Genomic DNA, 1,124,505 nt, shown 5'->3' with positions numbered 1-1,124,505 from the left:
ATGCAGGATCCCAGTTAAATTTGAATTTCAGATAAACAACACTTTTTTTTTAAGTATAAATATGTCCCAAATATTGCACTTTCCCATTGGCCCAGCTTGGCTCATGTGACCATCTCTCCACTAATCATGGAACCTCTGATTGGCCAGACCATGGTCAGGTGTCCCACAGTCAGAACTGTATTATTAATACTACAGATTTATTTAATTTTCAAATTTAATTGGGTGTCTTGCATTTTTATTTTGTACATTTGGTAACCCTACGTGGAAGAAAGTCAGATGGGTAGGGGGTGGGAGAATTCCTGAGTTTGGGGAAGGAGAGAGATTCAAGTAGGTTCCCAGGAATGTGAGACTCTTGGGGACAGAAATGGGTACAGAGGATTTTATGGAAGTTTTTCTGTGTGATGTGCCTGGTAATATACTTCCCACTCAGTCCCTTCTAGAGAACATCAGTACAAGTTAGAATCTTTGAAAGTCTTTTGTGTGGTTCTCTGGTTGGGGGCAGCATTGTATGAGCCCTGGGTCCAAAGCCACCCCATTTTTTATCTGTAACACGCAGCCTGGGCAAGAATGAGTAACAATGATGCTGGTTTCTTTTACTGCCAAGAATGAAGGGCAGCCTGCTAATTCTCCAAATCATATTTTGTTTTACCAGAAAGAATCCATTTCATCAGTTATCTTTGTCCAAAGAAAATAACCATTGTGAGGAAACAGAAGTGTGATTCAGTTTCTGTAGGATGCTCAAGGCCTTCCTTGAGAATCCCATGCTGAGGATGCCATCTGGTGGTTTAAAGGGACCCAGCTTGCCAGTGACACCGGCCCGGCTTTGGGCTTCTCTATTGGCTGATAGTCATTTCTTCACCAAATATTTGAGTGCCTACTCTGTGCTGGGCACTGTGGTAGCGCCACCAACAATAGTATTAGTGACATAGTTTTAGAATGATGCAGGCATACCTTGTTTCATTGGGCTTTGCTTTATTGCACTTTGCAGAGACTGATTTTTTTACAGATTGAAGTTTTGTAGCAACCCTGCATGGAACAAGTCTACTGATGCCAGTTTCCCAACAGCATGTGCTTACTTTATGTCTCTGTGTCATGTTTTGTTAGTTCTCACAATATTTCAACTTTTTAATTATTGTTATGTCTATTACAGTGATCTATGATGGGAGATCTTTGATGTTACTACTGTAACTGTTTTGGGGTGTCATGAACTGCACCCATAGAAGATGGCAAACTTATTCCATAAATGCTGTGTGTGTTCTGATTGCTGCACAGACTGGCTGTTTCACCATCTCTCTTCCAATCTTTGGGCCTCTCTGTTCCTTAAGACACAACAATATTGAAGTTAGGCCAATTAATAATCCTGCAATGGCCTCTAAGTGTTCAAGTGAAAGGAAGAGTTGCCATCTCTCACTTTGAATCAAGAGGTAGAAATGATTAAGCTTAGTGAAGTAGGTACATTGGAAGCCAAGACTGGCCTTTTGCTAGGCCTCTTTTGCAACTTAGCCAAGTTGTGAATGGAAAGGAAAAGTTATTAAAGAAAATTAAAAAGTGCCACTCCAGTGAAAACACAAATGAAAAGAAAGCAGAATAGGCTTATTGTTGATATGGAGAAAGTTTAAAGGTCTGGATAGAAGATGAAACCAGCCACCACATCTCCTTAAGCCAAAGCCTAATTAAGAGCAAGGCCCTATCTCTCTTCAATTCTGTGAAGGCTGAGAGAGATGAGGAAGCTGCAGAAGAAAAGGTTGAATCTAACAGAGGTTGGTTCATGAGGTTGAAGGAAAGAAGCTGTCTCTATAACATCGAAGTGCAAGGTGAAGTGGCAAGTGCTGATGTAGAAACTGCATCAAACTATCCAGAAGATCCAGTTAAGATCATTGAGGAAGGTAGCTACATTAAATAATGGATTTTCAGCATAGATGAAACAGCCTTCTATTGGAAGAAGATGCCATCTAGGACTTTCATAGCTAGAGAGAAGTCAATGCCTGGCTTTCAAGCTTCAAAGAACAGGCTGACTCTCTTGTTAGGGGCTAATGCAGCTGGTGACTCTAAGTTGAGGCCAGTGCTCATTTACTGTTTCAAAAATCCCAGGGCCCTTAAGAATTATGCAATCTACTACTCTGCCTGTGCATATATAACAGCACATCTGTCTATGGCATAGTTTACTACATATTTTAAACCCACTCTTGAGACCTACTGCTCAGAAAAAGATTCTGTTCAAAATATTATTACTCATTGACAATGCACCTGGTCAGCCATGGGCTTTGATGGAGATGTACAGAAGATTACTGTTGTTTTCATGCCTACTAACATAAAATCCATTCTACAGCCCATGGATGAAGGAGTAATTTTAACTTTTAAGTCTTGTTTAAGAAATACATCTTCTAAGGCTATAGCCACCACAACCCTTCCTCCCTTTGCCCCTCCCACCTTTTCTCCCTTTAGGAGTCCCCAGTGTTCATTATTTTTATCTTTATGTCCATGAGTACCCATTGTTTAGCTCCCACCGATAAGCGAGAATGTTTGGTATTTGATTTTCTCCTTTTGAGTTATTTCACTTAGAATAATGGCCTGAGTTCCATCTATGTTGCTGCAAGACATGAGTTTATTCTTTGTAATGGCTGCATAGTATTCCATGGGGCATATGTATCAATTTTTTTTAATCCCATCATCTACTGATAGACACTTGGGTTGATTCCACGACTTGCTATTGTGGATAGTATCGTGATAAATGCATGAGTGCAGGTGTCTTTCTGATGCAATAATTTCTTTTTCTTTGGGTAGACGCCCAGTAGTAGGATTTCTGAGACCCAGGGTTTTCTGCTTGTCCACCCCATCATTCTTCGTGTATTGCTTTTGTCTTCAAGCTGATCACTTCCATTGTGAGATGGCCGTGGAAGTTGTGTCACATCATGATGGGGTTCAGGGTAGGAAGACAGGGACCTAGGGCTGGAGCTGTTGCAACTGTGTCTGCCCTCTTTTATCAGGAAAGCGAATACTTTCTGAGAACAGACCCTCTACCCCAAGCCAATTTCTGCTGAGGCTCATTGGCCAAAAGGAGTCAAGAGGATCAACCCTAGCAGCAGGGGAGGCTGAAAAAAATGAGTGACAGGATTATCCTAAGTAAAGCCAACCATGATGCATTTTCTGTGGCCGGGTTCATAGTTGCTCCGAACAAAATTGGGATTCTGTTAGCAAAGGGAAAGGAAACAGATATGGCTAGGTACTTTTGAGTGTCTGCCCCAACATTCTATGACAGTTAGTATAACTTTTTCTCTTTCTTTTGCATGGGGAGGTAGGAACCCCCTCTTGGAGAGTCCCACAATGATGCAGGAGGAAATCTATCCCCTCCGGGGTCCCTCACCCCACTAAGGGGCTAATCACAGATGGAGTTGAGATTCAAACCCAAAGTTCCAGCTCTTAGCCACTGCCTAATCCATCCCTAACACCTCCCGGGATATGAGCCAAATAAGGCTGGGCTCCTGCATCCAGGGCATCCCCAGGCTGAAAGAGCCCTGCTTTGTTCTGAGCACCCTGGGAGGAAGTAGCTCTGCTCTCTGAAGGTTGGCCTTTAGTGATTTCTACCCTGGCATTCACGGGGTAGCCAGACCTCCTGGGTGCCGTTCCCTTATGTACCAGCTGTGTGAACCTGGGTAAGTGACTTCGCCTATTTGCACTTCAGACACTGCATCTATAAAAGAAGACGGCTAATTTCTTTACCCACAAAAGTAAATGAGATATTAAAGTGCATCGAATAGCTAGGAAATCTAAAAAGTATTATAGAATTTAAAAGGTGTATTTAAAAGGTAAAAAACAGCCAGGTGTGGTGGGTCACACTTGTAATCCCAACACTGTGGGAGACTGAGGTGGGAGGATGGTGTAAGTGCAGGAGTTTGAGGTTGCAGTGAGCTTGTGACTATACCGTTGCTCTCCAACCTGGATGACAGAGCCAGACTGTGTCTCTAAAATAAAAACATATATAAAATAAAATACAAAAAGCAAAACAAGCCGGGTGTGGTGGCTCATGCCTGTAATCCCAGCACTTTGGGAGGCTGAGACAGGTGGATCACCTGAGGTCAGGAGTTCGAGATCATCCTGGCCAACATGGTGAAACCCCGTCTCTACTAAAAATGCAAAAATTAGCTGGGTGTGGTGGCGGGTGCCTGGAATCCCAGCTGCTCCAGAGGCAGAGGCAAGAGAATTGCTTGAACCCAGGAGGCGGAGGTTGCAGTGAGCCGAGATCACACCACTGCAGTCCAACCTGGGTGACAGAGCAAGACTCTGTCTCAAAAAAGAAAAAACAAACAAACAATAACAAACAAACAAAAAAACCAAAACAAACAAAAAATAATTAGCTAGCAGTCAACAAATGCCAGCAATTATTATTATTGTCGTTACTGTGTTATCCTGACAGGGATCTCTTTGGTCACTTTTTTGGGGTCCTTTCTCTCTCCTGGCCCAGGTCTCTCTATCTTGTTTTGTTTGTCTGAAGCACATCTACTAGTGAGGTAGGTTCTGATCTCAGGAGAAGCTCTGTCTCTTCACTATTATTCTAAACTTGGAGGACAGCCAGGCCTGGGAAACAGGATCTGGGTTTCTGAGGCATCTGGGTCATGGAGTGACCTTTCCATCTTTTTTCTTTCCTTTGTTTGTCCTTCCTCGGAATCCCCATTCTTTTACTGACTGACAAGCCCATGAATGATCAGCTGAGCTCTGGCCCTGCCAGCTGTCCCAGGTTCACTGAATAGGCTTCTCCCTATGGGGCCTGTCAGAAGCCTAGCCCTCTGTCTGCTTTTTCCTTTCTTTCTTTTCAATTTTTTTTTTTTTTTGAGATGGAGTCTCACTGTCTCACCCAGGCTGGAGTGCAATGGTATGGTGTCGGCTCACTGTGACCTCCATCTCACAGTTTCAAGCGATTCTCCTGCCTCAGCCTCCTGAGTAGCTGCGACTACAGGTGCCCACCACCACATCTGGCTAATTTTTGTATTTTTAGTAGAGATGGGGTTTCACCATGTTGGCTATGCTGGTCTCGAATTCCTGACATCAGGGAGTCCTCCCGCCTCAGACTCCCAAAGTGCTGGGATTACAGGCGTGAACCACCACGCCCAGCCCTTTTTCAAGTTTTTTGAAACAGTGTCTCACTCTATTGCCCAGGCTGGAGTGCAGTAGTGCAGCCATAGCTCACTGCAGCCTCAATCTCCTGGGCTCAAGCGATCCTCCTGCCTCAGCCTCTCGAGCAGCTGGAAGTACAGGTGCATACCACCATGGCTGGTTAGCAGCCCTCAGTTTTCCAATGGGAAAAAATTGGACCCCTAATGGAAAGGGGCAGCCCGACATGCACCTAGAATGCTTCCCTGACAAGCCTCCCCCACTTCTCTGTGTGTTGTGCATCCTCCATGAAGGTAAAGGGTGAGCATGGAGCCCCCAAATCCTCCTCCTTGGAAACTACTCAAACTATTGGAGTCCCCATGTGGCCATCAGAGGGAGTGTCACACATGAGGTCCACTCTTGTCTCTCCCCTACTTCCCTGGGTTGAGGTCTGCCCCTGCAGCCTCTTCAGCCCCTCCCACTATGTGACCCCCCTCTCTCCAGCCTCCAGCCACACTGGTTGTCCCTCGGAGGTGCCAAGCACCTGTTGTCCTCCCTCCACATCCTCCATCTGCCCTGAAAACTTTCTCTGACATTCCTTTACTGCTCCACTCTTGCTTTAGGTCTCAATACCAATCACTTCCTTGACCACTCACCCCCAATCACAAGTCCCCCTGGTGCACCCCTGTATCTTTCATCCTTGGCACATTTCCTAGCTTGTGCTCATATGTTTATTTGCGTAGGTAATTGATTAGCGTCTGTCTTCCCAGTAGATTATAAGATCTAAACGAGTAAGGACCATGTTTTATTCTCTGCTATAGCCTCAGATCCTTGTGCATGGCCAGCCACAGCATACTACTACATGCTACATACTACATGCTACATGCCACATGCTACAGTCAGTCATGCTGCTGTCTGCTACAGTCACGTGTACTTAACCAGAGGACACTACAGTGCTACTACAAGTCATGTGTCACTTAAAGACAGAGATACGATCTGAGAAATGTATCATTAGGCAATTTCAATCATTGTGTGAACATAATAGAGTGTATTTACATAAACCTAGCTGCTATAGGACACTATACACCGAAGCTATATGGCATAGCCTATTGCTCCTAGGCTACAAACCTGTACAGCATGTTACTATACTGCATACTGTAGGCAATTGTAACATAATGGTAAATCTTTCTGTGTCTAAACATAGAAAAGGTACAGTAAAAATAAAGCATTATAATCTTATGGTACCACTGTCATATATGTGGTCCATCATTGACTAAAACATTGTTACATGGTACATGACTGTATATATATGTGCATGTATATATACCTAACATATATATATATATACACACACACATACATATAAAAACTTCTAGCTGGCCCGGTGTGGTGGCTCACACCTGTAATCCCAGCACTTTGGGAGGCCAAGGCGGGCAGATCACCTGAGGTCGGGAGTTTGAGACCAGCCTGACCAACACGGAGAAACCCCGTCTCTACTAAAAATACAAAATTAGCCAGGTGTGGTGGCGCATGCATGTAATCCCAGCTACTTGGGAGGCTGAGGCAGGAGAATTGCTTGAACCTGGGAGGTGGAGGTTGCGGTGAGCCGAGATCGCGGCAATGCACTCCAGCCTGGGCAACAAGAGCGAAACTCTGTCTCAAATAAATAAATTAATTAATAAATACCAAAAAACTTCTAGCTACCTTCTCAATGATCTTAGAACAATAGCCAATACAGTTCTTGGCAAACAGAAAAGGTCTTTGAAGTTTCAAATATGTCTAGAGATCATGCAAAGTGATTAGTTGGTTAATCAAATAAAAATATGACACTGATACTATAGAATACAATAACATGGGAGCATTTATTCATAAGATTCTAAGTTACGGGTGCTCTGTACTTATAAAATCCTAGCCTATATATTATGATTCTGTTGAGCTTCAGTGTGAATAAACCCCCAGTCTCAGAAACATCTGTAGTTAAACTATAGAGAGAGATGATGGGATGGCTGGAGAAGAGTGACAGGAACATCTCCAGCTGGTATTTTGGACTTTCTAGGGGAGGCTTCTTTTTTTTTTTTTTTTTTTTGTTTTTGGAGATGGAGTTTTGCTCTGTTGCCCAGCTGGAGTGCAGTGGCGTGGTCTCAGCTCACTGCAACCTCCACCTCCCGGTTTTAAGCAATTCTCCTGTCTTAGCCTCCCAAGTAGCTGGGACTACAGGTACCTGCCACCACGCCTGGCTAATTTTTGTATTTTTAGTAGAGATGGGATTTCACCATATTGGTCAAGCTGGTCTCGAACTCCTGACCTCAGGTGATCCACCCACCTCGGCTTCCCAAAGTGCTGGGATTACAGGTGTGTGCCACCACGCCCAGCTAATTTTTAGTAGAGATGGGGTCTCACCATGTTGGCTAGGGTGGTCTCGAACTCCTGGCCTCAAGTGATCCACCCACCTCGGCCTCCCAAAGTGCTGGGATTACAGGCATGAGCCACCGCGCCTGGCTGAATTCTTTGAAGGACACCTAGGATTGCATGGATTCTGATTGGCCCTATGGTGACTGTGCCTTCCTGGGTACAGAGGGCATCTCTCCAAGCTCTCCTGTCCTGCTCTGAGCTTCAGGCATGGCCAGTATGTTCAATGGGAGCACTGTGGGATACAGTTGAAGGATGGACATTGACTCCCTTTATGGCTGGGGCTTTTTGGAATTCCCAGGCGGCCATTACACATTTGAAAAAAGTCAGCTCTTTGTCTTCTTACTCTTCCACAGTGCCCCCAGAGATTAAGAGCCATGGAAATTCTTGTCTCTCAAGAAGGGCTCATCTCTTTCTGGAATTTAAGTAATTTGGGTGCGTTTGTATCCCCAGATCTCTGACAGCTTTGGGGTTTTTGAAAAAACTTTTTTTTTTTTTAAGCTTAACTGGCTTGTTCTCAGGGTTGGGTGGAAGCAATGATTTCTTGAGCCTTTTATGTTGCAACTGGAGGCAAATGTTCAATAAACAATTTTTGAATGAATAAATATGATTCTGACCTCCTTACGGGAACTTGGCATTACCAGGCTCAGGAGAGAGATTCTGATATTTTTGCTGATCTCTATTTCATAACCAACACAGTCACAAAACATCACAGCTAGTTTTTCTATTCTTTGTGTATGTGTGTGTGTGCTGAATATTTTGTTGCATTTCACACCAGAGGAAAGACTGCAGATGGAACTGTCTTTTTTATTTCTCACCCCTTGGTCCTCTGCCCAATTGCTGGGGAACAGATTGAACTTAAGGATTTAAGAACAGCAATTTTGGTGCCACTGCTTGGCCAAATTGTTTTCTTTGGGCTGTGTCGCTCTAATTCCCATCAATATTTGTCTTCTGTCCTTTCTTCTGGGCATCATCAGGAGAATTGGTTTGTCAAATGGATACAGGCCTGGGAGAAAACATCAACTAAAAAGACACCAGTTTTGCCCGCTTCACATCACTTTCTGGAAAGGCTGTAATGTGATCTTTTTGATGGCTGACTCTAAATCCTATGTAATGTGTAGGAAACATTTGATGGTATTTGGGTATATTAGGGCCAAGGAAACTCACCCAAAAGGCATTTTCTCTGTTGCTTAAGGATGGTAGGGGACACTACTGTAATCAAAGCCTTGTTTTATACTGTCAATTCAACTTTTTTGTCGATTTAGGAAACAATCCGTGAGGAAGCAAACAAAGGTGAATGAATTCTCATGCGGGATCATGGCATGAAAACATATAATTGTCCATAAGGTCTTGCCACTGTAAATGTGCCCGATCTTATCTGATCTTGGAAGCTAAGCAGGATCGGGCCTACTTAGTGTCTTGGATGGGAGACTGCCTAGGAGTACAAAAGCCTACAAGTGCTGTAGGCTTTTGAAAAAACAAAACAAAAACACACACACTTATCTTACACTGCCAATCTGTGTCTGCATGTTAATAGACTTCCAGTGTATAAAGCGTAGATCAAGAAGCAGTTACAAAACCCTTAGGTTACCTGCAAACCCTCGTTTAAAAAAACTCTCTTTCCTACAGGAAGCTATACAAGAAAGATGTGGGGCCGGGTACAGTGGCTCATGCCCGTAATCCCAGCACTTTGGGAGGCTGAGGCATGTGGATCACTTGAGCTCAGGAGTTCAAGATCAGCCTGGGCAATATGGTGAAACCCCATCTTTACAAAACAAACAAACAAACAACAACAACAACAACAACCCCCCCCCCCCAAAACAAAACTTAGCTGAGCTGGGCATGGTGGCAGGTGCCTGGAGTCCAGCTACTTGGGAGGCTGAGGCAAGAGAATCACTTGAACCCTGGAGGCGGAGGTTGCAGTGAGCCGAGATTGCGCCACTACACTCCCGCCTGGGTGACAGAGTGAGACCCTGTCTCAAAACAAAAAACAAAAAAAGAAGTGCACAAGGTAGACTCTCTCTGCCCAGAGTAGAAGTGGTTTAATCAAAAAAATTTTAAGCACAATTAAAATCCTTGTAATTCTATCTTTTCTCCTTGCTGACCTCACCAATGGCCACTGTTTCACCCTGTCATGTTCCAAAACTTTGGCATTAAGTACACTATCAATTTCTTTCCTTCCTTTTTATTTTTATTTGTTTATTTATTTATTTATTTTTGAGAGACAGTCTCACTCTTGTTGCCCAGGCTGGAGTGCAATGGCGTGATCTCGGCTCACTGCAACCTCCACCTCCTGGGTTCAAGTGATTCTTCTGCCTCAGCCTCCCCAGTAGTTGGGATTATAGGCGCCCACCACTATGCCTGGCTAATTTTTGTATTTTTAGTAGAGATGGGGTTAGCCAGGCTGGTCTTGAATTCCTGACCTCAGGTGACCCGCCCACCTGGGCCTCCCAAAGTGCTGGGATTACAGGTGCGAGCCACCACACCCGGCCTCTTTCCTTCTTAACACACCTATTTTGCTTATTTTAAGGGTAAGCATTTAGAGGACAAAGACAAAATGTAACCTCATCAAGACTGAAGACTGCCACTCCCTTTTGTTGAGTTCTTTCATCCATCCTTTCCTAGTCTCTAATAGCCCCATTTTCATCCTCTTACAATTCCCTCCTAGCTAATAGTTTTGGTCCCATTAGTATTAGAGGTGATACAATGAATCGTGAAAGCAAAACTAACCAGAAATTTGTTACTCAGATTTTTTTCTTTTTTGAGGAAAGATCCAAGCTCTTAAAAACACAAATTGCTGATGTGGTAATATTTTTTTTGCATCTCAAATATTATTACTGACATGGAAACATTGGTTTCAGAAATGTCAATTGAAAAATTTCTAAACGTTAGGGACTTTTTTTTTTTTTTAAAGAAATGGGCAAAAGAAAAAAGAATTAAAAAAAAACAAAGAAATGAGCTAGCGTGCTTTCTTCTGAAAACACTGTTTAAATCTGTATGTTAATTGAAAGACACTATTATCGTCAGAAGGGGAAGGGTTAATTTTCAATGAAATTGCTTTGAAATCTTAGGCTTTCTTTTTTTTATTTTTTTGGTCAGTCAGCTTTCTCAGGTTGAATGACATCTTTAGTCTTTTAAGTTTTGATCCCACATTTACTTATATTTTTAGACTTTCCCACATTTGACCAACTTACCAAGGTGTTGGCATCACAATAAGCTGCATTTTTAGGTGCTAAAAATATTTGTTGATGAATTGATTAACAATTGACTTGGGCAATAAGTAGGTGTAAAAGATGCTGTACGTACTTTGCCCATATTCCTTTGGTAGTTGCTTTCCCATGAACTGTACTTGATGCTTTCTACCTGCAGGCATAGATAACTCTCTTTCTCTGAGCACAGGGAATCCCAGAGGTGCCTAGGAGTTAATGCCTCCCAGAAACAACTCAATCAGTGACAGTTGGGAACTGGTGGATAAATACCCCAGCTCCCTCACTGCTCAGAGAGAACAACCCTGAGGCTTTTTCTTCACCATCTCACAGAATTATCCAGCGTGATGGATTCCCAGTTGTCCCCAGGAGTAACTTGCTTGACCAATGCACTTTTTATTGGCTTATTTTCCTTTCTAGTCTCACTTCACCACTCCTCTACTGGTACTCTGTGGAATTGCCTAGCAAATACATTATTTGCTCTTGAATTTTTATCTGAAGGTTTGCTTCTGGGGGAGCCCAACCTAAGATATGGTGGTAAGTCAAATATGCCTATATCTTAAGAGTTGTGAAAACATTCTTCTGTTTCTCTCTGAGAAATAGCAACGTCATTGCAAAACTTTAGCATGGACACCATAGCTCATTAGAGTGGTCACCTTGCATTTATAGGGCTTTGGGAGTGTGTCAGTTAATTTTTGTCAATTTGACTCAGCCATGGGATGTCCAGCTATTTGGTCAGACATTATTCTGAGTGTCCTCATGAGGGTGTGTTGGGATAAGATTAACATTTGAATTGGTAGACTAAGTAAAGCAGATTGCCCTTCCTAATGTAGAACCCTCATCCCATCAGTTGAAGGTCTGAATATAACCCAAAGGCTGACCCTCCCATCAGTAAGAGGGAACCCCTCCTGCCTGACTGCTTTGAGCCAGGACATTGTTCTTTCATGACCTTTGGATTTGAATGGAAGTATCTGCTCTTCTTGTGTCTTATGCCTGCTGGCTTCCAGACCAGAACTTACATCGTTGGTTCTTCTAGGTCTCAGGCCTTAGGACTTGGACTGGAACTACATATCAGCTTCCTGGGTTTCCAGCTTCCTGGCTCCAGATCTTGGGACTTCTCACTCTTCATAATAGCATGACCCAATTCCTTATACTCTCTCTCTCTCTCTCCACACACACACACACACACACACCACACACACACACACACACACACACACTCACTTTATTAGTTTTGTTTCCTGTGGAAGTAGCTTTGGAACTGCGTAATGAGTAGAGGCTGGAAGGGTTTTGAGATGCATGCTAACCTACGTTGCCATGAACAGAATGTTGGTAGAGATATGAACATTTAAGGTCATTCTGCACTTTGGGAGGCTGAGGCAAGTGGATTACTTGAGCCCAGGGGTTCGAGACCAGCCTGGACAATGTGACGAAACCCCATTTCTACAAAAAATACTAAACTTAGCTGGGTGTGGTGGTACATGCCTGTGGTCCAGCTATTTGGGAGGCTGAGGTAGGAGGATCAATTGAGCCCAGGAGGTCCAGGCTGCAGTGAGCTGTGATCACTTCATTGCACTCTAGCCTGGGTGACAGAGTGAGACCCTGTCTCAAAAAAAAAAAAAAAAGGTCATTCTGGTCTGCTGAGATCTCAGACAGAAACTAGAAACATGTTATTTGAAACTGGAATTAAGGCAGTCTTAGTTGTAAGTGAAAAAGAACTTAGCTGAACTTCGTCCTAGTGTTTTATGGAAGGTACAATTTGTGAACAATGAAACTGGAGACGGTAGTCCCCCCTTATCCATGGTTTTGCTTTCTGCATTTCAGTTACCCAAGGTCAACTGCCATCTGAAAATCTTAAATGAAAAATTCCAGAAATAGACTGGCCTCAGTGGCTCACGCCCGTAATCCTAGCACTTTAGGAGGCTGAGGCCAGTGGGTCACCTGAGGTCAAGAGTTTGAGACCAACCTGGCCAACAAGTTGAAGCCTCGTCTCTACTAAACATACAAAAATGAGCTGAGCATGGTGGCAGGCACCTGTAATCCCAGCTACTCGGGAGGCTAAGGCAGGAGAATCGCCTGAACTCTGGAGGCAGAGGTTGCAGTGAGCTGAGATCACACCATTGCACTCCAGCCTGGGCAACAGAGCAAAAACTCTGTCTCAAAAAAAAAAAAAAAGAAAGAAAATTCCAGAAGTAAACAATTTGTAAGTTTTACATTGTGCCCCATTCTTCTGAGTAGCATGATAAAATCTTGCACTATCTCATTTTGTCCTGCCTGGGACATGAATCACCCCTTTGTTTAGCATATCCATGTTGTCTATGCTACCTGCCTGCCCATCACTTAGTAGCCATCTTGGTTGTCAGATGGACTATTGTGGTGTTTCAGGGTTTGTGTTCAAGTAACCTTTACTTTACTTAATAATAGCCCCAAAGTTCAAGAGTAGTGATGCTGGTATATTGTTACAATTTTTCTATTTTAATATTGTTCTTCATCTCTTTATGTACCTAATTTATAAGTTAGACTTTATTATAGATATGTATGTATATGAGAAAACATAGTATATATAGAGTTCAGTACTATCTGTGGTTTCAGGCATCCACTTACATCAGGTAAGAGGGAACTACTATATTTAGCTGAGGAAATTCCAAAGCAAAGTGTTGAAGGAGTGGCTTGGTTCCTCCTGACTGCTTATAGTAAAATGTGAAAGCAGAGAGATTAATTAAATAAGTGAGAAGTCACGCCTATAATCCCAGCACTTTTGGAGGCTGAGGCAGGTGGATCACCTGAGGTCAGGAATTTGAGACCAGCCTGGCCAACATGTTGAAACCCTGTCTCTACTAAAATACAAATATTAGCTGGGCGTGGTGGCATGCACCTGTAATCCCAGCTACTTGGGAGGCTGAGGCAGGAGAATTGCTTGAACCTGGGAGGCAGAGGTTGCAGTGAGCCTAGATTGTGCCACTGCACTCCAGCCTGGGTGACAGATCAAGACTCTGTCTCAAAAAAAAAAAAAAGTAAGAAATAACAATAGAATTCTCAGCTCCCAACTGACAGAATGAATTTCCTCTTGGCCAAGAAGACCCCAGAGAAACTGAAGCTGAGTGTCTGGCCATGATGGGATGGAGGTCAGACACACCTCATTATCCCCTTGCCCTCAATAATTGCCATCAGTCTTTCTTCTCTAAGGGCTAAACAGAAACCAGCCCTTTCAAAAGACTCCACGCTGAGAATGTAGATAACTAGCTTATTTCCCCAGGTACAGAACAAAGACAAATTGAGATTAATCATTTCTTCGCCCCTCCCTGAGATGTCTGCTTCCTCTATTCCTTTTTTCTTCAAACGTTCATCGTATCTTATGTAAAACATAAATTTGTTGGGCACTAACTAAAGTCTCTCACAACTATGTAATCATTTACTTCATTGTCCCCTCCTTCCTTTTAAGGAAAATGTAGAACTACTAAACCTCTTAAGAACCTCTCTGGAAAATACAGCCACAGAAGTGTCTGTGGCTCACATTTCTCCTGGGTGCACCCTTCAGCTGGCTCCATAAAGCTTGATTGATTGAGACACCTGCCTCCATCACTCATCTTGATTGTCAGAAAGAAACAATTAAGCAAAAAGGAAGCAGAACTTGAGGATGTGGCAAAATTTCAGCCTATCCATATTGCAAAAAAAAAAAAAAAAATAGAACGCTTGTTCTGAAGAGAACACTGAGGATGTGTCTGAACAATCACTGGTGAAGAGATCACCAGGCCAGGAATGGCAGCTCATGCCTGTAATCCCAGCACTTTGGGAGGCTGAGGTGAGGGGATCACTTAAGCCCAGGAGTTCGAGACCAGCCTGGGCAACATAGTGAGACCCTGTCCCTATAAAAAAAAAATAAAAATTTAAGTAATAGAGATCATGAGTACAACTCATGGACTTCAGCAGCTATCTTGGCAGAATCCAGGAATGGAATTATACCAGTGAAGACACTGCCAGTTTGAACTAAAGGGGGTAGAGAAAGCAGGACAGAATGAAGGATAATTCTCAACCTTCTTGGAGTCTACAGAACCAAACAGTAGAGCCATCAGCTGCGAATGTGTGCTAAGAATGAACCAGAAGGTGATTAAGGAATCATCAGAGGTGCCACTGCTACCATAGGTCCCAGAATCAAGGTGTTTTCTCCTCTGTTTCCAAGGGCAGGGCTGTGTCTCTGGTTTCAGCCAGGACAATCCCATCCAGTGCCTCAGGAGTGGGCTGCTCTCTGAAGAAAGCTGTGTGAACAGGGCAGCTTGAAAGAGCCGTGGAGGTGATGCTGCCACCTTAGTGGGCCTTTAGGGCAGAGCATCAAACCAAAGAAGCTTATTCTCAAGCCTTGAGATCTAATGGAATTTGCCTTGCTAGGTTTTGCACTTGCTTGAAACCCGACACTCCTTTCCTCTTTCCTTATTTCTCCCTTTTGGCACAGCAATGTCTATACTATGCCTGTCCCACCATTGTGTTTTGGAAGCACATAACTTGTATGGGGTCATAGATTTACAGATAGAGAGCAGTTTGCCGCAGGATAAATCATACCTTGAGTCTCACTCATACCTGATTTAAATGATATTTAGATGAGACTTTAGATGAGTCGATGGTGTTATGAGTTAAGACTTTGGAGGCTGTTGGAGTGGATGTATTTTGCGTGCAAGAAGGACATACATTTTGGGGGTGCCGGGTGTGCAATGCTATAGACAGCTGCGTCCCTCCAAAATTCATGTGTTAAAGCTCTAACCCCCAATGTGACCGTAGTTGGAGATAAGGCCATTAGCAGGTAATTAAGGCTAAATAAGGTCATAAGGGTTGGACCTCATTTGATAAGACTGTGGCCTTTTAAGAAGAGGAACAGCTGCCTCTCCCTCTTTCTCTTCCTCTCCTCCCCTCCTTCCTGCCTTTTCCCTTCCCTCCACTGTGTGAAGACACAGCAAAAAGGTCATCTATAAGCCAGGAAGAGAGCTCTCACCAGGAACTGAATTGGCTGGTACCCTGATCTTGGACTTCTCAGCCTCTAGAACTTTGAGAAACAGGTTTCTGTTGTTTAATTCATCTAGTCTGTGGTATTTTCTTATGACAGGCTGAGCTAAGAGAGGGAGGATGGTGGAACATTGGAAGATGGCAGTGCCGTCAAACCCATCTTGTCCCAAACATCCCTTGAAGGTCCCAGAACCATTCCAGAGTGGGATGTCCTGTCTTAGCATTCAAAGTATCTGTAGGTGTTACCCCAACCCAATCCCCAGAAACTGGAAACATTCCACTTGGTGCCATCCTGAAGTGTCTGTAACAAAAATTCTACACACTTGAGTCTTTTTCATCTGTTTTATTAGCATCAATATATACAAAGTGGAAAATGACTTAATTTCATTATTCTAGCTTAGAAAGTTTGTTTTGCTTTTTATTTTGTTTGGCGATAAAATGGAAATGAAAATTTCCCAGGAGAATGCCTACCTTTGGGGGTGCTGAACAACTCAAATAATATCTGACCTCAAATGACTCGTCATGCCTAGTCAAGGACATAGGAAGATCATGCCCTTCGGATTCACTCGAAGGGCATTTTTGCCTGAGGCCCGTGCCTCAGCCTAAAGCTACCCACATATTTGCCAAATCACTACTTGTTATACAACCCTCCTGATTATGCAGATGCTTTGCTTCCTTCTGGGCTGTTTGGCAGTCTTCAAAGCTATCAGCCTGAGGTTCTGTAGGCTCTCCAAGGGGTGAGCTTCAAAGGATCATAGTTAAAGCACATCTATGAAACTAAGTAAGAATGGCCATCAGGTAGCAATCAGAATACTTATGTTAGCTAAATAATTCTACAAAAAAAAAAAAAAAAAAGCAAAAAGCTGAGCTCCAAGCTAAAGAGGGTTGAGTGTGTGCATTTTTAAAGCACAGGGTGGTAGCTGACAGATACAGCTTATATGAATTAGCATGTAATACACACCATCACATGCATTCTCTGAAGCTCACAATCTCTGTAAACGTATTTCCCCACTGTTTTAAAAACAAAGAGTGGCTTGTAGGAAGGCTCAGTCCATTCTCGAGTTTCTCAAGAGTGTATCCTATTCAAAAATATTTAATCCCAATGGGTTTTAATATTGATCTTATAAAAACAGACGTACATGAGCTGTAATGAGATGCCTTGCACATTTTTGGCACTATTTTTTTTTACCTTTACGTATTACAAATACACATTCAGATATTTTAAAAAGAAAAATAGACACCAACCTGTCTTTTCAATCACACTGTACATTGTTGAACTCGTATGATCTGTCTCTAGGCTAAAACAAACTTTTAAAACACGGTTACGGGTGTGGTACTACTAAGACAGAACTGAGACACTGGTCTTCTGAAAAAAACAACAATGACAACAACAACAAAAAAACAAAAAACACAACGCCTTTTCTATCTTTCCAATAGTCAATAAGAACATCTGGGGTGTGGCCTGGCTAGTTTTGGGGATAGGGTTAGAATAAAGATTTATATTTTGTCAGTCTTTATAAAAGGCAAATGTTTAGTTTTCACATAACCATAACACGTTGTAAAATCAAATATTATTCATAGAGTTCTTCATTCCAGGTGACCCAGGGTTAGGGTTAGAATAAGCATCAAATAAAATGGATTGAGTTCTGCCTTTTAAGGAAAGGTTACATTATTTGTGTTGTTATCTTTCTCCAAACATGACATTGTCCACTAATGGCCTAGAACACTTCTCTGGTTCTTGCATTAAATGGGGCTTTGGGTCCTGGAAAGCAGCCTTTAGCTATTTCTTGCCATGGACCACACACTCATGCCTTCAGGAGTATATGTGCAAGATTCTTTTCTGGCAGAAGGAAAATATTCTGGTCTTAGACCCCCAAGATTGAAGTCTGAGTTCCTGCTGTCAAGGAGGGTACATGTGTGCCTAAAATCAACTTTCCCTATCTTGCTTAAGATGTTTCCAATGTAACCACCAAAACATAGACTCCCTGCTATTCTCCCTATGGCCAGAAAGGTCTTTTCTTGTTTGAAAACCAGCAGACTTGAAACAATTCCAGAGAGAATGGGAGGGCACCAAAGAGGGTTCCAAATGCCACTGTGCCCGTCTGTCTGTCCAAGCCATTGACTGTCACCACCATGTCACCGGTCCCAGGAAGGTGAATCTGCTTCACACATAGTATTTCTTCCATGCACCCGCACCCTCCACCTTCTCTTTATACCTGTATTTAGAAAAGAATCTTCCCAAGAGTTACACACTCACCGGTTTCACTGGGTTGGGGGAAAACAGACCCTGATAAAATAAGAGGAATGCCCGTGTGACTAGATGTGGGGCTATGGAATCCTTTCTGAATGAAATTCCTCTCTCTGTCTTCATTGATGTTCAGATCAGATGATACAGGATTCCACTGGATGGTCTGCTGTGATTTAAAATCCCCTGCCCCTGTTCTCTGCACCTCCTCAGTCAGCATTCACACCACCCTCCAACATCCAGACAGCTTTGGAGAATAGAAAAATAGTTTCTTCTCATGGGACCCTCCCGCCCCCTGAAATACTTGATGGCAAGTATATTCTGAAGATGACACCTTTTAGAGAATCAGTGCACTTGAGTCTCCTCTATTTTGAGGGCTGAGATATTCCAGAACCCCAGGAGAAACCAGAGCTCACCCCTGCATTTCCAAACATGGCACCTCCTTTTTCCCATCACAAATCCTTGTCACTGTATGAGTGGGGCCGCTGGTGCCTCCCAAGCCTGTGTGTTTATTACCACAGCTTGAGAGTGGCTTGCTGAACATGGTGATCGATTCTGGCACTTGTAGCATAAATTACACGCTCTTTCATCATTGAAAGAGTGTCAAAGAAAAGAACATTTTAACCCAATTCCCTTACCCAATGATCCCCCTCACCCAATTCTTCATTGGAACTCTCAAATCTCTCATTTGTCTCTGAAAAATTGCCTTTGGTCGTTTATCACCTTTCTAGAAAGAAAACGTTTTCTTGTTTTGTCACTGTCCAGCGAGGCCAGAGTGGTAAAAGACAATGTTTATATAACACCTTTGCTACCTTCAGAAGAACCGTGAGAGGGAGGGGCTGTGGAAAAACCTTTCAGAAGCTGGCAAAATGGGAAGAGAGGACACAGAATTTGTTTAGGAGCACAGCTCTCCAAATGGGTTTAAGTACCCATGCTAAATTCCAACCCAAACTAAGCCAACAAGAAATACCCTTTCCAACCTAATCTTGGGACTTAGATTTGTACTGAAAACATCATGGGCATGGTTCCCAAAGATGCATGCAATTCAATGCAGCCTTAGCATGGCATTGCTGATGGGAGAAACTCCATCTGCTGTTTTGTGTTTTTGCTGCCGCGGTTTGCCATTTTGCAAGTCTTCCACCTGCCTTCAGAATTGAGGCTGTAACATGAATTTGGCTGAGGCCGCGAAACATCCAAACCCACACCTATTTCACTTTTAAATATAATAAATACAGGGAAGAAAACAGTAAACCTTTGATAAAGAGTCTAAACAAAAGACAGTCGACATTCTGGGGTTTCAATCAAGTGCCACATGGTCTCTGGATGAATGTCTCGAGGAGATTGTGGTTGAGTTCACAAGTCCCCTTCTCAAGTGTAGCTCTCTTTAGATAGAAACCTCATACTCTCTGGTTTCCTGCAAGAGAGAGAAGCACGGATTTGTCAAACGCTTGTGTGGTAGAGTGATATACATAGGGGGATGCAGTTCTTTGCACCTCTGTATGTCCATGCCCTTGGTCGTGACTTTTCAGTGCCCTCCCACTCTGACCCTGATTTGCTTTTGCCAATGGGTTATAAGGAAATGGCGTACAACAGCTGCTTGAAACATGCTTGTGTGTTTCTGCTCACATCCTGTCTATCTGTCATCACCAAGAACAGGGCATGCCCTGGTAGGCTTTAGTCTCTTCAGGAAAATGAAGGACACACAGAGCAGAGCTGAGTCACCCATCCATCAACCAGCCAATGCCAGGATTACCATCCAGCTGAAATAAGCCTAAAACGCTGTCCCACAGACTGATGAGCAAATGAATGCTTGTTGCATTAAGCCATTGAGTTCAGAGATCTTTGTTACTCAGCATTACTATAGTTCTAGGTCACTGATACACTCTACTAATAAGTATTCATTCATGTCTAGTCTCTAAAATTCTCCTTTATTTCAGTCTGACCTTTTCCCATGATTTCAAAGCAAGCTACATAGAATGCAAAATAACATATGCCCTGATCTACCATTGCCATGTGAAACGACTACAACATGGGGGGTAGTTTGATTTCTTCAATATTTATGGAGTGTGAGTAATGTATTCCAAGCTCCAGGGACAAGGAGCAAGGAGATAGAAGAAGGCTCAGCCCTGGAAGTTGACACTGTCACATGCTTTAATGAAAGTCTCCAGCTCCCATTCAGCCAACACAGATATGCAATCACATCTATGCTTCATGGTACATGGGATTTTGGTGGGCAGGCCCCAAGGTGGTCCCCATGATCCCCACCTTCTGGGGCTCATGCCTTTGTGGGGTCCCCTCCTTTTAAGGGTGGGTAAAGCCTGTGACTTGATTCTAACTAGGAGAATACACAGGTGCTAGGATGTCACTTCCATGTTTGCATGACACAGGATTGTGACTTCTGTCTTGCAAGATGACTCTCTCTCTGTTGCTGGCTCTGAAGAAGCCAGCTGCCATGTCATGAGCTGCTCTATAGAGAGGCCCACATGGAAGAAACTGCGGGTGGCCCCTAGAAGACAGCCCGCAAGAAATTGAGGCCCTCATTCTAACAACCTGCAAGGAACTGAATGCTGTCAACAACCATGTGAGTTTGGAAGTGGATCCTTCCCTGGTTGAGCCTCAGATGAGACTGCAGCCCAGTTGCTGCCTTGTTTGTAGCCTGTGAGCCATAAAGCAGGGGGTCAGGCTAAGCTGTGCCTGGCTTCCTGACTTATAGAAACTATGAGATAATAAATGTATGTTGTTAATTTAGGCCCCTAAGTTTGCAGTAATATTGTTACACATCAGTGGATAACTAACACAGGAGATCAGAGAAGTGGAGGTGAAGGAAGGTTAGCAGGATAAGAAACAAGTCAGGTTTATTCCCCCCAAACGTTGGGAGATGGCTGCACATCATTACACAGTGAACTTGAAGGATGGTGGTTTTGCAAACTCATAACCAGCCTTTTGCTTCCTCGCATGTGCCCTGGACCTTTGCACATGCTCTCCCTTCTGTCTGGCATCTTCTTCAGCCCATTGTCCAAGCTCTACCCACTTCCCATGTCTCAGCTTTACTCTCACTTTCTCAATGATGCCTTCCCCAACTCCCTCTAAGTGTCCCCATTATACATTCTCCTAGTGCCCTGTTCAATTTTTTCATAGTCCTTAAAAAGTATTATTTGTTGTAATCAAAATATTCATGGGCACATTGGATTGTCAGAGGTTCGAGGGAAGCAAGATAGCATCATGATTAAGAGTGTCAGGTTGAATTTGCATCCTGGCTTCAGGCTGTGCATCCTGGCTGTGTGCCACTTTGGCCAAATTATTCTTTCCTCTCTCTGGACCTCAATGTCCTCATCAATCAATTAGAGATAACTGTGGAACCTATTGCAGAGAGCTGCAAGGATTCAAGGAGATTATGCATTTAAAGTGCCCAGCAGATGGCATGTATTATTATTGATAATAATAATTCACAAGACGGTAGGCTCATTAATGGTGGAATCTGTGTCTATTGGGGTTCATGACTATGTTCCTAGCACCTAAAATAGGACCTGATACTCAAATGTGTAGGGATGTTTCACACTGCCATTGAATAAAGGGTGGAGCCCAGTGGGATGTGTGGGAATGCAGCACGTTGCCACCAGGCCACCGTTGGTCTGCTCTCTGTGGGTCTTGGGTGCAGCCTCTTTTTTCTGTGGGTGTTCTGCTGACAGTAATCAGCCTCCTAGGCTCGTCCTCAGCACCAATCACCTGCAAAGAGAGCTGGGTTCTCCCAGCATTTATCTCTTTAGGGCTCTTGGTGGGGATAAGACAGGACCACTGGCTGTGCCTCTTGTGAGCAATAGGAAATGAAATGTTTTGTCTTATTGTTGGTGAATTCAGAGCAAAGAGGGAGGGAATTGGGAAGAGACGAGAGAGACCAACTCACCCCTGTCTCGTAAATGGGGTTGTCAAACTCGGTTTCCACGGTGATCTGGCTGTAGGGGTGGGAGTACATCAGAGGCAGGCGGAGGTTGGAATAGTAGCGACATCTGGGGGAAAGAAAGGAGAGAGAAGTTACTTCTCCCCAGCTAGGAGAAACATTACAATATTGAACGGGAACAGTTGGTGCCACTTCCTGAGCAGCGGCACCTCTGTGAATGACGACGAGGATGTGTGCAAACAGCCTTTTGCAGGCGAGAATCCTAGTGAGGTGAAAGCAGAAATCATAATTGCTCTCAACTTGCAACCCAGGCAGCGAGAACCAAAGCCTTGTGATCTCTCCTTACTAGGGAGGGGGCGGAGCTTAATTTGTTTTCTCCTGGAAGGTCATTCAAGTCCCTCTTGAATGCAAAGGGAAACAAGAACAAGGATGAGCATTTATTGAGCACCTACTGTATGCCATATTGCCTTAGATCAGCCTTCCTTGACCACCTATTTATTTATTTAGAGACAGGGTCTTGCTCTGTCACCCGGGTTGTAGTGCAGTGGTGCCATCTCAGCTCACTGCAACCTCTGCCTCCTGGGCTCAAGTGATTCTCCTACCTGCGTGCACCACCACACTTGGCTAACTTTTTAAGTGTTTTATTTTTTTTATTTTTTAAGAGGCGAGCTCTCACTATATTGCCCATTGCCCAAGCTGGTCTCAAACTCCTGGGCTCACGCGATCCTCCAGCCTTGGCCTCCCAAAGTGCTGGGATTATAGGGATGAACCACCATGCCTGGCCCCTGACCATCTATTTAAAGGTGATTTCTCTGTTACTCACCACACCTACCTATTTCCTTCATTGTGTTTATCTTAGTGTGTTATAATTTATTTGTGTATTTACTCTACCCTGCCCCCAGTAGACTGTGGGCTCCATAAGGGCAGGGATGATCTATTTTAGTCACGTTCCTGCCTCAGGACCTTTGCACATGCTGTTTCCCTGCATGAAACCCTCCTTTTTCACATATTTGCATAGGTTTCTTTTGTTTTTGAAATGGAGTCTTGCTTTGTTGCCCAGGCTGGAGTGCAGTGTCATGATCTTGGCTCACTGCAACCTCCTCCTCCCAGGTTCAAGTGATTCTCCTGCCTCAGCTTCCCAAGTAGCTGGGATTACAGGCACCCACCACCATGCCCAGGCTAATTTTATTTTTTATTTTTTTAGTAGAGACGGGGTTCCACCACGTTGGCCAGGCTAGTCTCGAACTCCTGACCTCAAGTGATTCACCTGCGTTGGCCTCCCAAAGTCTTGGGATTACAGGTGTGAGCCACCACGCCTGGACTGCATAGGTTTCTCATGATCACTTTCAAGTCCTTGCTCAAATGTCATTTCTCAGTGGGGCCTCCTCTAGCTACACTATTTAAAAGTCAACCACCACTTCTCTTCCAGAATTCTTGCCCCCTCCCAGCCTTCTCTTCCTGCACTTATCAGTTTCTAACACTACATATTTTCTTACATACTTTGCTTATTGTCTATCTTTCCTTGTTAGAACCTGAACCCCAGGAGGGCAAATATTTCCTTCTATTTTTTTTTTTCCACAAATGATGTTTCTGGAACCGAGAAAACTGCCTGGCACCTAGTAAGTGCTCAACAACTGTGAATGTGAATGAATGAGTGGCTATTCTGGTGCATGGTTTAATATCTTCCTTCTGCATCAAATGCAAGTTTCTAGACCCTCAACACCTGGGACAATGTCTGATATACAACAGATTGTCAGTACATATTTGTTGAATAAATGAGTGAATGAGTGAGTGATGGAAGGAACAAATCAACATGCCTGGCAATATGTTATGTCTGTGTGCCCCACTAAACCATAACCTCCTTGAGGGCAGGAATAGTATTTGTCTTACTTGCTTGGAGGCTTCATAATTGCCCAATGTAAATATTTATCCCACAGAGTTGGGCTGAATCTGGGCATCTCTGCAATAACACAAATGCCACTATGCCCGAGCTCCAGGTGGAGACCCTGAGGCTCAGAGAGGTGAACCGCCCAGTCCCTCTGAGTACTGGTGGCTGGGTGCTTGGCAGTCATCTCCCCCATCAGCTCCCTACCTTGTGATGTAAATGTAGGCTCCTCCCAGCAGTAAGGAGATGATGAGGACCGGGATGAAGATAGCCAGGGCCATGTTCCCCCCTTCCAGCGACGTCTCTGCTGCCGCTTCTGCTACTGAACACAGGAGCCAGTGAGGTCCTCATTTCCCAGGTAGCTGACTCCCAGTGAGTGCCCAACTGCCCAGTTCTCCACCCCTTTGGAGACGGCTTTCCAAGGTCTAAGGCTCTGGGAGGGCCTTAGACCTTGCAGAGCCATCTCCAAAGACTAGAGGAAATGGTGGTGGTCCTTTGCAAGGGGTCCCAGACTCATCCTTTGGTGGGTTGGCCATAGGAGCTATAGAGAATTACACTGTTTGAAACCTGATCGTACCATTCCCATTTTTTGGGAGCTACAGTTAAAATCTGATTAAAGTCCAATTCACAGGAAGACTTGGAGAAAATCCCAAATTCAGTAACTGGGAAAGCAGATTTGCTGGACATTCCATGGAGTGGAGAAGAGAAACAGGAATGGGTCTGGACCCCAGATGCAGGAGTGGTGGGCGAATCTGGGTTTGTGTATGTCGTTGAGTTGAACGGTGCTGGTGGTCAGCCGCAAGGTTTCTAAGGGATTCTCAGACCTGGTGCTCACCTGTGGACTGGTGAGCTTGTTGCATGCAGACTGACGGGCCCGTCCTAGACCTTTTGAGTTCTACTCTCCAGTCCACGAGTGGGCTCTGAGCATTGGGGACTGACAGCTCTCTGTCCTGCACACCCCAATGACACCCCAAATATGAAGGCCCGTTTTGATTCCCAGAGGCTACTCCTGCACATTTCCCGGCTGCTCTCTCAACCTCCCACTGTGGCAATTGCAAGAACTATAACAGCTGCTGCAGGCGCCTGGGGCAGAGGGCTGCTTTCCCAGCATAGCTTAAAGGGGGATCCTACATTCCTTCTAGAAACTTGGCCTCCAGGTTTCCTCTGCCATTCTCCACGGTCACATCTAATAGAGCTTGGCTGTACACCAATCTATAACCCATTAACCACCACTTTATGGGGTCTGAAAAATCAATCCTAATACCCAGAATAAATGCATGAGCACAAAACGTTACAATGGCTCTCATAAGCTCCGAGCAACCCCAGCCCTTTGAGACGTTCTCATGGTTCACTGGTTGGCAAAAGGCAGAAAAAGGATACTCTGAATGGAGACTAACACGAAGTGCCCTCTGTTTTCCAAGTGGAGTGTATAATTCATGCTCCTTCATTTATATATGAGCCCTAGTTCCACCTGCTTGGATTCAAGTGTTGTCTGTTACAAGGAACAGCCACTAGTGAAATGTAATTTACATAGCCCCAGATTCTAAGTGAACTCATTATTGTCAGAAAGCTAAAGATGGCTCCAGGAATAATAAAAACTGCTTGATTTGGTAAAAACATTAAAAAAAAAAAAGAAACAATATATTACAGTATATATTTTTAAATATATATGCTATAATATACTGCATTTGTATTTACATATATATACATGCAGTAATATATTACAGTATATATTTTACATCACAGTCCCGGTGAGTGGTTTTGTACCAAATTCAATAGCGGTGACATAGAACGCTGGACATTTTACACACGGGAGGGGTTGGAAAGGGAAGGAACCACAAAATGAAAACAAAACTGAAATAAAATCCTGGATAGATTTTAACATCTGCTCCTCATTAATAAGTCTCATTTGGGAATTTCTAATAAAAGGAGAGCTGAAGTAAGGAGAGATGGGAGAAGGGGTGGGTATGCTGAGGGGAAAAAAGACTCAGGGAAAAATGGACCATTGAATGCTTCCAGGGCAAACTCTTCCCTCTGGAAACCAGGAGGACTCTCAGCATGGAAGGTGACATGTCACTAGATTTAGTTCCCCTTCTAGAATGGCATCATGAAAAGTTTTACAATAGGGTTATGCCTTTCTCAGGCTTATGGGCTCTGAGCTTTCCTTATCTCATTGCTGTTACCATGTACAGAACAGCTGTCAAATCCCTTTCAGGTTATTGTTAGGGTCCTGACTTGCAAATCCCATAATTTTTTTTCCCCTACAATATTATTTTAAGATTATCTTTGGCAGTCTGAAGGTAGAATTTATTTATTTTTTAAGTGTCTAAATAAAGATATTCAAAGACCTGCCCTTGTTTTGTGCTATTAGTTTGATTTATTGAACTTTTTTTTTTTTCGTTCTGGAACTCACCTTCTAAAGCATGTTCAAAACTGTCTTGATTAACTGAAAGAGAAATCAGGAAGCATTGGTCAATGTAAAGTGAATTCACTTCGTTTGCATGAAATGAGGCCAAAAAATTTGATGCAAAAGCCCATGCCATGCTTTGGTGAAGTTAGTGGTATGTTTTTACTTATCTTGGGCCACTATAATCAGTGAACGTGCCTGGACTATTCACTTCCTAAGTTACCAAGAGAAGATGAGATAGATAAGACCCAAGATCAACAACAGTGATAGTGAATAATTACTGAACACTCACCGCGTGTCCAAAATTGTGCCAAGAACTCTACATACATTTGCTCAGTTAATCCTCATAACAATCTTGTTAGGTCAATGCTATTATCATCCCCATTTTACAGATGAGCAAACAGAGGTTCAGAGAAGTGAAGTGACTTCTCTGACATCACACAGCTTCTCAGTGATGGAGGCAGGATTTCAGTCTGGGCTGCTCAAGCTCTCTGGTTTCTGCTCTCAATTATGTGGTTAGGGTCTTTTCATCATTTTCATGTGGGGCAAAGCACGAATGAATTGCGAGGCCCCAGACCTTCATACAAAATCCAGCCAGAGGTGGAACTGTTTTCCTGTTTTGAAGACTATCTATGTAAACCTCTCTAATTTCATTTTTATTCCTTTTATATTGATGAGGCTTTGTATCCCATGTGAAACTATTTTTAATCATTTATGTTTTTTGTAAAACTTCTCCGGAGGTTCAACATCATGGGGACTGGCACCCCATCTTTGTCATCAGTCATCATGGTAGCTAAGCACAAAAATATACCAACAAGGATGGATGTTTATTACAGGAATGCAAAACCCCAGCATGAAGGACTTTGATGAAAAAATTGCAGCATTAGGGGATAGGAGGGAGTGGCCACCAAAGGCTTAGCTATACTGATGTCCCCAATCCCAAGACACCCTAATCCATGCCTTGGTTAAAGTCACTCTCTGGTTTACGCCATCATCACACCATGATGACAAAACCAGCTGAAAAGCTAGCTGGCTAACTAAGTGCACACTTCTCTGCAGCTTTGGCATCAAGAAAATGGAAAGATTGAAGCAGATGGTCCTGCCCCAAGATGTGAGTTGCACCGTGGTTGAGTGAGAGTGCGTGAATGTCCATGGAATCTTAGAACTGGGAGGAGGCATTGAATCATGTGTTCCTTGGAGCCCTGTGCTCATGAACCCCACAGGGCATGTTAAATGCAGATTCCTGGGCCATTCCTGGGACTTGTCAGAGCGGTATTCTCAGCGGTGGACCTCTGCAGGTCTCACCAATGCCTCAGCAGTTCTGATGCATCCAGTGGGCTCACTGGCTCCTCTTCAGAAACTCTGATCTGGACTCCCCCAGTTATTTCACAAAAAGGGAAACCAAGGTCAGAGAGGGAGGGGGGCTCACTCAAGGTCACACAGGTGGTCCACAGCAGAACTGGACTGGAGCCCGGGGTCCCCAAGTCCCAGTCAGGTGGCCTCACATTGGCACTGAGTTGCTTCCCCTCCTGCATACCACAATGTCATGCATCCCAGTTTTTTTCTGAGGAGGAAGTGATTTCTCATTTCCTTACAGAGTTGGTGGTGGGACGGATCTCAGGAGTGGAAATGGAGAGGGAAGAAAGGTGCAGGGGTCTCCTGAGAGCCTTTCTTGCTAGCAATTCCATCACAGTTGTGGGAGAAGGCAGTGAGCTGATTGACCTTGTGGGGCTTCTAGAGATACTAGCCCATAGAAAAGAGAGGTTTCAGGGATCACCTGCAAAATGGAGCCTCTTTTTATCTTTTCGTGTTTTTTTTTTCCTTTTTTTGTCATTTGTGTATATTATTATTATTTTTTAAGACAGAGTCTTGCTCTGTCACCTAGACTGGAGTGCAGTGGTGCAATCTCAGCCCACTGCAACCTCGGCCTCCCGGTTTCAAGCGATTCTCCTACTTCAGCCTCCAAGTAGCTGGGATTACAGGTGCACACCACCATGCCCAGCTACATTTGTGTATATTCTGATGGTAGTTTTATTTTCTTTTCAGTTTGGCAGCATTAAAAAAAAATTGAAAACATACAGTGCTGGCGAGGAGGTGGAGAAATGGACATATTACACATTGTTGGTGAGCGTGGATTGCTCCAATTGTGGGAAACGATTTGGTGACATCCAGGACAACTCGATATCCATAGATCTTTGCCCACACCATCAATCCTGCTTTGAGGAATCTGTCCTGCAGGATGAAAAGTGCCAGCATCCAAGGATTCATGGGCAAGATTTTTTTTGGCAAAACAAAACAAACAAAAAACTGGAAGAGAACTGATGTCTCCATCAACAGAGGAAGGGCTGAATGCACTGGGGAACAAGCAAAGTGTGGAATGACGGGTGGCAAATAAAAAAAATAACATGGCACTACTTTTGTAATAAGTAAAACACAGAATACAGCATGATATGAACCTCCCTCCCTTTTTTTTTTTTTTTTTTTGTGATACAGGGTCTTGCTCTGTTTCCCAGGCTGGAGTGCAATGGTGCAATCATGGCTCACTGCAGCCTCAACCTCCTGGGCTCAAGCAGTGCTCCTGCCTCAGCTTCCCAAGTAGTTGGGACTACAGGAGTGTGTCACCATGCCCCGCTAATTTTTTGATTTTTTGTAGAAATGAGGTCCCACTATTTTGCCTAGGCTGGTCTCGAACTCCTGGGCTCAAGTGATCTTCCCACCTCGGCCTCTCAAAGTGCTGGGATTACAGGTGTAAGCCACCACACCCAGCCTTTTTTTCTTTTCTTTTTTTTTTTCTGTAAAACAAAAACAAACATCCCTCTCTCTTTCCAAATATGTCTATGTGTATAAGACTAGGGAAAGGTGTGACACTGGAAATTCAGGTGATTAGCACTGGCTTCTGGAGAAGAAAGAAAGGGATGGAGGAGAGAGGAAAACTGCTCCTTCCATTTGAAGCTCTGATTTCTTCTACTTGTTCCATGAGATACCTTTGCAATTAATCCAAGAAGAATTTAAAAAGCTACCGTGGCAGATACAAACACGTTGTCCAGGCCAAAGTGGCCCTTTTCATGGTTTTCTTATTTAGGGTTTTTTTTCTTTCTTTTTTTTGAGATGGAGTGTCGTTCTGTCACCCAGGCTGGAGTGCAGTGGCTCGATCTCAGCTCACCGCAAGCTCCGCCTCCCACGTTCACGCCATTGTCCTGCCTCAGCCTCCTGAGTAGCTGGGACTACAGGCGCCCGCCACCACACCCGGCTAAATTTTTTTTGTATTTTTAGTAGAGACGAGGTTTCACCGTGTTAGCCAGGATGGTCTCGAACTCCTGACCTCGTGATCCACCTGCCTTGGCCTCCCAAAGTGCTGGGATTACAGGCGTGAGCCACCGCGCCGGCCAAGGTTTCTTAAAAAACAAATCCTGCTAATTTTTCTTCCCTGCAGAAAACTCATCAACAATGTCAAATTAATTTCTATTAATGTCCATGTGACAGTTAGAGGGTTTACAGGCAATCTTTACTCAGGAACTTCCCAATACTTAAGCTCTGCAAAGCAGGTTTCCTGTGCTATCAAAAATAAATTCAGGTCGGGTATGATGGCTCACGCCTGTAATCCCAGCACTTTGGGAGGCTGAGGTGGACAGATCCCTTGAGCCCAGGAGTTCAAGACCAGCTTGGGCAAAATGACAAAACTCCGTCTCTATTAAAAATACACAAATAAAATAAATTCAAACACTGGGCTGGACTTAGTCAAAATTATGGGGGAATGAGGGAAGGCAGCTGTCTTGAATGCTAATTGTGGATTTCTTACTGTTCGCTGCTCTTCAAAAGGACCCCTTGTTCTCTTATTAGGAACTGCTTACGGCCGGGCGCAGTGACTCCGCCTGTAATCCCAGCACTTTGGGAGGCAGAGGTGGGCGAATCACGAGGTCAGGAGATCGAGACCATCCTGGCTAACACGGTGAAAACCCGTCTCTACTAAAAATACAAAAAATTAGCCGGGTGTGGTGGCGGGCGCCTGTAGTCCCAGCTACTCGGGAGGCCGAGGCAGGAGAAATGGCGTGAATGCGGGAGGCGGAGCTTGCAGTGAGCCGAGATCCAGCCACTGCACTCCAGCCTGGGGGACAGAGCGAGAATCTGTCTCAAAAAAAAAAACAAAAGAACTGCTTATATAAGTCATTGTCATTCACGTGATGAGCCCCTGCTTGATACCTGGTAAGATTAAATTGCAACCCTCATGCTAGTGTTTCCCATACTTGGCTGATGATACAATTCACCTGTGTGGTTAGTTAAACTGGTCCCTGGGTCCTGCTTTAGACCCAGTGAATCAGAATCTCCGTGGAAAGGGCTCAGGACTCCGTTTATGTTTGGAAATCACGGCCTTAAATGGTTCTCACATTCAAAGTGCATTTGAGAGCTTGTTAAAAGGCTTATTCCAGGCCCGCCTCTCAATGATTTTGCTTTGGGAGATCTGGGTTAGATTCGGGAATGTGTGAACACACCTAGGTTTCCATGCTGCGGTGACTGGCTGGTTGGGGGTCTTTCTTAGTAGCCCTGAAGGCGGGAAATTTACAGTCATGAGATGCGGGTTCAAGTCCTAGCTTTGTCTTGTACTAGCTGTGTGGCTTTGGGAAAATCACTTAACTTCTCTGAGCTTCTCCTTCCACATCTGTAAAACAGGTAAGATGGCTCACCTATCTTAGACAGTGGTCATAAGACTTAACAGAGGTGATTCAGGGGAATTGTTTTTTTTTTTAGGTAGATAAAATTCACATAACATAAAATTAACCATTTCAAAGTGTTACAATTCAGTGGCATTCAGCATATTCACAATGGTGCGCAACCATGACCTCTGCCTAGTTCCAAAACATGTTCTTCATCTCCAAAACAAGCCCCATACTCAGTAAGCAGTCCCTAGACAACCACGACTCTGCTTTCTGTCTCTATGGATTTACCTATTCTAGATGTTTCCTAGAAACAGAACCCTAAAACATGTGACCTTTTGTGTCTGGCTTCCTTCACTCAGCATAACGGCTTTGAGGTTCATCCATGTTGTGGTATGTGTCAGTATTTCGTTCCTTTTAATGGCTGAATAATATTCCCTTTTTTCTGCCACACTTTTGTTTATCCATTCATCAGTTGGTGGGCATTTGGGTTGTTTCCATCTCGTGGCTATTGTGAATAGTGCTCCTATAAACATTCTTAGACAGGGTTTGCTTAAATACCTGTTTCACTTCTTTTGGAAATATACCTCGGAGTGGACAAACTAACTGGGAAAGTAGTTTTAAGCCTCAGAGCTGGGGTTCATGAATAAGGCATTTGGGGATCCACTGAAGTTAGGGGTTCCCAAGTAGAGACATAAAACTTCATGCTTCTGTTCCTTCTGGAGGGCAAATTCGAGCCTTTTGCCTGATTCTCAAAGGGGCACTAAAGCAATAAAGGTTAAGATCCACTGGCCTAAAACACTGAACATATTTCCGTTACTATTACTGATTGTGCACTTCAAAAGTCCAGATAAACGAATCCAAATTTTACTTAGTGTGTTACAACTTAATTTTAGTGATGAGTGTTCAATGGATTCTAAGATGCAATTTTCTCACTTCACCATCTGGGAGGTGGGGGCGAGGCTTAAAGCAATAATGTGTAATAATAGCTGCCACCAGGTGGCGCTCACGATTCCCCGTGTGCACAAACTGGGGGCGTTAAGAGTATTAGGGTTTGCAGAACGCCAGGTAACGCCCTGGGAGATCACCCTGTAGGCAGTGGAGGAACACTCCTAACCCATGGGAACTAACTGGTTGTGAGGAGGCAGTGCAAGAGGTGGGAAATAATTAAGCAGGGTTCTCTAAGCAGGGGTCAAAAGCAGGCAGAGGTCAGATGCGGTAATCCCAGCACTTTGGGAGGCCGAGGTGGGAGGATCGTTTGAGGCCAGGAGTAGAGACCAGCCTGGGCAACATAGCGAGACCCCCATCTCTACAAAAATAAAAAAATTTAGCTGGGCGTGGTGGCGTGCACTTGTGGTCCCAGCCACTCGCGAGGCTGAGGTAGGAGGATAGCTTGAGCCCAGGTGGTTGAGGCTGCAGTGAGTAATGATCACGCCACTGCATTCCAGCCTGTGCAACAGAGTAAGACCCTGTCTCCAAACAAACAAACAAACAAAAACAAACAAACAAATCAACAAAAACCAGGCTGGATCACAGGGCCGGGACTAGGGCAAGGCGAGAGCTGTCTAGGGCGAGAAGTGTACGGAGACTCTTTTTTTAAGGCTGTTCTACGGGACGCTTGGTCACCTCCTTACATTTTTCACCTCAGGCACCTCTTTTGCCTCAGACTCGTCCCAGCCCTGCCTCAATGTAACTGCAAGCCCCTTGTATCAAAGACTTTAGTTCGTTATGGACGTTCCTACAGAATTCTGCATCCCTGATGCTTTAATGGGACAGGAGCTATGTATGTATGTAAATGTATATATATTTTAGTACACAATGACATTCAACAGGAGCGATATTGAGTGGAAAAATAGGATGTTGAAGACTTGGAGTAAAAAATGATTCTACAGCTGGGTGTGGTGGCTCATACCTGCAATCCCAGCTACTCAGAGGCAGAGGAGGGAGGATCGCTTGAGGTCAGGAGTTCTAGGCCAGCCTGGCCAACATAGCAAGACCCTGTCTCTACAAAAAAATTTAGTAATAATTTAGAAAATCAAAAGTGCCAGACTTTGAAGGTGGGGAAGTTTTAAATACACTGGAACCAGTTTATTTTGCTTGTATTTTGTTTGTTTGTTTGTTTGTTTGTTTGAGACAGAGTCTCACTCTGTCACCCAGGCTGGAGTGCAGTAGCATGATCATAGCTCATTGCAACCTCTGTCTCCTGGGATCAAGTGATCCTCCCACCTTAGCCTCCCAAGTAGCTGGGACTACAGGCACACGTCACCACATCAGGTTAATTTTTGTATTATTATCATTATTTTGTTTTTGTAGAGACAGTTTCACCATGTTACCCAGGCTGGTCTCAAACTCCCCGGCTCAAGCAATCCTCCCACCTCAGCTTCCCAAAATGCTAGGATTACAGGTGTGAGCCACTGCACCTGGGCTGCTTATATTTTCATTTGAACATTTTCATAATTGTGATATATGATAAAAAGCTTAAAGACCTTTATGTTTTCATTTTTTAGATAGAATCTCGCTGTGTCACCCAGGCTGGAGTGCAGTGGAGCCACCTCGGCTCACTGCAACCTCTGCCTCCTGGATTCAAGTGATTCTCTTGCCTCAGCCTCCCGAGTAGCTGGGACTTCAGGCATGCACCGCTACGCCCAGCTAATTTTTTTGTATTTTAAGTAGAGATGGGGTTTCACCATGTTGGTCAGGCTGGTCTTGAACTCCTGACCTCAAGTGATATGCCTGCATCAGCCTCCCAAAGTGTTGGGATTACAGGCGTGAGCTACTGTGCCTGGTCAAAAGCTCCTTTAGTAAGTAAAAATAAAAATGCTAAGCCAGGAGAAGACATTGTGTCATAGTATAATTGGCAGCATGTTTTTTTCTTTTTTAGTGGTGCATAAAGTCATGGTGACATCTTAGATTTAATGAAGTACAGCAGCTCAGCTCTATTATTTTAAAATTTAATTTAATTTTTTTGAGATAGAGTCTCGTTCTGTCCGGGCTGGAGTGCAGTGGCATGATCAAGGCTCACTGCAACCTTGACCTCCTAGGCTCAGGTGATCCTCCCATCTCAGCCTCCCGAGTAGCTGGGACTACAGGTGTGTGCCGCCATGCCTGACTAATTTTTTTTTTTTTGGTAGAGATGGGGGTCTCACTATGTTGCCTCGGCTGGTCTCGAACTCCTAGTCCAATTTTTTAGAGCAAGTTCAGAACTCCTGTGAGCCAGGAGCCTGACATCTCCAGGCCCCGTGGACCCTGTGTGGTGAGTAGGTTTCTTTACCTTTACACACGGGCAGGGGCCCGTTCCAGTGGGATGGCTGTCCCAGGATGCAGCGGATGGTCACTTCACCCATGAGCTCAAAGCCTTCGTAGCACATGAAGGTGAGGGACTCTCCTGGCAGGTAGAGTCGCTTGTACAGGATTTGGTATCCATTTTCAGGCAGCCCTGGGTTGTCACATGCCAGGGACTCCTCCGCTGAAATGCAAGCCAGAAGGAGCTCTGATGAGATGATGCAAATCTTTGGGGAGTCCTGCTCAGAACCCGTGTGATCTAGCTTTGGTCAGCCTCTCCAGCATCCTCTCTCTGCATCCCCACCTTGCATCAGACTGTTTTCTATTTCTCAAACTGTTCTTTCTGTCTTCCACCTCTGGGCACAGATTACATACAGGCAAGGTAGAATGAAGTTGGCTGAGGAATCAAGGTTAAAATATGAGTTCTGTTACTTGTTAGCTGTGTGATCGCCAGCAAGTGGCATAACCTTTCTGATCCTTAGTTTCCTCATTAGCATAACGACGATCAAAGTAATATCTATCTCCTAGGAATTTGGAGGACTAAAATAGGTAAGTAAGGAAATGCTTAAGATGTTTTGTTTTTGGCATGTCATACGTACTTAGTAAATGATGGACGGTGGTGGTGTTTAATTATGAAATCTTCTTCTTGCTTTTCACCTGACACCTAACCTGCGCATCCATTATGACTACGTCTTGTCTTTCAATACTCAATCTTCATTTCTCCTTCTCCAGGAAGCCTTCCTTGATGCCTCCTACCGTGAATTGAGTCGTCAGTCTTCTTAGTTTCTCCAGCACTGCATGCACTGTACTGTACTGAATTAGTTATCTGTTTCCCTCATTGGAGATGAGCCTATCAGAGCAAGCCTGAAGCTCAGGGCCTGGGAGCCTGGCAACAAAAGGCCTCAACTATTACAAATAAGCCCATACTGCCATCTGGTGACTGCTCTCTTCAGCTGCAGACACAAAGTACCCGGTAGCCTAAGACACCCAGGCTGGAGTGCAGTGGTGCAGCACGGCTCACTGCAGCCTTAACCTCCCAGGGTCAAGCAATTCCCCTGCTTAAGCCTTCTGAGTAGCTGGGACTATAGGCGTGTCCCGCCACACTCGGCTTTTTTTTTTTTTTTTTTTTTAAAGTAGAGACAGGGTCTTGCCATGCATCCCAAGCTGGTCTCAAACTCCTGGGCTCAAGCAATTCTCCTGCCACAGCCTCCCAAGGTGTTAGGATCACAGTATTTACTGGAGAGTTGAACCTGCAGGTTTAACCCATTCCAGGCCGCATGTGAGATCTAGTCCTTTTTCAGCACCTGGATGGAATGGACAGCCAGCAAATTGCTTCACACACAGGACTACAAATCCTAAAACATTCTAAACTTTATTATTTAAAAAATTTTAAATTGTAGTAAAATCTACATAACATAAAACTAACCATCTTAACCATTTTAAGTGTACAGTCCAGTAGGTTAGTGTACTTTTACATTGTTGGGCAACTTATGTCCAGAACTCTTTTCATCTTGCAAATCTTAAACTCTATATGCGTTAAACAACTTACCCTAGCCCCTGGGATCCACCATTCTACTTTCTGTCTCTATGAAGTTCACAGCTCTAGTTATCGCATGTAAGTGGAATCAGATAGTATTTGCCTTCTGTGACTGGCTTCTTTCTCTTAGCATAATGTCCTCAAGGTTCATCTAGGTTGCAAGATGTGTCAAAAATTTTCTTCCTTTTCAAGGCTAATATTCCATCGTAGGCAGGTGTCACACTTTGTTTTTCGTTCATCCATCGATGGACACTTGTGTCGCTTCCCCTTTTGGCTACTCTGAACAATACTGCTATGAACATGGGTGTACATGTTAAGCTATGCCCAGATTTCTGACCCACAGAAACTGTCAGATAATAAACGTGTTGTTTGAAGCGTCTCATTTTGCACGATGAATCTCAAGCATGCCTTCAAGACCCAGATTGCTCCCCAAAGGCATGAATTCTGTCCTTGGAACTCTGTCTTATCATCATCATAACTTCAGAATCTTTTCTGGCACTTCTTTCCCAGGCTTTAAACTCATATATGCTCATACCCAGTACAATGCCTGGTTCACAGGAAGCATTCCTTTATTTACTCAGATAATGTTTATTGAGCAATTATTATGTGCCAACAACATAAATAGTACTGAGGACACAGAGGTGAATAAAACAGATATAATCCCTGGTCCTACGGCACTTGTGGTTCAAGGCACACAGTACAGTATAGGTCCCAGCTAGAACCCTTTTCTCTGTGAACATGACTTACATTTGGGCTCTACTCAGCTTGAGTAATGTCAACTGAAACAATAGTTACCAAGCTTTCACAGATTAGGAGATTTCAAATAATAATTTAGATTTCTGGATTCTTCTGAAACATTAGAAGATTGGGCAATACTGGGTTCACATTGTTACATGGCAATGACTGGCTGGAGTTGAGTAATGGCTTTCCCTGTTAGACCAGGAATATTCTTTACTTTAGCCCCAGTCTCTGCCACTCCCTATTGTCTTTCACGTGGTACTTGCCTGGCCTTGTAGGCATTTAAATGTATCACTTTTCCAATGAAAAGATGAATGAATCAATTGATGAGTATGTTTTAGTCACAGTAATCACCATACATGAAGAATCGGGACTTTGATCTCCTCCAGTGGGTGGACGGGTAGGAATCTGGCTTCACTCTTGAGGTTGAAGGGTTTTCCTTTATACTTCAATAGCAGTCTTCCCTGGGAGTTATGAACTGTTTCCTTCCCACCCTTGAAATCTAGCCCAGAAGTCAGCCTGTGGGAAGAGACTTCCCAGGTCACTGTGCAGCTGGAGTTGCATCTTGGATGACACCATAGATAGCTCTGGCGGGCACCCATGCATTTATTCAGAAAATATATCTTGAGTGCTTACTTCATGCCCAGCAATGCGTCCAGCAATGCGGTGAGGAGGTGAATCAGACATCATTCCTGTCCTCTAGAGCTCATGGTCTGCATGCTCTAAGGGGCCAAGCAAATGTGTAAATGGACAATTTAATTAAAAATGGCAGGTGCCATAGAAGAGAGAAACTCAGAAGACCCTGGGTGGCTGCAGAAGACCCCTAAAGTAGCCAAGGGAAGGGGCTGTTGGAATAGTTGAGCGAGAGAGGCAGAGATTTTGAATGTAGCTCCCTTTCCACAAGACTCCCAGAGATGAGGCAGTAAGTGGTTCAGCTGACACTTGGCCAAGGCTAATCCTTCCACTAATTGAAGGTCATCTGTATACTTGAAGTTTGCCCCCTGGCATTCCAGAGCAGGATGGATATGCAGCCAACGCTTCTGTGTTTGAGCCCAGAATCAAATCACAAAGCCTTGCTTAAGTCAATCATGGGGCTCCCTCCAAGGCAGCACTCTATTATGTGTTTATGGATGAGACCTAAGAGGGCTGGCAAGGAATCATTCACCCTGCAGAGCGTGCCTTGGGGATGGACTGTAGGAAGGGAGAATTTTATTTTTATTTTTAAAGCCTGTGCTTTGATGTATTTTTTTTTAATGCAGGGTGGGTCTGCATTACTTTACAATAAGCATAGATGGTATAATGAACAGAACCCAGTGCCAATCATATTCTAATGATTCCTCTGAAAATATCCTGAGGAAGTCTTTGGTCCTCAACCCAGCTGAGCTCACTGCTGCATCCTTGGCAACCTGGTACAGGGTAGGTGCCCAGTAAATATTTCTTGAAAGACCTCACATCATTTCATTTAAAGGCAAATTGCAGAGCAGGAGCGCTTGGGTTCAAGTGTCCAAGGGCTCAGGATGCACATCCTAGTTGTATGTCTGTGAGCACAACTGACCTCTCTGAGCCTCAGTTTCCTCATCTTTAAAATGGGCTGTCTCAAGGTGTTGTTATGAGAATAAAACAAGCTCACGCACATGAGATGGGCAGCATATAGTGAGCACCCAATATACACTGATTATTTTTATGGCTTTTAAAACTCTTGTCATATTTTCATACCAATTGTACTGTTGTTCACTTAATACATATATATATATATATATTTTTTTTTTTTTTTGAGACAGAGTCTCACTCTGTCACTCAAGATGGAGTGCAGTGGTGTGATCTCAGCTCACTGCAACCTCAGCCTCCTGGGTTCAAGCGATTTTCCTGCCTCAGCCTCCCGAGTAGCTGGGACCACAGGCATGCGCCACCAAGCCTAGCTGATTTTTTTTGTTTTTGTATTTTTAGTAGAGACGGGGTTCCACCATTTTGGCCAGGCTGGTCTCGAACTCCTGACCTCAAGTGATCCATCCGCCTCAGCCTCCCAAAGTGCTGGGATTACAGGCATGAGCCACCACACCTGGCCTATGTAATATATTTTTAAAAATTTCTATTGACTTGTTTTTCTATTTAGATTGCACAGTATAATTTAGCCTCACTCTAAATAATAATAGTCTTATAATCAGAGGTTTCACATGTCAGTTTTAATTTTTCTAATTTTCTTAAGCCAAACGACTCACAAAAAGTTCATCTGGACACTGTTTAAAGCCGCGTGGGTATCCCCGTAGTGTATCTAATACTCCTACTCCTCGGGAAGTGCAGCCCGGTGCACAACACTTTATAGCTTTTGAACTCCCAGAGTCCAGAATACACTCTCCGTGTTTTTTTTGTTTTTGTTTTTGTTTTTTGTTTTTTTTTCAGCCCGTAGACTCTGTTCCTCCAATGTTCCATCCCTGTGCTAGGAGCTGGGTATGAAGCAGTGAATTAGAGAATCACGTTTTCTGTTCTCCCAAAACTCAGTCGAATGGGGAACAGAGAACAGTTACCGGGTCATTACAGCCCAGTGTGGTCTCAGCTGTGCTGGGGAAAGCGCACAGGAGAAGCCTCACTTTCCCGCCCCCTGGTCGGGGAGGCTTTTTCTTGATGACGTTGGTGGCTCCCTTCAGAGAACACAAATCCCTACTGTATTACCTGCAGTGCAGAAAAATGACCAGCAGGTGGCAGTGGCGACACAAAAGAATTCCCCCATGAACCTTTCCTCGGAAATTTTCTTTCATAAATTAACAGATGAATTAATACAACAAATATTCACTGGACACCTTCTGTGTGCCAGGCATTGTATGCGCCGGGCATACAATGATGAGCAAGGCGAACATGGTCCCTGCCTTCATGTAACTGAACACTAATTCAGTCCTGTATGTATTCCAGAAGTATTTCCTGATACCAAACCTGTGCTAAACACTGTCCTCGCCCTGGGGAGATGGAAGGTGCATAAAGGATAAATCGTTAGACCTGGGTGTAAAGGAGGATATTGACAGCCGACCTAGGAGCAGGACCCCCAGGCTAAGTGCTAGAATGGCCTTGGGTTATCCTGTGCCCTGGCTCCGCCCCTATGGTATTTTAATTTAATTAGTCACCCAGAGTATTCTTTTTAAAACTCTCCAGGAGATTTTAAAGTTTGGCAAGGGCTCAGAACCACTGGTTTGGTGTCCTGGCATGGTTAACATATTAACTCATCATTTAATTAATTTCCAAAGTATTTGCACAACCATTCTGTATTAGATGATTTGCATATATTATTTCTAATCCTTCTGCAAAGTCCTTGAAGGTAATAACAATCATGACCAAAACAGCCAACATTTACAATATTTACTGAGGGCATTCTCTGAGCCAGATTCCATTCTGAGTGTTTTATATCTATGAACTCATTTAGTTATCACAACAACCCTAAGACACAGATATTATATCTTTATTCCTACTTTATTTTATTTTTATTTTTGAGACAGGGTCTCATTCTGTCACCCAGGCTGGAGTGCAGTGGCGTGAACACAGCTCACTTCAGCCTTGACCTCCCTTTCAAGAGATCCTCCCACCTTAGCCTCCCGAGTCGCTGGGACCACTGGCGTGCACCATCATGCCTGGCTAATTTAAAAATTTTTTATGAAGACAGGGTCCTGAGGACCCTGAGGTTACCCAGGCTGGTCCTGAACTCCTGACCTCAAGTGATCCTCCTGTCTCGTTCTTTCAAAGTGTTGAGATTACAGGCATGAGCCATCATGCCTGGTCATCATCTCCATTTTGTATCCAAGGAGAATGCAGCGCAGAACGGTTGGGTAACGTGTTAAAGGTCACAAGCTAGTTAGTGGTATAAATAAGATTCAAATCCAGGTGGTCCAAGTCCGGTCTTAACCACTGCACCATGCAGCCATTTTACAGATGAGAAAACTGAGGCTCAGGTGGAACTCACTGGTGAAAAGTCCCCTCAAGCAGGAAGTGGCTGAGCTGCAATTTGAGCTGAGGATTCTCTAGCTTTCAAGTCAGCCTGATTCAATTTTGACCCAGTCCTCAGTAAGAGTTTGAAAACAATGTCATATGGAATTTTTCCCCAGCAGGAACCAGCTCTTGGAAGGCATTTGTGTGTATCTTCAGCACCTAGAAGATGGCAGAAGAGTCAAAGGAATAGGAACTTGAATTTGAAACTGGAGGCCTGTGTCTGCTGCACCACCTTGAGTGAGTTGCTTATGTCTCCATACTCCATTTTTTTCTGCCCATAAACAGTCTGGACCTTAGCCGAGACATGGCTAGGCAGTGACATGTAGTCACACTTTGAAATAAGATCATCTAAGGCAGGTTTTCTCAACTTAGACAGGTTTTACATTTGGAATGGATAATTCTTTGTGGTGGGGGCTGTCCTGGGCACTGGAGGATATTGAGCAGCATCCTGGGCCCTGACCTGCTAGAAGCCGGTAGCACCCCTCTTCCCTGACAAGTTGTGACAACTCATAATTTCTCTAGAAATTGTATTTACACATGTCCCCTGGAAAGCAAAATCGCCTCTGGTTGAAAACCACTGGTCGAATGTTTTAAACAATTCGGGTTGCAACTGGTGTAACTCCAGCCGTTCTCTCCCAGGAATGCAAATGAATTGGACCGATGGCCTTATAGATCTACTCACGAACCCACTCTCGTTTCTGTTTTCTTTTTCTATTTTCCCCTCTCTTTAACAATAGAAGAAAATGTACATTTCTGGAGCACATTTGAACAAAAAGCTCGAAATCAAGTCCCCTAGTAATAGTTACAAATGGTTTGCAATATGCCCTACAAGCAGTGGAGCTTTGAAACAGAGTGGTGATTAGCAGCCAATGTTAACTGACGACTTGCTATGTGCCAAGCACACCATTCATTAAAAGCCTTTATATTTATGATTGGCATGTTCGTTTTTCAATCTTTTTGGTGAGAAAGCTGGCTTGTATAAAGTCATGGTGCTTGTAAGAGGCAGGGCTGGGGTACAAACCTGGACGTGCTGGTTTTTAGTGCTGTCCATTTAATGGTTCTGCTATAACAAAGGCCCTTCTTTTACCCAAATCCCCTAGGGTTATCATGGATTTCTGTGAGAGACCGCTTTCCCAGAGACAGAGATTTCTAAATGAGGACGGGAACTCAGCTAACACTGGACATGCTGGCCAAGATGTGGCCACAGGAGACGGCTCAACAGTGGAAGCTCCTACGGTGGCCACAGTCTGGCCACAGCACCTGTGGGCTCTGTCCAGGCTGGGAAATCCCTGTGTCTCGTATCCCAGGTGTTCTGGGCTCAGGGCTGTGAGAACCAGGGCCTCCCGGGGAATCGCTGTCTCTTAAGCAAGCTAAGTGGCTCCTGGAGAGCCACTCATAAAACCCTTGCCGGATTTGTCAGATTCTTTTTAGTTTTGGTGGTGTGGTTTATGTCTTTGGGATGGTTACCTCAGGAGTCATCCACCACGTCCTTATCAAAGAGGGGAAGTTGCAACAAAGCAGAGGTGTGATAAAGACCACATTCATTTTGCTAACAATATCAACGACAGTAATAGTAACATCATTTGTCGAGCCTCCTGGGCTTGGGGGATTCAAGGATCAACTGGAGACAATCCTAGCAGGTGAGTTATGTGTTTATTCTATATATATATTTTAAAATTCTTTCTCTTTCTTACTCTAGGGAATGTGATTCTACAAACATATAAACAGATCATTTCAATAAACTGCAGCAGCTGTGGTGACAGATGTCACTGTAGGTTCCATGGGAATTCTGAGGACAGAAACACAACCCGGCCTAGGAAATCAGGGAGGACTTCCTGGAGGAGGTGGTGCTGACGATTCATTGTGATTTCCTTCATAGACCTGTCTCTCCACCCTCCTTTCCAAATAGGCCCCAGGCTCCATGAGAATGTGGGTCATATCTGTTTATACCTTACTGTTTTTCCAGGGGCTAGTGCCAGGGTTCCCAAACTTTCACCAAGGTGACCCAGGATGCCACCAGGAACTCACAGGGGGTGCTGTGGGATTTTTAAAAAAAGTTCTGAGGGCCGGGCACAGTGGCGCATGGCTGTAATCCCAGCACTTTGAGAGGTCAAGGCGGGTGGATCACAAGGTCAGGAGACCATCCTGGCTAACACGGTGAAACCCCATCTCTACTAAAAATACAAAAAATTAGCCAGGCGTGGTGGCGGGCACCTGTAGTCCCAGCTACTCTGGAGCCTGAGGCAGGAGAATGGCGTGAACCCGGGAGGTGGAGCTTGCAGTGGGCTAAGATTGCGCCACTGCACATCGGCCTGGGCAACAGAGCCAGACTCCGTCTCAAAAAAAAAAAAAAGTTCTGAGGAAACACAATGATGTGTTGGACCCTTGTGAACTACCAGCTCAAGATAGTTCACCGTTTCAACATTAGATCACGTCACCTTTGTTTTGGTGATGACTCATCATTGCAAAGCTGGATTTTTTTGTGGTGCTCGTGCTAACTGTGACAAAATCAATGTGGAACAGGAAATTAGGGTGGCGAAGTCCCATCTGATCCTAACGTTTAAGAAGATTTGCACAGCCCAACGGGTATACACATCCTCGTAGCAGCAATTGTCATTATTATTATTATTATTATTATTATTATTATTATTATTATTATTATTATTTGAGACAGAATCTTGCTCTGTCTCCCAGCCTGGAGTGCAGTGGCATGATCTCAGCTCACTGCAACCTCCGCCTCCCGGGTTCCAGCGATTCTCCCGCCTCAGCCTCCCAGGTAGCTGGGATTACAGGCACGTGCCACCACACCCAGCTAATTTTTGTATTTTTAGTAGAGACGGGGTTTCACTATGTTGGCCAGGCTGGTCTCGAACCCCTGACCTCAGGTAATCTGCCCGCCTCAGCCTCCCAAAGTGCTAGGATTACAGGTGTAAGCCATCACGCCCAGCCAGCAATTGTCATTATTTAATAATAAAAAAAACCGTTTTTCTTTTAATGTATGTGCATTACTTTTTCAAATGGCTACTATGCTGTGAAGAGATAACTACTCATTCAGTTGTTTGTACCTAACTGTTTAATAAATGGAACTGGTATTTAATAAATGGAAATGGTATTTTGGCCTAGGAAATCTGTGAAAAAATTCCTGAGACACCAAGGGTGTCATGAGTTGAGAAAGTTTGGGAACCTCTGTCCTAGCGTGTGCCTGCATATAGGAGGCCTGAACAACTGAGTAAGCTGAATGACTGAGTGAGTTGCTCCCAACAATCCTTCTTGGTAAAGGGTATTATTTTCTTTCACAGATGGGGGCTCTGAGGCCCAGAGAGGGCAAGTTACTTGCCCAAGGTCACTCAGCAGAGCTGGAGGGTGTGTCTGACTTTGACACCCAGACTCTTCCCTTTATCTCTGCCTGACCTGTCTGTTCTTAAAGTGCCCTGGGGTAAATGGACTAGGATTAAAAAGATATGGCTTTCAGTCCCAGGGGACCAAACTATGGCTTTGGGCAAGTGACTGGGCAAGAGGCTGTAGACAACCAGAGCTTATACAGTTTTCTTTTCTTTTCTTTTCTGTTTCTATGTTGTTGAGACAGGGTCTCCCTCTGTTGCCCAGGCTGGAGTGCAGTGGCGTGATCTCTGCTCACTGCAACCTCCGCCACCTGAGCTCAAGTGATTTTCCTGCCTCGGCCTCCTGAGTAGCTCAGATTGCAGGTGCTCACCATCAAGTCTGGCTAATTTTTGTATTTTTAGTAGAGACGGGGGTTTCACCATGTTGGCCACACTGGTCTGGAACTCCTGACCGCAAGTGATCCTCCTGCCTCAGCCTCCCACAAGTGTTGGGATTACAGGCGTGAGCCACCTCACCACTGGGCCCAGGGGCTTATGCAGTTTTCTGTCTGCTTCATTAACTTCTTGGTGGATCTTTGTCCACTCTTAAGCACCAGAGGTTTGCCCAAAAGCTGAACTGCAGAGTGATGAGGTTGGGAAGATGCTTTTGGGTTTAGTCAGGCTTGAGTTAGAATTCTGTTCTTCCTTTCTGTTGTGTGACCTCAGGAAAGCTACTCACCCTCTCCAGTCCTTCTTTGCCTGCTTTTAAGTGGACAGGCATTCACCTGTGCGATTTCCGTGAGGGTGAAGAGTGTTAGTGTTGGGGAAAAGGTCAGCCTACTGAAGGGGCCCATCAAATGGGTGCTGTTCCCTTTGTTCAGTCGACAAAACGTTTCAAAGCTGTTTTATGTCTGACAACCTCAACCTTAAAAATGCCTTCAGAACCTAGACTGCATCCTCCCTCTTACTCAGGAGCCGCGCTGCCAGAATCGGACCATCTCTCGCCTCCTGCGTTATCTCCCATCAGCCTCACCCGCTTGTCACGTCGCTGCCACCACACGCAGGGCTCTTCTTCAGGCTTTTGGGAGTACCGCGTGTCTCCTGACACCCCGCGTGGCTCGTGAACTCATTAGCATGGGTGTAAGGGAAGCCGTCTCTACTCAGCACTGCAGATCCAATGCTGAGATTTCAGGGAAAAGCATTCCCGAAGGGAGGGAGGGAGGCTTGCGTCTTGGAAATCCAGCAGCAGCTGCCGCAGCTCAGAGGGTCTTTAGAGACTGGGTCTCATTGGTGAAGTGCTTTTTCTTTTTTAAAAAAATGATGCCTCCACCTTTCAGTATTTTAATAGAAGCTTTTATTTTAAGCTTTTCATCTCTGGGTCTCTGCAGCTGGAGTTACTAAAGTGGCTGCTTCTGATCGCTCTTGCAGTCACTAGAAGGAAATGGGAATGACACTGACGTCCTAGGGCTGCCCTTGACAAAGGACCACAAACCGGGAGGCTTAGGACAGCAGAAACTTCTTGGCTGGGAGGCTGGAAGTCCAAAATCAAGGTGTCAGCAGGGCCACACTCCCTCTGAATGCTGTGGGCGGTTGGGGGGGGTCCTTCCTTCGTGCTCCCTGGCTTGCAGCTGCATCACTCTAATCTCTCCCTCTGTCACCCTGTGGCCTTCTCTGTATCTGTGTCCCCATCTGTGTCCAGATTTCCCTCTTCTTACAAAGACACCAGTCATTGGATCAACACCCATCTTAATCCAGTGCGACCTCAGCTTAACTTGACCACATCTGCAAAGATTCTATTTCCAATCAAATCCACAGTTACAGATACTGTGGGTTAGAACTTTGAAGTTCTAATCAAGGTCACAGTTACAGATACCATGGGTTAGGATGTCAAAGACGCTACGTCCAATCAAGGTCACAGTTACAGATACCATGGGTTAGGATGTCGAAGACACTCTGTCCAATCAAGGTCACAGTTACAGATACTGTGGGTTAGGATGTCGAAGACACTGTGTCCAATCAAGGTCATGGTTACAGATACTGTGGGTTAGAACTTTGAAGTTCTAATCAAGGTCACAGTTACAGATACCATGGGTTAGGATGTTGAAGACACTGTGTCCAATCAAGGTCACGGTTACAGATACTGTGGGTTAGAACTTTGAAGTTCTAATCAAGATCACAATTACAGATACCATGGGTTAGGATGTCAAAGACGCTAGGTCCAATCAAGGTCACAGTTACAGATACTGTGGGTTAGAACTTTGAAGTTCTAATCAAGGTCACAATTACAGATACCATGGGTTAGGATGGCGAAGACGCTATGTCCAATCAAGGTCGCAGTTACAGATACTGTGGGTTAGGACTTTAACATATCTTTTGGGGATAGATTCAACCTATAACAGGAACCAACCAATGTGGATTTGGCCCAAGGTTCTGGGGCTTGGGGACCAAGTGTGGTTGTGGTTAAGGGGCTAGGTTTAGTATGTGTGTATAAATACACACATATGCATAGATTCACATATATATAGTGTCTAGAAATGTGTCTTACACATTCAATGAGCAATGATTCTTGTTATTTGTACTTCCCTCTGAATATCAGTTTCCTTAGTATATGTGTATATGCATATATATGCACATATGTACACACACTATATATACACACACATACACAAAAACACATGTTTACAGATATGTATAGTGTGCTTAGCAATGTGTCTTTTACATTCAATAAGTAACTATTGTTATTATCTGTACAATGGGGGCAGTTGCATTTTATCTCTAAGTCATCCTGCAGTTGTATTTTATCTCTCAGATTCCCTTCAGCTCTGAAATTCTGGGACTCTGACTAAAAAGACAGATGGAGACACAGGGCTGTGTGGTCCAAGAATCCCTGTTACTTGTGGAAACAGAATAATAAAGTGTCCCTTTTTGAGAAGAGAAAATAAGAACACAGAAATGGAAATTTTTCTCTCACAAGAAAAGGATCAGATGTTAAGGGAAATCTATGAAGCAAGCGCTTTGGGCCTAAAACTCTTCATTCTTTTGGGATCTGTAGAGTAAAGCCCTTCTGTGGGCTGGGGAAGCTGAATTTATGAACTAGCACACGGGAACTTGGCTTTGGCTGGCTCATGAATAGAGCAGAGAGGAAGGTCTCTTGTGAGTGTGAATTTGGCCATACTCTGTCTTCAACGACAGGCAACAGACATCTCCATTTTTGTTTTCCTGCCAGGAATCAAAGAGTTAATGCATGCGCCATTCTTAGAATGACACCTGGCCTACAGTAAGTGCTCAGTAAGTATCAGCCTATCCAATGAAAACGGACAAGGACTTTCCTGCTTTCTGGTTGCCTTTCTGCAGTTTGCTCGTCTAAATCGTAGAGTTGCTTGTTAGTGTGGTCATCAAAATTTGTGAAGCCTGTTTTAGGTACTTGTGAGAAGTCACAAAACATAGCCACTATAGGAGGTGGCCAAGTCTATAAATTGTACACAGTGTTACTCACATCAGATGTAGGGGAATTTATAATCAACTCACAGGAATTCTATTTTTTCTTTTCTTTTTTTCCCCCCAGAGTTAAATTCTTGGTTCTTCAACACTATCAAGACCTCACTGTGGCTTCTGGAGTTTGAACTGGCTGTATTCCTAATGGAGTTGTTCATAACACACTAATTTAAAATATTAGTGCAGCTGAGAGTTTCTAACCCCCAAAATACTGTGTAAGGCTCTGCTCCTTCCGTGTAACTTCATGCTTTCCTTATGCAATGACTGTGAACATTGTTTGTATATCAGAATCCCTAGAGAGCCTTGAAGTAGTATTCTTTTTTTTTTTTTTTTGAGGCAGGGTCTCGCTGTGCCACCCAAGCTAGGGTACAGTGACATAATCACAGCTCACTGCAGCCTTGACCTCTTGGGCTCAAGCAATCCTCCCACCTCAGCCTCCTGAGCAGCTGGGATAATAGGTGTACACCACCATGCCTGGCTAATTTCTGTATTTTTTTGGTAGAGACAGGGTTTCGCCATGTTGCCCAGACTGGTCTCAAACTCTTGGGCTCGAGTGGTTTGCCTGCCTTGACCTCCCACAGTGCTGGGATTACAGGTGTGAGCCACCACACCTAGCACAGTATCCTCTTCTTAAAATGAAATCAGTGAAGCCAGGGTGGTGGCTCATGCCTGTAATCCCAGCACTTTGGGAGGCCGAGGCGGGTGGATCATTTGAGATCAAGAGTTCAAGACCAGCCTGGCCAACATGGTGAAACCCCATCTTTACTAAAAATATAAAAATTAGCCAGGCATGGTGGCACGCGCCTGTAATCCCAGCTACTCGGGAGGCTGAGGCATGAGAATCGCTTGAACCCAGGAGGCGGAGATTGCAGTGAGCCAAGATGGTGCCACTGCACTCCAGCCTGGGTGACATAGTGGAATTCCATCTAAAACCAACCAACCAACCAACAAACAAACAAACAAACAAACAAACAAACAAAAAAACAAAGTATACTATGCTCCCAGGGCTACTTGAGGAAGAAAGAGTGAAATTTGGTAGAAGACTTAGAGCAACGCGTGATAAATTTACTGTAAATGTTATAGTATGTGTGCTCCCAATCAGTGTTAGGTACTGTTTTGTCATAGTAATGATAATAAAAGCCCCTGTCGAAAAGCAGAAGGCCTCCTAGCAGCCCAGCCTTCCATCATGAACAAGAGAAAGTGAATCTGCTTCTACCTACTGGGGGCCCAATTCATTAAACAGGACTCACAAACGCAGTGGGGCAGGCGAGACGTCCAGATGGGAGTCCCTGTTTCACGGCTGTAGCAGGTCAGAAGAGAACTCCCTTCAAGCACAAAACCGGGGTTGCAGGTGTATTGGATGGTGGTCCCCACCAGCAGCACAGGATCCGAAATTAAGCGGGTCGAGTGATCCACCTCTCCGGGGTCGGTGCAGTACATAACTACACGGGATGAAACCAGACCAAGAGGACGTCAGACCTCTGGATGACCATGGGTTTGCTGAGAATTACAGAATGATCTAGAAAGTTTCCTAACTTGGCCGGGTGCGGTGGCTCACGCCTGTAGTCCCAGCAATTTGGGAGGCCGAGGCGGGTGGATCACGAGGTCAGGAGATCGAGACCATCCTGGCTAACATGGTGAAACCCCGTCTCTACTAAAAACACAAAAAATTAGCCTGGCCTGGTGGTGGGCGCCTGTACTCCCAGCTACTCGGGAGGCTGAAGCAGGAGAATGGCGTGAACCCGGGAAGCGGAGCTTGAAGTGAGCCGAGATCGCACCACTGCACTCCAGCCTGGGCGACAGAGCGAGACTCCATCTCAAAAAAAAAAAAAAAAAAAGTTTCCTAACTCAGTTCTTTTCCTTTTTGGAAGATAATGTATCTTTTGTTGATAGGTGGCTGGAGAATAGGCCAGGAGAAAATAGCCTTGAATTTAATTCCTCTTTTAAGAATTTGCCCAAAGAGGTGGGGCACGGTAGCTCATGCCTGTAATCCTAGGACTTGAAAGGGAAGACAGAGGTGGATGAATCGCTTGAGCTCAGGAGTTTGAGACCAGCCTGGGCAACACAGCAAGATCCGGTCCCTACAAAAAATACAAAAATTAATGGGGCATGGTGGGGTACACCTGTTTTTCCAGCTACTCAGGAGGCTGAGGTGAGAGGATCGCTTAAGCCTGGCAGGTCAAGGCTGCAGTGAGCCATTATGGCACCACTGCACTCCAGCCTGGGCAACAGAGTGAGACCTTGCCTCAAAAAAATACATATAAATATATATATATATATATGTGTATATATATATATACACACACACACACATATATATGAATTTGCCCAAATAATTTGCATCAGGGTCCAAAGACCTATGTATAAGGTTGCATATTGCATTATTATTTGCGATTTTTTTAAAAAGGAAACATTGCAAATAGTTTAACAGGGAAAGAGTTAAATATCATGGAATAGCCATCCCATGAAATTCTGAGCAACTGCTAAAGAGAACAAAGTGAGGGGGAGCCTTCACTGCTTTCTCTGTAGTGCTGGAATGTAGTAAAATAAACTTTCATTACTTTTCACATTAAAAAATCAATATAGATAAAAGGAAAACAATAAACCAATTAAAAGAGAATAAACTGGACAACATGTATGATATGAAAAGATATCCACATTTCTGAGCTGAAAAAAAAGCAGATGCAGGAAGTTTGTAAGAATGGATCTGCTGGGTGCGGTGGCTCATGCCTGTAATCCCAGCTCTCTGGGAGGCTGAGGCCAGGAGTTTGAGACCAGCCTGGGCAACATAGCAAGACCCCTGTCTCTACAAAAAATTTTTAAAAATTAGCTGGGTGTGGTTGTTCACATCTGTAACCCCAGCATTTTGGGGGGCTGTGGTGGGAGGACTGCTTGAGCCCAAAACCTTGAGGTTGCAGTGAGCTATGATTGACATATGACAGATGACACATATATAGATGTCTATGTGTGACATGTAATGTATGTATGATGTGCATGTACACACACACACAATTGAAGCAATATAGAATAAATGTTTAACAGCAGCGTTGTTTCCAAAGAGTAACATCATCAAAGATTTTCACTTTCTATTCTATCATTTTACTACTGCCTGGGTACTATAAGTAAGCATCGTTACCAATGTAATTTTAAGATATGGCTATATATGTCTTTCAATGTCAAGACAGGAGATTAACCAATGAAAGGTTAATGAAATCCAGTGACTTCTATGGGGAGACCATTGTGCCAAGGGGTTTTTCTGACCTCATTTCATCAGAAGAGAGAACAACAGAGGTGATTGGTGGGTCTCCACTGTCTTGGATGGAGGATAAGTGAGAGACCCAGCATGGAAATGCAAACAGTCCCACATAGAAGGGGCCCAATTCAAATTTATTTGCCCACTTTGGGCCTTTTCTTGGCAAAAAATGAGGCAGGTAAGAAGACTTCTATAGGGAACTAGTTCATGTTCATTCCAATCCCTTAAAATGGTTAAATAATAATGATTTTTCCCTCCCTTCCTCTCCTCTCCTCTCCCTTCTCTCTTTTTCCTTCCCTCCCTCCCTTCCTTCCTTCCCTCCCTCCCCTCTTTCATTCCTTCCCTCCCCTCCCTCCCCTTCACTCCCCTTCCCTCACCCTCCCCTCCCTCCCTTCTCTCCCCTTCCCTCCCCCCTTCCCTCTCTTCTCTCCCCTTCCCTCCCCTTCCCTCCCCTTCCCTCCCCTTCCCTCCCCTTCCCTCCCCCTCCCTTCCTCCCTTCTTCCCTTCCCTCCCTTCCCTCCCTTCCCTCCCTTGCCTTCTTTCTTTCTTTCTTTCTTTCTTTCTTTCTTTCTTTCTTTCTTTCTTTCTTTCTTTTTCTTTCTTTCTTTCTTTCTTTCTTTCTTTCTTTTTCTCTTTCTTTCTTTCTTTCTTTCTCTTTCTTTCTTTCTTTCTTTCCTCCCTTCCTTCCTTCCTTCCTTCCTTCCTTCCTTCCTTCCTTCCTTCCTTCTCTCTCTCCCAGCCACCCCTCTCAACAGGGTTTTGCTCTGTCACCCAGGCTAAAGGGCAGAGGCATAATCATAGCTCAAACACCTGCGTTCCAGCAATCCTTCTGTCTCAGCCTCCTGAGTAGCTAGGACTACAGGTGTGTCCCACCACACCCAGCTAATTTTTATGCTTATTATTATTTTTTAGAGATAGGGTCTCACTGTATTGCCCAGGCTGCTATCAAACTCATGGGCTCAAGTGATCCTCCCACCTCAGCCTCCCAAAGCACTAGGATTACAGGCATGAGCCACTACACCCAGCCAAATGTTCTTTTTCACCAGGCTACATACGCTCCCATTCACTGGAGTTCACACCACTCCCTAATGTCTCACACCCAGCTTATCTCACTCGTTTACATTATGGTCCAGGTTTCTGAAGGCACCTGAGTCTGTAATTCCACTGACAGCTATAAAATGACATTTGTGAGCAATGCTCGTGAATTGGTGGTGGAGGGGGAGTCCAGATTCTACATTAAACAGCTCCACTGCACCCACCAAAAAAAGATCCCTAGAAGGGATTTGCCACCCAGGGACCTAGAGGAAGGAAACAAGACCACTCTTACTTTTCTCACAAAATGGGGGGTCGCTGCTCCAGCTGAGGTCCCACTGGCAGGTGAGGGTGTCACTCCCCACGATGTCATAGCCGGGGTCACACTGGTAGGTGATTCTGGCTCCCCGCACCAACTCCGTGTGAGAAGTGGTTTTCCAGCCATTCTGGATCTCGGGTAAATCCGAGCAGGAGTCATTCCTTGATACCTCTTTAAAAGAGAAACGTCAGTCTTAGATGGGGGAAGCAGTCTTGTTGTCGGGGCCTCCTTTTATGACGGCTAGAGGGATGAGCGAAGAGAAAAAAAAGCCTCTAGAAATGAGCAACACGCTTCCAAAATCGCTTAACTGGCAAGAGCTCGTCTATAGTGAAGCTTTATGGTTACCTCTCTCTGTGGGCCCCTGAACTCACTGAACATTCTCTTGGTTTGATAAAACCAGTTTAGGATTTCGAGTCAGACAGAATCCTATCTCTGCCACTTATTAACGGTGTGACGGGGGGACAATCACTTTTTGACTCTGCAGCTCAGGTTCCTTGACCTTTCATGAGGGAATAATTACAACGGCACCTGTCTCACTGTGGCCGCTGCTTACCAGATGTCACTGGATGACTCTCACCTCCGAGGGTTTACACTCTTTTAAAAATTTTTGTATTTTTGTTTTTTATTTTACTTTTGCTTTTCATTTATTATTATTATTCTTATCATCATCATCATCATCATCATCATCATTATTTTTACAGGCAGGGTCTCTGTTGCTCAGGCTGGAGTGCAAGAGTATGATCATAGCTCTCCACAGCCTCAAACTCCTGGGCTCAAGTGATCCTCCCACTTCAGCCTCTCAAGTAGCTGGGACCACAGTCATGTACCACCATGGCCTGGCTAATTTTTTTTTTTTTTCTGTAGAGATGAGCTCTTGTATGTTGCCTGGGCCAGTCTTGAAGTCTTAGGCTCAAGCAATCCTACCGCCTGGGCCTCCCAAAGTGTTGAGATTGCAGGCATGAGCCACTGTGCCCAGCAGAATTTACACTCTTGTGTAGTCCCTACCAACACTGAATAGGAGGTTGCAAAAGTGGCCCTGGGTGGCTTCCGAGGTTAGGTCATAACAACATTGAGTTTCTCTTCTTGCTCTCTATTGAATCACTTGCTTCAGAGGAAGCAGCTGCCATATTGTGAGGATGCTCAAGCAGCCCTCCAGAGAGACCCATGGGAAGAGAAACTGAGGCCTCCTGTCAACAGTTGGCATTGACTTGCCAGCCACATGTGTGAGCCATTTGGAAGTTCATCATCCAGTGCTTATCAAGCCTTCAGGTGACTGCAGCTCTGGCTGGCATCCTGACCAGAGCCTCATGAGAGACCCCAAGACAAAGCCATCCAACTCATGCTGCTCCTGAATTTTTAACCCAGAGAAACTGCAAGATGATAAATGTTTACTGCTAATTTGGGGTATAATCTATGACACAGCAATAGGTGACTAATATGCTCAGCTTCATCCTAAGAATATCTGTAAATCCATGAGTTTGGTGAATAAGTAATATATGCATTTTTAATATGCATTAAGAGAAATAATTAGCTATCAAAATAAAAAGAAGGTGGGCACAGTGGCTCATGCCTATAATCTCAGCACTTTGGGAAGCCAAGGTAGGAGGATTGCTTGAGCCCAGGAGTTGGAGATCAGCTTGGACAATGTAGGGAGACCTCCCCATCTCTACAAAAACAATAATAAAACCAAAAAAATGAGCCAGGTATGATGGCACGTGTTTGTAGTCCCAGCTGCTCAGGAGGCTGAGGTGGGAGGATTGCTTGAGTCTGGGAGTTCGAGACTGCAGCGAGCCATGAAGGCTTCACTGCACTCCAGGCTCGGTGACAGAGAGAGACCCTGTCTCAAAAGAAAAGAAAAAAAAAACAATTTGAACAGAAATAAATAAAAATAAACTGTTGGTATATTCTTCAAATCCAATTGCATATCATTAGTGAAAATGAACCATACTCCAGAAAATGCTACCCACAGCTTATTACTGTGTCTTTCTCTGTAATTGTTCTGTTTTTCTCCTACAAACTCTTGTTACTAAGGTAGCAATGCATGGCAAACTATTACTATTCTTGCTTCAAAGTGCCCACTGCACAGATTTGGAGGAGCAAGCTAATTATGTTGTATAATTAATTTGCAGTTCTTATGTGCTTCTGGGGAAAGGAGAGCACCTCCGCTGTCTGCAGGAAAGTCATTCTGAGAACTAAGCAATGGCTTTTCCCGGGATTTCATCATGATTTTATTTGGGGAAAGGAGATCTCATGGGTGTCTGCAAGAAGAAGGGTAAAAAAATAGCTTCGAGAATTGCTTGGTGGGGGGACAGGAGCCTCTATTTTTAGGCCTCTGAAAAATCAGCCAAGCCCTGGATTTGGGACACAGCTGCAGATGCTCAGACTATGGATGAAAGGGGAGAAATGGGAGCAGACACCAGAAATGTGGTCTGCCTTGAGCCAAATGCTTTGAGACGGAGAAAGGTTTGCTTGTCTGACTTCAATATGGGCCACCATGGCTGCACGCTCCCGTGGGACCTCCTGTCTCCTTGGTGGCACCCACTGCATTTGTAATTTCTCAGTTGCTGCCACGATGTAGAAGCTTGGCTTAAATCTTGTCCCCACTGTTTACTAACTGGGTGGCCTTGGCTAAGTCACTTAACCTTCCTGTTCTTCAGATCCCAGGGCCTGTACCCCAGGGACCCTGATTCAGGAACATGCATTTTTACCAAGCACCCTAAGTAGAGGTTTCTAGAATGGTCCGTCCCCATGGGCCCTTGTTAACTTTGCTAATAATTAGAAAACCACCCTATAACCTTCCTGTTCTTCAGATTCCAGGGCTTGTACCCCAGAAACCCTGACTCAGGAACATGTATTTTTTTACCAAGCACCCTAAGTGGAGGCTCTGGAATGGTCTGTTCCCATGGGCCCTTGTTAACTTTACTAAGAATTAGAAAACTGTCCTAGGAGTTGGAAGACTTCTTTTCTACTCTTCTTTCTTTTTTAAATAAATGGTGTGATTCCAGTCATGCCAATTAACTGCTCTAAGCCTCATTGTTCTCATTTGCAGAGTGGAGTCAAGAATTATTACATTGTCTATTCCAAAAGGCAATGTGAAAGTTAAATAACATGCAGGATATGACGATGTTGTGTGAACACTAAGATGAGTTAGATGGATTCGTTTGTTTGTTTGACTGAGATATTATGAGCATCTTATTAGACTCTAGAAATGTAGGGATCTGAAGTCATGGTTTCGGTCTCATGGACAAGATTAGCACCAAGGTTCAATTTTTGCACAAAAGAAATGCACAAATGCACTGAATGCACACCACCATCTACCATTTCATGCTCATGGCAGACATCTCTAATCAAGCACAGCCATCTATTTGTTTGAATCAAGAGGAAACCTCCCAGTCCTCAAAACAGCACTCCAGGGAGCCACTGTCATTTGATTGGAGTTGACTTACAATATGGAGCTTAGTTATTATCCTAGACTTGGAGGAATAAACACACGACAAATAACCAACGTCTTCTCAAAAAGCACTGCTTACTTATCTCTGTTTCTTATTCCCTTCCATCCCATGCCTTTGGCCATAGACAGTGGGCAAAGAACAGGAAACAGTGAATGGGTCTTTGCATCTCTCTGTTCAAAGGTGAATTCTGGGAGTAGAATTCACATTCTAGAACCACGTAGGCCCAGAGTCTTCCTGTGGAAGGCTCTAATTGCAATCATAGCAGATAAACTTTGGCCACCTTCCAGAGCTGGGCTTAGGCATTTAGGTCAATATAGGATCTTCAGAATTCCCTAGTGACCACAGGAACCCCTGACCTACTATCTGATGCATCCATTGAATGGGAGTTACATCTGTGTAACTCCCATGTATGGTAAAATCTAGAGCCAGAATAACAAATACCCTTCTCATGCCCATGGCAGGCATCACTAATCAATCATGGCATTCTTTGCCATAGACTTTAGGCATGACCTCCTTGGAGTTCTTTTCAACATGGTCTTCAACATAAGTAGTAAGCAACTGAGTGGTATCGCAATTAGCTAGAACGGTCTATTTGCCATTCTTGTGAAATTAACTGTGTGTTTCTTTAACAGGAATAACAATCAGGAACTGTTCTCTCTTTTTTGTTACCCAAACTAGCCAAGCTGTGTATCCCTGAAAAACATTCTCTGCAATCCTTTTTCTGCCTCTCCCACAGCATCAGCTTGTGATCCTGGTATTGTCTATTAATGGGACTGCCTTTCGCATTTCCACTAATGTCTTAAGGGTAGGGAGAATATTCTATTCATCTCTATATCCTGGTGTGCAGAGCCTAGCATATAGGAGGTGTCAAGGGATTTTTTATGAACCAAATCCTCTGGAAATGGAGATAATGCATTTGAAGATGTGAAATAAAATAATATATGTTAAAGTGCTTGCCAACTGTAAGTTGTCACACAAATCACAAAAAGTTTCAACTTCAATGAACAAAAACACTTCTTCTTCAAGATATTGCCAAACTGAACACTGGCCAGACTTTCTGGTTAACCTTGACCAGCCTTGGATAGAGTCAGTCAGTTTTTTTTTTTTTTTTTTGGCCATCAAGCTGAATGCAGGTTTGGAATACTGACTTGGGCGCTAGGGGAGATAAATGAGCAAAAACCATGACCTCATCTTTCAGTGGAGAGGGAGAGGACGTCTAAGGAGAGAGACAGGAGCCAGGAGACCAGAGACTTCCTCCAAAGGCAGCTGAGTCTGGAGGGTACATTGCCTGGACAGCCAACATGAGTTATCCCCTGAAGCCCAGGGCACTGCCCAGAAAAGAGCGGGGAACCCACAAGAAATTGTAGCAATAACACTCTGAAAATATTTAGCAGCACAATCAAAGGTAAAAGGCCCCTGGGAAACATAAAAAAGAAGATCAATACTCGTGTTAGCCTCTCTGAGAGGTGGACATGTAGCAGGCAGGGATGAAAAATGTTCACCATCTGGAAATAAAAATGCCAGGAATGTACTTTGGCACGCATGAGGCTTCTTGAAACAGCCCATGGTCAAGGGGGTAGCTTGTTTTTAGGTGCAAGTGCTGGTACAGAGAGGACAATTCATATTATTAGGTTGGCGCAGAAGTAATTGCAGTTTTTGCAAATTAAAACTCCAAAAATCATAATTACTTCTGCACCAACCTAGTTAGAGATGGACAATTCTTTTCTTTTTTCTTTTTTCTTTGAGACGGAGTCTCGCTCTATCACCCAGGCTGGAGTCAGTGGCGCAATCTTGGCTCACTGCAACCTCTGCTTCCTGGGCTCAAGCAATTCTCCTGCCTCAGCCTCCCGAGTAGCTGGGACTACAGGTGCCTGCCACCACACCCAGCTAATGTTTTTTTTTTTGTATTTTTAGTAGAGACGGGGTTTCACTGTGTTAGCCAGGATGGTCTCGATCTCCTGACCTCGTAATCTGCCCGCCTCAGCCTCCCAAAGTGCTAGGATTACAGGCATGAGCCACTGCGCCCGGCCGAGATGGACAATTCTTTAAGTGAACGGGGAGAAAGAACCAAAGACATGGAATCTTGCTCCAACCACAGGGTCTTTTGTGGTAGTGGTGGTGGCAGAGGGCTGGGTAGGATGAATTCTCCTTTTCTCTGCTCCATCCTGGAAATCAAGATGCCAGTCTAATTCCTGGGAAGTGCAAGCACGTTTCCTAATCACTGGCCGAATCCTGCCCATTGAAATTCTTGGGGTGCAACCACTCACCCATTCTTCTAGATGTCAAAGGATGTTAGGTCTTAATTACCCTCTGTGTCTCCCAGGTTCTCCGCTGCTGCCCAAAATATTGGGGGTGGAGGAAGCTTTGGAGCTAGGGATGAGGAAGCATGGATTGGAGCTCGGCTCTGCCCCGATGAGCAACCCTTCATCCTTGCTTGTCCAGGGTTTCTTCTGCTGGAACACGACAGGGCTGGACCAGTTCCTCTGTTAGTGCAAGTCTCTTCTGGGACTGGAATCAGTGGGACTTCATGGTGTCCCAGTCCTCTGACATCTGGGAATGTTGGTAGTTCGGACTAGAGTGGTGGCCGTAGAAAGACGGGGACATGTGTTTGGATTTGAGACATATTGAAAAGTGGAGTTGAGAGGATGGATTGGATATGGGGGCAAGGAAGGAGGAAGCAGCCTGAGAAACCAGGAGAGTTGTTGTCTCATTTCCTAGGATTGGCAGATAGCAGGGGATGCTGTTGGGTAGTGGTGGTGGTGGGTAGGAAAAGAAATCATTCTGTTTGGCCATGTTAAATCTGAGATGTCTACTGGATGGAGGCAAGGGAGGAGTTGGCAGGGAGTTGGATAGATGGATTTGGAGTTTAAGGTCAAGGTTGTAAGTATGAACCGGTCAACGGATATTGGTACTGTTTAAATCCATGGGAACTAATGAAGGCATGGAGGGCGTGAGTCTAGCTGGAAGAGAGGATACAGTCCAGGATGGAGCCTGGGACCCTCCAGGGTTTAAAGGTTGAAAAGGGGTGGGTCGTAGAGCTAGTAATGAATGAGGGAGAGTTACAGGGTGGGGAATGAGAAGGGAAGAGTGTGATTGGATGAAAGCACACGAGGGGTCATAGGAGTGTGTGAGCTTAGCTTGAATTTGATAGCAGGTTTTTTTTTTGTTTTGTTTGTTTTAGGAGGAGCAGGAGAGACATGGTTTGGAGGCCACATTGAGGATGAGGAAAGACATCTTTTGCATCTATAGCTCCTAAAGTACAAGAAGTGCGAAAGGAAGGCTGTCCTTGTTCAACGAGGCTACAGGAAAAGAAGAGGCCTTAGAGGAGAGCTGAGCTTCAGTTCGGGCAAGAAGGTGAAGACGATGTTTGAGAAGTTGCACAAATTGGGAAGAAATTAGGAAGTATGTTGATGTAAGATCTCAGCTGACCACAAATGAAACATGGGGACAACAGGTTCTCAGCTGACCACACATGAAACATAAGTTATGAGGCATTGTCTACTACATCCTGATATCAACCTTGTGGAATAGGTATCACTATGCCCATCTTACAGATGACAAAAAGAAGGCTCAGAGAGGTTCAGTAACTTTCCCAAAGCCACACAGACATCGATGACCGTGCTAGGGCTCAAACCCTGGTCCTCATGACTAGAGAGCCCAGGCTTTTAAAAATGAAATGAGTACATTTCAATACAATACAATGAAAAATCGCTGTAGTACAAAACTGCCAAATAACCTAGAGGAAACCACCTTAACCTGTATCTAAACACAAAGAAAAAATAAATTGACCAGATGAGACACCTACCTATGTAGTTCATGATAAATCCCTGGCCCTTTCCAAAGATGAGGCCAGCAGGGTCCGAATGGAACTGGATGGTTAAGTCTGGCGTGGAGGAGTACAGTTTCTGGGGGCCACTGTTCCCAAGGTACTGCCCCAAGATGTGGGGCATGACCTCGTCGCCATCGTAGATGGTCAAGATGTCACTGTTGCTCAGATTCAGGCTTGGAGGGCAGAGAAGAGGGAGAGTCATGTGAAATAGAGAATGGGCATTCAATAAACCCTTGATTAACTTTTTCAGGCAATACAAAATTTGTTAAGTGTGTATGTGTCAGGCTCCAGGCTATGTGTCTTAACCCCAAGCTGAGGGTAAGATTGACATAGACTGCAAATGTGACACAAAGATTTGTAAGTCATTTTTTTTTTGAGACAGAGTCTCACTCTGTCACCCAGGCTAGAGTGCAGTGGCACTCTCAGCTCGCTGCAATCTCTGCCTTCCAGGTTCAAGCAATTCTCCTGTCTCAGCCTCCCGAGTAGCTGGGACTACAGGTGCATGCTGCTATGTCTGGCTAATTTTTTTTGTATTTAGTAGAGATGGGGTTTCACCGTGTTGCCCAGGCTGGTCTCCAAATCCTGAGCTCAGGCAATCTGCCCACCTCGGCCTCCCAATGTGCTAGGATTACAGGCGTGAGTCACTGTGCCCGGCCGTCAGTTGGGTTTTTGAAGACACATTGATGCAATGGTCTTGGCTGCATGGGACTCATTGCAAAGTCAAATGCTGCATTGTAAGAAGAATCACCTTCAAAACTCCCATTATTGGCAACCATTTCTTAGGTGACATCTCTGTGTTAGGCACCAGGCTACAGGCTGGGGCTATGACCTGCATCTTTCATTCTTCTTCAGTGCAGAACATGCTGACAGCTTGCTAATTACAACTTGCATTTTTATATAAGGTGAAATGATCTTTCCATTTATCACGGGGCAAATTCCTCAGAGTCAACTGAATGATCCATTATGTTTAAGGGGTAGGGCAGAGGTGGGATGGAGGCACCTTACTTATGAGATATGCTCAAACCTGTCACCATTCATACTGTTAAAGGATGACACATTTTCAAAGACTCCAATGCAAGAAAGTACCTTGACACTAAATAATTAAACCACAGTGGATAGTTAATAATCCAGAAATCACTTCACTATACCACAGAAACATGTGCCATCTCAGACATGCTAGATAAAATTGATCTCTAATTGAAAGAATGCCAGATAATTCACCTTTGGCTTCATCAATCATGGACAGATACAAACTCACATTTCTTTCTTTCCTTTCTTCTTTCCCTCTCTCTGTCTTCTTTCTCTCTCATGTCTTTCTCCTTTTCTTGTCTCCTTCTCCTTAATGTTCTTTTTTGTTTGTTTTTTTGAGCATCTACTATGAGCCAGGCACTGTGCTGAGCTCAGAAGGGTCACAGAGTAGTGATCTATTTAGATTTGTAAGCCAGGGATTGTGGCAGGAGTTATAACCAAAGTAAGGACAGAGAAAGTAAGGACAAACTCAGATTAGGGGCATCATGGAAGCATTCCTGCAGTAGGTGATGCTTCTTGCTCTGAAACCTCAAGAAAGAGTAGGAGACCTCGAGGCAGATAAACACAGAGTAGGGAGTCCAGGTGCAGTGGCTTACACCTGTAATCCCAGCACTTTTGGAGGCTGAGGTGGGAGGATTGCTTGAGGCCAGGAGTTCAAGACCATTCTGGGCAACAAAGAGAGACCCTGTCTCTACAAAAAAAAAAAAAAAAAGAAAAAAAAAAAGTCCGGGCGTGGTGGCTCACGCCTATAATCCCAGCACTTTGGGAGGCCGAGGCAGGAGGATCACGAGGTCAAGAAATCGAAACCATTCTGGCCAACATGGTGAAACCCCGTCTCTACTAAAAAAAGAAATTAGCTGGGCGTGGTGGCAGATGCCTGTAGTTCCAGCTACTCGGGAGGCTGAGGCAGGAGAATTGCTTGAACCTGGGAGGTGGAGGTTGAAGTGAGCTGAGATTGTGCCACTGCACTCCAGCCTGGGCAAAGAAGCGAGACCCTGTCTCAAAAAAAATTTTTTTTTTTTGGTGTGGTGGTGCACCTCTGTAGTCCTAGCTTCTCAGGAGGCTGAGGCAGGAGGATTGCTTGAGCCCAGAAGTTTGAGGCTACAGTGAGCTATGATTGTGCCACTGTACTCCAGCCTGGGCAATAGAGCAAGAACTCATCTCACAAAACAAAACAAAACAAAAGAAAACAATGAATGATGGGGAGAAGGCAGAGGGAAGAAAGGAGTAAGACCATGGTTCCTGAAAGAATTTTTCCAGTGGTCAGTGTGCCTGGGGTATGGGGATAGGCATAGAAGCCTGCAGAGTTCTGCAGGGATTAGATCATGAAGGGCTTAAAGAGCCAAGCTTCAACTTTTGGACATCATCTTGCAGGAGACGGGGAGACACTGAAGGGTTTTATACGGGAACTGTATGACTGAGCAATTCAATGCCAGAGGAGAGGTGTTCTGGGAAATGGCCCTGAGCAGAGTTCCTGAAACTGATGCAGACTGACAGTGGCCCTCCCTGCTGATAGCTTCATCCAATGGCCAACAGTGGTGTTTGCTGCTAGTCCGGGAGTTGGGAGGTGAGGTGGCAACTACCCATGTTGGTGTTTCAGGTGGTCAGAACAAAACAACAGAAACACAAAGAAAGGTATTGAAAGTTTGCTTCTGGGAGGGCAGGGATTGTATTTTATTCACCCCAATACCTTCCACCATACCTCTCGTAGTTCCTCATGTAAAGTTGCTCCAAGGGGTGGCTTAGGAAGATTTTGATTGCCGCCATAATTTTCACCAGTTTCCCCTATGCTACTCCCAAAACATCTTCAAATAAAAGCTACCTGCTTGCTTTGCACACATGTCTTCAAGACAAAATCCCCAGACTCCTCCTACCCCCCTGACAGTTTTTAACCAGATTGAAGCCCCTAAACCCCTGCTGTATTGAAATTCTGGAGTTGCCACTTGTTCTTGCACACAGTAGGTGCTCAATAAATGCTAAGGTATGAAAGAGCCTCCCAGAGAGTCTACTTGACAGCAAAAATAGTGGGACTGATGTCAGCTTTGGACCTGTAGTAGGGGAGGGCCTCTTTAGCTCTACGTACCATGAAAACATCAATTGTTCATGAAAGTGCCGGATTAGACTAGTGTGAAACATGGTAGATGGCAGATATATTCCTTAAGCCGACTTCACAGCTGATCCGCTGGTAACAGTAGTTTACAGACAATGCACATCTTGGCTTTATTCTTTCACTTAAATGGCCAAAACGCAGTAGCAGCATCTTCAAGGGTGAAAATAGCTTTCATTTTAAAACCATACGGCAACTCTTTGTTCTCCATAAAATAGGATGGAGCAATGTGCAGGGAAGAGCACACTGGCTTGGAAATCAGAAAGCTTTGGTTTGATTCTCAGCTTTGTCACTTTCATGGAAGGCATGTGATTTTTCTGAAATTTCTTGTCTGTGAATCAGCCTTAATATTCCTCGTCTATGTCATGAGCTCTGGGGATGAGGTGAGGCAGGCAGAAGGTCTGGATTCAAATTCCAGCTTCAGCATTAGCACCTGGGCAAGCTCGGTGATGTCATTTGAATGTTATGTTGTTATATTCCACTTTCATTTTTGGCATCATCATCGTTACCATCACCATCATCACTATCGTCATCATCATCATCACCACCATCATCCTTCTTTGGATTTCTGTTTATGCCAAATGACATCAGATGATTTATGTCAGTGGTTTTCAACTAGGGGCAGTTTTCCTCACAGGTGACATTTGGCAATGTCTGGAAACATATTTTTCCTAACTAGGTGGGTACCATGGGTGAGTGGAGGCCAGGGATGCTGTTAAACATACTACAGTGCACAAGACAGCCCCTCAACCCAAAAAAGTATCTAGTCCAAAATGTCAACAGGGCTAAACTCGAGAAACCATGACTTATATAAATGCACATTGTAAACGGTGTGCAACAGACCATTAAATGCAATTTCTTCTGTTGTTCTGAAATTTTAGCAGTGTCTCCCTAAGCTAAGAACAAGACAATAGGTGCAGTGGATTTCCACTTTCCAAAGAGAGATACTTGGCTGTTGATTGCATTTGGATTCTCCAGATGCAGAGATCAAGCAAACATACAAATGCCTTTTGAAGTCTGGCTTGTCTGGGAGGCCATCCTAGGCAGCACTGGTGGGGAAATGAGACAAGAAGAAGGGAAGGACTCAACGAAGAGGGGATTGATGAGCAGGTTTCACTGTGCATTTTGGGTTCAGTCCTGCAGGAATTTTAGAGATGGTGCAGAACACATCCATAGGGAGAAGGAGCTGGGGTATTTATCCTCCAGTTTCCATCCTTTATTGACTGAGGGATGCTCCTGGATGTGTTGAGTCCCTAGAACTTCTGGCTTGCCCATGTGACCACATGGCATCAGAGAAATGCTGGAGAAGTGGGAAGGGCCTTGCAGTAGGAAGTCATTATGGGCACATGGTGGCAAGTATTGCACGGCTTAGACAGAGTACCAATGGCATCATCTACTAACATCGATGCAGCTATTCCAGTCTGAGCCCTTCTTCCCACCTCTAGCTTATATAAGAGAAGGAAAAGAAGGCACTGGCCATTGAGGAGGCTGGCAGGAAGGACTGCCTTGAGGGGAGTGGTCACTGTGGGGCATCATAGGAGGGAGGGTCGAATGTGTATCACCCTCACATTAAGCCTAGTGAGGAGGGCTTCAAGGGAACTCTTGGTGACTTGGCAGGTGTCTTTCTTTTGTGGCTTGGATAACAGTAGCTGGATTTGATGCTCACCAAAAGAAATGATAAAATCAGACTGGGGATGCCTGCCTGCCTCTGGTCAGAGCAAGGAGAATAAAAGCAGATATTGACAGTGAGCATCCCATCACTGATGACAGTAGGGATATGATCTATGTTTCCTGGGTCTAGTTGTGAACCTTGCAGGCAGAAGCCAACTATAGGTCTCCTTAAAAGTGGCTTCCTACTGAAAGGGTGATAGAACCCCAGCAAAAGGGAAAGTTAAGAGCAGCTGTGCTCAGGAGACTTTCACACATTTAATATCCTATTAAAGACAGAAAAAAAATCAGCATTCTATATATTCTATAACATAACAGTGTAGCCAAGTTAGAGTCTCCTATTCCCTTACCTCCCATGCCCTTTGCAAAATTCCCAGCCAGAGGAGCACAGTTGAGGGAGGGATGAAGTTTCAAAATGAATGATACTTAGGGTTATAAGATTTTCAGACTGGACTGCACTTATTGTGACCAGAAGACCTATGAAAACGCAGCTTTCACCCAGAGGAAAAAAATAATATAGGATGTGCCTGAAGGGTCACTGGGAGAAATAATCAAGTTACTCTCTGCCTCATTCTTCTGAATCTTTTTTGACAGACTGGTTCCAATTATGTACACAGAGTTTGGCAATTTAGTTTTTTCCCCTCAATGCAAAGAGGAGCTTACATTTTCACTTGCTCATCCATGTATTTACCAAGTGCATCTAGCATCCCTGGAATCGGACCTTTGTAAGCAACCGAGATGAAAATGTGTTGAGTTCACTGCAGGGAGAGCCACAGGGCAGAGTGTGGTTTTCCGCTGAGGTCTGAATTGAGATGTCAGCTAGATACGATCCAAGGAGGCGCTAGGAAAACGGGATGGCAGTTTGACTCCAGGATGAAGGGGAGATGGAGAGATGCTGGCAGGCAGGCAGGCTTGGTCTGACTGTGACTGGGAGTGGCAGGATCCCTTCTGGGAGGATCCTGTAGGACCACAAAGCTTCCCAAGACCAGACCCTGCCCACTCTGGCCCTTCTCAGGTGCCAGAGTGAAAGGCTTTCCACAGGCACAAAGTGTGAGCTCCTGGCAGAAGATCTCAGCTCCCATCTCCCCCTCTACATCCACCTCTTTCTTCTTGGTCACTGTCGCAGGCTATCCTCAGACCATCATCACCTTTCTCTTGGGCAGTTGGACAGCACCTCGGTGGTTTCCTGACTTCATCCTCACCTGGCCCTGATACTCCTCCCCTTAGCAGCCAGATGAATCTTTCCAGAAGGTAAATCAGATCTGCTCCCTCAACAGATCAATGAATAAGCAAAATACGGTCTATTTGTGCAGCGGAGTTATTATTCAGCCATAAAAAGGAATGCAGCACTGGCCCACGCCGCAGCACAGGTGAACCTCGGAAACATGACATGCAGTGAAAGAAGCCAGCCACGAAAAGCCACCTGTTGAATCACTCCATTTATAAGGAATATCCAGAATAGGGAAATCCACAGAGAAAGAAGGCAGATGGGTGGTTATCAAGGGTTAGGGGGTGAGGAGAAGAATGCGGAACAATTGCTTAATCGGTATGGAATTTGTTTTTGGGGTGATGGAAATGTTTTGGCACTAGATACAAGTGTTGGTTGCACAATATTGTAAATGTATCACATATGTAGATATATATATTGTATATGTTAAAATGACTAATTGTATGTTGTATGAATTTCACCTCAATTAAAAAAAAGAAACATCTTAGGATAGAGTGCCAACTTTTAACCCTAGTCTCAAGGCTCTATAGGTCTATCTTTTGCATTGCCGCCTGCCCCGTCCCTGCCGCCTCATTTCTGACTCTCTCTCTTCCAAGCCATTGTTTTACCTCCAACCAGACTGCATTGCTCATCAGTCTTTCCAAAGCACGATGCTCTTGGTGACCTCTGGGACTTTTCACATTCCCTTCCCTGTGCTCTGAATTCTCCACCTGGGAAACTCCTACCCACCCCTTAGTTTCAGCCTTCCATGATTCACTATTGCACAGAGCCCCCAGCATCCCCTCCTGGTCTGGCCTGCAGCCCTTGTGCTCACCCTCCTTATGGAGCTCAGTCATTACTTGGGGCCCCATTGGTCTGGGGATGCTCATCTGCTGCAGATCAGGAGCTCCCTGAGGCCCTCCCATGTCTCACTCACTGCTGGCTGTATCCCTAGTGCTCAGCACCATGCTGAGTGTGTGTCTCGGGTGAATCAGTGCCAGCTCAGGGCATAGGGCCAGGTTTCGGGCTCAGATCTTGCACAGAGTAGACTGTGGCTTTGACCCCAATTCCTACCTAGGACCCTAACCCCGACTGGACTCTTCCCTGCTCCAACCTTGGGAAGGGGACTCCTCTCAGCCAGTGCCCTGGCTGCTTTCAGCATGCTCCCCAGGGTTAAGTTGAAAACTTTGGTATCAGAGGGAGGCTGCCTCAAGGGATTTCTGCCCCGCCTGCCTCTAGGGCTTCTTGTTGGCCATGCCTTGATCCTTCTTGGATATGTAGGTCACTAGAGTCAAGTCCAATGCCACCTGACACCCTGCATGCCTGAGAGGCCACTCCAAAGCCAACCCGCTGGCTTGTCCAGCTTGTCTAGCCTCCTCTCCTTCCCCACCTTGACCCTGCTCTGGGCACATTCTGCAGCCCCTTCAAGGGCCTGAGCAGCCATTTGTGGACATGCCATTTAGTGTTACCACTTCTGGCTGCTTCTTTAAATCCTCCCTTTCTCAGGGCAGTGGAAACACTGGTCCCATTGGATAGCTTTTGAATGGGAAAGCATTTCACAGGACCCACATTTAGCTTTTGAATAACAACAGTGCTGTCCGCCAAGTATCAAGCATTCAAACAACCTCACAAAGTAAGACTTGCTCCATTATACAGATAAGGAAACTGAGGCTCAACCAGGAAGGTCAAGATTCAAACCTACGTCTTTTGATGCCAAAGCTTGAGATCTGAACCACCATTTTATACAACAGCCCATGAAAGCCACATACACACGTTTTCAAGAAGTGTGTTCCGATTGAGTCTTGTGTCAGAAAACATGAATAAAAAAACACAAATTAAATATTCAGAACAGCTGGGCATGATGGTTCATGCTTGTAATCCCAGCATTTTGGGAGGCCAAGGCTGGAGGATCACTTGAGTTCAGGAGTTCAAGACCTGCCTGGGCAATATAGTGAAACCCCCATCTCTATAAAAAATAAAAACATTAGCCGGGCACGGTGGCACATGCCTGTGGTCCCAGCTACTCAGGAGGCTGAGGTGGGAAGATCACTTGAGCACTGGAGGTTGAGGCTGCAGTAAGCTTTGATTGCACCACTGTACTCCAGCATGGGTGACACAGTGAGATGCTGTCTAAAAAAAAAAAATCTGGACTGGGTGCAGTGGCTCACACCTTTAATCCCAGCACTTTGGGAGGCCGAGGTGAGTGAATAACCTGAGGTCAGGAGTTCAAGACCAGCTTGGCCAATATGGTGAAATCCCATCTCTACAAAAAGTACAAAAATAAGCTGGGCATGGTGGCATGCACTTGTAGTCCCAGCTACTCGGGAGGCTGAGGTAGGAGAATTGCTTGAACCTGAGAGAAGGAGGTTGCAGTGAGCCGAGATCGCGCCACTGCACTCCAGCCTGGGCAACAGAGCGAGACCCTGTCTCAAAAAAAAAAAAAAAAAAAACATTGAAAATCCTCTCTTCCAGCTGTTTGAAAATGAACAACAAATTATTGTTAACTATCGTCACCCTACAGTGTTATAGAACACTAGAAGCTATTCCTCCTATATAGCTGTGATTTTTGTATTACAGACATCGTTTTTTAAAAATTAAATTAAATTCTTTTTTGAGACACAGTCTTGCTCTGTTGCCCGGGCTGGAGTGCAGTGGCACGATCTCAGCTCGTTGCAACCTCCACCCTCCCCGGGTTTAAGCCATTCTCCTGCCTCAGCCTCCCAAGTAACTGGGATTACAGGCACGTGCCACCATGCCTGGCTAATTTTTGTGTTTTTAGTGGAGACAGCATTTCACCATGTTGGCTGGGCTGTTCTCAAACTCCTGACCTCAGGTGATCCACCTGCCTTGGCCTCCCAAAGTTCTGGGATACAGGCTTGAGCCACCACGCCTGGCCCAGACTTCTTGTTTTAAAAAGATTTTGTCTCCCTAACATTTTACATTTCTTGGTAACGAATGTTCTTTGTGTTTTGTTCATGGTTATTATCGATCAGGTATAACAGAGTTTGCAATAAAATCAGTGTTAATCTAGTTACTTAGTCTGGGTGGCTTAATTTTGATAGATAAAAGCTTTCTGTTATGGTTTTTGAAATATTTAGAAAGATCTGGGGAAGGATATGTAAGATACATAAGAAAGTAATTGCCTCTAGGGAGGAGAGCCAGAGAGGGGGCTGTTTGCTGGGGAAGGATGGGAAACTCAATTTTCACAGTAGACCTTTTTGTACTTTTGAATTTTGAATCGTATGAATGTAGTACCTCTTCAAAAAGGATAAAAACAGCCTAAGGGACCCTCATTGCTTTCACTGGGGTCTAGAGAGTGGAAGAGGTGAGGATAGAATGCAAATTAGAATCTGACACAGACCAGCGAACCCATCTCTGGTTATGTAATCCTGCTGCTCACCTGCAGAGGGCAGTGTATGCCTAAGCATGGAATGGGCTGACTTCCCCAGCAGGTGCCCTTTTTACCCCAACCAATCAGGAGCCTGGATGTGGGGAGCAGGTGGTAGGTGAGGTTGGTAACTATTGAGCTAGAGTCAATATTCCGGAGAGGGCATAGAAAGACATGATGAGCAAGCCACCTTTCTTTTCCTTATTCCTTTCTAAACAAACATTTGACCCTTGGCTTAGAAATCTTGCCTTTAAAAGGCTTTTTCGAGCCTCATTCACAGGACAATTTTAGGTAGGCAAACATACTTTGAAATGTCTAATGTTTATGCATTTCTTTAAATGCAAATTAGAAAAATATATAAATATATGGTTTGCACATTAAACTTCTAATTTCATGGACATTATTTTGGCTGGAGTAAGCCAAGTGAAAAAGGCAAGCCAATTTACACGCAGTTTCGGGAAAACAAAAACGGTAACACAAAAAGAAGTAGCTGGTAATAGAATTGGACTGTGGAAACCGCAAAAATTAGCCCACAGACTAAAGTCCAGTTTCTCAGCCTGACCTCCCAGGAAGTCCACAGCTGGGTCTCAGCCCATCTCTTGCTGTCTCAAACATCCAGTACACCAAGCCCCTTGCAGCTCCTAGACCCTTAAAGCCTCCATCTTTCATGCCTTAGCTCATGCTAGTCTCTCTACCTGGAAAGCCCTCTCCTCTCTTCTCTGCTAGAAAACACCTTGCTAATTCCTCAGGATCCCTCTGTCCACCCTGCATTTACAGCTATGTAATAACTAGCTAAGGTTTTCAAGTGGCTTTTCAAGGCACTTTACATGCACCATTTCATCTTATCCTCGGACTAACCCTGTAAGTACGACTCTTCACACCCATTTCACAGATAAGCCAACTGAGGTGCCCAGAGGTGAGGAAACACGCTTAAGCTCAAGCAGCTGGTTATATAGCAGAGCCGGAATCCAAACAGACGTCGTTGGAAGACAAAGCCTGAGCAACAGACCAGCAACCTTCATCTGCCTGTGTCGGCTCCCTGAAGGCACATGTCTTCACCCCAATCCCTGGAGCCCACCCAGGGCTTGGCACAGGTGAAATAAAGTTCACTTAAATGAAGGAATGACGGCAAATTTATGTCCATTTTCCAGATGAGGAAACTGAGGCTCAGAGGAATTAAGTGACTTTCCTAAGAAAACACTATCTTGCCCTTCAGGCAAGATCTTTATGGAACAGTAGAGATAGTGATGAAATAAATCATAGGATCTAAAGAAAGGAAAAACAAGAATCAAAACCTGTAAATTCCGTTGTATGCAATAAAACTTTGATAAAATATTTATAGTTTTTTTTGAAGGCCTTAGAAGGGACATGTTTAAAGTTGTTTTGTATCTATTTTCTCATCTGATCCCCTCACCCACACAGTCAGGTGGTCAGAGAAAAAACATTATGAATCCCATAGAGGAGTAAACTGAGCCCCAAAGACCCAGGTCCTAAGGCCTCTGTGCTCATTTCAGATGCAGCACAACCTTGCCAGGCACCTCTCAGCAACACAGAATTGTCGAGGGGCCTTTGGCCCAGTGAAACCCAATTAAATTTGCTTTCAATTTAATTTGATAAAATGGCAGACAGGCCAAGAAACCATGTCAGCTCCAGGGAGGACACAGAAAACCAGTATCTTTGGCTCCCTAATAGGACACCTTAAAACACACAAAAATGATGAGTTTTCTTTTTCTTTTTTTTTAAAGATGGTGTTTCACTCTGTCATCCAGGCTGGAGTGCAATGGCATGATCTTGGCTCACTGCAACCTCCGCCTCCTGGGTTCAAGCTATTCTCCTGCCTTAGCCTCCAGAGTAGCTGGAACTACAGGCACCCACCACCAAGCCCAGCTAATTTTTGCAGTTTTAGTAGAGACCGGGTTTCACCATGTTGACCAGGTTGGTCTTGAACTCTTGACCTCAGATGATCCACCTGCCTTGGCCTCCCAGAGTGCTGGGATTACAGGTTTGAGCCACCGTGCCCAGCCTGTTTCCTTAGTCTCTTCTTTGTTCCTTCTCTCTTCCTTTCCTTCCACCCTCTCTTCCTCTCTGTTTCTCTCCAAAAATATTCACCAAAACGCTTGTCCACTCCAGGCTGTGAACCCACTGCCCCGTGGTTCTCAATCCTGGCCGCACCTCAGAATCCCCGCGGAGGTTTAAAAACTCCTGATCCCAGGTTGTACTCCAGACAAATCAGGCCATCAGAAACCCTGGGGGTGGAGACTGGGAATTAGTGTCACTTAAAACTCCCATTCCCAGGGGGTTCTCCTGGGCAGCCAGGACTGAGAGCCACAGACCTGGAGTTTGCAGCCTGAATGAGACCCAGCCCTGACTTCAGAGAGGCTCCCAGTTTCCATGGCCTTTCTTCTTTTCTTCCTTTTCTCCATCTCCTCCTCCTTTCTCCCTTTTCTCAATTTCCCTCTTATTCCCAAAGAGAAAAAGAGTAGGAAAGAGATTCCTGCTCTCGGCCTGCCGTCCCCCTGGGCCTGCCCCACGGGCAGCTCAAGCAGTTTCTCATTTCCACATCTCTGGACTGAGCCATTTCCGAAGGCAGTGGGCGAGGCTCTGGCAAGGTCACCGATAACGTTTTACACCTAGCACCATGACCAGGAAAACCCAACAGCTCCCCGGCTGCTTTGCCTACAAAGACGGCTGTCCTTAACTACCCTGGTGTTTCACCTCCAGCACAAGAGGCAGCATTAAGAGAACAGGTTCAAATTCTAGCTGCAGGACCTTGAAGCAGATTAGCCTCTCTGAGCCTCAGTGTTCCCACCTGTAAAATGGGGATAATATTGTTGACAGCTGTAAATAACAATTAATGCCAGGAATTCCACTACAAGAGCATTTTTCCTCTATTACAAAAACTATTTATAAGGAACTAGGCACCCTGCTGAGGGGCAAGGGCGGCGTGGCAACAAATCCTGGTGTGACGAGACCTCAGTAAAGGGCACTTATGCTGCCACCTTTCTGACCTGTGACTGGACAAGAGGCTTCCCAACCCGGGTCTCAGTTTCCCCAGATGCAAATCGCAGAATCCACAAATTGTAAAAAAGTCCATTAACAATGGCCATGACCAAGCCACTGCATGCTTCCCTCTGTGGAGAAGGTTGGACCCACACACTTTCCCCATTTCCCCACTCAATAGCAAGGAAGGGGTTGATCTGGGGAATACAAGGCTTTAGAAATAGGCTGCTGAGGCCTGAGTTTTCCAGACTTAGGGGTGACCCCAGATGGCATCTGTGGCCCTTCCATGAATTTCCTCTGTGGCACTGCCCACATTGCTTCCTTTTTCTGGATGTAAGCTTCCCCAGGTTTATAAAACACGGAGTGGAACCCAGGGCCTTCTACATTCCGGGACATCTAAGTCAGGGTGCGAGAGCTCACCTTGAGGGAAGCTTGATCAGCTGGTGAGGTCGGATGTGTATGTGGCAGTATGTGTGTTTGTGTAGTGTGTGGCGCATGTGCGTGTGGTGTGTGTGGGTGTGTGTGGTGTGTGTAGTGTCATGTGGTGTGGGCGTGGTGTGTCATGTGGTGCGTGTGGTGTGTGTTTAGTGTCATGTGGTGTGTGTGGCATGTGTGGCATGTGTCGTGTCATGTGGTGTGTGTGTGGGGTGTGTGTATGGTGTGTGGTGTGTGTGTGTAGTGTCGTGGGGTGTGTGGCGTGTGTGGTGTGTGTAGTGTCATGTGGTGTGTGTGAGGGGTGTGTGTGTATGGTGTGTGGTGTGTGTAGTGTCATATGTGTGGTTTGTGCGTGTGTGTGTGTGGTGTGTATGTGGTGTGTGTATGGTGTGTGTAGTGTCATGTGGTGTGGCATGTGTGGCATGTGTGTGGTGTGTGTGTGGGGGTGTGTGTGGTGTGTGTAGTGTCATGTGTGTGTGGTATGTGTGGGGTGGTGTGTGTGTGTGGTGTGTGTGAGGGTGTGTGGTGTGTATAGCGTGTGTGGTGTGTGTGTGGTGTGTGGTATATACTGCCACACACACACAGACACGCACGTGTGCAGAGGGCGGTGGGCCGGGGCTCTGCATTGCTGGAGGAAGAGTTGACAGAGCTTCTCCCAGCAGAAGCTGGCAGTGGCTGGGGTCGCCGCTTCCTGCCATTCTGCGTCCGCATCGTGCACATATTCTCGAAGGCCTCCCCTGGCGAAAGCCCTGGCGTGGCCAATCCGAGCGGCCAGAACACCCCCAGGAAACTCCACACAGGGGCCGTCCCCGCCTGGCGTGGGAACTCCTCCAAGAAAAACGAACTTTGAAACCTGGAGGGCTTGTCCCAGCTTCTCCCCGGAAGGCCCCAGAGGGGTTTGCAGGGGCTTCCCCAGGCCTCGGCCATCACAGGACCATGCCAAGCCAATGCTGCTGCCCCTCTGCCTCCTGCCTGGCTTCCTGCCACCTCGGCCCACCTCTGCCTTCCTCCCAGGGGTGCTGTCTAAACAGCAGGTCTGACTACACTGCTTGCCTGCTCAGCTCTCAAGGGAGGCTGGCTGCCTTCAGGATGAAGTCGATTCTACTCTGTGAAGCAGGGTTGAGGGGTGATGAGGGGTGTGAGGCTGGCACTCCTGGGTCTAAGTGGCAAGCCATTTCACCCCTCGGAGGAGGATCACTGTCCTCATCTATTACATGGAGAACAAATCGTGTGACTCTCCTAGGTTGCTTTGAGAATTAACTAAGAGGTAACGTGCTCAGAACAGAGCTTGGCACAAAGGTAAGGGCACGTGAGTATTTTGGCACCACAGTAATCCATGTGAGTGATGATTGTCATCTCCAGACCTCTGATAATTGGATGCAACTCTAGCCACATGGTATGCGCTCAATAAACACTTGTCGAATAGTAAGTTCAGGAGGACAGCGCATGTCAGGGACTCGTAAAACAAGCAGTCGTGTCTCCCTAAGATGTCAGGTCTAATTGCATTCGAATGCCTTGAGCTTGTAGGGGTGCACCGACAAGGCAATGTCCAGCTCAGACAGACAGCAGGTCCCCTCCCAAGTAGGCTCTTGCAGTCACCAAGGCGAGAAGAGCGTGGCGTGGCCAAGGAGCAGAACATGGGCATGTGTTGGTGGAGGACCTAACCCTGGTGCTTGTGTTTCCAAGTTACCACCACAATCCCCTGCAAATCGTGGGGGAGAGGAAGCTAATCAGTCAGGTGGGATACCTGGGTAGGACCTGTGTATGGATTCTCTTCATTCCTACTGTAACACTCAAACTGCAAGCTCAGAGGGATCAATGTGTGTGTGTGTGTGTGTGTGTGTGTGGTGTGTGTGATCGTGCAAAGGAGCTCAGTTTGTACACAGGACCATGGGCCATGGAAGGGATTAATCGTCATCACAGCTGCCAATTAAATTGTTGAGTGTGTGTAATGTACTAAGCCCTTGCCAAGTGCTTCTGCACATGGTATGATTTCATCATCTCAGAACTCGAAGAGATGGGTACCATTGTTATTTTCATTTGAAAGATGAAAGAAACCGAGGTCCAGAGAAGTGGGGTGACTTTATCCAAGGTCACACAGCCACTCAGTGAAAGAATTGAGACTAGAACCCAAGACTTCTTACTGTAGGTGAAGGCTTTTTCCTGTCCCTGAAGGAATTCAAGATCTTTCCAGAGTGTCTCCCACATGCTGAAAGCATCATGTAGGGAAAGAAACATTTTCTGAGTCTTCTATATGCCAGGCACCAAGCCCTAGGTGCAAATCTTGTCTCTTATTCTTCCTAGCTGTGAGATTTTACACAAGTTCCTTCAGCTCTCTGAGCCTCGGTTTCCTCGTCTGTAAAATGGGGATAATGATGCTCAGATCTCATAGGATCATTGTACACAGTAATATCATTTGGAGCTTTGGGCTGGGACCAGGAGACCTGAGTTCTAATCTCCACTCTTCTATGGTCATGGTAGCTTGAGGGCAAAAATGATCCCAAAGCTTGGCCCCTCTCTGTATCCACACCATACCTCTGGGTTGGCCCTTGCTTTGTAGCTTGCCATAGGATATGGCAGACGTGCGGCTGTGCCACTTCCTAGTGTGGGCTCAAGAGGCCTTGAATGCATCTTCTTCCTTTCTTGAAACTCTGGCCAATCACCATGGGAACAAGCCCAAGCTAGCAATTGGAGGATGAGAGGCACATGGAGCAGAGATGCGTGTCTATGTCAATCCCAGTCTATGCCCACCTAGACCACGACAGCCAACCCATCCCCAAATACATGAAGAAGGCCAGTGGCTGCCCATAGACCCACCTGCGAGCCCAGCTAAGACCAGAAGCACAACGCTGATCTCTAGACTCGTGAACAGAAATACATGCCTGCTGTTTTATGCCAGTGAATTTGGGGTGGTTTGTTATACAGCAATAGCTGACTGATAGAGTGGTCTTGGGGCAATCTCTTCCCATCTCTGGGCCTCAGTTTCCTCATTTGCAACATAATGGAATTTGGGCTCTATGAAATTTTCTGCTCCTTCTCTAATTCCTTCGAACTTTTGGCTCCAGGGAAATCCTGTCTCCTCTTGCTAATGGGCCAGAAGATCTGAGTTCAGCCAGTTTTATTTTTGTCGTGGCCATTTCTCCTGTGATTTTTGCTGATATCTGGAAATCTATTCTCCCAGGGCTAACGTTGTCCTCAACTCCTGAATCTCTCTCCTCCTTTCCTGGCTCTCAGGTAGAATTCTTACAGTCCAAAGCAGCTATATCTCTGTTTGAAGAACTGAAGTGCCTCTGGACAAGGCACTTAATTTTTAGGGCTTGGAATTAACTTAGCACAGAACAGGTTGGCAGCAGCTGAAGAGGACTGTTCTGCAGCTATCAATCATATGGTTACCTGGGTTTGTTATTAGGCCCTTTTATTTCCTGGTTAGAGAACTGTGCTGGGGCTCATAAACAGGGAGCAATGTTGGGAACTCTGCAGAGGAGCAAAGGAAGGCACGCTGGAGCCTGATTGAGACTTTTTCCCTGCAGAGATGGATGTATGTTCGCAGTAGATGTCCAGGAAACGGGGAGCAGGAAACACTTTGAGCCTCAGTTTCTTCTTCTGTAAGATGGAGCTCGGAATTTCTCTCATGTGGAGCACTTCCCTACCGTTTGTGTGTGTGTGTGTGTTTGTGTGTGTGTGTGTGTGTGTGTGTGTGTGTGTGTGTGGTTAAAAACTGGCTTTGGTCTTAGAGACCTGGGTTCAAGTCCTGACTTGGCCACATCCTAATTGTGTGACCTTGGGCAAGCAGTTTCATCTCTCTCAGCCTCAGTTTCTTCATCTGTACAAAGGAGTAGTCACACTGACGTGATGTAGATATTGCATAGGGTACTGATATTGCATTGGAGAGTGAAATGAGTTACTATAGGTAAAAAAAGCATGTAAAGACTGGCACATTGTAAGTACTCAATGAATGTCAGCTGTTGGTCTTTATCATCATCATCATCATCATCATCAATGAGATAATGTGTGCCAGTATTTAGCATAAAGTCTGGGATATAGTAGGGGTAAAAGTAGTGTTAGCTATGGTTATCTGCCTATCTTGTGTCAGAAACCTTATGTTATCTGTTATTTTAATTTTTACATTATTTAATTAATTTACACACCCACCTTCTCTGTCTCTCTCTTTTTAGAAACAGGGTCTCACTATGTTGCCCAAGCTGGTCTCAACACCTGAGCTCAGGTGATTCTCCCACCTCAGCCTCTCAAGTAGCTGGGACCACAGCTGCAAGCCACCATGCCTGGCTAATTTTTAAATTATTTGTAGAGACGGGGTCTTGCTTTGTTGCCCAGGCTGGTCTTGAACTCCTGGGCTCAAGCGATCCTCCCATCTTGGCTTCCAAAAGTGCTGGGATTACACGCATGAGCCACTGTGCCCAGCCTTACCGTCTCTTTCATTCAACAGATATTTATCAAGCACTTTCTTTGTGCCAGACACTGGGGATAAAGTGAACAAAATATCCCATTGTGGGTGCAGGCACCAGCACCTTCAATAATCTGCCTGAGGCCACAGAGCTGGTGAACATCAGGATGCACTTACATGCACCTCTTTTTGACTCTAGGCGCTTTTATGTCTCCTTGGCTGCAAGGCATCTTCAAGGTTGTGGCCCCCGTGCTGAGCTCTTGTGGCCACAAGCAAGTTGTCTTTCTGGTCCTCTCTTGCTGTGTGATACTTGCTAAGTTACCTGCCCACTTGGGGCCCCTCTCGGATCTTCTATTCTACGATGCCTTCACCAATGTTAGTTCCCTTATTCTCCTTTCCGTAATTTATTTTGAGAGTTGGGGAAGGGGTGTGGAGAGAGAATGAATGAGAGAGAGTGAGAGGAGAGCAATATGAAAAGGCCCTTAGGGTTTAAAAGTTTCTGTTCAGTTGTGTTTTTAGAGGAAGAGGCAGATTTCTGATGGAGCTGGGAGGGATACGTGGTGGGTTAGGGAGGCATTTGGGGTGTGAAGAAGGTTTAGCCTGAGGGCTCCTGACTCATCCCAAGTTGGTGCAACCTCCTTCTTTCCTCCAACACCAACAATGTGGGGCAGATGGTTGTAATTGATGCTGTGATTCAGAGCATTCATTTCATGCCTAATGGTCACTGTCATCACTGCTTGAATCCTTTGCTCACGACACTTTTCTCCCATTAACTCCGGGCAACTGGCACTCTTCAAGATTCCTTCTGGATGTCACCTTCTCAGGGATATTTCCATAATTCACGGAGATAAATCTAGTTCCCCTCTACCTCCTCAACTCACCCTCCAAGCCACAGGACTTTGCTTACATTTTGCCAGGCTGTCTGTTTATGGCTATGTGTCCCTTCCTGAACTTTGAGTCCCTACAGGCCTGGGAGCCTTCCCGTGTCGCTGCTACATTGCCGAGACACACAGCTGGTGCCCCGAAAGCTGTTCAAGTCAGTGGAAGTGGAGGCTACGGTGTGTGCTCCGTCTTTACTAGCTGTGTGACCTGAGGAAACCACGTAACCTCTCTGTGCTGTCATACCCAACCCATAAAGTGGTAATGATAATATCTGCCTTATCTGAGGATTCCTGATAATAGTAGTCTCCATTTATGAAGCACCAACTATGTGCCAGATACCATGCAATGTGCTTGGCATACATTATCTCTAATTTGGGTAATTACCCTTCTGTAATTATCTCTACCCACATTAGCTCTCATTTATGTAATTATTATCTCTGCATAATAATGTTCACATTTATTATTGCTCACGGACCTAAACGATGCAGCTCAGGGCCTGCCTAGCACATAGTAGGTTTTTAATAAATGGTAACTAATTAGAACCGCCATGGCCACGGTATCAACAGACTGCCCAGTAGACGAAGAGGGAGAGAGATCCCCTCTCGCCTGGGAAATGTGGCTTACGTCCTCATTCATGACTCAGCAGACAGCTAAGTCATGCGCCTACTATGGGCCACCTACCCAGCTCGGTCTGCAGTGCACACTCCCTCCCCATCGTCGATGTGAAAAATAACAATTGCAAACACTTAGGAGGGCTGAGGGGCCCGGAGGATGGAATTATTTTTACTATCAAACCCAAATTGGTTTACTAAAACTGTCAGTGGAAAACCAAGCAAGATAAATTAAACCCAGCAGCTCTTGGGCCTCACGTAACCCTGGCTGTTGAGATGCTATTTTCACTCCCTCTGTGGGAGGGAGGAGGTGCCAAGTCCAGATGCCACTCTGCCAAGTGTGTGCCAAGCTTGTCGGCGTGAGCCTCGGGCTGGTGACCAGAGGACTCAGCTCCCTTCTGCAAAGCTTTAATCTCTTTAAGTGCTTAAACCCTTTTCCTGCTGCCCAATTTGGGGAAGCCCAGACTCCCTAATGTGGCCTTCAAGGCGCTGCTGAGTCGCATTCACCGCCAGGCTGTCCTACTTCATGGACGCACCCTTGAACTCCAGACACACAGGGTCCTGGAGACATGGCAAGTGGGGTTAAAGTCCAAGCTCCGCCAGCTTCTAGCTGTGCGATCACAGGCACTCTCCCACCACCCCGAGCCTCAGTTTACTCATCTGGAAAATGGAGATAATAACAGAACCCAAGGCATGTGCTTGTCGTGAAGATGTCTAGGATGTAACTGCTTGGGATGTCCTAAGTGCTCAGCAAATATTAAATATCATGGACAATTAAGAAGGGAGCTGTGCTTTCCTGCCTCTGGACCTTAGCACATGCTGTTCCTTTTGGCTGGAACACTGTTCCCCTCCATCTCTGCCCATCTTCTCTCTGTCTTTCAGGTCTTAGCATAGATCAGGGTTTCTCTGCTTCAACACCGTTGATATTTTGGGTCAGCTCATTCTTTGTGGTGGGGACTGTCCTGTGCATTGTAGGATGCATAGCAGCATCCCTGGCCTGTCCCCACTAGATGCTGGGGGTGCTCTCCCCCGCACCCTCCCATTGTCCCAACTAGAAATGCCTCCAAACATTGGCAAGTGTCCCCTGGGGCAAGATAGACCCTGGTTGAGAAAAACTGACTTAGACTTTACTGTTCTCAGGAAAGCTTCTCCCTCACATTCTCAGCCAGGCTCACCTTCCCTCGCTCTGGGCCCCCAGAGTGCTGTATTTCCTCTTGCTGGTGCTGTATCAGCCTACAACATGGCTCCCCGGGGGCGGGGCTGCATCTGTCTTGCTCACTGCCAGGGCCCAGCCTCAATGCCTGCTACATAGTGGATGCTCAATAAATATATGTGGAATCGATTTAAACTTGCTCAGTGACAAAAATGACAGTCCTCACATGTCCATGATGATTAAAACTGGGACTGAATTGATTTTGATGTCACTGCAAATCCTAAGGCCCCGGGATGACACTGGCTGCTTGTCCTAACGCAAGTCGTGACAGCTGCCTTGGGGAGGGCGATGCCCCCCCTTATTGGCCCCATTCTGAGCCTGTCTGTGGTTCCGTCATCACTTTCTGCTTGGCTTAGTGTCCAGTGCTCAGAACACCCGGGAGAATGATACAGGCTCCCCAAGCCCCACGGCACTTGGCCCTGAACTCTGCCAGCATATCTCAGCATCACTGGATTGGGGGACCTTGAAGTCCCCCTCCCGCTAGATATTCTGATTCTAAGGTCCATGATGACACATCCTTTGAAACTATAACCCTATAAAATATTCTCTTGGGGAGACCTCCTACTTCTATTATTTAATACTTTACCTGATAATTTTTAGCCAAATGTTATTTCTTATCAACCAGGTTCCCTGTCATGTAATAAACCTGTACTTACTAAAAAATGGAGGCCATGTCCCCAGAAGGTCTTTCCATATTTTTCTGACCCTCTTTTTTCCCTCCACGTGCATCATAGCCAGCTGAACATAAATTTGGGTTCAAATTCTCGCTTTGAAGCCTCATGTCTGTATGATCCTGACAAGCTACATTTACTTCCTTGCCTTTTATTTATTAAGCACCTACTATGGGCCATGCACTGGTCTATATATTAGGGTTACGGCAGTGAATAAGACAAAAAATAAACTCCTGCTCTTCTCCTGGAGGTGACATTCCAGGTGGAGGTGTGGGAGTTGAAATACTTCAAGATACACCACAATGCGTAGTGTGTTAGGTGGTGGCAAGGGCTATGGAAGTGAAGCAAAGTCAGAGGATGGAGAGATGGGGAGCAAGCTCTGCAGATATTTGGGGCAGAGCATCCCAATGGCAGGGGAGACAGCAGTGCAAAGGCCCTGAGGTATGCGTGTGGAATGGCAAGAAGGCTAATATGGTCAAATGTACCATACAGAAAGGAGAAGAGAGGAATAAAGCGATGCTGGAGATGTAACCAGAGCTAGATCCCATAGGGCCTTTTGTAAGAATACTGGCTTTAAGTCCAAATAAAACAGGGAGCTATTGCAGAACTTTGAGCAGAGCATGGGTGCTATGACTTCGGTTGTAACAGGATCACTGAGTGTTGGTTAAAAAGAGGGGGCAGAAGTGGGAACAAGGATATCTCAAAGGCCGTTGCAATAACCCTGGGAAGACGCAGTGGTGGCGTGGACCCTGCAGGTGGCAGTGGAGGTGTCAGAACTGCTTGGACTCTGGGAAGACTTTGACTTTTGAGTAGAAGCAATGGAATTTCCTGAGGATTTGGCTACAGGGTGTGGGAGAAAGAGAAAGGTCCAGTTCACAGTGAGTGTGCTGGGCTGGGGGCAGGCTCATACGGGCTTGTAAGAGCTAATGGTCCAGGCATTTGGAGAGCCTGTTGTCATTATGTTGGTATATTAAAATGGGTCATGGTGGGAGTATTTACACCGTGGAAATTGACAGATGCTACAAATCAGGGTGTGGCCCACTGTGCCGCCAACTTGTTAAGAAAGCCAGCACTCCACTGGGCCAGAATAACGCCAAGGTTTCTGTTTTGTCGTTGTTTGATTCTTTCCCCCAAGCAACTGATGGAATAGATCATACCTTACACATATGAGAAAGATGGGGGTAAAATAAGTATAATAGATAAATAGATAAATAAATATCTCCCTATAAGTAGATATAGGGAGGGAGAATCAGGAGTTTGTCTTTGAATACATTTCATTTGAGATGCCTCTTAGACATCCAAGTGAAGTGGTGAGGAAGCAAGAGGATATAATTAAATGTAATAGTTGCAACTACTTCATGGGATTAATCCAAAGAACAAATAATACAATTTATTTTTAACTTATATGAAGTAAAAATTAATGTTAGTAAAGACCTTACAAATAGTAAGTGCTTAAAAACATGAATTTCTTCATTGCTGCAATGAGAAGGGAGCTTAAACCCTCAATCACCTTAATCATTTGCAAGGGTTGCAAACTGGTGGTCCTCAGTTTGGATTCAGCCAGTAGGCACTTTTTTTTTTTTGGAGGAGGGGATGCTATTTTTAAAAATTGAAATTATGGCCCGGGGCAGTGGCTCACACCTGTAATCCCACCACTTTGGGAGGCTGAGGCAGGCAGATCACTTGAGGTCAAGAGTTTGAGACTAGCCTGGCCAACATGGTGAAACCCCATCTCTATTAAAAATACAAAAATTAGCTGGGTGTGGTGGCACACGCCTGCAATCCCAACTACTCATGAGGCTGAGGCAGGAGAATCGCTTGAACCCAGGAATCGGAGGTTGCAGTGAGCTGAGATGGCACCACTGCACTCCAGCCTGGGTGACAGTGAGACTCTATCACAAAAAATAAAATAAAATAAAATAAAATAAAATAAAATGGAAATTGAATTTAAATGATTTTAGATAGGGTATGTACTTCCTAATTCATCGCAGACCCCTCCCCTCCATATAATCTCACAACAGCTCTAATTCCGGTATTTGTGTTGCCTGGCCCTTCATGATTTTGGATTTGCAACTACCCTTGATTCAAGGTAGCCCATCATCTTGCAGAGGAGGAATCTGAGGCCCAGAGATGCTAGGTGCTGGGTCCAGGGCTGCTGAGGGCATGGAGTATCAGGGCAGGGAGGAAGGAAACTGAGGGCCCTCTCTCCTGGTCAATGCTCAATCTACGATTGTGAAAATGTTCAGAAGAGAGAAAGCCTGCCCCCGCTGCAAGGGCTCCCTTCCTGATGCTAATGCCAGTGGCTTGGCTTTGGGGAAGCTTTAATTGCATGAGGTTCCCGGATCGGCTGCTCCATTGCATGCATGCTTAGTGGTAGAAATAAAACCCAATCTGGTGTCAGGCTGAAGGTTAATTGAATATTTGATGCCTAGAGATGATGAAAGTAAAGATTCCCATTTTCTTGTTTCCTCCTCTAGACCTCTGGCACCAAAGGGAGATGTGGGCCCGTCTTATTTAAGCAAAACCACCCATCTGGGAGGCTCCCTGTGAGGCCAGAAGAGGCAAGCCAAGCAGAAGAGAGGGGATTATAGATGACTTCATGGGGCCTGGGGCTGGGTGGGATCTTCTGCCAGAGAAGCCAAGAACTCAGGAGTAGGTCGTACCTTCTCTTGGCTGAAGACAGGTAGTTTTCCTGGTAACTTCTGGGGGAAGGAATTCATAAGCTGGAACCATAAATTTATTTTTATGGACAAGGACAAGGGGGCGACACAGAAGGCTTCCTAAAGGATGCAGCCTTAGAATAAAGTTTTCTATGTGAAGCTTCAGCTAAGAAGACCCCAGAGCTTCCCTTTGATCCATTCCCTCTGTAGTCTCTACCCACCTGCCATGCTTTGCTCCAGCCACATTAAACTTTATGTCATTAAGTGGGTCACACTCTTTCATTTCCAGGCTTTGTAGATGTTTTGCAGATGTTCTCATCATGTAGGTAGGACATTCTTCTTCCTTTCCTGTCCTGTCCTCCCTCCCTCCCTCCTTCTTTCTTCCTTTCTTTCTTTTCTTTCTTTCTTTTTCTTTCTTTCTTTCTTTCTTCTTTCTTTCTCTTTCTTTCTTTCTTTCTTTCCTTCTTCTTTCTCTCTCTCTCTTTCTTTTCTTTCTTTCTTTTTTCAGAGTCTCACTCTGTCACCCAGGCTTAAGTGTAGAGGCATGATCTTGGCTTACTGCAATCTCCACCTCCCGGGTTCAGGTGATTCTCTTGCCTCAGCCTCCCAAATAGCTGAGATTACAGGCACCCACCACCACGCCTGGCTAATTTTTGTATTTTTAGTAGAGGCGGTGTTTCACCATGTTGGCTGGGCTGGTCTTGAACTCCTGACCTCAAATGATCCACCCACCTCAGCCTCCCAAAGTGCTGGGATTACAAGCCTGAGCCACCATGCCTGGCCAGGACATTCTTCTTTTCCCCTCGTCACCTGCCTACCTTCTCTTTCATGCTATTATAGAAGCTACTTCCTCCTGGAAGCCCTCCTGATTTCACTCAGGTGCCCTCACCTGCCTGTCACTGCTCCTTTCACACTGCATTTACTTTCTTACCTGCCTCACCTGCTAGGCATGCAGGGTGAGGACTGCCCTGTTTTTCTCACAACTGTATCTTCAGTGCTAAGCCTACTGCTGGCACACGGTAGGTACACAATAATTTTTTCCCTAGAGTTAAGAGAGACAATCCATTCCATTCTTTCCAATATGAATTTTACCACTGAAGGAACAACCATTAGAACCTTTCCAGCACATAAAATTGTGCTTGGTTGATAGTAGACACTCAAACAGTTCGGTTGGAATGAATGAATAAGCATCTTATTCCAGACTCTAGAAGTCAGAGAGAAAGGAATGGGGGGAAGAGGATGAGGTCTATTTAATTCAATTTGAATTTTTATTTTTTTTTGAGACAGAGTCTTACTCTGTTGCCCAGGCTGAAGTAGTGGTGCAATCATGGCTCACTGCAGCCTGGAACTCCAGGGCTCAAGTAATTGTCCCACCTGAGCCTCCCAAGTAGCTGGGACTACAGGTGCCACCATGCCTGGCTAGTTTTTTTAATTGTTTGTAAAGATGGGGTCTCACTATGTTGCCTAGGCTGGTCTCGAACTCCTGGCCCCAAGTGATTCTCCTACCTCAGCCTCCCAAAGTGTTGAGATTACAGGTGTGAGCTACCGTGCCCAGATGAGGATGAGCTTTATTGAGGAGTGAGGCAATGGGCTAGGAACGCGTAAAATCTGCCTCCAGCAGCCACAAAGCACTGATGTTCCAAGACCCCCATTACAGGAGAGAAAAATTGAGGTCCAGAGAGAGGCGAGAACAGGTGAGCCCAGCCCAAAGTCACATGGGAAGGAGGTGGAATTCTTTCTTAGATTGGCCTGGCCCCAAGTCCACAAGGGGCAGCTATTCAAGCTGTGTAAGTCTCTGACTCCACTGGAGAAGGAGGTTCTGGGACAGCCTCTGGGGACACTTCTTTTTTTTTTGAGACAAGGTCTTACTCTGTCACCCAGGCTGGAGTGCAGTGGCATGATCATGGCTCACTGCAGCCTCAATTTCCCAGGCTCAAGAGATCCTCCCATCTCAGCCTCCCAAGTAGCTGGTACCACAGGCGTGTGCCACCACATCCAGCTAATTTTTATTTTTTTGAAGAGACAGGATGCCTCTATGTTGTTGGGACTGGTCTCAAACTCCTGGTCTCAAGCAATCCTCCTGCCTCAACCTCCCGAAGTGTTGGGGTTGTAGGCATGAGCCACCGCACCCAGACTAAGGACACTTGCTGTGTCTAAGGAACAGCCTCAAAAGCCGGTCACTAATAATTTGAAAATAATTTCTCTTTCTCTTGCAAGGTTCCTCTGTAGAGCCAGAGAACTGTGAGTGCTGCTTCCCCAGGCTGCTGGGTTTCAGCACTCTCTCCGCCCCCAACCACCCTCCCGTCTGCCACCTGGGTCTGTCAGGAACCCTGTATTCTGCTTTCTCCAGGCACCACCGTCTGTCTTTGTCCACTTCTCACCCCCATCTCACATGGGGCAGTGGAAAGAGCATGACTGAGAAGCCACAGAAGCCTGAATTTCAGCCCCGCTGCTCGCTGGCTTTCTGGGTGGCCTCCCTGCACCTCTGCTGCCTTCTCAGACAGTGGGGTTAATGACCTCCCAGGGGGGGTTCTCTGTGAGAATTACCTAAGATAGAAATGCTTAGAGCAGTCACTTTTGCATCTGGCCCAGAGTAGCTGCTTCCCTGCAAGTGTCACCCTCTTGGGGAGCTAGCGGGGAACATTCTGGATGGAGAATCTAATGGTTACCCCCTGTGAATACAGGAAACCCAGCCGCACAGCTAAGTAAGTCCGTTCATTAAAAACATTTTTTTTCATTCAGCAATCATTTCCTGAGCATCTACTGTGTATCAGACTCTGCGTTAGACTGTGGAAACAGAGGGTAGTCAGACCCAGCCCCAGAGGAGAGGACCTTCTGGTCTAGTTGAGGGAGACAAACAGGAAAATAAACAACTGTAGTCCAGTAAATGGGTGTTACAGTGCCCCCTTCTTGCTGGCCACACTGGCCATTTGGTCCTTTGAAAATGAGATGCTTGCCACAGGGCCTTTGCACATTCTGTTCATTTGGGATGCATCACTCCAACTCATCTTTTAGTTCTGAGCTTTAGTATCAGATCCTCGGGGAAGACTTCTCTGACCTTCCTTTTTATATCAAATTCCAGTTAAAGAATCTCATAGCACCATTAACCTCTCCTTACATCACATATTGAAGTTAGAGTATGCAATTATTTGTGTATGTCCTCATTTCATATTTGTTTCCTAGGCTGAATTTCCCAAAGATAGGGACTCTCTCTCTCTCTCCTCTCTCTCTCTCTCTGTGTGTGTGTGTGTGTGTGTGTGTATTTGTGATGCTGTTCTTGGTCTCACTATGGGAATGCCTGTTCTCTGCATAGTCCCGGCACATAGTAGATGCTTAGTTAATATTGGTTGAAAGAATAAAGCAGGAGCAATTTCTTTCTCAATCTCCCAAATTTTGCCAAATTAGAGGGCCACCCATTTTAAACACTCACAACTGGATATCTAAGAAGATCCGTTTCTCTTCTCCCACGTGGATCTTCCAGATACAATCTTCACCTTCCACGTAGGGCTCGGGCCAGTTTGGGGACAATACCACCCCAGCCACAGCAGAGAGCTCCCCACCACACATGGCTGTAAAAGACAGACAGGCAAGAAGACGGACTTTATTTGTAAAGAAGTCAATGTGGCATAGCGGCTAACCATGTGGGCTATGAAGTCAGACAGCCGTGAATCTCTGTGTACTGTGGACAGGTGTCTTCACCTCGGGCAGCCAGCACGTGTGTGTGTGTGCGTGTGTGTGTGTGTGTGTGTGTGTGTGTGTGTAATGATTAAATGAGAGCTGGCCAGCTGCCTACCTTGCACCTGAGGGTTGGTAAAAGTTGGGCTAAGAGGTGCTATTGCTCTTTCAAGACCAAGGACAGAGCTCAGTGGTCAGAATGACTCCTCAACAGCCTCTGCTCTTTTGCGGGGTGAGTAGTGGCTAAGAGACCGCCCACTCAAGTTAGGTGGTCCCGGGGTCCCAATCTTGCCTCTGCTGCTAACAGGCTGTAGGAGGAGGTATGTAATTTCCCAGAGCCTCAGCTCCCTTTCTCTACAAAATGGGGGCAATACCACTGCCAACCTCATTGGGTTATTTTGAGGCTTAAGCTCATGAATGTCAAACATGCTGCACAGTGTCTGGCACATGGTAGCTGCTCGATAATTTAGATAATGTTGCTATGACAGGTCCCGGCCCTGAACTGGAAGCAGAGATGTGGCTGCGGCAGGTGCCCTTTAAATTCTACTCTGTGTTTACCACTTTGGAAAGGTCTCAACATGGCAGAGGCCAAAGCACCAATAAATTCCGCTCTGTTAAATCGGCACATTTAATATAGGGATCAATCCCTCACCATGGCAAGGCTGTGATTTCACACCAACTGCCATTGAGGCGGTGGCTGCCAGGAGTGAGGGCACCTTTCATTACTCCACATGCCAGCAGGAGACCCAGGCTCAGGGTGGCTCAGCAGCCTTGAATATGGGGAAACGGGCCAGGTGCGATGGCTCATGCCTGTAATGCCAGCACTTTGGGAGGCCAAGGTGGGTGGATCACTTGAGGTCAGGAGTTCGAGACCAGCCTGGCTGATATGGTGAAACCCCGTTTCTACTAAAAATACAAAATTAGCCGGCTGTGGTGGCACACGCCTGTAGTCCCAGCTACTCAGGAGGCTGAGACAGGAGAATCGCTTGAACCCGGGAAGCGGAGGCTGCAGTGAGCCGAGCGAGTCTCTGTCTCAACAACAAAAAGAATATGGGGAAACTGGCAGGACAGTCCACTGCAGCCTGTGTAGATGAGGGTTCTACAACACTGTCCAGTGGGGCTCAGAGCACAGTGCTCTGAGAACAAAGAGACATGAGTTCCATTCCTGTCCCTGCCAATTCCCCTTGTGTGTTCTTAGGCAGGTCACTTCACAGCATTAGTTTCTCACCTACAAATGGGGCCGATACAATCTACTTTATAAGGCTATGGTGAGGTTGAAATCAGATAATGCACACACACTCTTAGCAAAGTGCTGGTAGCATAATTATTACACACCAATTAAGAACTATTATTGTTCTTATTAATGAGGTTATTGCGTGGGTTGTGCACTGCACAAGCATGCGTAGCAGAGGGAGTATTTAGGAGCTGAAATCCATGCAGTATTCAGCTCACTAAGCTGTGCACTGTGGGACCTATGCCTGGAAGAAGGTGCACCTTCTAAAATTCACCCATTTTGTAATTTTCTCAAGACCAGCAGCAACCCTGAACCAAAGGACAGTGAACCCTGGAAAGGGTTCTAATCCTAAAGTTGGTATGAAAACTGGGGACAGGCCTCTAAGCTGGGGCCTTGGTCTTCTCATCCAAAGGGTGGAGATCCCTGGGGTGCCGTGGGAAGAGCGTTGTGGATCCGCTCACCTCTGCACAGGGGCTCTGTGTCATTCCAGTATGGGTCCCGCACATTGATGCATTCGATGATGGCCGGGCCCTGCTCCAGGGAGTGGCCGGGGTCGCAGGTGAACTCCACTATAGTCCCAATGTTATAGGTCGGGTCGGATGTAGTGAAGTTCCCATTCTGGATGTAGGGCTCATAGCAGTGGCCTTTCTCAAACGCTGAGGAAGGGAAAGAGAGGCAGCAGTTCAGATGATGCAGGGACTACCCCACGGTGCTATATTTCAGAAGATGGGTCCCCTGTGCTGTTTAGAAAAGCCCCAAAGAAAACAGGTACCAAATTACGTGTCCTGGTTCCAGCTGACGTGTTGAGAACCCTGGGGCCACCCAGTTGACTCCTTGGGACCTCATTTAAAAAAATCTAAAATAGGAGTAAGAATCTCTGTCTTCTCCACCCTGTGGAGTTGTTGTGTTTTAATGCCTTTCCACATCCTATATGGATCCTTCCCATGGCCCGTAACTTCAGAGCCCTGACTTTTTGCCACTGGAAACTGTAGGGCTGTCTATGATAAAAGCCAGCTTTTCTTGGCAAAGCCAGAACAGAAAGTCCCCCAGCGTACATGAAATGCCCAGCGAACCCCTTCTTCAAGAGTCAGGGTCTCAGCAGGAGAGGCTCTTGCTAAATTCTTCTTGGAGGAAGAAGTGGCTAAATTCTAAGAGGTCTACTAGGTGGAGTGGAGCAGAGCTTCAGGGCTCCCCAGCACAGGATGGACAGAAATCTTAACTCCACCCTTGTTCACTGGTGGTCTTGGGCCGGTCACCCAAGTGTCTTAAACCTCAGTTTCCTCACCAAAAATCAGATAGAATAACAGTTCTAATGTTTCAGTGTGATGAGGATCAAACATGATGCAGAAGCTGAAATCCAATCAGACAGTGCACAGAAGGCACTGAGCACGTAGTAAGTGCACAGTTAATGATAGGCATTGTTATTATTAATGAAACCAAGAGCCTGTCTTTGGAAACCAAAGGATCCACATGGCCATGGGATTTCCCACATCCTTCGCAGCCCAGATTTCTATCTCCCCATGCTTTCCCTGCTCCCAGGCTACCCCCAGCCCCACAAGAGAAAGGGAAGCTCCCAGGGACCCTCACCTTCAAATCGGATGTTGAAGGTGGAGGCCGCCCGGGCCTGGTCGGACGTGAACTCGATGCGGATGGTGTTGCCTTCGCTCAGCAGGCCCTCAAAAGGGACACTCTCGGTTTGAAGGGAGTCGTAGAGAAGAGCTGACTTGTTGGTCTGCCCGCTGTGAACCGTCATCCTGGCAGTGGGAGCAGAGAGGAGGGACACTGACAGATCTTCCTGGGTCACTGACATGGCAGAGGAAGGGATGTGCTACGACTGCCTCTGGAGCCTCATTACCGGATCCCAAACCTAACTCTGCCTCTTTTTTTTTGACAGAGTTTCACTCTTGTTGCCCAGCCTGGAGTTCAATGGTGCGATCTTGGCTCACTGCAACCTCCGCCTCCCAGGTTCAAGTGATTCTCCTGCCTCAGCCTCCCGAGTAGCTGAGATTACAGGTGTGTCCCACCATGCCCAGCACATTTTTGTACTTTTAGTAGAGATGGGGTTTCACCATGTTGGCCAGGCTGGTCTCGAACTCCTGACCTCAGGTGATCCACCCGCCTTGGCCTCCCAAAGTGCTGGGATTACAGGCGTGAGCCACCACGCCCAGTCCTGACTTTACCTCTTATGTGCTCAGACAAGCATCACCTTATCGAACCTGTTTCCTCTTCTGTACAATGGGACTAAATGCCTGTCCTGGCTTCCTTATGGATTTATTCTGAGGTTGTAGGGAGAGTAATGTATATGATGTAATAAACCAAACGACGAACTAATGAATTGATGTTGACTATTATTATTAACTGAGAAGTTGGAAATAATGGACTAATCTCATTGCCTAAATGGTGGCTTTTGTAAAGTCAGGCAGACCTGGGTGTGAGTCCTGACTCTGTCACTTCTCAGCTGTGTGACTTTGCACAAGAACACTTCACTTCTCTGAGCCTCTGTTTTCTCATCTGTAAAATGGGTACAATTGCACCTATATCAGAGTGTGGGGCATGGTGGCTCAAGTCTATAATCTCAGCAGTTTGGGAGGCCAAGGTGGGTGGATCACCTGAGGTCAGGAGTTAGATAGTAGCCTGGCCAACATGGTGAAACCCCGTCTCTACTAAAAATACAAAAATCAGACAGATATGGTGGCGCGTGCCTATAGTCCCTGCTACTCTGGAGGCTGAGGCAGGAGAATTGCTTGAACCTGGAAGCCAGAGATTGCAGTGAGCCGAGATCGAGCCACTGCACTCCAGCTTGGGTGACAGAGCAAGACTCGGTCTTAAAAAAAAAATAGTTAACAGGACACGGTAGGTAAGTTTTGTTTATTAAGCATTTGACTCCCACCAGGCTCTGTCTCTGATCCCCATTTTCTAAGAGCACTGTGTGGGAAGTCAAGAGTCATAATTCCCATTTCTCAATTCCCCATCTGGATTTACATTAAGTCTTAAAACACCTTTCAGCCTCAGTGTCCTCAACTGTGAAAGGAGAGACCCAACCATAACGTCGTTCTGACCCATCTTACAGGTGGGCTTTGAGAATATTGCAAAATAAAAAGTGCCCTGAAAAATAAAATGTGTTAAACAAAATGTTGGGTATTTATTTTTATTGTTATTAAAGCTATTTGAAGTTGACTTCTTGCTAGCCTTGGTTTTTTAAAGAAATTATGCAAAAATGGTGAAGAAAACCATATACAAATTAGATAAGCTTCTTTTATGGAGTCATAAACACACATTTTTAAGCCTTTGAGGTTTTTACTGACTCATAAAAATAGTTTATTTTATGCTGCCCAGATGAATTTCTAATGTCACTAAGATGTATAAATGTTGCAGCCACAGTTTGTTTATTTTGCCATGTGTCCAGTATGGCTGAGGCAAGGATGGGGGCTGTGGTAGAGTCCAGGGGGCATTCCAGGAGTGGGAAGGGGCATCTACATAGTCTTCTGATTCCTGATGACTCTGTTATATCTTAGGGGCTGTGTGTTGGGACACCTCTTTCAAAGAACAGAAGCCTTTGGCAAAGAGGGTTGCTCTGGAGGAAAGCTTCAAGATCTCAAAATCTCTGTAGTCTATTAATCTTTTAAAACCAACAATTTTCTAACCATATTTTCTAGAATGTCTGCAATAGTAATACATTTTCTCTCAAATTCTTAATAGTCTATGGTCAAATGGATTTGCAAAATGCTGAATTAAATAAAAATTAAACTTTTTTTTCCCTGCAGGACTTATCAGTGCCTTTGTTAGCTAGTACATATTACGACCTTTCAAGGCAAGGATAGGGTGGGCGCAGTGTCTCCCAAACATGTTTGACCAGAGAACTCACTTTTTTGGGGGCATATTATGAGACTGGAGTTTAGAAAGGGTTCATTTTGAGGAAAATCATCTTAAAATCTTTATTCATGTCCCTCCTCGACTAAAAAGACTTTTATAGGCTCTCTATTGCCTATAAAAGTAGCCTGGCATTCAAAATCCTTCAGGATATAACCCCAATCTAGCTTCCCAGATCTCTTTCCTCCTGTTCTCATGAGAGCTTCTGCTGCAGCCCCCCAACAAATTTGCTAATTCTTTCCCCTCCATCTTTGTGCTCATCCTCCAATTCTCCATGCTTGGAATACCCCTCCCTCTGTATTTTTGGATCCATTATCCAATCTCCTTCCATTTTGACTTTAGGTCAAAGTCCCATTTCTTATGTAGAGTCTTATCTAGCTCTGAGTTCTTGCAACTGACATATTGTGGTATTTTAGCCATTTCCCCCTCAATAAAGTACATGGGACAGACATAATTGATTTCTCTTTTCTTCTTGGCCCAGAGAGTAGTGTCTTCATCATTTTTGTGTGTGTGTTGACCTTTAACCTTGATGAACTCTACAAACTTCTCTTCCTACTGATACACTTGAAAGCTGGTTTTTTCCTGGTAAGTGTCAGCTCATGCAGATCTTTGCAGGACCCCAGAGAAACTACTAGTGACCAGTGCCAGTGGGGGGCCCATTTGTCAGGACTTAAACAACTTGCAGAAAATAAGAAAATACTCATTTTGATGCATTCTTTTGTCTCTGCTAATTCTTGTTGTCTAGTATAAACTTAAGCCTGGCTCATCTCAAGCACCCCTCAGAAGAGGCAGATCTGAGGTTTAAGATTTGGAAATGGTCCTTCACCAAGGGTTCCCATGCCCAGATTTTCAGAGTCTCCAGAAGAAAGGATAGGGAATCTGATTTTTAAAGAATTCCCCAGGTTATTATTCTGGTGCTGCTAAAAAGCCACGTTCGGGAGCCCCTGCTTGATACCTTACACTTTACAGCAGCAATTTATCGATATAGAGTTGTTCTGGATAAAGCTGAACTGCCTAGAGGGAAGTGGACTCAAGAGGTATGGGAAAATTATTCAGTTGTCTTTTTTTTTTTTTTAAGTCTTTCCAAACTAAAGACCTCATAGTCTAGGTTTGATCCATCAAAGAAGCCAAAACATTAGAATTCTTAGATCAAAGTTTCTTGGACTCCAAAATTCTAAGGTGGGGGCATTCTGGAAGTGCAGTAAACACTGCCAGTGCCCTACCCTCTCCTACCCCTCAGCAGTCAACTGCTCCCACATTTTCTGCTGGCTTCTGACCACAAGTCTCTGAGAATCAGTCAACTCAACCAGCTCAAAGGGTGGCAGCTGATGTTGGGGATAGTTAGTGCTCCTCATCACATCTCTCATCCAGTGATGAATGGGAGCTGGTGCATAAGTACCCTAGCTCCCTCACCCTTCCAACAGGACCACTCTGAGGTATGCTCAACACATTGCCCAGAGGTTTCCAGTGGACAGAATCCCGGTTTTCCCAGCAGTCACCCGCTTATTAACGCAGCTGGTATTCACAATCTCACTTTCCCATGTGCCTCCTAGTGCTTACTAGGATCAGCTCCCCAGTGAACTACTTCCTCTCACATCTTTATCACCATGTCTGATTCCAAGGAAACCCAACTCAAGACAGCAAGTCAAAGCAGCTAAAGTCCTAGTTTTCTAGACTATCTTAGAATAAGATCTCAGAATAATCCAGAATATTCTAGAACAAGACCCCATAATATTCTAGAATAAGACGCCAGAATATCCCAGAATAAGATACCAGAATATTTCAGAACATTCTAGAATAAGATTCCATAATTTCTAGAATAAGATCCCCAAATATTCTAGAATAATACTGCAGAATATTAAAGTTTTATAATTCTGGATTCTATGCATATTCTGGATTCTATGCATATTATTAAGAGTCTACAGACACACTCTTGCTTAGATATTGCCTGGTAACTTCTCCTTCATTCTTTCATGTGCATACGTCTAGTTTTTCCATCTCAATTTCCTATCATGTCAGAAACTAATATTTTCTACTTCTTTCATGTTCTCCATGGAGCCTAATATATGGCTGGGTACTGAGCAGATGATCAATACATACTCTCTTTTTGTTCAACTGCAAAAAGGGGTGTGCAAGAGAAAGAATAGGGCAGTTCCCTTTTTGCCTCTTCCCCTAGCCTGCTGATTGAGCTGGGGCAGGTCCATTTCCTTCTGCATACCCTGGTTTCCTTATCTGTAAAAGGAAGAGATTGAAGCTGATGGTGTCTAAGATCTTTGCCATCCACCCCAGCTCTTCTTTTCTTGAATTCCGAGGGTCAAAGCTTCAGCCATTTCAAGACTCCAAGTCCTCAAGCCATGTTCTAATATTCTGGGAAGAAACGGGGTTGGGTGTGGACCTTCAGAGCTTTACCTGTCCTTGTCATGCAGCAACAGCCTCTCAAAGTGCAGGTGCAGCTTCTGGCCCTCTGGAGCTTCAATCGTCCAGATGCAGAATTGGCTCCCATTTGTGTTTTCAGGGTAACTTGGGGAGAGGACGCGGCCGATGGTGGCATTGTGCACTGCCCCTCCACAAGGAGCTGATCCAGAAAGGGGTGGGTGGGCAATGGGAGAGAGCAGAGAGGGAGAGAGAGAGGAGAGAGACAGAGAGAAAGAGAGAGAGAGAGAGAAGGAAGTGAGTGTTTCATTCTCCCCTGATCCCCACCCCTGCCCCTTGCCCAGGATGAAACATCAGAGACCTGGAGCGGGAGGAAACCGGGCAGGGAGAGAAAGCTTGGAAGGGACTTCTCCTGGGAGGGAATCCTGTTTGACAGGAGATTTCACCCTACAATTGGAACCATCAACATGTGTATTTCATGGTAGGGAATGACTGCAATTTAACGACAGTTCTGTGGTGCTGGCTGTGCCCTGACTTTTAATTACAAAATGGCAATCAAGAAGGATATAAACAGGCAGTTCACAAAAGAAGAAATATATTTCTAGTACTCAGTAAGCACTAAAAATTCAGCCTCACTAATAACAAATGAAATGCAAATCTAAGCTGTATTCTACTTTCATCCACCTAATCGGCCAAGATAAAAAGCAGCAATAAAATCTGGAGATGGTAAGGGTGATGGGAAATGCTCACTTTCATCATGACTGGTTAGAATGCAAACTGTTATGACCTTTCGGGAGGGCAATTTAGTGAAAAGCCTAGAAAACGTGCTCAAACACTTTGATCCGCCAAATGCGGTTCTGGATAATTATAATAAGAAAAGATTTAGAGATTTGCACCAAGAGTTAGGAATGAGGATATTCATGGCTATCTTGTTTCTAGGAATGAAAAATAAAAAAAACACCAAGATGAATGTCCACTCACAGATGTTTAGTGAAATACATCATGTGCCACATAACAGTGTTTCAATTTACAACAGAGTGTATATATGGCAGTGGTCCCATAAGATTTTAATATTATATTTTTATTGTATCTTTTCTATGTTTAGATAAACAAATACCTTTGTGTTACAATGTGTTCAGCACAGTAACATGCTGTACAGGTTTGTAGCGGAGAAGCAATAGGCTGTACCATATAGCCTGGGTATGTAGTAGGCTATACCATCAAGGCTCGTGTACATACACTCTATGATGTTCACGCAATGATGACATCATCTAAAGATGCATTTCCTAGAACATATCCCCATTGTTAAGTGATGCATAACTGTAAATACACTCCACCCATTCAGAAACTAAATACCATGTTCTCAAAGAATACTTCAGCATATAGGAAGATGCTCACTATTTTTTAAGTGAAAAAAAAAGCAAGTTAGAAAATAGTGTGCCATACCTATTTTAATAAGCTATTTTCAAGAATCAATTGAGACCATGAATATAAAAGTGATTTGTTCCTATTTCTTACACTTCACTATTTCTTGAAAAATTTCTTACCAGAATCATCTATTACTTTTATCATAAAAATCTAATGAAAAATATTAAAAAGTGATTTGTGCACTGGAAAGAACACTTTCCAGTTCTCAAGCGAGAAGGTATTCTTATTTTTACTCTAATTCTTAGGAGATATTTGGTTCTTAGGAAATTGTTTTCTCACGTACTATATGAGAGAACAGTTTTGAATTTTCTTTCCTTTCTTTTTCTTTCTTTCTTTCTTTCTTTCTTTCTTTCTTTCTTTCTTTCTTTCTTTCTTTCTTTCTTCTTTCTTTTTTTTTTTTTGAGACAAACTCTTGCTCTGTCACCCAGGCTAGAGTGCAATGGCACGATCTCAGCTCACTGCAACCTCTGCCTCCCAGGTTCAAGTGATTCTCCTGCCTCAGCCTCCTGAGTAGCTGGGATTACAGGTGCCCACCACCGCGCCCAGCTAATTTTTGTATTTTTAGTAGAGATGGGGTTTCACCATCTTGGCCAGGCTGGTCTCGAACTCCTGACCTCGTGATCCACCTGCCTTGGCCTCCCAAAATGTAAGGATTAGAGGCATCAGCCACAGCACTCAGCCAGTTTTGAATTTTCTGAGGAGAGATGGTGGGTAGCAGATGCTTCTCACAGAGCGTGGCAGTCAGTCCAGGAGGAAGGGATGTGAAGAATAGCCCAGGGCCACGATTGAGTAAAGCCCTACACCATGACCAGGGTTTCAAGTCTTGGGAGCCATTTCTATCTTTTATGAGGATCAAAGGAGCTTGAAAAATATTTCCTTCCCAAGCACAGGACGCTTGGTTCCCCCTTCATTTTCAGAGATATAGGAGAGGAAGCAAAAGTGGGACAGGTTATTTGGAACCATCTCACAGATGGCTAAGGGGTTTGTAGGTTCCACAAAAGCTAGGACTACTTTTTGTTTGTTTGCTTTCAGTCACACTACCAGCAACCAGAAGAGCTCCTGGTATGTAGAATGTGCTCAGTAAATATTTACTGAATAACCACGATTAATTTTGCAAAAGAGGAAAAAAGAAGTTCAAAGGTATTACGCCACTTCCTCAAGGACATACACATAATAAGTGGAGCAGTTGAGACTCAAGCTCAGGCTGCCTCACTCCAGTATCTCTTATCGAAGTCACTACTCCACTGTCTGTCTTATTTATGATAACCTGCTAATCCAGAAAGGTATATGGCATATAGTAGTTGCTTTATAAAATGTTTGTTGAATGAAAGAATAAATATTTTTTCCTTTTTGTATCTCTAATATCAGCTCAAAGCTTGATACATAGCAGGTACCCATTAAATGTTTGTTGAATGACAGTATGACTGAATGGGGCTTGCAGTAGCAGAGAACGGTGGATAACTCTTATCTCTGCTCCAGACTGTGTTGTGACCTACAGCAAAGACATTGCCAAGAAGCTCCATACTTCTTTCAGGACCACAGACAGAAAGCTAGGTTCATTTCTCTCTCCAGGCTGCCCTTCTGTCCTAGAGGAGAGATTGTTCTGTGAAATAAGCCAGCCCTAGGTTGAAACCTTGCCAGTCATCTGCTGTGGATCTAAGACAAGTCACATGTTTACCCACTGTAAAATGGTGATAAGTCCACCCTCCTTATAGGACAGTAGTGAGAAATCAATGAAACGATGGGCATGGGGAGCTTCATGCCATCCCTGGCACAGAGTGGGCACTCAAAACATAGCCAGCTCTATTGCCCTGTGGCTCAGGAGCTGAGAAATGGAGGACACTGTCCCTGGTGGGGGGCTCTGGCCATCTGTCCTCCCAAGCTGCTGATCGTTTGCGGCTTCTCTGCTTCCCTTCTTTGCCTGATTAAGCCAACTGATGGCTCTGTTTGGCTTCAATTTGCCAGCCGTGGCTCCCCATCCATCTTTCTTAGCACAAATGGAAGCTTAATTCCTCCCTGATTTCACACATAGATAAAAATTAATGTGAGAGAGGCGTGAAGACCAACTGCCCTATGGTTTGGAATTTTATCTTTGTTTAAAAAAAAGAAAGAAAAATTCTGAAGGGCCTTGGGGGAACAATACTGTAACAATTGAATCTCAGAATTTATCATTAGCTCTCATTTCCTTTTTGAGCTCCACTTGGCTATGAATAACTGGAGGGCAGGAATTATGTCTCATTAGTTCCAATATTCTCTTCACACATGGCTCATAGCCTGGCACATAGTAGGTGGCAGGGCAACCTATACTCTCTCAACCACCATCAGGACTTTTGAGAATTCTAAAAGGGTTTTGCTCTCTTGATAGCTGAAGATGGCCAAGGCTGTGCCCACTGGTGCAGGGACAGTGCGTTACAAACCAGTGCTTCTCCAGGTGTAATGTGCATATGAGTCACCCAAGGGCCATGTTAAAGTGAAAATTTTGATTCATTTGGTTTTGCATGGGGCTCAGGATTATGCATTTCTAATAATTTTGCTAGTCCGAGGACCACACTTTGAGTAAGGAAGCTGTAAGGGGAGGAGCTCAGGAGAGAAGGGATCTGGACTAAGTTCGCCACTTCAAGTATGTTACTTCATCTCTCTAAGCCTCATTCTCTTTGCCTATGAAAGTGGTAATCTTATCTCCCTGAGTTCAAGTGAAATAGTAGATATTGTCCACCTTGATTTCCATGGATCCACTCTGACCATCCTCAATCATTTTTGCCAAATAGAAGTCAGAATGATCACCCTTATGCTTAAATTTTTCCAGATATCTCCTACCTAGTCCACCTGTCTTCTCATGACCTTGAGCAATACAGTTTCTGACCACTGCCCCAGCCTCCTGTCCTGATATTTTCTCTGCAGTTTAGTCAGATTGATCTTATTTATTTATTTGCTTTCTCAAACTCATCGAGTTCCTTCTGACCTCTGAACCTTAGCATGTGCTAGTGCATCTGCCTGGAATGTTTCCCCCTTCTCCCCCCCATTTTCCACCCTCAGTCTATTTCCTACTCAACTTCCAAATCTTGGAGTGTTATCAGGTAATCCTTCCCTGACCCTTCGCTCATCACTGTCCTCCTCCCAGGTGAGGTCCTCTATCACAGCTTCTTCCTGTATACCTTTTCTGCATTGCAACGCCTCTCACAATAACTGATGTCCTCTCCATCCTCACTCTGCATCATTCCACCATGTGAATTTCTTTCCTGGTCCTTAACACAATCTGTTACCAGCATGTTTGCATCCTTGTTTACTCATTTACATACTACAGCCTCACCTTGACTGGAAACTCTGTGAGAGCAGGAACTGGGTCAGGGTCCCTGCAATAGCTCTAGCAACAGGTGCAATGCCTACCACACAGTGGGCGCTCGGCGGATGTTTGTCGAATGAGTACCTAGATAGGAAAGGCTCTGAATGACAAACAACGCCCAACAGGTGCTTAAAATTCCTTCTGTCCTCGAAGTCTCAGATTCTGTCTGCTGGCTCAGAAAGCCCACTTCTTTTTACTAGAGGGCACCAGACTGTGTCAGCAGGCTACCTCCAACAATTTCTACATGGAGGCTTTGAGTAAGTGACTTCACCTACATGAGCCTCATCTGCAAAATGGGGATAATGGCTCCCATCCTATGGCATTGCTGTGAGGATTAAATGCAGCCTCTGGCACGGTGTGCAACACATATTGGCTTGGCTTGAAAAATGGCAGTAGTTACACTCAGAGCACAAGAAAGAAAAGAAAAAAATATTTAATTTTGCCAAATGTAAAAGCTTTGTGCATCAAATAACACTGTCAGTAAGTGAAAAGACAACCCATGAAATGGGAGAAAATATTTGCAAACCACTTATCTGATAAGGGTCTAGTGATCAGAATATATAATGATTGCTTACAACTCAATAACAAAAAGACAAACAACCTGATTAAAAAATGGAAATAAGAACACTTTTACACTGTTGGTGGGACTGTAAACTAGTTCAACCATTGTGGAAGTCAGTGTGGCGATTCCTCAGGGATCTAGAACTAGAAATACCATTTGACCCAGCAATCCCATTACTGGGTATATACCCAAAGGATTATAAATCATGCTGCTATAAAGACACATGCACACGTATGTTTACTGCAGCACTATTCACAATAGCAAAGACTTGGAACCAAGCCAAATGTCCAACAATGATAGACTGGTTTAAGAAAATGTGGCACATATACACCATGGAATACTATGCAGCCATAAAAAATGATGAGTTCATGTCCTTTGTAGGGATATGGATGAAGCTGGAAACCATCATTCTCAGCAAACTGTCGCAAGGACAAAAAACCAAACACCGCATGTTCTCACTCATAGGTGGGAATTGAACAATGAGAACACATGGACACAGGAAGGGGAACATCACACACCGGGGCCTGTTGTGGGGTGGGGAGAGGGGGGAGGGATAGCATCAGGAGATATACCTAATGTTAAATGATGAGTTAATGGGTGCAGCACACCAACATGGCACATGTATACATATGTAACAAACCTGCACGTTGTGCACATGTACCCTAAAACTTAAAGTATAATTAAAAAAAAATGGGCAAAGGACCTGACTAGACATCTCCCCAAAGAAGATCTACAAATGGCCAACACATACATGAAAAGATGCTTGACATCATTAATCATCAGGGAAATGGAAACTAAAACCATGAGATACCTTCATACCCATAAGGATGGCTACAATAAAAACAACAACATGGAAAAGAACATATGTGGGCAAGGATGTGGAGACACTGGTACTGTCACATTGCTGAGGGGAAAGTAAAATGGTGCAGCTGCTGTGGAAAATCGTTTGATGGTTCCTCAAAAAGTTATACATACAATGACCCTATGACCCAGCAATTCCACTCTTGAGTATATATCTAAGAGAAATGAAAGCCATATCCACACAAAAAACTGGCATACAAATGTTCACAGCAGCATTGTTCATAATAGCTGAAAAGTAGAAACAACTCAAATGTCTACTAACGAATAAACAGGTCAACAAAATGTGGGACATCCATACAATGGAATATTATTCAGCTGTAAAAAGAAATGAAGTACTGATACATGCTACAACATACACGAACTTTGAAAACACAGTGCCAAGCGCTAAGTGAAAGAAGTCAGACATGAAAGTCACATATTATATGATTCCATTTACATAAAATATCCACAATAGATAAATCCACAGAGACAGAATGCAGCCGGATGGTTGCCAGCGAGTGTGGGGAGGAGGGAGGGATGGGGAGTGACTGCTTTCTGTACAGTGTTTCCATTTGGGGTGTTAAAGATGTTTTGGAGCTAGGTAGTGGTGATGGTTGCACAATAGCGTGAACATACTAAAATGTCTCCAATGGTAAATTTCATATTATGTGTATTTTACTCCAATAAAAACATAAATAACAATAGTCATCCATATTTGGAGCAGTTTCTTCCCCTGGGCTGAAAGCCATTCCCTGAGGTCACTCTCGGTGTCCTACAGGTTGGTCTTTCCCCTCTTAGTTGGACCATCAGGTTTGGTCCGGCTGAGGCTGGAGCATACCTGAGCAGATGGGCTCCTGGCTGCTCCAGTGCGGCTTGGAGGCATTGATGCATGTCAGCATCTTAGCGCCCTGGAGCTCATAGCCCAGGTGGCAGTGAAAGTGGGCCACCCCACCTGAGTGCAGGTCCATCACCGTGACATCCCCAGAGTCAGGCCGGCGGGGAAAGTTGCAGCTCAGCATGAAGGCTGGGAAGAAATGCAGAGGCAGACTCAGTCATCACTTGGAGTGGCAGATCAAGAACCTGACCCACATCCTGGGAGCCAGTTTGTGCTGGGGAGAGAAGATGAGGCCCCTGGGGACTCCAGAGCTCTGGAGAATGGTATTTTTGTGACTCTCTTTGATCATATCAGGCTGAAACTGCCAGGTTAGCACTTTCTTGGGACTTAAAAATCGCCACCCTGCCTAAACAGAGACAGCAGGTTTGGGATGAAAAATGAGTTTCCATACCTCCTTTGAGCCTATCTCTATCTATGTAGAGACAGATTGGCCTTCTCTCTGGGACTGGGAGGGGCAAGACCACCCAGGAAGTTTAGTCCCACCTGCGTGCACATCTTGAGTGCTTGTTAAAAATGCAGATGCTTGAACCAGGTCTTTGGGAATTGCCCAAGGATATGAAAGCTCGAGAACTACTGGCCTGCGAGACAGGAGCTTGGGCTTTAGAAAGAAAACTAATGTGAGTTTACAAAACGATGTCACCTTGAGACAAGGACTCAGTGCCTCCACCTTACAGGTGGTGGTGGGGATTAAATGAGATAATACAGAGAAAGAGCCTCCTTCGCAGTCAGTAGATGGGGGTAGTAAAAGGGTGCATGGGGACATACTGAATTCCTCAGTTTTCATAAGAGGATGTCAAATTCATCCTAGCTTCTTCACCCTAGACCATGGTCTGACCTCTCCTGCAGCACAGAATATCTTTATTCTCAGTACTGATGAGGAGGAATACATTCAAGTTCATGATTCACATTCTTTTTTGTTGTTGCTTTTAAATTCACAACAACAGCAAAGGGCAGTATCCCACAATGAAAAGTTGTGATGAAGTGGACACTCCCCTTTGCAGTCATCCACCTGTTTCAGAAACAGGTGAGAGAAAAGTTGAAAATGAGTTGTTGTTGTTTTCAAATGTCTGGACAATTTGATATAACACATGATGGCTCTCAATATCTGGTTGCATGGTTCACGAATCCACTTTCCATTCAGATGTTTCAGCAGTTGGTAAGTATCCAAGGGAAAGTTCCTGGGTGAGGCAAAGGAGACCTGAGGTCATGGGAGCTGCATAGGAGGAAATCGGGGTGGAGGAGAGGGGAAGAAAAGGGGGACTAGGAAAGGAGAGAGAGAGAGAAGGGAGGGAAAATAGAGGGTGGAAAGGAAGAGAAAGAGAGGAGGAAATGAAGAAATAAAACAAGCAAGCAAAGAGGGAGGAGAAGAGAAGGAAGGAGAAAGGAAGTAAGAGAAGAGAGGAATGAACAGAGAGCAAAACAGAGAAGACAGGAACAGACAAAAAGGAAAACCAGTAGAGGAAGAAGAAAAGAGAGAAGTACCCTGTTAAGGCTCTTTATCAGGAGTCTGTGGACGCACAGTGGATCTATATATTGAATTCAGGGCCTGTGAACTTGAATGAAGGAAAGCTGCTTGCTTATTTTCATTAACCTCTACCTTAGCTGTGCTATTTTCCTGGCAACAAACTGAAACATTGTAGTAGAACCTGTGACTTTGACACCAAGAGAAACCACAGATATTTTTCATATCATAATGGATATCTCAACCTATTTCTTATGCTCCTTAGTACTTTGAAATGTCAGCAATTATAAGAACTACTAGAAGACATTGTTTAATGAATTAATAAAAAGCACATAGATTAAGGCATCATAGATTATAACAGTATTTTGATAACTGCAGCTCAGTAATACCGTTTTCTTTAAAATTGTATATATTTTATTTTATACTTTTAAAAACATTATTCTGAGAAGGGGTTTGTAGGTTTTACCAAACTGTCAGAGAGGTCCCTGGCACAAAAAGTTTTAAAATCCTTTTCTCCAGAGGGAAACTGAGGCAAACGCCTATGTTTCATCAGCCTTGGCCTGACCCTACCCTGGTAGTGAAGCTGGAAGGTCCCAAGGCCGTCGTCCTGGAAGGTCCGGAAGTAGACGGAGATGGTGTTGGTGGGGCTTCGGATTACCTGCCCCTCCACCAGGAGTGTCTGGTTGGCCAGGACGGTCAGGGTAGGGCCGTCCACCCCGCGGATGGAGAGCAGTTCCCCATCGGACAGGTTCACACTCTTCACCTGGGAACAGGCAGAAGCAGACAGAGAGGAACTCTGAGTTGTGTTTGAGACAGAGCCTTCTAAGGTTGCAAAGAAGTCAGTGAAAAGTGGCCCAGGTACTGCTAGCCCCTGGTCAACGGGACCCCTGGGCCCCATGCCGAGCCCACAGGAGCCCTGGGAATATCAAGGTCCCCCTAATTTCCCCAAAAGCCAAGGGGATAGAGTGAAACCAAACTGCAAGGCAGAGGCATTGCAAGGGACTTGCAATGTGAGGCCCCCATTGCTGTGTCCTGTAAGAGGGGCCTTTGGCACAGGCCCTGGATGCTAGTGGGTGGGATAGATTATCCTGGAGCTGGTGAGTGGAGGCAGCAGTTGGATCAGCTTGTGCTTGAGATCCAATCTCCAGGGAGCCGGGAGAAGCATTCTACCAGAATGTATACTCTGCAAGGTTAGGGATTTCTCCATGCTGTTCAATGTTTCCAGTGCCTAGAATAGTACCTGGCACATATTAAGTGCTCAGAAAATATTTAAAAAAGATTGAATATATTCTTCCATTTTCTGCATAAATTGGTAAGTGAGGGGTGGGGGCCTCATTTCTAGGGCACTCTCTGGCCCATTCTCTTATTCTCCCCAGTGGTGGCTACAACTGCAGGACAATCAACCCCTATCTCAAAGAATCAGACACTTGCTTTGCCATTTACACTCTGTGGGATTTGAGAAGAAAGAAGCGAGATACTTTAGTTGTACGCAGGGAGGCTGAACAAATGGTATGTGCGCGTGTGTGTGTAAGGGAGAATTTAGTCAGGTCTCAATGCCTAATTTGAAGACTTACGCTTTTATGAGTAGGGCTTGGAACTTTAGTTTCTCTGCCTCTCCTCTAAACAGGGCAGGCCTTACCCACAAGCTCTTCTTCCTTCAGGCCCTATATCTTATCCTCTTTTCTCTTTGATGAACTCCTACTCATTCACCAAAGCCCCATTAAAATTGCCCTCCTCTATGAGACCTTCCCTGATTGCCAAGGAGTTTGCCTGTTCCTTTGCTGCGATTCTACAACAACCTCTAAAACACCAATTAGAGTCCCTACTAAATGGCATCCTACGTATTTCTCTTTTAGGGCAGGCATTGCATCAGTTTTTTACATCAACATATTCTCCTGTGTCAACAGCTTTGCCTGGTGCATTCTAATTGCTCAATGAATGAACTCTACTGTGCCTGGTAAAAGGCTCCACACAGTACTGGACACATACTGGGTCCAATACTCTTCATGACATGGAGGAAAGGGTTCTTAAGCACTATAATAATCTGGACTGCAGGTTTTCTCCAGTTTATTTTAATTCCATGAACAATTATTAAGGACCTACAATGTGCCACACACTTGTGCAAAGCTCTGGGGACTGCAAAGACTACAGGTTCTACTGCTGAGGGGCTTACCTTTTGTCTCTCTTATACAAGTAAAACAAAAACAAAAACAAAAAACCTTCCTAAGGTAAGGTCATACACCTGCCCCAGCTCAGAAACTTTTGATGGCTCTTTATTTCCCATGAGAAAAAGGAACACATTCAGGGTGATTAGCATACTGAAGATAATGGATAACATGCACTGCATGGTCGCGATTTCTGCTGGGCTCTGACCAAATGATTTCTCTCTCTCTCCTCCCTCTCTCTCTGCTGGGCTGTGGCCAAATGATCTCTGCATTGTCATATTTACTGCTCCCCCAAACTTTACAAAGCAGTAACATTATTCCTATTTTATTGATCGGGAAACTGAGGCTCAGAGAGGTGAAGTTCCTTGTTCAAAGTCACGCAGTTTTAACTGGAAGAGGTAGGACTTAAAACCCAGATGTTTGAGCATTATGCCACCCTGCTTTTCCTTTCTTACTGTATGGGCAAAAGTTTAAGAATAAAATGTCCTAATAACCAGAAAATGAAGGAAAGCAAGCAAGCAAGCAAGAAAGAAAGAAAGAAAGAAAGAAAGAGAAAGAGAAAGAAGCAAGAAAGCAGGAAGCAAGCAAGCAAGCAAGAAAGAAAGAAAGAAAGAGAAAGAGAAAGAAGCAAGAAAGCAGGAAGCAAGCAAGCAAGCAAGAAAGAAAGAGAAAGAGAAATAAGGAAGCAAGCAAGCAAGAAAGAATCAAATGAATCAGGTGGAGCTTCCGTGTGTGTGTGTGTGTGTGTGTGTGTGTGTGTGTGTTTATGCACGTGCATGCGTGTGTGTATGTGTGTGTGAGATAAGCAGAGTATCAAGGGATTTTCCTTCTGGGAAATACCTCAGAATTTGTCAGCATGTTCCCTCTATCCCCACAAGCTATTTTAGCAAAGCATTGAGTTAAGAACTCCTACTCATTCGCCAAAACCCAGCTAAAGTTGGCCTGGTTGGGCAAAGACAGAACCAAACTAGTTAGCATAACAGTAAGCCTGACTCAGACAATCCTCCTGAGACTTCCTGCTAGACGAGGCAGCCTCTGTGAGGTACTCTCCTGGGGTTACCTGGAGCTCCACCCCATAGCCAGTGTAGACTGTCACGTTGTATGTGCACTCCAGAAAGTTGTTGAGGGGCAGCAGTGGGTAGTCGCTGGAGTCAATGTACCCCTCAGGATTGGAGAAGCTCACACTGCAGAGAGCTGGAAGGAAGGACTTTAATTAGGACACCAAAGACAACTTGGATGTAAGCTCAACCATGGGCTGTGGGGTGGAATGGGGGCTTTAGGGGAACCTGCATTTTGCTGTTCCCATCTGTCCTTCTGCTGTTAATTCCTCAGCTCCAGAATTGACATGATAATAAAAATAGCAATAATTGACACAGAATGATCACTTACTATATCCTGCTAGGCACCATTTTAGCTAGTCAACAGGGGTGACCCCACTTATTCTCATAGGGACTGATAATATTTCATCCCCAGTTTAGAGGGAAGTAAACAAAAGCTCAGAGAGGGGCCGAGCTCAAACAGCAAGCAGGATTTGGACCCAGAGCTCACGTGCTTTGAAGGGTGGCCACATTGCACTTGTCCAAAATCCATGTATGCTTGACAATTGGGGGTCCTTCTCCCATTTTAAAGATGGTAGAGAAGACTGGAACACAGAAGAGCATTTTATCAAGTCTAGAAAATACATGTAATGCTAAAAGCAAATGTGCTTTGAAAAGGCTAGTGGCTTTGAAGCAGGTTAAATGAAGAATTCCGTTCCAAGATGAAAAGGTTTTGAATCTTGCTCATTAGCTGTGTGACCTTTGGCAGGTTGCTTGGGGGTCTCAGGGTTTCAGTTGTCTCATCTTTAAAATGGGGATGTTGGCTGAGTGTCCTGGCTCATGCCTGTAATCCCAGTGCTTTGGGAGGCTGAGGTGGGAGGATTGCTTGAGCCCAGGAGTTCCCCAGCCTGGACAATAAGCAAGACCCCCTTTCTACAAAAAACAAAAAAATTAGCTGGACATCATAGTGCATGCTTGTAGTCCCAGCTACTCAAGAGGCTGAGGCAAGAGGATCACTTGAGCACAGGAGTTTGAGGCTGCAGTGAGCTATGATCGTGCCATGGCACTCCAGCCTGGGCGAAAGATCAAGACCCCTTTGCTAAAACAACCCCCCAAAACAACAAACAAATGAAATGAGGCTATTAATTCTGAGCCACAGGGCGAAGCTCATAGTCAGTGCTCAATGGACGGTAACTGATGGTGGGGCCGGGGCTTCTTGAGATTCCTCTACCCACATGCCCTGAACATAGTGAGTGCCTCATGGCTGTTTCAGGATGGCTTCAGGAGTTGGGGGCTGCATACCTGGTGCCTGCTCGGTGGTGATGACCGTGGTGGTGATAATGGTGGAGGTAGTGGTCTCCTGGCTCTCCTCTGAGGCTGACCCAGTCAGCTCATTCTCACCTTTGTCCATCAGGGCCATGGGGCTGGTGTCCTCCTGGGGGGCCTCCTGGGCCATGTCAGGCCCAGGCTCCCCGGGTTCTGGCCTCTGGGGGAGTGTGTGGGCCACATAGGGCTGCGAAGTGAAGGGGGAGATTTGCAGGGGTGCGGGTGTTGTAGGGACCGCACTCTCCTTTCGGTCCAGCCAAAGGGGCACTTCTGATGCCTCCTCGGAGGCCACGATGGGGTCCGGGTCCCCCGGTGGGCCAGGCTTCTCCGTGGAGGAGGAGAGGAGATCTAGGCCCTGGGACGCTGGCTGGGACCCTGCCCTTTGGACAGTGGCTGCGGAGGTGGCCTTGGGCCTCAGCTGCTTCCTGGCAGAGTTCACCTGCTTGAGCGAAGGCAGTTTCTTCTTGGGGGGCAAGGCGTGCTTGGGGCGGGCCTCCTCTGGAAGCAGCGGTGACAGGGCTGGGATGTCGTGATGTGCAGAGGGTGCGGTCCCATCCAGCACCAGCTCGCCCAGCACTTCCGCCGACTGTGAGGAACTGGGGGGCGCTGTTACCACTCTCTCTTCAGGGTGCTCTTTGCCAGGACTGCCTCTCTCCGGGGCTCCTGAGGGCAGGAGGTAAGGACCCAAAGGGCTAGCATCTCCCTCGGGAAGAGCATCTTGGAAGAGGAGAAAAGACACCAGTTAGTTTGGGGAGATTTAGGACCTTCACCTGCTGTCAGACTCTGAGGGTGGCCCTCCTAAGGGCGGTGCCCAAAGCTCGTCCGGCTGGCCTCTAAACCAACTTCTCCTTTCTCCCTCCCTCCCTTCCTTTCTTTTTTCTCCTCCTTCCCTCTCTCCCTCTTTCTCTTTTCTTCCTTCTTTTCCTCCCACCCTCCCTCCTTCCTTCTTTCCTTCCTCCTTCCTTCCTTCCTTCCTTTCTTTCTTTCTTTCCTCCCTCCCTCCTTCCTTTCCCCTTCCATTTTTTTCTTTCTTCCTTCCTCCTTCATTTTCTTCCTTCATTTCCTTCCTTCTTTCCTTCCATCCATCCTTCCTTCCTTCCTTCCTTCCTTCCTTCCTTCCTTCCTTCCTTCCTTCCTTCCTTCCTTTTCCTGAAGACTTGGGCTTGATCATGCCAGGACTGAGCTAAGCATTAGGAGTATAGAAACAAAAAGCACAGGGGCCTCACTGCCTGGTTGTATATGTACTGGGAAGGGGGATGGGAAAGTAGACACAATCATATTTGATATGATGAATGCTTGGAAAGAGAAAAGCTTGTGTGCTAAGAGAGCAGAGAGGACGGGCCCTAACCCCGTCTGCAGGACAGGCATGCCATGTACAGTTGGGCAGATTGTTCCCTGTACAAAGACATGCAGCTAAGAGGATGAGTGGGGATGGACACCAGGCCACACTCTCTTTTCTAAGCTGTGTGCTCTGGCTGGGCTTGGGGGATGGGGGAGGAGAGTTTTTTTAAATTTAAATTTTAATTTTAAGTTCTGGGGCCTATGTGCAGGATGTGCAGGTTTGTTATGTAGGTAAACATGTGCCATGGTGGTTTGCTGCACCTATCAACCCACGCTAGGTATTAAGCCCAGCATGCATTACCTATTTTTCCTAATGCTCTCCCCTCCCCCAACTCCACCCCGCAACAGGCCCCAGTGTGTGTTACTCCCCTCCCTGTGTCCATGTGTTCTCATTGTTCAACTCCCACTTATAAGTGAGAACATGTGGTGTTTGGTTTTCTGTTCCTGCCTTAGTTTGCTAGGGATAATGTCTTCCAGCTCCATCTATGTCCCTGCAAAGGACATGATTTTGTTTGTCTTTATGGCTGCATAGTATTCCATGGTGTACATGTACCACATTTTCTTTATCCAGTCTATCATTGATGGGCATTAGGTTGATTCCACGTCTTTGCTATTGTGAATAGTGCAGCAATGAACATGTGCATGCATGTATCTTTGTAACAGAATGATTTATATTCCTTTGGGTATATATGTAATGGGACCCAGTAATGGGATTGCTGAGTCAAATGCTATTTCTGGTTCCAGATCTTTGAGGAATCTCAGCACCATCTTCCACAATGGTTGAATTAATTTACATTCCCACCAACAGTGTAAAAGCAGGGTTGGGGGAGGTACATTTTAAACTGAAGGAATGTAAGAGTGACCTTGTGGGAGACACAGAAATGTTTTAGGATTCAGAGTCACGAGGCAGATTCAGAACAGAGGACTGTGTGAAGACCCATGGAGGCTTGGAGGCTGGGCAGAGGTGGGCACAAAAGAATTGCAAGGGGTTTTGGAGCACAAGTGGAGAGTACGGGGGATAAAGCTGGTAAGGTAGGGAGGCAGGGGCCAGGCCCTGGAGGGCCTTGTATACCTTGCTAACTTCTTGTAATTCATTTTGTTTTTTCTTGAGACGGATCTCACTATGGCTGGTTGCAAACTCCTGGGATCAAGTGATCCTCCCACCTTGGTCCCCATCCTTGCGATTTATTTTTGTCTGGAAGGTAAAACCATTTAGTCATTTTATTTTATTTTATTTTATTTATTTTTTTGAGACGGAGTCTCACTCTGTCGCCCAGGCTGGAGTGCAGTGGCGCGATCTCGGCTCACTGCAAGCTCCGCCTCCCGGGTTCACGCCATTCTCCTGCCTCAGCCTCCTGAGCAGCTGGGACCACAGGTGCGTGCCACCATGCCCAGCTAATTTTTTGTATTTTTTAGTAGAGACAGGGTTTCACCATGTTAGCCAGGATGGTCTCGATCTCCTGACCTCGTGATCCACCCGCCTCGGCCTCCCAAAGTGCTGGGATTACAGGCGTGAGCCACCGCGCCCGGCCCAATAGTCATTTTAAAGAAGGGCTGGCCCAGGCAGCTGTCTGGCAGAATGGTGCTGGAAACCAGCTTTGTTTGCTTTTTAAAGACCCAGTTCTGCCAATTGCTGGTTAATGACTTCACTCTCCAAGCCTCAGTTCCCTCAGCTGTCAAATGGGGCTATTATTTCCTATTTCCTGGGGTTGCCATCATTCAGCGAGTTGATGTATGCAAAGCACTTAGGACAGCGCCTCACCCGTAGTGAGTGCTTAGCAAATGCCAGCTGCCGTCATGGTTTTTACTCTTGTCATTGCAATCACAGCCCCTCGGCAGGAAACTGGAGCAATCAGAACATCCCCGTGAAGATGTCTAGATAGAGAGGAATTACATCACGGGGACAAAGGCCCTCGGACTGATAGCTGTCCTTGTCGATTTTCTGCAGGGAGACACTCACTCAGCTACAGTCTCCAGGCCCTCCAGTGCTGTCATTTAAATTTATTTCAGCAGTCGTTGGAGAGGCTCATTTACTTTCATGGAGTTGGCGGCGGTGGCTTAATCTATATAGACTGCAACAGTTTGCAACTGGCATCAACAAATGTTCCTGTTGTGTAACATTGATTACCAGCCAGTGTTCCTTCCAGGCCGCCAGTGATGCTGGGCCAGGAATGGGTATCTGGGAGCAGCGTGAGTGGATGGCATGAGGGCAGGTCAAGGTCATTCAGGCATCAGGCAGATTTCCTAGTCCAAGGTGGGGAGTAGTGAAGCTTCAGAGTTAGGGTTCAAATCCTGCCTGTTACAGTTATGAGCTGAGTGAGTCTGGGCAAGTCCTTGAACCTTGCTGAGGTTCAGCAGCCTCTTTTGTATAATGGAGGTATTCTATCTACCTTGTTGGATTAGACCAGACGTGGATCTGCCTCAAAACAATGGCTTTTATGCTCACTGTCGCTTTTCTAAAATGATTGATGTTGACCATCTTTGTAGACTGTGGAGTGAAAAGAGGGCATAGGGACAAAAAGAGCAGGGGGGAGGGGTCAGGACACCCAGCTTCCAAGACCCAGCTGTGGTACAACACAAAGTACTTGGATACAACCAGGAGCTGAGGGATCTGGGTGGTGTCCCATCTTGGCCACTATTCACTAGCATGACTTTGCATGGGTCTCCTCTTCTCTGCATCTTCTCTATGTGTCAAATGGGCAGCCAGACTGCATATGAAAGAAGGGCCTTTCTAGCTCAGACATTGTTGGGTTTTTGAAATGACCAGGGAATTGACAATTATTCTTAGAGCCATTTGTTAACCCTGCTAAATTGGAAAAGGTGACTGCTAAATCCCAACACTGGCGGATGTTGGGGGTTTTTTTTTGGGTTATCTGGCCAGCCAGCTCCTTTGCAAACATTACCCCTTAATTATAAGTGGGGATGAGAGAGAGGAGAGAGAGAGCAAGATTGGAAAAACAAGTTGTGTCATCTGCACACAAGGAGGTGACAAAAAGCACATCAATTCACCTTGGCCAAAATAACAGTGATATTTATAATGTTTTAATTGTGATTGCTTTGTTGAGTAATGAAGAGGGCTTTGCATCCATTGCCTCCTTTTTAATTCCTTCTCAACCGTATCAGGCAGAAATTATTGTTCCTATTTTATGAATGATCAAAGTGAAGTTTTGGGATGTTAAATCACTTTTTGAGGTCACACAGCAAAGCTGGGTTTCAAATCTTGGTTTTTATGACCCCAAAGATCATGCTACTAGCTCTTTTAAGAAATATGGGGTATTGATGTCACTTGGCATCCTCCTCCTCAGCTTGAATCAGCCTCTTCCCTTTCCCTCTCATTTTGTTTGTCTCTGCTGGGTGGGCTAGAGTGTTTTTCTAATCTCCAACCCCAACTCCACAGAATTCAGACCCATCACATCTGAATCTCCAGGGGTGGGTCTTGGGAAGCTGATGATTGAAAAACTCCTCTGGTGACTTTTATTATCAGAGTTGCCAGGGAAGTTTGGGAACACGTGAACCCACCTGACTTACTATGTGTTCCTCATCTGTTTTGTCTTCCAAGTGCCTAAGGATGCAGTTGGCAGAAAACAAAGTGTGGGTTTGTGCAGCAGATGGTGACTCTTTGACTCTTTCCAAGGCTTGTGATCTCCCCTAGCAATCCCAGTCCTCCAAGACCCAAATACAGTCAAAAGAACAGAAGGAAATGCAAGAAAACAGATTCCCCAACTGGCTTCCTCTTCACAGCTGCTGTTCTTACTCTCTGGGTCCCCCAGGGTACAAGGGTGCTAACCGCAGCAGCTATAAACCACTCTAAGAAGGAAACCCAGCTGGGTTCAGAGTCAGCCCTTTCCCACTGAAAACCTGACCATCAAGGAGAGTTTTGTATCCACCAGATAAATTCATCTCTCAGTCCCTACTATCCCCTTTTCCTTAATCATACACAAGCTTGGATCTTGCCAGCTGGCTCCAAACTTAAGGCCAAGTCCAACACAGATGATATGCATCTGTGGTCTGCAACATAGGCAGCCCACAGGCCTCATTCTTAGCCAGGATGTTGGCCAGATTAGTGCCATGCAAAACCAAGTCCCACTGGGAATTAGCGAAAATTGTACTTCAGGGCCTCAGCAGGAAACTGGAGCAATCAGAATATCCCCATGATGATGTCCAGATAGAGAAGACTTACATCATGGGGACAAAACTGCTTATCCAGCAACTTTATAACTTGCCCCAATAGCCTTGTTTTTCTTGGTGTCCGATGACCGCTGAGTTAAATTAACTCATTTTTTTTCAGAACATTTAAAATTTTCTATCATGATAGTCACATTTATCTGATTCTTCCTTTATCACGTACAGTCGGTGCTCTACTCAAAAGCGGTCAATCAATCAAAGTGTTGGGTGTTCACTTTCTCCTATGGTTGACACCCGACACAAGAGAGTGAACATTCTAAGATTTGGCCCCTGCCCTCAAGGAGTTAGGAAAACACACACACACTGATAATCAACTACAGAGATCAAACAGAAGAGATGGAGCTTTCCTTAAATGCACGCTGATGTTGCTCTTCCCCCAAAGGACAGAGCCATGCCACGTAGAAGGCAATTGAACATTTGTTCTGCCATCCAAGTTGGGGCAGCAGCGTATCTCTCTTTCTCTCCCATTTTTCTAACTTTGATGGGGAGATGGGAGATTAGACTGGGAACATCCTATTAAAGTGAAAAAAAAAAAAAAAGCACAAGCTCGACCGGGCATGGTGGATCACACCTGTAATCCCAGCACTTTGGGAGGCTGAGGTGGGCAGATCACTTGAGGTCAGGAGTTGGAAACCAGCTTGGCCAATATTGTGAAATCCTGTCTCTACTAAAAATACAAAAATTAGTCAGGCATGGTGGCAGGGGCCTGTAATCCCAGCTACTTGGGAAGCTGAGGCGGGAGAATCACTCAAACCCAGAAGGTGGAGGTGGCAGTGAGCCGAGATTGTGCCACTGCACACCAGCCTGGGCAACAGAGCAAAAATTCCATCTCAAAAAAAAAAAAAAAAAAAGCACAAGCTCTGAAGCTGAAGGTTTGTATCTTAAATCCCCAGCCGCAGCAGAATGCCTGGGAGAGGCACGGAATTCCAAGCAGTAGCGTAACATATCATCATGCAGGTACAAGGTGATGTGAGTGAAGAAACGAGAGCTGGGAGATGCTACTGCTATAATGTTCAGTGAAAAGAATGAGACATAAAATTCTATGGTATGTATGAAAATGGCTAGAAGCAACGAAGTAAAACAAATTGCAATGCAGAGAATCATGTTTTGACTTGAAGAATGGCACTAAGATGGAGGCCCTGGTGGCCTCTGGGTGTATTTTCTCCTTCCTACTTTTTGGCATTTTCCAAAATACGTATAATAAGTACGTAAAAGACTTTCTTAAATGAAATAAATATTTACAGAACGAGCTGATTTTAAGATGCTGTCTCTAGCCCCTGGTGATTGAGAGGTCTAGGAATGCACACACAAGGTTGTAATCACAGAAGCACTTCACAGATGGAATCATTGAGCCTCTTTGGAATGCAGTTTCCTGGTAGAGATGATGATCATTATTCCCTCATGGCACTATTTACAGTAACTACCTTTAGGACGCAGGACTGACAGGTGAATCAATGGATGTACTTTTGGTAAAAGGTACTGCAAAACTGTTAGTCACTATTCTAATCCTCATTAATACCCATTCCAGTGGTTATTTCTTATACTTCAGACTCCACTATAAAGACTCGCCCAACCTGCCTTGATTGTTTGGCCCCACTGGGGACAAAACTGAAAATAAATATCACATCTTAAAGATCAAAAGGCTCCTGGAGATCACGGTTACAAACTGCCCAGTAAAGGAGTGTGAGGTTCAAAGAGGGGAAGCGGTTGTCCAGAGTCAACACAGCATATCAGCAGCAGTGAAAGAACAAGGCTGTTTGAGGCTTGAAAAACCACAGCAGAGCACATCACACAAAATTAAAAACAAAGCCAGGAACATCTGGATAGTTGAAGGCATAGAACCAACTGTACTGCCAGTTACTTTTATGCCTTTGACATCTAGGCTGGATCATTTTTGCTGGGTGACAGAAGCTGCTCTATGCGTTGTAGGAAACGGAGCAGCATCCCTAGCTTCTACCCACTAGATGCCAGCAGCAAACCTCCCCCAACCTGCATGCCCTACCCTCCCATCACCTGCCCAGTTGTGACAACCAAAAATGATTCCAAACACTGCCAGATGTTTCCTGGGTGGCAAGATTGCCTCTGGTTGAAGACCACTGGATTAATCACAGTGAACACAACACAGAGGTGATCTGGCACTGCCCTCAGGACTGAGAAAGACTTCCTTCCCAATTCCTGGAACTGATCAGCTTTGTGTTGCTTGTATCATTGAATTTGAGGGTTGGAGAAGGTCTTAGTTTAATGTCTATTTTATAAATAAAGAAGTTGGATTTAGCAAGAGCCGAGTTTCCGTCTCGGGCACATTTGATCATCACTTCATTTATCCATTTATCGTTCATTCATTCATTCATTCTGCACTTATTACATGCTCGTCACTGGCCCAGGCAACAGCTGCCGGCCCCCTGTGGTCCACTTGGAAGGATAGATTCATAGTATTGATCCCATTTGCACTTTGAGAAGACCTTCTGGAACAAAAGGCAGAGGTGGTGGTGGCCTTGGGGGCAGCAGGGGTCTTCCCTATCAGTCAGTTGCAACCCTCTGCCTGTATGCCCATGCTAACAATACTGATATTCAAGTGGCGATTTATACTCCATAGAGTTCATTCCCTCTTAGGATCTCATTCCGATCTCCAAACAATACTGTAAAGTTGACATTTTGTTTTTCCCATTTTATAGGTGAAAAAAAAAATAAAGACTCCTATGGGGGAAGTGACTTGTTCAAGATCATAGAGAGAAAACTGGGGTAGAGTTAGACACTTTCTGACTTTGTTTCCTGTGCACTTTTCCTCTTTCCCACATCTTCAAATAATTATTTCCTGTGAAATAGTTTATTCAAAAAATTAAAGAACACCTGAGAGGTAAGAAATCAAAAGTACAAGCACTTCTCTCCTACGTTCTGTTCACCAATCCTGCTTTCTACAGGGTATCAGTGTTAATTGTAATCTTGTTTAAACCGTCATTAGGGTTTTTTTTTTTTTTTTTTTTTTTTTTTTGGAGTCCTGATCTGTCATCAAGGCTGGAGTGCAGCGGTGCAATCTCAGCTCACTGCAACCTCCGCCTCCTGGGTTAAAGCGATCCTCCCATTTCAATCTCCAGAATAGTTAGGGTTACAGGCATGAGCCAACATGCCCGGCTAATATTTTTTATATTTTTAGTAGAGACAGGGTTGTACCATGTTGGCCAGGCTGGCCTTGAACTTCTGAACTCAAGTGATCCATGTGCCTTGGCCTCCCAAAGTGCTGGGATTATAGGCATGAGCCACCGCACCCGGCCAAGTCTTGTTTCATCTCTAAATAAAATGTATTGATATAAAAACACTTACATATTTTCACTTTAAAAGGCAAAATAGCACCTAGGAGTGTGAGATTGGGAGTCAGAACTGTTTGTGTTCTGGACTTAGCTCACTGTTACTGCCGGTAAGACACTGGACAGCCATTCCCCTCCTCTGGGGCTCACTGTTCTCATCTGTATGGTGGGGTTTCATCAGCCTTGTCTTTTGGAGTTTTAGAGAGTAAAATGAAATCATGCCAGTAAAATGCAGAGCTCACACAGCAGCCTGCCAGCCATCATGAACACAGTTGTCATTTTCTATCTGTCTGAACATTTACAAAGTTATCACATGGCATATATTGTTCTGTAACTTACTGAGTAACACATTTTGAAATATTTCAGTCAATCAAAAAGAGTTAAAGGCTAACGCAGTAAATACCCACATATGTGCACCTTCATCTTAAAGAATAGAATACTCCTAGTATAGTTGAAACCCCTGCCTTTCCTCCCCCATAATATTCTCCATCTCCTTCTCCACCCCCTGGAATGAACTACTGCCCTGAATGTGGCATTTAGCATTCTCGTTTATTATGTGCACTTGTTCTTATTTTACTGCTATTATTTATTGTATGCACTTATTTGTTACAGATATAAATATCTGTGAACAATGTATGGCATTGTATGGCACATTTAAAAATATTATATAAATGCTGTCATACCATAGGAATTATCCTGAAAACTGCTTTTTTCTCTGTTTTTATTGTTGTTGTTGATCAACACTTTATAGAATTCATCCATGTTGATAAGTGCAGCTGTGATGGATTCATTTTTCACTGCTGTATAGTATTCCATTACATTAGTATTCTACCACCAACTTTGTACTTAGAAGCCGTGGGCTTTCGACTAGAACACACATAGTCACTTTACTCTTTTTAAATGATTACATTAAAATATAAACATATACCTCACTGAACCAGTCTCCTATTGATTAATATTCAAATTATTGCCATTCCCCTACCTTCCTCCAATTAGTACTGCAATTAATACGCATCTTTGGGGATTACATTCACATAATTTCTTAAGGAGGGCATACTAGAAGTCGTATTGCAGCCGGATGCAGTGGCTCACGCCTGTAATCCCAGCACTTTGGGAGGCTGAGGTGGGTAGATCATGAGGTCAGGAGTTGAAGACCAGCCTGGCCAATATGGTGAAACCCCATCTCTACTAAAAATACAAAAATTAGCCAGGTGTGGCGGCACACCTGTAGTAGTCCCAGCTACTCAGGAGGCTGAGGCAGAAGAATCGCTTGAACCCGGGAGGTGGAGGTTGCAGTGAGCCAAAATCGCGCCACTGTACTCCAGCCTGGGCGACAGGGAGAGACTCCAACTCAAAAAAAAAGAAATTGCATTGCTCATTGCTCAGCCAAAAGATTTACACATTTTAAATTTTGATTGACATAGAAAAAAAATCACCTTCAGAATAATCTGAACCTATTTACCCTGCCACCAACTCTATTTGAGAGTGCTGCTGCTCTTCAGCAGTGAAGTCAGCATTTCTTTTCTGAAGATTTTAACTAGACCATCTAAAATGGAATCTGGGGCAGCTGGATACTGGCACGGTAGGCTTCTAAAAAGCCCCCTTGATGATTTTTGAGGTACTCTCGAGCTTTCTCTAGATGCCGCTTTCTACCTGAAGCTGTGCCTACGGTTGGTCCCAACCTTTCACCTGCCTCACCACACTTTTTTCTCAAGAGCATCCAGGGAGCCTATTCTAGGGTGCTTTGCAGACATGCTCCACATCAACCAGAGTTTATGTAACAGGTCAGACTGGAGATCCATGGTAAATGAGGGCTAGGAAGACAGTCTGGGTTCAATGGCCTGAGAACAAAAGAGGCTTCACTGAAACAGCAATAGATTTTTAGGTAAACAGGCTGCCTGGTCATGTCCCAAAGCTGAGAGACCTTTGTGGTCATTGACACGTACTAGGGTGTTGCAAAGTGTTCACAATACAAAGCATTGTTTATAGTAGCAAAAATCTGGAAACAACATACATACCCATCCATAGGGGACTAGTTACGTGATTGTAGAACACAGTAAAATATCTGCAGGGTTTAAAGGAATGAGATGAAGTCACTGGTGAATAACATAGAGTGTAACACGGCAAGAGCTTTCAGAATTATTTGTACATCTTCCCTTTGACTCATGAGTCTGCTTCTGGGAATTTATCCTACAGAGAGATGTTTGCCCATGTGCAAAATGCTATGCAGACGAGTTAAGCAATGCGGCCCCATTTGTAGCAGCAAAAGGCTAGAAGATAAATCAAGAATACATCAATAAGGTTAAATCAATTACAGAATATCCAGGTGGAATGCCATGCAGCTGAGAGAAGAGAATGATGAAGCTATCTATGCACGGAAGAGGAGAGATGACCAAGGATTCCGTAATGTTAAAAAGTAAGATGTGGTGGAATCCAAAAGGTTGAACTCACAGAAGCAGAGGGTAGAATGGTGTTTACCAGAGGGGTGGGCAGGGGTAGGTAAGGATTAAGGAGATGTTGGTCAAAGGATACATAATTTAAATTAGGATTTCTTAGTTTGTTTTCCACTGCTTATCACAGAACATCGGAACTGGGTAATTTCTAAAGAAAAGAAGGCCAGGTGCGGTGGCTCACGCCTGTAATCCCAGCACTTTGGAAGGCCGAGGTGGGCGGACCACGAGGTCAGGAGATCAAGACCATCCTGGCTAACACGGTGAAACCCCGTCTCTACTAAAAAAAATTTAAAAAAAGTAGCCGGCCATGGTGGCGGGCGCCTGTATTCCCAGCTACTCGGGAGGTTGAGGCAGGAGAATGGCGTGAACCCGGGAGGCGGAGCTTGCAGTGAGCCGAGATGGCGCCACTGCACTCCAGCCTGGGCGGCAGAGTGAGACTCCGTCTCAAAAAAAAAAAAAAAAAAGAAAGAAAGAAAGAAAAGAAAAGAAACTTATTTCTTACAATTCTGGAGGCTGAGAATTCAGGCCTTCCTCCTGGTGGGGACTATCTACAGGGTCTCATAGTGACGCAGTGCATTACGTGGCTGCAGGGCGGAGCATACTAATATGCTCATATCTCTCTCCTGCTTCTTATAAAGCCACTAATTGTACTCCCATGATAACCCATTAATCCATTAATCCATTAATTCAGGAGTAGTTAATCCATTTGTGAGGGCAGAGCCCTCCTTATCCAACAGCCTTTTTGAGTCACCACCTCTCAATACTGTCACCCTGGGGATTAAATTCCAACATGAGTCTTAGAAGGGACAATAATTTAAGCCAAAGCATAGGAGAGATAAGTTCAAGGGATCTATTGTATGACATGATGACTACAGTGAATAACAATGTATTATATCCTTAAAAATGGCTAAGAGATTAGATTATAAGTGTTCTTACCCCAAAATTAATAAATGTGTGAAGTAGGGCATGTGTTAATTAGCTTGACTTAGCCATTCCACGATGCCTGCATATTTCAAAACATCATGTTGTATGTGATAAATACATACAATTTTATTAGTCAATTAAAAATAGATAAATTTTGAAAAATGAGTTCTCTGAACACCAGGTTTCCCTTGGGTTCAACCCTATGTCAATATAGATTCAGGGGAGGTGAGCAGCTCAGAATTGAACTATGATAGCTCTTTGCTCATAAGGGTGGGGTGGGGAGAGGTGGAGGTGTAGGGTGCAGTTTTAGGAATGTTTTCAGACTGTATAGACAAATTGGCTGCTTAGTCCTACTAGCAATAAAGAAGTCTTCTTCCTTCTAAAAAGAAAACAAAAACCAAGGTGCAGAATGATGTGCAGAGTATGCTACCTTTCGTGCAAAAACAGGGAGATAAAACAAGGCTACATATATTTGCATTTGTTTACCTGTGCATAAAGGAACTTTGAAAGAATACACAAGAAATGAACTATGTTGGTTACAGGGGAGGTGGGGCATTGGAAGTAGAATGATGAGGAATAAAGATGGAAAGGAGAATTTTCATTATAGACCTTTTTTTACATGCATATATATGTATATATATATGTGTATAAATGTACGTATGTATTTATAGGGAGACTTACTTATTCAAAAACTATGTAACAAATTGAAAAATAATAAAAAGAATGGCACAGCTGTATGTCAACACAACTCAGTGTGAAGCAAGAACAATCAAGGTAGGCGGGTGTGCATCCCAGCCCTCACATGTGTAACATTTGAACCAGGTAATGGGCTTTACCTCAGCAGAGTAGAAATGAGGTTTGGGCTCAAAGAGAGAATCACTTTTTATTTTTTTTATTGTATATCATTGTATACAGTTGGGTTGTTTTGCCACATGCATGCTATTTTTATAGCAATAATTAAAAACGAAATAATTAACTCCCTTTGTCACCTCAATTTCAGAGGAGGGCAGAGAACAAACCCCAGCCTTCTCAGGTTTTCTAACTGCTCTCACATTTCCGTGGGGAGCAGGGAAATCAGCTTCTCTCCTGCAGGGAGTCCCCAAGAAAAGACACTTGTATTCTACCTCTCCAGGGGGAGGAGGGATGTTTGGGGGCGTTTAGCAAATGCTGAGGAGCTGATGACGTTTCCAGAAGTTCTATAATTCTGAACGTAGCTGTGCAAGGGTGACAGGAAGCGGGGTGTAGACATTACTCACACAAGACCAAGTGCCCTGGCCCCATCCTGATGGAAACTGCTACGGCCTGGTCCTTGGCCTTCTCAAAGATCAGTTGTTCTAACTTCCTTTCTTTTCGCCCAATTTTTTCCTCAGGATGAACATGGACAGATCTCTATTCCATGTTCTTCCTCTAACTGGAGATGAATTTATTGGCAGTGAGACAGGAAAGGCAGGAAAGAAGAGAAGGAGGATGGGGTCACAGATTGACTCTCTGTGATTCAACACCTCCAATGTCACGGCACAGGAAAATCCCAAGATCCCCAGCCCTCCTCTTCCTCTCAGAGTCGGTGGCTGGGTGGGAAAACGAGGCTGGAAGCAAACCCATCACATTCTCCCACAGGCAGTTCACCCTCCGTGGGAGGAGAGACAAAGAAAATCTCAATACTGGGTCTGCCTAAACCAGGAAGCCATCCAATGGTCATCCCTTAGGTTCTGCTCAACACTCAAAAAACTTGCCTAAGGTGATTACTTGCAGTGGTGTTGTGCAGTCACAGACAGAGCATGGGAAATGCCCAAGGGGAATGCCTAACTTTCCATGGGAAGTCGAGGCACTGGGGAGTCATTCAACGTGGTTGGGGGGGAAGTTGGATGAGCTCCACTTTTCATTTTTTCCTTCTTTCCTTCCTTCCCTTCCTTCCTTCCTTCCTTCCTCCCTCCCTCCCTCCCTTCCTCTCTCCTCTTTCTTTCTTTTTCTTTCTTTCTTTCTTCTTCTTCCCTTCCTCTCTCCTTCCTTCCTCTCCTTCTTTCTTTCTTCCTTTTCTTTCTTTCTCTTTCTTTTCTTTTCTTCTTTCTTTCCTTTTCTTTTTCTGTTTCTTTCTCTCCTTCATTCCTTCCTTCCTCCCTCCCTTCCTTCCTTCCTTCTTTCCTTCTTTCTTTCCCCTTCTTTTCTTTTTTAAAAAATTCATTCCTTTTAATGATGGAACACATTTCATTGTTACAATACACCAAAGAACCTGGGTCCCACCACAAGAGAAGCCAGGAGAGCAAACTGTCTCTTAAAAAGACATTTTTAGGAATGAAATCATGTCCTTTGCAGCAACATGAATGGAGCTGGAGGCATATCCTAAGTGAACTAACTCAGAAACACAAAACCAAATACTGCATGTTCTCACTTAGAAGTGGAAGCTAAACAATGGGCACACATGGACATAAAGATGGAAATAGTAGACACTGGAGACTCCAAAGGTGGGGAGGGTGGAAGACGGGTGAGGGTTGAAAACTTACCTATCAGGCACCATGTTTACTATTTTGGTAATGGGTACACTAGAAGCCCAAACTTCATCGTTATGCAATATATTCATGTAACACATTGCACCTGGACCCCCTGAATCTAAAATTAAATTTTTAAAGAAAGATATTTCTTTTTAGATATCCTATTATTCCCAGAGCAACTGTTAGGAAAGCCCTGCTTCTTGCGTGGCCCTCACTCCACAACCTCCTTGCTGGCCTCCGCAGCAGCCAGAGAGATCGTTCTAAACCGCCCCTTCCCTGCCTGGTAAACTTCAAACTCCTTACCTTTCCCTGGAAGGTTCCTGGTGATCTGTCCCAGCAAATTTCCCCATCCTCATTTCTCACTGCCTGCCTCATGGCAACTAAATTATTTCAGTTCTCCTGAGTTCAATCAATCAATGCCTCTCTCTTTCCCTCTCTTCTAAGATACCCAGCATTTTCATAGGCTATTATCGTTACTTGGATTTACTCTCCTTTCCTTAATTCTTAACTCCACCAAAGAAATAAGCCAAAGCATTAATCACACACTCATAATTACCTGGCTTCTTTCCTGTCTTCCCTACTAGGAGGAAGTTTCTCGAGGACAGAGATCATGTGTACCCTATTCATCACTGTCTCCCCAGAGCCCATTCTGTGGCCATGGTTCTGACACATAGTAGGCCCCCAGTCAGCATCTATTTAATGAATCACAAGTGTGCCTGCAGTGCTGAGAACAAGACTTGGTGTGTATGACAAAGTCAATCTCTTTAAGTGACGGATTGTAGATTTGTAGATGGTGTATGCTACTGGTTATCACAAAGGTTAATCCTTGGTAAAATTAATCCTAGATAAACGTGCTTTGACTTACAAGCAAAGAACATGAAGGCAACTCATCCACATAACTCGCATGGTTTGCTTTAGCATTAGGAGGTCAAACAGAAGCCCAACTGATTAATTTCTTGCTGTTCTCTTCATTTTCTGGCATATGCCACGGTCGTACAGATGGAGCAGGGATTTTTGCCACCCTAAACAACACACCAAACTGCACACGTGAACTCACACCCTGGATACCTCCTGAGTCTGCTGCAGAAACCTAGGGGCCTTTGGGGGACTTGTAGCAGGTGTTAAGTGGGAAAGCTTGTGCAGGCAAGAAAAGATTCTTTCAGTCTGGGTGCAGTGGCTCACACCTGTAATCCTAGTGCTTTGGGAGACCAAGGTGGGAGGATTGCTTGAGCCCAGGAGATAGAGGCTGCAGTGAGACATGATCCCACCACTGTACTCCAGCCTGGCTGAGAGAGAGGCTATATTAAAAAAAAAAAAAAAGACTCAGTGTTTCGGCTACAAGAGTAATTATCGGATAATCGTCTTCTGTGAGCTGGCTTCTCCCCCACGAATGGGCCTCCTTTGTAATTCATGTTGGGTTCAGAAAGCCTTGAACATTCTTTTATGTCCAGTTACATCTCATTAGAGCGTTGGCTGGGCCCTGCATCCATCTTCCTCGTGAATGAGCCCAGAGAGTCTGGCACAGGCGCACGATCTTACCCTTGTATCTTTAGCAATCTGATTAACTGTGGCTGACATCAATGCCAACTGATTAGCATTTAAACACTCCTCTTCCTTCCCTCCTTCATAACCACCTCCCCTCACACCCCATGAACCCCCACTGCTTTCGCATCTCATGGTACGGCTTTGTGAATTCTTGCAGGTAGCCAGCAAGGGGGAGAGGAATGCAGTGTGATTTATGTGTGTACACACACAAAAAATCAGTGAGTCATTGAGGGAGGGAGACAGACACACCAGTCAGCACAGAGAGGAAGCTCAGGGTGGGAAATCGATCTGCATTCAATTACCTATATGCTATACTTCAATTACCTATGTAGAGAATTATAATACTTGGAAATGAATCCAGTTTGCCAAGTGAGTTTAAAAGCCATCATGAGTAAGTTAACAATTTCTCTCCACCTGTTTGCTCAGATTCCCAGACAAGAATAAAGAGTAGCTTGACCTTCCCAGGTACTTACAAGGATGTGCTTGGAGGTAGAAAAGATCCAGGAAATCAGGAGACCTGGGTTCTAGCACTGGCTTTGCCCCCAAGTTGCCATGTGACCTTGAGCAAATTCCATCTCTCAAAACCTCAAGTTTCCTGCTTTGTAAAGTTTGGACAGTGATCTTTGACTGGTTAACCTTAAAGAAACACTGGGGTAAAGCAAGGGTTGGGTTTTAGATGTTGAAAGCAGTTTTACAAATGCAAGGCTTAATTGGTCTCATTTAAGAGGCGGGAACTGTACTCTCTTTAGACACAACAGGGACAGCAGTGACTTTGTGATTGTTAACTTCGTTTTAATGGTGAGCAAACTGGGGCTCTGAGAGAGAGGTGTCACAGCTGGTAAGTGGCAAGGCCAGGATTTGAAGCCGGGCTGGTTGACCACACACTTATGCCCCAGTGAGGTGAGGGAAGGGGCTGTATTTGCTCCATGTCTCTCCTCCAGCCAGCCTCTGAATCCTGGCCTGGCTGTGTCCAGAGTGAGCACCACCTATTACAAACAAATCAGCAGGGGATCTGCTCCAGCTAAAAGGTCCCCAGTGACTCCTCAGGGTAGGAGTCCTGGGGATGAAGGAGGACACTTCGTGGCCCCAAAGGTAGCTGACAGCCAGATGCTCCAACTGAGGACTAGACTGCAGAAAAAGGTGGGAGAATAACTTCTGTAAAGGCAGAACCAAAAGGCACCTAGGAGGTGGGGGTGCTGGCCTAGCACCGTCATTTTACAGATGGGCAAACTGAGGCCTGTGGTATGACAGAGAAAGCTCTGGGCTAGGACAGTCAGAAAGCCTTATTAACTCACTCTGCAGCCTTTGGGAAGTCCCTTGTCATTTCTGGGCCTCAACTTACCCTCTGTATAATGGAATCATTCCTTCAAATAAAACCTTAAGAGGAATGACAATATAGGTGCTCTTTGACTTATGATGGGGTTACATCCTGACTAACCCACTGTAAATTGAAAACATCTTAAGTTGAAAATGCATTTAATACACCTAACCTACTGAACATCCTAGCTTAGCCTAGCCTACCTTAAACATACTCAGAACACTTACATAGGCCTACAGTTAGGCAAAATCATCTAACACAAATCCTATTTTATAATGAAATTGCTATAAAGAATTTTGAATCAAAATTCAAAGTTAGAAGTACTGAATACGTATCTCTTTTGCAACGTTGTAAATTCAAAATAAAAAAAAGTCAAACCATCGTAAGTTGGGGACCATCTGTATACTGCTGTGCAGTAAAGGATTAACTCAGCAGGTCTGGGTTGTCCACACCCTGCACAGTCTGAAAAAAGGTTTGGCCCTTGAGCTTGGCTCCAGAGAGGTAACCGCTAAGTCCTTGGAATATCCTGCTTGATTAGAGTCTTCGTGTACCTGGGGTCCTTGGGCAATGCCAGTGTTAGCAAGATACTCCATGCTAACATTGTGATTGATGGTGGGGGCCTTGGCCTTGGTATTAGCTTGACCTCTGGAGAGGCTGGAGACTAACGGTAGCCACATGAGTGGTCAATCATGCCTGTGTGACCAACCCCAGATAAAACCCTGGGCACTGAAGGTCGGGTGAGTTTCCCTAGTTTGCAATACTCTGTGGGTGTCGCCACAACACCATTGCTGGCAGAAGTGCTGTCCATGGGGCCCCACACGGAGAGGAAAGCTGGAAGCTGTGCCTGGTTTCTAGGACTCTGCCTCATGTACCTCTTCCCTTTGCTGATTTCAGTCTGTGTCCTCTCCCTGTAATAAACCTTATGGTTATGGCTGGGTATGATGGCTTTTCTAAGTTCTGAGTCCTTCTAGTGAATTATTGAAGCTGAAGTAGTCCAGGGGACCACTGAACCCTAATAATAAGTAAAAAATAGGAGCACATGGATTTAATCAGAAGTGGGGGCAGGAGTCTGAGAGCAGCTCCCTAAGTTTTTCCCTTACTCGAATCATCTTTGATGATGATGGTGGTGATGATGAAGGCCAATGGTGATAAGTGCTTGTTACATGTCAGGTCCTATATTCATGGTCCTATATCCAAGGTCCTACATTCAAGGTCCTATATCCAAGGTTCTATATGCAAGGTCCTATATCCAAGGTCCTATATCCATGGTCCTATATTCAAGGTCCTATATCCATGGTCTTAAACTTATGGATCATTTCATTTGCTCCTCTCAACATCTCTGGGAGGTAGATAATGTTATTACCCACATTTTACAAAAGAGGAAACTGAAGCTTAGATCACTTTAGTCACTTGCTCAAAGCAATATAGATTATAGATGGCAGTTCTGGGACTTGAACATAATCTGAAAAGCACTGGACAGAAAGTTCTCTAATAACCCTTCCAGATCTCGTGTTCTATGGATGGGTGATCCTAAGGTACAATTTCTCTTTTGGGGCCATGGCTGAGAATTGCAGGACTTGGAGGGAGAAATAGTGTCTGCTTATCGCCCCTGCTCTCTCAGGTGACTCTGTCCACGCCAGGTCTACACCTGCTGACTTCTCAGTCCACTTGAGGAAGAATTTGGATCTCCAACAAAAGAAGAAAATGTCCAGAGTCTATTCTATTCTATTCTATCCCATCCTACCCCACCCCAATCTATCCCATCCTGCACCATCTCACCCCACGGCAGCCCAGCTCCCAGTCATCCTGTAATCCTGTATGGAGCACCACTTTGAGCTAGGGGGACACAGGGATGCATAACACATCATCTCTACCCTCTTCCTCCAGAGTCAACGTTCTCACTGGGCATCAGAGCCCCAGTGCATGCGGAGGAGTGGACTGGCATCATCTAATGCCAAGCCCCAGGCTCCTCCATTCTTTGAGTTGTGGGGCTTGATGTCTGCCTCCTGGAGTCCAGCCAGCCTCTGCCCAGAGCCTAACGAGCTCTCGCAGCCAACAAGAACAATGCCTCGGATGTGTGTGGGCCTGAGGCCGAGGCGGCGCACAGAGCCTCCCTTCACTTGCAGGCTTGCCCAGTGGGCAGGTGCTGGGTTTGGGGCTTGGGGAAGCATAGGAGGAGGCAAATTTAATGGTCCTCAGAGTGGCCATTGTCAGCTCCCCACCCGGCAGGGGCTACACAGAGCGCCTCAGTGCCCTGGCACCCACCTGGCCCCCTTCACAGGCATGATGCCTGCATGCGGTGGCACTAGGCCATTGTCCTGGGGTGGGGGAAAGATGCCCTTTTATTCACTCAGCAGCAACTCTGCCAAGGTTGGCTAAGCACACGTGGGGCTTGTGACACAGAGAAAGGGAGGAAGAGAGAGGCAGAGAGATGGAGAAGGAAAGATGCCAATTCCCCCCACCCATGAACAATAGCTACAACTTCATTCACATGATGATAGCAACTCTTTCATAATGACAACCATGGCTACCACTTTTTCAGCCTTACAATGTGCTAAGTGTTTTACATGCATTGTCTCATTTAATCCTCAGAACTACTCTGTCATGTGGGGACTGTTGCTTTCTACATTTTGCAGATGGGGAAAATGAGGCTCAGAGATGGAAGTACACATACCCACAAACACACTGAGAGAGGTTGATGGGTCTGGGATTCAAACCCAGGTCTGTCTGATATGAGCCCCATTAACTACTAGCTCTATTTTATTTTAGGTGATGTTAAGAGCATTCTAAATACATTATTTAACTTTCACAAAATAAAATGAATTCACTCATGAATTCATTCATTCATCCATACCCTCATATAGTCATTCAACAAACACTCACTACAAACCCAGTGGCTGCCAGGTGCTTTGCTAAGGAACATGGAAGGGAATATAAAATACTCCAGAGTCCCTGCTTTTTCCTCTCTAAGGCACCCCCACCTTTCTGAGGCTGTGGAACCAGGAGCAAGGGACATCCCAAAGTTTATCCTTCACCCCTGCCTATGCAGTCTGAGTTTTCCCCTGGGCATAAGATGACCAGCTGCAGCCTGGCCCAGTGGTGATAACCGTGGGTAAAAATTCGGTTTTTTTGTGGCCCAAACACAAACCAAGTGTTTGGGGTCCAACATCCAAAGTGAGGGATGTCATGCAGAACCTATTTAGAGTCACATGGTCCTAAGCATATCTTTTCATGTTTTTCATAAACTTTTATTGAATGTAACTCGGACATAGAAAACTCCCCCCAATTGTAAGAACACAGCTTGATGAAATTCCTCAAATAGGACCTAGATAAATAGCTACCAGATAAATATGCAAAACATTTCCATCACATTCTGAATTTTTAGGTTTGCTCTCTTCAAGGGTAACCTGTATTTTGCCTTCTATGGCCAAGGACCAATTCTGACTACTGAGAATTCATTGGCTAATTATGCAACGTGTTCTCTTTTGTATCCGGCTTCTTTCAGTCAACATTATATTTGCAAGATTTATCTATGTTGCTGCATGCAGTGGTAGTTCATTCCTTGTTTCTCACTATGTAGTATTTCATTTTAGGACAACACCACAATTTATTCATCTTCTGTCTACATCACAGTTTATCCATTTTAGTGCTGATGGGCAATATGAGTTGCTTCACAGTTATTATTACGAATAGTACAACTGTAGACATTTCTCTGTTAGTCTGCTCTTGCACTGCCATGAAGAAATGCCCAAGGCTGGGTAGTTTAGAAAAAAAGAGGTTTAATTGGCTCACGGTTCCACAGGCTGTACAGAAAGCATGGTGCCAGCATCTGCTGGGCTTCTGGGGAGGCATCAGGGAGCTTTTAATCACGGCAGAAGATGAAGCGGGAGCAATCACATCACACGGCAAGAACAGAAACAAGAGAGAGAAGGGGGAGGTCCCAGATACTTGTAAACAACCAGATCTCACAGGAACTGACTGAGTGAGAACTCATTCATCACCAAGGGAAAGACGCCAAGCCATTTATGATCATGAGGGGGGATCCGCTCCCATGATCCAACACCTGCCACCAGGCTCCACCTCCAACACTGGGGATCACATTTCAACATGAGATTTGGAGGGGACACATATCCAAACAATATCAACTCCATTCCATGTTTTTGGTGTATGTGTATATTCATTTCTGTTAGGAATATTCCCAACAGAATGCTGGTTGCAGGATATGGTACTTTTGTATTTAATAGATACTAACAAAGACTTAGTGCAAATGTTCTGATTTTGATGAAGAATCTAGACAGCTGCTTTCCTATGATGCTGTAACCAGCAGAGCAACAGAAACCTAATGTTGTTTATATACATACTACGAATAATTACGATTTTATTGCTGTTCTATAGTTCCTATCCTTCAAGGACTTGGGAATGAAGGGATATGCTAAGCACCGAATGAATGGTTTGAATAAAAACCCAGACACATGTGCACCCAAAGAGGACAATCAGACATTATTATTCTAAGACAAATTGTCATCTTCTGAGGGTCGACTGGCCACGCTTCATCCTTATTTTTGTATCTGGATCATTAGTGGACATCTCATTACGCCCTTGAATGGGGATTGCTTCTCACAGCTTCCTCTTTAACTAAGCATGAAATGAATGCAGGGGCTGGGCTTGCCTTTAATGAAGTTTCAAGGTGGCTGCCCACTTATGAGGGTTGGAAGCTCGAGGCTGGGGAGCAGGTTGTCCAGGCAGGAGGAGGAAAGATGAGTGTCCTAGCAGACACCAGCGAGGGGTTTTCCTTGACAGCCAGCCTTAGGCAATCAGGCTTTAAGCTTGAGGCAATGCCTCCTCCACTGTTCCACCTGATCCCCTCTTGATGAGGAAGAGATAAAGAAGGGGTATAAAGATAAAATTGCTCAAATCTTCAATAATCCAAAATGTAAATCTCTAAGGGTCCTCTCCCTGCAGAGCACTGAAGGTGTCTATAGCTCCTATTCCATACATTTGCCTCTTAATTTTTGTCCATCATATCTATGCTGTTTCTTCCTCCAGGAGTGCTTCACTCTCTGAAACACACACACACACACACACACACACACACACACCCCTCACAATTGTCAGCACCAACATCTCTGTTCCCCAAATCTCTGATAATTCTATTTCAAGTTAAGCCTCCTGTTTGGTGTTTTGTTTTTGTTTCATAGATGCAAAGGAATTCTTATTTTAGAGTTGGGGAAATTGAGGCCCAGGGAGGAAAGGTGACTTGTCTAGTGTTACCCAGGAAGAAACAAAGATGACAACAAGAACAACAGCAATAATATCTCCATAATAATCACTGAGCCCTCCCTGTGTGCGTTAACTGGGCTAAACATTCTACCACGCATCATCTTATTCAATCCTTCTGTGCCAGGTTCTATTTTTGGGGGGTCCATTTTATAGATATGAAAACTGAGGTTCAGAAGAATGAAATTGTCAACATGAAGCTTCTGAAGGCAGGCTTAGCAGTGTCCCTGGGTCTGTCCAAGGCTGGGGCAAGTGTCCTTAACCACTTTTCATGTCCTTGCTTCTCTGAGTCTTTCTCCGGGGTCTTTTCCCTGATACTGTCTTTCTTGTCCCCTTCTGGGCTGGCTTCTCTTCCCTCTTTTTTCTGGTCCTTTTCCTTTGTGCACTTGACTTGTAACACGAGAATGACAACTCATTGGCCATAGCTGGAACAACACTGGTGGCCGAGATAATACAATATTGATCTTCCCACAGTAGACTCTATTCCTTGTAGCCGAGTGGAAGGGAGATTAATGCCAGGCCCTGGCAGATAGCAAACAGCATCTGTAAGGCAGCTTCTGTGACAGGCAGGATAACACGCTTTATTAGCCTCATGACAAGACAATGTTTTACCACAATTTTTGATCAGAGACTGGGAGACGTTAGCAGCAAAATATGTTTGGGAGGCAGTCACGCTGCATAATTAGCAAATGAAAAATAAAGGCAAGGACGGGAGCTGGTGCGTCGAAGATTGGGATTAACCTCAAATTTCCAGAGGGACACAGAAAATGCAATAAATGCTCAGATCAGCAAACAACGAGGTTAGGGTTCCAATCTTGACCTGGGGTGGTGTTAGCAATACCTTCTCCCACTCCTGCTCTAGGTTTATGCATCCATTTAAGTTCCTGACCCCCTGCCAGAGAGCAGTGGGTACTGCTAGTTCAAGCTCTGAGGAAGCCTTCTCCTACACGCGTAAAAGACCACTTGCAGCAGAATCTCCAGGGATGATTTTTAAAAGGCAGATTTCTAGGCCTCATTCTGACCCACTGATGTAGGTGGGAGCAAGGTGTTCGCACACTTACCAAGGACTCCAGGTGAGTCACAAGCCTATTAACATTTAAGAACCACTGCCTTCAGGAGTTCTGGACATGGAGACAATTACATCCCATAATATCCCCCAACCATGCCATTATACCAGCACAGCATTGAACAGCATCACAGTTAATCATGTGACTTTTAAGCACCTTTTCATGTCAAGTGCACAGTCACATCCATTGTCCTGTTTGATCCTAGAGCAAAAACCTTGCAGGGGAGAAATTATCCTTCTCACCTTATAGATAAAAGAATTGAGGCTCAGAGAGACTAAAGGGCTGGGCAAAAGCCCTCACGTTGGGTAAATAAACCAGGCAGTATTTATTCCCTAACCCTTCTTCAGACACATCTTGCTTTCTGAAATTTTCCATAGGCCACTGGTTCTCAACTGACGGTAATTTGGTCCTCCAGAGGACATTTGGCAATGTCGGGAGAAATTTTAGTTGTCACAGCTAGGGCAGTGGTACTACTGGTATATAGTGGATGGAAGCCGAGGGTATTGCTAAACATCCTACAATGCACGGGACAGGCACCTTTCCCATAACAAATAATTAAACATCCCGAATGTCAGTTGTGCGGAGATGGAGAGACCCTGGCCTATGTGCCCTCTGCTCCATCTTATCAGATTTTATTCTGAATTCATTGGGATGCCTCCGGGGAATTCTTGGCTTAAGGGGTCATATGATCAGATTAAGGTGCTAGATCCCCCTGGCTACTGAAGAGGGAGTGTGCTGGACTGGAGAAAGACTCAAACTGGGAGACCAGTTTAGGAAGCTAATTTAACAGTTGTGTGACCTTGGTCATGTTGCCCCTCCTTGCTGAGCCTCAGTTTCCCCTTAGGTAAAGCAGGGGTGGAGGGGCTAGGCTAAACAAGATGCCTCTTATCACTTTAAAAATGTCCTGTGATCTAATTCTATCTACTTTTCTGTTCATACCGGGTGATCTCCTTCAGAAAGAGAGACAAGATCTGAGAAGCTGGCCCAGGCAGAGGACAAAGTCATTGTGCATGTTGGCCAATCCATCTTCCCACCTCATCAGCCAGATTTGTTCCACGTTACAAAGGAAACTCCTGAGGCAGAGAATGCATTGGAAGGAAATTGGATTGGTATTTAATTGATGGCCTGGGCTATTTGCCACAGTCATTAAATTGCCCTGAAAAGCCAGCCCATTGTTCTATAGAGAGGCAGCATGGCTTTGTTTGAATAGTGCCATGTGTATGAATTCAGTTTCTTCCCCACTGGACCCACTGTGAGTAGAAACCTGTCTTTGATGCCAATGGTCCAGATGCAGCCAGACTTCCTCTTCCTGTTGGTCTTCAGCACATCCTGACTGGGAGGGTCTTGAATTCAGCAAACCCTCTAACTCCTGCCTCTTAATTTCAGTCACCTTCCCTGCAGTCCTGGTGACCCCTCTCATCTGACCTTAAATCCTTAAATTCCCTCCATGGATCTCCATCATCTATGCTAGCAATGCCCAAATTCACTATTCTGTGGGTTATTGAGAAATACGCCTCAAAAATTAAGTTCGAAGTGCCTTTTCTGTCTCTTGCACAATTAAAATGCCTACTTTCATGGTAGAGGCTCTGACAAATCCTGCAGCAAACAGAAAATGTGTTTAGCTTGGTTGAAGCTATGTTTCCCAAATAATTTGCTTAATGAATTTCCCCCCTACTCCCTCTTTACCCAGAGCTCACTTATTTACATCTTGTAAAATAGTGTTTTGCAGAATTCCAGTTTGGGAAATATTGACCACAAGATCTTTAGCCTAGCATTCAAAGCTCTCTACAAAAAGGTCCTTGGTTATATTACCAGCCTCATGTCCTACTTTCCAGCACTCATTTTACAGCCATATCAAACCCCTGGATACTTTCCTGTGTTTTGAAAACCCACGTTTTGGAAGGGCAGGCAGGAAAACCTGGCAGTGACAGCCAAGCTTGGTATCACAGGATTAGTAAAGCCACTGAGGCACATTTTTGTCATTTCCTAGAAGTGTGAGCTTAGAGAGTTAGCCATCGTGACCTCAATCTCCTCATCTGTGAAATGGGTATGAGAGCACCACCTCATATGGTAGTTGTGAGAATTAAATGAGCAGATGCAAGTAAAGAGCCTAGAACATAGTAAATAATAAATGTTAGCTCTTGGTTTAATTATATTATTTTGACTCTGTACACACGATTTCCTCTGCTCAAAATACCTTCCCTCTAATTGGCCATCTGGTGAAGATGAGCCTTTATTCATCTCAGCTCTAACATCATTTCTTTGCAAAGCCTTCTTTACATCCCTTTGATAGAAATAGGTGCTTCTTCCCCCATATTCCAGCAGCACTTTGCATTCATTCATTCATTGCTTTCACCTTGCATTCATTCATTCATTTGTTGCTTTATGCATTTAATTCTGATTGAGCCTCTACTCTGCTTGCCACTTTATAGGTATTGGGAACACAATAGAAACAGAACTGACCTGGTCTCTGCCCTAAGTCTAGAAAGAAAGTCAGACTTGAATAAAGCATGGCAAAGATAATGACCTGCAACCAGGATGAGAGCTATGGGGACACTTACTGGGGCCTTGGTTTTTATTCTTGCTCCTAATATGTTGCTATTTATTTATTTATTTATTTATTTATTTATTTATTTATTTATTTTTGAGACGGAGTCTCGCTCTTTTGCCCAGGCGGGAGTGCAGTGGTGCGATCTCGGCTCATTGCAAGCTCCGTCTCCCGGGTTCACGCCATTCTCCTGCCTCAGCCTCCCGAGTAGCTGGGACTACAGGCGCCCACCACCACGCCCGGCTAAATTTTTGTATTTTTTTTTTTTTTTTTTAGTAGAGACGGGGTTTCACTGTGTTAGCCAGGATGGTCTCGATCTCCTGACCTCGTGATCCACCCGCCTTGGCCTCCCAAAGTGCTGGGATTACAGGCGTAAGCCACCGTGCCCAGCTGCTTTTTATTTTGATTTTTTTAACACACAACATAAATGCTTCATTTAATAGTCACAGATCATCTCTGTGGGCCAAGCAGTCAACTCTGCCATTGAGGACTCAGCAATCGAGTGCAGCACAGCCTCCGCAGCCTCTTGCTCTGACTCACCATAAATTCCACACACACCCGTGTGCACTGTCCTTGTGAGCTGGTCCTACCCAGAACCTTGGTGGCCTTGACTAGCTTGACAGGATGCACACAGCTCATGTCCATGATGGCAGCGAGGCAGTGATCAGGTGGAGAGCCTTGTATGTTGCATTATAATGACTTGTTTTCAGGAACATCCCCCCATCAGACTGGGAGCTCCTCCAGGGAGCCACAGTGAGTTCTTGGACCATGGAAGATGCACCCAAAATATTTACTGAATAGGAAGAAGGCCTGGGAGCAGCAGAGGTTGGGAATGATCCTCACCTCCCTATCTGCTCCTAGGACATCAAAGGCATGTCTGCCTCTTGCCACCGACCACAAACCCAAGCCCTTAAGAAGAAGAAGAGAGAATGACCTGGTTTATTCTATTTGAAGAACTCAGAGTTCCCAGTGCCCTGGGTGCCTCTTAGAGCTCCATTTTTATTTCTTAAAGAAAAATAATAAACCAGGTTAGCTCTAAAGAAGATGGATAGGAACGAAGGCAGGCTAACAGGCGGTTTGCAGCTCTCTGAGGTGCTTTCCTTGTCAGTTCCAGTGAGAGGAAGAGAGAAAAGACACGATTCTTCAAATAGCTCTTCTCTTTTTGGGGAATATGTAATCGTCTCAATTAAAACACAGACCAGAATATTTAATGGCATGGAAATTGATTTTGATGCTATTTAAATAATTTCCCCCTAGAGTAGATGGATATTACTTGGCCTAATTTGATGGAAGCATTCATTTTTTTTCTCAGCTCAGAACTTGCGTGCGGGAGGTTCTGTTCACACAAGGCAGATCTGAATTCCTATCAGGCTCAGAGGACTTTTCCGGGTTACCAGAAGAGGACAGAGCATAAGCTAAGGCAATTCAGGTTGACAAGGGAGGTGCACAGGGTGGTGTAAGGAAACTTGCCCCAGCTATGCCATCCCTACCTCCTCCCAGGATAAGTTTTCATGATGCCCAGCCACAGGGAGGAGCTTCCAGAGAGTGGGGCATATAGGATCCTGCTACACTGTTCAAAATGTCATTAAGAGTGGGGGCTAAGAGGGGGAGAGATCAATGATAGGTGGTCCTGTCTGTAAACTTCCTCCACCCCTAAAACACATCTAGTGCAATATGAATGCACCGTAGCCTGCAGAATATCCCCATATTATTGTCTCTAAGTTGCTTTTCTTGGAAGAAGATACAAGGAAGGGAGGAAATAAACTCATATTTGCTGCTTGCTAAGCACTTGCAGAAGCTCCATTAAAACTCCAAACTTCACATCCCAATCATTTCCCCTTCCTGTGATAACAGAAAATCCATGGGTTTAAAGCAGGCATTGGCAAACTACAGCCCACTGGCCAAATTTGGCTTTCCTCCTGTTTTTGTAAATTAAGTTTCACTGGAACATGGTCCTGCTTTTTCTTTTTATGTATTGTCTAAGGATGCTTTCATGCAGAGTTGAATAGATGCCCCAGAGACTAAATAACCATCAAAGCATAAAATATTTACTATTTGGCCCTTTAGAGAAAAAGTTTGCCAGCCCTGGCAAATGTCTGTTCCTTTAGAGAAGTATAAACATATGATATTACCATGTATTTTAATAGGTAAACTTTAAAAAGGTCAAATTTTGATAATTTCATGGGTTCTATCTAATGACCCATTTTGGCATTAAATTCTGGAAGTCATACAGCTTGTTTCATCCATCTTCCTCATTTGTATTTGCATAATAAACAGAACTGAAGCTCAGAGAGGTTAAGTGATTTGCCAAAGGTCACACAGCTACAAAGTGACAAGATCGGGGCAGAAGCTTTTCCTGATCCATGTGCCTCTGACCAGAGAGGGCCCTGACAAAGCCTGTGCTCTGTTGTCAACCTCAGAACTCTCACAGTTACCAAATATTCACATCCTCCCAGGCAGTGCTTGCCCTAGCAAATGCAGCCTCAGAATCTGCCAAGATTCCAGAATTGGAATGACCCTGAGTTTACTCTTTGTGTTGCTAACACCAAGTTTTGTGACTGGAATCCTTGATCTGAGAGATGGCCAACGATAATCTTAGCTGTCCATGTTGCAGGATTTAGATGCTCTGTCAAAAGCAATGGGGGGTTTCACACGTGAGGTAGAGGGGACATCACTAGAATTGCAAAGATCACTCTACTTTCTGGCTGGAGCTTTGAGAGGGATTAAGGGTGGAAGCAAAAAGATCAGTCCAGGTGAGAGATGATGAGGCATGGCTAGCTGTGGGGACTAAAAGGTGAACAAGATTTAAAACAGATCTGTTTAGAGTCAAGAAGTCTTGGGATTGAGTTGGATAGAGACGGGAGAAGGCTGAGAGAAGGAAGAGATCAAGGAGGATGCCCAGGCTTCTGCCTGAGCAACCAGGTGGAGTGGAGATTTTCCTGCACTGTAAATGCTGAGTAAGGACCAGCTTTGGGAAGATCAGATTTGCCCTACAGGCCACTGCATAAAAGGGAAACTGTCTATCTCAGATGATCGTTGGGAATTGGGACAACATTTGTGCAGAGCTGGACGTAGGGTCTGTATTCCTTAAATGTGTGATTTGAGAAGATAAAAGGATGTCAATAAAGGCATTATGGCAGGATGGAAAGAATGTGGATTTTGGAGTCACAGAACTTTTCATTCAAATCCAGCATCTTCCACTTACACATGAGGTGACCTTGGATGCTTTATTTTACTTATCTGAGTCTTGATGTCTCATCCAGAGATATTGAGACATGGATGAGCAGACACAGTGCTAAGCGCACTTGCATATCTCCATTAGCCGTCACATGCACCCTGACGGGTGGGGGCTACTTCTGCAAGGCTTGTTTTACAAATGACGACAAGAAGGCTCAGAGAAGTAAACATACTTGCCTCCAGGTTACACAGTAGGCAGTGGTGTTGGATTTGAAATGCAGGACTGTAAACTCTGCAGGTAATAACTTCCCCCTCTTGGGTGGTTGTGGAAATGAGTCCAGGGGAGGAGTTAATGTGGCATGTGGCACCCGGTAGACCATGGGAAGCATGAAAGTGCTGAGTGATACCAAGAGTCCTTTCCATAGGAATTTAGGGGAACCAGGGCTAGGTGCTCCTGGGGGCTTCTTTGTGGAAATGACATTAATTCTGAGACTGAATGGTAGTCAATATAGCAGGGCAAGACTATGGGAAGAAGGGAAAATGGATGTAGCTGCTCAAAATATGAGCTTAGTAATTTTGTGAATTGAAAAGAAATCAAAGTTCTCAGCCCTGTGCTCAAACCATTTCGTCACCCTTGTGATTTGCTTTGAAAGTCTAGTGAACTCATGGTGGTCTCCCTTTAGGGACCAAGGTTTCTCTTGATAAAGAATTTGAGCTTCATGTCCTGGGCTTTCAGAAGCTCCCCCATCGACCCATGCACATGCTGGTCCTCCTTCTCCCGTCTGGCTAGTCTTTCTTACCTGGATTTCAGGTTCTCTGCTTAAATATCACCTCTCTGGCTTTCTAGACTAGTTTTGTCACCCATTACAAGCTCCCTGAGCTCCCTGTGCTGGTAACACTTACGTCTGTCCTTCACACTAGGAAAGAAGCCTGAGAATGGGAATGGTATTTGCGTTTATAAAACTAGCACCAGCAGCTGCAATATGGGCACATAGAAAAGGCTATGTACTAAATACTTGAATACAAGAATAAATGAATGAGTTTGTATGTTACATCCTGGTTCCTAATCACATCTGGATTAATATCTTTCCCTTTTTCCCTCAAAGATTTCTGCAGATTTACATGAGGAGATGTGCTGCAGTTGAGTCTCACACCTGCCATATATGTTCTTCTTCTCACAAGAAGGGCCATGTATTTCTTTTTAAAAGAGATAGATAGATAGATAGATAGATAGATAGATAGATAGATAAAATATATCAATATATAAAAGGTGCATATATATATCTTTTATATATCAATATAAATATATATTTGTTTGTATATCAATATATTAAATATATATATATATTCCCATTATACCTCTGGCCAACAGATTATTTCCAGAATTCTTTTGTCTCATAGAACTCACTTGCTACCCTGGAAACAAGAGAAAACCCAAATGGTTTGACTAAGCTTTCAAGACCCACTAGGGCTGGGTCAAACAAACTCCTTATTTCCCTCTGTTTCCCAATCGTGGAGGCTAACTCTTCCTCACTTCTGGATGATCACTCAGCTGAAATCCACTGGTCTCCTCTGTTGCTCCTCCTTGACCAATCCCACCTCCTCCTTAAAGCTACCTCCAATAATCTCAGTCCAATCTGACTTCTCCAAAATACTCGTATCAATTTTGCCTGAACCACACTTTTTATTATTTCATCCCCATTTTATTCACGCTTATCTACCCTCCCAACTCTATTCTTTCAAAGGAGAGACCTCACCTTGGCCAATTTTGTCTTTTTACAGCATCTGTACTTTATGCTTAGTAGGCACACACTACTTGTCTCCTCTGTGTATTTCTCTTGTAACTCCTTGTTCAGAGTCTGTCTTCCTCATTAGATTGTAAATTTCACAAGGTTAGGGACTATGATTCATCTCTATACCCTCTGTTTCCTGAATCCATGCAGTACAGTAAGTGGTCAATAAATGGTTTGTTGAAGCAAACAAAGACATAAAGTGGGGAAAGGACACCCTACACAACAAATGGCGCTGGGATGATTGGCAAGTCACATGTAGGAGAATGAAACTGGATCCTCATCAGTCACCTTATACAAAAATCAACTCAACATTGATCAAGGACTTAAATCTAAGACCTGAAACTATAAAACTTCTAGAAGATACATCGAATAACCCTTCTAGACATTGGCTTAGGCAAAGACTTCATGACCAAGAACCCAAAAGCAAATGCAACAAAAACAAAGATAAATAGGTGAGACTTAATTAAACTAAAGAGCTTCTGCTCAGTAAAAGTAACAGTCAGCAGAGTAAACAGACAACCCACAGAGTGAGAGAAAATCTTCACACTCTATACGTCCAACAAAGGACTAATATCCATAATCTACAATGAACTTAAATAAATTAGCAAGAAAAAAACAAATAATCCCATCAAAAAGTGGGCTAAGGACATGAATAGATAATTCTCAAAAGAAGATATACAAATGGCCAACAAACATATGAAAAAATGCTCAACATCACTAATGATCAGGGAAATGAAAATCAAATCCACAATGCAATACCATCTTACTCCTGCAAGAATGGCCATAACAAAAAAAATCAAAATACAATAGACGTTGGCACGGATGCAGTGAAAAGGGGACACTTCTACACTGCTGGTGGGAATGTAAACTAGTACAACCACTATGGATGACAGTGTAGAGATTCCTTAAAGAACTAAAACTAGAACTACCATTTGATCCAGCAATCCCACTACTAGGTATCTACCCAGAAGAAAAGAGGTCATTATATGAAAAAGATACTTGCACACACATGATTATAGCAGCACAATTCGCTGTTGCAAAAATATGGAACCACCTCAAATGCCCATCAATCAATGAGCAGATAAAGAAATTGTGATATGTATATATATATATAATGTCTATATCTATGCCTATATGTAATATATCAATTCTTTCCAAAAGAATTGCCTCAATTCTCTCCAAAATTGTCATATGTATATATGATGGAATATTACTCAGTCATAAAAAGGAACAAATTAATGGCATTTGAAGCAACGTGGATGGAACTGAAGACTATTATTCTAAGCATAGTAACTCAAGAATGGAAAACAAAACATCCTATGTTCTTACTCATAAGTGGGAGCTAAGCTATGAGGATGAAAAGGCATAAGAATGATACCATAGACTTCAGGGACTCAGGGGAAATAGTGGGAGGGGGTGAGGGATAAAAGAGTACAAATTGTGTTCAGTGAATACTGCTCAGGTGATGGGTGCACCAAAATCTCACAAATCGCCACTGAAGAACTTACTAATGTAACCAAATACCACCTGTTCTCCCAAAACCTATGGAAATAAAAAAAAAATTTTAAAAAGTAAATGTTTGTTGGATATATTCATCAAATGCATACCTCAAACTGATGTTTACCTTTGCATTGTGTATAATTTATTCCTCTATTAGATTAATAATAACCCTAAGCATGCCAAATCAGGATATGGGAGGTGGGTAGTTGTAATGATTTCCCCACTCAAGTTCCCAGAGGGAAAATCAATTTGTAATTGTTGGAAACATAATCAAATGTTCATAAAATTAGATCCCTATATAGTCACACCTAAATCGTGGCTCAATTTTTTTCTTTAATAGCACATAAATCACAAGCTTTTCATCAATAAATTAGGAGAAATTATGAGCTGTGGGAGATGTGATAGATATGATTGGCATTCCAGGATTAGAAGGTGGCCCTGCAAGCAGCCCAGAACACAATGGCATTTCAGCACAGCGGACAGCACCCCGCATGGGTGCCTCCTTTAAATACTTGAGCTATTCACGTGGTGGATGGCGACCTCAGCAGATCATGCCCTTAAGAGCTCCGACACCTGTGTTAAGAAGCCTCAGGGTATCTCTCTAAGTTGAGTCTCCTCTCTGCCCTCCTGACCCCTTTATTCTACCATGATCTTTCCTGTTGTTTCAATATTTGTACTCAGTTTTTGCCTCTTACCGATCATGTTGAATTTGTGCTTTTGCTTTTTCTTGGTAGGCTGAGTTGAAAAGGAAAGCTAGTTGGAGCAGAGTAGCCTTCCAGCTGCAATTACATGGGTTCCTCACCTTTCTCTCCTCCTCAGATTGCCCTTGAAGGCTAAACTCTATTTTGAAATCATTACTATAGGTATATGGGCTATTTTTGCCTCAATTCTTTCAAAAATTGTCAAGGATAGAGAGAGATATCAACAATTATTATCCTACCTCTCTTGGTGCTGACCATTTCATCCTCACCTTCTCACCCCAACCTTACCCCAAAGCTCTTTTCTTTCTCTCATTTGGGATGAAAAATATTTTTCTTCTCTTTTCAGCTATTGTGGTAGTCCTAGCTCAAGCCAGAAATCTGAAAATCTCCCATTTCTGTTCCCTCTGTATCCAGTCAATCACAAAATTTTGTTTGTTTTTAAACTTTATCATTTCCTTTACCTCCATTGGGCCATGCCCACTGGCCCAAACTAATATCTTCTCTTCCTTAGATGATTACAGCTGTCTCTTCACTAGTTGCCCTGACTCCAATCTCTCCCTCCAAAAGATCCTCCTTCCATGATGATTTTTCTAAAATTCTAATAGGACCATATTGTTCCCCAGCTTAAAATCCTTCATATTTCCTCCCTCAGAACAAGGTCTGACTTTTTCAAACATTGTGTATAAGGCCCTTCAAGTCTACCCAGGTCTGCACTTGCAGCCTCAACTCCTTCACTCCCCTTCTTACCACAGATCCTTTATAATTCAGTTATAGAGAATTATGCATCATTTTCTAGATAGATATGATATACAACATAGTGATTAGAAATACAGGCCCAACAGTCAGACTGCAATAAATACTGCAATTTGCTAGCTGTATGTAATATCATTGTACCCCAACTTCCTCATTTAAACACAGAAAAAAATGTAGTAGGTGAATGAGATAATTCACACAAGAGGTCTCAACATGGTGCCATTTTAATTATCATCAAATGTGCTGTGTTCTCTGTCCTTGGTTCATGCTGGTGCTTTTGCCCTCTCTTTTGCATCTGGTTAATTGCTAGCTTGTCTTCAACTCTCAATTCAGGCATTGCCTCCTCCAGGAAGCCCTTTTGGATTCTGCAGCTGGGGTGATGACTCCCTGCCCACTTCTTACACTGTCCTGTAACCATTCACATGTCTGACACATGCTATGTGAGTATGAGCTTCCTTTCTTCATCCTCAGTGCCTGGTGCGGTGCCTGATGTGGGGTTTAAACTCGGGGAGCACCTGTTGAATGAATGGATATGTAAGAAACTTACTCTCCCTATGCGTCTTTGTGTATTTCAAAGGTAGAGGCTGTACCTTCTCCTCTGGTCTCTCCTCCATAGCTCTCCACCCAGATCTGGGCAGAGCGGATGCTCACAAAAGACTGTTTAGTTAGAATGAATTGGAGATGACAGACTCATTCCGGAAGTCCTCTCGTGGCCATCTTGATAGAGGGAAAGGGCAGCTGGCTGGCAGGAGCAAGCAGATAAAGCGGGCCAGAGTTGGTATAAGCATTTATTCTTCTGAAAGAATTAAAGCTAATCTTTCATGAGCAGTCTGTTCGGATTCTCATTTCTAATACAGATGCTATCAGGGTCTTAGATGTGATAAACTCCCTGGGGTTTCTATAAGACTCTGAATGCTGTCTGGAGTTAAATGCCTGTTCTTCTCCAAGCTCCAGCAACTCCCTCCAGATCGGTGAGCGGCAGACACCTGGCTGCAGGGAGAAGCTAGGTTCTCCTTGCAGGCTGGAGTAATGGAGATAGGACAGCCTCTGTACTACCTGTTCCCTCTCTTCATGGTTTTCCCTCTTTAGTCCTCAGACCTCAGCATAAATGTCACCTCCTCAGAAGAGCCTTCTCCTGCCACCTTAAATTAAGAAGTCCTTATAATTTTACTGATGCCTTTGATTATTGGGAGCTCCCTGAGGGCAGGAATTGTCCATCTGGTCTGCCATTACATTCTTCTTATCAGCACAGTACCTTGCACTTAGCAAGTTTTCAATAAATATTTATGGAGGAAATTAATAGACAGGAATTAGGAGTGTTGTGAGATGCTAGAAAATAATTTCATTTTTGCGGCTTGTTTTCTCTCCTGTAAAATGAGAAGTTAAATGGGATTTTGTAGGGGATTTTTTCCCCAGATCCATCATCTATAAGCTTATAGGAATGAGATCAAGATAAAAGTATTTTGCATTGGGTGCTTCTCTTCAAGGACTAGAGCTTGCTTAGGTGCATTTACCTAGATTGGGGTTCCTTAACCTCAATACAATTGAAGTTTGGGCTGGATAATTCTTTATGATAGGAGACTGTCATGTGCATTTTAAGATGTTTAATAGCATCTCTAATCTCTACCCTCTAGATGCCAGCAGTAACCCCACCCCACCTGTTGTGGGGATGTTGTGACCATCAAAAACATCTCCAGACATTTCCGTATGTCCCTTGGAGAGCAAAATTGCTCCCCACCCCTGTTGAAAACCACTGGCCCAGACCATGGTGGCTCTGATGATCATGCTCAGGAGTCTACACTTGGTCCTGCTTTGAATCTAACCTGAACTTTCTCTGCTGCAACAGGAGCATGTTTCCTCTTGAAGGAATCTCAGCCGATGACAAACTCCCTCCATGGCAGTAGATGTCAGGCTTGAGTGAGCATCAGAACCCCAGGGAGGGCTTCTTAAAGCACAGATGCCAGGCCCTACCCCCAGAGTTTCTGACCCAGTGGGTCTGCGGAAGGGTCTGAGATTTTGTATTTTTAACAAGGTCCCAGGTGATGCTGATGCTGCTGGTCCAGGGACCAGGCTATGAAACCAGTGCCTTATGGCAGTGGTTCCCAGCCGTGGAAGTCCACGAGAGTCACCTAGAGAGCTTTCAACAATCCTTATGCCTGGGCAACACCCCAGCCCACTGCATCAGCCTCTTTGGGGTGGCACTGAGGCATCTGTGTCTTTTAAAGCTCTCCAGGTGATTCCAATGTTTCAGACAAGGCCGAGAACTTCTGTACTGTGGCACAGAGCAAGCCATGGGTCTCTTCTATGTTTTCTACATTCTGTGTGCATTTGGAAAGAGCCTTTTGGCCATTTTGGCTATGGGGAAATACTGGAATGGAGGAATCCTGCTTTTCATTCATATGTTGGTTTCCTCCTCACTCAGGTGACCTCTTATTCACTTCCTTTGTTCACTTCTTAGCTTATCTCCTTGTACCCATATTCCTTTGTTATTTATTCTTTCATGCACACGTCCCTGGCATCCCCGAATACCCCTCTAGCTTATCTGCCTTTCATTGTTTACCTAGTCTCTTACGCATTTCCTTACTTCTCCAACTACTTGCTCATGCTCCTTCCCATTTTTATCTTTGCTTATTTATTTCTCCTTTTGTGAGAAGAGAGGGCAGGAGAAGGATGAATAAGGCAACAGGTTTTTGTACATAGAACTCTCTTCCTCTTCCTTCCCTTCCTTCCTAATCTTCCTTTGAACTTCAGCTTAACCATCACTCCCTTGATCTCCCAGGCCAGCCTAAACCCCACTCATGTGCTCTTCCAACACTAAAGATCTCACAGCTGTAAGTTTACAATGATTTTAAATGGGATGATGGCTGCTTGTCTGCCCTACATGGCTGTCTGCTCCACGAAGGCAGAGGCCCTATTTATTTCACTTTTATTGGATTCCCAGTGACTAGCACCAAGCCTTCCCTGAGCAGGTGCTCAACACTGCGAGGTCAGATAGACAACTGCTGCGCGTTACCCTCTCCTGCCTCTGGGGATGCTTTTGCTATGCTGGAGAAAGTAGACATGGAGGTGACAGCCCCAAGACTCTTTCCCCAGCAACTGTGAGCTGGGATGAGTTCTGAGATTTCCTAGCAGAGACAGGAACAGGCCTAATTCCCTCTGTCTCGGCAAAAATTATCCTCAGGAGTCATGAAGGATTTCTCAGGGTGGCCTCAGGTGCTGGCATTTTGATTCAGGCTCACAAACCTCACAGAAAGTCCTTCTCTTCCATGTAGTGGGCAAGGGAGGCTTGTGTTAGCCATCTTCTTTGTTTGGAGACACCACTTTGAAATCTCAAATTGTTTAATGTTTACACAGCAGAGGGGATTCTTCTTCTCTATGAAGGCCACCCAGATAGGAAAGCTTTGGTGATTTATTCTAGGCCTCCTTCAAGCATTAACCAGGCTCCCGAGGGAAGCAAAAGGCAAGTTTGTAAATGCAGATGCCTGGGCCTTAGACGGATAAGTCTTAAGATGCCTTCACATCCTTAGGTCATAGGAAAAATGGGCACTGGAGGTTTGCACTGATGTTTTCATGGGTGTGTGCTCATCTCCAAATCCATCAAATTGCATGTAACAAATACCTACACATTTTGGTATGCCCGTTACACCTCAATAAAGTGGTTTTAAAAAGAGAGAATTCTAAAGTATTCTTTAGAACTGGTCTGCACAATGTATCCCAGGTTGGCTCTGCTGGAAGCTCCTTTATCCAAGGAAACTGGAAACAGTGGCTTGCTCATCAACAATGAGCTAGGACCAGGTGATAGAATTCTGAGGACAGGAAACAGCCCTCAAATTCATGCCTGGAGACACCCACTCCTTAATAAATAGAGCTGTGTAGGATATCCCTCTATCCACGATCTTGGCAGCTGTCCACTATCTTAGCTTGCTGGAGCTGTATTCTAGACCCTCCTCATTAAGACCCCTGACACTCACCCTCCTTCTGAAGCCCCCCAGTAGGACAGATGCTCAATTGCTCTGGTCTTACTGCTAGTAGAGAGGAAGAATTAATGGCGATAGTACTGTCTGTAGAGCACTCACCAAATGCTCAGCACTCTGTTGGGTGTTTTACATGTGTTATTTATTTATTTTTAAAGACAGGATCTCATTTCATCACCCAGGCTGGAGTGCAGTGTCACAATCATAGCTCACTGCAGCCTCAAATTCCTGGGTTCAAGCAATCCTCCCGCCGTGGCCTCCCAAAGTGCTGGGATTGCAGGCATGAGCCACTGCAGCTGGCCTACATGTGTTCATTTTGTTTGACATTTTTCCTTCCCTCCCATCTTCCTTCCTTTCCTCCTTCCTGCTCTCCGTTTCTGCTTCCCCTTCTCCCTCTTCCGTCCCTTTCCTTCCTCACTTCTCCTCTTCCTTTTTCTTTTTCAGTGCTAGCTGTAGTTAATGAGCATCTTTGTGTATACAACTTTTGCTACAGTTGAATCCATCTTCAAGCAGAAATTCCCTGGAATGAAATCCTTTGGTCAAAGGGCATGAACAGTTTTACCGCTCTAGCTGGACAGAATTGCCGTGTTGCTTTCCTAAGGGGTCTTTCAAATCACAAAGCCCCTGAGCTTACCAATGTTCTAATAACCTTGCCAACACCAAGTGTTATTGGTTTAAACATTCTAAGCTAATTTAGTTGGTGTAATGTGGTCCCTCAAGGGTAGTTGCAGGTGCATTCACTTGACCTCTACGAAGGATGAACATTTCCCATGAGTTTTCCACTTGTGTTTCATCCTTGGTGAGTTATTTAATTAAGTATTCTGTCTATTTGTGTTTTGTCGTCCAGATTTTTAAGACTAAAACTTTGAATGAATTATATTATAAACTCATCCTTATAAAATCTTTTTTCCTCATTATCACCTGTCCCAGGAGCCTTTTAAGATGACTTTTTCCATGAAAATTTAATACTGCAGATATACTGTATACTTATTTATATACCATAGGAGATCTGTTTTTTATACATACACAGGAACCTAAGCACCAATTTTTGTCCCTTTGGGGGCAACATTGCCCTCATTGAGAATGTATACAGTAAACTAAATTTAACTAAATAGTTCAACTAAATAATAACGCACTAATGATAAAGAACCAAATAATAATTGAACTAAATAATAAACTAACTTCAACAAGCATTTTCTGGGCATCTATTTTGTACAAGCAATGAGCTCGGCACTGTGGGTTTAAAAAATGAAGTCAAGAGCCCTGATATCTTTTCTTCTAGGACTTTTAATGCAAATAGGTGAAAACGTTGAGAAAGGACATTGCAAGTAGGGGGGTAAAAGGAACAGCCTAAATAAGGGTCTAGGGACAGTCAAAAAAACCAACTAAATATCATCATCATCAGCAGCAGCAGCAGTACCACCAACAATAAAGGTTCCAGAGGCAGGGGAACATACACATTTTATGCAGGAGTGGAGAGCTGAAGCCAAGACTATGCTGGTGATGCCCTTCTGATGCATAAGAAAGGGTATCCTGGTGGTCAAAGAGAGGCCTAGGAGCAGGAAGACCTCGTTCAAAGCCAGATGTGTAATTTGCTTACACTGTGATTCTGGGCCAGCCACATCATTTTGGATTTCAAATTTATAAAATGGAGGAGAATAATAATACCCACCCTTCTAGGGAGATGTGAGGATTAAATGAAATAATTCACTCTAAACTCTTAGCCCAATGCCTGGCCCAGAGGTAGGCCCCGAAGACTGTCTGCTACCACTATTAATATTACTCTTTGTTGAACTTAAAGCAGAACTACAATTCGACCTAGCAATCCTCTTACTGGGCATATATCCAAAAGAAAATAAGTCATTCTACTAAAATGACACATGCACTTGCATGTTAATTACAGCACTATTCACCATAGCAAAGACATGGAATCCACCTAGGTGCCCATCAATGATGGATTGGATAAAATAAATGTGGTACATATACACTGTGAAATACTATGCAGCCATAAACAAAGAACAAAATCACGTCCCTAGCAGGAACATGGATGCAACTGGGTGCCATTATCTTAAGTGAGTTAACTCAGGAACAGAAAGCCAAATACTGCATGTTCTCACTTATAAGTGGAAGCTAAACATTGGATGCATATGTACATTTAGATGGTCACAATAGACAGTGGGGCTACTAGAGGGAGGAGTGAGGGAGGGGGACAAGACTGAAAAACTAAAGATTGGGTAATATGCTCAGTACCTGGGTGATGAGATCAATCATACTCCAAACCTCAGCATCATGTACCATACCCATGTAACAAACCTGTACATGTACCCCATGAATCTAAAATAAAAGTTGAAATATCTATATATATACACACATGTTTCTTTGTCAATTTTGAGAACTTCATCTGAGGTAGGGAATGATTCTGCAAAGGGGTTTTTCAAGGATCTTTGGTAGAGTCTGAACTTCAGATAGATAACCAAAAATAAGTGCATAAATCACTGAAAAACTAAATTACTTCCTTTCTAGAGTTAGGTTACCCTTTTCTTAGCCCAACCCTTTCCTTTTTTCATTCTCTAGTCCAGCTTCTTAAATTTGAATGTGCACATGAGACACCTGGGGACCTTGTTAAAATGTAGACTCTGACTGGGTAGGCCTGGGATGGGATCCAAGCGTCTGCATTTCTAACTAGCTCCCAGGTGCTGCTGCTGCCTGTGCTGCTGCTGTCGCTGATGCTGCTGCTGCCGCCGCTGCTCCTGCTGCCGCCATTCACAGACAACACTTGGAGTTATTTTGCCCCATTGAGTTTAAATAGGGGTGGGGTGGGGGTGATCTCAGGATTCCAAAGGTATCCAGGGAGATGCATGGGGAGGAGCAGGGAGTGGGCAGGACACCCCCACTTACTTCCAGGGGGATGAGTGGCCACACACAGGACCACTCCTTTGCTCTATCAGGCAAGACTTGAATGTGTGTTGGGATATAGATGTCCATCCTGGCTCAGGGGCTGTGAGTCTCCCTGGCCTGGGGTGAGACACCTCCATTTCACAAATACCACTGAGCAGTTTCCATAATGACATCCCCTTTCCAGGGGGCACTGATTCTGTGCAGGCACTTTGCTGCCTTAGCAAGGATCCCCCTAGCAGCCCTAAGCTAACCAAGATGGGATTAGAATGAAAAACTGACTCCAAGCCTCCTCCCACCACCCCAAATACACAAACCCAAGATGCCTGACTTTCTCCAGCTCCCCTTCAGTCTTTACAGGCCCTGAAGTAGCTTCTGGGACATGCAGCACTTGCTGATGCTTTAATATGTGCAAATCAATAAATGTGATACACTACCCCAAAAGAATCAAAGACAAAAACCATATGATTATTTCAAGACTTGCAGAAAAAGCATTTAATGAAATTCAACATCCATTCATGATAAAAAAAAAAAAAAAACTTTCAACAAATTAGGAATAAAAGGAGAATACCTCAACACAATAAAGGCCATATATGGAAAATCCACAGCTTACATCATAATGAATGGATAAAAGTGAAAAGCTTTTCCTTTAAGAACTAGAACAAGACAAGGCTGCCTACTCTCACCACTCCTATTAAACACAGTGCTGGAGACCCTAGCCAGAGCAACTAGGCAAAGAAAGAAAGAACATCCAAAGTGGAAAGTTGTTTGCAGATGACATGATCTTATATTTAGGAAAAACTAAAGACTCCACCAAAAAACTCTTAGAACTGATCAACAAATTCAGTAAAGTTGCAGAGTATGAAATTAACATACAAAAATCAGAGGAACTTCTATACATCAACAACAAACTAGCTGAAAAGAAGAAATCAAGAAAAACAATCCCATTTACAATAGCTACCTCAAAAATATATAAAATGCTTAGGAATAAGTTTAGCTAAGGAGGTGAAAGACCTCTATAAGGAAAGCTATGAACACTGATAAAAGAAATTGAAGAGGACACAAAAAAATAGAAAGACATCCCATATTCATGAATTGAAATAATTAATATTGTGAAAATGACTATATTACCAAAAGTGATCTACAGATACAATGCAATCCCTATAAAATACCAATGACATTCTTCACAGAGATAGAAAAAGTTCTAAAATTCCTATGGAAGCACAAAAGATCCCGAATAGCCAAAGCAATCCTGAGCAAAAAGAACAAAGCTGGAGGCATCATACTACCTGACTTCAAAATATACTGCAAAGCTATAGTACCTAAAACAGCATGGTGCCAGCATAAAAACAGATACATAGACCAATGGAACAGAATCGCAAACCCAGAAATGAATCCATGTATTTACACTAACTGACTTTTGATAAAGGCACCAAGAACATTCACTGGGGGAATGGACATTCTCTTATTAATGGTGCTGGGAAAACTGGATATCCACATGCAGAAGAATGAAAGTAGACCCCTATCTCTTATCATATACAAAAATCAACTCAAAATGATAAAGACTTAAATGTAATATCTGAAACTATGAATCTACTAGATGAAAACATAGGGGAAACATCTTGGTTCATTGGTCTGGGCAAAGATTTTTTGGGTAAGACCTCAAAACACAGTCAACAAAAGCAAAAATAGACAAATGGAATTATATCAAACTAAAAAGCTTCTACACAGCAAAGAAAACAATCAACAGAGTGAAGAGACAACCTGCAGAATGGGAGAAAATATTTGCAAACTATTCATTCAACAAGGGATTAATATGCAAAATATACAAGGAACTCAACTCAACAGCAACAAAACAAATAATCTGATTAAAAATGTGACAATGTGCTGAATAAACATCTCCCAAAATAAGACATGTAAATGGCCAACAGGTATATGAAAAAATGTTCAACATCCCTACTACATCAGGAAAATACAAATCAAAACTACAATGAGATATTATCTCATCTCAGGATGGTTATTATCAAAAAGACAAAAAATAACATGCTGGCGAGGATGCATAGAAAGAACTCTTATACACAGTTGGTGGGAATGTAAATTAGTATAGCCATTATGGAAAACAGTATCAAGGTTTCTCAAAAAATTAAAAGTAGAACTACCTTACGATCCAGCAATCCCACTCTCAGGTATATATCCAAAGGAAAGGACATCAGTATGTTGAAGAGATATCTGCACTCCCATGTTTATTGCAGCACTATTCACAATAGCCAAGAGAAGAAATCAGCCTAAGTCCATAATGGATGAATGGATAAAGAAAATCCAAGAAATGGACACACATACACACACACACACACGAATACTATTCAGCCATTTAAAAAAGAAATCTGTCATTGGAGGTAACAAGGATAAGCTTGGAGGCCATTGTGTTAAGTGAAATAAGTCAGGCACAGAAAGATAAATACCACACGTTCTCACTCATCTGTTGAAACTGAAAAGGCTGATCTTACAGAAGTAGAGAGTGAAATAGTGGTTACTAGAGTCTGGGAAGGATAAGGGGAGAGGAGAAGGAGAGGTTGGTTAGTGGATACAAACTTACAGCTAGATCGGAGGAATAAGATCTCATGTTCTATAGCACTAGATGGTGACTATAATTAACAATTGATTGTATATATTCAAATAGCTAGAAGAGTGAATTTTGAATGTTCTCAAGACAAAGCAATAATACATTTTCGAGGTGATAGATATGCTGATTATCCTGATTTGATCATTTGTGTACACGTATTGAAATATCACGCTGTAGCCCATAAATACATAAGATTATTATATGTCAATTAAAAAATACTTAAAAAAGAGAAAGTTTTAGTGCAACCAGAAGATGGCTCTTTTTGAATCTTATTACTTTAGCTTTACCATTCCAAAATATTAAAAGACAGTTCTTATCAGGAGAAAAAAGAAAAGAAATGCATGGGGCATGGGCAGGTTCCCCTAGGAAGGCAGTCTTGCATAGCCGCTTCAGCCACTGGGTTGTTTGTACCAGCTTTGCAGCAGGATCCACCCCATGAAATTTCTTTCCTTAAAACCAGAGTCCTTTCCAAGGAAAATGGAGTTGGTCTTTTATGCAAGGTCAACCTAAACTTCCAGAGTTGAAAATGCCACTCACAACTTAACCATTCTGTCTCCTTGCTGGAAGCAGAAGGCAAGTTGGCAAGAGAGGATCTTCGATGCATGAGGTCAGAGTCAGAATTGTATGTCCAAATCCTGGATCCCGTGATTCACGGCTGGGCAACCTTGTGCCAGTTATTTTACCTCTCTGAACCTCATTTTCTCAACCGTGAAAAAGAGGTCATTACAACAATCAAAATAGAAAAACTAGCTGGGCATGGTGGTCCCAGGTACTTGGGAGGCTGAAGTGGGAGGATTGCTTGAGCGCAGGAGTTCGAGGTTACAGTGAGGTATGATTGTGCCTCTGCACTCCAGCTGGAGCAAAAGAGTGAGACCCTGTCTCTCTCTAAACAAAAAAGATACCAATAGTAGTTCCCTCTTACTAAACACTTATGTACAAGTCATTATGTATCCTTAATCTCATTCCAATGCTATGAGGTAGGAATGTCACCATTCACATTTTACAGATGAAGACATTGTGGCTTAAGGAGGTAGTACAATGATGTTGACACTGGAGGCATTCTGAATATTTGGTGTGACTTCTACGAACTACCTGGCACACAGTAGGTCCTGATGCTGAGCTGTCATCAGGGACTTGTCCAGGTATTGCAGCTTTTCCTTGTCCCTGCCCTGCAATCCTCCAAATGCACCCTGAACTCTTTGTCCAGTCTGGCTCTCTGTGATGGAGACACAGACAGAACTCTCAGTTAGAGTCAGGTGACTGCCTGGACACTCTCTGGAGGCTGAGGGCAGGCAGGGACATCAAGGAGACAGCCCAGGTCATTGTGGGTTCTAACGGTGATGGTGTCAATGTGTGATCATCTGGAGACCGTTTAAGTGCTGGCACTGTTCTACAACCTTTGCATGGATCATCCTGCAGAATCTGTCTAGTGAGATGTGAGATTTCCGCTATATCATCACAATTTTATAAAATCCCAAAGCCTAGAGAGGGTATATTAGTTTCCGAGAGCTGCCACAACAAATTACCACCATCTAGCTGGTTTAGAATAACAGAAATATATTCTCTCACAGTCCTGGAGGCTAGAAGTCCAAGATCAGAGTGTCAGGAGGGCCATGTCTTTTCTGTAGGCTCCGGGGAAGAATCCTTCCTTGTGTCTTTCAGTATGGTGGCCCCTGGCAATCCTTGGTGTTCCTCGGCTTGCAGTTGCATCACTCTCCTACCTGCCCCCATCATCACATGGCATTCTTCTCTGAGTGTGTCTCTCTGCATCTTCCACATGACCTTCTTAGGAAGATACCAGTCATTGGACTTAAGGCCCACCCCAATCCAATATGACCCCATCTGACGAATTACATCTGCAAAGACCTTATTTCCAAATAAGGTTACATCCTGAGCTTTTCGGCAGACATGAATTTGGGGAGGGTGGGGACACTATTTGACACAGTACAAAGGAGGAATGACTTGCCTGAAGAAGTAGCAGAGCTCAGTGTTGAACCCAGATTCCGTGAAGCCCAAGTCCATGCCTATTTTAGTGATTTTCTTAATAACATCATTGGGACCTACCTGCCCTACAAATGCCCTTTGTTTACTTGAATCTTAAGTGTGCCTGGTGTGGGCAAAAAGAACACAGCCAGGCAGTCATTTCACATCATGAGATGAGGGTATGGGGTTTTCCTATTCATATATCAGAGTCTATCTCTACCTCTCAATTCAGACAACAATAAAATAGCACACCCTTGATATTTGCAAAGCCTTCTAGAGTCTGCAAAGCACGTTCGCACTCAGCACTGTGAGAATGACCTCTCAAGAATTTCACATAGTTCAAATTGTCACCCCCATTTATCTGACAGAAACATTGAGACCCAGACGGTGCCATAAGGAAATGCATTAGAAGATGGGTTGGAAGTTCCAAAGTACTGTGCTAATGAAGGGGGTTATTAATAGCTCTAATTAAGAGCAGCAACAACAATGCTAATCATCTCTACCCATTACAGATTCAATTCTATGCAATAAACATTTCCAGGCGCAGTGCTACGTACTCAACAAATATTATCTCATTTAATTCAATTAACGGCAACCACCCAGGAGAAATGTTGTGGGATTAATCGACTGCATTGTAAGGAGGAGCACGAGTGGGTTTGAAACTTTGTACTTTCGTACTTGGAAATACCTTTTTTTTTTCCTTTGGGCATTGGTGAGTAAAAAAAGAAGACAGAAAGTCTGGAGTTAGAGGGGAAAAATGGCTTTTCCACTGAGACGAATATGAGAGAGTTGGCTTCTACCTTCCTCTCTAGATTAATAACTAGAGGGTCTTGGGATTAGAAAGCAGTGTGCCCCATTTTCTTCCTTCTAATTCTTTCTTTTCTTCCTTTCAACAAATGTGAGTGTCTATTACATGCCAAATACTCAGGTTGGGTTAGGGTTAGGGTTAGTAATACGATGTGGACTAAATCTGTGTTAGGTAAAGGAAGGTGTCTTTCTACAACAGGAGAGGCTGTGTCTTACAAGGGTCTGAACTCAGGATTCTCAATTGAATTTAGGATCACCTAGAATGGAAACGGACATGGAACCCAGACCCAGTGTGAGAACTCAAGGAGAGGAGATTTGGTCAATTATTAAGACTAAGACAAGTGAATGTCTAAGGACTACCTCGCCTAATAAGTTTCAACACCCACAAGCAATCCTGTCTTGATATGTGTAGAATACAGCATTTCATTTTTATAAACTCTTCATGTAACAATTTCTCGAAAACTCATTTTTGCATGGTCTGCTTTGGCATAGAGTTTCACGTTCTAACTACGTGGAGTATTTACAGGAATCATCATCATTGCCCTTTGTAGCAGGTAGCAGCAACATAGGTGTTATAATAATAGCAATGATAAAACAGCAATACTAATAATAATGGTGACAATAGCAGCAGTAGCAGCAACAACAACAACAATAAAATGCTAATAAAGAGACTGTAGAGCCAGCATCCCCATCTGACACATAAGAACAGGAAGATTAAAGAGAAGGGAAGTGACTTTCTCAAGGTCACACATCAATCAGCGGCCACTCTCAGAGGAGGACCTGGTGTTCTAAGAGCCAGCATTCTTTAATCACAATGCCAAATAACAATAACTGCTAGCATTTTGACCTGCTTACCCTGACCCAGGCATTGTGTACGAAGCTTGGCAAACAATATTGCAAGTCATCACAAAAACTTAAAGGAGGCACCACCATCAGGTCAGCCCATTTTCCAGGTGGCCCAAGTCCCCATGGTGTAAAATGCATGCCAAATGGGGAAGGGTGGGCTTGGGAGAGTCCCTCCCTAGAGGAGGGAGAAGGAGCCTGCAGAACAGGTTCAAGGGAATTCAAGGGCTGCCTGGGAGCCTGCACCCCTGTTCCAGCCGAACATCTTTGTCTCTCGTCTCTCTTGTTCAATTTTACTGCATCCCAGTTTTTCTAAAGTCAGGCTCTCAGCAGCCGGGGATGCTGGCTTCAAGGTCCACAGGAATGGTGCCTGGGGAATTTGCATAGCTACCTTGGCTACAGGCAAGCAAAAGGTTGCCATGGAAACCCTTCATCCCTTCTCAGACCTGCAGCCTGTTCTCCCTCCCCTGATGCTCCATCCCTCACCTCCCCACCACAAAGGGGCACGGGAAACCAGAGCGCCCCAACAAAGGCAGATGTACTTAAGGGTTATCTTTTGATGCGAGCTGGCTTCCTTGCCTCTGGTCCCCTTCAAACCCATCCTTGCGTGCTGCCCAAATAATTATTACTTGTCCAGTTCAGATCATGTCATTTCCCTGCTCAAAACCCTCCGTGGCTCCCCATTGCTGAAGGAGCAAACACAAACCCCTCGTTCTGCTATTTAAGTCTCCCTCTCTGTCTCTCTTCTCCAACTCAGCTGCACTGAAATCCCATCAGTCTGTGGTTTCCCAGAGGGATCCCTACAGCCTTGTTCATTGTTGCTTCCCTGGTGCCTCGTATAGCTCCTGGTGCGTAGTAGGCACTTGGGAAGGGGGAAAAATATAAAAGAAGGGAGGAATAAAAAGTGCCAACTTTTCCTACCCTCAACATAGCCTTTGCTTCAGTTTCCTGTGAGACAAATTGGAGTTTGACATCCCTCCTCAAGATGCCTCCTCCAAGACCAGGTAGGTGCACACCTCAACTCCTGCCAAATTCTTCCTATCCTTAGAGCGCTCAATGCAGATGCCACTTCCTCCAGTAAGACTTCCTAGATACACTATTTAAAACAAATATCTCTCTGTTCTAGAGTTCCCTGTGGCTGAGCTGTGTGTGCAGAGAGCACCTTTCTCTCTCCTTGGGAAGCCCTTTGAATGTAGAAACTCTGCATTCCTCATTCCTGTGCCCTCCCTCTCCCCAGTGGCTAGGACTTAACACCAAAGGGTGCTCAGGAAACAAATGGAAGCAGGTAAGTTTTTAAGTCATTCACATAACAGGGCACGGTGATTTTCCATGATTTCAGGGCTTCTCAAATGAGCTCATTTTATTGCAAGGTTCACAGCTTCTTTAATGCACATGCAACTTGGGTGATGGGTCACCCTGCTCATTTTTCTACTCTTTTCTTTCTTTCTTTCTTTCTTTTGAGATAGGGTCTCACTTTGTCACCCAGGCTTGGGTGCAGTGATGTGATCTCAGCTCACTGCAGCCTCAACCTCTCAGGTTCAAGTGATCCTGCTGCTTCAGCCCCCTAAGTAGCTGGGACTATAGGTTTGTGCCACCATGTCTGGCTAATTTTTGTATTTTTAGTAGACACAGGGTTTCACAATGTTGCCCAGGCTGGTCTCGAACTCCTGAGCTCAAGTGATCTATCCACCTCGGCCTCCCAAAGTGCTGGGATTACCGGTGTGAGCCACCACGCCAGGTCTCCCTGCTCATCTTTCTTCTCTTGTGAGCCACCACGCCAGGCCTCCCTGCTCATTTTTCTTCTCTGGGGGCTTAATGGGTTAAATAAAATTACCAGACCAGGTGCTTTGATGAACTTAGAGCTCTGTCCTCCTCCTCTTCTTTTAGTTGCCCTACTCTCATCCTTGTCCTTTTTATAATCTCTTCTCAACGCATCAGCTAGAGTGATCCTTATAAAACGTAAACCACAATAAGGTCGCTCCATGGCTGAAAACCCTCCAGTGGCTTCCTGTCTCTTTAAGACACCCTCAGTCTCTAAGATGATTGTTCTGCTCCATCTCCACCCTTCCCTCACTTATTCTGATCCAGCACCCTGGACTTTTTGCTGTTTCCTGCACATCCCCAGTGTGGTCCTGCCTCAGGGCCTTTGCACATGCTCTGTCAGAATGCTGTGCACCAGTTATTTGCATGGCTCATGTCCTCATTCACTCAGCTCTCTCTGCTCAATGCTGTCTTCTCACAGAGGCTTTTCCTGCTTATTCATTATCTGAAATCCTCCTTAACCCTGCTTCACTTTCTCCATGGCACCCTCTGATAAATTCAATGGATATTTGTTTATCCTTGATATCCTTGTGGTGGGTCAAATTGTCTCCCTCAAAGACATATGTTCAAATCCTAACCCCCTGTACCTGTGAATGTGAACTTTTTGGAAATTGAGTCATTGCAGATATAATCAAGTTAAGATGAGATCATTCAGAATTACAGTGGGCCTTGATCCAATGACTGGTGTCCTTATAAGAGGAGGGAAATTTGGCCACAGAGACAAAGAAAAGGTCATATGAGACAGAGGTAGAGCAGAGACTACCAAGGGTTGCAAGGCAAACACCAGAAACAAAGATACGGAACAGATTTGCCCTCAGAACCTCCAGAAGGAATCAACCTTGCTGATACCTTGGTTTCAGACTCTTGGCCTCTAGAAGAGTGAGAAAATACATATCTGTTGTTTTAAGCCACTTGGTTTGTGACACTTTGTCATGGTGGCCCTAGGGCACTAACCAACTCCAGGAGGACTGGGAGCATGTTTCCCGCTGAATCCCTGCCATCTTGACCACTGCCTGGCAAGAGAAGACACTCTACCAACATTTTTTTAGGTAAATAAAAGAATTCATTTTTCAAGTCTTCATCAAGAACCACTATGTGTACAGTGCTATGTTAAGTTCTGGTAAGTTTCATGTTAATCCGAGGCCCCAGCATCTCCTCTTCCAAGGAGCAACCAACTCCAGAATAATAATAATTGTTCTTTTTTACATTGCTTTTATTTTTCTTTTTTCTCTCTCCATTTCCACGGGTATCAATAGTCGTGGTTCTTAAACCACTTTTCCAGTTTCTCAAGCACTTTCAGCCCTATGATCACACAAGACCCTCACCAACAAGCCAGCAAGCCACGAGCTTGAGCTGGACTTACTATCATTATCCCGATTTTCCAAATAAGGAAGCCAAGACTCAGAGAGGTAGAGAGGTTTGTCCAAGATCACCCAGCCAGGGAGGGGCTTGAGCCCAGGGCAGTGTGCCTCATACAGAATGAGCCTGGCCCCATGGACTGGAGGATATCAGTGAAGGAGCATCTCAGGAAGCAGCCCCGAGGTTGTGTTAGGAAGCATTTATTGAGTGCCTACTGTGTGAAGTCAGCCTCTGTGCTGGGCATGGCATGCAACCCCGTGCACTGAGACAGAAATGGGGAATTGGGGCTCCATGATTTCAGCAACCTGCCTGGGCAGCAAGTCTGAATGCCAGCTTCACTGACAGCTGTTTGATTTGGTCAAGTGACACCTTGTCTTTGAGCTCTGGAGACACCTGTAGCGGCATCTGCATCCACCTCCCCTAACACCTGCCCACCCACTGAATAAGTCAGTTTTCCATGAGCCTCTGAGGTATGGTGGCTCTCCTCAATGTGCACCAAGTCCCTTAACCATAGTTAATCACAGAATCTCACTTTAAATAAACCTTAAGGGAGCCTAGCTTGTCCTCCCGGTGTCCTTGGTGCCCAGACTCATGTGCCATTAAGCCTGTGACATTAATGGAGAGTTACTCCAGCCTGTGGCATGAGGCAAAGAGGCTCCTCCTAAGATAAGATGGGAATCTGAGAGCCCAAAAGCTATATTTAAGGGAATTTTAGAAGTGTTTGTTTTTAAAATGTAATGAAATGGTTATTATCAACTTTTTTCCTTTCTCCTCCTGCCTTCTTCCCAAACAGGTGCAGTGAGATTAGTGGTAATTTAAAAAGCAGGATTGCCTCTGTGTCAATTTCCCGCTAATGAGCAAAACTCGCCGTGTAATTGCTATGTATTGAACGAAGCAACAATACATTTTCAGTGGCTGTTTAATATGCTGGGGCTTGGTTTAACAGATGTTCTGAGACTCGCTTTCCAAGACGGAGGAGCCAAGCCCAGAAGAAGAAGGTGACATTTCCCTTTCTTTTGCCTCTGTCCAGTGCTGCATCCCTTGGAGGGCATGAGGCAAGGCCACGTGAGACACAGTCGGTGCTAGATTCCTGGAGGCAGAGCTGAGGGTAGGTCTTGAAACCAGCGAGGGTAGCAAGCAGAGGAAGATGACGATCCATTCCTCTTCTGATCTTCACTATAAGGGGCACCAAGCCCTGGGTCATGACAAGGTCTTATATTTAGCATGGACTTGCAACCAGTAAGTGCTGTCCCTTGCTAGCTCTGTGACCCTCTCATGTGACTTTAACCTCTCTTGAGTCTCAGCTTCACCATCTTTCGAATGGGGATAACACGTAACATATCTCATGAGGATGAAATGATGAACGAACAGGGCCGTTCCCCTGCCTGGACACTCTTCTCTAGAGTGTCTGCATGTCTCTCTCCCTCACTTGGGTGCATGGACGCCTACTGTCCATTGCCCTCCTCTGTCTGCCTCTGGCAAATGCTTTGTGCTGGGGGTTGGTGGATATGAAGGTCAAATGTCACCATCTTCCTAGGCCTTTCCAGAATGCCCTCTTGCCTGCTCTCTCCTTGACATGCTCCACGTTTCTCCCATAGCACCTGACACCCTCCAACACTCTGTGTTAACTCACATATTTTTGTTTGTTTGTTTCTCACCCTCTGTCTCTCCTTATTAGAAGGTAAGCTCCACGAGGGCAAGGATTTATGGCCTTTTTCTTCCATGGATGACTCTGAAACGCCTAGAACAGTACCTGGCACACAGTAGGTGCTCCACTAATGCTGAATGAATGATGCATGTGGAAGGCTGAGTCTGGTTCCCACAACACAGTAGTAGCTCAATAATGATAGCATATAACATTATTATTTAATTATTATTAAATTGCCTCAAGCAATTTTGTGTCCACTGTCTGTCAGGACTGGATGGGACCAGATGCCATTAACTACATACTCAGTCCTCCCAACAACCAAGTATAAGGCAGGTACTATTATCGTGCCCATTTGACAGAGGCTCAGGAATGACTGCCCACATTCACACAGTTGACAAGGAATAGGGGGCTGATTCAGCATCACACCTAGGCCTGAGTCCCAAGTCCTCTTTTCAGGACTTGGGTGCCTGAATGTGGGACGTACCTGATGAATGGGACTCTCCTTCCATCAAAGAGGAGGGGCTGTTTGGTTTGAGCCTTTGAAAAAAAGTCAAACACAAGAGGAGAGAGGGTATATGAGACAGAGGGAACAGCATGAGCAAAGGTGTGGGGGTCTACCAGATGTATTTCTTGTGCATCCTCTATGTGCCCAGCCCAAGGCAAGATGCAATGGTGTGTGTGTGTGTGTGTGTGTGTGTGTGAGTGTGTGTGTGTGTGTGTGTGTGTCTGTATGTGTGTATGTGTGTGTTGAGGGGATACACAGAAAGCTGCAAATTGATATTTGCAGCTCAAGAAGCCCCAGCCCCAGCCTTGTTGAGGGAAGTTGAATTCTCTGAGTTAAGCCAAGGGTGAGGTGAAGGTGCGGGTGGAGGGGGCTGTGTGCGGTTGTGGGGGGATGGCAGAGGGGATTGGGGTTGGGAGAGAATGAATACAAAATGAATGGCTTTGTGCTTGGGCCTGCATGCAGCAACAGAAGGTCACGCCAGCAGGTTCAGGATGCATTTGGCCAGCATGGAAAGTGAAAAGAGAATGTTTTACAACCTCAGCGGCTCTGTGAGTCAGAAAACCACAGCTGTTCCATGCTGATAAGAAACCAGGGGAAGATAAGTTGCCCCTTGGATCTGAGGAAGAGGTAGCAGGTGGAGTTAGAAGGATTTGGGGTTGGAGTCAGGGGTCTGGGGTCTCATCTTGAATCAGTCCTCCCAGAGGCTCCAAGGCTGAGGGAAAGAACTTTGGTTTCAGAGTACTGGAGGCTTGGATTTAGGTGTGGATTCTCCTTCTCGCTAGTTGCAGTTCCTTCTATACAAAATGAAGATTCCCACAATCCCTTTTCATGGTCTCACTGGATAAAATGCTGCTTTGTGAACAGCATTGAACAAGAGGGTGCAGAACCTGTCTGATGATGCTTGAGAAGGCTTCCAAAGAACTTGCTGGCTAACTGGCAAGTGCTTCTTGACCATCTACTATGAGCAAATGCTGAGGTGTGTGCTGGGGATAGGGGACCTAAAGCCACAGCCCTCTCCACTCCACCCTGCCCCCCAGCTGGCCAGATGCTCCCCCTCCTTTTTTTGAGACAGGGTTTCACATTGCCGCCCAGGCTGGAGAGCAGTGGCCCGATCATGGCTCACTGCATCATCAGATTCCTGGATTCATGTAATCCTCCCGCCTCAGCCTCCCAAGTAGCTGGGACTACAAGCACATGACATCATGCCCTGCTAATTTTTTAAATTTTTTGTAGAGATGGGGTCTTGCTATGTTGCCTAGGCTAGTCTTGAACTCCTGGCCTCAGGTGATCCTCTTACCTTGGCCTCCCAAAGTGTTGAGATTACAGGGTTGAGCCACTATGTAGAGGCCCAGTTACACTTCTAAAGTCACACTGGACTTTCTGCAGCTTCAACCCAGCAGTTACAACATGTTGTTCTAGTTATTCGAGAGGCAGAGCAGCCTAGTGTGACCAGCAGGGGTTTAAGTTGGAAGGAACTGGTTTGAATCATGGTTCCTTCCTAACTGCATGAACCTCAGTCAAGTGACTAACGATTTCCATGCCTCAGCTTTTCCATCTGCAAACTCAGGGTAAAAATAGGACCTATCATCTCATTAAGCAATGGAGAATATTGAATGAAATAACTTATGCGAAGCCTGGCTTATTGTTGGTGCCCAAAAAACAGCAGGTATTACTATTTTTGCTATTATTGCTACAGCTGTTATTATTTATGTACTTTCTTTATCTGGCCACTTATGCTGCTGTCTCCTGGGAAGCAGTGCCTGCGTTTTACTCCTATTTGACATCCGCAAGGGATCGGAACTGCCTGGCTCAACACAGGTGCTAATCAACAGTTTTGAAGTGGATGAAGGAGTGGTTGAATGAATGCCATCTTGTCATGAGGCCATCTTCATAAACACGGTTCCTCAACTTTTGTCTTCTTCCAGATGGAATGCATATTTTTAGTTCTTGCACATCCTTCTGTGTTTCCCTCCTGAGTGCTTTGCCCCGTAGTGGCTCACAGTGGGTCCGTACAAAATACCAGCCTGAATGCCTACGCAGCCCTTCAGGCTAAACCCTTCTAGGACACAACCTTTTCATCAACTGCATGGGGCCCACAGCTATTCCTTAGCCCCTTTGCCCTTCTGCCTGCTCTGACCAATGCCCTGCCCCTTTAATTAATAATAGGGACATGATTTGCTCAAATCCCGACCTCTGTTCATCCACTGCCCTGGGATATCAGTAAGATGTTTACTCTTCCATCTCCCCCGGGGAACTTGGGTTCCACAGCTCCTTTATCAACAATAATCCTGGGCTGCAGGCTTGATGGTGGAAAATGAATATTCTGGCTCCTTTTCAGTTTCCAGATTGATTGGGGACAAACGGGAACTCAGCCCTCTCAACCAATCATCCAAGGCAGTCAGCTGTAACTAGGTGTACACTTAAACAGCCGGCATGTGAAATAGCACACTTGTGCTCTGCTGATTAAAAAAAAAATCCAAATCATTATTCCCCACCTTCACAGGCTTGGAGGCCTAGGAGCAGGTGGGGTGGGGTGGGTGGCAGATGAGGCTGCCTCAGTAGCCCTAACCATTTCATCATTAATATCCACCCACCCACTATGCATTGTCCACAGTAAAATGTGCTTTGTCTTCCACACTGTATTGGTGAACAAATAAATCACTCAGTTCCTTGGTTTTAGTAAAACAATAAGAGCAACACTGGTGTAGTGTTTACTTTGTTCCAAGCACTTTGCATATATGAACTCACTTCATCCTCCTAACAACCCAACAGGTAGGTATCATCAGGATACCCATCTTATAGATGAAGAAACTGAGGCACAGAGAGGTGAAATAACTTGCCAGGTTTATCCACTGTATAAGTGGCTCTGGCTTCCACTCTGACATCTTTGGATTTCTACATGCAAACATTTTATTGGGAGTTTCCTATTTGTGAGACGTTGCACCAGAACCTGAGAATAGGCAAAAGACCTGGTCCCTGCTCATTGTGGGAAACAGGCGTGTAATTGAAGGAATGAAGCAGTGGCTAACGTGAATTAGAGCTTACTCAGCAGCGAGTCAGTGCTAAGAAGCTTTACGTAATAGTTCTCATGACAACCATATTAGGTAGAAACTTGATTATCCTTGTTTGACACACAGGGAAACTGAGGCTCAGGGAGGGGAAGTGGGGAAGTCACACCTCGAGTTGAGCAGCTAAGCCTGGATTTGAACCTATCCCTGTGTGACTCAACATCCCACTGCCTAGGACTCCCTGGCAGCTAGCCCAGCCTGGATGGTCAGTGGCAGCTTCTGGGAGTGGGAAGACTGAGAGCGAGGCAGAGAATGAAAGGGGGAGCAGAGACAGGTTCTGGTTGAGGGTTCTGGATATGAATAAGGCTGGTGTGTTAGGGGGACTGTTGTGTATGGGGGCTTCTGCATGGACAGAAGGCAGAGGAGAGGCTAATGGTAGCCACACCAAGCTGAGGCTCAGAGGCCATGGTCAGGATGTCATCCTGCAGGTATTACTGATTGATTTTAAGCCAGAAAAACCTGACCTTTTTAGCTAGCACATTCAGCCTTAGTTTTGCTAAGTAGAATCTCCATTAGAGTTTTCAAAACACTTCGTTTCTCTCTCAGCCCCCTCCTCTCCCTGCCCATCACTCCTTTCAAAGACTATTAGAGTCAGGGGGACCCCAGATTTGAAACTGGTGGTTTAGTCTATAACCAACTTTTTGAAGGATGCTTTGGAAATAAATGTCACAACCTCAATCAATCAAGTCCACAGGCTCGGAAAGTTTGACTATCTCCTGTTTCCATACCCAGTATTTTAAAAACTTACCTTCCCAGAGAGATCGACCAAATGCATAAATAAATGGAATAAAAAATAAGACAGGGTCTGTTTTGGAGAGCCGCTGGCAATGGCTGAGCCACACTGTGAGAGTCATACATCATTCAGGCATGAGGGAGTTTCAATAATACCCAAGTTCTCAAGCAATTAGAGGGTCGGTCCCCCTCTGTTCAGCTCCAGGAGAACTAATGGGTTGGCCATGCCGAATCTCCAGAGCTGAGCCACACGTTGCACTGCCATCTGCCCTCAAACTCCAAAGGCAATTTGGGCTCAGTGGCAGGTTTAATGGCATGGGTAGATAAAACACTTTCCTGCATCCACCTGGAGGGACAGTCATGGCTGGGAAACTGGTGGACGGGAAGGAGGCTTTTGTGGGCACAGCAGCCTGAGATGCAGATTTCAAGTTGCCCGAGACAGGGGGGCAAGATCCAACCTGAAGTGCAGGGCCAAGGCCAGGCCAAGGCCAGGAGGTGCCTCTGATGTTATGAGAGCATCTTCCAAGGCCGCAAGCCCAGTGACTCATGCAGCTTCATGAAACTTCTCTGTCACTTTGCAGCCAGAGTTTTTCTTACTTGATCTGATCATATTCCTTCTTTTTCCGCTTGGAATTCTCCGATGGCTTCCCCATGGCCCTCCGGATGAAGCAGACTCTTCTCAATGACTGGAGAGTCCTCTATTCTACCCCTCTGTCCTCCTTGGAGATCCATGCTCCAGGTATGAGCTGCTATACTTCCCCAAAAGGGCAAGTTAATTCAAGCCCCTAAGCCTTTTGCTTGTCATTTTCTTGGCTTAGAATGCCTTCTCTTTCTTCCTTGGCCTAGAATGCCTTCCCTCTCTTTCACCTGGCTAATGTCTATTTATCACCTCATCCAGGGACCCTTCCTGGAATGTGTCCATATCTCAAATGCCCTCACCCTACATGCTCCCACAGCCTCGGTGCTTCCCCATCATAGCCTTGTCTCTTTGCCCCTCCAGCCAGGCAACTCTGAGGGCAGCAGCAGTGGCTGTATCTTATATAACACTGTGTTCCTAGTACCTAGCAATGTGTCTGGCCCATGGTGAATATTGAGTAAATGTTTGTTGAATTCATTAATGAAAATTAAGTAGATGAATAAATACATGGATACTCTATGACAGTGGTTCTCAACCAAGAGTGATTTTGTTCCCAGAGGGACATGTTTGCTTGGGGATATGGAGGAGGTGCTACTGGCATCCATTGAGAAGAGGCCAGGGATGCTATTAAACATCATACAATGGGCTTCCCCTTCTCCACCCTCCTGTCCCAAACCAGGGAATATCCAACCCCAAATGCCAATAGTGCCAAATTTGAGAGACTTAGCTCTATGACTAGGTCCTGTTTTCACTACTGTAGGGGATGGAAGAGAAGGCAAAGGCATATTTCCCATTCCCAGTGAACACGCAATATGGTGAGACACACAAAAGCAACATCCGAGAAAGCACTAGGAAACAGAATAAGACACTAACATTTATTGAATTCCTCCCAGTATCAGCCGTTGGGGGTATCTCTACCCTGTTGAACTCCTACTAATCTGTCAAGACTTAGCTTAAATATCACCTCTTCCAGGTAGCCTTCCCTGATACCCGAGGTCATTTCTCTCTGCTACTGCAGTTTTCATCACACTTTCCTGTAATTATTTGTATATGTGGCTGTGTCCCTTCTAGACTGAGGACAGGGGCTGTGCTCTATTTGCCTTTATTTCTCTGGTGCCTAGAGCACAGTATATAGTTTACTAAATGTTTGGGAAAATGAGCTTCAGAAATAGGCCTATTGTGGCTATCAAGCCAGCAGTTGGGTTTCCCCACCTTCTGCTGAGATGCCCAGGCATAGAGATGAGCCCCCAGCCTTATTCATGACCTCATACAGAGGAAGAATGCTGTTCTGGGCTGTCAGTACTTTGTCATTGACTTTGCTGCCAAGCCAGAGAGCAAGACGTTCGTTCTCCCAAGGAGCACGTCAACCAATGAGCTATAAATTAGAAAGGAAAAAAAAGGTCTGCTAATTCCGACCCACTCTATTTTTTACTCGCAGCTGCTAGGGAGGGAATGCACTGGCTTTCAGATGGAACATTTCTTTGGCTTAAGTTCCCCTCTCTCTGCTGGCCCCATTATTTCCTTCCCCCAAGGTCCAGCCTAGCTGGAGCCAAGAGAGCGTGGGCTTTGGGATCACACAAACCTGGGTTCCAATTCGGGCCAATCTGTCTTTCCTGGGAACTTCCCAAGATGCAGCAAGGAGCTAACGTGATGTTTCAGAATGACTCCCCTGCCCCCTCTCTTGGATCCTGACACCCCAGTTTCCACAAGGTGGTCAGGAAGTCCTCTAAAGTGTCAAGTGGCTGATTCACGTCCCCCATGCCATGGCTTCCAATTGCACTAAGAATACAATCAAACTCCTACATTGGCATCAGAACCCCATGTGAACTGACTACTCCTGGCTTCCCAGCCTCACTTCCTGCACTCCTGCCTTTCTTCCCAATGCCCAGCCAGGATGGGTGAGCCCGGTCCTCCATCTGGTGCTTGCCTTTGCCTGGAACCATCTTATTCCAGGTCTTCACCTGGCTGGCTCCTCTTCACTGCCCAGGCCCCAGCTCAAATGTCACCTTCTATGGGGGACTACCTTTCTAGGGAACCACATTTACCCTCTTCCCCCATACCCCAACACTCATTATGACACTGCATAGCAGGGGTCACAATTTCAAATTACCTTGCTTATTTGTGGGTTTACTTGTTTGTCATCTGTGTTCCATGTTCAGACCAGAGGCTTGCATGTAGTACGTGCTCAATAAATACATGTAGAATGAGGGAATGGAAGTTCTGATCTGGCACATTCTCCCTAAGCTTGGAGAATCAGGGACTGGAGCAAAGGTGTGGGACCTTGGTCCGCATGCTCGACTTCGAGCCTCAGCTTCCTCATCTGTAAAATGAGCGTAATAGACTTCCCTTCCTCATGATGGTGCCAGGAGGCATGGGGTTCTATGAATACAGCACAGCCCTCCTCTTTCCTTATTATTTCTTCCCTGGGTGGGAAGGTGGAGAGTGAGGACTTCGGGGAGGCTCCTCCAGGGTCCTCAGCCCGCAATCCTGGACAAATGTCCACCTTCCACCTGCAAAGATGTGCCAGGGGGGATCACGCCACCCATGACAGGATGAAGGCAGCTCCAGGAAGAGGCGCCGCATGAGGAGAGAGAGTGAATGTCCCTGAGGAAGCAGCACTGCTGGAGACAGGGAAAGGCTTCAGACAATATCTAATTTGTATTCTCTAAGCAATGCAAAAAGACACTGCATCTCCAAAAAGGGAACAATCGGAGATTAGGGACGATTGCTGTGAGAGAAAACTTTGTTTAAATCTATTACTGAACAAAAATGGTCTTCGGGTTTTGAATGGAAAATTTGTGTCTCTGCTTCAATCTTAGATTAACCCATGGCGGAGCGCCGCTGAGTACACAAGGGTGTGTGTGTCGGGGGAGGACAGAGTCTAACAGCTGACATTTGTACATTGATTCTAAAACCCCTGGGCTAAGTGCTTACCTGCAGGGTCCTTCTGAAGCTCCAGACCACTTTCTGACATCGTCCCCGTGTTCCTCCCTGTTTTACAGATGAGGAGACTGAGGCTCGAGGGGTTAAATACAGTCATGTGTCACTTAATGACAGGGATATGTTCTGAGAAATGTATAATTACATGGTTTTGTGGTTGTGTGACCATGAGAGAGTGCATTTGCACAAGTGCACTAGATGGGACAGCCTACTACACACCTACGCTGGATGGTGTAGCCTATTGCTCCTGGCTGCAAACCTGTACAGCATGTAATTGCATTGAATACTATTGGCAGTTGTAATGCAATGGTAAGCATTTGTGTATCGGATCATGAAAAAGGTGCGGTGAAAATATGGTATTATAATGTGATGAGATCCCCATTGTATATGTGGGCTGTCTTGACTGAAATGTTGTTATGCGGCACATGGCTGTATTTTGTACAAAGTCACATAGTCAGGGCAGGTAAGGTTGACATTTGAATACACGTCTGTCTGTTTCCAGAGTTTGGGCTCTTAGTGTGTGTGTGTGTGTGTGTGTGTGTGTGTGTGTGTGTGTGTGTGTGTGAAAGACAGAGAGAGAGAGAGACTTAATGACTTTCAGGGCAGGAGGGTCCTCAGAGTTCAGCTCATATTGCTACTTCCTTTCATAGATGGGGAAACTGAGACTCCTTTCGGGTAAGGACTTTTCCTGGTGCTATAGTTGCTCTGAAACCAGAAGAAGAATGGGAATTCTGATTGAATGAGTGCTCACTAGGTGCCAGGAACTGTGTTACGCCTTCACTTTTTTCTCCTCACCTACCCCATGAGCCCCATTTCATACCTGAGGAAACTGAGCCTTAGAGAATCTAAGTCATTGCTCAGAGTGACGGACCAAGTAGGTGGTGGAGCTTGCATTCAAACCCAGGTCTGTTGCAGTGCCCCATGGAGTGCTGTGGGGACCCCAGGGCAGGTAGCCTTCCCCTCCACTTGCATGTCCCTCATGTCACAGGATGACAAACTGGCTTACCAGGGTCCACAGCCATGGCACTTGCAGTTGGCCTCCACTCAGGTGACAGCTAAGGGCCAAACTTAGGTTGGAATTGATTTTGACCAGTGGTCACTTGCTTAGCCACAGAGGGCTGGGGGCTTCTGCATCGTGGGGGCAGGCAAGGAAACGCAGAATGCTTTCTGCCTCTGCCAAGTTGCGGAGCCAGATGCCAAGGCAGGGCGGGTGATGAATGATCTGTCTCCTGGGCCTTGACACAGAGATATTAGCTTGAAGGCAGCACCAAAGGAAGAATAGAACAAATGTGGACAGCAAGTCTACTTCTAGGGCCATTACTCAGTGTGGTAGAAACTGCATCCCCTACTGCAAACTCTCACTGGACAATGACTGCTGGTCTCCTTGCAGTACAGATAGAGGCATCCCTTCCAAACAGAAAACTCTGCATAGGCTTCCCAGCATATTGAGAATCAAGCTGAGGTAGGAGGCAGGACTAGACACTGGAGGCAGGGCTCAGACACTGAACCAAATTGAGGACTAGCTAAACCAGGGCCAGGGTGGGAGCATCTCCCCATAAGACACGCTCACCAGAGTTCCATGTCAGTTTACCATTGCCATGGCAACACCCAGAAGTTACTGTCCCTTTCCATGGCAATGACCAGACAACTCTGAAGTTACCACCCTCATCCTAGAAATTTCTGCATAAACCACCCCTTAATTTGCATGTAATTAAAAGTGGGTATAAATATGGGTGCATAACTGCCTCTGAGCTACTGCTCTGGGCACACTATTATGGGGTAGCCGGGCTCCACAGGGAGCAATACCTCTTGCGCCTGCTGCTGTGCATTGCTACTTCAATAAAAGTTGCTGCTTAACACCACTGGCTGGCCCTTGAATTCTTTCCTAGGCAAAGCCAAGAACCCTCCTGGGCTAAGCCCCAGTTTTGGGGCTTGCTCGTCTTTCATTAAAACTAACTTCCATGCTGGCCTGGAAAGCCTTGGGCGACTTGTCCCTAGGTCACTGTGCTGGCCTCGTCAATAATCAGCCTCCCCATGGCTCACTATACTTCAGCTGCTCTGGCCTCCTTTTGGTTCCCTAGACATATCAAAATCTTCCCCTCCTAAGGATCTTTGCATTCACAGCTTGGAATGCATTCTCTCTGGCTCTTCCCAGAACATTCTCCCTGGTTCTTCCCGGGGCTCTCTCCCTCCCTTTTCTCAGGCTTCTGCTTAAATATCCCCTCCTCACTGAAGCCTCATCTGGCCACTCTGGCCAGTGGTGACTGCAGGCAGTCTCCAGTCTGTTTCCCTGAAGGATTTCCTCAGTCCTTGTTCTAGCAGCACTTTCTGTTTATCTAGCTGTGTGCTGAATGTTTATTATCTGATTCATTCCATTAGAAATTAGAATATAAGGACCACAAAAGCAGGAACCTTGTCAGTCTTGCTCATGGCTGTTATCCTAGCACTCAGCTCTGTGCCTGGCGCAGAGTTAGTGCTCAATAAGTATTTGTTGAATGACTGAGCGACCTGACCAGGGTCCCAAAGCACGAGAGAGACAGTGCAGTCAAGGCAGGCTGCATGGAGGAGAAACTTCTTCTTGTTTTTTTTTTTACCTTTATGGTTAAGGAGTAACTCTCAAATGGTTATCTTTTTTTCTCCCTCAGTTTCCCAAATTGTAAAGTGAGGGGCTTGATGAGATGGTTCTCATGGCCCTGCTAGCTCTGCCTCTGGGTTTCATGAAACAGCAGATTCTGCTTGTCTCAGTCACCCTTAGCTCTACAGCCTGTAAGCTGAGCTGGAGGGATGCCTGTTCCTGTGGATGCTGATGCCAGGGCCACGGCTTAGCCTCAGCTCCTACACAGCAGACGTCTTCACAGCTGCGGGCACTGTGCATGGCTTCTCAGATGCTGTGCCCAGGAGATTATTGACGAACATGATGCCACATGCATTAAGAACAATTCCAGGGTTCAGAGAGAGAAGGCTTATTTTAGCAAGAGAATTTGGGCCTTCCATTTCTTCTGGAATAGCTGCAGGACCTGACTTGCCTTTCCTGGCAGAGCAGGGGGCATTTGTTAACACCTGCACCTGGCTTTGAACAGCCCTAGCCTGACGTCCTGAAATGCTTCTTAGCTCAGTGGTGGTCCCCAGTCCTGGCTGCACATTTGAATCATCTGGGGAACTTTCAAAACAATACCTGCTTCCAGGTCCCATCCCCAGGGACCCTGTCTAAGTGGATCTGGAGTGAGTCCTATGCCTTGGTGTTTTGTAAACGTTCCCTAAGGGATGCTGAGGTGCAGTTGTATTAAGGACCTCAGGCTACACACAAATTGGGGCAGCAGAGTCAGAATCCTCCAGAGGATGTTTCTTAAGTCACAGATTGCTGGGCCTCACCCCAGAGCTGCTGAATCAAAATCCCTATTGGCAATGGGTGGGGTCTGAGAGTCTTCTAATACGCAGCCTGAGAGATTGTTATGCATATTAATTATTTTGATTATTTTTTTTAAAACAGCTGGAGACATTACTGACATATAATAAATTGCACATTTAAAGAGTACAGTTACAAGCCCGGGGCAGAGCCTGACATATAGGAGACACTCAATAAAGGTTAACATAATTGATTAAAATACCTCTGAAGGCTGGGAGTGGTGGCTCACACCTGTAATCCCAGCACCCGGGGAGACCAAGGCGGGTGGATCACCTGAGGTCAGGAGTTCCAGACAAACCTGGCCAACACGGTGAAACCCCGACTCTAGTAGAAATACAAAAATTATCCAGGTGTGGTGGCGCATGCCTATAATCCCAGCCACTCGGGAGGCTGAGGCAGGAGAATCGCTTGAACCTGGGAAGCAGAGGTTGCAGTGAGCCAAGATCATGCCACACGGTCCAGCCTAGTGACAGGGCAAGACTCTGTCTCAAAAAAACACAAAGTACAGTTTAATACAATTTGACATACATACATCCATGAAACCACCACTACAATCAACACGGTGGTCATAGGTAATCCCTCAAGAGCATCCTCTGATGCACCTTAAACTTTGAGCCTCACTTGCTTAGAGTAAAAACTTGAGGAGGCGAGCACAGTAACAAAGAGGCCAGATGGGTTCCTCTTCTGGTGCAGCCAATGAATAGCCGTGGGACCTCGTGGAAGTTTCTTTTCCTCTCTGAGCCTCAATTTCCTCATTGCAATGGCTTCCTAACCCATGGTGTTATTGTGATCATTAAAGGAGATGTTTGGAGAGTACTTTGCTCTAAGCAAGCCCCCAGTAAGTGGCAACTACCATTCATATTAGATTAGATCCACCATCATCTCTGCTATCTTCAAGGTGGGCTGAGAGGAGGAAGCAGAACTGGGAAGGAGGGAAGGTTGGGAAGCATGAGGAGGCATAGAGGGCTGAACGGTTTTGTCCTCTTCTCCACTGGGTACCCATTGCCCAGCACCATGCTGGTGTATACATGGTTTCCAGTAAAAACGTGTGGAGTGACAAATGGCACAGTGTCACATACAGGACATTGGGGCAGGGGGCAGGGTGTGGATTGTAGCCTTATCTTCCCATCCTAACTCCGCCCCTCACCTTCATTAACCTCGCCCGACCACATTTCCCCACTCTGATTTGGGCCACAAGCCTGCAGCCTGGCCCTTCATCGACCCAGACTCTCATTTTTTAGAGCATGGTTATTTCCTGGGAATACTCCTTTCATTTTCTAGCTCGTTTGTTTTTCTTCAGAAGTTCATTTGTTCACGCACTTGCTCATTTAATCCATTGTTCAGGCAGGCAAGCATATTCATTTAATCATTTCTGCACCTCTGTTGGTGGGTGCCTGTGTTATCCTAGCACTTAGCTGCTTCATGGAAGGTGATTGACAAGTGTTTGTTAAGTAAGTGAATGTAGAGGAAGCAGGCTCCCTGTCCTGCACTGTTCCCAGGGACAATTTTATCAATGCACATTATTTTGCCCCTTCCTCCACTCTCGCGGGGCTTGTGTCCCTTCTGTGGCCATTGGCACGTTTTTACAGATGGGCATTGTGAGTTCTCCATGCATGTGTGCAAATCTTCCATCACTAAGTGAGCAGCCCAGTCCTGGAGGGCAGAGGCCACTCTGCAGGCTTCCCTGGCACCCCAAGTGCCTATCATAGTGCCTTGTACACAGTCAGCACCCAAAGTGACATTTGGAGGTGACAGACCCAATCACTCATAATCGTACTACGAACAAAGGGTGGGTGTGGTGGCTTCTGCCTCTAATCCCAGTGCTTTGAGAGGCCGAGGTGAGAGGATCACTTCAAGCCAGGAGTTCAAGACCAGCCTGGGAAACATAGCAAGAACCAGTCTCTACAAAAAAAAAAAAAAAATTAAAAATTAGCTGGGCATGATGGCGTATGCCTGTAGCCCCCCAGCTACTCAGAAGGCTGAGGTGGGAAGACTGCTTGAATCCAGGAGTTCAAGGCTACAGTGAGCTATGATCACACCACTGCCCTCCAGCCTGGGCAACAGAATGAGACCTCAACTCTAAAAATAAAACAAAGCCCTATTATGTTACTAAAAATAGTAACAAATACTATTAACTGAGCTTCTAGTCAAGGTCTGGCACTTTCTACACGTCAGCTCATTAGACCCTCAGAATAAAACCTTGGGATGTTATCATCCAGTTTTTATGCTTGAGGAAATTGGGGCTCAGAGAAATTAAGCGGCCACACAGCCTTCAGCTGCAGAGCAAGACTCTGAGCCTGAATATGCAGGACTCCAAAGACCGTGCTCTCTCCAGCCACTCATTCAGCAGATGTTCGCTGAGCAGAGACTACTATGTGCCAGACACTGCGCTGGGGATGCGTGGGGAACAAAAATAGACACGGTGCACATGTTCATGGAGCTTGTATCAGTTAGAATTGAACTGAGCTTCTAGTAACAGGAAACCCTGACCTACTGGCAGTAAGAGTTCTGTGGTACGTGGACCAAAGCTGACCAGACCACCAACAGTGACAACAAGGACCCCAGCTCCTCTTTCTGCTCTCTCATCTTTATTGTGTGGTTTCATTCTTCATGGTAGAAGGGGTCTTTGTCTCTCTATTTCAGAGAGGAACAAAGGGATGGGGCAAAAGGAAAAAGGGCATCCAAGTTGAGTCTGCTCTCTTCAAAATCTTTCCTGCATGTCTCAGCTGGCAGCTTCTGCTTACATCCCATTGGCCAGATGGTGTCACATGGCCATTCCTGGGTGCAAGGAAGGCTGGAAATTCAGCCATTTTAGAGAAAGGCTAGAGAGGATGGGAGGGGGTTGGGTGTTCAGTAAACTTATCCACAGTTTCTGCCACAGAGCTCACCAGGAGTCTGATTTCCACTGAATAATCACACACACACACATACATATACACACAAAAAACCCACAAAGGTGTATTTACTAGCTGAGATAAGGGCACTGAAGGAAAAGAACTTGATTCTCTGATATGCTTAAGGTTCTGATTTCAAATGTAAGGGTGTTTGGGAGCAACAGAGAGGTGCTATCCAGAACTGATGCTTGAGCTGGAATTTGAGAAGCCACTAAGTGAACTTGGTGAAAGTTGGAGGGAAGTGTGTTGCAAGCCCATGGAACAGCTTGAGCAGTGGTGAGAGGTGGGCAAGGAACCAGACCATGCTGGGAACAGTGGATCACATTCATCATTTTGGTCTTTATTCTGAAAGCAATGGGGAGTCACAGAAGGGTTTTATAACAGGAAGGTGGAATTGGCAGATGTGTGTTTTGAAAAGATCTCTATGGCAAGCAATGTGAAGGATGGATGGAAAGCAAAACAAGCTGGAAGCCAAAGGCCCAGTGAGGGATGGTTGCAGTTGGCCAGGTGAGAGCTGATGGTGGCTTAGACCAGGGTGGTGGCAGCAGGGATGGAGAAAATCGAGTTACTTTGAGAAATATTTATGAGGCAAAATTATCAGGACTTGGAGATGGATGGATAAGGGAAGTGAGAGAGAGCAAGGAGTAATGGATGACTTCCAAGTTTTTGTTTTGCTCAACCATAGATATGGTGATATCGTTCACTAAGCCAGCAAATAATGCAGAGACAGGACCAGGTCTAGGGCATGGGGGGAATCTTGAGTTGAGAAGTGAAAGCCAAGGGAAGATTTGCTGCTGGGTGGAACTAGAAGCCATTCTTTATTTGCAAACTCCTTCACCTTCCAGACAGCCACAGTCAGTCAGCCCAGCTTGTTCCTAAATGCAGCTGCTTAAGGTTTCTCGTGGAGTCCCACTTATTTACTTCCTGTCCAGATTGCAAATTACCACTTGGGATGGCAACAATTTTCCTCAAGCACATCCCTAATCCCTCTTTCTCAGTGGGGAACACAATGCATTACCCTAACACAGCTAAAAACATCATTTTGTCAGTTGTCTTTCTTCTTCGAGTCATCTAATTCCTCTCCTCAGCCGTGGATGCTGGGCTAGGGCCACTGTGTTTTCCCTTCTATGTGTTCAGCTTGTCCTTGAAAAAAATCCCCCCACCCTCTTTCTCAAAATCAGCCAATCCGAGTCTAATAGCTTCTGACAGACTGAGTGATCCCGCTGCTCAAAACTAGTCATGGAGGAGCAAGAGCTGGCTTGGCAGTGGTTGTGACTCTTAGTGTTTTGTGGATGGCATTGATTAGGGGGAGGCAAGCCAATCTCTCTGACTGAGTTGGCTTCCTGACCAGTGATGAGCTCGTCCTGTGTTTGGTGTGACAAGTCATCTGCCTAACAGAGTTCCTGAGAGCTGCACCAAGCTAATCAGAAAACTGAAATTACTTGAGCCTGGGAGAAATTGGAGTGTTCTCCTCTCTCTTGATGCCCTGAGTTGTAGAATGGCTGGGACAAATCTTTTCAGGTCACTTTAGTGTCAGACCACCACAGATTCTTCAAACATTGATTTTTTTCATTTGTTAAGAGTAGCTTATTTGTTTGTTTTAGGCCCCAAAGTGAAACATGTTAATTGTAGGGCTTTTTTTTTGTAACAATAGCTAGTGGCACATCTAAAACAGATTTTCTAATTATAGCCCAGCTGAACTGCAGATGGCTGCAGAGTCATGTGGTTGCAGTTCTAAGTCCCTGAGTTGGGGGTAGTTTCTTACACAGCATTATCGTGGCAATAGCTGACTGATGGAGGTTATCAACATCTACCTAACTATTTAAGCTCTAATCTAGGCAGCATCCTTGATTGCCTACCTTCTCCTTTACCCTCCACAGCCAGTCTATTAGCACTTCCTGCCAGCTTGACTTCTAAAACATATCCTGTATCTGTATGCTCTTCTCCATCACCACTGCCACCACCCTAATCCTATGTCAAACCTCTGTAGACTCTTATCTAGACAACTGCAATAACTTCCTACCAGTTTCCCACTTTGTCTTTCTGAAGTCTAGTGGCCAGAGTGAGTTTTACACAATCCTATGAAGCCACTCCCTGCTCTAATCCCAACAAAGACTTCCCATTACACATAGAGTAAGCCCAAACTCCTTGCCATGGGCTTAAGGGCACTAGATGATCTGTGTCTGTCTCCTTCTCTGATAGCTCATATTTCTCTCCCCCTTTACTCCTGCACCCAGTAATAGAGAACAGAAGCTGAGCCAGGCCCTGCCAGGCTGACTCCTAGTTCAGGTCTCCTTCTGCCCCATACCCCTCGTTGGAGTAATAGGTTTCCTCAAATCTCCCTAACTCCCTCTTGGTTATAGAACCTCTGAGAGAGCCAGCATGAGTTGAATTCTTCATTTCTTCTTCTAACTTGGTTTCTGCCTCCAAAGCTCTTTCATGATTTACAGACTCCTAGAATTAATTGTCAGCAACAGCCGGTGTTATTAGGGATTTTTCAATTGGCTCCAGGATTGTGTATTAATTCAACTTTTTTTTTCTCCTTGAGACATTTTATTCAATGACGATAACCCACTGAGTCCACCATTGATCCCTTGATGCTTAATAACGAGGCCAATTTAATAGTAATTAGTTCCAATATTGAATATATTTTCATTAAAAGCAAAAATGATGGGTCAAATTTAGTAAGTGATGAATTATCAGATCCAGACTGTACCAGCTTTGTTTTACAAATGCCTAGTATTCCCCAAACTCTCCAATCTACCACCTTCTCCCTATCCGGGGGCCTTAATTATAATAACAATTATGATGACAATGACCATGATGATAATAATTATTACTGTTGATATTCATTGAGGGCATTTCATGTACCAGGCACCATACAAAGTGTTTTATATGCATTATTTGATTTAAAATGCACAATAATCCTTTTAAGTGGGTTCTATTGTTATCTCCACATTTTGGAGGAGGAAACTGAGTTCCAGAGAAATGAAGGGATTTTTTTTTCTCAGGGACACACAGCTAAAAATCAGCTGGGCCAAGATTCAAACTCAGGCTGATCATAAATCCACATTCTTAGCTCCCAAGCAATACCTCTTACCACTGAAGGGGAGGCTGAGGAGCCACAATTTGTGCTTGAAATTAAACTTGTGAAATCCAATTTACTCTACAATATAATTAAAAATAGACTGTGTTCAATGCAAGGAAATTTAGTGGCTTATGTTGCAAAATATATGGAGTATATGGAGGATTCATCTATGAGGCAAGAACAACACTTGAAATATCATTAATTCTGGAATGAGACCTACCTGGACTTGGAGTCTAATTTTATTTCTTGGTAGCTGCATTATCTTTGACAGGAGACTTGGTTCACATAGAACCTATTTTCTGTCTTCTACTCACAACATCTAACACCACCGTGATATACCCATTTTGTGGGTGGAAGACAGAACAGCTAAGGAAAGAATCCTGTGACTACCACGTTTGGGGTGAGCTGCTACAACTCCTACGGTGGAGGTGGCCACAAAGATGTCACAACAAAAGTAAAAAGTTCACATCTTACAGATCAGGAATTCTCAACCTAGGCGCTATTGACATTTGGGGCCAGATAATTTTTTTTTTTTTTGTGGGAGGCTGTCCCATGCATCATTGTATGTTAACCAGCCTCTCTGGACTCTACACAGTAGATGCCGGTAGCAAACACCCCAGGTGTGACCCCCAGAAATGTCTCCAGACATTGTCAGATATCTCCTGGTGGGCAAAATTGCCCCTGGTTAAGAACCACTGTGATGGATAAAATTCTAACAACAGCAAGTCATGGGCCAGAGATTTCCTACTGGGTTCTAGCATATAATATATCCTGCTTACATAAATGAAAAAAATTTTTTTATGTAAACCCATTTTCAAATCATTTCACATGTATGTGGGCGTTCCCCCCGGTTTTTCCCTATGATATTGAGATTTGTCTTATACACCAGAGGATTTTGCTGTTCAGCAAACATGATGCTTTCTCTCCAATCCTCAGTTTTTTTTCTCCAGAATGATAGGCATGGTAATACCTAGCCTTTAGGATTGCTAGAAGGTCCTATGTCAAGTGGCTAGAACACAAGAAGGGCTCAATAATGCTGGTCACCTCTTCCCCTTGCAGAGGCAGCAATAACTCCTTCCAGAGAAAAAGGTGGGTGATGCAATGGAGTAAAGGCAGCTGGCCAGTGAGGTCTTCGGTTTGTGTTTCAGCCCTGTCACTGCCTTGCAGTGTGACCTTGCATAAGCCACTTAACCTCTCTGTGCCTCACTTGCTCCATCTGTAAAGTTAGGAAGTTGGACTAGAAACCCTCAAAGGCCCTCCAAGTGCTGCACTCTAAGTTCCTGTGAGGCTGGGCATGGCAGCAGTTCCCTGAGCATGCACCAGAATCATCTAAGGAGTGGGCTAAAATGCAGATTCCCAGGTTATAACTCGAGAGTTTCTGATTTAGTAAGTCTGGAATGGATCCCAGAAATCGTCATTTCTAAACAGCCACCCACTGCCACCCCAGGCGATTATGTGGAGGGAGTACCGGGCCCATGTTCTGGGAAACTGTCTTCTCTTCTATTGATACCTTGACAGGGAAATAGTATTAGGAGCTCCCACAAGCTTGTTGACAACATGCACACAGATTGCCTTTTCATTTGTCTCTGGTTTCCTGCAATAAGGCCCTTTCTAAAAGACTGGCTTAGATAAAACCATTGGCGAATTGATTCTCACCTACAATAAATCTTTAGAAATGAAACTTTCTTGACTTGGGTCCAAGCAGAAATCAACCAATAAGCATTCTGGTCATCCAGTCCTGTGCTAGGGAGTGTGTGTGTGTGTGTGTGTGTGTGTGTGTGTGCACGCGTGTGCACGCGCATGAATTCAGGTGCACACACACCAGGTACGAGAGATGGTGCTTTTCTCTTAGAACCTTAAAATATTGTTGAGTAGATGAGACAATCACAGGTTAGGCAACAATAGTAATGATAGCCATTGACACGAGCGAGTGCTTGCTATGTGCCGGGATTCACATGAAGCTCCTTGCACACTTTCTCAGGGTGTAAGTCTTCCTAATACCTCTGTGAGGCAGTGTGTCTATTTCATATTTGGGGCAATGGAGGCTCTGGGAGTTGGAATGACTTTCTCAGTCACTTTCTAGCAAAGTGACAGAGCCAAAATTCTGCCAGCTAGTTTTCCTCCTATAGGCCTGTGATGGTAACCACTACCCAATGCTAAAAACTGCTATGGTTGGTTTCAATTAGGGGAGGTAAGAGTGTGCAACCAAGATGTTAATTGGAAATTAGATTGGAGGAACACTACAAGGCTTGAAAAAAGACCAGTCTCTGTGGGCTGGAACAGACCACAGGGGTAAGATTTAACTGCAGTTTGAAGGATGAAGGGAAGGTCAGGTGAATAAGGCCAGGGGGTAAGCTAAGCAGGCAAAAGAAGGGATCTGGGTTGTATTTAATACTTTATTTGTTCGACATTCACTGACTCTTCCAAAGGAAATTTGCCTATTTCTCCCTCTCTCCATCCCTACTTTTTCCTCTTCCTCTCCCTCTCTTCTTTCTTTTCTTTCTTCTTTTATCCATTCACCTTTCCTTCCTTCCCTCCCACCTTCCTTCCTTTCTTCCTTCCCTCCAATCAACCACTCATCATCCATCCATCCACCCATCCATCCATCCATCCATCCATCCATCCATCCATTCATACAGTATTTATTGTGTGATGTAAGCACATTCCCCCTTCCTTTCTCCTTCTCTCAATTCATCCATTCTTTTATTCATCATGTGCTACCTGAGTGCTTACTGGGTGCTAAACCCCATGCTAAGCTCTGGGGATACCCAGTGGCCCCTGTCATGGATGAGCTCACAATCTAATGGGGGAGGGACAGGCAGGGGATTGCAGGACCATATGACAGTGACTGTGACAGCTTCTGTAGGCTTTACATATAGTGACATCATAGGGATGAGTTCCAGCCAGAGGAAGAAGCCTGTGTAGCACCTGTCTCATCATCATCTCACCTGGCAATGAGACCTGCTTCACCCAAGGCAACTGACAGACAGGCAACTAACACACAGGCAACTAAGTGGAGAGTCAGGAGCCCTGCAACCCAATGCTAGGTGTGTGACTAGGCCTCGGTCTCCTCATCTGCACAATGGGGACACAACAGCTGCTCTGCCTGCCTCAAAGGGATGTGGGGAGAATTGAGGAGGAGAGGGTCAATGGCAGATTCGCTGTTATTACTGATGCTGACTTACAATTCTATGCAAATGTCAGCTTCACTGGCAGGGTTTTGCCAGTCTTGTTCATTGATGTAGCTCCAGGACCCTGCCTGGTACAAGGCCGGAGATCAGTAAATATTTGTTCAATGATCAATGTATGATGATGTCCATTTTGCAGATATGGCATCTGTGGCATCTGTGGCCCAGAAAGGTGGAGCCGCTTGCCTGGGGTCTCACTGTGAGTAGGTGGTGGACCTAGGGTTCTAACTGGAGCTATCAGACTCCCACATCTGCGTCTCTCCACTTCCTGTGAGGCTTACTTCACCCATCAAAGCTCACTGGCATCCCCACCCCAGAAGCCTCTTCACCTACCTGGTGTGCTGTTGGAAAGACACTGTTCTTTTTTCAGATTTTTATTTTATTTTAAGTTCCAGGATACATGTGCTGGATGTGCAGGTTTGTTACATAGGTAAACGTGTCCCATGGTGGTTTGTTGCGCTTGTCAACCCATCACCTAGTTATTAAGTCCCGCATGCATTAGCTATTTATCCTGATACTCTCCCTCCCCTACCTCCCTCAACAGGCCTTGGTGTGTGTTGTTCCCTTCCCTGTGACACTGTTCTTTTTATTTTCATCGCTGTCACCAGGCATTGCATGATCCTCTTTATTGCTGAGATTACATCTTCCCTATTCACATACCCAGAACTTTAATGATCCTCTTTGAACTTCTCCTCTTAGTTGTTTTAATTATTATTTCTTTTTCTCATGGCCTCAGATTTTTAAAAATGCCCTTAGAAAGTGGTTAATTTACTGGCTTGTGTAGGTTTCCTGGGCTCAGGAGATGGATTCACATCAAATAGGTTCTTGAAGTCTGAGACAAGAGTCCGTATGGAAAATAAAGAAGCAAGCACTATAATTTGCTCAGTGAAACTTTCTAATTTCTTGATTCTTTCAAACTGTCTATATATAAAACAGATTTTGTAAAAAAACAAACAAAAAAAATAAAAAGGCAAGAGGGCTCAGACTTGTCCAATCTTGTTCATTTTTGTCATTGTGGGGTTGTTTTCTTCCTACCTGCTTTCCTACTGATATTTGCCAGGAGCGAAAAAAAAAAAAAAAACTTGTATTTCTCGAACATCTTCTATGACCAACTGGGAATATTTACAAGATTTGTTTTATTTAAACATTACAGCCGCCCTGTGAGTAAGGTGATGCTATTTCTACTTTGCTAGTGGAGGGAGCTCAGGCTTAAAGAAGTGATGTACCAATTAAAGGCATAACCAGCACTCGAATCCAGAACTTTCTGGCTATGGCTGGGGAATGATTTAAGGCAAAGAAATAGAAAGGAAAAGCCTATGACTCTTCAGGGGGACCAGGTGCTTTGCTTACTTTACTTTTTTCTTTTTTCTTTTCGTTTCTTTTCTTTTCTTTTTTTTTGAGACAGAGTCTCATTCCGTTGCCTAGGCTGGAGTGCAGTGGCACAATCTTGGCTCACTGCAACCTCCACCTCCTGGGTTCAAGCGATTTCTCCTGCCTCAGCCTCCCAAGTAGCTGGGATTACAAGCATGCACCACTACACCTGGCTAATTTTTGTATTTTTAGTAGAGACAGAGTTTCACCATGTTGGCCAGGCTGGTCTCAAACTCCTGACCTCAGGTGATCCACCTGCCTTGGCCTCCCAAAGTGCTGGGTTTACAGGCATGCACCACTACACCCAGCTAATTTTTGTATTTTTAGTAGAGACAGAGTTTCACCATGTTGACCAGGCTGGTCTTGAACTCCTGACCTCAAGTGATCCACCCACTTCAGCCTCCCAAATTGCTAAGATTATAGGCGTAAGCCACCACGCCCAGCCTACTTCACCTCTTTAAGTCTCAGTAATATATATAAAACTAGCAGTTCAAATGAGAAGACATGGACACAGGGAGGGGAACATTACATACCAGGACCTGTTGGGAGGTGGGGAGCAAGGGGAGGGAGAGCATTAGGACAAGTACCTAATGCATGTGGGGCTTAAAACCTAGATGACGGGTTGATAGCTGCAGCAAACCACCATGGCACATGTATTGTACCTATGTAACAAACCTGCACGTTCTGCACATGTATCCCAAAACTTAAAAGTAAAAAAACAAAACAAACAAACAAAACTAGTGGTTCAGATGGCTTTGGTTAGGGTTGCAAAGGGATAATGAATGGGTATTTATAAAGTGCTCAGCACTGGCCTGACACAAAGCATGTCCTCAATAAATGGGAGACATTGTTTTTCTTTCTCTCTACCTGATGGCTGTGTATATTCCTGCATCTGTTTTCCTACTCAACTGTGTGTTTATCAACGGCAGGAAGTGTGTCTAATTTACCTCTGCTCTCCAGCACCCAGGAGATTGACAGGACAGAGAAGGGTCTCCAGGAACTGTTTGCAGAGGGAGCCTGTGTCTGTGTTCATTTCTTGTCGACATCAGCCTCAGAAGTGTCTTCTACGTTCAGAATTCAATTCAACTCTCATGAAAGAAAGCCAGGCACTTCGCCTTCCATCGCAGCAGGTGGCAAGGGAATTTTAGAAAATGCCGTATGGCAGGACCTAAAGGGGAAATTCCTTGAGGAGGAGGAGTCCCACACAACATGTTGTATTTGCGAGGCCCACTTGGGGCCATATAAGCTGATCTTGAAAGAACCGTGGGGCCTTGTCATCCATTTTACAGATTGGAAGAGTGAGGCCCAGAGTGGGGGACTTGCTCATGGCCATAGAAATTGAAATTGGATGGGCAGAGACTTAACATTACCTAATTAAATAATCACATTAATGTGGACCCACTAATAGACGGATACCCCAGAGGAAGAGACAGAGCTGTCTTCAGAAGTGACACTTACACTGAGGTCTGAAAGAGAAGTAGAAGGTAATCAGGCCAAAAGTCAGGAAGGGGTTTACAGAAATGTTTAGGAAGAGGGAACAGCAGGTGCAAAAGCCCTGTGTTGGCAGAAGCCACAAGAAGATCAGTGTGGCCGAAAGAAAAAAGGGAGGATGTCACTGATACAGAAGATAGCCAGGACCTGATTGTGCATGTCTTGTAAGTTCCAAAGAAGAGTCTGGGTTTGGTTTCAAGGGTTGGAGGGTTATAGTCAGTGTTGGGTTTGGAAATGTCACTATGGTGGTGGGAAGGGAAGAATGGGGCATTCTGGGGTCCCAGCTCTGCTACCTACTAGCACTGTAATCCTGGAGGAGTGCAAGTTGCCACGCAGGTACTTAAAGCTATTGTGTGGAATAAATGAGATGATAATTAGTGAGTTACTGTTATCATCATTAGTCAAAAAAGCAAAGCACTAAAGAGTCAGAAGTCCTGGGTTCAAATCCCAGTTATTCCCATTTAATCCTCAGGGGTGCAGGAGAGCCCAGTGGTTAAGAGCTCTGGCATTGACACCAGACATCAAGGGGTCCAGGCTAAACCCTACCACTTCCCTCCTGGTTATATGGCCTTAAGCAAGTGACTTTACCTCTCAAAGCCTTAGATTTTCCATATGCAAACTGGGGACAATAATGAGAATGACCTAGTGGGTGGTTGTACAGATTTAATACAAATTAATAGCATGATGTCTGATAAATTTTGGCCATTTTGATGATGATAATGATGATTGCCAAATTGGTTTTATTCACATAAGGACACTACTTTTACCTGCTGGACCATTTCTTTTTCTTTTTCTTTTTCTTTTCCTTTTTCTTTTTTGAGATGGAGTCTCACTCTGTCACCAAGGCTGGAGTGCAATGGCGCAATCTCGGCTCACTGCAACCTCCGCCTCCCGGGTTCAAATGATTCTCCTGCTTCAGCCTCCTGATTAACTGGGATTACAGTTGCACACCACTACACCCAGCTAATTACTGTACTTTTAGTGGAGACAGAGTTTTACCATGTTGGCCAGGCTGGTCTCGAACTCCTGATCTCAAGTGATCTTCCCGCCTCAGCCTCCTAAAGTGCTGGGATTACAGGTGTGAGCCATCACACTCGGCCCCTGCTGGATCATTTCTTAGGACAATAAACTAAACATCCACCACTTGGGGACAGGTCAGCTGTCCCCTTAGGGATTGAGTGATTTCTCAGGAAAAGTTCTGAGACAGGAAAGACTGATTTAGCAGAAAGAGCTAGATCATTTCCAGCTCCTCCACTAACTGACCACGTGGGACTGCGCAAGGTCCCAGCTCTCCCTGGTTTTCTGTTTCTTCCTCTCTGGGCTTTGCTTCTGACAGGGTTTCTGTTTCTTCCTCTCTGGGCTTTGCTTCTGTTCCTTTAAGCTTGCTGGATGGTCAGAATGCTCTAGTTTGGGGGCAGGGAGAGAGGAAGATGGGAATCACTCAAATCCAATTTCCGTGGCTTCACCTAGTGCTCCCGTCATGCAATAAGGAGCATCCGGGACCTCTGCTCTGCTTCTGTCAGCGAGAAGCTGGGATGATTCAGTGCCTTGCAAAGCGAGCTCATCACATCAGGCTGTTCACACTGCTCTGTAGATAAGGCTCAGCTCATCAGTCAAGATGCCCTAAACGTTTCCTCAGATCCCTGCTCACCCCAGGCGAATGGCCCTTCTTCCCAGAGGTGAACACATCTGAAAGGATCCCTGACAAGTCACTGGGATTGAGCACTTGATCCAAACCCACCTCAGGCTGGGGGCACAACCTTCAGTCTATGAAATGAAGGCCTGGGGAATTCTTTTCATTCATTCATTTACTTCTTTATGGGGTTTCCTTTTGCTCCCTTTTTTCTCTTTACCTCTCACAGCTAGGCTCTCCAGTGTTCTTAGGGATTGATATGGATTGAGCCTTTTCTTTTTTTCTTTCATCCCTTCCTGAGTCTCCATTAGGGATCTGTTTTCTTTTGGAAACAAAACGAATCGCCTCTCCCATTTTGGTTTGCCATTTCAAGATGGTGGGAGTCATCTATCCAGCAAGTTTTCCAAGCAAGGAAAAAGAAGACCAGGACCTCACCAAGAACATGCAGAAGTATGTCTGAGTGGGAGGTGGGGTGAGGGTTGAGAAATTACCTATTGGGTAAAATGTTTAATATTTGGGTGATGGGTGCACTAGAGTCTAACCTCCACCATTGTGCATGTAACACCTGTGTAACAAGCCCATATACCTAGTGAACCTAAAATTTTTTAAAAAAGAAGTACATCTTAGGACAAACATAAACTCTACAATGATCTCAGTTAACATCATGATTAAAACAATAAATTTAAGTAAATTACAAAGTTACTGATACATGTAATTCGGTCTTCGCTTCTAACCAAGCACCACCCATGTGATGAAAGTTCAGGGCTGAGAAACATTTTTCTTGAACGATTCTGTTCTCCTCCCTTAAAAAGTATGTACCACTTTCATTTCTTTAGTTCAATAAACACTTACTTAGTGCCTGCCCAATGAATACGTACTAAATCACATTGAGCATTTTTTTTTGTCATATGCCAGGCACTCTAAATGTATTCCTTTATGTAGTCATTTATATGTTTCTATTCATCAGTGTTATAAGTTTGATCAATGCCATGCCCACCACCCACCCAGAAACATCCCCGCAAACTCTGTCTATTCCCCAAGTCATAATTCTGTGTTTTCTACTTTTTTCCCCTTCTCCTTTCAGTCTCTTTCTGACTGCAGGCAACCCACTCTTTTCTTCCTCCCCTCCAAATCTGGGCCAACTGGCGCCAAAATCCTTTTGTTGAAGCTTCTGAAAAAAACAAGGTGTTGCTGTCTGTCTGTTCACACCTTTTCTCTGGGCAAGCTGCTTCCTTCCTGAAATTCCGCAGGAGATCCGACCAGCATTTCTTATATATAATACTCCACATGATATTCCTGCTTTGTATAGTTCTGGCTCCTTCAGGACTTTAAAGTTTTTTCTTCCCTCTTCTTCCCCATCAGGGAATCCATAACCTTTAATCCATGTTCCTGCAAATGTTCTATCTGAGAAAACGGGTCTAGGATGCAAGTAGCTAAGAATAGCTGACGTTTATTGGTTCTTTTCCGTGTGCCGGGCCCTGCATGAAATACTTCACATGCATCTACTTCTTTAATCCTCAGGACAGCTCTGTGAGGCAGGAACTATCACTGCTTCCGTTTCTCAGATGAAGAAACCAGGCTCAGAGAGGTGAAGTGAGCTGCTCTAGGACACACAGCTAGGTTTAAAGCAAAATTTATCCCAATGCCTTTTTTTCTTAACCATTAGACTGTATAGCTTTTCCTTCCCAAGTTACTCAAGAAGGTCACTGATCTCCAAAGTCATTAGTTTCTCTTGCAGTGGCAGACCTCTTTGAATTCTTGAAATACTACTATGAATGCCACTGGTTATTAAGCAATGTGTGGACAGAGGCCATCATTGGGAAGTCCTTGTACTGCCCTGTGCCTTGCACAATGTTGGGCTTGTCCTGTGGGCCCAATCCATCCTTGCTCAAGATCTTTCTTTCTTTTTCTTTTTTTTAAGAGACAGGATCTCATTTTATTGCTCAAACTGGAGAGCAGTGGCATGATCACGGTTCACTGCAGCCTAGACTTCCTAAGTTCAAGCAATCCTAACACATCAGCTTCCCAAGTAGGTGAGACTACAGGTGCACGGCACTACACCCAGCTAATTTTTGTATTTTCTGTAAAGACAGGGTCTTGCTTAGGCTTGTCTCAAATTCCTGGTCTCAAGCCATCTTCCTGCCTCAGCCTCTTAAAATCCACACTCTAATTTAAGAATTTTGCCTAGTCCAGCTGTGTGCTGGGTGTTAGGAAGAGAAGGGAAGGTTTAATCCTTCTTGTCAAGGAAGAAAATAAATAAAAGTAACCAGGGGTTGTTAACTTGCAGGGATAGCCCCGGGTTAGTGATCTGTGAATGAACTGCATTTTGGGGTGACAATGTCCATGGCTATGAGTGGATTACAATCCTCTAAACAGATAAAGATTGCATGTGTTATGACAGCTTCCATAGTAAAGGCAAAATTCAAGCTAAACTGAACACATCAGTATTTCCGCTCTGCACGTCGGAAAGCGAATGCCCAGCATGGTAAGGGTTCATGTCCAGGACCACCCAGCCGGTGTCTGGAGCCAGAAGCTGAATTCACTTCCTTGCTTCCTTGTATTAGGTCTCTAATGCTCTCATGTGGAATTGTAATAGTCCATTGTTAAGTCAAAGACTCTGTTTCCATGATGAAGCAGGTATTTTGCTTTAAAAGAAAACCTGGGGGTCAGGGAGAAGACTATATGGCTAAGTTAAACCTCACCTCAGCCAGCCACATGATTCATACTGACCATTATTAGTGGGAGGAATGTAGGGAGCCTAAGCATCCCCATCCTCCAGGATTTAGAACCCAGCCCTCCTGGATGCACACATATCTAGCACTGGGCTTTGGTTCTGATAACAGGGCTTCTGTCTTCATCTGGACCTTCAGCCCATGTCTTATTAATTCTACTTTATTTTTGCCAACCCCCATCCCAAGCACGGGAGTTCTGACCCCAAGGCTGAGGTCCATCCTCTCACTCTAATCCCACTCTGATTGATGCATGGCCACCATTTGCAGTCTTATTCTCCAGGGACCACATTTGGCTTTTCCTCTCATCTCCAGCTTCTCACTCTTTCTCCCCACTGTGCCATCCTTCTTTCTCAAGGGGCAGGGTCTACTTTCAAGGCCCTTATCTTGGCCAGGCGTGGTGGCTCACACCTGTAATCCCACCACATTGGGAGGCCGAGGTGGGAGAATCCTTGGAGCCCAGGAGTTTGAGACCAGCCTGGGCAGCACAGTGAAACCCTATTTCTACAAAAAATACAAAAATTGGGCGGGCATGGTGGCGCATGCCTGTGGTCCCAGCTACTCAGGAGGCTGAGGTGGGAGAATCACCTGAGCCTGGGAAGTTGAGGCAGCAGTGAGCCATGATGGCGCCACTGCCCTCTATCCTGGGTGAAACAGTGAGACCTTGCCTCAGAAAAAAATTTTTTTAAAAAAGTCCTTTGTCTTGAAGTATTGCTTGGAGCAATGGGGTTTCCAACTCATTTTAGCTATAGAATCTTTTATTCCAATGAGAACATATCATGAATCTCAACATAGAAAGAAGATAAAAATGGAGTTTCCTGGCTGAAACTTCATGGGACTGTAAAACCTTTACATTCTGTTTATGATAAAGACCAGGCCCCGTGCCATGATCTGAAAGGCCATGTGTGGTCTGAAATTTCCCCATTTCCCTGTCTCATCTCCGCCCATTGACCCGCTTCTAATTCCTTAAACTCTGCGTGTTCCCTCTCATCCCAGGCCTCTGAAATCTGCCATCCTCTTTGGAATAGTCTGTCCTTGCTCCCCTTCACCTAGTTAGCTTCCACTTGTCCGTCACATTTTATTATTTCACTGGGAAATCTTTCCCAGCCATCAGGTCTAGCTGAAATCCCTGTTATGCAAATGAATGGCCCCCATATTCCTCTCCTCATTTATATTTGATTTATTTTGGGTGGGCATGAATTTTGTCTACCTTTGCTTACCATTCTGCTTGTCACAAACAGTCTCTTTAATTTTTTTAATTTTTATTTTTATTTAATTTAAATTTTTTTTTTTTTTTTTTTTTTTTTAGAGACGAGGTCTGGCTATGTTGCCCAGGCTGGTCTGAAACTCTTGGCCTCAAGTGATCCTCTCACCTCACCCTGCTGAGTAGCTGGGATTACAGGTGTGAGCCACCACACCTGGCTACAAAATGGGCTATTAACAAATATCTGATGATGCTTGAATGGGATGGGAGGCTCTAAAGCCATCTGGCCTGACCATCACTTTCTTGATTTCTATTGGCTCCTGATGGAAAAAAACACTGGACTGAATTATTTGTAAGGTATCTTTTGAGCCTAACGCTCTGTAGAGCTATTGTTGCAGCTCCAGTTGCATATAAAATGGAGTAGCAGTGTGGGCAGGTGGGCAGAGCTGGATCTACCTTCCTTTAGAACTTATATTCTGGGCCTAGGACCTGAGGTGGGTGGTTGGGTTGCTTCTTCTCCATAGCCTTGCTTCTGGATGACACTGATCTTCAGTGAAATGGCAAAGAGTTTGGCCAACACCATTAGCAGCCCAATGTCATTCCAACAAACTGCATCAACTAAACGGCAGGACTGAAAGTGTACTACAGCAAAACCTTTTGAAAGAGAAAAGGGAAATCTTGAACTAGTTCTTCCTTTCATTGGGTGGAAATTTCCATCACAACAGTACAGACCCGGTTGGCTCCCAGAGCTCTCTTCTTCAAGAAATAGAGAGACCTAGGCTAGTCTGTGGAGAAGACCAGGGCTTGAGGCTTCCAAAGCTTAAGGGCAGGATTGGCAGGGTCAGATGCCCACAAAGGCTGGCAAAAAATGCGGATGAGTGAAGTGGAGCTGATAGGTCCATAGTATATAAGAGAACGTGGCAGGCCAAATTAAGGGGCAGGCTACTGCTACTCTACCCCAGCCAATTGTTGGAGTGCAGGAGGGTGAGTCCCAGGTTGCCAACTCTTCTGATTTTTCTAGGGATGCCTGACATTGGAATTGCCATGCAAAGTCTTCTATTTTAAATGTTGGAACAAATCCTTTAAAGTGTTACAAAATATTTCCAGGCCAAACCCGAAAATGCATGTGGGCTAGTTTTGGCTTGTGGACTCTCTTCTGATTAGGAGTTTGGAAAAATCTCCAACTTCTTTTGTCTCCCTAGGAGTCCTTTGGATTATAATAAAAAAACCATTCTGAGAATGGAGATGAGAAAAGAGGAAATGTGCACGGGGCTGCCAGGCTGGTATATGAATGTCCGCGCACTCACTCTCCCAGGCAAAACACAAAAGAAACCGCCCCCAGGGAAGCTGACTAGGCCACTGTGGCGTGTCACTGACATCGGAATTACATTAAATTATCACCACACGAGTGCCTTCCACTGTTGTTATTTGTGTTCCAAAATATCCCAATGAATTCTAAAAGGAGCGTTATGTTCCCTTAAAGAGAAAAACCTAATGTTCTGTCCTTTATTAGAACCCACTCAGGAAAATGAGCTCATTGTGCATGTGAGCCTTCCCTCCTCTCTGGGGGCAGAGAAGGAAACAGGGAGAATTGATTAAGGCTTTTGATTAGTTCACCGAAAAGTTTTCTTTTGCTTTTATTGTTGCTTTGTCTTTCCCCCAACAGAACTCCACCTGATGGTCTCAGATCAGAACCAATGTGAAGATGTGGTATGTGCACTGGCCTGAAGGGCAGGGGGAGGGCCATGGTTCATCTCTACTGAGAGGCTTCCCAGGTGGTTGGACTAAGTGTCATCCTCCCAATTCCTCACCTTGGTTCACAAACAAATGATATTTTTTGCTAACATAGTGCATGGTATTTACAGCTTCATAATACATATTTTTTTTCATTGACCCATCCTTCTTCCTTCCTTCCTCCCTTCCTTCCTTCCTCCCTCCCTCTCTCCCTTTTTACTTCCTTCTTGCCATCCATTCATGCATATATCCATATTTCCTCCTTCTTTCCTTCCTTCCTCTCTCCCTTCTTTCCTTCCTTCCTCTCTCCCTTCTTTCCTTCATTCCTTCCTTCCTCCTACTTTTTTCCTTTCTTCCATCTATCCATCTATTCATCTTTGTTCCTTCCTCCTTCTTCCCTCCCTCCCTCGCTTCCTTCCTTCTCTCCTCTCTCCCTCTCTCCTTCCTTCCTCCCCTTCCTCCTTCCTCTTTCTTTTTTCCTTCCCTTCCTGTCATCTATCTCTCCATCCATATATCCATCTTTTTTCTTCCTACCTTACTTCTTCCTTTCTTCCCTCCTCCCTCCTTCTTTCCTTTTTTCCTACCATCTATCCATCTTTCTTCCTTCCTTCTCTCCTCCCTCCCTCCTTCCTTGACTTCCTCTTTCCTCTTTCTTTTTTCCTTCCTCCCTGCCATCCATCCATCCATCCATCCATCCATCCATCCATATATCCTTCCTTCCTTCCCTCTCCTTTTCATCCATCCATTTGCTAGAGCCCAACTAAATCAATTGCCAACTGAAACAAAAATATCAACACTCTTCAAAGAAATGTAACCAAATCTAAAGTTTCTACAATAAAGTATTGGCAGCATATGGGTTACAACCCTGAATACCTTGACATATGAAGAATCAGGGAAATTTGACACAGGCTCAGGAAACAAGACATCAACTAAGACCCACTCCATGATGATCTAGATGTTGAAATTATGAGACCAAGATGTCAAGGAAGTAACTATAACTAAGCCTAATAAACTAAAAGAAGACATAGTTGAAATCAATGAAAAGATAGAAAGTATCAGTAATGAAGTAAAAAGTATAAAAACTCTGGAATTGAAAACTATATCTAAAATTAAATATTCACTGATGGAGCTTAAAAACAGAATGATGACAGAGGAAAGTGTAAATAAACTCGAAGATAGGTCAACAGAAATTATTCAATCTGAAGAAAATAAAGAAAAAAGATTAAGAAGAATAAAACCCAGGGATTTGCGGGAAATATCAAAACATTACACACACACACACACACACACACACACACACACACACACACACACACACACACAGAGAGAGAGTCAAGAAGTAGAAAAAAACAGAATGGGGCAGTAAACATGTTTAAATATATAATAGTTGAAAAATTCTCAAATTTGATGAAAAACATACATTTACAGAATCAAGGAGTTAGCCAACTCCAGCAGGATAAATATGAAGAAAACTATGACTATGTATGTCATAGTCAAACTACTAAAAACCTAAAATAAAGAGAAAATATTGAAAACATCTAAAGAAAACAAACATATCATATACAGGATGTATTTGAAACTGTGTACATATTGTATGCATATGCATGATAAGTTGAAACCTCATAGATTTCTCATCATAAATTATGGAAGCCAGAAGCCAAGAACTAATAGCTTTAAAGTTTTAAAAGAGAAAATATTTTTCAAAATAGATTTCTATACCAAGGTAAAATAGCTTTCAAGAATGAAAAGTAAACTAACGGCATATTCAGATAAAAGTAACTAAGAAAATCTATCACCCAGAAAAGCTAAAGGAAATTCTTTAGGCTGAAGGAAAATGACACCAAATAGAAATTAAGTTCTTCAGGAAAAATCAGGAGCATTGGAAGTTGTCAGTATGTGAGTCAATGTAAATAACCAACTAATGTTTTGTCTCAGTTTCCTTAAAATACACATGAATATGGCCGGGCGCAGTGGCTCACGCCTGTAATCCCAGCACTTTGGGAGGCCGAGACGGGCGGATCACGAGGTCAGGAGATCGAGACCATCCTGGCTAACACGGTGAAACCCCGTCTCTACTAAAAATACAAAAAAAAAAAATTAGCTGGGCATGGTGGCGCGCGCCTGTAGTCCCAGCTACACGAGAGGCTGAGGCAGGAGAATGGCGTGAACCCGGGAGGCGGAGCTTGCAGTGAGTCGAGATCGCGCCACTGCACTCCAGCCTGGGCGACAGAGCGAGACTCCGTCTCAAAAAAAAAAAAAAAAATACACATGAATATTTAAAGCAAAAATTATAACATTGCCTGTGGGCTTATAAGGTATGTAGATGTATTACACACAGCGACCACAGCATAAAGGATGGTGGATGAGGGGTCAAAGGGTCAATAATTGCAAGGTTTCTAAATTTCATGTAAAGTGGTAACCTTAAGTAGAATATGAAAAGTTAAGGATATATAATGTAATTCCTAGAACAACCACCCAAAATGCAAAAATGTATAGCAAAAAAACCAACAGGTAAATTAAAATGTAATTCTAAAATATTAGAATAATTTGAAAAAAGACTGGAAAGGAGGAATAGAGGAAGAAAAACAGAAGGGCAAATAGAAAAAAATACTAAGATGGAAGATTTAAATCCACCCATATCAATAAACACCTTAAGTGTTGTTATGATGATAGCTAACATTTGTTAAGGACTTATGATGTGCCAGGTACTTTACGTGAATTATTTCATCTGATCCTGATAACAACTTTGTAAGATAAATATTTGATTTCATTGATGAAGAAATTGAGGGTCAGGGAAGCTAAATGTCTTGCTTCAGGTGATGAAGCAACAATTGATAAAGCCAATATATGAGGTCTCCCTGCAAAGCTTACAATCATTTTACAGCATCCTGCCTCTAACTAAGGTGGTTACCATGCCTTGTGGTGTCAAAGCAAGATGAATGGAATACTGTGGTGCCTTCTCCTTCCCAGTTATCTCCTAACAATTATAGTGGGTGCAAGTGACTTGAAAACAAAACAAAACAAAACAGAAAAAGAGCACCATAAGAGAAAAATAACTGTCCCAACGTCTACCTTTGGCAAGAGTGACCCTATATGCCAACCCCTAGTAAAGCTAATATTGAATTTATGCTTTTTGCTTTAAACAAAATTTTAGATGCATTAAGAAGAAAATAAGCGTTGTCGAGGTTCACAAAACACTGGGTTATTCCAGAGATCTCTATTAGAAATAAATTGTCCCTGGAGCTTTCAAAATAAATCACTGTGGCTTCATCAGGCCTAGAAGATTAGCTTTAAGTCCAATACTTCAATGCCATTTTGAATTTTCTGTCCAGAAAGAGATAGCTCAGTTACTCTGAGTTCATCTAACTTTCTCTGATAATTTAATTTAAAACAAGTTTCTCTAGGTTATGTGACAGCAACTCAAATGGGTGCTGTTTTTTTATTTCCTAGGATACTGTGATTATCTACGCTAGAGGTAATATATTATGGATGTCTAGACCATCTCACTGTTTCGTCACAGACAAGGGCCATTCTGTGCTTTTTGGGATTTTTAGGTCGCTCATGTTATTGGCAGCAGTTTAGTGTTAATCAGATGGCTGTGGTTTTGAATCCTGGCTCTTCATCTCATTAGCTGTGTAACCTTGGACAAGGAATGTTACCTTTCTGGGTTTTAGTTTCCTTATTTTCAAAATGGGGATGGTATCTACTGCATGGGAGTTTTGAAAGGTAGTTAAGATAAGACATGCAAAGGATGTAACAAAGTGGCTGGCATATAGTAAGCACTTAATTCAATGTTTTAAAAATTATATACTATGCAGAACTCTTGGATCATAGGGGGTGAGGTGCTGTCACTTCTCTGGAGCAGGAATTGGGGGTAAAGGAGGTGGTTCTGGACATTTTCTCAGAAAAGGGACGATTGGGGTTGGGCCCTCAAGGGCAAGCAGTAATTTTCAAAGGGAGTAGAATGAAGAGGTTATTCCAGATTGTACTAAAAGTATTTGCAAAGACAGGTAGTGAAGCATTGCCTAGAGTGGTGGGAATAAGCCTGGAAATTTATGATATGGCAGAGTTGTGAAGGGTTATGTTTGTAGAGTGAAGGAGTTGCACATTTATTCTATAGGAGAGGCCAAGTTATTGGATGCTGAGAGTGACACATTGCAGGCTCTTTTAGGGGAAGATCACTGTAACAGGAGGGTGAAGGATGAGTTCCAGAGCATAAACTGGACACCTGGAGGGACTGGGAAGTTCTGACATGATGGTTCCCATGAGTGGGAATGGTGGCCTGGACAGCGTTGGTATCTCAAATCATTACACAGACTACTAGCTAGTCACTGGGAAATGCTTGAAAAGAAAAAAAAGATTCATTCTCTTGAGGAGGAAGAGATTCTGCTAAATTGATTCTTGAAGAGACTCTCGGGAGAATTACAATTAATTCAAGAATAAAGAAATTTAGTTAGAGCAGTGTGATTGGATTGGAGGAGTTGCTAAAATGCCAATTTCAGCCTTCCCTTTCCCCATCCCCCACCACCGAGATTTTGCTGCGGAGAGGTTAAGATGGAGAATCAGAAACCACATTTTTAATAGTTGCCCTGGGTGATTCTGATGTAGGTGGTCCAGGACTCACACTTACAGAAACAGCAGTTTAGGGATAAAAGAGTTACAGGCATGGTGTAGTTAGAAAGCTTTGCAAAACTGAATTGAAGCAAGGCTTTGTGAGATAAGCAATTAAGGTAAACCTGAGGAAGAAGGTCAGTTGTGAGCTGAAACACAAAGGAGGAGAAGAGGAGTGGGGAGCACATTTTAGGTGAGGAATTCAGAACTAGTAACAACTGATGTCTACTCACTGGCAATGAGAAGACCATCCTGATGCATGTACGTCACTGAAGATAATCTTGGAGAGTAAAAAGTCACCAGACTTGAAAGGGCCTTGAATGCCAGGAAGGCGTTGGTAATTGGCAGTGTTTAAGTTGATGGACTGTACCAAAGACAGGCATCCCTATTCTTGAACAAGTAAGAGGCAGTGAAATCTGCCACATAAAGCGAGTTTCTCTTCTCTTTAAATTTGACATTGAGATTTATTTGCCAGTTATACCAATGGAAAGGAATAATGAATGGGAAAACAAGGATGAAAGGGAACCAGATCTGGTGGTTCAGTTATCTCTTGATTACCTGACATGGGTCTGTTCACATGACAAGCCAAGTGGGCTTCTGGCTGGCACATGTCACATAGGTTTGAAGTGAGGTCTTTTATCAGAAAGAGAGATAGAGCTGGGCAGGGGCAGTGAACAGAACCACTGCACAGATTGCTGTGAAGTTTCTTGAAAAAGCTGTCAGAAGGTCCAGAAAATGGATCCAGCTCATTAGAGCATATCTGCTCCTGTCTTTGGCAAATGTGATGAGCTCCAACCTGCCTGGAGCCTTCCCATATAGCGTTCCCTCTGGCAGAACACTCTTCGACCTGCTCTCCACCTAGGAAACTGCTTCACCTCTGTCCACTCTCAGAAAAAAAAGGAAGCCTTACCAAACTTCCAGACTAGATTAGAAATGGATATTAGATACTCTCACAGCAATAGATCTTGGTAGTTAAGAACAAAGGCTCTGGCATCAGAATGCCTGGATTTAAGTTATACCACTTATAGCTGTGTGATGTTGGGAAAACTCCTTAACCTCTTCTAGCCTCAGCTTCCTTATCTGTAAAATGGGGTGATATTTGTAATATCTGTTTCATAATTCAATTTGATTATATATTGAGCTAATGGATGTAAAGTGCCTAGAACGATGACTAGCATGTAGTAAGTGCTATATTTGTGGTATGGCTATTATTTTAAAGCCCTCTATACTGTTATTTTCAAGCACCCATCACAATAGTAGTTAGTAATTATGTGTATGATCATCTGTGTCATGACTGACTTCCCATATGGATTAAGAGTCCCAAGAGGGACCATGTCTGTATTGTACCTTTCTATGACTCTAGTACCTGGCACATTGTAGATACTCAAGAACTATGTATTGAATGGCAGTATCTAATCAAATTTTCATAGTACACATGAGAAAGCAATAAGATGTAGGAATGGAAGAGTACTTTCCTGAGGTCACAGAGGAGTGGGTACTAGAATTGCAGAGTAAGTTCTAGAATTAGGGTGTCTGGAGATTTGAAACACTTGGGGAAGCATTTCGGAAGCTTTCTCCCCCATTCAAAGCCATGGCAGTAACAACCCTCTTGCCTCATCAAATGTAGGGCAAATTACCAGAAATAAAAGTTGAAACATCACCTTACCCTCTCCCTCTCTCTGCTCCTACTCTTCTTCAGCTCTTAAGGGGTCTACATTGTTCAAAATAACCCTTTCTGCACCTCACTTAGAGGTCCATATGATGGTTCAGGTCTTGAGCTCTTGAGTGAAACATACCAGGGTTCCAAACCTGGTTAACTGTGGGACCCTGGTCGTGTCCAACACCTCTCTGAACGTCAGTTTTTTTTAACTGTAGCATGGAGTAATAAAGTGTCCATATTCTAGAGTTGTTGTAAGACTTAAATGAGAAGATGATGCCTGGCATACAGCATGTGCTTAGTAAGTGTTCCTGTGATTGTTACATCCTTATTTTATATAGGAAGACTAGGCTCAGAGAGGAAAGAAATGTGACAAATGATAAATCCAAATGAATTGACTCATCCATTCAAGAAGCTTGTACCTACACCTTCTATATATTTGCTGCTTGCCAAAGATGTGAACAATAAACAACCCTCATCTCAGAGAGCTCAGAGGCTAGGGGGATAGAGCTATTAGTTAACAATCACAACATGCCCAATGGTGCTATACGTGAAGGAACATATCTGGGATGCAGAGAACAAAAAGGCCTCATCTAACTCAATCTGGAGGGGTCCAGAGAGGGCTAAGGACATTCCAGTCAAAGGTGCATGGCACAGAGATGAAAGTGAGCAACTTGCAACTGACAGCTTCATTTCAACAAATGTCTAAGGAGCCACACTTTTGTACTCCACAGTGTTCTAGGACCTAGAGAGATGTTCTAGACACTGACACCCTGATGATTCATGAATGAAACACAAAGGCAGAAGCTCTAAGTTGCAGGCACAGATTTGCAGTGGAGCTGCTTCTCACCAAAGCAACTCTAGGAATTGCTCCACCAGTGGGAGCTGCAATGATAATCTGTCCTCAGTGGTGTAAGCAGAAAAATAAAAGTGGTCTGCAATATATGGAAACTTTGTTACAAATTTGAAAACTAAATAGTGCTCTCTAAATATTACAATTAGGAAAAATTATTGCAGCCCAGTGTTAAGGTATTAAATTATTTCTTTTGAACTTTAGTTAATGATGACTAATGACTCGTCCTATGCAAGCTCGATACTACAGTTAGTGGAGAATACTCTAAATCATCCAGGGGCTGATCATTCTTCTAAAGGTTTCCTCTATTTTTGTGTGGTTGTGATTGAATAGCAGACCTGCCCTTCCACCCACATCATCATTAAATTCTCCCTCCCCTCTGCCACTAACCTCATCTGAAAAAAAGTAAGACATAAAATTGATGAATTGTTTACTGAAAAAAGAATATCAGAGTTAACCCCTGTCACCTTCCTGTCGCTCTAGCTTAGGATTCTGTGCCTGACAGTGTCCTCAAGGGAGAGTTTTGGGGAGGAAGCTGGGTAGCCCTCTCATCCATCAATCTCAAGGGTTAGGAACATTCCATAGACAACCCGTGCCTCCTTCACTGTCTATTAGGGAATGTGCCATCATGAATTTATGAAGACCCATGAGAACCTTTGTGCTGCTTCAGCTGTACCTTCCTGTGGCTCAGGAGGATGGGGAAGTGACCTTTTCATTTTCCTATGGGATCATCTAGCAATAGATTCTGCTTTTACACGATTCAGAGATTTAACCATTTGTTTAAAGGAATGTATGTGCAGATAGATGCAGGCATGAGAGAGAATAAAAAAATCTGACTTGGCCGGGCGCAGTGGCTCACACCTGTAATCCCAGCACTTTGGGAGGCCGAGGCAGGTGGATCACGAGATCAGGAGATCAAGACTATCCTGGCTAACACAGTGAAACCCCGTCTCTACTAAAAATACAAAAAAATTAGCCGGGCGTGATGGCGGGCACCTGTAGTCCCAGCTACTTGGGAGGCTGAGGCAGGAGAATGGCGTGAACCTGGGAGGCAGAGATTGTAGTGAGCGGAGATTGCACCACTGCACTCCAGCCTGGGCGACAGAGCCAGACTCCATCTCAAGCAAACAAACAAACAAACAACAACAAAAAATCTGACTCAGCTGTTGCCTTCCTTTTAGAAAAATAATAAAATAATAATAATATCAGTTACTATGTATTGGTCTCCTACTCTGGGCCAGGGCTGTGAAAATGTTTTTGGAGGTATTAGCTTATTTGACCAACTTCAACTACCCTGGAAGGCAGATATTACTTTTCTCATTTTAAAGATAAGAAAACCAAGGCTCAGAGAAATTAAGGCAGTTGTCACAAGCAGTGGTAGTATGGGCTTTAAATATAAGTAGTCATTGCTAAAGCCTATGCTTTTTAACATCCCACCCTTCTACCGCCTCCAGATACGTTTTATTTTATTTTATTTTTATTTTTTATTTTTGAGACGGAGTCTTGCTCTGTTTCCCAGGCTGGAGTAGAGTGGCACAATCTTGGCTCACTGCAACCTCTGCCTCCCAGGTTCAAGCCGTTCTCCTGCCTCAGCCTCCCGAGTAGCTGGGATTACAGGCACAAGCCACCATACCCGGCAAATTTCCTCTTTTTTTTTTTTTTTTTTTTTTGTATTTTTGTATTTTTGTATTTTTAGTAGAGATAGGGTTTCACCATGTTGGTCAGGCTGGTCTTGAACTCCTGACCTCAAATGATCCACCAGCCTCAGCCTCCCAAAGTGCTGGGATTACAGGCGTAAGCCACCGTGCCCAGCCTCCAGAGACATTTTAATCAATTACGTTAACTTTTATTGAGTGTCTACTGTATGCCAGTCTCTGCCAGAGGCTCGGGCTCTGAGCTGCATAAAACATGCTCTCTCTGAAGAGCTTACAGTTCAGCTGAGAGAAAAGACAAGTTCACTGAGGAGCAAAACCTAGATGACATAGGAAAAAGAGTGCAAGGACCCATAAGGCTTCAAGAAGGCCTGTTGGGGGAACCAGCCCTGTTGGGGGAACCGGAGGAGTCTTTGGATTGGGCTGGGATTCTGCATGGGGTTTTGACTGGTTGGGGTTTTGACTGGAGGAGGTAAGTCATATGGAAGGTCCAGCTTGAACAAAGGCTGAGAGGTGGGGAATGTGTTTGGGGGATAGTGAGTCATCCACGTGGTTCAAGCAGAGAGCGATTGTAGGAGTGAGGTTAGATATGTTACCCAGAACCCCAGGATGAAAGCTGGAACTGGACAGAGGCACAGAGTATGTTTAATCAGGGGATAGGCATGATGAGAGAAGTCCTTTAAAATGACAAATCCAGCAACTGGCTGGAGGCTGAGAAGGCTGATGGCACACTGGGAGCAGTGGCCAAGCTGGCTTTCCAAGTCATATTAACTGAGACCAAAGCCTGGGCTATGCCCACTGCACCACATTGCGTTCCTCATCTCCTTCCACCCCTTCTCACATAGGGACTCCAGTAGCTCAGAAATAGTGAGATCTCAGCCCAGGAAGGTGATACTGGGAAGGAGGTGGCTGGTGGGGATTCCACAAGTCCTGTCCACTAACTTGAGGTGGGACTGAAGAAAGAAGGACTTGCTGTCAGCCTGTGCACCCCTTGAAAGCAGAAGCGGTGTCTCTTGCACCAACCACCAAGCCTGGTGCATAGTCAGTGCTCAAAAAAAATTACTGAAAGGATGGATCATATGCACACAAACACACATACACAGGCATGCACATGCATACACACACATACACATACATGCAAACACATACACGCACACAAACATATACACACACCATCATACACACACTTCCAAAGTTCAATACTGGAAGAAAGAAGGGAAGTTAAAAGGAAATATATACATTAGAAGGAGGAAGTTGTTTGAGGCAGGGAGAAGGAAGGAGGGGAATTCAGGAATGCTTGGGAAGCAGTGCTACATTCCAGTCCCATCCCCACCATTTCCTATTGGTGTGATCTTTGCTCAGTAGCTTAACTACGTAGTCTCAGTGCCTCACCTGTAAAATAACAGTATCAAGTTGGAGGGCTGTTGTGAGATTTAAACGGGCCAACTCATGTGAAATGCTCAGCCAAGCACCTTACTCCTGATAAACACAGATGTAAGGTGGTGAATATGAGATGTATGAGACTCACTGGCCATGGGAGGTGCTCTAGAGCTGTCAGCTCCCTTTCCTCCTCTTCATTTGTTTAGTTCGGCCTCAAGTCTTGTAGAACTGAATCTACAACTTCCAGTCTTGTCATGCTGAAAGAGGACTCTACCCATTTGCTGAGAGTATAACTTAGGAGAAGGGAATTCACCAAACTGCTAAAAAGCTGCACTGACAGTCTGAAATGAATCCTTGCCTCTAGTCCTGGATGTACTTCTCTTTGCTTAAGTTTTGCTGCATAAATATGCCCTGGAAGCATCGAGAGGTAATGGAACTTCACATATGAGAGAATCAATTAAATTAATCTCTCCCCAAAAGCATCAGGTAGACAAATTGAACCAATGCAATTAAAGAGATTACTTTTGCCTCTCCTTTAAGTTGTCATTTTGTATAAAGTGGCTCCCAACATCATCAAACTCTGGGTTTTCTCTCGGATGAATAGATACAAGTTAAATCAGTTCTCAGAAAAACCTTTCCCTCCCAGGCTTTCTATTCTGAAAAAAACAGACTAAAGATTAGCCCAGAAGGTAAACAGTAGCTGGAAGTTGGGAGCTGTGTTCAGTCCCTACTAAGCAACAGGCCCTGGGTTCTTTGAGCGCTGGGTATGGTTCTTCATTTTTGCGCCATAGGCTTTAACTCAGTAATTGGTGCAAAAGGTTGGTTGGTGATTGGTAATGGGCTAATTTTCTCCATTGCTAATTTGTAAGTGATTTGGACCATCCTTTTCCATTCTTTAGGCCTCAATTTTCTCATCTTCTCAATGGGCAGAAGATTATTTTAGAGACCTGTCCAGAGCTGATAATCTCTGACTTGTCCTTAGTAAGCTGTATGTGTCATGACGTTTCCAATGACTCTGCTTATCCAGTTGTCTCTCCAAGTTACTGGGAACATTCCCACCAGCTTCCCATTGGCCAGAACATGCCACATGGCCACATCCAACCACAAGGGAGGCAGAGAATTGCAGTATATTCCAGGTGGCCACATCTCCAGCTAATGTGAAGATTTTGTTATTAAAGACAGGAGGAGGTGGGAATGTCTACCGGGAGCAGTCTCAGCTTCACAGGTCCTAAAGGAAATGTCACAAGGATTCTTCCCCCATGAATGGGATCAGAGCCCTTATAAAAGGGCTCCAGGGAACTAGCGAGGCCCTGTTGGCCATTCTGTCTATTGCTATGTGAGGCCACAGTGTTCATCCTCTCTGGAAGATGCAACAACAGGCACCATCCCGGAAGCAGAGAACAGCCCTCACCAGACACCAAACCTGCCAATGCCAGCATCTAGAACTGTGAGAAGCAGATTTCTATTATTTATAAATTACCCAGTCTGTGTATATGCTGGTATCATATCAGCATAAACTAACCAAGATACTTCCTGGTTTTATTTTATGCTTGTTGTCCCCATTGTCTCTCTGAACATCTGTGCTCTTGCAATGACTGTCCATACCACAAGTTTTCAAAGGAATCCCTGAATCTAAGCTTACAGTCTTTGGATAATCTCAGTGACAATCAACATTTATATAGCTTTATGGACTTTCTGAAGTACTTTTACATGTATTATCCATTAGATATTGGCCAGAGCCTTGCTAAGCCTTTAAGACTAGCCTCATTGTCATCATCATGATAATTGTTATCATTCTGATCACCTCTGTTTCACAGAAGCAAAACCAGAGGCTCAGCATGATTAAATAACTTGCCCAGTGGAAGCCAAGATTTGAACTCAGTTGTGTCTGATTTGTACACATTTGTAGTCTCAAAGAGCAAAGAGATGGATAATTGCATGAGTTAAGAAAACCCTAGGTAGACCAGTAGCTTCTCCTTTTGCCCCAGTCCATCTATAAGTTTGGTCAAATCTTCAGGGAGATCTGGTGTCACCAAAGCCCTCTAGAGAATCCACAGAGAGAGACGACCATGCCAGGGTTGCCTAGGAATTCCATGCAAGTAAAGGAAGCTACACAGATTGCCCATTTACCCCTTTCTCTAAATCCATCCTTTATTGGATGGCGGCATTCTCTTTGGTAGCAGCTTGAAAGCAACCCAAAGGCCACTCGCATGTCTAAGTCACCCAAGTCTACTGGAGATTGGAAAGATCAAGGTGAAAAGTCTCTGTCACCTAGGAAGGAAGCCTGTGTTCCATTTAGAAAAAAAAGTGTTTCTCTTACATATTATATAACCCTGGGGAGGTAGTTGCTTAGCAACTGAGCCCAGTTGACTGGGCTGGGAGTAGTTATTAACTCTTCCTACAGTCAATCAACATTGTTGAGTCTTCCTGGAAGGCCACCAGCCACCCCATTTCCATAATAGAAAGCTCATGCCTTTCATTTGTCACTATACCAGGACCCCTCCTGTCTGTCTCCTCAGCAGAGTTGCAGTTCTCTCCTCCTGGGAAGGATGACAATGTATGCACAATGTTACTTACTCACCCAGTAAGACCAGGCTCGGGCTTTCCCCAACCTGCGAAAACCCACTTGGCCATTTTAGTTATGTGAAACTGAACACCTGTCATGCAATAGAAGGTAAATGTACACGTAGCAATGTGAAAAAATTTTGTTTTCAATGAGCATTTATGGAGCTCCTACTATGTGCCAGAACCAGGCTTAGTTGCTGGGAATCAATAGGGAACAAGATAGTAAGTGCCTCACAATCATGGACCTTCCATTCTAGTCGGAGAGATAAAATGAAAAGAAATAAATAACAAGAAAAAAAAAACAAATAATTCTGATTGTGGTGAGTGGCTTGAAGGAAATAAAATAAGATGATGTGAAAGAAGTAGTGTCTGTATGGAAGTGGGTGTAGCTATACCTAAAACTATCTACATGCATCTCTCTAAAATGTATCAGCAAACAAGATGCATCCACATGCCCTATGCACTGTGTTGCTGACAATAGGGATTTTCCATTCAACGTTAGTGTTGCAAGAGCCTTACAACTGATCTTGTTTACTCTCTAAAGCCTTCCCTATTGCGGCAAAGGTACCATCTGATCCAGCCAGTCACTCAAGCAGTAACCTGGGAGACGTCCTTGAATCTATTTTCTCCCATTTCCCCACATTTTATCTATCAGCAAGTCTATAGACTTTAACTTCAAAATAGACCTTGAACCTGTTGCTTCTCCCTGTACCCATAGGGTCCACTCAAGTCCAAACCACCAGTCTGCCTCACTGAGATGAGTCCAGCTTTCTGCCTGGTCTTTCCCTACCATTCATTCTCCACCCAGCAGTCAAAGTGAGTTTTGAAAATTGAAGCTCAGACCCATCACACAATCCTCTGCTTAACACCTCTCAGTGGCTTCCTTCCCACTGTTCTTAAGTTGCCTCCAAATTTTGCTGCAAGGCTGTGTGTGTTCTGGAGCCTGACTTTGTCTTCCACCCCATTTCTGAGCAGGCTTGCCCTCATTTGCCATGCTCCAGCTACATTGGCCTTAGTTCTTACTCAGACAGAGTGAGATCATTGTATTAGGGCGTTCTTGCACTGCTATACAAAAATACCTGAGACTGGGTAATTTATATAGAAAAGAGGCTTAATTGGCTCATGGTTCTGCAGGCTGTATAGGAAGCATAGTGGCTTCTCCTTCTGGGGAGGTCTCAGAAAACTTACAAAACTGGTGGAAGGTGAAGGGGAAGCAGGCACATCTTACATGGCCACAGCAGGAGCAAGAAGAGAAAGGGGAGGTGCCACATGCTTTTAAACAACCAGATATCATGAGAACTCACTCACTATCATGAGAACAGTACCAAGAAGATGGTGCTAAACTATTCATGAAGGACCACCCCCATGATCAAATCTCCTCCCACCAACTCAATTTCCAACATTGGGGATTACAATTTGACATGAGATTTGGGCAGGGACACAGATCAAAACTATATCACTCATTCCTTCCTTGGGGCTTTGCATATGCTGTTTCCTTTGCTCTTGGCCTGATAACTCCCTATTCATCCATCAGATCTTAGTTTAAAGGTCAATGCCTCATAGAAGCCTTCCATGACCACCTGATCTCAGCACCCTGATTGATGCTTTCACAGCATTTATTCCTATTTGTAATCACACACACACACACAAACTATATATATATATACACACACTATATATATGTACATACACACTATACATATACACACACACACATACATACACATACGTATACATACACACACATATTAACTTACTTATTGTCTTTCTTCTGTGATAGATTGAGCATGGAGACCACATCCATTTTGTCACTGTATCATCAGCTTCCACCCCAGGGCTTGACACATAGTGATAATTTTTACATATTTCTTTTTGCTAAATAAGTGAATAAATACAACATAATAGAATATCTAGAATATATTGAGTGCTTACTACATTCCAAGCACAGTGCCAAACACTTTACATATTATGATCTCATTTAATCTTCATGATAACCTAATGAGACAGGCATGAGTACCCCCATTTTCGAAATGACTAAACTGAGATTAGGAGACAGGTGCTGGTAAGACCAAGGTCACATAGGTAGGCAGTGGCGAGGCTGAAATGAGAACTAAGCTTCCTCTGACTTTCCAAGCTGGGCTTTTAAGTCACTATATAATTCCTAATACTCTGAAGAGTTTTACCACACTTTCATCACCCCCTCTTTGCTTTATCATACAAGGAATATTTAACTCATTGGCAGTGTATCAAAGATAGCTTGAGAGTTTGAGGTGGCACGTCAGGTAAGCCCAGTCTGGCTGGTCTTGCAAAGTCAGGCAAAGTCCAGTTATCTGAACAACCAGAGCAGAGCAGACAAAAGAGTGAACCAAAATAACTCCCCACACTGAGTCATTCCCAGTTGTGCCTGGGAGGCTTTGCAGCACAGAGCATCTTTCTATTTCTTTATGTCCTGTCCAGCAAAAACTGTTATTAAAAGGAACATGTCAGTGGATAAAGCTGACCCCAACCAGTTCTGGAAGCTGAGGGAACTTGGTTTGGATTAAAATAAGATAATTCGAACTACACCATTTGCTGGGCACTTAGGATATGCTGAACACTTAAGTAAGATCTTTACATGCTTTTGTATCTACACAAAGTCCCTCCAGGTGGGAGCTATTCCAGCTCCCATTTGACAGGTGAGGAGACAGAGAAATGCAGTTGCTTGCTTTGTTTGCACAGCTTGTAAGTGGAGGAGCTGGGATTCAAATCAAGGTAGGTACAAGTCCAGAGTGCAAGCTCTTGACAATTGTGTTCTATTTCCTACACTACCAGGAACATCTCTTCCCCATGATCCCTCAACTCTTTTCTAAGAGCCTAGTGCATATTATGTCCAATGGTTGATTCATTGCTGATTCCAAAATGTCATCAGCTCGGCCAGGATTAAAGTTACAGTGGATCACAAACAGTTGACCTGCAATCCAATCTTGCCACCCAGTGACTGTAGCGCCAGGCTTTCTGAATTCAGGGGTAAGGATAGCACTCCATGCACACATTTAATCTACATCTTCTTAACTTCAGGATGCCCTAGTTATAACAAAGATCTGCAGGATAATCATGCTAGACAATACCATTGTCTTCCATTTGCATCCCACTGCAAATAACGTTTGCTTTTGTAAAGGCCAAAAAGAACAACAGAATGTGCTATCTTGTGTAATGGCACCAAGGGCTTCAAAAAGATCTTCATTTTCCCATCTGTGACATAGGAATTATGGGAGTATGGTGGCATGTAAGGTTGCTTTCAGCCCCAAAGTTCTTGCCTACAAGCCTTGAGCTTGCTCTTTCCTGAGCTTGCAATGCCTTTCTCTCTCATCTTTACATTGCCAAGTTTTACTCATCCTTTGGGATCTAGGAGGGATCATCTCCTCCAGGAAGCCTCCCTTGACTCCCAGTCTGGGTCAGTGCATTCCTGGACTTCTGTGTCTTATCCCTATCACAGGACACATTGCTCTTTGTCAAAATTGTTTATACACAGAACCTCCCCCCAGCCTCTAAGTCTCTTGCAGGCAGTGATTCCATTCTGGTTAACTTCTTTCCCTCATTAACTAGCACAGTTCCTGATATCCAGGAGATACCCAACATGAGTGTACTGCATACACGTCACCATGAACTCCAGCATGGTAATTATTCCTGGAAGAATTTGGTCCAATAGCAACAGACGATTGAGCAGAATTGAATGCCATGGGAAGTCTGTATATCATGGAGACTCAAGAAGCATATAGAAACATAAAGAGAAAATTGCTTTTCAAAATTGTAACAAAAGAAAGAAAAGATTTGCACAGGCTGTTAACAGAGGATTCCTTGGTGCAGTGGGATGAGGATGGGTTAATTAACTTTCTCAACACATCTCCCAAATGTTCAAAAATGTCTAATAAAGAAAAAAAGCAAATTGTAAAAAAGCATACCGTTCTCATTTATGCATTTTCCACTATTTTAGGACAAGGCACACCATGTGATAGCAGAACCACATTGGGCCAGGGTCAGCCATTGGTCTGTCTAGGCACAAACTTGCCTTGTGATCTTGAGTATGTTACCTCCACTCCCTGTGTGGAACATGCTTCATCATTAAAAAAGGGAGACAGGCTAGGATATTCACCAAGGGCTCCAGTTCATATATATGCTGAAGCATTAAGCCATATTTGTCTCACACGAATTTTTTCCAGTGACAAACTGGGAGTTTTTCTCCCTGGAGAATTCTCTTATTTTCCCATGTTCAAAGACACACAAACTGCTCACAATTCCCTGCTGTTGTAAAAGTAATTTGCCTTCATTATCCTAAACCTTTCAGCACTTCTTGAAACCTCTTTTTATATAGGAAAAAAAATGTTCCCAATGTGATCACAGGAGATAAATCTGCGATTTCACATTTCAAAAAGCAATCAAAATACTCCCTGCTAGAGTAGGTACTCATTACGATTTACAGTGAACCCTTGAAATCATCCTTATCTTCACCCCGCATCTGCCCAGAATTATTGTTTCTATTCAGGACAGGAATACCTAAAGGGGTGGAGGGCAAACGTGAAGCAGTTTCCTTAGTGTGAGGTTGATGCTTCATGTATGTTTCCTTTACACATCTATTTTATTATCTTGGGTTGACCAGATAGGCCTTTTGCATAATCTGTCTGTCTTCATCCAATTAGGATCTGGGAAATGCAGGAGGGATGTTAAAAGACTTTGGAAATGGGCCTATTTTACCCATTAGGCCCTGAGGCCTACAAGCTTTTTAAGAGCCCATGAAAATGCCTGAGAGCTGAAAGTAATATATCGGCTCCAAAATAGTAAAAGAAAACTGCAAAAGCAAAATTAATAAAGGCTTAAATTAAATGCCTCCACAACATACCGTTATATCAACCTCAGTGTTTTTTAAATTTAGTGTTCATAAAAGTTTCATTATATTTGAAAAAAGTTGATGAGTTAGAGTCTCATTTCACAAGAATTCCTGAGTATGCTTGATGATTTTCAAGAAACTACAGGTATATGTAAATTGAGAGAGTTACTGGTAACAATATAGTTTCAAAAACATAACTTTAATACTTCTTCTTAAATGTTACAATAAGAATTCTTTAAATGTATATGCTATGACGTGAGTGTGAGACTCCAGAATAATACTGCTTAGATCAAACCAAGGTCTTAAAATGGCTTTGCATAGGATGGGTTGATGAATGGACAGGTTGATGGAGAGATGGAAGGATGGATTAGTGGACAGATGAAGGAATGGATTCATCAACAGGTGGATGAGTGGACAGATAAAAGGATGCATTGATAAATGGATGGACAGGATGTGATGAACAGATGAATGGATGAAAGGATGAATGGACGGTTGGATGGATGAAGAGGTGGGTAGATGGATGGACAGATAACTGGATGCATTGATGAATGGATGGACAGGGGAGAATGAGTGGATGGATGGATGGATGGATGGATGGATGGATGGATGGATGGAGTGACTTGCTTAATATCATTCAGTGAGTTAGTGGATGTGCCCTCACTCCTGACTTTCAAGCTGTCATTAAAGACATTTAAATTTAGTCACAATCACTTGAACACAAGGACTGGAAGTGTCCTGTGAGGCCAGATGGTACAACTTGCTCATTTTGCAGATTAGGAAACTGAAGCTCAGAGAAGGGAAAGGACTTAGTTGATGGCAAATTATTTCTTATTTCCAACTTTTATTTTAAGTTCAGGGATACATGTGCAGGATGTACAGGTTTGTTACATAGGTAAACATGTGCCATGGTGGTTTGCTGCACAGATCATCCTGTCACCTAGATATTAAGCCCAGCATTCATTAACTATTCTTCCTGATGCTCTCCCTCCTCCCACCCCCCAACCCTCCAACAGGCCCCAGTGTGTTTTGTTCTCCACCATGTGTCCATGTGTTCTCATAATTCAGCTCCCACTTACAAGTGAGAGCATGCAGTATTTGGTTTTCTGTTTCTGCATTAGTTTGCTGAGGATAATGCCTTCCAGCTCCATCCATGTCCCTGGAAAGGACATGATTGCATTCCTTTTTATGGCTGCATAGTATTCCATGGTGTATATGTACCACATTTTCTTTATCCAGTCTATCACTGATGGGCATTTAGGTTGATTCCATGTCTTTGCTATTGTGAATAGTGCTGCATTGAGCATACACATGCATGTATTTTTATAATAGAATGATTTATATTCCTTTGAATGTATACCCAGTAATGGGATTGCTGGGTCAAAGGCTATTTCTGGGTGGCAGATTTTCTTTATTCTCATTAAACAAGAGGTTGTTGCTTAAATGTTTGCCTCTTAGAGAGACCTGGCATGGACCTATTGCTCAAACATCCTACATTTATAGGATAGTGTTTTACAACCAATGACAAGTCACTGCTAAACTGACATGCCTCTGTCTTGCCACACCCCGTATCTTTTTCTGCACACTTTCCATGCTTTCTCCTGCAGAAGGTAAGGTAGTAAATGGCAGTGTTGGGTCTGGATGCAAGCCACTTTGTTAACCCTGCTGGAGAGAAACATATCTGCTTAATTCACAATTGGGTCATTTTATTATTAGCACACACTCAGTTCCTTTATGAGTCTTTCAGATATTGATTGAGACATGGCAGGAAAAAAATAAAAAGAAAACTCTTAGTTCCTTAACATGCTGGACTTCTCTGTGACTTTTCTCTTGGCGAACATCTCCTGACATTCCTTTGGCAAGTCCCCACCTCTCTCTTTCAGTCCATGTGTTGGGGGAGGTCAGGGCTGGCCAATCAGGGTCCTACATGGTTCCAGCCTCAGCGACTTGTTCAAAGATGAGCACATGAACCAAGGCCAACTATAGACTTAATCTCCTCCACAACCCTGTGAAATTGGTACTATTATAAATTCCTGTTAAAGATGAGAAAACTGAGACACAGAGAGATGAAATAATTTGCCTGAGATAAGTGGCAGAGATGGGATTTGAACTCAGGCAGCCTGATTTTAAGTCAGCGTGCTTAACCTATCATCATCCTGCCTTTTAGTACAGTATGTCCTCCAAAAGTACCAGTTGATGGGTTTTATAGGTGCTAAAATATATATGTATATATCTTTGCTCCCATCAAGTGCATAATTTATAACTTCAAAGTGAGTTAATCCCTGGGAAAATTGGACTCAATAACCTCATGTAACTTTACACATATGACAACTTGTTTATCTGAAAATTTGTTTCGTGGTAACCTCAGCTATGTGGAAACCACCAAGAACTAACAATGGGTGAAGAATAAAAACTTCCAAATGGTCAAAGCGGGCTTTAAAACTGGTGGAAGTTTTTCTTTTCTTTTCTTTTTTCTTTTCTTTCTTCTTTTTTTTTTTTAGACACAGTCTTGCTCTGTCGCCCAGGCTGGAGTGCAGTGGCGCCATCTTGGCTCACTGCAAGCTCCGCCTCCCGGGTTCAGGCCATTCTCCTGCCTCAGCCTCCCGAGTAACTGGGACCACAGGTGCCCGCCACCACGCCCAGCTAATTTTTTGTATTTTTAGTAGAGATGGGGTTTCACCATCTTAGCCAGGATGGTCTCGATCTCCTGACCTCGTGACCCGCCCGCCTCGGCCTCCCAAAGTGCTGGGATTACCGGCGTGAGCCACCGCACCTGGTGGAAGTTTTTCATGGAAGAGTCCCTCATTCTGATTTTTCATATTACAGTCGTCTGCCAGTATCCATGTGAGACTCGTTCCAGGACCCCCAGGATGCCAAGATCCACGGATGCTCAAGTTCCTTATAGAAAATGGAGTAGTATTTGCGTACAACTTATGCACATCATCTCATACAATTTAAATCATCTCTAAATTATTTATAATACCTAATAGAATATAAATGCTACGTAAATAGTTGTTATAGTATATTGGTTTTTAAATTTTAAGTTTGTATTATTTTCTATCATTGTATTGTTATTTTCATTGTTTTTAAAGAATATTTTCAATCCACAGCTGGTTGAATACTCAGATGAGAAGCTCTCAGATACAGAGGGGAGGATTGACTGTATTTTTATGTGAATGTTTTCTCAGCTCAAAGTAATTTAGAAAATGGTAATCTGGGAGGAATTAAGTGTAGCATTGTGGAAAGAGTCTTTGACTCAAGAGTTAGACTGATTCAGATGCAAATCCCAGCCAGGAAACATAAAATCCCGGACAAGTCAAGGACTTCGCCTCTCTGAGCTTCAGTTTCCTCATCTGTGAAATGGTGGCAATAATGGTATCTACCTCACAACATTGCTGCAAGGAGGAAATTAAGTCATTGGTGTAGAGGGCAAATAGTAGGTACTTGACAATATCAATTTTAATTGACTATTGACAAGTTTCTGTTCCTTCCCAGACTCAGTTTCCTCATTTATAAACTATGACTTATAACAAAAATCCTCCTGGGCCATTTCACAAAGTTGTTGAATAGCAAAGTAAGGTAACGGAAAAAAATTATTTTGTAAGTGGTCAAATTCCTCTTAAGTGTAAGGCAGAATTACATGTATTAATGCTAGAGCAGTAGAAATTATACTATTGTTAATACTTCCTACTACTATTAATCATCATTATGACTACTGCTATTATTTTTACTGCTGGTACTATAAAAGAATACTGATGCTGGCCCTTAGATTCCTGAATTCTCTCACCATAATCTCCCGGGTTAAGAGTGACCACACTTGGCGTGAACACTTAGAGCTATGGCTTTTCTGTTGAACCTGAACTAACTGCACATCCTTCGTTGCAGAAATGAATTAGACAAGGGTTCCTTTGTGCAAAGAGACACAGACATAAACCAATGATGGAGTACAGAGTGCCGAATACCTAGCATAGTACCCGCTCAGTACATGGGAACAGCACTATATCATGACTTAGTACAAGGGAGTGGTAGGTTATAGATGGCTGCCAAGTCATGTTTAGAGAGCTTCACTTTGCACTTTTGCTCTTAGGACACTCTCTCTTGGAATCCAGCTCCCATGGTGGGAGAAGGCCAAGTCACATGAGGGAAAACTTACATGCTCGGGTGACAAGCAGCTCAAGCTACCAGACATGCAGTTGAACCCCTTGGAGGCTCAGAGATGATTTGGCTCTTTTCAACACCATGCTGAGCAGAAGAATCTCCAAGCTGCACTCAGTCAAACCACAGAATCATGTGAGATAATAGTAAATATTTGTTATTTTAAGCCACTGAATTTCAGGGATGGTTTGTTACACAACAATAGTTAACTAAAACAAAGTGGATATGGGTACTCCAATGCGATGCCCCTAACTCAGCTGAGACAGGCAGGGAAGGCTCCCTGGAAGAGGGTACATGTGGAAATCATATGAGATTTGCTGGTTATGCAGGTGAAGAAGGAAGGGTCCCAGTTCTCAGTTATGGGTCAACTCTCTTCTCTACATGATACATTTTGAGTCCAAGTTAGGTCAGTAATGAGGACCAGAATTTTAAAATCTCCTCTCACCTGGATTATTGTTTCTCCTCTCTAGGGATCAGCCCCACTTCCCCGGCTTTAAATCAAAATGACAGGGCTTCCAAATTGGTTCAGGTTCTCATGCATTTGTAAAAATGTCTTTTGCTGGAAAAAGCTTGGTATGTCTAATTTCTGCCCCAAGCACATTTTTATAGTTCAGCTATATTATAAATGTTGTTTAATTTACCCAGCAATGTTGGCCCTACATTAAACTGAGAGCCAGTGATAATATATATAAGATTCTTTCTGTACAGTCTGATCGGGGTTTGGGAGGCGGGGAGGGGTGGATTTAATCATCATTTGCCCAAATTTATATTCTTTTCCTCTCCTCTCTGCTGCTTTTTCTGTATTCTAGACACTATGGGGGAGCAACAGAGAAAATCTTTCAAAGCACCCAGCCATGTTTAAGACGGCAAGTCTGCAGATGAGTTGGAGGTTTTAGACACAGCCAAAGGGTCAAAGGCTGGGAATCCTGTGGATGTTTTAGTAAGTGCAGAGCATCAGCCTCCCTCCCATTGCAATTGAAGAGAAATTGCACCAGGAGCAGTGGGCTTGGTGGAATGAAATTTTCCCCACCCAAATCTCATCTTGAATTGTAAGGCAAATTGTAATCCCCACGTGTTGGGAGAGGGATCTCGTGGGAGGTGATTAGATCATGGGGGTGGTTCCCCCATGCTGTTCTCGTGATAGTGAGTGAGTTCTCACAAGGCCTGAGAAGGGGCTTTTCCCCCTTCACTTGGCACTTCTCTCTCCTGCCACCATGTGAAGAAGGACATGTTTGCTTCCCCTTCTGCCTTCATTGTAGGTTTTCTGAGGTCTTCCCAGCCATGCAGAACTGTGAGTCAATTACCTCTTTCCTTTATAATTTAACCAGTCTCAGGTAGTTCTTCATAGCAGCATGAAAACAAACTAATACACAAATTGTCCCTAACCTTAGCGGAGAGGCTAGAAGAGGTGACCCTATCTTAAGCTGGGAGGTGTGAGGTAGAATTAACTCCTTCAAGTCCTATCTGTGAGGACCTCCTAAATGATTCCTCTTTTGTCTTTAATGCTCCCATTTTCACATCATAGACAGCATTATCCAACCCAAAAATCCCCTCCCGTGCTCCTAAGCACAGCTGAGAATAAACTCCCAACACCTCTCAGCAAGTCCTCCCTGCCCTATAGGATCTGGGCCTGGCCACTGACAATGATTCTCTGCTTGATCAAACTTTAATCAGGCTCCTGAACCTTCTTCTAGGCCAATTGTGCACTTCTTTATGGAATCCAGTTTTAGCAAAGAATCCTGCTAGTCACTTTAGCAAGAACCCTATGCTCTGGATATCTGATAACCTTCCATATCTGATCAGGTCCCTCATCCTCCACCATCTCCAGGTGATGTCTGATCATGCTGGTGTGCCTTCAGCAAGAATCCTGTTAGGTGGATTTAGGAGAATCTCCCTTACCCCTGATGTTTCCTTTCAGTAGTTTTCCATCCACTAACCTCCCCACCCCTACTCTGCACCTTGGCTATAAATTCCAACTTTCCCATTTATATTTGGAGTTAGCCCAATCTCCCCCACTGCAAAATCCCATTGCAGTGGTCCCCATCAATGTGGTGGTCCTGAATAAAGTTTGCTTTATTATGCTCTAACAAGTATAACAACTGAATCATTGCTTTTCTTTAATACTTTCTCTTAACTTCATTTGCCCACTTCCTTCTCTGTTCAGGATATTCTGGCCATGCTGGCTTCTTGTCAGTTGTTCAAATGCCCCAAACTCTAAGGACTTATCTCTGGCCAAGCCCAGAGTTGAATCCTGAGTGTCCACAGGTCCCTGGCTCAGCCGTTCCCCTGCAAGTGTAGGAGCGGAAAGGAGGGCTGATGGTAGCAATAATTCATGTCAGGGAGGCTGTCCCCGGTGTGCGGCAAACCTGTGCTTGGTTCATGGGCAGCCAGGGTGTGATCGATCACACACTTCACAGGGCACATTTATTTGGCTTATTAAAAGAGTTAACTAGATTTTCAGGGAATAGAGGAGGCAGGAGAACAGGGCTACCTCTGGGGAGGGAATATGGTGGGCTAAGAGTAGATTCCCACCCCTATTCGTACTACAGAGAGGTGGCAAATTCTTTTAAAGTCACATAGACACAGATATGCATGCAGGATCTTACTAGCTGTGTGATCTTGAGAGAACTGCTTAACCTCTCCAAGCCTCAGTGGTTCCTGCTGTAAAATGGAAGTATCAGGCCCCACCCCACTGGTCTCATATGTGGCTTAAATGAGATCATGTGAGTAAAGGGTTTAGCATATGCCTGGCATATAAATGGTGGACATAATTATCATGAACAAAGGAATCATAAAAGGTCATGGCTTGGGGGTCGAATCATCCAGGTGAAGTTTACTGATGGCCTCAGAAAAATCCAGAAGGCAGCATGTATAGCTCAATCATGGGTCCGACTCAGTAGGCAGGGGTATAGCTGGGTTTCTGGGTCTTTAAAAGCTCTTCATGTGATTTTAACTCATAGTCCATTTTGGAAACTATGATTCAGCCCAGGCCACTAAATTTAGAGATGGAGAAACTAAAGACCAGAGAGGGACAGAAATGGGCCCAAGGTCACACAGCATATTTTTGGCAACCGTGTCATCTCCAGAACTCAGGTCTCTGACTCTCACTGGGTGGTCTTTCTGGTAATTCATGCTGAGAAATTATATGTCAGATCAAGGTGTCTGGCTGTGGCTGGTGCCCCCAAGGGCAGTGTGACAGAGGGATTCCCATTCTCTTTGAGATTCTAGATGCTCTCAGAATCCCCCAGCTCTCTTTTTAACCCCTTCACATACATAGTGTGCATTAGAATGTCTGAAGTTCATTGGAAGCCCTTAATCTTGTTTACTATCACAGATTTGTTTTGTTTTGTTTTGTTTGGACAGAGTCTTGCTCTGTTGCTCAGGCTGGAGTGCAGTGGAGCGATCTCAGCTCCCTGCAGCCTCTGCCACCTGGGTTCAAGCAATTCTCCTGATTCAGCCTCCCAAGTAGCTGGGACTACAGCCATATGCCTTCATGCCTGGCTAATTTTTGTATTTTTAGTAGAAATGAGGTTTCACCAGGTTGTCCAGGCTGGTCTCGAACTCCTGACCTCAGGTGATCCACCTGCCTTCTTAGCCTCCCAAAGTGCTGGGATTACAGGCGTGAGCCACCACAGCTGGCCTCTATCAGAGATTAATAAGCCTAAACTTTTTTTTCTTTTATTGTAGGAGTAGACCATTGTTTCTACCCCATTATGCAAACATTGAATGATCCGCATGCTTTGGGGTATGCAGCCCAGCACACAAAATATTAATGAATATTTATTGAATAAATGAATGAATGTTTTGGGCCAGTAAATGAATGAAAGATCACAGGGAGTATACATTTCTTGAGGGCTGGCACTATTAGTTTTTGTTCCAGCACCTACAGCAGAGCCCACAAAGTAGACATTTATTAAATATTTGCTTCTTGGGGTTGAATCAGTGAATCAGATTCTGAATTTCCCATGGCCTAGTGGGAAAGAGAGATGCATAAACAAATACTAAGACTAGAGCAGGCTCGTTACTATAGCAAGGGTACCAGCCTGGTGCCGTGGAAGCATTGTGGCAGAAGTGGGGTGGAGAGGGAGGCAGGCATCTGGTTAGGGATCCCAGAAGTGGGGTAGAGGGGCACCCTTGCTTGGTACTAGACACTGGGGTAGAGGGAACCAGTGAAGACAGCCTGACTTGGGGGAATTCTAGGCCTTGTTTCAATCATAGCAAAGACACCCAAAAAGGAGAAAGGCAAGTGATAGGCCAATATGGGCTGCATGCTGACATTTTGTAAGAATCAAAAGTCTATATGCCCAAATTGAGGGTCATTCTATAAAGTAATGGGTCTGTTCTCTTCCAAAATGTCAATGTCAGGATAAATAAAAACCAAGGCACTGTTCCATGGTGGAGTTTCTCTGACCCTCAGTTTGCTGAAAAACAGAAGTAATTTTCCATAGTACTAGGTCCTCGGAGTTGTTTTTGACAATCAAATGCAATAATGGATATCCTTTGCCACGTGCTAAGCATAAGAAATGACTATTTATTTTTATTATTACTTAGAATAAAACTACCCCAGGACCCAAAGGAATTAATTTGTTTCTGGCCAAACCTCATTAACTGATTGTCCAAGTTTATGCTTTATGGAAATAGTGTGCATATTATTTATATCTATACACATGCTCAGCTGCATCTATATAATTCTCTGCAGTTCTGCTCAGGATATATTTTCCCACATTCACAAAAGAAGGAAATGCCAACATATTGTTGCAATAATTGAAGGCAGCAACGTCGCTCTCAGCAGGCCCCGTTGGAGTTCTCCTCTGCCTCTGTGAAGTCTGGGATGGTTATTGGAGGTTCTCTTAAAGTGACACATTTATTTCACCCATTAAAGGAACATCAACTAGATTTTTTTTTCTTGTTGAAGTTAAGGAAGATCAAACGAGCTTGCTTTGTTTCAATAGCAACTAGGGCTATAGGGAGTGGTCCCAGAAATTCATGGCTCCCAACCCTGGTCCCTTGGAGAAAGTTGCCCCCTGCCCGGAAGTCATCAGGACAACGTAGAAGTGAGGAGAAGACAGAAGAAAAGAACTTGGTCCTACCTGAGTTTGAAGAATGGTTAGATAAGTTCTTGAGGGCAAGGATATGTTTTGTTTCTCTCTGTATCCCTAGTACTTATCAAGTGATTGGTACAGAGTAGAATGTCTGAAATAAAGAGAAAGTAGGTCTTGGATGAAAGAATAAAAGAGTCACAACTCCAGCACTGCTTAGCCATCTGACCTCAGCTTCTTTATGTATAATCAAATGGCTGTAAGGCACCTTTGAAGGTTCTGCTAATAATTAAGCAAGATTCTGTAAATGAAGCCATTAATAAGGATTCTAGTGCATTATAGGAGTTTGTTTCCTTCTCAGCCTTCCCAGGGGTCTGCTTTCTTTAGAAACAGGGAAGGAGTCTGGTGGAGACACAAGCACTGTTGTCTGGAAGCCCCTTGCTAAGAAGTTGCTCCTGACGTCACTCATTCACAGATGGAAAGGCTCCCGGCAGACAGGCCACGCCCATGTGGTGCCTCCTCTAGGGTTTTATGGCTGATCTGAGATAAAATTTGATTATAAAACAACAGCCAGAGAATGATGGATTTACTCACTTGGACCCCTGCCTTCTGCTTGGAACTTCCATTTTATCAAATGAGATAATAACATACCTTAAATTGGGAAGGTGTGCATAGATGTGGTTGTTGTAAAGTCAATGCTCCTCGTTGAATTCCCACAGAATGTTTTCTCTATGGGGATCATAAAATTGTAAATTCTGTTCTAGCTGGTTATTATACACCAGGGCCCCTTTCCTGTATCAAGACACTTGGGAAAGGCCATGCATTCATTTATTCACAGTAGTATCTATATTGGGTACCTAATTTGTGTGTCAGGGACTGTGCTAAGCTCTTGATCAAAAATTCCTGATTTTTGTCTCACATCAACTCAATGAAAAAGGTACAGTTAGTTATTTTCCTTGCACATGCTATTTCCATAAAGCACAAATATCTTGCCAAAGTTATGCAGCCAGTAAATGATAAAGCTGGGATGCAGAGTCAGGCCTTGGACCTTAAATTCTGAGGTCTTAAGCACCATCATACACCAAATGAGCACCTGCTGACTATCTGATACGCCAAGCACTGAGCCAAATATTGGTGACCTAGACGTGAGGAGTTTCTAGTCTGCAAGGAAGACAGCCATTCATTCATATGCATGCTAATAAGAATCATTTCTTGCATACTAATTAAGAACAATAACACTTCAGCATTTATTCATTCGACATGTCTGCACTTATTGAGTTTCTACTATCTGGGAGATGTAGTGTTGAGAGGTGGGGATTGGGAGGGAGATAAAACAGTGCCTGCCTTGGAGGGACCTCAGTCTAGAGGGGAGAAAGGCTTTCAAACACATGCACCTATGGGGCAGTGATTAATAATGATAATAATGCATTCATTGTAGGGCAGCCATGCGTCTCACGACTGAGCTCTTGCTGTGTTCTAGCACAATTCTAGGTCCTGAGCTCAAAATAACTTCATGTGGGTACACAATGATATGCATTTTTTAGAATTTCTTGTAATATCAAGTGGACAAGATACATTGCATACTTAATGATAATGATATAATATGTTATTATATATTACATATACTGTATAATTATTGAACTTCTGCTACGTACCAGCCACTATTCTACAAGTTTTACAGAGTCACCTCATAACTCCTCACCACAATCCCAGGATGTAAGTCCATTTATCATTTTCATTTCACAGTTGAGGAAATCGAGGCCTAGAGAGGTTAAGTAATTTACTCAAGCTTACACAGTCGGATTAACAAGAGAGGCTTTCTTTAAAAGCCACAACTACAAATAGCAACAACAACAAAAACTTTGTTTTTAACCCCAACTGAAGTTAAAGTATGCAAATTAACCTGGCATATCATTTTTTACTTATGCCATAAATTATGCAAATTTCCTTTCCTGAAGCCCTGGAAAACTAGGCTTGATTCCACATATTTTACATTAATTTCCAAGGTGGTTGGCCCCAAGTTAGCTTTCCACTCTGTTAAACCTGCTTTAAAAGGGGGCATAGAAGGTGGAGGCCTGATCAGAAGTCCTTAGGGAATGAAAAGTCTTGGGAGCTCTGTCCTTCTTCCTCTGCAAATTGATTCATAGTTTGGTGGCATACTTCCATATTCAGGGCTGCCACATATGGCAGCATAGGTTGTATACTGCTTAATTCCAGGGGTACCATTCACATACACTGCAGTATAAATAGCTCCCTCTGGAGTTGTGCAGGATAGTAGTGACATGCATTGCATTCTCTCTATCCACCCTGCAGAGAGGGGCAAGGGAAGAATTCTATTCTCATTTTGCAGACGGAAACTGAGGCTTGAGGAGATTCAGTGACTTGCCCCAGCATGACACAACACAGAATTGGCAGAGTGGGGATCCACAGTCAGTCCTACCTCAGTCCTAATCCTGTGCTGAGTCCCCCATTCAGAATGCTCACTCTGAGTACATTGTTCTAAACATCTCTCCCTGTTTCCATAATATTAAAACTTTGTAGAAAAATGGTTACCAAAACCATGCATGGAGCCACATTCTGTGTTCCTACCAACCTCCCTTATTGCTCTTAAATCCACTGTCATCATTCCAGATGAATCTCTCATGGGAAAAGGGGAGAGCTCCTGGGACCCCACCTTGAGGCTTCTCTTCATTTTCCACTCCAACCTGATTTTCAATGCCTGGATCACTTTTAAATGTCTAAATACACCAGTTTATGAGGCTCCTCTTTTCTAGCTCTCTATCACCCACAACTCCTACCCTAAATTATTTTTTCCTAAGTCATTTACCCAAATAATGTGAAGACTGCACATTTTTTGCAAAGACTTTTGTGTTCTATGTCCAAACACTTTTGAGTCATAGCTGAAGACTGCATATCATTCATTCATTGATTCATCCATTCACTCATTTATTCAACTGAATAGCTAAGAATAGAGAGATAATAAAAGTCAACTCCTAACCCCGAAAATTTCATTGTACAGCACGGAGGGAGGCAAGTCAACAGATAGTTACAATGATGATAGGATTCTTCCCAGTTTTCTCAGATGTGATTATCAGACAGGCCACATCTTGATGAATATGTGTCTTAACTGGCAAAAGGGTTGCAGAGCCACATCCTAAAAATGAGAAGAATTGAGAAGCAGCTATCAAGGCCAGCAGTGAAAGTGTGTGAGACACCATCAGTGGCGATTGCTGTATCCCAAGGTATGGTTTTGTGTCACATGGCATGCTTCCCATACCAGTTAGAGATGACTGGATTAAGTATGAAGAACCAACCTATTGCCCAGTTGCCCAGTACAAAGGACTGGGCAGAAATCATTTGTGCTCTCTCCATGCTGTCCAATATGGCGGCCATGAGCCACACATAGCTACTGGGCACTTGAAACGTCGCTAGTAGGACTGAGGAACTCAATTTTTAATTCAATCTGATCTTAATTAATTTAAATTTAAATATCTACATGTGGTTCATGGCTACCATATTAGAGAGTGCACATGTGGTGATTATGCTGGAGAAGCCATAATAGCGAATGGGTAAGTGGAGGTGATGAGAGATCTATGGTGAGTGAGCAGAGGAGTTAGGCAATAGAGAGGAAGCCAGAATGAACAGATGCGTGGGGAGAAGCAGATGCATGCAAGAGAGAAGTGGAGAGAGTCCTGGAATGTTCTTGGCTCAATATTTGCAGTGTCCTTAGAGCAAACCTTCTTATTCTTCAGCTATCCTGAATGAGTCTTTGTTCTAAATGCCTTAGACCCTTTTTGGCTTCTACAACAAAATACCATAAACTGGGTAGCTTATAAGCAACTGGACATTATTCCTCACAGTTCTGGAGACTGGGAAGTCCAAGATCAATGTGCTGGCAGATTCAGGGTCTGGTGAGAGCCTGTTTCTTATACATCACAGCTTCTTGTTTCAACATTTCTACCTCTCATGGTGAAAGGGGTAAGGTGTGTCTCTCCATTTGTTGTTTTTTAAATACAAGGTCTTGCTCTGTCACTCAGGCTAGAGTGCAGTGGTGCAGTCATAGCTCACTGCAGCCTTGGACTCCTGGGCTGCAGTGGATCCCCCCATCTCAGCCTCTTGAGTAGCTGGGACTACAGGCATATGCCACCACACCTGGCTAATTTTTAGAATTTTTTGTACAGATGGGGTTTTGCCATGTTGCCCAGGCTGGTCTAGAGCTCCTGGCCTCAAGTGATCCTCCTGCCTCAGCCTCCCAACTGCTGGGATTACAGGCACGAGTCTCCACACCTGGCCTCAAGCCTCTTTTTTTAAGAGCACCTATTGCATTCATGGGACCTCTACTTTCATGACCTAATCAATTCCCCAAAGCCCCACTGCTAATACCATCAGCAGAGGGGTTGGATTTCAACCTATACATTGGTGTCGGGGGAGGGGACATAAATATTCCAACCATAGCACTATACCACAAAAATCACATTAGAATATACTATTTCCTCTCTTGGAAGCCATCGCTGACCTGAGAATCAGCTCGGTCCATCAGTAACAACAGCAACTCATAATTCCCCTCTTCATCCTCATCACTACCACCCACTCCCATCATCTCAGAGTTAAGTGACTTGTTCAAGATCACAGCATTAGGTTTGAACCCATATCTCTTGGACTCCAGGGTCTGTGTCTTTTTTATTATGGTGTACGGCTTTGAAGAGCCCATTCCATTTTGGCAATGTGAACTCACCAATTTATGACACTAAGCTAAACTGGGAATAGGTGAGACCAGACAAGGAAACTGACACCCAGAGGCTTATACCCACTAAGACTTGTCCTGAGCTCCAGACCCCAGGTGCTATACTGTATCCACCTACCTTGTTCTAATCTCCAGCCCCAAAACATCACCAGTCCCTACTACTTGCTCCGGGCTGGCACCAACTACATTAGCTATGCCTCACTCAATCCTTCCCTGCTCTCCACATCCCAGATCCCCAGTGGGTTTCTCAATCAGCCACTATCCATGACCCATGGTGAGAGTGAGGAAGCCTAGGAGGGATACCTAGCCTGGGCCTTGGGTCTCCTTGAGCCTCTTCATTTAACTCTTGCTTGCTTGACTCAAGCCAGATGCTTGGATGGCACCATTCCCCGGTGCAAGCTTATCTGCTGGTGCCTTGAAGATTCAAGTGCCAAGTCAGCAGAGGAGGGAGCTATGGCTTGATTTCCACTTCTACCAAAGCCTCTTTCATGCAGTCAGTCTTCCATGGCCACATAATGTAAATGTCCCATGTGGGTAATAGACGCCAGTGGTTTACTGAAAACAGATACCCTTAAAACTTCCATTGCCACACTCCTTGGGTCTCAGGACATAAACTTGAGAGGGATAGGGATTCCATTTTTCTTGAAAGTAGGTGGAAGTCACTTTAGCATGGGAGTCAGAAGACATGAGTGAGGGGTTCAAGTCCTGGCTCTGCCACTCACAGTTGGGACTTTGAGTAAGCCCTTTCTTGTCTCTGGGTCTCTTTCCTCAATAAAATGAAAATATCAGGGAGAGGATTGAGGCAGATAAGAATCCCAAATAACTGCTAGAATCTGATTAATATTACAGACACCAAGGAGGCCTACTCTAACTATACAACCTCTCTCCCATATCATATTATCCCTGAGAAGTGGGCAGATCATAGACCCTCACTCCTATGCAAGGCCCGGTGCCAGCTCAAGGTGACAAAGTGGCTTGACTAAGGATACACATCTAATAAGAAGCAACAGACTGAAACCCAGGCTGCTCTGACTCTAGAGCCTGGGTTTTTATTCACTTTGCTATACTGTCCCAGTTTTCAGCTGGGCATTTGCTGTTTTTGCAGCTGCCAGAGACCTAAGAGAAGGCAGATTCAACAATAAGCAGTAGGATGTCCAGAAGGTTTCTGCTTTGAAATGAGCTTAGGCACAGGGCAAACAATTGCATCCAATATTTCCTTTGGAAAGAAAGATGGCTTTAGTGAGGACCCGATGAATGGCCTATCTTGTGGTTTTGTGTTTGCACAAAGGTTTTTTCTTTTCTCTTTACAAAGTGTATTTCTCTCCTCCCACTTTTTAATTTTTCTTTCTCTTCCTCCTTTTTTGTAGAGTTACTTAGTGATTCCACATCTATTATCTCATTGGTTTTCCTCTACAGCAATCCTATGAGGTTGGACACTATTATTATTCCCATTTTTCAGATAAAAAATCAAGGTTTATACAGGCTGCCTAAGACCACACAGGATAGGAGAGTCAGGAATTAAATTCAGATGTCAGGACTCTAACTTCACCTCCCCAAAACTAAGATTAAGAGGAAAAGTCATTTAACATAATGGGTTGAGAATTTATACCTGATTAGATACAGGCTAAGGGGCATATGAATGAGTAAGATTCAGTTGAGGTTTTCTAAGAGTTCATTGTTTAGGGGGAGGGAGTTATGTAAATTGGCAACTCAGGCATTATCAGTGTATGAATTACCCATAGTAGAGGGATAAAATGTGATAAGGGGTCAAGAGGATCATTCATAATTGGCATAGACAGGAGAGAAGCAAGAGAAGACTTCACAGAAAAGGAGAATTAGGACTGGGTTCTGAAGGATGAATAGAAGTTTACCAGGTTAATAGTAGAGCAATAATGGCAAATTTTTATTGAGTGCTTGCAATGAGCTATGAATATGCACATATATTGACGAGTCTTAACAATCTTGTAATGTAAATCTAATCCTCTCATTTTATATATCAGGCCAAAACAGGCCTAGAGAACTAAAGTAAATAGCTCAAGATCATACTGTTAAAATCAGCCAGTTGGGAACTTGATTTAGTCCTCTCTACACAACCAGCCATGCGCTCCTCTAGGATGACAGTCCAGGCTGCAGGAATAGCATGAGTAAGATGAGAATAAGGCTCACGCACAAGCCATCAAAGTAGGTATGAAAGAGGCTGGGATAAACTGTTTTCTGTCTCAGAAAGCTGACTTGGGACACCTGGCATTTGCCACTGGATGAGAAAGCATCTCTCCTCTTGGAGTCCTGTCAAACCACCTTGATCTCCAGGCTTGCATCAGCTCTCCATTTCCATTTTGCTCTGTGCTATGTGATACCCACATCTTCATGCCCCAGTATTTAGAACAAGCGTGGGCTTTGGAATCAAAAGTTCTGGGGTTGAATCCTGACTCCACCGCTCATTGTCCATGAGACCCTGAGCAAGTGCTTGTACCGTTCTGACCCAGTTGCCTTATCTGTAAAATCTAGTTTATCATACCACCTGATAGGAACACATGAGGATCAAATACGTGAATACAGGAAAAGCACAAAGACAGCCCCCTGGCACAGAGTAGGTCCACAATCAATGGCAAACAGCAGTGTTATATTTGCTATAATGCTGGCTATAACCAGCCCAGGAAGAAACACATGGGGGTGTTTGAGGTCTTCAGCCTTCCATGCCAGCACTTACTTCCTCAAGGACTGATTTCTTGGTATGTGCAAAGCATCTTAACTCTCTTGTCCCATCCCAGCCCTGTAAGGACAGCTTGATGAATGTGGTAGTGATTATTGTGATCCATTTTACAGAAGGAAAAATTGAGACTCATAGATAGGAAATGGTTTAGGTTAGGTCCTGAATTTAGGGGCTTACAGAAACCAATTTTATACAATGTGAGTTCTCCATTAATGGTTGGGTGACCTGGAAACTTGAGAAATTGCAAGCAGTCACATAATCTCGGTGTCAACCAATGAACCAGCTGGACTGCTCACTCTCTTTTACGAGGTCTTCTCCTTTCCTCAACTGGAAAGAATAATCCCTATGTTCATCTTTTTTGGGAACTACTGAGGGTTGGTTTTGGTTTCTGTCCTGTCAGTGTTTGGAGTTTGGTGCACTTACCCATCCAGACTATCTGCACATTAATGGTGAAACGGTCTTTCTCACACATTTCATTTAGAAATACAGAAGGACCCAGCTTGGAAGGCACCAAGGATTTAAACCTTACCTATGCATAACTCAGCTTCTCTAAGCCTTGGTTTCCTCATCTATAAAATGAAATGATATTGTTAAAATTAATTAAAATAACCAACGTAAGTGCCTGAGATATAGTAAATGCTCAGTAACTATAATGATTGTGAATTAGTTGCCTATAAATAAAATTGTAACCTGTTTTACCTTATGACTCACTTCAATTTGACCAGCTTTACTTAAATGCTTGCTATGTGTGCCAGGGACTGTGTTAGGCATTGAGTACACATCCCATGCGCATCTGGCAAACACACACCATCCCTTCCTATGAACCATCAGAATCTGCATGTGGTCTTGGGGAATGCAGGATATAAAAGGTAGTAGTGGGACTTGATGTCATGATTCTGACACCAGCCTGGATCTGAGGCTGGACTTCAATCCCTTTGTGATGTTAGGCATTGCTTAACCTCTCAGTACCTCAGTTTCCCCAGTCCATACAATGCAGATAACAACTGCATCTCTCTCATGGGCTATTGTGAGAATTCTCTGCACATATCTATATAAAGCACTTATTATAAGGCTTGGCACAAAATCAACACTCAATAAATGCTGTTTGCATTGCTTAAACTCAGTCCTTGCCATGTTCTAGTAAATTATATCTCGTGCGTCCACTGACCTCCTCCCAACTCACCATACTTTTACCCTTTCCTCAAAGCAGTCCTATTCCCTGCCCTGCTCCCTCTTGTCACAGCCACCAAAGGGATGCTTCTAAGGAACTACAGTAACCAGAGGATTATGCAAACATGCAAATCCACTAAAGCAGTGTTTACCCAGGGTTGTGTGATGCTGTCTGTGCTCAGCAGCTGGGCCTCGCTCCCTTCTGAGAAGATTCCTTCGGTGTCATCACAACCTCTAGTGGACAACAGCGAACACCGCGGCTCAAAGTCCTTTGTTCCAGCTCTCGTCTACCCAGCCCGTGAAGTTCAGGGGAGAGCAGGGAGGACAGGCAGGTCCGACAGATTATCTTTTTTTTGAGCGTGAGCATGTGCACCTGCCTACTTTCTCCTCCCACTCGCTCCTCTGTTTCCTCTCTCCAATTCCGCGGGGGTGTGATGTGTTCTGAGAGTGAAGCCTTCAGGATTTTCCCTATCCTACTGTAGAAATTTCTCCTCTGGCTGCTGGTACCTGTCCTATCCCCTTCAGGGCCAGTTCAAATGCTACGTGCTCCAGGAAGCCTTCACTGACCACCCCTGGTGAGAATTAAACACATCCACGTGAGGTCCCATAGATGTCTGATATCCCCCCACCAAAGAACTTACCACATGGCACGGATGGTAGTAGTTTACCTGCAGATGTCTCTTGCTAGGCTGCCATTACTGGGGCAGGAGCCTTATCATATTATAGTACTCCAGCACCCAAAACAAGGTCTACCGCATGCGTAGTGCTATAGATCAAATGTCTGTGTCCCCCCTAAATCAATACGTTGATGGCCTTATCACCAATGTAATGACATTTGGAGGTGGAGCCTTTGGGAATTAATTAGGTTAAAATGAAATCATAAAGATAGGGCCCCCATGATAAAGATTAGTTCATTTCTAAGATGAGGAGACCCGGGCTCTCTGTCCCTCTTGGCCATATGAGAATTCAGCTAGAAAGTGGCTGTCTGCAAAGCAGAAAGAGAGATGACAGACACTCACCAGATACTGAGTCTGTTGGCGCCCTGAGCTTGGACTTCCCAGCCTCCAGAAATGTGAGAAATAAATTTCTGTTGTTTAAGCCACCCTATCTAAGGCATTTTTGTTATAGCAGGTTGAACTAAGACACATAGGAAGTGCTCGGTAAATTCAAATGAATGAATGAAAGGGCAAATATCTTTTTCCAGAAGACTTGCTTCTTATGTCTTCTTCCCAACCATTAACCTGCTCTCCTGCATCCGCTCGATCTCCAGTACCATGAACTCTGATTCCTGATGGTAATATTTAGGTTCAAAAAGAAACAGCATGAGAGTTTGGAAGGGAAGGGTGTCTGCACCAGGCAAGGTCAAATTCTCATCTGCCAAAGGTGAGAATACAGGTAACTGGAGTTACTCACTATGCCCTTCAACCCCTTTCTACTTTAGCCTGAATTATCCCAATATTTACACCAACATCTGCTTCATGCCAATCGCAGAGATTTGTTTTCTTGGTGTCTACTAATAGGAGCAGTTTGCCCTTTGGAAAGCAGGGAAAGAAAGAAATAAACATTACTTGAGCACCTACTCCGTGCCAGCTGCTTTTACATGCATTATGTAATCCCTGCAGCCATCCTTCCAGGCTGGTATCATCAGTCCTCCTTGCCCTGCCCCCATTCCTCAGATGGTGAAATGGGAGTTCAGATAAAATAGTTCTGCTGAAGGCCATGTGTTAATAGACAATGGAGCTGGCCTCTGGACCCAGGTCACTCTAATTATGGAGCTGCACTTCTTTTCCTGGACTTTATAAATCTAATTCCAGTGCCCAGTTCAGTCAAACTCCCCAGAACAGCCTTTCCACAGCCTCTTGGATGTTTTGCAATTTGGCTTCATGAAGAAAACTGCAAAAATACAAAAAGGGCAGTTGGATTGACATTTTCCTTGGAGCATTCTCCGGGCTTCTTTTTACCTTTTCTTTCTCTTTTTCACTGCGTGTGTCAAGGGTGACCAATAATTTTTCTCTGAGAAACAGTAATAAAATGTAGTAATCAGAAAGAGGGAGGGGAGAGATGATAGCAAGGCCTCCAGGCTGAGAGGAGCTCCATTCTGCTGACCTTTGGTGTTGCACACACCTGGTTGTTCACAGGTCAGAATTCCCCTCTCTTCTGCCCTTAGTCGCCAGCTAGATCTTGGAGCGCCCCTAGTGGAGGTCTGCACAGTAGGTATATTGGATAAATTGTCTCTGGACAGAATAGGAGGGCCAGTAAATCGAGCTCATTTGAACAGCTTGCAGGAATGGACTTGTAAGCAAAAATAAGAAAACAAGCCACTCTGATCAGAAAATATCCTTTTGCCCTGGAAGGGGAAGGAAAGGAATGTAACATTATTTTCTTAATACCTAACTGAGCCATATGAACACAAGATGAATCCCTCAAGCTTAGATACGGTGGCCCCTGGCAGGAACGGGCAAAACTCTATGGAAAATAATGCCAATCCATAATGAAAATAGTCTTTAAGTGAATCTAACCACAACACACGTTAGAGACTGGGGAAGCAGCAAATTTGAGCCTTATTGAGCAATACTGAATTTGCCTTATTAATTCAAGAGAAAAAGAAAAGAAATTATTCTTAGGCTTTGCAGTCTTTGCATGTAGTTACAATTATTCCCCATGTGCATATCTGAGACAATAAGGAGGCTCTTCAAAAACAAGTTATACTTTATACTTATTCATGCCTTACAGCGAAATGGCCCAGAGAACCACGTGACCTGCATCAGAATGTAGCAACAAGTCCCTTTTGAGTATTTACAAATCCCCTCACTTCACCGCAAGCAGAAGAACTAGTTCGCAACAACGAGTTAGGTGAATGGTTCTCCATCTGACATTAGTGGATGTTGGGCTCTACATTAAAAATAGAATTTATTGTGGAAGGTCAATTGTCTCCAAATGCACCATCAGACTCGGCAATGCTCATTGGCCAGTATCACTCCCTCCTTATGACTCAGAGTCAGAACCACACACTTATTAATGAGCTTTCTGAAGTAGCACATCAATTGACTTTAATTTGGTGGTGACCTGAAGTCAATTTAAAAAATATGCTGGCTAGCCATGGTGTTGAGCAGTTGGAAAAATAGTATGAAATGTCTTAAAAATTAAAACACACACATGTCTCCCCCTGCTCTTACAATGTGTTTGCAGCCCGTGAAGGAAACAGAATAGGAAATCCTTGTCTTAGATGACAATTCAATACGTGCCATTAAGACAATTTTTTTTTCCCTGCAAGGTGGTGTATTGGAGAGTGGAGTTCTCAGAGGTAGAACTGCTTTAGAAAATCCAGTAAGCTGCTGGGTAGATTCAGGTTCTTTTTATATGTGTGTTAGTCACAACACAGATTCAAAAGGGGGTGGGGGAGGGAGAGCTGGACTCAGTTCAAGGCCACCAAGCCATTGTTAGAAAGAGACAGCTAATTAAGAAAGGCCATGCTGTGGTGGAAACGATTTGTTTAAACCAAATCTCTTTCCCTATCTTTCCCAGAGAAACTGTCCAGACCTGGTGTAAATTGTGGACATTATTGCCCCATAAAAAAGGGGTGGGGGTTCTTCAATGATATGCTTTGTTAAACAAAAGGTGATGAACAATTTCCTTTGCTCTGCACTCTGGGCTCTACATTTAAAAAGACGGGGAGATGGGGGATAAAATGCCTGATTTATGCTGAGGGGGGCACTCCAGGCCACCGGGAAGGGTTGAAGGGAAAGGGACCCAGAGCCAGGGCCCATGGAGCTGAGAGCTGTCCAGGGCCTTTGGTGCTGAAAGCAGGTGCGCGCGCTGGGGGTCCAGAACTCCCCGGAGAAGAACACCGCCTGTCCCCCAACTCCGAGTCAAGACGGTGCAAATGACAGAGGCGGAGCCCCAGATAAGCATAGTGCCTGCGCTCCCTCTGTCTTCAGCCTGGGCAGACCCTGCAGCTGTCTGCTTTTTTACACGTGAGGAGCGCATTTCTGGGACCTTGCAAGAAGGCCGGGTCCTGTGGCCAACTAACCCTCCCATTGATTTTCGGGTCTCCTAGGTGCCTGAGAAAACCCCCGAAGCTCTGAGGGTTAGCTTTGGGTGAGTTAGGCGTTGCACCCCTCTCTCTATCTGGCCCTCTCCCCCACCCATAACTTTTCCTGGGGTACCTTACCGGGGTGGAGAGAGGGTATGGTTCCAGGTCTGAGAAAGAGGAGCTGTCATTCTCTGCTAAATTTGGGCCCCTCTTCCCCTTCAACAAACACGTGGTAGATGAAACTAACACCCCTCACCCCCCATTCCTAACAGTGATCAGAGATGCTAGGCAGTAGGGGAGAGAGTAGAGGGGAGCCCGTTCAGGTTCCCAACTGCTAACTAACATCTCTTCTCCCTCCCCTACCAAGTTCTCAGAGCCCTCAGCCCCCTCCACCGGCCTCTAGCGAAAGCCACACCCAAGTCCGGTATCCTGACGCTTGGCTGAGATCGATCCAGGAACACAGACCCTCGGGGTAGCCTGAACCAAAGGAGTCAAGGGTTTCTGTGGTGTCGGGGGGAGCGGCAAATGCACTGTTTGAGTCTAGTCCTCAGTTGCAGGGTGGGTCAGCTTCTCACCCCCCTTCCTGTCCTCTCCCGGAGAGGAAGATAATTATCTGGCACCTAGCCCCGGGTGCGGTTGCAGAGAAGCGCCGGGAATTTGGGGTTTGGAGGCGACCCCACTCCAAGGAGAACCTCTTTGGCTGCAAAGGAGAATCAGCCCCGCAGCCGGGGAAGACCGAAAGGGAGCCCGCAGCCGAAGCAGGGAAGCGCCCGAGTCCTTCAACACATCCCCGCCTCCACACTCCCATCAGCCCGGGCCAAGGGGACGTGCGGTTCCTAGCCCCGATTTTGGACAGCCACCACCGCTTCCCATCCCGGCGGGTGGTGCCTGAGTCGCCCTGGTCAGCCCCGACCCCTGGCTGCCCCGCTCTCCCGGCAACTTTGCCCCCTGCCCGCCCCGCCCCTCGGGGCGCTTACCTCGCTCCAGCGCTGCCGCCGGGCTCCCCAGGAGCAGAGCGAGGAACAGCGAGATCCCGCGGAGTCCCGCGGCGGGCGGCCGGGCCGCGGGCATCGTGGCTGCAGGGGGCGCGGAGCCGCTGGCTGTGGGGCGGGCGGACGGCGAGGGAGCTGGGGAAGGAGGGCGGCGGTGAGCGAGAAAGGGGAAGCGGGAGCGAGGGAGGAGGCCGCGGGCCGGGGCAGCTTCCGGAGCCCCCTGGGCGGACGCGCGCTCAGCCCCGCGGTCGCTCTGGCCGAGCTGCGCCGGGCGCGGGCGGGCGAGTGAGGAGGAGCCGGCGAGCGAGCGAACGAGCGTGGAGCGAGCGGGAGGAGGGAGGGGGCTGGGGCCGAGTCTGTGCCGAGCGAGTGCAGGGAGGGAGGGGGCGGGCGAGCGGGCAGTGAGCTGGAGGGGCCGCGGCGGCGCCGGGGGTGCCAGCCGCCTCCTCTGGCCGCCGGCCCGTCGGCCCTGCAAAGTTTAACGCCAATTCCCCTTGCGTCCTGGGAGCCGAGCGTTTTCTCTCCCTGCTGACGCTCCCAGCAGCTCTGCCTGGCCAGGCCAGGCTGGAGAGCACCCGGACCATTTTCCAGACGGTGAGATGGAGCCCTGGAAACCGAGCTTATGAGCAGCCCGGAGCTTTCCATTGCCTGCCCAGCCTTCCAGATACATCCCAGTTCCAGTTCTTTCCAGAGCCCTCTGGGATCCAGCCAGCCTGCTTCCCCGCCAGGGCCTCACTGCTTCCAAAGTGAGTCCCCATAACCTAGAAAGTCTGTAACTCTGTGGATCTGGTGACAGCTGTGAATCTACTAGAACACTACACATAGCCACAAAATCGTGCATCTAACACGAGGGGGTCTGGACCCCTCTGAAGCCCAATCACGAACTCTAAATTAAGATCCACCTCCACTTTTTAATCTGAGCCCTGTCTCCCATAACCCCACTGCCGGCAGGGCACTAGCGCTGCGAGGCTTCCTCTCAGGTCAGCCGCTTGCCTCTTCCTGTACCCGCTTCCCTATCTGAGCAGGACTACAAGGCCCACCTCTGCAGCATTCTTGCCCAGGCCTGATTCTCAAGCAAAGTCTTTTCTCCACAAATAGAGGTAGTGAGGGACAATCAATGAGGGAGATAAACAGATACTTGGGGACAGACATTGGCAGAGAGCTAGGTGGGGACAAGCTTATGCACAGTCCTGGAGACTGACTGTCTCTCCCTGCGTAGCCTTGGCAGACCGGTCAGGCTTTACAGGCCTCTCACCCAATTTAGAAGCTGTCCTCCTCCCCCTACCCTACCTTGCCATACTATCTACACACTGCAGCCTGAACAGGCAGAGGGAGCAGATGGAGAGAAGGTTGCAGGCAGCAACAGGGGGAGGAATATGTCTTTAGCAGCGTGGTGGAGCCGGGAGTCCCTAGAAAGAATGGGTGGGGGAGGTGAACACTGGATGGAGGAGGGAAGGAGAAGCACTCTGGCCCAGGGTTTCAGAAGACGCTCCACACCCAGAGCTTCCCCATTTACTCACTCAAACAATGCTCTTTTACAGGCCACTGACTATAGGCCCAGACCTGCCTCAGGCTTTGGGGGACAGAGAGCCCCCCCATAAAATCCTATCTTCAGCTGCAAGAGGTTTCCATTCCTGGCAGTAAACCCAACTGGCTTTTATAAAGAAGGTGGCTGAGGCAGGGATGCAGGAGTGCTGATTTCTCCTTTGGAGAAGATGAAGCACTCCATGCTTTACTGTATGAGGCTGCCAGCTCTCTGTGGAATGACCTTGCCTGTTTGTGGCTATACGCTCAGGCTCTGTATAGTATAATGCAGGCATGCAGCGGGTGCTCAGTGAGACTTGTTCAATGGAAACCTAAAGAAGCAAGGAAGATGGAGGAGGAGGGGAAAGGGAAGAAAGCGAGCGAGAGAAAAACGAAGAGGTAGTTTAGCTCCATACTTGGAGGCAAGGAAACTATTTTTAATTCCTAGGTTCAGGGGTACTTGTGCAGGTTTGTTATGTGTGCAAACTTGTGTCATGGGAGTTTGTTGTACAGATGATTTCACCAACCAGGTATTAAGCCTGGTACTCAATAGTAATTTTTTTCTGATCCTCTCCCTCCTCCTGCCTTCCACCCTCTGGTAGGCCTCTGTGTGTGTTGTTCCCCTCTATGTGTCTGTGTGCTCTCATCATTTAGCTCCCACCTATAAGTGAGAACTTGTGATATTTGGTTTTCTGTTCCTGCATTAGTGTGCTAAGGATAATGGTCTCCAGCTCCATTCATGTTTTTGCAAAGAACATGATCTCATTCTTTTTTATGACTGCATAGTATTCCATGGTGTATATGTACCGTATATATGCTCATTCATTGATGAGCATTTAGGTTGATTCCATGTCTTTGCTCTTGTGAATAGTGCTGCAATGAACATACATGGGCATGTGTCTTTATAATAGAACAATTTATATTCCTTTGGGTATATACCCAGTAATGTCAGACAACCTACAGAATGGGAGAAAAATTTTACAAACTATGCATCTGCAAAAGTCTAATATCCAGCATCTATAAGGAACTTAAACAAATTTACAGGAAAAAAACCAAACAACCCAACTGAGAAGGAAACTATTGTGTAAAGAATCCACTGTTTGCCAGGTGCTGTCCCACACCGAGCATGGTCTCTCATTTCAATTTCATAATCTTCCTGAAAACGAGGTGTGGTTATTGCCATCTGAAAGATAAGTATCTGATTTTTTATGGGGGGTCCCAACCCAGCCAAGGTCACTCAGTCAGGAAGCGGTGGGATTTGGCAGATTCAAGGGCAGCCCTGACTACAGAGCCAGAACCCATTTCACCTTCACAGCCTACTTCCCAGAAATTTGGTGGCTGCCTCTGTGCTATGATTTGGTTGCTACCTGCTGAAGCTTCAACCTCTCATCACTACCAGAAGGACCACATCACTAAAAGTCCATCAATGGGGTTACTCACTTTGGTAAGTACATTGAACTTCTAGATCATTGCTTGCATGCAGGTGTCTTATGTGGAAGAAGTGACACTGTAAACCATTAACCCATTGAACATATGGACCGTGATTTACTCATTCCATTTGCTGGCTAAAACAAGGCACAGAGAAAAGTCTTGAGGAAATGAGACACAGACCTGATTATCTGAGATTGTGATGTTGGGAACATAAAGTGATTATTTAGGAGCAGTATCAAGACTATTTTTGGAAGAAGAAATAGCATAATAGAAATAGAATTCTGAAAGGGACTAGAACAGTTTGCAGATGAAAATCTGCAATCACAATTTTGATAGCCATTTTACAGATGAGGAAACTGAGGGCCAGGGAGGCAAAGTAACTTGCTCGATATCACACACTTGGTTTACCTTTTACCTTTTACTGTTTCCATGGCAGTGATGTTGTGGTCTGTCTAATAGGGCACATCCTGCCTAGATTCTGGTGTCAGGGTGAGCTTCCTCCTACCCAATGCCACCTGGGGAGATAATTTTAGCTTCTCTGCTGATTAGATGATGTGTGCCTACAATTCTATTCACCTTATATTTTGCCATGTGATAAACAGAGCATCAGCTCTTATGCGGTTAAAATTAGTACAGTGGTGACAAAGGGTTATATCCTAGCCTTGCCTCTTCCTTATAGGATGACAAGGGCAAGTTACTTAACCTCTCTGAGCTTTATTTTCCTCTTCTGAGAAGTAGGGATAAAAATAACACTTATCACATGGAGTGATTGACATAAATGGATAATAATATCCTCGTGGATGAGGGGATATTATGGCACTTATTTCCTAGGGTTATAGAGAAGATCCCATGAACTGATGGACTAAAGGCTAATGCTGTGTGATATTAAGTGAGTCACCAGTCTCTCTGGGACTCTGTTTCCTTATTCATCTACCCACCTATCTACACACCCACCTATTTGTCCATGTATTTACTAGTCCATGCATCCATCCAGCAATTTATCTATCCCTCTACCTACCCTTCCTTCTTTCCTCCCTTTCTGTCTTCTTTTCTTCCTTCCCTCCTCCCTTCCATTCATCCATTCATCTACCCATCCATCCACTCAACCACCCACCCACTCACCCATCTGTCCATCTATCTACAAATACTGTTTGAGCATTTACTATTTATTGAATGGCTACCACGTGGCAAGCAGTGCTGAGTGCTGTGGATGCAACAGACTCTGTCTCTGGCTCTCCAGGGCTGACAGTCTAGTGAAGTCTGGCAACACAAGGGCCCAAACCACTTCCAAAATTAATGCTGTATGCCAGGGGAGGCAGTTTAGCAGAGCAGTTAAAAGCCTGGACCTTCAAACCCAACAAGCCTCAATTTAAATGGTTTATCTGCCACTAACTAGCAGTGGTGTGATTTTGAACAACTGAATTAACCTTCCAGTAATCATTTCAACAAAAGGCTATCATTTAGCAATCAATGACACAATCATTATAAAGCACTTAGGATAGTGCATATGTCAGGCACTGTTCTGGGCACTGATAATACACAGTGAACAAGACAAAGTTCTTGCTCTCTAGAGCTTATTTTGTACAGATGAGAAATAGACCATAAAGTCATTAATAAATAGGAATTTCAGAGAGCTTTAATTCTATGAGGAAGATAAAGCAAGGTGATTTGAGAGTAAAAGAGGCAAATTCTTTTTGAATGATCAGGGATGGGTTCCTAGAATAGGAGACATTTAAGTAGAGAAAGGAATGATGAGACAGACACCAAGCGCAGATTGCAGCACATTCCTGGTGGAGAACACAGCAAGTGCAAGGTCCTGAGGCTAAAACAGCATCATTGCAATTAATGGAAGTCATTGTCGTCATGTGTCTGTGATCCCATTTCTTTGTCTACTCAGATTATGATTAATCAGGGGCTTGATTTTGAGGTCATCAGACAGCCTATGCTCAGTGACTACTTTCTCCATCAATGCACATTTATTCACACCCCCACCCTGCCAGACCTTGCATCATGTATCCCCCTTAGGAACACCTGGTTGATGGAAAGATTTTAATCACTGAGAGAAAAAAAGAGAAAAATCTTTTGTCTTGGGGTAAAAATGAAATACAAAAAAAAGTCATCTTAAAAGATAAGAAGAAAATGAAAAGAAACAAAAAAGTCCCAGCAATAGTATGTCTCAGTGGACAAACCCACCGTGGATCTTTCAAGGGAAGGCAGAGTATCCAACCAGTGTCTCCATGATCTATTTTCAATTTGGTCTTTGTAACTTGCAGATGGGCCTGTGCAGCGTCATTCAGGAAGCCCGTGGTACTCACATCACTCTGGCCAGACGCTAACAAGAAAATGATCCACTGTGACGCAGCCGACCCCATCCAGTGCATCCACATTACCTGGAAAGAAGCAATTATGCCCCTTTGGTTTCCTTGGAAATGCTTGGTCTGTCTCTACCATCCGCCCTGGCTCTTGAGAAATACTCATGCACGGTAGAGCTTTGACAGGGAGACAGTGTGTTTATTTTCCAACTGAAAGTTTACAGAATACAAAGTGAGCCTGTAAGATGGTGGCCACTCTCCAGAGGCTTGTTGGTCAGACAGGAAAGAAAACCAGTGCACCATCGGGAACGTGGAGGAGGCTGAAAGAGAGGGACAAACATATTGGATTGGATTGGGCCCCCACAGTCAAGTTCCTGCAAACCAAGCTGGGAGATTTTCCTGACTAAGGGTTATGTTCTTGGGCCTCAAAGGTGAGAAGAAAAATCAATTAAAGATACTGTGTATATTTATACACTCTTTTGGCATTATAAACTGTAACACATACATTTTTCAGTCCATAAAGAACAGCCTGCATCAGCACAGCAGCACACATCAGCACAGCAGCACACATCTATGAGTTATTCTAAGACTTTTGTGTTTGGGGACCCCATGAGTTCATGTACCCTCTGGAATCAGCAGGTTTATTTGGAATCAGACATATCAGAACTCTGTCCTATGTGACTAACTTTTAAATGTGGATTTACTTGTCTGTATAAGGTGAAGACTATTAATAACTACTTCCTAGGGTTATTATGGAAGTAAAAGAGGGGATGCATGTTCACTGCTGAACTGATTGTCCAGCCTGTAGTAGGTGCTCAATAAACAGGAGCAATGATCATGCATTATATAAATTGTATATGAAAAATAGAACCCAAATGCTAGAAAAATCTCTTCTCTCATAGGGTTTATTATGTGTATTTATGGGTGTCTATACCCAGAGGAAAGCCCAGCTGGGGTTAAGGGTGCAGAATAAGTAAAACTTCCAAACCCATCAGGGGCTTGGTCAATCTGACCCATTTTTTGTGTGAGCCTCCTCACTCGAAATTAACTAAGGCAGCACTGCTCTGTTCAATTACAGGAACATTCTCCAGCCCTTTGACTTCCTCTCAAATCTCACCACTCTCTTAGTATGGAATATTGAAAAGGCCATACTGGGTCAGGTCCCTACTGATCAATAGCCTGTCCTTTCTCTCAGCTCCCCAGCCAACGCCCAGCTTCTGTGCCGAGGAGGATACAGGAGGACAGACACAGCCTCTGTGTCAGGAGGAGGGAAGAAGGACTAATGTCTGTGGACACTCTGAGGCTCACAGGGAGAAGCCACACACTCGCAGCACCAGGTCTGTGGTTTTTCATGACCCTACACTGTCCCCTAGAAGGAAGTACCACCCAGCAGAAACAGAAGCCAAGGAATTTCCCCATAGAGATCATGGCATGGGCTTGAGTTCAAGAACTCAATGGACAGCGGGCAGAAATTGGAAAGCCCAGAGCCTCCACCACTAACTCCTGTGTGACTTCTGTAAGTCCCTTGCCCTTAATTCACCCATATGAAAAATTAGGAAAAATGATCTCTCACTTCTGAAATTCAATAATTCTATGATGTCAGCAACTGGACCCAAGAGATGATGAGTTCTGCTACAGTTGTCTTGATGAAAGTAAAAGCTGACATTTTTTTAAGCAGCTGCTTAGAGTTTACCACTTGAGATTTCATGTAATCCTTACAACCACTCTAGAAGGTTAGTATTATTATAACCCAAACTCCTACCTTATCCTGTAGGACCCTTCTGATCTGGTCTCTCCTCCCTGTTTGGCCTTATCTTGTACCTCCTTTTATAAAACCCCAGCTGCAAGGATTCTAATCTTAGATCTGTCTAGGACTTTCCTCTTGCCGTGTCCCTGCCTGGAAGGCCTTTCCTTCTGATATATAAGCAGCTGGCTCTTCCTCCTCTTTCTGTGGCCAGCTAGACTGGCATCTCATCAGAGAGAACAACCTTGGCTTTAAATCTTTCTTAGCCTCTATCACTATCTACAATTATGTCTCTTATTTATGTGTTTGCAGGTATATTATCTCTGTTCTCCCACTAGACTTTAAGCTCAGTGGATGCCAGGACCCTTAGAACAAAGCACATAGCAAGTTTTCAGTGAAGCCTTGTTAACTTTCAAATGAAGGAATAAACGAATGACTATATTTCCACTTCGCAGATGAGTAAACAGAGGCTTGGAGGGGTGATGAAATTTGCCAACAGTCATCAATCGGTAAGTGTGACAGAAGTAGGACTGGAACCCAGGGCTGTCTGACCTCTGGCTTGAGTCTATAACCGCTTGGCCATACTGCCTTTCAGTTCCAGGAACAGGTGATGCTTCCCGGCAGTGAGACTCGAAACCAGCGGGAGTTCCCAGCCAGAGACATGATCTAAGTGCCAATGGCTGAATGTCTGTGAGCATTTCAAGTCATTTTAAGAATAGGCAACATTAGCGGCACCATTAAAGCCTGCTGTTCCTCCAGCCCATCACTGCCATCCCCACCTATTAAAATAATGGCATGAAAAATAAACAGCCTTTATGTACAATTTTATACAGTGCACGCATTGTTTGTTTCTCTTACTGTTTCCATGGCAGTGACGTTTGTTCTCAGGATAACTTCAGGTTTCTGCATGATGGAAGGGAATGGAATAAAATTACTTGAGAGGAAATTGCCAAGCACAGACGTTTTCTTCTTCAGATGCCCCACACTCCAGCACTTAACAGCAGCCACACCCTGAAGTCTTAAGCACAGGATAAAGGCTTCCCCTTAACCTACAGCCTTCCATGGCTCCCCAGTTCCCATAATATGAACCCCACAGATCTAAGCCTGGCTGTAAGACCTTTGCTACCTGGATTCCTCTCCTACCCTTTCACCCTTTGCTATATAGTCCTGCCTATAGGCAACTTCCCTCCTCATTTTGTCCCTTCTCCCTAGAAGTTTTTCACCAACCCACATTTGTTCATGCTGTTCAACCCTGAACAGCATGGGCTATCCACCTTCCCCCTACCTCTCTACTAGAGAAGACTGCTACTCATTTTTCCACGTTGTGCTTTAGGTGTGACCCTGCACCCACTTCTTTCCAACGTATTCCTGCATTTGGGTGATGTTTCTTTCCTCACCGCTCCTGTGGCCTTCTCAAGCACTGTGTTTACTCACTGTATGGCCACCCAGACTTCAAGCTGCTTGAGGACAGGAACAGTGCTTATTCAGTGGCTAACAATGTTCCAGGAACATAGTAGATGCTTAACAAATGTTTCTGGAACCAAATTTGAAAAAAATTAATAATCCAGTGGTCTGTGTGGCTGCCTAAGGAAATGGTGTCTGGGTATATCTCCTTCTTTAGGAATAAATATGGAAGATTAAATCAAAGCCCTAGACAGTGCTTCTCAACTTTGGTTGCATCTTGGAATCATCCATGGAGCTTTTAGAAATTCGGATGCCCAGGTTGCACCCTGAGTTAATTATGTGAGATTCTCTGGGTGTGGGCCCAGGATCTGTATTTTTTTAAAGTTCCAAGGTGATTCCGGTGTGCAGCTGGGACTAAGAACCACTGCACAGAAAGTTCCTGTTCAGAACCATAACCATGGCTTTGCATGAAAGTTTCAGAGACCAGGAATCTCCTCAGGGGCTGAGTTCACCCCAGAGTCCAAGGACCCAGAGCCAGGACAGAGCTAATCCCCAAACCTGGTTAGAGTGATAACAGCAGCATCGAATGTTGACTAAGCACCCCTTGTGTGCTTGGCACATGCCAGCATGCCTTCCGTAAACCACATCATGATCCTCACTTTAACCTGTGAAGTTGATATTATTCAGTTGAGAATGAAAGAGTGGTGGGATTGCTCAAGTTCACCTGTCCAGGCAATGGCAGAGATGGGGTTCGAACCCAGGAGAACCCAGGTTCACCTATATCCCAAATCCATGCCCTGGACCATTTCTTGAATGTAGTCAGGATAGGGCAGCAGGGAGGAGCTGGAGATGTTGGAGGAACTGTACCCTAGCCACCTGGGTCAAAGCCACTAACCCACTTCAGAGGCCCCACAGTTCTACCTGCTTCTCTCCAATGAGTTACAATCCCCTACCTCCTAGTGCACTGCTTTTCTGTTCTCTCTCCCTCCCTCCTTCCCTCTACTTCCTCTCCTTCTTCTTCCTCCATCTCCCCCTTTCCTTCTTCCTCTATCCCTCTTTCTCTTTTCTCTCTCTTTTCTTACCTCTTTCTACTTTCTCTCTCCCTCTTTGCTCTCTCCCCCTCCTTCCCTCTCTCCTCTTCTCTTTCCTCCCTCTCTCTTCCACTCTCTCTTACTTCCCTTCCTCCCTCTTTCCTCTCTCTTCCCCTCTCTCTTCTCTCTTCCTCTGTCTGTCTCTCACCTCTCTCTCCCTTTCTTTATCTCTCTGTCTCCTCTCTCCCCCTCTTTCTCTTTCTTCTCTCTCCACCATCTCTTTTTTCTCTCTCTCTTCCTCCTATTTCTCCTTTCTCTTCCTCTCTCTTCTCCCCTCCTTCCTCTTTCTCTGTCTCACTTTCCTCTCCCTCTCCTCCCTCTCTTTCCTCTTTCTCTTCCTCTCCCCACTTTTCTCTTTCCCTCTCTCTCTCCCCACCTGCCCCCATCTCTGTTGGATGTCCCTAATTAGAGCAGTCTGGGTCAGGGTCTGGTGATCTGAAGGCCCAACAACTTCTGAGGCCTCAGCCTTAGCAGTTCCCAGGACCTGAAGGAGAAGGTGCTCTGCATGGGGCCTCTGAGATGCAGCAGCCTCGGTGTGACAGCTTGGGATTGGAGGGTGAGCACTGACGCTCCCCACACACCCAGAGCTGACTTGGCATCTGAATGGCGGCTCCTTCGAGCTCGTTTTCCAGATGATATTTATTGCGTACTTATTAAGTGTCAGATCCTGTTCCCACAACAACCCTATAAACCGAATCACCTGCAAAATGGAATTTGGAGACATGAACAAGAGAACACACAACTCTATTATCCAGGTTTTGCTCGAATCTCTGCAAGGTCTTCCCTGAACAAGGAGTTTAAAATTGCGATGCCTCTTCATCTGCCCCCAGCTCCTGTTCCATGTTCTCTCCGTCCTCCTGCGCTGTTTTATTTCCCCATTGCACGTCTCAGCATCTGAATATTATATTGTTACTTATTTGCGCTGTTTATGTCTGCTTCTTCCAACTAGAATGTCAGTTGCATGAGGGCGGTGTTTTTTTTTAAATCTGTTTCATTTGTTGCTTTATTCTTAGTACCTAGAAGTGCATTTGCTTATAGTTGGCAATCACAGTATGTTTGTCGAGTGAATACATAAAACTACATCTTCCTTATCTACTGAGTTATGTTGACTTCGTTTATGATTATGTTTACATCAGACATAAAATACATTCCAAGGTTAGAATAATGAGACAACAGAGTGCAGCAAGGCACCAGCGTATGACAGGGGCTTTGTTGACATGGGATGACCTTCATGACTATACATTTCTTAGGGTTCTTTGGTGGAAAGGAACTGAGGCTGACTACATTTAGCCAGAAAAGGGTTGGAGGGCTGTGTTAGAAAGATAGGAGTATCTCACAGACCAAAGGGAGTTGAACCTGGGAGAGCACCAAACCAGTTCTGAGGATCTAGGAAGCAGGGACCCTCCCCACTTCTTCGAAGTGGCTGCACTTTGGCATGAATCACTACTGAGGCTGAGTCATGTGCCCCCTTTTGGGAAAATGAGGATGGTGCCTTTTGATTGAAAAGCCCACCAAGCTTGCATCCAATCAGTGGTTTTCAAAACAAAATTAAGGTGCTGGTATCCAAATAAAGGTGAGTGTGGATTCTGGTCAGGGAAAACAATAGATGCCCATGGTATTCCACATATTAATTCCACTGGGCACCCCAATATGCCCAGGGGGACTATGTGACTGTAAAGGAGCCAGTTGAGGCCCCTGATGTTTGGGCTGTCCACATTCCTTCCTCTCAGCTATTTAAGGCATGTGAACTGTAAGGGAACAGCTTCAGATTGCATAAAAGGGCACGAGTGTCATGACAGATCTCTGGACTCAGGAGTTCCAGGTTCCATCTGCTCTACCCAAAATCTGCTCTGGAAGTAAGTCCATCAGCCCCTGAGAGGGCAGTATCCACCAACCCACTAATGCATTCAGAGCAAGAACCACAATCAGATAAATGGACTTGATTGATCATCATTGTTTTAATCAGTATAGGTTAGCGTATGCCGCTGTAACAAACTTCAAAACTGGAGTTGCTTAATGCAACAATGGTTTATTTTTCGCTCACAAAAGTCCTGTGGAATTTCAGCTGCTTTCCAGGACAACCGTCTTCCCTGCAGTGACTTGATAATCTGTCACTCCCATTCTGCAGTTTTGTTATCTCTAGTGATGGCTTTCTGACCACTGCTCTTTCCCTCTCTCCAAATGGAAATGCCATGTTTGTGTCCATAGTCTATTGGATAGAAGTAGTCACACAACCTCACTCTGGCCACAGAGAAAGCTGAGAAATGCAGGGGAGCAGGTGGAATGTGTGATGAGCTCTACAATCCCTTCTATGATGACATAAATACTCCCCAGCAACTAAAGCCATGACAATGGAACACTGGCCTTATAGGAGGCAGTACTGAAAAGCCAACAGGATGCCTCTTAAAGACATCTGGTGATTAGAAACCCAGAGACTATTTTATATTCTGTACTTGCCTGAGATATACCACCAACTAAGCAGTCTGTTGAGGATACAGGACTGGATATGGGAGATGGGGAGTCAACATTGGTTAAATGACTTGTTCCATGCCAGGCATAATCAACATTCCTCATTACTTCTTCAACATCCTCTTGAAAGCTGTGCTCATTTTACAAATGAGAAAACAGATTTAGAGAAATATAATGACTTGTATGAGGTCACATAGCTTATGAGTGGCACAGAGTGGAAGGCTACCTGAATTCAAAGTCATGTTTTCACTATGCCATGAAGCTCATTAAAGCCATGACAAGCATTGAGTTTTCTCTTTATTAGATGAAAATAATAATGATGATGTAAATAGTGATGAAGATGATGGTGGTGGTGTGGATGATGGTGGTGATGATGATGAAGATGGTAGCAACTCCTAATTATCAATATTTTACTACAAGCTGAAAAAACTGTAATCTCATTAATCCTTCCAAATACCTTATGGGGTAGGTTCTATCATTATCCCCATTTCACAGATGAGGAAACCGAGGCTCAGCTAGGTAAAACAGCACTTTTTCAATATCACCTAGGTAGTAAATAGCAGAGTTCAGACTTGAACTCAAAGTTGTCTGATTTCAAAGCCACTCCACCATACTGAAAAGAGAACAATTCAATTGGTTGTTTCATCCACATGCCTCCAATCACCCGGTTCGACTAATCATTTTTCTTTTAACCAACCACTTCTTATTTTGGCATCTCTTAGATGTCTTTATGACTTGCATCTTTTTTCAAACCAATTTTAAATTCCTCTTAAAAAGGAATGACAACCTGCCCCACCAAAGATCCAGGAAAGAAACATGAAAGCCCTGATTATGTTTCGCGGAAAAATATACATTCCCACCTCGCTATCCTTAACAAAAGACAGATGCTAATTAGAGTTTTCACTGGAATTTACAGGCTCGGTTTTAATTATACCAGATCTATCTGAATTTACTGTAGCCCTCTGATTAATAGAGGAGGAAAATCAATAAGCATACCGAAAAATTTGGATGTGTTATACAGCTAATTTCAATTTTATGTTATAATCATGTTTTAATGTGGGTCCTAATGACCATAATTAAGCTGCCTGTGACAGTGCTGGCTGGGACAGAAGCTGTAACTATTCTAAGATGATTTGTTGAAGGCTTTTCCCAGATTTTGGGTGCATTTTGCCATTTGGCTGGTTTGGGGTGCTGTGGGAGTGGGAACAGCATGCCTGTAGATGAAAGTTTCTGGAAGCCCGGCTCTTCCCAGGAAAGCCCTAGATCTAAGGTTAAAGCCAGACCAGGCACTATGGCTGCATCACTCACTTGAGCCTTCATCAAATATTTATTGAGCACTTACTATGTGCCAGGTGCCGTGATGAGCCCCGAGAACATGGAAGAGAGTTTTCATTCCACTGGGAAGAGTCAGCCATTAAGCAGCTAATTACATAAGTGAGAAATACCAGGTGATACAGGAGGTATTATAGTTACATATACGTGTGACATAATGGAGAACTCTGGGAGGGCTTCCTAGAGGAAGCAAATTCTTGGCTGAGACTTAGTTAAGTGTAAGGAGACACATCTTAAAAAGAGACCATTCCTGACCAAGGAAACAGAATTTGTAAAGATTTGGAGCTGAAAGGAGGCTGATGTGAAGTGTTATGAAAAAGGGAATGAGTGGTGCAAGGGGAACCTGTGGTCTGAGCAAGGACCAGACCATGGGGGGTTTTATAGGCCACTTCATGAATGCTCAGTGCCTGGCTACTTCAAGCTCCAAGCCTCTGAGACACCTTCTTCCCTTTCCTCCCTCCCTCCCCCCCCCCTCCCTCCCTCCCTCCCTTCCTTCCTTCATTCCCTCCTTCCTCCCTTTCTCCCTTCTTTCCTTCCTTCCCTCCTTTTTTCTTCCCTATCCATACAAAAAGCATTTATTGAACACTATGTACCAAAGCATAAACTTCTAGCCTTTGACTCTTTTCAATGACCATTCATTCATTCACTTTTTCAAAACGCATTTTTTTTGTACCAGAAATTCAAGTACAAGATTTATAGGGATCTACCTTGAACTCTACGCATTTGTTGAATGCTATTCATTCAGTAACCTCCCACAAAGGCTTCCTATGTTTTAAGCATATAGTATGCTAGCCCTCCACCTCTGTTCATTAAATCTTTAGTCCTTCATTAATTCAACAGTCATGCTAGCATGGGTCCCTCAGCAGCTGACCCTAAGGCTAGCATGGGTCCCTCAGCAGCTGACCTAAGCTGACCACTTGAGTGCAAGTGGTTGATTTGGGAGGTGATCTTGGAAAATATCAGTAGGGGAGTGGAGAAGTGAGAGAGAAAACAGGACGGGAGCCAAAGACAGTGCGTGTTATCAAGCAAATGGCCTCCATGAGCATCTGGGGCTCCACTCCACTGGGGGACTCCTACAGATGGTATAGTGTGTTTGTTTCAGAGTTATCCTTCTGAGGAGTGAGGGAGCTGGGGTATTTATACACCAACTTCAATCACTTCTTGGTTCCAGGACTGCTGGAGGTCATGAGCCAATTCCTGAGGATTTCCGGGCTGCCGTGCTTGCAGGCAGTAGAGAAGGCCTTCAGCCAAAGACATGTAAATATAACAGTTAGGGGTCAGCACAATGCAATGTTAAGGGCTGAAGGCATATGGGGGATAAGCAGGGGCAGATATTAAATTGACTTACTATAGCTGCATTTATAATACCTACTATGCACCAGGTATTTGAATTTCACTTAGTGACATACATTTGCTCAACAAGTATTTATTGGCCACCACTATCTGGCTTGCACATAAGATCCCACCCCACACTCCTTATTTTATCCACCCCAGAGTACACCACTCACTCGGTATTCTGTATGCATTCATTAAACTTGCACTGGGTTCCTGATATATGTTGGATGCTTAGGATTTCAGCTTTAATCTCAGGCTCTGGGAAGAAAGGCATGTCCCCCTAAGGACTGTAAGAGGAGGCTTGACAGATCCCAGTGTACCCTCTGTAGACTGGATGCCCAGTCAATGCTGGAGTGCCCTCCTGAGGTCTGAGCTATTATGGGGCAGGCCAGCTGTGGTTGCTGTGGCTCCTGTCCATGACCTGTGGGAGGCCACAGCAGCTAGGCAAGTAGCCAGGTATCAATAGCATCCCTTCCCAGGAGCCTGACATAGCTTTTGAGCATGGAGATGAGAACCAGGCTAACCAGCCCAGGCCAATCGCTTTCTGCCTGACAAAGAATAGAAAGGAGTTTGGAGTTCAACCACACAGAATATTTAACCACAAAACTGTGATGCTCAGCCTGTAATAATCCATAAGAACCACCTGTGAGACTTGTTAAGCATGAAGGTTCCTGGGCCCCACCCCAGATTGTGATTCAATAGGTCTAGAGTGTGCTCTGGGGATCTGCATTTTAAATCGTGTGTGAGTGATTTTGAAGCAGATGGCCCACAGGGCAAATTGAAAGAAATACTGCTTTAGCCTAATAGCTATCTTTTACAGTTGGGGAAATTAAGGCTCAGGGAGAGACCCGAGTTGCAGTGACCCACAGGACCAGGATCCAAGCTCCCCACTGCACAAGCCAGAGCTGCCCTCCGTTAGAAGAGATGAGATTTCCAAAGCTCCCAGCCACTTGAGCATTTCAGGCACATTCTCCGTTATTGACAGGCACTAATGGGGTAATGAACTAAAGAGACCTGAGTTCACCCAATAATTGCAGGTAAGACTAAAAGAGTAAATATGATCCTCATTAATGTAAAGCAACTTTCTCCACTATAGAAATCTCATGTGAAGCTTTAAGCACAGGCATAGGCCAACCATATCTCTTTTAGTTTTGTTTATTCATTCATTTAGCTTTCAAGAAAAATATACCAGAGTGCTTATAAAATACATACAGTAAGAGAAACCAAAATATGTCAAATTTTCAAACATGCAATCTGTCTATATTTGAGTAGGATGGTATGAACATGGACACAGGCATGCATCTATCTGTCCACACTGAGTAGTTACCTGAATGCAGAAGCAAGAGGTGAGGAAGAGAAGGCCTGAGACAAAATGTATCAGGATGAGATAATACATATGGCATAATGTTAATTGATGCAGAATATACAATTCTACATATATATTATTGCCAAGGTATAACAATTTTTTAAAATGCAGCTATACAAGTCCTAAAAAGAACAAAATAAGAAAAAAAATTTTCAGGTAATTAAGGACTTTTTGGGTCAATCCCCCCCCCCACCGCCACCCCTTGCCCAAACATACACAAAAGTAGGAAAAAGAAATTGAGGAGAGAGAAATACAAGAATGTCATAGCAAGAGATAGTGAAAAAAAAATACATTCTGATATATATGCCTTAGACTGGGATTCTGAAACTTTCTTGGAAATGAGAATTGTCTGGAGAGTTTCTTAAAATGTGGATTCCCAGGCTGCCCCTCAGAGATGCTGGTTTTGTTTATTTTGTTTATTTTTCTTTGAGACAGGTCTTGCTGTGTTGCCCAGGCTGGTCTCGAACTCCTGGGCTCAAGTGATCCTCCCACCTCAGCCTCCCGAGTAGCTGGGATTACAGGGGCACGCCAGTGATCCTGGCTCGAAGATGCAAATTTTTAAATTTTTTATTAAAACTCTTTATATTTTTATTCTATTTTAGCAAAAAATGCTGATTTTAATGAGTCTCTCATATAGTCTTCATTGTCATGAGGACACAATTTGGTCCTAGACAATAATGCCCTTCTCCCAGCCCTTCCTCTACCCCAGACCAATTTAATCATGCCCCAAATCCCAGTTAGAATCTATTTTCTGTAACAAGACCATATTAAAATGCAACCTCTGTCTGGGTGGTCATCTATTGAGAGTGACCATTATAACACTGAGTGATAAGATGAATCCGACCTTCAGACCCTCTCCTGAAACTGGGTTCATGTACTAAGAATAACAAATATTTGTTGTCCACTTAGGGTGGGCCCAATGTTAAGAGCTTTGCATGCTTTCAACAGCTCCAGGGGGTAGTACTCTGCTTATTCCCATTTTCCAAATGAGGAAACAGGTACAGAGAGGTTAAGTAATCTGCTCAAGGTCACACAGCTAGTAAGTAGAAGAACTAAGTTTTGAATCCATATTTTCTTATAATTTAGGAATACACTACCTCTCCTTAAATAAAGTCAAAGAGAAGAGATAGCATCATGCTCCTGGGAATCCAAAATGAATAAAAAGACACACCAAGAGAAGGTAGGGTAGGAAACCAAATCAAGCCTACTGACCATATTTCCCAAGCCCAAATCCCTGAGTGTGGTCAAAGAGCCCCCCTTTTTCCCCATTTTGCAAAGGTATGAAGCTTGAGATGTGAAGATAAGTAAGTAACCATATTTATTTATATTCTTAAGGTATATGGTATATTCCTTAAAACTACACAAATCTGTGGAAATGAGACTGAATCCCTCAATCAGTATGAAGATATGGACTCTGGGTGTGATGATTACAAAGGTGGGTCTAAAAAGACCTCAGCACTTACCTTTGGAAGTGCTTACATTTTAAATTCTCTGATAGCAGACAGATTTCCCATACAGTCCGATGCTGTCAAGAAAACAGGTACCGGCCTGGCTCGGTGGCTCATGTCTGTAATCCCAGCACTTTGGGTGGCCGAGGTGGGCAGATCGCGAGGTCAGGAGATCGAGACCATCCTGGCTAACACGGTGAAACCCCGTCTCTACTAAAAATACAAAAAAAATTAGCCGGGCGTGGTGGTGGGCACCTGTAGTCCCAGCTACTCGGGAGGCTGAGGCGGGAGAATGGCGTGAACCCGGGAGGCGGAGCTTGCAGTGAGCTGAGATCGCGCCATTGCACACCAGCCTGGGTGACACAGCGAGACTCTGTCTCCAAAAAACAAAACAAAACAAAACAAAACAAAAAACAAAAAAAAAAAAGAAAGGAAAAGAAAACAGGTACTGTCACCCACTAGACGGATCAGAAAACTCAAGACACCAGTGTATTCATTGTATGCCTGTATCACAATTCGTCTTCCCACTCACCTATTGTTGGGCATTCAGGGTGCTCCCGCTTTTGGGTTACTACAAATAAAGCTGCTACAAGGACTTTTGCCCAAGTTTTTGTGAGGGTGAATGTTTTCACTTCTCTTAGGTAAATACCTAGGAGTGAAATTGTTATATATATGGCAGGTGGATGTGTAACTGCTTAAAGAACTACCTAATAGTTATCCAAATTGGCTGTTTTATTTTGCATTTCCATTAGTAGCGTATGAGTCTCAACCACTTAACATCCTTGCCAATACTTGGGATAATCAGGTTTTCAAATTTAAGCCATTCTACTGGGCTTGTGGTGGTAGTATCTCATTGCAGTTTTCATTTTCATTTCCTTAATGACTAATGATGTTGAATATCTTTTCATGTGTTTATTTGCCATCGATATATTTTCTTTACTAATAAGTATGTTCAATTCTTTTTTCATTTTTCATATTTTTAAATTTTTGCATAGTGTGAGTTCTTCATATATTCTTGAGACAGAAACCTTTGTTGGATATGTTTGTTGTTGTTGTTGTTGTTTTTGAGATGAAGTCTCGCTCTTGTTCCCCAGGCTGGAGTGCAACGGTGCAATCTCGGCTCACTGCAACCTCCACCTCCTGCATTCAAGCGATTCTCTTGTCTCAGCCTCCCGAGGAGCTGGGATTACAGGCGCCTGCCACTACGCCCGGCTAATTTTTGTATTTTTAGTAGAGACGGGGTTTCACCATGTTGGCCAGGCTGGTCTTGAACTCCTGACCTCAGGTGATCCGCCCACCTCGGCCTCCCAAAGTGCTGGGATTACAGGTGTAAGCCACCACGCCCAGTCGGATATGTGTTTTATAAACATTTTCTCCAAGTTTGTGGTTTGCTTTCTCATTTTTGTAAGTGTCTCTTAAAGAGCAAAATATTTAAATTTTGATTTTCTCCAACTAATTGATATTTTCTTTTATAGTTTGTGTTTGTTTCATGTTTTAAAAACCTGTGCCATACCCAAGACCACAGTGATTTTCTCTTATGTTTTCTCTTGGGCATTTTGTATTTTTAACTCTTACTTTTAGGTTTATAATCTATTTAGAGTAATTTTTTCGTATATGGTGGGTTTTTTTCAGCATATGACCATCAAATTGTTTCAGCATCACCTAAGGAAAAGATTTTCCTTTCCCCCATTAAATTGGTAATTTTGTTGAAAATCCATTAATCATATATGTATGTGTCTATTTCTCAGCTCTATTCTATTCCACAGATCTGTGTATCTTTATGCCAATACCACACTGATACTACTTTATCTACTGTAGCCTTATAATACATCTTAAAATCAAGCAGTGTAGGTCCTTTTTGTTCTTTGTTTTCAATTTTTTTTTTTTGCTCTTCTAGGTTCTTTGATTTTCCAAATTAATTATATAATCTGCTTGTAAATTTATGCAAAAAGGTCTGTTGAGTTTTTGACTGGAATTGCCTTCAATCCATGGATCAATGTTTGGGAGCATTGGCATCTTAATACCAAGTGTTCTGACCCATAAATGCAATTTATCTCTCCATTTATTTCTGTCTTCTTTAATTTCTCTCAGCAACATTTCATAGTTCTCAGAGTACAGATCTTGAATAACGCCTGCAAGTTTGTCACTAAGTATTTCATATTCTTCATATTATTGTGGTAGATTATTTTACTTCAACTTCCAAAAGTTTGTTCCTAGTTTATAGAAATGCGGTTCATTTTTGTGTACTGACTTTGCAAAACTCACTTATTACTTCTAGTGGCATCTTTATAGATTTCTCAGGATTTTCTACAGAGATGATTATGCCTTCTGCAAATAACGTTAGTTTTACTTTCTCCTTTTCAATTTATATGTTTTTGCTTCGTTGCCCTGGGCAATGTTGAATGGACATGATAAGACCGGACAATCTTGCTTTATTCCTCATCTAAAGGAGAAAGCATTCAGTCTGTTGCCATTAAGGATGATGTTAGCTGTAGGGTTTTGTTTGTTTGTTTGTTTTTTAATAGATACCCTTTATCCAGCTGAGGAAGTTCTGTTCTTTGTTGTTGTTGCTGCTGTTGTTTGAAACAGGGTCTCATTCTGTCACCCAGGCTGGAGTGCACTGGAGCGAGCATGGCTCACTGCAACCTTAACTTCCTGGGCTCAGCATTCCTCTTGTTTCAGCCTCCTGAGTAGCTGGGATCACTGGCATGCACCCCCATGCCTGGCTAATATTTATTTATTTATTTATTTTTGTGGAGACAGGGTCTTACTATGTTCCTCAAGCTGATCTCAAACTCCTGAGCTCAAGCCACCTTCCTGCCTCGGCCTCCCAAAGCGCTGGGATTACAAGCTTGAGCCATTTCACCCAGTGAGGAAGTTCCCTTCTACACCTGGATTGATGACTTTTTAAAAAAAAATCAGGAATAAATGTTGATTTTTTTCAACATCTAATGAATACTTTCTCTGCATCTATTGAGATTACTTTGTTTCCCTTTTTAAAGAAAGTCTCTTATATGACAAATTCCATTTATTGATTTTCAAGTTGTAAACCAACTCTGCATTTCTGTACTTGATCATAAGATATATTTTGTCTTATGTATTGTTGGATTTGATTTGCTAAAACTTTGTTAAAGATTTATGTGTCTAAGTTTATGAGGAATATTGATCTAAAATTTTATTGTAATGCCTTTGTCTGATTTTGGTATCAGGCTAGTGCTGGCTTCATAGAATAAATTGGGAAGTTCCCTCTTCTCCTATGCTTTGAAAATATTTGTGTTTGATTGTATTATTTCTTCCTTAAATGCTTTGTAGAATTTACCAGCGAACTCACCTGGATCTGAAATTTTCTTTTTTGGAATGTTTTTACCTACAAATTCAAGTTTTTAAAGATACTGGGCTATTTGGGCAACCTATTTCTTCTTGAGTGAGCTTTTGTAGCTTGCATTCTCCAGGGAATTTGTCCATTTTACCTAAGTTGTTGAGTTTATTTGCGTAATGTTACTAATAACATTCCCTAATTAACCTTTTAATATCTATAGCATCAGTAGCGATGTTATCACTTTCCTTCATGATATTAGTAATTTATATCTTCCTTTACTGATAATTATGGCTAGAGGTTTATCATTTTTATTAATTTTTCACAAATAACTAGCTTTGCTTTCATTGATTCTATTACTTTTTTCTATTTTATTGATTTATGCTCTGATCTTTATTATTTCCCTTATTTTGCTTACTTTTGGGTTTGACATTCTTCTTTTTTTTGGTTTGTTAAGGTAGAAACTGAAGTGATTGATTTGAGACGTTTCTATTTTTCTAACATAACCATTTAATGCTATAATTTTCCTTTCAGTACTGTTTCAGCTGCATGCAACAAATTTTGATATATTGTACTTTGAAATTTATTTCAAATAGGTTTTAATTTTTTTATTTCTTCTTTGCCCCATTGGTTATTTAGAAGTTTGCTTTTGGTTTCTAAATATTAGAAATTTTCCAGATATGTTATTGATTTATAGTTTAACTCTATTGTGGTTACAGAATATGCTTTGTATAATTTGAATCATTTTATATTTATTGAGGCATACTTTATGGCTCATAATATAACCTGTATTAGTAAAATATTCCATATTTTAAGGTAAGACCCATAATATGAGCTCATATTATGAGCACTTTAAGAATATGTATTCTGCCATTGTTAGGTAGAGTGTTCCATAAATGTCAATTAGGTCTAGTTGGTTGACCATGTTTTTCAGGTCTCTAAACCCTTATTAATTTTATGTCTACCGTTCTATTAATTATTTAGATGGGATGCTGAAATCTCTGATTATAATTGTGGATTTGCTTACTTCTGCATCTAGTTCTGTCAGTTTGGGGTTCATATATTTTGAAGTTTTGTAATAGGTGAATACATATTTATCATTGTTACAGCCTGCTAATGAATTGACCCCTTTATCATTATGGAATGACCCTCCTTATCCTTAGATGGTGTTCTTTACTCTGAAATAGACTTTGTTAAGATACCAGCTATTTCTCAAAACCACAGAGGTGAAGTTACTGAAGGGATTCATATTGGTAAAGACCTAGATTCATTATGGAGTGACAATAATGACAATGAAGAAGAAAATACCTGACATGTGTTAACTGTTTACTATCTTCCAGGAACTGTACCAAGTGATTTATGTGCTAATTTCACATTCATAGTCTCACTACATGGTGGCTTTTGCTATTATTTTTCATTTTATGAAAAAGAATCATTTCAGCTCAAAATGTAAAAAACTTTTAGTGGTTGTCTCATCCAGCTCCCCTCTTTTGCCCAAGGGGGAAGCTAAGGCCCAAAAGGACAGGGCACAGAGTACGAATGCAGAGAGTCAACCCTCAGGAGAGGTTGTTTTGCCTTTCATTATCCACCTTCCCCCAAATAGGCAACAAATGAAGTCTAAGGGTTCAAGTTCTCTCTATTAACATATACTTCTTCCCATCTATGGCTTTGTACTATAGCCATTTATTCAGTCTGTCCACCCATCAACCCAACCAGCCACCCATCCATCCATTCATTCATCCATCCACCTACCAACCATCCATCCATCCATCCATCTGCTCACCCATCCCTCCATCCATCCACCTATGCATCCATCCATCCACCCATTCATTTATCTGTCCACCCGTACATGCACGCATGCATGCATCCATCCATCCATCCATCCATCCATCCATCCATCCATCCACTCACCCATCCATTCACATGTCCATCCATCTATCCATCCATACATCTACTCATCCATTCATTCACCATCTATCCATCCATCTAAACCATTATCTAGACATGTATATACCCAGCATTCTTATTCTGGGGAAAAAACAACCAGACAAAATCCCCACCTTCAAGGAGCTCACAGTCTGGCAGAGCAAACATCTGCACAGATGAAAGACAGCTTCATATATGCATTAAAATAGAGAGCTGTGCTTGAGAAACCACAAGACAGTTCTACTCCCTCTGTGTAGGGAGTCACTTTAGGCTTCCAGGACAAGAAGATATTTGAGGAGGGTCTTGTAACAAGAGTAAGTTTAAAACAAATGTTAGACAAAGACTCCTGAGACAATTAAGACACAGCACCTGTCTTCAAAAACTCTGAATACAGACCAGTGGTTCTCAAAGTGCAGTCTGCAGACCAACAGCATGAGCTTACCAGGGAACTAATTAGTAATGTAGATTCTTAGGCTCTATCTACTAATTTAGAAACTCTGGGTGTGGGACCCTGTAATCTGTAAATAATAGTCCCACTGCGTGATTGTGATGCATAGCAATACTCGAGAACCACTGCTCTAGAGGAGAAGGCTACAAAACAATAATTCAATGTGAAAAACCCTGAGGATGCAGAAGCGAGAGCTAATAACTCTTCACCTGTACCCGTCTTGCCTTCTTGGTTAGGCTTTGAGCTTCCTGAGGATAAGAACTGCATCCTGCTGTTCATTCCATCTCTCCTGGGTCTTACCTATAATAGACGTCCAGTAGGTGAAGATTGGTTTAGACAGAGTCCAGCAGGAGGCTGCAAGATTCAGGGGCTCCAAAAGGGAGAGTAATCTTTTAGGTAACTAGAGAAGGTAGCCATAATGGGTAGTAAAGGACAGGGCAGTTTTCAGAAGGCTTGAACAAAGGTTGGGCTTCTCTTGGGCAGAAGATCTGAAGCTATAGTGACCACCATTCCTCACAGCTCACCCCTTAAAGACTGTGCAAAAGGGCCAACCTTAATCTCATTTGCTTTTTTTTTTTTTTAATCAAGCCTACGAAGAAGGCAGGTTTATGGCCCCCACATTACAGATGAAGAAACTCAAGCCCAGAGAGGGATAGTGACTCACCCAAAGCCACACAGCCAGTTTTCAGAAAAGAACAATCCAAAGCAAGTCTTTTGAGGTTCATCCATCGCCCTTTTCAGGAATTACGCAAATTCTTGTCCACTTCTCTGAGCCTGGGTTGGTCATTTGGTATGGGCATGGGGTCCATATAAGATTCTTTTCCCTACAGTTTCCTTTTCTCGCAGTTCCGGAGGTAGTAATTCAATGATCCACCCCCACATCTAAAATTCTAAGGAATTTTAGTTATTTTGACCAGAGATGTGAAAAAATTCCATCTGTTAAAGACAGGAGTTGATAGCATCTCCATTGCTCCCTTCTGATAATCCCCTAGGTTTGTCTTTTGTCAGCTTGCCCATGGGAAAAGTAAGGGAGATTTTCTCTAACAGCCAGAGAATAAAGACCTGTACCCAAGGGCTTAGAAAAGCCAAAACCTCATCCTTTCTCTTTGCTCCCCCAATATGGGGCAAGGAGAGTGTCTTATTCCATGGGGGCTGCTATAATGAAATATCATAGACTAGGTGGCTTCAACAATACACATTTATTTCTTACAGTTTTGGAGGCTGGAAAGTCCAAGATCAAGGTGTCAGCCAATTTGGTTCCTGATGAGGCCCATTTTCTTGGCTTGCCGATGGTTATCATCTTGCCGTGTCCTCACATGGCAGAGCAAAGGGGGGTGGAGGAGGGAGAGAGAGAGCACACACACTTTGTGCCTCTTATTGTAAGGGCATTAATCTCATCATGAGGGCTTCACCCTCTTGAACTGATTACTCTCCTAATACCATCACATTGGGGGTTGGGGCTTCAAGGTATAAATTGGGAAGGCCACAAGCTTTTGGTTCATAACAGGGAAGGAGCAGAGCAGCCACCCACAATGACAACGCCCATATCTGGCTCTGCCACACTGGACAGCTCAATCTAGGACCAGACAAGCCAAAGCATTGTCTTCCTCCTTTAGGCAATGGGTTTTTAGACAAGGATCTTCTCTCAATACACCAAAGTGGTGAAAAATCAAAGTTGGGGATTTCTTGGAAACAAACCCATATGAATACGTTACTTAGGTAATACTAAATATCCTGAACACAGCCATATAAGCCATAGAAAAAGTTTGGACCAACCTCTTTATTAACTTGTGAAGTCAAAGAAGTTTGGACTCTGAGCCTCTAAACTCTGTCATGAAGGCTTTTAAATGCGTCTAGTGCTTCTAGAATCTGTTCTTCTCCATTCTCTGAAAATTGTATAAAGACACGGAGTACCTCCTGTATGCCATTAATTTACTTAATATTCCAGCTTGGCTCCCTGGCATGTCTTGGAAGAACCATTAGCTACTGTTAAATAAATAAATCCTTACTGTAACTCACCCTAGAGGTGCCTCTAAGAGTTACCTGTGTGAGATGCAACCGGATCACAAATTAGCATCTGCAACTCAGTTTATGGCCTTTAATTTGGGGTTCCTATTTGAGGCCATTGTCCATTTCCTCCACTGCATCATCTTAGAACATACAATGTCCTTCCTGATTGCAGTAACTCATGATGCTCCCAGAAAAGCTTTCATTTATACCACCTATATTTTAAGCCAGGCCATTCCAAACAAACCTTTCAAAAGTGGTGAAAAAACAAATTAAAAAAACCCCAACTCTATTAGCTATCTATTGCTGCATAACAAACTATCCCTCAAAGCTTAGGGGCTTAAAACAACAAGAATTTATTATTTCTCATGAATCTATAAGTCAATTTGATGGTTCTGTTGATTTGGGCCAAGGTCAGATGACTTTGGACCTGCTGTTGCACCTGTGATCAGCTGGCAAGTCAGCTGAGGACTGGCTGTTCTAGGATGACCACATCCACATATGCAGCAGCAGACTGGTTATAAGCTGGATCAGGTGGTTTTCATGCTTCAGTGAACTAGCTTACATTGCTCTTAGTTGTGGCAAACTTGGAATTGTTCTTAGTTGTGGCAAGATTCCAAGAAGAAAAAGAGTAAATATTCAAGGTCTCTTGAGGCTTAGACTCAGAACTGGCACACCATCACCTACGCTGCATTCTTTTCTCTTTTTTTTCTTGAGATAGAGTCTCACTCTGCTGCCCAGGCTGGAGTGCAATGGCCCGATCTCGGCTTGCTGCAACCTCTGCCTCCCAGGTTCAGGTGATCCTCCCGCCTTAGCCTCCTGAGTAGCTGGGATTACAGGCACCTGCCATCATGCCTAGCTAATTTTTGTATTTTTGTAGAGATGGAGTTTCACCATGTTGGCCAGGCTTGTCTGCAACTCCTGACCTCAGGCTATCCACCCACCTCAGCCTCCCAAAGTGCTAGGATTACAGGCATGGGCCACCGCGCCCAGCCTCCTCCACTGCATACTATTGGTCAAAGCAAGTCTAGTGACTCCCCATTTCTTGATGGTAGGACCTGCAAAGTCACATTGCCAAGGGTATGGATAAGGGAAAGGGCAGAGAATTAGAGCCATTTTTAGCAATCTATCACACCTGTCTACCATTGTGGTCACAAACAGAAATTTAATTGTATTTTTGTAGATTGAAACCTCAAAACCCCCATAAGCAAATAATTTGGTTGAACCACAAAAATTTGACTTTCTTTTTCTTTTTTTTTTTTTTTTTTTTTGAGATGGAGTCTCGCTCTGTTGCCCAGCCTGGAGTGCAGTGGCACGGTGTTGGCTCACTGCAAGCTCCGCCTCCCAGGTTCACGCCATTCTCCTGCCTCAGCCTCCCGAGTAGCTGGGACTACAAGCTCCCACCACCACGCCCGGCTAATTTTTTGTATTTTTAGTAGAGACGGGGTTTCACTGTGTTAGCCAGGATGGTCTTGATCTCCTGACCTCTTGATCTGCCTGCCTCGGCCTCCCAAAGTGCTGGGATTACAGGCGTGAGCCACTGCACCCGGCCTGTATTTGACTTTTTAAAACAGCTTTATTGAAGTATAATTTACATATCATAAATTCATCCATTTTAAGTGTGCAATCCAATGATTTTTAGTACATTTAGAAACTTGGGCAAACATCACTATCATCCAGTTTTAGCACATTCTTATCACTCCCGAAAGATCTCTTTTGCCTGTTTGCAGTCAGTCCTCTCTTCCCACCCCCAGCTGTAGGCAACCACTGATATGCTTTCTGATTCTACAGATTTGCCTTTTCTAGAGATTTCATATAAATGGAATCCCACAATATATATGGTCTTTGTGTCTAACTTCTTTCATGTAGCATATTTTTGAGGTTCATTCATGCCGGTGCATGTATCAAATACTTCATTCATTTTCATTGCTGAATAGTATTCCATTACATGGATGTATCACATTTTGTTTATCCATTCACCGGTCTATGGGCATTTGGATTAGTTCCATTTTTTGGCAATTCTGAATACTGTTGCTGTACACATTTGTGTACAAGTCTTTGTGTGTACATATCCCTTCACTTTTCTTGGATGGATTTCTTGGAGTAGAACTGTTGGGTCATATGACAAGTTTATGTTTAACTTTGAGAGAATCTGCCAAACTGTTTTCCAAAGTAGCTACACCATTTTGCACCCTCACCAGCAATGGATGAGAGTTCTAGCTTCTTTACATACTCACCAACACTTGCTATTGTCAGTTCCTTTGACTACCAACAGCTTTTGACCCACAAAAATGGCATTTCATGTAGTTCAACTGAATATTGCTGTCCACATTTTATGGATACGAGACTGAGACCCTCGGGTGAGAGAGAAAATTAGATTCAAATTTGCATTGATCTGTCATGTAAACCTAAGCCTTGTGAGCTGTGTGTGTCTGCCTCCTTTTCTCATTGGAACCTTGCCCCTGGCTTGCTGTTCCAGTCACCAGAGAGGCATGCTCCAATCTCAGATCCCCTTCCACCCATCTCTCAGTCCCTCTGGAGGCTGGCTGGGCCTGCAGGTTTGCAGCCTAGACTCAACTGCAAAAAAACAACTCGTTCACGCCTGCTGCTCCACACAACTGATGCCAAGGGAAATCAGTGCTTGCTTGGGTGTGTCTGAGCCCCATGTGCTTATTCCCAGATGAGTATTTATAAAAGGAGTTCTTTGGCTTCTACTTAACGCATCCCCTATGCTATGATTTTATTGTGTCCCCTGGAGTTCGTGTATTAGAAAGAATCCCCAATGCAACAGTGTTGAGACATGGGACATTTAAGAGGTCATTAGGTCATGAAGCTCTGCTCTCATGAATGGATTAATGTCATTAACCCCGGAAGTGAGTTAGTTACCTTGCGAATGGGGTCCTTATCAAAGTTGGCCCCCTTCCCTCACTCTCTTGCTCATGTGATGTCTTCTGCCATGGGAAGAACTTCAACAGATATAGTCCATCCATCTTGGACTTCCCAGACTCCAGAATCATGAGCCAAATACATTTCTGTTCATTACAAATTACCTAGCCTGTGGTATTCTGTTTTACCAGAATAAAATGGACTAAGACACTCTGTAAATTGCAAGATAAGCTCATCAGAGTCTGTTACTACTTTATTGTTATAAAAAATCCTCTTTTAGGTTTGCTGAATTTGTGCTGTTACCTGGGGAGGAAAATATATATTTGTGTGTGTGTGTGTGTGTGTGTGTGTGTGTATATGTATGTATATATATGTGTGTGTGTATATATGTGTATATATGTATATATATGTGGGTATATATGTGTATATATGTATATATACATATATGTATTTATGTGTGTATGTGTGTGTGTGTGTATATATATATATATATAAATTTTTTTTCCTCCAGCTACTTATCAGCTGATACTTTTCTGGAAACACATTATTTTAGAAATGTGTTCTGGCACCCCAAACCTCTGTGCACCCTCCTGCAGAGCCTTGGCAGGGGAGTAAGGCAGTGCTTTTAAAATGCTGGCCTGAAAACCTGGGATGACCTCTGATGAGGTGTCCACTGGTCTTTGTGGAAATGAAGAGAATAATGTTGAGAGAGTGTTCAGAAAGCTACATTTATTTAATTTAAAGGGCTTTCCTGTATCCTGTGATTCTTGCCCCCCACCGTTAGGTGTTAAAATGCCCTTACCTTCTGAAATAATGGAAGTAAAAGATGGTAGTAATTTTTTAAAAATGTCTGCTTTGGTAAAATAGAAAATGGAATATGCTACATCTATCTATCTATCTATCTATCTATCTATCTATCTATCTATGTATCTATCTCTCTATCTCTCTATCCATCATCTATCTATCTATCTATCTATCTACCTATCATTTAATTTTTTTCAACTGCTAAGTGATGTCCAAATATCTGGGAGCCACTGTCTTGGTAGCAAAAACATGGGGATAGGAGAGAAATTATTAAATCTACTTTTTAAAAAGAGATAGGGTCTTGCTCTGTTGCCCAGGCTACAGTGTAGTGGCACAATCATAGCTCACTGCAGGCTTGAACTCCTGGGTTCAAGCAATCCTCCCGCCTGGGCCTCCCAAAGTGGCCAGGACTGTAGGCGTGAAGCATCTTAAACCTACTTTTGAATTCTACAATCCTGGTTTTAAACGTAACCCTGTCTGTTTGTTGCAGCTTGATCTTGGGTAGTAATAATCATGGCAACAATAATGGCAGAAATAAATACCTGCAGTACTCTTTCTATGTACCAAGCACCATTCTAACCACTTTATATTCACAAACTCATTTGGTCTTTAAGATATTTCAGTGAGGTGAGTGCTGTGATCATCCTCAGTTTACAGAGGAGGGCATAAGATCAGAGAGGGGAAGTCATTTGCCTCTGGGGCAGGTGGATGCCGAAGTAAGGACTCTAACTTCAGAGACACAATAATGCCACACTGGATCTGCCACTTCAAGCGTCTGAACCTCAGTTTCTTCATCAGTAAAATACAATGAAAATGACTAGGGTGGTAGTAGATAAATTCATGTGAAAAGGGGCAAATATCTTGATCAACCCATGATATGTGCCTGATTACTATTAATGTTTCTTTCCATCTTTTCCTCAGGGCAAACTCTCCAGGTTTCTTACAGAAGGCAGGTTAGCTGGTTAACTGCTTGGGTTTGGGAAGTTCATAGACCTCGATTTACATCCTAGCTCCTCTGTTTCTTGGCTGTGAAACCCTGGGCGCATTGCACACCCTCTCTGTGCCTCGGTGTCCTCAACTATTGCAGGTTGAGAGCAGTTGGGGTCATTTTTCACTTGTATAACATTTGTCCTCTGATGGGGGAAAGGACCAGACATGAGGGATGGGGATGCTGAGTCTTGATCTGCCTCTTTCTCTCCTCTGGCCTGGGTCCACTGCCAATGGCAGTGATGTGTAACTTAGAGTCTCCCATTCTCGGCCTGGCAGAGCCGACTTCCCTGTAACCCCATGCACCCAGCCAAGCTCAGCTGCGAGGCCAGCTCTAACCCCAGAGGAGGCAGGTCTGGCCAGCCGCAGCCAGGCATTAACAAAAGCCTGAGTCAAACTTCATTTCCTCTTGCCTAGGGAGCCTCACCAGCCATGGGCCAGGTGCCAGGCCAGAGTGTTATTGGCAAAGAAATTGATGCTGTGTGAAAGCTCTGCTTACAGTGCCAGTGAAAGCAGGCACTCACACATCCATCCTCTCCCCTGCCATCATGGAGCCCATGGGGACACCTGTCCTTAGGCCCATTGTCCAAATGACAAACTGAGGCTTGGCTATACAGGGTCTCTTGCAAAGCATCCCAGAGCAAAAAGTAACAACTGGGGTTTGATTCCAGGTCTCTTCCAATGCCAGTTGTCCCTTCTTTTATGCCATTTGTTTTCCTTGTTTGCTCTTAGGTACAAATGACTCACTAACAAAGCTCGAAATGTGAGGCTCTCCTCTGAGAGCTGCATGCAAAGAAAGATGTCTTAACAGCAGATGATAAAGAGGAGGATTTTAGTGGCAAAAGAATTGTCTTGCAGAGTCTAGAATGGTACCAAGTACCATTTTCTGGGCATCTAAGATGTGCCGGGGTTGGGCTTTTCATATCTAATTGAATCCTTACAATAACCCAACTAGGTCAATACTAACAGTCTCCATTTTCCAGATGTGGAAACTGAGGCTCAGAGAAGAAAAATAGCTGGACCAAGGTCACACAGCCAGAAAATGCAGGGGCCAGAATTTGATCTCAAGATGGGGGCTTCAGAGTAAATTCTCTGTTGCCTGTGAATGTCAGCCCATGTGGTGGTGACCTGTCCCTCCTGTGTGTAGCCCAGGTGGTGTGCTACACCCACATTCACATGGGATGAATCTCTGGTGCCCTCTCTCCTATACACACATGATGTGGTGCTGGCCACAAAAAAAGTTATAGGTACTGCAACACAGAACTCTGTGGCTCCAGCAAAACATTCCCAGCTGGGGAGCAGAGACACTTGGTTTGTTTTTTTTTTAAGTTTTAAAAATTAAATTTTTTTTTTTGAAACAGAATCTTGCTTTGTCACCTAGGCTGGAGTGCAATGGCACAATCATAGCTCACTGTAACCTCAAACTCCTGGGCTCAAGCAATCCTCCTGATTCAGTCTCCCAAGAAGCTGGGACTAAAGTTGTGTGCCGCCACACCTGGCTAAGTTTTAGTTTGTAGAGATAGCATCTCACTTTGTTGTCTAGGCTGGACTCGAACTCCTGGGCTCAAGTGGTCCTCCCACCTCAGCCTCTCAGAGTGCTGGGATTATAGGCATGAGCCAATGAGCCCAGCCCTGGTTCTGTTCTTGGCACTGCCATTCATTGTCTGGCCTTTTCCGCCTTAAGCTTAAATTCAGATTCCGTCTAGGAGGCCAATTAATTCCAGCTTACATACCAATTCTGATCAATTGGAAGTTGCTGTCTAGAGTGCTATATTGAAAAGAATTGTGAGGCTCAACGATCAATTAGCGATGTCTATCACTAATGGGTAGAGGTGGTTCAAGGCAAACATGAGCTAGGCATTTGCAAATCCCAAACCAGTGGATTTCTAAGGGCCCTACAAAGAACCTCAACACTGTCTCAAAGATCAGATGCCTTCCACTTAAGCACTGGGAGAGGGGGGCCAAGAGCTTAGGGTCATCAGATAAAGTATGAGCATCCTGTATTTTTATTTGCTGAATCTGTCTACTCCGAAAGAGCTACAAACCCAAGAGACTCTGAGAGTATCTCTAAGGCAGCTAGATTTATTCTCAACTTTAGCCACACTGGATATACACAGTAGTCTTCCTTTATCCTTGCAGGGGTATGTTCCAAGACCTCTAGTGGATGCCTGAAGCCATGGATGGTACCAAACCCTGTACACTATGTTTTTTTTTTCTATACATACACATCTGTGATAAAGTTGAATTGATAAATTAGGTACAATAAAAGATTAACAATGATCACTAATAATAAAATAAAACAATTATAACAATATACTGCAATAAAAGTTATGTGAATGTGTATTCTCTCTCTCTCTCTCTCAATACCTTAATATTTTTGGATGGCAGTTGACCACTGGTAACTGAAACTGCAGAAAGAGAAATCACAGGTAATAGGGAGCTACGGGGCTCACAATGGCCACAGACTTCTGAAAACTTTATTCTTCTTTATAATAAACTCAGTTTATCCCCCATGAGCCTTTTTTTCTACCTGCAAATGAAGATATTCATCTTGTGGAATCAAGGCAACTGAGTCATCTTGGGCAATTACCTGGTTAATTCTGCGTTCTCTTTCCTTGCCCTTTTTCCTTATCCTTAGGTGGCATCTGAGTTCAAGGAAGGCTTCAGGTTGAGTATGGTTGCTCATCCTGTAATCCCAGCACTTTGGGAGGCCGAAGCCAGAGGATTGCTTGAGGTCAGAGTTTGAGACCAGCCTAGGTAACATAGTGAGACCCCATCACTACAAAAAATTTAAAAAGTTAGCCATGTGTAGCGGTGCATGCCTGTAGCTCCCAGCCACTCGGTAGGCTGAGGTGGGAGGATTGCTTGAGTCCAGGAGGTTGAGGCTGCAATGAGCTGTGGTCATGCCACTGCACTCCAGCCTGGGCAACAGAGAAAGACTCAAAATCTAAAAATAAAAATTTAAATTTTTTTAAAAAGGAAGGCTTCTGTCCTCGCTGGCTCTGCTAACCTCCTGCCAGAGCCCAGGACACAGCCGTCACCCTGCTAAGGTATAAAGCACACCCACATCTGCAGTTGGGCTCACAGGCCATTCTTCTTATTCCAGCTGAAAGCCTCATCAGGAGATAGCTTTACTGCAGCCCAGGGAGCGCTGAGTGGCTTCATGAGGTGTGGACAACTCCTTTGGCCATGGGCTTCTAACCCAGGAGTTATGGTGAATGTCAGTCTTATCAATGAATCCTGTGGTTTGGAAAGCCAGGGGCCTAGGATGTACCTCAACTTATGTTGGTTCCAAGGGCCACTGTCTCTTATTCAACCTGAAAGTCAGGGCCCTGGGACCCTTCTGAGGGACACTTTGCTAATTCTTTCAGCTCTGCAGCATGGAAAAATGGATATTATGCCTTCATACATTCTTCCAATTTCTGGTTTATGCTCTAGGTTCTTGATATCTGAAGCCAGCTTCCAGACTTTTAAAAAAAGGTGGGGAGATTTTTTTTCTGTGCAAACATTTGATACTTCAACAACAAGGGCATTAGCATTAGCATTACCCTTGTTAGGATTAGGGTTGAAATACATGGGCTTCCATACCACGGCTTCTGTTATAGATTCATAAACATCTATCCAAGGATGCAAAGCTGATACTTTGATTCTTGATTTTTTTTTTGTTCTTTTGACTCCCTTTCCTGATGGCGTTCTGATGGCATCCCTCACTGCCGCTAGAAAGATAGGCAAAAAGAGGGAGTACAAGGACTTGAATATAAATACAGTTTTTAATATCAATATATTATGCTGCTATGGATAAATTTGGAATATGTTATAAAATCCACAAACCAAAATGATTCCATTCCTGATACAGAAAAGAACCATGTAAACACAAGCTGTGCATCTCGTCTGACTTATTTCCAGGAGTGCTTATATATCTTTGGCTATGATCCTACTTTCCCAAGGGTATTTCTGCCCATCCATCATCACACTTCCATCTCAACCACACTGTGAGAAGGCTGTACCAGACTTATTTCTAGAGTCCTGGTGCCAATTTTTCATTCCTCCTCTCTGTTATTGATTCATCTATTCACCTATAGTATTTCTGACCCCTGCACTCTGAGTTAGGGATCCAGTGAAAAATCAACCAGAGACAGCGTCTGCCCTCATGAAGCTCATGGTCCAGTATATAGCCATCTCAGGAAATGCCTGGTGAGTGAATGAGAAAATTCTGGTTGAATAGCCTTTGGTTAATGTATGACTTTGCTTGGGCTGCCATGATGAAGTACCATGGACTAGGTGGCTTAAACAACAGAAATTTATTGTTCCAAGGTTCTGGAGGCTGGAAGTCTGAGATCAAGGTGTGAGCAGCATTGATTCCCTCTGGGGACTGTGAAGGAGAGTCCATTCCAGGCTTCTCTCCTAGCTTCTTGTGGTTTGCTGGCAGTCTTTGGTGTCCTGTGGTTTGTAGAAGCATCTCCTGATCTCTGCCTTCATCTTCAGATGACATTCTCCCTGTGTATGTGTCTGTGCCCAAATAGCCCTTTTATAAGGACACTAGACATATTGGATAAGGGCTCATCCTAATGACTTCATGTTGGCTAAACTAATTACACTTGTAATGACCCTATTTCCAAATAAGATCCTATTCCAAGATACTGGCAGTTAATACTTCAGCATGTAAATTTTGGAGGGACACAATTCTATCCATAACCGTTACATATGTGGCCACGTAGTTCTCATGTCCAACTGCAAACTCCTTGAGGACAGGCTGCATCTTACACTTGAGTATCCCCAGGAACTCGCAAAGGACATGGCCTGTAGGGGGAGCTCCATAAATGTGTCTTGACCTAGAAATTAGCCACCAATTTATGGAAGAAAAAATGGACACAGTGAGATTAATGACTGGCTCAAGGTCACAGGTGCAGCTAGCTAATGCACAGTGTCCAGCACAGACTAGGAACTCAAGAAGAGTTTCTGGAATGAGGGAAGGAAGGCAGTACCAGAAACTAGACTGCCTGACCCTTGTCTAACGCATTATTTGCCAGCCATGCAGCAGGTGAGGACGTCAGTAACAGGTGGTTAGTTAAGGGTGTATGTGTGAATGTCTGTGTGTGTGCATTTGAGTGGCAGGTGAGTGTGTGAATACATGTTTGAATGTTATTGTGAGAGTGTGCCTCTGCATGTGCACATATGAATAAGTGTGGGAGTGAGTATGTGCGGGTGTGTATGAGTCTGAATGAATATGTGTGAATGTGCATTAGCGTGAATATGCTATGAGTTATGAGTGTGCAAATGTGTGAGTTTATCAGTGTGAGAGTGTGTATGACAGTAAATGATTATTTGATTGGGCATATATGTGACAGCAGGTCTGAGTCTGTGAGCAAGTGTGGTGTTGTGTGTGAGAGTATATAATTATGCAAATGTGCATACGTGTGAGAGTAGCTGTGAGTCTGTGAGCAAGTGTGAGTGTGTAAAGATACAGGTGCATGTGGGGAAGTGAGTGAGTGTGTGAAGGACAATAAATGTGAGCACGGAAATATATATGAATGAGGGAGTGAAAATGAGTATCTGGTGTGTGTCTGAGTGTAATGTGAGAGAGAATGTGCCTCTGTGTGTGCATGAGTGTGTGCATCTGAGTCTGTGCCTGTTTGTGGTAGAGTGTGTGTTAATGTACACGGGTCTGTATGAGTGAGACTGTCAATGTGTGCTAGTGTTTCTGTATAAGTGTGAGGCCATGAGTGAGTGTGTAAGTGTGAATGTATGAGACTATATGCACGTGTGAATGGATGTGCCTGTGGTGAGGTGTGTGTTGGAGTAAGTGGGAATCTATAAGTGAGTGTGAGATTGTGTTGTAAGGATTGAGGGTGTATGAGTGAGCTGATGAGTGTGCATGTGAATGAGTGTGAATGTGGTGTGTGCAAATTTGTGGGTGCATGTGTGTATGACAGTCTGTGAGCAAGCGTGAGGGTGTGGGTGCATGTGAGTGGATGAATGTGAGCATGGAAGCCTATACAAGTGTGTGTATGAGAGGGTCTGTGAGCAAGCTTGAGGGTGTGGGGGTGTGGGTGCATGTGAGTGAATGAATGTGAGCATGGGAGTGTGCATGAGTGTGGGAGCCCACACAAGTGTATGCGTGTGAGTGTGGAGAGGGGAGCAAGGACTTCCTCAGAGTCTTCTGGGTGGGTGAATGCCTGAGCTAGCTCTGCGGCCAGTGATGGCAAGAATCAAGGATGTGCAGGGAGAAGGTGGGGGCAATCCCAAACTCCACGGCTTCTTCTTTTCCCTGGCCAAACATGCTGTTGTTTTATTTATTTTTTTTCTTATTTTTTTATTATACCTTAAGTTTTAGGGTACGTATGCACAACATGCAGGTTTGTTACCTATGTATACATGTGCCATATTGGTGTGCTGCACCCATCAACTCGTCATTTAGCATTAGGTATATCTCCTAATGCTATCCCTCCCCACTCCCCCAACCCCATAACAGGCCCCGGTGTGTGATGTTCCCCTTCCTGTGTCCATGTGTTCTCATTGTTCAATTCCCACCTATGAGTGAGATCACATCTTAGCAAGAAGCCCATATCACCTGAGAACAAGGATAATGCTAATGCCTGTGTTGTTGAATTTTCATTACCAGGACCATGACATGAGCATGAGAAGGATGGTACAGGGGAGAGATTCAGAACTACTAATCAACTTTTCTGAGGTGGAGGTGATTGTCCTCAAAGATACCTGGGCTAGTGATACAGCAAAAACATGGTAAAGTTTCACAAGAACAGAAAACCAAACACCGCATGTTCTCACTCATAAGTGGGAGTTGAACAATGAGAACACAGGGACACAGGGAGGGGAACATCACACATCGGGGCCTGTCAGGTGTGGGGGACTAAGGGCAGGATAGCGTTAGGAGAAATACCTAATGTAGATGACAGGCTGATGGGTGCACCAAACCACCATGGCACGTGTACACCTATGTAACAAACCTGCACGTTCTGCACATTTATCCCAGAACTTAAAGTATAATTTAAAAAAAAAAACACGGTTAAGTTTTCAAAAGTCTCTTAACCTCAGAACTTAGCATTAATAATTAATTATTTTACAGGCTTTTGATACTCAAATTAGGAAGTTAAAAAGATACTGAACACACACTTCTATGGTGAAGGCTGCACTTCTGGCTGGTAACTTGCACACACTGCTGTACTCTTAATATAATCAATTCATTGCTGAACATTTATTGAGCACCTATTCTTTGCCAGGCCCTGGAATAGGTACTAAAGATACAGTAGTATTAATAAATATGAAAGAGACTCATTCATTCATCCATTCACTTACTCAGTCATCACCTTTCTGACTACTTCTCTGTGGTTCTATATTAGAAACCAAGGCTACCATGAGGAATTACACAGGGATACATTCATTCACCCAACAAACGTTCATTCAGTACTTACCAGGTATCCAACAAAGTTATTCATTCATTCATCAAATCTCTGACTCTTACCCATGGTTCTATGGCAGACATCGAGGTTACCATAAATTACACAGGGATATGTCAATTCATTTGACAAATGCTCATTGAGCATCTACTATGTGTAAGACAGTCAGTCCATCTGTCCATCCATCCATCCATCCATCCATCCATCCATGCATCCATTTATTATATATTTATTGGGAGCCTATTTCACGCCAGGCTAGTCCTAGGTGCTAGGGATACTGTGGTGAACAAGACAGATATGGTCTCTGCCCTTGGAGCATCTGGCAGAGTCACCCCTTTGTTGGTGGCTTTAGGGAATCAGAAAGTCTAAAGGAGAGAGACCATTTCAGGTGATGGGACAAACAGGCTTGCTCCGGGCGCCCACCTGAGGAGCTGGAGGTGAGGATAAGGATGGGGCTGCATCCTCCAGATACCCAGAGCCTGTCTTTCGCTGCATTCCTTACGGGCAGGCTCTGCTGCCACATATGAGCATTCTCAGAAATCTCTGCTCACCAAGGACAGGACTGCCCTATGCCATTCCCTGTGGTGCAGACTCTCTTGACCCAGGTGCAGCACTTTTCTCCCTCTGAGTGGTTCTGCCTTCAGCCTAATGCGTGGATATTTCCATTTCAAAAGCACTGTCATGATGCATATCCACCTCATCCCCCTACTCTCAGCATCACGGAGCTGATGTCTGGCCGGGGGGCACTGCACGTCTCATAATAATGCTTGTTATTACAGTCAAGACTCACCCCAGCCTCCATTCTGAGCACACAAATTAAACATCGCACTGGCTTCCCCTCCAACAGCTTCCCGGCCCTGCCTCCTCTGCAAGAACTCTGGCTTCAGGCAACTTCTCAGGGATTCCATGGCTTATTTTTGCCTGACCAAGCTGATTTTTTTCCCCTCTCTTATTCTCTCAAGGTTTTATTCTTGGCACAGTTGCTGGAGATGCTCCAGCTTTGCAGTGAACCAAAATGTTATTCGTTACAGGAAAAAAAAACAACAAAAACCAGCAAACACTGCAGCTTCCCATAAAATACTTTTTTAACCATTAGGGAAAAGCTGTGGTGAGGAGTGGAAGTAAAAACGTAACTCTTGTGGCAACATTCTTGCTACTAATATTTGCTTAAAGCAGGCTACTTGGGTTCGAATCATTAGGAGCCTTATTAGGAACAGAAGCCAAGAAAGGTATTGGACAGGGAGGCAGCCCAGCCGGAAGAGTCTCCAAACAACCATTGTTTCATTCATTCACTCATTAATTCATTCAATAATGAATTTTTGAAAAATATTTATTGAGCACCTTTATGTGCCAGGCACTGTGCGAAGTGTTTGCCACACATTTATGAGCAGAACAGACAGCCTCCCTGCCCTCGTGAATCTTAAAGTCATGGGTAGAGAGATAGGCTGTAAAAAAATCATCCAGTAACCTATGATATGGGAGAAAATATTTGAAAGTTGAATATTTGATAAGGAGTTAATATACAGAATATATAAAGAATTCCTACACTCTGCAACAACATCAAAAAAAAACCCAGTTAAACGATAGGCAAATAACTTCAACAGACATTTTGCACATGAAGGTATGCAAATGGCCAAGGAGCACCTGAACAGGTGCTCAACGCCACTAGTCATTAGGGAAATGCCAATCAAAATCACCAGGAGATACCACCTCTCATCCATCAGGACAGTTACTATCCAAACCACAAAAAATAACAAGTGTTGGCGAGGATGTGGAGGGATTGGAACCCCTGTGTACTGTTGGTGGGGATGTAACAAAAGTGAAATAAGCCAGTCACAAAGGACATGCAGTGCCAGATTCTGCTCAGATGAGGTAGCTACAAGGTCAAATTCAGAGACAGAAAGTAGAATGGTGGTTGCCAGGACTAGCGGGAGTGGGGGAATGTGAAGTTATTTGTTTGTTTGTTTGTTTGTTTGTTTTGTTTTTTGAGACAGAGTCTCACTTTGTCGCCAGGTTGGAGTGCAGAGGCATGATCTCGGCTCACTGCAACCTCCGCCTCCTGAATTCAAGCGATCCTCCTGCCTCAGCCTCCCAAAAGTAGCTGGGATTACAGGAGCGTGCCACCACGCTCAACTAATTTTTTGTATTTTTAGTAGAGACTGGGTTTCACCATGTTGGCCAGGATGGTCTCGATCTCTTGACCTCATGATCTGCCTGCCACGGCCTCCCAAAGTGCTGGGATTGCAAGTGTGAGCCACAGCACCTGGCTGAAGTTATTGTTTAATGGCTATAGAGTTTTAATTTTGCCACCTGAAATGGGTTATGGTGACAGAGGGCAGTGGTGGTTGCACAACAATGTAAATGTACTTAACACCACTGAACTATTCATTCTAAAATGGCTAAGATGGTAAATTTTATGTTATGTGTATTTTACCACAATTTAAACAAATTCCCAAGTGCATGCTTTTAAACTTTAACAAATGCTATCTGGGAAAAGCACAGAGCTGTGACCAAGGTGCAATGAGGCAGATGATGCCCAGATCCTGTTTGAGGAAAGCCAAGAAAAGCTTCCCTGAGGGGTTGACACTTAAGCCAAGACTGGGAGGAGGAGTTGGAGGAGTCAAGAAGACAAAGAAGGAAGGAGGGAAGGGCATTCCAAGCAGAGAGAATGGTGTGAGAAAGGCCTAAGGTGGGAGGCAGGATGTCTGTGGATAGGGCAGGCTGAGAAATAAAATGGCGATATTGTAGTGGGAGGTGAGTTTGAAGAGGCAGAGGAGAGTAGAGTATCTGTCTGTATCTCAAGTTCAATGGGAAATCATTGGAAGGTTATACCCAGATTCCTCCTGACCAGATTCATATTTTAAAGAGCTGATTCCAGCTTCATTGAAAAGATCACTCTCGGCTGGGCATGGTGGCTCATGCCTGTAATCCTAGCACTTTGGGAGGCCGAGGTGGGCAGATCATGAGGTCAGGAGATCGAGACCATCCTGGCTAACACAGTGAAACCTGGCCTCTACTAAAAATACAAAAAAAAAAAAAAAAAAAAATTAGCCGGGCATGGTGGTAGGTGCCTGTAGTCCCAGCTACTCAGGAGGCTGAGGCAGGAGAATGGCCTGAACCCGGGAGGCGGAGTTTGCAGTGAGCCAAGATAGCACCACTGCACTACAGCCTGGGCGACAGAGCGAGACTCCGTCTCAAAAAAAAAAAAAAAAGAAAAGAAGTCACTCTTTTGCAGAATAGACTGTAGAAAGCAAAAGCAAAAGGGAAGAGACTAAGAAGAAGGTTATTGCCTTAGTCCTGGTGAGACGTGATGGTGGATTGGCACCCAGGGGTGGCAGTAGGGGCAGGAGTTAGTGCAGCAGCTGATAGTGAGTAAGGAGACCTCACAAGTGAGGAATCAGAAGCCAGGTCTTCAATGGGGCAACTGTGCCAGGTTTTGATCTGAGATGGATAAGGTTGTAAACTGGGACGTAGTCATGAGCCAAAATTGGAAGCAAGAAAGGAGACAAGGGTTGGGACAAGGAGCTCAGGAATGAGCCCCCCCCAATGCTGGAGGTCAGCTAGCATGGACTTCACAATATGCAGGCAGACCTGATGCCCAGGAGGGCTGGAATGTCTCCATATGTTTACTGCAGTTACACAGGTAATTTTGCAAGCTAGTGAAACCTTCTAATGGGACCAACTGACAGGAGGCTCTCGTTGAAAAATTCTAAAGCCTGTTTCTGTTAAGGTGGGTGCCCTAAGTGTCCTATTCTTGTATCACAATGCTGAGCTCGTGAGAATCAATGATCACTTTCAGTTTTCTGTGCTGCTATAGTAACCTTCCTTCATGATGAAAGTAAGAACCCCGTAAGTAAGACCCCCGTAAGAATGGAACAGACTAAATTGTCAGTATCTCAAAGAAAGATGGATCGCATGATCTTGGGGAAGAAATGTCTATTCAGGTTTATTAAGAACTTGCACTGCCGTTCTGTCATGAACGTGCTTTATTTGTGTAAAAAAAATAAAATAAGGGGGGAAATAACACTGTTTTCATTCATTGCCAGAGGCCTCGTGTACGAATACAAACACTCACAGAAAGTGGTGAGGGCAGTGAGATACTAAGATTCGTAAATTGTTTATGACTTTTGTTGCAATAACAGTACTTTCCAGATCCTTTCTTCATGAAATAATCCTAAATGTGAAATAAAAACTTTATGGATAGAATCGTGTTAGCTGCTGTTACTTGTAACAGGTGAAAAATTGAAAACAACCTAACTGTGCAAAACTACAGCCAATAAATTTTGCCTCATTCCACTCAACAGAATATTACATAACCATTAAAAAATGATGATTACAAAATACATATGCCAAACTGGGCAATGCTTATAATAAAGTTGAGTGAATGTGTATTTAATATCAACTACAGAAAGACAAATCAGCAACAGCAAATATCATTCAGAACAAAACTGGAAGGAAATGTATCAAAATATTAACCACTGTTGTGTTGCAGTCATGGAACTGTTAATAATTTTCTTCATTCAACTTTATGCAACCATATTTCTATAATGTGTAGGCACTTGATAATTGAAGGAAGTTATTTTAATAAGAAAAGCCATCGCCAGTTAGCTTAATACTGGAGAAATGGTCTGAGCCCTGCGAGAAGCCAGGTTTTCAAATGTTGATACAGGGATCAAGGGAAGGAGGAGATGAAGGCAGTGTAGGGAGGCACGTTGCATGGTGCTTATGAACTTGGCCTTGGGCTTGGTATTAAACAGATTTCGAGTCTTGGTTAGGCAATTACTGACTGTGACCTTGTATAAAGGACTCAACCTCTCTGTAAGTGGTTTCTCTTCCTCACCTGCAACATGGAGATAATAATAGTGTCCCTACACAGGGCTTGTGAGGATTATTCAAAATGATGTGGGTAATCACTTAACAATGTACCTGGCATGTAGTCTGTCCTCTATAAACATTAGCTATTCTTAATATTATTGCCAAGAGACCGTCTTAAAGAGACACTGGTAGAAATTGATGACAGCCGAAAAATCCAGATTTCTTTAGTCCAAAGGAAGCAGGCTGCATGGGCTCTTTGCCCTGAAAGGAGAGTGATGTTGTCATTGTCTACTGAGCTTTGTAAATGGAGTTAGTGGTGCATGGCTGAGACAGAAACTCAGGCTACTTGTGACTCACCTTCTCCCAGGAGCTGCCAAGAGCATCTGTGAAAGGTTCTGCATCAAATAGGCTCATGCAGTCACTGTCACACCAACTGAGGCCACTATAACTGTTCCCTGGCTGAAAAAGCAGCAGCTATCAAAGAGACATTGTACCCGCCCCCCCGCCCCCGAATTATCAAAGCACCAACTCAAGCTTTCTGGCATAACCTCCTCAAAGTATGGACTGGGTTGTCTTAGTTGCTGGATCACAACCCCTATTTAACCTCCCCCAATTACTGGGAGAAAGTAGGCTTCCAAAATTCAGTTGAGGGTCCAGCTTCATCTTTTCATCCAGTTGGGGTGTATGATTTTGCATTTCTACAGCTCTGCACAGTCTATTTCCTTCCATTTGAATGTTTCTTCTGCCACTTCCACCTACCTATGAACTACCTACTCAGCCTTCAAAACTTAGCTCAAATGTCACTTCCTCCAGGAAGTCTTTCCTCAACACCCCTTGCTCCAGAATTAAGGCCTCTCATAGAAATGTTTTCCTACCTTGTACACGGTTAAAGCTGCTTTCATTATAAACCATGCTTTTCTTCTCCTTTGCAGCTCTTGTCACCTCCATATCAAAACCAATGAAAGCAGGGATTGTGTCTCTCTTGTCTTGGCTGTCATTTTGAGCAGCTAGCGGAACTTGGCACACAGCAGTTCTTTAATCAATATTGAATAGATCAATGAATGAATGACTTTTCACCTTCCTAGTTACTCCATGTTGCTCCACAGAACACCTGTTTTTTCAGACAGAGGAAAGCTCTTTCGGGGGGATGGGATGGTGCTTTTCGTGTTCATCGTCCTCTCTCCTGTGATGGACATGGGGATGCACAGCCCAGATCCCTCTTCAAGCACTATTGGCAGATGGCCCTCTGCTGCCAGGGAAGGCTCAGCTGCAGAGAGCTGCCTCGCCCCAGGGCCTGGCCTTCCTGGGTGATGTGGGGTAGAAAGCCTGATCTTGTTGGCCAAATTTAGGACAATGCTGAAGGGCCATCCTAGGCCCCGGCCTCCCATGCAGATGGCCAAGACTGGCCCTGATCTGTATCACGATTCCTCATGTCTCTCTGCCCAGTTCTGCATTCTTCCCCATTCTTTCTACAGGTGTTCCTCCTAAAGGTTCTCTCCATTGCTCCTTAACTGTCTCTGGGTCTGCTTCCCTGAGAACCTGACCCGCAACATCTTCAGTCCCTGCAGAGTTTAGGGGTACTGAGGAGCTACTCACTAAACATTTTATGCATGAATAAATGGTGGAGTGAATCCCTTTCTGAATGCACGGTAGCTCTACCTGCCTCTCACTCTAGGCTGTGAACTCTCCACAGGGAGCTACTGTGTCTTTTTCACCTGTTACCTCAGTACCTAGCACCATTCCAGGTACACAACAGGTGATCAATAGGTGCAGGAGGAATGATGGGCAAGTGCGTTCCATAGGAGGATAGATTTAGACAAGAGAACATGAATGAATCAGCATACTCCCATTTCCACTCTCAGACCTTAAATTTAAACAATGCTTTCAGCAGCTGCTTTGCCAAGGGTGGGCCAGAGCACCTCCCTTTCCATTTTCATTTCCTTTTCATTTCTAGAATGATCAGGTGGAATGGGTGAGTTTTCTCCTCTGCTTCCCTTCTCAAAGACCCTTTCGATACTGCTTGTTTGAAGAGTAGGCATGGCTTGGATCACAGCTGAAGATGATAACAATAAATGTCTCTTTACAAATGACTTCCATTACCTGCGGTCAATTTGAGGCTTGCAGGCCATAGAAACAGGTCTCAGCAGGCTTGGAGTTGCGGGGGATTAGCGCAAATTGATTCTGGCAATTAACTCGGCAGTTCTCTAAGGCCCAGGCCCATGAGAGGCTGCTCCTCTTGCTGCAGCCTGAGTTCTGAGTGCAGATGCACTCAAGGCTGCAGAACGCATCTGGCCTTCACCGACAACCTAGGGGCCATTTTCTAGCTGAGTAATCTCAGGCACAGAGCCTCAGTGACCTCCCTTGTAAAATGGGGCCACATTATGCCATACAGAGCCTCTACCAGAACAGAGAAGAGCAGCAGCCATTGCAGGCTTATGATGAAGGAATGCAGACAATTTCCTTCCAGCGAGACTTTAGCTGCAGCTTAGACTCTCCACCCCGTGGAAGCCAGCTTAAAGGCTTAGTCAAACAGGATTCAAGCTAAATCTTGAATCAGCTGGATAGGGTTGCAACCATGCCTCCTTGCTAGCTGTGTGACCTCGAGCAAGATTATTACCCTCTCTGAACCTCAGCCATTTACCTGTAAAATGGGAGTAATAATGCCTATTCTTTGAGGTCAATGAGAGAATTAAAATAGTGCATGGAACATATATAGTGCACTGCCTATGAACCAGGGTTTGCTACTGTAATAATTCAGACTATGAATGCAGTTCTATGTCCAAGGCAATTATTTCAAAACCTCTGTGGAGTCTACAAAGTGGCTAACAGAGGCTGGACCATGTATCCATCATTGGCTGGCCCAGTTATTTTTTACCAACCTAAATCAATTTTTTTTAAATATTAAACTTCAATTTTTTATGATTATACAAGTAACACATGTTCATTGTAGTATATTTGGAAATCACAGAAAAGCACAAAGAAGCAAATAAATATCACCCAGAGAAAAACATTGCTAATGCTTTGGCTTTCTTTCTTGTAGTCTATATTCTATGCTGTATTCACATATGCAAATGTGCATAAATATTGGTGCTTCCTCCCTTAATTTGGGTCACATGCTGTTACATGGTATAAATCAGACAGTAACCTGGCCTTTTTACTTAATATATTGTGGGCATTTTTCTGTGTAATAAAACACTCTTTCATAACATGATTTTAATTTTTTATTTTATGGTATTCTCTTTTATAGATGTAGTCTTCTTATTTAGCCATTTTCCCTATTGAGATTTCCTCTCCCCCCAAATTCCATTATTATAAACAACACAGTAATGAACATCTTTGTGCCTAAATATTTGCAGGCCTTTTAGATTATTTCCTTAGGACAAATTCTTCAAGGGGAATTCCTCCTAGGTGAGAAGATACACATATTTTTGAGGCAGGATTCATGCATCCGGGGTCCTGTGGTATAATATGATCTATTTACACATTAAATATCAACATGATTTCTAAGTATTCTGTTGCCAAAATGCCTCTCTCTCCAGAAAGGCTTACTAATTTCCACACTTTCCAGTTAGTGTACAAGTGTGATATTTCCTCATACCAAGCCAACATTTGTGTCTTGGTCCATTTTGTGTTGCCATAATAGTATACCTAAGACTGGGCAATTTATAAAGAAAAGAGGTTTATTTGGCTCATGATTCTGTAGACCAAGAAGTTCAACAGCATGGTCCTGGCTTCTAGTGAGGGCTTCCATGCTGCATCACAACATGGCAAAGAAGGTAAAAAGGGAAGCAGATGTGCGAAAAGGGAAAAACAGAGGAACATCCCAGCTGACAAGGTTTGGGTGTTTGTCCTCTCCAAATCTCATGTTGAAATGTAATCCCCAGTGTTGGAGGTGGGGCCTGATGGGAGGTGTTTGGATCACAGGGGCAGATTCCTCATGAATGGCTTATTGCCATCCCCTTGGTGATGAGTGAGTGAGTTCTTTCTCTGAGTTCATGAGAGATCTGGTTGTTCAAAAGTGTGTGGCACCTCCCTGCTCCTGTCTCACTATGTGACTTGCTGACCCCCCTTTGACTTCTGCCATGACTGTAGGCTTCCTGAGGCCTCACCAGAAGCAGATGCTGGCACCATACTTCATGTACAGCCTGCATAACTGTGAGCCAATTAAACTTCTTTCTTTATAAATTACCCAGCCTCAGATACTTCTTTATAGTAATCCAAGAATGGACTAACACACTGGCTGTATAACAATCCACTCTCTTCCACTCTCTTGGGAACTAATCTATTCCCAAGAGAACTAATCTAGTCTCACTGGAGCAAGAATTCACTCACTACTGCAAGAATGGCACCAAGTAACTCATGAGGGATCTTCCCCATGACCCAAGCAGCTCCCACTAGGCCCCATCTCCCAACACCTCCACACTGGGGATCCAATTTCAACATGAGTTTTGGTGAGGACAAACAAACCATATCTTAACCATGGCAACTGCCTACAAAAAAAATTTTTTTTAAGCTTTGTCTAATGTGCATTTTTAAAATATAGAAAGTGAAACTACGTTCCTTCGTTCATACTGGTTTCCACCACAAGCTTGCTGCGTAACTTTGGGCAAGTCACTTCCCCGCTCTGGACTTCAGAATTTTTATCTATCAAATAAGGGGGTAAACTTTAACAGTATTCTTTTGGTTGCAAGTGACAGATGCAAAACTCAGCTGGCTTTTGGCAAGAATGAATAATTTATTGATTTATGCAACTGTAAAATTCAGTGAGTAGAAATTCAGGCATAGTTGCATCCAGTACTCAAATAATATCAAGAATTGGTTTCTTCTGTCTTTCAGAGGTTTTGATTTTGTTTGCTTCTTGGGCAGTCTCTCTCTCTCTCTCTTTTTTTTTCTTTCTTTCTTTTTTTTTTTTTTGAGACAGAGTCTCGCTCTGTTGCCCAGGCTGGAGTGCAGTGGCCAATCTCGGCTCACTGCAACCTCTGCCTCCCAGGTTCAAGCGATTCTCCTGCCTCAGCCTCCCGAGTAGCTGGGACTACAGGTGCGTGCCACCACTCCCATCTAATTTTTTGTATTTTAGTAGAGGCAGGGTTTCACTGTGTTAGCCAGGATGGTGTTGATCTCCTGACCTCATGATCCGCCCGCCTCAGCCTCCCATAGTGCTGGCAGACTCTTTTAGTCAGCTCTGGCACCTCTAAGACGACGTTCTCCAGCTTAGCAGCACCTCTTGTGATAGAATCCCTAGATCCATTTCAAGTGCACCGGCGTGAGGCGGGTGCCCATTATAAACCAATCATTGTGGAGAAGGAGGGAGGTCTATGCTGATTGACCACATCTGTATCTTGTAATCTCCCGGCAGTTAGGGAGAGATGGCTCCAGACAAACCCTGAGGATCTTCTAACCCTGACATCCCAGTAGTCCAGGACACTCTGGTTTCCCCAGCATATTTCCTACAGAGGTTTTGCGTATGTAGTTCCTCCATGGCCAAAGTCTCCCACCCATTAAATCTCATGGACACCTCATTTCAGTTATCTTTGCTTTCCGGGGGGTACTGGAATGGATGGGGAGGATAATTATCATATAAATTTATAGACCTCTGTTTGACAAACAGGGGACTTCCCTTGCAAAGGCACAAAGCCAGTTTCATAAATATTAATCAGAAGGAAACGGCAATCAACTCAAGTGGGAGAGGAAATGGCAAATTGCTTTTTCCTGTCTAGGACAGAAGAGCAACATTCATTTGTTGTATGACCAGAGGGTCTCTGGCAGGCTGCCTGTTTCTGCCAGCTTTCAATAATAATAATTAACAATAATATTAGTAGCTACTACTGATGATGTACCTACTGTGTACTACACATAAATGTGATACTTCACATGCATTCATTTTAACTCCTATTTTATAGATGAGGAAACCAAGGCTCTGGAAGATAATGTCACTTGCCCAGGAAGACACAGATAATATGAAGTTGAATCAGGATTCAAGCCCTGTCTACCTGCCCTCAATATCTGGGCCATATCTGCTTATCAGGCTGCCCAGGGTTTCTCCATGAGGGAGGTACTTAATTGTCTCTTGTCATTTGAGTTTTGGGGGTACAATAAATCACATTCCTATTTTATGTCTTTTGGGCAACAGGGAAGGTAGCCAGGGGGTCCTGGCTGCTTTTGTAAAAAGTTGTCGACATGCAGACCTCACAGGCTGAGGGCTTCGGAAAGATCTGCTCCAACCCTGGCTTTGGGCAGGAGCTAGGAGCTGGGTGCCAGGTTTATACACTTGTGCTCATCTCGTGTCAATGATAACTTTGCCACTTAACTAGTCTTGGGCCCATTTTACAGAAAAGGACATTGAGGCCAGAGGGATGATTGAGATTAGATCGCAAATTTCACTCATTTATTCAATGCATATTTAAGTAAATACTTCACTAAATCTTAGCCAATTTCCTCTTAACAAACTTGCCATGTTTACAGACTCTCAGTCTTGCTAAAAATCATGAGGACTGATGCCCACTGATGGCTAGCAGACACCACTCTCATTTCCCCGGGCACTTGGCACCTCTTAGCCAAGGTGCACACTTACTCTAAGTCGTTTGTGTTTGTTTCCAAACCTGTTTATGCTGGTTGTACATGTTGTTATAATTACACCATTTAATTAAGTAAACCTATTAAAGAACTGCTATCAAATTAGGTGTGGGAGGTGACTGTTTAGGATCAGAGTTAGTGCATATCACATAGATATCACTTGGCAAGAAAAACTATATGAAACACCAATAGCAAAAAACATTCTCGGCCAAAAAAGCCTCACCTTTTGTCTTAAGATCAGCGAATGAATGTACACATCTTTAAGTTTAATAAAATGTGTTAAGGAATTTATCATTTTCATTCTCAGTTTTAACCATTTTCCTTTTGATTTACTGACCAATTACTTATCTTATGTGTATTCGGTAAAAAGGGCTCCTCTGTATATACAAGATAACCAGGTGCAGAAGGACTTGGGGTAGGCAGGGAGATAGAGGAATTTGACACATTGAAAATGAACTCACACTTTTTTCTCCTGTTGCAAACATTCTCCTTCCTCATGAAGAACAAATGGCACCAGCGTCTGCCATCATGACCAAGCCCAAACCAGATGTCATCATGCATTCCTTCTTTCCCCCTTGCCCATAGCCAAAGTCCTGTTGAGCTGCTTCTTTGACATCTCCCACCCCATCCCACCTTCTCTCCCTTTTCTCCGTCCCTCCTTTAATCATTCCCTTCCTCCCTTCTACCCTTTTCTCCTCCCTCCCTCTCTTCATCCCTTCATCCTCTCTTCCCTTCTATCCTCCCTTCCTCTTCTCCTACCTGCAAGTATTTATTCAGCCTCTTTTATGTGCCAGCCACTCAGCTGACTCTGGGGAAACATTAGTGAGCCCAGTTAACAAGATCCGTGCCCTCAAGGAACTTACAGTCTAGTAGAGAGGACAAAATTAAGTCAGTAAACCAGAAAAGACAATAATTACAGATAGACATTGAGAGAACTTTAGAGGGAGCCTATCTGGAAGAAATCAAGGAGGGCCTCCATGAGGAGGTGATGTTTAGGCTGAAACCCAAATGACAAGAAGGAGCAGCTGGGAGAAAAGCCAGGAGAAGATATTTTGTGGAGTGAGAACATCGCAGAAGAAGGCTGGAAATCAAGTTAGAAAGGAAATGAAAACAGCCCAGGATGACTGGGGTCTGGAAAATGGGGCAGCATGGGACAGTCTGGGAGGTCAACAGGGCCTGGAAGTCAAGATGAGCATTTGTATTTTATTACAAAGGCAATAGGAAGTTTTGAAAGGTTTGGAGCAGGGAGCCAATACTCTGTTTTTTAAAAAATTGAACTTTTTATTTTGAGATAGTTGTAGACTCACATGCAATTCTAAGAAACACAGAGATCCAATGTACCGTTTACCTAATCGTCCCCAGTGGTAACATCTGGCGAAACTAGTCCAATTTCACAATGTAGATATTGACCTTCACACAGTCAAGACACAGAGCACCCCCATCACCATGAGGATTCATTCTGTTGCCCTTTTACAGGCACAGCCACTTTCTTCTCACCCCACCCCTTCCTTAAGCCCTGACAACCACTCATCCTGTCTTCATTTCTGTAATTTTGTCATTTCACAAATGTTATATAGATGAAATCATATAGTCTGTGACTTTTGAAATTGTCTTTCCTTCACTGAGCTTAATTTCCTGTAGATTCATCCAAGTTGTTGCAGATATGAAAATTTCATTTCTTTCTATTGGTGTGTAGTGTTTCATGGTATGGATGTACCACAGTGTGTTCACCAAGTACAATCAGCATAAACAGATTCGGAAACAAACACAGCCAATTTGGAGTAAGTGTACATTCTCTCATGAAAGGATCCCTGGACTGTTTCCAGTTTTGGGCTATTACAGATAAAGCTACTATGAACGTTCGTGTATAGATTTTTGTGTGAACATGAATTTCTGTTTCTCTAGGACAAATGCCTAAGAGTGTAATTGCTGGGTCTTGTGGTATTTGCATATATAGTTTTATAAGGAATCGCAAAACTGTTTTTCTGCATGGCTATTCCATTTTACATTCCCACCAGCAGTGTATGAGTGATTTAATTTCTCCATATCTTTGCCAGCATTTGGTGTTTTCATTATTGTTTATTTCAGTCATTCTGATAGGTACATCGTGATATTGCATTGTGATGTCTCATTTGCATTTTTCTGATGCCTGATGAGGTTGAGCATCTTTTCATGTGTTGATTTGCCATCTGTGTATCCTCTTCGATGCACCAGCAAATACTCTTTTACAAATTTATTACTCTGCCTTTATGGACAAGCCCCTTTCCCCAGTTAGACTGTGAATTCCTCAAGAACAAGATACGACCACGGACGGTGCTGGACAAATGCGACTCAAATGAACAAATTCAGAACTAGGAACATTGTTGAAGCTTGGACATGGTTTGCCCTGGGTCAGTGTCTCCTTCTCACATCCCAGACTCTGCCACCAACAGTACAAACCTCACCCTTGCTCACTGGCACACAACTGATGGTGTCAGTAAATTTCATCTAGAAAGAATTTGATACCCAGAGACTTGCACTTGCTGTATAATTAGGTCTAGCAAAGCTTATGAAAGTAGTCCCAGATCATAATCACTTTTTAATTATATTTACCTTTGTCAGCAAAGAGGTGAGGTATATTATTGGCTCTGGGAGGTAACAATTCAAATCTTCATCCAAAGAGGCAGGTGCTCTGAGGAGGATGTACAGGCAGAAAAAAATTGCTTGGGAAAGAACCAAATAAATTGAAACAGATCCAAACATAGAGCTTTGGCCTCCTGACTCAGTCTTGGATTCTGAGGCCAGGAAGTTGAGGGTCCTATGGTTTCTATTCTCGGTGCACCATAAGGGCATTTTTTTTTAACAGTAATATTTACTTATGGAATAATATCAGTGATGAAATAAATGAGCCACATTTCCATGAATAAATAAAGTTAGCAAGCAATGTTGAGTGAAAACCCCAATTTCAAAAGATAATATGCAGAGTAATATAATTTGTGTAAAATTTAAAACATATATATATATAATTTTAGATAGAGTCTCACTCTGTCGCCAGGCTGGAGTGCAGTGGTGTGATCTCAGCTTACTGCAACCTCCGCCTCCCGGGTTCAAGTGGTTTTCCTGCCTCAGCTTCCCAAGCAGCTGGGACTACAAGCATGTGCCACCACACCCAGGTAATTTTTGTATTTTTAGTAGAGATGGGGTTTCACCATGTTGGCCAGGATGGTCTCGAATTCTTGACCTCATGATCTGCCCACCTCAGCCTCCCATAGTGACAATTATATAATTTTTAATGGTCACATTTCGTGTCAGACATTGCTATTTGCCTACTCAGTATGTATTTTCTCCTTCTTGATTGCTAAAGTATTACATTATGATCAGAGTGGTGGTGTGTTCACTTGAAAACGTTCACACCAGAGACTTCTTGCAGCTAGGGATGCGCATAGGGCCAACTCTTGTCAACAAGAAGTCAAAGCAGTCTTTCAGGGGAGCTTCTGGTCTAGATGATTCTTATTTTTATTTTTTATTTTTTCATAATTTCAACTTTTCTTTTAGATTCAGGGGTACATATGCAGATATGTTACATGGCTATATTGTGTGATGCTGAGGTCTGAGATATAAATTATCTCATTACCCAGGTAGTGAGCATAGTACTCAAGAGCTAGTTTTTTTTAAAGCCTTGTCCATCTCCCGTCTCCCCCCTCCATTAGTTCCAAGTGTCTATTGTTATCATCTTTATGTCCATAAGTGCCCAATGTTTAGCTCTAGCTTATAAGTGAGAATATGTGGTATTTGGCTTTCTGTTTCTGTGTTAATCCGTGTAGGATAACGGTCTCCAGCTGCATCCATGTTAATGCAAAGGACATGATTTCATTCTTTTTATGGCTGCATAGTATTCCATAGCGTACATGTACATTTTCTTCATCCAATCCACCACTGGTGGGCACTTAGGTGAATTCCACGTCTTTGCTATTGTGAATCGTGCTGTAATAAACATTGTTCGGTAAAACAATTTATTTTCTTTTGGATGCGTATCCAGTAATGGGATTGCTCGGTCGAATAGTACTTCTGTTTTATGTTCTTTGAGAAAACTCCAAATCATTTTCCACCATGGCTGAACTAATTTACATTCCCACCAACAGTGCGTAAGTGTTCCCTTTCCTCCATAGCCTCACCAGTATCTGGTTTTTTATTTTTATTTTTTAATAATCGTCATTTTGACTGGTGTGAGATGGTGTCTCATTGTGGTTTTGATTCATACTTCTCTGATGATTAGTGATGTTGAGCACTTTTTCATGTTTGTTGGCTGCTGTTATGTCTTCTTTTGAGAAAGGTCTGTTCATGTCTTTTGCCCATTTTAACAGTGTTGTTTGTTTCTTGCTTATTGAATTAAGTTCCTTATAGATTCTAGATATTAGACCTTTGTCAGATGTATGGTTTGCAAATATTTTCTCTCTTTTTTTAGGGTGTCTGTTTACAGAGTTGATAGTTTCCTTTGCTCTGAATAAACTCTTTAGTTTAATGAAGTCTCACTTGTCAATTTTTGGATTTGTTGCAATTGCTTTTGAGAACTTAGTCATAATTCTTTCCCAAGGCCGATGTCCAGAATGGTGTTTCCTAGGTTTTCTTCTAGGATTCTTATAGTTTGAGGTCTTACTTTTAAATCTTTAATCCATCTTGAATTAATTTTTGTGTGTAGTGAAAGGCAGGGGTCCAGTTTCTTTCTTCTGCATGTGGCTAGCCAGCTATCCAAGCACCATTTATTGAACAGGTAGTCCTTTCCCTATTGCTTATTTTTGGTGACCTTGTCAAAGATCAGATGGCTGTAGGTATTTGGCTTTATTTCTGGGTTCTCTATTCTGTTCCATTGGTCTATGTGTCTGTTTTTGTATCAGTACCATGTTGTTTTGACTACCATAGCCCTATAGTACAGTTTGAAATCACATAATGTGATGCCTCTGGCTTTGTTCTTTTTGCTTAGGATACCTTTGTCTATTTGGGCTCTTTTTTGTTCCATATGAATTTTAGAATAGTTTCTTGTAGTCCTGTGAAAAATGACATTGGTAGTTTCTTAGGAGTAGCACTGAATTTGTAGATTGCTTTGGGCACTATGGCCATTTTAATGTTACTGATTCTTCCAATTCATGAGCATGGAATGTCTTTCCATTTGTTTGTGTCATCTTTCAGGAATGTTCTATAATTCTGCTGATAGAGATCTTTCATCTCCTTGGTTAGATGTATTCCTAGGTTTTTTTCTTTTTTTTTTTTTTTTTTGCGGGGGCAGGTGGCTATTGTAAATTGGATTGTGTTCTTGATTTGGCTCTCAGCTTGAATGTTATTGGTGTATAGAAATGCTAGTGATTTTTGTACACTGATTTTGTATCCTGAAACTTTACTTAAGTCATTTATAAGCTCCAGGAGCCTTTTGGCAGAGTCTTTAGGGTTTTCTGGGTGTAGAACGTTGTTGTCAGTGAAGAGAGACAATATTCTTCTTTTTCTCTTTGTCTGCCTCTTACTCCTCTCTCTTGGCTAATTGTTCTGTTTAGCACTTCCAGTGCTATGTTGAATAGGAGTGGTGAGAGGGAGCATCTTTCTCTTGTTTCAGTTCTCAAGAGGAATGCTTCTGGCTTTTGCCCATTCAGTATGATGTTGGCTGTTGGTTTGTCACAGATGGCTCTTATTTTGAGGTTTGTTCCTTCAATGCCTATTTGGTTGAGAGTTTTTATCCTGAATGCATGTTGAATCTTATTGAAGTCTATTGAGATTATCATATGTTTTTTGTTTTTAACTGTTTATGTGGTGAATCACATTTATTGATTTGCATATGTTGAGCCAGACTTCCATCCCAGGAGAGAGGCCTCCTTGATTATACCAAATTAACTTTTTGGTTTGCTGCTGGATTCAGTTTGCTAGTATTTTGTTGAGAAATTTTACATTTATGTTCATTAGGGATATTGGCCTGTAGTTTTTTCTTTTTATGTTGTGTCTTTGCCAGGTTTTGGTATCAGCAAGATGCTGGCTTTGTAGAATGAATTAGGGAGGAGTCCCTCCTCCTCAATTGTTTGGAATAGTTTCAGTAGAATTGGTACCAGCTCTTCTTTGTATGTCTAGTATAATTTTGCTGTGAGTCCATCTGGTCCACAGCTTTTTTTGGTTGGTAGGTTTTTTAGTACTGATTCAATTTCTCTACACATATTGGTCTGTTCAGGGTTTCAGTCTCTTCCCGATTCAATCTTTAAAGGTTGTGTGTTTCCAGGAATTTATTCATTTCCTCTAGATTTTCCAATTTGTGTGCATAGAGGTGTTCATAATAGTCTCTGAGGGTATTTTGTATTTCTATGGGATCGGTTATAATGTCACCTCTGTCATTTCGATTGTGCTTATTTGGATCTTCCTTTTCTTTTTCTTTGTTAATGTAGCTAGTGGTCTGTTAATCTTACTTAACCTTTTAAAAAACCAACTTTTAGTTCGTTGATTCTTTGTATGAATTTTTGGGTCTCAATTTCATTCAGTTCTACTGTGATTTTAGTTATTTCATTTCTTCTGCTAGCTTTGTGGTTAATTTATTTTTGTTTTTCTAGTCCCTGTAGATATGATATTAGGTCATTAATTTGCGATCTTTGCAACTTTTGGGGGCAGGTATTTAGTACTATAAACTTTTCTCTTAACACTGCTTTCACTACATCTCAGAGATTTTGATACGTTGTTTCTTTTTTTACGTATCTCAAATTTTTTTTTTAATTTCTGCCTTAGTTTCATCATTTACCCAAAAGTCATTCAGGAACAAGCTGTTTAATTTCCATATAATTGTGTGGTTTGGGGAGATCGTCTTTGCATTGACTTCTATTTTCATTCCACTGGTGGTCTGAGAGTATGGTTGGTATAATTGCATTTTTTTGAATTTATTGAGACTTGCTTTATGGCTGAAAATGTGGCCAATCTTGCAGTATGTTCCATATGCTGAGAATAATGTATATTTTGTGGTTGATGGATGGAGTATTCTGTAGATGTCTACTAGGTCCAATTGATCAAGTGTCAAATTTTAGTCTGGAATTTCTTTGTTAGTTTTCTGCCTTGATGATGTGTCTAATGCTGTCAGTAAGGTGCTGAAATTTTTCACTTTTATGATGTGGCTGCCTAAGTCTTTTCATAGGTCTAGAAGTCTAGAAGTAGTTATTTTATGAGTCTGGGTATGCCAATCTTGGAGATAGATATATATACATATGTATATATATATACACACACACACACACATACACACACACACACACACACACACACATATATATATGATAGTTAAGTCTTCTTGTTGAACCGAAGAGGACAATTCTTAAGTGCTGAATATGTGCCTACTATTATGCTAAGCAATTTCTGAAAGTATCTCATTTAATCTGCAACATAAAGTTAGTAACAAATGTGTAAAGGAGTATTGGTTAACCAAAGAGGATACATAAATGGAAAAGCAGATGAAAAGTTGCTCAACATCATTAGACATCAGGGAAATGCAAATTAAAATCCCAATAACATATCACTACACAACTATCAGAAGTGTTGAAATAAAAAGTATCTGAAAAGTAGATACTATTATTATCACCATAATTTTACAGAGAATACTGAAGCACAGAGAGGGTAAGTAGCTTATGCAGGATCACACAGCCAGGAAGAGGCAGGGTCAGGATTCAAATTCAGCTCTGCCAGGTATCAGAGTCTTTTAGGAAACCTCAATGCTATAGAAGATTAATCTGGTTTGGATTTGTGTCTTCACCAAAATCTCATGTTGAATTGTAGTCCCCAGTGTTGGAGGAGGGACCTGGTGGGAGGTGATTAGATCATGGAAACGGACTTTCCCCTTGCTGTTCTCACGATAGTGAGTTCTCATGAGACCTGGTTGTTCAAAAGTATGTAGCACCTCCCCCTTCTCTTTCTTCCTCCCACTCCAGCCATGTAGGATATGTCTGTTTCCCGTTCACCTTCTGTCATGATTGTAAGTATCCTGGGACCTCCCCATCCATGCTTTTTGTACAGCCTGCAGAACCATGAGCCAATTAAACTTCTTTTCTTTATATGTTACCCAGTTTCAGATAGTTCTTTACAGCAATGTGAGAAGAGACTAATACGGAAAATTGGTACCAAAAAGAGGGGCATTTCTATAAAGATACCCGAAAATGTGTAAGTGACTTTGGAACTGGGTAATGGGGAGAGGTTGGAAAAGAAGGGAAGGGCTCAGAAGAAGACAGAAAGATGAGGGAAAGCTTGGAACTTCCTAGAGACTTGTTAAATTGTTGTTACCAAAATGCTGATAGTAATATGGTCTATGTAGTCTAGGTTAAGGAGGTCTCAGATGGAGATGAGGAACTTATTGGGAACTGGAGCAAAGTTCACTGTTGTTATGCATCAGCAAAGAGGTTGGAGGTATTGTGTCCCTGCTCTAGGGATCTATGGAACTTTGAACTTGAGAGAGATGATTTAGGGTATCCTCCCATTAGTTCTGTTTCTCCAGAGAACTCTGACTAATAAACTCTACAACCAGAACTATTTTGGAGAAATCATAAGTAGTTCTCATATTCATAGATTTTTCAGTTTACTTGAGAAAACAAAAAAATCAACCAAAAATTAGAATACATGTGTTAAGAGTTGTGCTACAAGACATACAGGGTCCTATGTGAATCTAGAAAGGTTCACTTAGATATATTAATAGTAGACCCCCAAAATATTCAATGGATGAATTAATTGACCAATTAACTAATAATTTAATTTACCCCTTAGGCCAGATATAGGAGAGTCCAAAGAGATGACACTTGCAATAAGTAGGAATTCTTTGATTGAAATCTACTGAGAAGGGCATTCCAGGCCAAAGGGAGGGGCATAGAAGCTTGCAATAGTATGCCATAGTCAGAAAAACTATGGTATTTTGGTGCATTGATTGTAGAGGATGTTTGTTGCAAGGACAGATGAGAGAAAAATTTCTGGACAAGTTGGTAGTGGCCAGTTACTAAACGATTGTGTTGCCCATGTCAAATATTTTAGATTTTATTTCAAGGTCAATGGGAGCAATTTAAGAGATTAAGGTAGGAGGGTGTCATGATAAGAATTACATTTCAGAAGATTACTTTCTGCTGTGTAGAGAATAAACTGGTAAGTACATCAGTTTTCTATCGCTATATAACACATTATTTCAAAACACAGCGTATTAAAACAACACACATATATTACCTCACAGTTTCTGTGGGTTGAGAATTCAGGAGCAGCTTAACCAGGTGGTTCAGGATCAGGGTCTCTCATGTGGTTGCTGTCAACTAGGGCTGCAATCATCTGAATTCTTGACTGGGGCTGAAAACTTCTCTTCCAAGATGACATACTCATACAGTTGTTGGTAGAAGGCCTCAGTTTCTTGCTGGTTTTTGGCAGAATGTCTCTATCCCTTGTCATATGAACCTCACCAAAAGGCTGCCTGGATGTCTTCAGAATGTGTCAACTGGCTTTTCACAGTGCAAATAATTGAGGTTGGCGGGGGGAAGGGAGAGAGAAAAAAAGAAGGAGAAGAAGGAGGGAAAGGACAAGAGGAGGAGAGAAGAAAACAGAAGAGACGAAGAGGAGAGGAAGAAGCAGAGGACAAAGAAAGAGGGGATGAAGGAGGAGAGAAGAGGATAGAGGAAAGGAGAGGGGAGAAGAGGAGCAAAAATAATGCCTTTTATGACTTAATCCTAGAAGTCACTCACTATCACCCCCACTACATTCTACTTGTTAGAAATGAGTCTTGTCCACACTCAAGAGGAGAGAAATTAGTCTCCACCTTTTGCCAGGAAGGTTGCTAAATAATTTATGAACACATTTGAAAACCACCACAATGGGAGACAAAAAGGAGGCAATTGAGAGAAGCAGTTAAAAATCTTCAGGGAGAATATGTTTATGAAAAAGAGGGAGCAGATACAGAATCTGAGGGTTAATTACCTATGTGTGTCTGGGATAGGGAGTTAGGAGGAGTCCAGAGTAACTGTCCAGTTTCTGATTTGGGCAGGGGATTGCATGATGGCACCAATTCCCAAATCAGAGATTGTAGAGGAGAAGCAAATTGGATGTGACACATGCGTATGGAGTCTATGTGTCTCCCCCATGTACATGTACAGAAGGTGGTTAGATATTTGGATTTATAGCTCAGCCAAGAAGCCCCAGCTAGATCTATGGACTTGGGAACTCTCAGCCTATCGCTGAAGGATGAAGCCACTGGCTTGGGTGGGATCCTCCAGGGAACATTTTGGGTAGTGGGAAGAGGAGAGGACTGAACTTAGAAAATCCCTGGGGCACATTGATATTTTATGCTGAAACAGCAGAGAAGAGCCTGAGTAGAAAAAGAAACAGTAGGAAAAGACCAGAAAGGTAGGAATGAAACCAAGAAAAGGAAGTGCTTCCGAGCCTAACAGAAGAGGAGTTTCATGGAAAGGTGTTATCAACAGCATAAAGTGGTAAAAAGAGGTCAAATCATAGCAGGCATCTTGAAATCTCAATTCAGCTGCCCTGCCTTGGTCAGGTCCTTTCTCTTCTGTGTGCTTTGGTTTCATCATCCAGAAATGTAAAAATACTATCTCAGGGCTACTATGAAGATTCAGACGATATGGATGGTCTAGTAGTGTGTGAGGTACAGCGGGTGCGTAAATAAGTGATAGTTTTTCATTCATCATGCCCCCATGATAGACACATCAATAAATGCTTCCAACAAAAAGAGAACCAGAGCATTCTCTATTAAGTGTACATTTAATTTTTTACTCTCACAGGTAAAAAGGGTATGTGCTGTGGGAGAGACAATTGGTGGGTTGGGTGATCCTTCTCCAAATGGTCTGGGCTGTCAAGGACTGACTCCTCCAGTTCAAACTGCATGACGACTGTCATTTGACACCACTAAAAGCCAGCTCAGAGTGAACTCCCATAGGAAGAGACTACCACCCGTACCCTGGGCATGCACCCCTATCTGCGGCTGATGAGAGAGCTGAGGCGTCAGAGCTGTCAACCCAGCCTCTTATTTAAGCAGTGAATTTCCAGCAAATGGGGTGTGTATATAATTATCAGGGATGTCGATCCTGACATTAAAACAAACTGTCTCAAACCCCCATCACCTCTAACGAATGGCAGTTTAGGAGGGAGCTGTGGGCAGAGCCAACGTGTCAGCAATGATTAGGAGAGGCATATAACTCAGCACGCTGAGGAACACGTACAGTAGAAAAATGGAGGAGGAATTTAATAGCGCAGATTATGTTTTTAATTACTTTAGCAAACGAACTGTTCTTGTGCTTGAGTGGAGTTGTTGGGGAAGCCACCCCCAGTGTTCCCAAGCTGCCTGAGTCACACTATGATGGGGGCTGGTTATGGGGAGCTAGAGAACTTCCAGGATGGCACAACTGGGCTTGCAAGCTATGTTTTCTTTCCAGAGACTCCTTTGCCCCATCCATCTATGGGGAAGACTATTATCAGCATATTCAAGAACACAGATGCTGCAGACAGCCTAACCAAATTTGAAGCCTGTCCCTGCCATTTATTAGTTGTGTGATCTTGAACAAGATAATTGCTATGGATTGAGTTGTGTGCTCCCCAAATTTGCATGTTGAAGTCCTAATCCCAAGTTTCTCAGAATGTGTTCTTATTTAGATACAGGATTGTTGTAGATGTAATTAGTTAAGATGAGATCATACTTGAGTAAGGTGGGCCCCTAATCCAATATGACTTGTGTCTTTATAAAAATAGGGAATCTGAACACAGACACACACACTCAGGGAGAATGTCATGTGAAGATGAAGGCAAAGATCAGTGTGATGCTTCTACAAGGCAAGGAACACCAAAGATTGCCAGCAAACCACCAGAAGCTAAGTGGGGCCTGGAACAGGTCCTCCCTTAGCACTTTCAGAGGAATCACAGTCTTGTTGACACCTTGATTTCAGACTTCTGGCCTCCAGAACTGGGAGATAATACATTTCTGTTGTTCTAAGCCACCATTTGTGGTACTTTCTTATGGAAACCATAGTGCACTAATACAAGAACTTTACCTGTGTCTTGGTTTTCTGGTCTATAAAGATAGCGATGGTACCCAGACCTCATAATACGATTATGAAGCTTAAATGCAACTTGTGTAAAGCACTTGAAACAATGCCTACTACATAGCAAGCTCTCCACCACTGTAAGCTGTTAGTTTTGTTATTGAAAGCTCTTTGCAGTGGGACAGGATGGGGAATGGTCTTTAAATGATAATTAAAAGAGAGAATCAAATGGAATTGGGTGCCTAATATTTAATGGGAGCTGTGTTAGTCTCCTTACACACTTTGTCTAATCTGATACTCACATCTAGAAGGGATTTGAATTCCATTTACTGACAAGAAAGTTGAGGCTCAAAGAGGTGAATTGACATCATACCCAAGTTTCATAGGTTGTAAGTATCAGATGAAATATTCAAAGCATGGGTATCTGACTTGGAAGACAATAGCCAAACCCTCTTCTAGCTTAGTGTCTCCACATGCATTAACACTGAAGACATTGTTCATGTTCTTGAGATACAGAAAGCAGAAAGTGGCGACAGAACAGGCAGCATGAACAGTGAGCAGCCACTGGGGAGGGACAGATCTGGGTTCTGGACTCAGCATCATTACTTCCTGGCTGTCTCACCATGGACAAGTCACTTCTCCTCGCCTTGAACCCTAATTTTATCATCTGTGAAATGGAAACAATAACACCTACCTGGAAGGAGTATGGTGAAGACAACATTTAACAATGTCAGTGAATGATGAATATTCAATAAATCTTTACCAATTATTACCATTCTCACCAGGAGAGACTATCACGTTACCTGTATTGTATGCCAGGAGCTTTACAAACCTGGATGTGGGTGGGTCTCTGCTTGATCATTTCATGGGCAGTCTCTCTGGACCTCAGCTTCATCACCTATAAAATGAGGTTATTAATCATCATGATCATTTTAGGTGGTCACTTTTGATATTCCCACTTAGTTGATGAGTTATGACTTCAAGGTCGTTGCTTATACAGAGATAAGAGTTTAATGGCCCCTCTGATTAATTTCTACGCATTCACAATTTCTTTGAGTCTCTATTTTTGTATTCCAGTCTTGTTTCTGTTGCTTCAGCTGTATAACAGATTGCCCCGGAACTCAGTGGTGTAAAACAACCATTTAGATGCTCACAGATTCTGAGGGCCAGGAATTCAGACAGGGAACAGCAGGAATGGTTTGTCTCAGCTCCACAATTCCTAGAATCTCTGCTGGAAGACTTGAAGGCTGGAGCTGGAATCATCTCGAGTCCCATTTATTCTTATGTCTAGAGGTTGATGTTGACTATCGGTTGCAAACTCATTTCTTCTCTGTGTGGCCCCTGTCTGTGTAGTCTTTCAGCATGGGCTGGTTTGGGCTTCCTCATAGCATGATGGATGTATTCCAGAAGTAATTGGAAAGAGAGAGGGGGGTGAGAGAGAAGGAGAAGGAGAAGGAGAGAGAGATGCAGAGGGGAGCTGCAGGAGAAAACTGTCTCCTGTTTATGACCTCATCTTGGAAGTCCCATGGCATCACTTCCACCATTCTTATATATATATATACACACACACAGTTTTGAAAACTACAACCTGCCAAGTTCTTTCATAGATCTTAGGTAAAAATATGTCATCAAAGGTTACTAGAAAAGGCAATGTTTGAATAACAATGGGTAGAAACCATGCATGTTTCCACAACAGAACACTGTCCACCTAAGACCAAACCTATCATGATTTGTGACCACAAAGGCCCAAAAGGAGTTTATAAGAGACAAATCCATTGTAGGACACCCTCCTGAGGCCCTGATATGGTTTGTTTCTGTCCCCACTCAAATCTCATCTTGAATTGTAGTTCCCATAATCTCCACGTGTCATGGAAGGGACTTCCTTGGAGGTGACTAGATTATGAGAGTGGTTCCCCCATGCAGTTCTCATGATAATGAGTGAGTTCTCATGAGATCTTATGGTTTCATAAGGGGCTTTTCACCCCTTTGCTCTGCACTCATTCTCTCTCCTGCCACCCTGTGAAGAGGTTCCTTCCGCCATAACTGTGAGTTTCCTGAGGCCTCCTCAGCCATGAGGAACTGTGAGTCAATTAAACCCCTTTTCTTTATAAATTATCCAGTCTCAGGTATTTCTTCATAGCAGAGTGACCATGGGAATGGACTAATACAGGTCCCTAACAAATAGAATATTTTGGATCTCATTTCCCTAGTTGCTGTCAGCCCAGGGGAGTGCAGGACCCAGCAGCCCATATCTTATTAGGAGGAAAATACTTTCCCACCTGGAAAGAGGGAAGAACAATAGCTAATGGTATCCACTGCACTCTTTGCTTAGTCCCTGCCTAAACCCATGGAGTTTTCACTCTGGACAAAGAAGAGCATTATTGGCTTCTCAGCCACATCCTCTGTCATTTTAGGGCTGGCTTAACATGTCATGTGGCAGACAACTCTGAGCTGAACAGCAGCCTGGTGTGGTTGCCCCTGGGGCAGGAGGCAAATTGGGGAAGCATCCTGGAAAATTATCTAGTATCACACAAATCATGTTTCACTTGGGGAGAATTGCATTCTTTTCATTATTCATTATGAAAAATATGTACCAGGTTCCAGAAATATTATGGTGAGCAAGTATAGTTTATGGAATCACTGTCAGACAGTTAGATCTCAGTTTATTGAGTGCTCTAAAGTGGGAAGCTGAGGCAGCTTGAGAGTCCAGAGGAGACCGGATTCAGTCTGAGGATCAGAGAAGGCTTCCTGGAAGAGGGGATATCTAGAAGGAATCTTAAAACTAGAGAAGCTAGACAAGCAAAGAGAAGGTGAAGTGGAAATGAGAGTTTTAGACAGAGGACGCCCCATGTTCAAAACCCAGGGATCCAGGTGTGGGGAGAGCAGCAGGGCCACAGCCTCTAGCCCCCAGCAGTGGACAGAGTGAAAGTTTTAGTCTCACCACTACTGAAAACATCATGCCTATTGGATATGATGACGCTGGCGGCTGGCAGCTTCTCTACACCTTGCTGGAGGCAGCAACATTTTCCCTCTATTTAGAGGACTGAGGGTCTCTAAAAGTCCCTGGTGCTGGGCTGGAGATGGCGGGGGACTTGGAAATAGGATGGGAAGAAAAATGCCGGAGAGGAATGTGGCAGTCAGTTTGGAAAGGGTGCAGATTTTTATAAGGCAATGGGCAAGAGTTGTAACGAGGAAGGGAAAGAAGAGAGTATGGAGGAGATGCAGCTGTAAGGAAGATGGGAAGGGACTGGCTGAGCTGAGGCTGCTCAAGACAGAGAAGGGGCAAGCACCATGAGAAAAGTGGAAGGCTATGTGTGTGTGCAAATGCATGTGTGGGCATGTGTACATGAATGCATGTGTGTGCATGCATGTGTGTGTGCATGTGAGTGTGTATGTGTGTGAGTGTATGAATCCCACTAGATGGGATTCAGGTGCTAATGCAGGCATACACACACACACACACAAACACACACACACCCCTACACACAGGTTCCACTTTGGTTATTTCAAATGCCCAGGGGGCTCTTTGCCTTGGCCAAACTGTTTTTTTGTTTGTTTGTTTGTTTTTGGTAGCTAGGGAAATGACCCCAGTTCTTCACCCAAAGAAACCATAGGGGAGATACCTCAAGCAGAAAATGAGAAACAGCAATGCATCATTCTTGTGGCTAAAAACAGGTAACATTTATAAAGCACTTTGCCCCAGGCACTGTGTAAGTGATTGTCACAGATTATCCTATTGAGCCCTCTGTAGACTCCCAGGTGGGCCACGGGTTGGCTGGAAAACACCTTGCCTCATCCCAACCCCAAAACATGCTCCGTGAGATTAGACCTATACCCTAAAGCCAAGGGGCCTGGCAGAACTGAGAGAAGCTCGTTTCTTGCAGCCTTATAACTCCATTTATTGGAGCTATCCTTTTAGATAGAACCTACACGGTCTATGCCCTTTTTAGGCCATTCTGACAGACACCTGGGTCTCTCTTGATTTCCAGGCACTGGGAGAGCATCCTGGTGAAAGCACTCTGCAGCAGCATCCTTAATTCTAAGGCCACACCTGGGTTAGTGTCCAGTGAGCCTAGACAATCTGGCTATTCTCTTCTCCAGTAATCTAGAGAGTTCCCCCTCCTGCATCATCAGAATAGCCTTGGGAGAGTAGATAACCCTGTTGTCAAACCCGTTTTTACAGATGGGGACACTAGGGCTCATAAAATCACCTGAGCATAGGCAATTAGTAACATACAATTAGTAAGTGGTAGAGGCTGTGTGTGGGCCAGGGATTCTGAATCCACGGCCCATGCTCTTCTCCAATGCCCTACAAAACACACATAATAAAGTTAAATTCAAGTGGGAATGGAGTACTCTGATAGTGCACTGAAGAAACAGAAAGTCATCCATTATTTTTTTCCAGGTGGACTATGGGGCTAGGTCTTCAAGGCTATGTAGGAATTTGACTGGTGAGGAAGGTATGGTGGTCAGGGGAGGAAATGGCACATGCAGAGATGAAGCACTGTGATAAGTTAAGGTGAATGAAGGATTTTGGTGTGGCTTGAGAGTGGGGTGCGTGGTGATAGGTGAGGCAGGAAGGAGACTCCAGGAGATAAGTCAGGAATCAGCTTTTGAAGGACTTGGGTGCCATATTGAATAATGCCATCACTATTATAGGATCACCACCATCATCTTCATTATCACCATCATTGTGACTTTTTCTTATGACCATTAAGGACCTGAGAGTCCACAGAGGGCAACAATGGATTAGGTCACTTTGCTGACGGGAGGTAGGGTTGCTTTACGGTTAAAAACAAGCTAGAGAATCAGACAGCTGCATTCAAGTCCCAGATCTCTGTCTCCTTGTTGTGTGTCTTTGGATAAATCATGTGACTTCTCTAAGTTTCATTTTCCTTATCTGTAAAATGGGGACGTGGTAATAAAAATATGTAAGTCATAATCACGGAGAGGAGCAGATAATATAATCCACACCTAGTATTGAGCAGTGTACCTGGCACACGGTAAGTGCTTAACTAATACTAACTGCCATTAGCATTATTATTGAAGGAAACCTCTGGAGGAAGCATTCGGGGGCCATGGGGCAGTGGATAGACAGAGGTTAGCAGTTTGGAGGCTGTAGCAAAAATCCAGAGCAGTAGTGACGAATCCTGATTCAAGGCCAAAGCTGTCGGAATAAAAAGTGGAGGGTAGATTTGCTAGGGGACTGGTGAGCATCATTTAAATAGAGGATTAAATAAGCTAGCATATATGGAGGCATTCTGTGAACTGTACACATTTGAGTATGATTACAATCAGGGCTATTTTCATCAGCTTTATTTCTTGGGGGCCTGTCAGCCTCAGTCCTCTAGAGAGAAAATGCCATTTAATTCTCCCAGATCAAATATTTAACAAACATAACACTGCATAAACCGAGCTTTGCCTATTTAGCATGCACTCTGTATTTTTAGTTGCTGACTGAAACTCCAGAGATTTTCCCACCTTGGCCGACAATTCTCTGCCTGAGACTGCTGTCTGTAACAGGGACTATACGCACATTCTGACAGCCAAGAACACAGTACCTGGAACTCAAATGCCTGGGTTTGAATCCCAGCTCTGCTGCTTAGTGTGTGCCCTTGGGCAAACTACACAACTTTTCTGTGTCCCTGTTGGTAAAATGAATAGAATAGCAGATTTACTTCATGGAACTGTTTTAAAGATTCTGACCTAAAGGTAGGACAGAATCTGGTATGTGAGCATGTCTATTATCATCACCATTATACCATGACCATCACCATCATCATCATCACTGTCATCATCAGCATCATAACCATCACCATCATCATCATCGCTATCATCATCATCATCATCTCCATTATTAGTATCACCACCACCATCATTGCCATGATTATCATTATGATCATCACCATCATCATCATCAAGTTATCACTATCTTCATCACCAACATGGCCATCATCACCATCATCACTATCATTGCCATCATCATTAAATTATCGCTATCACCATCATCATCACTACCACCATTATCATCATCATCATCGTCAAATTATACAGACCCCTACATCAGTTATCCTGAATCTAGACTGATTAAGAAACAGATCCATGTTTTTAGCCACTATAGATGTGACTGAGGCTCAGAGAGGTAATGTCTCTTGTCTCTGGTTGGGACACAGACAACCAGAGACAAGGGACATTACCCCTCTGAGCCTCAGTCTCCTCATCTATAGTGGATGAAGCACTGAGAATAAATACTGAGCCTCAGTCTCCTCGTCTATAGTGGATGAGGCACTGAGAATAAGTACCACAGTTTATTTACCTCCATATCTCCAGTTCTTAAAGTACCCAAAATGCACGCTGAATTTCCATTTGCTGAGTAAATGACTGATTAGATGAATGAATAAATAATGTTGACCCTAAAATTCAGTGGCTCTCAAAGTGTGGTCCAAGGACTCCTGGGAGTGCCTAAGAATGTTTCAGAGGGTCCTGGTTGTCCTCCTTTCTCTAAATACATGTCTGTGTGAGAATTTCTTCATAGACTTCCACCAAAACCAACACATCACAACAGACTGCATGCAGAAGGAGCTAGAAGAATCTAGGCATTCTATTCAGTTAGGCATTAAAGAGAATTGCAAAAAAGTAAAACAATGCCACTCTTCTCCGTATTTTTTCTTTGGTTATGCAAAAATCTAGTTATTTCCCCATAGAATGAATATGTTACTTTACTTATTGGGTTTATTATTGTTTCTTTCTTTTTCTTTTTCTTTTTCTTTTGAGACAGTCTTGCTCTGTTGCCTAGGCTGTAGTGCAGTGGTACAATCTCAGCTCACTGCAACTTTTTCCTCCCAGGTTTAAGCGACTCTTGTGCCTCAGCCTCCCAAGTAGCTGGGATTACAAGCGTGCACCACCACACCCGGCTAATTTTTGCATTTTTAGTAGAGATGGGGTTTCGCCATTTTGGCCAGGCTGGTCTCGAACTCATGGCCTCAAGTGATCCACCTGCCTCAGCTCCCCAAACTGCTGGGATTACAGGCATGAGCCACCACACCAGCCTATTATTTTTATTTATAAATTAATAAATGCATGTTTTTAAAAACATTTCTATCTTAATTTCTAATACTAGAAATTTTGTTGATACAACCCACATGAACAAAAGTTTTTCGGGGTCTTTGATCATTTGAGAGTGTAAACAGACCAGCAACTTTGAGAACAAGACAAACTGGTCAGTTACAACACAGCAGGTATGTAAGCACTCGGAATTCCTCATGGGTAGCTGGGATCAGTCCCAGAACTAAGACTGCAGTGGGGTTTCTGGACCCTATGCCATGGTGGGGACTGCTGATCCTGGCCAGACAGGGCTTCAGTGACCACAGGTGACTGGCCCATACGGGAGCAAAGGGAGGTCTGACATCTTTTCAATCTGCAATTCCAAAACCACTGCAGATTGACTGCCCTCCAGAAGCCACAGGCTGAACCTAACAAACAGTTGTTGCACCACTTTACAGACCATTAATCTCCACCATGTCAGGACGAAATGCTTGGCTCAGGTTCACACACTTGTCCGCTCTGGGAGTTGCTTTATTGTCTCTTTACTTTGGCCCCAAAGAGCATCATTCTACTAATTAAAGAGGTCTTCATTCCAGAGCCCTCTAGAGAGAAGGCACACAGAGACTTATTATGCCAGGCTCTGAGACTGATCTCTTGTCGTAATGGTGTCCTTTCTGGGAGAAGAGCAGGAACAAAAATTTTCTAAGTATGTGCTAGATAGGGAAGGTCATAGCATCTGGACATTTTCATGCATGGTTAAGAAGACAGGCTTCAAAAAATCAGCTCCTGCATGCTGCCTACTAGCTGTGTGACCCTGGGTAAGTCTCTGAGCCTCTCTGGTCCTCAGTGTCTGCACCTGTGCAATGGGTATAATCATCACATCAGCCCTTGTAGGACTGTACTGAGGATGCATTGAGAATCCCGTTCAAGGGTGCTTAGGACCCACTGGCTGCTATAGTCATCATCACTAACAGTGCCTGACACTATCCCTGAGAACAGGCTATCACTACTATTTTAATAAACCCATGAGTAACAGAAGAGGAACCCAAAGCTCAGAGGATTAAAATTAGTATTCAAGGTTACGTAGCCATTAAGTGACAAAGCTGGGATTTGAGCCCAGTTCTGCTCGAGTCAGGAGCAGAAAGTCCCATGGATGGTCCTCACTGGGGTGGGCTGAACAGAATCCAGGAGCTGAAAGAACATGCTGCTTGGTGACTCCTGCTGTTTCTATCTGAGATCTCATTTTCCCTCTTTTCACCTTGAGGCGAGTTGCTAATATTTGATAGGAAGCCTGAAGAACAAAGATCTGAAACACAGGATTTGTGTAATCGTTTTATCTCCACTCCTTACTTTATTTCTCTGTCCCTGAATGGCAAGAAGGGGATTTGTAGGCAGTCTTTTCGACTAGAGCAGCAGTCCTGTTGCAAACACAGCTTTAAAATGATCCAAAGATATTTTAAATCATTACTGTTTTCTCCTGAAATATATCAATTGTAAGGATATTATGCAAACCAGGTGTGGAATGAATGAAGAGGGGGAGGGGAGAGAAGTATGGCAAATGAGGCCTAGGGGGAGACCATGGAAAGAGCATTTCCAAAATTGAGCGGTTGAATTAAGGAATCAAGAAAATGCCCCAATTATAGTATCAAATGGAGGGAACAAAGAGACATGAAACTTACCTTTAAAATGAGCAAGGTAGTGGAAAATTTAAGACCTTGCAGATCAATGGCTTCTACCGATTTGGAGAGAAAGAGCTGCCTTTATGTTCTTGATATCACTTGTGGAAGAAGAGGAAAACTGTCAGATAAGAGACAGGTGTGTGTGTGTGTGTGTGTGTGTGTGTGTGTGTAGAGGTGTGTGGAGAAAGAGGCAGAGACAGAAATACAGAGCAAGTGGAAGAGACACAGGTGATAATAGAATCAGTGAACACCCCAGGTTCAATCCCAACAGAGATGCAAGTGGATTTCTGACCTCATCTGTCCCAAAGCCCTCTGTTCCTGTCCATCCAGGTCCTCCAGGTAAGAGAGCTCAGGTGCCTTCACCAGTGTGAAGGTTCATAAGACCCATCTCCTGGAGTGTCCTGACTGGGACACTCCATCTGAGTGTCCCGTCTGTATCTATGGGCTGAAGTCCAGCCTGGGAAATAAACAGACTCCTTGCCACCCGTAGGAGATGATGGTGGGGACAGGGGTCAGAAGGTCTATCCAGATCCAGCTCTGCTGGAACTTGCTGTGTGCCCTTGGGCAAACCCACCCAAACACTCTGGGCCTCAATTTTTCCATCTGTAAAATGGGAAAGAGCATGCCTGTCCTTCCTACCTTCCAGGGCTTACATGAGATCATGTAAGCTTACTTATTAGGCTTACATGAGATCATGGTTCTCAGGCAGGCTTTGAAAAGTTCAAAAAAGGTTGGACACAATGCTGTAATCCCAGCACTGTGAGGGAATAAAGTAGCAGGATTGCTTGAGGCCAGGAGTTCAAGACTAGCCTGGGAAACATAGTGAGATCCCATCTTTAAAAAAAAATCAAAAAATTATCCAGGCATGGTAATGTGCACCTGTAGTCCCAGCTAGAGGCTGAGGTGGGAGGATCGTTTGAACCTGGGAGGTTGAGGCTGCAGGGAGCTGTGATCCTACTACTGCACACTAGCCTGAAAGACAAAGCAAGACCCTGTATCAAGTAAATACATAAATAAATAGGAAAAGTTCAAAAAAGTGAAAACAAATGTATATAGAAGTAACAAATTTCTAGTATGATTTGTGGATGTCGAGGCCCACTTTGTTGCATTTCCTGGATAACTCTCCAGTCCTCCTCTTAACCAGGAGGAGTCAATCTGCTCAGTAAAAAGATCATTGTATTTTCAGGCTGAGGGAGGAAACTGTTCAGAGAATTTATGTCTTGTTCTATTCCAGAGAAAAACCCCTTACAACAGGCCATGAAACTCAATAGGGAGAAGAATGGTAATGATAATATAATAATAATGATAATAAAAAAGGGAAAAACAAAGCCACTCAGATCAACTAGGATAAAGTATGGCCAAGGGAGGTGCCTTGTGATTTTTTTTTTTTTTTTTTTTTTTTGTGAGTAAGAGTCTTGCTGTGTTACCCAGGCTGGAGTGCAGTGGTGAGATCGTACGTAGCTCACTGCAGCCTCGACCTCCTGGGCTTAAGCAATCCTCCCACTTCAGCCTCTCAAGTAGCTGGGACCACAGGTGTATGCCACCACACCTGGCTTTTTTTTTTGTATTTTTTGTAGAAATGGGGTCTCACTATGTTGCCCAGGCTGGTCTCGAATCCCTAGGCTCAAGCCATCCACCTACCTTGACCTCCCAAAGTCTTAGGATTAAAGGTGTGAGCCATTGCACACATCCCCTGTGATTTTTATCTTCCTCTCAGACTTATTGGCTTAATCTTCATAACCTTTTTATTTTTATTTTTTGAATGGGCCAATGGCTGCATGGTAATTCCTTTTGGGAACAGTTTGTGGAAGTGATCTTCAGTTTCCAGCACACCCCGGGTCCCTTCTTCCTTAGAGGCCTCCTCTTTGTCTTGAGATGGATTCTGAAGGGAAATGGCTCATCAGGGCTCTCATCTCGCTTTCAGCATTCATCTTGCTCTGTTCAGAAACAAGCCCAGGGAATTTACCAACTGGAAGAAAACAACAACACCGACAATAATTCCAGTCTAGAGCCAGGCATCTTCTCCTTCTCAGGCCTGTGGGCAGCCTGAGGATAGCAGATTGATAATTGCTTACTAAATCAAGGGAGGTGGCAAGAAATGGATTCCTCTGGGCATCTCCTTCCTCATTGCCTAGAATTCACCAGAAACAGGAAATGGAATTCTTCATGGGCAAGAACCTTCTAGATGAAATAACTAAGTTGGAACCAGCTGGGATCCAGAAGGGCCTGCAGCCCTGCAAGTGTGCCTAGCATTGTGCTCTCCTTTGGCAGCTGTAGGCAAGCAATCTTCACCTGCTCTGGGAGGTGAGTTTCGTCAACATCCCGGCTTGACAAGTGAAGCATGGGGTTGTCATGGCAACATGGAAGGTGTGTGGGCTCTGAAGGTTAGAGAGATGAGGGTTGGAATCTTGCCATGGCTCACTGTGTGACTTTCTGCAATTTATTCATCCATTGAGCCTCAGTGTTCTCATCTATAAAGTGGTGAAAACAATTTCCACACTGTTTCACGGAGTAGAGACAGTGTATGTAGAAATATCTTGCATTCAGGAAAATGCAAATCAAAGCCACAATGAGGTATCATCTCACCCCAGTCAGGATGGCTATTATCAAATAGACAAAAAATAACAAATGCTGGAGAGGATGTGCAGAAAAGGAAACCCTTATACCCTGTTGGAAGGAATGTAAACTAGTATAGCTACTATGGAGAGCAGTATGGAGGTTCCTCAAAAAAACACAAATAGAGCTACCATATGATCCAGCAATTCCACTACTGGGAATTTATCCAAAGGAAAGGAAATCTGTACTTTGAAGAGACATCTGCACTTCTATGTTTATTGCAGTACTATTCACAATAGCCAAGATATGGAATCAGCCTAGACATCCAACCACAGATGAATGGTTAAAAACGGTTAAAGAAAATGTGGCATATATACACAATGGAATACCATTCAGCCATAAAAAATAATAAAATCCCATCATTCACAACAACATGGATAGAATTGGAGGACATTATGTTAAGTGAAATAGGCCAGGAACAGAAAGTCAAATACTGCATGTTCTCATTCATCTGTGGAAGCAAACAAAAGTTAATCTCATAGAGATAAAATGTAGAAGAGAGGATGCTAGAGACTGGTAAGGATAGGGGGAAGGGAGAGAGAGGGAAAGATTTATTAAAGGATATAAAATTACCCTGATCTGATCACTATATATTATATGTATTGAAATATCACTACGTACCCCGTGAATATTGTACAATTATTATTTGTCAAAAAAAGTTTAAGAAAAGATCTTGCATTATATATGAAGTAACAAAAAGAAAAGAGAAAGAAATGACTACCATTAGCTCATTGGTTAAGGGCCTCTGAGAGGTCTAGTCACTTGCCCATGGAAACATTCCTTGTGGGTTTGGGGTTGGGTTTGAGCCTTTGTGCTGAGACTAGACCCCAGGATCCTTTCATTATGTACATATCTTGCATAAAGCAAAGACACTACAATGCAGGATAAATGGCACTCCGCCTATCTCCTTGGTACCTGGTGGTTTCCTACCACAGTCCTCCCTTCCACAGAAAACATTTTGTTTGTGAAGACAGATGTTATACTTTCCCTTTCATTGAGACTTACCTGACAAGAGTCCCACCCTTTTACGGTTCCACTTTCAGCTTTTTGTCATTGCATCAGAATCCAGAACTGATGTTTACAATCCCGGATTAAAACCAGATATCATTCAGTTGTCATAAATGTGAGAAGCAGCCACATATGAGACATCAGGGAATGCTGGGTTCTGGGACAAACCCAATCTAAAATTGTCTCAATCAAAAAATTTTAAAAATATATCAAAGGCGAAATAGATCTCTGGGATGCAAGTGGCTCATGGACCACTTGTAACCTTTGATCCATTTTTCATCTTCTGTGTTCTGCAGAGGGAAATGTGATTTGCCGACAGCCACAGCCTTAATAAACTCTCTGTACAGCCACAGTGGTTTAAAAGCCACATTTCTCTATTCCCAGCCCAGGGTTTTTTCTGCTCTCAAGTCTAACTCATTCATACTACTGTGTTAATGATTGACTAAGCACTTATGCTACTCTTACGAGGGTAACAGTAATGGTAGAAATCTGGCTGGGCATGGTGGCTCAGGACTGTAATCCCAGCACTTTGGGAGGCTGAGGCGGGTGGAGCACTTGAGGCCAGGAGTTGGAGAGCAGCCTGGCTGACAGCAAAACCCTGTCTCTACTAAAAATAGAAAAAAATAGCTGGGCATGATGGTGTGCACCTGTAGTCCCAGCTACTTGGGAGGCTGGGGCATGAGAATTACTTGAACCTGGGAGGCTGCAGTGAGCTGAGATTGCACCACTGGACAGAGACAGTATGTTGGGAGACATTTGTGGGTAGAGGCCCCACTTGCCCCTTGCCATGTAAATGTTCATCTCTGCTGCATACATTTATTTTCCAATCCTCTCCATTGTTCACGGGAAATGGTGATGCCCATTATTTCCTGCTTGTTTTCCAGCATGGGAGGCTTTCTGCACCCACACAGCTCCATTCTAGGGGAACAGCCCATTAGTTCCTGGATGCTCCCCTCCTCTCCAGGTCTTGGGCTTTCCCACAGCACAGGAACTGACCTGGCAATGAATTCAAAGTGAATGCCGTCTCGCTATATTTCCTTATATGCTCTCTGCAAGAGGGAAGGAAGCATCACGCTCTTTATTTGAATTCCATGACCTTTGCAAACACATGTCTGCTTCTTATTTTATTCTGTTGCAGAGGAAAATGCGAAAGCCCGTGTGATAGGAGAGGAAAATGTGAGACCCCAGAAGTTTCCCTTGGCTGTGTCTCAGTGATGTATGTGTTAGGAGACCACACAGTGTTTGCAGACAGAGTGCTTGACTGGCAGTGCTGGCTTGTGCAACACGCAGGTTTTGAGGAACTTCTATTTTTCCATTTCTAAAATGGGGAGAATAATGATGCAAGAATGTAAAGATTATATAAGAACTGATGTAAGAATAAAACCAGAAAATGCAGCCCAAGTGCCCAGCACAGTGACCAGCACCTATAAATGCTCAATAACGAAGGATATTCTTATGAGTCAGCCTCAGGAGAAGTGGCAGGTAGTGCAGGGTGGCACACTGGTCCGTGGGCCAAATTAAGTAATTAAAGTTTTACTGGAACATAGTCATGCCCATGTATATATGTATTATCTGTGGCTGCTTTTGTGTTGCAATGACAGCATTGAGAAGTTGCTACAGAGAGGGTATGGATCTTAAAGCTGAAAAAATTCATTATCTGGCTAAAGTGTAGTGACTTCTGACCTAATGGTATCAGACAGAGTTGAGTTCATGTCCTGATGGTTATGGGGCAGTTTGCTTTGCTTCTCTGAGCCTCAGTTTTCCCATCTCTAAATTGGGAATAATAACTGACCCTTCTTAGAGCCTTTGTACAGAGATATTAAGAGGTGAAGCCAGCTGGACTTCCTGGGTCGAGGGGGGGACTTGGAAAACTTTTCTGTCTAGCTAAAGGATTGTAAATGCACCAATCAGCACGCTGTAAAAACGCACCAATCAGCGCTCTGTGTCTAGCTAAAGGATTGTAAATGCACCAATCAGCACTCTGTAAAAACACACTAATCAGTGCTCTGTGTCTAGCTAAAGGATTGTAAATGCACCAATCAGCACTCTGTAAAAACGCACTAATCAGTGCTCTGTGTCTAGCTAAAGGATTGTAAATGCACCAATTAGCACTCTGTAAAATGGACGAATCAGCACTCTGTAAAATGGACCAATCAGCACTCTATAAAATGGACCAATCAGTGCTCTGTAAAATGGACCAATCAGCAGGATGTGGGCGGGGACAAATAAGGGAATAAAAGATGGCCACGCCAGCCAGCAGCCTCAACCTGCTGGGGTCCCCTTCCACTCTGGGGAAGCTTTGTTCTTTTGCTCTTCACAATAAATCTTGCGGCTGGTCACTCTTTGGGTCTGTGCCACCTTTAAGAGCTGTAACACTCCCCGTGAAGGTCTGTGGCTTCATTCTTGAAATCAGAGAGACCAAAAACCGACTGGAAGGAATCAACTCTGGACACAATATCATGAAGAGTAAACATTACATTCGGAAACATGGTAGGGACTTAAGTGTTAGTTCCCATTCCCTCACTTGGCTGCAGCCACTTGGTCTCAAGACTGAGGCCCTGTGAGAGCTTGTTCTCTCTCCAGAGACTGAGATCTTGTTTCTGGTAGCAGATGGGCCAAGACCATGTAGGAGACAGTACAAGAGCTGCCATTTGTGAAGACCAGAAGCCAGCTCCCTGCTAAATTCTTGACCTGCATGAGTACAGTTACCTCGTACTATCATTCTGTGCATAGGTATGTTAGTATTCATATTCTACAGATAAAGAAAATGAGCTTTGGAGAGTTTAAGTTAGATAGTGGCAGAGCTGGGATTTGAATCCAGGCCTGCCTGACTCCAGAGGCCAGGCTCTATGAAAGGCTGTTCTGCTATCCAGGCATGACAAGGGAGGAGGCTGCTGAAGCCTCTGAAGCCAGAATAAGAAATTCAGTCTAGGATGTCAGAGTGGGAAGGGAACTTACAGATTACAAATGGGTCCAGTGCACCCACTGACAGATGTGTAGACTGAGGTCTTAAAGGGTACAGTCTTGTCCAAAAGGATTGAGAGGCAGAACAGGAATTGCCACTGGGTCCCCAGCTCCCACATCAGTGCTCTGCCTGTAGGCTGTGGCCCCTGAGGCCTGCTCAACTCAAGGCCTTGCCTCTCCCCAGCCCTCTGCTCCAGGCGGACTGGTTCCTCTTGGTTCTTTGCGAGTGCCCTGTCACCCTGCCATCTCCATGCCTTTGACGGGTGGATCCCTCTGTGCTGGCTTCCTCTCGCATCAACTGGCTGATTGCCCTTCATCCTCTAAGATCCCTCCTTAAATACATCACTACCTGGGAAAGCCTTCCTGAGCCTCCCAGCCTGGATCAGGTACCTCTTCCAGGCTGCCAAAGCCTCTGATGCTTCCCTCATTTTGCTTTATGGTGATCAATCTCACCCATCAGGACAGGAACTCAACCGATATTTGTTGAATGAATAAATGATTGAGTGAATGAGGCCAGTCACAGTGGATCACGCCTGTAATCCCAGCACTTTGGAAGGCTGAGGCGGGCAGATTGCTTGAGGTCAGGAGTTCAAGGCCAGCCTGGCCAACATGGTGAAACCCCGTCTCTACTAAAAATACAAATATTACCTGGGCAGGGTGGCACATGACTGAATTCCAGCTACTCCGGAGGCTAAGGCAGGAGAATGGCTTGAATCTGGGAGTCGGAGGTTGCAGCAAGCCGATATTGCACCACTGCACTCCAGCCTGGGTGACAGAGCAAGACTCCGTCTCAAAAAAATAAATAAAAGTAAAAATAAATGATTGAGTGAATTAAAAAACAATGCTCAGAGAGATCTCACAGGGAAGGGAAGGGGATGTGGTGAGCAAACAAGAATTCATGAAATGAGGAACGGTTCCCTCATTGCCTTCCATTCCTTCTTCCACATGCCTACTCCCTCCCTCCATGGAAGAAGCGTTGGAGAGAGAGTCAGGAGATGATTTCAGCTGTTAGCCCTGCAACTGACTCTTGAGAAACCTTGCATTGTGCCCTCCCTCTGTTGGGGTCAGGATTTCTTCACTGATGGACCAGAGTGAGGATTGGCCTTGGAACCGCCGAGGTCTCATTAGCAGCGGGATACAAGCACACTTTGTCCTCAAATGCCCCGTGGGCTGTTTCCTGAAGGATGACCAAGGGGTTTTGAACCCCACTCCCTTGTTCTCTAATTAGGGCCTGTCTCAGGAATCAGAGACATTTTTTGCAGAGATATTTTCCTACTTTCACCAAGTTAATATGTGAGAGGTAGACAAACCACTTCATGGCTTAAGATCGGTACCAAGCTAACATGCTCAGTAAACGTGCTGACACTGAGGCCGGGTTAATGACAATTTAGCCAATTCATCAGCTCTAATTAAATCAAACTGAAGGCTGAGACCTATGGTCATGACTGGGCAAATCGGGAAGAAGGTTACATAGGGTATCTTCACCATTTAATAATTGTATGACCTTTGGCAATTTGTTTATCTTCTCTGCGACCCAGTTTCCTTCTCTGCTGAATAGAAATGATATTGAGATTATTGTCATGAGGACTGAATGAGTTACTATTTGTAAAATTCTCAGAACACTCCCTAGAATACAATAAGCTCCCTACAAGTATTTTTAAATGAATAAGCTTTCTAATGAGGGTAATACTAGTTTGCTTATATGTAAGACTTAGAATGTAAGGGCCAATAGAATAGAAGTTTTGTCTGTTTTGTTCACTGCTGGGTACCCTCTGCTTAGGGTAGTTCTTGCCCTTAGTAAGCCTGTGAATATGTGTTAGGTTGAATGAATGCACGTAACCATGATGCTGATAAAGAACTATATATAAACTCTATTCTAAAATATAAAGAAGCTTTTCATGCAAACATGTTGAACATGCAATGTAAGTGAGTCTTAAAACAGGATGTATTAGAAAAATAATGACATTTATGAGTAATAAAAGTAGCAAGGACATCTATAGTCCTTACTAGGTTCTAAGCACTTTACACAAATTGACCCATTTAATCCACACAACAATCTATGATTACCTCCATTTTACAGATGAGGCAACTGAATCACAGAGGTTGCTTTACTTGCCCAAGGTCACGCAGCAGAAGAGTTAGTGGAACCAGGATTTAGACTCCAGCAATCTGACTTCAGAGGCCATGCTTTTAACTGCTATACTATACTGTCTCTTTCAAGGCAGAGCTGAGGAAATTGTGGCTACAAACAAACAAAACAAAGAACAATCAAGTAAACAAACACCATCATACACACACATACACAAAAATCTAAGGGGAAATGTTGAAAAAATACAAAATCCCTCTTGCCTCAGAGAAATGTAATCTCAGAAGACTGGGAGAGGCCCCTTCCCTGTCTGATTCTTAGTTTCTAGGTCTGGAATATGGCGAGGACATATCCACTGCTGTCTTTTCCTGCCTGAGGTCGTGGGTTTCTCTGCAGACACTCAGTTGCCAACTTCAGAACCAGGAGCCTGCAGCTACCATGAAATTCAGGTCCCATGGGCTGAAATATGCCTCTCATTTTCCAGCAAAATCTGCCTCCCCATAGCCTTTCAATGTGCAGAGCAAAACGGAAACCAGAAAGACTGAACACTTTTATCAAAGGAACAACTCTGGGAGAAGCTGGGAGGCTGCGAAGCCTTGGGAAGGCAAATCAAAGGCAAACTTTGTGGAAACACTTTGTGAAGCAACAGAAAATTCCATCATGCTTGCAAGAGTGTGATCAACTCGGAGGGTAATTTGCTTGGAACAGAGCGAGGCTGTGTCTGCTGGAGCACACTGAAGCAGCAGACCCAGAAGGGAAGTCGGACAAACATCCAGACAAGCTGTTTGTCAGATAATTGGCATAAAAATTTTGTTTTTCCCTCACCTCTTGAATTATTTGGCTGCTTCACGAAAGATCTTACATCTTCAAATTTTATGTGGAAACACAACCATGAAGAGAAATTTGTTCTTTATTATTTCCTTTCATTCTTTTCTATCTATCTGAGGATATGTTAGATATATTAGGTTCTATCCATCTATCTATCTTCCAGCTATATGAATATAATATATATATGTTAAGTTCTATCCATTTATCTATCCTCTGTCTGAGTAAATATTAGATATATATTAGGTTCTATCCATCTATCTTCTATATATCTGAGTATATATTAGATATAAATTAAGTTCTATCCATCTATCTCTATCTGAGTATATATTAGATATATATTAGGTTCTATCTGTCTATCTATCCTTTATCTATCTATCTGAGTACATACTAGATTCCATCCATCTATCTGTTCTCTATCAGTCTACATGAGTATGTATTAGATATATATTATATTCTATCTATCTGAGTATATATTACATATAAGGTTCCATCCATGTATCTATCTTCTAAGTATATATTAGATATACATTAGGTTCTAACCATCTAGGTATATATACTATCTATCTAGACAATCTAATAGCTATATATTAAGTAATATAAATGAATCTAAAATGTATCAGAGACACAGAGAAAATATATGTATCAGGCACTATACTCCTAAGAGTATACACATATATTAGATTAGACTACGTGCTAGGTTATGAGGATTTAGTAATGTACAAGACAGACATAATAAGACAGGGGCAATCTGACCTCACGGTAATTATCACCTAGTGGACTACAATCCATCTGTTAAATGCTGGCCTGGAGGAAGTACAGAGGAGTGGGGAGCTATGGGGTCAACAGGAGGCCCAAAATCAGCCTAAAGGGTGAGAAGAATGATCGTCAATAGGGAAGAATCACTGGAAAAAGACATTATCAACAGAGAATGGTAGTCATCAGGAAAGAATCACTGGAAAAAGACACTATCAACAAAGAGCAGTGGACTAAAATTCAGCATCAATGTCTATAGTGTTTGTTTCTCTCTCTTTATGTGATAATGAGCATGTCACTTCCCCTAGGGACCCATGTCCACATGCATTAAATCAGCTCAGCATTTCTCAAAGTATGTTCCACAAAACCTCTGTCCTTCACTCTGTGAAAAATGAGTTCCCCAGCTAACCAGGCATGAGAAACCCACGGGAAATCTTTCTCTGTTGAGAATGCATACTGCATTTTAAGGTATAATAAAGGCTCCAACAAATATTGCAGTAAAAATAATAATAATAATTGAGTTGAACTCTATTTCCAAAATGTCTTTGATAATCCATGCTTTTAAAGTAGAATCTCACTGTTCCGTGATTCCACACAATGCTTTCTGAAAACTGCGGAAATGTAATTATGACACTAAAAACACACTGGCTGGGTACGGTGGGTCATGCCTGTAAAACCAGCACTTTGGGAGGCCAAAGGAGGTGGATCACTTGAGCCCAGGAGTTTGAGACCAGCCTGGGCAACGTGGAAAAACCCTGTCTCTACAAAAAATACAAAAAGTAGCTGGGCATGATGGTGGGTGCCTGTAGTCCCAGCTACTTAACAGGCTGAGGTGGGAGGATCACTTGAGCCAGGGAAGTTGAGGCTGCAGTGAGCCATGATTGTACCGCTGCACTCCCACCTGGGCAACAGAGTGAGGTCCTGTCTCAAAAAAATAAAAATAAAGAATAAAAACACCTTACATGTGAATATTACTTCAAAGTTTGCAAGCATGTTCATAATGCCCTGTTTGATTCTCACGGAAAGTCTGAGAGGATGATACAACTCCTTCCTCCATCCCTCTTTTTCTTCCTTTCTTCCTTCCCTGAACAAATTTTTTTGAATGCCTACCTCTACCAGAAATCAACATTTATAAAACATGAGGAAATTGGGGTCTAGAGAGAAGAAGCAATTCACCTAAAGACAAGAGCTGGAGTTAGAGCCCAGGCTGTGTAGCCCAGGGCAAAATCTGAGAAACAGCAAGTCGGGGCCAGTGGTTCCACAGCAGCGACGTGTTCTATGGTAACCTCTCTGAAGCCATTCTCGGCTCTCGCCCACGTAGAAGTAACCACTGACTCCTTTGTATTTTCATCTTATGCTCCTATCAAAGGTTGTAAGTTAAAACCATCCAGAGGCCAGGGAGGCAGCATAAATAAGCCCAGTAGACCTGGTGCAGCAATAGGGAGTGGTGGTGACTGAAGCCAAATGAAGAATTGAGCTCTTCTAGTGGGGAGTTGCCACTATTCAACTCCAGGTAATGGTGGCCCTGTGGGAATACAGTCCCGGGATTTCCAGATCTTCTGATTGTGTGTGTGTGTGTGTGTGTGTGTGTGTGTGTGTGTGTGTGTGTGGGTGGACCTCTATTATAGATTCTTATAGATGCTTCCTGATGATTCTTGGCCACAAGTTTGATATTTATGATGACTTCAAAATATGCTAAAGGGCTGAATTTGACTCAGAGGGCACCAGTTAGAAATGCCCCCAATGAATACACTTCAATCACAGCATTTGACATCCTTTATTATACTTAATTTTCATATCTATTCCCTCCCCCGACAACCAGATCGCAATGCCCTTGAGGGGAGGGATTGTGGTGCACTCATCTTGGCCTGTCCCAGCGTCCACTAAAAGGGTGGCACCTCAAAGGGGCATAACAAATGTTTATAGAACGAAGGCTTACATTCCCTCCCTCTAAAGCAGCTGAAAAATAAATATATGATAGCTTTTAATTAAAAAGTAACAGGATGAAATATGCATGAGAATCCTATTCTTTGACAGGAGGCAGCATGTTGAAGAGAAAGATTTTCAAATTATGTTTGCCAGCGATGCTCCCAAAAGACTAAAAAAGTTTTCTGGGCATGCGGTCTCGGCTGGCGAAATCCCCTTCTCAGTTCTGCATTGCAACTAATGCTCATTATGTTTGGATAGTTCTCAAAGAAGAAGAACACTGCTTGTGAAAATAGGTTACCGCCCTTGGCGGCTGTAGAGATCTACGGCTGAGGAATCCAAACACATCTCAGCTGACCTCACTGCCATTACTTGGACTATTAATGTCTGGGAATGCCTCTCCTCCTGATAATGAAATAATACTAATTGTGTACTGCCTTCAATAAGAGATGTGATTCAGCAGCCTGAAGGTTTAATTATGGGCTTCCAAATCAAGAGAGATCTGAATTGGACTCCCTGGTTTGGCACAACTACCAAGGTGACCTTAGCCAGGGATTGAACTGCTCTGAATCTCAGTTTCCTTTCCTGAAAAATTATGTGAATAATAATGTTTTACCTTGTTTTGTTACTGCAGGTTGTAAACAGCATATGTGAAAGGCTTGGCATATAATAGATGATGAATAAGTGACAACTACCATCATCTAAGGAGATGGTTTCCAAACTTTTTGTAGCAGCAGGATCCCTTTCCAAATTAAATCATACCTGGAATTCTGATATAGAAAATAGAGCAAATGAGAGATGCCCAGGTTTGAGTGGAGGAGGGTATACAAATCTTCCTCCATCCCAGGGAAACTCTTCAGACTCTTGGAACTCTAACAAACAAAGTGTAGAAACCATGGGTCTATTCCAACTGTCTCTTTCCAAGATGTAAAGACTGAGTTGCATGTGGAAGTGCGACTTGCCTCAAGACACACAGTAGGTCTTCAAAAGAACGGGGGATCAGACCCAGAAAACTGGGCTCTTAGGCTGGTACTGCTAAGAGAGCAACAGGTAGAGATTTAAACAATGGCTTTGGAATCTCTCCATCCTGATTTATATCCAGGATCCGTTTTTGCTGTCTGTGTGTCAATGCATGTGTCACCTACCCTCTGTGAAACTCACTTTCCCCTTCTATAAAATGGAGACTGTGATTAGTACCTAACTTGCAGAGCTATTATGAGAAACAAATAAGTTAATATACATAAAAGCGCCAAACAAAATACTTGGCACATAGTTGACATTTTATCAGCAATTAATAATAGAAATAATTATAACCGCAATCACAATATCTTAAGCCCATATCAAAATTCACAAGACACCAAGGGCTTTAATAGTTGTTTTATTCTCACAACAACCAATGACATAGTGATTGTTCCCTCTATTGTACAGATGTAAAAAAAAAAAAAAAAAAAGAAAGAAAAAAAGAAGCTCCAAGAGATGTAGTCATTTGGTTAAAGTCACTGTATAATACACGGGCAAAGTAGGATTTGGATTTATCTTTTGGCAGGGGTCTACTGAAACTCTACCCTATTGACTTAGAGCCACACTGCCATCTAGCTGGACTGATATGCTTTCCACAAAAACATCCTTGGTTCACAAATGGCAGATATACAGCATATGTACTGCCACTCTCCACTTCTATGCTCATGGCAGACATTGCTAATCAATTCCTACAGTAGATTTCTATGGATTACAAATGGCTGATACTTGGTATGTGTACCACTGCTCTCCACCTCTGTTCTTATGGCAGACATTATTAAACAATCCATACAGGTTTTCCAAGTGACCCTCAAAATCTCTCCTTCTGCAAGTGTCTGTTCAGCCATTTACAACAGATAGAGGTTGGGCTCCAGAGCAGCAACTCTCTCCCCACACCCAACCCTTCACCCCCACCCCTGGTCCCTTGCTTTGGGCAGTTGTGCTATGCCTTGCTGAACACACAGAGTTTCGAGTCAGATGGGTCACTGGGACATCTCTTGTCCTCTGGCTCTCTGCCTGAGAAAAGGAACAGCTATTACAGAAAAAGCTATTTGTGCTTAAAAATAATCCTTTATCTAAGAGCTGAATCACATAATTAAGAGACTTTCCCAATAAGATTTAACATTCCCACTAGTATCAATGGCCATTGTCCACCTCCCAGTTGAATTTAGCTTCCTGCCCTCTGCCTGCAGTCCAGCAATTTTCTTGTACCTGAATTAAACACTGATGAGAATTGGCTTGTCCCAAATTGGCCCCACTGAGATTTATGCCTCTGAAGGGTAAGGGGAGGAACTCACGGGCATTTGGATGAGAGGAAAAAAGAATCATTCATGATCCCTTGAGAACCTGGTACTTTGTTTTAAAGGCACATGGAGCTGGGGGAATGAAGAGAAGCATCTCAGCCACACACTTCTAGTTTTGTAGTTGTCGCTCCTGACTTCCTCCTTCTCAGACACAGTTTTTCTTTGTTTTTGTTCTTTGGCTTGATGGGAAAAAAATATGATACACCGATGCAGAACAATTGCAACAGTCACGTTCGGATCAAAATGTATGCAGCCTACTTCACAATTATGGAGCTGTCACATAGCTGATAGCTCTGTCATATTTCTAAAAGTTACAAATACCTCTCTCCATGTCCCCTCTAGGGTGTGTGTGTGTGTGTGTGTGTGTGTGTGTAGAAAGTGAGCTGTAGAGACAAAGAAAGAAAGGTGGGGAAAGGCAGGTAGATGCCCATTATCGTATTCACTTCTTTGCTTTCAATCTTAATATTCTTGTTCTTCTTCCTCCTTTACACTCACCTGGCAAAACTTCAACCCAGATTGAATCCAAGTGCTGATCTTTTCCACACCTGTGTCTCTACAGATACAAATGGCTGGAAGACAAAAAACACCCAGGTCAGCTGGTATCACTTTAAATGTATGCTCAGAACCTATTGCAAGTCCATGATCCCAGCTGCAAGACAACTTTCACGACCCTCCCTTCAACTCTCCAACTCTTCCTCCTCAGTCTTGGTTAATGTCCCTGCTTCCTTTCCCCTAAGAAAACAGGAAGGGGTTATTTGCCCCATGCCACACTTCTGCCACACTCACCCTGCCAACCTTCCCCAGATGAGCTCATGTACCTGTCCTCTCCCTGTCCCATGAATGCCTGTCGATGCTGACAGCTCATCCATGGGAGTTCTGGGTTCCTCTTCCCACACCCCATCAAGCCACATCACTCCAGTGATCAATCCCTTTCTCTCCCAAATCATAAGTGTTTCTCTTTTTACTGGATTATTCCCATCAGCAAATAAACTTACCATAACGTTCCCTTCTTAAAGCAAAACAAGTAAAAACAACAAAGAACTTTGACCCACATCCCACTCCAGCCACCATCTGTTGCCTTCAGAAAAAAAGTTACTCAAGAGTCATCCAGAGTTCTCCAATTCTTCCTTTTCCATTCTCCCTTGCATTCACTCCAGTCAGGGTGCCCTGAGACCTGTGCTGTCGGGATCACTGATAATCTTCATTTTTCCACATCCAGTGGGCCATTCTTAGGCTCATCTTACCTAAATCAACAGTATTTGTTACAACTGATTGTTTGCTTCATCTAGAAATGTTTTCTTCACTTGGCTTCAAGTGAAGCCACTTAGCATAAGCATGCTACTGGCTTCCCTCCTCCCTATGTGGCTGTTCCCTTCCCATCTCCTTCCCTGGCTCCCCCTCATTGGCTGAATTCTACACACTCTACACAGAATCTCAGGACTCTGGACTCTTCCCTGTGTACACTCATTCATGCAGACTGGGTCTCATCCAGTCTCCTAGCACTAACTACAAGCTCTACCCCAAAAACTCCCATATAAAATATGTATATCTCCAGCCTCAGTCTCTCCCTCGAGCTCCAACCTATATAGTCCTGCTCATCATCTTCCACCTGGAGATGTCTACTAGGCATCCAGCCTAAGGTGTCCAGCCCCCTGCACACCTGCACCTCCCATGTCTCATGAATGACAACCCTATCCTTCCAGCTACTTGGAGTTCATTTCGCTGCTTCCTTTTTCTCACTCTGTACATATACTCCATCAGGAAATCCAGACTTCTCAAATCAGCCAGACTCTGATGACTTGCTAAAACTTTCATTGTTATTATTCTGGTCTAAACTGCCATCATGTCAAATCTGGATTATTGTAGTGGCTTCCCCTTGGTTCTTCCTGCCTCCATCTCTGTCCCTAGCATTCGTTCTCCACATAGCAGCCAACAGGATCATTCAAAAATGAAACATTTTATGTCACTTCTCCACTCGAATTTCTCCAATAATTTCCCATCTGACTTGGAGACAGAGCTGTAATTCTTACCATGAGCTGCAAAGACCCTGCATGATCTATCCTCCACTATCTCTATCTTCCTTGCTCATTTCAACCAGCACCTGGTCTCTTTACAATTCTTTGAACATACCAGCCACAGTCCTGCCCCGGGGCCTTTGTGCTTGCACTTCCCACCTCCTAGAATGTGCTTCCCCTGAATATTTGCACAGCTTACTCTCACTTTCTGTTATCTCTTCTTAAGTCTTACCTTATCAGAGAGACTTTTTTCTGAACACATCATGTAAAATATACCCATGCCCCTACATACATATATATCCTGCCAGGAGAGGCAAGAGCTCGTGGAAATTATTCCAGCTCCCATGCCCAGTTGGTGGGAAAATATAAAGTATGTTTTTTGAAGTCTCTGCAAGGGTCTCCAGCAGAATTGAATTTCAGCTGCCCACAGGAAAACCCACTCAATATCATGTCCTTGACTGGCTTTCTTCTCTTTCTTGTCTCAATTTCCCACTCCCTAATGATGCTTTCTTGGATAACCTCCTAAATAAATGACCTCCCCTTGAACCTTCCACTCAGGATTTTCTTTTAGAGAAAACTACACAAAGTCCCACTTTTGTGTCAATTATATGACATGATGTATATTTATCAATCTATTATCTTTGTCATCTGTCTCTTCCCACTGGAATACAAGCCCCAAAAAGATGCACCATGCTCTCCTCTTGAGATGGCTGGTGGGTACTTAGCACATATTTGCTCAATAGAAGAGTTAATTTATTCATCTGACAATTAGTTCTTCAATGCCTATCTTGTGCTGGGCTCTCTTCCAGTTACTAGGGATACAGTGGCAACCACAATGAGTAAGGTTTCTGTTCATAAGGAGCTCACATTCTGAGTGGATAGATGAATAAACAGATGGATGGATGGATGGATGGGAAGATGGGAGTGGAGGGCAAATGGGACCCACTACAGCCTTACAGTACCCAGCATTTGGATACTAAGGAATCATATCTACTCAAGGACATTTTGCAAATAGCCCCTCATGACCTGTGCTTACTTCTTCTACTCTATTACCTCTACCTCTTAGCCATGTCCCTGCCAAATGATTTTTTTCCCCAGAAATTCTTGTGTATTTTCTCACTTCTGGACCAGTGTCCTGTGCCTGCTCATGGCCTTTGCAGACCCCACTTCACATCCTCTAATGTCTTCTCTGCCCACTCTGGTGCTGATGCCATTCTTCTTCTGGTCTGGGACTTTCAAGGCAATTCTGCCCAAACTCTACATGCAAGGTAATGATCTTTCCTCATGCACTGTTTTGAGTGTAGTGTGATTTGAGTGTGTGTTCATAGGAAATTCTTTCTTGCTAATGGAAAAGGAAGGCAAGGTGAGGAGTGTTCCAGCCTTTCAGATGGGACTCACATGGAGTCCTAGCACCTCCTAGCTGTGTCTCCTTAGCCAGTGACTTCATCTCATGGGGACTCAGTTTACTCATTTGTTAAATATGGATGGGAATAGTTCCCCTCTGCCAGAATGCTGGATGATTCAAATGAAATTATGAGTGTAAAGAAGAATTTTTATTCAAATCCTGGCTCTGTCTCCCACTCATTGTGTGACCTTGGGTAAATATCTTCACCTGTCTGTCCTTTTGTTTGTATAGCAATAAAATGGAGATAACTGTGAGTGCTTTATAAGGCTGTTTGAGAATTACAGAAAACCATGCATAAAAAATGCTTGGCCCAGAGTCTGGTACATAGAAAATGCTTAATAAATTCTTACCATTATTATTTTTCTAAAGCCTTTGAGCTCAAAAGCCATAGTGAAATAACAGCCACCAAGCATGCTGGGCAAATCTCTAGAACATCAAGCTGCTCCAGTAAAATGCGATGTCATCGGTGATAAAATCTAGCCTAGAGATGCTGCAGTTCTGGAGTTCAGAATCTTCTATTCTTCCCTGGGCATTTTGCTTCTCAACAAGCACTTGAGAAGCAAGCCAAGCTTCTTCAATTCTGGGGAAGGCAACTGCTGGAAAGCCTAGGGTAAAATATGAAAGCCTTCCTCTTCACGCTTATCCTGCTAGCAATCTTAAAGAGGGCAACACACCACCCTTTTATCTTCATCTGCAGATGAATGTAAAACACGCTTCTTGGGGGATGATGAATGGGGGAGCCTGCTGAACAGATCAGTTCCCCTCCAGAAGGTTGAGGCTCTTTTTGTGAAGGAAAATACATCATCCAAAGGCCTGCAGAAAAGGGGAGATTCTAGCCAGGAGGGGGGGAAAGAATGATGTTGGTCCTTTTCAATAATTAATTTCATTTAATCTTTAGGAAATTTTACTGGGAAATATATCATACCTAAAAAAGTAGTGAAAATCTATATATACAGTTAAGGAATAATAGTAACATAAATATCTGTGCACCCACTATTTGGCTCATGAAACAGAACATTATTAATAATTTAGAAGCTTCTAAAACATATCACTACCCTGAATTTTGTTTTAATCATTCCCTTGTTTTTCATACAGTTTAACCATCTTGTATATGTTCCTAAATCATGATAGTAATCACAAAGGTAATAACAACAACTAGTCAAAAATAATAATAAGGGCTAACATTTACATAGTGTTTGTTCTGTGCCAGGTACTCTTTTAAGTATTTTACATATATTAATTCATTTAATCCTCACAACAACTCTTTGAGGTAGGAACCACTGCTATCTTCGACATTCTTTAAATGAAGAAACTGAGGTACAGAGAGGTTAGGTAACTCATTAGGGTCACTGAGCTAGAAAAAGGGAATACTCAGTCATGAACCCACTTTTGGCCCCAGAGTCCATAATGGCTATGCTCTCCTGTCTCTCAATATAGCATTAGTTTTGATTGTTCTTGAACTTTATATACATGGACTTATATATTTTGGATTTTTATGGGATTTATCTCTTTGAATGAATATTAAGTTTCTGAGATTCATCCCCATTAATGTGTGTAGCTGTAGTTTATTCACTTTTTACAGCTGCATAATGTTCCATTATACCCATTCTCCTCTGATGTGTGTGCCTGTAGTTTGTTCATTTTTTACAGCTGCATAATATTCCATTATATCTATTCTTCTATTGTTAGAAACATGAGTTGATTCCAATTTCCCATTTGCTCTCTGCAGAGATCCCACCAAGTAGAATATGATCGTCTTGGTTTTACGGACCAGGAAACTGAGGCTGAGAGATGGGAAGAGGCTTTCCCAGGTCACAGCTGGCATATGCAGAGAAAGACGTTCAACTTGAAACTACCAGCTTTCAAGCTCTAGAGCTTTCTGTTGTTCTGTGCTGAGATATCAACTGCTAAGCACAGCCTTTTAAATCTGAAACTATGGTGCTATTTTTAATCTTTTTCATAAAGAAAAGTCTCTAACACCTCCCTTCTTTTCCTTCTGGGAAGAGCCACATTCATCCTTTCATATAAACAAATGTACATATGTTTGTAAACATACATACATGTAAATGACAATCCCTGAGTTAAGTTTTCTGGATAGAGAGATAAATAAGGTATGCCTGGCCTTAGAATTTCTCTGAGTGGGAAATTCTGAGGGAAAAAGGACAGACATTCCTAACAATAGTTAAAGTGTTAGGATCTAGAAGCACAAGGGAGGAAGCAAAAAATCAAAGAAGACTTCCTGAGGCTGAATAGGAGTTATACTGTTAGGCAAGGGAGGGCATTCCTGATGAGGAAACAACATCAAGACCGTGCAGTAGGAAAGTCATGGCATGTTCAGAGAGTGGGGAGAAATTTGGGGTGCCTTGAATGTCAACTGAGGAGAGAAGGAAGCATCTAAAGAGAAAAGTCCTATGTTGAGTAGTCCTGGATGCCAGGCTAAGGTGTTTGAACATGGTCTTATGAGGATGATTGTCATTGAGGGTTTCAAGTTGTGAAGGTGACAGGATAGGGCAACTGTTTCAGAACAATCTCATGTCTGACATGGAGATTAGTCTTGGGAAATAGTCATGGAGCTCCCCTTTGGAGAGAATGAAAGTCTAGGATCCCATTCTGGGCAGTGCTGAGGCTCCAGGCGGGAATTCAAAATATGTGTTTATGATCTTTTATTTTTTTCACGATAATAACTATACACAATGTGTTTGGGATGTACTCCATTAACTGGGTGAGTCTGGGAAAATGATTTAATCTCTCTGTGTTGTGGGTACCTTATCTATAAAATGAGCATAATAATATCTCCAAATAATATAAAGAAATTTTATGACAACTAAGTGAATTCATACTTGTGAAGCCATTAGAACTTTGGCAGGCACACAACCCTCAATATTATTGAAAGTTTTATGCTGTCATCATCGTCGTCATAATCATCATCATCATCATCATCATCATCACATTTTTAGGGCACAAAACCAGGCTTTGAAATATATTTAATGATATTGCATCTTTTGACTATCCCTGTGGAGTGGGTAGCACATTTTCCTTCATAGACAGAACAGAGTTTTGAGAGGTTGAGAGAGTTGCCCAATGTCACCGGAATCAATAACAGGCTTGCAATCTCAATTCATATCTTCTTCTGCGTTTTCAGCCATGAACACTTACACCCACTCTCAGGCCAGGACATTGTTCTATGCCCTACCTGGAATGTGAAAGGCCTTGGAAATTATCAACAATTTGAACTCTGCAATATCTCGGTCAGTACCTTGGACAGTGATGGGCATTCTTAAAGAGTTAAGCACTTAAGTCACAGAGCAACATTCCCCTAATGTTCATTCTAGCATAACCACTATCAGCCTTACCACAAATTAAATAGCATCTTCAGGGGGAGTCTGAATGCCTCCTTACTCACTTTATAATTCCGCAAGACATCCCCCCAGTCTACACTCTTCTTGTTTATCTTCAAGGCTAGTTTTTTGTTCTGATCACAGTGGGAAATATGTGCCCAGTTACTGAGCAGTTAATAAAGGCCAAAACTCATTTTCTCAAGAAATAGCGGTAAGATTAAAGCTGCAGAGTATAAGGTATCCTTCATTATTCAGGAAACAGGCATATGCTTGAGGGAGGATGGGGCTGGGAGGAAGATATGAAGGAAAGGGTGAAAATTACAAAACATGTTGGCAAACTCATGGGTTAGACCATTAAGATTACAAATCCAAAAATTCCATCTGATGGATTTCAGGGCCAAAACATGAAGACCAAGAAGAGTGAATCCCTTCAAATAAGCCCAAACAAGCCCTTGTTCTAAATGTCTTAGACTAAGATCAAAGGACCCCAACAAGGTCTTCCAATGACTTAACTCAACCTCTACTGAATCCAGAATTCTCTTCTTTGATGTCCTTCTCAGTGAAACTAAGGAGGATTCACAGATGAACAATATAAATGGAGCAGTCTCTCTCTGTAGCATCTCTTATTAATGTTCAGCATTTGGACTGGTTCTGGCCACCAGGAGGCTGTTTGGATGCTCCTGGTGGTCTGGTGGAGAAAGAACCCAAGCTAGAAGCTGGAGACTTGGGCATGATACCAATTTTGTCTGTTACCTGAGCCAGTTCTCTATCTTTTCTGGGCTTCAGCATCTGTATCTGTCAAATGCAGATAATACCTACCTTGGTTTCTTTGGTGGAGTGTGTGTGTGTGTGTGTGTGTGTGTGTACGTATGTGTGTGTCCACATGTAATCATAGATTGAATGATATAAGCACTTTGAAAAAGTAAACCCAAAAGTGTATAGTTCCCTTGTTTAGCTCTGATCACAGATAACTTAGCAATTATCTGTTTATATGTATTTCTTTCCCAAATGACAATGTGCTTCTTGAAGGTGGGGTCTGTATCTCATTCATCCTTGACTTTTTAGCACCCAAAACAGCTTCTTGTACAGACTGGTCCTCGCTAAATATTTGTGGAACAAGGGACAGGATAACCAAATAGTGTAGAGCACAAGCTCTGCATTAGAAAAGCAGGGTTATGTCTTGACTCTGTCACATCTCAGCAATGTGACCTTGGGCAAATCTTGTAACCTCTGCCATCCCCAGTTTCCCCATCTGTAAAAGGGTGCTGGCCACCTCAATGGGCCATTGGGAGTAGTAAATGAGGACATGAATATAAAACATTTAGGAGAGCTCTTGGTATCTAGTCAGTGGTCAAGAAACCTTAGCTAACATATTTATCTTCTGTATTCTAATTTTTGTGTTGTGAGCCATGAAGGGTGTCATGAAGGAGCTTAACCACTAAGTGAGCGCTCTGTCATTTTTTGTGTGATTATCCCAAATCTATTGCAATCTAACTGCTTTGTCTACCAGTGGATATACAGAAATAGCCATGACAGTCTCCAGGTGCTGTGGAAAGGTGGGCAGATGACAGTTGGCTCTGTTGTTGTTCTGCTTAGCAACCCCATACCAATTGCTTTCCATCTCCCAGCCTTGGTTTCCCTAGGTAAAGAAGTAGCAAGAACTGATTTCTGAACTCATCCCACTGTTTCTAAGCACCTTGAATAATCTCTGTGCTAAAAAGAGGTCATCCTTTCAGAAACCCCTGCAGCTGCTCCCAGGGAGGATGTTGGCGACCCAGTTCAAACCCAGGATGCCTGAAAGACACAGTTCAAAGCTGAAACAGAGACATGCACTCCGCATTTCATTTGAGGACATCTAAGTGGGAGGGCTCTCCTGAATCACACCCTCATCACCCCAGGGAGTCATTTTACCTGAGTAATACATTTTCCTGAACTGGGTACTCGCTCTTTAAAGGAAGTCATCAGTGGCTGTAATTCAACAAGAAGACCATTGGTGCTATACTGAAAAGTAACTAGAATCCATTTTCTTTCGAGAAATAGGATGCCTGCTTAGGGAATTGAGAAAAAAAAAAAAGCGAAGTAGGCTCTTCTTTACCTCCTTCACAAATTAGACAGAGCATGCAAATCTCGAGGCATCAGCAGTACTGGAAACTGGGGTCTCTTTGTATAGCCTCAGCAGGAACTGAGGATATACCAAACGACACTTGAGAGTTTTGGCTCAATTGCGGCTTTGCCGTGAACCAGCTATGTGACTTTGCGCACATCCTTTCCTTTTCCTGAGGCTGGGACTCAGTTGTCTACTCTGACACTGGCTTTTTCTGTCCTAACACAAAAGTAAGTAAGAAGAATTGTCCAGGATGGGTCAAATGCCCCTACTGTGAGTCCAGTACTGATCTGGGTGCTGGAGATGCAATGTAGTTCCTACGTGCCTAGAGCTGATGTCTAAGGAAGCAGAGATATAGAAAAGTAAGTTAGAATAATATTGGCAGCAGGGTTGGAGGAAGCACAGATGCCTTGGGGGAGATGTGGGGAGGGCTGTGTGTGTGTGTGTGTGTGCATGTGTGAATGCATGTATGTGTAAGTGCAGGTGTGTGTGCATATGTGTTCATGTATGTGCTTGCATGTGCATGTATGTATATTTTAAGAGGAGTCAGAGAAGCTTTCCCAGAGGCTGGGTATCTAAACTAAACCATAAAGAAATAGAATTAAAATTATCATTTTTGTGAGCACTTACTATATGATGGGTAAAGAATTATCTCATTTAACTTTTTAAAACATTTTTTGAGGCAGGTAGTATTATCATTATCCTCATCTTAGAGATGAGGAAACTGAGGCCCACACAGGTTAAGTCATTTGCCCAAGGCTGCACAGCTAAGAAGTGGCAAAGTTGGAGTTTGAACTTAGACTCTTAGGCTTCAGAGCCCATGGACTAATCAGCCACCACACTGCCTCTTAGTATGGAGGCTGGTCAGACAAATAGAATGGCAAGAGGGAGCGCTAGCTGGAGAGAACAGTTCATGCAAAGGTCTGCACATGATCTACAGGGTGGTGAGTCTGAGGAGCTGGATGCTGTGTATATTGCCTAGAAGGTAGTGTGTAGGGTGGGTGGAGAGGGTCAAAGAAGCAGTTGGTGGCACCAGATGAGGCCAAAGAGAAAGGTAAAATTTATGCTCATGCCTGCAATCCTAGCACTTTGGGAAGCCAAAGTGGATGGACTGTTTGAGCCCAGGAGTTTGAGACCAGTCTGGGCAATATGGTGCAATGCTGTCTCTACAAAGAATACAAAAAATTAGCTGGGCATGGTGGCGCATGCCTGTAGTTCCAGTTACTCAGGAAGCTGAGGTGGGAGGATCACTTGAGCCTGGGGAGGTCAAGGCTGCAGGGAGCCGAGATTGTGCCACTGCGCTCCAGCCTGGGCAACAGAGGGAGACCCCATCTCAAAGAAAAATCAAAGGTAAAATTTATACTAGGAAATAATAAACCAGAACTTTGTCCTGGGGCAACAAGGAGTTGCTAGAGTTTTCAGCATTGGAGAGCTATCATCAGACTTCTTGTTTCAAACAATCATTCTGGCTACCCTGTTGAGAGTGGAATTTCCCTGCCCAGTGCTGATGGCATGGGACTTTTTCAGGAGACGAAGTGAATTGTCACCACAGAGGAGAGCAGTACTCAACTACCATCATCCCACCCACACTCAGTGTCATCTTCTCTCCATATATGACCCAACAAGCTTCTGTGTCATCATGGTGACAACATCTCACAATGGGTCACACCTGTCACACAGGGGCCCATGAGGGTTTAGCAGGAAAAGAGCCATTGGCTACTTCCTGTTCATTCCTAGTCAAGGTTTGGGAGAGGTATCCATTGAGAAAGAATTGATAATAGTTTGGAGAAAGAATCAAAGGCAATGAGTGGCTACTCAATGAAAGCAACTTCGACATTTGGTTCTGTATGCAAATTGTGCTCCCTGCCAGATTGATTGGTGATAACTACTTTGGAGCTTTAGTTTTCTCATCTGTAAAATGAACTGGTTAAAGAAGGGCAGTATTTTCCAAAGCATATTCCAACTTACTGATTTACAAGATGCTCGGGGGGAAATAATTTTATGACAAAATAAATTTAGGAAAGGCTGCTTACTGTGGCCCCCTTTAGGTGCTTCGTATGATGCTTTGGCACATTAAAGGCTCTGACAAGTTCTGTAGAGAAGACATTTGCTTAATCTACAGACTTTACACTTGACAATGGACTCTGATGTGACATCTCTGAGCATCACATCAAACCAGTGACCTACAGTATCCACACTGGGGAAATGTGAAATAGAGGATGCATAACTGCTTTCCTTGCTCTAGGAGTTTCTAGTTTGAGATAAAGAGCTCCTGGATGGCAGGAATAATACCTCACACAGTGGTGCTGATAAAATATTGCATGAAAGGAAGAAGTTCATGATTGCTTCATGCCTGTGGATAATCTAAAAAGAATCCCTAATCTTTCTATTTTACCAGGTGCTGTATGATGTACCTGGTAATTCTTATAACCATTTATCGATCACATACTATATGCCAGATTTTGAGGGTGCAGATATAAACAAACTAATTCTCTGTTCACCAGCATTTCCCAGCCTCTAGGGGACCTGGCACTAAACAGCAAGTGCCATAACAGAGACCTATGCAGAGAATGGTGGATATTGGGCTTCTTTTGTTTGCCTTTTTACCCTTTTCCACCCTGCTCTGGCCTCCAGACCCTGATCCATATGGACCATGTCAGCAGACTTCCTTGTCTTTTTGCTGCCTGTTGTTTCCAGCCAATGAAAGGCAGCAGCAAGATACTGGAGAGTCAGAGAGAAGTGAGGTTGAGATTTTATTCTCTTGGCTCCCTCCTTGACAGGTCACTACAGTGTGGGTGTGTCCCTTTTTCAAGGCTCCTGCCAGGGAATCTTGTCTATACTTCTAGCCTCTGTGAATGTTATAATTGCTCTTCCTCCCTTTGCAGCTTCAGGACTAGAGGTAGTAACAGCTCTCCAGTATTGCTGGTCCCAGGTGCTGTACTATGCTTTGTCAGTTTCCTTTAACCCTGCCCATTGTAATGCACACTCCATTGTAAACAGTCTCTTAATTAAAGTCTCCTTATGGTGTCTAGTTTGAGTGTGGCATTTGTTCTCAATTGGGACCCTGACTAATGCATGATATGAACATAGAGAGTGGTGTGGTTGATACACAGAGGTGAGGCAGGAAGCTAAACCTCAGGAGAGGAGGGTGATGATTAGTAAAAGTTTCACAGAGGAATAAACATGAGAGCTGCATTTTGAAGGCCAACTAGGAGGTTTCCCATAAGATTTTATATTGATGAGAGATGCACCTGAACAAAGATATAGGGGTAATCAAAGGTAAAATCCACGCCAGGAAATAATAAGTCAGAACTTTGTCCTGGGGCAAGGAGGAGTTGCTAAAGAGGTAAGCTTTACAGCAGTAAACTTTAAGAATAGCTTAAAGTTAAATGATGCTGGCTCTTCCAGAAAATCATTCTCCCATGTCTGAAGCTGGCCATCTTGGAGGATGTGAAGGTAACCTCTGGTCACAAATTCTTCAGGATTCAATGACAAAGATGCTGCAAATAAGCCCTGGTAGCTCTGAGATTGCAAACAAATAGCCTATAGGCAAGATTGGAAATGCAAAGAGTTATATTGGACCCACAAAGATCTTTGAGAAGAAAACTCAAGGCAACACTTACAAATTGAGATAGCGTACTTCAAAACTCTGACTTCTTAAACATGAAGAGAGAAAGAGATAGTCTGGCAACACCATGCTTGCATTCCCACTTGGCAGCAATCAGTTGGAGCTGGGATGCTCTCTCCAAGGCTAGCATAGGTCCTGTAGTTTTCCACAGTCCCCACCACTCCCTATTGACCTGGTCTTTGTACTGTTCTCCGCAAAGCTCTATAAAAATTATCCACTGAACTCTATAATGATTTAGATTGATAACCCTGGATATAGAAGATACAGCCCCATCTATAAATTCTCTACTGTTCCTTTTCCCTCTGCCTGTGCCTTAGTTAAACAAAGAACTTTTCAACACTCTGACATGTCTTTCTCTGGATCAGTGTCTGGGAAAGGCTGGAGCATGTTTTTGCCTCACCACCTTTGTGCAACTTACACACAGCCTTTTTCTTAAGTGGGCAGAAGGTGGGTTTGATCTGCCTCTCATGATCAGAGCTGGCAGGATTTTAAAAGACTTCACCAGAAAAACGCTTGTTCTTTGATATACGATGCCAGCCCCAGAAGGACTCTGGGAGCGTCAAAATCATCCCCCTCATTTTACAGATGGGGAAACAGATGGAGGTAATGGTAGGACTCACACAGGCCCACACAGTGAATAAGGGGTGGAGTGAAAGAGAAGGGAACCAACATTTGGTGGCTCACTACTAGGTGCTTCATAGGGGAGGGTTGTGTTCTTTTCATAATCAATTAGATAGTTCTTAATTCCTTTTTACAAATGAAGTGATGAATGCTTGGAGAAAATGAGTAAGATATCAGAGGTCACATGGTCAAAATAGTGTAATGTTTTTGAACTTAGGGGCCCCAGAGTCAAATAATGGGCATAGGTGCCAATATCAGCTCTGCTACTGACAAAAAAGAAGTCACTGACTCATTCCACTGACTGTTCCTAAAAGAACACTCCAGATTTCTAAGCTCACAGAGCGAAGTTGTCTTGGACACTAAAGGGTTATCATGACAGGGACAGTCTCTCCTCTCTATAATGGAAGCTACCATAGTGTGACATTGAAATGGGACAGCCTAGGTTCATAACCCATCCTTCCATTTACCAGCTTTGCATCCTTGACTAAACCACTTCACCTCTCTGAGCCTTAGTGTTCTAATCCCTAAAATGAGAACAGGATGTCTCTCAATGGAGGGGGGGTGGTTAAGAAGATCAATGCAATAATATTGTAAAGTGCCTTGGAAATCGTAGACTGTGCTTTAAAGATTTGGTCCTGCTTGGGTTGGCGGGGGGTGTGGTTCTCAAGACCATCCACTGATTTACTAGAAGCACTCACAGGACTTAGCATGCAGTTGTACTCATGGCTAAGGCAACACTATAAGGATTCACAATCAACCCAGTAAAGGAAAAGACACAGATAAGGGTCTGGAAGCCATGTGCAGGCTTCCTATGTTCTGTTCCTCCTATGGAAGATCACACAGAACACTGTTTCCAGTAGCAATAATGCAGGAATTCATTTGTAATATTTATAATGCCCAGTGTAGCCAGTTTGAGATTTAGAGTTTAGAGTGGTTTTTAGGGGCTGCTCATATCGATTTTTCTGTCTAGCAACAACCAAAATTCCAGACTCTCAGAAAGAAAGCAGGTGTTCACCATAAATTACATTGTTTCTATAAACAGTCAAGGCACAAAGAATCAACCTTATCAGTTAGGGAATGGAGGAGACATTTTAAAAGCCAAGTTCCCAGATGCCAGCTAAGGAGCAACTTGCAAACAGGCCTTTAAAAGATTACATCCTCAGCCTTGCTGTTTTAATTCTTTTCTGCAAAGACTCCCTTTCGGAACACTTTTGCTCATTCTACAAATCTTTTTGAAGCTTCTATTCAGTTTCTGGGACCACAAGGCTAGATGTAGAGAACAGAAAGTTCTGAACTCAAGAAATGGGCAATCTTTGGAAGAACAAAGAAAAAAACCAAAGCAGTGACAATATAAGACTGTGCAGGACAGGAAACCTGTTGGTTTTTTCTACCTGTGCCCTTTCCCTGTTTCTGGGATAACAGTATCCCCTCCTTCTCTTTGGAGAACTGCACCACCATCCACCCAAGAAATTCTCTGCTAAGACTGTCAATCGCAGATGACCATGGACACTTGCATATAAGCCAAGCCTGGCCAATGACATTCTATTGGCCACCAAGGGACAGAAAGTAGTTGAGACTGTGTCACCCATGGCAATGTCGTAGAGAGACCATTTGCCAACTCCTGCTTTTATGGTCCCTAAAGCTTGACTGGTCCATGCCCTTTCAGAAGCCTGGTGGTTTCTTCCAATAACTCCTTGTTCTGATTCAAATGAGCTAAAGTTGTTTTTTGACATTTAGACCCTAGCTGGAACCTGCAGGAGAAATGTCTTTGCTGGAGAAGAAGAGTATTGTGGGATATGTATCAGGGACAGCTATATCCTAACAAAATGTAAAATGGGAAGGGATGGCACTGAAATTGCAATCACTAAGATGGGCAGGGAGCATATTCTATGTGCAGAGAGTATCATACCCAAAGGCCCAGGAGTGTGAGGGTGCAGAATGAGTTTGAGCAACTGAGAAATTCAGCATCTGAGGTGCTGCCTGGAAGCAGTTGGGGTAGACAGTTTTGGAGATGAGATGGGGTAAGCCAAACCACTGAAACTTGCATGCCACTTGAGGGAGTTTGGATTTTATTTTGCAAGCAAGCATGGAAAGATGCATATTTTGGATAGATTATGCTGACTACAGGGTGGAAGCCTCATGAATGGACATCTGGAGAAAGCCATTATCAAGATCACTTTATCAGAGAACTTTTATGCTCTTATCTGCATTCCTCTTCATCCATTCCAGAATGAGGGAGGGCAAAATCTATCTCCATTTTTACAGATGGGAAAGTAAAGAACCACCTAGAGGGAGACTAGAGCTACAACATGATGAAACGGGGTCTCCACACAATGACTCTTGATCTGGAGGGTTTGTCATTGCCGTGAGTAAACCAGGGTCTCTCCCTGTGTACCCCGAGGCAAGCCAATGGGTCTAAAACTCAAATGATTCATAGGCCTAGCAGGTAACAATAAATGAGCATTTATTTTTATGCATCTCTTTATTTACTGGCCATGTGGGCCAGTAGGGGTGGAGATGGGAATGAACTGCTAGCAAAAAGGGGGAAGTGTGACTAGATATCAAGGGAAGGTGGAAGTCTGAATTTTATGTGAAATGTTCTTATTTTTAAGCGCTGTGCTGGTCAAACTAAAACATTCCCACCTGCAGGCCACAGGTCTTCAGCCCCTACGTTAAATTTCCACCAAGCCCCAGCTAGGGTTGCCAGATTTAGCAAATAAAAATAAGATGTCCAGATAAATTTGAATTTCAGACAAGCAATGAATAATATTTTAGTATAAGTGTCTTAGTCTGTTTGTGTTGCCATAAAGCAATACCTAAGGCTGGGTAATTTATAAAGGAAAGAGATTTATTTGGCTCCTGGCTCTGCAGGCTGTACAAAAAGCATGGCACTGGCATCTGCCTCTGGTAAGGGCCTCAAGCTGCTTCCACTCATGGCAGAAGATAAAGGGGATCCTGCTTGAACAGCAATCCCATGGTGAGAGAGGAGGAAAAAGAAAGAGAGGGGGGATGTGTTAGGCTCTTTTAAACAACCAGCTCTTGCAGGAAATAACGAGCGACAGCTCACACTTACATACCCCACTCCCCCAGAAGTTGTTAATCTGTTCATGAGAGATCAGCCCCTGTGACCTAAACACCTCCAACACTGGGGATCAGATTTCAACATGAGGTTTGGAGGGGTCGAATATCCAAACCAAATATGGCACGGAGCATACTTGTGCTAAAAATTATTTTTTTGGCTTTTTAAATCTAAAATTCAAATTTAACTGGGGTTAGGATTAAGGTTAAGGTTAGCAACCCTATCCCCACAAACCTGCTTTTGCCTTACCCAACACAGAAAAAATAAACTGGCTTCATCTTCACCTCCAGGCTCATCTGGGGCCTGTGCTAATTCTGCACCTTCATCAATAACTCTTGCTGCTCAGCCCACAATTCCCCTTGAGGTCTATCCTGTCACCTTCTCCTATTGCCGTTGATGGATGGGGACCACAGAGGCTTATTAGAGATATCTGGAAGAGCCCCATGCAACTGGGGCTTGGAACATCCACAGCACAACGCCTATGCCATCCAAAATTGACAGCAATGCAATATTGGGCTGAATATTGAATATCTTCTGTCTTTTGATCTTGTAAGAGGGGAGGAAATCCTCCCGACCCTCACAAAGCTAGGAGCTCTGGTTATCTGGTGCTGATTAGAGACTCCGGAACAGCTCGTTGGGATCCGGCTCCCTCAGTTCACAGATAAGACGATAATATGTCGTGCTTACCTGGATGTGTTACTTGGGAGTATCCAAACAGCCAAATGCAAAGTTTTCTTCCTCTGCCCACCAGGTAGACAAGCCCCTGGTTGCAAAGAATCTTTGTAAATGGCTGGGTAATTGGAGGTGTCCTGATTCTCATTCTTTCTTCTAAATGCCCTTCCTGTTTGTCTTTGAATGTCCTGCTGATGAATGGCCCCAATGTCAGGCAGAGATGAGGTGATAGGAGTGGAGTAAGTCCTGTGACTCAGCTTATTTCCTCTGCCAGGCCCAGCGGCTCCAATACCCACTTACCCGTCTTTCCCATGCCTCAAGGGAGAAACTCAAATGTCCCTGTGCCCCTAGGGCAAAAATGACGAAGACTCACCAAACTTCTCTGACACTGGGAATGTTTGCCTCCTCTCCCCAACCTGCTTCTCTGACCATTTGAGTCTTCTATGGTTCAACCCTTTGTTTCTCTCCAAAACTGATTCAACTACTAATGGGCCTCCCTGACACCACCCCCTTCTGCCTTCAATCCAGGCTCAGATGAGCCTGAAGTGGGGAGAATTTGGGGTCAGAACGAGCCAGTTTGGAATCTTGGCCATTCCCTTGGAATGCTGTGTGACTCTAGACAAGTTACTTCACTTTTCTGAGGCTTATTCTCTTCATTTGTGACCCAAGGATACTCATTCCAAGCTCACAGTATTTTAGGAACAATTAAATTTTGTATGTGATACCGGTGGTGGGTAAGACAGGAGGAAACAGTTAAGGTTGCAGAGAATGTTAGCTTTTTGAATACTCCCTGTGTTCCAGACACTGTATCAATTTATAAGTTAATCACTTTGTATAGATTATGAACTATTTAATCCACACATCCTTCCCCATGCAATAGAAATTGTTTTGGGTCTCTATGTTACATAAGAGGAAACAGGCTCACCAGGTTTTTATTGAGCACTTCTTATGTGTTAGGCTCTATACCAGGATCTGACAATGCAATAAATAAAACGGGCACACTCCTCTTGAAGTTTATATTTGGCTGGAGGAGACAGATATTAATAAAATAAAGAGATGCATAAAAATAAAATTACAAATGCATGAGTGCTGTGAGCAAAATATAGAGGGGGCATCACTCCGATTTAACTCAAACTCCTGATTGGGTCCAAGATGTTGATGGAGTTCTTCCCCCAGGAAATGACATTTGAGCTGAGAGTTGAAGGCTGCTGCCTTAGTTTGAGTTCTCCAGAATCTGACCCTGAAACAAAGATTTGAATAAAAGTAGCTGATTCAGGAGATGATCCAGGGAAGCACTTGTAGAGGAGAGAAGAGATGAGACAGGGATAGGAAAGAACCAATAGAAGGTGCATTATCCAGCCAGGAACCATTCTAGGGAACTAGAGTTCCCATCTGGAAAATCTGGGAGGCTCTGTAGAGCATACTGCAGCCTCCAACTCCCGTCACTTAAGGGATGAGAGGGTCAGAGTTGTTCTCTCCTAATTCTCATCGGTCACTGGTTAAGGGATGCTTCCAGAGAGCATTAATCCTGGTGTGCTTTGTGCAAGAGCAGCCAGGGTTCAAGTGCCCAGGAGAAACATTCCAAGGGTGCTGGAAAGGGCTGCTGGCAGTTGATAGTTGGGTGGGCATGCACAGAAATGGTAAGTGCAAGGGGCTGTGGCAGGGCACCAGCAGCGTTCACTGTAGATGTGTAAGTATCAACTGCACACAGATTTGGAGAGATGGGGAAGTCTTCCAAGTAGAAGACACTGCTTTTGCACGGGCCCTAGGTGGGAAGAAGGAACTTGTCCCCCATCTTATTTATAATAAGGAACTTGTCCCCGATCCTGTTTCTAATAAGCAGTAGACCCAGGTTCAAACTGGGGCCCAATTGACTCCAGAGCCTTAATTTCTAAGACTTCCTGTCTCTATTCCAGCAGAGTCCAACAGGATCCAGAGACAGAAACTGTCAGATCACCCGCACGCTGGCTTCCCAAACCACGATTTAATTACAGCACCAGTGCCAGGGGCTTTGAAAGTCCCAGACTAGGTGTTTAAAACACAGGAAGTAAGAAGGATTTTGCTGTGACTCCCTTCCCCTTCAAGGACTGCTCCCGGGGACACATCAAATCCCCAGCCTCCTTTCATCCTCCTTTTGCTTTTCTAGCTCTTTAGCTGTGGACTGTTTTTTTCTCTTCCAGATAATTATTTACACAGAAGGAGAATAATTAGCAGCCCAGGAAACGCCGCTTTGTTCTCAGCTCTCTGCCCCTGCCTGCCTCTCTTGTCTGAAGTGGCGCCTCTGCTGGGAAGAGAGACATCAAAGCCTGCGGAGGAGGCTTTACGCAGAGAGGGATTTTCTTTGTCTGGCTGAAAAGCAAAGAAAGACAATCTTGGCTTGTTTGTCTCTCTACCCCCTGACTGCTGCTGTGTCTCAGGCCTGAGGACCTGCCAGTGGCCCTGCAGAGGTTAGAATAACAGATTGCTTTCCTGGGTGGCTGTTTTCCCTCTTGGGCTCAATCTGTCTCCCTTGACCCTCTTGCCTTTTGGTCTCCTGTTCATGAAGGGTGTGTTCTGCCATCTCAGAAAATATCAGAGGTGAAAGAACATGGCCTCAAAAACACAAACTCAAATGCTTTTGCAGTCAGCAGGTTGTGGGCTGAGTGAGGCAGGCAAGCATAAAATAAGGGGAAGAGGGAGGTGGGGTCTCGGGTGGCTCAGAGAGTACATGCCCCTTCTAAAACCTGTTTGTCATTGCCATGTGGTAATAGGGGCCCAATGTTGCTGACCTCCCAATTTTCCTAAAGAAGTTGGACATCTGAATTTTCTCATGACATTTTATGTATTGTAAAATACTGTGAGGGCTAAATGAAACACCAAAAGAAGGTCTGGATCCATTCCCTGACCACCAATTTGCAATGACTGATCTGTTCCAATTCTATCTTCTTACAGATAAGGGAAACAAGCTCAGACAGGATTAGTAACTTAGCCAAGATCACATGTAGGTGATGAGGTCAGACTGGAATCTGAGCCTTCTAGTATGTTATGGCTGTTCTCATCACTTCACAATCAGCATTATGTTATGCGAGGCACACAAATAGTTATCAACTAAATAATTAATAACAATATTTACTTTATATTGTCACTACTACGTTTTAGCACAGTGCTAGGTGCTATGTAGCCTAGATATATTCATTAGTACTCTTTTGGTTGCAAAGGACAGAAACTCAACTCAAAATATTTAAGCAAACAAAGGATAGATTGGCTGCCACATGCAAAGGTGCATGAGCTTTGGGTCACACTCATCATCAGTTTGCTTTGCTATCCCACATTCTCTCTCCTTTTTTTTTTTTTTTTTTTTTTTTTTTTTAGATGGAGTCTTGCTCTGTCACCCAGCTGGAGTGCAGTGGCGGCGCAATCTCGGCTCACTGCAACCTCTGCCTCAGCCTCCCGAGTAGCTGGGATTACAGGCACGTGCCACCATGTCCGACTATTTTTTTGTATTTGTAGTAGAGTTGGGGTTTCACCATGTTAGCCAGGATGGTCTCAATCTCCTGACCTCGTGATCCACCTGCCTTTGCCTCCCAAAGTGCTGGGATTACAGGTGTGAGCCACCGCACTTGGCCAGGCAGTGGTTCTTAATTGGAGACAATTTTACCCCCAAAGGGATCTTGGCAATGTCTGGAGACATTTTTGGTTGTCCCAGCTTGGGGTTGCAACTAGTATCTAGTACACAGAGGCTAAGGGTGCTGCAAAATATCCAAGAATGTACGAGACAATTCACCACAAAGAATTGTCCAGCCCAAAATGTCAATAATGCTGTGGCTGAGAAACCCTGTTCTAAGCATTTACAACTAAAGAAGCCTCATGGACATTTATTCAAAGCAGGTAGATGGGCCACAGTCCTGCCTCCCTTCAGGACCTTGTCCATTTGCTTACAATAGGGTGGGGCAGGCAGAAGGATCACAGCTAATCCCACCTCTTGGAAAAGGCACTCCACACGCTGGTGGCCAAAGCGGGTTCAAGCTGGTAGGAAAAAGCTGGCCATTCACAGAGTCAGCTCAAGTTCTAGCAAGCATGATCTGTGGGAATCCAAAGTGTCCCACAGGCAGGGCACCGAAGAGATCAGAGAAGGGGGCACCAGGGGAGTCTGTTTCAGTATCCAGCCTCTGTGCTGGGGTCCAGGGCCCAAGAGGACCTGGAAAGACTGAGGCAGAGATAGAGATCCAGGCCAAAGTGTCTGAGAAAAACCAGAGCACAGGTGAGGGCTGAGGGAACAGAGGGCAAAGCGGAGGCCCAAGTGGAAGATCAGATTATGGGCCAGTGCAGACAAATACCCAAAGTCAGCCCCAAGGCATGGGTGCAGCAGAGGCTTAAATATGGCCCATCTGTAGGCAAGCTCGGTCCTTCAGGCTGAGGAGCAAGTGTGGGTGAAGATCAAGTCCTTACAGGTGTAGAAGGGTACAGGCATGCACAGGTTAAACCCAGGCATATCTTGACTAGTAGAAAATCAAGCCAAGACTTTAAGAATGTATTGTATGTGTATATGTCTGTGGATATGTGTGTGTGCATGTTTCCATTTGTGTATGTATGTTTATATGTTTCAGTGTCTGTGCATTTACCAAAAAGCATATGAAGTGGCTCTCAGTCTAAGACACCCCTGACACATAGTGGGTGATCAATAACTGCTTTGCTGAATGACAGTAAAGTGTACTGAGTACAAAGCTATTATTGTCTATAAAGTTCATAAGCTAATGTTTCTCTAGGATCAGCAAACAAAAAAGATGTTTATGCTGACTTGACTATCTCATCTCAACGGTTTGTTAATTCATTCAATTATTGTATTATTTTCTAATCTAAGCACCTGCTTCATGCTCCGTGCTCTGCTCCTACTGAGCATATAGAATAATGAACAAGACAGGCACATTTTTCCTGGAGTTTATGGATGAGTTGGGGAGAAAAACACTAAAGATATGTTAATTGTTTAACTGATGGCCGCTGTCCTTATTAGGGACTGTTAGTTCATCCTAATGGAGTTGGTTGGGTTTGCAAAGAGAGAGAAAATTTACTTATGTCCACCATATTTGAAGGATTGTCTTTAGTATAATGGATCCTCCTCCCCCCACAAAAACTACTCTTTAATGTCTTAAGATGCCATAATAGGCTTTCAGCTAACAAATCAAGAAATAAATGATTAGGAAAAAGAAGAGCTTTAATTGCTATCACACTATTTTTAGTTCTTAACCCTTTATGGTTTGAGCTGGAATCTATAGTCACAGTTTCCCCAGGTGACAACTGGGAAGCCTAATGGTCGAAGGAAAACATAGACATTCCAGCAAAGTGGTGTTTAGTGTTGAGGGGCAAACTTTGGATTTTGGGGTGGAGTTGTTGGGATGGCTGAAAAATGGGAAATAGAGTCAGCTCCATGTTGATCAGAGATGGAAACCAGCTAACCATCCCTGTCTGATGTGCAAAGAGACCTGGACCTGAGTCAGGCATCTCACATTCAAGCCCTGACTGCCCCCTCTGGCTACCTGATATGGGGCACTTTGGGTCATTTTGTATTCTTGGCCACCTGGATGATCTCCTCTGAAGAATGGGGCTAATCACCTTCACCTGTTGAGAGGGTGGTTTGAGCATCACCAAGATTGTTTGTGGAAGCTCTTTTCCAATGTTGAGGGGCGTTCAGCATACGAGGTAATATTTTCATTGTTCTCTTCACGCATCGGGTTCTTCTCATTTCTGCCACTTGTTTACACCTGTATTCTTGGCACTTCTGCCATTCCACATGAGTAATTTCTGAATGAAAACTGCTTCTCAGCTGGAAGGCCTTGGAGTCTCTCATTTATTAATCTGAATATCATTCAAGTCAACATATGTTGTTTTCTAGTTGCACCAAGTAAATCATTCCAGGGCTGGAATCAATGATCTTTGGTGTTGGAACGGTGTAACAGCAGAGAAGATGGAAATTTAGGGCACATGTAGAATCATGGCATAATTTAAGAAGAGGCACAGTGCTGGGTGTCCATTCCCTGAAGGCCCCATCTCATGGGTTCACACAAAACCAAGATCCAGGATGTTGAGACTGCGACCTGGCTTTGGAAAGATGAATTATGGATGGAGGCTACCCTGTGTTCCTGTCCTGCTCCATCTGTCTTCTCCCGTTCAAGCCCTGATTTCTACATGGCCTTTTCTCTTCAGGGGACCTTGAGTGGTTGGGACAGAATACCAAGCACAGGGCTTGGCCTTGGGGATTGCATTCTAAGGATTCAAAGCCAGCAGGGGGATTCTGACCCAAGGCAGCATGGCATGTACTTTGAGCCAGAAGAGGCTGTGTTTTCTCCATCTATTAGCCAGGCATATTTTATTTGTGAGAGACAAAAGGGTGAACTCAACCTACCTTAAGCAAAAATAAAATTATTAATAATAGTAAAATAAAAATGGAATGGTAGGATTTATTAGCTCATGTAACTAGGGAGTCAAAGGAATGGAACCAGTTTCCGACTTGACTGGGTCCAGGGGCTCAGGAAATATTGCCAGGGTTCTGCTTTCTCTCTAGCTGTCAATTCTGTTATGGCTCTTGGCTTGGTTTCTATTCCAATAGCTTCTTCATACCTGATAGCCATTAGACCCCTGGCCCACTATTATTCTAGCAACTCAATACCCCCAGTGAAAGAAAGAACAAGTTCTCCCTGAAATCCTTGTTAGAAAAGTCTCCCTAAGGACTCTGGTTGTCCCAATTTAGATACCTTCCCATCCTCAATCACTGGGGACACAACTGGATGACATCACAACTCTGTTGTTGAAGATGATGGCAGGAAGGTCAGTCCCACCCATACCAGATGGAAAAGGTCTCTGACTCAAGAGAGTTATACTGTCACCAGAAGAAGGGGGTAAGAGAAAGATGGAATCTGGACAGACAGAAACAACAAATATTCATCATATCAAATAATGTTTCATGGATCCTAAGCCCCATGAGATGATCCCCACACAGAGAAGAAAAGTTCCATGCTCAAATTAGTTTTGAAAACACTGCTGTCTCAATTGCCTCTTATTTTAAAGGCTCTGAGAAGTCCTGTATTGAAGAGACCTCTTTTAATTTGTTTAATCCAGTATTTTCTTAAATGTTCTGACCACTGATTTTTTTTGTTTTTCAGCATCAATTTTTAAATCATGGAAAAATGATGGGCTAGGAAGGGCCAAGATTCAAATGTTGACAGCATCAAAGCCAAACAATCTGTGGTAGGAGTGAGGTTGGAGTTATTATTCTAGGCTGGAGTTGGGCAGAGGTGTGTTGGGAGTGTGAGCACTGTGGAAACAAGCAAAGAGCATCAGAAGAATGACCTTTCTCGGTGGTAGATGACCTTTCTCGGTGGTAGATGACCTTTCTTGGTGGTAGATGACGTTTCTCGGCAATAGGGACACAGGAACTGAGAGCTATGATAGTGCCACCTCCCTGGGGTCCCATCTCACTGTGAGCAGCAGAGAGATATTTGAGGATGGAGATGGATATTCATCTGGTGAGGCTAGAGAAGCCCATGATTGTAGCAAGGACTCCTTAGCTAATGAAGCTGTCTGCTCCAACAATTTGGAAGAACACAGCCACCCAGTATTCAAAGCAAAACTCCAACAGCCCCATCAAGGTGGAAAACAGAAAGCAGACCCTAACAGGACTTTGGTGCTATGGCCAGGATTCAGGGTCAGGACCTGGACCTGTCAGGATCCAACCAACAAAACAGAAACAAATCTATGGATTTAAAATCAGGAATTTGATAAAAGAAACTGGTTATACAGGGGATGGAAGGGCTGAGGAATTTACTAACAACCATGGGATATCACAGAGAACAGTACAGCAGGAAGCTCCTACCACCTCCTGGCTGGAGGGTCAAAGGACAGTGTTACTGGAGTCCAGGGTCTGGGGCTCCTCAGCAGAAGCTGGCACTACAGGGGGCCAAGCCAACAGTAGCTGGGGCTACAGAAGGTTCACAGTTGCCACTGGAGATGCTGACTGAATTGTGTGTGTGTGTGTGTGTGTATGTGTGTGCATATGTGGTATGTGTGTATATGTGTGTTCATGTGTGCATATGTGGTGTGTGCATGTGTATGTGTGAATGTATGTGTGTATATGTATGTTTGTGTATATGTGTGTATATGTGTATATGTAAAACTGTGTGTTTGTGTATATATGTATATGTGTATATTGTGTATATGTATATATGTATGCATGTGTTTATGTGCATATATGTGCATATGTGTATATGTATAAATGTATGCATGTTTGTATGTATATGTGTATATGTATATATGTGTGCATGTGTATATGTATGTGTGCATGTGTGTATGTATGTACATATGTGTGTAGTGTGCATGTGTGCGTATGTATAAATGTGTGGATGTGTGTATATGTATATTTGTGTATATGTGTATGTGTGTATACATATCTGTGTGTGTATACGTGTGTATGTGTGTGTTTAATCTTCTCCCTCTTTAGTCTACTGTCAGTATCTGCCATTGCTGAATCCAGACAGAAGCCAGTTGACCCAGGAGCCTCAAACACACCTGTGGGAGACAGCTCCTTTGCAACTTCCTGCATTGCAGAACAGAGCAGGGAAAAGGTCAGGAGGTCATGGACCAGCAGAATCCAGCTTCAAAACACAAGGTTAGGTGGTTTCTCTGATATTTCCTTAAATCAGGGGTTGGTGAACTTTTTCCTATAAAGAGCCAGGTAGTACATACTTTAGGCTCTGTGAGCCATTCAGGGTATTTGGTCTCTGCTGCAGCTACTCAAATCTTCTGTTGTAGTTCAAAGCAGCCATAGACCATATGTAAACAAATTATATGTTCTGATGAAACTATATAAAAACAAGGAGTGAGTAGAATGTGGCCCACAGGCCATAGTTCCCTGGTCCCTGCCCTAGAGAGCTCACTAAAGGACGCTGGGGATGTACGAATGCTTTACTTCTTTCAACAGGAACAGAATCCTGTACTGCACTGATCACAAGGCTAATAAAATAATCATTTAAAAGAAACATTTTTATGCTTAAAGTTGTTTCCCCAGAATTCTGACTAGCAAAGTCTGTCCTCAGCTGTCACAATAATCGACCACATTATTCTCACATGTGTCTTTAGGACATGCCAACACGTTGCAACCTAGTGCCATACACCTTCTCCAGCCTTTCCCAGGACAGCATGCAATTTCTTCTTCCAAGAGCTCCAGGCACAAGGGAAATGTGAACAACAGGGGGTTGATTTTGAATTGTACGTAATTAACCACAAGTCAAGGGCTGATCTCTCATTGCAGAGGCTAATTCTGTCTGTGGAATTGTGAGACTAATTCTATACAATGCATTCTTGGGGTTAGAAGATGGAGTTTGGGAGGCAGTGGCAACATGTTCAAGTGGAAATTGATCCAAAGTGGTGCAGACAGCTGCTTAGCCCAGGAAGACACCGTCCTCTTTCCCAAACTCAGGGCATCCTCAATGGGCACCTGAGCTTCCCTTGCCTATGAAAGGGGCTTGGTTCTAAATTTTGACACATTCCTGACATAGAATTTCTCCCTTGATGAACAACTTCTCTAGAAAACTCTCATTTCTTAGAATTCCAAAGTGGAAATGCTTATCCTGGCATTTGCATAATTCCTCTTTTCCCACCCTGGAGTTGGGCTGTTCTATACTTAATAACTCACACAATCTCCGTCTCATTCACTCCACATTTGGGTCCTCTTCCTTTAGTTCTTTTGACTCCATTTGCTAATGCTTCCAAGATCCATCATCCCAGTAGCCATTGCCTTTGAAGAGGTAAAGTAACAAGCAAGATGACATAGACTTGTTTGGCTGGAAGAGTCTTGACAGAATTTGCTGACCACGTGGCATTCACCACTTCTGGGAGTCAGAAAATGTCCTTGTCCAAGTCTACCTCATAGTGGGAAACAGTCCCAAAGGTTTTGGGAGGGCCTATATTATATTGTCCTTTTCTCCCAATTCTATAACCTTTTCTTTTATCATGGTCACTTATTTTAAAAAGGTGAAGAGGCAAAGAGAAGAGCTATCTTACTCACAAGTGTTGATATGCAACAAATTAATACTTTTAACCTGCTCCTTCCACCCTTAAATCTCAGCTTTGTCCATGTCTTAGTCCATTTAGTGTTGCTATAAAGGAATTCCTGAGGCTGCGTAATTATAAAGAAAAGAGGATTTTTTGACTCATGGTTCTGCAGGCTGTACAAGAAACAGTATCTGCATCTGGTGAGGGCCTCAAGCTGCTTCCACTCATGATGGAAGACAAAGGTGAGTGTATGTGCAGGGATCCCACAGTGAGAGAGGAAGAAAGAGAGAGAGGCAGGGGAGATGCTAGGCTCTTTTTAACAACCAGCGCTTGCAGGAAGTAATGAGTGAGAACTCAGTCATTACCATGAGGACAGCGCAAAGCCATTCATGGGGAATCTGTCTCTTTGACCCTAACACTTCCCATTGGGCCCCACCTCCAGTTTTGGGGATCAAACTCAACATGAAATTTGAGGAGACAAACATTCAAACTATTGCAGTCCCTGAAGCACAGTGGATACCGCATTCTCTCTCAGCTATCAATTTTAGTGTCCCTCCTTGTCAAATTACACTTCCACCTCCACCCTCAGCTTCATGCACTCACACATTTCTCTTGAGTTAATGCCTTCTCCTATTGACTGGCCCTCCAGCAACCACCTTCTCCCACTCACATTCTCATATCCCGTCCCCTCAAGGTGGTCCCTATCCCTACTCTCATCCTGGTTGATCTTGATTTTGTGAGCAGGTTATCAATATCAATTCATGATATTGCCTGTCTCCAAAAATCACTGGCATTAGAAGTTGGTCTGCCCTAGTACTTTGAAATAAATTACTTTGGACTGAAATAATTTTCTGAAAGTGATAGCATTTTTGAAAGCAGACATTCATTTTGTGCTTGTTTTACATCATCTTGAGGACCTTGAACAGTGTTGCATATGGTGTCAATAGTGAATAAGTTTTATCTCATTTGCCAATTCTAATTGATTGGGAGTGCCTGCATGGAGCCACATCCAGGTTCAGCAGGAAAGATTTCCATGATTGATTAGTAATGTCTGCCATGGCTATTTGGTTATAAGGGTGATGACATGCTTGCTACTTATCTGCCCTCCCTCTGATAGGTGTTCAACTATTACTTGCTGAAGCTGAGTGTGACATAAAGAGCTCAGGACCCAGAATTTTAAAAACTAGCATTTAAAATTAGTGTTACTGCTAATTAACTAGGTTGATACTGAGCAAGTTTCTAGCCCTCTGTGGGTCTCCATTATCTTAACTATTAAGGGAAGAGTTGAGACCAAAACAACAATACTTAACCTAAAGCCTCCAACCTTGCAAAAGCTTGTGAAGAAACTGATGGGCATTCCCCCAAATGAGTGTCAATATTTCAAAAAAACTAATAGAAAAACTGTAGCATGGTTAAGAATAACTTTGTAAAGGCAATGTCCTTTTGAAGCTAAATCCAAAAAAAAAAAAAAAAGTGACTTTGCAGTCAGATAAATCTGAGTTTTGAACCTAGTTTGGTAAGTTACAGAACTCCTCTGTGCCTCTGTTTCCTGAACTGTGAAATAAAGACAACTTTATGACAGTCTCATAAGGATTAAGTAAGATAAGCATTGTAAATCCCTCATCTGGGCTTTAGTAAGCACCCAATAAAATCATATTATTATTGATATTATGATTATTTTAGATGAGACAGGCCACTTATCTTTTAGAGGCATCATATTAACTGAGTGATCATTCGTTATATAGATCTGTGGTTATTCTGTGGGAAACATATCCTTTTTTTTTAGATGATCAGAGCAGTTTAGTTTGCTGGCTGCATCCTTTAGAACAAGGGGCCCTAGGGAAAGAGGGGAACATATCAAAGAGTCTTCTGATGTGGAAAAGGCCGGGAACCCAGGGGACGGTTGTCCTCTGAAGCTCTTTCTTATTTTGAACGTCTGCACTCCTCCAAATGCCAGAAATGTGTCTCTACAGGGCTTGGTACACGGGAGGCTTTCCTGATGGGAGGTGAAGCCATTCTGAGATTTTCTGTACTATTCTGTGACTCAGTGTACAGTTCACGTCCCCTGTCGGGCCAATTACCGACTTAAAATGTTGTTAGGAAAAGGCAGGCACGTTCATTATGTAGCAGTGAGCGCTCGGGCCCACTGGTTTTCTATTTATGCTGTTTGAAAAAGCCATTCTTTCCTAGTCCTTTGAATGTGCATGTCACCAAAAGGCTCCCAAATCACAGATTCTTCCCTGGTAGCTGTCCATCTCCCATTTCTCTGCCCATCCATCACCTTCTTCCACTCTGCAGGGGTCGGGCAAGACAGGAATTGCAGGGAACGAAGAGCTGAGTAGGAGTGGATGTTGTTGTTGGCAGAAATGTTACTTCCTGTGAGAAGGAAGAGAACAGAATAAAATGAGGCAGGAATTAATTGATCAAGTTAGATTCTTGTGGCTCAAATTGATGGGAGATCACAGGATGCCATACCTTGGTTAATTTCAATGAAGAACTTGAAACCATCAAATAAACCAACAGGTCTCCTTTGTGGAAGGTAGACAGGACCAGGAGTGAGGATACCTGGGTTCTAGTTAGGGCCCGTTTGACCTTGAGCAGGCCATCAAACCTCTCTAGCTTCCAACCTTTTCTTCTGCAAATTGAAATTGATGGATAAGATTTTCATTATGTTTCCATCCAGCACCTATAATTCATGGATATTTTATTTTATGAACTGAAAGTGGTTGAGAAACTGAGTTCTTTGGAGGGTTCCTATTTTGGCTTTATATAGACCCAGTCTCAGTACTTACAAGAGCTCAACCAGCTACGGCTGAGGATTTCAAAAATTTGAATACACTTTGGATAAATCTATATTTGTTGGAGGACAGAACTTAAAACTTCAGCAACCTGGAATACTATTTATTCATCTGGTCAATTAATCTTTCTTTAAAATTCTGTAATAAATATTTTATTGCAAGAAATACATACATAGGCACTTTTTTTTTTATTAATCCAAGTCTGCTATCAATCAGGAAACAGATTAATGCTTTTGCTTTGCTTTTCCTAAGCAAGCAGAATGAGCTCATCTCAGGCGTAGGATTAGTTCCTCCAGCAGTGTGCAGTCTTTTCTGCATCTTCAAGCCAGTTTGACATCTAAAGTCCTTGCCTCATTAGGTGCCTGCTGTTTAGTAAACCAGTCTTTTACTGTCTCCTACACTGGCTCTCCTAATTTTGTTTTTCTTTATTTTTTCTCTCTCTCTTTTAAAAAAATCACTTGCTCTTAAGTATAGGGCACAAGGTTTCCAGAAGGAAGCTTAGGAAGCCTAGATTTCTTGATAAGGTAAAATACAACTCCTGTCCCTCCTGCCTCTCCTCTTGCCTCATGATAAACCAGAAAGATAAAGAGTTTCAAAGTGGTTTGTTCTCTTTTCAAACACCACTTTCCACGATGGCTTTTCCCCTCCAGTCCAAAGGGAGTTGTTTTCCTTTCTCAAAAGAGAAAGCACCCCCTTTTCAGGGAAGCCATCAGCATCCCAGTATTTACTGATTTAATAATGACAAAGGTCTCCTTAGCAACCTCATTCTCACCGGATTAGAGTAGACAGGCCCTCTTCAATGCTCCAGGTCTTGCAAATCCCAGCCAAGACCAGAACATGGCTCTTTCCAACCTTGGTAAATGGAATATAATGAGGTTATACTTAAAAGCCCGAGATAGATGATAGTTTCTCCCCAAGTAACAAGGGAAGGTTGTCATGCTACAGAGTGGTCCTCTTTAACCAAGGGCTTGGTGGATAGAGGATCATATCAATCCCATCCTTAAATGAACTTAGTGTTTTAAAGAGAAAAAACACCGGGCTCTATACAATGCTTACCTCTCAGCTTTTGGTTGAAGCTGCAGATAATAATAAACAAAAGCTCTCAGTGTGGTGTCTGGCACACAGGAGGCAGTCACTAATGAAGCCTGAGGGGTGTGAACATCTACTAGACTGTGCTGTCTAAGAAGACAGGTGGCCAGTCTGCTTTACTCAGCATCGATGTTTAGCATGCTGTCTGATGCTTGAAAGTTTATGTTGCTTAAATGCACTTTATATCTGGGATCCTCAAGATCCCAGATGAGTTAAAAATCACATCATCACCCTATGTTTCGCAGATGAAAAGTGAGATTCAGAGGCACAGTCTCTGGACTAAGGTTCCACAGTCAGTGGCAGAGCCAGGCTGTGTCCCCAAGTCCCATCGACATTGGTGCCAAAGCTCTAGACCACTCTATTAAACCGTCTCTATAAACAGTAGCTCTTTCTCTGGGCTCTGTGAGGAAAAAATCAAGGCTCAGTTCCTCTCCAGTGCTCTCAGCTCTGTTTATCAACCAACTTGGAAGAAGCAATTGCAATGAGGAGATTCCTCTCAAGGAACATACAGTGTCCTTGTTGCTTTGAAATTTTCTAACTCCACCTCATCCCATGCTCCCTGGAAGTTGCCTACAAATTTGAAGCCTGAATGATCCCAGGTTCAACACAGCTTGTTCTCGTTCACAGAGGAGAGCTCATTTTCTGTTGCTTCTCTGACATATGTTTATCCAAATTAATCATAGTAACAGGGGATTGTACATCTCTGGCATGGGGCTCTGCTGCTTGGGCAGATTTTCTCGGCAGGGAAACTGAGCGGGCACACAGGACTTGCAAAAGGGGTGGGCTCAGAGATAATTTAATTGAGCTCTGGTAAGAAACTGTCAGCCCCTTTCCACAGGGCAAGGATTATGGAATAAGAAGGAGGTAAAAATGCAGAAAGCAAGTGATACAACAGAACTCTGTCCTGGGGCTGCAGGATTTATTCATGGTCCTGGGACTCCTTGCTCTGTGATGCTAAGCAGTGGCCTGGGAAAATAGCAGTCACCCAGACTAGAAACCCCAGAGGCATCCAGGCATCCTCTCTTTTTCTCCGCCTCCACATCCAATTAGTTTCTAGGTCCTTTCATAGCCCTTCCTGTTGGCCCGAGTTCACCCATTATCATCTCTTACCTAGACTTTTTCATCAGTGTTTCCATTGTCCCCCAACCCCTCCCAGTTCTCCTTTCTGTTGCATCATCTCTTTTGCAGCTGGTGTGATTTTTTTAGAAGGGAAATCTACTCAGAACCCATCAAAGATTTCTCACATCTGTATCATAAAACCAAATCTGGAAGCCTGGCATTCAGATTCCTTCATAGCTAGTCCGGGTCTGATTCTGTGGTCTCATCTCTTGGCACCCGGACTCAGTCTCTTGAGCATCAGTAGACTTCCTCAACTCCATGTCACTGGGTCTTGTTTCCTTTACCTACAAATGCACTCCAGCCCTGATCACCCTTATGCAATTCCTAGGAGTTAATGCTTCATTGTTTCCCAAGGGATGCAACCTAGCTCTCTAGGAAAATTTTTAGGCAACTATGAATTTGGGGTTCACTACCAAAGGGCTCAAACATATATTTGAGGACAAATTAAGAACACCCTTGCATTAATATAGATTACAGTAATAAGACGGTGACCAGGATGATAGGGGATTCAAGCATGGGCTTTTGAAATAGACATGGGTGTAAGTTCCAGCACTGGCACCAGCCATGAGGCCAGGAGCAAAAAATGCTGAACCACTTTCCTCTGTTTTTTCCTCTGTAAAATAGGTATAGTAATATTACCTACCTTACTTTTTAATTAGGTAAAACATCTAATGCTGTATCTTTCACAGAAATGTGTTTAACAAGTAGTAGCAGTGATGATGAGGATGGTTGATGATGATGACAGTGATATTAGCATAACCCAAGCACATTTTGGAGTACTACATGGTCCAGTTTTGGAGGAACGTGACATTCAAAGAATCAGTCTAGCAGCCAAAAGGCACTAAAAGGCATTTCCAATATTAATCTTAAAAAGACACCCAATTCGGCCGGGTGTGGTGGCTCACGCCTGTAATCCCAGCCCTTTGGGAGTTCGAGGCGGGTGGATCACGAGGTCAGGAGATTGAGACCATCCCGGCTAACACAGTGAAACCCCATCTCTACTGAAAATACAAAAAAAAAAATTAGCTGGGCGTGGTGGCAGGCGCCTGTAGTCCCAGCTACTCAGGAGGCTGAGGCAGGAGAATGGCATGAACCCGGGAGGCAGAGCTTGCAGTGAGCCGAGATCACGCCACTGCACTCCAGCCTGAGCGACAGAGCGAAACTCCGTCTCAAAAAAAAAAAACCAAAAAAAAAAACCACCCAATTCATAACTCACAACATATGTTTAAAGCCTCCTTTTCCAATACCTCTTATCCTTCCATACAGTAGCAGCTTCAAAGTGATTCCCTTCCTAACCTCTCCACAATTCTCAACACTTAATCAAAAACTCAGCAAGCTGCCAACTTTTCCTCTTCTTTCTTTCTTGTTCTTTTCATCTGTGGACTAAATCTCTCCACTCCCACCCCTTGGTTTCTCACCCCTCATGAGTTTTCCTTTTTGCATAATAAATGTCTGGTGGGGATGATGGGAATGCTGAGTGAACAATGAAAACATTTTCCTTAGTAGGGGAAGGGAGGGAAGGAGTGAGAATATACATCCATTAATCCCAGTGTTTCTGTTAAAACAGCAACAGGCCAACCTATAAAATGACACAAACACTAAATTGCTGAATTGCCACCATTATCTTTGGTAACCAGCCCAATAAATTGGGATGACCTTTCTTAGTCGACAAGAAGATAATGTATGAAATTATCAATACCATCTCAAAACAACCTGCAGCCAAGTTGGAGGGAATCCCATCCTCCAACCTGTGCCTTTAATCCCTAAAAAGCCAACCCACAAAACAGCCAACAACAGACACTGGGGAGGTTTAGAATAGTGAAAAACCACACCCAATTTCCATTCCAGCAAAGTCTACTAAAACAACAAGAAGAAAAATACACCTTTCAACATAGCACTTGCCTTTAAAAATTCCTTCCACAAATGACCTCAAACATATATCCAAAGATGCATATGCAAGGATATTCATTACAACATGATAGAAGCAAAAGGCTAAAAACAATCCAAGTGTTCATCAAGAGGGACTGGTTAAAAAATGATGGTATATTCATGCAATGGCATATTACGGTGGTATTTTTGTGCTAATACAGAAAGATCCTCAAAATATGTTTTTAAGTGCAAAAAGTAATGTGTAGAAACATTTATTTAATATGCTCAAATTTGTTTTTGTAAAATTCACACAAATGCATACATTTTTAAGACACATACCTTTAAAAAATTGTGCATTTTATATTCCTGCTTGTCCATGCATTAAAAATATATCAGGAAAGATAACAAGAAATCACTGGGAATGATTACCCATGGGGAATAGGGCCAAGAGTAGAAGTACGAAGGAAACATTTTTCACTGCATGTCTTTTTATACTTCTTTTTTCACAGGCAAGTCTTACTTTATAATGAAATTTTTAGGAAGAAAATTGCACTCACTTGGAGACAGACTTGGATTCAAATCCCATCTCTTTCCTTATTAGCTATGTGACTTGGCAAAGCATTTCACTGCTCAGACCTCTGGTTTCTCACTGTAAAATGGGACCAATTACAAGAGATCGAGACCATCCTGGTTAACACGATGAAACCCTGTCTCTACTAAAAATACAAAAAATTAGCCGGGCGCGGTGGTGGGCGCCTGTAATCCCAGCTACTCAGGAGGCTGAGGCAGGAGAATGGCGTGAACCCGGGAGGTGGAGCTTGCGGTGAGCAGAGATGGCGCCACTGCACTCCAGCCTGGGCAACAGAGCGAGACTCCGTCTCAAAAAAAAAAAAAAAAAAAAAAAAAGGGACCAATTATCCATATCTTCTCTGGCTGTGACACTATGTACCTAAAATACCTAGCATGCATCTTGTAGATAATAGGTACTCAATAAATTGTAGTTTTCTGCTTTGATCACTGTCTTGAAGTCTTACTTGTCATGTAAGTATTAAATATGTAACACGCGCTTTGTTCCTGCAGGTGACCTGTCTCCCAACCTTGCATCTTTATCTCCCTCTCTCTCAGAACCATATCTATCCTTAAACTTAATAGCTTGTCAGGTTTACCTTCAATACTTGCTTCTTAACATCACTTGTAACTCTTTCCAGCAATTTTTCTCCCCAACCTCATCCAACCTTTTATCCTACAAATAGGACCTATTCGCTGGTGGACCTTCTCAGGGTCCCTCATCACTACTCATAAGCAACAATAACAATATCTAATATTTATTGGGCATTTTCTATGCGCCTGCCACTGTTCTAACACGTAATTCATCTAAATACCTGGGGAGGTAAGGACTCTTAGTATCCTCACTGTACAGATAAGAAAACTAAAGATAAAGCATAGTGGGGTTAAGAAAGTTACCAAGAACCGGGACGTAGCAGAGCTGTGTTGTCCTTCTGACTTCCATATTCCTACGTGCCCTGTCGAGAAAATTCAGATACAATAAGACCAGGAGATCCTCAGCCTATCAGTGCCATTTAATAATGATACATCCCCAGATCCTCATCTGTTCAAATAGTTTTGTTATTCTCTTCCCTAACAGCCCTCCACCCAACACCAGCAGAAGTGACTGCAGAAGGCAATCTTGAAACACTCCCCTAGCCCGGTACAGAGGCATGGCTGAACTCTGAGAACACTTCTGGTCTACAGTCTGTATATCGAAATTCCCAAGGAAACTACCTTGTCCCCATGATGACAGGGCTTTGACTGAACACTGAACCCTGCACGACATACTTCCGGTGTGTAATTATGACACTGTCAGTGCATCTGTGAGTCTGTATCTGGCCACAGATAAATGGCTTCCTTTTCCCCACACTGCCAACTCATATTTAGGTAGTGATTCTGCGGGAGAAATTAATGACGGCTCATCAGTTTCCACGCACCCATTGCCACAGCCTGATGGGTAATGTTCACCCTGGTTTACTTGTTTTATAATTTGATTTCCTACCAGAGATAAATAGTGCTGTTTTTCTGAGGGCATTGCTTGTAAGAATTGAAATCAACTGAAGCATTGACTCCGAATCACTTTGTAAGGACAGCTGTACTTTAAATTTTTAGAAGCTCCAATGTATTGAGTCTACATTTTGACTTTGCAGTGCAAAAGAAAGTATGCTATTATTTTGTACTTGTTGTATACCAGCCACTGTGTCCAGCACTTAGCATACATTTTTCCACTGAATTCTCAGGGCAGGTACTATGATTATAGATGAGGAAACAGTGGCTCAGAGAGGTAACATGATTTGCCTAAGCCCACTCAGAGGTGTGGTCAGGACACAAACTCAGGCCTCTGGAGTCCCGGCCCAGTGATTATTCATTTCTTCATTCAGTCACTCATTTATCCAACAATAGTTATTAGTATCTCCCAGTGCTGGGCACTGAGGATTCAGTGGTGAACAAGATGGTCTCACTTCTGTACTTATGAAACCTTTAGGACTGTTTTTTCAAGAGCACATTATGCTTGCAAAATAACCATCACCTCTTATCTCCCAGGCACTATAAAGTTTACAAAATGCATTCACATCCATTACCTCATTTTGAATAAACTTACTGTACTCCCCAATGCTTAAATAAATGGCAAATAAGACCTGTGACTCTGGACTAGGCTGTTACAAAAAGTATATCCTCTTCCACTCAATCTTTCCAAAATCAGACGCTTGTGTTTGTTGTACTTGAAGCAATTGCACTGAAATTAAATTACCTTTCTTCTTTCATTCACTTCACCCCTGCTTTCTGTTGTTCTTAAAATGCTCCTTGGGTCTCTAGATAGATGGTTTCTGTTTTCCATTGCCATTGCATCTCAGATGAACAGGTGCTGGGGGCTGGTTGCCACTTCGGAGATCTTTAGGGTACTGTTTGACAGCTGGGGGCAGCCCCTGAGCAGTCAATCCCTGTCCTGGTAGTCTGCTATTCCCGTCCTACATTCTTTTTTTTTCAGATTTTAGAGGTTTTTAACCTTTATTTTAGGTTCAGGTGTACATGCGCAGGTTTGTTATGTAGGTAAACTCATGTCATGGGAGTTTGTTGCACAGATTATTTCGTGACCCAGGTACTAAGCCTAGTACCCAATAGTGTTGGCGAGGTTGTGGAGAAAAGAAAACACTTCTACCACTGTTGGTGGGAGTGTAAATTGGTTCAACCATTGTGAAATGCAGTGTGGCAATTCCTGAAAGAGCTGAAAGCAGAGGTACCATTCAACCCAGCAATCTCATCACTGGGTGTTTACCCAAAGGAATATAACTCATCTGTCATAAAGACGCATGCATGCATACGTTCATTGCAGCACTATTCACAATAGCCAACACGTTTTGTTTTGTTTTTTTTTAATAATGAGAGGAGATAACAAGCAAATACTCCTTGAGCATCAATTATGTGCTTATAGTCCTGTAGGTCAGCATAAAGAGTTGAGAGGTTTTGGCCCAAGGGTAAAAGGAAGCCATAGAATGGTGGGTTCTAGCTGTGAGAAGGTCTGGCATGTTCTGCGCCACTTTCATTTCTGCTGATGGAGAAAGACCCCACAGGCAGGTCACAGGAGTCATGCTCTGCACCCCACCCCCGTTCCTCAGAATTCCCCAGAGGTCTTTAACCCCCAGCCACTAAAAACAATAATGGTAATAACAATGATGGCACTATTTGTAAATCTAAAGCTTGATCTTGGGACTTGGAATCTGGGACTCCTCCACACATTTATCACATTGGTCTAGAGTCTGGGGACTCTTCAGTATATCTGCCAAGACTTTTCAGGGCAGTCTTTTAAAATTATATTTTGAGTTTCTGTTTCATGCCAGGAAAGAGTTCTTGTCCTCGTGGCTTTTACTGAGTAGTAGCGGAAACAGACAAAAACAAAACAAAACAAAAAAACGCGCAGACCAATAACTACAGTACAACGTGTGATGCAGACCACAAAGAAAATAAACAGTGAGTGGGGACTAAAGTAACCGGAGGAAGTCTACTCTAGACTCTGACAGCAAAGCACGTTGAAGCTGAGATGTGAAGGATGAGAAGGAGCCGGCCATGAGAATTCCAATGGGAAGAGCATTCCACACACAAGGAACAGCAAAAGAGAAGGATCAGAGGTAGAAAAGAAACTGACAGGCAGCCAGTGTGGCAGGAACTGAAGAATGAAAGGAACATGGTGTTAGATGTCAGAGGGGGTAAACAGGGACTGGAGCAGATCTATGCAACTAAAATAGAATGCAAGCCAGAATAGGTTTAACATTTCTAGATATTCAAAAGAATATAAATAACCAAGAGAAATTAATTTAAAATATTTAACCCAATATAATGAAATATTTTCAAGTTATTTTATATATATACAATTATTAATATGATTTATTTTACATTTTTTATATCATGTCTTTGTAATCTGATATGCATTTTATGCTTACAACATATCTGTTTGGACTGGTCACTTGAAACTTTCAGTAGCTGAATATGGCTAGTGGCTATCTTATTGGACAACACAAGGATAGATCATGGTGGTAACCGGTTATATTGGCGACACCTCCTCCAGAACTCCCAGTGAACTACATCTCTCAATAGTCATGCCTTTTTGTAGCATCCCCCCTAAACATACATACAATAAAAATGGGCCAACTGGCTGGGCGCGGTGGCTCACGCCTGTAATCCCAGCACTTTGGGAGGCCAAGGTGGGTGGATCACGAGGTCAGGAGATTGAGACCATCCTGGCTAACACGGTGAAACCCCGTCTCTACTAAAAATACAACAAATTAGCCGGGCATGGTGGCGGGTGCCTGTAGTCCCAGCTACTCAGCAAGCTAAGGCAGGAGAATGGCGTGAACCCGGGAGGCAGAGCTTGCAGTGAGCCGAGATCACGCCACTACACTCCAGCCTGGGTGACAGAGCGAGACTCTGTCTTAAAAAAAAAAAAAAAAAAATGGGCCAACTAATAGAAGGCGGCAGAAGTGATACCGCATAGTTTCCAAGACTTGGCCTTTGGAGTTCTGTAACCTCCCCTTTCACCTCTTGTAACTCTTGCACTTGGGCTCAACCACCACGGTTGGAGGAAGCCTAAGCAGCCATGTGGAGGCAAACCCATGGAGGAGAACTGAGGCACCCACCTGATGGCCCCACTGGATCTCTGACAGCAACCAGCTCTAACTACCAGCCATGCGCGTAAGGTGATATTGGACTTTCCAGCTACCCCAGTGGGAAATAATATTATTTTAAGCTCCTAGGTGTTGGGGTGGTTTGTTTCCTGATAATGGATAAGAACAACTCATGGTAATAATTTTGTTTTTATTTGGAATGACATAGGGAGCCACGGAAGAATTCTGAGGGAAGCAATGTCTTGATTGGACTTCATTTTTAACAAAATCGCTTTGGCTATTGGGCTAAGAACAGACAGCTAGGGGCAAGAGTGAAAATGTAGAGCTAAGTAGGGGATGATCACAGCATCCAAGCAAGAAATGCTGGTGCTCTAACAAGAGTGGCAGTGGTGGGAGCAGAGGGCAATGGACCTATTTGGATATTTTCCTGGTAGAGTCAAAAGTCCCACTGATAGATTAGATAAAGGAAGCAAAATGGAGAAGTTGAAGAAATGTAAGGGAAATACTTGGGAGGTGCCCTTGAGGACATTTCTGAGGCTTTCACATCTGTCATGGTGCCCCACTTTAGAAAAATTCTGAGTTAGTGCAAGTTAGAAGGTGAAATTGCCTTCTCTCCCTAGAGGCCATTATTTATGGTATTTCCCCAGATTCAATGAGCACAGACAACAATGCTTACCCTCTGCTCCCAAATCACAAGTGTGTAAGTGGATGAGCATGAATAAGTAACAAGTATCCTAAGGTTTTTTTGACAGTTGCTGTATTTTACTGGCTGCATAAAATCTCCCCCATCCCCTAACCCTCAACAGCTGCTGGGACGCCACAATTGTGCTACTCAATACAAACTGATACTTACTGAAGTCATAAGCACAGATACTATTAAATGGAAATGGGTTGCCTAGCAGAGTCAGGCACATATGCAATTAATAACCACTATTTATTTATTCAGCAGTAGCAGAGCCTCCATTTTTCCCCAATGAGAGGTGAAATGCCTGTCAGTTGAGAGCACAACTAACTCATTGTATCAGTTACCTGTTGTCACGATAACACTGCTAACAAACACTCACAGAAGCCCAGTGGTATACACGGGTAACTGTTTATTGCTCATGTGCTTGGAGTTGTTGGCTAGGTGGTTCTGCTCTGCTCTGCTGGTCTTCGCTGGGACCTTTCACCTATTTGCGGGTGGCAGTCTTGAAGGTACATTGCTTGCATCTCACATCAAAAAGAACTTTATGTTCAGCTGCAAAAGCCGCAGTTACTTGACAGCTTCAAGTTGCTACTCCCTTCAGAATCTCCCTTGGCTTTCAAGCCAAGGCCCCACAGTTGGGGTGCAGCCCTCGGATAATGACTTAACAGAGCAGAGTGCCAGAGCCTGGCTGTTCTGCCCAATGCTTGATTCCTATATAGGAAAGTTTTTGCTCCAGAGCTCCCTTTTGGGTTGGTTGAGACTTTGTCCAATATGATCATGATCTTAGACTCTCTGTCCAATCCTGTTTCTCTTCCCTCATTTCATATAATAGGTATCAGATGGACATTGAGGTCTAAAGCCTTTCCCTGACTAATTCTGCTTCTGTCACCTTTTGTCTTTCACCATCTTGTACTCCTAACTCCATCTACGTGTCTGTTTCTCGGATGACCCAGCTGACACACTGGAGGCTGGCTTGCTGGCTATTGGCAGGTCTTGAATGGCCTTGGCTAGGATATCTGAAGTGACTCAGCCATGCTCCAGGTGACTCCCATGAACCAGCAGGTCAGCCCAGGTGTGTTTCCATGGAGATGACAGAGACACAAGAGAGCAAGCAGAAATGTGCAAGCCCTCTTGAGACCTAGGCTTAAAACTGGTATACTGTGTATTCTGCCTCATTCTGTTTGCAAAAAAAAAACCAAAAACCAAAAAACAAAAAAAAACAGTCACATAGGAAGGAAATACTCTGCCTTGATGATAGGAACTCCAAGGTCACATGACAACCCAAGGGCATAGGGAGAGATGAATTACTGGGGCCATGATTACAATTTGCCACACTCATTGCCATTGGACAAACCATCTCAACAATAGGTATTCCAGCCTCTGCACCTTCACCCATGCATTTCCTCTCCCTAGAGGCCTCTTCTCCTTATACTTGAATATTTGCATTGTACCCAGCCTTCCACAGCTATCCCAACCCTCTTCCTCTCTGAAGTCCTTCCTGGCTACAGTTGCTGTTTTCTCCACGTCAGAAGTGAGAGTCTTCAATGTGATGGTCAAATGCAAATTCAGATGCAGTTCTTCCTGGCTCCAAAATGAATGGTAGGCAAGTATTTATGGAACAAAGAAGTAGATACATGAGTGAAACTCAATAAGAGACCTAAATGAAAGTCATCCTATGTGAAAATGGAGATAATGTTTGTATCTTCTTCACAGACGTGTCAGGGAGAATTAAATAAGACACTCCACGTTAAGCACTTAATATGTCCCTAGTATATTATAAGTGATCATAGATCTAAGTATAAATTATAAACTAAAACAGAAAAGATGCTGGAAGAAAAAGATGAGAGAATATCTCAGTGACCTTTTGAGAAGGCAAAGATTTCTTAGAAAGGGTTTAGAAAGCATGAATCATGAAGGAAAAAATAATAAACCGGCTTTACCAAAAATAAAAACATCTGCTCATCAAACTACATCTTTAAGAATACAAATAGGCAAACCACAGACTGGAAGAAAATATTGCAAAACATATCTCTGACAAAGAACTTGCATCTAAATCATATAAAGAATTCTTACAACTGGATAATAAAAAACAAGCAACTCAATTAACAAAACCTGAACAGACACATCACGCAAGAATATTATGCAAATGGCCAATAAGTTCTTGAAAATGGGTTCAACCTCATTAGTTATTAGAAAAATGCCAATTAAAAACACAAAAAGATACTGCTATACACCCACCATAATGGCTAAAACTAAAAAGACCAACATCATCAAATGAGGCTAAGCATGTGGAGGAGCTGGGATTCCTTTACACAGCTGGCAGGAATAGAAAAGGGCACAGTAAAGCCAGGTGCAGTGGCGTGTGCATGTAACCCTCAGGAGGCTGAGGAGCTCAGGAGTTCAATGCCAGCCTGAGCAACATAGTAAGACCCTCAACTCTAAGAAAAAAAGAAGGCCGGGTGCAGTGGCTTATGCCTCTAATTCCAGCACTTTGGGAGGCCAACGAGGCAGGTGGATCACGAGGTCAGGAGTTCGAGACCAGTCTGGCCAACATGCTGAAACCCCATCTTTACTAAAAATACAAAAAAAAAATTAGCCGGACGTGGTGGCGCACGCCTGTAATCCCAGCTACTCGGGAGGCTGAGGCAGGAGAATTGCAAGAACCCGGGAGGCAGAGGTTGCAGTGAGCCGAGATCGCACCATTGCACTCCAGCCTGGGCAACAGAACAAGACTCCATCTCAAAAAAAAAAAAAAAAAGAAAGAAAAAAAAGGAAGAAGAAAACAGCAAATTCTCAAGAAATTGCACATATATCTACCCTAAGACCCAGCAATCTAGACAAATACAACTAGGTATTTACCCAACAGTAACAAAAACGAATGTCCATAAAAAGCCTTGAACACAAATGTTCACAGCAGCTTTCTTCATAACAATCCCAAACTGGAAACAGTCTAAATATTCATCTACAGGAAAATAAATAAGATGACTGTGGTATATTTGGACAATGAAATATTACTCAGCAATAAAAAAAACAAACTACTGACTCATCTAATAATATGATGAATCTCAAAAATGTTTTGCTGAGTGAAAGAAGTCTGCACCAAAAAAAGTATATTTTGCATGATCCCATTTGTATGAAATTCTAGAATAGGTAAAAATAACCTATGACGATACAAATCAGGGCAGTGGTTGCTTGGGGGAGGAGGGAACACTTGACTGGGAAGAGACATGAGGGAACTTTCTAGGGTGATTAAAAATGTCCTGTCCTGATATGCATTCATCCAAACAGACTGAGCAACACACTTTAGGTCTCAGCAATTTCATTGCACGCAAAGTAGATCTCAACAAAAAAATTAGAAACATGAGCTATGGTCATTGTGATTAGTCATTGCTTTGTTGTGTACCAGGCACCAAGGTCCGGTGCCATGAAGGCAGGACCCTGTTTTCTCTTGCTCCTGCTTAGTTCTGTGGTGCCTAGCCCAGTGCCTAGCACATAATAGGTACTCAATAAATGCTTGTTGAGTGAATTCATAAATGAATGAATGAATGAGTGTTTGAAGAGGGAGAGAGAAGGAGTGAAATGAATTTCTGGCTTTCTAAAACTGGAGCTGGGAGAGAGACTGTCCTGATATTTACAGCCTTTAGCATCTCTGTTCTGGTTTGCTGGACAAACGGGGGCTCCTGTAACACTCATAGCTATGTATTTACAAAACAGCCCTGAGGCTACTTGGGAACTAATTCTGCCTCTCTATGAAATTGTTTGCCTTTAGAAAAGAAGATGTAAATATTCCCCACTCAGCTGGACAGAATGGCTCCACTGGGCTCCCCCAAACAGTCTTTAAGAACATCTTTTAATTTATTTGCAAGGGCAGGCCGGGGGATGGGTCTAGAGGAAGAAGGGAAGCTGATATTACTGAGGGCCTACTAGGCGTCATGTTCCGTGCTGTGCTGAGCACTTTCACAGGCATAGTCTCCTTTACCTTTTAGGATGCAGCTGGCAGGGATCATTGTCTCCATTTCACAAATGAGAACACTCAGTCTTAGAAGTGTCCCAGGTGAGTTACACTCTGAAAAGGCTGGCATTGAACACCAGGCCTGCCTGACACCTGGTGGGGGAGTGAACCCAGGGCGCAGTTCCAGCTCTGACACATGCTTGATGGGTGCCTGGGGGCCTATCACTCTCTGAGCTTCAATTTCTTCATCTGTAGAAAGAGGGCACAGGCCTCGCCTTCTCTGGCTCCTTAGGGTGGAGCCGTGATGACAGCATCCTGGGGACACTCAGAAGGTGCAGATAGTCGCTATTTCTTGGCTTCTCCCACCAGTGAGACTGAGAGGAAGCCCAGGGAAGAAAGGATCTAGCTCTTGCCTTACCCAGGGGAGCTGGGCATGTCACCTGCCAGGAGGTCATCTGCCAGGTTGTGACACAGAGAACAGGCCCTCATTTCTCCATTCCAACTTTCCTGTTGGTGCTGCCTTCTAAATTTATTCAGAAGTTCATTCCTTCTCATGCCTGCACTGCTACCACTCTGGTCTGAGCCATCTTCATCCCTCACTTGGATTCATAACCTCCAAACTGGTCTCCCTAATTCCGCTCTTGTCTCCTTAGAGCCTATTTTGTATCCAGCAACCAGAGAGATCAGCAAAAATCCCAGGTAAAATCATGTCAAAACTCTGCTCCAAAGCCTACACTGGCTCTAGGCAGGGTGTCCAGTCTTTTTATTGTTATTATTATTATTTTTGAGATAGAGCCTCACTCTGTTGCCTAGGCTGGAGTGCAGTGGCACAGTCTTGGTTCCCTGCAACCTCTACCTCCTGGGTTCAAGCAATTCTCCTGCCTCAGCCTCCCAAGTAGTTGGGATTACAGGCATGTGCCACCATGCCTAATTTTTCTAGTTTTGTTTTTTTTTTTTTTTTTTTTGGTAGAGACAGGGTTTCACCATGTTTCCCATACTGGTCTTGAATTCCTAGGCTCTAGTGACCCTCCAACTTTAGCCTCCCAAAGTACTGGGATTACAGGCGTGACCAATCTTTTGGCTTCCCTGGGCCACATTGGAAGAATTGTCTTGGACCGCACATAAAATACCCTAACACTAATGATAGCTTATGAGGAAAAAAAAGGCTCTAAAAGAATCTCATAATGCTTTAAGAAAGTTTATGAGTTTCTGTTGGGCCACATTCAGAGCTGTCCTGGGTCACAGGAGTCCCACGGACCGTGGGTTGGACAACCCTGCTCTAGGACCTAGGTCAAACCTCATCCTAGTTTGCTCAGGACTTTCCCTGTTTTAGCACCGAAAGTTCTGTGTCCCAAGAGCTCCCTCAGTCCTGGGCAAAGTGAGATGATTGGTCACCCTAAATGGCTCCCATCCTTACTCTCAGTTAAAGCCAACATTTTTACAAAGTCCTACAAGGCCCTACATCATCTGACCCTCATCACCTCTCTGATCTTGTCCACCATTCCTCACCCACTCGATCACCCTACTCCAACCATACTAGCCTCCTTAAAGGTGCTCAAACCCGCCACTCATGCTCCTACCTCAGGGCCTTTGCATTGACTGTTCCCTCTGCCTAGAATGCTCTTCCCCAAGTTCAAGACAAGGCTGGTTGCTTCACTTTCTTCAGATCTTTACTTAAATATATTTCCCAAGGAGGCCTTCTCCTGCCCACTCTATCTAAAATGCTCGCTGCACCACTTCCAATGCCTTCTAGTCCCTTCTACAGCTTTATTTTCCTCCTCCAGGCTTTCAGCGTCCTAATATCTTGTATAGTTCACTTACTCCTCTTGTTTACCATTTGCTCCCACCCCCAACTATCATGTAAATTGCAGGAGAACGTGAATTATCTGTCTGTTTTATTTACTGCTTTATCTCTGGTGCCAGATAAAGCCTGACACCTAGTAGGTGTTTTATGGATAAATTTCCTTAGCATCAACCATGAATTGGGCCCTGGACCCCACAGCTGTGTAGAGAGAGCCCCAAGTAAATAGAGAGCTGCAAACCTAAGGGCGGACATGGACCAGCGAATGGATAAAGAAAATGTTATCTTTATACCATGGAATACTACTCAGCCATAAAAAAGAATGGAATAATGTCTTGCAGCAACTCAGATGGAGCTAGAGGCCATTATTCTAAGTGAAGTAACTCAGAAATGGAAAACCAAATATTATATGTTCTCATTTATAAGTGGGAGCTAAGCTATGAGGATGCATAAACAGTAAGAGTGATATAATGCCAGTCTCGGCAACGTGGCAGAAACCCATCTCTACAAAAAAAGTATAAAAAATTAGCCAGAGTTGGTATCATGCACCTGTAGTCCCAGCCACTCAGGAGGCTGAGGTAGGAGAATCACCTGAGCCCGGGAGGTCGAGGCTGCAATGAGTTGAGATCATGGCACTGTACTCCAGCCTGGGCAATACAGTGAGAGCCTGCCTTGAAAAGAAGAGTGATATATGGACTTTGGGGACTCAGGGTTGAGGGGGAAGGTTGGGAGGGGAGTGAGGGATAAAAGACTGCATATTGGGTACAGTGTACACTGCTCAGGTGACAGGTACACTAAAATCTCAGAAATCACCACTAACGAACTTATCCATGTAACCTGAAACCACCTGTACCCCCAAACTATTGAAATTATATATACATATATAACTAAAACAAAAACAAAAACAAAAAAACCTAAAAACAGAGGGAGGCACAGGTGTGTAGGAGGCTGTGGCAGCATTCCCAGCCCCACCTGGAAGTCAAGGAAGGCTGACATCTGGAGGGAGGAGGGCAATTGACAAGGTGAAAAGGCAGGTGAGACTAGTGTAAGCCTTTAAGACCAGTGGATGGTCTTTTGAGTGGATGCTCAAAAAATACTTGGGCATGAGTGAGCATATGAATGAATAAATGAGTGTTCCAGGTGGAGATAAAAGCATGCAAGAAAGCCCAGAAGGGAGAAAGATCATGCTAGGATTGGAGCAGCATCCAGGGCAGAGGCAGGCAAGACAGGTAGAGACCACATCACGGAAGAGCCAGGTATAGTAACATCTATAGTGTCTGTGAGAGTGTTGCCAAAGGAGATTAACATTTGAGTCAGTGGACTGGGAGAGAAAGACCCATCCTCAATCTGGCTGGCTGGGCACCATCTAATCAGCTGCCAGAGCACCAAGAACAGAGCAGGCAGGAGAAGATGGAAAAGCAGATTTACTCAGTCTTCCAGGCTTCATCTTTCTCCCTTGCTTGATGCTTCTTTACCTCGAATATCAGACTCCAAGAGATATTAACAGCCACAATAATAATGACAGCAGCTCACATTTATGGGTGCTTACAAAGTGCTAGGACCAATTCAAAGTGCTTTTTCATGCAAATTCTCAATACCCTTTGCCTTGGCTTTAGTCTTGATGCAGGCTCCCTAGAAAATGCACCTGGGGCAAGTTTTAAATGCTCATATGCCCTTGGAAGGTACAGTCTCAGGGCAGAGAGACTAAGGGGAGAAGGAAATGAGGCAGGAAAGATAAGATACAAGGTCAGTCACGCATTACCAAGCTGGTTACAGTAGTTGGTTGGCTAATGTGGTCTGTCCCCAGTTAGACCACATAGGAAAATTTCGTGGTGTAATCCAACAGGAGGAGGAGTGGAGAGAGAGTGTAACTACAGCTCCCTCAAATCTCCTGTTTCCCAGCGCTTAAAGTGCACCCTGCCAGGAGATCCTCTTCATAATATGCATGTGGTAGGAGGAGCCAGAGACCCTGGACTTTGGCTTCAGGTGGTGGGACTCCATGGGCATGGAGTATGTTGCCATAGCAATGGCTGTGAATCAGGAAGCAATTGAGATTCCAGGAGTTATGATACCAAGAGAACCTGAGAAGGCTCATGAGATGGATCCAATATCATCGTTGTCCTGACTTTACAGCAGGAAACAGAGGCACAGAGAGGCTACATACCTTGCCCACCCATACAGCTCGCCTATGGTGAGCTTAGCACCACATTGAACAGAATTTGGGCCACTCAGGATTGCAGAGAAAGAAAGAATGTAGACCTAAATCTTTGAGACCAGAACTTGGAGGTGCTGTCAGGATTCTTTAGTGCACCCTAGTTATTTACAATTGACCCAAAGACTGAATTATCCTCAAATCATTTCTCTCCAGCTGTGGAAGGCAGCAGGAATTAGAGGGAAAACACTAGGTTGAAGTCTGCTTCCAAATTACTGTGTGACTTTAGGCAATAGATGCTCCTTCTCTGGTCCTGTTTCTGCATATAAAATAATGATGGGGCCAGTGTAATGTACTTGTACCAGCTGGGCCCTGCCAGCAGTGTTTGCTCCTCAGCCACAAGGAACACTCTTGCCTGTCCCCATCCATGCCCTCCAAACCCACTCCTGGGACTTCCATGCACAGGTATGGGGTATTAGTCCATGGACCATGAGCCATGATGCCCACATAGCCCTAAATGAGACACCCAGTGAAACACCAGCAGCAAGAATAATTTCCAGTACTTCTCTTTATTAGGAAAGGACACATTTAAACTCTTCTAGAGGCCTTTGATGCCAAAAATTGGGTTCCCTCAAACATGGGAGAAGGGAGAACAGGCTGGGCACCTATGGAACAATCCTCTTACCCCACCCCATTTTTGAGGTAGGTCGCTTGAGATTGAAGTGAACAATAGGGATGAATGCCTCCTAGGGCTCAGTGCTGTGTTAGGCCCAGATTGGAGCACCGCCTGCCTGTGCTAGTGCAGGGAAATCTTTGGAACTCTTTCAAATGTTCCCTGTACTGGCCGGACAACCAGGCCTGGGACTCGGGGTCAGAGTGACTGTCTTAGGAAGAGCACTGAATGAAGAGTCAGGAGCTCTGAACTCTAATCCCAGCTTCTGCACTGCTAACTCAGGCCAGTCACTTGGCCTTGCTGAGCCTCAGCTGCCCCATCTGTAAAATGGGCATAATAATCCTTGTCCTGATGCTCCTGCTGGCCAGACAGGCTCTAAAGATAGGGTCTCCTCTCCCACCCCTTATTACTCGAGAAGAAACCAAGAATTAGAGGGATTTAACAAACCACTTGAGGTTACACAGCTTAAAAGATGGCAAAGCCAGGAGTAAACCCAAGCCTAGTCCTAGACACTGGTCCCCGTTGCCTCCCAGATGGAGCAGGCAGGCCCAGGTTTGTTTAGCCAGGAGATGGCACAGGTGAAGTGATGTGATCCATAGGCCCGTTCAGCCAGCTGACCTTATAGGAAAGCACGATCTACACTGCAAGTTTAGCCCATGGTGTTAGTACCAAGAATGCCTGTATTTGGAGATAGAGCCCAGAGTTCAAATCCCAGCTCCACTTGTCTGTGCTTCTGTCCTGAGTCTCAATGGCTGGTATGGGGAAAAGTCATTAACTTGACCCCTTGTTACGTTCTCTCTCCTCACTCGCTGAACAATGAAAATTGCTCTTTAATTGATCACCATCAGCCACAGACACTGACTCACTTTACCAAGGGTGAGGCCACTGTGCTTTAAGGGACTGCATCCTCCAATGTCCTTCCACCTTTTGCTGCAGAACCTCTTTATGCATAAGCTGAGGATCAAGGGAAGACCAAGGGCTTTTGGTAAATGCAGCCATGTCTTCCCCTACCCTTTGCAGCAAGCCTAAGCAGGAAGACCATAAACTTTAGACTCTAGGAGATGGGAGATGGAAAGAGGATTAAATAAGCCATTCCAGTGAATCCTACAAGCTGTAGGCCTGAACTATGAGAATGATTTTCCCACCGAGCCCAGAATAAGACTACTGGGCCTTCATGCAGCTATTTACAAAGGAGCATTTTGAGTCATTTTATATTTCTCCTTGCACATATAGAACACATGGATAGGACAGTGGATCCCAACCACTGTCTCTTAGAAGTGATGTTTGAATATCACCAAGCACAGTGCCTATCTCCTCACAGACACACAGGAATGGGAGCTATGATGATTCTTAACAAAGGGTGACAGGGTCACTGTGTCACCTTGTCACCAGAGCTGCTAACATCTGTCACTATGCTCTGAAGGGAGCTGCCTATATTGACAGCTAAATAAGCAACCAGGTCCAGGGAGTGGGAGTCCAGTGTGAACTGTCCATCACCTTCTGAAGACAGCAGCAGGAGCTTGGCCAGGCCATTAATCACAACCAGAGCCTTCTACGGCTGCATCCAACATCCTTTGACACCTGCCTCTTCTAGCTGCAACAACAGTCTCCCCTCTCCTCTGCTTCCTATGTACAATCTTTGGGAGTGGGAAAGAATGCAGAGCCTTAACTCCCCATCCTTGAACTCTGCAGAGAGCCAGGGGCCTTGAAACAGGGTTGGGTCTGTGTTGGCCTGGAGAGGGCCTCTGAAACTTGAGAAACGTACATTTGGCTTATCTGAGTTCCTTTCTCAGGAAATTGACCTTTGAGCCTCCTGGATGGTATCAGAAAGCTGAGGCTTTCCAGATTGCTGCACCCAGACAATGAGACACACCTGCTGCCTGTTGACCAACTCCTCTTTCTTGCTGCTCCTGTTCTCCTTCCCTGCTTTACAAACCCCTAACTTTAGTTGGTTGAGGAGGGAGAGGTTTGACAGTTAGGCTGACGTCACCTCCAATACAGCTTTTCTTCTGGAGCAACATTTGTTGTCTCAATGATTGGCTTTCTGTGTGGTGAGCAGCCAGACCTAGGTCAAACCCCTGGAGTTTGCCAACAAAATTCTGGTTCTCCGATCAGGAATTCATTGCTTACGGCTCAGTGGCCATGGATCAGGAGCATTTCAGAAGCCCTCCTAGCAGCTTCCCAGGCATATTTGGCCAGAGATGGGTTTCAGTCTCCTTCTCTTCTGCATCACCACTGCCAGCCCCAATTGCATTCCTGATTGCCTAGGAAGAACAGGCTTTGAAATCTGACATCTGCATCCAGACAGGTGAGTGCTCTCTATGGGTCCCTGACAGCAGGAGTCTCTCCTCTCAATCTGGGGGAATTCCAAAGAAATTTCCATTTGTTGCAGTTTGGACAAGCCCAGTTGACTGGCTTGAGAGTAGAAGGCACCCTGACTGTTTTGGTTTGGACACTCTTGGGCTTGTTATTTGCTACTGCAGTTAGTATTTTGATAATTGTTCATTTCCATAATAAAGATTTTCTTCCCTGGCAATACTCATGGTCTGCGATATGAGCAACTGGACTTAGGCCAAACCCCTGGTGTTTGGCAAAATATCATGCAGACACAGAAGGATGACCTGTAGCTTCTGGACTACTGGTGGGACATCAGGTGGTAGGGACATGGCCAATGTATGTATTTCCAAGTATATTACCCGTCCCCCACAGTAAACCATAAGCTTCACGAAGACAGGGCCTTTGCCTATCCCATTCTTAGCTTTTTCTACAGTGCCTGCAACCGTGCTCAGGACATGAGGTGCTATTTGTTGAATGAATAAATGTTGAGTTCTAAACTCAGCTTTGCTATTGAGTGCCTTTGGAAAACTCACTTTCTTCTCTGAGACTCATTTTCCCCACCTGTAAAATTACCTTGAGGCTTTCATCTAGTCCTTATGGTCTAGGGTTCTTTCAAGACATGGGCGCCCTGTTAAAAATGGCCTCAGGGTATAAAAGCAAGAGGAAACATTTGCAGGAGAGCATTTAATCCACATGGATTCATGACCACCAACATCCTCACCTTTGAAATAATTTTGGTTACATCAGCAGGGACGCCATAGCAGGGCACAGCCATATGGTTGGAGCCACAGAGGCATCAGGGAGCAGTTCTGAGACCAAAGAACAATGATGCCACCATTTACTGCAGGCTATCTGCCAATCAATGGGCTGATTCATGAGCTCTTGATTCCTTACAAGGATGCTGGGAAGCTGGTACTAGTTTAGACCTATTTTCCAAATGAGTGAAGGAGAGGTCAGAAAGCAGTGACATCTGTGAGGTCACACAGAGAGAGACTCTTTGACCTGGGGCTAAGTGGCAAAGCCCAGGCCAGGGGCCAGGCCATGTTGATATCCCAGGTAGCAGAAGTGGTAGTGTCACAGACTTGGATGACGCTTACTACGCCGGGTGCTAAGGGTGAGCACACTGCCTATGTGACATCAGGGCCCACTGCATAATTTCTGGAGTCATCTTGTAGGAAAGAGGCTCAAAGCCTGGCCTACATGGTGAAACCTCGTCTCTACTAAAAATACAAAAATTAGCCAAGCATGGTGGCGGGCGCCTGTAATCCCAGCTACTACGAAGGCTAAGGCAGGAGACCTGCTTGAACCCAGGAGGCAGAGGTTGCAGAGAGCCAAGATCACACATTTCACTCCAACCTGGGTGACAAGAGCAAAACCCCATCCAAAAAAAGAAAAAGAGAAGAAAGAAGGAAGGAAGGAAGGAAAGAAAGAAAGGAAAGAAGGAAGGAAGGGAGGAAGAGAAAAAGAAAGGAAAGAAAGAAAGAAGGAAGGGAGGAAGAGAAAAAGAAAGGAAAGAAAGAAAGAAGGAAGGGAGGAAGAGAAAAAGAAAGGAAGGAAGGAGAGACAGAAAAAGAAAGAAAAAGATACAGAGAGAAAAAGAGGGAGAGAGAGAAAGAGAGAAAAAGAGAAAGAAAGAAAAGAAAAGAAAGAGGATGAAGTTGAGTAAGTACCTTCTGCTCCAGGCTGTGTTGGGTTGGGGGATTTGAGAGGCATGGGGATGGTTGTCAACTTGTAGCATGTTGAATTGACTTTTAATGAGCATCTTCAGGATTTCTGTTTACTGCTGCATAATGAGGAAGACTTTGCTGTTATTACTTGAAATTAACCTTTTTGGATGCATCCCTTACACATCATTGAAGAATAATGACTGATTTCTTCTTTTATAAAAACGTGCTTCATAAAATAAACGTATTATAAATTTTTAACACGGAACTCACAAGATAATTTCATCTTTATTTTTCTTCATAGTACAGCTTGCTCCTGACAGTATATTCATTTTCTTGCTTATTGTCTGTCTCCCCAGCTAAGATATTCCCTGAAGAAAGGCAGGGTGACTCTGCCTGCTCACTAGAGCTTGGGTGTGGGGAACGGTGCCAGGCACTTAGAAGGTACTCAGAAAATACGGACTGAATAAATAATATTACTGGCACATGAAGAGAAGAAGTGCATGGAAACTCAAAGGTTCCAGGCTCTAAAATGCCCAGGAAACATCAATGCCAGGAAGGCAATGTGAGTCTGTTCCCTCCGGCATTGATAATCTCTTCCTGACTTCCCGAATTACCTCTGTTTGTGGACCAAGCTGGGAGCTTGGGACATATGTATCCTGTATGAATAGTAAATTATTCTGTATAATAATATTCATTCTGTATGAAAATTATTCTGTATGAATAATAAATTAATAGATTAAGTGATAATAATAATTAAATCACCACTTCCTTTTGCATTGTGTGTTACAGGCTGAATTGTGAACCCCTAAAACTCATGTGTTAAAAGTTCTAACCCCCCATACCTTACAATGTGACAGTGTTTGGAGACGGGACCTTTAAAAGGGTGATTAAAATCCCAGCACTTTGGGAGGCCAAGGCAGGTGGATCACCTGAGGTCGGGAGTTCAAGACCAGCCTGACCAACATGGAGAAACACTGTCTCTACTAAAAAAATGCAAAATTAGCTGGGCCTGGTGGTGCATGTCTGTAATCCCAGCTACTCAGGAGGCTGAGGCAAGAGAATTGCTTGAACCCGGGAGGCAGAGGTTGCAGTGAACTGAGATCACACCACTGCACTCCAGCCTGGGCCACAAGAGTGAAACTCCCATCTCAAAAAAAAAAAAAAAAAAAACAGGGTGATTAAAATCAGGCCATCAGGATAGGCCTTGTTTCAATATGACTGCTGTTCTTATAAGAGAAAAATGTGGACACAGAGAGACGCCAGAGGTGCAGCCACACAGAAGAAAGACCATGTGAAGACACAGCAAGAAAGCGACTATCTACAAGCCAAGGACAGAGGCCTTAGGAAAAACCACCCCTGCTGACACCTTGATTTCAGACTTCCTGCCTCCAGAAACATGAGGAAATAAATTTCTGTTGTTTAGGCCACCCAGGCGGTGGAATTTTGTTACAGCATCTCTAGCAAACTAATACAGTATGCTATACTTTCCCTTTCCCAGGTTTTATTAGAGTTTAGTAACTGTTGTTCCCATTACTGAGATGAGAAAACTGAGACCCAGCAAGGGAAGTGACTTGGCTAAGACTCCATGACTTGATGGATTTCACTGCAGAAAGCTTTGGGAGAACCTCGTGCAAGAGCCTGGGTCTTCTCCCATTCCCACCCCACACCTAAGTGTTGGCGAGCTTTTGGGTGGTGCCTCCTCTTTGCCAGGGCTTCTGACTCCGCAGAGGTCCTGGCCCCTTTCCCCGTGTGTCCCAGCACTCTCCAGTGACCCAGAGCCCTCCTGTGAATGGCAAGAGGTGGATGGTGGATTCAATAAGTGGGAGACTGTGTCTGCATCAGAGACAACAGGGTCCACTGTTCCACCAACGTGCTCCATCAGAGAGGCAGGAAGGTCTCCAGAGACGGTGAGGTCTCCAGTGAATTTCCCTCCTGCCCCATCCTCCTCCCTTGCCTCACTTCTACCCAGAGTCTCTAGTGAGGATGATCAGAGATGAGAGCTCCTCTTTTTGGAGTGACCTTACCAGTTATTATGGGTTGAATCGTGTGCCCACTTCCCCAGCCCCACTCAAAAAATGTTGAAGTTCTAACCCGCAGTACTTCATAAAGTGACTTAATTTAAAGGTAGGGTATTTACAGGGTAACCAAGTTAAAATAAGGTCATTAGGGCAGACCCTATCCAATATAAAATGGGGAAATCTGGATACAGACATGAACAGAAGATGAACTGAGGAGACACAGGGAGAAGACAGCCATCTACCAGCTACGGAGAGAGGCCCTCACAGCTCTCAGAAGGAATTTACCCAGCTGACCTTGAATCTGGACTTCAACCCTCCAGCTATGGTACTTTGTCACAGCAGCCCTAGCAAACACTAACACAACTGTGATCCAAATGGGAATTCCCTCCCACGGGTGGGAGCTATGATTGGCTACACCAGAGGGGTCCTGGGGATGGAGACAAATTTGGGGTAGGATATGGAGTCTATGCTAGTGGGAATTTAAATAAAGGCAGCATTTGCTACCTAAATGTGGGCACACATATGCTAGCTTCGCCTTGGTAAAAAGGGAATAAATTCAAGGTTCTTGAATGTTGATGTGGGTGCACATTTGTAGGATGCATATATATCAGTGTGTCGCATGCGTTCAGGGTGTGTGGGCTCATTTATTTGTTCTTTGGCTCATTCATTCATTCATCATTCATCAGTTTCTTGAATGCTTGTACACACTTATACATACACAGGATAGAGAAATGAATTGGCAAAGGAATATAATCGACAAGCATGGGGATTAAGGGAGCATGGAGGAGGAGCATTTGTTTCAGTTTGATATATCAGGAAAGACTTCCTGGAGGAAGTGAGCTGAAACTGGCCAAGTGAAGAGGAGGAGGAAGGTCATGGCATGTAGACATGTAGGAAGAGAAATAGAAGTATACACCCCAAACTACACACAGTTTGGGTTGGTTCTATTCTAACAGTCCTACCCCTATCTGCACCCCATCAACTCTCTGGAATCCCAGGTAGCAAGGCCATAGAGAAGGCACAGATGCCCAGGAGTCAACACTTTATTTTGTTCAGGCCAACCACACTGGGAGCCCAGCATCCCCGCAGGATATGCCTCTGTGGGCTCATCTCGCCTCTTGAGGGTGGCCATGCTGGCTGGCTCTGGCCACCGGGGAGGCCTGGCCAGTCTCTCTGTCTCCAAGTTATTGTAGAGTCGGGAAGTCTTCAAGGGCAGCTTCAAGGAGGCTGGAAGCAAACATAGGTCAGAGTTGATGAATGGGACAAAGGATGGGTAAGGTTTTTCTTTTTCTGGAGGCAGGGTCTCACTTTGTCACTCAGGCTAGTGTGCAGTGGTGCAATCATAGCTCACTGCAGCCTCCAGCTCCTGGGTTCAAGTGATCTTCCTGCTTCAGCCTCCCAAGTAGCTAGGATTACAGGTGCATGTCACTACACCCAGCTAATTTTTTATTTTGTATTTCTTGTAGAGGTGGGGACTCACTATGTTGCCCAGGCTGGTCTCAAACTCCTGGCCTCAAGTGATCCTCCTGCCTCAGCCTCCCAAAGAACTGGGATTATGGGCATGAGCCACTGTGCCTGGCCAGGAAGATGGGTACATTTTGATAGAGACAATGAATGGGGTGGAGGGCCTGGAATTCTGTATACCCAGGTGGCGTTACTGTAGCAACTCCACAGAAAGGGATGGCAGAGTGTAGGTGGCAGAAGGAGAAAAAGTTGGGATAGATTTCCCAAAGGTCCAAAAATTCCAAAGTAACCTGGCATTTACTGCATCCATGGGGTGCCATGCTCTATTCCAGGAATCTCTCATATTCTCATGAAATCCACAGCGTTACTTTAGGTAGTTGGTATTCTTACCCCTGTTTTCCAACTGAGGACACAGGGGCTTGGTGAGACTGTATCACTTGCCTAGGGTCCAATGGCTAGTTACAGGGCAGAACTGAGCTTTGGGGGGTCTTGTTTGGTTCCAAAGCCCACCATGCATTTGCATCGTTGGAGGTGTTGCATTGTATAGCTGAAAAACTAGCATCCTTGGAGAAGAACCTTGCTCAGGGTAGGGAAGGAGGACTTGAGTTTAAAACGGAATGGCAGAGACAAGATGTTCTGTGATGACTTCTGCTAAGGACTGTTCCCCTCATGGATGTGTGCCCTTTACTTGGCCTTTGAAACTGCTTTCTGTGTCCCCGAGAGCATAATAATGTAAATGAATATCAGATCTTTACTCGGTAATTGAGAGCAGAGAGAAGGCCATGTTAAGTCAAATTAGTTTGCTCTGATAGAGTCCAAACCTGTCTCCACGGAAGGGGCAATGGCTTTTTGATGGGCTGAGGCTGTCTCTCAAAGAAATAGAGGACGTGTGCCTCATTTGGGTCAAGGAGGCCTGGGGGTGGCAGCAGGTGCACCCTGAGAGCCATGTGCAGTCGCTGGACCATCAGAGCCTTGAGCTGCAGCAAGTTCTGAGATTCAGTGACTGGGAGATTTACGAAGGCTCATACGCTATCAGACAGCTCTAATTTCACTCATGAAGATGCCTGGAATGTGTCCCTAGGGAAAACTTTTAAAGATAAATGTAGGGATTCTAGAGCTGGAAACCCAATTATGCCCTGGTGATTCTGTACAAGTGACTTTAATCTTTCTGATACTCAGTCTGTCAACCTGGTAAATGGGAATAAATAACATTCACCACTGCTTGGGGATATCAGGAGTACTAAATGACTGTCTGATGTGTCCTCTCAATAAATGTAAGCCTTGGTTAGCAATGAATTTTTTTTTTTTTTTTTTTTTTGAGACGGAGTCTCGCTCTGTCGCCCAGGCTGGAGTGCAGTGGCGAGATCTCGGCTCACTGCAAGCTCCGCCTCCCGGGTTCATGCCATTTTCCTGCCTCAGCCTCCCCAGTAGCTGGGACTACAGGCACCCGCTACCACGCTCTGCTATTTTTTTTTAGTGGAGATGGGGTTTCACTGTGTTAGCCAGGATGGTCTCGATCTCCTGACCTCGTGATCCGCCCGCCTCGGCCTCCCAAAGTGCTGGGATTACAGGCGTGAGCCACCGCACCCGGCCTGAATTCCTCTTCTTACCTTGACTCCAGATGAGTGGCAGGATGAGTGCTAGGAGAGGGAGGAAGGGCAGCAAGTAGTTACTTATCCTGCATTGTTGCTCTGTGATTTTTGTACTTGTTCCCTCCCCCCTGAACCTAGGGCCTCAGTTTCTCTCCATATGCAATGCAAGTGGACTCCACTATTCTGAAGGTCTCTTCCAACTTGGCCCTTTGCATGTCTGTGATCCCACCACGGATCTTCTGTCATTATGTGGACAGAACGCCATCACAGCTCCTTCAAACCCAGGTGGAATGACATTAAGAAAAGAAAATGACAGTAGGGTGAGGTAACTTTAAACATCTGGCACCTTTTTTTTTTTTTTTTCCCTGAGACAGAGTTTTGCTCTTGTTTCCCAGGCTGGAGTGCAGTGGTGGCACCCTCAGCTCACTGCAACCTCTGCCTCCCTGGTTCAAGCGATTGTCCTGCCTCAGCCTCCTGAGTAGCTGGGATTACAGGCGCCCGTCAAGACACCTGGCTAATTTTTTGTATTTTTAGTAGAGACGAGGTTTCACCCTGTTGGCCAGTCTGGTCTCAAACTCCTGACCTTAGGTGATCCACCCGCCTTGGCCTCCCAAAGTGCTGGGATTACAGGCGTGAGCCACCGCGCCCGGCTACATCTGGCACCTTCTTTAGCGGTATCCCACAGGAACCTCTTACTTTCTGATGTGTCTGCATTTCAAAGTACAAGGAAGTAGAGGTACCCAGCAGAGGGGTTCTGAAAAGCTTTGCATCCATCAACACATGACTTCAGCTAAAACCTCTAAAAATCTTGGTCTCTAGAGAAATCGGTTGTGGCATTAAGGACAGTAGTGGCACCTGCTCTCCCCAAGGCTGCAAGGTGAACTCTCATTCCCCCAAGAATAGCCCCAGCCTGTTGCTTTTACCTGAACTGGTTCCTACTTCTGGAGGTATTTCTTCATTATGCTCGCAACATCGTCGTCTTTCCTCCCCGTCCCTGGCTCTCTCCGCTCGGGGGACGTTCGCTCGCCACCGTCACCCGCAAGTCGTGGGATTCCTGGTCGACTTTTGATGCTGTCAGCACTTTTGAAGGACACGATGGAGCCGGAGGATGAGGACGAGTCAGACAGGTGAGCGGGATCCTCCTTGGGCTCCGGGCTCTTCTTCAAAATGGTCTTGATCCCCGAGAGAAAGGAACGGTTAGCCTCTTCCGTTTCAAAGTGGATGCTTGAACGCTGTGAACCGTCTTGCCCACCTTTGGCTGATCCAGCCAAGGAGGTAGGTGTCTGGGGCTTCCGGATAGCTGGGAGGAAGTCATCGAAGTCCACTTTGGTCTTGCGTTCGTAGTCGAGGCTTGGGAGTTTCCAGCTGAATGGGTCACTGCCTAGAGGTTCCTCCATCAGGTGGGCAAACTGGCGGTTCTGGAAAACAAGCGGCTCCTTTCCAAGGTCTGGACAGCCCGCATCGTCCACAGAGGACTCCAGACACCGCCTCCGAGGACGCAGTGTGGGCGACAACAGCATGTCCCTGGGTGTGGTCGGAGAGCTCAGTTTTCTCCCCATGCTCGGTCTGGATTCTAAGAGGGACTCGCAGGAACTGAATTGGGTTTTCGACTTTTCGGGGAGTAGGGTTGTGCCCCCAACACCGTCTGAAGAGATGCATTTGAGGCTGGTGGACCTCAAGAGACCACCAGCGGCCCCTTCGATTTCCAGGGGTGACTTTGCCCCAACCCTCAGCGAGAGGTTTCCCTCGTCACTGCCAGCCCTGCCCCTCCTTAGTGTGGAGGCCCCAGTCGTCTGGTAAATGGGGAGAGTGGGCCAGTCCTCTAGGCCCAGCGTGGACCCCTGGCCTCTCTGGGCTCTCTTCCTCCGGAGCCCTTCCACGAACTCCGAGAGGGCCGCTGAAGGACTGGGCAGCTTTTCCCTCGACAGCGGGGATGTATTTGTACTCCGAGAAGCCAGGGGAGAGGAAGCAGGTTCTAATCTCTCTGTGGACTTTCTCTGGACGGCAAGCACTTCGCCGTCCCCAAAATGACAGTACTTTTGCCGGCGGACAAAGTGGGGAGAAACAGGCTTGTCTCCTGAGGTCTTGCTGTGGACATTGGTGGACCGGGCTCTGCTCAGTGCCAATGCCGACTGGGTCCTCTCAGTGTCCCCAGCCTCTTCGTTTATCCTGTGCCAAGAAGAAAAATGCAGTCTGTAGAAATTGTGCAATTCATACAATTTGTGCAATCGGTGTGAGAGCCCCTAAGCACAGGCACTAATATTATTTTTCTTTGGAAATACCATCCCTACCGCACTCTCAAATGAACCATATGATTTAATGTGCAAATTCAAGCCATGTAAATGATTTCTTGTTGCTTTCCGAATGCAATTTCTATCTATAATTAAACCCAGCTAAGTACATTTGAGTAGATTAAAACTGCAGCTAGGACGGATGAATTAGATTTATGAGGCATCATATCTGACATGATAGGACCTATCATCCCAGAGCTTACTGTGAAATAAGTAGTTTGCTTCTTCAAGACCGGAAGGGGACATGCAGTGGGCTGTTTGTTTATTTGGGGCCAAGCCTAGAGGACAGTCCCACCAAGTGGGGCTTCTGAGAGTCAAGACCCAAATATGTGTCTCCACGGGATACCCCATGACATCCCTGATTGTTTCATGGGGTGACGGTGTAGGTAAAATCTTTTTCCCCCAAAAGGGAAAGATTCACATGAAATCAACTTAAAACCAAGACTATACACAAGAGGACAGACGGTTTCTATTCTGGGACTACACCAGACGTGGTTTTTATGCAGAGGGAGTTTGTGGCAGCAGCGCCAAAAACACTTTGCCTCTGAAAAGTAGGAGGCTCACAGTGGGACCAAATTATAGACTGTAAAATAAATGGCATCATTCAAAGGAGAGAGACTGGAGTCCATCAACCTTTCCTTTAATAAATAAAATCTATTTGTCCTCTCTCTAAGAGAAACGACCCCATTCCCTCCCCTCACCAAAGTTATAATTTATTTTTTAAAAAAGTAAAAAAGTTGCCAAATGTCAGAGTGTTGGCACTGCAGATAAAGCCACTGTGGGCTCAGGCCTGAAGAGATGCTGAGGGCGATGCACACGCGGGTTTCCAATCATGGGGTCCCTGCCTCTGAGTGCTTTGTTGCTGGAACTGTAACAATCAGGACGATTGTAGGATTCAGAACTCTATGTATAAAGGGTGACTGAGATTCTGCTACAAGACTTTGAGGAAGACTTCTTGCTTACCCAGTTGGGTAACACCACTTCCACTCCTGATCACACAGGACAGTTTAGGAGAAATAGAACTGACCACAGTGACCCAATGGGCTTTTGAATCTGGGAAGGAAGCCAACCCAAAGCTCCCTTGAGGTGATGGCCATGGAAGGCACGGGAGGGAATGGCTGGGGTAGGAGAGCAGTGTCTTTCCCAGGGAAATAGGTGGGGGCTGAAATAGATTCAATGTTTGTCTCCCCCGAAAATTAATATGTTGACACCTAATCCTCAATATGATGATATTAGGAGGTGGGGCTTTTGGGAGGTGATTAGGTCACCAGGGTGGAGCCCTTGTAAATGAGATTAGTGCCCTTATAAAAGAGGCCCCAGAGGGCTCCCTCACCCCTTCCACTGTGTGATGACACAGTGAGATGGCAATCTATGAATCAGACAACAAATGTAACTGCCAGCACCTTGATCTTAGATTTCCCAGCCTCTAGAACTATGAGAAATACATTTCTGTTGTTTATAAGCCACCCAGTCTATGGTGTTCTTGTTATAGCAGCCAGAAGAGACTGAGACAGGCACCTAGACCCTGCCTTCCTGAGCGCCCCTGAGGACAGAGCTTCAGTGATCCCACAAACCTATCTCCTCCAGGTCTGGCAGGAGCTCCCCAGGCTGGGGGCCTGTGTGAGATCGCCATGGCAATGATGGGCCCGGCTAAAGGGCTTCATGAGGACAAGACATAGAGCTGGCTGTGATCATCTGCCTCTCCTTACTCCCTATGTCAGATGGGTGGAGGAGGGTTACAGCAGCGGTCTGGTGACGGTAAGACCTGGGTGTCAAGGTGGCAATGTGGAGGAGCTACCTCCTTTCTCTCTCTGACCATCACCCTCAATCCTTCTCCTGTGTGATCAGGCTTGCTATTCCTGCCCTCTTGCTCATGCTGCTCCAGGACGCTGGTCTCCTGGGATAGGCCAAGCCCTCCCTGCTTCTGGGTCTTGCAGGAGTGGTTCTACCCGGAGTACTCCTTCTACTCCCCGACCCCTAGTCATGGTGCCTTCCTCCTGGGGCAGCTGGGACAGTGAAAGAAACACCCTTGATACTGTCTCTGGCACCTAATTACCCAAATAATGGTTAGTGGTTATGATGAATAATTTATAACCAATAATAAATGGTTATTAATCATTAATAATTAAAGGCAATCAATATTACTACTATTTAATTTCTGAATCTCCAGAACCCAACCCCACACTGGACTCAATAAAAGCCTCAATTGAAGTTCAAAGAGGGATGCATAGAAGAATGAATGGGCAAGTGACCTTCTGTCTCACCGTAAGAAGAAAGGTTGGTTCCTATGTGCTAAAACAAAAGCCACACGTTTGCCCAGAGCAGCTCCCTCCTTTCCTATTTCTTGTCTGTTCCCAACATAGCTGGACATGGGCTGGAAGAGGAGATGGAGGGCTCTTTTGTGATTCCCTGAAGGTATATTTGTCAACTTCATTGCTTTGGAATCCCTCCTCGAATACACAGCAAGATGGCATTCACACGCCTGTATTTTTTTTCTTCCTTACTTTTTATTAATAAACAGCTTGGAGCTGCCAGGGGCAGTGGGCTGCCGCAGAACTGACAAAAGTCATTTCCATCCTGTCCTGGCCCTGAAAGGAGGCGGGTGTGATGAATGAGTGTCTTGGATGCTCTGTCTCATCCACCGCCTGCCACCTGAGGAGGGCAACATTGAGGGCTCCTGTCACTGAATCTCCCGGGACTCTGCCATCCTGCTCACCCTAGCTCCCACTGCCACTGCTGGCTGCGGACACCAGGGCAGGGCATGAAAACGGAGGGTGAAGAAGTCCCAGGAGGAGGAAGAGGAGGAGGGAGGAGGAGGGAGGAGGTAGAGGAGGAGGAGGAGGAGGGAGGAGGAAGATGAGCCAAAAACATAGGGGGGAAAAAAGGCATAAAAGTAGGAGGAAGGAGAATCACAGACCACAAGTCTGAACTGACAGTGTCTTGCTGACTCTCATTTCTGCACCTCCGGAACTGGCACTGAGCCCAGTATGTAGTAGATGCTCAGCAAATGCTGTCGAATTCAATCAAGGTAGATGAGAAAGAAGAGGTAGTCAGGATAAGAAAAGTGGAGGGAGGACAAAGAAATGTGGGAAGAAGAGAAGGAAGGCTAGAGCATGAAAGAAGAGGAGGCAGTTTAAACAGGAAAGAAGTTGAAATGAGATGGAGAGAAAGAGGAAGGAGACCCAGAAGGGCGGTGGTGATGGAGAAGAAGGAAGGAGACTTAGGCAAACGCAAGAAGGAGAGAGGGGAAACAGAGGCCTTTCAGGCCGGCAACTAAGGATCTGCCATCTTGGCTTTAACAAAAAGGCGAGATAGGCTGGGGTCCATGGCGAAGTAGCCAGCTGCCCAGAAATGGGGATCTGGAGGTCACAGTCTGTGAGTGCTGGCAATCAGGTACAGAGGCCATAGGTTTGCTGGGCCCAAGCCAGGAAGGTTCCCAGCTATGCTGGCACAGGGCAAGATCCACTCGCCTTCCCTGGGGCCCTTGAGGAGCAATGCCTTCTACAAGGCATGGAAGCCAAGATGTCCCAGCACAGCCACTCAGGCCTAGCCTGGCTGTCATGGGGTCTAATGTCTTGAGATTGGAGTGAGCTGAGTCCTACCTTTCTGAAATGGTCTGGTGCCTTTGAAACCTCAGCTGGTGAGCTTAAAACAGGAATACAAGCCACGTAGTGTAGACTCCTAGGGGGCTGGAGAGGAGCAGTAGGGGTCGAGTGAGGAGAGACAAGGAAGAGAGGGCAAGAAGCACGGCCAAGTGCTTCTTCCTGGCTTTCCCATGCAGAAATCCACCTACATCTCTGCAAGTGCTTTTTCTACTTCCTGTCTGCACCACCTCTCAAGGTATAAAGTTCCTTGCATCCACTTCTTTCTGTATAGAGACTGAAGAATTTAATCTGAATTCAGATGCCGTTTTGTAGGCTTTGGGATAAGGATCCCAAGTTCTGCTGAGTGAGGCTGGATGATCATCCCCATTCCTGTCCCAGCACTGGACACTTCAAACACATCCTGTCTGACTTCATCCGGGGACCAGTAAGAGTCTTTTTTTTTTTTTTCTAGCTGTCCTCACAGGACCAGGTCGGTGTGGCTCAGATGGAACTCTCCATCATCATGATGGAGGGATGTCAGATAATCAACATGTTACCGTGCCTGCTTCCCAGAGCCTGGGCCAGGGAGAGGGATGACGTATAGAAGGCTCTCAGAGTCACTATGAGGCAGGATAGGCAGGGGCACTGTTACTCTTCAAGGAGAGGCTCCAGAAAAGCCTTGGAGACTTCTTCTGCCCACCCTGTAGTCTGTCCAAAAAGGAATATCCTTCTGGTATACCTGCTATGGGAAAGAGCCAGAGGATAAGCATCCAGCCACAAAGATGCCGGGGCTGGTTCTATAACTTAGTGGATGAAATAGTCATTGGTCACAACAGCTACCCCTGACTAGATACCTACTGTGCGCCAGGTGCTGTGCTGGATACCAGGAATATAGGAGAGAGCAAACGGATGGCTCCTACCCTCATAGCCACCCTGAGAGATAGGGATTATGACCTCCAGGCACAGAGAGGCTGAGTAACCTCTGCAAGCACACACAGCTGGCAACCAAGTCTGGTTTCACCACTCACTAGCCATGTGACCTGGGGACCATTGCCTAACTTCTCTAACCCTCAGCTTCCTTAGCTGAAAAATGAGGGAAACTAGATTGGCCTTGCAATGCTGTGGAGATAAGAACTCCATGAGGGCAGGATTTTTATCTATTGTATTCACTGCTACCAGTGTCTATAGAATAATGTCTTAGGACACAGTAGGTGCTCAATGAATTTGTGTTGAGTGAGTGAGGGAAGCACCAGGGCCCTAACACATTGTAGGTGCTCCATAAACATGTGTTGGATACATGAGTGAATTGCCAGTCCTCAGGCACATAGTAGGTGCTCAATAAAATGTATGTTCAAGTTATGAATCATGCTCCAGTGCTTGTCACATACTAGGTTCCAATAAATACTGGACTGATTAAATGAACTGATGAATAAGGGTATTTATATGAAAATGCTGTAAGTATGGGTTGCTTCAAGTTATAGAAGTTTATTAGGTAAACTAGGACATGAAAACTCAGGAATACTGAAATTGCCACTCTTTCTAACCTGCAAGGCTAAAAGCAAAAAAAGAGCTTCAGATGCAGAGAGACCTGAGTTCAAATCCCAGCTCTGTCTATTCCAAGCCAGGTATTTTTTCTTTTCTTTATTTTTTGAGACGGAGTCTTGCTCTATCACCCAGGCTGGAGAGCAGTGGCACGATCATGGCTCACTGCAAACTCTGCCTCCAGGGTTCGAGTGATTCTCTTGCCTCCGCCTCCCGAGTAGCTGGGATTACAGGTGCACACCACCATGCCAGGCTAATTTTTGTATTTTTAGTAGAGATAGGGTTTCACCATGTTGGTCAGGATGGTCTCCAACTCCTGACCTCAAGTGATCCACCCACCTTGGCCTCCCAAACTGTTGGGATTACAGGCGTGAGTCACGGTGCCCGGGCCCCCAGTTATCTTTTGAAGCCTGAACTTGCACAGGTGTAAGAGTGAGAATGACACTGCCCTAGGTCCCAGGGTCTTGTTAGAAATGAGAGATGATGCATGCCATATGCATATTCAGTATTTAAGAGTGGAAGCCACTTCTACCTCCATTACCCCCAGTACTACCAATGAGGCAAAAGACACTACAGTTAAACTTCCATACATGACTTATTTATCTCAAAGTTAATCCTTTGACATAACAGTATAACATAAATTTTAAAATCTTAACCCTTGTCTGATTGCTTTTAATGACCTCTTTCATCAGTGCTAGAGAAGTCCCCAGATTGAGGACAGATGTTCAAGAGTAAACAATTCCTATGTATGAGCCTACTGTGAACAGCACAGAGAAGGGAAGTGGAGACTGAAGTGGTTGGTTCAGCCTCAGAACGAGCTAGTGTCTGAGACAGTGTCTCCTGCTTGGACCATACCCCTTCCCCTTTCAGATTATCTTATGAATGGGGCCCCATCATTTTATCTCTAGTGTCAGCCACAGAAGCAGATGCTCCATGAAAATCGGTGAAGAACAAAGAAGGAGGCACCTATATCTGCATGTATCGTATGCAGCATCTCATCAAGCTAAGAAGCATCACCGCATCAAAATCAGAGGCATCATCCCATCTTGCAAATGAGGAAACTGAGGCTCAGTGGTGAGAAAACATTTGCTCAAGGCCATACTGCTAAGTGGCAGGGCCTGCATTTGAACCCTGGTGGGCCAGATCTGAATCCCATTCTTCTTCTTCCACTACATCACACACCTACTGGGCAGAAGGCTGACGGGAAACTCAACCAGTTGAACTTACATCTACACATACATATTTTTCAAGATCCACTGCGATGTAATGAACCAAGAAAGTCCAAGTCAAGGAGATGCTGGATTTACTGTTATTAGACTTAATCACACAGCAAAACAAACAAAACATAATTCCCAGGACTGAGTGTGGTCATAGCCTGGGCCAATTGTAGCTACAGGAAACTCAATGCAGATTTAATGACACCGTGAATCATCCCCCAAAGCGTGCTGTCACCCCCCGTTCTTCATCCACTCCCTGAAATTAAAGAGGAAATTAAAAACATATTGATGTTCTTTAATACTGGTGAGGCCTGAGATGGGAAACCAGATGCTCTTTGAAGATGACCTGAATATTTGGTAACTGAGTCCAAAATAACAACAGAGAGTCTGTAACAAAAGTTGACATGGCACCCAGGACTATGCATTATGCAGGGAATGGGAGGCACTTACTAAGCCACTGTGGTGTGCAGGTAAATAGCACATCATTAGAGTTATCATGTATTATGCCTTTAGGCTTTGCAGACTTTACTCAAGTTTACGCTCACAACAGTCCTCTAAAGCAGATATTGCAATCTTCCCAAGTCAGAACTGAGGCTCAGAAAGAATCAGTAATTTGTCATGTAATAAGTGGGAGAACATGGATTTAAACCAAGGAGTCCTACCCCAGGCCCATGGCTCCCAACTGCTCTGCTCTACTGCCCTTTATCGTCCCATTTTATAAATGAGGAAGCTGAGGCTAAGACAGGCAAATGGGCTTGCTGAGAAGGAGCAGAGCTGAGACTCCCATGCTGGTCTGTCTACCTATAATGTTTTCAGCACATAGCAGCAGAAGATGGGCTGCCCTCCCCTCCTGGGGAGAGCAGTGTAGGTGTTGAGTCTGGAAAAAAACCATGGAGAAGGGTCAGCAATGCAAGAAATTCCAGAGAAACTGTGAAGCACAGACTATAAATGCAGCAAGAGATTGGCAAGGGAGACAGCAGTCAATACTGGTGCCTGGGTGCACAGCGTTCCTTTCTTTTTTTTGAGATGGAGTTTCATTCTTGTCACCCAGGCTGGAGTGCAATGGCACAATCTCGGCTCACTGCAACCTCTACCTCCCAGGTTCAAGCAATTCTCCTGCCTCAGCCTCCCAAGCAGCTGGGATTACAGGTGCTCGCCACCACCACATCCAGCTAATTTTTGTATTTTTAGTAGAGATGGGGTTTCACCATGTTGGCCAGGCTGGTCTCCAACTCCTGACCCCAAGTAATCCACCCACCTCAGCCTCCCAAAGTGCTAGGATTATGGGCGTGAGCAACCACGCCTGGCCATGCACAGCCTTTCTTGACGAGGTGGGTTGAGTCAGGCTTTGGAAGAAGGGTAGGATTTCAATGGCGGCGATGGCTCAAGAAAGACACTCCAAGCAAAAGCAGAAGATTCCTCCTATTGATTCTTAGCTTATTCAATCTGCAAAACCCTTGACCAGCAAGGGCTGATACCTAAATTGCACAGGCAAGAAAACTGAGGCTTAGGAAGCTCCCCCACCCCTAGCTGAGAGGGAAGTTCAAAGCAAGGAGGGTGCTGGGGTTTGGGGGAAGGATAGCCAAGGGAGCAGGGAAGTGAGGAGGAGGTGACATTAGCAGCAATCTGTCCCCATGCTGTCCCCATGCCTGGCCACTCCTGACATGGGGAATAGAGTCAGGAAACAGACACAGTGAATATCCTACATTCCTTACAATATGGCAGTTTTTATGAGACAAGGTCGCTCTCAAGGCTTGCTTGCTGTTCTCTCTGATGCTTAAGGTCGGGGCCGAGTCTTTGACAATTTTACAAACCAATCCATCGAGCTGCCCTGAGTGGACACCTGCCTGCATGCCTTATGTGACTCAGCAGAATTTGCCTTGACTTCACCTACACATTCTTACTGGCTACCAGGGACTAAGGTCAGTGATTTTTGCATAGAGTTGCCCATTCAAGTCACCCCTGGAACTCTACACCCCCTGCCCCCGCAAAAAAAAAAAAAAAAAAAAAAACAAAACAGTAAAATTGGAGCTGGGTGGTGATAAGGGGATCGTTCTCATTTAAAAGAGATGGAGGAGTAATGCAAGATGTTAATAATAAGAAAAACAGAACAGGGAAAAAGGATATATGGGAGCTCTCTATGCTTTCTGCTCTTTTTGTGAAAACCTAAAACAGCTTAAAACTAAAAAGTCTATTATTTTTCTTAAAAGAGACTAAAGAAGCATAATCAAATATAATGAGTATCATTCTTTAATAGAATCATTCTTTGAATCTTAGCATCATGCAATATATCTTTGTAGCACACCTGCACATGTACCCACTGCTTTTAAAAATTAAATTTGAAAAATAAATACATAAGGGGATAATATAAAAATACAGTGATACAGGACAGTTTTAGGATAATTGGGTAACATAAAAGTTGAGATCTTAGATAATGTTATGGATTTGTTAATTTTCCTAAGTGCGATACTGATACGTTAGAAAATGTCCTTCTTAGAAGAAAGATGCGAAACTATTTAAGGAGAGCTGTTGTGATGTTGTCAACTTGTTTTCATAAGGGGAAGGAAAGGAAAAGAGAAGGGAGAGGAGGAAGGAGGAGGGGAGGGAGGAAGGAAGGGAGGAAGGAAGGAAGGAAGGAAGAAGGAAAATGTGTTTAAACATAGATGTAGAGGAGGAGCTAAAGACAGAAATAAAGTCAATGTGGAAAATTCTAACAACTATCAAAGTAGAAGCTACGAGTTGATAGTGTCCTCTTTTGTTAACAAATTTAAAAAAAGAAGGAAGAAAGAAAAAGGAAGGAAGGAAGGAGCAAGGGAAGGAAAGAAGGAGGGAGGGAGGGAGTGGAAGGGAGGAAAGAAGGAAGGAAGGGAGTGAGTGAGTGAGGGAGGGAGGGAGAGGCACAGAGAGGAAGGAAGGAAGGAAGGAAGGAAGGAAGGAAGGAAGGAAGGAAGGAAATTAGCCTAATAAAAAAGAGTTAGGAGGGAGTCAGAGAGGAAGGAACTGACACTCTGCAGGTGATTCTCATAAACCATTATTCTATATTTAAAGAAAAAACACACAAACAAACATTTTCACTCACCCTTTAATGTTCAGCCCAACTGTAGCTTCCCCCAGGAAGCCTTTCCGCCCTCTGGCCTGGGCTGGGGCCTCTCCTGGCTCCCACAGCCTCCTGTGTCCCCCTCTGTACTGTGGTTGTCTATTTACTTATTTGTATCTCCCAGCAAGACTGGGAGATACTGGAGTTTCTGGAGTAGACCATGTCTTTCTTCTATGAATCCCCAGCATCAGGACTGCCTCAAAGAAAGCTTGTAGAATGGAAAGAATGAAGGAATGGAGGAACAGAAAGATGGGGGATTGTGGAACTGCAGAAAGAATGTGCAAAGGGCTGCCTCACCTGGGCTGAATAATTCAGAACCCAGTATCCCCACTCACTGGTCAGTCACATCCACTTCTCCTGGCTGAAAAACAAGATTCAAAACCCACTTCCAGTACACAATCTAAAGTGAGTTCTCCATATTTCTAACACCAAGCCAAGAGCCTTGTTTCATTTCTACAGGATGTGATCAATTTCTAGGATATCAAATTGAGAGGGAGGTGTGGGCCTCATCTGGTTTGAACCCCTCATTCTACACCTAGGAAAACAGAGAAGGGAATAGAACTTCCCAAGTCACACTCTGATGAGATGGTGCAAGTACTGGCTCTACAACTCGAGTCTTTTACCTTCTGCTACAATTTTCACAATGTTTTGAAGAACACAATTCTAGATTTGTAGAGTAATTAAAATCTACTTGGCTTGTAGATTCAATTTGGATTCAACATATTTAAGTGAATTTAATGCATCCCTTCACTTTCCATGCAGAGACATTGTCTCACCAGAGTATGGTGAAATGGCAATAGTGACAGAAAATCTCAGACTCATTCATAAAAGCACCCAGTTCCCCATGAAGATGCAGCTTTAACTGAATGGAAATTATGCATCCATTAATATTTCCTTGCGTCCATCCTGAATCATTTATTGAGTGTCATGAAGACAGATGCTGTCAATATAGAGATGAATAGTGATTGTCTTCAAGTAACTTACATTCTAGAGGGGGTGGTAGATGCACTAAGTTAGGACTGGAAGAAAATATAAGTGAAAGTTCGTGTTTCCCTAGGTGTAGAAAGTAAGAAAAAAAACTTTTAAGTTCAGGGGTACATGTGCAGGTTTGTTATATAGGTAAACTCATGTCACAGGGGTTTGTTGTACAGTTTATTTCATCACCCAGGAATTATGTCTAGTACTCACTAGTTATTTTTTCTGATCCTCTCCCTCCTCCCACCCTCCACCTTCTGATAGGCCCCAGTGTGTGTTGTTCCCCTCTATGTGTCCATGTGCTTTCATAATTTAGCTCCCACTTATAAGTGAGATGATGTGGTATTTGGTTTTCTGTTCCTGTATTAGTTTGCTACGGATAATGGCCTCCAGCTCCATTCATGTCCCTGCAAAGGACATGATCTCATTCTTTTTTATGGCTGCATAGTATTCCATAGCATATATGTACCACATTTTCTTTATCCAGTCTACCATTGATGGGCATTTAAGTTGATTCCATGTCTTTGCTATTGTGAATGGTGTTGTGATGAACCATATATATGCATGTGTCTTTACGGTAAAACAATTTATATTCCTTTGGGTATATACCCAGTAATGGGATTGCTGGGTCAAATGGTTTTTCTGCTTTTGGTCTCTAAGGAATCACCATGCTGTTTTCTACAATAGTCAAGATGGATTAAATACTTAAATGTAAAAGCCAAAACTATAAAAACTCTGGAAGACAACCTAGGCAATACCATTCTGGACACAGGAATGGGCAAAGATTTCATGATGAAGATGCCAAAAGCAATTGCAACCAAAGCAAAAATTGACAAATGGGATCAAATTAAACTAAAGAGCTGCTGTACAGCAAAAGAGACTTATCAACAGGGTGAAGAGACAACCTACAGAATGGGAGAAAATATTTGCAAACTATGCATGTGACAAAGGTCTAATATCCAGCATCCATAAGGAACTTAAACAAATGTACAAGAAAAAAAAAACCCATTAAAAAGTGAGCAAAGGACATGCACAGACACTTTTAAAAAGAAGGCATACATGTGACCAACAAGCATATGTAAAGAAGCTCAACATCACTGATCATTAGAAATGCAAAGCAAAACCACAATGAGATACCAACTCACACCAGTTAGAATGGCTATTATTTAAAAGTCAAAAAAAGACAGGTGCTGGTGAGGTTGCAGAGAAAAACGAATGCTTATACACTGTTGGTGGAAGTGTACATTGGAAAAAAAAATGTTTATTTATGTAAGAGAATAAAAGCCTAGCTCAGCACTCAGCTTCCAGATGTAATAGCTTGCACCAGAGCTACTTGGAAAGCCAGAAAAGTAGAATTCAAATTTAAGGACAGTGGGAAGCCATCAAAGCAGCCAGGACTCAAAAGGCCAAATCCTGCAAAGAGGGAAATACACTGAAGGTGAATACAGTATGATGTGGCACTTTCCCTGAGAGTCATTTGCTGACCTGAAAGAATAATTAATATGGAGAACTTATACTTCCAATGCTATATTGGTTCAAGGATGGACACATAGAAAAGTGAAATAGAATAGACAGACGTATATACATAAGATCACTTGATTTATGACAAATTTATACTGTTGTGTAATGTGGACAGTATCATTTCTCTAAAATATATGTGCTAGACCAACTCAATATCTATATGGAAAAGAGTGAGCCCTACCTCACACCACAATGAGCCCTACCTCACATCACAAATAAGTATCAATTCATGATGCATTGTGTATCTAGATATAAAAGGTAAATCAATACAATGTCTACAAAAAATAAGAAAATACTGCATGATTTCAAAGTAGGCAAATAATTTTTCAACAGTATATAAAGAGCACCAACCATAAAGGAAAACATTATAAACTGGGTTACATTAAAATTAAGAACTTTTCTTATAAAAATAAACCATTAAGAGAGTGAAAAAGGTAAGTGACTGAGTGGAAGAAAACCCACATACCTTATAAAGGGCATGCATTTAGAATACATAAAGAACTACAGATCAATACAAAAGAGATGGATAACCAAAGAAGAATAAAAATAATGGACAAAAGACTTTCTCAGACACTTCATTAAAGAGGATATTCGAATGAAGATATAAGCATATAAAAAGGTTTATTTACCAGGGAAATGTGAGTGAAGATGAAAATTTGAAACTACTAACACCTATTAGAATAGCTAATTTTTTAAATAACAAAACCAGGCGTTGGCAAGGATTTAGAGCAACCAGAACATTCATTCACTGCTTATGGTTACATAAATTGGAATGACTGTTTTGACAGTATTTACCAAAGCTGAAAACACACCTAGCAATTCTACTGCTGAGTATACGCCCGACAGAAATCTGTATATTCATGCAACAAAAGATGTGTACAAGATTGTTCACAGTAATACTATTCATAATCATGGGAAACCATAAACAACCTAATTGTCTATTAATAATAGAATAAATTAATTATTACTCTATGTTCACACAATGGCATATTATTGACTGTGGTTTCTCAGTGGTGGTATAATTGCCATTTTGGACCCGATAATTCTATGTGGCCTGTCCTGTGCATTGTAAGACATTTGGCAGCATCGCTGAACTCTACCCATTGGATGCCAGTAGCATGACAGCCAAAAATGTCTCCAGACATTGCCAGCTGTCCCCTGTTGAGATGGGTAGTGGTGCAGAAGTGCCTCCAGTTGAGAACCACTGACATAGACTATAGAGCAATGAAAATAAATGAATTACTGCTACATGCAACAGTGTAGATGCATCTTGAAAAAATATCGAAAGAAAGAGGCCAGACACAAAAGAGGACATACTGGATGCTTCCATTTACACAGTTCAAAAAGGGGCATATCTAATATACAGTGTTAGAAGTCAGGATGGTGGGTTTCTTTGAGGAAGGAGGAGGTGGTGGCTTGAATGGGCACAAGGAAGTTGTAGGGGCACTGTAATGGTCCAGTCTTGATTTTGTTAGTAATTACAAATTAATTAGGTATGATCAATTTTTTGAAAATTTCCTCAAGATCCACTTTCCTGTATATATATTTCAATGGTAAATTTGCGTAACAAAACCTTAGCTTAATCAGAGAACCACAGATTTTAAAAGAATGTTCTGAACCATCAACGATGTATCCAAATAGTTTTCTACAAACTTGCAGCTTAGGTGAACCTCAAATTTTCTAAAAGGTCCATAGACCTACCATCCAAGACCTCGAGTTCTAGACAGGAAACAGCCTTCCTTCCTATAAATACCTGTCTGAGAGGGATTTGGGTCCTAAGGATAAATCCTGTGTCTACATTCAGACTTCACCTGTTTTCACTTGCTCAGGCCTTTGGTCCATGGTTAATGTGTTTGCATTTAATATTTCTGTGCATTCAGTTTCAAAATCTTTTCCACTAATCTTCCTAATACTGATAAAACTAAAAAGACTCCTTATGTCCTAGGAAGACATAAAACCATATTCATGAGAGGCCCTTTCATTAAGTATTTCCAGGATGGATTAAAATTATCCTGAGCTCCATTTCTAAGAATGCCGAGACCAGTAAATAAATGTACTATTGAAATAAGATTAGCATCAGATGCTTACCCCACTTTGGGAACGAGCTGTTTTTTAAAGCTAAGTACCATTTATTCACATATCCATAATTAATGAACTAATTACAAACGAGTCTTATCTCATCATTTAAGCAGCCCTCACATGACCCATCTTTGGCTTCCTGTCTGTAGTAGAGTAATTGCCCTTCTTTGAAAGTAACGCAACTGTTTTTTTAAAGACAATACTGTGTAATTTAGACCTTTTTACTTATTCAAGCCAGCCTTATCCCAAATAAAAACAAACAGGGCTGGTGGTAGGGTCTGGATCTTTCCTTTTAAACCAAGAACTGCAAGCCAAGAGTTTGGGGCTGCAAATGTTTACAGAAAGCAAATTTTCTCCTGCAAAAAGGAAAAGTTGTAATGCCATCTTTTAGCCAAACGAAAAGCAGTTGTGTTAAATCGGCACCAAAGCAAATGATACATACAACAGTAATTAGCAAAGATTACACAGTAATTAAAATCACGATGATTATGTGAGTGAGAATAATTTATACAATAATCTCCATGCTCACATTGCAATATGGTACAAGTCCAATAGCAACAGCAGAAAGCCAGGCTTGGTAATAAATTCAAAGCACAGCATCACTAATTATGTGATGATAGATTGGCCATTGAAATTTAGGGATAAATAAAGTCTCTGATCAGGAGACACCATTTTAGTTAGATTTCCCAAGGTTACTGAATGGGGACCCCAAACACTTTAATAAGTTTCCTTCCTCCCCACCATTCTTTCTCTTCATAGTCTTGCCCATTCCTGTAGTTCATTCAGCTTCCCCCTTGGTGGAAAACATTTTCTATGCTTATAGTTTTCATCTACCAAGTCCTCATTCTCCTGCTTCAGGTAAGGCCCTTCATTGTCCTTTGGGGAACCCCTCCTCCCTTCATGTTCTCATGGTTTGGTGGGAATTTCCAAGAGCCAGGTGAGAAGACTGACTTAGGCCAAAGGTAAGAGGCTCCTTCAGTCCCCTTGTCCATTCTGACTGGTTCAGGCTCACTCAGGCTTGCATTTTTTGTGAAAACTGTGAAGAAGAGAGAAATTCTCTTTACTACTGGACTCAGAATGGTGCAGGCATGAGTTTGGAGCTGTTAGCCGCCATCTTGTTGCCCCAGAAGGAAACCAACATAGAAGACAGCAGAGCAGAGAGGTTGGTGGGGAACCAAATCCCCATGATCATTTTTGAATTCCTGGATCTAGTAATGCCTGAAGCTAGATTTTCCTTTTTGGTTTCCCAGCTACAGGAAACAATAAATGCTCCTTCTTACTCTGGCCAGGTTGATGGGTTTTATGTCATCTACACTCATAAGAATCCTAACATTACGCAGAGGTTTCTTGGTATCTCCTTAGGGCTCCAGGTCAGAGTTTAAAAAGCTTCTGGACAATTCTCTTTGGATGTCCCCAAACACACGAAGTTTAACATATTTAAAACTGAGCTCACCAAAACTCCACTTTCACTGCCAAGAGGTTTTCTGTTGTGCTCATGGTTTTCTGCTGTGAGTTTAGCCCACTTCTGCAATCTCTGGTATGTGGAGCACCCAGTCCTAGTTTTCCCTGGTCCTGCCTGTCAGCATCCATGCCTTTGGCACAGCAGCATTACCTGGCCTGCTCTGGGATGAAGGACAGAGGATGGAAGGGAGTTTCTGCTTATTAAACACCAACTTGGTGGCAGGCCTTCCAATGAGCACTCTAGAGTGCTAATTTGCTACAGTTGTTAATTCTTCAGCTCTGCAAAGGGAATATTATTAAAGTCTATTTAACGGTGGAGGGGCTGAGACTCGGAGACTGTAACTTGCTCATAGTCAGGAACTAGTAAAGGAGAGGTTGTATTAGAAAACAGATCTACCCTTTACTTTCTTGAAGTATGTTTTCCAGGCCCGCTGGTCAGGCCCTGTTGAACTCTCTGAGCCCACCACATGCTTCTGCCCTCAACCTGCACTCTGGGACCCCTGCTGTAGGCAATGAGGAGCCACTGAAACCAGATTTTCCTTTTAGAGGAATCAAACTGGCTAAAGTATAGAGGATGGACTAAAGGAGGGTGGAGTTGAAAGGTCTTTGCCAGAGTCTAGGAGCACAATTATGGTAGCTTGACTTAAAGGTGTTGGCAGTGGGGGATGGAGAGAAGCAGAAAGAGTATTTGTTTGGGTGGGGGGTAGAATACAAGACTTACGGATTCGTTGAATATGGGGATGAGAGAGGGGAATGATAACCTAAGATAACAAGGGCTCCAACGTGGTGCTTTATGAATAACAGAACCACTCAATGATCCTGATAACACAGGGCTGGTGGGGCAGGATGAGTTTCCTCTTGGACATGCTGAGTTAAAACATCAGGGAGATACCTGGTTGGTGATCAGTATAGACAATAAGATAACATACATAAATTTAAAACTTGGGAGAATATAAAGACGTTCATCTGTATTTGGGGGTCACCTGCTGAAAGCTGCAGAGCCAAAATCACAAAAGGAGAATTGCCAGCTATCAGGTGGAGAGAGAATCAGCCAAGTGAGGGCAGTAACCTGTGAACCCTGGCATTTGGAGATAAGGTCGTGAGGCAAAGACCAGGGAAGAGAAGTTTGAGGAGAACCAAGGAGCAGAAATCTTGTCAAGGCCAAGCAGATAGAGTTCCATGAAATGTTCAACAGTGGGGAAAAGTCCAGGAAAATATAAAGACTAGAGAATGTCCCCTGATTTGTGTCTCTGGAAGCTGCTGACACAGTGAGAAAGGTTTCAATGGAGTGGCAGAGCAGTCTCTGGGCTGTAGTAAATTGAGGCATGAATGTGGAGTAAGTGAAGATGGTACCTATTAACAACACGTCTGAGAAGCTCGAATCAAAAGGAAGGAAAAACAGTAACTCAATAGGACAGCAAGGTGATGGATGAGGACATGGTTAGGATGGGGAGGACCTCAGCTGTTTATAACCTCTGGGGGAAGAACTGAAACAAGGAAAGTTGAGGACACAAGAGACAGAGGTGACACTAGATGAATCAGAGTGTTTTAGGGAGAAAGAAGTCCTGGATCCCAATTAGCTTCAGACAGGGCAGGACTGGACCTCATCTTCTGAGACCAGAGGGAATATGGGGGCAAATAGAGATGAATGCATATACATCACAGCAGAAGTTAAAGGCATTATTATTTTACTTTGAATGAAACAGAAGTGGAGTTGCCTCCTGAGAGTGATGGGGAGAGATCAGAGGGAAGTCAGGATGGTTTGGAATAATTGCCCAGGAAATGAGAACAGCGACTGCCCGATGACAATACCTTGGCAGTCTCTACAGCTAGGTCGTCATGCCTGTCAGCATGTGGACCTTGCAGAACAGGGTGAGTGACCATGGCTAGGGTTTTACTGGGCTTGGGGTGAGGATCTAGAAAGAAATGAGGCTTAGACCCTGCTCAGGAAGCCCAATGTGTTGTCAGGGTAAGAAGAAGTTGGGAGAGCCTCACTGCCCTCGCACTCTCATCCACAGAGCAGTGGAAGGAGAGCGAGAAGGAGAGGCCAGGCATGCAGCAGGGACTGACGTAAGCATGCCAGACCCTGGACAGCCCAGGCACCACTTGCGGCCAGATGTTAAGAGAAACTCCTGAACAAAGTGTGACTGCCACCATCCAGCCCATAAACTCCCTCTCTGTGGCCACAAAGGTAATTTAGTGTCTTCGTCTCCAGAAGCGCTTGCACTTATCAGCGGCAGCAGCATGATTCCTAGGCTGTAAATCATAACGCTTTAGGTGTATTTCTCTTGAGTTGACGTCCCCTTATAAATAATGTGGGGAATGCTTTTATTTTGTTGGCAGAAGACTGCTTTCTCCCTCTCTTCTGTTTTTAGAGTGACCTTCTTTCTCAGTCAAATGGGATATATCCAAGAGGCTCATTTATTGGGTCTTCCCATGCACCAGGTAATATGGGAGCGGGTATAAATAGGAGTCCTGTTCTCTACTATGATACAGTCTCCTAGCAGAAAGGACACTCATATCTATTAGAGTTTAAAATGCAAATGCCCTTTGATCCAGAGAATCATTTACCCATGTTTATAAGAATGTGTGTTTTTCAAAGCTTGACAAGTTAATATCAAATATCTGGAAAGCACCTAAAAGTGAAATAAAGACACTATAGTTAAATAAAGCATGGCAGCTTGTGCAGGAATTACAAAGAATGAGATGAACTTATGCATACTGGTAAGGAAAGATCTCCAAGGTGTATTGCTGAGGGAAAGAAGTATATTGTAAAAATTTATGAAAAGCATTACATGTAATTATATAATTTATGTTTTTAAAAATCTCACAAATATGCTATATATTTGCTACAAGTACATGTATATGTTTATGATATATACATATAGAAAAAGATAGAGAAGGATATACACCAAACTGAAGATGATGGATCCTTCTGAGAAGGAAGCTTAAGACTGCAGTGGTGGCCAAGGGCATTTCAGCCTTCTGATATATTTTAAGTTCTTTGAGAGAAGTATTCATAGATTGCTTGTGCAATTAAAAAGAGCTAGAAGTCAAGACACCTGTACTCTGTGTCAGTTCATACCATAAATTTGGATAAGATATTTCCCTCTGCAGACCTCAGGTTTTCCCATCTATAAACTGAGCAAGTTGGGCTGGATAATCCCGGTGGTCCTTTGCAACTCAGAATGCCTTGAGTCCTCAAGCTATAAACATATTCAAAGGAAGGGGTTCATAATTTTTAGGGCTTAATGTCGTAGGATCTGGTGCTCAGTAGCACTTTGTCTTGGCTGAACATTGAAGGTTGCATAATAATCCTTAGGCAGTTTTAGTACTAATAAACAGAGATCAGATTTTTCCAGTAAACTTTACCAGGTGAGTGGTCTACCTCCTGGATGAATGTCAGAGAGCTGTGGTAGCATGGCAAATAAAATAGAGGCTTTGGTGGGATTCCAACCTAGGTTCAAATTCTGGCTCTTCCACTTACCTACTTTGTGCTATTAGTAAACTACCAACCCTCTCTGTGCCACAATCAATGCTGAGCTGTGACCAAATACAATTAATATTTCTGCTCCAGCCTTGATGCTCTGGTCAGTTATTCATTCAACAAACATTTATTGAGCACCAACTGTGAGCCAGCCCTGGGGATGTGGCCATGAGGAAGACAGACAAGAAATCCCTTCTTACAGATGTGTAAGTATCTCCCTTGCCTCCTGCCCCCTCCCTGTTCTTGGTGCAAGCACTTTCACTCCAAACAGCAGCTGAACATGCCCAAGAACTTGGAAGGGGAAAGGGAAAAGAAAAGGGAAAGAGACTCTGGATAGGGCTCTCTGGGAGATGCTGAAGACCCACCTTGCCTGAGGGGCCACTGCAGGAGCTGTAAGACCATCTATGCATGGATCAGTTGCTCCCCCTTCTCTGAGTCTCAGATTTCTCTTCTGTAACATGAAGATAGACAGTGAAGTCTATCTCCCGGGATTCCTCCGGGCATCAAATAGTTACTGCTGCTGATAAAAATGGCTAATTTTTTGTGGCTCTTTCTAGGTGCCAGGCTCTGAGTAAAGAGTGGCTTGTGCATCACCACATTACCCCTGACAACAATCATGATTTACTCGGGAGGAAACATGAACAGAGAAGTTAAGCAGCTTGTCCAAAATCTCACAGCTGCAGATATGCAAATAAAGAATTGGAATATTATTTTTTAATCTATGTCCGGGTCCATACATAGTAAGCATTTGATAAATGCTTATTGAAAGTTATATGTACTGGTTTGTCTTGTTGTTCTAAAAACGTTGACTTTAAAAACTATACATTGTATACGTTTTCCTATAGATTATGCTTTCTAATCCAGTGCTAGAGAATTCAGTGAATTTGGAAGCAGCCAGAACACTGATTAAAGATGAATCTCTGTATAGAATAACAATTCTAAAACTTTTCAACAGGCCATTACAATGTAAAAAGTGCCTACTTTTTGTTTTGGCAATATTGATATTGCCAATTATATCTTAAACATGTACAGCAAATGAAAAAAAAAAAGAATTGGAATCCAGCTCTGACTTCAGATCCTGCACCGAAACCGTAATACCCTACCATCTCCCATTCAAACAGGTGCCAAACAACTTAGGTTAGGCTGCAATTCATCTGTTAGGATCCTTATTATCCACCCTAATATAATTAGAATTATGAAACTTGGTTATTATGTTAATGAGCATTCACATTCTTCTCTGGCTGCCTCCAATTCTCCTGCTGCCACTGGCAGACAGGCTAACGCAAAGGTATTTAGTTTTCAGAAGAGATAAAGTCCTCATAGTTTGGAGTTCACAGAGGACACAATTCCCTTCTTCATACAGGCCTTTGTTTTTAATTAAGAGCAGTAATCAGATAATCTTGCTTTAATTAGCTCCCCAGAAGCAACCCATTCTTGGAGCCTGTCTTTGATATTTTCTACATCAAGTCTTTCAGCCTAAGATTATCTGCAGACATGCACCAGACATTTGCCATTTGCCAAATATGCCCAAAAGTTTAGCATAAACTCCCACTCCCTTCTTTTTGTAAAGACAACCCCTGCATCAAAGCAAACACGTTTTGAGTCAGGAAGCGGTTGTCTGGGTTTGCTCCGTGAGTCTGTGATTTTTCCAGTCTTATCATATTGGGCCTTCTGTTCACAAAAACTGTGAGCATCTCATCTTAATTATGCATATCTTAATCCATAATTTCTGACTTATGGCCATTAACTCCTAATTACAAGAGGGCCACCCTTGAAAAGGGAAACCAAGTGAGCTCAGAGAAATGGAGCTGAAAAGCAAGAAGGAAGATGGATGATAGAAACTGTGCAACTAAGGGTGAATCCAAAGGCCCATTTATTGGAGGCGGTTGTTGTTGGCAATTCTGTAGATTTGTGAGGCTCCCATATCAGGCCACACCTGAATTCATCCCTTTCTGTGGTAAGGAAATTATAAAATTAAAAATAAAGCTAAAATTTGAATAAAGCTAAAATCTCCAGGTGATAAATCATCTGGCCCAATTTCTTTATAATGACTTTCCATTAAAAAAGCTTAAGTGAATATGTTTATTAAAAATTTTTTGAACCTGTAATTACCCATAAATGGAAAAAAGAGTATGATGTGCCTTAAGTAGAAGGCAACTATAACAACTATTACTATTTTTTAAAATGTTCACCCTGTGCTATTTAAAAATCTGGAAAACCATGCTCTGGAGAGGACTGCATTAGGTCCTCATTGCTTCAACCATTTGGATCAGTAAATAAAATTATATTCCATGTATTGCAGATGAGGAAGTAGAAGCTCAGAGAGGGTAAAGGATCTGCCTAAAGTCACACAGCTAGGAAGTGGCAGAGTTATACCCCAGACTTTCAGGACCATGCTTGTTTTTGCCTATGCCAGAGACAATGAAAGACTTGAACAACAACTTTCAAAGTCTGAGATTCTTCAAGCTATTAGCCATCCAGAGGCAGCAAGGAGATACTCTTACCTGGGGCTGAGGATGCGGCTGCTGGTGGCTGACTGTCGAGAAGGAGTCCTCATAGTATCTGTGGCCAGGGACAGAGTACAGCTCAACCAGGACTGCAGGCTGCCCTCTGGCTGGGAGCTGAGGATGGAGACGTTATCCCTAGAATAAGATTGCAGGACACCATCAGCACAATGACAATCACAGTAACAGCAATAATTAGATATTCACCCATAGCATAAGCCAGGCATTGTGCTAAGTGATATACCTGCATAACCTCACTCGCCATCCCAGAGAGGTAGGAGCCAGTGCTGTCACAGTTACACAGATGGAATTACTGAGATTTGGAGAGGCCAATTTGGGTCTTGGCCAAGGTCACCCAGCTAGTCAATGATGAAATTGGGATGCAAACCCTGTTCCTTTTTATTCCAATGCCCATGCTATTAATCATGGCACTCTTCCTTGGGGAGATACACACTCCACTACAAATGTTGAGGTCTCTCCAATTTAGGAGTAAAGTTTGGCATTGAATTTGATGTGTTCAAGGAATATATCAAGTGTGAAGGTCTTAACTCCTTCCTTACCTTATCTGGATCATCTTTAAAACAGGGACTCTACTTTTATGTCCCCTGATTCTGAAAGCGGCACAGAAAGAGAGGGGGTCGTCACAGGTCCTCAATGAGACCACGTAAGTTGATATACTCATTCAACATTATGTATATGTGTGTGTATATGTATGTGTGTATATTTATTAATATTATTTATATGTGTGTATGTGTATATATATTATAATATATAGTTTTTTAATAGGACGCTCTATTTATGCCAAGCACCAGTTCTTGTCCACATGAACTTAACATTGACCCTGTCCCTCAAGACCCCATCTCTATAAATAACAATAAAATTTTTAAAAATTATTAATATTTTATAGAGGGACAGAGGGTAGGTTTTACTAGAACCTGCTCTCTGTCCCTCTATAAAGCATTAGTAATGGTAGGTTCTAATAAAACCTACCCTCTGTGCCTCTATAAAGCATTAATAATTTTTTCTTTCAAAGAGGGAGCCTTGATTTGCTTCTTGGAGGCCTAAGGAAAGACATCAAGTAGTGAAAGTTGAGCTACATCTTCTTTGAAGGTTAGGGTTTGGCCACGCAGGGACTGAAGAACGGAATTTTGGGTGGAAGGAATCACGTACACATAGGTACGGAGGTCATAAAGGTCGGGGCATAAACAATATGGAAACCAGAAATCACAGTTGGAGGGGAAGGCAAGGGTCTGAATGTGCAGAATACAAACATCAGTGTAAAAAGTCTGTTCTGGGGCAATAGGGAGCCATTGAAGGTGTCTGAGGACAGTAGCATGAGAAGGCATAGGCTTCTTTCTGTCTAAAAGAACTAGGGCAGTTCAATACGATGTTCCTAGTGCTATAGGTTATGACCATGAAGGCATTAGTCTCATGGGCATCACTGATAATTCTCCAAGTGGACATGGATGTTCCCTCTGCAAACTGGACAGAGAGAGCCAGGGGCTCACCCTTGTGAGCTGCTCAGTTCTACCTGGGGTTAACTTACATCTCTTTTCGGCCGCTGCTGCCACAATCCACTGCCGTCTGGACACTAGTAAGAGGCACAAGAAAGAGTGTGTTATCCTCGTGCTGCCAGGGGCTTGGAAGCATGGTTATTGACGTTAGACAGACATGAGTGTGAATCCCACTTCCAACCTTTGCCCCTGTGTGATCTCAGGGAAGTCACTTGCCTTCCCTGAGCTTCCTTTCTTCCTTCCTAAAATGTGGCAAATAATGGGGCTCTGTTGTGGAGCAGAGTAAGTGAGATAACCCTTGTGAAGATCTCAGCATGGTTCCTGGCAAATAGATAGTGCTAATTAAGTGGTAGCAACCATTACCGCTACTCTTGTTTTAGTACAACTAGTACTGCTATTATTAATAGCATTGTTATTGCTAACAAGCAAGGTATTAGCTGTATGTTCTTTGTGAGTGCTAGCAAATCAGACATGGAGCAGGGCAGCTTCCCAGGGCATTGTGGGAAACTCCAATACTAATTACGATGGTAGCTGTTCTTTAGAGAGCATCCCTCCATTCAACAAATATGCTACCCACACAATCTCATCTACCTACCCCATGTGTCTCCATTTTAGAGATTAGGAACCTGACATACTTGTCTAAGTCACACAGCTTTTGATCCCAGGCCTGTTAAGCTCATGCTCCTAATCAGCATGCAATTGTTCAGTGGGTGGGTGCAGACAGCCAAACCGCAAACCTCAGACACCTAGGACATCATTTTAATCTGGATCATCAGGCTGGGGCTTCTCAGTATTCTCTGCTGTAATCTGGACAATTCCTCTTTTAGAAGATCAAGCTGTTTCCTCTAAGAGCTGCACCTGCTGCTCCTTGGCTCCCACCCTCAAAAGCCTGTCACCCTGGGGGCTTCTATTTACATGCATTTGTCCAGGCAGTGACCAACATCCCTTCTGGACCAAGAACAAGTCTTATTCATCCTTCAGCCCCAAAGCTCAGTCAGACCAGAAGTTCTCAGACAATGCTTGGTGAATCCAACAGAAGAAAAGTCAGTAAACAACAGCCATGGGCCAATTCTAGCCTACCATTTATTTTTATAAATAGAGATTTTTGTCTGTGATTGTTTTTGCACCATAATAGTAGTGCAACAAAGACAACATGGCATGAAAAGGCTAAATATTTACTATCTAGCCCTTTTAAAGAAAAAGACTCTGCAGTGGAACAAAAGCAGCTTTTGTGAATGGCCTTGTAGGAGGCAGAATAATGGTCCCCAAAGATGTTCACATTCTAACCCCCAAAACAAGGGAATATGTTTCTGTACAGGGAAAAAGTTTTATTGGAACACAGTCACCCATTCACTTACATTTTGAGTACTTCCTCACCTACTTTGACTAAACACCAATCTTTACTTGAATCCAGCACTCAGGAAAGTCTTTATAGCCCAATAGCTAATCAAAGCACACACTGGTGTTAGTTCTTGTTTACTATTTACCCTGGCTGACTCCATGAGTACTAGCCCCACGGGTGGACTCGGCATTCAGATTCACCCTCTTCCAAAGGGCTCTTCCCCAGCACTAGAGACCCATTCCCTCCTTGATGTCTAATCATGCTGGGCATCTTCTCATCTCCTTACTCTTCCACATGCTCCTGCTCTCTGACCCACTCTGTCCACACAGGGGGCTGATCTGTATGGACAACATCAATGGGTTCCCTATCCCATGGCTTTCTCTTGGACTCAGCCAATAGGGAATGCAACTGACAGTTGACAGGAAGGAGGGAAGACAGGGAAGCTGAAGTTACTTATTGTCCTGGATTTCTGGATTTCTCTCTACTGCCTTTCCTTGTGTTGGCTCCAGCTCTCAACCAAAGGCCAGAGCTCCTCCTATCAGGCTTCTCTCTCACTCTCTTTCTTTCTGGATTCCAGCAATTGCACCCTCTTTTTCTCCCTTCAGACCTTGCAGGAGTTACTGCTCTCAGTTGCTGCTATTCCCTAGGTGCTGCGCCATCTATACCTTGGAGCTTCCTCACACCTTTGTAAATAGTCCTTTTGTTAAGCTCTCTTCATTTAGAGTTTGTCTTTCAGTTTCTGCCAGACTCTATTACAATAGCTAATCTCAATGCTTTTTCTACCTTAACAGGAAGATCTGCATTTACTAGGCCAATAGTTTATATGAGGAAGAAGCAGACAGCAGGCATGACCCAACACTGCACTGCTAACTACTGTTACACCCTTAATCACAGTGTCACAATGTGGGAGAAAAAAAAAACAGTGAAGAATCTAAAGGGACAATCTTATAAGAGCCTAAGATTATCGGCAATCCTTACTAGCTCCTCCTAAGCTTCTGATCTGGAAAAGAACTAGCCACAAGGACAAATAAAAAAGATGGAAGTATAGCTGCTTATTAATCCTACATTTTTATAGTATCTGCACACTGGTTGCTTTTGCCCATGAACCTGTTTCACTAAACTTGCACAGAATATCTAAGGCTGAAGTCAAGACCCACCAGCTGGTCTGTTTGTTCATTCATGATGAAATACTGTCCACACCAAGTGTGATATCTGACCTGGACCCCATGCTTCCTACCATTTGAGATGGTCTCCAAAAAATGAGAGTATGTTTAAAATAAGAAGGCTGAATTAAGAGCTTCTGGGAACTATAGCTCACGTTTATTGTACGAACAAATGCTGAAGGCACCTAACACCTTTATCATGAGATGATCCGCAATGAAGCCTTCGGGACAGGAGATTTAAAAAAAAAAAAAAAAGGCTTTCAGGCAGAAGCAGTGGGGAGCTTTGTACTGTCTGCTCCTGAGAAGTATTAAACCACATGGGCAGAACTCACTACCATATAGACTGCACGTAAGTCACAGGTTATTGGTCCTGGAAAGTACTTGAGTTTGTATACCATGGTGCATGGAGCCCTCGAGTTCTAGGAGACCCCATGTAAAGTGTGGGTACCAAGGGGTCAAGAAGAGAGACCTAGGAGGAAGGCTTAGCCCAAAACCTTCCTCTGTCACTCCAATCAGAGGATGGCTGCACTCCATCCTAAGCTAGAATTTTGTACATGAGTTAGCTTTGGTATAAAAAACGAATTCTACAATAAGGAGGACGTTTGAAACACATTGGCCCTTTTACCATGTGAAGAAAGTGTCTCTGGGCTACAAGCTCCACAAGGCAAGTCCATGTCTGCTTGTTCCCTACTGTACCCCCTGTCCCAACACATAAGGTGTCCATTCATTGTTTTCTGCTGAGTGGGCAGGGGCCCAAAGGGCAGATGACCTGTCCATGGTCCTGATTCATTTGGTGGTACAGCTGTCTGGGACCCTCATCTCCTGACATGCGGTCAGTGGTTTTCTCTCCCCTTGGTGCAAGTGGCTTTTTAAAAAAAGAACTTGGCCAGGCGTGGTGGCTCATGCCTGTAATCCCAGCACTTTGGGAGGCGAGGCGGGCAGATCACGAGGTCAGGAGTTCCAGACCAGCCTAGCCAATATGGTGAAACCCTGTCTCTACTAAAAATACAAAAATTAGTCGGGTGTGGTGGCGTGTGCCTGTAGTCCCAGCTACTCGGGAGGCTGAGGCAGAAGAATTGCTTGAACCTGGGAGGCAGAGGTTGCAGTGAGCCAAGATCATGCCATTGCACTCCAGCCTGGGTGACAGAGTGAGAGGAGAAGAAGATGGAGAAGGAGGAGGAGGAGAAGGAGGAGAAAGGAGGAGGAGGAGGAGGAGGAAGAGAAGGAGAAGGAGGAGAAAGGAGGAAGAGGAGGAGGAGGGGGAAGAGGAGGAGGGGGAAGAGGGGGAGGGGGAAGAGGGGGAGGAGGGGGAGGGGGAGAGAGAAGAAGAACTTGAACTTGTGCCAGGAATTTATAAACAGGGTGTTGATGATGAGCGAGATAATTAATTCAATGTCTTCAGCTGTACTTCTTTAGGGTCAGTCTTTGCCAGACAATTCCAGTCTAAATGCAAATGTTGCCTGGGAAGTAACATGTAAATTCATTGGCCCCATCTCACAGTGACAGATACAAGTTCTCCTTAACGACAGGGCAGTTACTGGGCAGAGAACAGAGACCTTGACAAGGGAAAGGAGGAAGTAGGTTACATTTGACATGACAACAACGCTTGGCCATTAGCAGTTTAGGTTATGGGGTCAGCCTGGACATCAGACCATGGCTTCATCACCTACTGCATGGATTGGGGCAACTTTCTTGACTTCTCAGTTTCTTCATCTGCAAACTGGGAAGAATAATGGTAGGAGCCTCAGAGAGTTGTTTTGAGGATAACATATGCCAAACAGGTAGCACAGTACCTGCACAAAGTAATTTCTCAAGAAAAGGTACCTATTGTTACAATTATCATTATTTCCCGTAATGCTGGAATAGACAAAGTAGTTTGGAGCCCTGACTCTCTGTGAATCCTACTAGCTGGATATATGGGCTAGAAGGAAAGCCAGGTGGTCTATGCAGCATCATTTAAACAGGTGTTATATGGTACTAAGGCCTTGCATTGCAACTTGAACTGCAGCATCAACCTTCTCAGATTAATAGGAATGCTTTAAGCTGTTCTCCCTGGCCTGGAGCACATTCATTACTCATAGGGGACAAACTAGAAAGTAAAAAAGTTGCAGGAAAAGAGCTGTTGGAAGTTCCAATGACTGTCCTACTAGGTAGCAAGAAACTTTACAGTTTGGACAGAGCCTGGGTCCACTCATGAATAAATTAACTCAGAAGCGTGCCCTCAGTAGCAACCAGAATCTTCCGTTAGACCCAGATCTTTCCACTTGTCCTACTGCAGCCTAATTTTAGCCAGGTTATAAAAGGATGTACGTTGGAAAATGTCCAACTTACACTCAACAAAGCAACTGAGGACTCTTTTTTCAGAGCATTCGTCTCAGATTGGGCCAGCTGGTACTTATGCACTTTCAGCCGACCCAAGAGCAAGAGGTCATTCACTGACCTCTCTACATCTCGCCCAAACCCCTTTACCCCCTAGCCAAGGTGACAGACAGAGCAGCCGCAGCCCCTGGGCCATGAATAGACAGGGCTGTGTCAGCCAGCATATTCCTCCCTCCAAGAATAATGAGCATACTTTAGGCCTGGGTGACTGGCTTAAAGCATTTCTCCATTAATCTAAGGAGGTTGATGCCACAGTGCAAGTTACAATGCAGGGCTCTAGTGCAGGAGAGCACACGTTTAAATGCTGCCACATAGGCTACCTGGCTTTCTGAGCACGTAGCCACGTTTCCAGCCTGGAAGGCCTGTTATGCTCAGATCTAATTCCCAACATGGGGAAATGTGACTTTTTGTAATTTGAACAAGTCTCTCAAAGAACCTCACCTGCAGCTGAAGCATCTCTCTCTCTCTCTCTCTCTCTCGTGTGTGTGTGTGTGTGTGTTTGTGTGTGTGTGTGTGTGTGTGTGTTTCTCTCCTGGGTTGGCTTTGAATTTATTATAATTGAGAACTCTGTTTGGAGAAGTACCTCGAACCAGTCCCTCAGGCTCTAATCCAAACCTCTTACCCCAGGGTGATGAGGAAATTAGGAGTGAAGTGTAGCGTGGAGCTGTTAGCAAGTGGAGACTATAGACTGGGGCCTGGGCAGGAGCTGGGGGTTCTGCTATGGACGGTGGATTTACAGCCTAGCAACACAAATACTTCTTTTCATTGTTTATAACCAATTTAATTGCACTGTGATCAGACAACATGCTTTATACAATATTAATTCTTTGAAATGTGTTGAGACTTCATGGGCAATTTTTTCCCCCAGTTTCCCCATTTCTATGATATTACTGAAGTCTACACTGTGTTTCCACTCAAATCCAAGTTCTAAGTCAACATATTAGGATCAAGGCCTGCTGAGAATTAGGAAATGCTCCCTAAGAACCACCCTGGGGTCAGGGCTGGCTTCAGGGGCTTGCGACCCATGCCCAGAAGGGCCTGCATTTTGGTTTAATGCTCTTGTGTTACTGTCTTGAAATCTTAAATAATTTTTTAACAAGGAGACCCATACTTTCTTTTTTCCTTCGTTTTTTTTTTTTTTTTTTTTTTTTTGGCGACAGAGTTTCACTCTGTTGCCCAGGCTATAGTACACTGGCGCCATCTCAGCTCACTGCAACCTCTGCCTCCCTCGTTCAAGCCATCCTCCTACCTCAGCCTCCCAAGTGCACCACCAAGCCCGGCTAATTTTTGTATTTTGGGTAGAGACAGGGTTTCACCATGTTGGCCAGGCGGGGCTCGAACTCCTGACCTCAAGTGATCCACCCGCCTTGGCCTCCCAAAGTGTTGGGATTACAGACATGAGCCACCGCGCCCAGCAAGCCTCACACTTTCACTTCACACTGAACCCTACAAATGACGTGGCCAATCCTGCCTGGGGCACTGGGGCATTTTAAGAAACTGAGGGTGTCAGTGGGTTTCTATGGGTCATCTTCAGAGGAGAAGAAAGGTAGGAGAAAGGGAAAGAGGAAGATGCGATGGAGAAAGAGAAAAGGGGAACAAGAGGGCTGCTGCTCCCTCATCTACCTTCCCGGGGGACACTGGTTTTCTTTCACTTCCTAGAACGTGCCTTGATCTGCCATTACTCATTTTCTTCAGGCCTTCCCACAGCTGGCTCCTTCATTTCATTCGGGTCTTAATTCCAATGCCTTCCTCTCTGGGAGGCTACAACTGCCTACCCTGCTCTTCATCATAGCACTACGTTCTCTGGCCTCGTAACTCCAATTGTATTCTCGTGTTTTATTTATCAATCTGTGCACTCTATTTTTGGACACACTCACACACATACACACACACACACTCCACCATCAGAATGCAGGTTTGATAAAAGCAGGACCACCCCTAGGCTCTTCTCCCTCTCTATTCCTCAGCAATTCAACCAAACTGGGCTTTAGACACAGTTCCAAACATTCATTTCTGCCTGACTTCAGGCAAGTTACTCAACCTCTCTTCATCTGTAAGAGGGAGAATAACGATAACAAGAAGCAAGTGGAATAAAACAAGCACTTAACACAGCATCTCGCACGCAACAGGTGCTCAGTAAAACTTTATCAAATGAATGAATGAATGAATGCAATTGATGATGATTCTCGTTGAGCCCCTACTATGTGCAAGGTAATGTGCTAGGAAGCCATACTTTTTCACTTGCTTCTTATTATTAACCCATCTTAGACTCAAAGAGACGGAGGCTCAGAGAGGTTGAATAACTTGTCCAAGGTCACGCAGAAATTAACCATTAGATCTCTAATTGGCAATCAGACTTGTTGATGTGCAAAGCCTATTCCCTCTCAAATTCTTCCTTGACTTCCCATTGTAATAATCCTGCACATTGCATGGGGCTTTTCCAGGTACAGGCACAAGATGCATTTCTTTACACCTGGTTTTCTGTAGTCGTGTCACACCTCACAGCAACTCTGAAATGCAGGTGATGTCCCTTCCAGCTATGAGACAGGTGTTATATGGAAACTAGAGATCCAGTCAAGGGAAAAACATCAGACGCCCAGCAGGGAGGAAGACTTAAGTCCCTAGAGACAGAAGATCATGAAAAGTGAGAAAGAAAGAATTCAGATTGGATTCCAGGGCATGGAGCTCAGAAAGGGTAGATCAGAACAGAGGAGACAGATAAAGGTGTCTCTTATTAGGATGAGGGTGACAGCAGGGTCCCTTTAAAGCCAGAGGGGATTTCTCCCCTACGCCAAGACTGGAGTGATGTCTGCAACTTTCTGTGACCTCACCACCGGGATCTCATTCTCCCAGTGAGATGTCTGTCCCTTGCTTCTTGTTTTCCTTTTCATTTTATAATGTTTTTATTTTTAATTTTTGTGGGTACATAGTAGGCATATATATTTATGGGGTACATGAGATGTTTTGATACAGGTGTGCAATGCATAACAACCATATCATGGAAAATGGGGTATCCATCCCCTCAAGCAATTATCCTTTGTGTTACAAACAATCCAACTATACTCCTTTAGTTATTTTTTAATGTACAATGAAATTATCATTGACCACAGTCATCCTGCTGTGCTATTAAATACCAGGCCTTATTCATTCATTCTAACTACATTTTTGTACCCATTAGCCATCCCACCTCCTACTGTCTATTCCCATGGGTTAAATTGTTTTGATTTTTATATCCCACAAGTAAGTGAGAATATGCGATGTTTCTCTTTCTGTGTCTGGCTTATTTCACTTAACATAATGACTTCCAGTTCCATTCACATTGCCGCAAATGACCGAATCTCATTCTTTTTTATGGCTGAATAGTACTCTATCGTGTATACGCATCACATTTTCTTTATTCATTCATCTGTTGATGGACACTGTCCCTTGCTTCTTGTTGCACCTTCTTCCAGCCTGTCACCCACCCTTCAAGCATGGACCCTCCGCCTCCTTCCAATTTGGTTATGTTTACTTAACTTTGATTGTTTACTAGAAAAGCAATCTCTTGCTATGCAAGTGAAAATAATTTAAACATTTTGTGTACTGGCCAAAGATGGTTGTAACTACAGCCATTCATTCCTGGTGTAATTCATGCAAAAGCTCTATTGTTTCTATGAATGGAGAAGCCAGCCCAAGCATCAAACAAGTAATATTGACAAAAGGAGTTTGTAATTACACTAAGTTCTGCCATGACACTAATTAATAAAACAGGAGGAGGGGGCAGTGGAGGTGGAATCCTAAATGCAACCATGAGCTGGAAAGCAGCTGCAAGATCAGGATTTGCCCTTTCACCAGCAGTTTGGCAGCTGTGCCAATTAGCAGGGAATAGCGGGAATACTTGGAATGTGCATGGAAGCCACTTTTGCACAAATTGAATAATTTTTTTTAAGACAAAGTCTTTTATTTACAGGCAAAACATGAACTTTTATTTTTTAATTTATTTTCTGAGACAGGGTCTTGCTCTGTCACCCAGGCTGGAGTGCAGTGGCACAATCACAGATCACAGCTCACCACAGCCTCAAACTTCTGGGTTGAAATGATCCTCCTACCTCAGCCTCCTGAGTAGCTGGGACTACAGGCCACCATGTCTGGCTAATTTTTAAAAAGGAGTTTTTGTAGAGATGGAGACTCCTTATGTTTCCCAGGCTGGTCTTGAATTCCTGGTCTCAAGTGATCCTCCCGCCTTAGCTTCCCAAAGTGCTGGGATTACATGTGTGGGCCACCATGCCTGGCCAAGAACATGGAGTTTTAGAGTCCAGTGGCTCTCCATCTTGCTCCTGCTGAGCGCAGACATCGTTACTGGAGAGTCTGAGGTTACAAATCCCTCAGCAGCTATGACCAGCCCAGGACTGCATTAAGGGAGGAGGTTATGCGCATTCTAAAATTAGGTGTATGGAGTACATAACTTACATGAGCAAAATCTCCTAAAGAGAGTACTAGTAGAGCTAGAGATGTGTGTGCATGTTCATTGCACAGATTTCAGAAAATATAAATAAACTTGAAGAAAAAAAAAATTGTCACCCGTAACGCCTTTCCTCAGTGTTAGAATGTTGGTGTATTTCTTCCAGTTTTTTTCCTTGACTATTCATAGTCAGCTCTAATATAGACAATATAGATGTCTGGTTCTTCCTTCTGGCTAAACCAGAGCTGATTTGTAACCCTCTCTGCTTCCTTTGCCTGTCTCGCACCCACAAGTCCCAAAGGTCAGCAGCTACCCCTGCCTCCAGCCCTTAAGAGAGGTGTGAATGGCAAAGGTCTGGGTAGGAACTTCAGCAGACCTGAGTTCTAGCTCAGTGTATGAAGCTAATTTGCTGTGTGACCTTGAACTTCTCTAAAGTCAGGGTCCTCATATGGAAACAAAGAGGGATGCATTCCAAGGACTGATGTTTGACTGTCCTGGCTGCAGAAAAAAACAGCCTTCGCAGAGAGGAAGACTAAGAAAAACAGGCTTTTAATGTGGCCTGCTCAGGTGTGTACAGGGGCAGCTTGCAGGCAGCAGGAGGGAACCACCCTGTAGATTCTTTATTGAAAAGCTGTGTAAGGAAAGTGTCTTCTCTGCTACCCAGGCTTTGCCACAGAGGCTAGAACGGGGGCAGGGATGTGTGGCAAGACAGGCAGCTGTGGTTCCTAGAGAAGCAATAAGCCAAGGGTACAAAGGTAGCTCCTGGGAACAGAATGCTACAGGAGTTGGACAGCCTGGACCCATGTGCCCAGCTGGGATACCTCAAACTCTTTCCAGCTGAGCGGTCCACCTGTGGCCTGCAGTAGCTTGAGATTCAAGCAGAGATGGTGAAAAGTAGCCTATCTTCTGAGAAAGGCAAGAAGCCCTGCCATTGAACTTGGGTGGTCTCGCTAATTACCAGCCCAACTTTGCAACCTTGAATCAGCCATTGCCCTTGTAAAATAATGTCCATTATTCTGTACAAACATAGCTTCCACTTACATAGCACTTACATATCTGTCATGTTCATCTGTGAACTCAATTAACTCTCAACAACAGCCCTAAGAAATAGGCAGTAGATTGAATATATGAAACTTCCAGTCTGTAGGTCAAAAATAGTCCAATCTTGGCAATTGCATGTGATTCATCCTAATATTATTATGCCCATTTTACAGATGAGAGAATTAGGCCAAGATTGGACATGGAACTTGTAGAAGACCATACGCTAGTCCTTGTTCCAGTCACATTGCCTCACCAAAGGCTTGGTAAGCTGGACTGAGAGGTTTTAGCAACAGCAAGGAGAGGTTAAACCAGCAGGGCAACATCCAGTCTCTCCTTACCCAAGTAAACGAGGGGTGCCTCCAGCCCCCGAACATCTTTGGGTTTCCCAGTGAATGTGGCCCCAGCCCGGCTAAAGGGCATAGAGCTCCCCAGGATGCCGCCCACCTGCTGCGCCCAGCCCCGCCGAGCCCCTAGCAAGTTACCTCTCAGTATCACTGTCACTGGATGCCACTTCTTCCAAGGCAGCCTGCAGGTCGGCAATCCGCCGAATGGATGTCTCCAGGTCTGTCTGGAGGGTTTGCCTCACTGCTGCAAGTTCCTCCACGTACTTCTCCTGGGGACAGAAGATGCAAACACACGTTGGCCTTGGGCAAGAAATGCACCACCCATGCATGCACTGGGGAAGAGACACGCCCCAGGCTGAGCCTAGTGTTCACTGAGCACCTATGAAGTGGTAAGTTCTCCGTGAGAGGCTCTCTCTGCGGACAGATTTATGGGATCCTCAACCAGGTGTTCCAAGTTTCATAGAGGAGGGAATAGATACTCCAGGGCATGGCACACAGAGCTTGCTCACCTGTGCAGGGGGTGCTGCTCCCAATGCATCTGACCCCAGGGCCATGCTCTGAATCTGCACCACCACGCACAGTGGATACTCAGCCCATCTTGGATGGAGGAGTAAACGTAAAAACCAAGAAGGGTCATGGAGTCTGGTTTAGGAAGCTGAGCCTCAAGGATAAATCTGGTGCAGGAGGTCATGGGGAGAACATAACAAAGATAGTTTCAAGTCTGTCCCCTAAACACCCCCACCTTGCTGTCCTCACAGCAGCAAAAGCAAAGATGAAAAACCCAGCTGGGCTCCCTCCAGAACAGGCAAGCGCGATGGGCATTTACGGAGCTCTTTCTGTGGCCAGAGCTGTGTTGAGTATTTTGCAGCCAGGATCTCACTCATGCCTCACAGGCCCAGCAGGTGAGTCTTTACTCTTCTCCCATTTCACAGATGAGGAACTGAGGCCTTAAGAAGCAAAGACTTCATGGCGGAGCTGGAACTCAAGCTCGGTGCCTCTGACGCCCCTCTCAGTGCTCATCTTCGTGATCAATACTTTCTGGTACTTTTCTAATTGGATTTTATCTGGACTCTTGGGAAAATCTCTGACTTTAATTTGCAACCTACACATTGCTACCCTTTAACACATAATGATTGTTACCTAAGAGTGATTTTGCCCCCCAGGGGACATTTGGTCATGTCTGGAGACATTTTTGGCAGTCGCAACTTGGGGAAATGCTGCTGGCATCTGGTGGGTAGAGGCCAGAGATGCTGTTCAACATCCTACAAGGCACAGGACAATCCCACAAAGAATTATCCGGCCTGAATGTCCACGGTGCTGAGTCTGAAACCCTGGGTGAGACCCAGCATCTAACCTCCTGGTAATTAATTCATCTTACGGGGGATAAATCAAGACACAGAACACAGCTCTATGCCCGAGGATGTTTGCAGCAGTGCTACTGATGACAAGGAGAGGCTGGGATCTGCCTCATCACCCAGCAATTGGGAATGGTTAGGGAAATCACAGTGTGTCACTTTGATGCTCTTAGGCAGACATCAACATTAGAAATAAGAATTGTGGCAGCGTGGAGTGCTTCTTTGAAATAACATGAAGCAAACGGAATAGATCCGAGCAGTATCATGCTCAAGTCTATGCAAATAACACTCATGGAGAATTGAGAATATTTATGGATGGGGCAAAGCGGGGTTATAGATGGGATTTTTCTTGTAACCGGCTCTAATTATGTAAAGTTTATTTTTGGACTGCTGTGTAAAGGAACATACATACCACCTGAGGACAGTGGGAGGGGAGAAATTTGAGGATGTGGGGTCAAAGCGCAATTCCCAGCTCCCCATGGAACTGAGTAGCTAAGTGAAAATGAATGGCTCACAGCCCCTCTCTTAGCCTGGAGTCTTTTTTTTTTTCTTTTTCTTTTTTTTTTTTTTTTTTTTTTTTTTTTTTTTTTGAGACAAAGTCTTGCTCTGTTGCACAGCCTGGAGTGCAGTGGCATGATCTCAGCTCACTGCAACCTCCACCTCCCGGGTCCAAGCAATTCTCCTGCCTCAGCCTCCCAAGTAGATGGGATTACAGGCACCCACGACCACACTTGGCTAATTTATGTATTTTTTAGCAGAGATGGGATTTCACCACGTTCGCCAGGCTGGTCTCGAATTCCTGACCTCAAGTGATTCACCCACCTTGGCCTCCCAAAGTGCTGGAATTACAGGCGTGAGCCACTGCACCCGGCCTCATTTTTCTTTATTTTGCAGATGAGGAAACTAAAGCCAGCAAGGTCAGTCAGCGAGGTCACTCAGGAAAGGCGCAGAGCTGGGATCTGAACCCTGGGCTTGGTGGCTCCCAGTCCAGTGCTCTTTCTGGGGCTATGACTGCATTCCCCAATGGAAGTCAGCGAGGACCATTACAGGGACACACTCAGCTCTCTGCACATTGGCTTGCCCATTCACATTATTGTAAGTCTGTGCCTTTCCAGTGTTTTCTGATTTTAAAGAGAGAGAGAGAGGCAGCAGGCAAAGACTGAGTAAGCCTAAGGGCCAGGTCAAGCTGATGAGAGGGAGAAGGGGTGGCGGGAAGGACGCCGTGGTGGTGGCATGAGAAGGAGCTGCCAGTCCATCCCAGTTGATTGAAGCCACCAACTGTGAAATCCCCATCTCAGCCTTGACAAGGTGAGAGACAACCCGAGGTTGGGGCCCCCAGGCTGTCAGAGGAAACAAAAGACACTGAGGGACTGTGAAGGAGGGGGTGCTCACCCCAGGACATCAGCATGTCAGCTCATAAATGCACCTAGAAAACAGCTAGGTGCAAAATCCCGGCAGCTTCTGGGAGCATCTGCCCAGGCTCCACTCTTTTTTTTTTTTTTTTTTTTTGAGACGGAGTCTCACTATCTCGGCTTACTGCAAGCTCCGCCTCCCAGGTTCAAGCCATTCTCCTGCCTCAGCCTCCCAAGTAACTGGCACTACAGGCACCTGCCACCACGCTGGCTTTTTTTTTTTTTTTTTTTTTTTTTTGTATTTTTAGTAGAGACAGGGTTTCACCGTGTTAGCCAGGATGGTCTTGATTTCCTGACCTCGTGATCCACCCGCCTCGGCCTCCTAAAGTGCTGGGAGTACAGGCGTGAGCCACCACGCCCGGCCAGCTCCACTCTGTTCTACTGGACCAGGACAACAGTGTCACTGGGCATTAGCCACTTTCTCCCAGATGTGGCACCTGTATCTTTGTAAGACACAGAGGCAGAAAAATCTGTATTTCTGTCTTAGATTCTATCCCAAGTCCACACATCTGGGCCATTGTGGGTTATGTGTTAAGTACAGTGAATCCTAAAAGCATTGGTTCAACGAATGTCTAACCAAATGACCTGTCTGAGGTCACGCCGCCGGGAGACCACAAAGCTGAGATGTGCATCCAGGTCTTGGGTTCTTAAGTGGGAACCCTTTAAGTCACATGTGCTGAGACATGAGAAAAGGGTACAGACATCCCCTCCTCGTTTTGCTTAGGTGAACCTTGCCCATGTCAGTGTCATGCAGGAGCAGCAAGGTGTACAGTCCACATCCTCAGGGAGCTTCCTGGAGGGTAGAGGAGAGAGACAGAAAGAGGCACAGTGTCTCAGGGATGGGTGGGCCTCGGCTGGGACTAAGCAAGTGGGCAGAAGAAATAGGAGTCTAAAATGAGTCAAATCCACAATATCATAAAAGTGAAAGTAGGCTCTGGAGCCGAGCTGCCGGGGTTCAAATCCCAACTCTGCTGCTCACTGGCTGTGTGACCTCCAGCAAGTTACAGAACCTCTCTGACCCTCAGTTGTCTCACTGGGGAAATGGGGCCAGTAGCAGACCCTCCCTCACAGGGCTTTTGCGAGGAGTAAATGAGCTTGGCAGAGTGGAAACTTGACCAACAGTGGCATAGCTATCCTTTAATTCTCATAGGAGAAGGAGTCTCAGGAAGAACAGTGTCATCCCCAGGTCACTGTGGAGATTTGCCAAGGTCACAAACCAAATAAAAACATTGGAATGCAGGACTCTGGCTCTGAAGATTTTTCACTATCCTACATAGAAAAGACATGAAAAAAACAAGGGCTGCATAGAAGGTGAGTTGGCTTAGACACAGCAAGAAGAGGTGAGAACCAGAAAGCCATCATTAGTTAGGCCAGAGTATGTGGACCAAGGACAGGGTTCGTGGATCTGCCACTACCTTCCACCCTCCACCATTGCCCCCTTGCCGCCCTCTGCATCCCATCCTCCATCTGCTAGGGAAGCATCAGACTCAGTGGGCGCACCCTGAGGAGAAAGCTTGGAGAAATTTAGTGTTGGTGTAATCAGCAATCAGCAAATCTTTCCTGCTTCAACTCCAAAACCAAATGGAGTCTGCTGATTGCAGAGACCATTTCATTAGGCTAAACAAACGCAGTGCCCCAAACAGTCTCCCTGGGGCAGATAATACAAGGCCCCAGCCAGAGACCCCTCCGGAGACACGGAAGGGATGCACAAGCAGAAGGGGAAGTGAGCCAGTGCCCCTCTCATGAAACAGGAAGTGGGCGGGAGGCAACGACAGCATCTGACAATCACGCTTGCTCGGGCTTGGCTCAGGGCTGCTCCATGAAAATGGGGTTGTGTGCTGAGGTCGATTGTGAGCTTAGTCTTCTCTGTTATTAGCTCTCTTTAGAGATTTGAAGCATGGAGAGAAATTGGGAGGTGGGGGATAATTAGGATACAAAATGATTTAGATAGTTAGATGCATAGATAGCAGAAATCCACTAAGATATACACCACATTCCCGGGATAATCTAAAACTACAATATAATGGTGTACACACTGTAGACAAACAACATCCATATATCCTGGTATATATTATATATTCATATATTATTCATTCATGCATACACGCATACATTTAATAAACATTTGTTGAGCACCTATGAGGCGCAGCACTGATCTAGGTGCCGGCAATACAAATAAAGTCCTCACTTCCACAGAGCTTATGTTCTTGCAGGGAAATCATCTGTATTACCAGTGTCTGGAACACAGGAGGTACTCAATACATGTTTGGGGATGAAATGAATGGTGCTATTGTATGACTATTAGTGGCGAATGAGGGAAGGATAAGGGATAAATTATACATTCTAATGCATACATAATATACATGATACATATGTAATATATGGAGGATATATATATCGTGTATACAGAGATCAGTACAATAATATGTAGAATGTAGATAATATGCATACTTGCCGACCTCCCCAGCATCACTTGAGAGAACTATGATTTCTTGTTAAACCCCCGGGCTACTCCCTCTGGAGCATATCACAGAGTTGCCCATGTGAGAAGCAGTTCATATGATAATTAATGGCTGCAATTAAAATCATCTCCTCTTGTGATGTTCAATTAGAGGCTAATATTTAAAACTGTTGTTTGTTGTTTGTTTTCTCTGCCCAGAGCATCTCAATCTTCAGAGGACCCTCTCCTCTCTGCAAATGGACAAGACTCTCATTTGTTAATTTCTGCAGCTCTGGAGGTTGCCTCTCAAACCTTCTGAGGTGTCTCCCAAGGCCCCCCAAAGTTAATTTCACCTGTGCCACACAATTTACACTATAGATCAGACTATCTCGAAACACTTTTGAAACTTGACGAAAATTCATCTTGTTGCTTTCTTCTGATTTAGCAAAGACAAGCAGAAAATGTTACAGAGCCTGGTGCTGAAAAAAATTACACACACATATGCTATTATAAATATATATAAACATGTATATATGCAAACGTGTGTGTACAATACATGCATGTGTAGATACACACCCAAATATTTCCAGCATCTGGCACATAGCATACCTAACAAATATTAAGGACGTATTTATTAGAATCTGGTTGCTGATTAGAATTAGCAAACAGCAATCCCTTCTGGCTTCAACTTGAAAATCGAATGGAGTTGAATTTTGCCTGTAACACGTACTTTATCCTATAGATCAGGGTATATCCTGAAACCTGATGAAAATAATCAAGTATTTTCATATCCTTAAATGTTTAACAAACCTTGAACATAATAAATACGTGTTAAATAAGTGAATATATTTAGATACATTTCTTGCATACACAGGCAGTCTGCTAAATGTTCAAAATATTTTATCTCATTTAATCTTTATTGAAACCCTCAGAGTCAAGTACTATAGAAACATAAAAAGTGAGCTGAGATTATTGCAACAAAGTGGTAGCAATGGCTATTATCTCTCTGTGGTAAGATATCAGGCAATTTTTACATTCCTTTGAGCACTCCTCAAGATTTTCTGTAAAGAATAAGAATTATCTTTATCATAGGCAAGTTAAAAAATATATACTTTATTCCTCTCTGATGCTATAATGAACAATCTCCTCATCCACCTGCTCCATGCTGAGAGGTAATCTTCATCACTTTGTCCTGTCCATTTTACAGATGAGCAGGCTGAGGCTCAGAGAGGTTAACTCATTTGCCTAGGGACACACAACCAAGAAAAGATCTAGAGCTAAGCTCAGGTCTCCTGACGGCAGTCCATGGCTCTGTCCAGCTTTGCTTCTAATTGTTCCTGTTTCATCCAATGATGCCAGGTGAGGGAATCTTTCCCAGAAAGAAAGGCTATGAGGAACTGCCATTGCTTCCTTCAAATTGTCCGAGGGTCACTTGCCTGGGAGAAATGAGGCTGACGCTGGAGGGTGTGAAGTGGGGGAATAAAAGCCCTGTAGGCTGGGCGGGGCGGCTCATGCCTCTAATCCCAGCACTTTAGGAGGCCGAGGAGGGTGGATCATTTGAGGTCAGGAGTTTGAGACAAGCCTGACCAACATGGTGAAACCCCAGCTGTATTAAAAATACAAAAAATTTAGCCGAGTGTGGTGGCATGCACCTGTAGTCCCAGCTACTCAGGAGACTGAGGCAGGAGAATTGCTTGAACCTGGGAGGCGGAGGGTGCATTGAGCCGAGATTGCGCCACTGCACTCCAGCCTAGGTGACAGAGCGAGACTCCATCTCAAAAAAAAAATAAAAATAAAAAACGCCCTGTGAATTGTGTTCCAGCAAGAGCTCAAAGGCCACACTGGTAATGGAGTGAGCATCAGCAGGTGGTGTTAAGCTCCACTTTGGGAAAGGAAAGAGTTGGAGTGGCCCTAAGAAAACCCAAATGTATGCCCAGTCTCCAGCAGGAATAACGACTGGGAAGAAGTTGGTCATCATTCTACAGGGTCCTTTCCTCATAATTATCCTGAAGATTCATTGCATTATTCTATTTTTTTCTTTTTCTTTGTTTTGTTTTGTTCTTTGAGAGTGAATCTTGCTCTGTCACCTAGGCTGAAGTGCGGTGGCACGATCTCAGCTCACTGCAACCGCTGCCTCCCAGGTTCAAGCAATTCTCCTGCCTCAGCCCCCCAAACAGCTGGGATTACAGGCACCTGCCATTATGCCTGGCTAATTTTTGTATTTTTAGTAGAGATGAGATTTCACCATGTTGGCCAGGCTTGTCTCTAACTCCTGACCTCAAGTGATCCACCCAGCCCCAGTATTATTCTATTTTTATGATGTGATAGCAGACACAGAGAGACTCATCAAAGGTCCCAAATTCATACAGCTAGAAAGTGACAGATTAAAAGTTGGGGCCTTCACAATTTCTAAAGGGTCAGCAAATACCCAACAATACCTCCTGTCCTTTTCTTCACACATGGCAGGCATGTCTAATCAATCATAGCAGAGACCCAAGCAATCAGGGGCTAGAATCCATTATCTCAACTCACCAAGCCAAGTGTTTCATTCCAGTGCTGTCCTGTGCTTCATCTGCCAGCATCGATCAGAACTCTCAACTCTGCTACACTTTTTTTTTTTTCTTAGAGATGGGGGTCTCACTCTCTTGCCCAGACTGGAGAGTGCAGTGGTACAATCACAGCTCACTGTAACCTTGAACTCCTGGGCTCAAGTGATCCTCCCATCTCAGTCTCCTCAGTAGCTGGGACTACAGGCATGCACCACTATGCCCAGATATTTATTATTATTATTATTATTTGTAGAAACAGGGTCCTGCTATGTTCCCCAGGTTGGTCTCAAACTCCTGGTGTCAAGTGGTCCTCCCTCCTTGGCTTCTCAAAGCTCTGGGATTACAGGCATGAGCCACCGTACCCAGCCTCTGCCACATTTTTAAATGATCCCAATCCTCCTAGAAATGGTATTCAAATCCTCAAAGAAGATATTTATATTAGTTAGTTGGTTCGCAGGTTTATTTCTCCTTAAAGATTGGTGAGTATTGTGTGGATCCGAGTGAAGCTGAAGCTAATCACACTTCCAGAGAGGCCCTGGTGAGTGGGGAGAGGGAGAGATGCAAACTGCTAACATCACAAACAGCAGGAACAGAACTGGCTTTGGAACAAGATGAACCCTGAAGCAGCTACGCAAATCCCAAAGAGTTACTAATCCTTTCTTACCTTCAGTTCCTCATCTGGTAAAATGACAGTACTGTATTATTCCTTGACAAAAGGTGTTACAAGGAACAAATGAAATAATGTAAAATTGTGTACACCTCACCTACCTAAATTGGTAGCACGTACTTGGTCCACAGGTTCCTATTTCCTTCTTTCTAAGTAAAGACACGGGAAATACGAGGGCTGCTGGTGTTTAGTGAGGACAACTTCATTTTTCAGAAAATGATGTCTAAGAATCTATTACTTGTTTTGTTGAAGCTGGAAGGATTTTACAGAATGCTTTGGGAAAGCCAGGAGAGATTAGCAACAGCAGGAAGGCACTGCCAACCTAGGGCTGGACAAAAAAGCCAAGGAGTTGGGCCATCCAATGGGAAGTGAGACCTCAATAGCGCTGCCCAGAGGAAATGGGCTTCATGGAGGAGGAGAGTCCCTGATAAGATCTGGATTAAAAGGAGGTACTGCTGCTTCCATGGATGCCTCAAGGCAGTGCCAAAGAAAGATATCCTGTCTTCTCCCTTTCTTTTGACCTTCAGGTGTCCATCACTGCCTTTCATTGGCAGAACCTACCAGAAGTCAAGGAAACCAGGAAATGTCCTTTTCTGTAATTCTACAGCAGAACAGAGAAGGGGTAGGAGTGGATCTGAAAGTGAACAGGCAATGACTGGCCCAGAGCTCTGAAGGATCCAGGATCATTTTAGGCTTCATTATTTCAGACAGACAACAGGGTTTTCAGTCCGTACAAATTCATCAAACTGTTCACTTACGTGATTTGCACACTTTTCCATGTCCATATTTTGAGGAAAAAGTTGTAAGACATCCAGAATTATGAATTTTTTTTTAATTTTAGAGACAGAGTTTCACCCTGTCACCCAAGCTAGAATGCAGTAGTGTGATCATAGCTCACTGCAGCCTTGAACTCCTGGGTTCAGATGATCCTCCTGCCTCAGCCTACTCAGTAGCTAGGACCACAGGTGCACATCACCACATCCACTTAGGTTTTTTCATTTTTTTAGAGATGGGGTCTCACTATGTTGCCCTGGCTGACCTTGAACTCTGGCCCTCAAGTGATCCTCCCATCTCTGCCTCCCACTGTTGGGATTAGAGGTGTGAACCACTGTGCTCGGCCACCAGAATTATTATTTTCAAGGCTGCAGAATCAAGTGCAGGATTACAGATCCCTATTCTGTACTAGTTATGTATTGCTGTATACTAGGTTACCCGAACACTTAGAGTTTTGAAATATCTAATATCATTTATTATCTCTCATGGTTTCTGTGGGTTGAGAATTCAGGAGTGGCTTATCTGGGTGGTTCTGGCTCAAGGTATTTGGCAGCGTGTATAAAGTCCTCCCAAAGATGTCTATGATCTAATCCGGCAACATGTAAATCCGTTCCCTTGTATGGCAAAAGGCATCTTGCAGATATGAGTATCTTAAGGATCTTGAGGTAGGGGGAGATTGTCCTGGATTCTCCAGGTAGTCCCTAAAATACTCAATCATAAGGGTCTTTGAAGATGGAGGCAAGGGGGTCAGTGGGGGAGAAAGCAGCAATGTGGATGTGGATGGAAGCAGAGATTGGAGTGGTGCATCCAGGAGCCAAGAAATGCTGGCAGACACTAGAAGCTAGAAGAGGCTGGAACAGATTGTCCCCTAGGGCCTCCAGAAGGCACCAATCCTGATGATACCTTAATTTTGAATGCCTTTGGACTCATCTTGGACATCTGATCTCTAGAGCTCTAAAAGAATAAATCTGTGTTGTTTTAAGATACTGTGTTAGTGGTTGCTTGTTGCAGCAGCAGTAGGGAATGAAGACAGGATCTATCGAAATGCCAGCCAGGGCTTTGGTTGTCTGCAGGCTTGACTGCAGCTGGAGGGTCCCCTTCCAAGCAGGCTCACTGATGTGGCTACTGGCTGGAGGCCTCACTTCCTCACTAGCTGTTGGCAGGAAGGCTCAGTTCTCTGCCTCGTGGATCTCCCACTGATGTGGTTTGGATCTGTGTCCCTGCCCAAATCTCATGGTAAATTGTAATCCCCAGTGTTGGAAGAGGGGCCGGCCTGGTGGGAGGTGATTGGATCATGGGGGTGGATTTCCCCTTTGCTGCTCTCATGTTAGCAAATAAGATCTCATAAGATCTGGTAGCACCTCCCCCTTTTCTCTCTTCCTCCTGCTCCAGCCATGTAGGGACCGCCTGCTTCCCCTTCAACTTCTGCCATGATTGTGCTTCCTGAGGCCTCCTTAGCCATGCTTCCTGTACAGCCTCAGAACTATGAGCCAATTACACCTCTTTTCTTTATAAATCACCCAGTCTCAGGTAGTTCATTATAGCAATGCAAGAACGGACTAATACACCCGCTGAGCTGCTTCAGTGTCCTCATGACACAGTGGATGGTTTTCCCATAGCAAGTGATCCAAGAGAGAACACAGCAGAAGCCAAATGTCTTTTTATTATGTATCTTTATGATCATTCTTTAGACACAGGGTCTCACTTTGTAGCCCAGGCTGGAGTGCTGTGGCACCATGATGGCTCACTGCAGCCACAAACTCCTGATCCCACGTGATCCTCCTGCCTCAGCCTCCTGAATACCTGGGACTACAGGCATGTACCATCACACCAGGCTAATTTTTTTATTTTTATTTTTGTAGAGATGGGGTCTTACTGTGTTGTCCAAGCTGGTCTTGACTTCCTGGCCTCAAGTGATCCTGCTGCCACCAAATGTCTTTTATAGCCTAACCTCAGAAAGGACAACCTATTACCAATGACATAATCAATATGTCACACAGAACAACTCTGATGCAGTATGGGAGGTGAAAACACTGGGGTGTGAATGCCAGAGACACAGATCACTGAGAACCATCTGGGAGGCTGGCTGTCACAGTAACATCAAAAGATCTTCACATTTGTCCCATCTCAATTGACTCCCATACCTACAAAGGAAGAACTTCTCATCTCGAGAAACACATCTGTTTATGAGTTGAATCATATCCCCAGAGAAGACAGGTTGAAGTCTTAATCCCCAGGACTTCAGAATGTAACTGTATTTAGAGATAAGGTCTCTACAGAGGTAATCAAGTCAAAATGAAGTCAGCAGGATGGGTCCTAATCCAATATGACCAGTATCCTTCTAAGGAGGGGAAACTTGGACACAGAGATACACTCAGAGGGAAGAGAATGTGAGGACACAGGGAGAATGTCACATAAAGATTGAGGATTAGAGTGATGTATCTAGAAGCCAAGAACATCAAAACTTTCCAGTGAACCACCAGAAGCTAGGAGACAGGCATGGAATAGTTTCTTTCCGAGGGCCTTTGAAGAGAGCATGGTCCTGCTGACACCTTGGTTTTTTGGACTTCCAGCCTCCAGAACTGTAGGACAATACCTTTCTGTTGTCTTAAGCCATGCAGTTGGTGGCACTTTGTTATACCTCCCCTAAAAAACTAATACAACACCACGTGCTCTTTTCTTTCTCTTTTAAACACCGTTGCTTTGCTTTTCTGTTTCTAATAGCATTCACTATAGAGAATGTAGAACATTTAAAAAGTGACAAAAGAAAACTTTGAAAATCATCCTTAAATCTATTACTTGGGGACAACTGCTTTTCATGAATATGTTGGTGTATTTCCATCCTGTGTTGATTTCTGCGTATGAGTATAGATAACATCTATTTGACTCACGCTCAGGTAAAACACTTGTATATTAAAGGCAGAATGGAGTTGGCTCTGCAGCCAAGCAGGGGACTCTATGGAACTGTACACCACCCAGCTTTCCCTGCCAGGATTCTCCCTTATCTTCAGGCAGAAGGGCTTGCTGCTCCAGGCACCTGCTTCTGGTCTTTCCTTTCTCTTCTTATTTTTCAACCTGATGGTTTTAAAATGCCCTCAGCTGTTGCCTGAGGGTCTTTATAGCTTTCTGGAAAGTTAACATTTAGGCAACTTGAGTTGTTTAAAATGTAGATGATAAAGAGTTTGCCTGCAGAATGCCTAAGTCGGCTGCACTACTGTGTGCATTCACACATCCCATGAGCATCTCTGGACACACATGCCAGATACCAGGGGCCAAAACGGAGTCTTGGAGCATGAAGTCACCTGGTAAAGATTGCTCAGTCACGGGGTGGCAGAGAAAAAACTACAACCTGGGAGTTTCCTACCCCTGTCCTCTCTCTCTTATCAAGTGCACCCCTCTCTCCATTTCATCCACTTTAGATGGATCATTTCTGCCTGGACATCATTCCAGCTACTTCAGTAATCATAGCGCCAGGGACTGGAGCTTCAATGGTGAGGAAGGGGCTTTGTACTTGGTTCTTGGAGTCCCTGATGGATGGGGAGGAGTGGATGGCACAGACTCCTCAAGACCTTATCACACAGGGATGGAGAAGGTGGCTAAGGCTCTCTTGGGGCATTGGGATGGAGAAGGGGAAGGGAAAGGGAGGAGGGATCAGGCTTCAAGGCACGCAACTCTACCTTGGGTTTTTCAGTCGCAAGGTTTGCAAATAAAAATTTTAAAAAGAAATCTCTCTAAAGTTCCTTAAAGCTCTTGCTATTCAGAGCTCCTAGCTTTCCCATCCCTAAAAATCCTCTCCAGCCTATGACTTCCGATGCAGCATCCTCAGAAAGGGGCAAAGAATAGCCATCATGGGACCCCAACAACCTTCTCAAAGTTGATACCAACTGAGCAGGGGATTCACAAAACCCCCAGATGCAAACAGACATCCTGACCTGGGGTAAACTCCAAACGCCCCAATCCCAACTTCCCAGAGTCAACCACCCAGTTGCTCTCTGAATAAAAAAGGCATTTCATTTTTCTGCTCAAACACAAATATGACATATCTGTGCCACCCAATTTTCCTGACAGGGGAATAATTATATCAACATAATTAAGTCTCAACTGCAAAAATTATCTGCACCGCATATACTGACACTACACTTCCCACATCATACTGCCATTGTTCCAGCTGGTAATTACTAAGCCACCTTTGACATGTCTTATTTCAATTTAAATGGAAATGCAGCTCATATTTCTTCTCAGCCCACTAGCCCACGTGATTGCAGAAATAGGGAAAATGGACTTTGAAACTTCTCAAGTGGCCACTGGATTTTGTCTCCAAAGAAGTGTAGCGTGGGAACAATTTATAGCTTACCCTGGATCCCTTCTCTAGGCCTCAAGTACCTCATCAATACAATCTCTTGCATCTTTCCTCTGCTCTCTGTTATCTTTTTATAAATTTAGTCTTCATCATCATCTCCTAAAGATTCAGATAGTTCTTTTTTTATGGAGACAGAGTCTTGCTCTGTTGCCCAGGCTGGAGTGCAGTGAAGCAATCTCGGCTCACTGCAACCTCTGCCTCCCAGATTCAAGCAATCCTCAGCCACCCGAGTAGATGGGACAATAGGCGCCCACCACCACAACCTACTAATTTTTGTATTTTCAGTAGAGACAAGGTTTTGCCATGTTGGCAGGGCTGGTCTCGAACTCCTGACCTCAGGTAATCCACCTGCCTCAGCCTCCCAAAGTGCTGGGATTACAGGCATGAGCGACCATGCCTGGCCAGGATTCACATAGTTTTAAACTGGTGTTCCTCTCATCAATCTACACCACTCTCCAACTGTATTCCACAAAGCCTCCAAGGAGGAATCTCTTTAACCTGATCATGTCATTCCTCTGCTGAAAAGTCTTCAGTGTCTTCTCAGTTCCCACAGTCCCAACTTTGTTGTTTCGCATATCAAGTCCTTTAAAGTCTCTGTCCCAACTCGCCCTTTCTTTTTGCTGCCCACACCTTGCACCCCACATCAGTAATTCCCAGAGTATTCCCAAGCTCCCAAACATGCCATGTTCTTTGATGCCTCTGTGCCTTTGAACCTACCATTGCTCCATCTGGAATGCTCTACTCTGCCTTATCCCTTCTCTGACAAGTGAACTTCTACTCATCCATCAAGACCCCATTCCATAATCACCTCCTGTATGATGTGCTCTCTGGCTCCCTCTCATAGAATTAGTTTCTTTCCCTTCTATGCTCCCAGCATTTGTACAAGCCACTAGGAAAGACAGATATCCCATCAGATAGGAATTATTTGCCAATGTCTAATTCCCTACTATATTGATCTCCTTATGAATAAGGTTGTACTCGGCCTTATATCCCAAATACCTCGTGTAGTACTCAGAACTTAGAAGTCACCACATAAATACTTCAACTTTAAACTCTTCCTGCCCTAAATTCATAACTTGGGTAGCATGCAGCAGGTCTTACCAACATGGGCCATCGATTCACACAGACAGGAGCTTGCAACCCAGCTCCACCATTTGCAACGTGACCCCAAGCAAGTCTTGTCACCCACTTGACCCTCAGTTTTCTCATCTGCAAAGTGGAAATAATAACAGCATTGTTGTGCTATAGGACTAGCTGAAGAGTCACTGATGAGAGGAAGTGTTTGACACATTGCATAGACTATAACAAGTGCTTAATAAACATCAGCTCCCTTTCCTATTCTTAGAACTATTGAGTGACAGCTTGTGCAATATGCCAACCTGGGGGGTCTCCTCTGTTTTGATGCTTTCTCACCCTCACCCCATCTTCCCTGTGCCCCTCATTCTCTCCACTCAGGCATGTGCTCTGTACTCTACTAGCCAAACTATTGTAATGCCCCAGCATGGGCCTCAAAGTCCTTCCTTTCTCCTCTCCACAAAAACATGCTCGTCCTATGTCCCACTTCCTCACTGTCAGGTCACAATTCACCATGCCCAAGAATGAGATACAACCACTACTCCCAATGTGACAACCCCCTGGGGCACATTAGGTCTTAACCTGGTGTAGCATCCATGTATGTTCACAGCAGTCCCAGGAGAGACTCTACTTGGGTTACAGACACAGCAACCCAGATACAAATACAAATACAAATACAAATACAAATACAAATACAAATACAAATACAAATACAGGAGTTGGAAAATCGGATCACCCCTTGAATAAAGCCATCCAGGCCACTGATGATTAAAATGACTGTAACCCAACAGCTATGCAGATAAGCATAGCCGGGGAGAAACAGCACGGATATGAGAAGGAGAACCACATCCATTGCAAGACATAGAAATGGATCCCACATCTGTTTGGATTCCCCAGGCACCAATGAGTACATCCTACAGTCGGCCCCTCAACTCTACAATAGATGTCAATTCCTTCCCTATGTTCAATACAGAGCATCGTGCAGCCCAAGTTACATTCAGGTGCTTTGTAAACTGTAAAGAGCTGAATGCATAGGAGATAATTATCTATCATACTGTTTCTTCATTCTTCAGAGACACACTTCTCTTTTCAGGCATATCCCGTCACCTCGTAACAAATGAAACCTCAATCAGCATTTTCCACAAGCCAAAGAAACATCTTAAATGAGCTTGAGTAAGAAGGGGGAAACAATCCCTCTCGGGCAAATCAAGCCTCATCAATAGTCTTGTATTATTAGATATGTTCTTCCAAGAATTGATCAAGGAGGATATGGAATGGAGATATTGGTGCTGGTGATCAATGCCAGATCCTAGCCTTCCCCAGGCTTGGATCAGAGTCAATGCTATCTCCCTCAGAAATAGGGTGAAGGCAAAAGCTACCATCAGAGAAAACGGAGCATGCAACATAAACAGCAAAAGATGCCAATAAACAGCATGTGGCCAGGCATGTTAATGACTAAAATTAAGACAATGATTTCTGGACCTGATTGGTTTCCATCTGCTGTGGCACAAGGATATTAACAGAGTTGTAAACAGCAAGCCCTCATCTCAAAGTAGTGGAAAGTTCCACCTATTGATTGCATAATGGACTTTTTTGGTAGCTACAGCTCTTATTTATTCATGGCCATTTTTTAGTGGAATTGGTTGAAATGTCCACTAACTCTAAATTAAGTGCACTAAGTGGCCTCAAGAGAGAGGTTCTGGGTGGATTTTTATTTCTGACCAAAAGACACTGAGCAGTGTCTTGAGAAAGCAGGGTTTCTTGACCTCAGCATTAGGGATATCTGGGAGCAGATAATTCTTTGTGAGTGCTTACACAGGGCTATGCTGTACATTTCAGAATGCTTAGCATCATCTCTGGCCTCTACCCACCAGATATCAGCAGCACCTCCCACCCAAGTTGTGCCAGCCAAAAATGTCTCCAGATATTTCCTAATGTTCCCTGGGGGGACAAAATCACCCCCAGCTGAGGGTCAAGCTACAGGCATAAGGGTAAGCAGTAGACTTTATTTTTGAAAGAAATGGACTCTGGAGTCAGACAGATGTGAATTTGAATCTAGGACAAACCACTGTTTGCTGTGTGACCTCATCTTAAAAGTGTAAACCTCACCCTTTCATAACTTTGGGGGCCCTGGCATAAAGAGAAACTATGATATAGTACCAGCTGCTCCAAGTGGGGTCTCTGGGCCAGAAGCATCAGTATCACCTGGTTGCTGGTTGGAAATGCAGAATCTCAGGCCCTGCCCCCGATCTGCTGAGTCAGAATCTGCACCTTAACAATATCCCCGGGTGATCTGTGTACAGGTGATATTGGAGAAATGCAGACATTGTGGTTAAGAGCATATGTTTTGGAGTGATCACATATGTTGGTGTCAATCTTTCCTAGCTATCTGGCCTTGGGCAAATCACTTCAACTCTTGTAAGCCTCTTTTGTTAAATGTGTAAAATAGAGATAAAAATATTTCCTTGCTCATAAGGTTGAAAGTGCAGATTTAATTAGATGGTATATCGAAAGCACTTTGCACAGTGCCTGTCACATAGTAGACATACAGTAAATGTTAATCCCCAGGCTGCCCTCTGCCTCGCTTTCAGATGCCTCTCAGACTATATGATATTAGGATGCCGGGGCTCACAGCGGCGGAACATAAAGACGTTGAAGCTACCTCCGTACACTTTTGCGATCTTCCTTTTGACGGAGTCTGAAATTATATCAGCCACTTGGCCACTCATGGTCCATTTATTCATTTATTGACTCATCAGGAAAGAAAAACAACTGCTAAGCGGTGTGCTCTCTTTTACCTCCACATCTCAAGGTTATGGCCAGGTTGTGCACGCCTCTTGGATGAACAGCCTCATCAAATTCACTTCGCAGCTGGGGCCCATTGACTCTTGCCAGGTCCATCAGTTCTGCCTTCCCAGGCACTCAGGATCATCTTTTGCTTCTGATCGAGGGGCTTGACTCACAAGGTCTTCCAGAACTTTGGAAGCCAGGCATTGATTCCAACAGTCTCCCCCATTTTTCTCCAACTCTGGGACATGGCTCTTTGACACTCTCCCAGTGTCAGGGATCGCTTTGGTCACAGCCTCCAAAGTCTCCTTCTTCCCCCGCATTCCCTCTCTGGAGGCCAGACACTGCCCTGGGACAGACAGTGGACTGAACCAATCAAAACTGTGCTTAAAATGGCTCCATATTTGAATGGGACCCTTTGGAACCATAGGAGAGGTCTATGAGTTTCCTGTGCAAATCCAAGTGCTTGGTGGGACCCTTTCAGTTTTATGTTCCAAAACAGGGGTGGCAATTTACAACCCTCAGGTCAAATCTGGCCTCCTGCCTGTTTTCGTAAATCAAGTTTTATTGGAGCACAACTAGGCATTTATGCATTATCTGCGGCTTCTTTCATGCTATAATGACAGACTTCGGAGGTTGAGACAGAGACTCTATGGTTTGCAAAACTGAAAATATTTACTACCTGGTCCTTTGCAGAAAAAGTTGACTGGCCCCTGTTCTAAAATCCTAAAGTTCTAAAATTGTGTAGCATTAGGAGCTAACAATTCTAAGAATGTATAGATTTCAATATTCCATATTTCTATTAGGTTGAGCCAATTACAATCAGCTATATTGAACCAATTTTGACCTATACAAGTGGCAAATTCATATGGTTCAATTTAATAAGATTTTAATATTATGCGTGTCAAATGATTCAAGATTCTATTAATCCTGAGATTTTCTGGCTTGAAGGCTCTAAGGTCTTATATATCAAAGTTCTAGGATGCTATCATTCCAAACGCTGAGATTTGGCGGGTCTAATTGTTGAGTAGCCATATTGATAATTAAGAGATGCTGTTGTATTAGAGGAAGAAAAGGTATGAACATTAATTAGCAGACATAAAAGAGTTTAGTGAGTAAATTAATTTTTCAAAAAATGCAAGTTGATGGTACCTTGTGGAAAAAATGGATGAAATACAGATGTGAGATGATAACGTTTGCCTCCTCACCGTCCTAAGACTAGGATGACCTAAGACACAATTGAGATTTGACCCAAAACAGCTGTGGGACCAAATGAGGCTCAGATGAGTATGTATTACTATTTGTTGCCCCAGAAACAGGTCCCCCTCCTTGTGACAATGATGTGATGATGAGAAAAGTCATGTGTGAGTTCAAAAGGGATTGGAAAGGAAGTGGCATGTGGTCCAGCCCCCTCCACCCTAGGGAGAAGTCTGGGAGGCAATTACAAATAAGATGGGAACACAAAGCATTTGGATTATGCACAAAAGGATTATGCTTGTTTGAGATCATGCCTGCTGTCCAATATGGTAGCCACTAGCCACACATAGCTATTGATCACCTGATGTGTGGCTGGTGTGACCGAGGATCTGAATTTTAAATTTTATTCCACTTCAATTAAATGTAAATATCCCTGTGAGGCTGGTGGCTACCATGTTTGACAACACCATCCTAGGGTATTCATATATGTTATAGAGAGATAGAAAATAATCTAAATATCAGAGAAATTATGGCACTTCACTTGTTCTGTCTGCTGAAATCACCCCATGGGAGAAAACTGGAGGAACTCCAGGCCAAGAGCCACTGGGTTCTGTCCTACGTTCTGTGTTCTATATTTCTATGGTCTGAAGGTTCTAAGAGGTGCTATTGTTCTATGTTCTAAAAATGCAAAGCCCTGAAGGGCAGATGTGCTCAGGAAACCCTTTTGATTGATATTCACAGCCACCACCACCACCCCATTTTTAAGAGTAAGCTCTCACTTTTGCATGTGTGAATGTTTCATGGGTTCACTCGGCAATTAGTAAATATTGGAACACCTACTAAGTGTGTGGTTAGCTTCTGGACCCCACACTGGAAGCACCAAGAAGAAAGTGATGCTTAACAATAGGAAGTAGATAGTGTCCTTCAGAAACAAGATCTAGAAGCAAAAAAACAAATCAGTAATACAGAGGCAGGAACCATAGCTAAATTGTGTAGTGGATTGTGTGGGTGAGATCTGCATGGGAGGAGATCCTATCTCTTTTTTTTTTTTTTTTTTTCCTTTGAGACAGAGTCACTTTGTCACCCAGGCTGGAGTGCAGTGGCACGATCTTGGCTCACTGCAACCTCCACCTCCTAGGTTCAACCAATTCTCATGCCTCAGCCACCGGAGTAGCAGGGATTACAGGCATGCACCACCACACCCAGGTAATTTTTGTATTTTTAGTAGAGAAGGGGTTTCGCCATGTTGGCCAGGCTGGTCTCCAACTCCTGCCCTCAGGTGATCCACCTGCCTCGGCTTCCCAGAGTGCTGGGATTACAGGCGTGAGCCACCGTGCCCAGCCGAGATCTCGTCTCTAACCTCTCTCAGCCTTAGTCTCCTCACCTGCAATTCAGTGCTGATGAAATACCGACATCAGGGCTCCTGCCATGCTGCTGTGCCTAGGAGTCACCTGGGACCTTGTTAAAAAGCCAATTCTGACTCAAAGGTGTGGGGCTGAGCCTGAGACTCTACATTTCTATAGCCAAGGCTGCTGATCTGCGAATATATTTTGAAAAGTAAAGCCATAAGTCACACGAAATTGAAGAGAATTAAATGACATGAGGTATAAAACATGCTCAGGCCTGGCACAAATGATAGGCTGTTATATAAGTAATAATAACAAGTAAATACAAGCTATACATAATGCAACTTAAAATATACCTCCAGCTGACATCCTTAACAGATGCAAACCAAGCAAGCAACTAACCACAGAATCACAAATCGGGGTTCTGGTCACACTTTTCCTATGTATATATATATGCATATATTCATGGAAAAATATATATGTAATGACCTGTGAGTCATATATAAATATAAAATACATATATTTTATTTATATATATATGTATGTATTTTTTTTTTTGAGACAGTCTCACTCTGTCACCCAGGCTGGAATGCAGTGGCATGAATCCCAGTGATCCCAGCACTTTGGGAGATAGAGGCAGGTGGATCACCTGAGGTCATGAGTTCGAGACCAGCCTGGCCAACATGGCAAAACCCCGTCTCTACTAAAAAAATTTTTTTTTTTTGCCCTTTCAGGTTAAGTGAATCTTAACTATGAGTATCAGCACACATAAGTCTGAATTGTCCCTAGGACCCTGTTTGAAAATCATACCAGTTAAAATGCAAACATGATTGTTAGATTTGACATGCAGCCATGTCTTTGGCTTACAGACAACAAGTCTTTAATGTCGACCCAACTACAACAAAAACTACTCTCTCTAAACAACAAAAGTGCATAAACAGAATCTTAATTTGCATACTTGGGATTTCCTAACTGAGGCCGCGCCTTTGTGATGGAAACGAAATAGTCTGAACACAGGAAGGCATCTTGGTGTGGGAAGGCACTGGTAGGAACAGACAACAGAAGGATCATCCTGGGAAACTCAGAGCTGCCAGACTCTCAAATGAGCTACAAAAAGATCTGCATCACTGAACTGTAACCATAGCTAGGGCCAACAGGAAAGCAGACAGCCTTCTTTATTTGGTTTCACTCTCTCATGTTTTTTGGCTGGGGTCAGCGGGTGAGTACTACAAAGAATTACAATTTATTGACCACTTAACATGTGCAAAACATTCTAATCTCCCAACTACCTGATAACCCATTCTACAGATGAAGAAACAAAGACTCAAAGAGGACAGGTGCCTGAAAGAGATCGAGACAAGATTTAAACCCAGCTCTGCTGTCTGCCTCCAACTCCACTTCTTCTTCCAACAGAGCATAGAGCAAGAGTTGGCCAACTACAGCCCGTGGGCCAAATCCAGTCCACCATCTGTTTTTCTAAATAAAGTTTTATTGGAACATAACCACGCTCATCTATTCATTCATTTGCATAATGTCTAGGGCTGCTTTTGTGCTGCGACAGCAGAGTTGAGTAGTTGTGACAGAGACAGTATGGACTACAAAGTCTAAAATATTTACTACCTGTCCCTCTACAGAAAATACTTGCCAGTCCCTGGATCAGAGCATCCAGTTGCTACCTGTGTGCAAACTCAGCAGGCTCTCAGAAAGAAGCAAAAACCGAAAATCATCTTATTTCTTGAGTTCCTTTCCTTTTGTTTGCTGAAAAGTGACATCAGTCTTTTTTCTTCTCCCCACCCACCAAGCAATTAGCTCACAAAGGCAGGAGCCTGAAGGATTCCCCCTGAGTGTTTAAGTCTCTCTCCAGCAGGACGCTTTGTCTCCAAACCACTGCCAAACTTTAATAACAGCATCAACCACATCATCTTCCACCAAAAGCAAACAGGAAAGCTAGTTCTGCCGCCCAGCTGGGTGGATGTCAGCTGCAGACAGCTGCAAATTGCCTGAACAAGGACAGATGTAGCTTGTTTTTGCCTTTCTTTTTCCATTTGAAAACTTTGAGAGGGGGAGATGAGAATGCTGTTAGGGAAATGAATGTGTTGATTCTAATTATCCAAGCGGGCGGGCGGCAGAGGTGACATGCAGCAAGATGGGCTCCGAGTCATTTACCTGGAATGCAGCCAAGACAAGGCTGGAGAAGGCAGAATTCCAATGAAGCTGACACTCAGGACACTGAGCACAAAGAAGGAGGCATCTATGAACTCACAGGTCACAAGGTGGGGTATACTGCATTTGGGGACGTCATTCACAGAATTTTCAAATAGGAAATAATTCAACCACTGGCCTAGACTTATATGCCTGCTCTGAATCACAGGGCTTGCCTACTCTTGAAGGGGCTCTGCAGTGCTCTTTGATTCTAGTCTCACTCTGATAATGATGTGATGATGATGGCGGTGGTCACAGTGATGAGAGTGATAATAATAATTTTCATGATGGTGGTGGTGGTAATGATGGTGATGATAATGATGGTGGTGATCAAGATGATGATTGATGGTGATGGTGATGATGATGCAAATGGTGGTGATGATGACAGTGATGAAGATAATGATGGTAATGGTTGTGGTAACAATGGAGGTGATGCTGATGGTGGGAATGGTGGAAAAGATGATGTGTTGGTGGTGATGGTGGTGGTGATGAAGAAGATGATATGGCAATGATGATGATAATGATGATGATGATGGTTATTATGATGATGATGATAGGCGGGCTTACTTTGTGCCAGGCACTGTAATAAGTATTTAAACACATTATTTTATTAAGTAATCCCCACAATGCTGTGAAGCAGTTGCAATAATTGTCTCCATTTTATGAGTTAACAGGGAAACAGAGAAAGTGAGTGCCTTGACTAAAGTCACACAGTAAGGACATGATGGAACTGAGATTTGCATCTAAGTCTCCTTATTCCCAGTTCTTTGTCCTGTCAAGCTCTTTCTTCTCTCAGCATGTATTTTTTTATGCCTACTCTGTGCTAAGCAATGTTCTAGGGCAAAGGTAAGTGATTTTTTTTTCTGTAAAGGACCAGGTAGTATATATCTTGGACTTTGTAGGCCAAATGGTCTTATCACAAATACTCCTCTCTGCTGTTGTAGCCCCAAAGCAGCCATAGAAAATAGGTAAATGTTTGTGACTATGTCTTAATAAAACTTTATTTATAAAAATCAGGACAGCAGCCAGATCTGACCATAGGTTATCAAGCTGTATTTTATGGTGCTGCCTCAGGGGCCAGGGTGGAAAAGTAGATGAGCCCTAATGGGGAGCTCTGCTTTTACTTACCACAAATCTGTATCAGCTATGGATTTAAAATAAGATTTGGCTACTTAAAAGAAGAAAAAAACGTGGTAATCTCTGGATACCTCCTTGCTAACTCCCAGGTGAGATAAGCAAGGGATATCTCTCTGTCCTTTGAAACCCTCTCTCCAACAGATAAGGTGACACATCTGGAATCCAGTTGTGGGGTAGCTATAGAATCAATCTAGAATGGGATGGAGAAGGGGAGGTCTATGGGAATGTTGTTGCCCACAGAGGTAGTAATTTCCCCAACCCCACAGTTGCATAACAGAGATGGAATTTTTACCAGTCTGAGGTTGGAGAAGATACCAGTTGGAATGAAGAGGCCTGGGCACCTTCAGGTTTGAGATTGTGTGACTCTGTGCATTGCTCTTGGGGTGTAGGAATGTGCTTGTTTCAGAGGAAGCTGCCACCATGACTATCAGCCATTTGAGACACACTCAAAGCTTGCAGCTCTATGACCAACCAGCTCTGGGCTTGCCCAGGGGTCTCAGCAGAAAGAGCTTTAAAAGTCGTCTGGTCCGTTTTACAGAGAGAGAAAGTGAGTCCAGCAAGGGAAAAGATGTGCCCAAGTCCACAGAGTCAGTCAGAGGCAGAAGTGTGGCTTGGACCCAGACTTCCTGGCTTCAAGGCAAGCTCCTCCTACTGTGTGAGCCACTCCCTTTGAGAAGATAGAAAGGGAATTTAGGCTGTCCACTTCCGGCCTCCATTTCCTTTCTTTGATCCACCCTACTTATGGGATGTCCCAGCCCCAGGAGTAACAGAAAATATACAAAAAGGAGGAGGAAAAAGTCAAGCAGGAGGCAGGAACACAAGCAGAGAAGATAAAACCTAGAAGGGGCCTGTGGCAAGGCAGAGAGATCTCTGCAAGAGTCAAGGCCCACAGATGTGGCTTCCACAGTGGGCATCCAAAGGCTTTGCCTTTTTGGAAACCATTTCTCCTCCTTCTGGCACTAACATTTCAATTTTCCTTGGGGGAATCTATTCTTCTACTCTCCATCCATATGGCTAGGGTGGAGCTGACTCTACTCCTGGATTCAGGGCTGGGCATGTACCCCAGAACTGTTCAATCCAGCCTCTACCCTTCAAATACCAGTGCTTGGTTTAGGTGTGGGCATATAACCCAAACCAGGCCAATCAGGGTCAATGAGATTCTACTTCTTGGCCTTTGTTTGAGCCGCTGGGTGGAAGGGGCCCTCTTTCTGTTGAGGTTGATAGCCTTGCTGTTTGTCAGCCTAACTCTGTTGCCACTAGGAAGGGAAAGCCTGTCTGAGAATGGCAATCAACTCCAAGGCAATGGGAAGGGAGGGATTCAGTCGGTGGTGTGCTGGTAAATGTTCAAAACTGACTGTGGGGATGAGTGGAAATCCTTTAACATTTGCCAGTTTCCATAGTGTAAATAATCCCACAATGGCCAATGTCAAGCTACCAATGTGATGTCATGGAGCATGGAATTGGGAAGAGATGGACACAGTCAGCTCTGGCAAACAGATACGGGTTGACCCCAGCACACCGAATTCAGCCTGTTGGCATCATTTGAGTCCCTGAATTTCACTGAGTCTGAAGCCAGAGGTCATGAAACTTTTTCATTACATGAGCCAATAAATTTCCTTTTGCTTAAGCCAATTTAATTTTGTTTCCGTCACTTGCAACTAAAAGAGCCATAACCTAGACAAGTTATATTCATCTTTCCCCACTAAATACACTTTGAATTCCAAACCAGCCAATTCTCCCAAAAAAACCATTTCGCTTCCCAACTGCTTGGTCGATCCTCATATTCTGAGATCCCCTCTCCCTTTCTTATTGTTTAAGCTCTGTCAAAAAAGAACAGTAAAAAGAGAATTACCCTTCAAACCGAATTATACTTTGGAAATGAATCAAAAACATGAAGTGTCTGATTTGGGGCCCCCTGGATTTCCTTGGGACCACTATCTTTTAAAGATGTCAAATCGTAACAATGATCAAGCTTTCTACCATGAAGACTAACCTTCCTAAGCCTCCCTGGCATACAATTAAGTGAAGCATAATCTCATCTAAACAATATAAATTGGATTTATTTGAATAATTTAATATACTCCTGCCATATTCAATCAATATCTCTCCCCTTTCTTTTTTAAGTAATTAACTTTGCAGAGTTAAGTTACTCTAATTTCCAGCAAGTCTGAAGTGACGAAAGTTCAATTGATGAAATCTCAAGGGACAAGATTAGTATCTGCTCCTCTGTTTGCCATCTTGAGCCTCAGCGCATTATTTGTAATTGGTATTAGCAACTTTAAATTCTGATTAATTGCTGGAGAGTCTGTTTTCAATGCAGAAACAAAGCCACAAGTCGGGGAGTAATAGACCCAATTATTCCTAGGTAGGCTTTTGGTAATAGATTTTATTATCAGGATAACTCATCTCAGAGCCAGACGCAAAGAAACTCTTTCGTTAGATGGTAACACCTCTTGAATTGAGACAAGCACATTCACCATGTGAGATAAAGACAGCTTGGGAGAATTCACTTTCAGAAACATGTCTGAGGCTAGCAGCACCTAAATGCCTATTAGGACTAAGTTTCTTTTGTACAGAAACCTTTGTAGGGAGACAAACAGGAAACCACAGTGCCTAGAAGGAGGGGAGTGACAGAAATACCCGCGGGTTCCCCTGTCAGCTCTCTGAGCATGCGGGAGGCCATTAGGAGTAGGGATTAAAAGGAAATCTGTGAACACAGAGTTTATAAGCGTGTTGGGTCATTTTGGATCCCACTGAGATAACGGGGCAGTAATTAGGAGGGCTATCTCCCTGTCAGGAGAGCCATAAAATGTGTTATTTACACCCGGCTCATGGCCCCAAATGCCCTCCATGTGGAATGCCTTTTTAAATACTTCAGTTCCCAGCCAGAATAATTCATCTTTACGCTTTCAAGTTCATAGCCATTTGCAGGGGGAAAACACCAAGGGCTTTTTGAAATGAACCCCTTCACTGTGGGTTTGGTGAATGCCATGGAGTAAGTAGATGGAAGGGGACTTTTGAAAACATGGGGTTTGGGAGTGGAAAAAAATTAAAGCAAATGAAAAAACAAAAACAAAAACAAAAACAAACAAACAAAAAACAGAACCTGACTTTGGGCTTCCTAAGGCCCCTACCTACTATGTTCAGATTCTCAGAAGGCAGGAGAAAATGAACAGGGAGAGAGGAGCAGGTGTGCTTTTGGGGACAGTTATGTGACAGGCAGATCTAGAAGCATGGCATGAATTACTTGTTTTAGTCTTTTCCAGGAGATGTGATTGCATCTATTTTATACATGAGTTAAAAGAGCATGCTCAGAAGGACAGATTTCTAATGGTGAAGTAATCTTGCTTAAAAAGACAGTCAGTGAGCGATGAGACTTGATTAAGAGCCTTTCACTCCTTCTACTCTGCCAACCGCCTTCTAACAGGGTATGGGGACACCACCCCAAGGAGACGCCAGGTCACAGGAGTGCAGGAAGTGGCTCATATTGGCTGGCAAGAGCTGATAGCTAAATTTTAGGGAATTTTGCAAGCCAGTTGTCAAACACAGCTATTATTAAAGATTAAATGATACAAGCTTACAACTAAATATATGAAAAACAAAGGTAATACGTACTCAAAACACATTGCTTTCTAATTATTTTGCTAACGTTTTGCTCTAACTATGCTTTTGAAGGTATTTGTGCTTTTTGTACCTGTATGGTGCAAATGATATATAATGATGCGCTACTGTGCATTGCTTCCCAACTCTGCCTTGGTGACATCATGTAGTTAGGTTGAAATCAGCCCTGGAGGGAGAATTTACACCACAGAAATTGGCAAACACTACAAGCCAGGAATCCACCTGCCCTGGAAAGGCAGTTGTTAAACATTTACCAGCACATCACCGCCCCGATCTTTTTTCCTGGTGGTCTGGTAAAGTCCTCTCAGATCCAAATTCATCTCCTAATCATCTCCTAATCATCAATGGGCTTTTTCCTTCGAGGGAAACTGACCAATATGGAGGGGAACAAGGCCTTCACAAATTGACCAGTACAGAGGGAAACAAGCTATCCTCAAATCTGCTCTACGCCTCCCATTCTTTACACTTTTCCCCCGAAGGTGGAAGATATACCCCAAAGTAACACCAAATAAATAATGCATGAACCATATATAATTGATGCTAGATTTAACAGAAGTAGAGCCATAAGTGGTTGCCTATTAACTATTTATGACTTTGCCCAAGCGGCTGACAAGCCAGGCTCAGTGAGGAGATCACACCCATGGTCCCATGTTTTATTTAAACATGATTAAAAGTACACAGTCTGCAGCAAGGCCTTCAATTCCACTCAGAATTAGATTCTGCTGTGAAGTCGCCTCTGGGTCTCAGGAAGGTTGGGATTGGATTTTGCTGGAACCGCTACCGGTTTTTTTCCTACAAGGGTAGGGAGTCTAATTTCCGCCTCTTTCCATTCTTGACTTTCTCCTTTCCTGACGTTCCCCCTTCTCCAGCTGCCCTGCGACCTTGGGCACAGCACCTCCCTGAGCCTCAGTTTAACCACCTGTAAAATGGGGAGTTATCATAGTTGTTAACTAAAGGGTTATGGTGAGGATTATCTCAGACAGGTTGCTCTTAACAGATGGTGATTTTGCCCCTTAGGGGACATTTGGTAATGTCTGGAGACATTTTTGATTATGGTAAACGGGGCAGAAATGCTATTTGCCTCTAGTAGGTAGAGGACAGGGATGCTACTAAATGTCTTACCATACACAGGACAGTCTTCACAACATAGAATGATCTGATCCTAGATGTCAATAATGCCAAGGTTGAGAACCTCTACATTACAGAATCAGAAGCAATATTAACATATATTATTAATTTTTTAAAATTGTACTTGAACACGTAAACACTGCGTATCTAAAATTCATTGAGTCGGTCAGACCCGCACTCAAATTCTGACTCTGCCATTTACTGGGAATGTGACTTTGGAGAAATTGCTTCACCTGTCTGGATTTTAGTTTCTTTAATGATAAAATAAGGACAATTACCTCCAACGGTGAGGCTCAAAATAGGGGATTCGGATGTGAGGGCGATCTAGCTGTAACATCTGTCACCCTGTTGATCGCCAGGGTTGATCTGGCTGATCTAGCTGGCTAGGCGGGTGTCCCCTTCCCCCCTCACCACTCCATGTTCATCCCTCCCAAAGCTGCATGCTTCAAGAGGATGACTGTCTCTGATAGAGGAGGACCAGTCTTCGGTCAAGGGTATATCTCCAAACCTCCAAACAAGTTCTCAAAACAGAGGATTCATGTAAAGTACTTAACCCAGTACCCACCATACAGTATATGATAAACAAATATTAAATCCTATTAACATCACTGCCATCCACTCACGGGCACTGCATGGATGTGGAGCTGGTAGAATATGATAAAGCTTGAGTGGAAGGAGAAAATCAGAAACTCAAAGGAAGAGTAAGAAAAGGAAGAAAGAAAATAAAGTACCATCTATTAGGTGCTTATTATGGGCTGTCATTTGACACTTTTGTATACATGATCTCATTTAATCCCCATAGCTACCCAATAAAACAGGCCATATTATGCCTATTTTACAGATGAGGAAATTGAGTTGCTTCAATGTTAACTTAGCTGTCTGAGGTATCAGACTCCAAGCGCAATGCTCTTTTCAACCACCGTATAGTGGGTTAAATAGCGTCCCCCAAAAATCCATATCCACCTAAAAACTCAGAATGGGACCTTATTGGGAAATAGGGTCTTTGCAGAAGTAATGAGTTAAGCTGAGGTCATACTAGATTAAGGTGGGCCCTGAATTCAATGACTGGTGTCCTTGAGGACACATGGAGACAGAAAGAGAAGAGGGGAAGGCCACATAAAGACAGAGGCAGAGATAAGCATGATGCAGCCCACAGGCCAAGGAATGCCTGGAGCCACCAGGGGAAGGAAGGATTCTCCCCTAGAGCCTTCAGAGGAGCATGTCTCTCCCAACATCTTCATTTCAGACATCTAGCCTCCAGAACTGTGAGACAATAAGTTCCTGTTGTTTTAAGATATCCAGGTTTTGATTATTTGTTATGGTAGCCTAGAAATTTAACACAGACCCTCCTCCCAACCTGAGTCAAAACAATTGTGTGTGTGTGTGTGTGTGTGTGTGTGTGTGAGAGAGAGAGAGAGAGAGGAGAAAGAGGAGAGAGAGAGAGGAGAAAGAGAAAGAGGAGAGAGAGAGAGAAACAGCATGCCTAAGTCTAGACAAGTGAGAACTAAGGAAGAATAAGGAAGAACAAGGAAAGCAAAAGAAAACAGGTTGAAGAGGGAGGAGGAAGAGATTTTGCAATTGGCATGCAGTAGGGGAGCTGCAATGAGAAAGAAGGAAGAGAAGAAAGGAAAGGGGTGAAGAGTCTGTGTTTATATCCCTGTAACTGGTTTCTCTCTGACTCTCCGGCAACCTGGACATTGCCTGACACACAGCAGGCATTCACTAGACACTTGCTGAATGCAAGTGAGAGATGTCGTGATAAACATGACTGGATCACTGCTCCCCCAAAGCTGCCAGCCAGTATTTGCTTTATCATTCAAGAAACTCCATACAAGTTTCAGATGAATGATGCATCTTCCATACAATCTCCCCTAGGGCTCCTGTTTGTGTGAAACCATTTCTTCCTTTGTCCACACATCCCATCTTGTGTCAGAGTTATTGAGGGACATGTGCATCTCCTCCTCTAGATCTTGAGAAATGCAAGGGCACAGTCCCTAGTCCATCCATGTCTGCATCTCCCACAACATCAGGCACAGGGCTAGGTACATAGTAAGATACAAACAACAGTTGGTTGATTTAAAATTTTCCATTTCTAAGATGTACTTTTTTGAGCCATTCTGTTAAGAGGTAAAACTTCAAAATGCTGAGAAAATTATTCAGCAAGCAATTACTGAGCATCTACCCTATACCTGACTCTGATATGGAGGTTGCAGCCCGAGTCAAGTAAAGTCTTCTCTCAGGGTTTCTCTCTCTAGGAAGACAAGAACATCGGCATTTACAATAACTGGGTGACACATGCATTGATGGGGTGGGCACAGGGGGTACGGGAACACAAAGGAGGTGCTTAACCTGATATTTGAGTTTTGAAATTTGCATAGGCAGGCAGCAGGATGCATGAGGATAAAGGCGGTGAATCAAGGAGTAACATGGCACTGGGGTCTTGTCTTATTTCAATTGTGTTGCTATAAAGGAATACCTGAGGCTGAGTAATTTATAAAGAAAAGAGGTTTACTTGGCTCACGGTTCTGCAGGCTGCACAAGAAGTGTGACACCAGCACCTGCTTCTAGTGAGGGCCTTAGCTGCTTCCACTCATGACACAAAGGGAAGGGGAGCTGATATGTGCAGAGATCATACGGCAAGAGCAGAAGCAAGACAGAGAGGAGGAAGTGGAAGGCTGTTTTCAACAGCCATTTCTCAGGGGAACTCCAGTGAGAACTAACACAGTGAGAACTCACTCGTTACCATGAGGAGGCACCAAGCCATTCATGAGGGATCTGCCCAAACACCTCCTATGAGGTCCCAACAGGTAAAACCCAACAGGTGCAGCCTCTGAAACAGGTGCATCTGGCAGGCCGAAGTCAGACCTTCCCGTCAGCATCTGGACTTCTAGCTTCCTCAGGTACCCCTTGATTACCCAGTTCTGGGGCCAGGGTGGTTCCCCGGGCCCTGTAACTACTGAAAAACAACAGGATATACATCCACAGAGGAGTTGCTTCATCGCTGTAATGACAAAGGGACAGGAATAATCTACAGCCAGAATATTATTTTCTCCATAATGGCTCCTGGAGTCTCCAGGAATAGCACATTTACTAAAATTAATGGCAAAACTGAGGATCAAATTTCAACATGATGCTTGAGGGACAAACATTCAAACTACAGCAGTCCTCAACATCTGTCTTTATGCTTAAGTAGAACAGGTAAGAGGATGAGAGGCAGACAACCAGAGGTGGAAAAATCTAGAGAGGTTAGATTTCTTGTAGGCCATAGGAAGCAGTTTGAACTTTGTTCTGAAGGCAATGGAGACCCATGACCCATGGAAGATCTTTTTGTTGTTTTCTTTCTTTCTTTTTTTTTTTTTTTTAGATGGAGGCTAGCTCTGTCACCCAGGCTGGAGTGCAGGGGTGCAACCATAGTTCACCGTAATCTTGAACTCCTGGGCTCAAGCAATCTTCCACCTCAGCCTCCTGAGTAGCTGGGTCTACAGGTACATGCCAGCAGACGTAGCAAATTCTTCTTTGTTGCTTCCTTCCTTCCTTCCTTAATTCCTTCCTTTCCCTTCTTTCCTCTTTCTTTCTTTCTCTCTCTCTTTCTCTTTCATAGAGATGGGGTCTTGCTATGTTGCCGAGGCTGGTCTTGAACTCCAGGCCTGAAGTGATCCTCCCACTCGTCCTCCCAAAGTGCTAGGATTATAAAGCATGAGCCAACATATCCGGCCCCATAAAAGATTTCTTAGCAGAGAAATAACACAGTAAGCTATGCTCCTTCTTGAAGGATCTCCTGCAGGGCGGACCAAGACTGAAGGGAAAGTGGGGAGACAAGTGAGGAGTCACTATAGAAGCCCAGACTGGAGGGGATGATGCTTAAATAAAGATAGAGTGAGCAAAAATGGGTCAGGAGGGGTGAATTTGAAAAATAATAGGGTAAAATCAGCGGGTCTGACCATTAAGCTATGTGAGCGAGAGGGAGACAGGTTGCTGCAATTTCTAACTCAGGTCACCAGGTGGATGCAGGAAGAGTGAGCAGAAGCACCATGCAAGTTTTTCAAGACCTGGGGAACTTGTGAAAAGGACACCTGGATCAGGGGAAAGTCAAAACCGGAGAATCAGGCCAAGGTGATGAGGGATAAAACCCAACAGGTGCAGCCTCTGAAATAGGTGCACCTGGTAGGCCGAAGTCAGGCCTTCCCGTCAGCATCAGGACTTCCAGCTTCCTCAGGCACCCCTTGATTACCCAGTCTTGGGACCAGGGTGGTTCCCCCGGGCCCTGTAACTACTGAAAAACAACAGGATATATACATCCACAGATGAGTTGCTTCATCGCTCTAATGACAAAGGGACTGGAATGATTTAGAGCCAGAATATTATTTTCTCCATAATGGCTCCTGGAGTCTCCAGGAATAGTACATTTACTAAAATTAATGGGAAAACCTCATTTTTCTTTTTTCTGGGAAGCAAAGTTCCACCGGAGGGGTAATTGATCCTGATCTGGATGTGCCAGAGAGTCAGCTGGGGGTATAAATCATTCACATGCAACAACTCACAGTTCTTTAAACCAACACCAACAGTGACAAATAGTACAGGTTGGGGACGGGCGGAAAGGATTGTGGACAGGAGATCCATCAACATCCTTCCCACTGCTCTCCAGGGCCCAGAGCACCGGATCCTTTTTTTGGTCTCCAGAGCAGAGCCATTTTTCAGCAAGGTTGGGTTGAAAGGGCAGCAGGGTGACCTGGTGAGAGCTTTAGCATTGGACACGTGGGACACCAATCCCAGCTCTGCCCTTTCTGACCCTGCAGCCCTGGACAACCTCACACCCGGGCCCCTCCATGTTCTCCACTTGCTGAGGTTGACATTAAGTGCTAAAGAAGACAACTTCTGCAAACGGCTTGAACATAGAACAACTCAATAAACGTTTGTTGATGGAATGAATAAATGAATGCTTGGACTGTGGAGTTAGGAAATGTATTCTATCCCTCCCAGGGAGGATGTGAATTCTAAAAATGAAGACAGGCCAGGAGCGGTGACATGCTTATAATCCTAGCACTTTGGGAGGCTGGGGCTGGAGGATGGCTTGAGGCCAGCAGTCCAAGACCAGCCTGGTCAAAGTAGTGAGACCCCACTTCTATTTTAAAAAATTGAAAAATTAGCCAGGCACAATGGTATGCACTTGTAGTCTCAGCTACTCTGGAGGCTGAGGCAGGAGGATCGCTTATGCCCAGGAGTTGGAGGCTGCAATGAGCTATGACTGTGCCACTGCACTCCAGCCTGGGTGACTAAGACCCTGTCTCAATTTAAAAAAAAAAAAAAAAAAAAAAAAGGAAGATGGAGAAGGCAATACTTTGCCCAAAGAAATGGACTTGTGGTGGTGACAGTGGGCATGGGAGAGAGATTTGGTGCCAACTGGCCTTCTAAAATCCCTCAAATCACAGTGCATGCCCCCTTGTTTTGCCTGTGAAGGCTCTGAGCTCTCATTACGGAGGAAACTCCATACTTGTACGAAGTACACTAAGAATGGCCTTAGTTGTATTTTCTCATGCAGTTATATATTTCCATCTATGAGCTCCTGGGGGGCAAAGGTGTGTGCTGTTCCTCACTGGGTATCCAGCATAAAGCACAGGGCTTGACCCACAGTGAAAACTATGGATATATATTGCATGAAGGAAAGAAGCAAAGCTCTGGCTGCCTTGCAGGATTTTAGTGTAGTTTAGAGAGAACATATGGCACAAAGAAGCTGCCCCTTATCTTATAGAAATGGGATGAGGGAAGGCAAGTTGGTGGCATAGACATGAACAGATGGGATGATCTGTCTTCAGAAGCCAGGGAGAGTACCAGGATGCCACACCTATAGGAGGGGCCTCAGCAGCAAGACTAGACTTTCAATGACAGTGAGGACTTAACTCTCCCACTGAGCCCTGTTTTGGGCACACTGTGTAACTTCTACACAGCAAGGACCTTATGATTCCTTGCCCTTCCTCACCAGTGCCTATCCCTGTGCCATGCTCATAGCTGGTGTTGAATAGGTATTTGTTGAATGAATAAATGAGTGATACAAGAAAGTATGACTTCCTCCCTTCTCCCAGTGGAAACTTCCCAGAGCTCAAAGGCAAAGGAAATATTTGAGAGCAAATAGGTTGGTGAGTTTTAGGACATCCAGTATTTGGAAGAGGCTGCTGGCCCGACCTTATTCGTGGAGCTTTGTTCTTCCACAGAAGCATTAAGGAAACGACAGGATGTACTGGATAACTTCAGAATGCCAACCAAGCAGAAATGTGCCTTCCTCTTCTGTAGTGGGTTGGAGGGTTGCCTCCCAAAAGACAAGTCCACCTGGGACTTGTGAATGTGATCTCATTTAGAAAAAGGGTTTGTAGGCCAGGCGCGGTGGCTCATGCCTGTTAATTCCAACACTTCGGGAGGCCAAGGTGGGTGGATCACCTGAGGTCAGGGGTTCGAGACTAGCTTGGCCAACATGGTGAAACCCCGCCTCTACTAAAAATACAAAAATTAGCTGGGCATGGTGGCGCGCATCTGTAGTCTCAGCTACTTGGGATGCTGAGGCAGGAGAAGTGATTGAACCCAGGAGGCAGAGGTTGCAGTGAGCTGAGATTGTGCCACTGCACTCCAGCCTGGGAGACAGAGCAAGACTCTGTTTCCAAAAAAAAAAAAAAAAAAAGCAAAAGCGTTTGTAGATATGATTAAGGTGAGGATCTTAAGGTGAGATCAACGTGGATTTAGAGTGAGCCCTGAATCCAATTACAGTTGTCCTTATAAGAAAAAGGCAGAGGGATATTTGGGACACACATACACAGAAAAGAAAGCCATGTGAAGAAAGCCATCACTGAGGCAGCCGCAAACCAAGGAGCACCTGGAGCCATCAGAAGCTGGAAGAGGCAAGGAAGGATGCTCTTCCAGAGCCTTCAGAGGGAGTGTAGCCCTGTTCACACCTTGATTTCAGACTTCAGGCCTCCAGAACTATGAGAGAATGAATTTCTGTTGTTTTAAGCTATGCAGCTTGTGATAATTTGCTATGGCAATCCTAGGAAACGAACACTCCTTTCAACCACACTCACCAAACTAAAGAGAAAAGTTCAGCTTTGATAAACTTATCCAGAATCTTGCCATCAGAAATTGGAGACAGATGCAGGTCTAATTTCAGCATGCATGCAAGCTCTTTAAGGTTTTGTGTTGTGTCCATTTTGATTCATATGTGGGAACTATGCTATAATCTTTTCAGTATTTCAGGGCCTTTCAAGATCAGAATATGGCCCCAGGAATGGGGACAGGGAGAGGAAAGAGAGAAAAGAGGGAAGGAGAGAAGAGACAGAGAAAAAGAGGTCAAGGGACAGAGAGGAAGAAAATCACTATTTGATCTGGACAGAATGCCTGAGTGCCTGGCTAGTTAAAGAAGACATCAGAGGAGAAAGGCTGGGGATGTTCTCTCCTCCCAGCCAGAGCTTGCAGGAGGGGTGCTCAGCTGCATGAGAAATGGGGCTGGTTAATGAGGAAGTTATCCTGTCAACTGGAGGAAAGAGCTTTTCTCTCTCCCAGGGCCATGGGTGTGGAGGAACCGCCAGTCAGGAGGCCTGGACTTTGTCTGGGAACCTCTGTCTCTGTGCGGTGCCTTACTGCCCCCTCACAGAAGAACCAGACAGCCAGCTTGTCAAGGGCAAAGCTGATGGGGATGACACCGGCTGTGAAAGACAGTAGCCCGAGACATATTAATATATTTGCTGCAGGAAGAACAAGTTGGTAAGACCTCTCACAGCACCAGAGCGGATAATGCAGGAAGGAGAAAACAAATGTAATTTAGAGACCTCTGGGCCAAGGCTTGGCATATTGTGGGCTGTCTCTAGAAGGCTGAGTGATGGTAGGCGATAGGGGTGCCAGATACACCCCAGGTCACAGAATCAGAAATCTGGAACCTTAGTGATATCTGGCCCCGTGGAGAAAAAGTGGAACAGTCACTCTTAGATGCTCTGTGACCTGTGCAGAAAACTTCTTAGAACAACACACTGAATGATGGAGAAACCTTCCCATTAGGCAAGAAACAAATTTTAAAATGTTCCTTGGGGCCGGGCGCAGTGGCTCACACTTGTAATCCTAGCACTTTGGGTGGCCGAAGTGGGCAGATTGCCTGAGCTCAAGAGTTTGAGACCAGCCTGGGCCACAAAGTGAAACCCTGTCTCTACTAAAATACAAAAAATTAGACGGACATGGTGGCTCATGCCCGTAGTCCCAGCTACTCAGGAAGCTGAGCCACGAGAATCGCTTGAACCTGGGAGATGGAGATTATAGTGAGCTGAGATCGTGCCACTGCACCCCAGCCTGGCAAACAGTGCAAGACTCTGTCTCCAGGGAAAAAAAAAAAAAAAAGGTTCCTCGGTCCATCCTGGAGACAAAATATGAGTTAGTGACTAAAAGCAGAGACTACATTGTCAGGCAGCCTTGGGTTCAAATTCTTACTCCTGTGTGACCCTGGGCAAGCAAATGGACCATTCGGAGCCTCAATTTGGCAAGTTGATATCTCCACGTGTCAGTTTCCCCACCTTTTTAAGGGACATCAAGATAGCACCTACCTCACAGTTCTGAAATGAGGATTTAGACGAGAAATGTTTCCTTCAGAACCTGGTAGGGAGCAAATACTTCACACATGGTGGCTTGAATCATCATTTGTATCTTTTATTTTTGTTGTGCTATTAACAGCCCAGAAATAGCTCTATGTTTACTAGATGTGGCCTTAGACTAGTCATCTCCCCTTCTGGAAGGCTCGGTTTGTCCTCATCTGTGAAATGGGGGCAATAATTCTGACTTCACAGGGCTGACATGAGGATTATAGAATATTATGGATATTGAGACCTGGTGAAAGATAGGCCGTTAATAAATACCGGTTTTTTCCTCTTTTGTATGAGGCCTTCCTGCCATTGGAGTGGAATGAATGGAGCAGGAAAAGAAAGTCTGGGATCTGATATGTAAATGAACTTGGCAGCCATCCGGCAGCAGTGAATGTCATTGGTCCACTTTGGGCCCACCTCCAGGGTTTGCAGCCAATGACGGTGTTGTCTCAGCCCACTCTCCCCTTCTTGTTTCTCCTGGCTTTCCGCACACCCCTGAGGCCCAGGACCCAAACCTATGAGTCTCCCATTCAGAAGTCTTAAGAAAGGGGGGTCTACCACATTGCAAACCCTCAGTCGCTAAGAGCCCATGATGGGGACAGGACTCACCAGCTCCATGCACCGCCGGCTGGCCTCTGCCTCCCGCTGCACCAGCTCTTCCATGTCGGCCTTCAGCTCTTCCAGGCGCCGCTGGTAGTACTGGCTGCTCTCCCGCTGCTGGGACTCGGAGGTGGCCGCCTGTGAAAGCTCCTCCCCCATCTTGATCAGGCTGTCCCGAAGCCGGATCACCAGGACCTGGGAGGGGCAGAGACACATGCCCACCTTGGAGTTGGAGGCCAGGGGTATGAAACAAGGGAGCCTCAGGAAGATAAATCCTTTGCCGAGTTTCCTGTGTTTTCATAATCAGGATAAGAATACTGATGTCTGCTACAAAAATGAAGAATTAACAACATGCAAAAAATGATGGTCGGGCGCAGTGCTCAAGCCTGTAATCCCAGCACTTTGGGAGGCCGAGGCATGTGGATTACCTGAGGTCAGGAATTAGAGACCAGCCTGGCCAACATGGCGAAATCCCTTCTCTAAGAAATACAAAAATTAGCCGGGCGTGGTGGCGCATGCCTGTAATCCCTGCTACTTGGGAGGCTGAGGCATGAGAATTGCCTGAACCTGGGAGGTGGAGGTTGTAGTGAGCCAAGATCACGCCACTGCACTCCAGCCTGGGTGACAGAGAGAGACCCTGTCTCGAAAAAATAAATAAATAAATAAAATAACTGCTATTCTGAGAGGCAGTGTAGCGTATTTATGAGAACCCTTGCCCCCAAGACCCTCTGGGTTCAAATCCCACCTCTACCTCTCCCTGGCTATGTGACCTTGGGCACGTTATGGAGGCCCTCTGAGAGACAGGGATGATGATAGTACCTGTGTCCCAGGGACGCTGTCAGAATCTAATTTCTTGGTATGCAGAAGGCTTGGGTGCCTGGCACATAGGATGTGCCAGATAAGGGATGGGGGATTATTAATTCTTTTTTTTTTTTAGCAGCTCCTATTTATCTCGAGGGGCTGGTGCAATGAAGAGAGAACTCTGCTGAAGTCAAAAACCTTTCCCCCACATGTGTTTTTGTTTCCTGATTTATAAAATGAGGGTGTTCAGATAATTTCTCATGAGCCTCAGCCCTACTATTTTATGACATTTTTCCTTTCCTGGTGGCAGGGGGGATGGGGAATCCTTGAGGACACAATGAAACAATAGAGAGAAAAGTGCTTTGGCCATCACGAGTGCCACACAAAACAAACCCAAAGACTGTTCTGCAGAATTCATTAGTTGGCCAACAAGCCGGGAACCAATCGATCCTGATGGGCAAATACTCTAGTGTTGACATAAGACGGGACCCACATGAATATTTCAAGCCCCTGCTAAGGACTTTGAGCCCTTTTTCTGCAGCCACAGGCAGTGGGGATAACAGCCTGCAGATCAGACACCAAATAATAACCTAAAAGAAATGCTTTCCTATTCAGTTCACCTCTCAAATGAAGTTCAGCCACAATTCCAAGAACAGCAGGAAGAGTGGAAGGAGTTCTCAAACTGTGTCTTTGAGGTACCCCATCTCTACACCTCAAAGACCCAGGATTCTACTAAATTCAAATCATAGTGGCAGAGGGCAAAATTGAATTTGGAGATAGAATTTTTCCATTTGAAGTTTTCCCACATTCATTTTCTTTTCTCCTCTGCTGTCATTTCACTACGCTAGACACAAGTTTTAAAATGGCATGTGATATAGCCCAACTTTACATATTTAATTATTTAAAATATAGTAGATCAAAGTTTCATGGTGATCTGCAGAGACAGTCAGACCTTGAGGGATCCCTTGAGCAATTTCTGGGAACCACTGAGGGTCAAAGCAAAGAAGAATTTCTCTCTGTTCTTCATCCATAGCAGCCTTATTGGAGACCAGATGCCCCTAGGGAGATCAAGGGGAAATGTTTCAGAATGAGGAATGCAGCCTCCCAACTGTCTAGACGCACTGTCTTACTGTGGTGAAGCCAGCTGGCTGCAGAGAAATTGGAACCTGTAACCAGGAGGAAGTGAAGGTCAGGTGTCCATCTACCTTATCCCACGCACTGCCTGGCTTTATCTTCAGCAAGTCACTTGACCTCTCCGGGGTCATCTTCTCATCAGATAAGGCTTATCCTACCTGCCTCACAGGACTGTATCAAACCTCAAGTGGAGTGGCTTATGTGAAAGGATTTTGACAATGGTGATGTCTTCTGTAAGAGTCCCATGTCACTGGCCTACAGAGCTGAAGAAGTGAACACCTGTGTTCCCAGCTCAAGGGCAATGTGAATGTAATCACTGAACCTCACCCCAGCCCATCCAAGTCTTACCTGTCCTTCAAGGTTCAGCATTAATGCCACCTCCTCCCAGAAGCCCTCCTGATTCCAGAGTCTTGAAAAGATCTCTATCCTCTAAACATCACAGCCCTCTCTCCATATTACAGATATTTATGTACATATCTTACCCACATTGCTTACAAAGACATATGCTTCTGAAAGCAGATCTGTGTCATACATCTGTCTTCTGTGCACCTAAAACAGGGCCTAGCCCACACTGGGTGCAAAATAAATTTCTGTTCAAAATGAGTGTTGGGCATGTAAGTGGTTGAGTAGGTGGACGGAGGTAGGAAGAACTGGATCAATGCATAGAAGAATGGGCAGACAGAGGGGTTGAGGGCTAAAGAAAAAATAATAGAGGAAGAGAGGAAAAAGTAAAGGTGAAAGGAAGAACAAATGGAAGGGAGGATGGATGAATGGACCCATGATGGTGGAAGGAGATGGAGAGACATACGTGAGGATAGATGGGTAAATGGGTAGGTGGCTTGAGGGATGATGCTATGATGGAAGGAGGGAGGGAGCTTGGGTGAGAAGTGGATGAGTAATGTATATCTAGATGAAGGCATGTGAGTAGATAGATGAGTAGTAGAAGGATGGATGAAGCTTACACAAAAGCTCTCCCTGCTCTTGGCCCAGGCACTATTTATGAATCACTACGTACCTCAAATCTCTTAATCTGCACCTTCTGGAACTCTGTCTTGTTCTCTAGGTCACAGATGACCGCCTCCTGCCTGCTGACGATGGCTCGATCCACGGTGGACTGTTCCAGGTACTCGATGCGCATCTGAGCCACCTGCAGCTGTAAGTATGAGAGAAGTCTATTGGACATCTGTTGTCCCTGATACCAGGACAGAGACATGTGCAGGACCCAGCCTGGGAGGGTGGGAGGAGCTATTCACACCACCTCCTTCTCTACTCAGGTGTGCTGCATGTTAAATGTCTGCACAAGCAAGAATGGCCAGGTGTCAATCTTGGGACCTTCACTGGACCCTCACACCAGACCCTGATCCTGGGTCTCAGGTGCTGGGAGGTGATGCTTCTTATGCCTTCACAATTGAAAACAAGACTTTTAATCAGTGCTTCCCTTCTCTCCTTCCCTGCTCTGATCAAGGAGCAAAGCTAGTCTGTGAGCAACAAGCTACAGCATCAAAAGATACAAGCAAGTGTGGGTTTGGGAGCCAGGTTTCTGCCTGGTGTGTGAGTCTGAGAAAGTCAGTTCCTTTCCTTGAGCCTTGGTTTCTTCATTTTTCTTGTGAGGATTAGAGGAGATTAGTGACTGGCACATAATAAGCAGCCAGCAAATGGCCACTGCTGCTGTTCCATTTGTTGTGCGTGTTGTTATCCAGCACCCATAGGAAATTGCTTGAGACCTGGTCACTCCAACAGTCACTTTAAGCAGGTGCATGCCAGGGTTCTAGAAGAGCTTTGAAAATTTCATGGATAATAGCAACCCTCTAGGTAATGATGGAAAGCCAGAGATGTTTGGAGGGACCATGACTTCAAAGGAAGATTTCGCAGAGGATCGTGATCCTGTCTTGCACAGACCATCTCTTGTTCTTGGAGCCATTTCTCAGACGGAGAAAATTCTGCACTGAATGGCTGAATCTCAGTGCATGGGGCACGCTTGGATTCAGCACAAGCACAGGCCAAGAGTAAATGAGTGTGAGTGTGTGTGCATGTGTCTGTCTAAGGACTGGTCTCAATTCACCTCGCACACAACTGGAATTGAGTGAGTATTTGAATGAACTGATGAATAAAAGAATGAAGGAAACAGTTTCCAGGAGCCAAAGTATAAGTAAGTGCCCAGGGAGAATCCCTCTCTTCCTCCCTGTGATGGTTAATACTGAGTGTCAACTTGATTCCATTGAAGGACACAAAGTATTGATCCTGGGTGTATCTGTGAGGTTGTTGCCAAAAGAGATTAACATCTGAGTCAGTGGGCTGGGGAAGGCAGATCCACCCTTAATCTGGTGGGCACCATCTAATCAGCTTCCAGAGAATATAAAGCAGGCAGGAAAACGTGAAAAGGAGAGAGATGGGCCTTAGCCTCCCAGCCTACATCTTTCTCCCGTGCTGGATGCTTCTTGCCCTTGAACATTGAATTCCAAGTTCTTCAGTTTTGGGACTCGGACTGGCTCTCCTTGCTCCTTAGCTTGCAGAAGGCCTATTGTGGGACCTTGTGGTCATGTAAGTTAATACTTAACGTATTTCCCAGCTGGGCCTGGTGGTTCACACCTATAATCCCAGCACTTTGGGAGACTGAGAAGGGCGGATCACCTGAGGTCAGGAGTTAGAGACCAGCCTAACCAACATGGTAGAACCCCGTCTCTACTTAAAAAACAAAAATTAGCCAGGCATGGTGGCGGGTGTCTGTAATCCCAGCTACTTGGGAGGCTGAGGCGGGAGAATCGCTTGAACCTGGCAGGCAGAGGTTGCAGTGAGCCAAGATCGCGCCACTTCACTCCAGTCTGGGTGACAGAGTGAGACTCTTGTCTCAAAAATAAATAAACAAATAAACAAACAATAAACTCATACACACACACACACACACACACACACACACACATCCTATTAGTTCTGTCCCTCTAAGAAAACCCTGACTAATACAACTATAGGATGGCTCTGAGCACATACTTGTTCTTGTAGCTTGTGCTTCTCCTTCTTGGCTTCCTCCAGCTGCAGCTGCAGTTCTTGGATCTGCCCAATGTCAGCAGCAGACTGGTGAGACAAAAAAAAAAATGTATATATATCACCCTGAGTCCACAAGCCTTGCTGGGAAACCACCCCTGAAAATCCCTACTTTCCCCACCCACAGATGTCTACATCTCTCAGAGCTTCTATGATAATAGCTGTTTCCCAAAAATTACCTCTCACATCCTCCTCACCATCTTTCATTTCAATGTTCGCTGAGTCACTCCAATTATATAAGCCCCTGGATTTGGTCCACTGTCCAGCATTTTATTATATACCCTTGAGAACCCAGACAGAAGTGGGCTGGCCATGGCACTAGGACCAGATTCCGAGGGATGAGAGCTACTCGGAGGGTCATTTAACTGAGCTTCTAGACCTGGACCCTGGCCTTAGCAAGCTGTGGAGCCTCTCTGCACCTGAGTCTCTGCATTCGTAAAACGGACTGACAATCTCAGCTCAGCCTTTCCGTATTGGGTTTGTTCAGAGATCAAATTAAGCAGTGGAGAGTAAAGGTTTTTTTTAAAATAGAACCAACTGTTGAGCTTCATTACCTCTGAAGAGAGGAATTCTAGAGGGTAGAAACACCTCTTTACTTTCTATTTCTTGTATCTTTATTATTTAAATTATTTATTATGGGCATATGCATATAGTGCCTTTGTAACTGAACAGATTAACCTCTCTTTGAGGCAAAAATAAGTGTGATTCGCAAGTGGAGACATTGGCATAGGCTATTTTTGTGGTGTTTGTTACCATGTGGATGATATCATCAATTATTTTGTTATTATTATTCCTTGTCCAGCAGAAATCCCTTCAGATCCAACCTCTGTCAGATGCATTTAGAGCGTGGCAGGTATTTTACCCCGGCTCTCCTCTGGATGGTGTATTGCAAGGAGGGAGCTGTTCTCCCCATTATGCAGTCATTATGTGGAGATCTGCTGGGGATTCCACATCATACCCCTCAGCTTCACCCCAAAGCTTCTGTTTCACCCATGCTGCCCTCATGGCTCCCGATCATCTCCCAAGCCCATCCATCCACTCCTCCTCATCTTCACTCCATCTACCAGGCTGGAGTTGTCTTTCCCCTGGACAAAGTCAGCTTTCATTTATTCAACAGTGATTTACTGAGCACCTCCAGGGCAGACACCCTTCTTGGCTCTGAATACAGCACTGGACAAGGCAGAGGAGAGTCCTGCCTTTATGGAGATGACAGTCTGGGGTGGCATGCTGGCTGCTCCTCTCCAACTGCTCTTGCCCCTGAAAAGCTTGCCAATTGATTCCCTTCAACCATAAAATAAAACCCAATCTCATAACAGCCTCTAAGACCCTGATCTGATCCTCTTCTTTTGCTGAGCTTGTCTTGTGCCAGATTGTCCTCACTGGTCTCCTTTCAGTCTCTCCAATGCACCATCACAGGCCCTTTGTATGTGCTATTTCCTCTGCTTGGAAGGCACCCCCAATCCCCAATGTCCCACTCCAATCTAAGTGACTCCTATTCTTTGTTCAGATCTCCATCCAAATGACACCTACTCTGGGAAGCCCTTCCTGACTCCCAACCTAGGTCAGGATTTGCAGAATTGTGTACACTTCCTTTCTGGACTCTTGGCTCAGTTTGCAAGTCTGCCCTCTGCTCTGGGTGACCATATGATAAGGTCTTCCCAGCCCACTAAACTGTGAGGTACATGAAGGTGGGAATGGGATGTGCTTCTGATCACCACAATATACTTAGCATTTTTCACAGTGCCTAACACATGGCAAGGATTCAGTAAATATTGAATAAATAGCTACAGATAGAAAGATAAGAAGAAAGAAAGAAAGAGGGGGAAAGAAGAAAAAGAGAAAGAGAAAGGAAGGAAGGAAGGAAGGAAGAAAGAAAGAAGGAAAGAGAAAAGAGAGGAAAGAAAGAAAGAGAAAGAAAGAAAGAAAGAAAGAAAGAAGGAAGGAAGGAAGGAAGGAAGGAAGGAAGGAAGGAAGGAAGGAAGGAAGGAAAGACAGGAAAAAGAAAAGAAAATGATGGTTGGATAGGTGGATAGGTGAATAAATGGGTAAGCGGTGGTAGGATGGATGAATGGATAAATGAATGGATGGCTGCATGGATGGATAAATGAATGGAAAGATGGATGGATGACTGGATAGATGGATAAATGGTTGGACAGACAGATGGATGGGTGGTTGGGTGGATGGGTGGATGATTGGATGGACGGATGGATGGATGGACAATGGATAGATGGATAGTTAAGTGGGTGAATGAGTAGATGGGTGGAAAAGTGAATGGGTGAATTGATGAGCAGATGAATGATCGATGGGTGGGTGGATGGGCAGACAGATGCATGAATAAGTCCAAATCTTTCATGGTGGACACGTCCTCCAGAGATGCACACACCATCTGAAGGTGACATTGTCCTCCATTAGGACCACAGGAAATGCACAATTCCTAACTATCTCTGTGCACTTATCCCTCCAAGATGTTAAGACCAGGGAGTAGTCCAACCACATCACCTTCTCAACATTCCCCATTCACCCCACCCCAAGTCCCTGAGCTTCTTCCACCAAGGTCTCATTCACTACCTGAGCAATGAGGTCCTTGTGCTTCTGCATCAGCTCATTCAGGTCATCCTGGTCCTCATCGATGCGCTTCAGGAGGTCCGCCTTCTCAAACTGCAGCCTGTACAGCTGCTCATCCACCTGGGGGAGGCAGATCAGTGGTCAAGGCAAGGTGAGAGGGTGAGGGATGGGCAGCAAGGTCCAGAGGAAGAGCAAAGAGGGGCTTGCCTATAGGTGTGTGAGGTGAGTGACCATCAATGTTTAAGAGTGGCTGTGGTTACCAATGCATGTGGTAGGTATAACAGCTTGGTGTGTGTGTGTGTGTGTGTGTGTGTGTGTGTGTGTGTGTGTGTGTGTGTGTGTGTATTAGGCATTACATGTGACTATGAATTCAGGGTGTATGTGTGTATGAATTTATGTCTGTGCAATCCCACTTGGGAATCTATGTGTGCACATTTTAAATGTGCCTAGTACATATATGAAAATGCAAATCCCGGCGCTCTCCCTGAGAACAGGGACTTTGTTCTGTCCACAAACATAACCTCAGCAGCAAGCACCAGGCCAGCCCTATAACAGGTGCTCAATAAATATGTATTGGGTGGATGAATAAACTTGGAGGCACAGGTTACCTATACGGAGGGCATTTATTTTGTATGTGTGCCTGGTGATCGCACGTGAATATGTACATTCATTCCTGTGTATACACGTGTGCGCATGTATGTGTATGTGTGTGTGTGAATGCTTGTAGGCAAGTTCCAACAACATAAGGGACAAAAAGGCCCACAGAGATCTTGAGATAAGCATTTGCCTATAAAACTCGAACTATACCTAAACTTTAGTGTTTTATACATTGAGTATAAATCTAAGCCAACCCTGTACACCCAGATAGGGGACTTGGAAACCTACATCCAATTCTCACCAAAATAATACATCGACAATATATGTCCATGTGTCCCCATTCAGGGGTGAGCACAGGGTAGTTCCATAATAAATGGCTCAAATCTTCTCCTGGTAATAAGCCTAAGCGGGCCAAGAGATGCCCTTGTCTCCACTTACTAGAGGGGACATGCAGTAGCCCCACAATAAGGAACAAGTTCCATCTCATGATGGTGAGCACACAGTAGGACCACAGCAGATGTCTGAGAACCACTTAGAGTGGCAAGCAGGGTGGGCACACAACATACAGTTGTGTTTCCACATTGGGTACTGAGCAAATAACAAGCTCACATCAGATGCACATTCACAGCACTGAGCACCCATTATGTCCACAACAGACTTCCTTGCTTATCGTTGCAGATGGGAACACACAGTTGAGCCTCGCTGATGCCCTTATATCTTTATAATGCTCAGCTGACAGTAGGATGCCTGCACATTCAGAACGCTGAGCACCTAGTAGGTCTACAATAAGTCCCCTTGTCCCTCTTACAGAGCTGAGCACATAAAAGGCCTACAATGGATGTCTGTACCTCCAAGGTGCTACCTGGTAGGTTTACAATAAATGTCCTCATACTTCCTATAGTGCTGAGCGCACACTAGGCCCACACTAGCTCCCAGAGGCCTATGCTGGCCCAGGTCCCTGCAGCTGCAGGAAGGGACAGGTACCAGGCTCTTGTTCCGCGTCATGTTCTCCAGCTCGCTGTGCATGCTCTCCAGGTCCGCTGTGAGCACCTTCTGCGTCTTCAAGGCCTCCTCACACTTGGCTTCACTCTGCTCCAGCTGGACCAGGCAAGAGGTGGAGAAGAGAAGAAAAGAAAATGAGAAGGGAAGAGGGGAAGGGAGGTGGGGAGGGGAGGGAAGGTGGGAGGGGAGGGGAGGTGGGAGGGGAGGGGAGGTGGGAGGGGAGGGGAGGGGAGGTGGGAGGGGAGGGGGGAAGAGAGCGGAGGGGAAGGGAGAGGGGAGGGGAGGCGAGGCGAGGCAAGGCAAGGGGAGGTGAGGGGAGGGTAGGGGAGGCGAGGGGAGGGGAGGGGAGGCGAGGGGAGGGGAGGGGAGGGGAGGCGAGGGGAGGGGAGGGGAGGGGAGGGGAGGCGAGGGGAGGGGAGGGGAGGGGAGGCGAGGGGAGGGGAGGGGAGGGGAGGCGAGGGGAGGGGAGGCGAGGGGAGGGGAGGGGAGGCGAGGGGAGGCGAGGGGAGGGGAGGGGAGGCGAGGGGAGAGGGGAGGCGAGGGGAGAGGAGAGGCCTCCTCATGAGGCTGCCTCCTTCAATGTCCTTCCCCTCTAGCTCAGCCCAGCCCCTCCCAGGCATGGGATTAATATACAGGCGGCCCTCATGTCTTCACAACTATTCATCAACTCACACCTGGGAGAAAGCAAATAAATTTGCATTTGAAGCTGCCAGGTTCTGAGCCCACTCAAAATGTCACCCCTGGTGCATCACCAGGAGTTATTCTTCAGTTCCATTCAGCAAATCCTTGCTGAAGCCCATTCAGTGCCAGGCACTGGACATGCAGGGAACAATCAAGCTGGCCCCTGCCCTCTCAGTGGGAGACAGGCAAGAACAGCTAATGACAACCTCTTTGTGCAGTAGAGGAAAGAGGGTGACACTGGCACAGTGGAAACACAGGATGGGAATTGAGGGAGGCTTCCTGTAGGAGGTGGTTTGACGGCCCATGGGAACCAGCCAAGTGGAAGTTTCTTAACCAGGGTTCAGGGTTAAAAGTGGGTCCACAGACCCCCTTTAAAAGGGTATGCAAAATATTCTGCATGTGAGCATTTAGCATTTTGCTGGGTTCATAGCTTTCACTAGATCCTCGAAGGCTAAGAGACACCGACTTAAATAAAGCTCTTTCTCACACTTTTCTTTCTCTCTTTTCCTCCCAGCTGCACACAGTAGGCCTCCTATCCTAGCAAAGTGGAGTCATCAAGATTCATCCAATTACTTATGTACGTGGCCCCAGGTGACAGACACGCCCCACTGGAGAAACCCATATTCATGCACATACCCTAAATCCATTCTGCAGTTGGCAGCTGCCTCTTCTGAACTCTAACTCAGCTTTTTTTTTTTTTTTTTTGAGATGGAGTCTTGCTCTGTCGCCCACGATGGAGTGCAGTGCCACGATCTCAGCTCACTGCGACCTCCACCTCCCGGGTTCCAGCGATTCTCCTGCCTCAGCCTCTGGAGTAGCTGGGACTACAGGCGCCTGCCACCATGCACGGCTAATTTTTGTTTTTTAGTAGAGACGGGGTTTCATCATATTGGCCAGGCTGGTCTTGAACTCCTGACCTTGTGATCTGCCCGCCTCGGCCTCCCACAGTGCTAGGATTACAGGCGTGAGCCACCATGCCCAGCCTAACTCAGCTCATTTATAATGTTCAGCTCACAGCAGGATGCCTGCACATTCAGAGTGCTGAACATTTAGCAGGTCTACAGTAAGTCCCGTTGGCCCTCTTATCCCCCTTTTCTGTATCTCGGAACAGAAAACACTCTTAGAAATCACCTAAGGTAAACATTCGGGGCTCAGAGAGGGATGGGTCACAACTCACAAAACCCCCTTTTCCAGCCCCTGAGAAAAATGTATTCCTGCAGTTGGGCCCAGCAAAAGAGGGCTGGGGGCCCATTTCAGTCGGCAAATGGGAGGGATTGAGACACACTGAGAAAATTGATGTAGAGCAAAGGAAGGTAATTGGCCTTGTTAGAGCATAATGGACAGAAGAAGTGAGATGTCAGGCCTGGTCTTATTTTCCAGCAGGTAACTCAAGTGCCTCTGCCATGGCTAGGAGGTGGGTGATAGGGCTGCCCTGAAGGCAGGCAGGGCAAAACCAGCCCCTCTTTTGAGAAGTCAGAGGACTCATGAAGGAGAAGCACTTAAGCTAAGACCTAAAAGATGCAAAGGAAGGGCTGGTTGCGGTGGCTCACACCTGTAATCCCAGCACTGTGGGAGGTTGAGACGGGCAGATCACCTGAGGTCAGGAGTTCAAGACCAGCCTGACCAACATGGTGAAACCCCATCTCTATTAAAAATACAAAAAAATTAGCCGGGTATGGTGGTACATACCTGTAATCCCAGCTACTTGGGAGGCTGAGGCAGGAAAATTGCTTGAACCCGGGAGGCAGAGGTTGCAGTGAGCCGAGATCGCACCATTGCACTCCAGCCTGGGTAACAAGACCGAAACTCCGTCTCAGAAAAAAAAAAAAAAAAAAAAAAAGGAAAGAAAGAAACAAGATGCAAAGTAGATGGCCATGTGCAGAGCGCACTGGGCAGCAGCAATAGCAAGTGCAAAGGCCCTGAGGCAGAGACAGGAACTAACGGTGGTGCTGAGGAACAGAAACCTCACTAGTGCGGCAGGGCAGCTGCACAGAGAAGGAGAGGAGGAGGAGATGCTGAAGATGTGGACGCGGGTCACATCTCTGAGGCTTGTGAGCTGGGCTACAAAGCTTAGATTTTATTTCAGTCTGCCAGGAAGCCATGGATGGTTTCTAAGGAGGTAGGTGGCCTAATCTCCCTCTGGCTGCTGTGGGGAGGGTGGGACCAGATTGCAAATAGGGCAGCCAGTGAGGGGATCGCCATGGTCCTGCAGGAAGGAGGCGGTGGAGGTGCTCCAGCCGGGGTGGAAGGGGTGGAAGTGGAAAGAAATGGAAGAATCGGCACAGCAGGGCATGCAAACAACAAAAGGTCTGGGCGGCAGGAGCAGATGGGCCATCAAGGGAGATGATGTCAGATAACTAATGGTGGAAGAGGAGGCCTCACGCAGGGCCCCTCTGCCAGGCCAAGGAGCTGGGCTGGGAGCCAGGAGGCAAGAGAGAGTCATTGTAAATAAAGCAACAGGGCAAAGCAGAACACGATGACACAGTTCCCATCTGCCCAGCCCCTACTTCAGCAGAGGGTTTCAGCAGCATGATCCCGCCAGTCCTCGGAGCCCCTGGAGAAAGGAGACTCTATTTTTATCCCCATTTTATAGATGGCATAATGGTGCATGATCCAGAAATGCTCTTTCCTTTCCCTTCTTTCCTTGGAGCAAGCAGAGAGAGGGACGACTTATCCCCAGAGAGAGATGAACACAGACAGCAGTCAATGGAGACAGCTGCTGGCCTTCTTAGCTCATACTGGGCTGGAGATAGGATTATCTTGGCCCTGATGGTTTTGGCATTAGCAGTCCCACCTGCTACTGTTGCTTGGGGACCATGTTCAAGGCACTGTGCTTTCTCTGCCTTGCTTCATGACAGCCCCACAGCACCTCTAGGAGAAAGGTGCCACCATTAGGACCTTTTGATAAAGGCGGACTCTGAGACACACAGAGGGGAAGTGACTTGTTCACCATCACAGAGCTGGTCTGTGGAGAGCCTGCTTGCTCCAACGCCAGAGCCCAAGCTCTTAACTACTGAGCTTCACTGCCCCTCATAGAAAGCCACTCACTGGGAGGTCTGACCACACAGACGGAATGGATCAAAATAAAGAGAGAGCTCTGTTGCAGAGAAAACAGCTCAGTGGTTTCGTGCTATAACGGAAACCTCTTAGGCAGCATCAGGAGAGCCTGGACTAAGTTGGGAGTCTGTAAAATGACAGAACTCGGAGTTTGAGCAAATGTGGTGGAAATATGCATCATTCCTGGAACCTGCCAGGGATGAACACATTCATTCCGAAGGACAGAGGAAGGAAACCAACGTTACCAACACTAAGTGCCAGATTTCACTGTGTGTGTGGTTCAGAGCTTGGGCACTGGAGCCAGACCTGAGGCAGTCTGCTTCTGCCAGCAGCACCGTCTTGCTATGCCTCAGTTTTCCTCCTCTATAAAATAGGGATGGTTCCATCACAGGATGTCTGCAGGATACATGGATGAAAACATGCAAAGTGCTTACACAGTGTCTGGCAGTGAGAAAACATTACAAAATGGTAACAATTGTCGTTGTGAGCTCCTTTCATCCCTGGGAAGTGGGAATTTTTAACTCCATTTTAGAGAGAAAGAAAATGAAGCGGAAGCCAAAAGAATGGGCCAAGTTTACACAGTCAGGATAAGCAGGGCCTCAGCACTGACCATCTTGAGGAATTTTAGCCTTCCTGTTCCACTGGGATGGGTAGAGGGAGGTCAGTGTCCCAGAGGCACACAAGTCAAGCAGGTCTAGATTTTAAGAGGATCTGGATAGACCAGACCAGGCATTTCCCAGCCCAAGACCTCCACGGGGCAGGCCCCAGGCCGCTGCTGACAAGCTGTCTTCATGCTGAGCTTTAAAAGTTTCAATTTATTGCACTTTAGGGAGCAGAAAGAAATATGGGGCCACCTCTGGCTGATTTTTTATTATGGATGACCCAGCATAAGAAGAATTCACTGCACATTATTTCCATACGGAGGCTGTTTGACTGATGTTTTTATGAAGTCGGTGGCAAGTCATGTTAAGGACAGAGATCAGATCCTTCAGTGGCGCAACACTGGCCAGACTCGCCTTTGAAAATGCCTTCCCCTGAGGAGCTCCAGGAAGAGCCATCAGAGAGCAGTGGGTAGTAAAGGTGGTTGGGTTGACAGGCGACAGGGAAGAATTATTGATGTTCACTCTCCAACCCTTGTGGCCAGTGTGACAATGAGGACCTGAGGTGACAGCTGACACTTCCCACCTTTCGACTCTGAGTAATCATCACGTCCCCATGGACAAGGCCTCTCAGGGGTGGAGAGGTTTAGGGTGAGATGAAGGTCCTGCAATTTCCATCTGTCTCCCGACCTAGTGTGGGCTGGATCCCAATAGACCCTCAACAACACATCTGATTTGATTTTAGTTTAAGTTCATTAGATTTTTGTTTCTCTTCCAATTTTTACTTTTTGTAAAATCAATAGAACAATGGCATGAGTATGTGGGTACAAAGCACCAAAACACTTTCAATAGCTAGAAAAAGCACCTTCCTCCGTGCGTACTAAGTCATTCTATTGTTCTCTAATTAAATCAGCCCGGCTTCCCCAGATCTGCTCGAATTCTGCAAGGCAGGCATCTACGGAGGGCTTCATTGCCTACTATTCCCTTGGGATAGGACCCTTCTTCTACTAAATAGTAAAATGTTCATTCCAAGTCCTCCCCATACTGTAGTTACAGAGGGAAACATGCTTCAGATCTTATGCATAAATTAAGTGCTGCTAAGCTTTGGCCTGGGGATATTTGGTGGGGCCCTGACTCTTCTGTGATTGTGGGTCCTGGAAGCCTGGAGTTCACAGGGGTAAGATGAGATGAGCTCCATCTAGGGTCAAAGAATGGGAGGGAAGGAGAGGTTGCATTCTCTCTATGTTCTCTACCACCGGGGGGATGTTTAACATCACACAGTATCATGTGGTGGTTAGGAGCAGACCCAAAGGTCAGGCAGAATTGGGATTTCAGTCCCAGTACCTCCATCTATGAGCCTGTGACCTTGGGCAGGTTACTGAACTTTGATTTTTCCCATGCGTATTAGTCTGTTCTCACACTACTAATAAAGACATACCTGAGACTGGATAATTTATAAAGGAAAGAGGTATACTGGACTCACAGTTCCACATGACTGGGGAGGCCTCAAAATCACGGCAGAAGGCAAAGGAGAAGCAAAGGCATGTCTTACATGGGTGCAATCAAGAGGGCATGTGCAGGGAAACTCCCCTTTATAAAACCAGATCTCGTGAGACTTATTCACTATCACAAGACCAGCATGGGAAAGACTTGCTCCCCAAGATTCAAACACCTCCCAGCAGTTCCCTCTCATGACACGTGGGAATTATGGGAGCTACTTTTGATTCAAGATGAGATTTGTGTGGGAACATAGCCAAACCATATCATCATCCAAAAAATGGGGGACAAAATGATTTGCGTTCATTGAGTAGGACTGCTGAGTACAGCTGTATCAGTTGTGCACTGTACAAGCCTAGGAGATGCCATGCACAAAGGTTATGAGCATGAGCTGTTACTCTGTGCCAGACACTGCTCTGAACACTTTTCATGTATTAATTCATCTAACTTTCAGAATAGCACTCCGAGGTAGGGTCAACAACCATTCCTGTTGTTATAGTTGAGGAAACTGAGGAATAGAGAGGTTGAGTGACTTACTGATGGTCATTCAAGTACTAAATGGCAGAGCTGGGATATGAACCCAGGTAGTCTGGTCATGAAGTTCCCACTCTGAGCCATTACCTTGCTCTCCCTTGGAAACAATAGTGCCCACTACAGACGCTCTGTACAAAAAATGTGGTATGGTACATGCCCAGCATCCACTTCCCATTCTTTTGAGAGAAGGACCCCATCTTCCCTGTGATAAATATCCATCTCCAAACATCCATGTGCTTTGATGGTGCAGATCCTGCTCCCCAAGCTCAAAGAGGGGCACATGACCCAGCCTACCCAATCAGAGCATCGCCTCCTGTTGGCCACAGTGGTTGGTTCTGTAATAACGACATGGTTGACACCAAGATTTTTGCTGAGACTATGAAAATAAAGTTCACTCTTTCTGAAGCAGGATAAAAGCTTGGAAAGTCTGGGCAAGATCGAAGAGTCTGCCTAAGAATACAAGATGGAACATGCTTAAGATATAAGCTGCTGTTGTATCTTAAAGCTGACCTAAGAGGTGGCAGAGACATAATCTTGATGACATGATTGGGGTACCTAGATCTAGCCAAACCTGAAGGCAGTCCTAGCCTCAGAACTTTTCAGATATTTTGGCCAATAACTTCCCTTTTTCTATGCAAGCCAATTTGAACTGGGTTACCACCCAAAACCCAGATACAAATGAGTGAATTAAAGGAGGTAATGCATACATGATGTTAGCCACAGAATAAACACTCAAAAGACATTGCTATCTGTCAGGCATGGTGGCTTATGCCTGTAATCCTAGCATGTTGTGAGGCCGAGGTGGGAGCATCACTTGAGGCCACGAGTTCCAGACCAGCCTAGGCACCATAGCTAGACCTCATCTCTATAAAGAGCAAAAAATTAGCTGGGCATGGTGGAGCGCCTGTAGTCCCAGCTACCCAGGAGGGTGAGACAGGAAGATTCCTTGAGCCCAGGAATGAAAGGCTGCTGTGAGCTATGATCACACCACTGCACTCCAGCTTGGGCAATCCCATCTCTTAAAAAAGCAAAACCAAACACTTCCATAGTGTTAATTGATGCTAATCTACCAAAAAAGTTGGATCAAAGTGGTTCCACCCAAAACCCTGTGACAGAGTAACAATTATTTACTGTTTACCTGTTCTGTGTATGGATCCTTACCCATAGGAGGATCAATATTTCCCTTTCCCGATTACTCATCGAGGGGGAAAGAGGGAAGGAGATTTCTTCAACACTCACTACATTACGCACTGCGTGGCCACTTAAAATTCATTATCACTATAGCCCACAACAGCCCTGCAAGGAAGCAGTCAGCCTTCATTATTTCACAAATGAGAAAACTGCAGCCCAGGAAGAAGTGATTTGCCCAAGGTCAGACTTGTGTGCTAGTGGTTGAGACTCCAAACCCATGCCCTTCCTGGGCCACCCCAAAGACTCCTCTACACACTAGTCTCTGTTCCTGAGCTAAATCTAGGCATTCTCTCCCCTCACCCACCTCTGTTTCATTCAGTGTGAGGCCAATTGAGATTCCTATCACATATACATCAACTACAAACTGTTGAATAGCATTACTTCTCTATGCGAAGCCATCTGCCTGCTTTAAATACCTAGGTGAAATGTTTGCTAGGATTTGTTAAGCTACTAGATGAGTTGACTAGACATATGGAATGAGGTGTGGAGAGGAAAAATTCCAGTCTTTGGGCAGAATGGTTAGAACCTGGATTTCTGGGTCTGGTTGAACAACTGAGGGGATTTAAAAATAGTGCATCACAAACACCACAGGGAAAGCATTCTGGTTAAGAAATGGTGTCTTTGGAAGGCTATTCTCAACACATCCCAGGCCTTGACATCCCATCAGGGTACTTGAAAGAACCAACCTTCAACATTAAGGCTTTCCCTGAAGGGAATCACCCACAGATCAAACTAGAGACAGCCCTAACATCAAACAAAATTGTTAAATGCAAACATATTAAGAATGTCGGCCGGGAGCGGTGGCTCACACCTGTAATCCCAGCATTTTGGAAGGCCGAGGCATGCAGATCACCTGAGGTCAGGAGTTCAAGACCAACCTGACCAACATGGAGAAACCCCATCTCTACTAAAAATACAAAATCAGCCAGGCGCGGTGGTGCATGCCTGTAATCCCAGCTACTCGGGAGGCTGAGGCAGGAGAATCGCTTGAACCTGGGAGGCAGAGGTTGTGGTGAGCTGAGATGGCGCCATTGCACTCCAGCCTGGGCAACAAGAGTGAAACTCCATCTCAAAAAAAAAAAAAAAAAGAATGTCAGGCCAGGTCCACCAATGGTCTGTGCAGCCCAGAAGTCTGATGACAGTGGCCATGGGGGAGAATATCTTAAGACAGTGTGGTGGCTACTCTTGGTGCCTTTTAACTTAAACTATTTGGGTATATATTGAATATTCCATAATTTTCATGACATTCTGCTCCAGACCATCACTTATCAATGTATCAAAACACTTCCCTGCTGGGCATGGTGGCTTACAGCTGTAATCCCAGATCTTTGGGAGGCCGAGGCAAACGAATCGGTTGAGGCCAAGAGTTTGAGATCAGCCTGGGCAACATGGTAAGACCCACCTCTACAAAAAATACAAAAGTTAGCCGGGCATGGTGGTGCACACCCATTAATCCCAGCTATTCGGGAGGCTGAGATGGGAGAACTGCTTGAACCCAGGAAGCAGAGGCTGCAGTGAGCCAAGATCACGCCACTCACTGCACTCCCGCCTGGGTGACAGAGCAAGATTCTGTCTCAAAAAAAAAAATCTTCCTGAATATTTATTTTTCTATCTTCTTCAAAGTAATAATAAATATTATTATTAGTAGTAGGATAATCACAACTACTTAGTATCAAGTGTTTACCACATTGCCAGAGACAGAATTCTGTCCCCTAGAAATGTGTATGTTGAAGCCACCCCCTAATGTGATGGTATTAGGAGATGAGGCTTTGGGGAGGTAATAAGGTTTAGATCAGGTCATGAGGGTGGGGCCTCCATGATGAGATTCGTGCCCTTAGAAGAAGAAACACCAAAAAGTTCCTTCCTCTCTACCATGTGAGGACACAGAGAGAAGGCATTTGTCTGTCTGTAGGCCAGGAAGAGAGCCCACAGCAGAACCCAGGCATGCTGGTACCCTGATCTCAGACTTCCAGCCTCCAGAACTATAATAAATAAATGTCTGTTACTGAAGCTACCTAGTTTAATTTACGGTATTTTTTTATGGCAGCCTGAGCTGATTAAGACATGTTAATTTATAACATGTAACATTTCTAGGAAGTAGCTGTTTTCAGTTTCAGATGAGGAAACTGAGGCACAGACAGGTTAGTTAACTCATCAATGTCACACAGCTAATAGTGAAGGTGGCAGAATCTGAACCGAGGTCTCTTTTAAGTCCACAGCTTTTTCCTGTAAGTCCTGTGGAATATGTTCACCACCTGCTGAGTAAAGCAGGCCTCCTTTCACTTGTCTTAAGTCTATTTCTTTGAGGGTTCAAGAGTCCTCCTAATTTTTTGTATTTTAGGATCTAAGGACTGCTTGAATCCTCCACCACTGAACAGACTTCAAAAGCTTCTATCCTGACTTCCTCTCTGGTGATGATGAATCTGGATCACACTGATGCTCCAAAGAGAGAAAGAAAAATAGAAAAGCAGGATAAAACATCCAAAAAAGGCCCTCCCCGATCCCCGTCTCATTTACATCCCTCTTTTATTATATTCCAGCACCCCTTTGCTCCCCTAAACAGCACCAGGTCTTGTGCCTCCACGTCTGTCTCCCCACTGGACACTGGGCTCCTGGAGGGTCACCTGGCTCTTGTTCAACTCTGGGTCCTGACATAGTATGAACTCGACACATGTCGTGTACTGAGAGACTGAGGCAGACACGTGAGCTCAGCAGCATCAGTGAACCCGCAGGGTGAGCCAGGACTGCCTGACTCTGTAGCCTGTCTGCACTGCATGCATCCTTGGGAAGAAGCCCGCAACCAGGAGTGCTCCCCCATCCTCCATGCATAGGTCTCTAACCCAGATACCCACAGTGTCCACAGGAAGGACAAGGGGTGGGACCTGTGGGCAGGATCCCCCTCTGTAGGAGGAAATGACCTGGACAGGGAGGGTGACCACAGCCTTATTCACCAGACCCCACATACCCGAGCTGGTACCTTTCTTCAGAGCCAGAAGGAGGGTACTCTGGGAGAAACAAGGGAAGCCCAATTATAACCAAGTACCCCCATTTTTCTAAGACACAGGGTTTTTTTTTTTCTCTTCTTTTCTCCTTTCCCCTTTCCCTCTACTTCCTACTTAGCCCTTTTTGAAATGCAAAATAACCTCTCACCTCCCCCTCACCCAATGTTTCCTATAGAGCAAGTTCATCTATGTGCTCCAAGATGAATTTCTCCTCCAGAGCAGACAATTGATTTGGAAATCAAAGCATGTCCCCAGGAAAGTACCCCCTCCAGGGGGTTGCCTCAGGAGGGCATGCCTAAGGCATGACCACTCGGCCACTTTTACAACTTACTCTTGCCCAGAAAGGTGCCAACTCAACTGCCCACTAGGTAACTACCTGGTAGCAGGGAGACCCCCCTCCCTTGCTCACTCTCCTCCTGACCTTATGGAAGTGTCTGCTTTTTGCTCCAAAGGCAAAGCGGCACATTTAAAGTAGGATGTTTTGTGCCCTTCTCCCAAGCTAGCTTCAGAAATGAACTCACTTTTCCTGTACCAGGCCTGGTTCTTGTTAATTGGACTCTACATGCGGTGGCCAGCAACTAACCCAATTTTCAGTTACACTATTAATGGTCAGGGCAGAGGGCATTTTAATGAGATTTCTCTTTAATAAGTGGATTATTTTGCTAAAAAGAAAACACACCGCGTGTGTGCACACACCCACACGAGCCTGGAAACCACCAGCGTAATTCAAATCCTAGCAGAAACTGATTGAGCACTGAGGGACGGAACCACGAGTAGTGAAAGGAAAATATCTTGAGCCCCCGAATCACTAAGCTAGACAGAAAATTCAAGCTGGGAACTGCTCAGGGCAAATCTGCCCTCATTCTATTCAAAGTCATCCCTCTGCTCACTGAGATAGATGCATATTCTGACTGCCTCCTTTGGAAAGGCTTATCAGAAACTCAAAAGAATGCAACCATTTTTCTCTCACCTACCTGTGACCTGGAAGCCCCCTCCCAGCTTTGAGCCGTCCCTGCCTTTCTGGACAAAACCACTGTACTTCTTACACATATTGATTGATGTCTCATGTCTCCCTAAAATGTATAAAACCAAGCTGTGCCCCGACCACCTTGGGCACTTCGTCAGGACTTCCTGAGGCTGTCACAGGCGCACGTCCTCAACCTTGGAGAAATAAACTTTCTAAATTAACTGAGACCTGCCTCAAATTCTGGGGGTTCACAGAGTCTTGGCCATGGAGGTAGACTTTCCATCATCCTGCACCACTCCCAACTCACCAGAATATCCAGCTAAACAGAACACCCTCTGCCTGACCAACTGATTTAAAATTTGGATTCTAAGATGTTTAACACTGACCCATTAGATTACATCAAAATCAAGAATTTCTCTTCATAAAAAGACACCACCAAGAAAATGTAATGGTCAACCCTAAAGTGAGAGAAAATAATGGCAATAGACATATGTAGCAAAGAGCTTCTATCAAAGTATCCCACAAATCACTAAGAAAAATACAAACAACCCAACAGAAAAATAAGCATATGCCTTGGACAGGTAAAAATAAATATCGAAATGGATGATATACTTTGAAAAGGTGAACATCAGAGAAGTGCAAAATAGAATAAAAAATATTCTCCTTCCCTCGGAATGGCTAAAATGCCAACAACTGATAATAATACCAACTGCCAGCCATGACAGGAAGCCAGTAGGACTTTCATGTTCTGTTGATGGGAATGTAAATGTCTACAGGTACCTTGGAAATTTATTTTGTAGTATCTGCTAAAGACAAAAACCATGTGTACTATGACCCAGAGATACCACACTTCTAGTTATGCACCCTACAGAAATGCATACATTTGCTCCCCTCCCATAAAATAATGTGCAAAAAAATGTTCATACTGGCTCTATTCATAACCAAAACCTAGACAAAACCCACATATCCATAAACAGCAACATGGATAAGATAAATTGTGGTAGTCACATACAACCGCAACAACAATAAACCAATTATTAGGTTGGTGCAAAAGTAACTGCAGTTTTTGCCATTAATTTAATGCCATTACTTTTTGCCATTACTTTAATTGCCTAAAACACACGCAATAATATCAATATAGCTCACATGCATAAATAGAGGGAAAAAAGGCAAGATACAAGGCCAGCACATGTGGATGGTGAGAATTTCTCTAACGAGAAACATGGGAAGACAGAAGACAAAAGGCCTGTGTGGAAGGGGACAGGTTCTCACACTGGCATTTGGTTCATCACCCTTTCTGCTAAAACCACCAGTTGGCTTTTGAGAACTGGCTTTACTGCAAAGGCCAGGTGGAGGGTGGGGCCAGGGTAAGGAGATTTTATCTTCCCCAGGATTACTCAGTGCTTGAGACACTGGTGCTAGGATGACAAGCTCATCCCTTTTGGTCTGGGACTTTCTGGTTTTAAAAGTCCTTTGTCCTGGGAATCTCAGACCTGCATAAATAAAAATGGCTCTGAAATTGGAAAGAAATAGGGGTTCACATTCCAGTTCACCCAAAATTGAGGAACATTCTACAATGCAACTGGCCTGAACTCTCCAAAAAATGTCAGTATCATAAAAAAAGACAGACTGAGGAACTATGACACCATGAAAATAATGGAAGCAGTTTTACTTTCCAAGTTGGATCCTAAATTGGGAGATAAATTGCTATAACGGACACTGGGGGGTAATTGGCAAAATTTAAAAAGACAGCAGATAAAATCAGGGGTCAGATAATAATTATTTTAGGCTTGGCAGGTCAAGAGGCAAAATCAAGTATATATGTGGGTACTTACATAACCACCTTAAATGTAACCATTTAAAAACAAAAAAAAAAATTCTTTGCTCACCAGCTATAATAAAATAAACAAACAAAAACCACAAAGAAACATGCAGTTGGCTGGACTTGGCTTTTGGGCCCTAGTTTGCCAACTCCTGGATTAGAAAATATTTTTAGGCAGGGCGCAGTGGCTCACACCTGTAATCCCAGCACTTTGGGAGGCCGAGGTGGACAGATCACCTGAGGTCGGGAGTTTGAGACCAGCCTGACCAACGTGGAGAAATCCCGTCTCTACTAAAAATACAAAAAATTAGCCGGGCATGGTGACGCATGCCTATAATCCCAGCTACTTGGGAGGCTGAGACAGCGGAATCGCTTGAACCCAGGAGGCAGAGATTGTGGTGAGCTGAGATCATGCCACTGCACTCCAGCCTGGGCGACAAGAGCAAAACTGTGTCTCAAAGAAAAAAAAAAGAAAGAAAAGAAAAAAGAAAAGAAAAGAAAAGAGAAAGAAGGAAAGAAAGAAAGGGAAGAAAGAAGGAAGGAAGGATTTTTATCAATATTAAATTTTGTGATTTTGATTAGGATACAGGGGCACCATGTCTTTAACTTGCTTTTAGATAATTCAGAAAATTTATAGAGAGAACCAGATCGCAAATGTGGAAAAATATTAAAAGTTGATGAATCTGGGTGAAAAACTTAAATAAGCCCTTTGAACTATTCTTGCAACTTCTCTGTAAGTTTTAAATTCTTTCAAAATATATTTTCTTAAATCTCAGTTCCATCCATCTCTGTGACTTTGAGCAATTTGCCTCTACGCAGAGCCTCCTCCTGTATAAAATGGGCATAGGCTGGGCGTGTTGGCTCAAGCCTGTAATCCCAGCACTTTGGGAGGTTGAGGCTGGAGGATCGCTTGAGCCCAGGAGTTTCAGACCAGCCTGGGCAACATGGTGAAACCTCATCTCTACAAAAAAACAAACAAACAACAACAAAAATTAGCTGGACATGATGGTGAAACTTCATCTCTACCAAAAAAAAAAAAAAATTAGCAGGGCATGGTGGCACATGCCAGCTACTTGGGAGGCTGAGGTGGGAGGATTGCTTGAGCCTGAAATGTTGAGGCTGCAGTGAGCCATGATTGAGCCACTGCACTCTAGCCTTGGTGACAGAGCAAGACCCTGTCTCAAAAAAAAAAAAAAAAAAAGAAAAAAGAAAAAAAAAGAAAAGGCATAATACTAGCTGTCTCCTCTCCTCTGGAGTCTGGCCACCACCTGTCCGGTCTCTCCCCACTCATTCACTGAGCACTTGCTGTATACAGTCACACTCCCACACACTGGTTCAAAACAGAAAAGGCTCCTGCCATTGCAGAATTCACTGCACTCAAGTGGGTTTGGGGGATATAATCAGGTCATGACGTTGATATATTTGGCACCATGACTAGCACAGTGTAAAGAATCAATGTTCCCCGTCAATATCGTTGCTGTAGAATAGTTATCACGACCTTGACAGGCCCCTCCATGACTAAATGGTAACAGGTCCTTTTGGGGAGATGTCCCCGCCTTCTTGCCTATAATGAAACCAGCCTCTTCCCACTTCATTCATCATAGCATTGAATGTGTCAACATTTGTGGGGTGAACAGGCCTGTGATAACCATGTTTTTAACCAATTACAATTCTGTCTTTATCTTCTCCGACAGGAGGTTATGTTAACATTGAATAAATTCACTCCAACATAATCGTTTTAAAAAAGGCTCTTCAAATAAAACATCGCAGGAAGCCACCTGTTCCATAGTTCCTGGCTGGGGAAAAATGTTCCCCAGGTGCCCACACACAAAAGACTCCCATCAGGGTCATCTTCCCAGTGCTTACTAACTATTTCCAATGTCTCATGGAAGCATGGATGACACACGGTGATAAATGTCCCAATTAAGGGCACTGAGCATGAATCCAGGGTTATTAGTCTTCTAAGCACTAACAGAGAGCCTCGGGCTATTAACAAACCACTGCTGGGAGCTCACAGTGTATAAGTCGCACAAGGCTTTGTGGCTCCACCTGAGTAAACACCGGAGCTGACCCAGAATTCCCAAGTGGAAGGACCTACAGGAGCACTCAGGGTGTCCAGGGAAGATGTGGCCTGTAGTCCCTGCACTTTGGGACGCCAAGGCGGGTGGATCACTTGAGCCCAGGAGTTCAAGACCAGCCTGGGCGACACAGAGAAACTTTGTCTCTAGCAAAAATACAGAACAATTAGCCAGGTGTGGTGGTGCATGCCTGTATTCTGCTTGAGGTTGAGGCTGTAGTAAACCGCGATTGCACCACTGCACTCCAGCCTGGATGACAGGGCAAGACCTTGCCTCAAAATAAAAAAAAAAATTAAAAAGGATGTAATAGCCCCGAGACAGCAGAGGACCAACAGGAGGCATTGGTGGCATGGCGGGGAGAGGTTAAATTCCCAGGTACCTGAGTCGGATTCCTTCAGTTCAAACCCAGGCTGGGATTTTTATTAATTACCTTTGTGACTTTGGCTAAGTCTTTTACTATGTTTACTCACCCCAGTCCCTGCCTTTAAGGGTTTAGAAAAAAAACGATGGAAACAAAGGAATAATTACAGGGAGTGACAAGTACTAACTCAGGGGCAGGCCCAACAGATTGTGGGGAAGGAGAGGCGGCACCCTCACCCAGCCCATGGAGGACCAAGAGGGCTCCAAGAGAGGACACCCAAAGTCAATTTCACAGAATGCTTAGATGCTTATCAGGCAAAGAGGGATCAGTGAAAGAAGCAAGAACCCAGCCAAGGGCATTGCTTGGGCAAAGGTGAAGAGGTGAGGGCAGGTGCAGAGGACACCAAGCCATCCTAAGCTTCGGGTGAGGGGTGACAGGAGGGTAGGTGCCAAAATATGCATCCGTGTAGGTCAAGGGAAGAAACCTGGACTTTAGGCTGAAGGCAATGTGAAACTACCAATGGATCTTGAACACACAAAGAACCGACTTTGCGTTTAAATTTTAAAATTCTCTCTCCAAAGATCAGACGGTACAAAGATTGCTCAGACAAGACCAGAGGCCAGCCAACTTGAGAGAAATCCAAGTACTAGATATTCAGGTGGACTGTAATACAAGCAGAGAGAGACGGGGGATGCATTTCAGAGCTATTTAGAGGGTACAATGACTTGGTGGCAGCTTTGTTCTCAGAAGGAAGAGGTGAATACAGCCCCCAGCATGAATTAAGTAAACGACTAAAGAGTTCAGTGCAAATCCTTCTCTATCTAACAGAAAGCAAGTAACATATTGCCTCTGTGGAAGAGACAAAGGTCAGAAGCATGAATCAAATAGGGGGAGAGAAAAAGCAACTGCTGCCCTGGAGCAGACATCATCTCCGACTTTCTCCTTGGAGCCAGGTGTTAGCATCTGCTGCTCACAGATGTTATTTGTGCACAGCGATTATCTCAATTATATATCTTGGTTGTTGGAACTGCTTCTGTCTCCAGATTAGTTTGTTTCCAGTGGAAACATTCCATGAGAATTAATTAGAAATCAGCTCTGAAAAAAAACAGGTGTCATTAGATCAACCCCACACCTTGTCTGCCTACCTGTTCCAAGAGGTCTTATAAAATCATGTGCTCAGAAACTAAAATCTTCCAATAGCTGACACCGGTGAATGAAAGGAGAGAGCCAATTGGGGATGTTATGTTATATTTTGAGATCACTGTCTTTTTTTTTTTTTTTTTGAGACAGTTTCGCTCTTGTTGCCCAGGCTGGAGTGTAATGGTGTGATCTTGGCTCACCACAACCTCTGCCTCCCAGGTTCAAGCGATTCTCCTGCCTCAGCCTCCTGAGTAGCTGGGATTACAGGCATGCGCCATCATGCCCAGCTAATTTTTGTATTTTTAGTAGAGAAGGGGTTTCTCCATTTTGGTCAGGCTGGTCTTGAACTCCTGACCTCAGGTGACCCGCCCGCCTTGGCCTCCCAAAGTGCTGGGATTACAGGCATGAGCCACCATGCCTGGCCAGGAGATCACTGTCTTAGGGTTTTCAATTTAATGACTCCTTTCAAATCCATGGTCCAGTGTTCTTTATATCAGCCCAATCAGCTGAGATTATCGTACCCCCTTATTAGGCAAGAAAGACTCTATGCAAGGCAGCTGACTTGCCCAAGATCTGCAGCAAGGTAAGTGTCATTGGCAGGATTTGAATCCTATATATGGCTTTCAGGAGTCTTCTGTATTGTATCAGGAGGGTTTTAAGCCTCAGGTGTTCACTGAGATGTATCCAAAGCTCCCAGTGGAGGGAAACTGGGAGAAAAGAACCAAATGATTATCTTAGGGTTCTAGATGCAGGGGCAATGAACAGAGGGGGTGCCTGCCCATCTGGAGAGAAGATGCTGTAGCTAAGGGAAACTGTTGCTGCTGGTAGAGCCTGATATTCTGCACATCAGGGCTCCTGTGATTTAGCTGGGGACTTGCCTTTTTTTTTTTTTTTTTTTTTTGAGGCCGGGTCTTACTATGTTGCCCAGGCTGGTCTCAAACTCCTGGGCTCAGAGAAAAAGACCTCCCTCTGTCTCCCAAAGTGCTAGGATTACAGGTGTGAGACATTGCACCTGGAATCCTGCCAATTTTTACAAGCCGTTCTGGCCACACCTTCCTCTGCTCAGTAGCTTTCTATGGCTCCCTGTGGCTTTGGGATAAAACTGAAGCTCCTCAGCCAAGCTCACTAAACCATTCATGAACTGGCTCCAGCCTCCATTACCAGCACTATCCTCTCTGCCCTTTTAACCCCTGGATACCTTATACTCCAGCAATACCATGCCGAACTGAATATGCTTTCTGTCTCTGTGTGCCTCTGCCCTTTTACGCACTGGTGTTTCCTCCTAGAATGTCTACATACATGTACCTTATCTAACCAGCAATTCATTTCCATCTTTAAAGAGATAACCAAAGCTACCAGCTCCTCTCTCAAAGCAAAATTAAGGGCCTCCTCTTTAGCTAATCCAAATAGTCCTCCAATAAAGAGTATCGGGGAATCTGCCCCGATATTCACGTAGGTTCTTTTCTATTTTCCTTAAGAGTCAGCCAGCTTGAGAAATAAAGGGACAGAGTACAAAAGAGAGAAATTTTAAAAGCTGGGTGTCCGGGGGAGACATCACACGTCGGTAGGTTCCGTGATGCCCCACAAGCCACAAAAACCAGCAAGTTTTTATTAGGGAGTTTCAAAAGGGGAGGGAGTACGCGAATAGGTGTGGGTCACAGATGTCAAGTACTTTACAAGGTAATAGAATACAACAAGGCAAGTGGAGGCAGGGCAAGATCACAGGACCACAGGACCGAGGCGAAATTAAAATTGCTAATGAAGTTTCAGGCACCATTGTCATTGATAACATCTTATCAGGAGACAGGGTTTTGAGATCAACCGGTCTGACCAAAATTTATTAGGCGGGAATTTCCTCTTCCTAATAAGCCTGGGAGAGCTATGGGAGACTGGAGTCTCTTTCACCCCTGCAGTCTCGACCATAAGAGACAGGCGCACCTAGGGGGGCTGTTTATAAGCCTATACCTCCAGGCACGTATTCTCTTTCCCAGGGATGTTCCATGCTGAGAAAAAGAATTCAGCGATATTTCTCCCATTTGCTTTTGAAAGAAGAGAAATATGGCTCTGTTCCGCCCGGCTCACCGGCAGTCAGAGTTTAAGGTTATCTCTCTTATTCCCTGAACAATTGCTGTTATCCTGTTCTTTTTTCAAGGTGCCCACATTTCATATTGCTCAAGCACACATGCTGTACAATTTGTGCAGTTAATGCAATTATTACAGGGTCCTGAGGCGATATACATCCTCCTCAGCTGACAGGATTAAGAGATTAAAGTAAAGACAGGCATAGGAAATCACAAGGGTACTGACTGGGGAAGTGTTAAGTGTCCATGAAATCTTTACAATTTATGTTTAGAGACTGCAATAAAGACAGGCATAAGAAATTATAAAAGTATTAATTTGGGGAACTAATAAATGTCCATGGAATCTTTACAATCCACGTTCTTCTGCCATGGCTTCAGCTGGTCCCTCCATTTGGGGTCCCTGATTTCCCACAACAAAAGAGTTTATCACTCTGCTTGTTATAGCCTGCTTCTAGGACTAGGAGCCCCTTAAGGGCAGAGACCTTGACATTTCCTCTTTATCCCTGTAGCTTGGCCTCAAATTCATCCCAGAGTGGAGATCATATCCATATTTGCAGAGTGAACACAGTTCTAACATGTGCATTCGAACACATTCCCTCCTACATGTCCTTTATACAACAAAACTTTCGGCCAGGTGTGGTGACTCACACCTGTAATCCCAGCACTTTGGGAGGCTGAGGTGGGTGGATCACTTGAGGCCAGGAGTTAGAGACCAACTCAGTAAAACCTGGCCAAGATGGTGAAACCCCATCTCTACTAAAAATACAAAAATTAGCAGGGCATGGTGGCGGATGCCTGTGATCCCAGCTACTCGGAAGGCTGAGACAGGAGAATCACTTGAACCTGGGAGGCAGAGTTTGCAGTGAGCCAGAGATAGGGCCACTACACTCCAGCCTGGATGACACAGTGACACTGTCTTAAAAAAAAAAACACCTTTCTCTAGGTTTTCTGTCATCACAGTGAGCGAATGTGAAGGTCGCAGAACATGTTCTAATTTCTTTTTTTTTCTTTTCTTTTTGAGACGCAGTCTTGCTCCATCGTCCAGGCTGGAGTGCAGTGGCACAATCTCGGCTCACTGCAAGCTCCACCTCCTAGGTTCATGCCATTCTCCTGCCTCAGCCTTCCTAGTAGCTGGAACTACAGGCTCCTGTCACTGCATCTGGCTAATTTTTTATATTTTTAGTAGAGACAGGGTTTCACCATGTTAGCCAGTTTGGTCTCGATCTCCTGACCTTGTGATCCACCCTCCTCGGCCTCCCAAAGTGCTGGGATTACAGGTGTGAGTCACCGCACCTGGCCTTTTTTTTTTTTTTTTTTTTTGACAGAGTCTTGCTCTGTTGCCCATGCTGGAGTGCAATGGCGCGATCTCAGTTCACCACAACCTCTACCTCCCGGGTTCAAGTGATTCTCCTGCCTCAGCCTCCTGAGTAGCTGGGATTACAGTCATGCACCACCACACCGGGCTAATTTTTGTATTTTTAGTAGAGACAGGGTTTCACCATGTTAACCAGGCTGGTCTCAAACTCCTGACCCCAGGTGATCCACCCGCCTCAGCCTCCCAAAGTGCTGGGATTACAGGTGTGAGCCACTGTGCCCAGCCACCTGCTCAAGTTTCTGAAGGCTTCATTGCCTTTCCCTCCTCAGCCCCTGGGCCATCATGTGATGATGATGATGATGCTTCGCTTTAGAAAAAGGGCTCAGAGAGGTCGGGACACTTGTCAAAAGTCATGAATTAGCAAGTGCTGGATCCAGTTTTCTCTACTCAAAAATTAACTAATTTTAAAATAGGGGGAAATAAGATCTGTCACACTAATATAACCTCAGTGACAGTTTCCTCATCTGCAAAATATACATGCTACCACTGAACTCGAAAGGGTGTTCTGAGGGATAAATAAAGCCTATGGTTCCCCCCAGAACCCCTTCATGTGGTTGTTTAAAAATGCAGATCCTGAATTCCAACCAAAACTTGATTTTTTTAAAATGGGGTGGGGGAGGGGGCAGAATCCAGAAGTCTGTGATTTTAAAATGGTGTTTAACTTCTCTGATGTGCAGCCAAATTTGAGAAACCCCAAGACACTAAGGAAAAGTCTGGTACATAGTAAGTGCCTGACAATAGAAGTTAATAGGACCCGTATTGGTCAAACCAAGTTGTAAGGGTATAGGACATGTATTGCTGTGTGCCCTTAGGTAAATTGCTCAACCTCTCAGAGACTGCCTCTTCATTAGTAAAATGGGTTAAAAATAGGAATATCCACCTCCTAGGGTTATGGCAAGGATTTTCTGAAATAACACACTTAAGTGTTGCTAACCAAACCTCATCTGCACATCCCATCAATTCCAAATCAGCTCCAAGTTTGTCCCTTCTTGCCATCTCTATCAATACTCCCCCAACCCAGGTGACCATTTCCTCTGGCCTAGAAGGGTGCATTAGCCTTCTAAGGATATTCCCTCATACCCTCCACAATCCAATCTCCATGCAGAAGTACAATCCTCTAAAACGTGAATCAGATTCTGTCACGCTTCGCTCACAACCTCCCAATGGCTTCTCACCACCCCCGGGATAAAATCCAAACTTCCAGGCCCCGTATGTTCTGGTCCCTGCCTATTTCTCCTTCTCCCAGGGTATTTTAGCTGACCACCCAAGCTAAACAGGACGCCCCTGCAGTTCTCTATCTTAGCACCCTATTTATTTCCTTTCTCATTCAAATTAAGGTGTGGGATGATTCTATTTATTCGTATCATTGTTTGTCTTCTTTTCCATCAGATGTAAATTCTATGACGGTGGGTACCACCGCTGTCTCACTATCCATGGTGCTTATATCCAGCACACTGCCTGACACACAGTAGGTACTGCATAAATATTGAATGAATGAAATTGTTCAGCACCATGCTCAGCACTTAAGTAGCAGCCAGCAGCAAAGTTAGCTCCCTCTTCCTTCATCCTCCTGTCTGCTTTCCCTACCTATGTCCCTGGAGCCTTCAGGCAAAGGACAAATACTGTACATTGGAGAGGAGATGCAGCAATGCCCAATGTCATCACTGCTTTATTTGATTAGCTCTGACTCTGGCATCTGGGACACGTGCGCTGGGAGCCAAAGCAACTGTACCCTGACCTCTGGTCCACGCGATCCCATCCTTATAACGATTTCCATGACAACAGCAACGAAAAGCCAAAGCTGTGGATTTCCTTTGATAGGAGCCGGATGCAGAGACTAGGAAGAAGGACTTTCAGAAGAATGAGGCTCTTTGATTCAGCTCAAAGCGCCTTCATTAAATACCACTTTTTCCCAAGAACATGCATTTTAACCCTGCAGAGGGAGAATTCTCATGAATACTTAATAAAAAAAAAAGAAAAAGTAACAAAATCTCTGTGTGGTTTCTTTTCAAAAACATCCACCTGTTGGGGGAAGGGAAGCTTGGGTGCTGTGGCACTGGGGACATTTTGATGGAAAATGGGCAGGTATGTGGCCTTCTGCCAAGGGAGTTGCTCAACTCAAAATGCCTGGCCCCTGGCTGGGCAATCACACAGCAACTCTGCCTACCTAGAAGCAAGCCAGGTGCCTCAAGGTTCCGTACCCACCTGGTCAGCCAAGCAGACAGGAAGACGCAATGTGAGTCAAAAGCATCTCTCAATTCTGCACTTAGAATCACAAACTTGGTATTCAAATCCCCGACTCTGCCACTTACCTGCTGTGTTACTTTGGACACACCACTTGCCACCTCTGGACAACATTTTCTCATCTGTAAAATGGGCACAATGCCACCTCCCCTCCCCTAGGGGTATCATGAGGATTAAGCAGGGCAATGCGTTCAAGCACAGGTGATACTGGCTTCCTGACATGGCCATGAAGAGGATAGAATGACCAGCCATCCTGGCTTGCCCAGGACCCAGGACTGGCAGTGCTAAAACTAAGAAAGTCTCAGACAAGTCAGGATGGTGGGTCACCCTAGAAGAGAATGATTTGATAAAGGAGATGGCTAAGAGTCGCAGAATTTTCAAGATGGAAGGGCCCTCCCAGTGTCTTCTGGTTTAACAAGTTTGCTTCTGCCATATTCTTTCCAATAGCACATAAACTCGCTCTATTCATGAGAAAACCATCAAACCCAGATTAGAAGACATGCCATAGGATACCTGTCCAGTGCTCCTCAAAACTGTCAGGGTCATAAAAAGCAAGGTCAGCCTGAGAAACTGTCCCAGACCAGAGGAGACTGGGCAGGTATGACAGCAAAATGCAGAGTGTGGTCCCGGGTTGGATCCCGGGAGAGGAAATGGGAGAGACTGGTGAAATTCAAATCAAGTCTAAATTTAGGTTTTTGTTTTGTTTTGTTTTGGTTGAGGTCTTCTAGTTAAGCGAATAAGCTCTAACTGAAATGTTTTGTTTTACAGATAGAAACTGACACCAGAGACTGGAAGCAGCCGAAGCTGTGGGATCGCTGTTTCCAACCCTTGGCGCTATAGTCTGCTGCCTTTTGCTGTCTTCCTGGGGACCTGTTGGTCATCATGGGCTGTGTCTCCAGAAGGAAGAGAGAAGGGCACTGGGTTTGGAGTCAGGAAACATGGGTCCCAGGCCCAGCTCAGCCTCTGACTGGAGGAAGGGACAGTAACCCTCCAAGAAGGCAGGTGGCGAAGGCATCTGGGCTTAGCAAGAATGACTTATCCGAGGGAAGGTAACATCAATTGCATGGACACAACACTTCCAACAGAGCTCTGAGCCTCCCCAGGTGTCTTCAGCTCCCCATGGGGACCGGTAGCAAATCCTGAGTTCCTGCTACATCATTCAGCTTTGGGACATCTCTCCGCAAGGCTTGCACCACCCTGTGGGATCCATTCACACTTCTCAACACTAGCTGCCCTGGGCCACAGTCTGCCACCGCAACCGCCCACACTCATCACATCTCCTTAGGTCCCCAGTCTCTGCTCCGGCCTCACCTCCCTACCACCCTCAGACCTGCCGCTCCTCCTGTCCTCCTTTGAGTCGGCCCAAGGATGGTAGAGCCTGAAGACCTGGGTTCAAATCCTGGCTCTGCCGCTTTCAAGCTGTGTGACTTTGGGTGGGTCATCGTACCTTTCTGCCACCCGATCACCTGCACTTGTGAAATGAAGTTGATGATCTCACCTCACTCAGCAATCCTGAGAACACCATGCAGCACCATGTGCAGAGATACAGAGGACCCAGTACCTAGTGAGGGCTCCAGCTGGTAGCAGCCAGTGGTCAACATCATGCCTTGATCAATATCATTAGCATACTAATAGGCAGTCAAACTGCCAACGTTTGTATAACTGTTGCTATTGTTAAGCATTGGTTTTGCATGACTGGCACTATTGCACTATTGCTATTTGGCTCATACCTAGTCCTGGCAGTCACCACACACACACACACACACACACACACACACACACACACACTATTGCTATTTGGCTCATACCTAGTCCTGGCAGTCACCACACACACACGCATACACGCATACACACATACACATACACACACACACACACACACACACACACACACACACACAACAGGCACACTGCACTCAGCCATTCTGGCCAGTGCTGATCTGCCCAAGCCTTCCAGACAGAAGAATTCTGCCTCATCTCTGAAAAAGGGAACAGGACTCCTTCTTAGACCCCTCCTCCTCACCTACACTCCACATGACCCTCACAGCCCTGAAATGCCCCCCATCTCCCTGCACATCTGTGAAAGTTGGAGGTTGGCACCATGGTTCCGCTCATACCTGGGAGGGACAGCAATTCTCTGCAGGTCGTAGCATCCTCCCCAGCCTGATTCTCAAGGGGATCCCGTGACACCCACCTGGCTGTGCACTTTCTCCAGCTCCTCCTTGCTGACTGATGTCTTGCCATCCTCCATGGTGCCCAGAAGGAGCTGCACGTCTGACAACAGTGCATGTGTCCTCCTGAGGTCTCTCCGAAGTCGCTTCTCCACATCAAAGTCCCGATGGCCAATCTGAAAGCCAAAGGGAGACCCATGAGCTTAGGTGGCAAAGCAGTGGCCAGGGTCTAAGTTTTCCGGAATCAGGTTCCCTGGTTTAAATCCTGCCTCTGCCACTCACACCGTGTGACCTTGGACAAGACCATTCTCCTCTCCGAGCCTCAGTTTCCTCAACTGAGAAATGGGATTGGCACCAACCACATTGGGCTGCTGTGAAAATTAAATACATGCCTAGCCTAATGCTTGACACAGAATAAATGTACAAGAAATATGAGTTACTATCATTGCTGCTATCATAGCCCGTATGGATCCAAAGCCACTCTGTCATCCCATCTCTTGCACGCAAGTCATCAGTGTGACCTCACCTCATCTTGTAAGAGCCTCATGTGCCAGGTGAATCCCTCTGCTGCTGGCCAGGTTCTGCTGACAGCAGTTAGGACAGTCCTGGGTGGGCAGGGACTGGACAGAGCCTCTGGACTTCTGGAGAGTTATTAATGTTATTGATCTGGGTGTTGTTTTATGAGTTTATGAAAATTCACTGAGCTGTACACGTGGGATACGGAGTACTCTGTATTTGTGTTACACCTCAGTAAATTGTAAATGTGCTCCTTTTGAAGTCAATCCTTTCTGTCCTTTGGTCCTCTTTTCCAGTTGGAGGACAAACAAATGAGATCATTTTCTGCAGAGGAACCTTACCCAGAGGTGAGTACATTCCTTCCCCCAGAATCTTGAATTTGCCAGGGACAGCTGTCAAGGGAGTCCCAAAGAAGCCGCATCCTGGACTGGGCACCAGGAGTGTGACCTTAGACTCCTTGACAGCCTTCAGTGGCCAAAAAGTACAGGTTAAGCCAAAACAGAAGAGGTGCAGAATTACACCAGGGCCCTACATGAAATTTCGACAGCTGGTCACCTCTCTAGAAATAGTGCTGACTTAAAAGACAACGTGTTAACATCTCTGAAAGAAACTAACAACTCCCTTCTTGGACTCTTCAGGAGACCAGACGATACAATACGGGCCTGTCCATCAGATGGGGAGTTTCAAGGAAAACAGGGTGCAGATGCCTCAACACTGGGATGTGGTTTTTACACACCTGGAAATCTGTGTCTCCACATGAAATGCTAACCATTTCCTGGGATGCTCAGAATGTCCTGGAATATTCTAGAAAAAACATGGGGTTGAGAATGAGCAGATCTAGGCTTTAAACCCTGGCTCACCATTTGCTGATGATGGAGCAGTGGCTGAGTCACGCCACATCTCTGAACCTGAGTTTTCTCATCCACAAAAAGAGAGGTTAAAAAAAACACCCTATCCTTCGTGTTGAGATAAGACAAGGATCAGATGTGATAATGGATTCCAAAGCACTTTGTAAGCTGTTGAGTGCTTTGCAAATATAAAGGATTATGAGTATTGTCTGAAGACCTCGAATGTGTTCCTCTAGATTTTGTATTTCTATTTCTCTACTGCTGGTTTTGAGTTCTTTGAAAAACGAGTTGGTTCTCAGAATACGGTCTTTATATCTGAAATGTATTGTTTTGGTAGGTTCAAAATGCTGTTCTATTATACACACACACACACACACACACACACACACATACACACACACAATCTCACCTGCTGAACTGAGTTAAGGGCTGGGCATTGTGCCAGGCTCTTTGTCACGTTATTGCATTTAACTCCTGTGACAATCTCCTTAAATAGACCTTATTATTATTGCCTTTACAAATGTAGTAATAGCTTACATTTATAGACAGTTTTAAGTGTCATATACTATTCTAAACACTTTATAGCTATTGATGCATTTAGTCATCATGATGAATCAATGAGGTGTATAGTATTATGATTCCCATTTTACAGATAATGAAACTGAAGTATGCAAAGATGAAGTAATTTGCCTCAGATCACACAGCTAGTAAGTGGCAGAGTTGGAATATGAATCCAGCTTTTCTGGCTGGAAAGTGGTAATTTTAGTAAAATATAACATTAGATAGGTGTGTTTTAGTCTTTAATTCTGAAAAAATATATATTATGGGGGCACAGAAGAGCATTACCCAGCTCAGGCTGGGATGGAATTGGGAAGTAGGAGGTAGCTACTCCTAGCTAGGGGAGGTGGAGGAAGAGCATTTTAGGTAGAAAGCACTTAATGAGCAAAGGCGGAGAGGCAAGAAATAATCTGGGCTATGCATTTCGGGGTGGTTGCCATGAGGGTATAAAACCCCGAGTTGAGGGGCAGGTTACAAAGTGAAAGAGGTTATCCAGGGCTCTTACATGGAGGAACAACTGATATGAAAGAGCAAATGATCTGCCCAATGTCATATTGCTACTAAGTGGCTGTGCAGAGATCTGAATCCAGACAGCTCAGCATTAGGATGTAAGTCTGTAACTACTGCACCACAGTGCCTAGTGGAGCTGCTTCATAAACTCAGATTTACTTACTCTAGAACCCAGACTCATGAGTATGCTTAGGCAGTGGGCTTTGCACATTTCTTATATTTGTGTCTGTTTTTGTTTTGCATATATCCTAAAGTGCCTTTAATTCTCCTGTGGGGCGAGTTAGCATCAGGGACATTCCCTGATGTTGACACTGACCATGCAGTAGAGATGGCTCAGATTCTACGATCTTCACTGCCTGAAAGGCCCTGAAAATGCTGGCACTAACTCCTTTCCAGAGGAAGCACTGCAAACAGAATTCACAAGAAAATCTCAGACCAGTCATCCTCCCATTTATAACAAATTGCTACAGAGAGGAGGGCAAAAAATATCACTCATTAGGTTAATGGGAAATAAATGTCATTCTGCGAGTTTCCCTTTTAAAGCACAAAGATTCAAACTTTGATAAAGATGGTGAATAATTAACTAATAAATCTACATGATGTTTAGTGTTGTTGTGAGTAACTATATTCCAACCTTAGTTGGTTCACCATTTATCATAAAGGCAAATTGTTTGGGGAGCTTGTCAAATGTCCATTGTCAAAGGAATCTCCAAACACTATTAAAATATGGTCTAGAAGTGCCGTTAGGGATAACCAAACCACTTTACAGATGGGGAAATTGAGGCTTGGAGACAGAATGCGTGTTGCTGAGGGCTTCACAAATTAATGGCAGAACTGGCTGCCTGAGAACACTATGAAAAAAAGATGGTGCACAAAAATATGGTTCTAGCTAAGTGGACCTTATCGCTTTTAAGCAGAATCATAATAGGTTTTTAAAATGACAGATATTCAAATAATATAGACCTCATTTAGAATCCGCCTAGGGTACTAACTTGCTATGCAATCCTGGGCAAGTTGCTTTACTTTACTTTTCCGAGCCTCACTTCTTTCATTTATATGAAGGAAATAATAATATCTATCCCACAGCATTACTGTGAAAATTAATGTTAGTAAAAAATTATGATTAAGCATATATCTGGAAATGTATGAGTAACCACCAAAAGAACAGAAATAGAGTTTATAGCTTCTGAATCAATAGGTCAAAAGAGAACATAGAAAACATCAATCTATCCAAAAGTAGGAAAGCAATAGAGGGAGAGCAATGTAAAGGGACAAGAAACTAACAAAACACAAAATAGTTTCAAATATATCAGTCATTATAACAAATGTAAATAAATTAAATTTTTATATGAAAAGCTAGAGACTAAAATATTGCATTAAAATTATCCAGCTGTTTAAAGAAAACACATGAACATGCATACACACACACACACACACACACACACACACACACACCCCTACAAAGCTTTAAAATGAAATAGAAAAAGTCTTGCAGGTAAACTGACTAAAATAAATCAAGCGAAATAAAATAAGGCAAAACTTATTCATGGAGAAAGAAAGACACCAAGTAAGAATCGAAGCAATGATCTTCAAGAAAATAAAGCAATACAAAACTTAGATGCACCTAAATATATAACCATAAAATACATAAAGAGAAACTATGACAGAACTGTTAACAAACTTTGGTATAACCATTCTCATGGTAAGGATATAACAGGACTCTCTTAGAAACAGATTAAGAACTCAAAACCAAAGTTAACAGGAGGTAGTTTTAAAAAATACATAATCATGTATTTTAAAACTTTTCCTTTATGGTTTATGCTTTTATATTCGTATGTAATGTTGAAATAAAAATTTAACAAGGTTGATTCATTTGCCATGTATTGAACCCTGTGCCTCATAAACAGTTACATTATTTTCTACTCAGTAGTTTATTTTTGTTTCTTTGTTTGTTTTGTTTTTTGTTTTTGAGACAAGGTCTCGCTCTGTCACCCAGGCTGGAGTGCAGTGGCGCAATCTCGGCTCACTACAACCTCTGCCTCCTGGGTTCTAGTGATTCTCATGCCTCAGCCCCCTGAGCAGCTGGGATTACAGGTGCCCGCCACAACACCCGGCCAATTTTTATATTTTTAGCAGAGACAGGGTTTCACCATGTTGGTCAGGCTGGTCTCGAACTCCTGACCTCAAATGATCTGCCCACCTTGGCCTCCCAAAGTGCTGGGATTACAGGCGTGAGCCACTGTGCCCAGCCACACACAATCCTTTATTAAACTCTACCAATAACTAGAGCAACAAAGAGATCTCAACAATTTCAAAGAAAAGATGTTATGCATTCTACCATGTTATCTGTCCTAAATGCCATTAAATTAAAAATTAACAATAGAAAGTTACTCCAAATCATCCTAAATGTTAATAAACTTGAAACTCAAGTTCTAGATAACTTACAGGTTAAAAGAAAAAAAGAACAAAAGATACAACAAGACACTTAGTAGATGGCACTAAAACAGCAATTCCAGGTAAATGTATTATCTTAAATGTATTATCTTAAAGAAAACAGTTTAAGTGGGATAAAAAATATTGAAGGTGAGTTAAACATTTTAATACTAAAACTGAAGACCAAGAACAAAAATCTAAACCAATGGAAAAAAGAAGGAAAAAGAAACAAACATAAGGTCAGACACTATTAAATACACAACAAAGAAACAATAAAACAAAAGCAGGTTATTTGAAGGGATTACAGACAAAACTCTAACAAGACTAATCATCATCAACCACAAAATAACTCAAAAGTAAACATTATTATGATTAAAAAGAAAATAATCTGATACAGTAGAATTTTTTAAATAACGAGAAAATACCATGAATATTTTTTATGTCAACCTATTTGAAAAATTAGATGAAATAATAAATGTCTAGAAACATTAGTTACCAAAGTTCACTCAATAAGGAAAAGAATAATACCTGAATTTGTGTTCAATTATGATTACAGCATTTTGACACAGTAATCAAATAGGGTTACAAGCAAATTGTATCTAATCTGCAAGAACTGCATGATCCAAATTTTACAAAAAATTGTCTCAGAAATAGTTGTGAATTCATTTTATGAGATTAGTACAACACTTGACAAAGACAGTCTAAGAGAAAAAAATTATAAAACAATCTTACTTATGTGCCTGGTTTCAAAAATCCTAAATAAACTGTTAGCAATCCGAAAGAGCTGTGTATTGAAAACATATGACTAAGAAAGGTTTATCTGGGAAATATATCAGGATACCTTAAGTATCTAAAATATACTACATTGATAGATTGAGACAAGTCATCAGATTATCAACAATTGCAGAAAAAACATATAATATTCAATAATAAAACATCTTTTTTTAAGATATTAGAAAATTACAAATACAAGACTGATTTAACCTTATTAAAGTTACAGTCACGTGCCACATTACATTTCCATCAATGATGGATTGTATATACAACGGTGGTCCCATAAGCTTATAATACCATACTTTTGCTGTACCTTTTCTATGTTGAGATATGTTTAGGTACACAAATACTTACCACTGTGTCACAATTGCCTCCCAAATTCAGTACAGTAACATGCTGTACAGGTCTGTAGCCCAGGAGCAATAGACTATATCAGATAGCTTAGGCATGTAGAAGGCTATCCCGTTTAGGTTTGTGTGAGTGCACTCTAGGATGTTCCCACAATGATGAAATTGTCTAATGATGCATCTCTCAGAAAGTATCCCTGTCACTAAGCAATCCATCACTGTAATTATCAAAGACACTGCAAATATGTGTATCACAAAACTTTACAAGCACTCCTATTAAGGTCAGGAACAAGAAAAGGATGTCAAATATCTTTCTCTACCATTCAATCTTATACTGGAGGCAAATGAAATAAGGTAAGAAAAAGAAACAAGAAGTAGAAAGTATAACATTTTTTTTTTTAAATTTGTTGAGATCTTTGTTGCCCCAATCCATGGTCAAGAGTCAAAACTGGCCGGGCGCGGTGTTTCATGCCTGTAATCCCAGCACTTTGGGAGGCCGAGGTGGGTGGATCACGAGGTCAGGAGACAGAGACCATCCTGGCTAACACAGTGAAACCCCATCTCTATGAAAAATACAAAAAAATTAGCCAGGCATGGTGGCAGGCGCCTGTAGTCCCAGTTACTCGGGAGGCTGAGGCAGGAGAATAGCGTGAACCCAGGAGGTGGAGCTTGCAGTGAGCTGAGATCGCGCCGCTGCACTTCATCCTGGGCGACAGAGCGAGACTCCATCTCAAAAAAAAAAAAAAAAAAAAAAAAAAAAGAGTCAAAACTATTCTTATTTTCAAATGATAAGATTGTCAAGGCAGAAAATACAAAAAAGCCTACAGATGAAGTATGAAAGATAATAAACGTTCAGGAAGTTTGCTAGATACAAGATTAATGCATGATAATCAATGGTATTCCCATATGCCACAATAACTAGTTGAAATATAGATAGAATACAGAAAAATATTCTATTCATAATAGCCATAGAAACTACAAGTTTCTTGAAAATAAATCTAACAAAAAAGTCCAAGATCTGTATAGAAAAATATAATAAAACATTACTGAAAGCCACAAATAAATGGAGAGGGCATATGCAATAATATAATAGTTCAATATAAAAAAAGTCAATTGTTCCCAACTAACTTGTAAATCAATGCAATTCCAATAAAAATTACATCAGGTTTTGTTGTAGAACCTAAATAAGAAGATTAAAGGGTCAATAAAACAGGCAATTTTAAAAACAGTCAAGGTAAGCTGTCCTACGAGTTATCAAAACCCAGCCATGAAGACCATATGGTGGAGAAATAGACAAAAAAAAACCCAATGAGCCACAATGAGGAGTTCATAAACACACCCAGGCATACATGGTAATTGCAGGAAAAAAATTATGAACTAAAACATAGTTTATCCATATTGAGGAAGATAGATTCCTACCTCACACTATGCACCCCAATAAAATCTAGATGGATTAGAGACCTAAAAATGTCAAAAGCAATACTTTAGAACTTTTAAGACACATGATGACATTTTTGTGAACTCAAAGAACAGTATCTTAAGATATAAAAGCGCAAACCATAAAACATGCTTGATTAACACGACTGTATTAAAAATATTTTTTATTAAGCTAAGGACATTATAAACAAAGTGAAACAATTATCCATAGTGTAGGAGATATTTGCAAAATACGTAACCAAAAATGGATTCGCATCTTGTATAAAGATCATGAATGATCAATAGAGAAAAAGGAGACAAACTTCTATGAATAGGCAATTCACATAAGAAAAAGCCACAATCGGCCAGGCACGATGGCTCACGCCTGTAATCCCAGCACTTTGGGAGGCCAAGGCGGGTGGATCACGAGGTCACGAGATCGAAACCATCCTGGCTAACACGGTGAAACTGTGTCTCTACTAAAAATACACACAAAAAAATTAGCCAGGCGTGGTGGCGGGCGCCTGTAGTCCCAGCTACTCAGGAGGCTGAGGCAGGAAAATGGCATGAACCCAGGAAGCGGAGCTTGCAGTGAGCCCAGATCACACCACTGCACTCCAGCCTGGGAGGCAGAGCGAGACTCCGTCTCAAAAAAAGAAAAGAAAAGAAAAAGCCACAATCAACATGTGAAAAATGCACAGCATCCCTGTGGAGGGCCACGCAATACCATTTAGCACCCGATGCCTGGAAAAAATGTTTAAAAATGTCTGACAGTGCCACATGTTGGTGGGGACATGAAGAAGTAAAATTTCAGACACGGCTAGTGACGATGGAAACTGCTGCAATCACTTTGGGGAATAATCTGAGCGATATTTAATAATTCCCAAATTGTACATTCCCAGGAGCCAGCAATTCTTCTTCCAGCTACATACCCTGGAGAGACACTCGCCCGTGTGCACAGTGAGGCAGATACGAGACTATGCACTGCAGTTTGGGGTTTTAGGGTGGAAGTAACTAACTACCCACCAATAGAAGTAGGAGATTTTAAAAAAATGAATGCTGTGTAGAAATGAAATGAATTAATTAGAACTGCATGTATCATTATAGACTAATCTCAAAAACATAACATAGAGGGGGACAAAGTAAAGTGCAGAATCATATTGCTGCATGTGGCTGAAGTTGAAATATACATTCAGGGGAATTATACACCTCAAACCCCGGGGAATGGTTTCATCTGGGGAGGGAGGAAAGAAAGAGAAAAGCAGAGCCAGGATTGAGATTAGGAAGCGACATAAAGAGGCCACCAACCGTTCTTAAAACGTTTTGTTTCCTTAAAAACATCTGAATAAGAAATGGCAAAATGTTAATTTATGTGAACCCTGAGTGCTTGGTTCATAAACACCGATTACATTATTTGTTCTGCTTTTCCATGGGTTTGGCAAAGGTCATAACAAAAACATTTAAAATCATCAAAAGTGCTAATTTATTAAAAGGATCCAACTTGGTGACTAACACAAAGATGGCTTTTTATTCATTTAAACTTACCTTCTCTTTACATGTAAAATTTATTTTTGCAATTTGTATAAAAACCTTGCTTTACTAGATTATCTATTCTGTTTTCTCAGACTATGCTGAATAGAATGCAACCTTCTCGCAGTGATTCCCCTCTATCATTCTAGAATCTGGTACTGGGCTGTGCTCTCTTGCCCTGATGCTGAAGGAAAGTCACCTCAATGGCTCTGAATTCAATGGTCTCAATTGTTTGGCTGGAAAATTAGAAAACCCAGAGAAGAAGGAAGATTATATTGACTCCCTCAGCTTCCAACTCTTACTCTTGCCGCGTGTGTCCCTGCTGTGGAATTCACTCATTAAATCAATTTGTTTTTTAATACATAATAAGCATTTATTTTGTCCAAGGCATGGCTGCCCAAGATGATCACCTGAAGTGCACCCACATTGTTTTGTGAATAAAGTTAATGAATTTAGGGAAGGATATTGATAACAAGACCATTACTAATTAATAGACATCGAACCCATGTTAAGCAAATACATTAAAATACACTCCTTTGATACTTTAAAATAAATCATAGAAGCCACAGGCATTTCTCTCCCGTGTTGGGATTTCATGCAGCAGCAGCACAGGAAGGGAATAGAGTATCTAGGAGGTGGAAGAGTCATTCCTTGCAACTCTGAAATCGGAAGCTGCCTCTGAGCTCTGCTGGCTACATTAGTACAGCAACAGTTCTCAGTAGTGAGGGAAGTTGATTTTTTTTCCCCAAAGGACATTGGGCAATGTCTGTAGAAATTTTTGGTCGTCACAACTGAGGTGTGGGCTACTGCAATGTGGTGGGTAGAGGTCAGGGATGCTGCGTGATATCCCGCAATGTACAGGACAGCCCTCTACCACAAGGAATGATCCAGCTCCAAATGTTCATAGTGATGCAGTTGAGGACCCTGGTGTACACTGATGGACAGTCGAGAACCCTGGTGTACAGTGATAGCCACAACCCCATAAGGCTCCACTCTCCAGAAGCTCAGAGCTGTTAACTAGCTCACTCAAAGCCGTGCAGACAGAAGTGGTCCCTCTGGAGCTTAAAGCTACATTTGCCTGGCTCCAAGGCTGACTGCTTCTAGCAAAAGTCATGTTCTCAGGAGGGCAGTCATGTGTGCAGTGGCCATTCACATACATCCCCTTAAAGGAAGGACTGTCTGGTGGACTCTGATCCCAACAGCTGCTGAAGGCAAAGACAGCCTCATCCATTGCTCCTGGCTGGCCCCACTCTCTTTATTCCCCATGGGTTCTTACAAAAACCCTGCTGTTTGCAGGCACCTGAAGGTCTCCTTTGAAGAGCCAGTGAATATGGTGGGAACAGAGCTGATGGAGGAGAGGGTATCCCTCAGGCTGTTCTCTCCATGAGCCCATCTCTCAAATAGGTCCCTGAGATACTCCTCTGAATGTCTGCCAATGTCTCCCCCTTACCTGGTCACAGAGGGTTCCGATCAAGCCTTCCAAATCTTGCTTCTCATGGAGGACCATCTGCTTCTCTTCATACTCTTGCTCCAGCTGCATTTCCAGCTGATGAAGCTGTGGATACACAGGGAAGAAACATCACAGGGTAAATGAACTCCATCCAGACACATCCTACAAGGCAAGGACCCTCAGAAGGCGGAGGAATGTAGAGCTTGTGGCTTTGTTCCATGAGGCTGCCCTAGTGATTGGGTGGTAGTGTCTCTGTGGGAGAATTTAAGAGCCTAAAAGCTTGGGAGCTGGACAACAGTAGGGAGGGCTGGTCAATGATGGGGAACCCCTTGCCCTTGACTGTGAAACCCCCTCCCCCAGGTCCCCAGTAGAAGAGATGCCTCTCTCCTGCAGCCATGGCCACTGCTGAATATTTGCAAACCTTTGCACTTTGATTTTTAAAGGCTCTGAACAATATTATAACCAACATATCAAAAATGCATCCCCTCCATTATTAAATACACAATGATGCAGTAAAAAAGTTGCATTTGAGATTTTTTGGTGTTATAAACTATATGTGTCCCTCCACAATTCATATGGTGAAACCCTAACCCTCAGTGCAGTGGTATCTGGAGGTGGGGCCTTAGGGAAGTAATTAGGTTTAAATGAGGCCATGAAGGTAGAGCTTTCATGGTGGGGTGAGTGCCTGAAGACACCAGAAAGCTGTCTTCCACTCTCTTTCTCCACCACATGAGCGTACAAACAGGAGGTGGTGGTCTGCAAGCCAGGAAGACAGCCCTCGCCAGACACTGAATCTGCCAGCACCTTGATCTCAGATTTCCCAGCCTCCAGAACTGTGATAAATAAATGTTATCATTTAAGCCACCTAGACAATAATATTCTGCTACAGCAGCCTGAACTCAGACATCTGACTATGAGCGACTCATTTAATTTGCAACTGGCTCTGATTTCTCAGCAATTACCCAGCAAACACAGACATTCCCCACTAGAGCAAACACCCTACTGTGGCTGTGCTTTGCAGACCACCCCCACCAGCCTCTCTTGTATATATTATCCATCCTCCATTTCCACCTCATGCCATCAGAGATCCTATTTCACGGGTGGGCAAACTAAGACCCAGGGAAAATCCGAAGTGCATACTCTGCAATTAGTTGCTGTTTAGAGGAGTTAGTGTCCTCTCTCCTGACCCCAGCTCTTTCTGCCACCCCAGACAGCCCCAGCATTCCCACCCAGGTCACTAACTATTGATTTCCTGCCAACGTGAGAGATAGACTGAACAGAGCAGTCACCAGAATGAGAAGTCAATATCAGTATTTGTTATAAGGAGAAAAACACCGTTCTCTGACTTCACTCTCTCCTTTTATAAATCTATCCAGAGAAAAGCCTCAGGAGAGTCTGGGTCACATCTCCAACTCACTGGAGCCCTGGCTCAGGGCACACACCATACTTTGAGGCATTCTTAGAATAAACCAGAAATGTGTGCAATCTTCACCTGAAGGAATATGGGCAGGGACTGAGAGATTCCATCTCCTGACCCATGGAGGGGGAAAAAGTACTGAGTGATGGTCACTTCTATAGAAAGCAAGTTCGTTTCAGAAATTTCGTTTAGGATGGAGAGAAATACAAGGCGCTCTCTTTATATCTGTTTTTAGAATAAAGACTGGAAAAGCTAAAACCCATCTTGAAAAACACACAAAATAACAAAACTATATATCAAGCAAGGCAAAATTGAGTGTATTCTGTACATAGGTATGATTCAGGGGACGAGAAGGGAGGGAAGGTCTTATAGAGTACATGTGAGAACCTGTTAAACGAGGCTTAACCCGAAGCTTTCCAGCAATTCCACTTTGAAGATCCTACATTCAAATCCATCAATACAGCTCTAAGAATGTTTATCTCGGCACTGGTTATAAGGGCAGAAAACTAGAAACAACCTAATGTCCAGTGATAGGGGATTTACTGTATAAGTTAGAGGATAAGCTTTGGGTGAAAAACTGTTAAGCCATTAAACATATAAGTTAGATCTGTATTTACAGACATGAAAAGAGGCCATGACAAACTGCAGAGACAACAGGCTTCAGAACCACATGGCCTCATTTAGTGAAAATGATATCTCTGCAAATCTGCATGTGTGTACAGAGAGTGAAAGAGAGCTATAAAAGAACACTTAAAATAGTAATAATGATGGCTTCTAGGTGATAACATGTCAAGGGGTTATTGCTTTCTTACACACTGTTCGGAATGGCTACAAAGACTTTGGATAAAATGTTAAGAAATGATTTGACTTGTAAAGAAAATAGTAAGAAAGAATTGGTTCTATTATTGAAATTTACAAGTCCTTGGCATCAGTCACATGGCATTACGGGGACTTAGTAGAAATCTCTGAGCCATTATGCTGGACAGTTCCAGAGGCTTCTGGAAGTTCCAAGATCATATTTAAGATGGGCATTTCCGCTCCTACACCTTTGAAGTCACTTCGAAGCTAAGGTCTCAGATGATTGCAGAAAGAGCTTGTCCCCAGATCCCAGACCCTGTCCTACTCCTCGCTCTAAGGAAGAGGGAATCCATGCCAGACCTGCCAGGATCCAAGGGCACAGCTGTGTTCACTGCTCACGTACCCGCTTCTGGCAGGACTGACGGACATCCTCCAGTTCCTCCTCCTGGTCCTCACGGTCCTTCTGGTGCATCTGCTTCATCCGCTCGATCTCCAGCTCAAACCGCTGGCGGAGCTGCGGGGGCAGCAAGGACAGCACGTGAGGGTGACCCACTCTAACTCTCCAAGCCCTCCATGTCATCCTTGGCATTCCAATTGCATTTCTCATTTTTGGAATACATAAATGAGAGTCAAGTTATTGCCCTAGGCATCCTGGAAGATCACAAATGGTGGGTAAATAGATTAAATATTGCCTCTATCCATTCTTGTGCTTATAACAGACATCACTCATCAATCACACTTTCCCACTGAGTTTAGAAGCAGCCTCAGAATCCTTCTCAACACTCTTTTTTTTTTTTTTTTTGAGATGGAGTTTCCCTCTTGTTGCCTAGGCTGGAGTGCCACGGCGCAATCTCGGCTCACCACAACCTCCACCTCCTGGCTTTAAGCGATTCTCCTGCTCAGCCTCCCAAGTAGCTGGGATTACAGGCATGTGCCACCACACCTGGCTAATTTTTGTATTTTAGTAGAAACGGAGTTTCTCCATGTTGATCAAGATGATCTCAAACTCCTGACCTCAGGTGATCCACCCGCCTCAGCCTCCCAAAGTGCTGGGATTATAGGTGTGAGCCACCGGGCCCGGCCCCCTTCTCAACACTCTTAAGATGAAACATATTTCTCATTCCTGGAGCAGGCAACAGCGATGGTTTTCTGGGTGAGTGGATAGGTAGATGAATGGTAGGACAAAAGTGTATGAAGACATGAAAGCCTGGAAAAGAAGATGATTTGCCCAAAATGTTATCTGAGACAATTCACTTTACCTCTAGGTCAGTCCCCTTTCTCTGTAGAAAACAACCGTCTTAGAATGCTACTATGAGAATTAAATGATGATATAAAGCACCTAGCACAGTATCTGATACATAAATATTACTTTCTCTTTCCCCATTATTTCGAAAACAGAAAAGACTATCCCCTCCCTCCCTGGCAACCTGACATAATTAAGAGCTGTGATCCCATGAATGAGCTGGGTCTTTCAAACAAGAACCTCCAAAACACATGCAACAGGCATAGAGCCGTGCATAATGTTGGAACTGTGTGAAGTCGTATAAAGGGTTCTAGAGTGGAAGGCAAAAAAGTCATGAGTTCTAGGTCTAGTTCAAGACTTCACTTTCCTGATCTGCATGATTTACAGATTGGCCCAAGCCCTGGCTTCTCAAATTTTGTGGCACGTTAGAATTACAAACGCATTTTTAAAACATACAAATTGCAGGGCTTCACCCTAGACCTACTGGATTAGAATCCCCAGGGTACAGGGCCCAAGAAAGCTTTGAAGCTTTCCTTTATCTGTCTATACTCTTTAATGTTACTGGATCATGAAAAAGCATTTGGAACTCAATAGCGTAGATGGGTGATATGGTTAGGCTCTGTGTCCCCACCCAAATCTCATTTTGAATTTTAATTCCCATAATTCCCACAGGTCAAGGGAAGGACCTGGTGGGAGGTGATTGGATCACAGGGGGTGGTTTCCCTTGTGCTTTTCTCATGATAGTGAATGAGTTTTCTTAAGATATGATGGTTTTATACGTGACTGCTCCTGCTTCACACACTCTCTCTTGCCAGCCACCATGTAAGACTTGCCTGCTTCCCCTTCCACCGTGACTGTAAGTTTCCTGAGGCCTCCCCAGCCATGTGGAACTGTGAGTCAATTAAACCTCTTTTTTGCATAAATTACCCAGTCTCAGGCAGTTCTTCACAGCAGTGTGAAAACAGACTAATACAATGGGTTACATTGTAGAAATGATAACTTTCTGATCATTTACTCTACTGTCCCAGCACCTCTCATCAAGCTTTTGGAACTTAACAAGTGCTGTCCCCAACATGGACAGAAAAAAACAATCTGGGTCTTTTAAAATGTTGATAATATTCCCTGCTATGCCGTGGTGAGGAGCAAAAGGATAGTGTACGTCAGAGGCCCTGTTACAGTTTCTGGCATAAAGTAGGCTCACTTTAAATGTCAACTTCTTGCCTTTTTTTCCTTTAAAATGACAGGGGTTGTGGGAAGATAATCCAAAACCAAGGAGCCTGAGCAAGTAACTATAATATTTCTTTTTCATTTTTTCTAGCCTCTTGGACATTCTTGACATCTGCAATACCATTTATGTCAAACTTATACGAGTTAACATAAAATTCCCTGGAAAAAGTGTTGTATTATAATCAATAAATATCCACTGGATGTCTACAAGGGCACAATGCAGCCTGAGGTTATGGGTGAAGCTGAAGACGGATGAAAGTGTTGAGTCAGCCTCATCTCCTGGGTGAACTGAGCATGGAAATTCAGGCAGCTGCATTAAGTTTTGGGTCCCTGAGGCCATGGTAATACATTTTTGCTTCCGAGCACTAAGTGGTCCCCCAGTGGTATCTTAAAGAGTTAACACAGTTTTCAAGAGGGCTTGTTTTATTCTTGGCTCTGTGAAGATCCTGCTCATTTAAGGAACACAAGGAACACTGGGGTGCTACATGGCACTGCACCGTCATCCATGCCCTTTAAAGACCTACACAGATATTCCACCTTCTTCACAAACCTTCACTGATTCATAGCTGTGGTTGGCAGGAAGCTAGGGGAGAGATAAGGCTCCATATTTGATTGTACAGATAAGGAGACTGATGTCTGGAGAAAACAGGGGCTTGCCTAAGGTCATACAGGCAACAAGCTGCCTCAAAGACCCCGTATTACAGCTCCTTGAATATCCTACGACTATCCTGTCTGTCTTCAGGCTTTTGCACAGGCTGGTCCCCTGCCTAGAACTCTCTCATTCAGCCAATTCTGATTCATCCTCCAGCTTCCCTCTTCAGTAAATATCACTTCCTCCAGGAAGTTTTCCCCGATCTCTCCCCCAACCCTGCTGTCACGACCAGATCTTCAAGTTCAACATTCCCCTAACACTAAGCATGACTATAAACTTTGGGAGGGCAGAGATTGTGTCTGTCTTATTTGCAATTGCACCCTCAGCATCCACAGAGTGCATGATGCAGAGGAGGTACTTAATAAATACAGGCTGACTGAGTAAAAGACTTGTCTTCCTTATCGCTCCTTAGTGAGCATCCAAGACTTCCTGGATCTTGTTCCCCAACACCCACCACCCACATGTCTTGATACTCACCAGGCTCCATCTTGTTGGAGCAGTGGTTAGCAAGAAGCAAGAGCTGACCCCTGGTTCCCCCATCCCCTGTCCCACCCATCCCCACTTCAGTTCAACAGAGCTGCTCAGAGTTCATCTGCTTTACACATTCATGACACCTGGTCACATTTTCTCGCATAACGGTGGCCTCAGCATTTTTTTTAAAAAAAACACTTTAAAATAATTGCCTTTTACAAAATCCCACAAGAGAAATTCGTTTAGAGCCAAGCATCAGAAGAAGTCTTACTTCCCCTAGAAATTTTTTTTTTTTTTTTATCTCAGGCATGTAACTCACATTTCCTTTTTCTTTCTGGCCACCAGGAATTTTAGAGCTAAAATTATTATGTGTGTAAGACCATATGTTATGCTTTATCTGCCTATTAATTCACTGCCCCCACCCTCCTCCTTAGTGTCTATTTTATTTTGTACTTTTGTGGTTTGGATTGTTTTATTTACAATTTTTGTGTTCTATTATACATGTATCTTGTAAGCTGCCTCAAATTATTTATAGAATGAGGTAAATAAGTAAGTACATAAATAAGCAAGCAGACAAATAAAGTATTCATCTGGTACTTTGCAGAGGGTACTGGTACAAGAGTATTTGATATTTTTGTCTTATTCCCTTTGTTATTTTATTTTCCCCAAAGAGTAGCACTTCAATCTGCCCCGAAGCTGTGCACAATGCCTAGCACATAGCAGACATTCGAGGCAGTGTGGGGTCAGATGACACAGGTTCCAAATCCCATCCCTGATACTTTCTCCATGTCTCTGAGTCTCAACTTCTACATCCGTAAAGTGGGGATAATACTAAGATCTCCCTACATAAGGTTCATGTGGAGATTCGTGAGATGTGTGGGGAGAGCTTAGGGCTGAGGTTAGTATACAGACAGTACTCAATGAATGTTAGATATTTGGTCAACAGCTATTTATTGAGCATCAGCTATGTACCTGGCCTCATTCTAGGCTCTAGGATTGCACTAAGAAGCAAGAGAAAGAGAAAAACAATCTGACTTCATGAAGCTTATATGTTAATGAGAGAGAAAGGCATAAAGCAAACTTTTAAAAAATACTATCTAATACGATGGCAGGTACCAGAGAGTAAAGCAACCCAGCTAAGGAGATGGGAAATGAATGCAACCTAGTGGGAGCTATTTGCAAGATGATTAAGGCAGGCTTCTCTGAGGAGGTGACACTGAACCTTGCAGGGGAGAGCTGGATCAGGAAGGATCTGAATGTCAGACTTAGGAGCTTAAAGGTTCCCTGGGATAATAGGGAGCCATTGAAGGATGAGGAGCAGCCAAGTGAGGCACCCACATTGTATTTTAATAACATCACTCTGCATTGGAGACATGGGACAGGGTGTTGCCCTGAGACAGGGCTTTCCTACCTGCTCCAGCTGCTTGATGGTGTTTTCCTGCTGGCTCTGGATTTTCTGTTGCTCAAGGGCGCTGGATTCCAACTTCCAGAGCCTCTCCTTCAAGCCAGCAACGCAATTTTCCCCCAGAGAGGGTGACCCCAGCAGCTCCCGTTTATGGTCCTGTAGCATCTCCACCTGCTGCTTCAGCTGTGAGGCTTCCTGCTCCTTTTGCTACAGAGACAAAGAGGACAGAGATCTGGAGTCACATGAGTATGCCTCCCTCCTCCCCCAGGGATACCTCTACAACCAACTGGGGCTGGAGTGGCGTTTTCCACTTTCCAATGCCTGCCATTTCCACCTGGACCCCACCGTCCCTCACAGCGCCCCCTGTGGGACACCAGCAAGGGCTGCTCTTGGTATAGCTCCTACAGGCATGGAGTTGGGGGTGGGAGGTAGGATTGGAATAAATTGTCCCTAGAGTTCGATCTCAGAGCACCTACAGGAAGGGTTGACCCCATTTGTAAGGGAAGTGGAGGCACACAGCTAAAGCTTCCCTGTGTGCCGTCTGAGGCTGGGATTGAGATGTTGGAGCAGGGAGGCAAAGTGCTCAGAAATGACTCTTCCAGGTTACAAAGTCAGCTCCAGGATCAAATAACTTTGGGCCAGATCGTGAAGGAGTTGAACGCCAGGCTAAAGCGCTCAGAGGTTCTCCTGCGAGTAGTAGAGAACCACAAAAGGATGAGGAGCAGCTGAGTGAGGCACCCGTGTTGTATTTTAGTAAAATCTCTCTGCATTGGAGCCTGCTTGGACCAGGACATTGCTCCTGGACAAGGTTATAGCTAACTCATTCTCTGCTGAGCCTGTTATACCTCCCAGGTAAGCACCTCGGAACCTGTGCAGGTAACTGAAGCAAGATCAAGACATCAATCTTGCTCAAAGTCTGATTATCAATTTACCAGCCACCATTTGCTATTTTATTAAGACACACTGGGATTCAGCTGCTTGACAGACCAGGATACCCTTGTGAAGTTTTCTCTCTGTCACCATTTGCAGCAGGTGCACGATGCAGTTTCCCGAGATTTAGCCACCAAGAGCCAAGATAGCTCTGTGTCCCCCATCCCTTACCTTCAGCTGCTGCTGAAGCTGGCCTAGCTCCCACCGGACACTGGTGTTCTCCTGGGTCACTTTCTCACGGAGACCCTTCTCAAACACTGACTCACCTAGGGCCTGGGCCAGCTGCAGGTCAAACCTGTGCAAAGCAGAGCACGTGTCAGGGCCCCGTAGGCAGGTGGGCAGGGGAGTGATTGAGGCAGGGGCAGGGAGGGGCTGCAGAGAGGCCGCTAGTTTCCCAAGAACCATTAGAAAGAGAGCAAAAGGAAGAAGAGAGATAGAGAAAGTATGAGAAGTTGGAAGTTTTTCTCAATGCTTTTACGTAAGGCTGTGGATGTAGGGTGGGAATCTGAAAAACCACAGAGCAATTTTTAGGGTTGAGGTAGACTTGCCACAGAACTATTCGATATACTTATAATTCTAGATTTCTCCCTCACCATAGTCATTCTGCCTGAATTTCCACTGTTAGACTGAGACTTCTGCTGCCCCCATCATCTCCCTACTAAAATGCTAATCTAAATGCTAACCCTAAAATCTAATAAAAATATATGGACAGGAATAAAAATAGAATAAAACTATATACAGATATAGAATAAAGGATATATTTTAAAGGTGGCCAGGCATGGTGGCTCACGCCTGTAATCCCAACACTTTGAGAGGCCGAGGAAGGAGGATCACTTGGGGCCAGGAGTTAAAGACCAGCCTGGTCAACAAAGTGAGACCCCATCTCTATTTTTAAAATTTTTAAACTTTAAAAATTTAAAATTTAAAATTACCTGGGCATCGTGGCATGCACTTGTAATCCCAGCTACTCTGGAGGCTGAGGTGGGAGGATCCCTTGAGCCCAGGAGGCCAAGGCTGCAGTGAGCCATGATTGTGCCACTGCACTCCAGTCTGGGTGACAGAGCAAGACCTTGTCTCAAAAAAAAAAAAAAAAAAAAAAAACCAACCCAAAAACCTGATCTATCTGGTCTGCCAGCATATGTCAAGGCCCCTTAAATCTACCAGGCCCCATTTGACTTCCAATATTTCCTGACCAATGAACAAACGAATGGATGTAAGTAGAATGAGGATATTCTACATTTCATATTTTAACATATTGTCTGGCTTATACTCTCATATGCCATACTAAAGCATGCTGATTATCAATAAAATGATGGACATTTATACATTCTTGTCCTCATTTGTTTCTCAAGCAGAAAACACAAAGACTAGTCAGTCCTACTGAAAGTCATCCAGGGAATTAATGCCTTGTTAGGGGCCCTCCTGCCCTTCTGTGATGACCACTGGGTGAGAAGCCCCTCCTGGATGTTATGTCACTCTGTTCAGTTGTCTCAGCCTCCTGGCAGTATCACAGGTGAGGAAACCGATAGAGAAGGCTTTGCCAAGCCTCAGTAAGGTGTGACTTTCAGTCACTTCCCCTTGGCCCAAACAGGAAGTCCCATTGTTCCAGAGATCTTGATATGGCAGAAGTGGGCATGGGGTTTGGCCTTTGGTGGCAAGAAAGTCTCGCTTATTATAAGACTATCCAGTGTTCCTTAATACTAGACTATCATTCAAAGTCTCAGACTTCTGAGAGACCCAATCATAATGGAGCCCTCCTGTTGGAACAGCTCAGGAGCTTTCTGATTGGCTGTTGGTGACATCATTCAAGGGGCACTATTTGCTGCCTCTGAATGGAAGCATTGTGATGAGGGTGATGATCCAGCAGTCCCAGTGTGTCAGGTCCTGGGCTGGGATCCATGTCGTCCTTACAACAGTTCAGCAAGAAACATGTTATTCGATCCATTCACTGAGGAGGAAACTGAAATCACTCGGAGAGGAGGAGTGATTCAGCCCCAAATTCCAAAGTGGTAGAAATGGACTTGGGCTTCCCTAATGTCTTAGCTAGTCCCCCATCTACCTGTCCATTCCTGGGACAGGTGAGGTAAGACAGTAGGGACCAGACAGTAACTGATGGTGCAGAGGAGTCCTTGACTTAACAGGCCACTTGATGCCAAAGAATAGCTACTACAAACACCAGCTCCTAGCAAACAGCCCACACTGACCAGCCAATTGCCTGAGGCCAGATAGGTTTGCACACAACCTTCAATCTGTTAAGAAAGGGCCTTGGGTCCAGCCACCCTTGAGTGTGGGAATCAGTGAGTCTAGCACAGGGCTTACCCGGAATTTCATCAGCCCTCAGAACCAAGCTTTGTGACCCATAGGGTAATCATGCCACAAACAATCCAACCAAAATGAAACCATCCCAGGCCACTCTGAACTTAGAAGCCAAAGCGGGAAACAGAGAACTCTACCAATGTGGAGGCATCACTCTATCCTGGGCCCAGCAAACTCAGGAGGCAGCTGCATCTACATTTCGATTAAGCATCGAGAGATGCAAGGAAGTATTACTGACTTCTAAATTTTCCCTTCACCATAGTCATTCTGCCTGAACTTCCACAGTTAGACTGAGACATAAAATGCTAATCTACCTGGAAAGGTAATGCCTGCTATCTGCAATTGGCATCAAAACATAAATTAGCTTCTGCCTAGAGATGGTAACAGAGCAGAGGGCATCACAAGAAAGCTAAGTTTTGAGAGGAGGGCATGCAAATATGAAGAAATAGGAACTTTGCTTGGGGGGTATCCTGGGGAGATTCATAAGTGCCTGGAATGAGGGATTCTGTCCAAAGGGAAAAGGAAAGACCAGACAGATGGAATTTTCTGGCTGCACAAACTCCAGAGGCTGGCCCCTTACTCATCAGAGAGTTGAAACCCTCAGTTAGGCCTCTCAGAACAGGAGTAGAACCCATAGTTGGGGGCCAAGAGGGTCACAGCTGGGAGAAACTTGGGGAATGATGGAGTCCCAACCTCTTGTTTCACAGACAGGGGTATATGTCAGAGCCATTCTTCCAGATCAGATGACCTGTTAAACTGAGACTTCTGCACCATCTGAACCATCAGTCACTCTCTGGCCCAGAGAGGTGGTGTTATTTGCCAAGGACACACAGCAGGTGGCCAAGATGGAGCCAAGCCATTTTCCCCACTGCAGGGGTAAGGTTCAGCCAGAGCACCCACAGGGAGGTGGAAAGGGGAACAGAGTGAGATATCAATAAACAAAAAATAAATCTTTCTTATTTTGGGGATGCAGAGCACGCTAACAATCCCCCAAAGACCTTTGTCAGATGAAGAAGCCAGCTCAGGAAAGCTGTAGGATAAATAAGATAAATAATATTTAATGCAGATCAAGTTCAAAATCTATGCCACCTCCATGGAAATATAATTCTCCTTCCTACTTCTTGGAAAGGAGGCAGTTTCCACAAATTCACATCTTGGCTCACACAGGAACATTTTTCTGTATTTTATCATGGGCCTTCTAAAAGAGGCTGCTTCCCACCTATTTGCCTAGTATGACATCTCCATTAGGACTTGGCTGGCTCAAAACAGGACCCCTGTATACCTTTCCCCTCACCGAGTGAGCTGGAGAACTTTAGACACAGCCAAGGCGTCCAAGCATCACAGGTTCTGAGGTTTTGCATGAAGAAGCCTATGAGTGTGCGAATCTGGGTACAAATCCAGGCTCCACCATCGCCTCACTGTAACAGCAACCCAAAGGGAATGCAAATATGGGAACCACACCGTGCAGATTCAAGATTAGCATCTTGCTGGTGCACAAGGCCCAGTCTCTGCCAGAATGGCTCACGTGATCTGAGAGTCCAAGTCCTAAATGAGAAGGCCATATTTTGGCCTCCTCCTTATTCTCTAGCCCAATTTTCACCAACAGGAAGAGGAACCAGGATCAGTCCACTTAGATGTACTGACTGCATCATTTAGTCCTCAGCACAAGGGGGCGATCTTATCACCAACCTACGGATAAGGAATCTGGCTGGGAAGGACTGAATGACCTGCTCAAGGTCACACATCTAGAAAGAGGCACCTTTAGGACTTGAATGAGATGACTTTTATATCAATGCCTGGGCTCCTAATCGCCATGCTGTCTTGACCGTCTGCAACAAACCCTTCACTCGACAAATGGGGATGTTAAGGCCCAGAAAGGCAAAGAAAGTTCCCCAAGGTCACAAGATCAATTGGCCACATAGTTGAGGCTGGCTAAGAGAAAAGAATAATTTCTTGCTGGATTCTTGGGAGAACCATACAGGAATAAGGTGTGACGGGACAGGGAGGAAGATTAGAGCAAAACAAGGGAGTTGAAGTGAGGGAGTTAGGAGAACCTGGATACCCCAGAAAACGCCAGCTCCAATGTAGCCCACCCTGGCAGCCCAGGTGATGGTGAGAGATGCAACTCACTTCTTCTGCTTCTTCTCCAGCTCATGGTTTCGACTTTGTTGGTTCTCTAGCAGGACGCAGGTATCCTCAAGGTCACAGGTAAGATGGTGGCACTTCCTCTTCAGTTGGTGAGCCATCTTCTTGGCCCCGTCATAAGCACTTTGCAACTCCCCAAGCTGTAAGAGTAATAGAATGAATTACCCGGCTCTGTGGGCATGGAACGAGCTTTTTACTTTGTATTTCAAGGAGTTGCTATTTCCAAGGTGTGTAATGAGAAAACAGCAGATGCTGGAATGGGGAGACCCTGTCTTGACTACCTTCCTCCAGGGTCACCTCCAGGAAGCTACTTTTCTGAGCCTCAGTTTGCTCAGAGGTAAAGTGGGGATAATTCCATCAATCTCTTAAGGTTGATTTTACTTTTGCTCAATAAACCTCCAGCCAATGCACCCACAGACTTTACCTACCCTGCCTCAACTTGATGACCCCTGAGCCACCGGATAACTCATATCCCCACCAGCCGACATGATCAGAAGGGATATGTGAGGATTAGCCACAGAGCAGCCAAAATGACATACCTAGAAAATCTGACCCGGAATCCCAAGTGACAAGCCTTAAAGGTTAAAGCAGCAAATGGCACTTTGCATGGACTGAATTAATACCAGAATGCACACGGCCTTAAACAAACAAAAGTCAAGACTCTTGCATCTTCCTCCAGGAAACACTCTCCCAAATGTCCTAGTTTAGATCTGGGAAAGAGCACGCAACTCAGCACACTGGCTTTGAAGAAATGGCCTCATTAAAAAATTGCTTTAAATAAGCAAAACTCTGAGTTAATGAAGCCTGTAATTCTAAATTCAGTATTTGAAGGCAAATGGGATGTTCTCTTATATTCTGCTGCTCAGAAAAGGTTGCTGTTTTATTACTTTTTAATGTAGCATAAATATCCCCCTTCATCAGGGAAACTGACTCAACTTTATAATTTGTTATTAAAGAACTGGGCTGCTTTCCTGCAGTTGTCCATCTGTGTTTATCTATGGTTCAAGATGTCTCTTGAGGACCACGATGCAATGTTCACCTTGAAAGCGACCACTAAAATCATCACCATCAGCATAGAGGATATCAAGAGTCACTTCCATTGTTTATAAAATCCCATGTGATCTCACCCAGGCCCACCTCTGCAAGGCAATCACATGATACTTTTTGCTCACGTTGAGAATAGAATAGATACACAAATATAACCTCCACCCTATGGCTCCGATATCGAATGGGAGAGACTATGAAGTGAGTAGGTAATTACAATACAACATGATGAGGCCTATGTTTTGGAAGACAACTCAGGGACTCCCAACCCAATCTGCGTCAGCAAAGACTTTCTGGAGAGAGTGACATTTAAGCTAAGATCTTAAGAATAGTTGGAGATATCTAGGCAGGAGAGAAAAAGAAAGATTGCTCGGGGAAGAAGAAATAGCACATGCAAAGTCCCAGAGGTGAGAAAGAATCAGGCATTTTTGGAAGGAGAAGAAAAAAAACTGAGTGTGGCTGGAATCAGTGGTGTGCCAGAGTCAGCTGGTACCGACTTGAAAGAGATGCACAGAGCTAATTCTGTGCATCCCTTTCAAATTCCATGTTAGTGACATCACAATGGTAGTTTGAAATTGGCCATGGTGGGAGTATTTACACCAGGGAAATTGGCAAGTGCTACAAATCAGGGCTTTTTGTTTTTTTCCAGGGAGCCATTTACTAGCACACCATTTGTTAGAGTGTGAACTGGTTAGAATGTAGACGAGGGATAGTTGGAGGCCACAGAAGACAAGCAGAGAGACCAAACTATCTGTACATTCATCTAGAAAGGCTAGATAAAAATATATTATATATAGATAAGATTGCATTAGATTTGTAATGTTACCTTCAAGAAAGAAGGAAATTTCAGGATATCAGAAATGCAGAGGACACAAAGCCCTAACAGTAATGGTACATACTAATATTATGGCGGCCAGGATGAGGGGGAAGAGCAGTTGATAGATCCAGAAGTGTCCTTTAGGATAGAGGTTTGTGTTTCAATGCCCAGACAGAGACAGGAGACAAGGCTCTGGGCTCATGGAAGGTGAAGAGTTGGAATGAAGACCGTTGCATTGACAAACCCCTCAAAGAACTGCATGCACCTCAGTGAGAAGAGAAAATAAAAGCTCCACCTGCTGGCCTGGAAGGTGGTAAGAAAGCTTGCTTTCACCCTGGATCTAGGTGGGGCAAGAAGTACTCTCGTAAGAATTTTAAACCCCAGGTCTAAGCCTCATGTGGGTTTAGAGATCCAATTGACAATTTTTACATGCCGCAAAACATCTGAGACCAAGAATTTAGCATTATCTCAAGGACTGCTGCCAAAGAAAGTGAAAAAGGGTTTCTTCTAGCAGAACACACCCACGACCCTGTTATCAAAGGGCTCCCATCAAAGTCAACAGAATGTTAAAAAAATTAAATCTCCTGCTGAAGGTGAACTCACAATAAAAAATAGCTAAATACACACACAAAAATTCACTGGGAGCGGAAAAAAAAAAAAACATTCCACAATGCAGAACACCTGTGACTACTGGGGGAGGAGCACAGAAACCTGTTGAAGATGAGCTCAAAAACGAAATTTACAAAACACACAAGGAAAAAAATCCAACATGAGAGTCAGCATACTTTATGATCACAGAACAATCTGAAAGAGACCCTGAAACATTCCTTGGCTGCAGTGTGGCAGGTGGTTGAGAGGAGAGGCCAGAGGCAAGGAGCACAGCTAGGAGGCTATTGCTTTGGTCTGGATGAGAGATGAAGGTAGCAGATTAGAACAGAGGCAACAGGGAAATGTGAAGGTTTTGAGACCGCTGATAATTATGTAATAGATAAGAAACATGAGTTAAAGTGACTTCCACAAGGTTCACGTAGAAATGGAACTGGAACTCAGATATCCTGAGTTAATATCCATGTTCTTTACACCACAGAGCAGTCTCTGGATAGAAGATCCACATGTACAGACAATATTTTTCATGTCTCACAGTGACCAGCATTTGTAATAATAGTGGAGATGGAAAAACCTTAAGGGGTTTGTGTCCTCTTCCTCCCTCTTCAGGCTCAGCTAATACCTCGATCACCCACAGTGGAGGTGAGAGCCTGCCCACTCTCTAACACTTCTGTGGCCCAGACTATCCCCACATCTTACCTTTTGCTCCAGCTCTTTCCTGGCTGTCAGCTCCGAGTCCAGCCTCTCCTCGCATTGCTGCAGACGCTTTCTGAGGAACTCGTTCTCCATCTGAGCACAGTCGAAGCGCATCTGCCACTCGTCTGCTGTTTAACGGAGTCAGGGAGACCAGGATAAGAGGCCAAATGAGTGTAAGGCAAGAGTGTGAGTGGCTCTCCTCCACTTTCTTGGCTCTTGGCATGCAATTTCACAATATTCACAGAGCCCTTGAGCCTCAACCTTGGACCAAGAAACTATGCTTTAACTCTGAGTTTTAAATAACGCTTCCTCCAGGCAGCCTGTCCTGACCACCTCCAACTGTCTAAAGTTCTTGAGTGCTCACTCTTCTAAGATTGGTTGCCTTATACTGTTTAGTTGTCTCTATAAGTGTATTCATATCTTCCCTTTTCCAAGGAAATTTCATAATCCTTAAGGGCAAGGGAGCTGTTTCAGTCATCTGTGAGTCCTTCACACCCTCTGGAAGAGTTCCCTACAAGCAGATTCCCCTACATGTTGATACAAGCTCATGGATTGCTTAATGAACCTAATACAATAATCAGATAAAAAGAGTCATCCTACTGGCCAACTTTATTGGGTTGTACAGAGTATATAATCATTGGCTGTTGGTGCAATTAACAAATGAGTAAATTAGCAATAATTCAAGACTCTACTAAACTGTTCAGAAGATGTCTCCACAAGATAAGATGGATACCAAATCCCTTGATTTGGTAAACATCTCAAAAAAATTATTGGCTGGTTTGATTAAAACTGTTTGACTGATTAGAATGGAATATTTTAGGCTAAGATGTCTTATCTTTTGACTATCTGAATAATAGAATAATGCCCATTAAGTTAATGAAGTTGTGGAAAACATTCCACAAGTGGATGACCAAAGATAGAGACCACCCACTTATTCATCTATCATCCATCCATCCATCCTTCCATCCATCCATTCACACACTCATTGAGCACACTACTTTGTACAAGATAATGAAATGAATAAGAAGCCATATCCACCCACCTTCCAGAATAATCAAGCAAGGGAAACAAGTAAAAAGACAGCTGAAGCCTAGTATGATCAGGGCTTTCATAAAGAAGCTTATAGAAATCCAGAAGAGAACCAAAATTAATAAGACAACAAACTTGTTTTGTTCATCATTGTGTTCCTAGAATATGCTATAATGCCTAGCATATAGTAAATGCTCAATAACTTCCACTGGAAAGGTGGATAGTTGAATGGATAGGACGTTTGACTAGATGATAGGGTGGAGGATTAATGGATAAATAGTTGGTTGGATAGGTGGAATAATGGATGGATGGATGGATGGATGGATGTTAGTGTAGACAGAGAAGTGGGTGCATGGGTGGATGAATGCATGGATTGATATATAAATAAGTGGTAGGGTATATGGATAGGTGGGTGAGTAGATGGGCAGATGGATAAATGGATGGATGGGTGGATGGGTGGATGGGTGGATGGGTGGATGGGTGGATGGATGGATAGATGGATGGATGGTAGGATTAAGTTCTTGAAAGAGGTGACCTCAATAGAGATTTCTACATCATTAACCAAATAACGGATGGTATAATAATAAAGAGTTAAAGCTTGTTCAAGCTTCCACCAAGGTAAAAACATCATGATGGGAAAAGCACACTATCTCTCCACCAGGAAAAGCCTCACAATCACAAGCAGCATGGACTGCAAAAGTAAGAAGCAGCAGCAGAAAGCATTTCTGCAGCTTCCCATGTACTCTGTGCTATGATGTGCTATAGAGCAAGTGGCATGAGTGGGCAACACGAACAAGAGGGGAAACTGTTCTCCTTCAAGGCTCATCTCTACCTTCAACCTCCCTGCCCATGAGTGCCACCCTTAATCAACATGTTTTCCTGAGTTTACCTGATATCCCCATTTATATCGTGAATATCTTGAGAGCAGGGCCCAATTAAAATCCCTCTGTAACCCCCACAGTGTCCAGCTCCACGCTGAGTGCATATCACAAAAGGTTCTCTTTAAATATTTAGCCATGCATAAAGGAAAACATATTTTTTTAAATAATTCATACTCCATCTTGAACCATAGAGGTGGTTGTGGTACCACTGCGATGATATGATTAAAATGTTTTACTGCTTCTTTCAAATTTCCTATATTTTAGACATTTTCTATAATGAGTATGTATTACTTTCATAATGAAAAACAAAATATTTGTGGGTTGGCTTCTTGGAATGAGCATCCAGAGCTGAGAGCCTATATAGCATTGTGACTAATGTGCCCATGAGCTAAGCACATGTCCCCCTCTCATTAACACCCCAATCTTAACAGAGGAAAACAAACTGGGAAGCATTATTTAGACATGAATTTCACGCAGATGGAACTGACACTGGCGCCCCTCTGGGGATTTTATAGAAATTACCTCCAAGGCCAGAGACTGTCCCACACTACTGATTTTATACCAACATGTTCCCCTCTCTCTATGTGTACCCTACCTTGTTGGGTCTCGCTTATAAGAGAGCCTCAAACTCATCTGTATTAACCTCCCTGCTAAATGCCTGCCACGGGGGTAGCCAGGATAACAAGAACAAGAATGAAACAGAAAATAAATACTCATTGTCTCTTTTCCACAGACCCCTGATCTCCATTCCCCTGGACATCTCAAGGGCACAAATTCTCTGGACACACGGAGGGAATAATGCTGACATTTTATAGAAGCTGACCCACTGGATATCCTTCTCACCCAACTCCATTAGGCTGGGGAGAGTAAGAGGCACGGTGACAAGGTGGCAAAGATGTCACCATGCCATCCAATCACGAGGTCTCCAGGAAACTGTATAAGAAGGACACCTCCAGAAACTCCTGGCACTACTGAACAAATGTATAATATCCCTGGGTAAAACCAAGAGTCCTCTCGCCTTCTCGCCATTTGGTAACTGTTGTGCGCCTGACACAGCTTTACCCTCTTTGAATGGGGAGAGCAGTAGTTTCTGTTCCACAGGTTGCTATAAGGATGAACTGTGATCTCATCATTCCTCATAATAATGGTAAAGTAGCTATTAGCTATTCATCACTCTATTCTATACATGTGGCTAAACATTTTCTATCAATTATCCAAGACAATCTCCATTTGAAAGAGGAAGAAACTGAGGCACAGCAATTTCTTTGCCCCAAAATCCAAATCCAGAAATACAACTTCATAGGTTCCAACTTTTAACCACTAGACAGCCTTCCTCAAAATTTACGTTTTCTTTTTGCTTTTATTTTTTTGAGACAGGGTCTTGCTCTGTAGCCCAGGCTGAAATGCAGCCTAGGTCTCCCAGGCTTAAGTGATCCTCCTACCTCAGCCTCCCAAGTAGCTGGGACTTCAGGTGCATGCCACCACACCAGGCTAATTTTTTAAATTTTTTGTAGAAATGGGGTCTCACTATGTTGCCCAGGCTGGTCTTGAACTCCTGAGCTCAAGCACTCCTCCCACTTCAGCTTCCCAAAGTGCTAGGATTATAGGTGTGAGCCACCACGCCAGGCCTCTCAAAATTTATTTTTAAAATATTCACATAAACATAAAAGTACCTTGCCCATAAAGCCACTATTTAAAAATCATTCTTTGCATTAAAACTAAATAGCACATATCATACAGATAATTTGTTACCTGGGATATTGTTGGATTATCTGATTAATATCTGCTTATTCCATTAGACTGTAAGCTCCAAGAGAGTACGCTGTGCCTGTTTGCTCTGCCAAAGTCGCAGCCCCTCATGCAATATCTAGCACCTAAAAAGTGCTCTATGAGTGACTGAATAAATGGGAAAGACAACTTTGTCCATCACCTTCCAGCCCCAAGGGTCCCAGGCTGCTCACCTCCTCCAGTGGGATTCCTTTCCAAGTCATTCAACTGAATTTTCTGCTGGGCTTCTTCCAACTGTTTATTCACATCTCCCAGTTTTTTCTGGACTTGTTCATGCTTGCTCTAGAAGAAAGGGCTCAAGGTCTAAACTAGAGCTGGACAGAAGACATGGGCTGGTCATCTTACCCATGAAGTGCTTCCAAGGCTCGGATTGGCCACCCTCTGCACAGCCCTGAGCCATGCAGAATCCAGGACCATGGGCTAGCCACCTTCGGCATATTTCTCACCCAAATCACCTCCAAGGCCAAAGACTGTCCACCTTCTGCACAATCCTCTCCTATTCGCCTCTCTAGCCAGGGACTATCCACCCATAACACCCCCAAGGCCAAGCCTTAGGAGACCTAAGTGTCCCCCAGGACCTTGAGCCCAGCAGTCAGTCAACCTGTGCATCTTGCTTAAGCTTACTGATCTCCAATGAGAGGGTCGGGGAGCAGACCCAACCATTTTTAGCCACCGTGTTCAGCCACCCCTGGCCACCCCTGACCACTCACCTTGAGCTCCTGGACCTCCCGGAAGGCCTGTAGCCGCTCTGCCCGCTCACTCTCCAGCACCTGGCAGGCCACATCACCTTTGAAGCGCTCATCGGCAAGGTCAGAGGTCAAGTCAGCAATCTGAGATGGGGAATGGGGTGATCAAGGAACGGTCACTCGATGGAGCCACCAACCCTTCTCTCCCCATGCACAGGATCGCCTTTGGACAAATCACTATCATGGGAAAGCAACCCTTGAGTATAATCAACTCGTTAAGAGGATGGACTTCAGAATTTTATTGGTCTTGATGTGGTTCAACACTCACTAGCTGTGTGATTTTACACCAAGCAGGATGCCTTGCTGGTTCTCAGTTTTCTCAGCTTTAAAGGGGGGAAAACAACATACATCATTATTTTTGAGGATTCAAGGAGATAATCCATTGAAAGCTTAGCACGGTGCCTGGCACGTAGTAAGTGCTCAGTTTTAAAAATGGCCATTTTAGTGGAATCTCTTCGTAACCAGCTTTTAGCAAATCATCTCACTGGATGTACCAACACTGTCCCTCAGTAAGACACACTGATGGATGCCCACTGCACCAGAATGCTCTCCACCAGACCACCTCTCTACAATGGCCCCATGGCCTATCTGCCTCTAGCAGGTGACAGGCATGCACATCCAGTATCACATGTGTGTGCTCCCAAACTGTTTTTGCCTATTGCATTTTTACCATAGCTATCTATTCAGTTAGCTACTACATAAACTTATAAAATATGGCTGGACAGAGTTTCCATGAAAACTAGGTTGAATGCCTTGGAAGGAATTAATAAAGGTAAGCTGCTTTTTAAAATGCTGCCAAATAGGTGTTGTTGCAACAACTAAAAAGAAACTTGAAGTAAAAAATTAGGTTTTTGTATTCAAATTACTTTGCCATTTGCTCTGTTTTAAAGAAGCCAAAATTGGAAATCATACGGTTGTATATTAGGAGCGTGGTTTAAGAAAGAAAGAAATGGATGGGTCCTGCCTCAGAAATGCAGTGATTTAAATTACACATGTAATTAATTTTAAAATAGGAATTTTTAAATGAATTCCCACCTGCACTGGTTTTTTTTTCTGATTAACTGACCAGCCACCGATGCCAAATGAGCAGGGCTTCTGTGGCATTATCGTTCCAAAATGAAGCGTTCAGGGTTTGAGGATATGGCAGAGTACGTAACGGGAGAAATATATTAGTGGAGTGTTTATGGCTAAGAGGCAGAGAAACAACCCTATGTAGGAGAAGGGCAGCTCATAAAACTGAGGCTACCTCTTATGGAAGGCAGCAGAATTGTAAAAAAAAAAAAAGAAAGAGGTAGGGTGCAAGGTTCGAGTCCAGACTCAACAACTAACACCTTGGACATTCCCTCCTGCTCTGGAGCCTTGGTCACCTGAGCTGTAAAATGCATTGAATTGGGTGCGGTCACATGTCCTCCTGCTGTAAATTTTGCATGTGAAGATGTTAGAATGCCTCACTCTTTCATCGGACCCTCTGCATCATGACTGATATTTAGAGGCGACTCTGCATTATCTTTACTGAGAAGGTAAATGGTTCTTACAATGAGCAACGTAGCTGCCCTTCCCGAGCTAGCCTCTCTCGGTACTGTCAGCTTAGGCAGGCTCAAAATTTATTCAGCTGTCCCATGAAGAAGGAAGACGCAGATCTATGTTCTGACATAAAAAAAATATATCCCCAAGATATATTGCCAAAGGGGAAAAAAAGGCAAATTTCCAGAATAGAATGTTTGGTGTAATCCCATTTTTGTTTGCACAGAACAAAGCACTCCCAAACTGTTAATTGAGATTTTTTTTTTTTTCCTGGAAGGATGGGCTCACAGGGAACTCCAATTTTCTTGTGATGCATTTCTGTACTGTTGATTTTTTAACTGATTTTGTAATCAGAAAACAAAACATCTTTCAAAAAGAGTGAACAAAATCTGAGGCTGCTCTGTGCATTCCATGCTCCCCATCTGTTTCACTTCTCCAGCCCATCTGCCTCCCACCCTGTTGACCGCATCACCGACTGCTGAGACCAAAATGCACATTTCAATAGACGCAGAGGAGAAAGAAGGCTTGGGGGAAGCACTGCAAAGTCACATCACATGTAAAAGGCAGAACTGAGATTTGAACTCAGACCAGTCAGGTCCAAGTCAGGACCTCCAGTTAATTAATGAGGGACTCTCCTAGGGTGTTCCTGGTTGTCTCCAGCATGGGAGCTTTCTCTTGCTGTTCCTTACACCGTGCACCAGGGAAGTACTTATGTGGCAATGACCTCAGATGGTTGTTAAAATGCAAATTCTAGGGCAGAGCATGATAGCTCATGTTTGTAATCCCAGTGCTTTGACAGGCTGAGGTAGGAGGATCACTTGAGGCCAGGAGTTCAAGACCAGCCTGGGCAACATAGCAAGACCCTGGCTTTAAAAAGTTTTTAAAAATAAACCAGCCGAGATGGTGTGTGCCTATAGTCCCAGCTGCTCTGGAAGCTGAGGCAGGAGGATCACTTGATCCCAGGGGTTTAGGCTGCAGCAGCTATGATCACACCACTGCACTCCAGCCTGAGTGACAGAGTGAGACCCTGACTCTTAAAAAAATAAAAGAAAATGCAAATTATAGGACTCTCAGACCCCCAAACCAGGATCTCTAAAGCATAATTCAGGAATCTACATTTCAACCTGCTCCAGGGTGATTTTTATGAACAAAAAAATTTAGGAATTACTGCCATAGAAACTGCCAGGGTCTCCTCCTAATTTTGGCCTCACACTTGGATTTGAAGGGGTTAGATTTGCTTAAGGCTGTGCAAAATCATTCTTGCTGCAAGAGTGCTGATTTGCACTGGCCACACAATACAGGGAGGTGCAAGCCAGGAATGCCCCAGGTCACACCCCAAACACCATCCTTGAAATTAGCATTAATTCCAAGCACCAGGACTGTGTTCTCTCCACCTTAGCCAATTAGTGTGAAATTTAATTTATGCTAACCGGCCTGAGCAAGGGGACCACACAATTAATTTGATGCATTAATTTTGAGTTTCACAGAACCCAAAGTCTGGAGCCCAAAGGACAATTAGTCTTTTCAAATTGGGGGAAATGACACATGTTTTTCTCAGAGACAAGGTGCCCCTGACCTTCCCCTGTCCCCATAAATCCCTATCCCTTCCCACACCATGGGGCACAGGGGCTTTGGATGGAGGTGAGGAGCAGGCACCATGCTCAGAGCTGTCAGGCGATTGCAAATTGAAAACCAATTTAATGAAGGGGGGAGTCTGGTTTGCAAACCCAGAAGAGTCCTTGCAGATTACTCAAGAACCAATTAACCAGAAATTATCTTGAAAACCTCTCCGGATCTACCACTTGGCCAAACCAACAGAAATATTCTTTCTATTGAGGGACAATTACTCCAAGGGCCTGCCAGAGAGAAGGGGACAGGAATTAATAAATTTGTTGTATATTTTGTATGGAGTGGAACAGAAAAAAAAATATCCTGTGCACTGGCCTCATTTGCAGCTTGGGCGAGCAGTGAGTAACTGGGATTTCACGGATGTTAAATGCTGGAGGACACACCTGGGGTCCTTGGGACCGTCACTGTTGCTTGTTCTTCACGGATCCAACAAGCACTATGTGAGCACTTACTGTGTGCCAGGTCCTGTTCTGAAGGACCCCACTGGCCAGTCAGAGAGACAAACAAACCACAGGGGCACACACGGGTCTTGGCTTGATCCTGTCCTCAGCTCTTATATTCATAGACTGTCAAGCCCAAAAACCATCTGACCTGCAGACAGCAGGAAACAGCAACTTTTTGCTCTCCTCCCATACTTTGCAATTTGCACAGAAAGATCTGTTCATTATAACCCCTTGGGTGAGAAACAGCTCACACTCTTGAAATGCTGAGGATAGGTATGCCCTAAGCATTTGGCATATGTCATTTGCCTTAAGCCCTTCAAATACCTTATGAGAAGGGCATTTTTGTTATTCCCCTTTTACAGAACAGGAAACTGGGGAGTTGAGAGAGGGAGTGATTTGCTTAGGATCATAGCTGGTAAGTAGCAGAGGTAGCCCAGCTTGGGCTGCCTGATTCCCAGCACCTGGCTCACAACAACCCCACTATTTTCTGTCCCACATCTACCATCTGACCCTTTCTTTGACCTCCCTCACCCCTCTGGCATCTGGAGGTTAGTAAAGCAATTATCCACCTAGAACAAACCAGGCAGCCATAGCCCAGAGAGCTGAGATTAAGTAGCCAGTGGGTACAGATCAAAGACCAAGTAAGATCTGGACCTCAACCACCCTTGCTGGACACTTTGGCCAAAGAGAGCCTAGGTGGATGCCCAGTGGAAGGGAAGCCCCCACTCCCACCCCCTTCAACCTGAGTGAAGAAAAGACAAAATGAGGCAGTAGATACAGGGCCAGCCCAACTGCAGTACCAGCTGGCTTGTGGGATGTTCGTCAAGGAGATTAAGCCATGGCTTCAGTCTCATGGTACTGCCCCCAGAGCTGCCTCAGTCAGCAGGGGAAATTCAAAATAAATCTGCAGCTTAGTGGCAGGCTCCCGGGTTCCCCAGAGATGCCTGTTGGACACCAGTTCCAGCCCTCTGCTGTGCATCCCAGCTGGGTTCACCACTCGCTACTAAGTAACATATAATAACCATAATAATAACCATCGCCACCACAGATAGTGCTTACCACATGCACAGGTTTGCCCACAGAATGCTCAAAATGCTGAGAAGTGGGTACTGATGTTGTCTCGAGGTGGCAGATGGGGAAACTGAGGCACCAAGGTGCAAACGCTCACCGAAGGACACCAGCCAGGTGGTGGCTACTTAACCACTCTGCCAAACTGACTCTTGAGGACTCAATGAATACGGGTTGACTGAACTAACAAGTGCATGACAGCAATTCATACATGGGAAGGCTCTATAGGCTCTGGATGTCAGTGGGAATGGGTCAATCTTGTAAGAATGCCAGGAGAAAGGTTATGCCTCTGAGCTGGGCATAGGAGGGTGACACACCACCCACTGGCCTTGGGGGTCCCTCTAGAATGAAGGGACAGTTATGGCCTTTCAGGGGCTTTATAAGGGGGTTTCAAGGGCCATTAGGGCCCCCCAAGTGTTTCAGCACAAAGAGGAAATAATCCTAAGATCATGACACCCACATACCTCTTTTTGAAAATGTCCTTTGGTCCTGCCCTCCCCTTCAGGATGAAGTCCAAACCTCGAATGTGATTCTCCTGACCCCCTGCGATCCAGTCCGGCTTCATGCCTCATCTCTAACCCATAGGCAACCCCTCAACCCCCCAAACACAAACACATCCCCATACAAGACACTCCAACCACCAGAATTGCACCTGCCAGACCAGGTTCTGCTCTCCGCCTCTGCTCTTGCTGTGCCCTGTACCTGGAATGTCCCCTCACCTTGTCACCTGGCCAGCTCCTGCTTATCCTTCATGACTTCTCCCCCGTGAAGCCCTCCCTGACCCCATTTCCCACCTGAGTAGATGCTTCTCCTCAATCACAGTCTGTTTGGAGTTGACCAGCCCTGGGTTCAAATCACAGTTCTGCCATTCACCAGCTGAGTGATGTAGGACAAATCACTTCAGCTCTCTGGGCTTCCCTTGCCTCATCTGTGAGATGGGGATACTAACACCTTCTTCACAGTTTCAGTTAAAGGTAAAATTAGATAATGCAGGTAAATGCTCACAATGCTGAGAGGACTTATCGCAGCAGCTGGCACAGAACATCACTCATTAAATGTAATTTTTCTAATTAAATTCAGTATGACTCCATTCACTGAATTTGCATTGAATGCTTTGTACTAGACACAGAAGGGTATAAAACTGTCTACGATATGTCATTTTCTTTGAGGAATTCACTCTACTGGGGGGAGGGTAAACATTTAAAAAATATATTTATTGGTAATAGTGGTGATGTGGCTTGCTAGATAGCACGCAGTGTTATAACTGTTTTACATGCACCTTCTCCCCACAGGCTTATCAAGATGAAGTAATGATTACCATTGCCATTTTACTGATGATGAAACAAAGGCTAAGAGACTTGAAGAATTTGCCCACAATCTTGTAGCAATGAAGGTACAGAGTCAGCCATCTGGAACTCAAGCTGGCTCGACCCTCTGCCCCTCCAAACTGGACATACAAGGTCAGGTCACTGCATTCATTCCTTACCTTGTACAGTGCCCAGATTATTCATCTGTGTTACAAGGCAGGTAGAGAAGAGATTATGGACTCGGTTTTGTATGGGCAAACTGAGGCACACAGTCAGAAAGAATACACCAGCTGTTCTTTAGCTGAGAGGCCTTAGTTTCTTCCACCAGGACCATCTATGAATATGACCACCATGTCTCTTCCACTGTCCACCAGGAGATACTCCCTAGCATGTCCCAACAGTGAAGGCTCAACAGATCCTAATAGCCTAAGACAGATAAGAAACCAGGCTGTCTAATTTCCCCCGGGGATTAGGGAGCTACCAGTCCAGTTCCTCACAGAAGCATGATGCTGTGGCAGGACTATGGAGCGAGGAGTCAGGAGACCTGGGATGTGGTCTGGGCTCAGTTACCAGTGACCATGTGACCCCAACAAGTCACTTTCCTACCTCCTGCTAGAGACAAGCTGGAAGCCACACTCATGACCCATGATCAAACTCCCTCAGCACTTTGCAAATAGACTTTCTGACCTACATACATCTGCAGTCCCCGTCAGTGGATTGTCTCCACAATTTCTTACCAAAAGCGAAACCTCTCAGGCTAATGAGGCCAGAAATGAGGAGTGCATGGGCCTGTCTTTTGCCATAAATAAGGTCTTGGGGGGAAAATCCAGAACCTATTCCAGAGAGGGGTGGAAAAACACCCCACCTCATTTTATATCCCATGTGGTCCCAAAACCTTACAGGTGCTTCCAACAAGAAGGCCAGCACTGCCTTCTTATGAAAATAAAAAAACCCCAGTTTGCATCAAGGCACATTTTGCATGCTTGAAGAGTATTTATAGCCAGATTCTTAGAGGCTCCTCATCTCCTCTTCTGCTCCTTCACAAATGAAGCACTTAAATCATTTTGCAATAGTGATGTCTTTTTAATAAGCCTAGTCAAATGGAGTTTTCACTGACGAGACACGACACGTTTTAGCAATGTTTATATTACTGTTTCTCCCCCTCCAGAGACAAAGGGGTGGCATGCAGAGGCCACGAACCGCAGCAGGGGTGTCATCATGATGCATGGTCCTGGAAGGGTGTCTGATCCCTGTCTGTTAACAGAAATTCCCTTCCAAGGAAGCAGATGCACATGGAAGAAGATATCTTCTAGCTGTTCTCTGGCCTAATGTGTCTCAAAGTGTGGTCCCAGGACAGGCACCTTTAGCACTCTAGCATGTTAGAAATACAGCCTCCCCAAGGCCACGCCAAGCCTACTGATTCAGAATCTCTAAGGCTGGAGTCTAGCAATCTGTATTCGGAGAAGTCTTACAGGGCATTCTGACACATTTGCAAGTGTGAGAACCACTGCTCTAAAGCAACCTCACCCTCTGAATCAGGATTGCCTAGGGGCTGGAGGGCTCCCTACCCCCCATACCAAGAACCTCCTCTTGGGTCAGACCCTCAGGAGGTGGACTGGGGAAGATACAGAGCTAACTGTTCCCCAGGTGACTGGAATGCTCTTTAAAGTGTAATTACAGGTCTGGTGCAATGGTTCACGCCAGCACTCTGGGAGGCCAAGGCAGGAGGATCGCTTGAGCCCAGGAATTGGAGACCAACCTGGGCAACAAAGTGAGACCCCCATCTCTACCAAAATTGAAAAAAAACAGCCAGGCATGGTGATGCACGCCTGTGGTCCTGGCTACATGGGAGGCTGAAGTAGGAGGTTCGCTTTAGCCCAGGAGGTTGAGGCTGCAGTGAGCTGTGTTTACTCTACTGCATTCCAGCCTGGGCAAAAGAGGGAGATTCTGTCTCAAAAAATAAAAATAAAAATTAATTAACTAATTAAAAAAGAGTAATGACCTCATGAATATAAGGCACACTATTTGGGTGGTAGTTGCACTAAAAGCCCAGACTTCATCACTATGCAATACATCCATGTAAAAAAACTGCCATTGTACGCTCTAAAACTATTTAAAAATTTTTTAATGTAAAAGTGACCGACATAAACCAGTAGTAGCACTGGAAGTTGGGGAAGATGAAGTGGGAAGGAAGAGAAAGATTTGAGGAAGATAAAGTCATCATAATACTCAGTCATCAAACGTGCTTCCTGGATAAAGCACTGCTTTGATTTCAATTGATTCATTTTTGAAAGAAATGACATCATGCTCTTGGCTTACAGTTCAGGATGATGCTCCAAAAGTGCTCCTACCCATCCCTTCTCAATTGCTGTGTGAATATTGCTGAAGTCATACTTTGCTAAATGCCTTAGTGCCCCTTTTATGAGAATCCATGGAATAAATTTCCCTAACACCTCAATAGCCAGAAAAGTTACTCTTATCTCATGTAACAGGTGTTTCTTTTTTTTTTTTCAATCTACATGCAATATGTCTATGAAATAGCTTGTTTCCCTCTTAGCTTTCGCTGCTAGGAAGTTCAGTGTTGGATTTTTCTGCCCAACTTTAATGGTTCTATTTGACCATTCTTTATCTATCCTGTGCCAGGGACTGGGATTATTTGACGAACAGGGATGAAAACAGGGATTTCAGTCTAGCTGGGACACAGATAAAGGAGGTCACTAGGAAAGAGTCAATTAATCCTGTGAGGGGAAACAACAAGGCTAGTGGTAGCACAGAGTAGGGCCCTAACCCACCCTTAGAGTGTTGAAGAGGGCTTCTTAGAGGAAGTGCCACCTAAAATGAGTGACAAGGGATGAAGAGGTATTAACCAGGTGAAGAGGATGAAGGGAGTGTTTCAGGCAGAGTGAACAGCACATGTGAAGGCTATGAAGTGAGAGGGCATCCAAGGCCAAAGGTAGATTTCCATTTTCTACCTCTTCCCCTGGCTTCCATACACTCATCAACTCTTATTTCCCTTTGCTCTGGCTTTCTTCACTTTTAAATTTTATCTTAATTTTTCAAGGCCCCATACATCTTGTTGTAACCATGATATAAGCAAAGAGTTAAAGAGGCTGAGTAGAATATTCTGTAGGTGTTGGCATTTGTTTGCTTGGTTCAGGGTGCAGAAGCCTGAGCCCCCACCCTTCCTTCTCCAAGTGTCCTGTAAACTGCAGCTCTGGATGCTGAAGATGTTCATCTCATCCCCGCACATCTCCCCCAACAGCCGATGCATGGCAAATCCAACCTGACAGTTCGTGATTAATGACTGCTTCAAATGTCAGCTCGGTGGGAAGGAATTTCTACAGGGAAGTCCCTGATATTCCCAACCAGCCCACAGCTCTCCAATTTTTCACTTCTGCTGTTCTACTCATTGTTGCTGCCAGCAAGAGAGGTCAGACAGCTTGCTCTCGCAAGACATGAATGAGACATCAGGCACGTGTGTGTCATTTCTTCTCCCCCTTACAGTCTTTTGCATAGGAGGAGCATAGGCTCAAGGTGTATCTCAGCCCAGCCTCTCTTAACTCTTGTGTGGATGTGGTCCTTCCTGCAAGGAGCAAGGCTTCTGCCTTCTCCGTGGCCAACTCCACGGTTGACACTTTAATGTGGGGAGAATGGACACAATCTTACAGGGAAGATGAGAAGAAGCAGAAAAGAGATGGCCTCCTCTCAAACTTCATTCCACATCCCCACATGAGCCATCTCAGGCTCAACTTGGGTTATCAACATGGGAAGAAGAGTAGGTTCTGTTGGCTTAATCATAAATCCATTTACAGTTACCATTGTCCATTAACCAAGCCAAACAACATTATAAGCAAGTAATAACACCAGGTGCTCTCGGGTGTAGAAATCTTTAAATTTTGTCCTGGACTGACAAATATTATCTCACATTGTCCCAGGACCTCGGCACCTGCCATATCTACTCTTTCCACCAGATCTGCATATAGATTACAGCAAATCATTCAGATCTAGAGTCCAACATCCCCTTCCATGGAATTCTTCCTTGACCACTTAGGCAAATAGAGCCCATGCTTAACCTCCATCACTGTCACCTCCTTCTGCTTCATATCCGTAGCACTTCATGTGTGACAAGCTTGCTTGTGGTCTGTCTCCCTCTATCGGCCTGGAGACCTTGTGTAAGGACAGGGACTTTCCCTCCTTCCTAGCTCTATCAAGGTGTCCAGTCAAATGTCTAACACATGGGAGATGTTCATATACATTTGTTGAGTGGGTGAAAAAATGGGTTTCATTTGGTCTTTAACAGAATCCTTGGAGGTACCCAGAGCTTCATGGACAAACAGAGCTGAGACTAGAATGAAGCATGTAAAACACTTACCTAGGGTGCAACATGTAAGGAGGTGTCAAAAAAAAACTCTCAGAAATCAAGATAAATAAGATTTTAATTCAATATTTTAAAAATCTCAATTAGTCAAAAAATCCACGATAAAGAAAATATCAACATTTTATATAAAGATTGGTTCACACTGTTTAGAATGTTTACTTGCCTCACCCTAATCTTGGCCTACAAATTTTGCATTTACTTAAAATTTTGATGTTTTGTTCATCAGGGATTATTTTTTGCATTACTTTACAATTTTAAAATATTATTTACTTTGCTGAGTGTTTTGGTGACCCCTTACATTTTATTCCCTAGTCAAGTGCCTCCCTTTCCCCAGTCCTGAAAGTCTACATAGAACAGCAGGTTTTCGTCGAAAAGCTCCTCTTTGGTCTAGCCGTGGCTTGCTGACCACATGCAACATAATAGCATATGATATGATTTGGTCCTATGTCCCTGACCAAACCTCATATCAAATTGTAATCCCTAGTGTTGGAGGAAGGGCCTGGTGGGAGATGACTGGATCATGGGGACAGATTTCCCCCTTGCTGTTCTAGTGATAGTGAGTGCGTTCCCACAAGATCTGGTTGTTTAAAAGTGTATAGCACCTCCCCCTTCTCACTCTTCCTCCTGCTCCAGCCATGTAGGATGTGCCTGCTTCCCCTTAACAATCCACCATGATGTAAGTTTCCTAAGGGCTCCCCAGCCATGCTTCCTGTACAGCCTGTGGAACCCTGAGCGAATCAAACCTCTTTTCTTTATAAATTACCCAGTTCAGGTATTTCTTTAGAGCAGTGCAAGAATGGACTAGCACAGCATATGACTTTGTCTAGAAGTCTATCTGTAATTTGCAGTGACCTTCTTGGAGTGGGAACTGTCTGATTCATGTAGTCACCCCCAGCCCATGAAATCAATACCCATGCCCATGAAGTCACCCCAGCCCATGAAATCAAAGAGAGAAGGCATAGGGAATACGGTCACACATTCAACCAACATAACCTTCTCCAGTCACATGACCGTACCCCAGGTAACCCCTACTCTGAATTTGGTGTTATGATTCCCATAAATATAATGACACCATAAGTATACAAGGATATACCCCTAATCAAGTACTCTTCTGTAACTGAATTATTTTCCTTTGGCATTATGTTTGCAAGAGCAATACATGCATGTTGATACACATTTTCTAGTTTAAGGATCAGGAAACTATTTCTGTAAAGATCCAGAGAGTAAATGTTTTAGCTTTCGCAGGCCACATGGCAAGGCTGAGTAGTTTCAGGTTGCAACTACTCAGCCCTGCCATTGTAACATGAAAGCAGTCATAGACTACACATAAAGGAATGAGCGTGGCTGTGTTCCAATAAAACTTTATTTACAAAAAGCAGGTGGTGCACTGAATTTAGCCTGTGAGCCACAGTTTTCCCTGTCTCTTCATTCATTTTCACTCTTGGGAGCTCGTTTTTAATATCACAAAACATATTCACCTACTGTTCTGTTAATAAGCTCCCATTTGAATGTTTACTTTCCTGTGTTTACATTCCTTCAACAGGACAAAGGCTGTTGCTATGAACTTCTTGTATTTTCATATATTCGTGGATAAGATTCTCTAGCATAAATACCTAGAGGTGGAATGGCCAGCCACAGGGCATGGACAGGTTCAACTTTCACAGATAATGCCAAATTGTTCAAGAGTGATGAGATCAATTTATGATCCCAGCAGCAGTAAATAAGAATTCCCACTGCCACACAACCTTGCCAACACTTGGCTACATCACACTCTTCAATTTTTCCAATCTGATGTGTGAAACAGTACCTATTAAGGTGTTAATTTGCACTTCCTAATTGCTAATTAGGTTGAGTGTCTTTTCATGAGTTTATTGGCCATTTGAATTTTTGAACACTTAAACTCTTGAAACAAGCGTCCCTTCCTTGGGAACTGCCCATTCATATTATTGGCTCATATTTGTTTTTCCGTTCTTATTGGAGTGTTTGCCTTCTTCCATTTGATTTGAGAAAGCTCTTTACATGTTCTGGATACTCTTTTCCAGTTTGCAAATTTCTATTCCAAGTAAGTAATATACATCTTCATTTTATGCCCTGATAAACAAAAGTTCATTATTTTAATATAGTCAAATTTATCATTTTTCCCTATGATTTGTGCTTTTGTGACTTATTTAAGAAATTCTCCCCTTTGGAACCAGGTGACATGGGTTTGAATCTCAGTTACACTTGCCGGTTGTGCAGCCTCGAGGAAGATACTTAATATCCCAGGGCCTCAATTTCCTCCACTGTAAAATGGGTTCAATAACAGCATGTGCCTCACAGGTAATTCTGGGGTGCTTGTAAAGCAATTAGCATGCTTTCAGGCATATCATTGTTCTCCCCATTAAACAGATCTCACATACATAAAGACCCCCCACAAGGACCCAAGAGGAGGGATGGGGATACCTTGCTTTCTAGCAGATCTGTGTTCTGCCGGAGTTCATTCCGCAACTTCTCTGATTTTTCTAGCTTCCGTCTTAGCGTTGTAAGCTCCTCCTACAAAAACAAACACATGAACAGAAACCATTCCAGGCCAGAGATTAAGTTCCACCTGTGTTAGGAGTGAGCAAACGGCACAAAGTTTCCGTTAGGAGGAATAAACCTTAGCAATCTATTGCACAGAATGGTGACTATAACAAATAATGGTGCACTGTATATTTCAAAATTGCTTGTAAAAAGTAGGTTTTGGCTGGGCACAGTGGCTCACACCTGTAATCCCAGCACTTTGGGAGGCTGAGGCGGGCGGATCACCTGAGGTCAGGAGTTCGAGACCAGCCTGACCAACATGGAGAAACCCCATCTCTACTAAAAATACAAAATTAGCTAGGCTTGGTGGTGCATGCCTGAGATCCCAGCTACTTGGGAGGCTTGAGGCAGGAGAATCACTTGAACCCCGGAGATGGAGGATGCAGTGAGCCGAGATAGCACCACTGCACTCCAGCCTGGGCAACAAGAGCGAGACTCCATCTCAAAAACAAAAAGTAGATTTTAAGTGCTTTCACCACAAAAAAAATGATAAATGAAGTGATGGATTTGTTAATTAGCTTTGCTTAATCATTTCATATTGTAAACATATATCAAAACATCACATTATACCCCATAAATATGTACGATTACTCTTTGTAAATTAAAGATGAATTTTTTTTTTTAAAGAGCGGTTGGGGAATGGAGTGAGTAATTCAGCCAGCATCCATGAAGATACCCAGGTGCTAGGTTCCAACAAGAGACTTTTTGTTTCACCACTTCCAAATTTCAATGTCTCTGTTCATGCAAGTCTGTTCCAGCCCTGCCCAGTCTAGGGGCTGAACACAAATCATCAGAATGAGTCCCTTGCTTTGCCTGAGACTGGGTATACACAAGTATGGACACGGTGCTCAGCACTTCATCCTCCAGGGATTGCCTTTCTGCCAGTGGCTCAGCACTGTGCCTATGACAGCACCATTCAGAAGCTGCTTCACCGCCCACCCACAGCAGGCGGGTGGAATGAACTAAGGAGCAGACACACAAAGGAGGGCTATGCAGCCATAAAGACAGAACAAGGAGGAGCTCCACAAGAATGGAAACGGCAAGATTTTCAGAATACATTTTAAGTAGAAAATACAAGTCGAAGAAGAGTATATGTAGTATTCTACTTTTTATGTAAGAAATATAAGAACTAAATATGTGTGTATAGTTACTAATTTTTGCAAAATAATAACAACAAAAAGCATGAACCAGAAACCAATTGAAACAGTTATAAAAGATAGGTGGTGACAGGGAAGAATGAAAGAAAAAGAGTGTTGTCTGAGAGGTAAAATAAATAAATAAATAAATAAATAAATAAAGGACTCAAAGACTCTGCCCATTGAGCTTCTCTGGGTTAAGTAGTGAGTGTTCATGAACCCCCAGGGTGGTAATAGCATCTCTAAACACCCACAGCCTAGAGAGGAGCTGGGCATGGGATGGAGGATTGTCTGTGTTGTTGGAGGCAGAGGAACATCTGGAAGGGGCATCAAGGCTGTTGGGCTGAGCATTCCTAGATCAAGAACATTCAGGAATAGGGGCACAGGGTGCTAGATGCAAACAGGAGGAGCAGGGTGTGGGGAGTAGCCACCCAGCACCCTGCCTGCCACATAGACTGACCTCCTTGGCTCGGAGCTGCTCAGTTCCAATGGTGGCACTAAGTAGAGGCTGGAGGGAACCAAGCAGCTGCCACCATGGCCAGTCCTTGACTGCGAGGAACACAGCCACATTCTTCTGGATGCACTGTGCAGCCAGTCGGCGAATCTGCAGGGAAGGAGAACACAGACTGGAGGGTCCTTTCCAACCCAGGTGAGGATAAAGGAAGGAGAGGAGGCAGAGGGTAGCAAAGGGGCTGGAGGAAGTGGGGTTATTTCCCGGTGGAAGGGACTGGATACCTTAAAACACATACACACACACACACACACACACACACACACACACACACACACGGGCTTCCTTTCTTGTAGTCTTTTTGATATGTCAGGCTCTCTGCATCAAACATTATGCCATAATTTAGTCTTGCATGGCCAAATAATAATAGGAGAAAGAGTAAAAGAAACTATACAATAGGTTACATCTTACATGAGGATTAGGTTTAAAGGTCATCATGCAAGGCAAAAACTGCCACTGAAAAATCTCTAAAACTGCCCACAAATAACAATGTCCACGATTATGTTATTAGCTTATATTGAAGGGAGATCATTTTCACAGTGTATTTAAACAGTAATTTCATGCTTCTCAAACTTGAATGTGCATCAGAATCCCCTGGAGGGCTTGTTAAACCCCAGATGGCTAGACACCACCCCCAAAGGTGCTGATTCAGCCACTCTGGGATGGAGCCTGCAAATGTGCATTTCTAACAAATCCCCAGGTGATGCTGATGCTGCTGGTCTGGGACCACAGTTTGAGAAGCATTGACCCGCTTCATTCTTATCACTGGGGGGGGGACCAGAACAGCACTGACTGGCAGACAGGCCAAGAGATGCTTTTCCCTCATCACCATCACAGCAGCTGATTCTTGTGCAGCAGACATTGAGGCTCGTAAGTGCTAGGCACTGCCCTGAGCATCTCACACACCTCAACTTGGTCTTCAGTATAGTCCTAGGAAGATCATGTTATTTTATGTATTTACGGATGGGGAAAGTGAGGTTCAGAGAGGTAAAGTCACATGCCCAGTGTCACCCAGCTTCTCAGTGCCAGAGCAGGCTTGAACCCTTGCAGTCTGGCTGCAGAGCCCAGGGTCTGAAACTCTATTCCACATCATTCCAAGGTATGAGCTACATGAGCACAGAAGGCCAGTGGGGTTGCCCACAATATGTTCATTATTCACGGTCTCATCATTTTTCTCTTTCTGCCAAGTACATATACTTGAGTTTACAAGTTCACATAAACTGGAGGCACATACAACAAGACTCCATTCTAGTAGTAGCAGTAATTAAGAATAACAATTCTAAGGTAATAGCAGCTAGAGTTTATTGAGCAATTACTATGTGCCATGTACTGTATTAAGTGCACATCATTTCATCTCACCTTCACCCAGCTACTAAGAGGTAGAGGTGGAATTCGAACATATATAATACTTGTTCCCAGAGCCACGTGGTTTTCTCTCTATTGTGCAGCTACAGAGAGGAAATTCAGTCTCCAGAGATCTCTGAAGATGGTGACCCTAAATGGGTCAGTGCTTCAAGCTTGACTTGGCCTTTGGTCCCCAAAACCTCAGTGGCTGGGCCCTGGTCATGCCCTGTCTGCTGACCTGTGAAAGTGAATTTCTCCAGAAACAAGACAGGTTGAAGTCATGAATCAGCCCAGGAGGGCTTGGACAACCTCATGGCTACCTAGCGCAAGGCCGACCTCATGGATAATTTGATGTCAATGTCCCAGAAACAGTCATAACATCTTGCAAAGCCTCACTTAAAGTCTCACTGCTCAGGTTGGATCCTTGGACCCGGTGCACCGGTATCATCCTGAAAGACAGGCAGACCCTATGCCCGCTCCAGACCCGTTGGATCAGACTCCTCATGGGAACGGCATGCAGTACCTTCAGCTTCTTGAATTCCTGGCGAGACAGAAAGCCCTTGCAAGCCGCCTGGAAGAGAACGATGCTCTGAGATACCAGCTTCTCTCGCTGCTTCTCAAGCCTGGAGATCACACCTGCCTTGAGAAAAACCTGGGGAGAGGGAAGGTTTCAGGTGAGTCCTCTGCTGAAGAAGGCTGTCTACAATGGGGGGGTGCTTGCAAATCAGACCCCACTTCTCTTGCACCCACCTGCAATATTTGTTGGCAGTTGCCCTTTAAGTGGGAGGTGGGGGAGTCTAAATTATCAAAGCATTTTGTCTGCTGATGGCTCCTCTCTCCCTTCCCCTAGGCCCTGGATACTCAGTGTGGCCCACGCACCAGTGGCATTGGCACCACCTGGGTGCTTGTTGGAAATGCAAAATCTCGCACTCCATTCCAGACCTGCTAAATCAGAACCTGCACTTTAACACAATCCCCCGGGGATTCCTGTGCACGTTCCTTTGAGAAGCACAGCTAGCATGGACTTGCCTAAACTGTTCTGTGCACGGTCACCACCTGGAAAGTGCAGTACATGCAGATTCCCAGGCCCCAGGAAAGGCTGGGTTGTGGGTTTAGGGCCAGGCCTGGGAATGTGAATATTTTGGGTAAGCACCCACAGCAATCTGAGTGAAGCAGTGGCTTAGAAACAACTCACTCCAGCCGGGCGTGGTGGCTCATGCCTGTAATCCCAGCACTTTGGGAGGCTGAGGTGGGCGGATCACCTGAGGTCAGGAGTTCGAGACCAGCCTGACCAACACGGAGAAACTCCGTCTCTACTAAAAATACAAAATTAGCCAAGCGTGGTGGCGAATGCCTGTAATCCCAGCTACTCGGGAGGCTGAGGCAGGAGAATCGCTTGAACCCGGGAGGCAGAAGTTGTGGTGAGCCAAGATAGTGCCATTGCACTCCAGCCCAGACAAAACTCCATCTCAAAAAAAAGAAAGGAAAGAAAAAAGAAACACCTCAGTCCAGCCTTGTAAGGAGGGGCAGAGACAGTGGGGGAAGGGATGGCAGTCCTCTTGGTCTGGAGAGGATGGGGCTGGGCTGGTGCCACCCACAGAGGTGCTGAGGGATCTAGCAGAAAACAGCTCTCGGTACACGATTTCCAGACCGTAACTCATCAATAATGGATGATGGCCTCTGCAGCACTCTGATCAATGCCTCCTCGGCACCCCACAAAGCCACCTTCTAGTAGACTGCAGGGAACAGGAATGAGGGAAGCTAGGACCCCAGGACTGACTGTCAGCAAAAGATTAAGGCAGAGAGTCCTGGAGGTTTGAGTTAAATGCTTTTCTGCGAGAACCTGAAGCTTCTGGGCCAGGCCTGCTCCTGCCAATGCGCAAGGGTAGCTCTGGTTTGCTTTGGTCATTTTCTCAACTTCCCAGAGGCAGAGGAAAAATGCTCTTATGGTGGGATTTCAGTCAGTGACAGGGGAAGAAGTCATTTTTCTGATGCCCTTATGCTGCTTATTTCTAAAAAGAGTCCCATGTGTTTCTTTGTCACATGTGGTTTATAATCCCAGAGGCGGTTATCTGGAGACACTGGATAACTCTGTATTCATTGATGACATTATCAATTAATGGATAACATTTAGGGGGCACTTACTGTGTTTTGGAACTGGACTAAACAACCACTCGACATGCAGGGAAAACACTTTACATGTCTAATCCTATATGGTAGTTACGATGATTCTCACATTTTATGGAGGAAAAAACTAAGGCTTAAAAAAAAAAGGCATTGGCCCACGATCCTTTACAAGCAAGTGGCAACACCAGGATTTATTTTCCTCTATCTGACTTCAGACAAGGGTACAATTATCACTGAATAGCATGAACATTACATGCATCTACATTTTCCAAAGTGCTTTCTCCTAGGTCTCTTTTTAATACTCAAACAGCTCTATGAGGAATGTACTGGCTCAGGCAGGTTATGAAATTGACTCAAGTTTGCAGAATCAGTTGCCAACAAAGCTGAGACCTGAGCCCAGAACTTCAGGTTTATTTCCTGCACCCATTCTCAATGTCCGTCAACATGAAGCTGCCTTTTCTTATCCATTATGATACAAGCACTTGAAGTGCGAGGTTCAACTGCAATTTGATTCCAGGTGGAACAAAGGGTCTCGATCGATTCTCCATTACCCTAAACCCTATTTTTCGTAATGGAGACCACTCATCTCCGACCATCCTGCACTATGCCTTTTCTCAATGGGAAAATAAAAATTAGCATGCCCAGTTGGTACTAACTCTGTTTCCTAACCCTCCATGGCTTTGCAGAACACTTCCTATCAGACAGGGCCACCAAGACCATTAGTCTCATTGAAATAAAGACACAATTGGCTCATTACCTATCAGATTGCTTCAATAATGACTGTATTAATTTCACAAGCTAGTGAGTCCCAAAAGCTGCTATAAAAAAAAAATCAATGATCAAAGTTATGACAGCACCAGATCGTATATTACAATAGATGGCGGGTGCTGCCAAAACCACTATTGATTATGAAGCTTTCATTAAAAAGATAATTGGAAACAACCATACACAGAATGGGAATAAGCCTTTGCAGAATCTTATCTCAATTTCTCTCTGGTTTTTTGTTTTTTGTTTTTTGTTTTTTTTGCCTTTTAAGAGCATATTGCCGACCAGAAGGCCGACTGCACGTGGAATCACACCTTTCCCACAAATGCCATGGCCCTCAGCACAAGCCTTGATAAGGCGCCAGAGGCTGAAAAATCACGAAGAAAAATCTAAATTATTTGCTTTTCATGGGTCCAGCAGCTTATCGGATGCAAACAGAGTGTAACATCCCCAAAGCCCCACTTTTAAGGAATCCACGGGGGACAAAACCACGCAAACTGTTTTTCCTCTAACAATGCTGAAGGCCCAGGTTTTAAAAAAATCTGATATGGAAACAGCTTCCATATCTGGTACCGCCAAGGAATTAGCTCCTCTCCTCTTAGTCACTTTACAGATTAGAGGAGTTTAATTCTTTAAACATTAAAATGTTATCCTGCTTGATAAGCCTCTTGCCTCACTGACAAATGTATTCAGCAAGTAGTGACAGCCACCCCCTGTTAAATGACACTTTATGGATCCCCACAGCCATCTTGGGAGGTAGAAAGTAATGGCCCCATTTTACAGATAACTGAGGCTCAGGGAAGTTAAACCAGTCACTGAAGATTCACACAGTTAGGAAGTGGTGGAGCCTGGGTGTGGACTGGGTCAGCCGATTCTCTTGTCCCCTGAGCTTCATAGCCTTCTCCATTATTACATGCCAATCCTGCAATGCGTAAGATGCTGCATCTGCCCTTAAAGGTCTCAGTATCCCCCAGCCTGGCCTCCAAAAGGACACATTGACCTTGATTTGCTTTTGACAGTTTCTCAGTCAATACCAAGTATTATTCAATAATAGTCATATTTTATTATCTGAATGTTTAGGTGTACAGACTTCTTACTCCTGCCACTGTAAACTGCATGTAATGACTGTTTTCTTTCTTCTTCTGCAAGAGCTGCCAGGATCATAGGCACTGATTTTCATATTTATGACATAACTGAGTCATTATCTAGACCAGTGGTTCTCAGACTTGAGAGTGCATTGGAATCACCTAGAGGGCTTGTTATACAGATTGCCAGCCCTGCCCCCCTCCAGAGTTTCTGATTTACTAGGTCTGGGGTGTTTCTAGCAAGCTGTTGGGCGATGCTGATGCTGCTGGTTCAGGGCCCATACTTTGAGAACTGCTGGTCTAGAAGGATGAAGTTCCTGGAGCTGAAGAACAATTCCACAGATTCAGGACCGTAAAGATCCATCTGTAAAGAATATGTCATGTACAGTCATGCACCGCCTAATGACATTTCCGTCAACAATAGACGCATACACAACAGCGAGCCCATAACATTATAATACCATATTTTTACTCTACTTTTTCTGTGTTTAAATACTCAGATCCTTACTCTACTTTTTCTATGTTTAAATACTCAGGTCATTACCATTGTATTACAACTGCCTACAGTATTCAGTGCAGTCACATGCTGTACAGGTTTGTAGCTTAGGAGCAATAGGCTGTGCCATCTAACCCAGGTGCGTGGTAGGCTATCCCATCTGTGTTTGTGTGAGTACACTCTGTGATGTTCCCACAGTGAAGAAATTGCCTAACCACTCATTTCTCAGAATGTATCCCCATTGTTAAGCCACACGTGACTGCATTTCCATTCATAAACAATAGGACCCAGAGTGTACGGAAAAGACCCTGGCATTTGGACCAATGCAGGTTTGCGTGGAGTCTGAACCCTTGGCTACAGATAGGATCTTGAAAAGAGGCTTATTTCCCAGGGGCACAGCTTCCTCATCTGTAAAGCAGGAACACACTTGATATCTCACAGAAGACTGTGAGTGAGGAACAAAGAAGAACAAAACGTGAAGTTGCCTCACATAGTGCGTGGGAGTCCAGTAACTGACAGGTTTACTCTCTCTATTGAAAAAGGCTTCAAAGACTTGGGATGCTGCAACTCCTATCAGGATAAAGTATCTTGAGATCACAGCGGAATAACAGGTTCCGCCATATACCTTAGCAGGACCAAGAGGCCAGTGGGGAGACACTAGTGTGTTTAGGGTGGGCTGAGGGGTGGTAGCCAGTGTAGATGACTGTGAGCTCCCTGAGTAAAGGACCACTCTCACGGATGCATATGATAGGGAGGGCTCCATGAAGTACAAATAGCCAATAATGCCACCCTGGTGGGCTCCTGGAGAGCAGAACCCTCCCACCACCTCACATAGCTCCTGGAGGTGGAAGGCCATTGACAAAGTTTTCTTAGATGGCATTCATCAACCAGTAAGTAACTAGGTGGGGAAATGTGTGGAGTAGTCTTTCTTTTGGTCTGTTCCTCTCCAGTTTTCCTTCCCTCCCTCCCTCCTTCCTTCCTTCCTTCCTTCTTTTTTTTTTTTTTTTTTTTTTTTGAGACACAGTATTGTTCTATTGCCCAGGCTGGAGTACAGTGGCACGATCTCAGCTCACCGCAACCTTCGCCTCCCGGGTTCAAGCGATTCTCCTGCCTCGGCCTCCCAAGTAGCTGGGATTACAGGCGCACACCACCACGCCCAGATAATTTTTAAATTTTTTGTAGAGATGGGGGTTTCACCATGTTGGCCAGGCTGGTCTCGAACTCCTGACCTCAGGTGATCTGCCCGCCTTGGCCTCCCAAAGTGCTGGAATTACAGGCATGAGCCAACACGCCCGGCCTCTAGTTTGTATTTCTAAACTGTGTCCCTTTCCCCTGCCCCCACTCCTTGGTCCTTGAGTTTACAATCTCCGTGCCCCACTTCCCAAACTATAATCCATGGAACACTAGCTCCAGAAGATGGTACTAGGTATTCCACACAAACAAAAGGCTGGGGGTTCCACAGTCAAATAGTTTGAGAAACCCTAAATACCATGTATCCCACCTTGAAAACTTCAGCATATATAAGCATATCGGGGAAGTGTGAAATTCTGTTCTAAACATCTGAGCATATTTGGAAGAGCTTTGGGCTCAACACCAGTTTGGGAAAAGCTATTTCTGTCAACCTGAATAATCACGGGCTTTCCTCTCAAGCCCCTTCTTTCTTTTCCCTTACTGCTGCTCATCAGCTATGACTATAGCTGTGTTAGAGCTGGTTGCAAAGCAGAAGTTAAAAGGCTGTGAGTGAAGATGAGCAGTTCTTCTCAGGTTTTATGGCAGCTCTTTCTGAGACTCAGAAGGTCATCTTGAGGACCAGAATGCTAATTCCTCCAAACCACTTGGGGTCCCCAGGAGTGAAGCCTCCAAGAAATGATATTTCCCAGTGTGATTTCAACTCATATTATGACATTGTCTCTCCAGGACCTTGTAAGATAGGCAGGGCAGAAAATCATTAGCTCTACCTTCAGTTTGGGAAAAAGGAGACGTACAGAGATAATAGACAATTGAGGTAGGACAAGAATCAGGTCATCTCTGGGTCCCTGATGTGATGGGCGAATGTTGTAAGAAAGCAGCTCTACTCACTTGGCTGTGCCCCACAGCCACCGCCTTCTTTTCCAGATCCAGGGTCTCCAGGAGCTCCTCCACGGCCTGGGGAAAAAATTAGAGAGAAGTTAGACAGCATAGAAGGTAGGAGGATCCTAAAGGGGAAAGTCAAGCTGGCTCGATGGCTGATGCGCCAGGACGGAGGATGACCCCACATGTCTGTGAGCTTTGGCTAACAGAGCCCCACCTCACACAGGAAGGTGCAGGTGCTGAGCACCTACTGTGTGCCATCCACTCTGCCTTCATACACACACCAATTTGTTTCATCCTCCTATTTTACAGAGCAGAAAACCAAAGATACGAAATGAAATAAAGGATGCAGCTGTTAGGGAAATCAGTACAGAGGTTCCTCGAATAATTAAACATAGAATTACCAGATGATCTGGCCATCCCACTTGTGTGTATATACATAAATGAACTGAAATCAGAGTCTTGGCCGGGCGCGGTGGCTCACGGCTGTTATCTCAGCACTTTGGGAGGCTGAGGTGGGCGGATCACGAGGTCAGGAGATCGAGACCATCCTGGCTAACATGGTGAAGCCCCGTCTCTACTGAAAATACAAAAAATTATAGTCGGGCATGGTGGCGGGCGCCTGTAGTCCCAGCTACTCGGGAGGCTGAGGCAGGAGAATGGCATGAACCTGGGAGGCGGAGCTTGCAGTGAGCCGAGACTGCACCACTGCACTCCAGCCTGGGCAACAGAGCGAGACTCCGTCTCAAAAAAAAGAAAGAAAGAAAGAAAGAAATCAGGGTCTTGAAGAGATATTTATATATTTGTGTTCATAGCAGCATTATACTCAATACCCAAAATGTGGAAGCAACCCAAATGTCCATTGATGGATGAATGGATAAACACTATGTGGTCTATCCATACAATGGAATATTATTCAGCCTTAAAAAGGAAGGAAATTCTGACACATGCTACAACATGGATGAACCTCAAGGACATTATTCCAAGCCAAATAAGTCAGTCACAAAAGGACAAGTACTGCATGATTTCACTTATAAAGGAGGTACTTAGAGTAACCAAATTCATGGAGAATAAAGAATTATGGTGGCTAGGGGTTGGAGACAGGGGGAAATGAAGGCTTATTGTTTAACGGGTATAACGTTTCAGTTTTGCAAGAGGAAGAGCGTTGTGCAGATGGATGTTGTGATAGTTGCACCACACTGAGAATATACTGTCACTGAACTGTATGCTTAAAATGGTTAAGATTAACTTTTATGTTATATATATTTTAATACACACACACAACAAAAACTAAATGAAGGGGCTTTTTTTCAAGATTACAAGTTTGCACACAGGGCAGAGACAGATTCCCATTAAGTTCTTTCTGGCCACAGCTATGTCTTGAACAGTACTGCGTGCCTAGTAATTCACTAAGTCCTCCTGTGATAGCCTCCCCGCTCTATGCTTCTCTCATTGCTCTTGCTGGTGACTGCCTCACTCCCACAAATATTTGCTAAATAAATGACATGGTCAATAACCTCACCTGCCTGATCTACATTATGGCAGAGGAGCCTGTGTTTTCTGTACGCACTATAGTACTATTCTTTTTTTTTTTTTTTTTTTTTTTTTTTGAGACGGAGTCTCGCTCTGTCACCAGGCTGGGATTCTCCTGCCCCAGCCTCCCAAGTAGCTGGGACTACAGGCATGTGCCACCACGCCCGGCTAATTTTTGTATTTTTCACAGAGACGAGGTTTCACCATGTTAGCCAGGATGGTCTCCATCTCTTGACCTCATGATCCACCTGCTTCAGCCTCCCATAGTGCTGGGATTACAGGTGTGAGCCACTGTGCCCAGCCTATAGTACTGTTCTATACACACAGTAGGAGCCCAATAGATATGATGACTGAATGAATAAACACCCAAACCAGAGAGATTCCATAGGGAGGAAAAGCAGCCCCATGCAGGAGAAACAATTTTACTCAAAGAGATTTCTGGATACAGCATGGACTAATCGCCATTTAATGGAATCTTCCCCTTGTCAAATAGTGGTGCAGGCTTTGAAACAATCAGCCAGAGATTTGGACTCTCAGATAAACCCAGGTTGTGCCTGGTTGCTTAGTGACTGCCAATTCCCCTCCCACCCACCCTCATACTACCCCCTCATTGGTCTTTCACTCACTGAAAATCAGAAAGTCTATTTTAAGAATAAACTGTCAGAAAAGTAATTGCAATGCTCAGGAAGCAAAAGGTATTATGAGGCTGGAGTAATTTAGTAAATGAGTTTCAATTCCATGGGTCAAAGACATCACAGAAAACTTCCTAAGATATCAAAAAAAAAATCCTTATTAATAGTCTAGTCCCAGACTGCAATCAGGAAGGAAGCTCCATCTTCCAACCTCCTGGAAGAACATTCCATGACACTCTTCCAAAATGTCGGTGGTTTCACTTATCACATTTTAGCCAAACATGTTCCAAGGGAGCTGTAGGTGGTAGAAATGAATAAAACCAATATATCCAAAATATAATGCCTTTTTTCTCTACATAAGAAGAAAAAAAAACAATAAAAAATTGACTGAAGATAAGATGGATGAATTTTTAAAAGGAAATATATGACCAATGAAATTTTTCTAAGTGTACCTTGGAGGTAAAGTCTATGGCAGATGTTTTGGGGGAAAAAAAATCATGATCCAGAGTTAGATCCATCTGGGTTCAGATCTTGGTTTTATCACTCCATAAACTGTGTGGCCTTGGGGAAGTGCTTTACTCCGAGCCTCAGACTCCATTCAGAAAGATGGGGACAATAACGGCACCTGTTTCAGAAAATTCTGAGGCTGTGCTTGTGCAGGGCTACATAGCACCTGGCATATAGTAAGCACTCAATAAATGTTAGGAGTTATTTCATCCTTATAGTCACCTCTGTTTTGGTCAAAACCTTGGAACAGTGCTGCAAAACATGAATGAAGGCCCCCATTTCTCAGATACACTTCAAACCCTGCCAAAGCACATGCTCAACCCACCATAACTGAGACTCCTTTTCCAGCTCTTTGCTTTCTGAGAACTCTTTAGATGTCTATGTAGCTGAGAACATTAGCCCTAACACAGATATTCTGTTCTGTTGATCTCATTTTACATACAACAAAGCTTGGATTCAAACAGTGGCATGAGTGGGTAAGTGCAGGTATTAAATTATACAACTGACCCTCTTCCCCACCTGCAAAGTGGTGAGAATATTCCCTGCCTGGACCATACAGCAATTCAGAGAATTAATTGAAACTATATGAAAAGGACTTTATAAATTACTTTGCACTTAAATGCTGTTATTTTTATCCCCATTTAACGTTACAATTAGATTGAACCATACGAAACTGTCATTGGTTTAGGTCAAATATCAATCACTTCATTTAGTTCAACATAACATAATCATTGTCCAACAACCAGTTGGTGGAAAAAGACACAGCAAGGATCCAAGTGACTGTTAAGAAATTCCTCCTTGTCCTGTGTCTTTATGGAATCACCTCTTCCATGTACTGGAATTGCCCAGGTAATTGAAACTTATCCTTTGCAGCATAAAATGCTGCTTTTTCGTGAGTCAAATGTGGCCATTTTTCTCCAAGAAAACACAGTTTTCAGTCTGTTTTTGAGTCTGAGCCCTGCTCCAACTGCTTTACACATAACTTGTTTTGTTTCCAACTTTCTGCAGCAGGTACTAATTCATGCCCATTTTACAGAGGAAGAAAGTGAGGCCCAGTGCAATTAAATGACTTGGCAAAGCTCACGTGTTTAGGAAGTGATGGTAGGGGGTTTGAACCCAAGGAATCAGCTCCTGATCTTTTCTCCACCCTCCAACGCTGGGATCAGTTCCACCACTCACTAGCTGTGTGACCCTGAGCAAGCCTCTCCTCCTCTCTGGTCTTCAGTTTGCTTTCTACAACATGGTGTAATCACGCCTGTCCCACAAGGATGTAGTGGAGATTTAATAAGGTCATATAAGTAGCATATAAGGGAGATATTTCCAGAATGGTGGAGGAAGGAGCTTAATAAATCCTCTCCCCTCCCCCCAAAACAAGATAAATATGGATAAAATTTCCAACAACCACAGGTTCAATACTCTGGAAATTGGACAATGGGATACAACAAAATGAGAAGCATTTATTCAAGAAAACCTATTGGATCTCAGGTAGAAACAGTGAGAGTTTGTGGCAATATTGATTACAGGTTCTCCCACTCACCACCCACCCCAGCTCTGTCTCTCTCTCTCTGCAGTAGTTCTTCCAGGGTGAGGCAGCTGTGAAAAACAACAGCTTTGCTTCCAGAAGGGGCTCACCTATATGGAGCAAAGCATGGAAAAAACCCACACCTGGGAGCATTGTCAGAAACAGTAGCAATTTTGGCAGGAAACAAATGAGGAAGGCCAATGGCACAGCTAAGCCTAAGGTTGTTGTCCTGATTGAGGCAAGCACTGGACCTTAAACATGCCAGAAATTTAACAGGAGACACAGGAAATAGGACAGCCACAGTGGGCTTGATAAGTTCCCACATATTCCTGGCTCCAGGCTAAACACAAGAATAAGAGAGACTGGAAAAGGCCCTCACTATCTACATATCCCTATTTATTTGAACATGAAGCCATGTGTACAGGCAGAAACTATGTGAAAGGGCCAAACAGAACGTAGAGGTTGAAGCATAACTGGGAACTGCCTGAATGCTGAGTACATTTCCCAACCCCCACACAGATCCAACAGGAAAATGGAAAAGCCTCAAATATTCAAGATGTTTGATAACAACCTCTGCTGACTCTAAGCTATGCAGACATAGGCGCAACTCCTGGGAAGTCAGATTTAAAATAAAAACACAAATTTTTAAAAATTGGGCAGAGATATCAGTGGTCCCACACCATGAGGAGACAGATCCTGTAATTTTAGTCAAAACAAGTTATAATACTAAATGATTAAGAAAAGATCAGAATGAAGACTTGCTATAATGTATCATCTAAGATGTCCAGTCTTCAGCAAAAATGACAGGATGTGCAATAAACGTAAAATTATGATCCAAACTAAGGGTGAGGGGAAACAGTAGAAAGTATCTTTGTGGGTTCAGAATTTGGACTTAACAGCCAAACACTTCAAAACAGCTATTATAAGTATGTTCAAAGAACTAAAAGAAACAATGCTTAATGAATTAAAGGACAGTGTAATAATAATGACTCCTTAAATAAAAAATGTCAATAACAAGATAGAAATTATTTTTAAAAGATCCAAATGGAACTTCTTCATTTGAAAAGTAAATTAACTGAAATGATAAATTCACCAAAGGGACTCAACAACAGATCTGAGATGTCAAATGAAAGAGTCAGCAAACTTGAAAATAGATCAATAGAAACTATCCAATTTGAAGAACGGAGAGAAATAGGAAGGAGGAAAAATAAATAGAGCCTCAGAGATATGTATGGCAAATCAAGCGTGCCAATATATGCACAACAGGAGTCTCAGAAGAAGAGGAGAAAGACAAAGATTTTAAAAAGTATGAAAAATGATGGCTAGAAACTTCCCAAATTTGACACCCCCCCCCAAAAAAAAAGTCTATGCATCCTAGCGGGTCATTGAATTCCAAATAGAATAAACACAAAGAAGCCACCCCAAGATTTATTATAAACTATTGAAAATCTTGAAAGCAGAAAGAGAGGAATAACTTATTGTGTAAAGGGAAGCATCAAAACAATTAGTGGCTGACTTATCTTCAGAGACAATGAAGTCCAGAATGCAGTGAGATTACATGTTAGAAGTGCTGAAAGGAAAAAACAAACATGTCAATCAGGAATTCCGTATCTGGCAAAATTATTCTTCAAAAATGAAGGTGAAGTAAGGACCTTCTCAGGTAAACAAAGGCTGAGAAAACTTATTGCTATGAGACCTGCCTTACTGTTTCACTTACATTAAAGGAAGTCCTTCAGGATGCAAGGTATCATATCACACGTAATTCAAATACTTAAGGACTAAAGAGCATGGGAAAACAAAAACACATAGGAAAATGTAAAAATCTTCATTTTTTTCCTTTGCTTCCCTTAACTTACCTAAAAGACATAAGATTAAATAAAAGAAAATCATAAAGCTTTATTGTTGATTTTTTAACATATATAGATGTGATCTGCAGTTATCCCTCAGTATCCATGGAGAATTGGTTCCAGGACCGCCAAAGGATACAAAAATCTGCAGATGCATGAGTCCTTTATATAAAATGGCACAGTATTTACAAATAACCTACTCATATCCTTCTGTATACTTTATCTCTAGATTACTTATAATACCTAATAGAATGTAAAATGCCATACAGATAGTTATTATATTGTGTTGTTTAGGGAACCGTGACAAGAAAATAAGTCTGTATATGTTCAGTTCAGACACAACCATCCTTTTTTTTCCAAATATTTTCAGTCAGTTGTTGGTTCAGTTCATGGATATAGAACCCACAGATACATATGGAGGGTGGACTGTGTATTACAGTAGTATCACTAAGGTAGGAGGAAGACGTGAGCTATATTGGAGCAAAGGTTCTATATTTTCCCAGAATTAAGTTAGTATTAATCTGAAGTGGAGCATCTTGAATTACAATACATATTGTAAACCGTAGAACAATCACTAGAAGGGGTGTTCAAATGGCCCCTTGGAAAATACCTAGTTTACACAAAAGAAGGAAGTGAAGGAGGATAGGACTAAAAGAAGGCGTGAAGCCCATACAGAAAATAGCAAAATGGCTATAATGTAAATCACATTACAGATCAATATATTGAACACCTTAATAAAAAGGCAGAGATTGTCAATCTGGATTTTGTAAAAAGATTCAACTATATACCATCTGTAAGAGATGCAGTTAGATACAAAGATAGGTTGGAAGGGGGAAAATGAAATAAGATCTATCATGTAAACACTAAACATAAGATAGCTGGAGTGGCTATACTAATATCAGACAAATTTTGTTTTAAATTTTGTTTAAAATTGAAAACAAAAATCATTACTAGAAACAAAGGGAGACATTTTATAGCAACAAAGGGTTAATCCATCCAGAAGATACGGCATTATAAATATGTCTGTACCTAACCACAGAGCCCCAAAACATGTGAAGCAAAAATGCATAGAATGACAGGATAAATAGAAAATTTAACATTAATAGTTGGAGAGCGTAATACCTGACTCTCAATAATTTACAGAACAATTAAACATAAACGATAGCAACATGCCAGGCACAGTGGCTCACGCCTGTTATCCCAGGACTTTGGGACACTGAGGCCAGAGGATTGCTGGAGCCCAGGAGGTCGAGACCAGACTAGGCAACACAGTAAGACCCTATCTCTAAAAAACAAAATCAGCCAGGTGTGGTGGCATATGCCTGTAGTCTGAGCAACGCAGGGGGCTGAAATAGGAGGATCGCTTGAGCCCAGGAAGTCAAGGCTGCAGTGAGCCATAATCGTGCCACTGCACTCCAGCCAGGGCAACAGAGCAAGAGCCTGCCCTGTCTCAAAAAAAAAAAAAATAGCAATGATATATAAGACTTGAACAATACTATCAACCAAATTGCCCCAACTAACATCTATAGACTACTCAACAACCACAGAATACATGTTTTTTATAAGCACACTTTGAACACTCTCCTAGATATATAATATTAGGCCACAAAATAAGTCTCAATAAAACAAACAAAAATAAATTTAAAAGTACTGAAATCATATAACATATGTTCTCAAACTAAAATGGAATTAAATTAGAAACCAACAAGAAAAAAGGTGAGAAAGTTCCAAATATGTAGAAATTAATACACTTCTTAATAAACAACGGGCCAAAGAAGAAATCACACTAGGAATTAGAAAATATCTTGAACTAAATGAAAATTTTTGTGTGATGCAGCCAAAGTAGTACTTTGAGGAAAATGTATGCTTTAACCATGTATATTGGAAGAGGAGAAGGATTTTGAACCAATAATTTGAGCAAGATTCCTTTTTAAGAAACCAGGAAAAGTAGAGAAAACTCAAATCAAGTGAAAGGAAGGAAGTAACATAGAGTGGAAATCAATAGAAGACAATAGAACCAAAGAAAACAGAAAAACAACAGAGAAAAAAAATCAGTGAAATCAAAAGTTTGTCCTTTGAAAAGACAAAACTGATGAAGTTTATTTACACTGACCAAGGAATAAAGAGGCAGAAAGAAAGAGATGCTACTAATTAGTACAGTCAGACCAATAGAATGAATTTAGATTACGAAAATAAACTCTTTATTTATGGCCAATAAATGTTTGACAAAGGTTCCAACACAATTCGCTGGGAGAAATGATAATAGTCTTTCCAACAAATGGTACTGGGACAATTGAATATCCATATGCAGAAAGATGAATATAGGCATGTATGTTACACCATACACAAAATTAACACACAATAGATCAAATGTCTACACGGAGGAGCTAAAACTACAAATCTTGTAGCGGAAAATGGGAGAATATCTCTGTAACCGAGGGGTAGGTAAAGCGTTCTTAGATATGAAAAAAGCACCAGTCACTTAAAAAATTAGTAAACTGAACTTCATAAAAATCTCTGTGCATCATTATGAAAATGAAAAGACAAGCCACAGGCTGGAAGAAAATATTTTCAAAGATACATCTGATAAATAATTATGTCTAGAACAAATAAAGAACTAGTACAACTCTATAAGATAAACAGCCTAATTAAAATGGGCAAAAAAAATAGAGTTTCACAAAAAAAGAGATAAAATGGCTACTAGGCACATGCAAAAAAAAAAGTCAACATCATTAGGGAAAATGCAAATTAAAACCACAATGAGATGCCGCTTTGCACACAACAGAATGGCTTGAATCAAAAAGGCAAACAATTCCAAGTATTGATAAGGATAGAAAATGAAACCCTCACACATTGCCAGTGAGGATGAACAATGGTAGAGCCACTTTGAAAAATAACTTGACAGTTTCTTTAAAAGTTATATTTAAAAGTTACACATAAATTTACCATATAAACTAGCAATTCTCCTCCAAGAATGCACCCAAAAAAAGTAGAAACATGTTTCTGTGCAAAGACTGATATGCAAATGTTCACAACATCCTTTTTCATAATAGTCAGAAAATCAAAAACTATCCAAATGTAGTTTAGAGATGATCAGTTGATTAAATATCTACTACTATTAATCAAAAAATATTTTATCTTAACAATTATTTGAGGTTTTTAAGGCAAATATTAAAGCCTTCATTGTATAGAAGGGGCATTAAAATCCATAGAAATAGTAAAATTACTATTTTTACAACAAAATCATAATTGATTACATTTATTATTTACTCTGTGTATATGAAAGTCACCATGTCAATACGTTAAATTGCTCAATCCTCCTATCAACAGTATTAGAAACTATTAGTATGCCATTTTAAGATAATAAAACTAAGTCAAAGAAAGGCTGAGTGACTTGTCAAATGTCACACAGCCAGTGAGCAGATTAGACACAGTATGTGCTCAGAAAGCCTGACTCCAGAATCTGTATCCTTAACCTGTTAAGCTATCCCACTTCGAATTCACAACTAGTAAGATTCATTCAGTGAAGCATCCCAGGCATTGAGCATAGATGGGTCATCGTCTTCACTGTAAGTCAACATTACACCTCAGCAAACATGGCTCTTGGCAAACCTGAGATCTCTCCACCTTAAGTAGGAAAATTCCGATAGCCTGTGTCAAATTGAGCCCAGATTTTGGGGTCTAACTGATTTCAGTCACATCCAACCCACAGCCCCCACTTACAGAGTTCCATTGTTTCCTAGAATTTTGCAAAGAGCTTTCTCTCCAATGTTCAAGAAGAGTGTACCCGAAAAGCATATGGGCTGACATCTCACATTTGGCTGTATATGCCAGACAGGCAGAGAGACTCCAGAAATAATGAAGAGCCATAGCTGCAAAGTGCTTCCCCAACTCACTCCTCAATGAACAGTTTGATATGAAGAATCTGTGTCTATGGAATAGGATACTCATCCTGTGAACCATTTGGCTGCCGTCCATATAGCACCTGCCCCCATGAAGCCCACACCATGGTCCAATGGCTTCCATATGTTGAGTTCCTATAATGTACCAGACACTTTGCTATGCCATACTATATGTTGCCTATGGTCATACAGCTATCAAGTATCAAGGGCGTGGATTCATAGAGAGAGATATGGAAGAAGACACAATTTGAACTCAAGTCTATCTGACTCTAAATCACATACTTTAACCACTGAGCCTCTCACACAAGTGGCCAAATCATTCCATAAGGGTGCTAACTGTGTCTGTTTTTTAACTATTTATGCTCAAGCCTATAAACGAAATGCCTGGAAAAAGGCAGAAACTATCCAAAAACCAAATGCACATGCACACACCAATTACATTGGGTTGATTAAAATTGAGTGGAAAACATGTAAAATAATTAAAACAATAGACCCAGCTCACAGTGCACAGTGGTTCACACTTGTAATCCCATCACTTTGGTAGACCAAGGTGGTTGGATCATCTGAGGTCAGGAGTTCAAGACCAGCCTGGCCAACATGGCGAAACCAGGTCTCTACAAAAGTACTAAAATTAGCCTGGCGTGGTGGCGCATGCCTGTAGTCCCAGCTACTCAGGAGGCTGAGGCAGGAGAATCACTTGAACCCAGGAGGCAGAGGTTGCAGTGAGCCGAGATAGCACCACTGCACTCCAGCCTGGGCAACAGAGCGAGACTCTGTCTCAAAAAACAAACAAAACAATAGACCCAAACTGGAGGGAGACAGCAAGGTGAACAAGAAAGGGATGATGAATAAATTTCAGGAGCGAAGGTGGTGGGAGCCCATGAATAATTATTCAGCACCTAGAGAGCAGACAGCTCCCTCCCTGGCCATGGGCTCATAAGGGTTTCTTCCCAGCAGATAAAGACTCTTGAGATGAATTCACAGGAAACTGGGAGTGTCTGCCAGGGTGGGAGACAGAATAACAGTGGCTGCCTTTGAGAAGACGGATTGACAGCCCTTAATTATGTTCTTCAGATCAAGTCCTCAGGGACAGAGATTTTGCCGGCTAAAATCAATCAACACTGTAGACACTTTGCGGGGAGGAGGGCAGGCCCAAGGGTTTCCTCACATCGATCAGATAGACTTGGCAACTCCTGCTTCAGCAGCAGAAAAATGGAAGGGACCAGAATCTGGGACGTAGCCAAGGTGAGCTGAAAGAGTGCCTTCACTGACCTGCCTGAGATTCCACCCTTGTATTCACTCTATGTAGGCTTTGGTGTAGGTTAAAGCATCATCTAACCAGAGGAGGTAGCCTGGGAGACAGGAATGGAACTGAAGATGATTACAGGGAGAAGACAGGGTCATTTGGGAGGCTTCAGTATGTGCCTGGGTGTCTAGAGGAGACAGGGGCCTCTGGAATAGCCAGAGGTCAGCAAGAGGACACTGCTTCCTAGAGAGGACCATGGAATGGGCAGCATGGACTTCGCTTCCTTCATAATTTTGCTGAAGCCAGTTCAAGTCACAAAGATCAGGTCTGCTATGCCACGCCCCTGCTGAAACCCTTCAGAGGAGCATCACTGAACACCTGATAAAGCCCAGACTCTCTAACTTGGCTAACAAGAACCCAGAATTTGCTTCTGTCAAACTCCTCAGCCCCTTTACTTGGCACTTGGCATCTTTTATGCTCCAGCACCACGAAACTATCTATGCACCTCCATGACTCCAGATCTTTGCAATCCTGTACCCAACATGAGAATGTCCTGTAACCTTTCTCCTACTCAGTTCCTCCAGAGTGTTTCACAAACCTCATCTCAAGCATCACCTACTTCTGAAATGTCTTCCCTGAGTGCCCCACTCTCACCTCCCTTGGAAACATCAAATGTTTTAGTGGCATCTCCTGGGGTGTCCCAAAGCCAGCTCTGTATGGAAGTTGCTGGTGCCTAGCACAGGATCTGGTGAAAAGCAGGCACTTGGTTAAAGTTGGATGAAATTAATGATAATTATTTAAAGTTAATATCCATGAATGGCATGTCCTGTAACGAACTGCACTAAATACTTTGCCTGCCCTCAGAGGGCTTCTATTCAACTCCTGTGTGAACATGAAAAGATGCTCAACACCCCTAATCATGAGGAAAATGCAAATCAAAACCACATTGAGACACTATCTCACACCCATTAGCATGGCAACTATCAAAAAAACAAAACAAGAAATAACACATTGGCAGGAATGTGGAGAACTTGCCATCCATGTGCAGTATTGGTGGAAATGCAAAATGGTACAGCTGCTATAAAAAACTGTATGGCAGCTCATCAAAAAATTTAAAATAGAATTACCATATGATCCAGCTATTCCACTTCTGGGTATATACCCCAAAAAACTGAAAGCAGGGTCTCACCAGGGCCTACTGGAGGGTAAAGAGTGGGAGGAGGGTGAGGACTGAAAAACTACCTATTGCGTACCATGCTTATTACCTGGGTGATGAACTTATCTGTACACCAAACCCTTGTAACATGAAATTTACCTAGATAATAAACATGCATGTGTACCTCCCCTGAACCTAAAACAAGAGTTCAAAAAAAAAAAAAAGAAAGAAAGTAGGGTCTTCAAGAGATATTTGTACATTCAACCCAGCAACCCCATTACTGGGCATATAGCTGAAGGAATAGAAATCCTTCTATTATAAAGACACATGCACATGTATGCTCACTGCAGCACCATTTGCAATAGTAAAGACATAGAATCACCCTAAATGCCCATCAGTGATAGACTGGATAAAGAAAATGTGGTACATAGACACTATGGAATACTATGCAGTCACAAAAAAAGAATGAGGGCCGGGCGCAGTGGCTCACACCTGTAATGCCAGCACTTTGGGAGGCCGAGGTGGGCGGATCACGAGGTCAGATCGAGATCATCCTGGCTAACATGGTGAAACCCCGTCTCTACTAAAAATACAAAAAATTAGCCAGGCGTGGTGGCGGGCGCCTGAAGTTCCAGCTACTCAGGAGGCTGTGGCAGAAGAATGGTGTGAACCCGGGAGGCAGAGCTTGCGGTGAGCCAAGATCGTGCCACCGCATTCTAGCCTGGGCAACAAAGCAAGACTCCATCTCAAAAAAAAAAAAAAAAGAATGAGATAACGTCCTTTGCAGAAACATGAATGGAGCTGGAGGCCATTATCCTTAGCAAACTAATGCAGGAACAGAAAACCAAATACCACATGTTCTCACTTATAAGTGGGAGCTAAATGATGAAAGCAAATGGACACATAGAGGGGAACAACACACACTGGAGCCTGTTGGAGGGGAAGGATGGGAGGAGGGAGAGAATCAGGAAAAATAACTAATGGGCTAATGGGTACTAGGCTTAATACCTGGGTGATGAAATGATCTGTACAACAAACCCCCATGACACAAGTTTGTTACAACAAACCTGCATGTGTACCCCCGAACTTAAAATAAAAGTTGAAAAGGAAACATGGAATCAACCCAAACATCCACTGACAGTCGAATGGACAGGTAAAATAAGGTATACATCCACAATGGAATATTTTTCAGCCTCAGGAAGGAAATTCTGACACCTGCCACAACATGAATGAACCTTGAGGACATTATGCAAAGTGAAATTAACCAGTCATGAAAGGACATATGTGGCATGATTCTACTTCTATGATGGACTTAGAATAGTCAGATTTATAGAGACAGAAAGTGGAATGATGATGGCCAGAGCCTGAGGGGAGGAGGAATCGGGAATTATTGTTTAATGGGTACCAACTTTCAATTTTGCAAGACGAAAAAGTTATGGAGATGAATGGTGCTTATTGTTGCTCAAAAATATGAATGTACTTAATACCACTGATCAACACACTTAAAAATGGTTATGGCAGTAAAGTTTATGCTATGTGTATTTTACCATAATTTTTTTTTAAGCCCTATGTCAGGAATCTGAGAGCCTGAGTTCAAATCCCAGCTCTACTACTACCTGGCTGGGTGGTCATGGCCTCAGCTGCCTACGCTGTGAAATGAGGATGATTCCCAGAGTGGGAATTATATTTTGAATACTGTCTTAGCTCATGGTTCTGTAACCTTTTCATAGTATGTCTGATATTTTATAATGAGAGTTTATGCATCTGTGATAAAAGACATATGCTATTTTTGTTTCAGGAACACAATATATCCATCAGGTACCCACCAAATGAGAGTACTTCATTGGGAAACAGTCTTGGCATGAAACACCAACATTCAGACCCCACATGTTAGACCCACAGGGGACTTCACCAAGACCCATTTTACACCCTGACAATGAATCCCCTCTGCTGCCGTCTAGTGTCTAATGACAATATTGACCTTTTCTAGCTGTCAACCTTGTCTTATTAAATCCTGAGGTCTTAACTGCTTTGCACACAGAAACTGATAGTTTGCCCACCCAAGCACGTGTTCATGTATAATTCATGGCATATCATGTGGCCTGGCAAATGAATATTTATCAGTTTTTTCATAAGAGGCAGGATGATGTTTCTTTTCGTTGCTACCAAAATTCTATGCTGCAGCAAATAAAATTTGTGAGCAAATAAAAAAAGAATAAGAAGAAGCAAAAATTCCCAACCAAGTCCATTCTCCTTGTAATTTTCCATTTTCTGAGGCCTCTAGCGTGTATGGAGGTGGTTTTGGTTTGGCTACAACAGAGAACTGCTGACTCATTCAGAGTAGAAACACTTCCATATGCTACACCCTTTGCCTCCACAAAAAAACTCCCCCACACCTGACTCCTGCACCATTTTCAACCACAGAGGAGCCCAAGACCCTCTCAGTGGCTCCATTCAGCCCCTCTGAATGAAGTCAAATTTTCAGAGACCAAGAATAAGGAACCCCATGAACGAAGACTGCTACAGAGTGGTTGATGGCACCAAGTCAGGCAGAATTTCATGGCTTCCAAAATGGGCCACTACCCAGAGAAGGGACAGCCCTGTGCCACAGACATCTGGGGGTGATGTCCCCTCCATAGTGAGTTAGGAGGGCCCTGCAGAAGGCATTGCCTTGTCTACTGAAAGTGGCCTGTGCCCTGGTACCCACTGCAAAGAAGAACTAAGAAGACACCTAAGAATTGTGACTTTACATCTAGTCTTCTGACTCATTCATTGAGGACTGCAGTGCTGATGATCTCAGGCACACGCAGGCACATGCAGTTGCAACAGGATTGTGAACACATGGTCTGTGAGGCTTGTGTGTCATCGCCCTGGATTTGAAAGAGGATGATGATATTGATGGTGCTGCTGCTGATGTTGATGATGGTGGTTAATGTATATTGAGCCCTTACTATGTCCCAGGACCTGTGTAAGGTACATGAACTATACTATTACATGTCATCCTCAGAACACTCCATCGAGTTTCATGGAGTACTCTTTCATCTTGCTATTCAGATCCCAGCTCAGCTATCATCCTCCATCACATCCTCTTGTTTAATTAGTTTTTGTAGCACTTATCCTGAAATTATGTGGATCCCCTATGTATTTTCTGCATTGTGGTCCTTCCCACTTTACACATGAGGAAACTGAGGCAGAAAGATGACATAACCAGTTTACATTCACACAGCCCCAGCTGGGAATCAAATTCAAGTCAGTTTGAAGTACCTCCCTTTATGAACTATGCTCTTTAAACTATCCTCCCCTGGAATTGAGAAACTTGAGTCCAAGGAGCAAACCCACAAATGCCTGGCTGTGTGGCCTCAGGAGTGCCACTTCATCTTAAGAAACGTGGTGTTCTCTTTTGTAAATGGAGTGTAATAGCTCTTCTTTTGCAGGGCTGTTATGAAGATGAAATAGGGCTTTGCAAATTCTAACAAGCTCTCTAATCATCGATAAGCCTGTGGCCATTCTCAAGAGAAACATTTATTGAAAGTTTGGCACTGGAAGTAGAGATGAGATTCCATGAGTTTACGGTGTAGTTGGAGAAAGAAGACACACAGGGACAACAATACAAAGTTAGGTCTGGGTATTCATTCATTCATTCATTCATTCATTAACTCAACAAAAACATTATTGAGCTCTTGCTGTAAGCCAGAAAACACAGAGGAGATTCACATTATTTCAGATAAGTGCTACATAAACATCAAAACAAGAGGATGTGATGAAGAATGGTATCTGAGCTGGGATCTGAATAGCAAGATGACACCAGCCACGCAAAGATTCGGGGAACGAGTGCTCCAGGCAGAGAAAACAGCTCGTGCAAAGGCCCTAAGGAGTGATGTTCATCAGAATTCTCAAACATGGGGCCCTGATGTAAATATTTCCTAAACATTTTGGACCCTGAAGCCCTCTTTTCATAGACCACCCCAGGGTGCTGGTGCTGAATGGAACACACTTTGCAAATGATGACCTTTCACCTTGCTAGGGTCCCTTTTAGCTGGGATGCTCTCTTCTCATGACTCTATTCTTATTCTTTTCCTAAAGTTCCTTATCTAGGGGTCAGAAGGGTCATTCTGGGCTGAGTCGGGTCCCAAGTGACATTGTTGTGGGGGTTTGGTCTAGAGCAAGAATTTGAGTGAAACCTCATGCTGCCCTCAGCACTGCCCCCATGGTCCTGCTTTCAGATTCCAGCTGGTCCAGATGCCCCCTGGGGCAATCCCTTATGGAACATGAGCCCACTGGACCTTAGTCAAAGTCATATTGCCCAGGCTGGTCTTGTACTCCTGGACTCAAGTGATCCACCCACCTGGGTATCCCAAAGCACTGAGATTACAGGCATGAGCCACTCACCGTGCCCAGCCTTGGAACATGTCCAATAACCAACATATCCATATCTAGGGCCTTCACCCCTCTCGCATGTGCTCCACCTACCTTCCTTTCATCTATTCCCTCGGAGGTCGACATGAGCTTCTTCAGGAGTGGAGCGTCCAGCACCTGGAATTGCCGGCGGAAGCGAGTGAGCCCCATGTGGTCAGCATAGCCTAGGGAGGTAGGAGCAGGCAGGAGAAGAGCACAGAGTCCAGATGAGAAGACCCAGCCCAGTTCCCTAAACCCCTAGACAGGAGTGCAGGGTCCTGCTTCCTAGCCTGGCTACTAACTTGCTGCATGGACTCATCTCTTGGGACCTTAGTTTCTCCATTTGTTAATTTAAGAGACTATATTTGATTGGCACTTCCCAGAGGTGTTCCTGAGAACACGAACCCTATAAAATGCTCCACTGAAAGTTTGAAAAAGCTGCACACTCATCCGCCTCTTGGAAGGTCCATGAGCCATGTCAGCATCCAAGTCAAAGGCTCTGAGAACTCATGCAGGGGAGATGCCTGATAAGCCTTGAGTTTCCCAACGTTAGCCCAGAGGTTCCCAAACCCGTTTGACAAAGGAAAGTGTTTTGTCTAACACATATTACCACCCCATACACTGTATGTGAAGCATGCTGCATTGGGCAGTATCTAAGGGCATTTGTAAGTCTACCATGCAGGGTGGACGCAACTGCATCCTTCTATGTGGGGAACTGGGAAGAGAAGGGGCACCTGAAAAGCTGTTGGGAGAAAATGACATTAGATTCAGTTTTTGAAGAAGCCATAGGGTTTTCCAAAATAACTTGGTATGGAAGAGAAGTCTAGGCAGAGGGGGCTGTACAGACAAGACCTAGAACAGGGAAGTATAAGATACATTCCAAGGCTGGGCACGGTGTCTACAAAAAATACAAAAATTTGCCAGTCGTGGTGGTGCGTTCCTGTAGTCGCAGCTACTCTGGAGGTGGGAGAATTACTTGAGCCCAGGAGGCAGAGGTTGCAGCAAGCCACGATCGTGCCACTGCACTCCAGCCTGGGTGACAGAGCGAGACACTGTCCCAAAAAAGAAAAAAAATTATTTTATAGTCCACAGTAACAGCCAGCATTTACTGAGAGCTTATGTGTGCAAATCACTAGGGTAACAACTTCCTCGTGTTATAGACACTCATGGGCCTATGTTATCATCCTCATTTTACAAAAGGGGAAATTGAGCCCCAGAGAGATGAATTCACCTAGTTACACAACACAAAATAGTAACTGTCTCAGCTGGGACTCAAACCCAGGCAGCGGAGAGTAGCCAAAGACGAGCAGAGACCAGGTCCCAAAGGAAATTGAGCGCAAATTCCAGGTCTCGAGGTTTAGACTCTTCCCTGGGTACAAGAAGAGCCTCAACTGCTTAAAAAAGACCCCCCAAGTGACTGGATCAGAAAAGGTATGGTAAAATCTCACTCCACTTTTGAGACTTCACAATAAGCCAGATGCATCAACTAGGAAGAACAGCAATTGTTTGTGTGGCTAATCCTGGAAGACTTCCTGGGGAAGAGGAGGGTCTCAGACCAGCTTTGAAGGATGCAGACAGCACAGAGATGGGGGACCTGGGAGGTTACCAGCCTCCTTTAGGGCACACCTATCTGCATTCATGTCCCGTCTCTGTGCTTATGAGCCCCATGACTGGGACAACTGATTCACCTTTCTGAGATTCAATTTCTTCACTTGTCAGATGAGATAACAAGATCTATCTTCACATGGTCACTATGAGGATTAAATGCGATGACAATTATAGTAAAAGTGGCTAATGGGTATTATGTGTTCTTCCACAACCTGCCACTTTTCTAAGCTTTATTGTCTTATTGACGCACCCAGCCCCATAGCAGCCTTCAGCGATATGAGCTATTATAGGAGAGGACAGGGAGATAAGCTCTAGGGAATTTCCTGGGGTCACACGGCTGGTGAGAGGTGGTGGCCAGAATCAAGGCCAAACCATTTCCCTCCAGAGTTGGAGCTGTGCCTACCAGGCTGCACGATAGGTAATGTTGAATGAATGTTTACTACATACCTTTAGCACAGCAAAAATGATCTCATTTAGTATAGGTGACAACACAGTGTCTAGTACGTAGTAGGTACTCAATAGCATGCATGAGTATGCATCACACATGCATGTGTATATATGCATATATATATTATATATGCACAGATTCCAAATAATAAATATTTGACGTATCTGTGTATGCATACAAATCTATCTCATGTGAGTGTGAAAGAGACAAACATGACTTACAATAGAAATAAAAAGAGGAAATGAACCAGGTCTAGGAGACAGAAATTGGACATTTCTACCATGAGATATCAACCCTTCGCTTAGTTGGAAAGCTCATCATGGCTGAGCTAGGCTGTGCTGAGAACAGAGATGGTGTCGTGAGGTCACGTGAACACAGGAACGGGACACCCTGACCCTGCGTGCGCACAGGCATTCTAACAGTCTGACCCAGGCCCATGGTGCCTGCAAAGGCCCAGCACTTCCTGCCAAGCAGCCAAATAGAATCGATTAAGTGTGGGGGACCAGCCACTGGCTGTGACCATCCCCCTCTTCTCTTGTGACATTATCTGTCTCCCTCCTCTGCGGCTGTGCGGGTGGGAGGGAAAATCATTGATATGCTCAGCGGAGTGAGGGTCTCATCTTTGCTTCTAGCTGCTCCCAGTCAAATACTCTGTGCCCAGGGGTCCCTTATTAACCCAGCAGGGGGAGATGGGAGAAGCGACCATACACTAGGGCACTAGTGACCACGGAGACTTTAACCAAATGAGGTGCTCACCTGAGACTTCTGCCTGTCCCAGCCACCCTGTCCTCTGCAGAGAGCATGGCCTTGTCTGAGCCATTTCTAACTGTCAGAGAGGGGAGTCAGTGTGGTGGCCTTTGGAGACTGAGAGGCAGAAAAGAATAGCAAGGACTGAGATCAAACTCAACTCCTAAGATTAGCTAATGTGGGGACATCAGGTGCACATTTTCTTACTAAAATACAGACCCAAAAACTTCAATCCCTTGATTAGAATCCCCCCATCCCCCTGCCAGCCCATCATCTCCCCAGGTGGACCTGGTGATAACCCAACAGAGGCATTCCCAGCCTGCGCTGGTGGATGCCTCAGCCTCTTCTCCCACAACTCCTCACTCATTCTGAATCCACTTCCCTGAAAACCTGCCCGTTTTATGCCTCCATCCTTCATACTTGCTGATCCCTCTGCCTAATGTTCCCTCCCTTTGCCAGAGGTGACAGTTTCTTATGCTTCAAGGCCTGACTATGGTATTACATCACTGTGAGCTTTCCCCAAACTCCCAGTGAGAGTAGGAAGCTCCCTCCTTTAGGCCTCAGGGCCTCCCGTATCCCTGGGTGCTATGAGCCCTCATCAAGTCATATCATCATCTCCTGGGATCACAGCAACCTCCCAAACCAAACTGAGCATCGTGAACATCAAAATATCACTCATCACAGGAATTCCACCCTCTGTTGCAAGACAATGCTCCTTAGAAATTCATGGCTAAAAGGAAGACACAGCCCTAGTTTTCTAGGAGTGTACAGGCAATTCTAGAAATAATATGGGCTTTTTCAACAGGTGCAGCCAACCAACATAGCACATGTATACCTATGTAACAAACCTGCACGTGCTGTACATGTATCCCATTTTGTGTGTGTGTGTGTGTGTGTGTGTGTATGTGTGTGTGTTTTCAGAAGAAATAAAGAAAAAAAAAAACAGTGGGCTTCAGACTCAAAGAGAGCTGGGTCCTGATCCAGGCTCTGCCACGTCCAGGCAATGTGACCATGAGCAAGTACTTCCACCTCTCTGAGCATCAGTGGCCTCATCTCAGAAGACTGCTGGGAAGAGTAACCAGGATGCTGGGTGTGAAGCTCCTAGCACATGGCAGGGGCTCCCATCCCTTGGCTGCCACTGGTGGGTGGACATGTCCCAGGAGTCAGAGACAAGGTGCTGTGTCCTAGCTGTCTCTTACCTGTCCTATGCAGACGCAGAGCCTCCAGGATGTGGAACCCAGCAAGCTGGACCCTCAGTGCTGGGATATCCAGGGCCAGAGGTCCACCTGCCCCAGGCTTGTCTCTACCAGGCTGCGGTGGTGGTGGAGATTCCTGCCCACTCCTGCTTTCCACCACAGGGTTTGGTACCAGGCAGTGGATAAAGTGCAGCCGGGACCTTTTGATCATGCTGGTCAGCGCATCCTAGACCAAATAGAGGGAGGTCAGGGCCAGTTGTCTCACAGAGACACAGAAAGGGGACTGGACCCTCTCCAAATATTCATTAAGCCCAACCTGAGCATCTTTGGGGCCCCTATGTCCCACACCAAGGAGCTCCCACCTACAGCCTGATTTGTGCTCATGAGAAATAATGGTTCTTGTTGAAACAGATGGAGAAACTGAGGCATGGAGAGAGCAAGTGAGTGGCCCCAGGTCATACAGACCAGTGGCAGAACAGCTGGGACTAGAACTCAGGACTCGGACTAAGGGCATTTCCACTATAACGCACTAGGAGGTCCATTTTATTTTTCTTTCTTTCTTTATTTTTTTTTTTTTGAGACAGAGTCTCACTCCGTTGCCAGGCTGGAGTGCAGTGGCACGATCTCAGCTCGCTGCAACCTCCTCCTCCCAGGTTCAAGCAATTCTCCTGCCTCAGCCTCCCAAGTAGCGGGACTACAGACATGCATCACCACGCCCAGCCAATTTTTTGTATTTTTAGTAAAGACAGGGTTTCACCATGTTGGCCAGGCTGGTCTCGAACTCGTGACCTCGTGATCTGCCCGCCTTGGCCTCCCAAAGTGCTGGAATTACAGGCGTGAGCCTCTGCGCCCGGCCACTATAAGGTTTATTTAAAGGTGTCCTTCCCTTGTCTCAGCCCATTCTCATTTCTGCTCAGCCTGGCCATTGACCAATCTCATGTTCTCATTTATTCACGGATTCACATTCCAGGTCTAGGTACCACATTTACATCCAGCTGGGTCCTGCCGCCTTGCCCCAGGGGAACCTAGTGGTGAGCAAGGCAGACAGGGCTAGTCTGGCTCTCATATGTGTCACTGGAGTCAAGAGGGCATTCATAGCTTCTGGGAACTCCCCCAGGCCTCTCAACTCAACACCAAGCAGCACAGGCTTAGGCCTCAGATTTGGATCAGTCACTTCCTGGGGGTGTGACCAGGGCCAAGTTTCATTGCTGCTGGGAGCCCCCATTTCCTCCTCTGTGGAGCGTGGGGTGACACTCGCCCCTCTGGCCTTGCTGGGGAGGTTAGAGATGATGTAGGCACATGACTCAGCCCAGAGGAGATGAGGATGGAGGCAGTGAAGGCCAGGACACCATGAGACAGGGTGCCCACTCACCATCTGCAGCTTGATCTGGGAGCACGGGGCTTTCCTCCTCACCGCGGCAAGGCTGCTGGCAAAGGTCCTCCTCACCATGCGGCTCCTCTGCAGGGCCTGCTGGGAGGTGCCCTCCAGGCCTGCCACAGCCCGGCACACAGGAGGCAGCTTGGCCCGGGCCTGGAATAGACTCCGCAGCTCCTCTCTGGTGGGGAGGAGGGAAAAGAGAGAGGAGCTTTAGGAGGTTCTTGGGAAAGCCTTGGCCTGGGTGGTGGCAAAGGGAACAAGCCTTCTTGCTTCCTGCTCCTCGGCTTCCTAAAGCCTCCTCTACAGTCATGTGTCCCAGCTGCTCCCCTTCATTCACAGCCCCTCCTGCCAGGTGAGGCTTTGCTTCATGGCAAATGCCAGCTCCTTCCTGATGCCCGTCTTCTACCTTCAAATGCTCCCTCCCTGCCTAGGCTTAGAGCATCTGTCCTATGGATATTCTTGTCACTTACATACCTACAGCAATGCTACGACACCTGTACTCTCTTAGAGGTCAAAGTCCTCTCTGCTATTCCTAGACCAGGCCTAGCACACAGTAGGCACGTGCCATGTGTTTCATGCAAGAAGGAATGACTCAGGCTGGGCACACAGTTTCTGGAGCTGCAAGATAATGTCAAATAAATACCCAGCCTGATACCTGAGCAGACAGTGCCTTCTCTCAGCATCCCTGTCATGGACAGATTCTGAGGTTAGTGGCCAGGATGCTAGCTTTTCGTTTTTGTTGTTGTTGTTGTTGGTTTTTTTGAGATGGAGTCTTGCTCTGTCGCCAGGCTGGAGTGCAGCGGTGCAATCTCGGCTTACTGCAACCTCCGCCTCCCGGGTTCAAGCGATTCTCCTGCTTCAGCCTCCCGAGTAGCTGGGACTATAGGCACACGCCACCAGGCCCAGCTAATTTTTGTGTTTTTAGTAGAGACAGGGTTTCACCATGTTGGCCAGGATGGTCTCGATCTCTTGACCTCGTGATCTGCCCACCTTGGCCTCCCAAAGTGCCAGGATTACAGGCGTGAGCCACCGCGCCCGGCCAAGGGTGCCAGCTTTTCAAGTGTCTGTTCCAGTAAAGCAGAGTGGCCTACCCTCTTCCATGAGCCAACTACGAACCGGGCTCTCTAATAGGTCATCTGCTACTTTACGTCACCAAAGCCTTCTTAGATCAGACATGGGAGCTTTGGAACCTCATTCCCATTTCTCAGATTATGAAACTGAGGTCCAGGTCATGTAGCTTAAAAGAGGGAAAAACGGAATCTGAACATCTTCCTGTCCCCAAAGCTGGGCTACAGCCGCTGAGTCTTGTAGCATCGTCCTGCTCTTATTTATGGTACAGGAAGCAGAAACAACCGAGATGAGGGAGAGCGACTGCCCACGGTCACTCAGGTGACAAAGGGCAGGGCTGAGACTCAACCTGTGCCACCTGGGTCATCATTCAGTCCTCTGTGTGCTCGCAACTCCTGTTGCCCCAGCCCTGGCCTGAATCTCTCTCCAGGAGCTGGATGTTCACGAGCCCCACTCCTGGATGTGGGTTTCCAATCAGCTCTGACATAATGTTCTGGGAATTCTCCAAGCATCTCTTAGACTCAAGTTGGGTCCTGGCTGTGCCACTGTTCTGCTGTGTGAGCAAAGGCAAGCCACTTCACTGCTCGGGGCCTCAATTTTTCTCATGTGTAAAATGGGACTAAGGATCTTGTGTTGTGATAAGGATTCAGAAGATACTCATAAAGCGTTTATGCTGATCCAAGGCACATAGGGAGTAGTGAGTAAGTGGTTCTTTCTCATCCTGGTGCCCATCTGAGACACCAGCACCTCCCTGGTCGTCTCAGTTTCTCTTCTTGTCTCTAAGCTCTACCCCTGAGGAATTCCAGCATTGAACTTGGGAGTGTGCATGCACACACACACACACAGCATTTTCCAATAAGCCTCTGAACTAAAAGCAGAGAATGCTGCCGGCCTCACGCCAGCACTCTGGGCTGAGCAGCCAGGGAACATGGTGAGCTTTTTTTTAACGCTACAAAACGTATCATTTCAGTTTTATGAACCCCTAGTTCTTGAATGTCCATAAAAGTTGTTCCAGTCACATCATCTCTCAGATACTTAATGAAAGGCAAAGTGCCAAAATAAGAAGTCACAGCTTTTTAGCTTTTGTTCCACCTCCCCAGGAGGCCAGCTTTTCTCCTCAGCTGGATTCACTCTGGCCCCAGGGAGACACTGCACTGCTCCAATTCAAGTTATGGTTCTTTGCTCCATTATGGAGGGATGGGATTCCTGGGCTGGCCCTCCCACACTGTGTTGTAGTGACTGCCTAGTTTAGGTGGGAAGGAAAACACAGTGCCTCCAATGCTCCATCCCCGTCCCCAACCCTGACCCAACTCACCTTTTTGACTGGTGCAGGACCTGGGGTGCATCCAGGGCCGAGAGGTTGGGCTTGGCTCTGTGGAGCCAGCCCGTGAGGTCGTACCGCACAGGGTCCCATCCCAACTGGTGGAAAATCTCACACTGGAGGGGCTGCTCACAGGTCCGCAGGGCAGAGGACCCTGGAAACAGACATGGTGGCATGAGTGCTGGAGCCTGTTGAGGACACTCTGCAATCAGCTGGCATCCCTTAAACGCACAGTATCCATCTTAACGTGTTTCCAGATAGCTAACGCTCATGGTCGAAGGCACCCACATTTCTCCTGCTGTAGTGAATTTGTGTACATTATTTCCAAAGTGGATTTTATTCTTTCTTGCTTTCTTAAATCTAGGACACCTGTTTTTCCCAAACATCATCCGTACACTCGATCTCCTCGAGTTTTTCTATATATATAACCACGTATCACCTGGACTGTGATTTACTTGATGTTTTCTTTAAATCGACTTACATTTTCACAAGTACAGTACATTCATTTTAAAAGAAGCATCATATTGCCGATTTGATGTGCAAGATATGTTTATTTTCTGATATGCATGGAAATTATGATGAAATATTTTTAAAATATTTAGTTTTATGCCGCGTAAAATCATTTTGAATACCATCAACCAAATAAATACAGGGAATACTTTTGGGAGATACAGGCACATCGGTTCCAAGAGACAGGGTGGGAGAAAAAAATGGGCCTGATCTTGGGGGCTAGAGAAATCCTAGGTTCTTTACCATTTATTACTGTGTGAAAGGTGCCAAGCCCCGTAAGTCTCTGAGCATCAGTTTCCTCGTCTGTAAAATGTGGATTAAATAAAGCATACCTCCCAGAGTGGCTTATGGCTTAAAGGAGATAATGTATGTAAAATATTTTAGTATAGTGTCCGGGCACATAATGGTCACTCAGTCAGCAGTAATGGTTGTCACTGCCCTTGACTGCACTTAAACCTTTGCTGATGTTCCCGAATCACAAAGTGTTGTTTATGTTCACATCCCCAGTGCCCAGCATCATGCTTGGCACATGCAGAGTCCAGAAGTGCTTGCAAAATGAATGCATGGATTAATTAATTAATGGATTGCTGTTCATTTATAATATTACTCTAACTATTGTGATGCTCACAGGTTGCAGTCACAGGTTTGGGATAGCTGTCTCCATACTGAATGGCCCCAGATGAATTTTTTTTTTTTTTTTTTTTTTGAGACGGAGTTTCACTCTTGTCACCCAGGCTGGAGTGCAATGGAGCGATCTCGGCACACTGCAACCTCCACCTCCCAGGTTCAAGTGATTCTCCTGCCTCAGCCTCCTCAGTAGCTGGGATTACAGGCATGAGCCAACATGCCTGGCTAATTTTGTATTTTTAGTAGGGATGGGGTTTCACCATGTTGGCCAGGCTGGTCTCGAACTCCTGACCTCAAGTGATCTGCCTGCCTTGGCCTCTCAAAGTGCTGGGATTACAGGCGTGAGCCACCGCACCTGGCCCCCAGATGGATTCCTATTAAGAGTGGTCAGATTATCATGACTCTTGGATCTATTCGGAACGATCTTACTTTGCTTTCCCATCCTGCTATTGCCAACGTACTTGCATGCACTAGGGTCCTGAGTCTTCCCCTCAAATCCTAATTTGCTGCCTCTAAACTCCAGTAAGCTAGGAAACAAAGGACCTGCATTTCTTGGAACTCTCTGCAAAATACAGCAGTGTGAGAGTCTGCGGCTTTCGTGAGCCTTTGTAGGAGTAAAGGGCGTGGCATCTGCCACCTGTGTGGCTGCTTAGAGGTACTGTGTGCTCACTTCCCAGATTGCCCCTGTCCAGGATAACGGAAGTTACCAGCACAGAACCCTTCTAGCAAAGTGAAGTTTCCCTGTTTCAAGAGTGTCCTGTGACGCTTTCAGAGCTGTGCAGTCCCTGCCCTCAAGAAAGTCCCCTTCCAATGGGAGAGTAAAGCACCCACAGGGAGTAAGGTGACAAAGCACACACCAGGCTTTGGCGCAAATGTCCGTGCTGCATTTACAATGCTACAGGTATCTGTTTACCTGGCTGCCTCCTTCCACTGTCCTAGAAGCAACTGGAGAGCAGGGACTGGTTGACTCATTGTTAGGCTCAGCAGCCAGTACAGGGCTGAGCTCTGAATGAGGATCGTGACCGAGTAGGGGACAGGGAAGAAAGAAGAAAGGATGTTGATGTTTGCTAAGCCCCGGCTCCTAGCACTCTCTGCTGGACATGCTAGCATGAGTGATTTCACTCTGGCTGGTAATGTTAGCATCTCTGGGCTAGTTTCTAGAAGATGACACTGAAGTTCAGAGACATGAGGCAATTTGGCTAATGGGGCACAGCAGGATGAGGCCACAGGTCTGCTGGTCCAAAAGCCTGCCTCTGTCCAGGATGGTGTCCAGCACACGGAAATGCCACATTTCTCAGGCAATGTCCTGGAAAACAGTACCCAGCTTCCAGGCCTGCTTGTTCCCCTCATTCACTCCTTTATCCTGAAGTTGACTTTTATTCCACAATTTTGTCCATGAAAGCATTTCCCATGAAGTCTTTGGCTTTCAGGAGCCCCATGGATACTTCTGGAAGATGGAGCCTTATCCAGCATATCTCTCTCACAGCTTCAGACTCTGTCACCTCCCCCAGCAGCCTGAACCCCCCAGAGAGGGCCCCCTCAGCCTCTGCAGGTCACACTCGGAGGTTGATGAGGGCCTGTCACCTGACTGTCCACTGTGCCTGGGCTCCATGAGAGTTGATCCCAGTCCCTGCTGGCCCTTGTGGGAACACTCAGCAAATGTACCTGAGGTAAGGAAATGAGGTCATGAACAGCGAGCCCTGGGTTAGCCGGAATGCCCCAAGTGTTCTGGATGATTGAATGTTCTCATTAACTCAGAGCCAACCAGAAAGCAATAGAGGAAGAGAACTATTTTTTCTTTTTAACCAAAATGTCATAATTAATGTGTCTTCTCAGGGGGTTTAAGGCAAAGGATATGGACAGAGTCTCTCCCTTGGGTACTGAGGGCTTTATAGCACACTGCTAGGGATATCTGGGACTGACACCATAGACCTCATGGATAAAAGGGGAGGGGCCACAAATCTAGCCAAATCCCCTTCTGCCCACTCCAGCCTCACCCTACCATATGCCTTCTGCTTCCAACCCTACTTTCCGTCTCTTTTACCTACAAGGCAGGATCCAGAAAACATTCCCTTTGATAATACATTTCCTTGATTCTAGATCACTGAGTTTTCACATATTCATCAGTTTTGTAAAAAGTATTCACTGTGCACCTCATCCCGCCAGCTGTGCCAGGCGTCATCCCCACAGAGGTGACCAGCCTCGCCCCTGTCACCATGCAGCTGGCCTTCCCCAAGGGGAAATGACTGATGAGCAAGTGTGGGACATGCCCTGGTGACCAATGCAGTGGGGAAGAGAAAAACCAGGGAGGGAGCCAGGATCGCAGGCAGGGAGGGGTCACCGCTTTTTACAAAGAGGTCAGGGAAAGTCCATGAGCAGCACTGGGCTGGAATGTGGCGGAAGGGCCCTCCAGGCAGAAGGAGCTGCTGAAGCCAGGGCCCAGAGGTGGGAATGTGCATGCTATGTTTGAAGAGCAGCAAAGAGAGCTGTGTGATGGTGACAGGAGAGAGGAGAGGAACATGCACATATGGCCTTGTTATGATCAGGGCCCTGGGGAGACAGTGAACAGGAGCAACTGTCCTCGGGGAGCGCCCAGGGTTGTGGGGAGAATGGCAACAAGCAGGCAAGCAAGCAGAGAAACAACCACAACTTCACAGAGCTGGCAAGGGCCCTGAAGGAAGAAACAGGGAGTTGTGATGGGGTAGCGAGGCTGCCAGGGGGACAGCTTCAGACAGGGCAGGGAAGGTATCTAAAGGGTGACCTCTGAGCAGAGAGCTGAAGGAGGGGGAGGTGGAAATGCTCCGTGCAAACAGCACCTCCATCCTCGCCACAGCCCACGGGTTTCACCAGGACTGCCATCCTACAGAACCAGGAGGGGACTTTCCAGGAGTCGCCAACAGTGCAGTTGAGCGGTGAGCAGAAGCCAGCTCAGGGCTCTGGGGCCCAAAGCCTGGGCTTCCCCAGCTCTTTCTCTTGGCTTCTTTTGGATCTGAGTGAGATGCCTCCCCTGCTCCCCAAAATCTCCACTCTTGAGCCCGTATCATACATAGAGACAGGGGTCCCTTTGACAGCCCGGAAAGTCACAAGTCCGACTGGCCTTTGCAGTAAGGCAACCCAGGTTCAGCGCTAGCCCTGTGCTCGGCGCCTATAGGGCCCTGGGAAGCCACTGGACCTCAGCAAGGACTCAGTCACCTCCCTGTAGCTGGGGTGCAGTAAAGCCCACAGGCCTGGCTCCAACCAAGGGCTCCACAACTAGCAGTTTCTGCCACTCATTCATTCTCCTTCCCCAGCTAGCAAAGGGGCAGACACATCTCACACCCCAGCCTGTGTGGAGGGGATTCCATCATTGCCAGGATTAAGTAAATGCCAGGACTCCTGCAGGGTGAGCACGGCCAGGGCCGCAGCACAACTTCCTGGGCCCTAGGCACGTTTGCTTTCATGGGCACCTTCCTCCATGAAAATATATATACACACACACATATACACACATGCACACACATATATACAAACACACTCATACATATATACACACACATATACACACGTGCACACATATACAAACACACTCATACATATATACACACATGCACACACATATATACACACTCATACACATATACACAAACACTCATACATATATACACACACGCACACACGTATACACACTAATACATATATACATACATATACACACATGCACACACATGTATACACTCATACATACACACACAGGTGCACACACACATATACACACAGGCACATGCACTACATACATACCCTCACATATACAAACAACTAGACATACACACACATGCACACACACAGGCACACACAGATATACACATACACATATAGACACAGATATATATATATATATACACAAACATGTTCACACACATACACATATATTTACACACAGACATACACACATACACACACACATACAGTTATACAATGGAGATATGTTCTAAGAACTGCATCGTTAGGTGATTCGGTCCTTGTGGGAATACCATAGGGCATGCTAACCCCAACCTAGATGGTAGAGCCTACCACACACATAGGCTGTATGGTACAGCCCATGGCTCCAAACTACAAACCTGTACAGCATGTGACCACACTGAATACTGTAAGCCACCATAACACAATGGTAAGTACTCGTGTATCTAAACATAGAAAAGGTGCAGTAAAAATACGGTATTATCATCTTATGGAATCACCATTTGTATACACAGTCCGTTGCCTGAAACACTGCTATGTGGTGCATGACTGTGTGTGTGTAATCCTAGCACTTTGGGAGGCCGAGGCGGGTGGATCACTTGAGGTCAGTAGTTCCAGACCAGCCTGGCCAACAAGGTGACACCCCATCTCTATTAAAAATACAAAAAATTAGCCAGGCATGGTGGCAGGTGCCTGTAATCCCAGCTACTTGGGAAGCTGAGGCAGGAGAATTGCTTGAACCCGGGAGGCGGAGGTTGCAGTGAGCTGAGATCGCGCCACTGCACTCTAGCCTGGGCCACAAGAGTGAAACTCCATCTCTCTCTCTGTATGTATGTATATATATATTTATATTTACATATATTTATATATATATTTGTGTGTGTGTATAATTTAATATATAGGCATATATTAAAGAATTGCCCTTGGCCTAAAAGTTCTTTTTCTTTCCAGAAATTAAAACATTTTCTGGGAGAGAACAACACACACTGGGCACATCGTAGGGTGAGGAGGGAGAGCATCTTGAAGAAGAGCTACTGGATGCTGGGCTTAATACCTGAGTGATGGGACAATCTGTGCAGTAAATCACCATGGCACACATTTACCTATATAACAAACCTCCACATCCTGCACATGTACCCCTGACCTTAAAATTTAAAAAAATGAAAAACAACATTTTCATGGGCCCCCAGAACACCGGGCACTGTGCCTCCATGATGGGCAGAGAAGTCAGCTCTGCGCCAGTCACTGGCAGAGCCGAGCTCTCTGGGAATAATTTAGGAATTTGCACTGTGAGCTTGCTCCAGAGAGAGCTGCAGGAGGCATCAGATGCTGTTGCTGCTTCACTGGTTAGACAATCCTGTCCTGATATGGGCACAGGAATCTACCATGAATGTCTCGGACAGAGGTCTCTGCTGGTCACCATAAGCTGGAAGCTTCTGCCGGCGCTCACTCACTGGATGGTTGGCTCTTCTCCCAATTTCTTATAAACTGTTCCAGTTGGACAATCACCCGAAACATTCCATCAAGATGCATCTGTCTATGTCTCCAATGACTTCAACGAGGCCAAATCCAATGGTCATTCCCCAGCACACACCTCACTTGACCTTTCAGCCGCATTTGATAAGGTCAATCCCTCCTGTGGCTTCCAGGGAGTCATATTCTCCTGGCTTTCCCTCCTGCCTCCCTGGCCACACCTCAGTCTCCTGTGCTGGTTTTTTGCCTTGTCCCTGACACCTTGACATAGGAATGTCCCAGAACCTAGTCCTTGGACATCTTCTCTACCAAGCCTCATTCTCTCAGTGACCTCAACCAGAGTCACAGTCCTCAGTCTTCTCCTTTCGGATGCACCTGCCTTACTGTCTCTTCTCTGCTGGAAGATGCATCTCCTGGGCTAGGACAGTGGCTGCCACATATTAGGTGCTCCATCCATATTTTCTGAAGGGACCAAGGAATGAATGAATGCGAGCACATATCCTGGCCTCAAAGAGGGTTGGGACTGATAAGATCACTAAGTGCATTTGCCTTATTATTATTATTATTATTATTATTATTATTATTATTATTATTATTTTGAGATGGAATTTCACTCTTGTTGTCCAGGCTGGAGTGCCCTGGTGCGATCTTGGCTCATTGCAAACTCTACCTCCTGGGTTCAAGCAATTCTCCTGCCTCAGCCTCCCGAGTAGCTGGGACTACAGGCATGCGCCATCACACCCAGCTAATTTTTTGTATTTTTAGTAGAGATGGGGTTTCACCACGTTGGCCATGCTGGTCTCAAACTCCTGACCTCAAGTGATCCACCCACCTCGGCCTCCCAAAGTGCTGTGATTACAGGCGTGAGCCACTGCGCCCGGCCACTACATTTGCCTTCTTAAGTGCCTAGTGTTGTAGGGATCTGAGTCTCAGATCCAGACAAACCATGTTTTGAATCTGTCTTTTGACCCTTCTCTCCTCTGGGTGACCTTGCACAAGGACTTCTGGAACTCAGTTTTTGAATAAGAATATGTATCTCCAAGTGTGGGACAGAATCCTACCAGGAGCTATCCATAAAGCTGCGTATGCTGCTCTGAGTGCAGTACATGCAACACTCCCCAACCCCAGAATCATGTTCTCCATCACCATCAGCATCCTCATCCTCATCAATAAACCTGCAACACCTTGACCCCGGTGACAAAGCTCTGCATGCACATAATATTACCCAATCATCGTAGCAGAAATTCTAGAGAAAAAAGGGCCAGGGGTGACTTCTTTCCCAATTTTAAAAGCACATCAACTAAGACTACGAGAGGTTTGCCCCACATCATGCAGGGGAAAGCAGAAATAACTGGACTTCAACTTGGAGCCCATGGATACCAAATCTCATGATCACTTTGTTCTGGTTTCACGCCTTCATCTCCCCTCTTGCTCCCCCTTCCACCAATCCAACTCCCACCAAGTGCTATGGACTTTACCTGCTAAACACTTCCAGAGGTTTCTACCTCCTGGGGCAGGCCAGCTCCTCTCTCACCCTGACCACCTGCCTTCCTACCATATCTTCACACTACAACCTCAGGGAACTTTCCAGAACATGAAGCTCATCATGCCTCCCACTGCCTGGAATCCTTCATGGCTTCTCGTTGCTCTAGGGTTAAGACCTTTGCATGACCAGCAACAGCCTCTGCAGTCTGAGCCCAGAAGCCATCTCCAAACTTGTCCTGCATCGTGTTCCTGGCTCTCTGTTAGATGCATCTGCACGCATCTCCCACTGGCTACCAGAAAAATGAGAAACGCCCTGATGCGCCCCATTAGAGTGCAGTTGCAGGCTCACTGTGCACGCATGTGCTTGGCTGTGAGCTTGTGCCTTCCCCATGAGGACTGGCCCACGCCAGGCTGGTTAACTAACACATGGAACAGTACCCAGCACATAGTGGCTGCTCAATGCGTTCACTGAATACTTGAATGAATGAAAGCATACACAGGCTCATGCACATTCACCTCTGCACGTTGGAGCCTCTGTGCAGGCCTTGTCAGGGCTTTCCCTGCAGCAGAGAAGAACAGATTCTAATACCCAGGCTGGACTCAGGCCCCATCCCCAGCCCCCTGCTTCCTTACCTTCAGTCCCAGCTCCTTTCTTCTCGAAAGCAGCACACAGACGCTCGAGCACCACACTGTCACTGGAGCCCTCTACATGGACTTCCTCATCTAAGACCCAGAAAAGGCCTCTGGCATCCTGGGCACCTCCTCCAGCTGGTAAGCGGACCTGCTGGGAGAACCAGGATTCACTGAAGGGCCCTGATACCCATCAGAAGCCTGTCTTGGGCTTCTCTTCCCACCGATAGGGAATGAGAGCATCCAAGTCCCAAGTGTCAGGACTCAGAACGTGCCTACCCAAAACCATGCTCCCAATCACCCCAGACTCTCAGTGTTGAAGCTATAGCAACCTCTCATTTGCAAACTGTCTGAATCCTGCCTCTGTGCTCACCTCCTGTGTGGCCTTGGGCAACTTACTACACTTCTCTGAGCCTTGTTTCCTCCTGTGTAATGGAGACTGAAAATACCTTCCTTGGAGGGCCATGGTGGGGATTTAACAAGGGGAACCCTCTGGAAATTACACATTTCTAGATACATACAGGCAGCTGGTCTATTTGTGCACAAACGAGAAAGGATTAATTCTGTCTGTATCGTTTCCTCTAAGAAGTCCTTGTATTTTTTAAACTAAAATCTTGGGGAGGAGAAAAAAAGCACTCAAAGAACATTTCAGAGAAGAAGGTGAACACGAGTCAATAGCACTGACGTAGAATTTGAAATCTAGCCACAAGCTTCAGAGACCATCTACTCAACCCTGTAATTTTGCATATGGGAAACTGAGAGAGGCCTGGGGAGTTTAAAGGGCCTCTCTGAGGGCCCATAAGGAGTTGGCACAACCAAAAAAAGGCCACCAACTTGTTATAGAGGAAATGCAACATGCACAGTAACCAACTGTCCTACTTTGCCCGGGACATGAAACTTTCAGTGCTAAAGCTGGGAAAGTCCTATGCAAACCAGGACAGTTGGTCACCCTGAGGAATCCACACCCCTCAGAGGCCTGGAGAGGGGAAGGGGCACATCCAGGGTCTCCCGGATGGACAGTCAAAGATGCAGAGCTGGAACTGGATCCCAGGCATCCTTCACCTTGGCCTTCTTTATTGGGGCTGAAACTGATAGCCAGCCCACGCTCAGAAGGTCCTCAGAAAATAGTTGTTAAGGGTGGGTGTGGTGGTGCATGCCTGTAATCCCAGCTACTCAGGAGGCTGAGGCACGAGAATCGCTTGAATCCGGGAGGCAGAAGTTGCAATGAGCCAAGATCGTGCCACTGCACTCCAGCCTGGGTGACAGAGTGAGACTCTGTCTCAAAAAAAAAAGAAAAAAAAAAAGAAGAAGAAGGTAGCTATTTGCAGCCACAGGCCCTGGAGACTACCCCGCCCTTCCCAGCCAACACTGCTAAATCAGCCCTTCAGGCCCACCCTTTCCTAGGAGAGGCACAGGTGAGGAAGCACAGTGTGGAAGGAAATGAACTAGACAGATGCCAACCAGAAGAACACACTGACAACAGTCAGCTGGGCTTACACAGGAGAGGGCTTTGCAATGATGGGTACAGCCCACTGTGTGCCAAGAGAAAGCCTGCAAGCCATCTCTGGTCAGCAGGAGACAAGGAAGGAAGAAAAGGGGAGGGGCAGCCTGCAGTGTCAGATGGCAGGAGAGATGCCACCGGCAGGGCACCTCCTGTGTGCCAAGCATCACGCCAGGTGCCTTATGTGCAATATCTCATTGATATTCACAGCAACCCAGAAAAAGTAGCATCCCCATTCTGGAAATGAGGAAACTGAGGCTCAGAGAGGTGAAGTAACATGCCCAAGGTCACCAAGACTGGACCCAAGCATGGCAGGTTTCATGGCCCAAGCACTTTTGTAATAAAATGTGAAGAGGAAGACAAAAAAATCAAGTGAAATTGTCAAGGGCAGTTCTGAGTCGAGCAGAGGTGCAGATCTGGGGTAGCAAAGTGAGTTCTAGGGGTGGAGAGAGTGAGGTAAAGACTCAGTTTCCCTCAAACTAACGCCTGTCTGCCCCCAGATGAGTTCAGGGCCCTGAACCCAACATGGTCCCCTGTTCTCCAGTGCCCAAGGTCCCCAGTCTCTGCTGGGCACAGCACCTTCATTCAAACATCTGACCTTTCCAGGCCAGAGTGGCTGGTGGCCTCTGGCCATGAGCCCTGAACTCACTTTGGCTCAGGCCTCAGGCTCCCAGGCACGAGTCTATTCTAAGACATAGACTCAGACATAAAGGACAGCAGCAGTTCTCAACCTGATGATGCTTAAATTTCCACTGTTCAGGCCATACCCTCAGAACAATTTACACAGAATCTGGGGTTGGGTCCCAGGCATCCACGTTGCCAATGATCCCGGGGTGACTCTAGGTGCACACGGCATTGACAACTAGTAGACTGAAGACTCAAATCCACCAGCATTTCAATATGGCCAACTGGCATCTGAGAGCCTGGATTGGCTGGGCCCTGTGTTACCTGAGAGGGATTTTGATCCACAACAGCCACGGTGGTCCCTGGGGAGGGGTCCGGGAGGTCAAACTGCACAGGAACACCTTCCTGGAAAATAACAGGATTTAAAAGTTAGCACTTTTAGCGAGCTGAAGGGGGAAGAAAACTTCTGAAGAAGGAAAAAGCGGAGAGGATTTCCATCACCTCTTGGCCCTTTAAAAAAATCGTTTTTTTAAATTTTGGCAAAAGATACATAGCAGAAAATTTACCATTTTAGTCATTTTAAGTATACATTTCAGTGGTATAAGGTACATTCATGTTGTTGTGCACCCATCACCACCAACCATCTCCAGAACTTTCTTCATCTTTCAAAACGGAATCTCTGTACCCATGAGACTTAACTCCCTATTTCCTTCTCCCCCAGCATCCTACTTTCTGTGCCTCTGATCTCAACTTTTCTAAGTAGCTTATGTAAGTGAAACCATACAGTATTTGTCCTTTTGTGTCTGACTTATGTAACTTAGCATAATGTCCTCAGGGTTCATCCAGCATGTACCATTTTATCAGAATGTCCTTCCTTTTGAAGGCTGAATAATACTTCCTAGTAAGTGCGTATCTCGTAATATGCGTATCTCATTTTGCTTGTCCATCGCCTGTCAATTGCAATCTATATATGAGTTGCTTCTGCCTTTCAGCTATTGTGAATAATGTTGCAATCTGGTGCACAAATACCCGTTTGAGTCCCTAATTTCAATTCTTTTCAGTACATACCCAGACATGGAATTGCTGAATCACATGGGAATTCTATTTTTTTAGGTTTTGAGGTCCACCATTCTGTTTTCCACAGCGGCTGCACTATTTTACATTCCCACCAATACTGCACAAGGGTTCAAGTTTCTCCACATCACCCCAACACTTGTTATTTTCTGATTTTTTTTAATAGTAGCCATTGTAGTGTGTGGGAGGTGGTGTCTCAATGTGGTTTGGATTTGCATTTCTCTTACGATTTGTGATGGTGAGCTTCTTTTTGTGTGCTTTTGTAAATCTCTGGAGAAATGTCTGTTTAATTAATTTTTCCAGTTGCTAATGGGGTTGTTTGTTTATTCATCACCTTTTAGCCTTTGTGTAGGAAGAAAGATTGTAAATCCACACTCCAATGACATTCTGCTCATCATGCAGCGTGTCAGCCGTCATGCTGAGAGCTTTATCAGAAACTGATAACTCGGTCCAAACTTTTAAAATATTTACTGAGAACCTAATGAGTGCTAGGCTGAGTGTTCGGTGCTGGAAGTAACAAATGTAAACTATGGGGAATAATAGTTGCCACAATCATGTCACCAGAAGCCGGATGCTGTGGCTCATGCCTGTAATCCAAGCACTTTGGGAGGCCGAGGCAGGCGGATCACCTGAGGTCAGGAATTAGAGACTAGGCTGGCTAACATGGTGAAACCCCATCGCTACTAAAAATACAAAAATTAGCCAGGCGTGGTGGCAGGTGCCTGTAATCCCAGCTACTTGGGAGGCTGAGGCAAGAGAATCGCTTGAACCCGGGAGGCAGAGGTTGCAGTGAGCTGAGATCACTCCATTGCACTCCAGCCTGGGCGACAAGAGCGAACCTCCATCTAAAAAACAAAAAATTTTAAAAAATCACTAGAAATGTCCAGGAAATGCTGTGGACAAGGATGTTCACTGCAGTATTGTTTATAAAGCCTTGAACTTAGAAACTACCCTGATGTCTATAGGAGAGGGAATACAATCAGATCTAACCACTGCAAGCAGGTTTACTAAGATTTGTAAGTGGAGGGAGGTTATGTGAATAATGTAATACTGTGAGGAAAATGACAGACAACAAACTCATATATACAGGAAGATCCAAAATCCACGGACAACATAATAAAGGGAAAATGGTAACAACAACAAACAACAAACAAAAAAGAAACAGAATAGTAACAATGGTTGCCTCTGGATAGAAGCGCCAAAGGAGATTGTATCTTTAGTTTCTTTATACTCATATGAACTTTCCAGCGTTTTAATTAAAAATGTATTACATTGATAATCAGAAATAAGTGAAATATTATGGGAAAAATAAAATAGCTGTTACACTCTTTATTCTTGTTCATTAAATGTTCAAAACGGCCCCTTTGGGGAGTCTGGTAACAATGATCTAAAACAACCCTGGTTCTCTGCACTTCCCTGTATCTATACTCTCTGCAGAGTGACACTGCAGTGCCTCCATCAAGAAGTGGAGCCTGTTTTCCTACCCCTTGAATCCATGCTCAGCCTTAGACCTGTTGTGACTCACCGAACACAGTGGAAGTGATTCTGTGCAGGCCTCAAGTCCAGGCCTCAAGGTCCCCTGCACGCTTCTGTTTGCTCTCTTGGAACCCTGCCCAGCACTACAAGGACAGCCCAAGCTAGCCTGCTGGAGGATGGGACATTTGTGGAACAGGGACAAGGTTACCCCAGACAAGGCCTGCCTAGATCCGTTCATGGCCAGCTGATCCCACGCATGAGCGAGCCCTGCCAAGATCATCAGAGCCATCTACCCCAACCTACACCTGAATCTGAACACAAGCTCAAGAACCATCCTGGACCAAGAGAGCTGCCCAGGCCATCCAGACACTTGTGAGCAACAACCGAAGATTTTTTTCTAAGCCACTACACTTGGGGGTAGTTTATTACGCAGCATTATTATGGCAAATCATAACTGATACAAAAGTATTATTATCTCTGTTTTCCACGTAAAAAAAAAAATTGAGGGTCAGAGAGGGTGAGTGCCTTTCCTAAGGCCACACAGCCAATAAGCGACAGAGTTAGGATCAGACCTCAGGTTTCATCAGCATCATCTGTTTGAGATTCATTTATGTTGGTGCTTTATTTTTATTACCAACCAAAAAAATGACTGGAACTTCAATACCTATTATTCTATATTATTCAACTGGTGAACAATATGGCCATTTCTAATATTCTGCCAGTGGTACTTATTGGAATAAAAGTGGTCACACCTTCAGGGAAGAAGGTGGGAGTCATATGGGGAACTGAAAATACTCTCATTTTCACGTGGGTGATAGAGACACACGTATGTTCATTTGGGTAAATTCACTGAGCTATATGCTTCTGGTTTATGCACTTTTCTTTGTAAATTTTATTTATTTTATTTTATTTTATATTATTATTATTATTTTTTGAGATGGAGTCTCTCTTTGTCACCCAGGCTGGAGTGCAGTGGCGCAATCTCAGCTCACCACGACCTCCACCTCCCGGGTTCAAGCGATTCTCCTGCCTCAGCCTCTCGAGTAGCTGGGATTATGGGCGTGCGCCACTGAGTCTGGCTAATTTTTGTATTTTTAGTAGAGATGGGGTTTGCCACGTTGGTCAGGCTGGTCTTGAACTCCTGACCTCAGGTGATCCGCCCGCCTCGGGCTCCCAAAGTGCTGGGATTAAGGCATGAGCCACCGTGCCTGGCCTTATATTTCAACTTAACCTCTTTTTTTTTTTTTTTATGAAAAAAGAAGGGCTGGCAGGATCATGCCTGTACATGCTTCCTGGTTCACACACAGAGTTTCTCTCAGGTGCCTCCTAGAAGAGGAATTGCTGGGTTTTGTGATGCATGTACCTTCAACTTTGTGAGACTCACCGTGCTGTGCTGCAGAGGGGTGTGGAGCCCACTGCTGCCACCCACCCACAGGACTCAAAGGGCATTCCCCCCCTGGGCAGATGCAGACTGACTCTTGGAGGAGCCTTCTGCTTAAGTGAAGTGGGAGAGAATGAAGCAGTCATCCCAAAGAAAGGACAGCCGTGGAAGCAAGGACTGGGGAAGCCCGAGTTCCTTGGTGCTTCTGGGCTGCGGGGTTCAGAAGGTGGCAGGGGGAGGCTGGGCTGTGGAGGGAGCAACAGAGGTCTGGGGAGCCAGGCCTGGGGAAAGGGCTTTGTTCTCTGGTGAACCAAACAGGGTGAAGCTGCAGGCTCCTGGGGAATGGGAATCCCACCCCTTCCCATCTGACCTTACACCATCCACGGAGCTCTGGTGAAAGCCCTGCTCCAGCCCAGGCATACCTCTTGATATCGCTGTAGCGTGGAGACAAAGGTCCGCTGGTAGAACAGCAGCTGCAGGCGCTCATGGGCGTAGTTGTGGCACAGCTCCTCAAAGGTGGCCGCCCGGTCCTTGCCCTGGTGCCGGGGGTTCTGGAAGCCTGGAGAGTCCACCACCATGATGGAGGCCATGGAGAGATGGTGGGAGGAAAAGGATCTAGGGAGAGAAGAGAGAGGTGGAATGTCTGAGATGGCATGGAATCTAGGAGCACACTGATCCAAGCCTCCAGCAGAACTGGTTTCAAAACCAAGCTCACCTCTTACAGGCTGTGTGACCTCAGGCAAGCTACTTAACCTCTCTGAGCAGGGGTTTCCCCAACTGTTAAATGAGGATGGGGGTGAGTAGGCTTATCCCAGGGATAGCTATAAGGACTAAAGGAATTAAACTGCCTCCCACTGGCCCAAAGTAAAAAAAAAAAAAAATGACTAGCTTAAGGTCACCCAGAAGTTGGCTACCATATGAAGCCTAGGCCCTCCTTTTCTTTCTTCAGAGGCCTATTAAAATCAAAAAACTATTTTATTTAATACATCAGTTTACAAAATTCTTTCAAGCTATCACCTCCTTGTATTCTCCTGATGAATCTGTAGGGGTGGACACAACAGGGATTATTCACATCAAAATTTAGGACTTAAGAGATTTTGGAGCCAGTCACATGTGGGCTTCAATCCTTGCTCTGTGACAGAGGGGATGTGTGTCTTGGGAGAGTTGCCCAACCTCTCTGAGCCTCCACCGTCTTAGCCACCGTCTCAGTTAATGATGGTGACTAGCTCAGAGGGCTGTTGTGAGGGTTGGGTGTGATAAGCTTCCATGGCTGTGAAAGCAAAGTTTGCCATGTGGTTAGTGCTCAGTAAATGCCACCTGCTCTCATCACCACGAGTATGATCAGCTAGGAGCTTTGGAGGCCCTTAGTTGAACCTTGGTTCTTCTGTTGTTTGCCAAGGTTTTCCAACTATAAAATGGGGATAATAAGAGCAGCCACCACACAGACATGCATGAAGATGAAGTCGGTTTATTCTTGGCAAGACAGACACCTACTAGGTGCTTATAAATGCTGTAGTAGGTACTTTGATCATCCATGCGGCATTTCACAGATGTGGCCTCTGAGAACCCAAACCTTGAAGCAGCTGCCCTTCACTGGTGAAGGCAGTTTCCTCCGCCAGCAGTTCATTTCCCATTCCCAGTACTCCCTCTCTAAGCACGCATGATCCCCTTGGTTTCTAGATAATATGTCTGTGGGCTCAGATGGTAATTACTTCAGCAGCGTCAGAGGGAGTTGATTCTGTGTCCACGACAACTTGGAGAAACCCGGCTGCTCTGTTGCTACGCGCCAGCCTCATCCCTTTAACAGGATTTCAGAAGCCTAATTATGCTTTCTGCTTTCACAGAGGAGGAAGGCAAGCCTTTGCCTAGGCTCTGAATTAGCTCTGCTGAAAAAACTGCTAAAAGGGTTTCCAAGCATGGGCTCAGTGCATTGTGCGTAACGATGGAAAACAGAGGCTCCTGGTGCCTGCAGCCCCGCAGACACACATCAGAGGCACACCCCAGCCCACTCCAAATTTCTACCATGTTGCTCCCATCCCCAGCAAGACAATTTTGAAAAATAAATGGATGAGAGCAATGTATTGGGCTATTCAGGGGAACTGAAGGTATGACATGAGAAGGTGGCATTGTGTTTGCATCTCGGTTCTACCCCTTCAAGCTTTAGTCTCCTCCTCTGTACAATGGGCCCATGTGAGTATTCAATGATGCAAAGCAGGTTACACAATTAGTGCAATCCCTGGCCCTCAGTAGCCACTCAAAAGTACTTAGATTTTATTATTGGCATTTTTACAATCACTGTTAGGAAGAATTTGTTTCATTTTGTTTTGTTTTGAGAGAGTCTCGCTCTGTCACCCAGGCTAGAGTGTGGTGGCGCGATCTCGGCTCACTGAAACCTCTGCTTCCCAGGTTCAAGCAATTCTCCCTGCCTCAGCCTCCCGAGTAGCTGGGATTACAGGCGCCCACCACCACGCCCAGCTAATTTTTGTAATTTTTAGTAGAGACAGGTTTTCGTCATGTTGGCCAGGCTGGTCTTGAATTCCTGATCTCAGGTGATCCTCCTACTTCAGCCTCCCAAAGTACTGGGATTACAGGCATGAGCCACCACGCTTGGCCAGGAAGAGTTATTTAAATTCATTATTTCTTTTAATCCTCACAACAGTCCTTGGGAAGAGAGCTATTGTACAGACGAGGAAAGGGAGATCAGAGAAGTGAACTGATTTGCCGACCTCACAGCCAGTGGGTGGCCAAGGTAGAAGTTAAACCCAGCACTGTCCACCTTAGAAACCCTCTCGCCAGCTCAAAAACTGCCACTTTGTTCAACTGCCCGGTATGTGAATTCATCTGTGCACCTGCAAGAGGCCAACTGTGTGCCTAGGAAAAGGCCCCGTTACCTGTTGATGAGTGAGACCACAGCCGCAAAGAGTTCCTGGTACAGGCCCGAGGCCATCCCCTCCACACAGTCCACTCCTGTCATCTTGAGCCCTGGGAAAGAGGACAGAATCAGCATTCTTGGTTAGGGATCTTGCCTGGGGCCAAGGACATCACTGCAGAGCAGTAGGGACCACTCAATTTAGAAAATCCTTCTTTTCTTGCCACATCCCTCCACTGCTAAAATTATTTCCCCAGGTTCTTAGGACAAAGTCTAAGTGTCCTTTCAGGGCCTACAGCGTCCTATGTAACCTGCCCTACCTTCACCCCAGAGTGATCTGCTCATCACTCAGGGTTCAGCCCAAATGACACCTCCTCAGGAAAGCCTTCCTTGACTACCACCATCACCACCACTAGGCCAATTCCCAGCTCTGTGTTGCTTCTAATAGCACTTCCCATAGCATCATCTTTCTAGTATAGTTATTTTATTAACCTGTGTCTCCTTCATGAGGCTGGGCGTGCCCTGAAGATAGGCGCTGTCCCTGGGTTTGCTGACCTTTAAATTGCCAGTGTCTGGCACATAGCAGACACTCAGTAAATGTTTATGATTCCCTTTTTCTGGAGAGAAATTTGACAATTTTGTATTAGAAGCCATAAAATGTTCGTATACTGGGACCTAATAATTTCACTCCTAGGCTTTTATTCTAATGAAATATTGAGAGAAATAAAGCTTTCTGGGGACACAGGTTCTTCCAATTGTTGATTAAATTGGCAAAAATCACTTTTTGAAATGACTTGAGTGACCAACAATAGAAAATGGGTTAGGTAATTTGTAGTCTACCCATACAAAGGAATGCTTAAAGTCAGGTATGAAGAATACTGAATGAGATTGGAAAAGTGCCTACCTAGAACGTTAGGAGGAATATAAAGGCTCAAAAACTATAATTACAGTTGTGGACTTGATTTTGCTCGAATACACACACACACGCATGTATATGCATCCCATTAAAATCACCAGCCTTGATTAGGGTGCATTGAACAAAGCAGAGTGAGGAGTGTAGGGGATCAGATCACAAATTCCGTCCCTTAAGTTTCAGTTCTATCTAAAAAATTGAAAACACAGTTTCCAAATCAGTGCGCACTAGTGCCTGGAGGAGTAATTCTGCTTGTACATTCCAGGCAGCCCACTGCAGCCCCGAAAGCATTTCCCACCCCTCCTCTGAATCCACCCCCAACCTGGGCTGTTGCTAGGCAACCCACAGCCTCCCAGCATCTCTCCTAAGCCCGAAGGTCCCCTGCCTGCTTAATGTCTACTCTTGAGACCTCAGCCTGAGAGGTTAACTCAGACTCACAAAGTGGTGACTGCATCTGTCTGTGCCTGTGTGTGATGCACCCATCCTTAAGTATGTGTGTGGTGTTTGTGCCTGTGCATATGTGTGCACGTGTGTGCTTGTGTCTATGCGTGTGTGTGTAGTTGTATGGTATGTGCATGTGTTATATATATATCTGTGCACATGTTTACACATACATGTGCCACGCATATCTGTGTGTGTGCTGTGTATGCTTGCAGTATATGTGTGCCAGTGTCTGTGCATGTGTGTGATTCCGTGGTATCTGTGCACATGTGTGCATACACAAGTTGTGCTGTGCATATGTGTGGTGTGTTCATGTGTGATGCACACATGGTGTGCACACCATGTGTGCATAAGCATGTGTGTGTATGCTTCTGGGAATGTGTGTGCATGTCGAAGAGGAGAGGTAATCTTCAAGAAAACCACAGTTCACACCAGAGCACAGACCTGAAAGGAGACATAGAGGGCCAATGGGGTCCAAGTGACATCAGTCCTCACGCCGAAGTCCCTGGAAGGTGGAAGCAGCTCCAAAGGTGCAAAGGAGCTCCAAGAGATGGGCCCCAAAATCACAGCTCACAACACTCCTACTCATTAACCCCAAACTCTGCTGTCTCAAGGACAGCTGCTCTTAGAGAGCTCCCAAAGATGCACAGAGGCTGCAGACTTGGGACCCAGCAGATCACATCCTTGCAAGTACAGTACAAAGTCCTCCTGTTTTTCCCCCACGGCAGTTCAAAGCATCCTCATTCTTCCAGCTGCTGGGGCCAAAATCCTAGCAGCCACTGCTGGTCTCTGTCTTTCTCTTAGGGCCCATGCTATCACCTCAGCTTGTAAACTAGCCCCTGAATCTGTCCACCTCGCCCCGTCTCCACTAGCACTTCCGACCACCACCTATCACCTGGTGATTTTTATAGGTTCCCAGTGGGTCTCCTGTCTCCCACTCACTCCCCAACCTTCATCCAGGCTGAGCTTCTTAAAGCCAAATCATGCCATCCCCCTGCCTAAGCCACTCCACGGCTTCCCAAGGGCCTGAGAATGAAAACCCTCGTTTATAAACCCTTAGTGAGCGGACCACACCTTGCTCTCCACCCTCATCTTCTCCCATCCCTCCACCTCGCAGCAGCCACTCGGGATTTCCATCCCTCAAACAGAAAGACTAGTCTTTCCCCTACTTAGTAGGTGCTCAACAAACACGAAATCCGATGGAAATGCATTGGTCCATCGGCCCTGCCCACGGCATCCCCTCCCCACAGCGCGGGGCTCCCTGCCAGGTTTCAGCAGCCTTCATGGCCACTGAATGGAGATAGTTATTTGAGCATTAGCATTGACCGGTCCCTTTCCACCCACGATGGCTTCCCCTGCATCTAACACACGCCTTCATAGCATAGGCCCTTAACAAATCTTTGATAAAAAAGTTAAAGAATGCTGGTGTATCCCCAGGAGCTGGCCCAGAGGGGGGCCCAGCTCACCCAAAGAGGCAGCAGCCATGTACCTGAGCTGGTTTCCTCATCCTCGAGGCCCCATCGGCTTGGCCCAAACGTCATTTGCTGGATGATCTGTCGAAGGTGGTGCTTGAAGGTGGCCGTGTTCAGCTCCTCATACTCGCAGCCCAGGGCCTCAGCTGCGTAGTTTGCCCACTCAAACCTCATGAACTGCTTCCGACCCACTGCAAAGGGGACAAAACAGAGGCGTGGCAGTGAGGCCTTGGGCATGGGGTGAATGAACACCCGAGAGGACCTCGGAGAATCTCAGCACCCTCCCAATCTCCAGGCCAGCCTCCTCAGCCGGGAGCTTGGACAACTGCCCAGGCCTGGGCCCCTAGGCAATGGCCCTGGAGGAGTCGGATTTCCCAAGAGACTTGCTTATCCGACTTCCTCGCCATTTGCATTGCTTACTTTTTCAAAGCGATTAAAAATATCATGGGGAAGCACTCTAACTGTGAAATTGGGGGATGGTTGGTAAAATTATGATTGATTCACCCACCCACATATCCATTTACCTACCCATCCAGGCATGCACTATCCCCTGCAAGCCACCTACCTATCCTTTCAACTCCTCATCCAATTAAGGAAGGAGACCACTACTACTCCTGCTGCCCTCCTCCCCCAACCTTGCCTAGTTCACAAGACAGTAGGAAAGAGAAAGCAAAAAGTTGGAAACAAACAGAAGTAAGATAAATAGCCAGACAACCTTGGCACCACCACCCGGCCCTAGGAGTTAAAAAAGTAATAATAATAACATCAACCCCTGACCTAAACTACTTGTGTTATCTGTAAATTCCACACATTGTATGGGAAAGCATTGCAAAACTTTCTATTCTGTTAGCTGATGCATGTAGTCCCCCCAGTCACGTTTCCCAGCTTGCTCGATTTATCACGACCTCTTCATGCGGACCCCTTAAAGTTGTAAGCCTTTAAAAAGGCCAAGAATTTCTTTTTCAGGGAGTTCGGCTCTTAAGACGCAAGTCTGCCGGCACTCCCGGCCAAATAAACCTCTTCCTTCTTTAATCCGGTGTCTGAGGAGTTTTGTCTGTGACTCGTCCTGCTACACAATCACACATCCAACCATCCAACTAGCCATCTGCTTACTGTGTACATGTTGACTGAGCTCCCCTCATGTGACAGGCACTGTGTCTGCCACCAAAATCAATGAGCAAGACAGACAAGGTGCCTGTCCTCATGGAGCTTATAGTCCATTGAGGGAGTGTGACAACAGACAAGTAAACAAATAGATAAGATCATTTCCAGCCATAAAATTATAAAGTTCCCTCTGCCCTCTGCCAAACAGAAACTAAAGCAGGGTGCTGAGATCAAGAGAGACCAAAGGAGTTGTTTGGTGTCTATGGTGGTCAAAGTGGGTTCTATCTGAAGACGTGATGTATTAACTGAGCTATGAAAGGTGAGAAGGAGGTACTACATAAAGAACCAGCGAAGTGCTTCAGAGGTTGAAGGAGGCAGTGCAAAGGCCCTGGGGTAGAAATGAGCATGGTGTGTTAAAGGAATGCCAAGCAAACCAGTGTGGCTGGAATGTAACGGGGTGGGGAGAGGAACCAGACGGGATTAAAGAATCAATGGAGAGCCACTCTTTGGACCATTATAAAGCCATTTAAAATTAGCAGTGAAGACTGTGCATACCATGGACAATGCTTACACCTGAATGCTAAGTGAAAAGCAGATTAGAAAATGATATCATAGTGATATCAACTGTGCAAATCATTCTAAACTGCTGTAAAAAGTAATAAAAGGGAAATATGGCTAAATATTAACCATCACAGCTAGGTAAAGGGATTTTTTATTTTCCAAATTTTCTACCATGGTTGAGCACTACTTTTTTAATCCATAGAAAAATAAATGACTTCTTTTTTTTGTTTGTTTTGTTTTGTTCTGTTTTGTTTTTGAGATGGAGTCTCACTCTCGCCCAGGCTGGAGTGCAGTGGCACAATCTCAGCTCACTGCAAGCTCCGCCTCCTGGGTTCACACCATTCTCCTGCCTCAGCCTCCCGTGTAGCTGGAACTACAGGCACCCACCACCACGCCCAGCTAATTTTTTGTATTTTTAGTAGAGACAGGGTCTCACTGTGTTAGCCAGGATGGTCTCCATCTCCCGACCTCATGATCTGCCCACCTCAGCCTCCCAAAGTGCTGGGATTACAGGCGTGAGCCCCCACTCCCGGCCAATAAATGACTTCTTAAAACAAATAATAGTGTCGTCCTTAAAACATTTTCACTAACAAATACATGAAAAAATGTTCAACATCTCTAATCATCAGGGAAATGCAAATCAAAACCACAATGAAGTATCGTCTCACTCCAGTAGGATGGGGTGACAAAAAGCAAAAGTGCTGGCAAGGATGCAAAAAAAAAAAAAGGAACTCTTAGACATTGTTGGTGGGAATGTAAACTAGTGCAGCAACTATGGAGAGCAGTAGGAACTTTCCTCAAAAAACTATAGATAGAACTACTGTATGATCCAGCAATCCCACTACTGGGCATTTATCCCAAGGAAATCAGTGCATCAAAGAGACATCTGTACCCCATGTTTACTGTAGCATGATTCACCGTAGCCAGGAGAGGGAATCAACCTAGGTGTCCAAAACAGACAAATGGGTAAAGAAAATGTGGTATATATACACAATGGAATACTATTCAGACATAAAAAAGCATGAAGTCTTGTCATTCATGGCAACATGGGTGGAACTGGAGGACGTTAAGTGAAATAGCCAGGCACAGAAAGACAAATATCACATGTTCTTATTCATATGTGGAAGCTAAAAAAAAAGATTTCATAAAAGTAGAAAGCAGAATAGAGCATACTAGAGGCTGGGAAGGGTTTGTGGGGAGGTAAGTGGGCGGATAGGGAGAGAGTTGTTAAAGGACACAAAATCACAGCTAGATAGGAGAAATACGTTCTAGTGTTCTATAGCATTGTAGGATGACTGTAGTTAACTGTAATATATTATATAGTTTCAAATAGCTAGAAGGAGGATATTGAATGTTCCTAACACAAATAAATGATAATTGTTCAAGATGATGGATACACTAATTACCCTGATAACTGTACATGTTTAGAAACACCACTATGTACCCCATAAATATGTACACTTATTATATGTCAACTTAAAAAATAAAACTAAAAAAAGTTCTCTCTTTCATCTCTTATTTTCCTATAAATGTGTTTCCTTCTTTGAAATAAGAATCACAGCCACCAACAGGGATTTTTCAATCAATCAGAAAGAGATTGTGAGGGCCCAATTCTTCAAGTAGACAGCTTGAAGAACCAATCTGGCTTATGGCAAAACTAGAAATTTGGAAAAGGACTTTATCTAGGACTTTGACCCTACCCAAGGAAGAGGTCTGGCCCCAATCACTAAGGGCATTACAAATAGATATTGCTTACTGACATCCTCCTAATGTGCCAATTACTCTGCACTGGTCACAAGAGCATCACTGTATTAACCTCATTTTACAGACTATGCTCGTTTTATAGATGATGAAACTGAGACTCAGGTAACATGGCTAATTTTTAAAAATCCTGTCACTTTAAAAAATGATGGAGATGATGATGGTGATGATGATGGTGATGACAGTGATGATGATAGTGATGATGATGGTGATGATGGTGTGATCTAATTCACTTACCTGATTTTATTCAACATTGCGTCTTTGTTCAGCTCATGACTTTTACAGTTGAAAAGCCTGGGTTATTGTTCCAGGAGTGACACATGGAAAAAGCTCAGTACTTATTAGTTGTAGTTATTTGTTATTATTGTTATTATTAAATCTTCACAAGAGTCCTAAAAAGCTCTATTATTAATCCCATTTTATAGATTAAAAATCTAATTGAGAGAAGTCACCAGAAAACAGGCTGATACTAAGTGGAAGAACTACATTTTCACCAAAATCAGTCCTTCAAATATCATCTTTTTTGCCATATCTTTGTGACTCTACTTTTAAATGGACTCACTTTTCATCTTCACTTAAATACACTGTAAACAGAAATATTATCACACTATGTTAAATGAGAATTCATTATCACCTGCCACAAATAGAAAGTAGAAACAAATATTACACAAGCACAATAATGTCATTAGATTCTAATTAAATACTGTTACCTGTGAGCCTGAAATCTGCTCTCTCTTTGTTAAGAAGCAAATATTAGAGAGAGGCATTAAAGGCTATTAGCACTGAATGAGACTTTCTTCTTCCTGTGCTGGGGATTGAGAGTGAACTAAATAGGAGATGTCTTTCTAGGTAGGTGAGGTCCTGTCCCCTCCTCTTGCTCTACTCCATGCCTGCTCTCTAAACACTTGCAACTGTTTCTGGCCTCAACGAGCTGGGAGAAGTCATAAAGGAAATTGGCAATTGATATTTCTGAAAAGAAGAGTGGTTAATGGATGCTGGCTGGACTCTCTAAATCCTGCCTGACCTAGGGGGGATATTTGCAGGTGCAGCTGAGATGCATGCTGCTGGTGCAATCCAGGTGGGCACACAGGGAGCTTTGCCAGGAAAAGCATCTTCTACTATCAGCTCCCCGAAGGCTGGCCGGTGCACAAAATCCAATCCCATGGATTCTTCTATCTTTGCTTGGACATGGGTAGTGACCAAAGTCTCTTCCCAGGGGAGGTCAAGAACCCTGAGTTGGCACCTGAGGCAGGGAGAAAAGGAACTGGGCAATAACATGGGTGTTGGCCCAAACTGGATCTGGGTCCAATTCCTGTTTCTGCTATTCCCAGTTTGTCGCACAAAGCCAGGTACACGGCCTTTTTGAGACTCAGTTTGTCTGTGAAACGGAATCTTAAAACCCCCAACACCTCTTCATAGGGTTGCAAGAAGGAGATGAGATGGTTACATGTGAGATACCCAGCAGAGTGCCTGGCCCAGAAAAGGTGCTCAAAAAATTGCAATTCCCTTCTCCACCTGCAAAACCAAGGAGGGTACCCTTCAGCCCAGAAGGGATTATCCTGTCCTGCTGGCTGCAGAGACTTCCCCTGCAGGTTCTTGTCTATTCACTGCTTTTTAAAGAGGCCATGTGGAATGGATAATGGATTGGTGCACTTGGGATGTGGGTCACACCCCAGAGCTTCTGAGTCAGCTGAGGTCACTTCTTCTCAAGCCATCGAGTGTTGAGCATAGCCTATGTGCCAGGCACTGAGCTAAAGGCTTTCCATGCCTCATCTCACCAAAACCCTCTGAGGCAGTGCACAAATGCAGAACAGACCCAGTAAAGTCAAAATTCTTGTGCAAAGAGGTACAAGATGTGATTTCTGCCCGGCTGTGGCTGATCTCAGGCTCCATGCTCAAGGAACCATCCATGTAGACCATCAGCTCTTTGCAAAGCCACAGCAAGGGAAGATGGGATACAAGATAAAACCAAAGTGAGAGAGGCAGAGAGACACAAAGAGGGAGAGGCAGAGAGAGAGAAACAGAGAGAAAGGACAGAAATTATTCCTCAAAGGGAACTCCCCATTGGGGGAAGTGGATTTTCCCCTGCCCCCAGCCCACTCCAGAGGGGATCACACACTCTATCCAGGTACTTTTCTCTCCACCCACCAGGAGGCAAGGAGATTAGGAGACAAGGAAATCCCAAAGCTAAGTGCAGAGATCATTTCTGGTCTGTGCTTTTGGTTGTCAGCCATTTTTCGGGTTGCTAGGGAGAAACAGGTCCCCATGGCAGATGGGCCCACAGTTCCTGCCTTCCTACCCCATTTCCCTTCCTCACTGCCCTCCTGGAGAATGGGTGTGAAGCAGGGCAGAGTGGCCGGCCACACAGGTGGGGATCAGAGTTCCCCAAAGGTGCACCTTGTAGTGGTTGTTCTATGGAATGGTCATCAGTATCACTGGGAAATAAATGAATATTGTATCATATCAATTTGGTCATTGCTTGGTTAAATAAGTTTCTTAACTGCAGGACTTCTCAGAGCCTTTAAAGTATATCTTATGAATCTGTAAGAAGGAGAAATTCTGTTCAGACTTAGTTGGCCTCAGAATGCATTTACAGAATCTCTTGCGGATCTAATGATCCATGAGACAGTGGTTTTGGAAAGAGTGATTTAGCTGAAAGAGTAGTTACCTAACCAGGTGACCCCAGGCAAACTGCCTCACCTGAGCCATTTGTCAGGTCACTCCTTTGGTAAGAGGCAGGCTGGGATTTGAATTGAGAGAACAAACAAAAGAGAAATGAGAGAAAAAGAAGAAAGAGGAAAGGGAAGGGGAAGGGAAGGGGAAAGAGAAAGGGAAAGGAAAGGGAAAGAAAAGAGGGAGGGAGGAAGGAAGGAAGGGAGGGAGGGAGGGAGGGAGAAGGAAGGAGAGAGAGAGAAAGAAAGAAAGAGAGAAAAGAAAAAGAAAAGAAAAGAAGGAGGGAAAGAAAGAGAGAGAAAGAGACAGAAAGAGAGACAAAGAGAAGAAAAAGAAAAAGAAGAAAGAAAGAGAGAGAAAGAGAGAAAGAACGAAAGAAAGAAAGAAAGAAAGAAAAAGGGAGGAAGGGAGGAAAAGGAACAAGGGAAAGTAATGAAACTGCCGTTTCTGAGTTGCTCAAATCCACCTGCAAAGGCAGGTTTTTCCCTTTATGTCGATACAAAATGAGAGCGAGAGAGAGAAATAACATAGCTGTTTTTCCCCACCCACTATGAGTTCAATTGCTATCAATTACTGTGGCCTCCTGCATTTATTAATAACCAAGTTATTTCTCCTTCCAACAATAGCTGTGCTGTTGCTGAATTACTCAACATTATGTGACTTCTTTATAATCTTGCTGCATCTGGTTCACTTTTCCTCACACAGAGGTTTACAATTCGGAGGCCTGTGAGGAAGGAGGCTGCCTGTAGAGAAGAGATAAGTCTAAAAGGCTGTAGCTGCTACAGGAAAAGGCAATGTTCTGGAGACAGACTGCCTCAGTTCAAATCCCACCTCCACTGCTTACAGCCGCGTGATGTTGGCAAAGTCATGTCAACACTTTGAGCCTCAGTCTCCTCCTCTGTAAAATGGGAATGACGAACAGAATTCACTCCATGGAGTGCTTGTGAAGAACGAATGAGGTTATATCATTCTAAGCAAACTATCGCAAGGACAGAAAACCAAACACCACATGTTCTCACTCATAGGTGGGAGATGAACAATGAGAACACATTGACACAGGGCGGGGAACACAACACATTGGGGCCTGTCTGGGGGTGGGGGGCTGGGGGAGGGATAGCAGTAGGAGAAACCTAATGTAAATGACAAGTCGATGTGTGCAGCAAACCAATGTGGAACATGTATACCTATGTAACAAACCTGCACATTGGGCACCTGTACCCTAGAACTTAAAGTATAATAATAAATAAAAGAAGAATGAATGAGGTTATACGGGCAGGATGCATAACAGGCAACCTGCTCAGTAAATGTCAACTCTATTATGATCCCACTCAGAGATTTCCTCCCTTAAAAATGACAAATGGGTCAGAAAGAGAAACCCCGGGAGAAAATCCAATTCAGGCAGCTGTGGCTTTCTGCCCAGGGACAACCAGAAAAGTTCTATTTTTGAGAACATGGAAAATGTAACCTTCTCATTCTTAGAGGCTAGAACTTCAAATCCATTCCTGTTTCTTAGGGCTCCTTCCAGGTCCTGCTGCCCTCAGGTGCCATGCAGCCCCACAAACCTGGACATATTGTTCCACCTGACTGGGTTTGGAGAAAGTTGTCCAAAGGCCTGGCCGATGTGCCATCTATAAATTGATGCTGAGTTATGCATAATCCAACATGAATCATTGCCCGAACCTTAACAACTGAGAACACAGCACACAAACCATTCCCAGTGTTCTGGGGACTATGAGCAGGTGTTTGGGGGAAAAGAAGGCTTTATGGACAAATCAGTTGGAGCAACATCAAACTAAACTCAGCAAAACAGGTTTCCCTCTTGCAGGACTTGTCAGAACCTTGAATATGCCAACATGTATGCGGAATTTACAAGAGGAAGGGAGCCTGTTGAGGGGGTGGGGTGTCTCTCAAACTAATTTGATCAAGAAGCTGGAGGAGAAAGATGGATAAGGAGGCATCTTTGAGGTGGTGGGAATTGTGGAAAGAACTGGAAGCTGATTGTCCAAAGATAATTTCAACCTGGCTGCAAGATCTCAAGTAGGAGATATCAGCTCTCTGAGCCTCAGTTGCCTTATCTGTAAAATGGGGTAGCTCCTCTCCCATCTGGTTGTTTTAAGAATGAAATAAGACATTGAATGTGTCAAGCTACCTAGGAGTGTGTCCCAGAGCAGGTGACCCAACCTGAGGAGCAGAGTTGTCAGGGAGACCTTGGCTGGAAGATGTCACATGGGGCACCTGCAGGGGCAAAGGCTCAAAGAATGGACCAGCTGCAAGTCTATGCACGACTTGCCTGAGATCACTCAGCTAGCAAGGTAGAGTCCAGGACCAAGCCCAGATCTAGATGGTCCCCTCTAATGCTCTTTCCACATTCACATGCCCCTCGCCAAGGCAGGCTGAGCAGGGGCCATTCAATCTATCAAACTGTCCCCTTTAAAGCTATTTCCTGGGTCCAAGGGAAGCCCAAGAGTAGCTGGCATTTTCTGAGTACTCACCATGCGTCTGAGCCTGTGCTAAGCACATAATCTCATCAATGCAACAACCATACAAAAAGGCATGATTATGAATTCCATTTATTGGTATGAACCCTGCAATTCAGTGATGTAAAGAATAAGGGTGTAGGATTTAAAGACAGAACCTCTTGGTCCCAGATTGGGCTCTTCCCCTCCCTATGTCCATGACCTTAGGTAACTTACTTTACTTCTCTGAGCCTTCACTTACTCATCCATAAAATGGGTATAATCTACCACAGAGTTATGAGGATTAAATGGAATAATCCATACAAAGCACTTAAATCATGTCTGGCAGAAGATGAATTCTGAGTAAATATTAACAATTCATTCCATCATCATCGCCACTGTCATTGTTATTGCTAGTATTGTTATGCTTTGTCTCTGAATGATGAGTCCAGAACTCATACATATTGGAGTTCTCACTGAGCCATCACTATCTCCCTTCCAAAAAGGGGTGAATAGGGTATCTGGTAATCAAGGAAAAAGGGACCCTGGAGAGCACCTAGTCCACCCCATTTGGCAAGTTCTTTCTCCCCTCTGAGCCTCAGTTTCTTCATCTGTAAAATAAGATAATAGCATCTACTCCATGAGATTGTTGAAGTAGCCAAAGCTCTTAGAATAGTGTCTGGATCCAAGCTACCTGGGAGGCTGAGACAGGAGAATCACCTGTACCTGGGAGGCAGAGGTTGCAGAGGGCCGAGATCGTGCCATTGCACTTCAGCCTGGCAACAAGAGTGAAACTCTGTCTCAAAAAAAAAAAAAAAAAAAAAAAAAAAAAAAAAAAAAAAAAAAGAACGGTGCCTGGGAGCATGGCAAGCACTGATTAAATGTGAGCTACTGTTATTATTTAGGAGAGACAGAGACCCAAAAGAAGGGTAGGAACTTTCACAGAGCCACTCAACAAGTGAGTGGCTCAACCAGTCTGAAATCAGGGTCCCGCAGGTGTCCTAATCTCCTCACTCCACCTTCCCAAGGTGTGGGACTACCAGTGAGCTCCGTCTTCCAGCATCGCCACTTCTGAGCATGTATTTTTAAAAAATATTTAATTGTTTACATCCCAAGCAGCATTCCAGCTTTATGAATAAATTCTACATGCTCAGAAAATGCAGAATAAATCCCTGCCTGCAGCCCAGAATAGACCTGGTTGCAGTAGCTGTCAGGTTGAGAGCCAAGTCACCAGCTGGGGCAGGGAGGAGGATGCAGGGTCTGCAGCCGTGGGAAGGCATTTGGGCAGAATGGGGCAGAGGAGGTGACAGGCCTCGAGGGTACTGGGTCCAAGGATGGATCAATGAAATCTCCAGGATGCTAGGCCACATGGCAATCCTGTCTCCATTAGAGCCCTTAGGTTCACAGCACCAGTGCAGGGGCCCTTAGGCTGATGCTTTATGAACAGGAAGACAGAGGCCCTAGGCCTTGCATTGAGAAGGAGGACCCTGAACCTGCTCCATGCTGAATCAAGCCACTGTGTCTTTGCCATTCAGGTTCCTCTGCCTAGAGCACGCTCCTTAATTTATTCTGTTTTCAAGATTCAGTTCAAGGGTCTCTGCCTCTAGAAACCCTTGAGTGGAGCTGACCACCCTCAACTTTGGTTGTCTCCTGCCCAGAATTCTTGCCCCCAGCATCATCCACCATCCAAGATAGCCTGGGTTTATCTTTCTTAATTCCACTGAAATTTCATCTTGGAAGGTGAGGGCTTATCATCCAATAGGCACAGAGGAGAAGAAAAGAAGGGAGAGGGACAGGGTGCGGTGGCTCATGCCTGTAATCCCAGCTACTTGGGAGGCTGAGGCAGGAGAATCGCTTGAACCCAGGAGGTGGAGGTTGCGGTGAGCTGAGACTGCACCATTGCACTCCAGCCTGGGCAACAAGAGCGAAACTCCGTCTCAAAAAAAAAAAAAAAAAGGAAGAAGAAGAGGAAGAAGAGGAGGAGAAGGAAGAAGGAGGAGGAGGAGGGAGAGGGAAGGGAGAAGTGGAGGAAAGAGGAGAATAGAAGAGGGAAGAGGGGAGGGGAGAGAAAGAAGGAAGGGAAGAGAAAAGAGAGAAGGAGATGAGAAAGAAGGAAAGGAGGAGGGAAGAGAAGGATGAAGAGAGGTGGGAGGAAAGGAGAGAAGGAAGAGAAAGAGGAGAAAGGAGGGAAGGAGGGACAGAGTCAAACAAGATCAACAGAACACTGGCTCAGGAGTCAGGTGACCATGATTCGAGTCCCCTGTAGCCTCATTGGGTGACCCTGAGAAAGTCTCTTCCCTTCTCTGAGCCTTGGTCCCTGCCCTGTTCAAAGAGCGGCTTAGGCTGACTGCAGTCCAAGTCCCTTTCCAGCCCTTGGACTCTCCACCCATCAGGGATGCTCTTAGGGCCAAGTGGGCAAGTGACTCCTTGGCTCTTTCAACCATGCAGAGAGATCTCTATGGGAACTGGCAGAGCCCTGGCAAGTTGAGGCCATGGGAGGCTGAACTTGCTTGTCCAAGGCCCTCTGCACAGAGAAGCCACCCAGGCCCAGCCCTGCAGCTCTCCCGCTTCTCCTGACTCCACCACTCTTCACACCCTTTAATTCAGAGCTTGAAGAATTGAAGAAAGCTGTCCCAGCCAGCTGGGTCCCAGATACCAACTCTAATCAGCACCCTCAGGAAAAATGTAGGGGAAGTAAATGTACTCTGGGCTTGGAGCACCTCATTACAGGGTGAAGCTCACCTCATTAAGGGGTGGAAGCAGCTGGGATGGAGGTGGAGAAGGAAGGGAGAAGCCTCTCAGAATTGGAGGAGAGCCAAGCAGAGTTATGAGCTGCAGTCAGAAGCCACCAGATGGGCACCTGGTCGGGCTCTTCTGAGCCCCGCATTCTTCACCTAAGAAAATAGATGTGAGCCCAGAGATGCAGACAGGCCAGGCCTGTCTTGGAGGAGAGGACAGAGGTAGCATCCTTAAAGTGGAAAGAGCAAGTCCCTTTAAAAATGCCAAGCCTTCCTTGGACCCCCAATGACACAGTGCATGGCAGACAGAGAGTCCAGCTTTGTGCCACTTGGGACTGTGTGACCCTGAATTAGTGGCTGCACCTCTCTGAGCCTCAGCTTCCCCACCTACAGATGGAAATGATAACCTCATAGTATTTACCCCATAGATTTGTGAGGGCTAAATGAGTCAACCTGTCCGTGTTAACATCCAGGGAGGTGAATTGGGTGGGTTCATTGAAATGTTGAACACTGGACACACCCTTGACCTAACAGTTCCCCTGCCAGGAAACCATGCCTCCAAAATGCGCACAACTGTCTGTACACAAGGATGTTCAGTGTGCTGTTATTTATAATACCAAAATGGCAAGAAACAACCTGAATGCTCATGAACAGAACTGTCATATACACAGAGGTCCATTCATTCTGGACAGTCCCCTGCAGCTGACGAAGAGAATCAGGAATATCACTATGAAGCAATGTGGAAAGAGGCCCAAGGCAAGATATGACATGTGAAAAAAGCAAAGGGCATAGAACAAAGGTGGTGTGAACCCACTGGCATAAAAAGCAATAACCAACCACTTAATCCACATATGTGTTAAATGCATAGATGTAGTTAAATGCTCAGTTTTGAGGCCTGAAGATACGGCTGCTTGGATTACAGTAATGCACCGCTGTCGATGTCCTGGTTTCAATATGTACTGCGGCTATGCATGACGCCCTCACTGGGGGCTGCTGGGAAAGGTTTCATGGAATGTTATGTGTGATTTTTACAATTTCCTGGGATTGCATAATTATTTCAAATCAAAAGTTTAAGAAAAAAGCCTGGCGCGGTGGCTCATGCCTGTAATCCCAGCATTTTGGGAGACCGAAGTGGGAGGATTACCTGAGGTCAGGAGTTCAAGACCAACCTGACCAACATGGTGAAACCACATCTCTACTAAAACTACAAAAAAAAAAAAAAATAGCCGGGCACAGTGGCGGCCACCTGTAATCCCAGCCACTCGGGAGGCTGAGGCAGGAGAATCCCTTGAACCCGGGAGGCAGAGGTTGCAGTGAGCCGAGATCACACCACTGCACTCCAGCCTGGGCAACACAGCGAGACTCAGTCTCACAAAAGAAAAAAAAAAGTTTAAGAAAAAAACAAAACTAGCCAGTTTAGGGTAGTGAAATTATCCTGTATGATACTAACAACGGATATATGACATTATATAATTGTCAAAACCCATCAAGGAACACAACAGAAAGAGTATAGATGGACCTTTGCTGCTAATAGAGTATCAGTATTGGTTCATCACAAGATATCAGTAATAGGGAGAGCTGTGGGGACAGGGAGAAGCGGTATGTAGGAATTTTGTACTTTCTGTTCAATTGTTCTGTAAATCTAAAATGCTTTCAGAATTAAAGTCGGCCAAGCACGGTGGGTCACACCTGTAATCCCAGCACTTTGGGAGACTGAGGCGGGATGATCACTGGAGGCCAGGAATTTGAGACCAACCTGAGCAACATAGTAAAACCCTGTTTCTACAAATAAATAAATAAAAATTAGCTGGGATGGTGGCGCACACCTGTAATCCCAGCTACTCAGGAGGCTGAGGTAGGAGAATCGCTTGAAACTGGGAGGCAGAGGTCGCAGTGAGCCGAGATCACGTCACTGCACTCCACCCTGGGTGACACAGAGAGACACCATCTCAAAAAAAAAAAAAAAAAATTATAGCCTATTAAAAAAAAAAAAAAGCCTGAAGGAGGACAGGCACAGTGGCTCACACCTGTAATCCCAGCACTTTGGGAGGCTGAGGCAGGCGGATCACGAGGTCAGGAGCTCGAGACCATCCTGGCTAACACAGTGAAACCCCATCTCTACTAAAAATACAAAAAAAACATCTGGGCATGGTGGTGGGCGCCTGTAGTCCCAGCTACTTGGGAGGCTGAGGCAGGAGAATGGCATGAACCCGGGAGGCGGAGCTTGCAGTGAGCCGAGATGGTGCCACTGCATTCCAGCCTGGGCAACAGAGCAAGACTCTGTCTCAAAAAAAAAAAAAAAAAGCCTGAAGGAAGGGTATACCCCAAACTGTTCACAGTGGTCACCTTTCATAGCAATGGGATTTGGCACTGGGGTGTGAGGAAAGACCTTTTTTTTTTTTTTAAACTTTCTATTCTTCTGGACTATTTCCATTTTTTATAGACATACAACATTGACGTATTCCTCATATGATTGCTTTAAAATAAGACTGGTAAAACACTTCCCAAAGCTCTTGAATATATGGTCATTGTGTTATGTTAACAGTCCCTCTGTTACTATCACTGACCATCTACACTCAGGTCTTACCACAGCTTGAAGAGCATCCAGCCACTTCTTCCTACCCCTGGATGGACCGTCCTTGCTACTGGTGTCGGGGTATCCCAGTTCTGTGTGGGACTGGGCCCTTGTCATTATTGATATTGTCTCTCCTCCCCATGAGCACCTCCTGGCTCCCTGAGTTACAGCCCCATCCATTCCAGCACTGATAACTTTATGATGGTAGCAGGCGGGGAGTGAGGTGCCAGCTAGATAGCAGCCTCCCTTCATAACCCCATCATGGGGCACCTCGCTGGGATATATTTGGTTCTGACTGCGTCGTATATTAAGTAATGGGTCAGCAGCAAGTAGACTGGCAAATTTCGTGAGAGACAAATAAACTAAATAACCCATGGGCCTTCAGAGAAAAAGGAAACCAAGCAAAGCCCCCATCAAGACAAGCATTGCTCATCCTTGTCACTATTTTGAGTTCCGAACATTACTGTCATTTCTGTCAAGTGGTGAGGGACAGGAGGCAGGTGGACCAATAGTCTGATTCTCCAGGGAGATGCACATCAACTCTTACAGCTACAGGACCACAGGGATCAGAGAAGGTTAAAGACCAGCCCAGGCTGGTGGCTCACTCCTGTAATCCCAGCGCTTTGGGAGGCTGAGGTGGGTGGATCATGAGGTCAGGAGTTCAAGACCAGACTGGCCAAGAGATGGTGAAACCCCATCTCTACTAAAAATACAAAAATTAGCTGGGTGTGGTGGCAGGTACCTGTAATCCCAGCTACTCGGGAGGCTAAGGCAGAGAATTTCTTGAACCCAGGAGGCGGAGGTTGCTGTAAGCCAAGATTGCACCACTGCACTCCAGCCTGGGTGACAGAGCAAGACTCTGTCTCAAAAAAAACCGCCCAGGTCAGCCTCTTCTAAAAGTTGCTGGGGAAAACTCTCCTGGGCCCTGGACTGATTTTTCGTTAATAACAATAATGCCAATGATAGCAATGACACAGCTTTAAATACTCAAGTTCAATAATGTCAGCCTCACAAGAACCCTAGGAGGCAGGCACTCTGATTATCCCCACTTTACAGATGAGGACATTGAGTCTCACAGGTCAAAGGAGTCACCTGGACCATGCAGGAGAAACAGGGTTGAACACTGGTCAGCCTGGTTCCAGACCCCATGCCTTTAGCCCCGAGTCTGAGCTCTCCTCAATTCTGCTTAGAGGGACAACCTTCCAAATTGGGGACTGGATGGAGATTAGATGGAGCTGAGGAGGCGCTCTCAGGAGAGAGGGTGGAGATCCTAGCACCCAGAATGTACCCACCAGCTTGGCCAGCTGGGTGGCCTTGTAGTGGAGAAGAGCAAGAACTTTGGAGGCAGACAGGTACTGAGTTCTGACCTTGGCCCCATCACATGCTGCTGTTTGACTTTGACAAAGATTGCAAGATCCTGAGACTCAGCATCTTGGACCACAAAAATGGTGACTCCTTCCCTACCTGTCAGGGTTGCTGTGAGAATTAAAAGTGAGAATTTATGCAAAGTGATCCCCAGCCTGGGGCTGAGGTGGAGAACAGGGAAAACTTGGAGAGGATTTTAACAGAGGTCATTCCTGGGAAGAGGATTGTGTCTGATTTTAATCTCATACAAGAAAAGAGGCCCCAAGACAGAGAAATCGTATCTTGCTGCAAAGAGGACATAGAGTTCATCCTTGATTTACTCTTCTGTAGGAAGAAGGTCTTTTGGGGGTCTCAGAGAATGGTCGGGGGCACTGGTAATAAAACAGAGAGCAAAAGTCTCAGGAGCCATTCCATCCCCACCACAGTAGGGACCGGGATGCATTGGCTATGGAAACTTTGCAACATTATGATTTTTAAAATCTAACTCTTACTTACATGCCTGGCACTGTACCCCAAAGCTCTTGGCAAACAGCATCTCAGTTCATCTGCAAAACAGACCTGTGAGGCTCAGAAAACTGAGCCTCAGTTTTCTGAGCCTCAGAAAGCTTAAGTTACTTGCTCAAGGCCACTATGGCAAGATATGGCCACGCCAATAGCTCCCATCCTATACGTCCTAGAATCTTGCTGCTCCTTCATCTAGGGGTGGAATTTGGTTTCGCTCATCCTTGAAATTGTGACACGATTCTTACCAACAGAACATGGCAGAAGTGTTGCCACTCAGAAAAGGTGATGCACCTTCCATCTTGCTTCCTGGAAACTTGCACTTGGAGTCCTGAAGCCACCATGCCATAAGGAAGCCCAACTAGCCCACAGGGAGAGACCTGAGACCACATGAAGCCTGGGAAATGGGCTATTCCAGCCTTCCTACGCTTCATCAGCCACCAGTTGACTGCAGCCACATGAGAGACCCCAAGCCAAAACCTCCCAGTTGAGCCCTTCCAAAGTACAGATACACAGAAGCCTTGGGAAATAATAAAGTGATTGTTCAAGCCATGGGCTTTGGGGCTGATTCCTTCAGCAGCACTGTAACAGAACAGCCACAAAGCCAGCCAGTGCTGGAATTCTTACTTCAATCTGAGTCCAGATCTGTGTCACTCTAGACTGTGCTCTAACCACTGCCCTACACTACCCTTGGCCTCTCGGGCCTTCTGCTAAGCTGTGTAAAGAGCACTGAGCTGAGAGTCTAGAACTGGATTCTGGTTCTGAACTTGCTGTTCTCTAGCACAGAAGTTTCATTTTATGACTTTAGGTGAGGAGCCACACCTCTGAGAGGTGCAAGTTCTTCACTCACCAAATGGGTTTAACAACCCTCACCAAGCCCATCTCAGAGGCAGGCTTTAATGCCAACAGAAAGAAATGACAACCAAAATGCTTTGCAAAGAAAAGAGAGTTACTGCTTACTGAATACCTCGTATGTGCCAAGTACTAAACATTTATTATCTGACTGTACAATGATTGTAGAAGGTAGGTGGAGTTATTATCAGACAAGAAAACTGAGGTCCAACGAGATGAAAAGTCACTGACACAGGGTGAATCACACTGCCAGGAGATCAGGGAGCCTGGACTCAAATGCTTCTCTGTCCAGTTCTGGGAAGCCAGCTCTCCCCTCCTCCCTACTCTCTCTTTACCAAGTTTAGCTCCAGAGAGCATCCATTGCCTGCCATTCGAAATACACAAGCACCAGCTAATGGTTCCACAGGCCACTTTTTGCCAAAGGAGAGAAGCATGAGCTTGGATGAATTGTTGTCTAATGGACCTGGAGTGATGGCTTGAGCCATGAGCCTTGGCGAACAGCAAATCAACCACGATGTCAAATCACCTGGTGTTTTCTGCCTGCCATGTGGTGCCAGCCCTCAGAGCCCCCTCCCGCTGCCTTCCCCAGGAACCCATCAGTGATGGCAAGCCAGAGAGACAGAAAGGAAGTGTGGATACTATGCAGGCAGAGGGAGGGATGCAGTCTCATTGCCACCACAAGAGCAGGCTTCTAAGATCCAAAGGCCAGCTGTGCCCAGCCTCTCGAGACAAATCTGTAATAAACTGACTAAGCCCAGGAGCCACCTGTCCTGTGATGGGAGGTGTCCTAGAGTCAGGGCAAGAGGGGATGCCCACAGTAGCCGAGTGGTTGTCGTTCAGTGCCCTTGTCTGTCTGTCCTCCTGCATGGTCCCTCTCCTTCACCTGCCAATGTGATTAAGTGCACAACCCCTTCACATCCCTCATCGCACCTCCATTCCAGGGCAACCTCTCCCTCCTTTGAGAGTTGCCAAGAAGTCACATGGCTCAGTAAATACCTATTGAGCACATACTATGTACCAGGCCCTGTGCTAGGCCCTGGGGATGCAACGATGAGCAGAATCAGACAAGACCTCTGTACTCACAGAGCTACAGCCCAGCATGGGAGACAGACATTAATCCAATAATCAATCGTCCCACATGAAAAATAAATAAAGGTGGCCAGGGAATGCCTGGAGCATACAGAGCAGGAAAACCAGACCTTGCTCAGGGCCAGGGAAGGCTTGTGGGGGCAGTGACTTTCGAATCAAGAGCTGAGGGGTTGACAAAGGGAAGTAGGGACAGCGGGAGAGGACAAGACTGCCATACCACAGCTCTTGCAGGGAATAGCAAGAGAGTCAAACTGGAAACATCCTCTGCAGCTGAGCCACAGCATCATGGGTGCAAACTGAGGCTGGAGAGGTGGGCAGGGACCAGACCAGCTGGAATTGCCCTCATACAGGGTCATCGGTAGCTCTACTGAAGTAACCCAACCAAACGTGTGAACTTGGGAGTTCCTGCTGGCTGCGGCATGAGAACAGATCGGGGTAGAAAGGATGGGGAAGAAGGGAAGCCAGGAGACTAGCTGGGAAGCCATTCCAGGCTTCCAGGACAGAGATTATGTCCAATTGGGTGACGTGATCATAAGACGAGGATCCCTGGAGAGAGCTCTAGGGCTCCCAGCTGAGGCTCCAAGAATAAATCCACAGCGATCTTGCCCTGGTCCAACCTGAGAGTCCCCAAACAGGGAACATTTGTCCTTTGACCATCCTTTTTGCATGCTGCAGTGGAAGGAAGAGGCCTTGGAGCCAGACAGACCTGAGTCCCAGTCCAAGCTCGGGTGCAGCCTCATTGTGTGCCCTGGGCAAGTGGTTTCTCCTGGAGGAGCTTCAGTTTCCTCATCTGCAGAATGCAGATGAGTTTATCTGGAGGAGCGAATGGGATGCCATGTGCTAAATCACAACGTGGGGCTGGCATGGGAAGGGTGCCTTAACATGGGGCTGCCCAGTTCCATCCCCACTGAGAGCTGGGCACAGGGAGGGCACGCTCAGAACCTGTACATGAGGAGTGAGGGAAAGGGGAGGCCATACTTGACCTCCAGACACCAGAGGAGCTGAGAGATGAGCATCTCCTTGCCCATCACAGCCATGGGCCCTTCGCTGAGCCCTCCTCAGCAGGCAAGCCCACCACACCTTTTGCGCAGCATGGACATCCTAGGTGAACCAGACAATTAGGGGTCTATGGGTGATGCCCACGGTCTTCCATCATATCCGATCTCACAGTCCTGACAGTGCCCCATCTGCCAAGGCTGTCAGGCAACATCTAATGCAAGTTCAGGAGCCTTCTCGCTGCCGGGACCTTGCCAGACAGAGCAGGGCCACCCCCTGACATCCAGGCTGAGCAAAGTACAGTTGCCCTGGACAACCAAGAAGTTTATATGGAGGGTGTCCACCTGAGCCCACCTGGCTTGTGCCAAAAGCTACCTTCCACACACAGGAGAATTGCTTAGACTTCAGGAGTGCTCTCTCACACACACACACAGAAGAAAACCTCAACTATGCTAATGTAACTAAGAAGGGTCCTGGTCCCTGTGTAAAGCCTGAGAGCCTTAGGTTCAAGCAGCTTTGTGCTCCATCACTTCCCAGCTGTGTGCCCTTGCGCACGTCACACCACCTCTCTGAGCCACAACTGCACCACACTCACCTTAAGGCATTATCTTGAATATTTCCTCAGGTCCGGTGATCTAGCAAGTAACTCAGCACAGAGACTGCTTGGGAATCATTGCTCCCCTATTCCGTGGAAGCTTGGAGATCTTTGTGGCTGCCTTAGCTTGCCTCTGAGCAACCTGGGCAGGCATGGGGACAGAGGAATGGTGTGGGCTGGGTTTTGTGTGAAAAGGGCCACTCTGGTGGCCAGGTGGAGAGACTGTATAAGGTTAAAAATCAAAATAAAGGTGAAACAAAACCCAAAATGGGATTTGTAGCTGCAGAGAAAGTGGATTTACCACGGTGAGTTTCTGGGCATGGTTGTAGCTACCTGCCAGTGTTGGCGTGTTTTTGTTTTTCTTTTTTCAAACTCACGAATACAGAAGATTCCCTCTGTGGTTTAGTCTCTATAAAATATGTGTGTGTGTGTGTGTGTGTGTGTGTGTGTGTGTGTGTGTGTTCACTGGGTCAAGAGGTAAAATGTTTCTTACCGTAAGTTGAGGTCAAAATAGTGTAAACCCCAACAAGTTCAGAGTAATTGGCTAGAAGTTTAAGAGAGGACTGGGGACACAGACCCAGAGGACTGGTTTATGTCTACCATGGGATCTGCAGGACAAACAAAACAGACACATTTCCAGAACCACAAAGCCCTGAACTAATGGCTTCCTATGAACATCGTTGCGTTTCATCACTCCTCACCCTATAGAGAAGGTATCATAGCTGTCCCCATTTTATAGATGAGAGAACTGAGGCTTAGATACGGGAAGTGACCTGTTCAAGATTACACATCCATTAAAAGGCAGAGCTGAAACTTGGCTGGAGGTGGCTGACTGCAAAGTCTAGTCTTCTTGGCATACACATACATACTTGACCCATCACAGAACCGCTCTGCCTCTGGGCTCTCCTTTACAAAATGGGCCTAATTTTACCTGTTGTGCAAGCCAGTTTGGGGCATACATTCTACTAGAATTTTCTGAGCAGTTACTATGACCCAGCTCTCAGGAAGAATAAAAGAAAAAAAAAACTGGTCCATGGGTAAACAAAATGTGGTATATCCATATGATGGAATATAATTCAGCCATAATAAAAAGGACTAAAATACTGATCCATCCTACAAAATAGATGACTCTTGCAAACACTACACCACATGAAAGCAGCTAGTCACAGCCAGGCGTGGTGGCTCACGCCTGTAATCCCAGCACTTTGGGAGGCTGAGGCAGGCGGATCACGAGGTCAGGAGATCAAGACCATCCTGGCTAATACAGTGAAACCCCGTCTCTACTAAAAATACAAAAAAAAATAGCCGGGTGTGGTGGCACATGCCTGTAGTCCCAGCTACTCGGGAGGCTGAGGCAGGAGAATGGCATGAGCCTGGGACACAGAGCTTGCAGTGAGCAGAGATCGCGCCACTGCACTCCAGCCTGGGCGACAGAGCAAGACTCTGTCTCAAAAAAAAAAAAAGAAAGAAAAAAGAAAGCAGCCAGTCATAAAAGACAACAAAGATATGCACATATTACATGATTGCATTCATGTCAAACATCCATAACAAGGAAATCTACAGACAGAAAGTAGATTCATGGTTGTTTATGGCTGGGGGAAAGCATTGCTTAGGGATGGGTGTTTAGAGGGCAATAGCTAAAGGCTATAGGGGTTTTTTTTTTTTTTTTTTTTTTTTGAGACAGAGTCTTGCTCTGTCGCCCAGGCTGGAGTGCAGCAGCGCGATCTCAGCTCACCGCAAGCTCTGCCTCCCGGGTTCACGCCATTCTCCTGCCTCAGCCTCCTGAGTAGCTGGGACCATAGGTGTCTGCCACCATGCCCGGCTAATTTTTTGTATTTTTTTTTAGTAGAGATGAGGTTTCCTGTATCAGCCAGGATGGTCTCGATCTCCTGACCTTGTGATCTGCCCGCCTCAGCCTCCCAAAGCGCTGGGATTACAGGCGTGAGCCACCGTGCCTGGCCCAGCTATAGGATTTCTTTTTAAGATGTGACAGAAGAGCTGGAGATTGAGTTAATTGCCAATAATTTGATCAATCATGCCTGCATAGAGAAACCTCCATGGAAACCCCTAAAGGATGGGGTTCAGAGAGCTTCCAACACATCAAAGTGCTGGGAGGCTGTCGGCTGTCATGCCTAGAGAGGACAGGAGTCTCTGCCCTCTCCCCATCCCTTGCCCTGTTCCTGAGTTGTATCCTTTATAATAGAGCAGTGGTTGTAAGTAAAGTGTGTTCTTGAATCCTGTGAGTCATTCTAGTGAATTATTAGACAAGAGAAGGGGGTCATGAGAACTCACTATGTAAAAGCCACTTGGCTAGAAGTATGGGAGGTCGGGTACTTGCAGCTGGCATCTGAAGTGGAGACAGTCTTGTAGGATTGAATCCTTAACCTGCAGGGTCTGTGTTAACTCTGCTAACTCAGGATAGTCTCAGAATTGAGGTGAATTGTAGGCCTGCCATAGGCAGGAACACAGGGTACTTGGGAGGTGGGAGGTAGGAGGTGTGGTCCCAGAGGCTGGTCTCAGGGCTCAGAGCTCAGGCAGACCTAAGTCCAAATCCCATCTCTAGCTTTAGCTCTATGTCCTGAGGAATATGCGTGAAACTCTCTGCTGCGCATCAGTTTCTTCCCTATAAAATGGGCATCGTAACAGTCCTCACCCCTCCCAGGCTGTTCTAAGGAGGTGGTGACATCATCGGGTCTATAAACACTCAGCACAATGGCCCCAGGAAAATGAGAATGGCCCAAACCCCACTCTGGAAGGTACTGGCTGTGTGATACCAGATCAGTGGCATACCTTCTCTGAGCCTCTGTTTGCTTGTCTATAAAATGAGACGGATGAAAATGAACCCTTATGAAACACCCCGCCAGGAGCCAAGTCCTGTGTACCACAGTTTTTGCCACTGACTCCTTCAGTTCTCACGAGAAGCCTACAAAGTGGGTACCATCATTAGCCCCATTTTACAGAGGAAGAGACTGAGGCTCAGAGAGGCTGAGCCAGGATTCATATCCAGCAGGCTGACTCCTGACTCTTGCCCATTAAGTTAGCACATACATCTAATCCAATCCAAGGGCATAATAGAGGTATAAGTGCTTTTGAAACTGTCAAACACCAGGCCAATATTAGTGGTGATTGTCATTGCTATAACAGTTCAAAAACCCTGTGTCCAGTTATAAGGCCCAAATTCTCCCCAAAGGGAACTATTATTGATTTTTAAAAACAGGATTGGGGCTCTCAGAATTAGTTAGGAAGCCAGGCACACTGAGAAGGGAGTATCATTTTAATGAAAAAAAAACCTGATTAATGAAAATGATTCTTAATATATTTCAAAATGATCTGTTATGACACAAAGCAAAGACATTTATGTACGACTTTGAAATTCTTAATAGCTGATTTTAGAGCAACCTATTATGAAATCTTTCAAAGCAGAATATATAAGTAAGTAAATCATCGGGCAGGCCTCCCAGGCAGACTGACGGCAGCTCTTCTTAAAATAATTTATAACGTGGGATAGGGGGAGGACTGGCAGAAATTATTGCCATCATCAAGTATTAGTAAAATATTTATAAAAGTGACTTTCTCTTATCATCAGATGCACTGATGTGATGGGTCAGGTCCTTGAGCCCACATCAGGGGGCGGGGGCCCCCCCACTCTGCCCCAGGAGGAGAAACTCAGGAATAAAATTGAGCTCCTACACTTCCCTGGTGACAGGCTAATAAGCCAGGGGGCTCCCCCTTAGTCTCTGGATAAATATCTCAACTTCCTTGTCTCTTGGATAGGACAACCAGGAGGCATATTCCTCAGAGTCTCCCAGGGGTCCCCAGCTGGACTGAGCCTCAGTTTCCCAGGGGTAAGCCACTCCTTCATGCACCTTATACTACCTGCCTTCCCTCTCCTGTGTCATTTTCCCATTTCCCTGCCACAGCCTTCTGGGGTCCTTCCCCAAATATGCAACATGTTCCCACATCTCTGTCTAAGGGTCTGTTTCTGACTCAGGTTGGCCTCAGTGACCAGGACGTTGAGTGAGAGACATTACAGTTCCCTGAACAAAGTAGTGGTGATGCCCAAACAGCCAAGCGCTGAGCATGGCCCACGGCTGATTTTTTTTCCAATCATTTTGGGGGTACAGGTGGTTTTTGGTCAAGTTCTTTAGTGGTGATTGATCAGATTTTAGTATACCCAACCCCCCTAGCGGTGTACACTGTACCAAATATGTAGTGTTTTATCCTTCACCCCCTCTTAACCTCCCCCTCCTGAGTCCCCAAAGTCTATTATATCATTCTTATGCCTTTGCATCCTCATAGCTTAGCTCCCACTTGTAAGTGAGAATGTATGATATTTGGTGTTCCATTCTCAAGTTACTTAGAATAATGGCCTCCAGCTCCATCCAAGTTGCTGCAAAAGACATTATTTCATCTCATCTTTATGGCTGAGTAGTATTCCATGGTGTGTGTGTATATATATATATCTCACATTTTCTTTATCCACTCATTGGTGGATGGGCACTTAGATTGGTTCCATATCTTTGCCATTGTGAATGTCCATGGATGATTTTTGGAAAAACAAGTGGCATTTGGTATTTTCATATTTGCCCCAGCCCAGCATGTCTGTCCTTGGCTTGGATCAACTGTTGAATCCCCATCTTACTTACTCCTGACTCAGTATGACTTCTACAAATTTCCAAAATCAAAACAATGGGTTAATGTATGTGGCTCAAATGGATGAGAATCAAAGGAATAGGCCACAGGGCCCGGGAATGTGGGGATGACGGAAAGGATGCACCAGCACCTTCTCGAAGATTCTACTGCCCCCGCCAAGGTAACAGCCCAGAATGTCAGCCAGAATCCATGCACAGTCCCAGGACAGACCTCAATTCACACACATGTTCATTCAATAAGCAACTTCCAGTTCTATGCTCTGGGCCCAAAGGAAGCCACCAGCCACTGATAAGAGCTAGACAAAGTCACAATCATAATACAATGCACCAAAGGCCCCATGAAGGCAGAAACCCTTGCTCTTCATCCCCACTCTCTCCCCAGAACCTTCTATATTGCCAAAAAAGGGAGCAGCTTTTGAGGTGAGGAGGTGAGGAGCTTTGAATGCCAAGCCAAGGAATTTTATTTGACTTGGAGGCAAGGGAGAGCCTCCAGAGGATTCTAAGCGGAGAATGACATTACGGGTCTATGTTGTAGAAAGGAACCTGATGGTCATGATGAGAATGGGTAGGAGGAGGAATGCAGGTATCAGCAAGGAGGCTACTGCACCTATCCAAGCACACACACACACACACACACACACACACAAACGTAAACACCGCATAAGGTGATAACAGTAAGGATAGAGAAACTAGGACAGAAATGATGTCACAGAGACTATCTCTGGAACATAGTGAATGATTGGATACGGAGAGGGTAAGAACTAGGGGGATGGCAGGAACCACTTGGAAGACCAGGTCAAAATGGGGAAAATCGCAAGCAGACACTTAAGGATGGGGACAAGGATACAAGATCAGTTTCAGGGCATGTGGCAGGGAACATCTCCAGGATGTCTAACTAGAAACACAGCACCTTGGCTGGGCACAGTGGCTCATGCCTGTAATCCCACCACTTTGGGAGGTCAAGGCAGGAAGATTGCTTGAGCCTAGGAGTTTGAGACCAGCCTGGGCAAAAAGTGAGACCCCTATCTACAAAAAAATAAAAAAATATATATTAACCAGGCATGGGGGTGCACAGCTGTAGTCCCAGCTACTCAGGAGGCTGAGGCGGGAGGATTGCTTGAGCCAAGGAGGTGGAAGCTGCAGTGAGCTATGATCGCACCACTACTGCCCTGAACAACAATGCAAGACCCTATCTCAATGAAAATTTTAAAAAGAAAAAGAAAAAAACACAGCACCTTTACTGCAGAGACCCAACCTTCCCTTGCATATTCTAGAGCTGCCCTACTGTACTGCCAGTACAGTAGCCACTGGCTACCTATGACTACTTAAATTTAAATTAAGTAGAATTAAATACAATTAAAAATTCAATTCCTCAGTCGCACTACTATATATAAGTGTTCAGTAGCAGCCTGTGGCTAGTGGTTACTGCACTGAACCGCAGTAATCTCCATCATTGCAGAAAGTTCTTGTGGACAGAGCTGGTCTAGAAGGTTTGCTTGAAAAGCCAGCCCTGTGTCCTCCTCACGACGCCTAGTTTCAGCAGCCTCCCCAAGGGAAGTCCCAGAGACATAGAAGGTGACAGATTGACCCTGTTCCCACCGCTCCGAGAGAAGGGCCTTGTCAGGCACCTGCCAAAGGAGACAGCTGCCCTCCCAGGTGAGCCCGGCAGGAAGGACGTACCTTTGCAGGCCCCCGCCGCACCCAGGTGGTAGATGGCTGCCAGGACCCGCCAAACAGCCCGCTGCTCGCTCTCTGAGATGCCGAGCATCTCCATGGCACCCTGGAGCTGGGCAAAGGCAGCTGCCGCCTTCTGTTTATCTTCAGGCTGCGGGCAAAGGGAGAGAGGAAGAAAACAAGGCCATCGCGATGGAGAAAACACAAGCTCACAACTTGAAGCTGAGCTCCGTCTCGAAGGAATGCGGGGGTCATTTTATTGCCACAATAAATTACCCACAATTAAGCTGAGGAGTACTGACAGACAAACTCAGGCGACTGGGAAAGTTATCCAAATCATTTTTCTCTGACTTTGAAATGCAGTGTGGCTTTTATTCCTTCATGTGTGCACGCATTACAGATTTATGGAAGCTCTGCTCTATGCGGGGCTCTGGTCTGGGGATGCAAAGATGAGCAAAGCCCAGACCTTGACTTTGAGGCCCTCTCAAGGTAGAACTGGAAAGAGACATAAAAGCAACTAAGTATGAAAAGGGCTAAGTGGTAGGTAGGCTATGGGTACAGGTTGATACATAGGCCATATAGGGTCTATAGGTAGGGCCTAGAGGTAGGCTCTGTAGGGTAAGTTGTGCTATAGGTCTATGCAGAGAATCATGGGACATCAGAGGAAGAAGGGGTAATTAATCCCACCCAAGACAGCCAAAGGGAATAGCATAGAGCAGATCAAATTGTGATAGCAGTTTGAAAGATAAATAGGCAGAGTTGGCCAATTTAATATAATAGAAGTCCCAACAGGCAAAGGGAACCACATGAGCAAAGGGGATTTGGGGAGACAATAGGTGGTCGACGGAAGCAGTTATTTTTGTTTTGTTTATTTTTGAGACAGAGTCTCGCTCTGTTGCCCAGGCTGGAGTGCAACGGCACAATCTCAGCTCACTGCAACCTCCGCGCCCCCGGGCTCAAGCGATTCTCTCACCTCAGCCTCCTGAGTAGCTGGGCTTACAGGCACCCGCCACCACACCCAGCTAATTTTCATAGTTTTAGTAGAGAAGGGTTTCACCACGTTGGCCAGGCTGGTCTTGAACTCCTGACCTCAAGTGATCTGCCCACCTCAGCCTCCCAAAGTGCTGGGATTACAGGCGTGAGCCACCACGCCGTCTGGAAGCAGTTATTTTTGGAGGTGGGTCAGATAGAGATGGGGAGAAGATAAAGCTGGAGAAGCCAGCATGGGCCACCCTTGAAGGCCTCAACCATGATACTAAAGGGCGTGGGCTTTAAACTCCAGTCATGATTGGTAAATACTGATACGTGCCCCCACGATATTCCTGAGCTCATAACAGACATCATTAATCAATCAAGATCCTACAGCAAGCCAGTGAGTCCAGATTCCTTTCAGGATACTGCTTCTTGTAGCCACCACCAACTGAGCTTTCCCACTAAAGGAAATGGCACTTGTTTTCTGTCTTCCGTGCAGCAATAGAAAACTGCTAATTTTTTTTTTTTTTTTTTTTTAGACAGGGTCTCACTCTACGGCCCAGACTGGAGTGTAGTGGTGTGATTATAGCCCACTGCAGTCTCAAACTCCTGGGCTCAAACGATCCTTCCACCTCAGCTTCCCAAGTGGCTGGGACTACAGGTGCACACTGCCATGCCCAGATGATTTTATTTTATTATTATCATTTTTTTTACAGATGGGGTCTCGCTATGTTGCCCAGGCTAGTCTTGAACTCCTGGACTCAAGCAATCCTCCCACCATGGCCTCTGAAAGTGCTGGGATTACAGGCGTGAGCCACTGCACCCAGCCTGCCAAAGATTTTAACAGAAGGAAACAGAAAATGACATGATCAGATGTTTATGGATTATAGGATTTTTTTTTAAGATTTATGATTCCAATTATGTTTGATTGAATATTAAAATTAGTCTGAAGCTACTATGCACACACCATCTGGCCAAGGACACTCAGCCCAGAAGCCTGCTGGGTGGAAAGGAAGTGAGCCGGGAATGGGAATTCTTTTGTCAATAATCCACCAGCCGATAATGAGAAACTGATTTGCACTTGGCCTGCTTAGAGAACTTGGGTGATGAACTGTAAGCTGTTAAAGCCAGCAAGTCTTTGAATTTTGCAGCAACCAGTGCCCAGAGAGCGGGTAACACTTGCTCAAGGTCACACAGCAAATTAGTATCAGATACAAGACTAGAAGCAGGCTTTTCTGATTCTTGAACTGATTCCCAGTCCAAGATACTTGTCCCCTCCACTCAAGCCACTTCCTCTAACTGGGAAACTTGCAAGAATCATCAACCAATTGGGACGACGTCAAAGCATACAGTGACATTAAGAGATTTGCTTGGGAAACATTTCAGTTAATAGCAAAAGCATGTTCCATTGATCCATCATATTTCTGGGCCGCCACAGGATCACAAAATCCCTAGCAACCAGGAGCTCAACCTAGCAACTGCAGCTGGAGCAAACAGAGGGACGGAAGGCATCTTAGCAACATACTCTGTTATTTATGAGATCTCAAAGTAGCAGAAAAAGGGCGCCAAAAGGACAGTGCCCACACATTTATTATGGCTCCCACTGTGGCCTATGAGCATTTGACTTTAAATTACAGAAGGATTCCACCATCTACCAGGTAGCTTGTGTGAAGAGAAGAATGAGAAAACTTCCACTAAAGCTCATTTGCTCCTTTCTCTTCCTTGTCCCCTCCCAATGTCTTTTTTCTGAACAGAAGACATGGATCAATAAATATATATGTTTCTGATTCAAAATGATTAGGATCATGAAAACAGTCATAGTTTCTTAAATTTCCAGAGAGCCAATTGTTCTTCAAACACCTCTGCAGAGTGCCCTGACAAAAGAAACTCTTTGGATCAAAATCATGAAAACAGAAAGAAGTCAAGTGAACAGAATAAGTCAACTGACAACCCAAATGTCTATCAGCAGGAGAATGGAGCCACAAAGAGTGGTATACCCAGAGCACAGCGATGGAGCACTACACAGCAATGAAAAAGAACAAGCCACTGAGACACGCAGCCACATATAGGCATCTCACAGACCCAGTGTGGAGTCAAAGAAGCCAGGCACAAAAGCCTGCATCCCATGTGCTTCTGTTTATGCAAAGTTCAAGAATGGGAGAAACTAACATGGTAAGAGAAGTTGAGACAATTAGTCTGGAGTGAGATGGGTACCTCTGATGGAGATTGCCTGGGAGGGGGCTCAAAGGAGCCTTTCATGGAAGGAGGAATGTTCTGTATCTTGATCTGGCAGATAGTTGCTGATGTGTGTTTAATAATATTAACATTGGCTGGGTGCAGTGGCTCACGCCTGTAATCCCAGCACTTTGGGAGGCCGAGATGGATGGATCATGAGGTCAGGAGATCGTGACCATCCTGGCTAACACGGTGAAACCCCATCTCTACTAAAAATACAAAAACTTAGCCGGGCGAAGTGGCGGGCACCTGTAGTCCCAGCTACTCGGGAGGCTGAGGCAGGAGAATGGCGTGAACCTGGGAGGCAGAGCTTGCAGTGAGACAAGATTGCACCACCTCACTCCAGCCTGGGTGACAGAGTGAGACTCCATCTCAAAAAAATAAATAAATAATAAACAATAATAATAACATGGCCAGCTGTGGTGGCTCATGCCTGTAATCCCAGCACTTTGGGAGGCTGAGGTGGGAGGAGTTGACTAGCCTGAGCAAGAGTGAGACCCTGTCTCTACAATAAAATTAAAAATCTGCCAGGCATGGTGGCATGAGCCTGTAGTCCCAGCTACTTAGGAAGCTGAGGCGGGACGATTGCTTGAGCCTACGAAATCAAGGTTGCAGTGAACCACGATCACACCACTGCACTCCAGCCTGGGTGAAAGAGAGAGAAAGGCCAGGTGCGGTGGCTCACACCTGTAATCCCAGCATTTTGGGAGGCTGAGGTGGGTGGATCACGAGGTCAGGAGATCGAGACCATCCTGGTTAACCAGTGAAACCCCGTCTCTACCAAAAATACAAAAAATTAGCCTGGCGTGGTGGCGGGTGCCCATAGTCCCAGCTACTCAGGAGGCTGAGGCGGGAGAATGGCGTGAACCCAGGAGGCGGAGTTTGCAGTGAGCCGAGATCGCGCCACAGCACTCCAGCCTGGGCGACAGAGCAAGACTCCGTCTCAAAAAAAAAAGAGAGAGACAAAGAATATGGGAGAGAGAATATAAACATCGAGTTGTACACTTAAAATTAGTATACGTTATACACTTTTATGTTTTACCTCAATTTTTAAAAATCAATGGATAAAATTCAAATTGTAAGATGCCCAGGGTTTGTCTGAGGTAAAGTCTCAAGGTCAATCAAAGTCTTCAGGTAATTTGGTAAAAGAAAATAAAATCCAAAATATTCTCTCTCCATTAAACCAGGCTGGGCTTAGAGCGCCCAGGAGATTCCTACAATCCAGAGAGAGGCCAGGTTTGGATTTGGAGTCAGAGCTGGACGCCCTCTAGACTCTGCACTCCCAACCATGTGACTTTGCAAAAGTCCCTTGCCCCGTGCATGGAGGCTCAGTTTGCACTTCTTCAAAGAAGAAATAAGGCCAGGTGTGGTGGCTCATGCCTGTCATCCTAGTGCTTTGAGAGGCCAGGGTGGAAGGATCGCTTATGTCTAGGAGTTCGAGACCAGCCTGGGCAACATAGCAAGACCTCTCGTATCTATAAAAAATATATAAAAATTATCCAGGCATGGTGATATGTCCTTGTAGCCCCAGCTACTTGGGAGGCTGAGCCAGGAGAATTACTTGAGCCAAGGAGTTCACGGCTGCAGTGAGCTATGATCCCACTACTGCACTCCATCCTGGATGACAGAATAAGACCCTGTCTCAAACAAAATACATAAATAAAATGGAAATCATATCTTAGCATCCTCCCAGGGCTGCTATGAGGACTAAATGAGTTTATGTGTGTAAAGCACCCAGCACAGAGGCCAGCACACAGTGGTACTCAATAAACGGTGGTTTCCACTTACTGCTGCCTCTCTCCTTCCATGCCTTCACCCAGGCTGTTCCACCTTCCAGAGACACCGTTCCCCATTGCTGCCCAAGTTGATGCCCCATACTCTATAACAAGTTAATCGGGTATGACCCTGCCCTCAAGGGGCTCCCAGTCCACTGAAGGGGACAGGTGTGCAAAGAGATGACACACAGAGCACACACCATGGGCTGGGAGACATTGGGCAGGGGTAAAGGAACTGAATGGAAGGATGTTTCTACAACCAACCTGCCCAAGGATTCCCACCCCTCTGCCTCCCGGAACGGGAGCTAACTTGGGGAGGAAAATGCTGGACACTGATTCAATGCATCTCACGCCTGTAATCCCAGCACTTTGGGAGGCCGAGGCAGAGAGATCACGAGGTCGAGATTGAAACCATCCTGGCAAAAATGGTGAAACCCCGTCTCTACTAAAAATAAAAAAATTAGCTGGGCATGGTGGCGCGCACCTATAGTCCCAGCTCCTAGGGAGGCTAAGGCAGGCGAATGGCTTGAACCCAGGAGGTGGAGGTTGCAGTGAGCCGAGACCGCGCCATTGCACTCCAGCCTGGGCACAGAGCCAGACTCTGTCTCAAAAAAAAAAAAAAAAGAAAAGAAAAAAAAAAGAAACATCACATAGGTGCCCGCACAGGCCAGTGAACCTCATGGAGACTGCAGGGAGGGCAGGACAGGTGTCAGTCCACAGCCAGGAGCTGCCCTACCCGTCGCTCAGCATCTCACCAATCCACTTCTTATCTCAGCATCAAGAGTCCATTTAAGTGGAGAGGAGAGAAAGTGTTCACTGAGCACGTATTCTGTTGTACTGGGTGCTTTTTCCCCACGAGGCAGGCATAGGTCTCTCCAACCAACAGAGGAGGCAATGGAGACTCAGAGAGGTGAAGTTACTTGCCCAAGGCCACCCATTTGGGGAAGGGCACGGTCAGTAAGTGTCACTGAGCCCCCAATCCTTGGTGTCATCCAAGGGTGTTGCTTTACCCATCCCACAGGTGAAAAACTGAGGCTGGGAGAAGTGACCCAAGAGTGAACGTGGACCAGACCTTAGAGCACATTGTCTTCAGCCACGATCTGAATCGTGATCTGAGATGACAGTGGGAAGAACGAAAGTACCAAATTTAAAGTCAGGCCAACCTGGATCCCAGTCCCGACTCCACCACTTAAAAGCTGTGTGCCTTTGGGCAAGTAGCTTCACCTCTCTGAGCCTGGCTACTTCTTCTGAAAAACAGATATGATCATAATTCCTTATTTAAAGAACCGTTGGGAGAATTAAGTAAAAGCAAGCTCCTGGCAGAGCCCCTGGCACGAGTGAGTGATCCCTCATCCTTCCATTTGGGCACCATTCCCTAACAGTTGACAACTGGGTCATAAAAAATAAATGTGCCTCGGGCCAAGGCCTGGAATGTGACAGCCAGAAGCAAACTGCTGGGTGGCAAGGATTATTATTATTATTACCACTGCTGCTGGGCACATTTAAAAAAAAAATTAGGCTAGGTTGCAAAAAAGAAATTATAGAGAAGACGAAAATAATATGAAAGCTTTGTGATTTCAGATGTATCCTGGTGCTTGGCAGATCTCAAGTAAGTTCCATTTACAAGCTGCAATGTGGCAGGCAGCAAGGGCACAGTGTGAGGACTAAGAGGAGAAACTGGCAGTCACCGGGTACACACAGCCTCTGAGGACCCGGCCAGCGCCACACTGGGGATCTCCACACTTTTACCCTGGGGTCCTTGCTTTGGCTGGCCATTCATGTTTACCTTTGCATCAGGTGCTCAGTGTAGCCAGAACACTGGCCTCCCTGCACCTGTCTAATTCATTCTCAGTCCAGCTCCAGCTCATGGTTGCCTCCGCCAGGCAGCTCTCCCTGATATGCCTCTCCTCCTCCCAGCTTGGCCTCAGCCTACATACACCTCCACTCAGGCACATATCTCTCCAGCTTGGAATGATCTGTTGATGTAGACATGGCAGCCCATCACCACCTCCCAAAAGTGAGTCACTTGATGGGTGAGACCCAGTTGAGTTATTTCTGTGTGCCAATACCTGGCATCTAATAAGATCAATAAATATCCATTGACAATGAGCTTCTAGCGACCATCCCCAAATAAGAGCCACTGATGGTGGGGTTGAGTGAGTTCACCCACTGAGCTGGGTCCACAGTACTACTCAGCCCAGATTTGAGGACCCCAGGCTGCCCACAATGACTGAGGGATGGGACCCCCAGGCTTTCTAATCCCCTTCTCTGGGTCCTCAGAGATTCCCAGCAACTGCCCCAGCTCCCAGGACCCAAGGAGTGGGTCCAAAGGCAGACATGAGATCCCCAAAGACCTAGTGAAATGATACTGGGGAGAAAATAAAGTTTAATTAACCGATCTCTGCTGACCACAGTAGCAAACGATTCGAAAATTGAAAAGATGTGATTTTAGTTAAGTGGTGGTGAGTTGGGCATGCTCGTTCATTTATTTACTCAACATACCTTTACTGAGCACTTGCTGTATGCCTGGCTGAGTGCTAGGCCTTGTCTATTCAGGAGTGATCAAGACAAGTAAGACTCCCACCCTCATGGAACTTAGGGCCGAGGGGAGACAAATCATAAACAAACAGTGTGATCAGAGATGGGAGACTGTTAGCAAGGAGACAACAGGAAAGACGATAACTGGAGACATCTCCTTAGACGGAGGTTTGGGAGTCGGAGATGGTAATACAAGCCAGACGCCCACCTTATCACTAAGAACCACAAAAAGGTTTAAAACCATGTAAATGTATGTAACTAACCTGCGCGTTGTGCACATGTACCCTAAAACTTAAAGTATAATTAAAAAATAAAAATAAATAAAACCATGTAAATGGACATTAGGGAAACAGCAGTTCGGTGAACCACGTCCCCTCCATGAATGTCTGGTCATTAAAAATAATATTTGTGAAAGTTTGTTGTTTTTTTTTGAGACGGAGTCTCACGCTGTCGCCCAGGCTGGAGTGCAGTGGCGCAATCTCGGCTCACTGCAACCTCCGCCTCCTGGATTCAGGCGATTCTCCTGCCTCAGCCTCCTGAGTAGCTGAGATTACAGGCACCCGCCACCACGTCCGGCTAATTTTTGTATTTTTAGTAGAGACAGGGTTTCACCATAATGGTCTGCCTGGTCTCAAACTCCTGACCTCAGGTGATCCGCCTGCCTTGGCCTCCCAAAGTGCTGGGATTACAGGCATGAGCCACCATGCCCGGCCAGAAAGTTTTAATGATATACAGTTTGTTATGAATTATGTAAAATATTTGCAGGAAAAATACTGGAAGAACACCTGCAGGTATAGGACCAGTGGGTTTCTCAGGGTGGTGAGGTGAATGGCGCTTGTTTTCTGGTTTGCTCGAGTGTGTGTGTGTATTCTGGTTTTTGGTTTTGCCCTTGTGTTTTTTCTGATTTCTCCATAGGAAGTATGTAGTAATTTCGTTATTTTTTTTTTCTTGAGACAGTCTCGCTCTGTCACTTAGGCTGGGGTGCAGTGGTGTGATCTCAGCTCACTGCAGCCTCTGCCTCCCAGGTCCCAGTGATTCTCCTGCCTCAGCCTCCCAAGTAGATGGGATTACAGGCACGTGCCACCACACCTGGCTAATTTTTGTATTTTTAGTAGAGATGGGGTTTCACCATGTTGGCCAGGCTGGTCTCGAACTCCTGACCTCAGGTGATCCGCCCGCCTCAGCCTCCCAACGTGCTGGGATTACAGGTGTGAGCCACTGAGCCCAGCCATAATTTAGTTTTTTGTTTTTTTTTTAAACAGATGCTTCATTAAAAATATGAATTAGAAGAGAATAGAGATAAATTCAGTAAGAGGGAAAACAAGACGTGCTGCCAAGGAACATGGAATGGGAACTGAGTGGCTAGGTAGCGTGTCTTGCTGTTGGGGAGCAGGCTAAGCCCTCCCAACTTGCCCAATGCTGCCATCCTTGATGATGGAGGAGGAGGAGGAGGAGGAAGAGGAGGAGGAGGAGGAGGAGGAGGAAGAAGAAGGAGGAGGAAGAAGAAGGAGGAGGAGGAGGAGAAAGAGAAGAAAAAGAAAGAAGGAAGAAAGAAGAAGAAGAAGGGCTGACATTGGAAGTGTCAGGCACTGCCGAAGTACTTCATTGGCTTTATCTCATTTCATTTGAGGTCAAGGTGGACTCTTGCTCTCCTAGTTTTCGAAAAGGAAAAAATCGAGGCCCAAGGAGATGAGGTCACTTGCTTAAGGCCACCCAGCTTAACCGCTGGTACTGGGATTCGAACATCACTACGTCAGACTCCACTGTCGCCAGTGAGTTTTCAGTGGAGATGGAACCAGCTGTTACAGATGAAACAGAAGCAGAATTAATCATAGTACGGGGGCTGGCTAGGAGGAGAAGGAAGGAGGAGGGCTCAGCCAGGGATGAAGTTGGGTTGAAGTTGGGTTGTAGAGTTGCCAAAGAAAATGCAAGCCATCCAGTCAAATCTGAATTTCAGATAAACAATGGATAATTTTTTTCATAAATATGTCCCCCACAATATTTGGTACAGCAAGAATGCTGGCCTCACTGCATCTGACTACTTTCACTCTCACTCCAGGACCAGCTTGTGGTCCACTCCTCCAGGCAGCCTGCCCTGATAGGCTCCCAACCCTTCAGGCTTCCCTGTGCAATATTTGGGACATGCTTATACTAAAACATTATTCAATGTTTATCTGAAATTCACATTTAACTGGGCATCCTGTATGATTTGCTAAGCCTGACAGCCTTGGGGACTTAGCAACTCCCATTATTGGGGGACATATCCTGATCACCAGATTCCCTTAATGAAGCTGTACCTGGCCTGCCCGACCCCAGTAACTAGCCCAGGCTTGTATCAAAGACCAATGAATTTTCAGACTTTATTTTTCTTCTGAAAGAACAGAGAAAACATTCTCTTGATACCTGCCAGGTAGCAGAGAGAGAACAAAGAAACACCCTACCAGTTCCTGCAAATCAATTGGTCTAAAAAATGCCCCACAGAAATAAAGAGGAAAAAAAGCAAACCACTTCAAATGCTTCTTTGACACAAATTCACGCTGTGACCAATGGCTTTATGCAGACTGTTAACAAACAGGTCAGGTTGGGGGAAAGCTCAGAGGACCCCAGCTTGGGTCCTTTTCCTTCTCAAAAACAGTAGGAAAATAAACAACTACTCTTCTGCTGATTCATACGGATATTTTGGGCCAAAGCTCATTAAATGAATGAGAAAAATCAGTGCTGAGGTAATTTCTCATCTCTTGCCTTCAAGGTGGAGGTCTGGGCTCCTCATGACCCCAGATCACGGGGTAAAGGGTATGAAAAAAGAACACACTGCTGAGTCCCCCAAGTAAAGAAGCTGCCCCCCTAGTATTTGGTTTAGCAAGAATGCCAGCCTCGTTGCATCTGTTCATTTCATTCTCATTCCAGCTTGTTTCATGCATGAGTTTTGAGAATGAAAGAAATTTCATTCTCATTCTCATGGCCAGCTCTTGGTCACCTCTTCCAAGCAGCCTCTCTGATATGCCCCCAACTCTCCAGGCTTGCCCATACAATATTTGGGACATACTTATAAGGTGACAAGTAGATTAGCCCCCAGAGTTCAAAGACGGGGCAGACACATCACCTCACCCAGTGCAGAAACAGACTCTACAACAGTGGTTCTCAAAGCGGGGTCCCTGGACCAGCAGCATCAGCATTGCTGTGAACTTGTGAGAAAGGCACATTCTCAGGCCTCACCCAGAGCTACTGAATTAGAAACTCTGCAGATAATACTCAGCACTGTGTAAGACAGACTGTGTGTGTGTGTGTGTGTGTGTGTGTGTGTGTGTGTGCGCGCGCCTGCACGCACACAGGCTTAGCAATTTTTTTTTCTTTTTTCTTTTTTTTTCTGAGACAGAGTCTCGCTCTGTCTCCCACGCTGGAGTGCAGTGGCACAATCTCTGCTCATTGCAACCTCCACCTCCTGGATTCAAGCAATTCTCCTGACTCAGCCTCCCAAGCAGCTGGAACTACAGGCATGTGCCACCACGCTCAGCTAATTTTTAGTATTTTTAGTAGAGATGGGGTTTCACCATGTTGGCCAGGCTGGTCTCAAACTCCTCACCTCAGGTGATCTGCCCACCTCGGCCTCCCAAAGTGCTGGGATTACAGGCGTGAGCCACCGCACTGGCTGAATTTCTTTAATGACCAATGATGTTGAGCATATTTTCATGTGCTTAGTTGCCATCCATTTACATTTTTTTTGTATGTTCCATATTTTGCCCATCTTTTTTGTTGGGTTGAGTTTTGAGAATTACTTTTATATTCTAGATAAAAATCCTTTATCAGATAAGTGATTTGCAAATATTTTCTCCCAGTCGGTGGCTTGCTTCTTCATACTAATAGTGACTTTAAGAGAGCAGATGCTGTTCCTTTTGATAAAGTTAATTTGTTCTCTTATGGACTGGGATTTTGATGTCTCATTTAAGAAATCTTTGCCCAGCTCAGGGTTACAGAGATTTTTCTCACCTTTCTTCTAGAAATTTTGTGGTTTGAAGTTTTGCAATTAGATCTGTGACTCATTTTTTGTTAATTTTAGTATATCATGTGAAATATGGATTTTTTTTTTTTTTGCACCAGGATATCCAATTATTCCAGCACTATTTGTTTCCCAGACATGTATATTTGAAAAGAGGCTTTGGAGTGGAAATTATCTACTTCCCTCCATCTGGTGAACTCCTATTCATCCTTCAAAACCCAGGCCAAATGTTCCCTTGGCTAAGAAGTCTTCCCTGGCAAAGTCCAAGTAGCTCTATCAGCTATCTTGTGGTGCCCGCAGCATTTCATGCAACCTCTGACATATTCTTATCTCACATGATTGCATTAATTTCCAAGTCTGTGTCTCCTGCTAAAGTGAAAATCCATGGATGAGGATCATACTCCTAGCACTCAGCAGGAACATACACCTAACACAACACAGGCCCAGCATAGGTGGTGATGAAGGTATTTGCGAGAGAAGGGAGAAAACAATGGTTAAAATAATTGAATAATAAAATATCAAACCAGTGAACCATTTGCTTTTTTAAGCAATGAAATACCTAACTCTCAGCCCCACTCATAGACTATATTCATCAGGAAACCATCGCTGAGTGCCCCTACCCAAGTTAACCACCACTAGTACTGACAAAGAGCACCCTATTGATTGATTTAGGCCAAGCCCTGTTCTAAGCACGTTATACACATCATGTCATTTCACCCTCACAACAACCCTATGAGGCAGATACTGCTACTATCATTACTGTACTGAAGAAGAGACAGACCTACCAGGAGGTTAAGGTCCATGCCTGAGGTTCACCTACGTAACAAGTGTCAGAGCTGGGGCTTGAACTAGACTGATTCCAGGGCCCTAATCCTACCTCTACGTATACTATGTCTGGTTTCCTTTATTTGTCTGAGTCTTCTTTACCCAATAAGCCGAGACCCTACAAAGGCAGTGCCAACTCTTCCACATGACCAACCCTTGCCAACTATGAACCCCAGTACCAAAAGAGACAAGTTGCACGGCGACTCATCACCCTCCCATCTAGCCCCAGACACAGACTCACATCCCACCCGTGAGGGACCTCCTCCTTACCTTGGACCACACGCCCATGCCAAAGGAGCTGCTATCTGCCATCTGGTGCAGGTTCAGCTCCGTCCTGGAAGCACAGAAGGAACCAGGAGTCAGGGGGGCTGTCCACACCAGCCCTGGCAGGGCAGGTGGTCGTCACAGTGTGAGGCTCCACACAACTGCCCGGACACCCCAGGGGCTGTCCCTGTCCCTGGCCTTGGCCCCACTAACTCTGCCCTGGGATATCTTCAATCTCCCAAATATTCCTCACGCACAGCCCTCACTTGGCCCTTCCTAAAGGCCAGGAAATCCCAGGAGAAAGGGTTGTAGAGGAAAATCAGGAGAGCAGGGACTAACCCCAGATCTTCTAATCAGCTGAGCGACCTCACTCAAGGATAATATTAAAACAGTCAACATGAACGAGCCCTTACTGCATGCTAAGTCCTAAGATGACTCATGACAGCCCCACTCCATGGGTACAAATATTATTTCCATTTTACAGTTGACAAAACAGAGGCACTGAGAGTGGGTACCTGCCCCAAGACTTCACAGCTAGCAAGCATGCAACCAGAAGCTGAGCTGAGGTCTGTTGGCCCCTCGAGCCCAGACTCCGCGCTATCCTGCCACGTGCACCTCTCCCGGCCTCAGTCTGCACTTTATGAAGCAACACAATGTTTAAGGCTCCTTCCCGTGTTCAACCTGCAGGTTCCTCGAGAGTGAGACCAGCAGATGGGCCACCCACTTTTGCAGGCTTGAGGAATGCAAGCCAAAGGCGGGGTGGGCACAGCTATGCCCCCTGCCCCTTCGAATCACACTCTCTACTCACAAAAGCATTGTAGAGCCCAGCCTAGGATCCCCAATCCCACGTTGGTTCAAATTGGTTCCTGGAAAGTGGGGATTACTCATCAGTCTCCAGCCAGCTTGTCTGGTTCTGAGGCCTTCAGTGTCCTCTCCCTGGATTCTCTACAGACCCCACACCCCTCTCTGCCTCGTGACTTTGAAGGAGTCTTACCAGCTAGGCTTCAAGTCCAACCCCAGTGCTGCCATGTGGCAGACAAGGTAATTCTCTTCTCTGCAACTCACTTTTTCTTATCTGTAAAATGGGCCCCCTACTCTACTTGCCTCCCAGGATTAAATGAGATATTATACATAAACTCACACTGCCAGGCTGGCATGGAGTAAGTGCTCTGTTTTCCTCACACTCTCTTCCATTCACTGGAAATTAAATCTGACAAATAATTAAGAAGCATCTACCTGGTGCCAAGCCCTGGGCTAGGTACTGGGAAAGCAGAAAGAACAATGACAGGGCCCCAATTCAAAGATCTCCCAGTCCATCTGGTGAGGAAGGGAGACTGCGCTGGCAGGTTTTTGAACCAGAAGCACATACCAGGCACCAAAACAGTATAAAGGAGAAACTGAGGAGCAAGAATCAGGCAGTGCTCCTCTAAAAAAGGGATCTGGAGTAGGGTTTTGAAGGATGAATAGGAGTTTCCCACATGAGTGCATGGGAGAAAGGACATTTGTGCAAGTGAGAACCCGTTTTTGACCTTTGGAAGCTTCCATATGGGTGACGGACCAAGTTGGCAGCAGCAGAGGTAGAGAAAGGGAAGTAATTGGGGGATCACCAATGAGGCTTCAGAATGACAATGACTCCCTGAGGGGGCTGAGTTGCTCCAAGCACTTTACTCACTCTCTTAGGGTCCCTGAAACTCATCTGGGCCACCTCTTCCTCTCAGAGGCAGCTTTGGCCCAGCTCCTAAGGATGCCAAACTCAATAAGGATGCCACCAGCATGGAGGGCCCCTGGCCTAGGCCTGGCTTGGAATGAACGTCTGGCATCCTCTGCTAGCCACAGTTGAGCCTCATCCTTCCTGGGCCCACCCCAGGGTAAGCCTCCAAATCCCCCTCTCCAGGAGGCAATGCTTCTATCCCCAGAGCCAAGCCCCACCCATGGGGTACAGAAGAGAGAGCCCCAGTGTGGAACTCCAGGGCTGGAACAAGGGTGATGTGTGTGTCTGAGAGATGTTCTGAGAGGTGAGAAAATGGAGGTCCCAAGAGGTGAGGCCACGGGGCTGAAAGTGGGATTCCTATGTTCAGGGCCCACCTACCTACTCCTTCCCACATTACACCATTACTATGCACCGCACATGGCCCCTGCTGCCTTGACATGCGATCTCATTTAAATGCCTACGGGGTTGGCACTAGTAGGAACCCATTTTACAGGAGGAGAAACCAAGGCTCAGAGAAGCCCATGTGGGGCAAAGCCCAGATCAAACCCATGTCTCTCTGAATCCAAAGTCATTTCTTTGGATGACCTGGTCAGGGCCTGGTCAGGGCCTGTCAGGGGTATCAAGGCAGATCAAATCCTCCAAAAACAAGAACACACACACACAAAGCATTTGCTATGTCCGGGCACTATTTTAAGAAGTATTGTCTGCCTGATCATATTTTAATCCTCACCACAACACTGGGATACAGTCACATCTATTTTTGTAGATAAGGAAAGTCAGGCTCAGAGAGGTGAAGTCATTAGCTCAAGGTCACACAGCCAACAAGTGGAGAAGCCAACATACAAATCCACACAGCCTTGTCCTCGAGTCTGTGGTACCTGTCACTCTGCTATACCACCCCACTCCAAGTTCTTCTACAGATTCTCAAGATCTTCTAGAAGTTTCCCTGCTGCTCAGTTACAATCACTCTAAAAACTGGGAGTTCCCTCTCTACTCTGCCTTCTCTCTGCAGGTTACAGCTGTCCCTCCAGCCTTAGCCAGGACACTCCAGACAGGTTGAGGCTGTCCTTCAGATGGGGAGGGAAGGTTGGGGAACAAACAATGGTGAGGTTAGAGCACAGTAACCACAAATTATCACCCCTCATGTGGGAAAACCCACTTTTTCCTCTCCCCGACACTTCACTAGGACCATGCCCATCCATCCAACAGAGGAGGAAACCAAGGCTCTGGGAGAGGAAGCCACATGAGCCACATGCCTAAGGATGCCCTGTAGATTTGGGGAAGGGCAGAGATGGCTTTTTAGGCCACCTCCTCCAGGAGGCCCTCCAAGATGAGGCTTGCCTGACTACCCAGCTCACTGCTCCACTCAGCTCCAGGTCCATCCTGAGGAACCTCATGTAGGCATACCCTACCATACACCCAAAGCTCCCACAAAAGTTTAGAAACTTCTGGAAGACATGGGGGTCTGCTGTCCCTCTCCCTCTTCCCATACCGCTGCCAGGGCCAGTACTGACATGCCACTATCACAGCAGACAGCCTTGACTCCCAGCATTTATAAAGAGCTGAATGTAAATTATCTCTCTTAATCCTATAAGGTCTATGCAAGGTGTTGTTTCCACATTACAAAGGAAGAAACCGAGGCTCAGGGTGGATGACATGTGACCTATAAAGAGCTGAATGTAAATTATCTCTCTTAATCCTATAAGGTCTATGCAAGGTGTTGTTTCCACATTACAAAGGAAGAAACCGCGGCTCAGGGTGGATGACATGTGACCAAAGTCACCCAGCCCATGAGCTGCGTGTACCCAGACAGCTGGAATCGGACGCCATGTTCCTAATCCCTGGGTCCCACGGCCTCTCAGTGCTGGGCAGAAGCTAAGGCTGGGCCCCCAAAGAACATGTGCCCTTTGTCGCACTGCCCTCAGCTGTCTCTTCCTGCCCCAAGTGCTCACCTGAGATCCAAGTCCAATCCAGCCAGCATCTGGGAGAAAACCAGGAAGTTACTTTCCCCTTCCGGCTGCCGTGCCACGCGGCTCTTCTCCAAAAGCATTGTCTGCAGGGAGAGAAGAGGGGCACCCAGTCAGTGCTTTGGGTACATCTGCACATGCCTGAAGTGCAGCTACCCAGAAGCCCCATTGGGGTGCCCCACTCTGATCCACTCTTTTTTTTTTTTTTTTGAGACGGAGTCTCGCTCTGTTGCCCAGGCTGGAGTGCGGTGGCGTGATCTCGGCTCACTGCAAGCTCCGCCTCCCAGCTTCACGCTATTCTCCTGCCTCAGCCTCCCGAGTAGCTGGGACCACAGGCGCCCACCACCACGCCCGGCTAATTTTTTTGTTTTTTTAGTAGAGACGGGGTTTCACCGCATTAGCCAGGATAGTGTCAATCTCCTGACCTCATGATCCACCCGTCTCAGCCTCCCAAAGTGCTGGGATTACAGGCGTGAGCCACCACGCCCAGCCTCTGATCCACTCTTCGAGACAACATCTCAGGTCCAAATTAATTTTGCTGGCAACCTCCACGTCAGAACTTCTCAATCCTTTGTCTCACTAATTCAGAGTCCACCTAGGAAATTAACTAATGCAATAGATTCATTTCAATTAAGGTATCAAAGGTAATAACAATCAAATGAGGCCACCTTCCAACATATTCCCTTTTTAATAGAAGCCTTTAATACCTTAACCCAAATAGTGATTAAGGGTAGGATTTCAGGGCCAGGACAGAAAAGGGACTTATTTGGCATGAAGGGGTTTTCCTTGAGTCTGGATATTATACCAGCTCCATGTTACAAACAACCCTTCTAATAACCTAATCCTATTTTCTGTTCAAACAGGATGTTTGAGGGAGACGGGGAGGAGTATGGGTGATTTTGGAGATAGGAACAAACAGGCCATGTGTTCGTCACACGCGGACTGCTGCAGAAGGCTGGCAAGCGTCTGTTTAATTTCAACTTGCGCTTTTAAGACCCGGCTAATGACAGCCTGAATTCTCTATTTGCTCATGAATATTTCATCCGCCTGAAAGTCTGAAGCACAGACGGGCTGGCTTGCTCCAGAAGGGGACGTTCCAGGGCACCTAGCGAGGTGGGGAGCAACTGGCCCCAGCTAGGGGATCCATGACCATTTCATTATTTTATTATTATTATTACTATTTTCTTTCTTTCTTTTTTTTTTTTTTTTTTTTTTTTTTTTTTTTTTTTGAGATGGAGTTTCGCTCTTGCTGCCCAGGCTGGAGTGCAGTGGCACAATCTCGGCTCACTACAACCTCCGCCTCCTGGGTTCAAGGGATTCTCCTGCCTCAGCCTCCCGAGTAGCTGAGATTACAGGCACCTGCCACCACACTTGGCTAATTTTTGCATCTTAGTAGAGACGGGGTTTTACCATGTTGGTCAGGCTGGTCTCAAACCCCAGACCTCAGGTGATCCACCCACCTCAGCCTCCCAAAGTGCTGGGATTACAGGCCTGAGCCACCGCCATGACCATTTCAGACACATCCTAGAGTCCCAGCTGGAGGCGTGGGCTCTGCTGAGTCCCGGGGTTAGAGACACAGCAGCCCCAAGGGCCCCCTTGCACATCCCCCGAGAGGCCTCACCTGGAGCTGAGCAGCTGTGATGCGGCCTGTAGCGTTGAAGTCCAGCGACATCACCATGGAGAACCGGGTGGCACTGCGGCTGTGGGCCATGGACACAGAGCCGAAGGCCCGGAGGACAGTGAAGGTGGCTCGGATCTTCTCCACTGTTGGGGGCAGCATGGGGCCACATGTCACTGATGGCCCAGGTGCTGCCACTGCCACCTCACACAGGTCCACCTTTTCCACGGCCCCTGCTTGGGCCAGTCCCCATCCTGGCCTCAGCCCCCGGTGGGCTTCCTGTGAGCTTCCTGCCACCCACTCCCTGCCCAACCCAACTATAAACCACATACATTTCACTGAGCACCGATTGCTGGGCTGAACCTGTACTACCAGCTCTAGTGTAGGGGAAACAAGACTCAATCTAGAAGGGCCAGGGCTAGGCACAATCTGGGTAACAGAGGCTGCCCTAGGGCTTCCCAGACCTAATGGAGCCTAGGAAGAGGTGAGGATAACATTCTAGGGCCTGCACTCACAGCTTAGAGGCAGGCTTGCAAAATCCTATAATCTCCCCACTACTATTCATTGCATACCTACAATGCAACAAGCACTGTGCTAAGCACCTCGATACAGCCTGACCTGACTTCCACCCTCAGACACATGCGATTCACAGCACAACTACATTGTGAGAGACTGTGCCTCTTCCCACTGTATCTCTAGCTTTTAGCATGAGCCAGATGTAGAGTAGGTGTTCAGCAAAACACTGGAATAACCCCAGTGGAGAAGCAGTATAGCCCAGCAGTTAAAAGAGATTGAGGATCTGCCCTTTCCTGGTTACCTGATTTGGGGCAAATTAATTAACTAGTTAATTCATTAATAATTAACTAATTAAATCTAGTCCTCATGTGGCTGTCATGAGGACCAAAAGATTTAATAATGTCACATGCTTAGAAAATATTCCAAAAGTGGAACTGTTATTATAGTTATTATTATTAGAAACACAATATTCCCTGCATCATATATTCTCAGTGGGGAGGATATTGCCCCTGAGAAGAGCAAAAACTGATTCTTAGAAGTGGTGGTAAAAAAAATTTTACTCTTTTTATGTATAAAGCACAAATACACATAAAGGAATATATAGCTTATCTGTGGTATTAACATTTCATCATAGGGGAAATGATTAAGGGGAATAAATGTCTTAAAAGGCTTTTCAGAGTGTGCAATAATGAAAAAAAGCTGAGAACACTGCCACAATGGTTAGAGTTCTACAGCCAGTAGGCCTGGGTTTGAATCTCAGCGCTAGGAGTATTTGCTGTGTGACATCAGGCAAGCTAGTTAACGTCTCTGAATCTCAATGCCTTCAATCTATAAAATATAAAATAATAATACCTACCTTATAGGGCTGTTTTAGATTAAAAAAAAAAAAGTTCAGGTTGGGCACAGTGACTCACACCTATAATCCCAGCACTTTTGAAGGCCAAGGTGGGTGGATCACTTGAGCCCAGGAGTTCTAAACCAGCCTGGACAACATGGTGAAGCCCCATCTCTACAAAAAAATACAAAAAATAAAAATAAAATAGCCAAGGGTGGTGGCGTGTACCTGTAGTCCCAGCTACTCAGGAGGCTGAGGTGGGAGGATCACTTAAGCCTTGGAGGTCAAGGCTGCAGTAAGCTGGGATCACACCACTGCACTCCAGCCTGGGTGAGAGAGTGAGACCCCGTCTCAATAATAATAATAATAATAAAGTTAGTATCCTTAGAATAGGGCCTGGTACATTAGGCTTCAGCAAGCATTTACTCTGATGGTTATTAATATTGTAGTTGTTATTATTAATTGGTACTCTTTTTTAAGGCCCAGATCAAATATCACATCCTAAAAAAAGCCCTCCTGCAGCCCTCCTCTGCGCTCCCTGAGTTTCTTCCCTAGCCTGCCCTGCCAGCACTTTTTGAAGAACATTCAAGTTTTGAACGTAGGTACAGTTCAATTTCCTCTCTGGCTATTAGCTTCTCATGAGTGTAGACTCTGCCCTTGAAGCTTCACTCTTCGAGTCCTCTGTTCAGTTCCGCAAGTTGTGCACTGCCCAAAGACACCACATCCCAGGGGTGCATCATTCACATCACACTCTCCTAGATTTGTGTACGTCTATTAGGACGATTTCCCAGCAGATGGCAGTCAAGTATCCGGTTCTAACAATGTCCATGTATGATGATTGTTCTGCAAACGGCCGTCAATGTCTTGAGGAAGGAGTACCTTATTCTAATTTCAACAAATGCATCCCAATGACCTAGGGATAGCCCTGCCCAGTAGCAAGCATGGGGTCTGCACATATCTGGTGCTCAGTGAATGCTAGCTGAATGAATATAAGAAAGCAGCTCAGCATCCCCTTCCAACTCTCCCCGTGCTGACCCCAACTCTCCATGTCACCTAGAGACCACCATACCTGAGACCCTGCCATCCACACTGCCTGCCATCCCCACCAGGTGTTCCAGGACCTGCTCACAGCAGGTGGTCTTCCCAGCGCCACTCCAGCCCAGGGCCACAATGCTCTGGTCTCTCCGCTGGTTCAGCAGCGCCCAGTATGCCCGCTGTGCCATGGAGCCAATGTGGGCAGGCAGGCCATCCCGGCGGCCCTTGGGCACCTGCAGGAAGATCACAGGTATCAGCCATCCCATCCAGCCACTGCCTAGGGAGCATTCTAAGACAGCGCCCCGCCCCAGGCCTAGGGTCCAGATCTGTGTCCCTGCCTCCAGATCTGCCTCCAGATCCCTGACTCCCTTCCTACTCGACTAGGAGGAGCCAAGCCTGTATGTCTAGTCCTGCCCCTGGCTCCCTGTGAGTCCTTGGACAACCCATGCCTGTTTTCTGAACCTAGTTCTCCTCTTTAGTTAGAGGCTTGAATGAGAGCTGCATTCATCCATGAGATTCATCTCACTGGTTACTCAAAGCATCGAATGGTATCTGCCTGAAGCGAGGCAGCTGGATCGATAGCATAATTATCCATTACGATTAGTGATGTCTGCTATGGACACAGGGAATGGCACATGGGGGAGTTAGTGGTATGTGTGCTATATATTTGCCATAACAGATTTAGGTGATAACTAAAACCGTATCTGCTTCATCCATTCATTCATACTTCATTCAGTAAAATAATCCATTGAGTGTCTACTATGCAGCAGGCACTCGGGCACAGCATAACACAAAATGGATAAAGGAAATTCCAGCCAATCGCAAAGAGATACCATTAAATGCCTATTACAATGGCTGAAAAAAACATTTAACAGTCACTACCAAGTTTTGGTGAAGATGAGGAGCAACTGGAATTCTCATACAATGCCAATGGGAATGCTGAATGATACAGCCTCTATGGAAAACAGCCTGGCAGTTTCTTCTACAGTGAGATACACACTCATTACCCCTCTCCACAACCCCACAACCCCTCTCTAGGTGTTTACCCTAAAGAAATCAAAATGTATGTTCACAAAAAACCCCTCTATGTCATTGGTTATATTGACTATATATTCAAAATCACCAAAAACTAAAAACAACACAAATGTCCTTCAACTAGTGAACTAGGATAATCACCCAACCTGTTGTTTTTTTGTTTTTGTTTTTGTTTTTTGTTTTGAGACAGAGTTTTGCTCTTGTTGCCCAGGCTGGAGTACAATGGCACGATCTCAGCTCACTGCAACCTCCACCTCCCAGGTTCAAGCGAATCTCCCGCCTCAGCCTTCTGAGTAGCTGGGATTAAGGCGTGCACCACCATGCCTGGCTAATTTTTGTATTTTTAGTAGAAATGGGGTTTCACCATGTTAGCCAGGCTTGTCTCAAACTCCTGACCTCAAGTGATCCGCCAGCCTCGGCCTCCCAAATTGCTATCCTGGTTTTGGCATTGAAAGTCTCATGTCCCAGAAAACGTTTTAGTCCCAGGAAAACCAGGACAAGAGGTCACCCTATGAACAAATAAGCACAGTAGTGCATCAATGAAATAAAATAAAGGAACAAACTGTAGATAAATAAAACCACATGGGTGAATCTCCAATGCATTGTGCTGCCTGGAAGAAGCCAATTCAAAAGGTTACATACCATACAATGCCATTTATATGGGTTTTTTAAGGTAAAACTATAGGGACAAAAAAACAGATCAGTGGCTACCAGGGGTAGAACTTGGGGCTGAGTTGACCACAGGGGGCCCAGAGAACTTTTGGGGGTGACGGGAACTGTCATGTAATTGATTGTCAAAGCAGTTATACAACTATACACCTTTGTCAAAAATGCTCAGAACTGTACACTAAAAAGGTGCATTGGACTATAATGTAAGCCTGATTTTTTTTTTTTTTAAGTCCCTGCTTGGTGGAGCTTGCCTTCTGGTGGGAAGACAGAGATGATCGATGAAAGAAATTAATTCAATTACAGTGAACGGGAGGCGTTTGAAAGCCACAAGCCTGGATGAGATCACCAAGGAAGAGTGTGAGAACAGAGCATCCTGACAGGGACAGGTCAGGGAGACCACAAGGAAGACTGACTGGGCGGCCAGTGGGCGGGAATGAAAACCAGGAAAGCGGAGTCTTAGAGCCGAGGAAGGGTGTGTTTCCAGGAAGAGGGAGGGAAATGCTGCTGAGTTCAGTAAGAGACCAGAGACTTGACATTGGATTTGGCAGCGAGGGAAGAGGGCAGGAGGTTACTGTGAGGTCAGCAGGAGGGCACCAAAAGGAAAAGAGGAATGGGCCCTGCTGCAGGAGGATGTCTGAAGCCCAAGATGCTGAGGGTGTCCACTGGGTCCGGCAAGGCCCCATCTGCCCTCCCTAGCGCAGTCCTTTGGCCGAACTAGGGGCACAAACCCTGGTGTGATGGCCCTCCCCTCAGCCTAGATGTCTAGCTTGGGGCTGGGGCTGTCTCCAATCCACTGTTGGCTCTTCCTGCTCCAAGCCCCTGAGGAACAGTCATGAGTCCCTATCCTGATGCCAGATGTAGGGCTCAGCAGGAACCTAATGCAGGCAAAGGAGGGATATGCCCCCACACTGGCTGGACACAGCCTTAGGGCTTAAGGCAGTCAGAGGGTCCTGGGGTCTCAGTCCTAGAGCCATCCCCCAGTCTGGGAAAACTAAAGTTCAATGAACGGGCAGTCCTGTCCATCAGCCTGCTCAGGCCCACTGCCTAGGGGGAGAAGGAAGAATTCTGCACATCCAGGTTCCTGAAGGCCCTCCTATATGCATGCATGCACACATGCCTTTGCATCTGTGTACATGTGCCCTTGCACGCATGCACAGAAGTGTGCTTGTAGGCACATGCACGCAACAGTTGCGGCGGGCTCTGCACACAGAGATGGGATCCACCTCTACCCACGGGGTCGCACCCATGCTCAAACTCACCCTCTTATTCACCTAGACCTCCATGTCCCCAGGCACACACCCAGACCCCAGCTGCCTGGTGGGGCTAGCCCCATAGTGAGAGAGTCCCCCGGTGTGTCCAGACCCCACCCAGCCCATCCTCGAGGTGGTCTCAGCCTCACCGCAGGCCTGTGCTCCCACCTGGTGGCCATTTGGGGAATCAGAGGTTGATCCGGCCTAAGGACAGGAGGTGGCTGTGGGTTTGAGTGTGGGAGGCTGGAAGACTTGAGGGAAGGGTGCGGACCAGTGCCGCACCCCACCCCAGGGTTAGGAAGGGAAGTAGGGGGATCTACCTTCAGAGTGCGTACCAATGCCTGCATCTTTTGGCGCTTTTGCCTAAGTTCTGATGCCTCAATCCAGGATGGCCAATGAGGACCTGATTGCTATCTGGGTCTATAAAAATGTCCCTTCCAGGGATTTCCAGGGAGCCGGAGGAGTCCCTCGGCAATGTGGACAGCTCAGAGGCCTTGGGCTGCAGCAACAGAAGCCTAAGCACTCACCACAAGGACGGGAGAGGGCACGTGCCAAGCTCTGGCCCACCCAGAGCTTCTGAGGTCCTCCCAGGCCCTTGACCATGGACAGCGGTGGTGGGAGAGCCCCTGGGAGTGACTGAAGGTGTGGTGTGGGTCACTCTGGAGGAGAAAAATCTTGGAGAGAGGGGTACAGGCCCACTATATCCCCTTTAATGGATTTAGCATTGCCTCAGGGACTAGGGATGGATTTGTCCCACAGGGCCCCAAAGGGCAAGATGTGTTTTCACCCCCAGTTGGCAGAGGAGAACATGGAAACCAGAAGAGGTATCATGATCTTTCCTAGACACCAGGTGTCCTAGGGGCTTCTGACTTCCCAGTGAGTCTCCAGAAGAGCACACAGGTAAGATGTCTCACCTCCGACAGGCCTCCCTGCCTCCACTGAGCCTCTTCCCATCTGTCCTCCACCCAGCAGCCAAAGGCATCCTTTTACAACCTAAGTCACAGCATGTCATTGCTCTGCTAAAAACCCCAGTAGGGACTCTCTCTAAGCCTACTCTGGCTCAGGAGGCTGCCCAGTTCATAAAAAATAGATACAAATCGGCCAGGCGCAGTGGCTCATGCCTGTAATCCCAGCACTTTGGGAGGCCGAGGCGGGCGGATCACGAGCTCAGGAGATCGAGCCCATCCTGGCTAACACGGTGAAACCCCATCTCTACTAAAAATACAAAAAATTAGCTGGGCGTGGTGGCGGGTGCCTGTAGTCCCAGCTACTCGGGGGGCTGAGGCAGGAGAATGGCGTGAACCCGGGAGGCGGCGCTTGCAGTGAGCCGAGATCGTGCCACTGCACTCCAGCCTGGGCGACACAGAGAGACTCCGTCTCAAAAGTAAATAAATAAATAAATACCCATAGTAGCTGCCATCCCACTCAGAGTGAAAGCCAGAATCATCACCCTGAGAACTGACACGGCTCTGTCCTGGTTTTTCCCAACCTCTCCCACCTCTTCCTCCACTCATCTGCTCGGGCCACTCTTATCTTTATTGTTGATGGACTGTCTTTTCTTCCTAGAACAGCAACTCCACAAGGGGAGGGTTGCTCGCCTGGCACCTTCCCTGATGTTCTTTGTGCGTGGCCCGGTAGGAGACCCTCAATCAATAGCTCAATCACTATGGGTTGAAGGAATGAAGGGGCCCACGCTTCAATGACTCGGCTGAGGTGCCTCGTGCGTCCACAAGGTGGCGCTTAGAGATTTCCTTTGCTCTTGCCCATCTCAACAAAAATTGGCCGTTTCTACACTTCCGAGGAAAAAAACTAAAGTACAACTGAAGCTTCTGTTTCCCCGTTGATGTGGGTGCTCAGGACTCCTGAGAGTTCAGCATGGGATGAAGAGCACACAGGAGCCCTGTATCCTGGGTTTTCTCCCAGCAACTCTGCTCGCTAGACCTGAGAGTTTAGCCTGCGCCTGGCCCAGCCGGCTCTTCTCATCTGTAAAATGGGCTAATCACAGTACCTGTGTTTTCAGGTGGATATGTGAGACTCAACTGAGTTAATACAAGAAGGTGCATACAGCAGTGTCTGGTAGAGTTCACACTCATTCAGTATTTTCTTTCGTTACTCTTGTGATATTTAATGCTGCTGTTTCTGTCCTAATGGTGACTGATCTTTCCCTCCAGGGAATGGGGGAATCTCATGGTCCATGCCACAGGATGCCACAATGCCGCGAGAAGGATGCTGCTTGCAGACAGGTCGACTGGGGGCTCTGATGGTTCTACTGTCACCTCAGATGCAGAGGGATCCCCCCAGGCCCCCCTGCCCTCAGCCCCTCAGCCCTGCCCACAATGGTCCCACCTCACCTTCCCTGCAGAAGGCACCGAGGGCCCCCGGGGCTGGAGGACAATCAGATCAGGCCCTGTGCAGGTGTGCAGCAGCTGAGCTTTGTAGCGCTGCAGAAGCGTGTTCAGGACACTGGATTCGTTGACACTGATGAGAGAGGCCAGGTCCTCGACCTGGTCCAGCTCAGGAGGGTTGGCCTGTGAAACCATCACACAGAGTCTCCTCTGGCCTTCTGGCCTTCTGGCCCCCTGCCCCCACCCCACCCCCCCGCAACCAAACACACACTAAGCCCTCCTCTTGAGAGCTATGTGCCAAAGACCAGAACAGAGCACAGGGACTCTGGATGGAAAGCAATGAAGCCCTACAAATAAAATAGGGCCATCCCTTCTCCTTGCCCTCTGTGCAACCTATGAGGCACCCCCTCTTCGCTGTGGTCCTGCACTCCATGCACCATGAGGGGAGACGCTCCCAAGGCAGACTTGACAAAATTCAAAACACTTTCTGGATCTCAAACACCACAAAAAGACAGGTGATGCTCCAGTGTGTGCGAGCATCCGCTGCCATTTCCTCCTCTTCTGGGTCTTACGAGGAAGCTCTCAATATGCTCCATGATACCCAGGAGTGGAGGCCAATGGCCAAACCACCTCACTGGTCTCATAGCCCATCATGCATTGATTCCTAGGAAACCACCCAAACCCTTAGAAGCAAGGGTTATGTGAAGCTGCTTCTTAAAACATCTGTTCTAAGAGGCGTCCTATTATTCTCTCCAGCTTCAGTGAGTTTTCTGAACCTGGTAGTCTCAGGTTTGGGCCAAGCTTGAGCCCTCTCATGGATCAGCCTTTCTTGCAAGGCCACTGAGCCTCTGTAAATGCCCAACGCGGGAGAGAAAGCCTGAGGTGGGCAGAGGAGGAGCAGAAAGGAATGCAGATGAGCAAGGAGGAAAACTCCTAAGATAGCAGGCTGTGAGGGGCGGGGGGAAAGGGCATGACAGAACCTTTCTTTTCTATCACTACACTGGGACTTGTCCTCAAAAGGATTTATGGTGCACAACAAAAATGTATTCAAAGCAATTTAAAGAGCAAAGCTGAAAGAAAGTTTGATGCCAAAATATAGGCCATTAGAACCTATGCTATGGTTAATGGCAAGCAGCAAATTTGGCTCTGAGTTCCCTGGCGGCCAGAGTGAAAACAGAAACATGCTGTGTAGTATGATTTGCAATATCCAATATCTATAAATTAAAAGCAGTCATTTTCTTGGGTCCATCAGAAGAACTCCCAGGGCCAAGACCTGACAAACATGTTCTTTGATGTGTCCTCATTAAGGGAAACCACAGGAAAGGGTGAATGACCCCCTAATAGTACCCCTCCAGTAGAGCAATGAGTTCAGTGGGGTTCTTCACTATAACTCCCTCCAGGGCATCAAGCCAAAATGGTATTGGTAGTCAGGAACAAGGAAATCTCTTGCAGGACTGGGGAAGGAGGGTATGGAGCTGGGGTGAAGTGGGACAGGGGACTCATGCTGGGGGACGGCGGGACAGGGGACTCACCCGATGGACATGCTCCTCATCCACCTCAGTGATGGTTTTGTCAGCATCAATCCAAAGTCTCACCCTTCCTGCTGGCAGGTCTGCTGTTCCCTCATCTGGCTTTAGCACCGTAGCTGGTTGGACATCCCAGAGAGAGAAGGGGAACGGGGAGGAGATGGGAGGGGAAGAGGGGAAAGAGGCGAGGGCAGGAGATAAGAGAGGCTCTAAGCCGGGCCAGCAAGCTTGGGAGAAGGCTTGGGACAGGTCTCCATTTGGGGTCTATTCACTTGGAGCTGAGTTGTGACCCCAAATCCTTTAAGGTCAGGCTAAGTCTGACTCACCTTAGGCTTTTACCAGCTGTCACAGTGCCAGGCACAGAGCAGGCACCCAGACAGTTGGGTACACTGGCCTATCTCACACACAGACTGCCATTTCCCCCTCCAGTGCCCATGGCAGACATCACTAATCAACCACTCTTCCCAGCCATGTTCAGACTGAGACTCAGCATCACTTCTCAGTAGAGTGCAGTGATCAGCCACAACCAATCGACAAAAGTAGGCTCATGAGATCAAATCTATTGGCCCACTTGTACCAGACTCTGGCTTCCTCGAAGAACGCCGTAGGAAGAAAGCATGCTTGTTGCATTAGTGAGTTACAGTAGGTAAATAACTCATTATCAAGACACAAATGCCTTTGAAAGACAGTCTCCACTGCTCCTCTTCCCTCCTGACCACCAAAGTATAATCAGGACCTGGAACATATGGCTGGCAGCAGTAGGGGGCACAGGAGAAGACTCAGACCCTCCAAAGGTGCTAACACCCCTACTTACCAAGAGTAAATCCATCCTTCTGAGCCAGCCAGACTTTCTCTGCCTCATACCATCTGTCCTCAGGAGCCTGAGAACCAACATCACGTAAATTAAACCAGCAAATGGCACCGCTGCCCATCTTCTACCTTACACGGGGGTTTCTCACAGTGTGCTCTGGAGCCATCTAAACCAGAATCTCCTGGGGGAGAACAGGAGAGGGAGTGTGCTTATTTAAATGCAGATTCCCGTTGCGGACCCGGGAGGTGGAGCCGAGATCACACCACTGCACCATCTAGCCTGGGTGACAGAGCAAGACTCCGTCTCAAAAAAAAAAAAAATACTACATAAATGCAGATTCCTGGGCCCCACTCCTGGCCTTTGAAATGAGAGACTCCATGGCTGGCCCCAGGAATCTGCATTTTTAACAATCTACTCGTTATGCCATCCCGTTTGAAAGCTGTCGTGTGACATCATAAGCAAGCTCTACCATGTCAGCCGTGAGGAGACACCTCACACTTTGGGGACCTTCCCTCACTCTGTGGGGAATTCCCACCCCAGGGCAGGTGCAATGGAAACTTCAAGACTTCTGCTCATGGAGGAAGTGCTCGTCCCCTCCTCTGGGTGCCTTGCAGTTCCAGCCACCCCTCTCCAATTCCCTGCCCACCCCCCGTCCACCCCTTGTCCATCCCTGGGGCAGATCTTTCCCATCCCTGCATCTCTGGAGAGGCCTGTCTGCCGCTTCCCGCTCCCAGGGCCGCAGCCCCCTCACCTGGTCTGAGTCTCTGCTCTGGCCTCCTTTGCCCTCCTCCTGCGGGGCTGGCCCGTCTTGGTTCTCCTTCCGTATCCGAGGCCTTTCTGCATCCTTCTCCAGAGCAGGCTGGCTGGGTCCTTCCAGCTCTGTCTCCAGGGCACCAGCCCCATCACCTGCTCTTGAGCAGGGCTCCTCTGCTTCCTGCCCACGGCTTCCTGGCCAGCCTCCCTTCCCAGGAGCTGCTGGCGACTCCACCATTGTGCTCACCTCCTTTGGGGCTTCACAGCCCTTCTCTGTCTGACTCCGAGCTTCACCTGCGTTCCCGGACTTACCCTGGGGTTGCCCCATCTTTTCCTTCTTATCCCAGGACTCACCTGCCTTCCCAGTCGTGCTCCGAAGCTCACCTGCTTTCTCCCCCATTCTCAGATCGTCCCCCAACTCGCCCTGCACTTGGCTTGTCTTCTCCATCTGGGTCTGAGGCTCACCTGTCTTCTCTGCCTTACTTAAGAGCACCCCTTCTTTGTCCTTCTTATTCTGGGGACCGTCCCACTTACTCCTTCTTCCCAGGAAACCTCCCCACTTTCTCCCAGGGATTTGGGGCCTTACGTGCTTCCCTTCACTCCCTACGTCCTTAGAGACATTCCCCTTTTCCACCGTGTTTGTGGGCTCTGCTCCCTCCTTCTCTGCTTTCCCTGGTCGCACCCCCTCGCCGGGCCCTTGGGCTTGGGGCCTGGTCCCCTGCCTGTCTTTGCCCTGGGGCTCAGCCTCTTTCAGCTCTGTGGTCTTGGGGGTCCCAAGCCCCTTCCCCACTATGCTTTGACCCTCCTCGCCTTTTTTCAGTGCCACAGTTCCTTGGCCTGGGTCCCCAAGACCCCCAGTCCGGGTCTTCTCAGCTTTCGGGGCCAAGATCTCGGTGCTGGCCTGGGAGCCACAAGGAGTCCTAGAGGTCTCCCCTTTCTTTTCCTTTCCAGTATCTGTGGCGGGGGGAGAGGTCTTGCAAGGGGGGGCGTCATGGGGATGAGTCTTCTCTGGCTTGGCTGAGTCCGGGTCCAGCTTGGCCACCATCAACAACACATCACCCCTCCTCACGCCCCTCTTGAAGGGGACAGTCTTTTTGGTTGGTGTCGCACTGGAGCCCAGCTCCTGGGCCTTCTCACCATTGATGCTTGTCATCTGCTCAGGGTCGGGGCTGCGGGACCCCTCGCTCTCCTTGCCCAGAATGTCTGAGCTCCCAGGAGAGCTTGACTGGTCGTCCTGAGAGATCTGCTGGCTTCCAGATCTGGTGCCACTGCTGGACTTGCTGTTGGGTTGGCTGATGGAAATTTCTGGGATCTGGGAGAAAGAACACAACCATGCCTACATAGCTGCTTGCTGACCTGACAGCTTTGTCATTCACTCGTGTTCGTTCATTCATTTCATTGTTCACTTCTCCATTCATCCTTCCACAGATGCTCGAGCACCTCCAAATCCAACAGGCATGGCCAAGCCTAGCACCCTTGACCTTGGCCTAGCCCCTCAAAGTTGAGTGATGGAGTGGAAGGAGTGGACTTTGGAGCCCAACAGAACCAAGTTCAACTCCTGACTCTGACACTCTATAGCTGTGTGACCTTAGCTAAATGACTTCTCCTCTCTGAGTCTGTTTTTTAATCAATAAAATGAGAATGATAAAAGCCTACCTTGCAGGGTAGGTGTGAGAATGTGTGACAATATGTAGAAACTGAGCCCAGCGCATAGTGTGTCCTCAACAACAGTAGCTGCTGCTACTACTGTTGTTATTTCTGCCTGGATTTTTCCTAGGCGAGTAGGGGATCCAGGAAAGGACTCAGGGCCTGTCACTAGAGGACCTGTTCTCACCTTGGCTCTAACACTCTCCAGCTAGGCTTCCTTCTATGTCTATCTGGGCTACCATCTCTTCTCTCTGGGCTTCGGGTTTCCCCAGTACAGGCAGATACCACCTGACCATCCAGATCTTTTATAGGATGAGATGTAGAAATGCACTTTGGAGATCAGAGAGAGAAGAATAAACCGAGCTGCTGCTACTTCCACTGCCCTGATCCCCATATCACACTTCCCATACCAGCTGAGGGCCCTGGTTTCTGCCCCTGGGGTCCCCCACTCTTGCCTGACCCAGACATTTGTGACTGCATAACACCCAAGGGGTTTCCACTGCCTGCTCCCTTCCCAGGCCTTGTTACTGCCTTGTGATTTTAGCCTTGTGCAGAGCTTCATCCTCAAACCAGCCTGGCTATGGCCTGAAGAGCTCACAGGTCCAGCTGTGCCTCCATCTCTGCAGAAAAAGACCTCAACCTCATAAGCAAGTTCTACCCTGATGTCTCGCTTCACCACCAGCCCTAGCCTGGGTTCTTCCATCTTGGACAATGCCAGCACAGCCTCACAGACACCCATGCCTGGGAATCTGGGATTCTCCCCCTCCTCTTGCATTCAAACCAGTCCCAGGGGCATGTTGATTCCACCCTGCCAAGCTTCACATCTATGTCTCTTTTTCCAAACTCATGTCCGCTATCCCTCACTTGGGCCATTGCCACAGCCCGTGAACTGCTGTCCCTTCAATTTGCTGCCAGCCATTTTATACCAGATCAAAAGATTTGGGTAGCTGCCCACAGCCTAAAGGAAAATCATTTGGCACCACCATTGGTCTTTCAAATTCCTCAACAAGGAACCCCAGCCTCCAATCTGACCATATTGTCCCTACTTGTTCCCATGCATGAACTGTACTGGTCACCTTCTCCTACCTGACCAGTCCCTGCTTCCAGGCTGTTGCCCATGCTGAGCTTGCTGCCTGGCGTGCCCTTTCCCCTCTTCACTTGTCCATGGTCTACTCATCTTCTATACCCAGCTCAAATATCTCTTCTATCTCCTCTCTACAAATCTTTGCCTGAAGACCTCAATCAGAAATTGTTCCAAGCTTGCACAAAGTTCCAGAGCACTATGCTAGTACACCAGTCACAGCGTGGCCACCTTCTGCGTTCCATTCTGGCTTTTGTGTCTCTCTCCTGTTTTAGGTGACCAATGCCACAGCAAAGTCTCTGTTTTCATCTTTGTAATAATCACAATAATAATAGTATCTATCATTTATATCTTCCTTGCAATGAGCCCTATATCACCATCATGCAATCTCCTATTTAATCCTCCGAAGGAACAACTGGAGTAGATTCTGAACTTCTCCCCATTCTACAAGCAAAGAACTAGATGTAAAGATGTAAGGTGACCCAGCTACAAAGGTGAAATGTAAAGCCAGTTCTCTCTGACTCCAAAGCCAGTGCCTTGAACTGCGGCATATTAGATGCCCTTCCTTTTCTCTCTAGGGCTCTCTGGAATCTCCTGGGGCACTTTTAAAAACCTTAACTCCTTGGCCTTATTCCCAGAGACTCTGATTGAGTCTGCCTGGGTTGTGACTGCCCGGGTGATTACGAGGTTCAGCTGGTGCTCAGCATCATGGCTCTGGGGCCCAAGGCCGAGTAGCTTCTCCTGACCTTCTGGGGGAAGGCAGGACATAGCCTTGGAAGGGGGATTGACTGCACTTGGCAAATCTCACCACTGTCTACACCATATTGAAAAGTAAGTCAGTGCCTTATTTTTAACCAACCACCACAGAGGAGACAGTAACATGGGGTGGGCCAAACAAGATAACCAGTGCCAGCCTCCTCCCACCCCACCCTCATATGCCCATGGATTCTCTTCCTTTGGACCTTCAAAGTCATCAAAGCCTTTGGTCCCCCCACCCTGCCACCCTTTTTAGCATATAGAGGGAAACAGCACCTCTAGAATAACTGGGGCCAATAGAAACTAATAGCACATTTTTACAGATGAGTAAACTGAGGCCAAGAAAGGGGAAGGGGTTTAGCCAGGACCACAAAAAGCGGCAGGGCCAGAGCTAGAATCTAGGTCTCCTTGACATTCAATACGGGTTACTTTCCACTCCAGTGTTATTCCAGCCTCTCCCTGTTCCTCACTGACTGGGTAGCCCTAGGAGAACCAGGTCACTTCCCCAAGCCTTGTTTTCCATTCCTGCAAAATGGGATGGATTCTAATGGCTTCTTGCAAGGATTAGATGAGGATCAAATGAAACAGTTGTGCTGGGACAAGGCAAGAGAGTACGGAGTTATTTATTGATTGGGACAAGAAAATTAAATTGGCAGGAACCAGCCAGAGCTTGCTGCCTTGTGGAAACATGTCCTGAGGCTCCCTTGCTCCAGCCCCAGGAATATCTTGGCCCATGGTCCAGCCACCTGCTGTGGGCTGAGGCTCAGAGCCATCCTGCATCTTGGCTCTGAGTCTCCATCCAGGCACAGCAGTGACAGTTTGTCCCCATCCATGGCTTAACTCTGCCTCTTTACTTGCTCACAGTGACACCAGCGCTGCTGGTGTCAATCTCATGGAACCCTTTCCCCCAGGTCTCTGTGGCACCACCCCGGCCACCTCACTCACCAGACTGGTCCTTTTCCAGGCATCTTGTGAGAGCAGAGAACACACAGGCTCTCCCCCTCGCTCTGCCTCTATCTGGTCTGATGACCTTGGGAAAATCACTTGACCTCTTTTGGCCTCAGTCTCCACCTGTGATAAATGGGTAGAATCCCATCCACCTGCATTGCTGCACGGGGTATTAAATGAGCCCATGAGCAGCAAAGCAGCATTGTCTGGAGATAAACAGCACACAGTAACATTTCATCATAACCTAACAACAGCCTGCCGGGGTCAACTTTGGCCCCCACTTATGCCTTAGGTCAGGCAAGAGTGGGAACAGAGCCTGTCCTCCCTGTCAACCTCCCCAACAAAGACTTGGCCGAGGTATTTCAGCAGCTGCTACTGTTCAGTTGCTGGAAGACCTCTCTAATGCATCAAAGTCGTTCATCAGACAGGTGCAGGCACATGTGGGACTAGCCGGGCAAACCAAAGCTGAAGGGGAGGGGAAGGAAGAGTCAGGATGGGTCACTGGGCTCAAGCCAGCACCAGGCCCTGAGGCCACCAGACCTCTCAGCCCAAGCATTGCAGCATTCACCTTGTCTGAAGGGGGCGCTGGAGACACAAAGAGATGCCCTTTCTACCTAACACAGGGATACTCCCAAGATGCATTGCATTCCAAGCCTGCCTCCCTCATGGTCCACCTTGTCATCCTGCCCAGGTTCCATGGCTAAAGAGGACAAGAGAGAAATAGCACTGGCCACCACCAGCGACAAGTTTACAAATCCTTAAAGTGTAAGGGCCACATTGCATTCAACTATTGCTTCAATGCAGCAGCGCTATTCAGAATAGCTAAGGATTTTTAGTGGACATCAACCAATCAGGACGGACACCAGCTGGAGGAAGGTACTGAGGTTCCTACCTGTGCCAAGCATTAACCCTGTAATTATTGGATTGTAGCCATTCCAAGGGACTCAGGAGAGGGACCTGGGTAAACATGGCAGCTGAGGGCACTTGGGGGGCCAAGGGTTACAACCATTTACCACCTGGTATGAAGGATTCAATATTTTAACAATCAATGCAACTACACCAGTTAGTACCAACTCAATAGCTTTCTGCTTAAAGTGAACCAACTATACATCTTAGCCAGTATCTAGGTTTCCTTTTCTATAAAAATAGTGTTCAAGTAATCCCCACCAACCATGCATCAATGAATATCATTTATTCATTCACTAAACAAACTGTTAAGCACTCACTACTGACCAAGTACTATGAGGGCTGCTTAAGATACAGAATTGAATGAGAGAAATCATTGTTGCTCTTAAGGAATTTCTAGTCAAATAAGTCATATAATCAAATAAGTACTATGCCAACCAACCACAGTTAAGACAGGCATAGAAGGTGCAGCAGGATTCAGAGGAAGGCAGGCAATGGAAGAACTTTCCAGAGATGTGCTGTTTGAGCTGGGTTTTGAAGGGTACATAAGAGCTCAATAGATCAAGTTGAATAAAGGACATTCCTCAAAACCAGGACAGCAGGAGCAAAGGCAGGATGACAAATGACTCAGAGGAAGCTCACAAGACAGAATGATGGGTATGGAAACGCATACGGTCCTCCTTCTTAGGAACCACTTACCTCTCGTTCTGGAGAGGCGACAGCTAACTGCTTCCTCTGTCTCGCTTCCTTGGCCTCTTTTTCAGTCCCCCGGACCAGTTGCTTAATGAAGCCCCCTGGGATGACAGAGAAAAGAGGAGGGGGCGAGGATGGTGGAGGGCTCTTGTCCTCTTCCCGAATCTGTTTTGCAGAAGCAAGGAAAGAGAGAGCTCAGTGAGTCAACCAGCAGGAGCAAGCTGCCCTTCAAAGTTTGTGATGGAGCCTGGGAGGGGGCGGAGGAGACATACATGACCAAGCCCATGTATGAGAAGCCACAGCCAAGCAGGTGAGGCCCAGCACGACTCAGGGGGGTCCCTGAGACAGCGCATGAAAATGGAACACAGGGGCAGCCAGGAATTATGCGGGTCAATGTGATTTCTGCCTGGATCCACTCTCCTTGTGATATGAACAGTCACTTGTATGGTCAAGGCTGCTGGTTCCCTTCCTTGCCATGGGACATGCCCATTTCTAGAAGGACCTGCTCTGAAAGGAGGTTTCCCAGTTTCCAGAAGGGGATGGATCACAGGGAATCATCCACGCTCTCCTGGTCCCCCTCAGCTTATAGTTAATATAATAGATGAACCAATTAATCACTTACTATGCACCAGGAACATGGTAAGATAGGGAAGGGCTTACAGCCATGACTTATATAAGGACCTGACCTTGTGGCTCCAACCCATTCAACTGACACAGTGCTGTGGCTTCCTGACAGTCCTTAAACCAGGACTTGGTCAGCCAGGAGCTCTCTAACACTGGGTCCTAGAACAGGCAGGTTGGACCCTGATATTTTACCCCCCAGAAATACGGCCTAGGCCAGCACTGGCTGGACTTGTGGTGCAGCTGAGACCCCGCTGTTGGCTACAGCGACTTGGAGGCTGAGGCATGAGACCGGCTGTGGCCGACTGAAGTGTGTCTTTAGCCTGCATCAGTGACAGCCCATGAGAAGAAAAAAAAGTCACCAGTGCTTTATACGGAAGAGCTCCATACTGGTCTAAAATAGCCTCCTTATCAAGAACCTCTGTGCATGTATGGTAAAGACTTGCTGTGTGTAGCCCAACTGATAAGGGAGGAATTCAAAGGAGATAGCAAAGGCCAGGAGACAAGGCCATGGGATAAAGCTGGTGAATGCAGACCTCTGCCCAGGGACAGAGAAGCAGGGGCAGCACTGCAGGGCCCACATCAACATCATTTCCCTTCTTTCCTTCCTGATGTGGGACTGAAAGACACTTCATAAGTGAGAGACAGTCTTTTTTTTTTTTTTCTTTTTTGAGACGGAGTCTCGCACTGTCGCTCGGGCTGGAGTGCAATGGCGCGATCTTGGCTCACTGCAACCTCTGTCTCCTGCCTCAGCCTCCTGAGTAGCTGGGATGACAGGCACACACCACCACACCCAGTTAATTTTTTGTATTTTTAGTAGAGACGTGGTTTCACTATGTTGGCCAGACTGGTCTCGAACTCCTGACCTCATGATTCACCTGCTTCGGCCTCCCAAAGTACTGGGATTACAGGCGTGAGCCACCACGCCTGGCCAAGAGACAGTCTTAAGGCACCCTCTGCAGCTTCCAATGCCATTTTAGCTGCTACCCCCAGATCAGGCTGGGAGGGGCAGGGGCAGGGGCAGGCAGGAGGCAGCCAGAAAGAAGTTTCTCACCCTCCCACCTCCAACTCATCAAATCACATGCACAAGGTGGAGTGAGGGTGCAGGAAGTAACAGGCATCTTAGAAAGAGGCAGCCCTTCGTAGCGTATCATGAAAAATACTAAAGGGGAGAAAGGAATATCTGGGGAGGAGAGCCCGTTTCCGGTTCTCTATGGTGCCCGAAGGCAGGGACCACAGAAACCCACCCCTGTGGCATAAACCTGGCAGCTGACAGCCCTGCCTCTGTCCCCCATGTGCCCCTCCTCCCACCCAAACTCCAGTGCTCATCAGAGCTGCCATGAGGATCCAGCTGGGACAGCTGGTCTACCACCCCCCACCACCACCACCACCACCTGTGGAACAGGAAACAACCAGGCAGCCCTCGGGGGGGCGTCAAGGGTATGGCCATCAGTGTCCAGCTGGGTTGGAAAGGCCAAGGCTAACCGAGCTGGCTGGGAGAAGGTTGAAGGTGGGATTGCACATGCTACTAGGAGGGCTGGATGTCAGACTCCCCACTCAAGGTGGGAAAGGTCGGACTTGTCTCCCGAGGGTCGAGTCAGTCCCTGCAGATGGCTGCAGCCCCAGCCATGAGTGTCACTTTCCTTCTGCTCCCACAGGGCGAGGCGTGATGAGATGGCCATGCTGAGGCAGTGCCAGGGCCGTGAGATGATGAGATGAGATGGAGCTTCCTGCCAGACAGCACGGAATGAGGCTTTACAGACACACGCAGCACATGAGATGGACACAGAACTGACACACAGGGACACAGTGGGGAGAGAAGAGAGAGACAGGTTAGCTCATGGGCACAGCCCTACTCCCACCCCCACCAACGCCATAAACCAAGACCACATGGGGGAATGGGCACAGTCAGGTACAGACACTGTCAGCTACCTCTGCAAGGAGGATGGTCAGGCAGGACCCTGCAGGCCGCGGAGTGAACAGTGCCCTGAAATATTCTTCCTCTTGGCCCCACACGTTTATACAACCAGAAAAATATATCATAAGGTACAGCTCAGTGGCTCTTACAGAAAGAACACACCAATATAACTAGCACCCTGATCAAGATTTAAAAGTTATAATTTTATTTATAAGAAGTTCAAGAACAGGCAAATCTAATCTATGGTAAAGGAAGTCAGAGGAGCCATTCGCTTTTGGTTGGGAAGAAGCATGAGGGAACCTTCTGGTGCTTAGGAAAAGCCTTGTAGCTTGATCAAAAAGTAAACAGAGACCTAGAACTTCCCTCATGCTCCCTTCTGGTCAATATTTCCTGAAGGGAAACCACTATTATTTGTTTTTGTGTTTTTTTTTTTTTTTTTTTTTTTGAGATGGAGTCTTGCTCTGATGCCCAGGCTGGAATGCAGTAGTGTAATCTCAGCTCACTGCAACCTCCACCTCCCCAGTTCCAGCAATTCTGCCTCAGCCACCCGAGTAGCTGGGATTACAGGTGTATGCCACCACACCCGGCTAATTTTTTATATTTTGGGTAGAGAAGGGTTTTCATCATATTGGCCAGGCTGGACTCGAACTCCTGACCTCATGATCCGCCTGCTTCAGCCTCCCAAAGTGCTGGAATTACAGGCATGAGCCACCACGCCCAGCCAGGAAACCACTATTCTGACTTCTAACACCATGAATCATGGGTTTTCTTTGTGAAGGGAATACTTGGTTCCATAGTTGGAAGATGAGGTAAGGGCAGGAAACTGTAGCTCTCAATCTGTCCCACGCTTGGAGAAATCATTTGTCATCATATTGAGAGCCTTAGAAAATTTTGATAACTTTTGACCCAGAAAGCCCTTTTCTGGGAAACAAGTTTGAGGAAGTAATCCTAAACCAGAAAATTTCATCACCATGTTGACTGTAGCATTGAAAGAGCAGACATGAAGTCCGATAACTAGAGAATGTCAAATAAATTAGAGTACCTCCAATTCGCAGTAACAGTATGAAACCATCAAAAAAAGAGTGTTTAGCAAGCATTGTTTTTACTTGCCATATCTCCATACAATTACTATATTTCCTTGTTTATTTACACCTGTTACTTCCCAGCCAAAGTTGTAACTTTATTTTTATTATACTTTAAGTTCTGGGATATATGTGTAGAACATGCAGGTTTGTTACATAGGTATACACGTGCCATGGTGGTTTGCTGCACCCATCAACCCATCATCTACATTAGGTATTTCTCCTAATGCTCTCCCTCCCCTAGTCCCCCACCCCTCGACAGGCCCCAGTGTGTGATGTTCCCCTCCCTGTGTCCATGTGTTCTCATTGTTCAACTCCTATTTGAGTGAGAACGTGCAGTGTTTGGTTTTGTTTCTGTGTTAGTTTACTGAGAATGATGGTTTCCAGCTTCATCCATGTCCCTGCAAAGGACATGAACTCATTCTCTCTTACGGCTGCATAGTATTACATGTGCCACATTTTCTTTATCTAGTCTATCACTGATGGACATTGGGGTTCGTTCCAAGTCTTTGCTATTGTGAATAGTGCCACAATAAACATACATGTGTATATGTCTTTATAGTAGTATGATTTATAATCCTTTGGGTATTTGTTTTTAAAGTTATATTGGGGTATTATTTGTATGTCATAACATTCAGCTAAGTTTCAACTTGATTTTTAATAAATTTACAGAGCTGTGCAATTGTCACCACAATCTAACTTTAGAAATTCTCATCACCCCAGCCAGGCGCGGTGGCTCACGCCTGTAATCCCAGTACTTTGGGAGGCCAAGGCAGGCAGATCACAAAGTCAGGATATCGAGACCATCCTGGCTAACAAGGTGAAACTCCGTCTCTACTAAAAATACAAAAAATTAGCCGGGCATGGTGGCGGGTGCCTATAGTCCCAGCTACTCAGGAGGCTGAGGCAGAATGGTGTGAACCTGGGAGGAGGAGTTTGCAGTGAGCAGAAATCATGCCACTGCACTCCAGTCTGGGCAACAGAGTGAGACTCTGTCTCCAAAAAAAAAAAAAATTCTCATCACCCCCAAAAAAACTCTTCTTTTCATGCCCATTTACTGTCACTAGTTGTTCCCTCTCTCAGCCCCAGGCAACCACAAATCTACTCTCTATCCCTATAAATTTGCCCTTTTTGGACATTCGCTATAACGGAATCATAAAGTATTTGGTCATTTACCCCTGGCCGCTTTCACTTTGCATGTTTTTGACATTCATCCACGCTCCTGTGTGCGTCGGCCCCTCATTACTTTGTTGCTCAATTGCATTCCTGTTGCATGGATAGACATGTTTTTGCTTTTTTTTTTTCTTCTTAATCCATGCAACAGGTGATGAGCAGCTAGACTGTTTCCACTTTAGGGGCACTACGAATAATGTCGCTACAAAGTCACATAGGTTCTTCTGAGTGAAACTGCTGGGTAGTATAATAATTTTATGTTTAATTCAAAAAAAAAAAAAAAACTTTCCTGCCAGTTGTGGTGGCTCACATCTGTAATCCCAACCTTTTGGGAGGCCGAGGTGCGTGGATCCCGAGGTCAGGAGTTCGAGACCAGGCTGGCCAACATGGGGAAACCCTGTCTCTACTAAAAATACAAATATTAGCCTGGTGTGGTGGCAGGCACCTGTAATCCCAGCTATTCGGGATGCTGATGTGGGAGAATTGCTTGAATCCGGGAGGCGGAGGTTGCAGTAAGCCAAGATGGTGCCACTGCACTCCAGCCTAGGCAATGGAGTGAGACTTGGTCTCAAAAACAAACAAACGAACAAACAAAACAACAAAGAAACTTTCCAACTGTTTTCCAAAGTGACTATATCTTTTTCCACATCCCCACCCCTGCAGTGTGTGAGAGTTGTTTGGGAAACATTTGCAGAATCATTGAAAGGTGCTTGTCTCAGCTTGTAAAGTAAGATTGAGTACAATGTTGCACACACCAGAGCTGTCCAAAATGAACAAAACACTTCCTGTAGAAAATCAAGTGGGAGGAAATATACCAAGGTCTTAGTAGAAGCGGTCTTGAGTGGAGGAAGGTGTCTCTTCTGCCTTTGGCTTTTCTCACTTCTAGCTCTGGTTGGCCGGGCCCTCTGAGCAATGTGCTTCACTGACCCCTCCTGAGAGACACCCACCCTCCATCCCAGCTGCCAGAGTAACCACTGACCAGCAGTTTTATTTTTTTGTTGGCTTTTTTTTTTTTGATATGCAGTCTTGCTCTGTTGCCCAGGCTGGAGTATAATGGCACGGTCTCGGCTCACTGCAACCTCCACCTCCTGAGTTCAAGCAATTCTCCTGCCTCAGCCTCCTGAGTAGCTGGGACTACAGGCACGTGCCACCACGCCCGCTAATTTTTTGTAGAGATGGGGTTTCGTCATGTTGGCCAGGCTAGTCTCGAACTCCTGACCTTGTGATCCGACCCTCGGCTCCCAAAGTGCTGGGATAACAGGCGTGAGCCACTGCACCTGGCCTGACCAGGACTTCAAGGCCTTGTAAGCCTGGAAGTAGCTGCCCTTCAGTGACTTAACTAGAAGGTGGCTATTATAAATAAAACTGCTATGAATTTTTATGCAAAAGTATTGAATGGACATGCATTTTCATTCCCTGCCTGATACCTAGAGTAGAATAGTATGCCATATAAGAGGCGTATGTAAAGCTTTTGTAAGTACTAGTGTTCTATAGCACTATATGACTATAGTTAACAATAATATTATATATTTTCTTTTCTTTTGAGACAGTCCTGCTCTGTTGCCCAAGTCGGAGAGCAGTGGCACGATCTCGGCTCACTGCAACCTCCATCTCCTGGGTTCAAGTGATTCTCCTGTCTCAGCCTCCTGAGTAGCTGGGATTACAGGCACATGCCACCATGCCTGGCTAATTTTTGTATTTTCAGTAGAGACGGGGTTTTGCCATATTGACCAGGCTGGTCTCAAACTCCTGGCCTAAAGTGATCCACCTGCCTCGGCCTCCCAAAGTGCTGGGATTACAGGCGTGAGCCACTGCATCCAGCCAACAATATATAGTTTCAAATAGAAGGACATGGAATGTTCCCAAAACAGAGAAATGGTACATTTTTGAGATGAAAAGATGAAGGCTGCTTAGGCAGTTTCACATCCTGGAAGCTGGTGAGCCCAAGAGTTGGCTGGTCCCTGCTGCTGTGCTGAAGCCCCCACTATTCATCTTCTGAGAGTCCATTGTGAACATCTCTTTCCAAGTCTGCATTCAGCAAAGCCTAATTCATAACTTAACGGCAGCCATGGGAGTGTTTACACCACGGAAATTGGCAAATGCTACAAATCAGGTCTTTTATTCTGGGAGCTGGCCATTCCACGCCTATCAGCATGTCACTAGCTGAGACCTCAGCATGCCTACGCAGCCCTGCAGGAGTGAAATCCCAGGATCCAAAAATCCAAGGAGCATTTCGGCTCTAATGAGGTCACATGCCCAATGGGAGGCCACAAATACACGTCCAAGTGCCAACAGCGAAGTCTTTACCTTAAGAAAAAGTTTCCCACAGTGTGGGCTTTTGCATTAGTCTGCTTTGTGTTGCTATAAAGGAATATCTAGGGCTGAGTAAGTTATAAAGAAAAAAGTTTGGCCAGGCACAGTGCCTCATGCCTGTAATCCCAGCACTTTGGGAGGCTGAGGCAGGCGGATCACGAGGTCAGATCAAGACCATCCTGGCTAACACGGTGAAACCCCATCTCTACTAAAAATACAAAAAATTAGCTAGGCGTGGTGGCAGGCCCCTGTAGTCCCAGCTACTGGGGAGGCTGAGGCAAAAGTATGGCGTGAACCCAGGAGGCAGAGCTTGCAGTGAGCTGACATCGTGCCACTGCACTCCAGCCTGGGCAACGGGGGTGGGGGGAAAGAAAAAAAAAAGAAAGAAAGAAAAAAGTTCAACTGGCTCACAGCTCTGCAGGCTGTACAAGAAGCACTGCACCTGCACCTGCATCTGCTGAGGCCTCAGGGAGCTTCCAATAACCGCAGGAGAAGGGGAGCTGGCATCACGTGATGAGAGAGGGAGCGAGAGACAGAGAGAGGGAGGAGGGAAGTACCAGACTGGTTTTGAACAAGCAGCTGTCCCGTGAACAAATAGAGCAAGAACTCGCTGATTAACCCAGGGTGGGCACCAAGACATTCAGGAGGCATCTGCCCCCATGACCCAAACACCTCCCACTAGGTCCCACCTCCAACACTGCGGATGACACGTCAACATGAGATTTGGAGGGAACAGACATTCAAATTGTATCAGATCTCCAGCTTACAAAGGCACAGGAAAGTGGCTGGGCGCGGTGGCTCACGCCTGTAACTCCAACACTTTGGGAGGCCGAGGCAGGCGGATCACCTGAGGTCAGGAGTTCAAGACCAGACTGACCAACATGGAGAAAGCTCGTCTCTACTAAAAATACAAAATTAGATGGGCGTGCCAGCGCATGCCTGTAATCTCAGCTACTGGAGAGGCTGAGGCAGGAGAATCGCTTGAACCTGGGAGGCGGAGGTTGCGGTGAGCCGAGATCGAGCCATTGCACTCCAGCCTGGGTAACAAGAGTGAAACTCTGTCTCAAAAAAAAAATAAAATAAAATTTAATTTAAAAAGACACAAGAAGCTGGGAGGGTGGACAAAAGGGGAGAGGGGATGGGGGAAAGAAGAGAAGGAAAGACACCCTCCCCTCCCGTCGTCCCCTTGGGAGACACTGGCGAGGCCCCCGAGTGACTCACAGACTCCATGCCTAAGGAGCAAAGCCCGAATTATAAATAGGCCTGACGTCAGGTGGCTGCCTTGGCCGCCACTACCCGCCTTCCTCTCCAGCCCAGGCCTGGCCACGTCAGCAGCCGCTTCCCAAGAATCACCCTCAGCTTCGGGCTCCAGGGGGAATCCTGGCTGTCGTAGGGGCTGTCCTTAGCCCTGAGGCTGCCAGCCTTCCCAGAGGGCCTTAGCAGAAAGGGACAATGCGAGGGAACCCCATGTGGGGCCTCACCCCTCATGTCCTGCCCCCTCAGAGGTCCTGCGCCAGCTCCACTGACCCAGGGCCAGGAGCCAATCCCGCCGGGGAGGTTTTGTCAAGACTTAATTTAAGCAAGTGTTCTTATCGCCATACTCCGGTCCGGGCCCAAAACATACACCTGCCTCGTCAGCTGCTGTTTTAAGCCCATGAGGTGGCCATAGACATTTGGAATTCACGGTATAAAATCGCGAGTCTCCCCTTAAAGGGGAGAGAGGCTGGGGAGAGAAAACGCAACCCCAAAGCCAGGAGATGACTTGAAACTGTTTTCCGCGTACACATACTGGATCTGAGTAGTGGTTCCATGGGACCCTCAAGGCTTTCCCCCACTACCCCACAATGTCCAGTTGTAACATAGCACCTGTCTCATAGAATACATTCCCAAGTCTTTGTAGCGCCCCCGCCATAACCACCTGTCCTAGCGACCCTCCCTTTCTATCCTCCCTGTCAATTACACTGACCTCCAGGATACGCCCTTCCAAGCACATTCTCACCTCAAGAACTTTGCACATGCTGTTCTCTCTGCCTCAAATGCTTTTCCTGCTGCATGGCTCACATCGTCACCTAAAGTCTTCTCAATGTGCCTGTGCTCACTCCCTATTTAAATTGCAGCTTAACTCCCAATCCCACCCTACTCCTCCTCCAGAGCAGCCCCTATGAAGGCCAGAATTCTCAACGCGTTCTCTTCACTTACTGTAGTCCTTAGTGCCTAGCACATACTTAGCTTTCAATCAACATTTGTTAGTTCAGGCACAGCAGATCACACCTGAAACACCAGCACTTCCAGAAGCCAAGACAGGAGCATCACTTAAAAGCCAATAGTTCCAAAAGAGCCTGGGCAACATAAAGACCCTGTGTCTGGAATTGGCGGGTTCTTGGTCTCGCTAACTTCAAGAATAAAGCCGTGGACCCTCGCAGTGAGTGTTAACAGTTCTTAAAGACGGTATATCCAGAGTTTGTTCCTTCTGACTTTCGGACGGGTCTGGAGTTTCTTCCTTCTCATGGGTTCGCGGTCTCACTGACTTCAGGAGTAAAGCTGCAGGCCTTCGCGGTGAATGTTACAGCTCTTAAAGGCACCGCGTCTGGAGTTGGTCGTTCCTCCTGATGGGTTCGTGGTCTCGCCTGCTGCAGGAGTGAAGCTACAGACTTTTGCGGTGAGTGTTACAGCTCACACACGCAGCGTAGACCCAACAATCGACCAGCAGCAAGAATTATTGCAAAGAGCGAAAACACAACCACCCCACAACGCGGAAGGAGACCCGGGCGGGTTACCAGTGCTGGTGCTGGCAGCCTGCTTTCATTCCCTTATCTGACCCCACCCACATCCTGCCGATTGGACCATTTTACAGAGAGCTGATTGGTCCGTTTTACAAAGAGCTGACTGGTCCGTTTTACAGAGAGCTGACTGGTCTGTTTTGACAGGGTGCTGATTGGTGCGTTTACAAATCCTTAGCTAGACACAGAGTGCCAGACTGCTGATTGGTGCGTTTACAGTCCTTTAGCTAGACATGAAAGTTCTCCAATCCAGCAACCCCCGCCCCCCCCACACCCGCCCCTGCCGACCGGGAGGCCAGCTGGGGTCGCCTTGTGGATCTTGCGCTGGGGCCACGGGCTGAGCTTCCCGCACTGATCAGCGCTTGGGCAGTCCATGGGACGCGGTGCCGTGGAGGCTCTGGCCGCGCGCGATCCTAACCAGTGGTGGGGGGCTCGGGTATGGCAGGCTGCAGGTCCTGAGCCCTGCCCCGCGGGGAGGCGGCTGAGGCACGGTGAGAATTCGAGCGCAGCGCGGGCGGGCCAGCAGTGCTGGGGGACCCAGCGCACCCTCCGCAGCTGCTGGCCTGGGTGCTAAGCGCCTCACTGTCCGGGGCTAGCGGCGCGAGCCGGCCGCTCCGAGTACGGAGCCTCCGACCACCCGGAACTCGCACTGGCCCCGGTTCCCGCCTGCGTCCCTCCCTCCACACCTCCCGGCAAGCAGAGGGAGCCGGCTCCGGCCTCGGCCAGCCTAGAGAGGGGCTCCTCAAGCATGGCCAGAGTGGACGCCGAGGCGGAGGAGGCACCGAGAGCGAGCAAGGGCTGCTAGCATGTTGTCACCTCTCAACCCCATGTCTAAAAAAATTTTTTTTTAATTAGCCAGGTGTAGTGGCAGCTGCATAGCTGTGGCTTGCAGCTATGCAGGAGGCTGAGGCAGAAGGATCACTTGAGCCCAGGAGTTCAAGGCTACAGTGAGCTGTGATCACGCCACTGCTCTCCAGTCCAAGTGGCAGTAATAGACTCTGTCTCTTAAAAAATTAATTAAAGGCCGGGCGCGGTGGCTCACGCCTGTAATCCCAGCACTTTGTGAGGCCGAGGCGGGCGGATCACGAGGTCAGGAGATCGAGACCATCCCGGCTAAAACGGTGAAACCCCGTCTCTACTAAAAATACAAAAAATTAGCCGGGCGTAGTGGCGGGCGCCTGTAGTCCCAGCTACTTGGGAGGCTGAGGCAGGAGAATGGCGTGAACCCGGGAGGCGGAGCTTGCAGTGAGCCGAGATCCCGCCACTGCACTCCAGCCTGGGCGACAGAGCGAGACTCCGTCTCAAAAAAAAAAAAAAAAATTAATTAAAATAAAAGTTAAATATTTGTCAAATGAATAAGTAGGTGAATGAATGAACAGTTAGAAATGAGCCTGAGAAGGGACAGAGCAGCAAGTCTGTGGGCAGAGATTTCTGATGTCCCCCTGTGCTGTCTGCATCCACACATAATGGGAAAGCATGTTTATCATGGCCTGAGTTCACATCCTTTGACACCCCAGGGAGCTCTCTGAGCCTCAGTTTTCCTAGCCGTGCAGTGAGAGGACACCCACATAACAAGCATGTGCTGGATCCCTGGTAACCTCTCTCAATCAGATTTTCACTTTCCCTTTACTCCACGGTTAAAACCGGACTGAAGACCCCAGCCCAGCACCCAGCACAAGACAATTCACAGAACATTTAGGGAGAACCAACCGTGTGCCAAGCACCGATATAGATCCTTACTCCTAAACTCCCCCATGACCCTTATATTCCTACTGGACCTGGAATTTCATTATATTAAAATCCATGATCACATTTCATTCCCACAATAGGACCACATGGTTGGCATCACTCCCACAGAACAGACAGACTCAGAGAGGTCGAGACACTTGTCTGAGGTCCCCCAGCAAGAAAGCCAAGGTGAGACTTACCCCAAGGTGTGCCTGACTCCTCCCACACATGCTCAGCTTCCCATCAAAGCTCCACATCAGTGATGATAAGAGAGGACCAATCTGTGGGTGCCAGGCCAAGCCTCAGACGTGCCCTATGTCGTGGTGGCAAGCTGTGGAAGCCTAGGAAGCTGGCTCAAGTAGGTACATTCAGGGGTAGGGCAGAGTGTGCAGGGGGCACTGGTATTTACTTAGCATCTGTTTGGTGTTAGTCACAGCACAGGGCGTGTGGTAGTTGGGATCAGAAAGGTTAACAAATTGGATCAAGGTCACACAGGAGGAGGTAAAGATAACCTAAGTGCCTAAATCCCTGTATTTTTTCTGTTCCACTCTGAGATTTCTGTCCTTCCTCCCTAGCAGGAGGGGACACGACAAAATCAGGGCTATGGATAATGGTACCACTAGGATTTCTGCATTACTCAATACTGAGGACTTAAGTAGATCACATCATTTACTCTTTCCATCCGAAGAGGTGGATTCTCTGAGTAACTCTTATCTCAGGACACTCAGGCAGAGGGAGGGGATGTGTCTTGCACCCAGCCAGGAGGTGGTGGGGCTGATTCGTGGACCAGATGGTCTGACTTTAGAGGCTGAGCTCACAGCCACTTTAGCACACTGGCCTCCCAGCATGGACTGCCACGTGTGCCTGGCACACAGCAGCTTCTCAATAAAAGCTGTTTCCTTCCCCTTCCTGGCTCTGACTCCGCCATCCTTCACGTGCCTGTGGGGACACCTTCCTCCATGACACCATGCCTGAGGGTGCCAGCCAATGTCACCCTGCAGGATTCTATGACAGCCTCCTGCAGCCTCCACCCAAACACCCGCTGTCACCTGCCCTCCCCTCCACTGGCCACAAGGCTTAGGTCACTATTTGGTTCTTTATTAATTGGATCTTCATTTAGAATTCTGTCTTGCCCATAGTCTGGTTGGTGAGTGTAAGCATGTAATTCCTCAGCTGTTCCACAAGGTTCCTGGAGGCAGGCAGAGGGGTTGGCCAGTGAGAACACCAGCATGGAGCTTAGATGCTCAGCAGGAATGATCTGACTGCCTGACACCTGGTTTCTGTGATGGTCATATCGGAGGCCAGACAGCGAGGGAAAAAAAGGATGCTGGAGAACTGAAGACACCATCTTCAGATTCCCCCTCCATCTCTTCTACTTTGCTCTATGTCTGGCTGCTGACCCTGTGGACTCTTCCAATGGACTCCCTCACTTTCCATCTTCCAGGTGGGTTAAGCTAATGGGAATCATCCACTAGTAGGAGATCAGAGGGCATCTGTGTCTTCACTCACTCTCCCTCCTGGATGACCATGGTTGCCTTCCTCCCTCTCCCAAAGGCGCCTTCAGGCTGTTCTCTCCACTCTCTCCCCTCTCCTGTTGCGGCAGCAGCTCCCTCCTCTGACAGTTCAGGCCCAGAAAAGTAACAGCTTCACTGTTGCTATCCTCAAAGTGCTGCAGCATCCCTTAAAGGAGGCGGCAGCAAATATTTTCTGTAAAGCGCCAGATAGGAAATCTTCTGAGCTTTGAGGCCTGTAGGTTCTCTGTTACAATGACTCAGCTCCACCCTTGCGGCTCACAAGCAGCCATACTTAGTACGTAAATGAATGGGCATGGCTGTTTCAATTTGACTTTATTTTTAAAACCAGGCAGAGAGTTGGATCTGGCCGTGGGCTGTCATTTGCTGACTGTTAACCTTAATGCTACCATTGCATCCTGCCCCTACTTTGGTAAACAGTTTTTTTCCTAAACTCCTCAAATGGCCCCACTGGAGTGAGCCCTCTGCACCCTACTATAGCCCTGACTTTACAGCTGCCTCACCCCAAGAAGGAAAAGAACGTCCCAGGAGAGGATTGAGTAATGGGGAACAAGACGACCGCCCTGACATCCACGTGGCATGCCCTCTCCAAGGGCCACCTTCAGGCCACACTGCTGTGTGCCCCAGGAGCTGACCACTAGGCATTGTGCTCCCTACCCCCAGGCTCTCTTGCTCTCTGGCTTCCCCTCGTTTGGCCAATGGAAGGCTCTGGGAGGACCTGCATATGAGAGGAACTAGTGGTCAAGGTATTTAGTTCCCACTCTACCCACCTCTCTCTGTATCAGGCCCTAATTTTAGAAATGCTGTGTTTCTCCATCTACAACCACAACACCCTTCAAGTGGTCCCTGTCCACCAACTCCAGCTATCTCTGTGTTCCTAAATCACCCCTCCTCTCCCTTGTCCCATACAGCCCCAAGGCTAGTAAGGTATTCCCACCACTGCTTATCTCTGAGGGCTTCAACATGCTTTGTTGGTTCCCCTAACCCTGCACACATTTCTTGGGAGAGTTCTTTCATTAAAAAGGCTCTCCAGGATACCAGTTGAGGGTGCTGTTTTCTAGTGGGCCCTTGACTGATACAGTCAGTAGGGAAGTAGGTTTTAATTCACATATCAATCCTGATAGACGGATAGTGGCTGCCTCGTGGGTTACATGGGAAGGACTGTGAGCTTTTATCTGGGCTGAGTGGAAGAAGGGTGCTCTGATTGTTTATTAATGTCTGCCCTGGGCGTGGAAAGAGGGAATGGGGCATAAGTGCTATCTATTGCCATCCACAGGCTAAATGGACAAAAGAGACTCATGATTCCATACAAAGTCCAGCCTACTTCACCCAAGCCTGGAGTTTGATGGCCAAAGAGCCAGGCAATAATGAAAAGGGACTTTGCCCAGCACACAGATCCTCTCCCTAATCAGGGCAAGGGTGGCTCACAGCCAGCTATAGCCAGGGATTCAGACCGTGCTCACAACAATACACATGAAGGTGAGAAAGGGAGAGGGATGAGTGAGAAGCAAGGGCAGGAAGGTTGATGGAGGGAAAATGAAATGTTGAAGAGGGAGGGAGGAAGGAAGAGAAAAGCAGATGGGGTGGTGAGATGAAGAAGAATGGCGGGCAGGGAGCAGCAGGTGTGAAGGCTGCCAGAAATGCCCCTCAGCATCAGAACCTGGGGCCTTTACACATGGAGAAACCCCAGAGACCCAGCTCACTTCACAAGGAATTTCCAGGATAGACAGTCAATGAGTTCCCTCTTGGTCATGTCCATTGACAGGGAGGTCACTAATACATAGGACATTTGGAGTCTGCTCTAATTGTGTTTCTTCCTTGGAACCAGAGCTCCGAAAGGCCCTCAGAAGCCACAAAACCTACTTCTCCTATATCCTGGCATCCATAGACCAGGGAAGGGAAGTGACTTTCTCGAGGTCCTACAGCGACAATAGCAGAACTAAGGTCCTCATGTCCCAATGAGTAAAGTCTGATGCTTTTTCTTCCTTCTCAGAGAGCTACCTCCCCAGGACAGTCACACAGTGGCCTCAGTTCCACTCTCTGGAACAACAGACAACGAGGTTAACCCCTTTTCCAACTGAAATGATGGAATCCGCCCCCAGTTTTCTCATCTGTCACCTTCAGCCTTTTCTCAGGGGACATGGCTCCTAGTTTCTTCAGAACAATGCTCAGTCTCCTGGGACTTCTCTAACCTGCCTTCTGCCGCAGAAGTGGACATTTCACTCTGCAAAGGGTTGATGAGGGTACACACAGCAGGCTTCCTGCATTTCCATGGGTCCACAGCAGCCCTGGAAGTCTTAGATCTAAGAGTGGGCCTCACTATGCCTGTTGTCAAACCTCTCAGGTCACCAACTCCTCTGTCTGTCAAATGGGGATGCAGTTTTTCTCACCCACTTCACGGAGCGGTTTGAGTACTAGATGCTCCGTAGGCCTGTGAGCCATTTCTGACGTTATTACCATGTCCTTGGCAGCAGCTATGTCCCCGGTTGACTCAGATTCAGTCCCAGGCAGATTAAAATCTTCAAATGCTTTGCATATCAGTGGCTGACCAGCCAGTAGCCTCACCCCACCCTGCCAGCCTCCATTGCTAAATCATGCAGTGGGTGTTTCTATGAGAAATTAGAAAAAAAAAATCTCAGCTCCTCCAGCCCATTGGCTCTCCCCTCTCTGTATCATGGTTGCTCCACTGACCTAGGCTGGCCACACACTCCTGGCCACCCGGTGAGTCATCAGGCCACTCCTACAGGCTGATGAGATGCTGGACCTCACAGATGGGCCTCGTGGCTGAGTGCCAGGATGGCCAATAATGTTTCTTTCACCTGCCAGCACCAACTGATCTGTAGTTGGGGGCTGCCCAGAGTGTTGTATTGAGAAACATTCTGAGCTGTGCCTGGGCTGAACAAGACAGCATGCTGTGATTGACTAGCAATGTCTGGCACGGGTATAGGAATGGCTAGGGATGGAACCTGTGCCAAGTATTTGCCATTTCCAACCTAGTGTTTCCCGGCCACCATGAAGCAAGAAGCTGGTTAGACTTTTGGTAACAGGTTCCCCTGACTGATTTTAGGGATTGAGTGCTCCATCAAAGGGCTAATTTTCTTTTTTTATTTTCTTTCTTTCTTTTTTTGAAGCGGAGTCTCACTCTGTTGCCCAGGCTGGAGTACAGTGGTGCCATCTCGGCTCACTGCAAGGTCCACCTCCTGGGTTCACGCCATTCTCCTGCCTCAGCCTCCCGAGTAGCTGGGACTACAGGTGTCCATCACCACGCCTGGCTAATTTTTTTGCATTTTTAGTAGAGACGGGGTTTCACCGTGTTAGCCAGGATGGTCTCGATCTCCTGACCTCGTGATCCGCCTGCCTTGGCCTCCCAAAGTGCTGGGATTACAGGCATGAGCCACTGCGCCCAGCCTCAAAGGGCTAATTTTCTATCCACTACTGTGTTGCTACCTAGAGCTGTACTAATACAGTAGCCACTAGCCACAGGTGGCTTGTTAAATTTAGATGAATTCTAACTAAATTAAATCAAAAATTTAGCGTCTCAGTTGTATGAGCCACGTGGTTCATGGCTACCATGTTGGACAGCACAGATACAGAGGATTCCTATCATCGCAGAAAGTTGTGTGGGACAGAACTCACCAAGTGGTGATTGTGCCTGCCAATGGACATTTTTGGAAACATCCTAGAGACATTTTGGGTTGTCACAACTGGAGAGGAGGTGCTACCTGCATCTACTGGGTCAAGGACAGGGATGCTGCTACACATTTTTCCAAGCACATGACAGGTCCACAACAAAGAGATATGCAACCCAAATGTCAATAGTGTCTACGCTGACACTGGTCTAGAACCCTGGTCTGGAAGAATCATGACAAATGGGAAGGAGCATCAAGAGAAGAAGAGGGCAATATCATCTTTGCTTTGAATAATAACTAGGTGTAACAGGGAAAGAACTGAAAAAATGAGTCATCCACTGTTGGCAGAAAAACAAGCAGAAAAGCAAGTCACTAAACCTCTCTGATGCTGAGTTTCCTCTTCTATAAAACTGGGACTATATCACTACCTGCCTTGATCATCAGTGGATTAAATGAGGTAATGAATGTGAAAAAGCTTTCTTATCTGTCTCTGTGAAACAATGCCACACAATTTATTATCTCAACGGATGTTGTTTATTACATTATGCTGAACAGTCCAGTCTCTGGCAGGAAGGTATTCAGTCCTGCTTTTATTTCACCCTGGATAACCTGGGGTCACTCCAGGCTCCAAATCTCACTTCCTGGCCTGTAAAATGGGGCTAATAACTCACGCCCAAGCTCACTGGAATATTAAGCGTGAATGAGACATTTAATCCCATCAAGCAACCATCTCTACCTCAACGCAACAGTTAATCCAGCTGCCCTCCATGAAATTGAAACTCAAACCCCAGCTGGTACCCAAGAAACAGCTGAAAATGCATTCCATCTTTTATGGGCAGAGAAAAATTCACTTGAAACCCTGAACCTTGAAATTCTTGCTACCCTACACATGAGCACTGGCCAAGGGGTAAACTCACTTTGCCGATTCTTGAGGATCTTTCCTCTGTTGCCAGAAACTACAATTCTTAAAAGTAAATCAGCATCAGGGAGAAACACAGTAAAAAAGAAGCAGATAGGGAAAATTATGAAACTGGATGAGTCAGGCTGTGGGAGAGGAGAGATTCATATGAAGCTAATGGTGTCTCTGGATCCTTCAGACTGAATGAGATGTGTGTGCGTGTGTGTGTGTGTGTGTGTGTGTGTGTGTCAGAGAGAGAGAAATCTACCTTGATGTCCAAGGCCCTTGTTTGTGTCATAAAGTTCATTTTCTGCCAGGCGCAGTGGTTCCACGCCTGTAATCCCAACACTTTGGGAGGCTGAGGTGGGTGGATCACTTGAGCTCCCAAGTTTGAGACCAGACTGGGCAACATGGTGAAACCCCATCTCTACAAAAAGTATAAAAATTAGCCGGGCGTGGTGGTGCACTCCTGTAGTCCCAGCTACTCAGGAGGTTGAGATGGGAGGATGGCTTAAACCTCGGAGGCAGAGGTTGCAGTGAGCCGAGATTGGGCCACTGCACACCAGCCTGGGTGATAGAGCCAGCCCTTGTTTCAAAATAAAAATAAAATAAGACGCAATTTATTTTTGCTGCCCCCATTCAAATGAGAGCTGAGGTTTATCCTTTCCTTAAGATCTTGGTGCGGGGGGATAATATATATGGTGGATTTGACTATTATTTCTAACATAAGGGGCTCGTGGTTGCTCCCTGAACACCAGCCGTGACAGCAGGGGCTGATCTTGGCCCAATGCTCTTGCTGCAGGGCTGTGTGTCCTTGAACAAGTGGCTTTCCCTCTCTGTGCCTCAGCTGCACCATCTCTCAACAGGAGGGGTTGGATTTGGCAGCACTCTGGAGGGGAGGGGGATCCTCCCTGGTCTCAAACCCACCTCCTCCATTTTTCAGAAAATTTAATTTCATTTTGTTTATTTTTATTTTTATTTTTATTTTTGAGACGGAGTCTCTCTCTGTCCCCAGGCTGGAGTGCAATGGCGTGATCTCGGCTCACTGCAAGCTCCACCTCCCAGGTTCATGCCATTCTCCTGCCTCAGCCTCCCAAGTAGCTGGGACTACAGGCACCCACCACCACGCCCGGCTAATTTTTTTTTGTGTTTTTAGTAGAGACGGGGTTTCACCGTGTTAGCCAGGATGGTCTCGATCTCCTGACCTCGTGATCTGCCCACCTCGGCCTCCCAAAGTGCTGGGATTAAAGGCGTGAGCCCCCGCGCCCGGCCACTTTGTTTAAATATTAAAGATATGCCACACACCACAGCAGCTGACCATGTGCTTCAAATGGGCCATTCAGACAGTTGTTTGTATCTAGCAGGACCCAGTGAAGGGCCATCTCCCCATAGCCTTGTAGGCTCACAGCCCCAGGTCCCTATCTTTTGGCAGCTGGAAGTGGTTCTGCTCAGTTTGGGGGCCCTCCATTCCCACCTCAAAATGCCATAGAAAGTCTTGATCTTACCCCTGGAGGAACACCTGCCCAATAAAATCTTTGCGATAGTTAGACCCTAATAAAGTGCTGTGCACGTTTTCCATGTTTGTGAAACATGGAAATTCCATGAGTTTTGACAGGGCAGGTGCTGAGCAACAGCCTTCTGTGGTTTTGTTAGCTCAAGTGAAAGGAAAAGCTCTTCTCCAATTTGGGTGGGCACCAGAACCACCTGTGAGGTTTAAAATCTGTGGATTTCTGGGCCCCTTCCCCCAAGACTGTTCAAAAGGTCTAGGATGAACCCAGGAATCTGCATTTTAAAACAGCCCCCCGCCTCCTGCCCCACATGAGTCTGATGGGTAGGTCGTCAACGACCGTCACTTCAAGAAAAACCTTCCTGGATGCTGAATCCTAGGAAAGATCCCAGAGGTGGTCTAGCCCAACCCCCTCAGGTTTTAGAAGGAGAAACTAAGTTCCGACTGGGGAGAGTACTCATCCAAGGTTACAGAGCCCACACCAGGATATTCAAGGTGACCAGGCCTGGAGGCAGGTGACATCAAATATTTGTTGATTGGTAACATGCAGCCCTTCAAAAGCCAGGAGACCAGGAGACTCCCTCTCCTCCTCCTCTTCCTCCTTCTCCTCCCTCCTCCACCCACTTGGCCTTTTCTTTTGGCCTTTTCCTTTGCTATTATTCTTCTCCTCCTTCTTCTCTTTCTCCTCCTGCTTTTTTCCTCCTCCTCCTTCTCTTCTTCTCCTTCTCCTCCTCCTCTTCCTTCTTTTCTCTCTCTCCTCTCCACTATTATTTTCTAGAACTCATCCATAGCCTAAGAGTATATAGACCCCTCTCTTTTCTGCTCCCAAGGTACACACTGGACATGGTACCCAGGCATAGGAGAATACAACTTAGGTCAGCAATGGATACAGCACCCAAGGCCACCATTATCCTTGTTGGAGTCTAGAAGCCCTAGTGGGACACTCAGCCTCCATGAGCTGGTGCACTGAATGAGGCAGCATCTTTTTGGACAGCCACAAAGTGAAAGTAACAGCCTCGTCGTATTCCAGGCCCTACAGGATAGAAGCCCAGATCCCCACACTTGCGGGTTGAGGCCAGACTGGACAGCTTGGAGCCGACTGGGAGCCGACTGGGCTCCCCATTCCGGGCCTCCCCACTCCTGGCCTCCTCCATGGAAAAGCTGCAGGAAGGCAGCAGCCCAGAGGCCTGTAGCTGGTGAGGTCTTCTCCTCTCCTGGGAGAGAGCTCCATGTCAAAGCATAGCCCCCTTCTGCCCCACTATGGGGCCACTGGGACCTGTGAATCTTCTTCATTCAGAGAAATGCCTGCTATCCGGGGTGCCAGATAAGACACCTTCCCTCAGACAGAGCTCAAGGAAGGTGGCATGAAATTGAAACCTTCAGCCATGAACTTCCATTGCCCTTCCCCCAACACTCATACATGCTTAATTTGCAGTTTAAAAAAGAACATTAAAATTAACATTTCGACTCAACAGCGTTGTTAACACGAAAGGGGAAGCCTGGCTCTTCCCCGACCATAACTGAACACCAGTGAAGCAGAAATTACTGGTAGTTGAGGAAAAATATAAACCCTGACGTCTGCGGGCAAAGATTCACAGTGGAGATTAACTCATGATTCTAAACACATTTTTAAAAATTATTAGCGAACAGCTGGGGCCTGAGGAGAGTGATTCTTACGAATGTCCATTTGCCCCAGCATTTTGTTCTCAAATCCTTCCACCGAAACACTCTTGTTTTCAAAGTGAGCAGCACGGGCAACAGGCAAAGGAATCAGGCCTCGGAAGCTCTCAACACCAGAAAGGCCTAAAATAGACCAAAAGACCGGAGGCCTGCCACCGCAGCCCCCAGCAGCGCATTCCGGAAAATTAAAACTCGCCGATCCGCTCGCAAGGTGCCCGTCTAAAACCCAGCCCAATAGTACCTTCTGCAAAGAGGACACAGATCACAGGAACCACGACTGTCTAAGACGTCTCCCCGGGTGGCCGCGAAGGGACCCCACCGAGCCGGGAAAGCAGGAGCGAAGGAGCACCCTCTCCACACACACCGACACACATCCCTTCCCCTTACTGCCCCTCCCCGACCCGTCCTCCCCCCACCCTCCTTCTGGGCCAATGTGATAGCAGCAGCTGAGTCGACCAGTCATTTCTAAAATTAGCTTGTGAGCTCCAGGTCTGGCCAGGAGACGGCAGCCCGGGGTGGCCGTTGACCAGGCAGCAGAGACCATGGACATATTTGGTGGCCCCTGAGCAGGGAAGGGGACAGCTCTGGACACAAGCACATGCTCTCTCGTCATCCCTGTCCCAGGGCAGGGCCACACACCCACACTCCCGCCTCTGCCCACACAGATAACCAGAGGTTGCAGGAACTGTTTGAGGAGGAGAGCTGGCCGGTTCTACATTCCAGGCAGACTCTGGAAGAAAATAACTTGAATGAATGCTGGTGCGTCGTGGTAAACAACCAGTGCATGTAAACATACCTTATGCTTAGGTAGTGGTTATCGCATGCCACACACCGAGGGCTTTCATGAACTCACTTAATGTTCCCTATGAGGTAGGGTTTTTCCCCAGCCCCACTTTACAAGTGGGGAAATTGAGACACAAAAAGTTAACCAACTTGCCCAAGGCCATGGAGAGCCAGAATTCAAACCCAGGCTGTGCGGGCCGTAGAGGAAACAGACACAACAGCAAACTAGGGGCTATAAAAAAGTGCTTTGGGCCTGGCACGGTGGCTCACGTCTGTAATCCCGGCACTTTGGGAAGCCGAGGTGGGCATATCACGAGGTCAGGAGATTGAGACCATCCTGGCTAACACAGTGAAACCCCGTCTCTACTAAAAATACAAAAACAAAATTAGCCGGGCGTGGTGGTGGGCGCCTGTAGTCCCAGCTACAGGCGGAGCTTGCAGTAAGCCGAGATCGCGCCACTGCACTCCAGCCTGGGTGACAGAGAGAGACTCCATCTCAAAAAAAAAAAAAAAAATCAGCTGGGTGGGGTAGTGGTTGTCTGTGATCCCAGCTACTTGGGAGGCTGAGGCAGGAGAATTGCTTGAACCCAGGAGGCGGAGGTTGCAATGAGCTAAGGTCACGCCACTGCACTCTAGCCTAGGCGATAAGAGACTCTATCTCAAAAAAACAACAACAAAAAAAGTGCTTTGTCCACTGCCTAAAAGGAGCAAAGTACAGACTTCAATAAATTGGATAAACCATGCAGGTCCATGCAGCTAGCAAAGGGTAGAGTCATGACTCAAATCCAAGTCTTTCTGGTTCCAAAGACCGCAATCAGCCCAGCATGATACTGCTCCTGTGAGAATTGTTTCAATAATTGCTATGTGGTGCTGCTCCTCTTTCCCCAGAGCTCATCGAGCAATATTTTCCCAAAGTACTCACTTCTGCCGAGGTCTTGAAAATTAGCATTCAATCAGAAGTTCATTGAAACACTAAGGGAAGGCTGCTTAGAAAATGGCAGTCTAGGCCGGGTATGGTGGCTCACACCTGTAATCCCAGCACTTTGGGAGGCTAAGGCGGGTGGATCATTTGAGGTCAGGAGTTTGAGACCAGCCTAGCCAACATGGTGAAACCCCACCTCTACTAAAAATACGAAAATTAGCTGGGCGTGGTGGCGGGCACCTGTAATCCCAGCAACTCGGGAGGCTGAGGCAGGAGAATAGCTGGAACCCAGGAGTCAGAGGTTGCAGTGAGCAGAGATGGCGCCATTGCACTCCAGCCTGGGCGACAAGAGCAAAACTACATTTTGAAAAAAAAAAGAAAAGAAAAGAAAGAAAAAGAAAATACAATATACATAATATACATGAGGTTGAGGAGGGGTCCCTGCGGCCCCCAGTGGAGAGTGGCATGGGACATTTAGGCCACACCAGGGGAAGAGTTTGGAGACAGGTCCCGGTGAGCTGTTTTCTCCAGGTTGTGCTAGATCATTTGACATTGAAACAAGAACCTCCCTTCTCCCGCCCCTTGCATCACAAGTCCTGAACCATTGGCTCCTGGGCTTTTCTGTCCTTGCTGTCTTTCCGACGCTGTTGGTCTGAAGTGGTAGAGTTGACATGCAGAAATGATTCTCTGGGCCCAGGGCTGGGACTCTCTATAGGCCATGACCTGCAGTGATGGTTCCGTTGACTTGAAGGGACCTCCGTTCCCCAAGGAGTCAACATGGCATGTGTTTGCTCCATTCACCTTGTTGGTACCTGTGGTGGGTGGATTTTTGCTACACAAGATGACCAAGTATTACCTTGAGCACACGGTGATTTAGGGCAGCCCTTATAAGCAAGATTTTGTCACCCAGCTGAGCATTTACTGTCCAGTCTCCAGGCTTCATTCCCCAGGCTGGGGGAAAAGACGAGAAGGTGGAGGCTTTCTTATCAAGGCATCCAGAGAACCGGCTGCTTTGGGCTCATCTGATCCAGTTGGCGTGGTGTCATGGAAAGAGTGGATCGTGGTGCTATTCTGTTGGGTGTCAGGACAGTTCAAGTGGCTGTGGGTTTGTCTGGGCAAAGACCAAGGGAATCATCACTTTACATACCTGCTGTGGGGTTGTTGTTCCTTTCCCCTGGAGATTTGGCCTCTCCTTAGGCTAAGGAGTTCTGGATCCACAAAACAGCCAAGGGATTGTGACATTTTATATGGACAATTGACTTCTATCTCTTGATCATCCCTAATTTTTTTTTTTGAGATGAAGTCTTGCTCTAGTCCTCCAGGCTGGAGTGCAATGGCACAATCTCTGCTCACTGCAACCTCTGCCTCCCAGGTTCAAGCGATTCTCCTGCCTCAGCCTCCTCAGTAGCTGGGATTACAGGCACCTGCCACCATGCCTGGCTAATTTTTGTATTTTTAGTAGAGACAGGGTTTCACCACGTTAGCCAGGCTGGTCTCAAACTCCTGACCTCAGGTGATCTGCCCACCTCAGCCTCCCAAAGTGCTGGGATTACAGGCGTGAGCCACTGCACCCGGCCCCTAATTTTTTTCTTTAAATGTTCTTAGAGTCTGGGTCTCACTCTGTCACCCAGGCTGGAATACAGTGGCCTGATCACGGTTCACTGAAGCCTCAAACTCCTTACCTCAAGTGATCCTTCCACCTTGGCCTCTCAAGTAGCTGGGACTGCAGACATACACCACACCACCCAGCTAATTTTTCTAAATTTTTGGTAGAGATGGGGTCTGGCTATGTTGCCCAGGCTGGTCTTGAACTCCTGGCCTCAAGTGATCCTCTCACCTCAGCATCCCAAAGCATTGGGATTACAGGCATGAGCCACCACACCCAGCCCATCCTTAATGTTTTTAATGGTACAAATGGAGTGGACCCTTTTTGGTGGCCCATCTATTCTGCCCTTAGAATGCTACATTCTGTTAATCGTCTCCATACGTCTTGTGAGCTGCTTCCACCTTGCCACTCACTAGGATGAGTGCTGCCACCTGATCTCTATCATTCCGGGGTCCTGTCATCTCCATTGCTATCGGGGAGCCGTGTGGGTATACAAGTCCCCCTTCGTTCGTGGTTTCACTTTACAAGGTTCCAGTTACCTGCAGTCAACCACCATCCAACAATCGGTGAGTATAGTACATTAAGGTGTTAGAGAGAGACAGCACATTCATGTAACTTTTATTATAGTACAGGTATATTGTTATAATTGTTGACTTTATTATTATTTTTATTAATCTCTTACTGTGCCTAATTTATAAATAAAACTTTATCATAGGTATGAATATATAGGATAAAACATAGTGTATAGGGAGGTTCAGTACTATCCACAGTTTCAGACATCCACTGGGAGGCTTGGAAGGTATTCCCTTCATATAAGGGGGAACTACTGTGTGTGTGTGTGTGTAAGAGAGAGAGACAGAGCAGAGACAGAGACAGGCATAGACAGAGAGAGAGAGAGAGAGAAGCTGTCCTGTGTGCCCATGGGTAGGATATGACTGTACAGTGAGCATGGAAGTTTGTGAGTATATGTGCATGGATGTGCATGGATGTGTGTGTTAATAAACTGGAGAACAGGCCTATGCGTGTTCGTATGTACAACAATCATGAAAATCCATCCCTGTGACCACTGCAGGGGCCTCACTTGTGTGCCACCATCCCTGTAGCAATGAAGAGAAACTGTCTCTGTGTCTCTTGAGGCTGGTTTACAGTAAACGCATGGAAACTGGACTGGAGCGAGTGTCTGAAGACCTAGTCCTGCACTGTGCTTTCCCTAGATGTCTGTCTGTCTGTCTACCTGTCTATCCTCCAGCGGTCTCTAGCCTCCTGGTTCATTCCTGGCATTGAGTAGCTGCTCATGGACTCTCTGGTGAACAAAGTAATGAGTGAACAAAGGGCTGCAACTGGGAGTGTGGAGGAGGAAGAGATGCAGAGAAAGTCCCACTGAAGGGGCTGTTACAGTGACTGTTACAGTCCACGAGGCCCATAGTACGTGCTCAGTGGATGTTTGTTGAATGACTGAATGGCTGCGTTTAGGTCTGTAAAAGGCTTTCCTACCACTGGTGCTGTCTGCGGGGGAGAGCCACTACTAAAATTCTTAGCAATGTGGGTGCCCTCTCTCCCAGTGGCCTTCGTGTGTCCTGGGTCCCCAGTGGGTGGTCTGGCCTTATTTAATATATCCCCTCAAGTATGCTGACGTCTCTGAGCTCTTTGATCTCTTCCTTCACCGTCTACTGCAGGAATCCTGCATCTCAACCTCCCTTAGCACAGGCTGAGCTGAATGGGAAGCTCACCAGCACGGCGTTTCAGGTCCCTGACCCAACTGTGTCTTCTGGATCTGCAGCTCTGCTGTCTAGAAAACTATATCAGATACATGGACATCAAGAAAGGGGTGACGCAGGCTGGGCGCGGTGGCTCAGGCCTGTAATCCCAGCACTTTGGGAGGCCAAGGTGGGTGGATCACGAGGTCAGGAGATCAATACCATCCTGGCTAACATGGTGAAAACCCGTCTCTACTAAAAATACAAAAAATTAGCTGGGTGAGGTGGCGGGTGCCAGTAGTCCCAGCTACTTGGGAGGCTGAGGCAGGAGAATGGCATGAACCCAGGAGGCGGAGCTTGCAGTGAGCCGAGATCGCGCCACTGCACTCCAGCCTGGGCGACAGAGCGAGACTCCACCTCAAAAAAAAATAAAAATAAAAATAAAGAAAGAAAAGAAAAGAAAAAAAGAAAGCGGTGATGCAGGTGTCAGAAGAAGCAACAGGAAGGACCAAGTCCCCTCCCGCAATTTTAACTGAAACATCCACTCCTTCGCTTTTGATGCTGGGGCTGGCGTGACTTCAACAGTCAATGTGGTAAGCTCATTTCCTGGAATGGCAATGAATCTGGGCACAGCAACTACAGGGTAGATTCATGTTTTACGTGCTCTCTGAGGAGTTAGAGCCCTGGTCCCTACACCTGGCATCAGCCTTCAACCTCAATCCTATCTGCCACACACCGAGAATCTCCTATCATCTAAACCAGTGGTTCTCAAATGGGGTGGTGCGGCGGTTGGTGGGGGAGAGTAATTTTTGCCCTGAAGGTACCTTTCTTTGGCAATGTCTGAAGACATTTGGGGTTGTGAAGATTTGGAGGGGGGAATGCTACTGGCGTCTAGCAGATAGAGGCTGGGGTGCTGCTACTTATTCCATGATGCAAAGGAAAACCACCTTCTCTCCAACAAAGAACCTGGCCTCAACTGTCAGTGGTGTTGTGGTCAAACCCTCTTGACACAGTTATAACCCCAGGCTCCTGAGGAGGGAGAGGGCATCTTGTCATAGCCCACCAGTACTATCAAGAAGTCTATACCATACACATTGAGGGCAGGATGTGGGAGGAAGTATGTGTGTATTCGTCTGGGGGTCACAGCAGTAAAGACACCCTCAAATTGGTTAATCTGAGCAGAGTTTAATAAAGACAGTATTTGCAGCCGGGCACGGTGGCTCACACCTGTAATCCCAGCACTTTGGGAGGCTGAGGCGAGCAGATCAGGAGGTCAGGAGATCGAGACCATCCTGGCTAACACGGTGAAACCCCGTCTCTACTAAAAATACAAAAAATTAGCCAAGCATGGTGGCGGGCGCCTGTAGTCCCAGCTACTCAGGAGGCTGAGGCAGGAGAACGGCATAAACCTGGGAGGCGGAGCTTGCAGTGAGCTGAGATCGTGCCACTGCACTCCAGCCTGGGCGACAGAGTAAGACTCCATCTCAAAAAAAAAAGACACTATTTGCGTTTAGGAAAACCAACAAGGAGTGTAGAGGCCTCAGGGGCTAGCAGTGGCAGAAAGTCTTTTCCACTTCTTGGCCTGAAGGAAGAAGGAGTATGTGGCCAGGAAAGCTGCAGAGAGGGGCTGCCTGATGAGCTGCGGCTGACAGCTGCAGGAACAGCTGGCTCAAGGTTACTTGGAGGGAGGAGCCTGGGGACTGTGACTGCAATTTCCTTCACCTCTTGCCCTCTGTTATCCTGAGAGGCCTCCTTTTTCTGAACCCCAGCAAAAGTCAGACACTAAGGGAGCCTGCTGTTCTAGTCCACATGGGCAAGACTCCTGGGACAAAACATTTAAGCATATTACATGGGTACCACAAGTCCACTGTGGACAAGCTAAAAGAAAATAAATCCCTTGGCCGGGTACAGTGGCTCACGCCTGTAATCCCCACACTTTGGGAGGCCAAGGTGGGAGGATCACCTGAGGTCGGGAGTTCGAGACCAGCTGACCAAGAGGGCGAAACACCGTCTCTACTAAAAATACATAATTAGATGGGCGTGGTGGTGCATGCCTGTAATCCCAGCTATTTGGGAGGCTGAGGCAGGAGAATCACTTGAACCTGGGAGGCGGAGGTTGCAGTGAGCCGAGATCACGCCAACGCACTCCAGCCTGAGTAACAAAATCAAAACTCCGTCTCAAAAAAAAAAAAAAAAAAAAGAAACAAAGAAAAGAAAAGAAAATTATCTGACTTTAATTTTAAACTCTTGTCTTTCTGAAGTGGAAATTAGTAACCTGCAGTTCCCTGGTTACTGATAACATCGTGCATCTTTTTGGGTTTTTGGGCCACTTTTGGATTCTTTTCTATGAACTGTCACTTTGTGTCTTTGGCCCATTTTTTCACCGGATGAACTGATTTCTTATTGATTGATGGGAGTTGTTTATATGTTATACCTGCTAGTCCTTGCGTCATACATATCCCAAATATCTTCGCTCAGTTACATGGCTTGTCTTTCATTCTGTGTGTCTTTCAGTGAAGAAAAGTTAAATACTTATCCTTCCTTGCATTTTTGGGGAGGAAGGGTTTTCCTTTCTAATTTTCCATTTTTATTTTCTGTTTTGTTTGTTTGTTTATGACAAGATCTCACTCTGTCACCCAGGCTGGAGTGCAGTAGTGCAATCATAGCTCACTGCAGCCTTGAATTCCTGGGCTCATGTGATCCTCCTACCTCAGCCTCCGGAATAGCTGGGACTACAGGCACACACTACCATGCCCAGCTAATTTAAAAAACTTTTTGCAGAGATGAGGTCTCGCGATGTTGCACAGGCTGGTCTAGAACTGCTGGCCTCAAGTGATCCTCCCACCTCAGTCCCCTAAAGCAGTGGGATTGATTATAGGTGTGAGCCGCTGTACCCAGCCTTAATTTTCAACTTTTCTTGATACTAGTTTGGTAGTTATTCACTCTTTCTATTTTTTCAGTGGTTGCCATAGAATGTTTAATACGCATTTTGAACTTCAAGTCCAAAATGTATCCATATTTTACCCAGTTGACATTTTTTAAAGTTAGGCAGCCTGAATCATAATGAATAAGAAAACGCTTCCTCCTTTTTGCAGTTACCTTATTATGACTCATGTTCATTACTGGTTCCCTCTGCCATGTTGATCTTTGGTGAGGGGGCTAAGAGCTTAAACCTCCAATTCTGAAACCTGATGATGAACCTTGGAACTGCCTCCAAGTGCAACGTTCAGAGCAACTCTGAAAGGCAGTAAGAATCAAATACCAGGGACTTGCGTCCGTGACTTCATCTTCCGGGCCTGGTGAAGAATGAGCTCAAGACAATAAGAATCTGAAAGGTGCAACCCCTAGAAACACTAAAGGAAATTTTAAGAGACCAGCTGACAAAGAGGTAATACTAACGGCACCTCTACCAGGTGGAAAGGAATTTTTTTTTTTTTTGAGATGGAGTCTCGCTCTGTGGCCCAGGCTGGAGTGCAGTGGCGCGATCTCGGCTCACTGCAAGCTCCGCCTCCTGGGTTTACCCCATTCTCCTGCCTCAGCCTCCCGAGTAGCTGGGACTACAGGCACCTGCCACCGCGCCGGGCTGATTTTTGTATTTTTAGTAGAGACAGGGTTTCACCATGTTAGCCAGGATGGTCTCGATCTCCTGACCTCATGATCCGCCCGTCTTGGCCTCCCAAAGTGCTGGGATTACAGGCATGAGCCACTGCGCCCGGCCAGAAAGGACACCTTGAATCTGCTTCTCCCTGAAGCAGACAGACTATCCAAAGGCAGCGGCATCAAAAATTCCAAGCGTGGCCGGGCACAGTGGCTCACGCCTGTAATCCCAGCACTTTGAGAGGCTGAGGTTGGCGAATCACTTGAGGTCAGGCGTTCAAGACCAGCCTGGCCAACATGGTGAAACCCTTCCTCTACCAAAAATACTTAAAAAAAATTTAGCCAGGCATGGGTGGCACGCAACTGTAGTCCCAGCTACTTGGGAGGCTGAGGCAGGAGAATCGCTTTAACCTGGGAGATGGAGGCTGCAGTGGGCCGAGATCACACTACTGCACTCCAGCCTGGGTGACAGAGTGAGACTCCATCTCAAAAACCAAAACCAACCAAACAAAAAAACCCAAGCGCAAAGCTAAGTTTGAACCCCTGGCACACCCACACCACATGTGGTTTGAGTTGTGATTGGTGTAAATCTATACATTTAAACACATTTCAGTTACATAGATCTTAAGCGTAGATCTTTCCTTACCTAGTAGCTGCACCTTGACTGACCCACTGGGTAGGTTTTGAGGGCATGAGGAAGGGCGGCACCCCCATTCCCTCCTGCCTTCTGCAGGAAGCACCGGCTTTGCCTATCACTTCTGAAAATGAGAGACAAGAGGTACCCTTCAATGCCTGGGCTGCAGACTTCATGGCATTCCCCAACCTGGTATAGTGAGCTGTAGTTTAAAATATGCTGTGGTGGATCTACAAACAGTTCAAAATATTCATAGAAATAAAAAGTCAATCTGCATTGTGAGAATACTGTATGTTGCACACCGTTCTGAGCGCTTGGTATGTTTCTACTTACAACCTCCTCAGAAAACCTGTAATGGATGTGGGGTGTGTGTTATCATCATGCCCGTTGTATAGATGAAACGGTGCAGGTCCCTGGGGGTTCCTGGGAGCTACTTTTCAGGACACCCTGGGAGCAAGTTGAGGAGCTTGGTATAGCTCCTAGACAAACTGACTCCACTTCCTTCTGCCACATATTACCCCCAGGCAGAGATTGGGTTTATACGCTATCAAATAGGGACTGTGTCTACACCCAGAAGGGTAAATGATAAACCGGGTGTTTTACCCAGACACTATGGTTAAAATATAAAAATGTATTAAATAAAATCCAGTCATTTCGGATATCCATAAGCTATGCAAAATGCTTCCTTGCTGTGCTTCTCTGCCTTCGTTTCCCATTTCCCTTCTCAAATTACAGACCCATTAATATGAGCCTCTAATCTCATTCCAGTTAAAATGGCTTTTATTGGCCCAGTGTGGTGGCTCACGCCTGTAACCCCAGCACTTTGGAAGGCTGAGGCAGGTGGATCACTTGAGGCCAGGAGTTGGAGACCAGCCTGACCAACATGGTGAAACCCTGTCTCTACAAAAAATACAAAAATTAGCAGGACTTGGTGGCAAGTTGTGTGCTTGGTGGCACACAACTGTAATCCCAGCTACTAGGGAGGCTGAGACACAACAATTGCTTGAATGTGGGAGGTGGAGGTTGCAGCGAGTTGAGATTGCGCCACTACACTCCAGCCTGAGCGACAGAGCAAGACTCTGTCTCCAAAGATAAAATAAGAAATAAAATAAAATGCCTTTTATTGAAAAGACAGGCAATAATGAATGCTAGTGAGGATGCAGAGAAAAGAGAATCTTCATATACTGTTGGTAGGAATGTGTATTAGTATAACCAGTATGGAGAACAGTTTGGAGAACAATATAGAAGTGCCTGCAATACTAAAAATAGAACTGCCGTATGATCCAGAATCCCACTGTGAGATATATATCCCGAAGAAAGGATATCAGTATATTGAAGACATTCCATGTTTATTGCGGCACTATTCACAATAGCCAAGGTTTGGAATTAATCTAAGCTTCCACCAACAGATGAATGGATTAAAAAAAAAATGTGGTACATACACAGGGTGGAGTACTATTCAGCCATAAAAAAAGAATGAGACCCTCTCGGCTGGGCGCGGTGGCTCACGCCTGTAATCCCAGCACTTTGGGAGGCCGAGGTGGGCAGATCACGAGGTCAGGAGATCGAGACCATCCTGGCTAACATGGTGAAACCCCGTCTCTACTAAAAATACAAAAAATTAGCCAGGCCTGGTGGTGGGCGCCTGTAGTCCCGGCTACTCAGGAGGCTGAGGCAGGAGAATGGCATGAACCCGGGAAGCAGAGCTTGCAGTGAGCCAAGATCACACCACTGCACTCCAGCCTGGGTGACAGAGCGAGACTCCGTCTCAAAAAAAAAAAAAAAAAAGAATGAGAACCTGTCATTGGCAACAACATGGAAGGAAATGTAAGACATTATGTTGAGTGAAATAAGCCAGGCACAGACAGACAAGCTTTGCTTGTTCACACTCATTTGTGGGAGCTAAAAATTAAAACAATTGATCTCATGGAGAGATAGAGTTGAATGATGGTTACCAGAGGCTAGGAAGGGTAGTATGGGGATGGAGGGCGGGAAGTGGGGATGGTTAGTGGGTGCGAAAACATAGTTTAATAAATAAGATCTAGTATTTGATAGCACCATAAAGTGACTATAGACAACAATAATTTATTGTACATGTTAAAATAACTAAGAGTATAATGGGGATGTTTGTAACACAAAGAAAGGATAAACGTTTGAGGTGATGGATACCCCACTTTCCCTGATGGGATGTTACATATTGAACGCCTGTATCAAACTGTCTTGTGTACCCCTGAATATATACACCTATTATGTACCCACAAAAATTAAACATTAAAAAAACAAAAAAAATGAGCCATTAAATTTCCCTTCATGGATTTCATTAATTATGTGCACGTCCAAAACTGTGTATGTGAGCACAAAGTAAAAGCTGAAGGTTTTATTTGGTGAATCTGATCTCTGGAAATAGCCTGAGTAATTTGGGCTGAGAAACTTTCCTTTTTTTTTTTTAAGACAGGGTCTCACTCGGTTGCCCAGGCTGAAGTGCAGTGGCCCAATCACAGCTCACTGCAGCCTCCACCTCCAGGGCTCAAGCAATCCTCTCGCTTCAGCCTCCCGAGTAGCTAGGACCATAGGCATGTGCCACCATGCTTGGCTAGTTTTTTATAGTTTTGTAGAGACAGGGTCTCGCTATGTTGCTCAGGCTGGTCTCAAACTCCTGGGCTCAAGTGATCGTCCTGCCTCAACCTCCCAAAGCACTGGGATTACAAGCATAAGCCACTGCGCCTGGCCTGAAAAACTCTTTTTTAGAACTCCAATATCCAAACTGGTAAAAGTGCCTAGGGAAAGAAAGCCTTGCAGTTGTTAGATGGCTCTCCTCAAATTCAGTACATAGTTGAGGGGCTCCTGCATCCAGGAACTCACAGTTTAAAGGGGGGACATTAACATCATTACTCATAATGCAAGGTAGGAGGAACCTAGGACTTGGAAGGCATTTCCTTTTTGCAGCCTCAACACGTCACTTACCTCAAGTCAGAGACGGAGGATGTTTTTGGCTTGGATGACCTTTCAGGATCCTCTAATTTGATCCTTGTAACATAGGAGTGAAAAAACTGAGGGCCAAAGAGGTTGTCCAAAGTGATGATGCTGGGAATTGAGATCCTGATGCTATTTCCCCTCCTTCTGGCTCCTGAGGGGGTGACTTGATTTCTGCAGCTCTTGAGAGGGGTTGGAGTGCTTGTTTGAACCCCCATATCCAGCTTCCCTCGGTTACGTAACACATTAGACCAAGGGTTCCATGATGGTTGTCACCTCCTGCCCATGGACCTGGCTACACACTCCATAGCTCGGTCCCCTGTCAACTATTTTGCAAAATGGTTTTCAAATTGGCAAGCACAAATACACCCCAGGGTTACTCAGTGGCTACATGGACCAATCGTGACTTCCTTCTTTCCTGAACTAGCAAGAGAGAGGGTATTCCCCACCCCCGCCAGCTTAAAGACAGGAGATACCCAGCCTGCCCTTGACCCGCGGACCTACAGGAAGACAGTCATGCCCAGGCAGCTGTGGCTTGGGGACTGTCACCTTGGATTTCTGGTTTACAGTGACAGGCACCATGCCGGTAGGGGTGGGAGATGGGGAGCATCTCAGCACATTTCTGTGGGAGCAGGGATAGGGAGCAAGAGGTCTTGTCTTCTGGGAGGGAATCCAAAGCTCCCCCGTAGTGGGCTGGGGAGCATGGAATAGCTTCTAGATGAGCCAGACCTACTGGATTTCCTCACTGCCTAGGCTCTCCAGGCTCTTCATTTGCAACGTGTTATTCTGGGGCACAAGCGCTGGTGTCCCAAACCCTGAAACTGTGAAATTGGCTGTGCTCCAGCGACCCACCAAATCAGCAGAAATGCTTTCGGCAGTCCCCTTCTTCCTCTATTTAAAATCAGCCTCTGCGTGAATTCCCCCCAGAGTCGGGATTCTTTCCAATCAGTCACTTTCTGATATCTTAACAGCTTGGTAAAGAAATGCAGCTTTTAATTGAGGGGAAAGACAGCACACGGAAGTCGATATCTTTGTACAGATCCTTTTTATTCAGATTTATATAGGCAATTTACCAACACAGAAAACCAGTCTAGCAGCTCCAAAGTAACTGTAAAAACGGTGGTGCTGACGGTGGTGTGCCCCACACAGGGCAGGTGACCTCAGACGTGGAGCAGCATCTCCCGTGGGATACTATTTCAGACGTGCACTAGTGAGTGTATACTGAGAAGGGATTATAAACCTTCCCTGGCACAACAGATACAAAAAGAGATAGAACCAATGATATTTTGTCTAGGTACAATATCTAGATTTACAGTATCTAGTTTACTGGCTTCACTTCGTATAGCAATGCACAATAGAAAACGGATTTCTTTCTTCAAGGGTATTCAAGAATATAGTAAATATGTTACTATATTGATGGCTATGAAAACAGACAGAGACAAATGAGTGAGGAGGCACGTTCTCTCACAGAGACAGGACTTCATTCTATTTCACATAAATCATTAAGGGTCCATTCAAATATAAGACCTCTCACAAAGTTTCAGTCATGTATGAGGGCGCTTACCTTTAAGACCCCATTTCAAAACCATTTTGAAATAGTGAAGGGGGGAAAAAGTCACACTCAAATGTGCTACTCTTAAAAGCAGTGTTTCTAAGCACAGCTTGCCTTTTTCAAAGAGTGAAGGTGGCCTTTCTGTTTAGTGGTTAGGTAATTGGGTGCAATAATCAAATCTTAAGGCAATGGCAAGGCTGATGGTGGGGATTTGGCACAATAAGGGGAAGGAATGATGCTGTCCAGTTGTACCTTAAATCCTAAAGGATTACTAATGACATGGGAGGGATAGCTACCTGCCCCACACACAGGGGCTCCTGGACAATACCGTGGCTTTAGAAACAAACCTAGGTTCTGAGGGAATGACACTGCAAAGTCTTACAGAAATCCTTTTATGAGATAGCCAGTCCAGAATAAAGCCTTTGCGGTACTTGTCAACAAGCAAGAAGCCTTCTGAAGAGGTAGATGAAAGCAGTATTTCACAGCAGGTGTGCTGCCCGACGTGACGAAAGACATGCATGCGCCTCTCAGCACAGACCAGAAGATCAACTGTTGTTGAAAACAGTCCATGGTGGTGAGAAGAGATGTCGGCCACATTACTAGGTGCATTATTTCAATTTTATTGTATTAAGAACAGGAAGGACTGCCATTTCTTTAAATAACAAACTATACAAATAAAAAGGAGCAGAAATAATATGGAATGTTTTTGACGAAAACAAACTTATGGATTCAATAAATAATATAAAATGCCTTTGTGCTAAAATAGAACTCTTGTTTCTTATATATATATAGTTCAGTGATCTTTATGCTATCCAGAAAAAGCCAGATCTATTATAATTAAACATAGAAAAATACCATTTAACAATAAAACTAAAAAAATGGCCAGTGTTGAGCTTATAAACCACATATAATATATACATCATTTAATATAATCAACTAAGAAAGTAAATTTCAAGTTCTTTGTAATACAAATACACAATTGAAAATATTTCTCCATTCCCTACCCTTACATCAAAGACATCTGATATTTAGGACAAAATTAAAAATGGAAGCATAGTTACCAGTTTTCAGAGATGATTCTGAGATTGTTAGATACTGGAGCGCTAACTCTACTATACAAAGCTGAGTTATTTAACTCTAAATTGAAGGATTTTTTCCCCTATATGTGTTTGATGAAATGCGTATACTCTTAACCCATTTTCTGTAGTTTGTGTTTTTAATAAAGGCAATTTAAAATTTGGGAGCCTGCGTTTCTCAATCAGTGCTAACACAGCCAGGTCAGAAAGACAGCCCCTTTGGGCCAGCTGTGGGGGCCTGCAGGAGTGGTTATCTCTGTGATTCGGCTGAAATAAAACAACTATCTTAGTCCTTAAGGACAAAGAAAATATAAAGTTCATTGTGACTTGAGGAAGCCAAGGAGTACCATTTTAGAGTTCAAATTTCATTTGTTTCATAATAAACTTTGTTAAAATGTGACCTGGATTAAAAAAAAATCATATTAACATGAATTTAAGTAATTCAAGTCTCTCCAGTAAACTTTACATAGGAGGGAAAAATCATGTTAAATCTTTAGGAAAAAATTTAAACGGTTAATTACTTAAAAAAATTTTTTTTGTAGAGATGGGGTCTTGCTGTGTTGCCCAGGCTGGTAACTCACCGTGGAAGTGAGCAGGGTAGAACAGAAGAGGCCTGTTACTCTTGACAGTTTTACCAGGACTTCAGTGGATTTGTAACAGTGTCCCCAACTGACCAATGGGGCAATGCATTCACAGTGATCCAGACACTGCCTCTCCACCTCGGGGGCTGCAAAGTGCACACACACACACACACACACACACACACACACACACACACACACGGGGTGTTTTGGAGATGGCCTGGTAATGCTTTAGCTCTGGGTCCCCTGTGCCTCCATGGGAGGGTGCCAGAGGGTAGGCAGAGGCAAAAGAACTTCTTCAGAAAGTCCTGATAGGCAGCAAATGGCTTCTGAATGAGTTCAGCAGCTCCACATTCAAAAACAAAGTGACCAAGTCTCAGAATAATTATCATAAGGAAAACTCTCCTGTTACAGGGGGGAAAAAAGAAACTTCACCTATTTTAACTCAGTTATTTCCTTGGTGCTTTATGGTGTAATGATTTTTACCAGTAACTTCTTTCTTCCTTCGCCCGATTTCTACCACTATTCTCTTTGTGACACCCAGCCCAGCCCCCACCTGTCACAGATCCCAGTGAAGCCCAAATCATCTCCCAACAAGTCAACCCCTCACTCAGGGTGGGAGGTGTTAATTCATCAAGCATCTCTGAATGACACAGAAACATTTCCCTGAACGTAACTGAGACAACACTGCATATGATTAAATCATACAAGATAACTCTTATCTTACACCAGCACATTTCAAAGCATTTCTATAGGTTTACATCATGCTAAAGAGGCCAGACTTTGAGAACGTTGTTTTCTTCTTGATATGTTAAAATTCTGAAACATTAGAAAAATCAATTCCACTGAAAAGTAAAATGTGTTGAATTGGCCCAGCTACAAATTCCGAGTGAAATTTTAAAAAGCAGAGAAAAACCACACTTTGATCTTTTTAATCTAGTTAAATCCCTGTCGTCAATTGGTAAACATTACTTTGTAGATGACCAGTGTGGCCTTCAAACAGTCGTTTCTAATATCTGTATATGGCATATGTCAGACCAGAAATCAAGCTACATCTTGTTTGCAACAAACAGACCATTGTTTGTTGCTGCTGCTGTCTTCAGCAAAATGCTTCCTTTCCTCAGTGCATCTCACTGGATATTTAGCCCCCCTCCTTTTTTTTTTTGAGACAGAGTCTCGCTCTGTCGCCCAGGCTGGAGTGCAGTGGCGCAATCTCGGCTCACTGCAAGCTCTGCCTCCCGGGTTCATGCCATTCTCCTGCCTCAGCCTCCCAAGTAGCTGGGACTACAGGCGCCCGCCACCACGCCCGGCTAATTTTTATTTGTATTTTTAGTAGAGACGGGGTTTCACTCTGCTAACCAGGATGGTCTCAATCTCCTGACCTCGTGAACCGCCCCTCTCGGCCTCCCAAAGTGCTGGGATTATAGGCGTGAGCCATCGTGCCCGGCCAGCCCCTTCTTTTTAAACATAGGACCTGAAATTGTCACGTCAGTGAATGGACCAATCAGAGGCATGAGCACTTTGCATGAATGGTGACATAATAAGCTGACTTCTAGAAGTTTTGTTGAAAAATCATACTTAAATATGACAAAGAAGGAAAACCAATGAGCCCCCATGACATGAGGGGATGAATGAACCAAAGAGAATGTTTTAGGTTAAAAATAATAAACCTGAATTCACAAAGGTTTTTAATTTATTCCATATATATCTTACATAGCAGCTTAAAGTAATCTATTATTTTTAGGCTTTATTGATTCTTTTGAATCATGAAATCAAGACTTATTACCGCATGATTTTGTAAAAATATCAACCTCAATTATTTTTCTCATCAATGTTAAAATATCCCAACCACAGGAATCTAAAATAATGAAAAAAAATAGGCTGAATTTTGACCTTTTTAATAGTTGGAGTGTAATAAGGGTGAACATCTAGGAATTATGTAATACTTGGAAAACCTTCTAAAACATCCAAGTACTATGGCTGGGCATGGTGGCTTACATCTCTAATTCCAGCATTTTGGGAGGCCAAGGAAGGAGGATCACTTGAGCCTAAGAGTTCAAGACCCCATCTCTACCCAAAAAATAAATTAGCCAGGAAAGGTGGCATGCACCTGTAGTCCTAGCTACTCAGGAGGCTGACGTGGGAGGATTGCTTGAACCTAGGAATTCAAGGCTGCAGTGAGCCATGATCATCCCACTGTTCTCCAGCCTGGGTGACAGAGCGAGGCCCTATCCCAAAAAATTAAAAAATTAAAAAAAAACAACAGCCAAGTATACCATGATGTTTAATCCAACTGACTTTTCCTCTGGCCATGCAGGCAACCGGGTGCAGACACAGCGGTATCCTGTGTCTGGTCGCAGAAACACCTCCATCACAACATTTTGGCAGAAGGCACTCAAACCAGACCCCAACACAACTGGTGACCGCCCTCAGAAACAGCTCAATCTAGTCTTACAAAGCACTTTTAATAAATGACATCTAGATGTACTTCTCAACCATATCATTACAAATCAAATGTGAGTTGGGGAAGTGTAAAAGTTTACACTTTTGTTTGAAGCAAAAGGACTTTCAGAGCATTTTCCAATTCATATATCTTTTCTAAAAGGGAGTGGAGCCTTATGTTCTATTCTTAGAGCAGAAATTCTAGTTTTTGAAAGAGATGCGGATCAGCTCAATTTTAGAACAAGTATGGGAAAGTTGAATAATCTTTCTGAACACGTTTGTGCAGCTCACGCCCTAGGTACGAGATATTAGACGCTAAGCCCAGACCCTGGTGGAGTCAACAGCAGGCCCTTTATCCTGGAGATCTAGAACAGGCATGAGGCCCAGCGCATCCTCAACTGCACATGCTGAGAACCTATGAGCTTGAGATGCAGACGGGAACGGCATCAGTCACAGCTATAATTAACCAGGGCTGGGAAGACATTCACTCTTTAAGAACAATGGCTTTTCTGCTTCTGGAGTGTGTGTGTGTGTGTGTGTGTGTGTGTGTGTGTGTTTCAACAGAATTTGAATACTATTCTTCCTTTTTAAATAAGGAGAATGCATGTAAGTAGTACATCCCTCCTCCCACACTGGAAATAACAGATAGTAGAAAATGTATGTTAATTTAAACCCCAACTAGTAGTTGAGATAGACAAAAAAAAAAACCCACATTTTTTTTTTTGCAAAGTAACTCTTATGAAATAATGGACCCTTTTGGTAATTATCTTCCAAACTCTCAAAATAACTGCATTAAAAAGTACTTACTTTGCCCATGAACACAGCAAACAAATACAAAAACAAAGATTTGGAACTGCTAAAAATATCAAGGACAGGATGCAGACAATTACGATGTCAAGTTATTTATACTGTTAGTAGTTAATGTAAAGACATACACTAAAACTACTCCAAGAATGGGACAAATACGTGGATTTGTAAAATTTTTTTTTTAAGACTGATGACATGGGGGATTTCGCTGGTTCTCATAACCCAGCATCTATTTGGGGGTATCAGTGGGGCCTGGAGGCAGTGGGAGAAAACAAACTTCACAGGGCAGATGCTGCTGGGACCAGGAAAAAGGCTTCATGCCCTAAGGTCCTCACTGTCGTACAGCCCAGTGCAAAGTATCATTCATTCATGACAGATGCATGACGACATGAAAGTCAATATACACAGTTAACCCATTTTGACACATTCATTCCTCAGCATTTTTTCAATACAATTCATCTGAAATTATACTAAGACATAAAACAGACCTGCTTTTGTACATCCATTACTGATATGTCTCCCAGGGTCAGGCAGAAGGAACCAGAATGACTGTCACACAACTGCTAATTGTCGAGACCTGAGACGGACTCACCCATGAGTGCTCCTGCATGCCAGGTACTGCTTGTCGACTCGTGCACACTGGACTCAAAGACTTTTGAAAACTGCTCTTGCCCCTGAAACCTAAAACTCCACGGCCTGTCCTTCAGAATCACTGTAAATCTTTCCAATGATGGACGGATGAATGCCTTCAATGATTAGTTAATCCCATACACTTGGATAGTACGTGTCCGTCATTCCCACCTGGCTGAGGGGGCCCCGGAACAGACTGGTCAGAGGCAGGGCAGTCATGTGGGTGCGGCTCCCAGAGGAGGGCCCAAGTGCAGAAATATCTTCAACTTTTAATATCATCAGAAAATATCTTCAACTTTTAACCCCAGGACAAGAAGTCAGTTGCGAAGTGCACAAAAGAAACACACTGTGGCTCTCCCATCCCCCAGCAGTATGGAGCAAAGACATAGAAAATCAGCAGTGACTAGACAGAATATGTGGCAATGCTTAGGGCAATCTGTTACCCAACACTGAACATCTTTAAATTCCATTCTGGGGAGTCTAAGATGTGTTTGATATCAGACATAAAAATTTACGTGATAAGTAGGAGTCACTTCAAGTTCTAGGTTCATAGGTACCAAAGTGTGTAGCAAAGAAAAAGAACTTTTATTTCTTCAGTAGTTTCTAATGCAGACAAATGTGACAAGGCAGGGAGCTGAGCTGACCCCAAGCCGAAGGGTCCCGACTCCTCTCGGGAGCCTGGAGGAGTCCCGGTAGCGAATAGATCAGATGCCTCATCCTCGTTCACCCCAAAAGGCTGAGACCCTGGTGTGTCCTCCTCGAGGACCCTCCCTGTTTCTGGGTGCTAGAGGCCGTTGCTGTTTCTGTGACAGAGGGATGGCTTTGGGAGCTCCACAGTACCTGACCGAGGTTTGTTGAGGAACTTCGGGGCACGACGCAATAGCCGCTGGGCCTCCTTGAAGGTTTCGTTCAACTCTTTCTTCCACTGCACAAACTCTGGATCACTCTGAGGGGGAATACAAAGGCAGCCGTTGTGACAGGCTCACCCATTTTGCCAACAGCGGAGGCTGCCCCTATTGATTACCAGCGTCCCTGGAACCCCTGAAGGAAGCACACCCTACGTGTCCACCCCCAGTGGCATTACTAGCTGATGGGTCACGCTGCCACCTTCTCCAGAATCTCTTGAAAAGAGCAGGGAAAGGCCACATTAAAACCCTTCAGATGATTCCAGTACAATCCCACTCTGAGAATCACTGCCTTTAATTTGTTTAGAGATTACTTTTGATTTCTAAAACAACTGAAATCTATAATAATATAGGGGAAGGAGTTTTGACAAATTAAAAAATGTTTTAAATATATATTCATGTATGTAATGTAGTACTGATGTTAGTAAAAATGATTTTTTTGCATCTAATACGTGTTTATTTCTCTAAATATGCTCTCTTAAAACACACACACTAGTGAACCAGTCACAAAGTGTCCAGGAATGAAATTTGTGTTACAATGTAACTTTGAGGAAAAGATGGCATTTTCGTTTAGAGAAGATGGCATTTCAGTTTGCCGTCTTATATTTATCTAAATATATAAACCTTAACATCGAACATGCCGAAAAATCTTCAAAGTTATAGAACAAATAAAATTCCAGCCCTATTAAATACTGAGCAGATTTTCCAGATAGAGTAATGACATTATTTCACCTGCATCCTCCTGCCATTTTCTAATATTTGCCTTTTTAAAAAATCACGATGAATTTGCTGAAAACCTTGTACCTTGGGGCTTTCTTACTAAGTTTGTAAGTGATAAAACATGGCATAAGAAAATGTTTTATAGACAGGCAGTCAACTTTGCTGAATATTTAATTATTCTAACATTCACCTAAGAAAAAATAAAAACTCACCTCACATTGCAAGACAAATTGTTTCCCTCCTTTTATTCTGAACAAAATGCATTTTTTGTCTTTAATTTGAGTTTCTTCCACAGAGAGAATCTGTTCCATTGTCAGTAAATTTTGCTAACCATAAAAACAGAAATTTAAAATTCAAATTATTTTGTGATTTCTTAAGTAGTAATACCAAAAACTACCAAGTTAGAACAAGTAAAAAAAGAAAACACATTCGGTTTTCTTTCTTTGATGGTATTCTAGAAGTAAGGGGAAAATGGCTATAAAGGAACACAAACAAAAGTTCAAATTATAATGTTTCAAGGAAAACTGCAGAGAAAGCAATGTTTTGCTAGGGAAAAACGGCAAAGCTGTTCCCTCAACACAGAACTGATTTTGAATGATGATGAATCGCAAGCCTACTTGCTGTATGGCACACTCATATACATTCTGTCAATAACATTGTGAGGAAGCAACAGAGCCACATATGATTTATGTGAGCCAAAGGTGTGTGGTTCAGTTTTAAGGCAGCAACTCAGTAAATGTTTACTGATGTCAGCTTGTAAGCTAACAATATTTTGATAGTATCCCAATGATGTCATAAATAGAGGTGGTTTCATTAAAAGATTAAAAGGTCTATAGGCTGGGCGCGGTGGCTCATGCCTGTAATCCCAGCACTTTGGGAGGCCGAGGCGGGTGCATCACGAGGTCAAGAGCTCGAGACCAACCTGGCCAAGATGGTGAAACCCCGTCTCTACTAAAAATACAAAAATTAGCCGGGCGTGGTAGCGGGCTCCTGTAGTCCCAGCTACTCGGGAGGCTGAGGCAGGAGAATCGCTTGAACGCAGGAGGTGGAGGTTGCAGTGAGCCAAGATCGCGCCACTGCACTCCAGCCTGGGCGACAGAGCAAGACTCTGTCTCAAAAAAAAAAAAAAAAAAAAAAAAAAAGTCTATAGTATTATTCCTTAAAGTGAATGCTATAGTGTCATGAGTTCCTTAGCGTCTTACGGTTTTTGTTTTAAATAAATACTTCAGGAATCCTGAATGAGAAATGGCACTCTGATAAACACTCAGGTTTTCTTTTTCCTTACTTAGACTTACAAATCTGCTCATGCATATTATGTAGCTTCTTAAATAGAACACTAAATGTTGAACCTTTTAAAACCAAGCTCATTTATTGCATCCAATGTTAAACAAAGGTAAAAGTTTTGTTTTTTTAAGTTTTCAAACAGCCTGAAAAGTGGGGTGATTTCCTTTTAACATGCCAGTGGGTAGCATAATAAATGTATAATCTGCCCAGGTCCGCTCATTACCTGGAAATACAGTGAGCTTTGGGGAGCTACTCTGATGCTTCCCAGCCCTGAGTTACACTTCAGGTCCCCAAAAGGATCTTATTAATTGGAACTTAGATCCTAGATTCTAATTTTTCAAAAATAACTTCGATGGCAGGAGTGATGGTTGGGAAGATCTTCTTTCTTTTCAAAGAAATGGAGTGATATGCAATTGTAATCATTCATAATTGAATGAAAACTTTGCTAACAGTAAACTAAAAATACAGTCCAAAGTCAAATACATGAGATTTAGGTGCCCTGTTTTCCACACTTCTGATCTCTGGAGAACAGATGGGTGGTATTCCAACATATCCAACACATAAACAATGTTTTGAGTGTTTGGGACCATCGTCCTGCTTACGATGACTCACCAGGCCCCCCCCCCACCCCACCAAGAAAAGAAAAGATGCCTTCCACCAGGGTTGGCTCCTTCCTTGTTGACAAGCCCTGGGCTCTTCACCCAGTAGGCACTTAATAAATGCTGCCTGATTTGCTGAAAGGTAGTGCGGATCAGAAATTTCTTTTTATCTTGTTCACAAACATTAGCTCTCGAAAGGATCTTAGAGGGCAGCTACATCTTGCTGTCTGTTGTATGATCCACCTACAAATTCTCAACAAGGTGGAGACACAAGGAAGCATCTTTTGGTGACCTCATCTCTGTGCCAAGTGTCATGGCCTGGGACATTTTATTTGACCCAACTAGGAGAGGCCGTACAATGGAGAGACTGAGGGCACAGGATGACCTGGTCTGAGTCACCCTTCCACCTCCTAACTGTCCAGTTGTGTTTTTGGGTGGCAGACTTTCCTCTTCTAAGCCTGCTTTCCTCTTTATAAAATGAGAGTTGGACCCTCAAAGGTTCCCAAACACATGGAGTTTTTTTTTTTTTTAACAGCACTTGACCTCAGATAAACATGCAAAAATTACAGTACAGTCATCCCTTAGTATCCACAGGGGACTGGTTCCAGGAACCCCTGAGTAGCATAATAAATGTATAATCTGCCCAGGTCCAAATTATACAAAATCCACAGATGCTCAAGTTGCTGATATAAAATGGTATCGTATTTGCATATAACCTTCACACATCCTCCTGTATACTCTAAATCACCTCTAACGTAAATGCTATGTAAACAGTCGTTAGACTGTGTTGTTTTTTTTCTGTATTAGTTTTTATTGTTTTGTTGTTATTTTAAATTTCTTTTTCCCGCATATTTTCTCTCCTTGGTTGTTTGAATCCCAGGATGGGGATCTGTGGATATGGAGGGCTGACTGCAGTTGTTATGATTTCTATTTCCCTCATTTCACAGATGAGAAAACGGAGGCTGAGAGAGTCAATGTGACGTGTTCAAAGTCCCAGAGACACTCAGCAGTGGAGCTGAACACCTCTGTCTGACTTCAAAGTCCAGCTTGTCTTTTCTTTTTAGATCTGTCTAACTGCTCTCCAGCCTTCTTCAAATCCATCTGATGATGTGGTGCTTCTGACCTCACTAAAAAGCATGTTCTATTTTCAGGTATTACCAAGTTGTTCCTTGACTTGGAAGTTTAAAAACAAGTTAAAGTTTGCACATTACAATCTCATGTAGAGCAGTAAAATAGAATCACAGAGTTTCGGAGGATAGTGTATAAAACATGTCAGCAACATGAAATAACCATATGCCATTGTACGTACTGGGAAACATGCTCGGTGAGGCTGCCTTAGACTTACCCGGGACTCTCCCTCTCCTCTCCATTCAAGTCTATTTGGAAAGAGGTAAAAATAGCGACGCTGCCACTGAGTCAGAAATGGGTTTCCCAGTTTCAGCATGTACCCGTGCATAATACAGTCCTTCCCCAGAGCGTAATCTGAGGAATACAAAATCACTAGGAGTTAAATAGGCTCTGAAACAAAATGTCTTAGCAGCATTATTCTCTGAAAAAAGAACAGACATGCTTTTTGGAAAAAGCAGGTTTCTATAAATAGAACGCATTACAGAAGTCACGATTTTAGTTTTAAGTGCATGTGTACTGGGGATCTAAAGATCAGAGGGTTCTGCAGCTCTCTCTGCTCACACAGTAAATGATTGCTTCTCAATATGCTGATAAATCCATGATGTTCATTTATTGCTCTGGGAGGGCAAAAGTTAGTTTCCAAACTCTTTTCATTATGTGTAATGAGAACCGGAGAATAGACGGTATTTAAAGTCAAGCTATCCCCAAAGTACCTTCGCCTTTACGTGGGGTTGGGATTCCCCCTTTAATCTCCCTTTTATCTTAAAAATAATAATAGTGGGAATTTTCTTGTCTAAGTAATTTAAGGTAACATAAGGATCAAAAATGGTTCCTTCCTCAGCTTAATGTTAGGTTTATTCCTCAAATATATGGTTATGTATAGAGATAATTCACAGACATTGTTGAGTCCTGATTACATTTTTACAGTGAAGGACTGTGTCCTTAAAAAAAGAAAAGGTTAATTTTAAAGTCTGTATTAAAGGCTTTGGTGATTGTCCTAAAGTCATTCAGTCACACACTCATTTCTTCAACAAGTGGCACGTGAATGCCCAGGTGCTGGGCATGTTCCAGATATTCTGGGTTCAGCAGAGAACAAGAGACAAAAACCCCTGCTTCAGAGAGCTTACAATCTAGTGAGTGTTTCAGACCATAAGTAAACACGTAAAACCCATGTCAAGTCATCTGGAGACAAGCAGGTAAAGAACAAAGGAGAGGGAGGGCCAGGGAGGGTCAGTGGTGATGGGGAAGGATGGAGTCGTCCTTTTCACTGAGAAGTGCTTGCATTTCCGAAATCTGTTTAAAATACGAGCACAGTCATCCCTTGGTAGCCACAAGGGGTAGGTTCCAGGACCCCAGCAGACACCGAAATCAGTAGATGTTCAAGTCATCAATATAAAATGGCATGGTGTTTGCATAGAACCTACATATATCCTCCTACAAACTTTAAATCACCTCTAGTTTACCTATAATACCTAATACAGTGTAAATGCTACATAAATAGTTGTTACACTGTGTAGCAGTGGTCCCGAACCTTCTTGGCACCGGGGACCAGTTTAGTGGAAGACAATTTTTCCACAGACGGGGATGGGGGAATGGTTTTGGGTTCAAACTGTGCTACTTCAGATCAAGCATTCGATTCTCATAAGGAGCACGTAACCTAGATCCCTCACGTGCGCAGTTCATGATAGGGTTTGCAATCCTACGAGAATCTCAGGCCACTGCTGATCTGACAGGAGGCGGAGCTCAGGTGGTGATGCTCACTCGCCCAGCACTGATCTCCTGCTGTGCAGCCCGGTTCCTAACTGGCCTCCCCACTGGGGGTTGGGAACCCCTGCTGTATGGCTTTTATTTGCATTATTTTTTATTGTTGTATTGTTATTCTTATTGGTTTTCTCCAGATATTTTTGATCATGGTTGGTCGAATCCACAGATGCAGAACCTGAGATGTGGAGGACCAACTTTATTATAATTTTTTTTTTTCAGGAATCTAAGCCTAGACTATATTTTTCTATAAAGGTGACCTCTGAGATTGTCAGCCAAGACCTACTTATGCACGAATTACTTACTAACACAGGAAGATAAATTCATTGATTTGCTAAACTTTCTAATTACAGCTCTAACTAGAAGGATACACTTGAACATGCTTATGAAGATCTATATATAGTTGTGGATCCAATTAATCAGGATTCTAGTGACACCATGACCCCCCCTTGAGCAAGTCGACATTGATTCAATTTCCTGTGTAAAATCTGCTGTGGCAAACACACCCCAGTGTGATCACAATGGACCGGTTCTCTAAAGAAGAGCTTATGGCCGGGCGCAGTGGCTCACGCCTGTAATCCCAGCACTTTGGGAGGCCAAGGCAGGCGGATCATGAGGTCAGGAGTTCAAGACCAGCCTGGCCAACATAGTGAAATCCCATCTCTACTAAAAATACAAAAAAAAATAGCCAGGCGTGGTGGTGGGCGCCTGTAATCCCAGCTGCTTGGGAGGCTGAGGCAGGAGAATCACTTGAACCTGGGAGGCGGAGGTTGCAGTGAGCCGAGATCGCGCCACTGCACTCCAACCTGGGTGACAGTGTGAGACTCCATCTAGAAAAAAAAAGAAGAGCTTACAAATAAAGGCTATGTGTCCCTGCAGAATTGAGGTAAACAGAGTTAAAAGAATGCAGGATTCCCTTGGTGTATTCTGGCAACGTTTATATAAAGAGTAAGTCATCCAGAATTGAAGACACTTTAAATGCCACAGGAAAATCATCAGATAAGACCAAGGAATCCTATACCAAGATGCTGCTACCAAAGTAACCTATTAATAGAGTGAAAGAGTTTCTGGCCATTCTTGTTACATAAGGTTAACCTTGCAAGGGTCTTTGCTCAGAGGGAAGATGAAATTACATCTTAACATAATCATCGACTACAATAAATTTAATTATCCACAATTCATGAAATCTTAGAAAAATCAAGAGTAACCATATTCAGTGAAATGAGAATGACTGATTTATTTAAAACTTATGTTTCCTACTTGATGTTATGTTTAGTAGGGCATTGAATTATTTACATAAAAATACAGTTTGGCAATTTTTTTTTTTTTGAGACAGCTTCTCGCTGTGTCACCCAGGCTAGAGTGCAGTGGCACAATCTCAGCTCACTGCAGACGACCTCCTGGTCTCAAGTGATCTTCCTGTCTCGGCCCCCCAGTCCCTGGGACTACAGGTGCATGCCACCACACCTGGCTAATTCTTATTTTTTGTAGAGATGGGGTTTCACCATGTTGCCCAGGCTGGTCTTGGACTTCTGGACTCAAGTGATCCTCCTGCCTCGGCCTCCCGAGGTGCTGGGATTACAGACATGAGCCACTGCACCTGGCCTGATTTGGCAATTTTTAAAATGCTGTTTGTAATATAAATGTCTTTATATATTTAACTCTTTTGTCTATGGCCATACAACCCTTAACACACCCGATGTCATCTGATCTTGGAAGCTAAGCAGGGTTGGGCCTGGTTAGTACTTGAATGGGAGACATTTACCTCTCTTGACAAGTGACATGTCGTGCTAAGTTCCTCGCCAGGACCAGCTACATACTTCTCGGGCCCCAGTGCAAAATGAAAAGGCAGGCCCCTTGTTCAAAAATGACTAAGAGTCTCAAGGTGATGACAACAGAGGACTAAACTGAGTCAGGTGCCCAGATGACCGCACAGGGCACACACCAATGACACCAACCCCACTCCAGACACTGTCATACTCAATCTGGAAGGAAAAAACGTCCAAACCAGTCCCCAAGCACTCCAAGATAAAAGGGCATACTAAAGAAACCCGGCCACCTGTCTCCATAGACTTATTTGTGTGCTGCCTGAAGACTTTGAAATATTAGACTGAGCTCTTCCAAGCCAGAGCAAACTAAAGCGATTTATGGCATTGCTTTCTTCTCGACTGCAAAATACCTTACGACCCAAATACTTTTTCAGCTTTACAAGAAATTTTGAAAATTTACTGCATTAGAAATGTTTTGAGACACGTGAGCTATTTTACCTTCTTCGTGGCCAAGTTGCTTATTTTTAGCTCTCTTCCTGGCCTCGATTTTATCTGTGTCTGCATTTACTGCTTCATAAACTGTTTCCGTTACTTCTTGCTGCCAGCGTTCAGAGATGACCAAAGGGAAGTTCTTGTAGAGTTCTTGGTCGCAATCAAGTAGCTGATTATTTTAAGAAATCAAGATATTTATGATTTAACATACTTACAAAGGTAAGAGTCCGCGGCGCCACATCCATGGTGACTCTATCATAACTCTATATAGGAAGATGACTAGATGGCAGCAGTAATCATTTCGAGGCAGGTTCTTAGTTATCATAAATCTCTGCTAATGACAACTCAAGCAATCATCATCCACAAACAGAACTGATGAGCACTTCACTTTCAGTCCTGGATCAGCTACAATCAACCCAATCTTGTATACTATCTTCATGACATGTTTTGCCAACGAAAACTCACATATACAGAATTTTACTTGAAGTACTGAGATTCTGACAACAAAGTAAAATTTCAATTATGGTAAGGATATTTTGTTTATATAGGTAGGAAAACTGTTTCTATAGTTTCAGAAACAGTTATAAGGGAGAAGCCAAGAGGGCTTTTGAACCTACCCTCAATTAATCTGAAAAGTTAGAAAAACAAAAGGTAAATGAAGCTGAGCTTCCTATTAATTCCATGAACCTTCCAACTATTTACAGTTTGACATCATAATCATATGTATAAGAAATCTCAAGACATATGGGGAGTTCAGGCAATGGAGCCTTTAAGAGCTGCTGGAACAAAAATTATACTTAATGGTAGCATTTTTCTTCTAAACGATTATTCAAAATTCTTCTTTCTGCCCTCTAGGTAAGGCTGCATTTTGAATATGAGCAAAGAAAATGGTTTTCTGCATGTGAACTACATTTTTATAGCAGAAATACTAGCAAGCCTGCTGGTAAATACATGCTTGTCTTAGAAGCACAGACCTCCTTAGAAACTTGATTTGCTTACTCCTTGAAAGATAAGCAGGGGTAGGTATCATAACAGGCAAAATACTGAGAAGGGCAAGAAAGACCAAGGAGGCTAAGGCACTTGCACACACTCCCTTAGCAAATCAACAGAACACCAGAAGAAGCTGCATCCCACATGCCAATATGGGGCCTACTCCATCCAGTCTCATTGATCTATTATAATAATCTGTTGATTCTGAGGTCGCTTTGACCTGTAGAGTTTTTCCTCTTTCTGTTTTCTTCAGACATTCTATCTAAGCCCATAGCTGAGCCCCTCAGTTGCTCTGAATGGGACTGGAGGTGCGTGTGTGAGTGTGTGTGTGAGTGATGGGGTGTTGAAAACCTCAAGGTCCGATGAGCACCTGAGATCAGGCACACAGGGACAGGCTCTGAACGGTCTGGCAAAGAGTCAAAGCATGCTCCTTGCCCAGGCAGTTATTCTGAAATGGCCAACTCTGTTTAATAGACACTGTTCTACCGCCTATAATTTCAGAAAGACTTGATCTTTATGACTGAGCCCACCTTGCTGAAAATGAATTTTTTTAAAAAAGAACTTATGTTTACATGAGGTGAGTTTTCCCCCACCCTTTTAAAGAAAATGTATTATTTAGGCTGTTTTTAAAAGACAGTTTCTTAAAATGCAGTCCCCTGCCCTCCCTGCTGGACTCAGCTCTCACGGGAGCAGGACCTGGGCTTCTTGTTTACAGCTGAATCCCTACCAGACAGGACTTCTTGTTCTAAGTGTGCTCTTTCTCAGCTCTTGCTCAGGAAGAACCAAAACATAATAATAGAAGCTACTAGTTTGTCAAGCATTGACTATATGCCTGTAGCCTTCAGCAGGCCACCTCATTTATCCTCAGAGAAAGCTTGGCAATGAAACCACCCACTTTACAGGTGAGAAAGCCAAGACTCGAGAGGTTGCAGAATGGCCCACATTCACTCAGCTCAGTGGCAGATCCCAGCCCAGTCTGTCTGACTCCAAAGCCTAGATCTTGGTTTACAACATTTTTAAGTATGATCATCTCTTTTTAACATTAAAAAATGTTTGTGGGCACCCACGTAATAGTGTTTTATTTTTAGTACTCTGACGGACAGATAGTGGTATACAGCAGGTGAAAAAATTCTATTGTGACAGCAGTAAATTTTTTAAATACCTTTGTAAATGGATTGTTCCCCAAAGCACTGCTGTATACTCATATACCTGACAGGTATCAATGGTTCCGGCTACAGACGATGCCTGGTTGTGCACAGGTCTAGGCATCGGTCTCAATGCTGACCCCAGCCACTGCTCCAGACCACAGAAGGGTGTCCCTCAGTTGGTCAGCAATCCTCACAGCCCTGTGACCTGGGCCCTCTGCACTTTGCCTTCACCTAACCTCCAACACCAGAAAAGCTGGTCCCATGAACACCCCAATCACCATCATGGCCCAGCCCCTCATCTCCTGGGGCCCCTAGCTCTGACCAGCTGCCACTGGGTTCCCCAGGTGCACTTGGCGTGTACATGCTGCTCTCCTTCCCCACAATCCTCCCATCTTCCTCCAGCCATTTACTGGCTTTTCTGTCCCACAGTCTAGCTGGTCCCAGTCCTACGTGTCTCCAGTTATAGCTCCTGCTAGGCCCTTGCATTTTACTTGTCACTCTTTTATTTACACCTCACAGGTGTGTGTTTTAATAGTGCTGCAGCCTTCTGGAGAAGGAAGCTACTTGGTGGGGAAGGCAACGCGGGTTTGTGTCAGAAGGGTGTAAATGGGGGCAGCTGAGAAGAAACAGGGAAGGCCCGGGGGCAGGGGGTAGAGCCTGGGGCAAGCTGCCAGCATGGGGGTAGGTGAGAGCTTGATGTAGTGATACACTTTGACCCAGCATCTTAAACAGAATGATCTTCTCTCATGACTCACCATCTCTAATTATGTCTTGTCTCTACTTGGGGGAATAACGATATGAACAAAAGTTCGAAAAATGCAGAGGATTGTATTAAAAAAAACAGTGATTATTTCACCTTTGATTGACAAATGCAAAATGATTCATGCTGTTTGCTCTTTCATCCTAACACGGGGAGATCTAAAAACTTAGAAGAATTGAGACAGCTGGCTCTTTTGCACTAGGGAAGTATGTTTGATATCACACAGCTGTTTTTCCTGCTTCAGGTATAATTCAAGTTTTATTTCAATCACAAATATTCCAAATCAATAATATTTTACCATGTAGTTCCTCAAAAATAAAATTATTAGTCTGAAGAAAGCTTTCAAAGCCTTTAATTTAGATCCTTAACTTACACATTCTTCAAATATGTTGATACTCATTTGTAAGTTAAATACTATAAACAGCCCAATATTAAAACAACCACTAAGTTTGATTTCCAACAGAAATCATCCCATCCAAAAATAAAAATAAAGAAATAAATGATCACATGTGTACCTTAATCCCTTTGGTATCCTCTTCATCAAATGAGCCAATATCAAAGGCATCAGCAGCATTGACTTCTCCCCGGGGAGGAATCAAGGGTGGTGGGTACTGGAAGATCCAAACAAGCATGGTACAGTTTTCAGATGATCGTATGGCCCTGTCCCAACCTAACATTCTACAAAGACAGCACAGTGCGAGATATCCGCATGCTCCACTGCGCAGCATGTCATTCAAACTTGTAACAAATCACATTTCATATTTTGTAGAAAAGCCACTGCACTCAATAGCCCCAAAGGAAGGCCCTATATTTTAGACAAATTAAAGAAAAATAGGATTCATGTCCAAAGCCTTCAATAATTTTCAAATATAACAAAATCTCAGGACTGCATATCCGTCCAGCTCAGCTTAAGAAAGCACATTCTCTGAGAGGACGCAACACCACCTTTGGGTTGCCGGAGCCACAACAGACAATGGGGCCTGGAGGGAGCAGGGCACATCTGCAAACGCTCCAAGGTATGTGTTAACTGACCCAGAGGTCGGACTCTAATTCAGTAGGACTGACAGATCAGTCTTTCTTTACTACAGAAAATCGTCATTTCTCTGCAGCTTGAGTTCACGCAAAGCAAGTTTAAAGCTGATAATCAACATTTTTCTAAAAATTGAATTTGGGGTGTTTCCTGTATCAACGCAAATATAATGAAGCTTAAAATAAGGAAAGGAAATCATGCTGATATAAAATCATGCTAATTCTTAAATTATGTAGTATTGGGCTAGAAAATATACATACGTTTATGGCAGAAGTTTCACGTACATTTTATAGAGATCTATGTAAAAATACAGTCACATTGAGATAAGAATTCAAGAAGAAGAGCAAAAACTAAAAAAGGCTCAATTATATGTGCATTTGAATTAACTAGATAATAGCTCCATTTTACCTTTTATTAGTTGATATAGGAGATATTTTCAAAATGTTTCTATTAGAGAAATGAAGAGTGAGAGGATGCCCCAAAGGGAACTGGCTACATGGTAACTCTCGGGTAACAAGAGAGTGTGGACACAGGATGCTGGGGGAGGTGGGTGGTGGGGATGCTGGGGAGACACAGCCAGGAAGCCAGCAGTGCATAGAGAGACAGAGACAGAAACTGAGACAGAGATGAGCGGGTAAGGGCGGGGCGGCAGTACCGTAAGTAGAGTCAAGAGGGAGTGAGTACCTTTTGTAAGTAGACATGCTGCCAGTCAACACCTTTGAAAAAGCTGTGCTCTTTTACTTCCTGTGAGCTGGAGGAGAAAGAGTCATAACAGTGCTGAGTATGCATTTGGAAACGTAATAAATATTGTGCAAAACTGTCTCCTGTTAACAATACAGGGGAGCAAGTATTTCCACTTTTTCCTTTAAGAAAGCAAACAAATATGCTTCCTTCAAAACAACAGGAGGAATGCTACGATGTTTAGAATACTGCATGCAGCGCCTGGGAATATTATCCCATATGATCATTTATTTGGGATAGTTATTACAGTTTAAGATAACCTAGAAATTTTCACAGATATATATATACACACGCACACACACACACACACAATAATTCTATAGTCAGGAGAACATAACTGAAAATAAGAATTAAATTGGATATCTACACATTAAAGAAATTTACAGCAAATATTTACACATCGCAATAGATAATGTAATAGGAAAATGACAGGAATGTGAAGCACCACATTTACTCAGAAGCAAACAAGAGATCTAATAATATAATGTATACCAAAACCCTTTATAAATTGAAGAAACCCATCCTGGCTAACACGGTGAAATCCCATCTCTACTAAAAATACAAAAAAATTAGCCGGGTGTGGTGGCTCACGCCTGTAATCCCAGCACTTTGGGAGGCTGAGGCGGGCAGATCACGAGGTCAGGAGATCAAGACCATCCTGGCTAACACGGTGAAACCCCTTCTCTACCGAAAATACAAAAAATTAGCCGGGCATGGTGACGGGCGCCTGTAATCCCAGCTACTCGGAAGGCTGAAGCAGGAGAACGGCGTGAACCCGGGAGGTGGAGCTTGCAGTGAACCGAGATTGCGCCACTGGACTCCAGCCTGGGCGACAGAGCGAGACTCCATCTCAAAAAAAAAATAAAAATAAAAATAAAAAATAAATTGAAGAAACAAGTTTTCTTGAAGGTCATGATTAAAACTTGGAGTACCCAGAGCAAAAGTTGGTCAGGCATGGTGGCTCATACCTGTAATCTTAGCACTTTGGGAGGCCAAGGTGGGTGGATTGTCTGAGTTCAGGAGATCGAGACCAGTCTGGGCAACACAATGAAACCCTGTCTCGACTAAAATACAAAAAATTAGCTGGGCATGGTGGCAGGCGCCTGTAGTCTCAGCTACTCGGGAGGCTGAGGCAGGAGATTTGCTTGAACCCGGGAGGTGGAGGTTGCAGTGAGCCGAGATTGTGCCATTGCACTCCAGCCTGAGTGACAGAGTGAGAATCTGTTGCCAGGAAAAAAAAAAAAAAAATTGCACACTCCAAGGAAAAGCCCGCATGGGGGAGGAGCACTCCCAGCACATGCCACTGACTTTCTATCTCTCCACATCCTGTCACACAGCTCAGGGCTGCTTCTTGGGGTCCTCCTGTAGTCAGTCCCTGGGGCATCTCGCCCAGCCCAGAGCTTGAGTGCCCTTATAGGACTCCTAAATCTGTAGCCCAAGCACCAACCTGTGCCCTGTGTTCCAGGACACTCCTACTCCCCAGCCCACTCAGAGGATGCAGGCAGGGCTAACACAGCCCTCTCCGCACTGCTCCTGCACAGGCCCAGCCAGGATGGTCCTGGATGCCTGTCTTCCCTCAGGCTTCACAGCCACCCCTTGGCCAGACCCAGACCTGACTACTTCCTACCACCTCCCATCCTCACGAGACTCTCGCTTAGGGGTGGTGTTTCTTTTTTTTTGTCACCCAGGCTGGAGTGCAGTGGCGCCATCTCGGCTCACTGCAACCTCCGCCTCCTGGGTTCAAGCGATTCTCCTGCCTCAGCCTCTGAGTAGCTGGGAATACAGGTGCGTGCCACCACACCCGGCTAATTATTATTATTATTATTGTATATTTAGTAGAGATGGGGTTTCACCATGTTGGTCAGGCTGGTCGCAAACTCCTGACCTTGTGATCCACCCACCTCGGCCTCCCAAAGTACTGGGATTACAGGCGTGAGCCACTGCGCCTGGCCGGGGTGGTGATTCCTGCTCAGGATGCTACTGGCATTTGTGGGCAGGGAAGGGATGATAGACGTACTGCCAGAAACACCGAGGCACCAGGGTCCTGGTACCTCTTGCCTGAACTACTCTAATGTCTCCTCCTCTGACCTCTAGTCCTGCCCACCTGCAGCCCCATCCCACTTCATACAGCGCCCAAGTCATCTTCTTCAATGAACTCACCACTCCTCTGCTCAAAACTCTCCAGTCTTGCTTCGCATTTATAACCAAACCCAGTGCCCAGGAGACCTGGCTTTGCTGGATCACGGGAGCACTGATTCTACCTGGAAGTCCTCCCTCGCTGACTCCTCCAGCTGGAGTGTTCCTCCCCAGGCCTCTTCATAAGGTGGCACCTCGTCCTCCACACAGGTACTTCTCACTATCTGGACCTGTCTTACTTGATAATTCTACACCATGGCTTTCCCATAGCATGAGCTTCAGGAAGGCAGGGGCCATGCCTACCATGTGCACTGCCTCAGCCACTTCACGGGGTAGCATCAGTGTGTGCCCAGTAAACAGACATTGAATGAAAGAATGGGATCCAAGTCAGAGCATATCCTTGTGCATTTTTACTGGAAACACTTCGGTGATTTTCTTATTGGGTTCCATTTTGTACCCATCATTGTCAACACATTAAATGTGATAAGCTAAATAAGAAGTTTACTTGCATATATCCAAGCAATTAGAAATGCCCCAGAAAAAAGGTTTCTTGTTCAAGCCAGTGATTGCATGAAAGCATGCAACTTCACACAGTCTCAATAACCACTAAAATGGCAGGAAAGGAACACAGAGATATAAACCCACCACAGGAGACAGGCATGGTAGCCCATGCCTGTAATCCTAGGTCTTTGGGGGCTAAGAGGAGAAGATCACTTGAGGCCAGGAGTTCAAGACCTGTCTGGGCAGCATAGCAAGACCCCTTCTCTATAAAAAAAAAAAAAGTTAGCCAGGCATGGTAATGTGGGCCTGTGGTCTCAGCTACTTGGGAGGCTGGGGCCAAAGAATTACTTGGGCCGGGAGTTTGGAGCTGGAGTGAGCTATGATCATGCCATTGCACTCCAGTCTGGGTGACAGAGTGAGATACTATCACTTTTAAAAAACAAAAATAGGCCAGACATGGTGGCTCACGCCTGTAATCCCAGCACTTTGGGAGGCCAAGGCACATAGATCACTTGAGATCAGGAGTTCGAGACCAGCCTGGCCAACATGGGGAAACCCCATCTCTACTAAACATTAGCTGGGCGTGGTGGTGCACACCTGTAGCCCCAGCTACTCGGGAAGCTGAGGCAGGAGAATCACTTGAACCTGGGAGACAGAGTTTGCAGTGAGCCAAGATTGTGCCACTGCACTCCAACCTGGGTAACAGAGCGAGACTCAATCTCAAAAAAATAAAAAATAAAAAGTAAAAATAAATATTAAAAAAATAAATCCACCACGAGAGAGAGAGGGCCATCAGCAGACAAGAGGGGGTGCTGACACAGGGGCAGTGACTGACAGCAAAGCAGGGCAGAGCTACTGCCCTGGGGACGGAGCCAGCATGCTGAGCTCCAGCTCACCACAGTGTGTGTGGCTGGGGGATGAGACACAGGCCTGGGCATTGAGCTGCACACTTGCACACAAATGCACACCCATACCCGCCGTACTTCTTCCCTGACACCCAACTCCAGAACACCTGCAGCAAGGTGTTTAACATGGGGTAAAACCCCTGAAAGGTTCTACTTTTAAGAAATTAAACCTGCTAAAGATTTTTAGAAAGAAATCAACGAAAGGGTTGAAAATTTGTGCTATCGGCAAGTAAAACAAAGAATTAAAGCAAAGATGCAGGTAATATACAAGATCAGAAGTGCAGAGGCCCAAATCTAGAAAGGAATCCCAGCATCCAGCTAATAAGAGTTCTATGAGAAACAGAGGAGGATAAATGTCAAATAAATAAAGGGTGGTCTCCAAGCTGAAGAACACGAGTCTCCGAGCACAAGGGATGCTACCTGTCTGCCATCGCGAGTGGTAACCTAGCTCCATGACCTGCATTGACTGCTTGCTTGTACACAATAAAGTAAGAGTTTCAAAGCTCTGGGGGAAAATTATTACTTCCTTAGAATTCTATATCTAGCCTAAATATAGCAGGAGGCAGGGAATCAAGTGAATGGCAGATTCAGTCCAGAAGACTGGAAAGGGAAGTGTTGGGTGAGATGATGCCAATCAGCAGAAATAGAGCACCTCTTTTTCATTGCAGCTGCAGGCTGAGTCCTTCCCGAAAGAAACATCATGGAAAAACAAAGTCCACAACTATCATATTCTTTTTTGAGAGAGAGAGAGAGAGATCATACTATATATGTATATATATGACTAACTTAAGGTTTATTACCAGGCTAAGTAAAAGCCTTGTAATGAACAACATTTTTGATTCCTTAACAGTGTAAATACCCCTTCTTCATTTGCAACTTTTGAAATTAACCTATATGCAAAGCACAAAGATTGATTATGATTGATTATGATCACAGAATAGAAAGCAGTATCATCTTGATAATGTAAAAATAAAAATTAACATGAAAGAACATGAGACAGAAGTCAATGAAAGATAGGAATGTCAAAATCCTCAACTCAGATACTGTTTATAGTTGGAAAAAGGCAAGACCGGGTTAAGCATGGAATTTAAAGCTACAGAGGAAAGCAAAAGAGGAGCTCAAAATAGCGTTTCAACTTTTGAGAGGTGGAGGAAGGGAAGGCTACAGAGACAGTAATGAGTGAGCTAAATCTTCATCTATTATAGCAGGAATAGGTAATTTTGCAAATTGATAAGGACATACTCATATATATGTACATTATTTAGCTATCTACATAAAATGCTTATATGTATAATATGCACACTAAAAATACATACACATATGTATGATATACATATAGGTAATATACAGTTAAAAGTTATTTCTTATGCCAAGCAAGCCTGGGGGAGAAGAGATACAGGAAAAAGGTCTGTCTGAAGTCCCTCTCTATAAGCTTTCCAGATATTACTGTTCAGAGTGTTTTGGGGCAGGAGAATAGTGAGCATGTGTTAGATCGCAGTTACTCAGTTATGCATGAGAGAAATATGTGAGAAACTGATCAGAATGTTAAACTGCCACAATCACAAATACAACCATCACTAAAAAACAAATGGACTACAAAATATCAGAATTCACTTCTGTCATCTACAAGGTCAATCTTTAAAAGTTAAAAAGTGGGCTGGCCGCAGTGGCTCACGCCTATAATCCCAGCACTTTGAGAGGCCAAGGCAGGTGGATCACCTGAGGTCAGGAGTTTGAGACCAGCCTGGCCAACATAGGAAAACCCCGTCTCTACTAAAAATGCAAAAATTAGCCAGGCGTGGTAGCACACCCCAGTGGTCCTAGCTACTCAGGAGGCTGAGGCAGGAGAATTGCTTGAACCCTAGGAGGTGGAGGTTGCAGTGAGCTGAGATCACGCCACTGCACTACAGCCTGGGTGACAGGGCAAGACTCCATCTCAAAAATAAATAAAGTAAAAAAGTGAGTGACTTCTTCAACTTCTTAATTATAAAACACATAGGACAATATTTGTATATTTCCCATGTGATTTATTTTTTTCCCCTTTCAAGTCAAAATGGAAGATTTTAATGACTAGGGATGACTTTTGATAGACAGTATTTAAAATCACTATTTTGCTCTTCTGGTAAAGATACCGAAAGGCAGGAACAATGGCCTACCCGCCTCCGTGACAGCCCAGCCGCTTGCTAACGTCTCGCTGAAGCAAGCCCTCCAAAAGGGACTTCAGTTCAGGAGAGAAGGTGTCTGGAAGTTCCACATTCTGGGGAAAAGACGAGTAAGATTTCAAAAATCCGTTCATGAAACAGCATCCTAACACTCAACCAGACTTAAAGACTATTACTGGGATAAGCATAGTATTAAAAATTGCAGCCTCATTATGAATTAATATTTACTCTATAGAAACATGAAAAGATAACTAATCAGTTGCAAAATCAATGAGGCTGGGGGCAGATCAGAAGAACCGGAAGGCATTCTCATTCGTTGGCATCTCAGTAATTTCTCCTTTTCTTTGATTTCTTTACTTCTGTTCTCGATTTTCTTTAGCTTCCTCATACTGTTCGTTAGTAAATCCTGATTTTTGCCTTGGCATCTATTTCCATTAATGTTTCCCCTAGAAATTCTTTTAGAAATTGTATCTGCATTTATTTGTTTCAAGAAAGCAAATTTTTATTATGTCTATACATAATTTTATATTTCCTATAACATTTTATGTAATAGCATTTTTTTATTATTGACGGAATGAAGCATGACAATTACCATACAGACAAGAATACAGTTTTGAATCCCCTTACCACGGTGAGTGTCATTCGGTCAATTTCATGCTTGTCTTTGGTTTTATGTTGTCTGAAAGGGCTGTGACTGTAGAAATAAAGAATTGTTCTATCAAAATATGGCATCAGGTGATATAGAACATATCACTGACTAATATTTGGGTAAAGTATGATGTCCTATCACTATTCATTCAAAACTGGAGAAATGCAAAAGCCGTAAACATTTATCATTTCCATGGAAGAACTGGTGAATAAATGCTAGGTCCTGAAATAGCAAGACTTGTATCTTACTTGAACTGCCTGAATCTCACTTCAGTGAACTTGTGGCCCTAAAATACGCTGTTCCAATGGAAACATCATTAGAAAAGAATATATAACTAGCCAACAGGTAATCATGAGAATAAAAGTCATTTATATAACATTTGTCATATGAGAGTTCGAGCTAAACAATAACTTTCATGTACATTTTTCAGAAAAATGGATATTGGTCCCTCAAACAGCCCAAGGAACAGCAGTTGAACCAAAACATGAAGGAGATGAAATGATTCACCCCTAGAAACCAGTCATTTTAAGTAATACATCCCTTTGATGAAAACAGAAACTAACCGTGCACCAGCAGATTCTCCACAGCTCTGAGCGCTTCCTGTTTTCCCTGTGCAGAACCCGACTCCAGAGTCAGAAAAGCTGGGTTCAAGTTGTGACTTGTTGGTTTAGTGACTGTCAGCCACATAGAAACCTTCAGTATCAATTCTTCATCTGTAAAGCGGGGATCAAGCCGCATACTTCACAGAAGCAGTGAAGGGAAAAACTAAAGTGACATCTATGCAAGTAGCCAAGACAATGGCAGTACACGGTAGGTACCTAATACAGTAACCACTGGTGAAATTAATAAAGATAACTCTTACTTTATGAAATGAATGTCTACTTGGTGAACTATGTAAAACAGATTATTCTCACTCTCATGTTTTAAAAACTTTGGAGAAGCTGGCTTTCAAAGGAAATCTTATCATTAAAAGACACTATTAAATATGCAAACTAAATTACCATGGTTTATTTTTCATTTTGAAAATTAAAGGGACACATATGATTGACTTTTCTTATAACAAGATGTGCCTACAAAGTAGTCATCTTATAAATTTATTTATAAGGCATATATGACATAATCTGAGGCAGGCAGGATATTATGCAAAATATTTTAATATTAACTCCATAAAATGGATTAGAATGTTGAACACATAAATCAGAGATTCTAAAAAAGAATTAAAATGCCACTTATCTTGCACTGCTACTTACTGCTACTGAGCTGGTCATCCTACTGAATTAATTAGGTTATACATTGAACTATCTTTTGAGATTATTACATTTCAGGCCATTTATTGTCTGAAACACTTTAATTTTCTTTTTGTACAAGAGAGGGCACTCTAGTCCTTTATTTCCTTCCATATCATGCAGTGAAACACAAACTAATTGCCATCTCTTAAAAGCATTAATTTGGGAAAAAAAAAAAAGATCAAAACAAGGTAAATTAGCACCCAGCAAGCATTTGTTAACTTTTAAAACAGATTTTGATTGGAAATATTCTTTTTGCCTTATTTCCAAGGAAAAAATGTACAATTACCACATTTAAAAAGCAGATATAAAAGCAAACAATATCTGTTATTTATAATTTTTAAAAACATACTTGTATCATTCTTTTATACAAAATGCACAGAAATATTAACATGTTTGAGGTTGCAGAGAAAAGGAATGAAAGTTTATCAAATCTTATGAAAACCTTAGTCTCCCTGCTTGACACTTAGCTGTTTCCACCCGACGATGTTCCTTAATGTATAAAAAGGGATTAAGTGAAGATCTCCTGGTGTTTTGACAAATCCCTCGGACCTGGCTCCTGCGTGCAAAGCCAGAGGACCCCACTCCTGCATCTGGTCCCGATGTACTTGCAGCCTGCTGTGTTCTGACACAAGCGCTCTGTGCTAAATTTAAAAAGTCTTTCATGAGACCACAGGGAGGCTTGCGAGGGGACTTGGAGTTAAAGTTAGTGGTGCCAAAACCATTTCCAGCACATGGGCCCCATTGCTACAAATTCCATTTATAAATATAGCGATTCCATGTCCGGCTCAATGAGAAATTATCAGAAAATGCTCTTCAGCTATTCAAGTCTATGCTGCCATGTTCAGACAGTTTGGTCTTTCAAGTTGAAATCTTGATGCACATCTGTTTCCAATATATTCTTGATTATTCTTTGTGAACAAAGCCAAAGACTTGGTTTCTATTTTGAAAAACGTTAAAGAAAACCTATGATAGTAATAATCTCCATTCTGAGTGAGGCACGTGGTGTGCACAGATCCTGTGTGATCGCAGCTGCTCCCTGATGCAGCCGCTTTAAATAGGAGACAGTAACAGGCCTGTCAACAGCTTACAAGGCACGGCCAAGCTCTTCCCATGCAACATGCTGGCTGCATCAGGGAGCGTTGTGGGAAAAGAATTCACATGTCCTGTGGTCAAGTGCAGCTTTCTGAACTACAGATAGAATGGAACAGCTGCACGTTTCCCCTAAATGAGTTGGAAAATTGTTCAGGACATTATAAATGATGGGAAAACACACATCCTGCCCAAGTTAGCTCTACATCATTTTCATGGGCAAACAATGGGTTCAAAAAATTATGTGATTAAAAACTCTCACATCAAAAGTTAATTTCAAAATACCCAAAAGAGGCCGGGCGCGGTGGGTCACGCCTGTAATCCCACACTTTGGGAGGCCGAGGCAGGTGGATCACAAGGTCAGGAGATCAAGACCATCCCGGCTAACAAGGTGAAACCCGTCTCTACTAAAAATACAAAAATTAGCCGGGAGTGGTGGCGGGAGCCTGTAGTCCCAGCTACTCGGGAGGCTGAGGCAGGAGAATGGTGTGAACCTGTGAGGCAGAGCTTGCAGTGAGCCAAGATCACACTACTGCACTCCAGCCTGGGCAATAGAGCGAGACGCCGTCTCAAATAAAATAAAATAAAATACCCAAAAGATGGCATGTTATATTAAATGTGCATTTCAAACCTAAGCCAGTAGTTGCCAAAATATTTATAAACTTTCCTTTTTCCCCTCCTGGAACAAACTCAATAGCGCCAGCAGCACTCAGTTCTCCCTAGGCCACTGCCCAGGCTCTCCCTCATGTCTGACAACTCCACGGGGAGACAATCAACGGTGACAAGCTTAAGATCGAGGCCACTGTCACATCAATTGATTTCCTTAACAGACATCTTAAATCTAGGTGAAGATCATGATGGCAGCTCCACAGATTTGCAACATGGATGCATCTTCCTACACAGACGCTCTTAAGTATCTGACAAAGTCATCTGAAATAGAAGTAGTGACCAGCACTCAAAGATAGCACATATGAGCGGCTCAGTCAATCACTGTGAGTCCAGGGATGCAAAACACCTTCTGAAGCCTTGACATCTTTCTCCCATCCAGACTCCTTCTCCAAGTGCCTTGCAGTATTCTTGTAGGGGATAAAGACAAAATGAAGTGTGCAGAAAGGTGTTTCAGCAGAAGCAAGGGGGCACGCTGGTCACAGCAAGGAGGATTAAAACAGAAAACAGAGCGGCCGGGCGCGGGGGCTCACGCCTGTAATCCCAGCACTTTGGGAGGCCGAGGCGGGCAGATCACGGGATCAGGAGATCGGGACCATCCTGGCTAACACAGTGATGCCCCGTCTCTACTAAAAATACAAAAAATTAGCTGGGCGTGGTGGCGGGCGCCTGTAGTCCCAGCTACTTGGAAGGCTGAGGCAGGAGAATGGCGTGAATCCGTGAGGCAGAGGTTGCAGTGAGCCGAGATTGCACCACTGCACTCCAGCCTGGGCGACAGAGCGAGACTTCGTCTCAAAAAAAAAAAAAAAAAGAAAAGAAAAGAAAAGAAAAGAAAATAGAAAGACCCTTCCTTGGTGGCCATTGATTCCACCTCACTGCACAGCTGTGGGAGGAGGGAGGGGCATTTGCTCTGGGGCAGTGGTCCTCACCCTCGGCACTGTTGACATTTAGGGCTAAAGGATTCTTTGTTGGGGTGTTGCGGGAGCTGTCCTGTGCCTCATAGGATGTTGAGCAGCATCCTTGGCCTCTACTTAGGGGATGCCAGTAGCAGCCACTTCCCAAGTTATGATGACCAAGAATGCCTCCAGCCATTGCCCAGTGTCCCCCAGGGTTGAGGACAGGCGCCCCAGGAGTGTCAGGATGCAGAGGGGACTGTGCCCAAGCCTGTGCCTCAGAGACCCTGCCTAGTCAATCTCCTCCTCCACTCAGTTGATTTCTTAGGCCCCGTGTGCCTGAGAAAAGACAGCTGCCAGGGGCTCCCTTCTATACAACACAGGAAAAATGCACAGGAGGCTGACAGGCATATTTTTGAGGTTCTCCCACATGCAACTTTGTGAGGAAGTAGAACAGGTGGCATTATCCCCTTGTTCACAGCTGAGGCAGTGAGGGCTCCTGCACACAGTCCCACCTCCTGCCCGCCTCGCCACAGGGTTTTGCTCCTGAAAGGCCCTCCGTACACTTCAGTTTCATGTGAACCACTGAAATTTTACAGACGCTGATTTTAGTAATGACATCGTTATTCTCCCAATCATCTTGAATCTAAATTGCAGCATGTTTAACTTCTATCCTTCCATATCCAACCATCTATAAAAAAACAAAAACAAAACACACTCCACGAAAACACTGAAGCGTTACAGAAGCTAACTCTGCAATGCCGCCATGTCATTTGCTCCTGTCAGGTTCCAGGGCTGCTGCGCAAACTCACTGCCTTTTGCTCACATTCTTCTGCCTGCCTCCTGTCTCGGTTCCTCCATTGCTCCAGGCTGCTTCCAGAATCATCTTACTGAAAAGCCACCCAACCCTGCCACTGCTCCGCTGAAAAGCTTTCAGCCTCGGGGCCTGGAGGATAAAGGTCAAACTTCCCAGCACTGCATCCGAGGTCCTCCCAGTGCTGACCCAACCATCTGAGACTTCTCCCTCAGCACTCCTTCCCTCTTAAGAAACATAGAAAGCTGGTATTTCCCCTGCTCCCAGGCTTTGTATTGTCATCCTACCTATCTTCAAAGCCTACCCGACAGACCATCTCCCACATGATGTCAACCCTACACTTCCAGGTTAGAATTGGTTCTGCCATGTCTGTGCTCGCAGCACATCGCTACTGTCAAAGTTAGCACAGCTCAGCCAGCTCCTGATCCGGTGTGTATATCAATAGCTACTCTCCTAGACTGCCTATCCCTCAAAGATTTTGTGTGGCTCCCTTCCTGGCTGGCTGGTTGGCTTCCTTCCTTCCTTCCTTCTTTCTCTCCCTTCCTTCCTTCCCTTTTCTCCCTTTCTTCCCTCTTCTTCCTTCCTCCTTCCTTCCCTCCCTTCCTCCTTCCCTTTCTTTCTCCCTCCCTCTCTTCCTCTCTCCCTTCTTCCTTCCTTCCTTCCTCCCTCTCCTTCCTCCTTTCTTCCTTCCCTCCTCCCTCCCTCTCCTTCCTCCCTTCCTCCCTCCCTCTCCTTTTTTCCTTCCTTACTCCTTTCCTTCCCCCACAGCATCAAGCAGTCTCTTGTACATTGCAGGTACGCAGTAAATGCTTATCACATTTAATTTAAATCACTTAAGTCAAAAATGTTTCCTGCTCTTTGGCTCCAGTGCTATATCCTATCTGTGAGTGACTTCTGAACAAACAATAGAAGGAATGGCATGAGATAATAAATCCTAGTGGGGGAGATTCATCTAATCCTATCTATCAAGCACTGGAAAGATTCCTTCCATTTCAGGCTCAATCGATGGTCACCAGACAGTGACAAGGAGCCTGCTATCCATGAGGCAGAACCCTCCTTCACTGGGTAGCTCAAATGACTGGACATTCTTGTATTAAACTGAAATCTTTTTTCTCCTCAAAATGCATCCCTCTGGAGTTACACAGCATGCATATGATCCCTTCAACAAGACGGCCTTCCAGCAGCTGGAGCCAACCATGCGCTCCCCTAAGTTCTGCACTCAGCTCTTTCAGTCTTCCCACGGAGGCCATCATTTCTAGCTATTTCACCACTCTCCACTTATCTCATCCATCCCTCCCAGCCTCACGGCCATCCTCAGGATGTCTTCCTGTCTGTCAAGACTCTTTTCGGCAGGAGCCCCACTGAACATAATGCTTCCATCAAGGCCAATCAAGGACTTCACAAAGGAATTAATATCTTCCAGTTCAGTATGCCAAAGCTGAATTACAGCCAAATAAGACTGAATTCATTTTATTAGCCACAAACCACACTGTTGGAGCAGACAGAGTTATTGAACAAAACCCTCTAGTCTTTTAAAAAATGAAGCAGTGTTACAGCAAATCCTCCCCAGCCTATATGCATGGCCATTTTAACAGCTAGAGTAACAAAACAAAGAAGTACACAAAGCCCTAAATACAAGGCTTCTGGGATTGTCAGATTTTACTGCTGATTTTTACATTCAACAGTTCAGCTGTTGCACAGTTTTCTTTTTATCATCTCCAAATTCTGTAGGTAGGGACTGTCTGTCTCCAACCACATCTCCAGCAGAGATCCAAAATAAAGATCTCCTGGGTGTCTTCATGCACTCCATATGCATAGAAGCGACTCCACTGGGGAGAACAGCATCTCATAGGGGAAATGGCTTTCTCTGGTTTGCTTAGATAAACTCTCTAATTAGGTCAGCTAGTCTGATGACATGAATTAAAGCCATCCAGGCTCCACAAATACAATAATTCAATTAAGGAATAACAGAACCCGACTTTCTAAGCAATAATACAATTTTAGATCACAAGTGAATGCAAAGTAGAGAGCAACTGGATTATCAGAGTCCTGACGAAACAGAGGGTGCTCAGAACCTAGTTTTGGGGGAATGTAGAATTCAGCCTCTCTCCAGAATGTGCTAAATGTAGTAAGATGCAGTGGTGCTCAGTTAGGCTCTCCGATGGAAAGGTGCAACATTTAGCAAACTATCGGGACTGTGTTCATATGAAAATATTAAAAGGAAAATCTTAACTAGGAAATTTTAATGTAAAATGATTTATGAGTCTGAATAATAAAAAAATTTAACTGAAGTTTTCCATTAAAATTGGCTAAAAGTCTTAGAATTAATGGCAACATTAACATAATTGTTAAGTGTTTAATATGAGAACATATTTTGAGAGTACTTTCCTCTCATAATCTTTTCTACTCTATTTCATCATCTTTGGTAGTTCAGAACAAGGGCCAAGTATACTACTAGCTTTAAAAGACAAATTAATTTCAGCATTTTCCCCAACAAACGCAAGCTTTTTAAAATGGGTTTACCGGCTAGGTGTGGTGGCTTAGGCGTTTAATCCCAGCACTTTGGGAGGCTGAGGTGGGAGGATGGCTTGAGGCCAGGAGTTCGAGACCAGCCTGGGCAACATGGCAAGACCTCACCTCTAAAAACATTAAAAAATTAGCTGGGTGTAGGCCGGACGCGGTGGCTCATACCTGTAATCCCAGCACTTTGGGAGGCCAAGGCAGGCGGATCACCCAGTCAGGAGATCGAGACCATCCTGGCTAACATCATGAAACCCCGTCTCTACTGAAAAAATACAAAAAATTAGCCTGGCGTGGTGGCAGGCGCCTGTAGTCCCAGCTACGCAGGAGGCTGAGGCAGGAGAATGGCGTGAACCCGGGAGGCGGAGCTTGCAGTGAGCAGAGATGTGCCACTGCACTCCAGCCTGGGAGACAGAGCGAGACGTCTCAAAAAAAAAAAAAAAAAAAATTAGCCGGGTGTGATGGTGTGTGCCTGTAGTCCCAGCTACTCAGGAGACTGAGGTTGAGGTGGAAGGATTGCTTGAGCCCAGGAGGTCGAGGCTACAGTGAGCCTGTGTGTGTGATGTCTGTGTGACTACACTGCAGCCAGGCAACAGAGAGAGAACTTGTCTAAAAACAAAACAAAATAAAATAAAATAGGTTTACTTTGGGTTTTCATCCTTTTTTTGTAACTCTCAAAATCTGTAAACCCTCAAGATGATGAATAATTAATTTCTAGGGAAAAAATCATTCTACCTTTTTAAATTACCTACATTTCAAAACAATACTTATTCCTACAATGTGGCTTATCAAAGAAAAAAATTCGAAGCAGTCTAATTTTAGGTTTAAAAGAATTCTGATTCCTACATGGTACAGAATAAAAATACGAAGCCATAAGCTTTTATCTAGCAGCTTATTGGGAAGCAGCTTTCACTCTTCTAAGACAGAGTCTTCCAGATTAGCACATGGCTTAAAGATCACTGTGTGATTTAAAATAACATTAGCGTCTAGTCATTTCTACATATTCTCAGTTTTCATCCAAGCTCCTGCTGCCATGAGGACAGCACTAGAAGGATGCATTTCAACTCACCCTCTCAGAAGTTTGAAAAGCATGCAGCCCAGGGAGAACCAGTCGGCACTGCTGTCATAGGCCGTCCCCTTCTGCAGCACCTCGGGAGCCATGTACCCATGGGTGCCACTAGGGAGAAGAAAGTATACACAGTTATCAGAGCATGCCCACTTTAGAAAACACTAACAGCGCCCCAAGGTCCGGGTGTCCTTCATTAGATGGCAGCGACTGTAAACAAAGGAGAGGGGACAGTTGTGCTTCACCGCAAACGTGATGCACTGAACATCCAATGGGAAAACGATCTTTTCTGCCTTCACTCATGTATGAATTAACATAAATAAGCGTATGAAATAAATATGTAAAATGCAAGTTCGGGATCTCATTAGTCCTTCTCTACTCCAGCTATGAAGAGCAAAGGTTCTCCTGCCGTTTCAGGAGCTCTCATGTGGAGGTGCATGGGGTCAGGGGAGGCAGGGAAAGGGAGGAGTGAACGGATGATGAACAGGCGACCACGCTGCGGCGCTGTGGACCTTGAAGGCATGGAGACGTCCACCCCTGTGTGGTGCCACCAATTGTGCTGAGGACCTGAGCTCACAGGGGCATCGGCTTGGTCATGGTCACCAACAGACCCCAGGGGGATGGGAAAGAAGGAGGAACATGAGCCCAGTTGTACATAAGATGGAGAAATCACGTGTCAGGTTTCAAAAGCTGCAGAAGGTCAAAAGGACTCAGCACTAAGCAAATGTGAAGATGATTTTCAGGAAGTTGAGAAAAATCACTTAGGAGGACAACCATTTTATATATAATCTGCACCATCTGCAATTCGAAAGCCCTTCCCACTCTAGCACTCTCCACCCCTCCTTGAAGGGCTGAGCTTGCCCGGCTGCAGCAGGAAGCATGCGAGGCAGCCGGTGGGGAACTTTCCAAGATGCAGCCTGACAGGGCTCTGGCAAAAGGTTGTATGCCCTACAACCTTTTCATCCACGATTAATTTTCTTCATCAGTAAAATGGGTAATCAGATGACATCTCTACCTCTCAGGGTTGCTGTGAGCACTGCACAAACGTCATGGGGCCACATACAGCAGCCACTGGATTCGTGTTGGGGATTTGCATCTCTGTGCTTATCTTAGTGTAAGAATTTTTAGGCCGTGTGCACTGACTCATGCCTGTAATCCCAGCAGTTTGGGAGGCCAAGGCAGGCAGATCACCTGAGGTCAGGAGTTTGAGACCAGCCTGACCAACGTGGAGAAACCCCGTCTCTACTAAAAATACAAAATTAGCCAGGCGTGGTGGCGCATGCCTGTAATCCCAGTTACTCGGGAGGCTGAGGCAGGAGAATCACTTGAACTTGGGAGGCAGAGGCAGAGGCAGAGGTTATGGTGAGCTGAGATGGTGCCATTGCACTCCAGCCTGGGCGACAAGAGTGAAACTCCATCTCAAAAAAAAAAAAAAAAAAAAAAGAATTTTTAACTTGCTTATGCTCAGCAACAGTGAGAATCTACTCAGAATAAATGATCCTGGATCACTAATAAGCCTGGGTCATCATGGGTCTGGTACTCTCTGTCTAAGAGGTGTATTTGAGAGTTTTATCCAACAGTGAAAATGGGCGTTGGTCCATCAGGGCAAATCCAGCATTCTGGAAAGCTCAATCAGCCCGAACCTAAAGTTTGACAGGGTAAGGTCATCAGGCCACGCTGTGAGAGCGTTGGAGATTTCTATGAGGGACATCCAAGCCATTTTCCGGGAAGGTTTAATTTCAGGGTTGCCTGGAAAGTCCTTTTCCGTGACTTTGTAACCTGTACTTATCAGGATCAAGTCACAGTTCTGGAATGGAAAGATATCTACAATAGATATCTACAGGATAAATAAGATAAATGAATGCAGACCAGCCCCCCATGCTTTTACCACATACAAGGAAAACTCAACCTTGGACTGCCTGCTGCTGAGGTTTTCTGATTCTGCCTAAGGCAGCTGCTAATGCTTCCTGACGCATTCTGCTAAAGATCTGTACTACTATTAATACTGAACGAACACTTGGACGTTTTAAGACACTGTGACATGAGACACAGCTTTGTGTTCTTAGATAAAATAAGCTAGTACTCAAATTAGTCACTGACAATCTGCTCAGCTCCAAAAGTTTTCCTGCGATTTTTTCATGGCTACTTCACAGTTAACTTCTAGTTTACAATAATTTGCGATTCTTTCGTTAAATGGACTAAGTCTAAGCTCAAATCAAAAACCTCAACTACAATACTACTTTGGAGATGGGCCAGCCGCTGGAAGAAATCTAAGAATCACATCTACAGCTTTGAAAAGATCTGAGAAACCAAGTTCAGGGTGAAATTGTGGCTAAAAATCTTCCGTCTTGTACTAAATAGATCATGCCAAAGCCTCAGGGAGTTCATCCACACAGCGTAAAGAGTACAGGCTTTGGAATCAGACAGAACTGGATTATAATTCTAGCCCCATGGCATACCAGCCATGTGACCTGGTTCAAGTTACTTACTTTCTCTGAACCTCAATTTCCATACCACAAAAATTGGATAGTGACACCTATAAATACATGGGCTTTCCGTGAAGATGACATATGCAAGCCTGGAACAGCTGGATATTCAGTGAGTGACACAGTGAATGCTGCTGGTACCGCCACTACTCCATATGCTGGTCACTTAGGGGACACAGTTCTCAGGGCTGCTCGTTCGAGGAGGTCTGAGGTCAGCTCTGTCTTACCGTGGCATCGCCAGCAGCTGGCACACAGCAAATGTTAAATAAAGACTTGCTGAATTATTTAGTTAACTTAATCCTCACAACTATCACAGGAGATAAATATCATTGTCCTCTCCTCCTCACAGAAGGGACAATGAGGCTGACACAACTAGGAAGAAGAACCCAAACCCAGATCTGTTGGCTCCAGAGCCTTTATTCCTAGCCACAAAATGCCTCCTTTATTTAAAAATACAGGATTTTGACAGGACACAGTGACTCACACCTGTAATCCCAGCACTTTGGGAGGCCAAAGTGGGAGGGTTGCTTGAGTCCGGGAGTTAGAGACCAGATTGGGTAACATTGGGAGACCCCGTCTTTAAAAAATATTTCTTTTTACATTAGCTGAATGTTGGGGCACATGACTGTGGTCCCAGCTACCTGGGAAGCTGAGGTGGGAGGATCACTTGGGCCCGGGAGGGGGAGGCTGCAGTGAGCCGTGATCACACCACTGTACTCCAGCCTTGGAGACAGAGCAAGACCCTGTCTCAAAAAAATAAAAAATATAAAATTTTGTTGTATGTTTACCTTTTTAAAGTAGTAGCCTCCTGATCATTATTTAAACATGGAAACCAACCTTCTCAGTCCTACCTCTTTACAGATGCTGTTCAAATATTGTACTATCCAGAGCAGGCAAAAGAACAGCCCACCGTTCAGAGCTGACATGTGAATTATAGCAAAAAGTGGACTAGGTCCTGCTAGGAAATAAATAACCCCATATCTGAAAGTTAATTCCTCTGGAAGATTATTTCTTATGAACTCTTGGATTCATATTTAGTTATGACTATACTAAACTGAAAAAATTAGCATACCAAATAACTGTGGCATTAAAAATTCAAATGACTCTCTTAAAAGAATCTGATGAACTCCCTGAGAGACGCTTATACGACCACAGGTTCTGGCCTAATAATTGTAAAGTGCTAGCAAAATGCTAATGCTTTTATCACCATATCCCAGATTCTGTAGAAAAAGAGAAATATGTTTACAGAAACGGTGCTATTCACTATTAACATTTGATCAGAGCTTTAAAAGGCAATTTTGATTTAATGCAGTCCTTCATAAAGTATTGCAGTTCAGAACCACTTTACTTCTAGTTACACAAAGAGAAGGATCTGTGGTTTATTTTCTGCACAGATGCATGAAATGAGACCACTGGGAGTTTTTTTTCAAGACCAGTCAACACAGAGATGAATGTTAGCTTAAGATGTCAATAAAATGTAATTTTAAAAGATTCAGTGCTAAGGAGGAGACATCTAAAAAGACAAAATAAAGCAAAAGTTGTCTGCTTTTCCACAAACTGTACATGTGTTCATACTTTCCACCCAGATCATCACCTACCAAAGAAACAGAAATGAAAACCAGTGCACGTTCCATGGTGTTTCTGCAGAGCCCCGGGGGAACTGCCCTAGTCCTGCTGTCTTTTTAACAACCCCGAGTACAGAGAGAAGTCCTCAGGTCAGGGCCAACTTGCACTGATCAAGCAGGGCCACACCCAGAAGCAGTCTGGTGTCCCCGAGGTGTCAGGTGCTGGCTGAGAGCTGTGGCCTCAAGAGTTCCCTCTGGGTGATCACGTAGAGGACCTGGTGCAAGACCCAAGTCTAACAATATGGCCTGCAGTGAAAGCCTAAACTGCAAGCAGATGATTTGTTTCTTTAATTAAAAAAGAAAGAAAGAAATATTCCTAATTTCTCTTCAGGGAAAAAAAAAAGAAGAAAAGCCTTTTTGAAAAAGAAGGAAAAGTAGATGAAGACAGAAACTTGGCCCCGAGGACCTCCCTTGACCACATCCACGCAGCTGCCCCGGTGCCTTTCTAGGCACAGTCTCTTTCACTTATCCTTAGGACAACTTTGAGGGGTTTATTACTACCATTACTAACAGACTAAGTAACTGACTGACTTTTAGGGTCACACAGGTAGCATGGATTCTGATTTTTTGCTGAGGTCCTGACTGTTTCTGAGAGGCCACCCTGGTCCCTGAGCAGGTTCAACTCCACTGTGGGTTAATTCCTGCTCTCCGCAGACAGTGAGGAAGGCATCCTGTTCTTATCTCCTTTCCCACGACCTGTGATGTTGGATCTTCCTGACATATTGAAAATCACCACTGGTAAGAGAAATGGGGTGACAAATGGCCACGCCTTTGAAAGGGCAGGAGAGAAATGGTGGTGAACTGAAGTTGACGCACTACTTACACACTCGCATGAGGCTTCTTTTTGGAAAAATCGCAGGCAAGACCAAGATCTGATATTCTTGCGTGTCCATGTTCATCCAAGAGAATATTTGCTGGCTAAACAGAAAGAGAATAATCTTTAATAAGAGTGCCCCAAATGCCATGCAGGCTTTGAGAACTTTGAGTGCAGACACCTGATATCTCACTATTTTATCATAGTTTGTTCCTAAACACAAATTATAGCTTTAGCCCATCACATCAAAGTGGGGCATGATACTGAGAATAATATCTTTCATGTTAACTTCAGCAGCAAAGTGGTAATGACAGAGGCGAAGGATTCTACTCATTAGAAAATGAAACATGGGGCAGGTAACACAGGAATGTTGGGAACAGTTCATCAGCATTAAAAGCATTTCCTTTTCACTGTACCAAGGACTGTTGCGCAGCCACAACAGCATGCCTCTCAAGGGCAGGAGGTGAGTCCACCAGCTTCTGGGCTTCTGAGAACCACAAGGATTTCTAAGAGTAAAGCCATGAAGCACAGGACAGACAGGAAGTTTCTAAGAATGTATCAACACTGACCTAAGCAATCAAAATATTCCATAGTGCCACACTAATCCCAATAAGTGTCATTTCTGCTTATTAGTACATCATTAACATAGGGCCCTACCAAATGACCAAATATAATTTTGACCACAACTCTGATGAAATGTATCCATGAAGATTAGATTTAGTCATCATAATCATGAAAAACAAACCTAGTCTCTCGGATATACATTGAATTATAGTCATCTTAATATTTTTCTGCTGGCGATCAACTATTGTTTTGCTTGAAATAAAAATAAATGGCATGCTATTAGAAAACTGAAGCATGAATAATCATGAGTGACTAGAATTAAGTTTGAATAGAAATTAAATAATACCACTGCCTTCCAAATAGCTTAGAAAATAAAAATAAAGCATAAAGATGATTAGAAACCAGTTACTGATTTAAATTAGAATGTATTACAATAGCGCTTCATGGGCCGTCAGCATGTGTTTTGTTCTTTTGCAAAGCTCGCATAAGGAAATAAAATGTCAAGGGCCAACTATTGTCTAGTTATTTCTAATTCAATAAAAATACATTTTTCTTCTTTATGCTTATAGGAAAACTAAGAGAATAATAATAATTCTGTAACCTTACAGAAAGGTTTAAAATTCACAAAGTATTTTGTAAAAAAAAAAAAAAATTCTTGGAAATAAAATACAATTTTTATAATATCTTAGAAAGTAATCTTCAAAAGCCAATCACAGCATCTCAGCTCCCTAGAGGAAGGAACATAATCTGTACATTTCAGTTGGCCACTGTGGGTTCATTCAAGAAGGCATCTGAAATGAGAGGCAAACACATTCTCCTGGAATCTTCTCGCCTATTGGCAAATTGTCAGTCCCATCATTTTTCTTATTACAATTTACGCATTTCTATGTTTGCGCAATCATTAATTCATCAAGGTCCCTTTTTCTCCATGCCTGCCTGCAGGCTGTTGGCCATACAACTAGGTGAGTGTCACCATGGACACCCTGAGCCAGCTTCTACCTCCTTCCCACATGTAAAACCCAGGACCAAGCACCGCGTTCTGGAATGGAAAAACTCAGAATACTCCTATATCATTGCTTTCAAGGTGAGTGAGCTCTCACAGAGGACAAGAACAGAAACTCGGGCACAGCAGTTGGAGGTTACACAGTGCAAGGATCTAAAACTCTATCAGTGATTTTTAAGGCAATCTCAAAACAATGTAAAGCTGTGAGGGTGGCCTTTGAGAGAAATTCCGCAGGCTGGTTGGCATCCACTATTCACTGATAGACCTTGCCTTGGAGGAGTTATGACTCGGCCATTCTATGTCTTAGCTCACCAGCTTCTAAGCCCCATAAAATATATGTTCTTTGCTTATCCATCATTGTACATTTCCAGCCCTTTACAGAGCCACGACCAAATCAGTTGCTTAGTGAACATTAGCTGAATTATAATTAACTATGAAATGGGTGACACCAAAAGGGCTCCTAAACTGCTTTTTTTTTTTTTTTTTTTTTGAGACAGAGTCTTGCTCTGTTGTCCAGGCTGGAGTGCAGTGGTGCAATCTCAGCTCACTGCAAGCTCTGCCTCCCAGGTTCACTCCGTTCTCCTTCCTCAGCCTCCTGAGTAGCTGGGACTACAGGCACCTGCCACCACGCCCGGCTAATTTTTTGTATTTTTAGTAGAGACGGGGTTTCACTGTGTTAGCCAGGATGGCCTTGATCTCCTGACCTTGTGATCCGCCCTCCTTGGCCTCCCAAAGTGCTGGGATTACAGGCATGAGCCACCGCACCTGGCCTAAATTGCTTTTCATTAACTAATCAACTAAATATTTGGCTTAGTATACGTGCTGCAGCAGGCACTGTAGTAGGCACCAGGGTTATAATAATGACAGGGACAGACATGCGCTCCGTCCCCGCAGAGTCTGGTCTAGAGGAGATAAAATGTCATATAGCTAATGACTTCATCAGGGCTGAGATGAGGGCTATGAGGAAAATGACAGGACTCTATGAAATAGAAGGGGACTTCTAGAGGACCATTCACACAATACCTACTATGCAGAATGAGTCTGTCAATCGTCCTCACCTTCAAATCTCTGTAGACAACAAACCGATTGTGCATGTGTTCCAGACCCAGAATGATTTCAGTGGCATAAAACCGCATCTCCTTCTCAGAGAACACACCGTGTTGTGAAAGGTGGTAGTGCAAATCGCCCCCTGGAATCAGATTCAGAATTTAATTCAAAGCATGTTAATTTAAAGGAAACAAATATCATTGTCATCCTAAATAGTCAGGACTCAGCAGAAAAAGGGAAACTATGCTTCTGCTTGGTCTATATACCTATGTTTCATTCCTGTAGTTTAGCAACAGCTTAAATGTTATAGAGAAAACTTAAACATTGAGAAGATTTAAATACAATGACAGGAAGGACAAGACAGCAAAACCAAGCCACCATTCTCAGGCTGACAGCTCAGCTTCTAGTTCTGCTCTCACAAGGTGGGACTAGCTAACCTGCTTTGATTACCTAAATCCTAGTAAGTGAATCAACCCATGGAGTGATCCAACAGACAGCTTAGCAACTGGCTCTATGGATAGACAAAAAAAAACAAAAAAACAAACAAAAAAAAAAACTAGGCTGGGCACAGTGGCTCATGCCTATAATCCCAGCACTTTGGGAGGCTGAGGTGGGTGGATCACTTGAGGTCAGGAGTTCGAGACCAGCCTGGTCAACATGGTGAAACTCCGTCTCTATTAAAAATACAAAAATTAGCCAGGCGTGGTGGCACATGCCTGTAATCCCAGCTACTCGGGAGTCTGATGCAGGAGAATCTCTTGAACCTGAAAGGTGGAGATTGCAGTGAGCCAAGATCACGCCACTGCACTCCAGCCTGGGCAACAGAGACTCCGTCTCAAAAGACAACAACAACAAACTGATCATACAGACAGATATTTGACAAAGCACATACAGTAAAATTTTCACTGATAAAAAATCCAGGTGGTGGGTGTCCCCAGGAAAATTCTTTCAATGTTGCTATCTGCTTGAAATTTTTCATAATAAAACGCTGGAGAAAGGAAATTATCAGATGGCCTCAAATTACACAGACAGAGAATGCTGTCAACAGGGTAAGGGAATGATTTTATAAAATACAAGGGAAAAGCCTCTATTGATTTATAAAAATGAATGTGTGTCCAACTTTATTACCCTTGCTTTCGCAAGCATATTTCTCTCTCCATACACATATTCCTGTAAAACCACCACCACATCAAGATGGAAAAGATGCCCAGCATCCCAAAAGCTCCCCTACCACTATGCCCTTTCAGTCAAGACCTTACCCCCAAGCCCCACTCACACAAAGGCCACTTTTAAGGCCTCTCTCCCCATCCATTAGTTTTGCCTGTTTTGGCAGTCACATAAGCAGGGTTACCTAGGGTAGATGCTGCTGTGTTTGGTGTTTGGCTTCTTTTGCTCATTATTACGCTGTGAAATTCCTTCCTGTTTCGGGGTAGATCTGTTTTTTGTTTTTTTTTTTTGAGACGGAGTCTCGCTCTGTCACCCAGACTGGAGTGCAGTGGCGTAATCTTGGCTCACTGCAAGCTCCGCCTCCTGAGTTCACACCATTCTCCTGCCTCAGCCTCCCGAGTAGCTGGGACTATAGGCGCCCACCACCACCCCCGGCTAATTTTTTTGTATTTTTAGTAGGGACGGGGTTTCACAGTGTTAGCCAGGATGGTCTCGATCTCCTGACCTCATTGATCCGCCCGCCTCGGTCTCCCAAAGTGCTGGGATTACAGGCGTGAGCCACCGTGCCCGGCTAGATCTGGTTTTAAATCAAACACTCAGAACATGATAAAACTTCAAGTGAACTTAAAAAAAAAAAAAAAAAACTAGGCATGTGAGTTGTGAATTGTATGCTTTATTTCAGTTCTTGTTACTAAAAATACTTTAGATATATACCATGACACCTTCTAGTATCAGAAAGCTCCTTTTCTAGCTGAACGTTTTCCAGCATTTTCAAAGTCATCATCCACAGTTTAAAAGATCAATGTACAGTAGTGCAGATTTAGAAGGTGCAGAAGATTGGGCTAAAATCTGTACTTGGCCCAAAGTCAGTCCTTCAAAGTTGGTTTTTAAATACATTTCTATCTTTGGCCTATATTCTTATGAGGTATTTCATTCCTAAAAGTTGAGGGCCAGGAAATAAGCTAATTAAAGATCTAGGCCAGCTGCATTCCAGAAAATCAAGTTTCACTGTAAGTATTTCATGATAATCTTTTCTAGAATCTTTTCTTGGGAAGAGACTGGGAGGCCCAGAAGGACGTTGCAGTCAACATTGAAAAATGAATTTTCAGTGAAGATTAAAGGGTAAAAGGTTTCCTCAAACTTCAGGGGGAACCTAATTACCTGAAAGACCCACATTGCCAGTCTGCCTAGATTAATGCATGCTAAGATTTAACATCATGGCAAAGTCTTTCAAGGCATTCAGATTTTCCAAGTTTTGCTTACCGTTCATCAGATCCAGGATGAAGCAGAGTTTATCTGGGGTATGGAAGGCATAGGTCATACATACAATGAAAGGACAGTCCTAGAGTGAAACAATAAAAGTTTATAAGAAGAGCAAAAGCTGCCTAGAAAGCACATCTACCACCAAACACCATGCTACATATTTTTAAAATTACTTTATTTTTTAATTGACACATTGCAATTGTACATATTTATGGTGTACAGTTTGATGTTTTGACACATATCTATGTTGTATAATGATCTAATCAGGGTAGTTAGTGTATCCATCACTTCACACATTATCACTTCTTTGTGGTGAGAACCTTCAAAAGTCTCTCTTCTTGCTATTTTTTAATATACAATATATGCTGTGGGTTTTTATCCAAGCTGCCACCCCATGCATTGAGCACCAACACCTATATGGTAATTTTTAAAGTCACAGTAAAATGGAGCTGGTTACATAATAAAATGCATAGAGACACAACATTAATAATTGGAGCAGATGACCTTGAAGGTCCTTTCTTGCTTGGATTCAATCATGTCTCTATCCTAATTATATCCTCTTCAAAAGGCTAGATACAGAAACATATCACCATCTTGCCAGGCTTTTTGCTGGTCAACATTTTGTTTCTGGCTATTCAAATACCCATTTCAATCTCTGCTTCTGAAGTTAATGGAATCACAGCACGGGTCAGGGAGGGAGGAATGTTATTTGTGGCGTTGTTTTGAAACACTGAGAATAAAAATGGAATTAAATTAGCTTTTGAAAGTGGAAAACTATTATCATGACCAAGGACTCAATAACTCAATTGTAAAGATTTCAGTGTTCCCCTAATTAAGCTATAGATGCCATGCAATCTTAATTGAAATGAAAATTGACAAGTTGGATTCTAAAATATATGTAAATGTAAACAGTCAAGGAAAGTTCCAATATTCTTGAATACAAACAAAGCTGGAAAACTTACAGGACCAGATATCAAGACTTATTAGAAAGCAACAGTAATTCAGACAGTGTGGTATTAGCCCAAGGACAGACAAGTAGACCAATGAAATGGAAAAGGGAATCCAAAATAGGCCCACACATAAATGGTCACTTGATTTGTTATTAAGGTGACACAACAGGGCCTGGGGAAAGGAAGGTCTATTCAATCAGTGGTGCTGGAGCAACTGAATATCTGTACAATAAAATATGAACCTTGACCCCTGCCTCACACCATACGCTACAGCCATTTCCAGCTGATGTAGATTTAAGTGTAAAAGATAAAACAATAAAGCTTCCAGAAGAAAACAAAAGAGAATATCTTCATGATCTTAGGGTAAGTAAAGATTTCTTAGGCCACAAAAGGCAGTAACAATAAAAATGTTAATTAGACTAAAATAAAATTAAGAACTTCTATTCATCAGAGGATACCATTAACAGAGTAAAAAGACAAGCCACAGGATGGGAGAAGATATATGCAACCCATAAATACACAAAGGACTCATATCTATAATATACAAAGAACTTTAAAAAATCAACTTAAAAAAGTCAACCAACCCCCAGAAAAATGGGGAAAAAAAATAGGCAATTCACGTAAGAGGATACCACATAGCCCCCAAACTAATGAACAGATGCTCAACCTCGATGTCTCCAAGGTAACGCAAATTAAAACTACAATATGCCATCACTAAACCCACGAGAACAGCTAAAAAGAAAAACACTGACGATACTGAGTGCTGGGAAGATATACAGTGAATAGAACTTTCATATATGGCCACTGGAAGTGTACAACGAATGGTGCAGCCACTTTAGCAACCCATTTGGTGATATCTACCAAGGCTGAGTGTCACTTGCAAGCTTTCTGACATAGTGATTTCACTCCCAGGTAGACATCTAATAGCAATCTGTACTTATGTGCACCAAGATACCTGGACAAGAATATTCAAAACAGCATCATTCAAAATAGCACAAGCCAGGAAATAACCCCAATGTCTACCAACAGTAGAATGGATAGTATGGTATATTTATACACTAGAATGCCATATAGATCATGGATCAGCAAATGTTTTCTGCAAAGGGCTAAAAAGTAAATATTTTAGGCCTTGCAGGCCGCATATAATCTCTGTCATCTATTATTCTTTGCTTATTTTCTTTACAATCCTTTAAAAATGTAAAAACCATTCTTAGGTAATGGGCTCTATAAAATAAGGCCAACAAGCTAGACTTGGCCTGAGCCACACCTGGCTTTCTGACCTCTGCTGCACAGCTACAGGAGGGAGTTACAGCCGTGGGCAACACCACAGATGAATCTTGTAAGCAACATGGAGTGAGAGAAGCCAAACACAGAAGGGCACATTTATAAAGTTCAAACACAATTTGCAAAGCTAAAATATGCTGTTAGAAATCTGGGTAGTAGTTAAGTTGGGTGCAGGGTTAGTGACTGGGAGAGGCACAAAGAGATTTCTAGAATACTGGTAACTTTCCGTCTCTTGATCTGGGTGCCGGAGATGCGTGTATTCCCTTATGAAAATTCATCAGTGCTATGCTAGATCTATTAGCTCTATTTAGATCTATTTTATCTATGAAATCCACTTAGATTCTTTACATAAAGTGTATACTTGTCACTAAACTGATTCAGTTTTTAAAATGGCCTAGATTGTCTATATCTTGTTTCTTAACGAACACAAAAAATTATTAAATTCCAAAGAAAATGTTCAAATTTCAACATAATCTGTAAACAGAATTTGCATTGTTAAAGCTAACAGCTCAAGACCACATCCCTAGGAGGCTCAGCCCCCCTTAAAATGACTGCCTCAGAGAAATCAAGGCTTCCCAAAGAATTTTTATTTGTTCCAGCAAACACTCAAAGATAGAGCCCCTATCTCCGAGCCTCCATGGGAGGGTAGGAGTCTAACTTGGATAAGTCCCAGTTAGCAAACCCAGATGGGTCCCATATGGACCATGCCCCTTCCTGCATTGTAAAATTCTTCACTTCCTTGACTCTGCTCCAGCCCGCATTGCACTCCACAGGCCACTGTCCCTTTAAAACATCCGGTCACCTCTGCACAAGTCAGAATGGAGCTCCATTATTTCTCTTACTGTCTAGTCATTACCAAATAAATGCTGTTTTAATTACCAAATAAATGCTTTAACTAAAGTCCAACTATATTTATCTTTGACTCGATGTAAAATAAACACGCAGGTGAAGGAATCAGATGTGGTTATCTCTACAGAAATCAGTTACTGCAACCCTCACCTCTCGGGGTGCTGAACAGACACTATAATGGGTTTCATGTGGAGTCCAGGACACAACCGAATACTGACCAATATGAAAAAATAAGTGGCAATTTAATGAAGGGTGGGATACAGTTCCAAGGATAATTATGGATAAGACGGCCTGCCTTGATTACAAGTCAGAATAAAAGTGGATTTTTAGAAGTAGACCATTAAGTAAAACTCTTGAGCAAGGAACTGTCTACTTTGATTTCCTACTAAAAGTCAACAAAATAGCTTACATTTTGCAGGAACTCGCCATAAAAAAACTGTGATAAAACAGGACCATGAAGTCGTTGTTGAAGAAAATCCTCCACACTGCAGCCGGAGCAATCTTTGTGAACTGCAAGGCTGATTATGGTCTCTCTCTAGTTAAAACACTTGGTTTCTAACTGCAGTCAGATCATTTAGGCTCCTCAAGATCGGCCGGCGATGCCCTTCACGGTCTGGCCTGGCCTTCATGTCTCTCTCCAGCTTTGTCTTGCACGACTCCCCCCACCACCGCAGACCCTGGCCCCTCATCTGATTCCCCCAACCTCACGTGCCTGGGCTCAGAGGAGCCACGTGCACTGGCTCCTCTCCAGGTAACCCCCAACTTCAGAAAGGCATTCGCTGACCCCATCTCCACCCTGCGAAAGGCCTTCCGAGCACTGTGTGCCTGTCTTCCATAGCTCTTGCCACAGGTCCCAGTTGTCCATACATTTCCGTCATCATTTGAATAATACATCTTTTCCCTTTCCATGCAGCTGTATGAGAACTAAGAACTGGGACCACAGTCCCAGCTTGCCGCAGAGTGCCTGGTTCAACCTAAATCCTCAACTGTGGTTCAGGGAATAAATGAGTCACGCTTCTGAGGAACTTAAATGACTGACTGGATGAATTGCTGACTGCTCTTCACAGCTGTGGACACGCTTATGCTGGTTCTCCAACATGCATATTTCCTTTTTTGCCATCTGAGAATTACAGAAGAAAACCGGGAACAGTACTTCCTACTGTCTTTTGGGGAGATGGGTAGGAATACTCAAGTTGAGATTAAAAAAAAAAAAAAACCTTCCAGTAAAAAGAAAACTGTGGTGAGTGAATGCATTTCAGTTACATGTCCACAATACGGGAAAGCCTGCCGATACAGTCTGATCAAAAGCTTCACTTAATGAGGGTATTTTCAACTAAGTTTTATTAAAAACTATAGAAAGTATCCCCTGATTAGCAAAAACAATTCCAAATAACTTTACTATAATTATTTTTGTTAAATTATGCATTTATAAATTTTAAAAATACCATACAGTTTTGATATCTAAATAAAATACAAATAATTCTTTTAAATTAGTTCAAAGTGATAGCCCAAAATAACCCTAATTTTTTAATTTACTCTTTTAGGGTTACACCAGTGAGAAACTACACAACCACTTAACCACATCTCCTCTCACCTGAGTCAAATCAATATAAAAATATTACATGAAAACTATACTTATGTTTTTCCAACATTAAAACGTTTATTTTCTATAGGCTTTCTTGAGAATAAATATCCAAGGCTTTGAGATAACTCACTGAAAATTAATATTTTAATAACCACTTAAAATCTTCATCCAGTACTCACATCCACGTTTGAAATTTAGGATACAGACATTTCCAATAGAAATTAAAAGCCAATGCCATTCACACTGACTCCAACAGAGTATGCAGGATGCTTGGTTTCCATTCTCATCAGTTAAAAACTTGGTCACACACACAAAGCAACTCTTATTTGAAATGCTTAATGCCCATACAGTGGGAGGTCAAGGCACATAATTAGAAATTATTTATGGCTATGGGGTTTCCATTTGTTGTAACTTAGCTACATTATGCTATTCTTTTGCTTCAATAGCAAATACCTCTTCCAGAAACACTTTAATGACAGAATAATATAAACCATAATACAATAAATACAGGTGACAAACGAAAAAACATACAGCCTATAAAGTGATGATAAAAGGAGCACTGGCCAAAAAGTCTAGAGATTTGGGGAAGGAAATTAACCTCTCTAGGTCTCAGGTTACTTGCTCAGCAGTTGAAAGGGATTCTTTCATTACCCACTAAAATTTGGTTTTTTCAGATCCTTTTGGTGAAGACCTTACTTAAAATCCAGCCATGGGATCTAGAAGTCTCGCACATTTCTCACTGAATATAAACCTTCCTGGCTGGAGTATCTACGGTTTCATTCACATGTGGGGTACACAGTTAGTTAGTGTCTGGCCCCTCCACGCTCACCCCATGCCTCTCCCTCTCTGTCCTGACTCCCTAACCCACTCTGAACACCAGGTCACAGCCATACCAGTGCACACACGCTGTAACAGGGTACTGAGAGGACGGGTTTTTTGGATGTGTCTTCACATACACTGGCATCTGTACAGACACATAAAAGCTGAGGTTTTGATCTTGGGTAATACCATTAACAGAAAAAGAAATTGGAATGGGCAGCTATTTAGTAAGTAAAGAAGATGTAGGGTAAAAGTGGGGTCACACATGTTGAGCTAAAAATGATAGCTTAATATACAAAGAAAGTGTCCAATAAGTAGAAATATGGTGCTAGAAATGGAAAGGCTGATAAACAGAGTAGCAGGTAGTGAGAGGCAGGTAAGATCACCTTCCAGTGAAACGCTGACTAGGGACAATCTCAAAAGGACAATTCGGATGTGAGTAATCCAAGTCGCTTCTCTCGATTCGCTTCTGAAGGACAGAAGCCACTTTTCTCTTACTTTTCCCCTCTAGGTTAGTCCTTCTTGCCAGTCGTTTAGTCAGGTCTTGACTATATTCCAGTGATTTTTCTGGCTATCATTATTTTCTGCCATCTCTACTACCATATTCTGCAAAGAAGGAAGTCAAGGACAAATAAATAGGCACTAAACGGAGAAGCCATGGGTGTGCATAATGGAGGTGGCTGGTGTTCTTCTAACTTGCAAAATCAAATAAAGAGATACTATCAGATTCTAACCCACCCAAGAACTCACTGGCCTTGCAATCAGCTAGAAGGAAAAATAATAAATCATCCTGCTATGAAACAAACAAAACATTTTTAAAAGAAATGCTGGAAATTGAATACTTACTCCTGTGCTGACAAGAGACAACATGATTCTTTCATTTAAGGCTAATGTTTCTCCTTGTTTCATTTTGATCCTCTTCTTATCTAAGCATTTCATTGCATACCTAGAAACATAAATTTATTGAAAAATCTATGCCGTAAATATATCTAGACTAATTTAAACAATATATGTCACTCTGGGGCAAGTTTCTGAACATTTAGGCCATGTTTAAAAGAAGCAGAGTAATACCCAAGCGCCATGCAAGAAGTATTTTTATTTTGCATGTATTGTGAAAACAAAATCAAGCAATACTTAAAAGATATTTGTATCATTAAATGGATAGAAGTCCCAGTTAAATAAATGATAAAGTAGATGGACATAAATAATTTTATTATGACTAATAAGGGCATATGTATATATTTAGCAGCTAGGAATTGTGAATTCAGCAATGGTCAATTGTTTGTTTTTTGTTTTTTGTTTTTTTTTGAGACAGAGTCTCACTCTGTTGCCCAGGCTGGAGTGCAGTGGCACGATCCAGCTCACTTCAAGCTCCACCTTCCGGGTTCACACCATTCTCCTGTCTCAGCCTTCCAAGTAGCTGGGACTACAGGCGCCCGCCACCATGACCGGCTAATTTTTTTGTATTTTTAGTAGAGATGGGGTTTCACCGTGTTAGCCAGGATGGTCTCGATCTCCTGACCTCATGATCCGCCCACCTCAGCCTCCCAAAGGGCTGGGATTACAGGCATGAGCCACCGTGCCCGGCCAGCAGTGGTCAATTTTTATAAGAGTTTATAGAGGTTAAGAATCTAAAACAGTGATGATCAACAAAATGGAAAGGGAAGGCATGAATTCAAAACAGCATGTCCTAAAATGCTATTTTATTGATTTATTTTTAATTTTGATATTTAAGTTATGACGTTTTAAATAATACAAAGAATCAATAAGATTTTTCTACTATCATTGAGGCAAGTCAATTGAGAAGAACCAATTGGCAACTTAAGATTTTTGAAAACCTGGAACAAACTCATATTTAGAAAATGCAGACAAGTTATATGGCATATTCTATAGAAAACAGGAAGCTTTTTCGGTAGGACAACAGAAGGCTAAAAGGGAATTCTTGCAAGTGTTTTCACACGTTTCACAGGCTGAAAGTTCTTGTGTATAACTCTAAATTCCCAGATGATGGACTACTTCCTTCAGCCCGGATCTGCAGCATGGACACTGTCTCAGTGTAGCAGACACAGAAAATCTACCTTTTTCTTGTTGATCATAACTTATCATGTTTAAGTTATATAAAAACAAGATAAATGTTCAAATTTGGTGTTTTTATCCACTTTTCTACGAGTTCTTACAACAAATCAATTGGCAAGACATTAATTTGCTTACATGTGGGATCAAATGTTAGAAACACATGAAGTGATATGTTCTTCAAATATCTTATTTTTATTTAAAAGAATTTTCAAAATGTTTTACACTACCTCTATCACCACTCTCTTCCATGTGGAGTTGATTTCTTTTCTTTTTTTTTCCTTTTCTTTTTTTTTTTTTTTTTTTTTTTTAAGATATGGGGTCTCATTCTGTTGCCCAGGCTGGAGTCCAGTGGGATGATTGTACCTCATTACAGCCTCAAACTCCTGGTCTCAAGCAATCCTCCCACCTCAGCCTCCAGAGTAGCTGGAGCATAGCTGGGACTACAGGCACCTGTCACCAGGCCCATCTAATTTAAAAAATATTATTTTTAGAGATGAGAGTCTCATTATGTTGTCCAGGCTGGTCTCGAACTCCTGTCCTCAAGCAATCCTCCTATTTCAGCCTCCTGAGTAGATGGGATTACAGGCATGAGCCACTGCACTTGGTGGTTTTTAATAAAACCTTTAGATTGCAGACCAAAGGAGATAGCACACAGGCCTCGGGCCTCTGGGAAGCAAGTGCATTCTTGGGCCTCTGTTTAGAAGGTATCAAAGAGCTACCTAACAGGCTCCTAGGGGTGCACCTTGTGGTTCACTGATGGGCTCGCAGAGCCAGTGTGCATGCAACTGGCAGCCTGGTGACAGGAACAGACATGAGTGAGGGTTCGTGGGCCTTAAGACTTGACCCCTTTCTAGCTATATGGCTCCTGAGAAGTATCTACACTTGATCTATAGAATAGAAGAATATTTACTACCCACTGGCTATTTTTGAGAGTTATGTGAAATAGTAAATGTGTACAAAGAGATAAGTTGATATTATTTCCTTTTTTTTTTTTTGAGACTGAGTCTCGCTCTGTCACTCAGGCTGAAGTGCAATGGTGCAATCTTGGTTCACTGCAACTTCCACCTCCCGGGTTCAAGCAATTCTCCTGCCTCAGCCTCTCGAGTAGCTGGGACTAGAGGCGCCCATGACAACTCCCAGCTAATTTTTTGTATTTTTAGTAGTGACAGGGTTTCACTGTGTTAGCCAGGACAGTCTCGATCTCCTGACCTCGTGATCGGCCCACCTCAGCCTCCCAAAGTGCTGGGATTACAAGTGTGAGCCACCGCGCCCGGCCGATATTATTTACTTCTATAACATCAAGTGTCTGACTAGATATTCTAAATACAATTATGAAGCAAAACTAGCAGAAATTAATGAACGGTGCCAAGCAACAAGTAGAGTATATCACTTAGGATGAAAAAGTGCACTGTGCAAGTACAGAATAAGAAAGAACTTTTCCATGAGAAAGTGACCAGGGTTGCAGAGGACTGTGTTTCAGTGAAAGTGACCAGGGTTGCAGAGGACTGTGTTTCAGTGAAACTGACCAGGGTTGCAGAGGACTGTGTTTCAGTATACTCTAATTTCCTTGTACTTAACACACAACAAGCAGCCTTCCGAAAGCCTGACAAAGTCTAATCTCATTTAATTCTCATAACAAGGCACTTTTATTACTCCTACTTTATAGACCAGGAGATGGAGGCATTGAGAGGTCCCAAACTTTGTCCAAGGCAGAAAGTGTGGAGGGTGAACCTGACGTAGCAGGTGTGATACCAGGACCCTTACTCCAGATCCCTAGGCTACATTGCTTGGGCACCACCCCAGACTTCAAACTCCTGAGTGCCGGGCATCAGGCTCGCCCTGCCCAGGCCCCCAGAGTAGAAAGACAACCAATGGGTACAAATTAACAAAGGTAAATTTCAGTCCTCAAAAAACATATCATCCATTGGACCTGTCTGAGAACGGAAAGGACTTCTTGGCAAAGCCATCAGCTCCCAATCCCAGGAAGTGCCTGAGCAGAGGCTGACCGGAGGCAGGCACTGAATTAGGGGGCCTCAAACACCCCTTCTCCCACGGACTCAATTACTTTATAACCAAGCCTCACACACTATACTACTCCACCAAGCCCACTGCTCTAACATGCCTGGCACTTAACCAAACTTGTAGTTCTGGATCTATCAAATCATATTTTTCCACTATCTTTTGCTTTCAGAAATATGTCTTAAGCCACTTCTGTTAAAAAAAAAAATGTTCCCCCACACTTAAGAATTCCACCATTCACTCTCCAGAAGACCCTTCTACCCAGCTCAGATGCAGTTAGTTTCTGAATGCTGACCTCCCAGGAAAAACGTTAACCAAGGTGAGTGATGGAGCCCATGATCGGTGATCATTGTCCACAGGGCTTCCTCCTCTCCAGCACCCCAGCTACTGATCTAGCGAACCAGCATCTGAAATGCCACAACGGCTTATGCTTCACTTCATCGTCGGTGAGTCTTTATTTAAAAGAGAATGTCTCTCTTTTGCAAAGCAAACAATTCTTTGTCATGTGATCTGATGGGGAGGCTGAACGTAACATGCCACAGTTGTCAAGGATCCCTTCTAGTTCACCTCTGGCTCCCTGGCTCCCACCCACAACCCGCACCATCTTGGGCACAGGATACAAGGTTATTGTTGAACTTCCCATTTGGCCCTAAGAGGTGGAGGTTCCAGCTTATTGCTCTCATTCCCCATGCTTAACAAAATACAGCTTTTTTTTTTTCCAAGACAGAGTTTTGCTCTGTTGCCCAGGCTAGAGTGCAGTGGCAAACTCCGCTCACTGCAAGCTCTGCCTCCCGGGTTCACGCCATTCTCCTGCCTCAGCCTCCTGAGTAGCTGGGACTATAGGCGCCCGCCACTGCGCCCGGCTAATTTTTTGTATTTTTAGTAGAAACGGGGTTTCACCCTGTTAGCCAGGATGGTCTTGATCTCCTGACCTCGTGATCCACCCGCCTCTGCCTCCAAAAGTGCTGGGGTTACAGGCGTGAGCCACCACGCCCGGCCTACAGCTTATTTCTTTTGGAGGTAAAGTACTTCAAAAGAAATGTCATAGGTTTCCACATTTCTTTATAGGAATTTTCTTTTCATGCAAATATTAAAATTTTAATAGTGCCAGTAAAACATAAGAGCATTGAAAGCTTACATTTTTCCAGTGTCTGCTTTCCTGCAACCATAAACTTCCCCGAATCCTCCTCGTCCAATAATCCTATGCACACTGAACTCATTCATGGTCAACTGGGAAATCCAAACACAAAATGAAAACATAAGATTACACAAAGCTATGGTGTTTTAAAGATTTTTTCATGCAAAACATAGACAGTAATTAAAATAGCAATCTGACTTAGGGATCTACCCTTTTCATGACTGAGTCTTTAAGCTGAAGGATGAGATGCCCCAGGGGTGGCAAGACTTTTGACAGCCTCCCTCAGCTCCACCTCCAGGATAAACGAGGCACCAAATGGAGGCACAAGGGAAGATGATGGAGTGGAACCAAGCCGAACTGTTTCTCCACTCTCACAAATCCCAGATTACAATATGTATACCTTGAGGACAAGTGAATGTGAAATGTCTAATCAAAATGAAAAGCAGCCTTAGCTACTCCGAAGCCTAATGTTTGGGAACAATCCAATGCTTCCGAGAACTGTCAGAGTTGAAAAATGAGAGTCCATGTCAGGGGCATCTATGTGTTCATGATACAAGGCCATATGATCAGGAAACCCAACAGATGCAGGCCATGTGAATTTGTTATTGGTAACATCAGTGAATAGAGAGGACTCATGCTGGCCATGTGAGCGTGAAACAAGGCTAAATGTGAGTGAAGTATATACAGAGGCTGTATTCATAAGCACTTTCCTTCAGTCAATAATATCTCAGTAATGCCCCACTTCATCATTAGATTTAATAATGTTAAGTGGCACAAAGACAGATAGTGAATCTGACATTTCACGTAAGAGGCCGTAAGACAATAGCAAGTACCTACTACTTTACATATCCTGGCAAATTAAGGGTGGGATTCTTTAAGGGCTCCCCCAAACAACCTTAAAACATCCTATAGAAACCTGCGTTTGGGCCACAGACTTCACGTTTGATTCTCAGAGTCCACAAGGACACAGGGTCTCCCGAGGCAGAAGCGTATGAAAGACCCAGAGCAGATATAAGGGGTTTTTAGAGTATCTGGTATTGCCTCTTGCTTCTAAATCCTTCCAGGAAATATGATGGGAAAAGGAGGTTAGAAATTGAAAAAAAAAAAAATAGATCATTTCTTGGCCTTTTAGTGAAGATCAAGTATTTTTAAAAAAAACAAAACTCCTGCTGGGCGCGGTGGCTCACGCCTGTAATCCCAGCACTTCGGGAGGCCGAGGCGGGCTGATCATGAGGTCAGGAGATAGAGACCACCCTGGCAAACACGGTGAAACCCCATCTCTACTAAAAAATACAAAAAATTAGCCGGGCATGGTGGCGGGTGCCTGTAGTCCCAACTACTTAAGAGGCTGAGGCAGGAGAATGGTGTGAACCCGGGAGGCGGAGGTTGCAGTGAGCAGAGATCGCGCCACTACATTCCAGCCTGGGCGACAGAGCGAGACTCGTCTCAAAAAAAAAAAAAGCCCCTCTTCCAACAATACCATTCAAGTAAAAAATCTCAAAAAAAAAAAAAAAAAAAAATTCCGGTTGATTGTTTTGCCCAATTGCAAGCCTATGAGAAGGGAGATTATAAAACAGAATGTAAGAAAGACTGTGCAAAGAAATGTGTGCATTTTCAAACTGCAATAAGGATGATGCAATAAGAATGACTGAAATTGAAAACTTAAAGTAGATGAAACACTAAGGAGATGACGTGTTAGAACGTGGCCTGTATTGGAAGATTGCTTTTATCACTCTCAAAATGATAAAAAAGAAGATGAAGCCTTGGTCTGATAAAAGATGTCATCATTTTCATTATGATACTCAATTTGTATTATTATATCTAATAATAAGAAAAAGAAAAGGAACTCTACCAGAATGGCAGAAGGCAAGGACATGAAGGAGTTATATTAAGTAAAAGATTTGTATTTTTACTACTATTTTTGTTAAAGAGTCAATTACCTCTTAAAATATCTTACATAAACAAGCACATTCTCATATGAATATGAAAAAGGATTAAAGCTTCTATTGTTTATAAGGAAGCATGGGAGGGTGAATGCTTAGTACTTAAAGCTGTAAGACAGACATCTGTTTGGGCAGTGGACCCTCTGGGAGTACGTTCCAGAATCAAGTATTTTCTCATGAGGTTAAGCCAGAGGAAGTTTTTATTTAAAAAATGAAAAAAGAAAAAGATGATACTCACATGGATATTTAATTCAACGTTTTTCCACTGACAAAATCTAGTGAACTTGTCACTAAAAGAGAATAAAATAATTACTAAAAAGTTAAATATCAAATTAACTGGATTTACAAAACAACACCGTAAGACAGACTAGAACGGCATTACTTGGGTTGCTTGTCAAATAAAGTTAAGTTTTCTGAAACCCTTTTTCACAGAGCATTCACCCGTATTCATGGCTTTATTTCATGATTCAAATGAAAGATTTCATGTTTCTTCTTTAATTGTCATAAGCTATGGTACCACTTTTATCTGAATCAGCAGAGTCCAATACGGAGATGATATGAACCACATATATAATGTAATTTTAATAATATACTTTATGTAACCCAATATATTAAAAATTCAACATGAAATCAATATGAATTAATGAGATATTCTACATTCTTGTTACTATATTAAGTCTTTGAAATCTGAAGTGCATTCTGCACTTAAAAGCACATTTTAATTTAGACTCATCACATTTGAAGTGTTCAATAGCTGTATCTGGCTACTGGCTACCATATTGGACAGCCATGGCTTTTAAAGCACAGCTCTAAGACAAAAAATTAATGTTTACAAATAATTCTAAGAGTAGCCATGTGCCAGGCCTGCTCATGTATTCCTCCTACAGACTCTACAGCCAGGTACTATTATGATCCCCATTTTATAGCTGAGGAGACCAAGGCATCAAAATGTTCAGAGGCTTGGCCAAGGTCACACAGTGACAGAGTGGGAGAGTGGAATTTGAACCCAGACCAATAGACACAGGTGGTATAGAAGAGAAACCCTCAGACTAGAATCCTAAGAGGCAATAGGTTCACCACACTGACATGCTCCCACAATTCACTCAACTGCTTGATGAGTGTTTTCTTTATCCATGAGGAAAAAGATATATCCTGTATCTATTTAACAAAGACATTTTGATTACGTTTTTTATTAATGAGCAATATATCTGTAAGGTGGGTCTTTTGTTTTTGTTTTTGTTGCTTTGAGACGGAGTCTCACTCTGTCGCCCAGGCTGAAGTGCAGTGGCGCCATCTCGGCTTACTGCAAGCTCCGCCTCCCGGGTTCACGCCATTCTTCTGCCTCAGCCTCCGGAGTAGCTGGGACTACAGGCGCCCGCCACCACGTGGACTAATTTTTTGTATTTTTAGTAGAGAGGGGGTTTCACCGTGGTCTCAATCTCCTGACCTTGTGATCCGCCCGCCTCAGCCTCCCAAAGTGCTGGGATTACAAGCCTGAGCCACCACGCCTGGCCTGTTTTTTGTTTTTGTTTTGAGATGGAGTCTTGCTATGTCCCCAGACTGTAGTGCAGCGGCGCGATCTCAGCTCACTGCAAACTCCGCCTCCCGGGTTCATGCCATTCTCCTGCCTCGGCCTCCCGAGTAGCTGGGACTACAGGGGCCCGCCACCACGCCAGGCTAATTTTTTTTTTTTTTTTTTTTTTTGTATTTTTAGTAGAGATGGGGTTTCACCATGTTAGCCAGGATGGTCTCGATCCGCCCGCCTCGGCCTCCCATAGTGCTGGGATTACAGGCGTGAGCCACCCTCCCGGCCAGGTGTTTGTTTTTTAAACTATTTTCAAAAGAAATGCATTCTAGATTGAATACTTCGTAGAGAACATTCTGGTGATGGTTCGATCTCATTTTGCCCCTGGCATGATTCCTTACACAGACACAGGATTCAGGGAGAGAGGGAGGAAGGGAGGAAGGGAGGAAGGGAGTTATAGGTAATATTAGCATCATACTGGAATGCCTTAAAGACATCCAAATATCACAGTTCCCTAGGGGCTTCATTTAATGAGCTTTACAATTTTTTTTTTTCTTTTGGAGACAGGGTCTCACTCTGTGTCCCAGGCCGGAGTGCAGTGGTGCAATCCTAGGTCGATACAACCCTCAATTCCTAGGCTCAAGTGATCCTCCCACCTCAGCCCCCCAAGTGGCTAGGACTACAGGCACACACCACCGCACTAAGCTATTAGTTTTTAATTTTTATTTTTGAAGATAGTGGGTGTTGCTATGTTGTACAGGCTGGTGTCGAAGCCCTAGCCTGAAGCGATCCTGCTGACTCAGCCTCCCAAAGTGCTGGGATTACAGGGGCGAGCCACCACACCCGACCAATAGACCTTTTAAAAAATAAGGATCTTTAACATATTTCTGAGGCTAACAATCAAATTAAAAATCAAAAGCAGAGGAATAGTTGCAATTACAATAGCATCTTTTTTTCAATGAATCTAAAATGACTCACAAAGAGTGTTTCACTGATCCTCCTAACATGTCTAATGAAGTTGGTCAATTAAAATTATGTTTTGAGACTTTCTAAGAGTTATTTCAACCTATTTTTTAAAAGTATGGTGCATGCAAAAGGCAAAACCACATTTGGGTGCACTCCCATTTATAAATCTATGACTGGTCTTTGAAATGCACTTGGTTTGTGAGGCTAGCTCTTACTGTCTTTTCTCACAGATTCTGGAGTCCAGAGCTGGTGACAGGGGATGGAAATCTGACACATTTTACAACTAGCTGAGGAGGGTTAACAAACAAGGAAGAGAGAAGTGCCTACATATTTTGCCCACTAAGAATGGATTTGCTGTAACAAGTTCCTCTTTAGGAAGTACAGATGGCCCTGAGTATCTAGGCTCAGTCCTGTCTCCACGGGGGTTATTTGAGTGCTATTCCCAATCAATGCCTGGTTACTGAGTGGGACACTTTTGACAGGAGGGGAACTGTGACAAAGGAAAGAGCCCAGACAATGATAGGGCTTCAGGTAGCTAGAGCCCTTGCAAATGACTTCAAAGGATCTTGGAGAGAAGATCAGAGGTTAAAGACATGGAAACGCCTGGGATGCAGTAAGGGTGGAGTAGGAGAAGTGTTTTTAACTCTGATTCCTGACTCAGTCGTTGTCCTGCTGAGCAACTGAAGTTCACTGCCTGAATGAGGCGCATAGCTCTCAACTAGAAGAGGGAAAGCCTCCACTGCCCTCTCCAATTCTGCCTCACCTGGAACTCAGCCCCACAGCCCTGCTTGGACCTCAGGGAAGGTGGGAAGACATCGCACATGTCCCTGCATTGCTGATGGCTCCCTCTTTACCATCAGACTCAGGGTGGTCATGGAAAAATCACCTTTTCCATGGGGCCCTTCGTGTGCCCAGTCCCTATGAGGTCAAAGGCTACATGACCATATTGATGGAGTCCCTGTGCTTTTCAAAATCAAAGCTCCAAACTTATCACCTGACATGAATTCTTTTTTCTAATTTGATGGAAATTAACAAATCAACTTTAAAAATAATTTATTTACAGAAAATTGTAATGGCTGCAGAAAATCCCATGTGCCTGCTTGCCTAAAATGCAAACGGCATCGTTTGCATTTACTGTGAGGCTATGAAATGACTGTCTCAATGAGCGAAAATCACTATATCTGTGAGCCTGGTTTCAAGTGAAAGGATGCATGGCAAAGTTATAAAATATCCATGGGAGAACCTCTTCCCCACTTTCAATTACCTTCCCCTCTCTCCCTTCTCCCTTAAGGATCACACAAAAGTTAGGTTTACCCAAGAGTTGGGAAAGGTCAGATTTTAGGACCAACAGCCATGGAGATGGCCCAGGACTTGGCTGCAACTCAGCCCTGAGCCAGCAGCCCACCCTCTCCCTTTGATGCTGGCGCTTTTTGGCAAAGTTCCTGCTATTACTCAGAAAAGTACAATCGTCTGTAAGAATATTAGTTTCCCAACATATTGACTCTGCTCCAGGATAAAATTACCTCTTGAACTCCAATAGAATTGCAACACAACTTTCTTTTTAATTGCTTTAGTTCTGTGAATATGTGGTGAAGAAAACTACAGTAAAGTAGCATTTGTTCTTAAAGTGCAATTACTGAGCAGCTGCAGAAAGCTCTAGCATGAGATATTATCATCACGTATATTGTCTAGAAATTAGCCAAGCTGATAAAGTCAGTGTCAATGCAGATTCTGTTTTAGAGGGTCCAATTTCAGTGGTGCATTGTCACAGAGACATACTCAAAAAACTGAAGAATTGACCAGTAGATCTATAGTTTGAGTAACCAAGGGACATATTTATTAGGTATTTAATGATGTACACGATCATAAACAGACATTGACCTATGTCCTTAAATTCTACTCCTACATGAAGAATCAAGTACAGGCTTGTCCTGCTTTGGGAGACATGTTTCCAAAATCCAAGCAAATGAATCAGATAAATTATAGTCAAGTTTGCATTATTAGCAAAGGTCTCTCAATAAGATACTTTTTAAAATTGAGGTTCCTCAGTGTATATTTTAGACTCTATTGAAGCTGAGAAATTGAAGGTCAAAGAGATGTTAAGATAGACAAACCCTAAAATTATAATGTAAAGTACTGAGGAAACAGTTTAACACAAAGCCTGGCACATCGTACATGGTCAGTGAATACTTGCTAAATGATTAACACACATTTTAAGGTCAGCATTTACGGCATAAGATGAGGTACACGTACATGATAAAAAATTGTGTATATATATGCATAAAGTTTCATACCTTTCCATAAATTTTTGAAAAATGTCACCTCGAAGGCTTTCACAAATTTCTTCTATGTATGGCTGGAAGAGATGGAAAAGAAATTCCACGGTGAATGAATCGGAATGTATCAAAAAAACACAAACCAATGAGACTCAGGTTAAGCGAAGTTCCCAATTATGCACTCCCCATAGCATTGTGTCTGGTACCTGCCCTTCTCCGTGCTTGTCTAATATTCACTAATGCATTCATCAATATTTATCTACACCACTTGATTCTATGAAGACACAGACAAGTCTGCCCTGTTTGCCACTATATTCCTACTACCTAATATGACTCCTGGCAAGTCACAGACACTTCTTACAGGAGCAGGGCTCGCTTCATGGAAGTGTGACTCAGAAAAGCCTGGTGCTGGGTTTAAAGCTCTGTTGTTGCCATTTTGAAATTCTTAATCATTTTTGTATGAGGAGCCCTGCGTTTTCACGTTGCACTGGGCCCCACAAGTTATGTGGCACAACTTGTAAGCTAATAAAAGCATCTGTAATCTGCACTGAGTTTTAAAAACTCAAAGCTAATAGGTCCATGAAGTGAAATTTTTTTTAATTAGCTATTTTATTTATTGATTTTCTATCTCTTAGAGTCATAGAGAAAACCACAGGGGAGAGTTGATCCAATCCCACTCCTCATCTTACAGGTAAGGCTACCAAACTGCAGGCAGGTGCACTCCCAAGGTCTCTGAGAAGGTCCATGGCTAAACTGGGGTTAAGGCGAGGGCTCCTGGTTCACATGCACAGTGCTCTTCCCCTCATGGAGAACAACTACCATCTACTTCAACTTCATGCCACTTTACCCATTACTGAATAAACAGCATCAGCTTTCCTTTTCCATGTTATGAACTTTTAAAATCAAGAACTATAAAAATATAAAGAGACAATATTTCACAGTTCAGCCCAGAGTCAATTAGATAGTTTTGGGAAACATTTTGGCACCCTCAGCTCATTGAATGATCCAAATTTAACCTTTTTTTTATGTCTTCATAGATCATCCTGAAAGTTTACAAAACAAAATAAAAGAAAAACTACATCATGGAACAGTACAAACCAAGTGATGAGAATAGGAAGTCTGCAGAAGCCACAGGAACCAAACATGGGCTGGGAGGCAGCTGCAGTCCTTCTGGGAGCCTTGCTTCCTGCAAGCAGAAAGGACGCTAGCCTGGCGGGCAACGCGGGATAGGGGGCGGTGGTGGGGGGTGAGCCAGTCTACCCCAACTTGCAGAACTATCCCTGTCCTGGGGAAGGCACTGGAGCTAGTTGCGAAAACCATATGGACTTTGTCCCCTTTGTGGTGAAAGAGGAAGCTAAATTATCTCTCTCTGAAGTTCCTTCCAGCTCTGAAATCCTGATTCCAGGAAACACACAACATCTATCTTAGCCAAGTCCTCGACAAGTCTCAAGAGGTTCAAAAGAGTCAAGAGACGAAATAGATTCAAATGTCCAAAGATCTAAGAAAAGGCTACATTTATAGATCACAGATTTTTCTATTTATAAAAGCTATTATGTCAATTAATATTTTTCTTTCATATTTTATCAAACATCCCTACTTTCTGCTAATAAAGTAAAAGATGAGTGTCACTGGGAATTCCTAAGACTACGTAGAATCTACCATGCTGCCACTTTTCAACAGAAAGAACCGCAACAGGCTTGCTAAGGAGTATGAAAGCCAGAGTTCAACAGTGAGATGAGGAGCAGACTACTTTCCCTCTCTGATCCTCAGTTCCCTTAATCTGTAAAAGAGAACAGTCGTATCTAAATTGTAAGGCTGTCGTGAGAATTCGGTAAGATTCAGAATACTGAGAGCCGAGCTCAGGGCACAGTGCATTTTAGAAGCACTCAAGCACAAGCTAGGGCCCCTCCCAAGCCCGCCACCAATGGACCTATGCACTTACTTACCTCTAAAGGCAATCTTACAACAAAAAGAATTTAATAAAAAGCATTCGTATTTACTTTAAAAACAGTTTTGTTTTACTATGAACTTCAACTGACTTTACTGGTTAATGTACCTCTGTAAACAGGACATTCAGACATATACCTTTTACTTATACTTTAGTCATTATGCTCTGATGGTACATAATACATAGAATTGCATTAATATACTCCTTATTTTAATAAACTTTATAAGATTTTCTTCACCTCTGAAATAAGAATAATACCCATTCTATATCTGTTTAGCCAGAAAATTTTGACTATTTTTTTAATGAACAAAACAAATCAATAAAGTGTTTTTTAAAAGATATATGAAAGAAATTGCTTCTAAATGAATGTTTTTTGAAGGTATGAAAGAATCCTAGTGGTCTTTGTATCTCAACTGGAACAATTTTTTTTCAATGTTATTTATGTTATAGTGGAAGCTAAAATCAGATTTGTAAAACCCATGTATTATGAGGTATGGTTTAGCAATGTTAAATGTAATTGACCATAAGGCTGTCTACGTACCATGGCAAAGTCAGATGAAAACTGAAATTCTGACACTCAAATATCATGGAGACAACAAAAAGCAGATATTGACACTGTACTTTCTGACTGTAAGATGTGTGATAATAGCTAACATTTGTGGAGCACAGTGATAGGCGGGCCTCGTACAAAGCAACCCGTGTGCACCCTTCTCACTGAATCAAGACCTCCCTTTCAGGGAGAGCGCAGTGTCATTTCCACTTTACAGATGAGAAAACTGAAGTTAGGAAGGTGGAGGAGCTTACCCAAGGTCCTCCAGCTACGGCCCTGGGACTCAAAGCCAGGTCAGGTCAATGAATTTCATAACCCAAGCTTATAACCCACTACTATCCAGACAGGTATTACATTTTATGAAAGTCCATCTAATTATTGTCACAGAAAGGTAACACCCAATTTGTTACTATCTAAATATGCTCTAAGAGCCAAATCGGTATTTGCTCTGCTGAATAATCAAATTCATTTTGCATAAACACCATCATAAGATGCCAAAGTTGGCCGGGCATGGTGGCTCATGCCTGTAATCCCAGCACTTTGGGAGGCCGAGGCGGGCGGATCACAAGATCAGGAGATCAAGACCATCCTGGCTAACACAATGAAACCCCGTCTCTACTAAAAATACAAAAATTAGCTGGGCATGCTGGCGGGCACCTGTGGTCCCAGCTACTTGGGAGGCTGAGGCAGGAGAATGGCGTGAACCTGGGAGGCGGAGGTTGCAATGAGCAGAGATAGCACCACTGCACTCCAGCCTGGGCGACAGAGCGAGACTCTGTCTCAAAAAAAAAAAAAAAAAAAAAATGCCAAAGTCAACTTACCTCCCTTTAAATGCCCAACTTATCCAGGAAAAAGATGAGTTGATTATTTTCACTTATTAAAACCATTATATTACTCAATGACATTCTTTCCTATTTCTTGTAATTTATAGAAACATGAAAAGCACTTTGTTCATTGGAGAATCTGACTGTCCTTGTAAACCACTGCCACCTCTATAAAAAACACAGGATGGAAAAGGCTTTTGGGAGGAAGTGAAACCACCTCATCTAAGGAATGCCAAATACATAGGCCTATTAGTTGGGAATCTGATTTTCCAAGTCTTGTCATTTAAACCTGTATGACGGTATTGTGTTCAAGATATGAACAGCCAAGGTAAAATACAATTTCCCATGACTCAAAGATCACTCAAACATTTGCTCCTGAATCTTGAAAATAAATTGTATTTCCCCTAGAGGATAATCACAGCAAGTATCAACAGCCTGGCACTACAAAATAAATCTTGTAGAGTCATTGCTCATCACAGGTGCTGGAATGTCAAATGGGCAAAAACTTGCTTCTCTGATGTCTTATCTTGACTGATTTCTAGAACATAATGTTACGACAAAGCTCTAATGACCTTTTTCAGAAAAGGCTTTAGGAAGCACGTTGGTAGAAGGACACTTTGCAATGGGAAGATAAGCGATAATAAACTCAAATAGTCCCAGACAAAGCTCCAGAATAGAACACAGTCTTTACAAAGCAAGTCCTCTAGTGTAATTGCACATGCAAAAAGAATGTCACCAAGGCCAAGTGTTAAGCAAATATTATCTATTTATTTTGGAATAATTTTATCTTACCTGAAAAAGAGTTGATGTCACTTGTTTCTTGGATAAATGACTTTGTACGTGTTCTACAGCTTGCTTTGAGAAAGGCTATCAAAGTCAAAAATAATATTTTTAAATAATAAAATGTAACCAATCTGTGTATGTTATATAATATCACAACAGATAAATTTAACACAGCAATTACTAAACAGTAACCTACGGTAATTATATTAACAAACATTCTTTAAAAATCTGTTGAGTATTTATAGGCAATCGCAGCAAATGCTTGTTCCTCTGGGCATCCAGTTCTTAGATACATGCCCAGAAGAATGACCATGCAGGGGCTGACATTATGCAATTCCAGAAGGGTTCAAGATCACTCTGATAATAAAGTGTAAAGAATCCTATTATCAGGTCAAGTGCACTGGTTCATGCCTGTAATCCCAGCACTTTGGGAGGTTGAGGCAGGAGGATCACTTGAGCCCAGAAGTTCGCGATCAGCCTGGGCAACACAGTGGAACCTCATTTCCATAAAGATAAAAATAAAAATAAAAATGAGCCAGGCATGGTGGTGTGCGCCTGTAGTCCTAACTACTCTGGAGGCTGAGATGGGAGGATTGTTTGGGCCCTAAATGCATACATTCATCAACAAACTGATAATGGGGTTGTAAAAAGATAAAATTTCCATCAAATAAGAGAAAATACACAAAAATACCCCTAAGAATTAATGTCAGGATTACAAAGTCAAGCCATAGTGGTAAAAGGCTCTAGTTAAGGAAAGTCTTACTGTAACCACAGCGAGGGGAACTAGGGGGAAAAAAATGGAGCTCCCACTGATAAAAATTAAAATGGTATCCTCCCCTCTCCAAACTTCAAATTGTGTCTTCTTTAATAATGTACAATAAGAAGAAAGGCTTAAAAGTACCATCATACGAATAAACACCCTCTAAACTGCTGAACTACATAAAAACTAAGTTTACGGAGGCTTTCCCATTGAACATCTGGCATTCTTCAAGGGTTCAGTCCTTCCCTACTGAGGCAGCAAGGCATGGAGTAGCAACAATTAGTCCTAGGCCCAGAAATTCCTTCATCAAGCCAGGTGGGTCCAAGGAACAGAGCAGTGCATGCCGCAAGAAAGAGACGTCCTCTTTAGCCACAGTTATGCAAATGTCAGCAAGAACTGTACATAAACAATGAATACAGAAGCACCAAAATACACCAATACCATGACCAGTGCTGTCCAATAGGACTTGCTGTGACAATGGGAGGGTTGTGTATCTGTGCCATCCAATACAAAAGCCACTAGCCCCATGTAACCACTGAGTACTGGAAATGTGGCTCATGAGGAACTGAGGTATTAAATTTTTACTCCCATTTGACTTTAGTTAATTTAAAGTTAAATGTAAATTGCCACATGCAGCTAGTGGCTGCTGCGTTGATACAGCAGGCCAGGACTGTCAGGCCACCTTTTGGAAAACATTCCTAATATAGAGATATTACATGGTAAATGTTCTTCCAGTTACTCCTGATAGAATAATTTCCTAATAACCTAGTTTATCCTAATGACCAAGTTAGATTGTTTATCTGATTTACAAGGAAAAAAAAATATTACAACTGCTATTGAACTATTAATGGACAAAATTAACACAATGATTATAAGCCACTTTATTCATTCAAAGAGACCATTTAAAATTTATATTTATCAATAGCTGATTAGCTTAATTGTTAAAGTATAGCTCATTTTAAAATAATAAAGCTTAATTTCCTTTAGAATGTCTTGAATTGAGACTTTTTCTTCAGTTGATCTAAATTAGCAATTTTATTTCATTGATGTTTGCAGTGAAAGTATCAGCTTTTGGAAATAAACTAAGCTTACACGAAGCAACACACATCGTGGTAATATTACCAGGAAACAACAAAGCAGAAGAAATAGGATCCATCCCGGGCGTGCATTTTTCAATTTTAAACACCTTTCTACTGTTTAACTTTCATTCTGGAAACGCTGAACATGGTCCCTTATTCATCAGTACTAAAGTAACAGAGTAAGAAGAAATACTTACATGTGAACAGGAAAGAAGTTCCTTCATGATGTAGGCATCATAAATTTGTCGACTTCTGCAAAGGCGGTCTTCCTCATTATCAAGTTTTTCATATTCCTTTATCTAGGTTTTTTAAAGTTATCATTGTTAGGTTGTATCTTCCTGGAAACTTGCCTTATTAAAATATATTACTGGCCCAGGCAGAAACCACTTGCACATGAGATAAAGCAAATTACTGAACCGGCTATTCCACAGGAAACAGCTACTTCTAATGTTGTAATAATGAAGTTGGAATAATTTAAATTCAACTAGAAACATACAAGTGGATTTTTTCCCTATGATGACTCTCATCACTTAAATGTAGAAACATAATATTAGGAAACACACACTGCCATGGTTACAATTATCTTACAATACACGAGCCATAGACCATGCATCCTTGCCAATTCTCCTCTTCAAAGCACAAATCATTTCAATTTGGCTGTAATTCAGTTCTAGGAGTTAGGATAGGGAATGTTCTCACTCAACTGCAGTGTTCCAAAACTACAAGGAGGAAAAAAATATACTGCCAGAATTCCTGCAAAGAGATTTTTCAAAAATCAACTAAAGCAAATAAGTATTATAGAAAGGAATTAACCCACAGATGAAAGCATTGGCTTTTCAGGTTGGAACCTCAGCTGCACTATAAAAGTATTAACAGACAGGTGACTGGTGACTTCAAATCGTGTATTTTGCTGTATTCAGCAAAGGTAACCTGGTTGGTGTTAAAAATGACTAAATAATGAAACTGTGCTTTAGAAATATTTGCCTTATGTGGAAATGGCTCCCAATGCTCTAACCTGATAACAGAAGGTCCTGGACCTCAGAATTGTTCCCAATTTATTTACAGAAATACTTTTAATCCAAAAGACAAGAAGAGAATGAAAACATACATGAAATATGAAGCTCGGAGGGAAACTGTCACAAAGATCTTCACTATAATGACTGATTAGTACATATGACTTCCTTTCACAAACTAAATAGAAATAAAGGTTACCTTTTACCTTATAGTACGGCTTTCACAGCTTTGAAATCAAAACCAGCAAATCCTATTTATTAGACTCCTAATAAAGATAAGGGCACAGTCATGCAGGTGAGGGAAAAAGGGTACGTGAAACACTGAGGTCCCATGAGTCATATGAGGGCTAGCAGGTTCACACGCTGAGAAATTCCCAGGAACATCTTAATTGTCCTGAAAGATCATCAGTGTTACACTGTGATGGCTGAAATTCACATGGAGTCTTCTTGAAGAAGACAATAAAACCTGACATAAAGGCAGGCAGACTGGGGAAGGCTGATACTCTATCCAACAGGAAAATCTTTATGAAGAATCAGTCCAGTAATGTCAACATAGCCAAAAGACCAGGGCTTAACCATTCTAAGTCAATTCAGGAGAACAAGTCTAACATGTCCAAGCACCATACCAGATGTGAATATGGTAGCTGCAAAGTAACAGAAGCCAGATACCAAAATCCGAAGGAGAGTCGGAAAATAAATCAAAGATTTTTGGCTTGGCTGATTCCTTTTGTTGTATTTTGCTTTAGGCAAATCCAAAGGTTAATGCCAGAATGCTAGGATAAAATGGTAGACTATCACTAAACCAAAGGCAAAAGTTTCTGCCTCTACATAAGAACAGCCTCAAGGGATAATAAGACTTCATGGAATGATGATCCTTGAAAACAAGTGTAATGAAATTTAAGTCTATGTTCCAAGAAACCTGCAAAGCAAATTGACACCTGGTTAAACAAATGCTCATTCTGTGGAAGCTCCTTCCCATGAACAGTCAAATCCCATCATTTCTGGGTAAATCATGCTCTGAACCACAACACTGTCTTGACTAAGAGCCTTGTGCCTTCTAAGCTCCAACTTGACAACAGAAAAGGTAACTCTTGGTATGCAAAATAAGAGCCTAAAGCATCTGTGGCTGTAATTTGGTATTCACTTTCTATAATCAGTAAGACCACTGATTAAAGACCATGCAGTCGACTACCAATAGCTCTAAACAAACATCCTATTGCAGCATATACATAGCAAATGCCATCTCTGACCCCGGAAGTTTGGTTGTCCAGGTAACCTGGGCAGGGAAAGGTCTGAGTTCAAGGTGAAAAGTCTTCCCTACTGCAGGATAGAAACACTATCATCAATAATAAATATTCACAGACCTGTAGTCCCTTTCTGCTTTGGTGGTTACACAGCTCCCAGGTGAACTGGAAGCCTAAATAACCTGAGCCCTAAGAGCAAGCACTTTTGGTCCACAGGTGTCATAGTCTCTGCTTCTGCGCCCACCCTTTGTTCCACCACCATTGTAGTGAGATGGTCTAGTGAAGTCATCTCTGTCTGGCCCAATCCAAGGCTCTCTCTTTTGTCCTTCACCTTATTGACTTCTCAGCAGCATTCAAATCAGTTGTCCACTGATGCCTTCTTTGAAATATTCTTCTCTGACTTCTGTGACCTATCCTCTCCAGGCTTCTCTTTCTTGGTCTCCTTTGGTAGTTCCTCTCCTCTGCTTGACTTCCAAATCCTGAACTGCCTCAGAGCATGGTGCTGGGGGCACCCCTTCTTCACCAGCTAAGTTCTCCCTAGGTAAAGCTATGTAGTCCCACAGTTTCAAATATCAATTATATTCTGATGACTAAGTCTGGATCTCTAGGACTCCTGAGCTCCAGATTCTAAATATCTAACTATCTATTTGACATTTTCAGTTGAATATCTAGAAAGCATCTCAAATTTAACACATCTAAATGAAACCCTTAACTTCCACATCCTCTGTACTCCAGCCAAACGGGCTCCTCTCCCAGTCTTCTTTATCAAAAAAATGAGTAAAATCATCCTCCCAGTTGCTTAAGCCAAAAAATGAATAATCATAGTGATTCCACTCTTTCGCCACGCCCCTGCCACCACCACCCCCTACATCCAATTCATCAGCAAATCACGTTTGCTTTATATTCAAAATATAACACAAACTCAGGCTCTGCTTCTGGTCAGAACCAATTAATTCCTAACAGAACAATCCTCCTGAGATAACAACTAAAATTCTGGACACATAGACAATAAGCACTGAAGAGTGACCAAAGGAACACAGAGAATGGAAAAGGGCATCCAACAGAAACTGTAAGAAAATAAAGAGCCACAGAAGGAAAGCTCCAAAATTCTATGTATAAATCCAGTCAAAATCCCTGGTGGGCCCCATAATGACACATGAGCATGACAGACCCTAAGCAGCCTAGCTGAGCCTTAAAGAACTGAACAAGATTCATCTTCCACCACTGCAGAGAGGACAGGGCTCAGAGTTTGAGTAAGCCAAGTTAACTGTATTCTTCAACGAACAGATGAAAAAATCCATACACCTTGGAGGAGCATAACAGAGTTTAGAGTATCCACAATGTATCAATCACATGTTCAAGATACAAGCTAAAATTATTCTACAGATGAAGAAACAGAAAATGTGACCCATATGCAAGAGGACAAACCATCAATGAAAACCAATCCAAGATAGCCCAAATGTTAGAATTATCAGACAAGGATTTTAAAGCAGCTATTATAACTGGACATAACAGAAAGGATGTTAACAGAAAATATTCATGTAACGAATAAAAAGATAGGAAATAGCAGCAGAAAATAACTATGAAAAGAACCAGATAAAAATGTCAGAAGTAAAAAATAGAGTATCTGAAAAAAACATTCAATGGAATGGCAGATTAGAGATGCCAAAAGAAAATGCCAATAAATTTGAAGACAAATCCACAGGAAGTATCCAATCTAAAGAAAAGAAAGAAAAAATATTGGGGGAAAACTCAGACAGGGCATCCAGGATATATAGGACAGATAATATCCAAATATCAAATATATATATAATCAGTCTTAAAAGGAGAGGAAAGAAAGATTGAGGTAGAAAAATAATCCTTTAAGAAGTAATGGCCCCTAATTTTCCCAGATTTGGTAAAAAATATATATATAAATTTACAGATTCAAGAAACTCAGCAAACTCCACAAAGGATAAATACAATATCTAAAATTACTTCACTAAAAAGCAGAGGCTGTCAGAATGAGGGAAAAAAATAATCAAGACACTTTTATATCTGTCTAAAAGAAACACACTTTATATATAAAAACAAATTGATAGTAGAACGATGGGAAAAGATACCTCATGAAAATAGTAAGCATAAGACTGAAGTGTCTACATCTGTATTAATATCCAGTGAAGTCAATTTCAAGACAAAGAATATTACCAGAGATAGACACATTTCATATGGAAAGACACAACAATCAAAAATGTTTCTGTACTCAATAGCAGAGCTTCAAAAATTATGGAGAAAATGGACAAAATAAAAGAAGAAACAGACATTCTACAATCATAGTTGAAAATTTTAACACCCTTTTCTCAGCAATTGATAGAACAACTAGATATAAAATCAAAAGAGATGTAGAAGGTATCATATCAACTACCTTGACCTAACTGATACTTATAAAACATGACACCTAATACTCCTCTGTTTTAATTTTTCCACGGGCATTAGAATAAAATGTAAATGTGTTACTCTGGCCCCAAACACTCTGCCTCTCTCTTCAACCTGATCTTATCTCACACTACCTGCCCCTCTCTTCATGCAGTACAACCAGACCACACTAGTCCTGTTTCAGTTCCCCAAACATGCCCAGTTCTTTCCTACCATGTTAGGGGCTCTGTCTTGGCCACAACTTTAGCCTAAAATGCTCTCCCCCTCACCAAGCTTCCATCTTCAAAAGACCAGCCTCTTTAACATTCAAACCTGGGTTTAGATGTCATCTCCTCAGACAGTCTTTGACCCATCAATCTAAAGTGGTCACCAAGTCACAATACAACATGCTGAGTTTTGAGTAGGTTTTGAGTCATTACATAGCAGTTTTTACTTCCAGGTACATTTCCTGTTTATTATTTGTTTCTTGTCTGTTTCTCTCAACCAGAATACAAGCTCAAAGAGATAAGTTCTTTGTATCTGTTCATCTGAACAGTGTCTGGCATAATGTTGGTGTTTAATAAATATTGGTTATGCCAGGAGTAGTAGTAGCTCATGCCTATAATCCCAGCACTTTGGGAGGCTATGGGGGGAGGATCACTTAAGGCCAGAAATTCAAGACCAGCCTGGGCAACACAGTGAGACCTCATCTCTACAAAAATTTTTAAAATTAAAAAAAAAGTATCTGGGTGTGGTGGTACACCCTGTTATCTAAGCTACTCAGGAGGCTGAGGCAGGAGGATCACTTGAGCCCAGGAGTTCAAGACTAGAGGGAGCCATGATTGCACCACTGCACCCCAGCCTGGGTGACAGAGTGAGACCCTGTCTCAAAATTTAAAAAATAATAAATAAATATTGGTTGAATCAGTGAAAAAATCTATATAGTAACTTTACCTTGGAATAATATTTATTTTCTCTTTCCCATTATTTATTTTTAAATCTAGGCATAATGTACATATTTCTATAAGCTGCCTCAAAATCTAACTGGAATAAGAAGTATATAAATCAACACACAGAGCAGTAGCTGTGGGGCATCACTGTTCTATGTGTGTTGTGTATACACACAACCACCCTACAAGACAGGTACTATAATCATTCCAGTTCTTAGCTAAGGAAACCCAGGTAGAGAAAAGCTTTCCCAAGTTTACACAACTAGTAAGCAGTAGAGTTGAAATCCAGGCAGTCAGAGTTCAGCACTAGAACTTTCAACCACTATGCTGCACGTAACGGAACAGCATATTATAGACACTATGGTTTAGAAAGCAATTGTTCATCTGGTGTCCTATTTGAAACTCACAGTTAGCCTGTGAAGTAAGCAGAAGACGATCACTAGCCTCACTTTATAGATGAGGTAACTGAAGTTCAGATATGAAGCCCTCATACTATGACAGCCTCAAGTACAGGGACAGTGTCTGCATTTGTAAGCTCAGGGTCTGACATAAGGTAGATACTTCAGGGTTTGCTGAATGACTTGCCCCATATCCCACAGCAAGTAAGAGGCACCGTTGCACCTAGATCCTAGCTAGGTCTTCTGCTGATGAGTCAAATAATGGTCCAGATGAAAATGCTGACCACACACACACAAGCAGCAGGCACATGGTAGGCATGACATGAGCATTAGACAACAAACAGTGTAAGAATCAGAGGAGTCAGCCATCACAGAAGACGGAAATAGCTGCACAAACAGACTTGCTAGAAAATGTAGAAATTTTCCATATTGAGCTAGACCTTAGAGAAAGCTAGGCTTTCAACAAGCGAAGCAGCAGCATTCTAGGCTGGGGAAAGGACACAGTAAAGTAACAAAAAGAATGGGCTTGGATTTGGGGAATGCTGGTTAGTCAGGTTTGGCCAACGTAGACATTCTATGTAAGAAGGTAGTGAAAACTAACAGGGAGAGGTAGGTAATAAGTAATGTAAAGATACTTTGAATGCCAGGATACGCAGTTAGAACTTTAACATGGGAAATGGGTAACTGTTTGGGGACACAGGAAAGTGGAAATACAATGTACAAAATGTACATTTCAAGATACCTGACAAGAGTTTTCTAGAGATTGGGGTCACAAATCAACAAGCAGAAATTAAAGAAAAATTACTAAACTGACAAAAATGAGGGGTCAGAGAAGAATTACTAATAACTTCAAAGTGTAAAGGCTGCATTGACTTAGAGAAATGCACTTGAGCCCCAAGAGTGGAGGATATCTTCAGCCAAAGAATACAGAGCAGGTTGCTGAGGAGTTTTGCAGCATCCTCCAAGGGGATCATCTGATGAGCCAGACCCACCATGTGCCAAGCCAGAAGAGAGGTGAGAAGAGCTGGGGAGGATGCCAGCTAAGAGAAACACCAATGCTTCAAGTTCAAATGGAAATGCATGAGCAGCAATCACCACCATATCTGCAATAAGTACTTAGGAAATAACCACAAGTAGATTGCCCATCTGTTTCAACCCAGCAAAAATTATCTGCTAAAGGAGATTTCTCTGTGTTTGACAAGGTGACTTAGTAAATGCTGAAACTGGAGAGTTGAAGTTTTTAGAAACACAAGAAAGAAATTTTTTATGACAGATCAAGCTGGGATACGTATCCAGGTAAAATGCCTGATTATGATTCAGACTGAAATAATAAGGTCACTGAGTAAAATCCTTTTGGATTTAGCTTACGTTTTTACATTATGGTAAACGTACATCATAATTTGACCCTTCTTCCTAAAAATACATTAACATAATTTTCTAAGTTTTCATGTGTATGTATATTTTTATGTATATTTTCATATATAAATGAGAAAGAAAAGAATATTCCTCCAATTTTCAAATTTTTACAATGATGACTAATATCAGGCAGGTCCAGTCATGCTATGCTTTCTTTTGACCATTTAATGTTTTAGGATAAAGATATATCACACTAATAATAATGGTATATATCATTTCTTAAATATATTTTCATTAAAAATAGTTTCTAATTTCTATTTTACTTTCCTCTTTGACTTATAAATTGTTTAGAAGTATATTCATTTTCAGGCAGTTAAGGATTCTTTAGTTTAACTCTGTTATTAAATTTGAGCTTAATTCTATTGTCAGAGAACATGCTCTAAGCAATTTCAATCATGAAATTTGTAGAAGCTTCCTTTAGGACTCAGCACATGATCTATTTTGATGCTCCATGTGTACGTTAAAGAATGTGGGCTGGGCGCCGGTGGCTCACGCCTGTAATCCCAGCACTTTGGGAGGCTGAGGCGGGCCGATTACGAGGTCAGGAGTTCGAGACCAGGCTGGCCAACATGGTGAAACCCCGTCTCTACTAAAAATACAAAAATTAGCTGAGCGTGGTGGCGGGTGCCTGTAGTCCCAGCTACTTGGGAGGCTGAGGCAGGAGAATTGGTTGAACCCGGGAGACAGGTTGCAGTGAGCCGAGATCATGTCACTGCATTGCCTGGGCAACAGAGCAAGATTCCATCTCAAAAAAAAAGAATGTGAATTCTATTTTTGCTAGGTGCAGCATTTTACATATGTCAATTAGGTCAAATTTACTCATCATTTTATTAGGATCTTCTATATCCTTACTAATTTTTTGTCTGTCTGTTCTATAAGCTCTAGAAGGTTATGTGTTAATATCTCCCAACAGGATTATAGATTTGTCATTTTATATCTGCCAATTTTTGCTTTATATTCTTTGAAGTTATTTGTAACCTACAGATTTCAGTTTGTGATATCTTTTTGTTGGATTGGCCCTGTTATCATTAAGAAACATATCTTTATTTAAAAGCAGCATTATTGCATAGTTTGCCTGATACTAGTGTAGTTATGCCGGCTTTGCTTTGGTTAGTGTTCGTATTATATCACCTCTTCCATCCATGTGTTTATATCTCTTGTAAGCAGTATATTGGGGGAGGGTTGGTTCTTTATCCAGTCTGAAAAACCTAATCTTTTACTTGGAGTATTTAATCCTTTACATGAAATGTAATTACTTAAATAGATTTGTAGCTACTTACTCTTTGTTTGCAATTTGACCCACCTATTTTATGTCCTACTTATATTCCTTTTTTTGCCTTTCTGTTGATTAGCAAATGTTGTTTTAATTTTTCCCTCTTTTAACTTGTTAGATATACAGTCATGTGGAGCTTAATGACAGGGATATGTTCTAAGAAATGTGTCAATAGGCAATTTCATAATTGTGTGAACATCACAGAGCATGCTTACAAGAGCCTACATCGTATACCTACTACACCCCTACGCCGTATGATGTAGCCTATTGCTCCTAGGATTCAAACCTGTGCAGCATGTGACTATACTGAATACTGCAGGCAACTGTAACACAATGGTAAGTATATTCAAACTTACCATTTGAATATACTTACCTTTTGAATATACGTACCTTTTACTGAAAAGGTACAGTAAAAATATAGTATTAAAATCTTCTGGGATCACTGTCATATACGTGGTCTTTTGTTGGCCTAATATCATTATGCAGTGCATGACTATATACACTATTCTTTTATAAATTATCTTAGAAATTAAAATAAACATCCCTGACTGATTACAATCCAATGGAAATTATTACTTATACTAAAATTATTACTTACACTAACCCCCAATAATCCTAGAAACTTAAAATATTTTAACTTCATTAACCTCCCCTGCATTTTGTGCTACTGTCATGCAATTTAGTTCTAGATTATTTTAAGCTCGAGAAACACGACATTATTGTTTTATACAGTCAACATTCATTTATATTTTACATACATATTCACCCTTCATGCTCTCCATTTCTCCCTGCATCTCCATCTGGATCATTTTCCTGCAAGCTCCGCCTCCCGGGTTCACGCCATTCTCCTGCCTCAGCCTCCTGAGTAGCTGGGACTACAGGCACCTGCCACCACACCCGGCTGTTTTGTATTTTTAGTAGAGACAGAGTTTCACTGTGTTAGCCAGGATGGTCTCGGTCTCCTGACCTCGTGATCCGCCTGCCTTGGCCTCCCAAAGTGCTGAGATTACAGGCGTGAGCCACCATGCCTGGCCAGATCATTTTCCTTCTGACTAAAGTACCTCCCTTTAGTATTTCTTGTCATGCAGGTCCACTATTGACAAATCCCTCAGTTTTTGTTTGTCTAACTATATCCTTATATCACTTCATTTTTTAATGAGAATTTTTTATTTCAATTATCCACAAAACAATATTATAATACTTTATAAAAATATTAAGTTTAGGCTGCCATTATTCATTTTAAAAAGTGTGCTAGAAGGCTGTTTTTGCTAACTTCCTTTTTTGGTAAAGGTTAACTTCCACATTAAGACACTGAAGACGAAAAGCTGTTGGAAAAACTCTTCAAATGTACAAAGTTGTTTATTTTTCTTGGCAATTTAAAAATACAGAACAATTTAAAATGAATACACATTAAGTTAGTGTTTTATCCCTACTATACAATTGTTATTATATAAGGAACTGCTCCATTCAGTTAAAACCTAATGAATACCATCAACTTTTCCTGGCTTACTTTCCTGATCAGATTTAGTACATAACATAATTTTGTTACCCTTTTGAATATACTTAGAAAAATTACAATATCATAGTTCACATAAAGCCCTTTAAGAATCTCATGTCACAAGTTGTTGACAAGAGGAAATAATGACGTCACTCTTCTTAGGAAGACCCTCTTGGTAGAGAGTCAATACTAAGCAGGTTATGTAAACAGAAAAAACAACCACAGTTTTTAGTACGAGAACCATTGCCAACTTGCATGAAGTCCATCTGTCACATTTTAAAATGGTTTGAATTTGAACGTATATGCCATGGCACAGAATTTCAAATCTAATGATTAAATCAGGTAAATAATGATAGTTAAGAATTATATCCTGAAAATAGAGGAACCTAGTATAAGGTTTAATTTAAGGTGTGACTGTAAGAGAGTATTTTATAACATACACACTAGACCTTCATTTTATTTATTAGATTTAATTTTTCCTTTGCTAGACACTTATACCACTAATGCTGCTATTCAAATTTGTATTTTGAAATTTTTTAGTTACTCTTAAAAATAGTTTTATTTTGTATGTTTCACTTTTGCACTTCAGGGTAAAAACTGTTAAGTTTAGGCTGCCATTATTCATTTTAAACAGTGTGCTAGAAGGCTGTTTTTGCCAACTTCCTCTTTTGGTAAAGGTTAACTTCCACATTCCTTTTCACCACTGTTAATATTCAGAATAAGTTTTCCTCCCCAAATCAACTATTTAATATATTCTAAAGGGGAAAAAATGACCACCATTAAGTAGACTTTAAAAGTGAATATAGATTCAAACATGATTTGAAAACTGGAGTTCTAAAAATGTTTTGCATAAAAGCCGTATCCCACTGGAATGAATGTGAAGCCGAAACTTCACTATTTTGAACAAATAATGCCCATTTAGTGTGTAAGAAAAATTAGTTTTATAGTTAGTTATACCTTATAACTCTTAAAAGTCTCAGAAGATAGCTAAGTGAGGAGCTATGAATGCCAACAATGCCATTTTGTCACTCTATGACATCAACATTAAACATTACATTCCATCCCTCTTCTTGTAAAACTTTCACATTTTCTTTTCTCGTATTTCTTTGAAATACATTTTACTCTCTCTGTTCATCTATTTCGACATGAGCAAAAGTGCATTCAAGTCCCTGATCTGGTTCTATTTTCTATTTGTGGCACCCATCACCATAAGGACATATTAGCAATATCTCACAGTACCAAGTCTATTTTTTTAAAAGTGCTCTTTAAATGCTGGGTCTTACTCCGCATGTTATCTAAAGATTAAAAGATTTCCCCTTGGATTGGATAGTACAGTTTCAATTATATATTGCCTTAAAAAATTGCCGGGCATGATGGCTCATGCCTTTGGGAGGCCAAGGCAGGCGGATCACGAGGTCAGGAGTTCGAAACCAGACTGGACAACATGGTGAAACCCCGTCTCTACTAAAGATATAAAAAATTAGCCAGGTGTGGTGGCGGGTGCTACTCAGGGCACTGGGATTACAGGGTGGCACTGGGATTACAGGGTGCTACCTGTAATCCCAGCTACTCAGGAGGCTGAGGCAGGAGAATCACTTGAACCAGTGAGGCAGAGGTTGCAGTGAACCAGGATGGCGCCAATGCACTCTAGCCTGGGCAACAGGGTAAGACTCTGTCTCAAAAAAAAAAAAAAATCAATGCAACCTCATACAAGATTAAGTCACTTTCCAGTTACCTTCATTATTCTAAGTCAAACTCTTCAGAAAAGGACTGAAGTGAAAAATTTCTTATTCTACTTTTCAGTTCCATTAATATGAATGTTAACGTACTGCATTATACTTTCAAATTCCACGTCTGTGGTCTAACATTTAATCAAGTTTGAGATCCTGTTTATATTCCTTTTGAAAAACCTGGCCCATGTCCATGCAAAAGGAGGCATATATTAAGATTGCCTATTGACTATTTAACTCAGAAAAAACTTTTGAGAATAATAAATATAAGAAAGTTTAAAAAACTGGAATGGAATTATTTGGTCCCATGATATTCTTTAATTTTAGATTTTATTATGGTATAGCTTTTTATCACTCAAGTTTTATCTATAACAATAAATAATTTTCTTTGAGCAATTCTGACTTTGGGGAAGAAAAGAAAGAAAATGATTTATAAGCAGTAGCCTCACTGTCCTTCATTACCATGCTATCACTCACACTGTCATCAGTATCTTAGCTCTATTTTCTTTGGACCCTGAAATCGGTTGGAAAATTCATCATCGTACTTTAAAGTTTAATACTTGGGGTAAAAAAAAGTGGTTTTGTGGAACCATATCTGGGACTCCAGTTTACCATTAAAAATGTGCAGAGTAAAGAAGATTTTCTTCTTTTGATCCCTGTAGAAATTCTATACAGGTTCTTCACATTTTGGCAGATGTGAGCATATAAAATAGGCTACTTGAATTAGAAGTTTTCTCCTGGCTGGTACTATGGCTCTGTAGCAGTGAAGTAGTCTCCCAAGAAGGACTGAACATATTCAAATGTTGGTCTTTCATCAGGGTCCTTCTTCCAACACAGATTCATCAATTCATGGAGGGATTCTGGACAGCCCTGAGGGCAAGGCATCCTGTATCCTCGCTCCACCTGTTCCAGTATTTCATGGTTCACCATACCTGGATATGGCACTCTGCCCTTTGTTACCAGTTCTGTCTGTAGAATTCCAAATGAGCAGACACCAGACTTTATTGTAAACCCACCATACAGTGCAACTTCAGGAGCTGTCCATTTGATTGGAAATTCTGCACCTTGTCTTGATGTGTATTCATTGTCTTCAATTAACCTTGCTAAACCAAAATCTGCTATTTTGCACAGAAGATTTTCTCCTACAAGAATATTAGCAGCCCAGAGATCTCGGTGAATATAGTTCATTCTTTTAATATATGCCATACCATCAGCAATCTGAGCAGGCATATCAACCATTTGTGGAAGCTTCAAATACTTTCCATCTCCTTCCTTAAGGAAATTGAATAAGCTTCCTTTTGACATCAATTCAGTGACAATGTAAATTGGCTCTTCAGAAACAACAGCATATAGTGGAACAAGTTTACCATGTCTTATTTTTTTCATTACCTGAGCTTCTTGAAGAAAAGCTTCTGGCATCATTGTACCTGGTTTTAGTGTTTTGATTGCTACTTTTGTGGTTCCATTCCATATTCCCATCCACACTTTGCCAAAACATCCTTGTCCTAGTTTAACCTCTAGTCGCAAAGATTATCAAGGGATTTCCCAAGCATCTTTTGCTAGACCTTGAATCTGAGGTTTCACAGTTGGACACACAGTTGTTAACTTGTGGCATAAACCATCAGCATGTTCTGTGTAGTGTTTTGCCAATTTCTGCAGAGTATCAAGTTGTTCTCTGGTTGTGATATAGTATCTACCATTGTCAAGTTTCCTAATTTTGTGGTGTTTCACATTGTCACCCCTTACCTCATCCCAATCACGAATAGAGAGGGAATAAGCACCTTTAGTAGTTTCGCTCTCTCGTTTTTGTTTTGTTTTGTTCTGTTTGCTTATTTGTTTTTTAGACGGAGTTTTTGCTCTTGTCGCCGAGGCTGGAGTGCAGTGGCGCGATCTCAGCTCACTGCAACCTCCGCCTCCCAGGTTCAAGTGATTCTGCTGCCTCAGCCTCCTGAGTAGCTGGGATTACAGGCACTCACCACCACGTCCAGCTAATTTTGTACTTTTTTTTTTAGTAGAGATGGGGTTTCACCATGTTGGCCAGGCTAGTCTCGAACTCCTGACCTCAGGTGATCCGCCCAACTCGGCCTCCCAAAGTGCTGGGATTACAGGCATGAGCCACTGCACCCAGCCATTTCACTCTCTCTTCCTAAGAAAATACCTCATTAATTTCCAGGATTCAGAAGTAATCTTTCAGCATCTTTTCTCCCCATTTTGCCAAAATACCATTCTTCTGCCTGAATGGAATCTGCAGGCGCTACATAACTGCTCAGGATATAACCATTCTTTCCTGTAGTGATTGATCTTGCTTCCCACCAGTCTCCTTCTGTATTGTTAATTATTTGAAATTTTTCACCCTTCTTAAATGAAAGGTCTTCTGTAGTTCTAGCTTCATAATCATATAAGGCCACAAATATAGTAACACCACGTGTTAAGCCAGCAGGATATGAACTTGGCACCACTGAGAATGAGGAAGATGCCCACCTCCAAAAGGTGTTACCCCTGAGGATCCTCCAAATGGTATAATGGAATGGAAAGACGGCTGAAATTAACTGCTGTTCCCTTTGCTGAAGATGATGGACATGGTGACACTGCAGTGGGTTCTGCTCCCATGGCTCACCCTTGTACTGACAGGCTCTGGAGTATTTTCAGGTATTTAATGGCTGGACTTTTGTTTTCTTTGCTTTTAATGCAGCCCATTATCAAATCTGTCCTCTGGCTGTGCTCTCATGAGTCGCTGCTGCTGCAGCTCCGGGTGGTGGGAGGGGGCGGTGGGTGGAGGTGAGGCCCGGGGCCCTCTCCTTCCTCCACCTCCTCGTCCTCCATTTTTGAAGGAAATTTTTGCTGGGAATAGAATTCTAGGCTGGCAATTATCTTTCTCTCCTTTAATGATGGCCATTTCATTTTTTTTCTTTTTCTTTTTTTTTTTTTTTTTTTTTTTGAGACAAAGTCTCCCTCGGTCACCCAGGCTAGAGTGCAATGGCAAGATATCAGCTCACTGCAACTTCTGCCTCCCGGGTTCAAGTGATTCTCCTGCCTCAGCCTCTTGAGTAGCTGAAATTACAGGCATGCACCACCACACCTGGCTAATTTTTGTATTTTTAGTAGAGACAGGGTTTCACCATGTTGGTCAGGCTGGTCTTGAACTCCTGACCTCGTGATCCACCCGCCTTGGCCTCTCAAAGTGCTGGGATTACAGGCGTGAGCCATTGTGCCCAGCCTCACTGTCTTTTTTTAAAAATCATTTTTCTTAAGATGTCAGTCAGTCAAATTGCTGCTCTTTAAAAGTATTGTGTCTTCCCACTGCTCACCATGGCTATTTTAAATATTTTTTTCCTAGTTTAAAAACTTTGTCATAGTTTCCATAGTCTTATATTGACACCCAAAGGTGTGTTTCATATGTATTCATTCTGCTTAGGGTTTCCTAAGCTTTCAACTCTGTTAGCTGCTGTCTTTCATCATTTTGTAAAATTCTTAGTATTATCTTTTCAAATATTGCTTTTGCCCTATTCTCTCCCTTCTCTTTCTGAAACTCCAAACCTACATGTGTCTGGAACTCTAACCAATCTGCTATTGAACTGAACCATTAGTTCTAATTTCAAATATAGTACTTTCTGTTCTAAAGTGGTTAAGTCTTCATAATAAATTCAAATTATCCTGAAATTATGTATCCCTTCATCTATTTTGTCCATCTTTTTCTCTTTTTTCTTGAACATATGATTCATAGTTATTTTAAAGTTATTGTCTGCTAACTCCAATATCTGACTCACCTGCTGGCCTGCTTTTATTGCCTTATTTATGATTCACATGATCTTGCTTCTTAGCATGTCTCATAATTCTTTACTGCATGCTAAACACTATAGAGTCCTTATATAATGTTATTACCTACCTATAAAAAAGACAAAAAAGGGCTCCCTTTGTACTCTGGTAAGCAGGTAAGGAGGGAGCTCATCATCCAATGAGGGATGGCGCTAGGTTGGGTTGTCATTTTTTAGGACCCTGTCTGCTTTTGCCTTAACCCTGTTTCTTTTTTTTTTTTTTGAGATGGAGTCTCGCTCTGTCGCCCAGGCTGGAGTGCAGTGGTGCCACCTCGGCTCACTGCAAGTTCCACCTCCCGGGTTCACACCATTCTCCTGCCTCAGCCTCCCGAGTAGCTGGGACTACAGGCGCCCACCACTACGCCTGGCTAATTTTTTGTATTTTAGTAGAGACGGGGTTTCACCATGTTAGCCAGGATGGTCTCGATCTCCTGACCTCGTGATCCACCCGCCTCGGCCTCCCAAAGTGCTGGGATTACAGGCGTGAGCCACCGTGCCTGGCCTGCTTTGATCCTGTTTCTAAGGCACGCCGTCTATGGAGTTCAAGGAGACACTTTTATTTCCTTAGCACTGGAGTCAGTTCTGCCCATTACAAGTTTTCAGCTTAGCTCTTTGGCCTCCCACCCCACTCAGTTTGAAAACTTGGCGTGTGTTTTGAAAGGGTGACTAATCACATATGTGGGGCTCCTCTAGTGTTATTTTTAAACTCTAGCTCCAGAAACCTTTTCTGCAATTTTTGTCTCCCAGAAGCAGCCAAGCCTGGATGCCCATCTGCCTGCTACACCTGAAATCAACAGAAACCCTAGGTGAAAAGTAGCTGTAGATACCCAATGTCACCAGACCACATCTTCTAGAGTTTCCATCTCTCGCCCATTCTGTTTTCAGACTCCAGACTCCAGCAGGTCTGTGTTTCCTAGGCACTGTAAGGCTGTAGGAGATTTCAATGTGCCTTCTGGAAGTTTCTGGCCTCTCTCTTCAGCTCCCCTCCAACCTCAGATTTCACCAAATTTCTTATGGGGAAAATCAGTCATGCATTTGAGCACCCCACCACACCCCCCACCAAATCTCCAATTTGTCAGTCCATTATGACCAGAAAACCTTGGCTAGTATCTCTTTCAAAGCTAGTAGCAGTCCTCTGCCTCTGCTCACATCTCCAGAACTAGCACGCTTCCACAGAAAATAAAATAACTGGTCCTCCTTGGTGCAGCTCTGGATGAGCCTCCCATCTCTGGAACTTTAGTCCAACTGTCCCTCATTGCTTCCATAGCACTCTGAAGCCTTTAAGAATGCGACTTTTATGGCATACTCAGCTTTTCATACCTGTTAGCATCTCAAACTTGATACTATATTTTGCACTACTAATTACTTTCAATGAATTTCTAAATATTTGTAAGATATTAAGTAGTCTTAATATGTTCCAAAGTACAGTTTAAATATGCTTTTGAAAGAAAAGCATCAGTAAAACAGTTACTTCTTACCTCTTCATAAAACTTCACCTGAGGTACAGCTTCATTAATTTCATTCAAACAAAAATCTTTAAATAGCAAGAAACCTAAAGGAAAAAAATAAAAAATTTCAGGGTGGGCAATTAATTGAAATTTTATCCCACAAGGGTGTTTTCAAAGCAATGTGTTTATACCTCAACCTCTTCCTCCTCTACTTTTTTTTTTAAAAAAAAGATTTCAAGAAGCTAGTGAATTAATTAATTCCTAGAAGGAAATACTCCAGGCAGAAAAATACCACATACTTGGCTCCTTGCTTCAGGATTCCTTCTCTATTCATGTTCACCCCCGCCCCCCACTTTCCACAAAAGTATGATACGACAGGGCTGGCATTCACCACCACCACTTGGAGCCGCTGACCATTGTAGTGACCAAAATAACAACCAAAGGAATAAGAGATACAGACAGTATGTGTTGGTGAGAATCACCAAGACACTAATAAACACTATGCCCACTAAAATAGGACCAAACTCCCTAAAAAAAAAACAAACAAACAAAAAAAAAAACACCAGAACCCTTCTAGTCCTTTCTTCCCAAACCTTTCTAGTCCTTTCTCTTGCCACTCACTCACTATTTCCAAGTCCCTACCGAATACCTAGTGCCAGAGCAGATTACCCATTCCCAGGTCATGCTTTACTCCTTCACAACTACAAGCCTCACCTTTAAACACCTTTGCCTAGAATACCACGCCCCTCTCTGTACCTTGAAAACTCCTGAAATAACCAGAATTGGACTCAAAAGCCAACTGTGCTCTGAAGTCTTCTCTGATGAGACAGACCCTATTGCACAATGCCTGGTACACAGTAGGTGGCCAATAAATGTTCACTGAATGAATGTTTACTTAGCCTTTCCAACATTCTGTCAAAATATTTACCACACACTAATTAATTACCTGATTTATAAGGCTCCCATTCCATTTGAAAACCTAGTGCCTAGCTTAATGCCTAATGGTGACGCCTAGATAAACAAAATTAAATAGAACAAGCTGATACCAGACTGAAGGTAGAGATACTTGAAGATTATAAAATTCCAAAAAGTCAAAACAATTAAACGGAGAGTTCGCAGAAACAGAAGCTGCAGAAAGGAACTGAAGAAAGACTCACAAAGTCTACCATGTAGAGATGAAGTGGACCAGAATTCCCCAGGTGGGACTGAAAAAGGAAGTGGCTGTGATGAGATTTTAATTAACATTAGCATAAGGATCTTGTAACTTGAACTGGTCTGTAACTGATCCATAAATTCCCCTCATAGTTCCCGGAACGTGGCCTTTGAAAATGGTAAGTGTTCGTTCACTCAAACTAGAGTAGAATGACTAAGAGTACTAGTTAAATAGGCATAGCCAGACTTTACCAGGGTCAGGCGCACACCTGCAGCAGGAGCACAGCCACGCTCCTCCCATGGAGAAACTGCAACGACCCCAACATAGGCAGGAAGTAGGAAATTCAAGAAGCAGGCAAATGGGAAGGATACACATCTCTATCTGTTCGTATGTTAGTATTCTGATTTTAAGAGTAATCGTTGTCTCTTCATTTTTATTCATTTCAAAGGACTTTCTAATTTCCCTTGTCATTTCTTCTTTGATCCGTGAGTCCTTCAGAAGGGTGTAGTTTAATTTCAAAATATTTGGGGATTTTTCAGACACTGATTTTCTGTTTAGCTCTGTTGTGGTCAGAGAACATGCTTGGTATGATTTCAATGCTTTTAAATGCATTGAAACTTTTGGTCTATCTAACGGAATGCTGTATGGCACTTGAAGAAAGGGTGCATTCTGTTCTTATAGGGTGGAGTGTTTCATTTAAAAGAATACAAAGGCAATTAAACCAAGTGGGCTTGATAGAGTTCTTCAAGATGGTCCTCTGCAGCAACACAGATGGAACTGAAGGCCATTATCCTAAGTGAAGTCAGTCAGAAACAGAGACTCAAATACTGCACATTCTCATTTACAAGTGGGAGCTAAACAATGGGTACACATGGACATAGGGAGTAAAATAATAGACACTGGAAACTCCAAAAGGCAGGAGGATGGGAGAGGAGTAAGCCATGAAAAATCACAGATTGAGTACAATGTACACTAAAAGCCCAGAGTTCACCACTATGCAATGTATCTAGGTAACAAAATTGCACTTGTACCCCCTAAATCCATAGAAATAAAAGATCATCCTCTGAATCTTTACAGAATGTCTGTCTGTTTATTTATTTATTTATTTTTGAGATGGAGTCTTGCTCTGTCGCCCAGGCTGGAGTGCAATGGCGCGATCTTGGCTCACTGCAACCTCTGCCTCCCAGGTTCAAGCAATTCTCCTGCCTCAGCCTCCCGAGTAGCTAGGATTACAGGCACCCGCGATCATGGCCGGCTAATTTTTGCATTTTTAGTAGATACGGGGTTTCACCATGTTGGCCAGACTGGTCTCGATCTCCTGACCTCAGGTGATCCACCCGCCTTGCCCTCCCAAAGTGCTGGGATTACAGGCGTGAGCCACCGCGCGGCCATCTGTCTATTTATTCTATCCATCATCAACAGTGAAGTGTTGAACTCTCCATTTGTAATTGTAGATTTGTTCATCTTTTTTCAATGTTGTCAGTTTTTGCCACATGTATTTCTTTTTCTATTTCTGGAAGACAAAACTAACATGAGAATTTGAACTTAAGTATTTTGATCAAATTAGAGATGTTTTCAAAATGTCTAAATGACAAAATGAAATAATACCACACATGGACCACTGTCTTTTGACTACACTTGGAATCAAACTGAAACTCTTCACCATAGCCTACCCACGTCCTCTGGAGTCACCATTTCCTTCTCTGGCCTCATCTCACAGTGCTCCCCCCAAGCTCACTTCACTTAGGCCAAGCTTCTGTACTGTAGTTTCTCTGACACCAAGCTCATTCCCTTCTCAGGGTTTCTTACCGGCTATTCCCACTGCCTCACACACTTTTCCTGGATCTTCTAAATGAACAGCTCACTAGCTCACTTCACATATCCCTTTCCTTGAGGAGGCCTTTCATGATTCTCATTCATTCTCACTGTCCTGCTGTCTCTATCTCGCATCCATTCACACACACACACCACAAAACACTTTGTAGCACTTACGATGAGCAAAAATTGTCGCATGTTTATATTTGCTTCTTTACTGTCTACCTCTCCCACTACAATGTAAGCTGCAATGCATAGGGTACAGGTGTTTTATTCTCTACTACATTTGCACAAGAGCATTGACTGTAACAAAGACAGAGCTCAGGAGAGAGAACAAAGGAAGAAAGGTAGAAGAAAGAGCAAAGGTACAAGGAGAGGGAGGGAAGTCGGGGGAAAGGAGGAAGGAAGAGGACAGAAAGAGGAGGGATGAGGGAAAGAGGGAGTTGAATGAATGAACACCCAACTTAGAATGTGTTTACCTATTTATTTAAGGAAATCTCCATTGTCGGTCAGTAGAATAAGCCAAGGACTTAGTTCAACACACAATAGAAAACACAAAATATTATTTTCCTCCTATGTGCACATAAACTGAAGCTTTACTTTCTACCAGCTGTTTAAATGGAGCTGCTAAAATTGAGCAGCAGGAAGAAAGATATTTGCCTTTTGGCTAAATCCTAGATCACTGTGTCCTAGGCTGAACGCAACTTACCTTCATCAGCCTTAAATTATATAAAAAGCAAATGAAGCATGGCCTAGATTAGGGCAAAATATGAGAGGCAAAAATAAGGAAATATTTTGCCTAACAAGTTCACTTCATCGCTGCAATTTCTCCAGATCTTAAAGAGTAAAAAATGGTGACCTAACACCTGCTTAGTAGATATTTGTGAAATGTGTTTACTTTGTTGCTATATTTGAACCACTGCAAAATGCTGAATATTGATTAACTTTTTAGTGTATGTAACACCCGCCATCACGATAATTTTTCAAAAATTAGTAGAAAGAATTGTATTGCTTTTTATAAAATGTAAGTTAAGAACTTTTGAAAGTATTAAATATAAGTGGTTTCTATGAGAAAATTTGAAATTAAATCTCCTAAAAATTAGAAAGGTGAAAAGAGAAATATGAAAATTTTCTTGCAAGAAAAAATACTTGTCCTCAGTTTTGCCAAGGAGATTAAGACAGTAAGGAGAATAGACTGCATAACTGCTAAAACTTCCTCCCAATATTGACTAATTCTACAAAACATTTACTGAGTATCTACTAAGAGCCACTGTGTTATTCACTGAGGATGTGATTGTGAAAACAGTGTTTTTCCAATAAAGCGCTTACGGATTAGTGTAAGAGACAGACAACAAAGAAATACATATAATTTATGACAAGGAATATAAAGTAATTAAGTATGATGCTGAGATAATGATAAAAAGAGGAAGATGTATTTCAGACAGAATGGTCAGTAAGGCCTTTCTGAGCTGTGAGACAAACAAAATACAATGCATGTCAGATAAGAAAATGCTGCAATATGTAATCTCACTCCTCTTCAACATTGTATTGGAGGTCCTAGCCAATGCAATAAAGTAAGAAAATGAAATAACAGTTATTCAAATTGAAAAGGAAGAACTAAAACTGATTCTATTCAATCTGGTTACCTACCTGGCAAATCCTATCTATAAGTAACTACTAGAATATGTAAGTAAATTTAGCAAGGCCACAGGACATAAGGTCATTAGATAAAAACCAATGAAATTTCTATAAACTCATAGCACACAATTTTAAAATGGAATTTTAAAAACAAGTCAATTTGTAATAACAAAGAACTATCAATACATAGGAATAAACAAATAAATGACATACAAGAACAGTATGCTAAAAACTATAAAATGTTACTGAGAGAAATTAAAGAAGATCTAAATAAATGGAAATACATACTCAGTTCATGGACTGGAAGATTTAGTATTGCTTAGATGTTAATTCTTCCCAGAATAATTTGTAGATTCAGTGCAATTACAATCATAACTCCAACAGGCCTTTTTAAAGAAACTGACAAGCTGATTCGAAAATATATATGGAAATGCAAAAAACCTAGAATACCCAAAACATCTTAAGAAAGAAGAACAAAGTTCAAAGCCTTAACGCTATCCAATTTCAAGACTCATTACATAGCCATACTAATCTTAATCAATACATTAGATTGATTAATATGGCTATATAATGTAGTGGCATTAGATTAAATCACTGGAACAGAAATATAAGGTCCCAGAATATGCCCACATTTATATAGTCAATTTAAGTCTTTTCAACAAATGATGCTGGGAAAGCTGATATCCATATGGGGAAAAAGATGAAAGGAATTGTTACCTCACACCTTATAAAGAATTAAATTAAGGATTATCATAGAACTAAATGTGAAGGCTAAAATTATAATGCTTCTAGAATATATATAGAATATCTTCACAGAAAATCTTTATGCAAAAGATTTCTTAGGCAGGGTAAAGAAAGAAATGATAAATTATACTTTATCAAAATGTAGAACTTCTGTTCTTCAAAAGACAGTGTTAAAAAATAGACCAGCCATGGACTGGGGTAAAATATTATAAAACCTAAGTTAGAAAAAATGCCTTGTAAATTTGGATTCAAAGAAACAAACAAAGACAATTCTTACAAATCCATGTTAAAAGAAGAACAACTCAATAAAAGAACTCAAGGAAGATTTGAACACATCACAACACAGGAACACCTCACAAGAAAGGGATAGAAACAGCCAGTAAGCCCATGAAAGGGACTCAGCATCATTGGTCATCATGTAAATGTAAATTAAGCCACTCTAAGATATCCCTTCTCAACTACTAGAATGGCTAAGTTAAATATTGACAACCCCAACTGCCAGCAGGGATACAAGGCAGCCAGAACTCCAATGAGTTGCTGAGGAGGACGGACAATACCTTGGGTCCCCCATGCCTCTGAATCAGCAGGCAGAGAAGGGAGATCTTGTGTTGACTGGAGTAACTGATCCTGACTGCCAAGGGGATCCACACTAGAGAGATAAGGAAAAGCATGTCTGGAATACAGGAGATTTCCTAGGGTATCCCCCCACTATTACTATGGCCTGTGATTAAAGTCAAGGGAAAACTATAACCCAATTCAGGCAGGGCTATGAATGGCCCAGACCTTTTAGGAGTAATGATTCAAGTCATCCCACCAGGTACAGAACTATGACCGACTGAGGTGCTTGCTGATGGTAAAGGGAACACGTAATCCATGGGAGTAAGGAATACCAGCTACAACCATGTGACCAGTTACAGGAATGAGGACTGCAACTGTCATGAGTGTTTCCCCCTTATTGTGTGTGTGTATGTTAAGCAAATATCTTTGCTTTCTTCTCCACTTCTTGTCCCTTTATCATGTAACAGAAGACATACTGACTTCCTAGTGTAGCATTTAAATATTGTTAACTTTACATGATGGTATTTAAGTTGCAAGACATCGAAGAAAAGAGCAAACATCATCCAAGGACTTTGCATCCTTTTCTGGGAAAAGAGTCAATGCATCTTCCATTGTACGCAGACTAGTTGTATCATGTTAGGTGGAAGTATGACCTTGTTATCGCCTTTAGTGGAGATTAATCGTGGTGTAAGGAGATGTGTATGAGCACCAGGATGACAAGGGGTGGATGTGTGATGGTTAATTTCATCTTGGAGAGTGTCCTGGAATGAGATTAAAATTTAGATCAGTAAACTGCGAGTAAGCAGATTGCTCCCCATAACGTAGGTGGGCTGCATCCAATCAGCTGAAAGCCTGAACAGAACAAAAAGATCAGATGCCCCAGGGAAGGGAGAATTTCCCAGCAGACTGCCTCCAGACTTCATCTGCACCATCAGCTATCCTGGATCTCGAGCCTGCCAGCTCACACTGCAGATTTGGACTTGCCCGTCTCCATAATCACATAAGCCAGTTCCTTACAATAAGTCTCTTTCTGTCTATATACACATATCCTATTACTTTTCTATCACTGGAGAATGCTGCATTATATAGATTTGGAGCATGGTAAAGAATATACAGTCCCTTAGGAAAATAGCTTGAAAGTTTTTATAAAGTTACACCCACACTTACACAATGCAGTGATTCCTCTATTAGATACTTATCCAATGAAAACTTATATCTCCAAAAAGACTTGTATAGGGAATCTTCATGGCAGCTTTATTCATAACTTATCTGAAATGATTCAAAGACTATCAACAGGAAGATAAGTAGATTGTGATATTTTCACACAGTGGAATACTATTCAGCAATAAAACAAAACAAACTACTGATACATCCAGCATTGTACCTGTATTAGTCAGGGTTCTCCAGAGAAACATATAAGCAAGTAAGAGGAGACTTACAGGAATTGGCTCACATGATTATGGAGGCCGAGAAGTCCCATGCTATGCTGTCTGCAAGCTGGAGAAACAGATGGTGTAACTCAGTACAAGCTTAAAGACCTGACAACCAGGAGAACCAATGGTGTAACTCCCAAGCCAAGGCCAAAGGTCTGAGAACCAGGAAAAGGCGCTAGTATCAATCCTGGAGTCTCAAGGCCTGAGAAACTGGAGCTCCAATGTCCAAGGGCAGGAGAAGATAGATGCCCAAGCTCAAAAAGAGAGAAAGGATGAGCTCTTTCTCCACCTTTTTGTTCTATTCCTGCAGGCCCTCAATGGATTGGGCAATAGCCACCCATATCCCTGATGGTGGATCTTTTTACACTGATTCAAATGCTAGTCTCTTCCAGAAACATCCTCACAGACACACCCAGCAATAATGTTTTACCAGCTATCTGGGTATCACATTTAACGTAGCCAGGTTGACTACGAAACTTTACCATCACCATCAGTAAATGTCAGACATTACGTTGGTCAAAAGTTGCCAGATACAAAGAAGTATATGCTGCGTAATTCTATATATATACATTCTAGAACAGGCAAAACTGATCTATGGTTTTTAAAAAAAAAATCAGAAAAATGCTTGCGTCTATGAACATGAAATTGACTGGGAAGAGGCATGAAGGAACTTTCTAAGAATGGAAATATTCTGTCTTTTGATAGAGGTAGGGGTTATGTGGGTCAATACATTTATCAGAATTAAATTGTGTACAGTACTGTAAGTAAATTTACCTTAAAAAAGAACTGGAAACAAATATTAACTCTAGCTAGTAGGTTTGCTTTCACAGCAGTATGAGTTAGCAGTTCGGAAACTATTTACAGTGTACTCTAGGCTTACACAAATGAGTAAATATATTGAGGATAATAAGAGGCTTTTTGGATAAGAGAGTTAAAATATGGAAAGAGAACAGAATGTACATTGTAGCACTGAATTGGAATGGGAGTATCTATTTGAATTCATTGTTTCTGGTAGGTAGATATGTGAACACGTACACATACACACAAACATTTCCTTGCTCTGTTTATAAAGGTCTAGAAGCAATGACACACCGGCAGCAATGAGCACTTCTAGTGTCCAAATTTAGGCTGCTAAACACTATTCTCCATTAAAAGCAACTAGAGCTCCTTAGAGAAAAGGCTGATTGATTCTAGGGCAAGGACAGTGAATAAATAACAACATGAGCTTTAAACATCTGCTAGAAAGTAAGCAAGCACTTGTAGGATGATGGAGCTATATGAACAGGAACCAGCTTGAAAGCACTCCTAGTAGCCAAAACTGGGAAAATTTGAACATCAAAATAAATAAGAAGAGTCATAGATCATAACCCATTAGATAAATTAAGGATCTATGAGTGCATACTGATATAAATAGCAAATAAATAGGGAGAAGGAAAAGCGCTTTCTTAATAGTCAAATGCCAGTCAAAAACTATGGAATGAATGATGGAGTCAGAAAACTGATGGGTGCCAAAACTAGTGGATAAGTTTGAGTAGGAGCAGAATATTTACGTAGTGCAAAAGTAACTTCCACGAGTTACTTACTTACAAAGGGAAAACTCATAACTAACAGTGGAGGATGCTAGCAAACACCCACTTTAAGCAAATGGTCAAAATTAACAATCATCAGACTTGGGACAACGTAACATTATGATGCCTTGAGAACAACACGACATCTGACCTATGGTCTCCTGACAAAAGTGTCTTTACAAATGTTAAGGTCAAGAAAGTAAAAGAAAGCTGAGGGATAGTCCAGATTAAAGGAGACTAAAGGTATGAGAAGGAAATGCAGGCATGATCCCACACTCAATCCTGAACCAGGAAAAATTATAGCAAAAAAGAACATTTTGGGGAACAATTGTTGAAATATGAATATGGACTTTGGATTAGACAGTAGTATTATAGTATTATATCTGTGTTCAATGTCCTGATTTTGAACATTGTACTGTGGTTCTCTAAAAGAATAACCTTGTTCTTAAGAAATAGGGGCTGAAACATATAATGGTCAAGAGGAGTGATGTCTCTAAATTACACCCCCCAAAAATCATAAAAAGAATGAATAATGAAACAAATGAGGCAAAATGTATGCAAACAATGAAACTGTTTAAAGCAGGGGTGTCTAGTCTTTCAGCTTCTCTAAGACACATTGGAAGAAGAATTGTCTTGGGCCACACGTTAACAAAAAACAAATCACAAATACATCTCAATGTTTTAAGGAAGTTTATGAATTTATGTGGGGCCACATTCAAAGCCATCGTGGTCTGCATGCAGCCCGCGGGCCGCAAGTTGGACAAGCTTGGTTTAAAGGGTATACAAAATTCCTCATACCATTCTTACGACTTTTCTGAGTTTGAAGTTATTTCAAAATATAATTTTAAAATGCATATCAAAATACAAAGTTATAAGAAAAGCGGCAAAATCACAAAACTCATTTATGACTAAGATTATATATAATTATTGGCAAAAAGGCTAGAGAAAAATAACTGAAATTTGGCTTTTAACTATTAGAAATTTTATGTGACTAATAATAGAAATGGTTGCTGTCAAATTAGCTTTTCAAATATTTATTCCTTTTATAATTAGTAATTTCCAACCCATTTAAAAACTATATATAGACATTTGCACTAGAAGAAAACTTACAGCACTTTAAATCCTTGAACAAACACAATATAATAGAAATGCTAATATAATTTAACTAGAACAATGTTAATAAGCTCCCTTATAATTAAACATAATTCTGGGAGGAAACATAAAGGTGCTTTAATGCAGCAAATCAGTTACATGTTCCAAGAGTTTTCTAAAATATTTTATCATAACAATTTGAAGATTATCATTTTCACATATTATATTTCTCTATAGCCTTTTGAGTAAAACACCCTAAGCAAGCACACTAGCTCCCATATAATTGGAAATTCCCTCCAACCCCTGCAAGCACCACGAAACAACTACCTTACATCTTATCATCCAGCATCACAACACATATCATGAGACAGCCCCACTGACCATACTAGAATTGTCTCTAAACCAGGATCTCTAAACCAGCATTACATGTTAGACCTTGCATCTTAACTTTTCCATGTGAACAAATTAACAAAACAGGTGTTAGGTTTCCCTAATATTAGTACATTTTTTCAAGTTTAAAAGAAAAACCCCTTGGATTAATCTCCAGAATTTTTTCAACTCTAAGATTCTATATCTCTAAATAAAATAAATCAAATTAGAAAGTCATGAATTGAATGGTGAAAAATACAAACATAACTAATAATCATGAAATCAAAGAGAAGAAGAAAATGAAATGGACAAAAGCAAGCTGGTTATTGAAAGACCTTAAAAGCTAGGGACAAACACCTAGACAGTAACATGAAGGTCTAGAAATAAAAATTAAATTATCCAAAGAGCAGATAGTGAACACTCACCATAACTATGTTGTATGGAATAATAAAAAGCCCTAATAATCAAATTATCAAATTATTTTAATGCATTTTCTTATAAAGTTTCAAAAGTTTGACCAACCAAAGCATTAAAATAAAACATGAAAAACAAACTATTTAAAATATTATCATGAAATACACAATCAACCATTTTGCCAAGAGATAATGGAATCAAAAGTGCCCTATATTATAATTTGCTTGAGAACTAAATTAATTAAATAGATGTATTCATATATATGGTACACATTCCATATTGATATTTTTATTTATTAGTACTGAACAATGGGAAATTTAAACTTAAGCAACAGGACAATTAATAATAACATTAAAAAAACCCAACACTTACGAATAAATCTAACCAGATATGTGCATGATTTGTATGCTAAAAACTACAAAATACTAATGAACAAAAACAGAGGTGATCCAAATAATTAAGAATAAAACCATGTTCATGGAATGGATCGGAAGACTTGATATTGGTAAGATGGCCATTCTTCCCAAATCAATCTATACACTTAACATGATCCCAGTCAAAAATCCAGCAGAAATTTTTGTAAAAAATCAATAAATGGATTCTAAAATTTATATTAAAAATCAAAAGAACTAGAATAATAAACTTTTTGAAAATAACAAAAAGGATTTACACTATCTGGTTCAAGATATATTATAGGCCGGGCACAGTGGCTCACACCTGTAATCCTAGCACTTTGGGAGGCCGAGGCGGGTGGATCACTTGAGGTCAGGAGTTCGAAGCCAGTCTAGCCAACATGGTGACACCCTGTCTTTATTAAAAATACAAAAAAAAAAATTAGCCAGGCTTGGTGGCAGGTGCCTGTAATCCCAGCTACTTGGGAGGCTGAGGCAGGAGAATCACTTGAACCTGGGAGGCAGAGGTTGCAGTGAGCCAAGATCACGCCACTGCACTCCAGCCTGGGTGACAGAGCAAGACTCTGTCTCTAAAAACAAAAAAACAAAAAGGATATATTATAAAGATACAGTAATCCAGGCAGTATGCTGTTGGAGAAAAGGATAAACACATAGATCAATGAAAAAGAATACAGTCCAGAAACAGATCTACATATACATAATCAATTGATCTTTCACCAAGGTGCAAGGATGATTCAATGAGAAGAAAGCCTTTTCAACAAATGGTGCTGCAACATTGAACATCTCTGCAAAAATATGTGATTCCTACAAAAATTAACTCAAAATGGATAATAGAATTAAATATAAATCTTCAAACTATAAAATTGTAGGAAAAAATTCAAGAAAATCTTTGCAACCTTGGGTTAAAGCAAAGGTCACCAAGATCCAACAAGATCTATAAGAGTGAAAACTGGCAAATTCAATTTCATTATACTTTAAAACTTCTGTTCTACATGCTTAAGAAAATGCAAAGACATGCCACATATTTGGAGAAAATATTTGCAAAATATATATCTGCTAAAGGACTTGTATCCAAAATATATGAAAGACTCTCAAAATGCAATAATGAGAACACAAACCAATATTTTTGAGCAAAAGACTTGAACACACTTTCACCAAAGAAGATATATAAATGTCAACTGAGCACATGAAAAATTAACATCATTAGTCATTAGGAAAATACCAATTAAAATCACAATAAGATAATCCTATATACTTACTAGAATAACAAAAGCAAAAAAGAAAAGACAATAGCAATGCTGGTAAGGATGTGGAGCAGTTGGAACTCTTAGACTGCTAGTAGGAATGCAATTTGTAAAGCCTCTTTGAAAGCAGTTTCTTTAAACAAACATTTGTCATTTGACCCAATAATCCCACTCCTAAGTATTTACCAAGAGAAATAAAAATGTATGCTCTTATAGTCACATAGAAATCTGCAAACAGATACTTAAAGTAGCTAGCTTTACTCGAAACAACCCAAATGTTCAGTTGGTGGATGGATAAACCAACTGCGATGCATCCATACAATGGAAGCTTCCCAATACACGGGAATGAACTACTCATACGTGCAAAGTGCGTCTCAAACACATCATGCTAAATAAAAGGAACAAAAGGTTACATGCTAAGTGATTCCACTTATAAGACATTCTGGAAAAGGAGAAATCACAGGAACAGAAAACAGGTCCATAGTTGCCAGGAGCTGGAGCATAAGCTGTGGGTTGACTACGAAGGGTCACCAGGAATTTGGAGAGGTAACTAACTGCTCTGTATCTTGATTTTGGTAGTAGCTGCACACTTTATGCGTTGGTCAAAACTCACAGAATTGTAGATCTAATTGCTGAATTTTACTTTATTTAAATTATACCTCAATAAACCTGCACCTCCACCCTCCACCTAAATAAAAATAGCACCATGAAAGAAGAAAGAAAAATAAAATTGGACACATACAGTTGAGCCAGGAATAAAGCTCAGAGATGTTCCCTCACAGTGGCTGTAAATAGGCCACAAATTGGAATCTAAAATTTCTAGAAGCCAGCCTGATCACTTGCATAGTTCTCAATGTCTACAGGATGTTTTCATAAACACAAGTTTGTATGGAGGATAAAATTATTCACACACATAAGTGTGGACTAAAATAAGTCATTAGAAAGGTTCTTGGTAATACAGAGGTCATAAACAAGTACTCTGACACGTCCAGGATACACAACATTCTTCACAAATGAAAATAAGGGAAAGTGTAGATGACAAATAAAAAAGCAAATTCATAAATAAAGAAAAAAGCATATAGCTATAAAACCTGAAAACTCCCATAAGATGTCATGTCCCTACTGGCTAGGGATTACTAACCTACATTCCCAATTAACAATTCTCTGCTTTTTTTCTTCCAAGTTCCAATAGGAGCAAATAAACATAAATCAAAGTGAGTATTCAGTTAACTATAATCATCTATTTCATATAAGCCTTAAATACGCTTATTTTTATTTAACTCTACATTTCAAACTGGAACTTTTACTTCTTGACTTAAAACTTTACAGGAGGAGAAAATTATAAATGAAATATAATTTGGGAATATTGTAAACAGTTGGATCTTCTTCTAAAACCCAAGTTCTCCATCCTGCCCACAATTTAAATTCAACACATACGTATTCTTCCAGCATATCAATAAAATATTCCTAGATTAATTAATGGGATCATTCATTTAGATAACGGAGAGATTTTGAGCCATGAATATTAAGAGTCCAACAGACAAAAGCACAAATGGAAATGAATGTGGCCAAAGAAAAATTCATGGAATGTTCCAAGCAATTGGCTCTTGACTCAAAAAGGAACAACGCGAACTGGGACTGGGAGGGAAATGTAAGAATGTAGGGGCGAGAAAATTCTATCAAACCCTTCCAATGGCTGGATTGCTTTCAGCCTTTTAAAACCATTATATAATGACAGAAAAGTAAAAATTTCTGACTATGCCACCATGCTAATACTCCTCTCCAGATTGCACTCAATTTTTTCATTTATCACAGTTCTCTGCACATCAGACAGTAAACAAACTGACAGTTAAAATAAGAGAGATTTAAAATAATTTAAGATAAAATAGAAATATTATTCAAATAAGCCATACGACTTACATTTCCCAGAGACTTCTCTAAGAACAAATATTAAAGCTGGCATTATGGAAATCAGGGTCTGAGTGTACAACACAAATCATCTATCCACCTCTCCGGACAAAGTGGGGGTGGGGAGGTTGTAAGCATGCTGAGTCTAACCATAATTTTAACAAGGAAGAAACAGAATAAGAGCCAACCAATCGATACACATGAGTTTGCTTTGTGATAATTCATGTGGCTATGAACTCATGATTTCAGTACTTTTCTATATGTATGTTTTATTAAATCAATAAAAGTTTATTGAAAATAAGAGAATCAGCCAGGAAGTATTTATGGCATGATACTAGAATGTAAAATGAAGGGGTCTTCAATGCAATTGTACTCTAATTGGAGATCCTGATAGCTACACACAAAATGATAACACTTACTTGTCTTGTATTAAGTGCCAAATTCACTTGGTAGAGGAGAAATGCTAAAACGTCAGTGTTCCTTCCTTAGATGACAGCAACAGCACCCTCACTAAGCTCCCAGCCACCTGTCATCCTCCTTTCCAACTCATCCTTCATGCTACTCACATCAGATCTGGAGCTGATCATGACACTTCCTTGCTTTGAAACTTTCCATGGGTGTTGCAGAGGATGTTGGATAAGACATTCATGTTACTGCAACACACACCACGCTCTGTCCTGTACCTCTACCATGCAAATGCACTGGCATAGACCTGACCTGCCCAGACCTGACCTGCCCACCCACCAGCCAGGTGTCCCTTACGACTTACAGTCCCTTGCATAGAGTTGGGAGAAAAGACATCGAAGTCATCACAGTGATTTCTTAATGGCCTTGGCCCAGAGGGGACACACCCCACTTTTCTGAAAAGATGGGAGAAACTAGTAACCGTAGTTGCCTTTGGGGTGATGGTGGTTCCAGCAGGTTCCAGCACCCACAGCTCCATATGCTGTATTAACCTATTTACCGTAAATCCTGCCTCTGTATCTGCACATGGACTCCTTCCATCTCGGCAGCCACCCTCTCTTCACCAATCCCCTGGCAATTCTCTGCCATCCACTTGTCTAGCCCCTTTCTCACAAACCTCTTTTCCTGCAGGCTTGACCTGGTTAACACCTGCTACACCTTTAGGGCTTCAAGCGAGCACCACAGAAAGCAGCACACTTGGAAGTCCGCTCCCCGAGGCAAGGCAGAGCTGCCCCTTCTATGCCCCCACAGCACTGGGTTCTTACCATTTTCAGAGCATGATCTGGCTTTATTACAATGATTTGTTTTTATTTTATAAATGAATAATATAGTTCAAAATTGCTAAAATATATTTTAAAAGTTTTCCCCTCTTTCCTGCCCTTCATCTTCCTGCCCAGTCACGTACCACCATCACCACCCCCAAGGCACCTGCTGTTATTAGTTTCTTCCATCTTTTCAGGGAAGTGGGGTATGTCACCTCTGGGCCACGGCTGTTAAGAAATCGATGTGACAGCTCTCTGCAAGGGACTCCCAAGTCCTAAGGGACACCAGTGCCACAAGATGGAAGTGCATGGAGAAAAGCCTCATGCTGATCTGTAACAACCTGTTACAAATGTTACAGGCTTGTGACAACCTGTGACAAGCACTGTTACCAAATGAGAAAGAACATTCCCTGTGTACAGTCCCTGACATTCTGGGGTTTCCTTGTTACAAGTGTTTGTATTACCTTCGAATACAATATAAAAGCAAGTGCAAACATGAACTCTAATTTTCCACTGTACTCTATACACACTGTCAACATCAGCCTTTTTTCCAAAACACTATGCCTTGGAGATCTTCCTATACCAGTCAGGAGGAGCTACTTGATTCTCTTTTATAACCGCATGGCATTCCATCTCATAATTTACATAACTTGCTCTCCAATGAATATTTGGGTTGTGCCAAATATTTTGCTTTTACAAAACTGCTGCAATAAATAACCCTCTACATCCACTTTTTATCATGTATTCAGTACACTTGCAGGATACCTTCCTCAGAGAAAAACTTGTAAGTTAAACGTCATATGGACACTTTGTTATTTCAATAGACATGGCCACACTAGCCTCTGCTGGAGTAGTATCTATTTTTACTACCACCAGCAATGGATAGGAGTGCCCATTTTGAAACCCACTGCCATACCAAAAGTGTGTTCTTTAACTTTGGGCTTTTTATCAATTTGAAAGATAACAAAATAACATTTCAGAGCACCTTTGTGTTTCTCTTATTTTTGAATAACATTGAAAATCTTTTCTTAGGTTTAAGTTCCATCTGTTTCCCCGTTTTAATGACCTGTCTGTCTCTCAATAGGACCTTTGCCCAGTTTTACCCTGGATGATGGGGCTTTTGCATAGAAGGTTCTAGGGCTTTTCTGTATTGGGATTTGCAAGTCAATACTATTGCTTAAGGAATCCTCTGTATGTCCACCTCTCAGGTACTTGGTCAGATCCATGTGAGTGATCTGTGTGTCTGTTCCTGGCTCCTTGTCATTCCTGGCGTTGACAGAAATGCCTCTAGCATCCTCCTCTTAAACATGACAGTGGCCTTTGAAATAGACAGCCTGCATGATGTTAAGGATGGACACATCTCTTCCTAGTTCAATAAGTAGCAGCTGGTTCCTCATTTGTCTCCCTGACTAGGCTGTGGGCTACAAGAGGGAAGTGGTCTGTTTTTGTTTATTTTTCTCTCTAATCTCTAGCACAATGGCTAGTACTTAATTGGCTCAATGAACGTTGGATAAATTTACTTAAAGGAAGATCAGATGGTTGTGGTACAGTCACAGATGGTTTCAGGAAGACATTAAGTGCAAGCTAGACTTGGAAAGATTAACGGGCTATAGAGTCAGGAGAAAGAATGAATCAGTGCTCAAAGGCAGGAAATTTAGCTTGAGATAAGGAAAGAGTGTGACTTCAATTTAGGCAGAGCAAGTTCCTACAGGGAAAAGGTGGAAGGTATGCTTTATTACGCCAAGGAGGCTCAGGGAGGGTTGGCCTTCAGCCACCAGGCTAAGGGATCCAGCCTCAGAAATTCCAATACTTAATATTTATCAGTTATATAATCCTCTGCTTGCTGAAAGCTTCAAATGCCAAAAAGCCTGCTGGGGAATAGTTTTTAGTATAAGTGGGCAATTGTTTCATAAAAAATAAAAACTCGGCTCTTGAGCCCAGTTCTGAGGATTTTAGAGAAGAAACTCTTTCTCCCCAACATGGGAGTCCCTGAGCAAGGCTGAAGGTAGGTATTATGAATCTGTCCTCCTTCCCCTTCCCCAAGGTACTCTGCAATATGACACTTATCTGCCATGACACCTGTCCCCAGATGGCCCTTGCATCCTCTTCCCTGTCCCTAACCTTACCTAAAATAGGTACTTGGGTGTCAACACCTATACACTAATAGTGCCTGCCTACCTCTGCCCCACTGAATATTTCTATTAGAATGTGAAGATGTTATCAAAAGCCTTCAAGACTCAAAAGACTAAACCCATAACAGTGGAACACCAGGTGGTATGGGTGCCACTGCCAACCCACTGGGGGCAGACGATAGCCCTGACTGTGCACCGATCTTCAAACCTGCAGCCTGGTGCTATGCCGCCCCGACCAGCTTGTGGTTAGAGCTGCTTTTCATATTTACTGTGAAATCTAATGCATATAAAATGACTACTTGCTAGAGCAATCAGATGGTTTCTGTGATTATTTTGCCCCAATTCATTTTAACTTATAACCAACTGAATATAATAATTTGTCAATTAAATAACAGAGGTATTTTTTTAAAGTCATCTGGTAAGTTGTGAATACCTCTAGTGAGAGTTCACTCTGAATGTTTTAAAGGGAGTAACACCCAGTGCCTTAATAGCATCCCGGAAGTGGGGATATCTCTTGCGGAAATGAAGTTGGCTTGATCAGTGAACACTCCCTCTCACTCCCTGTACAAGGGAAGGGCAGTGGACACAGCTGCTATTCCCTGATCCCTACTCAAAACAGCTGCCCAAAGGATCCCTCTATTTCCACAGATATTCATCCTATCACCCATCCCAACAGTGCACAAACATCTGCAAGTCCTACGGCAAGACGACTTGGAGACAGGTGCGTGGGCTAAGACTTCACACTAAGAGAATCATCATCGGCCTGGCGCGGTGGCTCACGCCTGTAATCCCAGCACTTTAGGAGGCTGAGGCGGGCAGATCACAAGGTCAGGAGATCAAGACCATCCTGGCTAATGTAGGGACCAGCCCCACAGGGTCAGTGGGTCTCTCCCCATGTGCGGCGACGAGAGAGTGTAGAAATAAAGACACAAGACAAAGAGATAAAAGAAAAGACAGCTGGGCCCAGGGGACCACTACCACCAATGCACGGAGACCGGTAGTGGCCCCGGATGTCTGGCTGTGCTGTTATTTATTGGATACAAAGCAAAAAGGGCAGGGTAAAGAGTGTGAGTCATCTCCAATGATAGGTAAGGTCACGTGGGTCACGTGTCCACTGGACAGGGGGCCCTTCCCTGCCTGGCAGCCGAGGCAGAGAGAGAGAGGAGACAAAGAGAAAAACAGCTTACGCCATTATTTTTGCATATCAGAGACTTTTAGTACTTTCACTAATTGACTACTGCTATCTAGAAGGCAGAGCCAGGTGTACAGGATGAAACATGAAGGCAGACTAGGAGCATGACCACTGAAGCACAGCATCACAGGGAGACGGTTAGGCCTCCGGATAACTGTGGGCGAGCCTGACTGATGTCAGGCCCTCCACAAAAGGTGGAGGAGCAGAGTCTTCTCTAAACTTCCCCGGGGGAAGGGAGACTCCCTTTCCCGGTCTGCTAAGTAGCGAGTGTTGTTCCTTGACACTTTTCGCTGCCGCTAGACCACGGTCCGCCTGGCAACGGGCATCTTCCCAGATGCTGGTGTCACCGCTAGACCAAAGAGCCCTTCTGGTGGCCCTGTCTGGGCATAACAGAAAGTTCGCACTCTTGTCTGCTGGTCACTTCTCACTGTGTCCCCTCAGCTCCTATCTCTGTATGGCCTGGTTTTTCCTAGGTTATGATTGCAGAGCGAGGATTATTATAATATTGGAATAAAGAGTAATTGCTACAAACTAATGATTAATGATATTCATATATAATCATCTCTAAGATCTATATCTGGTATAACTATTCTTGTTTTATATTTTATTATAGTGGAACAGCTCGTGTCCTCGGTCTCTTGCCTCGGTGCCTGGGTGGCTTGCCGCCCACAGCTAACACGGTGAAACCCCGTCTCTACTAAAAATACAAAAAATTAGACAGGCGTGGTGGCAGGCGCCTGTAGTCCCAGCTACTTGGGAGGCCGAGGCAGGAGAATGGCATGAACCTGGGAGGCAGAGCTTGCAGTGAGCCAAGATCACGTCACTGCACTCCAGCCTGGGAGACAGAGCAAGACTCCGTCTCAAAAAAAAAAAAAAAGAGATTCATCATCTAATATACACTCTTTATATTAAATGCTGCAAATAACAGTTTGATACTAATGGCAGTTAAAATCATTGTGTGCGGAAACAGAAAGTTAACCAAAAAAGAAGAGTCAATTCCTCAGATGTGTAAAATACTGAACTAGAAGCTTTAGAATTACAAAGAGAAAATAGCGTCAGAGATGAGCTTTGATCTCAAGGATCAGTTGGGAAACATTAAAGAGGCACCTCACAGTACTATACTTTCCACAGTAAGCGCCAAATGAATGCTACAGACAATGAGTAGAGCAGGAACATCAAAAGAGATTATTCATAGTCAGAAATCAGGGTTTTTTGTTTTTGTTTTTGTTTTTAATGATGGAGTCTCACTCTGTCACCCAGGCTGGAATGCAGTGGCGTGATCTAGGCTCACTGCAAGCTCCACCTCCCGGGTTCACGTCATTCTCCTGATTCAGCCTCCCAGGTAGCTGGGACTACAGGTGCCCGCCACCACACCCAGCTAATTTTTTTGTATTTTTAGTAGAGAGGGGGTTTCACCGTGTTAGCCAGGATGGTCTCGATCTCCTGACCTCGTGATCCGCCCGCCTCGGCCTCCCAAAGTGCTGGGATTACAGGAGTGAGCCACCGCGCCTGGCCAGAAATCAGGGTTTTAAGCTAATCCTTGAATGGTGAATCTCTCTGAAGAGCATAGGAAAGGAGGTGGCCTTCCACAGAGGGAGACAGACTGAAAGCAGATGCGGGGTGCCAGGAGCATGACGCATGTTCACAATGAACGCTGAAATTAAAAGATAAGGAAAAAAAAGATGGAGGCAAGTTCTGGGTACCTGAGTGACAGGAACAAGCTGACTGCACCCTGCAGTGGGGGCTTAGGAAAGCTTCGGAATGCAATCACACCGTGACCAGACTATGTTTTCAGACTGCCGGATAACAGGAAAAGAGCTGGAGATTGGAAGTGCCTGATCCTGACTCCTGGCCGGAGGCTATGTTTCCCAGCAAAAATTAAAAGTTTAACAAAAGGGCTGGAGAAAGAAAAAAATTAATATAGGATAGCCAGTTAGGAAGGTCCTGAACTATCTGGGTCAGAGTAATAATGGCATAATTAAAGTGGCTGTGGTGGAAATGGAGGATGATGGGGCAGGAGAGACAAGGACGAGAAGGCATCAGCGAGGCTTCAGAGCTTTGAATCCTGGACAGCTTGGAGAACAGCGGTGTCATTAATGTCAATAGAAAGGGAGGAAAGGACACCAGGTGTGCATGTGCATATGTGCGTGTGCATGAATACAGGTGTGTAGGTTTCTTAGTTTGTGTTTTTCTGGTCAGGGAGGAGATAATTAGTGAGGTATTTGATCTGTTCTGGTAGAGGCAAGGGCAACACATTACACTAGAAACAATCACTCATTATGAAACGAAACCACAGAACTGAAATGAGCTGGCTCACTAAGGCTGCACCAAAGCTGTGCCATCAAGTAAGTGCAGAGGTTACTTGTGGGAAGGGACAGATGCAAACAAGGACACAGGAGACAGAGAGCAGCACAAGCCAAAGGCAGGGGCTTACACGGCGGGAATTAGGAAGGCCCAATGCCATCGTAGCCGCATCACTCTGTCTCGTCATTTCATCTTTCTGCGCATTAGCTAGCTCCTCTCCTTCTATAGTTTTGAATAACTTACGAAAGTATGGCCGGGCATGGTGGCTCACACCCATAATCCAGCCCTTTGGGAGGCTGAGGCAGGCAGATTGCTTTGAGGTCAGGAGTATGAGACCAGCCTGGACAACATGGAGATACCCCGTCTCTACAAAAAATACAAAAATTAGCCACATGTGGTGGCACACACCTGTGTTTTCAGCTACTCAGGAGACTGAGGCTGGAGAATCACTTGACCCCGGGAGGCAAAGGTTGCAGTGAGCCAAGATCGCGCCACCGCCCTCCAGCCTGGGTGACAGAGTGAGACCCTATCTCAAAAAACAAAAACAAAAGAAAATATGCTTTATAGAATGTATTTATTCCCCTAAATTACAGAAACTATGTATACACTTACCCCCAAACTATGGCATTGAACTACTCCTTGAGTCTTCTCTTCCCTATTCAGTTCTGGCTCCAGAATATGTCCCAGGCCACCCATTCTTACATCTCTGCTGCTCTTACTCTAACAAAAGCCACCTTTGGCGACTTCCTAAATGCGACAGGGGTCTCCAGATTCTTCTTCCTGTTTCCATGCTCCCACTCTGATCCCAGCAATTCATTCTTCATAAAGAGGCTAGAATGATCTTAAAACATACATCGGGCCTGGTCAAGACCCACCAGAGCTTCCCATCACACTCAAAACCCTGGCTCCTGCGCAGTTCCCTGCCTCCCCTCTTTTCTCTCATCAGGAGCTGCCTGCGTGGGCCTTCTGGCAGTTTCTGAAACACACTGCACTCCCTCTTGCCCTGGCTGATGACGACGCTGCTCCACATGATCCCCTGATCACATCCTCAAAGAAATGTCCCCTAAACAACTAACCTATGTAAGCGCTACTCGGTCTCCTTCAGGTCCTGGCTCTTCACGATCCCACTGCACAGCAAACGCTATGATCTGGCTGATACCCTCAGACGCTGAGGGAGCTGATCCCCGCATCCCGCCCAAGGTCAGTGTTCCCTGCATTCCAGGACCTGCTGCACACCGACAAGCTGCATGGTTCTACCAACTCACTTCTCTGCCAGTGTTCCTTAGTTTCGTCATCAATCAAATGAAGGGGCTGGAATGCATAGACTCTGAGGTTTCACTTAGGCCTAACATTCTGTGGTTTCATGAATTCAAGTGGGGTCAGTTTTGATTTCATTCTCTTCTGCTGGGGATCTTATTGCTATTTTGACAAAGAGAGGAGGGGTTTAAAGAAAAAAAAGGCAAAGGATGCCAACAGGACACAGTTGGAAAAACTGGTTATTTTACCAAGGCTTTAACTGAAACAGTGTGTTTCCCTTTAAGGAATCAAGCTTAACATGTAGAGCCAATAAAAGCCCCTTGGGGAGAACTGGCCCCATACCTTGTCTATAGTCTCTGCACAGGGTTCCTAACCTGTGGTCAGTAAAGAATGTCACTTTCTAACAGGTCTGGGAGCTCCCAGTTTATCTTGGGACCTCAAGAGGAGAGGATCACCCAACTCACAGGTATTTGAGGATACAAACCCATGGCTGGGCTCAACTTTAAGGGTCTTGTCTAAGATTCCTTGTGGAATAGAGTTTCATCAAAGCTAATCCAAAAGGTCCATGTAAAAATAACCATTCTTGCTGCCCTTTATGCAAATAATCAGGCCAAGTATAAGACTAAAGTTTATTCATAATTAGTTTTTACCAAAAATGAGGACTGGAGAGAAAAATTTTGCTCCAAAGGTTATCATATATTTGTCATTAAATCCTAGTCTCACTAATTGTTTTTAAGCTTTTTGCCTACATTTTAGACTAACTCTGCCTATTCCTGTGAATCAAATGGTGATCTTCTGCAGCTTGAAAAAAAGAAAAAATAGGGATGGGTAACGTAAACATGTGAATCAATATACTAGTTCTGGGCAATTATCTTGCAAATTCTGCCAGGTAATGAAAGTGAGTAAGGTGCCCATAACCCAGAGGTTTCTTTGTTTGGGAAAATAAAACCAAGGAACTTCACAGACCCCCAAAGGGGAATTCTATATGTTGGCAAGTAAAATTTTAGATGGAAATTACCTACCACACCACACTTGTGGGAATTGCTGTCCTCACTCTACTATCTCTATAGCAGGGATAATAGTTACTAACAAAAAGGAAGCATGAAAGTTTTACTATCACTAAGTCTGCTAGGACTTTTTATTGGGTCTAGTGACGCACTTTTAAATGAAACATGCTGCTTTTGGATGAACACCTCTAGTATAGTAAAGGAAAATCTACAGGTACTTAAAGATCAAATCAAAATTATTGACAGGCTCAAGGAAAATGCTGGCTTCAGTCCCGAGTGGCTACAATCCCTCTTTAATAAATTCCAGTCTTCTTGATGGAATTCGTTAACCCCTTTATTAAGCCCCCTCTTACTGATATGTCTTGTATTGATATTTGGACTCTGTATACTCAATACTACAACTCAAATTGTTTCTTCTTGCCTAGCAGCAATCAAACTCCAAACGGTGCTGTCAACTGAACCACACAAGGACACGCCATTCTTCTGAGGACCCTTAGATGGACTCCAGGAGGAGGCCTAGCTGCTGTTCCCCATTCAACACCCCTTTTCTGCAGGAAGTAGCCAGAAAGAGTTGTCGCCCAAAACCTCCTAACAGCAGCTAGTGGGGCGTCTCCACTGGGAGGAATGTTGTAGGAGTTATTAAGAAAGTATTTTAGGCAGACAAGGAGGAAAAGTTTTGGGAAGTTTTCATTTTTTAAAGCCTCTTGGGAAAAGCTTCTTGTAAAGCCCCTGCTCTTAGAGCCGGGCTGGCAACCTTTGATATGCAAATGCAGGCAATTAGAAACTAGGTCCACCCAACACGACAATCCCCACAATCCCTGCGGGACTTCTTGCCCTTGCCCAACATGTTCCTGGCAACCTAATGGCCCTCACATATCCCCACGTGTGCAGAACATCATGGTGCCCTGCATTTGCATATTAAAAGGCTAGGGTGGGAGGGCCAGCTTTTTCGCGGGCTATGTGAAAGACAGGCCTGGTCAAACCAATCCCGAGCCCTGTGCAAAACAGACACTGCCTTCTCCAGCCTCTCTATATATACACCTGGCTGGTTTCCGCCCCATTTGGGGTTCCCTCTCTTGGCTTTGAAGCGCCCCTCCCTCTGTCTCTGTACAGGGGAGCTTCTTCCTTCTCCCTTCCTTCTTGCCTATTAAACTCTCCACTCCTTAAAACCACACACACACACACACACACACACACACACACACACACACACACACACACAAAAAAGACAAAGGAAAGGAAGAGTAAAGGAAGGAATGTGAGGAGCAGGAGAGAGTAAAGGAAGAGAGAAGGGGGAGAGGGAACCACTTTCTGTGAGAAATGAATCATAATGCTTTCTCCTGGCAACAAGTAGCTACCTCAGGAAGAAACCAACCACTTCATAGATGTTCCAGCACCACCTAACCTGCTGCTGCCCCTTAAGACATTTCAAATACTTAGTTTGGTCTGGCTCAGTGGCTCATAATCCCAGCATTTTGGGAGGCTAGGGTAGGAGGATCACTTGAAGCCAGGAGTTCGAAACCAGCCTGGGCAACAGCCAGATCCTATCTCTACAAAAAAAAAAAAAAAAAAAAAAAACTAGCCAGGTATGATCGTGTGCACCTGTAGTCCTAGCTACCCTGGAGGCTGAGATGGGAAGATCACATGAGTCCAGGAGTTCGAGGCAGCAGTGAGCTATGATCACGCCACTAAACTCCAGCTTGGGCAACAGAGCAAGACCCTTTATCGAAAACAACGACAACAAAAACTCCTTACTCAGCTTAGTATAGTGGTCAAAAGCTTTAGCTTGGAGTGTGGTAGACTCCACCTCAGCCCATCACTATGTGCAAGACACCAGGCAAATCCCTTCACCTCTGAGGCTCGGCTCCTTGCCTGTAAAAGGGGGCCAAGAATGATCTGCACAGGGTCATTCTGAAGACTAAATGAGATCACGTATGTAGAGCACTGAGCACCAAGGGGCTCATTAACTGTTATCATGACCCAAACTGTATGGATACAGCCTTTTCTAAAGCTTCTTAGACTTACCTGTGCTGTTATGGGTAACCTGGAAGCCAACCATCATGTTTGTGTTGCACCATGAAGTTATAACAAAGGCGCTATATGTCTAGGATTTTACAGGGAGTCTCAGTTTCAAGTATTTATCAAATTTTCTCACCAAGAGCCAAATATTTCAAAAATGAAATTATACTTCAAGGGCATAATACAATAATAAGGACCAGACTTAATCTCTCACCATGACCAGCCAGGAAGCTAGAGAGAAAAGTTCTATGAAATAACTGTTTTCAGACATGGAAAGGGTTGCGGTCTTTCAGAGAAGGAAAATAAACTAGGAGGATCCCAGGATGAGCTGGCTCTTGGCCTAGAGGTACCTTAGGACAGTGGTCAACTGCACTGAACTGCAGCGCTAGGAGGGACACCCAAGCAGACCTTGGTGGTCTTGCTGAGGTGAGGGCATCAAGAGTTCAGGGATGCAGAGGTTCCTGGAAACACCAAAAAAAAAAAAAAATGAAGAGGTACAGCTAATAAGCCAGTGTGGCAATAACCTAACATACCAAAGTATATTCAATTCAAAAGACAACAGGAAAAGGAGAAAAAAGAACAAACAGAAAACAGTTAGAAGGATGGGAGACTTCACTCCAACTGTTTTGATAACTAATTGTAAATGATCTAAACATTCTAATGAAATAACAGGGATTGTTAGTCTGGGTTTAAAAAGCAGTCTCAAGCAGATTCTGCCTGTAACAAACACACTTTAAATAGAGACACTTTGAAATCAAAGAATGGAGAAGAGATGTACCATGCAAACACTAACATCAGAAAGCTGGAGTGACTAAATCAATATTAGACAAAGTAGACACCAGAGCAATATATTGCCAGGATAAAAGACATTTCACTGTGATATAAATAAGTCAACTCCTCAAAAAGACATCGCAAACGTAATGTGTGTGCACCTATCAGACACGATCCAGCAATTCCTCTTCCAGGTATTTACCAAAGAGAAATGATAGTGTATGTTCACAGGGCTTGTGCAGAAATGCCTGTGGCAGCTTTATTCATATTTGCCCCACACTGGAAACAATTCCAGTGTCCACAGATAAGTGAACTGTGTTAAATGCACGTAAAATAATATTCAGCAAAAAAAAGAAACAAAATCCTGGCTGGGCATGTTGGCTCACGCCTGTAATCCCAGCACTTTGGGAGGCCAAGGCAGGTGGATCACCTGAGGTCAGGAGTTCAAGACCAGCCTGGCCAACATGGCGAAACCTCATCTCTACTAAAAATACATTAGCCAGGCGTGGTGGCAAGTGCCTGTAGTCCCAGCTACTCAGGAGGCTGAGGTACGAGAATCGCTTGAACCCAGGAGGCAGAGGTTGCATGGAGCCGAGATCAAGCCATTGCACTCCAGCCTGGGCAACAAAGTGAGACTCCATCTCAAAAAAAAAGAAAAGCAATCCTGATAACAGGAGCCACAATATGGAAGAATCTCAAGAATATTATGCTGAGCCACATAAATCAGACACAAAAGAGCATGTACTGTTTGAATCCATTTATATGAAGTTCTAGAAAAGGTGAATGTAATCTATTGTGACTGAAAGCAGATCAGTGGCTGCCCAGGGCTGGGGTGGGTTGAACCCAAAGGGCAAGACTATGCTTTCTGAAGTTATGGAAATGCATATTATGGAAATGCATATTTACATCAATTAAATTGTTTTAAAAAGTAAGAATACAAGTACAGAGCACATTTATTAGTAAACGAGAAAAAAATAACATTGGATTCTTGTATTTGGTACCTCATGAATAGGAAATCGGGTATATTCTGAAAATAAACTAAAAGGCAACACTGAGAGAAAGGGCCAAAATCACTATTCCCAGCAAGCTATTCCATTTCAAGTTCTTTTCTGTCACCAATTCGGAACTCAACTGCTGGCTGAAAAGCAGAAGCCAAAAACAACTAATTTCAATCTTCTTAAATAGCCATAATTTTAAGACAAGGAAATGAATTCCTAAAGAGCAAATTCCAAAGGCTGACAATGATTTAAACTAAAAAAATATATATTTCTTTGGAGAGTAAGTGCATCGTATAAGGTAAGAATATGTGCTTCTTTAAAAAGTTGTCCTAGTTTCTCTTTTTGTGCTCCAATGTTATAAACAGACTCTCTGGGGGCCTAGAAGGACTCTCTCTGTCCCAGCTGGGATTTCACTCCTGATTCACACCCGTAAGAATCTTCTCTGTTCATCTAGCAAAAAGCTATCAGCCTCAGGACAAAGCTCTTAGCTTAATGCTGACCTCAAAGCACCAGCTAGAATGCAAAGGAGGTGTGACAATACTCCAGCAAATGGCCCACTGTGCAAATCAAGTTACTTTAATTCCAAGAGGCATAAACAACATCATCGCCCTACAGTCTCAACCTCTTATCAAAACCTCTCCTTTATCTTTAGACCTGAGGACAAGTGTCCCCAGCAAACCACTTCTCCCCACAACCCTTTTTTGTACTGCAACATAATTTCTTACAAATCTATTGACTCTATCTTCAAAACTGGGAATTCCATGACTTCTCTCTACTTCCACGGCAACCCCAATGGTCTAAAGGCCAGCATCGTCTCTCACAGCCTTTAGCTTTCTAAGAGGTCTCTGAAATGTTTTGGATGTATGTCCATGCCCAAATCCCATGTTGAATTATAATCCCCAATGTTGAAGGAGGGGCCTGGTGGAAGGTGACTGGGTCATGGGCACGGATTTCCTCCTTGCTGTTCTCATGAGAGTGAGTTGCCACAAGATCTGATGGTTTAACAGCGTGTGGCACCTCGCCTCTCTCTCTTTCTCTCTCTCTCTCTCTCTCCCTCCCTCTCTCTCCTGCCGCCATGTGAAGAAGGTGCTTGCATCCCCTTTGCCTTCTGCCATGACTGTAAGTTTCCTGAGGCCTCCCAGTCATGCTTCCTCTTAGGCCTGTGGAAATGTGAGTCAATTAAACCTCTTTTCTTCATAAGTTACTCAGTCTCAAGCAGTCCTTTACAGCAGTGTGAGACAGGACTAACACAACCTCCCTGGCCCATGCCTCCCCATCGGCCAGACTGATCCAGGAGCACTTGAGTCAGATTATGCCATCCCAACTCTCAAACTTCCCTATGTCCCACCTCACTCTGGGTAAGAGCAGAAACCCTCACAAGGGCCTCAAGGGCCTGGCCACTCTCCACCCTCACCCCAACTCCCACTGTACTCCCTGCCCTGCAGCCCCCTGGCCTCCTTGCTGTGCCTCAACCCTGAGGTTCCAGCCTTAGGGTCTTTGCCCTGCTCAACACTTCACCTGGGTACTCTTCCCCCAGATAAATCCACAGGGGCTCGGCCCCTCCTCTCCCAGAGGACTTTGCTCAATTGTCCTTATGAATGGCACCTTCTTAAAACACCCTGTTTAAAGCCACCATGTGCACGAGCACTCCCTGCCTCTCTTCGCAGCTCTTCTACCCTCCTTGAGATTTACCCCCTTGTGGACAGTATGTATTTGTGGATCTTTCTCCCCCGAGAAGGAGGAGTTAACTCCATAAGGGTGTGGATTTCTGCTTTTGTTCCCTAAGGGATTCCCCAGTGCTTAGGAGAAAGGTATGGCACATAGTTAAATTTATTAAACGAACAACTGAATGTTGAGCAACAAGTTTCAAACAAAGCTTAACCATCACCCCCACAGCACATCTCTGTATTTCCTGGTTTTAACTTTGACTAGAAGTAGAAATACTAAAATAAATCAAAGACAAGGTGTAAAACCATCAGAAAAGCTATCTCCAAAAAAATCTAAAACCAGAAGATATTATGACAATGCAGCACCACCTTGAATTTCAAAACCAATTGAGGGCTCTTAAAATCCTAAAACAGCCCCATCGTCCCCCACTGTCAGTTCAAAAAGTTTACAGAGAACTTTTCCAGCAGAGGTGCTGTTTCATAGGTCCTTGGCATTCTCTAGCAACATAAATTAAGATCCCACATTTGCTAATATTGACAGAGCATATAATTTTTTTTTCCGAAAATACGTGGACACTGGCAGAGAGAGAGCTACAAAGTTGAGTTTAGCTGCAGAGGCTGGCTGATCAGCAAGGCTTACCTCTTGGCTAAGAGAATAACTTCCCCACGTTTGCTTTAGGATTTAAATTCGTGCCTCAGGAAAATGACCAGTAGGCTCTTCTGGGAATCTCAGGGGCTGCTTGGCGATAGTAAACACACTTAACAACTGTTCAGTACTGGAATGTCAGAGGTCTGTGCACTTCCACACACATTTTGCTGTCCATCTTTTGCAGGGTGAGCTGGTTAGGGATGGGAGCCTTCTGTCTTAGTCTTCTCCATGTGCCTTTTTGTTTAAAGAGACATTCCCAGTGAAGGACTCAAATATATTTGATTGAATGTCCCCTTCAGCAAAGCACATAAAGTAGACCAGCTACAGAGAGATCTTTGTGCACAGCTGCCAAATCCTGGATTTTAGTATTATTATATAGGAAATAAAAATTATACAGTTGATATGTCATTTTTTTAAAGAACTTCATATGCATGCTAATTTCCACACTAAATTTTGCTGGTTATAGGCAGAAAAAGCACATGACTTCCAACTCTGGCTCTGCCACCTGGGAGTTGTGCAAGCTTGATCATATTTTACCAGCACATAAAATACTCACTGAAGTGTCTAGTACACAGGTAGCATCACTGTCTTAAACTAATAGTAAATCCAATTATGGACTAATAGTATTCCAATCACACACTCAGAAGAGCTCTGGGAAAATTAAGCAGTAAAAATTTAGCAGATAATAGATGGCCGAGCACAGTGGCTCACACCTATAATCCCGACACTTTGGGAGGCTGAGGTGGGTGGATCTCTTGAGCCCAGGAGTCCAAGATCAGCCTGGGCAACATGGCAAATCCTTATCTCTACAAAAAATACAAAAATTAGCCAGGCATGTTGGCGCATGCCTGTGCCTGTAGTCCTAGCTACTCGGGAGGCTGAGGCAGGAGGACTGCTTGAGCCCAGGAGGTTGAGGCTGCAGTGAGCTGAGAGTGTACCACTGCATTCCAGCCTGGGCCACAGAATGAGACCCGTCTCAAAAAATAAATAAATAACATTAAAAAAAAGATAATACATTTGCTAGCTGGCAAATCAGTGCTCCTATAGTTTCTAGTGATTAGTAGATATTAAAGGATTGTGCTTTTCCAGTAAAATGTAGCTTTTCTGAATTTTTTTTTGGGTGGGGCGATGATAATTATGGCTGGTCTTTGAACTTGAATGATAATTTTAAGAAGGAAAACCAGCCCTACTAAGCTGGGTTTAAAAAAAAAAAAAGAAGACAACCAAATTTTCCCATAGAACTGGTTTAGCCTTTTTCTCCTCTTTTTATCCTTTTTAACCCAAAATGCTCAGATGTCCCAAATGTTCAGAGCTGCAGAGGCTGCACTGCGGGGGCATGTGGCGGCTCCCAGCCCAGGCAGACTCCAGCACCAGGAGCTGATGCCCAGACTTGTTTAGTCCAACACAGGTGATGAAGTCAGCTGAAAAGAAGACGGACTTGCCAGTAGGTTTGTAAGAAACAGCTTTTCCTCTACCCTAGTGTCTTTCCTCTCTGGGCAGCATTTTTATTAGGAAACCCAAGTTGAAACTGTGCAGAGGCTGTGACCCTAAGTCCCCCAGGCTCCCGTTACTGCCTGAACCCGGCCACTGCACTGCCTCTTCAACAGAAAATCCAATTCGCTGTGCTTAGTCCACTGTTGGTCTCTGCTGTTTGAAAGTTTACGTGCCTCTTTAACTCTTTCCCTCAGGAAAAGTCTCCACAAAGGCATGGATAATGGATGCAGAATTGAATAGGGCCCCAGGTTTTTCTTCTCTGAGGCTGTGGTTGCTCTGGCTAGAGAACTCTTACAGATAAGGCAGGGTGGGAACTGACTGTGTCACTGTCAATCAGGGGATCTGTCAGGGGAGGCCCTTCACTGTGACAGAAACAAACACTTCCAAACAAAGGTAGGAACACAGAGGAAAACAAAGTTGAAGTTGGTTCCCAGGATAACAGTTCCCTCTCTACAACCTTATGCAAGACGGCTCTATTTGCTGTAATTTAACCTCAACTTTTGAATCCAAAGCTGCTGACTTATACATGTTTTCAGCTTTTAACCATCTATGTTATATTTTAGATATTAAACATGTCAAGCAATAATTTTACAAATGATGAAATCGAGTGGCAAGTTTATTCATTGAAACTGACAAAAAAGTGATCCTAAAATGTTTTAGTTTGTTTTTTAGTATTTTGGGGTTTTTTTTAATAATTACCAAATTTTTAAAATAAGCATCTGTGGTCTATCTACATCCATCTTTATTATTATAGAAACTGCTCAGATTTTTTTTTTTTTTAACTTTTAGAGGTAGTAGTTTCTGTTTTTATCAATGTATTCTTTTTATAATGAAACATACACTTTGCTTTCAAAGCCCACAGCAAGTACATTTCTTATGCCTTGGCCCTAAATGTCAAATATAATTTATGTATTATTTCTAGGTAAATGTTCTTTGATATCATGCTAAATATGTTTGAGACCAACTTAAAAAACATTTAAGAAATTAAAGTGAAAAGTAAAAACTGAAAGGAAATAAAAGACACCAGACTGGAAACAAAGAAGTAAAACTCTTTTTATTCAGATAGGATTCAATACATAAAAAATTCTAAGGAATACACACACACACACAAACACACACACACATGCAGACATACCTTACTAGAACTGATAAACTAATTCAGGAAGATCACTGGATACAAGATCACTACAAAAAAACTCATTCTATTTCCATGTACTTGCAATGAACAACCAAAATTAAAATAAATAAAACAATTCCATTCACAATAGCATCAAAAAGATTAAAATACTTGGGAACAAATTTAATGAGAAACACAAAATCGGATATCCACATGCAAAAAAGATAGATTTAGACCTTGCTTTACACCACAGACAAAAATATACTCAAATTCGACCACAGACCAAGATATAAGAGCTAAAACAATAAAACTACTAGAAGAAAAACAGAAGAAAACCTTTGCAAATTTGTTAGGCAAAAAGCTCTTAAATATGACACTAAAGGCCGGGCTTGGTGGCTCACACCTGTAATCCTAGCACTTTGGGAGGCCGAGGCGGGTGGATTGCCTGAGCTCAAGAGATCGTGACCAGCCTGGGCCATGTGGTGAAAACCCGTCTCTACTGAAATATAAAAAATTAGCTGGGTGTGGTGGTGTGCTCCTGTAATCCCAGCTACTCTGGAGGCTGAGACAGGAGAATCACTTGAACCTGGTAGGTGGAGGTTTCAGTGAGCCCAGATTGCACCACTGTACTCCAGCCTGAGTGACAGAGTGAGACTCCATCTCAAAAAAAAAAAAAAAAAAAGACACTAAACTATGAGTCATAAAAGAAAAAAATGTATAAATTGGACTTCAAAAATAAAACCTGTGCTTCAAAAGTCACCATTAGGAAAATGAAAGAGACTGGATTCCAGCCACCAACCAGAAGAAAACATTTGTAAATCATACATAAACAACAAATAACATAAAGACAATCCAAATTTCAGGATGGGTAAAAGATTTAAGTAGACATTTTACTAAAGAAGATATACAAATAACTAATTAGCACAAACATGTTTAATATCATTAACTACTGGAGAATCACAAATCAAGACCACAACAAGATACCACTTCCTATCCATTCAAATGGATACAAAAAAGACGGGTAACAACAAGTATTGGTGAGGATATAGTAAACCTGGAATGCTCATAAATTGATGGTGGGAATGTAAAACAGTACAGCCACTTTGAAAAGCAATTTGGTAATTTCTTAAAAAGTTAAACACAAATTTGCCATACAACCCAGCAATTCCACTCCTAGGTAAAGACTCAAGAGAAATGAAAACATATGTCCATAAAATACTTGTACACAAATGTTTATGGTAGCATTGCTCTATAAACAAGCAAAAAGTGGCAATAACTGCTCTATAAACAGGCAAAAAGTGGAAATAATCCAAATGCCCATCAACTGCTGAATGAAGTGAGTGTGCTCTGTAGGCCGGACACCGTGGCTCATGCCTGTAATCCCGGCACTTTGGGAGACTGAGGTGAGTAGATGGCTTGAGGTCAGGAGTTCGAGACCAGCCTGGGCAACATAGTGAGACCTTGTCTCTACTAAAAATACAAAAATTAGCTGGGTGTGGTGGCATGCACCTGTAATCCCAGCTACTCAGGAGGCTGAGGCACGAGAATCATTTGAACCCAGGAGGCGGAGGTTGCAGTGAACAGAGATCGAGCTACTGCACTCCAGCTTGGGTAGCACAGCAAGGCTCTATCTCAAAACAAAAAACAAAAAAAAAGTGTGCTCTGTCCATAATATGGAATGCTATTTAGCAACAAAAAGGAATGAAGTACAGATACACACAACGACATGGATTAACTTCAGAAACCTTATGCTAAGTTAAAGAAGCCAGATGCAAGAGACTACAGACTTTATACCGTATAATTCCATTTTTATGAAATGTCTAGAAAAGGCAGATAGAAACAGACAGATGAGTGTTTGTCTGGGGCTGAGGATGGGAGCAGAGTAACGACAAATGGGCAGGAGGGATCTTTTGGAGGCATGGAAATGTTTTTAAATTGTATTGTGGTGACGGGGGCACAACTGTAGAAATTTACCAAAATCATCACATAATACATTTACAATGGGTGAATGGTATATAGTAGTTTTGCATTTTGAGAGTTGTTTTTTGAGACAGAGTCTCGTTCTTTTGCCCAAGCTGGACAGCCGTGATGCGATCACGACTCACTAAGGCCTCGAAATCCAAGGCTTAAGAAACCCTCCCACCTCAGCCTCCTGAGTAGCTGGGACTACAGGTATGCAGCACCACATCCAGCTAATTTTATTCTTAAATTTCTATACAGATAGGGTCTCACTGTGTTGCCCAGGCTGGTCTCAAACGTCTGGCCTCAAGTGATCCTCCTGCCTCAGACTTCCAAAGTGTTGGGATTACAGGTATGAGCCACCACACCTGGACAAGTCATTTTTTAAAAAGTAAAAATTGCAGGGCTGGGTGAGGTGGCTCACGCCTGTAATCCCAGCACTTTGGGAGGCCGAGGTGGGTGGATCACAAGGTCAAGAGTTTGAGACTAGCCTGGCCAACATGGTGAAACCCTGTGTCTCCTTAAAAAAAAATACAAAAATTAGCCAGGCATGGTGGCGTGTGCCTGTAATCCCAGCTACTCGGGAGGCTGAGGCAGGAGATGTGATTGAACTGGGAAGGCAGAGATGGCAGTGAGCCAAAATCGCACCACTGCACCCCAGCCTGGGTGACAGAGCAAGACTCTGTCTCAAAAAAAAAAAAAAAAAAAAGTAAAAATTGCAAAGTTTTTGTGTCTATATATCAGACACCAAATTATTTCACACAAATTGAAAAAGATTACTATTCAAACTGGGGATTGAGTTCTGAAGCCAGTATTATAAAATGAAATGCCTTTAATGGCAGTATGTGATATAATATTATATTACCACGTTCTTTATACATGAGAATGACATTTACATACTTCATGTATTAAGTATCGATTTGGGGGCTGGGCACATTGGCTCAAGCCTGTAATCACAGCACTTTGGGAGGCCCAGGCGGGCAGATCACAAGGTCAGGAGCTTGAGACCAGCCTGGCCAACGTGGCAAAACCCCATCTCTACTAAAAATACAAAAATTAGCTGGGCATGGTGGCACATGACTGTAATCCCAGCTACTTGGGAGGCTGAGGCAAGAGCATTGCTTGAACCTGTGAGGCAGAGGTTGCAGTGAGCCAAGATTGTACCACTGTACTCCAGCCTGGGCAACAGGGCAAGACTGTCTTAAAAAAAAAAAAAAAGGATCTGTTTTGGAGTCTTCTTATAGTTTCAAACATGCTCCTCTAACAGGAGTGAACTTGCAGACAGAGAAGCTAAGTAGATTGTCCACAGACAGATGGACTTTATCAAATGCCATGTGCCTCACTTCATATGATGAAATTACAATTTCAATGTATCTTAAAGAAGAAAAATAGTCACAAAAGAATCTTAACTATAACTGATACAATGATTTTCCTGTCTATTCAATAACCAGTATCCCCTTAAAACCAAACATACTGTGTCAATGTCTAAATGTGTAAGTTTTACTGGCAGCAAGTTAGGGATCAACTTAATATTTCTTAAGATAAAATTTCTATATAAGGATAAGGATAAAAGTAACTGGCACATAACCCCTTTATTCTGAATAGTGGCAATTAAAAACAACAAATGGAGATTTCGCCTGCTGTATTAGTTTTCTCATGTGTCAAAAGTCACCAGAAACTTAGTGACTGGAAAACAACACCCACGTATCATCTCACAGTTCTATAGGTCAGAAGTGTGAGTGGGTTCCACTGGATTCTCTGCTTAGGGTCTCACCAGGACAAATTCAAGGTGTCGGTCAGCCCGGGTTCTTATCTACAGGCTCCAAGTAGGAATCTGCCTCCAAACCCATTCCAGTTATGGATGGAATTCTGTGCTTTGTGGTTTGGGATGGAGGTGGCTGTTTCCTCGCTGCTGCCAGCCAGGGCCACTCTCAGCTCCTAGTGAGCACCCACACGCCCTCCATCTGCAGAGCTAGCAACAGTGTGGAATCTTTCCTGAGCTTCATATCTTTCTGACTTCCTCCTTGCTGCTGGCCTGAGGAAACTCTGCTTTTAAAGAGCACATGTGAGTAGATTAAGCCCACTCGGACAATCATCTTAATTCCACCTGCAGAATCTCTTTTAGCCATGTTACGCATGGGGGCAACACCACGAGGCAAGGGTCATGAGGCTGCACCATGAACACGTACCTTTCTAATTAAAATATATTTAAAGGCAACTAAATATCCTCCCATTGAGGAATAAAAGTAATCAATGCAGAAGGAATCTTGTATTTAGAAAACTCACCATTTTGTAACTCCCTAATAAACTTCATTCTTTGTTTTTAATTGCCACTATTAAGAAGAAAGGGGTTAAGTGCCAGCTACTTTTATCCTCATCCTTATATAGAAATTATGTGTCTTAACATTAGTTAAGTTGATCCCTAATAAAATAACTGATTTAGACAATGATTGTCAATGAGAAACTGACACCGACCACATCTGAGCCCACTTTAGAGACCTGACTACAGAGACCCTAAATGGCATGTGCCTCCTGCTACGACGTACACAGCACCACCTATAAAGTGCTCCTACCAAAAAGCAGCTGAAGCTAAACCTCATTAAGCTGTTAGAGCAAAGTCTCAGTTTACAGGAAATGTAGGAAACAGAAGTACAATTTAAATGATACCATTAAAGGCCGGGCATGGTGGCTCACGCTTGTAATCCTAGCACTTTGGGAGGCTGAGGTGGGCAGATCACTTGAGACCAGGAGTTTGAGACCAGCCTGGCCAACATAGTGAAACCGTGTCTCTACTGAAAAAAAAAAAAAAAATTAGCTGGGTATGGTGGTGCACACCTGTAATCCCAGCCACTCAGGAGGCTGAGGCACAACAACTGCTTGAACCTGGGAGGCAGAAGTTGCAGTGAGCAGAGATTGTGCCACTGCACTCCAGCCTGAGTGACAGAGCAAGACTCTGTCCCAAAAAATAAATAAATAAAAATTTTTTAAATGATACCATTAAGAAGCAGACAGAAAAGCCCAGAACGTGGAACATTCTACAACACACAGGACCCAATTTCTTCGGTAAGTTAATTACCTGTGCATGTGCTGGCGGGGGCAATGTGGGGGAACTGGTCTAGATTACAAGAAATATTATCATCAATTACAATACAAGAACAGTATTTGAATACTGATTCAAACCAAGAGTAAAAAAAAAAACATTTTTAAGTTAATCAGAGAAATTTGACAATAAACTCGGTATTAGAGTACACTAAGAATCATGATAAATTTCACGTTTGGGATAAAGGTACTGCGGCTGTATAAGAAAGCATGCATACTTTTTAGAGATGCATATAGCACAAAACGCTGTGACTGCTTTGTTAATTCAGTAACCACAAAAAAAGACGGGATGGGAAAACAAAGTATAGCAAAATGGTGAAATGTATCAAATCTAGGTGATGTAAATATATATATATACACACACACACACAAACACATACATATACATACATATGGGGTTAATTATTCTAGTCTACTTTTCTGTGTGTTGAAAATTTTTAACATAAACAATTTGCTTCTATTCACTGAGCATCTGCTGAGAGCCAATTGTCGTGTTAAGGGCTTCATGTGTATTACCAGCTAAACCCTCTCAACAGCCTCACGGACCTGAACTATTATTATCCCTACTTTTATAGATAAAAATTAATGAAATAACAACCACTTCAGGGTGTAGCCAAACAATCTCCCAGTTCGGCAATGCCTCAGAGGCCAAGTAAATTAAAGACTTCTATGGTTTTCATTTTGAAAACATTTTTACCAATTGCCTACAGCACACATTGGAGGGCAGTTCCCAAGCCCTGTGGTGATCCTGTGTGTCGGGGACCTTGGGAGGTAAGGAAAGAGGGAAAAGGAACAGATGGGTAGGCAGACAGAGGGTGAAACAAAACAAGAGGACCAGCAAAACAATGAGGGGAGAGGGAAGGAAAGATGGAGAAGGGAAAGAGTAGGGCAGGAACGCATGGAGTCAGTGATGGAAGGCGCAAACGGAACCTGGAAAAGGAAGACCTGGAGTGTCAGACACATTTACTCCCACCATGGCCCACCTTCCACTCTCCCCCAATGCCTGAGACCAGGCAGAAAGTGAGACTACTACAGAGAAAAACGGGGAGCAGGCCAACAACACTAGACAGCTCCGTCAAAACGTAATTACAGATGGTGGTGTGCGCTCTCCCTAAGCCTCCGATCAGCTGCTCTTCTTTCCTGTGACCATGACCTTCCCAAGCTCAAACTCAGCTTCTCCTGACCAGATCCAAGGTCACGAATTGAAGGGAACAGAAGAAATTATTTATTTAAACAATGTTTAACAGCTTCAGATAAAATGCACAGCCCATCAGCGCCCAGTGAGACTGCTCTCAGAGAACAATCCGTGCAACTGAGATACTCAGCCACACTAATGCCATTGGGAGCTCAGGTCAGAGTCTCCCGGTGCCAGGGTCAGTTAAGGTTTTAATCCAGGCTATGGAAAATACATGTTTGGGGGGCTGTATGTATGTTTGCGGGGACTGTAGACAGGAAAGGAGCTACAGAAGGGAGAGAGAACAGAAAACACAAAAGAAGAATCCTGGATGCATTTCAGAAACTGGAATGAGAGCTGAAGGGAAAGCAGGCTGAAGTTCTGATCCATACAACCACCAGAACGAACCTTGAAGGCCTTATGCTGAAGAAGCCCAGTGCAAAAGGACACACAGTGTGTGATTCCCTTCATGTGGCGTGTCCAACACAAGCAAATCCATGGAGGCAGAAACTCAATTCGTGGTTGCCGGGAGCTGAGGGAGGGTAGAAGGCAGAAGGACTGCTAATGGGTACAAGTTCTTTTTGGGGTGATAAAAACATTCTAAAATTAGGCAGTGCAGATGGTTGTATGACGGTGAATACACAAAAAGTCACTCAACTGTTTACTTTCAATGTGTGGATTGTATGCTATGTGAAATATACCTCAATAAATCCACAAAAAATAAATTAAAAAAATTTTTAACTAGCAAATAAAAAGATAATTCCTTTTTCCCTCCACTCTCAGAGATACAGAGTTTCTCTCTCTTGTTATCATGAGTTTTATTTTGTTTTTTAGCACAAAATCAGAAGCAAAGGAGAACATCTGTGTAGCTTATAGTAACCACACACCATGAAAGTAATGAGAAGCCGTAAGAACTAACAAAATGAAAGCCAAACTCTTTTAACTTATCTGTTCCCCAACCAACTCCTGAGGAGCAGGATGAAATATCTCTATATGGCAAAGACCAATCACTTTCCACACAGTGCTCAGGCACAGACAGACCAATGTCATCTGCTTCTCCAAACCACTCCGTCCACCTTTTCCCCACTGTACTTCATGCGTGATCAAAGAAACTGTATCTACCAAAGAACCTCTTCACAGACAGGCTAATTTTCGTAAAACAGATAAAGTGGTTTACAAAAATCCAAAGATTTCTGCACCAGCTTCTACTGGTAACTATTTTATTATTTACTGGTTAATATTTTATTATCGGAGTAAAGAAGAAGGAGAACTGGGAATCAGAACAAGTCACTCCACCTCCCTGTGTCTACATCTCCTCATCAGCAAACAAAAGGGCAAGCCCAGAATTATCTCGAAGAATACGCAGTCTTAAAGGGATCTATCAGTCTATGTCTATTAATCATGGAAACAGAGCACAAATTGAGTTCTAGGGAACTTTAATTTCTTGGAATTTTCATAAAGTAATTTCCTCCAGCCATAAAATAATTTTAAAGCTATTACACACAGCTCCCCAGCAAACCACCTCAGTAACCACGAGGCAGGCAAGACGCAAAGAAAAGAAAGGAATATCCTATTCTCTTACATTCAGCAACGCTGAGTTCATGTAAAAATCCTAGAATTACCCATTTCCCAAGAGCTTAATCATAGAATATGTTACTAGGAATGTAAGTCATCATTAAATACCTTATTAATTACATGAAATTTCCTTTATTCCCAGCCACAGCTATAGAGGATATAAAGCACTAGGGGGTGCATTCATATATTACTATAGTATCGCCCAATTTCATCACTAAAATTACCGTATGCCAAATGAACAAGCAGGACTTACCAATTTTCTGATTGAAAATCTTGTCAAAGGTTATTTCATTTCTCTCTGCAAGGTACTTCTGCATCACACTCCGGATACTGGAAGGGAAGAGTGACACATTTTTAACAATACAGCCTACATCGTGAGTAACCATCCCCAGGATGGAAGAGATACGGATGTCTTGACTTCATATCAGCTTTACAAGAGACCCTTCTTGCCACAACTGCGTGAAATGCAGACCAGCCTAAAAGCCAGAAACTTCATGGCCTTAGCCACCATCCCCTCCTGCAACACAGGGCCAACCTTAACACGCAGAAACTCAACTGCAGAAAATAACTTCAGGGTTTTGAAAACCCACCCTCAATATATCTGCTCTCCAAAATATTCACAAATGTGTCTGCACGCACAAACACATGCACACAGCACACACCCTACACGTACACACCACACATGCCTGTGCCCCCCCACCACAAATTCTGCTCATCAATAAATGAGCTTCTTTCTAAAACAAGTGCAAAAGTTCCCTAGATATATTAATATTTTTAAAATCATATTTCTATACTGCAACAATACAGCACAAAACATAATTAAAAGACTTAGCTTGCAATAAAATAAAAAACATCAAATACTTTGAAATTATTCTTTCAAAATATGTGCAAGAACTTGATGGGAAAAATTACAAATTGTATTGGGAGACATTAAAGAGGATCTAAATAAATAGGAAGATATACCACAGTGATAAACAGAGAAATTTAATACTGTAAAAGTTTGAAGTCTACCCAAATTTATCTATGACATCAATATAATCCCCATTAACATTCCAATAGGGTTTTTCATAGAACATAGAAATAAATAAGCTATTTCTAAAATTTATACAAAAAATACAGGATCAATAATAGCCAAAACACTTCTGAAGAAAGAGAATAAAGATACTGGGGCTTATTACAAAGTTAAAATAATAAAGACAGGATAAACAAACTAATCAAGGAAATGGAAGACAGTGCAGAAACTGAACCACACATACATTCAACTTTGACATATAATAGAAGTAGCAAGTCAGAAAAATGGGGAAAGGATGGATTATTCAGTAACTGAACCCCAAAAGTGATTATCCAAATGGAAAAAGTAGAAAATTGAATCTCTATTATCCACTGATGGTGGGAGTGAACAATAATTTAGCATTACTTTTTTTTTTACTTTTTAAAACAAATTGAGGCAAATTTATATACAATTAAATGCACACTTAAAGTATATTGTTAGGTAGGCGAGGTGCCTCACGCCTGTAATCCCACCACTTTGGGAGGCCGAGGCGAGTGAATCATCTGAGGTCAGGAGTTCAAGACCATTCTGGCCCACATGGTAAAACCCCGCCTCTACTAAAAATACAAAAATTAGCTGGGTGTGGTTGTGCGTGTCTGTAGTCCCAGCTACTAGAGAGGCTGAGGCAGGAGAATCACTTGAACCCAGGAGGCAGATGTTGCAGTGACCCAAGATTGTGCTACTGCACTCCAGCTTGGGGGACAGAATGAGACTCTGTCTCCAAAAACAAAAAGAAAGTATATTGTTAAATGTGCTTTTGACAAACATATACACCTATGTAACTACTATCTTAAGATACAGGATATTTCCATTGCCCCAAAAAGCACCCCTTTAAAATCAATCTCCCCATATTCTAGAATCCAGGCAACTATTGACCTGCTTTCTAATAACATAGATTCATGCTCCAGTTCTAGAATTTTATATAAAATAAAATTACACACTATGTTGTCTGTTGTGTCTGGCTTCTTTTGTTTGACATGAGACAGCTTCATCCATATTGCTATGTGCATAAGTATTTCGTTCCTTTCTAATGCCAAACAGCATGCCATTGTATGAATATTCCACAATTTGTTTACCCAGCCATCTGTTGACAGACATTTGGGTTGTTTCTATAAATAAAGGTGCTTTAAATATCTATGTATAAGTCTTTTTATGGGCATGCGTTTTCATTTTTCACAGGTAAACACCAGGAAGTGAAATTGTTGGTCATATGGAAAATCATATTTAACATTATTAAAAACTGATGAACTATATTACAAACTGGTTCTACCATTTTACAATCCCACCAACAATGTATGATAGTTCCAGTTGTTCCACATCCTTGTCAACACTTGGGTTGTAAGTCTTTTTAAATTTTGGCCACTCTGTTGGGTGTGTAGTAGTATTTTATTGTACTTTGTATTTTAATTTGCATTTCCCTAATGAATAATGACGTTGAGCATGTTTGTACATGATTATTGGAATCCTCCTCTCTTCTTTTTAGAGGTGTGTAGACAAATGTTTTTTCTACCTTTTAATTGAGTTGTATTATTCAGTTGTACAACTTCTTTATTTAGTCCAGAAATAAGTCCTATGTCAGATTTATGTGATGCTAAGATTTTCTCCCAGTGAGCACCTCAGCTCTTCATTTTCTTCAGGGAGTCCTTCTTAGAGCAGAGGTGCTTAGTTGATGAGTTCCAATTTATTGACATTTCTTTGATGGACAGTCTGTCCTAAGAAGTCTTTCATGCCTCAAGGTCATGAAGACTGTAAGCTATATTTTCTTTCACAAGTTTAAAAGTTTTCGCTTTTGTGTAAACACAAATATGGTCTAATATCCATTTCAGGTTAATTTTTGTGTAGAGTACAAGGTAGAAATCAAAGTTCTTTTTTTTCTGTATAATATTTCATTGTTCTGGTATTACTTGTTGAAAAGACTTCCTTCTTTCTTTTTCTCCATTAAATTATCTTGGCACCTTTGTTGGTTCAACACTAAGTATGTGCAGGTCTATCTCTGGACCATCCTGTTGCATTGATCTGTACATCTATCCTTATGTACACATTGTATTGTCTTCATTGCTTCTTTTCTAACTTAAGAAGTTGGATCAATGAATTTAAATTATTTCTAATGTAACCATTTAAAATTATAAAATTCCCTCTAGGCATCGATTTAACTGCATCTCACAGATATTGATATATTCTACTTTCATTTTCATCCTATTCTAATTATCTTCTAATTTCCCTTGAGATTTCTTCCTTGACCTATGAGTAATTTAGAAATGTGTTGCTTCATTTCCAAATACTTGGAGATTTCCAGTTATCTTTCTGTTATTAAATTTTACTTTAATTCTTTCATGGTCAGAAAACACACTTTGAATAACTCAGTTCTTTTATGATTTGTTGATATGTGTTTTATTGCCTAGAATATGATCTACTGTTTTGAGTAGTTCACGTACACTTAAAGGGAATGTGTATGCTGCTGTTGGATAGACTGATTCATAAACACCAACTGGGTCAAGTTGGTTGATAGTGTTGCTTAGATTTTTCTATATCCTTATGGATTTTCTGTCTACTTTTTCTATAAATTACTGAGAGAGGAGTGTTGAAACCGTCAACTAAAATTGTGAATCTATTTCTCTTTTCAATTCTGTTTTTGTTTTATGTTTTACTGCTCTGTTGTTAAGTACATGAATATTTAAGAACAATGTTGTGCTTCCATGGTGAAATAACCCCATGATCATTATGAAATACACCTTTTTAATGCCTGTTTATAATCTTTGTTAAGTCTATTTTATCAGATATTAATCAAGTCATTCCAGCTTTCTTTTGGTTAGTGCTTATACAGTATTATATTTGTCTATCTTTTTACCTTTAAGGATTTATATCTTCACATTTAAAATAAGTTTCCAGTTTACAACAGATAGTCATCCGTTGGTATACAAGCCATGAGTTCTATCTAGGACCCGCCTCGGATCCCAAAATCCTAGGATGCTCAAGTCCCTTATATAAAATGGGGTAGTATCTACAGAGCACTTATGCACATCCTCCTGAATAGTTTAAATCATCTCTAGATTACTTATAAGACCTAATGCAATGTAAATGCTATGTAAATAGTTGTTATACTGTATTGGTTTTTATTTGTATTTTTACTGTTGTATTGTTATTTCTCATTGTTTCTTTCTTTCCAAATATTTTGAGGCGTAGTTGGTTGAATACCCAGATGCAACCTGCAGACATGGCCAGGCACGGCGGCTCACACCTGTAATCCCAGCACTTTGGGAGGCCGAGGCAGGTGGATCACCTGAGGTCAGACGTTCCAGACCAGCATGGACAACATGGTGAAACCCTGTCTTTACTACAAATACAAAAATTAGCAGTGGCGGTTGCCTGTAATCCCAGCTACTCAGGAGGCTGAGGCAGGAGAATCATTTGAACCTGGGAGGCGGACGTTGCAGTGAGCCGAGATCATGCCACTGCACTGCAGCCTGGGTGACAGAGCAAGACTCCATCTCAAAAAAAAAAAAAAAAACCCTGCAGATATGGACAGCTGACTGTAACCCACAGATATGGGCAGCTGACTGTATAGCTGGATCTTGCTTTTTCACCCTACCTGATGATCTCTTTTAATTGAAGTACTTAAAGAATCTGCATACTTCTGTTAGGTAGATACAGGTAAGTGAATTAGCTAGATCATATGGTAAATATGTTTTAGTATGACTTTTTTAAAAACTGCCAAACCACCTTCTGTTGTGGCTATACCTTTCAGATTCCCATCAGCAACACAGAATTCCTGTTTCTCCTTGAACATACTTATTTTCTGAGTTTTTATTTTAGCCATTTTGGTGGGTGTGAAGTAGCATCGCACTGTGGTTTTAATTTGCATTTCCCTAATGAGTAATAATAAGCATTTTTTCATGTGCTTATTAGCTATTCATGTATCTTCTGTAGTGAACTGGCTATTCAAATATTTGGCCAATTTGAGGAGGACTGGTATCTTAATATTCATAGAGTTCTTTATATGTTCTGGATACAAGTTATTTATTATATATGTGATTTTCTTTTTTCTTTTCTTTTTTTTTTTTTTTGAGACAGAGTCTCGCTCTGTCACCTAGGCTGGAGTGCAGTGGCATGATCTCGGCTCACTGCAAGCTCCGCCTCCCGGGTTCACATCATTCTCCTGCCTCAGCCTCCCGAGTAGCTGAGACTATAGGCACCCGCCACCACGCCCGGCTAATATTTTGTATTTTTAGTAGAGACGGGGTTTCACCATGTTAGCCAAGATGGTCTTGATCTCCTGACCTCGTGATCTGCCCACCTCAGCCTCCCAAAATGCTGGGATTACAGGCATGAGCCACTGCACCTGGCATATATGTGATTTTCAAATATTTTCTCAGAGTCTATAATTTGTCTTTGCACTTGCTTAGTGGTGTCTTTAAAGGACAAGTTTTAAATTTTTGATTAAACCCAATTTATCAATATTTTTCTTTAATGGTGTCATAGCTAAGAATTCTTTGCCTAACCCAAGGTCACAAAAACTTTTTCTTATGCTTTCTTCCAGAAGTGTTATAGTTTTAGCTCACAAATGCAGATTTATGATCAATTTTGAGTTATTCTGGGAGTATGGTAGGAGATAAATATCTAAGGGATTTTGGTTTGTTTTTGTCTTTGTTTTTGCATATGGACATTCAATTTTTCTAGCATCATTTTGTTGAAATTCCTATCATTTCCCCCACTAAATTGTCTTGGCATTTTTTCAAAAATCAATTACTGTAAATGTGAGGATTTCTCCCCTCCATATTCTGCTCCATTATCTATGTTCTTTATGCCAGTGTAGCACCATGTTGATGACAACAGCTCTACAGGAAGTGGTCAAACCAGTCTAAGTTCTCTCTGTTCTGTTTTCAAAATTGTGTTGCCTATTCTGCTTGGATTTCAAAAGGGACTGCAGTAAATCTATAGATCAATATGGATCAATATGGGAAGAATTGCCACCTTTTTGTTTTTCGCACAGGGTCTCTCTGTTGCCCAGGCTGGAGTATAGTGATGAGATCATGGCTCACTGCAGCCTTGGCCTACTGGGCTCAAGCAATTCTCTCACCTCAGACTCTCAAGTAGCTGGGAAGAGAGGTGCATGCCACTGTGCCCAGCTAATTTTTAAAATTTTTTTTGTAGAGACAGGGTCTCACCATGTTGCCCAGGCTGGTCTTGAACTCCTGGGCTCAAGTGATCCTCCCGGCTCAGACTCCCAAAGTGCTGGGATACAGGCGTGAGCCACCAAGCCAGGACCAGAACTGCCATCTTAATAACACTGAACCTGCTTTTGTCTGTATTTTGTTCCTGTTTTCCTCTTTTCTTGCCTTCTTCTTATGATTCAATTTTTATCTCCCCTCCTAGATTATTTTAACTCTTTTCTTTCTTTTTTTCCTTAGGGGTTGCTCTAGGGTTTACAATACACATTTTTACTTACCATAGTCTACCTCTAAATAACATTTTACATTTCCATGTCCTGTCTATGATTTGTGCTATTATTGTCATATGCTTTATTCCTACATGTTCTAAATCTCATAATATATTTGCATTGTTTTGGCTTTAGACATGCAATGTCTTTACATTCGATGGCTTTTACATTACTGCAGGTACTCTATATTTCTTTGTGGAGATCCAAATGTCACCTGGTACCATACACCTTCTGCCCAACACACTTCCTCCATCTCTTGTAGTGCAGGTTAACTAGCAATGAATTTTCCCAGCTCTTGTTTGTCTAAAAAGTCTTTGTTTTGCCTTTAGTTTTGAAAGATATTGTTATTGGGTATAGGATCCCAGGTTGGCAGGTTTGTTTTGTTTTCTCTCAGCACTTGATGTCACTCCACTGTCTTCTGCGTGCATAGGTTATATAAGAATTGTGCTATAATTTTTATCTTTATTCCTCTGTACATACATTTTGTTTTAATCCGGCTGCCTTTCTTTATCTAGCTTCTTTAAGAATTTCTCTTTATTGTTGGTCAGTAGTTTAACTATAATGCATCTAGAGGTATGCTTTCTCTCCCTACCTTTACCCTGCTTGGGGTTCTCTGAACATTTTTTTAACTTTGTTAACTGACACATAATAATTGTACATATTCATGGGGCGCACTGTGATATTTTGATACATACGATGCATAGTGATCAGATCAGGGTAATTAGCATACCCATTATCTCAAACATTTGTCATTTCTTTGTGATGGGAACATTCAATGTTCTCCTTCCAGCTATTTGAAATTATGTATTATTGTTAACTATAGTAATCCTACAGTGCTATAGAACATTAGAATGTATTTCTCTTATCTAGCTGTAATTTTATATCCTTTAACAAATTTCTTCCTTCCCCACCCTTTCTCCTACCCTTCCCAACTTTCTATCTTTCACTGATTTTGGAAAATTCTCAGCCATTTTCTCTGCATATTTTTTTAGTCGGCTCTTTCTCTTCTCTTTCTGATATTTCACTTACTCACATGTTAGAACATTTGATATTGTCCCACAACTTTCAGACACAGAGCATGAGACCCTAATTATAAATCCAAAACTAAAAATATAATCTATAGAAATACATGTATGTAATAAAACCATACATTTCTGAAAGGCAGGGAAGTGTGTAATGTGTAATTCATAATGAGTGGCTGCCTACAGGGAGAAGGAGGAAAGGAAACACAAGGCCAGGAGATGGAATGGGGAAGGAACTCACAGTAGAAGGAAATTATTCTCAGTATCCTTGTTCTCATGCTGGTACTATAAGTGCTTATAATATTATTTAAAATGAATTAATGAATGATTCAATGCCTACAAAATAAAGAAGGCCATGCATAAATTAATAATGAGAGAGTATCATGAATCAAGTGCCATGATTAGTTAAATTCTGTGAATATAAGTCCAGCACTTGAGCCATGGTAAGTATCAAGTAAATTATGAGTCTCAATAAAGATATGAATGAAGAGGAAGGGTTTATTTTTCAAACAAGTTACAAGACATGCTAAGACTCTGCCAGGGATGGCCTATCACTAATTGTAACAGTGCATAGAATAGCCAGTTGCTTGCCCCTGCATTTAATTATACCTAGCTATGAGAAGTCACTCATAGTACTCTCCTGTCTCAAAGTTCTGAGGGAATAAATCAAATGATAATTTTAAATTTTTTTGAAATTGCTAATTTATTAACATTTTCAAATAGATGTTTAAAATGCAAGTAATATAAAAGTAAAAACTAGATATTAAAATGTTCTTCATCTCTCACTTTTCATATTGTCAAATATTTTCTTGATTGAAGCAGAATAGTTCAATTGAGTCTAAACTCTATTCATAGATCACATTACTTCTTTTTGAAGAACAGCAATCTTTTTCTTTAGTAAATTAAAAGCCCTCATTTATTTGATTCATCCAACATTTCATGAATGACAACTGGTTTTTCACCTACCTACCCACGACTCTCATTTTTCCCCATGAATACTCTTGAAGAAGTGTTCCAGAAGCATTCTAAAACAATCAACAAATTTAGCAATGTACTACCTATTCCATTCTGACTTTCCAGTTTTTCCATACAATTCCTACCATGATATGATTTTTACTCTTCCCTTCTTGTAGAGGGTGGTTGGTGGTGGTGGTTCTTATATACCTTCATGTAATCATCTTCCTTGAAGTAGAACATTTTATACATATATATACACGTATACATGTGTATTACATATACACACATACATACAAAGCGGGTCTCGCTCTGTCATCCAGGCTGGAGTACAGTGGTGTGATCATAGCTCACTGCGGCCTCAAACTCCTGAGCTCAAGCCATCCTCCCACCTCAGCCTCCTGAGTAGCAGAAACTGTAAGTGCACACCACCACACCCAGTAATTATTATTTTTTTTTTTGGAGACAGAGTCTCACTATGTTGCCCAGACTGGTCTTAAATTCTTGGCCTCAAGAGATCCTCCCACCTCAGCCTCCCAAGTGGCTGGAATTATTGGTGCAAGCCACCATGCCTGGCAATTTTTTATTTATTTAAAAAGTCTAATTTCCTAAACATGAGAAATCTAGTCTGTACTTATATTTTTATTTTTTCCTACAATTCTTGACTATTCCCTTATGTTCTACTTGTAATTTTCTTCACTGTACTATTCAGTCCCTATTTGTATTTTTAATATCTTGCATGTTTTTATTTTTAGCTCAAAGAATGTGGCTGGTTGTCTAATACTACACACAAAAAGTAATTTGATGTATTCCTAAGTATTTTGTGGGTGTGCAGCTACTGTAAATGGGACTGCATTTTAATTTGGCTCTCAGCTTGAACGTTATTGGTGTATAGAAATGCTACTGATTTCTGTACATTGATTTTGTATCCTGAAACTTCCTGAAGTCGTTTATCAATTCCTGGAGTCTTTGGCAGAGTCTTTAGGGTTTTCTCGGTATAGAATCATTATCATCGGCAAAGAAAGACAGTTTGACTCCTTCTTTTCCAATTTGGATGCCTTCTATTTTTTCTCTTGCCTGACTGCTCCAGTACTATGTTGAATAAGAGTGGCAAGAATGAGAATCCTTGTCTGTTCCAGTTCTCAAGGGGAATGCTTCCAGCTTTTGCTCATTCAATATGATATTGTATTTAGGTTTGTCATAGATAGCTGTTATTATTTTGAGGTATGTCCCTTCAATATCTAGTTTGTTCAGGATTTTTAACATGAAGCGTACTGGATTTTATTGAAAGCTTTTTCCACGTCTATTGAGATGATCATATGGTTTTGTTTTTATTTATTTATTTTATTTATTTATTTATTTTTGAGATGGAGTTTCGCTCTGTTGCCCAGGCTGGAGTGCAGTGGCGCGATCTCAGCTCACTTGCAAGCTCTGCCTCCTGGGTTCACGCCATTCTCCTGCCTCAGCCTCCCGAGTACCTGGGACTACAGGTGCCCACCGCCACGCCCGGCTAATTTTTTGTATTTTCAGTAGAGACAGGGTTTCACCATGTTAGCCAGGATGGTCTCGATCTCCTGACCTCGTGATCCACCTGCTTCAGCCTCCCAAAGTGCTGGGATTACAAGCGTGAGCCACTGCACCGGGCCAGTTTTTAATTTTTTTATGTGGTAAATCACATTTATTGGTTTGCATATGTTGAACCAACCTTGCCTCCCAGGAATGAAGCCTACCTGATCATGATGAATTAACCTCTTTGATGTGCTGCTGGATTTGGTTTGCTAGTATTTTGTTGAGGATTTTTGCCTCTGTGTTCATCAGGGATGTTGGCCTGTAGTTTTCTTTTTTCACTGTGTCTTTGCCAGGTTTTGGCATCAGGGTAATACTGGCTTTGCAGAATGAGTTAGGGAGGAGTCCCTCCTCCTTGACTTTTTTCTACCAGTAGAACTACAAAACACCAATGAAAGAAATCATAGATGATACATACACACAAATGGAAGAACGTTCCATGCTCATAGATTGGAAGAATCAATATTGTAAAAATGGCCATGCTGCCCAAAACAATCTACAGATTCAATGCTATTGCTATCAAACTACCAATGTCATTTTTCACAGGATGGGTAAAAACTATTCTAAGATTAATATGGAATAAAAAAAGAGCCCAAATAGCCAAAGTAATCTTAAGAAAAAAGAACAAAGCTAGAGGATCATATTACCCAACTTCAAACTATACCATAAGGCTACAGTAACCAAAACAGCATAGTGCTGATACAGAAACAGACACACAGACCAGTGGAATAGAAGAGAGAACCCAAAAATAAAGCCACATGCAGCTTTAGCTATCTGATCTTTGACAAAGTCAACAAAAATAAGAGAGAAAGGACTCCCTACTCAATAAATGGTGCTGGGATAGCTGGCTAGCCATATGCAGAAGATTGAAACTGGATCCCTACCTTTTACCATATACAAAAAAGTCCTCAAAAAATGCAAAAAAAAGTCCTCAAAAGCAACTGCAAAGAAAACAAAAATTGACAAGTAGGGCCCAATTAATCTAAAGTGCTTTTGCACAGCAAAAGAAACTATCAACAGAGTAAACAGACACCCTACAGAATGAGAGAAAATATTTACAAACTATGCATCTGACAAAGGTCTAATATCCAGATTCTATAAGGAACTTAACAACAAAAAACAAATAATTACATTAAAAAATGGGCAAAAGACATGAACAGACACTTCTCAAAAGAAGACATACAAGCAACCAACAAACATATGAAAAAATGCTCAAAATCACTAATCATCACAGAAACGTAAATCAAAACCACCATGAGATACCATCTCACTCCAGGCAAATGGCTATTATTTAAAAAAAGAAAGAAAGAAAAGAAAAGAAAAGAAAGAAACAGATGCTGGCAAGTCTTCGGAGAAATGGGAATGCCTATACACTGCTGGTGGGAATGTAAATTAATTCAGCCACTGTGAAAAGCTGTTTGGAGATTTCCCAAAAAACTTAACAAAGAAGTACCATTCAACCCAGCAATCCTATTACTGAATATATTTATTTTCTTTCCAAAAGAAAATAAATCGTTCTACCAAAAGAAAAAAAAAAAACCACATGCACTCATATGTTCATCACAGCACTATTCATTAATAACAAAGACAAGGAATCAACCTACATGCCCATCAATGGTGGACTGGATAAAGAAAATGTGGTACATATACACCATGGGATACTATATTGCCATTAAAAAGAATGAAATCATGTCCTTTGCAGCAATGTGAATGCAGCGGTAGGTGATTATCCTAAGCAAATTAACACAGGAACAGAAAACCAAATACCACATGTTCTTACTTATAAGTGGGAGCTAAACACTGGGTACTCATGGACATAACCTTTTTGATGTGCTGCTGGATTTGGATACCAGGGATGAATGGCGGGGGAGGGAGGGAAGGGAGCAAGGGTTGAAACACTACTGGATACTGTGCTCACTAACTAGGCAATGGGATCAGTCATACCCCAAACCTCATCATCACACAATACACCCACATAACAAACCTGCACATGTACCCCTTAAATCTAAAATTAAAGCTGCAATTATTGTTTCTAAAAAGTAATTCAAGATTGACCATAGGTCTAAATATAAAGCCTAAAACTATAAAAGTTCTCAAAGAAAATATAAAAAAAAACTTTGTGACTAGTTCAAGCAAAGACTTTAGACATGAGAGCAAAAACATGAATAATAAGAGAAAAACTGATAAATTAATTTCGTCAAAATTAAAAACTGCTGCTCCTGAAAAGACACTTAAGAGGATGAAAAGACAAGCCACATGCCGAGAGAAAACACTGGCAAACCATCTATCCAATTGAAGATCTGTACCCAACATAAATAAAGACGCTTTAAAGCTCAAGAATAAGAAAATAACCTAATAAAAAATGGGCAAATGATTTGAATAGACACTTCAAAGAAGATATGTGGGTGGCAAATAAGCATATGAAAAGTTGTTCAACATCATTAGTCATTAGGAAAAGGCGAATTAAAATCACAAGAAGATTCCACTACATACCTATTAGAGTGGCTACAATTACAAAAGACCATACTAAATGTTGGGAGGGATATGGAGTAACTGGAATTCTCATACACTGCTAGTGGGAATGTCAAATGAAGCACACACTTTGGAAAACACTTTGGCAGCTTCTTAGAGAGTAAAGTTAAACTACACCTACCATTTGATAAATCCATTCCATTTTTAGGTATTTTACCTGAGAGAAATGAAAGCATATATCCATACAAATATTTATACATGGATATTCTCAGCAGCTTTATCTGTGATGGTCAAAAGCTGGAAGCAACACAATAGCCACAATGGGTAAGTAAATATGCATATCACTATAATGAAACAGTACTCAGCAATAAAATGAATGAACTATGAATACATTTAAAAACCCAGATGGATCTCAGAATAACTGCTGATTTAAAGAAGCCAGACCCCCCAAAAAAGTACACAACGTTTGATTACAAAGAGGCAGGAGCAAACTTTTAAGGATGGTGCATGTGGTATAATAAAAAATATATTTAGTTTTTGTCTCTGGTTCCTGACACAGAGCTCCAAAAACGCTTGAAATTTCCTGATAGGAGTGTCTTTTATTCCTAAGGAGCCCTTTTCAACCATACCTGAGTTTATGCTAATGAGCTGACTCTTGGTGGGCTTCTAGATAGTTCAATATGGGGGCTTGTTGCCAGAGGAAGCAAAAGTGTGACTAGAGGGTTAAGACTTTCACCCTTATCCCCTGACCTCAGGGAGGCTGGGGATTGAGTTCTGTCACCAACACCCAAAGCTTTCTGCAATCAAGCCTACTTTGCTTAAAAACTCTTGAAGAGTTTGGAGAGCTTCCAGGTGAACACATCATGAGATGGGAAGGTGGTGCACTCAGAGAGGGCACAGAAGCTCTGCTCTCTACCCCTCCCTGCAAGACCCTGCACCATGTACCTCTTCCATTTTGCTATTCCTGAGTTGCATCTTTCATAATAAAACTAATCATAAGGATAGCATTTTCCTGAGTTCTGTGAGTTGTTCTAGTGACACAGCACACCGGAGAGGATGGTCATGGGAGCCCGTGAATTTGTGGTCAGCCAGGCAGAAGTATGGGAGACTGGGAACCCCATTCCTAGCTGGCATCTGAATTGGGGCAGTCTTGTGGGAATGAGCCCTTAACCTAGCAGTGGGGAGGGGGTCTCTGCTAACTTAAGGTGGTGTCAAAATCAAATTGAATTGTAGAACGCCCAGCTGGTAAGACAATTGAGACGTTCATTATCTGAATTTGGGTAATGGTTTTGCCAATGTAGATAAACTCACCAAACTGTGCACTTGTAATATGTTGTTTATCTTAGGTTAATTATACCTCAATAATGCTATTTGTTTGTTTGTTTTTTGTTTTATTGTTTTGAGACGCAGTATCGCTCTGTCGCTAGGCTGGAGTGCAGTGGCGCAACCTCCACCTCCCAAGTTCAAGTGATACTCCTCCCTCAGCCTCTCGAGTAGCTGGGACTGTGGGTGCCCACCACCATGCCTGGCTAATTTTTTGTATTTTTAGTAGAGATAAGGTTTCAACATGTTGGCCAGGAGAGTCTCGATCTCTTGACCTTATGATCCATCCGCCTCAGCCTTCCAAAATGCTAGGATTACAGGCATGAGCCACCGCGCCCGGCCTGTTTGTTTGTTTTAATTGCACCATTAGGATGCAGTAAGTAAAACCCTGAGTGTGGGGAAACTACACAACAAAATGACCTGATATCTTTAACAAAAAGTCTCAAGAGAAAATAATGATAGAAGAGGAATGTATAGGTCAAAAAAGAATCAAAAGAAATAACAATCAGGCATAATGTATGGACCTTATTAAAAACTCAATTCAAGTAAAACAGTATTCTTTAAAAAAAAAAATAGAGAAATGAGAATGTGCATTGACTATTTGATAATATTAAGGGAACATTTTTTTCGCAGTGGCATTGTATTCCACTTTCACTTTTGTATTCTGAAAGAGTTTTTATCTTTCAGGAATGCATATAGAAATATTTAAAGATGAAATTATATATATGATCTCTAGACATGCTTCAAAATAATCTAAGGGAAATAGGAGGTATAGATAAAACAAAATTAGCTATGTATTTGATATGGTTTGGCTGTGTCCCCATCCAAATCTCATCTTGAATTCTAGCTCCCATAATTCCCACGAGTTGAGGGAGGGACCCAGTGGGAGGTCATTGAATCATGGAGCCGGATCTTTCCCATGCTGTTTTCATGATAGTGAATTAGTCTCACGAGATCTGATGGTTTTATAAAGGGGAGTTCCCCTGCACACACTCTCTTGCCTGCTGCCATGTAAGACATGCCTTTGCTCCTCCTTCACCTTCCACCATGATTGTGAGGCCTCCCCAGCCATGTGGAACTGTGAGTCCATCAAACCTCTTTCCTTTATAAATTATCCAGTCTCAGGTATGTCTTTATTAGCAGTGTGAGAACAGACTAATACAGTATTAATAACTGAGAAAGCCGAGTGATGGCTGTATCAATTTCATACTCCTATTCTCTCGTTCTGTAAATGTTTAAAATTTTCATTATACAAAGTTTTAAAGCATCAAATTCCGGCCTCCAGAGTCCAGGGTTATTACTTTTATACTCCTCCTCACCAAAATAAGAGTTATGTATATCATACACTGTATACTGCTTGGAGGCATAATGACTTGTGTTAATTTAATACCAACTGGCTGGAAATATACCAGCCCTACCTGTCATGGCCTACTGCTACTTAAATCCATGGTAAGTATAATAAATATTGTATTATAATTTTAATTTATTTTCTACTACGAAAGTGGTTGAAAGACCAGACACCAGATATCTGCTCCCTACGGGCCAAGAATAGGTGGGCTAGGTTGTACGTCAACACCTTACTGGTAGAGAAACTACAATGTTTAGGACACTGCTAGATAACCTCACATTATTAAAATCCTACATATTCTATCTGAGGTTTAATTATGTTTTATTCTAATGTCCAAAATAAAATGCATTTAAGCAAATATTTTAATTAATAGGTAACATATTGCCTAGAAAAACTAGTAGCACATAATAAGGTAGTCATAAAGGTTGAACAAGTTTGTAAAACAGTGTTTTCTAAACTATAAGCAGTGAGTGGGCTTGGTGGCTCTATAATCTCAGCTCTTCGGGAGGCTGAGGCAGAAGCATCACTTCAGGCCAGGAGTTCGAGAACTGCCTGGGCAACATAGCGAGAACCCCTCTCTACAAAAACAAATTAAAAAGCTAGCCAAGATGGTGGCATGAACCTGTAGTCTCAGTTACTCAGGAGGCTGAGGTAGGAGAATTACTTGAGCCCAGGGGTTTGAGGCTGCAGTGAGCTATGATCTTACCACTGTACTCCAGCCTGGGCGACAAACCTTGTCTCAAAAAAAAAAAAAAAAAATTAATGAACTATAAGCAGCACACAAATGAGAATTGTTACCATTACTGACCCTCAAGAAAACCAAAAGATTCTTTTTAATGACCACACAATCATATCAAGATTCTGTTCCCCCAAAATGAAACTACTTTCCTTATATGTAGTTACTAAGTATTTTCCACAAACCACTCATCAAGCACGCAAAACAGAGCTCTGTTATCCAAAGTCACAATAAAGACTTGACCACTAGATTTAAAACCACTAAACTCCACCAGGATTCTGATGTAGTCTGTAAAAGAATCTTAAATAGTTTAATGTCAACTCTTTGAGTTTCCTCAGTTTCTTATGTCTTTTACAGGAAAGTCTCATATAATTTGCATAGTACTAAACAATTCAGCACAGGACAATCTATGTTCAGATAACAACCCAATTAGGCTAACTACAAATTTATTTTGTGCTTTTCCTATAATATTTTGATAATCCACATTCTGTTTTAATGCCTTTTTCTTTGCAATATAACTAGATATTAAGGTGACAATAAATATACTTGAATTTCACTGGCCCACAGTCATCAGATACAAAAATCATCCCCAAACAGACACCAGCTGAATGACAAATAAATTTATGGTGTCCTCGGTTTACCTAATCAAAGAGACTGAACCTTTATACTTGAAACTATCCCTTTAAATTAGTTACAACAGGCAGGGCGTGGTGGCTCACACCTGTAATCCCAGCGCTTTGAGGGGCCGAGGCAGGTGGATCGCTTCAGCTCAGGAGTTTGAGACCAGCCTGGGCAACATGGTGAAACTCCATTGTATTAGTCCATTTTCACACTGCTGGTAAAGACATACCCGAGACTGGGTAATGTATCCAGGAAACAGGGTTTAATTGGACTTATAGTTCCATGTGGCTGGGGAGGCCTCACAATCATGGTGGAAGGCAAAGGGTACGTCTTACATAGCAGCAGGCAAAAGAGAGAATGAGAACCAAGCGAAACGGGTTTCCCCTTATCAAACCATCAGATCTCGTGAGACTTACTCACTGCCACGAGAACAGTGTGGGAGAAACTGCCCCGTGATTCAATTATTTCCCACCAGGTCCCTCCCACCACAGGTGGGAATTATGGGAGTGCAATTCAAGATGAGATTTGGGTGGGGATACAGCCAAACCACATCACCCATCTCTACCAAAACTATAAAAAAATTACCCAGGCATGGTGGTACGTGTCTGTGGTCCCAGCTACTTGGGAGGCTGACGTGGCAGGATTGCTTAAGCCTGGGAGGCAGAGATTGCAGTGAGCCAAGATCGCGCCACTGCACTCCAGCCTGGGTGACAGAGCAAGACTCTGCCTCAAAAAATAAAAAATAAAAATAAAATAAATTAGTTGTAAGAATCATTTCAGAATCCATTTACCTTTTCATCAAAATCCTTTAAATCAGGAATAATACAGAAGAGACTATGTTCTATGGCTGTGGCATTATTAGAGGACAGAGACTAGGGTCAGGAAGCCTCATGCAGGGAGGGTTGCAGCCTCCTTGTTTCCAAGAGTAATTTTTCTAAAATATAAATCGGACCATGTAATCATCTCATTTAAAAGACTGCAAGGGCCACTGGGCACGGTGGCTCACGCCTATAATCCTAGCACTTTGGGAGGCTGAGGCAGGGGGATCACCTGAGGTCAGGAGTTCCAGACCAGCCTGGCTGACATGGTGAAACCCTGTCTCTACTAAAAACACAAAAATTAGCTGTAGCTGGGCGTGGTGGCAGGCACCTGTAATCCCAGCTACTCAGGAGGCTGAGGCAGGAGAATTGCTTGAACATGGGAGGTGGAGGATGTGGTGAGCTGAGATCGTGCCATGCACTCCAGCCTGAATGAGACTCCATCTCAAAAAAAAAAAAAGATTGCAAGGGCCTCTCGCTTTGCCCAACGTCCAAACCCCTTAGTGTACTGCAGGGAGCATTTTCAAGGAGGCTGCCTCAACCAGGTCTTGCTGTTGTCTTTCTCACACTGCAGCCACACTTGATTTTTTCATTTTTCATGAAAGACACAGGCTCTTCCACAGCTCCATCACTCTGTAAATACCATTCCCTCTAATGCCCTTTCCTTTTCACATGAAAATCTCCTACTCATCCTCCATGACCCAGTTCAGGGGTCACCAAGACTATGCAGCCCTCCCCAACTCTGCAGAGGTGAGCCCTCCCACCTCTGTTCCTACTGCTTGCTGTACATCACTGCTATATCATTTCCCACAATGGACTGTCATGATTTTTTTTAATTTATCTTTTAACATTTGTGTGTACACAGTAGGTAGATATATTTACGGGGACATGAAATGTTTTGATATAGACATGCAATGTGAAATAAGCACATCATGAAGAATGGAGTATCCAACCCCTCCAGCATTTCTCCTCTGAGTTACAAATTATCCAATTATACTCTTTATTTTAAAATGTACAATTAAGTTATTATTGACTATAGTCACTCTGTTGTGTTATTGCACAGCAGGTCTTATTCACTCTTTCTAACTGTTAATGATAGAAGTCCCTGTGTCTCCCACCACCCTTGAAGAGACATCAGCAATCATTCTAGTACTCAATCCCCCACCTTCAACACTGTTGCATACCAAAGGACTCAACATGTCACTGTGAAATGTCCACAAAGGAGTGAAAGAGTATCATTTTTCTAAATAAACTACACAATGATATAAGCATATTCATGTCAGTTAATATTTGCTAAGAATCTGTTATGGGTCTGGAAGTATTCTGGTCACAAGAATATAGAAAGATGAGTAAGACTAATTCATTTATACTAAATCTGTACCCACCAACACCGTGGAGCCTTCCCCAACCCTTCAAGAATGGTTTCTACAAGTAAGAGTGTATATAGCAAGATAATTAAAAGGGGGCTCTAGAAAATGTCATGCCCTACCAGAAATGATATTCCTATTTAACCTTAACTTTTTTCAGATTCTACACCCTTGAAGTTGCTATAACCTTTATGTGATGACCCAGGATTGCAACTGACATCACTGGAATACGTTTTGGCTGAAAACGCTTTTCTGCCTCTAAGTTTGCACCAAGGGAGCCCAAACAAATGAAAAAGTCACCCACAGCAGTGTTTCCACTCCTAAACAACTCATAAATGACAGTGGAACAAAGAGCAACAACTTTATGATTAATATAAACTAAAAGCTTAGTAAATGTAAACTTTAAAACTTTGTAATTAACGTAAACTAAAGCCTCTCCCAAGTCTTTGCATCTAGCTCATAGCTTGCCTGTGTGTGTATGTGTATAATTATCTCACATGACATATATATGAGGTCAGTTGAACTCTGTTCAGCTTTAGAATTGATAATTGGTAATTGATAATAAATAGTTTTAATTAATGGATAGCATGGTAACCATTACATTCTACCTATCAGTAACAGAAACCTTCCCACCTCAAAAATGAGCAGGGCAGATGGCCAACCAGATTCACATCACATTTCCCAACCTCTATTGCGGTTACATAGTCACAGGTCCTAGCACACGCCAATGGAATGTGAGTGAAACATGCTACTTCCACTTCACTTCCTTAAAAGGAACTTGTGCACCCCACTTCCTCCTGAGTGGGAAACACCCATAACACGAGGCTTGGCCGAGAGGTGAAGGCCCTATAGCGAGGCAGGCAGAGCTGTTCTACAAGCCCAGGATGAGGGAAAGCTGTGGGCTGCAAAACCCAGTCCCCTCCCTAGTCAGTTCTGAATAACTCCAGGCCAGTGGTTCTCCACTTTACCTAGACTTTAGGATTACCTGGGAAGAATTCTAAAAAGCTTGGTGACTGGGCCTCTCCAGGGAGAGTCTGATGTAAATGGTCTGTGGTGTGGCCTGGACGTGGGGGCCATCTCATTTTGGGGTCTCTTGGTTACAACAGCTTAAGCCATGTTTTCATTAATAAAGACGGCCTTTCCATTCAAGTGACCGGGCACAGGGTTTCCCTGTATCTAAGTTTCTCAAATCATCTTGACTAAAAAAAGAAATACAAGGCCAGTGGATACCTGAACCTGCAGATAGTATAAGAATCCTATATTTACTGTTTTTTCCTATACATACACATCTATGATAAAGTTAAATTTATCAGTTAGGCACAGTAAGGGATCAACAATAACTGCTAATAGAACAATTATAACAATATACTCTTCACAATTTCATGGATAGAACATTCTTACTTCTTAGAAACCTCCGCATATGATTTATTCTGTTCTCTTACATTGAGAATGTTCACCTTTTCACTGAGGCAGCACTTTGCAGCTTCCCTTTGGCATATCTGAACTGCCAGCATCGCTACTCACACACTTTGGGGCCATCATTCAATAAAATAAGGGTTACAAAGGATCTGATACCTAAGCCAGGTACTAAGGGACCCACAGGGCAGTAGCATCTACACTGAGGATTCCTTGAACAAAGGAATCACGTTCCAGACAGAATGGTGCAAGATTTCATCTTTCTAGTCAAAATGGCATGCAAGTTAAAACTTAGCAATTATCTATTTCTGGAATTTTCCATGTAACATTTTCAGGCCTCAATTGACTCCAGACAACTGAAACTGCTGAAAGCAAAACCACAGATAATGGGGGAACCACCACATGGCTAAAGCAGAGCTTTCAAAGCCACTTTTCAAAACAAATCAAAGTCTTCCAGAAAAAGTACTCCCAAAGATTTTAGGCATTTACTCCCACTTCCCTACTTCTGCCCCCAGTTGATTCTAGTTTCATATTTGCATATTTCCTTACTCATTAATAAATCATTAGCTTTTCTCTAGTATTTTTCTCACATAAGCTGCCGTAGCATTGTTTAGAGAAAACTATTTTTCATAGTTTATAAAAGCTATAGTGCCAAATCTGTCCAAATTTGGGGTTGAAATATGATGTTATAACCTATACAATATTTCTGCACATTCAAATGAATTCAAGAATTTCTGATCTCGCACCATTTGAAGAATCAAATCTTTGCCACAGCTGTCTCTAACGAGTCAAATACTTGGTATATTAGCTATGTCTAATATAGGCTATTAAATACATAGACTCATTGGGAGGAAAAGGAAAAGACAACTCATCTGTTCATTCACCCATTCGCTCATTCAAAAGATAGGTGCTGCATCCTTACCCTGAGCCAGACACTGAGTCTGACCCTCAGAATACACAGTGAACCCCACTCATCCCCTGCCTTCAAGGAGCCCATGTCCAGAGGGGGTGACAGGAGAGGACACAGACAGTCTAAACAGTGTGACTGCAGGGTGCCCCAGAACCCAGGTCACTACAGCTCAATGACAGAATCTAAGGGACCGTGGGCAAGGCTGATCCTTCCAAGGGGAAGGACTGTGTAAGTCCTGTTAGCCTGCCCCAAATAACCTAATGGAACAGACAATGGATGACAGTAACTAAGAAAAAAAAAAAAAAAAAGTACACAGAAAAACGCCAGGCCACAAATAGCCTCCACTTTTGGACTGACTTATTTTTGTAGCCATGTGAGAAGAATTCCTAAATTACCACCTATGAAATTAACGTCCATCTTTCTGTGGCATTTTTAAAGCAAGCTCTTCCTTCCCAATGACTAACGGATGAAATTACCACTAGCAAACAGGCGACTCATTTGATACAAATTGCCTTACTTCCTGGACACCCAAACACAGTTCAGGCCTCCTACCCCCTCTCTTCCCTAGGACAAGAGCCAGTTAGGAATTTTAGTAAGTATGCGCTATCTAAGCAGATAGACTTACAAACTAAAACATGCTCCACAGAAGGTCATGCAATGTAATTTTTCCTCCTGTCTTTTAATTTGGATTCTGAGATCTCTGTCACATGCCAACTTTTCATTCATGTCCTCGTATCCATTCATCTCCTCCTTTGTGGTTTCCAGGTTTGGGGTTTGCTTAGGAAAGCCCAGAGTATCTGTACTCCACAATAAGAATATATTCCTTTTTTGTATTTTTAGCTTTTTTATTATCTCATTAAATACCCTGGAATTTATTTTTGTGTATAATGTGGAGGAATTATGGCTTTATTTGATAGACAGCTACCACACATCACTCTTCCTCCTCCACTCGAAATGCCACCTGTATTTAACATAAACCAAACTGATATGTGTACACATCTATACATGAATATTTACACTGTTTTAGTTGCTAGAGGAATGTTTTATATTAGAGCAAATCTCCATTGTTTTACTTTTCCAAAATTATATTGGTTATTTTTGCCCATTTTTTCTTCAGATGAATGAGCACTGGCTTGTGAGTTTCTCTAAAATTCTCATTTGGAATGATTCTCATTTGAATTTTGGTCTTGAATTTACAGATTAATTTGTGGAGACCTGACATCTTCACAATGTCGAGTTTTCCTGTCTAGAAATATGTTACAGCTCTCAATTTACTCAGATTTTTTAAAATTTTTCTCTTAATAAACTTTTTTTCTTCACACTGGTCCTGTTGGTAATTACTTAGTGAGGCCCGGTTTAGAGCAACACACTCTTTTTTTTTTTTGAGACAGGGTATTGCTCTGTCACCTGGACTGGAGTGCAGTGGCACAATCTCATCTCGGCTCACTGCAACCTCCGCTACCTGGGTTTAAGTGATTCTCCTGCCTCAGCCTCCTGAGTAGCTGGGATTACAGGTGCCCACCACCACGCCTGGCTAATTTTTGTATTTTTAGTAGCGACGAGGATTCACCATGTCGGCCAGGCTGGTCTCGAACTCCTGACCTCAGGTGATCCACCCGCCTCGGCCTCCCAAAGTGCTGGGATTACAGGCCACCGCGCCCAGCCATGAAACACTTATTTATTTTAAAATGATTATTCTGAAATGTTTTCACAAATTAATATTCAAGTAATTTAAAAATAGAAAGCTGTTAACATAATTTTAATAAGAGAGACTTACATTGCAAGGTTTCATTAGGCATGGATAGTATGCTTAGAGGGTAGATTATCTTAAAGAGCATGGGTTACTTTTTTTTTTTTCTGCTAAATTTAAACATCAGAGCCGTGATTTAATAGATACCCATGATCTGAATAAGTCAGTGAAGTCTTTTGCACTCAGGAAGTAAACAGATCATCGTTTTCTAAAGTATGATCTCTTACTGTGCTTTCTCCTTTCAATAGCCTTCTTACATTTTTTTTTTCTCATCCTTCTATAGCAAGCCTTCAGGTCAAGAAGTTGTAAATCTGTCCACTCTGGTTGGATTAGTCGGGACTCTTAGGTTGCAAACGAGCCTCTTAAAACTCTACCCGCATCTTTGTAATCAGTGTCACAGAGCCTCTTTTTGAGTCATCTAATGCAGTTTCCAAAAAACACATCATCCTCCCGTCAATCTAAGTTGTTTGAGATGCAGTACACTTGCATCTTGCATCTGTGTATGATGCTGTCATAGAAATTATATAGTACATCTTAAGTCACCAGTGCTATTACACATGACATTGGGAAAACTGAGGCTTCCATTAGCCCTGCAGGGACACAGTTGTGATATTCACACCTAGCCATCTTCTCTACTGTTTTGAAAAATTATTGCAAAAGTTTTCAAACATGCAAAAGGATATAATATAGTGAACACCTAGACCCATCACTCAGCACCTCATTGGAAGTTACCAAGATTGTAATCTGCTACTTTTCCCTACCCCACCCTCCATTTTTTTTCTTTTACTTTTCTCTTTTTTTGAGACAGAGTCTCACTCTGTTGCTCAAATTAGAGTGCAGGAGTGCAATCTCAGCTCACTTCAGCCTCACTCTCCTGGGTTCAAGTGATCCTCCCACCCCAGCCTCCCAAGTAGCTAGGACTACAGGTGTGTGCCACCATGCCCAACTAATTTTTGTAGAGATGAGGTTTTGGTGTGTTGCCCAAGCTGGTCTCGAACTCCTGGTTCAACTGATCCGCCTGCCTCGGCCACCCAAAGTGCTGGAATTACAGGCATGAGCCACTCCACTCGACTTATCCCACCTTTATTTTTTAAAGCATTTTAAAACAAATCTCAGCCAGGCACAGTGGCTCATCTGAGGATCACCTGAGGTCAGGAGTTCAAGACCATCCAGGCCAACATGGTGAAACCCCGCCTCTACTAAATACAAAAAATTAGCTGTGGGCATGGTGGCAGTCGCCTGTAATCCCAGCTAGTTGGGAGGCTGAGGCAGGAGAATTGCTTGAACTCAGGAGGCGGAGGTTGCAGTGAGCCGAGATTGTGCCGTTGCACTCCAGCCTGGGCAACAAGAGCAAAACTCCATCCCAATCAATCAATCAATCAATAACAAATCTCAGACCACATGTCGTTTTAGCCTATTTCAGTTTGCATTTCTAAAAATTATGGATAATTTTCTCATATAAACACAGTCTATTATCACTTCCCAACTCCCCCTTCAAATTGATAATTCCTGAAGATCCAATGCCCAGTCTCTAACCACATTTCCATGACTCAAGTGTCTTTTGTATAGCTGGTGGGTTTCAATCTGGATCTAACCAAGATCCACACATTCATCTGATAGCGCCATCTCTTAAATCTCTTCTGGGATTTAAGGCAGACAGGGAGAGTACCTGACTGTCCCCACCCCTGACCTTTATCTGCAGTGACCCCCTGAGGAAGCCGAGGAAGCCATCATGGGGGATGCCCTTTCTGTCTGTTGCTTCCCTATAAGGTCTTTCACTGTTCCTCTCTCTCCATATTTCCTATAAACTGAAAGTTACCTCAAAAGGCTTGATCATATTCAAGTCCACCATTTGGGGGCAGGAATACTTTTGAGATGGTTTTGGTACTTATATTGCCTCACATTAGGGGGTACACAGTTATTTCATCCTAGTGATGCAAATTTTACTTAGAAAATTCAGTTGGTGATAGTCTGATCTCTCCATCTGAAATTCCCCATCAATCTTTCATTTAGCGATATCATACATTGATGATCTTTGCCTAAATCAATATTTTCATTAAGAATTGCAAAATGGGGATTTTTTTAAAATTTCGCCATTCCTTCCACATTAATTTGCTGCCATTCTTCTGTAAAGAAGTCCCCTCGGCCAGGCTCGGTGGCCCACTCCTATAATCCCAGCACTTTGGGAGGCTGAGGCGGGCAGATCACGAGGTCAGGAGATCGAGACCATCCTGGCTAACGCGGTGAAACCACGTCTCTACTAAAAATACAAAAAATTAGCCGGGTGTGGTGGTGGGTGCCTGTAGTCCCAGCTACTCAGGAGGCTGAGGCAGGAGAATGCCGTGAACCCGGGAGATGGAGCTTGAAGTGAGCTGAGATCATGCCACTACACTCCAGCCTGGGGGACAGAGTGAGACACCATCTCAAAAAAAAAATAATAAAAATAAAAAAAGAAGTCCCCTCATTCATTGGTCGGGCACAGAGGCTCAAGCCTGCAATCCCAACTTTTTGAGAGGCTGAGGTGAACAGATCATTGAGCCCAAGAATTCTCGACCAGCCTTGGCAACATGGCGAAACCCCATATCTACCAAAAAAAAAAAAATTAGCCAGGCATGGTAGCATGTGCCCTTAGTCCCAGCTATGTGGGAGGATCAGTTGAGCCCAGGAGGTTGAGCCTGAAGTGAGCTGTGATCACACCACTACTGTACTCCAGCCTGGGTGACAGAGCGAGAGCGTGTCACAAAGAAAAAAAAAAAAAGAATTCCTGTCCTGCCACCCCAACCATCAACTAGGGTTCTAAATACCCTAAGAAGCAGTTTTTACAGGAAAGGCAGGATAAATGCTTAATTCTTTACCTTTTCAATTGCCACTATTCAGAGACAGAGTAGGTGCCTTGGTTCTACTGCTGGTGGTGATCAATGAGGTGTTCTCTTCTGTCTTGTTTGGGGATCTCTTGTGGATAGCATGAGATATCCACAAACTCATGCTTTGTTATTAGTTTGTTATTGCAGCCATAATAAATTACCACAAACTTGGTGGCTTAAATCAAGCAGAAATTGACTCTCTTACAGATCTGCAGGTCAGAGGTCTGAAATGGGCCTCCCTGGGCTGAGGTCGGTCAGAGTGTCAGTAGGACTGCGGTCTCACATGGAGGCTGTAAGGGACAGGCCATTTCCTTGCCTTTTCCAGATTCTACAGGCTGCCCACATTCCTCGGTCCATGGCCCCTTCCTCCTTCCTCAAAAGGCCAGCAGTGGTTGGTTGACTCATTCTCATGTTGCATCGCTCTGACACCAACTCTCCGCCTCCCTGGCGGTAACACTAGGGCCCACCTAGATAATCCAGGATAATCTCTTTATCTTAAACTCAGCACCTTAGCTGCTATGATGCCACCTACACCCCTAACGCCCCCTTGTCATATAACATAACATGTTCATAGGTTCTGGGGATTAAGATGTGGATATTTCAGGGGGGCATCATTCTGCCCACCACAGGGGGTTTGTATCAGTCATATTCTTTTGATGTTCAGGGTGTCTCACTTTTAGCCAGTGGAAACCCCTTCTTCTGGCCTCAGAGTTTGTTAGCGAAGGTGCCCACCACATTTCTTGGATGGCTCCTTTTTTTTCTGATACAACAGGTAACAGAGGGTCCAGGCTCATCTCACCCACACCTGGAGTCAGGCGCAGGTGTATGAGGTGCCTATGTGATGGAAATGCAATTGTTTCTTCGATTTTTTTAAAGACTGGGGATGATAAGCACACATATTTGAAAAAAAAATCATGAATTTCAAATAACCTTCCAATTCAAATTTGATCTTACAGAATTTTTATTTAACTCTTATCTTGTACTCATGTATCTCTTCATTTACACTTAAATTCTTGGTTCTAACCAAAAATGACATTATTCTTTTTTGTTTTACCCAAATATATATATGAAATAATTGTTTATATGAAATAATTTCAAACTAAAAATAATATTACTCTTAACAGTAAAGCTTCTGAATAAAATTAGAATTTCTTTGCAGCTCTACGTAGAGTAGACTATGCCCATATCTTACTTATTTCTAGGTGTCTATCTTAGAGAAAGGCTCACACATAGACCCAAAGGCACCTATGTAAGAACATTCACTGCAATTGCTCTTGGGCTTATGAGCACAGGGTCAAGTAGATCAGAGTTCTGACATCTCATGCAGCAATTCCAAACACTGAACAGATCTATATACTGCTGACGAGGAAAAGCTCCACGTGCATTACTAGGTGAAGAAGGCAAAAGCCATAAGTGGATTTACTAATGTGCTCCTGACAAATACAACTCTGTCCCAAGCTGAGCTCAACAACCTTTCTGGGTAGGGGTTAGATATGCAACCCGCTCCATTAATTTTCCATCACAATTTAGAATGAACTGCTAATGAGTGCCAAGTTTAACATTAAAAATCCTTTACGGGCCAGGCACGGTGGCTCATGCCTGTAATCCCAACACTTTGGGAGGCTGAGGCAGTTGAATCACTTGAGGCCAGGAGTTCGAGACCAGCCTGGGCAATGTGGCAAAACCCTGTCTCTACAAAAAGTAGAAAAATATTAGCCAGGCATGGTGGTGCACATCTGTAGTCCCAGCTACTCAGGAGGCTGAGGCAGGAGAATCAGTTGAACCTGGGAGGCGGAGGTTACAGTGAGCCGAGATCACACCGCTGCACTCCAGCCTGGGCAAGAGAGCGAGACTGTCTCAAAAAAAAAAAAAATCCTTTATTGTATCTAGAGTAACTGACAAACGTGTTCAAGTCAAGGATACTCATTTACCAACTGGCAGGCATGGAGATGAATTTTAATTAAGAATGCACCTAAAATCACAAAAAGATGTTTGGGGTAAGAAAACATTAAGAACTCATGACATGTAGCTTAGTTGGTTTCTCAAGTTATAACACTGCCATCATTATTAATAACAATCTTATTAGTTAACATGGAATCTATGACATCTTTTCTTCTAGGAAATTATTAATGTATTTATTATTAAGTTAACATGGCCAGTGAAATTATGCTACTGGAGCACTTCCTCAGACCCCTGCAGTGGATAATCTTTACTGAATGAATACAATGCATTTTCAAATTGTGTCACTAACGTCTGAAATTGACAGTGCTCCTCTAGTCAAATCCATGAGCCCCCTCCTCATAAAATAAGATTCACCAGGAAAAAGACAGTCTGAAGGTTTTTCTGAAAATACGCTGAATTTGGAATCAGAAAACCTGGATTTGAAGCTCAGCTGCACCATTTGTTATCAGCGCGACCTTGAGCAATTAGCTTCTCCCTGAACCTGAATTTCCTTCTTCTAAAATAAGATGATGAGTATTACAGAGCCATTTCCAAGAATCTCTAAATAAAGAAAAAAGCTTGCTCTCTGAGAATAAAAACTTTAAATCAATACATAACACAAATGGCCAAGAAATGGCAAAGGTTTCTGGTCTAGGCAGCTTTGGCAGTGGTTTCATGAACTATAGTCTCAAATCCAGTGGACGTGTGCCCACCAATTACAATGGGAAACATGAAAATATGGAAAGATGACTTGTCCCAAAGCCACTGTAGTCAGGGATTTCAGGTACTGGACATCCAGCGTAAGCCACTCCTAGGAGGGGTGACTTGGTCCCAAGTAACCATCTGACTCATCCGACTGTGGGTCTGTGCTCGCTATACCACCTTCTGATGGTCGTTTTGCTTCCCACAAGGGGGACCCACGAGAGAGAGCTCCAGCCACACAGACGCTGGGCACGTAGGCTCCTGTGGGAGCCAGTGTTTAATGCAATGTAGCAAACTGGACATTCTAGTTATAGTGTAGCTTTTCAGATAAATCTGTGTAAGTGAGTTAGCGCACTTTTGGGAGGGGGAGGCTCTCACTTAGTAGGATTCTCAAAAGGGTCTTTAATCTTAAAATAAGAACCAGAGGCCTATAGGAAGAGAATAATTTAGTCAGGCAGACTTGGCTGATTATGTGAGTTTCACAATAAGAGACAGATGCTTAGTACAGTGACATAATAAAATCTAGTTTCTGAGTCTGGAAGGCTGAAAGCCACTCCCTGCCCCACAGTCAAGACACTAGTATCTAAGGAGAAAACCAGCTGTCCTCAAACAGATAAAATATACCTCTCAATGTCTCCACATGGATGTATCTGGAGTAATTTTTTTCTTTTTAAAATTTCTACCTGCTACCAAGCATAATTGTAAAAACTAAAAAGAGTTAATATATATAAAACTATAAAACATCATCTACAAATCTTAGTGGGGTTTTTTTAAACTCTAAATAAATGACTATCTACCATGGGGTTTTCTTAAACTCTAAATAAATGACCATCCACTGTAATAAACACGAAATAAATGACCATCTACTGTCACTGGGTTTAATGAGCTAACCTTTATAACTACAGATCTAGAAGAGAAGTCCAGCAAGTTGGCCTCTCACTAAGATCATTTCAATACTGACCCAATTCAAACCCTAGTTCTAGAGCATAAGTTTCCTGAAAGTAAGGGAAAGAGGGTTGTGAAAGGCTAGCACCACTGAGCACTTCAAACTTGCCCTGCTGTTTCTATCTGCTCCACCATCATCTATGCTACCCCAGCTAGTCATAACCATAGGCCATAACGCTTCACTTAGAACTCTCATCTCAAAAGAAGGAGTTTCCAAATAAGCTTTTCTTATAGAGTAGCCTGAATTTTTAAAATATTTTGAAACATCAATCCAGCATCAAGCAGGTCACCTTACTTAAAGGACAGAAATGTGGAGAGTCAAGCTAGTTTTCCATGTGGAATTTAATAAGCCAGTCAACTAAATGATGAAACTCTAATAAATCCCTGTCCACAAAACTCTCGGTTTTATTTATTGGAGGGATGAAGAGAAACAACAAAGTCACCAACATACGTGTCCTCTCATTCATTGCTTAGAAACTGCTATTGTGCAATTTTTCTCTTCTATATTATTGGGATGTTTTGCATAAAAAACAAGCTTTTCTCCACTGCCACTAGAAACAAAACAGAAAGAAGCAGGTCCAAAATGGAACAAAAAAAGATAGCACAGAAATTTTGCACGCTATTCTAGACTTACTGGTGATGACGATATTTATTGCATGATTCTCTTCCCAGTTACTGTGTCATAATATAAAAAAAGACAAAGAAAATTCACTTGAAAAAGGTAGGACCAGGTTAAAGATGTGTATTAAAGTCCCTTGATCTTACTTAGCCATTAGGATTCGTTCCATTTTAAATAGAGAATAGACCCCGCCACCACCACCAAATACCTCATATTTTTTAAAAAAGATGTTTCCAAAATACCATCACGGCCTTAGACATTCACAAAGGAAAATGAAAGTCTGCAATATTTAACAGCTGTGTAAATGCCATTCCATGCAACTTTTAGTTTTTGGTTTTATTTGTTTCTTTGTATTTTGAGACGAGACCTCACTCTGTCAGGCTGCAGTGCAGTGACATGATTTCAGCTCACTGCAACATCTGCCTCCTGGGCTCAAGAAACCCTCCCACCTCAGCTTCCTGAGTAGCTGGAGTTGGGACCATAGGTGCGCACCACTATGTCTGGCTAATTTTCTGTATTTTTGGTAGAGACAGGGTTTCACCATGTTGCCCAGGCTGGTCTTGAACTCCTGAGCTCAAGCAATCCTCCTGCTTTGTCCTCCCAAAGTGCAGGCGTGAGCCACCACACCTGGCCTCATTTTTAATTTAAACTTTTATCAAAGGCAATAAAGATACAAAAAAAATTACAAGAAATACACCTGAAAATATAACCAGACATATTAGTATCCAAACAAGATAATAAAGATCAATGGACCGACTTAATGACACAATGCACAAATACTAACAGCATATTATTCAAGAAAGTTTTATTGCTGACATTGAAGAAACTTGCTGTCTTCCCCAGCCAATGGGATTTTATGGGTTTTTGTTGTTGGTGGTGGTGTTGTTGGTGTTGTTGTTTGGTTGGTTGGTTGGTTGGTTGGTTGGTTTTTTTGTTTCTTTGTTTGAGACAGAGTTTCGCTCTTGCCACACGGACTGGAGTGCAATAGCACGATCTCAGCTCACTGCAACCTCTGCCTCCTGGATTCAAACAATTCTCCTGCCTCAGCCTCCTGAGTAGCCGGGATTGTGGGTGCCTGCCACCATGCCCAGCTAATTTTTGTATTTTTAGTAGAGACGGGGTTTCACCATGTTTGTCAGGCTGATCTTGAACTCCTGACCTCAGGTGATTCACCTGCCTCAGCCTCCCAAAGTGCTGGGATTACAGTCATTTTATGTTTTTGACTATATGAAACATACCCCCTAATATCCTATGACCTTTTTCTGCATATTTAAAGCTCACTTTCTTCCTGAAATATTTTAGTCCATAATTGTCTAAGAATTATACAGTGCCTAGTACCTACTTAGCAGTCAGCAATGGCAGCTGTTGTCATAATACACATGTAACCCATACCTGGCTTCCAAACTCTGACTAATGAAAATATTCATCCCCTAAGCAAACTGGTATAATGAATTTTGAATCATTCAAGGAACCAAATCCTAAAATGGAACTTCAGAGGGACTCAATCACACACTTGAAATAGAATTTATTACTAGCTTTGCCATTACTAAATTAATTATGATAATTTTACAGATCTCTTTTTGGTCTTCATAAATTTTGATATTCTTACTCAGCTCAGTAATGTTCAGACTAATGAGCATAGATTACACACAGCAGTGTGCATTATGAGGAATAAGTAAAGGAGCTGGGGACAGCTTCCTATAAAAGGCATCTTGAGCTAGAGGAGCTGCCTTCAAATATTTGATGATCTGTCACATTTGAGGAACTAAACTTGTTTCTCACAACCACAAAAGGATAATAAGAGACCAGTGCACAGAAGGTAATACAAGAGAGCTTTCTGGTACAACAGTTTCCAAAGATGCTCATCAAAGATGCCTGTGGCTAGATATTAGAGAGGGAAGTCACTCATCAAAAAGCATAACTAGATTGGATGTCCCCCAACATCTTTTCAAACATGAGATACTACAATCCTATGTTATTCATATACAATCTGTTAATGTCTAAGAAAGACTGTAATGAATCACCTTATGCACAATACAATGAAGCCAGCTGCTTTCAGATCATGATTTTTGGTTCATTTTTCTGAAACAAAAACCTCTAAAGAATGAGTCAACTCTGCTAATTGCCTGGTTACACCTATTTAAGTAGCAGGCTTGCAACTCTTAGGCACTGATACCACCATCCCAGAGCCTACGGGATGGATAGATGGATAGATGAAAGACAGAAAGGAAAGAAGAAAGGGAGGAAAGCAAGCAAGCAAGAAAGTGTGAGTGCGATGAGATACCATCTCACGCCAGTTAGAAGGGCGATCATTAAAAAGGAAACAACAGGTGTTGGAGAGGATGTGGAGAAATAAGAACACTTTTACACTGTTGGTGGGACTGTAAACTAGTTCAACCATTGTGGAAGACTGTGGCGATTCCTCAAAGATCTAGAACTAGAAATACCATTTGACCCAGCCATCCCATTACTGGATATATATCCAAAGCATTATAAATCATGCTGCTATAAAGACACATGCACACGTATGTTTATTGCGGCACTATTTACAATAGCAAAGACTTGGAACCAACCCAAATGTCCACCAATGATAGAATGGATTAAGAAAATCTGGCACATATACACCATGGAATACTATGCAGCCATAAAAAAGGATGAGTTTATGTCCTTTGTAGGGACATAGATGAAGCTGGAAACCATCATTCTGAGCAAACTAACACAGGAACAGAAAACCAAACACCACATGTTCTCACTCATAGGTGGGAATTGAACAATGAGAACACTTGGACACAGGGTGGGGAACATCATACACCAGGGTCTATCATGGGGCGGGGGGAAGGGGTAGGGATAGCATTGGGAGAAATATCTAATGTAAATGACAAGTTAATGGGTGCAGCACACCAACATGGCACATGTATACATACATACAACAAACCTGCATGTTGTGCACATGTACCCTAGAACTTAAAGTATAATTTTAAAAAAAAAAGTGTGAGTAAGGTATCATGTGTAGAAGGTTCTAGACACACAGTACCACAATAAGCAGCTAGAGGAGGAAAACTGAGAAATCTGGGCAATCAACCTACTTATGAGTCTAAGGCTCAACAATTGCTCTTCTCTGTTCCAGCCAATCATCCAGCTTTTCAGAAGTCCTGCCTCCCAAACCCACTCCCTCCTCCCTCAGAGCACATGGCACCACAGCACTTGCAAGACTGCCTTAATATTCGCTATTATGTTGTACTTTTTTAAAGGTGTACTTGTATCTTATACTACACATAATCTCAACAACAATAACCCTATAGTATAAGTGTTTTTAATCATTTCTTTTAATATTCCTTCTCATCTTTTTGTTTGAGTTATCCGTGTCTGAAATTCAATATGGGTAATTTTTAATGTTTCCTATTATTTACAAATGTATTGCATAGACAGAAAATGCTCACAAGGCAGATTTTTATTGGGACATTATACAATCAGAAAGAAATAGATAATGTATTTTACTGATGGAGAAACTAAATACAGCAAATTTAAGTGACTTCCAGAGGTCCCATAGCAAGCTGCCAGTGGAATCAGATCCTTAATGTCTGGCTTCTGATTTAGAACCTTCTCTTCTATGACAGTTTGGTAGGTAGTAGGGATGGCACAGGAAAACGAGGGGCCCAGCAATGACAGTGGCTTTCTGGTGCACTAAGGATGGAGGTCTGGGCTGGCTATTTTCACATTAGCATCTTTTTCTGCTCCTGAAACTGCAGGAGAAGGAAATGGTGGCAAACAACAGTATAGGTCCAAGGCTGGATCAAGCTGACCTTTACCAACTACCTATCACAAAATATTTTACAAAATATGTCGCAAAAATATTTTCACTGCATTCGCCATGGGCTCTCTATATAGTGTCCTACATAGAAAGTATTCAAATATGTGTATGCTCCAGTGGAAGCAGAGGACCCAAAAGAAGGCTTCCAAAATTAGAAGAAACATTTACAGGATATGAAGAGCCACATTATTACTTATTCTGCATTTTAGGCTCATAGAGCAATCAAAAAGGGCCCAGGGGTTGTAACTTCTAATCAATGATAAAAATAGGAAGGGAAGATTAAAAAAGTAAGACACAGGAGAAGCAGAGGGGGGCCGGGATATCCAGTCCCATTTGCATGCAAATTACTTACCATACAAATGATTTTGCAATAATAGAGTAAAAGTTGCCAAATTAATCATTTCCATTTCCCCATTGCCAATGTCCAGAGAATAAGAAGAGACAATGATAGCCATGCAGACAGCCTACATTTTCACCTACAGTGGTCCGCAGATATGTGACTGTACTAACAAAGGAAGATTATGTGAATGAGAAAGTGATTTTTATTGCAAATAAAGCCAAAAATATTGTTTTTCCCTTTTACTCTTTTCCCAGAAATGAAAATTTCAAGGGAGGGGACAGCTCAGGCTGCCCCTTTTTTAAATAAAAAGGAGACAGGGCAGCTTAGGTGGCCCCTTTTCTAAATAAAAAGACAGTAGAAATCCTGTTTTGAGGCCTTGGGGGGTGAGATGGTGTATTACACAATTTCTCATTAACACCAGCAAGATTGCATGACTTGTGTTAAACAGAATAGGCATTTCACCTTCAAGCTCATGGGAAATAAGGAACAAGCTGCTTATTCACTTACTCATAATTACCGTTTTCGCAGGTCCCAGAGGAATTCTCTATCAGTCTCTGAGGACTCGTAGCTGATCGGGAGAGTACGAAAAAGGATTTTTTCCCCCAAATAAAAAAGTATCGCAGTTTCATCCATTCCTTGCAAAATAAGACGCGAGGGAGTTTGGTATTCGTTTTTGGTGGGGCAGCCCAGCAAGACCCTGCCTGGGCGGGGAAAGACCCCGAGCTGGGCGAAACCTGGGCGTCCCTCCTGCCTCTCCCACTGTCAGGTGTCACCTGGGCTGAGCTCCTTACCTTCCCTGAGTGTCTGCTCCTTCTGTTAAACGGAGCTAATGCAACTCACCTGGTAGAACTACTGTGGGGACAAATGAACTAATTATGCCAACTGCCTGACAGAGGATGAGCTCTCAATTAAAGGCAGTTATTACATTATTACATCATGGACGTTAAACTTCTCTTTCCCTTGCCAGGGCTCCAGGGACCCTAGGGAGGCCAGGCGTCCTGCTAGCTATTTAATACTACTTTGCATTTCACTGCTTTGCTGGCCAGCCACTGACTGAAAAAGACCTGTGCTTCCCTTCCTCAAGCCTTGACACCTTCGTCGGATAGTTTCCACCCTTGTCCAAACAGATGTTTGGCAAAGTCCGGTGTACTGGGGAAAACACTGTAAGAGGCTGTCTCTAAGAATCCATTGCGTGTAAAAGCTGGGACTGCCTGTACCTCAGAGAGATCTATGAGGCTCTCGATTCGAAGCATTTCATGATGCTCAGCTTTGGCAGATTCTAGGTCCAAAACTGATTTCACCGGAACATCCATTTCTAAGAATTGACATCTACACGCACTCCTTGCATCTTCAAGTCACTGGCACAAGTTAACTTGGACCAAGAATGAGATAATAACTGAAAGGTCAGAACAAATTACATTTTGAATTTGTACCTTAATGAAAAAGAAGCAAGAACACTACTGTTTCTTACACATAGAAACACTCCTATCAATAATAAGGAATACTTTCTTTCTAAAGGCTATTTGTGCTTTCAACGTGGACTTTTCAGTTCAAAATTAGGCTATGAGCACAGGACAGTGAAGACACAGAAAACTCTACAGCCTAAACGGAGAGGAGTATTTCAAGTTATCCACCAATCACTTACTGATTGGAGTTAAACAATTACCGAATAAACTCCATGTCCACTAAAGAAGAAAACTGGGACATTTTTAAAGATCAATTACATGTGGTGGCTACACAAACAGAAAGATGCAAACTACCATATCACCATGGAGACTATGTTTAGATAGTTCTTCAAAGGTAATCACTAACAAATTATTGTAAAACACCAAACATCATGTGTTCTATGCATTATGCTATATTCTATATTCATTCTTTATTATTCTATATTCTATGCATATAGAGTAATAAAAGTCATCCAAACGCTATTTGTTTGTGGTTAAATAAAATCTTCAAGCAAATACACTTCAAAGCAAACATCCTTCTTGGCTCAAATCTTTGTATTTCACACTAGTCTATAAGCTCCATGAAGGAAGGGGCTGTGGCTGGGTTTGTCATAGTACCCCGTGCCTGGCTCATAGAAATGGCTCTACAACTATGTACTGAATTAATGTCATAAACGGTATCATAAATGTCCTTTAAGGACTGTCAGTGCTCCTAGAAAATTATAAAGAATCTTTAAAATGTTGTTTCAGACCTTCCTATCATATTGTATGAATACTTTGAAAGGACAAGCTTTGCAATAGGTGATCCAACATTTGAAATGTCCAGTAAATAGAAATAAGACTCCAGGGGAAAGATGAAGTTCACATTACTCAACCGCCTTCAACTATATGTGATTTCAAGTCATCTGAATTTCATTCTGTTTTTTTTAAAAAAAAAAGAGTAACAGAGTAATACAGCCTACAGTAAAAGTCGTCTGAATCACTCCAGGGCTTAAGATGATGACCCTTTGTGGGCCTTTGCTTGTGAATTAGACCTTACTTAAATAAAAGTATTTCTTTTCCAACATGATGTAAAACAACTGGCCTGCACATCTAAATGCTCCTGTTTTAACTGGGCCTGCAAGGGAGGCTGTGGGTCACAGTTTACTACTCCCAGTAGGCCCCATTATCAGCTACATTAGCTCAACAACATTTCAGTAAACTAAAGCAGCTATACCATTTGGACAAACAGTCAGCTTTTCCAGGATTTGCACTCATTGGTTGGTTAACTGAATAAAGTGTCAACATAACAAAATATTTGCCTCTTGCCATCTCAGGGAAGCAAAATCTCCCCTGGGCAGAATGTTCCATTTTCTGAGACTCTCCTGTAATAGGCAGGAAGCTGCAAACCCAGTGTTTCATTTAAATTAGCTAGATATTTCGTTCTGATGCTCTTCTGTTTAAAACTGTGGGAAAGGCAAAGTAACTAAAATAAGGAAGCACAAAGAATAGTGACTGCAAATAATTTGCTGGAAATAAAAAAATCACTAGTGATAGACCAAAGGCAAATTAAAATGTATGCTTCTCATTCAGATACCAAAAATACAAATCTGAACATCTCTTTCAAGAATACCAAAAACTGGTGATCACATGGCTTCCTCTATAATGAAGCTGAAATAGAAACTTATCAGAAAACATTTGACCCGTATCCCTTTTACCAATAGTGTGAAGTCATACCAGCTATTTAAGTCATTAGGCTGGGGCATTTTAACATGCAATTAACTTTTTTACAGGATCTAGAAATTCCCCAACCCCCAACCTCCAAATCAAATAGGTAGGCCACTAACTGCCATCCAGTGGTAGAGAGAATTTTGCAAGATGTTATACCTGATAATCTCAATGTAACAGAATCCTAACACAGCACAAGGAGTGACTGTTACTATGTAAATAGCTACATTACAAAACTAAAGCCAAAGCCACTAAGATAAGTAGAAAACAAATTAGAATCTCAGGAGGAGGTTCCAATGGCCCAATTCGAGAGTCTATTTTAAAAAGAGCAACAGAGTAACAATTACTGAAGGGCTGTTTCCTAAAATTACTCTCTGGTTGGTATTTCTCAATTTTCAAATGTCATGAGAAATAATGCTGGCTGTCACTTACTCTGCCTTAAAAGAAAGCATTACCAAAGAATACCACTGAAAAACAAAGGCATTCATACAAGGAAGTGAACACCCTAAGTGCATAAGTACGTTCTTAAGAGGGACACTAAAAAAGCAGAAGTCACATTAAGTTCCAAACACCAAGAAAAAAAAAACTGAACAGAAGTTCCTAACTTTATTAATATTATATACTAGCCCCCCCCAAAAAAAAAACTGCCCATGAGTTGAGATTTATCAATTTTGTATATAGAAATACTACATATTTAGGACTCCCTGCCTTTGGGTGGTGGAGGGACACTAGGAAAGGCAAGACAAAAGAGGAATTAAGCCTTTTTCTACCACATTAGAAATGTACAGTTTTTTTGGTGAAATTTAGGTTTGATGTAGGCGTTCTTGTTCTCTAAGTAAGTTTCCCATTTGCCGGAAATTTTAAGCAGCATTGATTTTTTTCAATTAGCTTCAGATATGCTACACTCTGGAATAGGGGTGTTAAACTCACGACATTGCAGAAAGGTTTGCACTTTTCCCTCATTTTCACTACTTGGCATTGTCTATCAAAGAGTAGCACATCCTGCAAAACCAACAAGAGGCATGGGCTAAGGAGGAAAAGCAAGCTCAAAATACCTAGCAAGCATGTCTTCATTTGCACAATTTAGCTTTTCACAACAAATAACAAGGGGACTGGTATTTTCTGTATCATAGGGCTCATGGATGACTTGTAAAAAAAATCAGATGATGATCACTTAGCATTAGGTAACATTTAAGCAATCTTGGGCGCCTAACGCTTGAAGGACTGATGATTTCAAATGGACAATAACTTTGGTTTAGATTCCAATATTTTACAGAATTGCATGGTTTCAAATTCACCATAAACAAGATGCCTCTTTTGAGCATCAATTCCAAGAGCTATTTAGCATCAAGGAATCACATTAGCTGTACAACTCATGATGGTGTTAATTAGGAAAGGAGCTAGAGAAAAAAAAATCCATCACTGAAGCCTTGATACGTTATTTAAAACTCACTATTAACCAGACAAACTATTTTTTCTGGGGAAGTGCTAATGATATGAACTAGAAAAAATTTTACTAGTACCTTAATAATAAATCATTTGAGAGAAAATTGCAACTTGGTATGCACCTCACCGAGCCCCTCGCCAATTCAATCGGGCCCTCCTTTGATAATTTAACAACAAATTCCTGTCTGGAATCACCCATTCAAGTGTCTTTTTAAGTGACTCCTGTTTCAATTTTTTAATAAAGTGCCACCAGTAGATCTACAAGTTGAGGAAAGCAGCTCAGGTGACACACTTGGCACCAAAAAGAATACTGAGTGGGTCAAAATCCTGCCCGGGGACAAAATAGAAGAGAAGCCGAAGAAGGTGACTAGACTTAATAGACTTCAAGAAGAGCAAGTACTGAAAACAGCAGTTTAACTACCTCGGACAATAAGCAACAAGCCTGCAGTCCCCAGGTAAGCGGCCCAGAGGGAGGTGAGAGGATGGAGTTGGAAAGGGGGACCAATGAGCCCGGGAAGAAGGAGCGACCAGGATGGAGCGCAAAGCAGTGACAGGCAAGGAGCCAACGGGGACTACACCAATGCAACAGGAAGAACCACGGGGATGGGACAGGGCAGGACAGGACAGGGCTGGGGGGAGGGGGCGACAGGGATGGAGCTGGTCCAGCCAAGTCATAACCAGACCCTGGCTGGGGCGCTCGCTGCGCGCAGGGCGCCGCGCCGGGCACTTTGGAGCGCTCTCTCCCGGGGTGCCCCCCACCGGCCCTCCGATGCCCCATTTCAGAGACTGGAACGACGAGGCCGGCCCCGCATCGCCCGCTCCGCTGTGTCACCCGCCCCGGGGCAGCGGAGGCTCAGCGCCCGACCCTCCAGGAAGCAGGGGGTAGCTGGCGGCCGCAGGGGGCGGCGGCTTGGGGCCGGCGCCGGCCGGGGCAGCTGGTACCTGGGCTCCGGCAGGACGATCCTCTTGCTGGCGCGGGCGGCCGGGGTCGCCTTGCTCTTCTCCATGGCCATCAGGTAACTGACATCGGCCAGCACAGCCTCCAGGTCCGCCATGTTGGCGAGCTTTGGCGGCGGCGGCGGCGGTTACTCCGGACCTGGACGGGACGCGCGCCCGCCGCCGCCGCCCGCCGCGCCCCGACCTGGGGGGGCCGCCCCGGGGCAGCCCCCCCCTCCGCGCGCCCCCGCCCCGCGCGCGCGCCGCGCGCCCCACTAGCGCTCTGCGCGCGCCGCAGGCTGTAGCCGGCCGGGGTCGCAGCACGCCTCCCCGCTCCGCCCCCTCGCGCGCCGCCCGGCGCCCCGCGCACGCGCGCCGCCCCCTGCTCCTTCAGCGAGGGTCTGCGGGGAGCGCGCGTCCAACGGTCAGCGCCCCTCAGTGCACAGTCCCAGCGGCCTCGCTGGGCCGGCGCCTCCCGACCAAGTCTCTACGGTCGCCCTCCCCTCGGGGTGGCCACGAGGGACTCCTCCTCCTCTTCCTCCTCCCCTCCCTCCCCCTCGGTCTCCGCCTCCTCCTTCTCCTCCTCCTTCACTGCCCCGACCTCCCGCCCCAGGTTCCACGCGCTCTGATGCCCGCCCCGCTCACCCAGAGAAGCCCTGGGCCAGACGTCCACAACCCAAGGGGTTATGGGGAGGCCTCTGCTCCCTGGACACAGTAGTTCTCAAACTGGACAGTGTCAATCAGCATCCTCCGGGAGGTCTGGGGTGGCCCCGGAAATACATGTGTCCCACCTATCCCAGCAGGTAATGATGAAACTCCTGCTCTGGTCCGGGCTACCGGTGAACAGCGCCCAGCGGGCCGGGCCCCCAACCTCGCTCCTGAGCCTGAACATCCCCCCAACCCCACCGTGAGAATTCAGCGAAGAGTAAAAGCTGGAAAAAGTTGCGTGTCTTAGGCTAAGCAGAACAAAGTGGGGTGACGGCTCCCCGGCTAGGAACAGAGATGCCCTTAGGGAGCCCTCTGATGGAAGAGCTCTCCGCTTAAGAAGGTCACCACTCCCTTACACTCAGGTGAGAGGTTTTAGTTTGGGTGTTGAAATGGTGTTGAGAAATAGAAGGAGAGAGAGTATTCCTGTCGTTAGGGTTTTACGGTCAATACAAGAGACAATTAGGGAGCATCTGCTGCGAGCACACTCGCACCACGAGGGTGATTTAGGGAAGTGGAAAAGCGAGATACAGCCCAAACACCGAAGCTGGGGGGAATTTCCAGCTTCCTGATCTTCGGTCTCGGTGTCTTTCATCATCACTCCACCCCGATGCCTGGGGTTTTCAGTTGCTTATTTTTCTACAGTGTGCACACAAGTCCGCATTCAGGATCCATGTGACACTCAGGCTGGAGTGGTGGTAAGGGACACGCAGGCAGTCTTAGGAAGACCTAAGCTGGAAATTAATGTTTTAAAATCCCTTTCATTCACCTGAATTGGTCACGTATTTCCATGAGCCTAGACGTTGCTAGAATTTGAGTGAACGTTCTGTCCATAACTTACAGGGTTAACGGGACCCACCAGATACAGTTAAGGTCAAATTTCAGATATTTCATGTAATGTCATTGCAGAAGCAGCCTGATTCTGTCATCAAATAGCCTGTTTCCCTCTTTTGTTTTCTCTCCCACGCCACAGCCCCCCTCAATCTGATTCCCTGCTATGCCTGCCATCACCACTGGCCAGTTTTACCACATGCTTCTCAAGACCCAAGGCACAATAGGCATAAAGTTGTCCTGAAAAGGACAAGAGGAGTGTCAGAAGTAGGAATGGCAGTTGAAGGAGCTTCGTCTGCCAGCAGAAAGCTGAAATGACAGGCAAGCACAAAATATATTAAGGAGACAAAGCTATGCATGAGCGAAATATCAAACTTTCATCTTCTACCCACTTTTTTTTTTTTTTTTTGCTTAAAAACAGGAAGACAGAATGTCTTGTCAAGGGTCACCCCAGGAGGAGGAGTAAATTCCCCAAAAAGCGGAACATATTTTTATGATTTAATTAATACAATTTCTCTCAATGTGTCTGTTTATCATTTGAGCATCCACATGATCAGACCTGACATCTGCCTACATTTTCTTGGTCGTCTTTGACTTCAGTTAAGAACCTTTTGCTCTTTGTTTTCCCCCAGCAGCACAGTATATTAAGTTTGGAACAAGACACACCTGAAATCAAATCCCTGCTCTGTGCTGGGTGATCTTAGAGGCAGTCTTTTACCTCTTTCTACTTTATTGTTCTCATAGGAAAAGTGGAAATGAGGCCTTTTACCCCAGGGTTGTTGAGAAGACAGAGGAGAAAAAGCACATAAAAATGCACCTTGTCGGGCGTGGGGCTCACACCTGTAATCCCAGCACTTTGGGAGGCTGAGGCAGGTGTATCGCTTGAGGCCAGGAGTTCAAGACCAGCCTGGCCAACAGGAAAAATACATTAAAAATAATGTCTCTATTAAAAATACAAAAATTAGCCAGGTATGGTGGTGCACGCCTGTAATCCCAGCTACTCAGGAGGCTGAGGCAGAAGAATCGCTTGAACCCAGGAAGCGAAAGCTGCAGTGAGTCGAGATCGCAGCACTGGGCAGGCACAGTGGCTCACACCTGTAATCCCAGTACTTTGGGAGGCTGAGGTGGGTGGATCACAAGGTCAGGAGATGGAGACCATCCTGGCTAACACGATGAAACTGTATCTCTACTAAAAATACAAAAACAAAATAAGCTGGGCGTGGTGGCGGGCGCCTGTAGTCCCAGCTACCTGGGAGGCTGAGGCAGGAGAATGGCAGGAACCCGGGAGGCAGAGCTTGCCGTCAGCCAAGATTGCACTGCTGCACTCCAGCCTGGGCAAGAGAGCAAGACCCTGTCTCAAAAAAAAAAAAAAAAAAAAAAAAAGCATTTTGCCTGGCACCCAGTAGATCCTCAATAAAGGTCATGGCACTTCCTCTATTTATTTTGCTTCATTTTACCCTGGCATGCTAGAGAAGATACTGAAACTAGTTGTTCACAGTCATTACACTTGAAGCAGGAAGACCCCTTACCAAAAATAACATCTCCCTAGGGCATTTCTAGGAACCAAAATGGCAAAAACATTTGCATCTATAAACATGAGCAATTACTCTTTTGGCAGAAAGACCAAGGAGTCCAAAATTTGGTCCTCTAACTGAGGCCCCTACACCATTTGAGTCAGCTGACTCAATTACCCAGGGGTATTTTTTTCTGGTGTTCATAGTGTATGAATTTCTGTTCCCTGGCTGTCTCTTTGGTTGTCTCACTTTCTCCACCCCCTCTTCTTTCCCTTTTTCTTGACTCTCTTGATACTGAACAGCTTTTTGTGTTCACTGCAAACAAAAGGGGTTAATGACAGTGATGATGAAGTTGTCATAACTGACCTGCTGGATCCTGTTACTAAACACCATCCCCAGCCTGTAATCATCACAAAGAACAGAAAAAACAAATAGCAACCCATTTGTACTTAGCTAATAATGCTCCCTTGCAAATAATTATGTCTCCCACCCCCAGAGGATTTAAATGACTTGGGGCTCACGCTGCTTGTGATAATAGACAAAACTCCAGCGTTCCCACAAGATTAATAATGTTCCCTTTTCTTCTTTTCTATGCCTTTCCATCGTTACAGGAGATGTTGCTGAGATGGGTGCATTAAAGTTTAGGCTTTCCAGAGTTTATATTGCTAACAACTTGAAAGGAAAAAAGCTAACTAGAGAACTGACTGGTCTTATTTGTTTTAGATTCTGGGCTTTACTAAGACTTCCTACTCTCAGAATCTCTGGACTATAAACGCTGGGTGGGGTGGGAGCTGGGAATGTTATTCTGGAAAATTAATCACAAATGAAAAGAAAATCAACTCTAAGACTCCAGTTAGAAGATTTTTGAAAATGGCAGAACATGACTGGCCTTCATTCAAGTCAGAATATTTAAAGCAATCCTTGCTAAGAAGAACTTGATTTTGTATAAGCAGTCCCTTAAATACAGTTGCTTCTCAAGAAAACCACACACAATTGATGTTTGAATGGCTTTATTTACAAACATCTCACTCCGTAAGCCTCTGCAGGTATTTCTAGCCTCCCAGGGGCCACTGTCCCGTTTCACCTGTAATTTGGATCACAATTCTGTTTGTTGTCACACACATCATATGAACTGCTTTTCATGCTGCTTTTATCCACAAAGCTTTACAAGCTTTAATGGCAGCTCTATGTATGACAACTTTATAAAGATCTGCCAAAAGGTATGATGCCAAGCTTTGCTTTTATTAAACTATTAGCTATTAGCACTGAAACGATGTTCAGTAGAGAAGTACTCTCCTTTCAATATGTGAGTGGAAACACATTTCTCTATGGGGACTGCTGGTCAGGGACTCACTCTAAAGAAAAGCCACAGTGTTGTGGTTCAGAGCATGGGCTCAAAAGACAAATGGATAAGAAGCCCAAGACCAGTCCTTCTGAGCTGTGTGACCTTAGACAAGTTGTCTAATCTCTCTGTGTCTCAGCTCTGCCTCAGTGTTGTTAATGGGATTGCCGTGAGAGCAATGCTGTAACATGTAAAAAGCACTTAGAACTGTGTCTGGCACACAGAAAGCACTCGATAAATATTGACCTGGTTAGCAGCAGCAGCAGCCATCGCTGGAGCATCTCTACATCATACAGGGCCCGATGGAAAGAGACCAGCACTGAGAATGAACAGAACAGTGCTGGCTCTGACCCGCTGGCTCTGGCATTGCTGAATAACTCTAAGCAAGTCTCTTAAGCTTTTTAAATATGATTTTTCACCAGTAACTAATGAAGGGATTGAAGGAGCAGGTCCCCTGACGTCTTTTCAAATTCTAAAATTCTCCAGCTTTATTTAATCCTGCAGTGAATCCTTTTGCAAGGTAAAGAGTACTCGCTCCCCTCAATAACATCTTATGAGTTTAGGTTTCGGTGCATAGGGCAATACCCAGGGCATAAATCATTTCCACTGTCACCATAGCCCGCAGGTGAGGTGAGCAATCCATTAGCTTGCTTCTGGAAACAAGCCTGTCTGTATTTGTTCCCCCAGCATCTGCACTCAGCACACTGACTTTGCTCAGTATATGTATTGGATGGATAAGTGAGTAAATGAATGAATGACATAAAGATCATAGATTGCCTCAGCCTTCTATTGGAAAATAACCTAAAGGGAGGGGGAAAATTACTACTTAAAACCACAAGTGCCACTCAAGGGATGCCTCCTATGAAAGGAGGAGTGCTAACTGCCAGGTCCCCACTGGTTCTTCGTGCTGCTTATGGCCTGGAAGGCCTCTCCTGCAGCCAAGAGCCCTGATGTGCTTGGGCTGTGCAACGGTGAGTCTGGGGTGAGTCTGGGAACTTTAGGCGCAGGAATGGAGAGCGCTGACTCCCTTTGCCTAAGAAAGGGGACTTAGAGGGGAACTTGAAAGAGGGAGTAAGAGAGAGGGCAACAAGAGGGGCCGAGGCTAGGCAGTCCATGCAGCGGGTGCCAAGCCTGAGGTGGGGTGGTCTGGAAATCATTCCAGAACAGGAAATATGTTCTTCTGTCTTCTGTGCCATTTTAAGTTCTGTACAGCAATGCCTGCTTTTCCAGTGATCCTTACAACTTCCCAGCTTGTATTTGTGGGTACTTTGATGGAAAGTTGCAGGGGAAGCAGGGAACTAGGGCTGGGATCAATACCAGGACCAAGATAAAGGAACAGCTGTAAGAGCAAGAGAACAAGAACTAAGCAAAAGCAGGGAATTTGGGGCCTGCCATGATGATGGGAACGTGGGCTCTGAAGATCCACAGACAGCCAAGGCAGGCCTCGGCCTCTCCATGGGACTGGAAAGCTCATCTTGTCTCCCTCTCAAGGAGTAAGAAGATGACTTCTGGATACGTGAGTCACAAAAGGCCAGAACTTTTCTGCATCTCCCACGGCACCCCCTTACAAGGGCAGGTCATTTTGGGGCATGCCACCTGGGCCAGTGGCAGCAGGTACTGAGCAAATCCACCCCCCACCTCTCAGAGCTTGTCTCTTCCTGTCCTGGCCAGGTCTGTTTCTTCTCTCTTGATCAACAGAAATAACTCCCAAACTGCTTGGTATAGAGCAGTTCATGAATAGAGATTCAAACAGGTCACACTCAATTATGAAATCAGGGTGCCTGGGCCAGGCCTGGCATAACCCTGATCTCAGAGGACCACCCCTACCCTCCCCAGGGAGCCACCAGAGAAGCTGTCACATGCTCCTAAGACGTGCTTGCCACCAGCACCCCCAGACACTTATGTGCTGAAATTGCCAACATGCAGATTCGGATTCAGAGGTCCAATCAGGGCCTGAGAATCTGCACTCCTTGCAAGCCCCCAGGTGGTGCCAACACAGCAGAAACATTGACATCTTAGGCCCCACCACAGACTTAAGCCAAATCTGCACTGGAACAAGATGCCCAGGCAATCTCCCACCCTGAAGTTGTTCAGACTGGCCTCACTTAGGGGAGGGAGTTCCAGATTAGAGAAAGGTCAGATCAGCGGAGCCCAGATGGACAGCCACCAGACAAAGGAGGAGAGGAGGGAGAGGCAGGTCAGAGAGATCAGCCGGCCTTGATTCTGCAGCACCTGGAGCCACAGTGGGAAATTGAAGCTATCCTCGGGGCACCAGAAAGCCAGTGGAAGGTTTCCAAGAGGAGAGTGACAAAATCAGATGGACCATTTTATAGGATTCTTCTGGCTGGGGATGCAGATCCAGTTGGAGGCAGGGGGGGATAGTTGAATTAAGGGAGGCGCTAGAGAGAGCTAGGGTAGCAGTCCAAGAGACCCAGATGAGGGTAGCTGCAGTAAGCAGACCAGCACATCACTCATGGTCCAGGGTGATTTGCAGGCCTCTGAAGCAGCCAAGTACAAAACGAAGGCCCTCCCACTTCCCTTCTCCCTGGACCAGATCTCTCTGACTTCTCACCTGGAAGGTGCCCACAGGTTGCCAACTCCTTGTCCTGTTTCCAAACCCTCCCTCCTTCAATCCATCTGACACTCTCCTGCCCCTGCTCAAAAACCTTCAATAGCTCCCCATTGCCTGCCAAATGATCTGCTAACTCCTCCACCCACACTGTTATGTTCTACTTCTATGTCTGCCTAACCCGTGACACAGTAGTTCACACTTTCATTCATGCAACAAATATTTATTGAGTATCATCAATGTGGCAGGCACTAAAAAGAAACCACTCATCTGCCAAGGCACATAATCAATTTCAGGAGGCTTATAGCCACACTGAAATGCTCTTCCAAATAAGTGCTTTGGCTGTAGCAAATGAAAATAATAATAGAAAACACTTATTAAATACTAACTTTGTGCCAACTATCATGTTAAACACTTTGTGGGACTATCTTAATAATCTTCCTCAGACACCTATAATGGAGAGGGTTGGCCTCATTTTTCGTTTTGTGGGTTTTTGTTTTGTTTGTTTGAGACAGGGTCTCACTCTGTCACCAAGGCTGGATTGCAGTGCTGTGATCTCAGCTCACCGTTGCCTCAACCTCCTGGGTTTAAGCAGTCTTCCCACTTCAGCCTCCCAAGTAGCTGAGACCACAGGGATATGTCACCATGCCTGGCTTTTTTTTTTTGTCTTTTGGGGGGTGCTACCATGTTGCCCAGGCTGATCTTGAACTCGCGAGCTCAAGCAATCCACCCGCCTCAGCCTCCCAAAGTGCTGAGATTGCAGGCGTGAGCCACTGTGCCCAGCTGGTTGGGCTCATTTTAGCCAAAAGAAAAATCTCAAGTCACTTGCAACGTAAGTGCAACAACTAAATTCATAGGGTATGAATTCAGGCAGTCTCAACCCAGGACTTCTCCCTCAACCCCTGTCCTCTGAATGTCCTTGTACTCTAAGTCATGGGGCTGTGAGTGAAACAACATCAAATAAGGCATGTTAAAGTGCACAATAAAACCCCATTCAAATTCTCTTTCCGACTCACCTCATGCTAATCCCAAGTCCTCCCATGATGCCCGGGTCACACCGACCAAGCAATTCCAACCTTGAGGGTTTTGTCTTCCTTTTCCATTTGCCTGGAACACTCTCCTTCAAGGCCTTGTTTTGGCCTCTCACCATTCAGATCTCTGCTCAGATATCACCCCTGGCATCTCTGGGAGAGAAGCCACTGAGACACTTGTAGGCAATAATGGAAATCTGCCAAAAATTCTCTTGGTGGGCTCCTATCACGTTCTAAGCCCTTTTCTCCTGTTTCCTTTTTTCTGTCTTCCTCTCCACTTCCTCCCACCTCCCCTTGCCCCTTTAGCCCTTCAAGAACAAGTGCCTCTCTCTTCTCCTCCGTGTTCTCCTCCTTAATCAAAAGCTGCTCTCATCAAAAGATGTCCTGTCCATCATATACGCCTTAGTGTGAATTTGTTGGTAGGTCAATTTTCCCAGAAATGTCTGATTTATTTTTATTTTTTATTTTTTTTTTAATTTTTTTGAGACCAGGTAAGTCTTGCTCTGTCACCTAGGCTGGAGTGCAGTGGTGCGATCTCGGCAATCTCAGCACCCTGCAACCTCAACCTCCACCTCCCAGGTTCAAGCGCTTCTCCTGCCTCGGCCTCCCGAGTAGCTGGGATTATAGGCATGTGCCACCATGCCCAGCTAATTTTTGTATTTTTAATAGAGATAGAGTTTCACCATGTTGGCCAGGCTGGTCTCGAACTCCTGGCCTCAAATGATCTCCCTGCCTTGGCCTCTCAAACTGCTGGGATTACAGGTGTGAACCACCACACCCGGCCAGGAGTGTCTGAATTTTAAACCATATGCTTGATTATAAAATAGTAGAGTTTGCCTTTCTTAAAGGAATTTCATACAACTGGGTTGCTAGTTTGTGTGTGTGTGTGTGTGTGTGTGTGTGTGTGTGTGTGTGTGTGTGTGTGTGATATGTTAGGGGCAGCAGGTTTTTCCTTAACGCCAGGAATCATTCAGGCTGACTTTGTTCAGCTGGAATAATTTCAGGCATCGTGATACAGTTGAAAGGAAAGAGGATGAACATTAAAATAAGGAAGGCCTCAATTTGAATCTCGCTTCTGACAGTACTCGAACGATCTTAGACTAAGTGATTTCACTCTGACTCCCAGTTGTCTCTTTTATAATGTGAGGGTAATTAACTATTGTAAAGATTATTGTAAGAGCTAGATGAGATCACAGGACACACCATAAGGGCTCAGTGGGGCTGGAATGCGTGAAGTCCTCTTTGGAGCAGTCAGGCCTGATGGACCCCGTGCCTGGGCTCGAAGACACCTACACACACTCCCAGGGCCCCCACTGCTTATAACTGTTTCTGGAAAGAACTGAGCATGAAACTTGGCAGGAGACCACAAAACGTCCTGGAATCCTGGCCACTGTCAAGTCTAGAATGCTCTCCTCCAGAGAATCACATTCTTGGGGCCAGTGTTGGAGCATGGAAGACTTAGTTGGGGATTGGAACTGCTCCAGCCCTGAAGCCCTCCTTCCTGTCCCTGTAACCAGCAAATGTCACTGTCTGTCTTGCCAGGCTAACAACCTTTCTCATAAGCATCACCAAACCTGACCAGACATCAGTCCTCTGAAAAGAATCATAATCCAGCCACCATAAACCCAAAAGCCAAAGTGGTAATTATCTAAAGATGAGGAAAGGTTTCCTCCCAGGCCCTCCAGGGGCCAAGGAAGTTCTCACATTAAACAGTTACACTGATCTCCATTGATTTCTTCAGTCCATCAACCAATTATTGGCAACTTTTTCTTGGAAACCTACTGTATGTGAGGTACCGGGATGACAGTGGTGGACAGGTAGACACCCTCCACCTTCATGGAATAACATATTTGCAGGGGGGTGCATTGGCAGTTAATTGGTTAATTTATTAAAATTGTGCTATGAGCCAAAATGATGTAATAGATGTCTTTGAAGAGCCCACAGTTGGTTGTGGGTCCAGGAGGCCTTCTCTGAGGAGGTGACATTTAAGCTGAGAATGGAAGGAGGAACAGAAGGGGGTCAGAGACAGCCTCCAGGTGGACCATACAGCCAGGCAAAGGCCCTGGGCGGCAAACAAGGAGCATAGCTGGGAAGCAAAGAGTAGGATGTGTGATGACACCTGAGACTGGGCAGAGGCCAGACCCTGCAGGGCCTTGGAGGCCACACCAAAGAGCTGGGTCTTTGTCCTGAGAGCAATGAGAAGCCAGAGATGGGCTTTCAGCAGGGACGTGACATGACCCAATTGACCTTATGAAAGAGAACTCTGACTGCTCTCTGGATAATAACCTTTCCCTCCCTTTAACACAGTCCAGAAAAGGCATGTGTGGGGGTGGGGAGCCGGCTGGATTTTTCTGGAGGACTTTCTTTATAAACTGCTTTAAATAGAAATGAGAGGAAGCAAACAAATGATAGCTCTGTCCATCCAGGCCTTAATTTTTCTAAACAAACAAGAACCATGGGCAACTGCAGGCAAAAGTGTTTCCACCCTTGAGGTCTTGAAAAGAAAAGTCCCAGTCTGTTTCACCTCTTCCTCAGAAGTGCAGGGAACAGTGTGTGCTATGCAAATAGATGCCACATACAGATGGTAACTTGTTGGGCTAATTGGCTGGGGGCAAAGGCTCTCTGGGGCTCACCCAGGGATGGTGTATTTGACAACATCTGACCTCTCCCCTGTGCTCACTGATCTTTCTTACTCCATCAGTCCAGCTCCCATCCATGTGGACACTGAGCACATGATCAGGAAGCTTCCCAGGCTGAATACTTGCTCAAGAAATGTTGCTGCAGCTAACAGCCCACTGGGGAGTCTTTGTGACTCTTTTGATCCCCCCTTAGAATCTAGCAAATTGCAAGAGAAAAAGCAATTTCCCAAGACTGGAATTACAATCCCGATGTCATGGGATGTTTGGCTCAGAAAGCCTTCATCTGCTTGTCATGAGTTATGGGATTTCAGCAGCTCTCCAGGGAGTTTTCTCCCATCTACTAATGGTGTGGTTGTCTGTCACCAGCACTTAAACTGGGTGAGATATGTTGGCTGATATGATATTGTGATTTATAAAGATTAATAGATATTCTTATTACATATTCATATATATTAATATCATGTATATATTAAATATTCATGTATATATACATTTGGTCTTCATCCATTTCCTGGCACAGAGCTCCTAAAATCCTTGGAACCTCCAAAATGTTAAGAGTGTCTTTTGTATGTTAGTGAGATGACTGGTGGCTAGGGTCCCTAGACAACTTCAAGATGGGGACTGGTTACCCACAAAACCAAGGCATGATTAGACGGTTGAGACTAAAAAACAAAAATAGGATCTGGCTCTGTTGCCCAGGCTGGAGTGCAGTGGTGTGATTACTGCAGCCTCAACCTCCCAGGCTCAAGCAATCCTCCCACCTCAGCCTCTTGAGTAGCTAGAACTACAGGCACACACCATTATGCCCAGCTATTTTTTTTTTTTTTTTTTTTGTAGAGATAGGGTCTCACTATGTTCCCCAGGCTGGTCTCAAATTCATGGGCTCAAGCCATCCTCCCTCCTCAGCCTCCCAAAGTATTGGGATTACAGGTGTGAGCCACCACATGTAGCCTAGAGTTGAGACTTTTAATTCCACCCCTTAGCCTCTGAGGAGCAGAGAGGGGCTGACGGGTGAGTTGACTACCAATGGCCAGTGATTTAATCAATCATGCCTATAGAATGAAGCCTCCAGATAAATGCAGAAAAACCAAGTGGGTTCAGAGAGCTTCCATATAGCTGAACACATGGAGGTCCTGTAGTATGGTGTGCTCAGAGAGAGCAGAGATGCTCCTAGCCCCAGGACTTGCCCTATGCATCTCTTCCACCTGGCTGCTCATCTGTATCTTTTGTAATACCCTTGTAATAAGCCAGTAAACACAGATACGGTGTTTTCCTGAGTTCTGTGAGTCACTCTAGCAAATTAATTGAACTTGAGGAGGGGGTCATGGGAACCCCAATTTATAGCTGATTGGTCAGAAGTGTAAGTGACAACCTACTACTTGCAATTGGTCAGAGTGAATGGAATTAGAGGACGCCCAGTTGGTGTCCCCTGAATAATTGACTGGTTGCTGATGGGAAGAAATCTCCACACTTCTGGTGTCAGAAGTGCTGTGTTGAGTGGTATATGAAAGTAGAAAAAACACTTGGAATTTTCCTATGTCTATTAGCTGATCAAATCAGATTTCTTTTTTTTTTTTTTCATTTTTTTTTTATAGACAGGGTCTTGCTCTGTTGCCCAGGCTGATGTGTGATGGCATGATCATCATGGCTCACTGCAGCCTGGACCTCCTGGGCTCAAGCAATCCTCCCACCTCATCCTCCCAAGTACTAGGACTGCAGGCACACACCACATGCCCAGCTAATTTTTTTTTTTTGTAGAGATGGGGATCTTGCTATGTTACCCAAGCTGGTTTCAAACTTCTGCTCTCAAGCAATCCTCCTGCCTCGGCCTCCCAAAGTGCTGGAATTGCAGGCATGAGCCACCATGCCCAGCCAAATCAGATTTCTTGATTACATTCTTTATCTCCATGCAGAGACAAATCTTTTGTATTAGTCATTGCTGTGTAACAATATGACCACACTTAACAGCTTAAAACAACAAGAAGACATTTTTGCAGCCAAAAAACATGAAAAAAGCTCAACATCACTGATCATTAGAGAAATGCAAATCAAAACCACAATGAGATACCATCTCATGCCAGTCAGAATGCAATTATTAAAAAGTCAAGGAACAACAGATGCTGGCAAGGCTGTGGAGAAGTAGGAATGCTTTTGCTCTGTTGGTGGGAATGTAAATTAGTTCAACGATTGTGGAAGACAGTGTGGTAATTCCTCAAGGATCTAGAACCAGAAATCCCATTTGACCCAGGAATCTCATTACTGGGTATATACCCAAAGGAATACAAATCATTCTATTATAAAGATACATGCACGTATATGTTTATTGCAGCACTATTCACAATAGCGAAAACATGGAACCAACCCAGATGCCCATCAATGATAGACTGGATAAATAAAATATGGTACATAATACACCATAGAATACTATGCAGCCATAAAAATGAACGAGATCATGTCTTTGCAGGGACATGGATGGAGCTGGAAGCCATTATCCTCAGCAAACTAACACAGGAACAGAAAACCAAACATCGCATATTCTCACTCATAAGTGGGAGCTGAACAATGAGAACACATGGATACAGGGAGAGGAACACACACCAGGGCCTGTCAGGGGTGGGTGGAGGAGGGAGAGCACCAGGATAAATAGCTAATGTATGTGGAGCTTAATACCTAGGTGCAGCAAACCACCATGGCATACACCTATGTAACAAACCTACACGTCCTGCACATATATCCCAGAAATTAAAATAAAATTTAAAAATAAATAATTTTTTTAAAAAAACTATACATTTATTATCTCAAAGTTTCTGTAGGTCAGGGGTCTGGGTATAGATTAGCAAGGTCCTCTACTCAGGGTCTTACAAGGCTGCAGTTACGTGTCAGCCAGGGCTGTGGTTTCATGTGAGGTTTACTGGGGAAGGATCCACTTCCAAGTTGATGTAAGTGCTGCCAAAATTTAGTTTCTTGTGGTCTATTGGATTTAGGCTGTTAGATTTTTGCTGACTGTTGGCCAGAGGCTTCCCTTAGCTCCTAGAAGTAGCACTAATTTCCTTGCCACATGGGCCTCCCAAACATGGCCCAAAGCATCTCAAGATGGGCATTATAATCTTTTACATCCCATCACCTTTGCATATTGTATTGGTTAAAATCCAGTCATAGATCCCACACACGCTCAAAGGGAAGGGCCCACAAAAGGCCAGGGATGCCAGAAGATGGGATCATGGGGACGCCCATGAGCCTAGAGTCTGTCTGCCACAACTTGAGAAAGCTTTCCTCCATTGAAGAGAATAAAACTGTTAGCCACTGGTTCAAGTAGCTTGCTATTTCATGTATATATTCTTAGTCCATTGGAGTCTTAGTCTGAGCTACTATAACAGAATACCCGAGACTGGGTAATTTATAAACAATAGACATTTCTTTTCTCATGGTTCTGGAGGCTGGGAAGTCCAAGAGCAAGGCGCCAGCAGGTTCCATTGTCTGGCAAGGGCTGATCTTTGCATCTAACACAGTGCCTTGAGCACTGCATCCTCCAGAGGAAAGGAACTCTGTATCCTCACATAATGGAAGGCAGAAGGGCATGCCAGACTGTGTGAAGCCTCTTTTATGAGGGCCTTAATCCTAGTCATGAGGGGAGGAACCCTCATGACCTAATCACCCCTTAAAGGCGCTACCTTGCAGCCGGACAGGGTGGCTCACGCCTGTAATCCTAGCACTTTGGGAGGCCGAGGCAGGTGGATCACGAGGTCAGGAGATCAGGACCATCCTGGTTAACACGATGAAACCCCATATCTACTAAAAATACAAAAAAATTGCCAGGCGTGGTGGCGGGTGCCTGTAATCCCAGCTACTTGGGAGGCTGGGGTGGAAGAATGGCGTGAACCAAGGAGGCGGAGCTTGCAGTGAGCTGAGATGGCGCCACTGCACTCCAGCCTGGGTGACAGAGCAAGACTCCATCTCAAAAAAAAAAAAAAAAAAAAGGCACTACCTCTTAATAGCATCACATTGGCCATTAAGTTTCAGCACCTGAAGTCCGGAGGGAACACATTCAAATCTTAGCATGTATGTGTGTGTGTATATCTATATATATACACACACATATATATAATTGATTGATATATAGTTAATAGATAAATAGGCAAAGATATCACTTGGCTAAAATGTATGCTTTTAACAAATAATTAGCTCTATCAACACAATGTACAGGGTGTTGAATGGACCAGCCAGGGTGAAGGGTGGTCCCCCAGACTCCAAGGAGATACTTAATAAAATAATATAATTACATGTGAGGATACAATACATGGGGATTGTATCCCAAAGTACCTCAGCCTAAACATTGACTTGGTTGGTGACGGAGTGAAAATGGATCATGGCACAGCACATCCAGCAGGGACCAGGAACCCAGGGTGTTATATGCACAGTTTGAATCTCAACGTTACTATACACTGGCTGAGAGAGCTTAGGCAACTGGCTTGACCCCCCAAAATCTGTGGTTCTTTAATTAGGAAGCAGGAACAATAATAAGTTTGTCTTGAGGATTTACTGACATCATGTGTATAACTGTGCTTTATGTTAGAATGGCTAAAATGAAAAATACAAACAAAACCAATATTGGTGAGAATGCAAACGGAGCTCTTCTGTGCCCCTGGTGTGAGTGTAAATTGGTTTGACCGTTCTGGAAAGTTGTTTAGCAGTATCCACAAAAGCTAAATGCGTGACCAAGGAATTTTAACTCCATGATATATACCCTGCAGAGATGAGTGCTTACGTAGACCAAGAAAACCTGTACATGAATGTTCACGGTAGCTTTATTCTCAGCCCAAACTGAACAACCCAAATATTCATCAACAATCTAATGCAGTGGTCCTCAACCTTTTTGGCACCAGGGACTGGTTTCACAGAAGACAAATTTTTCATGGACAGGGTCTGGGGAGATGGTTTCGGGATGATTCAAGCACATTACATTTATCATGCACTTTATTTCTATCATTATTACATTGTAATATACACCGAAATAATTCTGCAACTCGCAGTAGTGTAGAATCAATGGGAGCCCTGAGCTTGCTTTCCTGCAACTAGATGGTCCCATCTGGGGGTGATGGGAGACAGTGACAGATCATCAGGCATTAGATCCTCATAAGGAGCACACAATCTAGATCCCTCACATGCACAGTTCACGATGAGAATGTAATTCCTCCACTGATCTGACAGGAGACAGAGCTCAGGTGGTAATATGAGCAATGGCGAGCAGCTGTAAATACAGATGAAGCTTGGCTTGGTCATCTGCAGCTCACCTCCTGCTGTGCAGCCCAGTTCCTCACAGGTACCGGTCTGTGGCCGGGAATTGGAGACCCATGATCTAATGGATACATTGTAACATGTTCACACAGCGTAATACTACACAGTGATAATAAAGCACACGCCACCATGGCTTGCAGCAATTTGGTTCACACAGACGTACTGTTAAGGAAGTCAGACACAAAAGAATGCATGTTGTTTGAGACCACAACAATGTAAAAGTGAAAAACAAGCAGAACTGGTCAACGCTGATAACGATCAGCATAGTGGTTACCTTGGGTGGATATTGACCAGGAGGGGGAGGAGGGAGCTTCCTGGGGGCTGGAAATGTTTTATATCTTGAGGTAGTCGTGGTTACATGGGTATATACATGTTATTGACCCATGCACTTATTGAGTTACACCTCAATAAAATATGTTTTAAAACAAGAAAATATAAGCAAAGTATTTGGTGCCGACCCTCTGTTCCAATCCCTAACCTTCTTGGCCATAGAGCAGCAGACTGCCTTGATTGTCCTTACCTGAGGCATCAAGAGAGAGGCCGTCTATCATTTCCCAGCCCAAGATTTCTTCCACACAATGATGTTGATCAGTGAGGCAACATGGGTATGCAACTATGTGAATTATTATCTATACCTATGTGAGTTATTATCTACATCTATATGAGTTATTATCTAATCTACACAAACTTGATCAGAGGCAGATGGAGATGCACAGCTTGCACCCTGCCTGGAGTTCTCCAATGCAACACAAAGTCTCTCATTCCTCTGCTCTCTCTCTTCCTTCCATGCAAGATTCTCCTCACAGTGTTCCACCTAGGACCCTTTGAGATCTGCACATCTAGTTCTCTCTCTGTCTCCCTCCCTCCTTCTCCCTCTTTTAGAGACTGGGTCTTACTCTGTTGCCCAGGCTGGCATGTAGAGGCATGATCACATCTCACTGCAGCCTCAGCTTTCTGGATTCAAGCGATCTTCCCAAGTAGCTAGTGCTTCTTCCCATATTCTTGTAATGATAACACTGGAGGTTTGGTGCCTTGAACTTCCATGTTTAGGACCTGAATGGCCCTTAGTAGTAAAAAAAAAAAAAAAAAAAGCAAAAAAAAAAACCTCTTGCTGTGTTCTTCCGGACATACAAATTATATCATGTTCTGTGACCACGATGACATGAATGACAGGGTTTTCCTTCCACATACCTCCATATCACAGACACCAGCTGGTTTTAAAACAACTTGGTTTTCACTGTGCTTGTCCCTGGGCATGACTCTGCAGAGGAGTGTTTTCCTTCACTCACATCAATCTACTCATTCCTACCATATTGTCAGACCTCTTTCATGTTTCCTGTTACTCTCCATCACTGAGCACGCCATAAGGACTCAGTAAATGGGAGCAGTGAACACTCCTTAGCAAACTGAGCATGACAGTCGCTAGAAAAGTGAGCCCTGCAAGAGAGCAGGTTTAACTCACGCAGACCTATCACACTGTTACTCAATTCACCCTCAAGCTGCTCTCACACTCTCCACTCTGACTCGAGGTATAACAACAACTTTATGATGATTAAATTCAATTTTGCTTCCTTCTGAGATCCTTCGATTGCAAGAAGAGAGGCCCTAGCTTAGTGTTTTTTATGCTGGGACTCAAGGCCAATCGGTAGGTCATGGAATACATTTACATGGATGCTAGCAGCATTTTTACATAATGAAGTGAAATAGAATGGAATAAAAATCATCAGAGTGAGTCATACACAGTCAGTTTTAAGCATCGTTAAGTGAAATATTTGTTTCAGATGTGTGTGTGTGTGTGTGTGTGTGTGTGTGTGTGTGTGTGTGTGTGTATTCCACTGCTTTGTATTAAATAAAATGTACTTCTTACCATGGGCCATGGTCAAAGACTTCCAGAGTCCCTGAGCCCAAAAATGTATCCACAAGCATTCCAGTCACTACAAAGGTAAATTAATAAATTGACTTCACCCAAGTGAACTATAGAGTTGAGTTTCTACAACAGAGGTCAGCCCCTGATCTGTGGTGGCCCCAACCAAGATATAACCTCCCCATAAGAAGCTCTGCCAACAACAGCTTAAGAATTAGCCTCACTTTCCCCACTTTAATGTAGAAATGGAAATTGCGACCACAATGATCAATGCAAATTGTTTTAGGTGAAGACACTCTCTGACCCCCCGGGTAGATGTAAGCACTTTAGAGAACAGGCTTGGAGAGTGTGGCCTTTTAAGAGATGAGTCACTCCTAATAGGCCCGTTTCTAGGCCAAAATGAGTGCTGTGTGATTTGGAGCAAAGTGCTTCACCTCTTTGGACTTCTGCTTTTTGACTGTGAAACAAAGAGTAAGTAGGGCTGGGAGGGATCCTTGCAGGGAAGTCTGGAAGCTTGTTGCGTTCAGCTGGTGCAGAGGCACTAGCTTCTCCCTTTTCATCACCTTCTCCCTGGGAGGGAGACAGAATCTTTCCTTCCCCACTACCCTGCTTTTTTTTTTTTTTTTTTTTTGTACTTCTGCATTGCCTCATTCATAGAAAGGAGACGAAGTTAACATAAAAAAGAGGGTTGGCTAGATTATGATTTCTCAACATTGGAAACCCATGTCTCCTTTCAGTAAAGTGGAAACTGTATGTGTTTGGACCACCTTTGCAGGCCTTGTTCTTCCCCGTGCCAAGTTCAGACCAGACCCAGGACATCTAGAAGGGAGAAGGGAGGGAAGGAAGAGAGGGGGAGAGGATGGGAGGAGGAAGGGATGGAGGGAGGAGGAAGGGAGGAAAGTGGAAGAAATAAATCCAACTTAAACAGTATGGCCAAGGGCTGTGGATTTTATTGAAGATGAGGTGGAGATATGAAGGGAGGGATGACATCACTCATCACACAGCAAAACTGCCCCAGTACCCTCTTTTGGCCTCTCTGCTCTTTTTTCCTGTTCTTTGAGTACAGAGACTACATCTACCGGATTATTCTGTTGACAACTTGGTTATGCTGGGAACCACATTTCTCAGACCTCCTTTTCCTGTATGTTCCTAGGTTAGAGTTGCCCCAAAATGAGGTTGTGCAAGACCAGGGAGGCTCATGGGAAGCAGCAGCCGTTACACTCTGAAGGTCATCATTGGTTAGAAGCAGTGAGGGGTGGCCAGACACAGAGGGGCCAGCAGCTTCCAGTTTGTCCTCCATCTTCCCTGCTCTGTATCTAGCTCTCCCCGACCCTGCTGACCAGCAGTGATGGCAAGCCCACCCTCAGACCCTTAGCGGCAGATTCACAGAGGCAGTCACCGTGGAGAACTAATACATTCCATAGACTTCTAGATCAGCCCCTTTCCTGGTGCCTGTGCACCAGCTCAATACACCAAGCTTCGGACTTCCCTACAAGCTCCTGACTCATTCACTTGCACCAGCCCTTGTTAGTGATCCTCAGTGCTCTCAGTGGACCTTCTTCCCCAGCTTCTCCTACAAGCGTGTATCATCTGATTCCTGTAACACAGTTCTTATTCCAAACATACCACCGTGTGGCTCTGCTTCCCGGACTAATCTCTCACCGACACACCTAGTTTCTGACCCCGCACCCAAACCGCTATCCCTCTCTTCAAAGATAGCAGAAATGAGATTCAACTGGAGGTATCAATAAAGAGCTAGACTCTGCAAGTTCTCAAAGTTTGGATAGGAAGTGTGGGCTGAATTCTGAGGACAAAAGGGAGCCATTGAATGTGTTAAGCAGGCACTGGGGCATGATTTGTTTTTTGTTTTTTTTTTTGTTTTGTTTTTTCAGAAAGACTGCTGTGAACATAATGGGTTACTGGAGGGCCAGAGAGATCGTGGGGAGACCAGTGAAAGGGCTGTCACATATGTTCCCAATTATTTATTTTCATCTATATAAATGGAGCAATTGTTCAATGAAAGTTAAACTTTAATCATGGCATGAAAGGGAATAAATCACTTGTCAAGTAAATATTTACTGTTTCTGGACTACGGCTCCTCAATAAAATGTGTCTGTCTCCTCTTTTCCCATCCAGTATCCAGCATAAAAACCAGAATTTAAGAACTCCTCTGCTGGGTGTGGTGGCTCACGCCTGTAATCCCAACACTTTGGGGAAGCCAAAGCAGGCAGATGGCTTAAGCCCAGGAGTTTGAGACCAGCCTGGCCAACTTGATGAAACCCTGTCTCTACAAAAAATACAAAAAACAAAAATAGCCAGATGTAGTGGTGTGCACCTGTAGTCCCAGCTATTTAGGAGGCTGAGGTGTGAGGATGGCCTGAGGCCAGGAGGCAGAGGTTGCAATGAGCTGAGCTGGCACCACTGCGCCCCAGCCTGTGTGACAGAGCAGGACCCTGTCTCAAAACAAAACAAAACAAAAACAAACAAACAAAAAACCCTTCAAATCGTGACAACATGGATTAAATCAACCAAATAAACCAGAAAATATGAACAAGTAACACCGAGAGAAAACAGACACAGGAGACACCTTAAACAGTAACAACAGCAGCGTGGTGGTACCAGGTACCAGGTTTGTAGAAATTTGTTCATCTACAATAAGAAAATGTTACAATATTGAAAAGGAAAAATGGAAGAAAAAAATATCACAGTCTCCCTTGCCATCCTACCACTGCCTTTTCAGCTCCGTTTCAACATTCATGCTTCTTTCAGCTCATCAAGAACAGGTTGTGTGCATATCAATTTCCAGAGCAGTTTTCTGAAGCTCCAACTGTGTATGATATTAGCCTTCTGAGAATTAAGTCCTAAAAGAAGCACCACTATTTTTTTTCTTATCTGCTGGGGAAAAAAATGAAGGATAAGGAAGGGGAAGATAGATTTTGATCGCATATTCTGACTCTCAAAGCAAAACAGAAACAAGATACAGCTGCCTTGAGCTTCATTCTTTTGAATTTCTGCTTTGAGGTTTTCATTCAATAACAACATTTGATTGAGAAAGTTCCCCCCAAAACCTGAAGGGGCCTATGGATCTGAGTTAACAGCATTTACCCAACAGCCCAAAGAAAAATTATTTTCATATGTCCTGAAATTAAGGGAACTATCTTTATTCCCATCTCATAAAAAGGAAGTGAAACGTAATGATGAAGCTGAACTACAGGGGCCCACAGTGTCCTTTTGTTCCCCCAAGTGGATGCTCTCAGATTGCAACTTTGAGGAGAAGCTCATGTAGGTAATAAAAGCTCTGGGAGGGCACAGACCCTGAAATACCAGGGGTTAGGCAGAAATTAAGTGAAGCATCTGAGGAAGCTTCTAATGTTCATTCTATTATTTTTTTGGATGAGTAATCTTCTCTTCCTTTCTATTGGTCGATCTCTCTCTCTCTCTCTCTCTCTCACACACACACACACACACACACACACGCAATTCCTTTTAAAAATACTCTATGAGGCCAGGCGCCATGATTCACGCCTGTAATCCCAGCAATTTGGGAGGTCAGGGTGGGAGAATCATTTGAGTCCAGGAGTTCAAGACCAGCCTGGACAACACAGTGAGACCTCATCTCTACAAAAATTTTAAAAATGAAAAAAATTAGCTGGGTATGGCCTCAACTACTCAGGAGGCTGAGGCGGGGGCATCACTTGAGTCTGGGAGGTTGAGGCTGCAGTGAGCTATGAATGCACCATTGCACTCCAGCCTGGGCAACAGAGCAGGACTCCGTCTCCAAAAAAAAAAGAAAGAGAGAGAGAGAAAGAAAAAGAAAGAAAGAAAAAAGAAAGAGAGAGAGAGAAGAAAGAAAGAGAAAGAAAGAAAGAAAGGAAAGAAAGAAAGAAAGAAAGAAAGAAAGAAAGAAAGAAAGAAAGAAAGAAAGAAAGAAAGAAAATGGAAGTACTCTATAAATAAACCCGGATAACAATTTCCAAGTAGCAGCCTGCTCCCTGTTCCCTGTCACATTGCTCACACTCCCAGAAATTCCTGCCCTCACCATGACACTACAAGTACCTTCTATTCCCTACTCCTCTAAAAAAAAACAACAACAACAAAAAAAAACAACTACTGCCTCTGTTTCACTCCTAAGGCTCTGATTGTTTTTTGCTCTGTGCCAGCCATGTGTCAGGTGCTGGAGGCAGCGGGGACACCAGCACGGGCAGAGGCTCTGCCCTTGAAGAACTCTCATTCTAACAGGAGATAAATGAACCAGATGACTAGAAAATAAATGAACCAGATACTGTGAGTCTGTAAAAGTGCTGTGAAGGAACTAAACAGTAATTTGTAAAGAGTGTCAAAGAAGGAAGATTTTCTTTCGCAGGTGATCAGGGAAGGCCTCTCTGGGGAGAACCTAAGGTAGATTCCAGGAGAAGAAGTCAGCACAAGTGCATTTTAGGCAAAGAGAATAGCAGGTGCAAAGGTCCTGGGGCAGAAATGAGCTCAGAGGATTTAACGTTCGGTGAGTTGTGGGGTGGGTGGGAGTGTAGCTGATAAGGTCAGATGGGTGGAGAGCGGTCAGTTATAAAACCTGTAAAGAGCAATGGGAACCATGGAGGGGTTTGCCCATGTGTGGGAAGGCCTGTATTTCTTTTATGGAATATTCATCATCTTTTTGCCCAAAGTCTCCAAACAATTAGACTTTCCTTGACTATCAAGATAAACAGATATTCCTATGTGTAGATCACTGTAAACACTTTAAGTGCTAGGAATTCATACTAGGCCTCGTAAACTCTAAATTTTAGAATTAGAAGTGATCCCTGAAGATCATTTATTTTGATATTGTTCTGCATTCTCTGAATAACATTGTCTTACTTGATTAGAAAAGTGATAAAGGCTGAATCCACTGAAAATAGTTCGCATGTGAGTAATGAAGACTCAACTAATTCACTTAAACTATATAGGCTACTTATTGACCTTTGAACAAGAATTCATTAGCTTCAGGCAAGGCCTGATCCAACTGTCTGATATGATGTCAAGGACCTGCTCTTTCCATTGCTCTGTTCTGCAGTTTCTAGTGTAAGCTTCTGCCATCCTTAGTATAAGCTTCCTCCTTAGGCTGGCTGTTTGTATAATTACAGGATAGCTGTCTGCACCTACCTACCATGACTATCTATCATCTTCCCTAGTAATGTCTAGTAAAAGCACTCAGGGTTTCAACTTAGCTAGCCAACATCTTAAGATTAAATTTGGACCAACTTAGGTCACATGCCCACCCCTGCACCCCTGAACCAATCACTGTGGCTGGAGGAACACAAGGACCTCATGGCTCAGCTCGGGTTACATATTCTACTCCTAGATTCCAGAAAGTGGGGTCACCTTCCTTAGAATCACATCAGCTAAGATTAGAGAGAGGATGATTTCCCTAAAGCAAAATCAGTCATATTGTCAAAGTTGGGAATGGTAGGTGGATGTCTGAAGTAAACCTTCAGGTCACTTGTCAAAAATGAACACTCAGATACATAATTCTTATAAAGGTTACAGTTAACAGAGCTAACTGAAAGAAGTCAACAGGTGTCACTAGTGACCACCAGGAAGGTGGGTTATATTAGTCACGATATGCAAACTGCTATAACAAACTATTCCTAAATCTCAGTGACTTGACACAACAACGGTTTGTCAAAGAAGTCCAAGATAGCATGGGTTGGAAACCACGGTGCTCCACACAGTCATTCAGGGACCCAGGCTCTTTCCATCAAATAGCTCTCTCCTATACCCAAGGTCCTTGGGGATCTTCATGAGATTTTTTTACATCCAATGAGCAGATGAGGAAAGAGAGCACACAGAAAAGGCACAGCCACCCTTAATTGTCTTGAACCAGAGGTAACACACGACACTTTTGGTCTCTTTCCATTGGCTGGAACTAGTCACGTGGTGCCACCTACATACAGCAGAGCTGGGAAGTATAGAATAGTGGGAGCCCAGGTAGAGGTGGGAACATGGATAGTTGTGAACACCAGCACCTTCCTAACAGTGTGTCATCAATCACAGCTTCTGGAATCTCTGCAGTTCTTTCACATGGTTATTGTAGAAAATTTAGAGATTCCAGAAACACCGTTTTTAATTTTGATAAGTAACCCAGAAAGAGAAGTACAGAGTAGGATGTGGAAGACTATTGTTCAGAAATATTGACTGCCTGTTCCCTCTCCACTAAAAGGACAGAGTCTATTTCCCCCACTTCTTGATGCTGAGTTAGGCAGTGTGACTCACTTTGGCCAACAGAATGAGGCAGAACTCACTATTGCTAGTTCTGGACCTACGTCTCAAGTGGCCTTGCAGTTCTCACTTGCCCTTTGGTGCTTCTGCTGTTGCCACTGGAAGAACATGCTGGGCTAATGTGCTGGAACCAGGAGAAGGATGATAGATACATGGGCAGAGCCACTCTAGCCAATTCTCTCTAGATTGCCCAGCCCTCATTGCTAACCCTCAGATGTGTAAGCAAACCCAGCTGAGATCAACAGAGCCAACCAGCCAAGCCCACCTAGATCAGCCACAACCCACCCACAAACCATGGGCTAAATGAGTTCTTGTTGTATGACATTGAAATGTGTTGTTTATTGTGCAGCAATGAGCCAATATGGTGGAGTTGCTCAAGCTTGCAAAGGATACTGTGTTTTCCCAGGTTACTTTTTTACTGGAGACAATAAAAAAGGGGTAGGAAAATATTACAGAAGTGTCAGGCGCATGCTGAAGGAAATACTCCAGACTCTGCTGAAGATAATATGCTCTGAGATGACACATGACCCAGAGGTGGAATTCCAGAGCCATGGTTAACTTCATCCTTCATGACGTGAATCCAGGGCTTCTGAGGACAAGGGAGTCAACAAAGCACTGTGCATCAGCAAAGAAGGTGCTGGAATCAAGACAGAAAACACCACCCACCACTCACCACCACCACCACCTTCACCCCCACCACTCATAACTATGAAGCATTTATGCCTACAAGTCACGGGGTTGTTTTGCTTACAGAGGAGCCAATATGGGCATAAATGGAGCTGAAAGAGGTTCAGAGACCAAGAGCAGAGAGGAACTACAGACCAAAGTTCCCCATTCTGGAAAGTCAAAAATAATTGGAGAAAAGCTCTGACTTCCCAGTGTAAAAGAGGGAACCTTCCACAACCCAAAGTAGTAGAACCAGCACCTAACACCCAGATCTTTGTTTTTAATGCCATTCTCCAATTACAAAAAAAATTTTGGAGAAATGGTTGATTCTAGGACTGGGGTAGGAAATCTGCAAGATGAGCCTGGAGGATCTTGTAGTGCTAGAAATTGTTCAAACACAACCACACACACACACACACACAATGATGGCGGTGTGTCAAAGAAACACATGGGCCACGGAAAGAGCTCCCAATGGCCAAAGCTGGAACAATTCGAGCAAGAAAATACATAAAGTTGCACTGGATTACAAACACAAGTATTAAAAAAATTCATGAGTTTATACTGATATTCATGAAATAAATACAGAATAAAATAGGCAAATCTCCTGTGCAGAAAAATTGCAAAACATGTACATATACATTCTGCCCTCAAGGAGGGGGAGTCTAACATCCCACTCCCTAAGTGTGGGCTGTGCATAGTGACTTCCCTCTACAGGGGGTACAAGGCAGGGGTGGGTGAAGGAAGAGAAGCATAACTTTACCATAGAGAAAACTGACAGACTCTACCTCAGCCAGGTGATCAAGGTTAAATCATGGTGTCGTAGGTAACCTTAATATGATATGATGAGTTATGGCACTTGATCTTTGTGGTCTCCCTCCTAAAAACCCACCTCACTGGTTTAACCATGAGCAAAACACCGGACCAATCCCGGTTGAGGAGCGTTCTATAAAGAAAACCTAACCAGTACTCCTCCGAACTGTCAAGGTCATCAAAAACAAAGTCTGATTAATTGTCACAGCCAAGAGGAGCCTGGGGAGGCACGATGAGTAAGTGGAATATGCTATCCTGGAAGGGATCCTGGAACAGAAGAAGGAGATTGGCCGGGAGGGGTGCCCCACACCTATAATCCCAACACTTTGGAAGGCCGAGGTGGGAAGATCACTTGAGGCCAGGCTGGTCAACATAGCAAGACCCGGTTTCTACCAAAAAAATTTTTTTAAATAAATAAATAAAGGATATTAAGTAAAAATTAAGGGAATCCAAACAAAGCAACAATTGTAGTTAATGTTTCAGTACAGGTTCACTTCTGGCAAATTCACCATATTAATGTAAGATACAATTAGTGTTAATAATAGAGGAAACTGGGTGGTATGTTAGAATGCTCTGCACAATCTTCATAACTTGTCTGAAATCAAAATCAATTCTCAAATAGAAAGTTTATCGTTAAAAAATGTGTGAACCAGGGCCATCCTTGAGGATGAAAGAGGAAATTTAAGCATAGACTTTGAAGTCAGGCACAGTCAGATTTCGTTCCAAGGTTGTGTTACATTTATTGGTTGTGTGGTCCTGGAGAAGTCACTTAACTTCCCAGCATTTTGTCTTCCTTGTCTATAAAATATGACTATCAAGGTGCCTTCCTCCTAGAATTGTGGGGAGATATAAAGGAGGTCACATATGGAAGCAGTGTGACATATCGCAAACACTCCATAGATTATGGCCATCATAATTGTTATTTATTTCTTAGTATGAAAATCAGAGAAATCTTACCTTCCCAACCAATAATAAATAAGGCAATAATTCCCCCAATAGGTTGTGCATGCTGAAAAGACAAAATAGTTTCTTTTTTTAAATTTTAGATTCAAAGGGTACATGTGCAGGTTTGTTACATGGGTAGACTGTGTGATGATGAAGTTTGGGTCTCTACTGATTCCGTTGCCCAAGTAGTGAACATAGTAGCCAATAGGTAGTTTTTCAAGCCTTATGCTCCTACCTCCCTCCCCACTTTTTGAATCCGCAGTGTTTATTTCTCCCATCTCTGTGTCTGCATGTACCCAATGCTTAGCTCCCATAGATAAGTGAGAACATGCAGTAAATGGTTTTTTGTTCCTGTGTTAGTTTGCTAAGGATGATGGCCTCTAGCTGCATCCATATTGCTGCAAAGGACATGATCTCATTCTTTTTTTTTTTTTTTTTTGACAGAGTCTTGCTCTGTTGCCCAGGCTGGAGGGAGTGACACCATCTCAGCTCACTCCAACCTCTGCCTCTGAGGCTCAAGCAAATCTCATGCCTCAGCCTCCCAAGTAGCTGGGACTACAGGTGCGGGCCACCATGCCCAGCTAACTTTTTGTATTTTAGTAGAGACGGGGTTTCACCATGTTGCCCAGGGTGGTCTTGAACTCTTGAGTTCAGGTGGTCTGCCCGCCCCGGCCTCCCAAAGTACTGGGATTACAGGCATGAGCCACCACGCCTGGCTGATTTCATTGTCTTTTAAGGCTGCATAGTATTCCATGGTGTGTATGTACCACATTGTCTTTATTCAATCCACCATTGATGGGCACCTGGGTTGATTCCATGTCTTTGCTATTGTGACTAGAACTGAGATAAACATATGAGTGCATGTGCTTTTTGGGTGGATTGATTCATTTTCCTTTGGGTGTAGTTTTTTTTTTTTTTTTTTTTTTTTGAGATGGAGTCTCACTCTGTCACCCAGGCTGGAGGGCAGTGGCGTGATCTCGGCTCACTGCAAGCTCTGCCTCCCAGGTTCACCCCATTCTCCTGCCTCAGCCTCCCAAGTAGCTGGGACTACAGGTGTCCACCACCATGCCCGGCAAACTTTTTGTATTTTTAATAGAGAGGTGGTTTCACCGTGTTAGCCAGGATGGTCTCGATCTCCTGACCTTGTGATCCGCCCGCCTCAGCCTCCCGAAGTGCTGGGATTACAGGCGTGAGCCACCGCGCCCGGCCTCCTTTGGGTATAGTTTTAATAACCATTGAGGCCGGTGCAGTGGCTCATGCCTGTAATCCTAGAACTTTGGGAGGCCAAGGCGGATGGATCATCTGAGGTCAGGCGTTCGAGATTAGCGTGGCCAACATGGTGAAAACCCATCTCTATGAAAAATACAAAAATTAGCTGGGTGTTGTGGCGCACGCCTGTAATCCCAGCTACTCGGGAGGCTAAGGTAGGAGAATCGCTTGAACCAGGAGGCGGAGGTTGCAGTGAGCCGAGATTGGGCCGTTGCTCTCCAGCCTGGGAGACAGAGAGAGATTCCATCTCAAAAAAAAAAAAAAAAAAAACCCAAAAAAAACCATTGAGATAAATCAGTGAACATGAGAGTTACAGTGGAGTGGTCGATGGTATTGTTTGTTCATGACTCTTCTTTCTCTCCCACCTTGGCCATGGCTTCTCTTTAGAGAGTGTACGATGCTACCCCACTGACTTGAGCTGCCGCCCTGTGATTTACTTTGGCCAATGGCCCACAAGCAGAAATGATGCAAACAGAGGCTTTAAGTATATTTATGTGCCGTGGCTTAGCCTCTTGTATACTTGCTGTCACCATGATGAGTATGCTCCAAGTAGTCACTGCTCCTTTATCCTGGTCCTAACGTGAAAGACACACGGAGCTGTCCTGAATCTGAGCCCAGTTAACTGTGGCTGATATCCAGACCCATGGGAGAGAAATGAATGTTGTTTGTCACAAGCCGCTGAGATCTTGGGCTCACTGTGCAGCCTTATCCCAGCAACAGCTGACTACAAGTTGATTGTTACCAAAATATTTGGACACTACCCATGTTTCTTCTTTATTGTTTTATGGTGACTCAGTAGAAGATGAAGATATCTTTCTAGGAAAAGCAAGCAGTGCCCCTCCAAAGAGACAATCACAGTGGAAGAAGAGTTGATCTTACCCACAATATTTATGTCTTGTGCCACTCAAGAGTTTCCGTCAGTCTTTTCTTTGAATGCCCCCATTTTTTGTTTATTTCACTTATTATTTTTTCTTTGTAGTTATTAATCATCCAAACTGTAGGAACTTCTAGAGTGGCAGTGATGTGTTAAACAGAGCAGACACTTCACAGATATGATCCCTAGATCACGCAATATCTTTGTAAAATTTGCTTTATTGCCTTCAATTTACACATAAGGAAACAAAGGTCCAGAGATCTTAATTGCATCACACAGCTGGTAGGTAAGTAACAGCCTTCAGGCTCAGATGTATGCCTTTGGTTTCTACAATCTTTGTTTCAATATTGCAACTCTTTTATTTTATTTATTTTAGAGACAGGGTCTCGCTCTGTTGTTCCAGATGGGGTGCAGTAGTGTGATCATAATTCACTGCAGCCTCAACCTCCCAGCCTCAAGCAATCTTCTTGCCTCAGTCCCCCAAGTAGCTGGGGACTACAGGTGCATGCCACCACCCCTAGCTAATTTTTTAAATTTTTTTTTGTAGAGGTGGGTGTCCCTGTGTTGCCCAGGCTGGTCTCAAATTCCTGGCTTCAGCTTCCCAAAGTGCTAGGTGTGCCATCGTGCATGGCCTTATTTTTATTTTTATATATTTAGAGAGTACAAATGCAGGTTTCTTACATACATATATCCCATAGTGGTGAAATCTGGGCTTTTAGTCTACCCATCATCAGAATAGCGAACATTGTACCCAATAGGCAATTTTTCAACCCTCATGCCCCCTCCTACCCTCTCACCTTTTGCAGCCTCCAGTGTCTAGTGTACCCCGTATGTCCATGATTACAACTATTTTTAAAGTGGACAACTAGAACTATGGGATGGGTTCAGAAATGCATATCTAATGTGGGGTTCAGAGACACTGGAAGCTTGGTGAGAGAGGTACCTTTAGATAAGAAGATGTCTCAGAGATCCCCAAGCTACCACCTAATTTAACAGTGACTGTTTATTGAGCACTTTACATGCCAGGTGCACTATGCCTTGGAGAGGCAGAGATGTGCAAAGATTCACATGGTAAGGAGATTGAGTTTTGTTCTGAGGGTAAGGGGGATCCACAGAAAAGTTTTCAGTGAGGGCTATGAGGGAGCAGTAAGAAGGCAATTACAGGAGTCCAGGAAAATATTGGCCTGGACTGGGTTAAGGTAGTGGTGGGTAGAGAGAGGTTCAAAAGGCACTTGGCACAGGCAAAAAAAAGAAAGAAATAGACAAACCGAACTTCATGAAAATTAAAAACTTTGGTGCATTGAAGGACATTCTCAACACAGTGAAAAGGAAACCTATAGAATGGGAGAAAGTATTTGCAAGTCATATACCTGATAAGGGATTCATATCCAGAATATATAGAGAACTCCTACAACTCAACAACAACAAAGGCCAAACAACCCAGTTCAATCCAAACAACTTGAATAGACATGTCTCTGAAAGGGATATACAAATGCCAATAAGCACAAGAAAAGATGCTTAGAATCACTAATCATTAGGGGAATGGCAACCAAAACCACAGTGAGATACCACCTCACACCCATTAGGATGGCTACGATCAAAAAAACAGAAAATGACAAGTGTTGGCGAGGATGTGGAGAAATGGGAACACCTATGCCCTGCTGGTGGGAATGTAAAATGGTACAGTCTCTGTAGAACACAGTATGGCAGTTCCTGAAAACCGAAATAGAATTTTCACATCATCTAGCAATTCCTCTTTAGAGTATATACCCAAAAGAATAGGAAGCAGGGTCTTGAAGAGTTGTTTGTACACTAATGTCCACAGCAACATCATTCACAAGAGCTGAAAACTGTGGAAGCAACCCAAATGTCCATCCACCAATGAAAGGATAAGTAAATGTGGTATATCCATACAAAAGAATACTAGTCAGCCTTAAAAGGGAAGGAAATTCTGGCACATGCTACAACATGGATAAACCTTGAGGATACTATGCTAAGTGAAATAAACCAGTCACAAAGAGGCAAATACTGTATGATTCGCTTATGTGAAATACTTAGAGTTCTCAAAATCATAGAGACAGAAAGTAGAATGGTGGTTGCCAGGAGCTGGGGGTTGGGGCGAATGAGGAGTTACTGTTTTATAGTCTCAGTTTTACAAAATGAAAAGGGTTCTTAAGATAGACTGTCGTGACAGTTGCACAACAATATGAATGTACATTTAATATCACTGAATTGTACACTAAAAAATTAAGGTGGTAAATTGGCCGGGTGCTGTGGTTCATGCCTATAATCCCAGCACTTTGGGAGGCTGAGGCGGACAGATCACCTGAGACCAGGAGTCTGAGACCAGCCTGGCCAAAATGGTGAAACCCCGTCTCTACTAAAAATTCAAAAATTAGCTGGGTGTGGTGGTGGGTGCCTGTAATCCCAGCTACTCAGGAGGTTTAAGCAGGAGAATTTCTTGAACCCGGGAGATGGAAGTTGCTGTGAGCTGAGATCACGCCACTGCACTCCAGCCTGGGCAACAGAGCAAGACTCTGTCTCAAAAAAAAAAAAAAAGAAGGAAAAAGAAAAATAAAAAAGTGGTAAATTTTATGTTAAGTGTATTTTACTACAATTAAAAATCAAAATAAATAAGTGATATTTTACAGGCACTTAGGAAGTAAAACAAGTAGGGCTGGTTCTCATTTATTGCATGCAGGTGGACGGGGCTAAGGAAAAGAAAGGAATAAAAGCAAATCCCAGATTTCTGGCTCTGGCACCCGCATTACTAGTAGCAGCATTCTTTAAGACAGGGAGTACTAGGGAAGGATTCATCCCTCCACACATTTGCCTTTGGCTGGTATGTCTCTTTAGTCTCCTTTATCTATGGCTTCTGCCTCTGCCTATTTTTTAAAATTTTCCTTGCAATTGACATATTTTTTAAAACTGAATCATTTGCTCTGTAGAGTACCTCACAATCTGGGTTCCATTGGTTGTATTCTTGTGGCATCTTTTAATATGTTGTTCCTTCTCTTGTATGTCCTGTAAATTGGTCATTAGATTTAAAGATTTGATCTGATTCAGGTTTGAGTTTTCAGCAAGAATATTTCGTAGTTAGTTGTATTATTCAATCAGCAGGCTCATAACGTCTGGCCGTCTCTCTTCGGGGGATTTTAGTAGCCGATGATGCATTGCCTAGAGCCATTATTTCCTTAGGCACTTGCAAAATGGCTCTATTTTAAGTCTATCACTCCTTCCTATTCGTTGGGCTGCTTCTATGGAGAAAGCTTTTCTTCATCGACTAAGATACAGTACCTACAGGAAAGGCAAGATAAATGCTCGATTCTTTTATTTGCCAATTTTCAGAATAATAAGTTGGTTCTTTAAAATACCTTCCAAAGGAGGCCAGTGAATTTTGGTTTGATTTGTTTTGTTTTTAGGATCATTGTTAACTCATGGAGTTTAGAATAGTTCATGCGTTTCACCGCATTGTAGTTATTCTTCTTTCAGATGCTCACAGAATTTCATCTTTAGCCAGCGAGAGCCAAGTGGGTTGGTTCCTGAGCCCTTTTGACACAACCATAGTAATCTTTGATAGCCTCCTTTCTTCTGATTAACAAGATGTCCTAAGATCATCTTGTACATTTCCTACCCCACTCTTGGAATCAGCCATTTCTCCCAGGAGCTGTAATTCCTTTCACTTTGAAATTGTTCTTAGAGACCATAATCAGTGTAATAGCTGGGTTGGTCATTGTTTCTAGGTAGTAGGTTGGTGCAAAAGAATTTGCAGTTTTTGCCATTACTTTTAATGGCAAAAGCTGCAATTACTTTTGCACCAACCTAAAATTTCAATAATCAAAACTAGGAAGTAAAAATTTTAAAAAAGAAATGCATCATAAGTTCATACTATTTCCCGTTCAAATTTAGGATTACAAGGCTTCATTCACTTAGGTGATCTTGTATTTTTATATGTTTTCTCTTATGCTGAAAATCTTAGTTGCTGACAACACTAATTTACCAATCTATTTATTTTACCCACTATGTATTAAAATAACAATACCAATATTTTTGCTAATAGTATGATTAATGAGAATAGTTTCTTTCTTTTTTTGTTTTTATTGTTATTTTGTACAGTCAAATTGCTGTGCTTAAAGTCACATATATGTGGTTAAGTCACTAAGCCAACACAGTTAGGTTCATTTGTTTCATTTTCCTTTCAGTTTTAAAGAATTAATTTTCATTTTCTTTTTGACTTTTTATCATTGTAGAAGAAACTTACATGATTCCCGAGTCAAATCTATAAAATGATATATTTTCAGATGTTAGTATTTTTAAATATGTCATCCATATCTCTCAGACTGCTTTTTATTGTCTAGAAAACGTTAGGTTTTACCTACCAATGAAGAGAAATAAGACTGTCATTCAGACTATTAGAAATGATGAGGTATTTTTATGAAAAGAAACATATTCAACCTTGAAATTAGAAACCATTTTTGTTTCCCCTAACAAGGGCCTGTCTCTCAATTTCCCACAGTTTCAAAGCCCCACTGCACAACCGAATGAAAACACAATGTCATTATGGTTACTGAAATCAATTATATGTCCAGGTTTTCCATTTGCATGCAGCTTCCTTCAGACAAGAATGCTTTTCAGAAAATCTTTATTCCCTTTGGACTTTTTTCCCTGAAAGCTTTTATGATTAATGTGACAACACAAATGCAGCCATGTCTATAACTGTCTTCCATAGATACACAAATAGAATGTACTGAAGCATCACAGGTTGAACTTGCTCATTGCCTTGCAGGACTGACACAACCCCGGCTAGAAGCCTCAACCTCATCGTTGCGTGCTCTCCCTCTCTTCCATCACTGCTAGTTGCCTCTATGTCCTACTGGTTCCAGCACTCAGGGTCTCAGACACCCAGCCTCCCTCTCCTTTCTACTTGGCCTCATCTCTCCACCAGCATCTTTCATGATGGATGGCAGCAACAGCCTAGTTTCCCTGCCACCAGTCCCTCCCCTCCAACCACTCACAATACAGCAACCAAACTGTCTTCCTAGAAAATCACAAGCCTGATAGTCTTAAAGTCCCGCTTAAAAATTGTCAATGGGGGGCCAGGCACGATGGCTCACGCCTGTAATCCCAACACTTTGGGAGGCTGAGGTGGGGGGATCACGAGGTCAAGAGATCGAGACCATCCTGGCCAACATGGCGAAACCCTGTCTCTAATAAAAATACAAAAATTAGCTGGGTGTGGTGGCGTGCACCTGTAGTCCCAGCTACTTGGGAGGCTGAGGCAGGAGAATCGCTTGAACCCGGGAGGCAGAGGTTGCAGTGAGCTGAGATTGCACCACTGTACTCCAGCCTGGTGACAGAGCAAGACTCCATCTCAAAAATAAATAAATAAATAAATAAATAAAAATAAAAAATAAAAAAATTGTCAATGACCTCCCATCAATCAAGGAACAAAATACAAAATCCTTAGCATGGTATAAACACCTTTCATACTCTCATAATCTTACCCTCTCTTTTTTTTCTCTCTTTTTTTTTCTAGAAACTCTTTTATGTTCTTCCCACCTCATGGCCTCAGAACATGCTAGAAATTTTTATTCCTCTCTGCCTTTACTCACATCATTTCCCTACATGGAATGCCCTACATGCTTATCCATTCCTACATCTTCACCTAACCAACTTTTACTCATTCTATGGCACCCAATGAGTTTCAATCACCTCTCCTGTGAATCTATTTCATCTCCCCAACTTCAAACACAACTAAGCCTTCCTTTCTTCAGGCTTCTGTTACACTGTTGTCAAGCTTTATTTTAGTATTTATCTTATACAGCAGAGATGAGTTTGTATACCCACTTCTTACTAAGAAGTGTTGTACACCAATAAATTCATCTATATGAAATGGACAAATTCCTAGAAACACACAAACTACCAAACTGACTCAAAAAGAAATAGAAAATCTGAATAGGCTTATAACAAGGTAAGAGATTAAAGCATAATCAAAAAGCTCTCAAGAAGGAAATCCCAGGACTAGATGACTGGTAAATTCTACCAAATATTTAAAGAAGAATGAACACAAATCCTTCCCAAACTCTAGTTAAAAAAAAAAAATAGAAGAGGAGGGAACACTTCCTAACTCATTGTACGAGGTCGCATTACTCTGATACCAAAGCCAGATAAAGACATCACAAGAAAAGAAAACTACATACCCACTTCTTACTACCAAATATGAGTGCCTGTGTCTCACTGAGCTTTGGGCTCTGAGCACCCAGCACAATTCCTGGCACACAGTGAGAAACCATAGAGCCTTCTTTATTCCTGAATAATTTAATGGCTAACCATGGGCAATGTTTGAACTGGAAGAGGTTGTCTGACTTGAAAGGATTTGAATCCCAAGATAGTTTTAGATGGTTATAGAAAGATGTGTTATTCTTAACATCACTCAGAAAGTAAGTCTACCACATTCAATCAGCTTTGTGATTTCTCTCTTCCAAATTCCCCAAGGGAGGGAGTTGGAGCTGGGTAAAGCTCAAGTTTCACTTAATGAGGTAATGATTTGTCCTCTTTCTTGTGGGAGTGGCTGCAAAGATGAGAGGATCGCACAAGAGCCCAAGAGCATTCCTTGTGTATTTCTAGAACACAGTAGATAACCATATGGAAATATTACTCAGCAGCTGAACTACTCTCTGGGAAGATCCTTGGGTTGGGATTGGGAACAGGCTAGAGGGACAGAGGCCCTCCTTTTTTTTTTTTTTAAACTGATGCCGTTGTTTTATTTCTTTGCATGTTGCAGCACGCAGAACATTAATAGAGGATGAGAGTGCAGTGACTAAGGAGACGCTAGAAGGTTCAGGGAGAAAAGCAAAAGGAAAAGGAAAGGCAAAAGAGGTGTCATCACAGAAGTCCTATGGGGATGGGTGATGAGGAATCTTATTAAGTTTTGCTTTTTCATATGTCATGTAAATTCTCTCCCCAGTGTTTCCATAACACTTTGAGTAAAACACCCATTTCTCATTAACATAGTGTGTAGTTAGACTTAATTTGTTTGTTTTTAAAGATTGATCCCAAGTGCTGAGTCCATTTTAAGGTGTTCTCACAATGAGAGCAGATCTCCCCATTAGAACCTACTTGTATTTAAATGACAAGCATAATGCTTGATGTACCAACTAGAATGCTTTTAGTTGAAAGAAACAGAACCCCAGCTTAAAATAATGTGAACAGTGAAAGGAATTTATTGATTCATGTAAATAAAAATGGGTCAACACTAGTTTCAGGAATGGCTTGATCAGGGTGCTGACTCCATTGCTCTGCAGTTCTGTTGATTTTGCCTTCCTGAACATGATGGTTTACTTTTCAGACTCACTTTTATCATGGTGACAAAATGTCTGGAACAGTTCCGTACACCACATCTTCCTGAAGAAAAGTGTCTTTATCTCAATTACCAAACAAAATCCTAGGTTTCACTCTAACTGAGCAAACCAGTCACATGCCCATCTCTGAATCAATCACCATGGCCGACGGAAGTGCCGTGCTCTGATTGGCTTAGGATGAGATTTGTGCCTATCTCTGAAACAATCCTATGCAAGAGTAGGATTTTCTGATTGGGTTTAGTCAATTGGAGGGGGGTTTACCTCTGGAACTGTGAATGGAATCACTGTCCCCTAAATTATTATACATGACTGCCATGCATTGGGAGTAGAGTCAGTACTCTCAAAATCACATGACCCCATGCCTTTGCAGAGCAGATGAATGGATGCCGCTAAAAAAGCCATCAATGTCTTTCTGAATGGGAATTTTCCTTTGGGATGTAAAAAGTGCCTTTTCATTCTGGCCTTTGATTCTCCAACACAAAATTAAACCACTCTGCTACTTCTCCAGTGTGCATGGATGTGTCCACACTTTTCTTTGCTTGATATATTTTATCAGTTGCTCCAAACATTAGCAAAAAGCTGTTCATGGACTTGAACATTATTTAGAAACAAGCAACCCTGGTGTTGAACATGCCTTTGACAATATACAGTTGTCTACCTTGAATCTTTCGCTCCTTTCATTAGACTGAATAGCACAATGGTTAGGAATTGGAACTCTGGAATTGGACTGCCTGATTTCAGAATCTGGTTCTGCCACACACTGGCTGTGGACCTTGAATAATTTACTTAACCTTTCTGGGGCTTGGCTTTTTTATCTGCAAAATGGGGATAATGTGGGCACAAACCTCATAGAGCTGCTATGAGAACCAAATGCTATGATGAATATACAATGTTGGCTCAGTGCCCGGTAAATAGTGAATGCTCCAGAAATATGACGATGATGATGATGATGATGATGACAAGTAATTGGCCTTAGCTCTTGCTTTGTCCTTACCAGCTAAATAGAGTCTGACACCATAAATGTAACATTTTCTATAGCTCCAATAACAAAATCTAAGCATTACAGATTCTACACATTTGCTTCTTGTTAAGAATTTATAGATTCACAATCACCTAAGTCGAAAGGAGACTAAAATCTGAAGTTGGCATTCAAACAACACTGCTATTGGAAAAATAAATTTAAAAAAGGAAAACTAGGGCTGAATAGTTGAATAGTTAATTGTAGTACTTGAGCTATTAACATATTAATAATGAATTACTAATAATAATGATTAACAGTTTTGATATTTAGATATTAAAGAGTTCCTTCCAGAAGAGTTGTATCAGTCCTGTTTCACAAACAGGCAGCATCATCTGTAGCAGGGTACAGAAAGCAGTCACCAAGCACGAAGACACTAGAGTCATTTATATGATCAAGAAAGGGCTTTGGCTGAGCGCAGTGACTCATGCCTGTAATCCTAGCACTTTGGGAGGCTGAGGTGGGCGGATCATGAGGTCAGGAGTTCAAGACCAGCCTGACCAACATGGTGAAACCCGACTCTACTAAAAATACAAAACTTAGCCGGGTGTGGTGGCGGGTGCCTGTAATCCCAGCTACTCAGGAGGCTGAGGCAGGAGAATTGCTTGAACCTGGGAGGCAGAGGTTGCAGTGAGCCGAGGTTGCACCACTGCACTCCAGCCTGGGTGACAGAGCAAGACTCCATCAAAAAAAAAAAAACAAATAAGAAAAAAGAAAAGAAAGGATTTTAGTTTTTAGGGAAGCAATGCCCTTCTCTCCCTATCCTTTCCAACAGAAATTCAATTTTAAAAATCCTGACCCACTGGGATTTTATTCCCCCTTTCTCTACTCACCAAAGTAGTAGCTCATTAAATCCACATTCCAAAGCCTGCTGTAGTCAGAAGGCCCTTTCTGCATCCAGCTCAGCCTTTGTTATATCACATGGCTTTATGTGTCATAGTCATTATAAAAACAACTGATTTAAGAAGACACACGAGTTTTGGAAAATCTCCAGAGGATGCAGAGGTACAGAGCAGTGGTTCTCAAGCTTTGGGAGCTGCTAGAATCTTCTGGGCAGGCAAGTGGGAGAAGGAAGGACTGGTTCAAAATGCAGATTCCTGGCCCCAGCCCCAGAGACCCTAACTTGAAATGTCCAGGGTGGGGCCTGAGAGTCTGTACTTTTGTGCCAGCTTCTTGGACAACACTGAAGCAGATGTGGTGTGGATCATTCAAGAACCCTATCTGGAAGCTCAGAGGATCAGACCCTTCCACCTGAAGACAAACCCAACAGCCACTCAGTGTATTTATTTTATGGGGGTATATCACAGGGCATGTATTATGGACCGAATGTTTCTGTCTCCCTAAAATTCATGTTAAAGCTGTAACCCCCAATGTGATGTTTTTGGAAATGGGAACATTTGGGAAGTAATTAGGTTTAGATGAAGTCATGGGGGCCAGGTTCCCATGATGGGATCCGTGTTCTTCTAAGAAGATGAAGAGACCAGGGCAATGTGCACTCTCTCTCTCTCTCTCTTTCTCTCTCTCTCTCTCTCTCTTCCTATCCCTCTCTCTCTCTCAGTCTCTCTCTCTCTGCCATAGGACACAGTAAGAAGGTGGACACCTGCAAGACAGGAAGAGAGCCCTCACTGGGGAACTGAGTCTGCTGGCACCTTGACCTTGGACTTCCCAGCCTCCAGATCTGTGAGAAATAAGTTTCTGTTATTTGAGCCTCCCAGTCTATGGTATTTTGTGATGGCAGCCCGAGCTGACTAAGACAGTGTGTGAGCATGTGAGTGTGGGGGTGTGATACAAGATGAACCAAAGCCAGCTAAAACCTGTCACAGGCTGAGACAACCCATCAGCCAAAACTCCAGGTTCAGGCTACATAACATTGTCAGAGATCATCAAGTGCTGGTTTTAAGTAAAATATTTTCTCTAAAACTCATGAATTTAAAAACTCATGAATATGTTACTGTGTTGGAATTGTTTACATGCTTTGCATTTTATAAAGGAAAGCTTCACTCAATCAATATAGTCAGGCTCTGACTCTGGTAATAAAGGTTTTAATTTCTCATGTGTTTGAAGCCTCCCCTATGAACTTTATTAAATTAATCAGGAAAAAAGGGAGGAGGAGAAATGAAAATGAAACAAGCTTGTAGCACATTCAGCATTAATCATTAAGTCAGCCCGCTCTCTGACCTGCTTCCTCATATTTGTGTGGTGCCTATTGTCCTACAATCACGTAGACTCTGTTACAAGATTATAGCTCCCCTTAACTGCTCTATAGATAAAAAACTGAACACTACAAAACAGTAAGTTTTCTTTTTGAGATAGTCCTTCAGGTCCTGCATACTAATAAGACTATAACACTAGCCAATCTGAAGGACCCAATGAGAATCTGACTGCCGAAGAATGCAGTTTTCACATCCTGATGATTTCAGCCCCCTTTCCCTGATCAATCAACAGCCCCAATTCTGAAGTCCCTCACCCTCCATGATCCCCTTAAAAAACCCAGCCCATAACTCCTTGGGGAGACGGATTTGAGGGTCTCCTCCCATCTCCTCACTCAGTGCCCTATGATCATGGATCTTTTTCTCTGTTGCAAACCTTGCTGTCTCAGTGTAATTGGTCTGTTACTGCACAGTGGACATACAAACCTGTTGGTTCTATAACATGATTGTCCTCCTAGGGATGATCAGCAGAACTGTATTTGCCTGAAAGTGTTCTTAGCTGTAGATGCTGGAGGCATCTGAGTACCCCCACTTGTAAAAGAGCAATACATAAGCCTTAGCTTCATGTTCTGCTTTCTGGGAAATGCAGGCTAATGCACATGGACATATAAACTCCATAGGGGCAGAGACTTTTGTCTGTTTTGTTCACTGTTGCATCTTCAGCACTTACTGGCACATAGTAGGAGCTTAACCAATTTGCTAAATGAAAAGTAAATATGCCAGGCTCTGTGCTAATGTCATTTCATTTTCACAACAACCCTGTGACATACGTACTCTGATTATCTGTATTTTATAGGTGAGGAAAGAGTCTCAGAGGGGTCAAGCAACTTGCTCAAGGTCACTCAGCAAGAAAGTGATAGAGCTGGGATAGGAACACAGGAGATATGAGCCACGTTCAAAACGGAAGTTGTACATTCATGCCACTCATCAGCTAATTAAACTGGTAACAGTTAATCAAACTGTTACCTTCTCATTTTAGAGCTCTCCCACCTTCCTTTTTCCTTTTTAATTGTAAAAAAAAACCACATAATGTAAAATGTACCATCTCAACCATTTTTAAGTGTACAATTCAGTGGCATTCATTTACTCGTGTTATTGTATAACCATAACCACCATCCATCTCCAGAAGTCTTCGTCTTGCAAAACTGAAACTCTCTACCAAGTAAACAATAAGTCCCATCTCCCCTTTCCCTGTAGCCTTTGGCAACTACCATTCTATTTCCTGTCTATGAATTTGCCTATTCTGGGCACTTCATTGAAATAGAATCACACAGTATTTGTCTTTTTGTGACTGGCTGATTTCATTTAGCATAATATCTTCAAGGTTCATCCATGTTGTAGCATGTGTCATAATTTCCTTCTGTTTTAAGGCTGAAGAGTATTCCACTGTATGGATAGATGACATTTTGTTTATCCATGCATCGCTGGATGGACCCTTGCGTTGTTTCCCCATTTAGCTATTGTGAATAATGCTGCTATCAATATGGGTGTACGAATGCCTCTTTGAGACCCTGCTTTCAATTCTTTTGGGTTTATATGCAGAAGTGGATTCCACTTTCTCTTTTATACCACTCACTGCATAATGGTCAAAGAGTCTTGTGCCTCTGATTCTCCACCCTCCTCCTCCCCCAAGCTTCATCACTCCTAGCCAAGGACCTTTAATTATTCTCTGTGGTGTGGTGGGAAAGAAACAAGGGAAATGACAGGAAGGCACCAGGGATGCAGATCTAGTAGGGATGGATGAAATATTAAGGGGCCAGAAGTGAAGACTAATGGAAATGGGATAGGAAGGTGAGGATTGGAGAGCAGGATCCTTCCACCCCAGTGAAACCACCACAAGGACCTTCTTAGGGCCCGTCATGATCTGTGAATATTCAAGGACTCCAGTGGCAGCAGGTCACTGCCTCCCAGGAGGTCTTACCACCTCTCTGGGCCTCAGTTTTCATGAGCGTAAAACTTGTGGATTGGATGAGTTTAGGGACCTGAACCAGTAATTTTAAACTCTTATGATACGTCACAACCTGTGCTAAGCACGTTTCATGTATTATCTCATTTAATTCTCTCAGTGCTCCCATGAGGTAAGGGTGGTCCCCATTTTACAGATGAGGAAACAGAAGTACAGGGTGAATGAATAACTTGCCTGATGTTTTGATGCCAGGAAATGCTAGAATTTGTATCACAGAGTTTGCATCTAAGCTCTCTGGACATAATCACTAACCTGTGCTGCCAACTGGCCACAGGCCAGCCTTGGGGATCCCTGAGCCAGGCAGTTCCAGTCCTTTGGCTACCTGTTGTCATCCCTCTTCCTGCAGCCCTACTATTGAAGACTATTAGGATTCCCAGAAACGGGAGCATGGTGAGACGGGGAGGGAGAGATGCTACTGACAGCATTGCTCTCTCCCTACAAGGAGAAATTACTACCTTGGCCAAATCATATAGAGTAGGGTGAAACTAGGCTCACAAAATAAAGTTAAATATAAATGAATGAATAAATAAAAAGATATGCAGGGCCGGGTGCTGTGGCTCCTGCCTGTAATCCCAGCACTTTGGGAGGCTGAGGCGGGTGGATCACGCGGTAAGGATATAGAGACAATCCTGGCCAACATGGTGAAACCCCGTCTCTACTAAAAATACAAAAATTAGCTGGGCGTGGTGGCGTGTGCCTGTAGTCCCAGCTACTCAGGAGGCTGAGGCAGGAGAATTGCTTGAATCCAGGAGGCAGAGGTTGCAGTGAGCTGAGATCATGCCACTGCACTCCTGCCTGGCAACAGTGTGAGACTCCATCTCAAAAAAAAAAAAAAAAGTATGCAGAAAGAGAGGTAAGCAGACTGAGAACCCATATTCTGCTTTATTGCCTTTTAGATTCAAATTTCAGTTGATGGCCAAAACCCACCTGAATTTGCCAAAGATACAAACCCAAAGTGTCTGAATTTAGCAATTTTGGAACTCTTAAAAACAGAAATTTGTCTTTGCATTTACCTACATAAGCTTTTAAACTTTCCAGGATACTTCCAGCCTTCTATAGTGGAAAGCACGAGAAGGTCTGATTTCTGGTTTTAGCTGTGTGACTTTGTGCCAGTCACTTGCCCTCTCTGGGCCTCAGTTTCCCTGTGTATCAAATAGTGGTTGGCCTGGATAGCCATTAAAGTCCATTCAAGCCATGGCCTGATTTTATGTTCTGGTGCCCATTTCAGCCTCATGATTTATGACTGATGTAGGTGAAGCAGGCACAAGTCTTTGTAAATGACATAGGAAGAAATAGAGGCCAAGAGAGGTGAAGTCATAGTTAACAGTCACTGGCAAGGCTGGGACAGGGACGCCAGCCAGAGTTTTGGGCCATTGACTTGTGGACCTCATAGTCATGTGAATAAGATAGAAGATAAAACCATTAATGTTTTCCTGAGCCGAAGCAAGATATTAGCTCATTCCCTGGACGCAGCCCACAGTCTGGCATAGAGTAGGTGCTCAATAAATACTTGCAGATCAATAAAGGAATAGACATGAAAGCATAAAGACATTGAAACCAAAACATTTTTAGCTGCTTTTTAAAGGTAATTTAAAATAACCTTTTTGTTTTAGAATAGTCTTAGATTTACTGAAAAATTGCAAAGGTAGTGCAGAGTGCTCCAACAAACCACACACCCAGTTTCCCCTATTGTTAACATCTTACATTCAGATGATACACTATTTACAATTAATGAACTAATATTCATACATCATTATTGCTATAGTTTGGATGTCCCCTCCAAAACTAATGTTGAAATTTCATTGCCATTGTGATGGTATTAAGAGGTGGGACCACTTAAGAGGTGATTTGATCATGAGGACTTTGTCTTCATAAATGGATTAATGCTGTCATGGGGGAGGTAGGTTAGCTATTGCAGGAGTGGGCTCCTGACAAAAGGATGAGTTCAGCCTGATTTCCTTTTTCTCACATGCTCGCTTACTCTTCCACCTTTTGCCATGGGATGACACAGCACAAAGGTCCTTGCCAGATACTGGTGCCATGCTCTTGGACTTTCCAGCCTGCAGAATCATGAGCAAATACATTTCTTTTCTTTATAAATTACCCAGTCTGTGGTATTGTGTTATAGCAACACAAAATGGACTAAAACAGTTGTTAACTACAGTCTGTACTTTTCAGATTTCTTTAGTTTTTACCTAATGTCCTTTTTCTGGTCCATGGTTTCATTCAGGATACCATATTACACTCATTACTTAGGCAATTGTTAAACTTCCCCTGAGTCCCATATTGCTCCTCTTGTTCGCTATTGCCCTACTTCAATCCAGCTTCCACATTGGAGCCAGCAAGATATTTAAAATACAAGAACCTGATCATTTACCCCACCCTTTGCTTCAAGAAGTCCCCCATGACTTTGAAGAAAGAGTTGCAATTTGTTAAATGAGTACTCAAGGCATTTTATAGCCTTTAAGGACCTGAATCTTCCACTCTGTCTTTACTGTGTTGTAAGATGCTGTCAATTGCAAGTTGTGACAAACCCACTTCGAATGGCCTTAAACAATAAAGAGTATTGGCTTATGTGATAGTTAATTGTATGTGTCAGTTTTACTGGGCTAAGGGATACACAGATAGCTGGTAAAACATTATTTCTGGTGTGTCTGTGAGGGTGTTGCTGGAAGAGATCAGCATTTGAATCAGTCGACTGAGTAAAGAAGATCCACCTTCAATTATGCAGGTGGACACCATCCAATCCATTGAGGGCCTGAATAGACGAAAAAGTCAGAGAAAGGGAGAATTTTCTCTCTGCTTGAGCTGGGACATCTGTCTTCTTCTGCCCTCGAACATCAGTGATTCTGGCTCTCAAGCCTTTGTACTCAAAGTGGGACTTACACCATTGGCACCCCTGGTTTTGGGGCCTTCAACTTCAGATTGTCGAACTACACCACCCGCTTTCCTGGGCCTCCAGCTTGCAGACAGCAGAGCATGGGACATCTCAGTCTCCATAGTCACATGAGCCAATCGCTCATAATAAATCTCTTTCTATATAACTCTCTATAAAGAAATATATGTATTTCTGCTTGTTTCTGTTTCTTTGGAGAACCCTGAGTAATACAGCTTATATAAATGAAAAGTCAAACAGGAATGTGGGCTTCAGGCATAGTTTAATCCAGAGGTTTACTCTATCAGCAGGGCTCAGCTCCCTTTCCCTTCTCCAGTCTGCCTTTCTATGTCCATTGATTTTATCCTTCCTAGAACAGATTCTTACCTGGCAGCAACATAGCCCCAGAGTTCCATGACTCATATCCACACTCCAACACCTAGAAGAAAAAAGAACAAGCTTTTTAGACAGTAAAGAGCTCTGAGATTCACTCTGACTGGACTAGCTGAGATCTCATGCCTATGATTGGCCATACCAGTTGGTTCAGGGATTATCACAAGTATTACCAGCATAGCCTTTATTGCGTTGAACTACAATTCTGGTTTTCTCATTGGTGTCTCCAATAGATGGTGTTATGTTATTCTCCTTTATATCCCCACTGCCTAGGACATAGTCATACTCAAGAAATGTGAATTGGATTTTCAAAGCACAGGGTTAGTTGTCCTCTTATCAAACTCTTGTGCTAGCTTAATCCGGGCCTCAGCAGTCTGTGGGCATAAAAGGTGCCCCATTAATAGTTGTAAATGCATAAATAAATACCAACTTGACTGCCTCTTGGCTCCATAGGACCTCAGCTCTTATAACTTCTCCACAGCCGGGTATTCAAGCCCATCTCAGGGGCTATCTCAGACATGATTAGTATGTTCCCTGTGGAACAGGTGGGTACCACTGTCCTTACCAAGTACCACATCTTTGCTGGGTGCTGCAGTGTATATCTTTGGGTCTCCATGGAGATCATGGGAGAGTTGCGGGTGTAGGGGGGGTCATACACCTTCTCCCTCCTTCTTGTAGTTGATGGGTCGTGCAGCATTGGGCTCAGGCTCCAGTGTGTTGCAGAGGTCTGCGTGGAGCCCATTGTCTGTTCTTCTTTGCTGCCCTCACTCCCCCGGGGCCCCAGACATGAGCCTGTGGACTGGGCCTAAGTAAGAGACCAGAGATGGTCATCTCACTCCATTCAGAATCTCTTCTGCTCTCTGGCCCTGAGATGTGGGATTGGAGCCAAGCCTGTCCTGCTAGATTTCTATTCCTCTGTCCTTTGCACTCAGAGATTCCTGGCTGCACACAGAGACTGCCTCACTGACAATCAGACCTTCCTGGAAGTATCTGGACCTCTGCAGTGGCCACAGCTTAGGCCTCACCCATGAGGAGTACGCTAGCAAGGATGCCTCAGGGTGTCTAGTACCTTCCAGGTGCAGCAGAGAATGCTGGCCACTGTGCCTTGATTTTTCTGGGCCTTCTGTTGAAATGGGGCAATATTTCCAACCTCTCAGGGTTCTCTAGGGGGTTAAATGGGATAAAGGACTTGAAAATCCACAGATGATACCTCTTATTTTTCAGGCTGATTTAGGCCCAGCACACTAGACACCCACAGTGCTTATAAATACCTCCCTGGGTATTATCAAACACTTCTAATTACCAAACACACCTGCTTTTCCCAGAAGACGTAGGCTCCTAAAAACAATGGGTATATATGTATGATTTGTATTTGTATATTTAGTCCCCAAACTAAGTTTAGTACAGTACAGACAAAATCAATCAACCAAGCAAGCAAGCAAAGCTGAGATTTATTGTGCACATACTATGCACCAGATTTTACACCAAGCACTTTTTTTTTTGAGATGGAGTTTTGCTCTTGTTCCCTAGGCTGGAGTGCAGTGGCACAATCTCAGCTCACTGCAACCTCCACCTCCCAGGTTCAAGCAATTCTCCTGCCTCAGCCTCCTGAGTAGCTGGGATTACAGGGGCCTGCCACCATGCCCAGCTAATTTTTTGTATTTTTAGTAAAGACGGGGTTTCACCATGTTGGCCAGGCTGGTCTGGAACTCCTGACCTCAGGTGATCCACCCACCTGGGCCTCCCAAAGTCCTGGGATTACAGGCATGAGCCACCATGCCAGGCCTACATCAAGTACTTTCTATTCACCATGTCATTGAACCTTTACAGCAGTCTCACAAAGTAAGGACTAACTTTCTTTCTATATAAGCAAACAGAGGCCTGGTGGGTGGTGTAGGGCAGCAATTTATCCAAGGTCACTCAGCAAGTAGGTAGCAGAGCTGGGATTTGAATCTGGGTCTCTCTGAGTATTAAGCATACATTTATATCCCATGTAAACATGCTTCCTAAAGACTATCTTTCTTCAAATCCATAGGTTGTGGATTCAAAAATAGACCATCTATCATTGAATCCACAACCTGTGAACACAGTTCTTCTCAGTACATAGAACATGCCAAATGAATGCTTGATTGATTAAATGAAGCAATATAAAAGAACGATAGCTAGCTAGCAAGATAAAGATAGAGACAGATGGATACATAGAGACAGATAGATAGATGGATAGAAAGATGATAGATATAGACAGGACGGATATGTAGGTAGGTAGGTAGGTAAATAGATGATAGATAGATAGATAGATAGATAGATAGATAGATAGATAGATAGATACACAGATAGATAGATTAATAGATCGATCTACTGATATGCTAGGCGAGAAAGCAAAGGATTCTTTACAGATGGTCTTTCTTCTAAGACCTAGCATCTGATCTTCAAAGCGTCTCCCATAACATCATCTGAATGCCCCTGGAACAGAAAGGTCATGTAGGATCAACATCAAGGTGAGGTCTCCATGGTTTGTTTGCCAACAACACCGGATGTGGCTTTTCCATCTTTCCCAGGACAGTTTGTATTACAGAACAAGGGAACCTTATCCAACCTCCGGGTCTAGAGCCTGAAGGACATTAGAATGTAGAAGCTTCATTCCATGATGACAAGTAATCCAGGTAGGGAGGCGTATGCACAAGGCTAGAAAATGAGACAAACTCGGCCAGGCGCGGTGGCTCACGCTTGTAATCCCAGCACTTTGGGAGGCCGAGGTGGGTGGATCACGAGTTCAGGAGATCGAGACCATGCTGGATAACATGGTGAAACCCCGTCTCTATTAAAAATACAAAAAATTAGCCAGGCGTGGCGGCGGGCACCTGTAGTCCCAGCCTCCCAGCCACTCGGGAGGCTGAGGCGGGAGAATGGCGTGAACCCGGGAGGCAGAGCTTGCCATGAGCCGAGATCGCGCCACTGCACTCCAGCCTGGGCGACAGAGCGAGACTTCATCTCAAAAAAAAAAAAAAAGAAAGAAAAAAGAAAAAAAAGAAAATGAGACAATCTGATTGTCAACATTGCACAGGCATGTAGGAGTTCTTCCATGTGACCCATTTCTATGTACTGTTGACCTCAGAACAACACAGGTTTGAAATGTGCAGGTCCACATATGGGTGGATTTTCTTCTGTCTCTGCCACCCTGAGACAGCAAGACCAGCCCCTCTTCCTCTCCCTCAGCCTACTCAGCGTGAAGACAATGAGGATGAAGACCTTTATGATGATCCACTTCCACTTAATAAGTAGTACATCTATTTTATTTTCCTTATGATTTCCTTAACGTTTTCTTTTCTCTAGCTTACATTATCATAAGAATATAATATAAAATATGAATAGCATCCAAAATATATGCTAATTGACTGTCTATGTTATTGGTAAAGCTTCTGGTTAACAGTAGGCTATCAGTCATTAAGATTTTGGGGAGTCAGGCCAGGCATAGTGGCTCATGCCTGTAATCTTAGCACTTTGAGAGGCTGAGGCTGGAAGATTGCCTGAGCCCAGGAGTTCGAGACCAGCCCGGGTAACAAATCAAGACCCCATCTGTACAAAAGATACAAAAATTAGCCAGGCACAGAGGCATGTGCCTGTAGTCCCAGCTAATCAGGAGGCTGAGGGAGGAGAATTGCTTGAGTGCAGGAGATTGAGGCTGCAGTGAGCTATAATCACTCTGTTGCACTCCAGCCTGGGCAACAGAGCAAGACTCTGTCTCTAAAAAATACAGATAAAATAAATAATTTTTAAAAAAGATTTTGGGGATTAAAAATGTATACCTAGATTTTCAAATGCATAGAGTCAACTTAGATTTTCAACCCGTGTATTGGTCAAGGATCAATTGTATAATCGAAAGCAAGGCTGACCTATTAGAGCCTGGCTAGAAGGATTTAACTTCTGCAATCACCCAAAATTCTCTCTATGTGGCCATTTTGCCAGGAAGGACAGCACCCTGGCAAGTTCCAAGAGCACCAAAATGTGAAAAGTGATCTGGACTGGGAGTGAGGAGGCACACAACATAGTCCCAGCTCTGCCACTAATCGGCTGTGTGACTCTGAACCCAGGGACTCAGTTTCACCCCCATCTACTTATTATCCCAACTCCAAATGCTATGACATCATGTCAATAGCTTGAAATTGGCCATGATGGTAGTATTTACACCACAGAAATTAGCTAATGCTAAATCAGAGCCTTTTTTTTGAGAGTCAGTTATTCAACATTTGCTAGCACACCACTGGAAGGGGCCAAAATTTATTGAACACCTAGTAAATGTCAGGTACCTAATGTATACCATCTCTTCTTTTTTCTTTTATTTATTTATTTATTTTGAGATGGAGTTTCACATTGTTGCCTGGGCTGGAGTGCAATGGCATGATCTTGGTTCATTGCAACCTCTGCTTCCCAGGTTCAAGCAATTCTCCTTCCTCAGCCTCCCAAGTAGCTGAGATTACAGGCGCCACCACCACGCCCAGCTAATTTTTTGTAATTTTAGTAGAGGCGGGGTTTCATTATGATGGCCAGGCTGGTCTTGAACTCCTGACCTCATGATTTGCCAGCCTCAGCCTCCCAAAGTGCTAGGATTACAGGCGTGAGCCACCGTGCCCAGCCAGCAATGTACACCATTTCTTCTAACCCTCAAAACCTCATGACAAATTCTGTGAGGCTCAAAGAGATTCACTAATGTGCCCATTGTCGCCCAGCAACTAGGAGATGAGGCTGATATCAAACACAGGACTTAACCCAAAACCCATGATATCTTTCCATCTCCATACTTGCCTCTCTGAATTTGGAAAGGCAAATATGACAAGAAGCCACAAATATATCTGGGTCACACCCTTGAAAGGTACCCTGAGGCTAGAGGGGTATCAGCAATAAAAGTGCCAGTTCTTGTTTCTCTATTGAATGAAAATTCTCTGATATTCTCAATTGTCCTTAAGATTTTCCAGTTCATGCTGTCAATGCAGAATTGACCCAGAATCTACTTTTTCCATTCCACTCCCCCAGTGGCTTTTGTATTACATGAAATTCGAGTCAAATTATTTGGAGCCTTTGGCAAATGTCAATTTAAGGGGCTTACTTTGGGTATTGAAGGTCAATAACTGTAAATTTACCACCGTGCAAGGCTGTTTGATGTATGTATCATGCCTGAGTCCATCAGAGGGCATTTCCATGCATGTTCGGTCATAGGTAAAGCCTGCAGTTCCCATCACTGACACTGCTATCAATGAGAGGTTTTATGTAAGCTAATTCAGGGGGGAAATATACAATTTCATGCAAGCACACAACCACCTTTGTTTATTAATGGTTTACTCCCCCAAAGACTGTCCTTTTTTCTCTTCACCAAGAAGAAATAGCTCTCTACTGAGTATTTTTGATAGCAATCCAGCAGAAACAAATGATGGGGTTCATCATCAAAGAAGTTTTGAACAAAAGCCACATGCCCTTATTGAGATAAATTGAATGCCCAGAACAGTGATTTTTTTCCTTCATGGTCCCTGTAATTTTAAGGCAGCTCATGCATCTGCCACTTATTCAAGATTGAATCAAGGTGAGCTTATTGGTTTTCCTGTGACCGCAAGGATGACCTTCTCACTCCGTGCATGACTGACTTCTAATCTACGGCAGACATTCAATGGCTCTGTAGCAGAAATGGTTCAGTCCCAAGTCAGGCTCTTCCTGGAAATGTCTCTCTGGACCCTTTCTGGGAATGCCATTGAGCAACCTAGATTTTCCTTGTAGCTTGACTCCCCACCCCTGAAATTATACGCCATTAAGCTCAATGAGCCCAGTTAAATACATGTGGGTGGAAATCCCTATCACATACATTGTCTCCCAGCCAATATGGCTGATGGCCCATCTGCGGCATTTCACCACGGGGATACAGCACTTTAAAGTGAAGCAGTCTCCGACTCCTTGGTAACAAGGGTGGAAATATTTAAGGAGGAAGATTTCAGCTTGAAAGGTGTGTGGCTCGTGGCTGTGAGGAGCTGCGTGTGCCTACAGTTAGAGAGTAAATGCCAGGAATCTAAATGGGTTTGTCCCTGACTCGCTATGGGAGTTTAGCCGAGTCACTCTTTCTCATCTGGGTCTCAGATTTCCTGTCTATAAAGTATGAGGGTTGGGCTTAACCAGGGGTGGAGAAATCAAGTGGCTTCAGAGGCAAAGCAGGTAAAGAAGTGATTTCAGAAGGCTGGATTAAGAATTTAGGGAAACCAGAAAGTGCATGCCCCACGTAAGAGAAAACTGTTAACAATATCGACAAGGATAATACAAATAAAAGTAATAACAGGGAACACAGTTGAGCGCTTATTATTCCAGGCACGATCCTAAACCCTCTCCATGTATAACTCGTGTTTCTCATAACACCCTCTGTGGTAGGCCCTATTCCCATTTTACGAATGAGGAAACGGAGGCACAGAGATGTTCAGAAACTGGCCCCAGAGTCACACAGCTGATAAATGAGAAAGAGCTTCTCTCTGAGTAAGATTAGGAATGGGCCGGGTGCAGTGGCTCACGCCTGTAATCCCAGCACTTTGGGAGGCCAAGGCAGGCCGATCATGAGGTCAGGAGATCGAGACTATCCCGGCTAACATGGTGAAACCCCGTCTCTAAATGCAAAAAATTAGCCGGGCGTGGTGGTGGGCGCCTGTAGTCCCAGCTACTCAGGAGGCTGAGGCAGGAGAATGGCGTGAACCCGGGAGGCAGAGCTTGCAGTGAGCCGAGATCACGCCACTACACTCCAGCCTGGGTGACAGAGCAAGACTCTGTCTCAAAAAAAAAAAAAAAAAAGATTAGGAATACATTCCCAGTTTTCAATCCTTAGACTAGGAGGTCTCCAAAATCCTTCCAGCTCTAACAGTCTGAATCTCTATGGAATGCAGTCTGCACACAGTAGGTGTTCTGTAAAGATTAGTCAGATAAATAAGAGCCAAATTTTTGGTACTAAGCAGCAGTTACTGAGCAGTTATATGCCAAACTCCATGGTAAAGATCTGTAGACATTCATCCATTGATCGGCCCAAACCCATTTGCAGGTGATGAATCTGAGGTTCTATACAAGATGCACTGGGTCAAGGTCACATAGCTAGGAGTGATGAACCTGGGGTTTAGCTTCAAGTCTAAACCATGCTATCGACTAGAGCAGAGATTGGTGATCTATGGCCTGAGGGCCAAATTGGGCTCACCTGTTTCTGTAAAAATAAAGTTCTATTGGAACACAGCCACACTCACTCATTCATTTATGTGTTTATTGTGTATGGCTGCTTTCATGCAGCCAGAATTGAGTAGTTAAACAATAGAGACAGAGTGGCCCACAAAGCTTCAACTATTATCTCTCTGGCCCTTTACAGAAACTTTGCTGACACCTGGACTAGAAATGTAAAGAAACCAGCCATCAAAAGCAATGGAGACAGTAAAGAGGTAAGGAATGCATAGGCTTTGGCAGGGCCCAGGGAGGTCAGCAATGGCATCTTTAAGAGGTAGGTAGATGAAAGGAAAAGGAATTCAAAATCTGGACAAAGACTTGGCTCAGGAAAGAAAATTTCAGATGTGGAAGAAAAGCAATCTGCAGGGCAGTTATTCTGGGCAGTAAATGACACATTTTCTTTTCTTTTCTTTCTTTTTTTTTTGAGACGGAGTCTTGTTCTGTCACCAGGCTGGAGTACAGTGGTGCAATCTCTGCTCACTGCAACCTCCACCTCCCGGGTTCAAGCGATTCTCCTGCCTTAGCCTCCCCAGTAGCTGGGACTACAGGGGCACGCCACCACGCCCAGCTAATTTTTGTGTGTTTTTAGTAGAAACAGGGTTTCACCATGTTGGCCAGGATGGTCTCGATCTCCTGACCTCGTGATTCGCCCACCTCGGCCTCCCAAAGTGCTGGGATTACAGGCGTGAGCCACCGTGCCTGGCCAGTAAATGGTACTTCTAAAAGGCAAGAGATTGGATCAGATCCTGGGCTGATTTTGAAGGGGATGTTGTTGCTGTTCACTCAGCTAATCAATACTGCATTCACCAGGAGAAAGAGTCCAGCAGTGAGACATGCTGGAGTGCAAGGAAAGGAAACTGGATTTCAGATGCAGGAAGCTTTTTCTTTCATTCACTCCTTCCTTCATGGATACATTTCTCAAACATCCACTAGGTACCAGGCATCACACATTCCACTGAATGAGGAAGGGGGTGGGGCAGAGAGTATAAAGAGAGCAGGGCATACAGAAAAACAAGAAAGATATAGAGAAGGGAGAAAAGGAAATGAGAAAGAGAGAGAGAGAAAAACGAGTAGAGGGAAAGGGAAAAAAAGCAGCAAGGGAAACACACAGAAATATAGAAATAGAGAAGGAAGAGGATAAGAGAGTCAGGAAATGAAAAGGATACAAGGAAACACTAAAGCGTGAGCTGTGAGCTTCAGGGTGCATACTTACCTTTCATTGCTTCCTTATGCAATGATGATGGGCCATGGTTTACTGCTCTTAAACCACTCTGAATCCTTAAGCCTTCAGAAACTGCGGTCTACCTGGTTCTGAAGGGGGGAAATACATCTCTGACTTGCCACGCAGCATCCAGAACATCATGGCCCAGTGAGGTGGGTGAAATTAAACTTGGACATTGGACCTCGCCATAAGCAGAACATTCCCCACCATGGGGATTCAAGAAAAGAATTCTAGCAGTCTGAGGAAATCAGATTTATGGTCAAAGAACAATGTGAGGTGGTGTGGAATCATAGACTACTGGAGCTAGAAGAAACAAAACAACGGTGCTAATAGTGATGATGTCATATGAAGACAACGGCAATGGTAATGATGACAATAGGAGATGAGGATGATGCTATTGCATGATGCTGAGGTAGCAGCTTCAGGCAGATGACCCTTTATTGGTTTCATGTGTCCCAAGCACTATTGCTGTTTGCTTTACCAGCACCATTTCTGAATCCTCTCTACAACCCTGTGATGGTTAATATTGAGTGTCAAAATTTGATTGGATTGAAGGATGCAAAGTATTCTTCCTGGGTGTGTCTTTATGTCCCTCTGGAGAACCCTGACTAATACAAATCCTAAAAGAGGTATTACTGTTAACTCACTTTTTTATTTTTACTTTATTTATTTATTTATTTTTTTGAGACAGAGTTTCGCTCTTGTTGCCCAGGCTGGAGTGCAATGGCGTGATCTCAGCTCACCGCAACCTCCGCCTCCCAGGTTGAAGTGATTCTCCTGCCTCAGCCTCCCTAGTAGCTGGGACTACAGGCATGCATCACCATGCCCGGCTAATTTTGTATTTTTAGTAGAGACAGGGTTTCTCCATGTTGGTCAGGCTGGTCTCAAACTCACAACCTCAGATGATCCGCCCACCTCAGCCTCCCAAAGTGCTGGGATTACAGGCATGAGCCACAGCGCCCGGCCAACTCAGTTTTTTAGAGGAGAAAACTGAGGCTCTGAAAAGCAAAGCTACTTACCAAGGTCAAAGCTAGGGTGGAGCTGGGATTTGAACTTGCATCTCTGAGCCCTCAGCACATGCTCAGAACCATTAAACCAGTGATTCTCAAAGTGTGGACCCTGGACCATCAGTATCAGAATAACCCCAGGGAGTGGCTGTTTAAAGTGCAGATTCCTGGGCCCCACCCAAATCCACTGACTCAGATATTCTGCAGGAGAATAGTCTCAGGTCTGCATTTTGAACCAGATTCCCCAGATGATATCTATGTTTGCTGAGGTTTGAGAATCACCATACGAGACTCAGGCTGCAAAGATTCCTTGACCTACCGATAATAAATTGGAGTATTGTTCAACACATGTTCACTCACTTTTTCCTTCCTTTTCGGGCAGTATATTCTTTTCTGCCCCACTGACCTTGACTGACTTTGGCCAGTTGAATGTGAGCAGATGTTGTATGATAGAATCTTGAGCCATGTTTGCATAGTGTGACTTGTCTCTCAAACTTCTGCCATCATCACAAAAAGAACATGCCTTATACAGCAGCTGCCTCTTCAGCATGGGATCCAGAATCAGACATGTGGAACAGAGTTGAACTGTCCCAAAGCCTAGAGCCAGGCATGGCCAGTTCACAATCTGGAACAGAAACACCTGAAAAATTTATACATGCATGAGCAAGAAAAATAAATGCTTGTTGTTGTCACCCATTGAGTTCAGGGATGATTTGTTATGTGGCATAATCACAGCAATAGCTGATTGATATACATAAAATTATATACTGTATATTGTGGATCCATTTTTATATTGTATGTCCACTTTTCTGGAGAGGGTGTACATATACCATCTAGCAAATTCTCAAGAGACTAGGAACCCCAAAAAGTGTTTACAGCCACAGAACTACTTTAAAATCCTCTCCACTCTCAGTGGAAACTCACGTTCCAGGACTTGAGCTGAATGAGTTTTCACCGTCCCTCCCTGCCTCATAGAATGTAACTGTTTATTTAAGTCTTAAACTTTAAGGGGTCCAGACTGAATATACTACAGGAGTTCTGAAAAGGGGGCCTGGGTGATGGTCTTAGGACCCAATCTCAAACACTTGGACTCTTAAAATTATCACCAGATACAAAAAGAAAGGAAATGAAAGCAGAGATTATTCAAGTACAGAGAGTATTTTATAAGATTGTCCTCCTCTTGTCCCTTATAACTTACCATTTATCTCTCCAGTGAAAAGAAATTTCTAACTCTGTGAAATAAATAAAAGCAACTCAGTCACTGTTTTGCCAGAAACATGAAAAATTAAAAATATTATGCCCCAGTCTGGGTTGGTTTCTGTATAAATAAATATATACAGAATTTATATTCAACACCTCAATCATGAAAATTATGCTAACATGTCACAGGACATTAATTTTTTCAAGACCATTGGGCAATATTTTAGGAATTTGCGAATACACAGTTTACAGGTTTTGGCCTGCAGGTTATGAAGTAACAGCTCCAAGGCCCCATGGTAGAAGCAGCGAGGCCCCCAAGAAGGACGTGAAGTAACCCAGCCAAGGCTCCATTTGTTTTACGTCACTGCCCATATATTATCCTGAGCTGGAGGCAGAGAAAACCAATCTGTGAGCAATCCATTTTCCTGTGTTGGCTTCATCCCCTTGGCTGTTAACAGCCAAGTATTTCAACACGGATGGGTTCTACCTGGTCAGGGAGATGCAATTGAACTTGAACTGTGTCCAGCTGGCAGGATTTTTGATTGCCAAGATGACCAGCTGCTTTCAAGGAGAGCAGAATTCAAACGGTGATTAATGAAGTGATAGGGAGGAGACTGAGAAAGAGTACATGAAATTGTACTCTGTAACCCAGGGCTATGCTGAGACTAGAGGGAGGATTTCTTGGGTAGTGTGGGAGGAATGAGGAAAGCTTAAGTTCTCACTTACCCCCAGTAATGGCCATAATACCTCGCTCGCCCTTTTGGGTTTTGATGCATCTTTTGTTTGTCAATACAGTCAGATAGCTTGGGTTCGGATCCCAGCTCCACCACTTAGTTTCTGTGCAGCACTGGGCAAGTTACTTAACCTCTCTGTGCTTCTGTAACATCTGGAAAAATAGGGACAATACACATTGAAAACTAAATGAAGTGGCTGGTCCTGGTGGCTTACACCTGTAATCCAGCACTTTGGGAGGCTGAAGCAAGAGGATCACTTGAGACCAAGAGTTTAAGACTAACCTGGGCAACACAGCCAGATCCCATCTCTACAAAAAGAATTACAAAAATTAGCTGGGTGTGGGGGTGCATGCTTGTGGTCACAGCTACTCAGGAGGCTGAGGCAGGAGAATCACTTAAGCCCAGGATTTGGAGGCTGCAATGAGCTATGATGGCACCACCATACTCCAGCCTGGGTGAGAGAGCAAGAACCTGTCTCTTTAAAAAAAAAAAAAAAAAAGGTTGGCCGGGTGCAGTGGCTCATGCTTGTAATCCCAGCACTTTGGGAGGCCAGACGGATCACCTGAGGTCAGGATTTGAGGCCACCAAAATGGCGAAACCCCGTCTCTACTAAAAATACAAAAAAATTAACCTGGCATGGTGGTGTGTGCCTGTAATCCCAACTATTCGGGATGCTGAGGCAAGAGAATTACTTGAACCTGGGAGGCGGAAGTTGCAGTGAGCCCAGGTCACGCCACTGCACTCCAGCATGGGCGACAGAGTGAGACTCTGTCTCAAAAAAAAAAAAAAAATTAAATTAACTGGTGAGATGGGTAGCACATCGCAGTGGTTAAGAACATGGGCTCTTTAAATGTCTTTAGTAGTTGGCTAAGAAAAAAAAAAAAGAAGATGGGCTCTGGAGGCTCTCGCTGTGTTTGAATCCCAGCTCTACCACTCACTTCCTGTGTAGCCTAGTGTAAATTCCTTAGCCTCTCTGCTTCAGTTTTCTCTTACACAGAATGAACATAACAATAGTTTTTACCCTGGAGGCTTGTCTTGAGTTGATACAGTCAGCGCCTCTGGGCCTAACCTGGGGACTTTAAAGGTTTAATCAACTTTAAAGGTTTAGGGTGATTCTGCAGGAGGTAAGGGAGTAGGGTATCTCTGAGAAAATTTGCTGTGCCTCCTTGGGTAATTGACTACTCTCCTCTGAATCTTAGTTTCCACATCTATAAAATGGAAGGTTGGATCGAATGATCTCTGAGCTGTTCCTTTAAAACTCTGGTTCTGGGCACATGCACCAACCCAGAAGACAGTGCTTCATGCTTACGTGCCTTCACACATGCAGTTCCTTTGGCCTAGAGTGACTGCCCCCATCCTGTCTGTTTAGGGAGTGTCAACTGGCCCTACCTGCCCCATCCCTCATGTCGTTCCCCTCTGTAAACACTCCTCTGACTCCTTCAAGTAAAGATTATGGAGCCCGAATCTGGACCCTCTTCTCTTCCTGCAGCATTTGGCTCTTGTTACACTCACCTCCCTGTGCTACACTTATGGGATGCGCATGGACTACATCTGTTCATCCTCCTCCTGGCTCACCTTCAGCGAGCCAGTGAGACTATGTTCGGGTGGGTTTAGCTCAACAGCCTCAGGTCAGACCTTTCTAGGGGGTGGGGCCAGGAGATAAGCAGAGGGGGTAGGTAGGATGACCCAGGTACTGAGTGAAGTGAACAGAGGTATGGAGACATGGACAGTGAGGAGACCATCTCGTCCAGCTTGGAGGAGAGCATTGCAAGATTCTGTTTTTATTCTGGCTTAGGATTTAGCACATTGTTGAGTGTTCAACAAATATCTGTGGAATGAAGGAAAGGATGGGTGAGTGGATGGGTAGATTGATAGATGAATGAATTAATGGAAGGAGGGATGGATGGATGAATGGACGGGATGGATGGATGGATGGATGGATGGATAAATGATGAGATGGTGTATGTATGTATCCATGTAAATATATATGTATATGGATGGGTGAAGGGATGGAGGATAGATAGATTGGCAGATGAGAGGATGTATGTATGTATATATATGTATATGGATGGGTGGATGGATGGATGGATGATAGATTGGTAGATGAGAGGATGTATGCATGTATATATACATATATGGAGGGGTGGATGGATGGATGAATGGATGAATAAAAGGATGGAGGATGGATGGATGGATGGATGGAGGATAGATTGGTAGATGAGAGGATGTATGTATGTGTAGATTATATATATGTATATGGATGGGTGGAAGGATGGATGGATGGATGAATAAAAGGATGGGGGATGGATGGATGGATGGAGGATAGATTGGTAGATGAGAGGATGTATGTATGTGTGTGTGTGTATATATGTATATATGTATATTGATTGGTGGATGGATGGATGGATGGATGGATGGATGGATGGATGGATAATATCAGGGAGTCAGAATGAAGAGCCGGATGTAGGGATACATCAGGGCTTGGGGACGGTGGCCAGAAATACAGGAAACCAAGACAGAAAAAAAATAAAGAATATTTTGCAATATCTACAGACAGCAATTCAGAGACTCCAATGAGCTGAGCTCATCCCAGCACCATAGGTGAGGATTTAGCATATAACCTTGATGATAGGTGATGAGTATGTGATCTAAAGTTTGCATATATGGGCTATGAAATGAAATCAGGATGTGTTAGGCAGATCATTTGGTTGCCAGTTTCCAGCAGTGAGATGATGGCAGGAGGGGACAGAGCCACAGAAAAATCTGGCTTTCTCTTCCCAGATGCCTCACCCCACCCCTTGGCCTTCACTTTTTGAGCCCAGTTCAGAGTCTCTTTCTTAGAGAAGTCTTCCCTGATCACCACCTCTCCTACCCAAGCCAGCCCCTGTTCTCTTATCCTCTTTCACACCTTTGTCACTGCCTTCATCTCAAGAGTAAACAATGCATTTTGACATCAACTGCTTTCCATATTACCCCTTGCCACAAAGCCAGATCCATGAGCTCAGGGGTCCTGACTGCCGGCCCTCCTGCTGCATCCCTGGTGCTTAGAACAGTGTCTGTAATCCAACACACATTCAGTATACACAGTTGCAAATACCTGAATAAATATTCAGACAAATCAATGTGGTTTAGAATGGGGAGAAGATAATTGGGAGTCTACATGAGTTTTGATGTTTTTTTTTCCATATGACTTTTCCAAAAAATGCCCGTCCTGTCCCACAAAGCTAAGACACTCTATGAGCATCCCAGCTACCCACTTGTTTGCAGGCAGTGGTTCTTTGATTTTACTGTACATATGAAACTCCCAAAGAGCCTGACCACACTGGTACCCGGCCCCAACCAGAGCATCTGACCTCATGAGCTGGGTGCAGAGCTGGCATTGGGATTGTTCAGAGCTCCCCAGGTGATCCTAATGTGTAGCCAGGGCTGAGATCCCTGTGTTTGAAACACAATCTCTACTCCTCCTCTAGTTGCTCAATTCCCATTTTAGAGAAGCCGGGGGGATGGGTGTCTAATGTGACTTATTCATGTCTTTGGGTACTAAAATCATGGAATGAAGGTTGCAAAATGGGCAGCTATATGGCCTTTTGGGTCTGGATGACTGATAGGGCTTCAGGATTCTTTCTGGGGACAAATATTCTCCTTTAATTAAAAAAAAAAAATCTTGGCCAGGCATGGTGGCTCAAACCTGCAATTCCAGCACTTCGGGAGGCCAAGGCAAGTGGATCACCTGAGGTCAGGAGTTCAAGACCAACTTGGCTAACTTGGTGAAACCTCGTTTCTATTAAAAATACAAAAAATTAGCAGGGCATGGTGGCGGAAACCTGTAATCTCATCTATTTGGGAGGCTGAGGCAGAAGAATTGCTTGAAACCAGGAGGTTGCAGTGAGTTGAGATCATGCCATTGCACTCCAGCCTGGGAGAGAGAGTGCGACTCCATCAAAAAAAAAAAAAAAAAATCTAGAGCCAGATGCAGTGGCTGATGCCTATAATTGCAGCACTTTGGGAGGCAGAGGCAGGAGGATTGTTTGAGTCCAGGAGTTCAAGACCAGCCTGGGCAACATACTGAGACTCTGTCTCTACCAAAACTTTAAAAATCAGCTGGGCATGGCAGCATGCACCTGTAGTCCTAGCTACTTGGGAGGCTGAGTCAGGAGCATTGCTTGAGCCCAGGAGTTCGAGGTGGTGGTGAGCTGTGATCATGCTATTGTACTCCAGCCTAGGCAACAGAGCGAGACTCTGTCTCTAAAAAAAAAAAAAAAAAAATCAACCTCACTCTACCCATCTATAAAAAGACACTGATGAGGCCACTCTATGAACAACTATAATCATGCTACATCCATTTGCACATGAAATTGCTGAAATCTATCCAGCATCTTTTATCACAGGTGGCAGAGTGGGTAAGGGGTAGCTACAGATAGGTAGTGGCCACTGTGTCCTTGGACTGCCAGAGTCAAGCCAGGGTGGAGCCAAGTGGCCCGTAGTTGAGGATCATTTCCTTTCTTCCCCAGGGTCTAGAATCTTTTCTCCCCCAGGGTCTCTCATGGACTAATTCATAACTGCACCTTAGTGTCTGACAGTAACAACCTGAGGAAATTTGCAAACAAAATATCAGGAAACACCATCCACTTAGAGATCAGAATTTCATCCCCATTGCAATGCCCAGGAGCATGTTTGGGGAGAAGGGATGCAGTTTGAGTGTTTTTTTAAAACTATGATTTTGATTTTAGGACAATTATATATTCCTGGGGCTCAGTGAGAAGTAACATCTCCAAGGCTATTTACTGAACCACAGTTGAGTAAAATTTCCCACTGGGAAGGAAGAGGGAGGAAATGAACTTTTGTTTATGGCTGGTTAAACACAAGCAGATGCTAAGTGATTGACACTATTCCCACTGAATCCTCACACCCACTCCATGGCAGAGCTACTAATTGCCCCATTTGCAGACTGATGGAGAAACTGAGGCTCAAAAAGGCTAAATTATTTGCCCATCTTCCTCATTACTATGCAGTACTCAGCACTGTTTGCAAACAGGGAGAACAATAGCTACCTATCATAGGCTGTACAGTCAGACAGACCTGGGGTCAGGCTGCAGTACAGTGGTGTGATCATAGCTCACTATACCCTTGAACTCCTGGGCTCAAGCGATCCTCCTACCCCAGCTGGGGTTGATCTTGACTTTGCTCCTTGCCTGGTGCAACCTTGGGCAAGTGTTTTCTCAGAACTTCTTTCCCATGTCTGCAATACCAGATAATAATACCTATATAGCAAAGAGTTGTTTGAAGTGTTCAGGGAGATCATATCTGCAAAGTGCCTAGCAGTGTCCCTGGCACAGGTGGGTGCACAACAGATATTAAAAATTAATGTGATCCAAACCCTGAACACATAAGAGATGATCAATAAATTTAAATCCTCAAAACACACACTCTTCTGGTTACAATATGGGGAAAGCCATGACCTGGACGAGATGGAATTTTTGCTCTAAAAGAGCTCACAGCCTTGACTGTGAAAGAAGAAAGCCCATGGAAACAGAAAGCAAACAGTAATTGTATAATTGTAATATAATAATCTATAATAATATAATAATCTATAATTGTATGATTCAGGATGTGACCAGTTGAAAAAGAAATACCAACTCTAATTAGCTTTTTTTAAATGCACTTGTTGACCTATAAAATGAAAGAGTTTATTTAATTTTAATTTTAAACTGTTAACATAAGAGGCTTAGGCCAACGTAGTGGTTTAGAGCTTGGGATAGATACATCACCAGGTCTGTTTTGATCAGGGGGTGTCAACACTACTAGGCCTAACATCCTTCTATAACAAATAATCTATCATGTCATGAATTCTGAAATGAAATTCACAGATAATATAATCTACCTACCCTATAGTGTAATAGAAAACCAATATAGTGCCTCTCTGTGATACAAAGGAGAAGAAAGAAAATAGATTTATAATAAAAAATATATTTTCAATATATAAATATTCACACCCAACTACACTAGAAGATGTAATGAAGTCATCAAAAGCTTGCACTTTTAACAGACGTGATGAAATATTTGGCTGAATATTGTCAACAGTTTTACTTTATATTTAACAAATCAGAATAATGGCGACATAGGTATATTCACACATGTATGCATACCCCTCAGAAAGTCTTCCTAATTAGCATTTCCTGGTAGAATGCCCCTTGGATTTTCATACCCAAACATCATGAAACAAATGTATCTCTCAATGTATGTTGATGTTAACATAGGAGAAATTATATTTGCATCTCCAAAATTCAGTGCAACATTGTAAACAAAATGCTGTATGGAATAAGTTTGATGCTACACTCTAAACACAATTGGTGGAACATCAGGATCCCAGTTTGAAAAGTCCACCCAATGTCAACAAAAGGTACATGAATCTCCTACGTTACTGCTGCAAAGACAAGCCATGTCAATATCAACAAAACTACCATTTATTTTCTTTTCTATCACCTTTACTGAAATATAATTTACATGCAATAACCTGCATCTATTTAAAGTATGCAAATCAGGCCAGGTGCGGTGGCCCATGCCTGTATCCCAGCACTTTGAGAAGCTGAGGTGGGCGGATTGCTTGAGCTCAAGAGTTTGAGACCAGCCTGGGCAACATGGTGAGATGCCATCTCTAAAAAAATACAAAACTTAGCCTTGTGTGGTGGCACATGCCTGTGGTCCCAGCTACTCCAGAGGCTCAGGTGGGAGGATGGCTTGAGCCTGGGAGGCAGAGGTTGTGGTGAGCCAAGATTGCACCACTGCACACCAGCCTGGGGGACAGAACAAGACCTTGTCTCAAATAATAAAAATAAAAATATGTAAAGTATGCAATTCAATGAGTTTTGATAGATGTATATGCCTGGGAAACCACTGCCACAGAACATACCCATCACCCCCCAAATATCCTTGTGACCCTTTGCAATTCATTTCATCTTCCACTCCCAGCCTCAGGCAGTCACTGAATCCAAACAACTGTTCACTAACAATGGGATTGATATTGTGGTGATGCTTTAGGTATTTCATATCTTAAATAAGAATTTGTCAGTTATATATAGCAATTTTACTGTGTTTTAATTACATTTTAAGAAATTGGTTGGGGATTTGGGTTAACAAAGGCATTCTAATTTGTCTATTTTAAAATAATGAAAACTAAGACTTCTGCTTCTGGGATGATGAAGCAGATATATTTTTCCCTCTTCTTCCCACTAAGTACAACTAAAACCCTGGACATTGTATGTAAACAAATATAAGAAGACATTGAGAAAAGGACTGGCTAGAGACCTCAGGACTTGAAGAACAATATAGCAGTGAGTTGTGGGAAATTGTTTTTGGTTTCACATATCCCGGAGTTGAAGCTGAAAAAGCTGGCAACTCAGAAACACCAATGGGTGCAGACCAAAAAAAAAAAAAAAGACTCTAACAAAACCCTACTTTTTCCAGGCAAAGGACCAAGAAAGAGGTAACCTAGCAAGACAGAAGACTTTTAGACAATAACTGTTCTGTTGCATCCGAACATAGAAAAGTCAGTAGCCTGACTACACCCACATCATCAAAGGCCAAGTGAGGAGCCTGGACTTCCATGCTCTTGAGGTTGTAATGAGGTGCCCAACACATCTTTTGGGATGGTGTCTGAGGAGGCCTAGTGAAGAGTCAAAACTTTCACCACTGTCCAGTGGTAATAAGGCCACAGCCACCTCAGTGTCAGTGGTACTACAAAGGTAGCTGTAACTCTCAAACCCACTTGGTAATAACAAGAAACCACCCCCCTTTGAGTGTCAGTGATGAAAAATGTGGACTTCTACCTCCTTCTGGTAGTGACTAGGTGGCACCCCTGCCACCTATCCTTTCAGAGCAGTGTCAGAAGCCAGCTAAGACAGAAAATTTAAATAGATTTGGGGTCTCATAACATAATATTAAAATGTCCAGGTTTTCATCAACAATCTCCTTGCATACCAAGAACCAGGAAGATCTCAAACTGAGTGAAAAAAAAGACAATTAATATATGTCAACACTAAGATGACAGAAATGTGAGAATTCTCTCACAGTGATTGTAGAGATACTTTGATAAATATGCTCCAACAAGCAACTACAAATGTGTGAAACAAACGAAAAAAAATAGAAATCCTCAGCAAAGAAATAAGACAGCTCAGAAAGGAAATAGCTATAAAGAAGGAACAGATGGAAATTTTAGAAGTGAAAAATACCATTACTGAAACACCAAGCTGAGTGGACCAGCTCACAGCAGAAAAGAGGGAACAGAGGAAAGAATCTGTGAACTGGAGGGTAGCGCAATAGAAACGACTTAAGCTGAACAACGGAGAGAAAATAGAGTGAAAAAAAATAAACAGAGACTCATAAAGCCTATGGTTAGGCTTTGTGTCACCACCCAAATCTCATGTTGAATTGTAATCCCCATAATCCCCACATGTCAAGGGAGAGACCAGGTGGAGGCAAATGGATCATGGGGGTGGTTTCCCTCATGCTGTTCTTGTGATAGTGAGTGAGTTCTCATGAGATCTGATGGTTTTATCAGTGTTTGGCCTGTCCTCCTGTGTTCATTCTCTCTCCTGTCACCCTGTGAAGAGGTGCCTTCTGCCATGAGTGTATGTTTCCTGAGGCCTCCCCAGCCATGTAGAACTGAGTCAATTAAACCTCTTTTCTTTATAATTACCCAGTCTTGAGAAGTTCTTTATAGCAATGTGAGAATGGACTAACACGCTCATGGACCAATGAAATTATAAAAAATAGCTAACATTTGTGTCCACAGAGTCCTGGAGGTGAGAAGAAAAAATGAGAGGCTAGAAAACTACTCAAAGAAATAATGGCTGAAAACTACCCAAATATGTCAAGAAGAAACTTAAGAAGCTGAGCAAACCAAAGATACATCATAATAAAGCTTCCGAAAACAAAGGACAAAGAAAAATTTTGAAAGCAGCCAGAGAAAAACGGCATCTTAGCCATAGGGGGAAAAAAATTCAAATGATAGCAGATTTTTATTCAGAAACCATCGATGCCAGAAAAAAATGGCAAGATAATTTTCAGGTACTGAAAGAAAAGAACTGTTAAACTAGAATCCTATATTCAGCAAAAATATCCTTTAGGAATGAAAAAAAAAAAAAAGACATTCTTAGACAAAGGCAAACTAGGAAATTTTGTTTCTGGAAGACCCACCCTAAAAGAATGGCTACAGAAAGTTTTCTGGCTGGGTGCCATGGCTTGCGCCTATAATCCTAGCACTTTGGGAGGCCGAGGTGGGAGGATCACTTGAGCCCAGGAGTTCAAGACCATCCTGGGCAACATAGTGAGACCCCATCTCTACAAATAATAATAATAATAAATTAGCCAGGTGTAGTGGCACATGCCTGCAGTCCCAGCTACTCAGGAGGCTGAGGTGGGAGGATCACTTGAGCCCAGGAGTTCAAGGTTGCAATGAGCTATGATTGCATCACTGAACTCCAGTCTGGGTGATAGAGTGAGACCCTGTCTCTTTATTAAAAAAAAAAAAAAAAAAAAAAAAAAAAAGGAGGAGGAGGAGGAGGAGGAAAAAAGAAAGATGAAAGAAAAAGATAAAGTTTTCTAAGCAGAAAAGAAGCAATAAAAGAAATTCTGGAACATCAAGAAGGAAGAAAGAACACAGTAAGCAAAAATATGAGTAAATGTAATAGACTTTTCTTCTCCTCTTATATTTTCTAAATTAAATTTGGTGATTGATACAAAAGTTATAACACCTCTCAATGCATATAGAAGATATAATCAAGACAATAATAAATAGTGGGGAGGGCAAAGGAACATAAAGGGAGGTAAAGTTTTATACTTCAATCATAGATAGCATTTTTACATAGAACATCTGATTTTTTTTTTTCAAGACAGACTTTCACTCTTGTTGCCCAGGCTATAGTGCAATGGCGCAGTTTCGGCTCACTGCAACTTCCACCTCCCATGTTCAAGCGATTCTCCTGCCTCAGCCTCCTGAGTAGCTGGGATTACAGGCATGCGCCACCACACCCGGCTAATTTTGTATTTTTAATAGAGACAGGGTTTCTCCAAGTTTGTCAGGCTGGTCTCCAACTCCCAACCTCAGGTAATCTGCCTGCCTCAGCCTCCCAAAGTGCTGGGATTACAGGCATGAGCCACTGCACCTGGCCAGAATATCTGATTTTTAAGAATGATTACTGGGTTGTGATGTATTAATGCACCAGAAAACTACATACCACGATGCAAAAGAATAACTACCACTACACACAAAATTGTAGAGAAATGTCATCAATTTAATGTTGAGAGAAAGAAGCCAGAGACAAAAGAGTACATACTGTAGGATTCCATTTATTTGAAATTCTAGAACAAGCAAAACTAATCTATGACGATAGAATTTAGAATGGTGGTTGCTTTTGGTGGTATATTGACTGGAAAGGGGCATGATGGAATTTGCTGCTAGGGATATGGGAATTTTCTGTATCTTGATCTAGGCAGTGGTGCAGTAATCTACATCTATAAAAACTGTCAAGCTGTACACTTAAAATTTGTGCACCTTACTGTGTATGAGTTACGCCTTTTAAAAGAGGAATGGATTACTAGCAGTAAACAGGAGATGCCCACATCCTCCACGAATATGTCAGCTCCAATTTAGGCTGACAGACAGGCTATGTCCATGGCCTACCACCAATGGTATGGCTGTGAGTGATGTGGTTTTCCAAACAATGCTTGTTCAGGATAAAAAAGAAACACAATTCTCTTTCTATTATATTTATACCAGGGTTTCCCTTCCAGAAAATTCCATGTAGATTTGGAGTAAGGGGGGAAAAATGGAGTTCAGCTCCTGGCTGAAATAATTACAAACTGGGTTTTCATCAAACTCAATGCCGGCTGGGGCATTAGAACGTAGACTGAGCTGCTGGACAATTCTTCATTGTGTAGTATTGCCTGGCATTCCCAGCCCCTGCTCAGAAATGTCTGACTGCTTCCCAATCACCTTAGTAAGTAAAGGTTTACTAAAGTCTACTATACATACAGAAAAGTGCACAAATCATAAGCGTATACCTCCATGATTTTTCATAACGAAAACACGTCTCTGTAACCAGAGCCAGGAACAAGGGACGGAGCAACATTCTTCATCCCCGCCTCTCAGAAGCCTCCCCGTGTCCTCTGCAGTCATTACCCTCCCCTACTGAAGGTAACCTCTACTCTGATTTTGATAACCATACGTTATTTTTGCTTGTTTTTGATCTTCATAAACATGGAATCTCTCAGGTATACTCTTTTGTGAGTGGCTTTCATTCAACATTACGTTTGTGAAGTTCACCTATGTTGTAATGAGAAGCAGTTGTTTGTTCACTTTTTTTTGTAGTATTCAATCATATGAAAACACCACAATTTTATGATTCATTCTGCCCTAAAGGACTATGATTTCTTTCTTCTTCTTCCTTTTTTTTTTTTTTTTTTTTTGTTATTAGAGAAAAAGGCTGCTATGAACATTCTTTTGCAACTCTTTTGTGAACACATCTATTCATAGCATCTCTGTTGGATATATACCTAAGAATGGAATGGAATTGCTGGACATTGGGTAGGTGTATGTGTTTGGCTTTAACAGAAAATGCCAACTGTTTTCCAAAGAGTTCCAGTCGGAACCACATCCTCCAGACAATTGAAAACCTTGACAACTTTCCAAACTCCTCCTAGAGGGTTGTATTGCCTTCAACTAGCATTCACTGGTTAAAGAGTGCCACAAGGTCCTGACTCTCTCCCTACTTTCTTCTCTCTTCCAAGCCTCCCTCTGTGCTGCCACTGCCCTCAGATAGGCCCCTGCATGTGACCACCAGTCAGACAGCTGTCAGCAGCTCCAGGTTTTCATCCTTACTGCACCAAGCCTCGAGGAAAATGAGGCATTTCTGGCCACTTTCCCAGTCTCTCCTGACTAAACTGAAGGTTTCCCTCTCACTGCTGTTTATCATGTGACTATCTGTCAACCAACCAGAGATGGGGGGTGCACCACACTCTGATTGGTCAAAACTTGGTTACATGCACATCCCAGAAGGGAAGTGGAGTCAATTCCACCTACAGTTCTGTAGGGAGTGAGGAAGGGAATCTAACAGAGGAAAGTCGTGGTGCTGTTACTGGAAGAGTTTCTGGGTGGGAAGAATATCACATAGCCACTACAAAGGTCATATGCTAAACTGCATGATGTAGGCAGAGTTCTGTAAGAGACTGGAAATATGAGGGATTTCAGAATCAAGATCTAAACAGAAGTTAGGAGGTAAATCTTAGAAGATGACATTTAGAAGAGATAAATATAAAGCTTTATACTTAGGTCTTAAAAATGACACAAGTACAAGATGAATTTTGCAAACGCTTCAATGAGTTAAACGAATACATGGGTTTTTTTGTTCAAAGAAAACTCAATGTAAATCAAAAGTGCAATGACATGGACACAAAAGCTAAATCCTTTTTAGGTCATATTAACAGAGGTCTGGGATCTAAATGAGGGAGATGATGATACCATACTTGGAGTACTTAAATTTTGTTATGGTTCTCCTCAAATTACAAAAAAAAGAAATAAAAGAGACTATCTAGGTAGATGAAGGGAGTTTGTGACCAGCCTTGTGAGATGTAATTGAAGAAACTTGAAATGTTTTGCTTAGAATAGGTTGGAGACTGGAGAGGAAAAAGATATGATCTCTGGAGGGCTGACTCTTGTGTAAGTTCTGTGGGACTGGAAAATGTAAGCTTACGGGTCCAGCTGTTAATACAAGAATGAAAATCCAATCACTTGTCTAAATAAACATTTCTCAGCCCTGGGTCTTGGCTGACTGACTGCTTTTCAAGAATGCCATAGCTTGGTTCGATGTACCAGAAGGATACTTATGCCAATTAAGCTTTTTGCCAAAGTGTGTCCCATAGAACTGTAGTGAAAATATGTTTGAGATGCATTGAACATCAAGTCCTCCTTCTCAAATTTAGGATACGTAATGAGCATGTTAAAGACACTGACACTTCGCTCCATCAGAGACTTTGAGTTGCTTTCATAAAGTCAGTGTTTAGCCAAAAGATCTTCCTTTTTCCTCCTGGTAACATCTGATAATATCCCTTAGAATAGCCCTCTGGGATACGGTTTGAGAAACACTGGACAACTTGGCGTTAAGAGTTCTAGCTCAGGCCGGGCATGGTGGCTTACGCCTGTAATCCCAGCACTTTGGGAGGCCAAGGCAGGCGGATCACAAAGTCAGGAGATTGAGACCATCCTGGCTAACATGGTGAAACCCCGTCTCTACTAAAAATACAAAAAATTAGCCAGGCATGGTGGTGGGCGCCTGTAGTCCCAGCTACTCAGGAGGCTGAGGCAGGAGAATGGCATGAACCTGGGAGGTGGAGCTTGCAGTGAGCTGAGATCGCGCCACTGCACTCCAGCCTGGGCGACAGAGCAAGATTCTGTCTCAAAAAAAAAAAAAAAAAAAAGTTCTAGCTCAACCATAAGACCCATAACTTGGTGGGACGAGTAAGAGCTTTGTGTTATTTTCTTCTCCTTCTCTCCTTATTTTACCAGTAGGAAAATTAAAGGCCCTAGAACGACTGCCCCATTCGGAACTTCTTTCCAATCAAGGGTCACAGTTAATTATTAAGTAACAGCATAATGGGTTTCTGCTCATATTGGATCATGTATTTGTTATAGCTGCATAACAAACCACCCCCCGCCCCACCCCCAAAAAATCAATGGCTTGGAACAACAGGGATTTACTCAGCTCACAAGTTCTTAGGTCTGCTTGATGGTTCTGTTTATCTGGGAATTGACTGGCTAAACTTGGGTTGCAGATTGGCTAGATTGGGCTGGTCTGGAATGGATTCAGCTAGGACAGCAGGTCTCTGACCCACATGTCTCTCATCCTCCAACAGAGTAGCTTGGGCTTGTTCACATGGCAGCTGGGCAGAGTTCCAAGAGAGTGAGAGAAAGGTTGTAAGGACTGGGACCTGCATGCCATCACTTCCATCACATTCTATTGGTCAAAGTCACAAGAGAAGCTTAGATTCAGAGTGGGGAAATAGACTCCATTTCTTGATGGGAGGTGCTTTAAAGTCTCACTGCAAAAAATGTGGATACAGGGAGGCCATGAATTGGGATCAATCCATGCAATCAATCTACAGCAAACGTCAGTGAAGAAATTCCATTATGTTCTTCCTTTGACTCCCATCCTGGCCTCAGAGTTGAAACCCCAGCTATTCTTTCATCTTTCTAGCATACACGCATTTATTATGTAGGACCCAAAACTGGGTGGTGGAGGGGAAGCCCAAAGGTGCCTACTATGTGCACCATGCATTGTATTACACTTAGAAAAAAGGAAGTAATAGAAGAGTTCTTGCCCACAAACCAAGTGTGGATATCAGACCTGTAAAAACCAAGTGCCGAGAGTCATGAGTAAGCAATATGCAAATTTTGGTGGCAGCAGAAAGGAGCATAGGATTAACTCTATTCAAACATGTCAGAGAAGGGACACAGAGGAAGAGATCTGTGAGCTGGGATGACTGAGGATTTTCTGGGCAAGCCAGCTGAAGAAAGGCAATCCAGGTAGAGGGAACAGCATTTATAAAGGCATAGAGTGTGAAATAGGATATTGAGTATAGAAAACTGCAGATGTGGCCAGGCATGGTGGCTCATGCCTGTAATCCCAGCACTTTGGGAGGCTGAGACAGGCAGATCACCTGAGATTGGGAATTCAAGACCCACCTGACCAACATGGAGAAACCCTGTCTCTACTAAAAATACAACAATTAGCCAGGCGTGGTGATGCATGCCTGTAATCCCAGCTACTCGGGAGGCTGAGGCAGGAGAATCGCTTGAACCATGGAGACAGAGGTTGAGGTGAGGTGAGCTGAGATCACTCCATTGCACTCCAGCCTGGGCAACAAGAGTGAAACTCCACCTCGAAAAAAAAAGAAAAAAGGAAAAAAGAAAATGGCAGATGTGGCGTAAGTGGGAGCCAGGGAGGGATGTTGGGAGATGGACCTCAGGGGTAAGGATATAGAAGACCCTGGGGAGAGGCTGGGGAGTGGGTATTAAGTGTGGTGGGGGAACGAGGGGTAACATGGCTAGATTTGCATTCTAGAAGGAGGACTTTGCCTGGGGAGTGGTGGAGAAACCACAGTAGAAGCTGGATGAGGAGTAGGGAGAAGGGATGACTTCTGTTTGGGATATGCTGCGTTTGAGGTGTCGATGGGACACTGAGATGATGGCAGTGGAGGTGGATCACTCCTCAGATCAAAATGCAGAAGGCAGCTCGGAACACTGAAGCTGGAAGCTTCTCAGAGCTCAGGGGGCCTGTGGGCTCTTGGAACACCAACTCAGTCCTCTCCAGGATTTTCTCACTCTTTTCTCTATCTCTCAATTGGCATTTCTCTCTCATCCCACACAGACACCCTGTAAGTCAGAGCCCAGTTCTTCCCCTACACTGGGAGGGGGGTAAATTTAAAAATTCCAAAGGAGGAAGAAAGGAAGGATCTGCTTTCTGACGGACAGTCTCAAAGAAGTGTCAAAGCCTCGGACCCCAGCCAAGTGTCCTTTCCCTCCCCACTCCCCCGACAAACATCATCTCCCATGGCTTTGGACGCCCGGCGTCTCTGTATCTCTCCACAGATCTGTGTTTTTCTCTCGGGGCCATCTGTCGCTGACTCTGCTATAAATCTTGTTGTGTTTCCTTGCCATATGGCATAATTAATTACTTCAAGGCACAAAAGACCCCACAGCTCTGCAGGCCAGGAGCCAGCTGGCTCACTGAGGAGCAATTTGCCACAATGAGGCAAATAGCCGGGCTACTGTGCCCTGTCAGCCGGGTCCCACAGCAGGAACCAAGTTGGCTGGAACCCCCATTCCCTGCGGCAGCATCTGCCACTAGCTCGGCAGAGGCTGTGTCTTCAAGGTTACATGAGTGGCATTTATAGACATTAAGGCCACACACCGTCTATTGCTATAGAAGGGAGCGTGCATCTATTAACTCAACGGGGACCCCCCCCAACCTCATTTATCTTTGTCACTTAACTGCTAAGTCCAGAACAGTCTGTCTGTTCCACTTGGGCAATGGTTTATTGGACTCCCAAATCTTTGGAAAACTACTGAGGGAGAATAAAATTAAAGAACACAGCCATTGAAAGCTGAGTCCTTGAGTGGGCCCCTCCGCCTCTGAGCAGTTGGCCTCTGCATCTGCAAACAGGAAGGACTGGATGAGCACTCAGTTCCCTTCCAGCTACAGTGTGCCAGGACTCCTTCAATCAACCAACGGATATTCAATTGACAACCATCCCTGTACTGAGTGCTGGGGAAACAGTTCTGGTGAGGCAGATGTAGCCCCCTGCTCTTATGTAGCTTGCTGCTAGAAATGAGGACCACACACGAGCATGGGCACACACACAACATACACATAAATGTACCAAATTATCACAGCTGGTGGCCAACAGGATGAGGAACTGAATAAAGCAGGGGCTGAATTAAAGAACATCAGGAGGCCAGGCATGGTGGTTCACGCAGCGCTTTGGGAGACCAAGGCAGGAGACTCCTGACTCACTTGAACACAGGAGTTTGAGACTAGCCTGGGCAACACAGTGAGACTCTATCTCTAAAGAAATAAAATTAAATTTAAAAAATTAGCCAAGCATGGTGGTGTGCACCTGTACTCCCAGCTACTCAGGCCTGAGGAAGGAGGATCGCTTGAGCCCAGTAGGTTGAGGCTGCAGTGAGCTGAGATTGCACCACTGCACTATAACCTGGGTGACAGAGCAAGACCCTGTCTCAAAAAAACTTTTTAAAAGAACACCACCTTCAGAGAGAGGACTCACAGAAGGTCTCTTTGAGGGAGTGATATTTTGTTAAACAGATTTATTGAGTTATAATTCATATGCTGTAATAGTTACCCTTTTAAAGTGCAAAATTCAGTGGTTTTTAATATTTTTGCAAGGTTGTGCAATCATCACTACAATCTAATTTTAGAACATTTCATCACCCCCCAAAAAAGGCTTACACCTATTAGCAGTCACTCCCCATTCTCTCCTTCCCCCAAAGGCCCTGACAACCACTAATCTACTCTCTGTCTCTATGGATTTTCCTATTCTGGACATTTATTATGAATGGAATCATACCATATGTGGCCTTCTGAGCCTGACTTCTTTCACTTAACATAATACTTTCAAGGTTTATTCATATTGTAGCATGTATCAGAACATCAGTCCTGCCAGGTACGATGGCTCACACTTACAATCCTAGGACTTTGGGAGACAGAGTTGGGAGTTTGAGCCCAAGAGTTAAAGACTAGCCTGGACAGCAGAGCAAGACCCCCTCTCTGAAAAAAAAAAAGAGTAGCAGGGTGTGGTGGCACACACCTGTGGTCCCAGCTACTTGGGAGGCTGAGCTAGGATTGCTTGAGCCTGGGAGGTTAAGGCTACATTGAGCCATGGTCATGCCACTGCACTCCAGCCTGGGCAACAGAGCAAGACTCTGTCTCAGAAAGAGAGAAAGAGAGAAAGAGACAAAGAAAGAAGAAAAGAAAAGAAAAGAAAAGAAAAGGAAAGAAAGAAAGAAAGAAAAGAAAGAAAGTAAAAGAAAAGAAAGAAAGAGAAAGAAAGACAAAGAAAGAAAAAGAAAGAAAGAAAGAAAGAAAGAAAGAAAGAAAGAAAGACAGACAGACAGAAAGAAAGACAGAAAGAAAGAAAAGGATGTCAATCCTTTTTGATGGCCAAATAATACTGTGTTGCAAGGATATAGCACGTATATAGCATGTTTTGTGGAATCATCAATCAGTTGATGGACTCTAGGTTGTTTCCACTTTGGGATTATTATGAATAATGCTGCTATGAACACTTCTGTACAGGCTTTTGTGTGGACATGTTTGTATTTCTTGAGGGGGTGACATTTAACCTGAGATCTCAAGGGTAAGAAAGAATCAGTCATGTAAAAAGCTAGGCAAAATTCTTCTTGGCTGAGGGAACAGTACAGACAAAGGTCTGGAGATGGGCTACTATACATGTCTAGGGCCCTTTAGGTGGCTCGCAGGCTTTAGAGGAATTACAAGAGCATCTTTTTCAAGCTGCACAAATCCAATTTTCTGCCGAGGTGTGTCTAGTCTCTTCCTGAGTGTGCAATCTGAGTCAATTTAGTCTAAGGGTTTATTGTCAGCTCAGAGGAAAATTTCTTGGATTGAGCAACTTGGGGTGACTTCTGCAGGCCCCCACAATTTGCAGGAAGCCTGAGGAATCGTGGGTGGGAAAGTCGAATGGAGTGGTTCCAGGAGGCAGCATGCTTTGGAGGTAGAGGCATTCGAATGACTGACATGCATGCATTTCACTACCCCCAACTCCCATAAAACTCAGCCTGGTTGCCTGGCAGCAAATATCTTCTCTTGGCTTCTGTATTACCTTGGCTATCAGTGAGACTTTTCCCCTCAAAATGTCCTTGCATTTGTTTTTTAACTTGGCTTCCCTGGGATCAACCTGGCACTAGGAGCAAAGGGCTGGGCTGATACTTGCTTAGACGTCTGTGTGAGGGTCCTGGGAGGGTGGTTCACTGAGTGCTGCTACAGTGAGGGTATTGCAAGAGTATGTTGAGACAGCAATAAGAGGATAGATGCACCCACCTGGCAGTGGACGAAGACGGGGCTGAGAGAAGTTAGGATCCCAGAACCTAGATCAGGATCATACAGTCAAGAAGGAAAAATTTACCTCGTAAAAGTGAATTTGGGGGCTCTTTGAAGCAATCCTTAATCCAGTCAGTACACTCCTTTCCATAGTTGATACTGTTGGCTAACTCCTTCTGTCCACCCCCACCCCCAGCCAAGGGAGGCTGGGCTACAACCAAAACTCTGAACTTAGGGCCCCACAGACCTGAGTTCAAATCCTAACTCCTCAATTCCACTATGTTACTTTGCAAGAAGTGCTAACTGTTCTAAGTCTCAATTTGCTCATCATAAAATCCCATTACACAGCCTGTATTATGTAGGAATTGCTTTCAGCAACAGCAGTTCCAAATAATAATGGTATAAACAAGATATACCATGGTTATTTCCCTCATACAAAAGAAGTGTAGAAGGATGACATCCAGGGCAGTATAGAGTTTCCACACAAGACGAAGGCTCCTTGTGTCTTTCTGCTCTACCATTCTTAGCATCTCACCTTATGGTGCCTGATGGCTGCTGCAGCACCAGCCATCACATCTGCATTATAGACAGGAAAAAGGAAGGAATGGCAAAATTATTCTCACCTCTTGAGTTGAGTTTTCCTCTTTTAAGGAACTTATAAGCAATGTCTATCTAACAACTTATTTACTCCTATCCAACCCTCCTGCAAGGAAGCTAGGAAACATGCTTATATAGCCAGGGATATTGCTGAACTCAGCAGCAGAGCATGGCTGTTTTATTCAGGGAGAAGTGGAGGGTAGCAGGCAACTAAACATCTTCACAGCAAGATCTTAATTTAGTCACCTCCTCGCAGAAAGCTGCCCTGCCCACTCTATCCAAAATAGCACCCCTCACTCTAAACCACCACTCTGATATGTGTTGCATAGAATGTATCACTCTCTGAAATTATTTATCTATTAGTTTCCTTATTTAGGGATTGACTTCTCCCCTAGGATGTAAGCTCCATGAAAGAACAGCAACCATATCTGTCTTTATTCATCACTGGCTCAAGTTGGACAGCTGTGCAAATCTGTGGGTGACTGTTGAATAGTCCCTATCCCAAAGGGTGACTATGAGTCTTTAATGAGATGCTGAGGACGAAGCACTGAGCCCAGAGTCTGGCAAGAGAGGCTGGAACTGGCTAGTTGTTTCCTATGCCATTTCCCTTTTCTTCCTATCCACCTAGCCACAAGGCTGAGTTCCACCAGCCGAACGGAGGCAGGAGTGACATGGGTCACTTCCATGCCTCACCCCTGAGCCTCCTGGGACATCTTCCATGCACTTTCTTTCCTCATTGCCTAAGGATTCAGTAGAGGAACTTTGTAATATGATAAAAGCTAGAGTATAGAAGAAATGTGGGCTCCTCAATGACTACATGGAGCAGAAGTCTTCATCCACACCAGACTGGGATGGAAACAAGAAGAAAATTTTTATCATTTGAGCCACGAGTTTTGGGGATGTTTGTTACAGAAGCATTTCATTAGCCTTTGCTGGGTTGCAAACCACCCCACGATGTGCCTTAAGACAACATTGCCTTGTGGCTCCTGATGCTTTGGGTTGCTTTTGCAGTTCCTCCCCCAGTTTTGCCTGAGTTCATTCACAAGGCTGCATTTGGTTAAAGGATTGGTTGAGCTGAAGAGGCCAACTGCCAGTGTCTGGCATTTGGTGCTGGCTGTCTACTGGGCCATCTCCAGTTTTCTTCATGTGGCCTCTCATCCACACAGGTGAAACTGGGCTTCTACACAGCCTGGTGGAACCAAAGTTGCAAAACAGCAAAAGAAACTGCAGCAGCCTTTAAGACCAAGCCTTGGAAAATACCCAGCATCACTCATGCCACATTCTGTTGGCCAAAGCAAGTCATAAATTCAAGAGGGGAAAAGCAACAAAGTACATTGCAAAAGAGTGTGGACTCAGAGAGACAGACTCTTTGTGGGGTTATTATTATGTTAGTCTACCACAAAGAGTTAATGTAACAGAGTGTGTATGACTGGCATTTCAATTTCTGCACCTCCTCCTCTGCTCTCATTCCAGGCCCCTGTGACTCTTACTTCTGCAGAGCCCTCATATGCACACATTTGGTGGCAACAGTGAAGTCCGTGGGAATTGAATCTCAGCAGGACACAGCTACATTAACAGAGCTCATGAGCAAAGGGAACTGCCCTCCTAGGCTTGGCTTGGTGCCCAGAGCTCCAAGGAAAGGTCACCCACTCCTGCTGGCAGGAGGTCTGAGTCAAATAGCTGTTAAACCAAACAAACTAACACCCACCTCCACTGCTGCCCACGCAGATATGACCGATTCTTTCCTTGAGAGAGAAAAGAAAAGATCTCTCTTTGTTATTTGACACTCTGACCTCTGCAGCATGGAAACTAAAAATAATACCCACAGGAGAGTGCTGAATGTTTATCCTATTGTTCTTTGCACTCACAGCTACCTGGGCTATGCACACCAAGATGAGAGAGGGAGGAGAATTAGAGACACGAGCATAAGGCCAAGGCTGGAGATCTAGGTTTTCAGAAATCAAAGCTTACATTTTTTTTCCTACAAATCCATCCACCCAGCCCATCCCACCCACCTTTCCACATCTCCACCTATTCACCCATCCATCCATTCATCCATACCTTCATTCATGCATTCATCTATCATCCACCCATCCTTGTATCCACTCATGCATCTATCTGCCCATCCACCCACCCTTCCACCCACCTTTCCATCCATCCTTCCATCCATCCATCCACCCGCCCATCCATTCATCCACCCACCCTTCCACTCACCTTTCCATCCATCCATCCACCAGCCCATCCACCCACACACCCATCCTTCTATCCACCTTTCCATCCGTCCATCCATCCATCCATCCGTCCATCCATCCATCCATCCACCCATCCATCCACACTTCCATCCACCCACACATCTACCCATCCATCCATCCATCCATCCACTCATCCATGCATCCATTCATGCATCCATCTATCATCCACCCATCCTTGTATCCACTTACGCATCCATCTACCCATCCACCCACCCTTCCACCCGCCTTTCCATCCATCCGTCCACCTACCCATCCACCCATCCATCCACCCACTCTCCCACCAATTCAACCACCCATCTACCCATCCATCCATTTTTATCTGTCCACCAACCCATCCACCCTTTCACGCACCTTTCCATCCATCCATCCACCCATCCATCTACCCACCCATTCACTCACCCATCCATCCATCCACCCACTCACCCACTCTTCTACCCACCCTTCCACCCATTCATCCATCCATCCATTCATCTATCCACCCATCCACCTACCCTTACACCCACCTTTCCACTCATCCATCCACCCACCCATCCACTCACCTACCCATTCATCCACCCACACATCCACCCACGCATCCACCCATCCATTCATCTATGCATCTCTTCATCCACCCATCCACACTCCCATTCAGTCACCCACCCATCTGCCCATTCATCCATCCATTCACTATTTATTGAGTGCCTTCTATGTGCCTGGCACCGTGCCAGGAATTCACTGGTGAACATGATCCATTAGAAATCTGCCCTTGTCGGCTGGGTGCAGTGGCTCACTCCTGTAATCCCAGCACCTTGGGAGGCCAAGATGGGCCGATCACAAGGTCAGGAGATCGAGACCATCCTGGCCAACACGGTGAAACCCCGTCTCTATTAAAAAAAAAATACAAAAAATTAGCCGGGCATGGTGGCGGGCACCTGTAGTCCCAGTTACTCGGGAGGCTGTGGCAGGAGAATGGCGTGAACCCGGGAGGCAAAGCTTGCAGTGAGCCGAGATCGTGCCACTGCACTCCAGCCTGGGCGACAGAGTGAGAGACTGTCTCGAAAAAAAAAAAAAAAGAAGAAGAAATCTGCCCTTGTCGAGTTTACATTCTGGAGGGGTGTTCAGACAATAAGTAAACAAAGCAATAAATATTACAATTGCTTTTTGGGTAGGTATATTAAGCCATTGCCCAGGGGGTGCAATTTGAGCACCTTTTCTGGATAGGGCAGTTACAGGCACATGTTATCTTCTAATTTAATTCTCATTACTACCTAATGAGGTTGTTACTATTAATATTCATGTTTCACAAAGAGGCAAGCAGACTCAGAGTAGTGAGGTAACGTGCCTAAGGTCACACAGCTGGCAAGCATCAGAGCTGCGATTGAAACCCAAATGTAGCCACTGATCATGGTGGAGCATCAGGAGGAGAAATTACTGTATTCAGGGCCTTCTGCCTCTTTTGTTCTGGGCCTTGTACCAATGTTGGGGCCATTGACACACAGGGGTCTCACCCACACAATCACACTCCTTGCACCTGCTCTTGGTCTGATGACTCAGATATTCAGGAAGTGGGATAAACTTTAACCCAGCTCATCCTTGCTGGGCCCCAAGACAGCCATGCCTTCTGCTGGGCTCACATCTCTGCCACTTGTTCAGGCCTTCCATCAGCAGGGCAGCCACAGAGTTTCAGAAAAGATCTTCTGGATGTAAACAGAAAAAGCACCTGCGGGTAAAGGGATGGGCGGCCACCTCTGGGCTCATAAGAGCACCAAAGAGTCTGGACTCAGGTGTCCACACTGCCATAGATTTGCTGTGTGACCCTGGGCAAGTCACCACCTCCCTTTTGATCTTTGTTCCCTTTCTGTGCTGCCTGCTGGTAGGGCTTGTGCCTGCTACAGTCACTCATCCAGATGTTTCTGAGAACCTACCATGTGCCAGGTTTTGTGACAGCCCCCAAGGAGCAACTAAGCACAGAATTATAGTTCCAAGAGACAAGCCACAAGGTGCTATGAGAATGTAAAATGGGTTGGCCTGATCTGGATTAAAGGCTACAAAGGACTTGCTGGGGGAGTGACATTTCCCCTGAGACTTAAAGGAGGATTAGAAGATAACTAGGTGCAAATATGGAAAAGGGATTCTTGGCCAGAGGAACCGCATCTGCAAAGGCCCCAATATGGGAAAGAGTTTGCTGAGTCAAGGACCCGGGAAGTCACCCACATCGCTGGCACCCAGAGTGAGAGGCATACAGTGCAGGACAAGCACAGGGAGGTCAGGGGCTGGGTTTTGCAGGGTCTTGGAGACAGCAGTGGGATTTGGGACCCCGAGCAGAGGGAGGTGGGGAGCGAGTAAGCTCCAGGGAGCCCAGATATGCATGAACTAGGCTGCGTAGACCCACTTTTTGGGCTGGGGGCTGCACAGAGGGCAGTCAGGTGGGACACTGGAGCTTCAGAAACAGACTTAACCTACTTCATAATATTGCCAGGACTAGATTGTGTAAGACAGCATGGGTTAGTGGATAGGAGGATGTGGGTCAATAGCTTTAGGTAGACCCTGGAAATTTACCCTATGGGAGGGCAGGGCTCAGAGCTTTGTGTGAGCAGCTATGTAATTTGTTTATCCCTTTGGTTTGAGCATCCTCTTGGCCAGGGGTCCTAATCTTCAGTTAGAGCTCTGTCAATTGCAAGTAGCAGAGAACCTGGCCTGAGAAAAGGGAATTCATTGGCTCCTGTGTTTGAACAGCCCAAGGGCAGACCTTCAGGTATGGCTTGATCCAGGGTCTTCACTGATATCACCAAGATCCTGTTTCTCCACTTCTCAACATGACTTCCTTGGATATGACAACATGTGCAGATCCCTCAACAAAAATGGCATTGACAGCTCTGCATTCCATCTTCATCCCTCCAAGAGCCTCAGAAAAGAATCCGCAGGCTCTTCTTAGGACTTTAGGCCATGCACAGACTCTGATTGACCCATACTTAGACTAGTTAGTGGCCAGAGAGACAGAATGTGCTGGCTGGCTTAGTTTAGGTCCTATGTTCCATTACTCATATCCAGGGTGGAGATGGCTTCCTTGAAAGCATAGAGAATGAATGTGAGTGAGGGGGTTTCCCACTCTAGCAATACTGGGGCATTGTTGCCACATAAAAGGGAGAGGTAATAAGCTGGATGAGAAGAGCCACATATGTCTATCATAGGGAGGGGCCCATGATCCCCCGGGGGTGAGAGCATTCTGGGGCCTACCTGGGGAGTGGAAAACGTTGTCTCAGCATTGCTAGGCTTTGAGATAAGGGTCAGGGCTAGGAGTCAGTCAGGAAGACAAAGTGAAGAGTCAAGGAGAGGTGTGGTCACTAGAAAGCAGAGACCTGGAGGAAGTGGTGGAGGTCAGGGAAGACTCACAGCATGTATGGAGTTCTGAGTGTACAGATGTGATATGAAGAGCTTTGCATGTCACAGGGAGGTGTGCCCACACTGATCCAGGATGGGATGGGGATGCTCACCTTCAGTCCCACTTTCCCACTCTAAGTATCTGGGGAGTTTCTCTCCATGACCTGCCAGTGTATAGAGGTCTCCTATGGTTTCAAACATTGGAGAGTGGAAGTCTGAGAAGATGAGTAGAAGGGCCTGGGTCTCCCTCTGTGTAGGCTGTGGGCTGCCATTGGCCTTTGTTGCAGATGGATCAAAGTTCCATGAGTACAGAGAGAAAGAGAAACAGGATCCTGTTGACATTTGAGCCCCTGGATCAAGCCATGCCTGAAGGTTGTCCACCTACTGGGCAGGCAATATAAAATTATCTCTGGGTACCCAGGTGCTTCCCTCCTGGCTGTCCAGCCCTCCACTTATGAACCTGGCACTTTCTGGGCAGCAGCCACACTCCTGGACCTCTTTTCAGTCTGAGAACCCACTTTCCCCATCCCTTCCTTCCCAGACCCTTGTACTCTTAAGGCGACCCTATGTCCTGGTTTCCCTGGACTGTTTTAATGTCTATTGTCCTTGTGTAATTCTTCATAGTGCCTCTTTCATTCTCAAAGTATCTTGCTTTGGATAATAAATAACAGTCACTTCACACATCCCTCCATTCTGACGTTCCTGCTCACTTCCTTTCTCACTGCAGACCTTACAGGCCTGAGAGCTGTTAAAACTTGAATCAAAATTATTAGCAACAACAACAAAATCCAGTCTCTCTCTACCAATGCAGGAGAGACTTAGCCTTTGACAATACCTCTCTGAGGTTTGTTTACATCCAGTCCTGGCAAAAGGCCCTTTCTGCAACGATATGTGACAGGTGAAATGATTCCTTCTGAAGGAGAAAAAAAAAAAAAAAGAATTCTCACATCAAAACAGCTTCAGTCCTGAGGGTTTCCCTGCCTCCACCCACTCCATGTTCCTGTTCCCATTCATTCTTACAATAAACCCCTTGTTTTAAGGTAGCTTGTCTGAGTCTCTTTTTCCTGCAACAAAAAGAGGTGTACCTAAAATAGGCCAGGGCCTGGGCCAATGGCCAAATTTAGATGAAAAACTGGGTCAGGCAGGAGAGGGAGCAGCAGGCTGGGAACTTTTGAGTATTGGGGCTAGACAGCTCCTGCTGATGGGGCACTTCCTCTGTGCCAGCCCATTAATTTATTAAGTAGTAAAATTAATCTTATTTAATTTTCTTACTGTCCTTTGAGGTAGGGACTGTTATCTACAGTTGATAGAGAAGAATACTAAGGCTCAGAGAGTCAGGATTTGGGTATCCTATCCCAGTCCTCTCCATCCAAGATCTGCAGGTTGGGGCACCAGGGCAGACTTCCAGAACACAAAAGGGTAGTGGGAATCTTGGCCATCTGGCATGGAGACGCTCAGCCTGCATGGCCCAAGCTGGAACTCTTCTGCACAAACAGGTCTGTAGCTTTCTTCATCATTTTTAAGTGAATTTGAGGAGTGTGGAACAGCCAGAGATCATTGTTTTAGCTCAAATGAATTTAAGCAAGATACGGAAAATGTAGTTAGATCCAGGTTCTCATGTGCTATTGACCCATGTGGCTGGCACTCAGTTCTCTCTCCATCTCTCTTTCATGTGTTACTCCCTCTACTAGGTATAAAGAATGGTCACAGGCAGTCCCAAGCTTCATCCTTACAGCTTGTAATCCATAAGGTCTAACTATCTGTCTGTCTGTCTGTCTGTCTATCTATCTATCTATCTATCTATCTAACTATCTATCTATCTATCGCTCTTCCTCTCTCTCAGCTTCCACATAGAAATCCAACTAAGGATTTGGATTGGCTCTGCTTGGGTCACATGTTCACCTCAGGACCAATCACTGAGCCCAAGAGGACACTGACATGGGTGCTAGGATTGGCTCAGCCTGGTCACAGGCCCTCCGCTGTGGTGAGGAGGGCAGACAACAGTGATTAACAGCCTCTGGGGAGTGAGGGAGGCATGGTTTCATCAAGGAAGGGACGCTAGTGGTCAAAATCAATACATCCACCATGCTTCAAAAGATATGTAGCAGGGATACCTAGTTTAAAAGTTTTTAATGTGTATTTCATTTTGCTTTCCTGAGTACAGATTTTTATCTCTACCACGCTAGGCATCCATTAGTCTGGGTGAGATTAGAATTTATTACAGAAAATGCAAAGAGAAAGACAAGTGATGTTAAGCTTTAGACATCAAAATTAGATTATGTACCAGACGATAGCCTTAAGGAAGAATTCTACAGGTTCCTTATCTTTGAGCTTATGAATAATTGTGCCAAACATCTTAGAACATAGAGTTTGTCTGTGGATTGCAGGGTCTGTCCCATCTGCCTAAAACCGTTGGGTACCCCTGATAAAGAGAGGACATGATGGAGGTCAGGAGATCGAGACCATCCTGGCTAACGGTGAAACCCCGTCTCTACTAAAAATACAAAAAATTAGCCAGGCGTGGTGGCAGGTGCCTGTCGTCCCAGCTACTCGGGAGGCTGAGGCAGGAGAATGGCGTGAACCCAGGAGGCGGAGCTTGCAGGGAGCCGAGATGGCGCCACTGCACTCCAGCCTGGGCTGCAGAGCGAGACTCCGCCTCACAAAAAAAAAAAAGAGAGAGAGAACGTGATGTAGTGGAAGTAGAAGAAATGTCTGCCTGTTTTCTGACTTCTCCAATGATATTTCTCTATAACATGCATCAATGGTTATTATTTCTGTTTAAACGTGTTTTTAAATGTGTTTAAAACAAATAGGGGAAGATATTAGAACACATAACTTGGACACTGATGGTTAATTTTATGTGTCAGCATTGTGGGGAGAAGTGGGAGCAAAATGGGAAAATCCTCTTCCCATGATATTTCTCTATAACATGCATCAATGATTATTATTTTTGAGCACCCACTGTCCCCCTCAGGCATTGTGCTATGAGAGAGATCATTTGTTGTTTCACTATCCCTATGAAATAAGCATTTCTATCATTCAAACTGTTGGTTGTGAGCAAGTTCTGTCAAACAAAATGTGTTTAAAACAAATAGGGGAAGGTAGCCAGGTGTGGTGGCTCACGCCTGTAATCCCAGCACTTTGGGAGGCCGAGGTGGGTGGATCATGAAGTCAAGAGATCAAGACCATCCTGGTCAACATGGTGAAACCCCGACTCTACTAAAAAAGTACAAAAATTAGCTGGGTGTGGTGGCACGCACCTGTAGTCCCACCTGCTTGGGAGGCTGAGGCAGGAGAATCACTTGAACCCAGGAGGCAGAGGTTACAGTGAGCAGAGATTGCGCCACTGCACTCCAGGCTGGTGACAGAGCAAGACTCCGTCTAAAAGAAAAAGGGGACAGTATTAGATCATATAACTTGGGACACTGTGATGGTTAACTTTATGTGTCAACTTGACTGAGCCACAGGGTGCCCAGATATTTGGTCAAACATTATTCTGGGTGTGTCTGTGAGGGCGTTTTTGGATAAGATTAACACATGAATTGGTAGACTGAGTAAATTTTCTTCCCTGCTATGGGTGGCTCTCACCCAATCCGTTAAAGGCCTGAATAGAACAAAAGGCTCATACTCCTACAAGTTAGAGGGAAATTTTCCTGACTACTGGCATTGAGCTGGGACACTGATCTTCTCCTGTTTTCCAAATCAAACAAAAACATGAGCTCTTCTTGACTATCCAGACTGCTGGTTCTTGAATTGCTGCAATCTCATACAACTTTAAGCTGGGTGTGGTGGTGCACACATGCAGTCCCAAGCTACTTGGGAGGCTGAGGCAGGAGGATCACCTGAGCCCAGGAATTTGAGGCTGTAGTGAGCAATGATCACACCACTGCACTCCAGTCTAGGTGCCAAAGTGAGATTTTAACTCTTTGAAAAAAACAACTTAAATGAATGGTAAACTGCTTCTTATAGATGAACAAAGTAAGTGTATTTTGAGGTGGAACCTACTGCTGGTGAAGATGCTGTGAACATCGTTGATATGACAACAAACATTTAGAATATATATATATACATACATATGTATGTATATATATATATATATATATTTTTTTTTTTTTTTTTTTTTTTTTTTTTGAAGTGGAGTCTCACTCTGTGGCCCAGACTGGAGTGCAGTGGCACAATCTTGGCTCACTACAACCTCCGCCTCCTGGGTTCAAGTGATTCTCTTGCCTCAGCCTCCCAAGTAGCTGGGACTACGATGCCCACCATCACACCCAGCTAATTTTTGTATTTTTAGTAGAGATAGGGTTTCACCATATTAGTTAGACTGGTCTCAAACTCCTGACCTCAGGTGATCCACCCACCTTGGCCTCCCAAAGTGCTGGGATTACAGGCATGAGCCACTGCGCCTGGCCACATTTAGAATATTTCATACACTTAATAGCTAAAGCAGCAGCAGGGTTGGAGAGGATTAACTCAAATTTTGAAAGAAGTTCTACTGTCCATAAAGTGCTATCAAACAGTATCATATGCTTCCATGAAATCTTTAATGAAAGAGTCCATCAATGTGGCCAACTTTATTGTTGTCATATTTTAAGAAACTGCCACAGCCACCCCAACCTTCAGCAACCACCACCCTAATGAGTCAGCAGCCATAAACATCAAGGCATGACCCTCCACGAGCAAAAAGATTACAATTTGCAGAAGGCTCAGATGATTGCTAGCAATAAAGTATTTTTAATTAAGGTATGTACAGTGGTTTTTAGATGTAATGGTATTGCACACTTAATACACTATAGTGTAACTTTTACGTGCACTGGGAAATCAAAAATTCCTATGACCCACTTTATTGCAATATTTGTTTTATTGAGGTGGCCTGCAACCAAACCTACAGTATCTCTGAGTTATGCCTGTGTATATTATTTGGAGAACATTGACTAGTACAGATACTCAGCCGGAATTCTGGATACGCTTCAGGTATGGCTGTATCCAGGATCTTTAACAATGTCATTAGGCTCCACCATCTCTTGCCAGATCTTAGACAAGAGTTATTCATATGGTACATGTGATGGGTGACACTGGCAACCCTGGCTCATGTCCTAAACGTAGCCACCTTAAGAAAGAAAGAACATCTCCCTATATTCACCTGATTAGCCTCCCTTGGGTCATGTGTCTATTCCTGAACCCATCACTGTGATCCAAGGATGTGATACAATGGAAGGGCACCAGGATTGATAAAACCTAAGGAGTCCAGGAGTCTTACAAAGCAAGCCTGAGAGGAACACAAGGATGGATCAAGTAGGCACTGTGACTATGCCCGTTTTACAGTTGAGGAAACTGGCCCAGAGTGTTTAAGTGATTGGCCACGTACAAGCCTCAGAGCTGGTAAACATCAATGCCAGGATTTAAGCCCAGGCCTCTCCACAGGGCCTTAATTCCTTCTCCATACTACCTCTCACCCTTTAGTCCTGGCCAAAAGCCAAAATCTTCCAACACCCCAATCCCTGGTCCTCACATGCAGGTGCCCACCCTGCACCTGGCACATAGTAGGGGTGCAGTAAGCTTAAGTACTGCCCCTGCAGCTGGACACAGCCCTCAGTGCCTTGCTACAGGCAGCTCTGTCTAATCTGCCCCATCAGATCTTTATTTGGATCTTTCTCCCTGCCTCAGCTCTGAGAAGGAACCCGAGTGACCAGCTGAGCCTGCCAGGCAGTTGGCATCAGTCCCCACCCAGCTGTCCCCATCCTCTGATACATTTTTATTCCTTTTGAGAACTACCCAATTTAGACAGCTCAAAAACAGATGTTTCTTAACAACTATAGTTTCCATGGGTATTTTTGGTTCTCTAATCTTGGTAAATTGTTGGGATTTTGCTGGTTCTCTGGGTAGAAGACAAAGCTGCTTCCATCCAAGCCTCGCTTGTTATGATGGGCCTTGCTATGGCAGCAGTGAGTTGGCAGAATACTTAGACACAGCATTCGTATCTATTGCTGCAAGCAAATCTACCCCAGAACTTGGCAACTTAAAACAATAAACAGTTGTTGTCTCACAGTTCCTGCGGGTCAGAAATTCAGGAGCAACTTTAGTCTGAGCAGTTCTGACTCTGGGTCTCTCATCAGGTTGCAGTCAGGATGTCAGCTGCAGCTGCAGTCTCATCTGAAGACTGAACTGGGGCTGGAGGAGCTGCTTCCAAGATAGGCCACTCACACAGCTGCTGGCTGGAGATCACAGGTCCTCACCACATGGGTCTCTCCACTGGGCTGCTTGAATATCCCCACGACATGGCAGCTGGCTTCCCTAGAGTGGGTGATCCTCAAGAGAGCGAGGAGGGAGCCACAATGTCTTTTATGACCTTGCCTTGGAAGTTGCACACCATCACTTCCACTTTGTTCTATTCATTAAAAGGGAGTCAGTAAGGCTAGCCCACACTCAAGAGATGTAGAATTAGGCTCCATCTTTTGAAGGAATTATCAAAGACTGTGTGAACATATTTTAAACCAGCACAGACAATATGATATAATGCAAAACTTGCCTCCAATTCTTTACCCTTCTTTGTATTCTCACCCTTGCCAAGCGACTTTGCAGTTCCTCCCGTTAAAAGAACAGAGTACCATTTCCCACCTATTGACCCTGGGTTTGGCCCTGTGACTTGCTAGGGTCAATAGAATGAGGCAGGAGTGACTCTGTGTGGTCCTGAGTCTAGGCCTCAAGAGACTTTGTGTGTTTCTGCTCACCCCCTTGCACTCCTGCCATGAGCAGGAGGGGAATATGCCAAGGCTAGTCCACTGATCCCAGGACAGGATGAGAGACACATGGATGAGCACACAGCTGCCCAGCTGAGCCCAGCCTGGCTCAGCCAACCCACATTAGACATGCGAGCTAAATCAACACTTACTGTCCTACAGCACAGAGATTTGGGGGATTGTTTGTTACACAGCATTACCATCACCACACTTAACTGACAGAGGCATGTGGGCTTGAAAGTCAGCCAGTCTTGGCTTCAAGTGTCAGCTCCCCCACTCTTCAGCCACGTGACCCTGGACAAAGCACTTCACTTCCCTGAGCCCCCAGCGACCTCATCTGTAAAATGGGTATCATGACATCACCTCTCTCATAGAGGCTTTGTGATGATTAAGATCATGCCAGTAAAGTGCTTTGAGCACCATCCTGCCCCATTGTGATTATTAGGAATGACACATCTGGGCCTATTGTCCCAATATTGATGTGCAGCCAACAGTAGGATTAATTCTCTAGCTCAGACACCTGCTATAGCTCCCTAGTTCCAGGTTCTCCAGTGTGGTCTCCCAAGGCTCCCTTCCCCCTCTCATGCTCACTGACCACTCACCCTCAGTCTCTTACCAGCCAGGACAGGCAGCTGATGAACATCTTGGACCCAGAGCTCCAGCCCCACACACCCGTGACCTTCCCTCCACACCAGGCCACCTCGTTGTCCCTGCTCAGCTCCTATGAGACTGTGGGACAGTCTCTAACCTCCCTGGGCAACTCATGTAGGGGTGGATGGCACAGGCTATTGAGTCAGCCACACTGGGCTCTGAATTCTGCCTTCACCACTTACCAGCTGGGTGACTTTCGGAAGTGATTGTACCTCTCTAGACTTCTGTTTACTCACCTGCAAAATGAGGGTCATTATAATACTTAGTTTATCAGGTAGTTGTGGGGATTTGATACTATCAGACATATAAAATCATTCTCCTATGCCAGGCACGTTTAAAGTGTAAGTACTGGTAGTTAGCTAACATTTACTACAACTAACAATAATGTCTCCATCTGTGAATGAAGGGGCTGGATTTGTCTAAAGTTTCTTTGGACACTGACGTTGGAAGCATAAGCTGAAGGGTTTCTGTGTGTGGGAGTACAAGGAGAAGAGTCCCCATGGACAGAATTCCAGGTTGTCACTTCCAACACTATTATCTGCTTTACATACTGGGATGCTTTATGTGAGGTTATCCAGGAAACAATTTCTTTGCTTAAAAAAAAAAAAGTTTGGGGCCAGGTGCGGTGGCTCATGACTGTAATCCCAGCACTTTGGGAGGCTAATAGGGGCAGATCACCTGAGGTCAGGAGTTCGAGACCAGCTTGACCAACATGGTGAAACCCCATCCGTCTCTACTAAAAATACAAAATTAGCAGGGCGTGGTGGCACATGCCTGTAATCCTAGCTACTTGGGAGGCTGAGACAGGAGAATCACTTGAACCTGAGAGGCAGAGGTTGTGGTGAACCAAGATTACACCATTGCACTCCAGCCTGGGCAACGAGAGCTAAACTCCATCTCAAAAAAAAAAAAAAGAAAAAAAGTTTGGAAACCACTGGATCAAGTGGTCTTTAAGGGCCTTCCCGGCTTTCCCTTTTGGGATTTCACTGCAAGAAGCCAACTAAAGGCTGAGCAGTGGGTACAAGGGGCTGCAGCGCTTAAGTTCAGCCTCTAGAAACTTCAAGGGCCAAGCAAAAGTCATTCCCTGGCTCCAGGCGTGGTGCAGTGCCTCTATGATCGCCACCCCCCGGAACACCCACTCTCTGATGGCTTCTGTCCTCCAGACCTCGCCATGCTCTGTTTCCTTTTGTGTATTTAAAACCCACTTCTTGGCTCCCAGCCACAGTCTGCTAGAAGTTAACAATGTGGAGCGGGGAGGTTGAAGACGCAAATCAAATAAACTCCCTGAACTGAAACCCCAGCAGTAGGAATCTTCAGAGGGCTGGCTGGTTCAGGGAGTGGGCTTTCCAGCTCCCTGTCTTTTTTGATCTTTCATTAAGAGCTTGTTTTGATTCTGTGGTTGCTACGATACGGGAGCATTTGGTGGCTGTTTCTAAGAGGCCACGTGGATGACTGTGTCTGTTCCACCTCATCACAAGAACACAGTGGGTGGCCAAGCTTGGAGGCTAAGTGAGGAGGGTAGGATTGGAGGTCAGGGACAGGGGCTGTTTAATGGGGTCTACAGGAGGAGCTGAGCTGGCTCCAAGGTGTGGCAACCACAACCACTGTTACCCACCCCATGGACATTGCCTGCAGAGTCTATTCACCTCTGACACGCTGGGTGACCTACAGAAAGTCTCTCCACCTCTCCGAGCCACAGTATACTTATCTGTCGAAGAAGGTGACTGAATGACATGTGCCTGAATGACCTCACAAGGGTGAGGAAAAGAAGTGGGACAAGAAAAATGAATCCTAGTCGAGTGTCGTTACAGGCTACACATCATCTCATGTCATCCTTACGACACCGCCATTTCATGGATGTAGAAGGTGAGACCCGGAGCAGTGCAGTGACCTGTTCAAAGTTGCACAGCCTGGGAGACGAGGCTGGGACAGCTCCACTCACACCTCCCATGCTCAATGTTTTTCCATTTTTAATTTTTTGTGGATACATGGTAGGTGTATACATTTATGGGGCATATGAGCTATTTTGATAGAGGCATGCAATGCATAATAATCATATCGGGGTAAATTGGGTATCCATCCCCTCAAGCAATTATCCTTTGTGTTTCAAACAATCCAATTATATTATTTTAGTTATTTTTAAATGTACAATTAAATTATTGTTGACTATAGCCACCCTGTTGTGCTACCAAATACTAGATCTTATTCATTCTAACTATTTTTTTGTACCCATTAACTATCCCCTCTTTCTCCCCTAACTCCACCCCGCCATCTACCCTTCCTAGTCGCTGGTAACCATCCTTCTACTGTCTCCATAAATTCAATTGTTTTAATTTGTAGCTCCCACAAATAAGTAAGCACATCCCCATGTTCAAGTTTTAGCTGCATAATAATTATGTTAAACACCTCATAGTACTAAGCGCTTCACAGACACTAATAGGTTAATCTTCACAACAACCTCTAAAGGAAGTACTGCTATTATCTCCATTTTTCTGGATGAAAAAACAGCGTCCTTAAGCAACTTGCTCAGTTGCTCAGCCCGTAAATTACAGATTTGGAATCTGAACCCAGTCAGCCCAGTTGCAGAGTTCTTGCTCTCGGCACGGTCACAAGGCCCCTCAAGGAGAGGTGGCCACCAAAAGAAAGGAAAGGGCTCCGGATGCACATGGTCTAATCACGGCAGCAAGGTGTACAGCAGCAGCCACTGGAAGCAACGCAAGTGTCCATCAAAACGGGACTGGGAGGCGGGTGGATCACGAGGTCAGGAGTTCAAGGACAGCCTGGCCAAGATGGTGAAACCTGTCTCTACTAAAAATACAAAAATTAGCTGGGTGTGGTGGTGGGCACCTGTAATCCCAGCTACTCAGGAGGCTGAGGCAAGAGAATCACTTGAACCCAGGGGGCGGAGGTTGCAGTGAGCTGAGATCACACCACTATAGCCTGGGCAACACAATGAGACTCCGTATCAAAACAACAACAACAACAACAAAGAGAGACTGGATTAATAACTTGCATTATACATATGCAGTGAAACTGTGCACACCAGCTAAGATGAATGATCTAAATCTACTATATGTGACAATATACAGTTGACCCTTCAAATATGGGTTTGAACTGTGTGGGTCCACTTATTCCTGGATTTTCTTCCATCTCTGCCACTCCTGAGACAGTAACACCAAAGCCTCCTCTTTTCTTCCTCCTCTGCTTACTCAATATAAAGATGACCAGAAGGAAGACCTTGATGATGATCCACTTCCACTTAATGAATAGTAAATATATATTCTCCTCCTTCTGATTTTCTTAATAATTTTTTCTTTTCTCTAGCTTACTTTATTGCAAGAATACAATATAGAATACCTACAACATACAAAATATGTGTTGTTCCACTGTTTACGGCGTTGGCAAGTCTTCTGTTCAATGGAAGTTAAGTTTTGGGCGAGTCAAAAGTTACAGGTGGATTTTTGACTGCATGAAGGAGTCAGTGCCCCTCCCTCCCTCATTGTTCAAGAGTCAACTGTAAATAAGTCTTGGAAACATAATGTTTTTGTTTTTGTTTTTGAGACAGAGTCTCACTCTGTTGCGCGGGCTGGAGTGCAGTGGCATGATCTCGGCTCACTGCAACCTCCACCTCCTGGGTTCAAGGGATTCTCCTGCCTCAGCCTCCTGAGTAGCTGGGATTACAGGCGCCCACCACCACGCCCAGCTAATTTTTGTATTTTTAGTAGAGACAGGGTTTCACCAGGTTGGCCAGGCTGGTCTCGAACTCCTGACCTCAAGTGATCCGCCCACCTCAGCCTCCCATAGTGCTGGAATTACAGGCGTGAGCCACTTGGCCTGGCCTTGGAAACATAATGTTAAAGGGAAAAATGCAATTTGCTAAATGAATCACAGAGTTTAACATTTACGGAAAGTGTGGAAACAATACTATATATTGTTTGTGGTTAGGCACATGTAGTTAAAGTAAAAAAAAGATACAAAAAGATACAAAAAAAGTAGGAGGAGAAAAGGGAATGGTGTCAGGGAAGTACCCAGCAGGCTTCCACTGTAATGTAACATTTTGTTTCTAATCAAAAGAATGTCTGAAACAAGAAATGGACAAATGTGCTTTGAAAAGTACAAGCTGGGCCCTATGGCTCACACCTATGATCCTAGCACTCTGGGAGGCTGAGGCAGGCAGACTGCTTGATGCCAGGAGTTCGAGACCAGCCATTACTAACATGGTGAAACCCCTTCTCTACTAAAAATACAAAAAATTTACAGGCACACACCTGTAAAGCCAGCTACTCAGGAGGCTGAGGCACGAGAATTGCTTGAATCCAGGAGGAAGAGGCTGCAGTGAGCTGAAATGGCACCACTGCACTCCGGCCTGGGTGACAGAGCATGCCTCTGTGTCAAAAGAAAGGAAAGGTGCAAAAGATGGGACCACATGGCACACCAAGACTGCTGTGATCACAGGTCCCCCTTACAAGGAATGGGTGCACCAGAGAAATCCTGCCCCGTCCCCGGCATGCCCCCACCTGGATAGCGCAGGTGGTTGGCCTCTGTCACTCAACCAAAGGGAACTGCTTCCAGCCTTTTCCCTCTTTCCCCAACTCCTCACACTAGACAGAAGGAATGTTCCCCAGGGCCAATTGTGCCAGGTGACTCTCTTCCTTAGAATTCTCCCATGGCTCCCCAGTGCCCTCAGAAGCAAGCCCACACTCCTTTCCAGGGTCAACATTTACCTCCATAGCCTGGGCCCTGCTGCCTTGCCAGCCTCACCTGCCACCATTCTTGTTCCCACACCCTGTAGAAGCCACAGTTGCATGCAGAGCCACCTCCATTCCCTCTCGTCCAGTAGTTTTTCTCACCTTGATAATTTTGCATGTGTGACCCCTTGCTCTGGAAAAGGCCCTTACCCCCTGCCAGCCTTGTCGGTCTGATGCCCGGAGTCCTCACCACCATGCACAGTGCATCCTAAGAGAAGCCTGACAGGCCTTGCCAGGAGATTGGCATCAGCCACCTCTGGATGAAGGAAGGGCGGGCCATTTCCCATGGCCCCATCCTACTTTCCCGCAGTTCCCAGACTTATTGTGGTGGTTGTTGCTAACAACTCACATGTACAATCAGTGGTAAAATTCAGCTTCTTTCATTCAAAACCAAATGAATGCCACCAAAATAGCTTCATAAGACAAAAGGACAAAATGACACTTTTCTTCCCACTTAGTTCACAAATGTCCCCTCTGGCTAACCAAAAGGGTACCTGTTCCATCTGCTCTTTCTGTCCTGCCTCCTCCTCCTCCTGAGTTCCCAAAGCCAAAAGATTGCAGGTAGTAAATGCACCCCAAATTCCCCCCGCTTTCTCCTCCCTGAACTAACAAAAGGAAGCAAGGAGGTTAGGATTCACCTGTATCTGTGTGTGCATTTGTGTATGTGAGTGTATGGGTGCTCACATATGGGTACACAGAAAAAAAAATCTAAAAAAAAAAATTCCTTTCCTATTTGTGACCACATATCCTTTTTTTTTTTTTTTTTTTTGACACAGGATCTTGCTCTGTCACCCAGGCTGGAGTGCAGAGGTGTGATCTCGGCTCACAGTAACCTCTGCCTCCCAGGTTCAAGAGATTCTTGTGCCTCAGCCTCCCATGTAGCTGGGACTACAGGTGCACACCACCATGCCCAGCTAATTTTTGTATTTTTTGTAGAGCCAGGGTTTTACCACATTGGCCTGGCTGGTCTCGAAGTCTTGGCCTCAAGAGTTCTACGTTTCTAACAGAGTTCCATTTCTAATAGAGTTGCTACATATAATACATGTCAAATATTTATCTAATACATATGCACATACTACATGCATATGCATTTGTACAGGTGTGTTTTAGGCACCCAGGTCTCACTGCTTGCCAGATAACAAAGTTCTTCCCTGTGGACCTCTACTTCCCCATCTATAAAATGGGAGACTTCATCCCCTTCATCCCTGACCGTTTATCTGAGTCTGTCTCATGTAGAAGGTGGAGGCAAACACCTACTTTGCATGATTTGTCCTAAATTTTCACCTCCCTGTCTGCAATCCTGCTGGAAATCCCATTAGTGACCCCATCCACTATCCTCTTTGGAAATGTCCTTATCCCTAGTATGAATATCTGTAATTCCCTACAGTTTTCAACCTGGGGTGATTTTGCTCCCAGGAGACACTTGGCAATGTTTGTATACATTTTTGGTCATCAAGTGTTGGGGGTTGCTACTGGTCAACTGGCTGGTAGAGGCCGGGGGGTGCAGTTAATATCCTGCAGTGCACAGGGCAGCCCCCACCACACATCAAGAGGAGTAAAGTTGATTGCGAAGCCGAGGAGGGCAGATCGCTTGAGCTCAGGAATTCGAGATGAGCCTGGGCAACATGGAGAAACACCATCTCTACAAAAAATAAAAAAGTTAGCGAGGTGTGGCGGTGCATCTGTGGTCTCAGAGACTCAGGAGGCTGAGGCAGGAGGATCACCTGAGCCCAGGGAGGTTGAGGCTGCAGTGAACCCTGATGGTGCCACTGTACCCCAGCCTGGGTGATGTGAGACCCTGTCGCAAAAAAAAAAAAAAAAAAAAAGCGGTGAAGTTGAGAATGAGTAGCCCTGCCTAGAATGAAAGCATTTATTGGATACTTTCCTTTACACTCTCTAGACTGAGATGCTTGGAGTGTTCTGGTAGTACCCAAGGTAGAAGGAAGCATTACAAGTTTAAAAATGGAGAAATTATGTTTTTATGCAGCAGCTGGGCACCAGGCTATGGATTCATCACTTTGTAGGCCACATCTCCTGCCAAGCAAGCCACATGCACCCTGTTTCCAGATGAGAATGTTGAGACAAGGTTGGTTAAAACACGCAGTTCTGAAGAGTTACTGTAACAGATTCTGGAGTCTGTGCTCTGGAAGGGAGGAATGGGGGTGGTCACTAACTCGAGGAGAGGGAAGCATTTGTGCCTGAACAATGAGAGTTGTTTTCAGATGAAGAAATCGGCACATGTTGAGAGAACAAGACAAGCTTTTTATCCGAGTGCTTGATTTTCATTACAATGACAGGTGTCTCCATGGCTTCGTGCTTGGAAGTGACTAATTCTAAGGAGTCTTTCCTGTTGGTCAAGTCCTAGTCTCTGGGTTTGACTACTCATTCATTCATTTGATCTTTCATTCATTCAATAAATACCTATCAAGCCTCAACTATATACTGTGCTCTGTGGATATATTGAATGCAAAATCAGGCGTGGCCCTTGCCCTCATAGAGCCTAGGAAAAGAGATGGAAATGAAATCAAAGAACTAAATAAATACATATAGAGCAACATGTGTGATTAGGGCTTCCAAAGAGAGGTGAGCAAAGCAGAAAATAGCACATCAGAAGATTGGCCTGGCCATAGAAGCCAGGGAGGACGCTGGGCCGAGATTCGAAGCCTGCATAAGGGGGATAATTACGTCAGGTGTGGTGGCTCACGCCTGTAATCCCAGCAGTTTGGGAGGCCGAGGCAGGCAGATCACTTGATCTGTCAGGAGTTAGAGACCAGCCTGGCCAACATGGTGAAACCCTGCCTCTACTAAAACAAAATTAGCCGGGCATGGTGGTGTGCACCTGTAATCCCAGCTACTTGGGAGGTTGAGACAAGAGAATCACTTGAACCTGGGAGGTGGAGGTTGCAGTGAGCCAAGATCATGCCACTTCACTCCAGCCTGGATGACAGAGCAAGATTCCGTCTCTAATAATAATAATAATAATAATAATAATAATAATAGGAATAATTAGGCAAACTGGGGGAAAATATGTTTCAGGAAAAGAAAACAGCATATGCCAGAGTCCTGTGGCTGGAGGACTCATCAAGGGTACACAGGACAGAAAAAAAAGTTTATATACATGGTAGGAAGCTAAAGAGACAAAGCAAGGGCTGGTCCACACAGGTCTTGTGAGTTAGTAATTAGGATTTGTATCCAGAGGGTGAAGGGGAGCCATGGCAGGTTTAAGCAGGAGGGTCTCATGATCAGATTTGCATTTTGAGATCCCTCTGACTTCTGCATGGGATTTGTAGGGGGACAGAGGGAGTGCAGACAGACCTGTGAGAAGTGCTGCTGGGGTTGTGTGAACAAGAGAGGATGCGGGCCTGGATCAGGGGATTGGTGAGAAGTGTGTGAATTTAACAGAAATTCATTAGCTCAGATGGGTGATGGAAGTTCAGGAGAACTGCATGAAGAACTCATACACCCTTCTTTTGGGATCTCCTTCAGGGCTGCCCTGCCAAGGCTCCCAGATGCCCGCGGCCATCACCAATCAACTCCCCTGCTCGAGATGGGGAGCAAAGATTTGGTTTTAGGAAGCCACTATTGTGGTGGACTGTGGCTCCCACCTGGGCCTGGCTTCCAGCCTGGATTCCTCGCAGAGCCTGTCCAGGGCAGCCACAGGACGCAGGGACTCTCAGCCCTGCACACTCGGGGCTTCAAAGGCCACAGCAAAGGGGAGGCCCAGAAAGAGCTATTTCAGGCTTCCTATTTTTAAAGCCGGGGTCAGGGTGCCCTGCTCACCACCAACATTTCCAGTACTGGAAGCTTCAAAAACTTCAACTCCCTCCAGCCCAGCACCAGAGACAGGCTCTGTGCACAGGGCTGTGCAGTGACCATGGGCAGCCAGGAGAGAGGCCTCCAGCATGGGTGGAGGAGGTTTTGGAGTGCCGTGGTGCAAGAAAAGCCAGAGAGGTTGACCACCATGGGTGGGATAGAGCCCTGGGTTCAAACCCAGCTTTTTCATTTTCCACCAGCATGGCCTTGAGCAAATCATCTCCCCCTTTCTGAGCCTCAGGGGCTCCCCTAGAAAATGGGAATAAGCCACAGGTGGTCATAGGTGGAAGCGTGAGGACATCAGCCAGCAATCACTTAATAAATGCCTCCTGTGAGCCTGTCATGGTACGCGGTGGTGGTAATGCAATTGTGAACAAGATGTGCTTCACTGAGCTTTCATTCTAACAGGGAAACCAACATTAAAGAAAAATTGAAGGCTGGGGGCCGTGGCTCATACCTATAATCCCAGTGCTTTGGGAGACCGAGACGGGAAGATTGCTTGAGCTGAGCCCAGGAGTTTGAGACTAGTCTGGGCAACACAGCGAGACCCCACCTCTACAAAAAATAAAAATAAAAAATTATCCGGGCATGATGGTGCACACCTGTAGTCCCAGCTACATGGGAGGCTGAGCCAGGAGGATCACCTGAGCTCAGGAGATCAGGGCTCAGTGAGCTGTGATGGCACCACTGCTCTCCAACCTGGGCAAGAGTGAGACCCTATCTCTAAAAAGAAGAATATAGTTTGCCTCCTGAATATATAATAATGATGAATATAAAGTATGCCTGGAAGAAAAGGAGGATTTGGCCAATATGTGGACCAATCTTTTTGACAGAAACTGCTATCTCAGGAAATGGCAGCGTGAGCCACCTGGTTGATGTTTCCTAATTCCTGGATTAATGGAGAGAAAGAAAATTTAAGCCCAATCCACTCAAAGTTGCCTTCTTTAGTGAAAAAAAGAATAACAACTTTATGAAGAAACAGCATTAACTATAAACTGGTCTTGGAAAAGGAACATATCACCCACCTATTTTCATGAAAGATGCAGAAAGGCGAACAGTTTAAAGAAATACAAAACCCAAAGGCAATGGTAGCCAAGTGCAATGGCTCACACCCATAATCCCAGCACTTTGGGAGGCTGAGACAGGAGGATCACTTGAGCCCAGGAGTTCAAGATCAGCCTGGACAACATAGCAAGACCCTATCTTGGCAAAGCAATGGTTCTCAAACTTGGGTTTACAGTTGGGACACCCCTCCCTCCCAAATTGTGATTCAGTAGGTCTAGGGTAGGACTGAGAACTTGCATTTCTTTTTATTTATTTATTGAGACCCGTTCTCACTCTTTTGCCCAGGCTGGAGTGCAATGGCGTGATCATAGCTCACTGCAGCCTTGAACTCCTAGGCTCAAGTGATCCTCCCACCTCAGCCTCCTGAGTAGCTAGGACTACAGTTGTGCACCACCATGCCCAGCTAATTTTTTATTTTTTATAGAGATGGGGTCTTACCATGTTGTCCTGGCTGGTCTCGAATTCCCGGCCTCAAGCGATCCTCCCACCTCAGTTTCCCAAAGTGTTGGGATTATAGGCCTGAACCAAGGCTCCTGATCGGAACTTGCATTTCTAACAAGACCCCAGGTGATGCCAGTGATGCTGGTTTGTGGTTCACACACTGAGAACCGCGGCTTCAGGGAAGCTGGGAATACCTTTGGAGATTCACTAATATGAGCCCTGCTTCACTGAGTCTCTTTTCTCACAAGGGGAGACAGGAAGCCCTCGACAGCCTCTTAGGGGCAGAAGGGTCTGGTTTTCAGCTTCGTGCTGGGAGGAGCTTGGGGCAGCCTCTGAGCTCCTTCCCATCCACATCCCCAGCCAGCTGCTTCATCACTTGGGAGGTGATGGTCAACCTGCCCAGCACCTCAGTCCCACCTTGATAGAAACCAATTCCATTGCTGTAGCAGAAGATGGGTGGAGTGGAAATCCATATTCCAGGGGATTCTGAGGCAGGCATCCCATCCTGAGCACGCATGGTTCTCCCCACTGGTTGAGATCTTATCTGAGAGAGAGAACGTGCTCCTCTCCACCTGTGTTTTTTTAAAACCCCACCACTCCGCTCACCTGGGTTGTCTTTGCTTTGAAGACTCACCCCTAGTGGTTTTCTTATTTCAGCCCAGGGTGCACCAAAAAAGCAAGAAAAGTTTTGTTCCTCCCATGTCAAGGTCCTGAGACTCACTCCACAGAATGATCCTGTTTTCCAGAAAAACTTGAAACACCCCAGAGGCCAGCGATGGCCAAGGAAGTGCAGAAAACCCCTCTCCTAGGGCTGATGACTGTGTTTTCAGCTTCTCCCGAGATCAGTGACTGCATCTCCACTTCTACTTTCCAAGGCCTCCCCACGGGTGGGGCATTTTTTAGAGTCACTGCCAGTCAGGAGTGAGAGGGACAGAACACAGCACCCTTCGAGGACTCATGATGATGAAAAGAGAAACTTCCTGGAAATTAAAAAAAAAATACAGAAAAGCACAAAGCAAATGGCAACAATTGCCTAAATGGCCCATACCACAAACTCAACATTTTTTAATAATCTGGCATGTTTTCCAGTCTTTTCTATGTGCATACTTCAAAAAAGTTATGTAACTCATGTATCAAAATCATTAGCATTTCGTTTAAAAAAGAAAATTGGATAGCAGCTATGTTAAATCTTTCTGAAAAAACAAACATTACGTTGATTTATGTCTATTGCTGGATAAGCTGAAGGAAAGGTCAGCAAGCCATGGCTTGTAGGACAAACCTGGCCGATACTTCATTTTATACAACCCATAAAATACAAATAGTTTTTACATTTTTAAATGGTTGGGGAAAAATCAAAGGAAGAAACTCATGTGTTCTCACTCATATGTGGGAGTTTAAAAAGTGGATCTCATGGAGGTAGAGAGTAGATTGGTGATTACCAGAGGCTGGGAAGGGAAGGTGGGGAGGGAAGGATGAAAGAGAAGTTGGATAATGGTACAGAAATACACTTAGATAGAAGAAATAAGTTCTTGTATTCAGGCCGGGCACTGTGGCTGATGCCTGTAATCTCAGCACTTTGGGAGGCAGGGGCAGGTGGATCGCTTGAGCTCAGGAGTTTGAGACCAGCCTGGGCAATATGGCAAGATGCTGTCTCTACAAAAAATACAAAAATTAGCCAGGCATGGTGGCACGTGCCTGTAATCCCAGCTACTCAGGAGGCTGAGGTGGGAGGATTGCTTGGGCCCAGGAGGCGGAGGTTGCAGTGAGCCAAGATTACGCTACTGCACTCCAGCCTGGGTGACAGAGTGAGACCCTGCCTAAAAAAAAAAAGTTCTTGTATTCAATAGTACAGCAGGGAAATTATAGTTAACAATAACGTCTTACAGATTTCAAAATATCCAGAAGAGGAAAATTGTGTTGGGCAATGTCCCCAACACAAAGAAAAGATAAAAGATAAATGTTTGAGGGGATGGGTATCCTGATTACCCTGACTTGATCATTATATATTGTATACGTGTATCAAAATATCACATCTACCCCAAAATATCAATATATTTTAAAATGTAAAAAGTAATAAAAAATCTGTGTAATACATGACAATGAAATTCAAATTTCAGCGTTCATAAAGTTTTACAGAGGTACAGCCACACCCATTCATTTACCTACTGCTGCTTCTACGTGATGCCAGCAGGGTTGAGTAGTTGCCAGAGACCATACTGCCCCCCAAAATGTGAAATATTTACTACCCAGTTCTTTACAGAAAAAGTTCGCCAACACCTACTCAAAGTCTGGTCGGTGGTAATTGTTTGTTACCAATCTGCGATGAGATAAACACAGAAATTGAGAGTAAGACTTTAGAGGCCAGGCACGGTGGCTCACGCCTGTAATCCCTGCACTTTGGGAGGCCGAGGTGGGTGGATCACCTGAGGTCGGGAGTTCAAGACCAGCCTGACCAATATGAAGAAACCCCATCTCCACTGAAAATACAAAATTAGCTGGGATTACATGCTGAGTCAGGAAAATCGCTTGAACCTGGAAGGCGGAGGTTGTGGTGAGCCGAGATCGTGCCATTGCACTCCAGCCTGGGCAACAAGAGCAAAACTCTGTCTCAAAAAAAATGAGAGAGAGACTAAAGAGAGACTAAGACTTTAGAAACTTTTGGCTGGGCATGGTGGACTCACCCCTGTAATCCCAGCACTTTGGGAGGCTGAGGCAGGAAGATCTCTTGAGGCCAGGGGTTCAAGACCAGCCTGGGCAACACAGTGAGACCCCCCCCCGCTCCCGCCCCGTCTCTTAAAAAAAAAAAAGACTTTTAATAATTTGACAGTCTGTTTTAACTGTTAATATAAAAATTTTAAATTGGGGATGATTGTTGTATTTTTCATTTTCATTTCTGGTAATTCATTTTTATATATTCTACTAACTTTTCAGTCCATAAGGTATCAAAAAAGGTAAAATACAAAAACTGATCCCTCACTACAGATGTTTTAAAAAATTCTTATAAATATCAAACATTGTTCTGTAACTTGCCTGTTTTTTTTGTTTGTTTTGTTTTACCTCCGGGAATGTTTCTGAGATATGCCCATGTTGAATATGTAAGGTGTTGTGTATCCCTTTTGTCTGTGGCATGATGATATTATTGCATGCTGATTATTTACTCATTCCCCTTCTCATGGACATGTAGGTTATTTCCAGTTTTTTGCTAGCACAGACAATGCTGTTCTGAGCATCCTGTACCTATCTCCTGGTACAGATGTGGGAGAGATTTTCCAGGGTAAACACCCAGTGAAGAAATAGCTGGGTCTCCAGATTTCTGCATCTTCAACATTACTAGAATCTGTCAAATTCTAATTTTTGCAAAGTGATGGCACCAATTTACATCACTGCAGAAGCGCTTCAGAGTTTTTGTTCCCCAATCCTTGCAAACATTTAGTATTGGCTGATGTCTGAGTTTGGGTTTAAAATTATTAGTAAGCAAGCTTCAGACCTTCATAAGCGTTGAGGAGGTGGTGAGAGGTTTTACCTTTTCCCCCTCCCTCCCGCTGTATCTCCAATTTCCTCCAGTTTCACCTGCCTGCGCTCCGCCCCCCGCAACCCCGCCACCCCCTCTGAGCTGACCTGGCCTGGGGCTGCACCTGTACCTGATTTTCATAAAACCTCCCTCCCGGTTCTCATGCACACCCCACGGCTCAGCATCTTGGGTTCTCTCAGCTCCACTAACCAGGGGCTGCCCTAGGAGGGAGCAGGACTTCCTGGCAACAGGTGACAAGGTAGGCTTGACAGGCAGGCTCCTTTGCTTTGTGTCTCTGGTACATGGAGCAGTGGCAGCGTGGGAGAGATTCCCCAATCACTATTCAATGAATGAATGAAGAGCGAAAAGGCAACTAGGGTGTCATTTATTGAGCAACTACTTCGTGTCAGCTCGGTGACCAGGTGTCTGAGAATTACCAATGGAATAAAAACCCCCGTATGGCCCTTGGTCAGATGAGGAAAGAGAGTCTCAGAGAGGTAAGGTCATTTGCCTGCCGTCACAGGGTCAATGAGTAGGAGATCTGGGACTTGACTCTAGTCCTGCCTGACTCCAGGGGCCTCTGGCTCCACTGCCTGACTTGGGGCTGTTTCCACTGCCTCTCTTAGGGCTGCCCTGTGGCTTCCTACCTGTTTCTGCCAGACTCCAATCCACTTCCCAGGGACTAGTCTGGCTGCTGAGTCCGGCTCTCCAACACCAAGAACTAGTTCCCCTGAAACCCAAGGCTCCTACAGGGCCTGCGCAGCTCAGGCCACCCGGCCATGAGCCCCAAGGATGATGCTTTGCTGACACCTGGTGGCTGCAGGGGGAAGTGGAGCCTTGGGGACGGGAAGAAAGGGTTGGCTGGGTCCTGCGGAGACAGGAGAGGAGGTAACTGTAGGCCCCGAGGAGAGGTGAGTAGGGATGACACGCAGAGCACTCCCCACGCAGAAGGGGGAGGAAGAGGGAGGAAGGACTGGGCATTCTCTAGGAAGTCCCCAGGAAGGCTAGAAGTCCGAGGTCAAGGCTTTGGCAGGGTGGGGTCCCTCTGGGGGCTGCGAGAGAGAATCTGCTCCGTGTTTCTCTCCTAGCTTCTGGTGGGTGGCCCGCAGTCTCCGGCACTCTTTGCCTTGCAGAAACATCACCCCAGCATCATCTTCACATGACATTCTCCCTGTGTGCGTGCCTGTCTCCAAGTTTCCCGTTTTCATAGACACCAGTCACGTTCCATTAGGCCCACACTACTCCAGTGTGATCTACTCTTAAAATAACTAATTACATTTGGCCGGGCATGGTAGCTCACACCTGCAGTCACAGCACTTTGGGAGGCAAAGATGGGAGGATTGCTTGAGGCCAGGAGTTTGAGACCAGCCTGGAAAACACAGGGAGTCCACCCCCCACCCCCCAATCTCTACATGAAATTAAAAAAAAAAAAAAAATAGCCAGGTGTGGTCACACACGCCTGCGGTCTCAGCTTCTCCAGAGGCTGAGGCAACAGGATCACTTGAAAGCCCAGGAGTTGGAGGCTGCAGTGAGCTATGATTGTGCCACCACACTCCAGCGTGGACAACAGAGTGAGACCCTATCACTTAAAAAAAAAATTGCACTTGCAATGACCCAGTTTCCAAATAAGGTCACATTCTCTAAGGTATTGAGGATTAGGATTTCAGCATATGAATTTGGGGGGTTCTCATTCAACCCATAATAATCACCATTGCTCTACTCTCAAACTATTACAATCCCCCCACAGTGAGAGCTTCTAGGGGCAGGGAATCTGTCTTACTTTGTATTCCTACTCTGCCCAGTTCCAGGAGTGAAACAGGCACTCAATAGGTATTGATTGAAGAATCAATGGAGAAACGGACGAGAATAACATTTATTTAGCACTTATTAGTTTCTACCTTTATGATAATCATTTTAAGCACTTTAACAAGGTTTTCAATGTGCCCCCACATCTCTGCATTCCAGCCACCACCGTGCCTTTGTGGAGTTTCTCAGAGCTACCAGGCTCCTCCCACCACAGGGCCTTTGCACGTGCCGCTCTCATCTGAGACACTCTTCTTTGGCCTCTTTACCCCTGCAACTTCTACTCTTCTTTGAGATCTCAGCTCGAGTCTTTTCCTCAAGGAAGTAGCTTAGACTTGTGCAGATTCTGTTTTTTTAACTTTTAAGTTCGGGGATACATGTGCAGGTTTGTTATAAACTCATGCCATGGGGGTTTGCTGTAGATTATTTCATCACCCAGGTACTAAGCCAAGTATCCAAATAGGCACTCAGTGGGTAATGGTTGAAGAATGAATGAAGAAATAGATGTTAGTAACATTTATTGAGCACTTACTGGTTTCTTTTTTATTATAAGTTCTGGGATACATGTGCAGAACGTGCAGGTTTGTTACACAGGTATACATGTGCCATGGTGGTTTGCTGCACCCATCAACCTGTCATCTAGGTTTTAAGCCGTGCATGCATTTGGTATTTGTCCCAATGCTCTCTCTCCCTCTTGTCCCCCACTCCCTGACAGGCCTCGGTGTGTGATGTTCCCCTCCTTGTGTCCATGTGTTCTCACTGTTCAACTCCCACTTATGAGTGAGAACATGTGGTGTTTGGTTTTCTGCTTCTGTGTTAGTTTGCTGAGAATGATGGTTTCCAGCTTCATCCATGTCCCTGCAAAGGACATGAACTCATTTTTTTATGGCTGCATAGTATTCCATGGTGTATATGGAGCACTTACTGGTTTCTACCTTTATGATAATCATTTTAACCACTTCAGCTCATTCAACAAGGTTTTCCACTTTTCCAAATGTGAGGGGATGCTTCTAAATGGAGTCCTAAAAGGGCAAGAATACCTAAAACATTCCTGAAGAATCATGTTATAGGGCCAAATGTTTTGGCACCAGGGATTGATTTTGTGGAAGACAATTTTTCACGGGCTGTGGGCAGGGGACATTAGATTCTCATTGGAGCATGCAACCTAGATCCTTTCCATGTGCAGTTCACAATAGGGTTTGCACCCCTATGAGAATCTAATACTGCCGCTGGTCTGACGGGAGGCGGGGCTCAGGCTGTAATCCCCACCTCCTGCTGTGGAGCCCCCATTCCAGGCCACGGGAGGCCCGGGAGGCCCAGGGGTGGAGGGCCCCTGTTTTAGGGACCTCAACACTGACTACAAAGCAATAGTCATTAACATAATCTGGCAAGAGTGCAGGGATACACAGACTACAGGAACAGAAAAGACAGCCCATAAAATCACCCCACCTGTGGGGAAGGGGATAGATCAGCAAGGCGACATTGCACCACAGTGCAGGAAATGGACTCCTTCATGAATGATTTAAGACACTGGACTTCCAAAAAGAAAAAAAAACTGAATCTCTACCATACACTATATACAAGAATCAGCTCCAGAAGGATTAAGAACGCAAATGTGAACAGCAAATGTTTAAAAAGTTTAGAGAAAAAAATCTATTAGGGAATTTCTTTGTGACCGGGGATTAGAAATAATTTCTTCAAGTTTGGCCAGGTGCAGTGGCTCACGCCTGTAATCCCAGCATTTTGGGAGGCTGAGGCAGGCAGATCACAAGTTCAGGGGTTCGAGACCAGCCAGACACTCAGAGGCAAGGGAATTGCAAGTCAGGTGAAGAAACAAAGGCTCAGAGAGGTTGGGCACTGTGTCCAAGGTCACACAGTTAAGAGCTAAGAAGCTGCAGAACCGTAAGACTCAGTAAGGGTTCTGTTGCCCTACTCATAGCCCAGATACTTGCCAATTCTCATTTCTATCACACACACGCACGCACACACACACACACACACACACACACCAGCTGCCAGGGGAGATCAAAGACCCACAGCAGACAAGTTGCAAGTCACACTTCATTCACTCTCTGGGAGGTCTGGAGGGTTCCTGGGCAGCAGACCTGGGTCCTGGGAAGGAGGCATGGTGGGGTGGGCACTAGTTGGAGGGGTGGAAGGCACCACATTGGTGCCCCTGCATGTCGTGGATGCAGCGCACGGACTGTACCTGAGGGTGACGGGCCCCAAAGTCGCTGCTGTCCTTGTAGTCTCCCTTCTCCAGCAGGTACTGCAGCCCACGGTAGCCAGGGTACTAGTAGCCAACCCACCTGCAGGGCCAGAGGGGAGGGGAGGGTGAACCAGGGGGACAGGAAGAGAAGCAGACAGAGAGAGAGGTGAGGGGAGAGAGATAGAGCATCCATAAGCCACTAGGAAGGGTGAAGCCTCCCAACCATTGCCACTTCCCAAGGGTAAGCAGGACACCCTTTCCACCCCACCCTTCCAGCATTGAGCCTCTGCTTTCTTCCTTCTCTTGACGGGGAGCTCACTGCCTCCTGAAGCAAATTTTGACTGAAGGCCTGTACTATACTGTACTGGGGTCAGAGCAAGGGGGTGATATCTTAAGCTCACTGAAGCTTAGAATAAGCCAGGCCTTTGAACCATCTCCCTCCAGTCTTATCCCACCTCCAAGCCTGGCTGCAAAGTCAAAGAAGAGTTGGGGGAGGTTCCAGGGGCCTTCTGATCAAAGAGGTTCCAGGGGCTACTTAATGAAAGTGCTGGTCTTCTCTCCAGAAAATGTCACACAGGCCTGGCCTGCAAGGATCTGCCTGGCCAGTCTCTGTGAACACCTCCAGCTCTACTTCTCATTCTTATGCTTCCACATCTCTGCATTCCAGCCACCATGGCCTTTGTAGAGTTTCTCAGACCTATCAGGCTCCCCACACACACACCACAGGGCCTTTGCACATGCTGCTCTCGTTGTCTGGGATGCTCTTCCTTGGCCTCTTTACCCCTGCAATTCCTACTGTTCCTTGAGATCTCAGCTCAAGAATCTTTTCTCCAAGGAAGTAGCTTAGATTCATGTGGATTCTTAAAGTATTAACAGTTGCCCCTTCTAGACTGTTGGCTACACAGGGCAGAAGCCAGATCTCTTTAATCTCCTTCACCCTGGGCACCTAACACAATGCCTGGCATATGGCAGCACTGACAGATTGAATGAATGAATGAATGAATGAGGGAATGAAGGGGAATAGGAGCACAGAACTTTGCACACTATTTTAGGAGTTTCACAAACCCCAAGAAGCCAGTATGTTTGGCTAAATTGGTTCTGTTGTGGGGAAAGAGCCTTAATTAGCAGCACTTGCTGATTTCTATGCTGTAAATGCACCCTGTGGCTGGTTTCAAGCTACCAATGATTAGTCAACCAGTTCACACAAATTCTGAAAATTTAAGAGTCAGTTCCAGGTCAGGCACAGTGGCTCATGCCTGTAATCCCTGCACTTTGGGAGGCCGAGGCAGGCAGGTCATGAGGTCAGGAGTTTAAAACTAACCTGGCCAACACAGTGAAACCCTGTCTCTACTAAAAATGCAAAAAATCAGCTGAGCTTGGTGGTGGGCACCTGTAATCCCAGCTACTTGGGAGGATAAGGCAGGAGAATCGCTTGAACCTGGGAGGCGGAGGTTGCAGTGAGCCAAGATCATTCCACTGCACTCCAGCCAGGGCGAAAGTGCGCGCCTCCGTCTCAATTAAAAAAAAAAAAAAAGTCAGTTCTTACAAGCTGGTATAAGCTATTTCCAGCACACCGCTGCCCAAAGCTCATCTGTGGACCCCCATGGAATCCAAATTTTTTACCATGAGAAATCCCTCACTGCTGATGGCCAGGGTCGATGTGCCCAGGAACTTCGATTCAGTGGAAAATGACACCTCCTGTTCCCAAACTTAGGGACACAAGTGGTCAAAGGCAGCATGGGCTGGTCCTCCTGCTTCTCATAGCTTTCAGACTACTCAACTCATTCCTTCCCTCCTGCCTCAACCTAATCCTCCCTCTGCCTCAACTTGCCCCTCTGACATACATGTCTTGCTCACTGGGGCTGAGGTTAAGGCCAAGGTTTCTCCACTCCAAAGGCATACCATTTCCCCAAAGGCAGCTCTAGAAAGAAATTCAGCGGCTGTAAGCCACCTATGGGCAGAGAATTCCCATTTACTTTCCAGTGGGAAGCCAGAGGTCAGCAGAGCACATTGATGTGTGCAAGATCACCAGTGTGTACAGGGCAGAGCAGGACTTAGGACCCCAGAGTCTCAGTTCCTGGGGCAGGGTGAGCCAGGGCTGGCAATGCACTTACATGCCACTCCGCACCCACACAGATGACACCTTCTCCTGGTAGCCATGGGCGTGGAAGCTGGGTACATCGTCATCTATGATTTCCATCTTCTTCCCGGTGAAGTTGGGGTTTTCATAGAGGATGATCTTGTGCTCTTGGCTGTCCTATTGGCAGAGGATGGGGGGAAGTGAGTATGGGTGAGGGGGCCCAGGGTTGGCCTTCCCACCCCATGCTCATGCCCCAGAGTTGGGATCAGCATGTCCCACACATCACTCTCTTCCCAATGCACCCACTACGTGTCTATGACCACTGCTGTTGGATCACAGCCGTTTGTTAAGTTTCTACTGGGCCATTTTCATGTAACAGACACTCTGCAACACTTTGGGGAATGTTTGATTCTGAAATGTCATTTTTTCCTCCTCAAGTTTCTCTTTTATAAATGGTGGCTACGATCTACCTACCCACCCACATATGAACACCCACACATACACACACACGCACACCCACACAAGCGTGCACACATACAGGCACACACGCACACTTGCACACACACACGCGCGCGCACACGTGCACACCCACACATGTACACACACATGCACACCCACACATGTGTGCACACACGTGCACACTTGCACACACACACGTGCACACACATGCACACCCACACATGTACACACACACATGCACAGGCTAACTGTGCCTCTAATAGGCACCTGAGATACTTTGATTTTTCTTCATTTCTACATCTCTTCCCATCCTCCTGTCCCTATGACATTTTCCTTAGTTATCTCATCTCATCCTTTACACATAAAACCCTTATCCCTCAGACATAAAATCCTCTTATGCCATTTAGCAGATGAGGAAAGTGCGGCACAGAGAGGTCAAATGACGTGCTCAAGGCCACACAGCTGGGAGCAGCACAGCCAACTTGGGAACCCAGGTCTGTGGGGTGCAAAGTCCAGTGTTCTCCAACCTTCCAGTAGGTCCTGGGAGGAGCTAGACTGGGCTTGGAGGGTTTGAGAGTGTAACTGAGCAGTGATGGGCCCTGTCCCCTTCCTGAGAGTTGACACTCTCACACACTAGTAAGAATCAGGATCTCAGAAGCACTGAAAACTCACACTGGCACGAGTCTTGAAGAAGAGCTAAACCACCTTCTCCTCCAGCCCCAAACTCATAATTTCTTGTAGTATTTCTGATGGCTATTGGTTATTGAGCAATGACGGGAGTTGCCCAACCCTTGGGCGCGGGGGGCGGGCACCAACCACCTAAAATAGAATGTGAATAGTGCCCTCTGGAGCATTTCATAGTCTTGTGATTGGAGCCTTCTGGAGTTGCAGTGTGACAACCCTCAAGCTAATAAGCACATTGGAACCTCAGGACAGTAGATACCAATATGCCCATTTTACAGATGAAGAAACTGAGGCTCAGGGAAGTAAAATGACTTTTGCAAGGTCACCCAGTGAGGAGGTTCCTCACCAATCAGAAGGGGCACAATGCTAGAGGGGCGGGCTCCTTCCTGGTCCCAGGACCTCCTGCTCCAAGGTGGCAGAGAGAGAAAGTAGGATGATGGCAGGGGGCTCACCACTTTGATGGGCCTCAGGCTGCTGAGTCTGTCCTCTGGCTGCTGGTCCACCAGTCCCAGTGGGCGTACTCGCCCTTCTCAAACACAAACTGCTCGCCCTTGCAGTTGGCCTGTTCATAGCTCACCCAGCTGCCATGGAGTCAGAGAGAAAGGGGGCAGGTCAGTTCCACTCCAAGCTTCCTATGGCAGAATCCTGGCTACTGATGTTGACCCCTAGGGTTCACTCTTGCCCAGCCCGGCAAGATGTAATAGCCCCACCCAAACCTTAGCACAGCAAATCCAAGTGCAAAATCCCCTCAGTTATCTAGAACTCAGTGCTATGCTGCCTTTACCCACCTGGAACACAGTTAAGAAATAAGAAGGCAGTCTAAATAACGGCCCAGCAACAAATACCAATATATAGACGCCATGCACTAAAGCCAATAGTATGCTGGTAAGTTAATAGCCAACTCTCAAAAAACAAAACGAAAATTAACACTCTTGATTTGCAGCGTTTGCCAATTTCCATGGTGTAAATGCTCCCACTGTGGCAGATTTCAAGCTATCAATACGACACGGCTGCAAGTGAAGTTAGGAAGAGAGATGCACAGTCAGCCTTCACCACTGAGAACTGACTCTAGAACATCTCTGGGCCCAAAGCCCCTCTCTTTGGATCTGTTTCTTCTCTTGTTCCTGTTGTTAGACTCTGCCCAAACTCTGTTTTTGTAGATCCACATTAGAAGAAAAATAGTACATTAAAGAGGAAGGGATGGCTTTCAGGTCGGGCATGGCTAATAGAAGAAAGCAGAAAATAGAAGAAAGAAGGCACAAATCTCAAAATGATTAGCATTCTGGGACCAACCAGTGCAGAGGCGAACATTTCAGCAATGTGCAATAATGGCTTTTCAGAGGAATGATCTAAGTCATTAACAAAAGAGGAGATCATGTTTATTATCCTCTTTTGGAAAAGTAGTCTTGATCCAGCAATTCTACTTCAGGCAATGGTTCCTTACAAAACAGTTGTCAAGGGGCTGGGCACTGTGGCTTATGCCTATAATCCCAGCACTCTGGGAAGCTGAGGTGGGCAGATCACCTGAGATCAGGAGTTCGAGACCAGTGAAACTCTATCTCTACTAAAAATACAAAAAATTGGTCAGGCATGGTGGCTCATGCCTTTAATCCCAGCACTTTGAGAGGCCGAGGCGGGCAAATCACGAGGTCAGGACTTCAAGACCAGCCTGGCCAACATGGTGAAACCCCGTCTCTACTAAAATACACAAAAATTAGCTAGGCATAGTGGCAGGCACCTGTAATCCCAGCTACTCAGGAGGCTGAGGCAGAAGAATCACTTGAACCTGGGAGGCGGAGGTTGCAGTGAGCCAAGATCACGCCACTGCACTCCAGTCTGGGCAACAGAGTGAGACACTGTCTCAAAAAATAAAAAATAAAAATAAAGAAAAAGAAGACGTTCAAGTGACCAACTGACATGAAAAAATGCACTACCTCACTAATCATCAGTGAAATGCAACTCACAAACACAATGAGATACCATCTCACGCTGGTCAGAATGGCCATTTTTCCAAAAGCAAAACAACATGCTGGCGAGGCAGGAAAGGAAAGGGAACGCTCCTACCTTGGGGAACGTGAAAACAGGTTCACACTGTGGAAAGCAGTGTAGAGATTCTCAAAGAACTTAAAACAGAACTACCATCAGACCCAGCAATTCCACTACTTAGTATCTACCCAAAAGACAATAAATCCTTCTATCAAAAAGACACATGCTCTCGTGCATTCATGGTCGTGCCATTCACAAGAACAAAGATGTGGAAGCATCCTAGATGACCAGCAACAGTGGATTTGATTTTTTAATGTGGCGCATACACACCAAAAAATACTACGCAGCCATAAGTAAAACACACAATCATGTCCTAAGCAGCATGGATAGACCTGGGGATTATTATGTTTAGCAAACCAAGGCAAGAACAGAAAACCAAATACTGCATGTTCTCACTTATGAGTGGGAGCTAAACAGTGAATACACTCGAACATAAAGATGGAAACAATAGACACTGGGGACTATCAGATGGAAAAAAGGAGGCAGAAAGGGAGTGTGGGCGGAAGAACCACCTGACGGGCACTTTGCTCACTGCCTGGGTGACGGGGTCAGTGGCCACAAGCCTCAGTGTCATCAAAGGTTCACATGTAACTAAGCTGCAATTTAATCAAAATAAAAGTTGATTTAAAAAAAAAAAAAAAAAAACAGGGTTGCCCTGGGCACAGTGGCTCCCGCCTGTAATCACAGCACTTTGGGAGGCTAAGGCAGGCAGATCACTTGAGCCTGGGAGTTCGAGAGAAGCCTGGGCAGCATGGCAAAACCCTACCTCTACAGAAAGTACAAAAAAATTAGTGGGGCATGGGGATGCGCACCTGTAGTCCCAGCTACTTGGGAGGTTGAGGAGGGAGGATCACTTGAGCCCGGGAGGTTCAAGGCTGCAATGAGCCAAGATCGCACTGCTGAACTCCAGCCTGGGTGACAGAGCAATAACCTGTCTCAAATAATAATAATAATAGGATTAGGATATATTATAGATAGATAGATAGATAGATAGATAGATAGATAGATAGATAGATAGATAGATAAAACAAAACCTACAGTCATCCAGGCAATCACTGACTGGCATAAATATAGAAAGACAACCGAATGGACAAAATGAGGGAGCCAAGTAATCAACCCAAAATTATATTTAGGGCACACATTTTTCAAAAGCACACCAAGGCACACCAGTTGAGAAAACTGGGTAGTCATGTGCAAAAGATTGAAATAGCACCCCTATGCTGCCCAATACACAAAAATCTACAAAAAATAAATCGAACAGTTAAATTCAATCCTGAAAGCAAAACACTCCAAGGAAAAAACATGGGATAAGCATATATTTGGGGGAAACTTGACACTGTGCACACAGGTCGCAAAAAGAAAAGGAAAAATTAGGGGGAAAATACGCATAGACAATAAAATGGCTTAACAATCTCTTTTTTTGGATGGAACACTGAAATCACTGGCAACAAATGCAAATATAAACATGAGAGACTAAGTACAACATTAGAGCTGCTGCACAGGACAGAACAAACGAACCCAAAGAGAAGGCATCTTAGACTAGGCATGGTGGCTCACGAGGTCAGGAGTTTGACACCAGCCTGGCCAACATGGTGAAACCCCGTCTCTAGTAATACAAAAATTAGCTGGGCACGGTGGTGCGTGCCTGTAATCCCAGCTACTCAAGAGGCTGAGGCCGGAGAATTGCTTGAACCTGGGAGGCGGAAGTTGCAGTGAGCTGAGATCATGCTACTGCACTCCAGCCTGAGTGACAGAGCAAGACTCTGTCGTGGGGAGAGGAGGGGGCAGAGAAGAAACGAACAAACAGCATCGCAAAGATGAGAAGAAAGTTTAGGGAAACATACAGCTGATAAGACCTTGTTTTCCAAAAGGCACAAGCTACTAACACTAGTAACTAGCAAAAAAACTAAACAAAAGAGAAACTAGTAACCGAACCAAAATTGGGCAAAGAGCCTGAATAGACTTTTTGGCAAAGAAGACATAACACTGACTTTATCTTTACAAAAATGTGGTTAACATTACTACTCCTGCAAAAAATGGAAATCAAAACCATACACAGAAAGCATCTCTTATTTGAAATGAATATGACAAATAAAAATACAAACACAAATGCTGGTGTGAATTTCCAGGAAAAAAGAAGTGTTTATGGGAGGGTCAATTACTATATACACTGCGGAAAGCAGTTGCAGATTCCTCAAAAAACTCAAAGTCCAATGCCATATGATCTATTCATCCCACTACTAGCTATACAGTCAAAGCAAATCAGTATTTTGAAGAGACATCTGCCTTTCCATGTCTATTGCATCACTAGTCACAATAGCTAGGATGATGGAATCAGACTACCTGTTCACCCACAGATGAAGGGATAAAGAAAATGTAGTACACATATACAATGATATACTCTCCGGTCATAAAAAATAATGCAATTTTCATTTAGGGCAACACCAATGAACCTAGAAAACATTCTGTTAAATAAGCCAAGCACAGAAAGACAAAGACAAACACTGCATGACCTCACTTATGATGAATCCAAAAACTTAACCTTCAAGAAGCAGAAAGTACAGGAGTGGTTTCCTGAGGCTGGGGGAAGGAGGGCAGATAGGAGGGATTGGTTATAGAAACAAAGTTACAGTTAGCTGGGAGGAATACATTCCTGTTCCACAGCTGAGTGACTCTGGTTACAATACTGTATTTTTCAAAAAAGCTAGAAGGGAACAATTTTGAGTGTTCTCACCACAGAGAAATAATACCTGTAGGAAGGAATAGTTAGGCTAAGTACCCTGATTTGATCATCACCAAAAATATACATGTATCAAAATGTCCCAGACGAGGCTGGGAAAGGTGGCTGTGTGTAATCCCAGCACCTTGGGAGGCTGAGGTGGGCAGATCGCTTGAGGCCAGAAGTGTGAGACCAGCCTGGCCAACGTGGCAAAACCCCGTCTCTACTGAAAAATACAAAAATTAGCTGGGCATGGTGGCACACACTTGTAATTCTAGCTACTTGCGTGGCTGAGGCACAAAAATCACTTGAACCTGGGAGCCAAAGGTTGCAGTAAGCCAAGATCATGCTACTGCACTCCAACCTGGGCGACAGAGCGGGACTCAGTGTCTCAAAATAAAAACAGAAACAAAAACAAAAGAGTCCCAGATGAGAAAAAAAGTCCCAGTATACCCTCTGTTTATGTGCCTTATTATAGACAAAACATTTAAGAAGTATAGGCCGGGTGCGGTGGCCCCTTAATCCTAGCATTTTTGGGGGCTGAGGTGGGTGGATCACGAGGTCAGGAGGTCAGGAGATCAAGACCATCCTGGCCAACATGGTGAAACCCCATCTCTACTAAAAATACAAAAATTAACTGGGCATGGTGGCGCGCCTGTAGTCCTAGCTACTTGGGAGGCTGAGGCAGGAGACTCACTTGAACCCAGGAAGCAGAGGTTGCAGTAAGCCAAGATCATACTACTGCGCTCTAGCCTGGCGACAGAGCGAGACTCCATCTCGAAAAAAAAAAGGGGTGGGGGAGGAGCGGGTGCAGTGGCTCACACCTGTAATCCCAGCACTTTGGGAGGCCAAGGCAGGCAGATCACAGGGTCAAGAGATCGAGACCATCCTGGCCAACATGATGAAACCCCATCTCTACTAAAATACAAAAAAAAAAAAAATTCAGCTGGGTGTTGTGGCATGCACCTGTAGTTCCAGCTACTTGGGAGGCTGAGGCAGGGGAATCGCTTTAACCCAGGAGATGAAGGTTTCAGTGAGCCGAGATCATGCCACTGCACTCCAGCCTGGTTGACAGAGCAAGACTCCGTCAAAAAAAAAAAAAAAAAAAAAAAAAAAAAGTTTAAATACACAATGCTAATATTATCATGGAACCACAAAGAGCCCTGAACCTCTAAGGAACCCTGACAAATACAAACTAAGTTGGAGGACTCACAATTCCTCATATCAAATTGCGTTGCAAAGCTGTAGGTAGCCAATACCCCAATACACATGGTCCTGTGATGTGCCGCTGTGCTCCAGCATGGGTGAGAGTGACCCGTCTCAAAAAAGAAAAAGATTGTGAGAAAATAGGAGGGAATCAGAGAAGTGATAACTGGTTGTTATCAAACATATACACAGAAAAAAAAACCAAATAGCATAAAAAATACATATCCAAACTAAAATCGGGCAGAAAACCCGAATAGACATCGCTGCCAAAATTACATAACATGCACAAACACGTAAGAGAAAAGGTCCTCAACATTACTATTCATCAGAAAAGATTGTACTCCAAAACCACATTCAGATACCATCCCACACCTACTGGAATACATGTTACTGAAAATATCTTAAAAATTAAAAAGAATGCTGGTGTGGATTTGGATAAAGGGAAAATCTTATGCATTGTTGGTGTAAAGATAAATTAGGATATACACTATGGAAAAAAGTTGTAGGCCAGACGCGGTGGCTCATGCCTGTAATCCCAGCACTTTGGGAGGCCGAGGCGGGCAGATTACGAGGTCAGAAGATCAAGCCCATCCTGATTAACACAGAGAAACCCCGTCTCTACTAAAAACACAAAAAATTAGCCGGGCATGGTGGCATGCACCTGTAGTCCCAGCTACTCGGGAGGCTGAGGCAGGAAAATCACTTGAACCCGGGAGGCAGACATTGCAGTGAGCCGAGATCACGCCACTGCACTTCAGCCTGGGCAACAGAGCCAGACTTCCTCTCCAAAAAAAAAAAAAAGTTGTAAATTCCTCAAAAAATTGAAAACGCAACTACCATATGATCTAGCAATCCCACTACTGGGTATACCTCCAAAGCAAATGAAAACAGTATCAGAGTTTGCAAAGCCTCAATGGGGATAGGAGATTTTCTTCATTAAATGGTTTTGAAAAAACTGATGTTTTTATGAAAAAGAATGAAACAGGAACCTTCTGGTATACAATACACAAAAATCAACTCAAAATGGATTGAAGACCCAAACACAAGGCCTGAAATTACAGATCATCATCAAATGTCTGTAAGATAAAAAGAGGGGATGGTGGAGCACTTAGTTTTGGGGCAACTTGCATCTAGGCTCACAGTTTGGAAACAGGAAAAGAAAAAAAGGAAAAAAAAGAAGAGGGACAAAATCTCGTCGAGAATGGAATGACTTATGAATATATTTATTTTTTAAATTGGGAAAGCGAATCACAAGTAACAAAAGCAAAAACAACCATGTGGGGCTACATCCAACTGGAACGCTTCTGTACAGAAAGGAAACAATGACCCAAATGAAAAGGAATCCTACAAATGGGGAGAAAGTTTGGGGGAAGCATATATCTCCTAAGGGGTTGTTATAAAAGATATGCAATACGTTAACAGCGCTAAGCAGCAATAACCACAATAAGATAACACCAAATTGGGCAGGGACCCTGAATAGACATTTCTGCACAGGGGACGTAACACTGAGCAGAATGGAGAGAACCAGGTCCTCAGCATCGCCGTCATCAGGGGTAAGTCCCCGTCAGGCTCGCACTAGGGTGTCCCTCCCCCCTGGTCAGGTGGTCGTGACCAGAGGGACAGAAGGGGACATAGGCTTCCCTGGGGGCGGGGGTTGGAGGGGGGTGAAAGAGTCCCGATTTGTCCCGATGGCGGGAAGGCAAATTTAAAAATTCATCAAATCCTGGAGGCAGCTGGCATCTTTTTTCCTCCGTCTGAGGCCTGGACAGGAGGCGGCCAAAAACCCAGACCTGGCCCCCACTCCCACCTGGGCCGGGCTTCCCCTTCCTCTCTCCCCATCTATATGGGACAGGTTCCCTCAGAAGAACTCCTCAAACCCTAAAAATACCACAGTCTGCTACACTTCCCACCCTCAAAAGCCCTCAGGGAACAAAACTAATGGTAAAACAAATATTAAAATACTATAAGAGAAAGAGGAAAACTAGTGAGAAGATGAGAATAAAGGGAACGTTCGAGGAAACAAACTTCTGTACTCACCGTGTAGAAAAAAATGCCCCGGAGAAGCTGAGCTGCACGCAGCTCCCGCCTAAGCAGTCAGGGCCATAGACGTGAGCTGTTTTCTCCCCAGGACGGGGCTCCAAGTGGTCCCCAAGCCGCCGCGGTGCCCCCTGAGGCGGGTCCTGAAGGAACCGGCCCCGCTTTCCTTCTTCTCATTCTGGACTCCACGCCACGCACGCCACGCACGCCACGCACGCCACGCAGCGTCTACGGTGAGAACACGCATGCGCACCATGTGGGGCAGAAAAGGCGGTTTCAGCGCCCCCTGCCAGTCACAGTGCACAGTGCAGGATGATTCACCTCATGGTCAGCATAAGCCCAGGTCAGGTAGGGTAGAAGGGTGCCTTGTGGGACACCAGGGAGCAGGAACTCCCCAACCTATGCATGTGGACCTCCCCCTGTGAAGCTCCCTTTTTTTTTTGGACAGGGTCTCACTCTGTCCCCCAGGATGAAGTGCAGTGGTGCAATCACAGTTCACTGCAGCCTCAACCTCCCGGACCCAAGTGATCCTCCCATCTCAGCTTTCAAGTACCTGCGAATCTGGCTGCTCCACTGTTGGGTGCATATGTATTCAGGATAAGTAAGTCTTGTGTGTGTATATACGTGTGTGTGTGTGTACATATGTGTGTGTGTGTGTGTGTTGTAAATGGGAATTTATAGGGAGAATTGGCTCACCTAATTGCAAGGCAAAGTCCCACAGCAGGTCATCTGCAAGCTGGAGAATGAGAAAAAGCAGCAGTAGTGTGGCTCCCAGGGGAACCAGCCATGTGGATTTGTTTATGTGCAAAAGCCTGAAAACAACGGAAACTTTCACTGCAGCTCCCAGTCTGAGGTCCAAGATTTGAGAATCCTTTGTGTTTGCTGGTGCAAGTAGCAGAATACAAAGGCCCAAATCATGGAGTTTCAAGTCCAAAGACAGGAGGATAGGAAAAGGTGACCCTCTTCCGGAGAGACAGAGTGAGCATGAACAGGAAAGCCCAGCAAGCTGAATGTGCCCTCTTTTCTATCTTCTTTGTTCTAGCTCAGTGCATGGACTCTGGAGCCAGGCCACCTGGGTTAACATCCTGCTCCAGCCACTTATAAGCTGGTGACCTGGAGCAGGCAGTGAATCCTCTGCGTGTTTCAGCTTCTCCATCTGCAGAAAAGTACCTTCTCATAAGAGTTGTTGAGAGGATAAAATACAGATTAATATACATGAGGAACTCAGAACAGTGTCTCTGTGTGTATAGATAATACAAACACATGTACACACAACTTCTATCCAACTGGAGACCACATTAAAATCCTCCGTTTTGAACAATACCATAATCCCCATTTTGTCCCACACCTCCCCACCCACCTCCTCAGTCGGATGATCCCTGGAGAAAATATGGAACCATCTGTATTAATGCAGTTCTCTCTCTCTCTCTCTTTTTTTTTTTTTTTTTTTTTGTTTTGAGACGGAGTCTCGCTCTGTCACCCAGGCTGGAGTGCAGTGGCGTGATCTCAGTTCACTGCAACGTCTGCCTCCCGGGTTCAAGCGATTCTCCTGCGTCAGCCTCCCAAGTAGCTGGGATTACAGGGGCCCGCCACCATGCCTGGCTAATTTTTTGTATTTTTAGTACAGACAGCGTTTCACCATTTTAGCCAGGATGGTCTCGATCTCCTGACCTCATGATCTGCCCGCCTTGGCCTCCCAAAGTGCTGGCATTCCAGGCATGAGCCACCGCACCTGGCCGGCACCAGTCTTCTTAAGGCTTTACCTGAATTCAATGTTAGCGTTATATCATAAGAGGGACCATATTAACATTTGTTTTTTGTTTGTTTGTTTGTTTGAGACAGAGTTTCGCTCTTATTGCCCAGGCTGGAGTGCCATGGAGGGATCTCGGCTCATTGCAACCACTGCCTTCTGGGTTCAAGCGATTCTCCTGCCTCAGCCTCCCACATAGCTGAGATTACAGGTGCCTGCCACCACGCCCGGCTAATTTTTGTATTTTAGTAGAGACGGGTTTTCACCATGTTGATGAGGCTGGTCTCGAATTCCTGACCTCAGGTGATCCGTCTGCCTCAGCCTCCCAAAGTGCTGGGAATATAGGTGTGAGCCACCACGCTCGGCCTAACATTCGTGTATCTCAGAACAGGGACTGAAGCACAGAGAGATTTACATAACACTCCTAGGTATGTGCAGCTTCTCAGTGGGATTTGAACCCAGGCCATAGGCACCAGGCTCCATGCTCTTGGTCAGTCTGCTCTGCTTCCTTTCCACATTGCCTCATCTAAAGAAAGGCATTTGCCTACATCATCTGTTCCATTTTAAGTGCTACCCACACTGCAAGGTCTTTCTAGGAGGACCAGGCACAGTGGGTCACACCTGTAATCCCTCAACAGTTTGGGAGGCCAAACCAAGAGGGTAGTTTGAGGGTAGGAGTTCAAGACCAGCTTGGGCAACTTAGGGAGACCCCACCTCTACAAAAAACTTTTAGAAATTAGCCCCATATGGTTGTGTGTGCCTGTGGTTCCACCTACCTGGGAGGCTGAGGTGGGAGGATCACTGGAGCCCTGGAGTTCGAGGCTGCAGTGAGTCATGAGCATGCCACTGCACGGCTGCCTAGGTAATAGAGCAAGACCTCATCTCAAAAAAAAAAAATCTCTCTGTAAGGACTAACTCTCTGATTCAGGTGGCTGTGCTAAGCAGGTGGTAAAAATTGGATCAAAAGTTTGATCTGTGAGCTGGGTGTGGTGGCTCATGCCTGTAATTCCAGCACTTTGGGAGGCTGAGGCAGCTAGATCACCTGAGGTCAGGAGTTTGAGACCAGCCTGGCCAACATGGTGAAACTCTGTCTCTACTAAAAATACAAAACTATTAGCCAGGCGTGGTGGCGCATGCCTGTAATCCCAACTACTTGGGAGGCTGAGGCGGGCGAATCGCTTGAACCCAGGAGGCGGAGATGGCAATCAGCCCAGACTACACCACTGCACTCCAGCCTGGGCAACATAGCAAGACTCCATCTCAAAAAAAAAAAAAGTTTGATCTGTGAGTAAAGTATTACTAATTTATCTATGGTCTTCTGCCTGTAAGATTTCAACAGCTATCTTTTTTGTAATTCCCCAGGATCTTGCATCCCGAACATACAAGTAATTCCTGAGGAGTTGGCGGAGCCTCTGCCGACTCCAAGCTGAGCATCCGAGAACTTCTGGCCCAACAGCACTCATCAGGAATCAGTGCAGTCTATTTCTCCCTGGAAGCAGAGGGTCCGAAAAGTTCTGACTAGGCAAAGAGTGAGAGTGTGCATATCAATTGAAGGTACTGTGACTATTCTGTTATTAAGTGCATTCAAGCAGAGTGATTCCAGTTGGTTAAGCATTTCATGTTTAAGACAAAACTTGATTTATTTATTTATTTTAAGTTGGAGTTTCACTCTTGTAGCCCAGGCTGGAGTGTAGTGGCTCGATCTCAGCTCACTGCAACCTCTGCCTCCTGGGTTCAAGCAATTCTCCTGCCTCAGCCTACTGAGTAGCTGGGACTACAGGCGTCCACCAACATGCCCAGCTAATTTTTATATTTTTAGTAGAGATGGGGTTTCGCCATGTTGGCCAGGGTGTCTCGAACTCTTAACATTAGGTGATCCACCCGCCTCGGCCTCCCAAAGTGCTGGGCCTACAGGCATGAGCCACCATGCCCGGCCTAGACAAAACTTTAAAAATGCTGTGTCATATTTCTCTTTTATTTCATGTGTGCACGTTTAAATTATTTAGTCAGTTGCCACTACTACAACTACAGAAGTAATGGCGTATTTACAACTAAAAGTTTCATTCACTTTAAATAGAAAACATCTCAACTGAAACTTTTAACATTTAGCTGATCATTAAACATTAGCTGAGATGGATCTCTTCCTGAAACAGTGTTGCCAGAGTTTTAAAAATTAAGAGAGTTTATGTAGGACAGTTTTAGATGAATGTAAAAATTGAAGAGAGTACAGAAAATTCTCAGACCCTCCCCCCAAAGTTTGCTTTTCTTAACCACCTTTTACATGGGTGTGGTCCATGCGTTACAATGAGTGAACCATTATTGATACATTGTTAGTATCTAAAGGCCAGAGTTTGCATTAAGATTCAGTCTGTGTTTTGGTAGTCTAAGGGTTTTGACATTACATGAGCTTCACCTATTAACTTCTCTCCCCTTTTTCCAGATCCCTCAGCAACCACTGATCTTTTCACTGTCCCTCTGGTTTTTCTTTCCCAGAAAGCTTATGTAATTGGAATCATAGCATATGCAGCTTTTTCAGATTGACTTATTTCACTTATAATATACATTTATGATATTTTCATATTGATTTGTGCCTTTTTATCTCAACGGTTTTTTTTTCAGGATCCTATTTTATTGTTTTTATGACTTTTAAGAAGTTAGCATGAAAATAAATCTTTATTTTCAGTTATTGCCTGCAAGTAAGAGAAAGTTAGGTTCACAGTTTTGGCTCTTGACACAAAGTGAACTAGGAGGCAAATTTAGGTCCATCAGATACAACTAATGGAGCAACTTTTTAAGTTCAGGCTATCTTGAAAGCTTGCAACATATGAGATATCGCTGTGTTGTCTCTCACGACAGCAATGGGTGACACTGAGTAGAAGCTGTGAAGTGTTTTTAATAGCAGGGGTTTTCTATCTTATGTTGCTGGAAATCAAGAGGTTTATAAACATGGTACATGTTTAGAAATGAGTTAGATACTTGAAAAGTCTAAACACACTGATTTACGAGTGCGTATGTTGCAGTCTCAAGAGGGGTCAATAGTCCATATGGACTAAATTAATCTCCGGGTAGCAGGTATGTTTGTAAATATAAAATTATATTAGACGTTAGCGCAGTGCAGAACGTGCTCAGCATCATAAGATCTGAAACACCACACAAGTTTATCCATCATTAAAAACAATTACTTCCTTCCTAAAATGTCAGAATAGTAGGTAACTGAGATTAATAAATCGAATCCAAATGTATCTCAATGGTTTTTTATCACTGGATAATATTCCATTGATCAGTGTAACAAAGTTTGTTGGTACATTCGCCTACTGAAGAACATAAAGGTTGCTTTCAATGTGGGCAGTATGGATAAAGCTACCATAAACATTCCTGTGGACTTTTTAGTACAGACATAATTTTTTTTTTTTCTGAGACAGAGTGTTGCTCTGTCGCCCAGGCTGGAGTGCAGTGGTGCGATCTCAGCTCACTGCAACCAATGTCTCACAGGTTCAAGCAATTCTCCTGCCTCAGCCTCCCGAGTAGGGAGGCCCAGCCCATACATAATTGTTTAATTAAACTGGGTAAATACTTAGGATTGTGATCACTTACTTATATGATAAGACTACATAAGAATTTGGTAGGGTTGCTGGGCACGGTGGCTCATGCCTTTAATCCCAGCACTTTGGGAGGCTGAGGCAGGCAGATCACGTGAGGTCAGGAGTTCGAGACCAGACTGGCCAACATGGTGAAACCCTGTCTCTACCAAAAATAAAAAAATTAGGCTGGGCGCGGTGGCTCATGCCTGTAATCCCAGCACTTTGGGAGGCTGAGGCGGGCGGATCACAAGGTCAGGAGATCAAGACCATCCTGGCTAATACAGTGAAACCCCGTCTCTACTAAAAATACAAAAAAAAATTAGCCAGACGTGGCGGCATGCGCCTGTAGTCCCAGCTGCTGGGGAGGCTGAAGCAGGAGAATGGCGTGAACCCAGGAGGTGGAGCTTGCAGTGAGCCGAGATCGCGCCACTGCACTCCAGCCTGGGCGACAGAGCGAGACTCCGTCTCAAAAAAAAAAAAATACAAAAATTAGCCAGGTGTGGTGGCATATGCCTGTAGTCCCAGCTACTCAGGAGGCAGAGGCAGGAGAATAACTTGAACCCAGGTGGTGGAGGCTGCAGTGAGCCAACACTGTGCCACTGCACTCCAGCCTGAGCAACATGGCAAGACTCCATCTCCAAAAAAAAAAAAAAGAATTTGGTAGGATTTACCAGTAAAACCATCTAAGCCTGGTGCTTTTTTTTTTTTTGGAAAAGTTACTGATTGATTCAATGTCTAAAATTGATACAGGTTTATTCAGTTTATCAATTTCTCCTTGGTGAGTTTTATAGTTTCTGCCTTTGAAGGAATCGGTTCCTAAGCTTATCACATTTCTGGGCATAGATTTTCTCAAAGTATTCCCTCATGGTCTTCTCAATGCCCATAGAATCACAAATGATGACCTCTCCTTTAGTTATTAGTACATTATGACTTCCTTTCTTCATGGTTAGCCTGCCTGGAGGTTTATTGATTTTTTTTTTTATCTATTCATAGAAACAGCTGTTGGTTTTGATAACTTTCTCTGTTGATTTTTGATTTTTCATTCCATTGATTTCTGCAGTAATTATTGCTTTTGCTATTCTTCTGTCTGCTTTCTATAACACTGCTCTGTTTTGTCTGGTTTTCTAATGTGAAAGCTTAGGTTATTGACTTTAGGTCTTTCTTATTTTCTATCACATGGCATTCAGTTATAAATTTCCCTCCGAGCCCTGCTTTGACTGCATCCCACAGATCTTGACAAGGTACATTTTTATTTCATTTTGTTTAAAATATTTTTTCAGCTGTGTGTGGTGGCTCATGCCTGTAATCCAACACTTTGGGAGGCCGAGGTGGGCAGATCACAAGGTCAGGAGATTGAGACCATCCTGGCTAACACCGTGAAACCCCATCTCTACTAAAAAATACAAAAAATTGCCTGGCATGGTGGCTCACGCCTGTAATCCAGCACTTTGGGAGGCTGAGGTGGGCGGATCACTTGAGGTCAGGAGTTCGAGACCAGCCTAGCCAACATGGTGAAACACTGTCTCTACTAAAAATACAAAAATTAGCCGGGTGTGGTGGTGTGCACCTGTAGACCCAGCTACTCGGGAGGGTGAAGTGGGAGAATCGCTTTGAACCTGGGAGGCGGACATTGCAGTGAGCTGACATTGCACCGCTGCACTCCAGCCTGGGTGACAAGAGTGAAACTCCATCTCAAAAAATATATATGTATTTTTACAACTTCATTGAGGCATCTTCTTTGATCCATGTGTTTTGCAGAGTACATGATTTAATGTCCAAATATTTGGAGGTTTTCCATTTATCTTTCTATTACTGAATTCTAGTCTAATTTTGTAATGCTATGAAAGCATATTTTAGAAATTTCATTCATTTAAATAAGTTGTGGTATTATTTTATGGCCCACAATGTTGCCTTTTTTTTTTTTTTTTTTTTTTTTTTTAGAGGAGTCTTGCTCTGCTGCCAGGCTGGAGTGCAATGGTGCAATCTTGGCTCACCACAACCTCCTTCTCCTGGGTTCAAGTGATTCTCCTGCCTCAGCCTCCCAAGTAGCTGGGATTATAGGCATGTGCCACCAGGCCTAGCTAATTTTATATTTTTGGTAGAGAGGAGGTTTCTCCATGTTGGTCAGGCTGGTCTCGAACTCCCGACCTCAGGTGATCCGCCCGGCTCGGCCTCCCAAAGTGCCGGGATTACAGGCATGAGCCACCAGGCCCAGTGGTCTGTCTTTTTAAATCTCTGTTCTTGGCCAGGCACGGTGGCTCACGCCTGTATTCCCAGCACTTTGGGAGGCTGAGGTCGGCAGATCACAAGGTCAGGAGATTGAGATCATCCTGGCTAACACGGTGAAACCCCGTCTCTACTAAAACATATAAAAAAATTAGCCAGGTCTGGTGGCAGGCACCTGTAGTCCCAGCTACTTGGGAGGCTGAGGCAGGAGAATGGCGTGAACCCAGGAGGCAGAACTTGCAGTGAGCCGAGATTGCACCACTGCACTCCAGCCTGGGCGACAGAGTGAGACTCCATCTCAAAAAGAAAAAAAAAAACAAAAAAAAAACTCTCTTCTTTTGCTCTGAGTCTTTATATTTGAAGTGGGTTTCTGGTAGAGAACACATATTTGCATATTATTTTTATCCACTCTTCTAGTCTATGTCTTTTAATTACTGTATATAGACCATGCACATTTAAAGTGATTATTAATATGTTTGAATTATTAGCTATATTTTATAACTGTTAACATATATAACATATTGTAACATGTAATGAACATTTTTTGCCAAGTACTGTGCATCAATGGACAATGTCAAGAAAGCAGAGAGACAACCTACACAATGGAACAGAACCTTCACAAATTAAATATTTGACAAGGGAATTTATATCCGCAGTATGTAAAGCACCCCAGAACTCAACAATAAAAACAAGTAAACAACCCAGTTAAAAAATGGGCAAAGGGCCAGGTGTGGTGGCTCACACCTGTAATCCCAGCACTTTGGAAGGCCAAAGCAGGTAGATGACGAGATCAGGAGATGGAGACCATCTTGGCCAACATGGTGAAACCCCATCTCTACTAAAATACAAACAAACAAACAAACAAAAATTAGCCAGGTGTGGTGGTGCATGCCTATAGTCCCAGCTACTCAGGAGGCTGAGGCAGAGGAATCGCTTGAATCCAGGAGGCGGAGGTTGCAGTGAGCCAAGATCGAGTCACTGCACTCCAGCATGGCGACAGAGTGAGACTCTGCCTCAAAAAAAAAAAAAAGGCGGGGGTGGGGCTCGGGGGGGCAAAGGACTTGAGTATATATTTCTCCAAACACATATACAAATGGTCCAGTAAGTACAAAAAAAGATACTCAACATCATTAGGCATGAGGAAGTATGTATCAAAACAACAGTGAGACATCACTTCACATTCTCTGGGAAGGTTATAGTGAAAAAAAAAGGAAAAGTAAAATAACAACTGTTCACAAGGATGTCAAGACATTGAAAACTTTATGTATTGCTGGAGGAAAAACTGATTTAGCCATTGTGATAAAGAGTTTGGTGGAGCCTCAAAACTGTAAACATGAAACTACCGTATGACCCAATAATTCCACTGTAAGGTATATAAATATATATATAAATAAATATGTAAATATATATACATTTATATATATAGAGAGAGAGAGAGAGAAGGAACTCAGACAGATATCTGTATATCAGAGTTCATAGCAGAATTACTCACAGTAGCGAACAGGTGGAAATAACAAGAAAATCTTGATTGATACCCAGTATCAATCAACAAATAAATGGACAAGTCAAATAATGTGTATTTATGCAACAGATACTATTCAGCCATAAAATGAATTCAATGTTGATATATGCTGTTACATGGATGAACCTTGTAAAATATGCTGTGAAATAAGGCAAGGAGAGAAGGACAAATATTGCATGTTTTCACTTACATGAGATGTCTAGAATAGGCAAATTCGAAGAGACAGAAACTAGAGATGACTAGGGGGAGGAAGGAGAGAAGAGAGGGAGTTTTTTGTTTCATTTTGTTTTGTTTTGTGATTTTTTTTTTTTTTTTGAGACGGAGTCTCTGTCGCCCAGGCTGGAGTGCAGTGGTATGATCTCGGCTCACTGCAACCTCTGCCTCCTGGGTTCAAGCGATTCTTCTGCCTTAGGCTCCTGAGTAGCTGGGAATACAGGCGCACACCACCATGCTTGGCTAATTTTTGTATGTTTAGTAGAGATGGGGTTTCACCACGTTGGTCAGGCTGGTTTCGAACTCCTGACCTCATGATCCACCCAGCTCGGCATCCCAAAGTGCTGGGATTACAGGCGTGAGCCACCGCGTATGGCCTAATTTTTGTATTTTTAGTAGAGACAGGGTTTCACTATGTTGGCCAGGCTGGTCTTGAACCCCTGACTTCAGGTGATCCACCATCCTCGGCCTCCCAAAGTGCTGGGATTACAGGCATGAGCCACCGTGCCAGGCCAGAGAGCCCCACTGCTTTATATGTTTTCTTGAGCCCCTAATATTCATAGGATTGTCTGTGGATTGAAAAGTTCTCTCTCTGTATTGCAAGCCTCTGAAATCACGGAGAGCTCATCAATATTTGTGAAATGAGACCTAAGCATACTGCTTACACAGAGGCCTGGGGGACTGTGTGTTGAATGATGGTGGGACGTCCTGGGGCATTAAGTACCTGGACCCTGAGGACACTGAAGATGGGCCTGTGACCAGTAAGGAGTGCTGTGCCCTGTCCCAGGCCCTGTCTGGGGATTGCTCACAACTGGGTGAGCTCCACTGGCCTCCAGCTGGCAGAGTCAGAGCTGTCCCCTGTGCTCAGAATGTGACCCAATGGCCTGGTGCTCTCAAGGCCTGGCAGGGTCCTGTGTGTGTTTCTAACAGCTGTGTGTCCCCCTGCACAACGCTGCTGGGCCTGCACTCAGAGCAGCCCCTCCCTCAGCCTCCTCTGTCCTCAAGTCCCCTCTCAGGCTCCTGAATCCGTGATCAGGCAGGGTCTGAGGGATCCGGGAGGGGAGGGAGTGAATTTGCATGAACAGCCCCTTTTCCCTGGGAGCAGGAGGGAAATTACACAAGCCTGGGACAGCCCAGCCCCATTGTGAGGGTTAAGGGCTGTCTCCACCACGGCCTGGATTCCTCTCCTCCTCATGTCCCTCTCTCACTGCACAGGTAGGGACAGGCCTCAGAGACCCAGGGCAGCCCCCAGTCTGTTTTCATCTCTTCTGGGTCTGGCCCTGAAAATCTTTACCCTGGTCCTTGACGCAGCACCAGTGACTGTCTGTGTCTGCAGTTTCCCTCTCCAGCCTGTGCTGACTCAGCTGCCCTCCCTCTCTGCAACCCCGGTAGCATCTGCCAGACTCCCCTGCACCCTGAGCAGTGGCTTCAATGTTGGTGACTATGGGATACACTGGAGATGGCAGAAGCCAGGGAGCCCTCTCCAGCATCTCCTGAGCTACCACTGGCATTCAAATAAGCACCAGGGCTCCAGCGTCCCCAGCCGCTTCTTTGGAACCAAAGATGCCCCTGAAAATGCAGGGATTCTTTACATCTCTGGGCCCAGCTAGAGAACAAGGCTATTACTGTATGCCTGGACCAGTGATGCTTCTCACAGCGACACAGGCAGGCGGGGAAGTGGGACAAAACCTGCTGGCCCCCAGATGCTGGCCCGTCTCTTTGTTGATGTTAAAATGTATCTACACTAGGCCAGGCGTGGTGGCTTATGCCTGTAATCCCAGCACTTTGGGAGGCTGAGACAGGCAGATCACAAGGTCAGGAGATCGAGACCATCTGGCTAACACGGTGAAAGTCCGTCTCTACTAAAAATACAAAAAATTAGCCGTCCTGGTGGCTGGCGCCTGTAGTCCCAGCTACTCAGAAGGCTGAGGCAGGAGAATGGCGTGAACCCAGGAGGCGGAGCTTGCAGTGAGAGGAGATCCTGCCACTGCACTCCATCCTGGGCAACAGAGTGGGACTCCATCTCAATTAAAAAAAAAAAATGTATCTACACTATTGATACCACTTTACAAATTCAGAATTTTTTTCCAGTTTATTTTTGTTTGTTTACTAAGTATGAAGACTCAAATGACCAAAACACTTTTCAAACCAACACAACTATACACAGACATAATCTCAGAGGAATTTCTGCTGCTACATTACCTGTGCATCTGGAATTCACATCCAGAGGGCAGCCTAGAAGGAATTGTGTCCAGTCCACAAGTGAGCAGACCTGTCATCCTCCCCCCGGCAGCCTAGAAGGAATTGTGTCCAGTCCACAAGTGAGCAGACCTGTCATCCTCCCCCCGGCAGCCTAGAAGGAATTGTGTCCAGTCCACAAGTGAGCAGACCTGTCATCCTCCCCCGGCAGCCTAGAAGGAATTGTGTCCAGTCCACAAGTGAGCAGACCTGTCATCCTCCCCCCGGCAGCCTCCCTCTTGCCCCAGAGACTCCACGGTGGCCCCGAGGAGACCCCCTGCTCTCCCTCCAGGGACTGCAGCAGGGATGGCACCAGGCCTTGTCCAGAACATTCTGGGGAGTGCATCACTTAAGATTAGAATTCAGTTGTGGGGAAACTGTCACTGTGGGGGTTAAAATGACAGCTTCTTATCATGTTTTAGTTCACATAGTCAAAAAGAGTCCAGGGGTGCGAGAAGGTCACTCCTCGATTCTGACGCTTGCCCCAGTGGAGTTTTACACAAGACAATAAGATTCCCACTCCCAGAAATCCTGAAGAACAGACTTCCATCTCTTGTCAAAGCAGGATGATGCTTTTATTTATTTATTTTTTTTTGGCGGAGTCTCCCTCTTTCACCCAGGTTGGAATGCAGTGGCATGATCTTGGCTCTCTACAACCTCTGCCCCCTGCGTTCAAGTGATTCTCCTGCCTCAGCCTCCCTGAGTAGCTGGGAGCACAGATGGCGTGTGCCACCACACCTGGCTTTTTTTTTTTTTTTTTTGTATTTTTAGTAGAGATGAGGTTTCACCATGTTGGCCAGGCGGTCTCAAATTCTTGACCTCAGGTGATCCATCTGCCTTGGCCTCCAAAAGTGCTGGGATTACAGGCATGAACCACTGTGCCTGGCCGCATTTTTAAAAAATTCAATTTATTATTAAAATATAACATACAAAGGAGAAAAACACACTTTTTACATTCATGGTAAAATCAACTATACATTAAAATGAATCACTGTGGAAAACATCAGTAATTCAACAACCTTGCTGCTGACCTCTTATTCAGTTAAATGAGAGCAAGTGTTGAAACAGCTGGTGGTGGTTCACATCAAAATCAAGAGGAAGGTGCTGTTGTATGCAGATTACTCTTCTCAAATGTCATAGATTTCTTCTGTACTTGCTTAATTAGTAGTTGAAATGATAGTAATTGTACTTTTTGTTATTTCCATTTCAAATCATAAATAGAATGTTTTTGTTTTTTGTTTTTTGTTTTTTTTTTGAGACAGAGTCTCATTCTGTCACCCAGGCTGGAGTGCAGTGGCGCGATCTCGGCTCACTGCAAGCTCCACCTCCTGGGTTCATGCCATTCTCCTGCCTCAGCCTCCCAAGTAGCTGGGACTACAGGCGCCCACCACCACGCCTGGCTAATTGTTTGTATTTTCAGTCGTTGAAGTTCAAGTGAACAAGATGTATGACAAGTGACTACTCATCTGTCAGAGTGGCAGGGCCACTGAGGATGTGACAGTCATTCATCCACTCTGAAACAACTCTTCAGGATCCCTAACATAGAAACGAACATCTGGCCTTTACATGCTTTGATAAACCGATCTATTCCTGTTAAAACAGAGGCTTCATTCATCTCCAAAGCTTGTAGAGAAACCTCAGACTGGGGCCAGAGACCCTGCGGGTGCTGTGGTTTCAGGGCCTGGAGGTGACACCTCCCAATCACACAGACATTGCAGGCTCAGAGGGAGGAGCCCCTTTGAAAGAGGTGAGCAGAGTCTGGGGCATTTGTGCAAATGTTGATGAGGTCCCCAGACAACTCACAGCCTCCCAGGAAACCCTAACTGGGGAAGAAAAGATGAGGATAAGCAGAGCCCACCATGGGTGAGAAGAGAGGAAAGCCAGGGTCTCCACCACCCAGGTCCTCAGTGTCCCTCCTCCGTGTGCCCGGCCCTGTCCTGTGGGTGGAGGGTGAGGAGAGGGAGAGAAGGAAGGGTTGGCAGTTTTATAAGAGCTGGACCTCCTCCTATGAGTAGATGAAATAGTTTAATGAGATTGGTTTTGGATTTTCCAGCTTCCCTAGAGGCCGGAATCAGACTCCCAATATAAGCTCTTGGTCGCTGTGGTGAAAGTTCGTGTGTATTCATCCCCTGAGAAGGTTCCCTAACCCTTACTGTGTCTTCTGTGTGAGGAGTGCAGCTCTAAGCACTCAGGGTACTGTTTCCCAGTGAATCTTAATGAAATGTTTGGAGAATTTTTATTTCCTCCATTTAGCCTAACCAGAACAGAAACGTCAGCTCTAGAGGTAGAACAGGTCACTCAGAGTCACCCGAGCAATCACTGCTGCATGAGCTGCTGACTTGAGGTCTAAGTGATGGGAAAGTTCACCTTTCTACCTAGTTGCCTCTGAAAATGTATCCTAAAATGAAATAAACACGTTGTTTATAGCTAATCTTTCTAGGTGTCTTCATAAATCAATGAACAGACACACATTTTCCATGTGCAGATGGTGTGGAAAGTTCTGGTGTGGAAAGTTCTAGTGTGTTCCGGTTAAATCTGGGGGTCAGACCAACTCAGGAGGCTGCCCCTGAGGAGATAGGAAAGGTCCCCTGTCCCTTAATGAAGTGGCCTTGGCCAGACTTCCAACCATGGTGAGGGAGGAAGGGGGACATCCATAGCTCCTTCTCCTCCACTCTCAGGAAACCCTAACCCAGGAAATAATTCTAAAGAGATCTAGGGAGGAGGAACTGAGAGGACAAGTTGCCTCAGACAGGAAGACCCTAGGAGTGTCCATGGGGGATGTTCATAACTGAGAAGCATCATTGCTGGCCAGGGGACTGGAAAACACATCATCTTACATCCCTGCATTCCCGCTCCAAATGTTTGAAATCCCAGGAACCCACAGCCTGTCCTCTCACTCGAGCTCTCAGGGGCACTCCTGCTCTGTAGGAAATAGAAACTGTCCCTTCATTATCCCATTACGTCATTTTTGCTGCACAGAGTCTTGCACAGTGGGTCCTAGTCATTTTCCCTGTTTACCTTCATCTCCTTTCTGTCTCTTCTGAGAGTCTGATTCCATCTAGCACCTCTTCTCTTTCCTGTGAGGCCAGTTCTCCCCAGGTCCAACCTCAGGGTTGCAGTTCAAAGGTTGTCCCCTTCCCCTTCCCCTTCCGACAGAGTCTTGCATCCAGGCTGGTGTGTGGTGACACGATCACAGCTCACTGTAGCCTTGATCTACTGGACTCAAGAACCCTCCCACCTCAGCTTCGCAAGTAGTTGTGACCACAGGTACATGGCACCCACCTGTTTATTTTTGTTTGTGCAAAGGGGTCTCATTTTGTCGCCCAGGCTGGTTTAAACTCCTGGCCTCATGCCATCTTCCCACCGTGACCTCCCCACTCTACATTTTCTTCTGAGCACTGGTCTCACAGCCTCCTACAAGTTTGGTGTGCTTTGTTTCCATTTTCATTTATCTCAAAGAATTTTCGAACATCACTTGTAATTTCTGCTTTGATTCATTGATTGTTTAGGAGTGTGTTTAATCTTTACATATTCCTGAATTCAGATTTCCTTTCTTATTTCTACCTTTTTCTCTCGCAGAAAAGATATTTTGATTTTAGTGCTTTTAAATTAATGAGATTTGTTTCATGGTCTAATACAAGGTATATTCCAGAGAACACTCCATGTGTGCTGGAGAAGAATCTGTATTCTGTGAGTCTGTTGTAGATGTTGTCAGGTCTAGCTGATTTATAGTTTTTCAAGTTCTCTACTTCTTTATTGATCTTCTGTCTCATTGTTCTAGCCAGTATTGACAGTATAGTATTGCAACTATTATTGCGAAGCTGTCTGTTTCTCTCTTCAATTCCATCAGTCATTACTTCCTATACTTGGGGGCTCTGTGGTTAGACGCACATGTACTAATTGTTACATCTTCTTGATGAAGTAACTTATTTATCAATATATAATGTCCTTCTTTGTCTCTTGTAATAACTTTCATTGACAGACCCATCTCTCTTTTCCTTCATTCCTTGCCTCCTTCCCTCTTTCCTTCCTCCCTCCTTCCATCCCTCCCTCATTTAAACTGTTGGCAGGACACAGTGGCTTACATCTATAATTCCAGAATTTGGGAGGCCAAGGCAGGTGAAGTGTGTGAACCCAGAAGTTTGAGACCAGCCTGGGCAACATGGTGAAACCCAGTCTCTACAACACAACACAACAAAACAAAACCTAAAATTAGCCGGTCACCTATAGGTGCAGCTATGCGGCCACTCAGGAAGCTAAGGCCAGGGCATCTATTGAGCCCTGGAGGTCAAGGCTGCAGTGAGCCATGATCACACTACTGCACTCCAGCCTGGGTGACAGAAGGAGACCCTGTCTCAAAAAAAAAAAAAAGAAAAAAGAAAGAGAAGTACATAAATACACAGATAAACTGTTGGTTGGGAGCCGTGTATGCGCCAGGCACTAAGCTGGGGATGAGATGGGATGAAGAGTCTGGAGACTTGGGAAAAGGCTGCATCTCTGGGAGGCCACAGCTTTTCCTTAGTCAAAGAGGGTCCTGGAAGGGGTAGGTAAGATCCCTTGAAGCCAGGTCCTCCAGAGCTCCAGGACCCAAGGTGGAGCTCAGGGTGTGGGAAGGCAGCCAGGGGGCAGCATCAGGCCTGGTGGGGGGCTGGGGCTGGGAGCAGGTGGGATGTAGGGAGAGGGCTGTTCCACCCTCACCTGTGAGCTGCATGAACACCCAGTGCAGCCCTGAAATACGCTCCCCCTCTCCCTGGCCACATCTGTCTTGTTTTTCTCCTGTCCCACATCCCACGCGGCAGCCTTGGCTTCTCCTTGCCTTAGTTTTTTCCCTTGTCACCCTGAGTTCTGGTTTAGGTCAGTGTTAAGATTAACCTTAGCCTGGGGATTCCCAAGGTCAGCCAGCTGCAGGCAGGGCCACCAGAGCTGGGAAGGTGAATCCCCCACCCCCATCCCTTGGCCTGGCCCCCACCCTACTCTCACCTCAGACCACGCTGCCCCTCCAGGCCTCCCTGGCCAACTCCTTCACCCAGGAAGCTACTGGTTTCCTGAATGGCTGGTCCTCAGGGTCCCTGACCCAGCTTTTCCTTGACCAGAGCAAAGGCTGGGCCCAGGGAGGGAAAGGCACTTGCCCAGGATCACACAGTGTGTCACCCACAGGCCCAGGCAAGAACCCAGGAGATAACAGCAATGGCTGTGGGTAGGTGAGGGTCCCCGTGGGCCTGGCACTCCCTAGGCATTCTCATTTAATCCCCAAAACCAACCTGTGGGGAGAGACTGTTATCACCCCCCTGTACAGAGGAGGAAACTGAAGCCCATTGAAGGGAGTCAAACTGCCTGAGGTCAAGGGCTGCTGAGGGCTGAGCTTGGGCGGGACCCCTTTTCTGTCTGACCCCGTGGCTGGGGCTCCCACAGCAGAGGCTCCACTTGGAAGAACACGCTCTGGGCTCCTGCAGGCCTTTGCCAGCTGCCCTCCCTCCTCCTAGCCGTTCAGGGGAGGGGTGGCCATCGGACTCTGTAGCCCTGACTCGGCCTTACTCTGCTCTGAGGCCTCTTTTCTGCATCCCCGAAATGGGGTCAGAGCTGGGGAATGGTAAAGGGAGGTCACCCCACCTGAGCATATCTCGTGCCTGGCAGAGGGCAGTGCTCCATACAGGCGCCCTCCATACAAGTGTGTTCCATACAGGTGTGCTCCCATGTGAGCTTGGGCAGGCCCCTTCCTCTCCTGATCTCGATTTCCCCATTTGTCAGATGGGAGGCCCTGGGCTGAAAGTCAGGACACCCCTGAGCTGGCTCTGCCTCACTCTTTGGGATTTAACTGCTCCGGGCCTCAGTTATCCTACCTATGAAATGGGACCGTGATTCTGGCTGTGGGCCCCACAGAATCCCTGAGTGGCTCAGCCGGATAACACGTGTCCCATATTTTATAAATGGTACAGGGACAGTAAGGCCACTCAATAGCGTTTCAACACAGGACGCAACTGTCTTTAGCAGATCTGGCCAGATCTGAGGCATTCAGGGCCTTTATTCTCGGCCTTGCTCCCTCTGGGCCCTGTTCCTGCCCCTCTGCAGAGCTCTGGGGCTTAGGACATGTTAGCCTGCTGGCCCAGCCCAGCGTGCGTGTTCACAGCCCTGGTCTACCATCCACCCCAGAGAACTCTTGTGCACCCTGCAGGGCCCTGCCCTGGACCTGCCTACCCGCATCCTCTGCTCATTCAGTCTTCTTTACCAGGTGGCCACTGTCTGTGTCCCATTCAGGGCCCAGACCCCCTCCCTCCCTTGTCCCCTGCCCGCCATGAAGGCCTGGCCCAGTGCAGGGCCCAGCCATGCGGCAGAATGGAAGGAATTTTTGGGTGGTGAGCAGGGTGGCAGAGCACGTGGTATGGCAGACAGGTTCTAGGGTCTCTGAGATGATCCCTCAGCGTGCTTTTATGGGGGCCCATGTGCACCTGCCATATCCCTGTTGAGAGAAGGGGCGCTGAGGTCACTCCTGTGCCTTTGCTCACACCCATCTTCCAGCATGCCCTTCCTCCCTCTGCCCTCCAGCCCTGGTTGCAGCTCCCAGGCCTGTCTGAGGTTGCCACTGCCCCCAGGCCACCTTTGCTGACATGGAATCCCCAGTATCCCCTGCCCCTCATTTTCTTCACAGAGGGTCTTTCCTGCAGCCTGAGCTCTGGACTGGGCAGGGACAAGTACTCCCAGGGGACCCCAGTGCCACAGTCCCCTTCTGCCACGGTGCATGAGCAGGCACACTTCAGGTCTCACCTGGGGCTGGGCTAGGCCGATCCTGCCTTGCCTGGGACATCAGGAGCTGAGGGTCTATATAGGTCAGGCCCCAGGAAGCCTCAGGGGGCTTGTGGAAGGGTGGGTGTGTGTGTGTATGGACAGATATATGGATGGACAGACTGATGGAAAAACGGATAAGTAACTGTCCAGTCTGAAGTCCTGCCCATGAAGGAGAGACCCTGGAAGGCCTCTTGGGGGCAGCTGTGCTTCCAGGTTCCTTGTCACTACCCAAGACCTTAGGGTCCCACGGCAGCAATTGGAAGGGTCCCCATTTCCCTTTCCCTCCCTGTAACTGGCCAAGCCCCCTGAAATATCCAAGGTCTAGAGGCAGCAGGTGGCGTGTGACCTGCAGGTACCCACTTCCGGCTTTGGCCAATCCTGCCCACCCTGGGTCCCTCTGAGCTCTGAGTGTCTGGCTGTGCCCTACAGTTGGCCATAGCTCTGCACCTAGCATTTTGAACAGTTCCTACAGAGCCCTGAGAAGGGGGCAGGGCCTGCATGAACAGAAGCTTCTGGAGCAGAAGATGCCGCTTCTGACCCTTCACTGACTGCGATCTTGAGACCCTGTCTAGCTCAGGTCTGGGCACAGGGCCTGGGCACCTCGGTGCTGGATACAGGCCCATTTCCCAGCTGGGCTGGTGGAGGCTTCATTAACCGAATCCTCCCCTACCCCTATGTCCCCACCCCCACCAGCTTCCCCTCTAAAAACCATTTGGCAATTTTTTTTTTTTTTGAGACGGAGTCTCGCTCTGTTGCCCAGGCTGGAGTACAGTGGTGCGATCTCGGCTCACTGCAAGCTCCGCCTCCCGGGTTCACACCATTCTCCTGCCTCAGCCTTCCCAGTAGCTGGGACTACAGGCGCCTGCCACCATGCCCGGCTAATTTTTTGTATTTTTAGTAGAGACGGGGTTTCACCGTGTTAGCCAGGATGATGTCGATCTCCTGACCTCGTGATCCACCCACCTTGGCCTCCCAAAGTGCTGGGATTACAGGCGTGAGCCACCACACCCGGCCGGCAATTTCTAATAAACATATGCTTATGCATATCAAGCAAACCCTACTCCTAGGTTTTTATCCAAATGGAATGAAAACTTATGTTCAAACAAAAATTTGTTTGCAAATACTTATACTGGTTTTATTCACCATTGGCAAAAAGCAGAAACATCTGTATACACACACGGTGCACATGTACCCTAGAACTTAAAGTATAATTAAAAAAATTAAAAAGAAAACACCTGCTATTCAAAACACACACACACACACACACACACACACACACACACACACAGAACAGCAGAAACATCTGGTTTGACCCACCACACACATACACACACCCCACAAGTGGAAACAACACAATTGTCATTCAGCTGGTGAATGGCTAAACGAGATCGGGACCATCCTGGCTAACACGGTGAAACCCCGTCTCTACTAAAAATACAAAAAAATTAGCCGGGCGTGGTGGCAGATGCCTGTAGTCCCAGCTACTCGGGAGGCTGAGGCAGGAGAATGGCATGAACCCGGGAGGCAGAGCTTGCAGTGAGCCAAGATCTCGCCACTGCACTCCAGCCTGGGTGACAGAGCAAGACGGAGAATCAGACTCAGCAATAATAGGGAACAAACTATTGATCAATAAGGCAACTGGGATGAATTGCAACATTGTTACACTGAACTCAGGAAGCCAGACTCAGAAGGTTACATACTTAGACTCCTATTTAGTATTAAAAAGGAACAAAGTATGTTGCAACCGAGCCACCTGGAGGAACACCCAGAAAACTATGCTGAGTGGGAGAAAGCCAGTCCCCAGAAATCACATACTGTATGATTCCATGTGCAGAACATTCTTGAAATAACAAAATTACACAAGTGGAGACCAAATTAATAGTTGCCAGGGGCTAAGGAGGGGTTTGGGACAGTGGGAAGAGAGTGTTTCTGTGAAAGGGCAACATGAGGGATGTTTGGGAGGGAAGTGTTCCCTTCTTGCTGTATCAATGTCAATCTCCTGGCTCTGATCCGTTACTGTAGCTGCAAGGTGCTACCGTTGAGGGAACTGGCCGGAGTACCTGGGATCCCTCTGTATGTTTCCTCACAACTGCATGAGAAGCTACAATTATCTCAAAATAAAAAGTTTAATTTAAAAAGCGGTCACATCCTTTACGTTTGCATTTCTGTGATATTCTGTAAAAAGCAACAGTATAGGGTCAGAAAGAGGCCAGTGGTTGCCATGGTTGGGGTACAGAAAGGGTTTGAATGTAAAAGGAACGTAAGGGCTGAGAGCAGGGGCTCACCCCTGTAATCCCAGCACTGTGGGAGGCTGAGGCAGGTGGCTCACTTGGGGCCAGGAATTTGAGACCAGCCTGGCCAACACGGCGAAACCGTCTCTACTAAAAATACAAAAATTACCCGGGTGTGGTGACTCGCACCTGTAATTCCAGGTACTCGTGAGGCTGAGGCAAGAGAATCGCTTGAACCCAGGAGGCGGAGGTTGCAGTGAGCCGAGATTCACCTCTGCACACCAGCCTGGGTGACAGAGTGAGACTGTGTCTCTAAAAAAGGAGTGCTTAGAGAAATTTGGGGGGGGGGGGTGGAAATATTCTGTATTTCAATTGTGATAGTTACATGAGTCAATGATATTTTAAAAATTATACTAGGTTTTATTAGCTACACCAAAAACAGTAAACTTTAAATTAAAATAGAAATATTTCAAATGTTTAAAATGTTTTAAAATATTTGTTATGCCATTACAGTTGTCAAAAACATATCTTAAATGTTTAGTGTTCCCTACCATGGACGTAACATAGTTTATTTTACCTCCCCCTACTGGAAGCAGAAGCCATCAGCTTGTGCAATTAGCAATTAGCTTGTCCCTGAACCTGAATTTCCTTCTTCTAAAATAAGACAATGAGTATTTCAGAGCCATTTCCAGAATCTCTAAATAAAGAAAAAAGCTTGCTCTCTGAGAATAAAAACTAAGTCAATACATAACACAAAGGGCCGAGAAATGCCAAAGGTTTCTGGTCTAGGCAGCTTTGGCAGTGGTTTCATGAACTATAGTCTCAAATCCAGTGGACGTGTGCCCACCAATTACAATGGGAAACATGAAAATAAGGAAAGATGACTTGTCCCAAAGCCACCGTAGTCGGGGATTGCAAGTACTGGACATCCAGCGTAAGCCTCTCCTAGGAGGGGTGACTTGGTCCCAAGTAACCATCTGACTCATCTGACTGTGGGTCTGTGCCCGCTACACCACCTTCTGATGGTCATTTTGCTTCCCACAAGGGGGACCCACAAGAGAGAGAGCTCCAGCCACACAGACGCTGGGCACGTAGGCTCCTGTGGGAGCCAGTGTTTAATGCAATGTAGCAAACTGGACATTCTAGTTATAGTGTAGCTTTTCAGATAAATCTGTGTAAGTGAGTTAGCGCACTTTTGGGAGGGGGAGGCTCTCACTTAGTAGGATTCTCAAAAGGGTCTTTAATCTTAAAATAAGAACCAGAGGCCTATAGAAAGAGAATAATTTAGTCAGGCAGACTTGGCTGATTATGTGAGTTTCACAATAAGAGACAGATGCTTAATACAGTGATATAATAAAATCTAGTTTCTGAGTCTGGAAGGCTGAAAGCCACTCCTTGCCCCACAGTCAAGATACTAGTATCTAAGGAGAAAACCAGCTGTCCTCAAACAGATAAAATATACCTCTCAATGTCTCCACATGGATGTATCTGGAGTAATTTTTTTCTTTTTGAAATTTCTACCTATTATCAAGCATAATTGTAAAAACTAAAAAGAGTTAATGTATATAAAACTATAACATGCAATCTACAAATCTTAGTGGAGTTTTCTTAAACTCTAAATAAATGACCATCTACTGTAATAAACATGAATTAAATGACCATCTACTGTAATAAACACAAAATAAATCACAAATTACAATTTACGTTTTGAATTTGTACCATAATGTAAAGAAGCAAGAACACTACCGTTTCTTACACATAGAACTACTCCTATCAATAATAAGGAATACTTTCTTTCTAAAGGCTATTTGTGCTTTCAACATGGACTTTTCAGTTCAAAATTGGGCTATGAGCACAGGACAGTGAAGACACAGAAAACTCTACAGCCTAAATGGAGCAGAAAATTTCAAGTTATCCACCAATCACTTACTGATTGAAGCTAGAAAATTACTAAATAAATTCCATGTCCACTAAAGAAGAAAACAAGGCCACTTGTGGTGGCTACACAAACAGAAAGATGCAAACTACCATATCACTATGGAGACTATGTTTAGATAGTTCTTCAAAGGTACTCACTAACAAATTATTGTAAAACACTAAACATCATGTGTTCTATGCATTATCCTATATTCTATATTCATTCTTTGTTATTATTCTATATTCTATGCGTATAGAATAATAAAAGTTATCCATACACTATTTGTTTGTGGTTAAATAAAATCTTCAAGCAATTACACTTTAAAGCAAACATCCTTCTTGACTCAACTCTGTATGTTTCACACTAGTCTATAAGCTCCATGAAGGAAGGGGCCGTGGCTGGGTTTGTCATAGTACCCCATGCCTGGCTCATAGAAATGGCTCTGCAACTATGTACTGAATTAATGTCATAAATGGTATCATAAATGTCCTTTAAGGACTGTCAGTGTTCCTAGAAAATTATAAAGAATCTTTAAAATGTTGTTTCAGACCTTCCTATCATATTTATGAATACTTTGAAAGGACAAGCTTTGCAATAGGTGATCCAACATTTGAAATGTCCAGTAAATAGAAATGAGACTCCAGGGGAAAGATGAAGTTCACATTACTCAACCTCTTTCAACTATGTGTGATTTCAAGTCATCTGAATTTCATTCTGTTTTTAAAAAGAGTAACAAAGTAATACCGCCTACAGTAAAAGTCGTCTGAATCACTTGAGGGCTTAAGATGTTGACCCTTTGTGGGACTTTGCTTGTGAATTAGACCTTACTTAAATAAAAGTATTTCTTGGCCAGGCGCGGTGGCTCATGCCTGTAATCCCAGCACTTTGGGAGGCCGAGGTGGGTGGATCATGAGGTCAGGAGATGGAGACCATCCTGGCTAACACAGTGAAACCCCGTCTCTACTAAAAAAAAAAACAAAATACAAAAAAAAATTAGCCAGGCATGGTGGCGGTGCCTGTAGTCCCAGCTACTCGAGAGGCTGAGGCAGGAGAATGGCATCAACCTGGGAGGCAGAGCTTGCAGTGAGCCCAGGTCACGCCACTGCACTCCAGCCGGGGTGACAGAGCAAGACTCCATCTCAAAAAAAAAAAAAAAGTATTTCTTTTCCAACATGATGTAAAACAACTGGCCTGCACATCTAAATGCTCCTGTTTTAACTGGGCCTGCAAGGGAGTCTGTGGGTCACAGTTTACTACTCCCAGTAGGCCCCATTATCAGCTACATTAGCTCAACAACATTTCAGTAAACTAAAGCAGCTATACCATTTGGACAAATAGTCAGCTTTTCCAGGATTTGCACTCATTGGTTAATTGAATAATGTGTCAACATAACAAAATGTGTGCCTCTTGCCATCTCAGGGAAGCAAAATCTCCCCTAGACAGAATGTTCCATTTTCTGAGACTCTCCTGTAATAGGCAGGAAACTGCAGACCCATTGTTTCATTTAAATTAGCTAGATATTTCGTTCTGATGCTCTTCTGTTTTAAAATTGTGGAAAAGGCAAAGTAACTAAAATAAGGAAGCACCAAGAATAGTGACTTCAAATAATTAGCTGGAAATAAAAAAATCACTAGTGATAGACCAAAGGCAAATTAAAATGTATGCTTCTCATTCAGATACTAAAAATACAAATCTGAACATCTCTTTCAAGAATACCAAAAACTGGCGGTCACATGGCTTCCTCTATAATGAAGCTGATATAGAAACTCTTGTCAAAAAACACTTGACCCGAATCCCTTTTACCAACAGCGTGAAGTCATACCAGCCATTTAAGTCATTAGGCTGAGACTTTTAACACGCAATTAACTTTCTTACAGGATCTAGAAATTCCCCAACCCCCAACCTCCAAATCAAACAGGTAGGCTACTGACTGCCATCCCGTGGTAGAGAGAATTTTGCAAGATGTTTTACCTGATAATCTCAATGTAACAGAATCCTAACACAGCACAAGGAGTGACTGTTACTATGTAAATGGCTACATTATAAAACTAAAGCCAAAGCCACTAAGATAAGTAGAAAACAGGCCGGGGTGCGGTGGCTAAGGCCTGTAATCCCTTCACTTTGGGAGGCCAAGGTGGGCGGATCATGAGGTCAGGAGTTCGAGACCAGCCTGACCACCATGGTGAAAGCCCATCTCTACTAAAAATGCGAAAAAAATTAGCCAAGTGTGGTGGCAGGCGCCTGTGGTCCCAGCTACTCAGGAGGCTGAGGCAGGAGAATCACATGAACCTGGGAGGCAGAGGTTGCAGTCAGCCAAGATTGTGCCACTGCACTCCAGCCTGGGCGACAGAGCTAGACTCCATCTCAAAAAAAAAAAAAAAAAAAAGAAAAGAAAAAAGGAAACAAATTGGAATCTCAGGAGGAGGTTCCAATGGCCCAATTGGAGAGTCTATTTTAAAAAGAGCAACAGAATAACAATTACTGAAGGGCTGTTTCCTAAAATTACTCTCTGGTTGGTATTTCTCAGTTTTCAAATGTCACGAGAAATATGCTGGCTGTCACTTACTCTGCCTTAAAGCATTAACAAAGAATACCACTGAAAAACAAAGGCATTCATACAAGGAAGTGAACATCCTAAGCACATAAGTATGTTCTTAAGAGGGACACTAAAAAAGGAAACCCCAAGAAAAAAAATAAAAACTGAACAGAAGTTCCTAACTTTAGTAATATTATATACTACCCCCCCCCAAAAAAACTGCCCATGAGTTGAGATTTATCAATTTTATATCTAGAAACCCTACATATTCAGGACTCCCTGACCTTGGGTGGCGGAGGGACACTAGGAAAGGCAAGAGAAAAAGGAATTTTCTACCACCTTTATAGAAATATTCAGTTTTTTTGGTGAAATTTAGGTTTGATATAGGAGTTCTTGTTCTCTAAGTAAGTTTCCCATTTGCCAGAAATTTTAAGCAGCATTGATTTTTTCAATTAGCTTCTGATATGCTACACTCTGGCATAGGGGTGTTAAACTCACGACATTGCAGAAGGGTTTGCACTTTTTCCTTATTTTCACTACTTGGCATTGTCTATCAAAGAGTAGCACATCCTGCAAAACCAACAAGAGGCATGGGCTAAGGAGGGAGAAGCAAGCCCAAAATATCTAGCAAGCATGTCTTCATTTGCACAATTTAGCTTTTTCACAAGAAATAACAAGGGGACTGGTATTTTCTGTATCATAGGGCTCATAGATGGACTTGTAAAAAAATCACATTATGATCACTTAGCATTAGGTAACATTTAAGCAATTTTGGGCGCCTAACACTTGAAGGACTGATGATTTCAAATGGACAATAACTTTGGTTTAAATTCCAACATTTTATAGAATTGCATGGTTTCAAATTCACCATAAAGAAAATGCCTCTTTTGAGCATCAATTCAAAGAGCTATTTAGCATTAAGGAACCTCATTAGCTGTACAACTCATGATGGTGTTAATTAGGAAAGGAGCTAGAGAAAAAAAAATCCATCGCTGAAGCCTTGATACATTATTTAAAACTCACTATTAACCTGATGAACTATTTTTTTCCGGGGAAGTGCTAATGACATGAGCTGGCAAAAAATTTTACTAGTTCCTTAATAATAAATCATTTGAGGGAAAATTGCAACTTGGTATGGACCTCACCGAGCCCCTCGCCAATTCAATCAGGCCCTCCTTTGATAATTTAACAACAAATTCCTGTCTGGAATCATCCATTCAAGTGCCTTTTTAAATGAATCCCATTTCAATTTTTTAATAAAGTACTACCAGTAGATCTGCAAGTTGAGGAAAGCAGCTCAGGTGACACACTTGGCACCAAAAAGAATACTGAGTGGGTCGAAATCCTGCCTGGGCAGACAATAGAAGAGGAGACGAAGAAGGTGACTAGACTTAGGGACTTCAAGAAGAGCAAGCACTGAAAAGAGCAGTTTAACTACCTCGGACAGTAAGCAACAAGCCTGCAGTCCCCAGATAATCGGCCCAGAGGGAGCTGAAAGGATGGAGTTGGAAAGGGGAACCACAGAGCCCGGGAAGAAGGAGCGACCAGGATGGAGCGCAAACGAGTGACAGGCAAGGAGCCCAAAGGGACCACACCAATGCAACAGGTAGAACCACGGGGATGGGACAGGAGAGGACAGGGCTGGGGGAGGGGGCGACAGGGATGGAACTGGTCCAGCCAAGTCATAACCAGCCCCTTGCTGGGGTGCTAGCTGCGCGCAGGGCGCGGCGCCAGGCACTTTGGAGCGCTCTCTCCCGGAGTGCCCCCCACCCGCCCTCCGATGCCCCATTTCAGAGACTGGAGCCAGGAGGCCGGCCCCGCATCGCCCGCTCCGCTGTGTCACCCGCTCCGGGACAGCGACGGCTCAGCTCCCGATTCTCCCGGACGCAGGGGGTCGCTGGCGGCCGCAGGGGGCGGCGGCGTCGGGGACCGGCGCGGGCCGGGGCAGGTGGTACGTGGGTTCGGGCAGGACGGTCCTCTTGCAGGCGTGGTCGGCCGGGGTCGCCTTGCTCTTCTCCATGGCCATCAGGTAACTGACATCGGCCACCACGGCCTCCAGGTCCACCATGTTGGCGAGCTTTGGCAGCGGCGGTGGCGGTTACTCGGGACCCGGATGGGACGCGCGCCCGCGGCCGCCGCCCGCCGCGCCCCAACCTGGGGGAGCCACCCTGGGGCAGCCCCGCTCTGCGCGCCCCAGCAGCGCCCTGCAAGCGGTGTAATCTGTAGCCCGCCAGGGTCGCGGCGCGCCGCCCACCGCTCCTTCAGCGAGGGTCTGCGGGGAGCGTGCGCCCAAGGGTTGGCGCACCTGGGTGCAGAGTCCCAGCGGCCAGCTCGGTTGGCGCCTCCCAACCAAGTCTCTCCCCTCCGGGTGGCCACAAAGGACTCCTCCTCCTCTTCTTCCTCCCCTCCCTCCCCCTCCGCCTCCTCCTTCTCCTCCTTGGCTGCCCCGACCTCCCGCCCCCAGTTCCATGTGCTCTCATGCCCGCCCCGCTCATCCGGAGAAGCCCTGTGCCCGACGCCCGCTACCCAAGGGCAATGGGGAGGCCTCTGCTCCGGGGACACAGTAGTTCTCAAACTGGACAGTGTCAATCAGCATCCTCCAGGAGGTCTAGGATGGCCCCGGAAATGCATGTGTCCCACCTGTCCCCGCAGGTGGTGATGAAACTCCTGCTCTGGTCCGGGCTACCGGTGAACAGCGTCCAGCGGCCGGGCCCCCAACCTCCTTCCTGAGCCTGAACATCCCCCCAACCCCGCCTTGAGAATTCAGCGAAGAGTAAAAGCTGGAGAAAATTGCGTGTCTCAGGCTAAGCAGAGCAAAGTGGGGTGACGGCTCCCCCGCTAGGAACAGAGATGCCCTTAGGGAACCCCCTGATGGAAGAGCTCCCGGCTTAAGAAGGTCACCACTCCCTTACACTCAGGTGAGAGGTTTTAGTTTGGTTGTTGAAATGGTGTTGAGAAATAAGAGTATTCCTGCCCTTGGGGTTTTACTGTCAATATAAGGGAGGAGACCACCTCTCATATTGTCTTATACCTAGTTTCTGCGACCAAAGAAAGAAAAAGTAAAAACTAAAAGGCAGAAATGAAATCCACAAGCCGACAGCCCAGCGCCACACCCTGGGCCTGGTAGTTAAAGATCGACCCCTGACCTAATCGGTTATGTTATCTAGAGATTACAAACATTGTATAGAAAAGCATTGTGAAATCCCTATCCTGTTTTGTTCCGATCTACTTAGCAGTGCGTGCAGCTCCCAGTCACTTACCCCCAGCTTGCTCAATCAATCACGACCCTCTCACACGCACCCACTTAGAGTTGAAGGCACAGGAATTGCTCACTCGGGGAGCTCGGCTCTTGAGACGGGAGTCTTGCCGATGCCCCCGGCTGAATAAACCCCTTCCTTCTTTAACTCGGTGTCTGAGGAGTTTTGTTTGCTGCTCATCCTGCTACAAATACAAGAGACAATTAGGGAGCATCTGCTGCGAGCACACTCGCACCACGGGGGTGATTTAGGGAAGTGGAAAAGCGAGATACAGCCCAAACACCGAAGCTGGGGGGGAATTTCCAGCTTCCCGATAGGTCTCGGTGTCTTTCATCATCACTCCACCCCGCTGCCTGGGGTTTTCAGTTGCTTATTTTTCAGCAGTGTGCACACAAGTCCGCATTCAGGATCCACGTGACACTCAGGCTGGAGTGGTGTTAAGGAACATGCAGGCAGTCTTAGGAAGACCTAAGCTGGAAATTAATGTTTTAAAGTCCCTTTCATTCACCTGAATTGGTCACGTGTTCCCATGAGCCTAGACTTGGCTACAATTTGAGTAAATGTTCTGTCCATAACTTACAGGGTTAACGGGACCCACCAGATACAGTTAAGATCGTATTTCAGATTATTTCATGTAATGTCATTGCAGAAGCAGCCTGATTCCGTCATCAAGTAGCCTGTTTCCCTCTTTTGTTTTCTCTCTCACCCGGCAGCCCCCCTCAATCTGATTCCCTGCTATGCCTGCCATCACCACTGGCCAGTTTTACCACATATTTCTCAAGATCCAAGGCACAATAGGCATAAAGTTGTCCTGAAAAGGACAAGAGGAGTGTCAGAAGTAGGAATGGCAGTCAAAGGAGCTTGGTCTGGCAGCAGAAAGCTGAAATGACAGGCAAGCACAAAATATATTAATGAGACAAAGCTATGCATGAGCGAAATATCAAACTTTCATCTTCTACCCACTTTTTTTTTTTTTCCTTAAAAACAGGAAGACAGTTGGGAGGCTGAGGCGGGCAAATCACGAGGTCAGGAGATCGAGACCATCCTGGCTAACACAGTGAAACCCCGTCTCTACAAAAATAGAAAAAAAAAAAACAAAAAATAGCTGGGTGTGGTGGCAGGCACCTGTAGTTCCAGCTACTCTGGAGGCTGAGACAAGAGAATGGCCTGAACCTGGGAGGCGGAGCTTGCAGTGAGCCAAGATTGCACCACTGCACTCGGCCTGGGTGACAGAGTGAGACTCCGTCCCAAAAAATAAAAAATAAAAAATAAAACAGGAAGACAGAATGTCTTGTCAAGGGTCACGCCACATGGAGCAGTAAATTCCCCAGAAAAGCAGAACATGTTTTTATGATTTAATTAATACAATTTCTCTCAATGTGTCTGTTTATCATTTGAGCATCCACATGATCAGACCTGACATCTGCCTACATTTTCTTGGTCATCTTTAACTTCAGTTAAGAACCTTTTGGGTTTTTCTTTTTGCTCTTTTTTTGCCCCGGCAGCACAGTGTAGTAAGTTTGGAACAAGACACACCTGAAATCAAATCCCTGCTCTGTGCTGGGTGATCTTCGAGGCAATCTTTTACCCTTTCTACTTTGTTGTTCTCATAGGAAAAGTGGAAATGAGGCCTTTTACCCCCGGCTTTTTGAGAAGACAGAGGAGAAAAAGCACATAAAAATTCAACTTGTCGGGTGCGGTGGCTCACACCTGTAATCCTGCACTTTGGGAGGCCGAGGCAGGTGGATAGCTTGAGGCTAGTAGCTCAAGACCAGCCTGGCCAACATGGCAAAACCCTGTCTCTATTGAAAATACAAAAATTAGACAGGCATGGTGGTGCACGCCTGTAATCCCAGCTACTTGGCAGGCTGGGGCACAAGAATTGCTTGAACCCAGTAAGTGGAAGCTGCAGTCAGTCAAGATTGCACCACTGCACCCCAGGCTGGGTGACAGAGTGAGACCCTGTCTCACAAAAAAAAAAAAAAAAAAAAGAAAAAGAAAAATGCATCTTTCCTGGCACCTGGTAGATCCTCAATAAAGATTATAAGCACTTCCTCTATTTATTTTGCTTCATTTTACCCTGGCATGCTAGAGAAGATACTGAAACTAGTTGTTCACAGTCATTATACTTGAAGCAGGAAGACCCCTTACCAAAAATAACATCTCCGTCTAGGGCATTTCTAGGAAACCAAATGGCAAAAACATTTGTATTTATAAGTATGAGCAATTACTGTTTTGGCAGAAAGACCAAGGAGTCCAAAATTTGATCCTCTAACTGAGGCCCCTACACCATTTGAGTCAGGTGACTCAATTACCCAGGGGTATTTTTTTCTGGTGTTCATAGTGTATGAATTTCTGTTCCCTGGCTGTCTCTTTGGTTGTCTCACTTTCTCTACCCCCTCTTCTTTCTCTTTTTCTTGACTCTCTTGATACTGAACAGCTTTTTGTGTTCACTGCAAACAAAAGGGGTTAATGACAGTGATGAAGTTGTCATAACTGACCTGCTGGATCCTGTTACTAAACGCCATCCCCAGCCTGTAATCATCACAAAGAACAGAGAAAACAAATAGCAACCCATTTGTACTTAGCTAATAATGCTCCCTTGCAAATAATTATGTTTCCCACCCCCAGAGGATTTAAATGACTTGGGGCTCACGCTGCTTGTGATAATAGACAAAACTCCAGCGTTCCCACAAGATTAATAATGTTCCCTTTTCTTCTTTTCTGTGCCTTTCCATCGTTACAGGAGATGTTGCTGAGATGGGTGCATTAAAGTTTAGGCTTTCCAGAGTTTATTTTGCTAACAACTTGAAGGAAAAAAGCTAACTAGAGAGCTGACTGGTCTTACTTGTTTTAGATTCTGGGCTTTACTAGGACTTCCTACACTCAGAATCTATAAACGCTGGGTGGGGTGGGAGCTGGGAATGTTATTCTGGGAAATTAATCACAAATGAAAAGAAAATCAACTCTAAGACTTCAGTTAGAAAATTTTTGAAAATGGCAGAACATGACTGGCCTTCATTCAAGTCTGAATATTTAAAGCAATCCTTGCTAAGAAGAACTTGATTTTGTATAAGCAGTCCCTTAAATACAGTTGCTTCTCAAGAAAACCACACACAATTGATGTTTGAATGGCTTTATTTACAAACATCTCACTCTGTAAGCCTCTGCAGGTATTGCTAGCCTCCCGGGGGCCACTGTCCCGTTTCACCTGTAATTTGGATCACAATTCTGTTTGTTGTCACACACATCATATGAACTGCTTTTCATGCTGCTTTTATCCACAAAGCTTTACAAGTTTTAGTGGCAGCTCTATATATGACAACTTTAAAAGAGCTGCCAAAAGGTATGATACCAAGCTTTGGTTTTAAAAGCACTGAAACATTGTTCAATACAGAAGTACTTTTCTTTCAATATGTGAGTGGAAACACATTTCTCTATAGGGACTGCTGGTCAGGGAGTCATTCTAAAGAAAAAGCCGCAGTGTTGCGGTTCAGAGCGTGGGCTCAAAAGACAAATGGATAAGAAGCCCAAGACCAGTCCTTCTGAGCTGTGTGACCTTAGACAAGTTGTCTAATCTCTCTGTGTCTCAGCTCTGCCTCAGTGTTGTTAACGGGATTGCCGTGAGAGCAATGCTGTAACATGTAAAAAGCGCTTAGAACTGTGTCTGGCACACAGAAAGCACTCGATAAATATTGACCTGGTTAGCAGCAGCAGCAGCATCGCTGGAGCATCTCTACATCATACAGGGCCTGATGGAAAGAGACCAGCACTGAGAATGAACAGAACAGTGCTGGCTCTGACCCGCTGGCTCTGGCATTGCTGAATAACTCTAAGCAAGTCTCTTAAGCTTTTTAAATCTCACTTTTCACCAATAACTAATGAAGGGATTGAAGGAGCAGGTCCCCTGACGTCTTTTCAAATTCTAAAATTCTCCAGCTTTATTTAATCCTGCAGTGAATCCTTTTGCAAGGTAAAGAGTACTCGCTCCCCTCAATAACATCTTATGAGTTTAGGTTTCGGTGCATAGGGCAATTCCCAGGGCATAAATCATTTCCACTGTCACCATAGCCCGCAGGTGAGGTGAGCAATCCATTAGCTTGCTTCTGGAAACAAGCCTGTCTGTATTTGTTCCCCCAGCATCTGCACTTAGCACACTGACTTTGCTCAATATATGTATTGGATGGATAAATGAGTAAATGAAAGAATGACATAAAGATCATAGATTGCCTCAGCCTTCTATTGGAAAATAACCTAAAGGGAGGGGGAAAATTACTACTTAAAACCACAAGTGCCACTCAAGGGATGCCTCCTATGAAAGGAGGAGTGCTAACTGCCAGGTCCCCACTGGTCCTTCGTGCTGCTTATGGCCTGGAAGGCCTCTCCTGCAGCCAAGAGCTCTGATGTGCTTGGGCTGTGCAAAGTTGAGTCTGGAAGCTTTAGGCACAGGAATGGAGAGCGCTCACTCCCTTTGCCTAAGAAAGGGGACTTAGAGAGGAACTTGAAAGAGGGAGTAAGAGAGAGGGCAACAAGTTGGGCCAAAGCTAGGCAGTCCATGCAGTGGGTGCCAAGCCTGGAGGTGGGGTGGTCTGGAAATCATTCCGGAACAGGAAATCTGTTCTTCTGTCTTCTGTGCCTATTGGGGTGATCAGAACCAACACCAGGTCGTGGGGGGCAACGAAGTCCAGAGGAGACAAAGGAATGAGAAAAAGACAGTTTGAGAGACAGAGTGGGACCAGAGGGCGTCACGAGGGTGGAGGCTGCGAAGGCCTTGAGCTCTGGGAATCCACTCTATTTATTGGTGTTCAAACAAACAAACAGGTGGTGAGGATGTGGGGGTTGAAAGGAAACAGTGTATCGAGTGAATGAGAAACATATGGCTGCTTGAAATAATGGGAGTGCTAGAAGCAAGGAGCCAGCATGTCTAACAGACATGCAAGCCCTGCCTCAGCTTCTCTCCCAACACTCAGCTTTTCTCCCAACATACCCCCCTTCTCTTTTTTGTAAAAACCACCACAGCTATCATTATTAGCATGAGGTGGCCTCTTTTTAAAATTAATTGAGCAAGGCAAATGTAGGCTGTGCAGCCCTTAATTGCCAGTTGGTGATCCAGCTTCATTTTTCTTAGCCCGTATTCAAAATGGAGTCGCCTGGTTTGAATGCTTCCTACGTATCTCCCCTTTCCCTTTTACAAGAGGACCCTTAATCCTAGGGGTTGCAGAAGGATGAAGGTCCGTCTTCTGTAACTTCTTCATGCTGAATAGGGGCAATGATACTCCTGCCTACCTATTAGGGTCTCTTGTATTCAGGGTAAAGAGGAGGCGCCCGCCACCATGCCCAGCTAATTTTTTGTATTTTTAGTAGAGACAGGGTTTCACCGTGTTAGCCAGGATGGTCTCGATCTCCTGACATGATCCGCCCGCCTTGGCCTCCCAAAGTTCTGGGATTACAGATGTGAGCCAACGCGCCCAGCCAAAGAAATTTCTTTCTTTGAGAGTGAGTCTTGCTCTGTCGCCCAGGCTGGAGTGCAGTGGCACAATCTCGGCTCACTGCAATCTCTGCCTCCTGGGTTCAAGCAATTCTCCTGCCTCAGCCTCCCGAGTAGCTGGGACTACAGGCATGCGCCACCACACCCAGCTAATTTTTTTGCATTTTTAGTAGAGACAGGGTTTCACCATGTTGGCCAGGATGGTCTTGATCTCCTCACCGCGTGATCCACCCACCTTGGCCTCCCATAGTGCTGGGATTACAGGTGTGAGCCCACCACACCCGGCCAGAAATTTCTAAGCAGCAAAGCATTCAAGATGTGGCCTGGCTGCTTCTAACTCCTTATGCTCCATTGCAGGAAGAAATAAATGAATTAAAGTTAGAAGTTATATTTAAAGGTAAAGCAGAGCATAAAAATTTGGGAAATTTGCAGGCTGGCCATGTGAGAAAGAAAGAAAAAGCTTTTTCAGGAGAGGAGCTCAAGCAGGCTGGGGAGTAACCACTTGTTAGAGAGATTTGCATAACTAAAAGGGAACCAAGTGCTAATAATTGATGCAGTGCTAATAATCGACACAATAGGAAATAGGCCTCAGAGCCATTTCAGAGATCTTCAACAACCCTCCCATCACAGGCTCAGAGGCCTAGGAGGAAAGAATGGTTTCATTGTCAAGGCCCAGGGCCCTACTGCCCTGCACAGCCTCAGGACACTGCTCCCTGCCTGCATCTAGGCTGTTCCAGCTCCACCCTTTGCTTAGAGGACCCTAGACACAGCTCAGGCTGCTATTTCAGAGGGTTGAAGCCATAAGCCTTGGCAGCTTCCATGTGGTGTTAAGCCTGTAGGTATGCAGAATGCAAGACTGTAGAAGGCTTAGAAGGCTTGGCAGCCTCCACTTAGATTGTATGAGAAAGCCTGGGAGCCCAGGAAGAAGGCTGCTGCAGGGGCAGAGCCCTCACATTGGAGGGAAAATGTGGGGTTGAATGCCCCACACAGAGTCCCCACTGGGGCAATGCCTAGTGGAGCTGCAGGAAGGGGGCTCCCACCATGCAGACCCCAGAATGGTAGATCACCAGCAGCTTGCACCCTGCACCTAGAAAAGAGGCAGGCCCTCATCTCCAATCTGTAAGAGCAGCTGTGTGGACTGAATTCTGCAAAGCCACAGGAACACAGCTGCCCAAAGCCTTGGGAGCCCACCCCTTGCACCAGTGTGCCCTGATTTTGGGACATGGAGTTAAAGGAGATTATTTTGGAGCCTTAAGATTGAATGATTACCCGGCTGGGTTTTGGACTTGCTTGGGACCTATAACCCCTTTCTTTTGACTGATTTCTCCCTTTTGGAACAGGAATGTTTACCTAATGCCTATGCCCCCATTGTATCTCAGGAGTAAATAACTTGTTTTCATTTTTACAGGCTTATAGGTGAAAGGAACTCATCTTCAGATGAGACGTTGGACTTGGACTTGGGATTGGGACTTTTGAGTTAATGCTGGAATGAGTTAAGACTTTGGGGGTCTCTTGGGAAGGCATGACTATATTTTGCAATGTGCAAAGAGCATGAGATCTGGGGGGCCGCGGTGGAATGATAAAGTTTGGATATTTGTCCCCCAAAACCTCATGTTGAACTATAATTCCCAATGTTGGGGGTGGGGCCTGGTGGGAGGTTTGGGTCATGGGGGCAGATCCCTCGTGGCTTGGTGCTGTCCTTGCAATAATGAGTTCTTATGAGATCTGCTCATTTAAAAGTGTGTGCACCTCCCTGCTCTCTCTCTCTCTCTCTCTCTTGCTCCTGCTTTTGCTGTGTGATGCACCTGCTCTGGCTTTGCCTTCCACGATGTGTAAAAGCTCCCTGAAGCCTTCCCAGAAACCAAGCAGATGCCGGCACCATGTTTGTACAGCTTGCAGAACTGTGAGCCAGTTAACCCCTTTCTTTATAAATTACCCAGTCTCAGGTATTTATTTATTTATTTACTTATTTAGAGACAGGGTTTCTCTCCTGTTGCCCAGGCTGAAGTGCAGTGGCACAATCTCGGCTCACTACAACCTCCTCCTCCTGGGCTCAAGTGATTCTCCTGCCTCAGCCTCCTGAGTAGCTGGGACTATAGGTGCATGCCACCATGCCTGGCTAATTTTCGTATTTTTATTAGAGATGTGGTTTCACCATGTTGTCCAGGCTGGTCTTGAACTCCTGACCTCAAGTGACCCTTGGTCTCCCAAAGTGCTTAGGATTATAGGTGTCAGCCTCCATGCCCGGCCTCAGGTATTTCTTTGTAGTAATACAAGAATGGCCTAACACACTGGGCAAGCCCATACCTTTCTGACCTCAGTTTCCTTTTCTGTAATAGGGGTTTGTGAAGATTAGGTGCTGTATTCATTTCCTGTGACTGCCATAACAAATTACCACAAATCTGGTGGCTTAAAACAATGGGAATTGGCCAGGCGAGGTGGCTCATGCCTGTAATCCCAGCACTTTGGGAGGCTGAGGCGGGCGGATCACAAGGTCAGGAGATCAAGACCATCCTGGCTAACAAGGTGAAACCACGTCTCTACTAAAAATACACAAAAAATTAGCTGGGCGTGGTGGCGGGTACCTGTAGTCCCAGCTACTCGGGAGGCTGAGGCAGGAGAATGGCGTGAACCCAGGAGGCAGAGCTTGCAGTGAGCCTAGATCGTGCCACTGCACTCCAGCCTAGGCAACAGAGCGAGACTCCGTCTCAAAAAAACAAACAACAACAACCAAAAAAAAACCAATGGGAATTGATGATCTCACAGTGCCGGAGGCTAGAAGTCCGAGATGGAGGTGTTGCCAGGGCTGTGCTCCCTCTGGAGGCTCTAGGGGAGGCTCCTTCCTACGTCTTCCAACTTCTGGGGGCTCCAGGTGTTCCTTGGCTTCTGGCTGCATGGCTCCGACCTCTGCTTCATCTTCACATGGCCTTCTCTTCTTCACTCTCCTCTTCTGTCTCAAATCTCTGTACGCTTTTCTTTTCCTTTCTTTTATTTTTTCTTTTATGAGATGGAGTTTCACTTTTGTTGCCCAGGCTGGAGTGCAGTGGCATGATCTCGGCTCACTGCAACTTTCGCCTCCTGGGTTCAAGCGATTCTCCTGCCTCAGCTTCCTGAGTAGCTGGGATTACAGGTGCATGCCACCAAGCCCAGCTAATTTTTGTATTTTTAGTAGAGATGGGGTTTCACCATGTTGTCCAGGCTCGTCTCAAACTCATGACCTCAGGTGATCCACCCACCTCGGCCTCCCAAAGTGCGGGGATTACAGGCTTGAGCCACAGCACCCAGCCTTTGCTTTTCTTTTCTAAGGACCATTTGTCCTTGGACGCAGAGTCCACCTGGATAATCCATCTCAAGATCTTTAACTTAATGACATCTGGGAAGACCCTTTTCCCAACTCGGTTAACATTCACAGGTCCCAGGGATTAGGATGTGGATATATCTTTTTGAAGGCCACGGTTCAATCCACTGTAGGTGTCTTTAAAGCACTTAAAAATGAAAATGAAAACTGAATGTCAACTCCTTCAACTGCAGTGAAAAAATAAGACTGTTCAGTGGACCGGACTTCTTAGCAGTTTTATTTTTCACTGCAGATTATTTTTCACCACTCATGAGGGCCTGCCCAGGGCATTCTCTCCCAGGAGGCAAGTTACTGTGACCAGCCAAATGATCAGGAGGGTCAAAGAAATGGCTACAGAAACAGGGATGGACAATGACTGTCAGAAGGAGGAGAGAAGTGGAGGATGACAGCTGAGGTGAGTGCCTAGCTCATTTGTCCTCACTCCCTCTCTTGAATCCATGTTAATCACAATTTACATGAATGCAGCGCTTTAAAAGTAAGGTATATGGAGAAACCCCATTTCTACTAAAAATACAAAATTAGCCAGGCATGGTGGCACATGCCTGTAATCCCAGCTACTTGGGAGGCTGAGGCAGGAGAATCACTTGAACCCGGGAGGCAGAGGCTGCGGTGAGCCAAGATCGTGCCATTGCACTCCAGCCTGGGCAACAAGAACAAAACTCCGTCTCAAAAAAAAAAAAAAAAGTAAGGTATAATGGCTCATGCTTATAATGCCAACACTGTGGGAGGCCAGGCCAGGAGGATGGCTTAATCCTAGGAGTTCAAGACCAGCCTGGGCAACATAGTGAGACCCTCCCCTCATCTCTACAAAAAGCTAAAAAAAAATTTTTTTTAACTGCTAGGGTTACAGGCCTTTTTTAAGTGGTAGGATTACAGGCCAGGTGGGGTGGAGGATCCCACCTATAATCTTAGCACTTTGGGAGGCTGAGGAAGGTAGATTGCTTAAACCTAAGAGTTCAAGACCAGCCTGGGCAACATAGTGAAACCCCATCTCTACAAAAATACAAAAATATTAGCCGGCTGTACTGGCACACGCCTGTAGTACCAGCTACTTGGGAGACTGAAGTGTGAGGATCACCTAAGTTCGGGGAGGTTGAGGCTGCAGTGAGCCAAGAGTACACCACTGCACTCCAGCCTGGGTGAAAGAGTGAAACCTTGTCTCAAAAGAAAAAATTAGCCAGGTATGGCGGTGCATGACTGTAGTTCCAGCTACTTGGGAGGCTGTGGTAGGAGGATCACTTGAGCCCAGGAGGTTAAGGCTGTAGTGAGCCATGATCACACCACTGCACTCCAGACTAGGTGAGACAGCTAGACATTGTCCCAAAGTAAATGAAAAATAAAAGTAAGGTATAAAAAGTATTGTTCAAACTCTTATTGGAGGTTCACATCAGTACTGAGAGATAAGAAATAGAACAGATATCATGATTCCCATTTTTTGAATGCAGAAACTGAGGCCCAGAGAGGTGAATCCAGCCTGTGTCCTTCACACCCTAGCTGGCTCATAGAAACCATGACCTGTTACCAACCAAGCCCTCCAGAGCCCAGTACCATGGGCCAATGGTGGCCTTCCCTCGCCTGCTCCTGGGGCAAGTTGCCAGGAGGTATTGCCTGTTTTGGGGGAGAGGTCTGCAGGGGCCTGAGGCATGGGCCTTGCAATGGGCAGTCCCACTGGGACCTCCTCTGGTGCTGCCCTCAGGAAGATGCTGTGGCTCCAAAAGCCCCAGGGGCACCTCTGACCACAGCAGTCAGTCTGGCCAGGTTGGGAGGGGCTCTTGTGCCCGGTGTAACTTCACAGAGCCAGCACATTCCAGTCTGGGAAGGAAACCAAAGGCACTTTGCCCAAGTGTCACAGAGCTTGAAACAGCATCCTGTGATGGGTCCCTGTCCCCAGAAGCAATGAGATTGGACAGGTGCTGAGCCCTTGTTACTTGATTGGGACGGACTTGCATCTGAGGAACAAACTGAGAGTGAACCTTTCCAAATTTGAAGCCTAAGAAAAATTTGGTGTCCTGATGAGCTGTGACAGGCAACCGTCTGGGGAAGTGGAAGCTTAGCACATCCTCTGGTTACTTATCACCTTACTGAAGGGTCTAAAAATGATGTCCTTGGGGTGTCAGAATCCTGCAGAATAAAATACTGATGAGTTTTAATTCATTCTTTGCAAATGAATTTTCTCAAGGCTCTGGTTGGAGTCAGGCACCCTGGGACCTTGCAGTAGTGTGCTTTGGGCCGCAGGCCACAGCCCCTTTCTTTTTTGTTTCCTTTTTGAGATGGAGTCTTGCTCTCTCTCCCAGGGTGGAGTCTAGTGGTGCAATCTCGGCTCACTGCAACCTCTGCCTTCCAGGTTCTAGCAATTTTCCTGCCTCAACCTCCCAAGTAGCTGTGATTACAGGTGCCCGCCACCACGCCCAGCTAATTTTTTGTATTTTTAGTAGAGATGGGGTTTCACTGTGTTTCCCAGGCTGGTCTTGAACTCCCGACCTCATGATCCACCCTCCTCGGCCTCCCAAAGTGCTGGGAATACAGGCATGAGCCACTGTGCCCGGCCCACAGCCCCTTTACTCTCTGGAAGTCTCTGATGACCTCTTCATGATGCTTTTTTTTTTTTTTTTTTTGAGACGGAGTCTCGCTCTGTTGCCCAGGCTGAAGTGCAGTGGCGGGATCTCAGTTCACTGCAAGCTCTGTCTCCCGGGTTCATGCCATTCTACTGCCTCAGACTCCCAAGTAGCTGGGACTACAGGCGCCTGCCGCCACGCCCGGCTAATTTTTTGTATTTTTAGTAGAGATGGGGTTTTACCGTGTTGGCCAGGATTGTCTTGATCTTCTGACCTTGTGATCCACCCGCCTCGGCCTCCCAAAGTGCCGGGATTACAGGCATGAGCCACCGTGCCTAGCCTTTTTTTTTTTTTAATATTCTTGGTACATTTTCTATGTAACCATTTAAATAACTGGCCAGTAGAGTCTTCAGATTTTCTGTATCGCTTCCCAAATTTAGAAACCTGACTTGACTTTGGACCAGTTGTAGGCCATCCTGTGCCCCCTTCCCTTGATTCCTGCAGCCAGAGCCCTAAGCAGGCCCCACCCACTTGAGTCCAAGCTGCTACCATTGTACCCACCTGCTGGCCAGGCCCCCACAGGGGCCTCTCTCCTCCTGACAGTCTCATCCCCACTCAGCAGCCAGAGTGCCCTCTTTATAAATGTAGATTGGATCCTTTCACTGTATTCGTTCATCCAACATTTACTGAGCACCTGCTGTGTGCTAGGCCCTGGTACAGGCACAGGAAACACATCAGGGAACAAAACTACACTCTCTGCTCTCCTGGGGCTTCCTTGCTAGTGGAGGGAATAAAGATATGTAAACATGTCAGGTAGTGATGAGTGCAAAGGAGAAAAGTAAATCAGAGAAATGGAGCAGAAACTGCTGGCAAGAGTGGGCGGTGGGGGGGTATGATTTGCAATTTTCAACAGGGGTGGTCAGGCCTGACTGAGGAGCCGAAGAGGTAAGAGAGTAAAGCCATGTGGCTAAGTGGGGTGAAAGAGTTGAAGCAGAAAAGGTGGGAGGATCACCAGGCATGATGGTCCCTGTCTGTAGTCCTAAGTACTAGAGCCGGGCACAGCGGCTCATGCCTGTCATCCCAGTACTTTGGGAGGCCAAGGCGGGTGGATCACCTGAGGTCACGAGTTGAAGACCAGCCAGACCAACATGGTGAAACCCTGTCTCTACTAAAATTACAAAAATGAGCCAGGCGCGGTGGCGCATGCCTGTAATCCCAGCTACTTGGGAGGCTGAGTCAGGAGAATCGCTTGGACCTGGGAGGCAGAGGTTGCAGTGAGCCAAGATTGTGGCATTGCACTCCAGCCTCTCCAGCCTGGGCAACAGAGTGAGATTCCATCTCAAACAAAACAAAACAACGAAAACTAACTACTGGAGAGGCTGAGGTGGGAGGATTGCATGAGCTCAGGAGTTCGAGGTTGCAGTGAGCTATGATCACACCACTACACTCCAGCCTGGGTGACAGAGCGAGACCCTGTCTCAAAAAAAAAAAAAAAAAAAAAAAACTTGTAGCAGAGAACAGCAAGTGCAAAGGCCCTGAGGCAGGAGTGTGCCTAGTGTGTTTGAGAACCCACAGGGATGCCACTGTGGCTGTAGCAGGGTGAGATGTGGGAAGGGAGAGTGGCTAAGGAGGCTGAGAGGTCAGGGAATAAGTGTGGCTGGAGCCGGCCCTGAAGGTGCCCGAGACCCTTGTTTCTCTCCTGAGATGGCGGCCCTCACAAACCCTGGAGCTTCCCTGGCTGCCATGAGGTCAGGCGGAAGGGGGTCGAGGTAGAGGTGGACACAGGGTGCAAGAAGGGAAAGGATTTTTGCTGCTTAAATCCTAGCCTGTCTTCCCATTGCTGGTGGGGTACATTATCAATTCCTCTTCCCTGCCTGAGGTCTGACATGTGCTGGCCCCAGCTGGCCTCTTCCTTCCCCCAGCTCCACCTTCCACCCCTCAGCTCCAGCTCGTGGCCTGATGTGGTTCCTCCTCCCAGTCCATTGACCACGCTGGCCCCTGCCGCAGGGCCTCCTCTATTGATGTGTGCTCTTCCTGAACTGCCCTTCTGCCGGACAGCTGCTCCTTGGTGGCAGCTCAAGTGTCCTTCCTTCCCTAAGCCAGAGTTTCCCAACACTGCAGCCCAACACCCTTCATTTTTCATGACATTCTTCATGTTCTGTCAATGGGCCTTTTGTTGTTTTAATTTTGTCTTCTTGTTTTTGTCGGTCTCCCTTCCTAGAATTTAAACCCCATGAGGGCAGAGGCGTTCAGCCTCACGCCAGCCTGGCAAATTTGTCACAAATCTGGAGGAACGCACACGTTCGCGGGCACCCAGTTCTGTGAGGTATTGCAAGCCCTCTCTGAACCTGCAAGGTGGCCATTGCTGTTCCCACTTTACAAGGGAGGAAGGAGTGCCCGGAGAGGTTCTATTTAGACCCGCCAAGGGCACAGTCGTTCTAGAAAGTAGCAGATCGGGAGTTTGAACTTGGGCTTGCTGGTTCCAGAGCCCCTTCTGTGCCCCTTCCAGGCTGTGCCTGGGTGAGATTCTTCCCCTTCGAGCACCTCTTCTTCCTCGAGGGTTCAGTGGCTGAGCTGACACCGGTGGGCAAGAGGCCTTGGCCTGCTTGTTGAAGGACTCAAAGGTGGCGTCTGGAAGCCTGGCGGGACTTTTCCCCTGTCAGCCTAGAGGCACTTTTAGAGGAGCGTGTCTGTTTCGCAGTCTTCGTGTCTCATAATTCATAATTAAGGTAGAGAGTACACATTTAGTTTAAAGTAAAAATTCAAACCCACCTCCACTCCCAGCTGGCCAGCTTCATGCAGTTCTCTCCCTGTCCCCTCCTCTGCCCTCCACAGGTGAGAACAAGTGTCAGGGCCGCACCATGGGACCCCAGGCTTCCTGCCCTGAAACTGCCTCGCTGTGTGCCCTTGGGCAGCCCCGCCCCGTGCCTCAGTTTCCCCACTCATAGAGGCTCCACAGGTAACACACCGGGCTCCTGGCCCAGATCTGCCCCCGGGCCCCGCGGGGCGGAAACCCCGCGCCCCAGCCCCGCGCCGAGCCTCCCGGCGGCGCCCCCAGGGCAGGGCGAGGAGCGCGGGGAGGGGCCGCGGGGACCCGGGCCGCTGGGGCCGTGGGGCCCGCCCGGCCGCCGGCCGGCTCCCTGGGGCGCGGGCGGCTGCGTCAGCGGGGGGCGGAGACGCGGCGCTGCTTCCGCTCACGCGCGCCCTGCTCCCTCCTCCCAGTCGTCCTGGTCCGCGGCGCCCAACGGGGAAGACGAAGATGCAGGGACACGCGCGAGGAGCCGCCGCAGCCGCCGCCGCCGCGCTGTGGAGCCCGAGTGAGCGCGGCGCCAGCCCGTCCGGCCGCTGGACAACATGGAGGCTGCACTGCCCGGGCCGCCGTGGCCGCTGCTGCTGGCGCTGTGCGGCTGCCCGGCCCCCGCCGCAGGTAGGTGGGCGCGGGCCGACCCGGGACCGCGGGCTGCTAGTACAATGGCCCGGGCGGCCCCGCGACCAAGTGCACGGGCGCCACCGCCGCCTTGGAAGCGAGTTGGGGGCGAGTTGGGGCGCGCACCGGGGATCCCCCCGCCGTCCCTGCCCGGGCCATCCCCGGGGACGCCGCGTCCCGGGCCGGTGAGGAGGGCGCGCGGGCGGCGCCGGCCGGTCCTCACCTGCCCGCGCCCGTAGGAAGCCAGGAGCCGAGCCCGCGCTGGGCCCGTGTGGCCCGGGCCGGGCACCAAGTTGGGACTTGGGGCCCGGAGGCGGGCCTGGCCCGGGAAGCCGGTTCGCGACTCTGTTTCCAGCGGCCGCGCGGCCGGCCCGCGTGCTCCGAGGACCGGCTGAGGTTGCAGCGAGAAAGTTCTGAGCCCGGGTGCGGGGCTGCCTGGCCGGTGGCGCTGCCCCTGTGAGCCGTGGCTGTGGGTTTCCAAGCGGACTGACACATGCCAGGTGCCGGGGCGACCCGAATGCCCCTTGTGGCCGCCGGGGTCCCAGATGGTGTCCCTCCCCGGGTCGGCTGCCCGGAGGGGGGCGGGGGGGGTGGTGACATGGTCCCAGAGCGCGGGACAGTAGGGGAGGCAGGTTCGTGCCTCAGTTGTACTCTCCAGTGGGGAGAGAGTAAGGCCGGGCAACTTTGTCTCCAACTTTTGGTGTTTCCCAAGGGGTGGAGTTGAGGTCAGGAGGACTCAGGACACTTAAGCAGTTTGTGAAACGCTACACATGTTCTTTTAATTTGGAGATGGCCATGTGGTTTTTGAAGCAAGCCTCTTGCTGCCTAAATCATTCTCTTCGGATGTGCGTGTTTTGCTTTTCTGGAGTATGGCCAGCCAAGTGGCACGGCCCGCAAGTGCCTGTGCACGCCTGGGCTCCTGTTCTGTTTGTGGCAGTTTAGCTGGGAGGATCTTGGGCCCCTTTGTCTGTGCCTCCTTAAGGCAAACAGCTGTCTCCTTGAATATTTCCAGTGTGGATGGTGCAGGGGGGTGGCCGTGTAGTCTGTTCCCCTGGGCTGCAGCCTCTCTTCTGGAGGTGTAGGGGGCAGCGGGGAACAGGAGGAGCTTGGCCTTTGTTTCAAGTCCTCCTACCTCTGACCCAAACCTAGAGATTCTGTGGACAGTTTCACCCCAAATTTGCCTCTCTCAGGAGCGTGTTTACATTTTGGGGCCTTGTCGGGAGCTAGCAAAACAAGGTGAAGACAAAACAGCGACAGTATCTGGGGAGTACAGGCCAGCACCGTTCCTTTTTCCGGAAATGCGTGGGTCAAGGAGGCAAAAGGGGTTTTGAGGAAGCTGTTTGTTTTAAAGGGGGAGTTTCTAGGCTGACCACGTTTGCCTTTCACCTCATTGCAGTTTGGGTTTTGTGCACGTTTTAGGTGATGTTGCTGGAATCAAATGTCTGTCGTTCATGTGGTTGGAGCCCCTAAGGAGAAAGAACTACAGCTGTGGAGTTCAGTTGTATGTGAGGCAAAAATAGAGTTGATTATTTTAACATTAGGCAGCAAGGCCTGGGAGCCCCAGCAAATGTGGTGATCCAGTCCTAAAATAAAAGGAAAAGGAGGAACGGTTTTGATGTTATGTCCCTGATTTTCTGTGTGAGATACATGCCTCGGACTTCAGCGAAGCCAGTAAGTGGGCAGCTAATTATTTTTCCTGATTGCTTCCTGTTGCAATTGGAAGCTGTGAACCCACGGAAATGGCTTTGTTCTAGTGGTCCCAGTGCTGAGAACCTCCCCAGCTTCCAAGCCCTAGGCCTCTCTCCTCGGGGCCCAAGTGCTTATTCCAGGACCCGCCTGTCTAGGCACCCCCTTTCACCCTGGAGTTTCCTCCTGTAGATGCCCAAGGCCAAGGCCAGCAGGGCTGAGTGGGGTTAACTAAGGGCTGTGTGGGGCACCCTGAGAGAGTCCCCTCTAAAGCAGGGCCCCTTGGCGTTGAACTTCCCTTGTTCAGTTCCAAGAAATTCCCGGGTGAACCCGAGCCAACATTTGTTCAGCACTTTTCTGGGGAGATCCACCTCGTGCTTCCTGTCGTTTTTGGAATCCGTTTAATTTCAGCGGCACTGTGTCACTGCTCAGGCATTTAGTAGAACTCACACACAGAGATGGGGGGTGAAGGTGCAGGCAGGTGAGGCCTCCGAGTTGCTTTCTCCCTTGCAGCAACGGGTTGCAGGGCTGATAGGGGGTTTTGGGGTCAGACCCACCTGGATTTACATGCTCAGTAGCTGTTTGACTTTGGGCACCATACCTAGTTTCTGTCATCTTGCCTCGCTCCTCTCCCAGGCCTTGGGAAGCCCTTAGTGCCCTGTGTGAGACCTTTAGCCCCATCCCTGGCCCAGGCTGGGGACTGGCAGCGGCAGTGCTGCAGTGGCAGTTGTATGTAGGAGTCCTTGATCTTTCTGGCCCTGGCCGGTCTAGAGGCTGTTATTACAATAGTCTGTGTGACCTTGGACATCCAGTCCACTGACCACCTCACTCACTCACTGCTGCAGCCCTGGGGGGCAGGAGTAGTTAGCACTGTGGACAGAGCCCCTGTGTCCAGAGTCTGATCCCAGCCTGGCCGCTTGCTGTGCTGGGAAGCTTGAGAAGCTGACGCTACCTTTGTGTGCCTCAGTTTTCTCAGCTGTAAAATGGGGATAAGAATCCTTCCTACCATGAATTCAGTGAGTGAACGTGCACCTGGCCCAGTGTAATGCTGTTGCTGTTTCGCTTTGGTGTCTGCTACTGTGTGAAGTGCTGGGGTTGAATGTGATAGAATGGCAAATAAGGCCCCTCCGCTGTAGGCAGGGCTTCCCGTGTAGAGGGGAGGAAGGGAAACAAGCTGTGCAGCTATGCAGAGATGGGCCCAGGGGTGCTCCTTCACCCTCGGGGCGTCCTGTGAGAGGTCCTTAGAGGCCAGATCATGCTGTGGAGTCTCACTGTGATCCAGAAGGCAGTGGAAGCTACTGGAAGGCTTTAGGCAGGACTGATAGGAAATGAAAGCTGAAGCCAGACCTTTCCTAGGTGAAAAGTGTCAAGTTGATCTTTTTTTTTTAATTGAGGTGAAACTTACATGATATAAAATTAAAGTATACAAGGCAGGCATTTAGTACATCCACAGTGCTTACAACCATCACTTCTATGAAGTTAGAAGAGATTTCCATCACCCCAAAGTAAAACCCATACCCATTGCACAGTGACTTCTCGTTCCCTCTCCCCCGACCCCCTGATGAGCACCAGTCTGCTTTCTGCCTCTATGGCTCTGCCTGTTCTGTGCATTTTGTATGAAGGGAATCATACAATACATCGTTGTTTTTTGTGGCTGACTTCCTTGGTTACTGTAATGTTTTCAGGGGTCATCCAAGTAGTCCCAGGTATGGGTGTTTCAGCCTTTTTTTTTTTTTTTTTTTTGAGATGGAGTCTTGCTCTGTTGCCCAGGCTGGAGTGCAGTGGCACAATCTCGGCTCACTGCAACTTCTGCCTCCTGGATTTAAGTGATTCTCCTGCCTCTGCCTCCCAAATAGCTTGGATTACTAATGGGTGCTCGCCACCACACCCAGCAAATTTTTGTATTTTTAGTAGAGACGGGGTTTCACCATGTTGGCAAGGCTGGTCTTGAACTCCTGACGTCAAGTGAGCTGGCAGCCTCGGCCTCCCAAAGTGCTGGGATTACAGGCGTGAGCCACCATGCCCGTCCTATTTCAACCCTTTTTGTGGCTGAATAATATTCCATTGTGTGGAGGGACCACATTATATTTGTCAGTTCATCCACTGATTGGATTGATATTGGTTGGTTGTGTCTCCCAGCCAGCATGAACAGGGCTCATGCGTCCTGGTGGAGGTGGCTGGTGGGAGGATCTGGCCTGAGACTCTCCTGCTGAGTGAGGTTCAGGAATGAGCCAGGTGATGAGAATGAGCTGGGTAGTCAGTGTTGGCCTCTGAGAGGAGGGGCCTGGGCCCTGAGAGGAGCCCTGGGAGGGCAGGGTGAGGGCCAAGTTCAGGTTACAGAAGCTGTGAGACAGCCGGACATTTGTGGTTTGAGGCCTTGGAGACAATGCGCTCTCCAAACAGGGAGTCTGTTGGGGAGGCCCTGGCAGGAGCTGGGGCTGCATCCAGCCCCTTGGCTTGGTGGCCTCGTTCACTTATTTGTTCAGGAAGCAGCAGGGTCTGGGCTCCATGCCAGGCCACCCTGGAAGGCTGTCCTGGGGCAGCGCAACCCAAGCATGAAGGGCGGAGGCGGCTGTGGCTTGCTACGAGCTGGCGCCAGGGACCCACTGGCTGGCTCCAGCTGCTCTCTGCATTCTCTTCAGCTCTGGAGAGCTGTGTGCCGGCCCTCAGCCTGAGTTTCCTCATCTGCAAAATTGGGACGATGGTGTCCACCTTGCCGGTGCTGGTGGGGTCCCAAGAGCTGTTGTCTGGGGTAAGGGAGCTGGGGGCCAAAAGCTCATGCCCTGGGGCCCCAGCTGTCCTTTGAAGAGTACCCTGAGGGTGTGACTGAGAGCCAGTCCCCAGCACCCTTGTCCAGATGGGGACCAGGAGGTGGGTGAAGGTATTTGTGGTCTGAGCTCTGTGCTGGTTGCCCCCGAGGGGGCCTAGAGCCCTGCGTTAAGAGCAGAGCCCAGCCGGGCACGGTGGTTCACGCCTGTAATCCCAGCACTTTGGGAGGCCGAGGCAGGCAGATCACAAGGTCAGGAGATCGAGACCTTCCTGGCTAACACGGTGAAACCCCATCTCTACTAAAAATACAAAAAACTAGCCGGGCGTGGAGGCAGGCACCTGTAGTCCCAACTACTCGGGAGGTTGAGGCAGGAGAATGGTGTGAACCCGGGAGGCGGAGCTTGCAGTGAGCCGAGATTGGGCCACTGCACTCCAGACTCGGGGACAGAGTGAGACTCCGTCTCCAAAAAAAAAAAAAAAAAAAGCAGAGCCGGATGCTGGCCCTATCCCTTCTTGCCCCACCTGGTTAAATGGGGGCTGCCTTCCTGGGTTGGGAGTTGGGGGGGACTTGTGCCCCTAAGCCATGCAGAGACATGTGCAGACGGGCCGCTCTTACACATGCGGGTGGCCATCCATGGTCCCTGCCCATTTCCAAGGCCCTTGTAGTGGTCCCTGTGCTCCAGGTCCAGTCTCTGGTTTCCAGTTTGTCATGGTTTGCCTGTCGCCTTGTAGGGGGCAGTTGACGCTTTGCTGGCCTGGCTCATGGTGTGCCAGAGCCTGTGGCTGCTGCGCAACTGTGCCTCTTGCTCTCACAGTGGCAGGAGCCTCATATTCTGATTGAGCCTGATGGGCTGGAGGATCCTTCACAGGGTCACTGTTCTCTGTCCCTCGTGCTTGGGATCTCCTGCCGTGGACCCCCTGGGAGGTTGTCTTGCGGGTGGGGAGATTGTGCTTTCTGGGTATTTTCTTTTTTTTTTTTTGAGACGGAGTCTGGCTCTGTTGCCCAGGCTAGAGTGCAGTGGTGCGATCTCAGCTCACTGCAAGCTCCACCTCCTGAGTTCACACCGTTCCTCTGCCTCAGCCTCCTGAGTAGCTGGGACTACAGGCACCCGCCACCAAGCTTGGCTAATTTTTTGTATTTGTTTTTTTAGTAGAGACGAGGTTTCACCTTGTTAGCCAGGATGGTCTCCATCTCCTGACCTTGTCATCTGCCTGCCTCGGCCTCCCAAAGTGCTGGGATTACAGGCGTGAGCCACCGTGCCTGGTCGCTTTCTGGGTATTTTCTTATTTGCTCTATTGAAGTGTATTTAATTTAATATGTATATTTAAAACATCTGTTTTTAGTTTGCCTTATTGTAATATTTTTTGGAGATTTAAATTTTTTTTTTTTGAGACGGAGTCTCACTCTGTCCCCCAGACTGCAGTGCAGTGGTGCGATCTCGGCTCACTGCAAGCTCCGCTTCCCGGGTTCATGCCATTCTCCTGCCTCAGCCTCCCGAGTAGCTGGGACTACAGGCACCTGCCACCACGCCCGGCTAATTTTTTGTATTTTTTTAAGTAGAGACGGGGTTTCACCATGTTAGCCAAGATGGTCTCAATCTCCTGACTTCGTGATCCGCCCGCCTCGGCCTCCCAAAGTGCTGGGATTACAGGCAGGAGCCATCGCGCCCAGCCAAGATTTAATTTTTTTTTTTTTTTGAGTCTTGCTCTGTTGCCCAGTCTGGAGTGCAGTGATACAATCACTGCTCACTGCAGCGTCTACCTCCTGGGCTGAAGCAATCCTCTCACCTCAGCCCGCAAGTAGTTGAGACCACAGGTGTGTACCACCACGGCCAGCTAATTTTATTTATTTTTTGTAGAGACAGGGTTTCACTATGTTGCCCAGGCTGGTCTTGAACTCCTGGGCTCAAGTGATCCACCCACCTCAGCCTCCCCAAGTGCTGGGATTACAGGTATGAGTCACTGCCCCCAGCCTTAATGTAATTTTTCTTGTGGTTAAACTGAAGTGAAGGTTCACTCAAAGAGGAAAGTGGTTTTTAGCCTTTCTGAGGCCTCGAGGGCCCCTTCAAGCGTATGATAATGGTTCCTCTCCTGAGAAGGTGCCTGGTGGGGGCGGCACAGGCTCCACTCCACTGCATTGCAAGAATCCAGGGCCCCGCAGGGCTCAGAGCCCCGCTCCCAGTCTCCTTGTGGGGCATTGGGGGGCACTCACCTTCTGAGTGCCTCAGTTTCCCTTTTTGTAAAATGAAACCAGCTGATTCCAATCTCTATGGACTCTTCTAGCACAGGGCTTCACATTTTAGTTCCTTCAGGATCCTGAGGCCTCTGGACCGCTAGGGATTGAGGGTACCCCCAGAAGAGGTGCTGCTTCTGTGCCCTCTGTCGCCCAAGCTGGAGTGCAGTGGCACAGTCTCGGCTCACTGCAACCTCCGCCTCCCTGGTTCAAGAGATTCTCATGCCTCAGCAGCTGGGACTACAGGTGTCCGCCACCATGCCCAAATAATTTTTGTATTTTTAGTAGAGACGGGGTTTTGCCACGTTGGCCAGGCTGATCTCGAACTCCTGACCTCGAGTGATCTGCCTGCCTCGGCCTCCTAAAGTGCTGGGATTACAGGCGTGAGTCACCGTGTCCAGCCTGCCTGGCTAATTTTTAAAAATTTGTTGTCGAGATGGGTGTCTTGCTTTGCTGCCCAGTCTGGTCTTGAACTCCTGGCATCCAGCTATCCTCCCACGTCAGCCTTCCAAAGTGTTGGGATTACAGGCATGAGCCACTGTGCCCAGCCTATTTTATTATTATTATTTAATTTTATTTTTTCTCACTATTGCCCAGGCTGGCCTCCAACTCCTGGGCTTGAACGATCTTCCCACCTCAGCCTCCTGAGTAGCTGGGACTGCAGGCATGTGCCACCACACCCTACTTTGTACTTTTACTTTCATATCTTTGCTCTTATTAAAAGCCAAGTGCTATTTCATAGTACACAGGTGCACTTTACAGCATTTACTTGATTGAGTTTTCCCAGGCTTCATTACTGTTACAAGGCATGCTTGCTCGTGTGTCTCTGCATGTGTATAAGTGTTTTTATAGGAAACATTCCTAGTCAAAGAGTGTGTCCATTTAGGTTTTTAAATATATTGATGCCGGGCACAGTGGCTCACCCCAGTAATCCCAGCACTTTGGGAGGTTGAGGCAGGAGGATTACTTGAGTCCAGGAGTTCGAGACCAGCCTGGGCAACATTGGGAGACCCCCATCTCTACAAAAAAATTAAAAATTAGCTGGGTATGATTGCACACTCCTGTAGTCTCAGCTACCTGAAAGACTGAGGTGGGAAAATCTCTTGAGCCCAGGAGGTCAAGGCTACATTAAGCCATGATCATGGCACTGCAACAGATCTAGCCTGGGCAGCAGAGCGAGACCCTGTCTCAAATACATACATACATACCTCCTAAAAGGCTGTACCAATTCATACCTGCAAGCATCTATGAGAACATACACATTCCTATATCCTCTCTGATGCTGGCAATTACCAGATTTTGGTTTTTTGTGTTTTCTTTGGTCCCAATTTGGTTAAAAATTATAACACCTTTTGATTTGCACAACCCTCATTTCCGGTTTATTGGTATTTACTTTTCTGCAAATTGCCTACACTTATCCATCTTTCTATTGTTTTTCTTTCTTTTTTTGAGACGGAGTCTTGCTTGTCTCCCAGGCTGGAGTGCAATGGTGCGATCGCCATCTTGGTTCACTGCAACCCTTGCCTCCCGGATTCAAGCCATTCTCCTGGCTAAGCCTCCCAAGTAGCTGGGACTACAGGCATGCGCCACCACCCCCAGCTAATTTTTATATTTTTAGTGGAGACAAGGTTTCACCCTGTTGGCCAGGCTGGTCTCGAACTCCTGACCTCAAGTGACCTGTCCACCTCCCAAAGTGCTGGGATTACAGACGTAAGCCACGGTGCCTGGACTGTTTGTCTTTTTCTCATTGATTTGTGGGAGGTCTTTATTTGGTGTGGACTTTAATTCTTTGTTCTGTTTGTTTCACGTTTCACTGCTGGTCTTTGGCTAGTCCTTCATCCTTGTTTCTGGTGGTACATTATCTTAAAGGCATTAAGAAGTTTCATGTAATCACAACTCTATCTTTTATGGCTTTTTTCCTATCCCTTGTTCCTCCACCTCCAGATTATAAGTATATTCTCCATTATTTTCTTCCAGGAGTGTTACTGTTTTGTGTTTTACATTCAGACATTATTCTGATTTTTTTTTGTATATGGTATGAGGTAGGGGTCTGGCCAGTGAATAGGGAGTTGTCCAACACCTTGGTGGGATGATCCAACCTGTCCATTCATTGAAAATGCTGCTCTTTTATGTGTAGTGTCCACAGACACCTGGGTCCTGATTCCAGACCCTTCCCTGTGCTCCACTGCCTATACTGGAGTGCTGCTGTCTCCATCTCTGAAGCATCAGACCATATTTTGAGATCAGTTGTGCAAATTCCCACCTCACTGTCCTTTTCAAAAGATGTGTTGGCTCTTCTTGCATGTTTACGCTTTTGTGGTGAACTTCAGAGCCATCCTATCAGGTTCCACCCTTTGATCTCTTGAACTGGGGATGGTAAGTGGTGATATCCAACAGGTGTCAGAGGGCTGGATTTTAAGTAGCCCCTGATGAGCTGGCAGTCTCAGGCTGTGGAAGTGAATTCATCTGCTGGGTGCGGTGGAGCCGGCCTTGACATTTGTGGGTTTTGCTGACATTTGTGGAGGGCTCTGGAGGTGCCCTTTGTGCCACCTTGCCCAAGCCACTCCTGCTGCCCAGCTCCCTCCTGTGTCTGCTCAGGAAAGAAACTCTAATGCACGCTAATTTTAGCATTAGCCCGAGGGCAAATGTAATTACTGAGTTAATTATCACTCCCCTCCCCTAGTTCATCCCAGAGCAAAATGTGGGCACCTTTCATTTCTTGCCTGGGATGTACCCCTCTATTAACCCAGATGGAGAGGCGGTACCTGCCTGGCAAAGCTCTCAGGAAATTGTTCAACGGGGCATTAATAGCTATCCGAGCGCGTGGCCCTGGCCGGAACATGCCAGCCCGGGTGCTGGGTGCCCTCCAGGCTCTGTCCACCTTGGGTTCTGCCCCAGGAAGGAGCAGGCTGTCTCCTCTAGGGGACCTGAAGCTTAATGTCCTCACTGTACGAGGTAGTTTTGGAGCAAGACATGTTCTGGGGCTTGCTTCTGTGGGTAAAGGCCACTTCTCCACACTTTTCCCCAGAGAGAACTTGGTTCCCAAAAGGAGCCTGGATCCGGGTGTGGCTGTGCTGCCCTGGCCTCCTCCTCACTTCAGCTGGAGCTTCCGAGCTGACATCCATGCCTGTTCCTTCTCAGCACTGTAGACACAGGCCCCAGCTCTGCCCCCGCCCAGCCGAAAGCCTGCCCCCCACCCTCCCCTCCACTCAGACCCCCAGGGCTCCGAGGCTTTACCCACAGGCCCTGCAGATTCAGATTCTGTCATCAAATTCAGAGCTGATGATATCAGCTTTTACTGGGTCTCCTTGCTTTCTAGAACCTCCCCTTTGCCCATTTATCTTATGCTCTGGCAAGATTAATTTTTCTCCAAGTAGTTTTCATCATGTCCTTCCTTTTCTCAGATGGTCGTGCCCATTCTCCAGCATCTGAAGTTGGAACTTTTTGGCCTGGCATGCTGTGCTGCCCTGAGCAGGCCTGCCCATCTTCTGCCCCTGGTGTGGGCACTTCTCTTGCCAGACCCATCTGGAACCTTCCATGGTCCACCCAGCCTGGGTGGGCTTGAGGACAGGGGCTGTCTTCGTCTGTGCCCTTCTGCCTCCAGTGTGATGTCTGGTAGATGATCAGTAACTGTTCTGAGGCCACCCAAGGGCTCATCTGTCCAGAGAGCAGATTTTACCCATGCTTACCTCCTCTGGCTTGAATTCTGCTGGAGCATGAGCTGACTCTGCCATCCCCAAATCTAGCCCAGGTTGTAGAACGCCTGTCTGGCTATGTGACAGAAAGCTTCTGGGCCAAGTGTGAGGACCCCCATGGTCCTGCAGTAAGAGCCCATATTTCTGGGGTGTGGGAAACCCAGTGTACCCCAAAGGGACTTGACCGTGAAGTCCCGGGTCCATGTGGTACCTACCAACCTCCCATGGCCCAGACTGTATGAGCTGTCACTGGGTGGGGGCTTGGGCATTTGCATCCTTCACTTAGCATTCTTACCATTTTCAAAAACCTTTATATAAACATTTTTAATCATGCAAAGGGAATTATGGAATAATAAGTGTTTATATTAAAAAGTTTTGGTGCTTTTGATTTATTTATTTTTTGAGACGGAGTCTCACTCTGTTGCCCAGGCTAGAGTGCAGTGGTGCGATCTCTGCTCACTGAAAGCTCCGCCTCCCGGGTTCATGCCATTCTCCTGCCTCAGCCTCCCAAGTAGCTGGGACTACAGGCGCCCGCCACCACGCCCGGCTAATTTTTTTGTATTTTTAGTAGAGACGGGGTTTCACTGTGTTAGCCAGGATGGTCTCGATCTCCTGACCTCAGGTGATCCACCCACCTCGGCCTCCCAAAGTGCTGGGATTACAGGCGTGAGCCACCACACCTGGCCTGGTGTTTTTTACATTTATTTTGAGACAGAGTCTCACTCTGTTGCCCAGGCTGGAGTGCATTGGTGCCATCACAGCCTACTGCAGCCTCGATCTCCCCCAGGTTCATGTGGTTCTCCTGCCTCAGCCTTCTGAGTAGTTGGGGCTACAGGCACACACCACCATGCCCAGGTAATTTTTTTAAAAAAACTTCTTTTGTAGAGATGGGGTCCCACCATGTTGCCCAGGCTCATTTGGAACTCCTGGGCTCAATCCTCCTGCCTCAGCCCCCCAAAGTGCTGGGATTACAGGCGTGAGCCACTGCGCATAGCTAATTTGGTACTTTTGCGTTAAAACTATAGAGTAGGTGACTGAGTGATGTTTTTAATATGTTCTCAAGAATTTGAACATGAAGAGAGTTTCACTCTCCCAGGTTGTGCCCCTGGGAGTTCGTGCCCTTGCCACCAGCTTGCTGCTCAGGCGGCCCAGGGAGTTTGCTGCAGTGCCGGAGGACTCCTGGGCCTGGGCTGTGCCTCCCCGCAGCCGCCTGCTCCCTTGGGACACTCATTCAGCTGCTGTGGCCACTGCCACCCACAGTCCTTGCCTTGTAGGCTCCACTGCAGCTCTGGTTACAAAGAGCAGTGGTCAGGGACTCCTGACCTGCCATGCAGGGCACCACAGGCTTGTGGTGGCTTTGGTGCCGTCTGCTGCGTCTGCTTCCTTTAGGGCACAGAGTTCTCCCTCTCAGGAGGGCTGAGCTGCTGGAGCTCTAGTCCTGCCACAGAGTAGTCCCCAGTGCGGCGTTGCCTGTCCCTGTGGAGCAGGTGACTACCTGGCTGCGAGTGGAACAGCAGGCCATGGCTCTCGTAGTGGTCTGTGACAGCATATCACCCTGTGGGACAGACCCCCGGGACCTAGTGGGCTGGGACAGTGAGAACTATGTCCACAGGGGAGGCTTGGAGACTGTGTGCCCGGTGTGGCCCTGTGTGCTGACCCAGCTGGGCTCTGCCTTGCGTGGCCCCCAGGCTGCCCGGCCTGTCCCCCGAAGGCCTGGGGCAGAGCTCCAGAGAGCCATGGCTAGCCGAGGGCTCATGGATTCTCACCTGCCCCCTGCACCTCAGGAGACACCTGGGCAGCGAACAGCTTGAGGTGTGCAGAGGATGGCTCACGATAGGAGGGAAGGACAAGGGGCGCTTTCCATCCCTTTGGCTACCAGTTTTAATTAAAAAAAAAATTTCCATCTATTTTGAAAAGTTTTCTCCTCTTAAGGAAATGACGTTTACTAAGCAACAGCCCCTTCTGCTCATCGTCCAGCCGTGCTCGCTGGCAGAGCAGAGGCTGGTGGGATTCCACCTGTTCCGCACCGGGGGGTGCCACTTGGCTTCTCAGTGTCGAAGGCCCTTCTTGGACCCAGTACATCTCCACAGCCCCCTTGGGCTGTGGGTCCCTGGGTTGGGCATGACTGACTTGGAGTGTGATGAGAGATCTCCTCCAGGATCCAGGCAGGTCTGGCATGCCTCTGGGTGCTAGGTGTTGGGCTCCAGGTGGCCTCCTTGCTTTGCTTTTCTCTGAGGGTCCAGAGAGCCCTGCTCAGAGACCCCCCAGGTGAGCATTTCTCCCTCTGGACTCCTGTGCCCTGCACAGCCCGGTTCTGACCACAGACCTCCTGCATCAGGGTGGACTGTAGCCCAGGGCGGGACACCACCACACCCGTCATCCCCAACCCCTGGAGCTCCCTGACCGAGGCTCCTCCGGGTACTTAACCAGTGATCTGATCTCACCACAGTCAAGGATTAGAGCCTCTCCTGGAGGACTGGGGTCCAAGGGGATGATGTGTTTTAGGTGGGAAACAGGTTCAGGGATGCCCCCAGGGTTACTGGCTTGTGTGGGCAGAGCAGTATGAAAGGCAGATGAGAGTCCAGAATTGGGATCACGCCGTGACCCCGTGATCCATGAGGTCCTTGAGCAAGAGGGACGCACTCAGTTGAAGTTCCCCCCTCTTGCTTTGTGTAGGTGTGAAGAGGATGGGTGTGCCCTGTTCCGTTCTTGGCTGCCCACAGTATCTAAGGCCAGCTTGGTCATCAAGGCATGCTGGAAGGTCACCCCAGGTGGCACAGGTGGCTTGGGGTGTGCTTCTGGGTAGCAGCCACTATGCAGCGCTGGCCTCCAAGCAGAAGCTACTGTTTCGGACACCTAAGGTGTCCCCAGCCTCCTTCCCCTACCCCGAGGTTTTCTGGAATAGCTGAGGGGGCAGTGGTGAGCTGCAGGGTTGGGGTCCTGGGGGCTGCGTGTCCACCCAGCCTCCAGAGGAACACATGCAGGCCCCCATCACCCGTTCCTGCCCAACCTGCTTTTCTGTCTCACTCCTAGCTCTGTGGTCTCGGACAAGCATGTTAACTGCTCCAGGGCTCAGTTTCCCCATCTGTAATAGGGAATGATCTTTATGCTCCCACAGGATCGTCCTGAGGCTGCAGAGAGGTGGTGTTGAAAAGTGCCTAGCTCAGGGCCTGGCTCAGTGACGGTTAGCTGTTAGGGTTACCATCGCATTGCAATTGTTACTCCATGGTGAAGACACCCCGGGGACTCTGGACTTGTTTGGCTCCACTGAAAGGCTGCTTGGGTGAAACAATCTCAGCTCTGCATAGCGTGGCCTGTGGGTTGCACTCATGACAGTGTGGAGCCTGTTCAGTCGGTACCGAGTGTGCGACCTTGCCTAGCTGGCCCCGGCATTTATTTTGTAGCTGGAGCCCTGGTGGGATGGGGTCGGGTGGGCTCTGGGAGTCTGGGGGAACAGGTGCAGGAACCTGCGGGTGCCCCTCCCCTGGGGACCTCTGCTTTGTTAGAGGTATGGCTGGGGGCTGACCATCTATTTGTAGGTGTTGCCAGAGCAGTCCCCGCCTCTCCTTTTCAGAGGACATTGTTGAGGGGACCTTGCCTTCTGCGTCTTGGCTGGCTGCTTCATCTGTGGGGGGCTCCCCCTGGCTGACCAACAGCCCTTTCTGGACCCCTTGCATCAGCGCCTCCCCAGTCAGCTTCACTGCTGAAGGCAGGGCCAGCATGGCCACCAGGGTCTTCCCCCTCTGCCCGAGGTCTCTGCCCGCTCAGCTTCCCTCACCCTGGTTGTGGATGGTCAGTGCCTCTGCCCTGCTCTGCTAACCAGGCCCTGTGCCCAGTTGGCACTCCGTGGTTACTGCGAGATGTGCTCTCCAGTCTGTGTGCCAGAAGGGGCCTCTGAAGTGGAGGGGGGCGCCACCCTCTCTCCTACAGCCTGCTGTGTGGCTCCCCATCGTCTCTGGGATGAGAGCAGACCCCGTGAAGCCTTGAGCCCCTTGCTCTCCAGCTGTGAGCCCAGGTGGGACCACCCGGCTACAAGAGTGTTAGGTCTGGCTGTGTAGGAGACGTGTGTCTCCACACTGGAGCCCTTGTGGCACACAGGAAGCCTGCGTGGTCCTCATGGTGGGGAGGGGTCCCCGGGGATGCATGGAGTCTCGCTCCTAGGTTGCTGTGTGGCTTCAGTGCTCTGTACATCCATGCCCCTGTCCTGCAGATGTCAACATCCAGTTGAGGAGAACGTGGACTTTGCCCAGTGTTGTGCAGGGATAGTGGGGCCAGGCTGGAGCCCACGTGTCCTACTCTCACCCCTGGCCAAGGTGGGGGTTATCTGCCCTGGCCAAGCTGTGCTGCCCATCCCTGCCCGCCCTAGCAGGTGAGGGCCTAGGGTGGGATCCCACCCATGAGCAGGAGAGGCTTTTTGACTTGCTGGCCTCCCAGGCTCCCCCTCCAAAGCCAAGTCCTCCCCAGGACGGTTCTTGCCCCCGAGAAGGGGCAGAGTGGGTGTTGGGCTGCAGCGAGCCTCTCTTGGTTCCATTTCCTCATCATCCTGGGGACAGAGGGCTTGTCCTGGAGCACAGGACCAGGATTATGCTGAGGTCCTGGGAGGCCATGGTCCTGAGGGGACCCAGTGAAGGCCAGGAGGGGACAAGCATCCCTCTGGGTGTAGGGAGGGTCACCCCAGCGCTTCCGCAGATCTGACCCACTGGCTGCAGCTTCTGTGCTTGACCCTTTTTGCAAAGATATCAAGGGGTCTTTCAGTTGCCCCTCCCCACCCCCTTAGGCAGCATGAAAACAATTTAACTCTTGCAGAAAGAACCTGGGAATTGATCTCCCCTGTCACTGATCAGCCAAGTGTGACTTTGCGTCAGTTTCTTGGTCCCCTTATGCCCCAGTCTCCCCATCTGTAAAATGGAGTGACAGTAGTTACACCTCTTATGAGGACTGAGTGAAGTCAGGAACCAGGAGCAGCTCCCACACGAGACTCAGAAAGTGTGGCAGGCATGGAAGGTACGGACCCATGAAGCCAGGCCTGGCGCCTTAGGAAAAAAACGGAGCTTCCCTCCAGGTTTCCCCCGGAGGGAATCTGCTTCGTCCTATGCACCTGCCTGCAGAGGCCCTCGCACGCTGTCAGTCCACGGTGAATGCTTGGTGGAAGAGTTCACCCAGGACCTACAAAACCATAGTGCTCAGCTTCTCCAAATTCCGATTAACTTCAAGACCCGACACTTAAGCTTGATTCCAAGGCAATCAGAGCTGATCCTCAACACTGGACTTTGCAGGCAGCTCCCAAACCCACATACATATTTAGAACTAAGAAATGCCAGTTCCTTAAAGAATGTTAGCCTCTGAGATGCATCAAGGGACCAGGAGGCAAGGGGTTAAAGGCAAACCGTGGCATTCCCCAAATCTGTCCAGTTCCCTGGCATGGGACAGTGTCATGGAGCCCAAGGTGGCATCTTTTGTTTGGCTGCTGACGGCGGCCTTCGCGCCTTGGCATCCACGTCACTGCAATTCTCCAGGAACAGTAGATCATTTGAAAGCAGAGCTGCCACATTTTGCTCAATAGAGGGATTTTGTAGAGTGATGATAAATTCGGCATGTCTTTATTATTATTTTTCCAACACTTAAATAAAAGCTGGTACAAAGGTATGTTTGTTTCTGAAATGTGTTTCCTTCCCCAGATGTTCTTTTCTGCCAATTCCAAAATGCATTCTGAGCTCAGTCCTCCAGTTTCCTCTCTGTGGGGAAGAATAATGAGATCTTTGTAACCACACAGGGGAAGTGGCCACTTCCCTCTGCTATGGGCATTGGGGAGGGGCTAGGAGGTCCCACCTCCTCCCACCTTGATGGAAACCACAAGTCTTTGCCAGCCCAGCCGACTGTCAGGGGTTTGTCAGCCTCCTTTCCCATGGTGGTAATTTGCAGGGTCGTGGCTCGGGGCACTGCAGTCTGTACCTCTGTCCCTGGATCCTTGAGTTTGCCGTGTGGCCTTGCAGTAAGTGCTTCCATCTGCATGGCATTTGTGGACTCTGGGACTTGGTACTATCTTCATTACCTGGAGTCGAACTCACCCTTTTCCTTTTCCATCTGTCTCTCTTGCATCAAATGCTGGTCCCCACCCAAAAGGTAGCCCAGTCTGCAGGACATGGCGCAGAGGTAGAGTTGACGGCTTCACCAGAGTCCAGCGGGGCACAGACCTTCCTTGGCTGCTCCGTCTGTCGCTTCGTGACTTGAGACTGCGGGGATGGGGTACTTGAGGGATCTGTGAGCCCCGCCTTCCCACACGTGTGCATGCACACACACATGTGCACAGTACTTGAGAAGTACCACCTTAGTTGGATTTGAAGGACAGCCAAGACACCTGTATAAAGTTTGTAGTTAGGGTCGTTTCGATACTGGCCTGAATTAAGAGCAGTCTCCATGGGGTTGCTTTCTGTGGGGTATGTGTTTAATGAAAATCCTTGTTTTTAAATAAATATATCCTGCTTTAGAACGCCCAAGATATAAAATCTAGACTTCATAGATAAAAATAGCTAACATTTGTAGTGTATCACAGTGTGCTAGGCGGGCTCTAAGAGATGTTTGATTTTTTTAATCCTTCCAGTTGCCCTGTGAGCTGGGGGCCATCACTACCCTCATTTTATAGATGAAGAAACTGAGGCTGGGGGAGGTCAATTAACTTGCTCAATTTCATGCAGGCAAAACTAGGAATCGGCAGACGGTGGTTCCAGTGCCTGCCTCTTAATTGCTACGTATAAAAGTGTTTTCTTCCATCAATAAAAGAAATCAGCGAACAGCCTCCTGTGCGTTTCAGTAAGTGCAAGCCCTCCTTGTCATCCCAGACCTCAGCCTGCTCATTAATGGGTGAGGACACTGAGGCCTGGAGGGGACTGTGACATCGGAGCCACTCTCCTGGGGTCTGCCACTCCTGTCGCCTCCCATACAAACCTGAGTGGCCACGTGACCCTGGGGGAGCGCTACCTAACTGTCCCAAGGAGAGGATGATCACTGCTGGCCTCCCACCAGCCATCAGTCCCCCACTGACTGACACCCCTGAGTCAGTCTCCACCCCAGGACTGTTTCTTTCACTCTTTGCCATGGCCTTGGGCCACTTCCGGGGGCTTGGCAAGGCAGGAGGCGTGGAACCAAGATGGTATATAATCAGAATGCTGTATTTTGTTGAAAATAAGAATGTCAGTAACAGGCTTGTTTCTGGCAGGTCAAACTGGGACCCTGAAATACATATTTTTCTCTGCTCTGCCCTAAAACTTCTAATTAATGAAAATGCACATTTGCAGACATCAATCAAATGTCATATTCCCTAGCAGCTTGTCCTGGGATCACTGACCTGGTCACATTCCGCAGTTGCTAACTCAGGGCTTGCAGAATGTGTGTGCACGTGTGTGTGTATATGTGTGTGTTAGCGAGAGAGACACATGCCTTCTGGGGAGCCCTGGTGGCCTGTTTCCTTCCCTACCAGGCCCCTGAGCTTCTGCTCCCTACCCTGCCCCCAGCCCCTTGTCAGCACGTGCATGGCCACTGCAATGAGATATAGATGTTCGCCCAATTAAAACATTGTAGAGGACACGTGGCTTTCAGGGAGAAACACTTTCTCTCAGGAAGATCTCTGCTGTGCAGTATTCCATAGCTAGACCCTGACTCTGGTCATCAGTGGACTCCATTAACAGCCTGGGTTTTGGAAAAGGCGATTTGCTTCTGGTAACTGGCTCCAGTGCACGAATGTTTCCTCCCTTTGCTGGAATCTCTGCCTGACCCAGACAGTGCTTGTGAACCAGCCCTGGTGGGCTCCGTGGGGTTCTGGGTCTGGGAGGCGAGGACTTGCCTGGGGTCATTCTCGTTCTGCATGTTAGTAGCTGTGCTGGCTGCATGAAGCCGTATCACAGAGACCCATGGGTCCTTTATATCCGGTCATTTGTCATTTGTATCTGGGGTGGTTAGTTGAAAGCAATTCCACAGTAGCCAAATCAAGAAAGTCACTGGCTCTCGCAGGAGCATGATTGGTGTGGGGTGAGCCCGGGAGTGTGGCCCAGGCAAGCCCTTCACCCTGGTGCGCATTAGCCTTCTTATCCAGGAAATGGGGGAGGCGGTCTGGGCCCAGGGAGGGAAGCATGCAGAGCTGGGGATCTCCACAGGTCCAGGATTCAGGGCGCCTCCGACCGTTCTCTGCCCAGCGCCTCCTCTTCAGTTTTACTTTGGTGTTTTCCATTTCACTTCTGCCTCTAGGCCAGTGTTTTTCAAAATGTGTTTCCTGAGTTGAAACGAAAAAATGTTCTGTGATCAGGTGCAGTTGGGAAATCCTGGGGGAGAGAAAGTGAACTAGGTTTCCTCACTGCAGGACTTCTCAGAGCCTTTATAATGGTAATTATGCTCCAGGCCTTGTCCCCCTCTACCTAGGCATCCTTTACTGGTTGGGAAGAGAGGGCAGGTTACAGATGAGGCCGGGTAAGCGGAGTTGTGCCTAACCTGATACCTGATGTCACCAACACATCTGGGCCATTTGGAGTGACCCAGCAAGTCCTTTGCTTGTCTCCCAGGACTTCCCAGAGTAGCCAGGCAGAGCCCTGGGCCAGTTCCCTTGTGGGGCTGGGCCGTGCCCAGAGCACAGGCAGGAGAACAGCTGCCTCCCCGCCTGCCCCAGGGCCTTGGTGTCAGGGCCATGGCCCCCAGCTCTGCAGTGGAGCACCAGGGACCTGTCTGGCCCATCTCCCTGTTGAGTGAAGACCAGGAGGCACCTGTCCTGTTCTGTGTGCTCAGAGGTGTCTAAAACCAGCTACCTCTTTTCTTTTTATCTTTTGCGAGTGATTTCTTATTTCCTGCTTCACCCCCAAGCGTGCCCCCAGTATGTTTCCTGTTCGCCTGCTTCCCTCACCTTTGAAATGTGGTCCCTGCTCGGGAAACTTGCCTGGACTTCAGTTAATTATGGTTTTCCTCCGGGCTGTGTGTGTGTGTGTGTGTGTGTGTGTGTGTGTGTGTGTGTGTATGTATGTGTGTGTGTGTGTATGTGAGTTTGAGTGTGTGAATGTGTGTGTTAAGATGAGAGAGAGTTGGATGGGGGGCCAGGGGCCAACAGGAATGGGGGTGGCTGAGCTGAGAGGCCAAGGGCAGGTTCCAGTTTGCATTGGGAGCCTGAGCTGGTGAGTGTGAGGTGGGGAGATGTAAGGTGTGTGTGGGGAGTGGGGTGCTGTCTGGGTGGCTGGGCTGGGAGAGGGCAGGTGGGGGCCAAGCTGGAAGAAGTGGTGTTATTCTGCAGCATGTGACATGCACAGACCTTGGGGGTGCAGCTCCAGGCTTTCTCTCTCCCCACCTACCCCCGAAGGTCCCACTCTCCACCTTCTGCAGCCAGCCTCCGTTTTGTCTGCCCCTGAGCTCCTCCACTCTTGGGATCCTAAGAAAAGCTTTTCATAATCCAAGTTGGTTTGGGACAGAGTCCTGCTCTGTCGCCTAGGCTAGAGTGTAGTGGTGTGATCTTGGCTCACAGCAGCCTCTGCCTCCGAGGTTCAAGTGATTCTCCTGCCTCAGCCTCCCGAGTAGCTGGGATTACAGGCATGTGCCACCACACCTGGCTAATTTTTGTATTTTTAGTAGAGACGGGGTTTCACCATGTTGCCCAGGCTGCTTTCAAACTCCTGACCTCAGGTGATCCACTCGCCTTGGCCTCCCAAAGTGTTGGCATTACAGGTGTGAGACACCATGCCTGGGCTTTTTTTTTTTTTTTTTTTTTTTTTGAGGCAGAGTCTCCCTTCTGTCATGCAAGCTGGAGCGCAGTGGCACCATCTCGGCTCACTGCAACCTCCGCCTCCGGGGTTCAAGTGATTCTCCTGCTCAGCCTCCCAAGTAGCTGGGATTACAGGCGCCCACCACTGCGCCCGGCTAATTTTTTGAGACGGAGCTTCGTTCTGTCACCCAGACTGGAGTGCAGTGGCGCGATCTTAGCTCACTGCAACCTCCATTTCCCCGGTTCAAGGGATTCTCCTGTTTCAGCCTCTGGAGTAGCTGGCATTACAGGTGCCTGCCACCATGCCTGGCTAATTTTTATATTTTTAGTAGAGATGGGGTTTCACCATGTTGGCCAGGCTGGTCTCAAACTCCTAACCTCAAATGATCCACCGGCCTCGGCCTCCCAAAGTGCTGAGATTACAAGTGTGAGCCACTGCACCCAGCCTGACCTAGATCTTCTAAGTTAGAAAGTCCCAGAAGTGGGCGGCTGGGCACTCAGGTCTGCCACAGGAGCCCACCCGCCCTCCTCCCTGAAGTCAGGGCTCTGGAAGCCCTTCCCTTGGCCATGCCCTGTGGGATACTGCCCAAGCTCTGGAGTAGGACTGAAGACCCCTGGGCCCTAGTCCTGGGGCCACCAACTTGCTGTTGCCCTGCGCAGTCACCTCCCCCGACTCCCACGGCGCTGGCTGCAGGAGCCAGGCTGGGAGGGGTTGGTTGCCAGACCCTGCAGATGCCCCTCATCTGGGCCTGCCCAGGGTAGTGGGAATGAGAGTGCGGGGTGAGGGTCTGTCCTCACCAAGGCCGGTGTTTGGGAGCTCGGGAAGCAGAGTGCCATGGTGGCTGAGTTCACCTCTTTGCTCTGTGCGGCGACTTAGGAAGCCCTCGACTGGCTTCTGACAAGCACAGGAAGGGCTGGAGCGTTTCAGAGCCCGGCGGGTTTGTGTGAGAGCCAGGTGTGTGTGTGTCTGAGCAACTGAGTGTGGGAGTGGGAGGATGTGAGCCTGTGTGTGCGTGCGCACGCCTGCGTGTGTGCATGTGAGCGGATATTTGTATGCGTGTGTGCATGTGATTATGTGTGCACATGTATGTGCCCATGTGAGTGGGTATGTGCGCAAGAGTGTCTGCATCTGAACCAGTGTGTGTGTAAGTACGGGGTACCTGCAGGGGTGGGATGCGGTAGAATGTATCGCCCAAGTATTTTGAGTCCCTGAGGTCAGGCCAGAGCAGCCTCATGTTCTCACCACCTGAGAAGTGCCCCCGGCCTCCCAGGGGTGCCATGCTGGGCAGCCACTCATCCCTGGAGCCCCTCTCATGCCCTTGTTGCCCTCTGAGTGGGCTGTTCACCCGCAGCTGCCTGGGAGCCAGCTGACCTCCCGGGTGGCCTCTGTTCTGCCTGGTGAACCGTGACCCTCTCAGCCCTCTCCCTCTGCCCTGTGGCTCCAGGAGCTGTGGGGTTACTGACCTTCTTTCTGGAAGGGTCAGCTGGTGTCTCTCTGGCTAGGAGGGGGCATCTGCAGCAGTGGGAGAGGCCGAAGATAGCAGCCTGCTGGGAGCCCTCTCCCAGGGCCGGCCTGCGGTCGCTTACCAGCGGCTGCCGCGGTCATCGTGTCGCTGGGACCTGTGCTCCTCCCATCCTCGCCTTCCCTCCCAGCATGGGTCCCTGCAGCTCCCTCACCTCCCAACCAGGCATCCAGCCACATTTGTGAGCCCTTGTGCACCCCACACAGCTGGTATAGCCCAGTCTCTGGCCCTTTCAGTGGGTGGGAGGAGATGGTAAATAAATAGTATTCAAGAGGGACGTGTGCGTGGGGGGATAAAGCAGTGCCTGGAGGCTGTGGCGAGGGGCTTCCATCGGAGCTCAGGTGCCGGGAATGCCTCTTGGTGACTTTTGAGCCGAGACTGGAAGCAGATGAGGCTGAGAACCATGTGGCTATCTGGGGAAAGTGCGGTCCAGGCAGAGGGATCAGCCAGTGCAAAGGCCCTGGGCTAGTTTGGGGTGGGGCTTATTTGAGGGGCTGCAGCAGAATGTAGGGGAACAGGGCCCAAGGTGTGGGGAGAGGACGAATTGGTCTTGAGCAGAGGAGGTGCCACGTCTGACTCGTGCTGGAGGGCATCCCCTGCTGGTTGGAGCAAGAGCTGTGCACATGTATGTGCCTATGTGAGCAGGTATGTGAGGTGGTTGGCATGGGGGCAGGAGCCCTGTCCACAGTTATTACCGGGATCCTTGCAACAGAAGGCAGCAGCGGGGACCCCTCACTTCTGGGGGTGACAAGTGGCAAGATACGGGATCTGTTCTGAAGGGAAAGCCAGCTTGACTTGCAGGCACTCTGCATGTGGGTTCGATAGAAAGACGAGACAAGGATGGCATGGTGCTGCTCTGTGCCTCGGTGTGCTAGGTGTGCTGTTGGGAGGTGCATGATGCTCAGCTGGGAGGTGCTAGGTGCTTGGGAGGTAATCGGTACTTGGTTGGGAGGTGTTTGGCACTTGGGTTTAGACAGATGAATAAGGACATATACCCACCGTTACGTGTCATACAGGATAGTTCCACTGCCCTGATTTTCTGTGCACCACTCATTCATCCCTCTCCTCTCCTCAAACCCCTGGCAGCCACTGACGCTTTACTGTCTTATTTGCTTTTTCCAGAATGTCATAGAGTTGGACTCATACAGTATGTAGCCTTTTCACATTGGCTCTCTCACCTACTAATATGCATTTAAGTTTCCTCCATGTCTTTTCATGGCTTGATAGATCATTTCTTTTCCTTCTTTCTTTTCTTTTTTCTTTTTCTTTTCTTTTTTTTTTTTTGAGACGGAGGCTCACTCTGTCGCCCAGGCTGGAGAGCAATGGTGCGATCTCCACTCACTGCAACCTCCTCTTCCTGGGTTCAAATGATTCTCCTGCCTCAGCCTCCCGAGTAGCTGGGATAACAGGTGCCCGCCACCAAACCCAGCTAATTTTTTGTATTTTTAGTAGAGATGGGGTTTCACCGTGTTAGCGAGGATGGTCTCGATATCCTGACCTCGTGATCCGCCCGCCTCGGCCCCCCAGAGTGCTGGGATAACAGGCGTGTGCCACCCCACCCAGCCAATAGGTCATTTCTTTTTAGCACTAAATAATACTCTATCCTGCATGTTTTGAATTGCCTTTTAGAGGTTCATTTACAGCATTTTCATGGTAGCAAAAAAATCAGAAATAACCCGAAGTTATTTAAAGAACTTACAGCACAGTGCACTATGCAGTCATCAAAAGAACAGGGAATCTTTCTATTCACGAGAAGGGAAGGTGCCCAGAATTTACTGTTAACTGAGAACAAGTTGGAAATAGTATATTTTGATTGCCCAATTTAAGGCAGGAATACCTGAAACCTTACCTGTTGGTTACTTCTGATGGGTGAGATTTTAGGGCAAGTTCACTGTCTATTGTTTCATGTCTGCATCTGTGTGGACAAAAACAAAAAAACAGATCTGTGTTAGCTGCTTCTCCTCTTGCCCTGCCCCCGTCACAGGTACATGTACTGGGCAGATTGGGGTGAGACGCCCTGGATCGAGCAGGTGGGGATGGACGACAGCACCCAGAAGATCATTGTGGACTTGGACATTTACTGGCCCAATAGACTGACCATCGACCTGGGGGAGAAGAAGCTCTACTGGGCTGACACTAAGCTCGGCTTCATCCACCGTGCCAACCTGGACGGCTCGTTCCGGTAGGTACCCGCCCAGTCCCGGGGCACCCCCTTCCCCTTTGCCCCCAGGTGTCCCCAGTGCTTTTGAAGGCGTTCCTTCTTAACTCAGGCCAACAGACTCTTCTCTGAAACTCTGGGGACCTGAGAAATGCATGACTTCTCAGAACTTGAAACAGTGTCAGGGGCTGGGTGACACTTGCCCCAGCACCTGTATATTTCTATAGCAAATGTGGCATGTTCATTCTAAGTAGGGCAGAAAAGACTGTCTGTAGCCCATACCTATGCACAGTTGTTGTTTTCTTTTTCATTATTTTGTTTTTTTGAGGCAGAGTCTCACTGTTTCACTCAGGCTGGAGTGCAATGGCATCGTCTCAGCTCACTGCAGCCTTCACCTCCCAGGCTCAAGCGATTCTCCCACCTCAGCCTCCCAAGTAGCTGGAACTACAGGAGTGCACCACCACACCCAGCTAATGTTCGTATTTTTGGTAGAGATGGGGGTCTCACATGTTGCTCAGGCTGGTCACAAAACTCCTAAACTCAAGCGATCCTCCCCCTCGGATCCCAGAGTGCTGGGATTGCAGGCGTGAGCCACTGCCCCCGGCCCATGCACCAAATGAGGTTTTATCGCCAAATGAGCAACAAAAGCTTTCCGTCTCCAGAGTGTCTTGGATTTTGGAATTGTTGGGGAGGGCTTGTGGCCCGAGGGGGTTGTGAACAATAACCCTGTCACACCACCACCCCCACCCTGGCCCTACCCCAGCTCAGGCATCCTGAGGGCAGCAGCCGGAAGCTGTCTCAGTTATTGCTGCATTCCCCAGTCTCACCAGGGGGCCTTCCACATAGTCCTCAATAAAGTGGGCCAAATGAATGAGTAGGAAGGTTTTCCCCTTGGTGGGTAATTGCTTTTAGAGCCTTCTGGTCAGCATAGCTTCACAGCCCCATACTTAATTACACCTTAGAAAAACATCCCCTCCATGTACAGGTGAAGGGCAATTTATTCACTGACCAAGTACTGCCTGCTGCTGGCTCTGTGCCAGGTGTCAGGGATCCTCCTGGGATGGCACACCCCATTCCTGCACTAGTGGAGCTCCTGGCCTAGGCAGGGGGTGTGGCGGGTGTCGATGCAAAGAGCAGTAGTGACTGCATGGGAGGACCCAGTGGCTGGATTTCTGCAAACACAGGCCAACACCCACATGAACAGACTTGAGGGCCTGGGCAGCTTTGCTCTGTGCTCGCCAGGCCTCATGTGTTAGTTATCCATTGCTGTGTAACAAAACAGCCCACAACTTAGCAGCCTGAAACAGCAAACAGGTTTTTTACGGGGGGGGAGGGGGTCAGCAATGAGGAGTGGATTAGCTGGGTGGTTCTGGCTCAGGGTGTGATCTGAGGACACATTCAAGCTCCTGGCTGGGGCCTTAGTCATCTGAACGTTTGAGTGAGGCTGGGAGATCCACTTCCAAGCTCATTCTCATGGCAAGAGGCCTCGGTTTCTCCTGTTCCTCTTATGCTGAGCCACACATCTCTTTTGGGCTGGTTTGAAAATATCCCGTTGTCCTGGAAGTGCAGACTGGCTGGGTCTGGTTTGAGATTTGGAAATGTGGCTACCCTGTAGACTGTGGTTCTTGGGAGCTGAATGATCTTACAGTTATGAAGGGTGGATTAGAGGATAGAAAGGCTGCAGCTGGGAGTGCCCTGGTCAAAGGATGGTAACAGGAGACAGTGAGGGTGATGGCAATTGAAACATGCTAATGGTGGTGGCGCAGCAATTTACTGTTTTCCAGGGACATTTATCAGTTCATTTAATGCTCACACCAGCTCTATGAAATGTTTGCTGTTATGTTATATTTATATTTTTTTGAGGCAGGGTCTCACTTTGTCACCGAGGCGGGACTGCATTGGCATGATCTTAGTTCACTGCAGCTGTGACCTCTTTTTTTGTTTGGTTGGTTTTGTTTGAGATGCAGTCTTGCTCTGTCCTGCAGGCTGGAGTACAGTGGCACAATCTCAGCTCACCACAACCTCCACCTCCTGGGTTCCAGCGATTCTCCTGCCTCAGCCTCCCAAGTAGCTGGGATTACAGGATTTTTGTATTTTTTTAGTAGAGACGGGGTTTCACCATGTTGGCCAGGCTGGTCTCGAACTCCTGACCTCAAGTGATCCTCCCACCTCAACCTCCCAAAGTGCTGGGATTACGGGCATGAGCCACCAGGCCTGGCCGCAGCCTTGACTTCTTAGGCTCAAGTGGTCCTCCCACCTCAGCCTCCTAAGTAGCTGAGACCACAGGCATGCACCACCAAGCGTGGCTAATTTTTTTGGTATTTTTTTGTAGAGATGGGGTTTCACCATGTTGCCCAGGCTGGCCTCAAACTCCTTAGCTCAAGCCATGTATCCGCTTTGGCCTCTCAAAGCACTGGGATTACAGGTGCGAGCCACTGCACCCGGCCTGTGTTTGCTATTATGATGCCCTGTGCACAGAGAGGCAGGCATGTGAATTTGCCCAAAGCCACACAGCGAGTCACAGCCAGGGTTGGAATGTAGGGTCTCTAGCCCCAGGGTCTGTTCTCAGCTTCTCTCCTACCTGCCTCCCCCTGGGATTCTTCTGCCTCTGCAGCAGCCATTTCTCTTCATGAATGCACCCAGGGCTACTCACGTGGAACCATCATGTGCGGGGGGACAAGCTCTGAAGCCGCACAGACTTGTGTAGGCCCCTTTATCTGTGACTGTGGCTCGGGCAAGGGCCAAGGCTGACCTTCCCTTAGTGCTTCTGGTTGAGGCAGAGCATGGCCCGGAAAGCAACCGGGAGTGATGGGCCTCTGGCTTTTCTCATCAAAAAATGGCAACATGGCCAGGCACAGTGGTTCACACCTATAATCCCAGGCTTTGGAAGGCTGAGGTGAGAGGATCATATGAGCCCAGGAGTTCAAGACCAACCTGGCAACAAAGTGAGAGCCCATCTACTAAAAATAAAAATTGGGCCGGGTGCAGTGGCTTATGCCTGTAATCCCAGCAGTTTGAGAGGCTGAGGTGGGTGGATCACCTGAGGGTCAGGAGTTCAAGACAAGCCTGGCCAACATGGTGAAACCCTGCTGCTACTAAAAATACAAAAATTAGCTGGGTGTGGTGGTGGGCACCTGTAATCCCAGCTACTCAGGAGGTTGAGGCAGGAGAACTGCTTGAACCTGGGAGATGAAGATTGCAGTGAGCTGAGGTCGCACCATTGCACTCCAGCCTGGGTGACAAGAGCAAAACTCCATCTCAAAAAAATAAATAAATAAAAAATTAAAATTAAAAAATTAGCTGGCCATGGTGGTGCACACCTGTGTTCCCAGCTACTCAGGAGGCTGAGGCAGGAGGATTGATTGAGCTTAGGTGATCAAGGCTGCAGTGAGCCGTGATCATGCCACTGCACTCCAGCCTGGGTGACAGAGCAAGACCCTGTCTCAGAAAACAAACAAACAGACAAAAAAGGCAACATTGTGGAAAACAGTTTGGTGATTCCTTAGGATGTAAACATTGATTTACGTATGACCCAGCAATTCCGCTCCTAACTATATACTGTAAGAATTGAAACAGGTATTCACACAAAATGTGAACGGACAGGAATGTCTATAGCAGCACTGTGCACAACAGCCGAAGGTGGAAACGACCCAGAGGTTCCCAGCAGGTGAATGGATGCACAGACTGTTCTATCTGTGCATTGGAATATGGTTCACCCCTAGAACAGAATGAAGCACTAACACGTACAGCATGGATGAACCTCAAAAAACATGGTGCTGAGTCAAAGAAGCCAGACATCAAAGGCTGCATGTTGTGATTCCATTTATGTGAAATGTTTAGAATGTGTTAGACAGAGCTGTCGAAAGCAGATCAGTGTTTGCCGGCGCTGGGGGTGTGGGCCGGGGAGTGACTGTTGGTGGGCGTGGGGTTTTCCTGTGGGGCAATGGAAGGGCTTTGGAACTAGACAGAAGTGGAGGTTGCACAGCCTTGCAAATGTGCTAGATAGCTCTGAATTACTCACTTTAAAGTGGTAAACTTACGCTGGGCACGGTGGCTCATGCCTGTAATCCCAGCACTTTGGGAGGCCGAGGCGGGTGGATCGCCTGAGCTCAGGAGTTCGAGACCAGCCTGGGCAACATGGTGAAACCCCGTCTCTACCAAAAAATACCCACCAAAAATTAGCTGGGCATAGTGGTGCATGCCTGTGGTCCCAGCTGCTCTGGAGGCTGAGGTGGGAGAATCAGTTGAACCTGGGAGGCAGAGAGCAGGGAGCTGAGATCACCCCACTGTACTCCAACCTGGGTGACAGACTGAGACCCTATCTCAAAAAAAAAAAAAAAAAAAAAACAGCGATAAATGTTATGTCCTGTGAATTTTACTTCAATAATTTTCTTAAAAACAGCATCAACAAAAACGAACAAAAGAGGTGGTGGATCTGCAGAGCACAAGCCCACAGCTTCCATCTCCCCTGTGCCACTTCATGAGCGTCACCTTCTCCTGGCAGCTGTGCTGAGGGCTGGGGATGTGGCAGGGACCATCTGCCCCCAGGCCCACCCTCAGGGAGCCTGTCACGGGGAGAGGGTCATTAAGCAAATAAAACTACACATTACTGACCATGTCACATTACGATCCTGTTACCAGTGTCCATAATCTCATTATACCCGAGTCCTCCTTTGCTGGGCACTGTAGGCACCTAGAAAAGAATAGCTGTTTCTCGTGTTGATGCCACGTTTAATTTACTCTGAAAATATAAATTATGAGCATTGTAAGAAGGAGCAAGTGCACGTGGCCTGATTTGTATTCAGAGGTTTAAGCCTTGGGCAGGAGAGGTGTCCTTTTCACCAGGTGGGGCTTCCTCCTTTCTTCCCTGGGGGAGACTTTGCCACTTGACCTGGGGGACTCCATGTGTCACTGTCACAGACTGGGTTTGGGAGGCGCCCTGTGCACGCCAGGAGAGATGTACGAGGGCGCCAACTCCTGGGGCTCTTGACCTGGCCTCACTTGTCTGGTTGAAAGTAAATGGGAGGCCGGGAGTGGTGGCACATGCCTGTAATCCCAGCACTTTGAGAGGCTGAGGCAGGCGGATCACCTGAGGTCAGGAGTTTGAGACCAGCCTGGCCAACATGATGAAACACTGTCTCTACTAAAAATACAAAAATCAGCTGGGCATGGTGGTGGGCATCTGTAATCCCAGCTACTCGGGAGGCTGAGGCAAGAGAATTGCTTGAACCCGGGAGGTGGAGCTTGCAGTGAGCTGAGATTGCATTACTGCACTCCAGCCTGGGCGACAGACCAAGACTCCATCTCAAAAAAAAAAAAAGAAAGTAAATGCGTCAGCAGCAATGACTGTTGGGGGACCCTCCTGATGGCTCTCTACCCCGCCTCCCTGACTGCAGGCAGAAGGTGGTGAAGGGCAGCCTGACGCACCCCTTCACCCTGACACTCTCCGGGGACACTCTGCACTGGATGGACTGGCTGACGTGCTCCATCCATGCCTGCAACAGGAACACTGCGGGGAAGAGGAACGAGATCTTGAGCGCCCTCTACTCAGCATGGATATCCAGGTGCTGAGCCAGGAGCAGCAGCCTTTCTGTGAGTGCCGGCTGGGGCGTGGGGATGTGGGGGCATGGGGATGTGGGGGCATGGTGGGTGGGGTGGGAGGTGGGCGGCCCCTCCCTGCAAAACTCCATGCTCTGGGGGGCCCCCTCTCTAAGGGGTGCCTGCTGCAATGGAGGGAGGTGTGTGCAGAGTGCGTGGCTGGCCAGGGGGCACGGGTCTGCAGAGGACCCCTCTGCAGGGCTTGTGTGGGCTGTTCTAGGGCTCAGCAGTGGCAAGGGGATTCCCAAGGGAGGTCGCCTCATTTTCAAGGCCCAGAAGAAGTTGCATGTATATATATATATATATATATATATATATATATATATATATATATATGCATACTAAGATAGATATATATGTATATGTATTTTTAACAGAGACAAGATCTTGCCGCATTGCCCAGGCTGGTCTCAAACTCCTGGGTTCCAGTGATCCTCACACCTTGACCTCCCAAAGTGCTGGGGCACAGATGTGAGCCACCATGCTTGGCCCTGCAAGTTGCATATTTATCAATGAATAACCTGCTCAAAGTCAGCAGTTCTCAGCCTGGGGGCCACGCAGGGTTGGGACAGAGTCCCTGATGGGGAAATGCACCAGCTTCTGTGACAGTGGGGCTGTGGCTCTGGGGACAGTGGCCCACCCCCACAGGGACCAGGGATGGAGATTTCTGGCTAAGTCATTACGGAAGGTTAGGACTTTGGGACTCGGGTGGCAGCTGTTCACAGAGCAGGACACAGGAGGGTGGGGCTCTCTGGAGCTGTTTCCTGTTGAGAAAGTCATGGTCACAAAACCCATCTACACTTGGGGCAGTGTGAGGGAGGGGGAGGTTCATTTTGGTTTGTTTGTTGTTCCAGTTAACTCCGTATTTTGGGGCTGCTACACCCCAGCTTTCCCCTGGTTAGAATGAGGTGCTGGAAGCATTATTGAGTTCCATTCAATTGCTGTTGGTCATAGAAGGGCTTGGGAGAGTGACAAGCTTGGCCATCCTGGCAAGAGGGACAGTGATCCTGTGGAAGCTGCAAAGACAAAACAGGCCTTTTGCCCAGGAGCCCACTGTCTCTGGGGTTGCCATCACTACCATGCAGGCAGGTCTTGACTCCTGCCATTTTAGTGTGGGGGGCAGCCTTGCAAAGGGGTGTCCTTATGGGCCTCGAGGAGCTGGGGAGTGTTTTCTAATCATAGGAGCTTGGTGGGAGGGAGCAGGTGGTGAGGATGCCACTCCATGGGCAGGTCACATCTGGGTGTGAGGGTGGCCAGGAAGGTCACGGCTGGTTTTGGGGAAATTGCAGACCGTCTGGCCAGGCTGAGGGCCCAATGTGGAGGGGGCCAGCGATGAGGTAGGTGGAGTGGTGCCTGCGGGGAGGTCCCTGATGCCACTTGAGGCTGGCGTTTGGGCAGAGGGACACACTAGGGGCTGTCACAGGAGACGAGGCAGGATGCGACTGATTCAGAAATAAGTGATGGTCCTTTTCTGGAACCTTCTCTCACTCTGTCCTGGTTTTCCCAGTCCACACTCGCTGTGAGGAGGACAATGGTGGCTGCTCCCACCTGTGTCTGCTGTCCCTAAGGGAGGCTTTCTACATGTGCGCCTGCCCCATGGGTGTGCAGCTGCAGGACAACGGCAGGGCATGTGAGGCCAGTGAGGCAGTGGGACGGGGCGGGGCCTGGCAGCAATGGGCTGCAGCCAGCGGGGGTGCCCCAGAAGGAGCGTCGGCCAACCCGTTCAAAATGATCCACTTGGCGAATGTGGTGATTCAAGTCTGTGGTCCCAGCTGCTCAGGAAGCTGAGTTGGGAGGATCTCTTGAGCCTAGGAGGTCAATCCTGTTTTGTTTTTGTTTTTTGCTCTAGATGTTTTCCCACTTTTTTACCCTCCGCCTTGGTCCTCAGGCACTTGGTGCTCCCCAGGACTGTGTTGCAATGAGGCATGGCTCTTCTCCTCTGCGGCACCGGCTGAGGATCTTTCTTTCCAGGTGTCAGGTTCGGGGTGGGCCTTTCGGGAAATCACACACTTTCAGGATGCAGCTCGCCTTCGGGGATGCTCCTGGGCCTGGGGTAGCTGGTTTGGCCTCTGGGGCTGACCCTAGGGCCTGGTGAGCGAGGGGGTAACAAGAGATGTCAGGAAAGCGCCATCCCTGAGACCAGGTCTCCCCGTTTCTGTAGCATGATGGGGCCCAGCTTGCAGAAGGTGGTGGGGACAGGGCCTGCTTCCTGTGCCAGTGTTCCACTTGGGAGGGCAGGGGGCTTCCAAGTGGGCTGGCTTCCAACTCAGGGACAGTCCTAAGAGGGGGGCAGAGTCTCGGTGTAGGGGCCCCCTAGGAGGACTCTCCTGGCATCCAGTGGGTGGAGAAATCTTGCTTACACTGCTGTCTGAGCACATGGGGTTCCTGACTCTAGGGACAGTTTCCTGGTCCCTCTGCTCTTGCCAGTTAGGGTTTGTATTTGTGTGCAGCGGCCAGGGAGAGTGTGTGTGGTCGTGGCGTCCGTGGTGGGTGCATCTTTTCTCTGCTCCCTGGCAGGGGTCTTTCCCTGGCAGGTGAGGACTTTCCACGTTCGTGTCTTTCTCTTTCTGAGAGCAGAGCATCTTTAATGAAGACATGGCTGTTTCATCAAAGGGTCTGTCCGCTGCACCAGCTACTGCAGGGGACAGTTGGAGATTCTCCTCCACCAAGCGTCTTGTTTTCCCAAGTGGTGAGAGGGAGAATTTGAGAAATGGGGTCTCAGGCAGCCTAGTCCTCATGGTTCTGGACAGCACCCCATTCATTCATCTGTTTGCTCATTCATTCGGTCGTCCATCCATTTGCTCGTTCAGCAGGCGTTTGTCGAGCACTTGCCGCGTGCTGATATTGCTCCGAGGCACTGGGGATCCCGCAGTGCAGACAGAATCCCGGGCCCCTGGTGCTCACACCCTGGGCTCTGGGGCTGGGTGGGTGGGGGAGATGGCACAAGTGAGTCCACGAGGGAGTCGTGCATTAGAAAGGGTGAGTGTTTTGGACACCCGCTCCTCCGTTGCCTCTGGGGCCCTTCGCTTTTACCTTTCACCTCAGCCTCAAAGGCAATGTTGAGAGAGAAACTGGAACCAGGGGAGGAGTCCAGATGAGCTGCCTCGTGAGTGACCCAGTGACACCAGGGGTTTGGACCAAGCAGGTTAAGGGTGGATTATAGACCCTTGATGGGGAGAAGTAGCTTGACCAGGTTGGATCAGCCCCTCATTTACTGAGGAGGCTGAGGGCAAGTCACCGGCCTGGGGTTGCCCATAGCAGGTGGCATAGTAGGTTCTAGCAGGTAGCATGGTAGGTTCTAGCAGGTGGCATAGTAAGTTCTAGCAGGTGGGGTCTGGCTCCCAGAGGCATGAGTTTGCTGCTGCCCCATGCCTGGGCCCTGGTGGAGCAAAGCCCTGGTCTCCCTTGCAGACTGCCTCAGGACCCTGCCCGCTCCCCGGAGGAAGGGGTGCCTCGGCCACACAAGCCTTAGCGGAGAAGGATGCTTGGCCTGCCGGCTGCCTGGGAACCTTGGCCTTCTCAGAGTTTGTTTTCTCTCCTTCCTGTCTGTCTGTTGGTGAGAAGAGGCTGAACTCAGTGCCGGAGCTGGACCCTGCGTTCAGCAGTGTGTCGGTCAAAGTCCTGTTGGAAAGGGAAAGAGTGAGGACATAGGGGCTCATGATGGCAGGGAGTGGCCACCACAGTCAGGCCCGGGGGATGGAGGGGAGAGAGCATCACTGGAACGTGGCATGGGTTTAAAACAGACAGCTTGGCCAGGCGCGGTGGCTCACGCCTGTAATCCCAACAATTTGGGAGGTCGAGGCGGGTGGATCATTTGAGGTCCGGAGTTCAAGACCAGCCTGGCCAACATGGTGAAACCCTGTCTCTACTAAAAATACAAAAGTTAGCCTGGCAGTAGTGATGCGGGCCTATAATCCCAGCTACTTGGGAGACTGAGGCAGGAGAATTGCTTGAGCCTGGGAGGCAGAGGTTGCAGTGAGCTGAGATCGTGCCACTGTACTCCAGCCTGGGAGACAGAATGAGACCCTGTCTCAAAAAAAAAAAAAAAAAAAAAAACCAACAACAACAAACAGGCAGCTCATCCTGGCCAATCTGAAAAAGGTGGAGCATATACGTTCCCCAATATTCACAAATATTTCATAAAATATCCGAGAAGAAAGCAGTTAATGAGATGGGCCTGTTCCCCTGCCCTGAGGCGCACGTGTGATGGGGGCCATGTCAGGAAGCATGCCGGCACGCAGATGGACATAGTCAGGACAGACCTGGATCTGGTACGGGACACAGCAGGGGCTGAGCTGGAGACTCCTGTACTCAGGTGTGGCCACCTGAGCTGGCAGGTCAGAGGTCTCTCCCAGGAGGCCTGAGATCTGAAGGACTAAAAGAGGGAAAGGCAAGAAGGAACAGCACATGTGGTGGCTCTGAGGCAGGAGCATGTTGGTGTCGGGACCGACTTCATGGGCTGTGCGACCTGTGTAGTTACATGAGGTGAACTCTGTTGTTGTTGACCTGAAATTCCTACCTTTTGAGTAAGGGGCTCTCTGGACTTCCATTTTGCAGTGGTCTGCACAAATTCTGTAACGGGTCCTGCTCTGTGTGTTTGAGAAGCTAAACGGAGGTCCGGAGGTGGTCTCTTACTCTCTTGGTGTGTCTGTCTCCACATTTTATCTTCTCTTTTGTTTTTTTGTTCCCCAGCCCTGCCTGCATTTTTTCTGTATGTGACTGTGTGTCTGTGCGTGTGATCGAACCATAAGGCTTCCTGGTATTTATTTCACTTATGCATTGCAGAAACATTTGCGATTGCAGGAGGTAAATATGTATCAAAGACATGAGTTTTAGTGTCCGAAGAATTTTTTTTTTTTTTTTTTGAGTTGGAGACGGAATCTTGCTCTGTCGCCCGTGCTGGAGTGCAGTGGCTCCCAGCAGCTTCCACCTCCCAGGTTCAAGTGATTCTCCTGCCTCAGCCCGCTACCACACCCAGCTAATTTTTGTATGTTTAGTAGAGATGGGGTTTTACCATGTTGGCTAGGCTGGTCCTGAACTCCTAACCTCAGGTGATCCGCCTACCTCAGCCTCCCAAAGTGCTGGGATCACAGGCATGAGCCACTGCGCCCGGCCTAGTGCCTGAAGGATATCTTATCAAGACATGTCTTTTAGCTGTCCTCCCGCTATGGGGCGTTTCTTTTCTCTTTGTGTTTTTGCCATTTCTGAGTCTCACTGCTGTGGTTTGGGGGTGGGCAGGGCCCTGGAGTTAGAGGGAGCAGGGCCTGGTGTCTGTTGCCACCATCGATTGGTGATGTCTGCCTAAACGCTGTGTTGCGTCTGTTGAGGATGTCTGCCCTGGGAGAGCAATGGGCATGCTGGAAGCAGGTGTGGTCACCATCTCTGCTCTTGGGGTGTCAAAGCAAGGCTGGGATGGACATTTGTCGAAGGAGTGGGGGATAGACACAACCCCCACAAAAGGCAGATCGTGCAGTCGACGCCTAGCCCCAAGAGGGGAAGGATCATTTGAGGTCAGGAGTTCAAGACCAGCCTGGCCAACATGGTGGCCAACATGGTGAAACCCTGTCTCTACTAAAAATACAAAAATTAGCCAGGCGGTAGTGGCGTGCCTGTGATCCCAGCTACTCAGGAGACTGAGGCAGGAGAACATGTTGCACAGGGAGCTTTTGTTAAGGGTCCCTGTGTGGCTCAGAGTTCCAGGAACGGGTGTGGGCCCTGATAAAACCCCAGACTCATGGCTCAGTGAAGTTGCACAGCTGGACAAGCCTGGAGACCCTCAAATAACTTGCCCAGGCTACCCTGGCTTGCAAAGGGCCATTGCTCATCCAGGAGTGGACGGTGCCTGGCATGCAGTGGGTGCCCAGTGTTCACCTGCCACGTCCACTGTCCATGCACTTATTACCGTCATGCTGTCACCATGACCAGCGCCTTAGGTGCTGTGGCTGGTGCCAGGCCCGTGAGAGCCGGGGCAGGTTCGCTCAGGGTCCAGATTTGCCTGCATTGTCCCAGAGTCCTCCCACACCCGGGGGAGTGGGCTGTCATTGGGAGCCAGTAAGGGGGTGTTGATTTCTTTTCCAACCAGTAGAGGCAGGGGCCATAGACTTAGGTGGAACCGCTGGCTCTTTGCTGGCTCCCAGGGTTCTGACAGCTGGGTCTTCTGAGCCCTGGGGACTGGCTGCCTGTGGCTGAGCCCTTCAAGGGCATTGCGCTCCTTCTGCAAATGTCACTCCCAGTCTCCATGTCCAGGCCCAAAGCAGCCCCGGGGAGTCCTCAGGGCTCATTTTCCTGCAAGGGGGTGGGTGGGGGTCAGCTGGGGCAGGCCCTGTGGTGATTAGAAGAGGCTGCCTGCGCCCACAGAAGGTGGGTGGGCTACTCAGAGAAGGAGGCCCCTGCAGGCTGGCAGGGGGCCTGGTGGCTCTGGCCCCAGCCCTGGTGGTTCTGTGGCATGGAGCTGACACCACAGACACCTGTGAGGTTGGACCGCTGGACTAGCAGCACGCCCTGCCCTTCCTGTTGGAAGCTTGTCCAGTCCAGAGCTGTCAGGGCCACAGGGGCTGAGCATGCAGCTCCACACTCCCTGGAGACTCCGCCATCAAGGGTCAGCTTTGTCTGGTCTTGTGGAAACTGTTTTTGCCCCCAGCCGTGAGAGGCACTTTTACACATAACTGAGTCGGAGCATGACAGGCATGTAGGAGAGAAACATTTTGTGTCATTTAGAGGCCCTGCCTGGGTGGGACTCTGGCTGGGAACATCCACATGCAGCCAGTGCGGGGACTGGTTTACTCTGAGCCTCAATCTTTCTGCTTTGGCTCCAGATGCTGTGTTTGGGTGTTCTGTCAAAGAGAGAACAATGCTCCTCGATGAGACAGAAGGATGCAACCGGGAGTCTTGTTTTGCATGAGGATGTGAGCGTTTCAATTCACTTTTTTTGTAAACATGGTTCCCCAGCCTGGCCTCAGGGGTGCCTGGAGATGGGCCCCACGGGGCTTCCGGTTAATTAAGCGGGCAGTGCTGGACATGGATGCTGGCTTCTCTGTCTCCCTGCCCTGGACCCTTTTGAAGCTGAAGTGTTCCAGGGGCAGCTGGTATGGAAAAGGGGAAATAGAGTTTTCTAGAGGTTTTAGAGTTGAGTAGAAACCTAGACTCTTCTCAGAAGCATTTCAAGGGTTTGTCACCAAGGTGGCTCTCTGCAAATTTGAGGTGGTTCTAGAAGATCTTTCCATATTTCTTAATCCAGAGGGAGATGGAGATGGGTGAGAAATGGCTTTGTCCATGAGGAACTCATGTTCTGGTTGGAGGACAGGCGGAGCCTGGCATTGAAGTTGGTGAGTCAGAGACGGATCTGTGGGTGGGGCCAGAATGGGGCTTGGGCTTCAGACCTCACAAAGCAGACCACATGGCAGCCTGGGGCGTTAGTATCCAAACGTCCTGCCCTCCAGGTTTTATTCCTTGCCATAAAATATCACATTAAAGGAAAACGTTTTGTTAAAAGACCACAGTCCTGTCACCTGAGCACAGTAGCTGTTCTCTGTTCCTCTTTGGCCTTCCAAGCGGCAGGCGCCCGTTTGTGTTGCGGCTGTGTGCCTGGCGGGCATGAATTAACTGTGCAGCATGGCTGCGGACGGTGAGGTGAGGTGAAGACGCCTCACCTCACCTCGATTCGACTGAAAACCGTGTGGAGATAGAAGCTGCTCACACAGGGGCAACATGAAGAAAATGTGAAATTCTGTTGCTTGTTGTAGCTGACAGCACGACTCTGAGGTCCCGGTGGGCAGAGGCCTCGTGCAGGGCACCTCACCAGCCGGATGTCAGAGCTTGCCGGAAGGCGCAGTGCCCGTGGAGGGCTGCCAGTGCCCAGGGAGCCTTCCGAGGTGTCACGTTGGGCAGTGGAATTCAGAGTCAGGCAGAGGAGGCCCTGGGGTCACACGCGGATCTCCTGGCTGTGGGTTGGTGAGGTCCAGTGTCCGGGGGTGAAGGATAGAGGCCGTGTGGTGAGGGCTCCGGAGCTGGCCCTGGGGTGGCAGAAATGCAGATAACGAAGGAGGGTGTGCTGGTGGGACTTGTGCCTGTTCCGGAGGGAGGCATTGGGAGTGACGTTTAGGCTGAGAGGATTCAGGATGGAGGACATGGCTTAGTTTGTAGTTGGGAGCCTGCCGAGGACTGTGGTGATGAGGAAATGCGGTGTCAGGCAGACCCAGGACTTGGAGCACCTAGTTCCACTTGCGGGCTGGCTTTCTGTTTTTGGTCATTGTGTTGGGACCTTGTGAAAGTGACTTAACCTCTCGGTGCCTCAGTTTCCCCATTGGTAAAAGGGGTGATTATGCTCCCCACTACACAGGGTTTGGAGGATGGCCGTGCGGGCCGTGCCGAGCAGCGCGATGGTGCAGGCCGTCTGGGTCAGTGCTGAGAGAGCGAGTGTTCCTTCGACGGTTGCAATCAGAGGTAGCTTCCAAGGCTGGGTGCTGCCAGGAGGAGCTGGGGAGGCTGATGGGGCAATGGGGAGCACAGCTCACACTGCTGGCAGGCAGCCTGGGGAGGACAGAGGGGGCTGTGCTGGGCGCTCCAGGCATGTGGTTCCCTTTCCTGTGGGGCGAAGACCAGCATGGGGGCAGGGCCCAGCTGTGTCAGGACCACTCAGACTCTTATGACACATCCAGAGTCCCTAGCCCCACCCCAACCCACCCAGTCCACGAGAAGGAACAGGGTGGGGAGGTGGGGCCCAAATCTGCGAGTTCCCAAGGGAGGCCTGTGTGCAGTAAGTTGTCGGGGGCGGCGCTGGCACAGCTGGAAACATCTTGGGGTTTGAAGCCAGAGCCTCAGGTGAGACTCAAGGGTCCCTGGGACTCTCTTCTGGGTGTCTGACCGTTTATGCTTCGTGGAGTTAGAGGCGAAGACATTTCTGTGATGTCTTGAATTCTGCTTTTTCCTGATTTTGAGCAAATGAAAGCCAGCCTGGTGTAGGCAGTCGGGTGCCTTCCCCAAGTAAGGGGCTGAGAGGGTGGTCATGCCGGGACCCAGGGGACAGGGAGTAGCATTCCTAGGGGTGCACAGGCAGCCCCCTAGAGGCAGGGATGTGTGGGGGTCCTTGTGCTGCTGTGTGCCTGCAGGGCGGCACTATTCACATGGCCCTGGAGCTGCAGGGTGATTGCTGGCCCTGGGCTCTGTGTCCTGGCTCTCCCGCCCCTCCTGAAGTGGCCCCCATGAGACAAGGCAGGTATGTCCTGTGAGCAGCCCTCTGCTGCCCAGCGTGGCCAGGGCTCAGTGGGACCACGGCGGCTGCAATGCTGCTCTCTGCAGCTCAGAGTCACTCTCATCGCCAGCAGTCGAGTGCAGAGCCTGGGCCCCCCGGCCTCCCCAGCCCCTCCACACCACCCCAGGACCGAGGCAGCAGCTGGCTTCGGTTTCTGCCATGTTTTTCCAAGTATGTGGAATGAGCTAAAAACAGCAGGAGTGGGGCCTTATTTGGGAGTTGCCACTGCCGTCCTTGGAAGCTGCTGTCCCTCACTGCCACCCCTCCAGCCCCATCCTCGGTGGAACATGCCCCTGTTGCTTTGACTTTTGTCGCCCGAACATCCCTCCTGGTTGGGGGCCTTTGGGCAGTGGGCTTAGTGGCGTGCGCCATGCCACTTGGGCCACACGTGCCCAGGCTGGTGGCTCTCGGGGCCGTGTCCAGAGGGTGGCTAGGCTGTGCTCCCGGCAGTGCCCAGATGAGGCTGGGGTGTGGCTTGGGGATTTGTGGGCCACCGGCCACAGCTCACCCAGCAGAGTTTTAACAGATGTTCGTCTGTCAAGTTTGCTCCCAGCTGTGTTGTCTGAGGCAGGCTGCCTTCCCATAGCGGCGGCAGAGCTGAAGAGATGGGAAGGAGACTGTGTAGGCCGCAGCACCGAACATATTTGCTCTCTGGCCCTTCCTAGAGTGCTTGCTGACCTCTGTCCGACAGCTGGAAGGAAGGATAGGACCCGTCCTACGATAACCACTATTGACATTTGAGCGCATTTCCTTCCCGGCTTTTGTGTGAAGGTGGCAGTCTCTTTGCTTTTGTGGTTGGGATCTGCTGCAGGCACGGCGGGCTGTTTGCCTGAGGCTTCCTGGAGGACAGGGCTGGGCTCGGAGCTGCACCAGCATCCTGCACGCACTGGGGCCTCAGCAGAGAGCCGTGGCGGGCGGGGCAACGTCAATGCTGGTGGGCGCTGGGCCTCCACGTTCAGATCAGCCCTGGCGATAGGTTCGGGCCACCCTCTCTCTGGCCTCCGTGCAGTGGCCCAGGCCGCCCCCCTGCCTGGCACACTTGCCTCTGGCTTTCCACTGAAGCGCTCCTCTTACCCGCCGCTCCCCACTGGGTATGGGTCCAGTCGTGTCCCTGAAGGAGATATGCTGACGTCTGGAACCTGTGTCTGTGACCTAATTTGGAAACAGGGTCTTGGCAGATGTAATCAAGCAAGGACAAGGTCACCCTGGAGTAGGGGGCCTATATCCACGGTGCTGGTGTCCTCATGAGAGCAGGAGAGCAGACACTGACACTCGGGTGAAGGCTGCATGGAGTCAGAGCAGGGCTTGGTGTGATGGCGGCCACAAGCCAAGGAACCCCAGGTATTTCCTGCAACTCCAGAAGCTGGAAGAGGCCAGGAAGGATCCTCCCCTGGCGCCTTCAGAGAGAGTCTGTCCCTGAAGATGTCTTGACATTTGACTTCTGGGTTGCAGGTCTTGGCGGCGGGGTACATTTCTGATGTTAGAAGCCACCTGGTTGGCGGCGATGTGTCACTGCAGCCCCCCACAGGTTCTGGGTGTCCATGTGGTCGGGGGCAGAGGTGGGCAGGGACAGACATGTCCATGACACTGGCCCATCCCTTAGGACTGCTTTTTGAGGACAAGGCTGCTTACCAGGAAGTTGTACCCTGCCTGGCCCTTGCCCCTGCCCTGTGCTTGGCTCGTGGAAGGGATGTGGCCCTTCTCTCCTGCATGCGTGCAAGGAGGAAGGGAGAGGTCAGAAACCCGCCTGGAGGAGGCTCGGGCGAGGGGAAGGTTTCACTTTCCGGCAACATTGTGGGGCTGGCTGTTTGTTTAAACAACCCCAAAGAAAACCATTTGGCCAAACTGTTAGTTTCCAAACAATTTACTTCCTTGGTGTTTGAAAAACTCCTACCAAGGCTCTGTAGCTGGTCCCAGGGAAGGAGTTGGCCTCTCTTCTTTATAGCCCAACACAGTCCCCTGCACCTGCCCCTCCCAACCCCAGGCCTGCTTACCTGTGGCCATGGCTGCTGCCCGGACCTCACTACACACACAACCTCCTGGAGGCCAGCTGTGGGCACCAGCCTTGGCAGGCATCTGGCAGAGCCCAGGCTGGTGGGACTCTCTCTGCAGCTGCTCCCTGCCAGCCTGGCTGGACAGAGTCCCCACCACACTGGGGTCACCTCTGTACTGCTCACAGCTCACTCAGACCTTCAGGCAAATAGGTTGGGTCCTGGCTCTCTCCCAGGTGTCACAATCTCTGCAAAATTCAAAAACCTCAGGGGCCTTGTAGCCTGAGGCGTGTCAGAGACTCCTCCCTGGAGTCAGTAAACACCTACAGATTCATCCCAGCAGTGAAAGGACTGCTTCACCACAGAGGTTTGATTTATTCCTAAGTAATTGGATGGGATGCCGAGAATGGGTTCCTGATGGTGGAACTGGAGGCCCTTTGCTGACCTAGTTAACAGAGGGCTAGGGCTGGGTGTGCTCAGTCCCTGAAGGTTCTAGGCCCATTTGGGACGCCCCGCCAGAACCTGCCACATGGTGACAGCTACCTAAATCCCAGAGGCTCTTGAGCTGGAGAACAGACCTCTCAATCTCAGCAGGTCCCCTGCACGTACCCCATAACCCTAGCCTGCCTTCACAGTACAGTTTGTGGCTGTGTATTCACGGATGGTGTCGTTCACCTAAGGTCTCTGCCCTGTGACCCCAAGGGCGTCCAGAGGGCAGATCCCAAGTCTGTTTCATCCACCTCTCCTTCCCTAGCAGCTGGTCCAGGGCCTGGCCTGAAGTAGGTTCCTACAGAGATACTGGTGGGATGATGGAGGCAGCCAGGCATCAAGTGACAAACGCGCTTCCTGGATGTGCTGGCTCCTGGGATTGAAGTATTTGAGGAAGCGAAGTGAAGTGAGCTTTCCTCTTGCAGCTGTGTGTCCTTGGGCCGGGAGCCTACCCTCTCTGAGGATTGGGGTCCTTGTCAGTAGGATGGGGCATCCTCATAGCTCGAGGGGTAGTGTGTGAAAATTGTGTTAATGATTTTTTTTTTTTTTTGAGACGGAGTCTCACTCCAGTGCACAGGCTGGAGTGTAGTGGCACGATCTCAGCTTACTGCAACCTCTGCCTCCTGGGTTCAAGTGATTCTCCTGCCTCAGCCTCCTGAGTAGCTGGGGTTACAGGAGTGCGCCACCAAGCCCAGCATAGTTTTGTATTTTTAGTAGGGTTTTGCCATGTTGGCCAGGCTGGTCTTGAACTCTTGACCTCAGGTGATCCACCTGCCTAGGCCTCCCAAAGTGCTGGGATTACAGGCGTGAGCCACTGCGCCTAGCGTACTTTAGTGATTTCTTAGGACGACGGAGGGAACTAGCTAGCAAGGCAGGCTTGGAATGTGTTTTGGGATCAAATGCCGGTTTCTGTCTGGCACTGGCGTTCTCTGTGGGGCCATGATGGACACACTGCTGAGGTCAAGCGTGATTCGTCTCACGCTGTGCCTGGCAGTCTCGTTGGAAAGTTCTGTAGACACCGTGTGGACAGGGCTCTTCCCAGCCAAGCCCTGGAGGACTTCCAGGACTGTGATCTCCCCACCGTGGCTGATTAAGCAGGGACCCTTCGTGGAGTCTATGGTCCCCTCTAAGTCATAGCTAGACAGGGACTCAGGCACCATCAGCCCTGGCTGTTATTCACTGTGGATGAGGAGACAGGCCCAGAGAGGGGCAGGAACCTGCCCGAGGTCACCAAGCACGGGCAGGCCCCAGAGGTTTCGGTCTCAGATTCTCCCTGCTCATCCCTGGATGTAGCGCTGCTGTGGACGTGGGGCTGTGCTAGGGGCTGTGGAGAGCAGAGGGCTTCTGCCAGGACCCCAGTGAGCCAGTAGGGGTGGTGCCTTGGCCATGGGGCAGACTGGGGGTACGGGACAGCCATCCACCGGGGTGTGGGGAGGAACAGCTTCCCTGAGGAGGCGGTGCCGTGTGACCTGGGCCTTGAAGGACAGGTCCAATGTCAACAGAACATTTTGGGAGTGGAGCCTAGAGGGAGAAAACTTGTTGAAATTCAGAGATCCCCCTCCCCCTACCAATACACACCAAATCAGACGCCTCTGACCAGATCTGAATTTGGCTCTCAGAGATTTCCATTGTAGCCAGGCAGTTGGGGCACTTTCTGAGTGCTGCCTCCACCTCACTGTCCCCAGCCTGCCTGCCTCCGTTTCCCTAGCCCTGGGCCTGTGCCGCTGTCACCATCACCTGGGCGCCCTCTAGTGGATGAATCGGATTATGCACGAGGGGGCTTGGAGCAGGATTCAGAAGGGGCTCCTGTCCTTCCTTGAAATGCTGGACGCCGGGATCCTGGAACAGCTCTTCAGGTCTCTGCATTCCTCCTGGCAACAGCCAGAGCCTGGGCGCAGGGGGCTACTGTTGTTTGAAGGCTGAAGGCTGCAGCCTGGTAGGGCACTCAGGAGACCTGGCAGTTGGCTGCAGGGCCAGGTCTAGGGGCCAGGGCATGAGGGATGCTCTGGGCTGGCTCAGCCCCGGGCCCCCATGCGGATTGTGACTGTGGGGGCATGGCCACATGATGTTGAGGGGGGATCTCTGACCCTGACCTTCTTGGCTCTGTGCATCCTTGAAACCAGAAAGGTCTGGAACAAATCAGTGAACAATGCCCTAACTCGGGGAGGGAGCCACATCCTGACCCCAGCAGCCTCAGAAGGATCCGTGTCAGGGTTATGGGGCACCCTGGGGGCCCCGAGTCTGCATGGGTCTCCACATGCAACTTCTGCCGGAAACTCTGAAAAATCCCAACTGGGGGGTCATAGGACACAATCAGAAATGCTGATGCCACTGTGTGTGGATCCCCGGGCCCTGGGGGGTCAGGAGCATGTAGAAGGTGGGCCACAGGGGGTTCATAAGAGAATCCTGTAACCGCCCCTGCCCCCCAAACTTAGAAGCCCACTGGAGGGCCATGGGTGAAAGCTTGGGGGGGTGTCCTGTGGAGTGGGTGGTGGGGGGTCTTTGGGTTTACATGCTGCTGGGCCTGAGCAGCAGGACCCCGTCCACAGCTGATCCCTGGGCCCTGCTGCTCAGCTGCTCTCTTGAGTGTTGCTGTGGCTGCCGAGAGAGCCTGAGTCGAGCCTCTCTTGTGCCGGCCGTACGCTGTCAGGCCACGCTGGTGAGTTTGGCAAGGCACAGATGCCCAGAGCAGAGAACTTTCCTTGGGGATTTAATATGTGCGAATCTTGAGGTCCGGCAAATCTTTCCCTCAGCTAGAGAGGGGGTTTTTGAGACTAGAATCACCTCAGCATCCTCCTGTCCCCAGCTGTGTCCAGCCTGTCTGCAGGGACATCCTGAGAGGACTAGGCTCTCCCCTCATCCACCTGCGTAAGTGCCACCCTGAAGCCTGTCCACCCATGCTTGGAGAGGCTTGGCCTCAACCTGCTTAGCCAGCAGCAGGCTTGGGCCTGGGGTGCAGCAGAGACCCAGGTGGCTGTGGGGTGGTTGCTTCATGGGGTGGTTCTGAAACGCAGTTGGAAGTGCATGGACAGTGCCTTACCTGTTCTCTGTGGGACCCTGTTTAGAAACCAGGTCTGAGTTACTGGGGGTCATCGCTACATTCTGATGGCCTAGCTGTGTGGAGGCCACGGTGGAGCCCCATCCAAGGAGCCAGGGCCCTGGGTCTAGCCGTGACCAGAACGCATGCCCTGGAGGTGTTTCTCATCTTGCACCTGTGTTGCCTGGTGTCTCAAGTGGCCACAAAACTGTGTTAGCTCTTGGTGCCCCTGGGCTTCGGAACCAGGGTTTCCCTTCATCTCAGTGACCCGGGAGCATCTGGGCAGTGAGTAAAGAGGGTGATTTACTTGATGGGTACGTTTGGTCCTGCCTGGGAGCCCCCCCAGGCACGGTCCTGGGACCTGAAGCTGCCCTCGTTGGTGGAGGGGAGGGAGAGAGCTTCAGGGATGAGGTGGCGTTGAGCTGGGCGGGAAGGGTGAGCCCCTGCAAGGTGGGGTGGGTGTGCTGGGGACGCTGAGCAGCACGGCCAGCAGGTGGGTCTTCAGCTCGGTACCCGGTGGGACTTGTGGTTGGGGCTGGTGTGTGGCCAGGAGAGGGGCTGGCAGAAGACAAGGGGGACTGTGAGGCAGCTCCCATCCAGCGGTTGAAGCCTGATGGCCTGGCTCTGTGCCTCAGTTCTCTCATCTATAAAATGAGAAAACAGTGCCAGCCTCCCAGACCTGTCATGAGGATGAACGAGTGACCACGTAGCATGGGCTGGGTGCGTGTCACCTAACATTACCAGCCTTTGCAAGGAGAGCCCTGGGGACCTGGCTGAGTTTTTCCCTTGCCTGGCCCACTGCACCTGTCCCCACAGGAGCCAAGGAGGTCCTGCTGCTGGCCCGGTAGACGGACCAATGGAGGGTCTCGCTGGACACACCGGACTTCACCGACATCGTGCTGCAGCTGGACGACATCCAGCATGCCATCGCCATCAACTATGACCCAATGGAGGGCCACGTCTACTGGACGGATGACGAGGTGTGGGCCATCCGCAGGGCATACCTGGATGGGTCTGGGGCGCAGACGCTGATCAACACCAAGATCAACGACCCCGATGACATCGCAGTCAACTGGGTGGCCCGAAGCCTCTATTGGACCCACACAGGCACTGAACACATCGAGGTGACGTGCCTCAACAGCACCTCCCACAAGATCCTGGTGTCAGAGGACATGGACGAGCCCCGTGCCATTGCACTGCATCCCGAGATGGGGTAAGACGGGTGGGGCCTGGAGCCAGGGCCAGGCCAAGCAGAGGGAGCTTGACCTGGACCAGTCATTCTGGAACACTGTCTTGCATCAGAACCTGGAGGAAGGCTTGTTAAAACACCAGCGGCTGGGCCCCATCCCCAGAGTGCTGATTCAGGAGCTCCAGGGCAGGGCTGAGGACTTGGGTTTCTAACAAGTACCCAGGTGGTCCGGTGCTGCTGCTGGGTCCATGCATAGAAAGCCCTGGAGACCTGGAGTGAGCCCTTTCTTCCCCTAGCTTCAGCTTCCTGATCTGTAGAATGGAACAGTCCACCTGGGTGATTTCCAGGACGACAGTAGTGGTAGTAAGGGCAGCCTCTGTGACACTGACCACAGTACAGGCCAGGCCTCTTTTTTTTTTTTTTGAGATGGTGTCTCACTCTGTCGCCCAGACTGGAATGCAATGGCACAATCTTGGCTCACTGCAACCTCTGCCTTCCGGGCTCAAGCAATTCTCCTGCCTCAGCCTCCCAAGTAGCTGGGATTACAGGTGCCTGCCACCGTGTCTGGCTAATTTTTGTATTTTTGCTAGAGATGGGGTTTCTCCATGTTGGCCAGGCTGGTCTCGAACTCCTGACCTCAGGTGATCCACCTGCCTTGGCCTCCCAAAGTGCTGGGATTACAGGCATGAGCCACCATGCCTGGCCAGGCCAGGCCTCTTTTAACACTTTGCACACCATGGGTCTTTTCATCCAGGAGGGTAGGTAGTTATACAGTTGAGGACAGTGAAGCCCAGAGATGCTCAGGGACTTGGCCAGGGTCACACAGCAGGAGGTGGCAGGTGTGTGGCTGGGGCTGACAGCATGGCTCCAGCTTTCCAGCGTAGAAGTCTGTGAAAGCAGAGAGCTTGTCGGTTGGTTGAGACCCCCCCCACAGCGGCTCAGATTGCTGTAGCCAGGGGCCTTCCTGGGGGCTCATAACCCAGAACACTAAATGGGCAGACCCTGAGGGAGGAGGTGCAGTGGAGCTGGGGGTGCCGATGGGAAGTCCCGGAGGAGCTGGGAGGTCAGTCGCAGTGCTGCTCTCTGTGGAGCACTTAGTAGGCACCAGGTGTGTTTCCAGGTTCATGGCTCTGGGACCCGAAGCTCAGGTGAAGTGACTTGCCCAGGGTACCCAGCGGGCAGAGGATTTGCAGGCTATGAAGCCTGCGCTCATGGCCTGGCCCTGGGGGTTGCCAGTGTGCTGGCTGGGGAGCTTTTCCTGCAAGTGAGCTGGTGTCTAGAAGCCAGCATGTCAGGCAGCAGGCAGCGGGAGCACAGTAGGCAGATGGTGGGGCCCAAGCAGCCCTCCATGGACCCCAGGGCATGGCGGCACGTGGAAGAGAGCTGCTCCATGTCGGTGGCTGACGGGCTGGGTTGTGCCCCGAGGAGGGCGGATGATGGTAGGAAGTGGGGTCCCCCAGGGCTTTAGCAAGAGGAGGCACAGGAACTGGTTGCCAGCTGCAGTGAAGGGAACATGGCCCTGAGGTCAGGAGCTTGGTCAAGTCACTGCCTCTATGGGCCTCAGTGTCCTCATCTGTGAAAGAGGAAGGGACGGGGAAGCCAACTCCAAGGTCCCTCCTAGCCCTGGTTTCATGAGTCTGAGGATCCCAGGGAAATGGGGCTTGGCAGTCTGACATGTGAGGTCATGGGGTCTAGGGAGGGGCACCGAGCTGGAAGTGGGAGGCAGAGGGGCTGGCCGGCTGGGTCAGACACAGCTGAAGCAGAGGCTGTGACCTGAGGCCCCAGAACCTCCACCCCTGAGCTGCCACCCCAGGATCTGGGTTCCCTCCTTGGGGGGCCACAGGGAACAAGTCACCTGTCCTTTGCACAGGGGAGCCCTTCAGCTGTATGCAGAAGATTGCGCTCTGCCCCTTCCTCCCTCTGGGTGCTGAGCTTCTTCAGCCCACCAGTCAGATGTGAGGCTGCCCTAGACCCTGGGCAGGGTCATTGCTATCCACTGACGTTTGAGATGGGAGATGAGCTCCTGGCCCCTCAGAGTCCTAAGGGCTGGTGCAGTGAAGCCTGCACAGGGTGGAAGTGGGCACCACTGTCCCAGGGGAGCCCCCAGGGACTCTGGTCACTGGGCTTGTGGCTGGCATGCTCAGTCCTCCAGCACTTACTGACACCAGCATCTACCAACACCAACATTTACAAACACTGACATTGACCAACACTGACAATTACTGACACCGACATTTACCAACACTGATATTGACCGACGCCGACATTTACCTACACCAGCATTTACCAATGCCGATATTTACTGACCCCAACATTTAGCCATGTGATGGGGGCCGGCTCGGGGACGGGCCTTGCTCTTAGCAGTGGGGGTGCCACAGAAACTAGACAGATGCATGGGGTCATGGACTTCTGCTTCTTCTCCAGCCTCACGTACTGGATAGACTGGGGAGAGAACCCTGAAATCAAGCGTGCCAACCTGGACAGGCAGGAGCTGCGCGTGCTGGTCAATGCTTCCCTCGGGTGGCCCAACGGCCTGGCCCTGGACCTGCAGGAAGGGAAGCTCTACTGGGGAGATGCCAAGACAGACAAGATCGAGGTGAGGCTCCCATGGAGGTATTTGATCCTGGAGGCCTGGCCCTGCCCGGCTGTCCCTGGGCTCCTAAGAGGCCAGGCCCGGCCACCCCCTGCAGCCTGACATACGTATCACCAAGGCACCAATGGGTGCCTGTGCTCTGCTATTTGGCCAAGCGGAATGCTTGATAAAGTAGTTACAGTACTTTCTGACAAAAACGCCTTGAGAGGGTAGCGCTATACAACGTCCTGTGGTTACGTAAGATGTTATCATTGGGCCAGGCGCCTGTAGTCACAGCTACTTGGAGACTGAGGTGGGAGGATCACTGGAGCCCAAGAGTTTAAGGCCAGCCTGGGTAAAGGGGACACGGGAAACCTCTGCACTGCTTTTGCCACTTACTGTGAGCCTTAAACTATTTCACAAACAATACAAAATCAAGACAAAAAATTAATAACATATCCACTGCCCCCACTTAAGACATAAAACATGAGTGTCATTGAAGCCAGAGGCAGCCATTGGCCTGAGTTTGTTGATTCGTTCCCAAGCAGTTGAAGACAGTTTTGTTTTTCTGTGGATGTCTGTCTCTTCTCCCTATGCTGGGTGCAGCCCTGCATTGCCACTGTGGTTGGATTTCAGTGGCCTTGTCCTGTGGGCGTGCTTTGGCAGCTTGCTTTTTGCTCACCTGTGGAGCTTCTATTGAGCTTTTGTTGTTGTTGTTGTTGTAGTTGTCCAGGCTGGAGTGCAGTGGCACGATCTCAGCTCACTGCAATCTCCACCTCCTGGGTTCTAGCGATTCTCCTGCCTCAGCCTCCCGAGTAGCTGGGATTACAGGCGCATGCCACCACACTCGGCTAATTTTTACATTTTTAGTAGAGACGGGGTTTCACCATTTGGCCAGGCTGTTCTGGAACTCCTGACCTCAAGTGATCCACCTGCCTCAGCCTCCCAAAGTACTGGGATTACAGGCGTGAGCCACCGTGCCTTGCCTCTATTGAGCAGTTTTTTTGAGGTGCTCTTGGTGCCAGTAATATGTTACATGTGTCCCCATTGCACATTGTCACCCATCGAGGTGACATTGGTGCCTCTCCTCGGGGTAGTCGCCTCCCTTTGTTCCCAGCAACTTCTGAAGGATTTTCCTGAGCCTCATCAGTCCTTGTTGACGTCACCATCGGGGTCACCTTTGCTCTCCTCAGGGCTCCCAGGGGAGGCCCGAACCAGGCAGCTTGCAGGGGAGGGTGGGATGGAGAACACGAGTGTGTGTCTGTGTTGCAGGATTTCAGACCCTGCTTCTGAGCGGGAGGAGCCTCAGCACCTTCAGGGTGGGGAACACCCAGGGATGGAAAGGGCTGAGTGGATGCCCCTCCCACAAAAACTCTAGAAGCTGCAGATGTGGCCATTTCCTGTTGGAGCTCCTTGTAAATGTTGTTTTTTTTTTTTTTTTTGGCAAGGCCCATGTTTCTGGGCCGCTGAGGATGATTTGCCTTCATGCATCCCCCCTACCCATGGGAGCAGGTCAGGGACTCACTCACGTGTCTGTGGCACGCCAGGCCACAGGTGTTGTTCCTTGTACTGTTGCAGCAGTGGTTTTCTTGAGACAGGGTCTCGCTCAGTTGCTCAGGCTGGAGTGCAGTGGCGCGATCACGGCTCCCTGCAGCCTCCATCTCCTTGGTCTCAGGTGATCCTTCTGCCTCAGCTTCTGAGTAGCTGGGACTACAGACACACACCACCATATCCAGCTAGTTTTTGCATATTTTTTTGTAGACATGGGGTTTCGCCATGGTGCCCAAGCTGATCTGAAACTCCTGAGGCACAAGTGATCCACCTGCCTTGGCCTCCCAAAGTGCTGGGATGACTGACAGGCATAAGCCACCACACCAAGCCCAATGATTTTTTTTATTGTGATAAAATAAACATAGCACAAAATTGATGATTTTAACCATTTTAAAGTGAACAATTCAGGCCAGGGACGGTGGCTCACACCTGTAATCCCAGTACTTTGGGAGGCTGAGGCAGGCGGATCACCTGAGGTTAGGAGTTCCAAGACCAGCCTGGACCAACATGGTGAAACCCCCCTGTCTACTAAAAATACAAAAATTCACCGGGTATGGTGGCAGGCACCTGTAGTCCCAGCTACTTGGGAGGCTGAGGCAGGAGAATCGCTTGAACCCAGGAGGTGGAGGTTGCAGTGAGCCGAGATCTCACCACTGCACTCCAGCCTGGGCAACAGGGAGAGACTCTGTCTCAGAATCTCAAAAAAAAGAAAAGAAAAAACGTCATTTATCCAGCACCCCTGGAGAGCCGTGATACCTGGCGTTTTATGGTACCTGGCAAGGTGCAGGTGAAGTTGAGGCTCCTGGGTGTTGAACCCGTCTCGTTTGGGGCAGCTCAGGCCCGAGGCAGGGTCAGGGTTGGCTCTCGTTGGCATGGCCCTGGCCCATCCAGACCTGTATCTTTGCCATTCTGCAGGCGATCAGTGTCGATGAGACGAAGAGGCAGACCCTCCTGAAGGACAAGCTCCCACACATTTTCAGGTTCACCCTGCTGGGGGACTTCATCTACTGGACCGCCTGGCAGCACCACAGCATCAAGCGGGTACACAAGGTCAAGGCCAACCGGGACGTCATCATTGACCAGCTGCCCGACCTGATGGGGCTCAAAGCTGTGAACGTGGACAAGGTCGTCGGTGAGTCCAGGGGGGTGGGCCCCAAGCCGTTGCTCAGCTGCAGACTTGCATGAGGAAGAAGTGACAGTTCCAAACCTGGGCATAAGTGTTGAGCTGGGGTGCCCTGCCCTGGGGAAGGGCAGGACAGGAAAGGTGACAGTATCTGGCTAAGGATAGATGGGAAGGGACCAAGGGTGCTGATTAGGGAATGGTTATGGACTAGGAGTATCAGTAACAATGGTTAGAAAGTGGCTAACATTTGTTGAGCACCTGCTGTGTGCCTGGCCCCGGCTGGGAGCCTTCGTGCCCAGAGTGACCCCGTCTGAATGCAGTTCTTTGCCTCATTCAAACTGGGGAGTGGGAGGCAGAGCTGCACAACTCACAGGTGCCGAGCTCAAGACTCACTCCTGGGTCTGCCTGGGCTGGGCTGTGCTTGTTGCCCCTGTGGCCAACACACGCGCACCTTTCACCTGAAAGCCAGGATCCGCAGAACGTTCCCCGAGGAGGTCGTTGTTTGGCACTATGATTTGTCTCTTCCTAAAAAGGTGATAGAGTTACACTGGAGAGAGCAGCATCCAGGTGCAGCAGGGATGGGCCTGGGGCTCACGGGCAGGGGCTCTGTGTCCGGCTGGGGCCTGGGGTCCTGCGCTGCACCTGTGTGTCAGAAGCACTCAGTAAATCTTTGCTGATGAAGGATGAGAGGATAGAGGACATGATGCTTGCTGCTGCATTGCCTGCAATCCTGGATGAGATGCCCAGGTTGGCTTTGCTCCCCGTCGGGTGGATGTGATGTTAGCTGTGATGTTAGGTCCCTGGCTTTAAAATACGAGGGAGCTGGGAATTGAGGGAGCAGGTTGGGGCAGAAAGGACAGCCCCGCAGAGGCCTGGAGCTGAGGCAGTGCGGGCGACCCCAGGAGCAGTGAGTGCTTCCGTCACAGCCTTCATCGCACCCTGTGGTCCTCATAAAGGGGATGGAATCTACGAATTTAGTTTTCCCAGCCTCCTTAAAAACTCATTCATGCCAGGGGCAGTGGCTCACACCTGAAATCCCACCACTTTGGGAGGCTGAGGCAGGCTGATTACTTGAGGTCAGGAGTTTGAGACCAGCCTAGCCAACATGGTGAAACCCCGTGTCTACTCAAAGTACAAAAAAAAAAATTAGTCAGACGTGGTGTCACGCACCTGTAATCCCAGCTCTTTGGGAGGCTGAGGCAGGAGAATCACTTGAACCCAGGAGGCAGAGGTTATAGTGAGCCAGTATTGCGCCACTGACCTCCATCTGGGCAATAGAGTGAGACCCTGTCTCAAAAAAAAAAAAAAAAAAAAGAAAAAAAATGCATGAATGCCAGGTGCAGTGGCTCACGCCTGAAATCCCAGCACTTTGGAAGGCTGAGGCAGGAGGATCACTTGAGCCCAGGAATTTGAGAGTGTCTCTCCTGGGCAACAGAGACAGACCTCATCTCTACTAAAAAAATAAAAATTACAAACAATTAGCCGGGCATAGTGGCATGTGCCTGTGGTCCCATCTACTTAGGAGGCTGAGGTGGCAGGATCCCTGAGCCTGGAGGCAGAGGTTGCAGTGAGCAGAGATCATGCCACTGCACTCCAGCCTGGGTGACAGAGTGAGAACCTGTCTCAAAAAAAAAAAAAAAAAGCATTCACTATCCACCATGGAAGGTGAGACTGACCCACTGTGAGTGATTGTTCAAAGAACAAAAAATAATCCCCAGAGATAAGACAAAAGGGTGCATCCATGGGGCTGTGATTTAAATCTGAGAAATTGGGCTTCTTTCCCCTCCCCTCTCACCCCATGGTTTACTAAAGGAGATGAACAAAAGGATTCTTTTTTTGGCTTAAATATTTAATACTAAATTAAAGCCAGTTTTAACAGCACTTCGGTTGATGAGATTAACAGACTGGCCAAAAATAAATGAACACACTCTGTACTGTGTGAAAAAGAGGCAGCTTTGGCCATGCTGGGTGAATGTGAGTTTTCAGGGTTGCTGGGAATGTCTGTGAATCAGAAGAAGGGCCTAGGTGGGAGTCTCAGGAGCCGAGACCCCAAGGGGTGACTTACCCAGTCCCTGCCCCAAGCCGTTACCGTGTTCTTCCTGGGTCGGAGCACAGGCCAGGAGGCTGGACCACCAGGCTGGCATTCTCGCTGAGCTGCTCCCTGACTTCCTGACCATGCTCCCTTCAGCAGCCTCTGCACTTTAGTTTCCTCGAATGAGAAATGGGGATGAGAATAGCTCCTAACTCCAAGGTGGATGGAGTAAGTTCGCACAGGTTGAATCCCTGGGATCAGCGCCTGGAGCCTGACAAGGTCCAGTCAGAGCCAGAACTGCTGTTACTGATACTGACCCTTGGCCGTACCAGGGGAGAACTTGGTTGCCATTGCCAGGTGTTCTCCCACCACGCCCAGCTACTGTCCCTGTTTGACATGTGGCTGGAATAAAGCTGTGCACGTTGCAGCTTTTGGCACATCCTGGCTTTGAGGTAAAAGGTACGTGTGTGTTTGAGGGTTGAGCCTGGCCATGGGAATGATAATCACAGCCCAACCCAGCCGTGAGGTCGAACCCTACCTAGGGGTGAGTCCTGAGCTTGACACCCCTGAGCTGTGCGGTTCACGGTGGCATTCATTGTGTGGCTTGGCTGCACCCCTTTCCCTGCTGGGCTGTTGGTGTTTAGATCGGAGCCTGTGTGTTCACTTCCAGGAACCAACCCTCATGCGGACAGGAATGGGGGTGCAGCCACCTGTGCTTCTTCACGCCCCACACAACCCGGTTTGGCTGCCCCATCTAGGGCCTGGAACTGCTGAGTGACATGAAGACCTGCATCATGCCCAAGGCCTTCTTGGTCTTCACCAGTAGAGCCGCCATCCACAGGATCTCCCTCGAGACCAACAACAACGATGTGGCCATCCTGCTCTCGGCGTCAAGGAGGCCTCGGCCCTGGACTTTGATGTGTCCAGCAACCACATCTACTGGACAGACATCAGCCTGAAGGTAGCGTGGGCCCGAACATGCACACGTGCAGCCTATATGGGAAAACCTTCCCTCTGTACCTGCCTCAAAGGTTTCAGACATTTTTCTTAAAGCACTATAATATTTATTGTAACACAATTCAAGCTAATTAAATATGAGCAAGCCTATTTCAAAAAAAATAGACGATTATAATGAGCAAATCCGGTAGACACACATGACGGCTTTTGTGAAATGCTTGTGTGAATGTGAAATGTCTGTTGTCCGTTGAGCTTGACCTCAGACACCCCACCCGCTGTCTTTCCAGTGCCCGTTTGCTTAGCACTCTTTCTTCATTTATAGTGCAAATATAAACATCCAGGACAAATACAGGAAGACCTTTTTTTTTTTTTTTTTTTTTTTTTTTTTTTTTTTTTTTTGAGACGGAGTCTTGCTCTGTCGCCCAGGGTGGAGTGTGCAGTAGCATGATCTCAGCTCACCGCAACCTCCACCTCCCAGGTTAAAGCGATTCTCCTGCCTCAGCCTCCTAAGTAGCTGGGTTTACAGGCATATGCAACCACACCCAGCTAGTTTTTTTAGTAGAGACAGGGTTTCACCATGTTGGCCAGGCTGGTCTTGAACTCTTGACCTCAGGTGATCTGCCCGCCTTGGCCTCACAAAGTGGTGGGATTACAGGCGTGAGCCACCGTACCCGGCCTAGAAAGACTTTTTGCCTTCTAAAGAAGGGTTTAGGGGCACGCTGCTAGCTAGGGGGAGCTGTGGCCGAGTACAATGCCGGGCGTGGGGAGCCAGGCGGCCCCGGGGCTGAGGCGAGCGAAGGGGCTGAAGGGAGTCACGGTGGTGCTGAAGCCAGTGGCGCAGCTGTGCGGGGCAGCGGCGCTGAGGAGGTGGCGGTGGGGCTGAAGTGGAGCTCGGCAGCCTCCGGCCTGCACCAGGCACCCTCCCAGTCTTGGGCGCCCTGGTGTGCAGGCTGCAGCCATGGCGGTGCCTGCCCCTGGGAGGAGGGGGCGGTGTGGGGGGGTCCCAGCGGCCACCAGGAGGAGGCGGAGGCAATGGCGGCAGGAACTGGGGCTGAGCTGTCCCCGCTGCGTGCCTGCGACAGTGACCCAGCCAGCCCCGGAGCACAGTCCCGGAAGGATGATAATGAAGATAATTCAAATGATGGGACCCAGCCATCCAAAAGGAGGTGAATGGGCTCAGGAGGTAGTTCTAATAGTTATGAAACTTCAAGTCAAGATCTTGGCTTTAGTCACTATCCAGCAGAAAATTTGATAGAGTACAAAAGGCCACCTGATGAAATAGGAGAATACTATATGCTTCAATAACAAGTCAGTGAATATTTGGGTGTGACCTCCTTTAAAAGGAAATATCCAGATTTAGAGCGAGATTTGTCTCACAAGGAGAAACTCTACCTGAGAGAGCTAAAGTCATTACTGAAACTCAGTGCATGCTAGGTATAACAGCATTGCGCAGTGATGAAGTGATTGATTTAATGATAAAAGAATATCCAGCCAAACATGCTGAGTATTCTGTTATTCTACAAGAAAATGAATGTCAGCGAATTACAGACCATTATAAAGAGTATTCCCAAATGCAACAACAGAATACTCAGAAAGTTGAAGCCAGTAAAGTGCCTGAGGATATTAAGAAAGCTGCCAAAAAAGCAGCTGAATTTAACAGCAACGTAAACTGGGAACGCATGGAAGAAGAGCTTATTTTGACTTGCAGACACATGTTATCCAGGTGCCTCAAGGGAATTACAAAGTTTTGCCAACAGAGCAAACAATGATTAGTTCTTACCCAGTGGGTCTCATCCCCTGACAGTTCGACAGTTTGAGGAATATTATAAAAGGTACTCACCAGATGAGCTCTGGTACCTGCCATTAAACACAGCCCTGTATGAGCCCCCCTCTGGATCCTGAGCTCCCTGCTGTAGACAGTGATTCAAATGATGGCGAAGATGGTCGAGGTGACGAAAAACGGAAAAATAAAGGCACTTTGGATAGCTCCTCTGGCAATGAATGTATCTGAAGGGGAAAGCCCTCCTGACAGCCAGGAGGACTCTTTCCAGGGAAGACAAATCAAAAGACAAGAAGAGAGACTGTTATCACCCCCCGTACAGATGAGGAAACTGAGGCCCACTGAAGGGAATCAAATTTCCCAAGTTCAAGGGCTGATGAGGGCTGAGCTTGGGCAGGACACTTTGTCTGACCCTGTGGCTGGGGCTCCCACAGCAGAGGCTCCACTTGGAAGAACACGCTCTGGGCTCCTGCAGGCCTTTGCCAGCTGCCCTCCCTCCTCCTAGCCGTTCAGGGGAGGGGTGGCCATCGGGCTCTGTAGCCCTGACTCGGCCTTACTCTGCTCTGAGGCCTCTTTTCTGCATCCCTGAAATGGGGTCAGAGCAGGGACAAGTACTCCCAGGGGACCCCAGTGCCACAGCCCCCTTCTCCCATGGTGCATGAGCAGGCACACTTCAGGTCTCACCTGGGGCTGGGCTAGGCCAGGTCTCACCTGGGGCTGGGCTAGGCCAGGTCTCACCTGGGGCTGGGCTAGGCCAGGTCTCACCTGGGGCTGGGCTAGGCCAGGTCTCACCTGGGGCTGGGCTAGGCCAGGTCTCACCTGGGGCTGGGCTAGGCCGATCCTGCCTTGCCTGGGACATCAGGAGCTGAGGGTCTATATAGGTCAGGACCCAGGAGGCCTCAGGGGGCTTGTGGAAGGATGGGGGTGTGTGTATGGACAGATATATGGATGGACAGACTGATAAAAACAGATGAGTAACTGTCCAGTCTGAAGTCCTGTCCACAGAGGAGGGACCCTGGAAGGCCTCTTGGGGGCAGCTGTGCTGCCAAGTTCCTTGTCACTACTCAAGACCTTAGGGTAACCAGGGCAGCAATTGGAAGGGTCCCCATTTCCCTTTACCTCCCTGTAACTGGCCCAGCCCCACTGAAATGTCCAGGGTCTGGAGGCAGTGGGGTGGGGGTTGGGGGGGGGTATGAACTGCAGGGACCCACTTCCAGCTTCGGCCAGCCCACCCTGGGTCCCTCTGAGCTGTGAGTGTCTTGGCTGTGCCCCACAGTTGGCCACAGCTCTGCACCCAGCATTTTGAACAGTTCCTGCAGAGCCCTGAGGCGGAGGCAGGGCCTGCATGAACAGAAGCTTCTGGAGCAGAAGATGCTGCTTCTGTCCCTTGACTGTGATCTTGAGACCCTATCTAGCTCAGGTCTGGGCATGGGGCTTGAGCACCTTGGTGCTGGGACACAGGCCCACTTCCCAGCTGGGCTGGCAGAGGCTGCATTAACTGAACCCTCCCCTACTCCTATGTCCCCACCCCCATAGGAGGCTTCCCCTCTGAAAACCATTTGGCAATTTCTAATAAATACACGCTTATGCATATCAAGCAAACCCTACTCCTGGGTTTTTATCCAAATGGAATGAAAACTTATGTTCAAACAAAAATTTGAATGCAAATATTTATACTGGTTTTATTCACCACTGGCAAGAAGCAGAAACATCTGGTTTGACCCACCACACACACATATGCACACACGTGGAAACAACCCAATTGTCATTCAACTGGTGAATGGCTAAACAAAGTGTCATACCTTCATAAATGGAATCAGGCTCGGCAATAATAGGGGAACAAACTATTGATCCATAAGGCAACTGGGATGAATTGCAACATTGTTACACTGAACTCAGGAAGCCAGGCTCAGAAGGTTACATACTTAGACTCCTAGTCAGCATTAAAAAGGAAAAAACTACGTTGCAATTGAGCCACCTGGAGGAACACCCAGAAAACTATGCTGAGTGGGAGAAAGCCAGTCCCCAGAGGTCACATACTGTATGATTCCATGTGCAGAACATTCTTGAAATAACAAAATTATACAAGTGGAGACCAAATTAGTAGTTGCCAGGGGCTAAGGAGGGGTTTGGGACAGTGGGAAGTGAGTGTTCCTGTGAAAGGGCAACATGAGGGATGTTTGGGAGGGAAGCATTCCCTTCTTGCTGTATCAATGTCAGTATCCTGGCTCTGATCCATTACTGTAGCTGCAAGGTCCTACCCTTGAGGGAACTGGCCAGAGTACCTAGGATTCCTCTGTATTATTCCTCACAGCTGCATGAGAAGCTACAATAATCTCAAAATAAAAAGTTTAATTTAAAAAACGGTCACATTGAGAGATGACAGCGTGCTGGCAGCCCTCGCTCACTCTCGGCACCTCCTTGGCCTTGGCGCCCACTCTGACCACGCTTGAGGAACCCTTCAGCCCACTGCTGCACTGTGTGAGCCCCTCTCTGGGCTGGCCGAGGCTGGAACTGACTCCCTCTGCTTGCGGGGAGGTGTGGAGGGAGAGGCGCGGGCGGGAACCAGAGCTGCTCGCGGTGCTCACAGGCCAGCATGCGTTCTGGGTGGGCGTGGGCTCAGTGGGTCCGACACTCAGAGTGGCAGTGAGGGGCTTAGCACCCAGGCCAGCACCTGTGGAGGGTGCACTGGGTCCCACAGCACTGCCGGCCCATCCACACCACACTCAAATTCTTGCCAGGCCTCAGCCACCTCCCCACAGGGCAGGGCTCGGGACCTGCAGCCCACCATGCCCAAGGCATGCTCCCCAGCACTGTGGGCTCCCTCACGGCCCAAGCTTCCCCGACAGGCGACGCCCCCTGCTCTGCGGTGCCCAGTCCCATCGACTGCCCAAGGGCTGAGGGGTGCATGCACACGCACAGGACTGGCGGGCAGCTCCGCCCGTGTGGCCCTGGTGTGGGATCCACGAGGTGAAGCCAGCTGGACTCCTGAATCTGGTGGGGGCTTGGAGAACTTTTATATGTCTACCCAGAGGATGGTATATGCACCAATCAGCATTCTGTGTCTAGCTCGGGGTTCGTGGATGCACCAATCAGCACACTGTATCTAGCTAATCTGGTGGGGACTTGGAGAACTTTTCTGTCTAGCTAAAGGATTGTAAATGCACGGATCAGTGCTCTATGTCTAGCTCAAGTTTGTAAACGCACCAATCAGCACCCTGTGTCTAGCTCAAGGTTTGTAAAAGCACTAATCCGTGCTGTGTCTAGCTCATCTAGTGGAGACTTGGAGAACTTTTGTGTCTAGCTAAAGGTTTATAAATGCACCAATCAGCACCCTGTCAAAATGGACCAATCTGCTACTCTTTGGCTCCACACTGCCTTTATGAGCTGTAACACTCACTGCAAAGGTCCGCAGCTTCATTCCTGAAGCCAGCGAGACCACAAACCCACCAGAAGGAAGAAACTCCGAACACGTCCAAACATCAGAAGGAACAAACTCTGGACACACCATCTTTAAGAACACTCACCACAGAGGTCCGCGGCTTCATTCTTGAAGTCAGTGAGACCAAGAACCCACCAATTTCAGACACAACATCCTTTACGTTTGCATTTCTGTGATATTCTGTAAAAATCAACAGTATAGGGTCAGAAAGAGACCAGTGGTTGCCATGGTTGGGGTACAGAAAGGGTTTGAATGTAAAAGGAACGTAAGGGCTGAGAGCAGGGGCTCACCCCTGTAATCCCAGCACTGTGGGAGGCTGAGGCAGGTGGGTCACCCCTGTAATCCCAGCACTGTGGGAGGCTGAGAGCAGCGGCTCACCCCTGTAATCCCAGCACTGTGGGAGGCTGAGGCAGGTGGGTCACCCCTGTAATCCCAGCACTGTGGGAGGCTGAGAGCAGCGGCTCACCCCTGTAATCCCAGCACTGTGGGAGGCTGAGAGCAGCGGCTCACCCCTGTAATCCCAGCACTGTGGGAGGCTGAGAGCAGGGGCTCACCCCTGTAATCCCAGCACTGTGGGAGGCTGAGAGCAGGGGCTCACCCCTGTAATCCCAGCACTGTGGGAGGCTGAGGCAGCAGCTCACCCCTGTAATCCCAGCACTGTGGGAGGCTGAGAGCAGGGGCTCACCCCTGTAATCCCAGCACTGTGGGAGGCTGAGGCAGGTGGGTCACCCCTGTAATCCCAGCACTGTGGGAGGCTGAGAGCAGCGGCTCACCCCTGTAATCCCAGCACTGTGGGAGGCTGAGGCAGGTGGGTCACCCCTGTAATCCCAGCACTGTGGGAGGCTGAGAGCAGCGGCTCACCCCTGTAATCCCAGCACTGTGGGAGGCTGAGAGCAGGGGCTCACCCCAGTAATCCCAGCACTGTGGGAGGCTGAGAGCAGGGGCTCACCCCTGTAATCCCAGCACTGTGGGAGGCTGAGGCAGATGGGTCACTTGGGGCCAGGAATTTGAGACCAGCCTGGCCAACATGGCGAAACCCTGTCTCTACTAAAAATACAAAAATTACCCGGGTGTGGTGACCACACTTGTAATTCCAGCTACTTGAGAGGCTGAGGCAAGAGAATCACTTGAATCCAGGAGGTGGAGTTTGCAGTGAGCCGAGATTGCACCTCTGCACACCAGCCTGGGTGACAGAGTGAGACTGTGTTTCTAAAAAAGGGGTGCTTAGAGAAATTTGGGGGTGGTGGTGGAAATATTCTGTATTTCAATTGTGATAGTTACATGAGTCAATAATTTTTAGAAAATTATACTAGGTTTTATTAGCTTCACCAAAAAGAGTAAACTTTACTGTAAATAAAAATAGAAATGTTTGAAATGTTTAAATGTTTTAAAATGTTTATTATGGGAGGTGGAGCCAAGATGGCTGAATAGGAACAGCTCCAGTCTACAGCTCCCAGCGTGAGTGGCGCAGAAGACAAATGATTTCTGCATTTCCAACTGAGGTACCGGGTTCATCTCACTGGGGATTGTCGGACAGCAGGTGCAGCGCACCGAGCGTGAGCCGAAGCAGGGCGAGGCATCGCCTCACCCAGGAAGTGCATGGGGTCAGGGAATTCCCTTTCCTAGCCAAGGAAAGGGATGACAGATGGCACCTGGAAAATCGGGTGACTCTCACCCTAATACTGCACTTTTCCAAAGGTCTTAGCAAATGGCACACCAGGAGACTGTATCCCGCACCTTGCTTGGAGGGTCCTACGCCCACGAAGCCTCGCTCATTGCTAGCACAGCAGTCTGAGATCAAACTGCAAGGTGGCAGTGAGGCTAGGGGAGGGGCGCCCGCCATTGCCGAGTCTTCAGTAGGTAAACAAAGCAGCCAGGAAGCTCGAACTGGGTGGAGTCCACCGCAGCTCAAGGAGGCCCACCTGCCTCTGTGGACTCCACCTCTGGGGGCAAGGTATAGCCAAACAAAAGGCAGCAGAAACCTCTGCAGACTTAATTGTCCCTGTCTGACAGCTTTGAAGAGAGTAGTGGTTCTCCCAGCATGCAGCTGGAGATCTGAGAATGGACAGACTGCCTCCTCAAGTGGGTCCCTGACCCCCGAGTAGCCCAACTGGGAGGCACCCCCCAGTAGGGGCAGACTGACACCTCAAACGGCTGGGTACTCCTCTGAGACAAAACTTCCAGAGGAACGATCAGGCAGCAACATTTGCTGTTCACCAATATCCGCTTTCTGCAGCCCCCACTGCTGATACCCAGGCAAACAGGTTCTGGAGTGGACCTCCAGCAAACTCCAACAGACCTGCAGCTGAGGGTCCTGACTGTTAGAAGGAAAACTAACAAAACAGAAAGGACATCCACAGCAAAACCCCATCTGTACGTCACCATCATCAAAGACCAAAGATAGATAAAACCACAAAGATGGGGAAAAAACGGAGCAGAAAAACTGAAAAGTCTAAAAATCAGAGTGCCTCTCCTGCTCCAAAGGAATGCAGCTCCTCACCAGCAATGGAACAAAGCTGGATGGAGAATGACGAGTTGAGAGAAGAAGGCTTCAGATGATCAAACTACTCGGAGCTAAAGGAGGAAGTTCGAACCCATGGCAAAGAAGTTAAAAACCTTGAAAAAAGATTAGATGAATGGCTAACTAGAATAACCAATGCAGAGAAGTCCTTAAAGGACCTGATGGAGCTGAAAACCACAGCACGAGAACTACGTGACGAATGCACAAGCCTCAGTAGCCAATTCGATCAACTGGAACAAAGGGTATCAGTGATGGAAGATCAAATGAATGAAATGAAGCGAGAAGAGAAGTTTAGAGAAAAAAGAATAAAAAGAAATGAACAAAGCCTCCAAGAAATTTGGGACTATGTGAAAAGACCAAATCTACGTCTGATTGGTGTACCTGAAAGTGATGGGGAGAATGGAACCAAGTTGGAAAACACTCTGTAGGATATTATCCAGGAGAACTTCCCCAATCTAGCAAGGCAAGCCAACATTCAGATTCAGGAAATACAGAGAACGCCACAAAGATACTCCTCGAGAAGAGCAACTCCAAGACACATAATTGTCAGATTCACCAAAGTTGAAATGAAGGAAAAAATGTTAAGGGCAGCCAGAGAGAAAGGTCGGGTTACCCGCAAAGGGAAGCCCATCAGACTAACAGCTGATCTCTCAGCAGAAATTCTACAAGCCAGAAGAGAGTGGGGGCCAATATTCAACATTCTTAAAGAAAAGAATTTTCAATCCAGAATTTCATATCCAGCCAAATTAAGCTTCATAAGTGAAGGAGAAATAAAATCCTTCACTGACAAGCAAGTGCTGAGAGATTTTGTCACCACCAGGCCTGCCCTAAAAGAGCTCCTGAAGGAAGCACTAAACATGGAAAGGAACAACTGGTACCAGCTACTGCAAAAACATGTCAAATTGTAAAGACTATCGAGGCTAGGAAGAAACTGCATCAACTAACGAGCAAAATAACCAGCTAACATCATAATGACAGGATCAAATTCACACATAACAATATTAACCTTAAATGTAAATGGGCTAAATGCTCCAATTAAAAGACACAGACTGGCAAATTGGATAAAGAGTCAAGACCCATCAGTGTGCTGTATTCAGGAAACCCATCTCACGTGCAGAGACACACATAGGCTTAAAATAAAGGGATGGAGGAAGATCTACCAAGCAAATGGAAAACAAAAAAAGGCAGGGGTTGCAAAATCCTAGTCTCTGATAAAACAGACTTTAAACCAACAAAGATCAGAAGAGACAAAGAAGGCCATTACATAATGGTAAAGGGATCAATTCAACAAGAAGAGCTAACTATCCTAAATATATATGCACCCAATACAGGAGCACCCAGATTCATAAAGCAAGTCCTTAGAGACCTACAAAGAGACTTAGACTCCCACACGATAATAATGGGAGACTTTAACACCCCACTGTCAACATTAGACAGATCAACGAGATAGAAAGTTAACAAGGATATGCAGGAATTGAACTCAGCTCTGCACCAAGCGGACCTAATAGACATCTACAGAACTCTCCACCCCAAATCAACAGAATATACATTCTTTGCAGGACCACACCACACCTATTCCAAAATTGACCACATAGTTGGAAGTAAAGCACTCCTCAGCAAATGTAAAAGAACAGAAGTTATAACAAACTGTCTCTCACACCACAGTGCAATCAAACTGGAACTCAGGATTAAGAAACTCACTCAAAACCACTCAACTACGTGGAAACTGAACAACCTGCTCCTGAATGACTACTGGGTACATAACGAAATGAAGGCAGAAATAAAGATGTTCTTTGAAACCAATGAGAACAAAGACACAACATACCAGAATCTCTGGGACACATTCAAAGCAGTGTGTAGAGGGAAATTTATAGCACTAAATGTCCACAAGAGAAAGCAGGAAAGATCTAAAATTGACACCCTAACATCACAATTAAAAGAACTAGAGAAGCAAGAGCAAACACATTCAAAAGCTAGCAGAAGGCAAGAAATAACTAAGAGCAGAACTGAAGGAAATAGAGACACAAAAAACCCTTCAAAAAATCAGTGAATCCAGGAGCTGGTTTTTTGAAAAGATCAACACAATTGATAGACCTACAAACCACTGCTCAATGAAATAAAAGAGGATACAAACAAATGGAAAAACATTACATGCTCATGGGTAGGAAGAATCAATATCATGAAAATGGCCATACTGCCCAAGGTTATTTATAGATTCAATGCCATCCCCATCAAGCTACCAATGACTTTCTTCACAGAATTGGAAAAAACTACTTTAAAGTTCATATGGAACCAAAAAGCCCGCATTGCCAAGTGAATCCTAAGCCAAAAGAACAAAGCTGGAGGCATCACGCTACCTGACTTCAAACTATACTACAAGGCCACAGTAACCAAAACAGCATGGTACTGGTACCAAAACAGAGATATAGACCAATGGAACAGAACAGAGCCCTCAGAAATAATGCCGCATATCTACAACCATCTGATCTTTGACAAACCTGACAAAAACAAGAAATGGGGAAACGATTCCCTATTTAACCAGTGGGGCTGGGAAAACTGGCTAGCCACATGTAGAAAGCTGAAACTGGATCCCTTCCTTATACCTTATACAAATATTAATTCAAGATGGATTAAAGACTTACATGTTAGACCTGAAACCACAAAAACCCTAGGAGAAAACCAAGGCAATACCATTTAGGACATAGGCATGGGCAAGGACTTCATGTCTAAAACACCAAAAGCAATGGCAACAAAAGCCAAAATAGACAAATGGGATCTAATTAAACTAAAGAGCTTCTGCACAGCAAAAGAAACTACCATCAGAGTGAACAGACAACCTACAGAATGGGAGAAAATTTTTGCAATCTACTCATCTGACAAGGGGCTAATATCCAGAATCTACAATGAACTCAAACAAATTTACAAGAAAAAAACAAACAACCCCATCAAGAAGTGGGCGAAGGATATGAACAGACACTTCTCCAAAGAAGACATTTATGCAGCCAAAAGACATGAAAAAATGCTCACCATCACTGGCCATCAGAGAAATGCAAATCAAAACCACAATGAGATACCATCTCACACCAGTTAGAATGGCAATCATTAAAAAGTCAGGCAACAACAGGTGCTGGAGAGGATGTGGAGAAATAGGAACACGTTTACAATGTTGGTGGACTGTAAACTAGTTCAACCATTGTGGAAGTCAGTGTGGCGATTCCTCAGGGATCTAGAACTAGAAATACCATTTGACCCAGCCATCCCATTACTGGGTATATACCCAAAGGATTCTAAATCATGCTGCTGTAAAGACACATGCACACGTATGTTTATAGCGGCACTATTCACAATAGCAAAGACTTGGAACCAACCCAAATGTCCAACAACGACAGACTGGATTAAGAAAATGTGGCACATACACATCATGGAATACTATGCAGCCATAAAAAATGATGAGTTCATGTCCTTTGTAGGGACATGGATGAAGCTGGAAAGCAAGCAAACTATTGCAAGGACAAAAAACCAAACACTGCATGTTCTCATTAGGTGGGAATTGAACAATGAGAACACATGGACACAGGAAGGGGAACATCACACACTGGGGCCTGTTGTGGGGTGGGGAGAGTGGGGAGGGATAGCATTAGGAGATATACCTAATGTTAAATGACGAGTTAATGGGTGCAGCACACCAACATGGCACATATATACATATGTAACTAATCTGCACATTGTGCACATGTACCCTACAACTTAAAGTATAATTAAAAAGAAAAGGAAAGAAAATCTCACTGTTACTGTTTTTCAGCTCCCTGAGTCCATTCTTTAGGTTTGGACTGGTGAGTTTGTTTCTCACATCAGAAAACCAACATTTCCTTAGAAGACAAAGAAAGGTGGTCTTACCTGGGCATCATCATCATCATTGTCATCATCACAATCATCTTCACTTGGTGGTAGGCATACTAAAGTCAGGTTGTCCTCAAGAGAAGCTGGGAGGACACAGAGGAAAGATCAGTGCCCTGGTTGTTTGTGACTGTGAGTCACTCAGGGAGCTTTCCTGGATGTGGTGTAAGGAGGTGGTTGATTAAATAGCATGGACTGAGTTGATGCTGGGCTATTCCCCTGGGTGGAAGAGGGATGGCAGAGGAGGGGAGCAGGAAAGACATGAGACATGGGGGCCTTGTCCTTGTACTAGAGGCATCATGCAGAAACACAAAACAGTCAACCCCAAATGGAACTAAAGCACACACTAAGGGTCAATGGAAGAGTGCCTTCCTCCCTCTCAAATGTTTTGAAACTCTTCTAAACCAACAGCATTTTCTTAACATATTCAAGATCATGTCAGTACACTAGAATCCAATTATGCTGGTACTACATGCACCATCTCTTTTAAAGGATTTATTACTTAATTAAAAGCCTATTTTATTGGTAAAATGGATCAATTTTACCCAATTTACTCTATTGTATTAATCACACATTCTTTTCCGTAAAGATCATTTTAAAAATTAAATATTAAAATGCTACAATTAAAAATAGTCATGAGTTCCTCTTTGTAAGTCTTCTTCTGGAACCAGGGTGTGTGCACAAAACCTACTCTGTGTCACTCTCCCTGAGGAGATTCCCTAAATATCAGGCTTCATTCAAACAGGCCAAGTTCACAGAGCCTTCTCTGCCTACACCAGTGAAGCTGAGAGACGTGACTTTGAACACTTTCTGCCAGGAGGATAAGTTTCCAGGTTCAAATACACATGATCTACTGAAATGAGGAAATGTATACCAGAAGAAATGAACAAATTCAGGAAAAAATATCCATGAGTATAGGGGTGATTTTTTGGTTAACTAGCTTACATAAAAAATTTTTTTATTTTATGCCTGTTCATTCAGAAATACAAAATATTGGCATGAGAAATCACAAATTTGGCCAGGCGCAGTGGCTCATGCCTGTTATTCCAGCACCTTGGGAGGCTGAGGCAAGCAGATCACGAGCTCAAGACATTGAGACCATCCTGGCCAACATGGTAAAACCACGTGTCTACTAAAAATAAAAAAAATTAGCTGGGTGTGGTGATATACACCTGTAGTCTCAGCTATTCAGAAGGCTAAGGCAGGAGAATCACTTGAAACCGGGAGGCTGAGGTTGCAGTGAGTGGAGAGCACATCACTGCACCCCAGTATGGTGACAGAGTAAGACTCCATTGCAAAAAAAAAAAAAAAAAATCAGATTTTTATCAGTCATGATAAATGTAACTTATTAGCTGTCAACCTAGATTCTAGAAAGTAAAGAAGGTACAAATAAGTTGAAAGGCATACCGTATTCATGGATAGGAAGACTAAACATGACTAACACACAATACTACACAATGATCTATAGACTCACAACAACTGCTATCAAACTGGCAACAGCCCTCTGTGCAGAAATGGAAAAGATAATCCTAAGACTTCAGTGAATTTTTATGTGGCTCAAATAACCATGGTAACATTGAAAAAGAATACTGTTGGAGGACACACATTCATGAGATGGAAACTTACAAAAAAAAAAAAAATTTAGCATGCTTCTAGCATGGGGGCACCCATAAGTATAGAATTGAGAGCCCAGAATTAAATGCACACATACAGAGTCAGCTGATCTTCAACAAAGGTGCCAAGAATACACAATGAGGAAAGGAAAGCCTCTTCCACAAATGATGCTAAAACTGCATATTCTCATTCACATGAAGAAATGGAATGCTGACAATATGCTCAAGGTTGTGCTTCTCCCTCCATTTCCAAGACACTGGAGCTTCTGCAGTGAGCCCAGAGTGAATTTTCATTCCGTCCTCCATGCCCAGAGAGATGTCTTGATACCAGAGGTAAACAGCAAGCACAGACAAATGAATGTGCTGCCATGAAACCTAACAGTTCATAAGGTGAGGATCCATTTCTCCTGTGCATCTGGGCACACCGCAGAAGAATTCTGTCTCCAGGATTAAGTGACTCCCTGTGACAGAACTGCATCCCAAACCAAAGACATTTTGCAGTGGCAGAGGCAGAAAAGAGCAGGTGTTCTCAGAAACATCTTTAAATAATGAAGAAGAGGAGATCGAAAACTCAGGATACTCAAAAGCCCATAAACATAGTACTTCTCACCACAATGACATTAAACTCTGAAAAGAACAAACAGCTTTTATTTACTTTTTCTCTTTCTGCACCCTCCTCAGCCTCCCAAGCAGCAGGTATAACCTGAAAGTTGCTGGAAATGCTGTTTTATTAGATCCCACCTGAAGTCTTCTTGCCTACCTGGAAAGGTATCCTCTTCCCTGCTGAGATTCTCCAGAATCCACTCTTCAGAACCAACAACATGAGGATAAGTCAGTGAGAGGTGCACTCACTTCTACTCCAGGTGAAGACACACTGGCTCACACAAAATCTCCTGGTTGGTCCTCTGGTTCACACACATTTCTACAGCCCCTCTTCTCATAGCTATACACTTGCAGAATCATTTGCTCTCACCACACCCCCAGTATTTTTAATAGGAACCCAGATTGAGGTTTCTATATATTAAAGCCAGCAAGTTTGTTTCTCAGAAAGTTAGTTCAAAGTACGTACCCTGGATAGGTGATGGTAAAATCTGCAATGAGACAAAAGAAGATTCTATGAGGATCAGATCAATTCTGCTGCACCCCTTACACAGATCAGTTAGTCTCTTGATGACTTCAGAAAACTAGTTGTGAAACTGGTTGAGTCAAGGTTCAAAGAGCAAACATTCTAGCATGGAGGACACCTGTGGAAAAGACAAGAGCTTTTCCCACAGAATTTCTTTGAAGTTGATTTAGATTGGTAAATGCACAATGCCTAATTCAAAGAGGAAAATTGGTGTGGAGGAAAATGCCTCTGCATTACAGTTGATGATGGATGCTGTCATTTAAAAACATCCTAGTGTGTCACGTATTAGATGGGAAGACATTCCCACTGAACTCCATCCTCACAAAGAGAATTGTGTATTTGTATTTTATATGCCTCATCATATTAAGTGAAAATTAATTGAGAAGGAAAGAAATCAGGTTAAGGAAATAATGTATACAGTGATCCATTTTTAAGACAAAGTGCCTTGAACTGGTTCAGGTCAAAAAAGTACAGAAGAAATACTAGGCTCCTGGTTGGACAGGCAATGTCTGCTTGTTGGGCCCCCCTTCCACACTACTTAGTTCCCATCACTTGAACAAAGAAGTTTAGTCTAAGTTGAAAGTTTACTAGCCTGCAAAATACCTCACTTTGTCTGTTCTTACCAGCCTGCCCAGCTACTAAGGTCATAAGTCAAATACTTGAACAGCCCCTGAGCTGACTAGGATTGCAATGCATTGTGGGCTGCAACAAAATGCAGTTAAGACAACCATAAAAATAAAACCTAAAGCTCCTACCCAACAATCAATATGCGACAACCTGGGAAGATTGTGACCCCATAGTACGCAGCCTCTGAGGAACCAGGGGAGGGACTTGCACACTAGGGGATAAACTGCTTGTTGAAATTGTTCTGGGTGTGTCTGCCCATCAGACACTCGACCTTGCAAGACCATCATTAAAAGTCTCACTTTTTCTGTTCTGCAGGCCTCTGAGTCCATTCTTTGGGTGTGGATGGGTGAGTTTGCTTCTGACATCAGGAAAGCAACATTTCCTTAGAAGGCAAAGAAAGGAGTCTTACCTTGGTGTCATCATTGTCTTCCTCACTTGGTGGTAGAAGTTTTAAACTCAGGCGGTCCTCAGGGGGACCTAAAAGGACACGCAGTTAATGTCAGTGCGCTGGTGGTTGGAGACTGGGAGTCCCTCAGGGAGCTTGCTGGATGCGGCACATGGAGCGTGGGACTGAAGATATTGAGACATCTCAGAGAAACAACTGTGTTCAAGTAGTGAGCATGAGGGAGTCTCACCAGATACCTTGCATCTTAGCCAGTGCCCAGACCTAATAAGACTCTTGCATTCCCAAGTCCCAGAAGATACTAACCAATCAAAAATCAGGGCTTTGATGTTTGCTGTGACATAGGAAAAACTGGTCTTGTGGAAAGGTAACCATTAAACACCAGAGCAAGAAAAAAAATGGTTACAAACACAGCACATAAAGTCCATGGACATGTATTGTCTCATCTCTATCTTACTAAAATACAAAAGGAACAAGTCAGACTTCTACGCATATTTCCTTCGGTTCTGACTTCATTGCCCTTTTCCTAGGTTCCAAACCAACAGGTGTCACCCAACTGCTCCCAGAGATCCTCCTAGAGTATCATTCTCTACCTGCAGATCTGCCTCATTGCAGCTGCCCTCATGGATGGTGTCCATTGGCCAATCATTAAGAGACAAAAACTCTGCAAGAAGTTATTCCAGAGAGCAACTCGCCCAGCCTCCTACTGCAGGTGAGGCCACACTGGGTTACACATCACTCTGCCCTTTCCTCGGTGTTGTCAGACTCTCCGTGGTCTCTGTGGAGTCAGAGGTCTGTAAAAAGGCATTGCTCACACTTGCCAGCCTTCGATTGAGAAAGAGAAACTGAAGGAACCACCTTTCAACTTTTTCCTTCCACTGGCCCATTACAGGTCTCACCTCCAATCTCACAGCCCTGAGATTCCCACTTTCATGTGCACACTTTGAGTTAGAGGAGTTCAACAATCGGTCCCTCAGCCAGGCTCACAGCAGATGTGAAAGAGCATTCTGCGGGGATGGAAATCTCTCCGCTTCATTAACATAAGGCTGCTGGGCCACTGCACGGTGGCTATTGTGATGAGGTTCTGAAATTTTTTTTTTTTTTTTCGAGACAGAGTTTCATTCTTGCTGCCCAGGCTGGAGTACAATGACATGATCTCAGCTCACTGCAACCTCCGCCTCCCGGGTTCAGGTGATTCTCCTGCCTCAGTCTCCCGAGTAGCTGGGATTACAGGTGTGCACCACCACACCCAGCTAATTTTTGTAGAGACGGGGTTTCACCACGTTGGCCAGACTGGTCTCGATCTCCTGACCTCAGATGATCCACCCGCCCCGGCCTCCCAAAGTGCTGAAATTATAGGCGTGAGCCACCATGCCCGGCCCTGAACTTTTAATTGTAAATATTTCAATGTATTTAAATGAGGGCCGGGCACGTTGGCTCATGCCTGTAATCCCAGCACTTTGGGAAGTCGAGGTGGGCGGATCATGAGGTCAGGAGATCGAGACCATCCTGGCTAACACCATGAAACCCCGTCTCTACTAAAAATAAAAAAAAATTAGCCGGGCGTGGTGGCAGGCGCCTGTAGTCCCAGCTACTCGGGAGGCTGAGGCTGGAGAATGGCGTGAACCCGGGAGGTGGAGCTTGCAGTGAGCCGAGATCACGCCACTGCACTCCAGTCTGGGCGACAGAGCGAGATTCCACCTCAAAAAAAAAATACGAGGCGGCACATATATGACTGAGAACCACACTAGACGGCACAGGAGATCCAGACATGAGGAAGACATGACTCCCCTCCCCTGGTGTTTTCTTGCGAAATAGTTTGCAGCTCTGCTCCTACCATACGTTTATGGTTACTTCCTGGGCATCTGCACAAGTGCCAGTCACTGTGTGGGGCTGGGGATATGACAACAATGAGGACAACATCCAGGTCCAGAGGGATTCCAGCAGGGGGCGCACGTGCACACAGGGGAAGAGCGTGGCCCTGCACAGCCTGTCTAGACAGGATCAGCGCAGCAGGAACCGAGGGGCAGGGGTACCTCACTGTCCTCAGGAGCTCAAGTTCATCTCCAGGGACCCTGACTCAGAAGCTGGGGCAGCCTCCAGGATTGGTGTAGGGCTCAACAGGCTGGACAGGCTGAGAAGGGAACATTTCCACAACTAAGCTAGATCCCACCCCAGAGGCGACCTAGAACTCATCCCAGGGATGTGTTCATTACAATGCCCATGGGGCCTAACATGTTCGCCCCAGGACTGAGCTCTGGGATAAGGACTAATGAGGAAGACACAGTCACTGCCCTGGCAGAAAACACCCATAGCCAGGGTTCCTCTATCCACCCTGTGGGAAGACACAACACAGACTTTGACACTGAAGATTCCAAACCTTCTATAAAATAAGTGGAAACTGATGTACTCTGGATTCTAAGAAGAGTTGCAAGGATGAGCTGGACTCTGGAATCAGTCCCCATCCCTCTGCTGAGCTCATGGTGCACTGGCACTCGTGTCCCTCCTCACCTCCCCTGCTACTCGGGAGTGCTGCAGCTACAGGCCCAGTGCTAGGGGGCGCTGTCCAGTTGAAACACGTCAGCCAGGCACAGTGGCTCACGCCTGTAATCCCAGCACTTTGGGAGGCTGAGGCAGGTGGATCATCTGAAGGAGTTCAAGACCAGCCTGGCCAACATGGAGAAACCCCATCTCTACTATAAATACAAAAATTAGCTGGGCATGGTGGTGCACGTCTGTAATTCCAGCTACTCAGCAGGCTGAGGCAGGAGAATCACTTGAACCTGGGAGGTGGAGGTTGCAGAGAGTTCAGATCCTGCCACTGCACTCCAGCCTGGGCAACAGAGTGAGACTCTGTCTCAAAACAAACAAACAAACAAAACAACAAAAACACATTTCTGGGCCAGACAACCCTTGGTCAACAGTGTCTCCTCAAGGACCATTCCTCAAGTGACTTCCAGAAGAGGTGAAAAAGAAAAACTCATCTGTCCCAGCCCCAGGAAGATCAGGCCTGGGACCTGTGTCCTGACCCTGAAGTCCATCCCTGCTGATTTGTGTCCTGTCTGCTCCGTGTCAGAGAAGTGGGGACCTGATTCCTGTTCTGCCCCCCAACCAATTTCTGCTGGTGTCACTGCCATCATCACATACAGATGGAGAAGACAAGAGAAAGCAATGAAACTCCATTCTTGAGGCATTTAGGATGATGTCCATGCCATGCTTTCGGCAGACAGGAAGGCCAGGTCCTGTTCACTCCTACTCAGAAGGGGTCTAAGAGATATGAGTACTAACTGTGATATTTCTCCTCTGCTCTTCCCTTCCTTTTTTCTTTTTTTTTTTTTAAGACGAAGTCTCGTCCAGTCACCCAGGCTGGAGTGCAATGGCTCAATCTCGGCTCACTGCTACCTCTGCCTCCTGGGTTCAAGTGATTCTCCTGCCTCAGCCTCCTGAGTACCTGGCATTACAGGTGCCCACCACCACACCCAGCTAATTTTTGTATTTGCAGTTGAGACGGGGTTTCACCAGCTCGGCCAGGCTGGTCTTGAACTCCTAACCTCAGGCAATCCACCCACCTCGGCCTCCCAAAGTGCTGGGATTAGAGGCTTGAGCCACCGCGCCCAGCCCATGTCTTCCGTTTCTTTACACTGTGTGCGTCCATTGAGTCAGTGGCTGCTCATGCTCACACCAGCCCCCGACAGTGGGACAGTCCATCATGGGGATCAGTACATGGTGAGCGCTAAGCCTCACTAACGTAGCGATGCAGGAGGTCTCCAGTGAGATTGATGGGCACCAGGCTAACAACAATGTCCTCTGAGTTCTGATGTGGCACTGGCCCTTGTCCGTCTGCTATGGATTGGAGCTTTTTTTTTTTTTTTTTTTTTTGAGACAGAGTTTCACTCTGCCACTCAGACTGCAGTGCAGGGGTTCGATCTTGGCTCACTGCAACCTCCACCTCCCAGGTTCAAGTGATTCTCCAGCCTCAGCCTCCCAAGTAGCTGGGATTACAGGTGTGTGCCACCATGCCTGACTACTTTTTGTATAAAAATACAGGCTTTCACCATGTTGGCCAGGCTGGTCTCAAACTCCTGACTCAGGTGATCGGCTGTCTCAGCCTCCCACCGTGCCCGGCCATGGATTGGAGCATTTCTAAGGCTTGAGGTACTCATGTTACTAAATACAATGCAATATCTTCCTGATCCTTCCCTGCTTTGACCAAGTGCTAAGGAATGATCGCAGCACTGACAGATGTTGACCTGCACTATTCCATGTGATCCCTTACACTTCTCAGAATCTGTGAGCTGACCAGAAGCCTGTGGGCTTTCTATGTATATTTCACAGTAATGTCCATGCCAACGTCTATTGTTCCGTGTACCTTTTGCTACCCAGGGTTATGTGACCAATGGGGCCCCATTTGATGATGGGCAATGTTTGGCACGCTTATAGGCCATCCACTACCACTACCAGGGGCACACATAGGTGCTGGAACTCCCTGGTGTAGGGTCATATCACCAAGCCTGAGTGCTGACACAGTTAAGTAATACAGACCATCAACATCGGGACCCATTTCTGGGTTCACTTTTGCCTTTTCCATTCAGGAGGTCAAAATCTGGGTTCATTCCTTTCTGCACTCTCTCCATATAAGGAGTAGGGATATTAAACTGACCTTCAGGTACAGCTGTGGTGAGGGAGTAAAGAGGTCATTTATGTAAAGTGTATGGTGGTGTTGAAGTTTTTCTTCCTTTTTATTAGAAGAATGACATGACTCGGGAGGCTGAGGTGAGAGAACCACCATAGGCCAGGAATTCAAGAAAACTGACACTTGCACTGTGCTGGGCATGCGGGTCCACATTTTAGGGGAAAAACACACATTTACAAACACATTCACAATCACTACACATTAATTCATCCCTAGCTAACTCCCAACCCTCATGCACACAAACCCACACCATCTAAATGATACGGCTGTTTCCAGGGACTCCAGTGGATGATGACAGTTCTTCACTGAGCCATCTGTTTCTCACAGTGCACTCCAGGTCCTCACTCCTATCAGGAACCTGAGGCCAGGCAGGCTCTCCAGACAAAAGCAGGGAATAGAGCCCCCCACAACCCATCACTTAGATTTGTATCAGCAAGGGAGTGGTCTTAGGATATATACGGTGTTAGAGAAGAGAACAAGACACACTCGGGCCTGTCGGGGCAGGGGAAGGGAGAGCATCTGGATAAACAGCAAATGCATGCAGGGCTTAATACCTAGGTGATGGTTTGACAGGTGCAGCAAACCACCATGGCACACTTTTACCTATGTAACAAACCTGTACATCCTGCACATGTATCTCAGAACTTAAAAAAAAAAAAAAAAAAAACAAGTTAAAAAAGAAACGGCCGGAGTAGGCAAATCTACAGCAATAGAAAGTAGATGAGTGGCTTCCTATCGCCAGAGGTGTGGGGGTTGGAAAAAGAGAGGAGTAACCACTAATGGATACAGGGTTTCTTCGTGGAGGAATGAAAACGTTCTAAAATGAGATTGTACAATGGTTGCACAACCCTGTAAATACAGTAAAAACACTGAATCACCCACTTTAAATGGGTGAATTGTTTTGCATGTCAACTATTTCTCAATAAAGCTTTTTTTAAAAATAATAAATACATACGGTAGGAATTTTGGGCAATGGGTTTTCATGGAATATTTGCAAGTCCATGTTGGCTGGCAAATACAAAATTATTTTTCAAGAAGAAAAAGTTGCTACTAAAAAATATGCTCACTACCAGACAGTTTGTAGGTAATGCTGTCATTTTTTACTGTCATCATCAATTAGGCCTCAGTTGTTCATAAACTCATGGCTGGTCACTAGAGTCCATGACCAACTGAAGCTTGATCAACTGAAGCTTGATTGACAATGGCAATCAAAAATGATATTCACTTGATATTCCCCCCACCAAGAAAATTGTCTTAGTCATCTGTTATGTATATGGTCAGACTTTTATGTCTTCATTTCATTAATAAGGGAAGAAGCCCCAGAAAAAAAAAAAATTCTCTTCCAGATGAAGGAATGCATCTCACCATTTCAGATAACACCTCCTCCGCAATATCAAGCGCAATATCTTCCAGGTCCAGAACAGAAGCTAGGAGAACATAGAGTAATAGTCAGTGCATTGGTGCTTCTCAGGAATCCCACTAGGAGCCTTGGGGGATGTGGGGACCAGCGCTGAAGTCTATGGAGGTGGGTGGTTGACAAGCATGGACTGAGCTGCTGCTGGACCATTCTCTTTGGTGTGGAAGGAAAGCAAAGGAGAGGAGGAGAAATGTGAAATATTAGCGTTAAGAACTGATTAATACAGAAAGGCACTGTATGGTTCTGTGAGAGCATCTCCTCACACCTCCTGCCCATTTGAAGGTCCAGGCCAATCCCCTCATTTTTCAAAATGTTACAAGACCATTTAATTCTGTGGATTTACATATCCTGCTACTACATTTATCACCTATCGTGTTTTACTTTTTAAATTATGGTGAAGCATACATATTATTTTAATTATTTAGTGTACATTTCAGTGAGATTGAATTCAGTGAACTACATTCATGACGCGGTGTCAATAATGAGAAAAATCTAAATTCATACTCTAAGCTTAAAAAACAATTCTTGCAGAAATCAATGGAATAGAAAACAGAAAATCATCCGAGAAAATCAATAAAACAAAAAGCCAGTTCTTTGAGATCAGTACCATTGATAAACCTCTACCTTGGCTAACCACAAAGGAAAGAAAGATGTTACAATGTACTAATAGCATCAATTGAAGAGCAGTTAAATCAAAAAATAATAAAGGAATATTCTGAACACATCTATGCCCACAATTTGATACATAGATGAAATGAGCTCATTCCTTTTTATCGATTTTAGAAGACCAAAAGTCTTCTGGGGAAAAATAGATCATCTGAATAGGCCTATATTTATTTTAGAAATTGAAGCAATGATTAATAATCTTTCAAAAGAAGGAAAAACCAAAAACACTACATTCATATGATTTCACTGGTTAAAAAAAAAAAAAAAAAATTCTACCAAAATTCTTTTTTGTTGTTGTTTTTTGCGACGCAGTTTTGCTCTGTCACCAAGCTGGAGTGCAGTGGCGCGAACTCGGCTCACTGCAACATCTGACTCCCTGGTTCAAGCGATTCTCCTGCCTCAGCCTCTCAAGTAGCTGGGATTACAGGCACAGGCCACCACGCCCAGCTGATTTTTGTATTTTTAGTGGAGGCGGGGTCTCGCCATGTTGGCCAGGATGGTCTTGATCTCCTGACCTCGTGATCACCCGCCTCAGCTTCCCAAAGTGCTGGGATTACAGGCGTGAGCCACCGTGCCCAGCCCCAAAATTCTTACAAAGAAAAACCTGGTCTTACCATACAAGCAAGTAATTATAATCCTAAGTATTTCCTTAGTTATATTTTGGAAACATAATTTTTAAACAAGACACAGCAAGGTTTTTAATAGCTATATTCATAATTGCCCAAAGTGAAAGCAAATATCTAAACATTTGAGGTGTCCTTTACTATTAAAAGTGAACCAAGCCTGGGCAACATGATGAAACCCCATCTATACAAAAAAAAAAAAATAGAAAAATTAGCTTGGCATGATGCCTTAGTGCCAGTTACTTGGGAGCCTGAGGTGGGGGGAACACCTGAACCTGAGGAGGTCAAGGTTGCAGTGAGCTGTCATTGCACCAATGCATTCCTGGGTGACAAAATGAGGCCTTGTCTCAAAAAATAATAATTTTGAATTTTGAATTTAAGAAATCTCCAGCCGGGCGCAGTGGCTCACGCCTGTAATCCCAACACTTTGGAAGGCCGAGGCAGGTGGATCATGAGGTCAGGAGATAGAGACCATCCTGGCTAACACGGTGAAACCCACCTGTACTAAAAATACAAAAAATTAGCCAGGTGTGGTGGCACGTGCCTGTAGTCCCAGCTACTCAGGAGGCTGAGGCAGAAGAATTGCTTGAACCCGGGAGGCAGAAGTGGCAGTGAGCTGAGATCATGCCTCTGCCCTCCAGCCTGGACAACAGAGTGAGACTCCATCTCAAAAAAAAAAAAACAAAAAATCCAAATATTTGGGCCTGAATTATCCCAATTATTAGCTACTTTAAGGGTTGGGAGAAAAGTAACAATCTGACCCTTAGCTGGTTCCTTCATTTAGGTACCAAACCGGCCGGATAGGTGAGGCTAGAGAATGGGATGGGGACTCCAAAATTGGGGTATTTGAATTTTCATTGAGAAAAGGGAGAGACTAGATCAAAAAAGCCTCAATGTCTAAGGCAAGAGGCAGAGCCAGCCTTTGTCCCCCATGCCCAGACCTGGGAAAGCTGGCTATGGACAGGAGGGAGCTGGAAGCTGAGGATGTCTCTGGGGATGAGGGTAAGGGAAGGGGGTGGGGGTGGCCAGAGGTGTGCCAGAGGGTAAACGGCACCCGTGGCTTTTTTACCTGTGGGCATCTTTTGGTTGCTGATGTGCTGCAGGTCTTGGCCCTCCGTGGCTCCCACATCCAGCTTGCCAGGCTCTACGGTAGTGGATTCTGATGTTGCAGCAGCCACGGCCTCATAAATATCAGATTCATAACTGGATGCTGCCTTCCCCCTGGGCCAGCCACAGTCGGAGCTGACTTTGGGGCACACACGACAGGTCAGTATATTCCCCGTGGGGCACCTACACTCCTCTCCACTCCTGCCTGAGCCTTCGATGAAATTGTAACTGTGCTGCCCTAGCAGCCACACTACTGAGGGTGGCCCTGCACTTGTAGAAGCAGCCTGACCCCAGGCAGATCTGGGGCCTCAGCCCGTAGTCTGCCGCCACCTCCCAAACTGGATGGTCTATGAGGTCGGGGACCTACTGTTTTACCTCAAAAAGAAACACGACAAGCGCCAAGAGGCACAAAAACTGCCGTCAAAGAGCACAGTCGGAGCTCCTCCTCCCTCCACTGCCAGCTACCGACTGAGGGCTGCTGGCCTGGCTAATGCCTATAACCCACAAAGCTTCCTATGTCACCTGGTTACCAGGAAACAGGTCAGGCTAGTGACTCACCATGTCCAGCCCCACAGCCCCCCCAGTGCCTCACAATGCCCATCCCAGCTGCTGCCCACCTTGTGGCACCCCTGCCCCTCCATGGGGACTGCACTACTCAGGCTTTTATTCACCCTGTGCGGCCTGAGCTTTCCAGAACTAAGCAAAGTGCAGGGGGGGATTGTTATTGGAAGTCACCCTTGGCAAGAAACTCAATAGAAAACCCTGGCACGGCCGGGCACGGTGGCTCACGCCTGTAATCCTAGCACTTTGGGAGGCTGATGGGGGAGGATCACCCGAGATCAGGAGTTCGAGACCAGCCTGGCTAACATGGTGAAACCCCATCTCTACCAAAAATACAAAACATTAGCTCGGCGTGGTGGCAGGCACCTGTCATCCTAGCTACTCTGGAAGCTGAGGCAGGAGAGTCGCTTGAATCCAGGAGGTGGAGGTTGCACAGTGAGCTGAGATCGCGCCATTGCACTCCAGCCTGGGTGACAGGGTTGAAACTCTCTCAAAAAAAATAAAATAAAATAAAATAAAATAAAGAAAACCCCAGTTACTAAAGTCAGTTCCACCAGCATTTCTGTTTTTGAGTCTGACAGCTTTCATTTGCTCACCAAATGTAGTTATACACAAGTTTTTGACTGCTTTTGTAACTAAATGCTTCTCTCCTGTCTTACAAGTGTTAGTTCTTGTCTGCAACTTGACCATAGCTACCCCCAGGGCCCTGGTCCCACTCTCAATAGAGAGTTATGGCTGTGTATCCTCAGTGAAACCCTGGGACACATCACACTTCCCTCCTCGTCTATAAAATAGGGACTGAACACATCCTTCCCAGTTCTGTAATGCTAGGACGTACCAACTCCCTTTTCTCGCTGTTTCTTCTTTCCATGGCAGGGGTATTCAGATATTTCTTTTATTTACTTTTTATTTATTTTTTGAGATGGGAGTGTCACTCTGTTGACCAGGCTGGGGTGCAGTGGCACGACCTCGGCTCACTGCAGCCTCCACCTCCCAGGTTCAAGTGATTCTCCAGCCTCAGCCTCCCGAGTAGCTGGGACTACAGGCATGCACCACCGCATCTGGCTAATTTTTGTATTTTTAGTAGAGATGAGAGTTTCACCATGTTGGTCAGGCTGGTCTTGAACTCCTGACCTCAGGTGATCCACCTGACTCAGCCTCCCAAAGCGCTGGGATTACAGGTGTGAGCCACCACGGCCAGCCTCAGGTATTTCTTTTACTAATAATGCATAAAACATTATTTTCTTATACAAAATTAAGAACCACACAGTGGGGTACCATTGTCCTCATTTGATAAAGATGAATAGTCAACATCTGGCAAGCATTATGTGTCTGACACTGTTCCAACTGTGGCCTACTAATTTAACCTTCAGAAACAGTCGCATTTTATAGATTTTGGAGAATAAATCTAGATGGAAAAGTCAAGTAACTTCCCCAAAGTCCCACGACTGCTCAAGGTGGGGCCAGATTTTAATCCTGAGGAGTCTTGATCCCCACAAGATGACTGTGGTTATCAGAAAGTAAAGGTAGAAGTCAAGCATGGAGGGGAAGTGACATTGTAGATTAGTTTATTTTAAGAAAAATGGCTGGGCGCGGTGGCTCACAGCTGTAATCCTAGCACTTTGGGAGGCCCAGGTGGGTGGATCACGTGAGGTCAGGAGTTTGAGACCAGCTGGGGCAACATGGCAAAACCCCATCTCTACTAAAAATACAAAAAATAGCTGGGCGTGGTGGCACATGCCTGTAATCCCAGCTACTCAGAAGGCTGAGGCAGGAGAATCACTTGAACCCAGGAGGCAGAGGTTGCAGTGAGCTGAGATTGTGCCACTGCACTCCAGCCTGGGCAACAGAGCGAGACTCCATCTCAAAAAACAACAAAAAAATGTTTTTTATGTGGATTTTTAAATTCCTCCCTTTCATTCAACATTAAATCCCTTCTAAGGGTGAGGCACTTCATGGTCCTGAAACAGTCCCAACACTCAGTGAGTTCAGGCAGATGAGCAAACCAAGGCTTAGAGAGTTCAGTTGTGTAAGACTACACTGCTGGGCAGTGAATGAACCTGGAATACAAAGACTCATTCACTGTCCAGCAGTAGAGTTTAAGTAGAGTTTAAATTTTATTCTAGCAACATGAGAGTCACGGAACCACATAGAGATGAGGAGTCTCTATCAGACGTGTTTGCAGTGAGGTCTCTCTGCACAACAGAGAAGGACTCATGGAAGCAATGGGACCAATTAAGAGACATTATGTTGGGAGGCTGAGGTGGGTGGAACATTTGAGGTCAGGAGTTCGAGACCAGCCTGGCCAACATGGTGAAACCCCATGTCTACTAAAAATACAAAAATTAGCCTGGCATGGTGGCGGGCACCTGTATGTAGTCCCATCTACTCGAGGGGCTGAGGCAGGAGAATCACTTGAACCCGAGAGGTGGAGGTTGCAGTGAGCCAAGATCACACCATTGAACTCCAGCCTAGGCGACAGAGAGAGATTCTGTCTCAAAAAAAAGAGAGAGAGACACTATGTTCATCTGGGAGAACAGATAAGGCCAAAGGCAGAGGAAATGACTGAAGTGGACGGAAAAGTTTTGTGTTCATTTGGGAGAGAGAACAGGTAGTGCTAGAGGATTAGATGTGGAAGAACAGGGGAAGGAAAAGGAAAAACAGGCTGCTAAGGCTCTAGTTTGAAGGACTGGGTAAATATCAGTGACTTTCTCCTACACAGACAATGTAGGAAGAGGAATAGGTATGGGGAATAAGATAGTTTTGGGCCAGACACGGTGACTCACGCCTGTAATCCCAGCACTTTGGGAGGCCGAGCTGGGTGGATCATGAGGTCAGGAGTTCGAGACCAGCCTGGCCAACATGGTGAAACCCAGTCTCTACTAAAAATACAAAAATTAGCCAGGCACAATGGCAGGTACCTGTAATACCAGCTACTCGGGAGGCTGAGGCAGGAGAATCCCTTGAACCTGGGAGGCGGAGCTTGCAATGAGCCGAGATCATGCCACTGCACTCCAGCCTGGGTGACAGAGTGAGACTCCGTCTCAAAAAAAAAAAAAAAAAAAAAAGATAGTTCTGGACTCTTAAGTATCGCACTGAAATGGAGCTCTCTGCTTGAAAGTTGGATAGAAACCTCTGTAGGCTAAGTCCATTCTATGACATCACAACTCATGTTTTAAAAAATAACACACACGTTAAGTCAAACCATTAACGAAATTTCCTAACATTTACATACAAAGAATATGACAATTTTTTAGTTATTACTTTCTTAGAGCAACTCTGAATTTATGATCATGGTGAATGAGGTGTCATGTAAAATAAAGCTGTTATATAAAAACAACATTTAAATTTTATTCTCATCAGAGCATATAGAAAACAATTGAAGCCATGGGTATGGCAGGGATTGCTTTAAAAAGCTGTGTCTAATAAGGGGAGTTGGAAAGAAAAGAGATGTGGGGGCCAGGCACGGTGGCTCATGCCTGTAATCCCAAAACTTTGGGAGGCCTAGGCAGGCGGATCACCTGAGGTCAGGAGGAGTTCAAGACCAGCCTGGCCAACATGACAAAACCCCGTCTCTACTAAAAATACAAAAATTAGCGGGCATGTTGGTGGGCACTTGTAATCCCAGCTATTCGGGAGGCTGAGGCAGGAGAACTGCTTGAACCCAGGGGATGGATGTTGCAGTGAGCCGAGATGGTGCCACTGCACTCCAGCCTGGGTGACAGAGCAAGAATCTGTCTAGCAAAAAAAAAAGAAAAAAGAAAGGAGACTTGGGGAACAGGGAGATTTAAGTGGCATTAAGTAAAGCCTGCAAATGTAAGCAGTGAGTGTCAAGGTACCTCACTGTTCATCAGAAATGGCTGATCGAGTGAGTCTCATCACAATGGAGCTGGTGTCTGCTTCTGATTTCTGTAATGGCCACACCTAGCACAGTACCTGGTCAATAGGGACTCAATACCTGATACCCCAATGAACAGAGTAAAATTCTGCCAGTTCAAAAACACATCCATACCCACCAACTTCTCTCGTGGAGTTTTACTTCTTTCACTTACTGTAATGTTTTGAAGTTCATCCCTCCTGTGACCTGTATCCATAGTTTCTTTTCCTTGTGTAACTGAGCAGTACTCCACTGTATGCACAGACCATATGGGTCTATCCATTCTCTAGCTGACGGACACTTGGGTTGTTTCCAGTTGCTGCCTATAGTGAATGAGGCTGCTGAGAACATTTATGTACACGTCTTTTTGGAACACATGCTTTCATTTCTTCTAGACAAATTCTTAGGGCTGGAATTGCTAGGTCAAATGGCTAGTTCATGCTTAACTTCTTTTTCTTGCCTTTCTTATTAATAGAAAAGAATATACTGATACATGATATTGGAAATATCTTTTTTTTTTTTTGAGGTGGAGTATTGCTTTGTCATCTAGGCTGGAGTGCAGTGGCGCAATCTCGGCTCACTGCAAGCTCTGGCTGCTGGGTTCACACCATTCTCCTGCCTCAGCCTCCCAAGTAGCTGGAACTACAGGTGCCCGCCACCATGCTCAGATAATTTTTTTGTATTTTTAGTAGAGACGGGGTTTCACCATGTTAACCAGGATGGTCTCGATCTCCTGACCTCATGATCCGCCCGCCTCGGCCTCCTAAAGTGCTGGGATTACAAGTGTGAGCCACCAGACTCGGCCTATATTGGACATTTCTGAGTTACATGTGCTGTTTGGTTCTGTGCATCCACCGTGTCATCATCAAGTCAGGATATTTGGGGTATGGCTTCAGTATTTATCATTTCTATGTGTTGAGTATATTTCAGTTCTCTCTTGTGGCTATTTTGAAATATACAATACATTATTGCTAACCATAGTCACCCTACTCTGCTATCCAACATTAGAACACATTCCTTGCATCTAACTGTAAGTGTGTATTCATTGACCAACCTCTCTGCATTCCCTTCTTATACCCAGAGAAGGAGAGAGGAAGGAAGGAAAGGAGCTGTGGTTGGGCTGAATTAGGGCCCAGGGACGGCTGTGTCCCAGTCCCGGGACCTGTCCATGTGCTGTGTTGTGTGGCCTCAGGGACTTTACAGATGTGATGATGTCAAGGGGCCTGAGGTGGAAGATGATCCTGGGTTATGTGGGTGGGTCCAAGGTGGGGTCTTTATAAGGGAAAGGAGGAGGCAGGAGGGTCAGAGTGACAGCAGGTGTGGGGCTGGAGGACAAGAAAGGGAGAGAAGGAGGGAGGGTGAGAGAAGGCGGTGGGGAGAGAGAGAGAGAGAGAGAGAGAAGAGTGGGAGAGATTTGAAGATGCTGGCTCTGGCTTTGAAGTTGGAGGAAAGGGCCAGGAGCCCAGGGCATCCTCTAGAAGCTGGAAAAATCCTGGACACGGATTCTCTCCGTAGCCCTCAAAGGAGCCTGGCCTGGCTGGCACCCTGATTTTAGCACTCTACGATTCATTTTGGACGTCTGACCTCCAGACCAGGGACAGAATCAATGTGTGATGTTTTAAGCCTCTAAATTACGGGTCATTTCTGACAGCAGCCACAGGAAAGTGAAACAGGAGCCATGGGAGAGACTCCCTAGGATGCCCCAAGGGTACCTCCTTGGCCCCACCCACAGAAACACAGGCCTGACCACTGCTGGTGCCACCACCCCTCTAACACCCTGATGAGCAGGAACCATGCAGGAGAGGCTGGGTGTGGCTGGGCCCTGTTCTCTCCCCCCACACCTTCTTCTCAGAGAGGAGCTGGAGCCCCAGACCTAGGGAGCCTCACAGAGAAATGCCCAACACAGGACCTGGTTTTCCACCTGAGGCCCAGGATCCAATGGCGAAGAGTTTCCCAAAAATGATGCTTCCTGCAAAGATGGCCAGTGACTGTCTGTGCCAAGCATCTGAGAAACTCTCCATGTCCTAGGGCTGCCAGGAAGTCACCTGTGCACATGTCAGAGCCCAAATCCCATCAATAGTGAGGCCTTGGGTAAAACACATCCCCACTTTTAATTATGAAGAGATGCCTGGCCTCAGCATTGAGAAAACCAACTTCCCTCGAGCAAAGACTTGTTTAATCTCTTAGAAATGATGGAGCACACCAGCCTGAACAACATGGCGAAACTCCATCTCTAATAAAAATACAAAAATTAGCCGGGTGTGGTGGCACATACCTGTAATCCCAGCTACTCAGGAGGCTGAGGCAGGAGAATCTGTTGAACCTGGGAGGTGGAGGTTATGGTGAGCAGAGATTGTACCATTGCACTCCAGCCTGGGCAACACAGCGAGACTCCAACTAAAAAAACAAAAAGAAAGAAATGATGGAGGTATTACCCTTCTTGCACTGGTTCCTGGAGAGCTCAGAGCCTATCTTTTGCAAGTGTCCTGATCCTCTTGCAGGCCTTTCATGTGTGTTTCCTTCTTGGCTTCCTCCTATTTTTCTCAGGCCTCTGAACCTGCTGTCAGATGAAAAATCCTGGACAGTCCAGCTCTCAGGGGTGGGGAGTTGGGCAGAGAGGAAGGAAGGCATTCCAGGGGCCAGGGTCAGGGCCAGAAGAGGGGCTCCAGGCTCAGAGTAGGATTTCCAGGCTGAGGAAAGAGAGGCTGTGGGTGGGTAGAGGGTCCAGACCAGGACAGGGACACAGGGTGTATCTGGAGGCTCAGCCAGAAGTAGCTCCCTCCAGAAAGCAGGCAGCGAGTTGGGGGTTGAGCTGCAAGGAAGAAGGGGAGGAGGGAGAGACTGGAGGGACTGGTGTCCAGTGAGCGAACTCCTCCTATCCTGGCCTATTTCCCCAGGGGACACCCGTGGGTGGCTTTGATCCTCTCCTCCAGGCTACTTTCCCACTGGTGTCAGCATTCTCCCAGCGCCACACTGAGAACCCAGGAGAAGCATCACATTATATGAGAGATAAGAAATGAAGAGAGGGAGCAGGATTTCTGGTTGACAAAGAGGATATTTACTGAGGGTTTACTGGGTACAGGGAGAAGGGCTGGATGGCTTGGGATGCAGAGAGAGACGCCTCCCCTGGGATCCTGCAGCTCCAGGCCCCTGTGGGTGGGGTGGGGGCTGGGAACCTATGAACATTCTGCAGGGGCCACCGTCTTCTCTGCAGTGCTCCCTTCATGCATGACCTGGCAGCTGTAGCTTCTGCGGGACCTCCACTGCTCGGGCGTCAGGCTCAGGTAGCTGCTGGCCATGTACTTGCTGTTGCTCTGTTTGGAGGGCGTGGTCATCTCCACGCCCTGGGTGATGGGGGTACCATCTGCCTTCCAGGTCACCGTCAAGATTCCCAGATAGAAGTCATTCATGAGACACACCAGTGTGGCCTTGTTGGCTTGGAGCTCCTCAGAGGACGGCAGGAACAGAGTGACCGAGGGGGTGGCCTTGGGCTGACCTGTGTGGACAGAGGAGGGGGTGAGAGATGGCAGAGGGAGTGTGGGGTGTTGTGGAGCGCCTCTCTCTGTCTAAAGTCTCTGGGAGGGTTCATGGTGTGGCCGTCTGGTCCACCCAGGGCCTCTCCTTCCCTCCTCATTCCCTCCTTTCCACTGGAGCCCTCTGGAGAGCAGACAGCCCTGTGCCTTCCTAGGACCCCTTCCCAAGTCACCTTTCCCAGGTGTCCTGGCCCAGCCCTTTCCTCTGCAGCCTCAGTTTCCCCGTGTGCACCCAGGGCAGGCTGTGCTCCCTCCTTCCTGGTTTCTGGAGTCTGAGTTTGGAATCTAGGGGTCTCCCCAACAGCACACAAAACTGACCTGGCAGGGTGTGGGGAGGCCCAAGCCTGGCATGGCCTGGAGCTTCCCATCCCCTGGGGCACCAGGCTGTGACCCAGCCTGGCCCACTCAGCTCTCCTGGTGAAGCGTGGGCTCCACCCAGACACACCCTGGGGCTCTGCCGTCGCCCCTGTCCCCACCAGCCCAACCACAGGACCCTTCACATCGGCTGGGTTCTTGGGGCTGCTAACACAGATGTTGGGGTACCACAGCCCCCATGCCCACCCCAGCAGCCTCTGATGCCCCTGGACTTCACCTGTCAGCCGTGGAGTTCTCTGCACTCCCGTTTACTCCCCGCTAGTCACCTTCTGAGTCTAAGGTGCCCTTCCTCAAATGAAGGCAGGAGGCCGACCTGTGAATGGAGACACCAGGCCCCAGAGGTGATAGGGCTCCAGGGACAGACACATCTCTGCACTAAGAGACCCTCTCCTTTCTCGTGACCGTCCTGGGAGGGCTGGGCTCTGGGACCTCACCCAGTCTCACCCATCCCTCTATGTCCCCATGTCCTTACGACCCAGCACAGGCCACAGAGCTGCAGCCTAGACCCAGAGCCCTCTCTGTGCCCTCCATTGGTCTCCCCTTGGGGTGACGCCTGTGTCCCCAGGGCCCTGTGTGGCCCTCCCAGGCTGGATGGGCATCCAGCCCTCAGCCTAGACCCTGGGGTCCCGGGGACTGTCTCTAAGGCCACTGCAGGGCCCCTTATCAGAACCGGCCTCTGTCCCTCACTCAGACACTTGCCCTGGGAGAGGGGAGGAGCACTGACCCCGCCCAATCCCAGCCCAGGTCCCGGGACCAGGCTGTGTCCCACTGTTGGAACCTGAAGGCGGCTGCTCCCACTGTAGAGGCCCTTCAAGCCAGTTGACCTGAGACTAGCCCACTTCCCCCAGACCCCAAGGAGAAAGGGAGGGTTTCATGCCTAAGGCCTGGAGGCCAGAGGGGAAGAAGACCCAGAGAAAGAAAACAGATTTTTCCAGAGACAGGAGAGGGTGGGACAGGCTGGGAAGTTAGAGCCACGTACCTAAAACGGTGAGCTGGGTCCCGCTGCCAAACACATGCTTCACTGAATTATGCTTGGATTGAAACCCCCGGGGCCAGCACCCGGGGCCAGTCCAGGAGCCGCGCTGGAGCAGGAACCTGCTGGGTGTGAGGGGCACAGGGCTGCAGTGTGTAGGCTGTGATCTAGGCACAGGGTAGGGGGGTGGCCAGTGTCCCAGTAGTGTCCCCCAGTAGTGTCTCTGTGCCTGTTCTCTATCTGAGGCAGGTGCCGCCCACAGCCTTGGAGTCACCCCGGCATGTGTCCCCCTCTCTGAAGCTGTTGGTGCTGATGGCAACGCTGGGCCCAGTAGGTCCCAGCAACTCCCTGAGTGACACATCCCCTCAGGCAGCTGTGCCGTGTGGCTGAGGAGTCCTCAGCTGGCTCGGACCTGTCCACCTCACTTGGCCTCATTTTAAGGGCCTCTGAAATCTGCCACAAGTGTCCCCAGTCAAGGAGGCTGACTTCCTCCCTGGACCAGGACACTGGGTCATTCCTGACTCAAGAGGAGAGTCCTCTGCTTTTGTATCTACCCATGGAGATGCAGCTCAGTCTCACTTTGTTCATGAAGCCTTTTCTGATCATTCATTCCGTCTGTCCGTCCATCCATCTGTCCATCTGTGCATCTGTCCATCTATTCATCTGTCTTTGCATCCATCTATCATCTGTCCATTCATCCATCCATCTACCTGTCCGTCCATCCATAAATACATTCTGTCTACCAGGCACTGTTTCGTGTGCTGGGGACATGGTGTGGTCCCCCAGGCTCTCACCCCCATCTCTCCCAGGTCATGGCCAACAAGGCCCTCCTCATGGTCATGTCCAAGGTCCTTCTGCTGTACCTGGTGTCTCTGCTGGATATGACATGGGACTGGCCCCTCTTTCCAGTGACTCTTTTCCCCTGGGGTCTGAGACTCCCCTTTCCTCTTACCCTGGCATCTGTTTCTCCATGGCCCATGCCTGGCTGCTGACTCCCCAGCCCCCACCCAGACCTCTTTCTTGGCCATCTTCACACTCTGTGACCCCCACTATTGCCCACATGGTGAGGCTGGAGTCTATCTCAGCTCCAAACCCTCTCAGCTCCTCAATTTCCTGCTGACCATGCCCAGTGGGCTACCCAACAGGAGTCTCAAACTAATCACGTCCAGAGGAGATGACCACCTTCCCCCAGCCCAGCTCATTTTCTGTCTTCATCTCATCACAATGACCATGGGCAGTCTCAACCCCTCAGCCAGAAACCTGGAGTCCCTGGATTCAGTCACCTCGCCTCCCACACTGAAATGGCTTCTGCGTACTTAGCTACTGCATCTAGACATTCCTTTTTTTTTTTTCCTTTGAGACAGAGTCTTGCTCTGTCACCCAGGCTGGCATGATCTCAGCTCACTGCAACCTCTGCCTCCCAGGTTCTAGATGATTCTCCTGTCTCAGCCTCCAGCGTAGATGGGATTACAGGCATGCACCACCACACCCAGCTAATTTTGTATTTTTAGTAGAGATGGGGTTTCACCATGTTGGCCACGATGGTCTGGAACTCCTGACCTCGTGATCCACCTGCCTCGGGCTCCCAAAGTGCTGGGATTACAGGCATAAAGCCACCATGCTCAGCCTTTATTTTTTATTTTCAAAAAAATTTTTTTTCTTTTTTTTGAGATGGAGTCTCGCTCAGTCACCCAAGCTGGAGTGCAGTGGCACCATGTGGGCTCACTGCAACCTCCGCCTCCCGGGTTCAAGCGATTCTCCTGCCTCAGCCTCCAAGTAGCTGGGACTACAGGCGTGCACCACCACATCCGGCTAATTTTTGTATTTTTAGTAGAGACGGGATTTCACCATATTGGTCAGGCTGGTCTTGAACTCCTGACCTCATTATCTCCCTGCCTCAGCCTCCCAAAGTGTTGGGATTACAGGCGTGAGCCACCACCCCCAGCTTTTTTTTTTTTTTTTTTTTTTTTTGACTGAGTCTCTCTCTGTTGCCCAGGCTTGAGTGCAGTGGTGCAATCTCGGCTCACTGCAACCTCTGCCTCCGGAGTTCCTGGGTTCAAGCAATTCTCATGCCTCAGCCTCCCAAGTAGCTGGGACTACAGGCATGCACCACCACACCCAGCTAACTTTTCTATTTTTTATAGAGTCAGAGTTTCACCACGTTGGCAACGTTGGCCTCGAAATTCTGAACTCAAGTGATCCACCCACCTGGGCCTCCAAAAATGCTGGAATTACAGGTGTGAGCCACCATGCCGGCCCCAAAAAAATCTTTATTCTTTTAAAATTATGAGAATATAACATTTCAGACAATTAAGAAATGAGAAGTGCATTTAAGAAGTGTAATATTGGGCCAGGTGCGGTGGCTCACGCCTGTAATCCTAGCACTTTGGGAGGCTGAGGCAGGTGGATTGCCTGAGCTCAGGAGTGCAAGACCAGCCTGGGCAAAATGATGAAACCCCATCTCTACTAAAATACAAAAAAAAAAGGCAGCGTGCGGTGGCTCATGCCTGTAATCCCTTTGCACTTTGGGAGGCCAAGGTGGGTGAATCACCTGAGGTTGGGAGTTCGAGACCAGCCTGACAAACATGGAGAAACCCTGTCACTACTAAAAATACAAAATAAACCAGGCATGTTGGCGCATGCCTGCAATCCCAGTTACTTGGGAGGCTGAGGCAGGAGAATCGCTTGAACCCTGGTGGCAGAAGTTGCGGTGAGCCGAGATCATGCCATTGCACTCCAGCCTGGGCAACAAGAGTGAAATTCTGGGGCAACAAGAGTGAAATTCTGTCTCAAAAAATAAAAATTAAATTTAAAATTAAAAAAAAAAAGTTAGCTGGGCGTGGGTTTGCACCTATAGTCCCAGCTACTCGGGAGGCTGAGGCAGCAGAATTGCTTGAACCCAGGAGGCGGAGGTTGCAGTGAGCGGAGATTGTGACATTGCACTCCAGCCTGGGCAACAAGAGCAGAACTCTGTCTCAAAAAAAAAAAAAAAAAAAAAAGAAGAAGTGTGATATTGGCTGGAAGCGGTGGCTCACGCCTGTAATCCCAGCACTTTGGGAGGCCAAGGTGGGCGGATCACGAGGTCAAGAGATCGAAACCATCCTGGCCAACATGGTGAAACCCCGTCTCTACTTAAAAGAAAAAAAAGTAGCTGGGTGTGGTGGCACACACCTGTACTCCCAGCTACTCAGGAGGCTGAGGCAGGAGAATGGCTTGAACCTGGGAGGTGGAGGTTGCAGTGAGCCAAGATCGCACCACTGCACTCCAGCCTGGCAACAGAGCTAGACTCTGTCTCAAAAAAAAAAAAAAAAAAGTGTAATATTGATCTCTCCCTCTCTCTCCTGCTATGTAGAGCCCCATTTCCTTTTCTTTTTTTTGTTTGTTTTTCAGATGGAATTTAGCTCAGGCCAGAGTGCCATGGCATGATCTCAGCTCACCATAACCACTGCCTCCCAGGTTCAAGCAACTCTCCTGCCTCAGCCTCCCGAGTAGCTAGGATTACAGGCAAGCGCCATCACGCCCTGCTAATTTTTTGTATTTTTAGTAGAGACGGGCTTTCTCCATGTTGGTCAGGCTGGTCTCAAACTCCTGACCTCAGGTATCTGCCTGCCTCAGCCTCCCAAAGTGCTGGGATTACAGGAGTGAGCCACCATGCCTGGTGCCTTTTTTATAATTGTGGTAATACACACATAGCATCAATATTTCCACTTTAACCATTTTTAAACGTACAGTTCTGTGGCACTAAGTACATCCACACTGTTGGGCAACCTTCACCACCATCCATCTCCAGAACTCTTTCATCTTCCCAAACAGAAACTCTAAACCCATTAACTACAGCCCCCCATTCTTCCTTCCCCCTCACCTTGATAACCTCAAATCTACTTTTTGTCTATGTGAATTTGTCTATATTAGGTACCTCATAAAAGTGGATTCAAATGACATTTGTCCGTTTGTGTCTGGCTTATTTCACTAAGTATACTGTCTTCAAGTTTCATCCATGTTGCAGAAGATTTTTGCAATTATTTTAGAAATAATTAACAATTAAAACTGGCCAGGCATGGTGGCTCACGCCTGTAATCCCAGCACTTTGGGAGGCCAAGGCAGGTGGATCATCTGAGGTCAGGAGTTCAAGACCAACCTGGCCAACATGGCAAAACTTCATCTCTACTAAAAATACAAAAATTAGCCGGGCATGGTGGCGGGTGCCTGTAGTCCCAGCTACTCGGGAGGCTGAAGCAGGAGAATGGTGTGAACCCAGGAGGCGGAGGTTGCAGTGAGCCGAGATCACACCATTGCACTCCAGCCTGGATGACAAAGCGAGACTCTGTCTCAAGAAAAAAAGACAAAAATCCTGATACAAAAAGAGCATGTACTGTTTGAATCCATTTATATGAAGTTCTAGAAAAGGTGAATGTAATCTATTGTGACTGAAAGCAGATCAGTGGCTGCCCAGGGCTAGGGTGATTTGAACCCAAAGGGCAAGACTATACTTTTTGAAGTTATGGAAATGCATATTATGGAAACGCATATTTACGTCAATTAAATTGTTTTAAAAAGTAAGAACATAAGCACAGAGCACATTTATTAGTTAACAAGAGAAAAATAAATAACATTGGATTCTTATATTTGTCAGCCTTTGGAGTTTGCTCATTAGGAATTCATTTCCTTATCTTAAAATTTATGGCTATTTAAGATCGAAATTAGTTGTTTTTGGCTTCTGCTTTTCAGCCAGCAAGTGAGTTCCAAATTGGTGACAGAAAAGAACTTGAAATGGAATAGCTTGCTGGGAATAGTGATTTTGGCCCTTTCTTTCAGTGTTGCCTTTTAGTTTATTTTCAGAATATACCTGACTTTCTATCCATACCGTATGAGGTAAGAATATTTGCTTCTTTAAAAATTTGTCCTAGTTTCTCTTTTTGTGCTCCAATGTTATAAACAGACTCTCTGGGGGCCTAGAAGGACTCTCTCTGTCCCAGCTGGGATTTCACTCCTGATTCACACCCGTAAGAATCTTCTCTGTTCATCTAGCAAAAAGCTATCAGCGTCAGGACAAAGCTCTTAGCTTAATGCTGACCTCAAAGCACCAGCTAGAATGCAAAGGAGGTGTGACAATACTCCAGCAAATGGCTCACTGTGCAAATCAAGTTACTTTAATTCCAAGAAGCATAAACAACATCATTGCCGTACAGTCTCAACCTCTTATCTGAACCTCTCCTTTATCTGTAGACCTGAGGACGCCAGTGTCCCCAGCAAACTACTTCTCCCCACGACGCTTTTTTGTACTGCAACATAATTTCTTACAAATCTATTGACTCTATCTTCAAAATTTGGAATTCCATGGCTTCTCTCTGCTTCCATGGCTACCCCAGTGGTCCAAAGGCCAGCATCGTCTCTCACAGCCTCTAGCTTTCTAAGAGGCCTCTGAAATGTTTTGGATGTACGTCCGTGCCCAAATCCCATGTTGAATTATAATCCCCAATGCTGAAGGAGGGGCCTGGTGGAAGGTGACTGGGTCATGGGCGCGGATTTCCTCCGTGCTGTTCTAGTGAGAGTGAATTCCCACAAGATCTGATGGTTTAAAAGTGTGTGACCTGCCTTTCCCTCGCTCTCTCTCTCTCCTGCCACCATGTGAAGAAGGTGCTTGCATCCCCTTTGCCTTCTGCCATGACTGTAAGTTTCCTGAGGCCTCCCAGTCATGCTTCCTCTCAGGCCTGTGGAAATGTGAGTCAGTTAAACCTCTTTTCTTCGTAAGTTACTCAGTCTCAAGCAGTCCTTTACAGCAGTGTGAGACAGGACTAACACAACCTCCCTGGCCCATGCCTCCCCATCGGCCAGACTGATCCAGAAGCACTTGAGTCAGATTATGCCATCCCAACTCTCAAACTTCCCTATGTCCCACCTCACTCTGGGTAAGAGCAGAAACCCTCACAAGGGCCTCAAGGGCCTGGCCACTCTCCACCCTCACCCCAACTCCCACTGTACTCCCTGCCCTGCAGCCCCCTGGCCTCCTTGCTGTGCCTCAACTGTGAGGCTCCAGGCTCAGGGTCTTTGCCCTGCTCAACACTTCACCTGGGTACTCTTCCCCCAGATAAATCCACAGGGGCTCGGCCCCTCCTCTCCCAGAGGACTTTGCTCAATTGTCCTTATGAATGGCACCTTCTTAAAACACCCTGTTTAAAGCCACCATGTGCACGAGCACTCCCTGCCTCTCTTCGCAGCTCTTCTACCCTCCTTGAGATTTACCCCCTTGTGGACAGTATGTATTTGTGGATCTTTCTCCCCCGAGAAGGAGGAGTTAACTCCATAAGGGTGTGGATTTCTGCTTTTGTTCCCTAAGGGATTCCCCAGTGCTTAGGAGAAAGGTATGGCACATAGTTAAATTTATTAAACGAACAACTGAATGTTGAGCAACAAGTTTCAAACAAAGCTTAACCATCACCCCCACAGCACATCTCTGTATTTCCTGGTTTTAACTTTGACAAGAAGCAGAAATACTAAAATAAATCAAAGACAAGGTGTAAAACCATCAGAAAAGGTATCTCAAAAAAAGGCTAAAACCAGAAGATATTATGACAATGCAGCACCACCTTGAATTTCAAAACCAATTGAGGGCTCTTAAAATCCTAAAACAGCCCCATCGTCCCCCACTGTCAGTTCAAAAAGTTTACAGAGAACTTTTCCAGCAGAGGTGCTGTTTCATAGGTCCTTGGCATTCTCTAGCAACATAAATTAAGATCCCACATTTGCTAATATTGCTAGAGCACACAATTTTTTTTTTCCTAAAATACGTCGACCCTGGCAGAGAGAGAGCTACAAAGTTGAGTTTAGCTGCAGAGGCTGGCTGATCAGCAAGGCTTACCTCTTGGCTAAGACAGTAGCTTCTCCACATTAGCCTTAGGATTTAAATTTGTGCCTCAGGAAAATGACCAGTAGGCTCTTCTGGGAATCTCAGGGGCTGCTTGGCGATAGTAAACACACTTAACAACTGTTCAATACTGTCTTAGTCTTCTCCATGTGCCTTTTTGTTTAACGAGACATTCCCAGTGAAGGACTCAAACATATTTGATTGAATGTCCCCTTCAGCAAAGCACATAAAGTAGACCAGCTACAGAGAGATCTTTGCGCACAGCTGCCAAATCCTGGATTTTAGTATCATTATATAGGAAATAAAAATTATACAGTTGATATGTCATTTTTTTAAAGATCTTCATATACATGCTAATTTCCACACTAAATTTTGCTGGTTATAGGCAGAAAAAGCACATGACTTCCAACTCTGGCTCTGCCCACCTGGGAGTTGTGCAAGCTTGATCATATTATCTTACCAGCACATAAAATACTCACTGAAGTGTCTAGTACACAGGTAGCATCACTGTCTTAAACTAATAGTAATTCCAAATATGGACTAAGTATTCCAATCACACAATCAGAAGAGCTCAGGGTAAATTAAGCAGTAAAAATTTAGCAGATAATAGATGGCCGAGCACAGTGGCTCACACCTATAATCCCGACACTTTGGGAGGCTGAGGTGGGTGGATCTCTTGAGCCCAGGAGTACAGGATCAGCCTGGACAACATGGCAAATCCTTATCTCTGCAAAAAATACAAAAATTAGCCAGGCATGTTGGCGCATGCCTGTGCCTGTAGTCCTAGCTACTCGGGAGGCTGAGGCAGGAGGACTGCTTGAGCCCAGGAGGTTGAGGCTGCAGTGAGCTGAGAGTGTACCACTGCATTCCAGCCTGGGCCACAGAACGAGACTTGTCTCAAAAAAAAAAATAAGATTTAAAAAAAAGATAATATATTTGCTAGCTGGCAAATCAGTGCTCCTATAGTTTCTAGTGATTAGTAGATGTTAAAAGATTGGGTTATTCCAGTAAAATGTAGCTTTTCTGGATTTTTTTTTGAGGGGGATGATAATTATGGCTGGTCTTTGAACTTGAATGATAATTTTAAAAAGGAAAACCAGCCCTACTAAGCTAAGTTAAAAAAAAAAAAAAAAAAAAAGAAGACAACCAAATTTTCCCATAGAACTGGTTTAGCCTTTTTCTCCTCTTTTTATCCTTTTTAACCCAAAATGCTCAGATGTCCCAAATGTTCAGAGCTGCAGAGGCTGCACTGCGGGGGCATGTGGCGGCTCCCAGCCCGGGCAGACTCCAGCACCAGGAGCTGATGCCGACTTGTTTAGTCCAACACAGGTGATGAAGTCAGCTGAAAAGAAGACGGACTTGCCAGTAGGTTTGTAAGAAACAGCTTTTCCTCTACCCTAGTGTCTTTCCTCTCTGGGCAGCATTTTTATTAGGAAACCCAAGTTGAAACTGTGCAGAGGCTGTGACCCTAAGTCCCCCAGGCTCCCGTTACTGCCTGAACCCGGCCACTGCACTGCCTCTTCAACAGAAAATCCAATTCGCTGTGCTTAGTCCACTGTTGGTCTCTGCTGTTTGAAAGTTTACGTGCCTCTTTAACTCTTTCCCTCAGGAAAAGTCTCCACAAAGGCATGGATAATGGATGCAGAATTGAATAGGGCCCCAGGTTTTTCTTCTCTGAGGCTGTGGTTGCTCTGGCTAGAGAACTCTTACAGATAAGGCAGGGTGGGAACTGACTGTGTCACTGTCAATCAGGGGATCGGTCAGGGGAGGCCCTTCACTGTGACAGAAACAAACACTTCCAAACAAAGGTAGGAACACAGAGGAAAACAAAGTTGAAGTTGGTTCCCAGGATAACAGTTCCCTCTCTACAACCTTATGCAAGACGGCTCTATTTGCTGTAATTTAACCTCAACTTTTGAATCCAAAGCTGCTGACTTATACATGTTTTCAGCTTTTAACCATCTATGTTATATTTTAGATATTAAACATGTCAAGCAATAATTTTACAAATGATGAAATCGATTGGCAAGTTTATTCATTGAAACTGACAAAAAAAGTGATCCTAAAACGTTTTAGTTTATGTTTTTTAGTATTTTAGGTTTTTTTTATAATTACCAGATTTTTAACATAAGCATCTATGGTATATGCACATCCATCTTTATTACAATAGGGACTGCTCAGAATTTTTTTTTTAAAAAGGGACTTTTAAAGGTAGTAGTTTCTGTTTTAATCAATGTATTCTTTTTATAATGAAACATACACCTTTGCTTTCAAAGCCCACAGCAAGTACATTTCTTATGCCTTGGCCCTAAATATCAAATATAATTTATGTATTATTTCTAGGTAAGTGTTCTTTGATATCATGCTAAATATGTTTGAGACCAACTTAAAAAAACATTTAAGAAATTAAAGTGAAAAGATGTAAGGAAATAAAAGGCACCAGACTGGAAACAAAGAAGTATAATTGTTTTTATTCAGATAGGATTCCATACATAAAAAATCCTAAGGAATACACACACACACACACACACACACACACACACACACGCACACACCTTACTAGAACTGATAAACTAGTTCAGGAAGATCACTGGATACAAGACCACTATAAAAAAACTCATTCTATTTCCATGTACTAGCAATGAACAACCAAAATTAAAATAAAGAAAACAATTCCATTCACAATAGCATCATAAAGATTAAAATACTTAATAATAAATTTAATGAGAAATACAAAATCAGATATCCACATGCAAAAAAGATACATTTAGATCTTGCCTTACACCATAGACAAAAATTTACTCAAAATCGACCACAGACCAAAATATAAGAGCTAAAAGAGTAAAACTACTAGAAAAAAAACAGAAGAAAACCTTTGCGAATTTGTGAGGCAAAAAGCTCTTAAATATGACACTAATGTATGAGTCATAAAAGAAAAAAATTTATAAATTGGACTTCAAAAATAAAACCTGTGCTTCAAAAGTCACCATGAGGAAAATGAAAGACTGGATTCCAGCCACCAACCAGAAGAAAACATCTGTAAATCATACATAAACAACAAATAACATAAAGACAATCCAAATTTCAGGATGGGTAAAAGATTTAAATAGACATTTTACTAAAGAAGATATACAAATAACTAATTAGCACAAACATGTTTAATATCATTAACTATTGGAGAAATACAAATCAAGACCACAACAAGATACCACTTCCTATCCATTCAGATGGATATAAAAAAGACTGATAACAGCAAGTATTGGTGAGGATATAGTAAACCTGGAATGCTCATAAATTGATGGTGGGAATGTAAAACAGTACAGCCACTTTGAAAAGTAATTTGGTAATTTCTTAAAAAGTTAAACACAAATTTGCCATACAACCCAGCAATTCCACTCCTAGGTAAAGACTCAAGAGAAATGAAAACATATGCCCATAAAATACTTGTACACAAATGTTTATGGTAGCATTGCTCTATAAACAAGCAAAAAGTGGCAATAACTGCTCTATAAACAGGCAAAAAGTGGAAATAATCCAAATGCCCATCAACTGCTGAATGAAGTGAGTGTGCTCTGTAGGCCGGACACCGTGGCTCATGCCTGTAATCCCGGCACTTTGGGAGGCTGAGGTGAGTAGATGGCTTGAGGTCAGGAGTTTGAGACCAGCCTGGGCAACATAGTGAGACCTCGTCTCTACTAAAAATAGAAAAATTAGCTGGGTGTGGTGGCATGCACCTGTAGTCCCAGCTACTCAGGAGGCTGAGGTAAGAGAATCATTTGAACCTAGGAGATGGAGGTTGCAGTGAGCAGAGATGGAGCTACTGCACTCCAGCTTGGGTAGCAGAGCAAGGCCCTGTTTCAAAAAAAAAAAAAAAGTACGCTCTGTCCATAATATGGAATGCTATTCAGCAACAAAAAGGAATGAAGTACAGATACACACAACGACATAGATTAACTTCAGAAACCTTACGCTAAGAAGCCAGATGCAAGAGACTACAGACTTCATACTGTGTAATTTCATTTTTATGAAATGTCTAGAAAAGGCAGATAGAAACAGATGAGTGTTTGTCTGGGGCTGAGGATGGGAGCAGAGTAACGACAAATGGGCAGGAGGGATCTTTTGGAGGCATGGAAATGTGTTTAAATTGTATTGTGGTGACGGGTGCACAACTGTAGAAATTTACCAAAATCATCACATAATACATTTACAATGGGTGAATGGCATATAGTAGTTTTGCATTTTGAGGGTTATTTTTTGAGACAGAGTCTCACTCTGTTGCCCAAGCTGGAGAGCAGTGGTGCGATCACAACTCACTAAGGCCTTGAAATCCAAGGCTTAAGAAATCCTCCCACCTCAGCCTCCTGAGTAGCTGGGACTACAGGTATGCAGCACCACATCCAGCTAATTTTATTCTTAAATTTCTATAGAGATGGGGGCCGGGCACAGTGGCTCACGCCTGTAATTCCAGCACTTTGGGAGGCTGAGGCGGGTGGATCACGAGGTCAGGAGATCAAGACCATCCTGGCTAACACGGTGAAACCCCGTCTCTACTAAAAATACAAAAAAATTAGCCGGGCATGGTGGTGGGCGCCTGTAGTCCCAGCTACTCGGGAGGCAGAGGTAGAAGAATGGCATGAACCCGGGAGGCAGACCTTGCAGTGAGCCGAGATCGTGCCACTGCACTCCAGCCTGGACAACAGAGCAAGACTCCATCTCAAAAAAAAAAAAAATTCTATAGAGATGGGGTCTCACTGTATTGCCCCCAGGCTGGTCTCAAACTTCTGGCCTCAAGTGATCCTCCTGCCTCAGACTTCCAAACTGTTGGGATTACAGGTGTGAGCCACCACACCCGGACAAGTCATTTTTTGAAAAGTAAAAATTACTGGGCCAGGCGAGGTGGCTCACGCCTGTACTGTAATCCCAGCACTTTGGGAGGCTGAGGTGGGTGGATCACAAGGTCAGGAGTTCGAGACTAGCCTGGCCAACATGGTGAAACCCCATCTCTACTAAAAAATATATAAAAATTAGCAAGGCATTGTGGCATGCACCTGTAATCCCAGCTACTGGGGAGGCTGAAGCAGGAGAATTGCTTGAACCAGGGAGGTGGAGGTTGCTGTGAGCTGAAATCATGACACTGCACTCCAGCCTGAGCGACAGAGCAAGACTCTGTCTCAAAAAAAAAAAAAAAAAAGTATAGTTTTTGTGTCTATATATCAGATACCAAATTATTTCACACAAATTGAAAAAGATTACTATTCAAACTGGGGATTGAGCTCTTAAGTCAGTATTATAAAATGAAATGCCCTTAATTGCATTATGTGATATAATATTACATTAATCACCATGTTCTTTATACATAAGAATGACATTTACATACACCATGTATTAAGTATTGATTTGGGGGCTGGGCGCATTGGCTCAAGCCTATAATCACAGCACTTTGGGAGGCCCAGGCGGGCAGATCATGAGGTCAGGAGCTCGAGACCAGCCTGGCCAACGTGGCAAAACCCCATCTCTACTAAAAATAGAAAAATTAGCTGGGCATGGTGGCACACGACTGTAATCCCAGCTACTTGGGAGGCTGAGGCAAGAGTATCACTTGAACCTGGGAGGCGGAGGTTGCAGTGAGCCAAGATTGTACCACTGCACTCCAGCCTGGGCAACAGAGCAAGACTGTCTTTAAAAAAAAAAAAAAAGGATCTGTTTTGGAGTCTCCTTATAATTTCAAACATGCTCCTCTAACAGGAGTGAACTTGCAGACAGAGAAGCTAAGTAGATTGTCCACAGACAGATGGACTTTATCAAATGCCATGTGCCTCACTTCATATGATAAAATTACAATTTCAATGTATCTTAAAGAAGAAAAATAGTCACAAAAGAATCTTAACTATAACTGATACAATGATTTTCCTGTCTATTCAATAACCAGTATCCCCTTAAAACCAAACATACTGTGTCAATATCTAAATGTGTTAAGTTTTACTGACAGCAAGTTAGGGATCAACTTAATATTTCTTAAGATAAAATTTCTATATAAGGATAAGGATAAAAGTAACTGGCATGTAACCACTTTATTCTGAATAGTGGCAATTAAAAATAACGAATGGAGATTTTACCTGCTGTATTAGTTTTCTCATGTGTCACAAGTCACCAGAAACTTAGTGACTGGAAAACAACACCCACGTATCATCTCACAGTTCTGTAGGTCAGAAGTGTGGGTGGGCTCCAATGGGCTCTCTGCTTAGGGTCTCACCAGGACAAATTCAAGGTGTCGGTCAGCCCGGGTTCTTATCTAGAGGATCTGAGTAGGAATCTGCCTCCAAACCCATTCCAGTTATGGATGGAATTCTGTGCTTCATGGTTTGGGATGGAGGTGGCTGTTTCCTCGCTGCTGCCAGCCAGGGCCACTCTCAGCTCCTAGTGAGCACCCACACGCCCTCCATCTGCAGAGCTAGCAACAGTGTGGAATCTTTCCTGAGCTTCATATCTTTCTGACTTCCTCCTTGCTGCTGGCCTGAGGAAACGCTCTGCTTTTAAAGAGCACATGTGAGTGGATTAAGCCCACTCAGACAATGATCTTAATTCCACCTGCAGAATCTCTTTTAGCCATGTTACGCATGGGGGCAACACCACGAGGCAAGGGTCATGAGGCTGCACCATGAACACGTGCCTTTCTAATTAAAATATATTTAAAGGCAACTAAATATCCTCCCACTGAGGAATAAAAGTAATCAATGCAGAAGGAATTGTATATTTAGAAAACTCACCATTTTGTAACTCCCTAATAAACCTCATTCTTTGTTTTTAATTGCCACTATTCAGAAGAAAGGGGTTAAGTGCGGCTACTTTTATCCTCATCCTTATATAGAAATTATGTGTCTTAACATTAGTTAAGTTGATCCCTAATAAAATAACCGATTTAGACAATGATTGTCAATGAGAAACTGACACCCACCACATCTGAGCCCACTTTAGAGACCTGACTACAGAGACCCTAAATGGCATGTGCCTCCTGCTATGACGTACACAGCACCACCTATAAAGTGCTCCTACCAAAAAGCAGCTGAAGCTAAACCTCATTAAGCTGTTAGAGCAAAGTCTCGGTTTACAGGAAATGTAGGAAACAGAAGTACAATTTAAGTGATACCATTAAAGGCCAGGCATGGTGGCTCACGCTTGTAATCCTAGCACTTTGGGAGGCTGAGGTGAGCAGATCCCTTGAGGCCAGGAGTTCCGGACCAGCCTGGCCAACATAGTGAAACCATGTCTCTACTGGAAAAAAAAAAAAAATTAGCTGAGTGTGGTGGTGCACACCTGTAATCCCAGCCACTCAGGAGGCTGAGGCACAACAACTGCTTGAACCTGGGAGGCGGAAGTTGCAGTGAGCAGAGATTGTGCCACTGCACTCCAGCCTGAGTGACAGAGCAAGACTCTGTCACAAAAAAAAATAAATAAAAATTTAAAAAAATTTTTAAATGATACCATTAAGAAGCAGATAGAAAAGCCCAGAACTTGGAACATTCTACAACACACAGGACCCAGTTTCTTCAGTAAGTTAATTACCTGTGCATGTGCTGGCGGGGGCAATGTGGGGGAACTGGTCTAGATTACAAGAAATATTATCACCAATTACAATACAAGAACAGTATTTGAATACTGATTCAAACCAAGAGTAAAAAAAAAAACATTTTTAAGTTAATCAGAGAAATTTGACAATAAACTCGGTATTAGAGTACACTAAGAATCATGATAAATTTCACGTTTGGGATAAAGGTACTGCGGCTGTATAAGAAAGCATGCATACTTTTTAGAGATGCATATAGCACAAAACGCTGTGACTGCTTTGTTAATTACTTCAGCAACCACAAGAAAAGGCGGGATGGGAAAACATAGTATAGCAAAATGGTGAAATATATCAAATATAGGTGATGTAACTATACACACACACACACACACACACACATATACATACATGTGGGGTTAATTATTCTAGTCTACTTTTCTGTATGTTGAAAATTTTTAACATAAACAATTTGCTTCTATTCACTGAGCATCTGCTGAGAGCCAATTGTCGTGTTAAGGGCTTCATGTACACCACCAGCTAAACCCTCTCAACAGCCTCATGGACCTGAACTATTATTATCCCTACTTTTATAGATAAAAAGTAATGAAATAACAACCACTTCAGTGTGTAGCCAAACAATCTGCCAGTTCGGCAACGCCTCAGAGGCCAAGTAAATTAAAGACTTCTATGGTTTTATTTTGAAAACATTTTTACCAATTGCCCACAGCACACATTGGAGGGCAGTTCCCAAGCCCTATGGTGATCCTGTGTGTCGGGGACCTTGGGAGGTAAGGAAAGAGGGAAAAGGAACAGATGGGTAGGCAGACAGAGGGTGAAACAGAACAAGAGGACCAGCAAAACAATGAGGGGAGAGGGAAGGAAAGATGGAGAAGGGAAAGAGTAGGGCAGGAACGCATGGAGTCAGTGATGGAAGGCGCAAACGGAACCTGGAAAAGGAAGACCTGGAGTGTCAGACACATTTACTCCCACCATGGCCCACCTTCCACTCTCCCCCAATCCCTGAGACCAGGCAGAAAGTGAGACTACTACAGAGAAAAACGGGGAGCAGGCCAACAACACTAGACAGCTCCGTCAAAACGTAATTGCAGATGGTGGTGTGCGCTCTCCCTAAGCCTCCAATCAGCCGCTCTTCTTTCCTGTGACCATGACCTTCCCAAGCTCAAACTCAGCTTCTCCTGACCAGATCCAAGGTCACGAATTGAAGGGAAGAGAAGAAGAAATTATCTATTTATATTTTTTAGTGGAGACGGGGTTTCACCATGTTAGCCAGGATGGTCTCGATCTCCTGACCTTGTGATCCACCCGCCTTGGCCTCCCGAAGTGCTGGAATTACAGGCGTGAGCCACCGTGCCCGGCCGAAATTATTTATTTAAACAATGTTTAACAGCTTCAGATAAAATGCACAGCCCATCAGCGCCCAGTGAGGCTGCTCTCAGAGAACAATCCGTGCAACTGAGATACTCAGCCACACTAATGCCATTGGGAGCTCAGGTCAGAGTCTCCCGGTGCCAGGGTCAGTTAAGGTTTTAATCCAGGCTATGGAAAATACATGTTTGGGGGGCTGTATGTATGTTTGCGGGGACTGTAGACAGGAAAGGAGCTACAGAAGGGAGAGAGAACAGAAAACACAAAAGAAGAATCCTGGATGCATTTCAGAAACTGGAATGAGAGCTGAAGGGAAAGCAGGCTGAAGTTCTGATCCATGCAACCACCAGAACGAACCTTGAAGGCCTTATGCTGAAGAAGCCCAGTGCAAAAGGCCACACAGTGTGTGATTCCCTTCATGTGGCGTGTCCAACACAAGCAAATCCATGGAGGCAGAAACTCAATTCGTGGTTGCCGGGAGCTGAGGGAGGGTAGAAGGCAGAAGGACTGCTAATGGGTACAAGTTCTTTTTGGGGTGATAAAAACATTCTAAAATTAGGCAGTGCAGATGGTTGTATGACAGTGAATACACAAAAAGTCACTCAACTGTTTACTTTCAATGTGTGGATTGTATGCTATGTGAAATATACCTCAATAAATCCACAAAAAATAAATTTAAAAAATTTTAACTAGCAAATAAAAAGATAAATAATTCCTTTTTCCCTCCGCTCCCAGAGATATAGTTTCTCTCTCTTGTTATCATGAGTTTTATTTTGTTTTTTAGCACAAAATCAGAAGCAAAGGAGAACACCTATGTAGCTTACAGTAACCACACACCATGAAAATAATGAGAAGCCGTGAGAACTAACAAAATGAAAGCCAAACTCTTTTAACTTATCTGTTCCCTAACCAACTCCTGAGGAGCAGGATGAAATATCTCTATATGGCAAAGACCAATCGCTTTCCACACAGTGCTCAGGCACAGACAGACCAACGTCATCTGCTTCTCCAAACCACTCCGTCCACCTTTTCCCCACTGTACTTCATGCGTGATCAAAGAAACTGTATCTACCAAAGACCCTCTTCACAGACAGGCTGATTTTTGTAAATCAGATAAAGTGGTTTACAAAAATCCAAAGATTTCTGCACCAGCTTCTACTGGTAACTATTTTATTATTTACTGGTTAATATTTTATTATCGGAGTTAAGAAGAAGGAGAACTGGGAATCAGAACAAGTCACTCCACCTCCCTGTGTCTACATCTCCTCATCAGCAAACAAAAGGGCAAGCCCAGAATTATCTCGAAGAATACGCAGTCTTAAAGGGATCTATCAGTCTATGTCTATTAATCATGGAAACAGAGCACAAATTGAGTTCTAGGGGACTTTAATTTCTTGGAATTTTCATAAAGTAATTTCCTCCAGCCATAAAATAGTTTTAAAACTATCACACACAGCTCCCCAGCAAACCACCTCAGTAACTGCATGAGGCAGACAAGGCACAAAGAAAGGAATATCCTATTTTCTTACATTCAGCCACGCTGATTTCATGTAAAAATCCTAGAATTACCCATTTCCCGAGAGCTTAATCATAGAATATGTTACTAGGAATATAAGTAATCATTAAATACCTTATTAATTACCTGAAATTTCCTTTATTCCCAGCTGTGGCTATAGAGGACACAAAGCACTGGGGGGTGCATTCATATATTACTATAGAATTGCTCAATTTCATCACTAAAAGTATCATATGCCAAATGAACAAGCAGGACTTACCAATTTTCTGACTGAAAATCTTGTCAAAGTTTATTTCATTGGTCTCTGCAAGATATTTCTGCATCACACTCCGGATACTGGAAGGGAAAAGTGACACATTTTTAACAATACAGCCTACATCGTGAGTAAGCATCCTCAAGATGAAAGAGATACGGATGTCTTGACTTCATGATATCAGCTTTACAAGAGACCCTTCTTACCAAGACTGCATGAAATGCAAACCAGCCTAAAGGCTGGAAACTTCACGGCCTTAGCCACCATCCCCTCCTGCGACACAGGGCCAAGCTTACATGTAGAAACTCAACTGCAGAAAATAACTTCAGGGCTTTGAAAACCCACCCTCCATATATCTCTTCTCCAAAATATTCACAAATGTGTCTGCACACACAAACACGTGCACACAGCACACACCCTACACACACACACCACACATGCCTGTGCCCCCCCACCACAAATTCTGCTATTCAATAAATGAGCTTCTTTCTAAAACAAGAGCAAAAGTTCCCTGGATATATTAATATTTTAAAAATCATGTTTCTATACTCCAACATAAAACACAGAACATAATTAAAAGACTTAGCTTGCAATAAAATAAAAAACATCAAATACTTTGAAATTATTCTTTCAAAATATGTGCAAGAACTTTATGGGAAAAATTACAAATTGTATTGGGAGACATTAAAGAGGATCTAAATAGGAAGATATACCACAGTGATAAACAGAGAAATTTAATACTGTAAAGTTCAAAGTCTACCCAAATTTATCTATGAAATATAATCTCCATCAACATTCCAATAGGGTTTTTCATAGAACATAGAAATAAATAAGCTCTTTCTAAAATTTACACAAAAAATGCAGGATCAATAATAGCCAAAACACTTCTGAAGAAAGAGAATAAAGATACTGGTGTTTATTATGAAGTTAATAAAGACAGGATAAACAAACTAATCAAGGAAATGGAAGACAGTGCAGAAACTGAACCACACATACATTCAGCGTTGACATATAATAGAAGTAGCAAGTCAGAGAAATGGGGAAAGGATGGATTATTCAGTAACTGAACCCCAAAAGTGATTTTTTTTTTATTTTTAAAAACAAATTGAGGCATAATTTATACATAATTAAATGCATACTTAAAGTATATTGTTAACCAGGCAAGGTGCCTCACACCTGTAATCCCAGCACTTTGGGAGGCCAAGGTGAGGGGATCACCTGAGGTCAGGAGTTCGAACTCTATTCATAGATAGAGATATTCAGTTGAGTCCAAACTCTATTCATACATCACACTACTTCTTTTTGAAGAACGGCAATCTTTCTTTAGTAAATTAAAAGACCTCATTTACTTTATTCATCTAACATTTCATGTATGATGATCAGTTTTTCACCTACCATGACTCTCATTTTTCCCCATGAATACTCTTGAAGAAGTGTTCCAGAAGCATTCTAAAACAGTCTTCAAATTTAGCAATTTACTACCTATTCCATTGAGTTTCCAGTTTTCCATACAATTCCTACGATGATATGATTTTTACTCTTCCCTTCCTGTAGAAGGTGGTTGGATTCTTATATACCTTCATGTAATCATCTTCCTTGAAGTATAACATTTTATACATATATATATGCATATACATGTATATGTATATATATACATACACACACCCATATATACATACATACATACATACATACATACATACATACATACATACAAAGGGGGTCTTGCTCTGTCATCCAGGCTGGAGTGCAGTGGTGTGATCATAGCTCACTGCGGCCTCAAACTCCTGAGCTCAAGCTATCCTCCCACCTCAGCCTCCCGAGTAGCAGAAACTACAAGTGCACACCACCACACCGTTTTTTTTTTTTTCTTTTTGGAGATAGAGTCTCACTATGTTGCCCAGTCTGGTCTTAAATTCTTGGCCTCAAGAGATCCTTCCACCTCAGCCTCCCAAGTAGCTGGAATTATTGGTGCAAGCCATCATGCCCAACAATTTTTTATTTATTTAAAAAGTCTAATTTCCTCTCTAACCATGACAAATCTAGTCTGTGCTTATATTTTTATTTTTTCCTACAATTCTTGACTATCCCCTTATGTTCTATTTCACTGTACTATTTTCTTCACTGTACTATTCAGTTCCTATTTGTATTTTTAATATCTTGCATGTTTTTATTTTTAGCTCAAAGAATGTGGCTGGTTGTCTAATGCTACATACCAAAAGTAATTTGATGTATTCCTAAGTATTTTGTGTGTGTGCAGCTACTGTAAATGGGACTGCATTTTAATTTGGCTCTCAGCTTGAACGTTATTGGTATATAGAAATGCCACTGATTTCTGTACATTGATTTTGTATCCTGAAACTTATTGAAGTCATTTAGCAATTCCAGGAGTCTTTGGCAGGGTATTTAGGGTTTTCTCAGTATAGAATCATATCATCAGCAAAGAGAGACAGTTTGACCCCTTCTTTTCCTATTTAGATGCCTTTTATCTCTTTCTCTTGCTGATTGCTCCAGTAGTATGTTGAATAACAGTGGTGAGAGTGAGAATCCTTGTCTGTTCCAGTTCTCAAGGAGAATGCCTCCACCTTTTGCTCATTCAGTATGATAGTGTCTTTATGTCTGTCATAGATAGCTGTTATCATTTTGAGGTATGTCCCTTCAATGCCTAGTTTGTTCAGGGTTTTTTTTAACGTGAAGGGTACTGGATTTTATTGAGAGGTTTTTCCACATCTATTGAGATGATCGTATGGTTTTGTTTTTATTTTTTTATGTGGTAAATCACATTTATTGGTTTGCATATGTTGAACCAACCTTGCATCCCAGGAATGAAGCCTACCTGATCATGGAGAATTAACCTTTCTTTTTCATGTGCTGCTGGATTTGGTTTGCTAGTATTTTGTTGAGAATTTTTGCCTCTGTGTTCATCAGGGATGTTGGCCTGTAGTTTTCTTTTTTCACTATGTCTTTGCCAGGTTTTGGTATCAGGGTAATGCTGGCTTTGCAGAATGAGTTAGGGAGGAGTCCCTCCTCCTTGACTTTTTTCTACCAGTAGAACTACAAAACACTGATGACAAAAATCATAGATGATACAAATGGAAGAATATTCCATGCTCATAGATTAGAAGAATCAATATTGTAAAAATGGCCATGCTGCCCAAAACAATCTACAGATTCAATGCTATTGCTATCAAACTACTAATGTCATTTTTCACAGGATGGGTAAAAACTATTCTAAAATTAATATGGAACAAAAAAAGAGCCCAAATAGCCAAAGTCATCCTAAGCAAAAAGAACAAAGCTAGAGGTGATCGTATTACCCAGCTTCAAACTATACTATAAAGCTACAATAACCAAAACAGCATAGTGCTGGTACAGAAACAGACACATAGACCAGTGGAATAGAAGAGAGAACCCAAAAATAAAGCCACATGCAGCTTCAGCTATCTGATCTTTGACAAAGTCAACAAAAATAAGCAATGGGGAAAGGACTCCCTGTTCAACAAATGGTGCTGGGATAGCTGGCTAGCCATATGCAGAAGATTGAAACTGGATCCCTAACTTTTACCATATACAAAAAAGTCCTCAAAAAATGCAAAAATAGCCCTCAAAAGCAACTGCAACAAAAACAAAAATTGACAAGTGGGACCCAATTGAACTAAGTGCTTTTGCACAGCAAAAGAAACTACCAACAGAGTAAACAGACATGCTACAAAATGGGAGAAAATATTCACAAACTATGCATCTGGCAAAGGTCTAATATCCAGATTCTATAAGGAACTTAACAAAAAACAAATAATTCCATTAAAAATGGGCAAAAGACATGAACAGACAATTCTCAAAAGAAGACCTACAACTGACCAACAAACATTTGAAAAAATGCTCAACATCACTAATCATCAGATAAATATAAATCAAAACCACAATGAGATACCATCTCACTCCAGGCAAATGGCTATTATTTTAAAAATAAAATAAAATAAAACAGATGCTGATAAGGCTTTGGAGAAAAGGGAACGCCTACACACTGCTGGTGGAAATGTAAATTAGTTCAGCCACTGTGAAAAGCTGTTTGGAGATTTCCCAAAGAACTTAACAAAGAACTACCATTCAACGCAGCAATCCTATTACTGAATATACTTATTTTCTTTCCAAAAGAAAATTAATCATTCTACCAAAAGAAAAAAAAAACTACATCCACTCTTATGCTCATCACAGCACTATTCATAATAACGAAAACAAGGAAGAAACATAGGGGCCCATCAATGGTGGATTGGATAAAGAAAATAAGGTACATATACACCATGGAATACTATATTGCCATAAAAAAGAATGAAATCGTGTCCTTTGCAGCAACATGAATGCAGCTGGAGGTGATTATCCTGAGCAAATTAACACAGGAAAAGAAAACCAAATGCCACATGTTCTTATTTATAAGTGGGAGCTAAACACTGGGTACTCATGGACATAAAGATGGTAACAATAGACACCAGGAATGAATGGGGGGAGGGAGGGAAGGGAGCAAGGGTTGAAACACTATTGGGCACTATGCTCACTACCTACGCAATGGCATCAATCATACGCCAAACCTCATCATCACACAATACACCCACATAACAAACCTGCACATGTACCCCTTAAATCTAAAATTAAAGCTGCAATTATTGTTTCTAAAAAGTAATTCAAGATGGACCACAGATCTAAATATAAAGCCTAAAACTATAAAAGTTCTCAAAGAAAATATAAAAAAACTTTATAACTAGTTCAAGCAAAGACTTTAGACATGAGAGCAAAAACATGAATAAGAGAAAAACAGATAAATTAAATTTCATCAAAATTAAAAACTGCTGCTCCTGAGAAGACACTTAAGAGGATGAAAAGACAAGCCACATGCCGAGAGAAAACACTGGCAAACCATCTGTCTAACTGAAGATCTGTACCCAGCATAAATAAAGACCCTTTCAAGCTCAAGAATAAGAAAATAACCTGATAAAAATTGGGCAAATGATTTGAACAGACACTTCAAAGAAGATATGTGGGTGGCAAATAAGCATATGAAAAGTTGTTTAACGTCATTAGTCATTAGGAAATGGCAAATTAAAATCACAAGAAGATTCCACTACATACCTATTAGAGTGGCTATAATTACCAAAGACCATACTAAATGTTGGGAAGGATATGGAGTAACTGGAATTCTCACACACTGCTAGTGGGAATGTCAAATGAAGCACACACTTTGGAAAACATTTTGGCAGCTTCTTAGAAAGCAAAGTTAAACTACACCTACTATATGATAAATCCATTCCATTTTTAGGTATTTACCTGAGAGAAATGAAACCATATATCCATACAAATATTTATACATGGATATTCTCAGCAGCTTTATCTGTGATGGTCAAAAGCTGGAAGAAACACAATAGCCACAATGGGTGAACGGATAAGTAAATATGGGTATCACTATAATTAAACAGTACTCAGCAATAAAAGGAATGAACTATGAATACATTTAAAAACACAGATGGATCTCAGAATAACTGTGCTGATTTAAAGAAGCCAGACCCCCACCCCCCGCCACAACAACAAAAAAAAGTACACAACGTTTGATTACAAGGAGGCAGGAGCAAACTTTTTTTTTTTTTCTTTTTTTTTTTTTTGAGACGGAGTCTCGGTCTGTCTTGTCTCCCAGGCTGGAGTGCAGTGGTGCAATCTCGGCTCACTGCAAGTTCCACCTCCTGGGTTCATGCCATTCTCCTGCCTCAGCCTCCCAGGTAGCTGGGACTACAGGCGCCCGCCACCATACCCGGCTAATTTTTTTGTATTTTTAGTAGAGACGGGGTTTCACCCCATTAGCCAGGATGGTCTTGATCTCCTGACCTCGTGATCCGCCTGCCTCTGCCTCCCAAAGTGCTGGGATTACCGGCTTGAGCCACCACGCCCGGCCAGGAGCAAATTTTTAAGGATGGTGCATGTGGTATAACAAAAAATATAGTTTTTGTCTCTGGTTCCTGACACAGAGCTCCAAAAACGCTTGAAATTTCCTGATAGGAGTGTCTTTTATTCCTAAGGAGCCCTTTTCAACCATACGTGAGTATATGCTAATGAGCTGACTCTTGGTGGGCTTCTAGATAGCTCAATACGGGGGCTTGTTGCCAGAGGAAGCAAAAGTGTGACTAGAGGGTTAAGACTTTCACCCTTATCCCCTGACCTCAGGGAGGCTGGGGATTGAGTTCTGTCACCAACACCCAAAGCTTTCTGCAATCAAGCCTAACTTAAAAACTCTTGAAGAGTTTGGAGAGCTTTCAGGTGAACACATCATGAGATGGGAAGGTGGCGCACTCAGAGAGGGCACAGAAGCTCTGCTCTCTACCCCTCCCTGCAAGACCCTGCACCATGTACCTCCTCCATTTTGCGATTCCTGAGTTGCATCTTTCATAAAAAAACTAATCATAAGGATAGCATTTTCCTGAGTTCTGTGAGTCATTCTAGTGACACAGCACACCGGAGAGGATGGTCATGGGAGCCCGTGAATTTGTGGTCAGCCAGGCAGAAGTATGGGAGACTGGGAACCCCATTCCTAGCTGGCATCTGAATTGGGGCAGTCTTGTGGGAATGAGCCCTTAACCTAGCAGCGGGGAGGGGATCTCTGCTAACTTAAGGTGGTGTCAAAATCAAATTGAATTGTAGAACGCCCAGCTGGTAAGACAATTGAGACGTTCATTATCTGAATTTTGGTAATGGTTTTGCCAATGTAGATAAACTCACCAAACTGTGCACTTGAAATATGTTGTTTATCTTAGGTTAATTACATCTCAGTAAGCTATTTGTTTGTTTGTTTTAATTACACCATTTGCAGTAAGCAAAACCCCGAGTGTAGGAAACTACACAATAAAACGACCTGATATCTTTAACAAAAAATCTCAAGAGAAAATAATGATAGTGGAGGAATGTATAAGGTCAAAAAAGACTCAAAAGAAATAACAACCAGGCATAATGTATGGACCTTATTTAAAAACTCAATTCAAGAAAAAAAGTATTCTTTTAAAAAAATAGAGAAATGAGAATGTGCATTGACTACTGGATAATATTAAGGGAGCATTTTTTTCGCAGTGGCATTGTATTCCACTTTCACTTTTGTATTCTGAAAGAGTTTTTATCTTTCAGGACTGCATATAGAAATACTCACAGATGAAATTATATATATATATATATATATATATATATATATATAATCTCTAGACTTGCTTCAAAATAATCTAAAGAAAATAGGAGGTATAGAGGAAACAAAATTAGCTATGTATTTGATATGGTTTGGCTGTGTCCCCATCCAAATCTCATCTTGAATTGTAGTTCCCATAATTCCCATGTGTTGTGGGAGGGACCCAGTGGGAAGTCATTGAATCATGGAGCCCGATCTTTCCCATGCTGTTTTCATGAAAGTTAATAAGTCTCACGAGATCTGATGGTTTTATAAAGGGGAGTTCCCCTGCACATGCTCTCTTGTCTGCTGCCACGTAAGACATGACTTTGCTCCTCCTTCACCTTCCACCATGATTGTGAGGCCTCCCCAGGTGTGTGGAACTGTGAGTCCATCAAACCTCTTTCCTTTATAAATTATCCAGTCTCAGGTATGTCTTTATTAGCAGCATGAGAACAGACTAATACAGTATTAATAACTGAGAAAGCCGAGTGATGGCTGTATCAGTTTCATACTCCTATTCTCTCCTGTGCATGTTTAAACTTTTCATTATACAAAGTTTTAAAGCATCAAATTCTGGCCTCCAGAGTCCAGGGTTATTACTTTTACACACCTCCTCACCAAAATAAGAGTTATGTATATCATACACTGTATACTGCTTGGAGGCATAATGACTTGTGTTAATACCAAATGGCTGGAAATATACCAACCCTACCTGTCATGGCCTACTGGGGTCCTGCTACATAAATGCATGGTAAGTATAATAAATATTGTATTATAATTTTAATTTTTTTCTCCTATGAGAGTGGTTGAAAGACCAGCCACCAGATATCTGCTCCCTAAAGGCCAAGAATAGGTGGGCTAGGTTGTACATCAACACCTTACTAGTAAAGAAACTACAATCTTTAGGACATAGCTAGATAACCTCATGTTATTAAGAGCCTACATATTCTATCTGAGGTTTTATTCTAATGTCCAAAATAAAATGCATTTAAGCAAATATTTTAATAGGTAACATATTGCCTAGAAAAACTAGTAGCACATAATAAGGTAGTCATAAAGATTGAACAAGTTTGTAAGAGAGTGCTTTCTAAACTATAAGCAGCGAGTGGGCTTGCTGGCTCTATAATCTCAGCTCTTCGGGAGGCTGAGGAAGAAGCATCACTTCAGGCCAGGAGTTCAAGAACTGCCTGGGCAACATAGTGAGAACCCCTCTCTACAAAAACAAATTAAAAAGCTAGCCAAGATGGTGGCATGAACCTGTAGTCTCAGTTACTCAGGAGGCTGAGGTAGGAGAATTACTTGAGCCCAGGGGTTTGAGGCTGCAGTGAGCTATGATCTCACCACTGCACTCCAGCCTGGGCAACAGACCTTGTCTCAAAAAACAAAAAAAAATTTTTTAAATAAACTATAAGCAGCACACAAATGAGAATTGTTACCATTACTGACCATCAAGAAAACCGAAAGATTCTTTTTAATGACCACACAATCATATCAAGATTCTGTTCCTCCAAAATGAAACTACTTTTCTTATATGTAGTTACTAAGTATTTTCCACAAACCACTCAAGCACACAGAATAGAGCTCTGTTATCCAAAGTCACAATAAAAACTTGACCACTAGATTTAAAACCACCAAACTCCACCAGGATTCTGATGTAGTCTGTAAAAGAATCTTAAATAGTTTAATGTCAACTCTTTGAGTTTCCTCAGTTTCTTATGTCTTTTACAGGAAAGTCTCATATAATTTGCGTAGTATTAAACAATTCAGCACAGGACAATCTACGTTCAGGTCACAACCCAATTAAGCTAACTACAAATTTATTTTGTGCTTTTCCTAGAATATTTTAATAATCCACCTTGTGTTTAATGCCTTTTTTTGGCAATATAACTAGATATTAAGGTGACATTAAATATACTTGAATTTCACTGGCCCACAAACACAGTCATCCCCAAACAGACACCAGCTGAAGGATAAATTTATGGGGTCTTCGGTTTACCTAATCAAAGAGACTGAACCTTTATACTCAAAACTATCCCTTTAAATTAGTTACAACAAACAGGGCACGGTGGCTCACACCTGTAATCCCAGTACTTTGAGAGGCCAAGACAGGTTGATTGCTTGAGCTCAGGAGTTTGAGACCAGCCTAGGCAACATGGTGAAACTCCACTGTATTAGTCCATTTTCACACTGCTGGTAAAGACATACCCGAGACTGGGTAATGTATCCAGGAAACAGGGTTTAATTGGACTTATAGTTCCATGTGGCTGGGGAGGCGTCACAATCATGGTGGAAGGCAAAGGGTACGTCTTACATAGCAGCAGGCAAAAGAGAGAATGAGAACCAAGTGAAACGGGTTTCCCCTTATCAAACCATCAGGTCCCTTGAGACTTACTCACTGCCACGAGAACAGTGTGGGAGAAACTGCCCCGTGATTCAATTATTTCCCACCAGGTCCCTCCCACCACAGGTGGGAATTATGGGAGTGCAATTCAAGATGAGATTTGGGTGGGGATACAGCCAAACCACATCACCCATCTCTACCAAAACTATAAAAAAATTACCCAGGCATGGTGGTACGTGTCTGTGGTCCCAGCTACTTGGGAGGCTGAGGTAGGAGGATTGCTTAAGCCTGGGAGGCAGAGATTGCAGTGAGCCAAGATCGCGCCACTGCACTCCAGCCTGGGTGACAGAGCAAGACTCTGCCTCAAAAAATAAAAAATAGAAATAAATTAGTTATAAGAATCATTTCAGAATCCATTTGCCTTTTCACCAAAATCCTTTAAATTAGGAATAATACAGAAAAGACTATGTTCTATGGCTGTGGTATTATTAGAGGACAGAGACTGGGGTCAGGGAGCCTCATGCTGGGGAGTTGCAGCCTCCTTGTTTCCAAGAGTAATTTTTCTAAAATATAAATCGGACCACGTAATCATCTCATTTAAAAGACTGCAAGGGCCTCTGGGCACGGTGGCTCATGCCTGTAATCCTAGCACTTTGGGAGGCCGAGGCTGGGGGATCACCTGAGGTCAGGAGTTCGAGACCAGCCTGGCCGACATGGTGAAACCCCGTCTCTACTAAAAACACAAAAATTAGCTGGGCGTGGTGGCAGACACCTGTAATCCCAGCTACTCAGGAGGCTGAGGCAGGAGAATTGCTTGAACATGGGAGGTGGAGGTTGCAGTGAGCTGAGATCGCGCCACTGCACTCCAGCCTGGGTGACAAAGCGAGCCTCTGTCTCAAAAAAAAAAAAAAAAAAAAAAAAAAAAAAAAAAGATTGCAAGGGCCTCTCACTTTGCCCAACGTCCAAACCCCTTAGTGTACTGCAGGGAGCATTTTCAAGGAGGCTGCCTCAACCAGGTCTTGCTGTTGTCTTTCTCACACTGCAGCCACACTTGATTTTTTCATTTTTCATGAAAAAGACAGGCTCTTCCACAGCTCCATCACTCTGTAAATACCATTCCCTCTAATGCCCTTTCCTTTTCACATGAAAATCTCCTACTCATCCTCCATGACCCAGTTCAGAGGTCACCAAGACTATGCAGCCCTCCCACCTCTGTTCCTACTGCTTGCTGTACATCACTGCTGTATCATTTCCCACAATGGACTGTCATGATTTTTTTTAATTTATCTTTTAACATTTGTGGGTACACAGTAGGTAGATATATTTACGGGGACATGAAATGTTTTGATATAGACATGCAATGTGAAATAAGCACATCATGAAGAATGGAGTATCCAACCGCTCCAGCATTTCTCCTCTGAGTTACAAATTATCCAATTATACTCTTTATTTTAAAATGTACAATTAAGTTATTATTGACTATAGTCACCCTGTTGTGTTATTGCACAGCAGGTCTTATTCACTCTTTCTAACTGTTAATGATAGAAGTCCCTGTGTCTCCCACCACCCTTGAAGAGACATCAGCAATCATTCTAGTACTCAATCCCCCACCTTCAACACTGTTGCATACCAAAGGACTCAACATGTCACTGTGAAATGTCCACAAAGGAGTGAAAGAGTATCATTTTTCTAAATAAACTACACGATGATATAAGCATATTCATGTCAGTTAATATTTGCTAAGGATCTGTTATGGGTCTGGAAGTATTCTGGCCACAAGAATATAGAAAGATGAGTAAGACTAATTCATTTATACTAAATCTGTACCCACCAACACCATGAAGCCTTCCCCAACCCTTCAAGAATGGTTTCTACAAGTAAGAGTGTATATAGCAAGATAATTAAAAGGGGGCTCTAGAAAATGTCATGCCCTACCAGAAATGATATTCCTATTTAACCTTAACTTTTTTCAGATTCTACACCCTTGAAGTTGCTATAACCTTTATGTGATGACTCAGGATTGCAACTGACATCACTGGAATACGTTTTGGCTGAAAACGCTTTTCTGCCTCTAAGTTTGCACCAAGGGAGCCCAAACAAATGAAAGTCACCCACAGCAGTGTTTCCACTCCTAAACAACTCATAAATGACAGTGGAACAAAGAGCAACAACTTTATGATTAATATAAACTAAAAGCTTAGTAAATGTAAAACTTACTAAGCTTATATATAAACTAAAGCCTCTCCCAAGTCTTTGCATCTAGCTCATAGCTTGCCTGTGTATGTATGTGTATAATTATCTCACATGACATAATTATATATATGAGGTCAGTTGAACTCTGTTCAGCTTTAGAATTGATAATTGGTAATTGATAATAAGTAGTTTTAATTAATGGATAGCACGGTAACCATTACACTCTTCTACCTATCAGTAACAGAAACCTTCCCACCTCAAAAATGAGCAGGGCAGATGGCCAACCAGATTCACATCACATTTCCCAACCTCTATTGCGGTTACATAGTCACAGGTCCTAGCACCCACCAATGGAATGTGAGTGAAACATGCTACTTCCACTTCACTTCCTTAAAAGGAACTTGTGCACTCCACTTCCTCCTGGGAAACACCCATAACACGAGGCTTGGCCGAGAGGTGAAGGCCCTATAGCGAGGCAGGCAGAGCTGTTCTACAAGCCCAGGATGAGGGAAAGCTGTGGGCTGCAAAACCCAGTCCCCTCCCTAGTCAGTTCTGAATAACTCCAGGCCAGTGGTTCTCCACTTTACCTAGACTTTAGGATTACCTGGGAAGAATTCTAAAAAGCTTGGTGCCTGGGCCTCTTCAGGGAGTCTGATGTAATTGGTCTGTGGTGTGGCCTGGGCTTGGGGGCCATCTCATTTTGGGGTCTCTTGGTTACAACAGCTTAAGCCATGTTTTCATTAATAAAGATGGCCTTTCCATTCAAGTGACCGGGCACAGGGTTTTCCTGTATCTAAGTTTTTCAAATCATCTTGACTAAAAAAAGAAATACAAGGCCAGTAGATGCCTGCACCTGCAAATAGTACTGAATCCTATATCCACCATTTTTTCCTATACATACACATCTATGATAAAGTTAAATTTATCAGTTAGGCACAGTAAGGAATCAATAACTGCTAATAAAATAGAACAATTATAACAATATACTCTTCACAATTTCATGGATAGAAGATTCATTCTTACTTCTTAGAAACCGCCGCATATGATTTATTCTGTTCTCTTACATTGAGAATGTTCACCTTTTCACTGAGGCAGTGCTTTGCAGCTTCCCTTTGGCATATCTGAACTGCCAGCATTGTTACTCAAGCACTTTGGGGCCATCATTCAATAAAATAAGGGTTACAAAGGATCTGATACCTAAGCCAGGTACTAAGGGACCCACAGGGCAGTAGCATCTACACTGAGGATTCCTTGAACAAAGGAATCACGTTCCAGACAGAATGGTGCAAGATTTCATCTTCCTAGTCAAAATGGCATGCAAGTTAAAACTTAGCAATTATCTATTTCTGGAATTTTCCATGTAATATTTTCAGGCCTCGATTGACTCCGGACAACTGAAACTGCTGAAAGCAAAACTACAGATATGGGGGAACTACCACATGGCTAAAGCAGAGCTTTCAAAGCCACTTTTCAAAACAAATCAAAGTCTTCCAGAAAAAGTACTCCCAAAGATTTTAGGCATTTACTCCCACCTCCCTACTGCTGCCCCCAGTCGATTCTAGTTTCATATTTGCATATTTCCTTACTCATTAATAAATCATTAGCTTTTCTCTAGTATTTTTCTCACATAAGCTGCCGTAGCATTGTTTAGAGAAAACTATTTTTCATAGTTTATAAAAGCTATAGTGCCAAATCTGTCCAAATTTGGGGTTGAAATATGATGTTATAACCTATACAATATTTTTGCACATTCAAATGAATTCAAGAATTTCTGATCTCACGCCATTTGAAGAACCAAATCTTTGCCACAGCTCTCTCTAAAGAGTCAAATACTTGGTATATTAGCTATGTCTAATACAGGCTATTAAATACATAGACTCATTGGGAAGAAAAGGAAAAGACAATCCATCTGTTTATTCACCCATTCGCTCATTCAAAAGATAGATGCTGCATCCTTACCCTGAGCCAGACACTGAATCTGACCCTCAGAATACACAGTGAACCCCACTCATCCCCTGCCTTCAAGGAGCCCATGTCCAGAGGGGTTGTTAGGAGAGGACACAGACAGTCCCAACACAGTGTGACGGGTCAGCCTCCACAGGGGCAACTGCAGGGTGCCCCAGAACCCAGGTCACTACAGCTCAACGACAGAATCTAAGGGACCACGGGCAAGGCTGAAGTGAGAGAAACCAAGGGGACCTCTCAGGAAGGATCGTGTAAGTCCTGTTAGCCTGCCCCAAATAACCTAATGGAACGACAATGGATGACAGTAACAAAGAAAAAAGTACACAAAAATACTTAGTGAGGCCTGTTTTAGAGCAACACACTTTTTTTTTTTTTTTTTTTTTTGAGATGGAGTCTCGCTCTGTTGGCCAGGCTGGAGTGCAGGGGCACAATCTTGGCTCACTGCAAGCTCCACCTCCCAGGTTCACGCCATTCTCCTGCCTCAGCCTCCCAAGTAGCTGGGACTACAGGCACCCACCACCACACCCAGCTAATTTTTTGTATTTTTAGTAGAGACGGGGTTTCACCGTGGTAGCCAGGATGGTCTTGATCTCCTGACCTCGTGATCCACCTGCCTCGGCCTCCCAAAGTGCTGGGATTACAGGCATGAACCACAGGGCCCGGCCTTTTTTTTTTTTTTTTTTTTTTCCTGAGACAGAGTCTCGCTCTGTCGCCCAGACTGGAGTGCAGTGGTGTGATCTCGGCTCTTTGCAACCTCTGCCTCCAGGGTTCAAGTGATTCTCCTGCCTTAGCCTCCTGAGTAGCTGGGATTACAGGTGCCCACCACCACACCTGGCTAATTTTTATATTTTTAGTAGAGACAGGGATTCACCATGTCGGCCAGGCTGGTCTCGAACTCCTGACCTCAGGTGATCCACCCGCCTCGGCCTCCCAAAGTGCTGGGATTACAGGCATGATAAGCCACCGCACCCGGCCATGAAACATTTTAAAATGATTATTTTGAAATATTTTCACAAATTAATATTCAAGTAATTAAAAAATAGCTGTTAACATAATTTTAATAAGAGAGACTTACATTGCAAGGTTTCCTTAGGCATGGATAGTATGCTTAGAGGGTAGATTATTTTAAAGACCATGGGTTACTTTTTTTTTTCTGCTAAATTTAAACATCAGAGCCGCGATTTAATAGATACCCATGATCTGAATGAAGTCAGTGAAGTCTTTTGCACTCAGGAAGTAAACAGATCATCGTTTTCTGAAGTATGATCTCTTACTGTGCTTTCTACTTTCAATAGCCTTCTTGCATTTTTTTTTTTTCTCATCCTTCTACAGCAAGCCTTCAGGTCAAGAAGTTGTAAATCTGTCCACTCTGGTTGGATTAGTCGGGACTCTTAGGTTGCAAACGAGCCTCTTAAAACTCTACCCGCATCTTTGTAATCAGTGTCACAGAGCCTCTTTTTGAGTCATCTAATGCAGTTTCCAAAAAACACATCATCCTCCCATCAATCTAAGTTGTTTGAGATGCAGTACACTTGCATCTTGCATCTGTGTATGATGCTGTCATAGAAATTATATAGTACATCTTAAGTCACCAGTGCTATTACACATGACATTGGGAAAACTGAGGCTTCCATTAGCCCTGCAGGGACACAGCTGTGATCTTCACACCTGGCCATCTTCTCTACTGTTTTGAAAAATTATTGCAAAAGTTTTCAAACATGCAAAAGGATATAATGTAGTGAACACCTAGACCCATCACTCAGCACCTCATTGGAAGTTACCAAGATTGTAATCTGCTACTTTTCCCTACCCCGCCCTCCATTTTTTTTTCTTTTTCGTTTTGAGGCAGAGTCACGGTGTTGCTGAGATTAGAGTACAGTAGTGCCATCTCAGCTCACTGCGGCCTCACTCTCCTGGACTCAAGTGATCCTCCCACCTCAGCCTCCCAAGCAGCTAGGACTACAGGTGTGTGCCACTCTGCTCAACTAATTTTTCTAATTTTCATAGATATGAGGTTTTGGTGTGTTGCCCAAGCTGGTCTCAACTGATCTGCTCGCCTCGGCCTCCCAAAGTGCTGGAACTACAGGCATGAGCCACTATCACCACTTATCCCACCTCCAGTTTTTAAAGCATTTTAAAACAAATCTCAGTTGGGCACGGTGGCTCGCGTCTGTAATCCCAGCACTCTGGGAGGCTGAGGTGGGTGAATCACCTGAGATCGGGAGTTCGAGACCAGCCTGGCCAATATGGTGAAACCCCCGCCTCGACTAAATACAAAAAACTACACCCCCCAAAAATAACTGCCCATGAGTTGAGATTCATCAATTTTATATCTAGAAACCCTACAATATTTAGGACTCCCTGACTTTGGGTGGTGGTGGTGGGGGACACTAGGAAAGGCAAGAGAAAAAGGAATTAAGCCTTTTTCTACCACATTTATAGAAATATACAGTTTCTTCGGTGAAATTTAGGTTTGATATAGGAGTTCTTGTTCTCTAAGTTTCCCATTTGCTGGAAATTTTAAGCAGCATTGATTTTTTTCAATTAGCTTCAGATATGCTACACTCTGGAATAGGGATGTTAAACTCATGACATTGAAGAAAGGTTTGCACTTTTCCCTCATTTTCACTACTTGGCATTGCCTATCAAAGAGTAGCACATCCTGCAAAACCAACAAGAGGCATGGGCTAAGGAGAAAAGCAAGCCCAAAATATCTAGCAAGCATGTCTTCATTTGCACAATTTAGCTTTTCAAAAATAACAAGGGGACTGGTATTTTCTGTATCATAGGGCTCATAGATGGACTTGTAAAAAAAATCATGTGATGATCACTTAGCATTAGGTAACATTTAAGCAATCTTGGGCGCCTAACGCTTGAAGGCCTGATGATTTCAAATGGACAATAACTTTGGTTTAGATTCCAATATTTTATAGAATTGCATGGTTTCAAATTCACCATAAACAAGATGCCTCTTTTGAGCATCAAATTCCAAGAGCTATTTAGCATCAAGGAATCACATTAGCTGTACAACTCATGATGGTGTTAATTAGGAAAGGAGCTAGAGAAAAAAAAAAAAACCATCACTGAAGCTTTAATACACTATTTAAAACTCACTACTAACCTGAAGAACTATTTTTTCTGGGGAAGTGCTAATGATATGAACTAGCAAAAAATTTTACTAGTTCCTTAATTATAAATCATCTGAGAGAAAATTGCAACTTGGTATGGACCTCACCAAACCCCTCGCCAATTCAATCGGGCCCTCCTTTGATAATTTAACAACAAATTCCTGTCTGGAATCATCCATTCAAGTGCCTTTTTAAATGAATCCCATTTCAATTTTTTAATAAAGTGCCACCAGTAGATCTGCAAGTTGAGAAAAGCAGCTCAGGTGACACACGTGGCACCAAAAAGATTATTGAGTGGGTCAAAAATCCTGCCTGGGCACAAAATAGAAGAAGAGCCTAAGAAGGTGACTAGACTTAGGGACTTCAAGAAGAACAAGCACTGAAAACAGCAGTTTAACTACCTCGGACAGTAAGCAACAAGCCTGCAGTCCCCAGATAAGCGGCCCAGAGGGAGCTGAGGGGATGGAGTTGGAAAGGGGGACCACAGAGCCGGGGAAGAAGCAGCGACCAAGAAGGAGCGCAAAGGAGTGACAGGCAACGAGCCCACAGGGACCACACCAATGCAACAGGAAGAACCACGGGGATGGGACAGGACAGGACAGGGCCGGGGGGAGGGGGCGACAGGGATGGAGCTGGTCCAGCCAAGTCATAACCAGCCCCTCCCTGGGGCGCTCGCTGCGCGCAGGGCGCCGCGCTGGGCACTTTGGAGCGCTCTCTCCCGGAGTCCCCCCCACCGGCCATCCGATGCCCCATTTCAGAGACTGGAACGGGGAGGCCGGCCCCGCATCGCCAGTTCCGCGGTGTCACCCGCACCCAGGACAGCGACGACTCAATGCCCGACCCTCCCGGACGCAGGAGGTCGCTGACGGCCGCTTGGGGACGGCGGCGTGGGGACCAGCGCGGGCCGGGGCAGCTGGTACCTGGGATCGGGCAGGACGGTCCTCTTGCTGGCGCGGGCGGCCGGAGTCGCCTTGCTCTTCTCCATGGCCATCAGGTAACTGGCATCTGCCAGCACAGCCTCCGGGTCCGCCACGTTGGCGAGTTTTGGCGGCGGCGGCGGTTACTCGGACCCGGATGGGACGCGCTGCCGCCACCGCCGCCGCCGCCGCCAGCTGAGCCCCGACCTGGTGGGACTGGGGCAGCCCCAGGGCAGCCCCTGCTCGGCGCGCCCCACCAGCGCCCTGCAAGCGCCGCAGGCTGTAGCCCGCCGGGGTCGCAGTGCGCCTTCCGCTCCGCCGCCTCGCGCGCCGCCCCCCAGCTCATTCCGCGAGGGTCTGCGGGGAGCTCGCGGCCCGACGGTCGGTGCACCTCAGCGCACAGTCCCAGCGGCCAGGCTTGTCCCGCGCCTCTCGACCAAGTCTCTACGGTAGCCCTCCCTCCCTTCGGGGTGGCCACAAGGGACTCCTCCTCCTCCTCTTCTTCCTCCCCCACCTCTCCTTCGGCCTCCGCCTACTCCTTCTCCTCCTCGTTCGCTGCTCCGACCTCCTGCCCCCAGCTCCATGCGTTCTCATGCCCGCCCAGCTCATCCAGAGAAGCCCTGGGCCCCGTGCCCACTACTCAAGGGGCATCGGGGAGGCCTCTGCTACCTGGACACAGTAGTTCTCAAACGGGACAGCATCAATCAGCATCCTCCAGGAGGTCTGGGATGACCCCGGAAATGCATGTGTCCCACCTGTCCCCGCAGGTAATGATGAAGCCCCTGCTCTGGTCCAAGCTACCTGTGAACAGCGCCCAGCGGGCCGGGCCCCCAACCTCGCTCCTGAACGTACCCGCAAGCCCGCCGTGAGAATTCAGCGAAGAGTAAAGGCTGGAGAAAGTTGCGTGTCTCAGGCTAAGCAGAGCAAAGTGGGGTGAGGGCTTCGCCGCTAGGAACAGAGATGCCCTTAGGGAGCCCCCTGATGGAAGAGCTCTCTGCTTAAGAAGGTCAGCACGCCCTTACACTCAGGTGAGAGGTTTTAGTTTGGGTGTTGAAATAGAAGGAGAGAGAGTATTCCTGCCCTTAGGGTTTTACGGTCAATACAAGAGACAATTAGGGAGCATCTGCTGCGAGCACGCTCGCACCACGAGGGTGATTTAGGGAAGTGGAAAAGCAAGATACAGCCCAAACACCGAAGCTGGGGGGTAATTTCCAGCTTCCCAATCTTCCGTCTCGGTGTCTTTCATCATCACACCACTCCGCTGCCTGGGGTTTTCAGTTGCTTCTAATTTTTCTACAGTTTGCACACAAGTCCGCATTCAGTATTCATGTGACACTCAGGCTGGAGTGGTGGTAAGGGACACGCAGGCAGTCTTAGGAAGACTTAACCTGGAAATTGATGTTTTAAAATCCCTTTCATTCACCTGAATTGGTCACGTGTTCCCATGAGCCTAGACGTTGCTAGAATTGGAGTAAATGTTCTGTCTAAACTTACAGGGTTAATGGGACCCACCAGATACAGTTAAGGTCAAATTTCAGATATTTCATGTAATGTCATTGCAGAAGCAGCCTGATTCCATCATCAAGTAGCCTGATGCCCTCTTTTATTTTCTGTCCCCACCCCCACCCCCCTCAATCTGATTCCCTGCTATGCCTGCCGTCACCATTGGCCAGTTTTACCACGTTTTTCAAGATCCAAGGCACAATAGGCATAAAGTTATCCTGAAAAGGACAAGAGGAGTGTCAGAAGTAGGAATGGCAGTCGAAGGAGCTTCGTCTGGCAGCAGAAAGCCAAAATGACAGGCAAGCACAAAATATATTAATGAGACAAAGCTATGCATGAGCGAAATATCAAACTTTCATCTTCTACCCACTTTTTTTTTTTTTTGCTTAAAAATAGGAAGACAGAATGTCTTGTCAAGGGTCACCCCAGGAGGAGGAGTAAATTCTCCAAAAATCAGAACATATTTTTATGATTTAATTAATGCAATTTCTCTCAATGTTTCTGTTTGTCATTTGAGCATCCACATGATCAGACCTGACATCTGCCTACATTTTATTGGTCATCTTTGACTTCAGTTAAGAACCCTTTGGGTTTTGCTTTTTGCTTTTTTTTCCCCCCAGCAGCACACTGTAGTAAGTTTGGAACAAGACACACCTGAAATCAAGTCCCTGCTCTGGGCTGGGTGATCTTAGAGGCAATCTCTTAACCTCATTCTACTTTATTGTTCTCATAGGAAAAGTGGAAATGAGGCCTTTTACCCCAGGGTTGTTGAGAAGACAGGGGAGAAAAAGCACATAAAAATGCACCTTGTCGGGCGCAGTGGCTCACACCTGTAATCCTGCACTTTGGGAGTCTGAGGCAGGTGGATCGCTTGAGGCCAGGAGTTCAAGACCAGCCTGGCCAACATGAAAAATACATTAAAAATAATGTCTCTATTAAAAATACAAAAATTAGCCAGGCATGGTGGTGCACGCCTGTAACCCAGCTACTCAGGAGGCTGAGGCACAAGAATCGCTTGAACCCAGGAAGTAGAAGCTACAGTGAGTCGAGATTGCACCACTGCACGCCAGCCTGGGTGAAAGAGTGAGACCCTGTCTGAAAAAAAAAAAAAAAAAAAAGCATTTTGCCTGGCACCCAGTAGATCCTCAATAAAGGTCATGTCACTTCCTCTGTTTATTTTGCTTCATTTTACCCTGGCATGCTAGAGAAGATGCTGAAACTAGTTGTTCACAGTTGTTACACTTGAAGCAGGAAGACCCCTTACCAAAAATAACATCTCCCTAGGGCATTTCTCAGAACTAAAATGGCAAAAACATTTGCATTTACAAACAAGAACAATTACTCTTTTGGCAGAAAGAACAAGGAGTCCAAAATTTGGTCCTCTAACTGAGGCCCCTACACCATTTGAGTCAGCTGACTCAATTACCCAGGGGTATTTTTTTCCGGTGTTCATAGTGTATGAATTTCTGTTCCCTGGCTGTCTCTTTGGTTGTCTCACTTTCTCCACCCCCTCTTCTTTCTCTTTTTCTTGACTCTTTTAATACTGAACAGCTTTTTGTCTTCACTGCAAACAGAAGGGGTTAATGACAGTGATGATGAAGTTGTCATAACTGACCTGCTGGATCCTGTTACTAAACACCATCCCCAGCCTGTAATCATCACAAAGAACAGAGAAAACAAATAGCAACCCATTTGTACTTAGCTAATAATGTTCCCTTGCAAATAATTATGTCTCCCACCCCCAGAGGATTTAAATGACTTGGGGCTCACGCTGTTTGTGAAAATAGACAAAACTCCAGCGTTCCCACAAGATTAATAATGTTCCCTTTTCTTCTTTTCTATGCCTTTCCATCGTTATAGGAGATGTTGCTGAGATGGGTGCATTAAAGTTTAGGCTTTCCAGAGTTTATATTGCTAACGACTTGAAAGGAAAAAAGCTAACTAGAGAACTGACTGGTCTTATTTGTTTTAGATTTCGGGCTTTACTAAGACTTCCTACACTCAATCTCTGGACTGTAAATGCTGGGTGGGGTGGGAGCTGGGAATGTTATTCTGGGAAATTAATCACAAATGAAAAGAAAATCAACTCTAAGACTTCAATTACAAGATTTTTGAAAATGGCAGAACATGGCTGGCCTTCATTCAAGTCCGAATATTTAAAGCAATCCTTGCTAAGAAGAACTTGATTTTATATAAGGAGTCCCTTAAATACAGTTGCTTCTCAAGAAAACCACACACAATTGATGTTTGAATGGCTTTATTTACAAACATCTCACTCTGTAAGCCTCTGCAGGTATTTCTAGCCTCCCTGGGAGGCCACTGTCCCGTTTCACCTGTAATTTGGATCACAATTCTGTTTGTTGTCACACACATCATACGAGCTGCTTTTCATGCTACTTTTATCCACAAAGCTTTACAAACTTTAATGGCAGCTCTATATATGACAACTTTAAAAAGATCTGCCAAAAGGTATGATGCCAAGCTTTGGTTTTATTAAACTATTAGCTATTAGCACTGAAACGATGTTCAGTAGAGAAGTACTCTCCTTTCGATATGTGAGTGGAAACACATTTCTCTATGGGGACTGCTGGTCAGGGAGTCACTCTAAAGAAAAGTGACAGTGTTGTTGTTGTTGTGGTTCAGAGCATGGGCTCAAAAGTCAAATGGCCTGAATAAGAAGCCCGAGACCAGTCCTTCTGAGCTGTGTGACCTTAGACAAGTTGTCTAATCTCTCTGTGTCTCAGCTCTGCCTCAGTGTTGTTAACGGGATTGCCGTGAGAGCAATGCTGTAACATGTAAAAAGTGCTTAGAACTGTGTCTGGCCCTCTCCCCTCTCCCCTCTTCCCCTCCCCCTCCCCCTCTTCCCCTCCCCCTCTCCCCCTCCCCCTCACCCCCTCCCCCTCCCCCTCTCCCTCTCCCCACGGTCTCCCTCTCCCTCTCTTTCCACGGTCTCCCTCTGATGCCCAGCCGAAGCTGGACTGTACTGCTGCCATCTCGGCTCACTGCAACCTCCCTGCCTGATTCTCCTGCCTCAGCCTGCCGAGTGCCTGCGATTGCAGGCGTGCGCCGCCACGCCTGACTGGTTCTCATATTTTTTTGGTGGAAACGGGGTTTCGCTGTGTTGGCCGGGCTGGTCTCCAGCTCCTAACCGCGAGTGATCCTCCAGCCTCGGCCTCCCGAGGTGCCGGGATTGCAGACGGAGTCTCGTTCACTCAGTGCTCAATGGTGCCCAGGCTGCAGTGCAGTGGCTTGATCTCGGCTCGCTACAACCACCTCCCAGCCGCCTGCCTTGGCCTCCCAAAGAGCTGAGATTGCAGCCTCTGCCCGGCCGCCACCCCGTCTGGGAAGTGAGGAGCGTCTCTGCCTGGCCGCCCATCGTCTGGGATGTGAGGAACCCCTCTGCCTGGCTGCCCAGTCTGGAAAGTGAGGAGCGTCTCTGCCCGGCCGCCATCCCATCTAGGAAGTGAGGAGTGCCTCTTCCCGGCCGCCATCCCATCTAGGAAGTGAGGAGCGTCTCTGCCTGGCCACCCATCGTCTGAGATGTGGGGAGCGCCTCTGCCCTGTCGCCCCGTCCGGGATGTGAGGAGCGTCTCTGCCCGGCCGCCCCATCTGAGAAGTGAGGAGACCCTCTGCCTGGCAACCGCCCTGTCTGAGAAGTGAGGAGCCCCTCTGCCCAGCAGCCGCCCCGTCTGAGAAGTGAGGAGCCCCTCCGCCCGGCAGCCACCCCGTCTGGGAAGTGAGGAGCATCTCTGCCCGGCAGCCACCCCGTCCAGGAGGGAGATGGGGGGGTCAGCCCCCCGCCTGGCCAGCCGCCCCGTCCGGGAGGTGAGGGGCGCCTCTGCCCGGCCGCCCCTACTGGGAAGTGAGGAGCCCCGCTGCCCGGCCACCACCCCGTCTGGGAGGTGTACCCAGCAGCTCATTGAGAATGGGCCATGATGACAATGGCGGTTTTGTGGAATCGAAAGGGGGGAAAGGTGGGGAAAAGATTGAGAAATCGGATGGTTGCCGTGTCTGTGTAGAAAGAGGTGGACATGGGAGACTTTTTATTTTGTTCTGTACTAAGAAAAATTCTTCTGCCTTGGGATCCTGTTGATCTGTGACCTTACCCCCAACCCTGTGCTCTCTGAAACATGTGCTGTGTCCACTCAGGGTTAAATGGATTAAGGGCGGTGCAAGATGTGCTTTGTTAAACAGACGCTTGAAGGCAGCATGCTCCTTGAGAGTCATCACCACTCCCTAATCTCAAGTACCCAGGGACACAAACAGTGCGGAAGGCCGCAGGGTCCTCTGCCTAGGAAAACCAGAGACCTTTGTTCACTTGTTTATCTGCTGACCTTCCCTTCACTATTGTCCTGTGACCCTGCCAAATCCCCCTCTGCGAGAAACACCCAAGAATGATCAATAAAAAAATAAATAAATAAATAAAAGAACTGTGTCTGGCACACAGAAAGCACTCGATAAATATTGACCAGGTTATCAGCAGCAGCAGCATCGCTGGAGCATCTCTACATCATACAGGGCCTGATGGAAAGAGACCAGCACTGAGAATGAACAGAACAGTGCTGGCTCTGACCCGCTGGCTCTGGCATTGCTGAATAACTCTAAGCAAGTCTCTTAAGCTTTTTAAATCTCACTTTTCACCAATAACTAATGAAGGGATTGAAGGAGCAGGTCCCCTGACGTCTTTTCAAATTCTAAAATTCTCCAGCTGTATTTAATCCTGCAGTGAATCCTTTTGCAAGGTAAAGAGTACTCGCTCCCCTCAATAACATCTTATGAGTTTAGGTTTCGGTGCACAGGGCAATACCCAGGGCAGAAGTTAGTATTTTTAAATGTGTCATCCATATCTCTCAGACTGCTTTTTATTGTCTAGAAAATGTTAGGTTTTATCTACTAATGAAGAGAAAACTGTCAGTCAGACTGTTAGAAGTGATGGGGTATTTTTATGAAAAGAAACATATTCAACCTTGAAACTAGAAACCATTTTTGTTTCCCCTAACCAGGGCCTGTCTGTCAATTTCTCACATTTTCAAAGCCCCACTGCACAACCTGAATGAAAACACAATGTCAGCCAGGCGCAGTGGCTCACGCCTGTAATCCCAGCACTTTGGGAGGCCAAGGCGGGCGGATCATGAGGTCAGGAGATCGAGACCATCCTGTCTAACACGGTGAAACCCCATCTCTACTAAAAATACAAAAAATTAGCCAGGCGTGGTGGCGGGCGCCTGTAGTCCCAGCTACTTGGGAGGCTGAGGCAAGAGAATGGCGTGAACCTGTGAGGTGGAGCTTGCAGTGAGCCGAGATCGGGCCAGTGCACTCCAGTCTGGGCAACAGAGCAAGACTCCGTCTCAAAAAAAAAAAAAAAAGAAAGAAAACACAATATCATTATGGTTACTGAAATCAATTATATGTCCAGGTTTTCCATTTGCATGCAGCTTCCTTCAGACAAGAATGCTTTTCAGAAAATCTTTATTCCCTTTGGATTTTTTTCCCCTGAAAGCTTTTATGATTAATGTGACAACACAAACGCAGCCATGTCTATAACTGTCTTCCATAGATACGCAAATAGAATGTACTGAAGCATCACAGGTTGAACTTGCTCATTGCCTTGCAGGACTGACACAACCCCGGCTAGAAGCCTCAACCTCATCGTTGCGTGCTCTCCCTCTCTTCCGTCACTGCTAGTTGCCTCTATGTCCTACTGATTCCAGCACTCAGGGTCTCAGACATCCAGCCTCCCTCTCCTTTCTGCTTGGCCTCATCTCTCTACCAGCATCTTTCATGATGGGTGGTAGCAACAGCCTAGTTTCCCTGCCACCAGTCCCTCCCCTCCAACCACTCACAATACAGCAACCAAAACTGTCTTCCTAGAAAAATCACAAGCCTGATAGTCTTAAAGTCCTGCTTAAAAATTGTCAATGTGGGGGCCAGGCACGGTGGCTCACGCCTGTAATCCCAATGCTTTGGGAGGCTGAGGTGGGGGGATCACGAGGTCAAGAGATCAAGAGATCGAGATCATCCTGGCCAACATGGTGAAACCCTGTCTCTAATAAAAATACAAAAATTATCTGGGCATGGTGGCTCATGCCTGTAGTCCCAGCTACTTGGGAAGCTGACGCAGGAGAATCGCTTGAACCTGGGAGGCGGAGGTTGCAGTGAGCCGAGATTGTGCCACTGCACTCTAGCCTGGTGACAGAGAAAGACTCCATCTCAAAAAAAAAAAAAAAAAAGATTGTCAATGGCCTCCCATCAATCAAGAAACAAAATACAAAATCCTTAGCATGGTATAAACACTTTTCATAATCTCATAATCTTACCCTCTCTTTCTTTCTCTCTCTCTCTCGTTTTCTAGAAATACTCTTTTGTGCTCTTCCCACCTCATGGCCTCAGAACATGCCAGAAATTTTTATTCCTCTCTGCTTTTACTCATATTATTTC

General features: G+C 44.8%; 3 protein-coding genes, 11 long non-coding RNA genes, 1 other non-coding gene and 8 pseudogenes across 73 annotated transcripts, besides 58 other annotated features; 14 read left to right on the top strand and 9 right to left on the bottom strand.

Moving 5' to 3' along the window:
* RNA5SP495 (RNA, 5S ribosomal pseudogene 495) lies at positions 8,847-8,956 on the top strand (annotated as a pseudogene).
* On the bottom strand, positions 16,027-230,161 carry SEZ6L (seizure related 6 homolog like). 6 transcript variants are annotated; one of them, NM_021115.5, is made up of 17 exons: positions 229,860-230,161; positions 106,477-107,217; positions 105,198-105,331; positions 102,543-102,735; positions 100,454-100,639; positions 93,479-93,644; positions 88,787-88,953; positions 87,661-87,855; positions 85,721-85,859; positions 58,991-59,187; positions 51,710-51,904; positions 48,380-48,571; positions 34,057-34,251; positions 26,140-26,172; positions 23,934-24,048; positions 21,848-21,950; positions 16,027-19,357 (listed from the first exon to the last, which is right to left on the bottom strand). In NM_021115.5, the coding sequence occupies exons 1-17, from the start codon at positions 229,951-229,953 to the stop codon at positions 19,328-19,330; spliced, it is 3,075 nt and encodes a 1,024-aa protein (NP_066938.2). In that variant the 5' UTR covers positions 229,954-230,161; the 3' UTR covers positions 16,027-19,327. The 6 variants fall into 6 exon arrangements, with proteins under 6 accessions (NP_066938.2, NP_001171702.1, NP_001171703.1 ...); NM_001184773.2 differs by having other exon boundaries at positions 23,934-24,045; NM_001184774.2 differs by lacking the exon at positions 26,140-26,172.
* Positions 21,826-22,120: an enhancer, noted in NCBI's record as "tiled region #1030; K562 Activating DNase unmatched - State 12:CtcfO". NCBI's record gives its function as "activates a minimal TATA promoter and a strong SV40 promoter by Sharpr-MPRA in K562 cells {active_cell/tissue: K562}" and the evidence as "EXISTENCE:reporter gene assay evidence [ECO:0000049][PMID:27701403]".
* Positions 31,743-31,862: a silencer, noted in NCBI's record as "silent region_13566". NCBI's record gives its function as "represses an Ori minimal core promoter by ATAC-STARR-seq in GM12878 lymphoblastoid cells {active_cell/tissue: GM12878}" and the evidence as "EXISTENCE:reporter gene assay evidence [ECO:0000049][PMID:35858748]".
* Positions 38,598-47,284, top strand: LOC124905096 (uncharacterized). Its single transcript, XR_007068038.1, has 3 exons — positions 38,598-45,986; positions 46,861-46,922; positions 47,200-47,284. It is a non-coding gene; the product is annotated as an uncharacterized LOC124905096 (long non-coding RNA).
* Positions 77,731-78,697: an enhancer, noted in NCBI's record as "H3K27ac-H3K4me1 hESC enhancer chr22:26716892-26717858 (GRCh37/hg19 assembly coordinates)". NCBI's record gives its function as "activates a minimal SCP1, AML or CMV promoter by ChIP-STARR-seq in naive H9 embryonic stem cells {active_cell/tissue: H9 hESC(naive)}" and the evidence as "EXISTENCE:reporter gene assay evidence [ECO:0000049][PMID:30033119]".
* On the top strand, positions 153,016-158,290 carry SEZ6L-AS1 (SEZ6L antisense RNA 1). Of its 2 annotated transcripts, none has more exons than XR_002958742.2 (3): positions 153,016-155,286; positions 156,768-156,871; positions 158,212-158,290. It is a non-coding gene; the product is annotated as an SEZ6L antisense RNA 1 (long non-coding RNA). The 2 variants fall into 2 exon arrangements; XR_001755470.3 differs by lacking the exon at positions 158,212-158,290 and adding an exon at positions 157,975-158,049.
* Positions 159,746-160,031: an enhancer, noted in NCBI's record as "tiled region #5864; K562 Activating DNase matched - State 24:Quies". NCBI's record gives its function as "activates a minimal TATA promoter and a strong SV40 promoter by Sharpr-MPRA in K562 cells {active_cell/tissue: K562}" and the evidence as "EXISTENCE:reporter gene assay evidence [ECO:0000049][PMID:27701403]".
* Positions 159,746-160,040: a biological region, named in NCBI's record as "Sharpr-MPRA regulatory region 5864".
* Positions 228,243-229,182: an enhancer, noted in NCBI's record as "H3K4me1 hESC enhancer chr22:26566407-26567346 (GRCh37/hg19 assembly coordinates)". NCBI's record gives its function as "activates a minimal SCP1, AML or CMV promoter by ChIP-STARR-seq in naive H9 embryonic stem cells {active_cell/tissue: H9 hESC(naive)}" and the evidence as "EXISTENCE:reporter gene assay evidence [ECO:0000049][PMID:30033119]".
* Positions 230,009-230,138: a silencer, noted in NCBI's record as "silent region_13565". NCBI's record gives its function as "represses an Ori minimal core promoter by ATAC-STARR-seq in GM12878 lymphoblastoid cells {active_cell/tissue: GM12878}" and the evidence as "EXISTENCE:reporter gene assay evidence [ECO:0000049][PMID:35858748]".
* On the top strand, positions 230,389-237,720 carry LOC105372971 (uncharacterized). 3 transcript variants are annotated; one of them, NR_188585.1, is made up of 6 exons: positions 230,389-230,620; positions 232,714-232,842; positions 235,103-235,572; positions 236,337-236,478; positions 237,341-237,394; positions 237,481-237,720. It is a non-coding gene; the product is annotated as an uncharacterized LOC105372971 (long non-coding RNA). The 3 variants fall into 3 exon arrangements; NR_188586.1 differs by having other exon boundaries at positions 232,694-232,842; NR_188587.1 differs by lacking the exon at positions 230,389-230,620 and adding an exon at positions 230,844-230,974 and having other exon boundaries at positions 236,337-236,874.
* Positions 235,320-247,472, bottom strand: LINC02559 (long intergenic non-protein coding RNA 2559). Of its 2 annotated transcripts, none has more exons than XR_938105.2 (3): positions 247,346-247,472; positions 237,744-237,788; positions 235,320-235,461 (listed from the first exon to the last, which is right to left on the bottom strand). It is a non-coding gene; the product is annotated as a long intergenic non-protein coding RNA 2559 (long non-coding RNA). The 2 variants fall into 2 exon arrangements; XR_938103.2 differs by lacking the exon at positions 247,346-247,472 and adding an exon at positions 243,192-243,254.
* On the top strand, positions 245,214-261,991 carry LOC102724801 (uncharacterized). The gene is made up of 4 exons (XR_938106.3): positions 245,214-245,553; positions 246,969-247,062; positions 247,218-247,317; positions 261,844-261,991. It is a non-coding gene; the product is annotated as an uncharacterized LOC102724801 (long non-coding RNA).
* Positions 331,935-332,740: an enhancer, noted in NCBI's record as "NANOG-H3K27ac hESC enhancer chr22:26462849-26463654 (GRCh37/hg19 assembly coordinates)". NCBI's record gives its function as "activates a minimal SCP1, AML or CMV promoter by ChIP-STARR-seq in primed H9 embryonic stem cells {active_cell/tissue: H9 hESC(primed)}" and the evidence as "EXISTENCE:reporter gene assay evidence [ECO:0000049][PMID:30033119]".
* Positions 332,741-333,546: an enhancer, noted in NCBI's record as "NANOG-H3K27ac hESC enhancer chr22:26462043-26462848 (GRCh37/hg19 assembly coordinates)". NCBI's record gives its function as "activates a minimal SCP1, AML or CMV promoter by ChIP-STARR-seq in naive and primed H9 embryonic stem cells {active_cell/tissue: H9 hESC(naive and primed)}" and the evidence as "EXISTENCE:reporter gene assay evidence [ECO:0000049][PMID:30033119]".
* MYO18B (myosin XVIIIB) lies at positions 335,776-657,435 on the bottom strand. 14 transcript variants are annotated; one of them, XM_011530461.3, is made up of 45 exons: positions 657,330-657,435; positions 638,492-638,639; positions 636,234-636,392; positions 634,626-634,751; positions 630,195-631,508; positions 629,447-629,513; positions 628,639-628,751; positions 627,113-627,289; positions 621,842-622,040; positions 619,425-619,567; positions 617,789-617,889; positions 614,132-614,195; positions 601,526-601,670; positions 575,945-576,118; positions 573,124-573,214; positions 570,655-570,847; positions 566,626-566,706; positions 564,180-564,330; positions 555,729-555,888; positions 553,340-553,523; positions 551,971-552,193; positions 548,044-548,153; positions 531,238-531,303; positions 525,209-525,337; positions 523,291-523,434; positions 521,575-521,664; positions 508,748-508,867; positions 508,211-508,319; positions 504,343-504,467; positions 501,162-501,316; positions 496,887-497,010; positions 495,792-495,992; positions 491,191-491,301; positions 488,573-488,677; positions 478,214-478,366; positions 453,373-453,486; positions 451,795-451,911; positions 449,173-449,256; positions 447,200-447,337; positions 444,259-444,444; positions 407,130-407,260; positions 396,314-396,358; positions 394,768-394,905; positions 371,933-373,178; positions 335,776-343,001 (listed from the first exon to the last, which is right to left on the bottom strand). In XM_011530461.3, the coding sequence occupies exons 2-44, from the start codon at positions 638,528-638,530 to the stop codon at positions 371,945-371,947; spliced, it is 7,833 nt and encodes a 2,610-aa protein (XP_011528763.1). In that variant the 5' UTR covers positions 638,531-638,639; positions 657,330-657,435; the 3' UTR covers positions 335,776-343,001; positions 371,933-371,944. The 14 variants fall into 14 exon arrangements, with proteins under 14 accessions (XP_011528763.1, XP_011528760.1, XP_016884503.1 ...); XM_011530458.3 differs by lacking the exon at positions 335,776-343,001 and adding an exon at positions 368,578-369,180; XM_017029014.2 differs by lacking the exon at positions 335,776-343,001 and adding an exon at positions 368,578-369,180 and having other exon boundaries at positions 504,343-504,464.
* Positions 406,626-407,126: an enhancer, noted in NCBI's record as "H3K4me1 hESC enhancer chr22:26388463-26388963 (GRCh37/hg19 assembly coordinates)". NCBI's record gives its function as "activates a minimal SCP1, AML or CMV promoter by ChIP-STARR-seq in primed H9 embryonic stem cells {active_cell/tissue: H9 hESC(primed)}" and the evidence as "EXISTENCE:reporter gene assay evidence [ECO:0000049][PMID:30033119]".
* Positions 427,844-428,634: an enhancer, noted in NCBI's record as "H3K27ac hESC enhancer chr22:26366955-26367745 (GRCh37/hg19 assembly coordinates)". NCBI's record gives its function as "activates a minimal SCP1, AML or CMV promoter by ChIP-STARR-seq in naive H9 embryonic stem cells {active_cell/tissue: H9 hESC(naive)}" and the evidence as "EXISTENCE:reporter gene assay evidence [ECO:0000049][PMID:30033119]".
* Positions 428,635-429,427: an enhancer, noted in NCBI's record as "H3K27ac hESC enhancer chr22:26366162-26366954 (GRCh37/hg19 assembly coordinates)". NCBI's record gives its function as "activates a minimal SCP1, AML or CMV promoter by ChIP-STARR-seq in naive H9 embryonic stem cells {active_cell/tissue: H9 hESC(naive)}" and the evidence as "EXISTENCE:reporter gene assay evidence [ECO:0000049][PMID:30033119]".
* Positions 435,350-435,640, top strand: RN7SKP169 (RN7SK pseudogene 169; annotated as a pseudogene).
* Positions 455,865-456,401: an enhancer, noted in NCBI's record as "OCT4-NANOG-H3K27ac-H3K4me1 hESC enhancer chr22:26339189-26339725 (GRCh37/hg19 assembly coordinates)". NCBI's record gives its function as "activates a minimal SCP1, AML or CMV promoter by ChIP-STARR-seq in naive and primed H9 embryonic stem cells {active_cell/tissue: H9 hESC(naive and primed)}" and the evidence as "EXISTENCE:reporter gene assay evidence [ECO:0000049][PMID:30033119]".
* Positions 456,402-456,939: an enhancer, noted in NCBI's record as "OCT4-NANOG-H3K27ac-H3K4me1 hESC enhancer chr22:26338651-26339188 (GRCh37/hg19 assembly coordinates)". NCBI's record gives its function as "activates a minimal SCP1, AML or CMV promoter by ChIP-STARR-seq in naive and primed H9 embryonic stem cells {active_cell/tissue: H9 hESC(naive and primed)}" and the evidence as "EXISTENCE:reporter gene assay evidence [ECO:0000049][PMID:30033119]".
* Positions 463,793-464,416: an enhancer, noted in NCBI's record as "NANOG-H3K27ac-H3K4me1 hESC enhancer chr22:26331174-26331797 (GRCh37/hg19 assembly coordinates)". NCBI's record gives its function as "activates a minimal SCP1, AML or CMV promoter by ChIP-STARR-seq in naive H9 embryonic stem cells {active_cell/tissue: H9 hESC(naive)}" and the evidence as "EXISTENCE:reporter gene assay evidence [ECO:0000049][PMID:30033119]".
* Positions 498,710-515,724, top strand: MYO18B-AS1 (MYO18B antisense RNA 1). Of its 3 annotated transcripts, none has more exons than XR_007068035.1 (3): positions 498,710-498,798; positions 499,739-499,907; positions 506,983-507,067. It is a non-coding gene; the product is annotated as an MYO18B antisense RNA 1 (long non-coding RNA). The 3 variants fall into 3 exon arrangements; XR_007068034.1 differs by lacking the exon at positions 498,710-498,798 and adding an exon at positions 499,265-499,353; XR_938086.3 differs by lacking the exon at positions 498,710-498,798 and adding an exon at positions 514,740-515,724 and having other exon boundaries at positions 499,687-499,907; positions 506,983-507,396.
* Positions 518,819-518,998: an enhancer, noted in NCBI's record as "active region_18790". NCBI's record gives its function as "activates an Ori minimal core promoter by ATAC-STARR-seq in GM12878 lymphoblastoid cells {active_cell/tissue: GM12878}" and the evidence as "EXISTENCE:reporter gene assay evidence [ECO:0000049][PMID:35858748]".
* Positions 552,879-553,379: an enhancer, noted in NCBI's record as "H3K4me1 hESC enhancer chr22:26242211-26242711 (GRCh37/hg19 assembly coordinates)". NCBI's record gives its function as "activates a minimal SCP1, AML or CMV promoter by ChIP-STARR-seq in primed H9 embryonic stem cells {active_cell/tissue: H9 hESC(primed)}" and the evidence as "EXISTENCE:reporter gene assay evidence [ECO:0000049][PMID:30033119]".
* Positions 621,503-622,003: an enhancer, noted in NCBI's record as "H3K4me1 hESC enhancer chr22:26173587-26174087 (GRCh37/hg19 assembly coordinates)". NCBI's record gives its function as "activates a minimal SCP1, AML or CMV promoter by ChIP-STARR-seq in primed H9 embryonic stem cells {active_cell/tissue: H9 hESC(primed)}" and the evidence as "EXISTENCE:reporter gene assay evidence [ECO:0000049][PMID:30033119]".
* Positions 622,004-622,504: an enhancer, noted in NCBI's record as "H3K4me1 hESC enhancer chr22:26173086-26173586 (GRCh37/hg19 assembly coordinates)". NCBI's record gives its function as "activates a minimal SCP1, AML or CMV promoter by ChIP-STARR-seq in primed H9 embryonic stem cells {active_cell/tissue: H9 hESC(primed)}" and the evidence as "EXISTENCE:reporter gene assay evidence [ECO:0000049][PMID:30033119]".
* Positions 639,447-639,741: an enhancer, noted in NCBI's record as "tiled region #2919; HepG2 Activating DNase matched - State 8:EnhW". NCBI's record gives its function as "activates a minimal TATA promoter and a strong SV40 promoter by Sharpr-MPRA in HepG2 cells {active_cell/tissue: HepG2}" and the evidence as "EXISTENCE:reporter gene assay evidence [ECO:0000049][PMID:27701403]".
* Positions 644,264-644,773: an enhancer, noted in NCBI's record as "H3K4me1 hESC enhancer chr22:26150817-26151326 (GRCh37/hg19 assembly coordinates)". NCBI's record gives its function as "activates a minimal SCP1, AML or CMV promoter by ChIP-STARR-seq in primed H9 embryonic stem cells {active_cell/tissue: H9 hESC(primed)}" and the evidence as "EXISTENCE:reporter gene assay evidence [ECO:0000049][PMID:30033119]".
* Positions 644,774-645,285: an enhancer, noted in NCBI's record as "H3K4me1 hESC enhancer chr22:26150305-26150816 (GRCh37/hg19 assembly coordinates)". NCBI's record gives its function as "activates a minimal SCP1, AML or CMV promoter by ChIP-STARR-seq in naive H9 embryonic stem cells {active_cell/tissue: H9 hESC(naive)}" and the evidence as "EXISTENCE:reporter gene assay evidence [ECO:0000049][PMID:30033119]".
* Positions 649,464-649,513: an enhancer, noted in NCBI's record as "active region_18789". NCBI's record gives its function as "activates an Ori minimal core promoter by ATAC-STARR-seq in GM12878 lymphoblastoid cells {active_cell/tissue: GM12878}" and the evidence as "EXISTENCE:reporter gene assay evidence [ECO:0000049][PMID:35858748]".
* Positions 651,867-652,161: an enhancer, noted in NCBI's record as "tiled region #14204; K562 Activating non-DNase unmatched - State 8:EnhW". NCBI's record gives its function as "activates a minimal TATA promoter and a strong SV40 promoter by Sharpr-MPRA in K562 cells {active_cell/tissue: K562}" and the evidence as "EXISTENCE:reporter gene assay evidence [ECO:0000049][PMID:27701403]".
* GRK3 (G protein-coupled receptor kinase 3) lies at positions 670,329-834,948 on the bottom strand. 5 transcript variants are annotated; one of them, NM_005160.4, is made up of 21 exons: positions 834,470-834,948; positions 795,170-795,246; positions 754,958-755,031; positions 737,946-738,047; positions 735,919-735,993; positions 731,823-731,884; positions 727,276-727,327; positions 725,095-725,186; positions 720,708-720,807; positions 714,375-714,453; positions 711,956-712,086; positions 709,340-709,434; positions 704,409-704,516; positions 696,047-696,113; positions 695,414-695,514; positions 689,659-689,725; positions 688,460-688,555; positions 685,053-685,215; positions 681,242-681,378; positions 678,226-678,339; positions 670,329-677,334 (listed from the first exon to the last, which is right to left on the bottom strand). In NM_005160.4, exons 1-21 carry the CDS (start codon positions 834,580-834,582, stop codon positions 677,173-677,175), a joined length of 2,067 nt encoding a protein of 688 aa, NP_005151.2. In that variant the 5' UTR covers positions 834,583-834,948; the 3' UTR covers positions 670,329-677,172. The 5 variants fall into 5 exon arrangements, with proteins under 5 accessions (NP_005151.2, XP_047297122.1, NP_001349707.1 ...); XM_047441166.1 differs by lacking the exon at positions 834,470-834,948 and adding an exon at positions 805,111-805,348; NM_001362778.2 differs by lacking the exon at positions 754,958-755,031.
* RNA5SP494 (RNA, 5S ribosomal pseudogene 494) lies at positions 684,454-684,582 on the top strand (annotated as a pseudogene).
* Positions 694,857-696,056: an enhancer, noted in NCBI's record as "BRD4-independent group 4 enhancer chr22:26099534-26100733 (GRCh37/hg19 assembly coordinates)". NCBI's record gives its function as "activates an origin of replication core promoter dependent on BRD2, P300/CBP, MED14 and CDK7 cofactors, and independent of BRD4, by STARR-seq in HCT116 cells {active_cell/tissue: HCT116}" and the evidence as "EXISTENCE:reporter gene assay evidence [ECO:0000049][PMID:35650434]".
* Positions 696,606-696,705: an enhancer, noted in NCBI's record as "active region_18788". NCBI's record gives its function as "activates an Ori minimal core promoter by ATAC-STARR-seq in GM12878 lymphoblastoid cells {active_cell/tissue: GM12878}" and the evidence as "EXISTENCE:reporter gene assay evidence [ECO:0000049][PMID:35858748]".
* Positions 747,588-752,482, bottom strand: YES1P1 (YES1 pseudogene 1; annotated as a pseudogene).
* Positions 776,059-776,128: a silencer, noted in NCBI's record as "silent region_13564". NCBI's record gives its function as "represses an Ori minimal core promoter by ATAC-STARR-seq in GM12878 lymphoblastoid cells {active_cell/tissue: GM12878}" and the evidence as "EXISTENCE:reporter gene assay evidence [ECO:0000049][PMID:35858748]".
* Positions 776,139-776,188: a silencer, noted in NCBI's record as "silent region_13563". NCBI's record gives its function as "represses an Ori minimal core promoter by ATAC-STARR-seq in GM12878 lymphoblastoid cells {active_cell/tissue: GM12878}" and the evidence as "EXISTENCE:reporter gene assay evidence [ECO:0000049][PMID:35858748]".
* Positions 778,957-779,743: an enhancer, noted in NCBI's record as "OCT4-NANOG-H3K27ac-H3K4me1 hESC enhancer chr22:26015847-26016633 (GRCh37/hg19 assembly coordinates)". NCBI's record gives its function as "activates a minimal SCP1, AML or CMV promoter by ChIP-STARR-seq in naive and primed H9 embryonic stem cells {active_cell/tissue: H9 hESC(naive and primed)}" and the evidence as "EXISTENCE:reporter gene assay evidence [ECO:0000049][PMID:30033119]".
* Positions 793,306-793,806: an enhancer, noted in NCBI's record as "H3K27ac hESC enhancer chr22:26001784-26002284 (GRCh37/hg19 assembly coordinates)". NCBI's record gives its function as "activates a minimal SCP1, AML or CMV promoter by ChIP-STARR-seq in primed H9 embryonic stem cells {active_cell/tissue: H9 hESC(primed)}" and the evidence as "EXISTENCE:reporter gene assay evidence [ECO:0000049][PMID:30033119]".
* Positions 832,274-832,453: an enhancer, noted in NCBI's record as "active region_18787". NCBI's record gives its function as "activates an Ori minimal core promoter by ATAC-STARR-seq in GM12878 lymphoblastoid cells {active_cell/tissue: GM12878}" and the evidence as "EXISTENCE:reporter gene assay evidence [ECO:0000049][PMID:35858748]".
* Positions 833,736-834,251: an enhancer, noted in NCBI's record as "NANOG-H3K27ac hESC enhancer chr22:25961339-25961854 (GRCh37/hg19 assembly coordinates)". NCBI's record gives its function as "activates a minimal SCP1, AML or CMV promoter by ChIP-STARR-seq in naive H9 embryonic stem cells {active_cell/tissue: H9 hESC(naive)}" and the evidence as "EXISTENCE:reporter gene assay evidence [ECO:0000049][PMID:30033119]".
* GRK3-AS1 (GRK3 antisense RNA 1) lies at positions 834,207-838,735 on the top strand. 16 transcript variants are annotated; one of them, NR_183563.1, is made up of 4 exons: positions 834,207-834,543; positions 835,267-835,533; positions 836,142-836,320; positions 838,125-838,735. It is a non-coding gene; the product is annotated as a GRK3 antisense RNA 1 (long non-coding RNA). The 16 variants fall into 16 exon arrangements; NR_183564.1 differs by having other exon boundaries at positions 835,264-835,533; NR_183556.1 differs by lacking the exon at positions 834,207-834,543 and adding an exon at positions 834,737-834,887.
* Positions 834,363-834,612: a silencer, noted in NCBI's record as "silent region_13562". NCBI's record gives its function as "represses an Ori minimal core promoter by ATAC-STARR-seq in GM12878 lymphoblastoid cells {active_cell/tissue: GM12878}" and the evidence as "EXISTENCE:reporter gene assay evidence [ECO:0000049][PMID:35858748]".
* Positions 834,923-835,022: a silencer, noted in NCBI's record as "silent region_13561". NCBI's record gives its function as "represses an Ori minimal core promoter by ATAC-STARR-seq in GM12878 lymphoblastoid cells {active_cell/tissue: GM12878}" and the evidence as "EXISTENCE:reporter gene assay evidence [ECO:0000049][PMID:35858748]".
* Positions 913,157-913,206: an enhancer, noted in NCBI's record as "active region_18786". NCBI's record gives its function as "activates an Ori minimal core promoter by ATAC-STARR-seq in GM12878 lymphoblastoid cells {active_cell/tissue: GM12878}" and the evidence as "EXISTENCE:reporter gene assay evidence [ECO:0000049][PMID:35858748]".
* LOC124905094 (uncharacterized) lies at positions 919,652-926,049 on the bottom strand. Its single transcript, XR_007068036.1, has 2 exons — positions 922,019-926,049; positions 919,652-921,435 (listed from the first exon to the last, which is right to left on the bottom strand). It is a non-coding gene; the product is annotated as an uncharacterized LOC124905094 (long non-coding RNA).
* Positions 926,397-926,897: an enhancer, noted in NCBI's record as "H3K27ac hESC enhancer chr22:25868693-25869193 (GRCh37/hg19 assembly coordinates)". NCBI's record gives its function as "activates a minimal SCP1, AML or CMV promoter by ChIP-STARR-seq in naive H9 embryonic stem cells {active_cell/tissue: H9 hESC(naive)}" and the evidence as "EXISTENCE:reporter gene assay evidence [ECO:0000049][PMID:30033119]".
* Positions 926,898-927,398: an enhancer, noted in NCBI's record as "H3K27ac hESC enhancer chr22:25868192-25868692 (GRCh37/hg19 assembly coordinates)". NCBI's record gives its function as "activates a minimal SCP1, AML or CMV promoter by ChIP-STARR-seq in naive H9 embryonic stem cells {active_cell/tissue: H9 hESC(naive)}" and the evidence as "EXISTENCE:reporter gene assay evidence [ECO:0000049][PMID:30033119]".
* On the bottom strand, positions 937,945-951,536 carry CRYBB2P1 (crystallin beta B2 pseudogene 1; annotated as a pseudogene). 2 transcript variants are annotated; one of them, NR_033733.1, is made up of 6 exons: positions 951,339-951,536; positions 946,189-946,307; positions 943,783-943,911; positions 942,222-942,364; positions 940,108-940,207; positions 937,945-938,756 (listed from the first exon to the last, which is right to left on the bottom strand). The product of NR_033733.1 is annotated as a crystallin beta B2 pseudogene 1, transcript variant 1 (transcript). The 2 variants fall into 2 exon arrangements; NR_033734.1 differs by lacking the exon at positions 946,189-946,307.
* Positions 943,807-943,910: an enhancer, noted in NCBI's record as "conserved acetylation island sequence 2". NCBI's record gives its function as "activates a minimal heat-shock promoter by reporter assays in Jurkat T cells {active_cell/tissue: Jurkat}" and the evidence as "EXISTENCE:reporter gene assay evidence [ECO:0000049][PMID:17135569]".
* On the bottom strand, positions 943,912-943,977 carry MIR6817 (microRNA 6817). Its single transcript, NR_106875.1, has one exon. It is a non-coding gene; the product is annotated as a microRNA 6817 (primary transcript).
* Positions 948,207-948,404: a silencer, noted in NCBI's record as "fragment chr22:25847186-25847383 (GRCh37/hg19 assembly coordinates)". NCBI's record gives its function as "represses an EF-1alpha promoter that drives an FKBP-Casp9 reporter gene in an ReSE screen in K562 erythroleukemia cells {active_cell/tissue: K562}" and the evidence as "EXISTENCE:reporter gene assay evidence [ECO:0000049][PMID:32094911]".
* A 93-nt stretch (positions 951,537-951,629) lies between the features above and the next one.
* LOC124905093 (uncharacterized) lies at positions 951,630-955,668 on the top strand. Its single transcript, XR_007068033.1, has 2 exons — positions 951,630-951,939; positions 954,451-955,668. It is a non-coding gene; the product is annotated as an uncharacterized LOC124905093 (long non-coding RNA).
* Positions 968,148-968,648: an enhancer, noted in NCBI's record as "H3K27ac hESC enhancer chr22:25826942-25827442 (GRCh37/hg19 assembly coordinates)". NCBI's record gives its function as "activates a minimal SCP1, AML or CMV promoter by ChIP-STARR-seq in primed H9 embryonic stem cells {active_cell/tissue: H9 hESC(primed)}" and the evidence as "EXISTENCE:reporter gene assay evidence [ECO:0000049][PMID:30033119]".
* LOC124905095 (uncharacterized) lies at positions 972,265-981,648 on the top strand. The gene is made up of 2 exons (XR_007068037.1): positions 972,265-979,254; positions 980,307-981,648. It is a non-coding gene; the product is annotated as an uncharacterized LOC124905095 (long non-coding RNA).
* Positions 978,411-978,590: a silencer, noted in NCBI's record as "silent region_13560". NCBI's record gives its function as "represses an Ori minimal core promoter by ATAC-STARR-seq in GM12878 lymphoblastoid cells {active_cell/tissue: GM12878}" and the evidence as "EXISTENCE:reporter gene assay evidence [ECO:0000049][PMID:35858748]".
* Positions 994,056-994,485: a silencer, noted in NCBI's record as "silent region_13559". NCBI's record gives its function as "represses an Ori minimal core promoter by ATAC-STARR-seq in GM12878 lymphoblastoid cells {active_cell/tissue: GM12878}" and the evidence as "EXISTENCE:reporter gene assay evidence [ECO:0000049][PMID:35858748]".
* On the top strand, positions 994,215-1,048,205 carry LRP5L (LDL receptor related protein 5 like (pseudogene); annotated as a pseudogene). 9 transcript variants are annotated; one of them, XR_007068032.1, is made up of 8 exons: positions 994,215-994,421; positions 1,018,045-1,018,242; positions 1,023,615-1,023,810; positions 1,037,255-1,039,303; positions 1,039,400-1,039,796; positions 1,042,197-1,042,368; positions 1,044,811-1,045,027; positions 1,047,809-1,048,205. The product of XR_007068032.1 is annotated as an LDL receptor related protein 5 like (pseudogene), transcript variant X9 (transcript). The 9 variants fall into 9 exon arrangements; XR_007068028.1 differs by having other exon boundaries at positions 1,037,232-1,039,303; positions 1,047,721-1,048,205; XR_005228030.2 differs by lacking the exon at positions 1,037,255-1,039,303.
* Positions 994,526-994,695: a silencer, noted in NCBI's record as "silent region_13558". NCBI's record gives its function as "represses an Ori minimal core promoter by ATAC-STARR-seq in GM12878 lymphoblastoid cells {active_cell/tissue: GM12878}" and the evidence as "EXISTENCE:reporter gene assay evidence [ECO:0000049][PMID:35858748]".
* Positions 995,247-995,541: a silencer, noted in NCBI's record as "tiled region #13977; HepG2 Repressive DNase unmatched - State 1:Tss". NCBI's record gives its function as "represses a minimal TATA promoter and a strong SV40 promoter by Sharpr-MPRA in HepG2 cells {active_cell/tissue: HepG2}" and the evidence as "EXISTENCE:reporter gene assay evidence [ECO:0000049][PMID:27701403]".
* Positions 996,917-997,116: an enhancer, noted in NCBI's record as "active region_18785". NCBI's record gives its function as "activates an Ori minimal core promoter by ATAC-STARR-seq in GM12878 lymphoblastoid cells {active_cell/tissue: GM12878}" and the evidence as "EXISTENCE:reporter gene assay evidence [ECO:0000049][PMID:35858748]".
* Positions 998,367-998,546: an enhancer, noted in NCBI's record as "active region_18784". NCBI's record gives its function as "activates an Ori minimal core promoter by ATAC-STARR-seq in GM12878 lymphoblastoid cells {active_cell/tissue: GM12878}" and the evidence as "EXISTENCE:reporter gene assay evidence [ECO:0000049][PMID:35858748]".
* Positions 998,657-998,756: an enhancer, noted in NCBI's record as "active region_18783". NCBI's record gives its function as "activates an Ori minimal core promoter by ATAC-STARR-seq in GM12878 lymphoblastoid cells {active_cell/tissue: GM12878}" and the evidence as "EXISTENCE:reporter gene assay evidence [ECO:0000049][PMID:35858748]".
* Positions 998,917-998,976: an enhancer, noted in NCBI's record as "active region_18782". NCBI's record gives its function as "activates an Ori minimal core promoter by ATAC-STARR-seq in GM12878 lymphoblastoid cells {active_cell/tissue: GM12878}" and the evidence as "EXISTENCE:reporter gene assay evidence [ECO:0000049][PMID:35858748]".
* Positions 1,000,702-1,001,201: an enhancer, noted in NCBI's record as "H3K4me1 hESC enhancer chr22:25794389-25794888 (GRCh37/hg19 assembly coordinates)". NCBI's record gives its function as "activates a minimal SCP1, AML or CMV promoter by ChIP-STARR-seq in primed H9 embryonic stem cells {active_cell/tissue: H9 hESC(primed)}" and the evidence as "EXISTENCE:reporter gene assay evidence [ECO:0000049][PMID:30033119]".
* Positions 1,005,673-1,006,571: an enhancer, noted in NCBI's record as "H3K27ac-H3K4me1 hESC enhancer chr22:25789019-25789917 (GRCh37/hg19 assembly coordinates)". NCBI's record gives its function as "activates a minimal SCP1, AML or CMV promoter by ChIP-STARR-seq in naive H9 embryonic stem cells {active_cell/tissue: H9 hESC(naive)}" and the evidence as "EXISTENCE:reporter gene assay evidence [ECO:0000049][PMID:30033119]".
* Positions 1,006,572-1,007,471: an enhancer, noted in NCBI's record as "H3K27ac-H3K4me1 hESC enhancer chr22:25788119-25789018 (GRCh37/hg19 assembly coordinates)". NCBI's record gives its function as "activates a minimal SCP1, AML or CMV promoter by ChIP-STARR-seq in primed H9 embryonic stem cells {active_cell/tissue: H9 hESC(primed)}" and the evidence as "EXISTENCE:reporter gene assay evidence [ECO:0000049][PMID:30033119]".
* Positions 1,012,950-1,013,926: an enhancer, noted in NCBI's record as "H3K27ac-H3K4me1 hESC enhancer chr22:25781664-25782640 (GRCh37/hg19 assembly coordinates)". NCBI's record gives its function as "activates a minimal SCP1, AML or CMV promoter by ChIP-STARR-seq in primed H9 embryonic stem cells {active_cell/tissue: H9 hESC(primed)}" and the evidence as "EXISTENCE:reporter gene assay evidence [ECO:0000049][PMID:30033119]".
* Positions 1,015,783-1,016,289: an enhancer, noted in NCBI's record as "H3K27ac-H3K4me1 hESC enhancer chr22:25779301-25779807 (GRCh37/hg19 assembly coordinates)". NCBI's record gives its function as "activates a minimal SCP1, AML or CMV promoter by ChIP-STARR-seq in naive H9 embryonic stem cells {active_cell/tissue: H9 hESC(naive)}" and the evidence as "EXISTENCE:reporter gene assay evidence [ECO:0000049][PMID:30033119]".
* Positions 1,031,854-1,032,680: an enhancer, noted in NCBI's record as "H3K4me1 hESC enhancer chr22:25762910-25763736 (GRCh37/hg19 assembly coordinates)". NCBI's record gives its function as "activates a minimal SCP1, AML or CMV promoter by ChIP-STARR-seq in primed H9 embryonic stem cells {active_cell/tissue: H9 hESC(primed)}" and the evidence as "EXISTENCE:reporter gene assay evidence [ECO:0000049][PMID:30033119]".
* Positions 1,039,192-1,039,691: an enhancer, noted in NCBI's record as "H3K4me1 hESC enhancer chr22:25755899-25756398 (GRCh37/hg19 assembly coordinates)". NCBI's record gives its function as "activates a minimal SCP1, AML or CMV promoter by ChIP-STARR-seq in primed H9 embryonic stem cells {active_cell/tissue: H9 hESC(primed)}" and the evidence as "EXISTENCE:reporter gene assay evidence [ECO:0000049][PMID:30033119]".
* Positions 1,049,014-1,050,079, top strand: PHF10P2 (PHF10 pseudogene 2; annotated as a pseudogene).
* IGLL3P (immunoglobulin lambda like polypeptide 3, pseudogene) lies at positions 1,079,396-1,081,366 on the bottom strand (annotated as a pseudogene). Its single transcript, NR_029395.1, has 3 exons — positions 1,081,248-1,081,366; positions 1,080,486-1,080,581; positions 1,079,396-1,079,856 (listed from the first exon to the last, which is right to left on the bottom strand). The product of NR_029395.1 is annotated as an immunoglobulin lambda like polypeptide 3, pseudogene (transcript).
* Positions 1,115,993-1,116,925: an enhancer, noted in NCBI's record as "H3K4me1 hESC enhancer chr22:25678665-25679597 (GRCh37/hg19 assembly coordinates)". NCBI's record gives its function as "activates a minimal SCP1, AML or CMV promoter by ChIP-STARR-seq in naive and primed H9 embryonic stem cells {active_cell/tissue: H9 hESC(naive and primed)}" and the evidence as "EXISTENCE:reporter gene assay evidence [ECO:0000049][PMID:30033119]".
* Positions 1,116,557-1,119,234, top strand: LOC105372969 (uncharacterized). 4 transcript variants are annotated; one of them, NR_188583.1, is made up of 3 exons: positions 1,116,557-1,116,641; positions 1,117,332-1,117,570; positions 1,118,801-1,119,234. It is a non-coding gene; the product is annotated as an uncharacterized LOC105372969 (long non-coding RNA). The 4 variants fall into 4 exon arrangements; NR_188582.1 differs by having other exon boundaries at positions 1,117,332-1,117,592; NR_188581.1 differs by having other exon boundaries at positions 1,117,332-1,117,592; positions 1,118,238-1,119,234.
* Positions 1,116,926-1,117,860: an enhancer, noted in NCBI's record as "H3K4me1 hESC enhancer chr22:25677730-25678664 (GRCh37/hg19 assembly coordinates)". NCBI's record gives its function as "activates a minimal SCP1, AML or CMV promoter by ChIP-STARR-seq in primed H9 embryonic stem cells {active_cell/tissue: H9 hESC(primed)}" and the evidence as "EXISTENCE:reporter gene assay evidence [ECO:0000049][PMID:30033119]".
* Positions 1,121,856-1,122,546: an enhancer, noted in NCBI's record as "NANOG-H3K27ac hESC enhancer chr22:25673044-25673734 (GRCh37/hg19 assembly coordinates)". NCBI's record gives its function as "activates a minimal SCP1, AML or CMV promoter by ChIP-STARR-seq in naive H9 embryonic stem cells {active_cell/tissue: H9 hESC(naive)}" and the evidence as "EXISTENCE:reporter gene assay evidence [ECO:0000049][PMID:30033119]".

Source organism: Homo sapiens, chromosome 22, assembly GCF_000001405.40.
Source record: "Homo sapiens chromosome 22, GRCh38.p14 Primary Assembly".
NCBI classification, from domain to species: domain Eukaryota; kingdom Metazoa; phylum Chordata; class Mammalia; order Primates; family Hominidae; genus Homo; species Homo sapiens.
This window is presented reverse-complemented; position numbering and strand designations above follow the sequence as displayed.

Bases quoted from the DNA above. Each gene is read 5' to 3' on its own strand.
- SEZ6L (NM_021115.5), bottom strand. From the start codon at position 229,953: ATGCCCGCGGCCCGGCCGCCCGCCGCGGGACTCCGCGGGATCTCGCTG. The intron at 100,640-102,542 runs GTAGGGTCAGGC...ATTTCTTCCCAG, and splicing joins CTTCCAGCTTCACTACCAGG to CCTTCATGCTGAGCTGCAAC. The intron at 93,645-100,453 runs GTATGCTCCAGC...TTTCTGGATCAG, and splicing joins CCAGGAGCCCATCTGCTCAG to CTCCTTGTGGAGGGGCAGTG.
- MYO18B (XM_011530461.3), bottom strand. From the start codon at position 638,530: ATGGCCATCTCATCACGCCTCGCCCTGTGGGAGCAGAAG. The intron at 523,435-525,208 runs GTACTGCATGCC...CCTTCCCTGCAG, and splicing joins AGGAATTCAAGAAGCTGAAG to ATTCGCCGACTGGCTGCACA. The intron at 508,868-521,574 runs GTATCCCCATCC...TCCCCATCTCAG, and splicing joins CAGATCTGCTAGAAAGCAAG to ATTGCTGACTTGACCTCTGA.
- GRK3 (NM_005160.4), bottom strand. From the start codon at position 834,582: ATGGCGGACCTGGAGGCTGTGCTGGCCGATGTCAGTTACCTGATGGCC. The intron at 714,454-720,707 runs GTAAGTATTCAA...GTTTCACTCTAG, and splicing joins TGTCTCTTGTCAGCACAGGA to GACTGTCCTTTCATTGTATG. The intron at 688,556-689,658 runs GTACTCACTCCC...TGGATCTTCCAG, and splicing joins AGCATGTCTACTTACAAAAG to TACCCACCACCCTTGATTCC.